Source organism: Pelodiscus sinensis, chromosome 9 (genome assembly GCF_052426305.1).
Source record: "Pelodiscus sinensis isolate ZL-2025 chromosome 9, ASM5242630v1, whole genome shotgun sequence".
In the NCBI taxonomy this organism is placed as follows: domain Eukaryota; kingdom Metazoa; phylum Chordata; order Testudines; family Trionychidae; genus Pelodiscus; species Pelodiscus sinensis.
In genome coordinates, this window is record NC_143060.1 from 3,616,130 (window position 1) to 4,762,857 (window position 1,146,728).

The following is a 1,146,728-nucleotide window of genomic DNA, read 5'->3' on the forward strand; positions in this document are numbered from 1 at the left end:
GGGGGGTGGGGGGGATCCTGAGGGGAGACAAGGCGGGTGGGGGAAATTCTGGGGGGGGCAGGGGGGGGGTCCTGAAGACAAGGGGCGGGTGGGGGGAAGGGGACAGGTGGGGGGAATTCTGGGGGGAAAGTGGGGGGGATCCTGAGGGGAGACTAGGGGCGGGGAAGGGGTCCGGGTGGGGGGATCCTGAGGGGAGACTAGGGGCAGGGAAGGGGTCCGGGTGGGGGAGATCCTGGGGGGAGACTAGGGGCAGGGAAGGGGTCCGGGTGGGGGAGATCCTGTGGGGAGACTAGGGGGGGGAAGGGGTCCGGGTGGGGGAGATCCTGGGGGAGACTAGGGGCGGGGAAGGGGTCTGGGTGGGGGGATCCTGAGGGCGAGACTAGGGGCAGGGGGGGACCCGGGTGGGGGAGATCCTGGGGGAGACTAGGGGGGGGAAGGGGCCCGGGTGGGGGAGATCCTGGGGGAGACTAGGGGCGGGGAAAGGGGCCCGGGTGGGGGAGATCCTGAGGGGAGACAAGAGGCCCAGGTGAGGGGAAATTCTGGGGGGCAAGCAGGGGAAGATTCTGAGGGGAGACTGGGGTGGGGAAGGGAGCCCAGGTGGGGGAGATCCTGTGGGGCACAACAGGGTGTGGAGAGCAGATCTGAAGGGGGGAGAAGGCGGCGGGGACCCTGGGAGTATCGGGGGGCAAGCAAGACCCCCCGGAGTGAGAGGGGGGCTGGGTTGGGGAAGGAGGGCCTGAAAGGGGAGAGGAGGCAGGGGAGTGGGGCATGAGACCCCCAGGGCTAAGGCAGTCTGCGGTGGCACCAGGTGAAATGAAATCACTGTTAAATCCCTGGACACATCTAGGTGCAGGGCGAAAAGAGTAAAGTAATACACATCGGGAAAAATAACCCCAACTATACGTACAGTATCATGGGGGCTAATCTGCCTATGACAAATCTGGAAAGAGATCTTGGAGTTATCGTGGACAGTTCTCTGAAAACTTCCACACCGTGTGCAGCGGCCGTCAAAAAGGCAAATAGGATGCTAGGAATTATTAGGAAAGGGATAGAAAATAAGACCCAGAATATCTTACTGCCCCTGTATAAAAACTATGGTACGCCCACATCTTGAATACTGTGTACAGATGTGGTCTCCTCACCTCAAAAAAGAGATTTTGGCCTTGGAAAGGGTTCAGAAAAGGGCAACGAAAATGATTAGGGGTTTGGAACGGGTCCCATATGAGGAGAAGTTAAAGAGACTGGGACTTTTCAGTTTAGAAAAGAGGAGACTGAGGGGGGATATGATAGAGGTCTATAAAATCATGAGTGGTGTGGAGAGGGCCGATAAAGAAAAGTTATTTATTAATTCCCATAATAGAAGAACTAGAGGACACCAAATGAAATTAATGGGTAGCAGGTTTAAAACTAATAAAAGAAAGTTCTTCTTCACACAGCGTGCAATCAACCTGTGGAACTCCTTGCCAGAGGAGGCTGTGCAGGCTAGGACTATAATAGAGTGTAAAGAGAAGCTAGATAATTTCATGGAGGTTAGGTCCATAAAAGGCTATTAGCCAGGGGATAGAATTGGTGTCCCTGGCCTCTGTTTGTCAGAGGCTGGAGAGGGATGGCAGGAGACAAATCACTTGATCATTGTCTTCGGTCCACCCCCTCTGGGGCACCTGGTGCTGGCCACTATCAGCAGACAGGCTACTGGGCTAGATGGACCTTTGGTCTGACCCAGTATGGCCGTTCTTATGTACACTGCCCCTTCTTACGCAACAAAAACCCTCTTGCGCAATGCCGCTCTTCCTGAAAAGTAATTGGCGTAATGGCATTGCGCAAGAGGGTTTTTGTTGCGCAAGAAGGAGCAGTGTAGACAGGTAACATCAATTTCTTGTGCAAGAAAGCCCGATGGCTAAAATGGCCATTGGAGCTTTCTTGCGCAAGAGAGCGTCTACACTGGCACGGATGCTTTTGCGCAAATCTTTTGCGCAAAGGCACATGCCAGTATAGACGCTCTCTTGCGCAAATACTTTTAATGGAAACATTTTTCAGTTAAAAGTATTTGCGCAAAATCATGCCAGTGTAGACGCAGCCACCGAGCGCAGAAAGAGTCTGCGGAGCTCCACAAACCCAGCGCCTTTTCTTCGGGGCTTCCTGACACCAGCAAAAGCCACTAGCAAAATCTCACTTGTTCCCTCATTCAAGCCTTTTGCTAAATATAAATTGTCACGGCGCCTCCTGCTGGTCTCCTCAGGAATGCGCTCTTCAGCCTCGAGGCACGTTCTGCTGGCCGGGGCCTCGCCCTCAGTTACCTGTCTGCTGCTCTGGTTGAGGCCTCATGTCCCTTCCCTCACGGTACTGCTCCGTGGTACTGCCCCTGCACTCTGGGGTCCTCACTCCCAGGGAACCCCCAAACCCCTGTACCCACTTGTCTGAATGACCCACTGCCTGTCATCATCTAGCCCTGCCTTAGGGGCAAACTGCAGCCTGAAATGGCCACTCCTCATTGGCAAGGGGGTGGGGACCTGCTGCCTTCTCCTGCCTTGGCAGCTCCTTGGAGACCAGGACCCTCAGGCCCTGTAATGTAAGCAAGGCCGCAGCCTGGGTGTTTGCTTGGCTAGAGCTCCCTAGCTCTGCCTGCCTTGCCCCAGCCCTGCTCTGTCACAGGCACCTCTCAAGCTCGCAGCAGCCAGGTCCTTCTTCCCCCACAGCTGGAGCAAGAATTTCCTCTTCTCCTCGCCCGGGCCCCAATTTATAGTGTCCCAGCTGGGCCCTAATTGGCTTCTATTTGCCTCTCCCAGGGCTGGATTTAACCTTTGGTAGGCCAGTGCGGGACAGCTGCCCCATCACACTGTAGAAAAGAGAGGAAGAGGGTCTAAAAAAAAGAAGCCATTTCCAAAGCTCTAAGGGTATGTCTACACTGCCACCCTAGTTCAAACTAGGGTGGCAGTGTAGACATACCCTAAGCTACTCCCAGCTTCACCACTAACTTGCTATCTCCTGGAGCTTCAGGCGAGTGAAAGTCACTTCCCATCGTTATGTCTTCGTTTTGTCCATCAGTAAAACATAAGCAATGCCTCCCAACCTCACACAGGGTATTGAGTGACAGTTAACATTTCTACTGCGCTTTGAGCATAGACAACTGTTGACAGGTTCTCTACAGGGGTTGAGTATGGTGATAGCCCTGCTAGACAACACAACTCTGCTGGGTTGCCGTGTTCGCGGGCATACCCCCGAGAGGAGTTTGCAGTCGGATTCTGTGACAACGGGTGTATCAGACACTGCTGATCCTTGTTTACAGCCGCCATTCTGCAGTGATTGTGAGATGAGATGGGCCAGGCCTTTCCGGTGCTGTTAGTGACGTTCACTGAATAGCTAGCTAGCCAGAAAGCAGGCGTGGAGGTTAGGCAGCGTAGCACAAAATATGTCCCAGAGTGGAGGTATTTATGGTTAGTGGGTTTATATGCCACAATAAAATAATATATGATTGGTCACCTGGGAATGATGCTCAAAGCATTAAAAGATTCATGTTTCACTTAGGGATGTTAAGGACTAGTCGACTACTTGACAATTCGATAAGCAAATGCTTATCAGATAGTCAACAGGATAGTCAACTAGTTGCTCCCTCCCTGTGCTGCCTCTATCACAGTGGTTCCCAAACTATTTGGTATCACGCCCCCTTTTTGATTTTTGAGAAACCCCATGTCCCACCCCCCAAAAAATAGCAACAAAACTTGTTGAGCAAACAAAAAATAAAATGGTTGCCCTTTTAAGAGCAGAGCATGCATTGCCCTTTTAAGGCGGCCTGAGATGCTCCATCCTCCCCTGGATTTTTTTACTGGATGGACCGGGCTCTTTCTTGGGAGGGGGGGGGATTAAGAGGGTTTGGGAACCTATGCTCTATCACAGTGCTCCCCAAACATTTGAGGTTGTTGGGCGCCAGGGGGCGTGGCCGTTCGCCTGCCGGGCGCCAGGGGGCGGGGACACTTGCGCGCCCGGGGGCGCCCCCCCCGATAGCCGCATGCCCGGGGGTGGCCCCCCCCCATAGCCCCACGCCCGGGGCCGGCGCCCGGGGGCGGGGCCCCCCCATAGCCACGCGCCCGGGGGTGGGGCCCCCTCCAAGGGCTGCGCGCCCGGGGCCGGCGCTTCCCCCCCCGCAAGCGCCGCGCGCCCGGGGTCGGCACTCCCGCCCCCCCCCCCGCAAGCGCCGCGCACCCAGGGCCGGCGCTCCCCCCGCCAAGCGCCAAGCGCCCGGGGCCGGCGCTCCCCAAGACAGCCTCCCGAGACGGGTAGTTTTGCTAATTGCGCTTACGTGCCTGGACTACATGGCGGGGGGCACCTGAGCCGTAGCAGCGCTGCGATTGGCTGCCGAGGGAAGCGGCTCTGCCTTGGCTTTACGGCTACATCTAGACTGCATGCCTCTGCCAACAGAGGGATGCAAATCAAGCACTTCGGAAATGCAAATGAGCCTGGGATTTAAATATCCCAGGCTTCATTTGCATACTCACGCTCGGGCTCTATGCCGATCACGGGCCGTTTCGAAAGTGAAAGTGAAGTGTAGCCGCGGCGCCTCAAAAAATGAGGAGTACAGGATCTGCCGGAAAAGCTCCCCGCTGTCGGCAGAGCTGCGGCTAGACTTTACTATCGCTTTCGAAAGGGCGCGTGATCGGCCCGGTGTCCGAGGGTGAGTATGCAAATGAAGCCCGGGATATTTAAATCCCAGGCTCATTTGCATTTCTGAAGTGCTTGATTTGCATCCCTCTGTCGGCAGAAGGATGCAGTCTGGACACAGCCGTAGTGCGTGTGGCTGTAACAACACCAGTCGGGAAAAACCGATGCGGAGGAAACGGTCCACAAAATCGTGGGCCAGAACCCCCGTGGGCTGCTGGTGGCCCTCGGGCTGCCCATGGCCCCTGCAGCCCTACAGCCTGCAGGCTCCCTCTAGCGGTTCCCCTCTCCCCGAGGCCCGTGTCTCTTACAGTCCGTTCTCCAGGGTGCTGGTTTCAATGGTCCCTGCCATGCAGCTCCCTTCGCCAGGAAGCTGCCGCACAGCCCACGGTCAGGAAGTTGGTCCAGACTGTGCTGAGCCTTCTCCGTCTCCTCCTCCTGTGGGTGGAAGGGCCTAGAAGAGTCCCGCGCCGACAGCCCGCTCGGAGAGCTCGCCCAGGCGGACGTTAGCGCCGGACACAGGGCCTGGCTCTGAAGAACGAGCCTAGCACGGGTGGGCAGGGGAGGCAAGAACATGTCTCATCTCCATGCCGGCTGCTCGGGAAGCCTGGGGGCGGGGGGGCCGCAGAGTAGCCACATGCAGGACTCGGCTGCCTTCACATGGGCATGTCGGCACCTTTCAGGGCTCGCCGAGAACGGGCGCCCGGATGGCAACAGCTCTGCTTCGTCCTTCCCGCCCCGCCTGGGATTCTGCCTCACGCCGGCCCCCCTCAGCCTGTCAGTCTCCCGGCTCCAAAGCAGCCTGGGCTGGCTCCTGCCAGGGCGACGACATGGGGACGAGGGCTCTGTTCCCCTCCCAGCCTCGCGAGGGACCCCTCCTGGGCCCTGAGGGGAGTCACACAGAGGGCAGAGGCAGCGTGGGAAGCCGGGATACCCAGGACTGTGGCTGCAGATTGCCTAGGAGGCAGGATCAGAGGCAAGGGCCTTGGGCCACCCTTCTTGGCAGGAGAGAAGCTTCCCTGAGCCAAGCACCACCGCAGCCTGGCAACCGCTGCACACATGGAGACCAGACACAGACGTGGGGCCGAGGAAGCCAGGGACCAAAACTTCATGACAATGCTGTTTGCTCCCCGCATCCTCTCCCATTGCTCCAAGCACGTCACCCCTTCCTGGAACCCATCACTGCTTGCTCCCTGGAGGTGAGCTCTGCCCTCCCCGCCTGCCCCGTCCCCTCTCCTCACTGCTTCCTTCGCCCCAAAAGCCCAATCTCTGCCGCATCCTCCAGGCCAGGCATCTGTCTGGCTCCCCGCACAGCCCTCCTCAAATCCCACAGGGCCTGCGGGGCTGAACGAAGTGTCACAAGCGCTAGGCCCTGTGGCTGGCTCTGCCACCGACTCCTGCGTGACCTTGTCCAAGTCACTTAATGGCCTCAGCCACCCAGTCTTCTGCTCAGCGGTTGTCTCCTTCTCGCTACCTGTGGGCTGGGCTGGTTAGACCGTACGGTCTTTGGGGGTGGGGGTTTCTCACTGTAGTGCCCGGCCTGTGGCTGGGATCCTAGCGGGAGGTGGGCTTCAGCGCCACCCACTGATTCCTCCTTAGCCTCCAGTACCCCACGGAGCAAGGCCCAAGGGCCGGCACAGGGGCCCAAGCTTGGGGGGGGCAGGAAGGGCCGTTGCTCCCGGCTCTGCTTTCTGAGCAAAACCCACTCCAAGGTGACCCGTTCTCCCAGGGCTGTTCTAGTTCTCCTGGCCGGACTCACAGCCCATCCCGCCGCAGGAAGGGGGAAATGCCCTGGATTTAGAAAGAGCCTCCAGCTCTCCCATGCCGCACATGCTCCCTGCAAGCTACATGCCTGTCCCCCCACAGCTCTGCCCCCTGCTCAGAGATTCCAGAGATGCACCCGCAGCCCGGCCCCCGGCCCCCTCCAGCTCCGTGCTCCGGCCCCACAGCCAGGGGACACGGCAGGCACGACGCTGCCCTTAAATCTGCTCCTAACGAGCGGGCCGCGGCGACGACACGTGCTCTGCGTTCAGCAGTGGGCACGGCTGGCTCGCTCCCCCTGTGCAGGGCGCCAGCTGGAACCGAGCCAAGCGAGGGGAGTTGGGTTTTTATGAATGGCCAGGGAGCTGGGCCTGACCCCGCGCTGCCACCATCCTGGCAGCAGCTGCTGGCGCCGGGACAACTATGCCCGGCTACACAGAAATTCCCCTCCAGGCGGCTCCACCTGCCAGTAACTCCGGCCCCGGTCCCGCTGCGGCTGGCCACGCAGGAATGCAAAGAGGGTGCTGGACAGGACTGGAGTCTAAGGCTTTGGCGCCTCCGACCCGCGACCTGCCCCCACCGGCAAAGGGCTCACGCAGGACGGTGGGGAGCAGAGCCAAGCAGGGACTGGCTGGACCTGCAGTTCGTTCAGGGGTTGCCTTCCCGGTTTGCTGCTTGCGGAGCTGGGTCCGGGGGGATTAAACACCCAATTTGCTGCTTCATGCGGAGAGACCTGGGCCCCGCAGAACAGCTGCAGGCAGGGCTGAGTCCCTGCTTCCCCTGCAGGCAGGGCTGGTCTCATCCTCCGCTCAGGAAGGAAACAGGCTCTGGACAGAGGGGGCTGCGAGGGCCTTGGCACCAGTAGGCACCAGGCTTCTGCCCGCCACACACTCCGCAGTCAGGGCAGCTGCTCCCAGCTCAGCCAGAGGACACTCCCCATTTTCACCCGGCCCGGAGAGGTGTTGCCGTGGTCAGGGCCCCCTGCAGTAACACGCAGGTCCCAGGCACAGGCTCCCAGATCTCCGGCCTGAGCCAGGGCATCCACATGGCAATTGTGCGGCCCAGCAGCTGACCGGGGCCAGCACCGCCGTGAAGCGGGACTTTTATTGCCGTGTAGACGCACCCCCCCCACACACACACACATTCAATCAAACACCAGAAGATCGACCGCTGCAGCATCAACCCTCCGGTCAGTCCAGACAAGCCCTAGGACCCTCAGCATGCGGGCGAGCCACCCAGGGAGAGAATTCTCTGCAGTAACTCGGGGTCCTCCCCACCCAGTGTCCATCATCACCAGCCATTGGCTGCCCGTAGTCACAGAACAGCAGCGTCATTATCTTCTGCTTCAGCGTATCCAGGTGGGAAGTTGGGGGTGTTAGCCCCCTCTACTGCCCTTGCGAGGCTGTGCAGGGCATCGCTCCCTCGGCTGGTTAGACACCTTCCCCTCTTTTCAAGCCTAAACAGATTGCTACCCAGTTTAGATCCCTAGGGACAAGACCTGAGCCAATCTGATGCGCCGGGCAGATAATGTAACTGTCACTGGGCAGATCTGAACCTGGGACCTTCGTGTAGGAGCCGCTACAGCTGGAGCAATAAAGCCGGCTGACTCTCAGGTGAGGCTGTAGAGCTCCCTTGTTCGTACCACGCGCTGTAAGTGGTCTGCGTGCCCCTCCATAGGACAGTGACCACACGAGGCGAGGGGGTTACTCCTGCTCCAGGGGAGCCGTGGAGGAAGTGGGTCTCTCCGAGGGGCCTGGAGGAGAAAAGAGACGAGGGCTGGGCAGGCAGAGAGTCGGAGGAGCCCAGCCCAGGAAGCAGCAGGAAAGACAGCGGCAGTGATGGACAGGGAGCCAACGCGGGAGCACACGCAGAGGCAGGGCTGGGCAGCCCAGCAGCGTGCACCGTGGCAGACTTGCACCGGGCAGGCGGCACTGGGGGCTGCGGGTATGTGCCGCACGGCGGCAGGCAGAGACTCGGACACGGATGGGTTCGGACAGCTCCATCCAAGGGGAGGAAGGAGCTTGTTTCACGGCTGGTGTGTCTGAATACCTTCGCTGCGGCAGGGGGTCGGCTGCCAACTGGGCCGGAGCAGGAAATGCTCTGCCTCCATCTCGCAGGGCTCGTGCGCCTCTGCTGGGTCAATTCATCCCGTGCGACGGGGAAGGCTCTGGTGTCCGCTCGCACGGGGACCCTCGTGCCAGGGTGCGGGGCAGCACGCTGGCTGCAGGGGATTGTGGGATACTGGCTGGCATCACAGGGAGTTCTGGGTCAATGGCTCCACATTTCTCCTGATCCGTCCCATCGTTCGTACACCAGGGCACAGCGATCAGCAGCGTCTGAGGACGTTGTGGACGTGGGGCCGATGACCCTGTGTGCTTGGGCAGGGATCCCCGGGTGGGTGAACCAACAGAGGGAGCCGGGTTGCTGCCCTTGGTGCCACGGGGCTTCGCGGCCTGGCCCACAGCCACAGTCCGGTGGCTCCTGGTTGTCGTGCCAACCGAGGCCTGTGGAAGGTGGAAAGCCCCGTTCCAGGACTAGCCCTGCAGAAATCCATTCCCCAGCCAGGCCCAGTGCCGTTAGGGACAAAGCCAAATGCTCTGGTGTCCCCGTGGGCGTGGGGGCCGTGGAACAAGGGGAGGGAGGCTGAGAAATGTTTCAAAGGGCAGGAGGGGAACCAAGGGCTGAGGGCAGGCGGCTCCTCAGACCAGGAAACCCGGGGCCTCAGCCCGTCCCACAGGGCAGCTGTGGGGCGTGGACAGTCCAGGGAAGTGGTGTCTGTTCGGGCTCCCTGCACAGGCCACGGGACCCACTCTGAAGCAGGGAGAGAGGAAGCCCGTGGCAGATGGGGAGACGGGGCTGAGAAGCCACAAGGGTGAACTGTCGCCCACCTGCCAAGATGGCAGCAGGCAGGGAGGGCAAGGAGACTAGACAGTTCTGTGCCCTGCAGAGCCTTGGCCGGCTGGGCTTTCTGTCACGACCAGCTCCGAGGCGAGAGGAGCAGGTGTCTGGAACATCGCGGGCCCAGGGCCTGTCGGACATGACATGGCAGGAGTTATGTGTGGAGCAGGCGGGGCAGAGAGGCTGACGTGCCAGGTGAACTCCTAGCCGGGGCTGGCACACCCAGTCCCAGCTGCCGCGTAAGGTCCTGGTCTGTGAACCTGGCCCTCTGCCGGGGGCGTCAGACCCACTCACGGGAGCAGCTGGCGCCCAGCCTCAACGGGCTTCTCCAAACCCTAAAGCCCATGGGGTCTGGCTGGCCCTGGCTGGCACTGGGCGTCGGAGTTCAGATTTGGAATTCGAAGGGCCCCTGGAGAAGTGGAGCATCGGCCTGAACGCACTAGAGACGAGCGCCCCACCTGCGTGTGTGGGGGCAGCCCGCCCCCCAGGCTTCCATCCCGGACTGGGGGCTCAGGCGAAAGCTGTGCCCGGGCGCCATGGAAACCAGGCGGGCCCAGTTCACACTAGAGACCTTTATTTGTAGGGTTGTTCTGCGCGACCGCTCTTTACACACACACCGGCCCCACGCCCTCCCCTCAGCGACAGCCTGGGCAGCAGCAGCAAGGTGGGGGGACCAGACAGGGGCCCTGGGTTACAGGACCCGCCCCCCCAGCACTTTCCCACAGCCCCTCGCCCCCCGGCACAGGCCGGCTCTGACTCCCGCTCCCCCAACCCGCTTTTCTGCGCAGCGTCGGCCTGTGGTGACCGGGAGGCCGGTTTGCGCCACGGGCTTCATTGAGCGCAGGCAGGCGGGATCGGTGGAGGGCAGGGTCCGAATCAGTCCCGGGCCGGGCAGCCGCGGCGCCTCCATGTGGGGGGGGTCTTCTCTTCAGACAGTAGAAGGACGGGCGTGGAGAGGAGGGGCTGGGAGCGGGGGCCTCGTGGGGCCGTGTCTCGCGCCAAAGGGGCTCGGGCGGCATTTGCAGCGGCACTTTCAAAGGGGCTTCCTTGGGCTGGGGCAGCGCCACACCATGGGCCACCTCTGGGGGGCGCTGCGCAGGGGGGCTGTGCATGGGAGGTGCCTGGGAGACAGAGACCCATGCTGGTGAACGAGACCAGCCACCCTGCTATGGGGAACATGTGCCGAGCCCTCCGGTTGTCCCCTTTATGGCACCTCCCCTTCCTCTTCCTCCTGGCGCGGGGGCACCTCAGGCTGCTGCCCCTGGTGACGGGCCTGGCGACGGTCTCGGTGGTGGCTGTGGGCAGAGGTGGTGGTCCACGGATGGCTGTGGATACCGGCTCCGTGGTCGTGAGGGCGATGGGCGGCGCTGTCATGAGAAGACAGCGTCTCTTCCACCTCGGGAAGCTGCGTGACATTTTTATGTGGCTCTGCCGTGCTGTTTGCCTGGGAAGGTCATATCAGGGCGGGTGTGTTACACAGACAGACATGCGTGTACTCTGCACTGGAATGACTTGGCATGGAGTTCTTGTCACCACCGCCCCCTACTGGATACAGTCAGTCAGAGTGGTATCATATGCCCTATACTGTCAACAGGGAGTGGAGAGTCTCTGATGGGGACTAAATTAGCTCTTACCACGCCAGAGATAGATCTTGGAGTCATTGTGGCTAGCTCTCTGAAAACCTCTGCTCAGCATGCAGCGGCGGTCAAAAAAGCCAACAGAACGTTGAAAACTATTAGGAAAGGCCTAGATAATAAGACAGCAAATATCTTAATGCCATTATGTAAATCCATGGCATGGAATACTGTGTGAAGTTCTGGTGACTCCATCTTAAAAAAAGAATTGGAAAAAGTGCAGAGAAGGGGCACAAAAGGAGGCAAGATATAGAGGAGCTTCCATATGAGGAGAGATTAAAAAAAGTTGGGATGGCTGAATTTAGAAAAGAAATGACTAATTTTGACTAATTATTAATAGGCAGCAGGTTTAAAGCAAATGAAAGGAAGTATTTCTTCCCACAGCACAGTCAACCTGTGGAACTCCTTGCCAGAGGATTTGGTGAAGACTTTAACAGGGTTCAAAAAAGAACTAGATACATTCATGTAGATTAGGTCCATCAACGGCTATTAGCCAGGATGGGCCCGGACACAGCCCTGTGCTCTGCGTGTCCCTCGTCTCTGACTGCCGGATGCTGTGAGTGGATGATGGGATGAGTCACCTGAAAACTGCCCTGTCCTGTTCATTCTCTCTGAAGCCTCAGGCGCCAGCCTGAAGACAGGACACTGGGCTAGATGGACCATTGGTCTGACCCAATACGGCCGGTCTTATGTCCTTCTCATAAACCCTATACTGCCAACCAAGAGTGGAGAGTTTCATCTACTGCATTAGCCAGTGCCTGTGCTATCTTCCTGCTGCTGCCCTGAGGTCTCTGGGGTGCAGCATAGCGACCATGGTTCGGGATGGGGCAGATGAGGCCTCCAACCCGCCTGCCCTGGGAGTGGTTCCTTACCTCCTGGGTGCTGTTGGAGTAGAAGGAGCAGTTGCCGCAGAAGTCCTTGGCGTGAGTGACGCGCACGGCCGACTCGACGTAGCGTAAGTGCAGGAAGCTGTAGGGCAGAGGGATGTGGAAAGCCAGCCGGCCGCACCTGCAGAGCGAAGTCTGGGGATAAGCTACGGAGGCTGGCGGCCCAGGGTGAGCCTTGTGGCTCAGAAAGACGCACAGGGCAGAAACTCAGCTTGGCTCTTATTCCTACAGGCCTTTCCCTACATCTCCTGCCCCCTTCTCCCCCCCGCTCCAAACCACACTGGGAAATTCACACCTCTCTCCGCAGGTTGCAAAGGAGAGCAGCCTCGGCATCCCTGCGTACAGATGGGGAAACTGAGGCACAAAGCGAGAGAAGTGACTCACCCAAGGTCAGCCCAGCCAGCAGACCAGTGGCAGGGCTGGGAATAGAACCTGTGGCCGTGCAGGCTGGGGTCACAGGTGGGGTGTGGGGAGGGGCGCTGGGTGGAAGGAACAGAGGGAGGGGAGGGAGTATTGCTAACACTCTTCTGAAGCACGCAAGGGCCCCCCACCACTGAGCTAGAGGACTGCCAAGCCCTTTGGGGTACAAGGGCAGCTGGGGCAATGTTCCTTCTAATATTTTCCCTCCATGTGCAGAATAAGGTGTGTTCTGCGCACCAGGGCATTCCCAGATGTGCACCACCAGTAGGAGGCTGCGGGGGCTCTGCTACTCAGTGGGCCGCCCAGGCGCTCAGCTGGCAGGGAGCACTGCGCTGGGGGCTGCGGACCTGGCCCCCCCTCGGCGACTCAGGGAAAGGTCTGACGGGAGGAGAAGCAGAGGCCGGCTCCAGAGACCCGTGGGGACTGGCAGCTCCAGGGTGCATCGGGGACATCGCAAAGATGTGGCACGGGGGAGCCCCCCCAAATCCTCTCCCCAAGGCTTGCGACCTTCGAAGGCTGAATCCTTCCCTCTGTTTTCCGGGCAGCTGCCAGCCCCTCCAGCGGCCTTGCAGCATAGCCCAGGGCAGGCTGCTGACTCTGCTGTGTGATTAGCACCCCCCCGCTGCCCCGCCGGCCCCTCCACTGGCCAGAGTCCACGGGGCAGGCGATAGCGGCAAGCTGGGACAACGCGGCGGCCGCGGGAGCAGGTTGCACAACCCACAGCCCTGTGGCCGAGCTGGGCAGGGGAGCAGCCGGGAAAAGGAGGCCCTTGCGGGGAGAGGGACGGGCACAGACACAGGGGAGGGCCAATAACGAGCCCCTCCCCCCGGGCGTTCGCCGTGGAGGGCGCGGCCGGCTCCGGCCTGGTTTCTCAGAAGCAGGGCAAGCAGCCGGGGCTGGTGCCCACGGGCGGGTTCGACCCCCGGCCAGCGGGTACGTGGCCATGTCGGCGCAGCGGCTGTCGCGCGAGCAGAGGGATAAGACATCACCCCCGCTTGGCCTTGCTCTAGTTCTGTCCAGCATCCCGGCACACTTCCCTGGCACCAGCTAACCGCCCGTCCCCCGCAGCGAGGGGGGGCTGAGGGGCAGAGCGGTGAACTCACCGGCACTCAGCACGCGAGCGGCGAAGCTGCAAACCGAACCCCGGAATCCTGGCTCCCAGGCCAATAACCACTAGGCCACACTCCCCTCTGCCCGTCAGGAATAGAGCCCAGGAATCCTGACGGCTCCTTCCCTGTGGGTGTCCCTGTGCTACATTCTCCCCCCAGCCCGGCTCTCGCCCTGGCTGGTTGGAGGGTTTAGCCAGGTCCCTGGAGCGCCCTGGCAGGATGTGCTCTGTACAGCTCTGCCTTGCTCAGGACCTGGGATAAGCCCTCGAGGGGGTGGGGCCCTGAGGAGGGGCGGCCGGGTCCTAGGCGCTCACCGGTCATAGATGAGGAAGTCGTCTTTATCCCCGTCCAGGATCTGCCAGACGTCCGGCTCCAGGAGCTCCTGCTGGTAAACGGGGACGCCCTTCGGGGCCTGGCGCTTCAGCTGCCAGTACATGGCCCTGGAGAGCGCCGCCTTCTCGTTCACGATCATGTAGCTGATGTCCGTCAGCCCGTCCCGGGACAGCTTCGCCCGCAAGCCACCGAGGCTGGGGGGGGATGAGGGTGAGGAACAGGGCCACGGGGTCTGCCTCTTGCTAATGCTCTGTGGCACAACCCCCCCCCCCCCCGCCCCACCTGGCACCTCCAGCACATGCACCAGAGAGGAAGGACATGGCATTGCCCCGCATTGCTGCCCCAGGGAACGAAAGGGGTCCCCGGGCCTCCCCATAGCGTCTGCCAGCAAAGGGGTCAGGTATAATTCGCGCTGTTTGCTCCCACTCCCCTGGGGCCGGGCTAGCTCCGTCTCCTGCCCTCCCGGCGCCTCTGTGCAGTGCCCGGCCCCGCCCCGCCCCGGCTCACCTGTGGGCTTGCTTCAGACAGAACTGTCAGCTGGCTTTCAGCAGCGCCACCACCGTCACCCGCCCCAGCTCCCCTTTCATCGGGGCCGTCCCGTTGATCTCCCACTGTGGAGCCGGCTGGCAGATCCGGGTCTTGTTCTCGGCCACGTCCTCCGGCGTGGCCACCACCAGGCCCAGCAGGGTGGCCATGGCTAGGGCAGCAAGCCCCATCCTCGCCGGCCCGCTCCCAAGCCTGGGGAGCAAGAGGCGTGTTAGAGATGGGGGGGCGTCGCTCTTGCACAAGCAGAAGGGCCGCAGCTGAGACACATGCAGCCGTGTTTCCCCCAGCAGAGCTCCAGGGTAGCTCAGACACGCACTCTGAAATGCAGCCACCTCTGGGGTGGAACACAGCCCCTGTGATCCACAGCAGTGCCCCTCAGCAGAAGGGGAGAATTCCACCGCCAGAGGAAAGAGAAGAGTCTAATTCCCCGTCGGCTTGGCCCCTCAGGCAAACAATCCTCCTCTTAGGGACTGCTGGGGAATCTCTACATTAATTCTCAGCCAAAATACAGCCTCTCCAGCAGCGCAACACCCTCTCATGCCAGGCCAGGGCATTGAAGTCAACACCAACTCCACAGAGAGGCCCTTGTTGTATCAGCCCTCTTTGGGCTGATAGTCCCAGTCGCTTGTAACCCAGCTGATGTCAGTGAGGTGTAATCTATCTTTAAAGGACCCTGATGTTTTAAAAAATATATTAGCAAGTTACTTGACTATATAAAATCCACTGGCAGGGAGTCCCACAAGTTAACGTGCAGGTATCATAAAGAAACACTCTGGCTACCAGCCACGGAAAAACTTGCCAGCCGTCTACACTGGCCGCTTGAATTTGCGCAAGAACACTGACGATCTCATATAAGATTGTCAGTGTTCTTGCACAAACACTATGCTGCTCCCGTTCAGGAAAAAGCCCTCTTGCGCAAATGTATTTTGAGCTAAAAACTGTTTTGCGCAAAAAAGCCCCGATGGCGAAAATGGCAATCGAGGCTTTCTTGCGCAAAACCGCGTCTAGATTGGCACGGACGCTTTTCCGCAAAAAGTGCTTTTGCGCAAAAGCGTCTGTGCCAATCTAGATGCTCTTTTCCGCAAATGCTTTTAACGGAAAAACTTCTCCGTTAAAAGCATTTGTGGAAAATCATGCCAATCTAGACGCAGCCAATCTGTTCTCTGGGGATCCTGCCGGAGACCTAGAGATCCACAGATTATCAACCCCTTTCTTCCCTCACCCCATACACAGTTGTTCAGGGGTGGAGAGAAAGTTTCCATTTCCAAACAAAACCCGATTGACCCAGGGCCAGGCCCCCTGCTCGCACTGTCGATGTTGTTGTGAAGGCTCAGCTGAGCCCATTGGCACAAACGCGCCGCCATTGTCTATTATAGTGGCAAGACTGTCCCTGTGTGCACCAGCTAAAAGCACGAGGTGGTTTTGGCAACGTTTGCCTGGCAGCACAGAGCTGCTTTGACTTTCAGGGGCGCAATGCAAACGGGAGGCTGTCCAATGCACTGCTTGAATGCAGGGCAGTGTTCGAATGGCTCGCCCATGGCAACAGGACTCTTGGCTTCTAGTCCAATCTCCAGAAGGCGAGTGCGGTCTAGTGGTTAGATCAGGGACCTTGACATCAGGATTCCTGGAGTTTGCTCCAAATCCTGCCAGTGACTTGTTATGTGACCTTGGGTAGATCTCTTGGCTTACCTGTTGTCACGTTAGGGTGCCAATGACAGGCCGTCGTGCCTCAGTTTCCCACCTGTGAAATGGAAGCAAATGAACGAATGCCAGTAATGCCGTGGAAAGTCACAGCATGCAGGAAGCGCAAGGTACACAAAGCCGTTCCGAGCAAATTGTCCTTCCCGGCCCCTGGGACGCCAGCCCAGAGCGGACGGGCTCGTCCCAAGGCCTTTAACCCAGTAATGACCATTTCCCGCACACAGCTCCTCCCGAGCGTGCGCCCGGCCCCTGGTGTGTAAAGCTGCCCCGTCATCCTCCCCGTCAGCCCTTCATGCCAGTGAATGTGGGCAGCTACTGTTAGCGGACTGAGTCGGCTGCGATTTCACGCAGCCAGCCGGCCACAACCGGGAGCACCAGTCCCCAGACGCAGGTGCATCCGCAGCACATTATTGTCTGACAGTTACTAGAAGTGTGTGTGTGTGTGGGTGTTGTGGTGTGTGGGTGTTGTGGTGTATGTGTTGTGGGTGGGTGTGCTGTGGTGTATGTGTATGTGTGGGGTGTGTGTACGTGTGTGTTGTGTATACATGTGTGTGTTTTGTGGGTGCATGTGGGTAAATGTGTTGTGTGCGTGTGGTGTGTGTGCCCTGAGTATGCATGTGTGTTTTGTGTGGGTACATGCGTTGTGTGAGTGTTGTGTGTGCTGTACATACGCGTGTGTTGTGCGTGTTTGTGTATGGGTAAATGTGTTGTGCGGGTGTGGTGTGTGCTGTGCTGCTGCACTGTGCAAACACACTGAATGCAGAGCCCGTTAGTCACCCCAGCCTTGGCTGATGTGACCCCCCCGACACTGGCCTGAGACCAGAGACCACTTGTACGAACGTCCCTTTTGTACCAATTCCCTGCTGGCCTCGCGATGCCCCAAACCCTTCCCCGGCCCCACGGCCCCCCAGCCACGGCCTGTCCCGCGCCGCCCCTGCCTCATCCCAGCAGAACTCAGTGCACCTCCCGGAGCAGGCCCCCCACCCCCGCGTCCTCAGAGCTGCCTGGCCCCTCAGCCCCCCGCACGGAAACAGACCAGATACTCTGCCTTCTGGCCGCAGTCCGGTGCCGCAGTGGCCGGGGCTCACCCTGCGCTCTCCTCCCCGCTGCCCCAGCCCCGGCCTCCTTTTATCTCCTCCCCGGCTCCGCCCAGGAGAGAGGCAGGGGGCTGGGGCTGGCTGCAGAGCCGCCCCACCCCGAAGGGAGCCGCAAGCCAGGCAGGGCCTTTACTGGTGCCAGCTACCAGCCCCCTCCATGTTCACTCCAGGGTCCCTCCCAGGCGCCCCCAGCAGCTGGGCCTGGCAGTCAGAGCCAGCTCCTCTGGCATAGAGCCCCTCCCAGCTGCGCAGCTGGGAAAAAAAAAATCCCGCTTTAAAGGCTGCTAATTAAATACCCCCCGGGCTGAGAGGGGACCAGCTGGCCCGTCCGGGGGTAGGGGTGTCCCGGGTAACACACAAGACAGCCCAACGCATCAGCGGGACACCGCCTCCCCCTTAAACAGCTGCTGTGGTTCGCTCAGCGGTGGTGGGGGACAGGATCCCTGGATGCAGCTTGTACCGGGCTCGGCTCTCGCCCAGGCTGGGGAAAAAGAGGTCTGTTGGCACTTTGCTGGGCATGGCTGGCATGGTCTGCCTGGCCAGGCTGCACGACAGGGATCTCTGCCCTCAGGCCCGGTGCAGGAAAACTGGAGCGCTGCTAAGGCGTGGGCGCGGGTTTGGCCCAGCCATGCTCAGACACACGCCTGCCCGCTGGGGAAGACGCTACTAGCAGGGAGGAGACCAGCTGGCTAGGAGAAGCCCCGGCCCAGTGACAGGGCCGTCCGTAGGTTCGACGGGGCCCTCCGCAGTGCTGTTGAACGGGTGCCCCTGTACCCGATGGCAGCGGGGAGAGGGGGAAGACGATTTTGTAGAGGTGTGATTTTATAACCTCCCGCAACACGCTAATGAACTATTTTAAAGCAAACGCTAAACTAAGGTCCTGTCGGCTTAACACCAGGGCTGCGCAACTTTGGAAGCCCCGGGGGCCGCAGTGATACTCCCAGCCCATGCCAAGGGCCTCAACTTAAGTGTGGTTGCATAGACATGCAAATATATATGCAAACATATGCAAATAGCTTCTTTCACATGGATGGGCATGAATACAAAAATGAAGGCAAGACTACACAACACGCAGGCCCCAGTTCAGTCAGTCCTGCGGAGGAAGCAGCGCCACAGAACAGGGACAGGAAGAGGACGACATTAAGACCCAGTGAGCCCCACATTTTCAGGTGCCCCACACCACTGTATTCTGTGCAAGGGGAAGGACGGCACTGCCTAGGGACCAGGTAGGCTGAAGGCCTGGGGGGGGACTCAGGCCTGGCAACACGACTCACAGCACAGTTCTGAGGTCTGTTTCCCCATCTGCACCAGAAGGATCTAAAAGTGCCCCCCGGGGGGCCTCGCTCTTCCCCTATTCCGGTAGGGAAACTGAGGCAGGGGGGCTGTGAGCTGTCCCACGAGCCGTGGCCCAGAGAGAGGATTAGAACGTGGATCTGCTGCTGCCCCTACTAGCCTCCTTAGGCAGCCTGACTTAAACCCGGCCCTGGTGCTCCTCCCCGGCGGGGGAATTCAGCGAGGGAGCGCCCCGGGGCCACCGAACGATGGCGGCGCATGGGACGAGAGGGGGAAGCTGCCGCCTGGCCGCTGGGAAAGGGAAGCACACGGTGACCTCTCAGCAAATATTTGAGCAGCTTATTGCAGGGGGCTCTGCAAAACCACCGGGAGCGGGGGAAGGGCCCGGCTGCAAAGGCAAACAGAGCCTGGGCAAGGGGCAGGGGTCCAAGGCGAGGGGCGGGGAGGGGGGTGTTACGGATCAGAGCTCAGCGCCATTGGGGACATGCTGAGCGCAGGCGGGGGGGGGGGGGGAGCTTCCTCTGTGACGAAACCCGGCCTGGGCTCAAGCCAATGTTTGTTACTTTTATAACTGCCACGGCAAAGCCAGAGGCGCGGGGGCTCTGAGGGGCCAGGCCCGGGGGTGCGGGGACTCTGAGGGGCCAGGCCCGGGGGCGCGGGGGCTCTGAGGGGTGTTGGGGCTCTGAGGGGCCAGGCCCGGGGGTGCGGGGGCTCTGAGGGGTGTTGGGGCTCTGAGGGGCCAGGCCCGGGGGTGTCGGGGCTCTGAGGGGTGTTGGGGCTCTGAGGGGCCAGGCCCGGGGGTGTCGGGGCTCTGAGGGGTGTTGGGGCTCTGAGGGGCCAGGCCCGGGGGTGTCGGGGCTCTGAGGGGTGTTGGGGCTCTGAGGGGCCAGGCCCGGGGGTGTCGGGGCTCTGAGGGGTGTTGGGGCTCTGAGGGGCCAGGCCCGGGGGTGTCGGGGCTCTGAGGGGTGTTGGGGCTCTGAAGGGCCAGGCCCGGAGGTGCGGGGGCTCTGAGGGGTATTGGGGCTCTGAGGGGCCCGGCCCAAGGGGTGTCGGGGCTCTGAGGGGTGTTGGGGCTCTGAGGGGCCAGGTGCGGGGGCTCTGAGGGGCCAGGCCCGGGGGCGTCGGGGCTCTGAGGGGCCCAGCCCGGGGGTGCCGGGGCTCTGAGGGGCCCGGCCCAGGGGTGCAGGTTCCCCCCCACACACACACCAGCAGCACAGCATGACCAGGGGTAGCCAGCTAGCTCCAGCCAGGGCCTCAGCAGGGCTGGCGCCCTCTCAATAAAGCCGCTCACCCCTCCCTATGGTACCTGCTGCCCTTACAACAAGCTCCCCTGGCCCCAGCTCATGGGGGGCGCAAACCCTTGGCTCTCTGCTTCCAGCCCTGAGCAGCCCAGCCACCCTACCCCAGGGGAGTAGGACAGCACATCCATGGCTCCCTGGACCGTCCATTCCAACCCCTTTGCCACTCCACAGTGCCGCTGCCACCACGGGGACGGCAGCTTGGGCTCCCCAAGCCACCCACCCTGCGGGCGAAAGGGGAATCTCCCTGACTGGGTAGCAGTGTGGGGTCTATAGCACACAGCCGAGCAGTCCCCTCTCGGGTCTGCGATCCCACGTCCCCGGCTCACACCTAGTCTCTGGCTCCCCCGCTCCGGCTCTCCGGCCTCGCGCCCAGCCCTCGCACGGGGGCACCCCAGTGTGTTACCACCCCGAAACCCAGCTGGTCTGGGACAACCCCCAGGCCACAGGGCTGCCAGGGTCCTGCGGGGTCCCCGCGTCCTGGCTGGCCCAGGCGGCTCCCAGACTGCGCTCCAGGCTCCCGGGAGAACGAGTTGGCCTTGTTTCCTTCCCAGCTCCCCTCCCCCCCCAGCCAGCACCCCGCACCCTGAGCCCTTTAAGGTGGGGCCTGAGCCATCTCCTTGCAGGGGGGGGCTCCGCCTCCCGCCCCAGCGCGGTTTCCTGCCTGTCCCCCCCCACCCTGTGCAGCAGAGTGGCGCTTTCCCTGGCATTTCCTCTCCGCCTGCAGAGCCTGGCCACGTGGGCCGGTGTCTGGGCAGAGCCATTTCCGAGCAGGTGAGCAATCAGCAGGGGGGGGCGCTGGCGGCTGGGTGGTCGGGCACAGCTGCTGGGAGGGGCAGGGTCCAGCACTGAGAGCTGGGGGTGGGGGAGGGAAGAGGCACAGTGGGGAGGACGAATCAGTTTCCTTTATGGATTGATGGTGTCACTTGTGCGGGGCCGGACGCCCCAGGAGGCGGGTTTTCAGCGGGTGGGCTGTGTGACCCCGGTCACCCTGAGGCTGGGGGAGGCAAGCCCTCCCCCCCCCCAGCTCCACCTCTTCCACGCCCACCGGAGCCCAGCCCCGTCCCCCATGGCCTCTGCTGGCTCCTGCCCCTTGCCCCCTGCCTGCCCCAAGGTAGCACCCTCAGACTCCCCCAGCCTCCAGAGAGCCAGCAGGCTTGGCCCAGGGAGGATGGGACTGTACCCCCCCCTGCAGCCCTGACTAGCACGCCCCCCCATTCCCTGCGACCCCCAGCACGGGATGGCCCCAGAGCCAGAGGAGAGGTGGCCCCTGGCCTCTGGCGCTGCAGCAGCAGGCTGGGGGAGAGGGCTTGGGCCAGGGGTGGGCAGTACCAGAGCAGCTGTTCACCAGGGTTAACCCCTGGTGGGCCACCGCACCTATACTTACCTGCATAGCTGCAGGTACAGGGATCACAGCGCTGTTCCCAGCCAATGGGAGCTGTGGGAAGCGGCGCAGACCGGGACATCGCCTCCCACGGCTGCCATTGGCCAGGAACAGCGATCCGTGGCCAATGGGAGCTGCGCTCACCCGTACCTGTGGAGGTGCGGGTAAATGCAGCGGTGGCGGCCCACCATGGGCTAACCTTAGTGAACCAGATCTGGCCCGGGGGCCTGTATTTGCCCACCCCTGGCCTGGGGCACCGGGCAGGGCCGGGCGAGGCAGTTTGGACAGGCAGTCCCTTCCCCGGCCCGAGATACCCAGCGCCCATGCCTGGTTGCCTTGCGGACTGGGCCAAAGGGGCTGCCCTACTTCCGGGGGTCTGCACATGAAAAACGGTAGAAACCCACTGCCGAGGCGAGCTGCCAGTCTAAGCAGGAGACCCCGGAAAGAGCAGCCGGGAAAAGGGTGGGATTTGATTGGGATTTGTATTGTGGCTGCTCCTGGAGGCTACACCGGAAAGGCCCAGGGGTGTCTGCTAGGCCCTACTCTAATACAAATGAATAAAACTTCCCATCTAGGCTGGGCAGGTTACTACTAGTGTAAATGTCAGAGGATGAGGGATTCGGCCTCTGGCTCGCTGATGTGGCTGGCTAGTGCTGCTCTCTGCTGGACGGAAGCCGAACTGCTCCACTGTGAGTCACGGGCCCCGCATGGCTAACACGTAGGGCGGTCTCAGAGGGGTAGCCGTGTTGGCCTGTAACTTAAAAAACATAAAACACGTGGTCATGTAGCATCTTAGGGTACGTCCACACAGCAGGGCTCGAGTCGAATTAAGCTACGCAACTTCAGCTATGTCAATTGCGCAGCTTAAGTCGAAGTAGCTTCCTTTGGCGCTGCCTACACAGCAGGAAGGCGAAGGAAAAGCACTCTTCCTTCGACGTCTCTTACTCCTCGTGAAATGAGGGTTACAGGAGGTGGAGCGAGAAGTCCTCCAGCCCGACATTATTTCGAAATAAAGGCTTGTCGGGTAGACGTGCACTGTGTTATTTCAAAATCACGTCAGTGATTCCAAAATACCGCTGCTGTGTGGACGTACCCTTAGAGACTAACACAAATGCTTTTCAGGCCGTGGCTCTTGGACCCTGGGGGTTCACAGACTGTGTCTCAGATTTCCAAAGGGGGCTGCACCTGCATTTGAAATCAGTCCTTGGGGCCAGGGTCCCCTCTAAGATTTTCCATCCACGAGCGGAGTGAGTTTTGCCTTATGCACCAATACTGAGGTCGTGTGCGCTTGTTCGGACGTGTGCCTCCATTGCAAAACAGCCCTTTTGCAGTCATAAAGAATAAAAAGAGCAGTTAAATCAGACCGTTCACCCACACATCCTTATTATTATAGCTGACGCTATAATGTGTCAATGTGCCGTATTTGCCCCGCAGTCTCCTTATTGACCACCCCTGCGCTAAGCGACTTGTCACCAAACGCAACTTGGAAGGCCTGACGGTCATTCTGAAGGAAACGGGTGCTTCCCAACAAAAAAGGCTGCAAATAATGAATTGCGATGGCTGCAGCAGGTACAAGAACAATCCCATTTAAATTGTTTAACTATCGGTGTTTTTTGTGTGTGACGGTACTGCTCAATACGCTGTACCGGCACCTCCAGTCAGAGCTCAACAACTTTTCCCCTGGAGCGCAAGCACTGTTCACTGTAAAAAATTTAGTTCAGATGAGATAACTGAAACACGGAAGGAAAAAATGGAACTAAACTGCTAAAATACAGCAGTTATCAAAGCCCAGGCCAAAAGAGCTCTCAGCTGGAAACCCCCCGCCACCTTGGTCAAAGCTTAACTATACAAATGAATAGCAATTTAGAAATGCAAGCAACTTAAACGAGCCATTTGTTCATAACTTGCAATTTACACACATGCCTCCCCAAAGCTCTTTAAAGGCTAAAATAATTTAAAAAACAGAAAAGTTCAAAACTTCAGCTAGTAAAAGGTAAGCCAAGAAAGTTTAAAATATTTAGTCTCTCATAACAAACATAGCAAGGGTCCTCAATTTTCAAACAACACTTTAAAAATTAGATATATAAAAATAAATCAGTTTTTTAAAAATGCCACTAAAAATCCATTCAAATATGTTTATTCAAGGTTGCCAAATGGACAGCTACTCTTCATCTGGCAGCGAGCATCTAGTGACAGCTGTCACTTTGTTAGCTAACTCTTCCAGTGCTCTGATGCTCTCACAAAGTTTAACTTTTTTTTTTTTACATTAAGTGATTAATATTAAACATAAAATAAATGAAAATAAAAATGAAACCCAAAATAAACACCCTAAATCCCTTTGTCAATAATAAACTAAAACAATAAAAATTATCATTATAATCAACTTTTAAAAATAACTATAGGTATTCCCAGGGCTTGACAATTACGGTAATCTACTCGCCTGTGGCAAGTAGATTTTAGCCCGGCATGGTACTGCCATGCGATCAGCGTATGTGCAGCATGGTCTGCGCATGCGCAGCGTGCCAAACTGCATGGCTGGCGAGCGGGTTCGCTGCCACTTGCCAAGCCCTGGGTATTCCTATAAAATACAAAAAATAATAAGAACATAAGAACGGCCACACTAGGTCAGACCAAAGGTCCATCCAGCCCAGTAGCCTGTCTGCCCACAGTGGCCAATGCCAGGTGCCCCAGAGGGAGGGAATCGAACAGGTAATGATCAAGCCATCTCTCTCCTGCCACCCATCTCCACACTCTGACACACAGAGGCTGGGGACACCATTCCTCACCCAGCCTGGCTAATAGCCATTGATGGACTTAAGTAGATAAATTCATGGAGGTTCCCTTTTAAACCCTGTTACAGTCCTAGCCTTCACAACCTCCTCAGGCAAGGAGTTCCACAGGTTGACTAGTAATACTTCTTGCTCAAAATCTTTAAAAAGCTGAAAAAAGGCCACCAGCTGAGTGGTTTAAAACAAAAACCAACCCCCCCCCCCCCCAATCAGTATAAAATAAAGCCCAACTATGAAACTCCTATTCAAAATAGGGATGTGAATGGTTAACGTCACCTTTACTGGGTGACACTTACCGCTTACGGTTGGGCTTCTCCAGCTCTGTGGGGCCTGGAGCTCCAGCCCTGGGGAAGGGCTGAAGCTAGGGCCAAGGCCGTGTGGCGGCCGTCCTGCTGCGCCTGGGGCAGGGCAGCTGCCCATCATGCAGCCCCGTCCGGAGCAGCTGTGCAGCCACAGTGTGGCTCCTCTGAGGTGGGTGGGCCTCAAATTCTTGGTGTGCGCCTGCGCAGGCGCACCCCTTAGGGAACCCTGCCTAGGGCCGTACAGATTTCTCACCGCGTTGGTGCAGGACAGAGCCGTGTGCATTCCCGTAACAGCTGCAAGCCCCCCAACACTCCTGCCAGCACACGGCAGCCCCTTCCCTGCGGTGCGACGCCCCCCACGCTCGGCAAACTTCGGCCTTGTCCCCACCACACAATTGAGTCCACCCGTGTGATGTCTGGGCCCAGCCACGGCAGTAATTACTGGGTTTGCCACGTCCACACGGCGCTCCCTCCGCCGGTGGTGCGCGTCTTCACCAACAGTGCTTGCAATGGGAGGTGGGGCGGGGGGACTGATAGCCGGGGCAGAGACTCTGGGTGGAACCGACAGCCCCGACCAGCAGGGCTCACAGCTGTGACGCTGTGTGGTGCCGACAGGCGACGTTCACGACAGCGTCTACCCGGCGCTGCATCCCCCTAACAACATCGACCTCAGCGCTGCGCCTGCGTGGCGGTGGCGCTAGTAGGTTGGTGCAGTGAGCGACTTACACTGAGGGCAGCCTTCTCCTCACCGACGCTGAAGTGCAGGCGAGGGCCTCAGCTCCCTGTGATCTCAACACCAGCTGCTTCTGTGCAGCAGGCAAGACATCAGCTTCCCCTCATTGACTGGTGTTGCAGGTGGCCTGAAAAGCATTGAGGGGTGATTCTGTTCCCAGCAGGGGGCGGCAGAGAGCCCGGGGCCATACAGTGCAATGCAGACTGATTCTGTTCCCAGCAGGGGGCGGTAGAGAGCACTGGGCCATACAGCACAATGCAGACTGATTCTGTTCCCAGCAGGGGGCGATAGAGAGCACCGGGCCATACAGTGCAATGCAGACTGATTCTGTTCCCAGCAGGGGGCGGTGGAGAGCACCGGGCCATACAGTGCAATGCAGACTGATTCTGTTCCCAGCAGGGGGCGGTAGAGAGCACTGGGCCATACAGCACAATGCAGACTGATTCTGTTCCCAGCAGGGGGCGGTAGAGAGCACTGGGCCATATAGCACAATGCAGACTGATTCTGTTCCCAGCAGGGGGCGGCAGAGAGCACCGGGCCATACAGTGCAATGCAGACTGATTCTGTTCCCAGCAGGGGGCGGTAGAGAGCATGGGGCCATACAGTGCAATGCAGACTGATTCTGTTCCCAGCAGGGGGCGGTAGAGAGCACCGGGCCATACAGTGCAATGCAGACTGATTCTGTTCCCAGCAGGGGGCGGTAGAGAGCACTGGGCCATACAGTGTAATGCAGACTGATTCTGTCCCAGCAGGGGGCGGTAGAGAGCACTGGGCCATACAGCGCAATGCGGACTGATTCTGTTCCCAGCAGGGGGCGGTAGAGAGCACTGGGCCATACAGCGCAATGCAGACTGATTCTGTTCCCAGCAGGGGGCGGCAGAGAGCCCAGGGCCATACAGCACAATGCAGACTGATTCTGTTCCCAGCAGGGGGTGATAGAGAGCCCGGGGCCCCTTCTCTCCTTCCTGGCTGCGGGGATGTATGCTTTAGTTTCTCTCCCTTTTGCAGAGCTCACCTGGTCTGACCCTGCCACGCCATGGCTGCCTCTCTGAGCCGGCTGTCCCACATTGCCTTCCATGTCCCCACTGGGACCACCTTGGTCAGTGACCTGGTGGGTAAGTTCCGCTTTCACCTGTTTGCGGCGCGGGTGACGGCGCGGGCCCGGCAGCTGGCTTTCCGCAAAGGAGCCGCCGTCTTCCTCGTCAATGAGAGGCTGGGGGAGGCCCCCTCCGACTCCGTCTGGCCCACTCTGGCTCAGCAGCCCACGCTGGGCCACGCCGCAGGGGATTTCTTCTATGACGTGGCCCCCTCGTGCGCCGTGAGCACAGCCTCCAACGTGTGCTTTGAGGTGCAGGACGTGCACGGTGTCTCCCGACACCTCCAGGAACAGGGCTGCCCCCTGGCGGTCCCACCCACCCACGTGACGGACGACGGCGGCTCCGTCACCTACTGCGTGGTGAGATCCATTGTGGGGAACGTCAGCCACACTCTGCTGGATCGCTCCCGCTACCGGGGGGCCTTTCTGCCTGGCTTCTGTGCCACGGGGGATGTGCCCGAGGAGCCACAGGACCCGGCCGAGATCACACACTTCGACCACGTCACCTACGCCTGCTCGCGGGGCAGCACCCGGGCTGTGCTGGACTGGTACCAGCGCTGCTTTGGCTTCCAGCGCTTCATGGTGAACCGGCAGGAGGACGCAGCCGAGGGCTACCGGATCAGCGGGCGCGGCGTGGGGCTGCGGCTGACGGCCATGCGGTACCGCAAGGGCAGCGAGGCCGTGCCGTCCGACGACTGCAAGTTCGTCCTGGCCGAGTCCCTGCCGGGGCAAGGGAAGAACCAGGTGGACACCTTCCTGGAGCAGCACGGCGGAGCCGGGATCCAGCACGTCGGACTCTACGCCGCCGACGTGGTCTCCACGGCTCGGGCCCTGGCGGAGGCCGGCGTGCGGTTCGTCGAGCCCCCCCGGGCCTACTACTGCGAGGCGGGCAAAGAGCGGGAGATCCGGGAGGCTGGGCAGGACCCCCGGCTCCTGTCCCAGCACGGCATCTTGCTGGACGCCGAGCTGGCTGGGGAAGGGGAGGGAGGCGTCAGAGGCTCCAGCCCCGGCCAGAGGAGCTACTTGATGCAAATCTTCACCAAGCCCATCTTCCCGGAGGAGACCTTCTTCCTGGAGCTGATTGAGCGTCGGGGGGCCGCAGGCTTCGGGGAGGGCAACATCCGGGCCCTGTGGCGGTCTGTGCAGGCCTATCTGGGCCAGCAGTAGAGACCCCCCCCCCAGGCCTGCTGGTGGCCGTGAGCGAGGGTGGCTGGCTGTCCATGGCTCCAGCGTGCTCCATCTCCCCCCATGGGAGCTACTAAACCCCCCAGGCTCTGGGACGTGCTGTCTGCCCTGGCGGGATTCAGGGGGAAGTTCAGTTCTTCCGACTCCAGAGACAAACCCAGGCCCACCCCCAGCCCTGCTCCGCCAACCCTCAGCCCCCAAGCACTCTCCCACGCTGGCTAATGCTGGGCTCCCGCTCCCATGTCCCCGGGCCAGGAGCTGGGGTTACGGCCCACATTCATCCAGCTCCTTCGGACCCCAGCAGCTTAGGTTTAGGGATTGTGAGCCCAGCACCCCCGGTGCCCACCCTGGGGTGGAGCATGGCAACAAGAGCCACATGGCTGGGCGGGAAGCAGAGTCTATGGCAGGGGTGGGCAATGATTTTTGCCCCGGGGGCCACTTAAAAAAAATGTTTGAAGTAGGCGGGGCCTAAACAGAAAGGGGCAGGGCTACCCCACCCCCAGACCATGATTGATCTGGGGCGGGGGAAGACCCTTTGCCCCCCCTTCCCACTAGCCCCCCCCTCCCAATCAGGGCCTGGGGGCGGGGGAGCGTGAGAAGCCTCCTCCCACCCTGCCAGGAGCACGGGGCACTTTGAAGCGTTGCAAGCTCCTCAGAGGGAGCATCATGCAGCTCCCCCGCCCCCAGGCCCTGATCAGCCGCGAGGTGGGGGAGCGCCAAGCCTCCTCCGCTCTCCCCTGCCCCCAAGCCCTGATTGGCTGTGAGGTGGGGGAGTGCCAAGCCTCCTCCACTCTCCCCTGCCCTGATTGGCTGTGAGGTGGGGGAGTGCCAAGCCTCCTCCGCTCTCCCCTGCCCTGATTGGCTGTGAGGTGGGGGAGTGCCAAGCCTCCTCGCTCTCCCCTGCCCCCAAGCCCTGATTGGCTGTGAGGTGGGGGAGTGCCACGCCGCCTCGCTCTCCCCTGCCCTGATTGGCTGTGAGGTGGGGGAGTGCCAAGCCTCCTCCGCTGTCCCCTGCCCTGATTGGCTGTGAGGTGGGGGAGTGCCAAACCTCCTCCGCTCTCCCCTGCCCTGATTGGCTGTGAGGTGGGGGAGTGCCAAACCTCCTCGCTCTCCCCTCCGCCCTGCGAGCAGCGTGTGGCACTTCAAAGCTCCACGTGCTCCTTCGGGTGCCCTAATTGGCCTGGGGGCAGGGGAGCAGCAGGGCCTCCGTGGGCTGGATCCGGCCCGTGGAGGCCTTTGGCCCGCCCCTGGTCTATGGGAATGGCCGGGGAGTCCCTGGGAGCAGCTAGCCCGGCCAGTCTTGGAACAGGCTCTGCATTTAGCTCAGGGCTCTTCACGCCCCTAACCCATTGGCTGGGCCGCAGGCCTTCTTCTGGCGGGGGGCCGGCTGCCGGAGAGCCCTTGTCCTGCCTGCTCCACCCTCTCCCCTCCCCTCTGGGCAGCAGGACAGCTCCCCCTCCCCAAATCACAGCACCAGTGAGGCGGCTTCCCAAGGGGCCCTGCCGGGCTTTAGCTGGCAGGGCCCAAACGGCCAGGCCCAGCCCCGGGGTGAAGTGAGCGTGGCGCCCTCGGGGGGTCAGCGCGTGCCCACCGGCACCTCCCAGCCCCCCTCACGCCCGCCCTCGCCCAGGGGCCGGTCCCACGTTCCTGTTAGGGGTTTTCAGTCCGATGGACACAGGACTCCCCCCTCGCTCAGTCCCCCTCTCACACTCCTGCGGCTCTTAGGGGCAAGCGGCGGGTGGGTCACTGGAAACGACTAATTAAACGGAGAACAGATTTTCCCGGTTCAGTGTCCTCTTGCGGGCAGCGGGGGAGGGGCGTGGCGGTGTCATTGACTTGATCACGTCCACGCAGAGCCAGGTCTGGGTTACCAGGCAGCTCAGCCCCAGAGCAGAGCCCTGCGCGGGATGCTGGCTGGCGTGGGGCAGGGCAGCCCGTCTGCCCCCATGGGTGCCAGTTTTTGCTGCTCTGGTCGATCCCAGGTAGCCAGGCCGCCCGCCCGGGCATGGAGCCGCAGGGTGATGACGGTCTTTAGGAAAAGGCGGCTCCTGTCCTGTTCCCCAAGGGCCCAGCTGCCACGTTTTCTGCACTTGCCTCTCCTGCCCGGCGCTATGGCTCCAGCGCTCGCCCAGTGACCTCTGCCTGCGGCTGGCGCTGGGCTCCCCATGCCATTCGTTCCCCTTTCGCTATCGCCGGAGGGGGCGCCAATGACACGGAGCCAAAACCCGCTTTTAAAAGCTTGTAGAAAAAAGTTGAGATTTATTAAAACCTCAGCCGGGAGGCTGAGTAAAACCAGGCGGGAAGGAGCCGGTGTCCAGGGCTGGGCCAGCAGCAAACATCCCCCGGGCGACGGCAGCGTCCGACAGCCGGCTCCGCTGGGGCTCCGGCCCTCGGTGGCCCAGGAGCAGGGCTGCTGGGACGAGACAGGCAGCTGTTGGAAACAGTCCGGCCCCACATCCCCGTTACTCAGCAGCGGGGGGACTGTCCGCTCTCAGGGGACGTGTCTGTAGGATTCACACACAGACCGACCCCCCCGCTACCCGCGCTCCGGGGACGAGTCCCGGCCCCAGGCTGTGCCCCCAGCAGGACTCCTGCGTGGGCAGCTGCTGGATTCCTTACTCCACCCCACATCCCTGCTAGGGTCTCCCTCTCGCTGCTGGGGCGGGGCCGGGCCCAGGGAAGGGAAGTAACTCACAGGGGTCCCTTTGCAGGGGGGAGCACCAGGGGGTGGGGTGGCTGAAAGTCGTGCAGCGAACAACAGCGCGGGGGTCTCTGGCTCCCCTGGGCTAAGCCCAGGCGACTCAGGGCTGCCCCCGACAGCCGGGTGCCGGTCACTGCAGCCCAAGCAACGCAAGGGATGGAGCCTCTTTCCCCTCCAGACAGGCCTCACCATCGGGTGCGGCCCGGCCAGAGCGGGAGGCCGTGTTCATTCCCCAGCAGGGGCCGTGAGAAAGGCGTGGAGGGAGAGCTGCCTCCGGGGCAGGCTGCTGGCTGCGTCCACCTTCAGCTGGCCGGCGTGCAAAGCATCCGGGCCCCGCTTCCGCTTCCGGCCCTGCAGAGGGGACGCACGTGCAGGGTTACGGCTGCTGGCCTGGGGAGCCCCGAATATGGTGCCAGGGGTGGGAGACTGATCCCCTCTCCCAGCAGTAGTCTCCCCCGGCCAGGGCCGAAGCAGAGCATCATGGGAAGCCCTGCCCTGCACGTCGTGGGGCCTGCATGGCTCCGGCTGCCCCCTCGCAGACGCACTCACCTTGCTGGGCCCCCTCCCCTCGCTGCTCTGCCGCTCGCACGCCTTCCAGACCTGGGGAGGCACAAGACAGAGCCGGCTAGCCCCCCGGAGCGGCACTGGAGGGAGGGAGCACCACAGGCCAGAGGATGTGCCAGGCTGGCCCCACCCACCTCTGCTGCGACCCCAGTGGGGGGCAGGACACATGGGGGGTTGAATCCTCCCCCCCCGTTACCAGCAATCCCAAGGGGGCTGCGTCTGGGGGGTCGCAGAGGGCCGAGCCCCTCGCCCCACTCCGGGAGGGGGGTGTCAAATACCTTCTTCATAGCAGTGGAGACAGCGGATTTCTGGAACTCTGCCTGCGTCACCCAGCGGCAGGCCGGCCGCCCCGGCTCCCCGTCCCGCCTGCTGGAGGCCGCCCCGGCGCCCCCGCCCAGGAGCAGGGAGTAGACCACGTACGTCTGGTGAATGTGGGAGAAGACGTGGCTGACCTGGAGCGCGGAGGGAAACGGGCTGAGCTGCGGCTCCCGGCGGGGGAAGCGGCGGCTGCGTGACGGCGCCCCCCTCTGGCTGCACCGCGCGCCGCAGGCCGTCCACACTCAGCGACCGGGCTGGGGAGAGCCTGGAAGGGGGGAGCAGAGAACACCCAACCAGGCCAGGGTGCCAGGGGCCCTCTGCCCGGCCATTCAGCTTGGGCGACTCTCAGCTTGGGCGTCACCTTCCTGGCTGCAGACAGGGGACTCCCTTCAGAGCCCTGCAGGCCGCTGCTCCCCATCCAGCCCCCAATTGCCTGGGCCAACGCCAGGCCCTGTCTGTGCTGCCGGCAGCAGGGTGGCTGCTGGCCCAGTGTGGCCTGCAGACGGGTGGGGCCTCGACCTACCCTGCCCTGCCCCGCACGGCCCCTCACCCACCCCAGCGTGGCCCCGTTTACCTCTCCGACGAGCCGCAGGCGCCCTCTGGCCACGGCCTCTCCTGCCCAGGCCTGAACGTGGCCCAGCAGCGCCTCCCGCTGCTGCTTCTCCTTCAGCCCCGGCCCCAGGGGCAGGCTGGGAAACTCCCACAGCCCCGCCAGCAAGCCTGGGAGAGAGGCAGGACACGGGACGTGGGCCGCCAGGCCACATGCGGCACCACCACGGATTTCCATCTCCGAAGGGCGCCGGGGGCGGCAGCTGGTCCTTGCCACACCCAGGGCCCGACGTGACTCTGCTCAGGCCAGGGCCAGCGCTCGGAAAGGCCCCTTGGGGCAGAGCGCGTCTCCAGCGCCTGGCTGCAGGATGTCGTCCCTTCAAAGGTACGTCCCTCTGATTCCCCCTCGCCCCCCAGCCGAGACACGCGTGCCCCACGTGCCAGAGGGCACTGCTCAGTCCAGGCACAGGGCTCGGGCGGGGAGTGAGGCAGGGAGTGAGGGGAAGAGGCAGCAGGGTCAGGCACAGGAAGGAGCCCACAGATGCCCCCAGGCGCTGGAGCCGTCAGGGCGGTGCAGACTCGTTTCCACGTGGCCGGATTGGGGCACCGGCACCGCTGCTCACCCGTCCTGCTCTGCGGCCAGGACCCATTCTGCCATAGCCCCCGTATCAAATCGCCCCTGTGCCGCAGGCCAAGGCACCCGCTGGGCAGAGCTCGCGCAGGGGTTTTCTGCCACTGGCCCCGGCCCTCCCACAGGGCAGCATCCTTTGGCTCCCACAGACGCCTGTTCGACCCAGCGCCCCCGGCACACGCCCGAGCCGCGCGTTACCGGAGCTGGGTCTCTGCACGATCAGGTACTCCGGCTCCCCGGGGTGGCCTCCCCTCTCCAGCACGCACGTGGCTGCGCGCTCCGCCCGGGGCTGCTTCCGGGCCGCTCTCCTGGGGAAGTTGGCCACGCCGAGGCTGCTGTCCCAGGGCTCTGAGGCAGGGAGGCACAAGGAGCAGCTGCCTGCGGCTGTGGATCAGATGCAGCACCGGGTCAGTCACTGCACCGGCCCCAATCCGACCGGGGTCCCTGGGCTGCGTCCCTGCTCTGCTCGCGGCACGAGGAAAGGAGGCCGGGCGTCTCCGCCGCTGCTGCATGTACCCCAGCGCTGAGGGCAGCTCCGCCACGTGGGTCCCCAGAAGGCGCCGGGTCGGCCCAGGATCAGCTGGACGAGGTGCCCCGAGCTGTTGGAGCTCTGCCCGAGCGTCTCCCTCCCCACACCCCAAACTAGTCACCCTGCGACTCCGCCCCCCTGAAGTAACCAGCGGACGTGGGGCACCCCAGCCCCACTGGCCAGTAGGGGAGTTTGCCAGGAGCCCCAGCGCCCCCTGCTGGCACTTCCCGCTCTCGCCTGCTGCCCTCAGAGCTCTGGGCCCGAGACGGGGCGCTCGCCTGGGGCGAAGGGGTCTGGAGGCGCTTTCCACTGGGCTGGGCCATGGGAGCCGGGCCGGACACGCAGCCAGGATCCCCAGCCAGCACCTACCACACTCCTCTACATCAGGCACCGGGGGGCCATTGGGGGCAGCTTTTCCCAGCAGCCTCTTGGAGGCAAATTCCAGCTCCTTCTCCACCTGCAAAGGAGGGCAGGGTCAGCGACGGGTCCGCGGCTGGCAGGACTCCCCACCCGGAAACCCATCGCCATTAGAGAACCATTCGCGGAGGGCAGGTTCACCAGTGGCTACTGGCCACGAGGCTCAGGGGCACACGCCCTGCTCTGGCTGCCAGAACCCGGCAGGGGTGGATCACACAAAGCTGCCCTGTTCTGTTCATTCCCACGGGCTCACCCGGCTCCACCCCCCATCAGCAGACAGGACACTGGGCTAGATAAACCGTCGATCGGACCCAGCGCTCGCTGTACTTGGCACCAGCCACACGCTGCCCTCCGATGTCACGCTACGAGAAGCAGCCATCTAAAGACGTGGCGGACACGCATCAGAAGAGAGCTTGGCTCATGCGGGACCAAGTCTTGGCATTTGGCCATAATACATGCAAGTGGGTTAAACACCAAGGGGAGAGGGGAAGGCCATGTAAAAGGGGGTGAGAAGAGGTTACACTGTTTCAAATGAGAAACTGGGCACAAGATTTTAACGACCAGCTGAGAGCGGACTTGCCAAAGACAAGGTCTGTTTGTTCTATGTCCTAGCACTCACCTTTGCCGACAGCGGGATTAAACCGCGGCATCCCAGAGAGAGGCGGGAAAAAACAGAACCAAGCCAGGGTTTTAGTGCCACAAGAACTCTGTAACTCGTCAAACCGCACGGGAACTGCAGGTCGCTTAAATGCACGGTTCCGAAGCCCGCCTTCCGCGCGGGCTGAACACGCTGTGAGAGATGAGCCGCTCCCCGGAAGGAGGCTGCACCCGTCTCCCTTCCAGACGGTGCTGGTTTGTCTTCAGACAATACGCGTGGTCTCCTGAACGCCGCGAGTGCAGTCCGCGCAGCTGGCTACGCGCTCAGATAACCGCGCGCCTTAGCCAAACACAGCTGGGCGGGCTCGCACAGGGGGGACCGGGTGCAATTCACTGGCCAGTGCTAGGAAGGAGCACAGACTAGACCATCCGACGACATACAGACCGGTGGCCTGCTGGGACTGGGCTGAACGCAGGGAAGCGCCATGCAACCTACCCTGCCACGCGCCCTGCAGTGCGGCTTCACAGGACACTCCGTGCATAGCGGGGCCCTGGGGGAGCACACAGTGGCTCCCAGCTCCATCACGGCTTGGTTAAAATCCCCTGGGCGGGCTGGATCCACCAGAGCGTTGGCCAAATCCCTAGGACGAAGAGCAGCGAGAAGTGGCAGGCCGGTAGGCATGGTTAGCCCCAGGAATAATCCCTACCACTCACCCAGCAGGGATCCCAGTCCACCCCAAGCAGCTGGGGAGAGGGTCAGAACCTTGACACCAGCTGGACAAGGGCAGAGCCATTCTCAGCCACGGGGGGCTTGCTGTTCTGGTACGCTGGGCGAGTGCTCTAGGCTCCTTCTACTTTACAGGAGCCAGCGGGCGTCAAAGGGCCAGGAGCTCCCCACAGCCTCCCCCCCGGGATGGCAATGGAGATGGGGGGCTCCGAACCCCCAGTTCCCGTGCAGAGGAGCAGCCCAAGCTCTGTAGCAGGTAGAGGCTGCCGGCCTTAGGAGCACAGGATTGATCAGCCACTCCTGAAAGCCAGGGGCGTCTGCCTCTTGCAGGCTGCTCCTCTGCTTAGACGGGCCAATAGTCCCAGCCCCGGGCTGGCGAGATGGCCACTTCCGTGACAGATCTCGCTGGTGCTTGGGTGGTGTTGACCAGGCGGCACGATGTAAGCTCTGGCTCCGATGCTGGCGAGGGGACTGTGCTGGTGCACACACCAGTAGGCACAATCCGGTGCTGCAGCAGGGGGAATTTCATCTCCAGGGCCGACCCAATTGCTGCCCGTTCCCTGCATGGGGCCAATTCCTGCCCTCCGGGTTAGCGCTGTTCAGTTGTGCCCCAGGGCGACTGACTGCGTCAGTGCCCTGGTAAGCAGAGGCGAAAGGCTGCCTCCCATTCCCAATCCCCCCTGCTGTGCGTATTACAGCCCCCCGGGACGAGAACAATCCCCTACCAGAGTCTGTTGGTGACAGCCGGGCTGCTGGAGTCGGCGCCAATGCATCGGACCCGGCACAGGACTCGGATCACGTTCCCATCCACCACGCCGGTCGCCTGGCGACAGACAGGAGAGCTGCGGTCAGGACACGGGCGTGCGCATGGGAGGGCATTTGGCCAGGCTGATCACAGGGCCCAGCGACCCCCAACCCAGCCAGGTCTGCTGGGCAGTGCAGCAAGGATGACTGGATCCCAGTGCCTACACGGCAGCACGAGGCTCCCCTCGGTGCCCAGAAAGCCCAGCAGCACTAGAGCTGTCCTGGAGCAAGGAGAGGCCACGAGCGGCTAAGAGCAGCCACAGAGAAAGACACGCTCCCCAGACCCGCTGAGGAGCCCACGAGCCCCACCGCAATCCAAGGCCAGCGCAGCCTGACGCCCGGGCAATGCCGGCTCACGTCACCTGCCCGTGTGAGATGGAGGCGATGGCTCCCGCCGTGTATCTCCCCACCCCTGGCAGCAGCTTCTGCAGCTCCTCAGCTGTCCTGGGCATCTGACCTCCCAGCTCGGAAACCACCTGAGGAAAGAGGGGGGTAAAGGGGAATCCGTGTGGAACAGCAGAGACCGGACACCTCCCAACGGGAGCTGGGGAGTCTACCTGGCGCGATGGACACGTCAGGCACACGCCGCTCCAGCGCGTTTGGCTTGCACCGGAGGACAGACCCAAGCAATGGGCTTTCCCCCGCACCCGCCAGCAGGCCCTAGGGCAATAGCCCATCCAGCCACAATCGCCCCCCACCAGGGTACCTTCCGTGCCGCTTCCTGCAGCCGCTTCCCTCGGGAGTAGTAGCCAAGTCCTGCCCACAGCTCGTTCACGTCCTGTTCCCAAGACACACAGCCAGGGGTTAGGAGCAGTCGCCCCAGGCCCAGGATTTTCAGCCCCCCATGCGAGGGGAGAGTCTCACCTCCAGGGAAGCTCCGGCGAGGGCCTGCAGCGTGGGCCATTTCTACATTGCAAAGGAAAGAGAGGGGGTTGCTCACTGGCCCGGGCCCGCAGAGCGTGACGAGTGCAGGGCGGACCCGCAGGCTGGCCACGAGACGTGCAATGACCGAGGTTTCAGACGTGCTCAGAAACGCAGGGCTCCGGGCACAGGAGGAACAGCGGACAATCACCTGCATCCACCTGTTGTAATAGTCGATCACCGTAGCCACCTGCGTCTGCTGCAGCATGATCTCCGACACCCACACTGCAGGCACAAAGGGAAAGCGAGGGTGTCCGGGTGGACTGGAAGGCACCTTCCCACCACCCCTAGGCCTGCCCCTTTGCATGAGGTCTCTCTGGGCAGTGGCTGGCACTGGCTCCTGATTCTTGAAGCAGGCTTAGAACTGGGGCCACGAATGCGTCCCCAGTGACTGCCCGGATGATCCGCTGGCAACCACCTTTCCCCCATTTGCATCATGCTGCTCCCAGGCATCTCTCAAACCCAGCCCTGTGAGCCTAAGGGAACAGCGTCTTATCGTCCAGCGTCCTCCCTGTGATGCTGGGTCTGTGCCACGCTGCTGGCCTCTTGCAGAAAGAGGCTGGAGGAGCTTTGGGCTGTGCCTGGTTTCGGGGTGGGCGGTGTCATTTGTTCGGAGTATTATTCTCCGTCAACCCCACAATGCACCCTGCCAGCTCAGCATGCTCTACGCCCACATCGCGCACAGACACTTTCTAGCCGAGAAACGTAGCACACTAGAAGTGGAAGGGATCTCGCGGGGTCACCGAGTCCAGTCCCCTGCCCTCACGGCAGCACCAAGCACCGTCCCGATCAGGGCAGCTCAACATGCGGCCCGTTTGTTTGCGGCCTGCCGTGCGGTTTGGGTTTACGCAGGGCTCAACACACGGCCCACGCGTGGGAGCCAAAACAAAAAAAGTGGTCAGTAGTTGAGATGTGTTTTTGTAATTAAATTCCTGGACTGTCACTGCTCGTTCAAAGTGCTGTCCTACGGGTGGAAATCAGGTAAATGTTGCATTGTATTAATTTCAGCAGAACTGACTTAAATGGGTGTGTTGTGTAGTCTTGCCTTCATCTTTATACTCATGCCCATCAGTGTGAAAGAAGCTATTTGCATGTCTATGAAACCACACGTCAGTTGTGGCCCTCGGCATGTGCTGTGAGTGTCTTTGTGGCCGATGGGGCTTCCAAAGTTGAGTAGCTCTGCTCTAGATCATCCCTCATAGATGTCTGTCCAACCTGCTCTTAAATATCTCCAGTGTTGGAGATTCCACAACCTCCCTAGGCAATTTATTCCAGTGTGTGACCACCCTGACTGATAGGAAGTTTTTCCTAATGTCCAACCTAGAGGTCAAGTAGAACAATTTTACCCCCTCCTCCCTGTGACACCCTTTTAGATACTTGAAAACGGCGATCACATCCCCTCTCAGTCTTCTCCTTTCTAAACTAAACAAGCCCAATTCCTTCAGCCTTCCCTTAGAGGTCATGTTTTCTAGACCTTGAATCATTTTTGTTGCTCTTCTCTGGGCCTTCTCCAATTTCTCCACATCTTTCCTGAAACGTGGTGCCCAGAACTGGACACAACACTCCAGCTGAGACCTGATCAGTGCAGAGTAGAGCGGAAGAATGACTCACAACATGTGTCATGCTCACAACATTTCTGTTAATGCACCCCAGAGAAAAGCAGTCTGAGCAGTAGGCCTGTGCGCTCTGTCTCACCTGCATATGCTCTTCTGTTAGCATCCGGTTCGCTGGCTGCCTGAAGAAAGAAGGAGGAATTTCAGGGAACAGGGCAGAGCCACTTAGCTCCAGACTCTGCCCAGGGAGCAGTGGGGAAAAGGAAAAGGGCCGCACACCTTGTTTGGATAGGGGCATTTGTACTAAAGAGGGAGCATCCAATTCAGCCTGAGTGAGACTCCACCAGTGTTTGAAATGACACCAGTGAGCTTGCAGAAAAGCAGCTTTTCTTGGGAAGTGTTTGGTATCTGATCCCTGGCATCAGACAAAATACATGTAAAAATTATCTTAAGTATAAGAGCTCCTTAAATGGAGCCGTTATATGAATCTTAAGAGATCTGGGATTCACAGCTTCAAACGGTTACTAGCCCCCAGTGTTTCCTGTAAGCTGAGTGCCCACAGCTAGGTTTTGTTTCTCCTGGGGGTGCACATTTGCACAAGCCTCAGTGCACATAAAAATGTATACCATGCACGGATGCAAAAAATCTGCACATGGATAGAAAAGATTAGAGGGAACATTGCTGGCCAGCTGTAAACAACTCCACCCAAAACCTTTTCCTGGTAAACACTTTGTTCTTGCCGAGTTTCTTAGCAAGATCAGATGCCGAGTCAGGTTAGGGGGCTAGGGCGATGGCTGCCTGTTCAGACAACAGGACCTAAGCAGCTCAGGAAACATTTACATACGTGCATGCAAAATATACATATGCAAATAAAAAAGGCGAACAATAGCCTGTTTTCTATGCATAATTTAGATACTATCTAAAGAAAAGACTGGTCCAGAAGTTTCCATTAATGCTGAATTTGGTTTGACCAACTGAAAGCCATTAACAAATCTCTCTTGATCTTGGCATGAGGGAATTCTTAGACCTCGCTCCAGCTAAAAGTTTATCCTGAAGAATAGAATCCCAACAGAGAACCCTTCTCAAAAGCCTCCCCTTTCCTCCAGAATGTAGGTACCGGCACTGTCAGGCTACGTCTACACTGGCCCCTTTTCCGGAAGGGGCATGTAAATTTCACTAGTCGTCGTAGGGAAATCCGTGGGGGATTTAAATATCCCCCGCGGCATTTAAATAAAAATGTCCGCCGCTTTTTTCCGGCTTTTAAAAAAGCCGGAAAAGAGCGTCTAGACTGGCCCCGATCCTCCGGAAAAAGTGCCCTTTTCCGGAGGGTCTTATTCCTACTTTGAAGTAGGAATAAGACCCTCCGGAAAAGGGCACTTTTTCCCCGAGGATCGGGGCCAGTCTAGACGCTCTTTTCCGGCTTTTTTAAAAGCCGGAAAAAAGCGGCGGACATTTTTATTTAAATGCCGCGGGGGATATTTAAATCCCCCGCGGATTTCCCTACGACGACTAGTGAAATTTACATGCCCCTTCCGGAAAAGGGGCCAGTGTAGACGTAGCCTCAATGTTTAAATGGGATTACTGTAGCCTCACACAATTCTCAGCACAGCACTGAAAGTTCAGCTCTGACCACAGTAGCCGTTCCAGCTCAGAACAAGCCAATGCATTTGTCGCAGCGTGCTGAGCAAGGACAGAGATGAGAGCTGGGGCTGACCCAAAGTGGGAACTACAGAACATTGTGCAACCTCAAGGGAAGACAAACGAATAGGCAAGCAGCCAGTGGCTAAGGATTAATGCAAACCTCCCTGCAGCGTTGGCTGCTCAAACCCAACAGATGGGGCCAAGGATGAAAATACTGAATAGAAACACACACGTCTACATGCAGGACCCAAGTTGAAGAAAACATGCCACTTCTGTATCTTCCTCCACTATGTGATCGCAGATGCCACTTTGGTTTTAACGTGAACTGATAGGTTCGTAAGGAAGGACACTACAGGCAGTCCCCGAGTTACACGGATCCGACTTATGTCAGCTCCGCAGTTACAAACAGGGCTTTTCTTGCCCCGGAGGACGGGAGCGGCGGGACGCCCAGATGCGAGAAAAGCTGTTCCCCGTCTCCCTGGTCTGCAGGGAGACGGGGAGCAAAGCCTTGGAGCACGCCCGCAGCGGGACAGCCTGGGCGCACTTGAGCTGTCCCCCTGCGGGCGTGCTCCGCGGCTTTGCTCACCGTCTCCCGACCAGCAGACCAGGGAGATGGGGAGCAAAGCCTCGGAGCATGCCAGCAGTGGGACAGCCGCGGCGCGCCTGGACTGTCCCGTTGCCCGCGTGCTCTGTGGCTTTGCTCCGCGTCTCCCAGGTCAGCAGACCAGGGAGACGGAGCAAAGCCATGGAGGACTTGGGCGGTCCTGCCACCCCCGCCTCCCTGGTCTGCTGGGGGCGGGCGGGGGGGTGCAGCTAGTGCCACCCTCCCCCAGCAGACCAGGCTTTTCTTGCCTAGCCCTGGGGTAGAGCAGCTGGGGGCTGCCAGGTTGGTCCCGCAGCGCCGCTCCGGACCAACCCGGCAGCACCCCAGCTGCTCTGCCCCAGGCGTCCTGATTCAGCCGCTGCTTGTCAGTTTCAGCAGCGGCTGAATCAGGACGCCTGGGGCAGAGCAGTTGGGGTGCTGCTGGGTTGCTCCAGTAGCGCCGAGGAGCCGCGCTACTGGAGCAACCCAGCAGCACCCCAGCTGCTCTGCCCCAGGTGTCCCCAAGTCAGCCGCTGCTGAAACTGACCAGCGGCTGACTACAGGAAGCCCGAGGTAGAGTTGCTCTGCCCTGGGCTTCCTGGAATCAGCCGCTGATCAGTTTCAGCAGCAGCTGACTTGGGGACGCCTGGGTTTCTTAAGTTGAATCTGTATGTAAGTCAGTACTGGCGTCCAGATTCAGCTGCGGTTGAAACTGATCAGTTTCAGCAGTGGCTGACGCCAGTTCCGACTTACATACAGATTCAACTTAAGAACAAACCTACAGTCCCTATCTTGTACGTAACCCGGGGACTGCCTGTACTTTGAGTGCCACAGCAGCACCCTTTTAAATTGAGAGAAACCCAACCATGTATTGCGGTGACCTGCTCCTGCCGTACCAGATTCCTCCAAGGAAGGTCGCGCTTGCATCTGTCGTACCAGGCAAGCAAATTCTTCCGAAAGGCCTTGATTTCAGCTGGGCGGCTGAAGAGATGGTACGCGGACTGCTGGGCAGACACTGAAGGAGGCATGCCTGCAAGGAGACATTAAAATACCAGTCAGAAGACAGGACCGGTGGTTCAAGGAGCTTGGGGTGTAGGGCTGGGATGGTCTTTCATTACTGAGGTGAAGGTTTTTACATCATTTGGAAACAAATTTTGCCCACTATAAACAAACGAAAAGCCTTGACAAGCCCCTGCACTGGACCCTGAAGGGTGTGTGGCCCCAAAAGGCTTTCATTAGCTGTTTCCAGGATTCACCCAGGCCCAGTGTGCCACAGCTCTACAATCCTAAATTCACCCCCAAAGCCTCATTTCTACCAGACTCCCAAATACTGTCTCTCATCAAATGCCTTCTTCTCCTAAACCTTACAGAACTGGAGAGACGTGTAAGATTAGAAATAAAGCCTCCAATTTACCACCCTTACCTGGGCCTCCCATTGCATCTAGTTGACTCTGTCTCACAGACTGTACCTTTCCTAGGGCAGGGACTGGTTTTCCATGTGTCTCATACAATAAGGGGTATGCCAACATTTAACTGGTAAAAACTTCTATGACTGGGTTCTCTATGCTCAGCGGGATGCATTAACTAGAACAAGCTTCCTGCTAAGAAAGAAAGAAAGATCATGCCTACTAAAGAATTTGTTATATCAGAGGTGAGGAAGCCCGAACAGCATGGGGCTAGCAGAGGAGGCTGAGAAACTGACCAGAAACCAAACAGAATATTTTTTGAAGTGCAACCACAGTGTTGAAAAAAGGAGGCAGCACAAGCTTTTGGTTAAAGTGTTATGTGTCTCTGAAAAGGGGACTGGCAGGCAGCTCGCTGTGTGTATCAAAGGCAAATCTGATTTCAGTGACTAAAATAAGCTTTCAACTAGTTTTACTGCTCTCAGCCATTATTCCCTCTAGTCTTTTCCGTCCATACATGGAACACGTTTGTTATGTGCGGATGAAGGCATGTGCAAATGTGCACCACCCGTAGAAACAAAAAGTGGGGGCGCTCTGCTAATCAGCTGGGCGGCACTGGACTCTCTCCTGAGTGGCCACACAAGTGCACAGCTTACAGGGAACCCTGCTCTCGGCCTTGCAGCGCTCACCCACCTCTGCATGGGGCAGCTGCAATCCCCAGCTCACACAACATAGCCAAGCTGTTAACCAAGCTCACTTGGTGAAATCTTGGTCACTCCACGTGCACAAGGAAGAAACAGCCCAGATTGAGCATCGCATCCCAAAGAGAGCACTGCTGAGCTGTCCTTACTGAGACAAGACACAAGGAGCCTGACAATAGCACTTTAGGGTTGAGTGGCACTGAAGGCGCAGGCCTGAACCCAGAGGTCAGCAGTGACGTTAGGATCAGCAGAGAGTGCAAGCGTTCAATGGTCAGAATGAATAAGGTGCAGCCTCAGCGGACGGAGCTTTATTTACAAAATATCATTTTATTTGCCAGCATCCCTTGGCACTGGCGTGTGCTCAGGACGTGGCTAGTCACCCACGCTGCAGCTTCCCCATGAGATCCTTACAGCCTGTCACCTTTCTGGGACGAGGGGCTCTCCCTGCACCTGCGCGGGGACCGCCTCACTTCCCCTGCGCCCTGCGGGAGCCCCCGCCCGCTGCCAGCTGCTGCCCGGAGCTTGCTCATCGCCAGGCTGTGGAAGAGAGAGGGAAGGGGCTGCAGTTATGGGGACTCCGCTAGGACCCTCGCAGCTGCACCAGCCCCCACCCCTAGCGCTGCGGCCTCCCACGGGGACAGGGACCCCTTGCGCACCAGGCATGTTGGGGGGGAACCCAGACACTCAGGGGCCACGTGCATCCTGTGGGGGAGGGGTAACTGGGGGGGGCACGAGCATCCCATGGGGGGAGGAGCAACCGGGCAACGGGGGGCACATGCATAACGGGGGGGAGCAACCGGGGGGCACGTGCATCCCTTGGGGGAGGGGTAACTGGGGGGGGCACGTGAATCCCGTGGGGGAGGGGTAACTGGGGGGGCACGTGCATCCCTTGGGGGAGGGGTAACTGGGGGGGGCACGTGAATCCCGTGGGGGAGGGGTAACGGGGGGGCACGTGCATCCCTTGGGGGAGGGGTAACTGGGGGGGGCACGTGCATCCCTTGGGGGAGGGGTAACTGGGGGGGGCACGTGAATCCCGTGGGGGAGGGGTAACTGGGGGGGGCACGTGAATCCCGTGGGGGAGGGGTAACTGGGGGGGGCACGTGAATCCCGTGGGGGAGGGGTAACTGGGGGGGGCACGTGAATCCCGTGGGGGAGGGGTAACGGGGGGCACGTGCATCCCGTGGGGGAGGGGTAACGGGGGGGGGCACATGCATAACGGGGGGGAGTAACCGGGGAGGGCACGTGCAACCCGTGGGGGGAGGGGCAGCCGGGGGGGCGTGCACCTCGTGTGTTCGGGGGGGGGGCGGGCTGGAGCGGGGCGCGCGGGGGGGGGGCGCTGCAGCAGGGCCCGGCGCGCGGACCGTCCCTTACCGCCCCAGCTTCGCCCCGCTTTCCCGGGCATCCGCGAGAGCCAATCAGAGCCGCTCCCGGCCGGGGAGGAGCCAATCAGAGAGGGGCGCAGGAAGCCGGCTCGCGGTCTGGGACAGCCTGTCGCGGGAACGAGCGGGGGGATCGTTAGCCAATCAGCGTCTCCGAGGGGACCTGGCTCCTCCCCCGCCCGGCTTGTCACCAGGCCCCGGCTCGCGCTCGGGGCTGCCCTGCCGACCGCCTGATGAATAGGAAAGTGCGTTGGCCGGAGACAGGCACCGACCCGGGCAGCCCGAGCGCGCCGCCCCAGGGAAGGCCCCGCCCGGGCCGCAGCTCCGGAAGCGCGACCATGGCGGCGCCGTGAGGGAGCAACGGCCCCTTCCGCCAGCGCGCGCGGTGCGTCAGGCCGGGGAGCTCGGGCAGCGGGTCCCGGCATGCACTGGGGGGCTGCCTGTGGTGGGGGGAGGGGCGCTTATCCCGGGGGGGCTGAAGCGGGGGGGTGCGGGGGCGCTGTGGGGGAGGGGCCTGCCTGTGGTGGGGGGGAGGGGCGCTGGCGAGGTGGGTGCGGGGGGGGGCTCGGGGGGGTGTTATGGGGGAGGGGCGCTTATCCCAGCTGGGGGGGCTGGTGCGGGGGGGTGTTATGGGGGAGGGGCGCTTATCCCAGCTGGGGGGGCTGGTGCGGGGGGGTGTTATGGGGGAGGGGCGCTTATCCCGGCTGGGGGGGGGCGCTGGGGGGGGCGGTGGGGGTGTTATGGGGGAGGGGCGCTTATCCCGGCCTGGGGGGGGGCTGGTGCGGGGGGGTGTTATGGGGGAGGGGCGCTTATCCCGGCTGGGGGGGGGGGGGGGGGCTGGTGGGGGGGGGGGTGTTATGGGGGAGGGGCGCTTATCCCAGCTGGGGGGGCTGCCTGTGGTGGGGGGAGGGGCGCTGGCGAGGTGGGTGCGGGGGGCTGCAGCGGGGGCTTTACAGCCCAGGAGGGGGGGTGGGGTGACTCTTGGCCCTGGCGGGGCCGAAATGCCCCCCCCCCGCCCCAGCCTGTCACCCGCGGGGGGGTGTGGCTCTGGGCCCCCCCCCCGTCAAAGCCCAGCTGGGAGTCAGCTCTGGGGGGAGATTCCCCTCCGCGCTGCTGGACGCCCTGGAGGAGTCTGCGCCGCCCCCTCGGGCCTCTGGGCACAGGGTTCGGGGCTGGGCCTCGCTGCGCCACGGAGGGGAGAGGCTGTTTCCGCCGGGCTGCGCCGTTGCTGGAAAGGGGTCGGCGTTCCTGGTGGGGAGCACAGCTGGGGTTGTGTCTGCGCAAGAACGTTCAGCGTCGCGAGCCTGTTCTGCTGGGGGCCGGTTCTCTTGGGTCGATGACTCCTTGAAGGTTTAAGTCACTTCAGTTTCTTTCTGATTTCTGGAAGCAGCACGACCTGCCTGAAGATGACCTGCTCCAAAGTACCTGTCATTGATGTCCAGAATGATAACTTCAAGGAGCTGTGGCCGTCCATGCTTCTGGCCATAAAAACCTCTAGCTTCATCGCGGTTGACACGGTGAGCGGGATGAGGATCCTTACTTCGAGGTTGAAGTAGTCGAAGATGTGTAGCTCTTTATCTGACTGCTAGCTTTGAGGATGGAAGGAGAGATGCTGTCTCTGCATAATCCTAGCTAGTTTCCCCCACTGTCCTTGTGCCTGGATGATATGCTTGTGGCTGTCTCTGGGCATCAGTTCTACACACTTCTTGCTCCAGAATTCCACCCAGCCCTCCTCTGGCTTCTTTTTGATCCTCTCCTTGATATAAACTTGCTGGCCTGTTTTTTTTGGAGGATTTTCTCTTCTTTGAATGCCCTGGTTATCAGTCAGTAAGGGCCCACCTCAATCTTCTTACTAGTGAATATACACCTCAGTTTCCAAGCTGCTTTTCATGGAGTCCATAAGATCTTTTATCCTACTCGTGCTAGCTTCTTCATTGTCCTTTTCATAATATGCTGCCCAGACTTGTGCGCAATATCCCAGGGAAGCCATCCTTGTTTAACTCCTTTCAGGTCCTGCATCCCAAAGGGCATGATGGTTGATCTGAAGCACTCTTCTGTCTCTTGTGATGTAGCAGAGTCTGTAGGTAAAGGAGAGCATTCTTATGTCAAATGTGCAGCAAGATTTAAATTGGCATCTAGTTAGTTTAGCTGCCTCTTAGTTTGTGGGACGGTAATTAATTCACTCTGAGGAGATGTTAATCTTCACATTGGACTTTAGTATTCTTCATGTTCCTTCCTCTTAACCAAATCCCCTCTCTCTGCAGGAGCTAAGTGGCCTTGGAGCAAGGAAGAGCCTGCTAAATCAGTAAGTGATATGCTGTTAGTGAATGTCAGACCTAGATGGAGTGCTGTATTCAAACTTGCATCCATTTTCCTACTTGAAATATCTCCCAGGGTGCCTTGGTGCCAAACTGGTTTTATTCATGCTGTTAGGGAAGGAGCCTCTTTCTGCTGTTACCCTCATGCTCTCTCCCGCTGGTAGAAGAGAGCAGGGCTAGCAGCCACCTTGCAAGCGCAGTTCCTTCTGGAAATTGTCACTGGGAGAGTCTGCTGAAAGCGGGATTCCAGATGGTGAGGTTGGGAGAGAGCTGGCCTCAGCCTTGTGATTGTGGCGGTTGCTGATTGATGCAAGATATGCTACTGTGTAGTTCACAGAACTGAAAGCTCTGACTGAACTACTGCTATGTAGGACCAGAGGTCCTCAGCCTTTTTGGGCGACGGTTCTGCTTCCCGTCCTGACAATGCAGAGGGGCTAACCTGGACTCACCTTCTCGTCCGTCCTGGACCTTGAGCTTCTTGTGGTTATGAAAAAGGAGTGGGAATAGCCTGGTCTCCCTGGTGCAGAGATTTTGTACAGAGCAAAAGGGAGACAGGAGCAGCAACAGCAATCTATTAGGACCCAGAATTAAGGCCCTTCATTAAAGTAGGGGACCAGGAGACTAGAATCTGCTACACAAACCTGAAGCCATCAGAGTGGTTGGGAGTAGCTGCCATCAGGAGTAGTTTGTGCCTCGAGGAGAAGAGTACTGTTTGGTCATTGCGACGTGTCTGCTTCTTGCTGCACCAGCTAACCGCCTCTTCCTCTCTCTATGCAGATGTATTGAGGAGAGATACAAAGCTGTCTGCAATGCTGCCAGGACACGCTCCGTCCTGTCTTTAGGAGTCGCGTGTTTCAAACAGCTCCCAGACAAGGTACGTTGCCTGCTCAAACCACGCCTATCTGCCATCAAAGCTGGACAAGGCTCAGCAGGAACTAGTGACTTAGGATAGTGATGTCTTCCCATCCACTAGGACCTTATCAACGTCCCCCACCACTGCTAGAAGTCGCCAGAGCCCCTTGAACTCACGCACGTCACTGCACATGCTTGAATACTGTGTACAGATGTGGTCTCATCTAAGAAAAGATATACTGGCATTAGAAAAAGTTCAGAAAAGGGCAACTAAAATGATCAGGGGTTTGGAACAGGTCCCATATGAAGAGAGGTTAAAGAGACTGGGACTTTTCAGCTTAGAAGAGAGAAGACTAAGGGGGAAGATGATAGAGGTCTATAAAATCATGACTGGTGTGGAGAAAGTGAATAAGGAGGGAGGGCTAGCTCAGTGGTATGAGCATTGGCCTGCTAAACCCAAGGTTGTGAGTTCAATCCTTGAGGGGGCCATTTAGGGATCTGGTGCAAATCTGTTAGGGATGGTACTTGGTCCTGCCGTGAGGGCAGGGGACTGGACTTGATGACCTCTCAAGGTCCCTTCCAGTTCTGTTTCCATATTTTAAAACTTATTTACTTGTTCCCATAATATAAGAACTAGGGGCCACCAAATGAAATTAATGGGCAGCAGGTTTAAACACAAACAAAGGAAGATCTTCTTCATGCAGCGCAACGTCAACCTGTGGAACTCCTTGCCTGAGGAGGTTGTGAAGGTTAGGACTATAACAGGGATTAAAAAAGAGAGCTAAATAAATTCATGGAGGTTAAGTCCATAAATGGCTATTAGCCAGGATGGGTCAGGAATGGTGTTCCTAGCCTTTGTCAGAGTGGAGATGGGTGGCAGGAGAGAGACGCTTGATCATTCCCTGTTCGGTTCCCTCCCTCCAGGGCACCTGGCGTTGGCCACTGTGTGCAGACAGGACACTGGACTGGATGGACCTTTGCTCTGACCCCGTCTGTCCGTTCTTATGTTGTGAGTTAAAGGTTTCCTAGGGTGCTGCTTTGCTCTGGCTCTCAGAGGTTGGCTGTGTCGAGATCAGTAGGTCAGTTCTAGGGCACATTGCTGTAGGCAGCTGAGCTTTAAGGTGCTCCCAGGAGGAGCCCAGCACCAGCTCTCATTGAAGTCAAAGCCCCTTGGAACACTGCAGGAGTCTGAGTCCGGGGGTGGACTGGGCCGTGGAAGGTGAGTGGTGGGAGACATTGCTGTGAGCTCCCACCCAGCTGCTCAGAGGCCCCAGGCCTTGGCGTTTTGCTGTATGACTTGTCTTACCGGCCTGGCTAACGCTCTCCTGTTGCTTTGTCTCTTCAGTCCGAGAACACGTACCTCTCCCAGATCTACAACCTGACCCTGCTGTGCATGGAGGACTACGTCATCGAGCCTCAGTCGGTTCAGTTCCTGGTGCAGCACGGCTTTGACTTCAACAAGCAGTACGCACAGGGGATTCCCTACCACAAGGGCAACGACAAGGTACCTGTGTGAACTGGGGAGAACCCCTTCCTCGTGGTCCCCTTTTGTCCTCCAGCTCTGCTCTAATGGCTGCTCAGGTCCAGCCCTCCACGCCAGAGGAGGAAGTCTCCTCGCCGGCCCTGTCTGCTTCAGGCTTTCGGAAAGGGAGAAACGTTGGGGTTTGGAGCTGTCGTTAGGGAGGGAGGCGGAGGTGGATTGTGCTGCTCCGGTAAGGAGACCCAAAGCACTTCTCTCTTCTTGTGGCTGGTGTAAACGGAGAGCAACAAAGCCGTACGTTCACACGTCAATGGTTAAGCCAGCTAATTGCGTCTGGAGTAGCAGAGTGTCTTGCTGGGTGCCGCTTTCATATCGTATATCAGGCGTTGAGTTGCTATATGGCCCGTGTTCTGGTTCAGGTGACCAAAGTCCCACAATGTGCACCAATGTCCCTAGCTGCCTTGGCTTGTGCGGAAGCTGCCCCTGAGCTTTGTGGGAAAGGGAAGCCAGGGATCTTCCGCCTCGGAAGAGTTTGTGATTTGCTTGCGTGCTCCATTCGGCTTCCCAAGCTTCCTTGGGGGTTGAAGTTGCATTGGTGACGGTGACGTGCGTGAGCCCAGAAGCGACTTCCAGCAGCAGTGGGGGCTGTTGGTAAGGTCCTAGTGGATGGGGAGACGTCCGTTTTCCACAGTCCTCTGCAGCGCCTGCACAGGTGCACAGAAATGCCTTGTGGATTGAGTAGCAGTGCTGGCGGCTTGCTAATCCCAAGGACCAGGAGAGGGGGCTGTGTTTTGCTGGGAGCCTCTTTCCCCCTGTCCAGAGGGCGCAGTGGCAGGGTCTCGCCTCAGTAACCGAGGCTGGGACGGGCTGCCAGGTGGGGTGGGTGAGCCAGTGGCAAGCGCGGCTGGCTGGGCAGATCCAGGCTCACTAACTGGACCCCTTCCCTTGCCAGGGCAATGAGAACCAGAGCCAGAACGTTCGTGCTTTCTTCCTGGAGCTGATCCGAGCAAAGAAACCCCTCATTCTGCACAACGGCCTGATAGACCTGGTGTTCCTCTACCAGTGCTTCTACGCCCACCTCCCTGACAGCCTGGGCACCTTCACGGCCGACCTTTCGGAGATGTTCCCAGCGGGGATCTACGATACCAAGTACGCCTCGGAGTTTGAGGCCCGCTTCGTAGCCTCCTATCTGGAGTACGCCTACAAGAAATGGTAGGTGACGCCTCGTGCACTTGGACGGCTTGGGAGAGACGTTGCTGGTTTCCAGACACCCACAGCTGTGGGTCTTCCTACGCGACCCTGCTCGTACCACCTGGAAAGTCTCCTCGGAGATGCTCCTGTGGGTCCGCGCTGGGTCTCTCCCCTGATGTTCCTGCCTCAGCCTTGGGGCAGGAGGACAAGCTCCGATTTCCATAGAGCCAGGTGCAAAACAAGCTCATGGCAGCATCAGGTTTGGTCTCTGCAGAGTCCCCTTGTTAAATGATCCATCAGAGGAGTCAGGGCAGCTGGAGGTGAAATTGAAATGTTGGTGTTGAAAATCCAAGTGGTTGCTGATGGCCCTTCGGCTGCCCTGCAAACAGGTGCCAGATTCTACAGTGTTAGGTCTCTTTCTGTGCCACGGCCTGAACCCACAGGGGTCTGACAGGTCTCGCTTTCCCGGGAGGGGGGCGTGCTCCTTGTTCCGGGGTGTGAGCGCTCCCTTCATCCCACCCAGAATCTACTGATAGGGGTGTTTCCTGGCAGGCCTGAGTCGGAAGCAGTCATGTCCCTCCCCTGTCTCTGCCATAGCTAACAGCCCCAGGGCTGCGTGGCTCCACACCCTGACCTAGGCTTCAGCTTCGGTGGGAATCTGGCCCTGAACTGACAGTAGTGCAGCCCGTTGGAATCTCTCCCCTCAGCTTCACCCAGTGGTTTCAAAGCCTGTTTTGGGAACTAGGAGGCAGGAACTGTGGGAATCTGCCGGCTAGTCCCTAGCGCAGCCCTGGGACTTCCCTCTTTTCTGAGGCTCTCTTCTTCCTGCTCGCCAGCACTCCCCTGGCGCTAGCGGGAGTCGGCCACACTTGGCACTGATCCCCTAGGTTATGCTGGTGTGTGCCACGGCTGCGCGCGCGCCTTCTGAGCAGCGCTAGCCTAGTGCCTGGAGACTGCTGCGCATGGAAAGAGTCGTCTCTCGGTCCAAAGGGAAGGACAGAACATGTCCCATGGGGAGGAAAATAGATAGCGAAATGCCGCCTCTGAGCACAGTTCCCTTTGGCTGAATCTCCCACCGCCCGTCTCCCCGCACAGAGCTAACAAAACCCTCGTGTGTTCCAGCAAACGAGAGAATTGCAAGCGGAGCGAGTCCAGCAGCCAGCACCTCTCCATAGAGTTTTGTAACTACCCCGCGAGCATGTCTCCGTACATAGACTATCGCTACTGCTCCCTGGCAGACACCGAGCCCAACGTGGCCGACACAAATAAGGTCCCGGTCTGCGAAACGTTCTCGGTGAGTAGCATTAGCACCGGGGTCCTGCGGGCACAAGTGTAAAAAGTGAAAGCATGCAAAATAAGCGGTGTGGGGAAGAGAGAATGGGACCTTTTGCTCACCCAGGCTCCTCATACAATGACACTGAAAGGCAGAACGCAGGTCACTGAAAAGGAAACGTTCTTACAACCCCCGTTAGTCTTTGGAACTCCCTGCCACAGGGCGAGCCATGAGTTCGGTTGATTTTGAAAGGGATTGGACACTTGTATGGCTCATGGGGTATCACGGAAGCTGTTCTGGAGGGGATGGAAACGCTCCTGCTTCAGGGGACGTGCCAATTTCTGACTAGTGGGGGCTAAGAGAACTCTCAGGGGCAGGACAGCTGCCTCTAGGAGGGTTTCTGATACCTTCCCGCAGGGAGAAGGAACTGTCTGCAGGCTGCTGAACTGGGTGGCCCGCCGGCCTGAGGTGATGTCCAGCCTCCTGCGCTCTGTGGTGTAACGCCACGGACTGGCCTGTCTGACCATGGCCGGTTCTGAGGCTTCTAAGAAAGTCTTAACCCCCTTCCCCCCCCCCCCCCCGCTCCCCATGCACGTGTGTGTGTCCAGCTTCCTTTGTGCAGAGCACTTCCTAGGGAGAATCCCCTTCTGGGCCCCTCCACATCCTGGTTCGCAGCTGCTGTGTAGCCCGCCAGGAAGGAGCACCGATGGCGCAGGCCACAGCCTGTTCTGCTGCTGCTTCCCGAGAGAGGCAGCCATGAGCATCAGGCTGTGAGAAATGCCCAGGGCAGACCCTCCCACCCCACCCCCACTGGGTAGAGTAGCGTGTTCCTGTGGCTGCTTCCGACGTGTGTCTTTCCCGCCAGGCCTACGGCTGGTGTCCCAACGGGATGAAGTGTTCCCACTCGCACAACATCGACCTCATTCTCGACGAGGACGAGCGCTTTAAAGAGGAGAAGCGGAGGAAGCGGAAGCAGAGGTGGAGGCGACGGAAGAACGCAGCGGAGCCCCCGAAAGAGGCTGAGCAGGGAAGTCCGGGAAGGGAAAAGCACATGGAGGTGGCTCAGAACGGGGAGGACGGGCCCCCGCCGAAACAAAGCTGCCCGGGCAGCCTGGCGGCCGGGACGGCCCCTGCTCACGCGGAGCCAGCGGGGAGCGGGCCCAGGGAGGAGGTGGAGAGTTCGATTGACATGGAGCGGGAGCCTGGCTCTGAGAGTGCGACCGACGTCAAGATGGAGGAGGATGGGGGGGGTGCCACAGACCTGGAGAGCAGCGCTTGCTCGGCTGTCTCCCCCCTCGAGTCAGACGGGGGCCTTGCTGCCAGAGGAGGCCCCTTGGACAGCGCCCAAGGTGAAGGGCAGCAGGTGGGCACCGAGGAGCAAAGCTCAGCTGCCCACGGCGAGAACTGTGCTGGGGCTACCGCTGCGTCCTCCGCCGGGCAGCGCCTGGAGCCCCCGGCGAGCCGCTCGGAGGGGGGCATTCACCGAGCCGGCTTTGATGCCTTCATGACTGGCTATATCATGGCCTACGTCTGGATGCTCAAGAAAGGGGAGGGCAGAGACGGGGGCCCGGGGCCCTGGCTGCCAGACTGCCACAACAAGCTGTATCTCAGTGGGAAATCGGTGCCACTCCACATAGTGAAGAGCTTGTTTTCCAAGTCCTCCAAAGCCCACGGCCAGAAAATGAAGCTGGCCTGGGCGAGCGGCTAGGCCCAGGAGACGCTTTGTCCCCCGGCCGCTAGAGACTCTGCTCAGGAAGAATTTGGCAGGAGGGGAGCAAGCTCTTAAGTTGTGTTTTTATTTCTATACAATTAAATGGCACCCTACCTGCCTTCCCATCTGGTCGGTCTCCCCCAGGGCTCAGGGTAGCGCGCACTGGGCAGCGCCTGTGTTGGGGGGAGGGGAGTGCTTGCTTGTTGCCAAGACTTCCACCCAATGAACGGCACGGGGCTGTTCCTGGAAAGGACCGACAGCCCCACGCTGAGGTCCCTGAGGTAGCTTTAACAGCTGGCTGCCCCCTTCACAAGGGGCAGGCAAGAGGAGGGTGCTGCACTAGCTAGACGCATTCTTGCCGGGGAGGGGCAGGAAGAGGCCGGCTCTGAGCTATGGATTCTCGCTTGGGCTTGTCCTTCCTGCTCTGCTTGTGGGTGGGGGCCACGTGCCTGCTCAGCTCCCCAGGTGTCCTAGTCCTCCAAGGTGTGCGCTGAGGGTGCGCATGTTCCTTCCCTGTCCCCGCCAGGAGCAGGGAAGGGAGATGCTGTTCGAACAGACAGGACCTCTGTGGCCTGAGCCCCCTCCCCCATTAACTCTTCCCCCCGCGGCTGCAGCTTCCCCCTGCCCAGAGCGTTCCCCTCGCTCCGCAGAGAAAGTTCTATGAGCGCAAGAGGGTTGCGAATGGGAAAGGAAGGGGGGGGAGTTGGGAGCCCTCAACCAAGTGACCTGAATTCCTTAGCTTCAGGGGGAGGGGCTGAGCGCTCAGTTCCCGGGACAGCACCGAGTCTGCAGGCGGCATTCAGAGCACGTGAAAGTTCAGCTCTTCAGCCACGACTGCTGGGTTGGGAGCGAGCTTTGAAAAACTCCCCTGCAGCATGGAGCCAGAGAACAAGGGCCGGGCCCGGTACCTGCTGCTCTGAGCAGGGGTCTTGGAGCCGGCCCACAGGCTTCCTGAGAGTCCTCGAGCGATTAGGCCTCTGTCTTGCTGCACGTGCATGTTTCGTTCCTGTTTGGCTTGGACCACGGCTGCGCTGACCTGCAGGGCCTGGGCGAGCCTAGAGCAACAGGGAGGGGTGGATGCTCCGCTAAGCCAGGATCTGCCAGGGGAAGAGGAGCCCTCGGGCAAGCCCCAGCTGAGGACAAACAAAACTGGACAAACCAGGTGCTGTTTCTCAGCCACTTCCTGCTCATAGGGCCTGAAACTTGGACTGCACATTCCTGTCAGTGCACGGAGGGGGTGGGGGAGCAGGGAGGCCCTCAGTTGGTGGGCTCAGTGCTCTGGAACAAAGCCAGGACCCCAGAGGAGCGTGTCTCCCCTCAGGGCGCACACTCACCAGAGCAAGCCTCACTGGCTCCACACCTCCCAGGCCTGGCTCTGGTGCACTTAGTGCCCGTGTTGATTGTGTGAGCCTCCTGAATGGGATCCCTGGGGCACCCTGCCATGCACGCCACCGCTGCAGGGACTCCGCTAGCTTGGAAAACAGGAGCTTCTAGTCAGGAACAAAGTGAAGAACAGAGCTTGTGAGGAGCTTTCAGGAAAGTCCATCTTGGGGATTCCAGGGGCCTGGGATAACCCCCCAGTCCCATCTCTCCCCCCCCCCCCCCCAAGGTCCCAAAGCAGGAGACTCACAGTCCAGCCCTCAGTCACAGGGCCCCACCTCCATCTTTTCCCTGGGCACACAGGTCCCCTGACCTATCCCTCTCACCTTGTTCTTCACCTGACTGTTGTAAAGAATGGGCCCCAGACATCAGTTGGCAGGATACAGCGTGAGCCCAGCTGCAGGCAGCCAGACAAGTGTCACACTTGCCCTGTTGGAATCTCTGCAACAGTCTCATAGACTGTGTCTACACTGGCCACTTATTTCAGAAAATCAGCCGCTTTTCCGGAATAACTTGCCAGCTGTCTACACTGGCCCCTTGAATTTCCGGAAAAGCACTGACGATCTAATGTAAAATCATCAGTGCTTTTCCGGAAAAACGATGCTGTTCCCGTCCTTTTCCGGAAAACTGTTCCATAAAAGGGCCAGTGTTGACAGCACAGATTTCTTTTCTGCAAAAAAGCCCCGATCGCGAAAATGACGATTGGGACTTTTTTGCAGAAAAGCACGTCTACATTGGCATGGACACTTTTCCGGAAAAAGTGCTTTTCCGGAAAAGCATCCTGCCAATGTAGACGTGCTTTTTCCGGAAATACTTATAAAGGAAAACTGTTCCGTTTTAAGCATTTCCAGAAAAGGGTGCCAGTGTAGATGGAGCCATAGACTTTAAGGTCAGAAGGGACCATTATGATCATCTAGTCTGACCCCCTGCACAATGCAGGCCACAGAATCTCACCCACCCTCCCAGAATAATCCTCTCACCTATATCTCAGATATTGAAGCCTTCAAATACTTCGAAGACCCCAAGATGCAGAGAATCCTCCAGCTGTGATCTGTGCCCCATGCTACAGAGGAAGGCGAAAAACCTCCAGGGTCTCTGCCAATCTACCCTGGAGGAAAATTCCTTCCCGACCCCAAATATGGCGATCAGCTAAACCCTGAGCATGTGGGCAAGACTCACCAGCCAGACACCCATCACCTGGACACTTGAGCAACACCGGAAACGGAGGCACACAGAGTAGTCAGACAAAAGGGGTCTTTCCTTGCTCAGTTTCTAGAGATTAGTAGGGGGCAGTGGGCTGAGCGCAGCGGAGCCTTGATGAGGGGGCCTACAACGTCAGCTACACCGGAACCAGTGCACACCGCTGTAAATGGGAGTTTGGTTTTCTCGTTTTTGTTTTTCCATGACGCGTTTAGGCGGGAAGGTGATGACCGCTACAGAGGCCCCAGCAGTAGTGACCCAAGCAATGGTAGAGACCATGAAGACCAAACGTGGAAGCCTCAGGCTGTATGTGACCCCAGAGCGACTGCCTGCAAAGAGCTTTCTTCGGACGAAGCGTCGCGGATAGAGCTGCTGAAAGAGAAATTCCGAAGCTTGTGGAAACTAGCGTCCTGGGGCTGGAGCAGATGTTGGAGCAAAGGCAAGAGAAGGCTGAAAAGAAGAGTCAGGATGTACAGGTGCAAGCTGGACTGAAGAACACGGGGTGGGGGGGCGGGTATTAGTCTTGTTTATCATTTGTAATCCTGGCCTTGGCACAATGCGAGAACAGGCTCTTAACATTTGCACTGACAAACCTGGGAGGTCTCGCCCATGTGGCCTACGGCCTCAGACTTCTACAGGGTCAGCCGGCTCTAGTAATAAAAATGGGAGGCAATTTAATAGTGCCAAGTACAAGGGCATGCATGGAATGGGCCCATTCTTTTTGAACAGGGTGGGGGGCAGGTGTGTCAGATGGCAGTGACCGAAGAGGAGACAGAGCGGGGTCTATTGGTTGCTCACAGTAGGCCTAGGAGCCACAAGTGTGATGTGGTCATAAAAAGAGGTTTGCAGTCCTAGAGTGCATCAGGCGCGGTACGCGCAGGAGAGACAGGGCCGGGGTAGCACCACTATACACCGCGCTAGGGACACCTCATCGGCTGCGCCATGCGCAAGATTGAGCAGGGGTACGAGGACGATCTGAGGAATGGAGGCTTCCTTACGAGAAGCACTTTGCCTGGTTACTCTAGCGTGGCCCAGACCGACGGGCTTGCTCTGTATAACGACATCCGAGAACTAGCAGGGCAGGAGAGGAGTCAGGCACCACTGCGGACAAGTGAATATAAACCGGTATCTCCAACTGGAGTCTCAACACGGGGCGCCAGTTTCCTACCAGCAGAGGGAGGAGTGACCTGGCACAGCTTGCCCAGGGGAGCAGTGGTTGAAAAGATGGACAGATGGGATTGCCAGCATTGACTTGTGGGCCACTGGTGACTGCAGGAGCAAGACCCCACAATGGCTAGAGCCAGGACACTCCCAAGGGAAGGGCTCTGAGTTACTACAAAGGATTCTTGTATGGGTGTCTGCTGGCTGGGTCTTACCCACATGCTCAGCGTCTGACTAGTGTTTGCAAGGAATTTCCCCAGGTCAGGCTGGCAGTGACCCTGGGGGATTTTACCTTCCTCTGCAGCCTGGGACATGAGTCACTTGCAGATTTAAAAGTGTAAATTGTGGATTCAATGCAACTTGAAGTCCAGATTCAAGGAGGTCACTAGTAGCGATTGGAGGTCTTACAGGAATGGGTGGGTGAGGTTCAGCAGCCCCTTCTGATTTTAAACTATTAATGTGTTGCTTCAAGAATGCTGACTAGTGGAGCTTTAAACAGAAAGAGACTCTCACCCTGAAGTAAGGCAGAGCTGCAAATGTTACTCTTGAGTTCTATTAATTGTCAGTTGTCCCAGTGTACGTGGCTCCTGAACCCTTCCCAGGTAGGGCCTGCTGGCTCTAGAAAGGGGTGTATGTCCATATCATTGCACATGTTGGAAAGCCAGCTTGCTCTCTTCCTTGCTGACTGACTATAGTAGTTCTCAATCCTCATGCTATCATCGGCCCTGTGCTCTTATTCCTGCCATTTTTAACATCTGGGCTTTCATACGTGTGAAATTACTTGTGCCATCCATAAACTTTGTGATTGTGTTTTCTTTAATACAAATGTTAGCATGGGGCACCGCACTGATCACTACAGGAACACACCTATTTGATAATTAAATATTTGGGATACATCTACACAGCCGGGCTCAAGTCAAATTAAGCTACGCAACTTGAGCTTCGTAAATTGTGGAGCTGAAATCGAAATAGCTTAATTCAGCTTTTGGCGCTGTCTACACAGCAGGAAGTCACAGGAAGAGCGCTCTTCCTCCGACTGCCCTTACTTCTCATGAAATGCAGGTTACAGGAGTCAGAGTAAGAAGTCCTCCAGCCCAATGTGATTTCAAAATAAAGGCTGGCAGCGTAGATGCACTCGAATACTGTTGTGCAGATGTACCCTGGGAGACTTCAGTCATGTTTTAACCTACTGAATGTGCCATAGTCATTTTATAGTACTGATTTTAGAATCAAAGCAAATCAAATACCTTACAACAGTGTATCTGTAAGGAATTTCCCCCAGGTCAGACTGGCAATGACACTGGGGCTACGTCTAGATTGGCATGATTTTCCGGAAGTGCTTTTAATGGAAAACTTTTCCGTTAAAAGCATTTTCGGAACAGAGCGTCTAGATTGGCCTGGACGCTTTTCCACAAAAGCACTTTTTGTGGAAAAGGGTCCGTGCCGATCTAGGCGCGGTTTTCCACAAAAAAGCCCCGATCGCCATTTTCGCGATTGGGGCTTTTTTGCAGAAAACAAACCTGAACTGTCTACACTGGCCCTTTTGCGCAAAAGTTTTGTGCAAAAGGACTCTTGCCCGCACAGGAGCAGCATAGTATTTCTGCAAGAACACTGACAATCTTACATGAGATCGTCAGTATTTTTGCGGAAATTCAAGCGGCCAGTGTAGACAGCTGGCAAGTTTTTCCGGAAAAGCGGCTGATTTTCTGGAAAAACTGGCCCGTCTAGACACAGCCTGGGGGATTTTCACCTTCAGCAGCATGGGTCACTTGCAGGTTTAAAGGATTGTAAATTGTGGATTCTCTAACTTGAAGTCAAAGATTTAAGCACTTCAGTAGCTCAGCCACAGGAATGGGTGGGTGAGGTTCTGTGCCCCCAGCTGACCTTGCTTTAAGTGTAGATAAGTTCTAATCAAGTGCTAAGTCTTTAGCCCACTTCCAGATAAGGACACGGTCCCGCCTTGTCCATTTTAGTAGAGAAATGGCTCAAGGCTTCATTCCTTCCACTACTTCCTTTGGGGCCGATTTTTAAAAGCTAAAGCGCTGTGATCACTACCCCGTGTATGTATGTGTACACATACACCCCATCCCTCACCCTGCTTTACTTCTCTTTTGCGTAAGTTCTTGATGGTAGAGACTTTGATCAGATCCTCAGGGGTATTTAGGCATTTAACGCCCATTGATTTCAGTGTTAAGTGCTTAGAAGGATGAGCCAAACTCAATGGGAATTAGAGGCTTTTTAAAGACCTTTGAGGGCCTGGGCCCTTGTCTCATTTCCTCTAAACTACCATGCAAGTGCCTGGTTTTCTATCCCTTTGCAACATCATCACTGTCTGCCAGGGGTTGCTGATGCTGAGCAGAATAAGACACTTTGGGAAGAGGCCATGGATACATAACCTGGAGGTCAACAGTGCCTTGGGTGCAAGTCTGAGTGTTGTTTTTCCCTGGTAACTCAGCACTTCGTAAATAAAGGTGCTACCAGGCAGTCCCGCTATAAGTTGCTCTGGTATACAGCTATTCTGCACTGAAGTCATTGACGCTTGTAGGAACTGATGCATTGTAAGTCCTCCTGTTCCCCGCTCTCAAGTTGCACAAATCCTGCCCCTAATTTGTGCAAATGGAAGTCAGCCATGGGGGAAAAATTCCCTGATTTAAGTTGCTTCGCTATAAGTCCAATTTTTTGGAACGTATCTTGGACTTCTAGTGAGGACAGCCTGTATATGAAACCAAATCTATATCTCACATCTAGGCACTGCCAACACTTTAATGAGTTGTGGGGCAGAAAGTTTTCTACTTTTCTCCTCTTGACCACAAGAATAGTAATTCTGTTTTATTTTTATTTTGAAAGCAAGTTGGGAAATAGATTACAAAAACTGACCAAGAAAAAATTATGAAAATATTTAACTAGATTCATCTTTGGTTACTTATTGCAGTTCCAATAAAACATACACCATTTCCATAGTTCAAAAAACATCAAAGTCAGAAAATCAATCAACATAAAACAAGATTTGCTTTCTTTACAAATTCATAAATATCCACAATATTAGAAAAGTTGTTTTGCAAAGATTTTTTTTTCTGGCAGTGTTAACTTACTATTATACACAGGCTACAAACTTCTTCCTAAGCCTTTAATTACAAGTTTAGCTATTTACAGACTGCAAAATATTAAGACATAAAACTCCTTCATAAATATGAAAATAGATCATCTTGCAAAGATCTTTAAACTTATTCAAACCTGCCCCAAAAGATTACTTAGTTTTGCATAGAAATGTAGTGACATGCAGTATAACAATAGCATTAAGTGCAAACAGTAATTATTCAAGTGTCTTTAGTTGTACTGGCAAGAAACGTTCTGTACATCAACACCTTTTAACAAAATAGAATACACCTAGCTGTAGCCCTTTGCCTGGCATCTGCTTCTTTTCAGGGGCAGCAATTGACAGTATGTCCTCTTCTACTTGTATGTCACCTATCAGCAACATCAACCAAAACATAGCTTATAACAGACATTTAAATGAATCCAACAAAGAAAGATCTAAAGTGAATTTAAGGTAGATTTCTTCAGGGAACACAGCAGTGTCTAGAAATAGTTTAAAAAGCGAGAATTGTGTCCTTTAAAAAAAAAAAAAGTCAAAACCATGATAAAACTCAACCGGAACAAAACAACTTGCAATCTAAGGGCTTGCCTGAACTCCATTCTAGCAGGCTGTGTATAAAGAGCAGGGAGAAGCTGCCGCACAACATGGGCTACTAGCAATACCATATAGGACAACATCTGTGGAGGGACAAGGGACTGACCTCCATCTAACCGATGGAGTCTGGCTCTGGGTGGCCAGATTGTGATTAGTGTTAACCGAATCAGACCACCACAAGACTTGGTTTTAAGTGAGAGACTCATCCATTGAAAGCCAGACCTACAGCCAGTTCCGCCAGGTAAGCTGGTACTTGGGACAGACTTCACGCTGACAGCCCATCACCATGTCTTGGCACTTCCATTGCTGTGACCCATTTCCGGCTCGGCACCAAAGGCTGGATACGACAGGGCTGGGTCTTGCACAATGCAGCTGGCTTTCGGTTTACACCGTGGAATATCCCCACCCCCCCAAATACACTGGACTAGATCTCTGGGGAACATAGAATTTAAAAGATCCTGAATCAACCTGAAACAGCCCCAGGCGGAAACGGTCACTCCCTGGAACCACTGGTGGGCCCATCACCGTGAGAGCGCCATGGTCAAGTTTAATCGAAGAGGGCAAAGCAGAGTTTCCAGTGCAACTGGCATCTGCAGTGAGATCTTGGCTGTGGCAACAGCATCATTGCTTTCAGTTCTGTGAGCAAACAAAAGTCCACAAGGAGGCGCTGTTCCTGTGCTCAGTCTTTGCAGTGGGACTGAAGGCAGGAGGAGGATGCGGGTTAGATTCCTCCCAGCCCGGTGATGCTCCCACCAATAAACACTTCACGGTATCGCTCGTGTGCCTGAAGTCACAATCCTGACCCTGCCTCGTGACAACCGCCGCTGGTGAGGAGGGTTTCCTTTGCGGAAGGTTACAGTTGTACACCAGGCATCCGCTGGAGGATTGTTACTCAGCCTGGAACAGAAACTGCAGGTGTGTGGATGGTGCCTGCCATTCACAAAGCTCCATACACTGTAGACTCCCAACCCAACAGAGAGGATGCACAGGACTGAACAAAACCTGCCAAATAAGGGGGTGGGCAGAGAAAAAGGGCTGCTGTAGAAATGGGCACCCGTGAGGAGGAGTGGGAGAGCCGGGGCAAAGAAGGGTTAAAAGACCTTACTGGAGACAGAAAATGTTTCTTTCACGCCACCCAAGGGCTGTGCTAAGGAACTCAGGGATGTCCAGGGATTCCTGTTTTGTTTCTTCACAGTCAATGGGAAGGGACAAGCTTCCTGGCCACTTTCACTTCGAGAGAGGAAATCTTAAGTAATTCATGGGCCAGAAGACAATTTACTGCTCCTCAAACTCAGGGTTCACTGCTCATTCTCCAACAACCTTCCTGGCTGGTCCGTAAGACCCTCCTTCCTCATTCTCTATTTCAGGGGAAGCAAGCAGAGGCATAAACCTCACTTCTATCTAGAGACCTGTTGCTTCATATCTCCTCTACCACCCCCAGGTGGAGTTCTCCCAAGGCTGCTGTGTGGAAACACGAGTTTCAGTTAGTGCCAGGGCTATTGAGTGTGCATGGCCCGGGTCAGGAGTGACAATGCAGGCAAAACCCCGCGTTCTCACGGGGGGAGGTGCAGGTGAACGGCCCCTTTCAGGACGCTGTGCAAACTGGGCCACAGGACAAGCTGTGGGTGTGTAGCTACTGCAGGGCTAGCACCTGATTCAGATACACAAATGTTCCCACACCAGTTGGCCTTACACACCCTAGTGTTTCTGGTGGAAAAGTGCACTCAGACAGCTCCTGCAGGCAGAGGCAAATGGAGATTCACGTGTCTGTAACTTTCTTTTTGCCAAAATACACAGCAAGGAATTTATGGGGGAGAAATTGATTTTCTTCAGGGTCTCTAAAAAGCCAAACGCCTTTCTTGTGAGCCTGTCCTACTCTCCTCCTCAAAGGGTCTCTCTACATTTTCAAGCTGCTTGGTTTAAACAGGGACAGATCATGATTGTAGTGGCAACAGCTCCTCATTAGGAGGAATGGGCTGTCTCACAGGCCTGAGGAAAGGTAACTGGGACCCTGGTGTTTCTGGGTCACTGGCCAAGGGGAGTAGTGACGAGTTGTTCTCAGAGCACTGTCTGGCAAGCGGCTGTGCAAAGCGCTGATGGTCTCAATCCAGTTTGTCATGGACAAGTGTCCACAACGCACAACTGTTATTTGCAGCTTCACAATGAATGAATGTGCCTGGTGTCTGAGCTACCCTCTTGCAAACCTACAGTAACACCTCTGTGGCAGGGTAACAGATGCAGGTGGTGGTGGGGAGAAACATGAAGTCCCTGCCTTTGCTGTGTCTGGACTGGAACAATACATCATGGTATCAGAAAGTGAATCCCAGGAGGCAGGCAGCACATGCAGCAGAATGCTTCCCTCCGTCAGTCAGCAGCTATGCGCCGCTACCATTTAAGAAGACGTGTGGTTTCCTTGCTTCTGAAATCAACGTGTTCAAGAATACGGAATGAACCAGTAGGCCCTGCCCTCAGATCTGAAGGCGTTTCTACACTATCCAAAAGAGAGAGACTCTCCCCCAGTATTAGACAGAGGCTCCCCACGGAACAGATGTGCCCAGCTAGACAGAGTGCTAGGGTTCAAATCACTTCCGCACTCCCAGCTCCTGCTGCCTGCAGCCCTGCAATGATTATGGGAGCCCAGGTGGACATCCTGCCTGATGCTAGGTTCCTCTTGTGGTGAGCTAAGGGATGATGCACACGGGTAAAAATAAAATAAAAAAAAACACTGTCTCTTCAGAGGCGCCTCGCAGCCTGATGGCCGGTTTCTCTGATCCACTGTAATATCCAAGACTTTGCACTATAGGAAAAAGTTAAAAACTAAGTGAATGGAGACCATTTGTCCCCACAAGAACATATCTGGGTTTTAAGCCCTCTCCTCAAATGTCACATTTTGACTGCACGCCACCAGATGCGGACGTATTAGAAGGTGCCAGAGAAAGAGGGGCAGAGCTGTCCATATCTAGCACTTCAAACGGCAACGTCTCTCTGCCCAGTTCCACAGAGACGTTAACACTGAACGGAGACTTGGAAGCCTCTGGCAGTAAGTTCTTCCGCACCTCGTCTTCCACCTCCATGTCTTCGGAGGCGGCACAGCTCGACAACACTGTCGGGGAGCTGCCTTCTTCTGAGCTGCCTGAATTCTGGCCTGAGCGCCCCTTGTATCTTAGGGACTCAGGCAGAGCCTGTACTAGCAGCTGGGGACAACCTGGATCTTCGCTAGTATTCCCAACAGGACAGAATCCATTTTCCTCCTGGGACTCCAGCCCATCGGAGCAGTCCATGTCCTCTTGCTCTGGAGGCAAAGGAGAGTCCGGCCTGTGAGATTTGGCCTGAAATGGAGGGATCTCGGACACTCCGTACTTACTGCTGCTCAGGAGTTTTTGCCGTACCTCAGCCCCTAGCTGGGTCGAGTCGCACTTGCTGATCATCGAGGACAGACCCCCAAAAGGGACATACTCTTTATGCAGAAGTTCGGGAGAGACTGGGAGAGATCTACAGCGCCTGCCAGGGGGGAAAGAGAATTCCTGCCCGTCTGTGCTGTACACCTGCCTGGACAGGGGCTGGCTAGTCTTCAGGCAGCTCCCTGTCTCTGGGGAGTGTAAGTCGAACACAAGGGAGATCACAGACTTGCTTGGCATGTCAAAAAATTTGATCTTCCCCCCCTTCAGGTCTTCTCTGGCATTGAAGGGGTTGACTTTCCGTGCTGCTCCCTTGCTTGGTGTGTAGTAAGGGTCCTGTACGTTGATCTTCCGGAAAGGCTTGCGGGAGAAAATGTCCGACTGGCTGCGTGACAGCAAGATGTTGCGGCGTGGGCGGGGAGACTTGGGCGGGATCTTGTCATCCAGGGAACTCAAACGTTTTACTCCTTGTGCTTTTTCATTCAGCCCTGAAAAGAAGAAGACAGACACCTTTAGTTTGGCAGCCAGACATGCTGGTGCTCCGGCTCACTCTGTGGGTCCCAGCCTTGCACGGAAGGAGGGAGAGACCCTGACTTACAAAGGATGCTCTCTGACAGGGCGCATCCTCCACAAACACCTGGTCTTGAGTTACCTGTAGTGCCTGCATGGGATCCTGGAATTCAAGAAATGGTGGGAAATTTTGTTCTCCCAAGTGTATGCGCGTGCTCTGAACATGGAGCAATACACCTCTGGGATCCCAGAAGGAGCCAGATCCTTCCGCTGGGTTTTTAATTTACAAGGGATAACTGAAATAGTCATTTAAAAGCATCATTTCCCTGTGTTAGGAACCCCTAACATATCAAGTGAAGTAATTCTGAAGTCTGAATTTGCTTTTCCGCACTGGTGTACTTTTACTTTCTGCATTTCACTCAGGCTGGTCAGTTTCACTATTATTTAAGGTCAAATCTGTCCACATTAGTGCTATTTTGGGGATTATAATAAAGCAGGGAAATAAAAACCCAAAGGAGATGGCGGTTTTACAAACTTTGATATGAATGAAAATGTTAGTATATTTTAGAATTGTTACACAAACCCTACATTTTAGGACCCTTCAAGTCCCCCGTCAGTAAACAGACAGGCCAATGAGCTGGTCTTGGGAGGGGACAGTTTTAGCTGTTCTCTTTTCCCAGTCTCTTTGGAGTCCCATATACTAGCAGAATGAACCCAAGAGCAGGAATGGGTGAGGGAAGATTACAGTTTAAAAAAAAATAGTAATGCAAAAATGCTGAGGGAGGTTTTCACAAAAGCTAAGACACCCTCATGATGTGAAAGATGAAGACAAAAATATCAGTAGTTCCCTCTGAAAGCAGAGAGATTGAATTCCACATGAGCCTTAACACAGTACATTATCCACTGCAGAAACAAGGGAGCTGATAGTTGCACTTTGTAATGAGAGATTAATATGAACTGTTTAAATGCAGTGTAGTAAAAGCTGCATCATTAGAAGGGTATGGGAAAAGAGTTACAACCGGGGAGATTTCTAAAAGGCACGCCAGAGAGTGAGCACCTAGCAGCTCTTGACTTTCTGTTGGAGCTGGGTGCCTTTTTGCACATGCTGCCCCTGAAAGTCTCTCTCAGCTACCACTGAGCAATGCCAACTGATTAGGTAGGAAGTGGGAGATTTCCTTTTTGTTTGGGAGATAGACACACAAATTCCTCAGTCTATAAGGTGCCACAGGACTCCTCGCCGCTTTTACAAATTCCTCAGTTTTTCTTCTGACCCTGCAACAGTTTAGAGTGTGCTCTGAAGGACATCACCGGTCCAGAGAGAAAGAGAGGTTAGTTGAAGAATATTATGCAGTATCTTCTCCCTATTGCTGTGGGAACCCTGGGGAAGGAAGGAGGAAGAAAACAATACATGCAAAATGGGGAGCTCCCCATGGCATTGCTTTTCTCCTAGCCTGCACCCCACCATGGAGGACTCCCCCCAGGTGCGGCCATGGCAGGCACACCCTCTTTTCTTGCACTGTAGAACTGTGTTTTTGAAAGCGGACTGTTGGGTTTCAACCCCCAAAGCCAACTCTTTATAAAAGTGGCAAACTAATCCGACTTCTCACTCTCCGGCAGCGACTCCTATCCCGTCTGCACACTAGGTGGCACTAGGACACTGCACAGAAAGGCACGCCAGGCGAGCAAGGCATTCCTGCTGACCTTGGGGTTTCCACTTTTCTCCAGAGCTCACCTCATTTCTGGGCAAGGGATAGAGCTTGTATCGACCGTACCCTTTGCCCTGAAGGGTCCCAGCGCACTTCACAAGTGCTACGTGTGCATACAGAGAACCATATTTATACCAGGGTGCGGTGGGGACAAGCCATGTACCACACAGGCAAGCCATGAAACTGCATTTATCATGCACCACTGTGTCTCCAAATCCAATGCCGCCAGGATTCATATGGCCACCCCCGAACCCTCAGCAACTTGTGAGTCCCGGCCTGCAACTCCCTCACTGATTTATAAGGGGAGGCAGCACTTACTTCCAGCTCTGGCTATTTGCAAGATTTGAGAGCTTCAAACTACAACAGGAGTTACTCTGGATTAGTCTGAGAGCGCGCTAAAAAAATATCCTCTCGCCAAGGCCTGTGCACAGTTTGACCCATGGTAAAGCCGAATGCCTTAGTACAGAAGGAAGGAAACGTAAAATAAGGGCCAATAACTTGTGTCTCAAGTCATTCTCTGTACAACATGGCTTGTAAGTACCGTGGCAGGAGATGTAAGGATCATTGTGATACAAGAGCACCTACCAGGACAGCATCTTCCTGTACAGGGGGCCACGTCAGCACTTTGTTGTTAGGTGCGGGAAACACCCGAGTGATAGATAGTGTTGGTCTAGGTAAACTATCCGTCCCTCTAAGAGCGGGAGCTACCGTATTCCCTTTATGATCAGATACTGAGGCAGGGTTTTTCCAGCACAATGCTCATAATGGAGTTCATTAAAGGAACTGGGAACAAAAATTAAAAAAGGCTTAAATCTTACTTCTGGTTTTATATTTTTCACAGGAAGTGGGTAGAAGGAACTGTCCCTTGTGACATGAAGCACTTTATCTTCACTATAATCATCTCTAACAGCCACTGCAGAAGTGCACCCCCCTCATTCACACCTTTGGAAATTGAGATCGGTTTTCTCTCTGTGCCTTCCAGACTCAGCAACTTCCTCTCTCTTTCAGACTCCTCGTTTCTCAGGCGGTTCAAAATCTCCTCCAGTGTTCTGACGATGTCGGCAAATGAAGGACGCAACTTTGGGTCCATCTGCGAATGTATGCAAAAGCCAAATAAAACAAGTAGCCTCCTCTAAGTCATCCTGCCTATGAGATGTGTAGATAAAGGGACAATTTTCAGGAATTTAGGATATTCAGATTATTTTGGGGTTGGGGACGTGTTTTAGGAAGTGCAATACAAGTCCATGCCCAGTGCAAACTGCGCAAGAATAAGTGGGAAACCCAGCATGTATTCATCAAAGCCTCTGTCCATTTGTAAATCTCAGCTTAGTTGTACTGAAGACTTCATAATTAGCTGAGAGGTCTCAGGTTTCTTATGTAGCAGACACAGTCTGCAGCGTAATTAAACTACCTAAGGGGGAGTGCTGTGTTTTTATTTGTATAGGGAATATCACAGTGCAAGAATCTAATTTCTGGACCCCAGTAACTGCCAAATAATTACGAGTCCATCTGGAGTGCCTGGACCAGTACAAATGCTAACAGATCTGTCTGTTCATGCCATTATTTAAGAAGGTTTTACATTTTTCCTTGACCGACCAATGCCTGTTATGGAAAGCTCCCCAGGCAGCCTAGCTGATCAGACAAGAATCTGACACCTTGAAATATTATTGACTTCCACTTCGTTCATTTCCACCTAATACCAAGAGTTTTGGTCCTGGATCTCTACTACAGAATTCCTGCAGCAGACAAGAAGCGAGACTGTGCATGGGTAGATAAAGTCAATGCACTGTGAAAAGCATCTGACAGTACCACCAATGAGCCAACAAAAATCAGTTGCCTAGTAGAAACAGGTCTCTAGATAAAAGTTAAACCAAACTACATGGGAAACCATGGTGACCCTTTCAAGTGGCCACTACGAATGAGGGGGAGGAGAGTTGCCTCCTAGGTGATGGGCCTCCAGCACAAGGGTGGCCAACCCATTAAATGAAGAGAACCGAAACAGCGGTGGGAAAAAAAATGCGAAGAACCACTCCAGAATTGTTGAGAAAAAAAAAAGGAAGCTCTGCCCCTTTAAAAACCATGGGTTAGGTTTTTTGGTCACATCAGGCTCCCGATGGCTGTCGCCATCTTGCTGCGCTGCTGAGCACAGGGAGCCAGGGGCCATTTGTAGGGGCGCATGGGGTGGCTTTGCAAGCCGCCGGGGGGGCGCTTCGGGGCAGCTTCGCAAGCAACACCTTCAGGGCTGCTCCAGCAGATCCCCCACCCCCAGAACACAATGCTCAGAAGGCAGCAGGGCTTTGTAAAAGGTTTTGAAGGGCTTCCCCAAAACTGCCCTGCAGATCCTAGGAGATAGAACAGACTCAGGAGAATGAAAATCACTGGCCATGGATGCAACATGAGGCTGAAAATCCACTGTGGCTGCTTAAAACAGCACCAGAGGGCAGCCGGGTATTTCTGACAGGCTAAGATCTGGGTGGCATAAAGCCAGCATAGCCAGCTCTGTGCTTTGGCGAGCCTTATCCATGTAACGGATCCGAGGGAGCACTGCAAGCGGTAAGAAATCAGAACAGCTCTTAGGCTAGGGTCTGCGAGGGGTAAAGGGAACGGAAAGGAAGTTTCCAAGAGATACCTCTGCCTCTTCCCTCAGCTGCTCTAAGTTCTGCTCTGGAGCAACTGAGGATCAGGGTTGCCAGGTGTCCACTTTTCACCTGGACTGTCTGTTATTTGGGTCCCCCATCCAGTAAAAAAAACCCAGAAAATACCAGACATGTGAAATATCCAATATTGCCTGTTGCCCTCGGACGGAAGCCCAGCAGGGACAATTTTCCCCTGCCGTGTCTGGCGGGGGAGAGAGGAGCATGGGGCCATTTAAAGGCGCTGTGCCCGTTTTTTGGCTCAACAACTTTGGTGTCCCCCTTTCCCTCCCCCAACAGAATTTTCCACGGTGTTTCTTTTGGGGGGAGGGAGGAGTGTTTTCGGTATTTTTTGTAAAGCCATCTGGCAACCCTACTGAGGATTCAGCCATCGAGACTGCCGCTCTCACAGCCCACCTTGCATACCCATGGAACTTTCTGCACATGGAACATGGTTTTGCTTGTAAGCTTGTGTGTGGCGTGATTTCTAGCTGCAGCAGGGACCTTTATCTTGGATTTCCTGGCTTGGCCATGTTTAACACTCAACCATAATGATGAATTACAGTTTTTTTAATTCCCTGAACTTGGATTTGTTTTTACTGCTCTGTGTCTTTAAATGGTGTCACTTGCTGCAGGAAACACCACGTCCCTGCATATTTATGGTGCAGCTAATTATGCTGAGCCACACAGTTTCCATTACTGTTTGCTGACTTGGGAAATAATAAGAACATGACATAGGCCTGCCTCCAGCTGCAGTGCAGACCTGGAGGTAGAGCTCACACCAACAAGATCACTCACTAGCAAAGCACAAAGTGTGTAAAGATACAAGCAAACCTTATCTGGGTTCCCTTTCACCAAGTAGATTTGCTGAATGAATTACAACATGCTTACAGGGAAAGGAATTTTGTTAATGATTAAATCCGTGGGCCAATGGTTCCCATGTACCTTCCGGGGCTGCAGTAGGTCCACTGTCACATTCAGGGAAGGAACATTTAACTGGGGAGCGCATTTGGTACTAGCCACCATGTAACAATTCTCCCTCTGCAAATACAGCTAATTCTCACACAAGAGAAAGGAAACACTTCTCAGAGTAAAGCTTCGCTCACTACGAATTTCATCAGAGTGCAGGGAAAGTGCTTTTAATCATGCCCCATGGTCTAACTGGCTAAGCCCAACACTGGGGGAACCCCAGCTCTAATAAAACGACTTAGCCCTCGCTGCATGGTGCACCTCAACTGTCCAAAGCACTTAATAAACACTAATCGATCTTCGCAACACCGGATGAAGTGTTCTCATCATTGAATCAATGGGGAACCCAAGGCAGGGAGGCGCAGGGACCTGCCTGTCGTCACAGGGTAAAGCATCACTAGCAGCTGCGAGAACAGAATCTAGGGGAGCCCAACTCCCTTCCCCCGTCAATTCCCCTAGACCAGGCTGCTTTTGGCTCTGGCACTAACTTGTTCTGTGTCTTAACACAGCTTGCTTAAGGCAGTGCTGCCCAAGTGGCCTCTATGTTTGGATGTGCAGCTTGATGCTGTTGGGAGCTGATTATCAAAGCCGCAGAGGGCCCATATCGTCAATGGAAATCATTAGCAGCACCCCCCATTTCCAACTCAATTCATGCAGGAGCACAGAGCCTCAGAAGCATTCCTAAAATCTACGGTAAGCTGGCACCAATGAGAGCGCCACAAGGGGAGGCTATTGACCTTGCACAGTAGGCAGCTGGATTTTGAGATGCATGCGCCCATGCGTGTCTGTGCACTCGGGATCAGAGATAATCATCAGCAGAGTTGGCAGGTCTATGCCTGCACCCTAGATACCCTGGTACCGGAGTATCTAAAGAAGGGTCAGGCCTGCTGCCACTAGTTCCTTCTCCACCATGAAAATCCAGCGACAGACTTCGAGGCAGAGGTGCGTGGGCCAGCACATTCAAAGCTCTCCAGGGACTGTCCCAAGTCACCTCTTCTCGGAGGTGTGTCCCTACGGGCGGGTGGCTCCACACCAGGAGATTCCTGAGCAGTCTCTCATCCAAGGAGATGGATTCAGTAGGGACTGGAGAAGAGCGTCCCTGAAAGCAGCATGGGCACTGGAAGAAGGCATGAAAGCACAGTGCAGGGAAACCCATGCACCAGATGGCTGGCCTGCAGAGGTCTCAGAGATGTTTGTCAGTAGGGCTACAAGTGTAGACTGAGTCCTGGTGGAACAAGCATGGTGGAACAAGGCTTCATAACAGATTAAGAGGCATCCTGCAAGCCAGTCAGATGGCCTTTGGGTGGAAACCGTCTACCCTTTCATTCCTTCTGCAACCAAGATGAAACACCTCAGTGACTAAGGCCTCATCCTGTCTAGGCAAAAGGCAAGAGCTCTGGTTTGTTCTGTGTATGGAGGTTCATTTCTTCTCTCCACAAGGGAGATTTGGCATAAAAACGCTCGTGTGTGGAATTCCAAAGGGTTTTTAGGTAGGAAGTGCGGGTCTGGGCAAAGTGTCACCTTCTCACACGAAAACAAATGTCCAGTGGGGCAGCCATTAGGGCTCCAAGCTGCCTTCTCTCCTGGCCAAGGTGATGGCTATGAAGAGTGAAGTTTTAAGGGGCAAACAGAAGACAAAACAGGTTCCTCCCCACCCCAGGTTTAAATGAGGGTTTCATCAGTGCTCTGAGGAGTAAGTTGAGGTCTTTGCTCCTTACTAGGACAGACTAGGTTAAAGAGGCCTTGGTTAAACCTTGTAATGATCAGGGGGGTAAAGACCGAAAACCCTTAGAGGGAAAAGGGGGTGAAAAGCTGTGATGGCCACGAGGTGACCCTTAATGGAGCTCAGCAATTAACCTTGGATTTTAAATCCTGCACATAATGGACATCGTGTGTCAGGACCTCGGCAGAGATCCGAAATGGTGGCTGCATCTAGTCTGGAAGCACTCACGCTTCTGGAGGCTTTTCTAGCTTTAAGCAGCAGTGTCTGTGGCTCTGGCAAGCAGCGTGTTCAATAGCAGGGAGCCAGATAATAGCCATACCTGAGGTGGAGCATGTCCTGACTCCCAGTCAAGGAGGTTTGGTCTCGGGAAGATGGAGAAGGGATTACGACACACAGACATGAACCAGCTCTGGGAACCCCACCTGTCTCCACCGGGACAGCGCAAAGAGGATGGACACTCATTTTTCTGGTTTCATTGGTTCATGAGCTTGAGCAGGAAAGGTGCGAGAAGGTCAGTATACAGCAGTGTCAGGCCAAGAGACGACTAGAGCATCTGTCAAGTTGTGGCCATGCACTCCCCTCGCCTGCACTTTGGGCAGGATGGTGTGTCTCAAAGATCTCTGTCCGGATGACCCAGGCAAGACATCTCTCCCAGGCTGCCTTGCTCAGTCCCTGCTCCTGGTTAGTAAGGAAATCCACCATTGTGCGTTGTGCTCCTGGTAGATAAACTGCTGAGATCTTCTGGGTGGTGCACCAGGCACCAGATCCACTGGGGTGTGTCTCCTCCTCAATCCAGGGGTGCTCCGTTGTCCAGCCACATTCAGAAGAAGTAGCGCCTGATGTGGGGTGGGAAGTACTGGCAAGTGCAATGAACCGCTCTGAGCGCTAAGAAGTGGATGTGACCAACTGCCTTCTGAGGGGCCCATTGCTTGGGGAAGTTCTGGGAGGGTGCCACAGGTGAGAGGTGCCAGTACGGAAATGGCTTTTTGTCTACACAGCCGACATTAAGTGACTCCAACACTGGAAGAGAGCTCTCCCAGCTCTAATAAAACCACCTCTGCACGGGGAATGGCTCCCAGTGCCACCCGCCCCCCCAGCCCAATCCAAGCCAAGGAGAGCTGCACTAGCAGCTGTGGGAATCCATGGCCAACCCTCCTGCCATGGGCAAGGAGCCCAAACAGCCCTCCTCCCCACACCCAGGGCTGGTGAAGAGACCTAGGCTCCTCACAGCTGCGGGAGCAGCTCCCCCTGACTCAGCTCTTGCAGGGGGCAGCCTGGAATCAGCACCCGATTACGGTGGTAACCACAGAATGTCAGGTACACTGCGCGAGGCCCGGAAGGACACCTTGAAAGCCAGGGAGCTGGGCATGCAAGGAGGGGAGAAGACTCCAAGCTGCTGGGTGGGACACAGCTCACTGACACACAGGGGGCACAGCAGTGCCTTTGTAACCTGAGCAGGACACGAGTCCGTCCCAGATGCAGAGGTAGCCTGAGTGTCTACTGCTGGGGAGGGAACACAGTTTAGCAGGTTTTGAAGCTCGGGGTCTTGGCATAACCCGCATTCCAGGCCACAGATCAAGGCCCGAAGGGGAAAAAAAGCCCAGATCAGGCAAGTGAAGAGGGGAAGGGGAACACCTCCCTCTCAAAAGCACAAAATGTGCTAAACAACAGAACTCAGAGAAAATACCGAAGGAAGGAAAAGATGAACTGAGAATGGTAGCAAGCTGCATAGCTAGCTAAGGACACCGCAGCGCTCCATCTCGTGCTGCAAGTGGCTGAGCAGAACTGGAATTGCAGCAGGTCCATCCCCTCCCTGCTTCCCCTCAGACTGGACCACAGGGACGTCTAGAGCGCAGGCCTGGACCAGCGGATATTGCTGGCAAGGTCTCCAAGCAGGAGTGCACATGCATGCACACCCGGACATGGAACACGTGTCGGGACGTGAGAGAAGTTTTAAAGGTCACTTTTGAAAATCTGGCCCTTCATCTCTGTGCTTAATTTTTCTAGCTGTAAAAACTGGAGAGTGGAACGTAAACATCGGTCAATGTCTCTGAAGTGCTTTGGAAACGTGTAGTGGCACCTCGCAGCAAAGTGTTGTTACAGCAGCTGGCTGAAAGCTTGGTGCACGGTGTTCCTCTCCCCACCATCCCCCTAAATCAATTCAATTAGGGTACAAAATAATGGGCGCGCATATGTCGGTATCCCTGTAACCTTTGTTCCTTGAGTGTTAAGGTCTTGTAGACGCACCGAATTTCAAAATAAGCTATTTCAAAATAGAATCGAACTAAGATAAGCAAATTGCACAGCGCAAATTGCACATCTTATTTTGATATTAGGGTGCTGTGTAGACGTACCCGTAGAGAGCTGCTCTCATCAGGGTTTTATCATCTGTTCTCTTCCCACCATAGGCCAGAAACATGAAGAGATTTCAGTGCAGTCTCACTGCTTTTTTCCTGCCTTCTTTAGGGAAAGACATCAGAGAATTAATTGCTAATAAATCTATGTGTCTTATGCACTATGGTGGCTGGATTCTAAGGGGTTCGTTAGCCTAGAAACGCTAGTAAAGCACAAGTGGTTTTGACCACGTGGGCAGTCGACTAGGGACTGCTCAGCATGCCCGCTCTACAGGCTCAGGAAGCTGGGTGAATACAAGACTGTAGTTTGTTTAAAAAAAAAAAACAGTTCTGGATTTTGAAGGGCACCAGCTCTACTCTTCCTCTTCGAGCAGGGTACTTACATTACAGCAGTTGAAGGTCAGCTGGAGAAAGTCAGGTGGACAATCTCCCACCATGTGCTGAAAGGCATCATAATCTAATCCAAAATTCTGCAGAAACAGAAAGAACAAAGAGTGGTCCTGATGCATATCTCCCCTCTATGTGACCCAATCATCTTCATTTCACAGGCTGCTACACAGAGTTATCAGAAATAACCATTAACACCACCCCTGCGAGCAGCCACAAAGAAAGGAGCATTGGTGAGAAAACCTCATGTATTGCAATGGGTAGATTAAATTTCCCCTGGGAATTATCTGGTAGAAGAAGCTTTCAGGAGAATAATTTGACTTCAAAGCCATTATTTTTAAGAACATCAGAACGGCCAGACTGGGTCAGACCAAAGGTCCATCTAGCCCAGTGTCCTGTCTGCTGACAATGACCAATGCCAGATGCCCCAGAGGAAGTGAACAGAAACAGGTAACCATCAAGCGATTCCTCTCCTGTCATCCATTTCCAGCCTCTGACAGACAGGCTAGGGACACCATTCCTACTCATCTTGGCTAATAAGTATTGATGGACCTAGCCTCCATGAATTTATCTTCCTGAACAAAGTCATAATTCCCATCTAGTATGCAATTTCTGCACAATTTGAATGTGTAACTGAATAGCTCTCAACTAAAGCAATAAAGCAAGAAAGGATTACGTGGAGACCCACTTGACAGACTGTGCCTCTACGATCACTACTTTTGTAAGACTATGATAAATTGTGTACAAAATATGCCTTATAAAGTACCATTTAAAAACTTATAACCTACTGAACATTATTGTTCTAGTAAAATTTGTCTAGCAGCATTGTATGAAAATTGTAAGATTTTACTGAATATCATTGCCGCAACATGTTCCAAGGTTAGAAAAGTAGCTCAAACAAATCAGGTGCCAGCATAATTAAACAGACAATTACCTGGGAAAATGGCAATTCTATGAACAAGAAATTTACATTTTGCCATGAAATAGCTGGGGGCTCCTGTGTGACAGACTGTTGCCTTTACCTCAGCTGGAGGAAATCCTCAAAGAGGAGAGAAAAGTAAAAGAATACAGGACAGTCAACATGTCGCCTTTCTCCTGCATTTCTCTTTCTTCATGGAAACAACAATGCTCGAAGAAACTGAACAGGTTGAAGGTCCTGGCTAGGAGACTTTCAGCCAGCAAAGACTCATGAGGTGAGAAAAGCCTTTGCTTTGAATATACTTAACTTGCTAAATTAGGTGTTAGTTTGCATTTCTTTGTAGCCAATTCTGAATTTTATGCCTCATTTTAATAATTTAAAATCTCTTTCTGTAGTTAGTAAATTTGTCTTGTTTTATCCAAACCACTGTCTCTTTGAAGTATTTGGGAACCTCCTTTTGGGATAACACGATTTGTGCACATCATCTTCTATTGTTGAAATAACAGACTTTCTACGCGCTTGTACTGCACACAACGAAAGAGCTGAGCAGTACACAGCAAACACATTTTTGGGGACAAGCCTGGGACTAGGAATTCACTGGTGTTGCCCTGCAATGTAACTCATGAGTGGTTAGACAGACCATTCATACTACTCATCTGGGAGGGATTTTGCACACAAGGGGCTGTGAGAGCAGGAGCAGGAGCACTTGTTCTCACAATGAAGCCATGTAAAAGACGCTCCAGGCTGGAGATCTGAGGATACACAGATGTCCATCTGTCCAGGTTGCACCCGAGGGAATGTCACGCCATGTTTCATTTGTGACTGGTTGAATGGTTTCAATCAATACTAAAAATGTGACTTAACAGATCCCTCAACATCCAATGAAAACTCCAGGGATCCAGAAGAATGCCCTTTGACAGTGATCTGAGCACAAGCTGCTAACTAATCGGTCTCTCTTACTGCAGGGAAAAGAAGAAGACAGGAGGGAAGCAGGGAAGAGCAAGAATGCAAGTTGTGGGCACAGGATGGAGAAGAGGAAATAAACAAAGGTAAGAAGGAGAAAAACCCCAGCCATAACAGGGGCAATTAAGACAATAGGACATGGAGCCTGGAGATGAGAACAAAAAGGGAGGAAAGTGAAGAGAAAACTAACAGACAAATGAAAGAAAGTTAAGAAAAGAACAGGAAGCGTTTACAGACTGGGAAAGTCTGGCTGGGGGACACCGTGCAGGCAGAGTGAATGAGGGTCAGAATCAACTGCCAAAACCTGAAAGCTGATCAGGGAAGAGAATTAACCCTGTTTAAAATGTTTTGAATCACGTCTATGGGTTTAAAGTTAAGATTATTGGCTTCGTGTAGTTCCAGTGAGGCAATATTTAAAATTAAACACGCTACTTTTCAGAGTTGGCCCTCCCTCTGACAGCTTTGCAGTGCATTTTTTATACAAGGTGATTTTATGGCACATGGAAAGAGAATGGTGCTGTCTAGACTAATACAAAGGAATTTTTCATATGCAATAGTCATGTGGTTCTGCAAGCTCTATCATGTATAATTACAATGTTTGCCCATCCATTTATTCAAACCGTGTAAATGAATTGCATATTTAGTCTGTGAAGAAACAGGAAACTTTATATTTTCATCACAGCCAACTGACAAAATGGTCAACTTTGCAATGTTTTGCTCTGGAACTACTTGTAAAATCATCAGGTCCCTTAAAAACACTCCCAACAAGGTCTCCAGTTCTGAAGGCAGACCCTGTACTTCACAGCATCTTAAGTTCTGAGCAGTGGTCAATTTTTCTGAACTAGAGAAGCGGGAGGGTTAGTCACAACTGTCCAAAGGTGACTAAGAACTACCTAACATACAGAGCCTGACCCAAAGCCAATAATGTCAATGGGAGCATTTGCACTGACTCCAAAGGATTCTGGATCAGGTTCATAGTGCTTAATACAGATAAAGCTAAAATAGGGATTGGGATCCACAGCCTCGTTAATAAAACAGGAGCATCCCACAGAGAATGCTGGTCCCAGCATGCAGCATTCCAGCGTGATCCAGGATGGAGTGTTGTTTGCTGCAACTAGCATCCTCTTCAATCTGCCCCTCTGTATTACACAGGACCTGGCTGCCATCTGTCCCATGTTATGCCAATTAGGTGCAGCTCTTGGGCTTCTGGCAAGTTTCCAATGCAGTCTGCAGTTGGCGGAAGATTGAGTAACCCTGTGCTAAAAATGTGGTCTCAGTGCCATTCTTTTGTGAGCAGCTCTGCCAAAGGACAGATGATTTGTTAGAGGCCCCTGAACGGTAACAGCCATTCATCATGTCTTTGGAAGCAACGTGGCAATTATTAATGACCATTCCCCACCTCCCACAGCCCTTACACACACTCCCCACTTACCTCTGTGCGGGGGAGATAGTCCGGATCTGCCTGTATCCTGGCTATAATCTCACAGAGAATTATACCGTAGGAGAACACATCCGCCTGAGAGAAGGGAAAATAACCACATAGCTCATTATGGACACTAAGCTTTCTTATCTGCCAGTAGGTTTCTCCTGACCACAGGGTGTTTTTCAAAGGCTGACCAGAGCAGCCAGCCACCAGCAGAGCCTCACGATTGATAACCGACAGGAATATTTCCTGCATTTTCGTGTTGTGGAAACATGTTCCCAGTGCTGCTATTGCACCATGGCCAACAACAAAATTCCTTCACTGAGTGTAAAATGTGACTTCAGTCACTGCTGCCCTGGCAGCGTCCAGACAAGTGAAACTCTGCTCTCCTTTCACAATGCACTGTTCTGTCACAAGACAGGCTCATTTATCACTTGCTCACAGGGAGTCCAAGTTTCACAGATTCTTGCCAGCTGCTGTTTGCTCAAATTATAAACCTTGAGCAAACATGGAAGCCAGGTCTACAGAGCAGTAGCAAGGGGCCACCCCGTTCAGGATCAGCACGCACATGCCCCTGCCCAGATCTACACTACACATTTACGTTGCTCAGGGGCATGAAAAAGCCACACCCCCGAGTGCTGCCATTAAGCTGGCTTAACCCCCAGTGTAGGCAGCACTATGTCAACAGGAGGGCTTCTGCTCTCAACTTCATTACCACCTCGCAGCAGCTGCTGATGGAAGCAGGTCTTCTGTTTGCATGGGTAGCGCCTTCACTCAGCGCTCTAGCTGCACTGGTGGGAAAGCTAACTTACAATTGCTTCCCCCTTAGCACTTTTTGCCCCAAAGAGATCAGGTGAAGTGGCCTTCTTAGGCTATGCCTACGCTTCTGCATACACCGGCAAAACTCACGTAGTTCAAGGTTTGAATATTCCACACCCCGTGTGACATAAGCGACACCGATACAAGCATTCATGCGCTTCTCCCACCAACATAACCTTAGCGAGTGGCTGGCAGCTTTTTTCTTTTATCAATGACAGCATCTGGTGACCGTGTGTCTTCACCAGATGCACTACAGCGTCGCAGCTGCATCAGTCCAGGTGTGCTGCTGCAGCCATGTAAACACTTGGCCCACATTAGAAACAATGCAGCCAAATACTAGTTAAAGAACTGGAAGTTTGACAGTACTTTGACGTGCTAATATCTGTGCCGCTGCTTCAGTTCTCAAACTGGGAGAAGGTGGGAGGACACAAGGCCCAGTGGTGTTGAATGCTGGTTGGGCGTGGACTTTACCACAGAGTGGTGTTCCGGGGAGGGAAAACAGCTAACAGGAATCTCTACAATGCCAAGTGGATAAAGCTGTACTAAGCAAAACTTGACTGAAAATATTGTTTTCTAGACCTCAGCCACTTCTTCTCCACTGATCTCCTTTGACAGAGCCATTTCCCAACGTTTCAAAACAAGGGAACTTACAAACATTTCTCTTATTAGTTTTCTCCCTTGAAGGTAGATCTTTTATTTATCAATTCAAAATCAAATTGCATAAGTACACAAGGACCACTTAATTCTGGGTAGGTTCCTACTGAGCTGTTGTCAGAATTGACACCTTGCTTCAAGCGTAGAAAACATTCTTTTACCCAACTCTGCTAAGGAGAAGTGCAGGAAGTCACCGTGGCAGGATAACTGTACAGTTCTTAATGTTTCCAAACCTCCAAAAGCTGCACTGAAAAGAAACAGCTGCTAATGACACTCATTTAAACATACCCACCTTTTCATTGTAAGGCTCATCTCGGAGAACTTCAGGTGCCATCCAGAAGGGTGACCCTACCACTGGAAGCTTCTCACTTTTCACATTCAAGGTGGAGGAGTGAAGAAGGGGGAGACAGAGAGAATGTTCAGAAAATTCAATGTTAAAACATTTCGTGAGCAGCTTTCAGCATAGAAAAAATAGTGCAAGTGGTTCCCATAGCATTCATGTTGGATTCTGCTCTTTGACACACAGAAAGGACCTGAGAATCTAGGGACAGTTTCTGAAATAGCAGATAGTTTCTGTTGCTATTTGCTGAAACAGCTTTTATTTATTTCATTTTCTGTAAGCTCTAGACTCGATAGCCGGAAGTCTTTGGATGCGCTCAACAGCCAAGCTGTCAGAATAGGTCCTCTGACCTCTGCTGGAACTCACAGAAATCTTCATTTTCAAGTACATCGTCAAGGAGGGAAAGACTTTTTTCTTGTCCTGTTGCATGACTGGAGGGCTCTCTGGGAGCCATTCTGAAAGATATTCCACCTGGTAAATCTCATCTCTGACAATATGTTGACTGGCTGTCAAGATTTAGGAAGTTTCTGCTCACCAGTCAGAAAAGTCAGTCTGGTCTGAGGCCCACTGTCACGTTACTGAATTTGAGGGAAGCAGCCAGATTACTGCTGCACCCATAGATGGGGGTGCTGGCCCCAAAAAATGGTATAAGGGGGGCCATGTGGGGTGTTGAATAGGAGCTTACTGTCTGCTGATCCTATGTATGCTGTTCATGTGTTTGTATAATGTCTGTGTGTGCAATTATAAGCATGTACTTGTATGGATACTGAATATTTCCCTGCATGTGGTTGAGCATTGGGCAGGGCCTGGCCTGTGGACATGCTAATTAGCGAGGCCCTGTGAGACAATGGCACTCGATGGGCCAAGGACACACCTAAAGAATGAGGGCTGACACCTGAGAGCTGCCAGCAGGGAACACAGAGATTGGCCGCTGGCCAGGTGACCTGCTGCAGCCAAGAAGAGACCAGGAAGGTTGTATAAAGAGGCCATGTGGTCGACGCCATCTTGGTCTTCAGCTTAGCACTTCATCCCAGAGGCAGCAATGCAGGGATCGAAGAGCCCGAAAGACCTGTGGACCCATCCTGATCCTAGGATGCGCAACAAGAACTTTTAAACCAGCAGCTGTAACATCTCTGCTAGAGCCTGCATTGAGAACATGGAGATTCGATGCATGTAATGTACTATTCCTTTAACAACCTTACTCTCCTGCTTTTCTTTATTGTAATAATAAAGCTTTAGATGTTAGATGCTAAAGGATTGGCCCAGCGTGATTTGTGGGTAAGGTCCAAAGGGTAAATTGACCAGGGATCTGTGGCTGGTTTCTTGGGACTGGACAGAACTTGTTCGGGGTAGGTGGGATTGGGTGCTAAGACCCCACACCTGAGTATGAGGCCCAGGGCCATCTGGGGCACGGATATTGCTGGGGTGTCGGAGGGGTTTTGCTCGTGAGGCTTCAGGCAGGCAGCTGAAGCGCCCTGTAGGACTGGTTTGTGGCCTGTTTGGAGAGGTCACCAGTCTGGGGGCTGTAAGGAGCCCCGGATTTGAGTGGACGCCCTCAGCTGTGCCCAGACACAGCCCGGTCTGTCACACCTACACAATAAATAAGAGCAAAATCCTTAAAATCCTTGCAAATTATTTCAAAAATTTCAAAAACCTCACAAAGTGCAGTTATATGGCAAATCCCCCAGCTGAGCAAAAGCTAGGAGGAGTCGTCAATAGAGGTGACTTTAATTTGTATTGCTCTGATTTACAATACTTCCATGCAGATGGAAACCGCAGTCTTGTCCAGCGATGAACACAAACAGCAGCAGCACAAGCTTGCTGTAATGCTGATTGTGACGAACCACTTCTAACAACTGAGCCTTGGAGGCAAGTGAGATCTACATTCTGTGGCACAGCCTCTGGAGTCTTAGGGCAGAGCAGTCAGCAAATGGGACATTACATGGCTGCATCATTCACATTTGAAAAACTAGAGTTTGAATTAAAAATGAATATTGAAATCCACCCAGTAACTGCTGTGTTAATTATTTTGATACCAAGTTACACGTTGCATTTATTTTAGGCTATTCCTACATTCTTGGTTTTCAGTGCATCTCAAAACAATGTGTGCTGACAGAACATCACTGCACCACCACCTTGAAAAGAGCAAGAGAAGCTTGAAGTCTGGTGATTTGGTAATAGTCTGCTCAGGCTTTTAGCACCTGAAGGAATTGGAGGTAGTGTGGGATTGGGAAATAAACAGAGGATGTTCCCACTGAATTTATCAGCAGTAGAAAAAAAATTAATAGCCTTGACATTTAAACTGCTGTTTATAATATTCCGAGTCAGCACCTGATTGAGATGAATGGGGAGCTTCACAATTCCCTGAGCTATTGTTTTAGATTGTTTGCAGTCTCAGTAAGACAGTACTTGTTCACGTGCATGACGTTTTTCATATAGCCATATAGGCTAGAAGCTATTTGAGTTAAAAGCTTAGATTCGGAGGCATAATTTTTTGGCAAATTCCATGGCCCCAGAATCCTGGGAGACACAGGACTACATACAGATAGGGCAATAGCTCCATCAAATCCTTGGCCTCTATACCAGATGTGTATAAAAACAGGCAAGATGCCAACTGTGATGGTGTTTTGTGAGATTCAGTCCCTTGTTCATTCCTCAAATGCACTGAGATTATCTCATTCCACAACAGGCCAACCCACTATCAGATGGAAATGCTTCTTGGTTACAACCCTGAATTGCAACTACTAGTCCAAGGCGAAGAGAGACTCATGTTGTAATGTTTTTGAACACTGACTGTAAGAAGCAGCTGATTAAAACAGCTGGACTCACTGAAGAGAGCACTCAGACAAATAACCCAGATTCAGAATGATGGGCAGTTCTTTACAAAAAATCCAAATAAAAATTCAACACTTGCTTTGGAGACCTATTGAAATGTCTGGGCAAGCTCTCATCATTGGAACATTGAAAGAAAAAGTGCCACTATCAATCAAAGCTGTGTACTGTAATTAAGAACTTAGAGTGGTTACCCATCTCCATTTAGCTTGTAGCTGCAGACTGAAATCAGAAGAAAACGTAACAACGTGCCCTCGGGCATTCAGCTCCTTAGATCATAGTCATCTTTAGGCAGCACAGTCTTACTCTTGAATGTAATTAGTACTGAAGAATCCACATACCTGTAATCAGGGATTTTCTCAGCTAACCCAAAGTCTCCCACCACTGCAGAGTAACCATTTTCATCGTGCCTTATTAAACAATTCTAAATGTAAAGAGAAAGGAGGAAAGTTTAACATTGTCTGGGTTTAAATTCCACATTGTTTTCAAATTTGCAGCAAGATTTTGAAAGCTTATTTTAAAAGATACTCATTTGTGAAAGACTGTTTTTGTTTGTGCCCAACTATACACCAAAGTCAGGCATTTGCCAGTCAATGATACAAGTGATGTAACCAGCCCTATATTTTGTTAATAATTTCCTCAAATTTGCTGAGGCAACAGACATCCAGGGGCAGCAAGTATCTAGGCTTCAGCAAGAGCTAATATAATTTCGTTCCTATATCAGTAAAATCTGAAATAAACATTAAAATCTGAAATAAACACAAACTCCCTTGCAATTCTCTACAGTGTGTGCCAGGACTTTAACACAAACACCGATTAGTACAGTTTAAAGTACATGAGAAAAGCATGATCTTTAAATATTTTCATGGTTAATTTTGATTAAATTAACCACTTACAACACTGTATTTTAAAAGTACTGGTTGATTTACACTATAAGTTTCCTGTTGAAAATTAGATACAGGAAACTGAATGTGCTAAGTCTCAAATAAAGTCAAATACATAGTCCCATTGCACATTTAAAGGATGTAGTTGGTTGGAAATAACTAATCAGGGACTTAGCATCTTTTCCTTCCTAAAATCCCCATTGAGCAAAACATTTAAGCATCTAGGTATGCTCTATTTGGTGCTTGGTCCTGCCGTGACGGCAGGGGACTGGACTTGTCGATCTCTCGAGCTCCCTTCCAGTTCTCATATTCTGTGATTCTTTTGTGCTTAGTACGAACGTTAGCATATAGCCATTTAAACAATTAATCCATAAGCCTAATCCAAATGACTATACGCAACCTTCCCACCCCTTGCTGCCTCTGTATCAGAGACAGAAAGACTTAGGGTTGGCAGGTGTCCGGTATTTGCAGCTTCTGTCTGGTAAAAAAAACAAAAACAGAAAATACTAGACGTAAAACATTAGGGTTTTTTTGCTCAACCAATTTTTTCCCCGCCATGTTTGGTATTTTTTGTGAAACTATCTGGCAACCCTTGCAAGTTGGGGTGGGGTAGCTGGAGCCAGTGCTTGGGGGAAGCTGGCTTAAAAGCTGTCCTCCCCCCAGCACCACGGAGCCGCTTGTTCCACCCACCCTGCACTGCTGCCACTATCAGAGGCTGCAGTGCGGGAAGGGGGGGCGGGATGCCAGCGCAGCCTCCGTCTGTGGAGCGCTCAGGCCCCTTGCTGACAGGGACTGATGTTGCCCCACACTGCTGCCTCTGTATCAGAGAAAGCAGCATGGGGTGGCAGGTGGGAGCCAGTCTGCATGGGGAGCTGATTTTTAAACAGGCTCCTCTCATGGAGAGGCTCCACCTGCCACCCCATGCTACTGCCTCTGATACAGAAGCAACAGCGCAGAGTGGCAGGTGACTCCCTGGGAGTGGAGCCAGGAGCTCATTGGCTGCCGTGGAGAGTATCTTAGAAACCGTGTAACCACTAAAAATGGTTGTAGCTACATGACTACTAAAATACACAATATCAACATCCCTAGTGCTTAGCTGATGCAGGACCTGTAGCACTGCAGCACAGGCAGTGTTTTGGGGGAGAAAATGAATGCAAGAATCAGCAAGGTATCTTCCTCATTCTTCAAAGAAAGAATTTCCAACTGATTTCTGTTTTTTCCTCGGTTTCTCTGACCTCATTTTGCCTTCCTCCCTGCAGAAAAATGTATTCCACTTCTGCATTCCTGGTTTGGTCCCACCCACAGAAAGATACACTGGGCAGCAATAACTAGCAATGCCTCTGCCGAAATCCCCAGCGTGGCACCTTGCAGTATCAGCTAGTATCAGGAAACTCACTTTGCTAACTTTATAGTGCTTGGATGCACAAAAAACTTGTCACCGACCCCCATCATATTATCTTGTCTGAGGGAATAACTGATGTACCACAGATACCCGCATGCACATTTCTGCAGATATAGATGTGGATACAAATTTTGTATGTAGAATCCTGCAAATTTGTGACTGTCTACTTTATATACGCAAATATCTGCAGACACGGATAGTTTTTGCAGATGCAGATACCACTTTTGTATCTGCACAAGGCTCTAGTGATTTCCTGGTCTGAAAGATTGAGTCCAGGTCACCACTGATTACATACTCAGAGCTGGCACTAGCCCAGTCCATAAAGTAAATACATTTCTCCTCCTTCTGATTAAAAGATTAAATATGTTGCTCTCATGAACATGCAGTGAAAATGCTCAACGGTGCACCTTAAATTCCTAGTTCCAAAGTCCTATTTGTTTAACTTGACTAAAGTATAATAAAGTTTGCTTTGAGATTCATCCATTTTTACAAGTGTAAGTGAACCACACTGACCCAAAGTGCACTACAGAGTCTCAGCTGTGGCCTTTGTTATCACCTATCAAAGAACACATTCATTCAGCTAGCCTGCGTTTAAACATTTGTTTACTGTAAAATGCATTTAAACCCTAGAGGGATAAAACATTTCTCAACTTTTACTGTAAACATTCAAGCTGAGGTGGAATTTCATTGTATTCTGAACAGAAATAAGCATGTGCTGACATTACAAAGTTCACCAGTACAATTCCTTCCCAAGGTAGATGCAATGAAATGTCACGCTTGAATTGTATCAGATATTCAAAGATCAAATTTCAAAACAGATGTCAGGTTTTAAAAAAATGGTATTCAAGACATTCCAACAAGTCTTCTAACCATTTCAATTATTCACAGTAAAGGAATTTTTAAAATTAGTTTTTGCTTCTTGCCATCAATACCGATTGTTTTTCCTTGTTGCATTTCACTATTTGGTCAGTGAGAAAGGATTAATCTGTTTCACCTTCTTGCTTTCATGCAATAGCACAATGCTCCAAAATACAATTTTCAAATACTTCAGGAGAACATGGAATCCGAACAAAAACTGTTTTCATTGGAATTAAAAATATATGGAAACATTTCTACTGAGTCTAGGTTTTGCAAAAACTTGCTTTTAAAACCAAAAAACCCTAAACCACAGGTCAATGCCAACATAACAGGGCGCCTTTGTAAATTCCTCATTGCCCTGGTCACAACCAGTCCTTATACCAAAATATCTACTAACTCTCAGTTTAAGGAAGTTACTTAATGAAGAGGTACAAGCATTTTTAATCAACCTCAAGTCCCAAGTGCAACATTAAATGATTACCTATCAGCTGCATGGGTCATACATAATCGGATACACGTAACAGAACAGCCTGCAGGTGATGTTTGTTTACAGCTTGTGACGGCGCGTTGGGGTCCCCCGTCTCCTGCACCCCAAAATGGCACAAACAGACTGCACCAGCCAGTAGAATTGAGGAAGTTTATTGCCTCTCCAGGATACAGCACAGCACAGATGTAGTCTGGTCACAGAGCTGGGCTAGGATGCCTCAGGCCCCCTTGAGTTGGGGGGAGACTGGGCCCCTAAACTCCAGCTCCTCTCCCTAGGCTGTCTCATCCATCCTCACAGACAGCCACTAACCAACTTCCAGCCCTGCCCCCCAGCCAGGGCAGCATTCCACCTTCCTTTGATCCTCTCCATGGGGGGTGTCTGGCCCCTGGCTCAACAAGTTTGGCATTACCTCTGCCTAGCGAGGTTTTCCCTGCTGGGTCTTGCTCCAGACAGCAGGGGTCACCACAGCCCAGCAAGTACCCCCACTACGTCACACAGCTATAAACCCACATTGATGTGGCACAAGCTGCAAAAACTTGCAGACTGAGTCCTCTGACACAGAGGGCTTTTTGAGACATGGGCCTTTTAAAAAGGGAAGCGGGGCAGGCACTATAAGACACTAGCCGCACCTTTCAGCTCTGTGTTGGACAGTTTTGTGGGTGAACCAGTACATAAGACATTAGGAGTATTTTGAGGTCTCAGATTTTACAAACAAAACATTTATCATCAACTGTGCTGCTACACTGCATTGCTCAGGGTTAACTCTGAACTCTTACATTTCCTTGCTTTTGGTGGAAGTCCAAGACCTTCTCTAGCAGGGAAAGCAGCGCTGGTAGACCTAAGGGGTAGTTTTACACAAGACAGGTGTGACTACACTGCCCAAAAGGTGTGTTCTTAACTCAGGTTGCAATACCAGAGAAGCCAATGTAACCCAAGTTCTAACTTGGGCTAGCAACCCACATTCAAGCACATGGGACTGCCAGGGTTGTACTCAAACCACTTGACCACATTGAAAGCAGAGTTGCTATGTTTTCAACTGTTATTTTAACCCAAGTTCTCTCAGCTCAGGTTAGTCCACACTGTTTTTGGTTGTGGAGACATACCTAGGGATTTAATAGTGTACTCAATTAACTGATAAGCAAAAGCGTATAGGTTAATGCTCTAGATTCCACACATTTGTCCCCAGCCCCTTGCCAGTAAACTTTTTAGCAGGCTGGCCAGCAGCTCAGCTCAGCTCAGCCTCCAGCTTGCACTGGGTCCGGGACCTAGCCCTACTGCAGCCTACCTCAGTTCTGGCTTGCACTGGGTCCGGGAGCTCAGACCCACCTCCCCACTCGACAGAGGCTGCTGCCACTCCACGCTGATGCTGCTGTCTCAGACGCAGCAGCACAGGGTAGCAGACAGCTGGACTGCGAGAGGAGCTGGTTTTTAAACTGGCTCCCCTCATGGACCAGCTCCCGCCTGGCACCCCACACTGCTGTCTCTGATACAGAGGCAGCAGCGTGAGGTGGCAAGAGGCTCCTTGGGATGGGGCCGGAGCGCACTAGCTGCCAGCCCCACCCCCAGGGACTATAGACTAGTCGACTAACTGATAATTCATGAGGTTAATAGACTATTCAATTAACGGATATTTAACATCCCTAGACATGCCTACAGTTCAACTCATATGAACACACTTATTTCTGTACAAAACTGGCTTTTTTGGTGCTGCTTAAGTCAATTGGGGACAAGTGAACTATGACATTCAGCCCAAAATAAGAATGTTCATTTGGGGGTGGGCATAGTTTAATTGAAACCTGTGCAAGTTTGTTTGTAGGCAAGCCCTGAGTCTTCAAACTCCACCTGCAGTGAAAATCTGGACCTGCTGAAATCAATGAGTACTTTGCTATTGATTTCCATGGAGCCAGGATTTCACCCCTAGAATTGAATGGTGTTATGTCAAACAACTAAATGGTTTTCTGAAAAAAACAGCATCCTCACTGATATGCTTCACTCTGTGCCTTCATACTTGGGGCCAGACCTCAGACAAGATGTTAGGAATATTCTCAGCACCACTGAGTGCATCTTCATCCATCATTGGAACTGGTGTGCTGCAGAGGCAGTCCACACTGCGAGCAAGATAGTTCATGAGACCTTTGGTGCAATTATTTAAAAGGCTCCTGCAGGTACCACAATAATAAGCATGGAGTGATGTGCACTCTGAATGCAGTGCCTCTGCATGCACTCAACTTCCAAATTAATTTAAGATAAACACAAGATACAGGAACCAGAAGGAGGAAGTCTGTAGGATGGGCCCGCAGTGGGAAAAATGACTAAGTTAAAACAGAGAAACTGTAGGAAAGGAAAGTGCACCCGCAGAGTGCGCTTACTCTAACAACTGAGCAAGCTGTGACTGCTCAGGAGTAGGCGAAGAAAAGCAATCACATCGGTGAGAAGAACTTTTATGCCAAGTTCCACTAATAAAACACAGAGTTCAAACCCCTTTCTAATAGAAAGGCTGACAGCAGAAATAGCCAGTGAAACAAATGCCAGGCAGCTTTACAATATGGCCTTTAAGAAAACTCTTCCAACCTACCACTATTTGTGTCAGATGCAATGCAATAAAACAAATTCTCTATGTTTTCTTGTGGGACTTCTCCATCAAGAGACACATTGTTTCTTTTGGTGATTTACACAACCCAACACCACCAGATTTAATTATTTTTTTTAATGGGGAGACTTCAGTCCTTGCTGAGACAGTCACTTCAATAAAAGAAAGGAACTCTACATCAAAAAGGGCTAACATAGCTGTTTATGCGGAGACAGATGTGAGAGAATACAGAGGCTCCTTTGTCTATTACAGGAGGTTGATATCTGTTTTGCATAGCACAATCCTACAACGGCAAATACAACATTCTATTTGCCATTTTTCATAAACATTTATGGGAAGAGATTCACAAACTTCAGAGTTAAAACTAAGTGGTTCGGAGCAAATGTCTCCATCATTTAATTTTCACTTTGACATAGAATGAGTCAAGTACATATAGAAAAATTCAGGAATGTTACTCATTCACAACCCTATGATGACTGCTACTTAGTTAAAAATATTAAGAAGCCAATTTGGATGTCAGCTGGTTTTAAAAAGCCATTCTGTCAGTATCAAAAAAACCCAACAACAACAACAACAACAGAAAAATGTCAATGCTCACCCTGAAGTGTAAAGTCCCAATACAATAGACAATGTTTAAAATTACAGCATGTTTTCCAAAGGACAATTTCAACGGAGCCAAAAATAACATTTTGCATTTAAATAAGATTATACCAAAGCTACAATTATTAGAAATATTCACATGCACAGAGTTGTCTTTCAGTGTGAACATTCCCCCTGCAGTGTTGGAGTCCAAATTAGGATCACATTCCCCCCCCTCCCTTGCTGCCTCTGTATCAGAAGCAGCAAAGTGGGGGGAGGAAAGCAGGCACTGGTGCTGGGGGGAGCCAGCTTAAAAGTTGGCCCCCCCCAACACTGACTCTGTGGTGCCGCCTGCCCTCCTTGCACAGGAGGGAGCAGGTGAGAGGGAGCGCTGCAGTGGTATAGATTTGGGTGAGGGAGTGGCTTGCAATAGCCATGCATGGAGATTAGCCCTATGGGCTTTTCATGTTTCTATACTCTGCCTTGGCCTCTCTCATGTTCACACATTCCAGCCACGATCTGAAAACAGCTTGGGAGAGAGGAAGGGGGTTACTGCTGCTCTGATCTCCTAACTTCTGAGGGAGCTCAAGTGAAACTCTTGTCCTAAATCTGCCTCTCGCTCATCTCTCTGCACACAGCACTGAGCTCCCTACTCTGAATCTCCCTCCAGGAGATATGTTCTGTTCTGTGGCTTCTCCCACTCTGTACATGGAAGGGAGCATAAATAATCCTGCATTTTAAAATGTAATTTAAAAAATTCCATATTTTCACTCCATTTTTGTGGGCTTACCAGGATTAATATACTGCCACACACCACACTACTGCCAGAATAGTTCACGCTCCTGCTATCAGACTCAATGGAGTGAACCACATGTAGCTATCTATGTTGATTTCCACACTATGAAAGGAATAAGAATTTAAGGTTTGCCAAAAGGAAAACAAGGAAAATATCTGCAGGGGAATCCACCCATGCCAAATTCCTTCAGCATTACTGTAAGACAGCCGCCTTATTAAAAGCAATTCTTGTGGGATATTTTGCACTGAGTTCTTGCCCCAGTTAAGCATAGTTGGGAAAGGAAGAAGAAACTGCTTCATTGTAACTGACGTGTAATCTTATTCACAGCAGACTCCAGTGGATTTCTGGAAACCGCATTCCCTTATCCTCCTTGCCTGCTTGGGTGTTTGCAAACATTCTGAATCCCTTGTCTTTATCCTCATTTAACGTATACGGATCATCATGCCCAAATAAGAACACAGCGCTGGAGAGACGAACAATTAAAAACAACATTAAAAATGTGCTCTCTCTCAACCCATGTATACGCAACGTAAGCCATGCTATGGGGTTTCTATTCGGAGGCTAAAGCATGTCACATCTTTCCTGATCATGCAGTACCCCACTCATTAGTATGGATGCCTATTCCTGGCACTATTCCAAAGTCATCTAAATATCACAGGATGTTAGCCATGCAGTAGCCAAAAGGCTGATGTGCATCTGCTGCAGTTAGGCATTTTAACTGTATCATGAATAGGGGGAGTGCTGACTAGCACCCGGTGACTAAGGGGTAACTCAGGTACCTAGCAAAGGTGTCAGGCCGGGGGGCAGGAAGAGCCAATCAAGATAAAGGGTTGAAATTTTAATTGGATACAGGTTCCCTGCCTGCTTTCTTTGTGTGGGAGAGTTACACCAGGAGTTGAGACACAGACAGAATGGTTTAAACCCAGGCAGGACGACCATGCTCCCACAGAATTCAGGGCATGGGAGCATACTGAACAAAGAGAACATCAAAAGTGAGTACCAGGGAATGAGAGTCCAGTCACGTTCAGGGTAATTTTTCTTTATTTTGTGGTTTGATTTGAACGGCTGTGTGTGAATCGCTGCCTCCCCTTCCCGTTTACTTCCATCTAAGCATTGCACCAAGACTTTTTTCCCCTCTGGTTTTTAATTTGTTTTCCTTAGTTGTGCTGTACATCTAGCAACCAAGTCTGCTTTATCAAGTCTCTTTTGTTTTGTAATAAAAATCACTTCTTTTAAAGGTGAGGATTTGATTGTGTACTGGAAGGTCTGTCTGCCTATATTTGCATGCCTCTGACTGAGAGGTCCGCTACCAGTCTGCAGCTTGTTTTTCCTCTTTTCTTTTTCAAGCTCTTTTGAGGCAAAAGAGCTGGGGTACCCGAGGGTGGTTTCAAGTGTTTACCCGTTTTTTTAGGGATCAAAAGCACTTGATGGTGTCAGCAAATTCTCCAAAATCTGTGTATTAGGATTTTGGAGGGGGGAAGTAACCAGTGCCTCTAGAGGCAAGGTTTTGAAGCTCTCAAGGGCCCCCATCTTCTGCATTCGGAGTGCCAGAGTGGGGAACAATTTCCTCCTCCAAAGCAAAGTTCACTCATCCAACACAGTGCACATTCAAAAGAATCACTTTTAAATTGCAACTTAAAAGTTGTGAAATAGCTTTCACCAACATAACAATACAGTAAACACAAAAAAGCCACTGTCTTGAAATACACAAGTATCTGTCCATTTGAGAGCAGGAATAATGTATATTTCCCCTCCAAAGGGCAGAGAAGACAAGGAACCTGTCTAGGAATTTATACGACTCCCACCCCCTTCACCACGCAACTGGAGGAAAAGGGGAGACTGTACTGATGAGCTGGTCACAATAAAACAATTGGCTCAGGCTTTTAGCCTGACAACTTCCATTGTGACTAGGGATGTCAGCGGTTAACCGGCGGCCTGGGTGGCCCTGCCTGCCCCTGTTTAAGCGGTTAAGCAGTTAAACATAATGATTAAACAGGATTTTACATCCCTAATTGTGACCAGAGCCAACCTGTCCACAGGACAGTTCAGGGCTGCAGCCCTGGGCCCCACACTTTGGGGCCACCCCAACTGTCCTATGGATGGGACAGCCTTGCATCTTGATAGTAGCCCACAGGGACCTGGGCAGCTTGGGGGCCTACCACAGGGCAGCAGCAAGGACTGTTCCCATCCCCCACCAGTGAGAGCAAAGGAAGGGGAATGACCAGGGCCAGGACGCTCCACTTCCCACCACTAGTGAGTGCGCGGAGTCCGACCCCCGTTGCCATCCTGCACCAGGCCCCCCATTAAGCTTCTGCTCACGTAGCTTGGAGGAGGGGCCTTGGGGAAGGGATGCAATGAGGGCAGGAAGAGGCTGGTGGGGATGGAGCAGGGGCAGGCCTTGGGACAAAGCATGGAGTGGGGGTGAGAAGGGGGGAGGTTGCCCCTTACGCATGCTCCCCTTGGGCCAGTCCAGATTGTGACCTATTAATGAATGTTACCTTTTGTGTTTTAAACCCCCCTGCTGGCTTTTGTGGATCAATTCTGATGTTTTACAATCACCATTTCCATCATTTACTGTTGCACTAACACTAGGGATGTTAAATTGCGTTTAGTCAGCTAATTGAGTAGAAGATGGAATTTCCACCGACTACTGATTAGTCGATTGGGGGGAAATTGCAGAGCTGCAGTGGGGTTAATTCCCAGCCCCCGGAGCTAACCGTGCTGTGGCTCTGCCTTTTAAATGTATTAAGAGCCACCAGGTACTTAATACATTTAAAAGGCAGAGGCATAGTGGGACTGGGCAGGAGCCGGGAATTAGCTGATTCCCAGCTCACACATGGTTCCAGAGACTGTGCCTCTGCTTTTCAAATGTATTAAGAGCTGCTAGGCTCTTAATACATTTCAGAATCAGCGGCAGATACCAGTATGAACTGGGACAGCTGATTCCTGGCTCCCACCTTGTCCCCCCACTGTGCCTCTGCCTCCCCTGCTCCTGTGTTGGGGGAACCAGCTTTTAAGCCTGCTCCCCCTTTACCAGCTCCTGCTCCTCCCCAGAGAGAGGCAGCAAAAGAGGAGGAAGCGACTAGTCAAGTCACTATTTGACTAGCTGATCAGCATAATTGACTAGTCACTTACATCCCTAATTAACATCAGAGACTCCCTGGAGTGATACACTTGTAAATGATGGTTTAGACCTGTTTAGACAGAACAGGTGTGCTGCAGAATTTTTGTAAAAACAAGTGAGAACAAAACCCCCTTCCCCTTGTGTTTTAATTAGTGTTCAAGCTGGTTGCACTCTGTGCTTTTGCGCTTCGGGACAAGGCCCCTTTCAAATATTAAGCACATTCCATTCCCCAAAGCAACATTAAGATGGAAAATTTTAAGTCCTGCAGAGTAGAGGAAAGGGAAGGAAGGGGGAAGCCACCTTCTGATTGGTCATCTGCCTCACTGCCCCGCCTCCTTCCAACAAAGCCACCAATCACAACTTGATCTCCCTCTCCTCCTCTACCCCATCCTGAAAGCAACAGGTTGGCTACTGTTCCCCTCCCGCCACTGGCAGGAGGAAGAGTCCTTGGAGCTGCCCCCTTCCCAGCCTGGAAGGGGAGCAGGGACCCTGTTGCAGCCCCCCTAGTGCTAGGCGAGGGAAGAACCCCAAGAGAGGAAGTAGTGAGGCAGGTTGGGCTCAACTGACAGCTGGGTGTGAGGTGGGGGCAGAACTGGTGGGCAGGCATTTTACTGCTGGGCAAAGGACAGACAGGCGTGGGCATGAAAACTCCTGCAGCAGCGGCCAAAATCCTGGTCTCCAATACATTTTGGGGCACAGGCAGCATTAACACTCTAGGATGAGCAGAGGCAATTCACCAGTCTCTCTGCAAGTAATCACATTTTTTGAGAGCCAATCTCCTGATTTGTTGGGGTCTGACTCATTTTTTGGTCTCTTGAGGTTGGCACTACTATGAGTGTGACAGTTATATTGCATTTCAAACCAGCGGAAACAGTTACACACCCTTGGGAGGACTATTTTGGGAATGAGAAGAAATGATTAATTATCAACTGCTTGACATGCCAAAATATTCTTCTCAAGTACACGTCACTTTCTCCACGGAGCATGATTTTGTCCAGAGTTCTTACACTTACTTTTAATGTTAGTCTCCACTGTTAAAAACGTTAATTTTGGCACAAAAGACAGATCACAGTATAATGTTAGCCTCCCTGGTTGTTTTGATTTTAACCCTACCAGTCGTGTTTTGGATTAGATTATGAAAAAAATATGGGGGTGTGCCTCAAAATAATTAAAGGTATCGAGGCATGCCACTGATATAGGCCATTCAACGATAGCACTGAAGTGCTGATAGGATAGCTACCAAGAACAGATACCAAGAACAACAGTTATGCAAAGCTCTAAAACAATTAAGAGCATTCACAAAAGTCTTGAAAACTGGATTTTCATGTAACTAACTATGCCTGCATGGTTGTTGGATCTGAATGCCAATACAACATATTCTCTTTAAATTACGTTGGTTGGTTAGTTGACTGACAGAAAGAAGAAGGAATAGAAGGCGTTCCTAGGCCTCATTGTCTTCTCCAAAATGAGTTTCAGAGCATGGGAGCTAAAGCTCTATGAACTGGGATGACAAGGAAATACTAAAACAAAACTCTTAGGGTACGTCTACACTGCATCCCTAGTTCGAACTAGGGATGCAAATGGAGACGACCGAAGTTCGAATCACAGCTGATTCGAACCAGGAAGTGCGCACCAGGACGCGTTAGTTCGGACTAAAGCCCTTAGTCCGAACTAATGTTACTCCTCATTTTTCAAACCACTCCATGAATTTCGGTAAGTCATCCTGGGCTGTACATTTCTAGTCTATTAATGGAGGGGTGTGGGATCTGGGAGGAAGCTCTGGGCTGGGGGCAGGAGATTGGGGTGCAGGTTCTGGGAGGGAGTTTGGGAGCAGGAGGGGTTTGGGGTCATGGGTGATAGGAGAAGGTAGGGTTGGAGGAGGCAAGCCCCTAGTCCCACCCCTTCTGCTGAGGCTCCACCCCCACAAAAGCCAAGCCACATTTTTCCCCCCCACACCACAGGGAGGTGGGGCAGCATGCCATGCCCCCCTCCACAGCATGGGAAGCACGAGGAGGGAGGGTGGTGTGTGGTCCCAGCCTCCCCGACCCCACCTAGCATACCAGTCACCCATGGATGTAAGGTGCAAGCTTTGCCCAGGAGCGCTGATCACTGGCAGCTCCCAGCTCTGGCACAGCGGTGTGGTAAGGCAAGCTGCCTGCTTGCTGTGTGTCCATGCTGCAGCTCCATGCTGCTTCCTGAAAGCAGCTGATTGAAGCCGCCACCATGTCCAGCCAATGGGAAGCTGTGAGGAAAGTGCTAGTGGGGACAGCGTAGAAAGACCCGCTCCCTCCCACATCAGGGGCATGTAGGGACATGGCAGTAGTAGCCTGCCACTTCCGGAAGCAGTGTCAAGCCGCAATGTGAAGTCACAGCAGACAAGCAGCCAGCCTGAGAGCTCCACTGTGCTTCAGGCTGGACAGAAACGGGGGTCAAGCAGTTCCCCGCTGGCCTGGTGCTCTCCACGGTGCTTCAAAGTGACAGCACCACATGGAGCCCAGGGTCAGCGGAGGAATCCCCAGCTGACCTGGGCGCCACGCAGCACTGCCACTTTGAAGTGACTAGTCGACTATCCGATAAGCATTTGCTTATCGGAGAGTCGATTAATTGTTCATATCCCTAAAGGGGTGACTGAAAATAAGATGTAAAGAAGATAGCCAAGGTTAAAGCTCTGGTGAGAACAATAATGTATTACTCTCTCCAGTGGACACAGCCTGGGAAAAGAAGAAATAAAAGCAGCAGGGAGATTTTAAAATGGGTTTCAAATAATAAACTCAATTCGATTATATGGATATTAATCCAATTCCAATTGTTAGATTTTTATTGTTAAATGCCCAGGGTTTTCAATAAATTACTGGAAATAATTATGAATTAAAATGTGAACTCTGCAGCCACCTCAGAAACCCTCATCCCAACTCATTTGCAAGTGACCTCCCTTCATGTTAGTTATTTCTAAGGCTTCTGGACAAACTGTTCTCAAGATCATTTGTTCTGTAAAAAAGTTTTAATCCTATAAACTGTTTCAACTTTCTCTCACAAGCCCTTAAATGACATTTTATGTAACAGAGCTTCATTGTTGGAAGGGGGTAAATAACCAGGCAACTGAGTGGTGCTTTTAGAACATAATATATCCCTTAAATAATTCCATTCATTGTATACTTGATACCTTTGATGTAAGATCCCGGTGGAAAATGCCTTTATAGTGAAGATAACAGACTCCCAGACCAATGTCATATGCCAATTTCACCCTCACCATCCAGGGCAGATGCTGGTTACTGTCTAATAGCTGTTCCAGATTACCACAGTTGATGTACTGAAAAAAACCAAAAGATTTGCCATTAATTTTTTTTAAAGTAACCTAGATGTTAACAGTTCAATTTAGAAGATTGGGGGGGAGGAAGGGAAGAGGAGGGCAGAGAGGCAGATTGTATCTTTAAAACACATACACCCCATACATCTAGCTGTTCTTGTAGCCAAAAAACTGACTTAGAATGGCACATGGCAGTTCAAATTCTACCACTAGGCTAGGATGCAAGTCCCCACAGAAACAATGCCAACTAATTTTGCTGCATTGCTATGCCTTGTGAGTCAGGACATCCACCTGCACCTGGCATGAATACACGCCCAATATTCTCTCCCGAGCATTTCCTCTCTCCTTGAAATATGTTTGACAAAGGTTCATATTTAAGTGCCAATGCATCATCATGTATTGACCTTGGAATTAGTTTTTACTCTTACGCCGTCAATTACGCGTGAGTCCAGAGGTTATTTTCTAGCATTTCGACCTAACTAAACGAATTTTAAAACAAAGAAAAGAAAGGAAGTTCTCTGGCTTCCTGCCCAACAATTTGGGCCAGATTATGGAAGCCCACACTGATTTCCCATCTTCTTACTCCAAGACAGAACACGAAAGGGGACCAGTTTGCCATTGATGGGATTGGTCTAGGGCAGCGGTTCCCAACCTTTTTTATACCACAGACTGGCAAATCCATTCACAAACTTTTGGCAGACTGGAACAAATGAATATGCAAATAAAACGTTATGGTCCACCAAAATATCTACCGCATCTCCAACCCCCAGAGCCGCTGCCTAGTAATTGGCTTCAGCTGCCGCAGCTGCTATCTGGCATGCGGCTGCCAGAGCTGAAGCTGGCTATTCTCAGTGTGTCTGGAGCCGCCACAAACTACTGGCTTCAGCTCCGGCAGCCGCTGCGTCCTGGTTCACGGACTGGCACTGCTCTGCGGACTGGCGGTTGGGAACTGCTGGTCTAGGGCACAGATTTTTGTCAATTTAGGTCTTCTCATCACGTGGGGAAAGCAATTTTATTTACCTCCTATTGCTAATGCTGCCAACAGAAAAAGAGTGCTAATGTACCCAAGAAGGGATCAAAAAGGGACTTAGAAGTTGTGGACAGGGACACAAGTATAAAGGCAAGGGAGAATGCTTCCCAGGAATGCTATTTTTTCCAGACCAAACAGGCAACGAGTACCTGTGGTTTAATATCTGGACACCATCAAAAAAGAAAGATCAAGAGCTAAGAAGGGAGAAGTGTCACGTGAATTTTACATAAACATTCACGATATGTATATACCAATTTCATAGAAGAATGCATCCTATATTGCTGGAAGTACAAGTGAAAACAATACATCAGAAGGGCAAAATGTTTGGTCCAGTGGCTAGAAAAGCAAACTGAATAAAGGCGTAAACTTAAACCACCACCAATAGTCTAGTAGCACTTTAAAGACTACCAAAACATGGAGATGGGATCATGAGCTTTTGTGGGCACAGCCCACTTCTTCAGACGACGGGAGTGTTGTATGTTTTTGGTTCTGGACATACAACACTCCAGTCATCTGAAGAAGTGGGCTGTGCTCACGAAAGCTCATGATCCCATCTACATGTTTTGGTAGTCTTTAAAGTGCTACCAGACCATTGGTTGTTTTTTAAGTTTATCTTGTACAGACTAACTCAGCTCCCGCTCTGAAGCTTTTGAATGAAGGCAGTTGGGTTTTACAGTCACAGCCCACACAGGATTTTTCTGTATTATCTTGGAACATGGGAAATGCCAGACTGGCTCAAACCCACAGTCCATCTAGTCCAGTGTCCTATCTCCAATACGGGCCAGCACTAGACGCTTCAAAGGAAGTGTAATAACCCCCGCTTTCCCCCAACTCCATATTGAGTTTCCCCCTTGTTAACAATAGAGCAAGAGGACATTCAATGATGTTGAGACAAGCAGAACAGACGTTCCCAATCTACCTTTTCTGCACCATACTTTTTATATGGTTTTACCACGTTTTCTTACCAGTCTCATTTTTAAGATCGGAGTGGAAAATTGGATTGCTCTCTTCATAGGACAATTTTTCTAAGGCCATTAGTCATTCTCTAAGCCTCCTCTAGTTCTGCAATTCTATTTTAAGATATTCCAGATAAAGCGAAGTAACTGTCACCATCTCACTCACTCCTCATGTATCCTAGTAGCTTGTTAGTCTTTTTTCCTTTTTACCATGGCAGCACATTGAGGTGAGGTTTCCACTGAGTAGGGATGTTACAAATTGTTTAATACAGTAAAAATCTTAGCAGTTACACGTGCTACAGCCTCTGAAGTATAAAGCTTAGCTTTGTATTGCAGAGCACACAGCAACACCGCCCCAGAAGCGGAGCTGCCAGCCCGTCAGACTGGGTCCTAGGAAGGCTTCCCTGCCACAGCGAAGCTGATTCCCCAGGGGCTGGCTGAGTTTAACTGATAATCAGCAGCTTATCGGTTAAATGGTTAATTGGTCAAACTAACATCCCTGCCACAGAGTTGTGTACAGCATCACCCAAGTCCCTTTCTGGAGTGGATATAGTTCAGAGCTACTCAACACGTAGCCACATGAGGCCCATGGGCTGTTTGTTTGCGGCCCGCAGGGCGGTTTGGGTTTACGCAGGGCTCAGACGGGTACAGGGTGTCGGCGTTTCTAGCTCCTATGGAGGAGGTGCTGGGTCATTGTGGGAAGTGCTGGCTGCTTAGTGTTGTGGGTAAAGTTTGAGAGGTGCTGACTGGCGGCCACTGGCCACCTTTGCTTTAATCTTTGTATTCATGCCTATTAGTGTAAAAAAGCGATTTGCATATATTTACATGTATGTGCAACCACACTTAATTTGCAGCCATCAGCATGCACTGAGAGTATCATTGTGGTCCCTGGGGCTTCCAAAGTTGAGTAGCCCTGATATAGTGGATTTAGAATTCTGTAAGGTGTTGGAGTAGTTTACATTTTCCCTTCCAATGTACATTTTGCATTTATTGGTAGTGAATTGCTTGCCATCTGGTTGCTCATTCTCTCAAGATCCTCAGTTTCTCAGAATAAGAGAACTTAAATAACTGTCATCTGCAAATTTTGCTAGCTCACTAAACACTCCCCACCCCCTTTTTAGACCACTAAAATATATTAAAACACTGGACTTAGCATTCATGGTGCCTTGTGGCCCTCACAGTTAGCCTTTTGCCAAGATGAAAATGGACCAGTTGATCCTACTCTCTTGTTGTGTATCCTAGCCCGTTTAAGACAATCACTCAGTCTCTGTGCCTCAGCTTTCCTGTGCGCAAACTGGAGTAATGCTACTTCGGCTATGTTTACACTGGCAGATGAACAGCGCTGTCCATTACAGAGCTGCTCAGAAGTCAGGAAACTGCTGTTGTGTGTCCAGTCAGCTGCCAGCACAGCAGCATGACCACACTTGTGGCACTCATCACGAGATTTGGACTGGTGCACTCTGGGCCGCTTAACCAAGTAGGGGGGTGAGCAGGTATATGACCTTACCCCTCCCCTCCAAGGTTTTGGCCTTTCATTTAGCACAACTGTGGGGTACATTCTGAAGCACCTTAATTTTGACCCTGCACTGCAGTGAGTCCCCATCATGGCCCCTTTCAGTCATGCATCTTTACATCTGCCTGTAGATGGTATAATTCCTATAGCGAGAGCACAGCTGGGACTGGAAAGCCTCCCAAAATTTGAAAACTATTGTCTCCAGCCAGCAGGCGGCAAAACAAAAGCTGGTGGGAGCCGCTCAGTTCTGTCTGGCCCAGGCTTTCTGCACTGTGGGGGCCATAGTGCTGGCTGGCTGCCCCGCAGCCCTCTCTGGCCTGGCTGGCACTCTGCAGGTAAGGGAGGCAGGAGAGCTCGGATCTGTGCCCCAACATGCTCTTGTCTGTCCTGGCGGCCCCGCTTGCACATGGAATCTGGTAGCCATGAGACGCTCACCACCGCCTTGGCACTCCTGGTTCTGCTCTCAGCCTTGAGGGAAAGCATGGGGTCACATTCCTGCGACCCAGAATGTTTAAATTGTGTCCCCCACCATCAAGAGTTATGGGTCATCTCTAAACAACTCTGTTTAGCCTTCAGTGTTTATCTGCTGGTCTGCTGCACACTCAAAGAATTACAAACATTACATCCGATTTGCTAGAGCAACCAAAGAAAAGGAAGCTTTGTCCCGGAGAACCGCTGTTTATCCTGCTGCAGCTACAAACAAGCTCTGTATGATAAGAATATGCTGAAGGAGGGAAAGTCCTTACTTGAGGAACACTGGACTTCATTATGTCCCCAAAACATTTGGGTGCCAGTACTTTCCAACACAAAATGAGCGTGGCTGTAGCACAGCACTGCCTCCAAGCAATACTGCAGGGGAACAAGATCAGGCACTGAATGGGTGGGTCTGTGCTGGGCACCCGGGGCTAGCCCATGCCAGCTGACTTGAACTGCAGGGTTGTTTAATTGCAGCAGGCATTTCAGCTTGGGACACAGCCCAAGACTTGGGACTCCCACCCCTTACAGTCCAAGAGCCTGGGCTCCCACCAGAGCCCAGATGTCTGCTTTGCAATTAAACGGCCAGACAGCCGATATAGGTCAGCCATGTCTGTCTAACTGCAGCAGAGACATACCCTATGTGTGTACACTGAAGCAGGGAACAGTTTAGGACAGGCTATGAGAGCATGAAAGGCAAGATTGACACTGGGGAAAGTTTCATAAAGAGACCTCGCAGCACAACTAAGGAACATCTAGACCAACCTGTTCTGAAGCAGTAACCATTATAGTAGCTACTACTACAATGAACTAGCCACACTCAACCAGCCAAATAGCCACATGTGGCTAGTGTGTTGGGCACACAGATCTAGACCTTTTCATAACAGATTTACCAGTTCTGTATCATTCACCTGCAGTGCAATAGATACTGCTCATAATTGGATTACAAAACTAACTAACTAGAGAGCAGAGTTCTATTAAATTCATTTGTTAGCTATCCAAAGACGTTACTTTTTAGTTTCATGTGTTTCCTCCATGACTCAATGCAACAAGATTAGCACTGGCATGAAACAGATCCTAGTATTGCAGTTAAAGGTAAAAATATCCTGTTCCTCCACATTTATCTACAGTGAAATCTGGCCATGATCTTATTGCCAAAGTAAGAGCTAAGCACGCTGGTTCAACAGAACCAAGTTTATATTACACCTCTTTTTAGTGTGCTCCTCTCATGCCAACCCCAGCAGGGTAGCCTTTCTTGAAAGATCAATTGCGTAGGAGCATGACCAGGCCTGTGAGCACTCTGGCTCAAACGCAAATTCCTGGCCAGGCTTCCAATAGCGCAGCTTCATGTTACATGACGAAGCAACCGCTGCAGCAAGAGACAACGTGAGCACAGTTACAACGTGAGCACAGTTTAAGTAGCTGCGACTCCCTACAGGTTATCTATAGCTATATTGTCCACCGCAAGCATTCTGAAGTCATGAGTCAGACCCAAAAATGCCATGAGTGTTTGAAAAATATTAAGTGCTGGCAAATCAATAGAACCTCTTTGATTGTTAGCTTGTAGGCTTTCAAGGTCTTTCCCTGTGAACACGAAGCAGGAAAAAAAATAGATTGAGAACAGAGCACTGCAATCACATGACTCCTGCTGGGGCTTTATTAATGACACCAATATTGATAGATTTGGATAAAGTCATAAAGAGTTGGCAACATTTTGCAGAGCAGCATGGATGCCTGATTCAGATTCAACAAAAGTAATCCAGCAGAATGCACACAGGAAAGCAAAAATGAACACACCATATAATCCCACTAAAATATACTCAACATGCATGTCAGCTAAGGAATCAGCACAATCTGTTTCCACACTGTCCTCTGCTACCATGTTCATCCCCTCCGTAGTCCAAGAAATGAATTCAGGATCCCTTTGTCGACAGAACAATTCAGTTAAGTCATCTTCACCCCAGGCCATCCCAGATACTCTTACACTCCCCACCTAGCTATGACCTTATGTTATACCTTAGTTACATTAGACACAAGATAAGTGCAGTAATATCATGTACTGGACCAACTGATGGAAGGGACATGCATTCGATCTACACAGAGCTCTTCCTTAGGACTGGGGAAAGTACCCAAAGTGAGCTAAATAGATGTCGAGAAGGACTGTTCAAGATAAGGGGCTCACACTCACTGCAGTGGGCAGCTAAGGATAGCAAGTAGCAAGGGGAGTTACAAATTGTTGTAATGAGCCATACAACTAGTGCCTTTGAAGTCTACATTTTTAGTTTCCAGCAGAGTTATGAATTTAAATGCTCAGGCTCATCTTTTGAAGGTATTATGCAGATTTCCTTTGAAAATAAAGGCTGAGAGGTCAGATATGGAGTGATTGCCTTGTAAAAAGCGTTTGCCCATGGCTTACAGTGTGTGTTGTGTGTCTTGTTTTTCTGTGAGAGTTCATTCAAGAGCATAGGAATTATCTGATTTCATACACAGACTTTTTGCTGAAGCATTTGATGCACAAAAGTTGGTCCAATATAACATTTTACCTCATCTCCCTTTGTCTCTACCACATCTTGGGAACAACAAGGCTACACAACTCTGTCAACACACTTTATGTACATAACGCCTTAATTACGGAAGTACTGGGTGAGGATTACACTGGAAACAGAGCAGCAAGTCAAGCAATGGCTCAAACACAATCTTTCCTATTTGGTAGAAATGCACTACAGCACTAGCATTAGGGAGATGGGGAAAAGGACAATCTGTTTTGAAAGGACATTTAAAATGATGAACTGGGAGAGAGAGAAGCGAAGAATGGGAGGCTCTAGAGAAATGGAACTACGAGAAAAGCATTTAGCTAAAGTAGGTACAGAATGAATAAAAGCAAGATGCTGAATGAAGGGTTGGGGAGGAGAGAGGTACCAGATTCAGTGATAAAGCTGATCTTACAAGCTGAAGATGGTAAACATGGAAGGGGATGTTAAAGATAATGCCTGACTGCACGATATGGAACACCACTGATGTTATTTTGCGCAAGCAAGTGTAATACCTCCAAAGTAGTACAAGCATTCATCTGCAAGCGCACAACCCAAGATTTTGGCAGCACTAAGGGTAAGAAGCTTGGAGACCTACATCATTCCTAATGCTAGAGGCATGTAAAAATTAACCCTTGTGTTTAATAATAATTGTAACATCAGCTCTTTTTACACACAGGGCTTTATGCATATCTAAAAAAAGTTTTTAAATTGCTCATTTTAAAGGCAGACAGGGCACTATGGTCATTGCCCATATTTTAACCACATATCCCTCAAATTAGTCAGAGGTTGACGAGACTCAAGACTCCTGTCGGCAAGACAACCAGGCTATTCTAGCCAGCCAGCCAATCCTTCTGTCCCAGCAGGCATAATTAGCTCCATGGTCAGGGCACCTACCAGTTTGTATAACTGCTTTATCAGCTCCAAAGATGCAGGCTTGGCATACCAAAGCACTATTTTAGCATAAGCTCAGATATCAGATCATATTACACTGTCGCTCAGATTACAGCATTAGTGTCACTGTTTTAAAAGTTAGTTGAAAATGTTGGGCATTACTATTTAAGAAATGTACAATTTAAAACTAAAATGTGTATGTAAGCCATCTAGTCCAAGCTGCTCAGGACAGCGAGCTGATCTCTTCCGTGTCAGATATGCCGACCACACTGCTGGCACCACGCTGGCAGTAAATAATCCAAGTTGAAAAGCATACACTGGCTGTCTGATTTGGGTTGTGGGAGGAGGAAGGGGGCCCCACACCTACACAAGTACATTGCAGGGCATGAGAGATGATGGAGCTATCTATGTGGAAGTCATGAAAAGAACTGTAACAGATCACATAGCAATGGTGTGCAGCAAGCAAGCATCACAAATATGATGCTCAAGAGACCCTGCACAAGGGATTAGAGAGGCCCAATTAAGAGATTTTTTTTAAAAAAAATTGACCCCACAATCCTAGCACGCCTTAGGAAGTTGCAGTTATTTATGATAGGTGAGCCAAACTTTTTAGTGTGATCAGATAATGTCACCTAATGGCTGATCACAGAACCAAAATCCAGAACACATCCAGAGATGTACCTATAGCTCTTCCAGCAATTCACCTGTGGCCTTGGTCAGGGGGACAGGCTCTGAGTCTTTTGCCCATCTCTAAAGGAGGTAGTACTCCCACTCAAGGAGGGGATCTACTTTACAAGGATCACAAATCAGTTTGCATTGCTCTGTGAAGTGATATTTAACATTTGTCAGCACCCACAATTTAAAAGTGAGAGAGGAGTATTGAAGGGAAAAGAAGGGAAGGAGTAGGGGGAAGAGAAAGGGTTTTCCCACACCTTGCTCATGAGCTCCAATATCTTGTCTGGTCAAGATTTCTCCAATTCTATCTTTTCTACTTTTCCATAATGGTCCATCTAACTAAATTTGTGTGTATTCAGTTACTGCTAAAAAATTTTACTATACACTAGTAAATTTCAGCTGCAGGTGTATGGTAAGAACAAGTGCGCTACTGCAATGTACATTTTTGAAGAAAGGTTTGAGAAATTCACTTCATATTCATATACATGCTTGAAATATACCAGGAAATGAGTTTATTTTGCTGGAGCCGGAAAACACTCCCAGTGTATTAATGCAACTGACCTTGATAACCATTCTTCCTGTAATTATATTAATAGAAAAATAGAAAGAAAAAAAGTCTAGCCAACAAAAGCAAACTTTATAATTTGCATGCACCACACAACAACCAGATTTAAACACAATGAAAATGGGAACTTTAGTTATTGCAAATGCATGGAAGCAAGCAACGCGATACTTTGTCGTCTCTCACAGGAAATAGCAAGAGCAACTGTGCATTGAAGTCTCAATCTATTCAGAAGCAGCAGAGTCCAATGTCTACACTCAGGGTGAGTCTACCTACACAGCACTGTAACTTGAAATAAGATACACAATTTGAGCTATGCAAATTGCATCTCTTATTTCAATGCTATTTAGAAATAGCTTATTTTGTCATCTGGCGCTGTCTACACAGTACCAATTTTGGAATAAAGCGCTATTCTGAATCATCCCTTACTCCTTATAGAATGAAGTTTACAGGGACATTGGAATAGTGAACTTGAAATAATGCACATGCTGTGAGGATGCGGGATAGCTATTTCAGGATACTCCGGTATCCCAAAATAGTTTTGCAGTGTAGACGTATCCTCAGAGGGTACTAATTCCCACTAGCTAGTATCAATTCTTGAGCAGCAATTGTGCTCTGCACTGTACAAACAGAGGAAGACTTAATTTTTGCTCTGAAGTCTTATTGGCAATTTCTACTAGGATAGGTAAGTATTAGATTTTTTTTTGAAGAAAAAAATTAAAATACTGATTTTTTAAAATTGGACCTTTTTTAATTGTTAAAGTAACTTAGGAAACGGTCTCATTTTCAAAAGACTTAAAGTAGGAATTTAAGACTCAGTCACCCTCATTTAGGCATATTTGACCCAGGTGGACCTGAAATAAATTAAATTATTGATTTCAGTTAATCCCTCTGTTTAATACATCATTTAGTCATAAATGTGAAACATTCTGAAAGGTAAAGTTTGTGTATCCAAAATATTTAATGTTGCTTGAATTTTATATGCTATTTATGTTTAATTAAATTAGCTACCATCCCTATGCAGCTTGACAAGTGATGAACACAAAGTGAATTATATATTAAATAATTATAAAAATATTTAAAAGTTACAGTTAATAAGAATCTGGAAGTATTAAGCTATACAACTGTTTGACGAATGTACAGTTATAGCATACCCTCCTAGGTAGCAAAAATAGGTACCGCAAAGAGATAGTATAAAAGATATATTAAGTTGTAAATCAATGTTTTAATAGTTATATCAACGAATGAGAATAAATTTTCTTTAGAAAGTTACTGCCATATAAATGAGAAAGCTGATTGCATAGTTGAGTTAAATTAACACTTTCCATCTGCTAATAAATCACGATTTAAAATTACTGATTAAAAATCATTTTGATTTAAATCATTCTACCCCGATTCTACACATTATATTCATCATACGCGTACATATACGCACACTACCACCATCACCACACCAAAATATATTTATATACGTGAGCATTTCCACTCAAGAGAAGAACTAGGTGTAAAGCCTCCTGGATTCTACTCCTGTATCTGCCACTTATGTGAAATTATGAGGCACGTTACTCAAACCACCTGTTTCCGTTTACCCATCTGCAACGCGAGTGTGATAAAGAATCTGTCTAGATTGTAAAAGCCTGTTAAAATGCAACAATGCCCTTCGCAAGTTATTACAGTTTAATCCAGTCTATGTTGCTAGGACCAAGCTATGTTAACCAAGTTGCAGGATGATAATCCAAACCCCCAAATCCACTAGCTTCTCAAAGAACTAATACTTTCTGCAGTTGTGTGCAAACATGCTCCAGTATCTAACCTAACTATACATAGTGTTTATTGGGGGACAGCCAATGTCTGAAGTACAGCTGAACCTCTCTAGTCTTGCACAATCAGGACCTGGCTGGTGCCGAACCACAGAATTTGTTGAACCACAGGAAGTCAATATTGTCTAGCCGCATTACCAACATTTCCACTGCTTACTGGGCTCTCAGAAAACATTTAGGGTAAATTAGAGCTAAATAATGGGACAGAACATTGAGAGCCAAGACTGGTGGCTGTAAACAAACTTTATGGAGTTGCTGAGGACTGTAGGTGATGGCCAGTGGTGTTCTGTTGGTTTCTTTGTTGGGCTTGCCTTGTAGTAGGAGGCTTCTGGGTACATGTCTGGCTCTGTTAATTTGTTTCCTTATTTCCTCAGGAGGGTATCATAGTTTCAAGAATGCTTGGTGAAGATCTTGGTGTTTGTCTCTGTCTGAGGGGTTGGAGCAAATGCAGTTGTACCTTAGTGCTTGGCTGTAGACAATGGATTGTGTGGTGTGTCCAGGATGGAAGCTGGAGGCATGAAGGTAAGAAGAGAGGTCAGTAGGTTTTTGGTATAGGGTGGTGTTTGTGTGACCATCACTTATTTGCACCATAGTGCCCAGGAAGTGGATCTCTTGTGTAGACTGGTCCAGGCTGAGGTTGATGGTGGGGTGGAAATTGTTGAAATCATGATGGAATTCTTCCAGAGCCTCCTTCCCATGGGTCCAGATGATGAAGATGTTGGAGACAGTGAAAGTAGGCTTCCAGATCACTGCAGAACTGTATCATGTTTGTGAGGGTGGTGGGGCAAAAAGAGAGTCCCTGAGATAGGACAGACTCTTCTGCCGGGCTGAGTGTGTAGTTGGATAGATTGACGATATTGCTGAGTGAGTTAAGGGTACCACTATTTTGGCCCTATGTGGCAGGTAGGAGTTTAGACAGTTTACGGTCCTTTTTCCTCTGTAGAGAAGTGAAGTGTGTAATATAAATCTCCTGTCTTATTTTAGTAAAGTCCAGCCATGTGGAAGGTTTTTTTTTTTTTTTTGTTATGGGAGTCACCAGATTGGAGAGCTCTTTTTTGATGTTTTCCTGTTTGCTGGACAGGATGCTGATCAGGTGGTTCCTCAGTTTCTTTGAGTGCGTATGGCATTATCTCTCACAATAGTCTATGTTGATTGCAATGGATTTTTCACTTTCAGTCCATTTGGTATGATGTCCACCCATTTGCATTTGGAGAGAAAGATTATATCTGTCTGTACTTGTACAAGTTTCTTCATGAGCTTGATGGATTTTTGTCCTTTGACACAAATGAGACTGACTGGTCTGATAAGCTAAGAACTGGATTTAGTTTCAAAAGGTTGAATACCAAAATATCTTAAACTAGAATAAGAGGGGGAAAATATACAATGGAGCTTGCAGTTCACAATTCAACTCTTATTTGCTTATCTGAATATCTTTCAGCACCAAAATATTACAGGAAGTAGGCAGAATTTACCATTAGCAGCACATTTAGCTGGCCTGCTACAAAACAGTTTATTTACATACAAAACAGTCTCCAAAAAAGGTCCTTCATGCAGAATTACAGAGAAACTGAGGAAACAAGTTACCAACAAACCCTCACAGAGCAGCAAGTTCACTAAGTAAATCCAATACATTTTGACCAAGATGTTCAAAAACAGGAGACTAACTTTAGGATTCCAAGTTCATATTTAGGCACCTACATAAATGGCCAGATTTTGAACGGAGCTAAGCACCCACCAGCTCCTTCTGAAGTAAATGGATGCTCAACATTTTTGAAAATCTGGCCACTTACTTTAGCTGTCTAAATATGGAGTTGGGTGCCTAAAGTTAGACCCCTATTTTTGAAAACCTTGGCTTCTGTTCCCAAGTCAGTGTTATTTTAGTGGGTCCAATTATAATGCTTTTGTTCCATGTCATTTTAGATTTAAAGCAGTTTTCCTCTTATAATCTACATCCTTCTCTACTCTCCCAGCCAGGTCTTGCAAGTTTGCATGAGCCTCACTGATTCCTTGTACCTTCCATTCTACGGTTATGCTCAACAGCCAGTTACATGGTTTGCATCCTTTTTGTACAAGGAGTTTATATACAACTCTTTGCAGTCCCTTTATGCCTTACAAACAGCTGGTCACTGCTGACTGACAGTAGGAATTCCTCTTTCCTCAATCGCTTTCTGAATTGACAGTGCTCAGATTCTCTGTGAACGCAAGGAGCAGATGACAAGACAAACTGGAGTTCTTTGCAGGCCAACACAGAACATTCCACTGTAGGAGAATGGGACTGCCAAGTTTGTGTTTTGGGGTTTGTTAAATTTGCAGGCTATTCATAGCCTCCTGCTTTCTGAGGAAGAATGAATTAGTGATGTAGTCATGTCATGTGACAGAAGGAGAAATTAAAGAGAAAATACAGATGGAACTTAGAACTTTCTTTCTTCCCCACAGAAACCTCAAACAATACACTCAATCCTGTAAACACTTATACAAGTTTTTAATTTGAAGCATCCACATAGTCCCATAGAAATGACTGTGCCTGCAAATAAGCTTAAACAGTTTAAGGCCCTCATCCTATCACAAAAAGATAGATGCACTGTGAACCAATGGCTTCACAAGAATAGTCTGATTATAATGCACACTGCAAAATGTATTGAGTCTCATACAATTCTGTATGATTTTTTTTACATCAAGATAACCACAAGGAAACTCTCCCACATGTGCTGTAGGTGAAATACCACTAACAATGTGACTTAAGTTAAACAGAAGGAAACTCAGAATTCTGACTAAGCCCTAATCTATGTTACAAATCTTTATCAGTATAATTACATTGCTCAAGGATGTGGCACTTTGAGCAATGCAGTTACACTGACCAAGCTTCCAGTGTAGATAGCGCTATGTCAACATTGTGATCACCTCTTAGGCGGAGTACCTATGACAACAGAACTTCTCCCGCCAGTTTAGGTAATATCTTCACTAAACTCTACAGAGACACAGCTGCCCCACTGCAGCACTGTTAAGTACAGACAAGCTCTAAAACTCCCTTCTATCCTCAAAATCAGTGTTGTGACCAAGCACAGCAGGTCCCATATAACTATACCATAGGAGCGTTGAGCAACAAGTGATTCTGCAAGCCATGGGCCCAATCCAGTGTGGCCAACTTGTGCAGTCCTTGGGGTTTTTCTTAAAGGCCCAGCTCCTCAACACTTGTAATTGAGATTTTTAACTTTCATTTTTAGGAAAAATTATGTGTAAGCCTCACAACCGTAGAAAAAGCTGGAAAAACAGGATCCATGTGTAAAGAGCTCATACCCTGAAGTCAAACCACTAACCTGTTTTTGTTTGTTTTTAAATCATGGGGGTTTTTCTTTAAAGAAACCAACCTCATGCTTTTGGGGGGCCTGACTCATGATTCTGAAACACTCGGTGATAGCAATGTTGCAAAGCCTTTAATTACAACTGCCAGATAACCTCTGTCAGTTTTGCTTGCATGAGAATTGCAGGGTCAGGGATTACGTTCATGCGCTAACATTGGGGTGCCAGGGGATGAACTGAAGACAGAGTTTCAACCAGTATGCTGAATTTCCTGCCTTTTGTTAAGTAAAGCCAGGACACTTCATGTGGTGTTAAACGGATGTTTCTGGTACGTGGAACGTATCAAGCTGTATTTGGGGACTGAAGTCTCTCTCACCAACTTCTTTTAAATAGTTCACAAAATATTTGGTTTCCAAGGAAATTAATATAAACAAGTAGAGAATAAGTACTTTGTCTTAACTTCTATGAAACAAACCTTCACTGTATTGGACATGCTGTGGCGCTTGTGTGTTGCAAAATGAGTCAAAGATTTAACAGTACACTGCTGGGTTTTAAAAGTGATGTTTTCCAATAAATTGTCAGTACCTGTGCACTACCAATACCCCTCCCTGGTGGGTGGGACAATGCACTCTTGCTACCTGTGGGGGCACTTCTACAAACACCAAAGAACTTCTCTCATTCTGGTATTTGTCCTACACCAGATCCTCTCAATAGATAGAGAGTCCAGCCACATTGCTCCCCCATCGCTGGCAGGGTGTGAGTGGCAGTCCCTATAATCATGACCTTAAATTTATTTAATTAATCTTGTCCCTCTGCTTCTGATCCATAGCTCATCACAGCCCTCTTCTGCATGGTAACATGTGTCTACCTCCTGCCAATTTGCTCCCCTTCCCCAACCTGGTTATCCTCATCCTGCTAGAGTTCCCGCCATCTCTCGCCGCATCTTTGCCCCCTCCAACTCAACTTCCCCCATCCTCCTAGCACAAAGCCAGATCCCTCACTCAAACCATCCTCTGCGCCGCCTCACCTCTGGTGACATTTGTCCTCCATCACTCTCAGCCATTCCCATCACCACTGCTGCTCCTCTTGCACCATCATTTCTAACCACATGCCTCCCTCCCTTTCCTACTCCTCACTCCCATTGTCTTGGAATGCCTGCTTTTTCACTAAAAAGATCTTAGTCATCCATAGCCTCTTAATATCTCTCTCCCTTCAGCTCCTGGCTCTCTGACCTCTCTTTAGGTCCTCACATCTAGGATGTGCTGAAATTTTGTGCAACAGAATCCTTCTGCCTAACATCTCTAAGATGCAGCCTCTTCTATCAATCCGCACAACTCTCATGTTGGCAAAAAGCTATTTTGCCCTGTTTATATTCATTCAGAAAGCTGCTGCAATGATCATTTTTCTATCTAACCTATCACTTCGACCATGTCTGCATCTTTCCACTGTCACAAATGTAAGCTACTTGACTCACTTTCAAAGCCCTTCACAGCCTACCATCAACCCTACCCACCATTCCCATTCAATATCAAGATGTCAACTAAAATCAGACCTTTGGTCTGACTCAGTATGGCCATTCTTATGTTCTTATGTCATCTCTCCCCTGCAATCAGCTTGTGATGCCAGACTTCATCACCCATGTTTTAAAACTTTCAAACAGTCACCTTTCTGTTTTGAACTCGTTGTCCCACAAACCGGGGAGGCCCTCCCCAAAGACATCAGCAACACTACTTCAGTGTTCTCTTTCAAATCTCTCCTTAACACTGCTTTGTCACAATGGCTATATCCAAGAGAGCTTGACACGAGTTAGGCTATGGCTGCACGGAGACCACTGCCTCCCACGCTGACCAGTATTTTCTCACTGTTCCTTTATACTCCCCTGTAGGCCTGTGTCATAAGAACATAAGAACGGCCATACTGGGTCAGACCAAAGGTCCATCTAGCCCAGTATCCTGTCTGCCAACAGTGGTCAGCACCAGGTGCCCCAGAGAGGGTGGACCGAAGACAATGATCAAGTGATTTGTCTCCTGCCATCCCTCTCCAGCCTCTGACAAACAGAGGCCAAGGACACCATTTTATCCCCTGGCTAATAGCCTTTTATGGACCTAACCTCCATGAAATTATCTAGCTTCTCTTTAAACTCTATTATAGGCCTAGCCTTCACAGCCTCCTCTGGCAAGGAGTTCCACAGGTTGACTACATGCTGTGTGAAGAAGAACTGTCTTTTATTCGTTTTAAACCTGCTCCCCATTAATTTCATTTGGTGTCCTCTACTTCTTCTATTTAGGGAACTAATAAATAACTTTTCTTTATCAGCCCTCTCCACACCACTCATGATTTTATAGACCTCTATCATATCCCCCCTCAGTCTCCTCTTTTCTAAACTGAAAAGTCCCAGTCGCTTTAACCTCTCCTCATATGGGACCCGTTCCAAACCCCTAATCATTTTAGTTGCCCTTTTCTGAACCCTTTCCAAGGCCAAAATATCTTTTTTGAGGTGAGGAGACCATATCTGTACACAGTATTCAAGATGTGGGCGTACCATAGTTTTATACAGGGGCAGTAAGATATTCTGCGTCTTATTTTCTATCCCTTTCCTAATAATTCCTAGCATCCTATTTGCCTTTTTGACCGCCGCTGCACACTGTGTGGAAGTTTTCAGAGAACTGTCCACGATAACTACAAGATCCCTTTCCTGATTTGTCGTAGCCAAATTAGCCCCCATCATACTGTACGTATAGTTGGGGTTATTTTTCCCGATGTGCATTACTTTACACTTATCCACATTAAATTTCATTCGCCATTTTGTTGCCCAATCACTCAGTTTGGTGAGATCCTCTTGGAGTCCCTCACAGTCTGCTTCTGTCTTGACTATCCTAAACAGTTTGGTATCATCTGCAAACTTTACTACCTCACTGCTTACCCCTTTCTCCAGATCATTTATGAATAAGTTGAAAAGGATTGGTCCCAGGACTGACCCTTGGGGGACACCACTAGTTACCTCTCTCCAATCTGAAAATTCACCATTTAGTCCTACCCTTTGTTTCCTGTCTTTTAACCAGTTCTCAATCCAAGAAAGGACCTTCCCTCTTATCCCATGGCCATGTAATTTACACAAGAGCCTTTGGTGAGGGACCTTGTCAAAGGCTTTCTGAAAATCCAAGTATACTATATCTAATGGATCCCCCTTGTCCGCATGTTTGTTAACCCCTTCAAAGAGCTCTAACAGATTAGTAAGACAGGATTTCCCTTTACAGAAACCATGTTGACCTTTGTCCAATAAATTATGTTCTTCTACATGCTTCACAATTTTATTCTTTACTATTGTTTCAAAAAATTTGCCCGGTACTGAAGTTAGACTTACCGGTCTGTAATTGCCAGGATCGCTTCTAGAGCCCTTTTTAAATATTGGTGTCACGTTGGCTACCTTCCAGTCATTAGGTAAGGAAGCTGATTTAAACGATAGGTTACAAACCACAGATAATAGCTCAGCAATTTCCCATTTGAGTTCTTTTAGAACCCTTGGATGAATGCCATCCGGTCCCGGAGATTTCAACATTAAGTTTTTCTATTTGTTCCAAAACCTCCTCTAACAACACTTCAATCCGGGACAGTTCCTCAGATTCATCACCGACAAAGGACGGTGCAGATTCGGGAATCTCCCCAACGTCCTCAGCCATGAAGACTGAAGCAAAGAAATCATTTAGTTTATCCGCAATGGCTTTATCGTCCTTGATTGCTCCTTTTATAGCTCGATCATCTAGGGGACCCACAGGTTTTTTAGCAGGCTTCCTGCTTCTAATGTACTTAACAAAATGTTTTTTATTTCTTTTTGAGTTTTTGGCTAGCTGTTCCTCAAAATCTTTTTTTGCATTTCTTATTAAATATCAAATCAAGTGTAAAAATGTATCTCACTAGGATTGGACTTCCACTTCTCAAAAGATACCTTTTTGTCCCTCACTGCTTCTTTTACATGGTGGTTAAGCCATGGTGACTCTCTTTTAGGTCTCTTGCTATGTTTTTTAATTTGGGGTATACATTTAAGTTGGGCCTCTATTATGGTGTCTTTAAAAAGTTTCCATGCAGCTTTCAGGGATTTGGCTCTAGCCACTGTGCCTTTTAATTTCTGTTTAACTAACCTCCTCATTTTTGTGTAATTCCCCTTTCTGAAATTAAATGCCAGGGTGCTGGACTGCTGAGGTGTTCTTCCCACCACAGGAATGTTAAATGTTATTATATTATGGTCACTATTCCCAAGCGGTCCTGTAATGGTTATATCCTGGACCTGATCCTGCGCTCCACTCAGGACTAAATCGAGAATTGCCTCTCCCCTTGTGGGTTCCTGCACCGGCTGCTCCAAGAAGCAGTCATTTAAGCCATTGAGAAATTTTATCTCCATTTCTCTTCCTGAGGTGACATGTATCCAGTCAATATGGGGGTAATTAAAATCCCCCATTATTATAGAGTTCTTTATTTTGGTAGCCTCTCTAATCTCCCTTAACATTTCAATGTCAGCATCGCTGTCCTGGTCAGGTGGTTGGTAATATATCCCTACTGCTAATTTCTTATTATTGGAGCATGGAATTACTATCCATAGCGATTCTATTTAACATGTTTATTCACTTAATATTTTTATTTCATTTGATTCTACATTATCTTTCACATACAGTGCCACTCCGCCACCCACCCGGCCTGCTCTATCCTTTCTATATATTTTATATCCCGGGATGATTGTGTCCCACAGATTTTCCTCATTCCACCAGGTTTCAGTGATGCCTATTATGTCAATCTCCTCCTTGAATACGAGGTACTCTAGTTCACCCATCTTATTAGTCAGACTCCTAGCATTTGTGTACAAGCACTTTAAAAATTTGCCACTGCTTATTTGTCTGCCCTTCCCTGATGCATTTGTCTATCCATTTTCTCTTATTTTATACTTTGAAAGCTCCTTCAGGCAGAGCTTTTTGTTCAGTACCCAACACAGTGGGGTCCTGCATCCACATCTAGGGCTCGTAGGTGGTAGAATACGAATTAATAATACATTATTTAACTGAATAGATGTTTTCAAATCTAGTACATGTATATCATGCTTAGATTTAATGTTTGAATTTCTCACTGAGAATAGTTTAGTCAGCTTCTCTTCTGTCTTTTGCCAATCTCACTCAAATTCTCAAGGGCTACAGGTTGGACTTCCCTGGTCCGGCACCCTCGGGACCTGTCTGGTCCCGGATGAGGGATTTTGCCGAACCAGGGTAAGTAATTTCTGGGCCTGCTGCTGCCAGCCTCACCAGCTCCCCTGGGCAGCCCAGCTGGGTTGCGCGCTAGGCTTCCTGCCCCCTCTTCCTGTACCCCCGCAGCCAACTGGGCCTTCCCAGTCCCAGCAGTGTGGCAGCTTCCCAGCTCAGCCCAGCTGGGCCACGTGCTGGACTTCCCACCCCCTTGCATCACACACCTGGTTCCTGCCCCCACAACCCTGAATCACACTGGCCTCCCAGCACCTCACCACCCACAGTTTACCAGACTCTCTGATTCTGGAACATCTGTGGTCCTGCCAGATCACAGATTTTTGCAGACCAGAAAGTCCTGGTTTACAGAGGTGCAACCTGCAGTACAATGCTCCAACATTCACCTAAAAAAAAAAGAATACATATTTTAATTACCATATCCGTTCCCCTTGCCCCCCCTAAAAAAATCCAGCATGGCGTAGATCCATGAACAGTGCCACTAACTTCACCTGCGGGCTAAACAAATACTGCACAGTTAACGATGTGAGGAAATGAGGTTAAAAAACAGGTATTACCTACAGGGCCGGGGAAGAGGGCTATTTGGCCTGGGCCTCAAGCTCAAAGGGGCCCTCAAGTTTAGACATGTGTTAAATGAAAGCTAGATTTTTCCTCAATTAGTACATTCTCACAGAAAAAGGCTAGGAAGGAATGTTAAATTAAAAATATTCAAAATAGGTTTCTCTTTTGGGCCCTTATTTTGTTTTCATGAGTCGATTATTAACTATTATTATTGGGCCTCAAGCTGGAAGTGGCCTGAACCTCTCTGGACCTCTGAGAGGGCCTGATTATCTACTGCACTGAAGAAAAAAGTGACAAAACATTAAGTCAGCCAAAGTATTTACCAGGCTTATTTCTTTTTTATAACAAACTTCCCCAAGCACTGTCTATGTCGGTACTTCTTGTGAGATAAATCATAGACAGATGGTAACTCACCTCCTTGATATTTACAAGTGCTATTAAGGGGAACAAGCACAGTTATATAATTCACACCCTGCAAATTTCCAAATGGGCAAAACCATGCAAATTGCATGCGCTTCTTCAAAGAGAAAAATGTAATAGGTTGTTCTTATTTTAAAATACATTTTTAAGATCTGGAAATATCTTCAGTTTCCATAGGGCTAGTAGCTATTCACCTCCCTTCTCCCCCAGAGGTAAACAGGATGAAGACAAATGCAAAGTGCTCCACTTAGGAAGGAAAAATCAGTTTCACACATACAGAATGGGAAGCGACTGCCTAGGAAGGAATACGGCAGAAAGGGATCTAGGGATTATAGTGGACCACAAGCTGAATGAGAGTCAGCAGTGTGATGCTGTTGCAAAAAAAGCAAACATGATTCTGGGATGCATTAACAGGAGTTTTGTGAGCAAGACACAAGAAGTCATTCTTCTGCTCTACTCTGCGCTCGTTAGGCCTCAGTTGGAGTATTGTGTCCAGTTCTGGGCACCACATTTCAAGAAGGATGTGGAGAAATTGGAGAGGGTCCAGAGAAGAGCAACGAGAATGATGAAAGGTCTAGAGAACATGACCTATGAAGGAAGGCTGAAGGAATTGGGTTTGTTTAGTTTAGAAAAGAGAAGATTGAGGGGGGACATGATAGCAGTTTTCAGGGTGTCACAAGGAGGGAGAAAACTTGTTCATCTTGGCCTCCGAGGACAGGACAAGAAGCAATGGGCTTAAACTGCAGCAAGGGAGGTTTGGGTTGGACATTAGGAAAAAATTCCTAACTGTCAGGGTGGTAAAACACTGGAATAAATTGCCCAGGGAGGTTGTGGAATCCCCATCCCTGGAGATATTTAAGAGTACGTTAGATAAATGTCTATCAGGGATGGTCTAGACCGTATTTGGTCCTGCCATGAGGGTAGGGGACTGGACTCGATGACCTCTTGAGGTCCCTTCCAGTCCTAGTATTCTGTGATTCTATAGTCGACTAGTGATACGGAGTATCAGAGAGAGGCAGCAAGGGAGGGGAGCATGAGCTGGTGCTGGGGGGAGCCACTTAAAAGCCGTTTTCCCCCAGCACCATCGCCACAGGGGGCAGGGGAGGTAGAGATACAGCAGGAAATGGTGCGTGTGGGGACTGAAGCAGTCTCCGCTCCTGCCGGTTCTGCTGTGATTCCGCTTTTGAAATGGACAAGAGCCCCCCCAAGGCTCCTTCAGAAAATCCAGCCACTCATCCCCAAAGCCCAGATCTTCCACCAGCATCTTAGCCACTCTCCCCGTCAAGCCCCGGCGTGCTCGAAGTGTATCACCACCACATCCAGCACAGCCAGATGCACTCGCTGATCTTGCACTCGCCAGATGATCTTGGCGTTCGCATCCTCTGAGATGAGGCTCTTCCTAGATTTAGAAGATTTTAAAATCTAGGGAAGCTTGGGGCTTGATGGCTTTCTCCATCCCTGTCTCCTCTTCAGGAAGCTGGAGCAGTCTTCAATCTTGCAGGGGATGCAAGGCTGGATTGCCAGTGTGCGCTCCCCATTGCAGGGGAGGCGAAGGGGGGCTGAGCTTCAGCTGCGAGCCGTATTTGGCTTGCGAACCCTAGGTTGCCAACCCCGGTCTAGGCAGTGGTATTGCTGAAAAGGATCGGGGGCTATAGTGGATCATAAACTGAATGCATCCTGGGATGTATTAACAGGAGCAGGGGTGCCAGCAGCCTCTGCAGGCCCCTGGACAAGGTGGGGGGAGGGCACACCCACACTCCAGGAACGGGAAGTGCATCTGGCGGAAGGGGTGGAGCACAGCTAGCCAGCCCTTTGCACTGCCCAGAGCGCAGTGCCCCTTCTGCCCAAGCCCTCACAGCTGCCCAGAGCAAGAGGTGCAATGCTCTGGCGACTATTTACAGGGCCCAGGGCTCTGGCCTTCGAGAAGCCCCGTGCCCCTTTGAACGGCCAAGGTGCCCTTCCCCATCGGCAAGCCTGTACAGGACAGTCGTACACGAGACACAGGAGTTATTCATCCTGTTCTACTTGGTACTGGTGATGCCTCAGGAGGAGTACTGTGTCCAGTTCCAAGCCCCACAAACGTAAGGAGAATGTGCACAAAGTGCATGTGAACAAATGTTCAGAGAAGAGCAACCAATAGGATAAAAAAATTTAGAAATCCTGATCTATAGAAAAGGTTAAAAACAGGGCGTAATTAATTAGTCGTGAGTGAAGATGTAGAGGGGGCACCAGCAAACTGTCTTCAACGGTGGTAAGTGCTGTTACAAAGAAGAAGGTTGCCAGTTGTTCTCCAGATGCTATTGACTGAAGATAGGTCATAAAGTAATGGGTTTAATTACTGAGAGGGAGATTTAAGTTCAACATTAGGAAAACTATCCTTATAGCTGGGAAGTTTAAGTACTAGAATAGATTGCATCAAAGTAGATTGCAGAAATCCAGTCACTGAAGGATTTTTAGAGAAATGGTTGGACAAATATTTGTCAGGGATGGTCCTAATCCTGCCCCAGCACAGCAGGATGAACCAATATGACCTCTTGAGGTCCCTCCTAGCTCTACATTCCCATGATTCTATAAGTAAATATTAAAATAGAAATTTACCCCGGAATGCTGGTGGCACTTCCCCCTGGGACCTAGACAAAGCACCAAAGCCACTTTTTGTGAGAGGTAAGGAGGGTGGACAGGGCAGGTAAAGAATCCTATTGGATGAGGATAGCCCTTGGAGAGGACTTCCATAGGACCCATGGCAGACTATGCCTAATGGACAGAGTGGGGAAGCTTCCAAAGGTCTCGCTATGTTGACTGGTTCTAATGTGGCTCCCAACAGTCCCCTCAGTGGTGACCTGCTGCGAGAGCAGGGCTCATTACGAAGGAGAAAGACAGCTGCTGAGTCCTTTTGTACCTAGGTTATTTTCACTGCCTGAGTTCCACGTCATCTAGTGTGATAATATTGTTCTCTGTCTTGACTGGGATTGAGGACACTGACACTGGGGAGTCTGGAGTACAGAACATTTTTTGAGGGACTCAGTACCTCTTCTCTATCCTCTTTATGGTTGGTGGTTCTCCAGTCGGTTTTTGACACCAGGCCCCAGCAGAAGGATCAAGCAGTCTGTCATTTACTGGGAGTCCGACCCAGTCCAGGTTAAAAATAGTCAGTGTGTACAGCAACCTAGAGATTTTTCTTGCATGACAGATGCGTGTGGGTGTCTCCCTCTCCAATTATCATAAGTATCATGACACTTACTTATGGCACTAGTACCAATGCAAAAGGAGCTTCTTCATCAAACAACAAAGATGAAAGATGTTTAGGGGGAAAAAAAACAGGATAATGTGGTTGCTCTGGCCTTAAGTCTAGCTCTTCTTGGTATTCCCCCCTTCTGCTAGCACTGGTCTGACTAGGGATCTTTTCCTCTTTCTGAAGTGCAATATCTACCAGTTCCCACAAGTGAGGGAGGGAGGATTCCAGGATATAGAAAGTGCATCACTCTAGCTCAGGTCAAAAAGTCATGCGCTGAAATTCAAAATACACGACTCTCACGTGCATGAGCATCTGCAGAGGGATGCACATTGACACACTCAAAAAGGAATTTTCAGATACACTTCAATCTGAAAATCAAACTGAGGACATTAAAAGAAGCCTGAGTTTTTTCTTGAGCTGATCAACCTGAAGAGTCATATCTACCTTTTTTAAAAGTGTCAAAAAAAGCTACGGGTTATTAAAGACTCTTTTCACGGTTAGCCAAAACTTAATCAGATTAATCTTGAATACAACAAAAGTTATATAACCTTTTGGTCACATGAAAAGTTCTTAGTTGCTGTTAAAAGTATTGAGACACTTTCTGTATTTCTGGGTTCAGTAGCACTACACACGATCTACTCGGGTTTTTCTTCATGCACTCATACTGTCTCCGGAAGTGGTGAACACAGAGGTGAAAATACATTCTAAATGTACAACTGTTCACACGGGACAGATTTAGCAAGTACTTGGTAACAGAGGCACCATGACTTTGCGAGTTCATTTCCTCTTTTCTGCAACCCCTGCTGTAAAATTAAATACCTCCTGGTTTATAAATAAAACATGACTAAAGAACTAATGATGTCTTAATATCTATGTCCGTTTATCGCAACATAAAAAATGGGTCCTTTTTTTTTTAAAAAAGGACTGCAATAATCATAATACTGAAATCCTCAGTGGGAAGGTGCTATAAGAAGTGCAGTGTGCTTTACAAAACAATGAAATAACTTTTCCAGCACCACAGGAAAAAGGCATTAATCCTATCTTACAGCATGGAAAACAGTCAAAGATATTAAATTAATCTCTTAAATGTTAGAAATGTGTTACTTTCAGAACACGTAAGTGAACTTATTCCTCGCCCTTCTCTCCCACACTTGTGTTATCTCTTTGGTTTGTTCATTTCTTCACTTATGGCCAGGTTGTGACAGGGCCACATGTGAGTTCGGGGGAGGCCTAGTGGAACTTGCACAAGAATGTCTCAATTGCAGTCCCCATATTCCATCCTAGTGCTGTCAGACACGATAGCTACTTTGCTTCCTGCAGCATTGTCATTCATCTCACTACAGCCCTTGGGGTCTAGCCAAAGTACACCGTCTGATTCTGGAGCATTATGTGAGTTAGAGCTGCCTGAGCGCTGCTCTCTCTTACACAAGCTGTTAATGGAATAAAATGGCAATGGAGGACTGACACCACACGAGAGTATTCTGGCCAAAACTGCTTTTCTCCAGCCCAATGCTGGAAGCAGCAGTAGGAGAATATGAACAGCAATTCTAGCTTTGTGCCACCAGAAGATCCCCAATTCATAGGCAGGATCCTCATGGGACTAGATACACTTGCTAGGATCCACCCGAGGTGCAGTACAAGGTAGCTATACTGCACTAGAGAATATTTTAAATTATGTTTAGCAAATACCTAATCTATCAGACCGATACCATCTACTTGGTATCGCAGTGCGCAGGCTTTTCAGTTTCACATATGGAATGGCCTAGTTTTCTTATAGATACTGGTCTATGCCACACACACCCAACCACTGGGACACTGGTACTATACTAGATGCAGGGATTATCTATTAACCTTTATGTGAATAATAGAAATAAAAGAACAAAACACCAACATAAATTGCAACTTCCTAGCAAGAACTGAACCAAAGAAAAAAAGAATAGGTTATGCAAATAAAGATTAGGCTATTAATCCAAAACTCTCAGTGCCGACGTCTACACTGGCCAGTCTTGTGCAACATATGCAAATGAGGCGTGGTGATGAATATCACCACGCCTCATTTGCATACTTAATATTTTTGCGCAAGGGGCTTTTGTAGAAGTACCGTTCTGCCACTTAATTTCAGGCAGAAGGGCTCTTGCACAAAAATGGTGGCTCATTAAGTATGCAAATTAGGCATGGTGATATTCATCACTGCACCTCATTTATATATGTTCTTGCACAAGACTGGCCAGTGTAGACGTAGCCACTGTGTATTGGCTTATAGATCATAGGGTTCATTTTAATACAAAATTTAATTGACAGAATTTTACTCATAAAGAGTTCTTATAGAATTCATATAGCAGTTCCTCTGAGGCATCACAAAAATGGGTGGCATTTTTTTAAAAAGCCAGAAACTGTCTTATAGCAATGGCATAGTACGCTATTCTTAGCCTTTTTAAAAGAGAATTTTTGTCTTTTAGAACACGACTGCAAAACTCACTCCCTTAAATCAAACTGAGAAAGTTTAGGATTAATAGGTAACTTCTCATAGTTTAGTCAGCAAAAAGTTCCAAAAGAAAGTTTCCACAGTCCCTTTTCCCATTCCTGCTGGAGAACAGAACTTGGATTAATTAAATCCACAACAATTAGAAAAATCCATGATGTCCCAAAGGAGGCATCCTGCCACTGTGGTTAAGCCTCCAAAACCACCACAGTTTATAAAGTTATATTCTTGTACACATAGTAAAAATGTTCATTTAAAAACTTAGCTCAGAAGAACAAAGTAGGGTACCAGAACCAGTGGGGGAAAATATACATGAAAATGGAAGAACGTTTCCCTGTGAAACGGGCTCAGTCAGTGAACTGAGGAATACATGGTATAAATGCCTTGATAGAAAACCAGGTCCAACTCCCCCAACCAGTGTACTCCAACTAAAGATTCCAAGTCATTTGGCTAATTAAAAGTAGAAGACACCAAGGTACACAAATGGATGTCGTAATTCTAGTTTGCAAGCTTTTATATCAGTACAGGCTAGCTGTAGGCAGGCATAGCAAGGGGGGAAAGAATCAATGCCATGTATAAAAACTATAAAAAAAGTAACAAACTCATCATTCATTTGTGGAGAATGACTGCCAAAACCAGATTCCTGTTTCTCAAATGGCTTTGGCAGTTACTAAAATAGCTGCAAGAAATGTGCTAAAGTATCTCAAGAGATTTCACTACTAAGCACTTGGATCATTGGAAAAAGACGACTTGCACAATCTAAAAAGAGAATTCATGCCAAAGGAGAAGTTTGTGTTTATTGCAATAACATGGTAGCTTTTTGATGTATTTAATAAGTCAGGGTTCTGTTAAAAAACCATGTCAGAGTAGCACAGTACTTCACAAGGAGAGGGAGAAAAGGAACAAAAGAAAGTTTTAAAAGGGTAACATCTAGAAGCTTAATTTTACTACATGGTTAAGTGATGGGCCCTCCTCTCTTCCTTCTCTTCTATTGGTTTTGCTGAAGATGGAGCTGTTAGTGTGTGATTGTTAAGGACCACCATATTTCAAACAGGGTAAATTTGGGTATCTCCTTTCTTTTATTACTGCAATACTGCTGCCTAACCTCACTGAAGTAGGGGACTACTGCTAATCTCTTCTGTTGTAGAAACACCACTGCCACCCGCTTTGAAGAACTACTGGCAACCTGAAGGAGAGGCTTTTTCAGTACTGCAGAAGAAATACTCACAGTACAAACCTCCACTGTTGGGTGACCAGTTGGCTATAGGGACATGAAGGGAAAGAGGGAAGTGGTTTGTACAACTTGTACTTTGTGTGTGAACTCTGCATGCATCTTTACCAAACAGCAAGCTCCATTTTGAATGCGCAGCCTTTCACTTTCTCTACTGTCTATTTGCTTCCACATTGTTTTGAAACAGTAAAAGCAGAACCGAAAGAAGTGTAATTGACTCCACAACTGAAATTAACTTGCTCTAGAGAACAAGGTAACACCTGTTAGTACAGGTCTGTCAGAGGAGAGGTTGCCTCGGCAGCAACGTCATCTGGGCTGGGGTCTCTGTTCATCTGGGGAAGCTGAAAATGGAGTCACCTAATGGAGAAGTCTAAAAGAGGACTACAAAGGAAGAAGAGTTCTATTTGGGATCTTTGCCACTTCAGGCCCTGATGCAGCCTGGAGACAGAAGGAGCTCTTCTTGCCTGCCTGAGCCCAGATGGTCCCCAAGGATCCCATGGGAAGGGTGTGCTTAAGAGGGATATTACAGTTAGGAGGCGTATTGTTCTCTAGATTATTTGTACAGATTGAACGTCTCTAGTCCGGTACACTCTGGTTTGGCAACATCTGTGGTCTGGCATGATTTTAATTGCTGGATGTCCACTTATCCATGGGTGTAGCCAAATTTCCCACAGTCCCAGGAAGTTTGTTTACAGCTACGAGTCCTGGTTCTCAGTGTTCTGTGCTGTTATTCAGCACTAATTTACCCCTAAATGTCCTCTAAAAGCGCAGTAAGCTATAGAGTGTTGGCAATGCTGCTAGACAATACTGACTTCCCAAACTTCAGCAAATTCTCTGGCTCAGCACCAGTCAGGTCCCAAGGGTGCTGGACTAGAGAGATTCAACTTGTACTGTCTCGTGCTTTATAGGATTATAATCAGGGCTCGCTGAACCATGGCGAGCCCCACTCGCCAGCCGCGCTGTCCAGCGATCTGCACATGCGCAGATCGTTCTGTGCATGCAAAGATCACCCGAACCTGGCTCTTCCGGGTTGCAAGCTATTCGCCACGTGCAAGTAGACTGCATTATTTGTTGAGCCCTGATTATAATACAGCAATGGTGCTAGAAGCTGTGCAGCGTGTCTGTGTTATGTGTATACTTGCAACATGCCTCCTGAAGAATGTTGAACAGTAAACACTCACCTTGGGGTGGAGTTCTGGGAGAGGGTACATTTCAGTGACAGGGAATCAGAAGGGTCACCCATTGAGCTTGGAGGTCCAGTCAACTGATCAGCAAGTTCCAGGTCTCAGCATGAGGTGCCAAAGAATCTGCACCCTGAGAAAGCATGCCTTAAAACACTCAAGAGACCAGTGGACAGGTTCTTTTGCAGCAGCGATGTGGGTGACCAGCATTGGAAGCCTCAGAAAGGATCACAAATCCACTCATCTGGACATCAGACTAGGCAGGCCAATCTCCCTGATCACCGAGAAAAGGACGTTAATATGCCCTGGAACCCCTCTTGGAATGGCCCTGGAAGTAGTGCACACCCACAGAGGATTTCATATCAGTAGATTTTCCTTGAAATCCTGATGTATTAGGAAAGTAATAAATTGCATGATCCTCAGAGCTTTCAAAGCCACCTGAGATGTATAATGATCACTAAGAATTGTATCACCTGTCACCGTATGTAGCCTGTGAATTTGGAGTGAAGGAGAATCAAGTGGTGCCTAGCTGTCTCCCCAACCAGAGCCAAAACCCCAACCTCATTCAACGTTTTCCAGAGAGTCAAAGGAAGGTGGCAGTCTGCCTGAGAAGGATAATCAATTGCAGGTTCATCTTTGCTCATGGAAGCAGAGAAGAGCATGGAGCCTCGGCTATTAGATGCTTAATTTGTAAACTAACAACAATTCTGGGAACTGGGAGTTTTTTCTATTTTCTCCTCCCAATCGTGGTCTGGCTTCAAGAGTAAATTATAAGTACTATAAATAAAACCATCCCCAAAGACCTCAAATCTCACTGACTGCATCTACAATTTGGCTGAAGTGGAGAGGAGGAGGGAAAGTCAATAAAAACCAAGAATATTAGAAACAAACAAAAATCTCCCTACCAAAGCAACAAAAACATCCATTTGCACTACCTGGAACTCTGAACACAAAATATAAAATAAGAGCTGGGGGGAGGAGATTCTGAACTGCTACATAAAATCATTCCGATTAAGATTATGATTGACTGGGAGTAAAAGACACAGTGTCTTGCTCAATAAGCTATTCAAATATAATGTATCGTTAGAACAATCCGAAAGAAATCCCCTTGTCCAAGATGAAAATTAACATGTCTGGAAACATTTGCATTGTAAATGGTTTTTCCTGAAGTTTAATACTCAGTTGTAAAAAAACACCTCCTTAAATTGATACTGCACGGGTTCAGTTAATCCCTTTAGGTTTTCTTTTTCTTTTTTTTTTTTTAAATGTCTACAGCCGCGCTCAGATTTTCCCTTGTAATGCTTTTTGGCACACCCATGCGCATTAATGTCCTGTCTTTTCATACTACAGGACCGCCAGCACATACTGCAGCAGACAGCAATGCTGTAGCACTTGGAAGACACAGAAAGCATTTCACACTTCAACACTTTTCCAGGAACCTGAGAGTGCAACATCTGCAAGGCATACTACACACCATGACTGGTGAGACGAACTGCTGAGCAGAGAGGCAGAGTCTACACAGGAAACCAGTGAAGGGACATCAACTGCACTCAAAGGCTTATTTCCCTGCTTTTCCTCTTCAGTGCCTCTCAGAGTTTTCTTCTCATGACTGTAAAATACACACACACACACACACACACACACCCACACACACACACCCACCCCTTACAGCCATGGTTGTCACCATTGATCAGGGATTCCTGAAACATGTAACTCACAAGGCCTTGCACCGATGCTAACAGTAGGGACTCCCAGGTAGTTTCCCCAAGCACTGGAAGCGGGAATTACAAGAACTGGCTGAATGACAACACAATGTCCATAGTGGGGAGAAATGTTTATACACTGGGGACTGGTAGTAACAGTTAGGAATGGGCATGGGTAACCGGTTACCCGGTAAACATCCCCCTTAACCAGTGAAGCGTATTGAGTACCAGTTTACCTGTACCAGGTAGTAGTCCCCTGCCCACGGCAGACTGTTCCAGCTCTGGACTGTTCCACCTATGGTTTAACTGGTTAATTGGTGTTACTAACCAGGGTTCCACCTCTCTAAAGCCCCATATTGCTACCATCCTGCACAATGAATAGCTGAAAAATGCCTGGGGATGGCAGTCATGTGTTGTTTGTGTGGCACTGTGCAGACACTGCAAAGCTTCAGATGTCCCAACCGACAGTTTATAGAAATGCTTTTTCATTGGACATACACAAGGATGCTGGGGTTTCAGTTCCCTTCCAGCAATGCTGTAATGTGAGTATATAAAATTCAGACAGTACACAGAAAGGTTTCAAATATCATCCACTTGAAAAGCATTATATACAAACTTACCAGTCCCTTGCTCAGAGCCTCCTCAGAGGAATCATTGCAAGGACTCCGGGAACAAGGTGCACAAGGATAGTGAACGCTTAGTAAGTGGCTGCTACCTACTGAATGAAGCAAATCCAGATTTCCCCCTTTGCACTCTACAGACCTGTTTTATCAAAGCATCAATTCCACTTTACAAATGTTTTCATGGTGTGCTTGCAAGAGTACATACCGTTCTGCTGCTCAAAAGGAGAGATGTGCCACAGCTCCCTATCTGAATAGCACATTCAATATTGATCATGCTGTGAAACAACAACATACCCGGAGTCCCAATCCAAACCAATTCATTCCACTTTTTTATTTGAAAGCAACATGCACTAGCTGTTTCTTGGCCAGTTTTCAAACAAAACCTATTTCTGAAAGGGGACAATTAAAAACTAGTACAAATGCTGCCAAAAAGAAAAGAAAACAAAACCCAGCACCGGAACGTCAACACTTTCCCCAAGCAGACAGCTTATGTCCTGCAGATCTTTGCCTGCTCAGACATATGGAAAAAGTTTTGTTAAATGTAACTCTCTATATGCCACCTGCCAGCAATAGAGTGTTTTGATACTGGTAACAGATCCTGAACAGCCAGACGACGACTTCTCAAATTCTTAGAGCTACTTTCAGAGATTTTATGGCTACTTTCCTCAATATATTTGCATGCCTCAAGAAAATTAATGTACAATACATTACATTTGTTAGAAGTCCTCAGCTTTCTTTAGATTACAAACAGTCATGGGAATAAACACATACAAGAATATATTAGACAGGATGAAAGTATTTATTCGCGTGTTAATTTCAAATCTCAAACTGTTATCCTTCTGAAAATATAATTATTCCCAACCACAGTAGAAATGCAGGTTCTCTGTACTAAGGAGATTTCAACACATTCAAACAAAATTTGAAATTTATTTTTAAGCCGCTTTTAGAGTCTAAAAACTATGCAATTAATTTAGAAAAATCTTCAGTGCTGTCAGAGGTCCAAAGACCTCTCTCTATCCAAAGAGCAGGTCCAATCCATGTTACGGTATATTTGCCATCCATTCAGTTTTCATCCAGACACTCGGGGTTTTCATTTGTATGGCCAGATACCATTTGACAAGTTCTGATGCCCCTGTTTTTCTTTTTTTTATTGGGGGTGTAGGAGTGGAGGCAGAGCAGAGGCAGAACCTTGAGTGTCTGATTACCAGCCATTAGAAAAGTGGTAACTCTAGACTGCAGTAATGCAAGATTCTGTTTGCACTGCCTCAACCACACTCTAGAAAGCAGTGGCCTCGGAGAGGGTAGTTCAACCTCTGTGGCCAGTTCAGCCCTGGACAGCTCTCCTGGGAGTGCCAGTAAGGACAGAGATTAGACTCAATCACGCTGGTGGATTTTGTTGAGTGTGACACTAAGAAAAAGGAATGACACCCATTTCTTTCACGCAAGCTAATGAACAGCTGCCAGATGATAGTTTAGTTTTGGTCACTGCTGTCACCGTTGGCTGTAATGGAACTGGTGGCGCTAGAGGTAAAAAAATACTACCAGTTCTCCAACCCCCAGAAACTCCATTTAGCTCTGTGGCCAATATTGTTTATGTCCACAATATTCCAGAAGGGAAAATGATAGTATAACTGGCAAAACTTGGACTAATTATATTACTTTAAACTTACATAGCATTTTACGTTTTCAGAGCACTGTACAAGTACGAATTAATAAACCACAAAATAGCTACTGCATTAAATGAATGCCTGCATCTGGCTCACTGCTTCTATGAGCAAATGTCCATATGCAGCAAGCCAATTTTATTACTTAGGCTGTTAGTTAAATCCCTTATTTCTCACTTGAGCAGTAGCGAACGCTAGAATTCAAGTTACAAACAACATTCCATCATAGCACCCCTATTCTGTCTGGACATAAAACAAACATTTCATCAGCTTGAGCCCGTAACATCTCACTTTTTGCCTCAATCCAAAAGTAAAGTTTTGTGAAAGACTCCGGATACTCTCTATTATTCTGTATTACTAGTGGGGGAGGGGAAGGAACAAACCCCCTCCCCCCCACACACACACCCCACACAAACACACACACAAAAGATGTCTATTTTGCCTGCGTAAAAATCAGAAACTGCTGAAGAAAGCAAGCACCTCAAAACTTAACTACTTCTCTATAAGGAAGTTTCTCTTGGTTTTTGTTTGCTTGTTTTTTGAAGGGGTGTTTAAATGACATGCATCTAGGAAGAGAATGTCAATTCTGAGCATGACCAGTAGTATCTGCCAAGATTTTAGTAGTGCATAATGAAGTACCTTCACTTTTAGGTCACATTTAGAGGGAAGGAGAGAGTATTCGCTCTGCTTAGCCTGATCAAAGCCCCCCAAAAGAGACAAGCACTAATGCTTGGATAATTGGCACAAATAAGTTTTACTTAAGCAAACAGAGAAAAAAAATCTTAAAACAACTTAGTTGGGTACTAAAGAATATCAGAGATGGGCAGTTTTCATTCTCACATTTTGAAGTTCTTCTGAAATTTGGTACATCTTGCAATTTTCTGAAAAGTCTAAGTATTCATTTTAAAAACATCTTTTTTCATTGTGAAAATACAGATTTTAAAATCTGCTAATCAGTGTTCCCTGTAAGCTGTGTGCTTGTGCAGCCATTCAGGAGAGGTTCATATTAGGGATGTGAAAACCTCCTACAATAGTAAGCCAGTTAAATGATTTGTTTAACCGGTTAGCCACCAGTCCATGGGCAGCATCCCCCACTCAGAGGAGGTGGGGAGCAGCCCGCAAGGCCGGTTGGCTGGTTACCCTGTAAGCAGGCCAATAAGCTGCATGCTTACCGGATAACATCCTATATCTAGTCTAGTTCTATGCACTCACAGCCAACTGATGTATTAGATATTCCTCCTCATTTTATTCATTGACAGAATCACATGCATCTTAAAATGTTTTTGTGCTCTGCTAACTGCCTGCATTCTCTAAAAATACAAGTTTCATAAATGTTTTTGGTAGGCAGATTCCTTTTGGTAAATAATAATTCAAGGTGATCTCAATCTCAACTTTTCAAAGTAACACTTTTTTTAGCAATACAAAGCTACAAATTAAGTTGATTTGACAGTATTGTGACTTTTTACATGTTTTCATCTTCGGCAGTTTCAAATAACTCATGTCCTGTAAAAATATTCTAAAAGTACTGAATTTCATGCAAGATTGCTAAACAAAAAACTTGTTTTATTATTTGCATAATAAAAACCTAGTTATTGTATGAGTTCATCAAAACGCTCAACAGAAAGACATAGTGAAACAAATATCTTCTGAAAATTCTGTCACTAAAGGGAAAAATGACCTAAGTGCATTTCTTTTCAGCATCAAATGAACAGCACAACAAAAATCAATGTATAAAAGGAGCAAAACTTATGAAGATAGCTGTGTATCTGCAATCATATATGGTACTAGTTTATTTTTAAAACACATTATCGTGTAAAGAAAAAATTGCAATATCTAATGTAGAAACTTATCTGAGTCCATACATGAATTCATGTCCAATTTTATTATAATACCTACTTTGGTAGAAGATACTTTAGCATACAAGTTGATCAACTCCCAATTCTTCCCGGGTGAAAGCTGTATGCTCCAACTTATTTATGAAGCAGAGGCCCAAGGAGTACATTGGTATGAATTATTGAACAAGTCCTTTTCCAATAGATTAAGATACAACACTTAATACATGCTTGGGCAATCAGGGACATTACTTACAACTGCATTAAAATCCTATCACACGCAAGGAATGTCAGTGTAGCAGCTGTACAATGTGCTATTGCCCAGGAGATCATACCATTTCAGATTGACTTAGTTCCTTACTGAGTCAATAGGAACTGGGAACACCAAAAAGGTAGCAAGAGCTCACCCTGGCTTATTCAAAAACACTGCTGAGCTTCAGGCAGTGTGAAGTCTAGTCCAGCATCCCAAAACATGGTAGTATACCCTGGGGATATGCAAGACACCTCTGGGGAGTGTGCAGGAGAACTGTGTACCAGTGGGTTTTATCAATTGTATCTACTGCATTTTCAAGTTGACTCAGACAAAGCTTTACAAGTCAGTTGGAATTTGTTATATAAAATATGGGTGTTAATTTACTTCAAAATGTTACAATGAGAACACAGAAGCAGACAGAGGTTGACATGCAGAGCCCTCACCTCCAATCTGCACAGCATGTGTTCCCTTGCACAGCAATTGTCCATTCTACTGAGCTCAGAAATTAGTCCGGGTTTGTGTTTTGGTTGTATGTCACCCTACAAGTATATGGGCACGTAACAGAGAAATACGGACAGATGCCTCAAGACAGGTACTATTAAGAACAATGCAAAAAGGATCAGTGATGAGAAGCATAAGGGTACACAGGCAGCTGGTGTATCTCGGGTATATGCAGCAAGAAATATTTAGGAAACTCTGGCCTAGCCTACATCTGCTGTATGGAGGGTGACAACACCATAGAGCCCAGGAAAGAAGAAAACATTTTGAAGAAGAACATGCCCCTCACACACAATACAAACACACACACAAAATAAAGCATCAAGTAAGAAGGCTGAATGGCAACATGATGGCACTTGAAGAAAGTCATACACATTTTCAGATAAAGGCACCTTAAAGATACAATGAAATCTCATTTAGATACTCTATTAATGGCCTTTTTTACAAACTTAAGTGTTGAATTTTCATTCTGTTAAAGGTCAGTGTTTGAAAGCTGGGCGTTAGGAATCTATAACTGAAACAATTCAGAACCCTGATTCTGTAAACTTTACAATGAGTGATCCTATCAAAGCCAGTGGGACTTCTTGCATGAAATGTAAAATCTGGCCCCAGGTGTGTACACAACAAACAGTTCAGTACTGAACATAAACAGTCTTACCTCAGTCAGTGCATGCAGCTGACCTTGATGTACACAGACACCCATAAACCTGTAAAACATAGAAAAGATTTTTAAATATATAAGGACAACAGAAGTGAAAAGAAGAGAGATGGTTCAATATTCTAGCATTAGAAACAAGCAATAACGAGTCTATTGAAAACTCCGTATCTCAGGTCGAAATATTTAGTGAGGAGTGATGGTACAATATTTTGACTGCCCAGTTCACTAGCGCTCAGAAGAGAAGACTCAACTTAAGCAGAAAATTATGCACTAAGGGGTAAGTGATCATATTCTCTAAGCCTTCAGGAAAGGTTTCACCAGGGGAAAGAAACAGGGTCAGCATCACAATTTATTACCTTGCTTCCCACTTACTCAGGGAGGGACAGCCAAGTGGAGTAATTGGCTACAAACCAATATAAATCGTAGGACAAAGGGACCTTGAGAGGTCATCAAGTCCAGTCTCCTGCACTCATGGCAGGACCAAGCATCATTTAGAAGATCTTGAGCATGACTGGACCCAGAATTAACTCCTGAGGGACCCCACTCATTCTGTCCTTCCAGCATGACTGAACCACTGATAACTCTTGGAATGTTTTTTCAACCAGGTTTGCACACATCTTATATCAGCTCCATCTAGGTTGGCTTTTCCTACTTTGTTTATGAGCAGGTCATGCAACAAAACTTTACTGAAATCAAGAGAGCAAATTACTTCCCCTTCTGTACTGGCTAAGCTGTACTGGCTACTATTGAAAGATGTGGGGGAAGCATGTTATTCTCCTATATTCTCCTGCACGGTCATACACAGCAAGTGAAAATTTTACTTTGGGTGTGCCAAAATATGAAGATCAGTAGAGCAGAATATAAAATTCAAGGTCTCCCATAAGAAAGTTCATCAAAGCCTAACTTTTACTCATTATATAGATTCTGCAAGTGCACAGTTGATCCCATATCACTGTATTAGGAGGAAATGCTTCATAATACAACCATTTTTCATTGATATCATTTACTATTTGATCACTTGGGGGCAAAAACATATTGAATATTAAGTTGTGTTAATGGCTGCCTGAAAAATTCTTCCACACTCTTGATCCTACCCCTTCCTCCTCCTCATCCCCCCCCCCCCCCCAAAAAAAAAGTACAAGCTGAAATACATTATTTCAGTAAATGTGACCATTCTGGATGTGGCAGAGGAATCTTGTGAAGGTTGATTTGTAGAAATGACACATGTCCTAAAACACTTCTGTATTTAAAAACAAAATGATGCAAGGGACATGTAGTACTAGTTAAGCTAAGCTGCTTTTGAAGAAATGAATGATCCCTACTGTTCTCTTGGCTAACAGCTGACTGGTAAATTATATGCAACACAAGAGAAAGAATATAGATAAGGGCCTTTGCACAAGCTGAGCTGTGAAAATCTGTTTTCTGTAACTGGGAGAAAAAAATGAAACTGGTACCATAACATCTTACACTCTCTACTCTTGCCCCTAAAATAGCTTTTCTTTACCATGGATGAAAGTGAAAATATAAATGCTCCATTCCACATAATGCAAAACTATGATGATTTCAGAAAGAGACTTTTGGATATCCAGTCTATACAATTGCTGCCTCTTTCTCCAAAGGGCAATTATGTAAAATGAAATCGGTAAACAGACCATTCATATTTAAAAGCCTTTAGGTCAAAAATACATCTAGGAGGGGGTGGGTGAGATTCTGTGGCCTGTACTGTGCAGGGGGTCAGACTAGATGATCATAATGGTCCCTTCTGACCTTAAAGTCTATAAAGTCTATGTTCAAGAAGTGACTGACATTATGCAGGTAAACTCCAAAACACACTTGCTTAAACTAAAGCTCGGGGGCAACACAATGCAAAATTACAACCTTACTCACAAAACAGTGATACGTGGGCCTGACCTTCTGGAACATTTAGATGCCAGATTGCAGGGGCTGTTCACTACTGCACAAGTTCTGAGATCCTAACATTTTATTTTATCCTTTGTGAAATGGACGACTAATGATCTATTGCTGTTGTTAAAGTTTATTATTGCAACATTTTTGCTCAGTTGAAAAAGTTGAACCTTGTGGCAAGTACATACATGAACATTTCAATAAGACCAGGTATCTAAAATAATCTATACTTTCTTTCGAGACAAGAAAGAAGTGGTGTGCAGTAAGAACATAAATCTGATAGCTTATGCATTATACTGACAAAAGCTGGAATCAAAGTACCAATTTTAGCTACTTGTACTGTATTGTCTTCCAAACTATACATCTGGCAGTAGCAATTCTATAGTTAAATTTGTAAAACAGCTTCCAAGAGACACTCACACTAACTCAGACACAAAATCCAGACAACTTTACTTTGTGCCTCAAATTCACATATTTGTTTAAAATATAGAACTTCCATCGAAGGATCCTCAAGAAAAAAGAATGAATTAAATCCATGAGACATGAAGGTCATTTGGATTTTTTTTCTAGTTTATATTTACAATAAACTCTCATGTTAACATAAGATGTTTGTGACACAAGGTTGTTCTTTGTGGAAGGGACTTGTGAAGGCCACAGAAGAAAAATAACTGACCAAAAAGTAGGTAGAATTCAAAAATTTCAATGATGTTAGCCTGTTCTGGTGGAATTTGTAAATTTTGTCAGCTAAGTATCTTGGTCCATACAAAGTGTCTCTATGAATCAGCAAATTATTTCACTCCAAATTGTCTTATTTAATGCATCTTTCCACATTTGTTAGAGCAAAAAATAAAGTATTCTAACTTAAGAAGAGTAACCGATAAACACTTCTGGGAAAAAAAGCTTTTTTAAAAACACTAAAACCATTAGTAAATGAAATAGCCAATTAATGGGGAAAAGAAGAGTAGAAGAGATTAACAAAAACATATACAGGCAGTCCCCGGGTTACATGGATCCTACTTGCATCAGATCCCTACTTACAAACGGGGTGAGGCAACCCCGCACTAGCTGCTTCCCCCCAGCAGACCAGGGAGACGAGAAGCTAGCGTCCCCGTCCCCCCCCCCCCAGCAGACAAGGGAGGCGCGGAGCGGCTTTTCTCAGCAGACACCTCAGCTTGAGAATAAAGGACTGAGGGAAGTGAGGTGTGGGAGAATAAAACTGAGCTCTGGAGAAATGTTTGGCTAGAGTTTCCCCTACAATGTGTACCAGTTCCGACTTACATACAAATTCAACTTAAGAACAAACCTACAGTCCCTATCTTGTACGTAACCTGGGGACTGCCTGTATATAGTATCATGAGCTTTCATGGGCAAAACCCACCATCTCATCTGAGGAAGTGGGTTTTACCCACAAAAGCTCATGATACTATATATATTTATAGTCTAAGATGCTACAGGTCTATTCATTTTCTTTAAAGTTACAGACTAACATGGCTACTCTTCTGAGCCAATTAACAGGTATTCTTGTGACCGTGTCTAGGTTGACGAGGAATAGAAAGCAGTAAATATGAAGCACTGAGATACTATTGTCACATCCTGCAGTTTTATTAAAAATAAGACAAAAACTGAGACCAAAAATAGCTAATTGTATCTTTTCATTCAGGAGGCATGAAAGCTAAAATGAGATAAGGCCAATAAGATATGACAGTGTTTCAGAGAGAAACAAATAGAAAAAGATGCCATATTCTGCAGCCAAAGTGACTACTCTGAGCACTCAGATACTGCAGGAACAGACAGCCATTTAAACCTTAAGGCAGTAACAAAGAACAAATTTACAATAATGAGAATATTACTTTTCTGTCCGGGAAATACAGGTGTTTCTATCCCTTAAATAGAACTGAAACAAGATATGAGCTATTTGCTAGATGACAGACACGTTTCTAAAATCCCACACTAATAAAATTGCCACGCAAGCAAAAAAAACCCAAGATTGGTGTTGTTAATATGCTTACAAACAACATAAATTGTATCATTTAAACACTACCAAAGAATCTACCTTCTCTGAAAATCTGGACTGCACAGTTAAAAGACATAGCTCCACCAATCCAAATTCCTGGATCACCTGCTCCAGTGTGTGCTTCATTAGGCAACAGTGAACATACCGGCTAACGCAAATATTGCTGAAAAATACTAGTGCTGAAGGTAATGTAGGCAGTGGCTATTTAGAACACACATAGGTAGATTTAGACATTCTTGGCCTCAAGTGAGATTCCATTTCTCTGGATAGGAAACAGACATGCTTCCTGAGCCATAAAGGATTATTCCTCATGGCTAGATGCACTGTCTTGAGTGCCAAGATGTACTTGTAGGTCAGAAGCTAGCAGGTTATACTTCAACTGCTCCAGAAGAGGCCCTGATTGGACAGTCATCCAAAATCATAGAATCAGAGCTGCAAGAGACTTCAGGAGGTCATCAAGTCCAGCCCCCCTGACCAAGGCAGGACCAATCCCAACTAAATCAACCCATCTAGGGCTTTGTCAAGCCAAGACTTAAAAACCTCTAGGGATGGAGATTCCATCACAACCCTAGGTAACCCATCCCAGTGCTTCACCACCTTCCTAGTGAAATAGTTTTTCCTAAAATCCAACCTAGACCTCTCCCACTATAACTTGAGACTATTGCTCCTTGTTCTGCCATCTGTCACTACTGTGAATAGCCTCTCTCCATCCTCTTTGGAACCTCCCTTCAGGAAGTTGAGGGCTGCTATCAAATCCCCCCTCACTCTTTTCTTCTGCAGACAAAACAAACCCAAATCCGTCAGTCTATCCTCATAGGTCAAGCACTCCAGCCCCCTAATCATTTAGGTCGCTCTCTGCTGGACCCTCACCAATGTGTCCACATTCTTTCTATGGGGGGGGGGGCAGTACTGGACACAGTACTCCAGATGTGGACTCACTAGAGCCGAATAAAGGGGAATAATCACTTCTCTGAATCTGCTGGCAATACTCCTCCTAATGCATCCTAATATGCCATTAGCCCTCTTGGCTACAAGGGCACACTGTGGACACCTATCCAGCTTCTCATCCACTGTAATCCTCAGGTCCTTTTCTGCACAACTGCTACTTAGCCATTCAGTCCCCAGCCTGTAACAATGCTTGGGATTCTTCCATCCCAGTGCAGGACTCTACACTTGTCCTTGCTGAAGCTCATCAGATTTCTTTTGGCCCAATACTCTAATCTGTCCGACCCTACCCCTGCCCTCCAGCATATCTACCTCTCCCCCTAACTTAGGGTCATCTGTGAACTTGTTGATGGTGCAATCCATCCTCTCATCCAGGTCATTAATAAAAACATTGAACAAAACTGGTCCTAGAACAGATCCTTGGGACACTCCGCTAGAAACTGACCACCAACCTGACATCGATCCGTTGGTCATTACCCACTGGGCCCGACGGTCTAGCCAGCTTTCTATCCATCTTACAGTCCATGTATCCAATCCATATTCCCTTAACTTGCTGGCAAGACTACTGTGGGAGACCGTACCAAAAGCTTTGCTAACGTCAAGGTATATTACATCCACTGACTTTCCCATATCCACAGAGCTAGTTACCTCATCCTAGAAACTAATCAGATTGGTCAGGCATGACTTGCCCATTGTGAATCCATGTTGACTATTCTTGATCACTTCCCCCCTTCCAAGTGCCTCAAAATGGATTCCTTGAGGATCCCCTCCATGATTTTTCCAGGGACCAAGGTAAGGCTGACTGGTCTGTAGTTCCCTGGATTGTCCTTCTTCCCTTTTTTAAAGATGGGCACTACATTTGCCTTTTTCCAGTCATCCGGGATCTCTCCCTATCTCCATGAGTTTTCAAAGATAATGGCCAAAGGCTCCGCAATGACATTTGCCAACTCCCTCAGTACCCTCGGATGCATTAAATCTGGACCCATGGATTTGTGTATGTTTAGCTTTTCTAAATAGTTCCTAACTTGTTCTTTCCCCACTAAGGGCTGACCACCTCCTTCCCATACTGCGTTGCCTAGTGCATTTGTCTGGGAGCTCACCTTGTCTGAAGACAGAGGCAAAGAAAGCATTGAGTACTTCAGCTTTTCCCACATCGTCTGCCACTAGGTTACCTCCCTCATCCAGTAAGGGCCCCACATCCTCTCTGATCAACCTCTTATTGCTAACATGCTCGGTAGAAGCCCTTTCTTGTTACCCTTCACATACCTTGCTAGCTGTAATTCCAGTTGTGCTTTCGCCTTCCTGATAACTCCCGTACATTCTCGAGCAATATTTATACTACTCCCTAGCCATCTGTCCAAGTTTCCACTTCTTGTAAGTTTCTTTTTTGTGTTTAAGCTCACCGAGGATTTCCCCAGTAAGCCAATCTGGTCAACTGCCAAATACTAGCAATTTTTAACGAATACATTTCTATAGAGAGGAAAATGGAAGCATTTGTACTGGAAAATTACTACTAACACTAATAGGCACCGACTCCATGGGCACTGCAGGGTTGGAACACCCAATCAGCTGGCGATAAGCAGTCCCCAGCAGTCAAGCTCCTTGCCTTTCCTCCCCCCAGCACCAGCCTTATTGATCAAGTCCTCCCTTTCCCTCCCAGTCCTCCTGCCTACCACAAAAAGCTGTTTTGCAGCATGCAGGGCGAGGAGGAGTGGGGATGGGCATGTTCGGGGAGGAAGTGGGAAGAAGCAGTGCAGGGGACCAGGGCTTGCAGGCAGAGTCAAGCACCCCTACGATAGAGGAGAAGTTGGCATCTTTGCTAACACTTGGAGATAGGATTGTTTCATATTTTCAACCTCTGGGAAATCCTTTCAACGCACCCTCCCAGTCTAATTCAGCATCTTCTATGGAAGGCCCTGACAGTCAGCCAGCCATGCTGGACCAAGTGTAATTGGTGAAAGAAACAAAGACTGTGCCTTGTGAGATTGAAAACACACATCTGAAAGTCTAAAATTTACTTTGACTTGCTTGTAACCACTTCTCACTATTTCTTTTACTTGATAAGCCTATGTCCTGTTAAACTTGTTTTATTTTAACCTACACCAACCCAGTGCTGTGTTTAAATTGTTGACTCCAAATATTGTAAGCTAGCTGCTGGTTGCTGTCTCATTAAAGCAGCAAGCTAATCTCATTATTTCTCTGAGGGGTACAGGAGAGGACTAGACACTTCAAGGAAGGCAGTTTTGAGAGAAGTTCAGGACTGGGGCCATATAAGGGTCATTTGGCTAGCAGTAACCAAGACTGGCAGAGACCAGAGTGTGGCTGTGGTGTAACCAACAGGCTGCTGGAATCAGAATTACAGCAGACACACTCAGTGCATGTCTGTACGCTTATTGAGAGTGTCCAGATAAGGGAGCTACTGTAGCAGAGCATTGGCACCCAGGATAACAGGTCAGGAGATGACAAACTCTAACTGGTCCCCAAATGTGACAATGGACACAGGAAATGACTTTATTAAATCTGCACTAAAACTACTGTTCCATAGTTAATTGTGTTATACAAACTTAAATAAAATGCATTTTGATATATTTACACCAGTATGTGCACACGATTTCTAAAATAATTATTTTGAGGCACCAGGTTATAGGAAAAAAAACAAATCATTTTCTGACTCTTGTTAACTACAAACCATTGTTCAGCATAAACATACTAAGGGTGATAAAAAACAATGCCAGCAGTCATACTTTCATAAAATACTCAAATCACAAATTATTCCACTGATGGGAGGGGCTTGACAGGGGATCAACTGCAGCAAAAGAAAACAGACTGATATTATATTTCAGGGATGCTGAATTTGCATGTGAGAGCAGATGAAAAATTCTCCTTCAAGAAATCTCAAATGACACACACACACAGACCTGATTTTAGTTTTATTACATTTGCAGATGGTGGAGTTTAATCAATGAATCAATCTACTTGTATGTTCTCTGCCAAACAGAGCAATATTTCAGAGTGCTCCCATGAGAACATTTAAGACATGAGCTAAGACTTTCTGTGTACAGAACATTTTTTATATAAAATGGTCCCTAAAGTACTTATTAAATAAAGAGGCATTTTTCATGCAAACAGTAGTGATATTAAAGACTGAAATTCAATCGCATACTGAAAATGCACTAATCTGAAAGACAGCACAGGAGTGGAAGGACGGTGATAGAAATGTAGCCGTGTTAGTCTGGGGTAGCTGAAGCAAAATGCAGGACAATGTAGCACTTTAAAGACTAACAAGATGGTTTATTAGATGATGAGCTTTCGTGGGCCAGACCCACTTCTTCAGATCAAATAGTGGAAGAAAGTAGTCACAACCATATATACCAAAGGATACAATTAAAAAAAATGAACAAATATGAAAAGGACAAATCACATTGCAGAACAGGAGGGAGATGCGGGGGGGGGGGGAGGAAGGTAAGTGTCTGTGAATTGATGATATTAGAGGTAGGGAGAGTGGGATGTTTGTGAGTTAATGGTATTAGAGGTGATAATTGGGGAAGCTAGTTCAAATGTTTGTTGAGTCCTTTTTGGAAAGTGTCGAAGTTTAACATGAATGACAGTTCAGAGGATTCCCTTTCAAGTGCAGATGTAAAAGGTCTTTGTAGCAGAATGCAGGTGGTTAAGTCATTGAGAGAGTGGAAGGACCTGAGTTAACATACTGCTCCATTAGTGAGTACTTTACAACACAGTCAGGGACTGGCTTATCAGGACAAAAAGCATTGATTTCACAAGGATCAGAGTCCTGTGGATCGCCTTGGGCAAGAGCTCCTGGATACAATGCATACAAACAACATAGCACAATGTACAAGAGCAATCTTGAAGGCTTACAGTGTTCAAGAGGTGGCTTCAAGTTAAGTTACGGCCCAAAAGATGATGCAAAAATGGCACCTTCTTAGTCAACAGATCTACTCCCAATGTGTGTTCAGAGTCATGCCTGCTGACTTTAATGACAGCTTGCCAGAGGTTCTTGTGAAGACCAGGACTTGAACAGGGTTCAAAAAAGAACTAGATACATTCGTGGAGGTTAGGTCCATCAATAGCTATTACCCAGGATGGGTAGGAATGGTGTCTCTAGCCTCTGTTCGTCAGAAGCTGGAAATAGGTGACAGGAGAGGGGTCAAGTTAAGATTCCCTGTTCAGTTCATTCATGGAGAAAGTGGCCCTATTTTTTATTTTTGTGTGTGCACAGAGATAATCCATAGGGTAACACTGGCAATTCCTCATTTTTCTCAAGGGTATATCTGTGTTGCAGACCACAAGATTTTATTTATAGATTCTTATGTTCAATATGTACATGAGGCCTCTAGGGAGGACAGCAAGACAGCGTGAGCTGCATTATCTCCAAAAGGTGGAGACCCAGTTTTAAACTTTCCACTTCATCTAAGACAGCAGTTGCAGCTGGCTGGCTGAGGGCAGAATTTGAGCAGCAGAGTCTTATAAGGTTGGTGGTGATATGCAAGACAAAGAATACAGCTAGACTACTTATTCCACACCCAGAACAGGAACAACAAATGATCCTAAAAGTCTTGGATAAGGACAGCAACAGAGGTTAATACAAAGTAAGTCCTGGGAAACAAAAACTAGAACATCCTGAAACTAGTGTGCCTAAATATGACTTTGGAATAAGGAGGAGGAAAAAACCCCACAGGCATAGCAAAAGATGATGGGCAATCTGAAGAAGTGGATCTTTGCCCACGAAAGCTTATGCTCCAATACACCTGTTAGTCTGTAAGGTGCCACAGGACTCCTTGTCGCTTTTGCGGATCCAGACTAACACGGCTATCCCTCTGATGATGGGCAAGTAAACTACATGTTTAGCAACAAAAAACTAAATAAATCCCCATAATACCATGAATTAAAGAAATCCATCAAGTATTGAGATGCACTCAGATCAGATCTCCAAAGCTGTCAGAGGTTGTGGATTACGAGAAAGAAACCAGGCAGGAATTTCCAGCAAAAAGGATAAGGCAATGTAGACAGCAGACAAGCAAAAGTAGAATTTCAACTAAATGAAGCTAATTAAATAATTTAGTGATGACAGTGATTCAGTTAATAAAAATACAAGTAGCTTAAATATTCTAATATAAAAGTTAAGTGTGGGTTAACAGGAATGTTCATGAAAAGAAGCCATCTAATTTAGTGTCAGACACGTGATGCATCAACAAACATCAATGAGATAAAGAGGTTCCTGGCTACTATCTACACCAGAAAGGCACAGATATAGTTTTGCAAACCACATCCTAGAAGAAGGATCCTCCCAACCACATAAAAACGGTTTCAGTCTGCAGAATACAAGAAATGGTGCCAACTGGTGATGTCCACATCAGAGTTTTGAAACCACTGCCATAAAACAATTGCTTTTTACAGCTGATCAGAGCTTATAAGAGACGAGGTGGCTTATATTTACTGATTATGTAAGACCAGAGTTCACCTCAGAGTCAAGTGAAGAATATGCATTAGTCAAACATTGACCACAGCACAATGAATATCATGAGAGAGAATAACTTCTCTAGAAATGACAAAGGAAGAGAATTTTAGAGGACAGATTTTTAAGTGATGACAAAAAGTGTTAAAATCCCTGGAATGGAAAAGTTACATATTAAGAAAGAACAGCTCTCTTTTTATCCAAATACAGGCAGTCCCCGACTTACGCGGATCCGACTCATGTCGGATCCGCACTTACGAACGGGGCGAGAAAAGCTTCTCCCAGTCTCCCTGGTCTGCTGGGGAGGTCCAGCAGCTTTGCTCGGGTGTCCCAGGCGGCGGCTTTGCTCGGGTGTCCCTGGTCTGCTGGGGGGGTCCAGCGGCTTTGCTGGACCCCCCCCAGCAGAGCAGGGGGACAGGAGCAAAGCCACATGGGCGGCGGGGTCCCTCCGCCTGTGAGGCTTTGCTCGGGTCTCCCTGGTGTGCTGGGGGGGAGGGGGCGCAGCTAGTGCGCCCTCCCCTCCCCCCCCAGCAGACCAGGCTTTTGTTGCGGGACGCCTCGGGTAGAGCAGCTGGGGTGCTGCCGGGTTGGTCCTGTGTGAACCTACCGGGCAGCGCCCCAGCTGTTCTGTCCCAGGCTCCAGATTCAGCAGCTGTTGAATCTGATCAGGCTGATTCCAGGAAGCTGGGGGCAGAGCAACTCTGCCTCCGGCTACCTGTAGTCAGCCCCTGGTCAGTTTCAGTGGCAGCAGCTGAATCTGGAGCCAGTTCCGACTTAAATACAAATTCAACTTAAGAACAAACCTATAGTCCCTATCTTGTATGTAACCCGGGGACTGCCTGTAGATGAATTCCAGAAAACCCTTCAACATACGTATACCATAACAGTCTCAGAGGGCTTGTCTGTAACTTTAAAAACAATGAGTAGACCTGTCTCCAAGGTGCCACAGGACTACTTGTTTTTATACTATTAGAGAACATTCTCCTAATGAGAGGATCAATACCTGATAGTGCTCCAGGTTCCAGTTAGCCAAGACTTATGCATATCTTTCTCCCCCCTCACCATTATCCATTGCAAAAGCAAATGCATCTCAGATATAAACACACAAACAAAAAAGTTTTCATGAACACAACTAGCAGCCTGTCAGCCTGTAGTATAGGCGCTTTTCTTACAACAATGAATTAGAGGCACCGATTATGTAAAGTCCTCAGTTAAAAAATATATAAGGCCATGTCCACATTAAGAAAATTTTTGAAATTACCAAATTTGACTTAAGAACTCCCGATTTAACAAATTCAAACTTGCGTGTCCTCACTAAGGGGAAGCACTGAAATTAGTCCGAGGCAAACTGTTAATGTGCACGTGCTACCCGGGACTCAGAGCCCCAGGAAGGACTGTGGGAAGCCTCCTGAAGGCCAATTAGTTTGAATTAGAGGTAGTGGAGCATCCACGCTAACATTACTTCAGATTTACAAGTTCGAAATCAGCATTACTCTTCATGAAAAGCAGGAGTACAGAGTTTGAATTCCACATCGCTTACTAATTCAAACCTGAGGGGGTTATTTCTGACAAAGCTCCTGGTGTACATCAGGGCTAACAAACAGAAGTAAAATATACATGGATAAACAGGGAAACACTTCATGTCATTAGCTGGGGTACAGAAAGGGGCACCATTAAGAGGTGGAAATCCTGCCGCAGCCATCCTAAAGAGACTGAAATATGCACTATGCCAGGTAGAGCTCAATTCTGAAATACAACTGAAGAGGACAATCTCAATAACCTAAAATAGAAAGAAGCAGCAACAATCAGCATGGAGTGTGAGAGATTGAAAAACTGGCAAAGTGAAATACAATTTTAACACTGTTGACAGTGAAGAAAATCCTATTTCAGGAGGCGCTATTCAATAGGGAAGACAAAGATCAGCAATTTTAAAATACAATGAAGTTTCCCTAAAGAACAAGCCTCAAATTAAGCAATTTGGAAAACAAGTGAATTATACTCCGAAAAAGTGAACACGTGCAAGGAACAGGTGAGCCAAGTAACAAGGGGTCTATTTACATCATCTGAGTTGTATTTCCTTACCTAAGGTGAGTAGGAGGAAACAAAGATTGATTGTCAGCCCTGCAGAACCATTAGGAGAGAAAACAGATTATCTTTGGATTCACATATAATCAATAGAATTACTGCTCCATTTCAGGGGCATCCGTGTTATTCCACTGTCTTCAAATCATTCATAAATTCATAGAGCTTAAGGCCAGAAGGCAACATCACATCATCTAGTCTGAAGTCTTATATCACAGGACAATACATTTCATCCAGTTACCTCTGTATTAGGCCAAATAACTTGTGCTCTCATGGATCCCTGCAACCCCACTAAAAGCAGCAAGGCTACTTGGAGATGTAACTGAACGCAGCATTTGGCCGATAGATTCTCTATTACTGGTGATGATGCACATGCCAAAAAAAGAAACAGGTTGACTCTGAGAAAGTCTGTAAGACTGCTTTCTGTATCAAGTTTGCAAAACAAGATGAGTGTTCGGAGATACTTTGTTTTACTGTTGGCGTCTCTTCCCAACAGTATTCCAGTGGAGCTCAATCAGCTACCCAGGAAGACATCATCATGCCACACATTTCAGAATGAAAAGTAGCGAGGAATATTCTTTATACCAGTTATTGTTCCTGAACAAAAGCAAGCTGCCCACATGATGCCACTAAAAAATTAAAAGGCGTAGACAACAATGGAAATGCTGGGAATTAGATCTGAGAGCCCTACCCCGGTAAAGGGAAAACCAACAGAGTCAATTAAGGAAAGATTGGTACAACACTTGGATAAGTATTATCTGGTATGGTCAAAGCAGCATGGTTACTGTAAGAAAAAACTGTGCCTCTCCCAACTGCAACTTGGAAAAAATAGTAAAATAGATTGACTTCAACTGGTGGGGTACTTCATGTGGATTTTCAAACACTTCTGATAAGGATCCTTATAAATTACTACTTAGGAAAACAAAAGAGGTAAAAGTATGTTGCCTTGCATTAATAACTGCTTAAGAGTTGTTCCAGCAAACAGGAAAGTCAGCAGCGAGTATATTCCAGGGATTGATACTGGGACTTGAATTATTTAAAAATATGGAGGAAGAGCAAACTGTCATCTCCATTTAGTAAACATTGCCTATCTAACCATTCTGGTGAATTTTGCACATTAATGGTTCACTAAATTAACATGACGTAATCCGCATTGGCAACACGAGTCTATGCTTCATACAAACACTGACTGGCTACAAGGCTGATGGACTTCCCAAGAAAAAACTTCAGTATCATCTTATAGCTCAGTCAGGATGTCTGCCGATTGTGCAGCAGCAGGCAGAGAGGAAAAAAAGTTTACCTGGGTATACTGTATAGATGATAATCATCATAACATTAGATTCTAATAATGTTATTCTAAATCAGTGCCTGTTGTGTGTGTGTGTGTGTGCGCGCACTCTCTCACACACACACACACACACACTCACTCACTCTCACACTCACACACAGTATGTGTAGAAGTATTTGAAAATGAGCTATGACACACACACACACACACACACACTTCTACACATACTCTTTGTGTGTGTGTGTATTTGAAAATGAGCTATGACAAGCTATTGGAAAATTTAGCCTTTAAAAAGACAAGTATTAATCAGAGCGGTCTAATTTAATTGAAGTTTCTAGTCTTTGATCCTTCTTATCTTGTTTTTGTATTTGTGAGACAAGGGACCACTCAAAATTGAAGGGCAATAAATTTAACAAGTCAGAAGAAATACAACTAGTTAACCTGTAAAATTCACCCACCCCTCGTAGGTAGTTATCAAAATAATGAAGCTATATTATTATGTGACCGTTCACAAAAGTAAGTATAAAAAAAAAATCAAACCTCTTCCTTCATATCAGTTGATTGTAGGGACAATTAAGCTATGAAGACTTCCACGTTCCTCAAGAAATAGTTATTGCTTATTATTGGATGCAAAATGCCAAACTAGGTAGGCAATATGCTCTAGAATGAAAAATCCTATTTTAAAAATTAAAGGCTCTCCATCTTTTGGAGCCAAGAAAGATCCAGATATATACAAAACCCTTTAAAAAAAAAGGCAAATGGAAGCCCTCCCTTGCACTCTTAATACTCAGAAGAAAAAAGCAGTACCTTAAGATGTTTGGATGAGAGAGCCTGTTCATGAGTTGAATCTCTTTCAGCATGTTCGCTCGGTTACTACTCAGCATGTTCATCTTCAAAGCCATCACCTGGTCTGAAGTTTTGTGTCTCACCTACAGAACAAAAGCAAAATGAGTGCATGACATTTTAATGATAGGAAATGTAAAGTCATGGAGCCATTAAAAGAGTAGCATAAAAGCAAGCCCTTTGTGTCTGAAACATCTCTAGAGTAGGATATGGCTTTCCATTACCAGAGTGCTGGAATACCTCCCAAGTATTTTTAAAGTCACCATTTCTCCCTCTTCTGTTACTATCTGTAGGAGAAAAAGCTTGGTAAATTCAGAGGATTTGCTTACTTGGTCATATTTGTATGAACAAGTGTAAAGAAACTGAAAAAGGTACACTGAAGAACCATTTTTTGTTCCAAATATATTTATTTCCATGGTTACTCAGTCTCTTGCAGAAGACAGTTCCACACTGTAAATCCCATGAAAGCTGTATGCAATACACAAAAGCCCCTTTCTTCCTCCTCCTCCACCAGGGGTGAGTTTCATTGTACCTGTGGGAGGCTGCTGTCATGGAAATCAGGGTGCTTGATACAGAGGTGATCTGGCAGGTAGCTTGAGCCAACCCTACAGAAGTATTTGGACATTAGGACAAAGACCCTGAGAGGGACTCTTCATTTATATTATAAAGCAGCTCCATCTTGTTATAAGAGTTCCTCTTCACAAATACCTCCTCCCTTCCCCCGATTTTGGCTCCATTCCCACATCTAATTAACAGAAGTTTTGAAAAGGGTTAAGCTTTTCCTTTTTTTTTTTTTTTTTTTTTTTTTTTTTTTGCACAACACACAAAATCCTTAGCCAAACAGACATGGGAGTGGAAAAGCATAATTAGCCATGTATTTCTTCCTGGCACACCCCAAAAAAGCTACTACTAAGCAATAAATAAATTATCCTTTATAGTATCAATTCCAAAACCATTGCTCATTTGCTAATATTGGCACGCTGTCGAGGTAAAAATCTTGAGTTGTAACAAATGTCTACCTATGTCACTACACAGCAGATATTAAGAGTAAATGACGACAAATGCATTGAGACTGTTAGCATTTATGCTTCTACTTTTCATATCTCTCTCTCAGGTTGGGCAATGAAAATCAGTTTCACTTTCAAATACTTAATGTTGCAGCAAATGTTTAGTTTTCAACAACTGCAGGGGAATGTTTGCTTAAGTACTGCTTGCATTGAAATTAAAATTAGTTGTGAAATATTTCTATTGGTTTCAGACTTAATTATAATTTGGTTTTATACAATTAATTTTAAGGCAAGTGTAAATTGACAAAGCCCATTTAGATAAATCCTGCTCGATTTCTCTACGATTTTTGGAGGACCATTCAGTTTATCCACTATTTATATAAAATAAGATTTTAGGAAGTTATATTATATTTATTAATTAACATAAAAACTTCTGCTCTCATAACCAAACAGTTCACCAATCTTAAGCTTCACAACACACTTTAGCTGGTTTAAATACTTTTATAAAAAGGTCATCAATAACCAATAACCCCAGTTCTGTTACTTTCCTTAATTTTGATGCCCTAAGCATATTCTCACTCATTCTGCTATAATTTTTCCTTGAAGCAATGCAAACAAAACTGGACACAGTGCTTCAAAAGCAGTCTAATCAATGCTTTATAAATAGCATAAAACGCTAAGCCTTCAATAACACCCTCCACTCATCATTATACATCCTGTAAGGCTTTACAGCCATTATACGCTTGACCAAGAAACCCCCAAAACTCTTTCCTATGCAGCATTAACTAGTTCAGTGCCATTTAACTACAACCTGGTTTGGACAGGATTTCTGGCCAAGCGCATAACTTTAGACTTACACATACTACATTTCATAAGCCACCTCAGTCTGATGACCACATCTATTACATACCGTATTTTCCGGCGTATAAGGCGTATAAGATGACCCCCTAATTTATTAGTTAAAAGATAGGTTTTAGTCTTCTACTCGCCGTATAAGACTACCCCCCCTTAAGAGGCCAACCGGCAGCGCCCCAGCGCCCCTCCACCTCCCCAGCTTTGCTCCTGGTGTCCCTGGTCTGCTGGAGACGGTCCCCAGCAGACCAGAGGCATCGGGAGCAAAGCCGCAGCAGCGGCGGGGTCCCGCGCCTCCCCAGCTTTGCCAGAGCAAAGCCTCAGAGGCACGGGACCCCTCCGCCTCCCCGGCTTTGCTCCTGGTGTCCCTGGTCTGCTGGAGACGGTCCCCAGCAGACCAGAGGCACCGGGAGCAAAGCCGCAGCAGCAGCAGGGTCCTGCGCCTCTGAGGCTTTGCCAGAACAAAGCCTCAGAAGCGCGGCACCCCGCCGTCGCTTCGGCTTTGCTCCCGGTGCCACTGGTCTGCTGGGGACCGTCTCCAGCAGACCAGGGACACCGGGAGCAAAGCCTCTGAGGACGCCGGCAGCGGCTTTGTGAAGCCGCGGGGGAAGCCAGCAGCGGCTTTGCTCCACGTCTTCCTGGTCTGCAGACCAGGGAGACGCGGAGCAGCTTTTCTCGCCCCGGAGTATACGGGCGGCGGGACCGCGAGTTCCCGCAGTCTGTGTCCTCCGGGGCGAGAAAAGCCCCGGCGTATAAGACGACCCTCAATTTTGGGGGGATGTTTTTTAGCATAAAAAGTCGTCTTATACGCCGGAAAATACGGTACCCTGTAAAACCACTACACCCTAGCTTCTGAGTTTCTCTCCCCCCCCCCCCCACCCCCTTTTTGGAATTCTTTAAGTTTAGTGATTTTACTTGTTGAAGCTTGGGGAGTGTTTTGGTGTAGGGTTTTCATCATAGTTTAAAAAGGAGTGAGCTAATTAAAAACACAAAGCCCTGCAGAATCCTCTCCTACAACCCAGCACAAAAGACAATAGACCTTTATTGTCAATTCTCTGCTTTCAATTCACTGAAAAATTCCTCACCTATTTAAATATGGGTTGGGCAACTGTTTACTAACCATTTGTAAAATAAGGCATTATGTAGAAGCTTTCTGAAAAACCCAAACATTAAAGTGATTGCTTCCACTCTATGTAGACCTATAGGATTTATTTAGAAAATAATTTAATTTGTCTCACTTGATTTACCTTTCAGAAAGCCAAGCTAATTCACATGATTAACTTGTATTTTTTTTTTACTAGGGATATGAAAGTGTAACCATGCCTGGGTTCATTGGTTAACCATTACAGTTACATGCAGGCTCCCAGTATGCACGAAAAGCCAGCTTTTAAGCCAGCTTCCTGCATGCACTCGCTCCAGAGGAGCCACCTACCCAACTCTGTGTGTAACTGATGAATTTTTCAGCAGTTACACACATTTTAACAACTCTATTATTTTTAGAGTGTACTTAAAAAAAAAAAATCAAGAACATTTCCTACAACATTTGATTGAGACATTTAGAATTTTTATTTTCAACCAAGTACTTCTCTAAATAAAGTACGTTCACTATTCGCTAGTCATCTAATACTTATCGAGAAGGCTTTTGCTACTAGAAAACAATGGTTAACCACCTCAAGCTATCAATGATTGCTCCTCTTTGATTTCTCATTACACATCTGGTCTCAAAAATGAAATTTAATTACCTTTCAATTCTTTTTCCTTTGCTTCCCACTCTGACCCATTTTCCAACCTCACCAGATAGTGTAATTTTAGGGAACTCTTCACACACCATATGGATACCTCCTTGCACCTCGCCCATATCCAGTCTTTGACCTAGTTATACTGATTCCTCCTCAACAGCCACCAACAGCTCTCTCAAATTACTGTTCCATTTGTCTCTTCCTCTCTCACACAAGCTTAGTTACTACTGTGCTCTGTTCCCTAAACCTGTGGCCAATATCATTGCCCTTCTCTCCCTCCAATCCTAACTTTAATCAAGTCCCCATTACATCAATAACTCCTGTTATCCCTCCACACAAGTTCTTTCACTTGATTTCTCACAGTGTCTTCCCTAATGTTGCTGTGTAGACCTACCCTAAGAAACATAATTTCAAGATAACTAGCATTATTTCAAAATAACTTAGTCCACGTCTACACAGCAGGCAGCTATTTCGAAATAATATTGAAATACTGTCAAGCTAGAGGACTTCTTACTTCAATTCCTGCAACCCTCATTGTACAAGGAGTAAGAGATGTTGGAGGAAGAGTGCTCTATTTCGAAATAAGTGCTGTGTAGACACTCCCAATTTCAAATTCAAAATAAGCTATACAACTGACGTAGCTCAATTTACATAGTTTATTTCGAATTAAGTCCTGGGCTACATCTACATTGGCAAGATTTTGCGCAAATACTCTTTAACGCAAGAGTTTTTGCGTTCAAGTATTTGCGCAAGACAGCGTCTACACTGGCATATGCCTTTGCGCAAAAGATGTGCTTTTGTGCAAGAGCATCTGTGCCAGTGTAGACGCTCTCTCGTGCAAGAAAGCGCCGATGGCCATTTTAGCCATCGGGCTTTCTTGCGCAAGAAATTCATGTTGCTTGTCTACACTGGCCTCTTGCACAAGAACAGTTGCGCAAGAGGGCTTATTCCTGAGCGGGAGCATCTTAGTTCTTGCACAAGAAGCACTGATTTCACACATTAGAACGTCAGTGTTCTTGCACAAGAACTCCCCGCCAATGTAGACAGGCAGCATGTTTTTGCGCCAAAGCAGCCGCTTTGGTGCAAGATCGCGCCAATGTAGACACAGCCCTATTGTATAGATGCACCCTTTGTCTTCTTTCAGATGGCAGGATTCGAGATCTAGGTTCCTCATCTGAGAAGCTCTCTAACTGCCAGGACTCAGTCATTTTTGGGACCATTTCTTTCTAGGAGACTGTCCACACTACTTATCCTCTACACAATCTTGGCCATTAAAGCCCCAACTGAGGCAAAGGAGTTGAGGGCATGTTTTAATCAGTGCAGTGGCTTTTGAGGAACTATAGGATATCAAACTTGAGTTAGAACACCTTTTGATTATGACGCAAGATCCATATTTCTGAGAATTCCTCCCTGTGATGAGGGCAGCAGAATGATTCAAGAAATAAATAACTGCAGTCTAAACAAGGGGAGCAGAGTGCATGTCTCAGATATGGGCAAACTTCCCTTTACATTTGTACATGCTGTTCAAATGCATCCCTCACTGAGATTTGTGAAGTATATGTAAACCTTGCTTATTCAATTTTTTTATTGCCTAAAACTCCTTCTAGAATCAAAACTATGGCATCCTCCAATATATGTTTCTGCTGATTTTGCGAAATGCCAACTCTACAAATGATAGGTGTCCTCCCAGTATTTCTAGCCACTGACATTTATTTGATCATAGATATGTTAGATTATAAATTCTTAAAGCCCAGTAAGTAAGTATTCACCTTGTAAAATAGTGTGTCACTTGGAAGATTTATGGTGCTAAATAAAACTTTATTAAAATAAATTATGCCAGAAGTTAGGCTGTTGCATCAATCACTAAAGGAATGGGATCAAGTCATGGCCATTTTCACATGGATTATCAGTTATATAACATCACTACTCCCTAGATTCTGTCAGAGAGAAAGAAATATGCAGAGTGTAATAAACACTGCCAACAAGAACCAGTAAGTATGTATCACTAGGACTCTAGTATGGACTCCAAAGATGAAAAAATTTAGCAGTAAAAAAGCCCATAATTCCAAGAGCAAGAGACTCCATTCAAATTGTTACACTTGTCTGTTACAGAAATGTTTGTTTTGGGAAACAAAAATGCACAATTGTGGGCACCTTTTTGTCCCCAGAGACACTCTCTAGTACTACACTAGGAACTAAACCAAAACCCAAGTTTGGCCATTCAAATATTACTACATAGCTGGTTCTGCGAAGCAGGGAGTTTTCAATTATTGTGATATATTCTACACTGAAGGTCAAATAAGTTTTACTCAATATTTCTTTGGCAATCAAACTAAATTTTACAATTAATTCAAAAGCAGTACAGTTTCCATTATTTTGTAAATCTATTCATTATATGCTTTAAGAAAAGACTTAATTTTTCTGTTAATGTTATGTTTGTTTCCACAGTGCACGGTAATTTTAAAACCAGAGCACATAACACAGTAGGTATGGAGTATTTTTAACAATATTTCTCCATCACTAGGTTGTTCTTGGTCAAATTCAGAAAGCAAAGAGACTATCATCTTATTTTAAAAGAAAGCACTCAGTTTGATCAGATGGCTGTTGGTCCAGACTTTGGCATCAGATATAAACAGGCACAGCCTGGGAGGTGAAGGGGAAGAAAGTTGACTTTATATCTACTTCAGCAAAATATTACTAAATAAAACTGCCCTGGAAGTTCTAGAGAAAACTCAGAGTTAAAAGTGGCAATTGGGTGGGGTGTAGGAATAGAAGAGAAACCAAGGGGGTAAGTTTAATTTTTCCATTTTACTACATGTCATGACAAAGCCAAGGCAAGGAAAACATCGGTTTTTAAAGTCCCAGCTTGATAAAACCCGGGCGGGGATGATTTAGTTGGGGTTGGTCCTGCTTTGGGCAGGGAGTTGGACATGACGACTCCTGAGGTCTCGTCTAGCCCTAGGGATTCTATGATTGACTCTCAGCCCAATTTCCAAATTCTAATGTCAGCTCTGTTGCTAACTCATTGAGTAGCTTTGGGCAAGTCATTTCACTTCTACACTTTACCAAAATGAGGATGATTAACTTACCTACCTGCCTAGGGTGTTGATAACTTTACATTTGTGGAACATTCTGAAGACGTGAATTTACAATATCTCCCCACCCAAGTTAAAGCATCTGCTAAATATTCCCTTCATTGTTCTGATTTTTATCAAGAATAGCTAAAATGTTTTTTGCCTTTTATTAATTATATAAACAGCTCAGTTTGTGTGTCAGTACTTTGATAACAGAACACAAGCTATCCTGTCTCTTATAGGTCATGGAATAAAATCTGGCTGCATATCCACACCATCATCATCTCTCTTCATTGCATAAGTAACTTGCTAATCATGAAGTATCTAAAAATAGTTTAACTTGTTGATTTCCTTTTTAGAACCTGCATGGGGAATGTAAAAAGGAAACATTTTATAAAAAAAGTTTTGCTATGAAAGCATTTTCCCCACCTTCCTTTTTACTCATCAAAAACATTTGTTTTTTTTAAATAAAGCTTCTCCTGCCTCTTTGAGCTTGCAGCGAAGTCAAGATCTTGTGTTTAGGACATCTGTCTGCTGCTACAGAAGTAACTGATACAGGGCGTCTTTGCTATAAGTTGCCCCGGTATACAGCTGTTCTGCACCGAAGTCGTTGACTTGTAGGAACCGATGCATTTTAAGTCCTCCCGTTCCCCGCTTTTAAGTCGCGCAAAATACCCCCAATTTATGCAAATGGAAGTCAGCTGCAGAAAAAAATTAAGTTATTTTGCTACAAGTTTAAGTTTTATGGAACATATCTTGGACTTATAGCGAGAACAGACTAACACAAATACAGATAAAGGATTTCACCGGTGCCTCAGATGATAAGATGGCATATAAGGGAAGAGCATGTCACTGATAGTAGGTTTGATGCATCTACATTTGCATCTTCCTGAAGGCTTTTCTGTAATGCCACAATGACATTTTAAGTTTAAAAAGTTACAAATAAATTACAATTTGATGTTAAGTATTTTATTGGTAAAGCTTCCAAGAAGAAAGTATGCCTGGCAGACTGGCACAATTTAGCTACACATCTCTCAATATCATAAATATCTGAAGTCACAGAATATGCCAATGAACATCTTGGGATAGTACCTTCCAGTGCTCTGTACTGCACACTGGCAACAGGAGGAAATAAAGTGCATTACTACTACCACACTGATGCAGTCATTCTACATGAGCTCCAATCAATGTCCCCGTAACATTCATCTGATGTGTAACATTCCTCTTTCCAGCACACATACACCTGTAGACACAATCTGCTGTTTTAGGATGATCAAACATACCAAGAACAGTTTCTATCAGAACCATCTGTCCTCTCTCACACCTTTATTTGATCTTCAAACACTCATCCACCCGTAAGAATTCCTCCCCAGCCCCTCATCGTCTTTACACTCACTGTCAAGGTCAAAAGGTAAGTATTTAGGATGGAAAAGGAGAGTGTTGCAATGGTTTTTGAAATTTTCCTTTCTATACCTGATTTCAGTAAGTAGCACAGAGATAGACAGTCACTAGTCACAAACCATCAAAATTTATCATCTGAGAGGCATTCTATTACTTTGCTGTAGAGTGACAATACAAGAAACACTAAAAATTCCCACAGCCAGCCCAATACAGATCTCAGAAGAATAGAAAGTTAACAGATCATTTTAACTGTGCTTGAAAAGTTGTGAGGTCTAAGATGAAAAACGTATTTTTGTGCTAGACTTGGCACTTGCTTTTCTACTAGGAAACCACACAATAAAGACGACTCTCAATGGCATAGGTCATAGCAAAGGCCCAACTCGCTTCACAAATGTAAAAAAAAAAAAAAAAAATCATATCACTTCACTCAAGTGCAGACACCATCTAGGTCAGTGGTCGCCAACCTTTTTACACCCACGATCACTTTTTAAATGACAGACCAAGCCCCGCCCTCTCAATTCTCCTCCTCTCCATCACCTGCTATCCCCAATCCTCATACTGCTGCTTTTAAAAAAAAATTCTTCTGTAGGAAGAGGTTTTTCCAACATTTGGCCTGTCTAGACTAGACCAAATGTCAGAAAAAAAACCCCTTCTTTTAGAAGCCCCCTTATTCCTTGTGAAAAAAGGAGTATAGGGGTGACCGAAAGAGCCTGTTTGATCTTCCACTAAAAAAGCAGAACAACAAACGCAACCCTGGATGCAGAAGAGTTTTTCTGGGATATCTCCAGAATCTTGAAAAACTCCTGCAGTCTAGTCGGACCCTCACTGGGTTGAGACAGGCTATGTAGTCTCTGGGGTGGGAATGAGGGATTTGGGTGTGGGAAGGGGTGAGCAGTGTAAGCTCTGGGAGGAAATCTGGATGCAGGAGGAGGTGGAGAAGTGGATACTGGCTCGGGGAGGGGGCTTCAGGCCAGGCTGTGTTGGGGTACTAAGCAAGCCACAGGCTTGTGGATGTGAGGGTGCAGGAATTTGGGTTGGGATATGTAGGGGCTCGGGCAGGGGGTTCCAGTGTTTGATAGGCTCAGATCTAGGGTCTGGGGAAGGGAGAATGCAGGAATGGTTGTGGCCAGATGGGGGCTTGGCCCCAATTGGGGGTTTGTTGGCCAGGCCTCATTTTTAAATAAAATACTATATTAAACACAAAAAGTTTCTGCATTGCCTTTATTTATGAGAATGGCAGGGAACCTGTCTTGAGTCAGGGGTCACTGACCCATAGAAAAGTCATTCGGGAGCAGGGGACACAGTACTGGTGAGGGGTGCTAGTGAGTTCTGGGGCAGGGAACAGGGTGCCAGTGGGGGTAGAGGAGAGAGGGCAGGGTGCCAGAAAGACAGGTTTCTACAGCAGGGGACAGGTTTCTGCAGGGGGGAGCAAAGGGACAGGTTTCTGCAGCAGGGGACAGGGTGCCAAAGGGAACTGGTTTCTGCAGGGGGGGCAGGGTGCCAGGGGGCAGGTTTCTGAAGGGGGGTGGAAGGGCACTGAGAACCATGCCATCTCTCCATCTTTGATGAAGCTCCTGTGTTAGGTTTATGTCCCTCATTTTAATAAATTTTGTATCAATCCTCAATTGATTTATGTGGCTGCTGTTTGCTCTTGCTACAATTTTTCAACAGGTTTTAAAATGTAGACACTAGACAAGCACATGGTAGGTTACTACTTTGATTCATCACAAATAGCAGCCTATGGCTAGGGTATTAACAGCATGTGAACAAGTGCCAACTTTATAGCAATCTACGTACAACAAAACAAACATCTTTTACACACCAGTCATCTAATGGATGCACACAGGTCTCACAAATATCAAGTGTATTATATATCCTCATCTCTAAATTTTAAGCAGTGTTTGACTACTGCTTAGTCCAGTTACATTAAGTAAGGCTGTTAACTCAAAGAACATTCCTTAATGCAACTGACGAATTCATCTTCCTAGTACAGACTACTGCTCATGAGGACATATCAGAAAATGTTAACGAGAACCTTTAAAGTAAGTGGTAGATAAGCAGAAGAGGCAGATGTGGGTTTGAGGTTTCCTGTGTGATTTAGCTGACTTAGCTGATATTATCAGCTGACTTCTACTGCAGTGCTGCTTTTATAATGTTTTTAATCACTATTAGAAATGTTTCCTTGTAGATTATTAGTTTGTTTGAAAGGAAACCTAAAGATGTTGCACCTGTATTTCTGAAAGCAAAACACAATCTCCTGTTGGAGATCTGCATGACCACTCCAGCAAACATTCTGACAGAATCACCAAGACTTCCACAAGTAGGACAAAGCATGGAGAGGTCACCAGAGAAAATATGCAGGGTCCCCTTCACATGGTGTCTTAACATTCCTATGTGACTCCACCAATTGCCTGCAGATTCAAGGTTTCCACAAAGTCAAGTGCATGCATATATTCTACTGCTTCATAACATACAAATATGACTCTGCTCAGTAACTACAAACTGAAAGAGAAAAACCCACTAGTTCCATTCACTGTTAATTATTAGAATCAGCTTCCAAGATAGTGACTTCAGTCACTACTTCTTTTCTATAAGGGAATCTTCCCTCAATAGTTGAACCACTGCCTCACCTGTGTTGCACTGTTGCAGCAGCTGCAACTAAGAACCAACTGTAAAGAGAGAAAAAAAGTAAGAGTTTAGACAACAAATGATGAAAAATGGTTAGGAAGCCTCTTTAGCCCAATGGTGTGCCATACAAGGTTTTATTTTAGTTTGGAAGGAAGATATGAAGCAAAAGAGGTACAAGAGATAGATCATCTGCTGCATTTACAATGACCATGGGAGATGGAAAAAAAGCATATTTTATCATTAAGACTGTAACAAACAAATACATAGCAAAGGCAAAACTGAAAAGAGCTATTATATCAAGTAGTCAATACAAAGTCCAGTTCTTAAAAGAAACTAAATACAGGAGTATCTACTGTACTAAAATAGGACAGGAAGAAAAAAAAAATCTGTCTGCTTAGTATGCTACATGTCCTGAAACCAAAAATATGAATTTACATAATAAGCAGCATGAACCAAGCTGTGGTTACAAGTAGACAATCAATAAACCTCATATCCCAATGTCTAGCATGCTCAAAACTAACATTTTTCCTGCCTTCACCTTTAAAGCGAAAATTGCACATAAGTACTTTCTACTTAATGATTGTGTGCATCACCACCATCTTCAAAGAACACACTCATGGCTTCAAATGCAGAGACAAAAGGGGAGTGGAGGGCAGATGGTAGAGACTGTTCGGATACATACAATCATACATCTCGTTGCTATACACTGGGCCAATTTTATCCTATAATCTCATTTAAATCAGTTACAATTACACTAGCTAGATAATTTCATGGAGGTTAGGTCCATAAAAGGCTATCAGCCAGGGGATAAAATGGTGTCCTTGGCCTCTGTTTGTCAGAGGCTGGAGAGAGATGGCAGGAGACAAATCGCTTGATCATTGTCTTCGGTCCACCCTCTCTGGGGCACCTGGTGCTGGCCACTGTCGGCAGACAGGATACTGGGCTAGAAGGACCTTTGGTCTGACCCAGTACGGCCGTTCTTATGTAGATTTATCTCATTACATTTTAGCTTTTGCATTAACATGTTTGTTTTCAAATGCTGTAACAATCCTAATATTTAGGATTTTATTTTTCACGTTTTAAAGTTTAAATATTATTTTTAAAAAGTCAGAAATGATACATTTACTTTGAACTCTCAGAATCTCCTCCTTTTTAGTAGTTGGTTCTTTAAAGCCCTTAATTCAGTACAGCTTAAAGGTTCTGGCTTAACCACTCTGGAGAGTGAACAGGTGCAGCACAGAAAGCGACAGTGAAAGCTTTATCACCAAGCCAATGTGACAACCTACAATAATGAAAGTGCAGTTGAGTTTCCGTATAAGTTCCATCTTTCGCCTTTCTGATGAGACTGTCAATAACGTGAAGACTTAGATTTATTATTTATATTGAAAACATACTGAAGGTTCAAATAGTTTACTTACCTGTTGACACTCAAGGTTAATTAAGATCCAAGGTTTGCAGCATGATCCTTGAAATGTCCCAAGTCAGTGGCATCCAACTCTTTCCTACTTCTTCTGACTAAATCAGGGCTACATATCCTCTCACCTATGTTTTCTTGTACTGTACCTTTTAGTTCACTTAATGCTGCCTCTTTTCCATCCATTCTCTCTCCTGCTTGCCCTTTTTTGGCTATTTGTGTTTGTTTTGTTTCTCCCTCCCTAACCTCACTTTTTTATTCTCGACATTTCTATCCCCCCTCCCCAATATTTGTTCACACTTGGTGACTCCTTTATTTCTCACCAGGAAAACAGGAATGTCATATTACTGATTTTGGAAAGGGGCAAGTGCTGGGGACATCTATTGGCATCTTGCACAGTTGATCTGAACATCAAGAAAAAAGAAGCTTGGGCTGAAAGCAGTCTGCTGTCTGAGCTGCTTCTAGTGGCTCAAACTAGTTTCCACTGAAGTTTCTTTATATAGCATGGCCCTTAAAAATCAGGGTTAGAATAAGTTAACAGGGCATCAGAGAGGAAGGAAAGAGGGATGAGAATGGACAGAAGTTTATAATGAGTGCTAAGAACAGAAGACTGCTTGACTGTCTATCCAGCACAAGGGTGGCCAACCTGTGGCTCTTGAGTCACATGTGGCTCTTTGCTCACAGAAATGCGGCTCTCAGGGTTACGGTTTGTTCAGAGCCGCGTGCCCCCTTTGTGCACACACCCCAGTTCCTAGAGGGAGAAATATGTGGCTGTGGCAGCTCCGCTGAGACCCAGGCATTGGGTTAGAATGAGAGGGGCCTGGGAGTGCCTGGGTCTGGGGGAGTGGGAGGGCATTGGGTTAGAATGCGGGGAGCCGCAGGGTCTGGGGGAGGGCATTGGGTTAGCGGGGGGGGACGGGGACGGCTGGGGATGCCTGGCTCTGGGGGAGGGACGTGTGGCTCTTTGCATTACTATCCACAGCTCTTTTGGCTCTTTGTGTCTAACTGGTTGGCCACCCCGATCCAGCACATAAATGAGCATTACATTCAGTTAATGGTTTAAGGCTTTTAATAGGTGAGCGTTGGAGGGTTTCTTAAAGTGTGTTTTAAAAACAGATGCACTTTATAGCAAAATGTTAGACTCCTGACAAATGAGTAATATTTAGTACTTATATTATGCATTTATAACAAAAAGATGGAATAAAGACACCAGGCGCATGAGTAACTATTAAACCCAGAACCTTCTACATAAAGAATATAAGAACGGCTATACTGGGTCAGACCAATGGTCCATGTAGCCCAGTATCGTGTCTGCTGACAGTGGCCAATGCCAGATGCTCCAGAGGAAAGGAACACAACAGGTAATCCTCACGTGATCCCTCCCGTTTCCAGACAAAAATATACAGGAATCTACCATCCAATCTAGAGCAGAGTCTCACTTCTGTTAACACTCTGTGTCATAGTGTCTGGCATGGCTTACAGCTAAAAGTGCCAAACTCAGGTCAGACTCTCAAACAACAGAGCAGATACCCTAAACAGTGTTTTCCTGGCGAGAAATTAAATTATATCCTATAATTAGATTTCACCAAGCCAGTAACTCCTGTACTAGTCTTGCCATGGACCATTCCCTCAAACTCCCCAACCCCTCTATCATCCGGGGGGAAAAAACCCAAACTTTATGATGAAAGGTTACTTATTACCAAAATTCACCACACAACAGGCTCGCCCAACCCCAAAAGGTCAGTCACTCACTCTAATTCAGTCAATGCAATAAACCAATGACTTATTACCTAAGAAAATAAATGAGATTTAACAAAAGATTACAGCAGGTAAAATATATGACAGGTGGGTTAGGAGTTTAAAGTCCAATTGGTAACACAGATGTAACGTCTGTGTTACCATCACAGCATTTGTAAAAGCAGGGGTTTCTAAATTTCCCATTACTGAATGTAACAACCCATGCTTTGAATTTAGCATTCTTCTCATTTACAGTTCCAAGGCTTCAGTCCCAGTTACCAAATTATAGACACGTATGTAATATTTTTAGAGCCTGCCACCCAAACTTTCATGAGTTTACAGGATCAAAGAAATAGCCAGAAACAATCATTAGTTTTCATGCAGTAGTACATATTAAATAGCTCTAAATGAAAAGGCATGAGAATGAGAATTTAAGTGCCATGTAAATCGACAAGGTTCACATGAGTGAATATATTAACATTTAGGGCAAATATAATTCTCAGGCATGTGTCATGGACATGTAATATGATAACATCCTCCTTTGTTATATTCTAACAAATGAATTGACCTGAACACACTAGGACCTTTTAACATTTCTTTTGTTTCTATTAGCACGCAAGTGAATTATTTATTTTATTAAAAAATATTTTTATCACACCTATTTAAAATATTTTAGGCAGCTTACAAAATTTAATTAGCCTAAGTTTGAGCTGGCAGCCTTCTAGGGAACATCACACATTGAATATTGGAAAGTCTATTAAGCTTGGGTGTTAGAGAACTCTCATTTTGAAGCTAAAAGTCTCAAGTTTGGCCACAACAACAATCATGGCATCTGAGTGTGTTCCGGCACCAGATCATATGGCCACTTCACTTTCAAAACAAAAGAACAGTACGAACTCATGAGATCATGGAATGAGAAAGTGAATGAGATTATTCCTTTGCTTTCACTCAAAGCATATACAGGAGTATTATTCATGTATTCAGTAAGAAGTGCAAGAATATGCCTATCTATGCATACAAAAATAAAGTATGAATATTTTAATTTCCTTTTAGTTCTACATATAAGAGAGCTGTCAAATATTGACAAGCTTTCGGTCTGATTTGAAGAAGTCATGTAGCCGGCCAGCACTGTGTGTATCTAGTAAGTATTAACTTAGAATTAGAGGAAGTAATTGTGAATGCTCTTCATTTAAGTGAAATTTAGATTTAGCACTGAATTTTAGCTTCAGTCAGCACAGGATCAAAGGAAAGTGGCCTACCACTTGATAAGTGCTAAAAATGTTTAATGTAGGAATGCTGGTACTGTTTTGATTTAAGAATAGAAATCATCTTCCCTTCCCACCCAAAATAAACTCTTAATTTGGTCTTCCCCTCTCTCCGCCATGAATAGCACTGAAATTTGTGCTGTAATCGTTTGAAATCAGGGTCTTCCTCAAGCTTAACAAGCAGTCAGGTGGCACCTTAAAGACTATTTTATTATGGCCTACATTTTCATTAGTTGCAACTCACTTTGTCAAATGCCTGTAGTGAAAGAAAAAGAAACAGATAGTTGGGATATAGGGATGGGAGTGTTACATTAGAGTGGTTTCTTTTTCTTTCATTTGAGGCATCTGACCAAATGATCTGCAACACAAGTAAGCTTATGCCATAATAAAATAGTCTTTAAGGTGCCACTGTACTCCTCCTTGTTGGTGTTTCTGAAACACTCAAAGCTACCTCTGAAATCGCTCCTCAGTCTTGAGAGATCAGTCACATTCAAGCAAACCTCCAAAAGTATAATTTTTGTTACAAATGCCTTTAAATTATTGAATAGTTCGATACAATGAAAAGCTGTGGAAGGAACTATAACCTCTTGACTGTGGCATAAACGTAGTTGTCAAAAAGAAGGAAAAATTTAACTGCCAAGTATATGAATTGTGCATTTCTACATTAAGACATTTTTCATTTTAAAAGGTGTCCATCGTAAAAAAGCAAAAACCCCAGACAATTACTCCCTAAATAGGTAAACCAGTTCTGTTCTAAACCACTTCCCATCTACGACCGAAAGATCATGAAGATACTACAGTTAAGGAAATGACAGCATAAACACAAAGTATCTTGCCCTGCATCTTAAGACAGCTCATCTTTTGTAAGATGTTTAACTGCTAACATTAACTATTTCACTGAAGATCATTTTAGCAAGGAAACCCAGCTAGTGTGATTATCCCACAACCCTAACCCGCTTCCCATTCCTTTCTGGCTTCTACAACGCTCTACTGTCCCTTCATAACTGCCAAAACTTCCAGAATCCCTCGTCACGGGTTTCATGAGATCGTCTGCTATGCTGTCAATACAAAAATCTTCAGGACATCTGAAACTGAAAATTCATGGCCAGAATACATTAAATACAGACAGTCCCCGACTTACGCAGATCCGACTTATGTGGGATCCGCAGTTACGAACGGGGCTCCCCCAGAGGACACGGACTGCGGGACCTCGCGGTCCTGCCACCCGTGTACTCCGGGGCTTTCTCCGCGTCTCCCTGGTCTGCAGACCAGGAAGACGCGGAGCAAAGCCGTGGGGAGGGGGCCCCCCTCGGGCAGCGAGGCAGCCCAGGCACGCCTGGGCTGCCTCGCTGCCCGAGCCCCCCCGCGGCTTTGCAAAGCCTCGGGGAAGCCCCGCGGCTGGCGTCCTCAGAGGCTTTGCTCCCCGTCTCCCTGGCAGACCAGGGAGATGGGGAGCAAAGCCGCGGAGGACCCAGGTGGCGGGACCGCGGTGCGTCTCGGTCCGCTGTGTGTCTCGGTCTGCCGCCCGCGTCTTCCTGGTCTGCTGGGGTGGGGCGGTGGGGGCGCAGCTAGTACCCCCCCCCCCAGCAGACTAGGCTTTTCTCCAGACGCCTGTGGCAGAGCAGCTGGGGCGCTGCCGGTTGGTCCCGCAGTGCCGCTCTGGGCGCTACTGGACCAACCCGGCAGCACCCCAGCTGCTCTGCCCCAGGCGTCCTGATTCAGCCGCTGCTGGTCAGTTTCAGCAGCGGCTGAATCAGGACTCCTGGGGCAGAGCAGATGGGGTGCTGCTGGGTTGGTCCAGTAGCGCCGAGGAGCGGCGCTACTGGAGCAACCCAGCAGCACCCCAGCTGCTCTGCCCCAGGCATCCCCAAGTCAGCTTCTGCTGAAACTGACCAGCGCTGACTACAGGAAGCCCGAGGCAGAGTTGCTCTGCCCCGGGCTTCCTGGAATCAGCTGCTGATCAGTTTCAGCAGCAGCTGACTTGAGGACGCCTGGGGTTCTTAAGTTGATTCTGAATGTAAGTCAGAACTGGCGGTCAGTTTCAGCAGCGGCTGAATCTGGACGCCAGTTCCGACTTACATACAGATTCAACTTAAGAACAAACCTACAGTCCCTATCTTGTACGTAACCCGGGGACTGCCTGTACCATCAATATTAAAACAAATACCACAGAAAATTTTGGGCTGACTGTATTGATCCTCTTTTGATCATAAAAAAGCCTGTTTTTAAAATCCACCCAAGATGGCTGAAGAATTTCCAGTCTCTTCCAGAATTCAGGATCCTTGTCACAGAGTTTAGGTACAGCTTGCTGCAGAGTACGTAAGGCCCTGTATACAGCTAATAGCCCAAGAGGCTTTTCACAGAAAGAGTTCTACACAAAAAACAAATTAATCATTTGGTTCAGTCTTACTGTATTATATAAATGAAGAGTGTGTGTTTCATAGAGTGATATTTAATTTCAGTATCTGACGCACATCTCCCCCACATTAATTATAGCTCTATCAGTACCTGCAAGTCTTGCAGTATATGTGTTTCCTAGCGGGAGACAAAGTTTTTGTTATATTAATAAAAGATTTCATGCCTAGCTCAATATGAGAACAGTCCTGCATATTCTGCACAGGCCTCTGGAATCTAAGACAGAAACCAATTAACAACCAACTGCTTCTAACTATGCTGGCTACTACAATGAAAGCTCAGGAGAATATTAAGCTCTAATTCCAGGTTTAAAATGCTACACTGCTGTCTAATAATATGGAAGATTAATACTCCATGCTGCGTAAGTTGCAAAAAGCATCCATTTGGATTTAAGTAACTTGTAACTGTTGCTACACTAAGAGACCTTGAAGTTCCACTAGGAATTTTACCTGTAATTATTACAGGAAGTGTGCAAAACAAGAATTCTATAGTGCAGGAGTTTTCAAAGTTGGGTCACAGGCCTGCCCAGATAAGCCACTGGGAGGCCACAAGAGGCTTTGTTTAATCTAAGCATCCAGAGGCATGGAGCTTCACAGCTCCCATTGGGCTGAGCAGCTGCTTCCCACAGCTCCCCTTAGCTGCAAATGGCAAACCACAGCCAATGTGAGCTGGAAGGCTCCATCCCTGTGGACACTTAGATAAACAAAGCCTCTTGTGGCCACCCAGTGGCTTACCCAGGTGGGCCCGTGACCCAACTGTGACAGGTGCGGTCAACAGAAGATCCCTGGGGATGCTTCCCAGGGTGCTGAAAAGGTCACTGCCTTTTGCCTTCCTGCTCTCTGGGGCTTCTCACTACTACCCTGTTCTGCTGGGCCAGCTCCCTGGTCTCCCCCAGCCACGGCGCAGAGCTGAGATCACTGCCTGCCCCCCCTCGAGGAGCAGTTCAGACACAGACTCTTTAGGTCCAAGGAAAATGCAGTTTAGAACCCAACTTCCCAGGATACCACTCACCAAATGGGATCAGAACCCCAAATGAATTATTTAGGTAAGCCCCCTTTAACAATGAAAGGGGCAATGTACACACAGATTGCTCCCCCAGGTAACAATTATTTACACTGGGCTTGATAGTAAATAAAGGTGATTTTATTAAGTACAAGCAGTAAGATTTAAATGGTTATAAATGAGAAGATTAAAAACTCAAAATAACAGAAAACGTTTAACTAATTCTAAAACTAACACCTCAGTACAAACTCACTACAAACTCACCCTCAAACTATTCTTGTTCCAGCTAAGCCTTCAAACCAGGGAAGTTCCTTTTCGCTGGGGTCTTTGGATCATCCTCTTGGGTGTGCTACATCAGCCAAAAACAAAGCCTAAGTTTCCCATGTTTTATCGATTCCACTTTTACATGGGAAGTTACTTGGCCAGTCCCTACCAGTTAGGGAGGTCACATGACCAACCACTGCTAAGACTTAAAGGACAAAAGGGGCTGTTTACATATGATTGCCCAGACATTGAGGTGCCCCAGCATTGGAAACACCCTTGATGGCTTTCATTTGTACTTTTACAATACATACATACATACATACATACATACATACATACATACATACTTTACACTCAGGAATAATATTTACACCAAAATAAGATTTATACAGACCCAGTGAGTTAAGACATTAAGATTGATAGGTTACAGGAGGCAATTTGTCCCAAGCATCTTCAAGTTATGTATATTTATGTCCATAAGTCCATTTCATAAAGCTTGGGGGGGGCCGTCACCCCAACTTTGAAAACCCCTGTTCTCATGCATTTTAAGATTTGCCTTGGCAGACAACAATTAATAGGAACAAAACACACCACATATTGTACTCTGAGTTTTTTTGCCATGATTCTGCATGAATTGTGGTCATACATAAATGTCCTTTATTTTGAACTAGTATTTATGACAACCCCCAACTTAGCTGCTAGCAATTACATCCATTGTGAAAGATTGTACTTGGAAAAGAGTTTTTTCAGATAATCACAAAAAACAGACAAATAAAATACAATCAATTATGTTGCAATAAGTTAGCCTTTCAAAGTATCCTTGGTTATTTTACAGATACAAAGGCTATTAATTCAATGTTAGACATATTTCAAAATGTTGCTGGCAAACTTATTTAATATAATTTCACTAATCTAGAAAGTTACCTTTTTCTGCCCCATCACAAAACTGCTTCAGAAAAAAGGTCTCAAACTATTCTGGACTTTTCTTATCTTTGATCTCCAGCATAGAGGCAGCAGACCAAGATTAATCTCAAGTCTACTGAACCATGAAGTTGTCTACATATGAAATCAGACCATCAGTGAACTAGAGTTAATCACATAGAAGGACATGCTGACATCATAGCCCAGCACAAACTTATCCAAAGAGCACTAAAATTGCATCACAGGACAGCATTTTAAAACGTGTCTCACCCCTTTTACTCTACAGTAACAAACAAAATTTTGTCCTACAGATTAGAGGAGAGGAATGGGAAATGCGAATTAGACTCCATCATTTGGGCATCCCCTGCTCCCTGTAGTTGATCTATGTAATGAGGGTCAGTAACATGGAGTCAGCCAATAGGGCCTCTACAGAGTAGAGGCCTGTAACATGAAAGCAGCAACAGGCCTAGAATCTAGTAAGCAAGACTTTGGTTCAGGAACACAGGATCCAAGAAAGAGGCCCTACTGGTAACTGTATAATTGTGTAAGTTACGTGAAACATGGAAGGACACAGGGAAGCACCAAGTACAGACTAAGCCAAAGGGTGTAACGGAACATCTGAATAAGAAATGTCTTAGTACAAAGACTCCCCAAAAACTAATGTACATACCGACCTAGGTTCAGGACCGGGTCGAGATTGACAGCATGAAGCATAGTAAGCAAGCCCCCCTTCCGTAAGGTGAGGGGTGGTAACTAGGCAACAGAGGGGGGTAACCTGGTATGTAAAGAAGTGATGTAAGTTGTTTGTACCTGTCTATAAAAGGACACTGCAAAGGGTGCTCTCCAGCCGACCATGGGGAGGCGGGGGGGAAGGAGACAGGACGGGACACACTAGGCGCCTGAATGGCAGGTGTCATTGCCTAATCTTACAGAATGCACAGTAGCTTAACTCTGATTGACTGCTGTTAATATCTGTTATACGGCAATAGGCCTGCTCGGTGTTGGTACCTTGTCAACACGGGTCATAGTGCCCAGAGGTGTAACATTGTACTGATCTCTGTTACCAACTGGTAGAGCTTCGCATTTGACAATAAACCTGCTTGACTGATTTCAAAACTTGCCTGCATCTGTCATTTCCGGGGCCTCTCAGATCTCCTGTGTTGACCCAAGTGCACGAGGTCTAACACTCTAGATAAAGGGAGCACCAATTGTTATGCACGCAGCCAAAAGTTTATAATCACTGACGAAATAGAGGTCCTGTCAGGAGCGAGCCAGGACAACCCTGACCAGCTGACGCTGACAGTTCAAACCACAGAAGGTACTGAGGAACAGAACACTGAGGTACAACAAATCTAATTTCTGGAGGAACAAATTACAGCGATATTACATTTTAAATCCACAGCATCATTACAGATCAAATTCATGCCTAGTGTAACACACATTCAATAGTTTGATTCTTAAGTGAACTTACAAGTTAACTAGAATGTCAAGCAGACTGATTGCTCAGGTAGGAGTCATTATTTGTCTTCACTAAACTGTATATGAAAGCAAAGATCTTCTGCGTGGCCTGTCATGGTAACATTTTTTTCATCTAGAAAACTAAAGCAGCAGATCTAGTACATATGCTGGTAATACAGCTTTCCTCTGCCCACACTTGGCTCCTAACAGCTCACACTAAAACCTTTTGTTTCCTGACATTCTTCTATGTTGCCTCTTCTACCTGGAAGATCTACCTTCTCCACATGAAACTTTTCCTATTAAATCCATGAGTAATAGGTGGCAGATTAAGAATGAGCAATGTAATCTAAAAAGCCTGTTTGCACAGCATGCACAAGACCAGCCTGCCTGAGGCTACAGTAGAACCTGGAAATGCAAACAATGAATAGCATCATCCTGTGTGCTGTTAGAACAATTCTCTTTCTCAAGTTAACAAGAGGCTACTCCAAGCAGTAATGTGCCTGAGAACCAAAAACTGATAGCTACACATGGAGTGTTGAACATTTTTATGCAGAGGTGTAAACAAAATTTTAAAATAATTTATGTAATATAACCTCTATTTTAATTTGTAATTTAAGCACTTATTCACAAGACTAACTTTTTTTTTTTTTTTACAATTTTAAAATACATAGTAGAAAAGATTACCTGAAATGCTACATCATTAATGTAACATCTGGAAATGCTAAATCTCATGTCTCGGAAATGAAAATATGATTTGGAGTATGATTTTATTCATAGCTGTAAAATCAGGAAAGTAAGCCAATAACCTCTGTAACACCCTAAAGTCTAAAAGTCAATGCATGTATCTATTCCCCTATAACAAAATTAAAAGCTATACAAATATTCTGCTTGGTTTAATACCTAGCCATTTTGATTTTTGCTATTAACCTTACTAGAAGAGCCAGAACTGCAGGAACACCGCTGACACAAACCTGGGATTGCACAATCTCTGCTTTACAGTTTACAGCATTTGCTGACTTTCCAAATACTAACAAGAAGCAGGTCAGCGCCACAACCCCAGATGTGCTCAAAGAATACAAGATTAGTTTTTCTGAAAAAAGGAACCAGAAAAAGAAAGCTGGGAATGAAGGAAAGAGATGGAAACAGAAAAGAGGAGGAAGGTACAGCTGTGTTGTGCAGTAAACTTGAAATACATTGTTGCAGATTCCACAATTACATGCCAAAGTTAAGACATATCTGTTTCTCCTGTAGGAAGCAAAGATCAACAACCTGTACTAAAGAGACAAGTGCAGCCCTGCAGGCCCAATTACCAAGCCAAACGGGAAACATCCAGAACATGGGTTACCCTGAATACAGTGTAAAACATACATATTTAATGTCTGCATGCATTTAATAAAACATAGATGAGCCAATCCAAAAGTTTTCCACCATTGCCGCCAACCTCTTCAGCAACTTCCCTAAAATAAATGACACACCATATTGTAAGTAGTTGGGGAAAGCATATATTCTACCTGCCAAGATTCCCACCACTCACTCACTCGAAGCAAAATGTGTCCAAGAACTTTAGATAACTAGCAAATCAGGAGAAGCTCTCAGAGACCCAGACACAGCCTCTGCAGGAACTGCAGCATTATCAACTTGAAAAATCACTGAGGTTAATCACCCACCTTGAACACCTCAGAGAAGAAACCAGAGCCTATTTTCTCACAGGTGAAGTCATCAAGACGTGTAAGTCTGGAAAAGGCACTTATCAGGGCTCTGTACGAAGAGGTCCAAACTCTCCCCACTTGAGAGACAGTCCCGTCACCTCCGCCACCCCCATCAAAGTCTTCAATGCGTTCCAAGCGTGGTGGAAATCCTGCTATTGAATTCCGCTTACTTCGATCCATTTCAGAAATTAAATGGTTCTTTATGAAAAACAGATCTCTCACATCTTAGGTGCTTGAGTAGTTTTTCTTCTGCTTTGGTGGGATGCTAAAAAACAAAAAGAAAAATTACATAAACTTCATTAGCTGCTAGCATCAGGGACATATCCAAAAAGAACCTAACACATCATTCACACCTCTTTAGCCTCACAAATTTAACTCATTAGGAAAAAAAAAATCAGATCCTACTAAGCATACAAAAGGGAATAACATAGTATTGGCAATGAGATGGACCAGATCACTTTAAATGACCGTTCCCAATTTTAGATTCCAGAAATGTATTTTAGCCAAAAGATAAAACACACAAAGTATTGGGATCCAAACACAGTAAGAAAAATCCTTCTCCTAGTCATTAAGTTTTTTGTATTAGACAAATAAAATACATTCTCTAATTCACTAAGGTTTTTTAATACTAGTTTTATGGACCCAACAAGAAAATGTTTTATGCTTCAACCTTACTGTGGTAACAGTTAAGGAACAACTCTCATAATTCTGCTGCCAATACAAGAAAACCACTCAGCAATAGGAGTTTATTGACAATCCCTGGACCCAAAAATAGCATATCAAAATCAAATTAAGGACAATTTTTATTATCTGTCACTAGTAGCAACACCCAACATCCTTTTTCAGGTTACCATATACGACCATTTCAGGGCCAAATGCTCAGCTCCATTGAAGTCAGAGCTATAACATTTGAAGATTTAACCTCAAAGCCATTAGAACATCAATGATGTTACCACAGAAAGTAAAATTCCAGAGTAGTTTGGGGGTTCTTTTTTCTTTGCTTAGTTAAAGCTACATTAATTTCCAGTCAATTCAAAATACAGAAAACAAACAACATTTGCCAAGTAGAAAAGCAAAACAACAACAACAACAACCAGTAAGGGATGGGGGTTTTCTAAACGGGTCAATGAAGTAATCAGGATAACTCTGGAGCCTATCAAACCAAACTTGTACAGTACTGGCAAATTTGACAGGTGGCTTATTTAAAAAAAAAAAAAAAAAAAAAAAAAGGCTCACTCGGTTGTTCATCTTTTCATATTTAAACTGCTCATTTATAGCAATTCAATATGTCTTTGGAGAAGCTGAGTTCATCACAGAACGAGCAGGTTTTTAAGGGTGAAGAGAAGGAAAAAAGGTGATCCTGAAGCAGAAAAAAAAAGCCACAGTGATATATATTGAAAAGTGGACAAGTGAAGTCAGTAATGAGGCAAGGAACAGATGAGGCAGTTATATTTCTATACACAGAGGTAGGAACCTTAAACCCAGGGCAGCTCTAGACTAGCTGCCAGCAACTGGCGCCATAGGCGAACCATGCAATCGGCACCCCCACCTCCAAACCCCTCAATGATATTACGCCACCATTTGGTGCCCCATTTAACTTGGCGCCCTAGGTGACTGCCTAGTTCGCCTATTTGGACAGGCCGCCCCTGCTTAAACCTGAAATAACTACAAATGCCAATTAAAAATAGTAGATTAAATTTTAAAGAGCATTTCCAGAAACAGAGGCTCACCAGCTGTCCCTTGGACACATAGCAATGAGCATGCTTTGTATGCAATGCATGTCTTATTTCATAAAAGATGTTACTTTTGTCCTAAAATGCCAAGAAAACAGATGGTACTCCCCCTTTTCTGTTCAATTGCACTCTTTACTTTGAAATGCTGAATAACATTCAGGTTATTCTCACAAGAAAAAGGAGGAAAAATCAATTACAGAATAAAAAATTTTGCATCATTCAAACACTCTTGCACTTACTTGACTAAGTCATTGAAAAAATCAGAGAAAGTATTAACAATATTGGCTAAAAGCAGTGGTCTCCAACCTTTTTACACCCAAGATCACTTTTTAACTCTCAGAACAGGCGAAGATCTACCGCCCCGCCCGTTCCTTGAAGCCCCGCCCTCTCTATTCTCCTCCTGTCCATCACTTGCTATCCCCAGCCCTTACATACACACTCTGATAAACTGTTTATTTTTAAATTATGCGATACATACAATTAAAATCACGTGTTTATAGTTATGAAATAAATGGTCTTTTTTATTCATGCTATTTAAATCTAAAATGAAGCATTTATAATTATACATTTTGTGGGGACAGAGCACTGCGGCTGGGGGCAGGGGAGAGGGGGCAGGGTGCTGGGAGGGCAGAGGTCAGGTTTCTGCAGCTAGGGACAGGGTGCCAGTGGGGACAGAGTTCAGGGAGTGGGGACGGCGTTCTGGGGATAGGGGAGTGGGGGCGACAGGGGAGGCAGAGAGTCCCCTGCATCTCCCTCCTCCCAGAATTCTCCCCCCCCAGGGAAACCAGCGCGTGCCTGCCCAGGGGGCCGACCCCCCCCCACCCGTGCAGGAAAGCCCCGCGCACGCGCCTGCCCAAGCCGCCGATCCCCCTCCCCCCTGCGCAGGGAAGCCCCACGCGAACACCTGCCCCAGGGCCAACCTTTCCCCCCCCCCCCCCGCGCGCGCCAGGACATCCTGCACGCCTCCCGCAGGGCTGACTCACCCCTCCTATGCCGCGCAGGGGACCGGCAGAGCAGCTAGCGCGCTACCTCTGTTTTCTCTTGAGGTAAGTAGTGGGGCTTCTGGGGGGTGGGAGGGAAATAGGGGCGGGGCGGACAGGATGCCTCGCAAGCGACTGGTCGAGGCCTTGAGATCAACCAGTAGCTCGCGATCGACCTGTTGGTGACCACGGGGCTAGAGAATGTTTGATCTTTACAATGCAAAATCGGGTGCATTTTAAATCATGTCAACTAACCCAGTGTAATTTCCCTGTAAATACACTATCACAATGTTGACAATGCAAGGTCACATTTAGCATTACTCCTCTCAGCAAGGAAAAGTACAGAAATTGACTTGAACTGCCCTTAAAGTAGGAATATAAAAATGTAGCTGTGTAAACAGGTAATTGATGAGCATGAGCTTATCAGTTACCCAAACCGCTGCACGTGGTTCCTAGTCTTGGTCCCAGGAGCCACCTGCTGCCTACGTATCAGAAGCAGTAGCACAGGGTGGAGCTGGTTACATGCGAGAATCCAGCTTAAAAACCAGCTCCTGGCTAGCTGGCTGCCGCCCAATGTGTAACCACTGACATTTTCAGAAGTTACATGGTTAACAAGTTACACTCATTTTAGCATCCCTTCCTTAAAGTCGGTGGAACAGGCTTGGTGGCGTAGACTCATTGTTTATAAAAATCAACCTAATGCGGCTATCTTTGACTTAACTGACTAGTGTAGACCAGGCTCTAGTGTAATTAATTTTTATAAAGCCCAGTCTATTTCCCATTACAGATTCCCACTGACTTGTGTAGAAGTTGGGTAAGTCCTTATTGCTGTACAAACTTTTGACTGATTCCCCCCACCCCTGTTGAGATGGCCATTATCTCCTCCATTTTACATACTGGGAATATCAGGAATAGAGAATGACTTGCCTACTGTCATATGGGGAGTTGCTGGGAATAGAATTCTGAGCTATTCTGGCCTGTTATGTTTTACCTCCTTCCCCCTCTAGTAGATTTAGGGAACCAAAATCCTCAAAACAAATACTGCACTTCAGTTTGTGTTCTTTTGACTTAGATGATGAGGGTGAATTTATAGATAGCATTGCTAAATGACACCTGCTGGATCAGGAATCCAGTTTTAGAATTGTGAGCTTGAATGATTAACGTGTCTTGTGTCAAAGCCTGGGCATCTCATTCTTTGAAAAACATTTCCAAATTAATAGCATGCACCTCCCAGAGATCGGCTTCTTTCCAGACTAGATGCCTAGTGCCAAATCCTCTGTGTGTATGTGTAATATACCAACATAGCGTTAATGATTGCTGCTGTATAGTTATAGAAAGCAAGCAATTTTCTTGTACAAATTGCCTTTTTAGAGATTTACACACACAAGTCAATGGGCACATGCTTGCCTGAATCTTGTAGTAAAGACAGGCCTGAAACTGTTTATTTGGAAGAGACTGTTTGACTTGTGTCTTGAGGCATTAAAGGGACTCTTAAGGTGGGGGCTCCGAAACTTGACCTATTTGTGTAACTTTTTGAAAAGAAATAAAATGCAAAGCACTAGATTAGATAGTTTATTGAACTGCCAATCAGTGGCTTGGGAGATAACTCAATGTGACATAATGGACTTTTCTGTCTGTTGATGTTTTTTAACCAAATGCTTTTATCTATAAATAAATACAGAGACATGCTACAATCTACTATATATTTTGAAGTTTATTTTGCACAAATCCACAAAGTCCTACTTTGTGATTACCTATAGATACCAAATATTGCACAAACAATCCTGCCACTTAAATTAGCTGAATGCACTTCTTTTTACACCTGAATATGCTAGGTGAAAGGTTTAAATCAGTGCTTCTCAAACAGCGAACCCCAGCCAATGGGAGCTGAGAGGCTGCAGAGTTGGTAAGTAAACCAATTGGAGCAACCTGGTAGCAGCTCTCTCAGTGTGGATCCGCGGACCACTTTGAGAAACACTGGTTTAAATAATTATTTTTGTTTTTCCATCAGATTAGAGTTCATAAAAAATATTTGGTAACAAAATTAAAATCGAGTCGCCTATTCAGGTGTGTCTATAGTGCAAAGAAAATTTTTACCGTTACAAATCACAAAATAATTCAAATTAGTTATAGAAAGAGCAATGGAAGTTTTATGAATTTCTGATTCAAATTTACTATGTATGGTAATAATTCGATAAAATGAAAAATGTTTGAAGTTGAAATCTTACAAATTTAAAACTGTTCCTTTACTTCCCTTTTGCAAGCACAGCAATAAAAAATTCTATTACATATATTTCATTCCTTGAACTTTCCTATAAGTGTAATCTACGCAAAATGACTTTGCCCTATCAATGGCAGGCCTAATCTGCTAGTCTTTTATAAGCCATCCTATGTTAATACACTGCTGAATTCATGCAGTAGAGAAAAACATTTTAGTTATTAAAAAAAACATCAGTGCAGGCTCCCAAAAGACTTTGAGCTGATGCATATTTTTAAAAAATAGTTTCATAAACCTGGTCAATGTCTTTATTAGCAAAATTATTAATGATCTGATAAGTCAGGGAAACACTTTAGAAGACATATTATAGATATTTCTGTATCTAGAAGACACTGACTTGGCTGGGTATTTTTACCCACACAAAATGTATACAAATGTCAAAGTCAGGCGTTTGAAAGCCCGCAGAATGCTCAATAGCCTATTAAAAACAATAACCACAGTTGAACAGTTTTCCAAGCTGAACTTCAATATTAAAAATGCTCAGGGTTTGTAACGGGATTGTTTTGGATTCTGTTAAGTACACTTTAATTTACTACTTGTTATGGTTCATTAAAGTACCTCAGACTGACTTGATAGTCAGTTATATTAATGATCACATTCTCAATTAAATCATCCAGAGTTTAATTGGCCAAAATAACAATAGGCCTCTTTGGAATGCTTCCTATCTGAAATTTTCCTCTTTCTGATGCTGCATGTACAAACTTAGTAAGAAAATGAAGCTAATGCAGTCCTTACGCTAGCAATTTCCCTGGATATTTTTTACACTGTATAACTGTCTAGAAATCAGACTAGCTTTAGCTGTCTACATGAAGCAATGGGTTATTTGAGAATCCAGATGGTAAAATCTTTCAGGTTTTAACTTTTCAGCATGGTTCACATTATTAGAACACATCTATTAATAAAGTTAATTAATTGCACACGAAACCTGGAAATATGGTAGAATTAACATCAAGAACTCAGAACACTGCTCCAGTGTAAGTTAATTTCCACAGGCAGCCCCTGACTGTATAGCTACAGAAGCTTGTGCAGTGTAGTGGATTCAGCATAAAACTAGAAGCCAGGAGCTCAAGAGAGCTAATCCTTGCATGGCTACTGCCTGGATGCAGCATTTCAGCAAGTAACTGCTGTCTCCTTTCTCCCCATCCTCAAATCAGTAAAGTGATGATAATATCTACCGTACTCCACTACAGGAGGCTGTGAGAATTATTTCTATTTTAAAAACACTGAACAACCATTAAAACATAAATATACACAAGTGCCATTACTGGCTTTGTAGGACATCAGACATTCAGCACGGATGAACTCAGGATCTTTGAGCTACAAATGCTAAAAATCAGGGAATTCTTCATTTTACATTTATATTATATTTCTCTGTGATCTTTATTGTTCCTGAAAGTGCCACTTCCTAGCCATTGCTATCATAATGTATGCTTTCCACAAAAAGAAACATACCCTACGTCTCTCGGAACTGACTTTATTACCCTTGCTACACTGATCCAGAGACCTTCACTTGGCTGAACTTTGTGGTAATTTGTGACTTTCAAAGAGGAATACTGAAAAACACCTCACCTATTTTATGAATGCAATAAAGTCTGAAATAAATAAAAAGGAATGATTGGTCATTAAACCCCCACACACAGTGGTCACAAACTTTTGTAATCTAATACTCATTCAGGAGATCTGAATATAATAATAACCCTGAAATACTTAAGTTTTATATCCTTAGTGTTCCTGCCAATAACTTCTAAGGTCCATTCAATTTAATTTTAAGGTAACCCTATTAAAGGGCCTGTAGCAGCCTGCTAGTTCCCTAATCTGCTTGTAATCATTCCACTTTTTAGCATACATAAGATCTTAGCCTGCTTAGCATAAAGACAGGTATGTGATTTGCTTTGGCTTTGTTACAACACATGGTTATTGTATTGAAATAATCCATTTCAGGCAAGGTCTCCCTTTTGAGAGACAGGAAGCACAAGTTGTATGGAGGGCTTTAATGACCCCAGTTTGTCCCTACACTTGTGCAGACCCCAGAGCAATATTGAAGGAAAGTGTCTTTCACCACTTGGATTTGAGTTGCTTGGGCTTCCTTAGGCCTAACAGTTTAGGGTAGCCCTAAATAATGTCCTAGAGACCAAGATTCCTATCAGCATGGCAATAGCCAAGGCATAGGAATGAGGGATGTTAAAAAGCGGGTAGTTGCATAACCAATGAAAAACCCAGCAACTATGAGGTTACATGCACATGCTGTGGCAGCCGGCTCCCCCAGGAGCTGATGTGCGCAGGAAGCCAGCTTTTAAACCAGCTCCTGCCTGCTGGCCCTGTTCTTGGAGAGCCAGCAGCTCCCAGGAAATGGGGTGGGGGAGTATGCATGTAACCATGAATGTCAACTGATGAGCCCAGGCTTATCTGTTAACTTCACATGGTTATTCGTTCACATCCCTATTAGGAATGCACTGGCCATATTCCTTGCCACATCTTCATTAGGGGCTATCCCCCTCTGCATTTGGAGTATTCACAGGAAATAGGGAGCAGTTTTCAAGTGCTTTGCAGCTCCTTCGCATGAGCACAGCCAATGCAAACAGGCCATAAGGCAACCAAGAATCCAGACCAACAAAGGCAGGAATAAAAGATAAAAAGTGCTAGGAAAAATACAAAGAAGAGATGAGACGTATGTATCCTTGAGCGTAAAAAGGGCAAAAAAACCCAGTCTCTCATACATTATTGCCATTCATGAGAGAGAGAGTCGTCTTTACTTTTAGTTTTCAATTTACAGAATAGAAACATAAGATTAAAATCTCTCCTAACATTTCAGCCACAGAGAAAACAAGAACCTCGCTGAAACAACAGATGATTTTACTTCATGTCACAACAATGCAGACTTGGCTTTTGTATGTCATTTATAAAACTCTCACACAATATATAAAGTGTGCCTTCAAAAGCATGCCTTGAAAAGCACAATCAACATAGTTATTTATCTTGTGGCTGTAGCTACAGAGGTCACAGAAGTTCCGCGTATTAACTATTTACAACTCATATATAAAAATATAATGTTTATTTAGCATTGTAGGTGTGCAACAAAAAAGGCACAGGTCCACGTGACAAGAAGCTTACAATCTAAATCAGACATAACATAGGAAGACTAGACAACAGATGGGGACAGTAGGAGGGATACAAGTGCCAGATCACGAGATATATTTATTGCTGCATATGCATTTTGTTAGTTCTTTTTTATAATATATTAAAACCTGAAGACAGAATGAAGACCAGAGCAGAGATCAGTTTACATAATATAAATTTTCAAACTCTACACAAACAATGACTGTCCCCCCCATCATTTTTGCATTCATTTGCAAAACAGTGTACTGTAATAGTACTCTCTCATTACTGTACATCCTTATATGCAAGATCCTGGGTTACAGAAGTCATACCAAAAAAAAGGAACCAAACAAGCAAATAGAAAATCAACAACAATTATGATCTGTTTGTATGCTTGGTGGAAGAGCCCCCACCCTTAACTCTTTTCATTAATTATAAAGAATAATGTTTTAAGTTATAGGTGCTGTACACCTTCAAATTTAGCTAATTTCATTTCCCACCTCTCCCTCCCCATGTGCCTGCCTATATTATATACTGAAGCAATACCCTTCCTCATTTTTAATCTTACTCCCCCCTCCCTATCCCTCAAGGTGGAAAAACAAGTGACACTGATTCAAGAATGGCTGCACACAGAGAATTTAAGACGACAGCATACACTTTCCATCAAGTGTTAGAAAATGCCACAAAGATGCTTCTGTATGCACTATAAACTAATCAAGTTTTATATGCAGCTGTTTACATGAAGGTAGAACAAAAATTAGTGCAAGTGGAATTATACAGCAGATGTCTGTGGCCAGACAGTGTCACATACCTTCTATTGACCTAGCAGATAACATTACACCAATTTTCAAGCAAATAAAATGTAGTAGAAGTGTTTATGTAACATCCACTGGCATGTCAAACCTTCCCACAAAACACTTTTCTAAAGTGAAAAATTTCAAAGACTCATTCAATGTGTATAAATTTACTGATCTGCAGACGGAGATGCTAGAATTATGATTTCTGATCACAAAAAAAAATATTATTACGTCAGGGAATATAAAAAACTCATTTTAAATAATAGGTTTAAACTTATAACAATTGTTTAGGATACTATATAACCTATTACTATACAGCAAATACAAATAAACTGACAGGACTCAATATACAATACACAAACAATTCCATCAAACAACTGTAACTGTTTCACTTCACAAAGCTAAGTATTTAGCTGCACACTGATCTGGAAAGTCCCATATTAAAAGCTAATACAGTTCTATGGCTAAATGGGATGCCATGAAGGAAGAATTATTTAAACATAAAAAGAACCTTTCATCTGAATGCCATAAACACCTACATAACCAAGTCTGTCATTAATGCAAGGCTGATGACTATGGTGGAGTGCCACAGAAAGGAATAGTGAAACTGAACCAAGCACAGCCCTTCTTCTGGTACTGAAATGATCATTTTAAAATACCGTATCCACATGCAGTGGTAACAACGACAGCTCCGATGTACCCTCCCCTGCCGGTGTGACTGGATTTGTCATTGTACCTTAGGTGGCTGCTTAAGGAGCTTCCACTGTAATGCTACGGATTTTAATAGCGCCCTTCATCCAAAAACCTCAGAGCATACAGACCTACCTGCACCTGTTTAATCAAGCCCAGTATTGTTGCTTTTCACAACCTTCAAAATAACCAACAGTACAACCCTGTAACAAGCTGGTCCTCCCTCCAAGCTCCTGCTCCCCCAAACAAAAGTCACCTACCCCCCCTCAAAGCCCCTGGCAAGCTGCTCTTGCCCCGAGCTCCTGCTCCCCCAACCTCTTGCTCCCACACACACACCCCCACCTGACAAGCTACCACCCACCTCCTGCTCCCAAACATGTCCTGCACAACAGGCTGTGTCCCCCCCCCCCACCTCCTGCTCCCACACACACACCCCAACAGGCCGCCCCAAAGCTCCTGCTCCCACGTCCCCCCCCCCCCCGACAGCACACCCCCCCCCGGGCTCCTGCTCCCACGCCCCCCGACAGCACACCCCCCCGGGCTCCTGCTCCCACGCCCCCCTGACAGCACACCCCCCCGTGCTCCTGCTCCCACGCCCCCCCAACAGGCCGCCCCCCCCCGCACTCCTGCTCCCACGCCCCCCCAACAGGCCGCCCCCCCCCGCACTCCTGCTCCCACGCCCCCCCCACAGCACGCCTCCCCCGCGCTCCTGCTCCCACGCCCCCCGACAGCACGCCTCCCCCGCGCTCCTGCTCCCACGCCCCCCCGACAGCACGCCTCCCCCGCGCTCCTGCCCCCCCGCGCTCCTGCTCCCACGCCCCCCCCACAGCACGCCCCCCGCGCTCCTGCTCCCACGCCCCCCCCACAGCACGCCCCCCCGCGCTCCTGCTCCCACGCCCCCCCCACAGCACGCCCCCCCGCGCTCCTGCTCCCACGCCCCCCCGACAGCCACCCCCCCCGCGCTCCTGCTCCCACGCCCCCCGACAGAACGCCCCCCCGCGCTCCTTCTCCCACGCCCCTCCCGACAGCCACCCCCGCGCTCCTGCTCCCACGCCCCCCGACAGCACGCCTCCCCCGCGCTCCTGCTCCCACACCCCCCCGACAGCCACCCCCCGCGCTCCTGCTCCCACGCCCCCCGAAAGCACGCCCCCCCCGCGCTCCTTCTCCCACGCCCCCCCCGACAGCACGCCCCCCCAACAGCCACCCCCCGCGCTCCTGCTCCCACGCCCCCCCCCCGACAGCACACCCCTCCGACAGCCCGCCCCCCCGCGCTCCTGCTCCCACGCCCCCTCCGACAGCACGCCCCCCCGCGCTCCTGTTCCCACGCCCCCCCCGACAGCATGCCCCCCCGCGCTCCTGCTCCCACGCCCCCCCCGACAGCACGCCCCCCCGCGCTCCTGCTCCCACGCCCCCCCCCCCGACAGCACGCCCCCCCGCGCTCCTGCTCCCACGCCCCCCCCGACAGCACGCCCCCCCGCGCTCCTGCTCCCACGCCCCCCGACAGCACCCCCCCGCGCTCCTGCTCCCACGCCCCCCCGACAGCACGCCCCCCCGCGCTCCTGCTCCCACGCCCCCCCCGACAGCACGCCCCCCGCGCTCATGCTCCCACGCCCCCCCGACAGCACGCCCCCCGCGCTCATGCTCCCACGCCCCCCCCGACAACACGCCCCCCCCCGCGCTCATGCTCCCACGCCCCCCCCGACAGCACGCCCCCCCGCGCTCCTGCTCCCACGCCCCCCCCGACAGCACGCCCCCCCGCGCTCCTGCTCCCACGCCCCCCCCGACAGCACGCCCCCCCGCGCTCCTGCTCCCACGCCCCCCCCGACAGCACGCCCCTCCGCGCTCCTGCTCCCACGCCCCCCCCGACAGCACGCCCCCCCGCGCTCCTGCTTCCACGCCCCCCCCGACAGCACGCCCCCCCGCGCTCCTGCTTCCACGCCCCCCCCGACAGCACGCCCCCCGCGCTCCAGCTCCCACGCCCCCCCCACAGCACGCCCCCCCGCACTCCTGCTCCCACGCCCCCCCCACAGCACGCCCCCCCGCGCTCCTGCTCCCACGCCCCCCCCACAGCACGCCCCCCCGCGCTCCTGCTCCCACGCCCCCCCCACAGCACGCCCCCCCGCGCTCTTGCTTCCACGCCCCCCCCGACAGCACGCCCCCCCGCGCTCCTGCTCCCACGCCCCCCCCGACAGCACGCCCCCCCGCGCTCCTGCTCCCACGCCCCCCCCGACAGCACGCCCCCCCGCGCTCCTGCTCCCACGCCCCCCCCGACAGCACGCCCCCCCGCGCTCCTGCTCCCACGCCCCCCCCGACAGCACGCCCCCCCGCGCTCCTGCTCCCACGCCCCCCCCGACAGCCACCCCCCGCGCTCCTGCTCCCACGCCCCCCCCGACAGCCACCCCCCGCGCTCCTGCTCCCACGCCCCCCGACAGCCACCCCCCGCGCTCCTGCTCCCACGCCCCCCGACAGCCACCCCCCCGCGCTCCTGCTCCCACGCCCCCCGACAGCACACCCCCCCGCGCTCCTGCTCCCACGCCCCCCCGACAGCACACCCCCCCGCGCTCCTGCTCCCACGCCCCCCCGACAGCCACCCCCCCGCGCTCCTGCTCCCACGCCCCCCGACAGCCACCCCCCCGCGCTCCTGCTCCCACGCCCCCCCGACAGCCACCCCCCCGCGCTCCTGCTCCCACGCCCCCCCGACAGCCCGCCCCCCCGCGCTCCTGCTCCCACGCCCCCCCGACAGCCACCCCCCGCGCTCCTGCTCCCACCCCCCCCCCCGACAGCACGCCCCTCCGCGCTCCTGCTCCCACGCCCCCCCCCGACAGCCCGCCCCCCCGCGCTCCTGCTCCCACGCCCCCCGACAGCCACCCCCCGCGCTCCTGCTCCCACGCCCCCCCCGACAGCCACCCCCCCGCGCTCCTGCTCCCACGCCCCCCCGACAGCCACCCCCCGCGCTCCTGCTCCCACGCCCCCCCGACAGCCACCCCCCCGCGCTCCTGCTCCCACGCCCCCCCCGACAGCCACCCCCGCGCTCCTGCTCCCACGCCCCCCCGACAGCCCGCCCCCCCGCGCTCCTGGTCCCACGCCCCCCCGACAGCCCGCCCCCCCGCGCTCCTGCTCCCACGCCCCCCCGACAGCACGCCCCCCCGCGCTCCTGCTCCCACGCCCCCCGACAGCCACCCCCCGCGCTCCTGCTCCCACGCCCCCCGACAGCCACCCCCCCGCGCTCCTGCTCCCACGCCCCCCCCGACAGCCACCCCCGCGCTCCTGCTCCCACGCCCCCCCCGACAGCCACCCCCCCGCGCTCCTGCTCCCACGCCCCCCCGCGCTCCTGCTCCCACGCCCCCCGACAGGCCGGCCCGGAGCCCCGGGAACCCCGCTCCCCCGGTGTCCGCAGGCGCCGCCGCAGTGACAGGAGCGGGCGCTCCCCGCCTCACCTGGAGCGCGGCGCGGGCGGCAGCAGGGCCCGCGCGCCGGCCGGCAGGTCTCTCATGGCCGCGTCCCGCCCAGGCAGCCGGGGCCCCGCAGCGTCCAGGGGAGCGTCCGCCGCCAGCGGGGGGGGGCCATGCGGGGCGGGCTGCTGCGCGCCCTCAGCCCTGCTCCCGCCTCGCTCCGGCCCGGCCCCCTTCGCCTCAGCGCCACAGCGCGCCCGCCTGCGTCTGAGCCGCCAGGCCACAACAGGGGGCGGGCCCGGCCGAGGGCCCGCTGCGCCCAATCGGCGCCGCCGTCTGCCTCGCTGACAGGCCAGCTCGGCCAATCAAAGAGCTCCCCCGTGTGGTTGGCTGACATTATTTGATTGACAGCCGTTTCGGCCGGTCCCTCTGAAATGCAACTAAGCTCCGGCAACAGACGGAGCCACTGGGAAGTGAGGGGAAAGGACTGGATGGGAGGGACTAGCGAGGGGGGCGTTGCTAGGGGCGCCTCAAACCGATTGGGCGGCAATTGAAGGCGGAGTGTAAATAAAGAAGTGGCCAATGAAAGTGAGTCTAACTGTGAGTGACAAGCGGGAAAGCCAATTAAGAATTACTTTTGAGGGGCGAGGGCGTGAAGCTGTCAACACGGCTACGTGCATCTAAGACGCGGAGGGGAGTGTGGGAGGGGCGGGGGACGAGACCCAGCAGGCTCTGCGCAGCCCCGTTCTAAGGGCCAGGGGAGGGACACAGGGTCTGGCTGGAGGAGGGGTACGGGGGGGGGGGGTAGACAGGATCTAGCTGGGGAGGGAGAGGGGTACGGGGGGGGGGGGAGACAGTCTGGCTGGGGGAGGGGTGCGGGGGGGAGATAGGGTCTGTCGGGGGGGACATAGGGCAGACAGGGGCTGGCTGGGGGGGGAGAGGAACGGGGAGGGGAGATGGGTTGGCTGGGGGGGAAGGACATAGGGCAGACAGGGGCTGGCTGGGGGGGGAGAGGAACGGGGAGGGGAGACGGGTTGGCTGGGGGGGAAGGACATAGGGCAGAGAGGGGCTGGCTGTGGGGAAGGACATAGGGCAGACGGGCTGGCTGTGGGGAAGGACATAGGGCAGACAGGGTCTAGCTGGGGGAGGGGCACGAGGGAGACAGGGTCTGGCTGAAGGGGGGGCATACAGGGTGACAGGGCCTGTCTGGGAGGGACCCACAGGGGGACCCTGGCCTCTTGGAGGCACACAGGGGAGATGGGTGGTGCATGGGGGACCCACAGGGCAAGACAGGGCCTGTCCTGGTGGGGGGCACCAGAGGAGAACAGGCCCTACTGGGGGAGGGGAAATGGCAGCTGTCCACAGTGGCGTAGTGCTCAGCTCCAGCAGTGAGGATGGCTGTGTAAATACCTCAAGCCGCTAGAGCAGGGGCCCGCGGACCCCCTGCCGGGACCCTCAGGCACGGAGCAGCAGCTGCTGTTTTAAACGCAAGGCTGCTCCATGTGACTCTGCTCCGGAGAGAGGGGAGGCTTCTGGTGACTCCTCCCACCCGCTTCCAGCCCAATTCTCAGCGCCTATTGGCCAGCAATAAACAGCCAATAGGAACTGACCCTAGCTAATCTCTCAGCTCCTATTGGCCAGAAACAAACGGCCAATAGGAGCTGAACGATTGGCCTGGAGGATGGGGTCAGTGCAAATCTCTGCCCACTCTCAGAGCTGAGCGCCCCCTGGAGGAAGGAACTGCAGTTTTAAGTAGTCTGGGGCTGCAGCAGGCTGGGAGTCTACCCTGCCTTGGGGGTGCTGCAGGCTGGGAGATACTTAGGTAAGTGCCTCCCAGCCAAAGCCTGCCTCTGGCACCCCGCCCCTCCTTCTCTCTAATGTCACCATTCAAACCCTCTGCGTCCTCCTGCCCCAGCTCACAATTCCCTCCCAGGCCCTGTACCCACTGACACCTCTCCCCCAAGCCAGAATCCTCTCCTGCACCCAGACCCCCTCCCTTACCCTACACCCCAATCCCCTGACCCAGGTCACAACCCCCTCCTTCATCCAAACTCCCTCTCAAACCTCACACCATCTCCTGCACCCCACTTCCTTACCCCGGCATCCGTCTGCACCCAACCTCTGTCATAGTCCCCGCACCTACTCCACAGAAAAGTGAGGTCCTTGACCACTTTCCAGAATCTTGGAGTGGCACCCAACCAAAAATTGTTGCCCACCCCTGAGCTAGAGGGAGCATCTCCCACCAAAGATGGAAAGGGTCTGTCATACTGTGGGGGCAGCAGCTAAAGTAAGGTGCTTAAACTGCATCCCTCAGTAATTGGCTTGATTTTTTTTATTTATTTATTTATTTTTGCTGGGTTTGCAACCCTTTCTCTGCCCCCTCCTCCATCCCAATCCCTAGGGAAACCACAAGCCACAGCAGGCAGTTTTCTACCCAGCTAGCCCATGGAGGCAGTGGACTCGGACAGCCTCCTAATGGAGATAGTGAGCCCAGAGGCACTATGCCTCAGACAACACGGATGCCTTCTGCTTGGTTTATAAGTGTATCTGGCCATGGCTAAGCACCAAGAGGTGTCAGCCGAACTCAGTCCTGTGACCTTTATCTCTAAATGCACAGGCCTGAGTAGCACCTGAACTATATGGCTACGTTTAGACTGGCATGATTTTCCGCAAATGCTTTTCACGGAAAAGTTTTCCGTGAAAAGCATTTTCGGAAAAGAGCATCTAGACTGGCACAGACGCTTTTCTGCAAAAGCACTTTTTGCGGAAAAGCGTCCGTGGCCAATCTACACGCGCTTTTGCGCAAAACAAATCTCAGCTGTCTACACTGGCCCTTTTGCGCAAAAGTTTTGCGCAAAAGAGACTTTTGCCCAAACAGGAGCAGCATAGTATTTCCGCAAAAAGCACTGATTTCTTACAGTAGGAAGTCAGTGCTTTTGCGGAAATTCAAGCAGCCAGTGTAGACAGCTGGCAAGTTTTTCTGGAAAAGCGGCTGATTTTCCAGAAAAACTGGCCAGTCTAGACAGAGCCTATAAGTGTTAGTAATTAGTGAGTAGTTATAGTCCTAGGCTATGTCTGCATTCGCGGCTTCTTGCGCAAGTATGGCCGTTCTTCCACAAGAATCCGCAGAGCGTCCACACTGCACACCCGCTCTTGCACAAGGAAATTTACAGTATGGCATAGTAAGAGGGGGCTTCTTGCGCAAGAGCTATGCTCTTTTTTAACAGGCGTAAGCCCTCTTGCGCAGGAACTCTTGCGCAAGAGAGCAGTGTAGACGCTCAGCAGGGATTTCTTGCACAAGAAAGCTCTATGACTAAAATGGCCATCAGAGCTTTCTTGCGCAAGAAAGCGTCCACGCTGCCATGCGTGCTCTTGCGCAAAAGCACAGCTCACACATGGCAGTGTGGACGTGTTCTTGCACAAGACTTCTTGCACAAGAACCCTTGCACAAGATGTTCTTGCACAAGAAGCTGCCAGTGTAGACACAGCCCTAAGGGCATAGCCACACACACCAGGTGTATCACATATTGCTCCCCAGAACATGGCCCCAAGGTTCCTACTAATTTACATTCCTGCTAGGGCACCTTGTAAATCACCTTTGGTTACTTGGTTGGATACAGACATCACAGTGACCAGTGGGGATGGAATTCATCATTCAGCTCCCAAAAATCTCTCTCTCCTAGCTCAGTTAAAGAGTTCCCTGTCTATGAGCTGGTAGCAGGCTGTTATCCCTGTTGCAGACAGCTACTAAAGGCATAAGCAGATGCATTTAAGCCAGAAGTATTGAGATGGCTTGTTGGTACCTGCCTTCTCTACAGGCCACATCTCCAATCAGATTGAGATAGAACTCTGCATGCCAGGACCTGTTGTCTCCACTGGGCGGTACCTCTACTTTAAATATCAGTATCTGCAGTCTCATCCATTTTACACTAGTTTAGTTGGGCTTCTGGCAAGTTATCATGGTTCCATTATGTGAGCAAAATTTAGATGTCCCTGTTCGAGGGTAAAAGCGACGAGGAGTCCTGTGGCACCTTATAGACTAACTGAAGTGTAGGAGCATAAGCTTTCGTGGGCAAAGACCCACTTCGTCAGATGCATGTTCGAGGGTATTTACTCCTGCCATGTGTGCCAAGCTTCCTGACCCGTGTATTAAGTTATGGTGACACCTAGTGTTCAAACAGATAAACATGTGTAGTGACAGAAATTACATAGAAAATAGAGAGGAAAAGTATGTTAGGTCACATATCGGCAAATCCAAGAGGGATGTAATGATTTCAGCCTTTTTGGAGTAATTGGACACACAAAGCAAGGGAAGAAATGTTGCATATACCAAACTAGAAGTGGCCACGCTGTGCATCGAAAGGAAATATGCACAGAACAATACGGTGTCTGTACTAGCTTGAACTGTATTAATCTGTTCAGGTTTGTGGGGACATGATGCTATGAAGAGTAGCTCTCCCCCAGTCCTGCCTCCCTGGCCTTCACTGGAGTTATAACAGGGAGAAATGTAGCCCTCTTAGCCTCAGTTTTCCCATTTCTTAAATGGGAATTATAACATTTACCAAACTCACCGTGGGTTGTAAGTTTTAATTCATGACTGTCCAAAAAGTGATTTGATGTTCTTAGACAGAAAGGCAAAATATTATAAACAAACACACTCATCTATAACAAAGGAAAAACTGCCTGCAAAAACCTCTTCATCTTTTTTTTAATGACTTCTCCAGGGCTAGTCTCTCAACAAATGTCACTTAATTACCGCTTAAATAAGACCTACCTATCCCAGGCTTCAGTTAATTGCTTTTGATGCATAAACAACATAAAATTCCAGCCAGAAAAGTTAAAGGTTAGCAAAGTTATGGGCAACTTAAAAAAGCATCTCCTAATGTCAGGCAATCTTAACTATCGCTATGCAACCAGTTCTGCCCACAATATAAGATATTTTCTCTCTAATTTAGTTTTAAAAATGTTTGATTCACATTCATCATGGACAAATCAGTAGCAACTCTGTATTGACCAAGTTGAATTGAGATTTACACTAAAGTATGATTCAAGACTGTTTTGTGCTTTAGTAACTAAATTTAGTCTCCACATTTTGCACAACTTGTCAACTGAGTCTTCCATGTACATTTAATGGAAAAGATCTTTACTAACTTTTGCTGAGGAGACATTTTTAAAAGCGTTCTCTCTTTTTTTCCCCATTTTTCTTTTGGCATCGTTTAGCTTTAAAAAAATCCATTGTTACCACAAATTTAAAACTTCCTACATTCCCCACATGCCCCAGTGTCTCTTCTCATCCACAGAGCATTATCCAACTTTTACAATTAAGCATATAGAGAATTATGAACTTATTCATCAGACCCTAATAAAGCAGACAGAACTGCTCAGATCTGTCGCCTGCTTTCTGTTTTCTCACCCTCTGTGGGTAGCTGCCTCTGTAGCAAAACCACAAGCATCTGTCCTCTTGACAGCATGGGCTAGAGAATGGCCCTTTTAACTCAAATGAAATTCCTTTAAGTTGCATTTTGGAGCTTTACATTCAAGTGCCGTTTATTCGAACATTTCCTTCTCAAGCAAAATTTAAAGATTCCATAAACTAAATTCTCAAAGAACTCAGTGTTTTCATGTACAGGTTGCAGACTGTGACTATTCATTGAGGTGGGAATGCTCTAGAATTAAGTGTTGATTGATGCTTCATTCTCAGTGAAACTAACTGCAACACTTGTTTCTGAATATAGCTAGTCCCCAGTTGGTATTGTAAATACAGTTATTAACTAGCTCCATGATGACACTTTGTGGTAACCATTCCAACTATTTGGGATAGAATGCCTATTACACTGAAGCAAAAACATTCTCTCTCCCACTCTTGTGCTTCCAAAAATGTCACCAGTTTCTGCATTTCAACATGTTTTCAATCTGTGTGTGTCTCTAATAGGGATGTAAAATCCCAGTTAATCAATTAACCAGTTCCGCTTTAGGTTGATCTAAAATGTAATTAATTAACCAACTAAAGTGGGATCAGTGTTGGGGATTGCTTCAGCCCAGCTGGAGCAGCTCCCAGCCCACGGGGCTCCTGCCCCGAGCCCTGCACTGGGGCTGCTGCCAGCTTCTGCCAGAGCAGCCCCTATCTGCAGCAAGCTTGGGGCCCCCACAAACAGAGACTGCTCCACAGGAAGGAGCCCCTTCCAGCGCCGGCCCACAATATTTTGGCACCTGAAGTGGGGAGCTCAAATGAGGCCCCCATGCCACCTTTTCTCCTGCCTGCCTGCCTGCCTGTTATGTCTCTTGTGCCCTCCTTCCTCCAGCACAGCACTCCACCAGCTCTGTGCACTTAGAGCAGAGAGAATACATATGCACCAGCAGCAGACACAATTTTCTACACTCTGGGTCCTAGGGCGCCTCCCCCCCGCCCAGTCTGGCACCTGAGGTGGCAGCCTCAGTTTGCCTCATGGTAAGGCCAGTCCTGGCCCCTTCCAGTGAAGCATCCAGGCTCCCAGCAGACAGATGCTGTTCCAGATGAGAGCAGCCACTGTCCGTGGCAGGCCCCCAGTGGGGCTGCAGCAGCCCCCTCCTCACAGCAGGCAGGGAGCTGCTCCAGCCTCCACCGGTTACCAGTTAACCAGAACTGGTGAGCATTAACTAGGTCATCGGTTAACCTTTCACATCCCTAATCTCTAATATGCCTTGTCTTTGCTGGCACCTTTCGTGTGCTGGAATTTATATGGAGTGGAGGTGTTCAGTGACATTACTGCCCTATGCCAGTAAAATGTAGTCATCACAAACCTCATTTGTTGATAACTCGCTATGGAAACACTGTTCATCTCTCTGTTTTAATGAGCCCATCCTATGTGACATGCTCATAATTATGGGAGGAAATGAGCCACATTTGTGAGAGGGCTGAAAGAGGGTATTCTTTGGATCCCCAATACAGCTGACAGATGAGGGAAACTCTTCATTACCTCAACTGCTAGAGGCCTGGAGCCAGGGGCAGATGAGGATTTTGTGGGGTCCAGGGCAGCACAATTTCGCAGGGCCCCCCCTTTGACACGGCACATGCACGGGGCTTCTTGAAGCGCGGGGCCCGGGGCGGCCACCCCGCTCACCCTGCCCTATATCCGCCCCTGCCTGGAGCAGAAGAGCACGAGTTTAGCTGATGACACACATGTCCACATACAGCCTTGTCGGAAACCCAAGTTAGATGCTGACTATTTGCAGCTCCCCCGGCAAACAGGAATGAGCGACACTTGCAAAACTGGCCCTCACGCCTGCAGGTGAATTGCTTATAGAGCTTTCCATTGTTTCCTGGAAGGAGGGAAACTCATGTTGGATGGAAAGAGATTAAAGAGAAAGGTCTGCCGAGATCATACTGCTGTTTCATTTGTTAATGATCTTTTGCTTGCCTCCAGGAAGCGCAAGCAACAGTCAGACATCCTGAACACACCACTACAGGAAGCTCTCTTCGTTAGGGGTACTCTCCCTTTTCTCGTCGTGCTGCCGTTGTACCGACTGTCCAGCTTCAAGATCAAATGCGCCAGAAAACAGTTCTGTGGTTTGTGGTTGACGCTTTTCTGCTTTCAATATCGCTGCCTTCCCCAGAGAGATTCCTTTATCACAGGCCTTGCAAAGAGCAGCCAATGGTTCACACACCCAGTGGCACTGAACAGAGAGAAAAAGAACTCTGGTGATAGGAGACAGCAGAGGAATTCCCTGCCTCCGAGCACCTGAAATGCACCTGGGACAGTGGATTGAAAGAAGGACGTTTGTTCTTTACAAATGATCAACTCTCGGACAACTCTCGGGCTGTTAACATGAATGCATAAGCAGGGGGTATTCTAAGCCAGAGTAGGGAAGTGTCATTACTGCTATCTAGGAGTGTATTATTGCTGAGGTCTCCACGCTGAGGAACATTCAGGGGGCCTGGCACAGTCCAGGTCAGCTCTCACAGGGAGGGGAGCACCTCCCAGCCCTTCTTCACCCTCAGTTCTGCTCCTTCCCTATTTCCAGCATCAACCTCTTGCCACAGCCCTGCTCCCACCCTCACCTCCAGCCTCAGCCCCCTTTCCTCTGTCCACTAGGATTGCCAGCCTTTCAGAATTGGCCGGGAGTGTCCAGGAATTGGACCACAGTTCTGCTCCTGCCCCAGACCCACCCCCAAGCTACGGCTCCAGCCTTGGCCCCTTTACCTCTGTCTACATCACCCTCCCCAGTCATGGCCCCAATTAGGGTTGCCAGGCATCCAGCTTTTGACTGGAACCACTGGTCAAAAAGGGAACCTGGCAGTCCCGGTCTGACCAGCACCAACTAGGCTGTTAAAACTCCGGTCAGGGGTGCATTTGGGGCCTGGGGCTAAGGCAGGCTCCCTGCCTGCCCTTGCTCCATGAAGCTCCCAGGAAGTAGCTGCGAGTTCCCTGCAGCCCCTAGACTCAGGGAGGCTCCATGTGCTTCCCCAATCCCAAATGCTGGCTCCGCAGCTCCCATTGGTGGGAACTGCAACCAATGGGAGTTGTAGGGGTGGCACTTCCCAGGAGCTGCAGTAAGTGCTGCCGAAACCCTGCAACCCAAGCCACCTCACACACCCCAATCTAGAATCCTTTCCTGCACCCCACACTCACCAACCTCCGGCTCCAGCCCTAAGCCTCCTCCTGCACCCCAAGTCCCACCTCAGAACCCCCCCCCCCCCAGCTGGAACCTTTACCCCTCCTCAGCTGCCTGCCCGAGTCCAGCACCCTCTCCTGCACAATGAACCCTTCATTTCAGGCTCCACCTGGAGCCCACAGCCCCCTCCCACATTCCAAGCGCCTGCCCCAGCCCAGTGAAAGTGAGCGAGGGTGGGAAAAAGGAAGCAGTGGAGGGAAAGAGGATGGAGTGAGGAATGCAGGTCTAGGGGAAGGGGCGTTCAGTGGTGTGCAGTTAGAAAGTTGGTAACCCTAGCCCTGCTCCCGGCCCAGCAGGGGTGGGAGGCATGAACAGGGATGAAGAGGGGCATGGCCCTCAAAAATTTGGGGCCCACTGCATTACTGAGACCATTACTGGAATGTTGTGCTCAGTCCCGTGGTCCACAGCCTGTAAAGAAGTTTCACAAAGGGGCAAGGGTTTAGAGAAGAGCAACAAGGATGATCTGAGGACTGGAAAATGTTCGTTGTCGTGAGAGATACAAGACGCTTAACAAAAAGAGGCTTAAGAACGGACTTGATCCCAGTACCTAAATGAGAAGAACATTTCTGATGTAAAAGGCACTTTCCGTCCAGCAGATGAAGGCGGAACCAAGTCCAGTGGCCGGAAACTGAAGCTAGACAAATGAAAGCAAGGGTATGTCTACACTTGCACCCTCTTTCGAGAGAGGGATGCAAATAAAGACGTTCGAAATTGCAAATGAAGCCGGAATTTAAATATCCCACACTTCATTTGCATATTCGCGTTATGGTGCTGTGGCGTAGCGGGTGTGCTGTTTGCTCTGTGACCCGTGGTCCCACTGCGCTGTGATGGGAGATTCTCACTGACTCTCCCAAATGTGGATTAACCCAGACACCAGGCTGAGCCTCCCAGAGAGGGAGACAAAGGAAGGAAGGCGGAGACCAGCACCTGGCTGGGGGCAGGGCTGGAAGAGAGTTTTAGTTTCTGTCTGGAATCATGGAGGAAGCAGCCTAAGCAAGGGACTGGGTTTTAGGGGCCCAGTCTCCCCCATCTCAAGGGGGGCTGAGGCATCCTAGGCCTGCCCTGTAACCAGATTACATCTATGCTGTGCTGTATCCTGGAGAAGCAATAAACTCCCTCTATTCTACCGGCTGGCGGAACCTGTTCGTGCCACTACGGGGGTGCAGGAGTCGGGAGAACCCCGAAGCGCCGCCACAGGCACTATTTTTAAATAGTGCTATTTTGAAATAATAGACGCTAAGACGCGGTTATTTCGAGAGAAAACCTTTCTCTCAAAATAACCCTTATTCCTCATACAATGAGGTTTACCAGATATATCGAGAGAAGGGTTTTCTCTCGAAATAACCGTGTCTTAACAGCGTCTGTTATTTCGAAATAGTGCCATAACGTGAATATGCAAATGTAGCACGGGATATTTAAATCCCGGCTTCATTTGCAATTTCGAATGTCTTCATTTGCATCCCTCTCTTGAAAGAGGGTGCAAGTGTAGACATACCCCAAGAGATTAGAGGCACATGTTTAACAGTGAGGGAGTTCACCATTGGAATAACTTACCTAGGGATGTGGCAATGGGTTCTCCATCACCTGAAGTTTTGCATTCTAAAAAGATTCGCTCTAGCTCAGCCACAAGTGATGGGCGTGATGTGGAGCCACTGGGTGAGGACCTCGGATCTGTAACATGCAGGAAGTCAAAGAAGAAGATCGTAATGGTCCCTTCTGGCCTTGAAAATCTCTTAATATAAGGAGGTCACTTCTGGTACTTGCCGCATCTCAGCTTGGGGTGTTCTGCACCGACAGCACATCCTAATCACTGCATATGTTATCACAAACCCGCTTCGGGTAAATGATGCAGCCAGGCCTGATCCAGCTAAGTGCTTAAGATGCACTTGAAGTTTAACACCTGTGTAAGTGCTTTGCTGGACAGCGGCCAGGGCACTCAGCAAGTTGTGAGATCGCATCCATAGTAAATTAACTAGTATTATATTTTATATGTATTTATTGCACTACACAGGAGCCTGGGGGAGGGGCATGGCCCTCCGCCAGCGCTCCCTGAAAGCTGAGTGCTTGAGCAGCCACCCAGAAGCAATTCAGATTAGCAGAGCGCCCACAGCCGGCAGCATGTGTTTCTCTTGGCGGTGCACATCTCTTGGTGTACACATAACAAACTTTATGCCGCACACGGGCAGAAAAAAAATGAGAGGGAACGCTGCACAGTGCCCTCCGCTCTGGTCTTCTTCTGACGCCTCTGGTTTGTAGCCATGGTTGTGTACTTTATTTATGTTTTATCAACCACCCTCCCTTTCCCAGTGCCCAGCAGCAATTCTATTTGCAGTCATTCAATCATCACTGCTTTCTGCCAGAGGTCTCACTTGAACCCCCCTGCCTCTCTCTCCTGCATGGCCTTCCCTTTCCTCCTCTGCCGTTAACGGGCTAATTATCTCCTTAGCTCTCCCCAGGTCAGGCTGATCTTGTCATTAACCCCACTTCCCTTGAATCAGACACTCTGGGAGAAGCTCATTGGGTTGCCAGTGGCCAGTGTGCTTCAGCTGCTCTGTCTCACAGCCCAGGCCCTCGCTGTGCCAGGGGCTGTATGAACACTGACCGCAAAGACAGGCTGTGCTCCGAAGAGCTGACAATCTAAGATGAGACAACTGATGGATACAGACAGAGCAACGGGGGAATGACAAGGAGACAATAACGGTCAGAATTGCTCCCTCCTAGGGAGACCTGCTCAACTGCATGATTGCTCCGATAGCACAAACGGCGAATGCAGTTTCCCTTTCGTTTAAATGGCAGATACCTACAATGCTGCATTAGGAGGTTTTCTTTATCCTTGCTGTTGTCCCAAAGTGCTAATGGCCTTCCTAGCAACTAGTCATCAGTAGCCATGGACTTGTTAAAATCATCATTATTTTACATTCATATAATACCTTTTCATATAAATATCCTGTAGATATTACAAAAGCAGGAAAGTATTCCCGTGTTGCTGGTGGAGAAACTGAGGCAGAAACAGGGGCCTTGATTTACTAACACACAGCCGAGGGGTGGTAGAGCTAGAAACAGACTCACAGACCCTACTCTGGACATGGACCATTTCACCTCCCTTTGATCTCCAACCTTCCTTCAAAAAGAGTGTCCCCGTGGGTCCGTATATGATGGACTAGCACAGCCAGCCGTGAAAGTAACTTACAATTTCTTACAGGCCCTGTCCTACTGCAACCCAGATCCCTGCCAGCTCTTTCAATGGCTCCCTGCTGCCGCAGCTCACCCAGCTCTTGCTGGAGCTGAGCAGCAGGGCACACCCACTTACTTCTCACCTAAAAGGTTGGCAGTTCTATTTAGATAAGCACCAACATTTTGAGTGCTTTGCCAGCCTCTCTGGTTTGCAAACCCACACTGTCCCAAGGATGCAGTATTTCATTGTTGTTTCCTGGTTCCTCCTGGTTGGAAATATCATGTGAACAAACCTGAATCCAGGCCTCTTGGACTTTCGACTTCCCTGCAGATGGAGAAATCCCACGATCCCTGCCTTGGTACCAGAAACTGGGGGGATGCACAAAAATGACAATAAATTGGGTGAAAACTTAAAAGAACTTGTTCAGCTCCTGAAAAAGGGAGAATGTTTATAGTGAAGGCTGGAGGGAGGGGTGTCATATTTAGTTATAATTAGTGGCTTGAATGCTTCTCGTTCCAATTAAATTCTGCTCTCATTCCCCACAAGAGAGATGTCAGTTTACATCTGATATAACTGCACCGCTAGCTCTGGCTTATCTATGTAACTGCTGTATTATATCAGTGCTAGCAGACACACCAGCTATTGCTCAGGTCCTTAGCTGTAGCAATGCGTTAGGGGGGGTTGGAAATTGAGAAAAATGTACATTCTTCCTTTACAGTAGCTAAGCCCCACCTCATGGCTGCATGCAGCAGGCGGAGGAACAGCGGAGACGGGAGGATGTGGCGGCGAGATGAGGCGGGCGAGTGGGCATCATGGAAGCAGGCGCAGAGGAGGGTGGGAAGACCTAGGGTGGCACCAGCTTGGAGAGGCCAAAAGAGGGACGGGTGGAGTATGACAGGCAGGGTCTTACCACCGGTCTCACCGCTCGCAGCATCTCCTGCTTCTCTTTGTCCCTGGGCCTGATGTGCCCTTCGGAGAAGTCACTGTGCCACAACAGCAGCTGTTGGATGGACCGCGAGGCGCTGCTCCCCCCCGCCGGACAAGCCGCCCCCAGGGTGCAGCAGCAGCGTGAGGCCTTGGCCCGCAAGCTGCCTACCCCAGCAGGCACAAGTCTGCATGGTACCACCACAGCCATCGGCTCCCTGCTGCACCCACCGGCCACTTGCTGGGCAGGTGCCAATGGCAGCCCAAGGAGAGGGGCCCTGGCTGTGCCCTGGCCAACCCGGCCCACTGGGCCACCCGCCACTGCGCCCACTCCTGCCACAGGGCAGGGTTCCCCTCGTCTCATCATTTCTCACTCCTTCTGGCATTTTCTAGAAACCTCTCAAGTCTTCCAGCCGTGTATTCTCAAGTGTTCTCTGTGACGGACACCTCTCCTATAGTACAGCTATCGACGATTGTATAGGGCAGGGGGTTGGGAAGTGGGGGGTTCAGGGCAGCAGAGGGATGCACGAGTCAGGGCAGGGGCTGGGGGGGCTCAGAGCAGAGAATGAGGGCTGCAATGCAGGAGTCAGGGTGGGGTTTGGTTGGGGGCTCAGGGTGGGGTGCAGGAGTCAGGACAGGGGGCTGAGTGTGTGGGGGCTCAGAGCAGGGGTGGAAGTTCAGGAGTCCGGGCAGGGGGCTGGGAGGTGCGCAGGGCTGAGAGCAGGGAGTGGGGGTGCAGGAGTCAGGGCAGGGATTGGGGGCTCAGGGCAGGAAGTGGAGGGTGCAGGAGTTGGCAGGGGGCTGGGCGGTGGAGGGCTCACTGGAGCTGCCTGTAGTGGAGAGGGTGGCACTGGTCCAGCAATGGTGGCTTCTTGGGACCACACTGGTCCTTCAATGGCAGCTTCCTAGGACACCCGGGGCCACACTAGTGGCAGCTGCCCAGCACTGGGGCAAAAGGAGGGGAGACGGGGGCTGTGCTGCCTGCTCGGGCTTCTCCCCTCCCCCTCTCCGGTGCTGGGGCCGAGGGTGGGGGAGCAGAGGATTGGGCATGGGGGTCCGCCGGGGAGGGGACAACCATGCTCAGCACCAGCACAGGAACCTTACCCGTGGACAGTAACATTCAGAGCCCCTCCCCCAGCCAGCTACTGTCCTGTAGGTACAGCTGCCCCACTGTGGTCACTCTGCAGTGTAAGTGTCCCTCCCAGCAGTGCCTTCTCTTGCCATGTTACGGAAAACAATCCTATTCCAGCCACGTCCTGTTTTCCTGGCACAACCAAACCCTGACCTTCCTGTACGTTAAGATAAGAGGAGGCTGCCTACCCAATTTGGTGGTCCCAGCCCTTGCTGTTTAGGAGGAGTTCTTGAACAAATGGATTCACAGACAGACAGACGCACAAACTCTCTAAACTATATAGTTGGTAGTTATAGTTATATCAGTATAACCCCAGGGTGCATCTAGACTGGCAAGATTTTGCGCAAAAACTTGCCAGCTGTCTACACTGGCCGCTTGAATTTGCGCAAGAGCACTGATGTTCTAATGTAAGAATTCAGGGCTTCTTGTGCAAATACTTTGATGCTCCCGCTCAGGCATAAACCCTCTTGCGCAAGAATATTTGCGCAAGAGGGCCAGTGTAAACAGGCACCTTAATTTTTTGCGCAAGAATGCCCGATGGCTAAAATGGCCATCAGAGCTTTCTTGCACAAAAGCACGTCTATACTGGGCACGGATGCTTTTCTGCAAAAGCATCCGTGCCAATCTAGACGCTCTTTTGCGGAAATACTTTTAATGGAAAAACTTTTCCGTTAAAAGTATTTCCGCAAAATCATGCCAGTCTAGACGTAGCCCCAGTGTAGACATTTTAGTCCAGTTTAAGAGAGTTCTGTTTTTTTCAGTTTAGCTCAAAGCATTTCCAAAGCAACCTAAACTAACCTGAAAAGAAAGGCACTTGTAAATGTGAATAAGAATGTCTGCATAGAGAATTATACTCTAAATTTACACCTTATACTGAGATAACCTCCCCATGTAGGAAAGCTAGGAATAAAAACTCAGTTACCCGTGGAATTTATTCCTGGACTTCTCCACAGAAGGGGACAATATGTCACTCAAATGTCTCACAAATTTCCTGGAAGCAAACAGAATCCAATTCAATGGAAAAATGTTAAACAGACATTGTAAAATCATTTAGAACCAAAAGATATTGCTGTTTATTATTTCTGTTCCGATAGGGCCAAATAATCCCAGAGATCAAAGCCATTGTACTAAGCAATTTACAAATGGAATATTTATACAACCTAATAAGATCAGACACATTTTAATGAAAATTCTTTCTCCCAACAGAGACAGATTTGGTGGGAGAAAAAGGTTTTTACTATCCCCATATAATGTATGCAACCACCACACCAGAGCATTGTATTAGTGAAGGTGCATCATAAAAATGAAACTGACTAGAAACAGCCTAACCTGGTTTCAGTATTCAAGTTAAGGGAAGTGTAAACAGCAAACAAAAGGCGAAAATCACCTTGCTCTTAAGCAGAAACCTTTAGTCGGACATAAGCGGTACAGAGGCACCACGGCATTCAGCAGTGAAAAATCAACATTTGATATGATTTAATTATGGAAAAAGCTTCTGTATAACAAGCATGGTTAAAAATATTTTATTTTTAAATGTAATAGATTAGATTCCACGCTTGTTTGCACCAATTTAAATCTGCAGTAATTCCATTTAAGCCAATAGATTTACATCTGGGCAACTGTGTAGAATTTGGTCCATGTTGTGTGTTGACTGTCTGGTTTTGCCTATTTTGTAGTGTTTTGACATTGTCCCTTTACTATCTGCTGTCCTTGCTGAATATCAAATAGAGCAGCATGGGGAATTAAGCCTCCCGGGTTTCAGCAACCGATTTCAAAAGGCTTCTTGATGGGCTCATCTGGAAGATTTTTTTTTCCATTCCACATCCCTTGATGTGATTCCAGGTGGGCTTTTCAGATGAGATGAGATTTATTTGCAGACAAAGAATTCCCACTCTGCTTTCAAGTGGTAGAGCTAAGAGCTGATGCAAGACTTGGTCCTCCTTACTCTGCCTAATTATCTTAAAATGTTTATATGTTTCTAGCCAGGGAAGTAACAAGGGTGGGGCAAGCAGGGTGCTCGCTCCAGGCACAAAGACACAATAAGTAAAAAGAATCAGCTGCAAAAGTAAAAAGCGTGACATGTGCTAACCTAAGAAGAGGGGGCGCATAATTGCCGTAAAATCTCGAGTATAATGTGCACTTTTTTCCCCGGGTTTTTAGGGTCAAAGCCGGGGTGCACATTATACATAAGAGCTATTTTTTAAAAGTTTTAAACTCCCCCTCCCCTCTGCACAGAAACTTTCCCGCTGCAGCGCGGCACAGGGTCCACAGCCATGCCAGGCTCCCGGACAAGGCAAGGAGCCGGCTGTGCCACCAGGCTGAAGCACCCTGGCTTGCTGCCTACCTGGTGATCCTTCAGGCTGAGCCTGGCGGCCCCCGCAGCAGATGCAAGCTCAGTGCGGCACGAGCTCAGCTGGGTAGGGGGCCCCTGCGGCAGGCGTGAGCCCCTTCCTTCCTATATATACCGTAAAATCGTGAGTATAATGGGGGTGCACATTACATATAAGAGTTCAGTTTATTCCAGAATACTGACGTTTAAAAGGCAGCTGCGCATTATACATAGGTGCGCATTATACTCACGATTTTACGGTAATGTTTTTCCCCAGGTGCAAAAATACTTGGGTACAGCGCTGTTACTAGCCACGGGATCAATTCTGAGTGTTGGCAATTTGAGTTCTTTCCTCTGTGAGCCTTGCATAGATGAGGATTTGCGGCTCTGATGAGAGAAGGTGTTAGCTACTATGTTGGAAAAGTCTAGTATAGCCAAAGCAGCAAATGCTAAGGGCTTGTCTATACTCAAAACCAGTGTGGTTGTGCCAGCCACTTCAGTGCATCAGCGAAGATGCTACCTATGCTGATGGTCCAGAGGAGTTTCCCTGCTGGCATAGGTCCGTGGTGTCCAATACGCTAGCCACTAGCCACATGTGACTATCTGGCCAATTGAGTGAGGCAAATTGCGTAGCTTATTTCGAGTGTATTTCGAAATAGCTTATTTGCAGCTAGTTAATTTGCAATTAAATTTCGAAATAAACCGCTATACTGAAATGTCCCTTAAACCTCATGGAATGAGGTTTCTAGGGACGTTGGAATAGCGAGCCTGTTATTTTGAAAGCTTTTTCAAACGAGCTTGCTTAGAAGATGCAGAATAGCCACTTTGGGATACCGGAAGTATCCAGAAATAGAGCCGCAGTGTAGACATACCCTCAGAGTCCAGGTCCATTGATTTGGGCTCCTGTTTGTGGAGCTAAAACTAGCAGTAAAGACAGCTGGGTTGGACTTAGTACGGAGGCTCTGAAACCCAGCGAGGGGGAGAGCTTCAACGTGGGTATTTGTAGCCCCACAAGCGCGAGTCAGTTGACCCGAGCTCTGAGATTTGCTGCCGTAAGAGGTATGTTTTTTTCCCTGTGAAGACCTGTGCGGAGCGGCTGGAGGTTTGTTGCAGCATGAGGAACGCCTGGATTAGGACCAAATAAAGAACTAACTAGGCAGATGGCTATTACTGGCTAGGCAGCTGGTGTGCTGTGAGCACTGCTTTTTGCTCACTGTTCCCTGGTGCGCCTCCTGGGTGTTTTGTCATACCCATCTGTTGTCTCTTGCCTTATTCTTGTGAGGGCTTTGAGGCAGGGATCCTCTGTCCGTGGGGTCTGACACAAGGGAGTTGTGGTTCCTAGACATTACAATACAAATAGCATGTCACAATGCAATAACAACCGCTGGCTTGAGGCAATGTACTCTTGACAGGGGCTGCGATCACTGTGTTTTCCCCTCCCATGCCATCCCATGGGACACATTCAGGTTAGAAATCTGAAATGCTCTTACCAATGAGCCCGGAGATGAGCTCGGTGGACAGAGTGAGAAAAGGCAGGTTTTGCGTCGCCCCATTTGGGCGGTTGATTGTCTGCACTTTGCTCAGCCCGGGACAGCGGCACATCCCAGCAGGAGAGCGCCTGTCCAGTGATAACCATGAGCCAGCTTGGGTGCAACCACATGGTGCTCATGAGGGCACAGCCCTCCTCTCCCTCTATCTGGAGCCTATTCAGGGTCATAGACTTGTCTATTTTGCTAACACCTCCACTGTGAGCACTGAGGGACGTGGGGTGGCCAGGGCCTGGCCCCAACCCCTCCTCCTCATTCGCCTGCAGGAGAGACCTTGCACAAAGAGGAACATTCTTCACCCTGGCCCTGCCATGCCACACTCGCTGACTCCAAACTCCTGCAGCTCAGGGCAGCATCTTTGTGCGACGCCGGGGTCAAACGGGAGGGAAAACGGCCAAGCTCCACCCATGCGCTGCCGTGCAAGTTGCAATCGATTGTGCGGATGTTCAGAGGAAGCTCACACAGCTCCTCAAGCTCCACGGGGTTCCCCGAGCAGAGCCTTCACTCTGGGAGGCCTGAATACACCCATGGATTTCGCCGGGCTCTTGGGCTTGGCACCGCTTTGATTGGAGGAAAGAAAATAAGTGCCAGTATCTCCCAAAGGCCGTGTGGCACCAAGCTCTGAGAGGTCGGTCCCAGTGCAGGATGCCAACTGGCTCCTGCTCCTCCTTTTCTACAGGCGGAATGGGACCGTTAAGAGTGTTGACATTTCAGCTCTTCAGGGACCAGCTGAATTAGCACTTCTCGGTGATGACAGGGGCAGCTCACACCTCCCTAGGCTCAGCTCCGCTTTGCTGGCCTTCCCCTCGCGTTCACTGCATTTTCTTTGCAACCACAACAGCTCGAGACTTTCCTGTCCCTGTTGCAGGCAGAGGTTCTTTAGAAGGAGAGAGCCATTTGAAAGAGGAGCCGGCGGGCCGCACTGCCACGGACTTCTCGAATCCAAACCCGGTTGACCCAATGTTAGCTGCCTCAGACGCATTCGGTGGTTGTCTGCATAAACCGTCTGCTGTGGTTTGAGTCCTCGCAAGCTGCACACAGCGATTCCTTAACAGAACTCTCCGCTCTTCCTCACTAAGGGTATGTCTAGACTACATGGCTCTGTCGCCAGAGCCATGTAGATTAGTTTACTAGACATACCCAAATGAAGCGGTGATTTAAATAATTGCCGCTTCATTTAAATAAAAATGGCTGCCGCGCCGAGCCGATCAGCTGTCGGCTCAGCGCGCTAGTCCGGATGCTCCGCGGTCAACATCAAAGGCATTTGTCGACTGCCCCGTTATGCCTCGTGGGATGAGGTTTACCGGGGTGGGCGACAAATGCCTTTGATGTCGACCGCGGAGCGTCCAGACTAGCGTGCTGAGCCGACAAACAGCTGATCGGCTCGGCACAGCAGCCATTTTTATTTAAATGAAGTGGCAATTATTTAAATTGCCACTTCATTTGGGTATGTCTAGTAAACTAATCTACATGGCTCTGTCGCCAGAGCCATGTAGTCTAGACATACCCTAAGGGTGCATAAGAATGGCCATACTTGATCAGACCAACGGTCCATCCAGCCCAGTATCCTGTCTGCCGACAGTGACCAATACCAGGTGCCCCAGAGGGAGGGAACACAACAGGTAATCCTCACGTGATCCCTCCCCTGTCACCCACCTCCAGAGAAACAGAGACCAGGGACACAATTCCTACCCATCCTGGCTAATAGCCATTGATGGACCTACCCTCCATTAATCTATCTAGCTCTTTTTTGAACCCTGTTAAAGTCCTGGCCTTCACCACATCCTCTGGCAAGGAGTTCCACAGGTTGACTGTGCGCTGAGTGAAGAAAAACTGAGTGAAGGGAAGGAAGGAAAAGGAGACCCTGTTTGTGTCTAAGTTTCCGGACCTGGTGGTGCCCTAGCCTGCCAGGTGTTTAGCCCAGTTCTAGTCAGAGTCCTAATTCAGCAGAGCCACCATGCTTGTTACATTTCTCCAAGTACTACTCCAGCTCTGGAGCTATTCTGTCTGATCTCTTTGATTTAACTGTTTTTACCCCTTCCTTCCGCCTAGGTTTCGCAGCCATGCAGCGTCCTTGGGAGGGAAAAATATGAATGAGGCGGGATAGACGAGAAACCTCCAGCTGTGTTGCTAGGCTCACTGCTTGCGTCACAATTATCAAAAATAGATCAATGGCATCTCTCAACATCGGAGAAAATGACAGTGGAGATGTCATGGCCTGAAAAAAATGCAGAGCAAACGCTCCCTGTTAGGGTGCTGTCAGTGCCCCGGGGGCATCTTCCTTTCTCTGACAAATTCCTCTCCCCGGGTGGTGATTTGCCATTTATCAAAACTTGCTCTTGTCTTACGCACTGACCCTGAAAAAAAATAATCTCCCAGGCTATCTTTTCTGCTTTTGTTATTCTGATACGAGCAATGTTCCCTTTGGTAAGAGAATCCGTTTGTGGCAGAGGGTTTATAACTCAGCTATAAACAGTCCAGCTTCTGAGTAGCACTCTAGGTTGAAAGCAGCCCTAGGAGAGTGCCCGCCGTTTCTGTCTGACCAAAGAGGAATCCTGATCATCACCAACCATTCAGCGATCAGAACGGAGTCATTAATTTTACTGACAGCACATGAGGCAGAACAGAACCACCTTCGTTTGTTTATATAGGGCACAGTGAGATTAAGCGACTTGCCCTAGGTCATGCAGCAGATCTGTGACAGAGACAAAAAAGAGACTGTAGATCTCCTAAGCTTGGCACCCCTGCTCCTTGTCCTTGTTCTCTCTCCCCACTTATCCCGTGCAGCCTCCTATCCTGAGCTTGGCCCTGGCCCAGTCATCTTCTGACTGATGCCTGAACAGCTGTCCTGTGTGTTGCAGTGCAACCAATCTGTGGCCACCGAGGACTTCAGAGTTGTCACTGTGTTGCGCTCAGTGACCACATGGAATTTCACGACAGCAGTGGGAATAGTACTCAGTTGTCAGCTCTGCTTGTGATGAAACAAAAGATCTTCGCTGTTAGCTGTACAGGACCTGTGACACAGCTGAGCTCTCCAGTATAGACCAAGGTCACATCACTGTACTTATGTGTCTCTTCCATAGTGATACGCTAACTTCTTTTCAGGATGGTAAGATTGCAGTCTCTCTCTCTCCCCATCTCTTTCTAATTCCCTTGTTTTCCCCTGGTGTATCTGCTTCCTTTATATTAAATTACACCATCATTATTATGGTCTCTGGTCTGGTCCACACATTGATTGTCTGCCAGAAACAAGAGGACAGAAGCTAACGCACATTGCAAACCAGACCATGACATTGGCAGGAGTCACTGCATTGATCACTGTGTGCGTAACTTTATTTCAGAAGCTGCTGTGGATAGCATGTGACATTTTTCACCCTGTATTTATGGTGGTTCTATGTACTTCTGGGTGCGAGCGTCAAGACTTCTGCTAAATGGAATGAAAGACTAGATTCCCGGTAGCTTCCTTTGTCTCTTCTGCAGATCACCATGCTGTTTCATGACATTTCATGGCAATGTAATTGAATCACAATAATTATCCCTGCAGCCATAATGCAGTCGATTAGAAAGTTATTTTTCAGTGGTGGAAGAGTGTCATCACAAAGGCGGGGTTACTTCAATACAGTAGCTTCCTATGTACTTTGTTTTCTACATGTGAACATACTGAGAGTGCTCTATTATTAATAATAATTAATAACAAGCAGAATGGGTAAGCTACAGCAGTGACCTGTAGGGGGTCTCATTTGCACAGATTTTTCTGGATATTTGCTACCCACCTCTAGGACATGACAGCAGCATGATGCTCTCCATTATCTCTGTGTGCTGTTGAAAATATCTCATACCAAGCGTCGCTGCTTAATTAAAGCAACTGAACGAGTAACCTTGACAACTGAAAGCCTCTTGAGCCAGAGGACAGCTGTGACAGATACAGTTTCAGTGTCTCCAGAGAGACCACCTTCTTGAGAAGTGAGTAGTCAGGATCTTGCAAGACGTTGGCACGTATTCAAACAGGGGTTAGAGACCAAAGAGGCAATGGCTCATATATAGTCAATGACTTGCTTGGAAAAAGCTGCCCTTGAATGAATCTTACATCTGTAACCCAGAGGTACTGAGACCATTGACAAGAGAGCGTGAAATGTGCGCTACAGCCTTAGCCGAGAGCCAGTTGACTTTTAACTCGTGCTGAAGAGGCACATGGGTTTAGCCCCTAAGGTCACAAGTTCATTCCCACCTGCTGCCTTCATACTTCTATCTACTTAGATGTCCTTATGTTGCACAATATGACCACACAGAATATTATGCTAGACAAAATGTGGATGCTGTCATTCCAAAAGTACAAACTACTTTAATATACAAGATAAATCTCCAGCTGATGTTGGCAATAAAGGGTCTATGTACAACACAAACTTGAGCAATTCCGATTATATCCAGTAGAGGTCAGCAGTGCACACAGATGGCATAAGAGGGCAAATTCCTGTGATATCTTCTGGAGATCTTACTGTATGAAGTGTATCATTGTGAGTTGGGGATTGTATGTGATAGCATGGGGGAAGGGAACCAGAGCTTCTCCAGGGACTAAGAATAGTGGGAGGTGATTAAGCAATTTCACTACCACCTGGAGAAACTTGCCTGGACTGGCTCACACTGGATTCTCCAGAGAGCAACAGACAAAGGAAGGACTTTTGGATGAATAGTTGAGTTTAAACTGACTCAAGGCTGATTTCTGATCCAGTCAATGGAAAGGTCTTTCCGTTTAAGGGGGCCTCCAATCCTTCCTGGAAAGGTCTTTGGCACCTCTGAGATTCATGGGTAACCTCTGGTAAGCTTTTAGCATGCCTGTATGATCTTTGAGTGTTTTAATAGGTTTTCTGTATGTTGCTTTTACCTCAGGAAAGGGTAGTGACATAGAATGGCTGGTAATTCTGCTGTTCATAAGCCTGCAAAAAAACAGCAAAGTTTGGGCTGTCTAACTTGCTGGGTATATCACGGTGTAGGGAACTGTGCAGCCTGCGAAAACCCTGGTCAGGATGGGGAGACAGACTTGGGTTTCTACCCAAGAGCCGTGGGAACTGATGAGCCGAGGCCCTAGTATGGGTGCCTTCGGGGGCCCAAAAGGGAGCATCCGGATGCCGTTGTCCTGAACTGAGACGCAGAGTAGCCAGAGTTTGTACTGTAGTAACATCTGATTGGAACGCCATGGTGCTAGGAACCTGTAGAAACACAGAACTTGCTCCTAAGAGCGACCCCCACTACATGTATCTTACTCCAAAGAGACTTTAACACCAGACTACAAAGGGAAACCTCAGAACTGTCATGCATGCTTAAATTTGACACTTTACGAATGGGCCTTAAGAAAGATGCTAACTACCTTACCCATTACAAAGATAGCTTCCCCAATTATCACCCCTAATATCATTATCTCATAGACACTAACCTCCCCCCCCATACATCCCCTTTGTTCTAAAATCTGATTTGTCAATTTTATATTGTGTTCACTTTTTTTTTATTGTATTCCTTTGGTATATATGGTCATGCCAATTTTCTTCCAGAATTTGATCTGAGGAAGTGGGTCTGGCCCACGAAAGCTCATCACCTAATAAACCATCTTGTTAGTCTTTAAAGTGCTGTATAGTCCTGTCTTTTGTTCCCCATTAAAATATACACTCTCACTGCTACTACGCCCCAAACATGTTCTCTCTATTGTTTTAACTTTTTACCAGATTCTGACGATGATTTCTAAATGAGATTACCACCTAGTTCCTGAGAAATTAGAAGAAGAACAATTACTTCTGTTTTTATCGGAGCCCCATAAATACCACTATGTGCTGCTGTTGTTGGCTCCGCTGCTATGAAGAGCTGCCAAACATCTTTCCAAAAGCTCTGTCCATAGTCACCGAGGACAAAGTTGTTTCAATAATAATTTCAGCTGCTGTTAAGCCATAAGAGCTGTGTTAATTTCCATCCCATTCACAACTCAATGGAAGAAAATCTATCAGCATTCATAGAATCACAGAATCATAGAACACTAGAACTGGAAGGGACCTCGAGAGGCATCGAGTCCAGTCCCCTGCCCTCGTGGCAGGACCAAGCACTGTCTAGATCATGGGTTCCCAAACTGGGGGGCATGAAGAAATTCCAGGGGGGGACGCGAGGCAACCCCGCCTCTCCCCCCATCAAGTTTTGCTGCCCTATTCAGTTCCTTTTTTCTTTTTTTGCTCAACAAGTTTTGCTGCTATTTGGAGGAGGGGCGTGAGGGTTTTTCAAAAATCAAAAAGGGAGGGGGTGATGCCAAAAAATTTGGGAACCACTGGTCTAGATTATCCCTGACAGATGTCTGTCCAACCTGCTCTTAAATATCTCCAGTGATAGAAATTCCACAACCTCCCCAGGCAATTTATTCCAGTGTTTAACCACCCTGACAGGTAGGAAGTTTTTCCTAATGTCCAACCTCAACCTCCCTTGCTGCAATTTAAGTCCATTGTTTCTTGTCCTGCGGTAGCTGCACTGCACATAGAACTTGGTGTTTTTGAACTAGTATGTCATCTAACTCCTGTCAGAGCACAGTTAAAGGACATGATAGTAAAACCACAAGGCATGTGCCTTGCCCACACTGTAGGGCCCACTGGCGGAACTGTACAAGGCTGTGTCTACACTGGGCCACTTATTCCGGAAAAGCAGCCGCTTTTCCGGAATAACTTGCTAGCTGTCTACACTGGCCGCTTGCTTTTCCGGAAAAGCAATGACGATCTACTGTAAAATTGTCAGTGTTTTTCCGGAAAAACTATGCTGCTCCCGTTCGGGCAAAAGTCCTTTTCCGGAAAAACTATTCCGGAAAAGGGCCAGTGTAGTCAGCCCGGTAGTCTTTTCCACAAAAAAGCCCCGATCACAAAAATGGCGATTGGGGCTCTTTTCCGGAAAAGCACGTCTACATTGGCCACAGACGCTTTTCCGGAAAAAGTGCTTTTCCGGAAAAGCATCCTGCCAATGTAGATGCGCTTTTTCTGGAAATACTTATAATGGAAAACTGTTCCGTTTTAAGCATTTCCGGAAAAGGGTGCCAATGTAGACACAGCCCAAGGCTGTGTCTACACTGGCATGAATTTCCAGAACTGCTTAAAACAGAATACTATTCTGTTTTCAGTTTTTCCGGAAAAGGAGCGTCTACATTGGCAGGCTGCTTTTCTGGAAAAGCCCTTTTTCCGGAAAAGCGTCTGTGGCCAATGTAGACGCGCTTTTCCGGAAAAGAGCCCCGATCGTCATTTTCGTGATCGGGGCTTTTTTCTGGAAAAGACTACTGGGCTGTCTACACTGGCCCTTTTCCGGAACAGTGTTCCGGAATAAGGACTTATGCCCGAGCTGGAGCAGCGTAGCTTTTCCGGAATAGCGGCTGATTTTGTACAGTAGAGCATCGTTGCTTTTCCGGAAATTCAAGGGCCAGTGTAGACAGCTTGCAGCTTATTCTGGAAAAGCGGCTGATTTTCCGGAATAAGTGGCCCAGTGTAGACACAGCCCAAGTGTTTGGCAAATAAGGGCAAAACCATTCGGGGAAAATTAGTTTTCCACCTTTTTTATCTGGGCCCCGTTTAGGGTCAGATTGAAGAGTGAGGAAGGAAGATACTGGAGGACTACACTCAAGGTCCATTAATCCCCAGTCCCAAACTCTGCCCATTAGAAAGATCAGGACAGCTCGCTGTATCTGCTAAGTGATCCGAAACAGAGTAGTTTAAGATTTAGGCTTCAGAGTTAAAACCCCACTGAGATGCAGTAGGGAAGTTCATATCTCTTGGATCTGTTGCTTCCAGGTGCCTGTCTGCAGACTCCAGCAGAAGACTGCATTATGTCCCATTGTGAGGTTTCCTTCATAACCGCAAGGGCTTGAAACTTAACTTATTTTTAAAATAAAATCTTTGGCTGCGTCTAGACTGGCAAGTGTTTCCGCAAAAGCAGCTGCTTTTGCGCAAAAACTTGCCAGCTGTCTACACTGGCTGCTTGATTTTGTGCAAAAGCACTGACGTTCTACTGTCCGAAATCAGTGCTCCTTGTGCAAATGCTTTGATGTTCCCGTTTGGGCAAAAGCCCTTTTTCGGAAATGTTTTTGCGCAAGAGGGCCAGTGTAGACAGCTAAAAACTGTTTTGCACAAAAAAGCCCCGATGGCGAAAATGGCGATCGGGGCTTTCTTGCGCAAAACCGCATCTAGATTGGCACGGACGCTTTTCTGCAAAAAGTGCTTTTGCGGAAAAGTGTCCATGCCAATCTAGACGCTCTTTTCCGAAAAGGCTTTTAACGGAAAAACTTTTCCGTTAAAAGCATTTGCGGAAAATCATGCCAGTCTAGACGTAGCCTTTGAGTCTGCAAAAGCTGAGAGGACATCAGAGAAGCACTAGTACTACTTGGCATGGGCCAGGTCACATCCACCCATTGGTGAAATTGTGGTGGCTAACAGGGCAAATTTCATAGTAGGCTGGGATTGTTTCTCTGAGTTATCTGAACCGAACTATGCCAAGTCCAAGCCCACCTCAGCAGCCTGGCAGCCTGGCTTTAGAGTCTTTCCTAGTTTGAAATGTTAACTAGACTAGGTGAGGCCAGTTTTCAAAAGCGCCTTAAGGGCAGATTTCCCAGTATTCTCACCTGGGATTGGATCCAGCTTCCATGGCGATGCTCCATGGCTGGATTTGCCAGAGCTTTGCACCCCAGATGTGCAGCGCCCTTTTGACACGCGTGTTCACGCCTTTTGGTGCCTCTCTGGGAACCTGGATCTCCGCGTGTAGGGGCTGCGCACTTTCGAAAAGCCTGGCTGCAGGTAAGGAGGACCCGGCTGAGATCTGTCCCAATCGATGGGAGAAGGGGTGAAAAACCCCACCCCACCGCCTCCTCTTCGCTGCCCCAGGCCAGTCTGCTGAGCTGGGAATAAACCAGGCTCCGGGCACGATTCCATGGGGCCCTGCCCGTGGATGAAGATCTCCCTGAGAAAGCGCTGTGCGGCCTGGGGGGCAGCCTGCGGGGCATGGAAAGGGGGCGGCGAGGGGTGGGGGAAACTGGGGAACAGCAGGAGCGGCTTGGGAGAGCGGGGAGGGCAGTGGAGGGGTGTGGCCGAAGGCAGGAACGAGGGGGGGGGAGGTGTACACAGGGAGGTGGCAAAAGGAGGAAACGGGAGGGGGCAGTGTGCCGGGGGGGGGGAGCGGCCCGTGGGCAGGATCAGAGGGTGAGAAGAGGGGGAGTGGGGTGCACAGAGGTGGCAGCCCATGGGCAGGAACAGGGGACGAAAAGGGGGGGGGTGCACCGTGGGCGGGAACGAGAGGGCGGGAACAGGGTGTAAGAACGGGGGGAGGGTGTGCACAGGGGGGGGCAGCCCGTGGGCGGGAACGGGGGCGAGAAGGAGGGGCGGTGGGCGGGGGGCCGGGAACGAGAGGGCGGGAACGGGGGGGGCCGTGGGCGGGAACGAGAGGGCGGGAACGGGGGGGGGGCCCGTGGGCGGGAACGGGGGCGAGAAGGAGTGGCGGGGGGCCGGGAACGAGAGGGCGGGAACGGGGGGGGGGCCGTGGGCGGGAACGAGAGGGCGGGAACGGGGGGGGGGGGCCCGTGGGCGGGAACGGGGGCGAGAAGGAGTGGCGGTGGGCGGGGGGCGGGGGGGCGGGAACGGGGGGGGGGCGGCCCGTGGGCGGGAAGGGGGGTAAAAGGAGGGGCGGTGGCGGGGGGGGGCGGGAACGAGAGGGCGGGAACGGGGGGGGGCCCGTGGGCGGGAACGAGAGGGCGGGAACGGGGGGGGGGGGGGGGGGGCCCGTGGGCGGGAACGGGGGCGAGAAGGAGGGGCGGTGTGCAGGGGGGGCGGGAACGAGAGGGCGGGAACGGGGGGGGGGGGCCCCGTGGGCGGGAACGGGGGCGAGAAGGAGGGGCGGTGTGCAGGGGGGCGGGAACGAGAGGGCGGGAACGGGGGGGGGCGGGGCCGGGGGCGTGGGCGGGGGGCGGGGGGCCGGGGGGGCGGGAACGAGAGGGCGGGAACGGGGGGGCGGCCCGTGGGCGGGAAGGGGGGTAGAAGGAGGGGCGGTGTGCGGGGGGGGCGGGAACGAGAGGGCGGGAACGGGGGGGGGCGGCCCGTGGGCGGGAACGAGAGGGCGGGAACGGGGGGGGGGCCGTGGGCGGGAACGGGGGCGAGAAGGAGGGGCGGTGTGCGGGGGGGGCGGGAACGAGAGGGCGGGAACGGGGGGGGGGCGGCCCGTGGGCGGGAACGAGAGGGCGGGAACGGGGGGGGGGCGGCCCGTGGGCGGGAACGAGAGGGCGGGAACGGGGGGGGGGCGGCCCGTGGGCGGGAACGAGAGGGCGGGAACGGGGGGGGCGGCCCGTGGGCGGGAGCGGGGGGCCCCGCCCAGCGTGCGGGGACCGACCCACGTGGCAGCAGCCGCCTGTGCCGGACTCCGCGCCGGGCACCGAGACGCGACGGCTCCGCGCCCCGCCCGGGGACCTGCAGCCCCCGCCCGGCATGGAGGGGCCCGGCCGCGCCCTGCTCCGCCTCGCCGCCGCCTGCTGCCTCCTGCCCGGGCTGCTCCTGCCGCCGCCAGGTACCGCGCCGGGGCCGGGCCGGGCGCGGCGCTCGCTGCTGTCCGCGGGGGGGGGCTGCAGCCTGGCACCGGGCACCGCTCGCTCTGGGGGCGCCTGGCCCCGGCTCGCCCCTTGCCTGGGCCGGTCCCCCAGGGCTGCGGGGGGGCGCCCCCCCGGCAGAGCCGCCACGAGGCAGAGCAAAGGGCTTCCTGTCCCCCCCCCCGGGGAGAGCGGCCCTGCACCGGGTGCCGACGCCCCCCCTCCTGTCGATCCGCGGTGTCCAGACTTCTTGGCCCCCCCCTTGCACCCGTCCCAGGTGGGGCCCTGCAGCGCCCTGCCCAGGCGTGCTCAGCACAAGGCACGAGACCCCCTGGGCTGGCGGCACAGAGCGAGCCTGCGGCTGGGGGGCGCCTCCCTGGCTGGGGCCAAGTCCTGGATCTTCAACCCTGGATTTTGCCTTGTGCCCCAGGGTGCTGTCCCCTGCTGCTTGCAGCTCTCCTAGGCTCCCTAGAACACCCGCCCTCGAGGGCCGGACAAGTCACCGCTGCTGTCGGCTGCTTCTCCGCCTGTGCGCAGGGATGATTCGGTGTCGGTTCGGCGCCTAGCGCTGTGCTGTCCTGGTCCATGCATCAGGCTCTTCTTAAGTGCTGCAGTCAAATACAAATCACTTGTTTCGAGGAAGCAAAATGCAGGACAATGTAGCACTTTAGAGACTAACAAGATGGTTTATTAGGTGATGAGCTTTCGTGGGCCAGACCCACTTCCTCAGATCAAATAATGTTTCGAGGGGATCAGCAAAGCTAAGACAACTGCAGTATCTGAAGCTGAGTGCCTCCCAAACCAGCCTGTGTCCCCTTCCATGCGCTGGAAGGGGCGATGCTCTTGAAGTTAAGGTGCCAGGCGGGATGGCAGGTTTAGGAGACCTGAGCTCTCAGCGCAGCCCCACTGAACAGGGCGGACCTTCACAAAGTGCTTTGAAGCCTGGATTAAAGGTTCTATGGAGATATCGTACCCACCATTTCCCAGCACAGAGTTGGGGTAACGTGAACTCGGCCCTTTGGAAAAGCGATTGGTGTTCTTTGCTCAGATTTGCATGTAGCTCTTAGGCCTGGAATGGGGAGGATAGAAAACAGGAATGCTGACTTGAAAGAAGTGCTCAATTTGTATGATTAGAGAGGTTCTTGCAGTTTATACTGGGTACTCTCAAAACTCCCTGTGAAAGATCCGTCGCTGCGAGACGTCACATGCCACGGAATAAGTTGGCCCGATACTGATCCCGTTCAAGTGTTTCCTTATCCCGGAAGGGAGAATCATTTTTGAAGGTGCATTTCAGTGGTAGGATTTTCCCTTGGCTGTATGACCAGAACATTCAGAGAACCTTCCTTGCCACAGCATCAGGGCACCGCTCGTGCTCCTACCGTAGTAATCAGACGAGGTCGAGGGTTCGAGCCTTGCCCTGGCACGCTTGGGAGCTATGACAGACAAGGGGGGCAGATGAGTGGGAGAAGAGTGTGGTCTCTGTGCGCCTTCAGAGACAGGAAGCAGCAGAGATGGGGAGGTACAAGGGCCTGATCCCCACCCCAGTGAAATCAGGGGAAAATCTGACTTTTGGAGCTGGCCCTAGTCAGTCCGTGCCAGGCAGAATATTCTGCATGTCACACTAAAAGGGGGGCATGAATCAGTTGCCTTGTCCCTGGAGCAACCCTCCCTCCCCTCATGGCTGGGCATCACATGGCAGCCTCCCCCCCCCATCTGGTGCCCGCCCCTCCACCATCTACGAGGGCCCTGGACCGATAAGACTCTTCTCATGCCAGCCCTCCAGCCGGGTCAGATTTTGACCCATGTGGGCTGATAGATTTCAGTACCGTCTATCTCCTCAGCCCCAGCAGGGCACGCGTCCGCAGGATTGGTCTCCTGGCCCTGCGCTGAGCAATTGCCCCCTCATCCCGCTCCTGATTCAGCAACGCTTCCCCTCCCCTCCCCCCCCCCCGCCAGGGTGTTTCTGCACTGCCTCCCTGATGTCTTCCCACTGTGGCCTTCTCTTTCCCCCCCTGCTTAGGGTACATCTGCCTCCCTCTGGGCCCGCCCTTCCCTCTCTAGCAATCGGAGGCTGCAGGCATCCTCCCTCAGACCAATCTTAATTGCTAAATGGGGTGCCCCCAGGTGGGCCTCCCTCTGCAGGCACCAGTCATCTGCCCCCTGGGCTTTCTCCCTTTGTACTCCTGCAGCTGAGCCTCCTCTTCAGATGGGCCTGGCCCAGCCTTCCCTCCAGCTGTAACCGGGTGCCTTAGCTGCAGGTTAACCCTTGTTGTGCCAGTGTGGGATGGACGCCCCCTCATAGGGGGCTCCTTTCCTCCCCTATCCCCTGGTAACCTGTTTCAAGGTGTAAGTGGGTGTGACCAGCTGCCAATCAGAAAGTCTCCACTGCTGGGCCACAGTGTGTGGCATTCTCCATTCTCTTGGCTGTCTGCTCCAGGGCTCTGTTGGAGGCTGGGCTGGTCTGTTGTGATGTAGCCGTTTCTGTGTTCCTAGATCCTTCACCAGAATCCCAGGAGCAAATCTCTGGAACTTTGGGGAAGCTCTAGTTAGGGGGTCCAAACCTCTTTGCAGCTCGGGCCCTGCAGTGAAAGTAACTTACGGTTTCTTACAGGCACTGTCCTAGTGTAACACGGGTCTCTGCCAGCTCTTTCAATAGCTCCCTGCTGGCTTTTGCTGTGGCTCAGCCAGTTCTTGCCGGAGCTGCACATCAGGCTCCGCTCATCGCTACTTCAGTGTGCAGTGCCCTGACCAGTACCAAGGGCCCTCAACTCCTGGGAGCGCCTGGGACTTCGTTGGCAATATCTTGCAGAATCCGCTGTCAGGAGGGATGTGACACCTTTCTCATACCTCCTGCTAGACCTATGTTAAAATCTGCGTATGACTTAACCCTGCCCCAAAGGTGACACGTGCATCCCCTGCCAGAGTAGGCGTGTGCACTACGGCTGATGCAGAGTCCCTCTGCATCTGGGTCCTCGGGAAGGAGAAACCTACCAAGGATGATCCTGTTGTTGTGGGTGTAACATTGGGACGTGCCCTGCATGACGTGTATGCTGTTGTCCGGGCGAGAGAACCTCCCCCCTTCCCATTTAATTTTCACTTACTGTAGAATGGCAGGGCTCTCCGAAACTTGAATTTAGAAGCCGCCATGTTCCACTGAGCCACTTTGACCCTGGATTTGCGTAATTCTTCTCGTTGGCCCTCATTGTAGCGCCCCCCCCCAACATACCTGGATGGGAGGATGCTGGAACATGGGGGTGGCTTTGCTGTGGGAATATTTACAGCCAGCCTGAGCTAATGTGAGTGCTTGGGCCAGGCTTCCGATCCCTGTGCATGGCCTGTGCAGGCAGAGCTTGAATTTCCAACTTGATTGACTAACGTTGATCCATGTTAACACCTGCCTCCTAACCATGCGGCTGCACCGTGTACAGGCTGCTTCCTGGTTCTAACCGCTCTGCTGCAGGACAGGGAGGTTTATTGTTACACCAGGCAGGATTCGTAGACAGCTGGTGAATGAGAAAAAGGACATGCCAGTAGTTCAGGCGCCGGCCTTGGGTTTGGGGGAAACAGTTCAATTCTTGCTTTGCCACGGATTTCCCGTGTGAGCTTGAAAGTCAGGCCCAGCCCACACATAAGGGTTTTGCCGGCGTTGTGGCTTTGGTTGGGAACGTGAAAAAAAAATCCGCCACCGAGGGAACTGCCACCGTTGTCCCTGCAAAACCCGTAGCGTAGGCTGTTGTATTCCCCAACATTCTCTTGTCAATATTGCTGATTTAGTTGTCCCTGCAGCCATAATTTATGCTTTATGTTCCGCTCTTTAATCACACAGTTGTGTGCGGTTTTTCCCATGGGATCTCATTGATTGTGCAGAATAGCCCTGCTCTGGAGTGGAGCAGGATTGTGCGTGAAGGAGGCTTTTATCAGGAGGATCCTTGCCTCCTCTGTTACAGAAGGTGGAAGATCTGTCAGGAGGAGGCAGGGGACGCAGGAAGGAAAAGGATCACATAGTTAAGGCAGGGGAGTGCTTCCCTGGAGAACTGGCTTCTGCCTCTGTCACAGCATCACACTGCCAGTCAAATCACCCTAAACCCCACTTCTCACAGGAGGTCAGTAGCTGGGGGTTCCTCATTCTCTGGGTAACTGGCTTGAGAGCTTGGGCTCTGATTTGCAGAAGGGCCGAGCGTTCCCAACGGCAGTGGGAGAGGGGCTTTGAACACACCCGGTGCTATATCATGCCAGGCATCTCCGACTGCGCTTCCAAAATTAATTGCTATTTTTGAGTTATCTCTCTAATCGGGATAATGGCACTTCCTCGTCTCACAGGGACCAGGGAAAGTGATTATGGCGTGTGAAGCACTAAGATACTATGTGGAGGGAGCCCCATAGAAGAGCCCACAAGGAAATTGATCGTGTTGTCTTCAGAGCAGGGTTTGCCCAGTGCATAGTAAATAAGGCCCAGCCCCAAGAATAAGGAGGAAACCGTGTTGAATAGCTGTTCATTCATTTTGCACCATCCATTTTGCTCCCTGAAAGAGGCAGAAGTTCCGTGGATAAAATAATGGTGTAATATTGAAGACTGGGTCATAATGCATCTGCATTGGGGAGCTAAAATTGAAAGGGCAGCTTTAACCCTGACTCTTCCTAACTTTGGAGTTCTTGGTTTCGCAACGTTCATGTTCTTTTAACATAGTTTCTTTGTGGGTGTGAGTCATGTAGAAGTCAGGACTTTTGGAACATCCTTTGAACCCCTTGGCCTCCGAGACCTTGTCTCCACCAAGGAAACTTACAGAAATTCTCAGCGGCGGCAAGTCTTTACTGCCCATTTGCAGACGTTACGCAGCTCCTGGAGTTCAGCAAGACTTTGACTTGTTGTCTGGCCACAGGAGTTCTACTCCTCTAACTAGATCGGTACAAGGTTTAGCATAGGTTAAGTTATATTGGTATAAACTGCCTCATACTGGCATAGCTTGTTCCTGTGTGGCCAGGAGAATAAACTCTACTGTGCTAGGCACCTTTACCCCCATGGAACTGTGTCCACATTATGGCTTATACTGGTTTATGTATTTCAGTTAAGTCCCCCCCAACTGAGAGAATTAAACCACTACAAAGTTTTGTGTGAGCTGATGTCATGTTTGAACATGTCCCCCTGTCCCCGTTCCCCCCCAGACCCAGCGACATGGCACTTCTAAAAATGGCTCTGGGAGCAGCCAGCATGTCTGTCTGGGGATTTCCAAAGTTGCTAACACTGATAGGAAAATGTGTACGTCTCTAGCCCCGTCATTGCAGCCTGGCAAAGTCTGCTCGGTGATGGGTATGTAAAGTGGCAGAGACGTGCATGCACACCCATTTAAAGACCTCTTTCTTTTGTTTAAAAAAAACCAAGGGGCTTGGGAGGATCCCTCTGGAAACGTTCCGGCTGCCACATGCCATTTGTTGTAACTCGTCCGTTCGCTCTCGGCTGAGGGAGCGAGTATTTGCCTGCCTTAGCAGCTTTCAATAGTGTCTTTCTTTGCTGCCTTTGGAAATCCACTTCCTTCGGCAGCGCTGGCCGTGACTCCAAAAATAAATCTGTCGAATGTTTTGGTCCATAGGCTTGCTCCTTGGGCTGTGTTGGGGTTGCGTTGTTTGTTTGTTTTTCTCCCGGGATAGAAGTCTCTGCTAGTTTGGGCAGGAGGGGCAGCAGCAAGGCATAAAGCTTGGATTGTCACGGCTCCGGCTCCCTCCCGGGCTGTCTGATGGCAGTCCCAAAGGTTTAGACACACACAGAAGAGTAGTGTGCACAGTCGCTATGCAGCAGGCACCGTTAGCTCATCTTGCCAGCTCTGCAAGTGAGGTGGAAAGCCTGTGATCGAAGACAGCCTGAGCAGTGTTCCCTCTATTCCCTCCCATTAATGTGCGGAATAAATTGTGTTCTGTGCACCGAGGCATGTGCAGATGTGTACCACCAGTAGAAGCACATGCTGCTGGCTGTGGGGGTCTTGCTAATCAGCTGCGTGGCATTTGAATCTCTCCTGCGAGGCCGCCCAGGTGCTCAGTTTACAGGGAACACTGAGCCTGAGCTGACAGCCCAGCTTAGACAGAAGACTTACCATGGAGGGAGGAAATGGGGCCATGAAGCCAGCGCCTTGACATCCACACGGGGAGGCTCACAATCGCTCGTAGGCTGTCTCCCTGGGCTGCAGCCTCCTGTGTACCAGCTGTGTTGAACTAACAGGCCCGAGTGTGCACCTGCCAGCCTTCCCCTCCAGGAGCCCGTGACAGCAGCTGGCTGAGGGGCCTCCGGCAGCTCCTTCAGACCAAAGCGCCACTCGCTCCAGGGTGCGGGGAAGTCGGAGGCTTGGCTGGCCCATTGATTTCCTCTTAGGGGAGCCTTAGTCAGGCCAGTTACCTGTGGCCCGAGGCTGCAGTTACTGCGTCCGCCAGTCGCCGAGCCCTCCCTTTCTTCCCCAGCTCGGCGTCTCTCAGGTCTGAGTAACCCTGCTTTGAGCCTTGCTAGTCAGGCCGGGGGCTTTCCCCAGTGGGTACCTGCCCCATTGTTCCCTCGCTGGCCTGTGCGGCATCTTTGCCAGTGTTTGGCCTCCTCTAATTCCCTCCCTGCAGTCGAACAGGGTCACCTCGTAGAGACACAGTGGCCATGCATGTCGTACCCTCGCTCTCCCTGGAGAGCAGTCCCCCAGCAGGCGCGCGGGCAGCAGGAGCATTTCTGCCAGAGAGACTCTTCTCCCGAGGCAGTAGAGGGGGCCTGTGATGCGGTGGGTGGGAGATGCGAGTGGCGTTGCAGTGACCCCTCTGGTGCTCTCGAATCGATCCATTGTGATTTCGTAGAAAGGGCGACCTGGGTTTCCTTTGAGGTTGAAATGCTTCAGTGCTGGGAGGCGTCTGTGTTACAACCAGCTCCCCTCCCCGTCCGCTCCCAGCAGGCCTGTCATAGTGAGGGAAGTGACGGGAACTAGCGGTGCTAAAGAGGGAAGAAAAAAGATGCTCAGAGTAAGATGGGAGAGCCAGGGCCCCATCCTGTGATGCTACAAGACAGGCTGAGGTCAGACATCTCCATGGCTCCTGTGCCACCATCACGGGCACCACCAGCAAAGCTGCCAGATATGAGGGACAGGTTTTGTGATGTGGACGCTTGTCCCTTTACAAAACCACCGGCTCATTTCCCACCTGTCCCCAAGCTGCCATCGGACGCTCGTGACGGATGCTGCAGTCTGTCCCCTTGCCATCTGGATCCTCCCAGTCCTCTGGCGGGGTTTGGTTTTGTTGTGGCGAGGCGGGTGGGATGTGGACACATTCGGGAGCCGTCTGGCCTCCCTGCTGACACACACGGGCCTTCGGAGGTTAGTTTTCTGGTAACACTCCCACTGCTTTCTTGCTGGTGGCTCTGACTCCTGTATTTGAAGATTTGGAGCCAGGTCTTAGCTGCTTTTAGATGTATTAAGATTGCAAGAGACAGCAGAGAACAAACTTTAAAATCCCAGCAGGGTGGGTACCCGGCGGGCAAGCTCAGCAGTGCCGTGTGGGGAGGAGAGCCCATGCGCTGTAGCGTGTGAGCTACACAAGTGCAGTCGCAGCCTCCGGGAGTGGGGCGATGGCTGCCCACCGGCACCCGGCCGGCTGTGGGAAGTCGCTCGCCCAGATTCCGGAGCGAGGGGGTGTTTCCTGTGGGATTTGCAGTTGGGTTCAGTGGCTCTCGGCAGCCATTGTTCCAGCCCCCTGCGTGGTGTGATCTTCCCTGGGAGGGAGCGTCAGCGCCCGCGGGGGCAGCCAGGCTGTTTCCTCCTGCCGTGGTCCCAGGAGACGGCTCCTGGCTCCCCACTGTCCCTGCCAGTAGCGGCTGCCGCATTGATTTGGATGCTCTCTCCCTTCCAAGCCTGGTACGTCAGCGCCTTTCGGGCTTGCCCCGGAGTGCAGGCTCTGAGCCTGCTTCGTTAGGGCTCGGAGTGGCTCATTAGCCTGGTCTTCATCTCTTCAAATGTTTGCAGGGTAATTCCACGAGCAGCGTGCCGGTTTATCCGAGTGCCTCCCTGCTCTTCCACCCACCTGTGCCTTTGGTTTGGGCTATGGCTTCGGAGCACTTCCACCCAGCTCCCCAGGGAGCAGGGCCTGCAGCCTGAGGTGGGGCACCCCACCCCCGGTGCCAGGTTATGCTTCCTGCCGGCAGGCTGTGCACGTACACCGGCAGGGACCCTCCTCTGGGCAAGCGGGGTCAGGTTGGAACATGTCAGGGGTGGTTGGAGGCAGGGTGCCAGCGCGCGTCGTCGGGACGCTGGTTTCCCCGGCGTGGCTGTGCTTTCCCCACTTCCGCTGAGCGGTGCGTTTACCGCGGGCTGCAGGAAGTGCCGGGGGGACTTACTGAGCCTTGAAGTACAGTAGGTTTCTCTGAGAGGAACCTTAATCCTAGGGCTGCAGCATGGACTCATGGGTCATCTTCTGCCAGAGAAAGCTGTGAAACCCAGCACCTGCCGGACACAGGACCCAGCTCCCCCCCCACACCACCCCCCGCTTACTCCTCTCTGCCCAGGCAATCAGCGTCTTCCAGCCTCTCCGCACCCTCCCCGCAGCCCAGTACTCGCGCTCGCAACCCCTTATCAGGAGCCCCACGATTGCCTGTGCTGCCCCCCGTTTCCACCGCTCCCCCAGGACTGGGGTAGAGCGGCCAGTGGAAGGAGCAGCCGAGCTCTGGGGAGGAGGAGGGATGCAGCCCTTTGCACACACAGTCTCTTTAAGGCCGGCTGCCGAGGCTCCTGCGTGGCTGCTTCCTGAGGTTTTAGCGGTAGGGTTTCCAGCTGAGGTGTCCTAGCAGCTCCCTGGGCTGGGTGGATCCTGCTTCCTGGACTGGGTTAGCAGCGACCCACTCTGCTAGATCCCTCAAGCAAGCCCTGCCATGACCACCGAGTATTGGCCAGGTACCCAGCAGCCTATGGAGAGCGGAGGGTGGGGGGGTTGCACTTGCTGTAGAGGCGGAGAAGGAATCTGCTTCCTTGCAGGTGCGGCATTGTGTGCTACCTCCTTCTGCTGAAACCCTCCAGACCTAACCCCCTCTCGGCAGTGGCTCAGAGGGCACAGGCAGCCTCTCAGGGCTGCCCGTTCACTTCCAGCCAGGCCAGCCGTGCCTGAAAGCTTTCCCCAAGGCCCCCGGGTCGGGAGCTGTTTGGGCAGGCCCAAGCCTGACGGGCAGGTGTCCCGTCTAACAACCCCGCCCCGCTGGCTTCCGTGGCAGCGTCCATGCCCATGGCTGCCTCGCTCTCCCCGTGCACGGTCCTTCCCAGGAGCAGAGAGGCCGCTTGCCCTGGCCCGTGTCAGCTCGGTGGGTAAAGGGGGCAAGCCAGCATCTTTCACCAGCAGCGAGTCCAGTGGGAAGAGCTTGGCACGAGGCCCGGAACGAGAGAGACACATTCACGCTGCCCAGGCAGATGCTGCCGTGGAGTAAAGGTCCCGTCAGACCAGTTAGTGCCATGTCCATCATCTGTCAGCTGTGTAACAGACACACGTCGGAGTCCCCCTAGCTCAGCGATGGGCAACCCAGGCTGGGGAGGCGGCCTCCTTCATCCCAGTGGGCCGCAAGATTGTCGGGATCAAGGCGTCTCCCGGGCTGGGGTAGTTTTTGCTGAGTGCGCTTGCGTGCCTAGAGTTTGCGGGCTGTGCCGATTGGACTGTAGCAGGGCTGTGATGGGCTGCAGAGGACGCGTATGGCTCTCGCCATCAGTGGCCCGTGCAGTCAGCTCACACCTCGCTTGTGCGTCGCTGGAGTAACGCAGGCAGGAAAAACAATAGTGGATGGAAACCCGTGGAATCTGGCAAGCCCGTGCATGGGCAAGAGTAAATGAAACGTCTCGCGAGCCCCACGTAGAACCCCAGTGGGCCGCAGGTCGCCCACCACTCTCTAACTCTTGCTCCATTGGGGTTTGTCCCGGCTGCAGGTGCTTTGTGGACGGGAGCAGGAAATACCTGCATGAGTGACTGCTGGGACGTCCTCCAGCTCCCTGGCATTTGGAGGAAGATCCAAGTCAGTTGTGTGGCATTTAGTGAGCCGGGAGGCTTTGCTCAGGGCTTGGAGGGGTCACGTGGAGCTGCTGAGTGTTTATCACCCTATTGTGGGCGCCCTGAGGGTACGTTTGCACTACAGGGGCATAGCCCTGAGTAAGCCATGGCTCACCCCCTGCTTCGGCTGGGGTGCGGGGCCAGGGTTTATCTCTCTGTGCTCTGGCTGGGGGGACCGGGGGTTTAATCCCGCCCCCAACGTTGCCCACCCACCCGAAGTTGGGGCCCTTCAGGCAACTACACGAGGCAGCTTTTAGCAACAAGTCCGTGTCGGCACAGCCCCGCCGTTAAAACTCAGCACCTGTGGACGATGTTCACCGGCACTTTGGCCGACAAAACGCTTCTGCCCCTGGGAGCAGCTTGCGCGTCGTTGGCAGGAGAGCGACAAAGCAGGGATCGCACTTGCCTCAGCAAAACGCCTGTTGTTCGGAGGCAGGGGTTTAAGCACCCCCTGGACCATAAAAGGCTTGTGGATCAGTTGCTAGTGCAAACGTAGCCTGAGGCTACCCTAGCACTTTGCAAAGCGCCCGTGTGAACCAGGCTGCAGTTCTGAGAGCAGCGTGTCCTACTTCTCTGGTGTGGGGAGGGGTTCTCCGTACCCCCCTCCCCCCATGTTCGGTAACTTCCCCGCACAGGCTCTCTGGAGATTGGTGGTCACGTGGCTCACTCACCTCTAGAACCGGCCTTGGATCTGAGCCGAGGCGAGACTCCATAGCTGTATCGAGGTGACCTGGGCGTGAATTGGTGGCATCAACTCACCTGTGATTTCCTTCGAAGCTTAAGGAACCTGGATACCCTTAGGGGGAGCGTTTGGATTTGCAGGATCCAGCCATGGTCACACCCTGTGCTATTGGCACATCTCTTGGCTTGACAGCCAGCCAGCCTGCCCTTCCCTTTGTTCAGAGTTTGGAGAAGGGCTGCTAGGACCCACAGGGAGGCTCCAGGGTCGTGTTTGGGTGACTGCTGCTAATCAGCACAAACAACCAAGACACCGTTTCATTATGAGAAGAGGGAGTTCAGCTGCTACTGACTGATGTGGTGCAGCTGGCTCCGAGCCCCGGAAGCTGGCAACTTTTGATGTTGTAAAGCAAAATGTCTGATTTACGCACAGATTAGGGATGTAATCGTGTAGTCGATTAACTGATTAACCAATAAGCTAAAGCTTCTAGGTTAATGTATAGACAGTGGGTTCCCAAACTGGGCGGCATGAAAAATTCCAGGGGGGGCGCGAGGCGACCCAGCCCCACACACCTCCATCAATCCCACCTGCTATTTTTTTGGGAGGAAGGCATGAGGGTTTCGCAACTCAAAAAGGAGGCGTGATGCCGAAAAGTTTGGGAACCACTGTGACTATACGCATTCCCCCCATCCCCTTTGCCAGTACATTTTTTAGCAGGCTGGCCAGCAGCCTGGCTCAGTCCTGGCTTGGTCCAGGACCTACCCCTGCTGCAGCTCTGCATTTAAAGTGTATTAGGAGCCAGGCAGGCAGCCTGGCTCAGTTCCGGCTTGTGCCGGTCTGGGAGCTCAGAACCCTCCTGTCCTGGACCAAGGCTGCTGCCACCCTGCGCTGCTGCCTTTGTATTAGAGGCAGCAGCACGGGGCAACAGGCAGCTGGTCTGCGAGGGGAGCTGGTTTTTAAACTGGCTCCCCTCGTGGACCAGCTCCCGCCTGGCACCCCATACTGCTGCCTCTGATGCAGAGGCAGCAGCGCGGGCTGGCAGGGAGCTCCTTGGGCGTGGAGCTGGAGCACACTGGCTGCCAGCCCACCCCTGGGGACTATAGAATAGTCGACTAACCGATAAGAATTCATGAGGTTAATCGACTATTCAGTTAGCCTCTATTTAACATCCCTAGCACAGGTGGGTAATACTGGTTAAACCCTCTGTGTGTGAACCTGCAGCGTGAGACTTCCAGTTCTACACGGCATTGCCATAGGGGTCCGGGCTGGAAGGGCAGCCCACCCCTGCAGGGAGGGGGCTCTTGATAATGTGCGAGACTGAAACAGTGACAGGGGGCAGGAAATGATGGAAGTGTTAAACACGAGACTAGAGACTCCTTGTTTATGAAGGCTGAGCTACACCCTCTGCTGGGCCCCTCCCCAGAGACCCCCCTCCCCATGGGAGGGACTGGACAGAGGGGGGAGAAAAGGCTTCCTGCCCTATGATTGCCACTGAAGGCAGCCCGAGGATCCCTGGCTGGGAGAGCAGGGAGCCAGCCTTGCCCTCTCGACAAAGCCCCTGATGCCAGCTCTGGGATAGCCCTGTACCTCCCCTCCCCCTGACGCTAGCTGCCCTCTGGGACTTTCTTCTCCTCCTCCCATAACTGCCTCGGCCTTAGTGGCCTGTACCCCATTCAAGTTTAAAGGCTGCGCTTTGCTCAGCCACCTCCGAGCTGGCTGTAGCCATGTGCTGGTTAGGAGCAGGGATGTAAAAACGGCTAAATACTAGCCATGTAACCGATTACAATCCTGGCGATAAGCCTCTCTTCGCATCATCGGTTACACACAGCCGGGCGCTCCCGGCAGCTGCCGGCCCACGGGCATTTAACCGTTCGCTGGACCCGATCGGTGCACTGGTTGAACTCTTACATCCCTGGATAGGAGCAGGATTTTGGCAGGGGGAGGGGTTCTGGCGCTGGCGCTCTGGCACAAAGGCTCTCATGGAGCACGGGGTAGGGGGTTCGGCCCAGCGTTCCACCCCAGCTGTCCGGGTGAAATTCTGGGAGCCTGGGTGTGCACCACGGGGACAGCCAAAGGGATAAAGCGGCAACAGGTATTCTGATCGAGTACCCTCATGGGCTGCCTTGTGTGCAGCTCCCCGGGATTGGGCCTCTACACCACAGCTCCCAGGGCAGATTTCCGCTAGCCACTGTGTCCGTCGAAGACCGTGGCGCTAAGATCCCCGTGGGCCACCCCACGCCTCCGTGATCTTGCTGGTCCAGCCCATCTCCTCCAGACACCCCCCTGGTTCCATATTCCCCTTTCTCCTCGGCAGGCGGGGGCCCGCAGGCAGAGCTCTCAGAGAGAGGAGAGAAACACACCCCACTGCCACCCCGTTGCCCCCCAGCTGTTGTGTGAACAGCATCCCAGCGCCTTGCTGGGAGCCAAATGCTCCCTCGGCGTGGTCAGGTGGCCCGGACTCCCCTTTGGGTGCTCTCTCCCTGCATGCTGAGACACTAGGCACAGCACCACCCCTGCAGTATTGGGGGGGCTGCCCAGCACGCAATTGGGGGCATACAAAGAGACCGATGAAGGAGTCGATTGCACCATGGGACACGGCAGAGACCAGCTCCCCCAAGCAACCTCGATCTCGGAGACAGGCCTGCCCCCAGTCCGGCAGCAGCTTGAGCCCGCAGGCACTTAGAATAGGTGAGCCCCTCCCTGCACCCCCGAGACGCCGACTCCCTGGAGCTCGGTCAGCCACGCCCCCAGCCTGAGCCCCAGTGCCAGCTGCCTGGCAGCTGGCTGAAAAAGGGGAGGAGCTGGTATGTCAGGGGGCCAGCTGTTCCCCTTCCCCTTGGCCAGGGAACCCGCAGCGGGTCAGGCCTTCCCTGCTCTGAGAAGGGCTCAGCCAGTCTCCTCTGAGGCGCAGAGCCTCTGCGAGCCTGCATCGTGCCTGTGTGGTCCGAGGGCACAAGTCTCCTGGCCTCTGCCTCCCCCTGAAACCGGAGCTCAGCCCTTCCTCGGCGTCCCTCCTTCCGGCCTCTTCCACCCCCGGCACAGCGCCGAGGGCCGCACCTTGAGGCGGGAGGTCCTGGGTTAACCCCGCACCCTGCTTTGGTCTAGGCGGGTTCACTGACGCCTTCATGCGGGAAGGGGCGCTTTGCTCTTCTGTCACGCTGCCCTGTCAGGCTGCCCCTGCCCCACCGGTTCCCCTTCTCCAGCTCGCCAGCTGGGTGAGCATCTGTGCCGAGCAGCTCCCACGGGGGAACAGGCCTTGCGGGCCTGTAGCAGCACCGGTCCCCTTCTCTGGCCCCATACAAGCACTTCCTGTTTACCGGGCAGCCTCTCAGCGTGTGCCCGGAGAGAGAGACGTGGGAGAATCTATTTATTCCCAGGCTGGATGGTTGAGAGCTGCTGGCCCCGGCGCTTATGAGTAGGGCGGGGTAGGGGTGGGCGCACAACACCTCAGACCCAGCTTGACTTGTCGGGGGACATCTGGGCTGTCTCAGACCCTCACACAGTGTGCGCTTAGCAGTCCTGCCAGCCCCCAGAACCCCTGCTGCTACTAGATTTTAGTCCTTGGCTGTGTCTTTCCCTTCAGAGATTTATAGGCTTTCACAACCCCATGGGTACCCTTTCCGTGAGCCGGAATAAACTTAGCTCCCTCCGTCTCTCCCTTCTGAGATCTCCGCTGTTGTTGGACGGGCGGGCTCTCCTGGTGTCACCCGCCACCGTGCCGTCTCGGGACTTGCGCGGGGTCCCAGCATGATGCGGGCAGCCTTCCTCCACAGTGTTCCAGAGGAGCCCGCTTGGTGAGGGGGTGCTACGCTGGAGCAATGCAGATTGCAGCGAGCTTTCCCTACCCTAGGCATTTGGACCTGTGCCCAGCCACTGCTGGCTGGAATTGGGGCAAGGCCCATGTGAGTGTAGGCCTCTCGCTGTGTAAGGTGCACCAGCGGAGGCTCCCCTCGATGGTCCTGATACTGCAGATACGTACGTGTATTTGACATGCACGGTATTAGTCATGCTCTTAACTTTAAGCACAGGCATGAGTGTTTGCAGTATTCTCAGAGGCACTGCCGTCCAAGCTACCAGTCCCCGTTCTGTAGCTATGGGCTCTGCTCCTTGTTCCTAAAAGTAGACGTTTGCACTCCACTATATTAAATCACATTTGATTTTTATTGGAACAGACCCGCTTACTGAGTCATCCAGCCTGCTCTGCATGACTTCCCTGTCCTCCGCACTATTTGCCAGCCTTTGTGTCATACTTTTATCAACAGCGATTTTATATTTACTTCCCAATCATGGGTGACACTATTGAATAGCGTCAGCTCTAGTCCAATCCCTGCCATGCCCCCTTCCCATGATCTCCATGGACAGCTGCTCTTTAAGATCTGTCAGTGTGCCAGTTCTCCATCCCTTTACCATGTGTGTCGACATTGCGGGGTGCTAATATTGTAATCCGCGATGCGTGGTACTGAATCAAACGCAGTACAAAAGATATTACTACATGTACGTGGTTGTTTTTATCAACCAAATGTTTAATCTCATCAAAAAGTGAAATCAGGGTTGTTTTGACAAGACGTATTTTCCATAGAACCATGTTGACTGGCATTATTTATATTTCCGTTAGCCTGACGTCAATCCTGGGCAAAATAATCAAAAAGCTGGTGCAGCATTCAATAAATAGCTAACTGACATACAGTAAGCCAGGTCATCCCCGCTGCCCTTTTTGAATATGGTATTTGCCCACCACTAGCACTCCTCCAGTCTTGGAATTTCCCTGCCAGTCCAAGATTTATTAAACATTAACATCAGAGAACCAATAATTTCCTCGGCCAACTCTTGGAATTCCTGGGTGCCAGGCATGTGGCCTGCTGATTTTAAAGTATCTGTTGCTTACTGATGCTGTCTAACGTTCTCCTTAGTTAAATACTTACTTTCCTAGTCCCTCGGTAATCATCCTCCTATAACTACATCATTCTGCTTCTTTACAGACACAGAACAGAAATATTTGTGGAACACTTCCGTCTTTTCTGTATCATTAACTATTTTACCATCTTCATCTAGTAATGAGTCTTTATCAATAACATTACTTTTTGTTTCTAATGTAGACACTTTTTTTTAATTTCCTTTGTCCTGGTGTCCTTAGCTTCCCTTATCAATATTTTACCCTTTTATAATCTGCGATTTAGGATTGCTGTCTACTTACCCTTTTTGTCCTTTTGGGATGGCATTTTTTTATTTTATTTTTAAATGGTAACTTTACTTCCCCCACTTGAACCGGGGTGGGCTTTGTTCTGTGGCCACCCTTTTTGTTGACTGTGGATTGTAGCTTTTTGGCCTTCATGAACTCCCAGTTTTGAGGCGCGAGTGGAGAGGTTCCAGACCATGATGGGAGTGTGAGGTGTGACCGTGGCGCTGCCTTAGGGAGAGACCAGCGCCTGCTGCTGCAGGGGCAGGATTGCTGGCCAGATACCTCTTCTGGCACCAAGGAAATTGGTTCCTGCCCGAGCCTCCATACACGAGCCTCCATACACCCTGGGGCCCCTGGCTTATGTGGCAGGGACATCATCCCTTTCAGCATTTCTCTCTCTTCTTTCCAGCACTAGGAGATGGGCAGAAGTCGCTGACAGCTCAGCCCAGCACGGTGCCAGGTTCATTTCCGCTCAGTGAGGCTGGTGGCTTTAGCCGGGAGGTGACTGCCCTTCCTGCGACTAGCACTGATGAGAACGCGGCCACCGCGCAGCCCCGTTTCAACAGCACTCTCCGGCTGGACGAGTCCCCCGTCCCACCCAGTTCCAACGCCACTGCCGGCGCCACAGACGGAAGGCTGCACACGCCTGCCCCAGCCATCGCCGAGAACACGACGCCCGGGCTCCGGGATAAGAACCTGTCGGCCAACAGCAGCGCTGAGCTTCTGGCTCCGGCGGCCAACGCCACAAATGCCAGCCAGCCCGCCCAGGAAGGAACCGAGCCCTCCAGCACCACGGAGCCGACTGGCACCACGGCTGTGGTTCCAACACTTCTGCCACCAAAGGACTCGCTGGGTGAGGCTTCCTGCTATTCCCGCGCGTGGGGAGAACCTTCTCCCCCAGCACCGCCCACCTGGGGACATAGGGCTCGGCCCCATGGAGGGGTTGGGTGCCCTGACTCCCCGCAAAGTCTTGCAGATGGGGAGGCTGTTCCCCGCTCGGTACCACATCAGCCAGCTGTCTCTGGAGAGGGGAAGGGCAGAGTTATAAACCTTCGCTGCTAAACCCTCTCTTCCCCAAAAGGACAACGAATTCGCCCTTTCCTTCCCAAGTACGTGCACCGTCACCCAGGGCCAAGCGCGGCTCTCCTGTACCCCAGCATCAGTCCAGAGCAGTGATGTCTCCGTGAGAGCACTGCTTGGCTCTGCTCACGCTTGCTGCTGTGCTGGGCTGTGCCAGGCCACGAGGAGCTAGATGTGTCCCCTAGGGGCCAGCGGTGCCGCCTCCCACCCTGCTGCCCTTCCAGGCTGCACAGGGCAGGGTGGGGGGCGGGGGGGGGCACACTCAGGCTTTCACCTAACGGCCTCTTTCTTTGCAGCCACAACTGGCAGCTCCCAGCTGGAGTCTTCTGCATTCAACACTTCGGAGCCCAGGCCAGGGACCCCTGATCCCACGCCACACACCGCCCCTGAGAGCACCACCGAGAAGAGCACTGCAGGGCCCACGACAGTCCCCGTTGCCGTGACGACAGGGAGCACACCTGCAGCTACCACCGCCAGCACCACGGTGGCAACCCCCGGAGCTTCCCCCACCACCGGGGCAGCTACCACTGCCAGAATAGAGCCATCCGCTGATCCCATGCATGAGAAGCCTTCTGTGTTGGACGTGGGAGACGACGATATTCAAGGTACGTGTCCTCCAGGCCCCACCCACGTGCTCCCCCCCCCTCTGCTCCCCAAGCCGGGTTATTCCAAAGGCAGCAAGACTAGGGACGTGCGAGAGGAGTTTGACAAGTGGGTCGGAGCTGGGGGAGCCCTGGGCGAGATTGGGGATCGGCTGTTCCAGCTCTGGGCCCTGCCCCAGGGCCTTATCCTCTCTGTACCGTCTCCTCCTCCCCGCAGACCTGCCCAGCTCCGCCGTAGCCAGCACGATGGGAGCCGACCCTCTGGTGATCGGGGTGGTCTCCATGTTTGCCGTCATGGTGGGGATCCTCGCCCTGGTGGGCCTCCTGAGATACCGGCAGCGCAACAGCCGCGTGGAGTTCCGGCGCCTGCAGGACCTGCCCATGGTGAGCGATGCCTCCCGCCCCGCCAGCTCAGCTCAGGGCTGGCTCCCCGCTGTGGGGCCAGGCTGGGCTGTCGCTGCCCTTTGGGCCGCGCCGAGGGAATTCCGGTCGCCCCTCACGCCAGGGGAGGGGGGCTTGGGGTGAGATCTGGAGACCCGCCTCCAAGGCTCGCTGCCAAGAGGTCGGGCGACGGGAGACTGAGGCAGGCTGCGCCTTGCTGTCCCCGTTCCAGAAGACGGACAGGGTGCAGGCCGCCCAAGTGCCCGACTTCCTCGCTCCTGGCGTTCCCCGCCCCTGCCCTGCTGTGTCAGGCACTGGTGCTGGGTGGCTGTCATGCCGCTGCCATCCCCCTCCCCCCAGAAGTGGCTGCATTTCCACAGTGGGCGAGGTGAGCACTATTTAGCCTTTGGGCTGCAAAATTCTCCATGGAGTAGATGGCACCGTGTGTTCTGCTGGGGTCTGCACGCCTGGCGCACCGGAGGCAGAGAAATTTGCCAGGTGTATCCAGGAGCAGCATGCACAGCCCCAGCCATAACCCCACCTCTGGGCTACAGGAGGCAATACTACCCTGGCCCCCTCTCGGTTCCTCCTCATCACCTGTCATGGCTGGAATCAGAGTTTTGTGAGCTCAACCTCTCGAGGAGCTTTGCTTTTCCCTTGGGGTGTGTACATGTGTGGTAGGACCCTGCGGGTGCGTGGTACTCGTTTGTTTGCTTCCACGATGCCCTCACTGGGGTTGAAACATCGTCCTTTGCATTGGGGGTGATGCCCATGGAAGAGTGTTGTGTGATCTGCCGCTCCTACCAGAGACGGGCTGACATGGCCTGGGACCTGCGTCCGTCCCGAGGCCCTTCTCGGGCGGGAGATCTCTCGGACTCCGAGCGCTGCGGCTTCGTATTTCGGGGCCGTTGCCTCTCCAAAGAAGCAGAAGAGCCCTTCCCTGCCGACAGTAGTTTTATGCTGCCTTCGTCTTGGCAAGCTGTTCTGCGCCAGATCTCAGTGGTGACTCTGCCTCCCCCAGGAAACGCGCAAGCTGGCACGGAGTCGGTCTCCCCATGGGATGGCGCGAGTTCCGCTAACTCTTCCGAGTAGGGAGCTGATGCCGGTTCAGGTGCGCGGAGTCTGGCACTGAAGAGGGAGATGCAAGTTCTGACTGTTTCCATGTCTGCAGCAGACCAGGCAGCTCTTGTCTCTTGGCCCTGACCTCCCTTTTGGTCCAGGGCTGTGTCCCCGGTAGCCCTGTCGGTCGACTGAACGAGGCACTGAGCTCTGAGTTCTGCCAATCCGCACCCCTGCGCTCCCCTTCTGCAGGGTACGGGAGCAGAGCCAGGACCAGAATCGGTGCAGGGGATCTGGTCGTGGGCGTCTCCTCAGCATGTCGGCCCAGCAAATGCTTCCCTGGCGGCGGTCGCCTCCCTTGATGTCAGTGCCGTCAAACACGCCTGTTGGGCTGCCGGCTTTGGGAGTGATGCGGCTGCCACCGTGCTGCGTCCATCGGCAGCAGCGCCACTTCCTGCCTCATTCTGGGCAACGGACGCGTTGGTGACTCGCTGCTTCTGGCCTCGCTCCACCCCTATCCCCTGAGTCGGGGTCGTCCTCCTGCCGCTCCCCGCCACCTGACCAGCACTGCGGGCTGCTGACGGGCAGTTATGGGGACCAGCACTGTGCTCCTCTCGTAGCCAAGACAGAGGCTCCGGCCTGGTGACTACTTGCCTGCTACATCCATGGGACGCTCCTCCCCTGCGGAGGTCCCGCTTTGTCTCACTCAGATACAGAATCGCTGGCCGGCTCTGTGACTGTCAATCCACCGCAGGCCCAGGCACCAGCGTAACCTCTGTGGTCTTTAACAAGGCCCAGCTTTGGTGCGGTTGAGGACCACGTCTTCGTCACCAGATGATGCTGTGCTGCCTGGCTCCCCCTTCCCCTTGATCCTGGTGGATTTTAAGGCAAACCGAGACTTTTGGTGGCACGTGGCTGCTTCCCTCGGTATCCAAGTGCAGCTCTTGCGGGACAACACGCACGCATGGGTGGCCACCCTGCAGCCATCTGCCCCTCCCCAGCAGCGCCACGCCCCTTCAGCCAGCTCAGGCCCTTTGGAGCAGGCGGGCTTGCGTACGGCCTGCGGCTGAGCTCGTGGAAGAGCGCTGTGAGGAGGCTGCAGAATTCAGGCCTGGCGCCCAGTGTCCCGTCCGCAATTGGGGAGTTGGCCTTGGACAGCCCGATGCCATTCTGGACAGAACTGTCATGGCAGGCGGGCGGTGCAGGGGGGCCGCTGCAGTGTCCTCCCCAGGGAAGTGGGGGGCTCAGTGTTGAGCCATTCCTCATTCCCTCCCCGGAACCGTCGGGTGCCCATTTCGATTCCAGGGCACTCTCCACTTGTAGCTCCGCCCCTCCCCACGCTGGCTCGTTTTCACAGTGCCTGGGGCTCCGTTGCTACCGAGCGGTGGGTCCTAAGTACTCTCGTGCTGGGTCATGCTATCCAGTTCCTCCGCACGCGCCCTCCCCATCCCTCTTCGGGGACCGGTCTCACGGGATATTGCTCCGTGAGCAGGGCCATTTTCTGCTGGCTTTGGGAGCAGTAGAGGAGGCTCTGCTGGAACACCAGGGTCATGGCTTGTGCTCCCAATACTTCCTGGTACCCAAATCCATGGCACAAGTAGGACTGCCCTTGACTTTGACAGCCTCAACAAATCTATCTGGTACATGAGGTTCTGAATGGTGACTATTGACTCCTCTCCCCTGCGTTGTGGGCTTAAACTGCAGCAAGAGAGGTTTAGGTTGGACATTAGGGAAAACTTCCTAACTGTCAGGGGGTTAAACACTGGAATAAATTGCCAAGGGAGGTTGGGGAATCTCCAACACTGGAGATTGAATAGACATCTATCAGGGATGATATAGACAGTGCTGGGTCCTGTCGTGAGGGCAGGGGACAGGACTTGAGGACTTCTCCAGGTCCCTTCCAGTTCTAGTATTCTGTGATTCTACGATTGTCTCAGAACGACTCATTTGCTGCTCTCGACTTTCAAGATGCCTATTTAAATGTGGCCATTCTGCCAAGCCACAGAAAGGTTGTTTGTGGCAGCACACCGCTTTCAGTACACAGGGCTTCCATTCGGCCTCTTCTCTGTCCCCCAGGTTTTTACCAAATGCTTGGTGGTGATTATAGCATCTCTCAGGAAGAAGGGAATTCACACCTTCCTGCATCTGGACAGCTGGTTACTGAGGGGCAGATCCAGACAGGAAGTTCTCGTTCATGTCAGCATCACAGTGTGCTTGCTCCATCTGGGTCTCATTTCTAAGCACTGGAAAGTCAACCTGGACTCCCACTCAGAAAACGGAGTTCACTGGGACCCTATTAGATTCCGTGATGTTGAGAATTTTTCTTCCAACTGACCATTTTCAGACAATGTCCCATCTTTGCCTTGGTCTGCAGGCTCAGTCTCCCACAATGGTTCAGACACGTCTGTTTGCACTCAGGTGGTCCGATTTTGCAAGGTTACGCTTTTGCCCCCTTTAAATGTGGCACAGGATAGTCTGCTGTCCGACTCTTCCCCCTCTAGACAGACTGGTGTGTCTTTCTGCATTGCGCCTGGATTCCTTGCAGGGGGGATGTGTCCCAATGACATTTATTCCTTTTGTCTAGCCCTGGGCCACCAGGTTGGTTGCTACCGACACCTCCCTGCTGGGGTGGGTCAGATTGGGTCATCTTTGAGTGCGGAGAGGACAGAGATTGTGGCTGGAGCAAGAGGCCTCACTCTGCCTCAGTGACCCTCTTGCACTGTTGAGTTGGTCTCCCATGCCACTACGTCCCCATCCCAGCTTATTCAGAGCCAAGGCGGCGTCTTGCACCCAGTGCTCGGCTCCCTGGATCCCACAGTGTGGTTGCTGCGTGGTGGAAGGGGAGGAAAGAGCAGCATTTGGTGTGGTCCAAGTCCTCCTGAACAGTGGAAGACCCTCCACCAGGATGGCCTAGTCAGTGAAATGGAATCGATTTTTCAGTATGGTCATTAGCTTGGAGAATCCAACCATCACTGGCGTCTGTCCGGGATGTTTTGAAGTACCTGCAGTAACTTCAGCCGCTGCAGCTTGCGTTTAGCTCATTGAAAGAGCATCAGGCAGCAGTAGCAGCATTTCATGCCCCCCCCCCCCGCCCCCGTTCAAGGAAGATCAGTTTTCTTCAATGGAAGAGTCTTAAAATTACTCCCTCTACAATCCCCAGTCCCAGGGCCCATTCCTCTGTGGAACGTTAACTCCGTCCTCGTGGCCTTAATCAGACCTCTGGTCGAGTCCTTGGCATCTCGCCCTTTCCCACTCTGGTGTTAGAACACTGTGTTCCTGGCCCTGAGGAGATCCCCAAGGCGTGCGTGAGAGTTGCAGGCTCGGATGGCAGAGGAGCCTTGTACACCTTCTCCAAAGACAGAGTAACTTTACGACCGCATCTGAAACGTCAGTCTTAAGTGGCTTCTCAGTTTCATTTGAACCAGGGGGAATATTTACCCGTGTGAGTTTCTAAGCTGCATTCAGCACCGTCTCCATACCGTAGGGGTCAGGTGATGTCTATCTAGCCTTCTGGCTGCACCCCAGACTCAGCCGGTTCATGCTTCACCTGGCCTATCTGTGTTACAGGCAGATCACACACAAGGTCACATGGTCTCTTCACAGGCGGTCTCCAAACGGATAACTTTCTGCACCAAGACAGCAAAATAAACAGCTTCTGCTCTGCCCCCTCGGGAGACGTGAGCTCGTTCTGCTCCGGCACTAGCAACGTCCATAACGTTCCTTGGTGGCTTTTCCGTATTGGGTGTTTGCAGGGCACATAACGTGGGGATCGTTATGTACATTCACATTACACCATAACGGCACCTTCCAGGGTGAATGCAGACTCTAGTAGGAGGAGGTCAGCTCTAAGCCCTGCCTCTTGGGGTGGACGGAGGTACTGCTTATTGCATGCCCATATCTACACAGAGGCGACCAAGGGGTCTCCTTCTGTAACTGGCTCTGATGTGCAGTCCACAGCCCACCCACCATCCCAGTAGGACTCAGGTCCTGGCGTTCAGAGGGGCCCTTCCTGTAGCCGGGGAAGGGCTATGGCCACAAGGCACGAGCATTGCTCCTCTACAGCTGCTAGGCAGATGTCCCCAGCTCTTGTGGGCTGGGTGTGCATGACCCAAGTGGAACATACGGCTGCCTCGCGTCTCCAGGAACCAGCTGCAGCGAATGTTCCGTACCGGTTGTCCTGCCTCGCGGCGCCCCAGAAGAACAGAGAGAACCGCACGGCTTGGGTGGGGAGGGATGCGATGTTTGCACCTCGCCCTTCCGCTGGACTGACTCTTGCGGACGGGAGACCAGCCTGGCTGGAGTGGTGGTGGGAGGAAGGAGAGGGATCCTGGTCCCAGAACACCTCTGGAGAGCAGCTAGGACAGGACCTCTCCAGAGTTCTTTCCTCTGCCATCTGAGCTGCACGAGTGGGCCTGTGGGGAAAGGGAATCTCCCAGCCGTGTTCCCATGAAGGATGTTAACAACTAGTCGATTTTCCACACCCTCCCCCACTGCCTCTATCTACCCCGGGGGCTCTTGTGCATTTCAAAGGGGAGGAGCCCTCGTAGAGCCCAGAGTCAGCGGGGCTTCCCGCTGGCCCCCAGCCGCACGGGGAGTTCCGGATTCCTCCTTTGAAATGTACAAAAACCCCAGCGGGGGGGCCCCTGTACATTTCGGAGGAGGAATGTGGAAGTGCCGATCGACTAATCAAGTAGTCAATAGAAATTCCATCGACTACTCGACTAGTAAATTACTCGTTCGTTAACATCCTTAGTTCCCACCTGTGCCTGCTCCGGCCCCTTCCGACGGCCATGGGAGGAAGCAAGGCAGCTCCTCCAGAGAGGGCGATCCCTTGCTGAGGACGCTGCTTGGGGAGCTCAGGGGCTGGAAATGGCAAAACAGCTGCACTGTGACTAGAAGGGCTGGGGGCCTGGTACTGGCTGGATCCCACATCCTTGGGTGCAGCCGTGCCCCAGATCTGGACCAGTCCCCCTCCAGCCCGGGAATTGGCAGATGCTAATGGTCCCTTTTTTTTTCCTTTGCTCATAGGACGACATGATGGAGGATACGCCCCTCTCCCTCTACAGCTACTAGGTAGCCAGAAGAGGACCCTCCATCCAGGTTTGGGGGAGCTCTGGAGTTCCTTGAGCAGTCGGCCCCCGAGGATCTGGCCCAGGAAGATCCCTACAGGATGGGGGAGGGAGAAGGTGGCTCTGATTTTTGCACTTGACTGAAACACTCATAGCAGATGGGTGGGTTGGTCTGTTTGTTTTAAACTTGTGTAAACGTTTGGTTTTAAAGTTTTATTCTGAGAGCTGGGGCCAGCGAGAGCCCAGCTCCGGCCCTTCCCTCTGCTCTGTGCGCCGAGCATCCCCACCGCCTCCAGACACCAAGAAGACGGGCGCCGGGTGTTTCACCTTGCGTCTTAAGCCTGGCAGCTGAGCTGACGGTTTGCCGACAGCCTCCGAAGAGGACTCACCTGGAAGTCTCAGCAGCGCTGCTCTCAGGCCAGGGCTTGAGTACGGGGATGCGGTCTTGGTCTGCACAGCGTGAGCAAAGGACCTTACTTCCCACTGGGAAACAAGGGTGGGGAGCAGCCTGGCTCCCGCTGGCTCCTTCTTGCTTTGTGGGTTTTTTGCACATTTTTCCTCTCTCCACTTCAGGGCTGGGATCGGCTCCTCGCTCCCCAGAGACTGAGGTGAACGGCAGCCCGCCTCTGCCCACCCGGGCAAGCTGCCCGGTAGCTGCGGGAGGAGAATGTCGCGGGGGTGGGGGTAATGGGGAGGCTTTTCATCACGCTGCAGAGGGAGGGGACCCACGTACCTGGGGCTCGTGTAGCACTGTCCGGGGTGGAGGAGGGGATTGCCTGTTTGTCTCAAAAGCAAATCTCTGGTTCTCTCCCTGTGGGCAGCAGCACACCCCTAAGCCATTTCCCAAGGCTGGGCCGTTGCCAGGGTAGCCTCAGCGTGGAGAAGGAACGCGCAAGCCCGTGTCCGGGCCACCAGAGAGTCATTTGTTGCACTTGGAACCTGCTCTGAGCTCCGGCTGCTGGAGACTGGCCTGCCCGGACTGGGCCGTGACCTCCCTCGCCTGCTCTGCTCCGTGGGCAGGGGGCCGTTCCCGTGGTAGGGCACTTTGTCCCCCCTCCTCCCTCCAAAGAGCCTTTGCCGTTGTTTCGAGCCTTGGAAGGGCAGCCTACGGGGCTCCCTTGCTTCTGACGACCAATCCCAGGGGCTGACAGCTCTGCACCTGCGTCGCCTGAGCGCTTTTGCGGCTGCATAATAAGTAAACAGAGAGACGCCGGGCTGGAGCCAGCCAGCTGCCGTTGGGCTCCCTGGGGACAGAAGCTGGCGTCTGGGGCAGGATGGGTCTGTTCCATGTGTGCAGAGGCCGTGTGGGTTTTTTCTGTTCGGTGTTACCACCTGCCCCGTTCTCTCCCTCACACCTATGCCCGTTTCTAGGTCTTCTCCCTTCCCATACCGCGGCTCGTGCCTATTTCTGTATCTTCTTCGCCTTTCTGAAGGCCTAACTGGTGTCCCGCTCAGCTGTGCCTGGGCACAGCCCCTACCAGGGACGTTGGCGAGGTCTCTCTGTTGAGCGTGATGCTGGGGGAGTTAGTATCAAATAAAAGCCGTGTTTTTCTCAGGGCTCGGACAGTCGTCTTGGCTCCAAGGCAGCCTGTGCGCACTGCCAGAACAGCCTAGGGGACTGGTGGGCTGTTAGCTTAGCAATCTGCCGGTGAGGCCCTTGCCCCCTGGACGCACAGCAGCCCAGCTGTGCTAGTTACCACATTAGCCTTTGGGAGGGAGTGGTTGCCTGCTAGCAGGACCCAGATAAGTCCTACCGCTGGATTTAATGGCGACGATTCAGGCCATGCAGCTGGAGAACTGGTCTTCTGCAACCGGGACAGAGGAACCAGAAGCGACTTCCCCACTCCCTGCATTGCAGTGGGCCTTTGGCTGTAGCTGGGGAGAGATCACACGGTAGTTGATGTTTGTTTGTCGGCTGTGGACTTGGGTCTGTTACTGTGCTGAGACACGCCCAGAAGTACATGCAGCAGGGAACGTATTTGATTTTTTCCCCCTCTCTAAACTGTATGAAAACTAGAGGGCAGTTGTCAAAGGGGTAAAACGCCCAGCGCTACGGCCTTCAGAAGTTTCACCTTTGTTTCCGCAGCCGGAGGAGAGGAGGCTGCCAATGTTTGGCAACCAGAGTGGTACAGAGCGTGCGGGAAAGAGCAGAACTTTCTCCTGGCCAACACGGGCGCAAGCTGGCGTCAGTGGGGCTGTGTTGTCCGGAGTGAGTGGCAAGGACCGACTCCTGCGTCGTTCCCCGGGGGAGGGGGGAGAACTCACCCAAGTGCAACTTCCTCTGTAAAATATGTTAATAGTGGATTTTTCTGCAATAAAGTTCCGGATGCTGACAGTCTCGTGCGTGCGGAGCACACGTAGCGCTAGCGACCGGGCGGAGGAGGGCTGCTGTTGCACGGCAAACCCGGTGATGGTTAAATGACATCTGCAATTCAACATCATGACGTCAACGTAAGGAAGCTAAAGAGAGCCTGGATTGTAGAGGCCTGGGGACGAGGGAGAGCCAGTGGGAGTGGGCACCCAGCAGCCCCTTGTGTCTTTGGAAGTCCTATCAGCACTGTTAAGTGAGGCAGGATCAGCAGGAGCGGTGAAGCATTTCCACATGCCCAGCGGGGGGGGGGACCTTTTCAGTGTCTGTCTGCCATGAATTGGTCTGTCTTGTCCGGGCCTAGGCCTCTGCTGGTGGGTTTGACCTCCGTAATGTAAAATTGTGTTTAATTAGTTAACCAGTCATGCATTAAGTTTCACCGATTAACGGATTAAATGGGGGTGGGCGGGGGCAGCCTGGGTGTGCTGGAGCAGCCCCCCAATCACCGTGGCTGGATTGGAGCACCTTCCCCCTCCCCCACAGGCTGCTGTGGCTGGGCTGGAGCATCTCTTTCCCCCAGCACGCTTGGGCTGGACCTGCCGCAGATGAGATCTGCTCCAGGTTTCTCTCCCCTCACCCCCCAACCCCCCAGTTAGCTAGCTAACCATTCACAGTCCTAGTTATTATGTCCTACCCTGCCAAGCATGCAGCATTCGAATAGCACCGTTACACCTTGGCTAGCCTGACTGTGCCCAGCTTGAAATCCTGGTCTGTGTGCTAGCGTGCAGCGTGCGATGCTAAGGTAGGCAAGACCCACAACGTAGCTCACCGTTGGCTCTCCCCTTCATGGTCCCCAGAATCCTGGTTACGCCTGCGGGGGCGGGCTGCTCTGGTCTGCATTACCTTAGTGTGCTCCATGGTCCTGGCACTAGGTTACCTGGAAGCATCAGCCCTGGGATCCTGTAGCGCACGACTTCTCACTAGTTCTCCCACCTGTGATTGCAACTCACCTTGTTTTAACAATGGCCCCAAACGAGGCCGTGACACCCGATGCTGTGGTTGGCCCAGGGAGTGCGCAGGAACACGGGGGATAATGAAATTCGGTCTCCTGACCCAATGGCCAGAAACACCCCATTCTCTGACGCTTTGGCATGGAGTGAGAGAAACGTGGCTGCCATTTGCAGGGGTTAGGGGACTCTGACCTCTGCTCCCACAATTCCACTGCGCTTCCAGATGCCCTTTAAACAGCCCCCTGCAAGCCACTGTACATGGACACGGTGCTGGGACTCAGGGTGTAGGTTTCCAGGCTCCCTAGAGAACCCAGGCATTGATAATGCTAGGGCTAGTGTTTGGCACCTCTGCAATTCTCCCCCGCTTTACAGTCCACTTTTGGAACAAGGCCGGCCAAGCTGTGGTAACCGTCTTCAAGTCTGTTAAGAGAAACTGGAGGTGAATGGAGATGTAATGGGCTTACGCTGCAGCAAGGGAGATTCAGTTGGCGATGAGGAAGAACTTTCTAACTCTAAGGGGAGTTAAGCTTTGGAACAGGTTTCCCAAGGAGGTTGTGGAATCCCCATCATTAAAAGCTTTTAAGACCAGCTTAGACTCATCTGTCAGGGAGGGTCTAGATTTACTTAGCCCTGCTTCAGCAGAGGGCTGGACTAAGTGACCTCTTAAGGTCTCTTCCAGCCCTACTTTTCTGTTAACAGGTTGCAGGGAACACCAATCCTGCCCTGGTCATACATGGGAAGAATGACCTAGTGCTGCTGATCTGCTAAATTATAAGAAGTTAAAATATGTTAAGTGGTAGATTTGTCTAGTGCAATTCACAGTCACGCTTGTTTTCCACCTCCCGTTTCTGGGTGTCGGTGCTCACAGTGTCTAGCTTATAAAACTCGTCCAGATGAAAAGGGATATAAATTCAGGCTCTTCGAGTAGCATCCCAATGGGCGGACGCTTGAGTCCTTCATCGGAGATTTTCTGTTGACAGGGTGGGTTCTGCCTGTGCTACTCATGCCACACAAGGGTAGCTAGACCTGCACAGGCGAAGTGTCCTCAGTTCCTTCTCTACAGCCTCGGCCTGGGGGAGCGCTGTCTGGGCCAGAGCATGTTCTTCAGTTGTTTTACTCCGTTTTGTGGTGTAGTTGCCAGTCTAGAAATAGACACAGTGAACAGTTTGGGGCCTCCCCGCTTCCTTCTCTCCCTTTCTCCAGGAAGTTTGTGACTTGGCTGGGCAGGCCTGGCTCGCCAAACGTTCCCTGTCCTGCCAAATGCTATCCCGGTCTGCGTATCCATTGCTAGGCAGCGTCTGATATCTGTGTAACTGGATCTTTCTCCTAGCTCTCAAAGCTAGAGCTGCGGTTCCTAAACTTTAGCAACCCAAGGACTCCCCTCCCCCCATTTTGATTTAAAATGTTTCATGGATCCCCAGGCTGGCTTCTAATTTTTCAACAAATGGTCTGGTAGCACTTTCTAGACGAACAAAACGTGGAGATGGGATCATGAGCTTTCGTGGGCACAGCCCACTTCTTCAGATGACCCACTGTGCCCACGAAAGCTCATGATCCCATCTATGTGTTTTGTTCGTCTTTAAAGTGCCACCAGACCATTTGTTGGGTTTTTTTAAGTTTATCCTGTACAGACTAACTTGGCTACCGCCTGAAGCTTCTAGTTTTTTGTAAGGGTACTCAATGGCTGCTTAGACCCAGACCCTGCGGCGGCTCCACCTGTTCCCCCCAAGGCTCGATTCTGCCTCACCTCTTCTTGCCCCGCCTCTGCCCACCCTCTCCCTGAGCACACCTTCCTGCTCCTCTCCCACCCTCTCAGTGCCTCCGGCATGCTGCTGAACAGCTGTTCCATGACTAGGCAGAGGAGCTGATCAGCAGGGCAGCAACCCATGACTCCTGACCCCCCAGGAGTACCCTTGCGGACCCCAGTGTGGGAACAGCTGAGCTAGAACACAGAAGCATCAAGAGACCAAACAGAGGTTCCTGATGATGGAGCGCTCCCTGTGACCTGCGTCTGAGTCTGGTCTAGAGCCTCAAGCCCCATAGATCTGTCTCCAACCCGGTGCCCTGTCCACCTTGGCTCATGTCTCCCCTCAGAGGACTTAGGGGAATCTCCAAAGAGGCGCTCAGTCTCCCACCACAAGAGGGAGGCTCCCAAAAGGCCCCAATCAGTCCCTACATCCACGGTGTAGAAGGCCTCGACTTCTTGGTTTGATACAGTGAAGGGTTCTACTGGCAGGACCAAGAGATCCCCGAATGCTTTGGACAAGCACAGCACCAGCAGGCCTCTGGTACCATCTGTGAAATACCAGGAGGCCTAGGACACGCATGCCTTTAGTCTGCATCAGACTTACATCTGCTCTCTCATTTGGCGCCATTACTACTAGGAACAATTGAAGTCCCAGCATCTCTGTGCTCCAGACGAACGGTGCCACCCTCCTCTATACCTCCCTTGCTAAGCGCAGGAATTCTACTACACCACAGGCCTGTCAGTTTTACCCAGCCAGAGTCCTCGCTGCTTACAGGTACTGAATGCCTGGGTCCATCCATGGCTTTAGCCAGGGCGGTCCCTAGCTCTGTTTATCAGGGGCTGGGAATGGGCGACGGGATGGATCGCTGGATGATTCCCTGCTCTGTTCCCTCCCACTGGGCCAGCTGGTCTGATGTCAGACTGGCCACTTTTATGTTCAAACGTGATCAAGGCCCTGGTCTCCGGATTACTGTTGCTTCCTGGTACCGCAGGACTCATCTCCTTTTTCCGCTGGGACGCCCCAGTGGAGGACGTGGAGGAAGATCTAAGATGACTGAACATATTTGCACTCTCAGAAGGTCGGGTTGGTGATTCTGGCAGCTAAATTGACTCCTCTAAAGGCAGGAGATGGCTTTCTGGCCTACAGGATATCTGTTTCCAAGCAGCAATTTATCCTGCACATAGGAAATAACTGTATTTTACCCTGGGACAGGAGCATTTTCAATACTGAGCACTCCTGCCTCTCTCCAGCTCCAAGGGAGTGCTCCAGAGTTCCAGCCTACCTCTAGCAAGAGGCAATTTTATCATTCTAGTATCTCGACAACAGGCTACACGAAGGCTGATCTCACGGAGCAGTGCTGACCTTCGCCCAGAAATTCTTGCTTCCTCCCAGTGCTGGGGTTTCCAGCTAAATATAAAATAATCTGTGTGAGCTCCAGTACAGAGAATTAAAGGGGGGCGTACTTGAATTCAGCAGCAGCCAGAGCCTTTCTGATGGAGAGTCAGGACCTTGGCAAAGCTGGTCATACTCCTACTCAAGGCAGTCCCCAAACTACAGTGAGGAGCCGTTGACAGCTGCGGGATCATGTGACAGCTTGCAAGTTTGTGAAAGAACATGCGAGATCGCACCCCTGCTGCTTCAGAAGGACCCAGGCCTCAGTCAGAAAGAGCTTGGACAAAACAGGTCCACGGTTCTCCTCCAGGTGAACAGCGCTGTAGACGGATGGAACAGTCACCTCTGTGTGTGTGTCAGCGTCCCTTCCAGGCACCTGACAACTGACTAGACTGGGAAGCATGCTTCCATACCCTGCCACTCCGGGCAGAGGGTCACTGCAAGGAAACTGCTTTCCATATCCCCCAGTTGGAAGGCAGGGGCACCTGCCTTCAGTTCTCTCCCCAGATCAGGGGCAATTGAATCAGTGTCAATGTGGCTTGCCTGGTCTCTGTATCAGCAAACAGGGAGGAGCAAGATTCCCACTCCCTGTGCACCAGCGCTATAAAGTTATGGGACTGGTGTGTAGCCCATCAGATTCAGACCTGAGTCATTTACCTTCCTAGAGCCTAGACTGTCACCGCCAATGTGCTCAGCACGTTTTTCTCCCAGGAATAGGAACGTGGAGTTGGACTCTCAAATCCTTCATGGGATATTCCAAGATGGGGGCTTCCAGAAGTGGCCCTCTTCGAGCAGCAAGGTGTGTCTGTCCCCTGTGGCAGACCCAAGGCCGTAGGCTGCAGGAGTTTGGTGGAGGGCAGGTACACAGACAGTTCGGTGTGTGGGTTTATGTTCCCTGCATCGGCGGCCAGAGACTGCTGCTCAGCAAGTAAGACAGGTGGGCACCTAGGACTCATTAAGAGCCGGCCTGCAGCAGCAGGCTAATGGGGCACCTTGTGCCGGTTAAGGCCTGCTGCACCACTAGAAAAGGCTTCCCCTCAGGTAAGGCGGGGGAAGGAGAAGGATGGACTGGAGCGAAGGAAGCAGGAGGAGTTTTCTCCTAGATGCCAGGGAGAAGGTGCTGGGGGGTGGTTGGGGAACTGGCCCAGGGAGAGGCTGCTATTCTGTGGGGATAAGGGCAGGAGCTCCACTTGTGGCTGCTACCTAGGACCCTGGGCTGGAACCTAGAGTAAGTGGGTGAGACCAGGTTCCCCCCAACCCTTCCCAGGCCCAGTAGGCTGCCACGAGGGCAAAGGGACGTTTTGGACCATGGAAGGGTTTCCCCTTCAAACTAGTGACTTGCCTATGATGAGGAAAACAGTTCAGTTTGGAATCAGTCCTGCTTTTGCAACAGACTACTAAACTGTTCAGGAACTACAGGGTAGACCGTGGGTTCCCAAACTGGGGGGCATGAAGAAATTCCGGGGGGGGGCACAAGGCGACCCAGCCTCCCCCCCCCATCAAGTTTTGCTGCCCTGTTGTTCAGTTGCTTTTTTCCTTTTTTGTTTTTTTGTTTTTTTTGCTTAACAAGTTTTGCTGCTATTTGGGGGGAGGGGCAGGAGGGTTTTTCAAAAATCAAGAAGGTTGGGGAACCACTGGGGTAGATGGTGCTGTGGAGGGCATTCGCCACAACCGACAGAACGAAGGTCTGTGTAGTATCACGATTTGGTAGTGTGGGAGCAGGTAGCTGGGGTTCACTTAGCTGGGCAATTGCCACAACTGTGGACTAGAGCACCCTGTTGGTGGTAGCGGAGTAGGGTCTGGTTCGTCACTGGGCCGATCCCGGCCTTCGCCATGGTCTCCAGATAACGACGCCGAGCGACTCTCCTCCAGGTGGAACAGGAAACACTGCCGACCCGATCCCCTCAGGAATTGAGGTTTTATAGAACCCAAGGCGGGAAAACATTAAAGGTCCCGAGTGCAAAGCCGTAGCGTGACAAGTACACGACAGGAGCCTTGTGCAGATTTGGTGCCGTGTGCACCTTGACTGTGTCGTGAGCATAGCCATGTGCAAAATGATGTTTTGGCAGCAAAGTCACTCGGATTCCATGTTAAAGTCCTCCTTAGTTCACAAACTCCATTTTGATTTTCAATATGAGCTCTAACAACCTGAAAAGATCAGGTTATCCATGAGCTCTATTGAGATTCATCAGGGTATGATATCAGCATCTCCCCTCCTAGAAGGGCTTTCCCTGCATGCTCACTCAGCGTCCTCAAGATTTCCTAAGGGATTATAGAACCTCACCTCCAAGGTTAAGGATCCTGTCTTTGGGATCTCAGCATGGTACTTGGAAACCTCCATCTGAACCTACAGCACTCGCTTCATTTATCTATGAAAACGGCTTTTCTACGATCACAGGTTGGGGACTCGGATGACAGAATCCTCTTTTATGGCATTTTTCAAGGACCGGGTCTCTTTATGGACAGACTCTGAATTCTTCCCACAAGTGCTCTTAGATTTATCTCTTTACTAGGCCATCCCTTTACCACTACTTTTCCCTAAACCACATAAATCTCACCACGAAACCATCTGTTGTATTTGAGATAGTAGATGAGCCTTTAGATAGGATCAAGCAATTTCAGAAATCACCCGGTCTGTTCATCTCCACCAGAGAGAGATCCAAGGGGTCCACAGAGACTTAGGAGTGCCTCTCTGGGTGTTTCATCACTTGCGGTGACGCAGACGGCACTCTTTTCCCTATCCCCACCCCAGGGTAGAAGAACATACTCTGCCACAGCTTTGAGAGCACTCCGATCTCGGAGCTATGCAGACTTGCTGCATGGCCACAGCGCGTACTGCCGAGGTCCATGGTGTCAGCTCGGATGGAGCACTTGGTACTGCCGTCCTGTCTTCAGTCTTGGACTGAGTTGCAAAGCTTTTGCCTCCCTTTGCAGGACACCTGAAAGCAGAGCACCCACAGGGACAAGACTTGGGAAGTAACTCACTTTGTGCAGGAACTGTGGTTCTTCAAAACGTGTCCCTCTGTGGGTGCACCATTACCCATACTCCTTGCCCTATGCTTTTGACTGTCGGTTGCTGGATGTTTGGATAGAGAAAGAACTGAGGGTTCATCACCTGCACAGCTGTGTCTACATAAGAGCGTGGGGGGGGAGGCAAATGGAAACTTAACCGAAAATCTGAGGCCCGAGAGGTGTGCACACACTTAAGTAGAGCTCCTCTCAAAGCACTACAGTTACTGCACAAGGTGAGTAACCTCTTTTTTTTATTGCTCTGTGATCAAGTATCACAAGTATATAGTCTTCCTCCTGTGAGCTGTAGTCACTCATCAATGCTGAAGGCTGAAACTTTAAAAGGGTTTCTGCCTGTTTTTCCAAGAACCGCTGTTTCAGGGAGCTGGAGCACTAACCAGATTGAGAGAGAAAGTTGGGAACTTTCCTTTTGCTGTTAGGTGCTATGAATTCATATGAAACGCAGGACTTTTTAACCAGGCCATCAGCAGCGAGTTGCTCTGAGCTCATACTAAAAATTTTTTTTTCCCCTGGAGCATGGACAATTCCTAGCATTAGTTTGTAGTTTCCACTAGGGAAATTGGGGACAGCAGCACAATACGGTTCCCTTTTCCTACGTCACCTACACGTGTGGGTTCAGGAAAATAAGATTGCCCCCCCCCCATGTCTATAATTGATATCACTTTGTCAGTTGCAGCAGGGGAAAAGAGGCTGCTCTTCCCTTCACTCCCTGTAAAACAGAAAAGGAATTGTTTATCATCTGCAAAAAAGCACTAAACCCGTGACCATGTTGATGTCCCAGGAAATGACCAGGTGCCGAAACATAAAAGAAAGGTGGAGACATACAATTGCCCAAGAATGGGCCCTATCAGTACCAAAGCCCACGCTCATGCGTTGCATTCAGGGTTAGGCAATTAATGCTCGCTCAGTCTGATCAATGGGAATGGATTTTATTTATTTTTTTTACTGAGAATCTTGTAAGTCAATGATGAGACAGTAGCCCTTGTGTCTCACAAGGAATTCAGTCATCTCCCTGCACTCCGCTAAAGAGGGCATGCTAGCTCCCACTTCTGCTAACTTTAGAGAGACCTGAGAAGGTCGGCCCCATTCATTGTACAACAGGAATCCTGTTTCATGTTGGTTGGAACTCCCAGACTGGGATTAGATCCCCTGCTGGGGTTGATTTTGCAACATCAACAGGCCCTAACTAGTAAATAATATGGGAATCAGCCCAGCACGCGCCCTGGGCATGGTGCTGATCATAGATTAGAGACAATTTCTGCAGAACTCCAGTTCCTCTGAACTTGCAGTTAGCTCCAGCCCCAAATGCACAGCTCGAGTAAAGGAAGAGGTAAATGAGTTACCCTGTACTTCCCCCAGCTGTAAACCAGGTCTGGTAGGAACTGCCCAGAATTAATGCGCCTTTGCAGCACGGCCACTTGCCAACTCTTTGAACTGTAATACAACATCTGTTGACTTAATCTCCCGCAGGCTAATTTCCCCCTCCTCCACACTTTAATCCTCTCGCCTTCTAAAGCACTTTTCCCCTGAAATTGGACATGCTGGTTGCCCTGTACAGTTCTGGCTGACAAGAGTGAGCATCCTGTGCACAGAGGCATCCCCAGGAGCTGCAGGAAGGGAGATGAGCACTGCCAGCCCTATCTGATGTCTTCTTAACAACTCACTGTTGTCAGTGCCAATAAAAACCCCTCTGGGTGCTAAGTGAGAGGCTCTGCTTGGAACAAGAGGCAGCTTGCACACTGGAATGCATCCCTCAGTTTGCTATAAGACATTAGCGTGACTCATTAAGTGGGTTTTGCCCACGAAAGCTCATGATTCTCTAGATTTTGGTTAATCTTTAAGGTGCTACGGGACCACATGTTGTTTTCAAAGTTAGACTACCATGGCTACTCCTCAGAGGCTCATTAAGAAGTGTTTTAGTGGGCGCAGCGTCAAACAATTGAAATTAGTATAGATTTCCACAGGTCTAATCTTTGCACTGCCCTGACTCGCTAGTAAACTGCTCCATGGCTCAGTTTCTCCATCTGAAAAAGGGGGGGAGGGGTCAAAATTCTTGCCTGCCTTTGTAAAGCAGCGTGAACTCAGTGGGTGAGACATACAGCGCTGCCTGTGCCTGCTTTGGCGGAAGGGAAGGGGAATCTGGCATCTTCCAAAAGGGACTGTGTGCAGCTTTCAGGAAAAATCACCCCATTTGTTGTTCAGGCAGCCTCACTGTAGGCGAGCACTGCGAGCCCAGGTGCTGGGCAAGGCACAATCGTTCCATAGGGTCTTGTCCCGTTTTAGGTTCTGGAATCCCAGGCCCTGAGACAGCACCATGTCCCAACCTGGCGAGAACAAAGTCATCTCCATCCAGGCAGGCTCTGGAACCCCCAGCAGCATCTCGTGGCTGTCATTCACACACTGGGGTCCTCCCAAGGAAGCAAGCCTGGCTGCTGGGCAAACAGGAAGCAGCTACTCCCCATTTAGGAGATGCTGACTACTCTCCGCCTAATCTCTAGAGTGGAGGAAGCTGCCGCAGTAGGAGGTATGTTGTAGAGTTCCCACCTTGCACCCTCGGCCATCTCACGGCCCAGCCCTGCCTGACTAGGCACAGCTCAAGTAGAGGAAGAGGTAAATGAGTTACTCTGTACTCTGCCCCCCATCACTCCCTGCAGCCCCTTTTCATTTCCATTGCTCCTCTCTGGACTCCCTGCAGATGGGGAATAAAGTTCTGGTACGGAGATACCGACCACTCACTCAGTATGGCGATTGCACCAGCCTTTTTGACAATGATCGCTATTGCAAGTCATGCAAGTCTCACCACACTAGGGCTACAGTGACATTGCAGAGTTTTTGCGCAAAAACTCGTGGAGCATCCATACTACAAGCACGTTTTTGCACCAGAAAAAGTACAGTAGATCGTGAGAAGAGAGCGCTTTTTGCACAAGAGTTATTCCTCTTTCTACAAGGAATAAGCCTTTTTGCACAAGAGCTCTTGTGCAAAAAGGCAGGTGTGGACGGACAACGGGTCTCTTGCACAAGACACCCCTTTCGGAAAAAGCACAGGTGCTCTGATGGCCATTCTGTGAAAGGCAATAAGAGCTCTCTTGTGCAACAGCATCCATGGCAGTGTGGACGCACTTTTGCACAAGAAGCCTGCAGTGCAGACGTAGCCCCCATGGCAATGAGGGTCACTGCTATCTAGCTTTTCTGTCCCTTGGAGTGTGGGAACTGGGGGCATGGTTCCCCCCATTACACTGGAGCACTCTGCCGTGGCCCCGATCTGCCTGTCCTCAATGATTGACCTAGCTGCTGCTGCTAGTTTAGCACCACAATGAATTTCATTAACAAGATATTTATTTCCTTTGCTGGCAGTTCAAACAGAGCCCCAACTGGACTCTGCCAGACTGCACTAGACTCCTCCCCCCAAAGAGTCACACAGACCCTTGGATTCCTCCCTCTCGTGCACCTCTCTAGCGCTGGGGTTGGAACGTCAAGCACATTAGCTCTCCGCCGTTGCTCTCCAACTTTCATCTTAACACTCATTCATTCCCCCACCATAAAGTAACTGTTATAAAATCACCATCGTTACTTAGGAAAACTTTATTTAAACACCTCGGATGTGCAAGGCCCAAAGAATGGGAATGGCAGGATTTTAGGCTGTAGCCTCTCTCCATTTCAGCTGTTTTCTCCTGCATTAAAGCAAATTTCCCTTTATGATTGACATGAAAACACTGTTCCAGGAATGGAGCCTTTTAAGCCATTTCAGTTGCCTGAGTGGGAAGGGATTTACCAGCACTTGGCAAACTCAGCTGCCACTTAGTCTTAGAGGCTTCTTGGCCCTTATCTGACCGACTAGGGCACTGTTCCCCACCCACACAGAGAGGGCAGAACACGTCTCCATAAACATGCCCAGCATTGTAGCTAACAAAGAATTAGAACAAACCTTACAACCCAATAGGTTTCCTCTGGAGAGTACGGCCCGGTAGCAGCCCGTTTCCCAGCAAGAGGATCACTTTGAGACGCTGCAACACCCCTCCATCCCCAACCACCCAAGTGGCTGACAGTTCGGACGAGGAACCTGTCCATTTTGAGATGCCAATTCCCTCTCCATCTTTAATTTGTTTTCTTATGTGACAGAAGGGGCCTTTCTGTGGCTGAGCATTAAAGATCACTCAAATTAAGTTCTGGCAGACTGTCAGACAGGTCACTGCTGAGGTCCTTCTCCTCCTCTGAGATGCTTCCAGCCTCCTCCCTGGTGGAGTTTTCCTCCAGCTCCAGGCTTGAGATGTCTTTGGAGCCTATGGACACATTGCAAGGAGTTAGCTATGCTCTGGACTCTGAGGCGCAAGTCATCATCATCAACCAAGAAAAATGGCCCAAGGGTAAACTTCAGCCCCTGAGCACAACCTCCCTGTAACCAAAGCCGATCTGCTGGCTTGGAGTCACCAAAGAACTCCAAGCAATGCCAACTCATCATCTATTGAGGCAGACACAAGTACAAACAAACACAATGACTAATATATATTTTAATCGTAGTCCCTTGCCTGCTAGCAGCTTTTAGGCACCCCTACTACGATCCCGATCCTGGCCCATGGGTGCTATCAGGATATAAATGTTTACTGTAACTAATATAGAGTAACAAGTTTCCAATTATGAAATTAGGCACGTTATCTAACACGGGGCTCTGCTGATCAAATGTCCGTCCCTGGCATGTGCCTGCAAGTTATACGGGAGAAGAGAATTTCCCTATGATGAGTCATGGCTAGCAGCATCCTAACAGCAACTGGACATGTCATAACTGCATCTGCAAAGCTGTTAATTGTAGCAGCTTTACTAGTGAAGACCAACTCAAGTGGGATTTTGTATTTAGAAAAAACCAGAACACAAGGCAGTTTTATATGCCTGTAAAGCCCCCATTCACAAGAATCTTAAGCGTCTTACTGAAGTAGGGCATGAATTTACTTTAAAAGAACATTAACCCCTTTGTTCCTGGAGCTGGGAATTCCCCCAAAGCTAATGCAAGTGTTAATGCAAATGAAAGGGTCTTCATCCTGAAGCAATGCTGCAGGCCAAAGGTTATACAGTTTGGAAGATGACACTTTTGAAAATAGGTGATTTTCCTTTTTCCACCTCACTGGTTGAATGCCAGCACCTAACCAAACTGGGAGTGACATTAAAAACTGACCCCCTGGCACCACTGGGGAATGCTGAGTGTTATCAACAGCAGGAATGTGTGTCCCTCATACTGCAGCTTAATGTTATCCTGAACCAAGACTGGAAGGGAGGAGCCAGTTTTGGCAAGGAAATGCTGCCTACAGGCACCACAATTTTAACTGTGATCTAAGTGCTTTGGAAGCTACTGTCACAGGCCCAGTCAAGCGCCCCTCTTGGCCGCTCACCAGCCTGTTTTAAGCCTCCAAAGTCTGAATCGAAGCCAGTACTGTCCCCATGTTGGGGCCTCTGGGCTCACTCTCCGGGTGCAGCTCTATTATCCAGCACACCCGCCTGGGAACTCTCATAATGCAGCCTGCTGCCCAGCCCCTGGACACAGTTCTTTGGGCCAGGATCAGAATCCTTTAGGGCCATCCAGGGTCCTTCTGCAGCAGTGCATGGCTTGTGTTCCAACACACGAAGCCTTCTCTCCCCACCTCACCTCTCTGACCCTGGCTGATCTATCTCCTTCCCCTCCCTTGCCCAAAACCGCCTGTGTGGCTCTCGGAGGCTGCGTAAACTCCATTCTCACTCCTGTCTCTGTCCTTTCCTCCCTCCCTCCCTCCCTCCCTGCAGACAAGTTGAGGCCAGAAGATGCTTTCCCAACTAACCCACTGTCATTCAGGCATTTCCCCTAGATAGGCAGCCATTACATTCTAGCTGCCCACCACTGTCCCCGGGCCGGAGAGAGCTGATAAGCGTGGTGGATACCAGATATTTACACAAAGGTATTCCATGATACAAACATTTCTTAACAACTTTACAATACTAGTCAAGTCACAAGCTATGCAGCTGGAGTCCCCAAAGTATCACAGCCAGCAGTCTAGAGTCCCTTTATCAGATCAGAGAACAAGGTACTTTGGTGGGGGTGGGGGGAGTGCAGTTCTACAATGCAGACCTCAAACAGCCCCCATCTTTAGTACACCACGTGGACATATTAGACTCCCAGGATGCAAAGGAAGGCCCCTGGAACACTGTATGCTGGGAGATGATGTCCCTCCCTCCTCTGGGCTGCCCCTTAATACAGGTGTAAGAGGCTGCAGTTTGCTCTGTTTTATGCAAAATAACACTTCTATCGGCATAGCACCTTCCAACTGAGTAAGCCTGACAACATACAGACAAGGTGCTCTGGAAAGTAAATCGATTAACAAGCGGAGAGCTGGGATTAGACTCAAGAAGTCTGACTCCCATTCCAATGCTCTGACCATTAGACCATGCTGCCTCCCAAATACATACACCAAATTTGGACACAGCCTTAGGGCTCTAGTCAAGTGAGTGGGATCTTAGGGCATCACAAATATTGAAACATTTTTAGGGACTCCAAACAGAGACTGGTCAGACAGATCCCTGACCCCTATCCCAAGGCAGTCACACATCTACTACCATCCACACTCCCACTGACAACTATACTCTCAGGGCATCAAGGACTCTTAAGCCAGCCATACTCCTCTTACCTTCAAGCTCCTTACTCTCTGTGGAGCTGGAGAGCTCATCCGAGCTGACATCTGTGAGACTGAGCTCAGAGGCAGACTCTTCACACAGGGATGAAGAAAGTGTCTCCTCCTCTCTCAACAAATCACTGCCTTCCTCTATGAGAAACATGCCAGCAAGCAGGGTAAGTCGAGAGCTGAGCTCATGGTTAAAGACCACAGGCCTGATTCCTCACTGCCTTCAAGGCAATACATACATTCTGGTTTCCCAGTCTCTGGCACCTACTCTGCCAAGCAAAGGGATGGAGAGCCAGGCCCTGAATCAAGTAAACCAAGACAGGACCTGCACTGGACACATGCTGAACGTGTCCTGGAGGCAACACCTGCACCGACCTCTCCCATCTCTGACTCCGTTGTGGTTAAAGACAAACGAAGCAGGACCATAGGAGAGATGAAGGAGACAGAGAAGCCAGCCACACCCCTGGCTATCTCCAAACCATAATCTCTTCCCAAGGCAAGTAGTTCCATGAAGTGACATTACTAGAATTCTCTGGACTTCGCAGCTCTCTGATGCAAACCAGGGAACTGAGCCTGTGAGAACCAGGACTTCTGAGATTTTCAGGCAGGGAGCCCAGAAGCCTTAACATTGCAGTACTTCCCAGAATCACACACCTTGGAAACCCCCTGCTCCCTAGCCCCCAGGCAATCCACAGATGCTGGAAGTCCTGGGCTCCCCTCAGCAGCCCACCAGCAAATCAGATTTCCCTAGTAACTGTCTGTGATTCAGTGAATGTTTGTCAAACCTAAGATGTTTCCACAAAACACTTCAGGTTCAACAAGCCAGCCACTGGCAACAAAACTCTTATTTTGTCAGAAAATTCCCAATCAGCTCTACCCGAGAGAACTAGCATCACTTACTCCCATGAGCACTTTCCTTTCCTATGGGCTTAGTGTATGGCTTCTCCAAGGGCAGGTTTTTCATTTGATCTTTCAGGTCAGTGACTGTGGATCTGATTGAAAGAAAACCAACACCACTGATTAGTTCCAGGGACTGCAACGCCTACCAGGAGAGACACAAAATTCATTCATGGCGTTTTCTGCAGTGAGGTGTTTTGTTAAACTCGTGGTTCAAAGGGAATTCAGCTCTGCTGAGCAACTCATTGGATGCAGGGTGTGTGGTAGGGGAGGCAGAAAAGACCTGAGGCTACTACAGAAAGGGAAAGAGAATCAATACTTAATTAGAGGACAACTTGCAATTAAAGCTCATTATTGGAGATGACTCACCAAGTTCCCATAACATCCTCCATGGTGAGTTATTAGTACAGGAGGTGAGTTTGGTTTCTGATGTCAGAGCAAATTCATGAAGGCGATTCTAGCAACAGAGCCATGCTGGACCATGGATGATTTCACCAATATTTTCCACTAAGAACACTCACGTTATTTATAGATTTTTGAGGGCAAGCGAGAACACAAGGGACTAAGAGAGGTATCAGAAGAGAGAACAAGTCAGGACACATGGATTCCAATCCCAGTTCTGTTACTGTTCTTTCTCCATCTGTCACATGGGTGGTAAACATTGTCACATGCACCTCACCGGTGATAGAGGAGGAAGACTGCAGAAGTGAACTGTGTCTGAAAAGGGCTTTGCGACCCTTGGCTGGAAAGCTCTAGGGAATGCATCATGTTTGTAGTATCATTCCCCACCAGTGTACCTCAAAGGCCCTGAATCACAAGGAGAGAGCTCAACACAGCTCCTCGCAGAGCCAACCAGTGCCGTCAGATGGGGCACTGCCGCATGATGTGAAGAGTTCTTCCCAGCGGGGGCCATGCATGTGTCTCCAGGGTCCTGGCTCAATTCTGTTTGCAATAGTTATACTGTCTTCCGAGGCTCCTCGGATACTATGCTTCACACCCTGCCCAGCGCTGCTGTTGGCTGTTAAAGAGCCTACCATGTGCTATGCTGAAAGTGACACATTGCAGAGGTGGGTGGCGCGATCGTTGGTGTCACCGTGCTGCGCGTGTTTTGAGATCCTTCAGGCTGACTGGCTCTGTACATCATTATGGCTCCAGGGTGTGTGGGAAAGTGATACAAAATCCCCAGCTAAGCCCAAGTCAGCTAGGATGCTCACTGATACCCCAGAGCCAGGAGGACTGGAAAGACAAGGACACAGTTAGAGACACAATAGCGCGGAGCTAAGGATCACTGAAGGGGAAGCTCAAATGTCACCATCCTCGCCAGGGAAGAGGCCAGAGCATGCAAGGGCCAGCTGAGTGGAGATCACAGCCAAGAAGAGGAGTCAGTTTCCTTTCTCACCGTGTTCTTTCATGGGAATATGACAGCACAGGCCTGCAAGAAGAGAGCGGGTGATACATGGAAGGGCAGAGGTTTAAGGGACACAAGTGAGCATCTCTGCAAGAGAAGAGGCCCCAGGCAGAAGGGAATTCCTGCAGACGTGACAGAAAGCAAAAGAACGAGAGAGTCACCACTTTCTGAATGCCACCAAGTGGATTCATTCAGGGACTGACAAGAGAAGGAGCTACAGACGTCAGCCTGTGTTCATGGCAGAGGATTTGGGGAGGGGGAACATGAGCATGCTTGATTACACCTTCCACAGGAACTAGAGGGCACAGGAGCACCGTGATTTAGGGTACATCTAGACTACAGGGTTTTGTCGACAGAAGTTTTGTCGACAGATACTGTCGACAAAGCTTCTGTCGACAAAGAGTGTCTAGACACATTCAGTTCTGTCGACAAAGCAAGCTGCTTTGTCGACAAAACCCTGTAGTCTAGACACAACCCTACATGCGATAACACCTTCTGTCGACAGAACTCTGTCGACAGAAGGTGTTATGCCTCGTAAAATGAGGTTTACCTGCGTCGACAAAACTGCTGAGTTCTGTCGACGTTATGTCAAAACTGCTGAGTTCTGTCGACGTTATGTCGACAGAACTCAGCGGTAGTGTAGACGCAGGTATAGTTTTGTCGACAAAACTCTGTAGTCTAGACACACCCTCAGATATGGAGCCTTTCATCTCCAGGTCAACAGTCTAGGGTCAGCCCAGAATAGGAATGGCAGGAAGTAATTCACTCTGGCTGGCTACTCTGGCCTGTGTGAAGTGAATTGGGATACTCAGTCTAGTTCCCAGCATATAAATGTCTCCATCACAGATACTCCCCTTCTTAGCTGCCTCAGCAGAGACCAACAACTGAATGGCCCTTGGAGACTGAACGCTCCATCGACCCTTAGTCAAGGCTCCTGTCCAAGCAAACTTGAACTGCAGCTGCCCATATACTGGAACCTCCAGGGCTCGCACATCAGCACTTTATGCATTTAAAAACGGGACGTTCTCTATCCACCAAGCAGGTCATGACAACTTCCCTCACACGTCTTCGAGAACAGGCCTCAGTCATGACCTGCAGGGGCCCCCCTCTAACAGCAAGAGGGGAATTCAGCTCTGCCTTCTCTGAGGGTACAAGCCAAGAGGGTCTGTTAGTGCTAGCTGTGATGTGGGACCTGCCCACTAGCAACAGAGCTGATATTCCCCACGTGGGCACTGAACAGTGGTCCGACAGCAGCACACACCCTTGTGTCATTCCAATGTGGTTTGGGATAAAAGATCCCTTGGATATACAATGAGTTGCACTTGCAGCCGATGAGCTGAGCTCCTTTGAGTGGGGAATGCACCCCACCTTGCCAGCCATGATGGGGAATGCACACACGTGGTGCCACAGTTCCCACAAGACCCTTGGAAGGTGCATTTCCCCTACTTGATGCGGCCAAGCTCCTGCTGGGTGCTCCGTGCCTCCAGCCTGGTTTTGTCCAAGTCATCAGACTGGGCTTTGTGACTGTTCATCAAATCTTCCAGCAGCTGTGGATGAAAGAGACCGTCAGTCACTGCCAAAAGGGCTCCCCATAGACAGCTTCTGATTCCTCACAGCCGTGCTGAGCCCAGCAGAACATGCATGTGTGACTTGCTCTCTGTATGGGCCTGGAACAGCTGGAAAGCACAGCCAACACAAATCATGCTATCTATGGCAATGAGCACTTCACCTTCCCAGCACAGGAAACTATGGGTTTATGTTCCTTTACAGTCTGGTGTGCAATGCAGCACACTGGCCCCTGTACCCCGTAAACCAGCCTCCTTATTGGACATCAGGGTCACGCTGTAGATCTCTGCTGTCCATGCTTGCCCCTCAGGCTGCATTTAGGCCAGAGGAGGGCAATAATTTTTTGCCGGGGGCCACTTCAGAAATTTTTGAAGCGACCCCAGGCTGCACAGGAAGGGACAGGGCATCGAGCAGAAGGGGCAGGGCCAAGATATTTCCAGGTTCCCCACTCCCAGACAATGATTGGTCTGGGGGTGAGGGAGTGCCTTTGCCCCCACCCCATGTTCCTCCAATGTGCCCATGCCCCTGGTGCAGGAGACTTCCCTCACTCCCCTGCCCCTTGGCCAATTAGGGCCTGGGGGAGCGTGCAAAGCCTCCTCTGCTCTCCCCGCATCCCGTGAGCAGCGCTTCAAAGCGCCATGTGCTCTGGCAGGGTGGGAGGAGGCTTCGCCCTAATTGGATCCGGATCCAGCCTGTGGAGGCCCTTTGGCACACCCCTGATTTAGTCCAACCATAATCTCTAAACACACCAATCAGTTTGAAAAATGTGCCCCCAGAATCAAGGTTATGGGAGCCACTTGCCCAGAGGCGCTATAAAGCAGGAAGTTTCTAAAAGGGTTCGAGGGCTGCTGCTAGCTGAGAGGTATAGCCAGGTCTGGTCATTGGCTCCACTGTATTTTAGGTCCCTCACAACTCTGCCTTTCCCTACCTGGTCCGCATTTTCCCGTCTCTCCCTCTGCTCTGCCAGCCTCGACCACAAATGTCTTCACACCTTACACATGAGATGCCCTCCCTGAAGTTACCCATAAGGGCACCTTTTGTTCCAAATCCCTCCAATTTCCACTGTGACACCCAGAAATCAATCATGCCCTGATGGTTATAATAGGGACAATCAAACTTTTAGCTATATCTACTTGCTTTTTTCTGCGAACATGAACACTTGTGTATATTTTGAGTATGCCCTTCTCCTTCACCCTTCATATATCACTTTCTTCTTAGCTTGTTAGTTCTTTGGGTCATTAACTGTTTGTACAGCAACTTGCACAATGGCATTACTACAATATCAATATTAAATACAAATAAGTTATCCTCTGCAGACTATAACCATCCTGATCGTAATTTTCTACATGACACCTAGCTATGCACGACAGGTGTCTTAGAAATACTGTGCGTGTGCCAGTATTGTGTGATAAACACCTAAAATACATAGGAAAGAGGAAATACGTACATTGGGCCTCACTATATCAGTGTTTAATTTCATTAACAAGATTCCTTATAAACAGAATTACATAATTCCAGGTAAAATAGGAGTTGGTTCTACCCTAAAGAATAAATAGTGAAATATGAAGCACATTGGAATACACAGTAATATCCCAATGTTTATTAATGTAGCACCCATGAACCTTTTAGATGATGTTAATGCAGCAAGCCTGAGAAATAACAGCTCTGCCATATGGAAACAGATCACCAATTTCATTGTCTTTTCACCAGCCTTCAGAGGAGGATATAAAACTCCCATGAATCTCCTGGATATTTTTTCAATACAATCCAAAGAGAAGATAGTCTTTCTGCCCGCAGCTGATGATCATGATATGCCAGAAGCATACAGGTCAATAGCCCATAGCATTTCTACTATAGCTCCTTGCACTGCAGATGCTATTCATACATGTGCCTAATCCCCCTTTTAAGAATTTTACTTACAATTTTCCTATTATCTGGAAGCAGTGAGTTCCGCAAATTATCAAACCATCGCATGCTTTAAAAATGCATGTAATGATTTTGCCTGGAGAAGGTAAACCTTTAAAGCTATGTACCTTGCAATATCGACTTTGAGTTCTCTTCATTTCATCAGTTTCAGACATCTGATTGAATAAATCCTCCCCCTGTCGGTCTAAGAAGGAAAGCAATGTAACTTTACTCAATGAACTGTATTTATTTCAGGCACAGAGCTGAGTCTTAGCAGAATCTACTTCCATTTGGTGCCTGATTTTTAATAGTCATCTCAGCATTCACTTTTCTCTATGCATGTTCAGTCTAAACACAGTGGGCACCCTCTCATGCCAGGACAACATTCTTCTGAGGAACTCACATGAACAATGAGAAAAGCTGTCAGATCTCAGTGGGAATCATATACAGTGCCCAGGTCTATTACTTTCACAGACATATACTGGGCACAAATCGGAAAGCCCTTTACCTACAGTTCTACTCGGACAGATGACTGTGAAAATGACATTGACAGTTCCCCATTTATTGCTGTTCAATTACTATATTTTACATACTCAGTTTATTATAAGTAAAAAGGTGGTTATGTTCCTTTCCCCCACTCCGTGTATTGTCTAGTCAGACTACAAGCTCTTTGGAACAGGGATTGATTCTCGGGATGTGTTTATACCACACCTTGCAGAATGGGGATCTGATCTTGGTTGGGAATTTTTAGCCTTACTGGAATGCAGAAGAGCTGCTGCAGAAAACTCAGTTTGGCATCTGACAATCAAGCTAGGTTCCTTCTGTTTCATGTAGTTACCAAAGATCCTGCACCTCAAATTCTGCCCTCAGTTTCATGCGAGACACCTGAATGCCTCCACAGAACTGCTGCAGTACAAGGAGAGTAGAATTTAGCCCATAATTGGAAATCCTGTTTATGATTTATGAGCCAGAATAGAATCCAGCTCCCTCTTCCCCGGTTACGTCAGCTCTACACCCCACTAGGAGTGAAGTAGTTAAAACTTAGCTACTACAAAGACGATCTGACTGAGGGGTGGCTTAGGAGTATGAAGGGATCATTTTTTCACAGTTGCTTTGAAGATAGACATAGTTTGATAATCTCTAGAACCAAGTATTTTCAGGACTATCTCTGGCCTTTGCCTAGCCAAGGTACTGACATCCCATAGCATCCTTGGGGAAGGCTCAGTAACAATAGTGCCAGCCAGTTCTCACATAGCACTTTTCAGCAGTAGCTCTCAAAGCACTTTAAGTTGGAGGTCAGTATCATTATCAGTATCCTTATCTCTAAGGATAGGATGGGACTGACGTTTATAAAACAATGACAGAAAGGTATTGCAAAGGACCAACCGTTCATTGAATGGACCTCATCTCTCAAAGAACCACAATGCTAAAGTCAGAGTGAGGAGACCCTGTGCATGCTCCCCTCCCACAGCTCTGCCAATGCCCTGGTGAGAGTCTGACTGAGCTAGCAAGTCCTTTGCAGACTGGGGATACAAACAAGTAACCGGTTAATTGCTTACCCAGTAAGCATCATCCTACCCACAACCTGCTGTGGCCAGAGGGCTGCTCCAGCACTGCTGGGCCCCCATGTGAGGCTGCCAGCCAGCAGCCTGCCCCACATGGCTGATGGCTGGGCCTGGGAGTTGGCTGGGGCTGGGAGCCAGCAGCCAGCCCTGCATAGGGCTGGGAGCAGGAGCCCCACGGGCAGGGGCTGCTCCAGCTGAGCTGCAGCAGTCCCCAGCCCGGGATCCTGCTTAGTTGGTAAACCAGTTAAACATTAAGTTAACCTAACTTTTAACCAGTTAACTGATCAATCGGGATTTTACATCCCCAGTGCAGACTCCCACACGTCCTCTCCAATTCTGCCGATTCACCACAGTACCCCCTACTATTCCACTCCTCAGCAAAGTGTCCACTACAACAAACAACATGAAGCTCCCAATTGCAGGCTGCTTCCCTCCCCATTCCAGTCATCTCTCAGGTCCATAGAGAAGTAACCCCAACCGGGAGCAATGCAGAGCTGCACTCACTAAGCTTGTGCTTCAGTTGCTCCACCTCTCTCCTCACACATTCATATTCTCGCCACAGGAGCCTTTTCCTAAATTAAGAGAGAGGGGGTTACCATCAGGGAAAGGAAGCAACAGCCTCAATTTCATGACCCAAATGGCCGCAAAGCCCCTGAGCTGACCTCTCGTGCATCTCCTGCATGACGCTGGTGCTGGGATACAGATCTGGAGTGCAATCTCCATCTGGCTGGTGAAACACTTGCTGTCGCAGGTTACGAAGCTCGCTCTTCATCCCTTCCATTCTCCGCCCCAGCAGGGACTCCAAGCCACTGTGAGGGCTGTTCTGCAATTGACTAACCTCCTCTGCAACAGCAAGCGAAAGGGCAGAAAATGATTAAGCTTCAGTCTGCAAAGGGGAAGGGTGAGAATGGATAATACACAGTATGATGGTCTCAAAAGTCAGTTCACTGCTTATGTAAGGTTCTGGACTGACAGCCCAGGACATTGGGGGCCTCTGCTGATCCTCTGTAAAGGTCCAGCTCACTCAATGTTCCCTTCACCACTCTGCAACCACACTCCAAGGGCAGGAGGGGAATTCAGTCTATTCTGAACTGATACTTTTGGATAGAAGTCCTTAGGGATGGCCATGTTAGTCTGTATCTGCAAAAACAACAAGGAGTCCTGTGGCACCTTAAAGACTAAGGGTACGTCTACACTGCATTGCTATTTCGGGATACCGGAGTATCCCGAAATAGCTATCCCGCGTCTTCATAGCAAGCCCGTTATTTCAGGCTCACTATTCCGATGTTCCTCTAAACCTCATTCTACGAGGAGTAAGGGACATTTCGGAATAGCGTTTTATTTCGAAATTTGGTGCTGTGTAAACACCAAATGACAAAATCAGCGATTTTGAAATAGCACCAAAATAAGATATGCAATTTGCATAGCTCAAATTGCATATCTTATTTCCAGTTACAGTGCTGGGTAGACGCACGATAGATTTATTTGGGCATAAGCTTCTGACAAAGTGGGTTTTACGCACGAAAGTTTAAGCCCAAATAAATCTATTAGTCTTTAAAAGTGCCACAGGACTCCTCCTTGTTCTTGGGTAGAACATGTTTGAGACATAAACCAAGAGTTCAAATATGAGCCATGTAGAAGTTGTGCTCTGTAAGAGTATTGGAGCAAAGGACTAAGAGGTGGGACACCAGGGCTCTACCTAGGTTGGAACTTGATATGTTCATTAGGAATCATTAAAAAAGGAATAGAGAATAAGACCGAGAATATCTTACTGCCTCTGTATAAAACCATAGTATGCCCACATCTTGTATACTGCGTACAGATGTGGTTGCCGCATCTCAAAAAAGATATATTGGCATTGGAAAAGGTTCAGAAAAGGGCAACAAAAATGATTAAGGATTTAGAACCAGTCCCATATGAAGAGAGATTAAAAAGACTGGGACTTTTCAGCTTAGAAAAGAGGCAACTAAGGGGGGATATGATAGAGGTCTATAAAATCATGACTGGTATGGAAAAAAGGAATAAGGAAAGTTATTTATTTATTTCCACAATATAAGAACTAGGGGTCACCAAATGAAAATAATAGGCAGCAAGTTTAAAACAAACAAAAGAAAGTTTTTCTTCACTTAGCGCACAGTCAACGGTGGTACTCCTTGCGAGAGGATGTTGTGATGACTAGGACTTTGACAGGGTTCAAAAAAGAGCTAGCTATATTCATGGAGGTTAGATCCATCAATGGCTATTAGCCAGGATGGGTAGGAATGGTGTCCCTAGCCTCTGTTTGTCAGAGGCTGGAAATGGATGAAGGGAGAGGGATCAGGTGATGATTACCTATTGTGTTTCCTGTCTCTGGGGCATGTGTATTGGCCACTGTCGGCAGACAGGATACTGGGCTAGATGGACCTTTGCTCTGACCCAGTATGGCCATTCTTATGAGAAGGGGACTGGAATGTGCCCCGCTGACATGCTGCACTCACAGCCTGTTGGCTCATCAACAGGACCCCAAACAGGCAGAGGAGGGAAATCTCTGAACATCCCAGAATGACTGCAAAGCCAAGTGACTTTTCAATACCTTCCAAATTATGGATCCGCTGCTGCTGGAGCTCCTTCTCCTGCTTCAGTCGGTTTACAGACTGGGTGAGTGACTCAATGACCTGAAGGGAAGAGCAGGACGAGAACAAGTCTCACTTGGAAATAATTTAGCGCAGGGACTAACTCAGTTGCTTTGTGCAAGTTAGGTCAGTTTCAGAAGCTGGGAATGTGGTGGGGCACCAACAGACGGATTCTAAAGCAACTGCATTCATCTGAGCAGGATAGCAGGGTTCCCACAGAACGCGCTCTGACCCTCCTTGTTGGAAAGATCAAGGCTGTGATGAGGGACAGTGTAGAAGACTCAGCACTCAAAGGGATAAATAAATGATCCTAGCAGGTTACTTTGCTTCACAGGCCATGTGAAAGGTCCCTGCAGCTTCAGCCATGGCTTCGCATGAACCAGGGATGCTCCAGAAGCAACACTCTGAACCAAGGTGATGGAGAGAGAAGGGAATATTTCAAATCTTCATGTGAAAACCTTCCTAGCTGTCTCAAAGACCAACAGGCTTTTCCCAACATGTGACAGAAAGAATCTTCACAGTGCAGGGCATCCAAAGGAAGTTGTATGTATTTCAAGCTCACTAGTGAAACTTGTCTCTTTCCCCTTAGTGGAGAGGGCTAATGTCATTGGAGCTCTGTAGTTACCTTAGCTTGAGAAAGCAGTTGACTGCTGATGGCTGAAAGCTCCTCTGTTGCCATCTTACAGTGTGGAAGATTTGGGCAGGTAGGACACAGCTGCCGAGATCCAGCCAGAGACTCATCAAATGCTACGTTCTCAGTGTTAATTCTGTCAAGCAGCAAATCCACTAAGAGATCAAAGGCAACTGGAGTTATCAGGGGGGCAGGGAAGGGAATCCACTTGTCTGCCACAGCATTAAACTTGCCTCAGCTAGTGCCCAAGACAGGAAACTTGGAAAGGCCAAACTGCAGTTATAAAAAGCAGAAACTAGATTATTTCTTATCTCTGCTTGAACTACTCAATCACATGGATAGTCATGAGAACAAGGAGGTCTGTCCACTCTGGAACTGCTGTACAGATAACCAGTCTCCAATAACAGGGGCTTGAAATGGCCATTGCTTTGCTACAAGGTTACAGAAGCTGCCTGGATTTTAAATCCAGGGCACCTACAGCTCTTAGAAAATCAAGCTAAAGACAGGTCTAATCATCCTTTCAAGACACTGCAACAACACATGATTGTACAATGCAATGGAGTTTTCTACAGAACCTCAATGCTACTGTAGCAAGTAGAGATGTAAAATCCCATTTAATCAGATAACCAACTAAGTGTTATGTTTAACTGGTTAACTGCTTAAAAGGGGGCAGGCGGGGCCTGGCCTGCTATGGGTGGGGACTGCTCCAGCTGGGGCATGAGCTGGGCAGAGGGCTGCTCCAGTCTGGCCGGGCTGCCGGTTAACCCGAACCAGTAAGCATCACCTGGTAAGGGTGATTCTTGCCAATTAACCAGTCACATCCCTAGTAGCAAGTGCTTTTGGAAATACTTGAGACAAACAGGTTATTACCTTTGGAAGAGATGCTTGTCGTGCTCAGACGCTGCTGTAAAAGAGAAAGAGAAACCACATTACATGGTAAAGACACCAACACTCACATGTTCACACAAAGGGTCAATTGCACACACACAAAGGTATGGTAGGGTACCTCTCACTGTTTTTCACAGAGGATCTTTCTTCAAATCAAAGCAGAATGGGGTGTTAACATTAAAGATTAGGAAGTGCCCTCTTGTTCTCAATGGGGACCCCTCAATAAGTTGCCACGGCAGTGATTAAGTGAGGAGTGGACAGGGAAGCAGCGGGGTGAGGTATGTGGGGCAAATGCAGGGGGGAAAATAGTTGAAACAGGAATTCAGGGCTATCCTATGGTCTGTGTTATACAAGAAATCAAACTAGATTATCAAAGCAGTCCCCCTTCTGACTTTTTACATCTATGAAAAATGTTCAGAAAAGACTTTTTTTTAAGTATGAGAGACAATTACCATATTAGGTACATCAGAATAATTATCAAGCTTGGTAAAATGTAACCAGCATTCCTCAAGCTCTGTATGATCTCTAGCAAGGCTAAAATTGCAGAGTTAAGTGGGTCCCTTCCACCTTGACTGACTACTTAAGAGCAGCACCAGGGCTGTGTCAAAACTGGCCAGTTTTTCCAGAAAATCGGCCGCTTTTCTGGAAAAACTTGCCAGCTGTCGACACTGGCCGCTTGAATTTCCGCAAAAGCACTGACTTCCTACTGTAAGAAATCAGTGCTTCTTGCGGAAATACTATGCTGCTCCTGTTCAGGCAAAAGTCCTTTTGCACAAAACTTTTGCGCAAAAGGGCCAGCTCAGATTTGTTTTCCGCAAAAAAGCCCCGATCGCAAAAATGGCGATCGGAGCTTTTTTGCGGAAAAGCGCGTCTAGATTGGCACGGACGCTTTTTTGCAAAAAGTGCTTTTGCGGAAAAGCGTCCGTGCCAATCTAGACACTCTTTTCCGAAAATGCTTTTAACGGAAAACTCTTCCGTTAAAAGCATTTCCGGAAAATCATGCCAGTCTAGACACAGCCTGGTAGTTTTAAAACAATATGTGTACCTCTAGCACCCTCTATAGCCCATAAACTTCCATTTCATAGATGGGTGAGAATGGAGGGAAAAAATAGTTCAGATATTCATCCAAACAGGAAATAGGGGCAAAGATGGGAATGGAACTCAGCAATCCCAAAGCACAGTTCCCCCATGCTAAGCACTAGACTCCTAAGCACTAGACTCCTAATGTTACTGCTTGCCTTTCCTATCGCACAGCCCTCTCCCCTGGTTCTAACAATAAAATAATACAGCTCAGAGCTGCACTTCATACTATCCACAAACTGACTCCCTTGCCATGTCAATCCCTGCTCTTACAGGGCAAAGATTGCAGCAAGGCCACTTGCATCTAATCCAGAACAGCACGCCCCTTCCTCTGAATTGTTGTGTAACAAAGGTTCTGCAGAGTTGATAGAATAATGCCTCTCAACAAAGGATTCAACTTTCTTGGGGAAGAAAAGAGAATCTCTCTTCACTGAAGACCTTGAGAACATAATTTCCATATGTATCTGCAGTAAACAGGGAAGTAGATTTTATTTTGGTAAAGTAACCAGACTGTTATGTTAGCAAACAGTGGACACCTATCACATTCTAGTAGCTGCCTATTACATAGGGATTAGGTGCTTCCTCTCAGTTGTATGTTATCCATGCTGTATCCCATTTCATCCCTTTTCTCTTACAGAGCCTTTGATCATCCCAAAGACTCATTCCCCTTCCCTGCTATTTACATCCTTGAAATATTTGCAGAAGTGTTTCCATTTTCATCCCTTCTAGGGATTCTGGAACCTTGATATCTCCAGTCTAGCACTGAAAGACCTGTGTGAAAGTCATTTATCAACTGAATCCAGCTGTCAGCATGAAACATTCAATCAGCCTTTAAGGAAGGGAACTCTGCAACAGTTACAATACCAGCCAAAGCAGCTATCTGGTGACTGCACCTACAGCAATGCTACTGTCATAGTTCAAGGAATCAAGGGATCCATCATTTGTTTAAACAGGACTCTCTTGAAGTGAGAGTCTAAGTAACAACTGAGAGATGACAATGCATCTGAACTTGCCTTTATTTTAGCCACGTTGCTGTCAGTTGCAGTCAGTATGGAGTTGAGTTGTGTGTCCCAGTTCATGTGTCTGGTAGGCAGGTGCTTGTGTTTACCAATGCCAAAGTCACCTTAGAATCAGCCCTTTGGGTCTAAAGCAGAGGGATGGAACAGAGCCCAGTGGGGTGAAGATAGCTGTATTCACCTGCAAAAGCAGCAGCAAAGAGATTTTCTCTTCATAAACCTATACGTCTATCACAGACATGTATGGGCAAGAGAAATAAATGGGAGGTCATACACTGAGGGCAAAGTAGAGTCCACAAATTCTGAGATTCCTACAAAATTCACATCCAGAATGGATCTCATGAGGTAGGCCTTCTGCTGGAGGCTCATCAGTACTATAACAGAGCAGTACAGACCCCAGAGCAGAAGCATACTTCCATGTGGACCATCCCCTGGGGCAAAACACAGCACCCTGCCACAGCACTAGTGATGCAGATATTCCCCCATCCACTTTGTATGAGCATGAAGTGGACTCTAGGCCAGGGTCATGCCCCGCCCTCGAAGGAGCTGGCGGAGTCCACGGCTCCCACCACCTGCACCACTACAGACAACAGAAGTCTGCCAGTTTCAGGGTATTTGGGGTTGGGGGGTAGATCTCCCATCCCCATCCTCCCCACCACAGAGCATGAGGTTCCAGAAGGATCTGCAGAGGTACTACTGTGGGGTGGGGGGCTGCCAGTAGGGTGTGGTGAATGGGTAGGGTGAGGGGTGGGATGGGGTGCATGGCAGAGGGTGGGGGGGGGTCCCTGGGGAGGTGTTGGGGCCCTGCCAGATGGGGAAAGAGGAGCTATGGGGAGGTATTGTTGAGGCAGCAAGGTGGGAGCATGGCAGAGGATCAGAATGGGGGGGTGGCAGAAGAGTTGGGTGAGGGATTCTGGATGGTGTTGGGATACAGGGCGGGGGACTCTGCAGAGGTGGGGTACAGGGCGGGGTACAGGGCAGGGGGGGGCCTGGCTGAGGTAGGGTACAGGGCGGGGTGGGCCTGGCTCAGGTGGGGTACAGGGCAGGGGGGCCGGCTGGGGGGGGGGGGCCGGGGCGGGGGGGGCCGGCTGAGGGGGGGGCCAGGGCCGGGTACAGGGCGGGGGGCTGGCTGAGGGGGGGGGCAGAGCCGGGTGCAGGGCGGGGGGGGGGCTGGCGGGGGGGGCTGGGCCGGGTACAGGGCGGGGGGGCTGGCTGGGGGGGGCAGAGCCGGGTACAGGGCGGGGGGCTGACTGAGGGGGGGCCAGGGCGGGGTACAGGGCGGGGGGGGCCTGGCTGAGGGGGGGGGGGCAGGGCGGGGGGCCTGGCTGAGGGGGGGCCAGGGCCGGGTACAGGGCGGGGGGGGCTGGCTGAGGGGGGCAGGGCGGGGTACAGGGCGGGGGGGGGGGCCTGGCTGAGGGGGGGGGGGGGCAGGGCGGGGTACAGGGCAGGGGGGGGCCTGGCTGAGGGGGGCAGGGCGGGGTACAGGGCGGGGGGGCCTGGCTGGGGGGGGGCCAGGGCCGGGTACAGGGCGGGGGGGGGCCTGGCTGAGGGGGGGGGGCAGGGCGGGGTACAGGGCGGGGGGGGGCCTGGCTGAGGGGGGGCAGGGCGGGGTACAGGGCTGGGGGGGGGGGCCTGGCTGGGGGGGGGCCAGGGCCGGGTACAGGGCGGGGGGGGCCTGGCTGGGGGGGGGCAGGGCGCGGAGCTCCGTGCGGGGCGGACCCGGTAGCGCTGTGGGGCCGAGGCCCGGCCCGGGGGGTGCCGGCGGCGATACCGGCTCGGCGCGAGGAGAGGCCCCCCCCCCCCTCCCCACAGGCTCCCGCACCTGGCGCGCGGCTCCAGCCCCCTTTGTCGCTCTGAGGGTTTCAAACGCGCGCAGCCGCCGCCGCGCCGTCTCGCCCGCGGGGGGATGGAGTCCAGCCGGCGCGGCCTGGCGCAGAGAGCAACGGCCTCAGGACTACACTTCCCAGCACGCGGAGGGGCAGGCCGGCCTGCCATCCCATCGTGCCCCCGCGCCAATGGCCAGTGGCGGCGGCGAGGACTACGCCTCCCATGAGACACCGCGCGCAGCCATGGCGGACGAGTGACTACATTTCCCGTGAGGCCGCGCGCGATGGGCCTCATGGAGCTAAGCGTGGCGGCGCTGGAGAGGCGGGTCCGTGGTTGCCTGTGCGACTTGGGCTTCGAGATTTCGCCCCTCAAGGTACATAGGCCGCGGGGGGGGGGGAGCTGCTACGGCCACCCCCAGTCTCCTCCCCTCGTGGGCTGTGACATCACACCGGGGCTGTGACGTCACGCACCCGCCCTGTGACATCACATCACCCTGCCAGCCAGTAGGGGAGGGGCGAGGGGGGCAGCGGTTGCCGGATACGTTGTGTCATGGGGGGGCCCCAGTGGATCCGGGCTCCTCCCTGGTGCTGCCTGCAGGCGCCCCACGCGTGGCCGTGTCCTGGAGGGGTGAGGTGGGGGAACCAGTGGGACACGTGGTTCCACCCACACCCCATCCCCGCAGGCTGTATCCGCCAGTGCATGTTGTGACCCTGCCAGGAAACGATACGGCCCAGTTCCTTCCTCACCACGGCCAGAAAGGTAGCATTGCAGGGACGCGTCAACCCGCAAGATGTGGTAGGTTCTCACCCAGAAACCTTCACCAGTCTGTAACTCCTTTTCCTGAACTGCATTTTGCTGACCAGACATCACTGAGTTTGTCCCATATATCTTATAATGGAGATTGCCTATCTCCTAGAGCTGGAAGGGACCTTGAAAGGTCATCAAGTCCAGTCCCCTGCCTTCTCAGCAGGACCAAGTACCATCCCTGATGGATTTTTGCCCCAAATGGCCTCTGTAAGGATTGAACTCACAACCCTGGGTTTAGCAGACCAATGCTCAAAGCATATCGATGCTTGTTTTTCCTTCACTTGTTCCCATTGATTATTTTTGTCTCGTTATATCTAATCCCACTATTGATGTTAGCTGGCAGGTGAAGTGCCTAGTATGCTTTAAACCTGGCACGAATGCCTTTCTCTAAAGGGCCTGATTCTGTGAGAAGCCACGTGCCTTTTGAAAGCTGCACCCAGTGCCATTAGTCCTACCATAAACAACAATCTGTCCCCTGGAGGATGTCTGAGAATTCCTAAGTGTGTTGCATCTTCACTCTTCCAGATTATTTCCAAAACCGCCTTGTTTTCTGTGTAGTGCATCATGGGACAGTATTTTATTTGTGGCAGTTGATACTGGTAGACTTTTGAGAGAGGCCATGTGCAATTTTTTAAATACGTAGGAAAATGTTCTCCATATATGCTGCAGTATGTGTAATTTTGTTGAAAGGAACAGGGAAATTAGAAGCTGAAAAATTCAGAGTAGTTGGCTGGAGAATAGCAAGAATGGGAGATAAAAACTGGAGGAAAGTGTGAGAAGGGATTATATAACTTCACAGATGAGCTACACAAAATGATAGTAATCAGATAATTGACTTCTGTTGAGATTAACATCAAACTGTATTGACTTGAAAGTTAAATATTGGCAATAGTCTAGAAACTGACCGCTATAAGAAGTAAAATCGTTATTGACCCAAGAATTAAATATTAACTTAGGCAAAGGTGAAACTAAGGTTTGCTGTCAGAGTCAGTGAATGTTGATCTTCAAGTTCAGTATGGGCCAACATACATTTTGAAAGCCTTCATCAGAAATCTCCTCCTTGAAACTATACATTTCTTAAACCAATCTTTTGTAAACTAATATTTTAGGAGAGATAATAGGGTACGTCTAGAGTACATTACTCTTTCAGGATACAGGAAGTATCCCGAAATAGCAACACCGCATCTTTAGAAGCACCTGCTATTTCCTGAAATAGCGCTTGCGCTATTCCGGCATCCCTTTAGGTAAGGGATTTGTCGGAATAGTGCCTCATTTTACAGTTTGGCGCTGTCTATACAAGTTAACTGATAAGCTCAGACCGTTTTCTTGGTTACACTTTCACATCCCTACTAGGTAGTTTGGCCTCCTGGACTGAGCAAAGACTAGGAGGTGATAGGTACACTTCAGATCAAGCTTTTTTTTTCTAATGATGTGGTGACATCCCTTGACTTCCTCAGTTTCTTAACTGTGAAATGGGAATGGGAATTGTTTCCCTTCCTGTGGTGTTGTATTAATGTTTGTGTAGCTCTCAGAAGCATGTAAAGCAATTCATGCATGCTAGAGATTGTACTCTCATTAACTTTGTATGTTGTTTACTATATGAGAGCACCTCTTAAAATGTGCTGAGTGTCTCTTGAGAAGGTCCTTTGCATTCTTAGCTTGCACAGGCTTCAGTTGACTAAACACTGGTCCAGTCCTGCTTTCAGGAAAGCCAACAGAAAGATTTGTGCTCGCTTTAGGGGGCATTCGAGCCTGTCTATGGGAGTACTAGTGCAGGGCCATAGCTACTAAGAGACAGTAGATGGCGCTGCCATGGCCTCGCCAAGTTTTTAGCACTGAACAGAAGAAATAGCTCTTCTGTCTCTATCTCTACCTCTAGGTTCAAAGGGACTGCTCCTTGTAAAGTTCATGTTTGCAGGTCCTGGGCCTGACAATGCAAGGAATTGCACTGGGTCTATCACAATTTTTCTGGGGAACTTGAAGACCTTCCTTAGACAGAAAATTATATACCCTTTCCTATGCCTCCATCTGCAACCAGGAGTAATGATCTGCAGATTATAACCTAGATGCCTACAGAAGCATGCTGCATGGCTAATCATGCAGTTTTAATTTATTATTATTGTAAAAACTCAAACATACAAGATGTCTATGTGTGGGATGGTCCCTATTGCTTCCTGATGAAAAACTCCACATAGTATATTAAAAATATAGTTCTCCAAAAAACATATTAAGGGACAGTAAATATTGGCCTTTAAGATCTCCCAGGAGGCAAAACTGCAAGACACTTATGAAATCATAGGGGCCTGTAAGAAAGAATAAATGTGCCTTGTGTATTCAAGTTGTATAGCCTGCTGTTCATCGATTAGGCTAGGATTTTTTGAGTTATTACCTGGCTGTGTTCAGCACTCCTGGGGCTGAGTCTCTCTTCTCCTGCTCACATCTCCCTGCTATCTTGGCTTGATCTGCTCCCTAATTTCTCATACTGTCAGCTGGGATGCATTATGACACATCCAGCCATGAAGGTAACTCTTGAAATCTGGGAGCATCATAATGTGTGTGATGCACCTAATGTTCCGCTGAGGGATTACTGGGCTGTTGGGAGCATCATGTCGTTTTTCTTCACAAATAAATGTTTATGCCTGGAGAAGTAAAGCATGTGGCCTCTCACGTGACTGAACAGAAATATGGATTTCTTTCCAGCAGTCTGCCATAGCCCTTATGACATCACAAGGGGCAGGGTGAGTGTGTGGGACTGAGCACACTAATTTGATCCTTGTAAAATCCATTCTTGACAAAAAGGAGAGGCCGCAAAAGACAAGGAGCAACCAAACAGTGAGGGACTAATAACAAAATACAACAAAAACAAGGAGTTCAGTCCCTCCAGAGTCCATGTTGTTTTTGCTGAAACAGACTAACACAGCTACCTCTCTAAAACACAACACAACACAAAAACAAAAAAACCCACACCCATCCAAGAACAGGAATCAGATCAGAGGGTCCAAAGAAAGGATCCAGAGGGGACACCAATCAGAGAATCCCAGATAGTATCCACTACTCCTTCCAGAGAGGCAGTGGAGTCTACGCAGAATAACTTGGTTCCAACACATGAATGGAAAAGTGCCAGGAAATATGCTCCGCAATGCCCCCATCCCGCCTCCTACTATGTTAGTTTCTCATCACTTATAGTACACTGGCTTGAGGCCCCACTTTCCCCCAGACCAGGCCCAGGGAGCACCAACAGGAGACCTGTGTGCCTCCTCCCCTCCCCCTTGCCCCCGGACTTCGCACCCCCAGCCTACCTCTGCACCCTGCCTTCCACCAAGACCCTGCACCCCCACCACCAGCCTGTTCTCTAGCAGTCCCCTCCCACACACTGAATCCCTCATTTTGGTTCCATCCCAGAGTCTAGGGGGCCCCACAAAATTTACTAGCCCTACGCCCCTAGAAGAGTTAATCCAGACTTGGTGAGTGTCCCTTTTTTCTCCTTGCTTTTCAGTTGGTGGCCAGATCAGTGAGGTCTTCTGTTTTGTTTGTTTTTGTTTGTTTTTCCCCAAGCTTGTGTGTGGCTCCTGACTGACTTTTCTGTGGGTCAGTGACCCTGGACTAAAAAAATGTTCTCCACAGCAGCGTTCCTTGACTTGCACGGGGGGTAGTGCCTTCTGGGATCTAGCCTTCTGCACATCTATGGTACATATGAAGATGGGCAGCAGTCTCTTTCATCTTTATGAAATTCTGCGCAGCCACAGTGGGATAAAATCGAGGTGTCTTTTCTCTAAGGGATGTTTGTCTTTATTTGCCGAAGGTTGGGTGGTACAATGCTGTTCTTCAGCCATCCTTTCACCTCCAGTACTCTGAGGACACGCTCGCATTCGTTGTCCTCAGCACCCCTTCAATGTTTGACAAGGCCTTTAAACCCTTCGTGAACAAACAGCTGCTGAAAAAAATGAATGACCCAGTGGATCAATGTGTTTCTTATCATCTGTCCCTTGTGAAGGAGGTAAGAACTCGCATGCAGCCTCTGTTATCGTGGTAATCTTTATATGTACATGGTGCTCTATGGGCATGGATTGAAAAGAAAAGCTGTTGTTGGATGAGTTCAGGGGTTGGAGGGGCAGGACTGGTGATGCAGCCGTGTGGTTGAAGTTTGTTCACTGGATCATACAAGGTCAGCCTGGGTCTGCCCCACCAGAAGGGAATGGACCAGAAGGAGTTAGGAGTGGAAGCTTCAAAAAGCTCAAGGCAGGAGTCCGAGATCTTGGAGAGGGCCCTCCACCACCCTTCTCCATGCAGTCCTGCCCTCATTCCACCCCTTTCACCTGTGACTCTACCCACTGCCCCACCCTTTCTGCCCCTTCCCCAGGGCCAGATCTTGTTTCACCCAGGGTCTCCCCCATTTCACACCCCACTGCAGCCCCGCCACCCCTTTCTGCCCCTTGCCTCCACTTCAGCCCCATAACCAGAGGAACAGTGTCCCTGTGCCACAGCCCACGGGCTGCAGCGGGGAGCGAGAACGTCTCCAGTTCCAGGCCCCTGACTCGTCATAGCTTCTGCCAGGGATGGATTGGAGGCTGTAAGGCATGGGGGTGGCTTCCCCTGTCCCATGGTTTGGGTCTTCCCCTGCCCACCCAGTGCTGCTGCCATCGGGGATTAGGGAGTGGGGGCTTCCCATGCCTGGTGCTGCTGCCATGGAATCAGTTTGGGGCATGAGGGTTTCCCCATCCGCCTGCCTGGTGGCCAGTATTCTGGGGTTCAACTGCTGGTTTTTTGGGGGCCCACCCACCCACTCTGATTGGCAAACACCCTGGGACACAGGCCCCACGACCCTTGTGGCTAATTTGCCGCTGACATCACTGGGCTTTGGAACAGTCCCTTAGTGGAGATCATCCTGCTGAACAGATCATGCAAGTATCTATATAAATAAATACCTCCATAAATACAGCAGGGAACTTGCTGACAGAGGTCATCAGAGCCTTTCTTTCGACTTCCACACCCACTGCACACCCCAATCAAGACATTGTAAATCCTCAGAACTACATAGGCAACACCCCACGTTATGACTTCAGAGATCAAGGAGTGCCAGAAGATTTCAGGATGGAGATTTACAAAAATAATTTAAAACTTTCCTGCTAAATATCGCCATTAATCATATTGCAGGGGTTGTTCATCAGTATCTTTAAATGTAATTCAGTGATACAGTACTGGAAGACTGCAGGTCTTACTCTATAATCCTTGTCACCTTAATCCTCCATTTTTGGGAGGCTAGCATTTCCGCTGCAGAAGCTAACTTAATTTCAGGTGAGCCCAGGGATTTAGATTTCCATTTTTCCTGCAATTCACCCTGATCAGCTTAGCAAGTCTGACTTCAATGCAGCTTGTAGACCTATTCTTGGAGGGCAATGACAGTGTTAATCAGTGACCAGCTCTCCTCAATAAAGCGGAGTATTTGATCAGAACAACAGCAATAAAGCATAGAAAGCTTTACAGAGAAAACAGGACAGATGTGTAATGGCTTACACGCACACTTACCAGGTGTCTACCACATAAGACCTTGGTAGATTTCAAAGTATTTAGTTCAGACTTTTTCTGTCCCTTGTCTCCTATCAGTTCCTGGATGTAGTGAGAATGACCACTCCCCTTGAGAGGCTGGTTACAGCTATTCTCATTTCTTTGTTTGCTAGCCACCTTCAATCATTTATACCAGGATATGTCATTCCCCCAGGGCGGCCTCTCCAGATTTGTTTACTTGCCCAAGGATTTGCATTAATTGCCCTCCAGTGATTTTAGTTCCTCTAGATTAGAAACTCCTGCCATTTCCATGCCCCCAGCTCAGACAAGTACATATTTATAAAGCTAATAGTATCTTTGCATATGCTTACACTATAGTTCAAGTTCACAGGTTGATAGTTCAGTTCACCTGGCTGATAGTTTGTTCATGCTTTTGTGAGGTCTGACCTGCTACTGCATTGCTTGTTCTGATTTAAAGAAGCTATTAATCCCATGCCTGGTAGGTTACAATACAAGGTAAGAGGGGATACTGAATCACAGATAACTTTTCATAAAAGGGGGCACGGGGCTGGACTTGATGACCTCCTGAGGTCTCTTCCAGTTCTAGGATTCTATGATTCTATTAAAAAAATAAAATCAGTCAGAAGTTTCCCAGTTCTCTGGTGTCCACTAGATGTACTGAGCTCTATTATGGGAAGGGACAAGGAGAGGGACATACGAACTAACTCACTTATAAGTGAATGAAACTCATTAGTAATGCACTTGTCACTATAGGGTCGGAAAGGGAGAGAGAGTGCTTCAAATTCATGCTTTTCAGTAATTCTGGGTCGATACTTTTCTTTCTCCAGAATCTTTCTGATCAGAGGATGGATGTTATCTATGATTATGAGATCCTGCCAAACAGGAAGCCCAAGTTTCTGGCACAAACAGCTGCCCATGTGGCCGGAGCAGCATACTACTACCAGAGGAAGGATGTGAAGTGTGATCCCTGGGGAGAAAAGGTGAGATACAAACTACAGCCCAAAGAACCTCTCTGAAGCAACAGAATGTGCTTCAAGAAAGATGTGGAGAAATTGGAAAGGGTACAGAGAAGAGCGACAAGAATGATTAAAGGTTTAGAGAACATGACCTATGAAGCCAGGCTTCATGAACTGGGCTTGTTTAGTTTGGAAAAAAGAAGATTAAGGGGGGACATGATAGCGGTTTTCAAATATCTAAAAGGGTGTCACAAGGAGGAAGGAGAAAATTTGTTCCTCTTGGTTTCTGAGGACAGGACAAGGAGTAATGGGCTTAAAGTGCAGCAGGGGAGGTTTAGATTGGACATTAGGAAAAAATTCCTAACTGTCAGGGTGGTCAAATATTGGAATAAATTGCCAAGGGAGGTGGTGGAATCTCCCTCTCTGGAGATATTTAAGAACAGGTTAGATAGACATCTGTCAGGGATGGTGTAGACGGAGCTTGGTCCTGCCTTGAGGGCGGGGGGCTGGACTCGATGACCTCTCGAGGTCCCTTCCAGTCCTATTATTCTATGATTCTATGAATGTAAAACTTCTATTGACTCACTGATTTCTTCTTCGGGGAGATGATGGAAGTGCAAATGATAGTTATTTGAAATGTGTCTACTAAGGAATTGGGTAATTCTTTGGAGTGGGACAATGGGCATAACTAGGTGAGAAGAGATTACATTGAGTAGAGGAAAATGTAGGCTAAATTGGAGGGGAAATGTCCTGATTAATGAGATTTATTAACTTCCAAGGGAAAAAGAGGAAGACCAATTTCTTGGGACATCTAAATCTAGATTAGACAAAAGCACAGGGAAATGTGGCATAGGGAAAAATCCAGGTGGAGGACAGAAGTGATGGATTAGAGAACCAGATAGGTCTTTTCCATTTATCTGGGCTAAATCCTGCAATCCTTAGTGCAAGTTTTACTTGAGTGTCTTCAATTTTTTTATTTTGGAATTCTGACAAGAGGCTCACAAGATCCACTTTCTAGCACATCATGTTTGGAGGATGTGAGCAGAGGGCTATGTCCGCATGCATGTGCATGAACAAAATAAGGGGAATCAAATCTAGCATGCTTCCAAGTATAAGGAGGAAAATCATCTTTCTTGCTCGTACTGAGCTTCATGAGTTGGTTGTGTGCATTAGAGGTTCTCTCCAAGTGCCAGAAACTAGGCACTGCTAGAGACAGGCTAACCCCGGAAATAAAACAGTGACTCTCATACCAGTTCTCTTTCTTTTCAGAAGATCTATGGTGTTTGTATTCATCCCCAATACGGAGGCTGGTTTGCAATCCGAGGTCTTCTCATATTCCCAGATGTTCAGGTGCCATTCCTGGAGCAAGTTGCCCCTGTTGATTGTGTGGCCTCAGAGGAGAAGCGAATAGAGCTGCTGGAGAAATTCAATTTCCACTGGCGGGACTGGAGCTACAGGGACATCATTGAAGTGAAGGAACGATACTCAGAAGAGCAGAGAGCCTACTTTGGAGCTCCTCCAGCGGAAAGATTCAAATTGCTAGAACTGCAAGGAGTTGTCCAGAAAAGTGCATTTTACTGAGTAATGTGGTTCTGAGTATGGAGCAAGGAATGAACAGAGGGCAGCTCACAGATGCCCTCATCCTTCATAGCGGTGATGAAGGGGTATGTGATGGTTCAGTGATGGCAGATTCCATATGCTCCATCTCAATCCATAAGCCTACCTCATAGATCAAGATGCTGGGGTTTGTAGTCTGGCAACGTATTTATAGAGAAAGATGGTTACAGTCTGCTCCATGTTATAGCTGATTAGGGATATATCCCTCTGGCTCCTTGTATGTTACCATTTCTCCTTGAAGCTGGGAAATCCAGTCTGCTTTTTAGAAACACTAATTATTTGTGTTCTAGTCAGACTTACTTTTAAAAAAAAAGGTTATTATTATTCTATTTAATAACAAGGATTTACTGAATTGTCTACAACCAACATGTGAAATCACTTGCCTTTTTGAGCTGGGGGGAGGACAGACTTTTTCAAACACTTTTTATTCTGAGATGCAGTCTCTCAGAGGATTGAATGTTTTAAAAGACACTTATTTTCAAATCTAGTCTCTTTCACTCAAACTAGGAAAAGTAGCTGGTTTAACTTGATTGAAAACCCCTCTTACTGCCACTCCCCCCATCACAAACAGACCAAAACACTAAACACTGATGTAGACCGTTCTACACGCTTAGTCTGATGTTCGGATCGTGTTTCAGCTGTAACTTGACACGGTCAAATGATGCTAAAGCAATTGTGCTGTGTCTGTGCAGAATGGGCTTTTCAATCAAGATCAAGTTAAGCTAAAGTTCAAGCTTTTCAGGTTTTTGCTACTGCCACATTGTGTGAGAGGGGAAAAAGCTGAGATGGAAAAGTGAATGAGAAGGTAAATCTGCAAAGCTGATCATAGGTGAAGTGCTGATAAAAGTAGAGTAAACCTGCTGAAAAGGAGAGATTTTGATTTTTTTTCTGATCTTTCTCTTACAGTGATCAGAGGTGTTAGATCAGCAGTTCCCAACCACCAGGCCGCTGTTGGGCTGTGGACCTCTGGCTGCTGGACCATGGAGGCTCTGGGGGCTGGGGTACACTGCTCTCCCCCTAGCTGTTAGGAAAGGCATGATCTGCCCTGCCTCTCAGTCAACCGGCACCAGGCAGGAGCAGGGTCTCCTTCCAGCCATGGAAGAGCGCTTCGCTACACGGTGAGAGGGCCATACAGAGCTGCTCCGCACAACCCTCCTGCCGTGCTGGGAAGCGCTTTTCCGCCGCTGGGAGGGGACCCTGCGCTGTGTGGCCCCCCCGCCACGCAGCAAACTGCTCTTCTGCAGAGCTAGGTGGGGGGGGGAGGCACTGGGGACTTCAGGAGCAGGGCTAGTGCTGGGGTGCTCTTGAGGCTGAGCTAGCAGTGGGGGGCTATTGGGGCAGGGCTGGCACTGGAGGGCTCTGGGGATGGGGCTAATATTGGGGACTGGCACTGGGGGAGATTCTAGGCGGGGATTGGTTGCAGTGGGGCTCTAGAAACAGGAGACTGGCACTGGGGGCCTGGTGGGGGGGGGCTTTAAGGGATGGGGGCTGGCACTGAGATGTTTGGGATGGGGGGCTGACACTGGGGGACTCTGAGGATGGGAGGCAAGCACAGGGTGGGTTGGCTGTAGGGGACTTGGGTCAGCTGTAGGAGACTCGGGTCAGTGCCTGGCAGTGGAGGGGTGGGGGGCTCTAGGAGTTAGGGTTGGCTCTGGGGGGCTGGGCTTTTGGTGGACTGACAATGTTCACCAATGACTTGGATCACTAGGTAAGATGTCTTTCAGGGACTGATTTAGCTAGAAATCATTTATGAGGCCAGAATCTTGTATGGTAAATTCACAATTAATGATGCAACTTGAAAGGCTGCTAACTTCTTGGGCTCAATCCTTCAAGGTGTGCTGACCACCTTCGCCTTTTGTTGACGTAAGAAGGAACATGGAAGTAACCTACACCTTGCAGAGTCAAGCCCCTAGTTTGTAATTTGTTCTGTAGTTCTGTACTGCTTGCTGTTTGGAGCCCAAGGCCTAAGTTGTCCTCAGTAGAAAACTTTGTCATAGATCAGAATGAGTTTTATTCTAAATAGAGCAGTCAGCATGCTCACCTGCTAGGTTGCTTGGATCAGAAAGTTCTCTGTCTTTCCAGCTCATCTTGCTTCTGTGTTACTCTTCTTTCTGAGGCCTTCCACCCAGGTCATGCACAGCCGATATTTAATGTATTCTGTCAGGATTAGGGATATAAGCAACTAGTTGAGTTCACTACTCGACTACTTGTTTACCCTCCCCCCTCCTTGCTACCTCTGATACAGAGGCAGCAAGGGGAGGAGCAGGAGCCAGTGCTGGTGGGGAGCCAACTTAAAATGCAGAGCTGCAGCAGTCCCGGACCCGACGCGAGTTCGGACTGCTCAGTCCCAACTTGCATTGGGTCCAAGACCTACCCCTGGTGTAGCTCTATAGTTTAAATGTAGTAGGAGCTGGGCTGCCTGTGCGCCTGGCTCCTACTACATTTAAACTGCAGAGCTGCAGTAGGGATAGCTCCTGGACCTGGTGTGAGCTGGGACAGAGCACCTCCCCTTATCAACTAATCGTGTAGTTGATACAAATTGTATTGATTACATGATTAGCCATTTACTTGCTACTTAACATCCACAGTCAGGATCTTCTGCTCACCCTAGGTCCTCTCATGGCAGTGCTAGACGCTTCAATGCTTCTCTGCCCTTCTTCACGCAGCCTAGAAGAGTTGGATCCTTCTACTTCCCAGCAGTGTCTGCTTTATCAGTCATTTTAGTTCAGTGATTGTGAGCTTTGCCTACAGTCACCTGGTTACAAATCAAATCCTTACTCATATTGAAGAGGAGGATTAGATTCAAGTGTGTGTCAAAGGCATAGTCATAATGAGGAGCCCTGCCAATTTCAGGGCTCAGGTTGAACAGCCCAGGTGGACAAAGTCTGGGGGTGGGAGACAGGGACTCCCAAGTTCTAATCACAGTGTTCTGCCATCAGCTTTCCTGCACAAGACAAATTACTTTACCTTCCTATACCTGTCTTCCCCAGCCATTCATTTGGGAAACATCCCAAGTCGTTCCCAAGCTGACCATTAATCTTCAGTAATGAAGATTAACACTAATTGTTGAAATGATACTCACCTCAAGTAACATTTGAGACAGTAACATACTGAAGCACGTAGTTTAGCAGAGCCCGTAAGTGAATGCTGTTAATATAATTTGCTTTACGGGCATTTATTATAACACTAATTTCTTTTAAGTTCATAGTGCTTAAGATTGGAATTGCAAATAAGTTCTTGGTCAGTTTTTTGCATACTTGGTGTAGGCCGAGATCACAAACTATTGTTTGCCTTGTCTTCTGCCTTAGGCCCTTCATTGATTCTCCACAAGAAAAACAAGGACAGGTTTAGTGGCTGTAGTTGACTGTTACAAAATAATTCTAGATATTCTTTCTGGTGAGCTTCAGGAGACACTAGAAGCACCTTGGAATCATTCTGCATATTTGAGGTTATAGTTATATTAATATATATTTGCATATGTCAGAGAGCAATTTGACTGTTACTAATCGTGTGGTCGTGGGATTATGAGTATTTATTTAAATTCTACATTTTTTACTTCGGAGTTACTTCTGATTGAACTGTTACAAATGCTCCTTCTATTTGTTGATTGCCATAAAACTGAAATATAATGGTAATAATGGCTCATATTAAAGAGCCGTTACTAATTCAGACCACTCAACTGGAATAATATACAACGGATTTAGATAAATTTACCACTTTGTGATCAGGCTTTGGTTTATTGATCGAGTTGTTATCCCTTTGCCCATGTTGAAAACTTTGTGTTGAATATAATTAATTAAATGTTAATGCTATTCTATTCATCTGTATTTTGCTTTTTGTAACTTATTTATCACTATATTTTGTTTAAGTTAATGAAATTTAGAAATGTCTAAATAGTCGTCCTGAGTATTGAGTGTACTTTAGTGTAAGCAACATGATAGTGAATTTGTTGGGGAGCTTGAGATGCTTAACCGAGAACTGACCATTGTGTTTAACACACTGAAAATATTTACACATCTGAAGCAAACAGTTTTTGCATGTGAAAGATGAAAGGAGTTGGAATGCAGGCAAGGTATGACAACTAGGGATGTTAAATGTCGATTAATTGGAATTTCCATCGACTACTCGATAAGTCAATAAGGGGGGCACTCTGCTGTGCCTCTGCCTTTGAAATGTACAAGAGCTGCCCAGGACTTTTGTACAGTTCAAAGGGAGAGGCGCGGGATCCCCCACTGCTGAGCCTCTCCCTTTGAAATGTACATTTCAAAGAGAGAGGCGCGGGATCCCCCACTGCTGAGCCTCTCCCTTTGAAATGTACAAGAGCCGCCACGGCTCTTGAACATTTCAAAGGGAGAGGCACGGAAGTGGGAACCCCATGCCAGCGGGACCACTTCAGTCCCGCTAGCGTGGGTTCCCCGCTGCACCTCTGCCTGCCCTGCCCTCTGTATAGATGGTGCTGGGGCGGAGCCATCTTTTAAGCTGGCTCCCCCCAGCACCGGCTCTTGGTACCCCCCCTTGGTACCTCTGTAACAGAGCCAGCAAGCGACTAGTCGACTAGTCACTTACATCCCTAACAATAACAGGCACAGAGTTTAAAAAACAACAACAAAAACAGTTTTTCAGGGGTATAGTAAGGCATAGTGGCCACCCTCAGAGGCTGAGGGAGTAGTACACACTCTCCGGTGGTTCTCTTCCACAAAAACTTGCACAAAAGCATGTCCACACCTCAAAAGTTATGTGCTTTTGCGCAAGAGAGCATCCACACTGCATGGATACTCTTGCACAAGAAAGTTCTGATTGCCGTTAACAGAATGGCTACCAGAGCATCTGTGCTTTTTCTGATCATCTCTTTTTGCCCAAGAAACCCTTGCAGAGCATCCACACATGCCTTTTTGCACAAGAGCTGTAGCGCAAAAAGGAGTTAATTCCTCATGGGGAGAGGAATAACTATACGGGCAAAAGCCCTCTGTCCTGTCAATGTACTGGTTTGGTTTGGATTTTTTGCGCAAAACGCGCTTGAGGTGTGGACGCTCTGCCGATTTGTTTTTGCACAAAAACCTTGTAGTGTACACATAGCCTAAGGGTAAAAAGCTTGTCTTTGCTTTCTCATGGGCTTGAACTCCCCTCTCCCTATGTGAAACAACCTCCTCCTGGAACAGTCTAAGGACTAACATAAATTTCACCATCACCAAACGCTCCCAAGTGCCAGGTGCATCCCATTGCTTCAAATAACAAACCTACTACACATACTGGGACTACAAAACACTTTTCCTCCTGCTTCAGGCAAGAAATTAGAATTAGAACATTGCATATTTTGTTTCAATGTTGATACAGGTTTAATTTCACTTGTGGGAATGTGAGTTGTTTAGGGCTGACCTGTTTTGGGTGGTTGTTTTTTTTAATTAGAAGTGGAGTTTTTAATTGAGATTTGCTGGATTGTAATGTCTGACATTCAATACAGGTTTTGACATTCAAAAAACAACAGCAACTTCACCCAAAACAACACGGTCACTAAAAAAAAAACCCTTTTAACCTCATCAAAACAAATCCGTACCCATTTTCCAGTTACTTAATGATGCTCTGTCTTCCACCCCTTTCCCTTTTTCTTTCTCTCCCCCCTTCCTTTCTCCTCTCCTATTTATTTTGAGTTTTCATATCCCCTACTCATAACTCCGGTCGTCTGAAGAAGTGGGCTGTACCCAGGAAAGCTCATGATCCCATCTACATGTTTTCTTAGTCTATAAAGTGCTACCAGACCATTTGGTTTTTTTTCTGTAACAGACTAACTCTGCTACCCCCTGAAGCTCCAGAAAAAAACGAGCATTCATGTGAGCATCAGTGCAATCTGCAGCTCTAAAACCAGACTTAAATGGAATTAAATCCTGCCCCCTCCCCTAATATTGGGCAATTCACGTTTTGATTGAATGGAGGGGGGTGGCAAGTTGCAACTGGATGCCAATGCATCTGAGTGAAATTGCAATTGAATGAAACCACACAAACTGCCCCCCCACAGTGCCATGTGAATGTTAAATGGCTCATTAACATACACAGCCCCGCTGGGCGGGGGAGCCCAGCCCGTAACTCTGCCGGGGCCATGCACCCAGGCTCAGCAGCGCTGCAGAGCAGCAAGGAGGGAGGCGCAGCGCTTCCCTTCCTTCCCCTGCGCGCTGCAGGGCGCGCGCCCGCGAGCCGCTCCCAACGGCTCTTGAACGGCTGTTGACCCGGGGGGACTGAGAGGCGCTCGCGCCGCAGAGAAAAGGCGGGAAACAGCGCGGGCTCTTCCCCCTTCTCGCAGCGTGAGGGGAGGAGTGCAGGGAGGCGGAACCTCTGCTGCTGGAGCCCATGCACCCCCTGCAATTTCCCGTTAAGAAAACAAACCAACCCCGAGATTTGCAAGCTCGATTAATTAAAAAATAACCCTTTAGTTAGCCAAACAGCTGGGGACCGAGATGTTCTCGGCTCCTAAGCGGGAAGGGGAGGCGCCTGAAAGCCTTTCCCTGAACCTAAAGCCCTTCTCCCGCCTCTGCTCTCCAGTGCTGTGCTTGCCAACCTTTCCAGTCTGCTGGCCCCCTTCAGGATGCTGCTGTGGCTTGCATCGCTCCCAAGTTTCACCTCACTTCAAAACTACTCACGGACATAACATGCCAAAGTGGCCCAGCACACTATGCCTGAAAAGTTGCATAGGATTGCATTTTTAACCATAGAATTATAACTCAACTGAGATATACTGTACTTCCATGTCATTGTACAGCCACTCCCCCACTTATGAACACACCGACTTACGCCCAACCTCCCATTAACCCCAAGTTGAAAACCACGTACGTCAAGTTTTTCAAACAGCATGGGCAGTGCGTATAAGGGTATTTCCAACGTATGACCAAATGGAGTTATGACCAGGTGTTCTGTATATACTTACTCACTGCCCGTTACGCCAAGCGCATAGGGCAGCAACAAAGACCTTCCACTTCTGTCGGTTGCAGGCCAAAGCGCCTATTGTTCCCCGAGTGTGATGATGGTCTTTTAATTCTTGTTCTACTGTTCGGCGCCAGGTTGTTTTTGGTCTTCCTCTCTTTCTCTTCCCATCTGGTTTCCAGTGGAGTGCAATTTTCGTAATAGATCCGTCTTCTCTTCGTAACACATGACCTATCCATCGCCAGCGTCTTTTCATAATTATAGTGGCCATGTCTTCTTGTTTACACTGAGACAATAGGTCTTTGTTGGAAATTTTATTTGGCCAAAATATCCTGATTATTCTTCTACGATTCTGTATATAGAGCAGTATAAATGGGGCACTGTATAAAAGTTCAGTTTGTACTGACTTTGCTAGTTTTTAATTAGGGATGGCAACATGTAGTCCACAACACGATTAACTGATAAGCCTTGGCTTATCGGTTAATCTTATCGGCTACATGCACACACACACACACCCACCCTGCCACTGCCTGTGCCTCAGTGCACATAAAATTCTATACATGGATTGGAAAAAAAAAAACCCACATATGGCTGGAAAAGAGTAGAGGGAACAGTGCTGAGTACTCTCAGGAGTACATGTGCCCCTCATTGAGATCCACTGCTCTAGGGCAAGGCCGTGTATGGAGGTAGTCCTTATGAAAGGAGAAATTCTTAAGGGACTCCTCTTATCTCTCTCCTGAAAAGCAGACCCTAGGATCAGATTGAGGAATGGAACCCGTTAGCAGGCATGAGAGTGTCCAGTTACATATCTGGGGGAAGACTATTTCTGATCTCTTGTCTCAGCTCTCCACTTTAGGGAGAGATTCTCAAGGGGACTGATTGAGAGGGCAGAGTGGGAAACAAAGGCTCTTAAGCAAAGTAAGTTGTCATGGGATAAGAGGGTGTATGAGCATGAACAGCAGAGCCCTCCTAATCCATACACAGTTGCATAGGACACTAAGATTTAGGGCACAACTGGATCTTAGTGTCCAGCTACCTACCAATTCCTGTCCATATTTTGTGGCTTTGCTTCCTCCAGAGAGGATCTAGTTAACTTAAAAGTGAAAAACCTGCCAATCTTATTACAGAATCTGTGAAAACCATTCAAGTAGTAATGAAGCCATTAAACAGGCATTTGCCAGCCCCTCTGTTTCTGAATGTACTGTATTGTCTGCAGGACCTTAGTTTAAAATTTGTTTTAGAAATATCTCATTACTGTGTTGCTGAAGATTGTAACAGGGCACATGGGTTTATTTGGCTTGCAGGAGTGAGCCTTTATGAAGTATCAGAGGGGTTGCCGAGAGTCTGTAACAGGAAAAACAACAAATAGGCTAGTAGCACTTTAAAGACCAACAAAACATGTAGATGGGATCATGAGCTTTCATGGGCACAGTCCACTTCTTCAGATGACTGGAGTGTTGGAAGTCCAGAACCAAAAATAAATAAGGGAAGGGGGGAGGGGAAGAGGCTATTGGTAGATATGTTTCAAAGGGACAGCCAAACCAGTCTGTAACAGGAAAAACTTAAACAACAAATCGGCTGATAATACAGGCAGTCCCCGAGTTACGCCTTACGTCGGCTCCGCAGTTACGAACGGGGCCCTCCCTCTCCCTGGTCTCCAGCAGACCAGGGAGAGGAAGCAAAGCGGCGGAACATGCGGGCAGCGGCGCGTGCTCTGTGGCTTTGCTCTGCTCTGTTTCTTTCATAACTTATCCCAAGGTTCTGCCCATAGGCATTTCAGCATTCCACCTGCGCAGAAGAATCTCTTTGCTTTGATACAGTAAAAACATCTGAAACATGTACAGTTACACTTGGAGAAAGCTATTTGAAGACAGCTGGATTGACACCTTGAAATTAATGGTCAGTGATATGTACATAGTAATGTGGCTATCATCCTACTGTAGAATGAACATGTTTATGTCTAGGCATTAGAGCTCATTACACTAGTATTCATCAGGGACATTCCTCAAAGAGCAGCAGACCCTGCAAATTTCCAAATTGTCGGGCAGCTCAGTAGAGCTGAGTCAACTTTCACAAGATCCATTAACAAAAAAGGTAGGGTTAGTAATTTTTTCCACATCAGATGATTTTAGTAAGAATCTTATACCCGTATCTAAAAACCAATTCCTTGTCAATGACTAAGAATGAAATCCATGTGGACAAATATATGGATTGTTACATTACACATATCCCCACTCCCCTCCCAGACACTGCAGTCAAGAAGTGATCTCCTCATGTATACCAGGATCTTTTCTCATGAATACCAGAAACATTCTTGTCTACAAATACATTAAGAAGTTAACTATTCTGACTCAAGGGGAAAGTGTGCTTACTTGACTTAGACTTGACTGTGCAAGGGAACCAAAATGAAACTTAAGAAAGGGCTCGATAGGTTTAAAGAATGAGATGAGCCCGAAGTGGGGAAACAAGGGATTGGAACAGAGACAAATTTAATTTAAAAGAGTCTCATCATTTGCACTATTGACCAAACCTAAGGTTATGTTCCAGAGTTACTTCACATCCCTCAGTCACTGCTGAAGTGTAGAGAAAACAATACACTATTTATTTCCACAAGTTTAATAACGCTGCAAAATGTCAGACAGCTGTTCTATTTGCAACACTGACCCAACTGCTTACACTGCCATAGTCACTGAAGTCAAAAGGGCGTGGTGCACAAGAGTTTCATCAGTAGGATTCATATGAAAGTACTGGTCAGTAAAACTAGTACAGAGGATGGTTGACACCAAGTCAGCTATTTGACAAGATTTCTCCTAACTTACAGTATACAATCTTTAAATAGCCAGAAAGTTAACCAAAAAAATACAAAACACACTTGACACTGTTCTTATCCAGGATTCAGACACGACTATCCTCAGATTAACACAGTAGAGCACAGACAGTACAAATTTACTTCTGCTTTGAGAAGAATTCTTTGCTCTTCTGAACATCAGGTTTGATTGTTTCACTCCCAGGTTTCCAGCCAGCTGGGCAAACTGAAAGACAAGTTATTAGAAGTTTCTGTAAGACAGGTTTTTTTTGTCCGTCCCCCCCCAGAGAACAGTGTGCGCCAGCATTTCACATGAACACTACAAATACACAATATGATTACAGCAATAAGCAACTGTCACTCCTATTCACCTTTGTTTGATTTAATTTACTTCTATTTTGTACTTCAGTTATCAGTGCCCAAGGAAGCTATGGACAACCTTAATTCTGACATTTCCTAACTTTTGAATGCGTTTATAGCTATTTGCTGATTCAGGAATCCTGGGAGGGGAACGTACTCTAATGCAGTTAAACGTTAACAAGCTTAGGACCCTCATTTTGATTTACTTTTTTGGGGCCCCTTTGCCCCACCTTGTCAGAAGGCTTGCCCCTACTCATTCAGTCCCCCCTCCTTCTATCCTGTTCTCCTGCACCCTTACTCACTTTCACTAGGATGTGATTCTGCTGAGGATGCAGGCATCTGGGGTGGGGCGAGGGATAAGTGGTTTGGGACACAGGAGGGAGTGTGGGACCTACTTACAATGACCTAGAAGCAGCTGTCAAGTTACCCCAACTTAGGTGCATGGGCAGCCAGAGGCTCTACGTGCTGCCCTCACACCGACAGGCACAGCCCCTGCAGCTCCCACCAGTTGCTATTCCTGTCCAATGGGAGCAGCTGAGCTGCTGCAGGGGCAGCCCTATGCCTACAAGCCATCCCAGGGACTGGACAGCTGCTTCCAAGAACCACACCAAAACAGGACACGTAGGGAACCTACCTTAGCTCTGGGCCCCAGGAGACACTGGAAGGATGGGGGAAGATGATCAGTGGGGCTCATGGACCCTCACAGAGTTCCTTCATGGACACCAGTTAGAATTGCTACTCTAGTGACTTTACATCTTTGTCCTCATTTTGGCTCTGTTCCTCTGCTTCTCTCCCCTCCCCCAAAGTTCCAGTACAGGCTGCTTCTTTTTTCATGGCCTGGGTACCACCAGAGGGCTAGTGAGTACATAGGACAGTCTTCCTGCTCAGTTCTAGTGCCTGGCTCCACTAGTCCACAGGGGCTAGGAGGAGCACGTGCAGCGGAAGTACGGCTCAGTTTCTGGAGATGCAGACACAGCCTGGTCAGCACAAACTGCGCTGCAATGGCACATGCCCAGGACAGGCAGAATTTTTGGAGACTTCAACAATAAGCATCTGAGCCTATAGCAACTGATTTCAGAGCCTTCTAGCTTAGCAATCCACTCAAAATGTGGCTGTTCTAGTGAAAAGGCAACATACCTTAAACCAGGGCAGACTCAACCTGCCAGTGTTTCTGCCCTAAAGCATAAAGGCACTAGTGATTTTAAATGATTGGAGGAATTTACTATGGGCAACAGTAGTTTTCCCTAATTGTGTTCGGACATATTTAGAGGAGAATCTTTAAGACAAAGATTCAGCCTGAGGGGGACACCTGGAATGAAAGTTGCAGAATGGGTAGCTAACGTTAATGCTATGCCATTTAAGCTCACATCTTGTAATGGAAAGTGTGAGGTAAATGATTAACCCCATCCATAATTAATAGCATATGACATTAAGTAGCAATTGTTTGGTTGGAAAGAACTCAATAGTCTTGAGTATCATGTAATTATCTCCCAGAATGGCAAGTTTTTATTAGCAGTTCTTCAGTGGGTTTATATCAGTGCAACAGATTCCAACCTCCAACACCACAGAACCTGTGGACTGAATACAAGAAAGCCTTGAGCTGCTAGCCAGTTGCTCTTCTGACCTTCCTAATTTGACTTGCCCCATGACTACAAGGAGGGGAAGAGGCAGAGGCATGGAGAGCTGCCATGCACCATCTCCCCAAGCCTTTCTATAGGGTGTCCTACAAAACCCAGTGGGAAATGCAGCCACTGCAGGAACTTAAGGACCACTCCAGTATCACCCATGTCTTGCATAGTACTTTTCATCAGTATGTCTTAACTGTATTTTCATCAATACGTCTACTTCATCCCGGGAGGACAAATTGTACAGCCACTGGTTAGCAGTACGTTTGTTCAAATGTTAGAAGGCGTAAGCCACTGAACTAGATCAAGCAATTGCTAACTACTGACTTTGCTTGATATTACTCAGTGGCTGTGTCTACACTGGCATGAATTTCCGGAAATGCTTAAAATGGAATACTATTCCGTTTTCAGTTTTTCCGGAAAAGGAGCGTCTATATTGGCAGGCTGCTTTTCCGGAAAAAGCCCTTTTTGCGGAAAAGCGTCTGTGGCCAATGTAGACGCGCTTTTCCGGAAAAGAGCCCCGATCGCCATTTTCGCGATCGGGGCTTTTTTCCCCGGAAAAGACTGGGCTGTCTACACTGGCCCTTTTCCGGAACAGTGTTCAGGAATAAGGACTTATGCCCGAGCGGGAGCAGAATAGTTTTTCCGGAATAGCGGCTGATTTTGTACAGTAGAGCATCGTTGCTTTTCCGGAAATTCAAGGGCCAGTGTAGACAGCTCGCAGCTTATTCCGGAAAAGCAGCTGATTTTCCGGAATAAGTGGCCCAGTGTAGACACAGCCAGTAAGTGCCCAATGCTAGAATCAGACTTATTTCTAAGTGATTATATACTAGATGAAGCAATGCTTTATAGATTAACTACAGTAGGGGGGGTGTAAGAATATTGTTGCATTTTTATAGCTAAGAAGAGGACTTTTAGAAAGTAAGATTTGTTTTGAGGTGCATCTTGAAGTTACTTCCAACTAAGTTTTTACACAACGCTTTATCCAAAAACATCCAAGTGCCCCAAGTTTACCAAAACCCTGACTAAGTGACATTGCTTTCAGTTGATAAGGCTATTTCTCTTCACAGGAGGAAGAGAGGGTAATTTTATATGCCTCAGGTCAACTGATTCGAGAGCTTACCTTCACCATGTTTATCCGTAAACTGGAAAGCCTGGACTAATCTGAGAGTTTCATCAACTGAACGGCCAACAGGGAGATCATTGATGGTGATTTGACGCAAGATTCCCTTATCATCGATGATGAACAGGCCTCTGCAAAAAAGCAGATAAAGCAGTTTTGAATGCAATGCAGGACAGAGAATGAACTTTGAAAAAATACACACACACAGGAGCACTGCAAGTTTTTGTTTTTTTAAAGTGTAACACTAAGTAACTGAGTTTCTCAAAAAGCTTCTGACCATAATACTATCCACTGCACATAATAGTCAAACAAGGATTTCTCCCACAATGCTACATTGTATGCTCATCTTCAACACCAGCTAGAGGAAACAGGAGAACAAGTTCTCATCTGGAGATCATTTACAACTCCCATTGCCATATGGAACATACCCAGGAAAGTAGAGCCTTCCTTGCCTAAGGATCCATATGGGGGAGCGGAGAGGGAATAGGGGAAGGCAGCAAAGACAAGGAAGTTCCTTTCATAAGGATAAACAGAACACTCATGTCTGACCAAATGAAGCCATAGCCCAGTTTCCTTTCAAAGTTACATTAGTGCAATCAAATACCTGCTGATCATCAGAGGTGAGGCCACTGAAATAAAGACTCGAGTTAAAGCTCTGAATGGTTTGCAGGGGTGAACAGAGGCCCATGGGTGAGATACGGCCCCTGGCTTTTCTGGGTCCAGCCCCCAAGGCTTAAGGCCCACCCCCAAGATTGGAGAGGAGCACTGACATTCCAGCTGCCCTCCCTAGTCCCACCATGGCTACTAGGCTGGGCCACCCTAGGCTCTGGTGTGCAAGAGGAATGTGGAGAGTGGAGAATGTGAAAGGGTTATTTTTTTGGGTGCTTTTCACATGTGTGCAGCTCCTCCCACTGATTTTTCTGCAGGTCAGTTCTCCCCCCCCCCCCCCACACACACACACAAAAAAAGTCCCTACCTGTTGCTTAAGGCCACAAAGAATGTGGCGGTCTTCTAGCCTTACCATATACTTTGAATGTCAATTTTCTAAATGTGTTAGATCTCCAGTTCCTTAGCCTAAAATGTAGTCATGAGGCGTGTGTGTACAGGAAGTTCACACACATGCCTAACTAGCTATTACTCTAATTAGGTTAGTTTTTATAGCTATCCTGGCAAGTCTTGTGCACTTTGGGGATTAGAGAGTGCTTCACTGAATGTTTCCATAGTGATGAGTGGCAGCTAGCCAGTACACTGCCCTGTAGTGACATTAGGAAAGTAACTTTTAGCTAAGGAAAGAAACCAAGGCAAGTCCCCGCATTTGAGAAAGGGGGCCTTTGGCATCCAAACCCATCAGACATGTCTGAGAAAGAAAGCATATTGAAATTGTGTGCAGGGCAGCAAAAAAGCTAAACGAACAACTTTTAGTTTGCAAGATCTCCCAAGTCCATGCAAGTTAAAAAAGCTACACAAACAAATTCCAGACATTTCTCTTCTGTTTGAAGTAATCTGTGGATCACAAAAGTCATGATGATATTCTGCCAGGAGCCTTACCTGTATGCAATACCTTCATCTTCTTTTAATACGCCATACTCTTTAGCAATGGTGCGTTTTGTATCAGAAACCAGTGGAATGTTCATGTTACCCAATCCACCCTGTTTTTTAGGAGTATTGACCCTGAAAAGGAAGAGGAAATCTTGAGAGGAGAGTACATAGTTTTGGGGGGGGGGGGGGGGGGGGCGCGGAATTTACATGAGTGCAGTGAACACTTTTGGGGTGGAAAACACTTTTTTGCAGAATATCACAATTAACTACATAGTTAATGACTTGGGGTAAGAAGGTAACTGCAGTAGATGAGATTGGCTTCTGACCCAAGAATATTGCTTTATTTACTGGGATTGATCTCAACAGAACATTTCTGTTAGTAACATTCTGCTTGCCAGCATTGCTGTAGATATGAATATAGCAGAAGATAGTAACCTTAGAAACAAATGATCCATGTAGAAGAAAACCTAGCATAAAAGTCACAAGCATGAAAGATGGAAGACACCCAATATGTCATTTAGTTTCAACTCAAAACCAGTATAGCAATTAATTTAAAATTATAAACCTCAGATTCTTACCAGGCAAGGTGACAGAAGTGAGAGTCAACAGAAGCTCCAATTACTTGACAGTTAAGTTTCTTAAACTCATCAGCCCTGTCACTGAAGGCAATAATTTCAGTTGGACAAACAAAGGTGAAGTCAAGGGGATAGAAGAAGAACACAACATATTTTCCTAGGAAAAAACAACAAAAACACACACAAGTTAGTCTTTGGGTACATTAGACTTCCTTGGGTAGTTACATTAGTCTCAAAAGTACAAACATGCACAATGAGACACCCTGTGTGTTACAGTTACTTAGAAACAGGCTGTTTCTCCTTTAGACCAGGAGGTCATTTGCTTTAGGTATACCGTTAACCTCCATCTAGAAGCTGTATGTATTTTCTGGTTATGAAATGTTCAGTTCCATAGTAGATCGTACTATATTATTTCTTATGAATTTAAGAAGTGTGTCCGAGAGTCTGTTTAAGAACTCCTAAATGGTAAGAGCTAGGACCACAAACTTCGTATGCAGCTTCCGGTTATAAAAAATTTAAAAGCAAGGTCAGGGTTTGGTTGTGCCAGGACAATGGGATGTGCGTGTAATTAGATCTTTTCCATTTTAGGAGAAAAAAGGGTCTGGCAGGAGAGAGTTATACTGCAGAATGACCATGGAGGCAGGGGGTGGGAGGCCAGCAAGGGATCAGGACAGCTATAACCCCACTGGAGTACAAGGGGGCAAGAGTGGAAAACGGGAAAGCTATCAACTATATATTTCAGAGTGTGTGTGTCTGTCTCCCAGCCGGGGCACAGGCATGCTTCCCCAAGCTGTGCCCACTGGAGCTGCAGTGGTACTGGAGAAGTACTTCCCACCTGGCTCCATGCTGCTGGAGAGAGGGCTGAGGTTGTCCTCTCCTCTGTGGGGCAATCTGCATAATGAATGAACCGTGCCCCAAAATAATGATTTAAATGAAGGAAAAACAAAAACTTGTTTCCATTAAGGACCCAAGCAATGCCAGGTAAATCTTCTGATAATTAATATCCTTAATATATTGTTAGATATACCATGAAGGACTTGGATGTTATTCTAAAAATTTAACCTTAAAGTTTGGGATCTGCAGCATTTGCTACAATCAAGAAAAAGGGCTAATATTGCCAGATTCCTCACAGCTTTGTAAATGAAGCCTGACCTGTACTAGCAATAACCCTACTATGCCAGCTCTGGATTTAACCAAACTATTGCACATGTATGTTATAAGTGGGTAATTTAAAGGATGACCACCAACTAGGGAGGTAAAATCCTGTTTAGTTAAACATAATGGCTAACCAGTTAACTGCTTAAGTGGGGCCAGACCGGAGTGGCCCCCAGCCTGTGGCATGGCAAGTTGCTCTGGCCAGGTCAGGCCCACCAGTTAACTATTGACATCCCTACCATCAACTTTTACTTAGACCAGTGTTTCCCAAAGCGGTCCACAAAACCACTTAACAGGTTTCTCAAACTGGCCACTCTGGTGTGTTTATTTACTGGTGCCATGGTGCCTCTCAGCTCCCATTGGCTCTGGTTTGCTGTCTGCAGCCAAAGGGAGCAGTGAGGCTACATGGCCACAGTGCCAGTAAACTCCCCCCCCCCCCCCCCCCCCCCCCCCCCCCCCCCCCCCCCCCCCCCGAGTGGCCAGTTACCAGGTTTCTCAAAGTGATTTCATGGACCACTTGAGAAACACTGGCTTACACCCAATAAATTGACCACCAAGCATTGTCCATTTGGGTACTCCACCAGGATGAGAAGAGTAGCTAAAGTCAACAGGAGCACAGCTCCTGCTGACCTTACCATATGGAAAACACTGCGGAAGTATGTTGACTTCAGCTGTGCTATTCACCTGGTGTTGATTGACCAGGGGAGTGAGATGAAGTCATAGAATCCTAGAACTGGAAGGGACCTCAAGAGGCCATCAAGTCCAGTCCCCTGCCCTCATGGCAGGACCAGGCACTAGATCATCCCTGATAAGAGCAGGTTGGATAAACATCCAAGTTTCTTCAAGGATGGCAATTCCACCACCTCCCTAGGCAATTTATTCCAGTGGTTAGCCACCCTGATAGGAAGGGTTTCCTAATGTCCAACCTAAACCTCCCTTGCTGCAATTTAAGCCCATTGCTTATTATCCTATTATCAAAGGCCAAGGAGAACAATTTCTCCCTCCGCCTTGTAACACCCTTCTAGATACTTGAAAACCACTATCGTGTCCCCTCTTGGTCTTGTTTTCTAAACTGAAGAACCCTCAATTCCTTCAGCCTTGCTTCATAGCTCCTGTTTTCTAGACCTTGAATAGTTTGTTGCGCTTCTCTGGACCTTTTTCAGTTTCTCCACACCTTTCTTGAAATGTGGTACCCAGAACTGGACACAATACTCCAATTGAGGACTAATCAGTGCAGAGTAGAGCAGAAGAATGAATTCTGGGTCTTGCTCACAACATTCCTGTTAACACATCCCAGAATCATGTTTGCTTCCGCCCCCACCCCCAAACAGTGTCCCACTGTTGACTCATGTTTAACTTGCAGTCCGCTATGACCCCTAAATCCTTTCAGCAGTACTCCTTCCTCGACAATCACTTCCGATTCTGTAGGAAGGAACAATCAGTTCCTCCCCTAAGTGGAGTACTTTGCATTTGTCTTTAACGTCATCCTATTTACCCTCAGACCATTTCTCTAGTTTGTCCAGATCATTTGAATTTACTCTATCCTCCAAAACACTTGTAGCCCCCCCGCCCAGCTTTGTATCATCTGCAAACTTAATAATTGTACTCTATGCCATCATCTAAATCATTGACTAAGATATTGAACAGAACTGGACCCAAAACAGACCCCTCCGAAACCCCACTTATGTCTTTGAAGCATTTAGTCTTGGATCTGGACTTCTAATACTCCTCTCATCTGAAGAAGTAGGCTGTACCATCAAATACCATCTACATGTTTTGTTAGTCTTCAAGGTGCTACTAGACTATTTATTGTTTTAAGTTTATCCAATCAAAGAAAGCTATCAGATTGGTTTGACATGATTTGCTCTGTATACATTCATGCTGGCTGTTACCTATCAGCTTGTCATCTTCCAGATGGATTCCTTAACTACTTACTCCATTATCTTCCCTGGCAAAGTTAACTTAACTAGTCTATAGCTTCCTGGTCATTTGTATTTCCTTTTTTATAGATGGGCACTATATTTGTCCTTTTCTAGTCTTCTGGAATCTCTCCCAGTTTCCATGATTTTTCAAAGTTGAAAACTAAAGGTTCAGATACTTCCTCTCAGCACCTTTTAGTATTCTAGGATGCATTTTATCACACCCTGGTGACTTGCAAGACATCCAAATTGTCTAAATAATGTTTAACCTTTTTTATTTTAACTTCTAATCTTACTCCAATTCCACATGTATTCACTATGTTAGGCATCCCGTCACCATCAATGTTTTGGTTTTCACCAAGAAGAAAGAAGTCATTAAGCATCTCTGCCATTTCCAAGTTTCCTGTTATTTCTCCCTCTTCATTGAGCAATGGGCCTACCCTGTCCTTGGTCTTCCTCTTGCTTTGAATATATTTATAGAAAATCTTGTTTCCCCTTTATTTCTCTAGCTAGATTTAGCTCATTTTGTGCCTTTGCCTTTCTAATCTTGCCCCTGCATACCTGTGTTGTTTGCTTATATTCATCCTTTGTAATGTGACCTAGTTTCCACTTTATACAATATTTTTTATTTTTAGATCATGCAAGATCTCCTGGTTGATCTAAGGTTGTCTCCTGCCATACAAAAGAGCGTAGTGCACAGTAGACTAAGTATTCGGACTTACCTATATAATCAGAGAGGCTGATGTCTTTGAACTGCCCATCTGGCATCACAGCTGTGGCTTTGAAGTAAGGGGCTGGTTTCCCAATATATGCATTTCCTGCAGACATCTTGAGATGGGCTAGAATATTAGAGACATGTTAGACAATGTAGCTTCCTAGACATTGTCAACTCAAGGAGCAACTGGCACTATTGCCGTAAAAATCCCCACTAGAGTTTGACTCAAAACTTCAGTCAGTGAGTTCAGCAAGCAAGTTTAGTCTGCCAAACACTCTGGTGCCTAGGTATCACAGCTACGCTAAACCATATATTTAAACCATGAGCTCAGGATTGGCTACAGACATTTCAAGCAGTGACTGTTGCTATCAGTTTTGTAGCTTACCTCACAGACATACACAGTCTGTTTAGGAAAGATGTCAGATGCAATCCACACATCCAGACTAAACTACTCAAGATACCAAGAAACTGTGTTCATACAACCTAAGATTCCATGGACTAGATACATTCCTTCTTTCGCCTTTCTGCCCTAAGTAATTTAAATGTTTATCGTGCATATAAACAGAATCCACCTAGAATCCCACTGCAAAATTCAAGGTTTGAAAGGAAACTGGCCTTCTGCCATTATATTATTATGCATCATGACTCAGACGAGTTAGCAGAACCAACTCACACAAGGAAGCTACTGGCTGTTTCATCTTCAGATACATGCAGTTTAAGACCTTGAGCATTCCACCATGCTATTGGTTTGATAACAGATATTCTTCCTACGCATACTAGCAAATACTTATGTCCTTCCTTGAATTACACCATACCAATCTTGGATACTGTAAGTTTAAAAGCTTTAATTTTACTTGTTAATGAAGGGGGGGCACCAAGAGAAAAGGAAACAGGAAACTTTTAGGAACAAACATTTACAACACCATGCATGTACATTTTACTCTAACAGCTTAGATCTGAATTAACAGTTTGTACCAGTTTTTACAAAGTCAGTTATTTTATTGTAGTGCTGAATTAGCAAATTTGAGATTGAGTGTGCTCTCTCAACAGTACAGTATACGCTTCTTCAAGACTATTTAAGATTGAACAAAAGAAACATTGTTGCCCTTGCACAAGCTAAGGGAGGTGGCTGTGTTGCAGAACCAGATACACAGGCACAAAGCTCTTAAAATCATCAACAAATGTAAGGGTACACATTTAAAGCTCTATGCACAAAAATCAAGCTGCTTCAACTAGGTAGAATTTATTTAAGAAATTGGCAAGGGTTTGTACAAGGTTTGTTAGACAACAGTTGTGGAGAATTAACAAGTGAAAAGACTTTTGATTCTCCCTACAGCAGTTTCTACTTTGAAGTCTCCGCCATGGTCTGGTATCGCAACACATGACAACTAACCACAGAAAACTATTTTAACAGCATTTCCTGAATATAGTGTGGTGAAAAACACCCAGGGCTAAATACCGTGCTATTTCCTTTCAGTTTATACACCAGCTGCAGAGTTTTGCTTTGAGACGCCTATCTGTGATTTAAAAAATGACAAATACAGTTCTTAGTTATTCTTCACATCCCCCTGTATTTTCAAAAGCCAGATGAAACAATTGGGTCCCGCAGTGTCCCCTGAAAACAAGTTCAAAGCAGGCGTGAGAGCATTCCAGAAAACATCCAGCCAGCCCTTCTACTATAATTGGGGGATGGAGAGAAGGAAAGTAGCACTGATACTAATCACAACTGTGGCATTACCCTGTTATAATTTGCTGAACACCAATCACTTCTGTTCTGCCATTCAGACTAAGAGGTCACAGTTATGAGGCCATTGAATTAGCTTTGCTTAACATGGCTGTCTGAACCTTGCTCCAGGGCCTGCTCTCCCACACTAAAGAACTCAGCCCAAGGAGAACTAGCATGGCATTAGTCCTAGCTCAACATAGGGTTAATTCCCACACATCAGCTTAGAGAGAAACCCTATCCAAACCAGATTTCCCAGAACCCAACAGGTCCAAACCAGATTTCTTTGCTAAACTTCTGGCATTAAAAGATTAATACGCTGCTAGGATATTGGTATATGCAGCCAAAGGAACTCAGTTTCATATCAGGGGCCAGTAGCATGCCATTTCAGGGCTACCAAGAGTCTTTGTTTCCCCTTCTTGCGTAGGAACAAATCAGCAGCCTGCATCACAATCTTTGTATGAATTCCCACAACTGGCACGCTTAACGCTCCGGCACTTTGTAGTGAGAAAAAGTAGCGTATTAGGGGCACCATTTGTTTTGAGGACCCATTCAGAAGCAGCTTCCCAGCCAGAGGCTTTGCTAATAACATATTTTCAGCACCTTAGAGACAAACCCAAAATGTAGCTGGTATCATGAGTTACATTTTTTGTTAGTCTCCAAGATGCTGCAGGACTAGGTTTTTCGGGGTTTTTTTAAGTTTTAGTTACAGACTAACAGCTACCCCTCTGAAACTTTTGAGCATATTTGTAGATTGTTCTAGGTAGAGTCTCTTCATTTTCCCCTTTCCCCCCTAAGGCAAGAGATGTTCCTGGCTGAAAAATTAGTTCACCATACTCTTCAACTATCAAAAGGCACGGCACAGAACAATTACGCTATTTTTAAGCGGTTGGAAACCAGGCAGGCAATTCAAGCCCAGCATAGAACACAAAGAGCTCTGTCGCCCTCCAAGTTACAGAGCCCCATTTAAGAAAATAAACAGTAAGAAAACTTTTACCCAGACACCCAGTTACAAGCAGCATTAGGCAGGATCACACAGCTCGAATCCGTACCTTTGTATAGAAATCCTCTCCTTTGTAGGGAGTGATAGAAATGTAGCCGTGTTAGTCTGGGGTAGTTGAAGCAAAATGCAGGACAATGTAGCACTTTAAAGACTAACAAGATGGTTTATTAGATGATGAGCTTTCGTGGGCCAGACCCACTTCCTCAGATCAAATAGTGATCTATTTGATCTGAAGAAGTGGGTCTGGCCCACGAAAGCTCATCATCTAATAAACCATCTTGTTAGTCTTTAAAGTGCTACATTGTCCTGCATTTTGCTTTGTAGGGAGGAGAGACAAGGTTAAGCTTAACAAGAAACAACCTAACCCCCCAAATCCGTCCTGTAGATAAAACACGCTATGCCATAAATGTTGTTACGAGCAGATGTATCCATCTGACACCGAAGCGCACTTACTGGACCGGTAGGAGCCTCAAACGCCACTTAACGCGCCCACAAAGCGATCAAGTGCAGATTAAGTCAATTACAGCAGCCGCAAGGCACCGCTCTGTACCTGGCTTTATACTCTCCCGGATCTCGCGAGGGAACAGGCTGGGCAGGGAAAAGAGAAAGGAAACTCACTGGCTCCTCCCTTCCCGATGCGATGGCTTCAGCGTCAGCGTGACTTGGCAGATTTGTGCAGCTCCCGAAGTATTTCGCCGGAGCAGACGTTCCTGAGATTAGCTAGAGACCGGGGAGCTCCAGGCTGTTGCAAATTGTGAACGAATTGGAATGGGGATTGCAGGCTGAAAACGGTGCACAAGAAACGTGCAATGTGATCGTAAAAAAAAAATCAGTGTATAGGACAGCGGTTTCAAATGGTTCGTGGACATTTTCACAGGCTAACTCAGCTACCCCTCTGAAGCTGTTTACATTTAATTCATGGGCTGTGTCTACACTGGCCACTTATTCTGGAAAAGCAGCCGCTTTTCCGGAATAACTTGCCAGCTGTCTACACTGGCCCCTTGAATTTCCGGAAAAGCACTGACGATCTACTGTAAAATCATCAGTGCTTTTCCGGAAAAACTATGCTGCTCCCGTTCGGGCAAAAGTCCTTTTCCGGAAAACTGTTCCGGAAAAGGGCCAGTGTAGACAGCACAGATTTCTTTTCCGCAAAAAAGCCCCGATCGCGAAAATGACGATCGGGGCTTTTTTGCGGAAATGCGCGTCTACATTGGCACGGACGCTTTTCCAGAAAAAGTGCTTTTCCGGAAAAGCATCCTGCCAATGTAGATGCGCTTTTTCCGGAAATACTTATAACAGAAAACTGTTCCGTTATAAGCATTTCCGGAAAAGGATGCCAGTGTAGACGTAGCCATGGGGTATGTCGATACAGTGGTGTTATTTCGGAATAACTTTCCGAAATAACACAGTCTGCGGCTACACGACAAGCTGTTATTTCAACATCATGTTGTAACAGTGTGGAGCTGGAGGACTTCTTACTCCACCTCCCATAACTCTCATTTTAGGAGGCGTAAGGGACGTTGCCATAGCTGAAGTTGCATAGCTTATTTTGGCTATAGCCCAGCTGTGTAGACATGCCCATGGTGATGGAGTCTTCACCATTTGTGACATGAGTGCACGGGTGCCATTTAGGGGGGCTGGTTTCCTACCACAGAAAAACACCCCCACCTCCCCTCCAGCCAGAAATGGGAAGAATGCAGGCAGCTTTGTGTACTCCTCTCCTCTCCTCTCCTCTCCTCTCTCATTCACTCACCAGAGTGAAAGGAATGCAGGCTCCCCAAGCACAACAAAAGGGCCCCTGCCTATGCTACTGAAGTTTGGCTCCTGGCTGAAATCCGGAGCAGCTGGGTTAAGTCATTCTTAGAACAATAGCACACCAGAACTGGAAGGGACCTCAAGAGGCTATCAAGTCCAGTCCCCTGCCCTCACAGCAGGACCAAGCAAGAACAGAACTGCAGCAGCAAATGCAGAACACAAAGGTGAGCAGTCATGGTGCTTGGTTGCTACCAGTGGCTTACTCTTCTCCCCTCACCAGCCAGCCACAAGCTACCTATGGTGTTGTTCCTCTTCAGGCTCAGCCTCACTGATTGAAAAGATGAAGCAAAATGCAGGACAATGTAGCACTTTAAAGACTAACAAGATGGTTTATTAGATGATGAGCTTTCGTGGGCCAGACCCACTTCCTCAGATCAAATAGTGGAAGAAAGTAGTCACAACCATATATACCAAAGGATACAATTAAAAAAAATGAACAAATATGAAAAGGACAAATCACATTGCAGAACAGAAGGGGGATGCGGGGGGGGGGAGGAAGGAAGGTAAGTGTCTGTGAATTGATGACCACATATTCATTCTGCTGATGCCATTATTGGACCTAACCAAGTGAGTTATAAGATCAAGAACACATATTCCTGCGCATCCAGAAATATAATCTATGCTATCATGTGCCGAAAGTGTCCGTCTGCTATGTACATTGGACAAACATCTCAGACACTTCGCCAAAGGATTAATGCCCACAAAACAGATATCAGACAAGATCACAAAGAGAAAACAGTTTCTTGCCACTTTAACCAGAAAGGACACTCTCTAAATGACTTAGCCACCTGCATTCTGCTACAAAGACCTTTTACATCTGCACTTGAAAGGGAATCCTCTGAACTGTCATTCATGTTAAAATTCGACACTTGCCAACAAGGACTTAACAAGAATTTGAATTATCTCACCCATTACCAAGACAGTTTCCCCAATTATCACCTGTAATACCATTAACTCACAAACATCCCACTCTCCCTACCTTTTATATCATCAATTCACAGACACTTACCTTCCTTCTTCCCCCTCCCCCTCCCCCCCCCCCCCCCCCGCATCCCCCTTCTGTTCTGCAATGTGATTTGTCCTTTTCATATTTGTTCATTTTTTTTAATTGTATCCTTTGGTATATATGGTTGTGACTACTTTCTTCCACTATTTGATCTGAGGAAGTGGGTCTGGCCCACGAAAGCTCATCATCTAATAAACCATCTTGTTAGTCTTTAAAGTGCTACATTGTCCTGCATTTTGCTTCAACTACCCCAGACTAACACGGCTACATTTCTAGCATGATTGAAAAGATAGTTCACTCTTCTTCCCCCCCTTCTTTTCTCTACCAATAGGAATGCAGAGGTGTATCTGGGAGGTCCAATAGCAGGGCTGGGTGCTCCTGTAGCACTTTTTTCCTCATAGGTTGCAATGTTACAAAGGTGGGGAGGAAGCCACTTGTGGCACCAGTAGACAGGGCTGCTCAGGCAGGGGAGGGAGTTGCTGCCCCTTGCACAATTAGGTTAGCCCAGCTTTGGATGTTTGCACTTCATTGCAAGAGCAGCAGAGTTAAAGAATGGTCACTGGGGGACTTTCCCTGCTAGAAACATTGCTTAAACTACACTTATACTTTCCCCCTTTTTCCCAAGTCTCCAATTTTGAGGGGAGTGGCAATACCTGGAGGTAGCCATCCGTTCTTCCATTTAGTTCCACTTGTCTGTGAGATGTTTCCTTTTGACTACAAAGGGCTTTGTGTCAGGTTACCAGGGCCCATACAAATGGTAACACACAATTATTGATTCCTCAGCAGGTTTGCAATTGCACTTTTTAATTCTAGGACTTTTTTCCCAGAACACCTTTTAAGGAGTTTCAAAAAGATCGAGTAGTTCCATGATACTTTTAGAGATTATCGAGAGAGAGAGAGAGAGAGAGAGGGAGAGAATCATGAACTTTTGTGATCAAAACCCATTTTTTCAGATGAGATGAAACTCATAATACAATCTATCTATCTATCTATCTATCTATCTATCTATCTATCTATCTATCTATCTATCTATCTATCTATCTATCTATATTTGTTAGTTTCTAAGGTGCCACAGGACAACTCATTGTTTAAAGTTACAGACTAAAACGGATACCCCTCTGAGACTTTTAAGGAATTGTTGGTCTTTTACATGTGCAGAGACAAATAAATGCTGCCTTAAGCAGCCAGTTATTTTATATCTATATGTTTTCTGTGCTGCGTGTCCTCCTTCTCTTCCAACTATAAGTAACCTTACCTCCTGTTTACTTTTAATATTTCTGAAGGTAGCAGTCTCCCAAACTTGAGTACCTTCAGTGACTTTCATGGAGGTGATGTTCACTCTCTCAAAACCTTTAGAGCAAGCAGCACAACAGGAACCTCCTTCCAATCCTTAGTATTTATTCATAATTATTCATATAAACCAGGGGTCTCCAAACTACGGGCCGCGGGCCGGATGCGGCCCGCAAGGCCCTCTCATCCGGCCCGTGGAGACCTTTTTGTCTACGGAAACAATTTTGGCATCCAGGAAACAATTTCACCATTCACACTAATACAGGTGTTCATGTGTAGTGTATCAATGTGTTATTAAATAATAACTGAATAAAATAATATTAAATAAATAATTAAAAACAACATCCATGTTTTGATTGTTTTTTATTTGGACCTCAAGTGTGTAGTTGGCCCCCGAACTGCTGTTTGATAGTTAATGCGGCCCTCGGGCTGAAAAGTTTGGAGACCCCTGATATAAACCATTCAGTGCACATAAAAAACCTAAGCCAAGATGTGGCTGACAATTTATTTGCTAGAGATGTATTCTGTTAACATCCATTATTTAAGTAAACTCTAGACAGTTGTCCTTTTTTAAAGGTATAGACTAGGATGTAAGAATGTAGCTGTGTAAACAGGTAACTGATAAGCATCAGCTCCTTTACTCTGTTTGGAAGAGACAGAATGCACCATGGAGAAGTGTGACCCTGCTGATGCCTGATCATTCTGGGTTTGAACCAACTGAATACAGCAAAGATGAAAGAGATTTCAGCACAATGGCATTTTGGTGAACTAACAAGTGGAGCAAGGCAGAGCTGGCCCAAGGTACGGGCCAGCCGGGCTACCGCCCGGGGTGCCCCATTGTAGGGGGTGCCGCCCGGGGCTGCCGGGCCGGGTGGGGGCAGCACTGCGCATGCTTCGCGTGCCTGGGGTGGTGCCACGCATGCACCAATATTGGACAAATAAGCCATGAAAGAAGTTGCAGATCCAGGCACAACTCATAGATTATCACTGCCACTGCTTACCACCATCCCTCGAGATGAATGGGCCATATATAATACTTATCCCAAAATCCCTGTTGCAGTTATAAATCAGTGTTTCCATTATAACTCCACCTTACTTCCCAGATCCTCAGCTTTATGAGTTGGTTGTAAAAATGGAGTGTGTGCAAGGTCACAGCTGAATGTGATTCTCCTCCGTCATGGCCATTTTTAATTATACAAGTGCAAGGAACACAGGAATATTACACACTCACGTGGACAGCTCCTGTTCTCACTGCAATCAGTTAAAAGTTTTGCCATTGACTGGAGTAAGAGCAAGACCGTACCTACACAGCATTAATCTATATACTTGTACCAGGTTAACCTTGATGTGAACCTGCTTAAATAAGGAAACAGATTTGAGGATGAGTAAGTTTCAGTAAAATCTGTCTTTGTTTTCCCAGTAAACATCCTCCTTTTACTGCCTCTTATTGCAAACATTATAGCAGGAAAAGGAATGAAAAACCTGAGATTCGTTTTTTTCTGGAATGGTAATATTCAAAACTCTGGATTTAAATAGTGTAAGACTTTTGGTGGGGGAAAATATCTCCCAAAAGTGAGAGAGAAGTTGTTGGGAGAGGAAAAAATAACAAAAACAAACAAAAAAAATCAACAAAGACTTCTGGAAAATACATGCTCAAACAACGTGTTCCTTACGGAGGTCTATGGTTTGTCTTCTTGTGTTGTTGTTTTGAAACCCTTCCTTTTAAATAGATGGGAGCAGTTTGTTATCCTGTTGAGGTAATTTTTAACCTTTTCTATGAATCTGAAAATCCAAACAGTTGGAAAGAATCCCGATGAAGTCAGAAGCAAAGAAACAACAAAAGCCGAGAGGCTCTGCATTTAAACGATTAACATAATAAACTGACACTAAAATGATCCAAAGTGCATCTAACAGTCTTCCATACCATTCCTCCTTTGATGTGCCTAGTCTCCTGTGACTGAATAGTGATTTCCCAGGTTGTTTGTCATAGAGGGCTTGTTGCTCAGGTTTATAACTACGTAGGCCAATCAATTGCTTAGCCATGAATTTGGAGGATGGGGACCAAGAGCTGTGTCACAAATTGTGACAGTCTGGCCGTGTCCAGACTCAGGGGTTTTTTCGGGAAAAGTAGCCTTTTCCCGAAAAAACTTCCCCTGCGTCCAGACTCAAGCCGCGTTCTTTCGAAATTATTTCGAAAGAACGCGGCTTTTCTTTCGATGGCAGTAAACCTCGTTTCACGAGGAAGAACGCCTTCTTTCGAAAGTTCCTCTTTCGAAAGAAGGCGTTCTACAATGTAAATAGGGCTTCCTCGAAAGAGAGCATCCAGACTCGCTGGGTGCTCTCTTTCGAAAAAGCGGCTTGCTCTTTCGAAAGATCCGCCTGCAGTCTAGACGCGATCTTTCGAAAGAGGCTCTTTCGAAAGATGCTTTCGAAAGAGCCTCTTTCGAAAGAAGCCTGCAGTCTAGACATAGCCTCTGAGTGAGAGACATTTTGGAGGAAGAGGAAACACTGACAATTTTTCCATCAGCAGAGGAAGAAATGTTAAAAAGCAAAGCCCTTCTTCCAAAAGAAAAAATAGCTTTAAATGCAAAATCTCCCACGACAAAATTCTACATGCAAAACTCTCAGCGGCAGGATGTAAAGCTGGTTTTAACTCTAGTATTTGAATCCTTTTAAAATCCTGGCAGGGTTTTGCCCTGATAGGGCATCCCCCTTTGTCAATTTCGGTGCTACCCTCTCCGATCCCCAGCAAGCTTCCAAAGGCTGCTGTAGAAGTTGTTGTGTTGCAGTAAGGACTTTGCAAAATAAGGAAACACGTTAATAAATGTGCATGCTTGAGCCCCGAGTGGAAGGAAAATCTGCTGGCTCTGACTGATTCAAGAAAACCCGGAAACGGAAATATAAGGCTGAGAGCAGGGGAGAATTGTTGCATTTTGAACTCCTTGCGGAAACAGAGACGGTAGAGTAACGTGTGTGAGGTGAGTTTCCTGATCTGATTTCCTCAAGCTGATTTAATTCCCGTTTCTATTTAACCCGCTTTGCACGAGGCTGGTCCGGGTATCCCCGCGGTGCGGTGGGACGATTTGCAAAAGTTGTGTCTGACTTGGACTGAATTGCAAAGGGACGCTGATAAATTTATGTAATTTACATCTCTGGCAATTGCTTTAGACTCCTCTTCATGGCGTTTATTTTACTTTCACGTAATCTTTGACTCTTTCCCTTTAACTTCAGTTTTCCTTCTCCTGGCCCTACATACATGTACAGAGAAATACACCCTGTTTATTATTCCCAGGAGTAACCGTAATTGCTTAATTATATATTAACACTTTCATTTTTTGTCTTCATTGCTACAAAAACTGTTCTCTATTTTTAATTGTAAAAATAACTGTAGGCAGCTGAACCTTTTTATGCTCTTCCTTACAAATAGCGATGCCTTTAAAGCAATTCATGTGGAGGGAGACATCTGGACAGAAAAATGCTAGAATTTGACTTATGCTCCTCCCCTCCTACTGACTAATTGTATCCTGTATTCTGTGGAGTGGGATAATTTTGTACTTGTGTTCTACCAACAGTTACTGATTATATATGCAAACCTTGCCTTTTGGGTTAAAGTTCTGAGTTCGGGGTGAATTGTATTTATTAAAATGCAGCTCAGCTAGCGTGTTACTTATGCTACTGGCCAATACAGTTAAAAGAATACACAACTATAATTATAGCTTTGGTGTAAATAGACCTGTCTTTTATATGTAGGTAGGTGATTTGAAAAACAAGTTCTGCCATTCAGTCCCCATTCACTCTGAGCTGTAACTGTGCAAAGGCAAGGGTCTGAATAGCAGGACATAGCAAAATATGCCTTCTTTCATCAGTCTCTCAATGCAGGGAAATTATCGGGAAGAACTATTGCAGAATAAGCTATTCCCGAATAGCCACTGTGGAATAGCTTGTTCCAGAATAGATATTTCATGTAATTTTCTCAAGTAAATGAGTCTTGAGCTAATGCTACTCTTCGTGGATCTTTACAAGTGCATTTACCCGCACTAGGTAATCTAATTGTTATAGCTATGTCTGTCCCGGGATATTAGTACCTCATTCACTGTCTTGTGCTATCTTTTTATTGGACCAACCTCTTTTGGTGACACAACTTGTCTCTCTAATGTGGGTAGAATTTAATTTGCTCCCATAGTGGTGCTTCCCAAACAAAATAACTTCCTCAACTTTTGCTGGGATCAGCTAACAGGCTTTGAAATGCATCCTGAAACATGATTTCCTTTAACAGTTCAACCATAAGAACACCATTAGCACATGCTGCAAGACCTTCCTCTTTGATAAACATTTTCCACCATCAGCAGAATGCTCATTACGTGCCTCCTTCTCCTATAACCAAAAGTAGCAGAAAGACTGCACACAGTCCAATAGGAATTTTGCTATGCCAAACTTATACCCTCAGGAGCGCTTGAATACTCTGGCATCAACCTTGTTGGATAATCCTAAATTCTCTCTTCTAAATCAAAATTACATCTTGCATTATTTTTCCTCTTTTTCCAGCAACAGATGACTACTATTCCTATAAACAGAAGTGGTAAATTAAGCCTCTGGTCCTGTCTACACTGACAATAATAGGTCCTGGATTTAAAGTACAGATGCAACGTGTTTTTTATCTGCTCACCAAACTCTTATTTCTAATAGAATCCATGTTACCATTCAGCTGTTGGTGGGGTGAAACATTCTTTCGTGATTGTTAAGGAACTGTGTCCAAAGGGGAGAAAAGTGATAGAGATGCAGTCGTGTTAGTCTGGTCTAGCTAAAACAAAAGACAACTATGTAGCACTTTAAAGACTAACAAGATGGTTTATTAGGTGATGAGCTTTCGTGGGCCAGACCCACTTCCTCAGATCAATTTGTGGAAGATTGTTCCCAAATTGATCTGAGAAAGTGGGTCTGGCCCACGAAAGCTTATCACCTAATAAACCATCTTGTTAGTCTTTAAAGTGCTGCATAGTTCTGTCTTTTGTTTTAGCAAACGGGGAGAAACGAAGGCATGATGTGGGTCTCCTTGTATCTGTTCTAGTCCTCAAACTCTTGCCCGCATCAAATAATTTGGACAAAATCAGATACCACTCCCCAAATTCAAGCTGTTGCAGGAGCAGGACTACAAGCTGCTCAGGTGTGTAACTTCATTTCTGAGGAGGTGAAATGCCATAGTTTTGACTGCTGCAGGATTTGGCCATAAGCTCTGCAGAAGCACTTTGTAGTTAAGCCTGAAAAATGGCTCTCTAGTTTTGTGTTCTCTCTGCTATTCTTCTTATTAATTTCTGGGATATTATGGAATCTCTTTTCACCTGAGCTTGTGTATTCAGTAGAGGTAGTGCCAGGTTGCTGCATTGTGTATTCTGACATCCTAGGATGCAGTTCTCTAAGGCTGTGTCCAGACTCAGGAGTTTTTTCGAAAAAAGTAGCCTTTTTTCGAAAAAACCTCACCTGCGTCCAGACTCAAGCCACGTTCTTTCGAAATTAAATCGAAAGAACGCGGCTTTTCTTTCGATGGCGGTAAACCTTATTTCACGAGGAAGAACGCCTTCTTTCGAAAGTTCCTCTTTCGAAAGAAGGCGTTCTTCATTGTAAATAGGGCTTCTTCGAAAGAGAGCATCCAGACTCACTGGATGCTTTCTTTCGAAAAAGCAAGCCGCTTTTTCGAAAGTTCAACGTGCAGTCTAGACGCTCTCTTTCGAAAGAGGCTTGCAGTCTAGACATAGCCTAACTGTGGGTTGGGTCCCAGTGCAGATTCATGGGGACGCTACTGTTTTTATTTACCTGTCCCCATTCTGAAAGCTGACCATTTTATTCCTACTCTATTTCTTGTCTTTTAACCAGTTACTGATTCATGAATCCTCTGACTCTTATCCAATAACTGCTTATTTTGCCTTTGGTGAGGGGCATTGTCAAAGACTTTTTGAAAGTCCAAATACACTGTATTCAGTGGATCAGCCTTGTCCACATGTTTGTTGATCCCATCAAATAATTCTAATGAATTGGTGAAGCATGCTTTCCTTTTATAAAAGCCATGTTGATTCTTTCCCCACAAATCATGTTAATCCATGTGTCTGATCATTTTGTTCTTCACTGCAAGCTGGTTGAAATTACCTGCCTGGTTAGGTTTATTGGGCTGTAATTTGCCAGGATCACCTTTGGAGTCTTTTTAAAAAATTGGTGTTATCTTCACTATCCCCAAGTTATCTGGTACAGAAACTGATTTAAATGATAGGTTACAACCCACAGTGAGTAGTTCACCCAGTTCTGAAGGAACTCAAATATGAAACTGCAGAACACCATCTGGTCTTGATGACTTATTACTGTTTAATGTAGTGCATGTGCCCCGAAAATAGGAGGGAGGGAGACATACAGCCATGCAACATGAGAGCAGAATTGGGACTTTGTGTTTTTGTTTATGGTGTAGGATACATAAGCTGTTGCAACTTCCTAGTTATAATGGAAAAATTAACTTTTGCTTTAGGTAAAAATGTCTTCAACATGTGATTTTGTTGTGCTTCACACTGGGCAGAAGATGCCTCTTATTGGACTGGGGACGTGGAAAAGTGAGCCTGGCCAGGTAAGCTGTGGACTTGCACGTGGTATAAACAAATGCTGATTTCAATCTGTATGTTTGCCTTATGTGCACATGAAGCACTCTGATTTTATGGGCTGTCAGTGAGCGTTTCAGTCTTACAAAGTAGATGTTTAGGCCCTAAACTTTAATATATGTATGTGCTTAACTTTATGCAAGCAAGCCCCCTGAAGTAAATGGAACTACTCACTTATGTGTTAAGCATGTATATTTGCAAAATTGGGGCATGAAGTCACAATTTGATATTCCATCCATGTTCAACAAAGCATTGAAAAGCATTTGATTAATTCACGCTGATGTCAATGTACAAAAGTTGATGCAAATGTCAATGGAACTGCAGGGTCTGACTGCCGAACGGGTGTTTAAAGAGGAAGGGTAGTTCTTCTCCAAGTGCTTGCTCGTGTCAATTCCATTTTAGGTGTGTGTGTGCCCCCACACGCACAGTTGTGAGATTTCTGCCATAGCAGTGTTGTGCCCTCTCATTTCCTTCTTACCACCCATGATGGTTGATTGGAGAGCCTCGTCTTGCATCACAAGAGCTGTAGCAATTTTCCTAACATAGACTGTTTTGTTCAATGTTACATATAGTTCATTGTTGTTAGTTAATAGAGTCCTGGATGGGTCTTTGCCTTAAGTGGGGCATGCCCTGTTAGCCCAGCTTGAAGTTGTGTTTAGCACCCAGCAGCAATGCCCATCAGTGATCGGCACAACAGTTGTCTCAAGTGTCTGGGGGGAAGTGACAGGCAGGACGAGTGTTGTATTAATAAAAACTCCGGCCCTGGTACCCAGAAGAAGTGGGATATCTGCTTGAAGGCTCTCCTAATGGAGGTGGCTCTTCATCCCATGTCAGCACTTGGTCAGCTGTGGAGGGCTCGAAGTATATTGGCTTCGGTGTGTAGTGCACCACCGGTGCCTGACTTGACCCGGCACTGCTCCCCTTCACTGGTGCCTAGGAAGTGGCAGAAGAAGTGGAACCCCTCAGTGCCAAAGGACAGAGGGCCTGTGGGCAAAGGACCTGTGTCAGGCCATGCACCCGCTTTGGAGCTGCAGGGGAGCACTGCTACAATTGGCCCCCCAGGCCCAGCCAGGGACCTTCACCCCACTGTGGATAGCCACAGCGGGTCCCAGCCTAGAGTGGGCTCTTCAGTGCCCCAAGCGGTTCCAACAGCTAAAGTGCAGAGCTGACAGGCCCTGCACCAGGGAGCTGAGATGGCTCTGCCCCTGACACTGAAGAGCAAGTCCACCAAGGTGCAGCAGCAAGGACTGGCAGAACACCCCCAGGTCTCCTACGCTGCGGCCTGGGATCCCGGCACTAGGCCTCAGCTCACCAGCCAGAAGGCTTACGTCCCCAACGAGATCCCTGCCGACTGGGCGGTCCCTTTGACATCGGTTGCCATCCTGCTGAGGCCACTCGGCATATTGGCACCACTCTCGCTCACCCTGGTGCAGTGGGTTCTGTCCAGCATGGCTGGAGCGGCCCTGCCGTGTGATGCGGAGGGCTCTGCCTGGCCTGGCCAGAGCAGCACGATGGTAAACGTACTGTTTAACCAGTTAATTTTTCATATGGGATTTTACATCCCTAATTGCTAGGTTATATTAATGAATGTGAGGCTCTTGATAGTACAGTGATGGTGTCCGTAGAACTAATTAGATCAACATTACCATTTTAATCCATTGTGGATACTTTATTACTATCCAGAAGTTTGTAAAATACCGTGTGAGTCATTGTCAGATTCTGAAGGGCAGTAGCAGCAGGAGGGGCTGAGGAGGCAATGTTTCCATTTCTCTCTCTCTCATAGGGACAAGGCCAATCCAACCGCTCAATTTTAAAATGACAGCACACAGGATTTCAAATCATAAGAATATGTTTATTTGATTAACACCATTCCTCCGAGAGCCACATGTTGGACAGCACGGATTTAGAATGACAGTAAAAATACTTTGCAAGTCCTCCCCACATTTCCAGTTTCAAAGTCTTTGATTTAAAAAAAAAAAAATAAATAAAGCTTGGGTCCACTGATCCTGTCATTCTGCAGACTGTTACAACCACCTCTCAAATTCAGTTTATTCTCCAGCAATGGGATGCCATCCAAAGTTCAAATTCTTCCAGCACTCCAAAGATCTTGCATGACTTGAACTTTGAGCAAGGTAAAGAGGAGACTGTGTATGTGTGTTGTTTTTAAGGAACGCCATTCTAGTATTTATCTGGAGAGAGAAAAATCAATAATGTAAACCCAAGAGTGTTTATTGATGTAGCACATATTTTATTAGGCTTTAGGAAATCCTACTGAGTTCCTTTCTAGATTGTTTGTGAACATTAGTCTCTTAGGGTCTGTCTACACTAGCCCCCTAGTTCGAACTAGGGGGCTAATGTAGACATACTCTTAGCAGTCCTTTGACTGTGGAATTCCTTACCGTGAGTGAGCGAGATGAACCTGTTCTGTATTTTTTTTTTTTTTAAGGGCACCATGTAAAATGCAGCCCTTTCCAAAATAACGATTGGCAGTGTCTGTCTTCTAGAGCAGCATTTCCCAACCACTGATCTGTGGACCAGTGGCAGGCTGCGAACCTCTGCCAAGCCATGTCCCCAGCTGCTAATGAGCCCGGCCCACTGGAGAGCTCTGTTCCCTATAAGGTGCATGCCTGCGCACGCACTAAAAATTCTCCTACCACCCTCCCATGGTGAGTGGCGCTGTGGACTGTCCCTTCAGGGGCAGCCTCACCACGACCCTGGTTCCAGCTCCAGAGTAAAATATTAATTTATGTCCAAAACAAAAGGTTTCAATGTTGTCTTTATGGTAGGGCTGGGGAACCTTTTTGGGTTGGGGGCCACTGAACCACAGAAAAATCAGTTGGAGGATCTCACACAACTGAAAGGCAAAAAACAACTCCCCTCCCCCCCCCCCCCCCAATAATGTGGCCTTTCCAATACCTCACTAACCTGGCACTCCAGCCCCATGGGAAGAGGAGAGGGGGCAAGGAGGACTATGTTTCAGGGTTTCCCATAGGCCAGATTAACTCATTTGGGGTTAGTAGATTTTGTGAGCTCTCCTAGGCTTTGGGGTGAGGCCAAAAGTGAGAGGTTCAGCGTGTGGGAGGGAGCTGTCAGGAAGTGGGATAAAGATGGGGGTGAGTGGGAGGTCTGGGTGGGAAGTAATGGGCTGGAAGTGGGGGTCTGGCTGGGAGTTTGGGTGCAGAAAGGGGTGATGGTGTGAGATCTAGCCAGGAGGGAGGGTGCAGGAGCAGGTTAGAGGTGGGTGATCTGGAAAGGAGGGAAGGTGCAGCAGCGGGCTGAGGGTAGGGTGTCTGGCCAAGAGAGAGGGTGCAGGAGCAGGTTAGAGGTGGGTGGTCTGGAAAGGAGGGAAGGTGCAGCAGCGGGCTGAGGGTAGGGTGTCTGTCCAGGAGGGAGGGTGCAAGAGCAAAGGAGAGTACAGGAGTGGGCTGGGAGTGCGAGGTCTCAGTGTCTGTGTGTGCATGAGGGGAATAGAGGTGTGGGGTCTGGGTATGAGAAAAATGAGGGATGCTTACTGGGCTTCACCCCCGCCTCCCTCTTCCCATTGCTCCCAAGCATTGTACCTCAGGCACCACCTCCTGCTGTTCCCATTGGCTGCATTCTGGCCAATGGGAGCAGTGTGGAAAACCTCCAGGCAGCACATCTGCGAGCTGCAGTCCTCCCAGCCAGGGAGCACGGGAAGCCACTTACTCCCCCTTCAAGCCAGATCTTACGGCAAGGCTGAGGGCTTTTTCCCCCTCCACAGCAGTAAGCCGGCACTGGCACTCCAAACTTGCGAGGGGAAAAGGGAGGCCTTAGGGCTGGAGCCTACAGGGAAAGGTTCGGGGGGGCACCTGCAAGACAGCTGTGGACCTCAGTTTGAGAATCCCTGTTCTACGAGCATAGGCGATTGGACGCTACAGTAATAGGCTCCATAGATATACCTGTCATTAACAGACGTGTCGCTATAAAAGTAGCCTGCTTAAGTGATGCCATAGTCCTTTTGAGTGGAACAAGTGCTATTTTTAATTTCTGTAGATGGTGTCTACATGCAATGATGATACTGTTTAAAAATGGTTGAGCATGCTGGATGTGGTGCGGCGCTTTTTTGTTTCTGTGCGGGGTCAGAGAGCAGCCACCACGCCTACTCTTGGTGTTCTGTGCTGTTATTTAGCTCTAGCTGACCTCTAAAGAGCCCAGCCAGTGTCGCTTATGCTGCTAAGCGTAAGCATGATTTTTATGCTTTAACTTCTAACTTCCTTGTGCCAATGTAGTAAAGTTGTGTAACAGCACTAACACCTTATGAAGAGAGCTGATAAGCCTTGGAGGGCTGTAGGCATGACTTAGACAGGGTTATTAGTGCAGTCCAAGGCTTTGTTTACACTGCGGGCTTTTGCTGGCAGAGTATGCAAATGAAGTGCTGATTATGCAAGTGAAGAGCGACAAAATGCTAATCTATTTGAGCCGTTTTTGTGCAAGGGGTTTTTAGAGGCATAAGGATCTTGCACAAAAAGGGGTTTTTGCGCAACAAGGAAACGTCCACACTGAGTGTTTTTGTGCAAAAACCCCTTGTGCAAAAATGGCTTGAATAGATTATGCAGATGAACAGTGACAAAATGCTGACCAGCACTTCATTTGCATACTCTCTGCCGGCAAAAGCCAACAGTGTAAACATTATTAAGCGTGTTGCAAGCGTTGGTCCATTTATTTGCCTTGCTGAAATAGAGACCCACTCACTCACAACATTGACCTCCTGTGGTCTGGCAAATCCTCTGTCCAGCAGATCAGGTCTGGAGATGGTGGACTTGAGAGGTTCAGCAAGTACTCCCCTTCTGACCCAACAGGGCCCTCTTGGCACACTCCCTTCACATCCTTCTTTTGAGGTTCAGAAATAAACCACTCTCATCTGGAGTCTTTAAATAATATTCCATTTCTTCTGTGGAATTATTTATTTTAATCACCTTTCCCAACTATGGCCTGAGGGGATTTCCTGTAGGGCTTCTCCCTGCTTGGCACAGCAAGTCTGCAGCACTTCCTGTTGGCTGTGCTTGTTATTTGAGGTCACTTGTGGTCTCCAACCACCACCTTCCCAGGTGGACACTTCTTCACTTTAGTTGTTTTCACTGTGGTAGAATTGCTCAGCAGGCAGTAACTTTACACCACTTGTGTTCTTATGCATTATGGGGAGGCAGACTCGCCTTCTGTCTGCAACGTGCATCTACTGCATTCCTCATACATTTGTGCAATTACACACTTATCTTGCTCTATTCCCTTCAAAAAGTAGTTTTTAAAGCTACCCCATTTTCCTGATCATGTCACTAAAACTTTCATAGTCTATTCTGTCACTTTTAAAGCATTGAAATTCTTCATAAAGAACCAATCTTTCTTGTGAGAACTCCCTGCATTCTGTATCTGGTAATCAATTGTTTAACCTTTTGTACTGCATACGTAACTCTTTCTCTTTTTATAATATCTTCTTTCTCTTTGCTCCTTGGTCCATAGTTCTTGCCATTAAAAAAAAAAAATTAACTAAACTTTTAAATTCCTGCTCACTCAAAGGAATCTTTATATATATTTCTCCACTTAAGGAAGCAAAAAAGGTTGTTGTTTTTTTTGTTTTTGTTTTTTTTTTGTTTTTGTATCTGTCACTTCGTTGCCAGGTATCGCACCATTTGATAGTCCATACTTGCTCACACCCAAGAATACTATTTCTGTTGCCAAAAACAGTATTTCATTATTAGAATCACTCCTGGTTTCTGAGAGAACCCTTTTAATTGCCTCTACACCTAATAATGACAGATAAAAGAAAACAGCTGTGGTTAGGGTTGCCAGGTGTCCAGTTTTGAATCGGACAGTCCGGTATTTGAGCTTTCTGTCTGGGAAACAAATTGAGGAAAATATCGGATATATAAATGTCTGGTATTTTCTAATTAAGTTTTGTTATTATCATGAGTATCAGTACGTAGTTGCATGCTGCCTGGCTTGTAGACATGCTCACACTGCATGAGCATGTCTACCAGCCAGGCGGTACACAGCTATGCAGTAGAGAGGAGGGGGGGCGGGGCCAGGGCGGGATGGAATCCCTAAGTCCGGACTTGCCCGTATGCCCCTCCGGGACCGTGCACGGGATGGGCAGCACCCCCGGATCTGCGTGCGCCCAGGCCAGCTCTGCTCCCTGCCGGCCGGTCCGTTCCCTTCCCTTCCCTTCCCTTCCTTTCCCCCCCGGCCAGCCCCACTCCCCGCTGGCCAGTTCCCTCCTGGCCAGCCCTGCTCCCTGCTGGTCAGTATCCGTCATCTCCCCCCGCCCCCGTCCCCCCAGCCAGCCCCACTCTCCCCGACTCCCTCCCGGCCAGCCCTGCTTCTTGCCGGCTGGTTCCTTCCCCTGCTCCCCCTGACCCACTCTCAGCCATCCCCGCTCCCCCCTACCCCACAATCCCCTCCTGGCCAGCCCTGCTTCCCACCAACTGTTCCTCTCACCCCCCGATCTCCCCTGGCCAGCCCTGCTCCCCCCGACCCTCTCCTGGCCGACCCTCTCCCCACCCCAATCTGAGATCAAGTGTGTCCGATATCTTTTTTTGAAATCATCTGGTAACCCTAGCTGTGGTAGGCCATACATCTCTTATCTGGTTTAAGCCAACATTTATTCCCATCAATTCAGCTGTTATAATAGCTTCAAAATGAGAGATCATAGAGCTGGAAGAGACCTCAGGAGGTCATTGAGTTCAGCCTCCTGCCCAAAACAGGACCAACTCCAACTAAGTCATCCTTTTAGAATTTGACTCCTATTTCAGAGATGAAAAAGACTTTCCCCATGGCTCCCTATTCGGGCAGAAGAAGGGAATATTTACCCCCCCCCCTCTTTCCTAGAGCAGATCCTAGTTGGTTAGGAGAGGGGAGCCTTCCCCGGCCCTCTCTAAGACTTCTTGTCCTTTGTTCATAGGGGGATAATAGCACACGTTTTCCTCAGAAACAAACTATTTGCCCAGCACTGCTTCCTCTTTTCCCCCCTCTCTCCCTCTGCCATTTTCCTAGTACAGGCAGTCCCCGGGTTACATGGATCCGACTTACATCGGATCCCTATTTACAAACGGGGTGAGGCAACCCCGCACTAGCTGCTTCCCCCCAGCAGACCAGGGAGACGCGGAGCGGCTTTTCTCAGCATACACCTCAGCTTGAGAATAAAGGACTGAGGGAAGTGAGGTGTGGGAGAATAAAACTGAGCTCTGGAGAAATGTTTGGCTAGAGTTTCCCCTACAATATGTACCAGTTCCGACTTACATACAAATTCAACTTAAGAACAAACCTACAGTCCCTATCTTGTACGTAACCCGGGGACTGCCTGTACATCAAAACTCACAAACCTGAAAAGACGAGTGCTGTCTAAGAGGGATTGTCTCTCACCCCCTCAGGCCCTACTATCCTTAAAGGGAGACAGTGTGCCTCTGTTACACTTAGGCAGTATCTCTATGCCATCCGAGTTTAAGCTGCTTTGCAGCAGTCTTGTCAGTAGCATTTTAGTCATTTTACAGCAGTGTTTTTTAAACTTTAAAACCGAGGAACACCAAACAATATTTTTTTAGGAGGAACACCAAGGATTTTTTGTTGACTCCCCAAAAAGGGGGGGGAAGGGTCAGGGGACAGTTATTTGGGGAGAGGGCGGCGGAAAGGGTTGGGGGAAGATGAGAGGAGGGGGGGGGGAAGTCACCTCCCTCTTTAAGGGTGACCATTTTGAATTCTGTTCTCCACAGCACACCTCCAACTGCCTCTGCTTAAACTGTGTTCCACAGCAATCACTGTTTTACAGACTGATAAAGTGAGTCAGACTAGGCTCAGAGCACATAACATCTATTTGAAAGCCTTGAATCAAACTCTGTTTCCCTGACTTCCTATCTTATGATCTAACTAGCCTCTATGCATCCCAGAACAGATAGAAGAAGTTTAGCAAAGTACAGTACTTTGAAAATTTGGGCATCCCAATCTTGGTCGTCCCCTCCCCCTCCCCCAAAGGAACTAGGATTGTCTTTAGATTTTGGCTAAATCGCCACCAGATAAAGTTTACAGTAACACCATTCAATTAAACCTTTCAGTACATTTCAAGTACAGATTTCTTGTGATCCCAGCTCTGATAATCTTTCTAGTCCTTCCATTCCTATTCATTGCATGCTATTCCTGTATCAACCATGTGATTTTTTTTCATAGCCAAATCTTAAATTGTATCCTACAAATAAAAGTGCTGTAGCATCTCAGTAGTGAAGCTATAATTATGTATTTGTTAGTTCTTCCTGAGCTTGTTTACTGTTTTCCAATCTGTTTTTTTTTTTTTTAATTCTTTGTTTAAAAATGCAAAAACGGGTTGCTTTTCTTACCTACCTTGCCAAATGCTGGGAGGAGGGGAAGTTGGTGTTTTGTGATGTCACCTTAGGAACGAGATGAAAAGATTTTTTTGTTTTGTTTTGTTTGAGCAGACGAGAGCACAATGCAGTACTGTCTTATGAAATAACAGCAGGCATGAGATCAAAGATAAATCTGTTCACGTAGTAGCATCTATCAGTAAGAACATGAATAGCATGGACTTTATGAGCGCCTGGGTAATATTAACCCTTTCCTACCTTACTTACTTTCTTCACACCAGTCATGACTGCATAGACCTCTATCATATTCCCCCTTAGTCACTTCTTTTTCCAAACTGAAAAGTTCCAGCCTTATTTATTCGCCTCCTATGGAAGCTGTTCCATACCCCTAATCATTTTTGTTGCTTCCTGTAGCAGTGGGAGGTACCTGGAGGTGGCTCTGATTTCCCCTGCATAGCTGCTCTCAGGGGGAGGAATAAGTCTTGTCCCTCTGGAGTGTGGGGACTAACAGCTGGAGTTTGTGGAATGGTAGGTGTCCCAGTGCCCTCCCCTGCCTTGCTAGTTTTCACAGTGGAGGGCTTATTTCACTGTCTGCCACTTTTTTTTTCAGGCCCTGTTTATTGTCCGTTCCTTTCCTAATGATTCCCAACATGCTGGTAGGTTTTTTGACTGCTGCTCATTGAATGGGTGTTTTCAGAGAACTAGCCACAATGACTCCATGATCGATCTCTTTCTTGAGTGCTAATGGCTACTGTAGACCCCTGACGTTGTATATGCATAGCTGGGATTGTGTTTTTCAATGTGCATCACTTTGCATTTATCCGTCACCCAATTTTTGTCCTTGGGCAATAGCTTCCTTTGCGGCTACAGGCAGCCCATAGTTACAAGGTATTTGATCCTCTAAATACTCCAGTCAAACCTGTTTCTCTGAAATGCTTGTTTCTCTGACAAAATAAGAACTAACTGTGTTAACCAGTTTTTCGGTCACAATAATTCGTTAATATTTGGGCAGGGCCGTGAAAAAAATCAAGCACTCGATGGAAGCAGAGTGGTCTAATGGATGGAATGTCGGCTGGGAGTTGTCAGAGGCAGGAATAGAGAGGCCAGGTCTCCCTCTGGCCTGTTCATCTTCTGACTGTTGTTTCCCTCTCCTATAAAATGGAGCTGCTACTGTTGTGAAGCTGTAGCAGCCAGGAATTATTAACAACACTGCTAAGTACTATTCTTATTCTTTAACCTAATTTTCAGGTTAGAAATACTTTTACTCCTTGGAGTCTTTCACTAGACCTCATTAGCAAACCCGGAAACCTGGTTAGGATGTTTGCCTTTGTGTGAGACCAGTGACTCACCCGTTTCAAACTGGAAAGCTTTAGTAGCACTCAGGGCAGATAACATACATGGAAATATCTTGAGTAAATCTGTAAGCCTTGTGAGATGACTGGTCCTGGTTTCCGTGTGGGAAATTTAACTTGCACGTGTTGGCAGGAGATGGCACCCCTGTGTTTATGCTGCCGTGTAAAGACATGTCTGGAGCATGTTGTCCTTACACACTGCTTGCTGAAAATCACTTTCTCTGGGGGGGTTCATATGCTGATTTGAATGTGACTGTCACAATTTCAGGGTTAACTGAAACCCCTTCCTCCTGGTTCTTCCTTAAGGGCACCCACTTAAGCTTTCAGGTGTCACCTCTCTTGGACAGAGACTCCCTCCAGACCAGGAATTTAGACTTCCAGTCCAGCCTCTTACTGTGATTTCTCCAGCAGGTATGATCAGGGTTCAGTGCCCATGGGTAGCTGTTCTCTAGGGGCTTCAACAATATACATAAAGTCCTGCACTGATACAAAATTTGGACCCATATCCATTTCATAGAATACTAGAACTGGAAGGGACCTTGAGAGATCATCAAGTCCAGTCCCCTGCCCTCACGGCAGGACCAAGCACCATCTTGAGATCATCCCTGACAGGTGTCTGTCCAACCTGCTCTTAAATATCTCCAGTGATGGAGATTCCATAATCTCCCTAGGCAATTTATTCCAGTGTTTAACCACCCTGACAGTTAGGAAATTTTTCCTAATGTCCAACCTAAACTTGCTTCTTATCTTATCTTAGAGGCCCAGGAGAACAATTTCTCCCCCTCCTCCCTGTGACATCCTTTTAGATATCTGAAAACCACTATCCTGTCCTTTCAGTCTTCTCTTTTCCAAACTTAAACAAGCTCAGTTCCTTCAGCCTTGCCTCATAGCTCATGTTTTCTAGATGTTCCACAAACATGGTCCATGGATGTATATGTTTTCAGGGCTCTAAACATATATCTGTTTCCAACCAATCTTCACAAAGCAAAAAACCATTTCTTTTTGTGTACAAGCATTACAGAGAAAACCTATTCAAAACATTAACATTCCTATATGGAATGTAAAAGTTTACCAGAGGTTACCCCTCCAATTTTCCCAACACTTCAGCAAGATTGGAACCCCTGGGACAAATGTTTGTTTGCTGGATCAGAAAGATCAGCCTTATATTATGAAAAGTACTTTCTTTGTCTGATCCCTGAAAATCCCAGGTTGAACTGGTACATGAATACCTTCCTGAGGTGGTATCCCTATGGGATTGATTAGACTTTAAGGATATATCTACGCAGCAGAGGTGTGTTTTTTTTTTTTTTTTTTTTTTTGTGGAAAAACAGCAGTTTTTCTGAGAAAACTTCAGTTATGTCCACACTGCAATTACATTCTTTTTGAGGGGAAAAAACACTGAAAGAACAGAGGGTATTTTCTGACATTGGTAAACCTCTTTCTATGAGGAAGAAGCCTTTTTTCGGGGGGGGGGGGGAGAGCTCTTTGGAAAAAGGCGTGTGTGGATGGGGAAGAGGGATTTCCTTCAAAAGAAGAGGAAAAAGCACTGGTGCCCTGGTGGCCATTCCGCCCATAGTAATCACAGCTTACACGTGAAATAGCATCCATTTAGTGTGGGGAACGCTATCTTTTGAAAAAGCAGATCTCTTTTTTGTTGTTGTGCTTTCACTGTGTAAACGCCCTCTTTTGAAAGAAGTTTTTCCGGCAGATCTCTTCTGGAAAAGCTTCTTCCGAAAGAAGCCTGCGGTCTAGACCTAGCCTGGGAAACTTGCTTTAATTACTCCGTTTTTGGTTCTAATTCCTGGATGAGCTGTTGTAACCTTCTGCTGAGGGAGTAGGACACAATCAGTGAACCATGATTCATAAACTGTATACAATATCAGTTTCCAAGGATACTGCATGTAGTTAAAGTATGCCAGTGACACATTTACAGAGAGTTTTCAAAATCTAGCCTTCAGTATCTTCATTCTCCTGTACAATTACTGACCCACATCAGTCTTCCTGCTGCTTATCCTTCTATTTTCATGGAAATCATTGCTCATGGGGACGATATGGATTGGGGCTATGCTATGGTATGGAACACGTTTCAGGCTTTGCAACATGAAAGCACTGCTGCAGCATTAAAGCGCTGACGTGGCAGCACATTATTGCAACAGTGTTAAAGAGCCCCCATGAGGGGCATAGCTCCCAATGTTAGGTGCCAGTCTACACTGGCAAGTTACTGTGCTGAAACTTGCTGCACTCGGGATGATTTTATTTATTTATTTATTTATTTTTTACACTTCTGAGCAAAAAAGTTTTCAGTGCCGTAACTTGCCAGTACCAACAAGCCTTTAGTTCCCTTTCAGAGCAAATGCTTCTGCTCCATGGCTTCCTGTGATCAGTAAATCCATTTTTATTCTGTTCTCCGGGTGGGTGATTGAGCTGCATAAAACAGTAACATGATGAGTGATTTCATAATCCAGACACTATTTGTAGTAACCATTTCAACAGAAGAGTATTTGTCATAGTGAAAGTAAAGCCTATAAATCAAGACCATGTGGAAGAAGGAAAAACTTATTTTTTTTTGTCATAGTGACTAAGGGAAACTTGCTCTTCAATGCACGTTTTGTCTTAAGGCACCAAAAAATTGAGTGTAAGTATCCTGCATCTGGATTCCCCTGTCTTTTCAACTAAAGGAAAGGAAATGTAGCAGGCACCAATAGATGTACTCCACACTCAGTTGATCTTTCAAATCTCTCCTGTAAACCAGAACGTTTGATTTTCTTTCCTTAGTGTTAATTACGTCACCTGCTTTGAAATGGAAAATGCAGGTGCTTTGAAAAATTAGTTGAAAGATCATCTAGCTCACTGTTTCCTCTTCAACTATCAGTGTATCTTGTGGAAATTCTGCTTTTTTTGGCGGGGGGGGTTGGTTATTTGTAGTACAGTAGCAGGGAGTATGTGTCTACGCAGCAGGTGCAAAAGTGCTAGTGATTCCCAGTGCAGGTAGACGGACTTGTCTAGTTCTGCTTGAACTAGTGTGCTAAAAATAGCAGTGTGGCCTCTGCAGCACAAGTCACTCACTCGTGTACAATCAGTGGTCCCCAACCTTTCGGGGCTGCCAGGCACCTGGGGCCAGGGCCGCTCATGCATCTCGTGTCCGGAGGCGGGGCCACGCATGTGCTGCGCGCCCGGGGGTGGGGCTGCCCACGCGCCATGCGTCCGGGGCCAGCACCGCACATGTGCCATGCGCCCAGGGCAGGGGCCACCCACGCACCTTGCGCCCGGGCCGGCACCATGCATGCCGGGGGCGGGGCTGGCCCAGATGATTCGGTGGGCACACGTAAATGCCCTGGTGGGCACCCTGGCACCCACGGACACCGCGTTGAGGACCACTGCGTCTGGGTACATACTTGGGTAGCTAGTTCAAGCCACCACTTATGTAGCCATAGCCACATGGTTATTTTTAGCTTGCTAGTTCAAGTGGAACTCGCTTGTCTGTCTAGCCGAACTGGGAAACCCCCTCCCAGCTGCTGTGCAGACCTCTCTGGTATCCTTTCAGTTCTCACTGAGTCCCCCATGGCGGACCCCATACAAACACAGTCCCTGCCATGAAAATCTTACCTTCTACGCAGACAAGGGAGCAAAATAACAGCCCAATGGGGGAAGAGAGTCACTTCCTCTGTTTCCATGGGTGGAAGAGTGTCGCAGCCATAAAAGCCTGTGTTAGCTCAGGATGCTAATTCTTTCCATTCTGATAATACAGACACACAGTTATCACCCTAAAGGAGACTCTGGGGATGTCTACATGACCAAGTTTTGTCGAGGAAACTCAAGTCAACACGCAGATGTCGACAAAAAACAAGTCGCCAAAGCGTGTTTACGCTTGCTCCCTCTGTCGACAGATTATGTCCACATCTTTAGCTTCTCCGTTTGACAGTGGGAACAATGCCCTGTGGGTATGTTTCCCGCAGTGCCTGGAGGAACCATCTGTTGCTAGGTGTTGTGGGACCCACAAACAGAATGTGGGGCATCTTGAGACTGTGCAAAACATCCTGTCAGGCACTGCTTTGTTCAGGGGCTTTCAGCGTCCCTTAATACCTTTTTTCCAACTGCCATTCTCAGCTGTGCACGGGCGTATCTGCAGCAAGAAAGAATGGATCCCACGTTTGTCTCACATGGTCTGTTAACTGTGGTGAGGACCTCACATGTGACTGACTGGAGATCTAGAAGTTACTGACAGGAAGAAGACTCCGAGAACTTGACAGTGTACGTAAGGACAGCAGCAACCTGTCGTTGCATTTGTAGAGTCCTACATGGATGCACAATTTGTATCCGCATCCATATCTGCAGAAACAAGCCACAGATATCCACCGTTCTCGCTAGCTGCAGCTGGTTCAGATAATATGGTCATGGTATCCTGCCTGCCCCTGCCCTCTCTTCCCCTTGGCATGCAAATATGTAAATAGAAGTGAATAAGTTAAATCTTGGCATGCCACTTCTGAAAGGTTGCCGACCTCTGGACTAAACGATTAAGGGCTGCTCTGCAGGGGTAGCTCCAGGAGCCAGCTTGAGCCAGGCCCAAGCAGTCCTGACTTGTGCCAGCTCCAGGAACCACCCGCACTGTGGCTCTGCATTTTAAACGGCTCTTCCTGCGGCTCTGCATTTTAAATGTAGTATCCTTGACTAGTGTGAAGGAGGTAGAGTGCAGAAGGGGGAGAGGTTGCAAGGTCTGGGTGGGAGGTAGGGTGCAGAAGCAGACTGGGAGTAGGGTGTCTGGGCAAGGAGAGGGAGCAGGGTGACCAGTAGGAAGGGTGCAGAAGCAGGGTCAGGGGAGGGTGTCTGGCTAGGAGAGAAGGTAAAGGAGGGGACTTGGGGTAGGGGTTGGATCTCTCTGATCTGGCATACTTGGGACCTGACTGGTCCCAGATGATGGATTTTTTCCAGACCATGGGCGGTCATTTTAGGCCCCCTACTATGCCCCCCACTGGGCTTCCTGGCACTCCCTTCCCCCACAGCCTAGCTGAGCCATACACCAGTTCCCTGCATGCCCCTTGCAGCTCAGCTGAGCCCCTGTCTGTTCCCTGTGCCTCTCCCGTCCCCCACAGCCCAGCTGACCCAGTGCCCCTTGCCCCGCAAATCACTTGCTTTCCCGTGCTCTCACCAGGCTCTGCCTCCTGCTGCTCCTATTGAGCAGGAAGTGTCCCTGACTCCTATTCCCCCAATGAAGGAGGGGGAGGGGAAACACCAGTGCACAGCTACATTTGGAGTCTGGGGGCTTTTTGGGACATTTCAGTGCTTTACAGGGACACCGGGACAGGAGATTAAAAATCAGGACTGTCCTGAATTTCCTGGGAAGGATGGTCAGCATGCTCATCGAGGCAGCAAGGGTGGGGGAGCGAGTAGTCGATACTCATGGCTATCAGGTAGTCGATTAGTCAACTTCTTGCTAACATCCCTAACATACCCTCCCTGTTTTTCTAGGGCACTTCCTTATATGTTGCAACCTCTCTTATGTGGTAGGCAGTGGGGTCATCAAGGCCTCTACTGTTCAGCACAATGCACAAAAAGGAGTCTGTTAACACTGAGTCCTCCATAGTAGCAATTCACTTACAACCCCCTTTCTCGACATATCCGCTCGCTTTCCTGATGACCCTTGCAAAGAATGCATCCCACCCAGTAAGCACTGGAATCGTGGTGAGTGAGGCGAGGGGGAGGGATTGGCTGGCAGCTGTACGTGAGTACAAAGAAAGGGCACAACTTCTCTAGGCTTGTGGCTTTTCCCCTGCTCCATGTGCTTCCGCTTTGGTTCCTGCACAAGTGATTGATGAATGGTATGAGCTAGTTTCCTGCAATGGGGGAGGGGACAGAACTGCCCTGCCATGGAATCTGTAGCAGAAACTTTACAAATTCCTCTCCAGAAGTTTCCATCGCCTGCTCAGCCATGGCAATTAGCAACACAGGATTACGTGCAGCTCTCAGAAACACAGCCAGCCTTCTGCTTCTCCATCCCCCCAGCCCTGTGCTCACCCCCTGCTTTCTGGTCCCCGGACAGTGGTTGTTCAGAGTGATGATGTCCATCAACAGTGAGAACAGCCTCTGGCTACCTGACACACTCAGCAACCTTGTAGAGAGCCCCTGGTACTTGTCTACCTCCACCTCTTCATCTACAATTTCATCCTCTGAGGGGTCACCGCCCAGGGTAGTATCCAGTTCCTTATAAAAATGGTAGCTCTTTGGAGATGCATGGGGATATCAGTTTGCTTCACCAGCTCATACCTCTTTGTGCACAAGGATTGAGAAATGTGCCTGCACGGGTCCCAGTTCCTATGGGTCACTCACAGCTGGGACGGAACAGACTTGTCTCCATATGCTGATCAGATCCAGCAGCTCTGCAGTGGCCCATGTGAGGGGAGCGTTTGGTGCAATGGCCAGGCATGGGCACCTGGAAAGACACCATGAGATCACTGCATGCTGAGCCAGCCCACGGGGAGATGCTGGGGGGCGGGGAGGGGCAGTTCCAGGTGCTCAGCAGGAAATGGGATTTAAATTTTGCCGGGTTGCCAGGGGACAGGGTGGGTAACTTGATCACCTGGCTGCAGGGCAGCGGAGTTCAAACTGCTGACTCGAGTGGCTGATTGGGAATTATGGGGTCACAATCAGTGACACAATGCCTCAAGGGGTCTACCCTGCATGTTTGTCAACAACACAGGGAGGAGAAAAGAAAGTGGAGCTGGAAGTTTTTTGTCGATTGAAAATGGACTTTTTGGTTCCAAAAAAAAAAAAAAAAAAAGTCATGCTGCAATGGGAACGCTCACGCAGTTTTGTTGACAAAAGGCACTTTTCCTCGACTAAACTTGTCAGTGTAGACAAAGCTTATATAACGACTGACCGTATGGTCCCTGATGGGCAGCTAAGACAAAAGATGACTCAGTATGGGTCTTACTTTCTGCTGTCAAGGGATGGGCCATCGTTATTTGGAGCTGTCTCTTGCTGCTTGTAGAATAATGAGATTTGCATCTTTTTTTCCTTAACCAAAAACGGCGTGAGAAGTCTGGAGAGTGTGCTCTAGCCACTCGTCTCTAAGGTTACTACACCCCTAAGGCATGTCCTGCAGGTATGATAGCACTTCCACAGAGCTTCAAAGCAGAGACTTGTGGAGTAAAGGAACACAGGAAATGAACAAAACTGTAGGATATCCTGGCATGTGCATTGGAGCAGCTTGTATCCCAATAAGAGCAGCTTACATTTCAGAAATGAGGAGTGAGGAATTTAATAAAGCCCTGTCTTCTAATAATTTTGGCATTTAAAGCATAGCTCTTTCTCCTTGGATTGTGCTGACAGGCAGTGCCTGTATTTGGAGGGAACTGGGAGTATGTCAGTAGGCGCTCCTAGAGTTTTTTGGTGCACGAGGGGAACATGGCAGCTGTACCGTTCCTTAAGAATAATGTTCATCTTTGGCCATTGAGTTCTACATGCCTGCCTATAGGACAAATGATTGCCTGTTCCCTCTGGAGTACCTAAGGGCATGTCTTCGTTTGCCACTCCAGAGATCGATCTTCTGGCCTTCAATTTAGTGGGTCTAGTTAAGACCTGCTAAATCAAACCCTGAGGGTGGCTCCAGTTAGTGCCAGGACTCCTGGCAATCACAAGGAGTAAGGGAAGTCGACGGGAGTATTTGCTTCCATCAGCTGCCCTCTGTGAAGATGGTGCCAAGTTTGGCTTAAGGTAAGCCAGCTCCAGCTAAGTATTTTACATAACTGGAGTTGCGTACCTTAACCTGACCTTCTGGGTCTAGTGTAGAGCTGGCCTGGGAGTGCTCACCTTGTATAGTCCTTACTCAGATGAACACAAGGGCTGCAGAAGGCTCCTTGAGTACTATTTAGCTTGTCCTGCTTTTACACTGAGGCACAACATGCACTCCATTTAAAAAAAAAAAATCTCATTATTGATCTACAACAGCTCTTTCTTCAGAATAAACCAGGCCTTCTCTATCCATTGCCTGGGCTGAGTTAATCTGATTTTGTTTCTGATTACAGGTGAAGGAGGCAGTGACGTATGCCCTGGGTGCAGGTTATCGCCATATTGACTGTGCTACAGTATACGGCAATGAAGTGGAGATAGGGGAAGCCTTCCAGGAGAGCGTCGGGCCCAATAAGGTGAAAATGAAACGGTGCATGCAAAGTGGACTGTAAACAGCAGCTCTACTGTGAAAAGCGACTCTGTAACAATGGCATTGTGAGGTTCCACATCCTAGTGTACCCTAGTTGGTTCTAAATTAGGCAGAATTTTCATTCCCGGATCTCTGCTGGATTATAATTTTACATATTACTTTTATAATCACTTTTTTTTTTTTTAAATAAAGATTTTCTCTAAACTCTGGGTGAAAGCCTGGTCCCACCGAAGTCAATGGCAAAAGTCCCACAGACTTCAGTGCGGCCAGGATTTTATCTTTTGCATACAATATGTAACATAGAAAATATTGTATTTATTTATATACACTAGAAGAGTTACCTGGCATTGCTTGGGTCCTTAACTCAAATCATTTTTTTTCATTTAAATCATTGCTCTGTAGTGGGTCTGGGATGAGGGGGTCAGGGTGCAGGCTCTCCCAGGGAGAGAGGACAACCCCAGCCCTCTCTCACCACAGCAGCTTGGAGCCAGGTGAGAAGTGCATCTCCATGGTTGGGATGTAAAACATTATGTTTAGGTGGTTAAACTCTTAACTGGAGCAGCCCCCTACCCATGTAAGACGCAGTTATTTCAAGAGAAAACCCTTCTCTTGAAATAACCCTTATTCCTCATACAATGAGGTTTACCAGTTATTTCGAGAGAAGGGTTTTCTCTCGAAATAATCGCGTCTTAACAGAGTCTGTTATTTTGAAATAGCGCAAACATACAAGTGAAGGCGTGGGATATTTAAATCCCGGCTTCATATGCAATTTCAAATGTCTTCATTTGCATCCCTCTCTTGAAAGAGGGTACAAGTGTAGACATACCCTCTGAAAATCCCTGTAGCCGATTTAGCTGCTTCACCTTATACCTGCATCATATGCTGGGCTTTACGCAGCAGTGCAGAATACTTGAAACACATTGATTGGACTTTTTTGTGTGAGTCAGGTGCAAGTAGGGAGGGGTTGGGGACATGGGGTTACTTTCTTTGAGTTAGCCTTCTTGGTAAATAATATGTCGTAAGTTACAGAAGCTAGGTGAGCCTGTCTCATGGATGTGATTATTCATAAGACAAATATAGATAAATAACAGTTTACAGTTGCATAATTGAAGTCTATCCACTTTGGCCATGTGTAGTTCAGGAATGGCTTTAATTCCTAATCAGACCAATTTGCATGTGGGAATAACTTTTATGGAAATTGATTTTGAAGATCGTATTTAGGTTACTTGATGGGAGTACTTACGCTTCTTCTATGTGGTTTTTCCAAATATCTGGCGATAGGAGAGCAGGCCATGAGAGATTTTAGAACTTTGCTTTTCAATGTAAAAACCTATTTCTTTCTTTTTCCATTCTGCATCCCATGCATTTCTAAAAAGTATAATTAATAGGTTCTAAGTACTCCCTTTTAATTGCACTTTGGTGGTGATTCACCTGGGGAGCTGCAAAGCAGCGACTGTCTATTCCTCTTCTGACTAGTTCCTTTGACTACATTGACACAGGTTCACATCAAAGGCTTGTATGAATGTGTTTCCCCCACCCCCTTGTCTCTGACAGCCTGTCAAGAGGGAGGAGCTCTTTGTGACATCAAAGCTATGGAATACCAAGCATCACCCAGAAGATGTGGAGCCAGCCTTAAAGAAATCTTTGAAAGATCTGAAATTGGATTACCTGGATCTGTATCTCATGCACTGGCCACATGCCTTCGAGTGAGTCCCACACGGGAGGAGAGCAAGAAGTATAAAGGCAGTACGGGCCATCTGTTTCTCAATGGAGGGTAGTTACTGTGAGGCTGTCAATTTCTTACCCCAGATATTGCCTGCAAGCAATTTCTTGGTATAGGTGGTTAGTGTTGCTCTCCCTCCAAATATGTGTACGGTATGTATTTTACCTAAGGACAAAGAGTGTTTCCTGTTCATCCCAGTTCTTTGCCTTGGAACTGAGTTTTAGAATTACATGAAGTCTGGAAACCGCCTCCCAGGAAGATGAATTCTCCTCCCCTCCCCCCCCTCCCGATAATTGTGCTCACTCATTTACAACTATAAATCTCAATGAATAAAAGTAGTGCAGTTTAAAAATCAGATATGACTTAATTTAACTTTTTTAGTACATGTAACACCATTGTAAATGCTGGAGGCAGATGGGGTGGATGTTAATAACTTGTTAATAACTTGTGACACCCCCCCTTGATATAGTAACCTCATGAATTCTGGGGAGTCCTGACCCCCAGTTTGAGAACCCCAACATGTAACGTGTCTATAAAGTTGGTCCAGCCTTTGAATATTCCATGTGTCCAAAGTATCTGTCACATTTCCCAAATTACAGTTTGGCCAACACTAGGTGGCTGTAGATTTTTACCTGGAAGTGGCCTAACTGGGAGAACCAGGATTAATGAAACACATCCTTGCTAGCATAAACTGATGCAGTTGCATTGACTTCAATGGGAATATGTCAGTTTATTCCAGCTGACAATCTGACCTATTATGAAGGGAAAATCTTCCCAAAGGTAAGATCTGTTAGTGAGGAGTAATCTCCAAGGGCAATGGTGAAGTCAGACTTGAGTTTGGGCTTGAATAATCTAATATTGGACTGGGTAAAACACTTAAGTGTCCACTGTAGGGGCCAATTGTGTGGTCTGTTCTCCTACAGCTGAACATGACCTGTTATAATGTAAGTGAGAGTCTCTGTCAGACCAGTTACACAAGATACTCTCAGCAGATCAGGTCCCTATGAGATTCAGAGAGACTCAAATTCTTGCCTCCTGGAAGCAAAGAGGGGCTTCCATTTTTTAGAAGTGTCACTTTTTTCTGGAAATGGACAGTGAGTATCAGTGTGTTGAATCATAGAATGCTAGGACTGGAAGGGACCTCGAGAGGTCATCAAGTCCAGTCCCCTGTCCTCATGGCAGGACCCAGTACTGTTTAGACCATCCCTGATAGACATTTATCTAAACTACTCTTAAATATCTCCGGAGATGGAGATTCCATAACCACCCTAAGCAATTTATCCCAGTGTTTAACCACTCTGACAGTTAGGAACTTTTTCCTAACGTCCAACCTAAACCTCCCTTGCTGCAGTTGAAGTAGATGATACAAAAAGACTGTTTGGCACCTAATATGCCCCTTTATGTAACTTGGCTATGTCACTACACTACAAAGAAAAGTTGGAAAAAGATACGCAAACCACAATTTGCATATCTTTTTCCGCTTTTCTTTCTAAAGTAGCTTTTCTGAAATTTGGCACGTTTACACGGTGCCAGATTTTGGAAAAACCTCCTCTTTCAACACATCCCTTCTTCCTCGTAAAACGAGGTTTACAGCAATGTCGAAAAAGTGCATCCACTTTTCCGAAATTTTTTTTGGGAAAGTGGACGTGTTCCTTGGACATGGCATAGCTTTTCCGGAATACCTCTGATACCCCGGAAAAGAGCTGCAGTCTAGATGTAGCCCTAGTGAGGTAGTGTGTTAAAGGTTCTAGTCTCTAGACAATCAAATGCAAAACCAAACCTACTGTATGGGGAAGTTGAGCCCAAGGGTTGTACTTAAATGGGAACTAAAACTGATGCTGTCAGTTAGAACTACAGTGTCTCTGAGTCCTGAGGACAAACCCTCTCACCCCAATACACATAAAGCTAGAAGTGAAACCATGTTTCCGGAGCATTTCTGTTGACATGTGATGCTGTTTTTCCCCTTACAGGGTTTCATAAGGCTGTATTCTAAGTTATATTTGGTACTAAGTCTACTCGTGCGCATTGAGCAAGAACCCTCCCATTGACTCTGATCCCTCTCACCATCTCATGCCATTTTCACAATCCCAACATTTTCCTTTCAACTAGGAGAGCATCAGAAAGTCTCTCACCAAAACCCAAGGCAGTAATGTACCTGGTCACAGATGCTCCTTAAGTAGCTTGGTCAACCACCATCCCATGTTGCATTCCTCTGAATGCAGTTGTATCCCCTTCACAAGGCACAGTTGTGCCACCATGCCAACCAGATTCTGTGTGTGTTTAGAAGTGTTTGTTATGGCTAACTGCAAACATTCCTTATCCAGAGACGGCAAGATGTGATTTTTTTTGTAAAAGGCCTATTCCCACTGAGAGTTGAACTCAAATCCACGGCTGATGCTGTAGTACAGTGCCAGGGAAAGGAAATATTTACAGGTGTTCTCTTCTGGATGAGCCTACAACCAAAGTCTCTTTGGTAGCAGGTTGGCTGTAGGTGGAGTTTAAAAATGCTGTAGGTGCCTTTTCAAAATTGATGAAGGAATTACCACTGTTTTCTGGCAAACATTTTCTCTTTCAATCAAATATTTTCTAAGGGCAGAGCCTGTGGGTTAACCGTTGTTTGAGTGTATAATGATTGCCATGTTTTCATACAATCATAGCACTACAGATAGGTAGCTTTGAGTACTCTGCAGGAAGTTACCTTGACTAAGACAGACCTCCTATTACAAACCAGTTTTCCAAGTGCTAAAGAAGCATATTGGAATCTAGAGGAGATGTATGCTTATCTCATACAGTACCTTGTAAAGCATGTATTGAACTTTTACTAGTATTTGAAAGAATGTTTCTTTTATTGACATATACCGTACTATTGTGTGTGTGCTGTATGTTTATACCGTGTCTTCGCAATGTTGTAGACGAGGAGATACTCTTTTCCCAAAGAACCCCGATGGCATGATGCGTTTTGACTACACTCACTACAAGGAAACCTGGAAGGCTATGGAGAAGCTGGTGGAGAAAGGTCTGGCGAAGGCCATTGGGCTGTCCAACTTCAACAGCCGACAGATTGATGACATCCTCAGCATAGCTGCTATCAAACCTGCTGTGCTACAGGTGAGACAAACACAGGCCCACAGGCAGGAGGGGGCCCACAGTGTGAAAGGGCAAGGTCTGTGCAGAAAAGCTACATGAATGACTACTAATCTTTATGCATATCCTGGCCATCGGAGGAGTAAGCTCATATGAGCACTATTTGCTGAGCACAAATAATGTGCCTAGTGTGTGTGACCATGGGGCAGAGCAGGCACCAGTAAAGGGATGGGCACAGCACCCATCCTATTTGTGTTTGCATGAGTGGGTTTCATCCTGCATGTAGATTAGTGTGGTCCTGAGGGCTGCCCTAACTTATGTCTTCCTTCTGTAGTCCCTTGCAGGCCTGCAGAATACTTGGGAGTGCAAGAATGCCCTGGCCATGGCTTTTCCCATCTCCTGTCTGCCCCTTACCTCCCCCGAAATGACACCTGTATCCAGTACTCCTGCAGAGATGGCACAGAGCCAGGTCTCTGCCTAAGCCAGGAGTCCCTTGTGCTGGGGCAATTGCCTGGGAGAAGGGTTTATGCCTGTCCTGTAGCCCTTTATGCCAGCCTTGCCGCATGAAGTTGACAGGCTAACATCCCTGCTATGCAGCCTGATTCCTTTGCTACCGCCTGCAAGGTGGCCTCTCATTCCTGCTAGCAGTAAATTCTTACATCATTGTGGGAATCCCAACAACTGAAACAGACTTCAGTCCTCTTCTTTTTTCTGTTGTTGTGCACTTAAATTTCTATTTTGTTGTTGGCTTTGTTGTTGTTGTTTTTTATTGAGGTCTGCTCACTGTGTATTCACTGTGCATTGCTTTAACAGGTGGAATGCCATCCCTACCTTGCTCAGAATGAGTTAATAGCTCACTGTAATAAGCAAGGGCTGGTAGTAACAGCATACAGTCCCCTCGGCTCTCCTGATCGAATGTGGAAGCACCCTGATGAACCAGTACTTCTAGAAGAATCTGGGATCAAAAAACTGGCAGAAAAATATAGCAGATCACCTGCTCAAATCCTCCTCCGGTACTAAACAGTTCTGAAAAGGGGGGGGGGTTCATCCCTGTCCCTATTGACACAAGTAAAGCACCGTTATAAAGGGGTTCTGACTGAGACAGTATTTTGTCAATAGAGTATTAGAACCACAGAGCACTTTTCTACTTGGCAAACACTATTTTCTCCTCTATTTCTTCTGTAGCTCAAGTCAGTCTAAGGTTTTGATTCTGTACGGTGTTGAGCACTTGAAAGAGTCATGGTAGTTGTAAGTGGGAGGTAAAGGGCATCAGCAACATCTGGGCTGGATGAAGAGGTTTGCTTCATCCTTTGCCATCCCCATCTTCAATCACAGCCCCACAAATGTGTTAGGTTAGTTAGCTGGGAGTTGGTTAGTTAGCTGGGAGAAGGATGAGCTCATGCTCAAGGGAGTAGAAAGAACTGGGGACTCTTCTTGGTTTACCTTACGCTTGAAGTTACTAGGGTCAAAATTTTCTAAACAGTTTGGCAGTCCAGCCTGAGACGTGATGGGTGGGTCTAGACTGGCAAGACTTTGCGCAAAAGCAGCTGCTTGTGCGCAAAAACTTGCCAGCTGTCTACACTGGCCGCTTGAATGTGCGCAAGAGCACTGACGTTCTAATGTAAGAATTCAGTGCTTCTTGCGCAAATACTTTGACGCTCCTGCTCAGGGATAAGCCCTCTTGCGCAAGAGGGCCAGTGTAGACAGGCACCTTAATTTTTTGCGCAAGAAAGCCCAATGGCTAAAATGGCCATAGGAGCTTTCTTGTGCAAAAGCACGTCTGTACTGGGCACAGATGCTTTTGCGCAAAAGCAGTTTTTGTGCAAAAGCATCCGTGCCAATCTAGATGCTCTTCTGCGGAAATACTTTTAATGGAAAAACTTTTCCGTTAAAAGTATTTCCTCAAAATCATGCCAGTCTAGACGCAGCCCTTGAGTTTGGTTATTATTTATTTGTTTGTTTGTTTTTCAAAACTGATCACTCATGGTTCTCACTGAAATAGTCTAGTGACCATTCCATTTTGCTCAAAATTGGTGTTGATGGGTACGAAGATTAAACCCATGACCACCTCACAGCCATAAAATGCCCAGAGACAGGTAGAAGGTGCAGAGAGTAAACACACCACCAAGTGAAAGAGGGAATTTTTTGCTTAAACAAAAGTTTCTGGTTTGTTGCCCCCCACCCCTTGGTTATATGAGAGAAGTTGAGGTTTTTCTTCCTTCCCTGTGTAATAGGTGGCAAGTGCAGCGTAAGGTGGCTGCCATTCCCAAGAGTGTCACTCCTGCCCGCATTCTGCAAAATCTCCAGGTAAGAGCTTTTCCCATAGAAGCAGACTTATTAACAATACCAATGCGGCAAAATATGTTAGTAACGGAGCAACAGCAAAAACAAGGTTGTTCAGCCAAAGACTCGTTACCAGTACTGCAGTTCTGTACGGGCATGTACACAACAGATGGGTGGGAAGAATTTTTGGAAAAGAAACTCCTTTAAGTTCTGAGTGACAGAAGGGTTTGATCACATACTACTAGTTTTTAGATAAAAATCCCTCGTCCTTAACTTAGCACTGGAGTTTGCCCTTGTCTTAGATAAATAAACAATAATTTTTCTTAAAATGCTACCAGCAAAGCTGCTTTTTGCTTTTTTTGGAAAAGCTAGGACTTTCAATTTAATCAGTTAACTTGTATGATTGACTCCAAAACATTAATCACAATTAAAAAATGTAATTGTGATTAATCACACTTTGAAACTATAGAATACCAATTGCAATTTATTAAATATTTTGGAAGATTTTCTATATTTTCAAACATTGGTTTCAATAAAAGCACAGAATGCAAAGATCACAGTGTTCACTTTATTTTTATCAGAAATATTTTCACTGTAAAAATGATAAAGGAAATAGTATTTTCCAATTCCCCTCAGACAAGTACTGTAGTATCATGCCCTGAATAAAGACCTCCAGGTTTAGCCCTGCATCTATTTATTTTTTATCAAATTGCTTCAACCCCTGTTAATGAACAAATGTAAAAAATAGAGAACCAATCCTGACAAGTAGAGACCTGGGATTTGGCCCATTTAGAGGTTTTTTTTCCCTTCTTTTAATCTCTAATGTCTAATGCTTTCCAATGGGAAAGGAAGTCTCTTCATCAGGAGGCTATCAAGATTACATCTTCCAGTATGATTGTTAATTCCTTTGTAATACTGTTTCAAAGAGAGTGTTTAATAATTTACCCTTTATAGAGGAAAATATAGAGATTAGAAATTCTAATAGTGCATATTGCACTGAGCTTTTTCCTCTAAAGCCCAGACAAAAGCATATTGTAATTACATTTTTAAATTATTCCTGTCTGTTGTTGGGGGTGGGTGTGTGTGTGTGTGTGTGTGTGTGTGTGTGCGCGCGCGCACAGAGCTCTAAAAGGGCAGTTGCAATTTACCATGTCCAATCTATGCAAATGTCGGTACTGTTGCAGGGCCCCAGGTTGATGCTTCAAGGTGTTTCTAAATCACTCTGTGCCCTGGTAAACCGAGGCAAGCAGGTGCAAGTCTTACTTAGTTGCAAACCACCCCCCATTGTTTGTCGGATCTCTGAGGGAGAGGGTCGGAGGCAGGTGGGCTATAATTGTTACAAAGGGAGTGTGACAGGGTGGCAAGGTTCGGGGGCTATATAGACTGGCAACCAAGAATAAAGCTTGAATTGTTGTCGTTTTAGGTGTTCGACTTTAATCTCACAGGAGAAGAGATGGATTACATTGGAAGTCTGAATAAAAACTGGCGCTACATTGTGCCAGTGGTTACAGTAAGTTTCTCTGGCTGACCATGGGAGCAGGGCGGAGAAAGTGTGTGTGTGCTTGCGTTGTTTGCTTCTCTGTTCTTTCTTTCTTCACCCCCTGCAACAGCTATCTGTGAACAAAGCCCTGCATCTTATTAGGGTAATGAAGCTGGAGAAAGCCTTTTCATAAAAGATTGATGAACTTGCTTGAATTAGAGCAATTATACCAGGTGTCCCGAATTCACCATAGGAAAATATGGTCACCCTAATCTAACCCGTTAACATCTAACCTTATTAACATTAACTGACCTTCTGACACTGGCCAGTGCCAGGTGCCCCAGAAAGAATGAACAGAACAGGGACTCATCAAGTGATCCCTCTCTTGTCACCCATTCCCAGCCTCTGACAAACAGAGGCTAGGGACACTATTCCTGCCCATCCTGAGTAATAGCCATTGATGGACCTAACCTCCATGAATGTATCTAATTCTTTTTTGAACCCTGTTAAAGTCCTAGCCTTTACAACATCCTTTGGCAAGGAGTTCCACTATGTAAAGAAAAACTTCCTTTGGTTTGTTTTAAACCTGCTACCTACTAACTTCATTTGGTGACCCTTAGTTCTTGTGTTATGGGAAGGAGGAAATTATTCTTTTTTATTCACTTTCTCCACACCAGTCATGATTTTATAGACCTTTCTCAAATCCCACCTTTAGTCATCTCTTTTCCAAGCTGAAAAATCCCAATATTATTAGTCTCTGCTCAGATGGCAGACATTCCATATCCCTAGTTGTTTTTTGCCCTTTTCTGAACTTTTTCCAGTGCTAAGGCATCTTTTTTTCAGATGGGACAGTCACATCTCTCACACTATTCCAGATGTGGGCATACCATGGATTTATACAGAGGCATTAAAATATTCTCTGTCTTTATGATCTATCTCCTTCTTAATGATTTCCAACACTCTGACTGCAACTGCACATGGAGTGGATGTTTTCAGAGAGCTATCCACAATGACCCCAAGATCTCTCTTTTGAGTGGTATTAGCTAATTTAGTCTCCATCATTTTATATGTATAGTTGGGATTATGTTTTCCAATGTACATTACTTTGCACTTATTAACATTGAATTTCATCTGCCATTTTGTTGCCCGGTCTTTTAGTCATGTGAGATCCTTTTGAAGCTCTTGAGTCTGCTTTGTCCTTAACTCTCTAGAGCAGTTTTGTACCTACCTCCCAGCTTGCCTGGACAGAATATTTAGTGAATGCATGTGTGCAATGTTTGCAGACACACCTGATTGCTGACGGTGATCCTTTCTAGTTTTGATACTCATGTTGCTAACAGAGCTGTTGACTAATCAATAACAAAATACGGTAAGAATATGTACCTGGTAGCTGGAATATTTAGGTGCCTTTGTTATATGGAAGAAACTATGAGCATGATGGTGATTCACTGAGCAGATACTGAGACAAAAGAAGGTAGTTCAAAGTGCCAGCGAGGAAGAGGCTACATGCTGGGCAGCTGAGCTTCAAAGATGAAAAGTGAAACAGGAAACAATGAGATGGGAAGAATTTAAAATAGGAACGTATTGCCCCAATGTGTGTGTGGGATCCTCTGTTCACGCTTTTCTGATTTTAAGAAGTGTTTCCTGATCTCCAAATACCACTTATTTAAAAACCAAGTGCCTTTGAAAAATCTCGTGTATCAAATCTATACTATCTAGGTCTTTAGCATGGCATCTGAGTACCTAAAATTACACTTGATAGGACATGTGTTTTTTTCTTGCTTTACCAAGCTAGCATGAAACCACAGCAGCTAATAGGGGCTAAGGTCTAAGGGCAAGATTAAAAACATTGATAGGGAATGGATCATTTGATGTGTACATGTTCTGTTTGTTCCCTTTGGGCCATTAAGCATTGGCCACTTTTGGAAGACAGGCTACTGGGCTAGATGGACCTTTGGTCTGACCCAGTCTGGCCGCTCTTATGTTCTTGTCTAAAGTTTTATTCTTAAGTTCAAATTTAGGTGTCTGTCTAAGTGGTTTGATTTCCTCCTTCCTGTGGAAGAAAACATTGTCCCTCACTCTGAGTTTGTAAGCAACAAGTAGCCAGAGGCAGTTTTATTACGAGCTGCAGCAAGGGAAAAACTGGTTCGGACAGGGGGGGAGTTCCCCCCCCTCACCGAGGCAGATCTTTGAATACAAGCAATTATGAAGCAGTTTATATACTGTCTATTAAATATAATAACAATTAGTCTCCTTCCCATTACAAACACCAATGGCTAACAGTTATTTAGTTCCACCCAGATGCTCCTTATCTCAAGGTCCCTGCCAGAGTCAGCATTCTATCCTTATCTCCGTATGGAGGCGAGAGGCGAAGGCAGCGTCTAATTACAGATCTCGCGTTGTCAGGCCACAGACTTAGCCTGACTCTTGCTCTCTTGTTAACAAGACCAAGATGGCTGCACACAAATTCCCTTATTCCCTTTTCCTGCCTCCACATTCCGCTCTCTATAAAGGCTAATATCAGCACCTGTTGTGGGGGAAGGGGGGGGAGAGACAGGAAGAGGTATGTAATCATAAGTGGGTATCTGTGTCAAATCAATACTTCCCTAAATAAATCAGTGACAAAGGTACACATTTAGGCAGAGCACTAGATGACCACAAAACAGGAAGGTGCATGATTGACAGGTGTGCGTGCCAATCTGTTATTGAATAAGCAGCTATACTTTGGAGCATATTTGATTTTTATTTCAAGGTCTCTGTGGATAGGGCATTTGGTAACTACCGCTCTTAACACCCTCCCTCCAAATAAGGTGAATGCACCCCTGAAAAATCTCTCGTGAGCCAGATTTCTACCTCTTGTGTTTTGTGTAGCCAGACGGTTGTACAAAGAAACAGCAAATGATATTGGAATGGAACCCAGCTCAGGGGTGTACTGCTAACAAGCATACTTACCTGCAAGAAGTGCTGTCTTACACAGAGCACTTTTGAGAAATAGGGGAACATGGAGGAAAGGAAAGATGAGTGGAGAATATGAATTTCTGGAAGGTGTGGAGGAGTTGTTGACTTTCCTGTCCAAGGAGGATCACTTTCTCAATGAGAGAGTTTTAAAAAAAATGCACAAAGATCCCAAGATGGCTTTGTCCGTGGAGATTTGGGGGGCTCTGGCTTAGCAATTGGTCAAACTTTTGAATATTTTAATACACTTTTAAATCTGAAGATTAATCATGTTTAAAACTCCCAACATGTTTCCATGTGCTGGTTAGTCCTCTGCATTTTAGTCACTGCTTCCAGTGCCCCCTAGTGGTCTGGTTGAAGAACAAAATTGTAGCATACACACTAAATCAGGGGTGTCCAAACTTTTTTCAAAGAGGGCCAGATTTGAAGAAGTGAACATGCGTGAGGGCCGTCCCCGCACTCTCAGCCCCAAGGCGGAGGGCCCGCGGGGTCGGAGGTGGGTGGAGAGCGCAGGGCACGCCGGCCTCCCGGCGGCCCGGGGGCAAAGCGAACCCGCAGCCGAGCGGGGGAGCGGGGCTGCGGACATGCCCTACAGGGCAGGCTCTAGGACCGCAGAGGCCATGGGCGGCGGCGGCGCGGCCGGAAGCAGCGCGCTGGGCGCGCCAGTTCAAAAGAGCGCCGGGGAGCCAGGAGAGGGGGAGGAAGCGGGGGCCGTATTAAACCGGAACACGGGCCGCAATTGGCCCGCGGGCCGGACTTTGGACATGCCTGCACTAAATAATTAATGAGATCTAAGCTGTTGGTTTCAAAGAAGTAGGTGGAAAATTTACTAGTAGATATGTTTCTGAGATTTTTTTTTTTTCTTAAGAACATAAGAACAGCCATTCTGGGACAGACCAAAGATCCATTAGCTAGTTGATAGGGGCGCCTCTGCCTTTGAAACGTAGCAAGAGTCTGGTCAGCTCTTGCTACATTTCAAAAGCAAAGTGCAGCTGGGAGCACGGGTCCAGTGGGAGACTCACTGCTGGGCACTTCTGCCTTTGAAATGTAGCAAGAGCTGACCAGACTCTTGCTATGTTTCAAAGGCAGAGGCGCCCTTATCAACTAGTTGATGCAAATTACATAAACTATTTGATTAGCTGATTAATCTAAATTTAACATCCTTAATCTATATGCAGTATTCAAGATGTGGGTGTACCATGGATTTAAAAAGAGGCAGTAAAATATTCTCTATCTTATTCTCTTTCCTTTTAAAAATTATTTCTAACATTCTGTTTGCTTTTTTAACTGCTGCTGCACGTTTGAGTGGTTGTTTCCAAAGAACTATCCACAATGACTTCAAGATCTCTCTCTTGAGTAGTTATAGCTAAATTAGTCCCCATCATTTTGTGTGTATAGTTGGGATGGGATTATTTTTTCCAGTGTGCATTACTTTACCATTTATCAACATTAAATTTCATTTGCCATTTTGTTGCCCAATCACTAGTTTGAGATCTTTTCAAAGCTCTTCACAGTCTGCTTTGGTCTTAACTATTGAGCAGTTTAGTATCCTCTGGAAATTTTGCCACCTCACTGTTTACCCCTTTCTCCAAATTGTTTATAAATAGGTTGAATAGGATTGGTCCCAGTACAGATCCCTGAGGGACACTACCAGTTATGTGTCTCCATTCTGAAAACGGACCATTTATTCCTACCCTTTGTTTCCTGTCTTTTAACCAGTTATCAGTCCATGAGAAGATCTTGTCTCATCCCATGATAACTTCCTTTACTTAAGAGCCTTTGGTGAGGGACCTTGTCAAAGGCTTTCTGGAAATCGAAGTATACTATATCCACTGGCTCCCCCTTGTCCACATGTTTGTTGACGCCCTCAAAGAACTCTAGTAGATTAGTAAGGCAGGATTTCCCTTTACAGAAACCATGTTGGCTTCCCCCCAAAAAATTATGTTCATCTATGTGTCTGATAATTTTTATTCTTTGCTATAGTTTCAACTGATTTGCCCGGAACTGATGTTAGACTTACCGGTCTGTAATTGCCAGCATCACCTCTAGAGCCCTTGTTAAATATTGGCGTCATATTAGCTATCTTCCAGTCATTAGGTACAGAAGCTGATTTAAAGGTTAGGTTACAAACCACAGTTAATAGTTCTGCAATTTCACATTTTGATTTTTTTTCAGAACTCTTGGGTGAATGCCATCTGGTCCTGGTGACTTGTTACTGTTAAGTTTATCAATTTGTTCCAAAACTTCCTCTAATTACACCTCAGTCTGCGTCAATTCCTCTGATTTGTCACCTAAAAAGAATGGCTCAGGTTTGGGAATTTCCCTAACATCCTCAGCCATGTAGACTGAAGCACAGAATTCATTTAGTTTCTCCGCAATGACCTTATCGTCTTCGAGTGCTCTTTTAGTATCTCAATCATCCAGTGGCCCCACTGGTTGTTTAGCAGGCTTCCTGCTTCTGATGAACTTAAAAAACATTTTGCTATTACTTTTTGAGTTTTTGGCTAGCTGTTCTTCAAACTCCTTTCTGGCTTTTCTTATTATATTTTTACACTAAATTTGACAGAGTTTATGCTCCTTTCTATTTTCCTCACTAGGATTTAACTTCAACTTTTTAAATGATGCTTCTTTATCTCTCTCTGCTTTTTTAGTTGATCATTAAGCCACGGTGGCACTTTTTTGATTGTCTTACTGTTGTAGGTTTTTTTTAATTTGGGGAATACATTAAAGATGGGTCTCTATTATGGTGTCTTTAAAAAGTTTCCATGCAGCTAGAAGGGATTTTTTTTTCACTGTACCTTTTAATTTCTGTTTAACTAACCTCCTAATTTTTGTGTAGTTCCCCTTCCTGAAATTAAATGCCTCAGTGCTAGGCTGCTGAAGAGTTTTTCCCACCACACAGATGTTAAATTTTATTATACTATGGTCACTATTTCTAAGCGGTCCAGTTATATTTACCTCTTGAACCAGATCCTGCGCTCCACTTAGGACTAAATCAAGAATTGCCTCTTCCCCTTGTGGGTTCCAGAAATGGATGCTCCAAGAAGCAGTCATTTAAAGTATTTTGATTGCCTCTCTAATCTCCCTTAACATTACATAGTCACTATCACTGTCCTGGTTGGGTGGATAATAATATATCACTACTGCTATACAGTACTTTTATTACTAGAGCATGGAATTACTACCCATAGAGGTTCGATGGAACATTTTGGTTTATTTAAGATTTTTACTTAATTTGATTCTACATTTTCTTTCACGTATAGTGCCACTCCCCCACCAGCATGACCTGTTCTGTCTTTCCGATATATTTTGTACCCTGGCATGACTGTGCTCCATTGATTGTCCTGATTCCACTAAGTTTCTGTGATGCTTATTATATCAATATCCTCCTTTAATACGAGGCACACTAGTTCACCCATCTTATTATTTAGATGTCTAGTGTTTGTGTATAAATGCTTTAAAAATGTAGCACTATTTATCTGTCTGCCATTTCCTGATGTGTTACTTTTTTTCATTTGATTTTCTCATCTGATCCTACCTATACTTTATCATTTTCCATCCTTTCCTCATTAGAGCATAAAGAATCTCTATTAATAGACCTCCCCAAGAGATGTCTCTGTCCGATCCATGTGCTCCTCCACATTTGTTGGCTTTCCCCCAACCCTTAGTTTAAAAACTGCTCTAAGACCTTTTTAATGTTAAGTGCCAGCAATTTGGTTTGGGTGGAGCCCATCCTTCCTGTATAAGCTCCCCCTTTCCCAAAAGTCTCCCCAGTTTCTAATAACTTCAGTTCCTGCTGTCTTATTCCATCTCTAACATTAGATGCATACAACTGGTAGTTAGCTTCACAGAAGGAAATTTTAGCTGGCTGGCGGAGCTTGGCTCCTTGGAAGGTACACCTCCTTCTTTTGGAAGCTTTCGGTGTAGTGTAAAAAATGCCTTCTGCTCAAAAGAGGACATGGATGAAATCCTGCTCCAAATGATGTCAAATGGGACTTTTGCTAAGACTTCAGTGGAGCCAGAGGTTCCTACTATGTGTTTAGTAGATAGGAGTCAGAACTCCTGAATTCATTAACCAACCCTGCCACTGACTCACTGTGCAACTTGGAGCAAGTTACCTAACTTCTCTCTCTTGGTGTATCCATTTGTCAAGCCAACATAACTACACTTTTCTCTCTAGTGTCTCACAGAAGTGTGGCTAGTTAAACGACTAGATTATATTTTAAGTGCTTTGCAAAGTACACAGATTATAGCCATTATTAGACAAATATTGTAAATAAGAAATCCTAATTATTCTTAATCCATTCTTCAAGCAGGGCTGCCAATTTTGGTTGGATATATTCCTGGAAATTTCTTTGTGACGTAATCTTTAATTAGTGGAGACTCCAGGTCAATCCTGTAGGATTGGCAAGTGTATCCTCAAGTCCTAGCTACTGGAACATGATTTCTGTTCAGGCTACACAAAATTATCTTGGAAAGAGAAGATTTTTCTAGTAATACTATGCCTTGGGAGCAGTGACTGTTAAATATGTCCTTGCTAAAGACTGGGACGTAAAGGAAACTAGATTCTGCATGGTTCTGTTTTTACTGTCAAGCAAGAACTGGCTTTTTAACTTTCTGACTCAGATTGTCTTTTTATTTCACAGGTGGATGGAAAACTAGTAGCAAGAGATGCTGGACATCCGCTTTACCCCTTCAATGACCCATATTAAGCACAGTAGATTAGGTATTAGAATTAGGACTCCATGCACTCATTCCCAAAATAGTGGTTGCCATAGTTTATCAAAAATCTTTCCAAATAAAACCGGACGTTCTAAATATTAGGTTTCTATGGGTTTTCTGATAGCATACTTTATTACATAACATCTTCCTGACGTTGCAATACCTACATTGTGCTCATGAGACTTCATATAATACATGCTTGCTGCTATGAGGAAATGTATGGTGTTAATGGGGGAAGAGTGAGGGAATCAATATCATGAAAGATACATAGACACTGAAAATGTAAAACTAGGATAAGACATTCGTTTTGAATTGGGATAAGTGTGTAAAACCATTCTGAAGTCTTCGAGGCCAAGTGTGTGGATGGGGGTGGGGAACAGAACAATTTTTAAAAAGCAAATTGCTGCTCAATTGTTTATTACTACATTTGTTTCCTAAAAGAGAAGTAGAAAGCCATTGCCAATCTTTCTACCTAATGCAGCCTCAGCAGCAACTGTCCAATTCAGTTTTTGGGACTGGATTAGTTCCTAGCGATGCCACATGTGCTTCTAGGGCTTGCTGGAAGGAACCTTGTAACCTCTTTGCAGAGTAGCTAGCATGGTCTCATGATGATGCTGGATCGGGAGCCAGAAGAACTGGGTTCTATTCCAGACTCTGCTATTGTCCTCCAGCATGACCTTGAGCAAGTCACTTCCTCTCTAAGCCTCTGCCTGCCCTGTTGGTGATAGCTCTTCAGCGTAGACACTGGGATGGGCACTAATATTTGATGGGGGAGGGGCACTCCAAGAATTTAAGTGGTCAAGGGCTGCACTTTGCATTAGGGATGTCAATGAATAGTTGACTACCCATTTAATCAGTAAGCCTGGGTTAATCCTGTTGACTACACACAATACCATCCCCCCCCCCTTCGCTACCTTTATATCAGCTGGCTCCCATGAGCACCAGATCCCGAGGAGCCACCTGCTTCCCTCCCCCCTTCATGCTGCTGCCTCTGCTAGAAAAATTATTTTAATCTACATGCGTTTTCACCTTTTTTGGGTCATTTTCTGCTCTTAAAGAATGTATCCAGTTTTTATGGCTTGACCTGGATGTAGAAAATTGTGAATGCCAGGAACCTAATTAAAGCATTTTTAAAAGATATTCTCTCAACCAATGCCTGGGGCTTCAGTAGAAAATGCAAGGAATACAATATTAGACAACTAAGGAATAAGCAGTTCATAATCAAATGTCTTTCTAACCCACATCTGCTAGAGGTTAATTTGTACCTGAAGCTGGAAGGCTTGTACTGATGGATTGATAAATATCTGTGAATATTCTGTTCCTTTAAAAAAAAAAATTGTACTAAATTGTTGGAATAAATTACACCTTGAGGTATTGAGTTCCACATGTTAATTATGGATTGCTTGCATTTAAATTTTCCAGTTGTATTGGATTTTAATTTGCTGCCCTTCAATATAATTAAACAGGCCCTTGTTCCTGGATTATGCAAAAGGATAACCATGTTGTTCTACTCATGTTACTTTATCATTCATAAGAATGGCCAGACTGGGTCAGACCAAAGGTCCATCTAGCCCAGCATCTTATCTTCTAACGGGTCAATGCCAGATGCCCCAGAGGGAGTGAACAGAACAGGGAATCATCACGTGATCCCTCCCATGTCACCCATTCCCAGCTTCTGACAAACAGAGGCTAGGGACACTGTTCCTACCCACCCTGGCTAATAGACATTGATAGACCTAACCTCCATGAATTTATCTAGTTCTTTTTTGAACCCTGTTAATGTCCTAGTCTTCGCAACAAGGAGTTCCACAGGTTGACTGTGCGCTGTACGAAGAAAAACTTCCTTTTGTTTGATTCATAATTGATCTATCACCATCACATTTCCTCTTAGGCTTTATAGTTCTAATTGTGTTTTTGCTAGCCTTTCCGGGTCGGGGGGCTATGTCTACACTGCCCCCATTTTGTGCAAAAATATGCAAATGAGGCGAAGCATGGAATATGGCCACGCCTCATTTGCATAATTAATGAGGCTCCATTTTTGCACAAGAGGCTTTTGTGCAAGATTCGTTCTTCTACTTTTTTTCCCCAGAAAGAACAGCTCTTGCGCAAGAGGGGTTTTTGTGCAAAAATGGAGCCTCATTAATTATGCAAATGAGGCATGGTGATATTCCACACTGTCTCATTTGCATATTTTTGCACAAAATGGGGGCAGTGTAGACATAGTCTTAGGGTATATCTACACTACAGAGTGTTTTCGGAAAAATGGCCATTTTCCCAAAAAAACTTCAATTACATCCACACTGCGTGTTCTTTTGAAAGAACAGAGGGGTTTTTCCGACATTGGAAATCTTCCTCGTAGAATGAAGAAGCCTTTTTCTGAAGGAGCTCTTTTGGAAAAAGATGTGTGTGAATGAGGAAGAGGGAGTTCTTTTGAAAGAAGAGGAAAAAGCTCAGGTGCCCTGCTGGCCACTCCATCCATAGTAATCACAGCTGAACTGCGAGATACTGTCCATTCCGTGTGGATGCTATCTTTCAAAAAAGCAAATCGCTTTTTTGATGCACTTTTGCAGTGTGGATTCTCCCTTTTGGAAGAAGCCTGAAGACTAGACTTAACCTTACTCTACTCGCAGGTAAGTCCATGCCTTTAATCCTGGGTTGGGGAACCGATTTGGGGTGGGGGACTGCTGACCCACATGATCCAGCTGAGAAAGAAAGATGCACATTCCCTTTGCACATTAGAGTCTAGAGGGGCTCAGGCTCGTACATTTTGTGTGTTCCAGCCCTGAGGTGGGATGATGGGGGGGCGGGTTGGAGCTCTGAGCTTCAGGGGCCAGATCCAGGCAAGCTGGGAGGTGCAACCTGGCCTGAGGTTCCCCATCCTTACTCTAACTCTTTGGCTATGTCTGCATTGGCATGATCTTGCGCAAATACTCTAACGCAAGAGTTCTTGCGTTAAAGTATTTGTGCAAGAGAGCATCTACACTGGCATGTGCCTTTGCGCAAGCGATGTGCTTTTGCGCAAGAGCATCCATGCCAGTGTAGACACTCTCTTGCACAAGAAAGCTCCGATGGCCATTTTAACCATAGGGCTTTCTTGCACAAGAAATTCATGTTGCCTGTCTACACTGGCCTCTTACGCAAGAACAGTTGCACAAAAGGGCTTATTCCTGAGCGGGAGCATCACAGTTCTTGCGCAAGAAGCCCTGATTTCATACAATAGCACGTCAGTGTTCTTGCGCAAGGACTCGCGGCCAGTGTAGACAGGCAGCAAGTTTTGGCGCAAAAGCAGCTGCTTTTGCGCAAGATCACACCAATGTAGACGCAGCCTTTCTGTTGTCTGCCTCTTCTTTCTGAGCTCTCCAGTTAGAGAGAGGGTGACCCGAACCAGACGCAGCATGTCAGGGAGGGGAGCGATGGTGAATTATATGATGGAATTATTGTCATTTGCACCGCTGTGCTTCATTCGTCTTAGCACAAGGTTGGCTTGTGATGAGCGCTGTTACCCCTTGTGCACAGCAGTGTGTGGGGGGGGGGTGCCTTGCTGTCTGAGTGCCCCCCGAGGGTTTCACATCCCGCCAGCTTGCACAGCCCTGCAGGCTGCTGCTTGCTCGGCACGGGGGGGCAGCGCCCCCCGCGGGGGGGTACGTGGGCAATGAGCGCCCCCCCCCATGCGCACAGGGCGGCCTGCGGGAATGGGGGCTTCGGGCCTGCGCGGGGCATGGAGGCTGAGGCTGGAGGCCGCAGAAAAAATGGCGTCAGCCGCAGCCCCCCACCCCGGATCGGATCGGCTCCCACAGCATCCCGGCCCCCCCACCCCCTTCACCGGTCCGCCGACTACGTTTCCCAGCATGCTGTGCGGCCGGCGGCTACGGGTCCCGCGGAGCCGCGCCTGCGAGGGGGAGGGGGGAGGGGACTACGTTTCCCAGCGGGACGTGCGCCCTGAGTTCGGAGCGGGCCGCGCTTCGCGGCCGCGAAGGAGGCTGGGAGCCGCAGTCCGCGGCGTGTGCGCGCGCCGCGGGGCGGGGCCTCGGGGTTATATAGGCAGCCGGAGGGGCCGGGGGCTGCATTCGGCCGTCGTCGCCCCTGTCAGGCTCCATGAAAGCTGCTGCCGCCCGTGCGCCTGGCCCGCAGCCTAGGTACCGCGGCACGGGCCTCGCGGGCGGGCGGGCTTCGCGCGGGGGTGCCGGGCGGGTCGCGCGGAGCGGCCGGCGGGGCCTTGGCTCGCGCCGCTCGAACAAAGGGAGGGGCTGTGCGCGGAGCCTCGCGCTGCAGCGGACCCCCACCCCTCCCCCTTCTTCCCTGCGCCCCGCCCTCTCCCCTGCTCGCGCTGCCCCTTCACCGGGCGTCGGCGGCGCTGCGGGCCGAGCGTTGCGGGGCCCCCACGTGACTCGGCCCGGCCTCCGCCATGTCTGTTGGGGGCAGCGAAGCCTGCCGCGGAGGGAGGGAGGGGGTGGAGCCCGCCGCGTCACGTGGCCTCCGCGGCTGCCTGTGAGCGGCCACCGTTGGGGTTTGGCGCCAAACGGGCGGGGGCGGGGACGGCAGGGGAAAGGCGGGAAAGCGGCCTATTGTCTGCGTGAGGGGAGGCGCTTCCTCAGGGCGCGAGACCCCGCGCGCGGCGGCCGGGGGGGGGTGGCTGCGGGTCCCCCCCGTGGCTGCGGTTGGGCGGGGGGAGGGGGCTGTGGCGCCCCTGGCTGAGCCGTAGGGTGGGGCAGGCTTGGTGAGTGGGCGGGGGCCGCACTCCCCTGTGGAGCGGGGGCGCAGGCGCGGCTGTGGGGCCTCAGTTTGGGGGGGGTTGGCAGTGCAGGAAGCCCCCTCCCCTCCGCGCAGAGGCGGCTGGAGCCCTGGGGCCGCCCCCTGGTGCCGTGGGGTGGGCCAGGCTCAGCCCTGGGGCCGCCCCCTGGTCCCGTGGGGTGGGCCAGGCTCAGCCCTGGGGCCGCCCCCTGGTCCCGTGGGGTGGGCCAGGCTCAGCCCTGGGGCCGCCCCCTGGTCCGTGGGGTGGGCCAGGCTCAGCCCTGGGGCCGCCCCCTGGTCCCGTGGGGTGGGCCAGGCTCAGCCTTGGGGCCGCCCCCTGGTCCCGTGGGGTGGGCCAGGCTCAGCCTTGGGGCCGCCCCTGGTCCCGTGGGGTGGGCCAGGCTCAGCCCTGGGGCCGCCCCCTGGTCCCGTGGGGTGGGCCAGGCTCAGCCTTGGGGCCGCCCCCTGGTCCCGTGGGGTGGGCCAGGCTCAGCCTTGGGGCCGCCCCTGGTCCCGTGGGGTGGGCCAGGCTCAGCCTTGGGGCCGCCCCCTGGTCCCGTGGGGTGGGCCAGGCTCAGCCTTGGGGCCGCCCCCTGGTCCCGTGGGGTGGGCCAGGCTCAGCCCTGGGGCCGCCCCCTGGGGCCGCCCCCTGGTCCCGTGGGGTGGGCCAGGCTCAGCCCTGGGGCCGCCCCCATCTCGCCTGCCCCTGCCCTAGGGCTCCCCTCTGGGGCCGGGCTGCGGGACATGGCATAGCCCGGCTGGGAGCTGCACGCATGGGCGATGTAGGCAAGGAGAGGCGTTGCCTTACCAAAACTGCCTACCTGCTTGGCAACGGGCAGGGCTTAGCTGGGGGGGGCTGAGCCTTCACCCGCTGCCCAGGCTAATCTCAATGGGCCGCGCGTCAGAGACCCCGTTATGTGGAATACCTACGATCCCTTTTCCAGGAACGAGGGGCTCTGAAGGGCAGACTTTAAACAACGCACCCACGACCGGAGCAGAGTAGGCTTTGGAGTTCTAGGTGTAGGTACTCTACCCACAGACACATCTCTCTGTACTTGCCAGGGTAGCTGTTGTTAATTTGTATCTGCAAAAAGCGAGGAGTCCTGTGGCACCTTAAAGGCTGATTTATTTGAGCCTAAGCTTTCATGGTTAAAAATCACTCTCATCTCTGTACTTGAGACTTGCAGCCCCAGGTATGGCTGTAGTTCTACTAAGTAACTGCCCAAACATGTACAATATGGGTTAGGAAGGCTGCTGTAGTGTATAAGGCACTGGAGAGCTGAGTTCAGGCTCATCTTGCCTAGAAATTTCCCATCTGACCATGTATGAGTTAATATGCCCTGTGTTTCCATACCCCACGTGGTATAATACTTCCTTACTTCTGTGTTGGGGTGACAAAATCCATTAATATTTGAGATACTGTGGTGATGAGCTGTATAAGTACTCAGATAATATTCTGTCACTGAATGGGATGTCTACACACTTCTATTGATTTATCTAAATTGGTTTCCTAAAACCAATTTGATTATTTTTGTGCAACTTTGTTTGAATTCTGTTTCTTTGTTTGAAATCAGTGAGTGTCAAACCACAAAAATGCATAGCTTTAACATGGGTTTTAAATTGTGCTGGCGGGTAAAGGTAAACCCAGGAAATGCAGCCAGGGTTAAAGAAGGGGGCTGAGCCTAGTTGAATTCTGTATATAAATCAGCTTGCCTTGCTAGCAAATCCCCACTTAGAAAGTGCTGTCTCTTCTCCTTAGGATATACTCCAGTATAGATCCTCTGGCTGTTAGACCTTAACTCCACATGGTCTTGCTGGGTGAAGAGGGCACATTTTGTAACCTTCTTTATTTCACCAAATGAGGCCCCAAAGGCCTTCACTTTCACTGAGCCAGAGATAGGAAACAGGTCGCCATTGGTTACCCCAAATACTGTGCTCTCTTTTAAGGGCTATTGAGACCTTAAGTTCTTCTGACACAGACCTCAGTTTTCTAAAGAAGTTATTTGTGATCTGTCCTGTTACACTTGATGTGGCTTGGCAGGGGAAGTGAACTTTGAAAGTAAGAGAGACACATGAGTTCATTCTAAGAAACATATCAACTTCAGAATAAGTGGTCCTGTTGATTAGCGCTAACTACATGCATGATGCTGACTTCGTTTCCAGCTACAGAGCTGCCTTAATTTGGAAAATAATGAATATATTTTAGCTATGTAAGCAGTAGCTATGGTTGACACTGGTGTTATGCAGTTGATACTGAGTGGGATGGGAGGTGTTCATGGAAAGGTGAGCTAGCCAGCTGTTCAAGGCTGCTACCTGTCTTAAAATTAGGTCAACTTAAAATTAAAATCTGTCAACTTCTTTTGACAGAAAACTGGGTTTTTAACTAAAGAAAAACTTGTGTGAAAAGGATTTGCTTCCCCTACTTATTTCTTACTAGAAAGCCAGCAATGTATGTGGAGGAGGGAGGGGAAACTAAAGTCTTGGTTTCTGATGAGAAGTTAACTTATGGCTGAATAGCATTGGTGAGATCCCAGCATAAAGTGTTCTAATTCTACATTTAATTTCTGATCCGCTATGGCCCACAGCGTAGACAAGTTTCCAGACATCTATTCTGGAAAGTCAAGAGTTCAAAATCGTGCACAAGATTTCTCACGTTACTGATTCTGGAAATGTCTGGTCACTTCACCATTTGGTAACACCATGTACAACACTGCAAAAACTCTAATTGCTTGTTAAATCTTCAGTTGTAGAATGGAAGAGGAATTGACTGCTCCCTCCACTTCTGCAGACAAAACTGATAGGTAAGGGTTTTGAGAGTTAGCAGGCTAAGGTAGGAAAATATAGACAATAGGGTAATAGTGGATCTAATTTGAAATAATATTTAAATCTGACCTTGTGCTTAGCTCTAGATCAGGGGACTTAAACTCCTGGCCTGCATGCCTTCCTAATCTGGAGTGATTGCACATTGGAGCTTGGAATTCCTGGCAGGACCAGAGGTAGAGATGTGAAGGACTAGTCGACTGTTCAATAAGCAAATTCTTATAGGATAGTCACCGCCTCTTCTCTTCTCTCTCTCTGCCCCCCCCCCCCCCCTCCCACTGACCTCGGACTCCATGCGGCACTGCCGCTTTGAAATCCTATGGGGAGCCCAGCCTCAGGCTCCTCACGGCGTTTCACAGAGGCAGTGCCACATGGAGCCCAAGGTCAGTGGGGGAGTCCCCAGCTGACGATGCCATGAGCGGGGAGAAAGTTTGATGAGGCAGGGCTTGGTGTCATAAAGGACAGTGGCAGCTGCAGCCCCAGCCTGCTGGGAGTCCTGGGATGGTTTGTGCAATTGCTCCAGCAAGGCATGCTAACCAGGCATGCCCCACAGGCTGGGAGTTGGAGACCCCTGCTCTAGATACAAGGGTTGTTAAGAAATCATGTAGTTCACAAAAATTTTGTGAACTACAATTAATCTATAAGGGTTAGCACTGCAAACTCAGTCCTGGCTTGTCCCGGGAGCTACCCCCGCTGCAGCTCTGCATTAGAAATATTTTAGGTGCCGGTGGACAGGCAGCCTGGCTCAGTCCTGGCTTGCACCAAGTCCTGAGAGCTATCTCCCACTGTGGCTCCACAATAATACTTTCCTTGCAGAGCAGCAGCAGGGATAGGTTCCAGGACCCAGTGCAAGCTGGGACTGAGCCAGGCTGCTAGCTAGCCCTCCAAAATTTTACCAGCAGAGCCGCGGGGGTGGAGGGGAATGCACGCAGTTGGTATAATCATTTAGCTAAATACACTATTACAGCCCTACTAGATGTAGTTACTGTACAAGAAGCCATGGTTCAGGAGTACTCTTTTGTTCCTTTCTCTGGGCTAACACCAATTAAATTGTTCCAGAGAAACACTGCAGTAACATCCTTTGAGTGCTTCTGTGCTGGTAGCTGTAACACAAAAGCTTGCTCTAGGCATGGCTGCTTGACAAATGTTTGGAGTTTTTTAATGGGTCCCATGTCCCAATATTCCATGCCTATGCAACCAAGTTCCCTGTCTTCACAAACTCTCCCTCTTCTGCAGGCCTTTACACTGAAAAATGTAACAGAAAACTGTATTAACACCTCTTCTCATATTGCAGTGTTGTGTGTATATAAGCCCTTGACTTAGCTGGAGACTGAAAGTTGGCTATTGTATTAAGCAGTCTGTCTCTGATCTGCTTCTTGCAGTGAGAGGTTACATTTGTTCTAACATGAGAGGTGGACAAGTCTTTGTCGTCTTTGTGTTGGAGAACTGTCATCTAAGCCAACAGTAACTGAATAACTATGTATGGTGGAGGCTCACTATTTAGCACTTCTATTCACATTGTTGGTTGATGTTTGACTCTTGGTGGGAAGAATCTGAAGGCTGGATTTTAACGTTGTGAGAAATGGAAGTGTGTACTTGAACAGAAAGTGGCTATAAATATCCCTACAAACTTGTACGCTTACAGATGGTCTCACAACTGTACTGTGACTAACCCAGTCTGTGTTCTGTAACTTTACAGTATGGATGTGGATGGAGAAGCCAAGAAACTACTGGGCTTAGGACAGAAACACTTGGTATTGGGAGATATTCCAGCGGCTGTTAATGCATTCCAGGAAGCTGCTAGTATATTGTAAGTAACTGAACACATCACTTTCTTTATTTGGATGCTTGTTTGGGGCACACTGCTGAAATGTAGCTACTTCACTTGGGCCTAGGCAAGCTGTTTTTATAGTTTGCATCTATCTGAATATTAACTAGAAAACTGAGGCTTATATACTGTCTATGTAGATTTCTTTGAAATAATGTTATTTGTGCTGCTTAGACGCTTAATGATGCTGCAGAAATCAACGTATCAAGAAACCAAAGCAACCTATATATTGCAAAATCAGGAATGTTCTGCAATGTAAATCTCATTAGTCTAATCACTAGGAAACAATCTACAAATTGCAAGCAAAGCAGAGACTGGAGTATTGTCTCATTCTGGGCACCACATTTCAGGAAAGATTTGGAGAAAGTCCAGAGGAGAGCAACAAAAATGATTAAAGCTCTAGAAAACATGAGCTATGAGGGGAGACTGAAAGAATTGGGTTTGTTTAGTTTGGAAAAGAGAAGACTGAGATGGGACACGATAGCTTTCCAGTACCTAAAGGGGTGTTACAAGGAGGAGGGAGGAAAAATTGTTGTCCTTAACATTTCACAATAGGACACGAAGCAATGGACTTTTCAATTGCAACATGGGAGTTTTAGGGTGGACATTAGGAAAAACTTAACTCTTAAGCAGTGAACTTTCCTAGGGAGATTGTGGAATCTCTATCACTGGAGATATTTTAAAAGCAGGTTAGATAAAACAGATGTTTATCACGGAAGATCTGGATGGTGCTCTGTCCTGCCATAAGTGAGACATGAGTAAGTCCAGTCCCCTGCAGTGTTCCTTTCAGTTCTAGTATTCTATGAAATGGCTTAGCTTCTAGAGAGAAAGCACTTAGAACAGTTGATAGTTTAGAAAGCCCACTATCATGTGCTCTGAGCACCAGAACTTTCAGTAGAAACTATTCCAGTAGAAACTATTCCAGTTATCAGAAAGAAGGGATGACAATCATTTGCCTAAGGGTGGAGGTTGTGGGAGGTAACAGTGTGGAAATTGACTTTTCCACACACAAAAGGCTGAAATTACCAATATGCAATATTTATATCTATTTTAAAACATGGTACAAATAACCTGTGTTACTGTGTATTTGCCTTTGTAGGGGTAAAAAGTATGGTGAGACAGCAGATGAGTGTGCAGAAGCTTTTTTTTACTATGGAAAGTCTCTCCTGGAGTTAGCAAGGTATATTAAGACACTCTGGCTGGCTTGTCGGTCCTCTGAATATATAGTATCCATCTTCGTTTCTTTATAAAGGGATACAAGTATATGTGCCTGGGGGGAGGAAGCTACTTTGACAATAGCAACTGCAAATTTTAGTTTAGAGTCTCTGGGGTGAAATCGTTAAATGCAACGGCCTCTTAAAGATGATAAATTAAATGGGGTCACTGTTACTTACAGATGGAGTATGAGCATTAGAATAAGAGTGGGTTATTGATAGAATGCTTGAACGTAGGGAGAAATAGGAGATATAATCTGTGGGGCAGGGGAAAGGGAACTGTTCTTAGTAGTATCACCATGTTGTGTCTTGGTACTGAGTATCATACCATATTTACATGGCATGAGGCTCAGTACCTACTGAAATCAAGAGTTTGGCCTGAACTTTCGCAGGCTAGAACATGAGTACAGTAGAAGAGCTGTAGGTGGGAGAGGTGCTCTCAAATTTGATGCTAGGTAGAGCAGTCAAATGCTGTCTCTTTTTGAGCACAAAATGTATTCCCTGGTTCTTGTGTGCAGCTGATGTGTTTTTTCTAGAATGGAGAATGGTGTTTTGGGAAATGCCTTGGAAGGAGTGCAGGTGGAAGAAGAGGAAGAAAAAGCAGAAGATGACTCAATGGTAGAAAATGCTGATAACGTAGATGGTATGTAGAGCTGTCTAACATGCCATAGAGATGCCAAGCTGTATTACCTTGTGTGAATATTGGACCTGGATTCTTTACCTTGCTGCCCTAGATCTGAAATTTTGTGCCAGAACTTTTAGCAGATGGAAGAATCTTATTCTGTAAATCTCCCAAACCTAGCTAAATTTTTTATTTTGCAAGAAACTCTTCTTTCACACTGAGTCAAGGGGTCACAAAATTTGTCAATTGTGCAGCATTACTCAAACTTACTTTCCTGTTCCTGTTCTAAGTTTTCCAGCCAGCTAGGACTGCTTTGTATCCTTGCAGCAGTACAGTGGCATGTGGTATCATTCACTTTAAGTTGGTCATAAGGGGGAGTTTATTTTGGGTCAGGCTCGCCAAACTGTCCTCAATATAAAAGTTCAAGGGCAGTTTTCTCTAATACATTGCAGAGGATTACTACTCAAGGAGTTTTTAATCCATCTTGACAAATGGATTTAACTTGGCATCTCTTGCTCAGCTGTGACTAAAAATTCTAATGCATAAAACTGTTTTGCTTGAGTTGTCACTTACAAGACCATAGGGACTCCCAAAGCTTGTTGGTTGGGACTTGGGACCCAGTTTCTTTAGATTTCATAAGGAATTGAGTTTAGGAACATGGGCTATACACACACTGGAAGGGCCCGAGGGTGGTATTTTTCAGTTTCTATTAATGCTTTTATTACTAAACTCGAAGGAATGTTTATGCTTCATCTTCCTTAACTATGTAGAAGAAACAAGGGAGGAGTTGAGAGAGCAGGTATATAACGCCATGGGGGAAAAGGACGTATCCAAAAAATCTGCAGAAGAGTCTTCAGTACTGAGTGAAGCTGGGAAGGAAGCAGGAGAGGATGTGGAAATGGGAGGAAAATCAAGAGAAGCAGCAATTGCTGACACAGAGAAAAAGCTTACAGAGAAGGCGGAAGAGCGGGTAGAGGCAGATATGCAGGAGAAGACAGTGTCAGAAGAGGAGCAGGCAGAGGTGGCTGTGGAAAAGGAGGCAGTGGCAGACAATCCTGTGATAGAAGCAGCAGAAAAGCAAGCTGAGGCAGGTATTGAAGAGAAGAAGGCAGTGGCGCTGGCCACGGAAGAGCAGGCAGATGGCTATGTGGAGGAGAAGGCAGTGGCGCTGGCCACGGAAGAGCAGGCAGATGGCGATGTGGAGGAGAAGGCAGTGGCCCTGGCCACAGAAGAGCAGGCAGATGGCGATGTGGAGGAGAAGGCAGTGGCCCTGGCCACGGAAGAGCAGGCAGATGGCGATGTGGAGGAGAAGGCAGTGGTGCTGGCCAGGGAAGAGATGCTCAAGTCAAAAGAGGTCCTGGCCTCAAAAGAAACATTGCTTGCAGCTGGAAATGCTACCACACCTGCAGAGGGTAAAGAGTCAACTAATGAAATGCAATCTGAAGAAAAAGTTGAAGTAAAAGTTGAAGTAGCTGTTAAGGTAGAAAAAGAGAGACATGACCTGATGGAAGAGGGAGATGGTGATAAGGTAGAAAAAGAAGAGGAGAGAGAGGACCTGATGGAAGAGGGTGAAGGTAACAGGGATAGGAGAAGTACTTTTGGGTGGATTACTTGATGGTTTTGACTTGCTAACTGGGGTAAAAGTTACTTTTCCATTCAGAATTTTCTGTTTGCCAAAGACTAATGGAAGGTTCCAAACAAAGGGTGCTTGGATATAAAATCCTCCAAATAACTGGCTTCAGTTAAGTTTCACATAGCAGTGAATCATTTTAGCTTTTGTCTAATGCTTAACTAACTGCAAAGCAAAATCTGTGGTTATCTTTTGGGGGGCTGTGGCTAGCTTCAGCAGTAATGTGTGGCAAGTAATATAACTGGGCTGGTAGAGAATACTGAATGGATGTTCACTTGCATGTATGTGGGTTTATTGCACTAACCTTCAAATAATTTGAGTCACAGGTTGCTTTCTGGTCCTAATCTCCAATTTTAGACTTTGGAGCAGTAAAGTAGAATCCACTGAATTGATACATATGATAGCATATCTTGTATTGAGAATTGGAACTAGTCTATGGAACCTCATTGACTAAAGAATGAACTTCATTGTGAAACTTAAATGTAAACTGATAGGTTTTAAAATTCTATTGTAAATTGGTGCTAGCTTATACAAGCTTCTTCCTATGTAGCTTTTCATGTTGTTCTGCTTCCCTGCTTCATTTACCTGCTTAACTATTCTAACAAATTCTATATGCTTTCCAAAATAACATACTTAGACGTTAAGAGGCTATAAATCATCATATGGTATTTTGACATTGACAATCCGAATGACTGTTGGAACATCATGGCGGATCAGTCTATAACAGCCTAAGCCTCATTTTAATAGTAACAGAACATCCACAGTCTCAATTTCCTTAGCATCGTCTGGACAATATTAGAGGCGTTTTTCATTTTGAACATCATGGCAGAACGATCTAGAACAATCACATAGGATGTAATCTAGCCAGTGTAAAACAGTGGCTCTCAATCCTTTCAGACTTCTGCGTACCTTTCAGCAATCTGATTTGTTCTGCATACTCCCAGGTTTCACCTAATTTAAACTACTCGCTTACAAAATCAGATATAAAAATATAAAGTGTCAGAGCTTGGGATGTTACAATAGTTGGTTAAATGCTAACACTTAACGGTTTAACTTAGGGCCTGCTCGTGGTTATGGAATCCCTTCACATGGCCTGCCAACAGTTTAGCATCCCTAGTTAGAGTACACTATCTACTGAAACTCTTCTTGTTTTTACCATTATTGTGGTATTTACTTATTCAATAACTTTATACTTGCATTTCAATGTATAGTGTGTATATATAGAGCAGTATAAAAGTCATTGAAATTTTAGTTTGTACTGACTCCACTAATGCTTTTTGTTGCCTGTTGTAAAACTAGGCAAATATCTAGATAAGTTGAGGTACTCCTTGAAGACCTATGCATACCCCTGGTTGAGAATTGCTGCTGTAAAGTATCTTCAGTTACCATATGCTTGCAGATAGACCCTTGTATTCTCTTTCTCTTGCCTCACTCAGTCTGTGCCAACAAGAAAAATAGCTCTCAACTTTTTTCCCTCCAAATGGCATGGGTGGGGGCAAGTACGCTGACATCCATTTGTTAACTTTGTGAGGATTGTTTGATAACAGCCTCTTGGCCTAATGTTTTTTTCCTCCAGTCTCGAGTTGTAGTCATGTTTGCACAGGTAAATTATCTAAGTGTCTTATTAGGAAGTTAAACACCTAGGTTCTTTGTCCCCATGCTTATCAATCAAGTGTTATACATAGGAGACTTGGCCTGTTTTTGCTGCCGGTATACCATTGCCAATATGGTGGTTGAATGTGGCTCTAGCTGTGGCAGTTATCACAGATGACCACCCATGCGAATCACCCTTATGTTCTAGAGACCATACCTATGTTCTTTCTGTCAAAAGTAACAAGCTTCCTCAAGAGAAGAGAAACTTGAACAGCACAGAGGCTGGTTCCAGCTTTCCCACAGAGCTGCCTTTTTCCAGATCTGTACTAGATTTCCAAGCTTGTATGGGAAGTTGCATGGATACTGCAAAATTACACATTGCCTGATTAAAATCTCCTAGGTTGTCGAAATCATAAGCAGTCTGCACTTGAGTTTTAGAAATAGCTGACACACATGGTATCAGAAATGCTACCTTGATGACTTGTAAGACTAAATGCTAGTCAGATTTGTCTTGGGTGATGTTTACAACTTCATGGACTTCACTTGGGAGTGCCCATGGGAAAGTCAGATTTTAGCCCTAAAACTTCCATTCTAGGTAGTGCAAAATCCGAAAACATAATGTTAAGCCTCTTTTGTAGAACTGTAGTAACATTTTTAGCAAGATGAGTATTGCAAGAGGCTACAGTATCATTTGGACTGTTCTAACATTGCACATAATTCATCACGGAAAAGAGGGAGATGCTTGCCTAAACAACTGAGCCAGGCAAAACAGATTGTGTAGGTGTGCATAGCAAATAACTAGTTATTCTCTGCAAACTTTCCTTGCAGAAACAGAAGGATCAGATGAGGAAGATAAAGAAAATGACAAAACTGAAGACGATAAAGAAAATGACTCCACCATTGAAGAGAAGGTGAGAGATTTTTTACTGTTCTATTCATTTGGAAGAACACAGAACTAATGCTTATGGCTGAATAGCATTGGGTAATCCAGGCACAAAAGGGGTTCTGTCTGTGACCTTGGGTCCTTGTCATATTCTGATTATCCTGGCACCTTTGCAGACTCTTCAGTGACTATGAAAGGCATATTTGTTAGTCTTGGGTAAAACTAATGCCCAAAGTGATATTATACTAGTCCCACTTCATCATCTCAGACCTTGCTTGACTAATACGTTTGACAAATGGTGGTTGTGCTGTTATGCTCTTTCTGGACCAGTGACAGCACTCTGGTAGCCAGTGCAGCTCAGAAACAGATTGTACTAGACTGCAGGTGTATTCTCACAATGAACATACTTCAGCTTCACCCTTCCCAATAAACAGCTTGTAATTCCCACTCCTGGGGGAATTCTGCACCAAAACCAAAAATTCTATGCATAATGTTGTAAAATTCTGCATTTTTTCCAAAATGCAATATAATCAAGTTGGCTTCAATTATTTTGGTTACAGTATAATGGATGGGGAATGGGAGAGAGGAGCATTGGAGGAAATCACCAAACCCCCCTCTGTCTAATAGAAATGTAGGTAGGTTTGACCCTTCTAGTTATTAGTCAACAAATACATGCAGCCATATGCTCACTGTTACATCACAGGCAACTAAGAGCAAGTGAGGGCTAGGGACTCAAACTCACAATTTATACTGGCTACTGCCTGTCTCCAGAAAGCTCTGTAGCCATCAGTTCATGAAAATGTTTGTGATGGGAAAGGTTTTCAGTCCAAAAGCTTAGCACTTTACAAAGCCTTTATACTCCCAGGCTACATCTACACTAGCAAGATTTTGCACAAATACTTTTAACGCAAGAGTTTTTGTGTTCAAGTATTTGCACAAGAGAGTATCTACACTGGCATGTGCTTTTGTGCAAGAGTTGTGCTTTTGTGCAAAAGCATCCGTGCCAGTGTAGACACTCTTGCGCAAGAGGGCTTATCCCTGAGCAGGAGCATCAGAGTATTTGCGCAAGAAGTACTGATTTCATATAGTAGAACGTCAGTGTTCTTGCGCAAGTACTCGCAGCCAGTGTAGACAGGTGGCAAGATTTTGCACAAAAGCAGCCGCTTTTGTGCAAAATCTTGCCAATGTAGACACAGCCCCAGAGTGTCCTTTGCCACTTTTTGGAGCCTTAAAACTTTTATACCTATTCATACTCGTACTCCTGAGGGAATTCAAGTATGAGGGAATTCACTAAGCAGCCAGCATTCTGCTCTTTAAGGGAACTGAGCCTGCCCTTCAGCTACCCCTTCAGAAATGCCCCATAGCCATACCACAATAAAGAGCAAAAGGGACAGTCTTTCTGTCTCGTGTGAGACTGCTGAGCCTTCTTTCCCAGGTGGCCACTTTCATTTCTTCCAGCTGCTGTGGGTGCTCAGACAGACCTGCCTGCCCTGACAGGGAGGGGGCAGATGACTACTCTTGCAGCTTCCCTTCACTCGCAGAAATCATTTTTCTGTGGGGAAGCAAAAATCTTGGTGGCTATGAATTTTGTGCATGCACAGTGACGCAGGATTCCCCCAGAAGTAAACGTCCATCCGATTCTCTACTGGTCTGTTAAATATTTATATTCGCCTCTTTACCACTGCACCTTTGTGACTTGGAGTAAGGTGAATTTGAGAAGGGTGGGAAGGGATAAAGTTCTGGTAGCTCATGGATGAGCCTCTGGCTCCAATTGCAATAAAATCAATAGGGATATACATAATCAAAAACTCACAGGGACTGTGTGTCTTGTGTATCCTTGCAGGTATTGCATAACTAGAATTTTTACATATAATGTAGCAATTCAGCATACCTGTGCACTGACTTGAAGGACTCGTTTAACACAGGGTTTCTCAATCCATGGGTTGACGCTCAAAATTGAATTGCCAGAATGTCAGTGTCACACAACTGTCTGGTCTCAGCTCTCCACACTAGGATTTGTTACTTTGTGCTGGGTTGCAGAATCACTCAAGCTTGGCACCTGTCACAGTAAACCTGAAATCCTGGACCAAACCTAAGGAGAGCTGTGATTGCTTAGAGTGGGGAGCAGAGCCCAACCAGCTCCACAGGACATACGTTGATACTGTTACCTAAGACACATGACACAGACTGTTCTCTGTCTGCCCAGGAAGGAGGGAGCTGTGTGCTTCTTGGAGAGTTATTGGCTTGTCACCTCTCTGCCCTCCAGTTCTTTCTCCAGACCACCCCAACTCCTCCTAGGACCACTGATCTTTGCTCCTCATGGACTATAGAGGAGCAATATTTTTGCTGAGCTGTCTTGGCTTGCTTCCTCTTCTCCCTCCCCCACTCCCATTGGTAGGGTTTTTTGCAAGTTTGCATATGGCCAGGACATCTGAAATTGTAGCTCAAGAGTCCCTGCCACATGGGCCCAGTGAGGAGGTGGGGTCATTGTTGAGACTGGGAGCATCTTAAGGGTGGTAGTGGTATGTTTGGATTGTGATAGGCCATTTGAGTCAAGTGAGTCCTGACCCAAAAAGTTAGTTTTTCTTGTTTGACATACACCATATTTTAGCAGGCCACTACACAACTGCTTTAAATGGAATTTTTTACTGCATTGTGTTGGTAATCTGTTAGATGCAAATGGCAATACCTTGCTTTAGCTTTAATTCCTGGTCCTCTTACTAGTAGTATCTTAAGTTCCAAGGTAATGTTGGCAAAGGTTTTCAGTGGTATTCAAATGACTGTAAATAAACTAAAGATGTGAGATGTAGTCTTAAACAGAACCTGAAATCAAGAACTCTTGAGTCTCAGCTAACTTGAAAACAGCAGACTACTGTATGAGCTTGGGACAGTCTCAAGCTGTGGTGACAAATTTAACAATTTTCTATGGCTTTAAATCATAAATTCCTGATAAGCATCTTTCTACACTGTCACACATTGCTTCACTGGGACAAGTCTTTGTATTTAAATTTTTAAATTTAATTCTAGTCGTTTCAGGAGAGTGAAGAGGATGAAGTTGGAAATCTGGAGCTAGCCTGGGATATGCTGGAGTTGGCAAAAGTGATCTATAAAAGGTAAACGTCACACATGTTGAGCTGAGTCTGTTGGGGGGGGGAGGAATAAAAACTTATAGGAAACCACTATAGAAAGTTGGCATGATAGAGGCAAAAGCCTCTGATCAGAGGTTTTTTTTTATAGCAGACTGTCTAACTAAAGCTTTCTTGATTTAGACAGGAAACAAAAGAAGCTCAGCTCCATGCTGCTCAGGCTCACCTAAAACTAGGAGAAGTGAGCATCGAATCTGGTAAACTCTCTGAAATCTGATTGTACATAAAGTGCTAGAGTACTAAACGGGCTTAACTTCTTGCTTGCTTTCACCCATCATGTGCTTATTTAAAATGGCCATAGGTGATGAGCAGGGCTTGACAAGTGGCGGTGAGTCCTATTCACCAGCCACATGGTTTGGCATGCTGCGCATGCGCAGACCGCGCTGTGGCACCATGCCGGGCTAAAATCTACTCGCCCTGGGTGGGTAGATTGCCCTAATTGTCGAGCCCTGCTGATGAGGATATGCCCAGAAGTTTGAATAGTCTTGGGACAAATGAGGGAACAAGCCAATTAACTGCCAACTAAATAAAATGAGGGAAGGCCATGTTGAGCCTCAACTTCTTTTTTTTATTGCTGGAATAGAAATAGAAGTGACTTGAAAATAGACTTGTACACAGTAGCCGCTCTTGAATATGTCTCCAGAAATTCTAGATGAGAACTTGTTGGGTTCTAGAAATTGGCTGACTCCCCCAAACATCTCTGGTTGGCTTCTTGGTGTTCTTGAGTGCACACAAGGAAAAAATGCGTCAGTTGCTTAATTCTGAGATTTTTGCCTAAGTTGAAACAATGTAGTTCTTTATCATCTTTGCCCCCTTTGGCTAGAAAGTGATTTCAGACTGAATTCATCTGGGAGGATTCAATGGGTGGTTAGGACTGCAAAACTAGGATTGTGCATATGGCACTGTCTAAATCACTGCTCAAATGAGGGGAGAGGAGGAGGTTGGGCAGAAAGTGTAGCACTACATGAAAATGATTAACTCAAGTTGTGTGTCTAATTATTAGCTTCACTTTACGAGGCAACTGATATCAGTCCACCTAGAATCAAAGAGCAGTCTGTGGAATAAATTAGATGGGGAGACCTGTCATGTAAGAATTGCTTGGCTTAATATGTATAATGTTTGTTAAAGGTTCATGGCTTTTTTTCTATTTGTAGAAAACTATGCACAAGCTATAGAAGAGTTTCAGGCATGCCTAGCCTTGCAGCAGAAGTATTTAGACTCTCATGACCGCTTGTTAGCAGAGTCACACTACCAATTGGCACTGGCATATCACTACAACAGCCAGTTTGATGAAGCAATTCTGCAGTTCAGTAAATCTCTTGAAGTCATTGACAAAAGAATGAGTAAGTAGATTTGCTAAAACTAGATAACTCATAAGAAAGCTGGAGAAAGCTAAGATGTTAGTAAAGTGGAAATGCACTACTCTCTCCATTAGAGACCATTGAGAGAGATGTGGAGAGTAGGGATGTTAGTGTTTTTGTAAACATGTAATCACTAAAATTTTCAGCAGTTACCAGTTTACATAGGGAGGAAGACAGCTTTTAAGCTGGCTCCCTGTGAGCACCTGCTCCTGCAGAACCGCCCTGCCCTGATAGAGGCAATGCGGGTGGTGGGGATCTTTCATTGAAACCATGAGGGTTAACTTTTGAGCCCCGGTTCACTGGTTAACCATTTAAATGTGTACACTGGCATGTCCCAAGTGGAGAGGAGCTCAGGAGCTTTTGCCTATTGTATCATTGGTTTACTAAATTGCTGACTAACTTGTATTTCTAGTGATGCTGACTGAACGAATAAAGAAAACAGATGGAGGAGCTACTGAGGACGAGAAGGAGATCGAAGAATTAAAGGGGCTACTTCCTGAAATTAAAGAAAAGATAGAAGATTCAAAGGAGTCTCAGAAGAGTGCAAGAGTAGCTGAACTGGCTTTGAAAGCAACTCTGGTTAGCTCTTAGTTTGTTTACTCTTCTAGTAAGTTGGCATTTACTCCTAGTTGAAGGGGAGAGCAGAAGGACTTACAACAGCAGGGTTGGCTGTTACTGGTCTAGAATTAGTGCTCATCTGCAAATGACCTTCTGTGACCAGAAAATAAATTTACTTCTGTCCCACTATGCTTTCTCCTCTTGATAAAGCTACCGCTTGTTGGGAAAGCGCTCAGCAAAGGGGTAGAGAAGACAATTTCACATGCTAGCTGTTATTGTTCAATCAACAACTGTAAGAGCAATGGGTTTTTTGGGCAATGGTTTGGGTTTTTAGCAAGATAGGTAGAACTTAATTGTTCTCCTCCCTACCTGATAGGCAACCTGTTTGCTCATTCACTGCAAAATCAGTTGGTTGGGTTGGTATAAACTTCTGCAAGTTGGGTACTTGGTGCAAGAAACAAAACTGAGGATTATTTCGTAACTAAAGTCAAATTGATTTGGTTAATGCATATATAATAAAACACCACATCCTGGAGAGAAACAGAACAAACCTATTCATGATACAGCTAGCACATGAAATGCAGTGTGTGTATCTGTTTCATTGTAATAATATATTTACTTCAGAAGTAAAGAGTAGGCAACAGTTATTTAAAAATGAATGAACTGAAATGTCACACTTGACCTCTTCTGTTACTATCGCAAACTGAAAAGTAGTTTAAGATTTTCATGGCAGGCATCCAGGGGTGGCGTGTGAGCCTAGGCAAACTAGGCAGTTGCCAAGGGTGCTGCTGGCCCAGGCGCCTGATGATGACTCCATGGCCATTGATGGGCTGTGCGCCTTCCGCCTGGGGCGCCAGCTGTCGCAGCCGGCCTTGAGCTGCTCCTGCAGACATCCTTTTGGGTGATCAGTAACACAACTGGAAGCCAGAAGAGCTTGACTAATTGCTATGGTTTCTTTCATTTTAGGTTGGAGGCACTACCTCTGGTTTTACACAGAGTGAAGAAAGCTGTTCTGTTTCTACAGTAAGTGAAATAAATCAGAGTTCAGACAGGCATTTAAATACTACTTTATTGGGAAGTTTTAATGTTGCTTTCTTTACAACCTCTGTCTGGTAATAGGTCTCAGTAAGAAAACCAACTGATGGAGCGTCCCAGTGTGTTACAGACATCTCCCATCTTGTCAGAAAAAAGGTGTGTCCAGATATATAGAGCTGTTTGTCCAAACTAATATAAAACTACTGCTGGCTTGCACTGTGTATAGTTGGCTAACCAAAGCCTTTAACTCTCACCGTTATGCACAGAACAAATTCTTGGGGTGGGGAGAATACTGCATAAAACTCCTTTCCACTGGGAGCCAATCAGTCTGGGAGCCAATCAGTTTTCCTGGAAAGTAGCTTTTGATGGTTCCTTGTATGCTTTACAGCACCCCTCCTGATCCGCACTGGTTTAATTTCAAAGCTGAATTGTGTGGGTCCTATAGACACTCAGTGCTCTATGTTGAGGCCCTGCATGAAGGAGCAGGGTAGGCCATAGATATTGAGGGAAAACAACCAGCCTGAGTTGGGTTCCCTTATTTCCAAGTGGAAACGGAGCATTGGAGTTAAAATAGCAAAGCCAGTCTAAAGGGGTAGTTTGTATACTCCTAGTAAAATCTGACTTATTGGAGTAATTAGTAATCAAAGTGTTTGGTGCTGTGTGTGGTGGTGTGGGGGGGGGGGGGGAGGTGGAGGAAAGTGTCATTAGTATTTTCCTAATCTAAATCAAATTTCCGAGTACTTTTCACTTGCATATTGATGTATTGTTACGGCATGCAATGTTTGTTTGCATTTTTTCATGCCAGCATCTTTCAGTCCCAACTCTCAGGGCACATCTGAAGCCTCTGCCATCAGTTCAGAAGCTTAGCTCAGATGTAAGGGTACTAAAACCAGAAATTTAATGTATAAAGAGGATGCTTTCCTACCAAAGTATAATTAAGGATGGCAAAAATGAAGATACTACTAGTATCTAGGCAAGGTAGAATCAGGATTCCTTACTGCAATTGAACTCTTGTGCCAAAAGCTTAGGATTCATTTGACATTTTAAGTCCTATTTGGTGTAACCCATCGTGACTAGGGATTGAGTAGTTAATGTGCAACATCTAAACATTAATTTTCTAGAGTCTTAAATTTGTACATAGTGAAGACTAAACAATTTTGTCTTCAGAGGAAACCAGAGGAGGAGACTCAACAGGGAGACAATGAAGCTAAGAAATGTAAACCAGAACCGGCTGTCAATGGTGGTGGAGATGCTGCCCCCAGTGGAAATGAGGTTGCAGAAAAAGTGGAAGAAGAGGTGGGCAGTTGAGTCAGGAGTCTGTGCCGTGTATATTTCCGTCTGTTCAGGCATACTTTTCATGCCTGATGCGTCTAATACTTTACCTGCTGGCTGTCTTCCTAAGACTGCTGTATGGAGCTAGGAATTTGCTGGGTTCAGCAGAGTGCATGTTACACACACATCTGACCCTTAGTCATTTGGAAAGTAAAACAGCCCCATAGTTTTGCCCACTGGGGAGATGGTAACACAGAGCTAAGTGTTTAAATTACAGCTGAGCAAAACCACAAGATTCTCCTAAAGTATTGGTGTGTAATTGACATGGAGTAGAAGCCTTACTTAAAACCAAAGGGCATGCAGGCTTTGAAACTTGTCTACATCTAGATTTCAGAATAGTGCTTGGTTTCTATAATTACCAGTGGAGTGTAGGTAACCAGTTAATGTAACTATCCAAGCTATCAACATTTTCTGAGTTGGCACATGAATTAGCTGATGTGGAACATGTAATACGGATTCTTAAATTGCATTTCTCTCTTTCAGACAGAGAAAAGGCCACAAATGGAATCAGGGGCTGCAGTTGAAAATACAGTATGATAGGTCTTTAACATGGACCCCTCCTCTCCTCCCAAGGAGAATGGTTTTGTATATAGTGTATTTTTTCACTTTGACAACTTTTGTATGACTTCAATAAAGATTGTAAGCAAATGTTTCAGACTCTTCCTTAATATGGGTGAACTATGTTTCTGGTACAACAGAACAGAGGAACAAATTCTCAGCTCTATTGTGCTGTTGACAAAATGTCCCAAGGAACAGTAATGTTCATCCAGAGTGTATCTGCAGAAGCTTGCTCACTTGACCCAGCTACTTGTCAACTGCAGTGAGGTAAGTAACAAATAATCTTGATGATCCTTTGCTGCAGAATGTAATCTTGCTTGGCCAATTGAGTCAACTGTGTCGTCTTTCTTGAGTGCTAGATTTGATCTAGAATTAACAGCTGGGCCTGAAATAAGCAATAATTGTTACAGGTGTCCCACTATATACAGACAAAACTTAACTTGACATTCACAGGATACTATTAGAGATGGGCCTTTACCTAAAAGAGGAAAAGCAAAGCTATTCTGTCAATGCTCAAAGATGTTTTAATTGGGAAAACAGATTGCTATCCAGCACCATTTTGAAGATTCCCAGTGAGTTTCCACAACTTCCCTAAAGCAATTTGTTCCAGTGTCCTGCTGTTCTTGCAACTAGGATATTTTTCCTTTGACTTAATCTTAATCTGCTGTGCTGTTTGAACCACTTGCTGCCTCTTATCTCTTGCCAGGGTAGAACTTCTCATGCCAGGGTAGAACTTCTCAATCTTTATGGGAGCCTTTCAAGTAATAGACTGCTGTCATGTTATGCCCCTCCCTGCCCTTTATCCCAAACTACACCTAACCAGTTCCTTCAGCCTTTGATCATCTTTAACTCACCTCTGGATCCTTTCCAGTCACTGGCACAATCTGTCATGTGTATTGCTATGTTTTTGTTAATCGGACTCATGCAATAACTACCATAACTCTCAACTGCTGAGAATCTATTGCAGATCCCTATATGTGCATTTGGTGTGTTCTGCTTATGAGTAGCTCTTTAAATTTCTTTGCTGAATTTTTTTGTTGGCTATAGTCTAAATCTCTCAATTTGTCAAGATCCCTTTTAATTCTAGTTAATCCTTAATTTAGTTGTAACAAGACAACATTTCTCCAGCTTGCTTGTGAGAATGTTGGGAGGTGGGGGGGGAGAAGGTATGTCAAAAACCTTGCTGAAGAGCACATCATGCCCACTGCCTGCCTTATCTTTGACAATCTAATTAGTTTGTTAAAGGGAAACAGTAGATTGATTGGGTTAAAACAGTTACTACAGCTTTCTTACCTCTTGCAGGCTTTCTGCCTTCTCTTTAGCACACAAAGTTCCTTCTTGTAAAACTGCCTTCCTTGGGGAGGCAGGACTGATTGATACCCTGAGGTTAAAAAATAGAAGGCTTGACACAGTGGGGCCTCTCAAAAGTTGTCTAGAGCCTCGTTAAGTGAGAGTCCAAGTATTGGTGCTGGATCTCAAAGTTAGTGTCTTGGAAACTAAGGCTCAATGTTTACTTCTAGACCACGTAACTAGAAAACTTTAGCTGTAGGTATACAAGCTCAGCAGATTTAAATAGGAATATAGGAAGTACTTTCTCCTTCTGAACCCTGCTGATGGGAGGTGCAGTGGAGCTAGTCTGGCTACATACCAAGCATAGTACAGCAACACATTCTTCCTGGAGCCTGGTTTACACTTCAGTTTTGGGCAGTGTAGCTATAGCTAAACGAAGGGTGACATTATTTCCCTCCAAACCACACATTGATGGGGGAGAATCAGATGGCCCTTAAGTGATATTTCAGGTCCTAATGTGTGATGGTAAAACTTAGCCTGAACAGCTGGGATATATGTAATGTAGCCATGGGCCTTCCCTACTTCAGATAAAAGTAGAGGTAATTATGTATTGTGTAATTTTCAAAATCTAAACTGGCAGTTCCTGTTAGTATCTTTTTTCAGTTTGCTAATGCCACTTCCTGTAGTGGTTGTGCACTAACCAGTGTTTCTGGCCTTTGTAGCAAGTATCTTCTCTTGTGCTCTGCTGTTCTGAAGTAGTAGGATCTGTTCCTTCCTGTGCATGCTTCTGCTATTTGTGGTGGTGGTGTTTTGTGGCTGTTTGCTTTACAACTGCAATGTGACTAACTTTGCCTCTAGTGTAGGAACCCACCTGTACTCTCTTCAATAAAAGCCCTTATCATTAACCTCTACTGCTGTTCCTTGCTGGTGCTGATTCTGTAAGCATCACTGTTCTTACCGTACAGAGACATCATCCTAGCAATCATCTTTAGATAAGACTTAACAGTGGTTTCCTAAACACTAAACACTGCATGTCACGTGCTCAAAGTGGCAGTACCCTGCTTTCTTAGACAGATTTCTACACAAGTGGAGTCTGCCTCCATATAATATTAAAGGTGAGGAAATCTTACAGCCAAGTGCCAATTCCTTTCAAAGGATTCCTGCACCCCTCCGCTAACCCTAACATGGTGCTCACCTGTTTGTCACGCAAGCTAAGTTCTTCATCCTGCCTACCATCAGCCATATGGACAACCGCAGATGCCCCTCTTGCCAACCAACTCCATGGGATGGAGAAAAAAATCAGCCTGGTGCTTGGAAACAACTGAACAGCTTCCCCCTCCTCAGCACCCACAAGTGGCATCATTTAAAAAAAAATAAAACCTCAGCACCTACCTTATCACTGATGCTTATTAGTGCAATGGAGTCTGTTCTCAAAAAGCTGGCCTCTGTGCTCCTGCTAGTTCCAAGTGCTGCCCTGTGTTGACCTGAACAGACAGTGGCTTAACCTCCTTTAGCAAATTAAGTTATTACACTCATGCAAGGGAGGTATGAAAGTCACTAAATCAGCATGGACTGAGTACCTCAAGGACAGCGTTTTGCATTGGGAATAGCACACTTGATTGTAGGGTGGGGGGGCTGGAGGAGTCATTTTCCCAAGTCATTTTCCCCCCTCTTCACAGCATTAATACTAGAGTCTTGCTACTACACAGTGATTAATAAGACAGGCCCCAGCCTGGCATGATTACTCACTGCTTTCCTGTTTGCCAGCTCCTGCAGGATGCTGGCACGCTTCCCATGGGACAAGGAAGCCACGATGTTCTGTGGGAACACAAGCAAGACTCGCACTTGGCTGAAGCTCGAGTAGGGTGCACATGGGACAGGAACTGCAACGGGTCCTCTCCCTGCTCACCCCCAACATCTTTCCCGGTGGTGGCACAAGGGTCCTGTGGTCAGTCAGAACTCTGCGATGGGATTCTCTGCTCTGTGCTGAGTCGTGAGGGCTCCTGCCTACAAGGGAAGAAGAAAGGAACCTTCTCTCAAAGGTGCTGTGGAAAAGCATGAAGGCAGGTGGGAGAGCTGTATCTGAATGCCAGTGGGTTTGATGAGAACATGGCTGCAGCTGGCTGAGAGCCTGATGGTACAGAGGCAGTTGATAAACATCAGTGTTGCAGTAGCCTCTAGAGAACACGGGCTGCAGCCCATGTCTTGCTCCCCAGTGTGTAACGCAGCCTTTCCCCCTCTTTCCTCAGGATCCCTCAGCACAGGGCAGGGGCTTGCCTCTTTGCCCAAGGCATCATGCTCGGGTCTCGCCAGGACTTTGTACAGGTACATAATCACCGTTAAATACTCATTGTAAAGTCTCTGAGGAAAGGACTGGAAGGAGAGAAAACATTAGCCGTGAAACTCCAAACTGATCCAGAAACGAGACCATTTAAGGGGCCAAGGTGGAAGCTAAGCTGCAAAATTAGACCCTACTTTGGTGCTCACACCGTGCCCCACGCTGAGTGTTGCCCTTCAAAGTCTCTATCCCTGGGTTCTTATTATGATCCCGGCAGGGTTTTACTGTGTGAGACTACAACAAAGTTTGAGCCAATGTATAATTAAGCTGCAGCAGTGCAGATGCACTATATCACCACCTCTCCCAACCCATCCTGTTCTCTTCCTATGGAAATGAGACATCTCCAGAACATCCACTGACACTGGCCGTTGCTGGTAGCTGTCAAGCACCTCGACAAGACAGGATGATGGTATTTTAGCCAGGGTCTCCCAGAATGAAAGGCCCCAGGGGGACTGAAGCAGAAATGAGCCATCACCAAAACAGACCAGCATAGATTCTCGGCACCATCCCATGCAAACAGGAGCAACTGCGAGCAAGGAGATCAAAAGCCAGAGACAGGACCTGGTCAAGATATGTCAGCAAGAGCCTGTATGTGGATGCTCCAACAACAGCTGCACCCCACGCATGGATGGGACCCAGCACTGTCCCGCGAAACCAAGAGGCTGACTGGGGGTAGAGAAAAGGAACTACCTCTCAACTTGTGTACTCTGTGCCAGAGCAGCTAGAATGACCAGCAGTGGACAGGTTAATAACACTGCCCTTTGGCAGCCATTGGCAGGGTGTAGCATTAACACCGCAAGGGCAGTGCCTGACTCCAGGCTCTATGCCTGTACGTCCCAGGCGCATGGCCCCTGTTTGTCTTACTGTGCAATCCCAAAAGCTGGACAAGGCTTTCTGGGGTGTGTAATAAAACCTTCAATTCTCTAGAAAGCAGCAGGGCTGCAGAGCAGGGCAGGTGTAGTCTGTGTCTGCAAATCAGCCGGGCCCAGCTCCAGTCTAGCCCCACACGGAACCTACACAAACACAGCAGCTGTGTAGAACAATAGGGCTACGTCTAGACTGGCATGATTTTCTGCAAATGCTTTTAAGGGAAAAGTTTTTCCGTTAAAAGCATTCATGGAAAAGAGCGTCTAGATTGGCACGGATGCTTTTCTGCAAAAGCACTTTTTACGGAAAAGTGTCTGTGCCAATCTAGACGCGGTTTTGCGCAAGAAAGCTCCAATCGCCATTTTTGCCATTGGGGCTTTTTTGCGCAGAACAGTTCCCAGCTGTCTACACTGGCCCTCCTGCACAAAAGCATTTGCGCAAGACGGCCTTTTCCCGAACGGGAGAGTCGTTGTATTTGCGGAAGAACACTGACAATCTTACATGAGATCGTCAAGTGTTCTTGCGCAAATTCAAAGCAGCCAGTGTAGGCAGCTGGCAAGTTTTTCTGCAAAAGCGGCTGCTTTTGTGGAAAAACTTCCCAGTCTAGACGCAGTCTAGGGGTTTAGGACTCTCACCCCTGGTACTAGGAGAACAATCAGATTGTTGAAGCATGAGGCTACTACTGTCATTCTGACTCAGAAGCATGCTCCTTGGATCACTTGCAAGACAGTCCGGACCTGCGTGCCAACCTTTCTCTACATCAGCCCAGTCCAATGTCCAGCAGGCCACGATACAGTAATTTAAGACTGATACACAGAGGAATTCAGGCAGGCAGCATGGTTTGATTGTTTTAAACCTGCTGCCTATTACTTTCATTTGGTGACCTCTACTTCTTATGGGACCAAGTAAATAACTTTCATTTTCTCCACACCAGTCATCATTTTATAGACCTTGATCATGCCACCCTCCCCCCTTAGTCTCCTCTTACACAGGCCCTAGAAACTTGCACGGCTAGAGGGGAGCAGTGGAATCCCTGTGGGCTGCTGCAGATTGGGCCTGGGAGGTGCTGGCTAAGCTGAGTGAGGGTTCAGGTCTAGAACAGCAAGCATGGGAGAGCAGCTCAGGAAGAAATAATGGAGGGGCGGCTCCCTGCAGCTCAGGACTCATGGCTTTGGTGGTGCTGAGTGTGAGAGGACAGGAGGAGCATGGACGTGTGTGGAAGCTTTGTGCGTTCAAGCTGGCTGCACACCGTGCGCTGAGTCGCCGGCACCAGTGCCCCTCCTGTTCTTATCCTTTCAGGGACATTCAATCCCCCCCACTCCATTACGCCCAAATACGAAAAGCTTGCTCCTCTCTGCCCTGCCCTCCACTCCCCTCCCCCCGCACCAGCTCACCTGTTTCCCATGGCGGTGCAGAGGCAGGTCTCTCTGGTGGTGGGCTGGAAGAGGCCGAGTCGGACCCAGGCTGCCTGGGGACCCAGGTCATTCTGCAGGCGCTGATAGCTGGAGACCACAGGAGCTTTGGGCTGTACCTGGGGGGGAGAGGGGCAACACGGGGGTGACCCTGCACAGTGCACAGCAAAGTACAGGCGCCAAGACACGCGGGAGGGAGGGAGCCAGCCGGGGCAGAGGGCTTTACCATCCTGCCGAGGTCAGCGTGCCAAGGGAGAATGGCTGGTCTGTGGCAGGGCCGCTGTGGTACACACGAAGCTAGTGGGTTCCCTCGTTCAGGTCACAGCAAACACAACGGCTACGTCTACATTGGCCCCTTCTCCGGAAGAGGCATGTTAATTTCCAACTTCAGAATAGGGAAATCTGCGGGGGATTTAAATAAACATGGCCACCGCTTTTTTTCCGGCTTGGGGAAAAGCCGGAAAAAAGCATCTAGACTGGCGCGATCCTCCGGAATAAAGCCCTTTTCCAGAGGATCTCTTATTCCTACTTCAAATGCTGTGTGCGGGGCTGGGAGGGCACCGCGGCCTAGTGGTGAGAGGCCCCAGCCTCCTTCCCCCCCCCCTCTTCAGGGCCTGGCCAGCTTGACAGCTGCTCCCCACGGCCTGTCGCTCTGGGCCCCTGATCCAGAGGGGACCGGGACCGGCAGGTGAGAAGGGGAAGGGGCAGCCAGCACACAGCCTCCTCCTCCTCCTCCCAGGCTGTAGTTGGGGGCAGCTGGTGTCTAACACCGGGGCCAGGACGATGCCCGTGCATGGGGCTCAGCCCCAAGCTGCAGCAACCCCACAGAACCACCCGGCCACAGCGCGGCCCATTCCTGTCTCCCCCCTCGCCCCCAACCAGCTGCTGTGGCTCCCCCTGGTGCAGAGCCAGGCGGCCAGACCCGGCGGGAGGAATCGGACATCCGGACGGACTTTACCTGCCAGGGCCTCGGAGTGGCCTGCGATCCCTGAGCTTCTGGGGTCCTGCCAGACCCGGGGGAGTGAGAAGGGGCGAGACGGAGGCAAGGGAGACGGCAGCGCACAAGCTGGCCCCAGGGCCACGTACAGGAGACACGGCCCCCCAAGGGTGTGGGCTGGAGTCAGGCTCTCTGAGTTGGCAGCTCGTCGCTGTGGCGGGGGCATGAGACACACCCAGGGACGCGCTGCTGGCCCTTTGGGGGCGGCACCGGCGTCTCGGCCCGTGGAGGGGCAGGCTCTGGATGAGCCCCGGTCACGTTTACGGCATCACTGCCTGCTGGCTATTCATACAGCCCCTTCCACGCCAGGTGGGTACCCAGGAGGTTTGCCCCCGCCAGTGTCTCTAACGAGGGGGCGGCCCCCGTGCCCAAGGGAGGCCCCAGCCTGTAAGAAGGCCTGCGGCTAAGGGCCAGGGCAACGCGGAGCAGAGCGAGGCCGGGGAGGAGAAATGAGCAAGTCAGCACCAGCCAGAGAGAGAGACCCCAGAGAATCAGCCAGCGCCCGGGAAGGGGTGACAGCCAGGACCAAAACTGCCAAAGGCGAGAGAGGAGTTGGACTCGCCCCAGACTGGGATCCCAGGCCAAGGCCCCTTGTGACTGGTCTTATTCGCACGCCCCTCAGAACGCACCCGGAGGGCTGCGTGGAAAATCTACGCCCACAGCCAATGGGCCGGGTCTAGCTTAGCGGAACGGCAGAGGGAATCTACGGCGTCAGCTTTCACGCAGGGCTGCCTCATCCCCAGAGATTTTTAAGTCCCGGCTTGACCAAGCCCTGGCTGGGATGATGGAGTCGGGGTTGGTCCTGCTTTGGGCAGGGGGCTGGACTTGATGACTCCTGAGGTCTCTTCCGACCCTGGGATTCCATGAATCTGTGACAAGCCCTCTACATTTGCAAGCCCCAGGAAGGATGTGAGGTCACAGAACCCAAGAGGACATCCTGTCCAGCCCCCCAGCACATGGGCAGGGCCAAGTAAAGCTAGAACGGACCCATCATGCCATGCGCTAATCCTGCCCCAACCCAGAATCTGGGCCTGCCCCTCCATCTGTCCTCCAGCAAAGCTTCCAGGCTTGGGTGTTTTGCTGGGGATTAGCCTCTCTCACTGACACGTGCAAAAGGCTGAAAAACTGGGCCTCTGGATTTCAAGGCCTTTAAAGAAAAGAAAGGAAAAAAAAAAAATCGGTCCTTTAAACAACAACAAAAAAACAACAACCCAAAAGACGACAAATGCAAACCAACCACAGAGCACACAGACCAGACGGGCTACTACTGCATTCAAATTCTCATTGCCTTCAATAGCAGCTGAATTAAGCTGCGGCTCCTAACAAATTAACACAAATGACCCTGCCAAGACAATAACAGGGGAGAAAGTTGTGACGGCACGTTGGGGGTTCCCCGTCTCCAGTCCTTGAGCCACAGCCTCAGTTTGGGTGGGCACGCTTCATAGAACTGCTCCATCATGACCAGCTTGAGCAGCTCCTCTGCGGTCTGGGCTCCGACTCCAGACACCCACTTGCGGCCGTATTGCGCCAGGCGGGAGGCCAGGTCCACATAGGTCTCCCGTGGCCCTTTCTGTACCCCCCGGAACTTCTTCCTGTACATCTCGGGGGTCAGCCCGAACTTGTGCAGCAGGGCCTCCTTGACTCGGTTGTAATCCCCTGGCTGTAGGTCCTCCAGCTGACTGAGCACTCCGGCCGCCTCCTGGTTCAGTGCGGGGATGAGCTCCTGCAGCCAGTCAGCTGGGGGGACCTGTTGCAGCCCACAGGCCCTCTCAAAGGAGCTGAGGAACCCGTCTATGTCGCCCACGTCCTTCAATTGGGCCACCGTGAGCCTCTCCAAGCGCCTGGCATCCCCGGGACTCTGGGGCCCATCCACTCTTGGCGCAGCCGGGGCCCCGCAGGTTCTCCGCTCTGCCATGGCCAGCTCATGCTGTCGCTGCCTCTCTCGATCTTGGCGCTCCTTCTCTCGGTCCTGTACTTCCAATTCCTTCATCCGCAGCTGGATCTCCAGCCGCCGCAGCTCCGCTGGTCTGGCCCCTGCCCTAGATGGGCTACGGCTTGCAGGCCTCCCGGGAGACACTGTCTCATCTCTCCGGTGGGTTCCAGCGCTCCTCCCCCTCTCTGAGCCTGACACACTCTCAGGGGGGGTCTGGCTGCTTCCCCTGGGGACAAGATCCTGGCCCTGTGGCTGGTCATTCTCTTCCAGCTGGGTAATCAGCTGGGCCTTGGTTGCTTTCTGCACAGGCAAGCCCCTCTCTCTGCACAGCCCCACCAGCTCTGCCTTCAATAGTCGGGCGTAGGCCATCTGCCCGCTGGGCCCCTCGGTGCAGACTCACCAGTCTAGTGCTGCAGCGCCCCACGATTCCCAGGAACCGCTTCGCTCTGTCTCCAGCACGCCTGGCTCCAGGGCTCTTGCTTCTACTGCGCCTTGTCGCTTGCCGCTGGAAGCTCCATCCACGGGGTGCAGTGCATCCCACTTCTGACACCAGCCAGTGGAATTGAGGGTGGTTTATTGCTCCTCCAGCACAGCGCAGCACAGATGTAATCTGGTCACAGGAACTGGGCTAGGATGCCTCAGGCCCCCTTGAGATGGGGGAGACTGGGCCCCTAAACTCCAGCCCCTTCTCCTAGGCTCTCCTCCATGCCCTCCGACAGCCAGCAACCAACTCCCTAACTTCCAGCCCTGCCCCCCAGCCAAGCCAGCATTCCACCTTCTTTTGTTCCTCTCCATGGGGGGTGTCTGGCCACTGGTTTGCATAGTGACTCATCCTGTTTTGCTGGGTCGTGGTACCCACGGCAGCCAGTGGGGGTTCCCCCAGAGCCAGCAGCATAGAAACCAGCCAGGTACCCCCACTACGTCACAAAAATAACTTCAGTTTCTTACAGGCACTGTCCTATCACAACCCGGCCCCCCTTGGGAGGGGCGTTACAGCAGGGGGAAGAGTTGCGATTAATTTCTTACAGGTACTGTTGTAAGTGTGGGGTGGAGTGCGGGGGGCTCAGGGCAGAGGGTTGGGGGTGAGTGGGGGGGATTCAGGCCTCCCCTCCTACCCCCACAGCAGCAGGACGGAAGGTCAGTGTCAGCCCTTCCTGCAGCCAGATGGGGGACGGACCATGGGGTCAGGGCCAGGCTGCTGCATCCAGATGGGAGCTGGGCCCTGATGGAGGCCTTGTTGACCAGGCTGCTGTAGCCAGAGCTGGGTTTACCCTCATGCAAACGCTGTTCCTGTCTATGCCTAAAGCTGGTTTGGGTCGGTCCCATTAACTCACGGACGAGTTTGCCGCCTAGGAGAGCTGCCGGCAGCCAGCCCAAAGCAGGGCTGATAAAGAAAACCCTCTGGCCACCCCTCAATGCCAGGTATTATACAAACCCTCAGATGTGCATTTCCCCCCCCACACACACACCCCACAGAGCAGGGGTAGGCAAGCATCCTGGCCCCGCCCCTTCCGCTTGAGGCCCAAAAATTGCCCTAGAGTCATGTGTTGTACAAGCCCTCGTACGTGCATTCACACACACACACACACACACACACACACACACACACACACACCCTCTTGGGCTGTGTTTGCATCCACCCCCTTTCAATACTACATTTTTCCCATTTCCCTGGCTGGGGGCGAAGGGACGGGAAATCCCATCCCAGGGGGGCCACTCCTGGAAGGGGCGGGTGCGGGGCTAGAACATCCCCTCTCTCACCTTTGGCCAGTCTTGCGCTGGATTGGCTGCTCCTGAATAGGAGGCGGGTCGACCAAGCCAGCGTAAGAAGGAGCAGAAAGGGACAGGCTGGCGGGGGCAGGGTGGGAAGGGCGCTGGGGTGGAAGGCTGCCTGCAGTGGGGGCTGTGCGACCGGACACCTGTAATCAAGAGCAGAAAGCCCGGGAGTTACACACAGTGCAGTCAACCTGTGGAACTCCTTGCCGGAGGAGGTTGTGAAGGCGAGGACTAGAACAGGGTTTAAAAGAGAACTAGATAGATTCATAGGGGTTAGGTCCATCAATGGCTATTCGCCAGGATGGGTGAGGAATGGTGTCCCCGGCCTCTGTGTGTCAGAGGGTGGAGGAGGATGGCAGGAGAGAGACGCTTGATCATTCCCTGTTCGATTCCCTCCCTCTGGGGCACCTGGTATTGGCCACTGTCGGCAGACAGGACGCTGGGCTGGATGGGCCTTTGGTCTGACCCAGTCTGGCCGCTCTTATGTTCTACAGCAGCCAGGAGAGAGGGGCCGTCCCGCTGCAGACAGAACGCTCCGGGGGGCTGGGGGCGGACGCAGCGGACAGCGAATCTCTGAGCTAGGGATCTAGGAGCAGGAGCACCAAGGCCCTGGTGGGAGCGAGCCGGCAGCTTTGCACAGGCTGCGCTCCAATGCCTGCCCGGCGGGCCCGGCGAGGGCGCCTGCTCACCGTGGGAGGGTACTGGTACATGGCGGCACGGGCGGGGTCAATCTCCACCATCGCCTGCACGTCGGCGTCTCTCGCATTCACCACCCGGAGGTAGAGCTCCGCCTGGCCGGCCTGTGGGAGGAGCCAGAGGTCAGGTCCCCGGGGGGCGGGGCCAGGTCGTTCGGGGGAGGTTCAGATGTCCATCTTCGCTCTCGCCCGGGGCCTTCCCGTTCATTGCCCTGCGACCCCCGTCTGAGAACAGAAGTTATGGCCCGGCCCCCAGAGGGGGGCTGAACCCTGAGCCTGTCTGAACCCCGCCACTCCAGGACCCAAAGTCCAAGGGCTGCCCCCTCGGTAGCATTTGGGCTTTGGCCCCGGGCCACAGCAAGTCTAAGCCGTCCCAGGCAACCACATTACAATGGGGTCAGGCCCCACTTCGGGGACTTATCCTAACACCAGCGCTTGGCTTTTCCACACCTGCTGAGCCCAGTACGGGCTGGAGGGATTTTGAGGAAGTTTTAAGCAAATAACTAAGCAGCCTGGAAGGACGAAGCGGGAACGGCCCAGCGACGGGGAAACCCGGCCTCGGCCCTGCTCACCTGAGGGATCCCGTTCAGCTGCTCCGGCGTGAGGCCAGGCTGCACCGGCAGCATCCGCACCGGAACCTTCCACCGCCCGCTGATCAGCTGGTGGTGCTGGTCGAAAAGGTGGATGGTGGCCCATCCCCAGGGGGCCAGGCGCTGGATCTCCAGCCTGTAGGTGTGGAAGCTCCCGGCAGCCTGCAGCTCCATCACCAGGGCCATGGAGGCTGAGGGCCGGACTCTGGAAGGCAGGGAGGAGGGAAGCTGAGTTACGGACAGAGGTGGCCTGAAGCCCCTCCGCAGCCTCCCTCGGCAGAGCCGCTGTCTGTGCGTGGCCGGGTGAGTGTGTAAGCAGGGACGCGGATGGGGCTTCTTCTTAGAGTGCTACACACAGTTACCAACCGGGTGGAAGGGCTTCTGGGTAACAGAAATCGACAGCCTCTCATAAGAACATGAGAACAGCCAGACGGGGTCAGACCAAAGGTCCATCTAGCCCAGGATCCTGTCTGCCGACCATGGCCAATGCCAGGTGCCCCAGAGGGAGCGAACAGAACAGGAAATCATCAAGTGATCCCGCTCCTCTCGTCCATTTCCAGCCGCTGACAAACAGAGGCTGGGGACACCATTCCTACCCATCCTGGCTAGTAGCTATTGATGGACCTAACCTCCATGAATCTATCTAGCTCTTTTTTGAACCTTGTTAAAGCCCTGGCTTTCACCACATCCTCTGGCAAGGAGTTCCACAGGTTGACTGTGCGCTGAGTGAAGAAAAACGTCCTTTTGTTTGTTTTATACCTGCTGCCTATTCATTTAATTTGGTGACCCCCCAGTTCTTATGGGAACAAGTAAATAACTTTTCCTTATTCTCTTTCTCCACACCAGTCATGATTTTATAGACCTCTATCATATTCCCACTTAGGCTCCTTTTCCCCCGCTCCCTCAAGATGAAAAGTCCCAGTCTTATTAATCTCTCTTCATATGGGGCCCGTTTCAAACCCCTCATCATTTTTGTTGCCCTTTTCTGAACCTTGCACGTCCGCAACATCTCAGCTGGCTTCACACGTGTCTCTTGAACAGGGACTAAAAGTAGCCCCTGCCCCGGGCCAGCAGCTGTGCCCAGGATCGCTAACCTCGCCCATCAGCGTCCGGGGAAATGACAGGTGGGCACCCCTGCCGTGGCCCACCCTGCCGTGCCATACAAAGGCACACGGGCTTCCTTGCAGCAGATGAAAGCACCGGGCCATCGCCCTGACGGTGACCAGCACCGGATGCCTCAAGGGAAGGGAACACAGTCGACCCCCCAGCTGATTTTGCAATGCTGTCCATGAAGGGGAACGTTCTTTGGGCAGTTAAAGAGACGGGGCAGGAGGAACAGGGCTAGTTCACTGCACACACGGAGGAAGCAGGTGGCAGGAGTTTAACACGGCTCACCTCGGGACGGGCTGTTTGGCCGATAGGATCACGCTGTTGCCCCCCTGCCCGTCTATGACATGCGGTGGGGAGCGGCCCATCTGGCAATAAGCGATGGGAAGAGGGGTTGGCTTGCCCATCTCTTGCCCGTTTCGGTACAGTCCAGCCACCAGGCAAACCTGGAAGAAGGCAGGGTCCAAGCCCAGCAGGAAGTCGTAGAATATCACAAAGCCGGCCCTGCGAGGGAGGGAGAGGAGGCAGAGAGATGGGCGAGGAGAAACAAGTATTTTGGATGGGGAAACTGAGGCACGGAGCAGGGCAGTGGCGTGGGGGAGGTGCCTCTTGCAGAGCCGGGGAATAAAGCCACATAGTCCGATACCCAGCGTTCTGCTCTAACCACTAGGTCACACTGCTGAAGGCAGCTGTTAACTGCAGTGGAACATTCCTGGGTACGTGATGGAAGCTCCCAGTTGCCAGCAGCAGCCTTTCCAACGACCCTGCTGCACAGAGGAAGCTTTCTGACGCCCGGCTCCCCACAGCTGGGCCGAGACCAGAGGGGGACAGCAGCAGCTGCAGTCTTCCAGCGCGGATTGCGAAGCGCCATGGGTGGGGAGACGGGGACCAGCTCTCTCGTGCCCTGCTGCCTTTCTCCTGCTGGAGCAGGCTGGTCAGCGTGGTTTTAACCCCCTCTTCCCCCCCCCCCGGTGCAACTCGCGAGTGCCAGCTCCCACGGCGCCGGGTACAAAGCAGAGCGGGGGTTGCAAAGGATTATGGGACATCGGGGTGGCTGGCCAGATGCAAACAGCTGACAGTCGGGTCCCGGGAAGAAAAAGGCTTCACAACCGCAAGCCCCACCAGCCGCCCGGCAGCACCAACCCGGGGAAGCGGGGCTGCGGGGGCCTTCGGGCCAGGAGCAGGCAGACAGCAGGCGTGACGATGACAGGGCACCTACGCTGGGTCATACGGAGCAGGTCCCAGGGCGTCGGGAGGGTCCAGGAGGTGTCTGCCGAGAGCTGGGCTGTGAGGTCCCACTCGGTCCTGCAAGAGGCAGAAATAGCATAAGGAGCGTCCAGGCTGGCCCCTGTGCAGGGAAAGAGCCGCACAGATCAGCCGTTCAGCCAAACGCCAGGCCGGGCCGAATCCACCTGCCGCCCACACAGCTCCAGCCCTGCCAGAGGCCGACTGCGGCTCAGAGATGGAAGACAGAGTAAGTACATGATCTAGTGCAGGGGTGGGCAAATACTGGCCCGGAGACCGGATCTGGTCTGCCAGGGACAGCCCCACACCACCGTCTGAGTCATCAGCACGACACTGTTGCAAAAAAAAGCAAATATGATTGTGCGCAGCATGATCAGGAGTGTGGTGAGCAAGACACGAGAAGTCGTTCTTCCGCTCTGCACTCATTGGGCCTCAGCTGGAGTCCTGTGTCCAGTTCTGGGCACCACGTTTCAAGAAAGAGGTGGAGAAATTGGAGAGGGCCCAGTGAAGAGCAACAAAAATGATTCAAGGTTTAGAAAACATGAGCTATGAAAGGAAGGCTGAAGGAATTGGGCTTGTTTATTTTGGGAAAGAGAAGACGGAGAAGGGACATGATAGTGGTTTTCAGGTATCTAAAAGGGTGTCACAGGAAGGAGGGGGGGATGTTCTCCTTGGCCTCTGAGGATAGAACAAGAAGCAATGGGCTTAAACTGCAGCAAGGGAGGTTTAGGTTGGACATTAGGAAAAACTTCCTGCCTGTCATGGTGGTTAAACACTGGAATAAATTGCCCAGGGAGGTTGTGGAATCCCCATCTCTGGAGATATTTAAGAGCAGGTTGGACAGACACCTGTCAGGGATGGTCTGGGTGCTTGGTCCTGCCATGAGGTCAGGGGGCTGGACTTGATCTCTCGAGGTCCCTTGCAGTTCTAGTGTTCTAGGATTCTATGATATTTACCTGCTCCTCCACAGGTACGGGGAATCCCAGCTCCCATTGACCGTGGATCGCCGTTCCCTGCCAATGGGAGCTGCGGTCGCCCGTACCTGCAGAGGGGCAGGTAAATACAGCGGCAGTGACCTTCTAGGGGCTAACCGCCACCATCTTATTGCCCGCCCCGGTCTAGTGGGACGGTTCCTTTGGGTGTTCTTGTAGATCAGTGTTTCCCGACTGGTGCTCCGTAGAACCCTGGGGTTCCGCGAAGAGCCGGCACTCCCCTGCCCCGCCCCCTCTTAACGAGACAGAGCCGTGGCGGGAATCGTGGCAGCGGGGTTTTTGTTGTTGTTGTCACTTGACAAAACGTGGCAGGGTCTTTTTTTTTTTTTTTTTTTAAGACAACCTTCGGGGTTCCGCGGCCAAACAAAATTGGGAAACACTGTTGTATATTCTCCAGGTTAATTTTTCAGTGAGGCTGTCCCGCCTTCCCATCGCTCGGTCCCACAGAGCCCAGTCGAGGGCCACGTTGAGAAAGCGCCTCTGCACTGCAGCTGGTTTCTGTCTCTGATGGCGCCCTCGAGGCCCCGACTCAGCAAAGCTCTGCGTGTGAGCCGGCAGAGGGACCGACTCACCGTTACGTTCACGAGTCAGGGCTGACGAGGTCACAAAACGAGGAGGGGGGTGGCATCGGGTTCCCAGCCCACGGTACACTTGCCAAGCAATCGGCTCGGGGTTATGACTCAATGCTTTTTGTAACCCCCGCCAGCCCTGCTGGCGCGTTGACCATGGAAACGAAACTGGACAGACACCTGGGGGGTCGGCTGCAAGCATCCACCGGGGCGCTGAACCCAGGGTCACCCGCAAGTTCTTGCTAGGGATTCTGGTCCGTGAGCAGGACTGTAATGACAGCTACCTCTAGGGGGCACTCCAAGCACCATGGGAATTATTAGCATCTGCTAGGGGCTGGGCACCAGGAGGTGGTGGGGTGCAGGCTTTTCGGGAAGCCAAGCATGTAGTGGATACAACGCGGGAGCCAGTCCCATGAGCTTTCCTCCAGCCAGGAACCGGACCAGCAGGAGGGGACCAGATCTTGGGCTATTTCAGCCCCCTAAGTGGCTCGCTGAGGCATTAAAAAAAATCAGCTACCAATAGATGAGCGGGTGGGCCCCACCTCCCATCCCCAGGGTAAGGGTCCTCACCATGAAGGGGAGCTCATGCTGCGTTGGTAGAGTTGGTGGTAGTGGTGGGGCCACAGGCGGCGGGAGCACGGGGGGCGACCTCCTGCCAGCCCAGCGTGCCTGCATCCTCTCCGTGTCACGTCTCAGCCTCCCGATCTCAGCGTGCAGCTGCGCGGTCTCCAGGGCGTGCTCCCGCTGCTGCTCCTCCAGCTCTTTGTCCAGAGGGCCTGAGGGAAGGCAGCCAGGAAGCAGGGGGGAAGCGTGTTGCCAAGCGGCTCCCCACTCTGAACACAGGGGGACACGTGCAACGAGGCAGGGATCCCGCTCGTGCGGCCACGTGTGAAAAATTCAACCGCCGCTCAGCTGATCAGAGAACCCACAGCAAGGTTTTGTGTTTCCATTGGTGGTGCACATCTGCGCATGCCTTGGTGCACACAAAATTTATTCTGCACATGCATAGAAAAATATTAGAGGGACCATTGACTGCCACCCAGGAGGACGCACACCGAGCTGGGCACAAGGGGCAGAGCTACCAGCTTAGGAGAGCAACCGAAGACTCATCGGTTGATAGCCACCTCCACCGAGTCGGCAGCAATTCTCCAGCCGGCCTTTCATGTCCTCGGACCACAGGGACGGGGGCGACAGGGAAAGGGTCACACTCACGCAGGCACAGGGACTCCCACCCGCGCTGGGCACCGACCCTGCTCCAGATCCTGAAACCTCCGTTCACGGTCACAGCCGTGAGCTGCCCATAAGCTGGTGCACCGCCACGGCCTGAGGGGTGAGGGCAGGAGGCAGGGCCTGGCTGGACGGATCGGTGCACAGCTCCTGGTGCAACCGGTATCACTTCCCCAGTCACCTGGGCCTTCAGCTCCCGTGACAGGGCGGCTGTTCTCGGACAAGCTCTTGGCTGTTTCACGAGACAGCGAACTAGCAAATGCGTGAGCAACACGAGAGCTGTGGGCAATATTTGCCACTGCTGGTTTAATGACCCCCCAGGGGTCATGGGCAGGGTTTCCCGTACGCGGTGCGCTTGTGCGGCCACTCAGGAGAGAGTCCAATGTAGCCCAGCTGACTGGCAGAGCGCCCCCAGCTCGGTTGTGTTTTTGTTAGTGGTGCACATTCGCACACGCCTTGGCGCACGTACAAAAATTATTCTGCACATGGCTGGAAGCGATTAGAGGGAACATTGGTTCTGGGCAAGGACTGGCCCTGGGACCGTCAGCACAAGCCTCCACCACAAGAGAGGAGGGTGTGACACCAATAACCGGCCGCTGTCGTAGGTTCTCCTCTCCGTGGTGCACTAACAGCAGCAAAGCACCAACCTGGGCACCACACAAGGAGCGTAGCAGCCATGACCCAAGCACCCCCACTCATCTGGGGGATGAATCCTGGGGCCCTGGCGGGGGGGGGGGTTGGGGTCATTTTCAGAAGCGATGGCCGAGGCTCTTTACACATCTACCCGCAGCCAGCGAGCACGGGAGACAGGCCACACTGTGCCAAGCGTTGGCAGGTGCCCGAAGGGTGCCAAGGGCTGGCTAACAGCCTGGGGGCAAGGGCAGCACATTTCCAGGACGCTCTGGGATCGTCTGGCCCACGGTGCAGACAAGGATGATGAGGGGCGAGTGCTGCATCCTCGCAAAGGTACCCACGCCCCACGGCACCGCACCACAGCTAGCCCCGCTCGTGCTGTGCGAGACCCCTCCGCGCCGCTTGCTGGGGAGAGGGCTGGACACGCCCCACCTACCGTCGTACGCCCGCCTCCGATCCCGCTGCATCTTCAGCACCAAGAGCTCGTCCGCCAGCCGCTGGTTCTCCAGCTCCACGGCCAGCAGCTCCGCATCCAGGCCCCGGGGAGCCGCGCAGGCCGCCTGGTGCCCTGCAGGCACAGCAAGAGGGAAGGGCTGTGCCGGGGGCAGGGAGGCAACGTTGGGGCAGATCGGAACCCAGACCCGAGTCCTGGCTTCCTGGTGCATGCTGGGTAGGACGCGGCGGCTCTGCGGTAGCTGCCTGGCCACTGCTCAGGGGCGTAGCGATGGCAACGCTGTGCCTGTCCCCAGGCTCCCAGACGCCAGGAACAACCCCCCACCCCTGCCCCAACGGGTCCCGGTGGGAGGAACTTACTTTTCTTCCGCTCCTGCCGCCCGGCCGCCCCCTCCAGCGCCAAGGCCTCCACCTGCAGGTCGTACAGCTGGGCCAGAATAGTGGGGTCCCTGCCTCCGCCCTGCACGTAGGCCAGGTGCAGGGCTCTGAGGGGAAGCAGCCGAGTCAGGCTCCAGGCAGCGTGTCGGAGGGAGCCTCTCCCAGCCGGGGACGCCAAGGGGGACGCACGCTCCGCCCCGGCCTGCCCCTCCGAAGGTGCCGTGTACCCTGGCCCGGCCCTGACCTGCGAAGGCGTCTGGGAAGCAGCGTTCGGACACAAACAGAACCTCCCCCCATGCCGGGCGGGCGGGCAGACATCCCCACAGGGGGCAGGCAGACAGACAGACGCCTCCAGAGGCAGACAGACAGACAGACGCATCCCCACCGCGGACATACAAACAGGCAGACACACAGAGAGAGCAGACCCGGGTCCCCCTGGGCCAAGACACAACAGAAGCAGACACCCCCCTCCCCCCCCCGCAACAGACAGACAGAGAGAGGTGGGGACAGACAGAAATTAGAGGGACAGCGCACGCAGAGACTTAACCCCTTAGCTGCTGGGTTCCAGTGGCCTGCCTGGTGCGCAGTGCGGGGGGGGGGGACGACAGACACATGTTGTGCTTTTATCTTGCCCCACCTGCCTCCCTCCCCCCGGGCCCAACCCAATCCCAGAGGAGGCCTGTGAAGCGGGAGACGCTCAGGGCCGACCCGGCCTGGCCCCAGAGGCTGGGCTAGATGGGACCCAGGCCGGCTCCATCTCTTCGTCCCCAGAGCGGCTCCATTTAACGGCCCCGGGGACTCCCCACTTGCAGAAGTGCCGTCACCCTTGGCCCCCCGCCTCAGTGGGGCCCCTGGAAACCGGGCTTGCACGCACCTTATTTCCAAGGAGAGGGGCCCGGTGAGCAGTGGGAACGGGATGTGGCGGGAGGAGACCTTCCCGCTGCCTTTCGCCGCGGCCCCGGCTGCGTGGGTGCGGCTGCCTGGCTCCAGCCTGCTTCTGAAAACACAGCCCATCAGAGCCGGGAGTGAGCGCTATATGGACAGCGGCTCTCCCCCCGGCCTCTCCTCCCGCCCGGGTCTTCACCTCCTCAGTCAGTCAGGCCCAGGGCAGGAGCTGCCCGGAGGCAGGAACCGCTGGGAGCCCGCAGGGTGAGGAGAGAGGAAACCAGACACCTCCCCCCCCGTTTGTATCATCATTAGCGGTGATCTTGTGTGACCCACACCCCCAGTTTGGTTCGCTGCCCCACACAGTGGCACTCGGACCACTCACAGCCAGAGAGAAGAACTAGGGAGCTCTACGGCCGCACAGAACCAGCTGGCTTTATAGCTCATGCTGTAGCAGCTCCTCCACTGAACTCCAGAGGTCGCAGGTTCAGATCTGCCTGGGGGGGGTTACACTGTCCCTTCCCCCACCTTTCCGACCGCAGGCACTGGGCCGTCTCCTCCGCAGCTCCCTCTCTGAGTCCCAGCGCCATGCTGCCCCCACACAAGGCCGAGGGGGGGCGGCTTGCTGGGTCCTCACCTCCTGTCTGCAGCCTGCATGAGCCCAATCTGGTGTCTCAGCGCATCCAGCGCCAGCTGGTTCTTCCCCTCCTGGACCTTCAGCTCCAGCAGCAGCTGCTCGACGTGCGAGACGGAAGAGTGGCGGGCGGCGAGCTCGGACAGGCGCTGGCGGATTTCTGCGGGACACACAGAAATAGCCCCCAGCAGGATTCCCTGTCCTTGCCAAGCTGCATCATGCACACAGACCGTCCGCCCTGCCTGGATCTGCCTCTCGCCCAGCCCAGGGCACCAAAGAAGGGTCTAGGAGCTGCTGGAGACCCAGCGGTGGGGCGTGCCCCTAACCCTTCAGGGGTTCTTCCATCCATTTAGCAGCCTCCCTCTCCCCTCCGCAAGCCATGCGCAGCCCACGTACAGCGTCATGTCTGCATTCGCCTGCCGCCCGGGGGGCTCCAGACTGGCTGCCCCGGGGGATCAAGTGCAAAGGGGAGAGAAGGCGGCACAGGGACCACGTTCACCCTCCCATTCTCCTACCCTCTCGCTGCTGCTGCAGATGCAGGTTCCTGGCCTGGATATCAGCCATCTGGTGCTGGTGCGCCTTCGCCATGTCCTGCAGCCGCTCCCGGTACTCCTGCCGGTGGGGAACCCGACGGCCAGCGGCCTCCTGCAGGACGAGCAAAGCCCAGAGGAGAAGGCGGCACCACATCATGGGAGCAAATCCGGGCAACCTCCTTGTCAGGATGGAGCAGCCCCGGGGGGCTGAGAACGGCCCCAAGCTCAGAGCACCCTGCATCGGCTCTGCCAGGGAGGGGCGACAGACGTGCTGTCTGCCCAGTGCACGTGCAGCCGGCCGGGAGCCTGGTTCGAGTCCAGCTGGGACTTTTCAGTTTAGAGAAGAGGAGACTACGGGGGGATATGACCGAGGTCTATAAAATCATGAGTGGTGTGGAGAAAGTGAACACGTTAGTTATTTGTTCCCGTAACACAAGAACTAGGAGTCACCCAACGAAATTAATAGGTAGTGGGTTTATAACAAACCAAAGGAAGTTTTTCTTCACACAATGCACAGTCAACCTGCGGAACTCCTTGCCAGAGGATATTGTGAAAGACCAGGACTTTAACAGGGTTCAGTAAAGAACTAGATACATTAATGGAGGATAGATCCATCAGTGACTATTAGCCAGGCTGGGTAGAAATGGTGTCCCTAGCCTGTTTGTCAGAAGCTGGGAATGAGCGACAGGAGAGGGAATCTCTTGATGATTCCCTATTCTGTTCACTCCTTCAGGGGTCATCTGGCATTGGTCCCTGTTGGCAGACAGGACTCTGAGTTAGAGGGACCTTTGGTCTGACCTAGCTGGGCCATTCTTATTTAAAAGGAGGAAGCTGGGAGCAAGCCAGGGGGCCTCCAGCTAATGGGGCAGGATGGGAGGCTCTGGGGCAGCCATAGCTTCTCACAACCGCAGCTGTTCTTAAAGCTGAAAGCCTGCCCCTGGTCACACCCTCCTGCCTTGGCCCCGCCCCCCGAGAGAAGGGCCGGGGGTCTACGAACCCAATTCATGCGGCTTCAGGTTTGCGAGCCGCCTCTGCTGGCCGCAGGGACCCGAAGCCTTCGCTGAGCACTCCTGGCGTTCCGACCTCTTCTGCGTGGGCTCCACTCGCCTCCCATTCCCTGCGCATTTCCCAAGTCTCACAGTCGCCAACCACTGGGTTTTACCTCTGGCTTTACGGGGCGGCACGTAGGGACCGAGTCCTCCAGAGACAGCCTCAGTTTGTGGAACTGGGAAAAGAGAAGTGATCGCGTCCTGAGGGACTCCCCTTCTTTTGTATCAGCACAGCACATAGGCTAGGAAAGGTACCCAGAGGTAGCTCAGGGTCGCTGATGCGTTACCCCCCTTCAAAGGCGCCGGTGACAGAAGAAACTCCGCTAACCTGAAGATCCCGCAGAGATACAACACGCACAGACACCCACCCCTCCCCGTGGTCTCGTGTCCCCAGAAACGTCATGGGGATTGTACTAGCTTTTCAAATCATCTGGGATTTTTCTGGATTTTTCTGCAGTTTTCTGGAACTGCAACGTAAATTAGCCCAGAACCTGGGGTGACCCCTATGGGAGGGAAATGTAGTAACCTGCCCTGGAACTGAGAGGGAGGAGTCGGTTCCAGGAGAAAAGAGTTTGGAGAGAGCACGAGGCTGTTTGTCTGTGTGCACATGGCTGGAATACACTCGCTGCAGCTCCTCTGCAAACAGTGCTCTGAATACAGAGCCATTTAGCTTTACACACATGGAGTCCGTTCATGAAACTGCCCCGCTCCCAGTATGTGAACCACAAAGGGTCACTCCCCCATCTCGGGGGCACATGGTGTGTGTAACCCCCACACCTAGGCTATGTCTACACTGGCGCGATCTTGCACCAGAAATATGCAAATGAGACTAAGCATGGAATATTGCTGAGCCTCATTTGCATATCTAATGAGCTGCCATTTTTGCGGAAGAGGCTCTTGCGCCAGAAGGAGCTGTCTACACTGCCCCTTCTTGCGCAAGAAAACCCTCTTGCGCAATGCCGCTATTCCTGAAAATAATCAGCGTAACGGCATTGCGCAAGAGGGGTTTTCTTGCGCAAGAAGGGGCAGTGTAGACAGCTCCTTCTAGCACAAGAGCCTCTTCTGCAAAAATGGTGGCTTATTAGATATGCAAACGAGGCTCGGCGATATTCCACACAGCCTCATTTGCATATTTCTGGTTCAAGATCGCGCCAGTGTAGACATAGCCCTAGGCTGTGTCTACACTGGGCCACTTATTCTGGAAAAGCAGCCACTTTTCTGGAATAAGCTGCGGGCTGTCTACACTGGCCGCTTGCTTTTCCGGAAAAGCAATGATGATCTAATGTAAAATCGTCATTGTTTTTCCGGAAAAACTATGCTGCTCCCGTTCGGGCAAAAGTCCTTTTCCAGAAAAACTGTTCCGGAAAAGGGCCAGTGTTGACAGCACAGATTTCTTTTCCTCAAAAAAGCCCCGATCGCGAAAATGACGATCGGGGCTTTTTTGCGGAAAAGCGCGTCTACATTGGCACGGACGCTTTTCCGGGAAAAGTGCTTTTCCGGAAAAGCATCCTGCCAATGTAGACGTGCTTTTCCGGAAATACTTATAACGGAAAAACTGTTCCGTTTTAAGCATTTCCGGAAAAGGGTGCCAGTGCAGACGTAGCCCTAGTGTGGTTCACTGTCCCATGCAGTGGTACTTAGACCACAGCAACAGCTACAAACAAGAGACCTCTACAGCAAGGGCTGGGAGCCAGCAAGCTTTTATCTCAAAGGGTAGACACTAAGCTCCAAAGGTCCCAGGTTCAAATCCGCCCAGTGACGGTTACACATACAAAGCAACAACAGTGACTCCTGGTGCGTGCAAGAGGGGAGGATGCTTTTCCCGCAAAGCCCTGCTATTCTACAGATGCGGAAGGGGCATCCCAGAGGATGCTCCAGAAGCGTCCGTATCCCCTCCCCCGACTTTCTCCGGGCCCATGACACCCAGCTCTAGCTGGGGTGCAGGGAGGCGCAGCGGCTGGGCCAGTGCAGGGGGAAGGCCCAATGTAAAGGAGCAGAGAGCTCTACGTTCCAGCAGAACAGGCACCTCCTCGGTCAGCTTCCTCAAGGCCTGGCTGTCGGAGGCGCCGTTCCCGACAGAGCCCCCAAGCAGGTTCCTCTCGCGCTCGCTCAGGCTGTCTGGCGGCTGCTGTCCCAGACGGGCTCGCCTCACCCACGGGTCGCTCAGCTGCCGCCGCTGGAAAACAAACCGGCCCAGGTGAGGGACAAACACATGCACCCATTAACCGGGGGTGGAGGAGGGCTACCTCGGCTGGAGCAGCGGGCCTCAGACCTCGACCGAAGGGCCCCCGGCCCAGGGCCGACCCGCTGGGCGTACCACCAAGACTCAGATTCATGCCACTGCCGTGGAGTCTCACCGACACGCTGCTTGTATGCCACTCCCCGGTGCCACCTGGCTGCAGCCCACACACCAGGGGTGAGCGTCTGGCCCCAGAAGTCAGTGAAGAGTTTTGCCACTGACTTCACTAGGCCCAGGATTTCAGCCATGGAGACATGCACCACAGCCTGAAACCACTGCCCGCGGCCACTTGGGAAATCTCCGGCTTCGTTTCCACGTGGCCAACTGCGTTTTAGGATGATTAAAGGTCTAGAAAACCTATGAGGGACGACTGAAAGAACTGGGCTTATTTAGTTTGGAAGAGAGAAGACTGAGGGGACATGAGAGCCGTTTTCAAGTATCTAAAAGGGTGTGTCAGGGAGGAAGAAAACTTGTTCTCCGTGGCCTCTGAGGACTGGACAAGAAGCAAGGGGCTTAAATTGCAACTATCGAGGTTGAGGTTGGACATTAGGAAAAACTCCCTGCCTGTCAGGGTGGTTTAACACTGGAATAAATTGCTCAGGGAGGCTGTGGAATCTCCCATCCCTGGAGATATTTAAGAGCAGGTTGGACAGACGCCTGTCAGGGATGATCCGGACGGTGCCTGGTCCTGCTGTGAGGGTAGGGGACTGGATTCGATGATTTCTTGAGATCCCTTCCAGTTCTAGGATTCTATGATCCCTGTCTCCCCTTTCAGGGCTTGCTGCTTTAGTCTACAGTGGGTGCAAAATATCTACATTTGAATTCCTGTCCCCTTCCCCGATCTCCCAGAAATGCAACACACCCAGTAATCCCCTTCTCCAATATCTATACGCCCCCAGCGGCCCTCCAGGACAAGGGACGGGCTGAATCTCCAAGGGACGGCCACTTGGCCTCCCGTGTTGTGACGCAGCGAGCTGCAGGAAGTGGAAGCTGTATGCCCCATGCTCTCACGACAGTTCCCTACGGGCTGGCAGGGATGAAGTGCTGGGAAGCCTGTTGATCGAGCTCAGCCATGCTCAACAACAATATTTGAGCATCTCCCAAACCCTCTATGGACATTCATCAATTCTCAGTGCCCCACGGTGAGGCAGGCAACTGCCATTATCTGTGCCTTACAGGTGGGGAAACTGAGGCACGGAGCCATTGAGTGCGTCAACAAGTTCACAGGGCCAGTCGGTGTCAGAGCCAGGGTTAGAATTTCAGAAGCAGCCGATTCCTGTAGCGAAGGGTGCCACTATAAACCCCCACGAGACAGATCTAGAGGAGTGCATGGCTCCCAGGCTAACACTCAGACCGCTAGACCCTGCTATCTCTCTAACAGCCCTTCTCAGGCTGTGGGGCTGTGACCAGCATTTACCTGGGGGTGGGGGGGATGGTAACTCTACACCTTGTTTAGGGACTTTTATTGTGCCCACCCAGCAAGGTACCTGAACACCCACTTGTTTTAAGATCAGTGAGAAACATCTTTTGCAGACCATCTGAGAGCTCTGATGGGCTCTAGTCTCGGTGCTGACTGCCCTGCGTGGACATTATAGCTCCCATAGGGCGCACTCTGCCATGAGAGCAGTGTCTGGAGAGGAGTGCTGAATTTGAGCAGCGTGTACTATTTGGCCACCCCAGAGGTGGCTGCATTTTCACAGGGCACTTGGAGATGGCAAGCCTGGTCGAAAGAGACGGCTGGGAGGGGGCAGGGCTGGATTACCCACTTGTTTGATTGCACGCTGCCATCTCCTAGCAACTCAGCACACAAGCCTGGTGCAACAATCGGGTTCCACAGGGGAACGAGCGGCCCTTCCCAAGGCTGGCTCACATCAGGTTCGCACCCACTGCCGAGCTGAGCACGCGGATCTAGCGATGCAGCTTCTCTCTCTTCCCTACCCCAACAGGGGGCCTGCCAGGGCTCCCTGCTGGGGAATGCACCATCCCCGCTGCTGCAGAGGGGGGACACTGAGGGGATGGAAGGAAACCCATTCCCAGAGGTCCCAAGCTGGGTGCAGTCCCCCTATTGTGCTCACACAGTGAGACAGCCCGATTACACTAAGAATATAAGAGCAGCCATAGGGTCCATCTAGCTCAGTCTCTGGTCTTCCAACATTTGTCATGATTTTATAGAGCTCGATCATTTCCTCCCTTCGTCGTCTCTCTTCCAAGCTGAAAAGCCTCAGTCTTATTCATCTTTCTTTATATGAAAGCCATTCAATATCCCTAACCGTTTCTGTTGCCCTTCTCGGAACCGTTTTCAATTCCAATATATCTTTTTTGACATGGGACAACAACAGCCGCACACAGGGACTCAAGCTGTGGGCGTATCATGGATTGAGATAGAGGCAATATGATCGTCTCGGTCTTATTACCCATCTCTTTCTTAACGACTCCCAACATTGTATTTGCTCGTGACTGCCGCTGCATAAAAACCAATGCTCCAGAATTGTGGGAACTAAAACAAGATGGAAAAATTACCTGAAAAGACTGAGTTTGTGCCCTTTTTAAATTCACTATGGTCTATCTCAAAGATTTGGGCTTTTGTTCCTTAATGTAGGCATTTGATCCCCTTCCAGAAGAGCGTGCTTTTTCCTGCTTGTTTTGTACATCAGAATTTCAGGTCTCTTCTCACCTGGAAAACTCAATGTACATTTGAGAAAGCTGCTGGGGGATGTTAAATATCGAGCAATTGACTAATCGAATAGTCGATGCAAAATGCATCGACTATTCGAGTAGTCAATAGGGCACCTCTGCCTTTGAAGTGTAAGGCTGTTGCTACACTTCAAAGGCGAAAGTGCTGTGTAGAGCCCTGGGTCAGCTGGGGACTCCCCTGTTGATCCCTGGGCTCCACCGTGGGGAGCCCAACGTCAAGCTCCCCATGGCATTTCAAAGCGGCAGTTCCACACGGAGCCTGGGGTCAGCGGGGGACTCCTCAGCTGATCCTGGGCTCCTTGCAGCACTGCTGCTTGGGGACACCTGGGCTGCACACGGTGTTTCAAAGCGGTAGCGCCGTAGGGAGCCCGGGTTCTGGCTCCAGGCTCTGCACTGCACTGCCGATTGAAACACCCCTTCCTCTTCCCACACCCCGTGCTGACTCTTTCTGATAGAGGCAGCAAGTCGGGGGGAGCGACTCGTCGTTCACATCCCCAGTTTAGGGCCGCACGAGTTGTGAACAAGGAGAACTTGACAGAAGGCGAGTGGGTTTTAGCCGGCTTGTTTCAAGCTCTTTGGATTCGTTGGAGCCTATTTAACTCAAGTCCCTCTGCCAAGGATTCAGTCTAGGGCCGAGAGTTCCCACGCCAAAGGGGAACAAGCCCCCTGGAAAGAAACGCACCAGGCCGTAAGCGAAGTAGCCCAGCCCAGGTAGGTGCACCAGGCTGAAGAAAGGGACTGCGGGAACCTTCCCTCTTTTCATGTATGGAGCCTGCTCCGGTTCCCCCTGGCATCAGTGGAGAGACGTTTCCCACGCTGCATGCTGGGAAAACGGCCTCCCTGCAGTCTCCTCATGGCACCTCTTTGCCATATTTCTGGCGTCCCGTGGGGAGTCAAGCAGCGGCACCGCTGGGAGGACAAGCCATGGTTCACCTCTCAGCTGACAGAGTCCGCCCCACAAGTGCTGCCTGGTTAGCTGCACACCCCTCTAGCTCTGCCCACCCCGCAGGGAAGGCCTTTGATTACCGTGCGCTCTGGAGTCTCTGCGTTCCTGGGCCCCGTCCCCCCGTGCCGGCCCGGCTGCTCCTGGCGTCTGGCATTGGGCCCTCGGGCGTCTCCTGCTGCCTGACCGCCGATGCAGAACTTCTCCATGTGTTTGTCCAGCAGGTGCTTGGAGCGGAAGCCCATGTCGCAGCTGGGGCAGCGGAAACCACCCACGTCTGACATGCTGCGTGGGAACCGGGGCCCCGACGTGCCTGGTTTTCCTACGGGGGCTTCCCCCCCGTGCTGCTGGGCACAGCTGCTCCAAAAACCTAACCCAGGAGCAGAGACACAGCAACTCGCTAACCATCCTCCTAATTCCCCCACCAGCTCCAACTGGGACCCACGTTTTACGGAGGGGGAAACAGAGGCACAGAGAACCAAAGGGCACCGGGGAGCTGGCGAGCCTGGCTCCTAGCCCCAAGCCACCCGACAGGAGGCACCAGGCTGCAAAGGGAGCCCCCAAGGAGCCGGAACAGAACTAGAGTGACCAGGGACACGCCCCGGTTTGGGGGGCGGGGAGAGACTGAGCTTCCCTCTCCTCAGTTAGTCTCCAGCCTCCGCCAAGTTGCTCCATTTCTGGGCTTTGCCCCCTCCCCCGGTGGCTCCTGACCCTGCTCCCCCATTGCCTGCAGGGGAGAAGGGAGTTGGGGTGACAGCCCCATCGCCCGTTTAGTCTCGCTGCATCAGGGCAGGGAACCAGCCCGTTCTAGCCCTGGCGCAGGGCACAGCAGCCTGGCAAAGCCTTCTCCCCAGCTCCCGGCAGACGGCAAGACCGGGACTGACCTGTTCTGTCGCCCAGCCGGTTTCCCCCGTCCCACGCAGCCCTGGAGCTCTGGCTTGGGGGCTGAGCTGCAGTTGCTAGGCTGGGCACTGGGGGAGGAGCCGGCCCAGCAAGGCAAAGGTAGAGCGCGGAGGAGCCAGGCCTGTTAGCAACCGGAGGATCTGTGGCCTGTTTGTGTTTGGCCAGGTGGCCGTTGGCAACAGAGTCGCTGGCGTGGAGGAAGAGGTCGCTAGCCTAGAAGGAAGAGGAGCTGGTTGGACAGAGCAATGCACCCCACTAAGCCATCTTCTAAGGCAGGGGCGGGGAACCTCTGTTGGACCGAGGGCCGCTGACCCACGGAAAAAAAATCAGTCGGGGCCACACACGAGTGAGAAGCACGAAGGACTGAGAAGCAGAAAGACCCTCCCCCCATGCCGCTATACACCAGAACCTTGGGGGGCCCAGCCTAGTAGATTGTGCTCCAGACCCACGGGGAAGGGTGGGGGGTCTGGAGCACCAACACAGGCTCCCCAATGCTGGTGGGGGAGCCCCGAGCCTTGGGGGCCAGATCCAGGCAAGCCGGGGCCACATCTGCTTCCCCACCGAGATTTAAGGACGCTCCAGCCACGGGATCTTGCTTGAAGAGCGGAGATCCTGCCGCTGCTTTGTAAGTGAAACCTTGACACGCCCAGACAAAACATCCCCGCACATTGACCAGCCCCCATTTCTCGTGATGAAAACGCGACTTGCCCATCCTGACAACAAACTTGCCCAGCCCAGGGACGAACAAACTTGCAAAGCTGCCGTAAGGGCAAAGACACTTCGGGAACAAAATCCCCAAATAGCAACGTCCTGGCTTCTTAAGTCCAGCGTCATGACTGGCTCCGGCAGACAGACCCCTAGACTCTCAGCGAAGGAGCGCAGTGAGGCACCATGTCTGCCTGTAGGCGCCCCCGTAGCTCGGAAGCAGCTGGCTCTCTGCATACGGCACGAGGAGAGCCAAGGTGCTGATTGTATTTGTGAGAAGCACAAAGTTCCCAGGGCCGTTGTGTGCAGCAGCAGGCCTCTCGCCTTGCAGCCGCACCCAGCCACGCATATCACATTCGGTTGGGCAGCAGCCCCGGACAAAGCCCTGTTTACTATTTCAGCTTGACCCTGGTCTCAGCTTTACCAGGGGAGGATCGAGTTAAGGGATCACTTCAGCCCTTGAGCCGCAGGGGGAGGGGGAAGTGCAGAACAGAGCAACAGGGGCTAGATCCAGGCAAGCTGAGGGCCCCCAGGCCTGAGGTTCCCCACCCCGATATACAACCCTCCCCCCATGTTTCCGACCTGCTGCTCCCACTCCTGTAGATGTCCAGCGTCATTTTTCATTGCTGGATCCAAATACCTCAGCACAAGTTGGAGGGCTTGAAGAGAACAGTCTAAACACCGTGTGGCAAACCTCCGGCCGTGCCCTGTAGGGCCTGGGTTTCTCCAAGGCTCGCTGGGACCCTCCATGCAGCCTCTTGTCTTTTCTAGAGGCCAGTCACAGCTTACGGAGCCAGCCTCATCAAAGGGTCAAGCTGGGGACCCCTCTGTAATCCCAGCCTCCCTTTCCAGGATCAGACTTTCTAGTGGAGTGGGGAAGATTGGAGGGAAACCAGGGTTCCTCACTACCAGCTCCTAGGCCAGGGACAAAGTAGTGCAGCTGACAAGGTTTCCCTTTAGCCTTTTCCCTGGGCCACTCCCCTCCTACCTTCTCACCCGCAGTACCTGACCAAATCTCACCTCCTCCAGCACAAACACAGGTCTCCTCTCAGCTCTTCATTCTTCTCCCTTCCTATCCCCTACCTAAGGGGAAACTTCTCCAAGTAACCCAGCAGGTCTTAACTGGCTGCAGGTGCCTGATTAGCCTGCTGCTTCCCGCAGGCTCTTCATTGGCCTCAGGTGCCTGCTTGCCTCGATTACACAGCAACAGTCTCTGGGCAGTTGATTGAGGAAACAGAAAAGCATTCACCCGGCTCCCAGGACGTCTGTCCTCCACCCGACTACTGTAGGCAGCTGCCCTGGGTCTGTCAACAGGGAAAAGCGCCTGGCCTTGCTGCTCCACTTGTCCCTCCCTAGAAGTAACTGCTATTGGTAACAAATCTATTCAGTGCCCTGCAATGCCTCTGGAGCAAGCTACTTCAGTCTGCAAAGTCTGAGATCAGTACTAGGCGCTCTGCAGAACGGTGAGCCTTTGACTCAATCAGAAGGGGACTTGTTTAGCCTGCAAACCTGCCCGGCTGGATGGAGTTGATTTGAAGTCAGCTCACTCATTCCTCTGCAATGCTCCAAGTATCCCATCTTATTCGGTTCAGACTCTAAGCTCTGAGATCATCTTTAGGGCCCATGCCTTTCCTTGGAACAAAATGGTTATTCACCTAAGAAGCCAATGGCACCAGTGAAAATCCCAGCAGTCTTTTCTCTAGTGGTTGGAATTCTTACTAACCTGCTACCCTTGTAGCCCCTGGCAAGCATAGAGCCTGGGGTCTGGTTAAGAAGCTTCTTCCAGTGCTCATCCCCCTCTCCCCAAGCCTCAATGTTACTAAGGCTAGAATGTCCATTATTCTACTTAGCCAGCTATTTTCTAGCTCCCCCTCACCTCTCACCCTCTACAGATAGAATAGAGATAGAGATGGAGCCCTGTTAGTCTAGCTGACAAAAAACAGGACTAACAAGTTGGTTTATTAGGTGATGAGCTTTCGTGGGCCAGACCCACTTCCCTATTTTCTTCCACTATTTGATCTGAGGAAGTGGGTCTGGCCCACAAAAGCTAATCACCTAATAAACCATCTTGTTAGTCCTGTTTTTTGTTTCCTCTACAAATACTACTGGCCCTGCTATAAGCTATTGTGTAACCACCCCCAGCTGGATTTGAACTTGGGACCTGGGGACCTTAGTGTAGGAGCCTCCGTAACTTGAGCTATAAAGCCAGCTGGCTCTCAGCTGAGGCTGTAGCACCCACTTGTTCATATCCCTTGCTATCCATGGTCTGAGTGCCCCTCCACAGGACAGTAACGCACACTAGGGCTACGTCTACACTGGCATGATTTTGCGGAAGAGTTCTTGTGCAAAAACTCTTCCAGAAGAGAGCATCTACACTGGCACGTGCTTTTGCACAAGAGCATCCATGCCAGCGTAGACACTCTTGTGCAAGAAAAGCTCTGATGGCCATTTTAACCATAGGGCTTTCTTGCACAAGAAATTCATGTTGACTGTCTACACTGGCCTCTTGCGCAAGAGGGCTCATTCCTGAGTGGGAGCATCATAGCACAAGAAGCCCTGATTTCACACATTAGAACGTCCATGTTCTTATGCAAGAACTCAGGGCCAGTGTAGACAGGCAGCCACTTTTGCGCAAGATCGCGCCAATGGAGACACAGCCAAGGTGTGGGGGTTACAATTGCAATATTTTTCCTTCATGGTGCAGCATTGATGGAAATTATTCAGGATGTCAGAGGAGCAGCTGTTGTGAGTGGGTAAAATGAAGTCAGTAAAAAACAGACCAGTAGCTATTCCTTACTGTACCCTCTTTCCAAGGCCTTGTCTACAGGATGGAATTACACCAGCTTCAATTGATTTAAAACATTGTTACATCACTGCAAATGTGTTGCTGCTTAGCATAAAGCAGTTTCCTTATAGACTTAACTAAGCCTGCTGTAAATCCAAATAAGACCCGCCCCCATCTGTCACATCAGTTTAACAAAGTGGGATACAAAAATCTCTATTAAAAAAAGTTTTACCTGTGGGACAAGAATGAGGAGATTACATCACTGTGTCCCACCTGCCTTCTCCTCTCCTCCCGCCCCCAGCTTGAGCCCGACCTGGCTGCTTCCCCTCGCCACCTGGAATTGCTATTTTAAACCAGTCTCCGACACCCCTTTCTCCACCCCACATGGCCTTCAGTGCCAAGAAACGCGGCACAGTAGCCAGCAGAGCCCACATGGCAGCCGAGATAGCGCCTGTCCCTGAGCACTGGCCCCTGAGCTAGGAGCGGGACTCCCAGCTGGGCTTATGTGCATTTACCGCAGCTTCCAGAGCACCCCGAGCTGCCTGGGGGAGCTGCCACACTGACCTGTTTGCTCCTTCCCTTTGGCTCCCTGGACTAGCAGTCGGCCCTGGACTCTACAGGCAGACCTAGGGCCGTGAGTGGTGCGGTGCGGGGCGGGGGGGGGGGGGGGGGAGATCAGACTGTGGCTCCTGCGCTGCTGCTTTGCCCACCTCAGCAGGTTGCAATGCCCTGGAGCCATCACATGCACACAGCACTACCTGCACCTTGCTGTGCCGGGCAGGCACCCCTCTGTTTCACTGGCCCCCAGGGTAGCGCAGGCCTGAGGCCTAGCTAACAGACAAAACAAGGCTAACAAAGCAAAGCTATGCTGTGAGCATGAGGCAGGCCCCTGTTCACAAAATTTGGCACAGAGCGCAAAATACTAATGGGTAATAGCCTCAGGTATAGAATAGTAATTGGTGCTAGGTACTGACTGCAGAACAACAACTGGTACTGGTCATAACTTGAGAGCACATGGTATTACCAGCTCATTAAAAAAGACCTTGGCATACACTCCCCACAGATACAGAGCCAGGTTCAGGAAAGGGTCTAAAATGACAGCATGACGGGTAGAGATGATCTAATCAAACCACAAGGTACAGGGTGATGGGTGGTATCTAACAAGCCTCAGAAGGTGGCAACCGGACACATCAGCAGTGATGTGTAATTTGTTAGTACCTGTATTGGGAGGGGGGGGGGCGAGAACAGTCTCTGGATGACCTAGGAGGCAATGGACATTTCTCACTGATTGAGTGACTCCATTGTTACAGGGTACATGTGTGTAAGGTTCAGTATAGTCTACCGACCACTATGACTACAGGCAGTCCCCGGGTTACATGGATCCGACTTATGTTGGATCCCTACTTAAGAACGGGGTGAGGGAACCCCGAACTAGCTGCGCCCCCTCCCCCCCCAGCAGACCGTCAAGACGCGCCGTGGCTGTCCTGCCGCCCGCATCCTCCGCGGTGAGAAAAGCTGCTCTATGTCTCCCTGGTCTGCTGGGGGGGCCCCCCCAGCAGACCAGGGAGATGCGGAGCAAAGCTGCAGAGGACACGGGCGGCGGGACCACGGCGCATGTGGGCGGTCCCACCGTCCGCGTCCTCCGCGGCAAGAAAAGCCGCTCTGCGTCTCCCTGGTCTGCTGGGGGGGGGGGGGGGGCGCGGCGCGCAGCTAGTGTCCCCCCCAGCAGACCAGGCTTTTCTCACCGCAGGGGACGCGGGCAGCGGGGACCAACCTAGCAGCACCCCAGCTGCTCTACCCCAGGTGTCCCCAAGTCAGCTGCTGCTGAAACTGATCAGCAGCTGATTCCAGGAAGCCCAGGGCAAAGCAGCTCTGCCTCGGGCTTCCTGTAGTCAGCCGCTGGTCAGTTTCAGCAGCGGCTGAATCAGACACACCTGGGGTAAAATATGTACCATTTCCGACTTACATACAAATTCAACTTAAGAACAAACCTACAGTCCCTATCTTGTACGTAACCCAGGGACTGCCTGTACTTCATTTAACAATAAATCTGGCTGTGCGTCTTCGATCCTTATGCAATGTGGTCTTTGGGGGCTCTCTCAGGTCTGCTGTGGAGATTGAGTGCCCAAGTCGACATGGCCCACATCACTAAGCACACACGCAAGCAGTCTTCTGGTTATCATCAGTGATGGAGCCAGGGACCTGTCCAGACATCTTGGCAGTAAATCCTGACCCCTCCTGACTAACTGCAGGAATAAATGGCAGGGGGAAGGGAAAAAGTATTTATTCCCAGGTGTTATTCAAACCCCATAGTTCCATATTCTTTTGAGGAAAGTTTTCATTCCATAAGAAAGACAATTAGAATTGGCAAACTGATGCAAAATATTTATTCCAAGTTAGTTATTTTTGATGCAGTAGTTTTTCCCCCTCATACAGACTCAATGTGATAGTCACTTTTTTAAATCTGTAAATAATGTTATCAAAATAATCTTAATCTTTGAAATCTCACAAAAAATTTATATTTTACAATCCACCCTGAATATCAAGGCTGCAAGAAGAACACAAACAATTCCTATGTCCAAATATTTTACAGCTGTACCCATAAAAGAAAACCACAAACGCCTGGGTTAAGTGATGAAGCTCCCCGAGCCAGAAAAAAAAATTGATGTTATTTGCATTAATTTAACACAATTAGAACTTCAATATCCATTTTGTCATTGACAATGATTGTTTTAGCACATTGTTACCACGCAACATTATGTAATGCAGGCGGCATTATTAGAAGCTTGTTGCAAAGATCAGTCACCTGTATCCTGTTTACAAGACTGAATTTGTGCATTGCCTGACGAGGGATTTTCGTCACAAATTCGCGAGCTGCACAAACTTCTATTAAGCAGAAGGGCAAAACCAAAAGAAAAAGCTAAACAAGCCAATTTCTCTCTTCTTTGGGATACAATTATTTCCCTTGTGCATGAAGTATTCAACAACAAAAGAAAAACTGAACAGACTGGAGACAGAATAAACTCTGTTTAGTTTATACAACCCCAAACACATGTGGAACTATGAACTGAGTTTATTGGGTTGGTTTCATTTTTAAATGTTTTGTGCCCACTTTCAGGCATCATCATCTGATGTTTCACTGCTACTAGTTTCTGTGTCCGAGTCCTCAAACTCTGTCTTAAAAGTGCTTCTCCACTGGGAAAACAGGCTGGAGCTGCGGCTATGAAGAAATCCATTCTTCCCAAATCCATTTTTTCTTAGCTACAAACAAGAAAAACAGATTAGAAATGGTGGCGAGAAAGTCAGAGAACAGTGTACAATTACTTCAAATCGATACACAAGTTCTAGTCAGTGCTTTGCAACTCAGAACAATCTAAACATGATATGCTGTGGAACCTGAGTGATAGGTGGGGAAGGATAGCTACCACCACTGTAAGAGCTGTAACATACCTGCTCTGACTTAACTTGGAACTCTTTGAGCTCATCCTCAGTGAGGGGAAGGTAGTTCTCATCATTTTCAGGATACTCCTGCCATCCCATTGCTTTCAATAACCTGATTCAGGAAAAAAGGGATTAAAAGGAGTCAAAAAGGCAAATGGAGAAGTCAGATTTAACCCAGTGCATGATAAGTTAAGATATTTTCTACTTCCCTCCAGGAAGAGTTGTATAGTTCTAGAAAACACTGTAAAATAATAATACTTTGCATTTAGATATTGCTTTTCAAACCTCAAATCTTCAAGATGCCTGTGATTTCAGAAAATACTAGTATTTTCCTTTCTGCTACACCTTCTATCAGCCCAGAAATCATAAAAAAACCCTTCACCCCTGCAGCTCAGAATATGCATGACTACTGCTTTCTGGAGAAGAGAATTTTCTTCTAAGCAGCTGCCCTTTCCTCACACAATGTGATAATATGATTCATATGATAATATGATCCAGTCCTATGATTCTATGAGACATCCCCACCCTCATTAGTCCACGTTCAGCTCTCTCCTCACCTGTGTTCTGCTTCCAGTGAATGAGATAGGTTCTCCCCCTCCTCCATCAAAGGGAGAGAAAGGCCATTCTGATGGCAATTCTCTTCCCAGTTTTCCTTTGGTTCTGGTGTGCTGCTGCCTTCCATCTAAAGGAAAAAACCTAAGTCGAGTCACATCCCCGAGACAGTGATTGCTTCATACACAGAGCACAGTTAAAGTCTTGAAAACTAGTGTTCCTGGTGGATGACTTGAGAGAATAAAACTCCTCCCTCGAGTCAATGTTGCAGAGTAATAGTCACCACCAGACATTGGTGAGGGGGTATATGCAAAGTGAGTTTGGTGGGCTCTAGTTTATTTTTAAGGACAAAAGTCCACATCACAATACCACCATTCTGGATTCAAAGACACCTAAGACTGTATGAGCCATGGAGACGGACCTCTGGCCATAGAGATGTCCTTCTACACCAGAAGAAACACTGGTAGAGCAAGGCACCTGCCTTCGTTTGTGCAGGGCCTGTTCAATTTGCCAAATTTGTCATGCTTGCACTTCTCCCAGGACTAAATTTAAATTAATCCCTCTGGGACCAGTGTCTGTCTTATCAAAGTGCAGTTCGTTAAACTGAATGTAAATGCAAGAAGTGTTTTAACTATGCTATGAGAGCTAAGTTACATACATGGGAGATTTCAGTCCTGCAGTGATATTTAAAGAGTAAGCATTCTGATGAAATATTGTTCCTTCCTGTTCTTTAGAAAGCCCTCCTAAAATCCTGCCAATTCTTACCAAGCCTTGCCCTTTTCCCTTTACCTGTATTTTAATTTTCCTTCTGTATTTCTTTAGGTTATGGTTTTTCTTTGTATGTCTGATGTCATATCAATAGAGAGAGTGCACAGAATGAAACAAACTAACACTCGTTAATTACACCTGCAGAATATCTAGCAAAGACAACATGAAAGCTCAGAATTGTTTGTGTTTAGGTCCTACAATAACAGTTACTTCCCTAATCCCATTCTGGAGAGGAGTTTTTCCTAGGGAAAACTCCTCTCCAGAATGGGATTAGGGAAGTAACTGTTATTGTAGGACCTAAACACAAACAATTCTGAGCTCTCATGTTGTCTCTGCTAGATATTCTGCAGGTGTAATTAATGAGCGCTAGTTTGCATGTCTGCTTACTCTTTAAATATCACTGCAGGAGCTACACCTGGAGCAGGATAGCGAGTATCCCCTTTATCAACTAACCGACTATTCAATTAGTTGATTTAATCAAAATTTAACACCCCTAATAATACACAATTCCCAGGAAAGAAAAGCAGGCAGTCCTCTTACATCCTCCAACTTGTCACATTCTCTGTTCTCTGTGATCTCTCCATTCCTATCATCTTTCAGCGCCTTCAGGAATTCACTTTTCTTATCGGCGGTGCGACGCATCAGCTTAGTCAGGCGTGAAGAACTGATCTCAATGGGAGGGGTGGTGCTGGAAGGACTCTGGAGAAGAAAGGAGGAACATATTAGTGAACTTACCTAAAGAAGAAAAGCTGCGTCTCAGCCCTGTTCAAGGCTTGCATCCACACTTTTTAGTACTTGATCTCCTGAGCTGACTGGCAATTTCCTATGCATACTTATTTCCACCAACGTTCTTGGCTGCACTGTTCAAATCCACTTGCTTTCTCTTCACCAAGCTGGAAAGAATGTCTCCAACCCATTGTTGCTGCAACTGTTTCTTCGTCTCCATTAATTTAGGCAGTCATGAATTTAACATGCTTGTCCTATTCCTCACATGCTAGGATTCCTGGTAACATGAGCTACTCAGAGGCTCCCTGCTGGGTTAATTTCATCTCTGCTCTTTAAATCATCCAGGAATACTCTGCTGATTCCTGCTTATTAACAAAATCTCACCCCCCCCAACTCTTGTTCTCCATGCCAAATAAAATGTCTATCCAATTCAGTTAGACAAAACTGATTGCCTATGGTCTTCAGTAATAATTACAACATGGCATCTAGCTTTCAATGTACTGGTCTCATTTTTATAGGTGGGATTTACAATCAAAATAAACTGGGGTTTTAGTCCTCCTGACTTCCCTTCTGCCCTAAGTATTTATCTGTGGCATTTGTGACTCTTGGTCTTTGCAGAAGACAGAAATACTACTCATTAGTCTTGCCCAGAGGTGGGTAATAATTTGTGACAGAGGGCCCACTCCTAAGAATTTGGTACGTGGTTGAGGGCGACACGCTTTCATATTAATGGAGGAGGTGCGGGGTCTGGGATGGAGGTTGGGTGCAGAAGGGAGGTTGGGTGCAGGAGGCAGTTGTGACCTGGGGCACTGGACTGGGATGCAGGAGGTTGGACTGTGACCTAGGACAGGGAATTGGGTTGTGAGCTAGGGCAGGAGGAGATTGATCTGGGACTGGGGTGCCAGATCTGGGAGGTGATATGGATACAGAAGGGGGACAGAGGATTTGGGCATGTGGAGTAGGGGGCAGCGGGTTGGGGAAAGGAAGGACTGGGGTGCCAGATCTGGGAGGTGATATGGATACAGAAGGGGGACAGAGGATTTGGGCATGTGGAGTAGGGGGCAGCGGGTTGGGGAAAGGAAGGACTGGGGTGCTAGAGGCAGGCTCTGGCCAGGAGACTTACCAGCCAGCAGCCATTCCCAAATCAGCCTCCCTGCCTGACCCACCCCTGCACAGGCTGCAGCCATGTGCTCTGGAGGCCCTCCTTAGTGCTTTGTGGCTGGCTGTTTTTGTAACAGGCAGCACGCACTGGCCAGTTTCTGGCCAGAAACCGGGCAATGGGATTGTGCTAGGGATGGGAGCAGCTCCTAAAGCTTTCCCCCCTCCTCTCTGCACTCTCAGTTTTTAAAGAAAAACTGACTTGCAGCCAGATCCGGTGGCTAGGCGGGCCACATCGGGCCCATGGGCCATATTTTGCTCAGGCCAGGTCTTAACCCTTCACTGAAAGGAGAGGTCACGACACTAATTTGGAATCACATAAAACAATCCTTTTCTTCCTTTCAAAGTTTATAGAAAGCAAGTAAAAAAAATATCAAAGCTTGTAAAAGAACAAACAAGTGGATATTCAAATAGTTCCTCATTGCAAGAACCATTTCAGATTTTATTCTTGGAGCTGAAGTGTTGTCTGCAGGTACAATCCTTAGGATGCCAAAGAAAATTTACTTTGCAAAGTATGCTTATGGTATAGCATACAATCCCTATGAGCAGAAAAAGAGGCAAAGAAAAGGGATCTCGAAACATTCAGCTGCTTGGAGTCCTTATTCTTACATGACACGTAATGCTAACCTCTCCTGAAGTGTGCACTATGAACACTACCATTTGCCAGGTTATTTCAGACATCAAGTACAGCTCTGGGAAGACCAAGTCTGTGACTGTGAAACTTCCGTAGCCAACATGAGTGACTATCAGGATAAAAGAAATAACAGTAGTATTTCAAACTGCAGCATGATCATTAGTTTGACTGTACAAGTGACAAAGTAACTGACTGAACAGAAGAGACAGGGCAGGCTGGATATGGCTGACAGAGGGTGGATTACTTGATTCCCTGTTCTGTTCATTCCTGCTGGGGCATCTGGCATTGGCCACTGTCAGAAGACAGGATGCTGGGCTAGATGGGCTTTTGGTCTGACAGCTGTGGCTGTTCTTATGTTCCTACGGACTGAAAGTTGACATTTCTAGTAGCCTGGAATACCCATTTAACAAGATGGCCAATAAAACACTCTTGAGTTTCATGCTAGAGCAGCCCCTTTCAAAGACACTTACACAGAAATGGTAAGCTATCAAGAGATGATATTTACAAATTTTAAGGCATAAGAAAGATAGCTACAAGTGACAAATTCCCCATTTTACTTTAATTACACAAAGCTTTCAACAGATACATAATAAAACACAAGTGAGTGCACAAGGCTTATTGATTTATTTTACAACCAACCCCCACGTTGTTGTTCTTAGGCAGAAAGAAAAAAGAACCTGTAGCAGTCTCAACCTCCACGGAGCTCTTGTATGAGGGAGCTAGGCATGATAACAATGACACGTTCAGTTTCAGTACTTGCCGATAAGATTGTAAAATTTTCTCTCAGGGAAAAAACCAGTGGAAGAGCCATCCCTTAGGCTTTTATAAAGGAGACTACATAGAGTACTAAAAGTACACTTGTAGGGAAGAATCTTACAGGAATCCTCAGGGAGATCTAGGAGGACTTCTAATTCCCAGTACTTTATAGTCATGTCGGGGCTCTACTTGCCATTATACAGTCAGAACGAGGGAGTGCTTACATTACTTTTCCCAGCTCAGGGGCAGAGTCCTGGGTTCCAGTCCTGGGTTTAGACCAATTCTCAAACAATTAACTTTTTCATAAGCAAGTGAAAAACCTCTAGCCGTTAAAGCTGCAAATGCTCATCTGTAGCTTAAAAGAATTTAAATAATTTCCAGTTTAAGTGGCATTAGCTCCTGACATTATGGGAACACAGGACAGAACAACTTTCAGATTAGCTTTATTAATTTACTAACTACTCAGATAAGGCTGACGGAAGTTCAACAGAGTGGAACCAAATATACTTGGTCTCCGCAGAAAGACTGAATTACAGGCTCTCTCCTAAGTTTCAAGTTAAATCGTATGTCTTTGCTGACCAAAGATAGTGCAAGTACTGCTTAGGACAACACATTACCAAGCTATACATAGTACTTATTGTACTGGATAACAAGTGCATTTAAATTTGTTTTGGTATTACTTACCTGAAGGTGGAAGCTTAATCTGAATTATGTATTTATGTTCCAGTAGTGCCCAAAGTGTACTAGGTGTTGTACAGACATAAGGGAAAACAAAGCCCCTACCCCAATGGGCTTACAATCTAAAACAACAAAGACGCAGGATGAGGGGAAAGAATACAACATAAAAGCAAAGTTGTCAAGAAGATGACTGCCAATTGTGTTATTCCCCAGGATTTAAATGAGAACTACTCATTTATATACCATTATTGCCCCTCACAATCAAAAGAATACCCCATTATCTTACACTCAAAGCACAGAGCACGGATAGTCAATAGGTGGTCCACAGGTCAAATATGGACCACCCAACACTTTTGAATATGCTGCCTAATCTTTTTATTTACTTACTACCATCGTTGTTATTGTGGTGTGAAAAACTGGATCTTGACCAAGAAATATGGACCTTGACTAAAAAATAACTGATTATACCAGACACAGGAGCTCAAAAATGGTGTAAGTTCATAACAGTAATATCTATACATCATCTTCAAGATCCACAAAGATGACCAAACTTTTCCAGGAATACGTCTTACCTCAATAAAAAAGGGTTAAGATACACAGCAACCTCCTATGCAAAAGATTCTCAGTTTTGTTTTTAGCAACATTTCTGCCAAATGTGCAGACAGCATTTACCTCTGGCTGAGTAAACACACCACCATTGTTTATTAAAACGATAGTGTCAAGACAGGACATGTCTAATTTCTCCCCCCTTACCAGTATTGCTAACACCATTCCAGATTATTTAAACTGATGAAAAATGTAAAGATATAGAAAATCATGGCCAAGCAGTGATTAGCAATTGAGAGTGCTGGTGCACAACTTAACACCTTAAAGAGAGCAGATTTTGAGGAACAGGAACTTGGCAGTCTAATGATCAAGCTCCTTTTAGGTATCAGACTACCCAAACATGGAGGGACTTCTTCATTTCTTAAAATCTTGTGTATAATTTATATTGTACCCTTTGGTACCGGACTCAGTTTGAACACAATTTGTTTTTCTGGTTTTTACACTAACTCAATGTCATTGTGTTGTGTTTCCCAATGGTGCAGGGGAAGATTTAATATAAAATTGTCTTAAAATTCACCGAAATGCCTTTATTAAGGTCTGCAAGCTAGCTTTAACCCAAACCTAGCATTTTGGAGGTAACTACTCAGAAGAGTCCTTTTTAGAGTCACATCATCTATACAAATAAAGGGCAGAAGATTCTACCATGACTAGATGTCCAAAACGCTAGTAAATTTCAAGTCTAAAGAATTTTTCAAATACTCCAAAAACTATAAAAACAACCTTGTTAGATGAACCGTGGGGCATATGTTCTCCATCATCAACAATCACAAACAAATGGCCGAAGAGGAACAATACACACATCTGTATCTCTCAAACCTTATGAATTGTTCCCAAACCTCACCACATGCGCTGCTAGGAAAGCGTTGTGAGCTAGAAGAGCAAGAACACAAGACAACCAGGCACCCTATTTTAAAGAGTGGCATGGAATTCAGGTAATCTGCCCCAGATGGTGTAAACTCTGGTGTGCACTCGAATGCCATGCACTAATCAAGCATGTCTCCACAAGCATGGAGGAGGGAGCAGAGAGGGAGGTGCCTCCTGATCTGCCTCCTCTTGCTGTGCCTCAGCCATTGCTGCTGCCAGAGCTGAGCCACCGTGAACAGCCGGTTTGAGCTCCAGCAGGCACCGTGGCCCAGCAGCCAGTGAGTTGTGGACAAGGCATCTGGGAACTGCTGAACTAGGCCATTCCTAACAGGCAATTTTGTCTAATTTGCTCTTACCTCCAATGACATTGCTCTAAGAGTCCCCCATTTTAAACTCTCCAGAAACGTATGCCTATAGGCAGGGCTCGCTGAACCGTGGCGAGCCCCGCCCACCGGCCGCGCTGTCCGGCAATCTGCGCATACACAATCGTTCTGCGCATGCGCAGATTGCCCGAACCCGGCTCTTCCAGGTTGCAATCTACTTGCCACGGGCGAGTAGATTGTATTATTTGTCAAGCCCTGCCTATAGGGAACTTCTAGCGTGTGCCAGCAGGGTCCACATGACCTAGTGAGTGTGTGACACTAGAATTTGCATTTCCCACCCCTCAAATATGGACTTAAGCCATTGTGCTCAACACTCTAGCCAGTAGCCACATGTAGCTATTTGGCCGGTTGAGTGTGGCTACAGCGGTAGTCACTACAGTGGCTACTATTTCAGAACTGGTTAGGACAACACGGAACTAAAGCTTATCGTTCGGACGTTGTTTCTATACTCAGTTCCCATAGTGCTATTAAAATGGCAAAGCAACCATACCTTGTACGCTAGCGGTGAAATCACAGCACATCTGGCCCAAACCTGCTGGCAGCACACTTCATGTTAAGGAAGCCAGACTTCCAAGAGCATTCCCATTCATGTACTAGGGGACTTAGCTCAAAACGCAAAGACAATACAAGTGATTGAGTACTCTTCAAGTGTTCAGAGCTGTATAATACGAATAGAAAAGCTCTCATGGTATGTAAACTATAAAGCAACATTGGCTGGAAAAGGTCCGATCCTATTCCCAACCCAACCCCTTACCTCTTTGGGAGAGGTGAGAACTGAGCCACTCGCCAGTACCGCTGGTTTGGTTACAGACACCGGACTGGTAAAGGCAGAGTCACGGCTGGAGGAAAGTGAGCCAGGTTTATGTTCACTTCTGTTAGCTTTCCACGGACTTGGCTATATTGAAGAGAACACAACACACTAGGACATAATGGTATGGCACAAGAATGGACTGTTTGCAAGCAATAAAAATAATAAAGCAACAAATTGACTTAACGAGATGGGAACACTCCAAGTGGTCTCAAATCCCTCTCCAATCTTAATGCCCATTTCAGTTCCGTTTAACCACTCAACCCACAACAATGTCTAGCAGCTTCACAGCTATCACCTTCACCCCAGCAAAGGACTGTCTGGAACTACTATGAACAATTACACATGCCTTCATAGTTGGAGGAATCACCATTGAGAGATGCAAAGTATCCCACAACTGCTCCCAGCACAGTAAGTGAGAGGCCTTAATACAATTCAAATGTCTTACTCAGTGCTAAATACCACCACCAAATATCTCAACAGGAGCTTCCTCTGGCCAAAGGGAAAAAGCTCTAAGCCATGAACAGAAGACAGGAACTCCCCAAGGCTCCAAGAAAGATTCTCCTAATGTCTATGGAAAGGTAGAGGAACAAAAACCATTTTATTGTACCCTGCAATTTAATAGGATACAGAAGTCCACAGATGTACTAAAACTCCAGACATGAAGCCCCAAAATGTATCCAACGAGAAGCCAGATTACTGAAGTAAAGCAGCACATAAAGCAGCACATTTTCTAAGACAACTCACTCATAAGAAAATAGGAACAGCCATGCTATGTCAGACCAAGCGTCCATCTACCTAATATCTGGTCTTTCCATAGTGGCCAGTGTCAGGTGATCCAGAAGAAATGAACAGAACATGGAATCACCAAGTGATTTCCAGCTTCTGGCAAACCGAGGCTAAGGACACCACCCCTGCCCATCCCGGTTAGGGATGTTCAAGTGTAAACGACTAATAATTTAACCAGTAAGTGGATGTCTATTGGTTAATGGTATCTGTTGCACTTGGCAAAGCTGCATCCCCAGGAGCCAGGGGTTGGTGGCCTGGCTCTCAGAGAGACTTTGCTGTGGATACTGCAGTATAAAGCTATGCTTAAATTTATACTGCAGAGCCCGCAGTGCAGGTAACTGCAGCCACTGAGATTTTCAGTAATTACAGTTACCTTGTTACATGAGTTCTAACATCCCTAATCCTGGTAAACAGTCACAGATGGACAACCTATCTATCCTCCATGAACCTTTTAGAACCTTGTTTTTTAGTCTTGGCCTTCACAATATCCTCTGGTAAAGAGTTCCACAGGCTGACTGTGCACAGAGTGAAAAAAGTACTTCCTTTGGTTTCCCTACTCAGCATAGGGAAACTTCACTCCCCTATCAGCCTACCTCTGCATCTATTATTTGGTGGTCAAGCAATAACTGCAGCTGCAAAAAGCTGCCTCACGATAAATGTCTTCTACCTGGAAAAATATTATCTTGGACAGCTCAGCCAAGAAGGACAAACTGTGCAACAATCCCAAAAATGAGATGTATGGCACCAAGCAGCACAGGAAGAAGACAGAAGGGGAACTTTTTACGTTTTAAACCTTCACTTTAACAATTTGAATTTCTGATGCCAGTTTACTACAGATGCTAAACAAGTCATCTCATCCAGGGTGTATCTGGGATTTAAACTTAATGGGAATCTAAAAGAGATAACATACTTTGCAGAAAAAGACTGCAGAGGCCAGTTTCTCTGTATTTTCCTGTGTGTGCGCGTGCAGGTTTCTTCCTTCCTATATTTTGCTGACTTTTACCTCGCTCTCCCCACTGAAATTCTAATCCCCTTCTCCAGTCCCCACTCATGGGTCATGCTGCTGGAGGTAGATAGCCTTTGACTTTTCACTGGAAGCAGAGGGGAGAGCCACAGGAGGAGAGAATCCTGGGCTGGCACATGGATGCCCACAGCCCTACGCATTAAATATCCAGCTACATTAGCAGCAATATGAAGAGCAGGGAAGAGATTTTTCAAGGACCTACCAGTAGATTTATTTGCAATGCAGCAGTATGCTTGCAGAGAGTCAGAGGAAGCTGCATCAACCTGAGGTCCTGCACCTTTCCTCTCACACTGATGGGATTTTCTGGCTTCTGCTCCCCCATCTGATGCCTGTCCTAGTCTGATGCCTGTCTGATACCTAGTCTGATGCCTGGTCCTATCGGTTAGAAAATGGATTTATGATTTAGACTGTAAACATCCCAGGGTGGAGATTGTGCCTATATCACTGTACACGGAATTTACAGTAACATCTTGAATAGGAACCTTGGACAATGGCAGTCACCTTAAAATGCCAATTTTTGCTCAAGAACCTACAGGCACAATTATCCAGTTAGTATTGAATATGAGGAGTTTCTGTAGGGACGACTGTAAGCAGATTTATAATCATGCAGTACACTCATCCGCCATCTCTCCCCCCACCCTTGGTGAAATGGATTTCCACCTTTCACCGATTATATTTCTAATGAAGTTCCTCTCCTTAAACCCCACAAAACAAAACAAATTGCTACAGCACCCCACTGGTGTTAAGCCTGAGGCATAACACTACATGTGCGTGTTCGTGTATAAGCTGCTGGACAGCAACCACGTTTTTGTTGTGTGTTTGTACAGCACCTAGCACAATGAAACGTCCTAGTGTACACCACGATGCAGGCATTATAGCAATACAAATACTTGGAAGGCTCACTGACACTGTGGCCCATTGGTGCCAATGGGTTCATTATTGTTTAAGCAACTACTGTCTCAGGTGTTGTGAATTTGTTAGATCTAATACACCACTGTCACAGTATTTATTCATGAAGAGTAGCACAGGAAGTCTTACTAAAGTTCTGAACTTATCAATACTCACTGTAAAGTGTGTGTATAGGTACTATTTATTAAAACCTGCATCTTATGGTCTTGGTTTAACAGCTCGTCACCAGAGAATTGTATGCCTGTGATAGCAGGAGAATCTCCTGCAGCAGCTCAGCCACCATAGCTGGTGGGGGATTCCTCCACCCTCTGTCAGCTCCCAAGCCTACAGGGTGGTAGGACAACACCCCTCCCTGCTCCCAGCAACAGGGAAAACCGCAACAGTTCTTGACACCGCATGCAGTGGGGCAGGATGCTTGGCCCTCCTCCCTCCCCATTTTGTCAGATGTTTTTAGTGAGTCAGGGACAGGTCATGGCTTCCTGAAAGCTTGTTTGTTCTTATGTACAGGTCATGGACAATGGTCAGACTGGGTCAAGCCAAAGGTCCATCTAGCCCAGTATCCTGTCTTCCAACAGGGGCCAAAACCGGGTGCCCCAGAACGAATCATCAAGTGACCCCTGCGACGCCATCTATTCCCAGCTTCTGACAAGCAGAGGCTATGGACACCAGAGGCTAATAGCCACTGATGGACCTATCCTCCATAAATTTCTCACTCTTTTTTGAACCCTGTTAAAGTCCTGGTCTTCTGGCAAGTTCCACAGGTTGTCTGTGCATTGCGCGAAGAAATACTTGCTTTTGTTATAAATCTGCTACCTATTAGTTTCATTGAGTGACCCCTAGTTCTTGTGTTATGGAAGCAAGTAAATAACTAATCCTTATTTACGTTCTCCATACCGATTATGATTTTAGAGATCTCTATCATATTCCTCCCCTCACCTTAGTCTCCTCTTTTTTTTCTTGCTTTTTTTTTTTTTTTTTTAAAGTGAAAAGTCCCAGTCTTTTTTAATCTGTCCTCAGGACTTTAGTAAAAATATCCATGACTAAATCGTAGTCTCAGCAATGTCCCACATTCAAGCAGTTGTTGTCCTCATCCCTCCCTGGTCAGCTGGTGACGTAATGCAAGGTTCAACTGTCTACCTTTGCCCCATCTCAGAACAGCTGCAAGACTATCAGAGCCAACTGCAAACAATCAAAACCACTTGGAGGTAAAAAGGAACAGTGTAATAAAAGGGATCACTAAGACTGTGAATAAAGAAAAGAGTTTCAGTGCAACAGACATCTTTTTGAATGGGGTATGTTAAGTGAAAGATTGAACAGTGGTTCCTGGAAAGCCAGCCAGCTCTTCAATAAACAATTTTTTTTTTGGGAGGGGGAGGGAGGGGGAAGAGAAGGGTGACCACTCTATACTTTGTTGCATAGGAAAGGTAACTATGGAGTTTAGGCCCTAGTTTGCATTTTATGATTGTTTCATATTTTAACCATTAGTTTCCATCACACGCTCCATTCGAGTGGAATTTCTTTACTCTCATACTAAACTAAAAGGTTTATATGAATGCTCAGTGCTACATGTTAAACAGGCGCTGTGATTTAAGGTAAAACTGGTAAATAAGTACACTATTCTTTAGGGAGCAGAGAACCTGGAATTTCTGTCAATAGCCAGCATCGGGGCTGGAGTGCACACTGTTATCCTGCAAAGCAAAGACAGGACTTCTCTAACTTGGAGAGTGTTTACCCAGTGATGTTTACCAATTAACCAGAGGCTGCTCCAGCTTGACTACACCCGTGGTAACAAGGTGACTCAGTGAGGGGCACACCAAGAAACTCATCTTTTCATCATTCTGCACTGATTACTATGGCCATCCCCTCATGAGACAGGGTGCTCAGAGGCTGCTAATAATTATCCATATGGCTTCCATCAAGGAGTAGTTCAGGTGAAAGTATTTGAACTCCCTCCCAGACTCCATCACAGGGCAGATTCCCCTCCTACACTCAAACTCCCTCCCAGATCCTGCACTCCATTCCCTGTGTAACAAAAATGTATATTTTAGTGTTGGTTAGTATTGGGTATAAGACTATAAGTATGATGCATAATAATTTCATGTATAATGACTTGCTTATAAGTTCAGTATGCTTCTATCTTTCTCTCTCTCATATATGATTAGATAATGTTTACTGTAAGGCCTTGCTTCCTGTTAATTTGTAATGCTAAATTGTACCTCATGTCTGCATCACAAACTAAGTTGTCTTCTAGTAACTACTGATCTTGTCTGAAACTCTGTACAATTGTGTGGTGTGAGTGGAGGGTGTGTACGAGTCTGAAAGTCATCACAGATGCCCAGGTGATCAAGAAGTGGAAACTTTGAAGATAACGAGGAAACATGCATTGTGTCTTGAGGCTGAATTAAACTGGCAGCATTGACAACCCTGAAGACAGGCACAGACCCTCTCAAGAATGAGACAAGGCTGGGTAGCCTGATAATCCCCAAAGGATAATTCCCAAAAACCCATGGGACTCTGGGTTCAGTCCTGCAAGCCAAGTCTCTGAGGAGTCTCAGAAGAACCCTGACTCCTCACTCAGCCGGCCTGGCCTGTAAGACTGACTAGAGCCCCCACTGACTGGTAACTATGCACCATCTGCAGGACGTTCGTGTGCCTTTATAAAACATATGCCAACTGCTTCTCTACTGTATGCTCAATAAACACAGTGTGTTGCCTTTTCCCTTGAAAAAGATCCCCTGTGCTTCTTACAAGCATAACACCTGCCTGGAGCCCCCTCTGCACCCCATCCAAACCTGTCCCTCCCCACCTCCATTCATATAATAGAAAAGTACAACCTGTGACCACTTACCAACATTCTTCAAGTGGCATCCCTGCAAGAAGTACTGCTCACGAACCATCACGCACTGACAAAAGGGGTTTTTGCCATCACTCCAGGAACTCTCTCCCCCGGAGCAGTTGGTCAGTCTACCTCACCATGTCTACCCTATGGGTTAGGTTGGCATAGCTGCAGTGCTCAGGGATGTAAATTTTTCACTCCCCTGAGCAATGTAGTTATGTTAAGCTAAATTTTTAAGGTAGACCAGGCCTAACTCAATTTGACCTTGGGAAATTCATTTATCTGTCTCTTATCCACCTGAGAAATAGGAACTGTGGCACTCCTTGCCAGGCAATGTTGAAGGCCAAAACTATACTGGGATTCAAATCAGAATTCACTAAGTTAATGAAGGATAGGTCCATCAATGTCTATTTGCAAAGACAGTCAAGGATGTCTGGGTGTCCCTGGTCTCTGACCACCAGAAACTGGGAATGGATCACTTGACAACTGCCTGGTCTGTTAATTTTCCTCTTAAAAGAACCTGGCACTTGCCACTGCAGGAAGACAGAAGACTGAACTAGATGGATCACTGGTACATCGTTAGGGCCCATTATGGCTGTTCTTACCTTGCAATCAAATCCTTTCAGTGCTTGAAGAATGTTTTCCCACCATGTAGCACTGCCAAATGATTTTTCATTCAGTTGTGCCAGTGGTAGCTTTTCTAGTTATACAGTTCTACAGAGTCCTATGACTATCATGTACCCACTCACACTGCTGCACAAAAATCAATTACCGAACAGGTTATAACCACTGTTCTTTGAGATGTGTTGCAGACAACCACTCCATTCTTGGGGTCAGTGTGCTCAGCACACTGTGCGAAACTTTTCCCCATCTCAGTACCTATGGGGTGACAAACTCCCCCTGTGCCTCTGTGCAGGTATAAAGGGCAGAGCAGTCCCCAGGGCCCTCAGTTCCTTCTTGTCAGAGCTCCAATGCTGAGGGGCAGAAGGTGGTGGGTTACAGAAAGGAGCCCTGCACGGGAAATAAAATATGTACGTGCATATGATCCACAAAAATGATCTGTGGCTATAAAGCAGATATGCCCAGATTTGCATGGCTTTAGATATAAAATCTGGTTTGGCATCCACCCACAAACTGCAGAAATGGTCTGCAGATATCCAGAGACTTGTAGGGGCACTAGTAATTGGGGAAAACAAAGTGACTATCCACTTCAGAGTGAAAGACTGGTGAAAGATGGGAAAATTTTCATTTAGAGAGATCAATAACTTTTATACAAGGCCTGCTATTAATTGGCAGAATCTCTGAAGTCTTTTGATGAGAACTGCTCCCTAGCCCAGTCATGAAGCACCTATGCAGTTGAATGAAGGACTGTAGGCTCTGGCAGAGTGGGCAACTGTGACCCTAACATAGTGGTTTTCTGACTTTTTAGGGTGCTTTCCAAATAATGTAGTCTACTGCATGCTCCCATCTGAGATAGGCAGAAGTGACACATGGGCAGCACATGGGGGGATGGGGGTGCACATACAGGGTCACTGAACTTCTTGAGTCAGAGATCCTCTTTTACATACATTTATATAATGCATAATTTCTGGGCTCTAATTCCTCAGCCTAGGATCTGGATGCATTACCACCATAGAATAGTAAAGGAATAAGGAAGGGGATGTACTAGTAGTCAATTATCCCATATTTTCAGCCACAGAAGACAATTTAGGCACAAAACTGCCCTTGGAATCCAGTCCACAACCACCCTGCCAGGACCCTCAGGCAGGGAGCAGTCCCAGGGCTCAAAGGGAGAGGGGGAAGGCTTTGCATGCTGCCCCTCAGTCCAATCTCAGTTCCCATTGTCTGGTTCTGGCCAATGGGAGCTGAGAAATTATGCTGGGGGAGCCAACAGAAATCAGCCAATGGCAGGTAAGAGATTGTGCTGGAGGCAAAGTTAGTGCCCCCACCACCACCACCACAGAGAGGCATATGGAGTTGCTGGGCTACTGACTGGGAGCCACCTAAGTAAACGGCTCCTGGCCAAATCCTGTCTCTGGCACCCCAACCCTCAACCCATACACCTTCCCAGATACTGCAGCTTAATCCCTTGCCGCAGGTCACAATCCCCTCCCTCTTTCACCCAAACTTCCTCTCAGACCCCATATCTTCTCCTGCCCCCAGCTGCTTACCCTGATCTCCCTTCTGCACCCAACCTCCACCATAGACTCTACATTCCCTCCACAGAAAAAAGTGCAGCCACTGATCACTTAAAATCTTGGAGTGACTCCCCATCAAAAATTATTGCCCACCCCGATATCAGGCTCTCTTTCATGAGGATCAAAACACTAACAAAACCCACAGGCTGGGTTTTTCAAGTGTCAAAGGGACTTAAGTGTTCAAACCTATTGACATTCTTTGGGATTTGAGCCCCTAACTCCATTAGGCCCCTTTGAAAATCCAACTATAAAATCTATTTTCTAGGCAAAGTAAAAACAAACGCAGCATCTAGATAAACATTCAGACAGCGAGCCCGTTTCAACTGTGCAACAGTTTCATAGGAAAAAGACATCACTTAGATCACACTGGGGAAGGAGGGCGGGGAAATTAGACAATTAGCTTTTCATCTTCAATATCGACGGTCTATGCAATAATGCACTACTACATGATGCAGTCATATTTATATGTGCTTACTCCGTTACAGGGAAAAAATATTTCTACTGCATGGTTTACAAACAATAAACAGCACTGTAACTTGCAAACCCCACAATATATATTGCGTGCACACAGTGCTAACAGTTACAGGTTTCTGCTTTAAATAAAAGATGACTGTGCAGCAAAGCAGCAACACAATCTAGTTGTTAAAAAAGCTCTGAAGCAAAAGACTAAATAGCTAGAACCTGTTCAATAGACCAAGACATTTCAGCTACATATAAGGCACCTGACCATATCCATACGTCACAACCTGCAAAACTGAAAAGTAGCAACAGGATGCTCTCTGCACATCAGAAACTGCATCTTGTTTGAACTGTCTTGACAGTTCAACATGTGGGCTGCCTGGCTAATAATTTCTGATTCTACAGGTAAAGAATTCTTGACAAATGGCATTTTATGAAGAGTTGCGATTTTTACCTAGTCCACATGTCAGGTGAGCACTCATGTGCTACTCTGAAACAAGCCCTTAGACTAGAATTTTGTAAAAATTAAAAGTGACCGTCATTCTAACCATGTAGGCTCTCTGCTGCCTGTGGGAGAAAAGGGATCAGCTGAATTTTATATTGCAGCTGGTCTCTGAAGATACAAAAATAAAATGGGACTTTTCTCAACCAAGACCGATAATCTTAAAGGATTTTTATTCCAAGTGTTTATGAAGCATTTGAATGAATGATGCTCTCTCCGCCCCTCCCCATCAAAACAAATCTCTAAAAATTATGAATAAAAATAATTTCTATTATTAGGTTTAACATCTTTGATACTACTTGGAATGTCAGAATCCTACAAGTTCCTACAAGTTCCCCATGCACTTCTACACCAGCGTTCAGAAAAAAACAGAGCTAGACAAGACCTTAACCTAACATGAAAAAAAATTCAAGCAAAAAAATGAAAACTTGGGGGAAAAACCCACTTAATCTCTTTGTGTGTAGCATAAAGAAGCTAAATGGCAAAATCTTGTATTTCTTTTATAGAGCACCTCTAAGGCTTCACTAATACGCTAAAGGATCATCTTACAACATGGCAGTCTGGTCTCCAAAAAGACTGGTCCAAATATTTTGATTATGTTAATGAATCGTGTTACAACTTTACACAGATTTACAAGACTGCATTATGAACAATTTAATCACTCTGCTTCGTTACTAGTACCTCTCGCCATCTGTGCGTTTTTCATAATTTAGATAAGACAAGGACCCTATTATGTCCTTGTGCCCACGCCATTTCCAAGTCACTAGAATGGTTACAACATAGGTTAGTCTCTCAAAGATAACAACAAGGTGTGTTTTAGTATTGTAATAATACTATAACAACATAATCCAGACCCCATAGTTTTAGTGGCAGACAGGTCAACTAAAAATTATGATTCAAGTTCAGTTGTTTTATTTTTTCATTTTCACTACACTTTAATCTTTCTGTAGATTGTGTGACCATTTCTACATACAGAAGAGAATGCCCCCTCACTACAGTTTAGTAACTCAACTGGAAGCCCTTGTACCTTAGAAGGAGGTGCTGCAGGTTTAGGAACCAGATTTTTGTAGACACTTGGGACAATTGTGGTGGTCTTGTTGCCGTTTGCAAGGTGAGGAACTGGTGATGTAAATGCAGCTGAGAAAGCAGCAGCAGGATCCTCTTTTGAAACCTTTTTGATGACCAGCATCTTGGTAGGTTGCTTGGCACTAGGAGGGTTTTCTACAAAAACAGAGTGAAACAAGATCTCAAAAATCATTAGTAGAATCTCAGTAATTCCACAAAACTTGACTTTGCCTCAGCTCCAATTCCTCCTCAGAGTTTAAGATGCTGAAATAGTCAACTACTGCTGCTATTAACAGCTCCTGCTTAAGTTGAAGTTCAAATGACAAGGATATCAGACAAAGATGATAAAGTTCAATATCCGATAGGCTCCTCTTGATTTTGAAAAAAACTGCCTATGATGGCATTGGCCTGCAATATTAATAGTCTTTCTGACTTGGCTGAAAAAGGTTACTAGAATGGGTAATTGTATTTAAGTTCAGAGTAACTACTGAGTAATTGTAGATTAATTCAGTAACAAAAATATTTAGTGAAATTCATGCTTTAATATACAATGTTTTGCAACCTGCAACAACCTATTAGAGATTCTGTGCATCTGTCTGTGGGTGTGTTTGTTCAAGAACACCTCCTAATCCAAATTTGGTATGTGATTTCCTCTTCTCCTAACTTAGAGCAAGGTCAGGATCTGGTTGTGCTAGGAAAACCAGAAGTGTCAGAAAAGGGACTGTATGCCATAACATGGAAAGGGAGGGGCTATTCAGAGGGACGCAATGCTGAGAGCAGCCACTGGGGGGGCAGCAAGCCTGCAGAGGAGAGCTATCCTGCAGAGGGTCCACGAGGGGCAGCCGTACCACCAAGCAAGTGGTCAGCAGGGCTGGGGCTCTGCCATCTTGCATAGCAGTAAGTAGCCCCCCGCCCTTCCTGCCCCAAATCTGCCCCTCCCCCTGGCAGCAGTGCCAGAAGCAGGGGGATGAGGGGAAGAGAAGAGGCCCCTGACGGTTGGGGGAAGATCTGCAGGAGAAGAGGACCCTGGCAGTTGGGGGTCAGGTTTTGGGGTGAAAAGAAGCCCTACCAGATGGGACCCTGCCGCTGAGCCCCTTCTTCCTCCCCAACCCTCATTCTTGCACCCCTCCATCCCTAGCCATCTGCACTGCATCACCACATCCCAAGGCCCTGCTGTGAACTCCTGAACCCCCTCCTCCCCACCAGTCCTCTGTCCTGAAGGATCTGGAAAATGCCAGGTAAGTCTTCTAGTTGGGGTTGCCAGATGATTGAAACAAAAATACCAAAAACCCCCCCCCCCAACCAAAAAAAAATGGGGGGGGGGGGAGAGAAGAGACCAAAGTTGTTGATGGAAAAAAACAAACAAAGAACAAAACAAAAAAAAGACTCCAAGACCATTTTGTGCCAGCAGCCTTGCAGAACCAGGTAAGCATAGGGGCTGGGATCAGGAGGGCTGGGCGGCTCAAGAAGGAGTGGGGAGGCAAGTTGCTTCTCAGTTTAAATCTCTGTGGTAATCACAGGGATAGGATCACTGCTAGGGTTACCAGGTAGTCAAAAAAAATCCAGACATGCTTCATGGGGGGAGAGGGAGGAAGGACCGGCCGGGAGGGGAGCAGCATTGGCCAGGAAGGGTGGGGGTTGGGAAACAGAGCTAACGGGGGGGAGGGGAGGGGAACGGGCAATGGGGCTGGCTGGGGGAGATGGGGGGGGGCGACGGGAAGCAGGGCTGGTCGGGGTGTCTGTGTGGAGGGGGGGAGGAGGGGAGTTGGCGCAGCGGGGGCAGAGCTGGCCGGGGAAGATCCGGAGCAGGAACCGGCCAGTGGGACACAGAGCTGGTGGAGGGGACAGGGGAGCGAATCAGCTGGCGTGGAGCAGGACTGACCCAGGCTGCGCAGATCTCAGGGCACTCCCATCCCGCCTGAATCAGTCTGGCTGCAGCTCCACCACACGCTTGACCAGCGCACAGGAGCATGGACCGGGCTGCCCCTCCTCCTCCTCCTCACACACACAACCAGGGCTCCCACAGCCAATCACATCCCGCCTCCTAGTCACTCCCACCGCCAGGCTTTCGTCTGGCGCCTAGCTGGAAAACCAGGAAACACTGGACATTGCACATGTCCGGTATTTTCTGGATTTTTTTTTACTGGACAGAGGGCCCAAAAACCAGACTGTCCGGTAGAAAACTGGACACCTGGCAACCCTACTTCTACTTAATGTAGTTTGGTGGAGCGAACAGTTCTCAGGATCAATAAACTTTCTTGAAAACTGTAATAAACCACCGAAGTGTTTAAACAGCCTTTTACTGATGCTAATCTTATATTATATTTAGATGGGCCATTTAAGATGTGAACCAACCACTCAAGGGATTAAAATTAGATCTAGTACAACAAATAACTGAATGTTTTTAGGATACAATTAATAAGTATCTTGTTTACAATTCAATCCCACCCAAAATTCAACTCTTCAGTTATAATCATGGGCTCTAACTAGTGTCTTTTCAAGCCTACTGTACATTTTAAATTTGGCATTTAGCTATGAAGTGTCAAACATTTTCATGATCATTTCATGCCAACACTCCACACCCACAAGCTTAGACAGGCTGCTATTTCCGTGGGAGAAGATCACAACAAATTTACAGATGAGTGAAATTCCTATCATATGTCATTAGTATAAAATGGAAGAGGAGCAAAACAGATTGAGGTTCTCTACATACCCCACACTCCAGAAGGTGTCCCTAAAGGTTTGCTCTGGTTATTCTGTTTTCCAGCTTCTGGATTCAAAGATGGCTGTAAAAACATAATCCGGTTGGACACATCAGAAGAGTTCACATACTGCTATTTATCAGAAGTAGTATTACCATGGTACCTACAAGCCACAAGCATAGCACAAAAGTGTCCTGGTCTAAGTACTCTTCCCCTCTTTTCACAATCAATGGGAAATTCAAAATCATATAATCTATTACAGCACAAGCCTCCAGCTGTGTACTCTGGGAAAAGCTATCCTGCATTTGACTGATTGAACAAATTTGTGCATCAACACTAACAGCAGATTTAAAATAACCTGGAAAAAACGTAATGGTGTCAAAAAACTCCCCAAAAACCACCCTCCCCCTTTCCCAAAACATGAGGCCCTCGGGAATGTAGGAAAAAGTTAACATTTTGCAAGCACTGTTTGCAGAACTATTCCATTAAAACTAAACTGACCCTCCAGAAGTATGGGATGAAATTCAACTCTATTATTCTTTCTACTAACCAATGCTAATACAATGAAACCTAAAAAGCCATTTCTCATAGCTGCTGGGAGTAGTGCAAAAAGACACACACTTACAAAGTCTTCTTCCTCAAACTGCAGTTTCTCTTTATCTTCTCTCCTCTCTTCCCTGACCTCAACAGGCAGCTTTTCTTGAAAGGCAGAGTTCTTCCGAGTGTGAAAACTGCCATTCCAGTGGCGATGGACTCCAGTTCCTCCACCACCACGCTGGTTCATACCATCATGGCCCCGTGAGGGACCATGCCAGCCAGGCTGATTGCCAGAAAGCCCAACATGAGCTCCTTTAGAAACACCAGAATCTACAGAATCATGGCGGAGCAGGGAGGGCTGATGCCAGCAGTCTAAACAGAAGGAGCAAAGCACGTAAATAAAATCCAAGTCAGGAATGACCTGATATTTCTAGTGTTGGTCAATGCTTTCTAAATAGCTAGTAGGCTGACCTTCCCACAGTTCAGAAAGACTTAGTCTGAGTAAAAAAGTCAAACTACAGAAGAATTTAACTTCTATCGAAACCCAAAGGAACACAGAGAGATGGCATAAAAGAGAAAGGTGTTAGGATAAGCGGCTTTGTGTGTTACAAGGGATGCGGTTTTGCAGTTACTTTATATTCCAAAACAAGTAGTCCCATGGTACTGTAGAGTCTAATAAATATATAGGATTATGAGCTTTTGTGGGCAAAACACACTTCATTAGAAGAGTTGAGTGAAAATAACAGAATCCAAGCTATTTATAACAAAAGCAGTTACCAGTCAATTGTAGGACCCGTGTTAATGAAGCTAATTAAGTAGGCAGACTGCGTGAAAAAGGATAAATGGACACAAATCAGTCTGTCGGGGAACATTTTCACCTACCTGAACACTCAGAAATGGATTTAAAAATAGCCATTCTTTTACAAAATATAACAGTCAACCTGGGCTTGAATAAATGTATTAACTGGTTAATGCCTACAAAGCCAATTTCCCATGGCCTTTGACATTCACTTTTTTGCATCAAAAGATATCTATCAATGGGACACATACAGCCTACTTAGCTAGCCTCATTAGCATAGGCCCTACAATTGACAAGTAACTGCTTTTGTTATATACACCTTGGATTCTCTATTTCCACTCCAACTCATCTGATGAAGTGAGTTTTACCCACAAAAGCTCATGAACCTATATATGTAGGTCTCTAAGGAGCCACAGGACTACTCACTTTTAAAGTCACAGACTAACACAGCTACCCCTCAGACTATATTCCAGAGGAATATATTGTGTAATTCTGCATTAAATCTTTGGATATAGAACGAGTTCTAATCCGACTCACCTCCCGTAGTTCTGAGGGGGCCGTTGTTGAAAAATCCATCAGAAGAGTTGTGTCTTCTACGGCTCACACCAAACCGGCCTTCACCCCGTGGAAGATGCTCTCCATGTTTCTCAAAGGTGGCTGCTGGGGACTACAGAAGCAAACAGAATTACTTGAGTCGCCTTAAGAGCCAGCTTGACCAGCAATGCTATTCTGATGTCTTGTATGAAAATAAGATTACATTCTCTGCTTTAGTTTTCAATAATTACAGCAACAGGCTGTGTGTTGCTTAGCTGATAAATACAAAAATATTTAACTGAACTCCACAAAAAACAGCATGACTAGATCTATCTTAGAAAAGCTAGTATATAGGCATTCTTTGTAACAGAATCTTTACAATCCTAGGCACCACTTTCTGAAGCGTTCATAAGGAATCTTACCAATTTCCCTACCTGGAAAAGGTTCTAGAGTCATAACAAGGTATTGCACTTCTTGAAGTTTTTTTTAATCTCTTCTAGTTTAAACAAGTAGCTGAAAGCAGTTAGTTTCCTTATCAAAATGTTTTCCATACAATTTGGTTTGCTATCACAAGGTGCTCAAAGTCTACCATGCGTATGCAATGCACATATCTGCTTGAGGTTCCACACAGACTTTACACCTTTGAGTCAAATAGATCTACCCCTCAATACCCTGTTGTCAGAGGGTGAGAAGTCTCAATCCAATAATCCTGCCTCTGCCCCCAATTCTGGGATTTCACATACAAGCAACCCTAAAAGAGTTAGAAAATTCTGAGATTGGAACCAACAGATTGTTATTTGTGCACTGCTCAGAAGTGCAACATTATTGTGAAAAGAAAAGGAATTATTCTTAATTTGTACACAAATATGAAGGGGCTAGCAGGCCTGTTTTCAGCCCTACCAACTTTTGTAGGATCTCTTAAATTATCCCTCTATTATGAGATCTCTATGTCGACTGGAGTGAACATGACTTATTTGCTCACGTCTGCACACTCAGAAAAACAACCCTTCTCTCTGGAAGAGAGAGGGGTAAATTTGCCAAAGAAAAGTCAGCAGAAGATCAGTTTTTGGCTCAGTGTCTTAAAAAGCTGCATACAGGTATTCAAGAACAAAGACCATTCCAAACAAGATTACAGGCATTTAAACTGGGCAAAATCCAGGGCCAAAACTTGCTTTAGCCATTAAATAAATAAAAGCTTCTGACTGGATAATCTAAATGGATGGGTTACCTTGGCTGACTGTGGTGTTGAGAAGTTAAGCCAGGCAGGAACAAAGTCATGCTGCGCCATTTAGGTCCAGTGTCTCCCTTCAATAAAGTGAGGCATCAAACCTCATGGCCAGGATCTACAAGTGAAAGAAAGAACAACCACATATCCAATCTGCCAGCCCTTGCTGTGGCATTAAGTGAATAATTGCACTGTAACATTTAGGGCCTTGTCTAGGGAACAGAAAAAATAAGAGTGTTTTGCTAGGCTTAAATACAATTCTTACTAGAAAGCTGCCAACATGGTTTCCCTGGCCAGGATAGATAAGGCTTTCATAAGTCCCAAATACTTCCTGCTTACAATATCAACCTTAGCAATGAATCTACGAAATTCATAATGGGAATCGTCTGGGTGTAGAAAGGAACCAACAAATATGCAGTTGACATAACAGACATGTAAAACAACATAACAGTGCATAACAGACATGTAAAACAACATGACACAAACGTGTGGGCTCTCCGGGAAATGTTCACCGCCCTACAGAATGGCCCTGCATATTTTTCCTTCAGAAAGAGTAAATATAGTAAAGATGTAATGTTGCTACCAACTTTAACATCAAATTAGTTTTATGGGGCAAATCTTCAGTCTTAAAATTGTTTTAAGGCCCCAAAATTCTATGCACAGTCCATAATTTGCTAATGTGCCGAATTTCTGACAGTTAATAGAAAAAGATATGACAAGCTGGTAAGAAAGGAGACTGAGCATCTGTAACTGTATTGTCATGAGTACTAATACACGTATGACAGACACTAAGGGCAATATGTAGGTGACAAACTCAAATTTTGAGCAAAGGAAAAGTTAACTTTCTAAAATGCGTGGTAGGCCTTCTATCTTAAAGTACTCAAGTGTCAAGGAATGAGTACGGCAGAAAGAGATCTAGGGGTTATAGTGGACCACAAAGCTGAATATGAGTCAGCAGTGTGATGCGGTTGCAAAAAAAGCAAACATGATTCTGGGATGCATTAACAGGTGTGTTGTGATCAAAACACAAGAAGTTATTCTTCCGCTCTACTCTGGTTAGGCTTCAGTTGGAGTAGTGTGTCCAGTCCTGGGCACTGCATTTCAAGAAAGATGGAGAAATTGGAGAGGGTCCAGAGAAGAGCAACGAGAATGATTAAAGATCTAGAGAACATGACCTATGAAGGAAGGCTGAAAGAATTGGGTTTGTTTAGTTTAGAAAAGAGAAGACTGAAGGGGGACATGATAGCCGTTTTCAGGTATCTAAAAGGGTGTCATAAGAAGAAGGGAGAAAACTTGTTCATCTTGGCCTCTGAGGATAGAGCAAGAAGCAATGGGCTTAAACTGCAGCAAGGGAGGTTTAGGTTGGACATTAGGAAAAAGTTCCTAACTGTCAGGGTAGTTAAACACTGGAATAAATTGACCAGGGAGGTTGTGGAATCCCCATCTCTGGAGATATTTAAGAGCAGGTTAGATAAATGTCTATCAGGGATGGTCTAGACAGTATTAGGTCCTGCCTCTCGAGGTCCCTTCCAGTCCTAGTATTCTATGATTCTACTCTAGAAGCTATTATCCAGTTACTTAGAATTAGTAGATTAAGTAGTATCTAATTTTGTTGGGGGGGGGGGGGTCGTCCGTCTTGGTTCCCTCACTTTCCTCCCTGTTTGCACCCTGGGTTGTACATGAGTCAAGATATGTTATATATATATAAAGAAATAAAGTTATGATTAATTACCCAGAGTTCGGCCGTCGCAGTCCAATTCTCTCCTTTATTTCAGTGTTTTATTCTGATCTTCAGGTTCTTTCCTTCTCCAGAATGCAGTTATGCCAGCCTTGAGGCAATGGTGCGTCTCAGAGCAGAGCACGAGAAGCCGCACTTCGTGCTGACTGCACCGTTCAACCCCCTCAGCTACTCATCTTCATCTCTCTGTTCTCATACTACAAAAAAATACCTAAAAAGGTAATTTACATTTAAAAAAGCCACAACCACGTTCACCTCATTAAATTTCCTCTTATTGTGGTGCTGTGGAACTTGGATTTAACATAACAGAAGTGGTTGTTGGAGCTGCAGGACAACATTCAGAGCAATACCAAAGTTAACAATGAACAGATACATTCAAATCTGTGGGATTATTCATTGTCTGTAACACATCAGTTTGAAAGCTTAGGAGATGGGGGAGGAAAGGTTAAGTTATATAAAAATGCTTCTCCCAAATTCTAATATTAAATGGGAGACATCTGCCCAAGCATATATGGTCTTAAAATATAAGCTTCATTTTCATTATATGTACAGTTGCTAAAAAAAATCCACGGTGCTAAAGTTCTTAAAAATGAATGTCTTGATACTTTTCACTTCATGTAACTTAGGTTCCCCTCCAAGGAACTAAATAAATGCTATTTGACACGAAGCTCAATGGCAGACAACTGCATCAGTGTCTTTGTTGTTCACCGTTTATGTGCTGAAGAAGTGAAATTGAAAGAGCAAAATCGAAAAGTATTCTCTTCTCTTTAAAGGTCTTCTAGACTGGGGTGCTGTTTTTGAAAGGAGCCAAATTATTTAATGAGAGTTTCTTGTTTAACTGCAGAGTTCACTTCTGGGTTAGTCCTCCTCTTCCATCAAAAAAGTGGTAAAATGCAGAAATCACTACAAAGGAAAAATATATACCCATCAATAAAAGTAATAAAAACATGCAATAACATATGTCCAAAATGTAGAACACAAGGCAGAAGGACAGTAAGTTTATTGCCAGTGCCTATAAAAATAAAAAAGCAGCAAGTGGATTTCCATCTAGTCATCCCACCACACTTACAGGTAACAGAAACGAGTCCAGTAGCATCTTAGAGACCAACATCTGATGAAGTGGGTTTTACACACACAAGAGTAATGCCCTAATAAATCTGTTAGTCATTAAGGTGCCACAGGACTCCTCATTGTTTTTCAGATGCAGACTAACATGGCTACCCTTCTGAGACAGGTAACGGAGTTCCTAAACTCTAATAATTAGACATCTTCCTCATACACCAGCACCCCAGCAACCTGTAGTGTTGATCCACTCTATTAGCCATATTTATGGCTATGAATGGGGCATAACTATGGAGGCTGGGGTGTCAAGTAACTGGCTTTAGTGCAGTATGAAAACCCAGTCATCCAGCTGACATTACACATTTGAAATTCAGGCAAGTACTGATTTCCCTTGCCTCCATGTACCAATACTATATCAGGACCGAAAAGGCTAATCACTCCACATGCTGACTCATTCTTTATGCCCCCCGGATATTTCTCAACTGCTCCCGTCCAGCCAAAAGGCTATTCCCTGTTAGTCCACCAGACACCAGAGTCAGGCAGACGTACAGAACTGACCCATCACCAGAATTCTCTTCCGCCAGTATGCCACAGACAGAGCTGCCCGGCCCCAGCCCAAACTCTGCCACAGGTGGCATGGCCCTAGCCTGACACTGCTGCAGCCAGGATGGCATGGCCCAGCTCTGGCCTGAACTTCCCTCCCTCACTCACTCTGCTAGGTCAGGGGCAGCCCAGCCTCCTCAGCCCCACCTTCACATTCCTACAACTGACTTGGGAACACCTGGGGCCGAGCAGCTGGGGTGCTGCCAGGTTGGTCCAGTAGCACCGAGAAGTGGCGCTGCGGGACCAACCCGGCAGCACCCCAGCTGCTCTGTCCCAGGCATCCCCAAGAGCAGCGGAGGGTGCTGCCCGGTTGGTCTCGCAGCACCAAGGGTCGGCGTTACCGGACCAACCTGGCAGTACTCCAGCTGCTCTGCTGCAGGCATCCCGCATTCAGCCATTGCTGAAACTGACCAGCAGTGGCTGAATCAGGGACGCCTGGGGCAGAGCCGGACTATCGGAAGGGGGGTTATGAGGGATCTGGCACCCCCGGGTCCTAAAGGTGCCAGATTATCGGAAGTTTACTGTAATTTATTTTATTTATTTATTTAAATATTTTACCCCGTCTTTCTATTTAAAATATTCAAGGCGGCTTACAAAGAAATCAATATAAATGTATATAAAAATTTAAAATATGAGACGCCAGAGGGACATAACCAGCTAAAAACATAAAGGAGGAACACACACATACAAACTCAAACACTAATAAAAGCACAAATAAAAAGGGTGGCTTTAGCCTAACACCAAAACAACGCTAGCATTGGCGCCACGTGAATATCCCAAGGAAGAGAATTCCACAGCCTAGGAGCAAAAGCTGAGAATGCCCTGTTCCACCTAGATGTTAAACTTATCTCCACAAGTGGGGGAACACAAAGCAAATCCTCCCCAGCTGACCTCAATCCCCGGGCAGGTTCATATGGGAGAAGACAGTCCTTCAGATACCCTGGACCCAACTCATTTAAGGCTTTATAGGTCATAACTAAGACCTTAAATTGTGCCCGGAAACATGCCGGAAGCCAGTGCAGCTGCTGAAGCACTGGCATAATGTGCTCAGTATAACTAGTGTTAGTTAAAACTCGAGCAGCCGCATTCTGGACCAGTTGAAGTTTCCGAAGGCTCTTTAGGAGGCAGCCCCACATGAAGTGCATTACAGTAATCCAGTCGGGATGTAACAAGAGCATGGATCACTGTGGCCAAGTCATGCTTGTTCAGTAAGGGTCGCAGCTGGCGGATCAAATGAAGTTGCCCAGAGGCACTCCTGGCCACCGAAGAAATCTGATTTTCAAATGAGAAATCTGATTTTACCAGAGGGGGCTGGAGCAGCTCCCTAACCATTGTCAACTGGGGGCTGCTCCAGCTCCACAGGACCTGCTCTGGGGGAGGGGACTGGGGGGACAGGCAGGGGCTGCTCTGGACAGGCTGAAGCAGCCTCTGCCTGCAGCACATGCAGACCCGCTATGTACAGGGATTGCTCTGGCCATCCAGAGCAGCCCCCACCCAGCCCTCCCTTAATCCATTAACCAAGTAAATAGGGTTTTGCATCACTAGCATCAATTGCTTTAGAGAAAAAATTTTCTTCCTACTTGGCACTCAGTATTGGAACCAAGCTCACATGGCAGTGACCTGCTGAAATGGCTAAGTTTCTATCCACTTCACTGAAATAGCAATATGAGGTAAATGAGAGGAAAGGTGACCAGTTCTATGCAACTGAGATGTGTGTAAACACCATTCATCACTTCACCCAGAAGAGCAGATTTATGAAGAAGTGAATTGTATAGGAATCATTTCACCTATTGACAGGAACAAGAACTGATCCCAGCTGGACAGGAGCTGTGCAGGGGTTGCTCCAAACAGGCTGGAGTGCAACTTACTGGAGCAGTCTCCCTCCCTCACAGGCAGCACCTGGGAGGCTACTCTGGTCCACTTGGGCTGCCAGTTAACTAGTAACTGGTAAGCATCACTCTGTAAAGGTGATGCTTAGGGGTTAAATGCTGACATCCCTAATAATAATCACACTGAACTAAAAGGGAACTAGAAAAAGAAAAAAACAGAACAGTCCTCTGACTCTTGGTGAGATATATATTGTCCATTTATTTACACTTCAAGTTCTGAGGCAAAGATCTTGTCTGGCTATATGCTTTGAAAGCTGTTAAAGTATACTGAAACCAAGACAGCAGAAGTTAAACAGAACTCTGATTCTTCTGTCAATGCAAGCCACTCGGTCTTTAAAAAAAAAAATCTACACATGCTTAACCAATAGAGCGGATGCTACAGCTGTAAAGCTTAAAATATCTATGGCAGGAAAGTTCTTGCAGAATTTTCACAACCTGCTGACTTGCCATCATCCAAGGCACCAATTAGGGCAATTCAGCATGCACTAAAGAATGAGCAATGGCTAACTTGTATCTAGAGACAGCATCATCTCTGAACTATCTGATTATTAAAGGCATGCCACTCTTTTTATAAGGCTTTGATTTGGGTCTAAACCTGTTGCTATTTGACAAGTTAACTTAAATTACAGGAATACTGAATAAGAAAACTAAGGTTACAGAAAGCTTTACTCATTAATGACAATTCCTTCACATCACATCAACCTTCCTGTACAATGTTGCTGTATCCTTTGTTTTGGATCTGTCAGTTTTTAAAGGCCATGTCCCAAAATCAGTACTTGAAGGTTTGAGAACTACGTACTCTAAAGCGTTTCCATGGCTTAATATTCTGCTACAAAAGAAAGAGACAACTGCCAAATTACATTTGCCCTCCTCATCAATACAATTAACACAGGTACAGGAAATCTCACTTTCTGAAAGGACAGAAAGACCAGATGAAGGAGCTGGAGTCACTTAAAGATGTATTTACATTACAAAATCCAAGTCTTCATAACATACAAAATTAGTTCTAAGCAGTTATTCACATATATCCCTATAATTTCTGCTACTCCCAATACTTAAATCTGCATATTCAGAGCAAATGCGTCTTCCTTAACAGAAGAACCTAATCAAGGACCCTGCATCTTCACCGAGCAAAAAATTTGCAAAAATAAAGGTGAGTTGAAAGAAGGAAATATCACCAAATTACAATTGCTAATACCATGGCAAGTTTATAAAAACTATGTTTGAGAAATATATTTAGGTCTCAGCATCAGACAGCTCATACCACCTCAAATATTGATGAGCCAAAGTAACTGAAGTGAACAGTGTAACACTGTTGCAGCATAAAGCAAATATTTTGGGATGCATTAGCAGGACTGTTTACTAACTTTGGGGAATCCTGAAGTCACTTTGTATGCACAGAATTAATGTCCGGCACAGATTTCTTTGCTTCTCCACAGAAAAATGACTTTCCGATGGCCGAGCAAAGGAAAGCTGCAAGAGCTGTCCTGCACCCCACACCCCAGCCCTATACTTTACACCCAAACCCCTACTCTGTCTGTCAAGCTTCACCCCCATGCATCCAGACCCTTCCTTCTGATGAGCTCCATCCCCTGTACCTGGCCCCCTCCAGCCACACCATCTAGTGACTTGTGGCAGAGGTCCAGATGCAGAGGGGCAAGGCTCAGGGTAGGGATGTAAGCAACTAGTCAACTATCCGATAAGCAAAAGCTTATTGGATAGATGACTAGTCCCTTGACTAATTGCTTGACTAATGAGAGGCAGCGGGGGGGTGGGGAAGGAGAGCAGGAGCTGGCTTCAAGGCTGGTTCCCTCCAGGCACCATTTCCACAGAGGGCAGGGGAGTTAGGGAAGGAGGCAAGAGATGGGAATCAACTGATTCTCGGCTTGTGTCCAGTCCCAAATGCTGCAACTCTGCTTTTTAAGCGTATTAAGAGCCTGCTGGCTCTCAATACATTTAAAAATCAGAAGTGCAGCAGGAAAAGGCTAAAGAGCAGCAGGGGGGACCTGGCACCAGCTGGGAATCCTCAGGCCTGGCTTGTGCCCAGCCCACCCGCCTTTTAAATATATTAAGAGCTGAAAGGTTCTCAAACTTAAAAGGCAGAGCCACAGCGGGATTAGCTCCTGGGGCTCCTCCACTTATTGACTAACCATCTGGTCAATTGAAAATCTATCAGCTAATCAATTAGTTAATTAACCTATATTTAACATCCCTAGCTCAGGGGGTGGGAGGAGGTCTGGATGCAGAGGAGCTTGGAACTAGTAGGAGAGTCTGGATATGCGGGAGGGGGAGGGGAGTGTTCCAGAACCACATGGGGTGGGCACCCTTGCATAAGAGCCTCACCACCAAGGATCCTGAATCTTCACTGAGCAAAGGGGGAAAGAAATGGAAACACAGGTGAGTCATAGGAGGGGAAAAATCAGCTCATCAGCTAGTCCTGACTGGGCTGGGAATGGGGAAGGAATACACTTCCCCTGCACACAGCACAGTATAATTCCCCTTGCTTGGGAGAGGTGGTGGATTAGTCTATTGTGGTTAAAAGCACTTTATCCATATAAGCTGCATCCAAAAAAAAGCACTTTGAAGGTACACCATATTGGTATTCAGACAATGGTAGATTACTTCTAATGTAGTAGTGACCCTAACAAAGACAATTTAATTATCAACAAGTATTTCACTGCTGATTTTAGCAGAAATATTCATTTGTTTTAGCCTTATGTAGTTGCCAAGATCTCCATTTTACCCATCCTCTCAATGAAACTATTTCTATCTCCAAAATCTTACATGGGTGAACTGTATAATTAGCAAGGGCTTGCTGTAGTACCTGTGTTAACAAAACAAAGTGAGTTTTGATCCTTAAGTTTGAAGGCTGAGGTTAAGGCCTTAATCACTGCACAACTACTGACATAGGCAGACTTAGATGCTGCGTTTACACTTTACCAAATGCAAAATAGTTTGGGTTGTCAAATGAAAGCTGAACAAAGTAAAAAAAGCAAGTAGTTTGAATTATGTAGAGTTAAAAACATTAGAAACTGACTCTGCCAATTTTTGTACTAAAAATATGTTACCTTAAAGACTATTAAATTTTGAGAATGTGGATGGCTCACAAGATCAGTAACAAGGCAGGGATCTTTTCAAACTTACTGTCTGCAGTTCAAATCCAGTTCTGTCTAGTGATCAAATATTATTCAGTTGTTTTGACACAATGTGAAATGAGTTGCCTTCTTAATCCAGCTCGCAGTGGAGAGGTGATCATATCACAAACACACCTTGACTGGTTCCACTTTCGCCCATCTCAGAAACATTAAAGAATACCTGGACTACAGAAGCTGAATTCCCCTCCTCCCTCAAGATGGCTTCTATGGAACATGGTTAAGAGATACTGGAGTAGTAGTACCGGAGAAATATGTACTGTTACTTCATATACACAAGACCTGTTTTAAGGATAAAGGACTCCAGTGTTTGGTGTTGTCAATACAGCACCTCATGAACAGAGTACCAAATTAAAGATAATCTATGAAGTTGCATGGAAACTGAAAATAGGTCTATCAAGCTTCAACTTACAGAATGTAATTTAGCACACACAGATGCTCATCCATGGAGTCTAAAACACTTTTGAAAAAGAGATGTTTAGCTTACAAGCTACACTCCACTTCATTTCTCCCTTAACACTGTGAACAAGGGAAGTAATTTAGTGCCAGCGATCATCAGATGAGCAATATTAACAATTCTCCATCAGAAATTGGACTAAAAAAGTTACACACATTCCACTAACCATCACAAAATCATCATCTCCTACAACATAGATTAAACAAAAGGAAAAACTATGTAGCACTTTAAAGACTAACAAGATGGTTTAATAGGTGATGAGTTTTCGTGGGCCAGACCCACTTCCTCAGATCAAATTGTGGAAGAAAATTTAATCTGGTCTTAAAATCTCTGAAGTAAGATGCATGGAGTAGGTCATTAAGACTATGTCCAGGTAGGTTGAAATGCAAACTGACAGGTTTTTCCTTGTGAAGATGTCTGATTTGTGGGCATTAATTCTTTGGCAAAGTGTCTGAGAATTCTGTCCAATATACATAGCAGAAGGACACTGTTGGCACATGATGGCATAAATTATATTTCTGGATGAACACAAATATGTGTTCTTGATCTTATAACTGACATGGTTAGGTCCAGTGATGGTGTCACCCGAGTAAATCAGTAATGGAAAATTAAATACCACTCTTTACAGAAAACCCACTGACTGCTACACTTACCTAGATGCCTCCAGCTTTCATCCAGGACACACCATACGATCCATCGTCTATAGTCAAGCCCTTAGGTACAACCGCATCTGCTCTAATTCCACTGACAGAGACCAGAAATTTCAAGATCTCTACCAAGCATTTGTAAATCTCAATTACTCACCGGGGGAAAATAAAAAATAAATAAATTGAAAGAGCCAGATGAATACCCAGAAACCATCTACTTCAAGATAGGCCCAAGAAAACCAACAATAGAACACCACCCAACTTAAATCCCTCCAATGCATTATCAATAACCTACAACCTATACTGGAACAGGATACTACACTGAGAGGCTCTGGGGGACAGACCTATACTTGCCTATAGACAACCACCTAACCTCAGGAAGATTCTTACCAACAACCACAGGACATACCACATTAATACCAACCCTGGAATATTCCCTTGCAACAAACTCAGTTGCCAACTTTGTCCACATATTTCATGTGCCAACAGTGATTAGACATTCATTGATTTATAAACAGCTATTCCTTCCCTCCCTCGCCCCACCTTCTGTTCTAAATCTGATTTGTCAGTTTAATAATGTGTTCACTTTTTTCATTTTATTCCTTTGGTGCATATATATGGTTATGCCAATTCTCTTCCGGAATATGATCTGAGGAAGTGGGTCTGGCCCACAAAAGCTCATCACCTACTAAACCATCTTGTTAGTCTTTAAAGTGCTACATAGTTTTTCCTTTTGTTTTAGCAAGATCAGACTAACATGGTTACCTCTCTATTACTATTCAATATAGATTAAAGTATTTTCAAAAAGCCTAAGCACATAGGGTGTGTCTACACTGCACCCTTAGCTCAAAATAAGACGTGCAATTTGAGCTACGCAAATTGTGTAGCCTATTTTGAATGTATTTCAAAATAACTTATTTTGATTTTGAATTAAACTGCTATTCTGAAATGCCCCTTAATCCTTGTGGAATAAGGTTTACAAGGATATTAGAATAGTGTGCCTGTTATTTTGAAAGATATTTCGAAATAACGGGTGCACCGTCAAGATGCGGAATAGCTATTTTGGGATACCAAAAGTATCCCAAAATAGCGCAGCAATATAGACGTACCCTTAATTTTCAAAGTGCCATTCGATTTTGAAGAGTGACTAAAAATGGCCTTGCGGAGTTCCATGGCTGCCTATGGAAAGTATGTACTTCACAAGAAATTTCCTTTTGTGACTGCCACATTTTCAAACTCAATTTGAAATTGTCTTCATTAGGTTATCAGTTCCATTGTCCCACTGTTACAGTCAGAAAGTTTTTCCTTGAAACAATCTAAATCTGTTGTGCTGAACTCATTGCCTCTTCTCTTGCCCTCTGTGGCAAGAGACCAACTTTTGCTCACTTTTTTTAAATGGCAGCCTTTCAGGTATCTGAAGACAACTATCATCTCTCTTTTCCAAACTAAGCATACACAGTTCCTTCAGCCTTTGCTCATATGGCTGACATTCCATCTTTCGTATCACCTGTCCCTCACCTCTGGAGCCTTTCCAGTTTCTCTACTTTCTTTCTATAGAGTGACCACCAAATTTGGACAGTAGTCCAGGTGAGGCCTAAAATACTAAGCAGCAAGGAACTACTGCCTCACATCACTTTCATGTCACTTGCATACTATTCCTCTGTTAATGCAACCTAAAATTGCATTTGCTTTCCCACCCCCTCCGCAACAGCACACTGACTCATGTTGAGGTTATAGTCCACCACAAATTCCAGACACTTTTTGCCAGTGTTGCTGCCAAGTCAGTTATTCCCCCTTCTGTAGCTGTGCATTTGGCTTTCCCTCCCCCCCAAGTAAAGCACCTCACATTTGTCTTTACTGAAATTTATTTTCTTGTATATAGCCCAGTTCTCCAATTTATCAAAATTGCTTTGAATTTTAGCTGTTTTCCAAAGTGTTTGCAAACTCCCAGCTTTGTGCTATCTGCAGATTGGATCTATATGCTCTCCTATTCCAATAAAAATACTGACCACCACCAGAACAAATCCCTGTGGAATCCCACTCAAAATCTCCTCCCAACCTGACATCATTCTACTAATAGTTACACGTTATTTATGGTTGTTTAACTTATTACGTAACCACTTAATGGCAGTTCTTTAAAGTACACATTTTCCACCTTACTTAGGAGTCTATTGTGTGTGACAGTGTCAAAAGAATGCCTAAGGTCCAGATATACTGTGTCTACCACATTCCTTCAAACCACCAAATGAGTTATCCTGTCACTGGATAGCAAACTGATTTGGCATTATTATTAGCTAGTTGGCTGCTAGTAATTACCCCTCCATCCTCCAAGTAATCATGAAATGAATGTTTTCTCCATCATTCTAGAACCTTCACGGGTTTTGAGGCCAAGCTAACTGACATAGTTCCCCAGCCCCTCCTTTTAAAATATGGGTACTATGTTACCATTTTGCAGTCTTCCAGGACCTGTCCTATCATTAAATATGTTAAATTGCGGTTATTTGACTAATCATGTACTTGATACAAATAGTATCGAGTACACGACTAGTCAATAAGGGCCGCTGGGCAGAGCTGCAGTGGGGGTATGTCAGCCGACGGTCAGGGCTCCCTATATCTGTCCCTTAAGACCGGCTGAAGTTCTTCTAAATTGTGCTTGGTTCTGTTACAGCAACTGAAGGAGTCAGGTTAAAACTTAAACAGTTACAGGTTTATTAAAGAAGCTTATAAATCATATGGTTACAATGGCTATTGCTCTATTTCTTAACTACTAGCAAAATATAGATACTGCTAGCAAAATATAGATCTTAAAAATGGTTACAAAGAAGATAAAGATAGAAAAATAGAAATAATGGTACCAAATAACAGCTTACTCTTTCTATGTGTACACTTAAGACAGAGGACCACATCCAGGTACAATTTTTACCCCTTTCTGTGCCTCTCGACTCCAGCATGTCAGGCCAGGGCCGGTCCCTCAATTCCTAGGAAAGACGAAAATACGAGGTGGGCGTCCCCATAGAACCTCGGGAGGTCAAACACCTAACCCGACCAGCAGGTAGAGGGTAGAATGACACTCAAAGTGAGTGTGTGCTGGGCCCATCTTTTATACTCATGGGGTCATGTATTTCTCTTTCTTATCTGTCATGCCAAATGGGGCTGGTCTGTCTTTTGTGAGACCAGTTCTTACAAGGGAGTTGTGAACTTAATTTACACTTGTAAGAGAGATAACTAAATTGGAATTACTGGGGATTCTTTTCTCAGTGGGAAATTCCTCTTCCAGGGACTGTGTGTGTGTTCGAATCAACATAGGTGCCAGCCTCGCATATCCTGATCTCTCCTCATATCTATGTTTCAGCTTCTCAGGATCAGATGAGCCAGCGTAGACTATGCTGATTTAATTGCTCCTTCTCTGTCCTGTATGCTTCAGGAAGGCAAATAAGATGGATGATATGGGGGTTAGTCTGTCTGGCTACAGGGTAGCTCCTGGAGCTGGCTCGAGCCGGGACTGAGCAGTCCTGGTTCATGCTGGCTCCAAGAGCCACCTGCGCTGCAGCTCTGAATTTTAAATGTAGTAAGAGCCCAGCAGCTCTTACTACATTTAAAATGCAGAGGCACAGCGTAGAAATGTAATAGTGCAGTTGATTAACCGATTAACCAATAAGCAAAAGCTACCTACCCCTGCTGTGGCTCTGCATGTAAAGTGTATTAGGAGCTAGGAAACCCAGCTCAGTCCCAGCTTGCGCCAGGTCCAGGAGCTCAGACCTCTCCCAAATAGGAGCAGTTGCTACCCTGCACTACTGCCTCTGTATCAGAGGCAACAGCACAGGGTGAAAGGCAGCCAGTCCACGAGGGGAGCTGGTTTTTAAACTAGCTCCCATCATGGACCAGTTCCAACCTGGCCCCCCATACTGTATCATAGGCAGTAGCATGGAGTGGCAGGGGGCTTCTCAGGAGTTGGGCCAGAGCCAACTGGCCCCCATCCCCGGGCACTATAGAATAGTCAAGTGACCAATAAGAATACATGAAGTTAACCAAGTATTCAATTAACTGATATTTAACATCCCTAGTGCAGCGTCCTGGATCAGAGTGAGTCAAGATTGCTCAGTCCTGGCTCGCAGTGAGTCCAGCAGCCCGTGCCCGTGGCCAGCCTCGGTCATTGCGAACTGGGGCTGCTTGGCAGCAGCAACCCCTGTCCGTGGGGAGAGGGAGGGCCAGGGGAGAGCAGCTTCCCATTGGGACCCCCGTAGACAACTGCTTCACAGCAACCTTCTCTATATCCCCCCCGACTGCCTCTATTAGAGGCAGCCAGGGGGAGAGGGAGAGCAGGCCGCACCAGGGAGACGATACTGAGCGGAACCAGCTTTTAAGCTGGCTTCCCCCAGCACCAGCTCCTGTTCCCACCCCCCCTTGCTGCCTCTTATAGAAGCAGCAAGGCCGGGGGGGAAGGGAGTGGGGGTGGAAGAGGAGAAGCAAGTAGTCGATACTCCACTTGACTACCCAATAAGCTTATGTTTATGGGGTAGTTGACTACTCACTAACATCCCTACCTATCATCTGAGCATTTAAGTATTTTTGTCTATGGCATCTAAACTTCAACACCTTGGGGTTAACAGCAGCAGGCCCTGCTGATCTGAATTCATTCCAATTTGTCAGAAGATCTGACATGTTCTTTATCTTGATCTGCCTCTAGGTCTCCTTTATTTTTCTACACTACAGTAACTTTGCTAGTCATCCAGTAATGTGTTATTTTTTGTGAAAAGAAATTAAGCAAAGGAGGAATGTGAATGGTAAACCGGTAAGCATATGTATTGCTGTAACGGTCTTCCAAAATATAACAGGAAACTTAAAATCTCCCCTTAATACTAGCTCACGTATGAGATTTCATTTATGAACAGTTTGACTGATGCACAAAGAAATGAACTCCATCCCAATCTCTTAAAATGGCTGGCTTTGCAAGACAACATAGGTAAGTTGTTGAATCAAGTCTATTTTTAAGCTTTTTAAAATATACTTTTCAGAAGAAAAAATTCCATATACATACTTATTTTAATTTCTTATCAGGAATTAACTCCATATGTATTCACAAGAATGTTTCCTCTTCTCTGGTAAGAGCAGCTAAAGGACTTGGTGGTTTTGTTTTTTTAAGCAAGATACTGAATTTAACCTAGAATCTGACTAATCTTTAGGCAAAAAAAGTTTGCTACCAGTATTTTCCAGTCTCAACAGAAAAATCAGAAGGCCAAGCACCTCCTCCTGCTTGCAGCACTCCTTCCCCCTTTCATGCTGCTCTATATGAGCTAAAGAGCTGGTGTACAAATCAATCATACTTGGACACATACACACACGCAACTTTTATTTTTAAATAAAATAATGGAATGACAAAATTAACTCAGTTTTGTATATATTACAGGTCTTACTACAAGAGATGACTAGTACAGCCAGTAGATATTGAAGCAACATGTAGGCGGCGTTTGAGAAGAAACAAGCCAAATCTCATGAAACTTTAATTAGCTTATTTGCAGATGTCTGTATTTCAAACCACATGAAACACAGGTCAGACCAAAATGATACATTTTAGCTTCAGTTTAAATTAGTCTAATCATCTATCCACACTTTCAATCCATCTTCCCTGATGAGCTACTGCTGCTGATATTGCTTTAGTATTTGCCAAATAACCTTGCTTCCCAATGCTGAACTCTACCATAAGCTTTTTCAGGAGACAGTGTTTCTTACAACACAGGACAGCGGATGCAGATGTCCTGGAAAGATCTTTACGCTAGCACTACTCACAAGGCCTGTGGTATTGTGCCACAAAGACCATAATGTAAAACTGCTAATACTACTTTCCTTCCTCCTCCTGCCCCGACACATTTGACCATATGACTAAACCTCACAAATTAACTATCAAAACAACAGATGCATGTCCTACCAGCACATACAATATCAGTACATGCAACAATTTTCAAGGTGGTGACACCTAGAAGCCAGAAAACTCAACATTTTAAAAACTCAAGTTTTTAAAATCAGTGTGTGAATTTAACTTTAGAAATTAATTTCTGGTGCAAAGTAGTAAACCAATTATTTTAAAAAGCATTAATCATGTAGCAAATAGACTAGAATGCTTCCCAACTAGCAATATACAGGCACTTCAGGAAAAAATAAGCTACCCACATATATGGTTTTGGAGTCTCACTCTCTAAAACTTTTCAACACATTAAAGTTTTGAAGCTGCTTATGGAAAAAACTCTTCCAACAATTATAGCTTGCAAAGACTCTAATATAGCCTGTACCGCCAAAAGTAATACTACAAAGTTCTTTGTTCAGTTCCAGAGGAAGATATACCAAGCTCCCTGAAGATCTAGATGTTATTACTCCATGCTACTTAATAGTTTGCTGGATTTTGGTTTTAAATTCAAGATATTTTTCAAAAACATACAACATGTGTTTGTACTAGGGACATTAAAAAGCAGTTAATTAGGTAACTCTGTAAAAGTACAGGCAGTCCCCGGGTTACATGGATCCGACTTACATCGGATCCCTACTTACAAACGGGGTGAGGCAACTCCGCGCTAGCTGCTTCCCCCCAGAAGACCAGGGAGACGCGAAGCTAGCGCTCCCTCCGCCCCCCAGCAGACCAGGGAGACGCGGAGCGGCTTTTCTCAGCAGACACCTCAGCTTGAGAATAAAGGACTGAGGGAAGTGAGGTGTGGGAGAATAAAACTGAGCTCTGGAGAAATGTTTGGCTAGTGTTTCCCCTACAATATGTACCAGGTCCAACTTACATACAAATTCAACTTAAGAACAAACCTACAGTCCCTATCTTGTACGTAACCCGGGGACTGCCTGTATAATGCTTATATTGCACAGCTCCTCGGGAGTAGATCTGGCAGCCAGTGCAATCCAAGAGTTGGCTCCTGGGCTGCTGGTCCCACTCAGTATAAAGCTTATACTGCAGAGCCTACAGTGAGACGGCACCCAGCTCCCATCTGCTGGGCCAGGGGCCAGGAGCTGACGTGTTATGATAACTAATAAGCTCATGCTTATCAGTTAATTATTTGAAATGGTTACATTCTTACATCCCTAGTTTGTACTCAAATCCACAAAAGATGCATTTTTTAAAACACAGATTTCCATAGTTGAAACAGTTTTGTGGTGGTTCTGGATGTTTGGAGGTTCTTTTAAAACGCCTTGTTTTATTAATCAGCTTAGGGATGTAAGCGAAAAGTTGACAACTATTTGACTGTCCAATAAGCAAATGCTAATTGGATAGTTGCAGTGCTTTTTTGTGATGGTACTGCCCGGTACGCAGTACCAGCACCTCCAGTCAGAGCTCAACAACTTTTCCCCTGGAGTACTGGCACTTTTTTTTTTTTAAACAAAAAAAAGCACTGGATAGTTGACTAGTCTCTTCCCCTGCTCCTTGCTGCCTCAATCAGAGAGAGGCAGCAAGGGATGGGAGCAGGATCCGGTGCTGAGGGGAGCCAGCTTAAAAGCCAATTCCCCCCACCACCATCTCCGTGAGTCCTGCTTTTGAAATGTAGCGGAAGTGCTGCAGGGAGTCTGGGGCAAACTGGGACTCTGGCCTCCCCTGCTTTTGAAATGTACAAGAAGCTGGGAGGGCTCTTGTACATTTCAAAAGCAAATGCCAGGAGAGTGGGGCCAGCGAGGGACTGCTTGAGTCCCCCGCTGTCTGTGCTCCCTGTAGTGCTTCTGCCTTTGAAATATAGCAAGAGATGGCAGGTCTCTCTATATATATATTGCTTTATACTTCTGGGTATTGCATCACTGGATGCAGATATCCACATCATAATGAGCACAAATGAGCTATGAATACAAATTCTGTATCCAGAATCCTGCAAATTTGTGGATATCCACTTTATATTAATGGGTATTCATATCTGCAGACATGCATATGGCTATCCACAGATGAATTTTGCAGATGTGGACACCACTTCTGTATCCATACAGGGCTCTAGTTAAAAAAATCCAGATGTCCCCAAGAAGGCTGAGAGAAACAGTAGAGAGAAATAGTAGAGTTGACTGTACCACAACTGAAGAGGTTCAATGTGAAAACTCTCTTAGAACAGGCCATTTTCAAGTAATGAATGGGAGTCACTAGATTTACTTTACCCATCATACATACTTAAAAGTAACAAGTTTCAAATTCACCAAGCTCCTTTGTATTCTCACATTGAAATTATCTTCCCTTTTTAAAAAAGTCAACATTGTACACAAAACTATAGCCCTTTATCACCTCTTGCATTCATTTTTCAGATGCCTCCATACTTACTCAAAAACATCACATATAAGAGACATTTAGATGAAATCTAAAAGGTTTAATTGGGAAACTGATCAGCTGGTAATAATGGCTTTCAGCATTCTTTTAATACTGGTTCTAAACTGCTGAAACATTTCCGTAAAGTAGGAAAAAAGTATTTAAATGCCGTTTAATGTAAACTTGATATTTGTCCAGAATGATGTTGAAACATTTTAATACTGTTTTAGAACCTTGGCTAATGATTATTCTCCACAATAGCTCAATTTCCTAGTACAGGAAGGAATTCTGAAGCACAAAAATATCACATATAAACATTTTATTTATAAAACAAATTGACCTTACACTAGAATTGCTCTCAAATTTAAGCCTCTCTCAACTTGAAATGGAAAGACTGTATACTTTCATTTTGTTTCATTATAGGCTAGTTCCACTATAAATCATATTTGTATTGCTCCTCCTCATGTATCACTAAAGACATCCACAAGAAAATAGGATTTATTTGAAAACATCCATTTGTTCCCACTATATATCTGGAGGCAGAGAAGAGAACATGCTCTGGAGCAAGTGCTGTTCCTTCCCTTTGTACTCCTCTTGAAGTAATTATTGAACTATACTTGTTTTTCTTTCAGTTCAGGCCCCGGGGTTTTTGGAATACCAGGTCACCAGGCCAGAACAGCATTAGGGATGTTAGTGTATAGTCGGTTAAATGATTAACCAGTAAACCTTGTCTCAATAATCCTAACAACTACACGCACTCCTCCCCCAACTCGCTGCCTCTGTATCTGATACAGAGGCAGCAACATGGAGGGTGAGGGGGGCAGGCAGGAGCAAGGAGCCAGCTTTTAAAGCTAGCTCTGCAGAGTTGTCTGCTCTCCCTTGCTGCCTCCCACAGAGGTGGGAGGAGAAGACAGGTGAGATGCCAGTGTAGCCCCTGTCCATGGGGAGCTCAGGCCCCCCATGGACAGAGACTGGTGCTGCCATGTGTTGCTGCCTCTGATACAGAGACAGCAGTGCAGGGTGGCAAGGGGCAGGGTGGAAAGTGGAGCCAGGAGCACACTGGCTGCTGGCCCCACCCCTGGAGACACATGATTATTCAGTAAACCGATAAGATTTTGTGTAGTTACATGATTACCAAATTAATCAATACACAACATCATACACAACCTTTTACAGGAATGTAAGCTTTATTCTTTCATTTGGTAATATTTTCTCTCTTTCAACACCTGAAGCAGACAGATTCTGACTTCATAATCAACTAGCATTTTTAAGAGAAAGTGCAACTCTAACACAGCTTTTCTCTTCAATTCTCTTTCATGTCTCATCACAAATCTTTCGCATTGTTTCCTCACATCTTTTTGCTCTCATTCCCAACTTCAGCTAGTCTTTAGAACACTTAGTACTCCTAGCATAATTCTGTTAACTGGAACATTACTGGTGAGAGGGACCTAGACTGCCATGTTCATTTAAAAAAAAAAGTGAGGAATTTTTCAGATTACTCTTATCACTATTCGATAATTAGAACTTGCCTACACACAAACTTGATGTAAATAATGGTAATTTAAAAACAGATTTAGACTGTTGCATGTGTGGACATTCTCATAGCAGTTATCATCAACTTGGTTTTAGCTTCCTTACATATTTAAGAGAAGTATAAGCCATTTTAAAAACTGATTTAAGAACATCAACCCATTCAGGGGCTTGTCCAAATGTAAACTGGATTACAAAAATTTAGATGGTTTATGGTTCCAAGTTAAATATTTTCTACATTTGGAAGAATGACTAACCAAAGGAAACTAAAATTGCTATCTTGTAACTGATGAAAAAAAGGGGGATCTATTTTCCACTTACAGTTTTACTTTTAAAAAGTAAATGTATTTACAATGCAATTACTAAATGTAATAGGATATCACCTGGTAGTCCTTTAGGAACTGCTATACACACCCATTTCCTGCTGGTATAGTAGTTTATAAAGCAAAGCATGTAATGTTGGTAGATTTTTCTTTAAAAAAAAAAAAAAAGCACAAAGTTGATTAAAATGACCATAGAAAAGCTACCAGAAATATATGAAATCTCCAAAAATATAAAATCAAGATTCAATTCATATGGCTTATTATGCAACAGGATTCATTTTTAAGTCATAACTTTAAAAAACACACCTCTGCAGCACATAACTAATTTCACACCCAAATTCACTAACCAGCAGACACTTAATATTTTCTAATGTTGAGTAACCAAAATGCTGAGTCTTGGCTTTGACACAGATGACTTTACCTGCAATTATATCTTATTCTGAGTTTGTCTCACATCTGAGCCTCAGGGGGTTTAGCTCTGAGGACAGGGTATATGCACAGAAATCAATGTTTCTCACTTGACTAGTATAAGAAACATGAGAACAGCACTGTTAAACTGGAAAATTTAATGGCAAAACTGTTTTATGTTTTCTCAAGAGGTTACACTTCCCTCCTATACATTTTTTAAATTCACATTGCAAACATCCAGGCCATGCTCAAAAGGCCACTTGTCTATTTCATGACACCACAATGTTCCTAACATTACTTTCAACAGGCTTCCAATAGCACAAAAGGATCCCAAAACAGTGATGGAGAGAAAAACATAAAATGCAAACTTTGCCTCCAGACTGTAAACCATCAAGTCCAGGAGGCTGCTGAAAACTTTCAACGTAAACAAAATCTTTGTTGTGAGTTACTGCATATCTGCTTTTCTCAAGCAAGGAGGCTGCTACAGATACTGGCTCTCCCACAAGCAAGAGCTGCTCGTTACCCAATGATTAGCTTTTATCCTGCCTAAGCAGTATCTTTTCAAGTATCTCGGAAGACAATCTGCTTGTTCCACATCAGCCCCTTTCGAAATGTTTATACTTTATGAAGTGAAAGAGAAATGAGCTATCCGGTAACCCTCCCCTCACAGGCCCCCCCGCTCCTGTCCCTCCCCCCCCCCCCCGCTTCCCCCCTCAAACCCCAATCACCCTGGCTGCTCCCTCAGCCAAATCCCTGGGTCCCCCCCCCGGCCCCCCCCCCGGCCTGCTCCTCGCACTCCGTCCCTCAGCTCTGCCCCCCTCCTCACACAGCGGCCCCCCCGCTCCTGCCCCTCCCCCCGCTCCTCACACAGCGGCCCCCCCCCCCGCTCCTGCCCCTGCCCCCCCCCCCGGCTCCTCACACAGCGGCCCCCCCGCTCCTGCCCCTCCCCCCCGGCTCCTCACACAGCGGCCCCCCCGCTCCTGCCCCTCCCCCCCCGGCTCCTCACACAGCGGCCCCCCCGCTCCTGCCCCTCCCCCCCGGCTCCTCACACAGCGGCCCCCCCCGCTCCTGCCCCTCCCCCCCCGGCTCCTCACACAGCGGCCCCCCCGCTCCTGCCCCTCCCCCCCCGCTCCTCACACAGCGGCCCCCCCCCCGCTCCTCACACAGCGGCCCCCCCCCCCCGCTCCTGCCCCTCCCCCCGCTCCTCACACAGCGGCCCCCCCGCTCCTGCCCCTCCCCCCGCTCCTCACACAGCGGCCCCCCCGCTCCTGCCCCTCCCCCCGCTCCTCACACAGCGGCCCCCCCGCTCCTGCCCCTCCCCCCGCTCCTCACACAGCGGCCCCCCCCCCGCCCCTCCTCACACAGCGGCCCCCCCGCTCCCCGGCCCGGCCGTATCCCCCACTCGCGCTTCCAGCCCCCTCAGCGGCTGCTCGGCCGCCAGCGGGGCCCCGAGCCCGCAGCACAGGCCGGGCTCGCTACGAGCCTCCCCGGAGCGGCTCCGCTCACGGGCCCGGCCGTTCCCGGCTCGCTGTCGGGTCCGGCTGCCGCCCGCGGCGCGTCCCGCGCGGGGCCCCCACTCACCGGCCAGGCCCGGCGCTGCTCCCGCGGCCCCACAACCATAACAAAGCTCTGCCCAAAATGGCTGCCCGGCCCTGCCCGGCCGGGGGCCGGAGGGGAGGGGCTGGCGCGTGGGAGACACACCCACCTGGCGCGGCCCGGCCGCGCGCCTGGCTCCTCGCGGCTCGAGACCTCTCTCGCGGGACGCTCCCTAGGCCCGGTGCGGCCGGGGGCGGGGCGGTGACTCCGCAGCGCGAGGCTGGCGCGCGCCTCCCTCTCCGCGCGCGCGCGCCCCCGCCCCCCTCCCACTTGTCCAGGCGGCTCGCGCTCCGCTGTGTTTGTATCTGTCATAGGGTCGCGGGAGAAAGGCGGCTTGCCGCCGTACTCCCCGTGCGGGACTCCAAGTTCCAGCATGCACTGCGCTACCTGCTTCACCTCTTGTGAGGGGGCCGCGGCCGCACTGCATGCTGGGACTTGGAGTCCCCTTCCGTCCCCCCGTCCCCCCCCCAGCAGCGCCCGCCTCTTCATCCCTTAAAGTGAAAGGAAGGAAGTAAAGTAATCCTAGAAAGCAAACGTGTGCTCCTCCCCTCCCCAGCACGGAGGAAATCCAGACAAACAGTGACACAGAGCAGACAGGCAGGCTTTGGGAGTGGAATTTCAAATCAACCTTTCCTGCTCAACAGACATTTCCTCAGCGAGCCAGGCAGGCGGCAGCAGTGGAAACAATTGGCAGCAATGGCTTTAAATTCAGCACGAGAAGCTTCACAGTCCACCCACAAGCAGAGCAGTGACGCCCCAGAAATGCTTCCTGCAACATGCAGTTGCAGGGCCAGGAGGATTCCTTGTCTGCTGCCGTAATGTTTAGTGCTATTCTCCACCCCTAACCTGTTCTGCAAACCTGCGCTAATCTTCACCGGACCTGCTGTAAAGCGATCAGGCCCAGCAAGGACTAGACATTCAGAGGAACTGTTCCAGGAAAAAGATGCAAGACAAGTGACTTCCCCATTGGTGGGTGCTCCTGCTGCAAGCCTAAAAGAAACATCAGTACAACCGTTAAGAAGGAAGAATACTATGTGCTTCAGAAGCTTGTCTCTCTCATCAGCAGAAATTGGTCCAATAAAAATGTTACCTCATCCACATTGTTTTTCCAATCAATTAACTAGTTAGTCAACGTCCGGGTAGTCTTCTGAACATGTAAAAGCATGTGTGCTCATTGTTACTGTAGCTGCAGCTGCAAAGGTGGGGTTTGACTACTGCATGCTACATGCGTTCTGCTTACTCAGGACTGCATGCAGGTTTCATTTAAATAATGATAGAAATTTAGCCGTGTTAGTCTGGGGTATTTTGCTTCATTTAAATAAGTGAGACTACAAAGCGGGGGTGTCGCCTTCAGTAGCACCCACCAGGCCCACCCCAGCTCTGATCCTGCACATATGCATGTGGCTTCCCTGTTCCTTGATTTCTTTTTGGAGGGGGTGGAAGGAGCCTTGCTTTTTGAACGTTTGGCAGCGCTGATGGCCCCTCGGTGGGAAGACTTACACTGCCTAAGATACGTTCAGCATAAACTGCCCGCAATCAGACTTTTTCAATAGGGGAGAGACACCGTTGTATTTCTGTAATGCAATTTCTCCTCCCGTTAGACTTGATGCCTGTTAACCCTGCCACTCCCACCCTCCTGACTGCTGAGCGCCAGGGCAAAGGGGGATTTTGGTCACGCCAGGAAACTAAAACAGACACGTCTGGGGAGTTGGAGTCGCTGTTTCGCAGCCAAAGCGGAACTAGAGCGGCCGGCCCGTGTTGTTCCGGGCTGGGGCTCTATACCCAGCGCACACTGGAAGCCTGCCCCTCCTGCCGGATGCTGCAGCCTGTCTGCAGCACGGGAAGCTGCCTGGGGCAGGTGAGTGATCCCCCCGGAGGCAGCTGGGGGTGTTGGGCGCCCCAAAGAGAGGAGCGGCTCTGCCTGTGCAAACAGGGCTTGCTTTCCTGGAACGCTCTGCCACAGGCTCTCTGGGCAAGTGACTGATTTTCTCCTCCAGGAGTCTTCCTTTGGCCGGGTTGGTTATTCAGCTTGTAAACTCTTCCTTTCTCCAGCGGGGGCCAGGCTTGCTGGGAACTTCAAGCTACTTCTGTAATACACCGTGGACCCATTTCAAACATCCTTTTATCCAATCACGGCATCACCTCTGTGTTCTTAAGGGAACAGTGGATACTATAGAAACTTCCAACCTTTAGAGGATTTTGGGGGGTAGGATTAGTGGATTCAATTTGGGGCTGGGAAAAGGAATTCTAAATCCAGCTGTGCCATCAACCACCTGTATGGCCTCCACAAACCATTTATACTGTAAAATGGAGACATTTACCTACTTCATGGGTGCCTTGAGATATACTTTGGCCTTGATTTGGAAAACAAAAACAAAAAAACCTCCCCAAAAACAGCATTACAAGATAATGGCCTTAACTTGTAAAGTGATTTGAAAACAAAATGCCCTGTAAAAGTTAAATATAATTAGTTGGCTAGAATACAGACAAAAATGTTATTAGCTGTATAGTGATTTAAAAAAAGTCAGTCTCCATCTGCTTCCTCTAGTTTATAAAACAAAATGGTTCTGACTCTTACTCTAATATAATATGGAAAATAAATTGTTGTAGTAACTTATACTAGACATGCTCTAAACTTGGATAGTCTACTTAGTATAGCTGTCATTAAATGACATCTCCTAACATTTTTTTCTTCATCCCATAGGGCCTTCTGCTAAACAAAAATGTTTCACCTTGTACAGCGATGTTGTTTCCAAATACCTTTAAATGTAAGTTTTGAATGCATTATTTTATCCTGAAATAGCTTTTTACAAAATAAGACGACAAATAATTTTGGGTATAGTATAAAACACAGTTGGCTCATATTTTACAGCAGACAGAGGCTTCATTTTTATCAGATTTAGTGTTTTCCAAAGGAACTTTTCTAATGTTTAAAGTTAGTCAATGATTTTTTCCCTGACTTTTGCATGGCGTTAGACCTCAGCTCACCTACATTGATTTATTAGGCTTACTGATATGTTTTTTCAGTGGTACTTGACAGCTAAGAATATTAAAGGGCCAAATCCTTCCTTCTGTTATGGCTCCATAATCTTAGTGAAGTTGGTGGGATTTCATGGGGTGTAACTATGGTCAGAACTTAAAGGGACAGTATGGATCATATAAGCACCACAAAATTCCTTTTCATTGAAACAGCTGCAACATGATGGTGATGACAGGGTCTCCATACTATTAGGCCAGAATCTGCAAAGTATTTTTTAAAAGTTATGTAGCTGCTGTCTTTTGATTGAATATAAAGAAGGCAGAAAGGTGTTGTGCTGCTTCCCCTACACCTTCAAAAATGTCAGTTTTTGTAAGAGGGCCTTCACCTTAACAATTAACACAGACTTTCTTTTATCTCAGGGGTTGGCAATCATTTTTGATGGGGGGGCCACTCCAAGAATGTGGAAGTGGTCGAGGGCTGCACTTTTCCATGATGTTAATAGAGGAGGTGCAGGCTCTGGGATGGAGTTTGGGTGCAGAAGGGAACTTGAAGCAAGGGAGGGAGTTTGGGTGAAGGAGGCAGTCGTGACCTGGGACACTGGACTGGCATGCAGGGGGTTGCATTGTGACATAGGGCGGGGAATTGGGATACAAGAGGGGGGCAGAGGATTTGGGTATGTGGAGTAGGGGGACAATAGTGGGGGGGGGGCAGATGGTTGGGGAAGGGAGGAAGTGGGGTGTCAGACTGGACTGGCCAGGAGACTTACCAGCCAGCAGCCTGTTCCTGAATCAGCCTTCCTTCCTGCCCCATCCCAGCACAGGCTCTAGCCATGTGCTCTGGAGCCCCTTGTGCTTCATGGCTGCCTGTTATTGAAATGGGCAGCTGCCATTGGCCAGTTTCTGGCCAGAAATCGGCCAATGGGATTGTGCTGGGGACAGGAACAGCTCCTAAAGCTTCCCCCCACCACCACTAGGGACTCAACAGTTTTTAAAGAAAAACCACCCTGCAGCCAGCTTTGAGTGGCATGCAGGTGGGGCAAGGCAAGTGGGGAGCCTGGATGGGTAGGCTGGATTCTGCCCATGGGCCGTGTTTTACCCAGGCCTGTTGTAAAACATGAAATTTCAACAGGCAGAGTAATTTTGTGCAGGGCTGTTTTATCAGAAATCTTAGTGAATTAAATATAACAAGATGTTTAAAGAGAAGTTTTTAAAAGTGTCTAAAAATCCTGTTCCCTTTCAGTTGCTCTGTGTTGTTGGCTCTCATGATCTCATTGCATTAGTTCCCTACTTATGATAGAAATGTCTAAGGATGTAATCGAGTAGTTGATTAATCACATTTCCTCCCATATCAGAGGCAGCAAGGGGAGGAGCGGGAGCCAACTTAAAAGCCAGTTCTCTCCCCAGCACTGACTCCGCAGTGCCATCTGACAGGAGGCTGTTCCAGCAGCAGCCCCTGTCTGCAGGGGATCCCAGCTACCTGCCTGCCCCGCTCTTACTACATTTAAACTGCAGAGCCACAGTGGGGGGACAGGGAGTAGCTCCTGGATCCAGCGCCAGGACTGAGTACTTCTTCCCTTATCTCATCATGTAGTCCATAAAAATTTGATCAACTACATGATTTGCAAATTACCCAACTCTTAGCCTCCTTAATGTCTACCCTCCAGGGGCTTGGAATTTGCACTGTGAAAAGACAAGCTGGGAAAGTAGTTACAGGAAACCTTTCAGGATTTCCTTATTCACCCTAAAGCAGCAAAAAAGAGCACAAGTGCAGATAATCTCTTTGCAGGACACTGCCACGTCAAAAAGAGGGCAGAAGGGTTATTTCTGTAACCTCAGTGAAAAGTTTGCTGTTGCTTGTGTTGCAGTGTCAACATCATATAAAAGCAGCAGTGCTCTTTAAGTGGAGAAGGAATACAATCTCTTTACAAACCTCCAATTAACAGACTATATAGTGTAGTTGTGGAAATCTGCTAAGTTGTGTGTAGGGAGTAACTAATCAGCTCTCTAGGCTAAGAAATACTTGGTCAGATGCTCCTAATACATTTTGTAATTGCAGCTCCAGAAGTTGACCCTTCACAGACATCTACAGTATAGATGGAATAAGACCATCTGCTGTTCTCCTCCCAGTCTCTCTCCGCAGAGAATTCTTTCCCGTCCGTCGAGATTTCAGCTCCTCAGCCAGGCCTCAGCCTGTGTAACCAAGGCCCAGGGGTTCCACTGCTCTCTCCGCTGCTTAAAGAAAAAGAAACCAAAAGAACCAGAACCTGAACAACCGGGGCTTGTGCGCAATGATATGAAGTCGCTAAAGGACTCACCGAAGCCTGCTATTTACCTGGGTCTTGCAGGACTGATTCCATTTGTTTCGGTGCCACTGATAATGGCTGCCCAACAGACCTACTACCCCGAGTTGGCATTTGCTCAAATTACATATGGGGCCTCTATCCTCTCTTTTCTAGGAGGAGCCAGGTGGGGATTTGCCCTCCCCCAAAATAGCCCAGCTAATCCCGATTGGATGAACTTAGGTAACAGTGTAGTTCCTCCTTTAATAGCTTGGTTTGCCATACTTTTTAAAGATGACCTCACTCAAGCTGCAATTACGGTGATAATTGGATTAGGGATAGCATTACATTATGATCTTGCCTTTCTTCCTACTTATCCCAGCTGGTTTAAAGCCCTGAGAGTAGTACTAACATTGGTGGCAGTATTTTCATTGGTAACCACTTTAGTACTTACAGATGTTTTTCCAGAGAAGCAGCTAAGTATTAGTGCAAGAAAATGAAACATAATAAACCAACAGCCCAAAATACTTTTCTTCTGTCAAGCCTAAGCAGAATTATTAATTTGAAGAAGGTAAAAGAAAATGCTTAGCTTCTCTCAGCCAGGAGTGGAAATCAGAAAACAGCAGCTTGCAAGATATTTACTTTGGAGGCAACCAGTTTTGAAGCAATTTAAGCAGAGAAGGATTTGCATATACATTAGTTATTCTCTTTGGATTATTTTCCAGGCAGGTAGGAATCTTCCCTTATTTGTACAGCAAGAGCCCAATCCTGATTGCATCTTTCAGTACAACCATAATAAGTGTAAATATTTGGGGTAGATTGAGCTCCTCATGTACTCTGAATACTTATTAAAACAAAAATGAGCTTAATTCTATAATATGCTGAGTTCTGGGTGGAAGAAATAAGGTCATGGCTTTTGTAAATGTTAGAAACCCTGGCTGAAAACCATGGGATGAAAGAAAGCACTTCCTGTTCCTGCTGAAAATGGAACAATGATTGCACTATACTTGCATGTGTAGATAACTGGAGAAATCATGTCAAAGGCTGTTACATATACAGCTGCTTTTCTTTGATAGTACTGCTTGTAAATATCACTCCCACATCACCATTGGACAAGAGTCTTCCTTGACCCAAATTCTACTGTGGAAAAATATACATGAACGATGGTAAATGATTTAAGAACTGATCCTCAATTAATAAAGAACAGAGAAAAGAAAGCATAGAAAAGGCATGCTTAAAATTAAAAAAACCCAGACTTTCTAGTGGCTTAGACTCAATTTCAATGCATTACACCAGGAGTAGGAAATAAGTAGCCTGCAGGCAGGATGCAGTTTGCTAGTTAGTCTTTGGCAGGTTGCCAGAGACTTTATTTACTTGAGCAAGTGCAGGTAGGGCCACACACAGCTTCCATTGGCTGCAGTTCACCTTTCCAGCCAACGGGAGCTGGGGGAAGCGGGGGAACCACATCCAACCCACTGGCTGCTTATTGTCTATCCCAGAGTTACACACTTAGGCTACGTCTAGACTGGCATGATTTTGCACAAATGCTTTTAACAGAAAAGTTTTTCCGCTAAAAGCATTTGCAGAAAAGAGCATCTAGATTGGCATGGACGCTTTTGTACAAAAGCACTTTTTGCGGAAGAGCATCCGTGCCAATCTAGACGCGGTTTTGCGCAAGAAAGCCCCGATCGCCATTTTCACCATCAGGGCTTTTTTGTGCAAAACAGTTTTTAGCTGTCTACACTGGCCCCGCGCAAGAGGGCTTTTTCCCCGAACGGGAGCAGCATAGTATCTGTGGAAGAACACTGACAATCTTACATTAGATCGTCAGTGTTCTTGTGCAAATTCAAGCAGCCAGTGTAGACAGCTGTCAAGTTTTTCTGCAAAAGCGGAAAAACTTGCCTGTCTAGACACAGCTTTAAGATTTCTCACTTAGAGGAGCTAAACTGACTATGTTTTCAGCCCAGAAGATCCATTCTCCATGCAGGGAAAGGGCACAACTCCTTTGTTTCCCCTGGTTTTGGATAGCAATCTGTTGTCCTTTTCAAGAGCCAGGAAGGCTTCCGGAGCATGTAGACTTCATCCTTTATTGTGATCACTAAGTGGTCATCTTCCCCCATGATCATTTAGGTTGATGGCTGTGTTTATATGTAGATGCACTTTTCTTTGTTCTTTCAAGGTATTATCTTGCTTAATTTAACTGGAGACAGAAAAACAGGTGAAACAACATTCCTCTGTCTAGGACAGGCTAGGCTTAATGCACTGCTTGCAAAACAATGTTTAAGAACACATGTTCAACACACAACTCTGATTCTTGATACACTGACCACACACACATCACACAATAATGACCAGTTTGCATATACCACCTTGCCTGACACGTTTTAGATACAGAATGTGTCACAGTAGCTATGAGTTATGGAATAGTGCAGTGTTTCTCAAACCAGTGGTCCGAGTACCCTTAGGGGTACTTGAGAGAAGTCTGGGGGGTACGTCAACACAACTGAAACTTGAAGAAAACTGAATTTTTGTTTTAAGTTTACAGTGTTTTATTATTGTTGTACTTTTTACACCCCAAAATTTTATCGCCTGCCTGGCTGTGATTAAGTTGTTGAAACAAATGTGTTGCAATGGTAGAAAAAAAATTGTGCATCCGAAAACTGTAGGAACTGGGGGTACTTTTTTTTTTTAAGGGGGTACTTTATTAAAAAAAGGTTCAGAAACACTGGAATAGTGTGCCTGATGCCAGCAGGCATTGCTCCCTGGCTCTCAGTAAGTAACTCAAGCAGTTATTTTGCACAGAAATCTAGGTGCAGTTCCCTAGAAGGGGTTGAGCAACTCCACCTGTATGGGCTAAGTCTGCTTTTTGTTGGCCATTCAATAACATTTGTAAAGTGTAGATACTTCACAGTAGGTTGAATATCAAATATGCTGGAGAAGTGAAGCACACACTTCTCCACAATAGTTTTTTCACAACCCTCCCTTTAAACTCCACTCAGCTAAGGCAGAAGATTAAGTGGATGATGGATGTGTAATATAAACTTAGAGGATTTTCAGTTGTGGCCTAAGCCAATGTTCCTTCAGTAGAAATCCACCTAAAACAGATATAAATCCTTGAACGTGAAAAGTATGCAGCAAATGGGTATTTACAGCTAAGCAGCAAGGCTTTACTTTAGCCTGATGAAAACTGAGGAAGGTGATGCTAAGTCCAATGTCATTCCTTAATGCCGATCTGTGATTGTGCCATAGGAGTCCTACCAGCATCCTCTTCTCCATCGGCACACATTCAGAGTGGCTGTAGTTGTAAACTGTGTTCACGGGGTGCTCTGTGTGAACACACGTGTTGTTGTAATCAGGGGACTGCATCCTTAATTCCTGAAAACAGGAATTGATAAGGGTTTTTCCTGAACGCGGCTGAACGTGCTGCCCTATCCGTTATTGACTAATGTGTTCACTTCCAACATGGGACCCTGTCATGTCACTTTTTTGGATTGAAACCAGCTCTAGTAAAGCTAAGGAGCAGGGTTTGGTTAGGCAGTGAATGAGAGTAGTTACTACCAGGGTGGCCAACCCCAAACTGGATATGCTGCTTTCCAGCCCTCCTCCCGTGAGTGCTACAAGGGAGCGGAAAGCCCTGTTCAGCAGAAGCTGCAGAAGTAGTGGATATAGCAGCAACAGCATTGCTCGAGGACAGAGACAAACACTGGATGTAACAGAGTATGAAAGGCTTCACTTCTACTTTGTTTTGGTGTAGAGGAAATAAAATTGAGTTTTCAATTTAAAGAAAAGCAAAGTTCATTGTGTCACTCCCTCTTAACCAACATGGCTGCTTTATAAACATATAAACAAGAAACTGACAGCAGCACAGGCTAGTATGAAGCCAGTTGTAGAAGCTGTCCCTCCTCTCACACGGGAGACTAGGTATGTGGTGATGGCAGACTACAAACCCACAACTGTCAGCCAACAGCTGAAAGTCCTGAGCATTGGTCAAAAGAAACTACCTCATGGTACAACAAAAAGGCCTCCCTGACTCCAGACTGCAAGAGATAAATAGCTAACGGCAGACATAATAAAGTAAGCTGAAATCTTATGGGAACCAAATGCAAGCAGCATGGGAATCTGCAGATGTTTGACTGTAAAACATCTCCCACTTCAGCTCTTTCCAGTCAAAAGGCAGTATGCAGTACAGGGTAGCTATCCAATTAGCCCCCATTTCCCAAAGATCCTGTAGTCAAAGGATCTCATCAGTAGTAAGGAAATACAATAAATATTTTATTTTAGAAGCACATTTTTGTTTCTAAAAACAATCTGTCAATGTTTTTTCTCTTATAAAGCTGATTCAATGTTCTTCAGAATTTAAACACAAAATTTCAACAAGAATATCTCAATTTTTGTTATAGGTAACAGCAATGCCACTCACCCTCATTAGTAAAAAAAGCATTCTGTAAAAACACAGCATTCCACCACTGAGGTACATACTCATGACCTGCAGCTAGTTACAAGATATACACAGCAATTTAAAGAGCAAACTCACTTGGCTCACGCAAAAGGTAGAGAAACGGGCTAGCTTCACAACCATTAGAAGTCCATCTTGAATACAGGCTTTAAAGTTATCAGAGAAGCAAGTACTTTGTTATATAGCAAACTTAAGCAAGCGTGGATAACGTTTTTTCCCTTTAATATGTTAATTCAGTTTTCAGGTAGCTACTACACAGACTAGATGCTTTTTATTTTTATAAACAACTTCATACTGTGCAGGTAACATCCTTGATCTGGAAAGCAGGTCTACATAATGAAGACTTCCCATTGTATTATTCTTCTAATGGTGTTTTGTATTCCAGAAGATTGTCCAACACAGCACAATTTCATTTATGACTTGAATCCCAGATGATTCATCCAAAACCAGCCAAGGTGCAAACAGAAGCTACAAGTACCAAATCTGTTTTTTGTTTAAGACAGTAAGATTAAAAACCTGGAAATGGTGTGTCAATTGCTTTAAAAAAATAATATATTTTTTTTTCCCAATAAGTGCTCTCACGCTAAATAGGACCTTTAAGACAATAGCAAAATGAACAAACAATAGTAGCATCACTCAAACCGAACAAAGCCAATTTCTGTTCATTTCTGTCTGTTTCAACCTGGAAAAAAGGAAGGTTGCAAGCCAGAAGTGTCATCTTTGTAAGTGGGAACGAGCAGCAGCATCTTGCAGAAGGATGTCTATCCTACTACCTGACAGTCCCCATGTGTGCATACACGTGCACACATGTGCACAGGGTAATCCCTTCCAGTAAAGGGAGAGGGAAGGCAGGAGGAAGAGCGGGCACTATAATAAGAGATGATGACATTACCAATTGAAAAGCTCAGTGAAATTCTATGGACAGCACAAAGGCGGCACTCCACGGAATGGGGAAGGGAAAGTCCATACTTGGGTAGATAGTGTCTGCCACCCACGAGGTAACAGCATTCCAGTGTTATTCTAGCACAAACAACAAAACTGCGTTGAGCTTTACAGGAAAAGTAGTGGTGGAGTAAGACTGCCAGCCACTTATTAACAGGTCCTTTATCAAGAAAATCTATTGGGGGATAAAGGACAATTCACCTCCATTTAATTTCTAGGGTGCATGTTCTGCAGCTGAAGAGAACCTCAAGTGAGATGAGGCTACAAGTAGAAGTATAAATCTTTGTTTGTTAGAAACCATACTCACCTGGCATAGTCTCTGCCAGCAAAAGGCAACTCCTAGTGCTAAGGCAAAAGCCAAGATACTCTTCACTTCAGATAAAGCCCTAGCCGTGTAAAGGAGCCACCTGCTAAGTTTAAGTCCTACTAATGATACTAGCATTCATGTTCATATGTATCAATTCATAGGAACAGGGAGGAATTTTATGTACCTCACTAATGTCATTCCAGCACTTTCAGAAAAGATCAGCCCTCAGTTAAGGTCTAATTTACCCAAGAGTCCCCAGTTGTTTCACATTCAATTAGCTTAATCTAATCACATTTCTGCTCTCAACAAATGGTACCTGAAGTAACAAACTTTAGATTGGCCAGTTGTCATCTTAGGGGAAGTTCCTTTTTGCTCAGGAAAAGCTCTACAGACGTACCTGAGATCTGCTCCTCTACCAACTCCACACAACAGCCACAGAGCGAAAGAGGATCCTGGCCAGAGACGCATAAAACCTCATTGTCTGTGGAAAGCCAGATGCTCATCCTTCCCACTGTCTGTCTTCCTTGAGTTCTTTGAAGACCTCTTCTACAACACAGCCACGCCTCCTTCGCAGCGGCTGGTGATCATGTTTGCTATTTCAGTCCATGTGTCCGTATGAGGGTTATACACTTCGACAGAATCCAACGTCCCTGGGGCAGCGAAATCATGGCTAGAAGCTCGGCCTCCTGAAGCGTAAAGAAGTCCATTCACAGCCACAACACACACACCACATCTGGGTACCTTCATCGATGCAACTTCAACCCATTTCTCCTGATGAGGGGAGAAAAAAATATCAGCAAATAGATTTGCTGCAATTAAGCCCCCTAGGCACTGGCACTACTCCCCAACCACGTCCCATGAGAATTACTCTAACTTACTGAAATGTCTAAAGTACCCCACACTACCACTAAGCTACCTACCATAAGCAGATTCAAATATGCTAAGCAGTACCGTACATGTATGTGGTACTGTCCACCCTGAAACATCCGAAAGCACCTGAAGAGATGGGCTTGATTCTGCAAACCTTTGGTTATTCTTGTATGTCCATGTACATACACCTCTGGGGTTGAGCATAACACCTGCTCAGCACTAGGATGTGAATGGGTAACCCTTACTGGGGATACCAGTTAACCAGTACCTGGTAAGTACCTGGGAGCAGCTTCCCACCTGTGGCCTACCATGGGCAGATGGCTGCTCCAGCCTTGCGGGTGATGGGGGGGTGCAGAAGCTGGCAGCTCCACGCATTGGCCTGGCCTGGCTCCTGCCCCCCTTCACTCTCCCAGTGCAAGAGACTGGGGGAGGAAGAGATTAGGAGCAGGATCCTGTTTATTCAGTTAACTGGTTAAACTAAGGTTTAACTGGTTAACTGATGAACCTGGATTTTACATCCCTATTTAGTACTGCACAGAACAGTAAAAAATTTGAAACAAGAAGCAAAGAAAACTCCATCGCCATTACAAAGGGACTGCGAGGCGGCAAAATTTAACATCCTCCCTGCCCCCAGGACTGTCAATACTACTCCTATGAAAAGTACCATAGAATCTACAGAAGCACAGTAGGAAGCACTTACGTCAATACCTACCAACAGCACAGTGATTTCCAGCCCCATTTTGGGATACTGGTTTGGTATTGATATGGAGGGAAAAGCACCAACAGCAGCACTTCAGAGTAGGGATATTAGATATCGTGTAATTGAATAGTTGTGTAACCACATGAAATCTTAGTGGTTACACAACAATTCGATTGTCCCCGAGGGTGGGGCCAGCAACCAGTGCGCTTCCAGCCCCCCTCGCGGGGAGCCCCCAGCTATCCCGTGCTGCTGTCTCTGATACAGAGGCAGCAGCATGAGGTGGCAGACAGGAACAGGTCCATCAGGGGAGCCAGTTTAAAAACCAGCTTGCTGCACAGACCAGCTGCCTGCAGCCTCTGATAAAGAAGCAGCAGTGTGGAGTGCCATCAGCCCTTGTCTGCGGGGGTCCAAGCTCCCCGCAGACAGAGACTGGTCTCTGGCAACAACCTCTGCCTGTGGGAAGTTCGGACCCCTCTCCCCATGTACAGCGGCTGATGCCACACATCAGCCTTTGTCCACAGGGAGCCTGGGCTACGGCAGCCTCTCCTGCCCCCCTACCCCCAGTGTTGCTGCCTCTTTGCACCATGAAGCTGGGGGGGGCGGGAAGGGAATACTGGCTTTTAACCTGGCTCCCCCCCAGCACAGACTCTTACCTAACCCACCCTTGCTGCCTCTTGTAGGAGTGGGCGACAGGGTGGGTCTGCAGATCTGGCACATGCGGGAAGCCTGCTTGAAACCTGGCTCCCTATGTTCAGCAGAGGCAGCAATGCGGGGGCAGGGTGAGGCAGATCTGGTTCTCATGGGGAGCCTGCTTAAAGCTCTCAGGCACCAGCTCCCACTCCACTCCACCTTGCTGCTGATGCATGTAGTCAACAGGATTAACCAATAGGCCAGGACTTATTGGTTAATCGTGTAGTTGACTACACGTTGACATCCCTACTTCAGAGCTGGGCTTATGGTAACCAAGAAATTTGTCTAGTGTCTGGACTCTGGAGTAATGTATGGGACAACCTATAGACAAATTGCTCTTTCACAATCTCCAGGATATTTAGTAGCTATGATCTTTTCACCTACTGTTAGGTCAGTGTGTTGGTTAACTTTGGGTTATCCAAAAGTGTGCACACATGCTTTTCAAACACTATATGATTAAGATTAGATATACTCAAAAACTCAGCAAGTATATGAACTACGGACACTACCTCGAATGTCCCCGACGTGTAGTTTCCAGATTATTGACTGGGAGAAAATAGGAAAATGGAGCTTATTTTAAAATGTTTCTCTCATCAACATGAGTTACGTTCTCACCAGGTATATAATGGCCAACTTGCCAACACAATCTCTCACTATGAAAATACGCAGCATTTATTAGCTTCTTTACAAAGCTTAATAAATAAAGCGGCAGTCTGCATTTCTAAAAGATTCCTAGGCAATCTACTGTACCTCTTCAAAGGAATATCTCTCTACAGTACGAAGTGCATCTTGACTCTCGTTCATTCCTCCAAGAGAATAGATACAATCATTGAGGGCAGCTACACCAACATATGCCCTTCGGGTGTCCATTGGAGGAAGCTCAGCCCAACGTTTGGATATTGGATCATAGACTTCAACAGAACGTAGCTCTACTCCTTCATTGCTGATGCCCCCAACAATGTAAATTAAACCTGGAGAGACAAGGTTTTTTATTCCCTATTCAGTCTATGCTTAGGCATGGCAGGCACCACAGAAAACAAGTTTAATTATATATCACACAATAACTAATTTGATCCTTTCATTAAGTTTACTTAAGAATGGAAATCAACATCTCCCACTGGCCCAAACTACAACAAATAAAAACTAGGGCTGTCAAGCAATTAAAAAATGTAATCACAATTAATCACGTATGCCTCCCCTTTGAAACACTGCAGCGGCGTTTCAACCAACAGGGCAGTGCTGTATGGAACCTGGGATTAGCTGGAGTCCCCAGCTGACCCCAGGCTCCATGCAATACTGCCCCTTGGAAGCGCCGCAGCAGCATTTCCAAGGGGCAGCACATTAGGAGCCTGGGGTCAGTTGGGGACTCCAGCTGATCCCCAGCTCCACTTGTGCTGCCCCTTTGAAGTGCCGCTCCAGTGCATCAAAGGGGCAATGCAGCATTAACACCTGCAATTAACGCGTTAATCGCAAGCATTAACGCAGGTCAACTGACAGCCCTAATAAAAACTACACAAACACCACAGCATGACTACAAATAGCAGAGTAGATATCTAGCCATGGGTTGAGACCAGGTTCCGAGACCCTCCCACCTCTTCAGGTTTCAGAACCCAGTTACACTACACTGCTATTAGCCCCATACTGCAAACTAGTGGCAGTTAATTAACAGGTAGGTTCAGACTCATTGTAGTGGTTTGTTTCTTCTCTAAGTAGATGTACATAAGCGGAATTGGGCTCCAAAAAACCTGCAAGCCTTAGGGTCAGGCACCCTGAGCATTAAGTTCTCAGATGAGACAGGAGAAAGTGCTGCTCCCAGTTTGTGCCCCTGAGGCAGGGAGTCAGAATTTTGTTTACAAACAGAGTGATAAACAGGTGATTCACAAAGTTCTGTTAGAATGTTTCGTAACGATAAAACATCTTGTCCAAGCTTGGTGAACTGCAAAAAGTAGATGTTAGCCTACTTTGTTGTAGTACAAAGTTGATATCTTAATTACTAATAACTTAAATTTGAAAAAACGTAAACGATGTACAGTCCCCTTTGTGTCTTGTGGTCAAATTGGACAGTCTCTATGGCAAAGGATTAATAGACACAAATCAGATATTTGAAATGGTAACACATCGACACCCATTGAGGAACTTTTCAACTTGCCCGGGTACTCATTTATGAATCTAAAAGTGATTTCAGAATTGCAAAGTAATTTAAAAAACCAGATGGAGAGAAGCTGTGGAACTTGCCTTCATTTGCAAACTGACACTTTTTAGCAAGGTTTGAACAAAGACGTGAACTGGATAGGCCACTATATTGAACACCCTACTGACATCAAAAGCTAAGTATCGGGCACTTATAGCTCACTCTATTAACCTCATTTAGCATGGGGCACGGACACTACTTGACAAGATTTTTTTCTCTCTCTTTCCCTCCTCATTCCCTCTTTCTGCTATTTATTTGTACCTCTGGACCCCTTGCACCATTCATCTGAAGTGGGTTGTGTCCATGAAATCTCATGATACTATCTGCATTTTTGTTAGTTTATAAGGTGCTGCAGGGCCATTCATTTTTTTTCAGTTACAGACTAACACGACTACCCCTCTGAGACTTTTTTTGAGAAGTTAACTCATTTTTTAGGCAAAGGAAATGCAGTAGATCTAATCTACCTGGATGTCAGTAAGACGTCTGATACAGTTCTCTATGAGAAATTAATTAAATTGCAGATAACGGGGATTAATATGAAAACTGAAAGGCGGCTACGGGACTGGTTAAAGGGGAGACTACAATGGGTCATACTGAAAAATGAACTCTCAGGCTAGAGGAAGGTTACTGGTAAAATTCTTCAGGAATCAGTCTTGAGACCAACCTTATTTGACATTTTTATTACTGACCGCAGCACAAGAAGTGGGAATGTGCTAATAAAATGTGCAGAGGACACAAAGTGGGGAGGTATTGCCAATACCAAGGACGACAGGAATACCATACAAGATCTGGATGACCTTGTAAACTGGAGTAACAGAAATGGAATGACAGTTAATAGTGCAAAGTTGCAAGGTCATGCATTTAGAAACTAACTAAAGTTAGATGCCTGCAAGTCACCAGGGCCTGATGAAATGCATCCCAGAATACTCAAGGAGCTGACAGAGGAGGTATCTGAGCCTCTAGCTATCATCTTTGGAAAATCATGGGAGACAGGAGAGATTCCAGAAGACTGGAAAAGGGGAAATATAGCGCCCATCCATAAAAAGGGAAATAAGAACAACCCAGGAAACTACAGACCAGTTAGTTTAACTTCTGTGCCAGGGAAGATAATGGAGCAAGTAATTAAGGAAATCATCTGCAAACACTTGGAAGGTGGCAAGGTGATAGGGAACAGCCAGCATGAATTTGTAAAGAACAAATCATGTCAAACCAATCTGATAGCTTTCTTTGATAGGATAACGAGTCTTGTGAATAAGGGAGAAGCGGTGGATGTGGTATACTTAGACTTTAGTAAGGCTTTTGATATGGTCTCCCATGATATTCTTATCAATTAATTAGGCAAATACAACTTAGATGGGGCTACTATAAGGTGAATGCATAACTGGCTGGATAACCATACTCAGAGTAGTTATTAATGGTTCTCAATCCTGCTGGAAAGGTATAACAAGTAAGGTTCCGCAGGGGTCTGTTTTGGGACCGGCTCTGTTCAATATCTTCATCAACAACTTAGATATTGGCATTGAAAGTACACTTATTAAGTTTGCAGAGAATACCAAACTGGGAGGGGTTGCAACTGCTTTGAAGGATAGGGTCATAATTCAAAATGATGTCGACAAATTGGAGAAATGGTCTGAGGTAAACAGGATGAAGTTTAATAAAGTCTGGTAACTGATGGGCCAAGGAAATTTTCTAAGCTGGTTTATTACATTTTATTAAATGAGTGGAGACCTTTTGGTTCAATTTCCACAGGAATAAAAATACACATCAGAAAAGGAGAAATGGCAGAAAGGAAGAGAACCACTGATATGCTCTCAGAGCTCAACAAGTCTTACAAAGCTACAAGATGGATATAAGGCAGGGATTCCTGGTTGAAATGTAAACCTCTAAATGCTTTACACAACCACCTCTCTGAACTATTGTTTATTATTCATATAAGAACATAACAACGGCCGTATTGGGTGCGCGACCAGGAACAGGTAACAGGAGAGTTTGGAGAGGGAGTTCTCCAGGTAAAAGAGGAGTAAAAACGGGACCCTTGTGGTAAGTGGCTGTCTGGAGTGTGTGTTTGTGTGTGGGGGGGAGTTATTTGCAGTGTGCTGAGCTTGTGTTTGTCTGTTTGGTTTGTTTGTTTGTTTGGTTTGTTTGTTTGAAGGAGCTTCTAAAAGGTTTGAAATCTAGACGCCTCTGTTAATTGGCTGAGCCTCAGTCAGGGGGAGGGGCTATATGGGAAAGTCATAACCAAAAACCACTCACCTTGCATTTCACAACACCCAAAATCGTAGCGGGGCACAGGCATACTGCCTACCAGCTCCCAGCTATTTAATTCAGGGTCAAATCTTTCAATTGTGTTACCAATTTCAGCTCCAACCCAACCTCCTAAAAAAAACAAAAAAACAATACACAACACACACACATATATGGCTGGTAAAGTTTGATAACACAGAACTACAGACCTTCCCCCCTCCCTGCCATATATCAATGAAAGTGAACATGTCCTTCTATCAGTAACTTATGAGGACATATTCAATAGGCTACATTGTTTGTATACAAAGTAAATATGAGTATTTACGATATATGATACAACCATCTGGTTTACAAAATCAATTACATTCAAAAGATTTAAAGTCCAAATAGCACAATCAAAGATAATTATGGATGGAAATACCTTCGTATGATGCAACAAAACCATGTGTAGAATACAGAGAAAACAATTGTAAGGTTAGCAAGTCTTATGTTTCAGGACAAAAGGTGGTCACTAGCTAAGTCTGGGGAAAACAATTTCCTCCATGTACTCCAACAATGAATAATTATGGGCACCATAGTATATTTGAAACATCTGGAATTGGCCACTTTTGGAGACAGGACACTGGATTTGATAAGGTTTTATCAACTAAAATGTTCCCATAACTTTCATTCCAAATCTTACTTTCCAAGTGGATTGTGATATTAATATATTATATTTTCATTACCCTTGAGTGTTTGGCTTTAAAAAGCTTTCAAACACCGAATTTGTGAAGCAGCATTTAGAAGACAGTGATATGGATGACATGCACATAGTTGTTATTTCTGATACCTGAAAGGCAGCCTGTGTCAGATGTTCCTTTTGCTGATTGTTTCAACAATAAAAAGTCTAAATAAAGCATAATTAAGGATCATTCCCTCTTACCACTTCCCCCACATTTCAGAAATGTTACATTAAGAGCTTAAGTAACATGAGAGAATCTTATAAGATTCTTGGAAGACTCTTGGCACTTTGCCCAGTTATTGAAATAAGATTATTTTGGAGTTGTTCTTCTCATTAAGGTGGGTGGAAGATTACAAGTACTGGATATTTACTTTTGTTATATGCAAATGTTAAAGAGCACCAGAGACGAGGGTTTTGTTTTACAGAGAGGATAACCAAACAGCCTCTTCTCAGAACAGCTTATAGGACCCGAAACACATTATAGGGCAACTGACTGTGTACAGAAAAACTGCTGCACCTATAGAGAATCTTAAGCAGGGACAGGAATACACATGTGTGCTATAGATTTTGAGACTGCAGCAGAGATAAGATCTATGATGAGACTCAGAGGAAGATAACATCAGGCAGGTGCTCACAAGATCGTACAGCAACTTGTTTTTGCAAGTCACATATGTTGGTAGTTCCTCATTTTAAAATAAGGTACTTGAAGGCTGATGTGACAGCAAAGGTCTATTTAAGTGAAAGCTTTTGAAAAATACATATTTAAGTTCTTCCAAAAATTTAGTAGTGAGCCTCACTGTTGAGAACACATGGACTTCTCGGTTCGAATCTCAGCTTTGCAAATGAACTTGTTCCAGAAGTCATTTAATCACCTTTTACTTCTGTTTCCACATCCATCCATCACAGAAGGCTTAGAGGTTAAGCACAGAATCTCAGATAAAGATACTATTGAAGCAGAAAGTCTGGGTATTTTTAATGCTTTTTTTTTTTTAAAGAAAAATCAGACTAACTTATTAACTTAGCTAACATATTTTGGCAGGGGTATTATGGATTTATTCTGAAAATGCCTGTTATTCCACTGGTTGGCTAAGATGCTTCACTTGGAAATGATGGCATCTCCCCATGTGCACTCACAAAACCAACCATCAGCTGCAAATTACAAGTAACAGCTGTTCTTCAAGTCTCCCTGCTACATGGTTTTAATTTTAAAGTTTAAAATCCCTAGACTGATTTGATCAGATGAACTAATGGTCTTAAAACCAAATTTACCTAAAAAACTGTATAGTTACCAAAAGCATAGATAGCACCATAACATGCACACACTCCAAGTCCAGACCGAGGATGGTTCATGGAAGCCACGGTTGTCCACTGCTTCGTAATAGGATCATAGCATTCAGTACAGTCAAAGATCATTGAATCCTTTTCTCCTTAGTAGAAAAAAAGGCAGAAACAGATGAGTTAGAACAGTGGTCCTCAACCCATTTACCACTCTGGACTGCATATACAGGTATGTTATGTGGGCCACATTCACACAATATATGTATTACCTATATGGCCAGGAGGATGTCACATGGGCCACAGCTATATGCTGATTGGGCCACAAGGGGCCAATGGGTTGAAAACTAGCAAGATAGAATATTCTGAAATTCAGATATACAAGCTCTGACCAGCTCAGCCACAAGAACAGGCCTCACATATAGTATTGGAATCAAGGACGCTGCTCTCATCTTGCCAAAGTGCAAAAACAACAAAAGCCTTGTCTACATCAGAAAACTAAATGAGTGTTGAAAATGGTTTTCTGCAATGGTTTCCCAAAACAGCTGCGAGGGAAACTCTGCAGCTTTGTACTTCTGTATGAAATACTGCACTTTACAGTGCTATTACTAACAAAGGAAGGAAAACACAGAGTTTATTTAAGAATAGATCATTTAACGTTACAGTGTATCTTTTGTTTCCTTTTACTACATGTACACACAACTTTCATTTTAGGCAGACTGAGCTAACTTTCCCACCTCCTGGATACCATCAGCTGAGAAAAGGAAAGCTCTGTTTTTGTAGAGTAGTTTATATTATACTGAGATATAATTTATATTATACTGAGGTGTAATTTAAAATGACAATTGTATTAAACGTGCCAAACAACAACAGAAAAAGACAGGAAATAAACGGTAGGAATAAATGGTCAGTTTTCCCATTGGAGAAAGGTAAATAGCAGAGCCCCCTCAAGGATGTGTCAGAATATAAGATTCTCCCAACATCCTTGTTCCATGAACACTATCATATCGTGTGTGCTTTTCAACATATTAATAAGTGATCTAGAAAAAGAGGTGAACAATGGGACAGCAAAATTGGCAGAAGATACAAAATTACTACAGATAATTAAATTCAAAGCAGACGGCAATGAATTACAGAGGGATGTCACTAAACTGGGTGATTGACAAAATGGCTGATAAAATTCAATGTTGGTAAGTGCAAAGTAATGCATATTCAAAAACATACTCCCAACTGTACATATACAAGTATAGTGTATAAATTAGCTGTTGCCCTCAAGAAAGATCTTGGCATCACTCTGGATAGCTCCCTGAAAATACCTGCAGTATGTGCAGCAGTAGTCAAAAACTGAACCAAATGTTCTGTCAATTAAGAAAAGGATAAGACAATGAATAATATTATGTCGCTATATAAATCCATGGTATGCTCCTCCCTCATATACTGTATGGAGTTCTGACACCGCATCTCAAAAACACCTAAGAAGCGAAAAGGTATACAGAAGCACAACAAAAACAAGTAGGAGTATGGAGAAGTGTTCATAAGAAGACAGATTAAGAAGATGGGGACTGTTCCTTTTAGGAAAAAGACGACTATGCGGGGTTCTGATAAAGGTCTATAAAAGGGGTCAGCAATCTTTCAGAGGTGGAGTGCCAAGATTTGACTTGATCACCAGCACTTGGACCGGTACATAGAGGTGAATTTTATAAAGGGGAACAAAGAGGACCCAGGGAATTATAGACTAGGTGGTCTAACTTCAATACATGGAAAGATATTGGAACAAATTATTTAACAATCAGTTTGTAAGCACCTAGGGATAACAGGGTTAAAAGTAAAAACTTAAACAACAAGTAGTCTTGTAGCACCTTAGAGACTAACAAAAAACTATAATGAACTTTCGTGGGCACAACCCACTTCTTCAGATGAATAGAACTTAAGGGGTCGGTCCAGCTTACAAATAATTTGAAATAATAATAATTCCGATGTCCCTCTAAACCTCATTCCACAAGGAGTAAGAAATGTTTCAGAATAGTGTTCTATTTTGAAATTTGGTGCTGTGTTGAAATCAACTTGAAATAAGCTATGCAATTTGCATAGCTCAAATTTCGTTGCTTATTTTGAGCTCTGGGTACAGTACAGATGCACCCTTACAAAACAGGGAGTAAGTGGCTGTGTGTTAGTGCTGTTTATAACTCTGGGGAGGTTATAGCGGATCACAAATTGAACATGAGTCAAGGTGATGAAGTTGCAAAAATGGTAACATTATTCTGGGATATTTTAATGGGAGCATCACATGTAAGAGATAGAGGTAATTATCTCTCTACTCAGCATTAATGAGGCCTCAGCTGGAGTGCTATGTCCAATTCTGGGTAGCACACTTTTGGAAAGTAGTAAATTGAAAAGAGTCTAGAGGAAAGTTCCAAAAAATAACAACAGCATTTGAAAATCCCCATCCATAAAAAAAGGTTAAAAAAACTGGGCATGTTTAATCTTAAGAAAACTGAGGAGGGACATGTCAAATGCATTAAGGGCTGATATAAAGACAGTGAAGAATTGTTCTTCATGTCCACCAAAGGTAGGAAATGTAGTAATGGGCTTAATCTGCCAAGACAAGTTTAGGTTGGCAATTAGGAAAAAAAATCAACTATACATTCTGGAACAGGTAGCCCAGGAAGGCTGTGGAATCCCCATCAGTGGAGGTTTTTAAGAGCAGGTTGTACAAACACCTGTCAGGAATTATCTAGGTATGCTAGATCCTGCCTCAGAACATAGGGCTAGACCAGATTACTTCACTAGGTCTTTTCTAGTCCCACATTTCTATCATTCTATTAAAATTAATATTGCCCAGGGACTTCACAGGAGGCAATACCCTACCATCATCTGGTTATAGGGGCCCAGAATTAACATATGTCTTTCATTTTTCACCTCCAATAGCATAGACCATTCCTCCCACCACGGCCACTCCCAACCCGCTGCGAGCCTGGTGAAGAGAAGATACAGTGGTCCAGTATTGACTGAAAGTGTCAAAACGCTCCACACAACTGAGGGCTCTGCTGTCGCTCCAGCGTCCCCCCTGCAGGCGAGTGTATCCACCTAGGCAACAGATAGAAAGTAAATGTGTAAGTTAGCAGCCCCCCTTCTTGCAAGGTCCTAGCCATTGTTAATGCAGTGGTCCCAACTGTTACAAAGTGCCAAAATAATAACAAAAGATTTTATAAAAAGTGAGTAACATCTTTCCTCAGTGCAGTCGTGCCTATGCCAATGCTAATCAAATCAGACTTCTTCCTTCAGCAGGGAATTTCAGAAACTATAGAAATCAGTAATGTTTTTAGTGTTTGAAAAAAATCACGAGAGGTAGCATGCTCTAGTGCAGAGCTCTCTTGATTGGGATTCAGGAAACCTGGGTTTTATTCCCAGGTTGGCCACTGGCTTGCTGGGATGATTTTGGGCAAGTCACTTCTCCTACCTGTGTCTCTGTTTCCCCATCTGTAAAATGCAATGTTGATACTGTCCTCCTCTGTAAAGCACTTGGAGCTCAACTGATAATTTCATCTATTTGGTTATACTGGACTTTTGCTATAACAGACTGATGCAAACACCTTCCAGAGTATTAGACGCTGAAGTACCTTACTATGTGTCAATGAAAAATTTCTCCTAGATTTATTAAGTATCTGATAAAAGGAAGAGGATTTTGTGGTTAAGGCATAATACTGGGATAGTATTGAGCCTTAGGAGGAGATAAGGCTTTTTATTCTGTCTCTGCCACAAATTGTGTGTCCTTTGACAATTCTATTCATTTCATCATCGCAGGCTCAGTTTTCTCATCTGAAAAATGAAGGTGATAGGACCAACTTCAGAGGATCACGGGGAAGCTTAATTCAATATATGTCTGCAAAGAACTTTGAGATATCTGAATAAAAGGTGCTAGAGGAGGGCAAAATTGTTATGAGACCCATGACCATAATCTCATGATAGTTTTGCAATTCTTAATTCATCCACTCATGGAATGGTCTCTTCCATTATTAGCAGAAACTGCTTCTAAACAAACTTCAAGAGGGTAAACATATCAAACCAACAGCAGAACTAAAATGTTTGCGTATGACGCCAAATGCAAAAGGCATGAGCATTCTTTGATTGTATCCCTAATTCATAAAAGACCTATTAATTTACAAAGTTCACCAAAGGATAATTTACAAAAAATCCTTACTTTAAAGGGAAAAAAGGGGAAGAAACACAATACCATTGGAAGAATATAAACAAACAGGGTGCAAGATTTGTACATATATTCTACTTGTGAACAGTGTACATAACAGGATGCATTATTGCTTGGCACTTGAGGCAAATTATTTCCGAAAGACTATTCCAGACTATGATACTGCATTCAAGAAAGATAAAATATAAATGTATTTATATTTTGCAATGCGCTCCAATTATTTGCTAATAAAGACATTATTCACAATTGTAGTCCTGTAACAGACTGTATTAGATTAATTGTATACAAAACTGCACTATTTTGGCAACTACTTTTTTTGTTTTTGTTTTTTTTCCCCACAAACAATTTAAAGATTTTTAATGCAATATGACATTAGGGATGTAAGCGACTAGTCGAGTCACTACTCAACTAGTTCCTCCCCGTCACTGCTGCTTCTATCAGAGTCAGCAAGGGGGGGAGCAGGAGCCAGTGCTGGGGGGAGCCAGCTTAAAACCCAGTTCCCCCCAGCAATATCTCCGTGGGGGGACAGGGAAGGCAGAGGCGCAGCAGGGGATCAGGCATGAGCTGGGAATCAGCTGTCCTAGCTCGTGTGCTTGGTGGCTCTCACTCCATTTAAAAAGCAGAGACGCAACATCTGGGAACCAGCGCGAACCAGGACAGCTGATTCCCGGCTTGTGCCCTGTCTCCCACTGTGCCTCTGACCTTTAAATGGAGTAAGAGCTGGGTGGCTCTTACTCCCTTTAAAAAGCAGAGCCTCAGCAGGGTTAGCTCCAGGGCCTGGGAGCTAACTCCACTGTGGCTCTCCAGTTTCCCCCTTATCAACCAATCCAGCAGTCAATGGAAATTCCATCAACCACTCAATTAGCTGATTAAACACAAGTTAACATCCCTATATGACATATCAAGTCACTGTTTTTTAAAAAGGTTAAAACAACCAGATTCTAACCTACTGCATAAAGATACTTCCTGGCTTTCCTTCGGGGACGAGCCTTAGATGTTTGCAGAAAAGTACTGACTTTGTTCTCTTTGGGAGATTTACAGACTTCACAATATTCTTTCAACAGGGTTTGCAGAGCCACCCGCAGGCTGAAATCTGGAACTCCTGGGAAAAGAAAATTTAAAAAAAAAGAGACATGAAAGAAAGTCACAATGATAACTATAAAACCAGTAATTGACCAACTCAGGGAAAAATATGTGTCAACTATTATTACCAGTGTATCTCTACTTCTTATATTAAAACTAAGACAAATCGCACAAATTCTGCTTTACGTTTCACAAATGCTTAGTTTAAAAAAAAAAATCAAAATGTGAATATATATTAAATACTACTGAGGGGCATTGTGCACCAAAAAAATTAAAATTTTGCACACAAAATATTTTAAACTTCTGCAAATTTTATTTGTCAAAACAACACTACACCATCCTACTAGTTTCAATTATTTTGGTAATTTATTTCAAAATACCTGTCAAGAAGTCTGTAACAATACTGATCTGCAGAAGAGTTAAAAAAAAACCTCTATAACAACCCAGTTCCTTTTTCGCTGTGCCCTTTCCTGCCCCAGAGACCAGCTGTAGGACCCTCTGGTTCAGATACTCGCTACAGCCCAGATATCTGCCTTCCTCCCAGCATTCCCTCTTCCCTGAGCCCAGGGATCAAGAGGGAGAAACAGCCTAATGCTTGTTCCTATGCTGGTGCAGTTTCCTGTGCCCTACCCACTTTTCCTCAGGGCACCCTGGCAACTGCTGCAGCCAGGAGTCCTCCAGCTCTCTCCTCAGCTCCTAGAGCAGTGTCTTTGTGTGAGCTGGCCTCTGCTGAGTTCAGCAACCCATAGTGGTGATTAGCAGCACTGCAGCCCATTTCTGTGAGGGAAGGAAAATTCTGCATGCACAATGTTCATTTCTGCAAAATTCTGCATTGTACAATGGAGCAGAACTTCCCCCAGGAGTAATTATGCTAAAGAAATTGAGTTATTTAATAACCAGTCATTACAGAACAAGCAAAACCCAGTGACCAAAGACAAATACTTCATCCAAACATCTGCATTTCTCTCTCTCTCTGTTACCTTCTATGTACTTTAAGAGTCTCTGGGGTGGCAACAGAGGAAATCGAACTGGATCCAGCACTTCCACCACATGTTTCTTTCTTTTTCCAAGATCCTTCAAAATCCACTGCATTGCAGCTATGAAAACTTGGTACTCATCCTCTATAGTAAGCTCCTCACTCCGTAAGATTTTAATAAGCTGCTCCTTTGTTAGTGCCAGGAATTCCTCACCACAATGCACTTCCAGAAAGTGAGCATGGATGTAATTCTCTGTGAATTCCTGAAGGTCATGGCAGGCAATTTGCTCAGAGAACTGGAAGAGTCCAATGCAGTTCAAGGGGTCGATCTGTCCCTTCAGAAATTCACAACAAAGGTCCACAACTTCAGTCAGCTGTAGCATGTCTGCTGCTATTATCAGCTCCTGAACATTACTCTCACCAACATTCACGACTCCTGTGTACAGAGGACAACATGTGACAAACTGGCCATACTTCAGATGTTAGAACAGTCTAAGCAGTGCTAAGCCTTAGTCTTTTCCATTTGAGTTAGATGTTTTGAACTATACGTTCATTTGCCTTGCAAAATCACTGTCACCTTACCAACTCAATATGGTGTTTACTAGTGTCTGAAAAGGAATTTATCAATTTTAATGTAAGTATGCAACTCCAAATAAACACATATGAGGGATAACCCCAAACTCCTGTGATTTACATACAGTTTTATTGCTGCTGCATGGTTAACTCGATGACTCATCTACTCAAGACCACAGCATAATTCAAGAACTATGATTTATTGTATTTGTAGGTGCATATACTTTTTTTTTATCAGCAACACACAAAATATTCCCTTCTTGCCCCCTTTCTTTTACACCTTGATCCTGCAAAGGCTCTGCTTTAACCTGATTTCAATAGGAATATGCATTGTACTGGAAGTAAGAAATAATAGAAGGGAGAGAGGATTAGCAAAATAGTTACTTAGGTTGTTGCTATGTAAACTTAAGTTCTGATTAAAATATATATAAACAGATGTCAGCTTCCATTGAATGCTACTCAACCTAGCCCTAGTGGTTATCTGATTATTTGAAAGCTTTAAAAAAAAAAGGCATAAAGAGGATGGCGACCTTACAGATCAGCTCAGGAAGGTGGGTCCAAGTCTAAAAATGTCAAGTTGAGGGAGAAGCAGCCAAACTCAGTTAAGGCTAACATCCCTGGTGGAAAGGGCCAACCTGATAATGAACAGCAGCCAAACTACACCTCGCATATGTACAGTGGATACATGTTTATATGCATCCAAAAATTTACAGTGACAACTCACTTTTGTTGTAAATACAACACACAGTACTACAGTATATTTCAACTTGCTGTACAAGCACTGTATTTTCAGCAAAACAGAATCTTAGAATGTAGATAAAGACGACATTTTAGGTCCTCTAGTTCCTCTCCATGCCAGTACAGAACTCATTCCTGTTGTACTTTTACAGATATTTCATCCAGCCTGGTTTTAAATGTGCTAATAGGACTCTCAGCACTGTACTGTAAGCTGCATAGGTCAGCTGCAACATAAATGGTATGAGCCAGCCAATAACTGTCATAGCACTGTGCACAAGGTTCTCCTCAACACTACACTTTCAATTCAGAATAGCAAACAACATAAATATACCTGTGTAAATAAAATCCAGGAGCAACTGAAAGATGCCAGCCTCTACTCCTAGGATGCGTACCACATCCTTGGAAGACTCCTTCATCCCTCCCGTGAACAGAGCAGCAAAGTAAGGGCTGCTTGCAGCTAAGACGAGGCGATGGACCTCAAATGCTTCTTCACCAACCTGGAGCTGCACATCACAGAAATTATGTCCACATCTCATCTTGTTGATCTGGGCGAGGAGGAGACGGGCATGCTTGTCTGAGGAGAAAGGGCTGTCGCTGGCCCTGGGGCAAGCCACACAAGCCATGCTGATCACAGACAAGACCAAAGGCTGCTGTCCATTGTCTCTCGCCAAGTGTCTTGGAAAGAAAAGGAGTATCTCCAGCAGGTGTGTCTAGCAAAGGACTCGCTCCTGTCGGAGGGTTTTCTGATGAATGAAGGGAACTGGAAGAAAGCAGCCGCCAGAAAGGAGGGGCTGGGTCTGGAGCGCGCACAAACTTCGCTCCACAGAGGGTCACAAGAGAGAATTGCCACGGGCTGCACAGAGCGGGGCGCAGCTGCCACCCCCGAGAGAGGTGAGCCCACAGACAGGGCAGGTCGCAGCGCGCCCCACCTGGATCACTCTGGGAAGAGCCGCCATTCCTCTCAGGGCCCCTCTGGATGGGGGGGCCCTTGTGCCCGCAGGGGGGGCTGCGGGGGCCTGAGGGGGTGAGGGGAGCTCGGTAACGCGGGGGGGGGGCTGAGGGGGTGGGGGAAGCTCGGTAACACGGGGGGGCGGGGGGGGTGGGGGAAGGGGGGGGGCTGAGGGGGTGGGGGAAGCTCGGTAACACTCGGGGGGGGGGGGCTGCGGGGGCCTGAGGGGGTGAGGGGAGCTCGGTAACACGGGGGGGCTGCGGGGAGGGGGCGGGGGAAGCTCGGTGACACGGGGGGGGGGGGGGGGGGGGCTGAGGGGGGTGGGGGAGCTCAGTGAACACTGAGGGGGGGGGGGGCTGCGGGGGGGGGGGGAGGGGAGCGGTAACGGGGGGGGGGCTGAGGGGGGGGGGGCGCGGGGGGGGGCTGAGGGGGGTGGGGGAAGCTGAGGGGGTGAGGGGGGGGGGGAAGCTCGGTAACGCGGGGGGGCTGAGGGAAGCGGGGTAACGCGGGGGGGGGCTGAGGGGGGGGGGGGAAGCGGGGTGAGGGGGGGGGGGCTGAGGGGGTGGGGGAAGCTCGGTAACGCGGGGGGGGCTGAGGGGGGGGGGGGAGGGGTCGGTAACGGGGGGGGCTGAGGGGGGTGGGGGAAGCTCGGTAACGCGGGGGGGCTGAGGGGGGCGGGGGGGGGGGCTGAGGGGGGTGGGGGAAGCTCGGTAACGCTGGGGGGGGGGGGGTGGGGGGGGCTGAGGGGGGGGGGGAAGGGGGTGGGGGGGGGCTGAGGGGGGTGGGGGAAGCTCGGTAACGCGGGGGGGCTGAGGGGGGGGGGGGGGGGGAGCTCGGTAACGCGGGGGGGGCTGGGGGGGGGGGGGGCCTGAGGGGGTGAGGGGAGCTCGGTAACGCGGGGGGGGGCTGAGGGGGGTGGGGGAAGCTCGGTAACGCGGGGGGGGCTGAGGGGGGTGGGGGAAGCTCGGTAACGCGGGGGGGGCTGAGGGGGGTGGGGGAAGCTCGGTAACACGGGGGGGGCTGAGGGGGGTGGGGGAAGCTCGGTAACGCGGGGGGGCTGAGGGGGGTGGGGGAAGCTCGGTAACACGGGGGGGGGGGGCTGAGGGGGGTGGGGGAAGCTCGGTAACGCGGGGGGGCTGAGGGGGGTGGGGGAAGCTCGGTAACGCGGGGGGGGCTGAGGGGGGTGGGGGAAGCTCGGTAACGCGGGGGGGGCTGAGGGGGGTGGGGGGGCTCGGGGGGGGGGCTGAGGGGGGTGGGGGAAGCTCGGTAACGCGGGGGGGGGGGGCGGGGGGGGGCTGGGGGGGGGGGAGGGGGGGGAGGGGGGGGGGAAGGCGGGAGCGCGCGCGAGGGGGTGAATTACACGGGGGGGGGGGCCGCGCGAGGCGGGGCTGGATGTGGCGCGCGCACCCCTCACCTCCCCGGGCAGCGGGACGGCGCCTTCCGGCCTCCCGGCAGCCTCTGCGCGCGGCAGAGCGGAGGGAGGAGCCGCGAGGCGGCGCCGTGAGCACGTGACTCCAGGAGGCGGGCCCGGGCGCCGTGGGTGGTACCGCGCGTGCGCGCCACGGCCGGGCGCCGGACAGGGCTCTGCCCCGCCCCCGCCACTACTGAGCACGCGCCGTACCGCTGCTTCTGCCCCTCCCCCACGGGCTGCAGCTGGGCTCGGCACGCGCGGTAGAGTGGAGAGCCCCCCCCCCCCACAGCCCCTCCCGCAGGCTGAGGGGGTCGGGGGGGGGGGCTGCGGGCACAGAGCCCCCCCTTGAGCCCGCCATAGCACGGCGCCTCCTATATGACCCCCCGTAGCATGGTGCCCCCCCCACAAGACAAACACCCTGACTGAGCTCTGCCCCCCCCAGCCTGCAGCAGGGCATCCCCCACGGAGCCCCCCCCGGCCACATCCTGCAGCTGGGCATCCCCTACTGAGCCCCCCCCCCCCCCGGCCACATCCTGCAGCTGGGCATCCCCTACTGAGCCCCCCCCGGCCACATCCTGCAGCAGGGCATCCCCTACTGAGCCCCCCCCGGCCACATCCTGCAGCAGGCATCCCCTACTGAGCCCCCCCCGGCCACATCCTGCAGCAGGGCATCCCCTACTGAGCCCCCCCCGGCCACATCCTGCAGCTGGGCATCCCCTACGGAGCCCCCCCCCCGCCACATCCTGCAGCTCCTGGCTAGCATCCCCTACTGAGCCCCCCCCGGCCACATCCTGCAGGGCATCCCCTACTGAGCCCCCCCCGGCCACATCCTGCAGCAGGGCATCCCCCCCTACGGCCCCCCCCCCGGCCAGCCCCCCCCGCTGCCCCCCCCCGCCAGCCAGGGCCCCCCTCCCCCCCCCCCGGCCACATCCTGCAGCTGGGCCATCCCCTACTGAGCCCCCCCCCCCCCGGCCACATCCTGCAGCTAGGCATCCCCCACGGAGCCCCCCCCCCGGCCACATCCTGCAGCAGGGCATCCCCCGCTGAGCACCGCCAGGGCAGAGTGCCCCCCAGCCAGGCCTTGCACACGTGCTGTCCATGCCGCGCTGGGTCAGAGCCCAGCTGACCCCCTGCTGGCTCCTGCACCCCCCCCCCAGAACAACACTCGCCCAGCATCACACTGGCTGCAGGTGTCCCCTTCCCAGTCCCCCTCCTACAGTCCGCAGAGCCCCCTCACCCCATACAGTGCTGGGACACCGGGTTCTGTTCTCCTTCCCAGGGCAGGAGCCCCACTGATCATAACCTAATCTGAGCAAGTCTAAATCAATGGAGGAAAAAACCCCTCCCACCTCAACGACCTCACTACTCTTACTCCAAAGAGACTTTAACACCAGACTACAAAGGGAAACCTCAGAACTGTCACTAATGCTTAAAATTGACACTTTAGTAATGGACCTTAACAAAGATGCTAACTACCTTGCCCATCACAAAGATAGCTTCCCTAATTATCACCCTTAATATCATTACAGGCAGTCCCCGGGTTACGTACAAGATAGGGACTGTAGGTTTGTTCTTAAGTTGAATCTGTATGTAAGTTGGAACTGGCGCAACAGGCTGAAACTGACCGCCAGTTCTGACTTACATACAGAATCAACTTAAGAACCCCAGGCGTCCCCAAGTCAGCTGCTGCTGAAACTGATCAGCAGCTGATTCCAGGAAGCCCGGGGCAGAGCAACTCTGCCTCGGGCTTCCTGTAGTCAGCGCTGGTCAGTTTCAGCAACGGCTGACTTGGGGACGCCTGGGGCAGAGCAGCTGGGGTGCTGCTGGGTTGCTCCAGTAGCGCCGCTCCTCGGTGCTACTGGACCAACCCAGCAGCACCCCATCTGCTCTGCCCCAGGCGTCCTGATTCAGCCGCTGCTGAAACTGACCAGCAGCGGCTGAATCAGGACCTGGGGCAGAGCAGCTGGGGTGCTGCCGGGTTGGTCCAGTAGTGCCCAGAGCGGCGCTGCAGGACCAATCGGCAGCGCCCCAGCTGCTCTGCCCCAGGGTCCAAAACAAAAGCCTGGTCTGCTGGGAGGGGGGCACACTAGCTGTGCCCCTCCCCCCAGCAGACCAGGGACACGGGGAGCAGAGCCGCAGCGGCAGCGGGGTGCCGCGCCTCTGAGGCTTTGCTCTGGCAAAGTCTCAGAGGCGCGGGACCCCGCCGCAGCTGCAGCTTCAGTCCCAGTGCCTGTGGTCTGCTGGGGACGGTCCCCAGCAGACCACAGGCACCGGGACTCAAGCGGCAGCAGTGGCGGTTCCCCGCGCTTCTGAGGCTTTGCTCTGGCAAAGCCTCAGAAGCGCAGGAACCCGCCCGGTGCCCCTGGTCTGCTGGAGATGGTCTCCAGCAGACCAGGGGCACCAGAGCAGCTTACGAACGGGGCTTTCTCGCCCCGGAGCTCGCAGGTAGCAATCCGCCACCTCGACCTCTGGGGCGAGAAAGCCCCGTTCGTAAGTGCGGATCCGACATAAGTCGGATCCGCGTAAGTCAGGGACTGCCTGTATTTCATAGTCGCTAACTTACCCCCCACTCACCCTCTTTGTTCTAAAATCTGATTTGTCAGTTGTATATGTGTTCACTTTTTTTTTAATTGTATCCCTTTGGTATATATGGTCATGCCTGTTTTCTTCCACAATTTGATCTGAGGAAGTGGGTCTGGCCCGTGAAAGCTCATCACCTAATAAACCATCTTGTTAGTCTTTAAAGTGCTGCATAGTCCTGTCTTTTGTTTCAGCAAGACCAGACTAACAGGGCTACATCTCTATTACTTTGTTAAGTGTGAGACTACCTGCAAATAACCCTCCACTTACTGCAGCACTTCCCCACACATGGTTATCATGATTTTTAATTAAAATGTTCTCACTTTAAAATGACAGTGAAAAACAATCTGAACCTTATGTTCTGTGAATTATTTTTTCACCTTTTGATTTAATTCAGATTTCATTCTTGATAGGATTCAGAATACTCTCAGATTTAGATTTGTGATCATAACACCTAAAAAAAAATCACTGGATGGAAGTATGTTCAGCTATCCATAGGTATACATGGTTTATGCTAGTGAGGATATGCGTATAGATGCATGTGCATGCTGCTGTAAATCAATACACATTTTAAGCCAGGATGATGATAATCCTTTGAGATTTATTTGCTTACTGATTCTTTGATATTTATTACTCAGAAGTGGCCTATGAGCAAAGGGTTTAGAAATCTCTGATGTAAGGATGGGGTTAGTCACATTCCATGTCAGCTGTTAGACATTTGACCTCTGGTGGGGTTTATGACTCCAGGATAGGGTTGCTGATTTTGCCACAGAAAGCCTATCATTTTGGCAGTAATGTGACAATGCTTATGCCTCCAGAGGAGGGCACTGCGTGCACATGTTTAATCTTTACAATGCGATGGAGATCCTCACAAGCAGCACAAGAATGGGCCTGAAATCACATTTCGCTTCTTAACTGCATGAAATTGTATTTTGGTTGGAGGAAGAGTTCTTCCTGTCTCCTGATCAACCAAATAAAAAGCTGCCTGTGTTTTATTTCCTTCAATAAGTTTATAAAGTTACATTTACCTGATTAACTAGCTGAGTGCTAATTAACATGCCAGAGGAGCAACATAAAAGGCACCTCCATTATTGTGAATTATTATTTGTATTACAAAAAGCACCTAGAAGCCCCAAGTCATGGATATCGAGACACTGCTGTGGAAGGTGCACTGCAAACACAGAATTAAAACATAGCCTCTGTCCCAGGATCTGACAATCCTGCCCTCCAGGTACCAGGCTATCTAGTCCCTCACAGAAGTGCTGCTCTTCTATTGCCAGTAACACTCCAACAATGGAGTAAAAAGTGCCACACAAGTTACATATTTGTCTCTCTCAACAGATGTGTGTCAGTGTCAAAGCCACAAGAAGCTTTCTATTTACCTTTGGTTTATTCTACAAGTAACCCAAAAACTCCCCTGTCTGGCCATATCTGCCTGGCTTCGGGCCTAGCTTTAGAGCCTCTTCAATTGCCTTCAAGATCTGCTACTGGAACGCTCCTTTCCCCTTCCCTCAAAGGGTGCGTCTACACTGCACCATTATTTCACGATAACAAGCATTATTTCGAAATAACAATGTGAGCATCTACACAGCCATTCTGTTATTTCGAAATAAATTTGAAATAAAGGACGGATTATTTCGACTTCTGTAAACATCACTCTACAAGGAATAACGCCTATTCTGAAATAGCTGCCGGTGGTCCCCAAGATACAAACGCTTCGACTTACGACCGTTCGACCTTACAACCAACCTCCCATTAAAGCCGGTCCCCGAGTTACGAACGTGATCTGTGCTTATGAACAGCAAGGTCACATTTAAATGAATGGGGTTCGACTTACAAACAGATCGAGTTACGACCAAGTGTTTGGTACGTAACTCGTTAGTACGTCGGGGACTAGCTGTATTTCGAAATAAGGTGCGTGTAGACGCTTCACTGCTGCTATTTCAAAATAGTCCTCCCCAGGGCCATTCTAAGTTATTCCTCCCCAGTACCTCCCGGGGCTCTAAATCGAGATAGAACATCTACATTAGGGAAGCCTGCCTCAGACTAATTTTGAGGCTTCCTTGCAGTGTAGACATTTTATTTTGCAATAAGTGTGCAGTGTAGACGTACCCAAACTGTGAAGGGAGTTTGTGGCTTCACCAGTATGATGCTTTTAAACAGTGCAACGATTTTGAATAAATTCTGCCTTTTATGTTTCAGTAATTGTATTTATTACATGTGACAGGAAAATCTTCATCAGATGAGATTAATTATAGTATATAAAGGTAGATTTTTTATAATAGTTAAAAGACAAATATTTATTTTGGAAAAGCATATTTGTTTGTGTTTGCAGCAGGCAGACTCCTGCACACAGTCAGCCACCACAGGGCTACACTGAGATGGGGTAGCACAGCTTGCCGAAAATGCTTCCATCACTGTCCCTCAATGGTCGTTGTGAGCTCCTGCATTTTCCTTCCAAGTCAAACCTGAGACAACACTACAGATGCTTAGGAGCGATGTGATGCCAGCAGGCACAATCTTTCAGAAGAGACAGAAAACAGCGTCTGTATCTATGTGTAGTTATTAAAAATCACATGGCCCTTTCTGTGAGAGGAGGGATACATGAGAACATAAGGGTGTTCATCACATGGCTAAGTTCCACTACAGGTGAGTGCATTCTGCCAACCTGCATTCCTTTGCCATTTCAGATGGATATACTCTTTCCTTCCTTGTGCTAAACTATAGTGCAGGGTGGCACTTTGTTTTAGATAAATGATCTGGAGAAAGGGGTAAACAGTGAGGTGGCAAAATTTGCAGATCTAAACTGCTCAAGATAATTAAGACCAAAGCAGACTGCAAAGAGTTTCCAAAAGATCTCACCAAACTAAGAAATTGGGCAACAAAATGGCAAATGAAATGCAATGTTGATAAAATGTAAAGTAATGCACGTTGGAAAAAATAATCCCAACTATATTTGAGGGATGCTAAATACCGGTTAATTGAATAGTCGTGTAACCTCATGAATTCTTATTGACTATTCTGTAGTCCTGGGGACGGGACCAGCAGCCAGTGCGCTCCAGCCTCACTCCGGAGGAGCCAAGCTCCCCTTGCAGACTGGCAGCAGCCCCTGTCTAGGGGACGTCTGAGCCAAAAACAACCTTGACTGCCCGCCCATGTAGCTCCTAATACACTTCAAAGGTAGAGCCATCGCAGGGGTAGGTCCCAAATCCGGTGCGAGCCAGGATGCAGCCGGGCTGCCTGCCTGCCTAGTTCCTAATACACTTAAAATGCAGAGCTGCAACATGGTAGGTCCCAGACCTGTTGCAAGTCAGGAGTGAGACGGGCTGCTGGCCAGCCTGCTAAAAAATGTACTGGCCGGGGGGACGGATGAAGGGAAATGCGTGTAGTCTATAGCATTAACTTATCAGCTTTTGCTTATCGATTAATCGAGGACACTATTACATCCCCACTAGATATACAATATGATGGGGACTAATTTAGTTATAACTAAATTCAAGAGAGAGATCTTGGAATCACTGTGGTTAGTTCACTTAAAGTATCCTCTCAACATGCAGTGGCAGTCGAAAAGCCAACAGAATGTTGGGAATCCTTAAAAAGGGGATAGAGAATAAGGCAGAGAGCATCTTATTGCCTCTGTATAAACCCTTGGGACGCCCACATCTGGAATACTGCCTACAGATGTGGTTGCCTCATCTCCAAAAAGATATTGGAATTGGAAAAGGTTCAGAAAAGAGCAACGAAAATGATGAGGGGTTTGGAACTGGTCCCATATGAAGAAAGATTAAAAAGACTGGGACTTTTCAGCTTAGAAAAGAGGAGACTAAGGGGTGATATGATAGAGGTCTATAAAATCATGAGTGGTGTGGAAAAAGTGAATAAGAAAAAATTATTTACTTGTTCCCATAACATAAGAACTGGGGGTCACCAAATGAAATGAATAGGTAGCAGGTTTAAAACAAACAAAAGGAGGTTTTTCTTCATGCAGCGCATGGTCAACCTGTGGAACTCCTTGCCAGAGGATGTTGCAAAGACCAGGACTTTAATAGGGTTCAAAAAAGAACTAGATAAATTAATGGAGGTTAGGTTATCAATGGCTATTAACCAGGATGGATAGGAATGGTCTCTCTAGCTTCTAGAAATGGGTGACAGGGCACGGGGTCTCATGAGTATTCCCTGTTCTGTTCACTCCCTCTGGAGCATCTGGCATTGGCCACTGTTGGCAGATAGGACACTGAGGCTGCGTCTACACTGGCATGATTTTGTGCAAATACTTTTAACGGAAGAGTTTTTCCGTTAAACGTATTTGCGCAAGAGAGCGTCTATACTGGCATGTGCTTTTGCGCAGAAGATTTGCTTTTGCACAAAAGCATCCATGCCAGTGTAGATGCTCTCTTGCGCAAGAAAGCTCCAATGGCCATTTTAGCCATCAGGCTTTCTTGTGCAAGAAATTAACGTTGCTGTCTACACTGGCCTCTTGCGCAAGAATTTTTGCGCAAGAGGGCTTATCCTTCAGCGGGAGCGTCAGAGTATTTGCACAAGAAGCACTGATTTTCTACATTACACCGTGGCTACGTCTACACTGGCATGATTTTCCAGAAATGCTTATAACGGAAAAGTTTTCCGTTATAAGCATTTTCGGAAAAAGCGCGTCTACATTGGCAGGATGCTTTTCCGGAAAAGCACTTTTTGCGGAAAAGCGTCCGTGGCCAATCTAGACACGCTTTTCCGCAAAAAAGCCCCGATCGTCATTTTCGCGATCGGGGCTTTTTTGTGGAAAAGAAATCTTTGCTGTCTACATTGGCCCTTTTCCGGAACAGTTTTCCGGAAAAGGACTTTTGCCCGAACGGGAGCAGCATAGTATTTCCGGAAAAGCACTGATGATTTTACATTAGATCGTCAGTGCTTTTCCGGAAATTCAAGGGGCCAGTGTAGACAGCTGGCAAGTTATTCCGGAAAAGTGGCTGATTTTCTGGAATAAGTGGCCAGTGTAGACACAGCCACACAGTGTTCTTGCACAAATACTCGCGGCCAGTGTAGACTGCACCCTGTTGTGAGCTGCCCCCCTCCCAGCCTGGTGCCCCCGGGCTCTACCAGAGCAAGACATGATTTTTGCATGGGAGAAAATAGCCAAAAAACAAAAGCGCCCACAGTCCAGAGTAGACCCCAACAGTAAAGGGATTCTGTAGTTTGATCTATTTGGATACAGGATCAGATTCTGATCTCACTCATGCAGGGAGAAAGCTGGTATTATGGAGTAACTGAGAACAGAGTAAGGGGCCAAAATGTTTGGCCACAGATACCCTTTGATTAGAAGATTCTCGTGTTTAAGCCATGGGCGCCTGGATTTAATCCAACCTGGCAACTTGTTGTAAGTAAATATCCTGTATGCTGTTTGCCAGATCCTAGCATGATATTGTTTTCTCATTTCTCTGTTGGGAATAATCATCTTGCGGAGAAGAACAGTGATCTAACGAGAGACATAATTCAAGAGTCTGAACAATGAATTAATTGCAGCTGTGTGAGAGGGGAATCATGAAGGGATCCTCAGAGGGGTCACAGTAAAAAGCCAGAAAGGGGGCAGAGGTGATACTAGGACACACATAACAATCAGAGATCAAACTAGACTGGAAGAGGAGGCAGAGACCTCTCACTGATCTAGCAATAGAGAAAATTATGCGATACAGACAAAGATCCCTTTAGCTGTTAACTGTTTTCTTCCTTACTTTAACGCCTGATAGGTGGGGTCTCATTTCAGAAAAAATTCTGGGTGTGTGTCACACAGAGACTCCTTCACAAAGGGGTTCCCAGTTCTGTACCAACAGGTCTCGCCTAAGACCTGACACACTCACCACACAGAATGCATGTCTTACAAGGGATGATGATCCATAAAGGATAACATGAAACGTACCTACAGAAAGCTCATAACTGGTCAAGACTCACAATCATCGTGAGAGGTCTGTACTGATAATATTTAGGGAATAATGTACTTACACAGAAAGTTTGCTTTATGGACTTGGAGTAGAAATTGGTCTTCAGGAGGTAGTGTGTCCAGATCGGGGTGGGGGACCTTTTTTGGTTTGGAGGGCTACTGCCCCACAGAAAAAACAATCGGAGGCCACTCAGCAGTGAGAAGCAACCCCCCTCCAAAAAACAACCCCAACCCCTTACTGATGTGGCCCCCAACTGAGGAGATAGACACTCCCCACATTCCCTTCCCAATCCAGAGCCTGGGGAGGGGGGGAGCCTAGGAGATTTTGTGTGTTCCAGCCCTGTGGGGGTCAGCAACAGGGCTGGAGTGCTAGCTAGCTCAGGCTCGCCAATGCTGGGTAGGGGGCCCTGCGCCTTAAGATCCCCTACCCCCAGTCTAGATGGTCACCCACTAAGGCAAGAGGGAACGGTCACCCCTCCCTAGTCCACTGCAGAGGCAATGCAAAGTTTTGTTGTCTACTCTTGCCCTCGTCAGCGGAAAACTGTCCAAGACAATCAAAGGTAGAAAAGAAACTGCGACGAGGCCAGCGTTTGCCCTGCCCGTGAACAGAAACAAAGGGCTGTTTTTTCAGTGTAACAGAGCAGAGCGCAAGGGTGGGCAATAAGGCCACTTCTACACTGTGGAGCTATTTTGGGATACCTCCGATATCCTGAAATAGCTATCCCGCGTCCGTAGAGCAAGCCCGTTGTATCGAAATAGAACAGGCTCGCTATTCCGACGTCCCTGCACACCTCATTGCACGGGGGGTAAAGGACGTTTTGGAACAGTGCTTTAGTTTGAAATGTGGCTGTGTGTAGACGGCGCCAAATTTTGAAATAAGCTCTTTTGAAATGACCTTGAAATACACTACGCAATTCACTTCGCGCAAACCGCATCGTTTATTTCAAGGTAAGGGTGCTGTGTAGACGCACCCTAAGATGGTGGGGATTCACCCGCGTTAGCTCCTGGCAGCCTGACACCGCTTTATTTACCCACGCCTCCTATTTACCGGGGATCGCCAGTCCTGGCCAACGGGAGCTGCTGCAGGTACATACAGTGGTGGTGGCCTGCCAGGGGCTAACCATGATAAACTGCATCTGGCCAATGGGCCGGTTCTTGCCCACTGCTGGCACAGAGCAAGGGACACTGGATCGGTGCGTCTCAAATGTGCCTGCTGTGGCTGCATTTTTCTTGCAGCCATAGTCTCCTAGGTTAGGGTGGGGCAGGGATAAAGTAGCAGCCCTTCCTCCTCCCTGTTGCTCCTGGATGCCTGGCCTTGCATTGGTTGCTGGGGTCACCTGCTGGAGTTGGGCCCTGCTTCCCCCTGGAGTTACCTGGGGCACAATGCTGGAGGAGCAGGCCCCGCCATCCCAGTGAACCCCCCCCTTTCCTGGAGGCAATGGAGCTCAGGCTTTGGGCTTCAGACCTGGACTGGCAGGATCCAGGTTCTGGTTGTGGGGCTTCAGGGTCTGGTTGCTTTCGGCCTCCATCCCAGGCTTGATTTGTCTCCAGGCTTGGCAGGGCTGAGTAAGTCTGCGGTGAAAAGTGATACTTGAATGGTTGGTAATATCACTTTTCAGAGCAGGCTTACACGCCGGCAATAAGCCCACGACAGTGCTTTGGATGGGTATACCTGCCTATTTATTTCTCTTCCCTACAGCTAATTAAGTAGCTCAGGGAAAAGTGTGAGAGAGGCCACTGGCAAGCGTTAGCCGCACTCTGACGCCAACAAAAAATGTATCCTCAGAACCCCTGCTCCAGCTCTGCTCTCTGAGGAAAAACCTGGCAGAGAGGAGTGCTTCATGGATTTTTGGATTCTGATTATTGAGAAACCAGCCAGCTGGGGAAAAGTCTACTTTATTAGATTGGAAAGGTGACAGCGGATAAACATCGCCTCAGAGTCTCATTTTATGATTTTGTTTTTTATCGTAACCCTTTGTTTCCAGCTCTCTCTCTTGATTCTAGTCAAATCTTCATTCTTTCTTTAAAAAAAAGCCCCAACTCCTGTTTTGTTACAAGAGCCCACAAGATCTGGGCTGATATTTAGGTTGGATATTAGGAACAACTACTTCCTTTGGAGGGGGGGGGGTGAAGGACTGGAATAGGTTCCCTAGGGAGGTAGTAGAATCTCCATCCCTAGAGGTGTTTAAGTCCCAGCTTGGCAAAGCCCTGGCTGGGATGATTGAGTCGGGATTGGTCCTGCTTTGGCCAGGGGGCTGGACTCCATGACTCCTGAGGTCTCTTCCAGCCCTTGATTCTATGATCTGGGTGGTTTATAGCAGCATTTCTCAACCTTTTTTGATAAAGTACCCCTTTAAAAAAATTACAAGTACCCCCAGTACCTACAGTCTTCAGACACACACAGTTTTTTTTCTACCATGGCAACACATTTGTTTAAACAACTTAATCGTAGCCGGGCGGGCGATGAAATTTTTGGGTGTTAAAAGTACAAAAATAATAAAGCGCAGTAAAACTTAAAACAAAAATTCAGTTTTCTTTCAATTTCAGTTGTGTTGACGTACCCCTCAGACTTCTCTCGCGTACCCCTAAGGGTACTCGTACCACTGGTTAAGAAACACTGGTTTATAGGAGCAGTAATTTAAGGTAAGACCAATACACTGGAGTATTGTGTTCTACTGGGGCCAGAGGATCTGGAATTCTTTTGAGCAGCCAGTGCAAGGGGATACATATCCAAGGGAAGGATTCAAAGGGGCGTGAGGATTGGGGTGCACCCATTGTTATCCTGCAAGGAAAAGGAAGGGTTAACATTAGCCCAGAGGGTTACCTGGAGATGCCAGAGGGACGATGGCTTTTCACCCTCTGCCAATACTTGTGTAGCCTAGATGACTGATTTCATACTGAATACAGCATACACCATTTGTTCTGATTATCAACTTTGAGATGTCACACTACATTAAACCTACTAAGTAATGTGATACTATCTAAACTGAACATCTTTTTCTGCCAACAGGAAAATTACTTTGGCTTGAGGGCAGCCGTCTGTGAATTTAATTCCTGGCATGGTAGGATCTGGCTGGACTTCAAAACGCATTCCAAATCCCCATGCTTTTGGGACTCTTTCTTTTAGCCACATTTTGTAAATATCACTCTTGTCCCTGACAAGGGAGGAGTGCAAAGATGCAACAAGCATCGTTTAGCTAACGCAACCGTTTTAGTGTGGACTGCCACCCCCCGACTGAGCCAAGATTTTGTGTGTACATGTATGAGGAGGGGAAACATGCATCACCGTGTATAGAGATGTAATTTCCAGACATGGTGCCTTCAGCATGGGGTATCTGTAGAAATGGCATTGAAATGCAGTGTGAGCTATGTCATGACCTCCAGGAGGAAGCAGTAGTATTGTGTTTGTAGGACAGTGGACACACCTGGAAACACTCGCTTTAGTAGTTGGGACATCTGGGACTCTGCCTATATTGGAGCTTTTAAAGAGATAGCTTCACATTGACCGAAATGTGGAAAACATTAACTTTTGACCAAAAGGAATGTAGATGATGAATAATTTTCTCTGTTCCCTTACTCGGGTTGTAGAAGGTGTGTTCCTTCATCGTCAGTTTGCTTTGCCTCCTGCTTGTCACTCCCATATAGTCACAAGCCCATGTGTAAGATTTCACAGTCTGAGATACGATTGTGATGTTACGTGGTCAGCCTTAGGACCTCAATGAATAGTTATGTAAGAGGAGAAAGGATGGGCTGGATGGAAGGTTCTCTTTTGAGACACAGATATGTTTTGTAGCTGTCAACATATACAATATCAGAGGGGTAGCCGTGTTAGGCTGGAGCTGCAAAAGCGACAAAGAGACCTGTGGCACCTTATAGACTAACTAACAGATGTACTGGAGCATAAGCTTTCATGGGCAAAGACCCACTTCATCACATGCAGACATGCTTCTGACGAAGCGGGTCTTTGCGCACAAAAGCTTATGCTCCAATGCATCTGTTAGTCTACAAAGTGCCACAGGACTCCTTGTCGCTTTAACAAATACAATGGAAATGGGGGTGTTTCACACTTAAAATTAATTTATCTACAGTTCACATTTTTTCATGCAGATTTTCTCAATGGGCACATCCCTCTTTAACTTATTTGACTTAACATTTATATAGGAACTTTCATCCAAGGATCTCAGAGCAACTTACAAGCACTAGCTAATTCTCAGATAGGAATGAGGGGCTGGAATCAGCACTTTTGGGTTTTTGTCCTAGCTGCATACGGCATGTAGGGGACCTCAGGCAAACCACTCAGCTTCCAAGTGCCTCATTTTATTCCTCTGTAAAATCTTTACAGAAATACTTGTCTCTGGCTCACAGTGGTCTGAGAGTAAACTAATGTTTGCAAAGTGCTGTGAGCTCCACAAATAAAAGGTTCAAGAGAAGTTCAAATTGCTATCATTATTAACCTCTATTAACATAACTATTAACAAAGTAAAAAAACCAGCAACTGATATAAGTTAGAATTTATGAAGTGTAAACAGATGACGGGGGAAGCTAAAAACAATCGGGGGAAAATTGGTGGCTGGCCAGGCTACAGTTAATCAGAAGGAATTTTTAAAGTATATTAGGAACAAAAGAAATCCTAGCAATTGTACAGACTCATTCCTGTCTGGAACGTCCCACGATGCTCTGGTTTAACTGGTACAATGTGGGGACCCTAAATTGGTTTCCTATTTGTTCGAAAGATAGTAGATGGGCATTCAACAATCTAAACCATTTTAAATTTCCTTCCTGCACGTTTTATTTTTCTTTATTTCACTTCTGACAGCTGTATTTGTCCTCCAGAAGAATACAGAGCTTCGGCACTTCATTACGATTATTTACACTCAAAATAATGGTAGTCATTTAATACACAGAACTGTGAAACTGGGAGGACTAGAATGAGTTTAACCATTTGCTTGCATGTTTCCTGCTGATGAATAACAGTGTGTTGTCCCTTTACCAGGAAGCTTACAGTGCCGTTTCGCAGCGTTCAAAAGCAGGGAAGAGAGGGGGTTGTTCAGACACAGCACACAATGGGTAGAGGAGGCAGTTCATGTGGGAGCGTGGGTCATGTACACCACACACTCCACATTTCTCTGAAAGCCCCCCATGGAAGCAGTGTTTTAAGGAGGGACATGAATGAAGGTGGCAGATGGGCAGAGGAGAATCATAGAATCACAGAATATTAGGACTGGAAGGAACTTTGAGAGGTCATCGAGTCCAATCCCCTGCCCTCATGGCAGGAGCCAGCACTGTCTAGACCATCCCTGATAGACATTTATTTAACCTGCTCTTAAATATCTCCAGAGATGGAGATTCCACAGCCTCCCTGGGCAATTTATTCCAGTGTTTAACCACCCTGACAGTTAGGAAGTTTTTCCTAATGTCCAACCTAAACCTCCCTCACTGCAGTTTAAGCCCATTGCTTCTTGTCCTATCCTGAAAGGCCAAGAAAAACATTTTTTCTCCTTCCTCCTTGTGACACCCTTTTAGATACCTGAAAACCACTATCATGTCCCCCCTCAGTCTTCTCTTTTCTAAATTAAACAAACCCAATTCTTTCAGCCTTCCTTCATAGCTCATGTCTTCTAGACCTTTAATCATTCTTGTTGCTCTTCTCTGGACGCTCTCCACATCTTCCTCTTGAGAAGAGGAAGGCTGTTCTAGGACTATGGGACAAGGTGGGGGTGGTGGAAGGCTGCATCTGTAGGAGTTGCCAGGGGGACTGGCCAGAAAAAAGGCAGTGCAAGGGAATGAGGAGAAAATGAGAGCTGAGATGTAGGCTGGAGGGTGGGAGAGATGCTGAAGTTTGCATAATACAGAAGGTGAAGGAAACTAGAGGGATGGGGGTGGGGATATAGAAAGAGACATGAGACGGTTAGAGAGAAAGGGGCATGTTTCCTGGGCATTTGGAACTCAGGTGAGCTAAGCAGGAAGGACAGAGAGCCACTGTTTGATGTAGTTCTGGTGGGATGCGTTCAAGGCCCAGATAAATGCCTCACCAGTTGAGATGGACATGGAAGGGCAGACTGCAGCAATTGTGGGAAAGAACATTTGGCAGGGGAGAGCTGCAATCCAAATTCACTCCCTCGCTACTGAAACATGCTGGCGAACCCATTTGGTCCAAAATGCAGACTTGGTAAAAAAAGGCTTCAAAATAATCAACTGCTGGGAGGAATGACTTCCTAATTCAAGAAACACGCAAAGTGGTGGGAAGCAGAAAGTGACCCGCTTAGCTGCACGACACCCGGAAAGTAACAAACAGTCAGAGGATAAGCAAGCTGGATTTTAAAAATGCTTCATTTTATTGCTAATAGGACCCCTGGCATTTTAAAAGCTATGGCCCAGATCTTCACCGGCTGTAGATCAGTAAACCTCTGATTCATACCAGCCATGAATCTGGCCCACCGAAGCCAAATCTTTCTTTGATTTACACTGGTGACATCCCTGCGATAGGTGACTTAGAACGACAGACAGCTCCATACCACTTTATTGGCATCAAAGGGTAATCCAGGGTAGAATTTGCTCCATCATTATCGGGATCACGTCCCCTTGCAATTAGTGCAGATTTTGGTTGAGCTTTGGCAATAGCGGCAGCGGTGCAGAATGGAAGCAGAACATTCTCTGTGACATCCTCGGGCATCATTCTGCTGATGGTCATGGAGGACTGGAACCGGGTCCCTTCTGTCACAGAATTTCAAACACCCTGTGGGGATTCATAAAGCTCAAGTTCATCCTTGCTAGTCACACCGCAAGATTTTTTTAATACTGACATTGTTTAAAGAAAAAGCTCACTAATACTGAACACAGAATCCTAGAACTCTAGAACTGGCAGGGTCCAACACAGTAGCCACTAGTGGCTGTTTGGCTGGTCGAGTGTGGCTAGTTGGTTCACAAAATTGTTTACGTTTTCAGAATAATGTGGTTAGATCGCTACAGCAGTAGCTACTACAGTGGCTACTGCTTCAGAACTGGTTGGACACCACGGCTCTAGACCACCCCAGAGGGCACATTTAGACTTGCTTTCACTTTTAAAAGAAGCTATGCAAATTCGCCACGAATGTGCATATCTTTTTCTGATCACTTTTTCGAAAGAGGTTCTTTCAAAAAAGTAGTCTAGACGCAGTTCTTTCAAGAAAAAACCCTTTTTTTGAAAGAACCGTGTAAACCTCATTTTTTTAGGAAAAACGGTTCTTTCGAAAAAGGTTTTTTCTCAAAAGAACCATACCTAGACTACTTTCTTTTTCAAAAGAACCTCTTTCAAAAAAGCGATCAGAAGAAGATATGCAAATTCACGCCAAATTTGCATAGCTTCTTTCAAAAGTGAAAGCAAGTCTAGACGTGCCCTGACAGGTGTCTGTCTAGCCTGCTCTTAAATAACTCCAGTGATGAGATTCCACAACCTCCCTAGGCAATTTATTCTAATGTTTAATCACCCTGACAGGCAGGAAGTTTTCCCTAATGTCTAACCTATTCCTCCCTTGCTGCAATTTAAACCCATTGCTTCTTGTCTGATCACCAGAGGCCACGGAGAACAATTTTCCCCCCTCCCTCCTCGTAACACCCTTTTAGGTACTTGACGAGTACCTGGGCTTGTCGAGGATTTGAACTCAGGACCTCACACACACAAAGCAAGAATCAGATTGAGACAAGCAGCATGTTTTGTTACTTGTCTAATCATCTCTATATACAGTTTAGTACAATATAATTTAGTCCCCCCATGTGCGTGTCTGTATATAATAAACTCTCATTTTGCACCAACATCTTGTTGAGAAATTACGTTTTCATTTATCAATAGTCAGTCCCCATTGGCCTTCCCCTGAATGTAAAACTCCAGCTTGGTCCAGGCAGGGTTCAGCACGTTTGTAATCCCGGAGCTGCTGTTACATATTAAAGATTTCTTCTCCACTGATATACATGAAGGGCATGATTTTCCAGAGGGCCCGACTCCTCCCAACGCCACTGGAAATTAGTGGCAGCTGCCGGACCTTTGAAAAAAATCAAGCTATTGGCAAGCTGCGCGGTGGTTTCGCAATGCAGACAAAATTCAGATAAGGATTCGGGTGAGCAACTGCCATTTGAGTTAATTTCTTGTGACCGAAGCCAGTGATCTCCCAAATTTAAAACCACTGGGCAGCCTGACATGACATGATGAACCCCACTGCCCCCAGCATCAGAACTTCCTGTAACATCCCTCCGCCAGTACTCACTCCACCCCTTCCTCTTCCTTCCGGAGCTCAATCTTGCGCAGTTTGCGTCGGCAGGCCCGCTCCTCGCTGCTGCTCACGCTGGAGCTCTCCTCCGAGCTTTCGGAAGTTAAGTACCTGATGGCCACCGCATCCGTCTCGTTCATTTGCAAGCAGAGGCAGGAGGAGTCGCTCACCTTGAACGAGTCCCCCCACATGCTCTGGCACAAGTCAGTCCCATTTGCATACACCTAGTTGTCAAACAAAACGGATTAAATTAAAAAAAAAAAAAGCTTCACCCATCAGAAACACCTGGTGCTAATTCACTGTTGTCCTCAGACATTTCTACCAATGTAAAGGGGATCTAAAGCATAACCAGATCAGATTGGCAGCGTTGTAGACCCCCGTAGCACTGTGGCAAATCACTGTGCAAGGTGCAAGGCAAAGGTGCATTTTCCAATGTTTCCCTTGCTTCCAAAGTTGTTTTCATATGCTGGTGCAACAGATGAAAGCCACCACGGGTGTGAGATCAACTTGACTCCACATGGCATGCAACATGGCAGGACAGCCTGACATGTATTTGTTTGAGTGACCTTTGTATCAGACAGAGTTCTCTTTGTCGGCAGAATGGAGCAGTGGAGCAATTTGCAGCTCTCTGGCATTCCACCATGGTCAATGTACGTACGTCGTGGCCACTCAGGTCTTCACACACAGAGAATACCTACAGGCGGAGCTCGGAATGCCCGTCCCCTGCTTGTCGGGAGGCCAAGTGAAGGCAAAGAGCCAACTCATAACCCGTCCTCCCTCAAAGTGAGCCCCCCCGCAAGGGAACATGCCGAGCTCTGGGAAATTTCAGCTGCCCGTGCCACTTTTAAGTGAACCTTTCCTATATCTTGGTTTGGACCAAAATCCTATTGGGAAGCACTATCTACATAAGAGCGGCCAGACTGGGTCAGACCAAAGGTCCATCCAGCCCAGCAACCTGTCTGCCCACAGTGGCCAATGCCAGGTGCCCCAGAGGGAGGGAATCGAACAGGTAATGATCAAGCCTCTCTCTCCTGCCATCCATCTCCACCCTCTGTCAAACAGAGGCTGGGGACACCATTCCTTAGAGATCTATAGTGACCTTTCTGACCACATTGCAAATAAACGTCTTGGGAGCTGTGTTTATGTCATGCTGACCTGCTGCTGCCCTCCGAGCCTGGATTGAAATAAAGATTCTTATCTTATTGGTTGGAGAAGCTAAGAACAGGTACCCATTAGGTCAGTGGAGTTGGCAGGTCATGTACTTTAGCAAAGCCAGAAAGGGGCCATCTCTGTTTTCTCTCTCTGCACTTTGTCCTGCACATATTTACTGTTGCTTTGCAATATCTTCTGTTCAAATGATTGCAAGAGAGACTTTGATACCCTGCAAAAGAAAGCTGACGAAGGGCTTGGCATATGCATGAAAGCGGGTGAAGCAGGCTTGGGAGTAAGAGGAGGGAAGTTTTGGTTGGTGATTGAAATGGGACTGGGTTGGGTTCTCGTTCTGACTGTATCACCGACTCCTGCAACTGTGGTGTAGTCACTAAGGGTGTGTCTAGACTACATCCCTCTTTCGACGGAGGGATGTAAATGAGACACTTCGAAATTGCAAATGAAGCCGGGATTTGAATTTCCCACCCTTCATTTGCGTAATCACATCATGGCGCTCTTTCTAAAAAGCGCTCTTTCGAAAGTGAAACCGCCATCTAGGCGCAGTTCTTTCGAAAATAGAAGCCTTTTTCGAAAGGCTTTACAGGATCTTTCAAAAAAGGCTTCTATTTTTGAAAGAACTGCATCTAGACTGCGGTTTCACTTTCGAAAGAGCGCCATGACGCAATTATGCAAATGAAGCGTGGGAAATTCAAATCCCGGCTTCATTTGCAATTTCGAAGTGTCTCATTTACATCCCTCTGTCGAAAGAGGGATGTAGTCTAGACGTACCCTAAGCCTGCCTGCACATCCCTTTGTTAGTGTAAAACATCTCACAGGGGTGCTGTCACTCACTCAGTGCTTGTAAAACGTTTTACGACTCCCGACGGACATTGCTATCGATAGCCAAAATATTATTATTAGTGCTTAGGTGCAATGGGAAACCGAGACGACAATGACCTATTCAATGGCCTGTTGTGATGCAGACGCCCAGAGCACTGTAATTGGTAATGGAAGTCACAAGTGTGCATTGAAGGTAGCAGAGTCCTTGCCCCTAAACATCTGTTCCAATAAATATGCTGAGTTTGGCAATTTGATCCCAGGAGTGTTGCAAATTCTGCCGCGTGCGGCAGCTTTCTGAGTTACCATTGTCCTATGTGCGTGTCCCTACCATAAAGAGGGTCATTTCTCAGGGCTCTTCAGGTGAAGGGTGCTAGAACTCCAAAATATTTACGATTGTTATTTTTAGGCTACACCTGCAGGCCCAGTTATGGGGGAGTAGGGGGTGGGAACATGACATCAATTAGTTGCATCTTCCCCCAGTCGCTGGAGTGGACTCTCTCCTAAAGAAGCTGGCTCTTTCTTTGCTCCTATAGAGGGCTTCGTTCACAGGAGATCTGTGATACGCAGGACAGACTCGATTCATTCATAATGGTCTCTTCTGACCTGGCCATCTGTGAATAACACAGCCTGCTTTCCAAATAGCCCTCCGAACCTCTGCACTGCAATGCTGCAACGGGGCAGCCGGGAGCTGGCTTTCTGCAAGGGGCAGTCGCTGGAGGTGCCATGCCTGTGGAGTGCAAAGGTAGGCAGGAGGCCCTCTGACTATCTTCTCTATTTCTGTCCCTTTCGGTGGCTTACGGCTTATTCCTGGGTGTTTCCTTGCTTCCTGCTGGTCAATTTGGGAGCAAGTAAAATCTGTAAATATGCATTTCTGCATGCTGGGGGTGGGCAATCATTTTTGCAAGGGGCCCCACTTCACAAATTTTGATTCGTGGTCCTGGGCTGGCTCTGCCCCAGGAAGGGGCGGGCCCAGTGCGGAAGGGGCGGGGCCTTAGGCAGAAAGGGGAGGTTGCCTTTAGGTGCTGTGCACCCCTGGTGGCAGGAGGGAACCGCCCGCTGCTTTGAACAGCGAATGACCTGGCGCACTTCCCTGGCCCTGGGTCTCAACTGGCCTGAGGCTGAGGGTGCGGCAGGGTGGGATGCAGGCCGGATCAAATGGCTTGGCAGGCTGTATCCAGCCCACGGGCCGTATCTTGCCCACCCCTGCTGTATTCCCTTGTGAAAGGGACATTGCTAGATTGGACCCTGTGCCCAACAGACCCTGGCTCGCTCATTCACGCTTGCCTACTGATGCAATTCAGATCTTGCTGCTGTTGCTGCAGGATATGCAGTACACTGTAGTGCACAAGCGCTGACAGAGCCTACCAGTCCTCACCCTGACCTAGGCTTTTAACCTCTCCATGCCTGGGGCTATATTCTACTTGTGGTCTTTGCTCTAAGCTCCTTTTGGTGAGTGTTGGGCATGCGGAACAGTGACAGAACATGGCTCATACATTTCCAGATAGCCTGTGTAAAACCGGCAGGGCTCCACTCTGCATTTTTGATCTGCAGCGTGAGTTCTAAATACTCCTTCCCGCTATTCCTATGCCAAATGCCTGGCTGCTGATTGCTTCCCCATATGGATTAAGGGCACTGGAGGAAATAAAGCATCTGTCTGCACTGCCATGGGGAACTCTGCCTTGTGGAGATCAGCACTTCACTCGCTCCACGCGCAAACCAAATCTGACTTTTTCAGCGTTTCATTTTAACCCGGGAAGCATGTTCTTTAAAATGGGCTGCACACGGCTTTGAGGGGTGCTGGCTGTCCCCATGTAAACAGACCAAATACCAAGAGTTTGAACGATTTACTGTGTTAACGTGCTCAGGAACAGGAGGAAGAGAGAGAGAGAGAGATGACATGATAATTCTATCGGGCAGAGGCTGTTATTAAACATAACGGGCCTTGCACCTTGTAAATACAAGCGTAAAGCATAACTGTTGTGATGGTGTAGCATGATAAACCCATTTTCTACCACTGTTGATGAGCACAGCAGGTCTAGGCCATCGAGAATTAGATCCCTGAACTTTTGAACTTAGTGTATTTTTATATGACAGTGTAAATTTCCACTCCTCGGCTCCTCCCATATTTGTCGAACATAGAAAAAGTCTCTTCAAATCTATCAGTTAATTAGATGATTCACTTTGTTCTTTAACCAAAAGCCGGAATAACCATTATCATGCGTCTTTCTTGCCATTTCATTAAAATTGTAATAAATTGTGCACATGCATGTGCATGCACGCACACACACACACACACACACACACACACACACAGATTGGGCTAAAGCAACCTTAAATCTCCTAGCTAAGAGGGGCTACAGTGGGGGTACTGCTGCAGCTGGACCAGAATGGGTCACGGTTTCATTTAAACTTGAATGGGAAGTTATCTGAGCAAGGTGTCTGGCAGAGAAAGGGAAAAGAACCGAACTGCATGTTTTGAGAGACATTTTAAATCAGATGGAGAACTGGTCTGGATAAAATAATCAACCTGACTCTTCCCCTATGACTTAGTCCCAAACTTGTCCGTTAAAAAACACAGACTGCGCTAATTAGCCACCCAATTCTCCTCCATTGCCTGCATTCATCTAGGGCTGAATTGCTGAAGTACCAAAAACTGTTCCTGGAGCAGCCCAATGAGAGAGCCTCTTCTCCTGAGATTTCCAGTCCAATTCTGAGCAGCCTGTGAGTACGGACCAGTCAGAAAAGCTCCCAGTCCACACCTGCACTTTAGCATGCTGATCACAATGGAAATGAACTCTGGAATCTTTTGAGCTTCACTTGTCATCTAGGTCGCATTTGCCTGAACATCCATGTTTGCGTGTGTTTTATCAGTAAGCCAGTGTTTTCCGGCGGTACAGGCATATACACTGTATCAGTAAGCTAGTCATGGCCAGAACGGTGTACCAGAAAGATACAGCTGTAATCCTGCTGGAGAGGAGGGGCAGGCTGGGGGGGTCTTCTGCTCCTTTTCCCGCTGGGAGAGGCAGCTGGGAAAGGAGCAGAAGGCTGGCAGCTCCCCTGGCACTCACCTGTACATACGCCCCCAGATTCGCCTCCCTACCTCCGTCCTCCTGCCATTGCTGGATACACAGGCGGAGGAGACACAGCTCCGAGAAGGACGGGGGCAGGGCTACGGGCTCTCTTTTCCCTGCTGTGGTTCCCAGGAGAACCCTGCTCCAAAGTGTCCAGCCCAGCAGGAGAAGAGAGGATGCTCCCCGCCAAGCTACCCAGGAAGGCCCATGGGGAAGGGATGGGGAACACGGGGCCTGGGCTGGGGGTAGGACAGTGAGGAGTAGGGATGTCACAGTATAACCGTTTCAATGGTTAACTGATAATCATGGGCTTACTGGGTACCATTAAGTCTTACAGGCAGGCTCCTGGCCCCGCTCCTAGGGAGCCGGGTGCCACCCCACGCTGCTCGCTCTGTATCAGAGGCAGCAGTTGGCACTGTGGGAGTGGGGCCAGCCGCATCCGGTCCCGGGAGCCGGCTGCGCTGCGGGCTCTGCAGTATAAGCTTTATGCCATAGAGCCCGCAGCATGTAACGGAGGGGGAGTTACATGGGGGGTCCCGTGGCGAGGTCACTTGCTCCCCTTAGCTGGTGCCCCCCCATACCAGTAAGAAATGGATTTAACTTGCCCCTCGTGTTTGATATCCCCAAAGCTGCTCCATCAGCTGGGACAGATGGCACTTGAATCTGTTAAGCTGGAGTCCCCGTATATTGGAGAGAGAAGGCAGGGGAGGTCAGACAAGAGCTCTCCAACAGAAGCTGGTTCAATAAAAAATATTTACGTCTCACCTGCCTTGTCTCGAGAATATTCTTGCAGCTTTTAGCGTCAAATGAAATGATTCCTGCCATGGAAATGAAAGAGGAGCAGCAGAGAGCTTCCTTTGGAGAAGCCTCTTCCTGACTCTCTTTCGAATCATCACGAGCCGTATTTGGGGATAACCCGGCTAGCCAGGGGGGAAGCTGTGCATTCGACTTACAAATTGCAATGTCGGGTCTGAGCTGATAAGGCGTCTGGATTTGCTGCCTGGTCTTCCCTGCAGGTGGGTTATATTTTCTTTAAAAAAGTGAATTTAGGGCCAGTGAAAGGGGAGAAAAGATTTCTGCTGATCGCCAGAACAGGGACAGAAAATGAGCAGGAACCAGATTTAATTCTCAGAAGGGAGCTTAGAGCCAATTTTCTGGGGGTGCTATTCCAGGGGTGGGCAATAAGTGGCTGAGTAGCTCCTGGTGGGCCGTTAGGTGCTTTATTTACCTGTGCACTCACAGGTACGACTGTTCGCAGCTCCCATTGGCTATGAATCGCTGTTACCAGCCAATGGGAGCTGCGGGAAGCGGTACAGACTGGGACACTGCTTCCTGCAGCTCCCATTGGCTGGACGAGGGGCTGCTTAACCTCTTCACTTTTTAAACCCAAATTAACATCCCCAACACAAGACAAATCAAACTCCTGAAAGGGGCACAGTAGTTTGGAAAGGGTGAGAGTCACTGATCTAGACCAGTACCCCCTTTTTAAAAAATAAATAAATTGTAAGTACCCCCAGTACCTACAGTTTTCAGTGACACAAAACTTTTTTCTACCATTGCAACACATTTGTTTAAGCAACTTAATCATAGCTGGGTGGGCAATGGCATTTTTGGATGTAAAATGTACAAAAATAATAAAACGCCATAAAACTTAAAACAAAAATTCAGTTTTCTCCAAATTTCAGTTGTGTTGACGTAACCCTCAGACTTCTCTTAAGTACCGCTGAGGGGACTTGTACCACTGGTTGAGAAACACTGATCTAGACAATTATCAGAGGGGTAGCCGTGTTAGTCTGAATCTGCAAAAGCGGTGAGGAGTCCTGTGGCACCTTAGAGCCTAACTGAAGTGTAGGAGCATAAGCTTTCGTGGGCAAAGACCCACTTCGTCAGATGCATGCATCTGACGAAGTGGGTCTTTGCCCACGAAAGCTTATGCTCCTACACTTCAGTTAGTCTATAAGGTGCCTCTGATCTAGACAATGCGACGGTTAGAACATCAGTGGCACCATAACGTAGTCTCCTCCTTGCAATTCTACCTCACCCATGGTGAGAAATTACAAAAAAGAAGAAGTCTGGTAGAGACAAAACCTGGAATGGTTGAAGTCCAAGCCAATTTACCTGTTGAACTTTGTTCCCCCACGACTTTTACGATGGTTAATCCCACAGGAAGTAGCGCTCCCTGTCTCCTAATTCTCATATTCATAGTAGGATCTCTCTCACCTTATCGTAGGAGATGCATTCGTTCTTACAGTGGTTCTCTCCATTTTCATCCCATTCCCAATCTGTCAGCCAGTTGTGGACACAGGTGAGGTCGCTTTTACATGCCTCATACCTGCAGGAAGGTTAGCAGGGAACAGAAAGTAACATTAGTTTCCTCCTGGTTATTCAGAGAGGTCTCTGGATTACATGGAGGTCTCACAAAGAAGGACGCATGGATTCTGTGCTGACATAGCTCCTTTCATTCAGTGATCACAAAGACACACATCTTTTATCTCCTTTTTACAGTAGGGAAACTGAGGCATAGACCACTGATCCAGACTTTCTACTCTCTTACACCCAGCATCTGCAAGGACCCAGCCTTGGACAGCAGCAGCCAGGACAGCTCCAATGGTGGGCAGGCACCCCAAGGACAAACTACCATCAGAGAGAAGAGGGGGGAAAAAGACGCTAATCATGCCAGCTTGAAGGGCACTGTAAAAAGTCTGGAGAGTTTCAGACTGCCAGGTGCTGGGACCAGACAAGGGGGATGGATCACTCCACAACGGCTCTGTTCTGTTTATTTCCTCTGAAGCTGCTGGTGCCAGCCACTGAGAGAAGAAGGGATACTGGGCTAGAGGGAGCATTGGTCTCACCTAGCGTGGCCATTCTTAACTTCTATAGAAAAGTGGGGGGGGAACCATTCACAAGCAGCTAAATAAGATCCTATCAAAACAGTTCATGAGCCACAGGGTTCACTATTTCTAGGAGACAGAAGAGAGGTATGTTATGGTTTGATAGGAACGTTTTAAATGACAATTAAATAAAAAAGCAAGTAAATTATTTGTAAAGATCAAGTATTGTAAACTGTTAGCTCATATGAGGAAACAGTAATTCCTTCCTCTCCTATTGCTTGGTCTATTCACCTAGGCTATGTCTAGACTGCCCCTTCTTGCGGGAGAAAACGTGCAAATGAGGCGAAGTGTGGAATATCGCCGTGCATCATTTGAATAATTAATGAGGCTACGTTTTTGTGCAAGAGGCTTTTGCGCAAGAGCCATTCTTCCTGAAAAAAAGAGGAAGAACGGCTCTTGTGCAAGAGGTGGTTTTTTTGCGTAAAGCCTCTTGCGCAAAAACAGAGCCTTATTAAGCATGCAAATGAGGCGTGGCGATATTTCACGCTTCACCTCATTTGCATTTTTTTTTGCGCAAGAGAGGGCAGTCTAAACATAGCCCAAGGGTACGTCTACACTGCCACACTATTTTGAAATAACTAGTGCTATTCTGAAATAACTTTTAGTCGGCGTCTACACAGCAGGCAGTTATTTTGAAATAGTGTCAAAATACTGTCAAGCTGGAGAACTTCTTACTCCGACTCCTGTAACCCTCATTGTACGAGGAGTAAGGGAAGTCGGAGGAAGAGTGCTCTGTTTCGAAATAAGTGCTGTGTAAATGCTCCCTATTTCGAAATATGCTATGCAATTGACATAGCTCAATTTGCGTAGCTTATTTGGAGTTAAGCCCTGCAGTGTAGATTGGGCCTTATCTCCCTTACGGCCCAGATCTTGCAAACACCCACCACATAGGGTTGCCAGCTCCGACAGACGCTATTCTGGGAGACTTTCCCCAACACGATATAACGTCATTTTCTTAACATACCCTATTCAAATCTCCCAGGTTGCTTTCGATAGTCACTGGGAGATAGATACACATTCTGGGAGACTTCAGGCCAATCCTGAAGTGTTGGTAACCCTTACACCAGTGTACCTGTGTGTGTGTGAGGCCTGGTCTGCACAACATACTTAGATCAACTTAAACTCTGCAAATGTTCACAGACGTCACTTGCCCACTACACGGAATTAATAGCTCCACCTCCGCAAGAGGCGTAGCGCTTAGGTCGATGTATTAGATCAATGCAGCAGCAATGCAGACACTGTTGTTTATGACATCGTGAAGACCAGGACTTTAACAAGGTTCAAAAAAGAACTAGATACATTCATGGAGGTTAGGTCCATCAATGGCTATGGGCCAGGATGGGTAGGAACGGTGTCCCTACCCCAGGGGTGGGCAAAAGGGCCTCCCCAGGCTGAATCCGGCCCAGCAAGCGGGTGGATCCGGCCCGCGAAGGCCTTACTGCTCCTCTGCCCCCAGGACAATTAAGGCCTGCGGGCAGGGGAGCGCCTGAAGCCTTCTCCGCTCTGCCCCCGCCCTGCGAGCAGCGCGGTAGGAGGCTTCCGGCGCTCCCCCGCCTGGGGGCTGGGGAACATGCCAAGCCTCTTCCAGGGCATGGGTGCCTAGTGGGAAGGGGGGGCAAAGAGGCTCCCCCACCCCCAGACCAATCATAGTCTGGGGGTGGGGTAGCCCCGCCCCTTCCCATTTAGGCTCCACCCCTTCCTGTTTACTTTCTGGGGTGGCCACCAGGGCAAAAATTATTGCCCACCCCTGCCCTAGCCTCTGTTTGTCAGAGGCTCGGAATGGGTGACCGGGGAGGGATCACTTGTGGATTTCCTGTTCTGTTCACTCCCTCTGGGCTCCTGGAATTGATCATTGTCAGCAGACAGGACACTGGGCTAGATGGGCTTTTGGTCTGACCCAGTCTGGCCATTCTGATGTACGTTGACTGTGGCTGCCTCTCAGAAGTCATCCCACAAGGACAGTTAAAACGGTGCCAGTGAGGTCACAAGGAGCATAGTGTGGACACGCAGAAGCGATTTAATTTCTCTGGTGGCGATACTCAGATGTAATTTAGGTTGATTTAAATTTGTAGGGTATAATTGCCCTGAGTAGTGTCAAAGATTTCATGGAATTACTCATATGGCTACCACCAAGAGTTCAAAAAAACAAAACTGAGATTGGCTTAAAATCATGCCCAGTTTTTAAACGAAGTCTTTTTTTTTAAATTTGCTTTCTGTTTTTGAACCTTCAAGGTACGCTCAGGTTCTGTTTTCAAGCTTTTCTTTGCAACCATGAAACTTATTTTTTTTTTAAATGAAAGCTGAGAGTCTCACGTAGTCACATGTTCCAGAAGCTGGGGCAAGACTGAAAATCAAATTGCAAAAGTTGGCATTGGTATACACACAAAGTTAAGCCCTAGACCGAAAGGTCTTTAGGGCAAGGACTGTAGCTACTAATCATAGAATACTAGGACTGGAAGGGACCTCGAGAGGTCATGAATTTGTACAGCACCTCTCACAATGAGGCTGCAACCCTCACTAGGATTTTCGGAGCTGGAGTATTATAAATAATGAGAACAACAACATATGCACATCCAAATGCAGCCCTTAGTCTTTGAAAGCTTAGGAGTGACCAAAGCTACTTTTTACTTGTTTTCTATGCTATGTATATGCCACAAGCTGAAATACTTTTGTCTCACGTTTTCACATTCGGGTAGTTTTTCACAGGCAGGCTTTTGTAATGCAGGAACCATAGAGCATTTCTGGAGCGGACTTTTAATACCAGGAATGCTGCTCAATTGTGATACAATGACATGTTACACTTGAAATTATATGAGTTCAGCTTTTCCAGGGTCACCTTCTTGAACTCGCAGCAGAACAATTTAAGAAACATGTTGTCCAAAGTCCTGCGTTACTTATTTATATCACAAGATTCTCTCTCTCCATTTTGAAAAGGGACTCAACTCTCTTTCCATCACACCCCCTTGTGGGTATAAGAGCAAGAACAGATGGAGAATAGACAAGATCCAGACTGATCAATAACTGGTTGTGAGACTGGGATATTCCCCAGCAATGTCCCCCCTAATTTTTTCCATCCATGCGCAGAACAAATTTTGTTATATGCACCAAGGTATGTGCAGATGTGCACCACCAACGGAAACATATGCTGCCGGCTGTGGGAGGCGGTGGGTGCTCTACTAATCAGCTGGGAGGCATGTGAATCTCTTCCGGGTGGCCGCCTACGTGCTCAGCTTACAGGGAACACTGGTCCCCAGCCTGCCCCCATGTGAGTCTGGTACTGTTGGGAGAACAGGTCAAAGACCAGCCAGATCTTATGATCCAGCCTTAATATGCCACTGACAGGCAGGCGTGGTCACAGTACCATTGTGCTGCTGCGTCTGGCTCTGGCTCCGGTATCGGCATTTAGGCTCCCATTCAGCACATGCTTAAACACTTCCCGCTCCCATAAAGCACTTACAAACCTGTGCTGAACAGGGGGCTAGATGCTGCATGTTTAGTTTCCCCAGGAACCTGAATTGATCACTGTTTGTATTTAGCATGTATAATAGGCCTCAACTGGAGCACTGTGTCCAGTTCTGGGCATCGCATTTCAAGAAGGATGTGGAGAAATTGGAGAGGGTCCAGAGAAGAGCAACAAGAATGATGAAAGGTCTAGAGAACATGAGCTATGAGGGAAGGCTGAAAGAACTAGGTTTGTTTAGTTTAAAAAAGAGAAGACTGAGGGGGGACATGAGAGCCATTTTCAGGTATCTCAAAGGGTGTCATAAGGAGGAGGGAGAAAACTTGTTCTCCTTGGCCTCTGAGGATAGAACAAGAAGCAATGGGCTTAAACTGCAGCAAGGGAGGTTTAGGTTGGACATTAGGGAAAAGTTCCTAACAGTCAGGGTTGTTAAACACTGGAATAAATTGCCCAGGGAGGTTGTGGAATCCCCATATCTGGAGATATTTAAGAGCAGGTTAGATAAATGTCTATCAGGGATGGTCTAGACAGTATTTGGTCCTGCCATGAGGGCAGGGGACTGGACTCGATGACCTCTCTAGGTCCCTTCCAGTCCTAGTATTCTATGATTCTAGTAACGTGCAGGGTCCTCCAATCCAGATCATTGCCCCATTGTGCTGAGTGCAAAACAAATGTGGAGGAGGAATGATGCAAGATCATGACATGCAGGATTTCCTGCTGCCCCGAAACCCATGCGTGGCTCCTGGAGACATTAAAAACAGCCTGTGAAAAACACAGAAGCAACCTTGAAAGCCCCTCACAGCAGCCTGCAGACACCCTCAGGTGATGGCCACACTCCAGCTCAAGTCAAAGTCAATTATGTTGCTCAGGGGTGTGAATTAGCCACCCGAGGAGTGACATAATTTGTGCCAATTTAAGACCTGGCATGGAAAATACAGCCACTGCTCATGGGGGCCACAAGAAATCTGATGAGGTTCAGCAAGGACAAGTGTAGAGTCCTGCACTTGGGACGGAAGAATCCCAAGCATTGTTACAGGCTGGGGACCAACCAGTTAAGTAGTAGTTCTGCAGAAAAGGACCTGGGGGTTACAGTGGATGAGAAGCTGGATATGAGTCAACAGTGTGCCCTTGTAGCCAAGAAGGCTAATGGCATATTAGGTTGCATTAAGAGGAGCATTCCCAGCAGATCCAGAGATGTCATTATTCCCCTTTATTCAGCTCTGGTGAGGCCACATCTGGAGTATTGTGTCCAGTTCTGGACCCCCCACTACAAAAAGGATGCGGACGCATTGGAGAGGGTCCAGCGGAGGGCAACCAAAATGATTAGGGGGCTGGAGCATATGACTTATGAGGAGAGGCTGAGGGACTTGGTCTGTTTAGTCTGCAGAAGTGAAGAGTGAGGGGGGATTTGAGAGCAGCCTTCAACTTCCTGAAGGGAGGTTCCAAAGAGGATGGAGAGAGGCTGTTCTCAGTAGTGACAGATGGCAGAACAAGGAGCAATGGGCTCAAGTTGTGGTGGGAGAGGTCCAGGTTGGATATTAGGAAAAACTATTTCACTAGGAGGGTAGTGAAGCACTGGGACGGGTTCCCTAGGGAAGTAGTGGAATCTCCATCCCTAGAGGTGTTTAAGTCTCGGCTTGACAAAGCCCTGGCCGGGTTGATTTAGTTGGGATTGGTCCTGCCTAGAGCAGGGGGCTGGACTTGATGCCTCCTGAGGTCTCTTCCAATTCTATGGTTCTATGAATAGGTAAACTGACGGAACAGTTCTCTCCCGTCGGCTTAGCAGTGGTCCCCAACCATTTAAGGTTGCCGGGCACCGGGGGCGTGGCCGTTTGTCCGCCGGGAGGGTGGGCCCCCCCCATAGCCGCATGCCCGGGGGCGAGACCCCCCCAAGGGCCACGCGCCCAGGGCCGGCACCCCCCCGAAGCGCCGTGCGCCCAGGGCTGGCGCCACCCCCCCAAGCGCCGTGCGCCCCCCCCTCCAAGCGCCGCACGCCCGGGGCCGGCGCTCCCCCCATGCGCCGTGTGCCCAAAGCACGGGCAGCCAATCCGTGGCGCTCCTGGGGCTGGCGCTCACCGTGCGCCTCGTGCCCGGGGCCAGGCCAGCCCCGAGCACTTGGCGGGTGCACAGAAATGCCCCTGCGGGCGCCATGTCACCCGCGGGCACCGTGTTGGGGACCACTGGCTTAGAGCATCGACATTGGAGAGCTTATAGCCACACAGAGGCATCAGGGCAACCACACTGCTGTGAACTCTCTAATGCAGCCTTAGCCTAAGAAAGCTCTGCTTTTATTGCCCTGCTACATATTTGCACTTGGAAGCGAATTCTCCTTTGATTGTTCAAAGTTATTTTTCAGAGTGAATGTCTCCCCCTCAGCCAGGCAGGAGCCCATGTGGCAGAGGGGTCGGAAAGGAAGCTGCCCTCGGGGCTCTTCACAGCTCATAGGGACTCTGAAAGAGAGCAATGTTTCATGCTGGTGGAGCAGGAAATCCTCAGATAATAGGAAGAAAGGGGAAGGCCCCAGGCCAGGCAGATGAATTTCTTCCAAATGAAGTCACTGCTCTCTCCGAAGCGGAGGCACATTTCTGGCCACAAAGGCAGCATGCAGCCGGCACAGTCATAGCCACGGGAGAAAGTAGGTCAATTCTCCCGCAGCGCTGAGGCATGCTAAAGGGTCTCCCATGTGTGCAAAGGCGACTTTGGAATATCCGGGAGAGGGGCAATTTTGTTCAAAGTACATTTCTAACCTAGAGAAAATGGGAATGACCCTGAAAGGTGCAAGATACCCAGCCATGCATATAACATACTGTGTCATTTGCATAGCACTGTATCCATGCAAGAGGTATAGGATACAGGTGGAGTAACAACTGAGTAGGATGCATAGGAAACGGGACAGAAAGTCAGACTGCAAAGAGGTAAGGGAGAGCCCTCGCCTGGAACAACTCACAGACGTAATCAGCGGTGGCCCGTCAATACAGGCGAACTAGGCGGTCGCCTAGGGTGCCAAGATAAACGGCTGTTGAGGGCTTTGGAGGCAGGGGCGCCGATCGTGTGTTTCACCTAGAGTGCCAGTTGCCGGCAGCTCGTCCAGGGCCGCTCCTGGACATAATACATACACTCCCAGACCAAAGCGGCCTTTTTTTCAAGGTACAAAACATGATTTACCAGGGGGTTCTGTTTATATTCCGCTAAACCACACAAGGAAAACTGGAGTGCTTTGTAACGTCATCACAGGCTTCATTCTCATTTACACAAAAGCTGCCTTCCATCACCAGGCAGCAGACCAGGGGCCTTAAAACAGGCATAAATAACATGTGTGACGTGTCTTTTCTTCCACCATTATGCTCTCCTTTAGTTTTACATAACAGACGGATCATGATTCTTTGTGGGACTGATTGGATTGTATCAGGTTTATTCTAGTTTTCAGTGGCACATCATATTGTCTATTATGAGCCTGGTCCAAAGTCTAGTGATATCCAAGAGAAAGACTCCAAAGCCCAGACCCTCAAGTGTATGGTACCTAAGGTCTATTTCAAGTAGATTTAGGTGCCTGGGCCAAATTGATCACAATGGGCTTTGGATCATGCCCTGAAATAGACTGGGTTGGGCAACAGAGTAGAAGTTATCTCCTATTGATCGGATCACTCTTCTTGGGCTATATCTACACTGCCGGCTTTTACTGGCAGAGAGTATGCAAATTAAGTGCTGATCAGCATTTTGTCACCCTTCATTTGCATAATCTATTCGAGCCGTTTTTGCACAAGGGGTTTTTGTGCAAAAACAAGCCGTGTGGACGTTTCCTTTTTGCGCAAGATCCTTATGCCTTTCCTTGTGCCTCTTTTGCACAAAAAGGAAAACTCCACACTGTTTGTTTTTGTGCAAAAATGGCTCGAATAGATTATGCAAATGAAGCGCGACAAAATGCTAATCCACGCTTCATTTGCATACTGTCTGCTGGCAAAAGCCGGCAGTGTAGACAAAGCCTTGGAGTCCTTTCCATGGTATTCTTGTCTACTTCTGCATCACATTTAAGCTCCTTGCCAGCCCTTATCAAAAGCTACGTAACTCTCCCTCATCCCTACCGTTCCTATTGCACGACGCTTCCTTGCTCCGGGACTGATCCTGCCCACGGCTGCTCATTCATCAGCTCTTTGTGTAACACCCTCCCCCCCCCGGCTCTTTTCTGCGCTGCGTCTTCTGCAGACTCGTCACCCTCCTCTGCTCCTCCCACGAGACCCTGCTCTCTCCTCACGCCAGTGCCTCCTGCGGCCCCACTTTTGCCATTCCGCCATTGTGAACCACAGTGAGGTGCGCAGAGCATACCAACGGTAGAGAAAAGCGATGCTCTTTCCTCTCCCCCCTAAGCCCTGTCCGCGTAGCCAGCTGGCTGTCCTTGGGGTTGGGGCAAGGTTGTTCTCTCTTACCAGCCTGCAAAGAGCCAGGCATGTACTGGGCATCGCCATCAATAATAAGGCAGCGATTCCTATAAATACCGGATATGAGAGAGGGCCCCCCTGGCCTGCTGACAGGACTTCCAGGCCCCTGGACACCACGACAGTGGGGCCCCTCACTCTCTCCCTTGGAAGGAGCTGGAGCCACCCACCTCCCCACCCAGAGAAACCCCAAGCACCACCCTTCAATAAGAGAGCCCTCAGCTCGGTCACTGCCCCATACCCTACCTGCCTGGTGGTTCCCCTTCACCCTCCTTTCCCTCTCTGCTCCCCCCCCGACTCCCTCAGCCCAGCTCTGCCCCCAAAGTGGTCCTGTGCCCCCCCCCTCCCCAAGCTCCTTTCTCTCATCCATCCTTGTCTACCCTGGCCTGTACCTCTCTGCTCTTTTGCCTTCTCAGCCTGGTTCCCCTCCCTGCAGTCCCTACCGGCTCCCTCCTCTTCCCCACCTGGCTCTCCCCGGCCGTTCCCAGCCCAGCTCTCCCCTCCCCACTCACTCTGCCGCCCTTCCCCCGGCCCTGCCACTCTACAGACCTGCGGGAGGGTTCCAAGCGGCAGGGGGCTCCGGCCCCCCTCCCACCTTGCGGCTCCTCGGATCTGGGCTCCGGGCTCTCAGGCAGCTGTTGCTATGCTGCTACAGCCATGCTATTTGAAAGGACCAGGTCAGGGATGCTGCAGCCACGCAGCAGCCCTGGGCCCCCTTAATTCCAGTGGGCCCCCGTGCAATTGCCTCTTTTGCCCCCTTTCTTGGTGGGTCGGGGCCCAACCTGGCGTCTATTATTCAAACACCTTCACCTTTTGGCGGTGGTCGGTTAGGAGTTGAATGCAGAGATCTGAGCCTCTCCAGTCAAGTTAAAGGTCTCGGTCCCTATCTCTCAGATTCAAAAACCTGGAGCCAGCCTATCCAAAAGAGATGGTGGAAAGCTCCAGGATTAAACCATGGGCTGCTCCTCTGGCAAAATGGAATTTTCTACCACAGGCTAAAAGTTGTCAGTGGGACACAGGAGGGAACTTTATCTTTCTTTGACCTGCCTTCTCCAGCTCAGACATGGAGCAGAGAGGACATTTAAAAACCACCTCATCCCGTGTGCCAACAGCTACGTGGATGAAACAGAGCAATCGCTGTGCTCTCGAATCAATTCACCCAGGAAAACAATAAGATTGAAAACACCACATCAAGCCCAGGTGGACACTTTGAACAAAGCGATCAGCCTGTACCTGACCTATCGGTCCCCATTCTCAAAGGAAACCTGCCCAACACCCCCAAAAGACAAGCCTGGGAGTTTAAGTTCTTGACTTTTCTAGACACTATAAATCATGGACTGAACAGAGATCGAGGGGGAGCTGGAACAATTTTTATAATGGGGGTCCCGAGAGCTATTGAACCAAACTGTAAAGCTTGTTTATAATAAAATCCGCTTCAGTCCGGGGGGTTGGCAGCTCCCCCACCATTTCGAGTTCCAACATCTATGATAAGATACTGGATTTATGGCTTATTACAACAATCAATAATCTACTAAACCTACCCCCAGCTCTCCCCACCCCCATCTTGCCTACTATGACTGGACACTTCATCTTGCATGCTCCCTTGAAAGGTGTTAACTAGGCTAAATAATCTGTCCCATCTAGAGTTCAGCTGTGATATTCCGAGTACATCTCCCAGACTTGAGGAGCTTGAAAGTTCGTCTCTTTCACCAACAGTATCTTTCACCAACAGTTTCCAATAATTATAATAGATACGGTCTGTCCCAGTGCGTCTCTCATCAATGCGAATGGAAGACAGGGCTCTCGGTCCTCAGACTGATCTGAGCAACTCAGCCATTATTTGAATGACACTTCAGATCATTTTGCTAGTGAAGCCAAATTTCTCTAATTACAATGCACAAGCCTAAAACTTAATAGCAAAGAAAACAGATCCAATGAATTTTTCAAGCTCGTTATTCTAACGTAGCTGTTTCAAGCACCAAGGTTTCATGATTAAGGATTTACATTTCACAACTATCTATATCTATACATAGATGCTGAAGCTGGATCACTGGTGTCGAAGCAAAGACTTCACTCAGTTTACGCAGCTAAACAGACAGTTTTATTGGCCAATAAAGCAAAGTGAGCTAAACGTGGTCCCAGCAAAGCCGGGCCCAGTGAAGCTACCTAATACAATCAATCCTAGTATCTTTATACCCTTGACCAGACAGCCTGACATCAGGGCATCCAATTACAAAAGTCATCTATTAAGCTAGGAAAAATAAAGCCTTGTCAATAAGATGGCGGACAGGTACGAGGGAGTACCTCTCCTATCTAAACCAGCCCATTTAACACATTCCAATAGCACATCTGTCTTGGCCTGGAACATGGGGTAATAAAAAGTTCACTCTAGTCTACGTGCAAAGGCAAAAAGCTGAAATGGTTTCTGTTATACAAGATGGCTTCTAGCTAAACCTAAAATGGTATCTACACTGGGAAAAAAAATCAGGATTCTTAGTTCTCTAGGGGGATACAAAATGTCTAGATTTAATGGTTTGCAAGAAGCTATTGGGCTGAAAACTCTCCCACCTTGCATCTCACAAAGTCATTTTTACTGGCTGTTTTTATTTGAGTTGTATTTGGGGGAAGAAACATTTAAATATTTTGGGTCATTATCATTTTTATTAATTTGTGGCTATTTGAAAACTGTTCTGAAATATGGAGTACTAAAACCAGCTACCATAGAGATGGATTCGTAGAGAGAAAGTACTTGAAGAGGCAAAAGGTTAAAAATAAATTAATTGTATTACATAAATGAATTTACGTTAGTTTATCCCATGATCTCTTAATAGATACACAAAGAAAATAATTTTATGGAGATCACAGGCACAAATTTAGAGAACTTATGTGATTATGCTGCTTACATATTTGTATTCCAAACCCATTGTACAAACTGGCTTTATACTAAACTTGATGTCACTGTGTATGGGCCATGCTGATTATGTTATTATTGACAGGGTAATAACATCAAAGGGGAGTAATGAGAGGTGTAGGGGGAAAAAAAAGAGAAGTTGATCAAAAGCAGGGAGATAAATGATGTAGAGTGATATCAAATTTTGTTGCCATTTATTTGGGAAGGTCATTATTTGCTCATTTGTGCCTGCCTCTTAAAGGTATCTCAAATATAATTATAAATATGAACAATGTAAAGTATTAAACCTACCAGTCATCACAGAAGTTTTGGCACAAAGGAACTAACTTAATACCAGAAGTGTAGTTGGGATTGATCCAGTGAGCGGCATGCGGGGAGCACCGGTAAAAGCACTCGATTTTCTTCATGTACTCTTCGCACCTACATTGAGTGAGAAAAACAACAATTACATCTGCCTCTCACCATCCAAGATTATAGTCCACAATTCCCCACAGATTTTACAGGACACATCCCTATATGGAGCAGTTTAAACCCATCCTCTCGCCTTATTTCTGTATAGATTCGAAACTCTTCCTTCAACGTTGGTCAAAAATTCTGCCTGTGTAATTACTGGAACTGGACAAATCATGCAAAAAAGTTTACCAATATTCACTCATTTTTTCAATGAATGATTGGTCACATTTTGGGCTCTTGTACTTGCTTTCTGTGAATAGCTGAGCCACTGAATTTTTGCTGGCAAGAAATGGCCAAGTTCAAGGCAATAATAAAATCTAGCATCAAACCACAACATAAAGCTTTGTTTCTGTGTTACAGTCTTGTGATTTCACCAGTATATAGATGTTCCCACAGTCCCGCTGAAGTTACTGAAAAACCACCTATTATAGTTGTGCTCCTGGGAGACACAGGCATTAGCTATTCATTTGCAAATTCATTTTTGCTTAAATGTTTTGCACTTTCATTCTTTTATTTGCGTCGCCGTTTCACAACTCAAAATCTAGCGAAGAACTACAAGCCACAATTAAGAACATATTCTGTATACCGTAGTTACACAACTCGCAAGACTACAAGAATTTTTCTCGTTATTTGCAAGTTTCCTTTCTGGCGTCCCTTTTACATTTTTTTAAAGTCTTTTAATCTAATTTATCTGTTTGGTTTTTTTAAAATGGTTACATTTTAGATTAAATGGTAAATCTCATCTGTTTTGCACTGCTGCAGCAGTACACAGCAGGCACGGTTGTAAATGGATCTTAACCAGCCAGTTAAACCAGGTTTATTACTGGTTTGCATTGCCAGATTGTACACCAGAGAGAGCATGCCCGGGAATCTGGTTCTATTTTTGTTAAAGCAGGTCTTAAGAGACTCATCACTCCCTTTGTGAAATGGCAGCAGCTCTTCTGCATATATGCAGTGTGTGTAAGGCTCCATTGGGTTTTGTATGAGGAGAGAAGCAACAGAGAGGATCTGAGAAGAAGGGGCCAAAATGGGGGAAGTCGCACAAGGCAGCATATCCAGGAAAATCTATGGCATTTCCATCAGAAATCCCAGGGGAAGTTAATGTTGGCAGTTTCAGCAATGTACGGGATAGTCCTATTGCATCAGGACACACACAATATCAAACCTGACTTACGATTTACTGAGTTCCCCGCATCTGTCCCAGGAGCTGTGGCTCACTTTAATGACTGGGGAATGAGCCAGTTGCTCGGTGAAATTTGCATAGCAACAAGAAGCTGTTGGAAATCAAACAAAAGACACTACAGTCAGGGTTTACTTTCACACTCAAAATCGGGAAAACTCAACATTGAGAATGAATCTCATTTTGGCGCACACTCCAAAATGGTAACAACGAGGGCGGAAGACTCTCTTGGGTCTGATTTTGGAAATGATAATGTGGCCGCTGATTAAGTGGGACTGAACTTGTATCAACAGTGTTTTGTGAGAATGTGCTTCAGTCAGTGTCAGGTAGCTAAGTGGTGTTTAACCAGCTGTCATGTGCTGGGAGAGTGAAATTTCTGACCTCCAGCCTTTGAATACAAAAGTTACCTAATAAAGAAGAAAAAAGGAGGACATGCAGTGAATATCGGCTTTATTCTTATATCCGGCACAGCATTTTAATGTTCTACATTTTCTGATGGGCCTTTACTTTTAATCAGATCAGAAAGTTAATTAGGACAATAATTCGTGCACTGGTAAATCACAATCAAGATGATTATGTTGTGCTTATTCACATCAGACCCAAACCGTCCCTGTGGTAAGCTTAACTAAAAGGAGTTACAACAGAATGAGATCTGGAACATAAATTTTTGAAGTTTAGTTCTTGAAGCCAGTAAGAGTCTTGCAACCAGACTCAAGAGAGCAGTCTCTGGCCCTACATTTGGCACTGGATGTAGTGAGGAACAAGCCAATAAAAGTTGCTTTTCAAACAAAACTCCTACTGTAAATACTGCACAATGTTAAAGTCATTCAAAGTGTGCTAGGGACTGCGAGCGGACGCAAAGGTCAGCTTTTCAGCTCATCTGGACATTCCCTGCCAAAGATTCAACAGCTCTTACATTCAGAGTACAGCGTGCATTCGTGCATGTCCGGCTCAGGGCTTGGTCTAGGCTTGTGCGTCTCTCCCTCCAGACATCTATCCCTTTTGCAGGTAGATGTTGCTAAGAGAGCAAGAAACAGGACTGCAACAGACTTGAACATCTTCTTTCTGCACTTGCCCTGGAAGGGAAGAAGACAGTTTGGCTAGATCCTTCCCCTCCGGGGACAATCTGGTATGAAATTTCTGCTCAGTTATAACACTCAAAGGAAGGACTGGTTAGAAAAGGAGAAAAACAGAAAAGCACGAAGCAAAGATGAACAGACAAGTATTTATACATCTATTTGCCCCCTTTCTCTTTCGCAATATCTTCATCTGATTAAAAGCCAAGATTTAAGGCAAGAGGGACAAACAAACAAAAGGAAGTTTTTCTTTGCTCAGTGCATAGTCAGCCTGTGGAACTCCTTGCCAGAGGATGTGGTGAAGGCTAGCACTTTAACAGGGTTCAAAAAAGAGCTAGATAGATTCATGGAGGTTAGGTCCATCAATGGTTATTAGCCAGGATGGGTAGGAATGGTGTCCCTAGCCTCTGTTTGTCTGGAAATGGGTGACAGGGGAGGGATCACATGAGGATTACCTGTTGTGGTCCCTCCCTCTAGGGCATCTGGTATTGGCTACTGTCGGCAGACAGGATACTGGGCTAGATGGACCGTTGGTCTGACCCAGTCTGGCCGTTCTGATGTTCTTATGACAAATGACCAAATGATCAAGAACTGAACCTTAAGACAGTTTTAGATTCCTAGGAACAGACACCCCATCATATTACATCAGGCTAGAAGCCTGCCTGGCACCATAGCTTATTTAGGACAGTGGCTGGCACTAGCTGCTTTAGAGGGAGGTAGAATAATACTAATAATGCCTATTTCTTATGCAGCACTTTTCATCGCTAGATCTCAAAGCACTTCATCCTCACAAGACCACTGGGAGACAGGGAAGCATTTTACAGTTGGGAACAGCAGCACACAGAGACAAAGTGACTTACTCAAGGTCCACCGTCTCTATACACTCATTATTGTGTATAACTCTATCCTGTCCCCTCTTACTGGTCTCCTCATACTGAATAGTCCTAATCTTTTCAGTCTACTTTCACAAGGAAGTTTTTTCAGACCAATCATTCTTGCTGCTCGTTTCTAACTCCTGGATATTTCTGCTCTGCCCTTTTCAGACAGAGTGGGTAGGACGGAGAGTGATATTTCAGGAAAGGCCAGAACACTGATTTATATAATAGAATCATAATACGTACAGTATTGTTTTTCTTCTAGTCCTTGTGCATCCCAACATTTTGGTTTGCTTTTCTGACCTCTGGTGCACCCGGAGCCTAGATTCTCACTGAACAACCCACACTGATGACTACGGGCGACGTTTTTCAATGACTGGGACCCTAATTCTCTAATTTCCTAAGTCATTTTTTAAAGTGCTACTTACTACCTAAGTCCCTCCGGCTTGCTTAGTATTTTACCCCAGGTCTTTTTCTTGAGTTTTACAGCTAATTTACAACCCCCAAAAGTATACCAACTAGGCAAAATAAAAAAAAACATGGACAGCAAAATAGCTAATTAAAAAAAAAGGAATACATCATTTTAGGTCTCCTAGAAATCCATTGTTGTAAATTTATTATGGTGCAACTCCAATGACTTCACCGGCTTTACAGCTTGGATAAATCATTCCCAGGTTTCTGTTGCGCCCTGTACAAAGTATGCTTTTCATACAGTTACAGGGGAATGCGTACCAATGAACATTAAGACAATGAACCCGGACTGGTGTAAACTGGTGTTGCCTCCTGGACTTTAGTAGGGCTTTGCTGATTTACAAAAGTGGAGGATTTGGCCCTGATATTTTCTGCATCTTCTACAGATGATGAGTCCAGAAATAAAAGATACAGATAGCTGCCTGAGAGCAAAATTTCCCCAAAATGCATTTCAGTGAACTATTCATGTAAATCTAGAATCTTCTACATAAACCACATCGTCATTATTTGTGCATATTATGAAACATAACCTGCAATCCTTCGGGAAAACTCCCCATGCACTTCATTGGAGAGTTTTGCCTGAGTAAGGACTGCAGGATCAGCCCCTATACTACCTCCCAGCATGAAGAAAACAAAACAAGAGGAAAAGAAAGCGGTCTCTGCAATTCGACTGCTGTTTGCTCACCTCCTCTGCTGTCTCTCTGATTGTCGTCTCCTCCCAAAAGTGGAAAATACGCACACTCTCCTCTCTCTTTATATCATCTGGTATCAGTGCCCCAGGGTTTGTTTGCCCTGGGAGAGCTCCTTGACCCTTTGGAAAGCTCACAGGTTTATCTCAGGGGCACACACAATAGTTACACAAACTGACCTGCACATAATACTCAGTTATTGTTTGCAGATCACTAACGGTGATCAAGAAAATACCGGTATGATAGAAAAAAGTAAGCAAAAAACCCAGGACAAAAAGCAACTCTCCTCCCCACTAAAATTCACCCACAGTTCTAGAAGGGACAGAAACTTTTCTTGCCTGATAGTATGAACCAATATTTGACTAATGGGGACTTGGAAAAAATATCCTCTGTGAGCAGGTTATTCCCGGTCTACCTCCTGCAGTGTTTCTTGCATCTTCCTTCGAAGCATCTGATGCTAGCTATTGCTGGGCCAGGACTACGCTACTGGGGAAAGTCGCCCTAAGATTCGCATCTCCAGCTGTGAGAATAGCGTAGCTGGAGTCAACATACCCAGCGCAGGGACCACACACCAGTGAAAAGTAAAAAACACTCCCCCCCCCCCAAAAAAAAACCACCCCATGCACCTCCCTCACCCAACAAGCAAAGCAAAGCAATAAAATACCAACCAAAACCAAATCAAACCAAAATAAAAGAAAATAAAACAACCCCGCCCCCAAATGCCAAACAACTTGCTGACCTGGCTCAGGGGCAGTCGCCTCTAACACCCTCGCTAATGTGTTTGTGGGGGGGTTGCCAAGGCTGCTGGCTCTTGTGTCCAGCTGGGTGAAGGAGGCATCAAGGCTCGGGGCTGTTGGTGCCTGCTCTCCAGCCCGGGGGGGAGGGGAACACCAAGTAAGCCAGGGTCCATATTAGGGATGTAATAGTATAACCAATTAACCAATAGTATAACCGATTAACCAATTAACCAATAAGCAAAAGCTTATCGGTTAATGCTATAGACTACACACATTCCTCCTCCTCCCCATCCCTTGCCAGTACATTTTTTAGCAGGCTGGCCAGCAGCCCAGCTCAGTCCTGGCTTGCGCTGGGTCCTGGACTTACCCCACTGTGGCTCTCCATTTAAAGTGTATTAGGAGCCAGGCGGACAGGCAGCCCGGCTCAGTTGCGGCTCATACTGGGTCTGGGAGCTTAGACCCCTTCCCCCTGGATAGGGACTCTCCAGGGTCTATAGACTAGTCAACTAACCAATAAGAATTCATGAGGTTGATCAACTACTCAATTAACTGATATTTAAAATCTCTATTCCAGATCCAGCCCACAGACTGTAGGTTCCCCTCCCCTCCCCTGTACTAGGGTGACCAAATGTCCCGATTTCATAGGAACGGTGCCAATATTTCACAAAGACTGTGAATGGCTCGCTAACTACAAAAACAGCTTCTCCTCTCTTGGAATTCACACCTCCAGATCAGCTACTAGAAGTGGGCCTCATCCTCCTTGATTGGATTCATCTCGTCATCTCCAGCCTGATCCTGGCCTGCATATTTATACCTGCCTCTGGAAATTTCCACTACATGCATCTGACGAAGTGGGTCTTTGCCCACGAAAGCTCATGCTCCTACACTTCAGTTAGTCTATAAGGTGCCACAGGACTCCTCGCCGTATTTTCAAACAGCTGCACACAAACCTACCGACTGCACTGAAGCGTTAGTGCCACCGACTTCACAAAGATTGTTTAGCTAGGAAAGGCATGGAGGGTTTGACCTTTGTGCTAAGATTAAAACCACTGTCACTACTTGTTAGTGAACACGGTGAGTTCTAATGATTCTACAGTCTTTTAGTTTTTCCAAGCCTTTACGCAATTACGCTTGAAAAAAACCACAATGTGCATACTACAAGTGACTTCTACATCTAAGACAGCAAACTCCTTAGGCTTTATATTAACTACGCCTCCAACATGCTATAGGCACGAATTCCCATCCCAGCGGCAGTACATGTCTTCTTAGAGCACGAGCAGGCCAATTGTACTGTTGGCCTCACAAAAGGCATTTTTGGTTCAGTGAGCACGGATTGTATTTTTCCAGAAGAACCATAATTAAGATATGTTTACAGGGGCATGAAGTAATCCTTAAAAGGAGCGGAAGTATAGAACATCTTACTAACCACTCCATCTCATATTGGTCCTGGACAGTGCATACCCTGAAGTAAATGGAAATCTTTACAGATTGTTTATGAATGTACAGCGCTGTGCATTATCAAAGCACAGTGTTTAAAAGAAATGTTTAGATTAGTCATGAGGATAAGTGGATTTGAAGAGTACCCTATTTAAGTACAACAGAAGTAGTGTATGCTCTATCTGTGTCTGTTCACATAAAAGATACATATGGGCTCTTAGGGTAGGTCTACACTTGCACCCTATTTCGAAACAGGGATGCAAATGCAGGCATTCAAAATAGTAAATGAAGCTGGGACTGAAATATCCCGCGCTTCATTAGCATAATCGCGTCCGGGTGCTATTTCGAAATCGCGCTGGTTTCGAAATAAAACGCCCTGCGTAACCACGTTATTTCGAGAGAAAGCCCTTCTCTCGAAATAACTGGTAAACCTCACTGGATGTGGAATAACCATTATTTCAAGAGAAGAGTTTTCTCTCAAAATAACGCGGTTTCACAAGGCGTTTTATTTTGAAATAGAACCCGGATGCGATTATGCTAATGAAGCAAGGGATATTTAAATCCCGGCTTCATTTACTATTTCGAATGCCTACATTTGCATCCCTATTTTGAAATAGGGTGCAAGTGTAGACATACCCTTAGAGCAGTGGTTCCCAACCTTTTGAGGTTGCCGGGCGCCAGGGGGCGTGGCCGTTTGCCCGCCAGGCGCCAGGGGGCGGGGACACTAGCACGCCCGGGGGCGGGCCCCCCCCTTGCCGCGCGCCCGGGGACGGCCCCCCCCAGCTGCGTGCCCGGGAGCGGGGCACCCCATAGCCGCGCGCCCGGGGGCAGGGCCCCCTCCAAGGGCCGCGCGCCCGGGGCCAGTGCTCCCCCCCGCCGAGTGCCACGTGCCCGAGGCCGGCGCTCCCCCCCTCCCGCCGAGTGCAGCGCGCCCGGCGCTCCCCCTCTGGCCTAGTGCCGCGCGCCCGGGGTCGGCGCTCCCCCCCGCCGTGTGCCCGCGGCCGGCACCCGCCCCCGCCGAGTGCCGCGCGCCCGGCGCTCCCCCCGCCAAGTGCGCTCCCCCCGCAAGCGCCCGTGCGCCATGTGCCCGGGGCCAGGCCAGCCCCGAGCACCTGGCAGGCGCATTGAAATGCCCCCGCGGGCGCCATGGCGCCTGCGGGCACCGTGTTGGGGACCACGGCCTTAGAGCTTTTCTATAGGGTACACTAATTCACAGTACAGAAATATTAATTCTAGTGCACACTAATGTGTCATGGACTATCTGCCCTGTGCAGACCAAGTTGGTGTGTGCTAACAATTCCATCTAGATTGGCATGATTTTCTGCAAATGCTTTTAATGGAAAAGTTTTTCCGTTAAAAGCATTTGCGGAAAAGAGCGTCTGGATTGGCATGGACGCTTTTCTGCAAAAGCACTTTTTTTTGCATTTTTTTGGCCATTTTCGCCATTGGGGCTTTTTTGCACAAAACAGTTTTTAGCTGTCTACACTGGCCCTCTTGCGCAAAAACATTTCCGGAAAAGGGCTTTTGCCCAAACGGGAACATCAAAGCATTTGTGCAAGAAGCACTGATTTTGGACAGTAGAATGTCAGTGCTTTTGCGCAAAATCAAGCGGCCAGTGTAGACAGCTGGCAAGTTTTTGCGCAAAAGCAGCTGCTTTTGCAGAAAAACTTGCCAGTCTAGACGCAACCTATATGTGTCTTGATGGACTTTACTGTGTTGGCTGAGGTTAAGAATGGCATAGAGATATCAGCAACAGGGACAAGGATCAGTTACTATACCAGGAATCCTGGCCCATCATCGTCTAAGCTGAAGGTTCCCGTTACTTTTTTATTTAAGGTATATTAGGAATAATTAGTTTGTGTATTGTTTTATATTAGGATGGGTGTTACTGGGGATTTCTATTCACGCCAGTTCTAGATTCTGAGTGGGTTATGTTGCTTTTCCAGAAATAAGGTGGGTGAGATATACTATCAACTTCTCACCAGCAGCAGTTGGTCCAATAAAAGACATTACCTCACCCGCCTTCTATTTTTAACATGCTGGGACCAACATGGCTACAACAACACTGCAAAATATTGCTTTTCTGTAAGCTAAGTTATGGCTGAGATATACTATTTTAGATCAGTGACTATCATCTCATTATCAGCTGTGGTACATACAAGGCCCTCATTGCCACGGTATTTCTGCACTTTTCAATCTTTAGCATCCACATCAATGCACTGTAATGTTTCTACTTTGTCACCTTTTTAAAAAGAGCTCAAACACATGTAACTGGAAGGTACAAGTCCCAGAGGAGAAATAAAATTCATGTGATCCAGCAGTTCCTTATTTTCACTCATTTACATGGCTGATCATCTGACTTGAATGATCATGGATCACAAAGTTAATCCAAGTATTCTTCTATCCTGTAAAAATACTTGCTTACTCTACAAAGCTGTTCCTTTTTTGAGTACCAGATTTTATTTTAGTGACTGCAGTAAATGTTTATTGCTTTGTATTCCTGTTAGCATTGCAGTGCTGACAAGTTAATAAGAAGTGAGCTGGATTCTGTTTCTGCTTGTGTATCAACAAAAGTATTATGTATACACTTTCAATCAGTTAATCCAGTGCAACCCTATTTCCTAGGAAGGAGTTCCGCAGAAAGGCATCTAGGGGTCATAGTGGACCACAAGCTGAATATGAGTCAACAGCGTGACACTGTTGCAAAAAAAGCAAACATGATTCTGGGATGCATTCACAGGAGTGTTGTGAGCAAGACACGAGAAGTCATTGTTCCGCTCTATTCCATGCTGATTAAGTCTCAACTGAAGTAGTGTCCATTTCTGGGGGCCAGGAAAGATGCAGGGAAACTGGAGAAGGAAGATCATGTACATAGTATGACTAGAATGTCAAGAGCCAAGCCTTAGTAATATATTTGTCTGGCAGCAGAAACTGCTTTCTGGAAACAGTGAGCCAACAGATCAGCTAGCTAATTTTTGGTTCAGTTATTGCTTTTAGTCTGGTATGAATGGTAAAGTTAATGTATTAGTGAAAATATTTGATTTTTGTCCCCGTACTTTCCATAAGCATAGCAGTATTCTAGCATGTACTATTGAGTTTTCATCATTCTTTTCTGTTTTAATAGTGAAGTTTATGAATCTAATGGCTTCGCCACACTCCAGATTCAGTCAAATGTACTGTAGCAGGATGTCCAAGCATCATAAAAATGCTCAGGTTTATGTCCTTTTCTTTCTGATGTTAAGCACTGGTACATTTTGAAAACATATTAGGCTGGATTCTGTAGTTTCCTAAGGCCATACAAACAACATCTAAATTAGTTGGAGGAGGCAAGTGGAGAATTTTTCCTGGAGGGGAGTTCTCTGCCACTTCTGCACCAGTCATCCCTGGGCCCCAGTGTAAAAGGAAGTGGGATTTGCTGCACATACGGGATGGGGGCAACACAGAAGGGAGAAGAACTTGGCATTGGCACAGCAAAACTGAGTATGCTAATTTGCTCCGGGACCAAGTGACCCTGAATTAAGGAGCCACAACTCACTTCCCCCTCAGCATTCCCTCTAATTTTTTCTATCTGTGCAGAATAAAATTTGTTACGTGCACTGAGGCACGAGCAGATGTGCACCACTAGCATAAACACCTCCTGCTGACTGTGGCACTCTGCTAATCACCCGAGTAGCATTTGAATCTCTCCTCTGCAGCCGGCTACAAGTTCAGCTTACACGAACACTGGCCCCATCTCCACTCTACGGCTGCGTCTAGACTGGCATGATTTTGCGGAAATACTTTTAACAGAAAAGTTTTTCCGTTAAAAGTATTTCCACAAAAGAGCATCTAGATTGGCAAGGATGCTTTTGAGCAAAAAGCACTTTTGCGCAAAAGCATCCATGCCAATCTAGACACGCTTTTGCACAAGAAAGCTCTGTTGGCCATTTTAGCCATTGGGCTTTCTTGCGCAAAAAATTAAGGTGCCTGTCAACACTGGCCCTCTTGTGCAAGTATTCTTGCGCAAGAGGGCTTATCCCTGAGTGGGAGCGTGAAAGCATTTGCGCAAGAAGCACTGATTTTGTAAATTACAAAGTCAGTGCTCTTGTGCAAATTCAAGCGGCTAGTGTAGACAGCTGGCAAGTTTTTGCGTAAAAGCGGCTGCTTCTGCGCAAAATCTTGCCAGTCTAGACACACCCCATATGAATCAGCTTGGATAGAATATCTATTAATATCTCCCCTTTCTGTTTCTTTTTGTTTTTATAGTGTATTCCGTGAGAAATTCAGTTGACAACGTAAGTGCCGCAACCCTGGGTGTCACACAAACTGTGATCTTCCCCCCTCACCTTTATTTATAACTTGTTAGACAACTGTCCACTTACAAACAATACTCTCCAGCTGTGGCTAGACTGGCCACTTTTTCTGGAAAAGCAAGCGCTTTTCTGGAAAAACTTGCCAGCTGTTTACACTGGCCGCTTGAATTTCCGCCAAAGCACTGACGATCTCATGTAAGATTGTCAGTGCTTTTGCGGAAATACTATGCTGCTTCTGTTCGGGCAAAAGTCTTTTTCCGAAAAACTTTTGCGCAAAAGGGCCAGTGTAGACAGCAGAGATTTGTTTTCCACAAAAAAGCCCCGATCGCGAAAATGGCCATCGGGGCTTTTTTGCGGAAAAGTGCGTCTAGATTGGCCCCAGACGCTTTTCCGCAAAAAGTGCTTTTCTGGAAAAGCTTCCTGCCAATCTAGATGCGCTTTTCCGAAAATGCTTTTAACGGAAAACTTTTCCATTAAAAGCATTTCTGGAAAATCATGCCGGTGTAGACGTAGCCTCCTAGTACAGCAGCTCCTAATCAGTGGTTCGTGAACCACTGGCTGCCACAGCTCGAGCTGGCTGAGGTGATGGCAGGAGGAGGAACAAGAGGCACCTTCCCCCCCTCCTCTGTAATGGTGGCCTGGCTGGGGCTCCATGCTCCTCTCCTCACCCATGGGAGCGCAAGACATGCTTGGGGGAGGAAAAGAGGGCGAAAGTGAGCTGCTCCCCCTGCCCATGCAACAGTAACAGCCACACTCTCTAGAGGGGGCAGCCTCACTCTGGGGAGTGCAGGGATGGGGGCAAAGGAGTGTTTGGTGTTGGCATGGGCCGTAGGGCTGGGGGTCAAAGGGCGTTTGACATTGGGGAGCAAGGGGCGGGGGTATATCTAGGAAGTTGGTAACTTTTGTACTTGCATATTCATTATTTGCACAATGAATATGGAAATAAAATGATGCCAGTCCGCCAACAGTTCGTGAATGGGTTTGCCAGTCTGCGGCCTCAAAAAGGATGGGAATCACTGTCCTATTAGCTATATAAGGCAATGTGATGCATTACTGCTAAAAAAATTTCAAGATATAAAATACTTGTAAGCTGTATTCTTCATAATTTGCATTATTTTATGGTTGCTTAGGAGAATCAGATGTTAACAAATTTTTGTTGCCTGGTCTTAAGTCAGCAACACCACTCTTTATAGGTAGTAAATAAATAAACTATAAAAGTTTTCCTAAAAGAAATGAGAGATATTCAACAGCCAGAAGCCTTCAAAGACATCGCGTCTTCCTTTTCTCCCTTTCTTCCTTTGTGGGCGCATTCAGTAGACAGATGTCAATTGACAAGAAAGAATCCCATTGAGTCAAGGGGCGATTTTGTTCAGAAGACTTGGCATCTGAAAGTATCCTACACTACAGGCTGGTTTGCTAAACTCATAACTGACCAGCATCTAAGCTCTAGGCAAGGATCTGTTCATAAATTGGTTGGATATCACACCATCCTAATAAACTAGCTTTAACACAGACAAGTCAAGGCTCTAGGAACGCTCTTTACTTTTGTTTGCTAAAGAGAAGATTCCCAGAAGGGAATTTCTAAAATGACTGTCTACCTTAGTCTTACACAATTATGATTAAAAGGGAGTGCTGTTGTTAATCCAGCATTAACATGGAACAACTTTCAACAAGAATTTAAACATTTTGACAATTTAAAAAACCTCCCACTCATTTACATCAACAAATCATTAAAACCATTTATTCTGCTGTGGAGCATTTCTATAAAAAAAATCCCAGAGAACTTACAACATCTATATCCCCAGGCCAAAAGTCGTACAAACATTTTCAGTAGGGCAAAACTGAGGAAAGAACTATTTTCCAGAGTAATGGAATGCTTCTTGATTTGTGCATGAGCACACACACAATTTTGACTGCTGTATTTAAACTGTTTAAAGGCTTGTATGAATATGACTAGGTCAAATGAGTCAGGAGAGGAGGAGTTAAGGTTATATGGTTCATTTTTTCCCGTGTAGACAGAAGAACCCAATTTTCATTTGTTTCCTGTTTCAATTTGACCGTAGAGAAACACTGGGCAAAAATGTTAAATAGCTGTAACATTTGATTGGCCAACTATTGCTTGCCTCTATAATGTTTTTCCTGCATATTCTTGATTTGCTTATTCTTAGAAAATACTTGGAGTTGCCCATAGAAGAACTGGGCGTCAACATCTACTCATACATGTGAGAGACTAATAAAAGAATAAAACAAGAGCAATTATGTCCTATTGTTATTTGGCAGGAGTTAAAAAACAGGAACCGTATTTTCCGGCGTATAAGACGACTTTTTATGCTAAAAAACATCCCCCAAAAATCGGGGGTCGTCTTATACGCCGGGTATACAGGCAGTCCCCGACTTGCAGGTACGAACGGGGCTTTTCTCGCCCCCGAGGACACACACTGCGGGACCTCGCGGTCCTGCCGCCCGTGTACTCCGGGGCGAGAAAAGCTGCTCTGCGTCTCCCTCGTCTTCAGGCCAGGAAGACGCGGAGCAAAGCCGCGGAGGGGCTCGGGCAGCGGGGCAGCCCAGACGCGCCGCGGCTGTCCCGCTGCCGGCGTCCTCAGAGGCCTTGCTCCCGGTGTCCCAGGTCTGCTGGAGACGGTCCCCAGCAGACCAGAGGCACCGGGAGCAAAGCCGGGGAGGCGGAGGGGTCCCGCGCCCTGAGGCTTTGCGCTGGCAAAGCCTCAGAGGCACGGGACCCAGCCACGGCTGCGGCTTTGCTCCCGGTGCCCCTGGTCTGCTGGGGACCGTCTCCAGCAGACCAGGGACACCGGGAGCAAAGCCGGGGAGGCGGAGGGGCGCTGCCGGTTGGCCTCTTAAGGGGGGGGTAGTCATATTTCTTTTAACTAGAAAATTAGGTGGCCGTCTTATACGCCCAGTCGCCTTATACGCCGGAAAATACGGTAGTACTTTTCCAAGTTCCACCCACCCAAAAAATGATGTCCATACAAGTTACAAAAATAAGAGACTACTCATAGTAGATTGTATACAGAAGATGAAAATATATAATTATGTGTGTGCTACACAGGGCTCTTAGATTATGGCTTTCCTGACATTGAACATGCCAATGGACTTTACTGGATTCCTTAGGCTTGGCTTTCCCTCAGTCACTCTGGACTCCGTTGGGTTCCTCAAATATGGCTCCTTCTCATGGGTGAAAGGAACTTAAATTTCTTATAGGTACTATCCTAGCAGAACCTGGGGCCCTGCCATTTTTTAACAGCTACCGGCTGGCTTTTGCCTCAGCTCAGTGCACCCCCTTACTTTCACCGGTGCTCCTTCTTGAGGTTTTAAGAAGTGGCGTGATCTCCCAAATGCCCACCTACTCCTGCTGCCAGATATAAATGGATTTTGAATTTTTGTTTTCCGTTTCTGTACATGTTTAGAAATCCTTTCCCTCGTTCTGTCACCACGGACTGCAATGACTCACTGCTTCTAGAAACACACTTGCTTTGATTATTGTCTCACGTATAACCATATATCACCTTATCAGCTGTGCCCTGTGTTACCAACAGCTTCCCGTTCATGCTACTCTTTTGTGTCCATATACCATGAGTGGTTAGCCAGGTTCAATCACACAAGTTAGAGCAATTTACATTACTAAGCACATCCGGTGTAAATCCTTGTCTTCCCCGTTATTCTTTGTAGTTACCAGGAATACATTAGCATCGCTATTATTAAATTTCTTGAAAACATTTTCACAGTAACACTCCATGTACACTATAAAAAGAAGTATGTGAAAAAAAAATCACTCCAATTCCTCAGGCATGTTCTTTCATATTTCATCTCATTCCACAAGGGATCAATTCTGATGTTTTCAGCAGTGCTATCTATAGATGTAAATGGATGTATAAATTTCATTGGTAATTGCAACAATTTCATAATTGTTGATCAAAAGAGCCCCTTAATATTCCCCTTCGTCATATCACACAAAACAAAAGCATGATGTGAATTCCACCATTAAACACTACAGACCATACTCTTGCACGTCATAGTAGCAAGATACATACACAGTCTTCCCATGTGGCATGTTGTAAAAACCTCACTTCTCAGAAAGTCAACAGTGAGGGTAAAATTCCACTGTCCTTTGCATGTACCCAACTCACTGAAAATCCTCAGTACCAGAAATTGGATCATTGCTAGCTTCACAGCTATGTTCCAAATCTGATATGTAATACCCCATGTAGTGCCCCAGATCCCAATGTGCAAGAGAAAACATCTTATCACAAGAACCCAATGACCTGGTGTGTTATAAGGAGCCAATAATACATATATCGTATTGCAGGAATCCAGTCAATGCATTTCTATCTTTTTGTTCCAATGCCAATTAATTTCCAGTGTAGCAAACCATGAAATATACATCATACTTTATTTCCAAATTTCATTACAGGGTTACTATTTCTCATTCCACATATGTGTTGTTTCACACTGTATGAAACCAAGTGAATGAACATGTTTTGCTCATGTTGGGTAGGAACACTTTGTAGCCTTTACCTTTGTCAACTTAATTTGTGCGGCTCTGCCTGACAGAATGACAGTAGAAACTACTGACGAGACTGCGTGTAACCTGCTGACAACCAAGTTATTAAGGCACATAAAGAACATACCACAGGTTATACAGATAGATGTGCAAGGGATCCTTACTATTTCAGCTACAATATGTAAGATTGATGACCATCCTTTTTCCTTTTACATGACTCTTTGTGCTCTCTCTTACAAACTGTGCAAAACTGACTAACCTGTGTACATACTTGTGTTTGTGTTTAAATCATGGTTCCATCTGAACTGTTCTGCAAAACTAATATGGTCTTCAACAGACCAAGGACTGTATGTCAGATATGCACCAAGCACATTTCAGTACACGTGCGGCAACGTTACATACACTGAACTTCCGAAATTTCAGGTTTGTATTGATATGTAAAGGCTGTTGGAATGTAAATGTGTTGCCAAGTAGTCTAGTGATTGTTTACCTATTGGTACAACTGAGGCTTTCATGTGCCATCACAGTAAGTAGCCAACCTTTCGGCCTGCTTTCTCGGTAATACAGCCCAATATCCAACAGCACAGGATGACAAAAAGGCAACAAATTAAGTAATATTTCATGAATCAATACAGTTACCATACAGCGTGTACTGGAATTTCTCCATACCTCATCAGTCATCCATTTCCTTGGTTTCAGACAATAAAATGAAGAGCCATCCAAGTTGTTTTCCTCACTTTGGCCTCAGGTCTGTGTCTGTTTGGGGATAACTGCAATTTACACTAATAAAAAAAGGGAACACATATTACACGCACGGTGCTACAGCTGGCTTTCCTCTGTTTTACTACTGTGAATGATGCTACTTCTTACATGAAAACTTTTACCATACTTAAGAAAGAAATGGACCTATGTTTAAAAATGTTTCTTATGAAAGGGGTGGTAACCAGTTACCTTTCCAAATCCAGTCTGTGTCTTCCCCTACCACGATGCCATCAACACTGTCATCACCAGGGCTCGACAAACTATACAATCTACTCGCCCATGGTGAGTAGATTTCAGCCGCGTGCCCTGTTCATTTGCAGCATGCGCATGCACAATGTGGCTCTTTTTGCCGCCGTTTGTGAAACCCTGGTCATCACCACTTGTATCACTGCTGGAAATATCTTGCACTACACTCTCCTGTTGTTCCATTGCTAGGACCTCCTTAGTTGTTACTGTTTTGTCATAAGACTTGTAGATACATCGTCATCCAGTTTTCCAATATCTTCTGAGAGTGGTTTTGGTTCAGTGTCACCAACAGCAATTTCTGTTTCAATGGATTTCTTTGATATAGTTTCAGAAGCTGCTGCGGGAGGCTCTTTAAATGGTTTTAGATGAGAGATGCTATACGTGGTTGCTAAAGGTTTCCTGGAGAAACTTTCCAATTTTACTCTTTTACCCTCCACAGTGTTAATTTTGTATGGTCCCTGATGGGTTTTATTTGGCAGTCTTCCTTGCATCCAGGAGGAGAACACAGTCCCCCACACTATGTGTTACTTCCCCATATTTAGACAGTGTTTCTTTAGGTATACTGTTTTTGTTGTTTTTCCTTGTGCTGTCTCAATATTACCAAGAGCCAATGCAACATCAGCATCCATCTAGCTTCCATATTTCTGCTGTACTCTTTGCAGAACTCTTCACCGAGTTCATTTATAGCTGGTACCTTGGTAAATAAATGTAGGAGAGCTTGTATTTTTAAAATGAAGACTCACAGAATACCAGATGTGTATGAAAGCGATGTGCATACACCTACTGTGTACTCATGTGGGACTTCATTGGGATTGGTCCTGCCTTGGGCAGAGGGCTGGACTTGATGGCCTTCTAAGGTCTCTTCCAGTTCTATGATTCTATGATTCATCTGGAAACATTGAGTCATCATTATACATTAGTCCAAAGGGTGTACATTTTGTTGTTGAATGCATGGTAGTCCACACAGAAAATAAAATGCTGTCAAGGAATTCATCCCAATTATTCTGCTCATCATTAACCGTGTTCTTTAATGCTCTGTAAAACATGAGAACAGATTCGTTTGTGAAAAATGAGCACACATGCAGTCTTGACCAAGACCAATCATACACAATTAATAATGTGTAATACATAATCAGAAACTTTCAACATAAACTGATTATCAAGAATTTCAAGTGAGTTGCATTTTCTTGCATGGTGCATTGTACTTGCCTTCATTGCTGTAATACACCTCGTCGCTTTTGCTGTAATACTGCCACACATGCCCTTACCTCTGGATGGATTTATTACGGGCTGCTGAAACAATGTTCTATTCCTCATTATTGGCAAACAGGTAGAACTGAAACAAAAGAAGTTGCACCGTAAGCTTACATACAAGATTTTTCCTAAAGAATATTCCTTCATCCACATGCTAGTACTTTTAAGTCTAATAGGCTACAAAAATATCCTGTCTTTTCATATTTGCATCTGAAACATTTTGCTACAGGGTTTTGGGAAGATATGAAGACACGCAATAGAATGTTACAGCAACTGTGATGGGGTGACCAAGAGCAGTTTTTCACAAAAGGTATGCTGACTGTCCTCAAATAGTTGAAACAGCAATGTGTCTTCCACCAAAAATTACTAAAGCATTGAAACCCATGTACTCTGTCACCTATTTGTTACCTAACACTGAGGTTGAAAACATAGTAAAAGTAACCTCATAAAATAAGCAGTCATCATCTTATTATTGAATTCAGGACTGAGATCTATCAGTATCCACCATGGGCATCCACAGCGCACAATCATTTTCTACATGATGCATGCCACCTCATATGCTGCCTGATTTCAAAATGGATAGGCTTCCACCCATCTTGAAAAGATAATCTATGGCTGTCATTTTATACTGATATCCAGCCTTTGTTATTGGTAATGGGACTATCAAATCCATTCCCAACAGCTCCCAGACACGAGTGACCTATACATGAGCATACCAGTTAAAATCTTGTACTACGTTTCTGTTATTAAATGCTCTAAAACCAGTCATATGTCTTCAGCAGAGTACAGAATGTAATATGGTTATAACTGCTTCACCAACTGAACGTAATGCCCGCTGCTAAAAACAGGAGACAAATGAAATGAAGAAATAAAGACAACATTACATAAATAAGAACAAACAAGCAAGCAAAGGAACAAGAGAGGAACAGGAATGGATTATGAAAGACAGTACGAGGAGGAAGCAGAATAAGTATGCCATGCCAGAGCACAGAGCAGTAGAGGTCATTGCTGCACTATACTGTGCTAATTGCATGCATTGTAATCATTGCAAAATCAAGGACTCATTGTATAGCATTAAGGCAATTGCCTGAGGATAAGATATTACCCTTGGTTCACTCTATCAAAGATTTCTTACTGTCTTGTATGAACACGATTACAAGTCTCAACGATAGGGCGTACGTACACACTGCCAATAGTACTACTGAAGTGACAGGTGAAAGGATGAGATTTCAGAGAAAAGGAAGCACGTTTCTGATTCAAAAAAAGTCACCTTTATGCTTTTCGAGGTGGTATCCAGATTTAATTCTGTTCCCATTTTCTGGCAATCCGGACACCGTGCAACTGAGTGGGGATGGAATAATATGGTGAAATTAACATTTGGTTTTGGTAACAGAATTGCCAGCGTCTAGAGTTCACATGTGCACAGCAAAAATGTCTTTTAACCATTTCAAATTTGTCTTTAAATTGTAACTAGCATTCCTCAGGGCTCCGTTTCATTCATTAACATACCCAATCGACAATGTCGTTTGTCACCCCGGCCAACAGAATCTTGATGTTGGTGAAGTTCTCGTTTTGATTCTTCCTAGATGTCCACCATATGGACGGTTATGAAACAAATGAAAGAGCTGTAGGGCTTCTTTCCTGGTCTTCAGGACGACAACCTTTCTTCCTTTGGCAGAATGGAATGATTGCCCCTCTGTTAACCAGAGAAGACAGAGAACAGAGGCCAATTAAGGCTTCTGGGGGTCCTGTGTCAGATCAAGTTTTAGGACCCTGCCCAACCATTTCCAGGGGAGGGTACTGCTGACTCACGATACACAGCCCCACCCCTTCCTTGGGACTGTGACTGGGACCCTGTGTTGCAGCCATGGGTCTGTCCCAGTGAGTGAGCTCCTCCAGTAACAGAGCTGCATCAGTGGCCTGGTTGCTGGGCATTAGGGGGCCAGGAGCGGGGGGTTGGGGTTTCTTCTGCATCACCCACTGCTTCTGCTGGAGAAAGAGTTGGGCATGGGGGCTTCCCTGCCACCCCACGGCTTCTGTCAGGGCTTGGGTGGAGGAAGGGAGGATTATCATAATGAAACAGTGTTGCACTGAAGCTACAAGCTGTTGTGTGTGAATGCATTGAGTAATTATAAGGTATATGCATATATCAGCAATATTGATGCACAGTACGGGTTGTAATGCTTGGAGTACAAGGGTTGAATTTCAGTGCATGGCTAGAACTAGATTTTTTTTTTTTAAACAGAAATTTGGGACCCCTTTTGTGACTATTGCTGCTTCTGCTAACTGGATACACTGCCAAACCTACCTGAGACACGTACAAGCTCATGGAAGTTTTTTTTGAGTAATACTGATACTCCATTCCTCATGCCACTGTCAAGTATGTTTGTTGCACCAATCACAAAGACCACAAAGGGGAACTTTCGAATGATTCAAATAAAATGGTGTTTTATAATTTCAAACCCATGGGAGGTGAGGGTTAGCACTCCACATAATACCAGTGTACTGACATCAGGACCATCAGTCAGAGGCTGGACATTCCATTACAGTGTCTCATTATAACATTAAGAACAGAATGCCTTGCCTTCCAAAGAAAGCTTGGCAGCAAAGCGACGCAGATTCAGTCTGACTGATTTACTCATTCCTTGAGGAGAGACGTCACTCCGTAGAGATGCCAAAACATTTGCACTTGTTTCCTCAAAAGGTTTACCTGAGTTTTGTTCACAGAGTTCAGTGCACACAGGAAGTATCAATCCTTATTCGAGTAAAAGGTCAGCTGGGAGGTGTATGGTGCACATTGCAGGCACGTAAGCAAGGAAAGGCTAAATCGGTGGTTCTCAAAGTGCAGTCCAGGTGGTCCGTGACTCGATCTCAGCCCCGCCCCCATCTCTCCCACGCAACAGGGAGCCTGTGCTGCTGCTCCAGCCTCCTGCTCGGACAGCGTGCAGGCTGTGTGTGTGAAAAAAGCCCCGACCTTCCCCGCCATATCTGGCTCGTGGAGAGAGGCAGAGCAAGTGGCTCCATGTGCTGATGCTCCCGCCACCGCGCTGGGGGAACGGCAGCACATGGGTCTGGCGGGGAAGGTCAGCACTTTTTTCACTGTCCCCCACCCCACACATGCCCTTCGAGTGGGAAGATGGAGCTGGTGCATTTCAAAGCCATGGAGCCCGGCGTCAGTGGGGAACTCCCCATTTCAGCAGAATATGGGATCAGCTGGGGAGTCCCCAACTGACCCGGGCTCCACGGTGCTGCCCCTTTGAAACCACTTGTCCAGAAGGGTTTAGGCGTGCCTTCCTCTGCCTTTTCATTGCTTTGGCTTTGCTTCAAACAGGGGGCTGGGGTATTCACCATGAATATCACACCTCAGCTCCCCAAGTATGTAACTATGCCCTGGTTCCCCAAGAACACAGAGCTGGTAGGTAATGAGGTGGGGGGCAGCCTCTCTGCTGGGCTCCTCTTGCCTGCCAGAGCTCGTAGCAACCCTGCTGGCTGCTGGCTCTCCTACCCCGCAAGCCCCTGCCCCCCACCTGTTTATTCATACACTTAGCCAGGATGGCTGTAAGTACCTGGCTACATGAAATGTGTAGGAAGTTAAGAACATAAAAATGGCCACACTGGGTCAGACCAAAGGTCCATCTAGCACAGTGTCCCGTCGGCCAACAGTGGCCAATACCAGATGCTCCAGAGGTAGGGAGAGAACACAACAGGGAATCCTCACGTGATCCCGCCCCTGTCACCCATCTCCAGACAAACAGAGGGTAGGGACACCATTCCTACCCATCCTGGCTAATAGCCATTGATGGACCTAACCTCCATGAATCTATCCAGCTCTTTTTTGAACCTTGTTGAAATCCTCATCTTCACGACATCCTCTGGTAAGGAGTTCCACAGGTAGACTGCGCACTGCGTGAAGAAACACTTCCTTTTTTTTGTTTTAAACCTGCTGCCTATTCATTTCATTTGGTGACCCCTATTTCTAATATTGTGGGAATAAGTAAATAACTTTTCCTTATTCGCTTTTTCCATACCACTCATGATTTTATAGACCTCTATCATATCCCCCCTTAGTCTCCCCTTTTCTACGCTGAAAAGTCCCAGTCTTTTTAATTTTTCCTCATAGGGAGAAACCCCTAATCATTTTTGTTGCCTTTTTCTGAACCTTTTCCAATGCCAAGATATCTTTTTTGAGATGAGGCAACCACATCTGTAGGCAGTATTCAAGATGTGGGCGTACCATGGTTTTATATAGAGGCAATAAGATATTCTCTGTCTTATTCTCTATCCCTTTTTAAATGATCCTTAACATTCTATTTGCTTTTTTGACTGCCGCTGCACACCAAATGGATGTTTTTAGAGAACTATTCACAATGACTCCAACATTTCTTTCTTGAGTAGCTGTAGCTAAATTAGTCCCCATCACATTGTATGTGTAGTTTGGATTATGTTTTACAACGTGCATTACTTTACATTTATCAGCATTAAATTTCATTTGCTATTTTGTTGCCCTATCCTTTAGTTTGGTGAGACCTTTTTGAAGCTCTTCACAGTCTGCTTTGGTCTTAACTATCTTGAGCAGTTTGGTATCATCGGCAAATGTTGCCACCTCACTGATTACCCCTTTCTCCAGATCATTTATCTAAACAAAGTACAACCCTGCACTACAGTTTAGCACAAGGAAGTGAAGAGTTTCCTTCTGCTCCAGTTGACTGTTCTCCATCCCTGAGCCTTTCATCCTCCTTAACAGCACAGGGGCTGTCTGACCGGAGGTGGGACAGTTCTACAGTGTCCCGGAAAGCCTCATTTGTGAACCTCTTGGCCTCCCTTAGCTCCTCCAATTCAGCCATCCTGGCTTTCACAGCCCGTATGCAGTCTCAGAGGGCCAGGAGCTCCTTGCATCAAATGCACACATACACCACCTGTCCACAGGAGAAGTAATCATACATGCTACATTGCGTGCAATAAACAGGAGAGCCCCCACTCTGCTGCTGGGCTTCTACCTGCATTCTCTCCTACAGATAATTAGATCATTGATAGGGTTTTTATTTAAATCACACACTACAGACAGCCACTTACCCCAAGGGTCCCATAATTGCTCCTCTTTCACCTGGAGAACTCCCTCACGAAACTCTCTGTTAGCTGTCCCTGTTTGCAAAGCGGAAACTGAAGTTGTAGTATGGTACAGTATTTTTGGCCATTGCAGGTTAGGTGCCTTAGTAAACAATGAGTATCCTCTCCTGACCCTATAGCCCCTAGCATTGGAGTGGAGAATCTTATTTGGGTCAGGAGCCACACACAAGTGAGAAGAAAAAACAAACAAAACCCCACATCACAACCCCCCCCCCACACAACCCCTCACTGACCCCTTAGTCCCACTTTGACGAGAAAAACCCTCACAGATGTGGCCCCCTCTTCAGAAGCAGAAAAAGGCGGGGAGGGAGACACTCATTTCACTTCACTCATGCTCCACACATGGGAGGGGGCCAAGGCTCAGGGCTTCCCACCAGGCCCACATTAACTCTTCTGGGAGCTGAGATTTTGTGGGACTCCCCTAAGGTCTGGGGTGGGGCCAACAATAAGGAGATCAATGTGTGAGAGGAGGCTGCCGGGGAGCAGGCTATGGCGGGGGTGTGGAGTCTAGGCAGAATGAACGGAACTGGAGCAGGCTGGTGGTGCAGGGGCTGGGAGTGTAGGAGAGGGGTGGGAGCTGGGGTACAGGAGTGGCTGGGGTGGTGAGGGAGGGGCCTAAGGGTACATGTTGTGGGCAGGAAGGGGCAGGGGACTGGGACAACTACCTAGCACAACTAAGGAGGTAGTACAGGTGGCTCCACGTGGCCCTCCGCTTGCAGGCATCTGCCCCCCCCCCCACGCTCCCATTGGCCGCAATTCCAGGCCAGTGGGAATGACTGGGGTGTAGCCTGCAAGTGAACATGGTGATAGTGGGGTAGAGCTTCCCTGCACTGCTGTTCACAGAATCACATCCTCCCTCGGCCAGACATCACCCATCGGCTGGATACAACCTATAGCTGACCTGGATCAAGCCCATGAAGCTCAGAGGTGCTCTTCCCCCCTGCACAGTGGGCAAACCGGTGGTGCTGGTGCTCCAGCCACAATGGGGGCAGCAAGTTTCGGCTCTCTCCCCCCGCCCCATGGCTAGCATTGGCTCAGCCACCTGCAAGGAGGAGCCTTAAACATCACAGCCCACGGGCCCTTGGTTCTCCATTACTGCCTTAGAAGGACCTCACACAATTCAGCAGCTTCAGTATTTTGGACACCAGTAAAGGACTTTTTACTAGGATTGTTCTTATAATTACTTTTCAGGGTGGGTGTAGGTGGGGATTCAGTAGCATCTGGAGCAGGGATTTCCCCATCAGGCAATGCTTCCCTACTTTTTGATCCCCAAAATGTGGCTCTTACCTTGGACTTTCTATTCTCCATTCTACATACTAGCGGACGGAAGCATATGAGGCTAGGGGAGCTTTCAGAGAGGTAGGGCTCTCAAGCGATTAAAGAATTTAATCACAATTAATTGCATGCACCTCCCCTTTGATGCCTCCCCTCCCTGCATGGAGCCCAGGATCAGCTAGAGTCCCCATTTGAGCCCGGGCTCCATGCAGCGCTGCCCCTTTGAAGCGCCGTGGTGGCGCAACAAGGAGCCCAGGAGAGTCAGTCGGCTGGAAAACCCCGCATAGGGGCTGGCTGTGTCCCTGCAACCAGACCCCAGCTCGTGCCCCCCACACCCGCACATGACCTGACCCAGCTCCCTGCCCATCCCCCCGCCGCGCCTTGCCCCCCCTTTGCACCTTTTTCACACTTGCCCAGAGCCGGGAGCAGCGTTCGAACCCACGTGCGAGCAGAGGCCGGGCAGCCGCCACAGCAGCTCTTACTGAGCATGCTCCGTTCCAGCGCGCATGCTCAGTGCACCCCAGGGAGCGCCCGCGGAGCGGCCGTTGCTGCTGACGCTACGCCGGCCTCTCGCGAGAGCAGGGGAAGGGGCGGGGTTCGCCGCTGCTTGCCGCCCCCCGCGCGCGCTCGTTGGGCGCCGCGGCCGGTCTGACAGGAGGGAGGCAGCCGCCGCCGCCGCCTCGGTCCCTCCGCCGCGCGCGCGGGGAGGCGTCGCCGGCTCACCCCGGCCATGGCGGGCTGCGCGCCCCGGGGCCCCCCGCGCCGCCGCTGAGGAGCCGCCGCCATGAAGAAGGGCCGCCCCCGGGGGGAGAAGACGGCGCCCCCGCCGCCCCTCCGGAGAGCGGCCCCCGCGCCGGGCGGCCGCAGCGAGCCGGACCCCCGGGCCCCGCGCGGGGAGGTGAAGAGCAAGGTAACGGGGGCCCCGCGCGCACCCGGGTTGCGGGCCGGGCAGTGGCGCGAGGCCCCCGGGTCAGTGACCGGATGAGGCGAAGGGGCCGTTGGCGGGGGGTTGGGAAGCTGGAACTGGCGGGGGGGGGGGCTCGGACGGGACCATGGGACCTTGCGGGACAGGGGGCGACGGGGCTGGGCGGTGGAGCCGGGGGGGGGGGGGGGAGTTGCAGGGGCAGATGGTGCAGCGCTGTGGGCGTAGCCGCGGGTTAACCCCCCCCCCCCCCCGTGTGCCTGAAATTCATCGTGGCCGGCAAAGGCGCTGAGCAGCCAGAGCATGCACGGGAGAGACGAATGGATCAGAGCCGCGTCCTTGGTCCGCCGCGCCTGGCGTGTGCCAGGGCCCATGAAGGCGAAGCATCAACGATGGTTCTTCCCCGGAAGCCCCCACTGCACCTTGTATGAGTGAGGGGGGAGAGGGGGAGAATGTGGCCCGATCCAGTGTTGTGCAACAGGCTGATGAGTAGCGCTTATACTGTAACTGTAGCTTGCTGAAGGATCTTGCCCTGGCTTCATACTCAAGCCTCTATGGTGTGTCGATAGAACTGGTTTCTACTTTCTTGGTCCTTTATAGAAATAATTTGTGTTCTGCCCCGAAATTTGACTTTCTGTTTTATAGTTGTCTGAAGCAGGGATGTTAAAATACATGTAATAAAGTAAATGCGTAAGGGCTGAAAATTTCAGCGGTGACATGACGACATGCGGGGAGAGTGAGTCAGCTCTGATCTAGAGGCAGAAAGAGGGGGGGAATGCGTGTAGATGACAAGAGTAACCGATAAGGCTAGGTTTATTGGTTAATTGTATAGTCAACAACACGTTCCCATCCCTTGTTTGAACTAGGGATGTTAAAAACCATGTGTTTGTGTAAACATGTAACTGCTGAAATTTTTAGTGGTTACACATTTACCTGCAGGGGGGGCAGGCGAGCACCAGCTCCTGTGTTCCCCGAACTCCACTGCCTCTGATTGAGAGGCAACAGTACAGTGGGCAGGCAGCTTCGTGGGAGCTGGCTTGCAAGTGAGCATCCTGTGTGTATCTGCTCCTGCCTGCCCTGCCACTCTCCACACTGCTACCTCTCTATCGGAGGCAGTAGTGTGGAGGGGGGAAGGGAGATGGCACCCCAGGAGTCAGTGCTCTTGCCTCCTCCTCCCCCCATGACCCAGCTGCATCTGTGGGGGAGCAGGTGGCTCCCCAGGAGTTGAGATGCATGAGGAGCTGGTTTAGAAGCTGGCTCCCCATTGGCACCAGCTCCCCCCCCCCCCGCCTTTCTGCCTGAGATACAGAGACCGAAAGGGGTGGTGGTGCATGTAACAGTCAGGATTAACCAACAAGATTGGTTTTATCAGTTAATCCTGTAAAAGAGACACTCTTAAATCCCTAGTTGGAATAGTGTTAAACATAATTTAACAATACCTATTTATTTTAATATTCTCTCCCAATTTTTCCCAGACCATGACAAGTGAGATTTTACATGTAGGAAAGACTGCTGAACTTTTTTATTAACATTGATATATTTGTGGGGTACCAAAATGTACAGTAAGTTTGCAGACTGCCATGGTGCAGTAATGCATCTTTTTACTTGGTCATTTTGAGAATCATATTAAAAATAGAGCTTTCTGGGTTTTGTTTCGTGTCAGCTGAGTAAATCTTTTTCTCAATTTTTCTTTGGAGGTTATTGTTTTCTGTATAGATCGTAGGCATTCTTAAATGATTAAATAACAGCTACAACTGATGAGAAAGGACAAGTTAATGTCTATAACACTTTGAACATGAGTACTGATACAGCATAATGGCACTGAGAATAATTTTTTTTAGTTGGTCACTTTTTGGCAAATATAGGTTGAACCTCTCTTGTTTAGAACACTCTGCTGATCTGTGGTCCAACATGATTTTAGTTAGCCAGATGTCCACTTGGAATAGGTGTGGCCAAGTTTCCTACAATCCCATAAAATTTTACTGCCACCAGTCCTGGCTCTCAGTGTTCTGTGCTGTTACTTAGCTGACATTTACCCCTAAATGTCTTCTAAAAGTCTAGTAAGCAGTGAAAGTGTTGGTAGTGTTTGTAGTGCTGCTAGACAATATTGATCTCCTGTGGTTTGGTAAATTCTCTGATTTGACATTGTCACCCTCAGGACCTGAACATACTTGAGAAATACAACCTGTATTTCTAAATCTTTGTAACTAGCATTTTGACTAATTTCACTAGTATAGATTATAAAAATCTATCTTCTGTTACATGCAACCAATAAAGACAAAAGCTATCACTGCTTGTCCTTTTAAGGTTGTTTTGTTGAAACTGAGAACAGGTTTTTGTTGTTTGTGAAATAAGATGTTGGAAATATCTTATTAGTTTAATGTAGATAATTTTTTGTTTTGAAATATGTCTGGAACAGGAAACCCTATTTACACAGCTTTATAGAAAATAAGCTTAGTTAGACTATTAGTCTACCGGAGGACTTACATTTGGTAGACTGATAAGAAACAAGAGTTGAGGACCGGTCTCTAAACTCTGTGGATATATGTGTTGGTGAGAAGCTCAGAACCTACTGACCTGCTGGGAAGTGAGAAATTGCTGGAATTCTTATTGGTATGCTGCCCTGGTTCTGTAAAGGGGGGTATTTGCCTTGGCGTTTGGCCAAAGGGTTTCTGATAAAATTTAAGTCGGGCTTGTCTGCCCTTGCTTAGGCTAATTGCTTTCCAAAGTAGCAACAGTAACCTCTCATCTGAAGAAGTGGGCTATGCCCACAAAAGCTCATGATACCATTTGCATGTTTTGTTAGTCTTTAAAGTGCTACCAAACTATTTAGGTTTTTTTTTTTTAAGTTTATTCTGTAAAGATTAACTTGGCTACCTCCTGAAGCTCCATACTTTGATCAGTTTCAGAGTTTGGCTTATAAGGAAAAATTAACCAGAGGATTGTTGATTTCATACTGCGGCTTCTTGGAAGATTTATGAGCTGCACTAGCGCTATCTGTGATCTTAGCCATTTATGCTTATTTGGAAGGCTATCTTTGCAACAACAAGGAATAGAAACCTTTTCCTGAAATCTTAAATTCTTCATGAGATTGATGGGGTAGGTCCTATTGCTCATCTCTAACAAGTAGGTGAATGGATTTTTTTGAACTCCATATTAATGAATGGACATGAGAAGGTGCTGAAAGGTCACTCACTATTAATGCCACCTTGGTGGCTGGATACTAGGGCTTTAAGGGAGTAATAGCTGACAAGTCGACTACCCGATAAGACTAGGCTTATCAGGTAGGCGAGGCGACTACTCACATTCAGAGGCAGCAAGGCAGGGAAAACAGGAGCTGGTGCTGTGCAGAGCCGGTTTTAAAGCCAGTTGCACCCTTACCCACCAGGATCCTACTACATTTTTAAATGCAGAGCCACAGCAGGGTTTGGTCCTGGAGTTGGAGTGAGCTGGGACTGAGTCAGCTGTCTATTGACTACTCGATTATTAAAGTAACCTCATTTTAACATCCCTACTGGATACTCTGTGTGCTCTTGTGTGTGATTGTTAGCTTGAGCGTAGAAGAGGAGGAAGTTATAGTACTGTCAAACAGTGCCATTTATACAGATATGTGTTAAAATGATTTGGAACCAAATTGTGCACTAGCCAACCCATTTAACTGTGTGATCTTATTATTGTTACACTTGTGCTCCCTTTTCTTCTATCTTATGTTACATGTTGTGTCTTGCCTTACATTAGATTGTAATATCTTTAGGGCATATGTTTCTTGATGTACTGGTGGCGCATGTGGCACAGTGGAGCCCAAATTCTAATTTTAGGCCTTGGGATGTTACTGTAACACAGATAATAGGCCTCTTTTCACGAGCATGTAGTGCCCCGACCTCTAGAATGGGGGACATTGAATATGCATGTCATAAGCTTGCAAAGGCTTAAACATGTATATCCAGGTAGAAACGGTTATTCTGATGAAACTTCTAAAGATAAAAATCAATTTCTGCTCTATGGTGCACTGAAGAAGCAGCATACAGAAGAGAAGATACTCACATGATTCTCATTCCTTTTGACTTTGTAATTCTGAGTTTTTGAAGATTTAATATTCAAGTACAAATGTCTTGATCTGAAAATTTAAAATCGTACGTTCTATAACATTGTAGATGTTCTTTAGGGGAGGACAAATTTTATTTCCAGTTTTCACGAGACTTTGCCCTTATATAACACATATAATCATGTCACACTGCTGGTTGGAAAAATAAGAATTTATCAAAACTAGGGATGTAAGCAACTAGTTGACTACCTGATAAGCAAATGCTTATCGGGTAGTTGAGTAGGAACTCAACTAGTTGCTTCCCCCCTTGTTGCCTCTAACAGAGAGAGGCAGCAAGGTGGAGAGAAGAAGTCGGTGCTGGGGGGATCTAGCTTAAAAGCCGGTTCCCCCCCAAACCATCTCCGCTGGCAGGCAGAGGGCTGCAGGGAAATGGCACGAGTGGGATTGAAACAGTCCTGCTCTCGCCAGTCCTGACTGCTGCTCCTCTCCCTTTGAAATGTACAAGAGCCGCCTGTGGCTCTCGTACATTTCAAAGGAAGAGGCACAGAGGGGAAACTGTGCCAGAGGGGACGGCTTTGATCTCTGCTGCTGTGAGTTCCTGCTGCCTTTCTCCCTTTGAAATGTACAGGAGCCATGGGTGACTTCTGTACATTTGAAAGGGAAAGGTGCAGCGGGATAGAAGGCACCCCCTTTATCGACTAATCAAGTAGTTGATGGAAATTCCATGAACTACAGTACTTGATTAGGTGAGTAATCGAAATTTAACATCTCTAATCAAAGCAGTCAAGTTAGGGCCCTATCCTTACAATCTAGCTCAGGGGTGAGCAAAAAGGTCTCTGCGGGCCAGATTCGGCCTGCCAAGTGGGTTGATCCGGCCCATGGAGGCCCTGCTGTTCTCCTTCCCCCAGGCCAATTAGGGTCTGGGGGCGGAGGAAGCGTATGAAGTTTCCTCCGCCCTGCCAGGAACACGTAGCACTTTGAAGTGCAATATTTGTAATGGATTATGATTTGAATGCTCCGTGTGTTCTTCACATTACACAAAACAGGAATATATTCCTACTCGGGGAAACTAGTCTGTTAACTGTATTTGAAATGCATTATTTGTAGTTCTATATTAAATGCAAGAAAAGTATGCTAAAAGAACATTAAGGTTTCAAAGTCAAGCACTCAAATTAGGGAATGCCAGAATTAAGATTGCACATGTCTTCTGTCCACAGGAGAAGCTCAGTTTCTGGACCAGGACTTGGCATGGTGTACAGCAGCCCAGAGCTGCTATTGCAAAGAAAATTCTACTCAGGCCTAGGCTAGAGCATGCTCAGTGTGGATGGAATCTTTGGGAAATGTAGCTACTAAGAAGTTGTGAACTTGCAAAGCATGTGCACACTGCAACTTTTCAAAGGTTTTTAACTTGGCCAAACTTTTTTTTTTAAATGGAGAAGATAAAAAGACTCATCCCTGATGCAAAGGCCACACCCATGCCAAGTCCCTGCTGGTCCAAAGCACGAGGAAGTGAGAATTTATCGGAGAAAAGATTGCTAGAATTTTTTATTATTGGCAAAATGATACATTTCTCCCTAGCTTCATTCTTGGACACACCAAACTCTTTTGTCAGCTCATGATAGACACCCAGCATGGAAAATTTCAGCTCACATGGCTAACGTTCGGCAAATAAGACAATGTTTTCAATTGCTTATAGATGGGAAGCATCAGGCAATTGTAGTAGCCAGCACTAACAGCCCCACTTAGAGTAATAAAATGATAGGACTGAAGGAACCTCGAGAGGTCATCAGGCACTCATGGCAGGACTACATACTATCAAGATCATCCCTGACAGGAGTTGGACTAACCTACTCTTAAAAATCTCCTTTGGCTGAGATTCCACAGACTCCCTAGGCAATTAATTCCAGTGCTTAACCACTATGACAGTTAGGAAGCTTTTTCTCATGTGTAACCTAAACCTCCCTCATTTCAATTAAAGTCTGCTGCTTCTTGTCCCATCAACTTTAACAGGGTTCAGAAAAAGAACTAGATAGATTCATGAAGATTAGGTCCATCAATGGCTATTAGCCAGGATGGGTAGAAATGGTAGCCCTAGCCTCTGCTTCTCTGGAGGTGGGTGACAGGGGAGGGATCATGTGAGGATTACCTGTTGTGATCTTTCCCTCTGGGGCATCTGATATTGGCCACTGTTGGCAGACAAGATACTGGGCTAGATGGACCTTTGGTCTGACCCGGTCTGGCCATTCTTATGTTCTTATCCCTCTTCCTTGTATCAGCTTTTTAGGTACTTGAAAGCAGTTATCATGTACCCTGTGTGTCTTCTCTTTTCCAGAATAAACAAACTCCATTCTTTTAATCTTCTCTCATAGGACATGTTTTCTAGACCTTTAATCATTTTTGTTTCTCTTTAAATTGTCCACATCTTTTCTGAAATGTAGCACTCAGAATGGGACATACTTCAGTTGAGGTCTAATCAGCATTGAGTAGAGCTGAAGAATTTATTTTTGTGTCTTGCTTGTAACATTCCTGTTAATGCATCCTAGAATGATGTTTTTTTTTTTTCGGCAGTGTGTCACTGACTAATATTTACCCTTGTGGTCCTCTATGACCTCTAGATCACTTTCCACACTACTCCTTCCTAGGTGGTCATTTTGCATGTGTGCAGCTGATTGTTTTTTCCCAAGTGGACCAAAGCACTTGCAACCCATCACAGCTTGGTGTCATTCACAGGCTTTCTGAGAGTCTATGCCCTTATCTAAATCATTGGTGATGTTATTGAACAGAAGCAGATCCAGAACTGATGCCTGCAGAACCTCATTCGTGATGCCCTTCCAGCATGACTTTGAACCATTTTATAGTTACTCTTTGGAACGGTTATTCAACCAGTTATGGATTCACATTATAATAGTTCTATCTAGGTTATATTTCCCTAGTTTATTAATTAGATGCTCATGCAAGTCTGTATCAAAAGCCTTACTAAAGGCTAGACAAAGCACAAATACTGCTTCCCCATCCACAAAGAAAAAAAGCTATAGGTTTGGTTTTATGTGATCCATGCTGACTATTACTTATCTTCTAGATATTTGTGAATTGATTGCTTAATTATTTGCGCCATTATCTTTCTAGGTACATAAGTTTAGCTGATTGGTCTGTAATACCCTGGGTTGTCTTTATTTTTCCCTTTGTATGGATGGGCACTCTATTTGGCCTTTTCCAGTCTTCTGGAATCTGTCCCATCTTCCATGATTTTTTTCAAAGATAATAGCTAATGGCTCTGATATTTCTTCAGTCAGCTTCTTGAATATTCTAGAATGCATTTCATCAGGCCCTGGTGACTTTATGTGATCTAATTTGTGTAAATTTTAATTTATTCTTTTCCTATTTTAGCTTCTGGATCTACCCCATTTTCACTGGCATTCACTATGTTAGGCATCCAATCATCACCAATCTTTTCGGTGAAAACTGAAACTAAAACAACAATAACAGAAAATATAGAAATGGCAAAGTTGCTTAGTATTTTCATTGAGTAACAGGCCTGTCCTGTCATTGGTCTTCCTCTTGCTTCAAATGTATTTGTAGAATGTTTTCTTGTTACCCTTTATGTTTCTGGTTGGCTTGATTTCATTTTGTGTCTTGAGCGTTCTAATGTTGTCCCTACATATATGTGGTGTTTGTTTATATTCATTGTTTGTAATTTGACCCAATTTCTACTTTTTGTAGGACTTTTTTTTTTTATATTTAGATCATTCAAGATCTCCTGGTTAAGCCAAAGTTGTCTCTTATAGGGATGTTAATGCATAGGGGCTGGAGTAGCTTCCAGACAGCCTCTGGGCATGGGTTTGATCCTGTCCCACGGGGCCTGCCAGAGCAGCCCCTGTCCTTGGAGGGCCTGGCCCAGGCAGTGTGTTGCAGGCAGGGGTTACTCTGGCTGGATGGCCTGTAGCCTATAGGGCTAGTCTGCTTGTTTGTCTATAGATATTTCTATATATTTTCTTAGGGTTTAATTACTTGTTTTATTACAATAAGTTTATAAGTTTTTATTTATGTAATTTGGCTGTAACATAAGATGCCTATAGGCCATATCTTGTATATTAAGTTAAGGCAAAGTTAGTATTTTTGTCTGGCATTTTTACCCAGATAGCAAAGACAACTTGTGTATGTTGGAACATTCTCCTGGATAGATGGTAAGATAGTCCCCATGAAAAGTTCATCTGCCAAGAATGCAAGTACACCACGAGAAGTCCAAAAATATCATAGAAATAACATAGGTGAGAGAGATCTAATATCGTGAATACGTATGTACATGTTATACTATATTTGTATGTATTGATATGTGCCCAACCTATGGAGTAAGTGTACCTCATTAGTTTGTGGGTGAGGAAGTTAACATTTGTACATAGGAGGACCTGAGCTCCTGTGCTTATAAAACAGTGTACTCAGTGCTTTTTAGTTAGAGAGATAGAGAGAATAAGATACAATAAGGTAGGAGAAGAAGAAAGAAAGAAGAGCAGGAGGAGTTAGGAGTTAAGATTAGTTTCTAAACTTTAACTTTTCTTTCTGATAGTTTCTTAGTTTATTTTAGATTTAGGTCAGCCAGTAAAGTAAACTAAGTTCGCGTCAATAAACTTTTAGCATTAGCTTCTGCACTTCCCATTGAAGAACTAAGAAACCTGGACCTAAACTGTCTGGTATTCAGAGGCAAGTCTCATCTTTTTTTCTCATCACCAGATTATCAAGAACAGATATTACCTTATAGAAATAATACCATATGTGTCTTAGCCTAATAATACTGTGCTGGTAACCCTGATTTGTTTCATTACTCAGATTGCTATTTGATTTCTATTCCATATATTTTTAATAAAGTTTATTTGATTTCTATTCCATATATTTTAATAAAGTTTAACATTATTTTCTCAGTATGAACATTCTGTCATACTCTCGAAGGTAAGAACCTGATTATGTTCTGATCAGTTCAGTTGGCAAGCCTACAGCCCAAGCTATCCAAATTAATAATAGTTACCATCCTTAAATTAGGCTACAGGCTGGAGCATCCTCTGTCTGTGGTGTGCCTGGCCCCACAGCCATATGTTACATGCTGGATCTTGGGGAGCTGGCTCCAGAACCTGCAGCAAAGCTACTCCCAGAGAAGCAGCTTTATACTGTAGAGCCTGCAACTTGTGTAACTATGGTTTTTAGCAGTTCTATGGCTACATTTTTTAATTCATTTTTACATCCCTAGTCTCTTGCCATATTTCCTGTCTTTCCTATGCAGTTGAATAGTTTGCTTTTATGCCTGTCATCTGTCCACAGTTGTTTCTTTTAGACTTGCTTCCCATGGCATCTTAACTACCTGTTCCCCAAGTTTGCTAAAGAATGCCTTTGTGGAATCCATTGTCTTTATGTTGCTGTTGTCAGTCCTACCATTCCTTAGAATCATGAACTCCATGCTTTCATGATCACTTTCACCCAAGCTGCCTTCCACTTTAAATTCTCAACCAGTTCTTCCCTATTAGTCAAAAATAAAATCTAGAACAGCCTATCCCCTGGTAACTTTTTCTCTACCTCCAGGAATGAAATAGTCTCCAATACATTCCAAAAACTTTTTGGATAAACTGTGCCTTGCTGTGTTACAATATGAATTGTGTTCTGTTTTAGAGTATAAATGTCTGGAGGGAGCTCTTTGAAGACTGAGGGGATAGTTTGGTGACCAAATCCTAAATCTAAGGGAATTAATTGCCACACACTGCTTTGTGCTTTAATGTAGATTTTCCAATGTGCTAAGTCTCTGAAGATACCTATAATACACTCCTGAGTATGGTAAATATGACTTTTATAGCTTGAAAAATTGAGGCGAAAGTGACTTAGGCCATGTCAGCTTTGGTTCATGCAAGTTATGTCAGCATATACCCATTCATATTGTAAACCACTTGGATGTGTGTGTTTTTGACTGCTTATCTTGTTGCATGTACTTTCTATGAATGCTTTTGCTGATGTGAAGTGGTGTGGTATCCTAGTGTATCACATGTCACCCTCTGGTGCAATCATTTTTGGGGAATTTTCACAATGTGTTTTGGGGAAGAAAGGAATAGCACAGAGATCTCTAGGAGCTAGGGGTCAAATTCCCAGCATGAAATATTCTCCATCTGATATTGCCATCCATATCCCATCATTTTCCTGCCTTTTTAAAATTCCACAAATCCACATTGCACTTTTCAGTGTCTGCCATGTCAGCCTCAGCTCTGTACTATTCTCATGAATGGACCAAATATAGGACATATAATTCTCATGTATTTGCAGATCTGTAGGAAGTAGTTCGACAGTGGGGGATGTTATGACTGTTTTTCAAGGACAGTTTGCTGAGGGATAAAGTGAAAATGGAGGTTGGTGGCATTTGTGGAGCAGCTGAGATAGGTAGGGCATGGTTTCTGGGCCTAAGAAGTGAGCAATAACTGGTGGAATTGCATCATAAATAGGTTTGGGATGACTACCAGTGGCTGGAAAGCTTTTGGGTGTGAAAAGGCCATATTTCTGGATTTGTGTGCTGAGGTTACCCCAGCAGAGAGGCAGCAGAATGAGAGCTGCATTGAAGATGAAGCAGCGAGTGGAGATAGTACTCTGGCAGACTGAAGTGCTGAATTGCTACTGTTCAGTAGGAAGTAGTTTTGGAGTTGGAAAAGAGACTGTGGAGCTATTAAGCTGGGGTGGGAAATAAATTTTGGTGGGGGGGGCACTCCAAGATTTTGGCAAGTGGTCAAAGGCCACACGTTTCTGTGGAGGAAGTGCGGGGTCTAGGATGGTACAGAAGGGTGCATGGGGTAAGAGACTGGGGTGCAGGAGGCAGTGTTGGGTCTGAGAGGGAGTTTGGGTGAAGGAGGGTTTGTGACTTGGGGCAGGGGATTGGGGTGTAGGGTCAGGGAGGGAGTGTGGGTGAAAGGATTCTGACCTGGGGGAGGGAATGTAGGAGAGGGTACAGGATTTGGGAGGGAGTTAGGACCTGGGGTAGGGGGATGCAGAGGGTTTGGATGGTGACCTGGAGATGAAGTTGGGGTGTGGAAGGGGTAGGTGTGCCAGAGGCGGGCTTTGGGTGGGAGGTGCTTACCTAAGCTTCTGCTAGTCAGCAGCCCTGTGACAGCCCCAAGGCAGCTTGGGCTCCTTGCCTGCTGCAGCCCCAGACTGCTTGAAACTGTAGGCTGCTCCCTTTATGTGGCACTCATCTCCAGGAGAGGGGAGAGCCTTGCGTTGCCCCTATCCCTCAAGCCAATCTCTCAGCTCCAGCGGGCTGGTGGTTTGCAGCCAATAGGAGCTGAGGATTGGGTTGGGGGCAGGGAGATCACACAAACCGTCCCCCTCCCTCTAGAGCAGAGGCATTTGGAGCTGCTCTGCACTTGAAACAGCGGCTGCTGTGTGCCTAAGGGTCCCTGCAGGGAGGTCTGCAGGCTGGATCTGGTGCCTTGGCAGGCTGGATTCAGCCCGCGAGAGGTATCTTGCCCACCCCTGTGTTAAGCAAATGTTGTAGGTCTTCTGCTATGCAGGACTGTGGCTCTTGGCAACATGAGGGACACGCTGGATGGATGTGCAGTAGTATGGTTCCTGAACCGTTGTGGCATGATACGCAACACACACCCCTGTTTTGGCACCAGTCTACTTTATTGCAATGTACATCAACAGAAATGGCTACTTTTTGTACTCATGATACCATGTACATGTTTTGTTAGTCTATAAAGTGCTACCAGACCATTTGTTGTTTTTTCTTGTACAGACTAACAATGCTACCCCCTGAAGCTACTTTTTTATGATTATGCAAGCATTGGTGGATATCTCTGCATTTTTCTGATGTCCACATGAATAGGTCCGGGATGGTGCATGATATTTGCATTTTTAAGAACACAGGATTGTTTAGAAAAATGCAAACTTGGACATAATTTCTTGACTGGTGAATTGTCTTTGGTATTGAAATAACAATAGTTATTCTGGGTAGGCCCAGCCTACTCTTTGCTCCCCAGTTCATAAATCCGTATACTAGTTTTCTTGACAGCAAGAAGGAAAATTTCAACTATTTTCTTGGCAGGTATAGCAGGGCTGTTGAATATGCTTTTGCTAGATTGAAGGAATGCTGATGGAACTCACTACATTGAATCTCATGGGGGAAAAATGATCCCCGTTATAGCTCCCTGTTATGTTCTGAATAATGTTGTGAGGCCAAGAGGGAAAAGTTGCTGTCAGGATTAGAGAGTATAGGGTAAGTGGCTGTCGGCAGACTTGGAAAAGCTGGGGCATTTGTTGAGAGCTAAGTGTTTGAGATATGTGGTTGAGGAAGCCCTTTAATGGTTAACCGCAGTAGCGAATTATGGTTGGTTATGTGAAGCTGTGCTTTTCTTTACTGGTCCCTTGTGTAGAGAAGAGTGGTAGAGGTAAGGATGTGGTAAGTTGGAGGATACAGGGAGTTGCTGCCATTAAGACATATAAGGATTGCAAAGGATTTGGGAGCCTGGGATTTTTGGACCTCTCAGTTAATCAGGGTCTGTAGCATTTTGGTTTGCTGCTTGAGAAAATCTTTTCTGTCCGGGTGTAGTGTCCCCTCCTGTTCCTGTGCCTTTCTCCTGTCTGTCCTCTTCTTCTCCACGTTGGTCCTCCAAGCCCCTTGTTTGCAGTCTAGTGAGATCTTGAAAATTCTGCATGAACGTGTCCTCTTTGTTTCGCTTCTTTCTCCTTCTCATCATTCTGTTGGTGCCTCCAGAGGCTACAGTGACAGCATCTTCTGATAAAAACGGATAGATGTATCTCTGGATTTACAGTCCCTAAGGCAAAGGAAAGATATGTTTCAAAACTCCCTTCCTTTATCCCCATAAAAAGCTTTAATAAGGTATATTTATTGTCAGACCTCCAAAACCAAATGAACAAAGCCCTACAATGTCTATTGGACTAAAGATAACAAAAATACATTCTCTTCTAATAGTTTTCACTGTAATTGTAGTTGCCACTGAGATTTTGTGTAATTGGGCAGGAAGGCTATTGCTCTATTAAGGTGTAAAATGCTATAAGAAAATTTGGAGAACTTCTAGAGGGAACAATGTCAGCAGGAACAATGTCAGCAGAGTGCATCAAAGGGAAGCAAGGACTATTTTAGAATTAAGTTGGAAGACTAATGTAGGTTAATAAGGAAATGAAACCGTAGCAAAGGATAAGAAGTCACATTTACAGTCTGAAGCATCCAGTGCAGACGAGGATTGGTAAGAATACAGAGTTAAGAAATTGTAGACTGGAATCTAGAGACTAAACTCAGAACTTCAGTTCTAAAAATCCACACCACTACTGCGGCAGTGGATTGTAGTCCATTGAATAACCTGGCTTGAACTGAAAGAAATTAATCAGTATTAAAAAATCAAAAATCTTGTTTTCAGAAATCAGGTTTATACAATGTTATCCTTTTGTAGGTTGAAAAATATTTCTTTGGTGCCTCTTGTCACTAGCTGTACGTGCACCTTTACCCTGTGTAAATTGCTGTCAGGTAAGGCGTACATGCACTGAGACTCTTTGGGCTAGCGTACATTAGTGTTTTATAGAAAACTATCTGTGCTTTTCATAAATAAGGTTAGTTTCTGCAGTTGTTGCATTTTTCATCAAAAGACTTCAGCAGTATTTTTTAATTGAAGTATGTTGCACAAACACTTAAAAGCTTCCTTTATAACTGAATTAAATTAAATGGATATTTTCTCAATATTATTTGGTAGAGCAGTTTTGTCCCTATCATTCCTTTTTATTGAAAACATTAATTATTTAATTCCCATTCCAAATCCATTAATACATTAAGTATGCAGTTTCTCCCTTTGATATAATGTTTTTATTGATTTTGCTCGGTTGGTTGGATATTGTTAGGAAAAATAAATTTAATGAAGTTATCCCCTCCAAAATTCCTCTGGAATTATATCATTTGTAGTTGATTTGTGAAGAAAGTTCTTTAACAAAGGGACATATAAATAAAGGTAAGAGAGACATTTTTAAAAGAGATCCACAAATTTATAAAAACAAGTAGGGAAAAAAAGAACTATTTTTCTTGAGAGCACTTTTACTGGTCCATCAAAGTTTTTCTCTGCTTGATAGTTGATGAGATATATAATCTTAAAATCTTGGGTTTTTTGGTCATTTTTACTGTCGCTTCTGTTTTAACATTTATTTAAATATTATTATTGTTTTCTACATTTTCAAATACTATTTTAATTACAATACAGAATATAAAGTGCATAGTACTCACTTTATTTTTGTTTACAAATATTTGCACAATAAAAAAGAAACAAAAGAAATTGTTTCAATTCACCTCCTACAAGTAATGGGCCAGCTAGGGGCAGAGGGGCAAGATGCAGAGGTGGGTGTGTGTCTCTGCTCTGGAAGCAAAGGGCCAACTGGGAACATTGTGTCATGATGCAGGGGGGTAAGAGGGTGGATCCTGGAAGCAGGTGCCCAGCTGCGGGCAATGGAGCAGGGAGGGTGGATCCTGGAAGTGAGTGGCCGGCTAGAAGCAATGGGGCGTGCATGTGGGGACTGATCCTTAGAGCAAGTTGTTGATGGGGAAAATTCGACATGGTTCAGGGGAGGGTGGTAGGAACGTGAGTATGTGAGGAATCCTACCTCTTTGCCAAAGCCGGGATGAGCCGCCACTTTTTCTGTCCATTTTCTATTTTAAGGTATTGAGAGAGAAACAAAGGCAATTTGTCATCATTGGTGGTGGCTGGTGTGCGTGGAAAGGTTTGTCTAGAGTGGGGTGGGCCAGAGGCCCAAAAGTTTGAGAACCACTGACCCGAAGCCAAAGAAGCATTAATCTATGCAAGTTTATTAACAGAGCTCAAGTATTGATTCCTCTTGTGTAGAGTATTTTTTTACCCTTTATACCACTTGAAAGTCACAAACATAAAGAACATGTGGAATGGACTACTACAGATGAGATGAAATGGAGAATTTTCTTGGTTCTAATAAGCAATGTCTCCTCAACTATGACCCCCTAGGTCCCAAAAGATATTAATTTAACATATTTGGTCCCAACATCTTTAGGAAAACATTAACACAACTAAATTATTTGGAGAATCCAGTGAGAAGAGATTTTCAGTAATAATTTAGTCTGAACTTTTTCACCTTTATCAAGGATAAAATCTCGTGTATTGATAGCCTATGTCCTAATCTGATCAGGCAATCCTTCATACTGTGGTTCTTCTCTTGGTCTTAGGAATTTATTTTGAACTTTTTTAGGACAGTGGTCAAAACAGATTCTCATTCAGTAACTTAACAGTTAAACACAGTTGCCATCTCATCATTCATTTCAGTTAGGGACTTTACTTTTCTCCTTTTAAACCTGTTCTGCTTTAGGCTACAAAAAGGAATATCTTATAGAATGTCATGAGATTTCCCTTTTCTTTTCATAATAACGTCTACCAGTGAATTTAACTTTTAAAACATTGCAGAAAATAGGAAGAGAAGAGGAGAATGGGACTTCTATGCACTTAGATTTAGATATGCATAGGCAAATCGTTGAACATGATTTTCTTCCTAGGATAAAACTCCTTTATTATAGGAGAAGGGTAAAGCTGCACCTGTTTTGATGAGCAACACAAGAAGCCATTGAACTCATCACATGTGGTGATCTAGAATGCTGACTTGAGGAATAAAAATATGTGGAGATATGAGCACACGGGATTTGATAGTGTGTATGGTTAAATGATTAACCGATGAGCCTGGGCTCATTGGTTAACCATCATGGTTACACGAAACACCCCCACATGCTGCTGCTTCTGATACAGAGGCAGCAGTGTATGTGTGGGGGGCAGGCTGGAGATGGTACATGACCTCATAAAAGCTGGCTCCCCACGAGCACCAGCTCCCGCTTGCTCTCCCTTCTCCCCTCTGCACTGCTGCCTATGGTACAGAGGTGCACGCAGAGGGCAGGGCAGATGGCTCTGTGGGAGCTGGTGCTTGCTGCTCCCATGGAGCCCTCTTCCACCTCCCACGTGAAAATGTGTAGCAGGTTACAAAACCCCCAGCTCTTTCACATCCCTTATATGTTCTGTCTGTCTTGCATAGTAATGCAAGCAGATGCCATTAGTTTTTTAATGTATATACTAGGGATGTAACCCAAACCTGTACCCCTGCTTCAGCCCCTATACATCTTCTCAGACACTGCACCCCTTTCTATACCCTTCCTCAGGTCACCATAATCTGCTTTCCCTGATCACAACCCAAATTCCTGCACTCCTGCCCCAGGTCACAACTCCCTCCAAGACCCTAAATCCCTACCCTAGGCTAGAATCCTCTCCTGCACCCATACCCCCTCCCAGACTCAATACCCCAATCCCCTATCCCAGGTCACAACCCAAACCCTTGCACCCCTACCCCAAGACACAATCACTCCTTCACCCAAACTCCCTTAGAAATCCCACTCCCCGATCTCTTACCCCAAGCTCCTTTCTGCAGCCAACCTCCATCCCAGATCCTGCACCACCTCCATTAATATAATGGAAGAGTGAGGCTCTTGACCACTTATCAAATCTTTGGAGTGGTCCCCCATTACAAAATATTGCCCACCATGATCTATAGTAACAAAGGCAAGTGAAATGATGAACTCTTTAACACACAATTGAACACTGTCCTGACTGCAAATTAACATGTAATAAAGAGAAATGCATTGCTGTTCATACAAATTAACCAATTACCTTACAAAGGGAACATTGGTAGTTTTCAGAATGTCTTGAATATTTCTGTTAATGTTAATACCCAATATATAAGAAAAGTGCTTTTTCTTTTGAATCTGAAGACTTGCTTTGAAATCTGATGACTCAATTCTTTTTTGATTATTGCCACTTGTTATAATCTGAGAAAATTTGCTATAAAGATTAAAGTTAGCAGATGTCCTACAGCATGAACATCATTTTTACAGTATGTCAACTTTGCTGAGGAGGGATTTCAGTAAAGCAAAGTCGTAGCTCTTTGCTCAGAGTGGCAGCAGAGGTACCCTTTGTGCACGGGTGACTTTTGTAATATGACCGTAAATCCAACTTGTTTTATAAAGCTACTGAACAGCCATAACAAGGACATTTTTATCACAGAAAGCCACTTTTTAACAGTATGGGGGAAAAAAAAACCAGGAGAAAATCATTGGCTGTTGATTATCACATTATGGATGTACTATGTAACTGACATAAACTGTTCAGAAGGGAAAGGTATGGCAAAATATGACATTCATTTATATGTAAGCACATTGATGATTAATTTGATATAGGTAGCAGTTGGCATGTTTTATTGTCTTAGATGTATTTTTATTCAGAGCTGTACAAAGTCTGATCGGTGAATATATACTTGAAAGTCAGCCACTTTGTTCAGCACATTGTGTGCCACCTGTCAGAGATAAGTAGGTGTCTCTTGGCTCCCACGCCTTTATTTGTGTTTTGTGGCCCACCCCTTGATTTTTAGTTTGAATTCCTTTTGCAGAGTCATGGAGCCAGTGTATCAGGCATTTCTTCTGAGGCCTTCTGATCTGGGTTTTGGCTTTTACTGATCTTGAGAAATCTGACAGGTGGGAATTTCATTTGTGTAGTCAGGCAAAGGGGAAGTAATATACTGTTTTATTCTTGAAATATCTAAAGTATCATTTATTTGGGATGGAACTGAAGTAAGCAGATTCCTCAGTGATTTGAAATTTGGTGCCAAAATACAGGAATTTTGTCCTTGTGCATTATAAGTGCTGTTAAAGATGTTGAGGGGGTATGTGAAAAGCTAACCAGTAAGCATCACCCTAAATGGTAATGCTTATTGGTTCCAGTTAACTGGTAACCTGTGGGGGTTGGAGCAGCTCCCCTCCTTCTGTGGGCAGAAGGCTTGCAGGGTGTGTGCTGCTGATAGGGGCTGCTTCCTCATCTGAAACCACCTCTGTGCTTAGTGGGGCCTGGCATCCCTCAGGCAGGGGCTGTGCTGACATCTGGAGCAACCTCTGTCCTTGGTGGGTCTGGGCATCCCACAGGCCAAGGGCTGCTCTGGCGGGATCTGGGAGCTGCCAGAGTCAGGCCCAGCACGGGGATCCTGCTTAAGGATGTTAAGGACTAGTCAACTATCTGATAAGCAAATGCTTATCTTATCAGATAATGAGTTGACTAGTCAATTTCTCCTCCCCCTCCCCGCCCTTTGCTGCCTCTGTCAGGTTGAGGCTGCAAACAGGGATAAGAAGGGGTAGTTCAAAGTGGCAGTGCTGCACAGCTGAGCCGGAGATCAGCTGTGGGTGCTGTCCCTTTGAATGGCACTTTGGTGTTTAGAAGGGGCAGTTGCACAGCTGATCCTGGGCTCGGCCGTGCAATGCATCCCCTTTGAAATGCTGAGGCATTTAAGCAGAACCTGGGATCAGCTGGGGAGTCCCCTGCTGACCTTGGATTCCATGGCTTTGAAATGAACAAGAGCCCCAGCTGGGCCCTGGGCTGCATGCGGAGTTCCTCATTCCTCCTTTGAAATGTACAAGAGCCCCAGTGGGAAGAGCCTATCGGCTAGTCAAATAGTTGATGGAAATTCCATTGATTATTCGACTAATCAATTAACTGCAATTTAACATCCTTAATCCTGTTTATTTGGCTAACTGGCTATAGGTCAACCTAATGTTTAAGTAGTTAACTGATTAATTGGGATTTTACATCCTTAATGTTGAACAGATGCTCTTTTGTAGGTTTTTTGGTCTTTTACTGACAATTCTGATGTTTTGGTGACCTCTGCCAAGGAAAGTTTGTCAGACTTTCAGAGGCTGCCAGCTGCTACGTGTCTAGATTATCCTTTCATTTTAGTTGCAGTGATGTTTGCCAGTTTCACTAGCAGGTTTATCATTATCATCTGGTTATAAATACAAAGAAAGAACTTACTCAAGTATTTATAATTTCTGCTAGTAAATTTCAGGGCAAGTCTACACTACAAAATTAAGTCAACCATAGTTAGGTTGACACACAAACACTTTGTAGCCCTTTGAGGGGTTCACGAGGGGTTCCTCTCCCTCTGGGTCAGAGGGCGGCCACTCTGAGATCCATAGAGCCCTCGTTTGTCTTGGGCCTCAGGCCAATAGTCAGTCAAGTTCAGGATCATGGCCCAAGCTCTAGTTCAGGGCAGGCGGTGAACCAACCCTTTAGTCCTGGGCCTCAGCCCTACCGCAGGGTGGAGCAGCAAACAAACACAGTTTCAAAACCCATCTCTAGTTTAGGGCGGGGTGGGAGACAAGCAAACAGTGTTACCAATAGTTTTTTAGCCCGAGCCTTATTTCAGGTGGGGCAGCAAACTTAGTCAGTAGAGAGTCTGGGTCAGGGTGGGGCAGCAAACAAACACCGTCATAAACAGGTAAGCATTAGAAAATAGTTTGTTTCCTTGTGTAGGAGGGTTTTAGGTACTTTGCCTATGGTGGCAGAGAGGGGGAAACTGCCACCCGGTAGGTGACTGGCAAGGGGGACGCAGGTCCACCCGCTCCATTGCGTCCCAGCCCAGGGCCCTAACAGCAACAAAACAATCTGGTACTGGATCAGCGGAGATCTGCACTGTTACACACTGACCTGTGTTGAGGCCCCACTAAACTGGGGCCAGCTCTCCCTGGGCCACTTCCATCTCCCCCTCCCTGGGTACTTGGGTCTCCAACCAGCCCACTAGGTGGTTGGGGTTTTGCAGTTCTCAAATTGTGGATTTATATCTCCAGAGATAACATGCTCGTTAACAGCAAATATTTTTTAAAATAAATACAGGCCGTCCTTACTGTAAATCCAAGATATATTCCAAAAAACTTGGGTTTATACCAGAACAACTTAATAGGTAATTTTTTTCCCTTAGCTGACTTGTATTTGGGTATTATTTTTGCACGACTTAAGAGCAGGGAATGGGAGGACTTAAAGTGCATCAGTTCCTACAAGCGTCAGTGATTTTAGTGCAGAATGGATGTACAGGCAGTCCCCAGGTTACATACAAGATAGGGACTGTAGGTTTGTTCTTAAGTTGAATCTGTATGTAAGTCGGAACTGGCGTCCAGATTCAGCCGCTGCTGAAACTGACCAGCGGCTGACTACAGGAAGCCCGAGGCAGAGTTGCTCTGCCCCGGGCTTCTTGGAATCAGCCGCTGATCAGTTTCAACAGGCTGAATCTGGACGCCAGTTCTGACTTACATACAGATTCAGCTTAAGAACTCCAGGCGTCCCCAAGTCAGCTGCTGCTGAAACTGATCAGCAGCTGATTCCAGGAAGCCCGGGGCAGAGCAACTCTGCCTCGGGCTTCCTGTAGTCAGCGCTGGTCAGTTTCAGCAGCGGCTGACTTGGGAACGCTCCTCGGCGCTACTGGACCAACCCAGCAGCACCCCAGCTGCTCTGCCCCAGGCGTCCTGATTCAGCTACTGCTGAAACTGACCAGCAGCGGCTGAATCAGGATGCCTGGGGCAGAGCAGCTGGGGTGCTGCCGGGTTGGTCCAGTAGCGCCCAGAGCAGCGCTACGGGACCAACCGGCAGCACCCCATCTGCTCTACCACAGGCGTCCGGAGAAAAGCCTGGTTTGCTGGCGGGGCGGGGGGGCCGCACTAGCTGTGCCCCCTTCCCCAGCAGACCAGGGAGATGCGGGCGGCGGACCGAGACGCACCGCGGTCCCGCCGCCCGGGTCTCCAGCAGACCAGGGAGATGCAGAGCAAAGCCACGGAGCACGCGGGCAGCGGGACAGCCCAGATGCGCCGTGGCTATCCCGCTACCGGTGTCCTCTGAGGCTTTGCTACCCGTCTCCCTGGTCTGCTGGTCTGGAGACCAGCGGCGCGTCTGGGCTGTCCTGCTGCCCGCGTGCTCCGCGGCTTTGCTCCGTGTCTCCCTGGTCTGCTGGGGGGGGCTCCCCCCCAGCAAACCAGGGAGATGCAGAGCAGCTTTTCTTGCCCTGGAGGATGCGGGCGGCAGGACCGCGGCGCATCTGGGCGTCTCGCCGCTCCCGTCCTCCGAGGCGAGAAAAAACCCATTGGTAACTGCGGATCCGACTTAAGTCGGATCCGCGTAACTCGGGGACTGCCTGTATATTGGTGTGACTTATAGCGGGGATACTGTGTAATATATAGAGGAGAAACATAACTGATCTCAACCCTATTGTTCCTCTGCAAATGTATGTACACAGTCAATCCCTTACCTCTCTCTAAAAGTGCAAAGTTTCAAAAAGTTCAATGAATAGAAGATTGTTGGGGTGAGGGGAGGGGAATAGATCTGGACAAGGAAAAGAAGTCTGAAGAGAAATGTGAGAGGGGAGGGACAGGCATTACAAACAGAAGTGAAACTGTTTGAGCTTCATGGTCCAAAAGTCTCGAGGTCTTTCTGAGTATAGTCTTCATTGATTTGAAATCTACTATCCCATTCTGTCACTAGAATGCACTTTTATGTAGAAAACCATGATTAAATCGTGTATTCCTGGTAAGTGATTTAAATCAAATCCTCCTAATGCAGAGAGCAGTGCACTGTGCCTAGCTATCCCCTTGTGCTGGAATGTTTGCAGTGTCTCATGGGGGCAAACAAATCACTTGGGTGATTGGGAACATAGATCCTTTGACTCAGTTTTCTCCATTCCATAACGTTTTGTGTCTCTTTTCAAAAGCCCTGCAGACCAAGTTGTCTGACATCTGTGTGAAAAGCATGGATCCTGTACAGCTTTGCACTATTGTGTTGAGCATTGCAAACACAGTGGCTACGTCTACACTGGCCCCTTTTCCGAAAGGGGCATGTTAATTTCACAGGTCATAATAGGGAAATCCGCGGGGGATTTAAATATCCCCCGCGGCATTTAAATAAAAATGTCCGCCGCTTTTTTCCGGCTTTTAGAAAAGCCGGAAAAGAGCGTCTACACTGGCCCCGATCCCCCAGAAAAAAGCCCTTTTCCGGAGGATCTCTTATTCCTACTTATTCCTACTAGGAATAAGAGATCCTCCGGAAAAGGGCTTTTTTCCGGAGGATCGGGGCCAGTGTAGACGCTCTTTTCCGGCTTTTCTAAAAGCCGGAAAAAAGCGGCGGACATTTTTATTTAAATTCCGCGGGGGATATTTAAATCCCCCGCGGATTTCCCTATTACGACCTGTGAAATTAACATGCCCCTTTCGGAAAAGGGGCCAGTGTAGACGAGCCCAGTGTGTCTGACCTGAAGGAGCATGGCAGTTCATTGGAGATTACTGTGGGACATAGAAAGAAACAGCACAAGATTGCTCCATGAATGCCAACAGCAGTTGCAAATTGTAGAGCACTGTTTCTGGACCTGAGAAAAAAGCATTGACTGGTGCGATTGCATTGTTATGCAGGTATGGGATGACAGACAATGGCTGCAGACCTTTCATATGTGCAAAGCCACATTTGCTGGATGTGTGTGCAGAGCTTACTTCAGTCCTTCAGTGGAGCAACACCAAAAAGATCGAGACAGTGCAGACTGGATCTGTATGCTGCTAGCCTGCGTGCCGAAATTGTACCTGCTGAAGTAATTGCCGAGTGGCATGGAAATTGCCTTACCATATTGGAAGAAATAAGGCACCCCTCTCCAGAAACCTTTGACAGAGGATTGCAGACTGTTTCCAGGAAAGAGCAGGAGGAAAGTTTCCTCAAGATCAAGATTCATGGGACATCCCTGTGCACACAAACTGTTCTGCAAGGCCCCCCTCTGCCTTACTGCACAGGTGAATGAGAAGCAGATAATCACTAAAGGTAGAGTGGCTATTTCACTACTACTTCTAGCATGATCAAAAAAGTAAATGAACAGATGTCCTTGAAATATCAAGGAAAACTGCAAACTTACTGGAGAGTCCTTCCCGGGCATCAGGCATGCTCATTCTGGAGTGTAGAACCAATGTTGGCTGCTCTGGAGTCAAAATGGTTCCTGGTTCGCTGTGCCAGTGGATCCCTTGCCTTCTTGTCCCCCAAAGTTGTTGTCAGCCTCTTCCTTGTCCAACACCACCTCCATACTGTTCAGTCTAGGAGCCTGTAACTCTTACCTCCTCCAAAGTATCAGTTGGGCTCTAAGGAGTACTGGTGGGGGTCTCTGCTACGGATAGCATGCAACTTTTGGTAAAAGCAGCATGTCTGTAGCTCTGCGAAAGAGCAACTCTTATACCTGCTGCATCATCTTGGCTTTCATGCAGCATTGCTGTGATCCCTCTTGAAGCCCTTCTCCCTCTGTCCTGAGCAATCTTCTTATAGATATTGATGTTTTTAAAATTAGTGACACTCTTTCTCTCCATAGACCCAAGAGATCCATCACCTTCTCTGTAATCAAGGAGGTGTGGTCAGCTGGGCAGTTGCTAGGTGAGCGCTCCATGCTGAACAAATAGAAAAATGGAATTTCAAAAATTCGTGGGGCTTTAGAGGGGATGAATTTATACCTACCTCTGTATTTGGCTGCTAGGTTGCAGAGTTCAAAATAGTGACCACAATGGTCAGGGTAGGGCATTGTGGGACACCTTGTGGAGACCACTGAAGTCAGCGTAAGTAATGCAATGTCTACACTGACAAAGTTAGGTCAACTTAGGTCAAGTGCTTTGCTTCTCATGGAGATGGAGTTAAGTCAGTAAAGCAGGCATGGAAAATTGGTAGGAGTAACATTTAGAATAGACATTTATAGAGTTAGATCTACATAAGTTGCCTTAGGTTGACATAAGTTTGTAGCATAGACCAGGTGTCAAGAGAAATCGCTGGTGTTTAACCATAAGAAAACTTCAAGTGTGGTTTTATAATTCTTGTCTGGCTTGGGATGAGAAATGTGTGGTTTCCAGATGATTTATGTAGACAAAAACTTACTGAAAAGAATCGGATTTCTGACTTGGAGAGGGCATACCTTTTAAATGGTAGTGGTAACTTCTTTGGCTGCTAAAGAGGAATTTTCTTTCTTCCACCAAACCAGACAAAAATGAATTCTGTTCTCTTTCCATCAGGTTGATAAATAAATTACAGTGTAGATCTCCACAGGCTACTTTTTCTTAAAAGATTTCATCCTACCCATGTTTCCATGTTCTTCTGTCTCTTCTGTATGAGCATATTTGAATGGTCCCCTATTCTTTCTGTCCAATGCCTAGCACTATGGACTGAAAGACTCCTCTGTTATGTATGCTCTATCTGAGGAGCTTTCTTTGGCTACTTTTACTATCAACCTTAACTGGGCTAAAATTAATTTAAAGTACCGATATATGCTGGACAGCAAATGGGTACACACAGTATGTTAGGATTTTACAGTTCATCATAAACAGTGGAATCTTATTTTATAAAACTAATTTGAATAGTATATATCCTAATGGTCTGCTGTCCTTCAGTAAATTACTGAAAGTCAAGATGGCAAAGCCTTATTATACTAGCATCCTCCCTCACACCTAAGTTTGGTTCATCAATCACCTTTTTCTTTTTTTGTAGGCAGCATCATTGAGACAAGCATTGGAACAGGAGCTGGGCATGGATTTCTCTCTTCTTGCCCCTTTAGTCTTGGATATTTTTATGGACTAAATTACAGAATGGACAGCAGAGATTGTTTTGAGACTATACCACAATACTCCAAACTTAACAATACCTAGGAAGTTTCTTTAAGAAGCTCAGTTTTTAAAAGAAGATTGAACTTTGCATCATTCCAAATCAACTATTATTTTAACGAAATATAACTACACATTTTTATGCATTTTTATTATTCACCTGCCAAACTTCATACATTCTCAAATAATGTTTCTTGAATACATTTGCATTTTTGTGCTTCGGGTCTCTCTCTTGACAATGTGTTCTAACTATGAGTTGGCATTTTATAATATTTACTTGATGTGTAATTAAATATGGAAACTTTTTAGATCTTACTGCTTAGTATGTAACTAAAATTATTTGTGTATGTAAATTGCATTACTTAAATTATCATTGGTTGTTTTATACTTAAGTTGAGAGGAGTATATATCCTTTTATATCACAAAAGCAGTTAGGTTACTAATGATACTATTAAGTGGCTTGTCCTCATTTTGGCAGTCATTACAATTTATATCCATATAAATTAAGACTGTCTGTCTTGTCCATGTTGGATATAAAAGGGAAATTTACTGTTTGTAAGTTGAACAAAAATGTTTGGCAAATTAAAAATGTTGTAATTTTAAATGTTTATCAATTTCATTTAAAAACATGAAACATTTTGAAAACATTATACTTTAGTAAATCTACCATATGGAAGATAGTGTCAGTCTCTTTACTTCTCATATCAAGTTATATAATTTCCTTTCATTTCTATTAAACTCAAGATTTTTTTAGTGTTCTTTTATGGTCAGTTTTCTGAGTTTGCCTGAGATGTCGTGATGTCACATTCTTGTCTTTTTTACAAAATCATCATGGAAGGTATTTTGATGTAATGAACATCTAAATTGTGGGCATTACTGAATGAATCTCTCAAGATTAAAAGGCTGGCTTAAAAATAAATTTGTAAATAGACATTTTAGCTTTTGCGCATTGTCTTATTGTAGTGTATTTATACATAACTATGTGCTTGGAGTTTTGGATAGTTGTGTTTAACTGAGTCTCAATACACAAATCTTGAAAGTATGTGGCAGCTGGAGAGAAAGTACAAAAGTAAATGGCAGATAAATGAGGATTTGATAAAGATAACTGCTTTCAACTTGGCCATGGAATGATAGGGAATGACATCCGTGTCTTCCACACACATGGTGCATCTGTGATGTGGTTTTTAGTGAGAATTGAAAGAGAATATTTTGGTATGTACAAAAGTGGGGCGGGGGGAATTAATTATTTCAACTGATTGGTGTTGATTCAATCTAGTTTTGTTTTATCTTATCAACTCTTGTTTGTTCACACCATCAGTAAGCAGTTGAAGGATTTTGAGTTTTAAAATATATACAGGGTTTAATATAATATCTACCTCCCATAATTTTTGCTGAAAGTATGCATATGATATTGATTTAATTAGGGGAGCTATGAAAAAAATTAAATATGTACTTTTCGCATATAAAGTTATTTTGTTCTTAACTATTTGGAATATTTTTCTTCTGGTTCCTAGCACTTTAAACAAGCAGCATTCAAAAATTACTTATCTACATTTAATCTCTTCCTCCCCTCCCCATCTTATTAAAAGGTATATTAGAACCAATAGTTAGCTGGTATAAATCAGCAAGGCTCTATTGGATTTGCCATGTTGAGCTTTTGATCCATAAACATTCTAAAATAAGTTCATTTCCAGTTCTGTAGATGGTAGCTCAATTAGGGATGAAACTGTTGTCATTGTAATCTTTTTCTCTTCAACCTGACATGCTTCTTAAAGAGTTTAATAGTCTGTTAAGCACTCCTAATTTATCCAAACTTTTTCTGTTCAGCAGACTGTTCAGCATACTCCCAAAATCCTACAGAACATCAGACAGTAAAAGAAGTGGGAGTTGGTTACTTGGATTTTTGTCACCTATTTCCTCTGTTTTCCAGTGTGTGCTCAGTATTGGACTGATTTCTCCAAGTCTGTGGTTGGCTGATGGATCTATATAAAGGGCTTGAATATTTTTTGCCTCCAATACGCAGAGACCATAATATTTAGTGTCTAGCAAAGTTATACATATTAAGCACACAGGCTCATCCTTTGAAAGTGCAGGTTTCTTTGAGGATGAGGACTGCTAAATCAGATATGGAGTGATTGCTTTGTGAAAAGTGTTCACCTGCAGGTGATAAGGGTTTTTTCATCATTTTCCTGTGTGACTTCATTTGAAAGCATACTGATTGTTTGGTTTCACCCACATAGTTGTTGTGCCTTGTAGTCTCTCTGACATAGGTAGTTTATCTGTGCTTTTTGCTATTTTTGCTCATTTGTTGCTTTTGAAAAATTAGGTAATTCAGAAAAGATTCCCTAGGTGTCAATATTATATGGGTTCTGAGTTGCATTAGGATTCAAGTCTGAAAGGTGTTGTGTGCTCTCTTGGAAGGATGTGGACTCCTTTAACTCCTATTGGTTTAAAAAAAAATTAAAGGTACTGAACCTCTCATGGATCAGCTGTTTAGCTGGCTTTTCATAAAATCCATGCTCTATCAGTAACTTTCAGATGGACATTGAATTTGACTTTGCTTAGAACTTCCTGATTTGTTCAAAAACTTGTTTGGTTTAGAGCCTGATATTTTCTAAACCAAACTTGTTTTTTAATGCGTGGTCTGTTGAGAAATTTACTTTACACTCCTATTATGCTACTAATTCTCTGCAAAAGAGGTGCCAGAGGAACTCTTCTAGAAAAGAGGCTATATAAATTTACTCCACCTCATTGGGTAAAATCTTCATGATAACTTAAAAATAGAGAAAACATTTTGGTCACATTACTGTTGGGAAGAGAAGAAGGAATGATTCCCTTACTCAGGTGCTCACTGGATAAGGATCATCTTTTTGATGTGGAATTAGTGTTGACATGACCTATGAAGGGTAAATAATTACACAGTATTTATGGTGTGTTATAATATCTAGTTTCAATTTCTCTTAGGCACATTACTCCTAAACAGAATGGATAGAATAAATATTCAGTTGGTCACATGGAAGTTAGAAAAGTCTGAGATCCTTTTAAAGACGCTGAGAGATGCTTTTGAAGGAAATGGATTGCATGGAAATGTCCACTTGATCCTGAATTTTATTAATCTTTTTTTTCTTTTCCACACACAAGCACAATTCCATAGGAAGATGAGAAACCCATTAAGGGTCCCTTAAACTTGGGGAGAAATTTTTTTTCAGATCCAGTATTATTTTTTGATAGTGATCGTGTATCCCTGATAGGACTGGGGCCTTACTGTGCTAGGCTCTGTACAAATATGTATAATGCTGTGGATGTGACCACACTTCAAGGAAATTTGATTGTAATGGAAACAGTAAGAATAGATGAACATGAACTCCACTTACATCCTGTAATATCCAATATGGATTTTGTTAAGAACCGTTAATGCCAGACAAACCTCCTTTTCTTCTTTGACAGTATTATTGATGCAATGGATGGGAGATTTATATCTGCAGATATGCACAGATTTTCAGAGCTGTAGTGATAACAAGAAAGATTTTGAAGTGGCCCTGGACCGCCCAGGAAGTGGCAGAGCTTCAGATGGAAGGGGCAGAGCCAGGACACTGCAGTGCTTCCCCGCCCACAGTCCCCGATTGGCCTGTGGGTAGGGAGCGCATGAAGGGTTCGCCCCTGTCCCTGCAGAAAGAACCGTCAGCTGTTCTGAACAGCTGGCTGTTCCCTTTGGGCATCTGGGCCCCTGGAGGGTGGGAGGAGATTACATGTGTTCCCCTCTGCTCTCAGGTTAATAAGGGCTTGGGGGCAGGGAGAGCACATGACGTTTGCCCCTGCCCTGTAAGGGAGTGCTGCGCTTAGTCACCCACCAGCTGAGCAGCAGCTGGCAGTTGACTGTAAGTGCCGAGGTCCTTGCAGGGCAGGAGGAGACTTTGCACATTCCCCCCACTCCATGCCATGGGCTCAGTTATTCATGAAGCACATGGCAAGGCTGGCAGGCTGTATGGGAAACATTTTAAGCTCTACAGGCAGGCAGGCTAGTTTGGCAGCTGACAAGTAAGTCTCTTGACCACAGCCTGCTTCTGGCACCCCAATTGTTTCCTGCCCCATCTCTCTGCCCCCCCCACTCAATATACTCAAACCCTCTCTCCCCCTCTTACATTGATTCCCTGCTCCCAGATCTGGCACCCCAATCTCCTGCCCCAGATGACAGTCCCCTCCTACTGTAGGTCATATCCCCAAACACCTGCGCTCCAGTCGCCTGCTCTAGGTCACAACCGCCTGCTTCATGCCAACTCCCTCCCAGACTCCAGTCTCCATCCTGCACCCCAGTCCCTTACCCCAAGCTTCCTTCTGCACCCAACCTCCATCCCAGACCCCACATCTTCATTAATATCATGGAAGAGTGCAGCCCTCTACCACTTTGTAGAATCTTGGAGTGGCACCCCGTCAAAAATTATTGCCTGCTCCTGCTATATACTGATTCTAGCCGTCCTTTGAAAGGCTTATTCTCACTTACGTGTGGCCTGCAACTGATTATTCTGTGGGTCAGCAGCCCTTGACTCAAAGTTCCCCACCCCCGATTTAAAGGACCTGGGGCTCTAGCCACTATCGCTGCCACAGTAGTTGTGGTGGCAGCCTGGAGCCCCTTTAAATCACTGGGCCCTGGGGCAATTGCTTCCTCTGTCTCCCCTTGTCAGCAGGCCTGGATGGACCATTCCTATGTGATTAGTGGGCAGGCAAATTGTCTGTTGTCTGAAACCTGTTGCCTTGTGTCTTAAAGACATTTGTTTGTGTTGTTTTCTTCAAGGATGTGGTAACAGAACCAACTCCATTATTCTGCAGAAAGCTCAGTAACCCTGACATCTTTTCATCTTCTGGGAAAATGAAACTTCATCGCCAGCTAAGTCAAGATGACTGCAAACTGCGAAGGGGTAGCCTGGCCAGCTCTCTGTCTGGTAAGCTGCTTTATATGGTACGCTGTTGATAATTGATGCACTATCAAATGAAGTTGCTTAAATAACTTGTCTTCCTGTGAAACCAAAGAGTCATTAATTGTTGGCGTTGTGCTTGCTGCTGTGCAAAACACAAAGGAGGATACAACTGCTGCTGAGCGGAAGTAAAAAAAGAAAAACCAACCCAAACCAACAGAATAGTTTGTTTTGTGTTAGTGAGATTGTAGTATGGCGGAGTAATTGTGCCTACCCATCTGGCTTAGAAGGAGGCCACCCCATCCTCAGTACGTCACCAGGGTTGCAGCCTGCAGAGAGAGTGGGGGGAGAAATTATCAGAGTAGATCAGCACTTCTGGAACCGGGCCACGAATCCACCACTCCATGTTTATGAGCTGCAGGTAAAGGAGCTATTGGGGGAAGTGAGCCTTTAGCCCATTTTTCTCTTCCCTGAACCTCCTCTTTTGCTCCTCTTACTTGTAGAGCCCAGAGCACCACCTGTACCTCGTAGAGACGTTAAATTGCGGTTAATTGAATAGTCAATTAACCTCATGAATTCTTATTGGTTACTTGACTATTCTATAGTCACTGAGGGTGAGGCCGGAAGCTAGTGCACTCCAGCCCCACTCCTGAGAAGACCCCTGTCACTCCGCACTGCTGCATTTGTATCGTGGTTTACCAGGTGGGAGCTGGTCCATGAGGGGAGCCAGTTTAAAAACCAGCTCCCTTTGTGGACTGGCTGCCTGTCGTCCTGCATTGCTGCCTCTGATACATAGGCAGCAGCGTGGGGTGGCAGCAGCCCCTGTCCAGGGGTGGGGTCTGAGTTCCAACTTGCGCTGGGTCCAGGAGCTGAGCTGGGCTGCCTGCCTGCCTGGCTCCTAATACACTTTAAATGCAGAACCGCAGCAGGGGTAGGTCCTTGACTTGGTGCAAGCCGGGATTGAGCCAGGCTGCTGGCCAGTGTGCTAACAAATGTATTGGCGGGGCGGGGGATGTGAAGGATGATGTATAGAGCCCATAGCATAAACCTATAAACTTTTGCTTATTGGTTAATCAATTAATCGACTACACTATTACATCCCTAGTACCCCCAGCACCTGGTGGGCAGGCAGCACAGTAGGAGTGCGCTCAGTGCCATCCAGCTGAGCGGCATAGTGTGGCCGTGACTCCAGCCCTGGTGGCCCTTGTTTTGGGTCTTGTGAACATCAGCCGCTCTGCCACGGAAAAACAGGAGGAAACCAGATCCAGGCAGAGGAGACCTGGGGGTGGAACATGGGTGGGGCCATGGCAAGCTGGGCAGAAACAGCCTTCCGCAACCTATGCTAACAATACCTATGGGTGGTCTGTATCATCTTGCAGGCCTGTAATGGACAGCAGTCAGTCTAAACCTGTCAAATGAAGAAAGCTCCATTTTTGGAACCTTGTGAGCACCTTGTCCTGACCCTCCAGCATAAAGACAGGAATGAGGCCTGCTTACTGGGTCCAAGAGCAGGTTACGATGGTCATTTGGAAGCCCCTATCTGACAATGCTACAGGTCCATTGGCAAAGAGTTACATGCTGGAAAATCTACTGAGAGTAAAGTGGAGGCAATTAGAAATGTGGTTTGCCTTTGATACTTTTGGCCCCCATTACGGTAATACCTTCATATTCAGCACTTCATAATCCTTGTGATTTAGCTATTCTTAGAACATCTAAAAGTTAAGAACATAAGTAATTTGTCTCCTGCCATACTTCTCCAGCCTTTGACAAACAGAGGCCAGAGGGACCATTCCTTACCACCTGGCTAATAGCCTTTTATGGACCTAACCTTCATGAATTTATTAAACTCAGTTATAATCCTAGCCTTCACAGCCTCCTCTGGCAAGGAGTTCCACAAGTTGGCTGTGTGAAGAAGAACTTTCTTTATTAGTTTTTAAACCTGCTACCCATTAATTTCATCTGGTGTCCTCTAGTTCTTATATTATGGGAACAAGTAAATAACTTTTCCTTATTCACCCTGTCCACACCACTCATGATTTTATATACCTCTACCATATCCCCCTTCAGCCTCCTCTTTTCTATACTGAAAAGTCCCAGTCTCTTTAGCCTCTCTTCGTATGGGACCCGTTCCAAACCCCTAATCATTTTAGTTACTCTTTTCTGAACCCATTCTAATGCCAAAATAACTTTTTTGAGGTGAGGATACCACATCTGTACTCAGTATTCAAGATGTGTGCGTACTACAGTTTTATATGGGGCAGTAAGATATTCTTAGTCTTCTTTTCTATCCCTTTTTTAATAATTCCTAGCATCCTATTTGCGTTTTTGACTGCCGTTGCACACTGCGTGAACGTTTTTCAGAGAACTATCCACGATAACTCCAGGATCTCTTTCCTGATTAGTTATAGCTAAATTAGACCCCATCATATTGTATGTATAGTTGGGGTTATTTTTTCCAATGTGCATTACTTTACACTTATCCACATTAAATTTCATTTGCCATTTTGTTGCCCAATCACTCAGTTTGGTGAGATCTTTTTGAAGTTCTTCACAGTCTACTTTGGTCTTGACTATCTTAAACAGCTTAGAATCGTCTGCAAACTTTGCCACCTCACTGCTGACCCCTTTCTCTAGATCGTTTATGAATAAGTTGAATAGGATTGGTCCTACGACTGACCCTTTGGGAACACCACTAGTTACCCCTCTCCATTCTGAAAATTTACCATTTATTCCTACCCTTTGTTTCCTGTCTTTTTTTAACCAGTTCTCAATCCATGAAAGGACCTTCCCTCTTATCCCATGACAACCTAATTTACACAAGAGCTTTTGGTGAGGGACCTTGTCAAAGGCTTTCTGGAAATCTAAGTATACTGTATCTACTGGTTCCCCCTTGTCCACATGTTTGTTAACCCCTTCAAAGAATTCTAATAGAGTAGTAAGACATGATTTCCCTTTGAAACCAATCAATTGTTGTTTTTTTCTGTAACAGACTAACCTGGCTACCCCTTGAAGCTTCTTTTAATTTCTGTTTAACTAACCACCTCATTTTTGCGTAATTCCCCTTTTTGAAATTAAATGCCAGAGTTTTGGACTGCTGAGGTGGTCTTCCCACCACTGCAATGTTAAATGTTGTTATATTATGGTCACTATTCCCAAGCGGTCCTGTAGCAGTTACCTCCTGGACCAAATCCTGCGCTCCACTCAGTACTAAATTGAGAATTGCCTCTCCCGTTGTGGGTTCCTGTACCAGCTGCTCCAAGAAGCAGTCATTTAAGGCATCCAGAAATTTTATCTCTGCATCTTGTCCTGAGGTGACATGTACCCAGTCAATATGGGGATAATTGAAATCCCCCATTATTATTGAGTTTTTTATTTTGATAGCCTCTCTAAACTCCCTGAGCATTTCAACGTCAGTATCACTGTCCTGGTAAGGTGGTCGATAATATATCCCTACTGCTATACAGGCAGTCCCCGAGTTACACAGATCCAACTTATGTTGGATCCGCAGTTACGAACGGGAATTTTCTCGCCCCGGAGGACTGGAGCTGCGGGACGCCTGGTCCCGCTGCCCGCCTCCTCCGGGGCGAGAAAAGCTGCTCCCCGTCTCCCTGGGGGAGCCAGCAGACCAGGGAGACGCTGAGCAAAGTGGCGGAGGACCCGGGCCGGACCCGCGGCGCTTCCGGCTGATCTGGAAGCGCCGCGGGTCCGGCCCGGGTCCTCCGCCGCTTTGCTCAGCGTCTCCCTGGTCTGCTGGGGGGAGACGCAGCTTGTGCCCCCCCCCCCCCCAGCAGACCAGGGAGACGTGGGGCAAAGCCCGGGGCCTGTGGTAGAGCAGGTGGGGTGCTGCCGGTTGGTCCCGCAGCACCGCTCCTTGGCGCTACTGGACCAACCTGGCAGCACCCCAGCCGCTCTGCCCCAGGAGTCCTGATTCAGCCGTTGCTGATCAGTTTCAGCAGCGGCTGAATCAGGATGCCTGGGGCAGAGCGGCTGGGGTGCTGCTGGGTTGGTCCAGTAGCGTCGAGGAGCGGCCGCGCTACTGGACCAACCCAGCAGCACCCGAGCTGCTCTGCCCCAGGTGTCCCCAAGTCAGCCACTGCTGAAACTGACCAGCGGCTGACTACAGGAAGCTCGAGGCAGAGCTGCTCTGCCCCGGGCTTCCTGGAATCAGCTGCTGATCAGTTTCAGCAGCAGCTGACTTGGGGACGCCTGGGGTTCTTAAGTTGATTCTGTATGTAAGTCGGAACCGGCGTCCAGATTCAGCCACTGTTGAAACTGATCAGTTTCAGCAGCGGCTAAATCTGGATGCCAGTTCCGACTTACATACAGATTCAACTTAAGAACAAACCTACAGTCCCTATCTTGTACATAACCCGGGGACTGCCTGTATTCTTATTAGAGCATGGAATTACTATCCATAATGATTCTATGGAACATGTTGATTCATTTAATATTTTTACTTCATTTGATTCGACATTATCTTTCACATATAGTGCTACTCTGCTGCCCGCATGACCTATTCTGTTCTTCCGATATATTTTTATATCCCAGTATGATTATGTCCCACTGAATGTCCTCATTCCACTAGGTTTCTGTGATGCCTCTTATGTCAATCTTCTCCTTTAATACGAGGTACTGTAGTTCACTGATCTTATTATTTAGACTTCTAGCATTTGTGTAGAAGCACTTTAAAAAAAATTGCCACTGTTTATTTGTCTGCCCTTCCCTGATATATTAGATTCTTTTATATGTGATTGTTTCTTGTCTGATCTGGCCCATGCTTTATCGTCTCCCCTCCTCTCTTTCTGACTAAAACCTAGAGAATCTCCATCAATGGACTCTCCTCTAAGAGAAGTCTCCGTCCGATCCATGTGCTCCTCCGCACCAATCGGCTTTCCCCCATCTCTTAGTTTAAAAACTGCTCTTCAAGCTTTTTAATATGTAGTGCCAGCATTCTGGATCCACCTTGGGTTTGATGGAGCCCATCCTTCCTGTATAGGCTCCCCCTCTCCCAAAAGTGTCCTCCGTTCCTAACAAATCTAAACCCCTCCTCTCTACACCATCGTCTCATCCATGCATTGAGACTCTGAAGCTCTGCCTGCCTACATGGCCCTGTGCATGGAACAGGAAGCATTTCTGAGAATGCCACCATAGAGGTCCTGGATTTCAGTCTCCTTCCTAGGAGCCTAAATTTGGCCTCCAGGACATTTCTCCTACTCTTCCCTACGTCATTCGTACCTACGTGTATTACAACCACTGGCTCCTCCCCAGCACTACACATAAGTCTATCTAGATGCCTTGAGAGATCCGCAATCTTTGTACCAGCGACGGGGAGTCCTGTGGCACCTTATAGACTAACTGAAGTGTAGGAGCATAAGCTTTTGTGGGCAAAGACCCACTTCGTCAGATGCATGTAGTGGAAATTTCCAGAGGCAGGTATAAATATGCAGGCCAGGATCAGGCTGGAGATGACGAGGTGGATCCAATAAAGGAGGATGAGGCCCACTTCTAGCAGCTGATCTGGAGGTGTGAATTCCAAGAGAACAGAAGCTGCTTTTGTAGTTAGCGAGCCATTCACAGTCTTTGTTTAATCCAGAGTTGATTGTGTCAAACTTAAAGATGAACTGTAGCTCAGCAGTTTCTCTTTGAAGTCTGGTCCTGAAGTTTTTTTGCTGCAGGATGGCTACTTTTAGATCTGCAATTGTGTGTCCAGGAAGATTGAAGTGTTCCCCTACAGGTTTTTGTATGTTGCCATTCCTAATATCAGATTTGTGTCCATTGATTCTTTTACGTAGGGACTGTCCTGTTTGGCCGATGTATATAGCAGTGGGGCATTGTTGGCACATGATGGCATATATTACGTTGGTAGATGTGCAGGAGAATGTACCAGTGACAGTATGGCTGATCTGGTTAGGTCCTGTGATGGTGTTGCTGGTGTAGATATGTGGGCAGAGTTGGCACCGAGGTTTGTTGCAAGGATTGGTTACTCAGGAACCAATCTGAGGAAGTGGGTCTGGCCCACGAAAGTTCATCATCTAATAAACCATCTCGTTAGTCTTTAAAGTGCTACATTGTCCTGCATTTTGCTTCAGTTCATCTTTAAGTTTGACACAATCAACTCTGGATTAAACAAAGACTGTGAATGGCTCGCTAACTACAAAAGCAGCTTCTGCTCTCTTGGAATTCACACCTCCAGATCAGCTGCTAGAAGTGGGCCTCATCCTCTTTGATTGGATCCACCTCGTCATCTCCAGCCTGATCCTGGCCTGCATATTTATACCTGCCTCTGGAAATTTCCACTACATGCATCTGACGAAGTGGGTCTTTGCCCACGAAAGCTTATGCTCCTACACTTCAGTTAGTCTATAAGGTGCCACAGGACTCCTCGTCGCTTTTGCAGATTCAGACTAACACGGCTACACCTCTGATACTTGACAATCTTTGCACCAGGCAGGCAAGTCAACATATGGTTCTCTCGGTCATCACAAACCCAACTATCTATGTTTCTAATGATCGAATCATCCACTACTAACACCTGCCTCTTCCAGCAACTGATGTTCCCTCCCCCGGAGAGGTATCCTCAGTGCAAGAGGATACCATAAGGAGGGTCCCAACTATGGGATGGTTTGCCTCTGCTCCCATTGATTGCTCTCTTCCCCTGAGCCTTTCATCCTCCTTAACAGTGCTGGGGCTGTCAGACTAGAGGTGGGACGGTACTACAGTGTCCCAGAAACCCTCATCAACATACCTCTCGGTCTCTCTTAGCTCCTCCAGTTCAGCCACCCTGGCCTCCAAAGCCCGATCTCGGTCTCTGAGGGTCAGGAACTCCTTCCACCGGGTGCACACACAGGCCCACCCGCCCACAGGGCAGGTAATCATACATGTTACACTCAATGCAATAAACAGGATAGCCCCCACTCTGCTGCTGGACTTCTGTCTTACATGATTTTGTTGTTCTGTATTTATGTAATGCAGTAAAACTATAGGCTCTGCTTCATTTTCGAACTATGCATGGGGATCTAGTAGATGTTGGTGAGCTTGGACATAGCAGTTTTGGGATTCTTGAAATGTGAGTAACAGGGACATTGCACTCTGTCTATGCCAAAAAAGGGAAAGTAATTAACTATGGATAAAAGATAATGCTCAGATAAATTCTGACAAGCTTAATTAAGTAATAATAGAAACTATTTCAAAATAATGGAATGGCTGTGTAGACGCTCTCATTATTTCGCAGATATCTTGAAATAACGATGCAGTGTTGCTGCATTCTAAGAGAGAATGTAGACCAGTGGTCTCCAACCTTTTGGGGCTGCTGGGGGGGTGGGGGCGGCGCACGTGCTGTGTGCCTGGCTGCGGAGGCCGTGCACGTGCTGTGCGCCTGGGGGCGGGGGCGTAACAATAGTGTGGGCTGGCCCTGATTACTCGGCATGCGCACATAAATGCCCCTGTGGGCGCCATGGTGCCCGCGGGCACCGCGTTAGTGACCCCTGATGTAGACCATGGCCCTAGCATGGGGAAGACTGACTGAAAAAGATGTTGGGGTCATGGGGGGTAATCAGCTGACCATGAGCTCTGAGTGTGATTCTGTGATAAAAATAACTGATCTGATCCTGGGATTCATACGCAAGGGAATCTTGAGTAGGAGTATAAATGTTTTTACCGCTGTATAGGGCATTGTTGCGATCACTGCTAGACTGTGTCCAGATCTAGTGTTGCTAATTCAAGAAGGAAGTTGATAAATCAGAAAGGGTTCGAAGAAGAGACTTGAAAATGGTTATGAATTAGAAAACCATTGGATTATACATTGCATTTGGTTAAGCATTGTATTATGTAACCTATACTTCATTAAACTAGTAAAAAGTTAAGACCATCTTTTGTTTTTAAAGGAAAGCAGCTGCTTCCGTTATCTAGCAGCGTGCACAGTGGAGTGGGACAATCAGTATGGCAGCCATCTGGTGAAACCTCAAACCTAGTACGCATGAGAAACCAGTCCCTGGGACAATCTGCTCCTTCTCTTACTGCTGGTTTGGTGAGTCTGAGAATATTTTCTGTTTTTCTGCTTTCCAAATAAAACTACGTAGAGCAAAGTTCTTCAATAACTTTTCTATTAGAATAAATCGACCCTTTATCATGATTAGAGCTGCCAGGAAAAAATGCAATATTTTAGCTTGCTTTGGACACCTGTCTCCTGGGAATGCCCAATTCCCCAGGCAGCCAGCTTTCCTGTTTGTCTGGCTTGTTTCCATGAGAAGTTTTATCAGAATTGACACATTCCCATGGAATGTGTCAATTCCCTGGAATCTGCGTTTTCCTGCTGAGAAGTCAGAATTTTTGACCAGCTAGTCCTGATGGCTTTTGATACCGTACTTTCTGACATGGATACGTTTGGTTCTTAATGTTCCTTTCTTCTTAAGTACTATAATTGACAAAGTATCTGGGAAAAAAATGTAAAATTACAAAACTGGGGAAGAAATGAGAATTATCCTTTGATTTCCATTTACAGATGCATGGTCAATAGCTCTCCTGTACTTAGGAGCACACATATTAGTAGGCTTTATTCCCATTTTCAGAGACCATTTACAGTATATCATGTGTTTGTATAGGCCACCTAAGATAGAATTTTGGTGTGTCAAGCTCATTCTTTTTTCAGGTTATATAACTTGGTAATATATACGGTGGGATTGGTTTAATAAAAAGACAGATTTGAAAAAGAAGTACAGTGATGTATCCTTTGTATAATTTAGATTGTAAGTCCTCTGGGCCAGTGGCTATGACTTCACATTACACGGCATCTAGTACACCACAGTAGTGAGAGTGAGCGGTAACAGCCTGACAATATTCTGAAATATCTTAAATAAACCTTTTAGAATTAAGATAAGCTTTACTGAGTGAACACATACATTATATTAAAACTGAAATTGTATACATGGTGTTGTGGATTTTGATGTAGCTTCTCTAAAAGGGATGAGGGATGCTAATAAGCTTCCTCTGTTATCAGTGTTTGAAGCCACTCCCTTGGGGAGATGTGTATACTAGTTCACACTGGATTCTCCAGAGACTAACAGACAAAGATGGACTTTTGGATAGAAAGTTTGAGTTGAAGCTGATTGAGTGCATTCCCTTCATCCTGATCCAGACAACTGGCAGGACTCTTGGTTCACAAAGGGCCCCAATTCTTAGGACAGGGTTGGAAGAACAGCCTGCCAGCATTTAATGCAAGGAGGTGTCTGATAAGCTTATTAGCATATGAGTTTTATTGGTTTTAACGTTTTTTTTGTCTGTAATGAGTTTTATATTAAGAATGATATAGATTTGTGGACAATCACCCTGAAGGGAAGCAAGCAGGTCAGTTTAGCAAGGCTGCCTTTGCTGTGAAATACATAATGAACAAAGGGAACTATACAGCCTAGGAATACCTCAATCAAAAGGAGGAGAAATGTGGGTCTCCAATCACAAAGGCAATGGCTGAGGAGCTGGAAGACAAGAGTGGGTGCCTTTGCTGAACAACTGAGGGGAAATACAAGTGCAGTTGCCCCGAGTTGTGAAAAAAGCCAAATCCTAAACTGGATTCAACATGAATACATAACTTCTCAGCTCTAGGAAAGGCCAAGTTATGGAAATTTGGACACATGTTAGTATCTTATTTTTTTTTGGAAGTGACATATATCTGGCTTCAAATGGACAGTTTAAAGATGTAAATTTCATTTTGAAGAACAAAAGCTATGCGTTTTCATTACTGATAATTTTGATTGTAAAATGAAGTGTTTGCACATAACATAGTTTTAATCTATGTCCATTAGTCATGTCAGTGGACTGACATGTTTATTTGGTTTAATTGTACTCTGGCTTAGTTTGGTGGCTGTCTACAGACCTGGTTCTACTAGTGTTTCTCTTAGATATATAATCTTTCTTAGGGGTTGTAACTTTTCTGTAACAAAACAAAGAAAAAATGTTCTGACTAGTATCTTGGCATCCAACTGCTGATTTCAGGATTAGTTCTTCATCATGCACAAATGAAACGGGCTAGTTTTATAAATAAAAAAAACTGTGGAGGTGTTTAGTTCTAGACTGCTGCTTTATTAGTGTTCTTAAGTTAACTATTGAGTTAGTGGATGTAACTTTTTTGATACTATTTAATGGGTTTCCAGATATGCTAACTCATAACCACTTCATACTAAATAGTGATATGATAAATTTTTACTCTTTGGCGCTATTGGCACTTTCTGTAATATTTACTGAAGGACCTAGAAATTAAATTTGTTACCAGTAACTTTTCTAAAGGTGTGCTTGACAAAATTTTTAGTTCTGCAGCCCTTTTAGAGAGATTTTAAAAGATTGTGGCTCACCACAACTGAATATACTCCCCATCCCCGACTCATGACAATGAGTTTAGGAGGGACACTAGAGTTTGAATGGTTTTGTGACTTTATTCAACTGCATATAATTTGTTTAATTACATTAGCAGATCTAATTCAGATTTTTAGAATTGTAATTTTCTAAAAAAGTATTTTTTGTGTTTGGACAAATGGTCCGAATGGTCCTGTTTTGAACTGCATGATAGCACAGTCTTGGATTGAATCTCTGATAGTGCTGGATATAAGGCATTTTCCAAGCTTAAACTATTTCTGTGTTTAGTTATCACATAAATCATTGCTGAAAACCCAGACTCAGAGACATAATGAAGTGAATGGAAGCAACACTTTCACTGCTTCATCACTAATACTCCTGGTAAGTTAAATTTGAAAACTTGGGCTTCGTTGTGATCACTAAACAGTTCTAAAAGATGTTCATAAAGTGAGATAGTTAACACTGGAATAGAGTGAGCTATTACTGACAATGAGCTTTGAATACAATCAGTATCTGGATATTTGTATACGACTCCAAGAAAAAATAATGAAAATTGGAATACAATTCAGACAAATGAGTTAATATTTGGTCTTTAATAGTGTTTTGATCACTTTTAATTCCATTCTTTTTAAAAGTCCCATAACATGGGATCCCAGTAATTTCCTTTTCCATGTGACCTCTTTAAAGGCAAACCTTCCTGAACCCACCAGTTATCTTTCATATCAATCTATTTGATTTTTACCTTGAAGATTTAACTTTAGTGTATTCAGTGGGACAAATATGTCCACCAGCTAAACTAATAGTCAGCCAGCGTGCGTTGTACATGTAATGTGCAAGGTATGTTTTCTCAAAGAAGAAAATTCTCATTTTGTATAACAATTCAAAGATGTGTTATAACACTTTACCACATGCCAATCTCCTTTGTGAAACAAGTTGAGTGTGAGCAGAGCCCATCTCTTTGCACAGAATACTAATATACCATGTATTCACTGCTGGGATTTTATAAAATTAACCAGTTACAGTACTTAAGCTTGCAACCTCTTTTATTTCAAAGCTTGGTGATGAATCATGTAGTGTGTCTAAATTGAAGCTTATACCACTTCATGCAGCAACCTCACTCTTCAGTCATGGCTGCTGCTCCAAATGCACATTCACGTGCACAGCCCAGTTGGAGACATTCACCCACTATGAATTTATGGAGGATTTTGACTATTTTTCTTAACAGTTATTGAGGTTGGGCTTTCTTGGCAAAATAAAAGTTTTTCAGCTACTGTGCCTGCTTGAGCAAGTCTTACGTAACATAGAAGCTGAGCCATGTTGGCTTTGTCTATAGATTTATCAAGCTGCAGTGCAAAACATGGACTCTTCTTAACATGTTTTATCGACTAGCTGGGGACATTTTCTTCAAGATTATCCATGCATTGATAGATTATATTTAATGTAGGACTGATTTCCCCTGTCCCCTCCCCCCCCCCCACCGCCATGGCATGGATGCTTATTCCTCATCATATTTCTATCTGCTGGTGGTAATAGAAGAATTTCACCAATGTTGTACACTTGTTTACGCTATGCAATTCCCATGACTTTTAAGGCTTTTTGAGGAATAGTTGCTCTTTAGACGTAACTTTGGTTTTGTTGCTTCAGTTGTTCTTTGTGGGCTCTTGTTTACAAATTCTGGCTGTTTGGTTTCTAAAGGTCTTAGTAGTTTCTTGGACCTCATACTTTAATTTCCTAACCTTTGAAAACAAATAATTCGTTATCGCTATAGACTTTTGGCAGTAATAGCAAGACCTGAAAATTCCAATCATAAGACGGTAGTGTCATATTATCTACTTTTCTTTTTAATATTGTTAAAATCACTATTGTCTTCTGCTGAGACTAGCTTACGTGTTAGTTTAACAGTTGGAAAAAATTGTTCCACAATAAACATTAGATGTGCATGTCTCTCCCTTAGTGTCCCTCCCTTATCTCCTAAGTACTGCTGCTTTGTGAACCCAAGGGAGCCATGGATCAGTTTGGGAAGCACTGTTTTATAGTCAAGTTTTTGACTAAAGCAATGGTGTTTATCTGCAATGCTGAAATTTTAATACTTGTCTCAATGCGTGCTGTAATTTTCAGGCACAGATACATATGGTCCTATTCTGTTTTCATTGATCTATAATCATGGTGTGCAACCAGTTCTGAACTGGTAGCCAACATAGTGAATTAGCCACACTCAACTGTCCAAGTAGCCACATTGTGGCTAGTGGCTAGCGTGTGTTAGACACCACAGTTCTATGATAACGTTGGGTTTAACTAAGGACAGAGATTCAGAGGAAAAGACACAACTCTGAATTTTCCTGCTTTGAAATCAGAACTTTTAAAATTACTTTAACAGTTGTAGGTATTCAATTTTATATTGAGTTCCAAAACAATGACTAATAGCTTGTGGGAAGATGAACACCTAATTAAACGCAACAAAATCTGGGACTTGTGAAGTACTTAGATGTTTGGAGCTGTTTTAGCATGCTTGTGGTATTGAAAGATGTTTTACAAATTACAATAGGAAAAAGCTCCTTGCCAGCAGAATTAATCACTTTTGAAAAATTGCTCTGAAAAATATGCATAAATAGAGTGGTATAATGTTGATTTCAATATTAGGGATGTTAGAGATTGTGTAATAGAATAGTTGAGTTAACTGCATGAAATCTTAGTGATTACATGACTATTTGATAGTTCCCGCGGGTGGGGCTGGCAGCCAGTGCGCTCCCGACCCCACTCCTGGGAAGCCTCTCTGGGCTGCTGCCTCTCTATCAGAGGCATTAGCGCAGGGTGGCAGGCGGGAGCCGGTCCGTCGGGGAGACAGTTTAAAAACCAGCTCCCCACACAGACCGGATGCCTGCCACCCTGTGTTGCAGCCTTTGTCCACAGTCACTCCACAGCAGCAGCCTCCGTCGGTGGGGAACTCTGCCCATTATAGAGGCAGAAGCATGGGAGAGGATGGGTAGCTGGCACCACATAGCTGGTGCTGGGAGGAACGGACTTTTAATCAGGCTCCCCCCAGCACTGGCTCCTGCCTCTCCCTCCCCCCGCTGCCTCTGTAGCAGAGAGAGGGGGTACAGACGGGTCCACGGAGCCAGCATGCATGGGGACACTGTTTAAAAGCCAGTTCCTAGTGCGTGTCGGCTCCAGCCTGCCCCCCTCTCACTCTATGGAGCTGCCTCTCTATCAGACTCAGCAGCGTGGAGATGGAGGGGGCGGGCAGATTCAATGCTTGTGGGGAGCCTTCTTAAAGCCAGCTCCTCACAAGCACCGGCTCCGGCTCCCCCACCCCTTGCTGCCTCTGCGTGTAGTCAACTAGATTAACTGATAAGCCTAGGCTTATGGGGTAATCATGCAGTCAACTACCTGTTAACATCCCTAATTAATGTATCTGTTGATTCTCTGAGCTTGAGCTTTTGTAGTGGGTATGTATGCCATTTTATGGTTGTTGATTCTATATTTCCGTAAAATAGTGCAGGAAGAGAAAATAGCCATTTAGTACCAAAAAGGTTGGAGTATTGAAAACAAGCAGTAGAGATGATTGTACCTGAATAGATTTTTGTGTGGTGTGTTTTTTTTGTTTTTTTTTTTTTTTTTTTTTTTTGCTCCTACTCATTTAACAGTCTGGACTTGGTTTTCCTCTGGTGATTGATTTTGCTAGATGTAGTGAGAGGGCCTCCAAAAAAAAGTTTTTTCCACTGTCTTACCAGTTGCACCACTTCTACAGGCTGGCTTCTGTTACGTGTTGGATTTTGAACAGATTCGTGATAACATAGCAGAAACAAACTCCCAGAGACTGGACTTCAGTTTTTTTAAACAAATAATGAGGCTGACAACTAAGTTACTTATAAATATTAGCTCTGAAACATCTGGGAGTGTTCTTCATTATCAACATTCCCATTTACAGGTAAGGGAAAATCTTCCTGTATTTATATATGTGGCAATTTGGATCCATGGGCTCCAAGCAGCAGAGCCTGTTGGATTGTTCATCCAGGAATTCTTCATCTGTGCAGACTGACTCCTCAGTGCCTTCCTCTAGGAGGGAGCCCAGCATTGGCAGATGTCAATCAAGCATTTTGCACCTTTCAGATGGTCGGAAGGTCAGTCAGGTGGTGATCTCACTCCACTGTCCTGCTGAAACCCTGTAATCCCCCCTCTACCCATAAGGTAGCTATGGCCTGACTAGCGTGACCATGAGTTCTGCTGGTGGGGAGTACCCTGAAGCTTTTTATAGTATTGGCAATTGCTAGACGGCTTTACTGCCTAGCTTTGATAGTTATGGAAAACTTGACCTTTCGGATAAGTTTTCTGACCATAAATCTGAGTGAGTATGGGTGAGTTTTATGTACTGCTTCCAGCCATGGTGTCCAACATGCTATCTACTAACCATGTGTGGCTATTTGGCTGGTTAAGTGTGGTTAGTTCACTATAGCATTAGCTACTGTAGTGACGACTGCTTCAGAACTGGTTGGACACTGCTGACTTACAGGTTCTCAGTTAGCATTACGAGTTTAGGAAAAGGACTTAAGTGCTGGACCAGTCAATAAAGACCCGTGTTCCATAGGGTGGTTGGAGAATAATGCATACAATTTTATGCTATTATGTAAAACATTGGTTTGCTTTCATCTGAATACATTGTACAGCACTGTGGTCACTCATTCCAAAGAGGATATTGCACAATTAAACTGGATTAGCCAGTGAGACTGAATATGGAAAAATTCTCAAGAGTGTGCAAACAAATTGAATTGTTGACTTTATGAAAGAGTCCAATGTAAGTGAAAGTGATCAAAGTATAGAAAATCAATAGCCAAGAGAAGATGGAGCATGAAATTGTCTTCAGTCTCGTCACAAGAACTAAGGGAAAATTCTTTCCAACAATGAGTTGTTAGATAGTGGAATTCATGAACACAGGATGTTGGTAAGACCTACAATCTTGACAAAATTCATTGATGTTCAGATAGAGAAGAATATGCAGAGTTTTAGATAGGACCCTACCAAATTCACGGTACATTTTGGTCAATTTCATTATCATAGAATTTTAAAAAAATGATTTCAGAATCTAAATCTGAAATTTCAGAATGTTGTACTTACCGGGTCCTGAAATACAAAGGCATGGGTGGGGGGACAAGCTTATTGTAGGGTACTTGTTGTATTGCCTCTCTTACTTCTGCTTTGCTGTTGACTGCAGTGCTTCTTTCAGAACTGGGTGGTTTAAGAGCAGCGGCTGGTAGCTGGGAATTCCAGTTCTGAAGACAGCAGCAGCACAGAAGTAAGGATGATATGATATGTTATTACTACCCATACTTGTAGATGCTTCTGGCGGTGCGGCTTTCAGAGCTGGGTGCCTGACCAGCAGCTGCCACTCTCTGGCTACCCAGCTCTAAAGATGTGAATGTAAATACTGGAATTCCCCCTACCATACATAACCTTGCAACATTCTCTGCAGTCCGCTTTTAGGTTGCGTCCATGTCTTAGAAATGTGGGTCTTCCCCATGAAATCAGTATAGTATAGGAGAAACGTACACAAGGACTAGATTTCACAGCCCATGTTGCATTTTTCATGGCCATGAATTTGGTAGGACCCTAATAGCTAATAAAAAAGTGGGAGGGAGTTTGGAATGAATATAAAATATCATGTTTCAGGCTTAAATTAATTTTTAAACAGTTAGAGGTTAGAATGAGACCTTCATGCGAGACAGTTGAGCCCATGTGCCCCTACTTAGGGTTTTTTTTTTTCATTTTCTGAAATTGGCTGCTGTTGGAGATAAAGTTCTGAAATACCGGGTCTACCACTTTGCTTCCAAATTTCAAATAAGATGTCTTAGAATTCAGATGAAGCCCTTCAAGTATTGCATGCCTCTCCTCCTGGAAAAGAAATATCTGACAGTGAATGGTGCGTCAGGAGTAAACTGCAGCCTGGCCAAATGGTGACAGATATCTACCCCTCAGCATATCAGATACGCAGGTGGTGCCAGAATACGAACAGTAGATGAGCCCATCTTCTGGGTCAGCAAAAGGACGATGATCTGAGGAGGTGGAAAGAGGTCCGTCAGAAGAACCTTTGAAACCTGTTTTTTTTTTTCTACTATCTGTTCGCAAGTATAAAATGTATATGGCAAACTGAACCTTGTAGATGACTGCCAAACTCCAGAAAATCCACGAGGACCAATGATGGAAGTTCCAACCAAGCTTCATTTTCTAGGTTAAGCACTTGTGTTCATATGCAGTGCCACATACCACATGATCTGGATGATAGCCAGAGCCATAGTCTTGACTGCATCACAGGAACATGCCCCACCCACCCCCAGCCTGACCCTTCCAGGGTCCATGTGGAGGGCTGGGGCTGCTGATGGCCACAGCCTTCCCCTTCACCGGGCTCAGTGCAGTTTGAGCCCTGCTTCTCCTGACGGGCCAGGGGGGAAGGCAGGCTCGACCACTCCGGGTGGGCCAGGAGAAAACAGGGCCTGGCACAGGCCTGACTCTCTTCAGCAGCCACGTGGCGAGCCAGGCCTGGCTCGTAGTGCAGCCTGTCCATGCCCATGGGGGTTGGAGCTGGGCCTGGCTCATGGCGCAGCCTGTCCCCACTCACAGGGGTTAGGGTTAGGCCGCAGTGTAGGGTGGGGAGGGAGAGAAAGATCCCCGGGCTGGTGCAGCAGGGGGCGGGAGGGAGAAGGGGCTGGGGGAGGGGGCGGGGAGAAAGAAAGAACCCTGGCTGGTGGAAGGGAGAAGGGGCCCTGGCTGGCGGAGGTGGGGGGCTGGGGAGAAGAGAGAAAAGGGCCCTGGGCTGTTGTGGGGGAGGGCGGGAAGAGAGAAGGGGGGATCTGGGCTGGCACAGCGGAGGGAGGGAGGGAGGGAAAAGCGGGGGCCTGGTTTGGTATGGTGGCGGGGGGAGAAGAAAGAAGAGGGGGACCTGGGCTGGCGCAGCAGGGGAGGAAGAAGAGGCTCTTGCTGGCGGGGCAGGGAGAGGGAAAAGGGGCCTGGGCTGCTGTGGCTGCAGCCTGGCCCTCCCTGGTGAATGGGGGGAGAGCTAGGGTTGCCTACACCTGGCAAGTGTAGCAAATGGGGCACAGCCCCCTAGCATGTATACATAAGAAAATGACACTCAGTGGCAACTGGCAACTCTAGATTTCTCTTAATGCAGCTTTCTCTATCATATACTGGAGTGATGGATTCTAAACCTACTGAAAGAAGCCATAAAGATTAGGTAGCTACACTTTTTTTTTTTTTTCTAGTAACATCCAACATAGCAAACAGCTTAGGAATTTTCCTGATAAATCACACTTGCACTAAAAGGCATAGCGAGAGTCTTGCTGTGCAATGTTGATCCACATCTTCATCCACATTATTTTTCTCCCACTAAGCACTTTACCTTATGAGGTTTCTTGCATTCTTGCAGCTAGGCCCTGCATTTTCTTCTTGCACTGCTTACACTTGACACATTTTCCTTTTTTACACAGGAAATACATTTCTTCAAAATATTCCCAGATGGGGACTCTTTTACATCCGGAAGCCATGGCAGTTTTTCTATGGCAAAAGTTCAGGGGAATATAGGAAGCTGTGTGCGTGCTGAACAAGGTCTTCCCTTTTTCTGTTGGCTCCACTCCACTCTTCCTTTCTATGCTGCCTCCATCCTTTCCTATATATTGTGTCTTTTTTTTTTAGACCATGTCTTAACTAACTCTGCTATGCTCGGCCCAGGTCCACTACCACAGAAGAACAAAAACAATCCTATCTAGCCTGTGTGTATCTTTGCACATGTTAGTCTGCTGAGGAACGGAATCAAAGACTCAGAACTTTCAAGAAGAGGAGCTGTTAGGTTGGACAGACTAAGGCCATTAATTCATTTTTGAGACTGTAAAAGTAGGTACAGCATGTTAGTGCTGAGATTTAATTGCAACTGTTATTTTTAAATGAGAAATTTAGTATTTTATTGATTAAAAAAAAATCAGAAATGATTTTTTGACCTTTTTTACAAATTGATTTTTATCCACCCTGCACACAACATTGTGTTGTGTATCAATATAGTTAATTACTCAATATAGCACACAAAAATGGTGTTTGAGTGTTATTGCTATTGCTCTGTTACAGCAGAAGCAGAACTTCTTTTATTACAGAATGGCATATTCCAGAATTGTATTAATTCTTCATTACTGAATAAATGTGGCGGTGAATATCTGTGAAAACTTCAGGGGTTTCTTAATCTATGTTCAATCTAAACCAGCAGTTAAATAACTTGTACCTATGTCTCTGTTACCACTTGAGTCTTTGATGCAGTGATGCCATCTGCTGGTGGAGATTTGTCATTTTTTTTAAACTCCAATTTCAAGATGTGGCAAATTGCTTCAAAGAGTGTTCAGAAGCCTTGGAGAAAGCTAATATGAGATTTTATAGCCCTTTAGTGTTTTAGCATTGTGATCATGCCATGGTGCCCTAGCTTCTCTTCGAAAGATATGGTGAGGAGCTAATGTTTTAAAATACTGCATTATGTCTTGCACTATTTTACTGCCTCTTGTGGTTCTTGCCTTAACATTTAGGATGGTGGAAAACATTGAAGGAAACAAATATTTTCTGTTTGGATAGATTATCTCTTAACGTGAGGGAGACTGGTGCCATTTAGTGTTTTTATGGAAACAGAACAGTCCTTTGTATTTTGCTTAAATCCTAGGTAACTTCGAGCAATTGTTGCCGCTCTACTGGGCACTGTTTATTATAGAAGGAGGCATTTGTATTTGGTGTATGTACACTTATTTGTATTCATAAGTGGGACATACAGCCGTTGAACAGAAATTTGCTTAGCTATGGTAGATAACTTTATTTTAAGTTAGTTCATGTTTGAGGTGGTGGTTGTTACAGGAGGCATCAACTAAATGTGTTTAGTCAAAGAATCTTTCAGTGTGATTGGTATCTCATATTGGGTCATCACTACTTTCCTTTAGTTAAAAAGAAATTTTGAATAGCTGTGATTTTGATTGTAGAGGTTGAACTGTGGATATATATCTTATAAATATTTCTGAAAGTTTGTTTGTCCTGAAAGATCTCCGAAACGGTAAGAGCTAGAAACACCAATTTTGCACAAATACTACTGATTTCCTAACTTGAATAACTGGATTGGTTAGATCTCGAAATCGGTTCCCCCAGAACCCCAATTGGACCCATTGATAAATTATCTTTTAGTAGCGCCTGATCATAGGCATTTGGTGGACTCTTCTGTTAAGCGTGTTACACAAACTGCAGCTACGAGATCCTAGAGGATAAGGCATGTAGGCACTTGCAGCACCATCAAGGGAAAGCCCATGAGGGAGAGGCGGCAGTGGGACAGAAAATCATCAACCTCCCCTATACTAGGGCACCAGCTGGTCTCCAGTCCAGACCCAAATGTGGCTGATGCTGGCGGGGTGTAGCCTTGCTAATTGTGGCTGGTAGAAGCCTCCAGCTGTCACAGCCTCTCAACATCTTCACACAGCCGGGCTCCGACTGAACCCCTTCTGGAAATTAAAGTTGCTTCCCTCCCCTCACACCCAAACAAGCCATCCCATCACTCGCCCTCCTTTGGGCTGCATGCATTCTCCTGCCTGGGCTGTGTGTTATCAGCAAGTACCACAAGTATTGTGCACGTTGCAGGATTCAGCTCACAGTACAAAGAGGAGGTGGGTAGGAGCAAGGTTTTGAGCACCGTGGAGCCTGAGGAGGACATGGTACATTCAGAGCAGCCTATTCTCATTAGAACAGGTATGTTCAGGTGCTGCATGTTCTGATCATCTAGATATCACTAATTGCACCTGGTTTGAAGGTGTTTCGCTTTTGTCTGATCAATGCAACTGGTCCAGCTGCCGCTAGGAAGTCCATTCACGTTGCCCCATGGAGGCACTCAGGGAGTGACTACTTGGGGAGCAGTGATTTGCTGCTGCTGCAGAGCCCAGGAGACATCCCTTCCATTTCTCAGGGCTTCTGGCAAGGAGGCTGCAGGCATTGGCTTGCACAGAGTCTTTAAGGGAAGATGGGCCTTCCTGATTTGTGGGGATTGAGAAAAGAGACCCTATGGGATTTGTCGTTTTGTAAGCACATCACTAGCTATGTTAATTTCTTTAAAGGATTTCTAATACAATATGCTGTGTTAATGTAATTGACATAGTTCATTCATCACACCTTTTACTATATTTTCCCCGGGCGACGCCAGGTATTTCTGCTAGTATATAATATTAGTGTTAAAAAGGAAAATGATGGTACAAAACTTATGCCACATATCAATGAATTTGATTTATTTCTGTGTAAAGTTATGGAAGTTGCACATTGAAATAATCAGATGAGAAGTAATCAGATGAGAAGAAGATTGAAGTATTTGAGTATAGAGTTCAGAGTACTTGGGTAGGGTAACATAAATAACATGCAGTCTCAGTTCATGCACACTTAAGACTAGTTTTAAGTCATTTATTGTAAACTTTGTAGCAGGAGTGTAAATCTGAAAGATTGGGGTGAAGTCTTGGCGAATGAATTTTGTGGGAGCATGCCAAGTGTAAGGGCTGGATGGCATGGAAGAAGACACAGAGTTGTTCATATGAAGAGGAGAAGAAAGAACCCCTTGGCAGAGAATGTGGTGAGAAAAGGTCAAGCATGCACATGAGATTGAGTGATGGAAGGACTCAAAATTTAAGATAGAATTTTGAATTTACTATACAGAACAATGGAGAATAAGGAGAGGGCTTCATAGGGGGAGTGGATTACGCAGTCATAAAATACTGCAGATACTTGAAAATTATATTATTTGAAGTTATCTTGAGCAAATTATAGGTCTACATTTTTAACACATGCAGAGATTTACCTTATGCTGTCAAGGTCCTAATTCCTCTCTGGTAGAAGTTTTGCTATATATCAAGAATGTTGTTATGCAGTATTTGAGGAAAACTGCTTGCATAACTTTAAAAAGGTAAAAAATGCTCTTTAGTCCTTTCCTGTAGGAGTATATTTAATAGGTTTTAAAAGATAATGCTGCACATAGCTATTTCTATTATGATATTTACAGGGAACATAAATATGCACCATGGCAGAGTACCCCCAGTGTGTGGCAGCACTGGGTAGTGTATTTTTCCATTTTAACTAGCAAATGGCACTGAAAATAAATTACATTTATCTGTATATATCTGTGTCTATACTTTTGAGAAATAATTATGTGGTAGTTATTTAACATTTAGTTTTGGTACAAAAATATATGTTTTGAAAGATGTAATTTGAACAGAGCTCTTACTAGCATCTTACTTTGGTAAAATGGAAATGCTAAAATCTTTTTTCAAATTTAATTCCCATTTCTGAGTGTTGATCTATAAGCTAAAAGGAGATTTCTGTGTCCAAAAGAAAATTCAAATGCTCTTCTATGCATCCCAAGGATTGTCAACTTAGGTTTAGATGAGCAAATGTAAATTCTTGGAACTCGCCTTATATTTGTTAGACATCTAAGCTGTCAGTTTGAATGATTGCAGCTCTCATTATCCTCAGATGCTGTGTTGTTGTGTGTCTAAAAGCTTCTTGAATCGATTTTGGCATACAGGCTCAGTTTTCTTTCTGACAGCAGCACTATTATAGCTGTTGAAAAAGAAACTGCTGTAGTAGGCATGGCAAATTTTAGCTTTTGGAAGATTTTTCTTTTGGGCTTAAAGTAGTATGAGTAATTATTCAGACTTTGTGTAGAGTGTGAAATGTTGCTGGAGTGGATGCTGTGTTTTTACAGTGAGTTTGCCACAGGAGTTTTATGGACTCTCTTGATCCAACTGTGTTTTTTGTTACCTTACTTACCTTGGTGCTCTTTGTCATGTTTCTTTACAAGCTTGAGAAGTGTGGTCAAAATCTTGTTGTGGTGGTCAGAGAATTCATAAGTATTTCTGTTAAGAGCGAGGCCATGTAATGTTAAGTTCACCTCTTCTTACTACGGGTTGGACCCCCCTGGTCTGGCATCCTCGGGTCCTGAGCTGTCCCGGACCAGGGAGATCAGTGCTCCTCTGCTGGCTGCCCCGCTCCAGACCCCTCTCCTTGGGGCTGCCATCCCTGTTGCTGGCCCTGCTAACACTGGCCCCATGTGGCTCCCCACTCTTTTTGCCCGCCCACTGCTCCAGGTTCTCCTGGGGTTCCTGATGGGGACTGCTTGGCTGCAGCTAGCCCCGCTGCTGCAGGGTGTTCCCCAAGCTGGAGCTACTTGGCTGCTGCTGGCCCTGCTGCTGCTGGACATTCCCCAGCCGGGGGCGCCCTGCCACACGGCCCTGCTGGTAGGATCACCCCGCTGTTGCTGGAGGTTCCGTGGGTTCCCTGGTGAGGGCTGCCCACCCCTGACAGCCCTGCTTCATCCAGGGGATTCCCCAGTGGAGTCTGCCTGTTCACCCTGGCCCTGCTGCCACTGGGGAATTTCAGGAGTTCCTGGACAGGGCCACCTGGGCCCGTTAATGCTGGGGGTTTCCCAGCCAAAGTGGGGGCTCCCCAGATGCTGCCTGGTCCAGCCGGGGCTTCCCAGCCCCTGTGTTGGCTCAGCTGGCTCTGGTGCTCTTTGATACATCAACATCCGTGGTCCTGCTGGATTTGAGTCCCAGATCTGAGAGGTTCAACCTGTGTTTTGCATTTTGGCATGGTGGTCTCTATTTCTGATGCTTACTGTTACTCTTTCTGAGCAGATGGCCTTTTCTTCTAATAGTGAAGTAGTCTGGTTATATTTGTTTCAGATTACTAGAGTTCAAATAACACCAGATGTTTTGCTCTTTATAATGTGTCCCCTCTCTTTTTTTTGCATATAGGTGTGGCAGAAACCAAATAGCTGCTTCACTAGAAAATGGTAATTTAATACTGCATCAGTGTTTTGATTGTCAACCCTCTAGGCTCTGGGGGGTAGGGCCCCCCCTCGGCTCCGGCGTGCAAGGGGAATATGAGAGTGTCTTTCTCCTTTTCTCTATTGATTGTCAACCTGTCTGTTTGTCAACCCCTTACTATTGTCAACCACTCTGTATTTCACGTGTATTTTTCTCACATTGGGGGGGTCCTGAGCCTCAGAGGCTAGATCAGGCAAGCCCTGGGCTGCATCTGGCCCCTGGGACTGAGGTTCCCCACCCCTGTTCTAAAGTCTTGTTAAAGGGGTAAGCCTAGTCTCATAATTAAGTCGTCATAACAGTTAGCTTGAGTGAGCACGTGAGATACGGCACTTGAGCTAGTGTAGCTCCAGTGACAGGAACTACACTTCAAAGCAAAACTGTAGTTAGTGATTTGTTTAGCAGCATGGGTTAGCTGTTGATAAATAGTTGCAGCTGAAGCTGTTGTGTCCTCTCTGCATGACTAGCTTGAATGTTAGCATCACTCAAGTTTTATACCCTTCTTGTGCATGCACTCCTGGCCAACTTGTTGAGTTTCAAACACAACTTACCTTGGGCTAGAGACTCTTGTGTGTGGATGGCAGTTGAGGTAGGGGTAGCACTTGAGTCATAACTGCCATAGAGAATGTGAGGGAGATACCCATATCCAGACTGTTCTTTTTAGGTGATCGATCGGAGGAACTATGCCAGACTGAGGTGCCAGTGGAGGTGGTTTTTGAACAAATGAATAATTTAAACATCAGTAAGTCTTCAGGACCAGATGGTATTCACCCAGGCGTTTTGAAGGAACTCAAATAGGAGATTGCAGAACTACTAACTATGTTATGGAACCTGTTACTTAAATCAGCCTCCATACTGGATGACTGGAGGGTAGCTAATGCTAACCCCAATTGTAGAAAAAGGAGATGCTGGCATTTACAGACCAGTAAGCCTAACTTCTACAGTTTGCCTGGTACTGAAGCTATAGTAAAGAAAAAAATTTAGACACTTAGATGTATATGATGTGTTGAGGAAGAGGCAACATGACTTTGGAGAGGCAATGATTTCCCTTCTACTATAGTTCTTAAACTGTTTCAGTAAACATGTTGACAAGAGTGAGCCTTTGTATATAGCATACACAGACTTTCAGAAAGCCTTTGATAAGGTCTCTTATCAAAGACTCTTAGGAAAACTAAGCTGTCTTGGGTTAGGAGTGCAGGTTCTCAAAGGATCAGTAAATGGTTAAATTATAGGAAACCAAGAGTGGTAATAAATGGTCAATTTTCACAATGGAGAGTAATACATATCAGTGTCGTCCCCCCCCCCCCTTCCCCTCCGCCAGTCTGTATTGGACCTGTGCTGTTCAACATATTTCCCCCCTTTTCCAGATAATTTATGAACAATGAAGTGGCAGAGTTTGCAGATGATGCAAAATGACTCAAAATAATTAAATACAAAGCTGATGGCAGAGTGATAAAGGGGTGACAAAATAGCTGATACTTTGCATTTATTAATGTTGAATTAATGCACACTGGAAAATAATCCACATTATTTCTACTCTCTCCTTCCATTCCTGAGTCTGCCTACATCTAATTTTGAACACCAGACACACAAACTTTTTCATTCTTGTTTGCCCCCCCGAAGGCATGAAACCAATCTTTCAGACACTATGTTGCTTTGGCTTGTGCACTCCATACAGTTTGCAGCCCAGTGTTGGGTGTAAAAATAGACCTAAAGTTTATTTACAAGGAAAACCACAGATTCAAAGACCAAATAGTAAGAGGAAACAAACATAGACAGGCTACACAGAAAATAAATATGCAACCTCAGGCTTTTATACTTTGAAATGTAATAATCCCTTTTCTAATACAAGTGACTTATTGCTTTTGAATTGTTTTCCAGTGTACTCCCTAACCATAGAGGGGATCCAGTGTATCATCGAGTTTCCCACCTGGGTGTTCTCCCTCAGTTGCTGGGTGCTTTTCAGTACAAGCCTTTTCCACGTCTAAGAGTTTGCAGTTTTTTTCGTCACTATAGATGTTCAAAGTGAAGAAAACTTTCATTTGCTAGTTTTCCAAGGCTGAGCTTTTCTTTTGTTTAAAGCTTTCCGTGTTTCACCATTAACTTTCGTAGTCTCTCATTTGTCTTTTCCTGAGTGGTAGAATGCTAGATGCTTGGGGCAAGTCTCCTCTCGTTGGGAAGGCAGCCCTTCCCTGCCTGACAGCTTGCTGCTCTGCTGTGAGGTGGAGCTGAGTGTTAGAGCACAGTCTGCATACCTATCTCCTAATGACCTTCAATTTCAGAACATCATTACAAGGTTTCATAAAAGACCTCACTTGACACATTTTCATGATAACATTTGTGTACAATCAGTTGATTCAACTGCTTATTCCTTGTGGTTCAAACTAGGGATGTAATAGTGTAGTTGATTAACCAATAAGCAGAAGTGTATTGGTTAATGCTATAGACTACGCGGATGTTTCCTCCCCCAGACCCTTGCCAGTATATTTTTTAGCAGGCTGGCCTGCAGCCCGGCTTAGTTGTGGCTTGTTCTGGTTCCAGGACCTACCCCCCCCCCCCCCATGTGGCTCTGCATTTAAAGTGTATTAGGAGCTGGGGCCGGCATCCCAGCTCATCTTGGCTGATGCTGGATTCAGGACCTACCCCCCCCCCCCCCAGTGCAGCTCTGCATTTAAATTGTATTAGTAGCCAGGAAGGCAGGCAGCCTGGCTTAGTCCTGGCTCGCACCAGGTCTGGGAGCTCACATCCCCCTCCTTCCCCCCGACCTGGCTGGCTGCCACCGCACACAGCTTTGTCTGTATCAGAAGCAGCAGCATGGGGCAACAGTCAGCTGGTCCACAAGGGGAGCTGGTTTTTAAACTAGCTCCCCTCAAGGACCAGCTTCCACCTGCCACCCCACACTGTTGTCTCTGAAACAAGAGACAGCAGGGTGAAGTGGCAGGGGGCTCCTTGGGAGTGGGGCTGGAGCGTACTGGCTGCCGTCCCCACCCCGGGGACTATAGAATAGTCGAGTAACCAATAAGAATTCATGAGGTTCATCGACTATTCAATTAACTGATATTTTACATTCCTAGTTCAAACCCCTGTTCTCCCTCTGGGATATCTGCACTTTGGTGCCCCATTGGATAACCCACGTCTCCCAGAGTGATAGATAGGTCGATAGGAGAATTTTTAGAGTAAGTGGTCAAAGATTTCTGTTAAAAAAACAAAACCAAACCCTAAGAATCTTTGTCAACCTAATGCTTATAGTAGAGTATAGGTTGACTTAACTACGTTGCACAGGTCATGATGTTTTTCACAGTCCTGCACAGTGTAGCAAGGTTGATCTAATTTTTAGGTGTATTCTAAGCTTTAAATTTAGCACCTGCAGTTCTGCCCTTTGGTAGTTATGAACACTCCTATGTAGAGTGACGATACAACTTTTTTAAAACATTAAAAAAAAACCTGGTAACAAGAGAAAACTTTATAGAGTCTAAGAACAAGGGTTTACAATAAAAAAAAAGTGTATATGCAAGCCTATTTACTCAACCCCCTGCTGTTAGGCAGGTATGACCAAATTCTGCAGAGCCTGTTTCTGCGCTGGCCTCGGTTCCATGACTAGCCACTGACAACGGACTCCTGTGTCTATAATATGTAGGATTTTTTTTTAGCTGTTTGATGTCTTTCAATCTTAAACTCCTAGCCTTGGCAAATTAGTCTTCTAAACGTTATTGGAATCAAGAAAGTGAAGCTCTTTCCAATTAATACTGTCTTAATGCCACCGAAGTGCTTTATTCAGAGGTATCTGTCACCCTGTTTTGTTTTCTGCTTGTTCTTCCCGACAGCCCTGTTTGCCTCCATATGGTCAGACAACATTTCTTACAGCAATTGGACATTTATTGTACATAGCATTCATAAATTAATTCAGAGCAGCCCTGTATCTTCACAGCTGTAGTCCAGTGAGAGCCATGCTACCTTAATTCAGCCCTCTGGTACATCCATCCTACACAGAGAATGAAGCAGAGATCCTATAGAGAAAACTAGTATGTGATCTTGTAATTAACAGCTGTATCATCATGGATCTGTCCAAAGGGGCAGATTAAGGATGTATTGACAAGCATAAATCTGATGTTTCCTAGCATTCAAGTTGTTGTTTGCTACCAACATTCATTTTAATGTAGAATTATACCCATAGTTTCCTAACTTCTTAAAAAAGATAAGAACAAAATCATATTATGTAAAACTCTAATGCCCCAGGTGTGTATTACCTTCAGCACAGACTTCTACTGTCATTTGAATTATACAATGAATTACATTATCTGGCTATTGGTGCCATGTACTGGGTGTGGAGAGATTTGGAGATTTGTGAAAAGCTTGGCTTTTTATTCTCCTTTTTTCTGGAAGTTGGGTGGCTCCCACTATGAGATGGGCTGCCTGGGGTCATGTGCTGGTTTCAGCTGAGGTGTATTCTCTTTTCCCCTCACTTCTACAGGAAGCCCGGTGATTCTAACGGACCCGGGGCTCCGACTGTCACTGCTATACAATCGCCACCTGAGTGCCACGTGGCTGCTCTGAGCAGATCCTAAGGGCTGTGTGTGTGTAGGGTGCACCTCATTCGGGGTGGCACTCGGGGGGAGGGAGGCAGTGTGGTGTTTTTACCTCCCAGGCCTTGCCCCTTCTGGGAGTGCAGAGCTGCTCCCACCCCACCTTGCCTAGTGGCCCGGCATGACTGTTGGCTCCCAATTCAGCCTCTGTTGCTGCTTTGCAAAATCATCGGCCTCATTCTTTATAGTGTTCATCCATATTCAGTTTTTTGGTGTGCTGCTAAAATTTTTATGAGGAATGCAAGCCATGGCATGGAAATTGTAACTTGCTCAAACCTGAATGGAGTTTAGTGGGACAAGCCATGCAAAAGATCTCACAGGAACTGTTGCAATAAATAGACCCTCACTTTGCCCAGTGCTACTCATTGACAAAGGATCGTTTTATGTGGGTAACAGATACCTGAAAGTTTCCAAGTTACAGTGCTTAGGATTTTTAAAAGCAATTTTGTTCAAACATATATTTATTTATTCTAACAGTCGTAGGTATTTTTCCTTGTTTGAAATTGTGACCGTGTCTGGTGAGTGCCACATTCAGAATGTAATGATGATAAAAACAGGGCAAACACACCCTAAAGTGGTGGTTATTCTAACATTGGAGTTCCTCAAGTAAATAACAAAAGTGAGCTGTATAACCACACTGGTTTACAAAAAAACATAGGGACAGCCATACTGCGTCAGACTAAAGGGCCATCCAGCCCAGTATCTGTCTTCCGACAGGGGCCAATGCCAGGTGCCCCAGAGGGAATGAAGAGAACAGGGAATCTTCAAGTGATCCCTCCCCTGTCATCCATTTCCAGACAAACATAGGCTAGGGATACCATTCCTACCCATCCTGGCTAATAAGTACCCTCCATGAATGTATCTAGTTCTTTTTTGAACCCTGTTAAAGTCCTTGTCTTCACAACATCCTCTGGCAAGGAGTTCCACAGGTTAACTGTGTGCTGCATGAAGAAATACTTCCTTTTGTTGTTTTAAACCTGCTACCTATTAATTTCATTTGGTGACCCCTAGTTCTTAAGTTATGGGAACAAGTAAATAACTTTTCCTTTTTCCACACCAGTCATGATTTTATAGACCTCTAGCATATCCCCCCTTAGTCTCCCCTTTTCTAAGCTGAAAAGTCCCAGTCTTTTTAATCTCTTCATATGGGTCCTGTTCCAAACCCCTAATTATTTTTGTTGCCCTTTTTGGAACCTTTTTCCAAAGCCAATATATCTCTTTTTGAGATGAGGTGACTAATCTGTATTAGGGATGTTAGATGTCGGGTAATTGAGTACCTCATGAATTCTTAGTGGTTACTCGACGATTCTGTAGTCCTTGGGGCAGCAAGAGTATTCTGGTCCCATTCCTGGGGAGCCCCCGTCACCGTGTGCTGCTGCCACTCTATCAGCATGAGTTGCCAGGCAGGAGCTGGTCTGCGAGCAGAGCCAGTTTAAAAACCAGCTTCCCACACAGGCCAGCTGCCTGCTGCCCCGCATTGCTGCCTCTGAGACAGAAGCAGCTGTGTGAGGTTGGCAGGGGTTTTGAGCTCCCCGCGGACAGAGGCTGCTCCATCTTCCACGGGCTGCTGCTGGGAGCCAGTCTCTATTTAAGGCGAGCCTGGGCCCATTGTGGGCAGGGGATGCTTTGCAGCAGCCTCCCCTGCCCTCCCGCTGTTGCCTCTGATGGCAGTGTGGTGGGGGAGGTGGCACCATGGAACTGGCTCCTGCTCTCCACCCTTGCTGCCTCTGATACAACTCCGTGCTCCCAAAAGGGGTGGGGCTGGGAGCTAGCCTCCCTCTGGCAGCTCTTCAGTGCAGTCTGAAGCTGCTCTTTGGGGCTCTGGCAGTGATTTAAAGGGTCCGGGGTTTTTGCAGCCTCATTAACAGTGGCCAGGTGCTGGGCCCTGGGGCAGTTGCCCGCTTTGCCTCCCCATAGCGGCAGACCTGGCCACGTATACATTATAAACTTTGGTTGATGCAAGTTACATTGGCATAAAGCCACTGCAGCTAGTGTGTTGCTTGTGCGTGTGCACGCTTGGCTCCTTGTGTCAATGCTGCGTGTGCTTACAAGGAGTGCTTTTGTGTCCATGCCCCATGGATGGGTATTCCAGTGTTAAACCTGCCACAGTCCGGCATACTGTCTTTTGGGAAGTTTTGGCAATTCATGGTGGGGCAGAAACGAGTCGTGCAGGGATGATTAGGACCAGCCAGTCAGTGTCCAGGTGTAGAACTCTCTCCATCCCATAATGTCCTCACTAAACCACCATTTTTGCACATTTTTAAAAAACTTGTGCAAAACCTGGTTCGCTGTGCTCACTGTTTGCCATCTCTGCCAGAGGCATGGAGCCTGCACAGCTCTGCACTATTGTCATAACGAGTGGAGCAAGCACAGGATGCGTAACTGAACCAGCAGGGAACATGAGGATCTCTCAGGATAGATGGCTACGGGACAGAGTGAGAACCAGTTGAAGACGGTTGTTGGCATTCATGGAGCAGCTGCAGATAGTGGAGCACCACTTCCGTGCCTGAGAAATGAGCACTGCCTAGTGGGATTGCTTCATAATGTAGGTTTGGAATGATGAGCTGCGGCCACAGATTAAGCTCATCACAGCCCCCCAAACCCAGGGATATCGGAATCAGAGCTGCATTGGTGTTGGAGAAGCAAGTGGTGAATGACTGGAATCTTGCAATGCTGAATTGCTGCTGGACAGTAGAAAATAATTTTGGAGCTGCTGTGGGGGCCATTGTCATGCATATGTTCAGGGCAGCTAGTTGTCTCTTGCTGTGTGGGACTGTGACTTTCAGCAAATGTGCAGGATATAGTGAATTGATTTGCAGCAGTGGGGTTACTGAGTGGCAGTGGGGCAATCGGGAGTCTGCATGGAGACCATTTTGGCCCTGTCCGTCTTGTTGCAGAATATGTCAACACAAAGGGCTACTTTGCTGTGGTTAGGCAAGTTTCTGGGCTCATTGGGTAATCTTCACTGACATCAGTGTTTGGCCGATCAGGGAAGGTGCATGTTTTTCACTCTTTAAGAACACAAGACTGTTTAGAAAGCTACAAGCAGGGATTTTCTTGATTGGTGAGTTACCAGTAGGGATATAAAATCCCATTTAATTAGTTAACTGGTTAAACATAAAGTTTAACCAGTTAACCAATTAAGCAGAGGCGTGCCCCCCCCCTCCCCCACCATAGGCAGGCGCTGCTCCAGCCAAGATAGTGTCCCTGCTCACAGCATTCCTAGGCTGGGCCCACAGAGGACAGGGACTGCTCCTGTGGGGCTGGAGTGACCCCTCCCTTCCCCCACCCATGGTGGGTCCCATGGGGCCGGCACAGCCCCCTGCCTGCAGTTAAGCATTAACCATTCACATCTGTAGCCCACACCAGTTAACCATTGCCATCTGTAGCTACCAGTGGCATTGTTGAAATGCTGGTAGTGATGCTGAAGAGACCTATGTTGTTACTTGCTCCTTTGACTTATGAAGCTATACACTGGCCGCCTTGGTAGCACAAGGAGGGGTTCTGCAGATGCTGAATGACATTTGAAATAGCTTTTGGTAGACAGATGCTGGCATTGCTTACTCAAAAGATTGGATGTCACTGGTTATAACTGCCAGTGGTTATAACTGCCTGCTGTGTCCTGCATAATATTTGTAGAACAAAGGAGGAAACATGGAAGTTGAGCAGAGAACTGGGGTGGAGTTTGAACAGCCAGACAAAAGGGCCATTAGAAGAGCTCAATGCAGAATTATATGGCTCAGGGAGGCTAAGGTAATGTGATGTGATATACTGTGCTCTGCCTGATCCTGCTGTTTAGGAATTGTATGGTGCTGTGTGTACATCTGTGAATAAAACAGCGCATCTATTTTTGTGGTACTTGTTGAACATTTATGATTAAATGTTTGTCACTGATGACATTATTTAAGCACCATCAATGACTGTTGCTTGGAGCATCTAGTCATGGAACCCACAAAGGGAGAGGCAGTTCTTGATGTAGTCAGAATTGTAGCACAGGATCTAGTCCAAGAGAAGAATGTGGCTGAAATGCTTGATAATAGTGACCATAACATATGGGGGAGGAGGGAATACCTAGGGAGCCCACCACAGTCTCATTTAATTTCAGCAAGGGAAACTACACATACATGAGGAAATTGTACAGAAATTAAGGAGTGTAGTAACAGGAGTGAAATGTCTGGAAGCCGCATGGAAACCTCTCAAAACACCATAATAGAGGCTCAAATTAAAAATATTTTGAGAGACTAAAAGAATACCACCATGGTTATGCATGTGATAAGTAGAAGAAACTGCCAGAGACAAAAAGGCATTTAAAAAAAATTGGAAGTAAAATCCTATGGAGGAAAATAGAAGCATTAACTCTGGCAAATCAAATGTAAAAGTATATATACTTGGGGGGGGGGGAAGAAACCCCCAAAAAACAAATAACTCAAACTAAGCAATGTTTTAAAAGTACATCAGAAGTAGGAAGCCTTCTAAACCATCAGTGGGGTCACTGGATGATGCTAAAGGAGATCTCAAGAAATAAAATACTGTTGTAGAGTAGCTAAATGAAATCTTTGCATCAGTCTTCACTGCAGAGGATGAGAAGGAGGTTCTATATCAGAGTCATTCATTTTAGGTGACAAATCTGAGGAACTGTCCCAGGTTAAGGTGTCCCTAAGATGTGGTTTTGGTCTAAAATGATAAATAGTTCATAGGTCACCAGGACCACATGGTAGTTACCCAAGAGCTCTGATGAAGGCATGCAAATATGGAACTGCAGAACTACTAACTGTGGCATGTAACTTATTACTTAAATCAACTTCTGTAGCAAATCCCTGGAGGATAACTGATGTGAAACCAATTGTAAAGTGCTTCAGACATGATCCTGTCAATTTTAGGCCAGTAAACCTAACATCAGTATCAAGAGTTGTTGGAGACAACATCCCTTTTGTAAAGGGAAATCATATACAGGCAGTCCCCCGGTTACGTACAAGATAGGGACTGTAGGTTTGTTCTTCAGTTGAATCTGTATGTAAGTCGGAACTGGCGTCAGCCGCTGCTGAAACTGATCAGTTTCAACCGCGGCTGAATCTGGAGGCCAGTTCTGACTTACATACAGATTCAACTTAAGAAACCCAGGCGTCCCCAAGTCAGCTGCTGCTGAAACTGATCAGTGGCTGATTCCAGGAAGGCTGGGGCAGAGCAACTCTGCCTCGGGCTTCCTGTAGCCAGCCGGTGGTCAGTTTCAGCTGCGGCTGACTTGGGGATGCCTGGGGCAGAGCAGCTGGGGTGCTGCTGGGTTGCTCCAGTAGCGCGGCTCCTCCCCGTCTGGTCTGCAGGGAGACGGGGAGCAAAGCCTTGGAGCACGCCCGCAGCGGGACAGCCTGGGCGCACCCGGTCTGTCCCGCTGTGGGCGTGTTCCGCGGCTTTGCTCCTGTCCCCCTGATCTGCTGGGGGGGTCCAGCAAAGCCGCTGGACCCCCCCCCAGCAGACCAGGGACACCAGAGCAAAGCCGCCGCCTGGGCGGCTTTGCTCCTGTCCCCCTGATCTGCTGGGGGGGTCCAGCAAAGCCGCTGGACCCCCCCCCAGCAGACCAGGGACACCAGAGCAAAGCCGCCGCCTGGGCGGCTTTGCTCCTGTCCCCGTGGTCTGCTGGGGGGGTCCAGCAAAGCCGCTGGACCCCCCCAGCAGACCAGGGAGACCGGGAGAAGCTTTTCTCGCCCCGGAGGACACGGGTGGCGACCCGCCGCCCGTGAGCTCCGGGGCGAGAAAAGCTCCGTTCGTAAGTGCGGATCCGACATAAGTCGGATCCGCGTAAGTCGGGGACTGCCTGTACGACCAATCTACTAGAATCCCTTTAAAAGTGTCAACAAATATGGAAAAGAGTGATAGAGGGGATATAGTATATTGAGATTGCACAAAGCCTTTGACAAGGTCCCTTCTGCTAAGGAAAATAAACAGTCATGGGATAAGAGGGAAGGCCATCTCAAGGACCAGTAAATGGTTAAATGTAGGAAACAAAAAAAAGGCATAAATGGCGAGGTTTTTAGAATGGAGAGAGTTGACCCCAGGGGTCTGTACTGGGACTTGTGCTGTTCAACATATTCACGTACTAGATGGTTTACCCAGTATTGCTCGGGTCCTTGTGGAGGGCTCAGGGCAGAGGGACGGAGATGCAGGAGTCAGAGCTGGGGGCTGGGAGATATGTGGTAGCTCAGCGGGGCAGCCTGCGTTGGCAAAGGTGGCACTGCTCCAGAGACAGTGGCTCCCTGGGCCATGCTGCCTGCCTGGCGGCGGCTCCTAGGGGAAAGTAGGGGGGAGGCCGGAGCTGTGCTTTCTGGCCCTGACTGGCGACAACTCTGGGGGTGGGCAGAGGTTGTACTGTCTGGCTCCCACTGATGGCTGTTCCTCAGGGACATGCTTCCTGGCCTGTGACTCTTCCAAGGGCAGGGATGCATGACTGGCTCCTAGGGTCCACAGCTCCTCCGAGAGGAGAGCTAGAGCCATGCTGCCCGGCCCCTGGCTCCTCTGGTTGCAGAGCACAGCTGCAGTTCTGGCTTCTTTGGGTTGTGTCTCTTCTGGAGGGGGGCAGAGGGGTCTGTTCTGTGGTGCCCAGTTCCTCCAGCCTCTCTCTCCTCTGGGGGAGGATAGGGCAAAGCTTTTATGACCAGCCCTGGAGGTTCTCCTGGGGAATTCTACAGCCAAGGGCTGGGGGAGGGATTGGGAGGTAGGGGCCAACTTTCTGATGGCTGGCAATATGGAGAACTCTGGACCCAGCTGGCCACTCTCTTCCTGGTGCAGCTGCCCCCCTGTGGTCACTTGCAGTGTAATTGTCTCTGCTCATCCCATTTTCTTGGCACAGCCATACCTTGACCTTGCTTTAAGTTATGATAAGAGGAAGCTGCGTACCAAATTTGGTGGTCCTTGCTCTGACTGTTTTGGAGTAATTCTTGAACAGACTTGTGGCCAGATGGACAAAACTGCAAAGAGTCATAAAGGGATCACACAAAAGTGGGTGATGGAGTAATAACATGGCAGATGAAATTCAGTGGTGAATAAATGCAATATAATGCACAATCCCATCTTACCTTAGACTTCAGTCCATCTGAAGCTTTTTAGCACCTTGGGGTACCCACATTCTCCATGTTCTGTCCCATCTGTGGATACAAAATGATGGGGGTCTAAATTAGCTGTTACCAGGCAAGAAGGAGATCTCAGAGTCATTGTGAATAGTTCTCTGAAAACATCCACTGAACCTGCAGCAGCAGTTAAAAAAGCTTAACAGCGTTAGAAACCCTTAGATACTGCTGTATAAATATATTAAATACTATCAGCTGTTCTGGTCATTCCATTTAAAAAAAGATTAGGATCAAGAAAGGTGCAGAGGAGGGCAACCAAAAATGCACAAGGGTATATGAGGAGAGAGTCCCAAGTCTGAGACCTTTCAGCTTGGAAAATGGTGGGGAATACAATCAAGATCTATAAAATCATGTTTGGTGAGGAGAAAGTGAAGAAGCAAATGTTACTTCTTCACATAATGCATAAAGTATGTTTTAGAACCAAAAAAAGGCAATGCTTATTCACAGAGTACTGTCGACCTGTGGAATTCAATGCCGGGGATGTGAAGGCCAAAAATATAGCTGGCCTCAAAAAAGAATTAGATAAAGCTCCAGGGCTACATCTACACTGGCCCCTTCTTCAGAAGGGGCATGCTAATTTTGAAAGTGGGAATAGGGAAATCCGCGGGGGTTTTAAATATCCCCCGCGGGATTTAAATAAACATGTCCGCCGCTTTTTTTCCAGCTTGGGGAAAAGCCGGAAAAAAGCGTCCTTTGAAGTAGGAATAAGAGATCCTCCGGAATAGGGCTTTATTCCGGAGGATCGGGCCAGTCTAGACGCTTTTTTCCGGCTTTTCCCCAAGCTGGGAAAAAAGCGGCAGACATGTTTATTTAAATCCCGTGGGGGATATTTAAAAACCCTGCGGATTTCCCTATTCCCACTTTCAAAATTAGCATGCCCCTTCTGAAGAAGGGGCCAGTGTAGACGTAGCCCAGGAGGATAGGGCCATCAGTGGCTACTAGCTACGATGGGAAGAGATGCAGCCTTTTCTGGGTGTTTCTAGCCTGTGACTGCCAGAAGCTGGAAGTGGACAACTAGGGATGGATCATTTGATAATTGTCCTGTTCATTCCCTCTGAAGTATCTGCCATTGTTAATTGTTAGAAGACAGGAGGCAGGGCTAGAAAGACCATTGATCTGATCCAGTAAGACCATTCTGGTGTGTGTGTGATATATTGACACATACAAAAAGATTTTTAGATTGACGGGGGAAAAATCCAGGAACAAAATACAGGATTTGATCTTTCTCAGAAGTTGTCAGATCTATTATAAGGGGCAGCAAAATGTAATTAACCTTCTAAAGTAACCTTTACGATATTTTTGAGACTGATAAATTAAATGAGCTGTTGAGAACTTAATGAGAGGTTTTAATTTTGTACCTTAAGTAACACCCTATTAAAACCCTCTGCATTTTGTATTGTGATGGAATCCACTGAGATTTATATTTTCAAAATGACCTCATGCTTCAGGAATGTCCTTAATATACTTAGTATATATGAGGGTGAGGTCTAGGTTAATGGCAGCCTTTTTTCTTTAAAGTGCCTGAAGCAACAAAGCTTCCATTGAAGATATAATATTCAGGCCTCATTATTTTAACATGATCACATGATGTAGAAAATGTTACTTTCCGTGAACTCCAGTTTTAGAGCTTATAATGTGATCATAAAAATAAGTTTTTGGGTGCAATTTGGAATTTAAGCAATATGCCTGGAATCAATTTTATTTCAATCAATTTAGGACACTTTATGCATAGCTTTCAGTGTTCTAAAGCTAGCAAAAATTATGACCAAATGAATATGCCATGACATCTCTTTTGGTCATTTTTGCACAACAGAGTAGAATACCAAAGGTGTTTAAAAAAAAAAAACCCACAACAAAAACCAACAATCCTGATTGCACATGCACACAACTTTTCAATTTGCTTTTTTCTATGGCTTTCCCTCCCGGAGTACTGGATTGGTAAGGTCATATTTTAATTTGCTATAACCAATCAGTCTATTTCCTCAATTCCTCGTTCAGCTTTTAATTTGAAGTTAAATAATAAGGGCACTCGTTCCCATAATTTAAATTTCTTTCTCCCTGAAATCTTGAGAGAAATCTTTTCTTCTGCTACCCAAAGGAAATAAAATCATTTTGGGGGGAGTCTGCATAAAATTAATAGTCAGGCTGTTGTCCTATTAAAATCCATAGGTAATCACAACAAATAGTGGGCAAGTCCTCTTAACCGTGTCTGTAGTATAAATGTTTTATAGACAGATGAACTGAATCATAGATTGAGAGATTTATTCAAGTTTACATAGCTAGAAATAAAAATAAGTAAATGAAAGCTTCGTTTTTCACTGTTCCTACCATCCAATGATGCCAGTGCCAGCCCTGGGCAGCTGGTGATGGCTGCCTGACTTCTCCTGGGGCCGGCAGCGGCTACTGATGTACAGAGAATTCTTTTAGATTGGATTGCATCAGTCTCCCAAGTCTACTGGAGAATTATCTCTGCTTGCTTCTACTGTGCAAGTTCTCAGAAGTTGACAATAACTTGACCACAGATCACTGTCAGTAGAAAGCCATTTAACTGAAAGACAAGATAAACTGACAAATGTAGGGGTGCAAAGCATTTAGCAATAGTAGGCTCACTACTTAGTCTAACAGTAGCACAGTGTTTCCATCTTTTAAAATAAACCTTTACAATAGAGCTGCTTTGGGTTAAATGCCATAGTAGCTAACAATTGTATATTTGTAAAAATAGACCCTCTCTCGATATGAGATGTACAGTATATTGAAAATGGACTAGTAATAATGCCACCAAACAATATGCTGTCTTGTAAAGCTTTCAGGGTAAAAGGTACAAGTGGCAAAATGTTACTATTGCCTAATGGTCTCCGGGGGACAGCATGGAAATATAGGTAATATATGATTGTGGAGATCAATTAAAGATGACTCTAAAATGTGTGAATTATGAACTAATATTTTAAAATTAATTGTTTGCAAGAAAAATGCTTGGATAGTCAGTAGGGAGTGGAAGTCATTTAAAACAGCTGTTAATAAAGACTTGGTAAGGAATACTTAAAAATGTGAATACCAAATTAATGCATCAGGGCAGTGATTATTTGGTAATATTAATGCTCATAATAATAAAGCAACTTTATGGTGCCACTGAAAATTATTATTGAAAAGCCAAGAGAAACTGGAAGGCATTAAAAGATTCCATTGTTTTTCTATAGTCTCTGCCATGAAGTGCAATCCTTATAATTATTACCTTGTTTTGTTCATTACAGTAGTGCCTAAGGATCAACCAACAATGAGACTCCATTGTGGTGAGTGTTGTACAAACAGAAAGTTGCAGGCTGTCCCTGGCCTGAAAAGCTTGCAGTCTCAATAGACAAAACAGAAACAAAACAATGTGATGGTAGCAAATCTCATATTAGTTCTAAAACACTTTTGGGGAGTGGATCTAGTTGGGATGGGATAAGCTAACTGGAAAGAGTAGTGAAGGGAGAGGTGACAGATTGGGGAAGTTAGGGGGGAAGGTCAGAGCCAAGGAGAATAAGAGACAGATGTGAAGTGATGTTGAGGAGAAGTCTGTGAGGGAAGGAGAAGACTGGCGTTAACAGCCAATCCGCACAGGCCAGAGAGAGCCCAGTTATACCTGAAGAAAGTTCTCTGGGTGGCCAAAAGTCCCTGCTTTGGTTGCTTTTGCAGCTGCTCTGACTGGCTGGAGTTTCAGGCTGGTTCCTCCCTGTGGCTATTTCACAAGGCAGCATGGATGGATGCACCACCGGGCTACCTCTACACTGGCACGTTCTCACGCAAAAGCTCTTTGAAGAGGTCTTCTGCAAAAACTCTTTCAGAAGAGAGCATCTACACTGGCATGTGCTTTTGCGCAAGAGCATCCATGCCAGTGTAGATGCTCTCTTGCGCAAGAAAGCTCTGATGACCATTTTAACCATAGGGCTTTCCTGCGCAAGAAATTCATGTTGCCTGTCTACCCTGGCCTCTTGTGCAAGAACAGTTGGGCAAAAGGGCTTATTCCTGAGCGGGAGCGTCAGAGTTCTGGTGCAAGAAGCCCTGATTTCATACAGTAGAACGTCAGTTTACTTGCGCAACAACACGTGGCCAGTGTAGACAGGCAGCAAGTGTTTGCGCAAGAGCAGCCCCCATCTGTGCTGGTGCCCCCATCTGTGTGAGATTTCCATTGTACTGTTTGAGGTTCAGAGGGATTTGCTGGGGGAAGAATGGCTCTAGTTAAGTCCTGTTGTCCTGAACCCTCAGTGTATCATTCCCCGCATTGGCTGCTTCTGCAGTTGTCCCTTTTGGCTGGAATCTCTGGCTGGTTCTTCCATTCATTTTTTCCCCAAGCCACCTGAGTCCTAATGCTTCTAGATATGGGTTGCCGGGTGTCCGGGACTCAAAGAATCAAAGGAGCCGTAACTGCATTTTGGCCCTAGTCCTTTTTTTTTCTTTGCTCAACAACTTTTCCAGTGGCCTTTTTTTTCCTCAAGAGAATTTTTTCCTGGCTTTTTTTTTTTATGGGTTCGGTATTTTCTCTTTAAGCAAAATTAGTTCTATACGTATGTTCTTGATCTGCAAATCCTTGAAACCAATGGGATTACTCAAATCAGGGTTGCAGGGTTGGATTAAGATTCCTGAGTCTGATGTTTGACAAGTCATTTAGGGTCCCTTTATCTAGATAACCCAACAGTTTAAAAAACTGATAATTATTTACGTGACAAAGGAGTGTTGGGTATATATCAGATTTGAAAAATGCTTCAAAGCTATGTTATTTAAGAAGTTTATTAGTAGTATTAAATTAACATTGTCTCAAAGACATGTTTTATTAGAGAAAAATGGGCTGCAAAACATTCAGAGAAATTTTGACAAAATAATAAACAAAACTAGCCAACTATCAGAATGTAAATAAAATAAAAGAGAAACCGAATTTGTAGTATGTCAAATCCTGGGAGATAGTTTATTGCTATAGTTGAATTAGCAGAAGCACAATATGAAAATAATTAAATATTGTCTATCTAGCAACTTACAGAAACAAAAACATAATAAATATTTCTATTGTACATGACATCCATATTTTTAAACAAAAAACTGACCAGCATCTGCTGTGATCCTGTCTAGAAAATGACTTTTCGGAATGAATGAATATTTGCTGATTCATTCTCCACTCAAAATTAAAAAAAGAAAAAACATAAAAAATACTTTGTTGAGCTAACAAATTTATTTGAAACATAGCGCATAAATGGCAGTTGATAAAATATTAGACAGAAACTGGGAGCTTTCTTATGGCTGATATTAGTCCCTCTGTAAAATTCAGGTAACGTCTACAAGCTTTATAACTGATCTAAATGTGGAACTGCTTTGACTTCACTCCAAGAAAGCACTTTAATAAATTGAATTTACTATTGCTGCCCTGTTTTTGAATCTTAAAAATTATTAGGAAAATAGTTGCATTAAAAAGTCAACACAATTTCACTTAAACAAAAGATATTGAAACCCCAAGGGGCTACGCTTATCAAGGTTATTGTCTTAGCAGATCTGGCATCACCTTTTCCTGGTGATAGTTGAACATAGATTTAAATCCTTGAACAAGGAGTGTATATAAGCAATAAATAAAGTTAAATGGTGATGTAATGGGATGGACTAGATAAATGGTACTCAACCTTTTTGGGCTCAATACCCCTTTTAAACCTTCCATAGGTTGTCATGATGGATACCCCCTGAAGTATCCCCAAAACGAACTCCCACCCTCCAAGAGGCCTACCTAGGTGGTGGGGTGACTTGGAGCTAAGATTCCAGAAGATCCAGTTAGGTATGAACGGATGGAGAACGGCCTTACCAACTGGGAAGGATGGGTGGTGAGCCAAAACATAGCCTCCAAACCACAGTCCTTCCACACAGCCCATGGAAGCCAGGAGGCTAGTGGAATTTTGGAGGAGTTGGATGTGAAGTTGGGATATCAGTAGAGTTCTGTGTGGATACAAAATTTGTATCTGTATCTACATCCATAGCTGCGAAAATGAGCTGTGGATATCTGCATCCGCATCCACGGATGTGGATGCCTGCTGATATAAAGTGGATATTTGCAAATGTGTAGGATTCTATATATAAAATTGTGTGTCCGCATCTGCAAAAATTAGTAGAGCCCTACTCTATGGGATGTAAAATTCCATTTAATTAGGAGCCTGCTCGTAAGAGGCAGCAGCACGGGGGTGGGAAAGGAACAGGCAGTATCCTGGAGCAGCCTCTGTGAGGAGCTCTGGTGCCCAGCAGACAGAGGCTGCTCTGTGGCATGCTGGAGCAGCCTGTCTGCAGTGGGCCTGGGCTTGCTGTGGACAGAGGTTGCTCCGTAGGATGCGGTGGACAAGGGCAGGTAGGAGCCATACTATGTGGGGAGCTTGTTTTTGGACCGGCTCCCGCTGTGGACCGGCTCCACCAGCCAACCTGTGCTGCTGCCTCTGATACAGAGTCGGCAGCGCAGGGTGGCCTGGGCTCCCTGGGAGTGGAGCCAGGAGTGCACTGGCTGCTGTCCCTGTAGGGAGCATTTTAGTAACAGTGTAACCACTAAAAATTATTGTGGCTACACGATTACTAAAATAAACGATATCTAACATCGCTAGTATGGTATGAGAATGGATGTAGGTAAAATACACTATATTAAAGCAGTTACAAACAGTAGAAAAACTGGCCAAAAATCATGATAAAAACTAAGTGAACTTTTTGAAATATTTAATAGCAGACTTTGTATTTTAATGGACATTCTTCTTATGTGATGAATTAAAACTCTACAAGATTAGTTACCATGGAATACATTGTTATAGTTGGGGAGCATAGCAGAACGATGAATTTTTATTTGAGAGGTGACAACAAAATATATCTTGTCATGTCACGGCATGAACTGGATCATTATATGTAGAACTGTCAAGCAGGGTGAGATTTAATGCTGCTTATCATAGAATCAAAGAATTAGAAGGGATCGCAAGGGTCATCTTGTCTAATTCCCTGCTAAGGTGCAGGATTTTTTGTGTTAGGTTTACATCAGATCTGTTAATTATCAAATATAAGGAAAATGTTCCAGATAGAACAAGAAAATCTTGGAAAAAGTGAATTGTCACAGCTTTTAACTTATTATAATAATATTATTATAATAAAGGTTATTACACATGAAGTAATGACATAACTCCAGCTCTCTCCCTATCTAACATTTAGGTAACAGGTGAAAGTCCTCTTGATGTAAAAATGATTTATTTATATGAAATTATATTGAATAAAGAGATGTTAACCAAAGTAAATGAAATACTGATTAGATTGAGCAGTTGTTTGAAAGTCAGTTTTTTCATTTTGAAAAGGTTAGTTAACACGTCATCCTCATTTTAAAAGGCCTCGTTCTGCAAGTGCAGAGCATCCTAAATAGGATAATTCTTGTTATAGTGTCTAGCAGAAGACTTTGGCTCTAATCTAATAATTATCAGCAGACCTAATATTTAATCTCAACATACAGTTTTAAACCACCTAAATCTTGCACTAAATGCTAAATTCTGTCCTAGCAGCTGTATTTATAACCATATTCACGAGGAGAGGAGACCTGAGCATTATCTCTCATATTATAAAACACATCTTTATATCAGCTACTTGTTTGTCAGCAAAATGGAACTCTACAGGAGTGCAGTCTGAATTCACTTTCCTGAAGGCAGACAACTACATTTCAGCAAGTTTCCTAGCATAAAGCACTCGAGTTGATCAGTATTCCTGTGCTCGCTTGTGTTGATTTTGCTATGGATTGTATAGCCTGAAAAGAAAATGTTACCACTAGCAATCAGCTTACTCTTTCTCAGCACAGTCTTAAAAGATAAGAAAGGAAATCTGTAGAAGTCATTTCAAAGACTGTCTTCATTATTTTCTGAAAGAATGGAGTATATCTATTGAGGGCACCAGTATTAAGTGGTATATGCTTGGATCAGATAGAAATGGGAAAATAAGTCAAACAAGTTACTTAAGAAATATACATTTTTTTGAGGACCATGTCTTGTTTTTGTTCTCTGAGTGCGTGTGTGCATGTGTGTACACCACCCAGAAAGGTATATAGCTGGTAATATAATTACAAAATGATGTAAAATTGAAGCAATCAAGGCATCCAGAATTATGCACGTGAAGATCAGGATGTCTTTATTCTGCTCAGACTAGACAGACCTTTGGGCCATGTGTTTTGTAGAACTTTATGCAGAGCCTGATTGAGTTCAGTGGGGTTCCATATAGCAGCAGGGAGCTGCCCATGCAGATCTGATTGCATGATTGGGGCCTAATAATTTAACAATTTAAAATCTCAAATGAAAGGCTATATGAATTATTTTAAAATTAGCAATTGAAACTATTTTTTCTCACAGAGCATGTAGGCCAACATTTATCTCAATCAACTGATTGTGGTTCAGAAATGGCTCTTTACACATACCGCTATGTTAAAGGTTGAAAATGTGTTCCTGCTAATCTAAACAAAATTAAACTTCTGTGGTTGGGAGTAGTAGTGTCTGACTTGTAAAAATGGTTCCTTTTGCTAATAAATTAATAATTTGTGTTAATAACTGAGGAATGTTAAGAGTGACACTAAAATAAAATATTGACATGTTTAAAAGTACTGTTCTGCAATTGGAATTGTAGTTACAGTAAATTGGAAACTTTAGAAAGTCAATGTTAAAAAAACCCCCAGAAAGTATTTCACTTCGCTTTTGTCTGGAAGATTTGGGATGTTCATATTAAGGCCAAAGCAGCATGTACTTGTAGCATCATCTGCAGTTTTTTGCTTTGCTTTTTAGTGCTAAGACATTAAAAAAATTAGTATTCTGCAAACTGAAAAAGAGCCTATTATCTAATTGGCTTTTGGTTAGGAGGATGCTGATTTCTAGGTCAATGTAAAACAAATGAGCATTTAAATTGAAGAGGAGCAGCTGTTCCAGAGCCCCTTTCCACAGTGCCTGGTTTTGTTAAAGATAATTATATCTAATTTAAAATTATGATAGCTTTGAGTATTGAGCTTTGCCTTGTTACATTCACCAGCTTCCTCTCCATCAGTAAGACAGAATAGTCTGTCATGGAGGCAGAAATAGCCATCCAGATTTCTAGTTTGATTTTTTTCCCAGACCTTTTGAATCCTAAAAAGAAATTTAGTTTTAGAAAAGACACTTTCAGTACAGACATTTATTTATGATCTTCTACTTTGAGTTTTCCAAATCCCAAAACACACTGAGCTAGGCTACAGATAGCTATAGTTAAAAAAAATTAACATCATTTTTGTTGATATTTTCAGCTTTAAAACAGAAATGTCAGTGCTTAACACTGCTGGAAAATTCAAGAAACTCCTCATCAGCCCTGTGAAAAGAAACATGTATTGTGCCTCACACACTGTTTATTTCTGTTAACACTTTGATATTCTCAGCTAGTCTTTGAGACAAAAGCCCAGGTGACAGTTCAAATGCCTGAACATTATATTTTAATTTCTTTCAAAGTAGGCTTAGATTATTTAAAATGAAATTTAAAAAAAGGATTTGGGTCTGCTAAAACTCAGTGTTTGATTAGTAAGTAACTCCAATACCTGAACATTTAAACAGAATTTATATTGTATTTACCTTACGGCTGACAGGAAATATACCTCATACCTTTTATAAAACTTTGATAGCCAGAGAGATTAAAATTTTGGTGCTTCTGCATAAGATTATATACATTGAGTAGTTTCTATAACCTTTTACTAGCAGAAAGATTCTGTTGGAACAAATCCACCAGCACAGTTAAGAACAGAATAAATACTGCCTTCAGTAAAATAGAAAAGTAAAATACAGTTATACAAATATTTGAATTGCGTGTTGTACATGTGAAATTCAACGCCTATGTGTGTTTTTGGCTGCTATTATGTCAAGATGTCTGTGGATGTGCCTTTTAAAAAGACGACTCTTATCTGATTGTTTTCTTGAAGCGTTCTTTACTTTAATAGCTAAAGTCAGGTTCTCTCTTGTCTGAAAAAAAGAAAACCGCTTGCTTATTTAAGAGTTTTGTTACATTTTTATTTGTTTCCGTTTACGCATTAGAATCTGATAGGATAACGACATCAGGGTTTTTTTCTTCATGAGAACTCCTGAAAGATGGTTGTCATAGCATATGAGAGTAGACCTTCAACTTTAAGTGAATACACTTGTGGAACTAGTCCTGCACTGCTTCAGTGTTCTTCCTGTCGAAGAAACTTAGCAACATCACTAATTGTACCAGGAGATCAATACATCAATGTCTGGTCACATGGATGGGAAGAACAGAGTTCTCTTCTCAGAAGCAAAATATGGAAACTATCTCAGGAAAATTTCCTGAATGTCATTGAATATTTTTGTGTAAGGATAAGAGAGAAGGAAATTGAGGTATGTGCATGTTTGTCTGTGTGTGAGAGAGACGAGAGATTTCTACATGAAGATTTCTGCAAAGCTAATGATGAGTGAGAGGCATTCACAGCAGAGGGACCTGGAATGTGAGAACCTGATAATTCCAAGAACTTTTGAAGTCAAGTATAGTATGTTTTTTGGGGGTGGGTATTACAAGGGCTGGATAAGAAGAGGCTGCAGTGATCAGAATGGGAGAAGAGGACTTGCACAGTGTTGTCTGAGCAGGAAGGAAAGGAGAGATCTTAAAACGTTTTCAGAGTTGGGAAAGATTTGGACACTGCATGGGCATGCAGGGCCAGTGAAAACAGAGGGGGGTCAGACATGATCCCCATGTGCAGCCCTAAAGGATGGAGGAAAAGATGTGGTGGTGATGTCATCGGTGACAGAAGAAGAGTAATGTGTGAGCGTGTGGGGAATTCATTTATAGCTTTGTTAAGCTTAACTGGACTGCATGGCACTCAGAAGGTTGTGTCCAAGAGAGACTAAAATACAGGGTGGCTCAGAAGCTGAGAGGTGGATATGTAAGTCATTGGTTTAAAGATGGTTGCTAAGTCAGGAGAGCTAAGTGAAAACACAGACTTTAATGGGAGAAGAGAATGGGGCCATTGACTGAACTATGAGGTCCCTGCAGGAGAGCAGAGAAAGAGCCACTGAAAGACACCTGCGGGGGTGGGATGGTAGGGAGGGAGGAAGGAATTTAGAGAGGATGAGACTAGAAAAGCAAGGTCTGACAGGCTTTCAGGAAGTGCACAATGAAATACCAGAAGCTATAGAGAGGGCAAGGGGGCTGAGGCTGAGATTCAAGGAGAGGGGGCGGATCAGAGGTGAAAGTAATCTGGTGCACCACTCAAGAAAGAAGCTGAAGCTACACCCAGCTGGGCTCTTGGTGCTCACCTGAAGGCTACCATGCTAAGCAGCAGGCAGCCACACAGGTGAAATGGGCTGGCTGCACCCTCCTTGGTCTGGGGCTGCCCTGCCCCTAGCCCCCCCAAGGAGACCTTTGGGGAGGGGTGGGGATTATAGCCTCACATAACTGGGACTGCTGCTCTACTTCCCCTTGCCCTGGTGATCAGGGAGCGAGGGGACAGTGCACAGCCTGTGTGTCTTCCTCTCGCTCCCTGATTAGGGGAAAGGGAAGAAGAGCAGCAGCACCCCGGTACATACGGTTGCAGCCCCCCCCCCCTTTGAAATGGAGCCCAGGCCCCCACTAGCTCCGAGCCTTTTGCTCTCAGCTCCCTGCCCTGACTCGGTACACCTCACAGCCCCCTGCTCTGAGCTCCTTCTCGCCCCACCCCCCTACCTCAGGGCTGGGCTGGATCTGGCGCTCCTAACACTTTGATCTGGCCCGCAGGCTGCAGCTAGCCACTTTCTGTTTATAGCCTGCTGCCTCTGCCACTGAATTTCCAGGCAGTGGCTCTGGCAGCAGGGCCCTCTTTAAATGGCTTTTGGCTTGCAGCGCTACTCTGGCAGCGGCTGGAGCCGTGAGCCTTTTAAATCGCCGCAGCAATGGCGAGTGGCAAAGTGGTAGTGAAGGGGCTGGAAGCCACGAGCCCTTTGCTGTGTTTTTACTTCAAGCCTCCAGCCCTAGACAACTCTGGGGGGAGGCTAGTCCCAAGCCCTACCCCTTCCACCCTAGACCTCGCCCCTTCCAGGGGTGGAGCTGGCCTGTGGCAATGTACCAAAATTCATTGTCCCCCCCCCCCCCCCCCCCGAGAAAATTATTGCCCATCTTTGCTCTACCCTGAGCCCTTCTCACCCCCAGCCCTAACTCCTGCACCCCCCTCATCTCAGGCCCCTGCCCTTAGCCTCTCCTTAGCACCTGCTCTGACTCCTGCACCTCCATACCTGAGCCCCTACTAAGCCCCAACCTTGACTCCCGCACCCCTCTATCCCTAGACTGAGTCCCTTTCCACACTCTAATCCACTTCCTCACGTCCCCCACACTCCATCCCACACTTAAACGTTTCACGGGTACTGTTGTATTGCACCCCTCCTGCCCCCTGCCCTGAGGGCCCTCCACAAGGGGGTGCAATGTGTCTATATCTGTAAGAAACTTGCGTGACTTCACACCTGACGGGGATAGAAACTTTGAGAGCATTGAAGTCCGTATGGAGGCAGGGGACCCAGTGTACAGTCGGGGCAAAGAATTTGAGACAACTATTGTCAGCTGTGGCATTGAATTGAGAAATGAGGGAAGGAAGATGTAGAAAAGGTAGTGGTAAGATGGACAGGAGAGAGCAGGAGTGCCTTTCTGAAGATGCTGATTGGGGCATGCTTTTATTTCGAAGGGACCTGGTCAGAAGAAAATGAAAGATTCAGGGGTAGGGGTGAGAGTGTGCAAATAAGAGTCTGTGGTGGAGAGAAGATGAAATAATTATTGGTATTGGAAGGGGAACGTGTAAGAGTGGAGTGTGGTTTTAGGATCTCATTGATTCCGCCCCCTCCCCCCCTGCCCAATCCGCCTTAGCGGTGGGAAGAGAGAGAGTTCGAGGAGTGTGGTAGGGTAGCAAATACAAGCATCTTGGAATAAGAACGTGGGAGTGAACGAGGCAGGGGGACTACTCCTGTCTAGCAAGTCATATGGCAGAACTGAAAGTAGAGAACGAAATTGTTGATGTAGTCATAGAGGTGTTGAGTGGCACTGGAGCAGGAATGGAGGAAGTATGGGTTTTGGATTGGATTGGAGAGTGATAAAAGTACAGAGAAAGGGGCTACGTCTGAAGTTTATTTTCTGTTGCGCATACTCCGTTTCCTCCCGCCAGGCCGCCGTGTGGGAGCAAGCGGCCCAAACGTCTGTTTGGGCTCCATGGTCCCCCGAGTGAGAGGGGGGGGGGGGGGAGGAGAAGAGGGTGGGGGAGGCAGCAGGAGGAGAAGAGAGAGACGGAGTGTGAGACCAGAGGCTCAGGAGAGAAGACCGATGTGGAGGAGAGAACTGAAAATCCCGTCTTGTGAGGGGCTAATTGGCTAGTATGATATATAAGCTCCATCTATGTTTTGTGGTTCTTACAGAGCTATGCCCAGTGGCTAATCTAAATAATCACAATGTCCTTGCTGTGGAATTGGTAAACCTAGAAGCATTGCTTTATGTGTGCTATATTGTAGCAAGTGAAGCCATTTTATTAGGGAAACAATAAACAGATGGATATCTGGATCTTAAATTTTGTTTGTGTTGCTGTTCTGTTTACGTAACTTCACCACTGAGGTTTAAGTGAAAAGTTTAAATGCCTCTAAAATATGTTGGCTATAGTCTAATTAAAAGAGCAGAATTATAATTTTAGTAATGCCATCTGAACATTTACCAGGTGGGAAATGTTTTTCACAATGTTAAATCTGAAGCATATGGGGAAAAAAAATGCTAAAATTGGCATCTTTGAGCCTATCAGGCCATTTTATTTGAAAAGTGAGATGGTAGTTGGAACACGGCATCAGAGATGAAACTAGTTTCTATTCTGTTTTAATGCTGGTTGAATATCTGAAGAGGAATGTTTATATAATGAAGTCCAGTGTCCTGTGTAAATATTAAACATAAACTCAAGATTTTTTTCTTAAGACGATAGGTTTCTGAGGGCTGTAAGTCAAGGAACTTGTTTCTGACTGGAAGCTTGTCTCTTTTTGACTATGCCTTATATGGTGCAGTACAAACACTATTGGTCTTTAAATGAATGAACTCCTCCCTCACCCTCAGTTTTCATTTGTATGGAAGACAAGTGGGTGTGCCCGCTTTAGACGTGCATTAGGTGAGCAGGGAGGGAAACTTGTTCAGAATTCTTGAGTAACAGAAACTTGATTATGAAAGCTTGGTTATTGTGAGATGGCTTTGTGGATTTTTTTTAACAAATGTTTTCTTTGGGTCTCAGGAAAAATAATTCAGTCTCTTAAGTTTGAATTTTACGGCCTTGGAATGCTGTTACTTGCTACTACAGTTCATTGTTAATGTACTGCTTTATCCTGAGGCCTGGTTTCTGAGTCGGAAGCTTAGTAAATAGGGGAGGCAGGAAATCCAGAGGAGATTCAGACAAGCTGTCAGGCAAGTTTCTGTAGGTTCACTGCCAAGCATTTTAACAAGGCAAGTTACTTCATCCCCCTTGTTTTTATGTCTTTGTACAAATTTACTTCTAAAGGGCACACATCAGTCTCCAGCAAAGTAAACATTAATCAAATAAAACTAAAAAAAACTGTAGTAGGAGATGGAAAGTGAAATGAAGAAAAGTTTAGCTCCCTTTATTTTTATGTAATTACTATAGGAGATTTAATGACAAAGTGTTTCTGAAAATAACATCAGTCGCAATCACGTCACCTGGATTCTTGGTTGGTAGGCTTTCTGAAAGGGAAATGTTTGCCAACAGGTATAACATTTAAATAAAAAACAACAAATAGTCTAGTAGCACCTTAAAGACTACATGTTTTGTTAGATGGTATCATGAGCTTTTGTGGGCACAGCCTACTTCAGATGACCAGAATGTTGGAAGTCCAGATCCAAGAATAAATAAGGGAAAGGAGGGGTGGGGAGAGGAGAGAGAGAAAAAAAATGGAGAGGAGGAAGAAGAGAGAGACAGTGAGTAGATAAGCTTCAGAGGGATAGCTGAGTTAGTCTGTAAGGAGGAAGACTTAAAAAACAACAAATAGTCTAGTAGCACCTTAAAGACTAAATAGTTACAAGAGGATGATAAGAACCATTAGTTTGCACTTGGAAAGGAAGATGACCAACACCAGATTCTACAGAGACATCAGGAACCATTAGCACCTTCGTTGTTTGGTTGGTTGATACTGTGCGAGCCATCGAATATCACAGTTCATAACATTAGTATGAGAGTTTGTGAATGAAGTTAAAAGTTTGAATCCTTCTCTGTGTATTTAGCTTTTGGAATTGGGCTGAAACAAAACAGCGACTTGGAGATATACCATATACCGAACACACCACATGATCCATAGTCTACAGCCAAGCACTAAGGTACAACCGCATTTGCTCCAACCACTCAGACAGAGACATACACCTACAAGATCTTCACGAGCATTCCTGAAACTACAATACCCACCTGAGGAAGTGAGGAAACAGATTGACAGAGCCAGATGTGTACCCAGAAGCCTCCTGCTACAAGACAGACCCAGCAAAGAAAATAACAGAACACCACTGGCCATCACCTATGGTCTCCAACGCATCATCAGTGATCTACAACCCATCCTGGACAATGATCCCTCTCTCTCACACACCTTGGGAGCTAGGCAAGTCCTCGCCCACAGACAACCCTCCAACCTCAAGCAAAGTCTCACCAGCAACTATACACCACACTACAATAACTGTAACTCAGGAACCAATTCCTGCAACAAACCTCGGTGCCAACTCTGACCACATATCTATACCAGTGACACCATCACAGGACCTAGCCACACCATCACGGGTTCATTCACCTGCACATCTACCAATGTAATATATGCCATCATGTGCCAGCAATGCCCCTGTGCCATATACATCGGCCAAACTAGACAGTCTCTACGTAAAAGAATAAACGGACACAAATCTGATATCAGGAATGGTAATATACAAAAACCTGTAGGAGAACACTTCAGTCTCTCTGGACACACAGTAGCAGATTTAAAAGTAGCCATCCTGCAACAAAAAAACTTCAAGAACAGACTTCAAAGAAAAACTGCAGAGCTACAGTTCATCTGCAAATTTGACACTATCAGTTTAGGATTAAACAAAGAATGTGAATGGCTAGCCAACTACAAAAACAGTTTCTCCTCCCTTGGTGTTCACACTTCCACATCGGCTGCTAGAAGGGGGCCTTCTCCTCCCTGGCTGAATTGACCTCGTTATCTCTAACCTTTCTTTGATTGGAACTCTTTTCTTATGCCTATATATTTATACCTGCCTCTGGAATTTCCATTACATGCATCTGACGAAGTGGGTCTTTGCCCACGTAAGCTTATGCTCCAATAAAACGTTTATTCTATAAAGTGCCACAGGACTTCTTGTTTTTTTTAGAAAAACTTGATATACCATGTCTGTGAGTGTTACACCCTAACATGTAGTCCTTTCAGTTTTAAGTTATCAAAAGAAAAGATTTCTCTAAGACCTTGCAAAGTGTAATTTTGAATTGCAGAACACTAAATTATTTTAAGTTAGGACACAATTGGTTTTGCAGTTCTTTGCTAATATTGGCATGCAATAGAAAGCTTTTGCTGGCTATGTGAAATGAATTCTGTTGCCTTAGACTAAAGGACAGGTGTTCACATAATAAAAACACTACAGCAAACTCAACTGTGTAAAATAGGGATTTAAAATCCCATGTAATTGGCTAACTGGTTAACCAGTTAAAGGGAGCTGCTCCAGCCCGTTAAGGGTGATTCTTGCTAAGAGTTTTTAAATATTTTTTAATGCTTTCACAGTATAAAATACAAATAAAATAAAGATGATTTGGTGTGAAGTAAGCCAGCATTGCTTCAGTAGTGTACATAGGTGTGCCAGGCTGTGAATTTACCAACCTAGACTGCCACTAACTTAACTTCAAAATTGTTGCGTTCTATACAGCTCTATGTGTGTGACGTAAGATGAAATGCTACATCAGGCTGTAAGGTAAGGCTGTAAGTATGCTTTTATGCAGCATATTTGGATTTGCTCTAGGTGGTGGTGGTACAGAGCACATTTTATGGCAGGCTCCTGTGACAGACAGAGGGGATCCTATTAAATAATTCGATTAATTTGTTCTTTTTCATAAACATTTTAGCTCTTTCTTAACTAAGGAGTGAAATTAAAATTAAATTTTTCCTGTAATATTGGGAGCCTGATTTCTGAAATACATAAACAGGTCTGGTACATTTGAAAGTATCTGCATTGTGCCTTGCAATCAGTACAGTGTGTAACATGTAGGAGGTAAGATCATCTTAAAAACTGTTCCTTGGGACCTCCCATCAGTATCTTTCAATTCTCTGAATATTTTCTAACAATCCTGTCCCTTCCTCTCTCTTATTGAATAGGACATCTTCCCTGGTGAATGTGGGACCTAAAGCATCAATTTCTGCAGGCATATTTTTTTGTTGAAAAATCTGTTAGTTTGCCAAGGCGGTGTAGACTGTAAAGATACGTTCCAAATGTGAAGATCCAAGACCGCTTTAGTGCCTCTTGTTGTGCTCATAGCTTTTCTGAGAGTGAAATTAGCAAGACTGGTCACTTTGACTATTGCTATTGACTAGTCAGGAGAATAAAGATCTGTACTATTCTACTACGGTTTTTGTGAGGGGAAATTAGAAGCAGTAGCAACACCAGGAGAGACAGGCATCAAATCTATTCACTGGGGAGGAGGAACTAAAAATTGAGGCTGGAAGGGAAGTTAGAATAGTAGGCAGAGCTTGGCAGATGTATGGGGGGGAGGGACAGGGAAAGTAATTGAGGCTATATCCTGGGAAGAATGTTCTACTGTAAGACTCAGGGATTTGGTTTGGGTCAAGAGAGAAAATTCCTTCCTATCAACAGGCAGGAGGATGGAGTGAAGATTCAGATGTATTAGGGGAGTACTAGTTGCTAACTGATATAGAGTGATAGGACTGGATGAGACCTTGAGATAGATATAGGTATATATGTATATATATGTATATAGTCCAGTCCCGTATATATAGTCCAGTCCCGTGCACATATGAAAGATGGAGGCCCTGAACAGAAACTTGAGGCAACGTCGGGTAGCAAGGTCATCAGAATTCCTCCTCTTAACAAGTGCTGGCGTAAGTAATCTAGGTAATTTGCTATGTTGTGGTCCTGGGGCTTCATTGATTGGTGCTCCACCATGTATTTTTCACATTGACTTCTGGTGAGGAGGGCAGTCCTGCTAGCAAACATTTGGTAAAATACAAAGCATAATTGCTTAGTTGCAATTAATTATGGTGGTCAGGTTTCTGTTGATTAAAAAAACACCTGGTTCATCTTTGCCTGAATGCAGCTTTTACTCTTCTCCCCTTCTTTTCATTACCTCCCCCTTCTTTAGTTCTGTTTTTATAGTGCATCTCTTCTCTATTTTTAACATTGTGCCTCTTCCTCTTTCGTCCTCTTTCATTCCCTTTGTTATTCTTTCCTTACTTTTCATCCCTCCCAACAATTTTTCTCTTGTCTTTTCCTTCCTTCCCCAGTCATACTCTCCAAATCCATTCTCTTTTTTCATAATTCAGATTATGCTTCCCATATAGTCCTAGGCAGTAGAGCCGACTTCTTGTTCTCTTCCAACGAGAGGCTTAAAGAGCTCTGTCTGTTTAGTTTGGGGAAAAAAAAGAGGAGTATCTTGATTAATATATAAGTATGTTTATGGGTAAAACATAGTGGGTAGTAAAGGGCGCTCTCTCTGAGGAAGATGTATGACTAGAAAATGAAGCCAAATAAATTCAATTAAGAAATAGGCATAATTTTTAATAGTGAAGGTATGGTGCATGTGGGCAATACTTGCTTTATTTTTGATGAATATAACGCCTGCCTGTGTAATTACAAACAGATGCATCAAAAGACATTATTAAGAAGAGCAAGTAGGAATTGGAAAAAGCGGCTTAAGTACATGTTCAGAAAGTATGAGCTTACCAGAAACTGAGGTTTGCCCCAGGATCCAGTTTTTTAAACTTGTATCTGCACCTCAGGGTATTTTCCAAGAGTGTAATCATAGTAGCAGCTCTATGCCAGCAGAAGTTTCAGGATTTATTGTACCATGGCTAACAACACTTGGCAAACGTGTGACCTAGACGGTGTTTGTGGTCCAGTGCTGACCATGGTGAACTGACTGTGCCAGAAATTAGTTCATCTTTGAGCACTGTTTGACTCCTTAAGAGTAATATTCCTTATCTGACTATTCTCCAAATACTCAAGTCTTGTGTAGCACTGGTGTCCTCTGTCACAATCTGGAAACTGCTGGCGTGAGACTGTATTCAGCTCCTACAATCTGTAACTAACTTCCAGTCTCAAGATCAAGATGTCCCAAGATCACCTCATCTGAAGAAGTGCATTTTTCCTATCTAACATCCCAAGTCTCCCCTTCACTGCCATTCGTGCCCAAAAAGAACTATACCAATCTTGAAGGCTTCATTTATATTGTCATATTGAGGAAAGTAATTGACCTGGATACTGCTTTGAAACTCTGGTTATCTGACACACACAGTGCCCGTATGACTATCTTACTGCTTGTTAGAAAGAAGCAAGCAAGCCAGCCTCACCAGAATCAGGACCATGTGTTATAGGAAATCTGAGGTCAAATGTGGTGAACAATATATCTTGGCTGTTGAGTTCACATTCTGTATCTTGTAGCTAAATGCCCAAAGCTTGGTACAATAGGCAATGATAATAGTTTGCAAAAATGTTGCAAGTTACCCAGTTACGATTCTCTGCAAGTTCTCAGTCACAGAAATATTTCAGGACACTTTGCCCCCTGCCATGAATGTCTTCAATACTGACTAAGTTACTTGCCCCAAAACAACAACAAAACAGATTGAAGAAAAGTTTTTAAGTGAGTCTCTAACCCATTTATGTAGCTGTGGGAACAACAGTTGACGAGAGATCTTTTCTCATTTTCACTTGGTTACTTTTAACCTTAAGTCTTGCCTGTGGCTAGCCAGAGATAGTGAACCCAGCTGATTCCTTCCCTATTAGCTGGAAGAAGAATCTAGACAGAAGCATCAATTACTGCACAGGTGAAGAACTTGACTTTTTTTTCTTCAGTGACTTGAGGCATCCATTACAAAACAATAAGACATCTTGGAACATCTGCAAGACAGACCAGACTGGTTAACTGTAGAAATAATAGAAAAGTAGGATTGGAAGGGACCTTGGTAGGTCATGCAGTCCAGTACCCTGTATTGAGGCTGGACTAAATATTGTCTAGACACTCAAACAGTTGTTGGCTAATATGTTTTTAAAAACCTTCAATGATGGAGATTCCACAGCTTCGATAGGTAATTTGTTTCAGTGCTTAATTAATCTTACCATTGGGGAATTTTTCTAAAATTTAACCTATACCTTCTTTGTTTGTTTAATCCCATTGCTTCTTGTCCTGTTCTTAGTGGAGATAGAGAAAAGTTTGTCATTTGCTTTTTTTTTATAACCTTTTACATACTTGAAGATTACTCTCCTGTCCCCCTTCAGTCATCTTTTTTTCCAGATGAAATAAACCCAGTCTTTCATCATCATGTTGGTCTAGACTGTTAATTATTCTTGTTGCTGTCTTCTGGATTTTCACCAATTTGTCCGCATCTTTCCTGAAGTGTGGTCCCAGCTGAGGCCTTTTTAGGGTTGAGTAGAGTGGAAGAATTACTTTTCATATTTCACTGACAACACTCCTGCTAATGAAAATGTAGGCTGTAGATACTGAGCTATTAGTGAAAGCTAAGAGGAGGAAGCAGTATTTTAATTCCAGGTTGAGGAAAACCTGGTCTACATATAAAAATGAGATTGACCGTAAGTTAGCTTCATGGATCAGGTTTGTGGAAAAAAATGTTGTGTGCTGAGCACTGTAGTTAAGTCAAACTAATCCCTGGGGTAGATGTAGCTAGATTGATGGAAAAATTCTTGAGTGGTAGGTTAATGACATCAATAGAAAAACCCTTTCTGTTGCTTTAGGAAATTTCTGCATAGTAGTGCTACAGTGACACAGCTGCAGCAATGTCCTTGTGTGGCTGTAGAGTAAATACAGCCTACGGTAATAAATTACAAGAATTAAAAATATTAAGTATGGACATAAGTAATTCAGCAAAACATTTCATGGAATAAATGGTCAATTTTCAACACAGCAAAAAGTCATCAGTGAAGTGGCCCCATGATTCTTTAATAGGACTGGTCACATTTTAGTGATATAGGCACATTTGGTAGTACTATTTATTAAAGTTGCCCAGCACATCCCATAATAAACTGTTTTCAGTTGGTTATAACTTTGTCAGACTTTGACAATTTGGGTTATTTCCATATGAAGTGTGTGCATCAATCTGAATCATTTTGCAAAATTTCAACCAACCGGGTCAGCCATTTCTGGCACTGAAGCGAGCGAGTATTATGTAGTTTTACCCCCTTTTTTTTAATCTGCCAATTTTTTCTTTGAGAAACTGTATCATGCACTTATTGTGGAGCAGGGACTTGCTACTTGGCATGGAAAGGACTTTGTATCAGGGATGTGCCTTTTGCTGTTCCAGTTAATATCTGCTTAAGTTTGGTCAAGCCTTTGAAAAATCACTATTCAGACATGCTCAGTAGAGACTTGTTCTGGAGCTTAGTAACTACATTCCCTGAAGTTTCTGTACATATAGGATGTTCTCCAACCCAGGACTGAACAGGATTTTTCATGCAGTTGTTATAGGTAACTGCAGCTGTGTTCTCTAGACAGACTCCCTTCCAGAGCCTGTAACGGCACCTACGGTTTCATCCGGCACCACCATGGCTGGATTAAGGTCATGAGGGGCCTATGTCTAATAGGAGGGAAGGACCTAAGAACGAAGTACATATTGCGGGGGGGAAAATTATGCCGTTGTTGTATGTACGTAAACTTAACACATTAATTCTTCTCCTTCAAACAAGCAATTTTGTTTTCTAAGTTTTAGCTGTTGCAAAGTCATGAATTGTCATTGTAATTCAAAGACTTAACAATTGCATTTTCTGTGCTCAAGAGGGACAAAGCACTGAGGTGTTCTTGAGTCATGGTAGATTGAAGGACATTTTTAACCTTTGTTATAAGAGAGAAGGAACATTCTCCACTACAATTAGTGATTAGTGAAAAATATGGCTGTAATGCAGTTTCAACATTTGGGAAAACTTATTTCACGTTGGATTCAGTGATAACTTGGTACATGCAAATAGATAAGCTTTCGTCATCTTTTCTATATAAATGAGTGATATGAATTCAACAAATTGTAGAAATTCTTTAGTAAAATCTACTGGGAGATCATCTGGGTGCCTCTGACATGTTCGCTAATAGCATTGTCTTTGCCAGCAGTGCAATGAATTATTACCAATAGTCTTTGAGAGAGATGATGTCTGGTCTCTTCTGCAATTTGCATGTTCACTGATGTGCTGAGCTAAGGAAAGGGTCAAACTTTGCAATTAGCTCTAGAACACAAGGTACTTGCCACAATGTTTTGATCCAACAGTTTCATCTGAACCATGAAATGGCAGACCATGCTCAGTAAGAAAAACTACGATTTCAGCTATGTGTCTGAGAACGTTCTTCCAATATGCATGAGCTGCCAAAAACTGGTTTTCAGTTTGGGTATCAATTCTGCCACTAACTTTTTTTGGGGCACTGTAGCTGCTAACTGACAATGTATGCTGCTCACTCATCTTGAAGTATTTTTGCAGGAAACTTGGTTGTGTGTTGAGGTGTGCAGCGAGTACATTTTCTCATTTCTGAAATCCATCATATCACATGTATTATTTAGGATGAAACATATGACTTGTATTTTTATTGTAGGGTTTTGTCTGTTCATATTTTACTGTTGCTTCTCGTGTCTATTCAATTTAAAATGGAGAAATCTTTCTCTGTTATCATGTATATTGAGGAAGAGGGTACTGTTCCTTTAAAATCAGGTGGCTGAGTTTTTACTAGTGCACTGCTTTTACACTGTACAGTATACACTATGCAAATTAGCTCCTGCTCAGCCTGTGTGTGGTTGGTTGCCTGTCGGGTAGCTCACAAAGACTCTGCAGACCTAATTCCAAATTCAGTTACTTAAAACGGCAGATGGAAGGAGGTGTTGGCGAGATGAGGGTTTATTAGCACCTCACAATAAAAGACCACACTGTTTCTGCAGAGGATTTGAAGAACTATGGTGAATGAAATTGAGTTGTATCTGCTTTTGGTTCACTTTGTGGTTAGCTCATACAACTCAGTCACTTAGCATGAAGACCGACCAAAGATTTCCATGTAAATATACATTCTTTTAAGCACCATCAACCTGTGTGCTTTTATTGAGACTTTTTTGGTTTCACGCTGTTGTAATTGTGGGGACAGAGCTTTTCAGCTAGCAATGGGAGGCGCTCTGCAGTCTGAGTTCTTACTAATGCCTGCATATGCAGGCTTTAGGATATATAACAGAGTGATTAAAAGTTCCTCACACACAGCTCTTTATGGAATCTGAAATTTTCTTTTAAATACCTAGAAGAATTCCTCAGAGGGTGAACTTGCTTTTTTTGGAGGGGGAGGGGGAGAGAAATATTTATATTAGAAAGTTGTAGGTTCTTTACTGTGCTGTCATCAGGGGGCAGGATCTGTTGCCTTTACCCTGTGCTACAAATTCATGGGCTGTTTTTAATTGTTTCTCATGTTTTTCATATGTTTGATTTTTTTTTAAAAAAAAGGCAAAATATAGGAAAAGCATTGTTTAAGAGTTTTGATATATTCAACCCATTATCTTTTAGTTTTAGATTTTTCATTAAAGCCGTGTTCATAGTAAGCTCATTTTCGCTGTTCGTTCTTGAATACACTCTAATTTCTCGAATTCAAATATGATTTTGATACTGCATATGGAAGGAAGGAAGCATTTTTTGCCTTGCTGAATTTATATGCATGAAAGTAACGGTGGAAAAAAGAAAGTACAAAGCAGGCTGAAAAAGCCTCAGCTGAACCGTGGCTTCTGTCTAATCTACCACTTATACATGGATGACGAAAAGGGAAGGGCTTCTTATGACAGCTCTGTCAGTGATGAATAGATGAATGAATGAATTCTTACATGTTCAGAACTCACAACACGTGTTCCAGACCCTTCAATGCATAAAGGAGTAGTGAAATCTCAGTATTGAACTAAGACAGTAAAGAAAGACAGCGTCGTGCCTGCCACATTTGAGGAGAAAGAGACCAGCATACTTCAGAGATAGCAGAAACAAAAGAATGTGCTACAGTGTCTGAAGAATCTGACATTTGCTTTGTCTGTCGAAAGGAATAAAGAAATTTTGCGTGTTTGGCAAAATAAATTCCCTAGTCTTTATAATCAATTAGAAGAATAGTGAATTTTAGTAAAGTCGGAGGGTGTATTTTTGAAAAACAAATGTGGCCTGGATTTTGTGAGCTTATTGTAAACACTAGATAAAGGCAAGCTGTTGTAGTTTACTGAGCCTTTTTAACAGATCAGGTAAAATGAAATTGAACCAAGACCCAGGGGAAAAAAATCTGAATTAATTAATTTTTTTTGACGTTTTGTTAGGACTTGGATTTTTACGTGTACACAAATGTGTGTTGGGGAAAACACATTCAAACTTGAAACAGATTTTTCAGATCTTTGCAGCTTTTTAATGTGATTTTACAGTGCCTGAGAGGAGACAGAAGTACGAACATCTGATCAGAGACACTGGCTGCAGTTCTTCATGACTGAGGCAAATTTAGGACCAAGACTTATTTTTAGAGATTGGGAGAAAAAGATTGAAAATAATGGGCTGCTTTGCCAGTCTGTGACAGAGTATCACTAGCCAGAAGCAAGTGAGAGTGAGAAGGAATTGTTAGCTCTGGCAATAGCTGAGAGTTTAAAATATGGATGATTCAAGTATTCTGAGGAGGAGGGGGTTACAGGTAAGTGAAATTGAATCTTATGAATTTTTCTCTTGCTATGGGGAACAGTGCTCTACAAATTAAAATAAAGTAATGAAACAAATTCTGTATTAGCAGAAATGTAAAATTGAAGCTAGAATTAGAACTGTTTTTATCAGTTATGTATACTCTTACAAATGGGACTTTGTGATAAAATTGATTTTCTAGTTTATATTAGTTAAATAATTAAATAAATTACCTTTTACTCAAATTTATTTTCCATAGAACAAAAGTCAGCATTAAATTATTATTTTGAAATGTACACTGTCAGATATTAATTAATATTTATAAAAACTGTACTGTAATTCTTCTTGGCTTGCTTTAAACCAGTCATTTAAATTTTGTCTTATTTAGAGATTAAATTTGTCAAAGCTGAATGAGAATTTTAACATGATTTTAAAAGGGTGTGCTTACTTTTTACTTTGAATGTTGAATAATCTACTTATAGGTTGCAAATCTAGAGTGTAAAGTGTGTTATGAGGTAAAGATTACAGAAACAATGGCTGTGATGTTTTAGGTCTCTTCCATTTGCACATTAGTGAGTGGGGCTGTTTTTTTGGCAGAAGTTTGTTTAATATGTAAGTGAAGCATATTTCATAGTCTGATCAAGTATAATTGAGAGAAACTTCTAGAGCGGGGTAGGGAACCTTTTTTGGGTCAGGGGCCACTCACAGAAAAATCAGCCGGAGGCCCCCCACAAATTAAAAGGACCCCCCCAACACACAATCAAAAAAATACCCCTCACTCACTGAAGTGGCCCCTGACTAAGAAGGAGAAAGACGCTCCTTATGTTCCCCTCAAATACCAGAGCTTGAGGGGGCCCAGCCTAGTGTGTACCACACCTGTAATAGGGCAGTGGGGGGGCTGGAGTGCCAGTGTAGGCTCCCCAATGTTGTGTGTGTGTGGGGGGGGTCCTAACCCTCAGGGGGGGGGGGAAGGTCCAAACAAGTCCACCTCTTTTCTAAAGTATAAGAATAGACACTAGAATGTAGCTTAGTACCTTTGTCCATGTTAATAGAGGATGGAGGCTGAACGGGTTCTCACAAACTAAAAACCAATTTAAAATTACTGAGCCCCAGGCATGTTTGTGTACTGTGGATATAAAAGGGCTTCTCTGCTTGTTTATTATCACTTTTTTTGGGTATTGCAATTCTTAAACTGTTACAATGTGATACAACTTTTGAATTAAGAACAAATATTTATTTAGGGAAGCTATTGTTGGTGAATGTTAGTTAAGAAACAAAAGAGGGAAAATAGTGGGCATAACTTTTTAGCTGTGTAGTAAATTATTGTAACAAAGTTAACATATATACATCTCTAGCTATCTCACTGACTTTATTTAAAATGAGTTTTTTTCTGTTAGCCATCTTTCACCTTGTTTTGTCTTTTTAGTAGATGTATATTTTGTTTTCTTTGTATGCCAACATATTGATACATTTCTAAATTTCTTGACTGATTTGAGATGGAGTATTCTATTTGGTTTGGGGGGAATTCTTTGAAAATGCTCTTATAAATGTGTAGGTGTGTACATGCCGCCTTCTGCAAATGATGATGTATTTTACTTAGGGCACACCATAGTTTAACAAAATATAACACTAAGATTGAGAGCTTGTTTTCCAATAAATTTGTAACCGATTTCCAGTAATGTTCATCAGTTGAAACCTGGTGGTCAGTGCCAAATGCATGTGAACTTGCAAAACCAGTTCCTGACAGCAAATTCATCAACAATATTTGATTCTTGGATACTGATTGTTTAGAGCTTTCTCAAACCAGTTACTTTCTGTGATGTACTAGCTTCTTGGCTTATAATGTTCAAGTTAAGTTTAAAATATAAAAGTCCATGTTTTTTCATTTAGCTAGTATTGTACTATAATTTTAACATAGCTGAAAATACTAGTGCATCAGTAGGTATCTTGTATACATAAAGCATCAAGGAATAGAAACTTTTCTCTTGCTTTCGTAAAATTATTGGTTTATTCTCAAATATTTTGTATGTGTGTTCTACAAATTGAACAGGAATAGCTCTCATGTGGTGAAAATATTTGTCCAAACTCAAGATGAGTCAACTAATTATAATAAGGAAAACTATTACATTGATTAAGGTTTGACTCAAATGTCAGTATTAGAGCTGGTCTGGAAAGGGCATGTGAAAATTGAGCGGAAGAATAAGATACCTGCTAAATACTTCCACTAACCAGGTTAAAGGATGTTCAGCACAGTAATATGTAGGTTTGTAACTTTTAAAAAATCTTTATAGATTCTGAGAAGTCTTTTAGTTGGATGTATGCTTACTATCAATGCCTCAGAATTCATCAGATGGTGTTTTGTGTAGCCTCTGACTTTCACTTGAATTTTTTTTCCATTCATGAGTTAAAATTTTTACATCCAGTAATAAAGGTACATTTGAAAATGGCATACTATTTTTACAGCTTCCCCCATGCCCATCTTATAGGACTAGATCTCTGATGGGTCAGCTCGGTATGCCTGTGGAATTATTCAGTATCAGTTGTCTGTCCCAGGATGATGCCCTTTGAGACGTCAGCAATGAACCTGGAATCGACTTGTAGACCTTTCATGATCTGTAAAGAATTTACATGCATGCACACACAGACTCTGTGTCAAATATCAAGCAGAATCTGCTTTTTGTAGCCATTCAGGATGCTGTTCTGTATTTGGCTTGCTTTTTTTTATTTCTTTTGCAGGTCTCTATTAAGGCTGACACTTCATTGTTAGCTCACCCTGTTGTGTCTACTCTTGACATATTGCAGCATGTATGTTTACCATCCATGAAAAGTCCTGTAATATTTAGGAGCAGTGTAGTTAATATTTTTTGGTTTTGTTCCAAGAAGTGGTTAATTTAAGTTGTACAGGAGGTATTAGACTGTATACCAACTGTTTGACACTGCAATATAATATTAGAGGATTATTTCTTTGTTTAAATGTAATGTGCTTTGGATGAAATATTAAATCAAGATCATGCCCTAGTAGTGGATTACTTAGGAAGCTTGTGAAATTCGTGTCAGTGGACATTTTAAAGAACAGGTTAGACAAACATCTGTCAGGGATGGTGTAGCGATACTTATTCCTTCCACAAAGTTAGGGAATAAATTAGAAGAACTAACATTCCTCTTTGAGAATTTGACAAGAACTGAAAAAGGCAAGAACCTGAGATCCTCTTGGAGTCGCTGCAACTTCTGGTGTTAGTAGTGTTTCGAAAGACGTTTTACTTGCTGCCTGTGTTGGAAATGTATGAGGAGACGCGAGACTTTAAGTCGAAAGAAGATGATGATCAATAGTCTGTCTACTAGAAATGTGTTTTAAAGTACATTAGGCTGCACTGAAACCACACTAGTAACTGCAGATGGAGAAAAGTATCTTCTTCGTTATAGAGAGAACAATATCAGTAAGAGACTTAATTTTTTATTTTTAGTACTAAGACCAAAAAAAGCGAACTAACAGCTTGCAACCACAACTGCTTCACAAAGAGGCTTCTCCACAAACAATGAGTCCTAATTCAAAGATCTCATAAATGAGAAGTAGTTAAAAATACTTTCACAAGTAATGCAAATTAACTCCTCCTCCACCTAATTTTTTAAAAATTTATTTCAGAAGACTTCAATGAGGCAAAGCATGTTCAGTCTCGAACATGGCTAACTTATGGAGAGAAAAGAAAAAAAATCATTTATTTAAAAAAAAGGGAAAAAGCGGGGGGGCAAAAGACTGCAGGGGACAGTTGAGGAGATGATATTCTTTTTCACTGGGAGCTCCGTGGTGCCACATTTGTTTACCAGATGGAGAGGCCCTGGAGTCTGGCATCAGGAGGGAAACTGTGGGTGGGGTGTATTTCCCTGATGTCACTTATAACATGTGGCATTGTGGGAATATTAACCATTATGTACTTTTCAGGGATTTATCATAAATGTATATGGGCTCAGTATTTACATGTTTATATTTGTGCCATTTAAAAATATTTTAAATGCATCAGTGCCTCATAAAACTCAAGTAGATATGTATACTCAGGAGCAATCTAGTGGCGCATCTTTTCCACATGTTGGAGTCTGTTGTTTTTTAGAGCTAGGAAATACATTTAGAAACATGTAAGAGTGACCGTTTTGTTTATAATTTGTAATGACAATCCTCAGAAAAAAATAAAATTCTGCTGCCTGATAATAAAATTGCTAAGATCACAAATTTAAATCCATATACTCAAATTTACTGAGAGCAATACGTTGGTAATGGTAGATTAGTCTTGATGAGCATACATTTCTATATTAATTCAGACTTGATCTGCGTGATTCTATGAAAATACCTGTAATGTGAAAAATACAATCAGATTGTACAGTAGGAGATAGAACAAAACTATGTGAAGGTCTCTCTTGTCAACTTTGATCATATATGCTTCTCACCCTACTGATATTTGCTGACATGGAAAAGTTTGTGACCTTCGTTTTAATAATATTCATTTGGCTTGTTCAAGGATTCATTTTTATCTTGCCCCATCAGATAAACAGTAGGGCAAACCTGGTCTTTTGTCCCAATGGCATTTTCTGGCTTTGCTATACCACCTGGCTTCCATGACACAGTTGATGTTTAAATTCCAGTACAGTTTCTCTGACCAGTTTACTGCAATGAATAAATCAGAAACTCATTCAAATTTCTGGTTTTTTTTTTCCTTAACTCGATCAGAGGGCTTCTATCCCACCCTCATATTTCTTAACCTCTTTTGAATTTTGATCATAAGCGCCTTCTAGAAATCTTTTCCTAACTTAATTTTCACAAGACATGCATTCTCCTATATTCTTATATGTTGCTGATTGTTCGTTCAACATCTTGAGTGGATTGTTCTTTTTTCTGTTTTGGTGGTGTTCCTACAGAGCTTAGTCCTTGGATACCTCCTCTTGCCTGCCTGCATTTTATTTCTAGATTTTCTGATCCATTCATGATAGCTTTTGACATTTTTTTGCTGATGACTCACAGATTTGTCTCTCACCTTCTGTATCTCATCTTCTTTGACAGCTCTTCTAGCCATAGAGTTAAACTTAAAGAATTCAGCTTGTCCCGTGTTGTTTTCCCTCTCCCTCTCTTCTGTCACCAAGAGACAGCACTATCCTCAAGTCTGTAACCTACACTGGTCCTCTCCCTAGTACCATATCAAAATCTTGCCCTTCGTGCCAGTTTCAGATCCATCGTTTCTCTGTTCATACCACTAAAACTCACATTCAGACTAGGGATGCTAGAGTGTAGTCATACACATGATTAACTGATAAGCTTGGTTAATCATAACGACTTCAACCCCCTCTCCAGGGGCGGGGGAGGCGGGAGTCAGTGACTATGTGGGGAGCTGGCCCACCTCCCGTCCCCACTTCTGATAGAGAAGCAACAGTGGAGAGTGGGAGGTGGTACAGGCAGGAAGCCGGCTTTCAAGGAAGCTCCCCGCTCATACCAGCTTTTGCCGAGCCACCCCTCCTAGGCTTATTGGGAAGTCGAGTCACTACTCAACTACTTGTCTCCCCCTCCCCCCCCTTGCTATTTTTGTATCAGCTCGACTACCCGATAAGCCTGGGGGGAAAGCAGGAGCTGGTGCTCAGGGAAGCTGGCTAAAAGTAGGTCCCCTCCTCCCCAGCACCATCTCTGTGATGTGGTGGGGAGGGACTCGGGAGGCAGAGGCACAGCGGGAGCCAGGACTGCTCAGTCCCAGCTCGCTGTGCTTCTGCATTTTAGAAATAGTAATAGCCACCCTGCTCTTACTACATTTAAACTGCAGAGCTGCAGCAGAGCCCCTTTGCTGGCTAATTGTGTAGTCAGTACGAATTGTATTGACTCCATGATTAGTCATTTACCTGCTTCTTAGCATCCTTAGGTTGCTCTGTCTGGGCTGGAGTGCTCTTGCTTTGGCACACTGGACTGGGCCAGCTGCGTGCAGGCGTTGCTGTGAGCTGGCAGGACTGCACCTGCCTGTGGCATGCTGTGCTAGGCCCACTACATGCGGGGGCGGGGATGACTCCTCTGACTGGGCTGAAGTGTACAATGGCGGATGGGGTGTGTGGCTCCGGCCCTCATTGGTTAACTGTGTCCAGCAACTGTATCCTTAGCAGGTGATGCTTACTGGTTAACTATTCACATCCCTAATAAACCTGATGCCTATTAAAAACAAACTGAAGAGGTACTTCATGCAGTGCACAGTCAACTTACGGAACTTACCAGTGGATGTTGTAGAGGCCAGAAGTCTTACTCCTTTAAAGAAGACTTAGATAAGTTCATGGAGGAGTGGGCTGTCAGCTGTTCACCAAAATGCTCACAGATGCAACCCCATGCTCTTGGGATTGGTAGCCTTTGACTGCCAGATCCTGGGACTGAGCAGTGGGAAGGATCACTTAATAATTGCTCTATTGTGTTCATTCCTTTTGAAGCATCTGGCACTGACCCCTTTTGGAAAACAGAATATTGGGCTAGATGGCCATTTGTCTGAACTGGTATGGCCCTTCGTATGTTCAGTAATGAGTTATCTGCTCTAAGGCAGTTCGTACTTGCTGATTTCCCTCCCTCCTCCCCACCAAAAAAAAAAAAAAAAGAGTATTGGGCAGAAATAATCTGAAGAGCCAATTAATTTAGTATGTAAAATGTCTAGTACTGTCCAGCAGTAGCATTCTGTATCTGGCTATCTTGGGGTGGCATTATCTCATTCGGATAATGCCTCCGATATCATTGGCTTTGATGGAGTGATACTGTAACAGCACCAACAGTGTATTAGGTGCTGTTCTCTCACATAAGAAGGCCCCAAAGATTTTTACAACTAGTCATTTTGTTCATCCTGTGTCTATTATACTTTTGAAGATGCATGTTTTATGGCTACAGTCTTATGAAGTGCTGAGGGTATCTTGCAAGGTGTTGATCAATTTCAATTTAACCTCAAGGCATTTGACTGTATTGGGCTGTCCTTACAGTATTGTTGGTCCAAGTGCCACCGGTTACATGGTTCTGTCATGTTTTGATTTAATTATTTTGTTCACTTTTTTCTCCTTCACACATTGAAGTATTTGCTGAAAGCCTACATCTTCGATAGGAGAAAACAGTGAAACATGGAGAACTACACTCTCAACGTTATTTAGTGAGGGGTTTTTTTTTTGCATTTTTAAAATCAACTAATTTAGTTTCAAAAGACTGAATGATGAATTTTGTTGGGGTTGGAGACGCTGATTTAGGAGAACTGTTACTGGCCATATCACGTGAAGATGCTGGGTTAAACTTGGGGCTATTAAGAGACTGGTTTTCTCAGGTTGGGCGTACTGTTGGTCGTTTGCAGCATTGTAATTCTGGTTTTGCCCACCTGTTTCGTCTTTCTCTTGGAGTCCAGATTCTCCTGTAAGCACATGGTGGACTATGCTATGAAATTTTGGATTTTGTGGGTGTTTTTTAAAAATAATATTATATAGAAACACTGTAGTCAGAAGGTAGTGAACACAGGGTAAAGTACCATTGGACATTTCTTTTATTTATTATGTGAAGTCCAGTAATGGTTACTGGTTCCTTCACTACTAGAATGACCTATTCAATAGGGATGTAAAATCCCATTTATTCAGTTAACTGGTGGTTAAATGCTTAAATATGGGGTTGGGTGGGGGGATCACGCCAGTTGGGCCCAAGCACCCCCACAACTGCATCATGGTGGGCTGCTGTGGCCAGGCTGGGCCCGCCACGTGTGGGAGTTGCTCTGCTAGTTAACGGTAGTCAGTTAACCATTCACATTCCTACTGTTAAGTGTAGCAGAACCTGAATGTATGCTTATGGTTGACAGGACATGAGGGCAAATATATTTCTCCCTGCTGAAGTCCTGCTAATTCTAGAATTGTTCCCCATATAAACAAAATTCACCAAGTTTACTGCAAAGATTTCCCCACCCCCTTCTCTGCTCTTCCTTTCTCTCTCCTCACTCTCCCCCCCCCCCCCCCCAGGTTAGGCACTCAGCTAAGTGCAGCACTAGACAGGATTCCTTGAGCTAAATGTAGGCATTTCACCACTTAAGGGTGGAATTCACTGAGCTCATTGTCCAGCTTTCCCATCTAAAGGCTTGGTAGAGCCTGTTCAGCCGGTGAAGGTTGTTTCCCATCCAGAGTCTGAATTTACATTGCTGCAGCTGAGAGAGTGGCTCACTCCCAAGCAGGCTGGATTCATGGAAGAGCTTGTCAGCTTCCATTTCTTCTACACACGTCTTGAAAGGCGGACGTTGATTCCTGGTATAGAAGCATTTATAAAATGAAAAATTCCACTTGAATTTAGTGCTTGCAGTATTTTCTTGCCTCCTGGGCCCATTCTTGCTGTGCATAATGGCTGGCATTCTCTTCCTGCACCTGGCATTGTGAAATTATAACCTCAGGCCAATCAGAGAGAAAAGCAAGCCTACCGAATGTGGTAATATTAGGTTTGTTAGAGTGTAGTTGTATACAAGATTAAACAATAAGGCTGGACTCATCAGTTAATCATTATCAGGCAGCTGCAGGGAGGTGAGGGGGATGGACGGGTGCCAGTATATGTGTGGGAAGCCTGTTTCTCGTGTATACCAGCTTCTGCCTGCCACCCCACCTCCCACACTGCTGCCTCTCTATTAGAGGCAGCAGCAAAGGGACAGGGGGGAGTACCTTCTCCCTTCCCTCATGCTGCTGCCTTCGTGAGAGGCAGCGGGTGAGGGGTGGCTCCACAGAAAAAGCCAGCTTCCTGCGCATATCGACTCCCGCCAAGCCACCTGCTTCCCCCATGCTGCTGCTTCCCATAGAGGCAGCAGTGCAGAGGTTTAGTGGGACTGGTGGAACCGGTACACGCGGGAAGCCAGCTTTCAATCTGGCTCCCTGTGCATACTGGCTCCGGCCATGCTGACTTGTATTGGAGAGGCAGGGAGGGCAGTCAGGAGCCAATACATGTAGGGAACCAGCTTCTAAACAGTTTCCTTGTGCGTGCTGGCTTCCACAGAGCTGCCCCCCCCCCCCCCCACCTTTCCATGCCATTGCCTCTGAATCAGCCAGCAGATGTGGGGTGGGGAGGCAGATAGAAGCCGGTAAACCTGGAGAGGTGGCTTCTCGTGCATACCAACTCCTACCCAGCCAACTCCCCCCCAGTCCCGCCTCTGATACAGAGGCAACGGGTGGAGGGGACGGGAGCCAGTTCTTATGGAGAAGTGGCTTTAAAGCTTGCAGGGAGCCCCCGCCCCCAGGATGTAAATGTGTATCTGCTGAACATTTCAGCAGATACATGTTTGCACAGATAAATGCATTTTAACATCCCGAGGTAATATGAGCATACATATTCAAGTTTACTGTGCTTGCTACTTTGTTCTCTTGAAGAACCTTTCATGAACTTTGGAAAGTATCTACATTTGATAGATCAGGGCTACTCAACTTTGGAAGCCCCGGGGGCCACGATACTCACAGCAAACTTAAGTGTGGTTGCATATACATGGAAATATATGCAAATAGCTTCTTTCACTGACAGACAGGAATACAAAGATTAAACCTTAAACCGCAGCGCCGGGCCCAAATGTGGCCAGTGGAAGCCAGTCAGCACCTCTCAGGCGCTCTGTCCACAAGGCTAAGCAGCCAGCACTTGCCACAGTGCTTTGGCACTCCTAGCACCTCCTCCCTGGGGGCTAGAAACGCTGACATCCCATACCCGTCTGTTCGAGCCAACCTGTCCGCTTGCATCTTTCAGTGCTCACCCCACCTGCAACACCTCACTGTTGTGGAGTGTTTTTCCAGTGAAAGCCATGTTCAAAGGATCCCACCAGCGGACTATGTGTTGAGCCCCGGGTAAACCCAAACTGCACTGCGGGCCATAAACAAACAGGCCGTAGGCCGTGTATTGAATAGCTCTAGGATAGACGGTTTTTAAAACAAGGGTTCTATGTTCTGTTTTCCCTGCAAGCTGCAGTACATATGAGTTGCTATCAAAGCTACTGCCATGTAATTCCCAAGAGAAATCCAGTTTTGGTTCATTTGTAAGAACTTTATTTTTTACGTTTCTTAAAATCTAGAACATAAGTTTCCCCCCCTAGTTTTATACTGAGCTATACAACATGTGTGTCAATCTTTGAAGTGTTACTTGGCTTCTGTGGTAGAAAACTACAGATCCTGGTTTGGTCTAGGGGAAATGTTCTGCTTTGGTATGGAGATTCAGGTTGGATCCCTGATTCCATGTTTTCCTATGCTTGTTAGGCCTTAAAGAGAAGCAGAGAGAACTTTTTTAGTGCTTGTGGATGGCTATGGGAGATGATACTCTATACAGATTTTAAAACCATGTTGAGTAGCCTCTCAAGGCAATGAATGTGAGGCTCTGCAGAAAATGTCATTTTGTCTTCAGGTTAGAGGACACAGGCTGAAATGTAGTATGTTACATAATGCGCAATATGGGCAAAAAGGGGGAGGGCTGCTTGAGGCACAGCTAGAATGCAGTATGCGCAGATGAAAAGCTACAAAAAAGAGCTCCTTTTCTGATAATTCATCCTTCAAAATATGATGCAACTTGTTATTTTTGTAAACTAAACTGATGAAGCGTACTAAGAATGTTGTAAATTACCTAGTTATATTCTTTAATAGAAGAATTCTGCTGTAGCATATCTTCTGCATCAGTGGTGGTGGTTTCCATGTTGGGGAGCTAGAATTTTCCATTTTTGTTACTGGATCATGTTTTAATGCAAGAGCTAGGTGGTAGTTTCATTGTGAAGATGTTAATTCACAGTTTGTTTTCTTAAAAATGTTTCAGAGAAATTGTGAAGATGCGTCAGTTTCACTGGTTCGAAAGATGTCTTTTATCTTTCTGCTAACAGCTTATGAAATGATGAGTATAATTTAGACAAAATTGCAGTTTGTGTGGCCCGATTGACAGTTAAGAGGAGTGCTGGCTTTGTGGCCACTAGTCTAGTCACACACTTGGTACGACATCTCTGCTCCATTCATGAAAACAGGAGAGTAAGAGGATCATGTAGCATCACACCACCTATATAAACCAGAACAAAGCTGGCAGGTGTAATGTGAGACCCATCAGCCTTGATGCAGTTCTGTTTCAATTAGTTTAGTCAATAGTTGGCTTGCTTTATATTAATGGTACAATTGAAAATAACACCCAAAAAGGAATTGAAATTGAGCGTCAAAAGCATATTTAACACTAGCGGACTCACTTGATCTTGTCTAGGTCTGTCTGTGGTAGGGAATAGGGATGTTAAATTTAGATTAATTAACTAATGAAAGAGTTGATGAGATTTTCATTGACTGTTTGATTAGTCTATAAGGGCGCCTCTGCCTTTGAACTGTAGCAAGAGCCACCTCTCCATTAGTGGTGTGGCTACCCCATTGTTTTTCTGCAGGATAGCTCTGCCCCGTGCTTCCTGCCCCTAGTGGTAACTGTGAGGATTGCACCCCTCTTCCCTCTCCCCCTCCCTTTCCATGTTATGGAAAAGAATCAAATTCAAGACACATCCCATTTTCCTAGTACAACCAAACCCTGGCCTTGCTTTAAGTTATGATAAGAGGAAGCTGCCTACCAAATGTGGTAGTCCTGGCTCTTACTGTTTAGGACAGTGTTTCTTAAACTTTTTAAGACCGAGGAACACCAAACAGTAATTTGATGAGGAACACCAAGGCTTTTTTCTTTGGTGGGTGGGTGGGTGGTGGTGGTGGTGGGGGGAGGGGGAGAAAGGCTAGGGGAAAGTAATTGAGGGGGGAAAAAAAGGGGGGGCAGCCATTTTGAACTCTGTTGTTCTCCATGGCACACCTCCGACTGCCTCGCGGCACCTGGAACACAGTTTAAGAAACACTGGTTTAGGAGGAGTTCTTGAAGAAACGGACTCGCAGGCAGTCACATGGACAGATGCACACATTTCTAAAATATATGTAATAGTAAGTTGAGAAGAATTTGCTTCAAGTTGCCTCAGTGAGAAAAAATTGGTAAATCTGAATATGAATCTGGGAACTATTTGGTCAATGCTGTAACCATTTAGAGTTACTTAACAGGAGGAATTTTATGTTACAACAAACTTGGAAAAAAATACATTTAAAAGAGAAATTTGGACAGTACTCTTAAGTTTCCTTTATTATTTAAGATACTTGTTTTAACAAGTCTCATTTATTTAACAGCTCACTCAAGAGTACCAGAACCTAAACAGAAATCACAAGACCAGTTCCCTTCTGAAACGGCTCCTTTTTTAACGATTTAGAGAAATGCTGAGGACATGACACACTAGGAAGGGGCAATGGTGATGAGGAAGGAGGACAGTGCTGTTAATTAGGCATGCATATGGTTTTTGTTCAGCTCCAGGTACAGCTAAAATAAGTTTTTGTTAAAACACAAATGTCTTATGGGTTTGATTATTTGCTACAGGTGTGTTCAAATCAGTGACGTCAGTTTTTCAACGAAAACCCTATGCTAAGCCAGATATTTGACCTACATTTTTTTCTACTCTTGTGCGAAGAGATTAAAATGCAAGTGACCCACTCTGTTACTTGGGAAAGAGATTTTATCATATTAACAGCTCTGCATAAAATAGTAGAGGTTACTTTAAGTACATGTGTAAAAATGTAGAAACTGATGAAAGGAGTGTTTTTTTGATAAACACTGTCTTTTCTCCTACATTTGAATAGTTAGTGACTACCAGCATGATTGGCTTATTTGTTGCCAGAAGGACATAATTAACAGTCTTCAATGCTCTCAGCAATCTCTTGGATTGCTGTGTAGATAGAATGGCTTACATTCTTCTTAGCCATTGGCGATACCGGATACATCACTTCTATTCATGTCACCTCAGATCAACTTGCTCAGTGCCAGAAATCCCAAGTCTACAACAGAAGCTATTTTAATAGCATAATGTGCTGCCACCATGCTACAAGGATAGCTTTTTAATTTGTTTACCTTTAATGGTGTTCGCCACATAAGCAATCTCACTTGCCACTTTAATGAGGGAAAATGTCCTGCAATAAGGTAGCATATATTTTCTTTAGTAAAACTGATGTCTAAATGTTGAAATTGATTGTTAATTTTTGGTTTTATTATGTCTGCTTATTACACTAGAGCTACTGAAGAAACAATCCTATTAAAAGATAGCTGAAAGGTAACGATTGTTCTAATAGGTGATTAATTAAAACCTGCCAAGTGAAAACTTATCAATATTGACCTGGAGCAAATATTGGCTGCACATTTTATACTTGAAATAATATTTTAGAGTTATAGGAATGAAACAAGTTTGTTAGATTTTTTTGAAGGTTGTTAATTCTAGATTTTTATAGAAGATTGACTTTATAATATGTAGTATTATGGTAGCTGACATGTCTGAAAAATCGGAGGACAGCTACGTAAAAGTTGGAAATGGTGTATTTCTTTCTATTTGTCCAAAGTGCATCATGTTACATTTTTAAATTGAGCCAACAGATGCTTATTTTGAAGATGCAGTTGTATCTCATAGAAATCATATTTTCAAATCTACGTCTCTCCATTATATAGTCAGAGTGCCCTTGCCTATAGTAGTTGCATATTACCCAAAGATCATATTCTCTTGCCAGCAGACAATGAGGAAAGGTTGCTCTTGATTGTACTGCTCAGATTGCTTTACCTGGATTCTTAACTTGCAAGTTGCAAGTCCTGTTTGAATGGGTACTTATTGAGTTACTAATGTGGCTTCTGGTTGGAAAAAATACTGTTCTTTGAGCATTTGCTTATGTCCACTCCAAGTTAGGTGTGTATACACCATGTGCATCATTGCTGGATATTTTCCCCCAAGTGTGTCCGTGGGGCTGACTCAAATGCTCTCTGATGCCGCACGCTTGTGTGCCAGTATAAAGGGCACTGCTAGCCCGAAACCATCTCAGTTCTTTCTTACTACTTATGACAGTTGCTGGTGTAACCCACACCCGTAGTGTGGTTCCCTGCCCCGTGCAGTGGCACCGCCACCACAGCGACAGATAAGACCAAGAGACCTCTACAGCATGGGCTGAGAGCCAGTTGGCTTTATAACTCAAGCTGTAGAGGCTTCTTTACTAAGTTTCAGAGGTCCCAGGTTCAAATCTGCCTCATGGTGGTTACACTGGAACAACTCCTCTTTTTTCAGTGAGCACTTTTTCAGCTTAGTTTGTTAGTCTTAGTAGTAGTGTAAGTAGCATTAGTGTAGATAGTTAGACCCCCCCTTACTTAGCGTAGAGGGTTTCCCCTCACCTATTGTGCTAGATATGCCCCAGATGTCAAATTCTGTGCCTCCTGCAGCATGCCCATGTAGATGAGCTGTCTACACTCCAGTTGTCTGGAGAAGCTCATGTATAAAAGCATTGTCAAATTCATTAGGACTTCAAGCCTCATACGGAGAAAGACAAAGACTAGACTAAGGGTGGTGAAATGAAGTTGGTCGGATTCATCACTAACCACTTCTGCTTCAGTGTGAGGAGCCCCTCTGGCATCACATGGTTCTTGGCACAGTTCTCCATCATCAGTGCTGAGAAAGAAATACAAGAAGCAACAGTTTGGGAGGGAATACTCCCCAGTACCAAGAGAGCACAAATAAAGGGAGTGCAGTGGTGACCAACTCGTGTAGGATGACTCCACCCCCAGTACAGTAGCAGTATTGGCAACTCACTCCACTGAGACTAGCATAGTACCACCTGCTGATGCCAGGAGTGACCATGGTGCCAGTGGAATCATGGTGCCTTCTACCTTGGGGGCTTTTGCAGCAGCCAGGAACCTCGTGCCTCTCCAGGTACCACCAATTCTGATGGGACAAGCACTATTTCCAATAAGTGTGATGAGCGGAAGGGAGTGTGGGACTTGGAGCTCTTACCCAGCACTGAGGGCCTCATTACCAACCAGAAACAAACTGGCTGTTGTAGTGGTGTTAGCAAGGTGTTCCTACATCTGGCATTGATCGCCACAGCCTTGGCATCAACTGGCTGAAGCATGGGATACAGCTTCTCCACGGCCATCTCAGGAAGATTGTCTTCAAGGTTGGAGGTTGAGCAAGCAACCAGCCAAATAGCCACTGCTGCTACCCATAGTGTATCTGACCAGATTCTGGTGTAGGTCTGCCTGTTGGCACCTGACCTGGAGGACTGCAACTGATGCAGGTTCAATGGCTGTTCCAGAAACCATGGAGCTTTCCCCTCATACTGGGACCACAACCCAGTCATTCTTAATTGACGGTGTCAAAGAGGAGATATTTTCACTACACCATTTGGCACTCAGTCTGGACTCTGACACCAAGCACAGTAAGACATGCAAGATGTGAGCTGGAAGGACATAATAGGGGCCAGAAAAAGTGGAGGAAGACCTCTCCCCCAGTTCAAATAGCTACATCCTGGGAGGAAGAGATCTTGGGATTGAGAGACTTGGTGTCAAAAGCTGATCTTATACCCTATAAAGAGCTCCTAAAAAGGGTGGTCTGCTAACCTGTGCCTGGAGGTGGAAGTACTCAAGGAGTCAACAGATAGCCTCGATGACATTTTGGCTGCATCAGCGCCATCCAAGGTTGCCCTATGCATTAGCAAGAGGTGTGGTCAGGTTGCTGTTGCAGACTTTTTTTTCTCCTTCCCACTTCAAAGATAGCAGAGAAGAAATACAAAATGTCAACGGGAATGAATATTTGTATTCTCAGCATCCTCCTGAGTTCCTGGTGCTCATAGCGGCCAGAGAGAGGGTCTGGCAAGGCCAGGCAGGCCATACATGCAAGCATAAGGACCTGGAGAAACTAGGTAGAAAAATGTCTTTGTTGGATGAGTTACAGCTTTGTGTTGCCAACCAACAAGCCCTTCTTGCGAGGTCAGATTACAATACGTGGTGCTCGAGTGACAAGTTTAAGGACTCACTGCCTCAGGACTCCGGACAAGAGTTTTCCACCCTCTCAGAGGAGGAAAGCCTCACTCTAAGTGGCTCTTAATGCAGTCAATGTGGCAGCCAGAATGATGGCTTCCAAAGCAGTCATGAGGCAGTATACTTGCTTCAATCCTCAGGACTATCACTGGAGGTCCAACTGTCGATCAAGAACCTTCCATTCAAAGGTTCTTCTCTCTTCTCCGATCGAAAGCTTCATGATTGCAAAAACTCTGGGGCCACACTCAGACCCTTCCCATGAATGACTTCTAGCCAGAGGGCTGTCAAGGAGATGCCTCAGAACTTGAGAGACCAGGGGGTTTAATCCTACTATTTCCTAATCTCAAAGGCCAAAGGGGTCTTTGACCATCCTGGACCTGCATCACCTCAGTAGTTACCTCAAGAAAAAGAGGTTCCAGATATTTCCTAGGCCTCCATCATTCCCTCCCTGGATCCAAGGAACCGGTATACTTCCCTCAACTTGAAAGATGCGTTTTTCTGTCTTCTGAGGCCACAGACAGTTCCTCGGGTTAATCATAAATCAGACATAAGAACATAAAAACAGTAATAGTGGGTCAGACCAAAGGTTCGTCTAGCCCAGTATTCTGTCTTCTGACAGTGGCCAATGCCAGGTGCTTCAGAGGGAGTGAACAAACGAGGTAATCATCAAGTGATCCCTCCTCTGTTGGCCATTCTCAGCTTCTGGCAAACAAAGCTAGGAACATCTCAGACCACAGTTTTGCATCCTTATCCACCCTGGCTAATAAACATAAATGGACCTGATCTCCAGGAACTTACCTGGTTCTTTTTTGAATCCTGTCACAGTCTTGATCTTTACAAAATCCTCTGGCAAGGAGTTCCACAGGTTAACTGTGCATTGTGCGAAATAATATTTCTGCTTGTTTGTTTTAAACCTGCTACTTATTCATTTAATTGGATGACCCCTAATTCTTTTATTATGATTTTATAGACCTCTATCACATTCTCCCTTGCTCATCTCTTTTCCAAGATGAAAACTCGCAGTCATACCTCGCCTCATATGGAACCTATTCCATTCCCCTAGTTATTTGTTTTGCCCTTTTTTGAACCTTTTCCAATTCCAGTATTTATTTTTTTGAGGTGAGGTGACCAGTTCTTCAGGCAGATCCATTACTAGTTCACTGTCCTCTACTTTGGTCTGCCTAAACTTTTGGGACACCTGGCTGTGTGCCGTACATGATATGGCATGCACCTTAGATTCTTGCAGACTTGGTTACTCTTGGTGTACTCACTGAACGAACACCACTTGGACTTACTGTTCACAGTTCTTGCCCTGGTCCTCACTTCCCTCAACTGCTGAAAAGACCCCTCTTGGGTAGCTGAACATTCCCTTTGTTACCCCACACCTCCAATTTCAGTGTCTTTAATTTTAGAATAGTGATAGAAATGTAGCCGTGTTAGTCTGGGGTAGTTGAAGCAAAATGCAGGACAATGTCATTTTGCTTTAATTTTAGATGCATCTCATCTAGGTTGGGGAGCTCATCTCAGGACTCCGTACACAGAAACATCAGAGAGCTCAGAGTGGTCCACTTAGCTTATACGGTATTGCATCCTTGAATCATGGGCAAAGGAGTACAAGTGCTTACAGACAACACAGCAGCCATGTTCTACATCAACGCACAGGGAGGAGGAGCGTGATCTTCCACCCTGTGCCAGGACTCCACCCATCTGTGGAATTTGTGTGAAGCCTTCCATTCACCTTAAGGCTTCCTGTCTTCCAGTTACACATCTTTCTGTTACTGTTGCTCTTTGAAATGTTCATGTCCTTTCTACGACCCACTGTCCTGCCTTTCTGTTGGAGATAGACAGCAGGGCCGGCAATTTCCCTTGTACCAGCACATCAGTGTGCAGCACCAGACCACTCCAGAGATGGCCCAACAGGTACCATTGAGGGAAAAATTTCTGGCGACGGTGCACTCAGCAAGGGAACACCAAATGTGGAATGGAGATGAGCAATGCATCTCAAAGGAAAACAGTTATAGAAGGGGAAGTAACCGTTTTGTATGCCTGGTACAGCTGAAATAAGATTGAGCAAAATGAGAGTTACTTTGAAAGCTAATAAAGCAGGAAAGTCCAAATGGTTGTGCAACTGATTCTCTTGGACTACTGTAATGCAGACTGACGCACTTTAGAAAACTCTACTTTAGCTTTCCTCGTGTCTTTCAAAACAATATATTTATAGTGTAAAACATTTTTATTGCCTGAAGCGGTCTTCCTTCTGCTAGTTTAGTTTATGAGCTGTGAAATCACCATCCATTTGGAAACTTTATTACAAAGCATTTTATTTCAAGGCCAACGCTACCATCAGCTCTGATGGAAACTGACAGTGCACAAAGCATCAGAGGATCCCCGTATCATGGGAGAATCATTCTCATTTCAGTGTGTGGTGGGTGTTGGTACATCCTCTGTCATTGAAGTAGGTGGAAAATTGTAGCTAGAAAGTAATTTCATAATTTTATTGACCTTTGTGTAAAAAAACAAAGATGATTTATACAACAGGCAATAAAACATTTTTATTCATGTTTAGTTATTAGCTTCTATGTGATTAACATTTTAAGTTTGTTGAACAGAAGCCAGATTAAATCTCAGCAAAACTACACAAAGTAAATTATAAGGCAGTGGCTCAAACTTCCATATTAAAAAGTTGATGATATACTTTGGAATTATACAAATTGGTTTTAAATTAACATAATTGATATTCCTGAATGAGTTTTTTATCCTCAGCCTTTCCTACAGTTGTACTCTGCTGTTGTCTGCAGTGCCGTTATGCTCTTTTGGTTGATAGGTGTTTTACTGAAGTGTCCAAAAATCTAGAAACCTTTCTTTACCAAAAAGAGTTAGTGAGCAACCAAAGTGCAAAAGAAATTCAGTATTGGTAAATGCAAAGTGTAATGCAGCTTTGAAAATTTAGTCCCAGCTATATGTACAACAGATAGGATCTAAGTTAGCTGTTGTGAGATATTGGCATTGCTAAGAATAGTAGGGATGTGAACGGGTAAATGATTAACTGGATACCCAGTAAGCATCACCTTTCACCAGCAGTCCAGTGCGAGGTCGGAAGCAGCCGGACTAGGGCAGCTTCTGCCAGCAGCACAGGGGTTGCTCCAGCCTGCCGCCATTGAATCAGTTAACCAGTCAAACGTAACGTTTAACCGGTTAATTAATTTGGATTTTACATGTCCAACAAATAGTTCTCTGAAAACATCTGTTCCATGTGCAGCAGTAGGCAAAAAAGCTAACAGTGTTAGGAACCCCTAAGAGAGGGATTCATAATGCCTCTATATGAATCCATAGTAACCCCACACCTTGAATACTTTGTGCCATTCTGGCTACCCAGCCTCAAAAAACACAGTTGAGAATGAAAATAGAGAAGTATAACAAAACCGATTGGAGGCAGGGATCACCTTGCCATATGAAAATAGCTTAAAGAAGACCAGGACTGCTCTATCTGGAAAAGAGACAAATAAGTGGGAACACGATAGCGGTCAATAAAATCATGACTTGTGAATCAGGAAGAACCAGAACAACATAACACAAGAGCCAGGGGTCACCCAGTCAGCAGGTGTAAAACAAGCATAAGGAAGAACTTTTTCACGTAGTGCATAAATAGGCTGTGGGACTTGTTGCCAGACGCTGGAAAGGCCAAAAGTACAAGTTGGCTCAAAAATGAATTAGGTTCATGGAGGGTAGGTCCATCAATGATTCTTAGGGTACGTCTAGACTACAGGCTTCTGTCGACAGAAGTTTTGTCGACAGATACTGTCGACAAAACTTCTGTCGACAAAGAGCGTCTAGACTACATTGAGTTCTGTCGACAAAGCAAGCTGCTTTGTCGACTTGGTAGTGTAGACGCAAAGGACAGTTTACATTCAATAACACCTTCTGTCGACAGAAACTCTGTCGACAGAAGGTGTTATGCCTCGTAAAATGAGGTTTACCAGCGTCGACAAAACTGCTGAGTTCTGTCGATGTTATGTCGACAGAACTCAGCGGTAGTGTAGACGCAGGTATAGTTTTGTCGACAAAAGTCCACTTTTGTTGACAAAACTCTGTAGTCTAGACACACCCTCAGCTTAGGTGGTCAGGAACGCAACCCATGGTCTGGATGTCCCATAGCCTCTGACTGCTAGTAGCTGGGACAAGATGACAAAGGATGAGTCACTTGATCATTGCCATTTTCTGTTTGTCTCCTGTGAAGTATCTGGCACGGACACTTTCAGAAGACGGATATATTGGGTTTGGAGGACTATTGATCTGGTCTAGTACGTCCATTCTGATATTCCTGCTGTAGTAAGATGAAGGCCTAAAACGTAAGCCCATGTAGCACAGGCCTGGTCTGAGGTCTAAGGCCTAGCTAACAATAGACAAATAGCTAATATAAAGGGTCTAAAATGAGAGCATAATGGATAGAGACGACCTAATCAAGCCATAGGTACAGGGTGATGGGTGGTATCTTAAGAAGCGTCAGAAGGTGGTAACCTGACACATCAGCAGTGATGTGTAACCTGTTGTACCTGTATATAAAGTGGTGTCTTGGGGAGACGGTCCTTGTCCAGCCGCGGGGCAATGGAAGTTTCCCACTGGTTGTGCTAAAGCTATTGTAATGATTGTGTGTGTAGTGATTCGGTAGAGTCTACTGACAGCTATGACTGTACTTGGCTTAACAACAAACCTGGCCGGGCCCCTTCGATCCTTACTTGATTTGTGGTCTTTGGGGGCATTCTCGGGGTCTGTGGTGGTCATTGGGCCCATATCATTAAGCACACATGCAAGCAGCCTTCTGGTTATCATCATCGACAGAGTCAGAGACCTGTCCAGCCATCACAGCAGTAAATCCTCCTAACTGTACTTTTAAATGCATTAAAAGGCAGCGCTGACCCTGCTGCGGCTCCCTGCTTAGCGACTAATTGACTAGTCGATTAAATTTAACATCACTACCTAGATACGCTATTTATGTCCCAGTCATTGTCTTTTATTCATTTCATCCTGGCATGTTGGAATCTCGTACAAAGTACTGAGTATTCTCAATGAAATAATTTAATGGAAAAGTTATATCCTAGTTTTACGCTTCATTCTGTGCTGTTTTCAGTAATTTTAATTGCTTCCATGTGTATTTTTTGTTATTTGATGAACACACTGAAAGTTAGTGACTGGTTTTGGAGAAGTGTAGATAAGTAACACGGCCATGAATGTAAACAAATAACTATCTGAAATGAAATGATTTCTAGCTTTGTTTTTTCTCTTGTTGGCCAAGTCTCCTAAAGACTCATTGTGCTGACGGCAGTCCTACTTTGGAATCAAATTACCTCGGTACAACAGATGCTGCTTTGGCAGATGAGCACTTCCTGAAACGTACGTAGATATTGCTGTTGTAAAAACATGGTTGGAATGAGAAGGAATGTGCTGCATATTGTGCAACAAAAATTATTTTAACCTTCTATAACGGAAATTAAAAAGAGAGGAAAACGTCTTGTTTTTAAAATGCCATTTATCACCTGTATAAACTAATGAATGAATCCTCCCTAGCTGCAGGCACAAAATTAAATGATCTTCTGATGACGTTGCATATGAGAAGGGACCTACCAAATTCACGGCCATGAAGAAGGTGTCATAGACCAGGAAATCTGGTCTTTTGTATGCTTTTACGCTTTATACAGATTTCACAAGGGAGGCCAGCATTTCTCAAGTTGGGGGCACAGACTCAGAGGGGGTCATACAGTTACTTCAGAGAGGTAACAGTATCGGCACCTTTGCTTCTGTGCTGCCTTCAGAATTGGACAGCTGGGGAGGGTGGCTTGTCTGAGGCGCCCATCTCTGAAGGAGGACTCTGCCAGCAGCAGTGCAGAAGGTAAAGGAGGCAATACCAGACCATGCCACCCTTACTTCTGCACTGCTGCCTTCAGAACTGGGTCATAAAACCCCAGGGCTGGCAGAGACCCCAGGAGTCATCAAGTCCAGTCCCCTGCCCAAAGCAGGACCAACCCCAACTCCATCATTCCAGCCACGGCTTTGTCAAGCCGAGACTTAACCTAGAGGGATGGAGATTCCATCCCCTGCCTAGGGAACCCATTCCAGTACCATTCCTCCTAGTGAAATAGTTTTGCCTAATATCCCACTTAGACCTCTCCCACTGCAACTTGACCATTGCCCCTTGTTTTGTCATCTGTCACTAGTGAGGACAGCCTCTCTCCATTCTCTTTGGAACCCCCCTTCAGATAGTTGAAGGCTGCTATCAAATCCCCCCTCATTCTTCTCTTCTGTAGACTAAACAAGCCCAAATCCCTCCGCTTCTCCTCGTAAGCCATGTGTTACAGACCCTAAATTATTTCCATTGCCCTTCCCTGGACTCTCTCCAGTACGTCCACATCCTTTATGTAACGGGGCATTCAGAATTGGATGCAGGACGGCCCAGCTCTGCAGGAAGCAGCACTGAAATAAGGGTGGCAATGTTCCAGCGTGCCAGCCTTACTTCTGCACTGTCTGTAGTGGCAGATCTGTCTTCAGAGACGGGATCTCAGCCACAGCTGCTGCTCTCTGGCCACCCAGCTCTGATGGCAGTGCAGAAATAAGGATGTCTGTATCCTAAAATAAACGTGCAACTCTTCACCCCGCAACTCCCTTTTAGGTCAGGACCCCTACAATTACAGCATTGTGACATTTCATATTTAAATAGCTGATACCAGGAAATGTATGATTTTAAAAATCCAGTAGCTGAGAAATTGACCTAAATGGATGGTGTACTTTGTAGGGCCCTATGTATGAGGATGGCTGTTGAATCCCATGAACGATAGATAATCCTATCCGCTTTAATTGTCTTATAAAGGGGAGCTAGCAATCTGCAAATTCTGACATGCAGATTAAAGCCAAACTCAAACCCATGGTCCACTCCTAGCTTGCAGCTGTGTAGCTAGTTGTGTGCCTCCCACACTGACCTGCACAGTGTGTTTGCTGCAATGGCCTGCTTTAAATGTGGGGGACTCGTTGCCTGCTAAAATACATTGATTAGAACACTGCTCCCCCCCTAATTTAAATGAGCACAATATTGATCATAGGAGCACTCCTTGCTCAAATGGAGAAATGTGTGCTGAGCAAAAGGCGCATAACTATGTGGGAAGTGGATGGATACCTACTGGGAAGGGGAAGAATTTGCTTCAACATGAGTGGATATTTTAACTTTCAAGGAAGCCATAAGACAGAGAGCTGCCCCTCTCCCCCAAATAGAGACGGGGAGAGAGTGATGGATAAACGAATGAGGAGAAGGGACTGGCAAAGTGAGAGAGACCAACATTATACAAAAATAAATACAAAAACAATGCTGAAATGAGGATAAGAGGGTGGTTTATGTTAAGCAGAGATTAATATGTAAAACGCAGTTGTTCTGGACAATCTTTGTCTGTTCTTTCCCCCTCTGCCACCTGTCTCTGCTTTTTGGTTTCCTGATTCCTGTTTCCACTTGCTTTTTTTTCAGTGATGAATGAGATATAGTTCCACATTCTGTGCCTGTCACACATTTTGGCAAGGCTTCATTTAAAACATGGTGGGCCAAAGTAATCTCTGGTGTAGCTTCTTTGAATTTGAGGTGTGAGAGCATATTTATTCATGAAGAGTAATCCCTAAATCTTGGCAGATTGAGATGGGTAAATATTAAAAGGACACTTAATTTCTTCTTCCAGCTGTTTGACAGGGAATCACTTCACTTTGTGTTGGTAACTACTCAGTTGTAAATTTTAATAAATTGATGGCTTAGCCGCTATTTTTCTTCCAAAGTGGCTGCTATAAAGCATGTCCCTTGGGGATATGAGAATAGTGCATAGTTTCAGAAAGCAATGTTGTGCTTGATTAAGTTTAGACGGATGATGGAGTGATGTAGTAAAATCACTTTTGTTAAGGTGTGATATAACATGGAATGTAATATAGTATTGGTGGGGCTGAGAAAAAAATGAAATGTTAAATGGGAAAACTAGGCCCTACATATGTTTCAGAAGCAGACAAAATTAGCTGTGCAGTACTGAAAACAAATATTGATTTACCATGAATCTTGAGAAATGTGTCTTGCCATCTTCTAAATTAAATACTACAGTTGTGGTGTTTGCCTGTATTTCAAGAATTCCAGCAGTCTTGATTCAATAGGGTAAGTAAAAATGACCCATGTAAAAGAATTGCTTTCTTTTGAAAGAGGTGTTGAGTGTAATTGTTGCCAGATTAAAAATCCGCTTATTACCCTAACACTACTGAGGTAATCCCATGGCTACTTTTGGGAACCTTCTGTGGTCCAATATAATGGTCTATGAACTTACCATAATTCCAGTAAAGCTTGTTCAATTGCTGCGAAGTGATTGATGTTTATTTTTCTTCTGTTGCTACTGAGAAATGATCATTCTGAGGTTCTTAATTGGGCTGGTTATTTGATTATTAGAAAAAGCCTAATCTAAAAATAGAAAAGACAAAGTGGGTGGGGGTTATATTGTATTGGACCAACTTCTCTTGATGAGAGAGACAAATTTTTGAGCTACATAGACCATCAGTTAAATAAAAACAGCAATTTGATAAATCCATGTTCAAGTTGCAGAAAAATCAAACTTCTTAATTGTTTGAAATGTTACACCAAAAAGAGGCTCAGGATTATCTCAGGAGTTGGGGGCAAAAGTAGGATCAAGCTTTTACAGTCCCTTTTCCTCCATTTTTCCCCTCCCTCAATCTTGGGCCTGGTTGGTCCATGAAATGAATTACAACTGATTTTTTTCCCCAGCAGCATCTGAAGTATCTTAAAGTAAGAGTAATCGATTATTTTTGTCAAGATCCCAATTTCTTGGTCAAGGTATAGTTGGTCAAAGTTCAGACTCCAGAGAAAATAATACATTAATAATAATAATGATGATAAGTAAATAAAAAGATTTTTCAGCCTGTTCAAAAGCAGCTGATAGTCTGGATTTGGCCCCAAGTCCCGAGTTTTGGTTTGCTGATTAGGGAACTAGTGGTTTTTTGGCACTAGACCTATCATGCAAATGAAACTTGATTGAGATGAGATTATCTCTGTTATTAATCTTTATGATTTTATCTCTTTAACTCAGATATTTAGAGGCTTTTTCATTGATGAATTAGTGCCCCATTTCCTAAATCAAGTCCTAAAGAAAGTGTCTAATTCTTATCTTTGAGTCTTCCAAGAAAGTATGTCAACCTGTACAAAAATTCATAAAACAAGTCTGTGTTTCTAGTATTTTAAAGGTAAAAAGCAAGCTGTCCCCTGCTGTTGACATTACAAATAGTAATGCCGCTTTATACCTCAAACACCTTTGAAGGTCATATTAAAGGCAAGATGAGCAGTTAGGCCCCATCTAACTGTATGGGAAAGCTTCGAAGAAAATAAACAATTTTAGCAGCACTCTACCTCTTCTTGAGAATGTTGTTCAGTGGAACATTTTCAATACTGTTAGTTATGTTGTGGTAGTATCCAGAGACCCCAGTCAGGTGCAAGGCCATATTATGCTTGGTGCTGTCTAGAACATCCCCAGAACTTGGTGCTTACCCTTTGTAGAGCTGGTGGCTCTCAGGGTCCCTCACGCCACGCTTTTGGTTTGTGGGATAAATTTCAGGCTTTAGAAGAGGAAAGAAAAGCAAAATTCTTCCACTCTATATCAAATACTGACAATTGATATTATAGTTCAGAATTATTTTTAAATAAAATAGTTTGGAACTGTTGAATAAACTCCTCTCAAAATTATTACTCAACTTTACTAAAATTCTCTGCCCTCTGTCTTTTTACTCTGCAGCCAGGTATAGTTGGATTTTATTTATATAGGACCTCCATTGTTAGCCAATCTGAATTAAAAATGTACTGTCAAAATGAATATGGTTCCTGCTGATATGGTGTTTTCCCTCCTCTTCATGTTTCCTTCGGTAGGGATGTGAAATCCTGTTGAATTGGTTAACCCGATATACATTGTTTAGACAATTAACCAATGAAAGGGGGCGTGGGCCTGTCAAGGCCAGGCTGGAGTGATCTCCCCCACCACAGGCAGCCGTGTTGAAGCAGCCCCTGCTTGCAAGGCTGCCTGGACTCCTGATTCCAGAGCAGCCCCTGTCCATGCTAGGCGGGGAGGTGCTCCAGCTCCCACTGGTTAAGGGTTAACTTGATGGGTGATGATGCTTACTGGTTAACCAAGCGTTTCTCAAACTGTGGGTCCCGACCCCCTGGGGGGTCGCGAGCAACTGAGAGGGTGGTTGCAGCAATGGAGAGGGGGGTTGCGAGCAACTGAGATGGGGGTCGTGATATCACAAGTTTGAGAACCCCTGGGTTAACCTTTCCCATCCCTATTCTTCAGTATTGCATATTAATATACATTTGCATAGCACTAATCATACTTCATGCTGCACAACAGCCAGCTAATTATAAACATAAAATGACAAAAAGTATAATAATAATAATAAGCATAAAAATAAGTGTTCGGCTGTATTTTAAAACTAACCAAAGGGTGTGCTGCATTGATTGGGGCAGTGTTCCAGGCAGGAAGAAAACACGCAAAGGCTTGTTCTTGGATAATGGAAATGAGGAACAAAGGAAGTTTAAAGAATGCAGATCATGGCAGAGTGTATAAGATGGAGCTAAACATACAGATAATTGAAACAGGATATTGGTTTTTAAAGGTTAAGATATAAAATCATATTCTCAACCTATTTAATTACACCAGTAAGATGAGTGCTAAAAGCTCAAACCTGCAGTAGGTTAAAAATACTCTAATTTAGTAAAGCATAAAAAGAACCACAAGTCTCCCCACCTGAAAAACATTACAGTAAGTCACATGGAAAGATATTGAAATGCATTTTAGTTCGAGTTGCATAAACCGTTAAAATGATTTTTAAATAAAAGCAGCCTGGTGTCCTATGATTTATATAAGGAGTGGAATATTCACCGACTGGTGTAAGACTCAGAGATTGCTTTTGACAGACATTGGCATATAAAGCAGGAAGTATTTATTTCAAGAGAACAAAATATCAGCTCAGGTGTCTTTACGCAGGAAAATAGCAAGCAATGCTTCATCATTGGAACATATACATTGTAACACCCCTCCCCCAGCATCTACTTCTCCACATTAGCCAGATGATGTGAGAGGTTTTTCTCAAAATGACAAAAAATTAATGAGCTTGAAGAGCTGCATAAAATTGATCCTGAAATCCATGTGCCTTTATTAAATCCAATAGGCTGGAGATCCAAGAAGGACCACCAAGGTTCAAGACTTGCTTTAGAAGTACTAATTGTTCCAGAACCGCAGATAATCCTCTTACAATGTGGCAGAATTTTATTTCCCATATCAAAATCCATTCTATTTATATTGATTACAATAAAACAGACTTTTTTACACTTTAACTAGACCGTTTCAAATATAAATAATCTATTGTAAGTGCTGGATTCAAATGTAATATTGAGGGAAGAAGACTATCATAAAACTGGTGTATTTGATCACATATAGATATTGTCTTTTTAATGTTTTTGGAGACAAGTCTCATTTTAATGCTCCAATATGTTTGAAGCACAAATTAATCTTACACCTAGATTAGCATTACTGGGATGTGATAATGGATTCAGTACAGATTACTTTTGCTCCCCTTCCCCCCCTTTCAGCCACACTGTTTTTTTGGTTAATGTGGTAATTACTTTAGAATGGAAGACTTTAAACAATATGTTGGTCAATAACTGGTTTGTCAGATCGTGGGGTATATTATCTATGTAGAAACTTTCCAGCAGTATCCTTAGACCGTTTGTACTGGGATGTAACGGCCCCTTTTAAAAATGGTATAAATACTGCTAGAATCTGATTCATCATTCTTAACTGATTTAATAACTAGTAGTAGAGTCTCAGGCAACATTAGTAATAGCATGAAATTCAGTTCATGAAAGCTTTAAATAAAAAATTAGTTGTCAAGTAAACAAGAGCATTTAAAAGAATTAATGTCCATAATATCACAGCAATTAGCTGTAAATTGAGATGATAGAATTCCATTAAAGAGTTGTTAGATTGAGAAGGCAGGAATAGTGGTGAGAAGATCTTGCATTTTAGATCAATGCCAGGACTATCTATATGGTTAACCCTTAAGACTGCTGCTTGATAGCAAATCTGGCCAAAATAGAATGATTGCAGGGGCAATGGAACAGCCAGTTACATAATTCTCAAAATACATGAAACAGGAACAAAACCAGAAGGCAGCTTTCAGTGTCAGCTTTAAAAATAGGAGAAAATGCAGGAAAGTTAACTAAATTGTAAGATACCATAAGGTGAGCAATGATTTACATGCAGAAAACAAAAAGTGATTTAAGGACCTGAGCAGTGGGTGCTAAATCTTATAGTTTTAAACAAAAACAGATATGAAAATGTAACAAATTGGGGTTGGAGGTTTTCAGCCTAACAGGATTTCAGAGACCAAGAATAACCACAGTTTGTTAGAGCAGAGCATTTAGCATAGTCCTCATGAGACAATCAAATCATGGTCAAAAGAAAGAAATCAAGGCAAAAAGTTAGGGAATAATAATGAAAAACGCATTAAACGTAAATTAAGCGTGCCAAAGAGGAAGGTGTAGAACTGGTTTCATTAGTGGGGAAAATTGACAACCAATTATTTCTAACTGCACAAGTTACATAATTTCAGTTCTGTGAGATTACACTTTGAAACATTTAAGAAACTAATAGGAAAAGAATGTTATCTTGTAGAATTTTAAACTTCCCATCTCTTGGACCTTCTTGAATTTACTAGACTCCTAAGTGAGAAAATGGACTTTATTGCGCTGCCTGTATCGAAAGGCGAGAGATACAGTATGGCACTGAGAATAAACTAATAACATTAATAGACTATCTGAACACAGTATTGTCGCAGATTTTAAAATTTGCATATTTAGTTAGGAAGTTAGTTCAGGGAAGATCTAGTGGTGATCTGCCCTCCATTGAAAAGTTGAAGGAGAAAAGCTCTCACTTCACTTTCATGACAGTATCAACAAATGCAATGTTTCCAGAGTCAAGGTCCAAATACTTGCAATGTCTAGATCAGTAAGTGAGTCTAAATGAAAATATTTCATTGATTAACTTAGGTTGCTAGTTTCTTTAAGGACAAAAGTTCATTGTTTGTAGATCCAGAGTCTTGAATTAATCACCATTGAAGGCCTTAAAGGTTCCTGACTCAAGTGACTAAGGAACAAATCCACACCTTCTGTTCCAGGTTAAGAGCCTTTGGATTCTTAGCAGGCGTGCCTCTCTTAATGAAAAACCTCCAAATCTATAATATTTTAGCATTGCGACGTTAGGACCTCAAGCAGCCCTCTTGTAACAGTAAATAAAGCACCATTGATTATTCAGTTCCCTCCATTCTGACTAAGGTTTTTATGGTTTAGCAACATCCTGAACTGGTGCAGCAGGCTGTGGCTTTCCCATGATGAAAATTGTGGGCTCACAGTCTCAGGCTTCCACAAGCAGAAACTGTACCACGGCCAATACTTTAATGAGATGTTCAACAAAAGGGAACTGATTGAAAGGCTGAAAACGCTACTTGCAGCTAAAGAGGACTCACTGAAGATCAACAGCAAAACAATGCCCTTAAAAACTAGGGCAGTGGTGACTGCAGAACCTGATACAAGAGTAAGGGAAAGGTGACAAAAAGGGGAAAAAAAAGTGCTGCTCCCCGGGGAACCAAGTTAAACATGAACCAAAAAGCAAAAAAGGTAAGTACACAGAAACAGACACACAGCAGTAGCCATCTTGCCACTATGAAATCCTCATCCTTGAGCTGATTAGGAAGATTCTTTTCAATCCAAGCTCACACAGCCTGCCTGCTATTTATACTGTGTGTTATCTCTGAGTTCTTCTATTAATTGCCTATCCAGAAAAATGTACAATGGAAACCTGTTATCTTGAAGTTCCTTTTTTCACAGAATCACTTAAGAGGAGATTTATGACAACTAGTACCACAATATGGGTTGTTTTCATTATGCTTTATTATGACGTTTCCTTGTATCCAAATTCAGTAATATAATTTAATTCCATTATATATGCGTGTGTGTGTACACACTATGTATATTATCTCAAGTGCTGTTGTTAGTTATTTAGAAGCACTCTTTCTTTCTCATTCTCTCATTGGTAACGATATAGAATTTTTAATAACATTTAACTTTATAGTATGTGTGTCCAATTATATTAGAGCATATTTAATTCCTGAAATTATTTTTGAAGAATTTATCTTATTATGCACATTATTGTTTACGTGAGATTCTTTATTAGGTAAAGGCATTTGAAACGTAAAGAGAAGTAGAGGAATATAGAAGATAAAGCACATTAGACCTGATCCCAAGACAGTTGAAATAAGTAGAAAGTCTCATTGACTGTAGCATACTTGGATTGTGCTTATTATGTTTTACAGCAATGGTCTTCAGCTTGTCACCTTTAATGCCTCAGATTGTGGACGTGGGGGGGTGATCGTGAGAAGTTAATGTACATTTAATCAAAGCTGAAAATATATTGCCTGAATTGTACTGAGTGAGCCATAGGCAGAAGGATTTGTATCCATCTAGGTGCACTGTAATGATTACTTGGAAGGAACTCTCTGAACAGCAGCTGTGCCTTCCTTAATATGGCCACTAAACAGTTCCTCCACTGCCGGGCTACTATAGCCCAGGGAAGAGAAGAGTTCTGGCTACTCCATTGTCTCTTCACCCTTTGCAATGGCTGTTTCAAGGAGAGTAGAAAAACAACTCAGCTGCCTGTGCTTAGGCCTTGTCCTAGGATGTTTCCCATCTTTTGCAGAGCCTGCAAAGCAGTGGTTCCCAACCTTTTCCAGATGGGGACCTAATTTGACAATTCAGGAGGACCCAATGCAATTAAAAAATGGGGGGAGGGAAATGGGGAGGGGCGCGAGCCACCTGGGGAGACACTTGGTGAACCTTTTGAAAAGTAATGGCGACCCATATTTGGGTCCCGACCCATAGGTTGGGAAACCCTGCTCCAGAGGTTGAGGAGAAGATAAAAGGAGGAAGGAGATGGGAACTCACAACCAGGTAGTGATCCTCGCTGTACGTTTAGTTGAGACCTTCACTGTGTTGGTTATAATAATGCCCAAGTCTCTTTCCAGATTCTAAGCAACCCTATTCAGAGAAATAATGGACAGTTTTTCGATCCATCCCCTTGGGCGTGGATTCTCTCTCTAATTCTTCATATCCACTGTTGCTCCTTAGTTGCCCAAAGACATAGAATCTGGTATGGCAATGCTTATATTCCACACTTCATGCAGACTTGAAACCCTACCAGTGGTTTAAAAGTTGAAATCCAAAGTCCAGCAGGAAGGACAACAGGTTGGATAGTCAGTCCTTCTTTATTGAAAAATGAAGGCAAAGAAATTCCTTGCCTGAAAATAATTATTTCTGCTTAATCTTCATTTTTGTTTTTGTTTTGTTGTTTGACACTGAGGCAAAGACGCAGGGGCTGGTTGTGACCCATTTATTATTATCAGCTATAACTTTTAATTAGTAAATTGTTTTTTTTTCCCTCAGTATTTATGTATTTATGTACCGAGCAAATTAGTTGAAACAATAGTAAAGAATAAAATTCAGACACATAGAAGAACATAATTTGTTGGGCAAAAATCAACATGGTTTCTGTAAAGGGAAATCATGTCTGTCTTATCTATTAGAGTTATTTGAAGGGGTCAACAAACATGTGGACAAGGGGGATCCAGTAGATATAGTATACTTAGATTTCCAGAAAGCCTTTGACAAGGTCGCTTACCAAAGGCTCTTACGTAAATTAAGTTGTCATGGGATAAGCGGGGAAGGTCCTTTCTTGGACTGAGAACTGGTTAAAAGACAGGAAACAAAGGATAGGAATAAATGGTAAATGTTCAGAATGGAGAGGGGTATCTAGTGGTGTTCCCCAAGGGTCGGTCCTAGGACCAATCCTATTCAACCTATTTATAAATGATCTGGAAAAAGAGGTAAACAGTGAGGTGGCAAAGTTTGCAGAAGATACTAAACTGCTCAAGGTAGTTAAGACCAAAGCAGACTGTGAAGAACTTCAAAAAGATCTCACAAAACTAAGTGACTGGTCAATCAAATGGCAAATGAAATGTAATGTGGATAAATGTAAAATAATGCACATTGGGAAAAATAACCCCAACTATACATGTAATATGATAGGGGCTAATTTAGCTACAACTAATCAGGGAAGAAATCTTGGAGTCATCGTGGATAGTTCTCTGAAGACGTCCACGCAGCGTGCAGCGGCAGTCAAAAAAGCAAACAGGATGGTAGGAATCATTAAAAAAAGGATAGAGAATAAGAAGGAGAATATCTTATTGCCCTTATATAAATCCATGGTATGCCCACATCTTGAATACTGCGTACAGATGTGGTCTCATCTCAAAAAAGATATACTGGCATTAGAAAAGGTTCAGAGAAGGGCAACTAAAATGTTTAGGGGTTTGGAACAGGTCCCACATGAGAGAGTAAAGAGACTGGGACTTTTCAGCTTTGAAAAGAGGAGACTATGGGATGATATGATAGAAGAATATAAAATCATGAGTGGTGTGGAGAAAGTGAATAAGGAAAAGTTATTTACTTGTTACCATAATATAAGAACTAGGGGCCACCAAATGAAATTAATGGACAGCAGGTTTAAAACAAATAAAAGGAAGTTCTTCACACACAGCGCATAGTCAATCTGTGGAACTCCTTGCCTGAGGAGGTTGTGAAAGCTAGGACTGTAACAGGGTTTAAAAGATAACTAGATAAATTTATGGAGGTTAAGTCCATAAATGGCTATTAGCCAGTATGGGTAAGGAATGGTGTCCCCAGCCTCTGTTTATCAGAGTGGAGATGGATGGCAGGAGAGAGATGGCTTGATCATTACCTGCTCATTCACTCCCTCTGGGGCACCTGGAATTGGCCACTGTCAGCAGACAGGGTATTGGGCTGGATGGACCTTTGGTCTGACCCAGTATGGCTGTGCTTATATTAATGTAATATTTTGCCCTTCTTTGGTGCTTTTCATCGGATATTCTCTGAGCCCTTGACAGTATGAAGATAAAACTCCCCTTAGTGCTGCAAAATATATAAGATGATCATCCACTAGTAAAATGCAAAAACTTCTAGGATGAAATGCAGCAGCTGATTGCCAGCTCCCAACAACAGTGGTCTAGGATGGAAAGTCAAGAATGCAAAATGCAATTTTAGCTTCAGCTGGACCTTTTAGAGATGCAGGATGTAATTTCCCATGTTGGAATTTGGCCAAGACAACAGTATGAAACCTCTGACTCTATACGATCTTTAGTAACCCCAAGTCTTCAGAACTATGACATGGTTTCTTTTCTGAAAGACAGAATACTGACTCAGCTATGCCACTGTAGTGCCATAGCGTGGATGCTTTCTATAGCGACAAGAGGTTTTTCTGTCTGCGCAGTAACTTTGCTTCACTGAGCAGTGGTTGGTAGGGCAGCAGAAGTAGTCTTCCACTGTGCTGTGTCTACACTGAGATTTTCAACTTAGCAACAGTGCTCAGTGCCCTGAGTGTGCTGTAGCTTTGTCAACCTTTCTTTGAGGTGTAAACAGGCCTCGATAATGAGGAAAGAGGCTGATTACTGAATGACCACCATCTCTTCCTTTACACCTACGTGTTCATTAGAGATTTCCCAACCATGAACAGACTTAATCCAGACTTTTTGTGAACCTCTAGTTTATTAGAGTACAAGTCTGTTAGTTGTGTCTAGAACTATAAACTATAGGTTGAGAATTTCAAATCAACAGAAAAGAATATAACCAGACATCTTCTATGGAAATTTATCAAAACTGTGTGGCTAAGTCCCCTACGTTGTTTTGAAAAATCTCGACTCTAGTGTTTGGTTGGGATTGGTCCAGCATTGGCAGGGGACTGGACTTGATGACCTCCTGAGGTCTCTTCCAGCTCTCTGATTGTGTGATTCTGTGAAACAGCTTATTTACAGTCCTGCAACATATTTGCTGTCTTTCACAATCTGAATAAAATTTAAAAATGCTAACTTATAGGTAATATATGTTTCTTCTTTTGTCATTGCTGAAAATAGGGTTTGATCTCTTAAGAGTTGTGTGCCATTAGTAAGTCTCTTTTGGGGAGGGAAGGTTAAGTTCTGCGTTCCATTATCTATCTTCTAGAGCAATCACATTTCATTCCTTGTGTATCAAATACAGCTATGTTTATTACTCACTGAAGTGAAAGGACATTAGTTTTTATGTTAATTTGTAATGTATTAGGAGGAAATCAATCTAAAGTTATTTATTATTCACGCACTTGGAAAAATCAGTAATGTATTTTTCTTTTCTTTTATGTAGTGGAGGCTGTGAATGCCAAGACTGTAAGAGGCTTAAAAAAAGAACTAGATAAATGTCTTAGAGTATCGGTCCCGCAAAGGCTATTAGCCAGGATGGTCAGTAGAGATGTTGCCCCTAGCCTCTGTTTGCTAGAAGCTGAGAATGGGTGACAAGGAGATGGATCACTTGATTGTTCTGTTCTATTCATTCCCTGTGAGGAACCTGGCATTGGCCACTGTTGGAAGATTGGATACTGGGCTAGTCGAACTTCAGTCTGACCCAGTATATCCATTCCTATATTCACAGTAGGATAGGCTTTTCTTTGTATGTAAATCATACTACTTCTGAAGTTGTGTGAACACTTTCAAGCTGGAGCTAGAACTTCTTGCCCTATATAGAGATACATTTTCACAGTTTTATATAGCATTTTAATCGCTTACCTGCCGTTAAGCCCGTGGATGTCATGAATCTAAAAGCCTTCTCTCTTCTTTGAAACAATATTTTTCTCTCATTTTCCTCATGAAATCTCTGATGATAGCTTTAGAGTCCTGTTACGTTTTTGCGTCTTTTTAATTGTCAGAATGAAGCTCGACAGAGAGGAGTAAATGCTTCTTTAGAAGGACTATTTGACAGACTGGAGCTAATTCTATACTTTGTCATTATCAGGAGTGACAATTCGTTACTGTTTATAAGATAAGTACAGAATCAGTGATTGCAAGAAACTGAACCAGTATAAATAAGGTTTATTTATAACTTCAGTTTCTTCTAATATTTAATATTGAATGAATCTTTGCTTATAGGTTGAACCTCTTTAGTCCGGTACCCTTGTAAGCTGACCGGTGCTGGACCAGAGAATTTGCCAAGCCATGGGTGGTCAATATTGTCCAGCAGCATTACCAACACTTGCACTGCTTACTGGGCTCTTAGAAGACATTTAGGGATAAATTGGAACTAAACAGCATAGAACACTGAGCACCATGATTGGTGGCTGTAAACAAACTTTATGGGACTGTAGGAAATTTGGCTACACCCATCATAAGTGGACATCCATCTCACTAAAATCATGCTGGACCCTGGATGTTGCTGGAACAGAGTGTGCTGGAGAAGAGTTTGAAACTGTACCAAGGTCTAAAATGTCATCTATTGTGTATAAATCTGGAATAAGCTTAGAGACCTCAATGAAATTATTCTGAATTTTCTTTTTTGTAACTGAGATCAGAATATGGCTGGTGTGTGTAATTTCTGTGTTGGCCACTGCTCTTTGTCCTTTATTTAACCAACTATTGAAGTCTGTATGAAAACAAAAACAAAACAAAACGAAACTGAAGTCTAGAAAGCGTCCTATTAAGGTTATTGATTTGTTTTGAATTTAATAGTCCCAGGTATCCTCACAGTATTTAAGTGAGTTTACTATCACATTTTAGGTGCTAAAAAAAAAATGATGCAAAATATTACTCAGCATTCCAAACACTTCTAAATCTGGGTGACAAACAACTCCTTTGTGCATTTTCCTTATATACAAATCAAAGCAAATATAAAGGCCTATGATAACTAAGCTTGTAATTATTTGTCTGAGCAAGGTGAATTAATGAACTACAAATCGAACCTTTTTTCTATATGGAATGAAAGATGTTAGCTTGGATCATCTGATTCTATAAATTCTCTTCTTACTGGTTCAGACTGGTAAGACAGACCTGCTCTTATGAAAAATCTGAGTAGTGCAGCTGACAGCTGCATCTTGTGGTGGCTCTGCTAGGATGAAAACAGAAGTGTCTAAATATGGATTAAGGATTCAGCAATGTGTATGAAGTGCTTATACACACTCTCACAAAAGGCATGGTGGATGGTGAAGACAGCAGGCACATTTTATTTTATGCGGAATAGTGTAAACTCTCTGATCAAAGAGCCAAGTGATAGTAAAGGTAATGCTTGGATCATCTCTGTTTGAGTCTCTAGGAGGAAGTGTTCGATTTCCATCATCAATTGTATTGAACTTTTTGCTTTTTAAATATTGTGTATGATCAGGGCACATTCAAACATCCACACATAATGTTATGGGGGAGGGGGAAATATTTCTCAAGTCTGTGGTGTCCAACCATTTCTGAAGCAAAAGCCACTACAGTGGCCACTGCTATAGCGGACTAGCCACACTCAACCGGCCAGATACCCACATGTCGCTAGTGTATTGGACACCATGGTCTTAAGGTTTTTTTTTTTTTGTTGAGAGTATTATTAATACAACTTGTAGAGCTGAGCGGTTCTAGCACCCCTGATACATGTGCTGCTGTACCAAAAATAGGCCACTGTAAGAAGTGCCACCGGTGGTAATATTCCCTACTTAATGTGTCCTATATTTCAAGATTGGCAGTTACAATCTTAGATATAAGACCTCAAGAGGCAGAAAAGTGCGTTGGTGAAGTAGGGGACTGAAGAGGGTTACAACAATAGCAAACCTATTGTATATGCACATCTTATTTCCTTTTTCTTTTGAGTTGTGTATCTTGCTTTTAGATATTGTTGTGTATTTAGATGTTTATAAATGTAATATATTAACCGTGAATAATAATTATTCTGAAGTTGCACTAAAATATTGCTGTTAACGTGGTGTATACTAAGTATTGCCAGTAAATGTAACTTTCTGTAGTGAATGGGCTTGTCTAGACTACGCCAAAGTTCCGAAAGAGGATATGCAAATTCTGCATACATTTGCATATCTTCTGCTGATCTCACTTTTGAAAGCAGTGCTTTCGAAAGTGAAAGTAGTCGGGACGCGGTTTTTTCGAAAAGTCGTGTAAACCTCATTTTTTGAGGAAGAGCGGCTTTTCGAAAAAGGGGGCGCATATGCCAAAAAAATGTGTCCCAACTACTTTCTAAGCACTGCTTTCAAAAGTGCGATCAGCAGAATATATGCACATTTCTGCAGAATTTGCATATCCTCTTTGGAACTTTGGCGTAGTCTATAAGCTATAAAGGAGAAGCACAGGCTAAAATTCTGGTGTTAGTGTCACTTCTACAATGTATGAAAGACACTCTATAAACAAAAGGCACAATTTTTTGAGGTACTGATTGCCATTCATCCCATTAATGTCAGGAACTAAATACCTTACAAATCTGGGCCTCAACTTTATATTACAGTGAAGAATTAAAAATGAGAAATGTGGTTTCTTACATTACTGATGTATTAACTTCACCAGGAAGCTCTCCTTGGTATTAACTTCATTGGGAGGCTCTCCTCAACTCCCCTCTCCAGTAAGGGACTGCTCCATATGGTCTCTTAATATACATTTTGACTTCAGAATAGCGTGTTTCCCTAAATCTAGAGGATGGGGAAGGTACAGGAGGAGGAAAGACGATGGAATTTGATTCAGCCTTTAGAATGGAGATAGTCCTGATATCTCTGGAAAGATTCTATGGCTGATGAAGTCAGTGGTTGCCCTTATCTGAAGTACTGTAAGAAAAACCAGACTGAAGGTTTGAGAATTTTCTTTGTTTAATTTTGTGTTTAAAATGGTTTCAAGACAGTCTGTCTTTCTCTCTCCTCCCCATCCCTCCAGTGTAATTAAGCACCACAGATGCAAGTCCTAGATAGAACACAGCCTTGTAATAGAATCAACTGATTGTATCAGTCCACTGTGAAACCCACTAATCACTCATTGTAGCTGAAAAGTCATTAAGTGCAGCCTGCAGTTTCTCAGATCTGTACTCCACCAGAATTTGATTCTGGAATAATTTTCCAGAACTCTGAAAATGATTTCTTGACATCAAATATGTAAATCTGAAATAGCCTACAGTATTCAATAGGATAGTTCAGAAACTGCTATTCCTCCTCATACAAAATGTATAAAACTATTGAGGTATGTGATACTTTTTTTTTCATTTAAGAAACCTTTAGTGGTCCAACACCTTAAAATCAGTGTGCATCGCAAAACACATGACGTGTAGATCCAAATGTACCTTTCAGCTGTCTAAAAAATCTGACATGGTACAAGGTGAATCAATGGCTGTGATCCCCAGTTTAGTTGGCTTTTATTTTGAATGACTATTAAAGCAATAAGTGTTGCTCTCCAAAGATAAATTCTGCCTCCTATAAGTCTGAAGATTCTGCTACACACACCAATATAAACCTTTCACCGCACTCACATTGATCTGTAAATTAATCCTACAAGTTTGGCCTAGCACATCTATGCAGCTGACATTTTGTATTTCACCTTCAGAATCTAGTCGTATGTGAAAGTGACAAGATGTTTTATTCCCTTAAGATTAAATTGATTCAAGCTTTTTCATTTTAACACCAGGAAATGGTTCATGGGCTATTATAATTTTCCAGTCTCAGCAGCATTTCAATAATTATGGAAAAAGGATTCAGAGGGGTAGCCGAGTTAGTGTCTACAGGATAAACTTAAAAACAACAAATAGTCTGGTAGCACTTTAAAGACTAACAAAACATGTAGATGGTATCATGAGCTTTTGTGGGCACAGCCCACTTCAGATGACCCACTGAAGAAGTGAGCTGTGCCCACGAAAGCTCATGATACCATGTACATATTTTGTTAGTCTTTAAAGTGCTTCTAGACTATTTGTTGTTTTTTAAGTTTTTTTAATAATTATGGAGAACTTTTAAGTGTCTCAGATGCCAAAGGGAGTTTTTTTTTAGTTCAGTAAAATACCATTCAACAGATAGGTTTGTATGTCTGTGCTTCTCATGGGAGAGAAGTCACAATTCAGTGTAATATTTTTGTTAGTTTAAAAGCATTTAGTATTTTGCAAAACTAACTCTAAAATGAGATTTTCATTGCACTGCAAATTGAGTGTTTTTAACTTCTGCAGTCTAATAATTTAAATACTCTCGGAACTATCTTCCCACTTAAGTGAATAATATGTTTTCAGTTAAAAATATTAACTTATAGGAAGTGTTCAATTTTTCAAAATATTGGTATTTTACTTTTGCTATATACATAATCCAAAAGTGTAAAACTTTCTTAGATCTTCTGTTTTGCTGGTAATATTGACTAAGAATGAAACAACTGGGACTCGTCTTTCAATTTGATATTACTAAGATGCATTCAGAATTTAGTATGACTACAGTTTGAACTCTTAGAAGCATACTTTTTAACACAGACAATTGGAAAAAGGAGGTAACATACCAGTGGCTGTCTGCAGGTATAGGTAAGATATTAATAATCCCTGTTCATTCACCTGTTCAGGTTTTTGTGTGGTGCCCATCATTGCACATTTCCCAAAATTATAGTGAACACTGTTCCCATGCCCCAAGCAGAAGCCAGACTTTGTTTATTTTTCTTTGTTTTCTTGGGTTGGAAATATAATAAAGGCAGGATGGAATAGCTTTAAGATAGCCCATATACTAAGTGAGCGAACAAAGAATACATTTACTATCCTGTAAATTATGCCCATACAGAAGAGATGTAATTAACTGTTGAGCTTAATGGATGCCTTGTGAGATTACAGAAGCCATTATTCATGAACTAGATGAAGACAAGGGAGCTTTATATGATTAGAATTCCTTTTTAGAAGCAATTACTAGGTATCATTTAGAATTGATTACTTATGTTTTCAATTTCTGTAAGTATTTTCCCCATGATCCACAGGGAATAGATTTACAACTGTTTCCATGCAGGAGGAAGAACTCTCCTGAGCTGAAGGTTTTGGATGGGCTTTAGAGATTTCCTTTCCTTGGATCCTCTCATGAGTTTTACCATTAGGCAGTATGATCTGGCCCATGGAAAATAAGGTAGCAAAGTTGCCGTTGTTTTATTACTAACACTGTTCAGCCTACAAGGGAGATGGCAGGAGATTGAGTGACTGTAGATTATAAAAGATTCTTTGTCTCTGGCTGTTTAAAGTAGTATAGGAGTATACATTTTTTAAAATCCGATTCTGTTGATGCTGTAAGAGCATTTACCTTTACATTATCAATGCAAGAGTTGTATGAAATGCTTACATGGTACTGTACAAGAAAAGAAAATTAGTTCAGTTACTTTGCTCTCCTGTCTCTTCCCAAACTCCTTATATTAACTAGTCCTGGTCCAAAAAAGAAATGAATTTGATTTGATAAATAGAACCACTTTTACTGCTAATTGATATGTGATAATCCTATTCTTTCCGTACTGACATTGCAGGTGCTTTGGCCCTGGTAGAATGCAAGAGGAACTAGTACAGCTCACATGTTTCAATGTGATATTCTTTTGTAATCAGAGATTTTAGTACAGTATATGGTATCTATGGTAATGCACAGAATGAAAATTAACTCCTGTGTAGATTTAGTATCCATTTTTCTTCCATAAAATAGCTGTGTGTTAAAAATTTTAAAAGGCATGCAGACTCTCTCTCAAAAAAAATTTGAGGTCACTGCTTACCTAATATGAAGGTTCAAATGTGTTGCACCTTTTTAGCTTTTCAGCCTGATAATTTGGGTATCAGCTACTTGTTGTTATGTCATTGGAAGCAATGAAATGATCAACTTCTTAGGGATGTTCAATACAAAAGACAAATGGCTTAACACTAGATTGATACTACTACCAGTATTTGCTTATTTGTAATCGTCTTGGCATTTTTAGAAGTCACAATTTCCTTTTGACTGTTGCATGTCCAGTCTTGAAGGAAAGAACTTTCTGTACAAGACAAGGCAAAGAATAATTTCAGGAACAGTTTCTAACAGCATTACCACAGCAGCACTGCACTAACCTCTGTGAAGGCACTTTCCTTCTGTACACCCCGTTTTTGGCACTTATAACTTTCCTAAGAGATTTCCTTTTGGCCAGTAGCTTGCTTTAGCTGATATCTGCTAAAATGGTGTAAGAAACCTTTTAATTTGCTCACGTGTCTTTTTTTTTTTTTTTTGCCAGAACTAAGCACATTATTCAAAATATGGAAGTATTGATAATGTATAATAGCAATGTATGACCAGCACTAACTAGTAACCATGCAATTATACATATGATCTAATGCAGCACACTCTGCAAGTGCTCTCTTTTACTTGGAAGAACTAATTGTATGAGTACAGTGAACAGGGTTTGGTGCACATTCAGGCACACTCAACAAATACTCAGATTTGAATGCTGCTGCTATCTGACTGTGGCCCTGACTTTACATGCAGAGAGTTATTCTGCATCTATTTTTTATATTATCTGTTGCTAGCATATGGTAGCAGCTTTATTGCAGTAGATAGAATCTTATATGGTTCCTTTTAAGTCGTTGGTATTGGATCATTGTGGTTTGATTGACATATATCTGGACTTTAGTAAGGCTTTTGACACAGTCCCATATGACGCGCTCATATGCAAGCTAAGAAAATCTGATCTAGATGAAATGATTATCAGAGGGTGCATAACTGGATGAAAGACTGCTCTCAGAGAGTAATTATCAGTATTTCACTGACAGACTGGATGGACATATCAAGTAGGGTCCTATAGGAGTCTGTCCTGGATCCAGTAATCTTTCACTATTTTCATTAATGAGTTGAATGATTGAGTGGAGACTCTCAACTCTGCAGATGATACCACTCTGGGAGGGGTTGCAAACACTATGACAGACAGGATTCAAGAAAGATCTTGATAAACTGGAGAATTGCTCTGAAATCAATATTATGAAATTCAAAAAAGACAAGTTCTCAATACTGTGCAGAAAAAGTAAGTCAAATGCCCAAACATAAATGGTGGAAAAGTGGGTCTGCTCCACGAAAGTTCATCACCTAATAAACTATCTTATTAGTCTTTAAAGTGCTACATATTTTTTCCTTTTGTTTTATGAAAGGTGGTCTAACTGATATGTAGCTGTAGTGTAGAAAGTGATTTAGGGGCTTAATGTGCATCACACATTGAATATGAGGCAACAGTGTGATGCCTTTGTGGAAAAGTCTGATGTCATTCTGGGTTGTATTAACAAGAGCGCCAAGACCTAGATGACCATTTTTGGGCATCATGCTTTAAGGAAGATGTGGACGAATCGAAGAAAATCCAGAGAAGAGCATCAACAGTAGCAGCAGCAACAACAAAAGAGGTTTAGAAAACCTGCCCTACCACATTCACAGTTTATTTTGGTTAATTCCATGGCCTTAGGATTTTAAAAAGGTAAATGTAATGACTTCAGCTATTTAAACCTGAAATTTCAGTGGTGTAATTTCTGGGACCCTGACACAAAACGGAGAACGTATGGGGCGGGGAGAAATGTCGCAAGCTTATTCTGAGGGGAAGGACTGCAGTGCTTCTTCCTTTACTTCTGTACTGCTGATGGTGGCAATGCTGCCTTCAGAGCTCTGCAGCAGTTGACCTAAAGCCCAGCTCTGAAGGCCAAGCTATGGCCAGCCATCAGCACAGAAGTAAGGATGACATGGTATGGAATAGTTACCCTTAATTCTGTGCTGCTGACTGCAGAGCTGGATGCTCAGTCAGCAGACACCCCTCTCTGGCTTCCCAGCTGTGAACGCAGCTCACAAGTAAGGGTGGTAATGCTGCAATCCCCTAAAATAACTTTGTGACCCCCACAACACCCTTTTGTGTTAGGCCCCTAATTGGAGAAAAACTGGTCTCCCCCATGAAATCTGTATAGAGTAGGGTGAAAGCTCCAAAAAGACCAGTGTTCATGGAGCAACACCAGATTACATGGTCCATGACGCGTTTTTCATGGCTGTGATTTTGGTAGGGCCCTACCTATGAGGAAAAGTTAAAAGAATAATGCATGGTGAATCTGGAGGACATAATCATTTTTGGATTTGAAAGGTTATTACAAAAAAGACTGTGATCAATTTGTTCTTCAAAGGTAGTACAAGTAGTAATTGGCTTAGTGGGAAGCAAAGGTGGTTTACATTGGATATTAAGAAAAGCTTTCGAACTGTTGGAGTAGTTAAGAAAGGGAACAGGTTATCTAAGGTGGTATGAAATTCTCATAATTGGATAACTGGTTAGAAAAGCATCTGGCAAAGATGGTTTAGGTATGCTTATTACTGTAAGGTCCCTTTGAGCTCTACTTTTCTATGATTCTGTAAAGATATCTAGGACCAGTCCTACTCCAATTTTTCTGTGCATTTGGCTGTGTCTGGACTGCATCCCTCTGTCAACAGAGGGATGCAAATGAAGTACATTGAAATTGCTAATGAAGCCGGGATTTAAATATCCCATGCTTCATTAGCATAAACATGGCCACCGCTTTTGACACCGAGGTTTGTCGACAAAAAATGGCAGTCTGGACGCGGATCTGTCGACAATAAACCCTTTTTCGACAGATCCTGTATTCCTCAAAAAATGAGGTTTCCAGGATCTCTCAAGAAAGGGTTTATTGTCGACAGATCTGCGTCCAGACTGCTTTTTTTGTCGACAAGACTCAGTGTCAAAAAAAAGTGGCGGCCATGTTTATGCTAATGAAGCACGGGATATTTAAATCCCGGCTTCATTAGCAATTTCAATGTGCTTCATTTGCATCCCTCTGTTGACAGAGGGATGCAGTCTAGACACAGCCTTTGTGTCTATGGTATGTAGGCCACATGTCTACAACTTCTCCTCCTCAAGTGAATTAATATGAATTTTACTCTTAAACATTTGTGTTCCATTACCTATACTGATTTCTTGGGACTATTTCTCTCTCTAAACAAAATCTATTGCATAAAGAAGCTTAGCAGATAACAAACATCTTGTGTCTCAAACGTGGCAGTGCTAGTACTCAAAATGTAACTCTGAATTTTGTTGGTCTTTCTAATTAACTTGACCTGTTTTTGGACATGCTGTGGTCATATTGTTGGGTACAAGTAGGACATTATTGAAATGTATTGCAGCAAAATTTCTTCATTCAGCATTTCACTCAAGTTGATTCCATTTCCTTTCTAGTAAATTAGTTTACGGAGGTCTTTAAAGATTCAGCAGGGTGATATTAAAGTTAAAGGGCACAGTCAAGTTACTTTTTTTATGTTCTTAAATCTGACAGGGAGCCCAGAGAGGAGGTTTATTCATTTTGAAAAACCACCTGTTTAATATTATCAGCTAAATGGGTTTTGAGAGCAACTGTTTAACTGCTGCTTTGAGTATGAAAAGAAGTAGCTTGCTTCTTCTTAGTTCATGTAGGACTCACTAGACTGACTCTTTTCTCTTAATCCTAGAGGAAGAGTCCTGAGAAGTTGACTCGGAGACAATTCCTTCCCTGACCCTTGCTCCCCTGAGGAAGTATAGTAACAGTTGTGTTATCATGGCATCTGGGAATGAGGGGTGTGGGTTAGCCAAATATTCCAGTTCACTAAAATTAACAGGAATAAGCCTGGGAGGTGGTGCAGGCTCTGGGGTAGGGCCAAGGATGAGGGGTTTGAGGTGCAGAAAGGCGCTCTGGGGGCTGGGCTGTGGGAGGAGGTTTTGGGGTAGATCCAGGCATTGGTTGCCTTGGGCGGCTCCCCACAAGTGGACACATGTCTTTGCTGCTACTAGGTAGAGGTGCAGCTAGGCATTTCTTCATGCTGCCTCTGCCAACAGTCACCACCCTGGTAGCTCCCATTGGTCGCAGTTCCTGGCCAGTGGGATCTGTCAAGCTAGTGTCAGGGCACAGCGAGAGGTAGCTCATAGAACCCCCGTGGCTGTTCCTCCACCTACGAGCAGCAATGACATGTTGCCACTTCCTTGGACCTGGGTAGGGAGTCTGCTGAGCTTGTACCCATCGGACCATAAGCCGAGCTTTCCAAGATGATTAGAAATGCTGGTTTATAGAGCTGCGAAAGTGCTAGATGGAAACAGCTTTGACTGTAATCTGTGCCACCCCTTTATCAGCTCAACTTTGTTGGCTGACTCCTGGAAGGAATAGGGCAAAACTCTGCCCACTGTCTCGGAAATGTACTGAGCGTGCAGCCCTGGCTCTCGTTGCTGCATGCAAGCCATGCTGTGAGGAGGTCTGACAGGAAAGGGATAGAAATGTAGCAGTGTTAGTCTGGGGTAGCTGAAGCAAAATGCAGGACAATGTAGCACTTTAAAGACTAACAAAATGGTTTATTAGATGATGAGCTTTCGTGGGCCAGACCCACTTCCTCAGATCAAATAGTGGAAGAAAATAGTCACAACCATATATACCAAAGGATACAATTAAAAAAAATGAACACATATGAAAAGGACAAATCACATTTCAGAACAGGAGGGGGATGGGGGGTGGAAAGGAAGGAAGGTAAGTGTCTGTGAATTGATGATATTAGAGGTTGGGAGAGTGGGATGTCCGTGAGCTAATGGTATTAGAGGTGATAATTGGGGAAGCTATCTTGGTAATGAGTAAGATAGTTTGAGTATTTGTTCTTCATGTACTTACCTTCCTTCCTCCCTTCCCCCCTCCCCCGGCATCCCCCTCCTGTTCTGAAATGTGATTTGTCCTTTTCATATGTGTTCATTTTTTTTAATTGTATCCGTTGGTATATATGGTTGTGACTATTTTCTTCCACTATTTGATCTGAGGAAGTGGGTCTGGCCCACGAAAGCTCATCATCTAATAAACCGTCTTGTTAGTCTTTAAAGTGCTACATTGTCCCACATTTTGTGACAGAAAAGGGAGACTCTGAACTTAGTCCTTCTTAGTATCCTGTGCAGGCACTTGTGTCTGACACAATCTGATCCATAGTATATAGTGTAAGATAGTATTAAGGATGAGACCTGTTCAAGAAAACAAAAATCCATCCCAGGAAAACTTTGTGATTTTTATCTCACTAACTAAAATTTTAAAAATAAGATATTGTTTGGGAGGGCAGGGGGAAAGCTGTATTTAAAAAAATTGAAAAGAGAAATTCCGTTACACCTTCTGAGATGTGCTCTTGAACCATTGGTACTTGGGTTTGACTTGGATACTTAGCTGCACCCTCATTGAGGCAGTTTGCTATAATGTATGACTGACCCTCAGTGTTGGTAAATGCTTGGCTATGGTTGCTGCTCTAGTCGGGTACTCCCCTTTAACACAAAGATGTTTTTCTAGTTTCCACCTAGTTCATTGTGACTGAGCTCTGAAGGGAAACCTGAGAGTTCTGTGTTTTGCTAGCAATGGGTTCTTAAAGCCATTGTGCATTTTTTTTAAAAGGAAGCTGAAAACTTTCATGCTGTATTATATGCTAGCCCTTGACTTGTTTTGAGAATTGACACAGACTTCTTTAGAAGTTCTTTAAAGGAGTGAGGGTACTTGTCCACTAAATATCAAATCTGCTGGCCTTGATGTGCAGGCTTTGTAAGGGGAGGAAAATCCAGGTTTATTGGTAATTCAGCATGTGGTTAGCATCAGGAGTGTGTGAGAGAACACACTGCCAGGTCTCAGGTACCCGTAATTCTAATGATACATTAATGTTATTGCAGGCAAAACATCTCTAATGTGTATGGGCTTGAGGGTATTGCAGCTGACTAAATCTTCTCAATATTGCTGATTTTAGGTGTTGTTGGAAGGTATTAAGGTAGCAATTTTTCTTCCTTTAAAGCATTTTTAATCAAGTATATGACAATATAATCCTTAATTATTCAGCTTTACTATAAAATAGTAAATTGTGGAAATTAACGTCTGCCGTGTATACCACAAATTAACCCAACATTTCGGCTTATAGATATGATGTTAAAATTCCCATGTTAATGCAGTTTGGCAACCAAATTCAAATGATTTTTTCTTTTGTTGAGAGAAGGAAATTTAACAATATTGTTTTTAATATCCATGTATAAAGATTCCGCTAAAAATAAATAGCACATTTTCTTGACTGATACTTGTAGGGAAAGAAAAGCTTTGCTTTTCTTAAACCATAAAGAATTCCTTCTTTTTTCAGTCTAATAGATGGATTATAGTTGATGTCCTTGCAGGTTGTATTTTTCATGAGAACTGGAGATTCTAATCCTTATTATCATTTCTGTAATGCAAGTGGTTTATGTATAGAAACAGATTTAATTAATCCCCTGCTGGTTGATAGTGTACCCTAAAGCAAATATTTATAGTCAGCAAAAGAAAAATTTAAGACATGAGTGCATGGTGTCAGGTCAGTGAGTGTCAGTTCATCTTGCAACATCTGCGAAATAGTATCCTTAATTTATCAAGCAAAATGTGTTTTCCCCCTCTACCTATGAAATGCTTCAAGAGCATCATGTTCGGTAGCTTCATTGGGATGGTGATGAGCTTACCAAATAAGAGTTCCAAGGTCAAAGGCAATCTCAGGAATCCTGCTGCCTGTGCTGGCAGAAACTGGGCACATCCTGAAGGTGATGGTGATTCTCAGTTAATTTGAAAGGGCCAAATTATACTGCATTCAAAGCACATTTTAGCATCCTACTTTGCCTGTGGGTATGTGCCATATGTGCAGCTACACATTCAAGGACGAATTGCAATTTTGAGAGAGGGTGATGATGAAATATATCTCCATGGTGCTTTTATGAAGCGTGATTAAAGGGAGACAGCGTGATGTATAACCTACTCCCAACATGACTAAAACACTGCGCCCTTCTATGATTACTAGGTTAAAAATTATTATTGCTAAAAAAATCCATAAGCTAGTTGTGGTGGTTTTTCAATAAAAGATAATTAGTTTAATGACATTTTCGTGTGTATGTGTAAAGATAAGTCTAATGAATCACAATTTTGAAAATGTAAGTCAATTGAAAGGGCCAATTCCAGAATGGTTCTGTTCTCAGTAATTCAATTCTCAGACAAAACATGGTTGAATAAGACCTTAGTTGTTGGTCATGTTATGCTACTTCATTGGGACTTGACTTAATCCTTTATACTAATTGTTGATAGGTTTTAGCTATGAAAAAAAATTCGAGACATAAAACTAGACAAATTGACAGGCTGTCATTTTTGTAAGGGGATACTGAAAATAAACATGCATTTAGAGGATTATATTCCCGACCTTGAGAGCAGGTGGCACAGAGCTAGGCTGAGGTAATCAGAATAATATATCTATGGACTGACAGTTAAAGTGCTCAGAGACAGATACTTCAGATTGCTCAAGCAATGTGCCAGTTTTGATGGTTCACTCTAAATTGAGGTTAGGTCTTACATGGAAGAAAACATTTTTCATAATTAGTATAGTTACTCAGAGGATTTATTGAGTTCGTGAAACAATGCAAGAATTACTATCCCCAAAGCTAACTACCAGGTCAGATTTGGTGGTCATAGCATGACAGTTATATTAATCATCGTACCATTTAAAATATGAACGGTTTCACAAAGGCATGAATATGTATTGCCAGGTTCTCCTTGTGTGATGTATGACAGGATTAGTGTAGTAAAGTAAGTCTAGTCAACAACACCGCCTTTATAATTAACATAATGGAACTTGCTTCCTTTAGCCTTGCTACGATCCTGATTTATAGGCAATATGTAACTACAGACCTTCATGAAGTAGCCCCAGGTTTTCCTGTTAGGTTTTGTTGATACTTGAAATGTCAGTCAATTTCTGTCCTTTAACTGATTGAAATGTGCCTTAAGTCCACATGTAAGTACTTTGTGTGATTGCCAATGTGGGCATTCCACTTTCCTCAGCCTGTAAAAGCTCCTTAGTTCACCAAATACCACACCACTCTTTTCATATCTCCGCATTCCCTGCCTGTACAGTAATGTCTGTCTCCGCATTCCCTGTAATGTCTGCACTCCTGCTCCTGAAATGCGGGTCTCAAATGGCTGTCCAGGTGTGGATCACCTGCTGAGATGTCAGTCTCCTTTCCCCTCCCCCCAGCTCTGTTCTCCTCTGCACTAGCTGTGTTTCCCACACATGCTAGTCCCCCCTTTACAGCCTGCGTGGAGGTTTGCTCTTTTACTTCAGCCCGTTAAGCAAGGGAGCAATGGTAGGGGACAGGACGAAGGAGTATGCTATTGAGTGGCCACTGAAGAAGGTAGTGTCAGGAGTGAAGGGGCATTTCAGGAGACTAGGGATGTAAAAAAAAGTATAAAAATAGAAGCTGTGTAACCAGTGAAAATTATATCCGCTACGTGGGGATGTAGGAGTAGGGCGGGAAGGGTGCTGGAGGGCTCTTGGCCCTGAGGGGCTCTTTAGCAGATTTCAGCAGTTAACAGGAATCTGTTAACCAGTGAAATGCTTACATCCCTACCGGAGACTAATCTGAGGTGGGATATAGTGTCCCAATGGATAGAAAAGCTGATCGGTGTATCCATGATTAATCTCCCTTTTGTAGTCAAGGCCACAGAGGTGCTGAATTTGCACAATAATATTGCTTATTGATGCTGTAACTGCAGTGTATTCATTTAGGTGCACACAAAGAATGAAAGCGACTACTGTAGGGATAGAGGATAATTAAGTCAACATGGCATATTGGATTGAGTTACATAAAGAGCCCATATGTAATGTACCATATGTTTTTCTAAACTCAAATGTGTTAATTTCCAAATTCAGACAGCGGATAATGATCAAGAAACATGTTTTCATGGAAAATAAAAAGTTACAATCATAGGTACAAATGAGGATTGAAAAAAAACAACGGACCCCTTTAAACATCGGTGCTGACTTCCTCAGTTCCTGGGAGGTGGTGGACTCCACTCCACCACTTCACTCAGGGCACTATCCTTCCCCCTCCTCTTCCTGTCCTTGTTCCTTTCCCTCCCCCATCACTTCCTGCATGCTGCTGTACAGCTGATCAGCCGTGGATGGGAGGTGCTGGGAGGGAGTGGAGCTGATTGGCTGGGCTGCTGGTGGTTGAGAGGTGCTGAGGTGGTAAGGGAAGATCCACAGGGCTGCCAGTGGGAGCTGAGCATGCACAATTTTTTTCCTTTGTTGTTCTTGCCGCAGAGCACCCAGGGAATTGGGTGCCGGGCAGTATAAGAGGCAATGTCATCGCCTCTTACTCGTCTCTCACGAGTCTTAGTTCATCTTTCTCCAAGAAGGAAAATAAAAGGGACCCAAATGTCTGTCTATATCTCTCTCCCCTCTCCCTTAATCTTTCTTTAACAAATCTTATTTTAAATGAATATCATGGATTTTTGAATGATTAAATACAGGCAGTCCCCGAGTTACGCGGATCCGACTTACATCGGATCTGCAGTTACGAACGGGGCTTTTCTCGCCCCGGAGGATGCAAGCGGCGGGACACCCAGATGCGCCGGGGTCCCGCCACCCGCGTCCTCCGGGGCGAGAAAAGCTGCTCCGCGTCACCCTGGTCTGCTGGGCGGGGGAGCCCCCCCAGCAGACCAGGGAGACGCGGAGCAAAGCCGTGGAGCATGCGGGCAGCGGGACAGCCCAGACGCGCCACGGCTGTCCCGCTGCCGGCATCCTCCGAGGCTTTGCTCCCCCCAGCAGACCAGGGAGACGCGGAGCAAAGCCGCGGAGGATGCGGGCGGGACCGCGGCGCGTCTCAGTGGTCCCGCCACCTGCGTCTCCCTGGTCTGGGGGGGGGGGGGCGCAGCTAGTGCGCCCCCCCCCCCCCCCCGGTGCAGACCAGGATTTTCTTGCCGACGACACCTGGGGTAGAGCAGCCGGGGCGCTGCCGGGTTGGTCCCGAGGCACCACTCCTCGGCGCTACTGGACCAACCCGGCAGCACCCCAGCTGCTCTGTCTCAGGCATCCAAATTCAGCCAGTGTTGAAACTGATCAGCGGCTGATTCCAGGAAGCCCAGGGCAGAGCAACTCTGCCTCGGGCTTCCTGTAGTCAGCCGCTGGTCAGTTTCAGCAGCTGCTGAATCTGGACGCCAGTTCCGACTTACATACAAATTCAACTTAAGAACAAACCTACAGTCCCTATCTTGTACGTAACCCGGGGACTGCCTGTATGTCAATATTGGGAAGTGAACTTGTGTACAAATAGTACAAGTTGCTGCCTCCTTACAATGTGTAGGTCCAGTGGATGAAAACTCATTTAAAATAAAATATGTTGCACTTAGATACTACAATTAAAGTATAAATCCACATTCATTAGGACTGCCTATATTCCATTATTTACATTTGTATATGCTAATAGAGTATTAAGACGTGGCCAGAGAGCTTTGTGTCATATATAAAACTCGCAGGTAAAGCTTCTTACCTTATAAAGAAGTAAGAAAGAAGGAAACCCCTTTAGAATGCAGTATACTTGAGCAGTTAGGTGGCAGTGATTTTTTGTTTTGTTTTATGTATGTGAAATGTTTTGATTAGCTTTTGACAATTTGTACAGTGACAAGGATGTATTTCTTCATGCAGTGCATTCTCAGGCATGTGATGGTTGGCACCTGAAATTTACCCAGTACAGTCAGAGCTATGCAACTGTGCAAACAGCAGTGAAATTTCAAGGTGTAGTGTCAATGCGAAATCATGCTTGATTTATATGGATGAAATGATTGAGTTAAACTACTATCTAGAAACTTTTCAGTGACCTTAACATTTTTATGATTAATATGCAATTTATTATTTTTTAAAATGCAACTATCTGTAATTTAAAGTAGCATTTCAAGCATTTAAAGCAAAAATGTAGCTCTTACCTAAAAATCTTGTGAATGTGTTTCCATAGTTATTTTAATGTTCAGAGAAACTTTATGTAAACCTTCTTCTGCAGTGAGATAATAAAGCACAACCATTGTGACATTATATGAAAGTCAGAAAATAAAATTGATCAGCCTAGTTTATCTGTCTATAGTGAGTGAAACACAAAATAAGCAGCTGAGAGGAGTGACTGCTAATACTTGAGCACAAATTTTAGATTGTAAATCCTATTTACCTGCTTTGCTACTTCTGAGCCTCAGTAGCATTGCAAATAGGAAAATATGCTGGTGGTAGGTGTAATCACCGTAAAAAATGGTAGGAAGTAAATTAAAGATTTAAATCAGGGCTGGTTGGAATAAATTTCATTTGATCTTAACACCACTAATTTTTTTAAAATGTGATGTTTATCTTCACATTGTCCTATTCAACCAGAATAGAACTATTTTTTTTAAAACATACTGTAGACACATGTGTGTGACTCTTTTTAACTTTACCACTTGACTTATTCCTATGGTTTTGAAAGGCTTGTTGAAGATGCACTCTGAGTGGGATGATGGTACCATCTAGTGGTGAAATATTTAAAATGCAGCAGAGTAAAATGTTTCTTAAAAAGAGAGATGGGTAAATATGCTAATCAGAGAGGGAAATTAAAAAATATTTATCTCTTCCCATCTCTTTTAATCTTTACAATTAAATAACATTTATATTCAATACATTAACAGATGTACATCATTGTCACTAATAGAGTACTAGATTGTAATTTAATGTGCTAAGTGTTTTAATTAGTTTATGTGAAATTCTTAAGTTCCGTTGGTTTAGTGTTTTACGTGAAATGTACAGATTTTAAGTGCAAGGTGCATTTCTTTCACTCTGACTTCTCAAACATCTAGCAGTATGTAAAAAAAATTATAAAATAATCCACTGCACACATTTATCTCTCAGGGAACAGCATAAGAGAACAAACATAGGACAGATGTTCTCTTATTGCAGTAGGAGTTTGGGTTTTGTAGGGGTCCCGGCTGAGGCGGGAGAGGGGGGTGCAGAAGGACATGAGGTCTCTAGGTGGCACTGTTTTCAGGGAGCTCCCCAGAAGTGGTTACCTCCCTTCTCCCTTGGATCCGAAGTGGCGATCCAGCCAATGGGAGCTGGGGACCTGATGCTTGGGGCACCTGCTGTCCCCTCAAGTTGTTGGAGGGGCATGTCACTGCTTCCCAGAGCTATGTGTAGCAAGGTAGGGAGCCTGCCAGCTCTTTTAATATCCCTCAGCACCAGTGGGGGCCCTGGCTGCATGCAGTAAGCCACCCTCACTACAGCCTCAGTGGGGAGCCAGGCTGTTCCCCGAAGCACCTGTAACAGCCCCAGGCCATCACTGACCACTCACTGGTCAGTATATGCTGTAAGTCAGAGACGGGTCACGGTCTGTGAATTTATATTTCCTGCCTGTGACCTGTCCATGACTTTTACTAAAAATATTCATGACTAAAACCCCTAAACTTAGTGATATTATATGTGGTAACAAACTTGTGCAGCATCTTTGAAAAATCTATATTTTATTTACAAAGTAATAGTACTAGATTAGATAAACAGGAAGTTTAATTTAAGATCTTTCTTCAGTCATTTTCTAATTTTTTGTTTGAATTTTTTTCCAGAAAGAACTCAGTCTCCCTAGAAGAGGAAGCTTGTAAGTATGATTACTTTTTGTCCATGTTGCCATAAGTTTTGATTCAACACAAATATGTACAGATTCTTAACTGTTCAATCTCCACAGAGTTATCAGACACAGATATATTTTATTTTTTCCATTGACATTTTGTATGTGCTTTTAAAATATTTTTGAAAGGTGCCAGGTTGGCCACCTTGGAAAGAGACGTCCTGCCTTCATCTCTGTAGAACAGAGAGTGGTGGGGAACCTCTTTTGGGTTGGGGACCACTGACCCACAAAAAATCCTTGCTGACCTGGCCTCCAAGTGAGAAGGAGAAAACCCCCTCACAGATGTAGCCCCCTCTCCCCAAGATGCAGGGAATAATGCTTACCTCACTCCCCTCGCCTTCCAGTACAATGGGGCAGGAGATCGCTGATTTTTAGGGCTTCCCCCCAAGGCTAGATTAACTTTGCTGGGGGTCCTGGGCTAGTAGATCTTGTGAGGACCCCTTGGCTCTGGGGTGGGCCCAGAAATGAGGGGTTCAGTGTGTGAGAGGGGGCTTCCAGGGAACAGGCTGTCGGTAGAACTGGAGGATGTGAGCAGGAGGTAGGGTGCAGGAGCGGGCTGGGGGTGCGGGATCTGGGCAGTAAATAGGAAGCAGGGTCTGAGCAGGACGGGGCAGGAGATTCTGGTGCAGTTCTGGTGTGGGCGCAGGTGGCTCTGCACCACCTTGCTTTTACAAGCACTTCCCCCTGCCCACTCCCATTGGCTGCAGTTGGGAGCGATGAGGGTGGAGCCTGCAAACAGCGCAGGGACAGAGCTTCCCTGCACCGAGCCACTTTCTCCTCTCCCTCCAGGCAGACTCTGGCCTAAATGCAGCCTGCAGCTTGCTTTGATCTGGCCCACAAGGCTCAGGGCTCCCCACTGCCCCCATAGCGAAGAGCCAACATTCATGCTCTAGCCACGTGGGTGGGTGGTGGGGCAGCGCTTTGTCTTGTGGGCTGTATCAAGGCAAGCCGTGGGACCTACTTTACGAGGTGGAAGACAGCCAAGCCTACTCCTATTGCTTAGCCAATGTGGTTCAATCTTGACATGTAGGAAACTTAGAGGAGTGAGTGGGGAGTTGAGCACTGAAGGGGCCGACAGTGCGTGCCTTTTTTGTTGAGCCTGCCTACAGTGGTCCCTGTTGCTGCCAAACCCAACCTTTGTACTCTGGATAAAATGCCCAATGGGGCTTGTACTGAGATGTAATAAACAAATTCTCCACAAGTCAAGTCACGGATGGGAACAACGCTTGGTCAGTGCTATGTGGGCCATGTAGAGGTGAAAAATCTAGGTTCTCCCTGCCTGTCCCTGCGGGTTTGTATGGTGGTGTACAATCAAGACCAACGAAGTATTGCCACAAAACAGCAAACTAAAAAGTGCATGTCTTAAAATCTAGTACTTTAAAAAGTGAGCCAGTTACTCATTTTAAGATACCTTGTTAGGTGTGCAGAGATTCAGGAGACTGTATTTTACTGATAATCTCTTAGAGAATTTGCTATTGCTAGGCTTAGTTTTTTGTGGTCTGGTACGTAGTAGAATAAAACTGCGAAGTGGCTGGATTATATAAAGAACAAGTGAGCGTGTTGGTTAAACCTACAATAAGCTCAGAGTCATAGCATTCTAACTGTTAACCATGCCCTAGGGTTTGTGTCTCACAGAAGCAGGTTATCTTTTAGAAGTTGTCTTAGATTTCAGGCTTTAGAATGGATGAGTTTAAATTTTTATTCTTTAAAATTTCTCCTTTATATAAAGAACAATGTTTGGAAAGCTCTCTGTGGTCCCGATATGACTAGGTCAAAAGGCTTTTTTTAATGAGCCATGAATTAACCATTTTGTTGAAGTCATATTTTGGAATTAAATGCAGTTATTCAAAACAAAACAGAACACAGAAATCATACATCTGTTATCCATCAGTGTACTAGCTTTGTATTAGATTTTAGGAACATTAGTGCTTATATAATTTGGAACAATCAAGACAGTGATTGGATAAGAGCACTTGGACAAATATTTGGAGACAGTGCAGTTAAAGAAAAATTGGATATTACTTATCCGTAGTCTTTACCTTAATATAACAACTCAGATTTTTTGCACAAAATATTTTTTATTTGGATTTGGGGATGACCCAAAGTGTTTTCCTGTTCCTGATCAGGTATGGAGGTGGATACAATATAAATTAAGAATTAACAAGAGAAACTTATGGTACTGAGTTGAGGGTTTTAGGCACTGACAGTTGGATGGTTTATTTAGTAACTATGAATATTGCTGAATTGTTTGTAAAGTATATTTCTTCAGTTATTTCAATCCTTTTTTTATTACCCTTCTTATCAAGTGGATTTTCCTGCTAAGTCACCACTGTGAAGAGAACTTCAGTAGTCTGTGTCTAGAACGCCAGAACCACAAATTGTAAAGGGCAAGAATAACAGCCCCTGATGTGATTTCCGTTCTTTGTGGAATAGAGATTTTCAGTGTGTTCAGTATGTTTCTTGTCCATATACTCTGACTAAATTATTTTATTGTTTCTTGGATCTATACAAAGTGCAGTAAGTCAGGCCTAGTTATTTTGAATTGATTTACTTTGGTTTTATCAAATTAGTACTATGTTGTGGTTTTCATTTACTTCTGATTGATACCCAAATGTCCTTATAAACCAATTAGAATTGTATGGTTCAATGGAAAGAGCCTTGTGGATCTGCAGAAAAAAACCCCTCTTTTTCTCAGAGTTGTCAATAGCTGTTGGTACCATAGTATCACAGTGCTCCCTGTATACATTAAATCTGCATAGTGAGATCTAAGACAGCCACTGGCCAATTGGGAATCAATCTGGGGTGGGTAAATCTACACTGGGAGCTGCTTCTCTGCAAGTAACCAAAGCAATCAATACCATTCTACTATGGAGGGTTGAGACTCTGGGAGAGGTGGATGCCACAGTAGAGGGCTTTGCTGTGATGGGGTTCCCTAACTGCGGTGGGTCGACAGACGGAACGCACATCCCATCTTGGCACCCGACCACCTTGCCAAGGAGTACATAAACCACAAGGGATATTTCTCCATGGTGCTGCAGGCACTGGTAGATCACAAGGGCCGTTTCACCAACGTCAATAGGGAATGGCCAGGAAAGGTGTATGACATGCATATCTTTAGGAACTTACCCCTTTTCAGAAACTTGTAGGCTGGAGCTTTTCCCCTCAGACGGGAAAATCTGGAGAATTGGAGAGGTGGAAATGTCAATATTGGTGACCCAGCCTACCATTTGTTCCCGTGGCTCATGATGCCATTCATGGGAAGCCTGGACAACAGTAAGGAGCAGTTCGATTACAGGCTGAGCAAGTGCAGAATGGTAGGTGAATGTGCTTTAAAGGGAAGGTTTAGGAGTCTACTGACTAGGTTGGATCTCAGTGAACCCAACATTGTCTTTGTGGTGGCAGCCTGCTATGTGCTCCATAATATCTGACAGAGTAGGGAACCAGAGGCAGAGTGCCTAATCAGAGATTTTGAGCAGCCAGACACCAGGGCGATAAGGAGAGCGTAGGGCATGGCAGTGCAGATCAGAGAGGCTTTGAAGGAGTTTTATGAAAGGCCAATTTTGAGTCATCTGTGTTGCTCTCAATGAGATGCCCCTGCATTCACTGTAATCTCCCATCCCACTCCTGTAATTATAGCAATAAAGAGAGAGTTGTTCAGAAATCGTGTTTTTTTTTTTTTTTTTTTTTTTTTTTTTATTTAGGGAAGGTAGCAGGGACAGAAAAGGAGTACATTGCGGGACCTTGTCGGAGGCAGGAGGGAATCTGGGTGTCTGGCTGATGAGTCTTGCCCACATGCTCAGGGTTTAGCTGATTGCCATATTTGGGGTCGGGAAGGAATTTTCCTCCAAGGTAGATTGGCAGAGGTCCTGGAGGTTTTTCGCCTTCCTCTGTAACATGGGGTACAGATCACAGCTAGAGGATTCTCTGCATCTTGGGGTCTTCATAGTATTTGAAGGCTTCAATATCTGAGATATAGGTGAGAGGATTATTCTAGGAGGGGTGGATGAGATTTTGTGGCCTGCACTGTGCGGGGGGTCAGACTAGATGATCATAATGGTCCCTTCTGACCTTAAAGTCTATGAATCAGAAGTGTGAGGAGGACAGCCTTTTACTTCACAATTTTCCCAGGAGCTTGAGTGTGAGGCTGCACTTGAGTTCCCTCCCCCTGCCATGTCCTAGGGCTGGTGGTTGAGACTACAGACCTGGGTGAGGAGGGAAAGTTGTCCTGCGAGGGGTAGGAGGGATCCTCTCCAGGCATACCGCTGTGCTTTCAATCACAGCCGTCGTGGATGAAAAGACATTCTCCTAGTGCTTCATTCGCAGTTCCCTGCATGCTGTCCTCTCCTCCAAGAACATGTTTCTCTATTCCATTTGCTCCTTACCCATATCTTTCCTTGTCCATTTTCGCCTGTGGATTTATGCGAGCCGGACAGCTGCTTCAGCTGGCAGCAAGCTCCCTGCTGTTCCCGCTGTAACAAAAAGTTACAAGGGCACACATTACAGGAAATACATTACAGAGCCTAAATCCTAATCTGTTATATACAGCAAAGGTCTCCCTTACAGACAGTGGAGATGTGTTCTGTGCAAGGCTAAAGTTATGCTTTAAGGTGGCCACTATACAGCAGATACACAACAGAGTTCTCAAGGGAACATCTAGACTCACGTGGTTTGGAGGCAGGCATGGTTAAAGGCCTGCCAGGGTACAATTTTGCAGGCAGAAGGTGGGACGTAGGAGCAGGGTGATGGTGCACGAATTTTCTTTCCTGTGTCCGCCACACCTCACTTCCCAGAAGCATTCTACTTTCCCATCCTAGAGGAACCTGTGGGTGGGAAGAAGGGACAGGTTGCCAGAGGCTGAAGCCATGCTAGCAACAGAGGCAGCAGCTAATAGCTTCCCTTTCTTCATCCAGGTTGTCATGTGAGATATCAGTTGTCTTTGAAACACACAGAGTGATCGGGAACTGATGCTGATTGAATGTGGCCAGAAACCTGCGCCTTATCCTGCAATGCTTTGTGCTGCAATGATGCCAGAGCACTTCCTGCTGGTTTGGCACGTCAATGTGTACTACCATAGAGGACAGAGTAAGGCTGGCCTCCCCAGAAGGGACCCTTATGAGAAAGATCAAAGAATTCCTATACGAGAGCTTCAAGGAGATGTGCAGGCAAGACTCCTGCTCCATCTCCAGACATGCTAACAAGCTGTTCTGGGCCCTTCTGTGCTGTGTAGCCAAGGAGTGTGCCACACATCACACCCAATTTCCTTGATCCTCTTGTAGCAAGAAGAAAAAAGTGAACTCACCGTAAATGCCCTCCCTGGGATCAGTGCCCAACTGAGAGATGTCCTGGGAGGAGGGCATTGTCTCCAAGGTTATGAAAAGTTCTTGGCTCTTGCTGCTCACCGACTGGCCATTCACCTCCTCCTCCTTCTCTACTACCACATTGTCTTCCATGCCCTAAGTGTCTTGGAGGATTCCATGGTCTGGCTTGGGAAGCAAGTCACCCTTTCCCCCTATCCTCGCCCCCCCAGATGACATGCAGCTGGTCATAGGAGTGGCAAGTTTGTGGTGATGCACCAGACTGTGTGTCTGTCTCCTTTGTCTTGTTGTAGGACTGCCTCCACTCCTTTATTTTTAACATGGCACGGTTGGGTATCCCCGAGGTATCCTTTCTCCACCGTGTACTTTGCGACCATCGCATAGACAGTATTTCTTTTGCTGCTCAGAGATCCAAGAGAACAGATTTCTCGCCTTATGCCTCGAGATCCAAGGTGCTCTTCATTGCCCCTGGGAACTGGAGCTCTTGGCCAGGTGTGCTGCCTGCTTTGAGGTGTGCTTGCAAAGCTGGCCAGGTGGGAAACAAAATTCAAACTTTCCTAGGACTTTTCTTGTTCACCTGGAGAGCAGTAGAGTTGCAAGTTCTGGCTAGAGTGGTCACAGCAGTGCGTTTATGATGCCTCCTGGAGGCTAAGAATGTTTACTTGTACAATGCTGGGTCTATACTACCATAAATTCAGACATGGAAGGTTGAATTTTTGCGTTACTCCTCGTGAAAAGCAGGAGTACTGAAATCAGCTTCTGCAGCCCTTAAAGTCGATGGAATGGACTTGGTAGCGTGGACTCATTGTTTAGAAAATTGGTCTTATGTAGCTAAATTTGACTTATACTCCTAGTTTAGAGCAGACTTAAGCTGGTGTGTATCAGTTACAATAGTTGCCACCCTTATTTTTGGAAGGGATTAATTTTTATTTTTAATGCATTTATGCATGTGCTGTAGATAAATTTTAAAGATTCTTGGCTGTTTTGGTAGTCAGAGGCACTTTTTAATATAACTATTTTGCCCAAACTTTTATTTGGGTCTTTAATAAATGCATCATGGTTTGTGTGGTTGGGATGGTCTGTCCCCCTCTAATGGGTAGTCACTTTATGGGCATGTATAAATCTGCTAAACTCTTTCAAGTATGAAACTTTGGACTTGCACTCAAGCATTAGAGTCTCGTGTTTTCAGGTGCAAAGGCTGAAAGTGCAATCTCTGTGCCACTGATGGATCCTGGGGTGTTGAATAAAATAAGTTTTAGTGATGGTTAGTAAAAATTCTCCCAAATTTCCTCTCAGTGGAACGACACGTAAGTAAATTGTTCCCTTAAACTGTGCTAAACTGAAGCTTAAAACTATACCAGTTTCTGCTTCTAATTTTTCTAAACTTTTATACTTAAAGCTGAGGAAACAGAAACTTTAGAATGATGGAGATAACTAGGAAAATATTTTGACTTGCTGGACTGAAGAGAATAAAAATAAGCATGGGAAGAGAATTTGTACATTCATTCTAGTTTTTTATATAAAGACTTGTTTCTGTACTAATATGGATGTCATGTGGGTGGGAAAACAAAATTTCTTGGTCAATAAATATACTGAGAAAAAGATTAAACCTGAAATGCTTATGGTTATATACAATTAGAGTGAGCCTTGCTAATGTTATCACACTTGTTAATTTTGTGAAAATACAGTGTCACAGCTAAGTGGAGGGAAAATTCCTTAATATTGCAAATATTGAAAGTTTAAAGGCATAAAGTTAAGACATCACCCTTGCTCAAATTAGAAGAGTCTGGTATCTTAGTGGGCAGGCTGTGCATTGCTGTATCGGATTCCTTGGTTTGAATCCTGGTTGGTCTCTTTCCCCTTTCAGGCTCAGAGGTGGTGGAAGTTATGGAGAGGGTGCAGTTATCTCTGGGATAAAATACATGATCTGAGTCAGCTTCAGTCTCTCTTAGCAATAAGGCTGTTCTGGTAGTGAGTCATGTGCAGTTTCCCCTAACTCAGGAGAAAGGCAGCCATGACAGTACAATGCCTCATGCATGGGAATATAAAGTGAAGAAAATAGGTAAAGAATGAGAAGGAAGCGGAGAGTGGCATTATGTTCCCGTCCTGTTCTAGCTTGGGTCTGGACATACAGAATAACAGTCTGGTGGGCTTTTTTTTATAAAGGGATGAGAGAGACTTTATATTCTAACTTTACTCCTCCCTTCAACTCAGAAGAGAAACACTCAAGAATAGTAGATTAAAAATAACAGTGCTCTTAAATTGCCATGAGGAGCTGAGCCAGCAGCTGGAATGTGTAGAGTTGTTCCCACAGATTCACTGTAGATATACTACTGCCATAGCGGCACTGGCAGTAGTATATGTGGCTTGCTGAAGTTAGTTGAAGTATAGTTTTTAAAGGGGAAATTAGTACATGAGAAGGATTTTGGGGTTGATCTGTGTGTTTGAGGAGGTCCTTAGTAACATTTTTAAAAAGGACTGAATGTTGTATGCAGAAGTTTTTTTGGAATAAAACTTGCCACTATTTAATCTACCTAATTTTCATACCATGACTATCATAAAATTATGATTACATAGTGTACATGTAAAGATCTCTCCCTGACTCTCTGCCAGAGAATTGGGATACTGGCTTCTGTGGGGGCTTTGTTTTTTTGCTGGTGCCAATTGTGGGAAAGTGGTTGAATTTCTCATTTTGCTCTTGTGGTGCTGGGGTGTATGGTAGTTCTGCAATCCTCCAGATCTGAGGACCTGTTGCTGAGAAAATCCATTTTCTAGGCATATAGCTCTCACTTTTTAGATTAACAATTCCTTTGTTCCTGTGGAGCATAGGGCTACGTCTACACTAGCCCCTTTTCCGGAAGGGGCATGTAAATTTCATGAGTCGTAGTAGGGAAATGCGCGGGGGATTTAAATATCCCCCGCGGCATTTAAATAAAAATGTCCGCCGCTTTTTTCCGGCTTTTAAAAAAGCCGGAAAAGAGCGTCTACACTGGCCCCGATCCTCCGGAAAAAGTGCCCTTTTCCGGAGGATCTTATTCCTACTTCAAAGGAATAAGATCCTCCGGAAAAGGGCACTTTTTCCGGAGGATCGGGGCCAGTGTAGACGCTCTTTTCCGGCTTTTTTAAAAGCCGGAAAAAAGCGGCGGACATTTTTATTTAAATGCCGCGGGGGATATTTAAATCCCCCGCGCATTTCCCTACTACGACTCATGAAATTTACATGCCCCTTCCGGAAAAGGGGCCAGTGTAGACGAGCCCTAGGTGTTAGCAGAGGTGGTATTCCTGGAGAGAGGCGTTTCTCTGATGATTTTGATCACTCCGGTAGAGGGCTTTGAAGATGAGGACCATAATCTTGAATTTGACCTGCTGTCCAGTGAGGAACCATAAATGGTCATTTTTATAAATATTTGAAACTTTTCAATACTCCTTTAAAAATACATCACAGTCCCTTAGACACTGATTTAATTAAAATCTAGCCAAAATGTTCATGTGGAATGTTAGCTTGAGAAGCTAACTTTCTTCAGATAATGTCTTTTGGAAAAGATGGACAGTAGTTTTTGGCAGCCATGCAAATAGCATGACTTCAACATGAGTTAATGATAGAAATTACTTTTGAAAACTAAAATGCAAGACTGGGAGGTTTAAGGCATGCAAGGGAACCTCTTGAGTCTTCTTACAATTGATTATCATCAAGCTTAGGCTTGTACTTTCCTAGAGTCTTCAATATCCTTTCACAGCTTGCTCTATGGCTAATTTGTCTTTGTCAGTTTTAAGTTCATAAAAATGGAAAGAAGAAATAGCTAGAATATAACCTGATTATATATATTTCAACTTGTTTGGTAAAATTCAGTGTTTAGCAAATTAACACATAGTGAATGTTTTAAGATGGGAGTCCTGCGGATTCTTATGCAGTTTGATTTCCAGAAATGGGATAGTTAGCATGTTTCCTAAAAGACAGCTGTTCTTTGCACTCATCATGACTTTCCCAGGGTCTCTGGTTGGGAGCAGTGACTGTACTCCTATCACAGTATGCATTTTCAAGCTGGTATGTGAGATTCCTGCCAGAGTTTCCTTTAGTATGCCATCTCTCTCTCTGGTTCTGCATTTTTCTTGTAGTTCACTAAGAGTGAACGTGTCACTGCTGTCTGAAGCCCAGAAAAAGTTTGCCGCTGATTTGCTGTGCTCGAAGTGTGAGTGATGTCAGTAGTACATTGCTGTCTGTATGACAGATCAGATTGTTTACTTTGTATCTTTGGCTTCTTAGTACAAGTGCTGCCAATTGGTGGTCTTCATTTCCTGTTTATGGATACTATAAATAGACTTGTGGAAGACTTCTTTAAAAATAATTAGATTTTGACATGAGCTGGCTGATTAATCTGAGCTGTTATTGAATTTATAAAGTCTGTGGTGACACTGGCAGTATATGAAGAATTCTGTATTACATTGATTGTTCTGTGCTCTGCACCGGAGTGATAACAGCGGGTTCTCTTTTTTGGGGTTTAAACCTCTTATTCTGAGAAGAAACAGTGTATAAGAAAGTACAATGATGAAACGGAGGCAACAGAGATTTGGAGCACCATCTCTTCGGATCCAGTAAGGACTGCTGTGGAAAAAAAATGACAGTTTGACTTTGTAGATGAAAACTACTGGGAAAAATACCCAGAACTTTTCATAGCCAACAAATGTCATCTTGATTTGAATTAAAAGAGGATTTATTATTGATGGAGCATTTTATCAGGGTTTTATTTGGCTGTACATAGGAAATATTTTCCAAAACTCTGCGGTGAATGATGCACTAGAAGTAAAAGTGTTGACAGATTAAGGCTCTTTTATAGTTTTAAAAATATTTGTTTTAATCAGCACCTAACATATGCAAAGTATCACACACAGCATTAACTGTTGTAGTAAAACTGAAAACTGATTACTTTGTGATTTTTGTATTCTTTTATTTAAATATATAAGGTTATTTAAACAGACTAAAAGGGCAATATGCCTTAATCTGTCAGAATAAGGGCAGTGACAAAACTAAAAAATAATACATTTCAAATACATTAGGAGTCTGAGATAAGACTCTTTTTTTTTTTGGCTGCATTACCTGAAATGTTCATCTTAATTTGCAACTCTAGGCAATTTAAGTATACAGACCGTATTTTATTTCAATATTTACCTCCTTTATAAAGTGCTTTGAAATCTTCTGATGAGACGCACTATATAAGAGCAAGTCATTATTAGCATTACTCTGAGCTTGAAAACTCAAGACATTTTACATTCAAAGATGCTAAGTGAAACTGTGTTACATTTGGGCCCAAAATAACAATATCCAAAGTCCATCCTAAATTTTCATATTGCCATATTTAATGTTTTGAACAGGACAAATGGAACTCTTTTTTTCATTTTTACCAAAAGAAAAACAGGTTAATATTTATGCCCAGTTAATATAATGTATGCTATTTATTTGTATAATACCACCTTGTAGCACACAGAAATCCAAACCGTGGAGCAAAACCCCATTGTGCAAGGCTCTGCACAAACACAGAACAAAAGACACAGCCATAGCCCCGAAGAAATTACAATTTTAATACAATCTTGCCATCTGGCATAGCACATAACACTCCTGTCTACAGCACGATTCTTGCATTCAAATTAAAATAATTATTGAGCTTTCAGTACATATAAGGATTAAATTGTGGTGATTGGGTACAAAAATTTCGTTTAATGGCATGTAAAATCTTGATTGAGGATTACAGTTTTAATATAAGGGCGGCTTTTATGGTTTATGTTTAAGTATTTAAAATTATTTTATTTTAATTCTGGTATCCTGGGAATGGTAGTGTTAAAAGTACAATAAAACTTACGTGAAATGCAAAATAATCCTATTGTACCTTCAAATGAAGGTGATTTATTTGTTGGTCATGATGAAAATTCTATCCAAATTAGTTTTCAAGAAATATAAGTGGTCAAAACAACAGTTCTAGGTACTAATGTGTAGCTGCTACAGTAATTTGGATGCTGAGTTATTTAAACAGGCCTAGCAGCACTCTGATGTTGGTAGCGAATGCAATATTTTTTCTTCAAAGAATATTTTATTTGGAATATCTTGTGAAAGGTCCCTCCAGCCAGCCAGCACTCGCACTAGATTTTGGCCACAGTTTTGTTGCAGCAGGGAGTGCAGCTGTTTAGAGTGTAATAATTAAAAGAAAACTCATTATGTTGCCGTAGTTATATTCTCTCATGTAAATATACAGAGAGTATTTTCCTCCTGTGCACTATAAATCTGGGCTAAGCAAGACTCTCCTATATTAGAAATTAACACATTTCAATTTATTTATTTATTTATTTATTTATGTATTTATTTTTGTGTAGCAGTACTTACAGGTGATTTTTTACTTTTCCCAACCAAGCTTGTTGTATAGTCCGGTGAAAGAGGTGGGGTTTTTTAATGTTTATGCAGAAGGCAAACCCTGCCACTTTTCAATATATCCACAAACCCAATCTGTGTATATGTCTACGTTGGTTGCTAACTGTGAAGAAACAATACAGTTAAGAGAAATGAGAACACACTTGTGAGTCTTTTCAGTGCTAATCCTCATTCTGCAACTGATCTGCTGAGATTAGTCATTTAATTCCTCTGTGCCTCAATTTCCCCATCAATGAAATGAGAATATATGGTTCACAGTGCAGTTGTCAGGCTAAATTAGTTAATGTTTCTAAAGCACGTAGAAGATGTAAAGCATTATAAGTGCTGAATGTTTTCTTGTTAAGGATATGTGTAATTTGTACTTTTCACAGTGAGTATTTGTAACACTCTTTTATGAATGAGAAACAAGGTGGATGAGGTAATATCTTTTATTTGGCCAACTTCTGTTCTTGAGAGAGAAACAAGCTTTTAAGCGACACACACATTTTCTATTAGGAAATGTACCCCCAGTGTTGCAGCAAAATGCAAGGTATAACAAAGTTGGTCCAACAATAGATATTACCTCACTCACATTGTTTCTCTAATATCCAGGGACTGACACGGCTAGAATTTCTTAGATTTGGCATGGAGGATTTGATCAGTTTAGGCTCATATAACTCCACGGTGGAAAAATAATGTTGAGCTAGTGTTGCATTGGCTACCAGCAACATCTTGGTTATTTATCTTAACAGTCGAATATGTTCAGGTATTGATTAAAAGGCTGATATTTGACCACTTAGCTTATTAAATTAATTTAACAAAGATAATTTTAAAATAAGTTTTGTTTTAAAACTAAAAGCAATAACATTTGACATTGACACTGATTGTTTCTACTGTGGTACCTTGTCAGAATCTCCTCTCCTTTGTACTCCCACTGCCGAGGAAGTGATGTTCACCAGCACATGTTCTCTCCTACATCTGCTCCAGGTCTACAGCACCTTAAAATCCCATTTAGTGCCGATTGTGCTCTCGCTACTTCTCCTTTAGTCTTTAACCTGAACCCACAACCACAGAGCAACCCTTCTAGTCCCTGCAACAGCAATCCGCTACAGTGGAGGTAAGGAAAAATATCAACTAACAGCACTTAACAATTTCCTTCCACTATAAACCACTTCTAAACTTCTCATGAGTTAATAACTTAAGCAAATAGCATCTAAAAAAGATAAACAGATCACATGTGGATTATATTTAATTGTATGGTGTTGAGATCTGTTTTGTATGTTTCTCCAGTTCACCTGCAACTAAAGGTCTAGAATCAGGAAAAAAAGCACTACGTGTACATATATACATACATGCATGCAACACATGTATAAAATGTACGAGTTTACAAACTAACTCTTCATTGGTATTGACTTTGATGGCTTTTGTTTCCTCAAATTTTGTTGAGCTATTGCATAACAAACAAATGCTATGTAAGAATTCTCTTAGTTCTTTGAGTGCCCACTCAAAATGCATTTGTGTGCCATGCGCCTAAGACAGAAAGATTTTTGCTAGCACTGTCTCTTGGTCTACACTTGCCCCTTCTCCACCTTGTGCTTCAAAGAAAGGTCATAAGTGGCAGTATGGACTGACTGCCTCTCTAGTTTTTTCTAATGTCCATGGTCTGATATTGAACCTCTCCAGTGCCTGCAGTGTTCGCTAGCCGCCTTCTTAAAACTTTGTAGTTAGCAGTAAATAATTGTTAAAACTTGGGCATAGACAGTTTAGTAGCTCTCAGAGCTTGGGTGCTCTGGTATACTAAGGAGCCTGAAATTCAAAGTCTCTGTGGCCTTCCACTGGGCTTTTCCCATCAGTGATGACCATATATGCCTCCGCTGCTTTGGGGGTGCTTATACCCCTTCTAAATGCACCATCTGTTGGTTTTTTCCTACCAGAACCCATCAAGCCCATAAGCACAGGGTTAAAAAATTCCTGATGGACTGTGTGTTATAAGGCCCCAGTACAATCCCAGTCCATTCACCCAAGGACAGTGGTCTTCAGCTTTGGGGGAATCTCAGGCACAAGGAGAGTAAGAGCAAACGTTCTCATAAGAAACACGAGACATTTCCCCAAATCATCAGTCAAAAAGAAGTTCTCCTCTTACACTAAATACAGTAAAACTTTGCACCCTGGCACAGGAGTATATAAGGAGCACATAAGGTTTCTTGACACTGACATTCAATAGTACCCTGAGACCAGCCCTATATAAAGGAATGGGATCAAGACTGGCACTGGTGAAGAAAAGAAGACAGCGGATGCCTCCAATGGTACTCTTGTCCATGGGGACTACCCCATTTCCCTCCTGATTCCGCACACTGTCTTTCTTGCGGCATTCCTGGGATACGTGTATGTGACATCCTGAATCTATTGGGTCATAGCCAAAGTCAAGACAAGCTTCCTCACACAGGGAAGAACATCAAACCCTCAGGAATGATCTGAGGAAAATGAGCAACCAGACAGCCTAGGCAGAACAATTGCCTTGGCAAGATTATCATGACTGCTTGCAAACAAGATGATCGCACCTGTCTCACAGTCACCAACTGACAGCTACGGGTAATGCCCACCCACCTGAAGAAGTTTGGCAGACACTCTGCCGATTCCTCTGGAGGAAGTACAGGACCCCCCCCAGAAGCTACCAAACAGTCTCTAGGTTGCTGCTCTTAAAAAGGTGGCACCTCCAGTTCATGACACTATCTTAAAACTGGTCAAGGTGGTTTGATGTACTCCAGCCACTTGTGCTCCCATTCCAGAGAGAACAGAGTGGGAATACTTCGTGTAGTCTAACAAAGCAGAATACTTTTCCATATCCCATTCTGACTCTCAAGCGGTGCAAGTCATCACCCGAATGAACAAGCAAGACCGCTCCAGATTTACATCTTCTGAGAAGGAGGCCAAACATTTAGGCCTCTTCAGAAGAAAGAATTTCACTTTGGTGAGCTATCAAGGTCTACTGAGAGAGTGTGAATTTTTTTTTATTAATTACAATAAGCATATTCGATGAGGACAAAAATAAGGTATTATATTCCCTGAAATACTCACTCAAGGGCATCCATTTGCTCACAGGGTGGCTATAGCTCAGCATCATGGAAAAAATACTCCAGGACCAAACCTCTAACCATTTTATCATCAGAGTGCTTATGAGCTACCTTGGAAATGCCAGTGAGTGCAGCATATTAAGCATAATGTCCTGAGCATTCTCCTTCCAGTACTAGCCACCCACCAAGAAATCCTTTTGACGGGAGTTTTGAGAGTAGCAAAACTGTCCCCCTTGCATGTTTATGTTGTCCAGATTTCTGCACCCCATTTAGTGGCCATTTGTTCTGTGTGTGACACCTCATAACATCAGATAGATGGGTTCTGGAAATAATCAACACTGGTTATACATAGGGCTCCACCAAATTCATGGCCATGAAATCTGATCTCCTGTGAAATCTGGTGTTTTGTGTGCTTTTAACCTATGCTATGCAGATTTCACCAGGTAGACCAGCATTGCCCAAATTGGGGGTCTTGACCCAAAGGGGAGTTACGGGGGGGGGGGGAGGCTTGCTGTATTGCGACCCTTACTTCTCTGCTGATTTCAGAGCTTGGAGCCAGCGAGTGGTAGCTGTTGGCAAGGTGCCCAGCACCCTGAAGGCAGCACCCTGCCAGCAGCAGCGCAGAAGTAAGAGTGGCAGTATGGTATTGCCACTCTTACTTCTGCGCTGCTGTGGGCAGAAGCTCTGCTTTCAGAGCTGAGCTCCCAGCCAGCAGCCACCAAAGGCAGAGATGCCACCAGCAGTAGCATAGAAATAAGGGTAGCCGTACCTCAGTGACCCCCTACAACAACCTTGTGGCCCCCCACAACTCCTTTTTTGGTCAGGATCCCTACCATTACAACATGGAAATTTCAGATTTAAATAGCTAAAATCCATGACATTTACCATGTTTAAAATCCTATCATTAATCAATATACATATAATGAACATCAGAACACAAACTCTGCATGAGCAAATGTAAGAAACGGTAAGAAAGATGAAGACAAAAATCCTCTGAGAACTCAATTAGGGCAGAAACCACCAAGTACACTTGCCTTCTAGACCCCAAAAATCAGACTTACTGTCAGAAATTCCTGATATGAGCCTTTGTGTGTGAGAGATGGCGGAACATCTTTCTATGGTCTAATAAGATCACAGGTGGACACACCATAAAAATTTAGACAGAGGGAGGCTTTGTAGGATAAACACAATGGCCCTTCCAAGTACACACCAGAGGGGAAAAGAGGCTTTGATGCATCTTTCAGTCCCTTTTACAGCTGCAAGTTTATGGTATTGCAAGACTTCAGGAAGCTGAAGTAGCTGTGGGATCAAGCCTCATCCACCATGCACCCACATAACGGAATGCCTAGGAAGATAGTCATCAGCCCTAATGGAGTCCTGCAGCTTCTTGCCTAATGAGCCACGCTGTTGTGAAGAGGAAGTCAAATACAGTGTGCCTGAAACCTGTTGTGTTACAATCAGGCTGTCTCCAAGTAATGGGGTGTGGACTGATCCTTCAGTTGACCTCTGAGAATGAGCATGGAGATGTGGCCAAGCCCAGTTGTTGGTCAGCATCTGTTTTTTGGGGTAGTCAGTCATTGGAGAGAATGGCAAATGGCATTCATTTTGGTAACACACAGAACAGATCGAAGAGTGTGTTTGAAAGGTGACCAGTGAAGTGGTGATAAAGCTTAAATGTTGGTTTTCATCCTATTTCAGTTTTAAAATATATACAGTACCACAGGACAAATGTTGGGTAACTTTCAAGTGTAATCTGTGTGTTTACTGGTGTTAAACACCAGGGTTAGACTGATAAGCAGCAGGCGATGTTATCCAAATTAGACAAGTTTTAAATTAATTTAAATGTATTATTTTTGGCATGGGAATTAATGGCATTTAAAAAAAATCAAACTATAAGACGTTTGTGCAAGAAATAGTGCTTTTCCTGTCAAACTTTGTCAAGAGTCTTAGCCATTAGACATGAACAATTTTCATGATAGGGATAGTCCCTATGAGTGTGTTGAGCTGCATTTCAGCTTTAAAAGGCCTGTTCATGATTATAATAATTTTCACATATGCATTTCTTCCGGCCATCTGCTCTCTGGATACCAAGCAGTTGATGATTCTGGGATGTGTGACTATGTTATAAAAGTTCTATAATAGTAACTTTTTATTTGTGTTCTTCAAAAGTTTTTGCTTTCACCTGTGCAGCTCTTGATCCTATTTTATCTCATCCTTCTTTGTTGTAGTTTTGTTTACTTGGTTACCATACCAGCTCTGGGTATTCTCACTGCTGAGTTAGAGTAAAGGTTCATCCTAGTAAGCTATTTACTGTCGCTGATGTAGTCAGTTAAAAAAACATAGGTCGGTCAGGTTGCAGTGAGTTCCTATAGCTGTGTAGGGAGGATTAGGAATGACATTTTCCAGTAACTAAGCCAGTTTACATTTTCATGTTAACATTTATCACATTTGGCCATCAGTAATCCATTTTCCCCTTCTTTTTCTTCCAACTGTTTCATAATGGTTTTTAGTCTTTTTCTGTGGACAGATGAGCAGCTGTTGGACAGCTGACATCAGTGCTCTGTTACAGCAAGCAATGGGGGCTTTTGGCTTCAGACAGAAGCAGTTTAAATAGAAACAAATATTTTATACCTCTGGTCTAACAGAAAATACAGGTGAGCTTCTTGATGATCACTAAAAGGGGTCAGAGTAGTAACTTAGAGACCTTGACAATGGATAAACTAGGAAGTATTACAGATGTTGTATGTGGTTTTCATGCAAGGAGAGAGAGAGTAAATCGTCTCCAAGTTACTGAATGGACATGTTGGGTATATTTTTGTTGAGTGGGTTTGGCACATGCTTTGCTAGGTATGAGGCAAATCACATTACCAGATGACACTCAGCTATATTTCACAACTGTACCTTAGTATGAGTTGGCTACTCCTTATGAAGCAAAATGTATCCTTATGCCCATGAACCTGGTTTTATTGCACTACTTGACATTAAATTATTTTAAAAGATGTTATGTATTAAATTGTGATTAGATTACATTAATCTTGAGATTATAAAAAAATCTAAAAAATGAACAAACCTCATGTTGTTTGTAACTAATTCTTGCAGCAAGACACATCTGGGCTTCAATTCATTAGGTGGTGTAAATGGGTATTCATGTGGTAAAAGCAGATAGGAGAGTGAAGAGTTTCAGTTTAGGCCTCGCTTGGTATGAGACTGTAGTTTCAGAAGTAGGTAAGATTAAAAGTTAGTGGGAATGAGAGAGGGTTTAATTAAGGGGAGGAAGTTTAAAGGGAGGAATGAGCAGCAGCAGAGTGGCAGCAATATCGGACTGAATAGCCCAATGTGCATTTTTCTCACCCTGCTCTATGATTTTATGAAATAGTATGCGTGTATATGTTTGTATTCTGCAACTTTTTTGTTGTAAAAATGTGTTTTGTCTTTTTTTCCCCCACCTCCCACCCCCACCAGAAATGTTCTGGCTTTTAAAAATGTTTACAAATTATATCTTCATTAATGTTTTGTATTTTTACAAAATAGTCATGAAAATGCATTAGTCATGGTACAAAATCTACTGATCAATCCTTAATATGGTGATGATCAAATACTTATTTAAAGAAAGCAACATAAAAGTGATTTCAAACTAAAATTTGCATCAGGTGGCCAGAAACTATGTGTATAAACTTGAACAAAATAAAACTTGAATTTCATACTTTAAAAAATGTTTATATATAGTGTAGGTAAAATATTTTATTTTAATGTATAAATATGTTTGCAGAATTTTTGAATAAAGGCTGAGGTTAACCACAACAGTGGGAATAGCTTGTTTTCTAAAACCTTTATGGAACTGTGGAAAGGTTGCTTTAAAAAAACTCATATAAATGGATGCTGGTACAGCTGAGAGATCTAAATTTAGACCTGCCAACTGTGTGGTTGTGTGTGTAAGTGCACACTGAGCTATGCCTTTCTCTTAGCAGGTCTGTTAATTGGGCATTCTGGGGAACTGGAGAAGGTGAACTCTTTCTCTATTCTGGGGCAGTGGTATGGGTCTGCATCTTCTCCATGTCACTTACATGGTGTGTTCGGGCTGCTGATTTTATGTTGGTAAGGTATGTTCCAGCCCAGCACTGGTACTGCTACTGTGCCTGGAGGGAAATGCAAAAATCCTTTTCACCAGGTGCTAGATGTGTGAAAGAGCCTCCACAGACTGCAAATTCAGCTCTGCTGCTGTGGAGTCTGTTGTCTTAGTGGTGTTCAGGGGTTTGTATTGGGTGCCTGAACCACAGGAAATTTCATCCTGCAACGAGTAGGATTCAGCACTTTACAGGAGCTGTGGAAAATGAGTAATGGTTACACAACTATTAGCAAACACATCTTAACTAACACAAGTCTAATCAGCCCCTAGTGGTTGACCACAACCGGCTAACATATTTTAAAACATGATTTGCTCAATCTACAGTGGATGCAAAATCTTGTTTACTGTTGTGTAAGTTAAAACTTGTTAACATGCTCACAAAAACTGCTATATTGCTTAGGCTAGATAGGGACTTGAAACAGAATAAAGGATTTTTTTGGTGATGATACGCACATGTACAATCACTAAGAACCTCAGGCTGCTACTCGGGAGGAGGTCCTAGATTTGGGGAATAAATTGACTTCATGAGATCAAGGCAGTGCATCAGTATGGGAGAATTAGATATTTTATGTTTTGGATTTGTTAACCTTGAGAGTGTACTTTAAGGTTTTACTTTTAAATATTTCAGGGCATATTAATAAATGGTGAGAGTATAATCATTTTAACAGTATGTTATCTGCCACTGCTTAAATTCCTTCTGAGTGTCAAGTTACTTGAGCTAGCATTTGAGAGTTTATTTTAGTTGCTATTTCCTATTTGACATGTCAGAGGATTAACGAATAGCTCTGCAACATTGGGAAATTGCTTTGTCTGTCGCAGCAGATGGTACCTTCCAGTTCAAGTTCTTGCTGCACTTCAAATTCTGTGGCCTTAAAATGTGCTGAATAATTGTTTTGTTTTCACAGGCGCCTTAATGCTATTTTCACAAATGTAGGTTGACCTATCCAGGCATATTGTGGCATAGGGCAGCTTTAGTCTCTGCATGTGCTACATTAATACTGAGAAACTTCTGGGTTTTGAGTCAACATTGTTGTTCAAAGATGTGTTCACTCTGCATCTGAGACTATTGGACTTGACCCACCTATGGCGTGAAAGTTTAAAACTAGTGCGCTAGGCTGAGGGGATCTGTCAGGAGACAGGCAGTGTCTACATATGAAGCTTGTTCCTCCCACCTACTATGCCACCCAAAGGGAGTTGTCCAAACTGGAGCCTTGCCTGGAGACTGGGGCTCAGTGGACTGAACACATCTTTGAACAGGGTAGATGTGGCATGAGGAGACAATTCTGCATGGGAATTTGTAATCCCACATGAGAGAGGGAGATATTGGAAAGGACCAGCAGCTAGGCCAGGCTGGTTGGCCTCATAGTACCTGTTGCTATGGGCATGGTTTCATTTAGCTGAGTATCTACCATCCTTTATGCAGAGAACTGTGAAGTACAAATAGGGACCACACATCTCAAAGAACTCCAGGCATGGACGGAAAGTCACCTTTCTAGTCTTAGTGTCTGCACATTAGCTGGTGCTACATAAGGAGCCAGTTTGCTGATCTGAGGTTATTTCCTGTCTTTATTTTCAGTGAGATCTTGATAAAATATTCCTTGAAAGTCAAGATAGTATCCAGTGTCCCACCTACTAGCCCAGGTATGGGCTGTGGTCCAGCCTGTGTCCATTCAGCAAGATGTTGACCTGTTGGTTGCCCTTTGCATTGTACAGATGGATGTAGTTGGTACTAGGTTTAAATATTCATCTTTTGCAATTGGGATATAAGAGTTTAACCAGTTAATTTGTAAGCATTAACGTATCGATTAACCTTATGGTTTAAACTCCTGGCAGTCTCTCACGTCCACAGAAACAGAGGCTAGGGACACCATTCCTACCCATCCTGGCTAATAGCCATTGATGGACCTAACCTCCATGAATCTATCCAGCTCTTTTTTCAACCCTGGTAAAGTTCTAGCCTTCCCTGCATCCTTTGGCAAGGAGTTCCACAGGTTGGCTGTGCACTGAGTGAAGAAAAACGTCCTTTTGTTTGTTTTAAACCTGCTGCCTATTCCATGACCCAGTACTGGACCGTGACCCATGGTTTGAAAACTATTGTTGTAAATCTTGATAATTGTCAACTGAAAGGAGAGGTATTTTCTGGTGAACACTATGTAAATCTCGCTACAGCTACCTAGGAGTATTCAGTGGCACCAAGAGAAATGTTCAGGTCTGGAGTTTTTGGCTAGGAATGAAATGATGGTAGGCATCATGCAACGTTGACATGCAACAGTCTGTTTAAAGATATTTTACATTTGACACTTGTTGCATCATATCTAGGTCCAGTTTGATTAAAAATGATAATCTGCATTTGAGTCACACATACTTAGAACAGGGCCAGGAGAGGGTGCCACTTCAATTAAATGCTCTAAAGAGAACAGCAGGACCTTTCTGTGGCATTGATTTTCAATCAGCACTTTGGTAAGGTTGAAATCATGGTAGACTTACACTATATTAAAGCTGTCAGATAACTTACCAGTATTTCTTGTGAAGAAGAGCATTCTGTCTTCCAGTATTTTAGTACAAATGCGATGTGGCAGTTTTTTCCACTGTAGATTTAAAAAAAAAAAAAAGTGTAGAACATTTCTGGTTTTTTGGCAGTGCCTTTGTTTGTATAGACTCTTGGTTCTCTGTGTATTGTAAAATGTAAAACAGGATGATTTTATGGCGGAGTTTGTTCATGGCTTTCCCATAAGAGGGACAGTATAAGCACAGAAATATGGGGGAAGCTTATATTGCCCCACTACACCATGCTCATTGTTACAAATGCTGTCATTCCCTCTTTTCATTAGCCCCTAAACTAGGGATGTAAAGAGTTAACCGGTTAGCCAGTTTCTCACTAAGCATATCCCTTACTGGGTGATACTTATGGTAACCGGTTGACCAGTGGCCTGGTTAGGCTGGAGCAGCAGCTTGCCCCCACTGTGGTGGGCCTGGGCTGGAATATCTTCCCGCCCACATATGCAGCAGGCCTGGGTTAGAGCAGCTCCCTGCCAGCGGCATGGTGCAGTGGGCCAGAGTAGTCTTCTGTCCGCGGTGCAGTGGGCTCGGTCTGGCCTAGCTGCATTGCTGGCAGGAGACTGCTCCAAGGTTAACGAGCTAAATCTAGCATTTGACTGGTTAACCTGTTAAACAATAATTAACATCCTTACTTTTCAACTGATGTAGTTGAAAAGACGCTAGTTGCACACCTTAGAAGTACATAGCTGGAATCTTGTGACCTGATTTTCAGAGGTTCTGAGCACCAGCAGTTTTTGATTGATTTTAGCAGGAATTGTGTCTTTGTCACTTCTTAGAAACAGGCCATCAATTTGTAGTTTAATATCAAACGCCTGTATCTCTCTCATGCCTTTGAAGGCGTGCAGGAAATTTAAATTTTAATAAAAATGTATGCTGTGCCCCTGCACTAGACTGGTCAAAACTGAAGAATTTGAGTAAGCACTACCAAATGTGAAGACCAAGTGACAGGAAAATCCAGAGAAAATGAGCCTAACATTTTGTTTCCAGGTTTTGTGTCAGTCTGTTTCATCACCAGGCCTTTAGAGAAGGACTATCTGTTCCCAAATTTGTGAAATGTGCTAAGCTCATTGTCCAAAAATTGCCTCACCTTACTCAGACCAAATCTTTCTCAGATTCCTCAATTTGTTTTACAGCTTCCACTTTTTGAAAGGATATGGGAAGATCTGACTCCTCCCCCATACTGAAAAACTGAATTAAACCTCTCTCATATTAATATTGTAATCTTATCCAGTTCATCTTGGTAATAAAAGATTTTGAGATGTTCATTTTCATAACATCAAAAGAGAGTAAGCTTTGTCAGCCCATACAGAATGTTCTGAAAATGCATCACAAAGACCATTTTTACTATTACTTCGCTGGTAATAAAGAGCTGAGATCCCTTGACTTCATTAGGCTGGATCTTAAAAATTCCAGTATAAATTATACATGTGTTCTTTTATTAAATGATGTTATCTGCTGACAAGTTATACTTGTTCGTGGAGCCATTTTCTTTGCTCATCCATTGTGATTCTCTTACTGTACTCTACAAGTCAACAGGAGAAAGGTATTTTTCTTTTCAGAATAAACATATTTGAGATTCTGACTCATCTAGCCCTCAAGGTGATGACTTTGGTAGCTTTGGTAATTCTGCAGCTAATTTTATTTGCAGATAGAAAACAAGTGGCTTCAGAAGGTTTTTCCATTTCATATTGCGCAACACCATCAAGGGCAGTGTATTTTAAACTAGGATCTTGCAAGAAATAGATTTGAATGTGGTTATATAGTTGGTAACAAGCTAAGAGACTCAAAGATCTTCAATGCAATAATTGGGGTTAGGCCCTTAGCAGGTTATTTTTCTACGGGAGTGCATTTATATAGGAAATATAATGGATGATAATCTAGTTGTTGGCTCAGTGGAGATGACAGCTTTGCAAATCATAATTACATTACCTTTAATGTGCCTCATCCACATAGAGAAAAATCTTTTTTGTGGGAAGAATGAACCTCTTGAAACTTCCTGCATTTTTGTAACTCTAGTACAGTTCTTTGAAAGCCAAATAAATCATGAAGCCAATACCCATTTTAACTGACACAGTCTCTAGACGTGGCAGGGATTCATAAAAGCTTTAATTTTTAAACAGAAGTAACCACTGCCTGCTGGTTTCACATTGTTGGAGAAAGTGGTCACTAATAATGGTCGGATTTTGCATACACAGCAACTGCCCTCCCTCACTAAATACCGGTACCAGGGTAGTTTTTCTTCCATTTAATCTGTTTGTTTTTATGTTAACAAAGCATCATTATAAAATTGATCTGCCTGCCTTTTTCTAAAAGTTCTGTGTCATGACCCAACCTTCTGTACAGTGGCACCCGCTGCACGCTTATAAATATAAATGCACAAGTTCACAAGGTGTGAATAACAGCTCTGTGGTAATATGCACCTTGTGAAATCACAGCAGTCACGGTAATTAATCTAAGTTTATGAATTGCAAAATAAAACTTAGTAATTTGTTACTGTGTAATTTTAATGTGTGCCTCAAGCACTCTCACACCATTCTTATTTTTAAAGATCATGATGAAGTAAAAGAACAGTCTGTATACATAGCAAGAGTTACTACCACCATGATTTGAAATTTAGTTTTGAATGTCTAACGGCTCATACACAGTTATTAAATGCAAGGCATAGTTTTGAAGTAAAACTTAGATTCCATGTGTATACAATATAAATTATTTTTTCTGGTGGGCTCCTTCAGACTGGTTTTTATCAATTATCTGTTGCATCAGACTCTCGCTGGACTGTACTTTTCTTGTCCCACATTCTATTCCATTGGGTGGTGTTATAAGACATGAAGATCAAAATCAAGGGATTTTAACCATTTAAAAAATACACAGTCTCCAAGAAATTAATTGCCTGAAGCACCGTATTCTTATTAGGAAAGAATGTCAGTTTACAGTAAAATGAAAATAAGAGTTCCCAGCATTTTTTGTGCTTTAGTGGTATGGATGTGACACACAATTTTAAAAAAAATCTTCATTTTTCATGTCATCTTGAATGCAACGTTGTTACCATGATGCTTACATAATTAGGGAAGGATGGCTTCTCTGCTAAGCTTGCAACTCCCTTCCATTATAAAGCCCATTCTTTACCACCTTGTGACTGATGGTTAATCCACTGACAGCACTGAAATATGTCACACACAATTTGATTACCCACCTAGTGATTGTGTTAGCAGCTAATGAGTTGTAATTGGAGCTGCTGCAGACCTATTGCATTAGTAGGCTAAGCATTAGCTAGCTAGAAGCAGCGGTTCCCAACCTTTTCCAGATGGGGACCCATTTTGACAATTCGGGAAGACTTGGTTACCCAAAGCAATTCAAAAACGGGGAGGAGAGGAGGCAGAGACACCTGGGGAGACAACTGGCAACCCTTTTGAAATGTAATGGCAACCCATGTTTGGGTCCCGACCCATAGGTTGGGAAACCCTGGGCTTAGAGGTAGCTTAAGTACCACTCAACACAAGCTAGAGACTCTGTGGGTGGGTGGAGGGGGGTGTTGGCAGGTAGAGGGGTTGTGGTTCTAGAGCTATAGGATAAGGGGGTAAATCCCCTTGGGGGGAGGGATAGCTCAGTGGCTTGAGCATTGGTCTGCTAAACCCAGGATTGTGAGTTCAATCCTTGTGGAGGCCATTTAGGAATTTGGGGCAAAAATTCATCAGGGGTGGTACTTGGTCCTGCTGTGTAGGCAGGGGACTGGACTTGATGACCTTCAAGGTTCCTTCCAGTTCTAGGAGATAGGCAATCTCCATTAATTTTAATTTTAAAAATCCCAGCTTTGCAGATATTTTCAGTTTCTTATGAAGAGACAGAAGCTGTTCCATAATTATAACGATTTTAATCTCTATTTGTAATGCAGAAAAATAAGATTAAATGTGAGTTGCAACTAAAACATATTCTTAAAAATTTGAATATTTTAAAATGTCACTATTTTTAAAATTTTATAAAGCGCCTAAGGTTTCTTGGTGTTTCCTCCATCTCAGTAAAAACACATTGAATTGTGAAATTCAAACCATAAAGCAGATTACCTTTTACTGTGTTTAGTGCTCAGATACCACGGGTAGGCAATAATTTTAGATAGGGAAGATGTCACTTCACTAATTTTCAAGTGGCCCTGGGCTGCCCCGAAAGTGGCGGGGTCTCTGGTGGAAGGGGCGGGGCCAGGACTCTTCCATGCTTCCCCTTCCACAGACCCTGATTGGCTTGGGGATGGGGGAGTGGCAGGGTGTCCATGGGCCAGGGTGTCCACCCGCTTGGCAGGCTGGATCCAGCCCATGGAGGCCTCTTTGCCCACCCCTGTCATATATAGTACCATAGGGGTATGTGTTTAGTAAAAGCTGATATCTTAGATTAGATTTTGGCATTGATATGTGCAACAGGCACTTTTCAAATGCAGTAATAGTAGTAATAGAAGTTGCTGTTTGAAAAGTACAGGCAGTCCCCGAGTTACGCGGATCCGACTTATGTCGGATCTGCAGTTACAAACAGAATTTGCTGCCCGTCTCCCTGGTCTGCTGGAGACGGGAAGCAAAGCCTCTGAGGACACCAGCAGCGGGACAGCCGTGGCGCGTCTGGGCTGTCCGCTGCCCGCGTGCTCCGCGGCTTTGCTCCACGTCTCCCCAGACCAGGGAGACGGGGAGCAAAGCCGGGGAGCACGTGGACAGCGTACAGCCCAGACGCGCCGCGGCTGTCCCGCTGCCAGCGTGCTCCGCGGCTTTGCTCCCTGTCTCCCTGGTCTGCTGGAGACCAACAGACCAGGGAGACAGGGAGCAAAGCGGAGCGGAGCTGTAAGTCCGAACTGGCATCTAGATTCAGCCGCTGCTGAAACTGACCAGCGGCTGACTACAGGGAGCCCGAGGCAAAGTTGCTGTGCCCCATGCCTCCTGGAATCAGCCGCTGATCAGTTTCAGCAGCAGCTGACTTGGGGATGCCTGGAGTTCTTAAGTTGAATCTGTATGTAAGTCGGAACTGGCGTCCAGATTCAGCCTGTTGAAACTGATCAGAGGCTGATTCCAGGAAGCCTGGGGCAGAGCAACTCTGCCTCGGGCTTCCTGTAGTCAGCCGCTGGTCAGTTTCAGCAGCGGCTGAATCTAGACGCCAGTTCCGACTTACATACAGATTAAACTTAAGAACAAACCTACAGTCCCTATCTTGTACGTAACCCGGGGACTGCCTGTACAGTATTCACAATTGTTGAAGCTACTGTATTCTACAATGACTCCTCTTGCTGATGCAGTGTTTCAACAACCGAAGTGAAGATTTCATTGCCAGTGTAAATCTTCACTGATGGATTCTTCCCACAATAGTTTCAAAGCTAATCATGAATAACAATGGCCATATTGGGTCAGACCAACGGTCTGTGCGGGATGTTTGAATTAATGAACAGAACAGTTACCAAGTGATCCATCCCCTGTTGTCCAGCCCCAGCTTCTAGCATTTGGAGGCTTAAGGAAACCCAGAACATGAGGTTGGGTCTCTGAGCATCTTGACTAGCAGCCATTGATAGACTCACCTTCATGAACTTATTTCTTTTTTTGAACCCAGTTATAATTCTGGCCTTCACAACATCCCCTGGCAATGACTTCTGCAGGCTGTATGCGCACTGTGTGAAGAAGTACTTCCTTGTCTTCGCTTTTTTACAGCTGTTTCTGGTGCTTTTGTGAAAGGGTAATTAACACTTCCCTGTTCACCTTCACACCATTTTATAGATCTCTATCATATCCCCTCTTAACTGACTCCTTTTTTTAAGCTGAACAGTCCCTGTCTTCTTAATTTCTCATCATATAGGAGGCATCCCATACCCCTAATAATTTTTGTTGCAATTCTCTATATCTTTTCCAATTCAAATATACCTTTTTTGAGATGGGGCGATCAGAGCAGTGTGCAGTATTTCAGGTGTGGATGCACCATGAATTTATATAGTGTCATTATGAAATTTTCTGTCTGACTTATTCCTTTTCTAATGACTCCTAACATTGTTAGCTACGGATATTAGTTTTACATCTTCTAGTTTAGCTTGCTAGCTGTTGACACTTATCAGATTGTTTATGTAGCATTGTATCAATACAGTTTCCTTAAAAGAAAATACATAATGAATTTAAAGGTTATTGTCCAGTGGGAAAGCTCAGTTAATGTGCTAACTAATTGACGTACTTTAAATTGCTCTTCCTTGAAACAATGCTGTTAGTGTAAAATAACAGAAAAGATATATAACATAATCAATATGTTAAAAAAATGTAAATAGCGAGTAGTGCTGTGGCACCTTCCAGACAAAAAACAACAACAACAACCTAGTATGTTCTTTTGTGGCTTATTCCTACGAAAGCTTGTGATACTGGTTTTTTTTTTTTTTTGGTTAGTCTCTAAGGTGCTACAAGACCACTCATTTATAAAGATTTTTTTAAGTTACAGACTAACATGACTACCTCTCTGAGACTGATTATCAGTATATGTAAAACTCTTTATGCTTTTGGACTAGTATTTTAAGTTAACAGGTGTAAGTCAACAATGTGATGCAGATGTGAAAGGCTAATATGAGGAATGTTTTATATTAGACGTGGGTGGTAATTGTCTTGTTCTGTTCAGCACTGGAGACCCCTCAGTTGGAGAACTGTGCTCAGTTCTGAGTTTTGTACTTTAGGAGAGATGTAGAAAAGTAGAGAGAGTTCACAGGAGAGCAACAAAAATAATCAAAGGGTTAGAAAACCTGACCTGTGAGGGGAAAATTAAACAAAACAAAACTAAACTGGGACAGTTTTGTTTTGAAATATGTTAAGGTCTGTTACAAAAAGGGCTATACATTAACGCCTCACTTTGTCCTGTTTAACGTTTTTTTTATTATTATATCACTGATGTATTAGAGAACATATTTAAATTCGCACAGTTTGGCTGCCAACTGCTAGCAGGTAACTATTTTGTGACATAAGCCAACCATTCCTCCCACTTCAGTGTGGTAGCCATTGTTGTTCACATTGTGTCATAATTCCCTGAACATTTCTAATTGATTGTGATTATATCATCCAACACCATGAGTCAAAAACACCCAGCAAGTGAAAGTGGAATGCCTAGCAATACAACAAGGAAGCCTGGAAAACTGTTATTTTGGGCACTAAATTAGATGTTTTAACGCATTTTGATGCAGGTGAGCCTGCTGTAGACATCGGCATCACTCCAGGTCTTGCTCCGACCACTGTGAGAGCAATTCAAAATAATGCCGACAAGATCCGGGCTAGCGCTCAGGGTGTAAAACTGCTTAGCGTTACTTGAGTCAATCAAAAAAAAGTTTGATGGAAAACATGGGAGTATCTTCTCTCAGTATGGATAGAGGACCAAAACCAGTGGAACATATCTCTGTTTGCTAATGGTCCCAGCTGAGGCAAACTGTTTGCTTGACAAGTTAAATTGAGACCAAGGCGAAGGATCACAGACAGAGACTTTCAGTGAGCTTTGGCAAAAAACACGACTCATAAGGCAGCAGCTGAACCGAGCGAAATCGGACAGGACCAAGTCAGTCTGCCATTGACTGTGTGATGCTGGACAGTCTGCCACTGGCATTGTGTTAAAAACACTTTATATACAGTATATACTGAGCCACTGCTGCCTTGTGACTCGTGTTTTTTGCCTAAGCTCACTCACTAGGCTCTTGCCATTTTGATGCTGGACTATCAGGGAGTGCCGTACAATTGGATGCTGGACTATGGCAGTTTTACTATATATGTCTTTTGTCTGACAAAAATTCCTACTCCCCCATTTACATTAATTCTTTTGGGGAAATTTGATTTGTTTAACATCTTATTTGCTTAAAATCACATTTATAAGTATGTAACTATGCCCTTATGTGAGGAGTAGCAGTAATCAGTTGTTCTCCATGCCATTAAAGTTGGATCAAGAAATAACTGGCTTAATCTGCAACAAGGAAGATTTACGGTAGATTCTAGGGAAAAAGGCTCCGAAACAGGTTTCCAAGGGAGGTTGTGGAAGCCCCATCACTGGAAGTTTTTAAAAACAGGTTGTGCAAATCCTCACCAGAGATGGTGTAGGGTTACTTGATCCTGCCATAGTCTATGGGCTGGACTTGATGCTTTCTCAAGGTCCTTTGCATCTCTGCATTTCTGTAATTCTATGATTTCTGCATGTGGATTGATATTTGAAGTTGATCAGTATATGTTCTTAATGAGGATACTGGAATTAGTGTGTTTGAGTGCATATCCATATGAGTAATATTTAGATTATGTTCTAACTTCCTTTTGTGATGGCAAACTTAGAGGTCTTGCTATTACATTCTGGGATTCTTTTTTCAGATAGCTAAGTACCCTTTTTAAAGCATGTGGGGTGATTCACTGCATGTGAACAGTCACTCAGAAACATTTGGAGGATACAAAACATCATTAGTCTCAAGATGTGATGACAAATATATAACAGACACTCCTAAAAATGAATCCAAATTACAAAGCGGAATTTAAAAAAAAATTACAGTATAGAAGATTAGGAAAATACAAAATAAGAAGCTTTTAGTAGTGTTTTGGGAGAAAATGAAGTGATGGCTGATTGACAGGGTGGGCTAGGAAACCCCTAAAGTGTTGTATACATGATTCATCAACAATTGTGTACAGTCAGAATTCAGCCAGTCAAGCCAAATTAGGCAGCAGGTGATATGATCCAGGAGTTTTTATTTATTAATAAATTACTGGTGTCATCAACCAAAAAATATATACCTTTCCATCTGAAAACAAGAAAAGACACAAAACTACTCTGTTTATATATCATTCAATTCATATTGCAGACAAATAAAAATTAAATGCACTTTTCGTATTTGAACTTGATATATTTATATTATACTAGTGTTTAAATCCACTTTTAATCTTTATATTATAGAAATAAATATTTTTTTAAATAAAAACCTTGTCCATCATTTATGAGATTAAAACATATAACTAAAAAGAGGTTTGGCAAGATGCAGCATTTTGTGCATAGATAGCTTAAACACACTGTATCCTGTTATTGAAGAACAAGAGTACAGTCCCAATTATGGTTTTGCTTGCATTTCTTGGACTGTAATTGGATGAATGTGAGGCGATCTGGGTACAAATTTGTTTTATGTATAAAACAAACTCCAGATTCAGAGTGGTGTTTTATTGTGAAGGGAATAAGCATCTCATGCTGTACTGCCACCTTAGGTAAAGAGAGAGTCAGGCATGGATGGAATCAATAGAAAACAGAGTCACTGAAAGCAGTAGCAATATGCCTGCCTGCCTGCCTGTCTCGCGTTAATGGAACAGCTTGCAAAGTCTACAGGGAATTTGCATTGGCTCTGTCACTGGTATTTATTTGGTTTCTTATTTATTGCTAGTGGCTTGATTGTGCTGTATTTTCCAAGCAATGAAAGCATTTAAAGATCATGTCTGACTCCTTCTGGACAGTGCTGTCCAATTTCTCTCTGCCTGCCACCAGCATGCTGAGGCGATCCAAAAGGTAATCTGAGGATTTTGCAAGTAAATCATAGAATATTTGTCTGAGTTGTTTGATTAATATTGTTTTGACGTTCTAAAAAGATCACTGCTGATGTACTGGAAATATTTTGTTAATGGGATTTCATAACAGCACACTGTACATAGATCATACTGTATAGACCTACTGTTAATTATTTGATTGTGAAATGTTTTTTATAGATTTGTTATTCTTTACTTGGTTAGTGCATAACCCAGGGTGTGTACCCACAAAATATTGAGTTACTAGATGTAAAGATATGAATATAAGCTTCATCAGTATTCAAGGTATTAGTATAGTGTGGTGGCGATAGAAGCTGAAAAAGCCAATACAGTATTACAAATTCTTTTGACTTTTAGTGCTTAGTTGGATTAAAGAGAAAAGTATAACCTTGAACTTCATGCTGCCATTGAAATCTGCAATAGCTTTGCAATATTAATAGACTCAATCTTTTAACTTCTATTTTTCTTCAGATTTTAAGTTTAACACATCTCTCAGTGTGGGAACTGATAGAGGGTGTTAGCCTTGATGCTGAATGGACAAACTACAGAGTTTGTCTTTTCAGTGTCAGGAATATTTTTCTTATCAAAATAGTATTGCTCATAAGGTGTTCTGAAGAGCAGAAAAATAAATAGCCTCAGAATTGTGTGTGTGTGGGGGAGTTAGACTGAGTCAGTCTCTCTCTCTCTCTCTCTCTCTCTCTCTCTCTCTCTCTCTCTCTCTCTCACTGTGTTGCATAGTTTTTAACAGGGGATATATCAAAGTGCTTTGCCATGAAGATCAAAATCAATATAAAGAGCTCTTCTATAAGTACTGTCTTAATTCTAAGGTGGGTTTCATGCAAAGAAGTTCGGCGATACTAATACCACTGATTTTTGTGTTGCTAAAAGTCAACTTTGTAAAGGCCTCCATGAATGGGTGACTGAAGTGTCATTTCTCATCCTAAATGCATCTCTCTCTTTCTCTGATAAATGTTGCCTAGAACAGCATTTCATAAGTGCACTTTGTCTTTTGTACTTTAAATTTCAGCAAGACTATCTTACTTGTTGACTTAATTATTAGAAATTTTGCCTCTAGCAAAACCAGATGCTTTATAGAAAATTTAATCCAGATACTAATTTTACAGATTGATATCACAAGTGGAGGAAAGTTGAAAACAATAATAGTGTTTAAATTGTTTACTTACCTGCACTACTTTCTGAAGTTTTCTATTCTGAAGCTCAGTGTTTGAGTGTGCCTCACACAATTACTAGGACATGACTGTGGTTTCTTTCCATTAGTGTTCAGTAAAAGCTCAATATATATATGAAATATAATCAGAGAAATCATCTGCAATATGTTTGCAAAGAAAATATAAAAGTACTTTTTGGTTTTCTGCATTTAGTGTTTCAAATTTTAAATTTAAGTCTTAAGATCTGAAACATTTTGATAGTTACTAATAAGGTTTCAAATGCAATATTTTCTTGGAAAATTTCAGTTCAAACAAAAAAATTGTGATAGCAGATAATTTATTAATATGTAAGTCCAAATGGAGATGTAGAGTGTATAAATGGATCTCTATATCTATAGCATATCTCTATGGAGACAGAGATTACTTTTTTCATTTAACGACGTAATAATAGCATTAGATTTTCCAAAATGAGCAACTGGCTGCTTCAGGCATTATAACAGAAACCAGCTGCATCAAATCAGGTAGTGGCAATCATATTTTGCACAGCACAGAAATCACTCCAGTCATTATTGATATCAAATACTTCAGCATGTGAGACAGATTTAGCTTGCAACATCAACGTTTTCCTTTCTGTTGGTGTCTTGTCAGACTTTTAGAATAATTTCTTGTGAGGGGGAGGAGGAGACGCTTAAATTAGTGTCGTGTAAATTATAATACATAGTCTACTTCAAGTGACATTTTTATATGGTGATTCTTACTGAAACCTTGATCCTACAAAGATAATTTTATTCAGGTGAGTTCCCCACACTGGTTTCTCATATATAATATATATGGCTGCAGGTGTGCCATGCTGTGGGAAAAGGGTTGGGTACCATGTTTTTTCTGTTTGCCCAGGACTTTCTGCAGGAACATTCTAGGTAGGGCACTGGTTTGGGGAGGAGGGAAGGCAGGTGTTCAAGGTCAAGCCTGCCCCACATTCACCCAGACCTGGGTCACTTAAACTTGGCCCAGTTGTCCTGTCCTCCCTCTGTCATAATGGGGGGATAGCAGGGCCAAATACAAGCAGCACTGTGACCCTATGTGCTAGATCAGTGCCCAGGGCATGGAACCAGGCCCAGCCCTGCAGGACACTGGAGTCATTGCTGCCTGTGATGAAGAGGAGTGCAGGAGGGGATCCCTTAACCCCTGGCTTAGCCCTGGGGATACAGATGTCCTGGCTCTGCACAGAGTGATGTGGAGTGGGTTGACACTCAGGCTCAGTCTCGCGACACAGGAGGTGCCCTTGATCAGTGCAAGGTGAGTTCAGTCTCCAGCCATCCCTCTCTTTCTGTGGCCTTGATTAGAGTAGCGGTGCCAGGCCGGAGGGGGCAGAGGCAGGTTGTCGACACCCCCTTATTTCTCATGGCAGTTTTCATCAAACCCCCCGGCACAGTCACTGTATTCATGATTTTTACTGGATTTACCAAAACAGCTCTGTGGCTTTTGATAAAAAGTGCTGGGACACGCCTGCAGGTCTAATAATATATAAAACACGCACATCCAGATGTCAGTGTGATCTGTTGTGATAGTTAGGCCTCAAATTTCATCTGTTTGTAAGCTCCCCTGTAAGATCTGTGAGGTTTATTAAGGAAAAGGTGCAATAGGGTGAAAGACTGAATTAAGGTCTCCTGATATGATTCAAGGATAGTGTTAATGGACCAAAATTGGTGTGTTGGAGATTACAAAAAAGATGCTTTTTAATATCCCTAAACGTGTAAACGCTGAAGTGTTCAGTAGTTACATGTTAAAGCGGGATGGGTGGGGTTGTTCCTCAGGAACTGGTGCTCATGGGGAACCTGCTTAAAAGTTGGCTTCTTTCAAGCACTGATACAGAGGCAGCGGAGGAGGGTGGGGTGAAGGGGTAGTGGTGGTATGTAACTGAGGTTAACCAATGAGGCCAGGGTCATTGATTAACCGTTTTAAACGAATACACGAACACATTCCTATTGGAAATTAGATCTAATTGGTGAAGAATATAATGAAGGGATGGGGAAATTTGAGGGGAAATGGGGACAGACGGAAGTGAATACCACAATTGCTGACTGAAAGGGGGAGAGGTGAGTTTCACTATCATGGCTGCCACTCCACCGTCACCTGGGACTGTCTGATGCCATTCATTGTGCCGTTTCTGTCGTAACCTTCAGAGGTGTCCAGCAATGAGGTTGCAAGTGAGAATTAACACCAGGGAGAGAAGCTGCATTTTCTCCCTTGGCTGTTATTTACTTCCCCATCTTGCATAAAAGTGTCTTCTTTGGAATGGCAGGAAATGCGATCAGACTTCAATAATAGCAGTAAACTCAACTAACTTTGTATTTTTCCCCAAAAAGGACAATTATGACCACCTTTAATACCATCTAACACACTGTCACGGTATTCTTTTCTTTGTAAAGACACACTATAGTAGTAGTCACCAATCTGTCAGTCGCAGTAGACCAGTAGATCCTGGAGCCTCTTCTAGTCAATTGCGATGTCCAGCCACTAAAAGTCCGGTGGTGCAGCAGGGCTCAGGTTGCCTACCTGCCCTGGCCCCATGTCACTCCCAGAAGTGGCCGGCTGCTGGCATGTCGCTGTGGCCTCTCGCGGGAGGGAGGTGGCCTTGCACATTACCCCCACCTCCAGTACTGCCCCTGCCGCTCCCGTTGGCTGGGAACTAGCCAATCAGAGCTGCAGGGTTGGTGCTCATGGGCAAAGGTGACACATGGAGACCCACTGCACAAAGATGTTCCAGCAGCCAGCCATTTCTAGAAGTGTTGTGGGGCTAGTCCAGGCAGGCAGCCTGTATTAACCCCATTGCGCTGCCATCCAGGAGCTGCCTGTAGTAAGAATCTCCCAACTGGAGCCTGTATCTCTGTAACTCGCACCTCCTCCTGCCCCCCAGACAGGAATCCCCTCCTGTACACAAACCCCCTCCCAGAACTTGTACACCTCTCTCCTGCACCCCCAACCTCATGCCTCAGTCTCAGCCAATGCACTGAAGTCGAGAATGTTACACTGATTTTGGGCAATCCTGGAAGGGTTTTGGATTTATACACCACAAGTGACAATAGTAAAAAGTGAAACTCGTGAAATGTGCAGTGCATTCTGTGAGATGAGGTGCAGTGTGACCTGCCCCCAAACTCCCTACCAGAGCTTGCATGCCAACTTCCTGCTCCAGGGTCAGCCGCACTCTGAACCTCTCGTTGCAGCCCAGAGCCTGCACCTCCTTCATCCCACCTCCCTGCCTCAGCCCGGAGAAAGTAAATGAGGTTGGGGGAGAGCGAGTAACAGAGGTAGAGAGGAATGGAGTGAGCAGGCTGTAACCTTTGTGGAGGGGTAGATCATGGGTTCATCTTAAATTCAAGAAGTGATCTTGCACATAAAAAGGTTGGAGATCAGTTCTCCATAGCCAAGGGATGTCATTAAAATGAAAGTCTTGCTTCATTTACATTTCAAATGCTTGAACTGGTTTTCTTTTCTGTATCTTTAATACAAGGTTAAAAGGATTTTAAATGTGTTTGCCATGGTACTAAGCAGACAGAGGTCTTGCAATCTATACCAAGCCACACCTTACAGTGACAAGCTCACATGAATACCTTTGCCTCTTTGGCCTACATATGTACCATCAAAATTAATACAACACAATATTCACATAAATAAAGTTAGATACATACCTAAGTGCTTGCTGAATCAGGGCTTGAGTATTTAGCAGTTACTTATGCAAGTGAGTGTTTCCAGAATCACAGTCTTTGTATCTGAAGCAAAATACAGGACTATGTAGCACTTTAAAGACTAACAAGATGGTTTATTAGATGATGAGCTTTCGTGGGCCAGACCCACTTCCTCAGATCAAGTAGTGGAAGAAAATAGTCGCAACCATATATACCAAAGGATACAATTTAAAAAAATGAACACACATGAAAAGGACAAATCAAATTTCAGAACAGAAGGGGGAGGGGGAAGTGAATGTCTGTGGGCTAATCATATTAGAGCAAATTGAAAGAGCCAGACGAATACCTAGAAACCATCTACTTCAAGACAGACCCAAGAAAACCAACAATAGAACACCACTTGTCATCACCTACAACCCCCAACTTAAACCTGTCCAACACATTATCAATAAACTACAGCCTATACTAGAACAGGATACCAAACTCCAAGAGGCTCTGGGAGACAGACCCATAGTCTCCTATAGACAACCACCTAACCTCAAGATGATTCTTACCAACAACCACAGGACATACCACACTAATACCAACTCTGGTACCTTCCCTTGCAACAAACCCCGTTGCCAGCTTTGTCCACATATTCACTCTGCTGATACCATTATTGGACCTAACCAAGTGAGTTATAAGATCAAGAACACATATTCCTGCGCATCCAGAAATATAATTTATGCTATCATGTGCCGAAAGTGTCCGTCTGCTATGTACATTGGACAGACGTCTCAGACACTTCGCCAAAGGATCAATGCCCACAAAACAGATATCAGACAGGATCACAAAGAAAAAAACAGTTTCTTGCCATTTCAACCAGAAAGGACACTGTCTCAATGACTTAACTACCTGCATCCTGCTACAAAGACCTTTCAAATCTGCACTTGAAAGGGAATCCTCTGAACTGTAATTCATGCTAAAATTTGACACTCTACATCTGAGTTTAAACAAAGGATCTAGTTATCTTACCCATTACAAAGATTTCATCATCTGGACCCATGGGAAGGAGACTCTGGAAGAATTTCACCATGATTTCAACAGCTTCCACCCCACCATCAACCTCAGCATGGACCAATCTACACGGGAGGTCCATTTCCTGGACACCACGATACAAATAAGTGACGGTCATATCAATACCACCCTATACCGAAAACCTACCGACCGCTATACTTACCTGCATGCCTCCAGTTTCCATCCCGGACACACCACACGATCCATTGTTTACAGCCAAGCACTGAGGTACAACCGCATATGCTCCAACCCCTCAGACAGAGACCTACACCTACAAGACCTTCAACAAGCATTCTGTAAACTGCGATACCCACACGAGGAAGTGAGGAGACAGATTGACAGAGCCAGACGTGTACCCAGAAGCCTCCTGCTACGGGACAAGCCCAAGAAAGAAACCAACAGAACACCACTGGCTATCACCTACAGTCCCTAGCTAAAACCTCTCCAACGCATCATTAGTGATCTTCAGCCCATCCTGGACAATGATCCCTCACTCTCACAGGCCTTGGGAGGTAGGCCGGTCCTTGCCCACAGACAACCCGCCAACCTGAAGCATATTCTCACCAGCAACTACACACCGCACCATAATAACTCGAACTCAGGAACCAATCCTTGCAACAAACCTCGGTGCCAACTCTGCCCACATATATACACCAGCAACACCATCACAGGACCTAACCAGATCAGCCATACTGTCACTGGTACATTCTCCTGCACATCCACCAACGTAATATATGCCATCATGTGCCAACAATGCCCCACTGCTATATACATCGGCCAAACAGGACAGTCCCTACGTAAAAGAATCAATGGACACAAATCTGATATTAGGAATGGCAACATACAAAAACCTGTAGGGGAACACTTCAATCTTCCTGGACACACAATTGCAGATCTAAAAGTAGCCATCCTGCAGCAAAAAAACTTCAGGACCAGACTTCAAAGAGAAACTGCTGAGCTACAGTTCATCTTTAAGTTTGACACAATCAACTCTGGATTAAACAAAGACTGTGAATGGCTTGCTAACTACAAAAGCAGCTTCTATTCTCTTGGAATTCATACCTCCAGATCAGCTGCTAGAAGTGGGCCTCATCCTCCTTGATTGGATCCACCTGGTCATCTCCAGCCTGATCCTGGCCTGCATATTTATTCCTGCCTCTGGAAATTTCCACTACTTGCATCTGACGAAGTGGGTCTTTACCCACGAAAGCTTATGCTCCTACACTTCAGTTAGTCTATAGGGTGCCACAGGACTCCTCGTCGCTATTACAAAGATAGCTTCCCCAATTATCACCTCTAATATCATTAGCCCACAGACATTCACCATCCCCCTTCTATTCTGAAATTTGATTTGTCCTTTTCATATGTGTTCATTTTTTTAAATTGTATCCTTTGGTATAGATAGTTGTGACTATTTTCTTCCACTACTTGATCTGAGGAAGTGGGTCTGGCGCACGAAAGCTCATCATCTAATAAACCATCTTGTTAGTCTTTAAAGTGCTGCATAGTCCTGTATTTTGCTTCAGCTACACCAGACTAACACGGCTACATTTCTATTACTAGTCTTTGTATCTGTGAGAACAGACACAATTTTTTAAATTTCAATAAATATAAATCTTAACTTCATTTCCCTTACAAAATGCCACATTTACTTCAAGAAAGTTTCAGAGGGGTAGCTGTGTTAGTCTGTAACGGGAAAAACTTAAAAAAACAATGACTAGTCTAACAGCACCTTAGAGACTATAAAAAATGTAGACAGTGTCATGAGCTTTTGTGAGCACCACCCACTTCTTCAGATGAATGGAGTTTATTTTCAAATAAATAGCACAGAGTGGGGTTTGGACGGAGGAAGAGAAGGAAAAAAATGGCCAAAGTGTCTTTCCTTCTTTTTCCTCCTCTTCACCCCATTCCCTCTTTGTGGTATTGATTTGAAAACTGGACCCCTTCAACTCCATTCATCTGAAGAGGTGGGTTGTGCCCACAAAAGCTCATGATACCAGCTATATTTTTTGTTAGTCTCTAAGGTGCTGCTAGACTTTTCGTTGTTTTTTAAGTTTTCCAAGGAAGTTGTTCCTTTTTACAGTCTAATAACATTTCTGTATCATGAAAGAAGAGAAACTTCTGCCACATCAAACACAGGCAAACATTAATAGAAGCTTGTCAAAAGTTTCTTCTGACTTTTTTTTTTTCAGTTAAGAAAAGAACATAGTATAAAAAGCTGTGCAATTCTTTTAGGCTTGCAACATCTTGTATGTTTTTAACCCTGTGTCTTTCCATTCTATATTTCCTCTTGCTTGTCTGCCAGGACTGACTTACTGCTTGCAATTAAGCTATTATATTGCAGACTCCTTTATGATCATGCCTCCTGGTACATGCCCAAAATGTTACTAAGGGTTTCCTTCCCATTCTGGCTTTTCTACCTCAGGAGGCAAATACTCCGAAGAGCTACCTCCTTTCCTTGTCACAGTATGTTGAGATGAACTGTCTTTCCTGCCAGTGCAATTCCCAGTACAGTGGATGATACATTAAAAGCAAACCATCTGTTCATTTGGTCACAATAGCTGGAATTTTTTTCCCCCCTGGAGCATGTTTCCAAAGGGTTAGAGTTGTGTGAAGAGCGAACTGTTAATGGATATGTATTGGCCGCTTTGGAAAATAAAATGGTAAACATGAATCAGTATACCTGCCAAAGGCAATACTGTAGAAGATCCACTGTGTATGTTTATACATTGACTGAAAAGATTAAACTGAAATTATTAGAATTTCTTGGTTAAAAGGTCATTTGGGCCTGTATTCTGTAATCAACCATTCTGGTAAATTACCCATTTAAAAAGTATTATGGGGAAGGTAAAGCAAATCAATTCTGACAATTTTAAATTTTGTTACATTTTAACATTTCTTGGATATCTAGGAGCTCCTGGGTTGATTTATCCTTAATTCACACTCCAAATTTGCTGCATGTTAACAATAGAATAACACCCACTTGGATGGTTTTTCGGTCTTGCAAAACTAAATCATAGCTTAACGTGATGTCTGTTGGACTCGCTGTTATCAACAATATTTAATCTTGCATGGATAAGAAAGTTTGGGTGAAAACAGTAAAAGCCTTTTTTTGTTTAATGGAGTACTACATTGTACAGGGTTTAATAAGAATGGGCAAAGAAGAGAATTTCAAGATGAAAGTGGTTTTAAAGAGACCTCAGATGGATGACTTCATCCATCTTCCATGCAGGAAGAAGAACTATGTGTACCCTTAAATCGGCAGCCAAGCTGTACATAATAGGGAGTGCTATTTAGTGAAATGAAACCAGAAACATTCAAGGAAGGCTTTATAGAACCACTAGAATTAGTCAACCATTATTTTTTTACATCAGTAGTGGGCAGCCTGGGGCCTGCAGGCCACATGTGGCCCATCAGGGTTGTGTGTGTGACTCAGGAGACATTTTGTTTGCCATTGCCCATATGCAGCGTTGCCAGGTTTTTTTGGTTTCTGTCTGAATAGATTTTTTTCCCCCCTACTGGTAGTATTAAAGTGACATGCATGTAAAGCCAGGGCATGTGAAGTGAGGTGCATGCTAATTGCACACAGCATTGACTGAGAGGGTCGTGTGTGTCCTAAGTATCCAGTCAAAGTGCTGATAGGGTTCAGTGGGCATACACAGCAAATTCCAGGTGTGTAAGCGCAGTTAGCAAAACTACCCTATATCAAGTGACCATTTTAGTTAGGACCTCATGGGTGTGTCTACACAGGAACGTTATTTGGAAATAGCTTAGTCCGTGTCTACACAGTAGGCAGTTATTTTGAAATCATGTCAAAATACCATCAAGCTGAAGGACTTCTTACTCTAACTCCTGTAACCCTCCTTGTACTAGGAGTAAGGGAAGTCAGAGGAAGAGTGCTCTATTTCAAAATAAGTGCTGTGTAGATATTCCCAATTTCAAAATAAGCTATTTTGAAATAAACTACGCAATTAACATAGCTCAATTTGCGTAGTTTATCTTGAGTTAAGCCCTACTGTGTAGATGCACCCCATGTGGCCAACTCACTAGCTTAGGTTGCCCATCGCTGAGTTTCTTTTCCTTTTTTCCTTGTTTCTCTTTTTTTCTTTTCTCTTCTTTTTTGACTCAATGCATTATTTCAAACAGCAGGCTGAACAGGACATTTTACATGCGCCCATATGAATTGTGATCCTCAGCTAGCGAGCATCATTTAAATTCTGTAGGCATGGTTTTACACAAGATCTCTGAGCAATTAAAAACAAAAGATACTCTCTATTTAGATTTTTACAAATGCTAAAAGAAGGCTCTATGATCGAGGTGCCTGTGATATAACTTAAAAATACATCACCATTTATAATCTGAAATTCAGTATAATCCTCCACCAATCATCTTAAAACCTTAAATCACTGCTTATTATAAGTCTCCAAAGAAAGCAAGTGGTGCACTGATACCCATCAGACCTGGGAGAGTAATCTCATAAGAGTATATGTACAATGGATACCATTTAAAAAGTTGGCATAACTCGCAATACCTATTGTATGGTATAGAAAACACTGCAGATTTCCTGTCTCCATAAATGGAAAAGGAAATACTGCAAATCAGATATGACAGTGTTGTAACAGTTGCTGTATGTGCACTTGAAAATTGTGATGCATGTGTCTATACAGATGCAATTTCAACTATGGGTGCCTAAAGCTAGGAATCTAACTACCCATCATAATGTAACCACTGAAGCCTTATCTTTACACAGAAGCTGCACAGTTTAATTTAAAATGTTTTTTTTTTAAATCAGTGCAAGAAGCTCTGTGGACGTCTGTATTTTTATTTGTGTTTCAGATTAATTTAAAACTGAATGCTGCAGCTCCCATTGGCTGGGAACGGCGACCCGTGGCCAATAGGAGCTGCAGTCACCCTTACCTGCAGAGGTGCAGATAAATATAGCAGCAGTGGCCTGCCAGGGGCTGACCCTGGTGAACCACTGCTGTTTTATTGCCCACCCCTGTCCTATTGCCATTGGTACCCCACTTCCTCAAGAGGTGGTAGCAATGTTTACACAAGGTTAGCACAGTTTACTGAAATGCTCAGGGTATATGAATTTTTCAGCCTCCTGAGCAGGATAATTACACCACCCTCGACTAGGCCTTAGAGCAGGGGTGGAGAACCTTTTTTGGGTCAAGGGCCACTGACCCACAAAAACCAACAAAATCCTCACTGATATGGCCCCTGACTGAGGAGAGAGACCCTCCTCACATTCCCCCATGCACCAGAGCTTAGAGAGGCCCAGGCTAGTAGATGTTGTGTGCTCCAGCCACGTTGTGGCGGCAGGGAGGCTGGAATGCCAGCATGGGCTGGAATGCCATGAGTCTCAGGGGCCGGATCCACGCAAGACGGGCCTTATCTGGCCCCCAGGCCTGAAGAGACAGGATGGGGAAGGCAATATCTTTTATTGGACCAACTTATTCTGGTAAGAGAGACATGCCTTTGAGTTTACAGAGTCTTCAGATCTGAGAGAAGTACTCACCAGACACAAGGAACAGATTGTGTAGCATACGTAGTTAACACATTTTAAGGGACCACTCAAGGTGAAGTGGGCAGTTAACACCTCTCCAGTCCTGCAGGAAAGGTAGGATGGGGCACAACTTTGGGGGGGGGGGGGTCATAGACTGCTGTCGAAATCGATAGATCCACTGTCTTTCAGTTCATGATTTTTTAATGTGTAGCAAAGTTGTGAATTGAAAGTGTCTCATCTTTTGAAGGTGTAATGAAGTTTTCCATTGAGGAGGAGGATTGAGAGGTCAGAGATGGAATGATCATTTTGTGAAAATGTTCCATGTGAGTTCATTTGACAGCATAGTAATTGCCTCTTTTTCACTTGTATAGTTGTTGGGGCATTTAGTGCACTTGTTGAACATAAAAAATGGCCAGACTGGGTCAGACTAAGGGTCTGTCTAGCCTGTTGTCTTGGCTTTCAACAGTGACTAATGCCAGGTGCTCCAGAGGGAATAAACAGAACAGGTATTTATCAAATGATAGGAATGTGTAGGACTCGTGGATTTTTCAGGGTGTGTTGTGGGAGGTGTTGATCATCGTAGCAGTGAAGATATGTCTAAAGCTTTTGCATCTCTTGTTTTGGCAGAGTCTGGTGCTGTTTTTGTTGGTTTGACCTAGTCTATAGGGAAATTACATCTTATGATGAGCTTGGAGAAGTTGGAGGATTATTTGAAGGCCAGAAGAGGACATTCAAGGAAGATTTCTTCTATGAATTTAGTATATATTGACTGGGAACAGGTTTATATGGCGTGAGGGGAAATTAGTTGTGTGATATTAGAAGAGAACATATGCTTTTGCTATAACTTAAAAATGGTAGTTTTACAACACACATTTCTTTGGTCAAATGACTAAAATATATTAGTATCTCTTCTGTGCTAGAAAGAACAGAGAACTCAATTTGTGAAGCATTTGGCAATATTCAGATTCATTCTTTAAGCCTTTATAAAGTCTAATTTAGCGCAGAGTGTTAAATGGCCTCATTGTGGCACTTCTAAAGGGATTGGAAATACATTAAAGAATGAAATCTCAATTTGATTTAGTTTGAGCAGTATTTGAATTTTACATTGGGACAAAAACAGTAACAACTGTTTGGGAGAAAGTAAAATTCTGTCTTATCTCCTGGAAGGGTCTTTGATATGAAAATAGATTTATGTGGTATTTTATGAAATTGTAAAACTGGCATTTCACTGTCAACTGTTCACTAATTAGCAAATCTGGCTTTTTGTGCAATTAAGAAGTGAGGTGAAAGGGGTAATGGTTGTTCCAGTGAACCTTCCATAGAATGGTTCCAGTGAACCTTCCATAGAATCTCCTATTGTGGGGTTTTGCTATGTACTGCAAAAATACAGTGAAAGACGTCAGGATGTTACAAATAAATGGAAGATTATTAACCAGGACACACTTTTAGGTTTTGCTGAAGTTTATCTCTATGTAAAGACTCAAAAATAGAAAAAGCAACAGGCTAGGAAGGAGGTCTGCTCTCCTCTAATGCATTTGTGATTTTCATTTCTAATAGCAGTTGAACATTTGCATTGACAAGTGATTGTACATCTCAGGGCAAAGTGTTGTATATCGGGCATAGGTTAATTAGAGAAATGGGAGAGATGTCACCAAATGTGACACTATATATCATATATATATTTGTTGGAAGAGACATTTTACATTTTCTGAATCTTTCTGAGCAGCAGCATTGTTTCAGGGATGAGGAGTAACAGTTAATTTGAGGGAAGGGTTTTGGATTGGACTACTACGTCTACACGCAGCAAATTAAATTGGGCGACCGGCACTTTAAAATGGCGACCGGCTGCGAATATGCTAATCAAGTGCGGGATATTTAAATCTTGCACTTCATTAGCAACTTCGGTATGTTCATTTGCCTCCCTAGTACGAACTAGGGGGCAAGTGTAGACATCCCCATATTGGTTTTTATATGGTTATTCCAAACCTTCCCTTAATTTTCCTTGAAACTATTAAATCTTTAGCATTCAATAGCTTCATCCAGAGATGTAAAAAGATGTTTCTGTATTGGACTCTGCAATCATAGATTGTGTCTGGCAGTATAAAAACCACATCTCTGACCCTCCCAATTGATTGCTAAAACGAAGGACACAGTGGAGAACTGTGCATTTCACCCATTTTGCTCCAACAGTTTCTCCACTACCATTCCGGAATAAATTGCCTAGCGAGGTTGTGGAATCTCCATCACTGGAGATATTAAGAGCAGGTTGGATGGACATCTGTCAGGGATGATCTAGATCAGGTCGGGCTGATCTAGGGGAGGGCTGCAACTTAAGTGTGGGTACATGTACATGCAAATATATATGGAAATAATTTCTTTCACACTGATGGGCATGAATACAAAGATTAAGGCAAGACTACACAACACACAGGCCCCATTTAAGTTAGTTCTGCTGATAGTAATAAAATGCAACATTTACCCAATTGTCACCCATATGACAATATTTTTAATGAGCAATGACAGTCTAGGAATTTAACTACTAAAACGCATATCCAAAGACGACCTTTATATTGGCTACTTTTTTCTTTTGGCTTCTACCTGCTGGCCATGTGTTGAGTAACCCTGATCTAGATGGTGTTTGGTCCTGCAGTAAGGACAGGGGACTTGAAGACTTCTTGAGATCCCTTCCAGTTCTAGTGTTGTGAATCTATGATTCTTAATCCATTTGTCTGTGTTTCTAGATAAGTTGCCCGCACACTGTTAAAAAAGTGAATTTGTCTAGCTTTGGGTTTCAAACATTTAATCTAGTTGTGTGTCATTCTGCTGGGTTAAAGAGCCATATAGTATAAGAAATCTCTTCCTCACATAGGTACAGACCTTAACCGTCTCTTGGATAAACTAAGTAGATTGAGATTCTTAAATTTTACCATAAAGCATTTTCCAGTCTTTAAATCATTTTTGTAGCTCTTTTCTGAAGGCTTTCCAGTTTTTCATCATTCTTTGAATTTCAGTAATGGTCTCACTAATGCTGTATACAGAGGTTGGTCTACCTGTTTACTGCTACTTGATGTTCCACAGTTCATGCATCCAAGGATTCTGTTGGCCCTGTTGCTTATAGCACGTTAGTGGGAGCTCTTGTTCAATTGATTAACTGCCATTATCCATAAGTCTTTCCCAGTATTACTGCATTCCAGGATACACACAGGGGCTATGTCTACACTGGCCCCTTTTTCGGAAGGGGCATGCTAATTTTGAAAGTGGGAATAGGGAAATCCGCGGGGGATTTAAATATCCCCTGCGGATTTAAATAAACATGTCCGCCGCTTTTTTTCCGGCTTGGGTCTAGACTGGCCCGATCCTCCGGAATAAGTAGGAATACTTTGAAGTAGGAATAAGAGATCCTCCAGAATAGGGCTTTATTCCGGAGGATCGGGCCAGTCTAGACGCTTTTTTTCCGGCGGATTTCCCCCGCAGATTTCCCTAGTCCCACTTTCAAAATTAGCATGCCCCTTCCGAAAAAGGGGCCAGTGTAGACGTAGCCACTCATCTTGTAAGTACGACCTACATACTTTGCAGTGATTTGATGATGATTTTACTTTTCTAAATACAGATTTAGAGGCTTCCTCTTTGTCCATTGATTATATATTCAATTTCACTTTCACTTCCTTTCATAAAGGTTTTTAACTTTCTAGGTTTTTAACCAAAGAAACCTTAGAACTTGAGAATTCTTATTGTGAGCACCGAATAAAGCATTGTTAAGCAACTCTCAGTTGTAAATCACATTTTTATATTTACATTTTTCTTTCTGCTCAGCCTTATTCGTGACTGTTTTCAGCTTTGGGGAATTTACCCTCTTGAAGTACCGTGTGTGTGTGTGTGTGTGTGTGTGTGTGTGTATTTTACTGGTCAAGATTATATTTGGTTTGCACATAACAAATACAACAAAGTCATAATCGCTTTCAACTAAGTAATCATCACTTGTTTGTTCAGTGATAACTAATTTTTGTCCATTAGCATGAGGTGTAATATAGAACTATAAATGTGGTTGCAGTTCTTGTTTTAGAAAGTTTTGTATATAATCTTTACAAAGCCAAGGATGGTTTCTTAGTGGCAAAGTGAGTCTGCCATGGTATGTCCCTAAGCTTAAAATCCTCTAATAAAACACATCCTATTATAATGCCATGCTTATTTCACATCAAGTTAATCATGCAGTCTTTTTCTCTTAGATTGCTAATTGGGTTTTGCTTGTAAATATGTAGCCAGGGTATGCCTGGAATCCTCATTCTTTGAATATTTTTCATCATTCCGATATCTTTTTCATTTTTTCCTGTTTGCAGCTATTAAAAAAATTTAGGTCAGTTAAGTGCTAGGCTGGAGGGGAAATAGGGAAGAGTAGAAGGTAAAAAAGAAATAACAAGGAAATAAATGAACTGCAATCCTAGAACATGGAGGAATAAAGTATACCAGCTGGAGGTGAGGAGTGATAACATATGGGAAAACTTGGAGGGAAGGAGAGTTGAGGAAAATAAAGTACAAAAGAGGATCATAGTACTTGCGTGGGGAAAATAATTCAAACTCACTTTAACGAGAGGTGTATGCGGGACAAAAATGACTGGAGATGGTAAAGACACCAACTGTTGCAAGAATGGGGCGGAACGGTGAGAGTTTGTGCCCCAGTTTGGGGTTTTGAAAATTCATTCAAATGTGTTTGTGTATTGAGCTTCAATCTGGAATGAACCCAAAATGTCTGAGAGGCACTTCACATGAAGACCACCATAGAGGAAAGTTGTAGAATGTTGACAGTCACAAAAGGAGCTTGGTTGGTGAAGGTGCCTGGATGTTAAGAGGATTAGTTGGTCATGAAAGCATGTTGCTCTGGAAGAGGATTTTTCTGCAGCGTGGTGGAGTTGTATATATTTTTTAACAAGATGTGTGCAAAACAACTCAGTAGTCTTATTTGAGTAACCTGCATACATCAATCCTTGGATTTCCCCATCTGTCTAACATTACAATGTAAGCTCTTTTGGCCTGTAGCTGCCTAGTGCTATGGGGCATTACTGTAATAGAACAGGTTGTATAGTGCTTTGGAATTCATTAAGCATGAAATAAGATGAATAAAAAATGTTAATACCTGCTTGTCCATATGCAAATTAACTGTGGAGAAAAAGACACTTCTGTGATAAATAATCGTCATAGCAGAAATATGACTACATGGCAACCACTATTTTCCTCAATTAAGTATCCACCTCCAAGCCAAGAAACTAAGCCACTCCGCACTGGACAGGGAAAGATGGAAGGAAATAGTGTGGGAGGCATCAGCTGAGCCTGTAGTGGTGGTGGTGGTGATTGATGATGATGATGGTGTTGTAAGCAGCTTAGAAATCATGCGACAGGAATGGAGGAGCTACACCCTGCAGTGCTATTGGACGATGCATTTGTCTTGAAAAGTTCTGAATAGGGCAAGTATTGAGCCACATGAGAGAGTATTTGTTCTAAACACACATCTGCTATATTTTTATGCATAATAAATGTCAAGCACTTGTGCTTTTATCGTCAAACAGTTGACAAGTTACCACTAAGGCTGTGAGTTTGTCATGGGGGTCACGGAAGTCATGGATTCTGTCACTTTCCAGGACATCTGTGACTTCTTCTGTGACTTCTTCTCTTTCCAGTGCACCTTCCCTCCCTCGGTAGCAGGAGAAGTTTGGGTGTGAGAGGGGTCTTAAGGATGGAGGTTGGGATGCGAGAGTGGTGAGGGCTTTGGGTGGGTCTTACCACAGGGGGGCTTCTCAAAAGTGGCAACTGGTCACTCCTTCAGCTCCGAGGTGGAGGTGTGGCCAGATGGCTCTGCATGCCCCCTCTGCCCACAGCTCTCATTGGCTCCAGTTCCCAACCAATGGGAACTGTGGAGCCTGCACTTGGAGCAGAAGCAGTGCACAGAGGTGCCTCACTGCACCTCCACCTGGGACAGCCATGGGCAACCTAGGCTAGTGAGTGCATCTCAGTGGGCCACAAGATTGTCGTATCCAAGATGGACAGGATAATTTTGCCAACTGCGCTTGCATACCCAGAATTTGCGGGGTGTGCTGTTGGAACTGTAGCTGCGCTTGGCAGAGGAATGCTGTGTGCAGTCAGCACGCACCTCCCTTCATGTGCCCTTGTTTTACATCCATGTACCTGTAGGATAAAAACCTATGTGGCTGGAAACCAGTGGAATCTGGCAACACTGCACAGGGACAGCGGTACACAAAACGTCTCCTAGGCCACACGTAGAGCCCTGATGGGCCGCGATAAGGAGCCAGATAAGGAGCCTGCCAACCCAATCAACACCCCTCCTTTCCCAGCACCAGTGGGCAGAGCTGTCCCATCCATAAGACTGTTTGCAGTGGTAGCCGCCTCAGCATGTCTATGGATGGGACCCATGGGGCCCTGGGAGGCTTGGTGTGGGCGGCAGCAGAGGTCTCCCCGCCCCTGCACTCACTGAGGCAGTGAGAGCTGTGGGAAGCAGAGCAATGCAGCAGCCTGCCACCTATCCCCCTGCCCGCTGTGTTCTGCTGCACCGTGGCGGTGGGAAACGGAGCAACCTGGCCTCGGTCTGCTTCACTCCCCCGAGCGATGCAGGGCTTGCAACATTTAAGTATATTTAAGTTTATATGGTGTAAATGATATGGACAAAAATTTCAGACATTTCAAACATTGTCTAACTTTGCCATTTTGTGAGAACAATTTTCTGACTTCATATTTGGTGGCATACACACTTAAAAATATAATTTATCTTTGTGAGAACTGCTGAGAAGAGACCCACCAGAGAGATTATTGTGTATGAAGCATTCCAGTTATAGAAAACAAGTGTGTGTGGGGGGGGAAATAAAAGTATACAGTCCAACCTCTGGGTTTGATATTGTTAAACTACCACTCTAAGAAATCCGTGCATTGTCTCAGCTCAGTGTAATGCAACAACATGGTAGGTGTGATAGATAGATTGTAATGCTTGCTCTGTGCATATTTGACAAGGGTGCTGTTTTTTAGTTTTCATATTAGATTCTGCATATTGTGACTCTCCTAAAGTCTAACACTTTAATTTTCCATGATGGGCTGAGGATTTGGGGATGGGTGGGTGGGACAGGATAGAGTGTATGCAGAATGACGAAGGATAAAATGGGTTTTGTTTTATTGAGTATGGCTATCCCCTTCATTGTAATTCACTGTGACATTTCTCTTGTTTCACTTGGCAGCATTCTTTCTTAATTATCAATAATTCAACAGATGTAGACTGTAGAGACCGGATGGGGCAGGTGTGCAGCAGCTAGAAAAACTGGCCAATTTGACATTAATGAGTTGACCGTTTTAAGCCGCCTCTTTTACAGTTCAGAGATATCCCTTTCAAACTTGTGAGATGATTCTGTGTCTTGATCTTGTTTTTGAAAATAAGAAACTGAAACAGGGTTATGTGTAAATTAAAAGAGTATTTTAGATGACAATTTGCTTTTGAGAGAACTATGAATATTCCTCACAGGAAAAAAAACCCCAAATTTTCTAAGTGTCATAAAACAGTGTGCTTTGTATCCCTTGCATTGTTAAAAATGTGTTCACTTGAGCTGGTATATTGGCTGAAATGTGGAATGGCAATAGAGATAAGTATGAGCTCCATGGCTACCCGGTCTTGTATTATGGTAGAAATACAAATGTAAATATAGAAATGTTCTCAGATCTTCACTACTGAAATAATTAATGGATTCCATGACTGTGGTGACTGCTGTGACAAATTCACGTCTGTAGGGATCACCTAGATCGGGGTGAGCAAGAGAGCCTCTGCGGGCCGGATGCGGCCTGCCAAGCGGGTTAATCTAGCCTGCGGATGCCCTGCTGCTCCCCTAGCCCCAGGCCAATCAGGGCAGGGGATGGGGGAGCAGGCCAAGTCTCCTCCTCCATCGGAGGTGTGTGGCTCTTAGAGGGAACTGCCAGTTGAACAGCTGTTCAACTGGTGTTCCCGTCTAAGCACCGCGTGCCCATTGCAGGGCAGGGGCAGGGAGCAAGAGACTTGGCGTGCTCCCTGACTCCTAGGCCCTGATTGACTAGGGGACAGGGGGAGTGCACAAAGTCTCCTCCCACCCCAGAGGCATGGGCACCTAGGGGGAACTACCAGCTGTTCCAAACAGCTGGAGTCTTTCTCTAGGGGAAGGTGGGGAGAGCAAAGACTTTGTGTGCTCCCCCACTCCCAGACCAATCAGGGTCTGTGGGTGGGGAAGCATGGAAGTATCCTGGCCCCACCTCTTCTGCTGAAAGCCCCGCCCCTTTTAGCCCCCCTTCTAAAATTGCCACCCCAACCTAGATACTTTCAGGCTTGGGCACCATAGTGTGAGGTGCTGTAAGAACACACAATGAAAAGGTGGACCCTGCTTCAGAGAGTTAATCTAAGTAAAGACAAGAGATAGCAGGTGGATATAGACAGATGGAGCACAAGGGAACAATTCAACAGTATTGGTCAGCATGATAGGTAGTAGTCTCAGCATGTCACCTTACTAGCCATTGTCAAGTGTTTTGTATGTGTTGTGGCACAGTAGAGTTTTAAAGAGGACACTGAGGTTGTTTTGTGGTTGTTTTCAGGGAGCTTCTTCCCCACGTGAAAGGGCAAAGTAAAACAAAGCAAGTGGGCGATTGATTGAAAACGTAACAAATGGGCAGTGAAAGTGAAGCCAAGTTGATTGCATTTGATGCAGTGGACAAGGTGGGTAGGGGAGCAAAAAAAGTGGTCACAGCTACGAGCTAGGAAATGTATCTCCATGGTGTTTTAAATGTCTATCAAGGGCAAGGTTGCGAAGGCCAAAGAAGATGATGTTGGAGTAGTTGAGACAAAAGACGAATGCCTAGCTGAGAGTTCAGCTGTGGGGGTGAGGAAGGAAGGCTAGAAGTTAGACAGGAAATGACTAGTTGTCACTCTTTTTACTGACAAGCAAACTGAGTTTATAAATCATATTTTGGCAGGGGACTTGCACTGTTGATTTGTTGGTTTACTTCTTTGGGAACCTGCAAGTTTTACTTGATTAGGATTTGTGTTCGGTATATGTTGAGATTGTACCTCCCTGGTCTGGCACCTTCGGGATCTGACCACTCCTGAACCAGGGAAACTGCTGGACCAGGGCGGTTAGTGTCAGCCCCTCTGCTGCCACCAGCTGCAGGGCTCTTCTCCAGAGGAGCTGGCATTGACTGAGTGGGGTGGGGGAGCTGCTCAGGGGAAGAGGCAAGATGGACACGGAGCCCCCAGGAGCGCAACTCCTGCAGGATCTCCCTGAGCCCCCCAGCAGCCGAGCCCTCACCGCCAGCTGCAGGGCAGTGCTCCTGGATCCCGGGGCTCTGCAGCCATCCTGCCTCTTTCCCCTGAGTGTCCCCCATTTCTGCTTTCTAACCTCACCCCCCTCCTGAGCTCGAACTCTGCAGATGAGCTGTTTCCATTGCTCCCGACACTCTGGGAGGGTGGAGGAGGAATTGCTGAGCACGAGGCCCAGCTTTTCCCCGTGAGATCTCCAGCCTGGGAGCACACCCGGGGATGTCAGACCACAGATGGTGCCATACGATGGAAATAGAGATGGAACCTGTAGTAGATAGATGCATGCAAAGCCACGTTTCTTTTTAATGGAGCCAACTGATCTGGGTGGACTGAATGAGTGTTGGCAAGTTATAGGGTAGTTCTGGAAGCCACGGCCACACAATGGAAAGATGAATAAGACACATTCATTATAGAAATGTGTGTGATATGGTAGGGTTCATTCTGTAGATCTGGTACAATAGCAATGTTTTTCAGTTGTTCTGGGGTGAAGAACTCTTAAACTATTTTTGAATGTGAAAATAATCACTTTGAGCCAGATGCTTACTTGTTCTTATCTATTCTGAAGAACTAATTATTCCTGTTGTCAGTTCTACCAAAGCTTACAAAATTGCTTCCATCTCTAAATTACTATAATTAAAGCTATAACTTCCATAACTAGTTAACGTTGCCATGCAGCTGGTGCTTTCATTAACGTTCAGCTTTCAGATTTGAATATTTTGCTCCATTGTGAACAAAAATTCTTAAATATTTGTTTTCATCTTCGAAATGTCTGTTTCTCATAAAAAGAACTTTTTGGGAAATATGTCAACAAAAGACATTTAAAGATCTTGTCTGAAAGGTGCTTTTAAACGCAGAGAGGAAAATCCAGTTAATAATTAACCTTGGTTTAAGGCTGTTTATTGTTAGGTTTAGGCAAGATAAGTAATTAAGGATGTCTTCTGCAGATGTACGTATTATAAAATATGGATTCCATTTAGTAGGCTTGACTCTACTGTGTAATGAATACTGAGCCCACTTGTTGGATATCTGGAATGAAATCTGTTCCTAAAAGTGGTAGTCATTGAAAGTGGCAACGGGTTAGTCAGGCCCTTTAAAAAAGCCGGGATGATGCAAAGAAATCACTAGTTAGAACTCATAACTTTTATTTCTTCTCTAGAATCTATGACGAATTAAGGATTATAAGAGAACTTTGAATGTTTTTTAACAAGTATTACTAAGGTCAGAATTTATACCAAAGCCTATCCAAAGCTGAATATAGTTTGTGTAAGCTTTTGTCTGCTATAGATGATCAGTCTTGCATTGGCAAGGAGATGGACTTGCATAACCTGGGACTTTCTTTTTCACCTCTAATATCTGTGATTCTAATTTAGAACATATTTAGGAACTATGAATATATTTATTTATTCGGTCACTCTTCACCTGGCTCCTTAACTGTAGGAATGGTTGGTTTTTTAAAATGTTTTTACATTTTCCTTTTAATTTTTAAAAAAAGAAAAAAAATGTACATGTTGTATTTAAATGATTGTATAGGGCAGGAGGTTGGATGAGAGGGGCTCAGAACATGCGTGGGGGGGGCGGAGTCAGGGCAGTGAATTGGGAGGTGTAGGGGACTTGGCAGAGGATGGGGATGCAGAAATCAAGGCATGGGTTGGGAGGTTGTCAGGGTGAGGGCAGCTCTAGGGGGTGCAGGAGTCAGGGCAGGAATAGGTGGCTACGGGCAGGGGGCTGGGAGGTATGGGGGGTGTGCAGTATTCAGGGCAGGGGTTGAGGACTTCAGGCCTGGGGACTCAGGGCAAGGGGCTGAGGGAGACTCATTGAGGCTGCCCATGGTGGCTAGGGCAGCATGCTTTGGCAGTGGCAGCTTTCTGGGGTGCCTGGGCCACGCTGCTCAGCTGCCATCTACTGCGGGGACACGGGGGGGGGGGAGACTTTGCTGCCCTGCCGGCAGTGCTCCCCAGAGGGCTGTGACAGCTGGTAATCCCAGCCCTGCTCCCCCAGGAGGACCCACCACCAACAGGGCAGCACCATGTTCACCGTCACAGGAAGCCCTGGTAAGGTCCCTCCAACCTCCTGGACTTCTGCCATGCTACCCCAACCCTGACTTCTGCTCCAGAAGCTCTCCCTCCCCCTCATCTGGGCAGGGAAGAGAGGTTTGGACTAAGGCTTTTGGGTAAGGGGAGCACTTTCCCATCGTCAGTAGCTGGCAACATGGAGAGCCCCAGCTGACTGCTCTCTTCTACATGCAGCCACACTCCTGTGGTCACTCTGCAGTATAATGGTTTCTTGTGCTTGCTGCCCCCCAGTGGTCATTGCAGAGCATAACTGTCCCTCCTATCAGACACCTGTGTTTCTGTGTTATGGAAAACAGTTGAATTCCAGGCATGTCCCATTGTCCTGGTACAACCTGGCCCTGACCTTGCTTTAATGTAGGATAAGAGGAAGCTGCTTATTAAATTTGAGGGTCCTTGCTCTTACTGTTTAGGAAGCGTTCTTGAATAAACAGACTTACGGATGGATGGACAGATAGTAGAACATTTCTAAAATACATAGTAAAAGAAGATTGGCGTTTCTATAGTACTTGTTTGCATAGAGTCAGCTGTTCACAAACATGAATGAATTTAATTCACTGGACTCCTTTGAGCAAGAGAAGGAACGTGAATGAATTTTAATGTTAAATATTTTGACAATTGATTTTATTGTTGATTGTGTTGAACTTGAAACTGAAATATTCATTGTTTTCATTTTTAGCCAGGAAGTGAATACAAAATAAGGTGTATTCATCTTTTATTCAGTTTTGAAACAAAACCATCAAGTTTGCATATAAGCAATCAGTTACTTTAACAAATGTTCTCATAAATTCTGTAAAAGGGTGTTTAACTGCAGAGAACATGTCAGGGAGTCCAAAACCAGTGTCCAGTTACTCAGTTGAAATCCAATGTCCTGCAGTGTTCAATTTCAAGAATGCACTTAGGGTACTTTAGCACATGTAACAAATGTTATTTTTACCGTAGGGCGAGCAGTTAACTCTAGAAATAGTTTCAATGTTATTTTCATGCTGTCTGCAAAGATATTGTTAGTTATTTATATAAAAAGATAAGTATGAGTTTATTGTGTCTGATAAAAATAATTGGGTTTTTTAATTTTTTCCGTAGATCCAGAATAATGTTTGGCAATACATAGTTTTTTGTCAAGAATACAGTGTATGCAGTCTAAGTAGTCTGGTATGTGCAGAGTTGATATGGTCGATAGCAGTAGCCATCTGAATTTGATATGGTTCCCAATTTGTTTAGTGTGTTGTTTCTGCATTGCACAAACCTATGGGAACAGAGAAATCCTGCGATAGTAACTTACCTCTTGTTTAAATTAAAGCAATGTGGCGGTATGTTTTCAGCCATCAGGGTGATATAGGTAACAACTGTTGTTATCAAAGTCCACCTCTTGGGTTGAATTGTGAAAGCAGGATAGGGTGAAGTCAAAGGTAGGGAATATTTGGCTATCCTTTTCATGGATTTAATTAAAATAAAAAATGAAAGTAATTATTGGCTTACAGACAAGTAATAAAACTCAGTATGTGAGATCACTGGGCAAGAATTTTCTTTTTTTTCTTGTTAAAATGCTAAGAGCTGTGTGGAATTAACTGGAATACTGTAACCATCTGATTTCTAATTTTGTAAACTCTGTCCTTCCTTTCCTCTCCTGATGGTTGCTATCTTGTGTCATAGCATATCTCATGTTGTAAGCTCTTTTGGGCAGGGATATGTCAAGAACAGGTTGGAGAGTTTATAAATAGTGAAGAAGCTAAGGCCTGAAGGGACCAATTAGATCGAGTCTGATCTCGTGTATATCATTGGTCCTTAAACTTCAGTCACCTCTGTATTGAACCGCATAACTTGTTTGATTAAAGCATATTCTCTGGAAAGGCATCCATTCTTGATTTCAAGGCATTGAGATTGAGTCCACCATGTCCCCTGGTATTTTTTCCCAATGATTAATCACTCTCCCTGTTGAGAACGTGGGCCTAATTTGAATTTGTCTGGTTTTAGCTTCTAGCTGTTGGTTCTTGTTATGCAGTTCCCTGCTAGATTAATAACCATTTAATCACTCTGCATTTTCTCCCAGCAAGGTACATCAACACTGTAATGAAGTTACTTCTTAAACCTACATTAGATAAGCTGAACAATTTGAGTTTTGGAAGCCAGTTCTTTCCCTGTAAGACATTTTGTCTAGCCCTCAAATAATTTTTGAGGCTCTTTTCTGCACCCTTCACCTGAGGATGGGATGCAGAGATAAAATTTGTTGCTACCTTAAATGACTTCTTTTTGGAGCAGCTGGTTCTGAAACCCACAAGAGGAGAGGCAATTCTTGATTTAGTCCTAAGTGGAGCATAGGATCTGGTCCAAGAGGTAAATATAACTGGACTGCCTGGAAATAGTGACCATAATGTAATAAAATGTAACATCCCTATGGTGGGAAAAACACCTCAGCAGCCCAACACTGAGGCATTTTATTTTAGAAAGGGGAATTACACAAAAATGAGTAGCTTAGTTAAACAGAAATTAGAATTTACAGTGACAAAAGTAAAATCCCTGGAAGCTGCATGGAAACTTTTCAAAGATACCATAATAGAGGCCCAACTTAAATGTATACCCCAAATTAAAAAAACACAATAAGAGAACCAAAAAAGGGTCACCATGGCTTAACAAAAAGTAAAAGAAGCAGTGAGAGAAAAAGGCATTGTTTAAAAAGTGGAAGTTAAATCCTAGTGAGAAAAATAGAAAGGAACATAAACTGTCAAATTTAGTGTAAAAATATAAGAAAAACTAAAAAGGAGTTTGAAGAACAGCCAGCCAAAAAGTCAAAAAGTAATAGCAAAATGTTTTTTAGTACATCAGAAACAGAAACCCTGGTAAAAAAAACAGTGGGGCTTCTGGACTATCAAGATGCCAAAGGAGCACTCAAAGACGATAAAGTCATTGCCGAGAAGCTACATGAATTATTTGCTTCAGTCTACATTGCTGAGGATATAGGGGAGATTCCCAAACCTGAGTCATTCTTTTTAGGCAATAAATCTGAGGAATTGTTCTAGATTGAGATGTCATTTAGAGGAGGTTTTGGAACAGATTGATAAATTTAATGATAATACGTCACCTGGACCAGATGGCATTCACCCAAGAGTTCTGAAAGAACTGAAATGTGAAATTGCGGAACTATTATCTGTAGTTTGTAACCTATTCTTTAAATCAACTTCCGTACCTAATGATTGGAAGATAGCTAACACGACGCCAATATTTAAAAAGCGCTCTAGAGGTGATGCTGGCAATTACAGACCAGTAAGTCTAACATCAGTACTGGGCAAATTAGTTGAAACTATAGTAAAGAATAAAATTGTCAGACACACAGATGAACATAATTTATTTGGGAAAGTCAACATGATTTCTGTAAAGGGAAATCATGCCTTACTAATCTACTAGAGTTCTTTGAGGGGGTCAACAAGCGTGGACAAGGGGATCTGATATATATAGTATACTTAGATTTCTAGAAAGCTTTTGACAAGGTCCCTCACCAAAGGCTCTTAAGTAAAGTAAGTTGCCATAGGGTAAGAGGGAAGGGCCTCTCATGGATTGATAACTGGTTAAAAGACCAGAAACAAAAGATAAGAATAAATGGTAAGTTTTCAGAATGGAGAGAGGTAACTAGTGGTGTCCCCCAAGGGTCTGTACTGGGGCCAATCCTATTCAACCTTTTTATAAATGATATGGAGAAAGGGGTAAACAGCGAGGTGGCAAAATTTGCAGATGATACCAAACTTCTCAAGATAGTTAAGACCAAAGCAGACTGTAAAGAGCTTCAAAAAGATCTCACCAAACTAAGTGATTGGGCAAGAAAATGGCAAATGGAATTTAATATTGCTTAATGTAAAGTAATGCACACTGGAAAAAAAATCCCAGCTATTCATACAAATGTAATGGGGACTACTCTCTCTTGAGTAGTTTAGCTATAACTACTCAAGAGAGAGATCTTGGAGTCATTGTTGATAGTTCTCAGAAAACATCGACTCAATGTGCAGCGGCAGTCAAAAAAGCAAACAATGTTAGGAATCATTTTGAAAGGGATAGAGAATAAGACAGAGAATATCTTATTGCCTCTATATAAAACCATGGTACATCCACATCCTGAATACTGTGTACAGATGTGGTCGCCTCATCTCAAAAATGATATATTGACATTGGAAAAGTTTCAAAAAATGGCAACAAAAATGATTAGGAGTTTGGAATGGGTCCTGTATGAAGAGAGATTAAAAAGACTGGGACTTCTCATTTTAGAAAAGAGGAGACTAAGGGGGGATATGATCGAGGTCTATAAATTCGTAACAGGTGTGGGAAAAGTGAATAAGGAAAAGTTATTTACTTGTTCCTGTAACATAAGAAGTAGGGGTTACCAAATGAAATTAATAGGTAGAAGGTTTAAAAACAAAAGCAAGTTTTTCTTCACACCGCGCACAGTCACCCTGTGGAACTTCTTGCCAGAGGATCTTGTGAAGAACAGGACTTCAACAGATGTCAAGAAAGAACTAGATACATTTATGGAGGTTAGGTCCATCAATGGTCACTAGCCAGGATGGGTAGGAACGGTATCCCTAGCCTCTGTCAGAGGCTGAGAATGGGAGAGGGATTGCTCGAGGATTCCAAGTTCTTTTCACTTCCTCTGGAGCACCTGGCATTGGCCACTTTCGGCAGACCTGATCCTAGGCTAGATGGACTTGACCCAATATGGCCATTCTTATGTGGACACCAGAACTGTGGGCAGTATTGTAGCATAGGTTTTACAAGGGCCATGTATAGAGGTTCACTGCTTCCTGTCTCATAAAACAGAGTCTCATTTGTGCTTTTTCGCCTCAGCATAGTAGTGAGAGCTCATGTTGAGTTGCTTGTGCGCTATGACCCCTATCCTTTGCTCAGCATATCTGCTTTCCAGGATACTGTTCCCCATTCTGTGGGTATGGCCTTCATTCTCTGTCCCTTGCCCTTGGGGCTGCATGAAAACACATTTTGGTTGATGGACCCAGCTTCCCAAGTGATCCATATCACTCCTTGACTGTGTTTCCCTCCTCGTTATTTACACTTGCCAAACAGTTGTGTCGTATGCAGATTGGAGTAGTTGTGATTTTAAATGTAATTCCAGATTAGTGATGAAAATGTTGACTAATGTTGGGACTAGTATTGACCCACTTAGAATCTGACTAGAATCACCGCTGTTTAATGATTGCCTATAGAAAACTACTTAATATGATTTTCATATTGAAATACTTTGGTTGTGTTTATGGTTGTAAGGGTTTATTATATTAACAGGGTAAATGTAATGTTTATCTGGTATTAGCCTTTGAATTCAGTATTCTGTTCCTTGTTTCACAATAATGGAACAGAGTAACTCAAGATGCACAGTATGAATCTATTTATAAACTATGAAATTTTAAGCTTCTCAGACTCGTGCTGTTACATTTTGTATACAATATGCAAAGTAGCAATTAATTTTTGAATGGACTCTTGCTGAATAGTACTTAAATGTAAGTGAAGATTGTATTGAAACAGCTGTATAATTTTCACTGAAATTTTAAGTACACTAAAATGCTAGAGTGGCAAATACTGGTACTTCAACTTTACTGTGGTTTATTGGCAGTCCAATTGTATTTAGAAAGCACACTATGTTCAAATATCAGAGGGGTAGCCGTGTTAGTCTGAAACTGCAAAAGCGACGAGGAGTCCTGTGGCACCTTATAGACTAACTGAAGTGTAGGAGCATAAGCTTTCGTGGGCAAAGACCCACTTCGTCAGATGCTTGTAGTGGAAATTTCCAGAGGCAGGAATAAATATGCAGGCCAGGATCAGGCACCACGATACAAATAAGTGACGGTCATATCAATACCACCCTATACCGAAAACCTACCGACCGCTATACTTACCTGCATGCCTCCAGTTTCCATCCCGGACACACCACACGATCCATTGTTTACAGCCAAGCACTGAGGTACAACCGCATATGCTCCAACCCCTCAGACAGAGACCTACACCTACAAGACCTTCAACAAGCATTCTGTAAACTGCGATACCCACACGAGGAAGTGAGGAGACAGATTGACAGAGCCAGACGTGTACCCAGAAGCCTCCTGCTATGGGACAAGCCCAAGAAAGAAACCAACAGAACACCACTGGCCATCACCTACAGTCCCCAGCTAAAACCTCTCCAACGCATCATTAGTGATCTTCAGCCCATCCTGGACAATGATCCCTCGCTTTCACAGGCCTTGGGAGGTAGGCCGGTCCTTGCCCACAGACAACCCGCCAACCTGAAGCATATTCTCACCAGCAACTACACACCGCACCATAATAACTCGAACTCAGGAACCAATCCTTGCAACAAACCTCGGTGCCAACTCTGCCCACATATATACACCAGCAACACCATCACAGGACCTAACCAGATCAGCCATACTGTCACTGGTACATTCTCCTGCACATCCACCAACGTAATATATGCCATCATGTGCCAACAATGCCCCACTGCTATATACATCGGCCAAACAGGACAGTCCCTACGTAAAAGAATCAATGGACACAAATCTGATATTAGGAATGGCAACATACAAAAACCTGTAGGGGAACACTTCAATCTTCCTGGACACACAATTGCGGATCTAAAAGTAGCCATCCTGCAGCAAAAAAACTTCAGGACCAGACTTCAAAGAGAAACTGCTGAGCTACAGTTCATCTTTAAGTTTGACACAATCAACTCTGGATTAAACAAAGACTGTGAATGGCTTGCTAACTACAAAAGCAGCTTCTGTTCTCTTGGAATTCACACCTCCAGATCAGCTGCTAGAAGTGGGCCTCATCCTCCTTGATTGGATCCACCTGGTCATCTCCAGCCTGATCCTGGCCTGCATATTTATACCTGCCTCTGGAAATTTCCACTACATGCATCTGACGAAGTGGGTCTTTACCCACAAAAGCTTATGCTCCTACACTTCAGTTAGTCTATAAGGTGCCACAGGACTCCTCGTCGCTTATGTTCAAATAAAAATTAGTCAGCTACACTAACAGTACTATGACTAAAATAATTTTCCATTACGTTGTGGCAGTTGGGAGTTTGATTGCTATATTTGTTTTTGAGCGACTGCTGAAATGTAACGTAGACTATAAGGGACCAGTGAACATTTCAGTAACTAATATTTTGGAAACAGATTTTGGAAACAATTATCGGAATTAAAAGCTTTGTATCAGATCTTTTCAGTTGGATGTATGAACTTCTTGTCTTGCTGCAAGACACTATAAACTAATATCAATTTGATTACTGTTGATTTTTCTCCCACCTCCCTGCCACATAATTTCCAACATCGTTTTAAGTAACCTGTATCTTGAGTACCTACAGAGCAAGCTAGAAATGCTTTATGGCAAATAACATTAATCTCTTAACAGTTCATGAGATACTGCTGCTTGAATGCATCTCTCTTTTTGATGATGGAAAACAAAGATGATTAGGTAATTAGAATATGATTTTAAAAACCAATACTTCAGAGCTGCTTTGACCTAAAAGCAATTCACTGGTCTATGACAATTGCTTTTAGGACTAATTCAACTTTTCCAAGAGCTAGTCCAGGACCAGTGAGCAAAGGGAGCAAAGCACTCATCTCTTGCAACTGTCTAATTTTGAAACCTTTCAAAAGCAAGGAAATAAATGTGCGCAGGGTGCCAAAGTCATTTGTGGAGTAACTGCATTGAAGTCAGTGACATGGTTGAAGTTCATGGAGTTGCTCCTGTTAAAAGTTAGGCTTTGAAACTTGGTTCGGTTTGTGTTATTGTGGATGGGTATTGCAGCACCTGAAATAAAGACTGATTCTCAAGATTTGTTTTGAACTCAGCTTTGGATTTCATTGCTATGAAGGGTGAAATCCCACTTGCATCTTCATGTGCTTTTTGAAGTTCTGTTAACACTAAATTAAGCAATACACTGGTCAGCATTGAAACTTTGCAGATTTTCTGTTTTCCTAATTAATACTACTGTGTGTTTTCATGATATGCGGAAATAGCAGTTGCAATAGATTTTAATATCAACCAATACAACACATAAATAATTTACAAATTGAAATGGAAGTATGCCCTCACATGATTTAAATGCTTTACTCTTTGTGTTTTCGTGATAGTAACAGTCGATAAAGTATGAGGGCATGGTTTTCAGAAAGGAATAGAAAAATTTTGGGAGTGTAAACTCTATCCACTTATACAAACAACATGCAACGCAGATTGCATTAATATCACTTGTATTATAAAATCCTGTTGTTGTCTTAATGACTTTAGCCCTGTGTACTTGTTATTTATCTGCAGACCCAACTTCAGAATTCAGCACGAGACAATGTGAAGCCAAATACTTATCGTTGTCGGCAACAGGAAATCTTGCTGTTTTTTTTCCTTAAAATATGGTGGTCTTTTGTGAAAGATGATTCCTCATCATTGCTTCTTTTCATTTCAGTTGTCGGACGAGCAATAGGAAGAGCTTGATTGTAACATCCAGCACATCTCCAACACTCCCACGACCGCACTCCCCATTGCATGGACATACAGGTACCCAGAGAGCTGTGTTTAAGTTGTTAGTTGCGTTATTTCATTAGTCATTACCATTGACTGACTCCATTGATGTTCTAAGACAAATAAGCTGTTCAAAACTTTATTCACTGAATTGTTTGTAATTGGTTAATTCATGTTCTTAACTTCACTGACAAAGGGGTATGGCATCTTTCACTTCTAGCTAGTTGTTTGTGCCTCATTCATCACCAAACATATCCTCTGATGTAAATGATTTGGCCACATTGACTGAGTACAGGTTGACATGCCATAATCTGGACTTCTCTAGTCCAGCAATACCCATGGTCCGGCAGGATCAGGGTGACCCCTTGGGACTGGGAGCATTGCCAGGCTAGGGCAGGGAGAGGGCAGAGTCCTGGGCAGCAGAGGGGCTGTTGGGGAGAGCCCCGATGGCAGTGGGACCGCCTGACAGAGTGCAGTACTTTAGGTGGCAGTGGGGTGGCCAGGAGGAAAAGTGGAGGCCCCAGTTCATTGACCTACCCTGGTCTGGCAAATTCTCTGGTCCAGGACCAGTCAGGTGCCGGACCAGGGAGATTGAACCTGTACTGTTTGTTTAGATATAAACAAGATGATAAATGGTTATTTTAAACAAAAGTTGATTTTATTCTGTGAAATGTAAAGCCAGCCTGGGCCTATGCTCCTGTTCCCTTCATCCTGCCGCCTTCATGTATGGAATGACCTCTCATTTCAAGTGCTCTAGTCCTCCATTTTATTCTCTATCCAGCCGTATGTCATAATGGGGGAGACGGAAGGGAAGTGATGCTCTCGGTGCCCTAATGTCAGTACTAGCCATACTTTTCCTGTACACAGCGGTCTCCTTCCCCATTGTAGTCGTTAATCATGTAACCGACTCCACGCTAATATCCCTACTCCCAGCCACCCTCCTGCCATCTCTAGTCAAGGACATAAGGGGTGGAATGGTTGCTACCCACATTCTGTTCTACATCACTCATTGCTATAATATCGCAACACCTTGCAGTAGTGCAGAAGCACGTGGCTGACTCCTGTACCGCTTGTCTGAGAATGTCTTTTCTGATAGCCATCACATCTGCTGCATCTAGGTCTTCAGAAAGGGTCCCCCATAAACATATCAGGGGGTTGTGAAGCAGCAGCCTGGAGCTCAGTCCATACATTTGCCCTCTCTGTTGCCCAGTTCAAGAGTATAGATCAAATACTAGTTTGGTAAGGCAGTCATGAGAACAGCCAGAATGGGTCAGATCAGATTTCCATCTAGCCCAGTGTCCTGTCTTCTGACAGTGGCCAATGCCAGGTGCCCCAGAGAGAATGAACGGAACACGGAATCATTAAGTGATTCCTCTCCTGACACCCATTTTCAGCTTCTGGCAAACAGAGGCCAAGCACACCATCGCTGCTTATCCTGGCTAAAAGCCATCAATGGGACCTATCTTCCATTAATTTTTCTAGCTTTGTTTTGAACCATGTTATAGTTAAGGGCTGGGGAATGAGGGATTGAGTATGCAGACTTCACAACATCCTCTGACGAGGAGTTCCACAGGTTGACTGTGAGTTGTGTGAAGAAATACTACCTTTTGTTTGTTTTAAACGTGCTACCTATTAATGTCATTTGCTGTTCCCCATTCTTGTATTCTGGGAAGTAGTAAATAACTCTTCTTTATGCACTTTTTCCATACCACTCATGATTTGAAAGACCTCTATCACACCCCCCCCCCTTTAGTTGTCTCTTTTCTAAGCTGAAAAGTCCCAGTCTTATTAATCTCTCCTCATATTGCAGCCGTTCCGTATCTCTAACCATTTTTGTTGCCCTTTTCTGAAATGTTTCCAATGTCAAGATATCTTTTTTTGAGATGAGGCAACCACATCTGCACGCAGTCCTGCACACTCTCTTCAGGTAGGAAACAGTCAAGAGAAACTACAAATTGGTAGCAGCTCAGCTGGGAGCAGCCGTCTGCTGCTCTGTTTCCAGAGACTCTTACCTTGGATGGGTGACATCCAGTTAAAAAACCCCCAAAACACTAACCTTTAAAATAAAACCCTCCAGAGAGAGCCTAAACCACCGCCTGTTGATTTTTGACAGAATTAGTACTAGTATTTTAGGATTCCTTCAAAGCACAGTCATTGAAGGACAGACTCTGCAGTGAATTATTTTAATGAAATTCTCCTTTAAAAGATCCAGGATCTTCAGCTTGAATTTTAATAGAGCCCTAAAAATAGTAACAAAAGCATTTACTACTTGCTGCAGAATCTCAAGAAAGCACCCTCAAATCCAACTATTTTGGAACTTTTACAACTCCACTATAGTGGCTACTGCTATAGCGAACTAGCCATACTCAACTGGCCATATAGCCACATGTGGCTAGTGAGTTGGACACCACGGATTTAAATAATAAATTCTCAAGAAAGGGTCCCAGAAAGGGCTAGGGGATGAGGGGTTCAGTATGCAGACTGCTACGGGCAGGGAGAACTACCTCAGCCCTCTCTCATCACAGCAGGGACTAGGAGAGAAGTGCCTGTCCGTGGCAACTATACTAGGCACAGATGACAGAAGGATGCAAGCATCTCTCCCCCAGCTGGGGGATGCGCACACGCACGCACACAGAGGAACTATATTGAAATATATTGTAGATATCGCCCCCTGCTAGCCCCTGCCCCTTTCCACCTGCCTGGTGATTCTGTCTCTTTTCTGTATGGTTTTGAGAGAAGTGATCCCATTCCAGGCACATCCCATTGGCCTCGCACAACCAGACCCTCACCTTGCTATAAGTTACGATAGCAGGAAGCGATATACTGAATTTGGTGGCCCTAGTTCTTGCTATTTAGGAGGCGTTTTGGAACAAAGAGGCAGACAGGCTGCCAAATATATAGTAGAAGAAAGTACCACTAAAAACTGCGTTGTTCCTGTACAATATCATGTATTGTTGTAAGCCTGCTTGTCCAGACCTCTGTGTGAGACACAATCCTACGAATTTTATTGCCAGGGAACTCCATCTGCATATATTTATATAGGTTGGACCTCCCTGCACCTGACCGATCCCAGATGAGGGATTTTGCCAGACCAGGGGAGGTCATTTTTGCTGCTAGCCCTGACCCGACCATCGGCCTCCCAGCCAGCTTCCCCCTCTCGCTGGCCCCTGCCGCCTTGACAGCCTTTTCCTCCTCCCCCTCTCCTCTCCCTCCCCGCCCCGGACCCTACTGGGCAGCCCCACTGCTTTTGATCTCTGGGAGCTCACTGCTGTGCCTGGCAGCACCGCTGTCTCTGTGTGCACTGGCTCTCGCTGCAGCGCCTGGCAGCCCCACCACCATTCTGTGCGCTGGGCTCTCACTGCTGTGCTGGTCTCTCTCTGCAGCACACGGCTCCTGCTGTCACACCGATGCCCCACAGCCTCTGTGTGCCTGGCTCCCACTGCCCATGTATCACATGTGCAGCTCCCACTGCCCCGCTATAGCGCATCAGGTTCCCGCTGCCCTGACAGTCTACAGGGCTCCCATGCACTAGTTCTCCACCGGGACTCTGGTTCCAGAACATCCACCATCCTGCCGGAGCACGGATGTTGCTAGATCAGAGTGTCCCGGTTAAGAGAGTTTCAACCTGTATTTATTTTGCTTTTAAAACACTCTTTATTTAAATTGCTAGGAATAAACTGTATTCTGAGTAGTTAACAACTGCTCCATTTAATCTTCTAGCTCAGCACTTGGGTTTGCTACAGGTCAGCTCGATTACAGATCGTGTTCCACTTCTGTAGTACTTCAGATCCAGCAGTGGCCATTTGTGCATTGTCGAATGAGGATTCTACTTAAAATGTAAAATGTTTTGGCAGAAGAGTCATGACAAGAAACATAGAAGTGCATTTTTAACAAGCACTCTGGAAAAAACAAATGCAGAAACTCTTCTGAAAATTGTGGTAACACCCAATACGAGCGCAGATAATATGTCCGTGTATAATCCTTACCTTTGTAATATGAGTCGTTAAGATTAGTATTGAAGATTTAAGCAACCAAAGGATAGCTGCATTATAGTCACTTACTCCCTTCCAGGTTCCTTCACAGTCCCTCTGCACCTGACCCATTCAACTCCCACAGTAAGCAAAATCAAACCAAACAGAGAGGACCTTGCATTAGAAACTACAATCCCCTCCCTTCCCAAACAATCAAAATAAATCCAAATCCCAAAATACAGCACGTGGAGGCGGGCTATCTGCTTTGAAGATGAAACCTTCATTCTGGAGAAGCTCAACACTGCATGATAATTAAGACTGAACTGAATTTTTCATTTAAAGGAAGGATTTATTCTTTTGATATATGTGAAGAATAGAGCAGAGTGGTCTTCCCAAAAGTACACAGTCAATGAGATTCCTGTGAGACTTTTCTGTGAACTTACAAATAAATCTACTTCTTATTCATTTTAGATTAAGAAATGTAACACCCCACATCAACTTTTTTGGGTTCCAAATAATCTGAGCTCAGGTACTATCTTTCTACATAAAATTGGCAGGCAAGTCAATCTGGATTGGATCATGCGCAGTGGGTGGTCTTTGGTAACAGACTGTTAAGATCAGTGGTAATTTTTACCATTATTTTTCACAGCTGAAAATGTCTTCTTTGGCAGAAGCTCAAAAAGAAAGTTCTTCAGGTAAATTAATGAAGAATTGCCCTTTGTGAAAATGGGACTTGGATCGCAGGCTGCACTCAGTACAGTCATTTTAAAATGTCCTCTATTTCTCACTGTTCCCTATTGAAACAAAGTTACACGCTACTCCTGCGGCTACCTTCATTCACCTGATACGCTCAGTGCCCGTCTTTGCTTCCTGACAGAGGAGGAAGTCATCTTCCCCAAGGACAGCCTGATTTCCCTCTCATTGGGAACAAAGGGAGGCAATGCTGAAGGATGCTTTTACCAAAAATTGCATACTTCAAATTTCTCAGGCAAGGGAGTCAATCCACGTTTTGCATTTATGAGCTGGTTTGGAAATGCTTCGATAATTTCTCCTTCCCCGAGGCAGTTACAGCTCTTCTTATCCAAGGCCTTATCCTGACATTCACTTCACTTTCTTGAATACTGCAGGCGTCTGTCTTCCCATCAAAGGCAGGGCTATTTATTCTAATAACTTTCATTATTCTAATATTAAGTGCTTGACTACCCCACGCTTTGCTTGGTGAGAGAGAACCCATGCTATTATTATTCTGCTAATTGTGGAGCTTGCCAAGTAAGCTAGTGTCATTTAATGAGGCACTTTAATACTAGTAGGCCAGCTTGGGCTCATGTTTATCTTTCCTCTCCTGAAGTAATTGAACCATGTTCAGTCAAATTCTTTTTCACACAGGACCATCTCAATGAGAACTAGAACCTTTTAGTTTGTGCCGGCAGCATCCAGACAGGAGAACTGGAGCTTGCAGCCCTTCATATCCAATCTGCAAACCGCAGCTTAGTGTAGACTAGTGGTCTCCAGCCTTTTTAAGCATGAGATGGCTTGTTCAATTTAAATGCAATTCAGGATCCACTCAAACCCAAACACCCTTGTCCCGCCTCCTTCCCACCCCTTCTCCAAGGCCCCGCCCCTGGTCACTCCATCCTCCCTCCCTCATCCTCACTCACTTTTATCAGGCTGGGGTGTGAGGGAGGGGGATGTGGACTCTGATCTTGGGCTAAAGGATTTGGAGTGTGAGAGAGATTCTGAGCTGAGCCTGCGGCAGAGAGTTGAGGTGCTGGAGAGGGTTCAGGGTGCAGGCTGTGGGAGGGAGTTTGGGTGCAGGGTGACTCAGAGCTAGGGCAGGGGTTTGGGGTGCAGGAGGGGTTCAGGACTGGGGCTGGGGTTTGGAATGCAGGCTCCAGCTGGGCATTGCTTACCCCAGATGGCTGCTGCGTGGTGGTGCAGGGGACTAAAGCAGGCTCACTCCACTCTGGCCCTGCACCACTCCAAAAAGCAGCCAGCAAACTCTCTCCATCCCTGCCCCCCTCTGTGGAGATGGGATACAGAATGGAGGGAGGGGCACCCTGACATCAGCACCCCCTCCTCTTCTTCCTGTGCCCTGCACAGCAAGCAAGAGGCTCTGGGGCTGGAAGGCAGCTCCAAGGCAGAGGGAAGGAGCAGCACGGCAGTGCTTAGAGGGGCAGATGAAGTGTTGGCACTTGACAGCCTCCCAGCCAAACCCGTCAGGATCACCTGTCAAAGGCTCCAAGATCTACCAGTAGATCCCGATTGACTGGTTGGTTACCACTGGTGTAGACCTCCCCCCAGCTTCCTAATAATGAAACAGAGCTGAACTGGAGGCTTATCCCATGTAGCTGGAACTATCTTTAGTATAATTAAAACTAAAATTATAATCAAAATGATGTTGAGTAACTCAACAAATTGGGGAGTGAGAATTTTTCACATTTCAGTATTTGCTATGTGGGTGTCCTAATACTTTTCAGTGTGCACAATGTGGTACAGAGATACCACAAATTCCTGGGTATTCTCTTCTTCAGATTTATATGGCTGTTTTCTCTCCCGACTCTAGCATTTTAATTAGATCCCATGTGAGTTATTTCTGGTTTGAAAATAAAAAGCAATTAGTTCTTCTGCTCTACTCAAGTCTGGGTGAAGCTTTTAAGGAGCTTCAGGGAGAAGGGGAATTTCTGCTTCCTTTTAAAATTTCCCAGCACTGCTGCATCTGCTGTAGTTGAAAGAATTTTAATAAGAGACACCGAAGTGTGTTGATCTCCCATGGCAAAGATGTTCTAAACCCTATTTAGTCTGTGAGCAAAGATCAGCTCTCCTGCTGCTCGTGGATTAGAATTGCTACTGTTGGCGCTGAAGCTCCAGTGGGGTTTTTACAAAGAGTGACTACTCATTAGAGACATCAGCACATTGTTACAAGAATGTTAGTAACATAGGAACGCACCTTTACCTTTTCTGGGTATGGCCAAGGGAAAGGGAGTGTGACCAAGTCATTCTTTCAGCGTGGCTCTCCCAAAATGCCAGAATGCCCTCATTGGCCACAGGCAGCCACTGTTTCCTTAAAACTGCCTCTGCCGTACATAGACACCAAAGTCGACCAAGAGGCTGAAGGGAGCGAAAAACTCAGAGACGGCAATCCGATTGCACACTGTGCATAGCTCGTGTCTTTTGAGTCCTGCCTGCAAAGCTGGAAAGCAATCACTGCAACGACCAATGGTCTGCTAAGCTGAGGAACACTAATTCTGAGAAGGTTCCATGACTCTTTGTTTGGGATAACAGTAAGCGGCAAATCAAGTTTGCAGGCCAAATCTAAAATCAGTTTCATAGCCTCCTCAAACAGTGCTAAGCAATGAGCGCAGCGATTGCTGTTCACACGTTTTAAATTCTTATACTTTTAATATTTCATCTCCTAGGGTTTTCAGCTTTCCTACACCCTTGGACCACTCGTTGATGTGAATTCTCTACTAACCTAAAAGTTCTTGGAAACAAATCTTTTCTGAGATCACGGTCTCTTAAAGATCATTTTAATTGCTGTGCATTAATTGAACTTCCTGAAATTAAAATAATATTAGCAAATGTTTCATATGCCTCTATCAATAAACTAGATAAATCACTTATAAACCCTGTTTAAAAAAAACTAAACAAACCCTCGTCCCAGTATTATAATTTTAGAGTAATTTACATTTTAATGTTAAAAAACCTTAAGGTTTGCTTAGGTAAATAATAACTTCACTTAATGTCAGCTCTATTTTTCAAAACATTGGCTGAAGCTCTGTTTACCAGGAGTGTCTTTAAGTAAAGACCACATGTATATGTGACTTTTGGATTAAAAACTGTGTCACCTGAAGAGCTTTTGCTTATAATAAAATTTCTAATTCTTTGGAAAAAGGATTTTCCATTTTCCACTTTCTGCTTATTTTTAAAAGAATAAAATGTGCAAATAATGTAGATACATGGGTAGTTGAGTAACTGGCATTCTACCTAAACCCTCATGAATTCCCTTGTCTTCTCTTATAAGCCTAAGCCTGGGCTTATTGGGTAGTTGAGTCGACTACTCCCATTCTCCCCCGTATCAGAGGCAGCAAGCTGGGGAGCTGGAGGCAGCTTAAAGGAATTTTAATAAGAGAAGCCTATGTGTGTGGGTCTCACATCAGAGGCAGCAGTGCGAGGGGCCAGCGAAGGCTGCTGCACTAGCAGCCCCATCCTCGGCAGGTCCCAGCAGGGAGTTGGGACCCCGCACAGACAAGAGCTGCTGTGGTGAAGCAGCCCCTGCTGCAGCCAGGCACCATCGGCGGGGCTGCTTCACCGCAACAGCTCCTGTCCACGTCAGCACCAATGGCTGCGAACAGAGCCTGCTCCGCAGCAGCTCCTGTCTGTGAAGGGTCCCCGGCTCTTACTACATGTAAACTGAAGAACAGTAGCGGGGGTAGCTCCTTCTGAGCCTGATCGACAAATTGAGTAGTGGATACAAACTGTATCGACTACACGATTACCAGTTACCTGCCTCTTAACATCCTTAGTACAAGCATGATCTGGTGCCATAATTTAAAAAAAAAAAAACCATTATCTCAACCTTACCTTTCCGACCGCTGTCCAGTCTCCCACTCCTCTGCATTTTTCTGTTTCTTGAACGTGTCTAAAATTCTTCTTTCAAAACCTCATGTTAAGTTGTGGATAGGTCTCGGGGAATGAACACAAATGTACTTCCTGTGACCTGTCCCTGATTTGCATTATAAATAGCCTTGACTAAAACATAGGTACTCTGAGTGGCTCTAGGGTGCTTCAGGCGCTTGGGGGCAGTGAAGTGCTCCCACAGGCATAGCTGCTACTCAAGGGCATGAGGGAGCCTCTGGGCTGTTGCTGTTCATGTGGACGTAGCCGGGGCGCTGCAGTTGCTGCTTGTTGGACTGCTGCCCTAAGGCAGCACCTGGGCCCAGCTGCCTGGGGCTGCCCAAGCAGCTGCTAGTACAGCTGGCCCTGGGGCTGCCCCAGCTGCTTGGGTGGCCCTGGGATCAGTGACACGGTCGGATGCAGAAGTCACGGAGGTCCCAGAAAGTCAAGGAATCCGTGACATCCATGAAAGACTCGCAGCCTTATTCATAAGCTGTAGAATTGTCTGCCAGTAAACACATAAGGCTACGTCTACATTGGCAAGATTTTACGCAAATACTTTTAACGCAAGAGTTTTTGCGTTAAAGTATTTGCGCAAGAGAGCGTCTACACTGGCATGTGCCTTTGCGCAAGAGATGTGCTTTTGTGCAAAAGCATCCGTGCCAGTGTAGACGCTCTCTTGCGCAAGAAATTAACATTGCACAAGAACACTTGCGCAAGAGGGCTTATTCCTGAGTGGGAGCATCATAATTCTTGCGCAAGAAGCACTGATTTCTTACATTAAAACATCAGTGTTCTTGCGCAAGAACTCGCGGCCAGTGTAGACAGGCGGCAAGTTTTTGCACAAAAGCGATTGCTTTTGCGCAAAATCTTGCCAATGTAGACGCAGCCTATAAAATAAAATGAGCCAATAGAAGGGTCAGGCAGATCTGGGCACCATTTTAAATTTGATGAGCTCTGTAGCTTTTGGTGCTCTTTGGATCTCCCTGTCCAGCACACACATAACATGAATCAAGTATATAGTCTAATACCATACTAGGGACTGCAGTGCGACCACGACCGTGCCTGTTGTGCATATGTCCAACCTGGTGCTGATAGCAACTGCTGCATGGGTGGATTCTGAATTAGATCGTGCTCCTTTCATAGTGGAGTCACCCTCTGACCCCCTCTTGTTACCTGTACCCATTCCCAACCTGATCAGTATTTAAGGATTTCCTTCCTTCACCCCGGATCCCAGCACCTAACTTCCTCTGAATAAATGAAATTAAAATGTAGTAGAAAACCCTGATGTCTTCAAAAAGCTTCCTTAGAGTGAGAACAGAACTTGGAGCAGCAGTTGTAGTGCAGCTGTGTATCACAGAGTTGTCTGCAAGCTACTCCCTCCAGAGCGTCTGATATAGGGGGACAGGCTGACTCTACTAACAGCTGCATCTTTCTCACATACAGATAGCCATAGCATGCAATAGGGGTATAAAATCCTGGTTAGGTGGTTAACCAGTTAAACTAAGTGTTTAATTGGAAACCGTGGCAGGCTTGGCTGGGTTGGAGCAGCTCCCACCCGCAGTGGGGACGCCAGTGGTGGCTGCTCCAACCTGGCTGGGCCAGGCCATGCCTTCTGCATCACTGGTTAACCAGTTACCCAGGGAAGGATGCTGGTAAGGGGCATGCTAACAGGTTAACTCTGTGCATCCCTAGCAGATAAACCTGCTAACCCAGACTTGCTGTGTAATCTCTTGAAGTTTAACACTACATACTAGGGGTGTAAAGAATAACTGTTTAAACGGTTAACCAATAAGCATGGGTTTATGGGTTCCCATTAACAGTTATACGCCAACTGCCACCCCATGCAGCAGATTCTGTATCAGAACCCACAGCGCAGCACGGCAGCTGGCTCCCTGGAAGTGGAGCTTGGAGTGGGGCCCAAGACCTGGCTGTTGCCCTGCATTGCTGCCTCTGTATCAGAGGCAGCAGCGTCAGGGAAGCAGCTAGCTTCCTAGGAGCGGGACTGCAGGCGGGAGCCGACTTAAAAGCCAGCTCTCAGGGAGCTGGCTGCCACCCTGCATTGTGGGCTCTGCAGTGTAAAACTTACACTGCAAAGTCCGCAGCGCAGCCTGCTCCCCAGGAGTGGGTCAGCAGCGGGAACTGGCAACTGGCACACACTGGCTGCCAGTCCCACTCCTGGGGAGCCAGCTGTGCTGCCAACTCTGCAGTGTGTAACTGTGTAACTGCTAGATTTTCAGCCATTACATGGTTACTTAATTAACTGCTTTTTAACATCCCTGCTACACACAGTAATATAAAATATTAAATATGTGCAATTTGGCTAATTTACTGTTGCAGGCACAAAAATGTTAAATAGCTTTGACTTTTGCATTTCAAAATCTGACGTTTTGTAACAGTTCCCCCCTCCTCCCCACTGAGCTTCAGAAACATAGAATGGCTTCTGCCATTGCTTGTAAAGTACAGAGATCCTCATTGTTAAACTGCAAAAGTGATTTTAGAAGTTACATTAGTAATTCATCCAGTTTGTGTCATGCAATAAATATATTCCCTAGCTTGTTCCTGGAAATATTTACAGATTTTTAAAAATCATCTTTTATCTGACTCCTCTCAGATCTTCCATGCTAAATGATTGAATCACAGCTTGGTGAGGAGTGGGTCAGGGAAGCAAAATAAATTATGGATTAACAGAAATAGTACTATTTTTTGTAACACAAAGGAAATGTTAAAAAAGCATTATAGGACATATAGTAGGATAACGAGCCATTCTTAGCAGAGTTCCTTAAGTGTCAGGCACAGAAACTAGTATGAAAAAAGGTTCAATTATTGTATCCATACAATATTTTTTAAATGTCAAAATCCTCTCTTTTGCCAGATTACAATGGCCATTCATGGGTAGGATCTAAACTTGTAAACAATTTTGTAGAATTAAAATTCAATATCAGTAGCAAACAGTTTGATCGAGGTGTGAATGAGGGGAGAATAACCTTTAACAAAGTACCAAGAGCTAATACTGCTCATCAGACTCTTGACTATATTTTTGTATCAATGCAAATTATGTTTGAGAGGAAGCTTAACTGTTAGGAATCATTTCAAATCTGCTGAGATTCTCTTCAGTTCTTCATTGCACTCAACTATATACATTTCCAGATCCATGGAAACTTATTTAGAAAAGAATATGAAATCTACAACAATTTAAGTTCTCAGTGGAATTTAATACATTACCTATAAGAGTCTCTCTCAATGATCGGTCCATGGACTGGCACTGGTCCATGAAATCTCCCTGAGAGAGTTTAAGAAACAACAAGCCAGTCCCTGGTATCAAAAAGGTCAAGAGATACTGACCTACAAGACCTACGTTTTCCAGAAGTAAGGTCGATGAACGTACGTGAAAGTGGTGGAGAGCTGAAAGTATTTTCTAGTTGATACAGTTTATTATACAAATACATAGTTTTCTATAGTGGAAAACATGGGATGGGTACAATTTAGTAAAACAGTTTTTAAATTCTCTAGGCACAATTATTCTGGAGAATGTGAAAGTATTCTATCAATATAGGAAAATTGAAAGAAAATGTCATTTAGCAAAATGTGAAGCATTGCCAGTAATCTGTATTTCAGTTACACCAATAACGTGAGAATGTTTTGCTAGCATGGTGAGTAGTTTGGCTAAGCACAATCAGTCTTTTCAGTTCATACCTGTTGTGTGTATGTATGGGTAAGGGACAGCACAAAGCTTTGGTGTGCATTGCTATTCACACGCTCCTGGTCCAAACTGCAGGGCAGCATAGATGAGATGTAGGCTTATGTATGTGTGACTGAAAATCGTCATCTCGATACTCACAGGTAATTTTGAAATGTCTGAAATTGACACCATATCTGTCCCAAGATTTAGATAGAAAATTGAGGGACCGCTTAATGCATTCTGTTTCAATATCTGCACTTCTTGATTTGAACACTTCCCCAGATCTTCCCCCAAACTAAAATACTCCCCTCAACCTCCCACCTGCCTGAGCAAGTCAACAGGATTAGCCTGGCTGTTCATTTCTGCTGAGTTTCCAGGGCATTCTGTTTAATCTACTGTGTTTAGTTACGTGCTCTTTTGGGCCAGGAATGTGTGTATTCTGTCTTGTACTGCACTGTCCACTTGGTCAGCTCTTGAAAATAATGGATCGTAACCCCCACAAAGGAGACTGTTACTCATTATTTTGTCCAATGCATTCTGGGAGCTGCAGAGTGAAGAATTGCCAGGGTGTCCAATTATTCTGATTCTCTGGCCAGCTGCAGGAGCAGGTTACAACAGCTGGGTGGCTGCTTTAATCTGTGCCTGCTAGCAAAGTACAAATAGCATACTCTCAGGGTACATAGCTGTGGTTGGTGGCCAGCTCGCTGCCTGCACTAATGTGCCCTCCTGCAGCATGAGTTTGTGGAGAGAAGACATAAGAGCAGGTGTCTGTGGACTGTTCTATGTACTGAAATAAAGTGTGACTGTACATTGGCTTAAGTTGATCAAAATACTTGTGCTGAGTTTTAAGCACCTGTTTACGCCTCATCCACATTCGTAAAGTTGGACACCCGACTAGGGATGTGTCTGTATCAGAGGCAGCAATGGCCGGGGAAGGGGACCGGACAGGAACCAGTGCCAGGGGGCGCTGGCTTAAAAGCCGGTTTCCCCCAGCACCGTCTCCGCGGTGCTGCCTGCTCCGTGATGCTGATGAGTGTGGGGGTAGGGGAGGCTGCCGTGAAGCAGCTCCTGTTCGTGGGGGTGGTCCCAATGGGGAACTGGGCCTGCCTGCGGACAGAGGCTGCTGCCAGAACACCTTCTGCTTGCGGCCAGTCTGGCTGCCACAAACAGGGGCTGCTGGACGTAGCACAAGCTAGAATTGAGCAGTCCTGGCCCACGCCAGTGCAGGACTGCTGCAGCTCTGCATTGTAAATGTAGTAAGAGGTGCAGCGTCCTGGACCGGCATGAGCCGGGTCTGTGAGCTACCACCGCTGTGGCTCTGCATTTTAAATGTAGTAAGAGTCAGGTGGCTGCATTTAAAATGCAGAGCCACAGCAGTCCCAGCTCTGTCCTGACACGCACTGGTCCAGGACCTACCCCGCTGTGCCTTTGCAGTTTAAATGTATCTGCACACCTGCCTCATACTACATTTAAACTGCAGAGCCGCAGACAGGGTAGCTCCTGGACTGGCGCGAGCCGGGACAGAGCACTTTCTTTTATCGATTAATCATGTAATTGATACAAATAGTATCGACTACACAGTTATTCATTTACCCACCTCTTAAAATCCCTACACTCCACAAAATCTAGGTACGCACATGCAGTTAGCAGAACTACCTCAAACTGGGAGAAATTCTAGGTTATGACAATCTTGCAGCCCACTGAGATGGAGGGCTACTCGTGTGGCCCTCTCACCAGCCTAGGTTGCCCATCGCTTCACTTGATCCTTCCAGAACAATAGACCCAGGATCATCAGACTTATCTCCCATCGTTATAATGATCACAACACACCTTTTAAGATCCATGGGCCCTACACATGTGTGATGTACCTCATCCAGTATACTCAGTGCCGCAATAGAAACTGTATGGGTGAAACCAATGGTTAGACTTTCGAATGGGCAGGAAAATAAGACAAACACTGTCACCTGTTAGTGAACACTTCTCACAAAGTGATCATTCGGAATTGGATCTCAGTCCCCACCCTCAAAGGAAGCGCTTTCAAAAGACAAGCCTTGGGAGCATAAACTTGTAACTTTGCTGGACACTAAAATAATGGAGTGAGTAGAAACCCATCTGGTCTCTGCATCTGCCCAAGGACAGCTGGCCAAACGAGCCACAAGCAGTGTGGAGAATGCAGTGAACTTGTCTGTGCCGATCACCTCATGTGGCTGCTGACAAGTGAAAAGCATCATACAGCCTCCAACTGTGGGATGCTCTTGCTAGCGCTTTCAGTTTGCTAGTTAAATCATTTTTTGCCTAAAACTGTAAAGAGTAATTCTTAGTTCCTGGACAGTTGATCTAACTTTTCCATAATTTTGGATGAGGGGTAAATCTATCTTTGTTCAGCAAAGCAATTAAGCACATTGAAATTCCATTGATGTCTTTGTATTTTAAGCATATGCTTAAGTGCTTTGCTGAAGGGGGAGGCTTTGATAAATGAATAGTAATAGCTCAATTTTTAGGGTGCTGAGCACTTGCCGATCCCACTGAAGTTAAGCCCTTTGAGATGCCTGATGGCTGAAATACCTGTATTCTTAACAAATAATCATTTTAACGCCTGTAGCTGTGTGACATAGTGGGGTCGTCTCCAATCTTTTTAAGCGCAACATCACTTTTTGAATTTGTCAGTCCAGAGTCTACCTCAAACTCCTGCTCCACCCCTTCGCTGAGGCCCCGCCCTCCTTAATCTGTGAAGATGAAGTACAGGGGAGGGGGACGGAGGGACATCAACGCCTCTCTGTCCCTTCTGCCCCCTCTGCACAACAAGCAGGAGGCTCCCAGGGGGCAGTTCTGAGGCTCTGGACAGGAGCAGTGGGGCAATGGTGGGAGGGGCAGCGGAAGTGCAGGCACTTCAGAGCCTCCCAGCCAAAAAGGTCAGGATCACCTGTCAGAGGCTCCAAGATCTACCAGTAGATCCCAATCTACTGGCTGGTGACCACTGCTGTATTGTGTTGTGTGTGATTCCTGATGGCTCACTCCAGATGTGTGTTGGGCCCAGACACCTGAGGGCCAGACTTAAGATAACTCTTTCCCAGGAAGAGAGATAAAAGATACAGGCGGGGGCTGTCACCAGGTTGGGAACTAGGCCCGAGAATTGGGTCAGTCTCCACTGAGCTAGGAGGGGTGAGGAGGCTGAGAGCAGGAAAAGGGGGTGAGGAACCTGGGAACCACTTGCTCCCCAAGAGGAATACTGCTGCCTGCCTTGCGTACCTGTGCTAACGTCGTTCCTAAGCTACGCTGTGAACCAGTAAACCTTCTGATCTACCAGCTGGCTGAGAGTCACATCTGGCTGCGGATGGGGGTGCAGGGTCGAGGACCCTCCAACACGCCATCACAAGCTGTCACCCAGTGTGAGATTTTAATTCTGAATTATACTGAGAACATTTCCAGCTATCACATATCTCGTCCTTGTAGCAATTCATGCTTGTTTGGCCTGTTGCCATAACTCTAATATCGTTTTACTCTGTGCAAAGAAAACGCTACTAGTTTTTGGTAGCATCTGGTCTGTATTTTCTGTTGGGATTAAGGACCTGAATTGGGCAAACCATTTATGCACGTGCCCATCCTTGAGTAGACCCAGTGAAGTGACTAAATGCTGTGGAGCCTGTAGTGTATTTTGGGGAACTTTTAAGTTCATTGGGTTTCAGCTTTTAGTTGTTAAATCATTTCAGATTTTATAGAGATTTTCTACGCTTACCTTTAAAATTAAAATACATCTTTAATACATCACATAGAAACTGTGTGTTGGTACATCATATAACAGAGGCAAGAAGAAAAATGCTGCTGCTACATAGTCAAGATTTTTGTATTCTTGATCTTTTCTTTCAGCTTACTAACACATTGGGATTTTCATTTTTGGGAATACAAAGGTGTATGTAATAAATATAGGTTGTATCTCCCATAATTGGGATGCTTTAGTCTGCCAACATCCATGGTCCAGCAGGACCACAGATGTTCCTGGACCAGAGAGCCCAGGTATAGGGAGGTCAGGTAATGGGGGAGGGGGCCAGTGACCCAGCCAGGAGCCCCCTGTTGGGGGGAGAGGGAGATGTAGAAGGGCAGGCAGCTCTGGCCCCTGCAGCTGGGCAGTAGCAGGAGGCTGGCCCTGGCCACGGAGCTCCAGCCAGCCGCAAGAGAGCTCTAGCCTAAGCAGCCACAGCTGGGCAGGCAGAAGTGGGGCAAGGCTGGAGCCCTAGCTGGGGGCAGCAGGGCACAAGGAGTCATGCTGGGAGGGACCTGCCCTGGTCTGCCAAATCCCCTCATTCGGGACTGGTCAGGTCCCAAGGGTGCTGGATGAGGAGATCCAACCTGTACTATATCTCAGGACATTGGAAATTAAGGTAAATGTAAGTTGATGGGCAAAGAGTTTTTTAAAATGCCTCATTTGTCTTATGATCCAGTCCTGCAAGCTTTTAGTCGTGAGTGTACTCTTTTGCTACCATGAGCAGTCTCATAGGAATATATTCACAGCAATGAACACAATGCTAGGTTTCCAAAATTGTGCTGTACAATACATTTTGTTAGAGTGCAGCCTGTACCAATGCATCTCATGTTGGGAGAACAGAAGTACTTCCTTAGAAATCCTCTTTAATACATCATCAGCTTCATTTCTATCATTTCTTGTTGCTAGTATTATATCAACACATACATAAAAATATATTTTTTTAAATCCAAGAACAAATATATTATGTATAGTTGGTGCATTTTATGTTACTTATTTTTTTAACCATTTAAACTGGAAAATACACATTGTAAATTGCATTCTACAAAAGTAAGGAGAAACACTGATTTGGTAGAGGGGAAAAAAATCAATTTTCCATTATTTTCATAACAAAAAAAATATTTAACAAGCTTTTAAAATGTTCAAAGATCTAAAGTCTAGGTTATGTGTAAATCAAAACCATTCATATAGCATACCAACTTGCTCTTATGTGACAAGAAAAAGGTTTGTTGTGAATGTAACACAAATGAAAATATTCTCTACTTTCTCAAACAGGTGGCAGTCCTTTGGACAGTCCCAGGAATTTCTCTCCTAATGCACCTGCTCATTTTTCCTTTGTACCTGCCCGCAGGTAAGTTAGCACACTTTTTCTCACGATTGGCACATGAAAACTACCTGAGTGTAGTGCATATTTTCTACTCTGGAAAGTAGCTGCTAATTAGAGCAGAGTTTCTTAAAGTGGTCTGCGCACCCACTCTGAGAGAGCTGCTACCGCCATTCCGGTTTGTTTACTTACTGGCTCTGCAGCCATGGACCCTTGCGGCTCCCATTGGCTACAGTTCGCTGTTTGCAGCCAAGGGAAGCTGCAGGAAGCCGCGTGACCCGGGCTGCAAACAAATGGGAGCAGCCCAGGAACAGCGTTCTCAGTGGGTCCGCGGACTATTTTGAGAAACACTGATTTACAGGTTTTTAGGTTCTGTTCAGATTCCGATTAGACTGTAATGTTAGAATCTAGAAATGTCTTCAACATTCCTGGGTCTTCTCTACAGGTACCGATTGTCACTCCATTGTTATTATCTATTGTGTTTTGTTTAGCTTGCAGTTGCACAGTTTGGGTGCTACTGGAAAGCGCTTTCCTAGCACTGGTGGGGATTCAGAGACAGGGTTGGAGAACAAAGGGTGGGATAAAACAAGATGAAAAAGGCGATGAGACACACAGTTTATTAGATTCCTTGTTTGCTTTAACGTTTAACTGCACTTCCATAGCACTCTTTCAGGTAACACGTCTTATGGGAGATGAAGTATGTTTTCAGGGATCCTGAAGTTCTCTTTTCTAAACAAATCTATTTGTTTGCAAAGCCAGTCAAATTCAACATATTTATTCATTAATTTTTGATCTCTTTGCTGTGCCCAACATTTAATTTTCTTTTTGCTATATTAGTTTAAAATGAAATGCTCTGAATTTTCCATGTAAACCAGGACTGGGGAATCTTTTTTGGGGTTGGGGGCTGCTGACCCACAGAAAAATCAGTTGGGGCCTGCACACAAGTGAGAAGCCCTCCCCACCCAAAAAAAAAAAAAAAAAACCCAAAACCCAACCCCTCACTGATGTGGCCCCTGACCCAGAAGGAGAAAGACACTCCTCACTTCCCTTCACACACCAGAACCTACTGGGGTCTAGGCTAGTATATTTTGTGTATTCTAGTCCTGCAGTAGGCATGGGCTCCCCAGTGCTGAGGGGGGGAGCCCTGAGCCTTGGGGGCTGTATCCAGGCAAGCCGTGGGCCACATCCACCCCCTTCCCACCCCGAGCCTGCGGTTCCCACACCCAAATGTAAACCTTTGCCTTTTTCTTTGTGGTCCCAGTCTTTGGTCATGACAAGGAAACAATAACCATTAGCAATATTGCTATCGTAAGGAGATAGAGGTAATGGGTTAAATTTAGTACTAATTTTACATTTACAAAGGGACAGCACAGTGTTTCACTAGCATAATACAGAGGGATTTAAATGTGGAGAGCAGTTGCCTTGGAGACAAGTTTAGGAAAAGAGTTCCATATGTAGTTGGTAGTGTGGGGAACTTCACATAACAGCTGCTAGTCACATCATGTAATGAGCTTTTGGAAGGAGCTCAGATACCATGGTGATGGGTGTAAGAGAACAGCCGAGAAGGTGTGAAGACAATCATGAATGAAACACACAAATGAGGCATTGAATTTAGCATCCATAGCAGAATAGCGGGCATAGAGTAGATGCGAGGGGTCGTAATACACAAAGACACAGGGTTGGATAAGTAGCAAAGAACAGATAAATGTTGGGCCTTGATATCAAGGAGAAGACTGAACCTGATGTGGTGTATGTCGGGGGCAGGGAGATTCACAGAGTGTAGCAAGCACAGATTCATGTATGAGGAGGGTGATCCTAGAAGCTGCATTTCGCTTGGACTGAAAGAAACCATCTGGGTGTTTGCCAGAGAAGCGGAGGTAGTGGGAATCAAGATGGGAGATGAGGTCTGAAATGGGAATGATGGGTGGACATTGGAAATGCTTTGGAGGAAGGAAGCTGCAATATATGGGTTAGGGGGAGGGAGAAGTCAAAGATTGCCCCAGGATATGGTCTTGACTGTCAGATAATTCAAGGAAAACCATTGTGAGTCAACTGAGTTGCCTCCCACCTCCTGCACCTCAGTGTAATGCTAGCAGCAGGCTTTATGCTCTTTATCAGGCTTTGCATAAGGAAGCACAGTTAGTCATAGATTTCATGGTCTCGTGTTAATTATATGGAATGATACCTAATATAGTGGGGATGAGAAGAGGAAGAGGAGGCAGCAGGCAGGAGGGGAAAAAGTCCTTAGTACATGGTAGCTACTGATTAAAAATGCAAATGATTTAAATGCATTCCTGTTTTAAAGAGGTCAGATCCCAAGCAGGTGTAAATAGCTGTAGTTGCATCAAAGTCACCTGAATCATGCCACTTGACGCAGTTTGGGGTCTGGTTCCAGGACTACATGAAGGAAAGCTGTCGATAAAACTGAAGACATAACTTGCTGCAGTAGTTGGCTGTTACAACAATGTTAACAATACTGCTTTTAAAGCCTTTTTCAAAACAGACAGCAAACCTTTTATCAGCCCAGCCTCTGAGAGCGATACATTGTATTCGGGATGTAAAATCCCATTTGATTGGTTAACTGATTAAACATCATTTTAACCAGTTAACTGATTAAAGAGGGGACTGGCGGGGAGGCTGATCCAGCCCGTCCAGAGCTGCCCCTGTCCATGGCGGGTAGGGAGCTGCCCCAGTCAACTGGACCTGTTTACCAGTTAACCTTTTACATCCCTGTTTTTCTGGTTTTTAACTTGAACCAGCCCCTAGCAGATGCTGCCAATGTTTTCACAAGATATTTACTTCAATATCAACATTCTGCCCCATGCAACAATATATAATATATATCAGTAGGGCCAAGAAACTCCAGCTGACATTGGAGTGCAGTTGAGTTAGGTTCTATATGGGCCACATAATTATGCGCCTTTCCCTAAGGAGCATAGAGTCTGAGTAAGCAAGCCAGAAGAAGTATTGGAAGGAGAACAAAGGCACAGAGACATGAAGTGACTTGCACAGAGGGAGACCGTTTCTGAGCTAGGTAGAACTGAGGTTTCGTGGTTTCCCATCCAATTTCATTATGCTAGAAGTACTTCTAAGTTGGGGTTCCAGATGCAAATGGTGGTGAGTAAATCCCAATAAAGTTTTTATAGATTCTGAAAATTGCTTTTACAGAAATCTCTATTTATGTTTTATTTTGTGAGCCTTATTAATGAAGGACTTAACCCCCCCCCCCCCCCCCATAGGGGTTTCAGGTGCCCGGCACCTTGGATTTTTTCAGAAGAAAGGTGCTGTGAAACGAGTATAGAAATAGAAGCAGGGATCAAAGTCCATCCCTGAAAAGAAGGGGCTGGAAGTTGGGCAAAAAAGGCTCTTGAACGCCATAAGAAATGGGGAAGAGGAAGGGATATGTATCACTTTGCTCTAGTACAGTGGCCTGTGGACCCCTGGTGTCCGTGACAGTACTGTACGGGGTCTGCAGAATGTTTAGGAAAGGAAAGGAAAAGTAAGGATCGGGCCCACTGTGCAACTGGGACTTTCTGCCAGGCAATTCTCACCCGGGGCTCATCGTTCGTGACCGGCCGCAGGCTGCCTCCCACCCTTGGGATGGGATTGTGATACTTCAGGAGGCACCGTCCCTCCTCCCTCCACCAGCTGCGCTGCCGTTTACGCTCCAACCCTCTTCTCCTCCCAGTCCTATGGTGGGCCAGATCCTTACTTTTCTTTTCCTTTCCTTGCTTTTCCCTTCCCGGGGCCCTGTGCCCAGCCAAGGGCGGAGTGCCGGTGCAGGAGCTGCCTTTGGCCACGAGAGCCCCCTTTCCATATCCTCCGTGGATAGGTAGGGGACAGAGCGGGCAGGAGCTGAGGAAGCAGTGCGGGCCAAGGGATGTGCTGGCTGCCACTATGTGCTGCTCCCCTTGGGTGGGGGAATAAAATTTTAACAGACTGAAAAGAGCTCCATAGCCGCAAAAAGTTTGGGAACCACTGCTCTAATAAATCCCTCTGAGACACAGAAGCGGGGAGACTTCCACAGATAAGAGAGGGTTGCCATTACCTTTCAGCCTTCAAGGAAGGAAATTAAAAAAGGAAAAAATAGGAAATTTGGTAGGCTCAGAACATCGTTCTCTATCGCTTTCCCCAAACACATTTGAATTTTGTTTCAGTTGTGTGTTGATGCTGCGTTTAAAATATAAAATTGTTTCAAACTTTTTACTTGAGCAAGGAGCAAACAAAATAAAAAGGGGACAGAGAGAAATAGCAGCAGCATTGAAAACAGCCAGGCTATCAGTAGCACTGACTCCTTATGGTCTGGGTTTAGTTGTCCTGGCACCACTGGTACAGCTATATTTAGTGGGTCACCTGGTTGTGCTGCCAACAGAACTGCTGAGCCCTGATACACTGGAGAGTGCTGTGCTGCCTTATCTTCTGGGAGCTGAATTTCCCATCTCGCCCAAATATTGTGCCACTGGTGTGTGGGCCCTAGAGATCATCCATTTGATCTGTTCTCTTCAGAGGTGATCCTCTTCTGCAGATTAATGGGTCCTCTTCCCACTGTGCAGACCAGTAACCAGTTGATCCTTTGGGCACACTGGAAAACAATGCAGTGTTGGTTGAGAAAACACCATGCTAGCTTTAAAGCCAATAGGTTCACCACTATATAGTGCAGAGCTGCTCTGTTTTAAATAGTGATTAATCAAAAATCCGTCGTTAGGCCGTTGATGAGCATTCAGTGAGTACGTTTCAAACCCACAGAGTCAGTATATTCAGATTTCTTCCAGTGTGACGGAGGTGTCCACTTAAATCCATACAGTGTTGTGAGAAATTCAGCAAAAGTGACTGTAATGATCAATAGTCATCTTTGTTACTGGTTTTCCAGAAATCACATTCACAATATTTATTTTTCCCTCCCTTACTGTAACTGCACAATTTCTTCAATTCAGCCATGGACACAGAGCAGACAGGTAAAGGATATATCAGATATATATTGCTGCTGTGTGTATGTAATGCTTTTGCATGATTGTATTATGTTATGCTGCTAATGAGTTTGTGCTATAACAAACCCATTTAGGCATTCAGCTTTTATTTTTTGAGAGTAAACATTTGGAGTCCTTGTATAGCAACTTACAATTATCAGGAATCCCTCCCGTAGAAAATGCTTTGTTCACACAACAATTTGTCAGAGCAAAGTTGATCTAGTCTACATTGTGTGATATTAGCACAACTGCCACAAATGCACTTTTTTTTAGAATGACATTTTAGTAGGTTATGTTTCGCCAGAGTTGCTTGTTTTGCCGACATTTCATTGTCTCAAAGGAATTATTGCAAAATGAAATAAATTACTTAGTTTTCTCCCCCCCCCCCGCATCCCTACCTAAATCCGTACTGCATCACTTTTTAAAGATATATCTATTCCTCTTATTTTACACATTTAAATAATTTTGAAACATTTTGCTAATTGAGGAAGTAATTTTCTTGGAAAATCTTGCTGACTTCCTTGAATTTTTGAAACCAAAATTTTGCTAGTTTCATATTGCAGCTCTTTGTTGGCAAGATACACAGCTGGCATTCATTACGTCGATTGCTTCATACGCTTCTCAATGATGCATCAGATTTTGTGGAAATGGCTCCAAGAACTGAGACGTGTCATCTTAGGATGGTTTAAGTGGAGTGAAGGGGAGTGGGAAATTTTTACATCTGTGCAATCAAAATATGGAAATCCTACAAAGAGAAAAATGTGGCACACCCTTTATCACTATGCATCTGTTCAATAATATATGTGCTTTCTAAAATCTCTTCTGTAATATGTCTGTCTGCTTACAAGTCTCTCATTGCAATAGTGTTTGAGTCTCTCTCAATCCTGAATGGATTTTATCCCCTCAGAAATCTTGTGAAATAGGAAAGACTTGTTATCCTCATTTTGTATATGAAGGAACCGAGTCACAGAGTAGGTTAAGTGACTTGCATAATGTCACATAGAAAGTCTCTCTGAACCAGGACCTGAACACAGATCTCCTAAATCCCAGTCCAGTGGCTGGTCTGCTACCAGATCATGTAGTCAAATAATTCACATGGTCTCTTTACATTTGCTTTTATGGAGACAGCAAGAATCTTCTGTAATGTACAAGGATTCAGAATTTTTCAGGAATATAACAAGAAGGTGCTGTAATATATGGGGGGAGAATTCTCTTGGTCTCTTGCTAGCAACACCCTATGTCTACATGCGGTTTTAAGTAAGGCATGCATGAATAGCAATTGGTTCTAAAGCTTAAACATATATGATTTTGTGCATGAAGCATGACCCTTTTTTGCTTAATCTTTCAGAAATAAATATATTTATTTGCCTCTCTGGTATTCAGATAATTTTGTTACCTCGTGGAGAGGTACATGTCCGTATAAGAAGGCCATAGTCCAGGAAAGAATCCTTATTCAGGAAAAAAAAAACCTAAATTAAATTAATGGAGATTGCCTATCTCTTAGAACTGGAAGGGACCTTGAAAGGTCATCAAGTCCAGTCTGCTGTTTTCACAGCAGGACCCAGTACCATCCCTGACAAATTATTGCCCCAAATCCCTAAATGGTCCTCTCAAGGATTGAGCTCACAACCCTGGGTTTAGCAGGCCAATGCTCAAACCACTGAGCTATGCCTCCCCCCTAAAGCATGTGCTTAACTTCAAGTACATGCTGTAACAGCCTTCCTGAGCTAGGTGCCCTAAGTGTGTGGATAATGGAGAGATGGCCATCACTCCATATAAAGAAAGTTCCATAGTTTGGTCCTCCACTAATAACAAAACATCTTGTCACATACAAGTTTACTATATATAAACTGCACCAAAAAACCCCAAGAAGTCTTATCTAAATTGTTTGAAAAGCTCTTACTTTTTTAATTCACTTCCAACTGATGTGAACAGGTATTGATAACTTGCCCCTGATTGGGATAAATAACACTTGTACCAGAAATATTCATAAATGGTGGTCGTTTTAATGATGTGGAGGATGAGGTGGAAACCCATTATCCTCCATCCCAGAGTACAATGTGAATGGAATAAGATGCTATGAGGTTGAACAGGAGACAGAGACAACTAGATAGAGCTAAATGAACACAGCATTGTCCATCCCTGAGGTTTTTTTTGAGGGAAATTGATAACTCTTTTTGAAACAATTACATTTTTCATTTTTACAGGTTTGCTGCTAAAAATGATGCCACCTTTTCTGCCGCGTTTCTAGTATGCCTCGGTAGCTCTTTGGTGTCAGACACATTTTTTTCTTTAGCAGCTTTTTTCAGCGGTGAGGAGACATTTCCATGAGTTACAAATAAAAGAAAGAAAATTGCTACTAAGACTGTAAAATAGTAGTGAGGAAGGCGATCCTTAGAGAATAGCAAGTTACTGTTCCAATACAAGTATATTTGATTATAATGTGGTATTATAAGTGCTGCTTGGAGTAGGGATGTAAACAGGTAATAGTAGAGGTAGGGCAGGGGACTGCTCCAGCCCGTAGGGGGCCGTTGTGAGCAGGGGGCTGCTCAGCCAGCTGGAGCAGCACGCCGCAGGCCGGGGCACTCCAGTGTACGGGGGCCCGTCCCGTCCAGAGCAGGGCATTCCAGCCTGGCAGCGATGGGCGGGGCGGGGCACCCCAACCCAAAGCAGCTAACCAGTGAAACATAATTTTTAACCAGTTAATTGATTAAACAGGATTTTAGATGGTATCCAAAATAAACTCTCTTGCTTCTTTTCCCCAGAACGGATGGGCGCCGCTGGTCCCTGGCCTCTCTTCCTTCCTCTGGATATGGAACAAACACTCCCAGTTCAACCGTTTCCGTAAGCTGCAAAGACTTGTTCAGATAATTCTGTTTCTTTAAATACACCCGAACCCATCAACTTTTACATCCTTGCTAAACGGGCAGTAATTTTTCATTGTTTTGTCAACCTTTTAGTTCACATACTGTTTGCTTTCAAATTGTTTAAATGATCAGTTGTGTGGGGGAGATCCCCCCCCACCCCCACTTCCTGGCTCTTACCACCTCTTGGCCTTCAGCATTAGTGCCATTCCCTCTGCCGCGTTTGCCTCCGTTGCCCCAGTAGAGTCAGCACTTGGAGATGGAATCCTTGATCATTAGCGGGCTTTCAGCTACTTCTCAACCAGAAGTGAAATTCTTGTCCACTTTTGAACATTAGCTGCCAAAAAGTAGAAGAGTTCTCTATAAACATGCTGTCTTGGAGGAAAGGGGATAACATACGCCTGTGATATAACTTGATAATAGTTTGAGTCTCTGAAAGCGGCTGTACCTTCATTATACATTTGCCTTAGACACATGACTTGAAGGAGTCTAGACTTCACCACTTACCGTACTATGGTCTCACCAGAAGCCTAATGTACCATTATCATAAATCGTAAGAATCCTGCATCCGCTTTTCCCTTATGTAGCAGTCGGATGGTTCTCATCGTGAAGCGTACTCCTCAGTGTGCATTAACTGTAAATTATATTTGAAATTACACAGACAATTCAGTTTAAAGAATATTATGGAGGTTGCAAAATCAAGCACTCAGAAATTAGGAAATGCCAGAATAGAATTGGCCTGTGTAAACTTAATTTGTCCCTTTTGTGTATATACATTATTATAGAATCATGGAACACTAGAACTGGAAGGGACCTCAAGAGATCGAGTCCAGCTCCCTGCCCTTACAGCAGGACCCAGTATCATCCTGATAGAGGTCTGCCCAACCTGTTCTTAAATATCTCCAGGGATGGAGATTCTACAACTCCCCTAGGCAATTTATTCCAGTGTTAAACCACTCTGACAGGAAGTTTTTCCTAATGTCCAACCTAAACCTCCCTTGCTGCTGTTTAAGCCCATTGCTTCTAGTCCTAGTCTTTAATTATATGATCACATTTTATTTTTTCCTACAGTATCCCTGCCCTATTTCATGCAAAACATGGGCTGTGCTCACTTAATGAGCAGTTTACTGAGAATTTTGTTTTATCTTCATTAAACAATATGTGGCCAGAAGGCTTATTTGCTGCTCACTATTTAAACCTGCTCTGAAGACAGAATTATTCATTTCCTTAGGGGCTTTTCTATGGTACTCATCACAGTAGTGTCTCAGTGCTTCACAGACATTAATTAATTAATTTCCACAAAACCTCTGTGAGGGGAGAGATATTCTTATCCACATTTTGCAGGTAGAGGAACAGAGAGGCAGAGAGATTAAGTAAAAAATACCCACTAATCTTTACCAATCCCCTTCACGTAACAAGAACCTGGGGTCACCCAATGACGTTAATAGGCAGCAAGTTTACAACAAACAAAAGGAAGTATTTCTTCACACAACACACAGCGAAGCTGTGGGATTTCTTGCCTTGGGATATTGTGACAACCAAAAGTCTAACTGGGTACCGAAAAAAATGAGGCTATACCTACACTTGCAGAGTTTGCACCATCAGTTTCACTGTAAAAGAAAAGCGCTGATTTGTGTAGTCACTTACTTCCACAGCTGCAGCACTTCCATCGCTGATGAGAGCAGTGCCTTGAGGGCAGCTATCTCACAGTGCAGCTTGCTCCATTTTGACAGTAGGTTTTATGGGAAGGGTGGGGGGATGACAGGCCATCCTAAGTCCCTGCACAGCCCTCGCTCACCAAACACTGGTCAGCTCCAGTAGCTCAGCATTGCTACCAGCAGAGGATCGTTTGCTCAATGGAGCAGCATTATCACCTGGCCAGATAAGTGAGCACTTGCCAAGAAAATAGGAAGGAGAGTTTCAAAGGTCCCGGGGCCTTGCAGGGGAAGGACAGACATCTGTTTACCTGGATCAGAGCAGCAGAGGTGCTGGCCAGAGTGGTCATCTGGGTAACTGAGGGATATCCTGTGGAGGCTAAACGCTCTGTATACAGCAAGACTGTGTCTTCACTTGCACATCACCACAAACGCATTGCTGGTAAGAGCTGCATCCCTCTCGCTGTGAGTGAACTGTCTGTGTTTCACCACAAAAAGCCATTGGCAAATGTAGACCTGGCTCTCATGGGTTTTGTGCAAAAAGGGACTTTTCCTGCTTTAAATGGCAAGTGTAGCCAAGCTCTTAGATCAGTTCATGGAGAATGGGTCCATCAGTATGAGCCAAGATGGCCAGGGGAGCGACCTCATGTTCCAAAACCTCTAACTGCAAAGGGGTGCTGCAGGGAACGGATCACTCAAAATTTCCCTCTTCTGTCCATTCTCTCTCTAGCATCTGGCTCTGGCTACTGTCACAATCAGGATGTTAGGCTTGACGGACCATTGGTCTAACCCAGTGTGGCTGCGGCTGTGTTCTTAATTCTTAGCATCTTATATGTTGAGAGAACAGCTCCCACTGGTGTTATTTGCAGCTGTGAGTTTTTCACACTTCTGCAGATCTGATCCGAGGGTCAGTCACCTAGAAAATGAGGTACACCTAATTAGTGACTGTCTGTGAAAAGTTTGGTGCTAACATCACAAAGGAACTCTGTAGCAGAAACAGGGCAGCATTCAGCTGTCTTAACCACAGACCAGCCTTTCTTTTATTGTCATCCACCCCCGTCATGGACCTTCCCACTTCTGCAACAGAGGAAGCAGGTGTCAGGCAGACGACAGTCTCTTTTACTGTATAGCCCTGAGACATCACCAGAGCAGGTCCAGTGTGTGAACTGAATGAGACGGGTCTTGTGGAGGGAGAACATGAGAGACTGTGTCATAATGTTTATGCACAAGGGGTATGAATTAAGTGCAGACGTGATTGCCCCATTTCAAAAAAAGATGTATTGGAATTGGAAGAGGTTCAGAATGGGCAACAAAATTGATTAGGGGCATGGAACAGTTTTCATATGCGGAAAGATTAATAGAACTGGGACTTTTCAGCTTGCAAAAAGAGATAACTAAGGGGGATATGATTGAGGTCTATAAAATTATGGGTGGTGTGGAGGAAGTAGGTAAAGAGATGCTAGTTACTCTTTCTCATAACACAAGAACTAAGGGTCACCCAATGAAATTAATAGGCAGCAGGTTTACAACATACAGAAGGAAGTATCCCTCCACACACATCGCCATTGATGGATCTGTCCTTCAGGAACTCACCTTGTTCTTTTTTGAATCTGGTTATAATCATGGCTGTCACACACAGTCAGCCCATGGAAATCTGTGCCAGAAGATATTGTGAAGGCCACGATTATAACAAGATTAAAAAAAGAACAAGGTGAGTTCCTGAAGGTCAGGTCCATGAATGGCAATTAGCCAGGATGGGCAGGAATGAGAATCTGGGAATGGGCGATGGGGGAGGGATCACCTGATGATTCCCTGTTCTGTTCCCTCCCGCTGGGGCACCTGTCACTGGCCACTGTGGGCAGACAGGACACTGGGCTAGATGGACCTTTGCTCTGACCCTTGTGCCATTTACACAAGCACCTTAGTTCTGGCGTTTCCTCGCTCTTGAGCACTTAACTTTGTAACCTTAATAACGATCTTTTAATATAATTTTTAATGTAATTTCCTAAGGTTTTTTCCCCAAAGAAAACTGAAAAAAACAAGTGATATGACATATTATCATATAGTCACCCACATGGTTCATTAACAGGGTTGGTACTTTCATATGCACCCCACTGACGAGCCACTTGATCTCAGGAAGTAACTGATAGCAATAGTAGGTTGTCATCCTTTATGTGGACCCTCATTGGAGGAGGGATGAGACACCAGTGAGTTTCACAGATATTCGATGACAGATGGTCAGGCTCAGGAATCTTAGGTTCCATTCCAAGCTCTGGACAGACCTTCTGCCCCACTTCCTGCAACCTGCCCATCCCACCCTTGGCTCCTTATCCCATTCCCAGCTCCTCATCTCAGTCTCCCCTAACTCCCAGTCAGTTTCTCCTTATTCCCCCACTCCAGTCCTAATCCCATGAGATTCCTTTGTTCCTTCTATTCCTTTCTCTCCTGGGTTTGGCTTTCACCACTTTTTCGTTCAAACTCTAGCGTCTGCATCCTGCCTGGGCAGCAACAGGGGGCCTGGATCTTTGCTCTTTGGGCCAGTGCCCACCCCCATCTTAGTTCGGAGCAGCCATTACTAGGAAAATCTGGCTTTGGTCCTGCAGTGCTGAGTTGTTCTGAGGAAACGGTTTGCGCAACATTGTCACAGGTAGGAGCCGGCAAGGGAAGCAGCACAGTCTGAAGGGCAGTAGGAGCTGTGAGAGGCTCAAGTGTATTCATCGAGGACAGAATCTTTGGAGATTTAACTGCAGTCATCAAAGAGGTCTCTGCTGAGCAGGAGGGAGGTGTGATTATACAAAAATGTATACCTTGGCTAAATTTGGGGCAGAGCAGCACGTTGCTGACACAAGGGCTATTCTCTTGCCAAACTTCAAGTCCTTGCTCTGAAGCGTGGGGGCACTAGAGCCGTTCAATGGAAAGACCTTTCAACATGGGCAAAAATCTCAGGAAGGGGGTGAGCGTTAGAGAACGAACTCCCACCCACGCCGCAGCTTCAAAGCACTGTCTACACAGCTACATTTGGAGCGTTAGCGCCAGCCCCGCTATTCCCAACTCTGTCGACCATTGCTGAGAAGCTGACTCCCCTGGGCTGCGTAGACGTACCTTAAGGGTTTGAGGCTTTCCGAGGAACACAGGGAGCTAATGATACAGGTGTTCCTAGAATCTGGCACTCCCAAGCTCCGGATGGGTGTGTTCGATCCATTGTATTCTATTTCCTCTTAAAACGAGAGAAACCAGCTCCAAGTGAAATACTGGAATGCCTGGGACCAAGCCAGAGTCCCCATTCTGGTGCTCTGGGTTACTGTGTGTTCTGGCCATTTCTCTACTGAGAGTCAGCTGGTGTTGGTCTTGGTGAAAGGACTGCAGGTCTGCCAGCTGAATCAAAAAGCAAGACACTTAGCTGTATTGAACTTACTAAAAGCTGCATCTCTCTCCCTCTCTGTATATTTCAACTTCTGTGTTGCTGGTGCCACAAAGTCCATTTTTCAGCAAACTGCTGCCTTTTCAAGTGTCAAATACTGTAAGGAAGCAGCCTGCTTCTGACTGTACACACCCTGGGACTGCTGTGCATGACTGATGTGGGTGCAGACTCTCAAATACATGAACATGGAGAAATCAATTGAACAATCTAATACCACATGACTTCCTTAAGTATCTAATTGGCTATTTATTTACTTGACTCAGAGTTAATGTAAAAGCCGTCAGCTAATATTACTATAGCTTTTACAGGTTGAACCTCTCTAATCTGGCACCCTTTGGAGCTGACTGGTGCTGAACCAGAGAATTTCCTGAACTATGGGAGTTCAATAGTGTTTAGCAGCGTTACCAACACTCCACTGCTTACTGTGCTCTTAGAAGACATTTATCCTCATTTTGTGTTTAGCTGTGAGACATATGATTATAAATCCCGGCATGCAATTCCCCATTTTAATATAGGTAGCCAGACTTGGATACCACATAGTACGTTAGAATTCTTCACTGTGGGCACATCTAGACTATGGGTTTTTTTCAAAAGGGGATACACAAATTTTGCATTAATTTGCATATCTTCTTCCGATCGCATTTTTGAAAGCCGGTCTTTTGAAAGTGAAAGTAGGCTGGACACGCCCCCCCCCCCCGGGGGGAAAAATCCCCTTTTTTGAAAAACTGTGTAAATCTTTTTTTTTTGGAAGAGCACTTTTTTTTGCTTCTTTCAAAAAAGGGTTTTTTTCCCCCGGAAAAAATGCGTACAGACTACTTTCACTTTCAAAAGACCCGCTTTTGAAAATGCGATTGGAAGAAGATATGTGAATTAGCACTGAATTTGCATATATCCTTTCCGGGGGGGGGGGGGGGGGGAAGAGCCATAGCTAGACATGCCCTGTATCAGAGGTAGTCAGCTGCTGCACTCTTCTTATTTTTTCCTGCAATTTAGGTTCAGTTTTTAGGCTCCTGGCAAGTTTGGATGCAGCTGGTCTAAACCATGAAAAACTATGTGTACTAACAGCACCAAAAGATTCCCTCTCTCTTCCCCTAGTGAATCCAGATTAGCCTTAGGTTATCATCAGCACCCGGCTTTAACTTCTAAAGCCGCACTAGGTAACTTTTTTTTTCTAGAAATCATCAACATCTTCCACAGCAGATAACTCTAGAAACTTCATTTTTACTCTTCAGTGAAGGTTCTCGCCAAACTTTAGACACCTTTTGTGTTTTTGCCAGTAGTGTGCCTCCCATTAATTTCCATTGAACTCCCACTGCCCATGGATTCAGGAGCTAAAATGTTTACTCGGTACACTGTATTATGCCAGTATACACACATCGTAAGCATCACAAATCATTTAACTGAATAAACTGTTCACCACTCAGTGACAGCCAAACAAGGGAAACCCTGTTCATGACACACACCAGCAAAAGAGAGACAAGTGCATGAGGTGAACCCTATTATTGGACCATGAGGGGGAGACAAAACCGAGCTCTCTCCAGCAGAAGTTGGTCCAATAAAAGACACTCCCACCTTGTATCTCTAATACCCTGGGACCAACATGGCAACACACAACACAATGCATACAACACACCCGCAAAGTCACCTGCACTGATCTTGTTCCTGCCGTTTCAGCTGCAAGCAGCCACGTGGGTAAATCTGGGGAGAGATGAAATAGGGCGTTTACAGTAGCAAACACTAAAGAGAGCTGATTGTTAGTGTTAATTTTCTCCTGTTACACACCTCCATAACGTTACTGCCTGCTACTGACATTCTTCAAATGGGGGAGCATGAAGAGATGGGAAAGAAAAGTTGTTGAACAGTTCAGGAACCTCTTTGTCCTTCCTAAAGCTGCTCCCTTCCATTTCTCCCATTAGTAAATTACCTTCAAGATCAGATTCAATCTTGGAGTTGTGGGAATTTACAGTCTCCTACCCAGCCCCCAAAATTGTCCAGACCAAAGTGCCTTAGTGTTATCCATCCCTTTAGTGTCCAGCTAGCCTGGTCATTAAAAATAGAGACACCTGTTCTGGTGAACAACTCTTCTTTTCTCTTGGAGTATTCAGTGTTTGGCACTGTTCCATTCATGAGCTGTCCCCTGTGCATGCGTTTAGTGTATTTCTTTTCTATATTTTTTTGTACTCAGTCATCATGCTCATCCCAGGAGAAGCTGCACCAGCTGCCCTTTCAGCCGACGGCCGATGAACTTCATTTTCTGACAAAGCATTTCAGTACCGAGAGTATCACTGACGAAGAAGGACGTAATTCTCCAGCCATGCGGCCACGATCTCGCAGTCTCAGGTGAGCTTGCACGCCACTCCTGGGATCTTGTCATCATGCATTGCCTTTCTGCCATGTTCTCTCAATTGTCAGAGCACAAACGTGTCATTTGTGTTTTCTGCTGTTTTTGTAGTTCAGCCTCACACCGTCAAGAGTGGTTATAGGTATTTCCTTTAAATCTGACCTTCGAGACTTAAACTGAAGAAGTATTTGTGCCATTACACTCTGAGATTATCAAGCATCACAGATAGAATGTGCTAATTTCACTACTCTTGTGTGAGTTCTATTTCCAAAACTTCTCCTGTTACTGAATTTTTCCTCAGCTGTAGGAAACTGTTGCATTGCTAGAAAAGTTCAGTCAGCACCGAGTCTACTTGAATGGATGTGAAAACTGTTAGTGTTGTAAAAGAATTTAGTGCCATTACAACAAGTCTCAAAGAACACTTCTCTAACAATGCTGGAAACAGTGTTATCCCAAGCTTGCAGTTGCAGTTAAAGCAATTTTTACAATTGGTTGAGGGAAGCCTGCTCAAAAATAGTAGTCAGTAAAGGGCTGTTTCCTAATGTAGATAGCACTTAAATGCAGAGAAGCAGGAGCAATTGGAATTTGACCCTTTCTTACTGAACTCCGTAACACAATTTATTTTAGGAACACATTAGTCTCAGGGCAGAAGCATTAAGTAATTGCCATGCATTTATGCACTGGCCAGATGCATTAAAGCTAGCACGGGGATGTGTAAATTACATAGCAGTGTACTCTGTGCCACAAAAAGCATTCACGGGAGGAAGATTTTCTGCTGCCATCTCCCTTTGTGCCTCTCACCATGAGATGGAGGAGCAGTAATTATCACATAGGATCTATAAGAACTCTGCCAGATGAAGACACTGAATCAGTGAACTCAGCCAGGGACCTGTGCTGTGCTGTCTAATGTTTGCAGAAATCAGCGTAGGCTTGTGGCCCAGTAACTGTTGTCTATTTAAATGCATGGTAAATATTACATTATTGCAGAGTGAAATTGATTACTGTATCTTCTAAACCACAGTGCAGGTTACATGGTAATTTATGCTTGGATCAACTAAGTATAATACATAGAAATCTAGAGGATCAGGTAAGTGAAGTGAGTAGTTACACATGTAGCCAATGATCTTTATAAATCACCACATAATGAGAGACTAGTTACATGATTCGTACTAAATTGTTCAAATCTTTCAAACTAGCTAGTCCCATGTCGTTCTATCGCTGTCTCTCTTAATACTGTCTGTTCCCAGTTAATGTACCTGTGATGTGTCTAATTCATTATAGATAAGAAAGCTACTAGAGGTAGCCAGAATACATTCACAAACATAGTTGATATTCTTTTCTGACATAAAACTTATTACTGCTGGGATAATGATGCGTGAAACATTATTGCAAATGTCAGACTATTGTAAAAATTGAAAGAAAACCGTAAATTTGTGTTCTCAGTTAGCATGATTTATCAACACATTGAGACCCTAACTTCATGAACCAAAGTAGTAGGGTTGTATGTGTTCGCACGTGTATCAGTTTTAAGGTTTATATAATAGAAAGATGATGACAATGTTTTAGTGCTACATGAACTGTAAGACATGTTGATATAGGATGTCTTTGTTTTCTTCAGTAACTCTCATGCTGAGAGTTATCAGATCTGTAAGGATACCAACATTTTAAATAACATCCGAATTGTACACATTTTAAATTCCTGGGCCTGATGTCTCATCCCTTGGCTGGCCAAGGCTAGGAACAATGTGGAGAGACTGCTGTGCATTGCTCGTCAGTGACTTCTCTGGCCTATCAGGAAACAGCAATCTGTTCTAGGTCTTGTCTCTCAGGGCAAGGTCCTTTCCAATTGGGTACCCAGGAGAATAGCATTAGTGGGAGGCAGAAGTAAATACTTAATAGAGGACAGCACCTTACCAATAATATTAAAAAATATATAAGAAGATGGACACAGGCATGATGATCATGCTTCCGCTTACATTCTTTTTTGTATTTATTGACTTGTTTGTTTCTGGCAGAACTCACTTGGTTGCCCCTCTTATGGTGAGATGTTACAATGTTCAGTTTTTACTACTTCATTAGAAAACAAGAAAGCTGCTGAAGTTTCTCAAAAATTAACCAAAAACTCACCTTAAGCCAGGCATGTCCAAAGTCTGGCCCGCGGGCCAATTGCGGCCCGTGTTCTGGTTTAATACGGCCCCACAGGTAATTTGGCAATATCTATCTTTTATGGCCCCCAACGAATCCATATGTATTGAGATGAATACATTGTAAAATCTCAGTTAATGTCAGTTGGTCTAAATCAGTTATAAATATATTTGGACACAACATGTATACTTGGTGTTATGTTCCTGTTCATATTTTTTGAACTTAAAAGTTGACAGACAACCTTTATTACCAATAATATGTAATGTACTTTACAATGTTCCTGACATATATTTCAGCTTCCTGGATTTTTTTTTCATCTGGCCTTCAGATATGAAAGGCAGAGTGATTTAACACCTGTTTAGATTTGTCATCCATGTGACAAAATGAAAAGTATGCCGTTTGCAATAAACTTTGCATAAAATAGTTAATTTGCATTTAATTTTAATGGTTCAAAGAATGTCAGGCAAAATGGTCGGCCCTCACGCATGTTCACTTCATCAAATCTGGCCCTCTTTGAAAAAAGTTTGGGCACCCCTGCCTTAAGCATATCATATTTATAGGCATTTCATGGTCCTTCTTCATGCCTTATATGATCGCTTCTACCAAAAAGCTGCCAGAAACGCTGTCTTTAATCAGATTACCTGCATCCTGCTTCAAAGACCTTTTAAGACTTCACTTCAAAGAGAATCCTCTGAACTGTTATTCATGCTTAAATTCACCACATTACACTCAAATTTGAATAAAGACGCTAATTATCTTACCCATTACAAAGATAGCTTCCACAATTATCACCTCTAATATCATTAGCTCGTAGACATTTATCTCCCCTCCTTCCCACTCCTCCATCCCCCTTCTGTTCTGTAATTTGACTTGTTCTTTTCATATGTGTTCATTTTTTTTATTTGTATCCTTTGGTATATATGGTTGTGACAATTTTCTTCCACTATTTGATCTGAGGAAGTGGGTCTGGCCCATGAAAGCTCATCACCTATTAAACCATCTTGTTAGTCTTTAAAGTGCTACACAGTCCTGTTTCTTAATCAGTATGTTAGTGTGTGCTACCTTTAATTGAAACCAAAAAAGTATATTAATTGACCAATGCATTAACATCTAGGGGAACTGATTTTTTGTTATGTTTGTTAAATGTAAAAATTTAGCTTCATTGTTATGAATAGAGGAATTAACATTTTGAGGTTTCCTAACGCTGTGCTGGAATTTGTATTCTTCTGAGGGTTGTTTCTATGCATTTCCATTTGTGGAAAGTGACACTTGCAACATCGAGCTGTGGAACTGTATCAAAAAGCTATGTTCCCCGGGGGGCTGCAGAAACGAGTTAATACTGGGATGATGTCACCAGCTCCATCCATAGGGCAGTGCACCCCCCCACACACACCTGCTCAGTTCTTTCATTGCCATCAGGGAAGCTAAGTGGAATGTTCTTGTGTTCCTGACCTGGTGATCCTGTTATCATCCTATTAGTTATCGTTAGATAGATGGGGCCACTTGCCTGGGATTATCCCCCAGGCTATATCATGCTCAGTATTAAAAATGTGAGTGGTCTCATTGACTTCACTCAATGACTACCACAAGTTTCAGAAGAATGTACAAGAAACCGTACAGCTGACAGTTATTGATTAGCCAACTTATATGGAAAATTGCTTCTTATCCCCATCCTCACTAAGTAGTTGGTGAGCGTGGGTCTCTCCCCCCCCCCGTGCACGCGCGTGCACGCACACACACACACCCCTCCTGTTAAATTTTCAGCTTTTAGTTTTAGTATTTTTCATCCTATTCCTCATGGATCTTAACATCGTGTTTCCTTTCTTGAGTAGTGTGCTGCATATTGAGCAGAGATTTTCTTTGATCTGACAACAAACTCCAAGACTTTTGCCTGACTTGTTACAGTTAATCTAACACCCAGTAATGTGTTTTAGTATTTCAAATGATTCCATTCAATGGTCATTACTTTGTATTTGTCAATATTTATCTACCTTCCTGCTGGCCATTCACTTTGCTTATTTAGATCACTCTATAAAGTTTTACAGTTCTTGCCAGGCGTGACTAGCCTACATAACTGACTAATGTGTAAAATTTTCCACCTCAGTATTGATCCTCTTTTCCACATTATTAAGAAATATATTAAGAATCTAGAGTTTAGGGTCCACACCGCTGTTAAAATTTTGCAATGTTGAAAATTAACTACTTATTCTTATTTTTTGCTCTCTGACTAATCTAAGACTATACTTTGTCCAGGGCTTTTTAAAAGTACAGATACATATTTGTTGACTGGCTCCCCTTTGTCCAATATTTTGTTAGCATGCTCAAATAATTATCCTATATTAAAGGTGTTCAGTTGCAGCTCTAGTGCAAATCTCTTAGAGATAATTAATTAACTCTTGCTTTCCCAGAAATGTGTGTTCTCTTTTCTGATAACAATCTTCACTTTTGTTAGAAGCAATATATTAAATCATACTGCATGTTCATAGGAATCCAATAACAGAGCAACAAAATGTTAGTCTGAATTATATTCTAAAATCTAAACCCAGCTGCAAATAATTTTATTCACGGACTAAAATAATATGAGGTTTATTTAAAATAAATACAATAAACAAAAAAGCAAGATCCCAGATTTCATATCAATATGTTAGGCTTATGGCACACTCAGAAATGGGCTTGCAAAGCATTCTGCATGCACAGGAATAGGTCAGCCTTCCTGTGTATTCCCAGAACTTTGGCAACAGAAGCCCTGCTGTGAAATTAGCTATAATCTGGAAGATCTGATTTTTATTCTAATGTGCACTGAGGCAATCCAGGTAGACCACTTTGCCCCAGAATTTCCTTATTCAGTGATACCAAAGCAATTGTCCATTAAAACTGGAGCACAATGTAGCAGCTGCATCATAGTGATTTTGCAGCAAGTGATCCTTGAATAAATATTTATGGGTAAATCTTAAATTGTGTATTTAATTCTCTGAACTATTTCCTTGCAGTATATTCCCACATCTTCTAAAAAGTTACCTAGTTGTAATCTTAGCTTAGTAGTCCGTCCCCTTTCTCTGACCTATTTTTGTTTTTTGCTATATGTGTATTTGATCATCCACAACAAAAACACAGAAATAGTGAGATGCAGTTTAATTTGAAACATAACATGGCTTCTAAAAGGTGTATCAAATGCTACTGTGTCTTCTAAACACTTGTATCCAGTGTCTCTGTTGTGTCTCTTCAATACTACACTTCTTGCTTTGTCAGTTTGAACATATAAGAGGCATGTGAAGTCTTTCATATAATCTTGTATGTTGATCAAATTCACAATCTCAGGGACCAATCCTGCTCCTTGTGATTTGTCATTTGGTTATTCACTAGGAACAGGATAAGGCCTCCAAGGTTTTTATTTTATGCACATACGTCTCTAGATAAATAATATTCTTTGTTGCTGTTAAAATTCTGTCTTTGTAGTGTCAATGACGAAAGCTTAAGGCATACATTTTCAATTGTTTTCCAAGCAAACAGAGTTCAGAACGGTGAAGTTATGCACACATGCTCATTAGATCTTTCCTCTGAAAGGCCTGAGACAGAAAAGATCACAGGTTTGAGTTCTTGTGCATTTTTCTAATAAATGCAGCTGTCAAGTTGAGAGAAAAATTACATATTAGGAAATATTTCACTTCCATTTAGTTCCTTCTGCACTACAGTTTTCTAAGGCTTCATTTATTAATAGAAGAGTCACTCCCCAGAGTAGCTGCATAGTTGCAATTTTTCAGTTTATACAGATACACAAATGTGTATTTTGACAGACAGAAATCCAGATACCTATGTTGGCAAGATATGCCACTTAAGGTCTGTTGGAATGTAATTTCACAAAGGGGGAAGTAAAAAGGAGGTAGTTTTTCATTCCCCTAGTGAGCTTAAGGGGACAGATGTTATTCTCCTAATGTCTGCACTGCTGAAATGAAAAACTGACAGACAATAACCAAATCACCCCCCCCCATTGACCCTCGCAGAACACAGAGAAAAATCTTCCACCCTTCTATATTAAAATGTTATGCATGCACACCAAGATTATCCCTACTCTGAAAGAAAATAATGCATTACCTTGTGAAGCTTGACATTCCAATATTGAATGTGAAATTATATTGTACAGTATATTTGACTAAAGCTTCTGCATCTCAAACAGATGATATGTCAATAAAAATACCAGAGGTAACTTTATTCATTGTATTAAAATTCCTTTGCAATTCCCCCATGCTGCATTCAGTTATCCAAATGGTTCTGATTTTTCCTTTTGCCTGGTTATCTGTCTCCAAAGTGTTATAAAATAACCTGTTTTGTCTGAGTGCTAGCCTTCGGTTCCTCAGTTAGCAATGTAATTACTTGTGTAGTTTCCCAGGCTAAAGCTCAACATAAAGTGTTACAGTGCGATATATTACATCACAATCTTGCCATAGTGAATTAGTCATTTAATTTGACAAGTTATATTGGGAGGATTTTGATTTCAAAGGTAATTTGGAAGTTGATCAGACTTTATCATTGTCTTTTGGATAGTGAAAGGGAATATTCATCAATAGGTGAGCAGTAGAAGTGGCGGAGACGTTAATTCTCACTTTCTTGTGCAGTACTAACAGGGTTGGGAGAGAAACTTTTTTACCTGGTAAAATAGAAATCTTTTATAAAAGGAAGATGGGACTCATTGGCTATGTCTACACTGCTTTCTTCTTGCACAAAAGCCTATGCAAATGAAGAGCGGATTAGCATATTGCCACGCTTCATTTGCATGATGAATTAGGGGCCGTTTTTGCACAAGAGGCTTTTGCACCAAAAGGAGCTGTGTTTTAGATGGCTCCTTTTTGTGCAAGAGGGGTTTTTTGCACAAAAAGGAGCTGTCTACACAGCTCCTTTTTGCAGTAAAGCCTCTTGTACAAAAACGGCCTCTAATTAATAATGCAAATGAAGTGTGGCAATATGCTAATCCATGCTTCATTTGCATAGGCTTTTGTGCAAGAAGAAAACAGTATAGACGTAGCCATTGCGAGCTAAGGATGTACGCAACTAGTTGACTACCTGATAAGCATGTGACTTGACTAGTTGCTCCCCCTCCCCCTTGCTGCCCCTATCACAAGGGAACGGCAGCTGGCTTAAAAGCCGTTTCCCCCTAGCACCGTCGGGAGGGAGGCATATATACACAGAGTTATATATTTCATCATTTGAAATAAAATGTCTCTGATACTCAGCATTCATATTAATAAGTCTTCAGGAAGAATAGCAAAGGAAATATACGCTTTGCTGGATTAAATTAAAAAATGTAATGTGGATAAGTGTAAAGTAATGCACATCGGGAAAAATAACCCCAACTATACGTACAGTATGATGGGGGCTAATTTGGCTACGACAAATCAGGAAAGAGATCTTGGAGTTATCGTGGACAGTTCTCTGAAAACTTCCACGCAGTGTGCAGCAGCGGTCAAAAAGGCAAATAGGATGCTAGGAATTATTAGGAAAGGGATAGAAAATAAGACCCAGAATATCTTACTACCCCTGTATAAAACTATGGTACGCCCACATCTTGAATACTGTGTACAGATGTGGTCTCCTCACCTCAAAAAGATATTTTGGCCTTGGAAAGGGTTCAGGAAAGGGCAACTAAAATGATTAGGGGTTTGGAACGGGTCCCATATGAGGAGAGGCTAAAGCAACTGGGACTTTTCAGTTTAGAAAAGAGGAGACTGAGGGGGGGATATGATAGAGGTCTATAAAATCATGAGTGGTGTGGAGAGGGCTGATAAAGAAAAGTTATTTATTAGTTCCCTAAATAGAAGAACTAGAGGACACCAAATGAAATTAATGGGTAGCAGGTTTAAAACTAATAAAAGAGAGTTCTTCTTCACACAACGTGTAGTCAATCTGTGGAACTCCTTGCCAGAGGAGGCTGTGAAGGGTAGGACTATAATAGAATTTAAAGAGAAGCTAGATAATTTCATTGAGGTTAGGTCCATAAAAGGCTATTAGCCAGGGGATAAAATGGTGTCCTTGGCCTCTGTTTGTCAGAGGCTGGAGAGGGATGGCAGGAGACAAATCGCTTGATCATTGTCTTCGGTCCACCCTCTCTGGGGCACCTGGTGCTGGCCACTGTCGGCAGACAGGATACTGGGCTAGATGGACCTTTGGTCTGACCCAGTACGGCCGTTCTTATGTTCTTATGTAACTGCAGATTGTCCAAATCTGTTTTTATTTTCCTCTCTAAAATAACTGTTCTCCAGCAGTGGATTTGGGTTGATGTATATTTAGTGACATACCTTAATAAAAGCAGGACATAATGTAATATGTACCACTTTTATGAAAGATGTCTCATTAGTAAGAGTTTGTTCTTGCTTCTTTCCACAAGTTAGAGAGTAACACTTTTTATGTTGCCTTATAAACTTACTGTTCCCAGGACAATGCTTTTCCTTTAATTAGGTTTGTTACAGGGTTGTATCTCCAACACATCCAGAGATTCAGATACTGTATGTTTGTTTCTTTCTGAGAGAGATATTTAATCCATCATAAGAAACTTTTAAATGATCTGTTTGAGTTAGTTCGGCACAGAAATAATTGTATCTTTCAACATTTAAAAAAATCCATTTAGCAAGATATATACTTTTAAAATCAGAAAAGCAAATAACCGTGTAATGTGTCATAATAGAAGTCATGGTTTACTTTGAAAATAAAAACAATAAAACCAAAAAATGAAGCCGTAGGCTGGTGCAGGTAATCAGTTAACTAAGTGTGTAATTAATTTGTAACTGCATTACCTCATTCAGCCTTTGGCTCTTCTTAACCATGGAATGAGTCATAGCATTACACACTCATATCAGATGTGATGAAATGAAATGCAACTGATCTTTTGAATGTAACCAAGCTGTAATACTGACTTAGCTTCTGACAGAATTTAGTGTCCTGTTTTTGTGTCTTCAAGAAGCTTGCTAACTTGTGTAATATGTAATGTGTACACAAAGTGGCATATATATGTATACACACATACACCTATAACATATTAACATTTGGTATGAAAAATATTACAGCTCCTAATGGGGTGGTTTACTTTACCATGTGCCCTTCTAACACTTCAGACTTTGGAGGGGACTGAAATATGGGGGACTACCCCACTGGGAACAGTAAAACAATTAAAATTGGATTTATAAACCTGTGCATCAGTTGTAAATATCAGTGTATGTCTGTTTGGGTGGGGTTTTCACCATTAATGTAGTTTATAAATTATGAATGTATTTTTTCCCTTCAGTCCTGGTCGTTCCCCGATTTCCTTTGACAGCGAAATAGTAATGATGAATCATGTGTACAAAGAAAGATTTCCAAAGGTAAGGACCAATGTATTGAACAATTTATTCACTGAATGTATTAAGCAACCCAATTTAGAATTAGCTCATAAACACTTATTTTGAGAGCAGTTCAGATTCTTGCATATGGTTTCTAAGCAGTGTAGTTTGTTGAGAGCTTCAGACAGGGCCATCCTGTTTTTCACTTAAATATCACAAATGAGAAAACAGAATTAATGTTTAGAGGACCGCTAATGAAAACCTTTAAAAAGCATCATGGCAGGTGATTGCTCTGCATATTTCATGCTACCTGGATTCCTCTTCCCTTTCCCTATTTATTATTACAAGGCATGTACATGAAGATAGGATTGATTGATTAATTTTTCTAAGAGCTCTTGCTCCCACTGCTTAATCCTGATTTCAAGTGATGACCTTGGTTTTGTTATAGCGCAGTTGATTGTAGTCAAGGCCCCTTTGTATTCTGCAGCAATCTTGATCCAAATTATTCTCCGACACCCTTGCATTCTGTGGCATTTCCATGCTAGAAGCTGGAAATTGCAGCAGTTTCAAATACATGTTTAAAATTAATTGCACGTGAAAATAACTAATACAGTTCCTAATACTCCCTCTGTAATTTAATTCAGTTTATTTTACACTGATAACAATTTTCTCATTTAAATTCATTACAGAATTTAATATTGAAAATGCAAAATTGTATTTTGGAAACTTTCTAGGATAAACTAGTGTTGGCTGTTATGTAGGTGAAAATTGGGCCTTTTGGCGAGTGAAAAGCAGTGGAAGGTAGTTTAGATTTTGAGATAAGTAGATTACCTGAATATTAAAATGATCAGCAGTTTAATAGGTAACAATAGTTAAACTGAAATGTGCATAATCTGATTTCAGAGTTAACTCCTCATTGAGATGAATTGATAAGGTGTTATGGGCTGTGTGGAAACTATTAAACTTGGGGCTTGCAAATCTCTGCTCTTGCAGGTGCCCCAGTGGTAGAAGCTGGTAGGACTTACATGCACATAATGGTTAAAAAAAAGTACCTATATCCTGCCTATCCTACAGCTGTCATCAGTGGAGAATTGTTTTAGTGTATACACTGTCACAGCATGTGAGTCTCTGACACTTTGGTGCTTTAATTGCCATTTTCATTTGTAGTTAATGATATGAAAAATTTCTAAAATTGTGTAATAAATTTACTATTAAGATTCCCATTCTGTGAGTACAGCAGAGAGATGCTGAATAAGAGGTGAGGTTTTTATGGACCCCAGAACCAAGTGTTCTGACTTTCAGGAACTTGGATTTTTTTTACTTTAGGAGTCTAATTATCTTTAACTTAATGTATATGTCAGTACAACCACAGCTCTCTCTTTCTGGGAATTCTAATATCACTGATCTTCATTGAACACATATTTCTCATTGCCAAAATATATCAGCTAGCATCCTATCTGTTCAAATTTACTTTTCCGGATAGCAAAATTCAAATAAGTTTAAGTATTCTTTTTATTCTTCGCTTTTAGGCCACAGCACAGATGGAGGAACGGCTGGCTGAGTTTATTGCTTCTAATGCTCCAGAGAACGTACTGCAATTAGCAGATGGGGTCCTAAGCTTCATTTATCATCAGCTTATTGAGCTGTCCAGAGACTGCCTAGATAAATCACGTGAAGGTCTTATTACTTCCCGGTACTTTCATGAGCTGCAGGAAAACTTAGAGAAACTCCTACAGGATGTAAGTGCTCTCAGAAAATATAGAATATGTTCCTTTGATTAAACCATTAATAACTGTTTTCCCAATTGTCAAGGTGGTTAAGCACTAGAGTCAATTGCCTCGGAAGTCTGGCATCTCCATCATTGGAAATTTGTAAGAGCAGGTTAGACAAATACCTGTCAGGGGTGATTTAGATAATACTTAGTCCTGACATGGGTGCAGAGGCCCTTCCAGTTCCGTGACACTTTCCAGGAATTGTATTATGATGACTGCAGAGTGGCTGAGGCTCCGGAGGTATCTGAGCTGGTGAACTCATCAATGGATGCATTATTTCACTTCCCAGTGGCATTCAGTTCTCAATCAGGGATTGATTGTACCTAAAGATGCATCTTGCTGCAGGTTTATGCTTGAGGGATAACCTCAAGAGAGAAGCTTTTGCAGACCCGTCGTCATAACTAGGATGTATTTTTTCAAACAGTCAATCTCGATGCAGTAGTAGCAGTACCCATAGCAGCAGCAGCATTATTTATTGTGGGAGCCAATCATAGACCAGGACCTTATGTGAAAGTATAGAAGCATTTGCTGTCTGATGTGTTAAACCAAACACTAGGCCTGGCCTATACATGGCAAGAGATACTCAAACAGTGGACTGGCCTTGGGAATTAATGACATAGTTGAGTGACCCTTTGGCAGTGGTGGTATTCTGCAGCCATGCAGACAGCATGCCGTTACGAGTTCAGCCAGATATCGATCCATTTCACAAGGCACTTCACAGATTCCAAGACCAGAAGGGGCCACTGTGACCACGTACTTTGATCTCTGATAACACGGGCCCCAGTCCTTCCCCAAAGTAATTCCTAGAACAGAGCTTTTAGAGAAACATCCAGTCTTGATTTTAAAATTGCCAGTTAATAATTGAAACCAAATGTCAAGCCTCTTGTAGCTTCATGGTCTGGAATGTTCTCACTGGCCTAGTTTTGAATCTGTTTAACAGGGACTCTCGACACTCACCATGAAGGTACCATTTCCGGTGCCTGCTGCAGGGTTAGGCTATCTGGGATGCAGAAGAATCTCCCAGGGAAAGTGGAGATGCTTTGTCAGTTGGATCTTTTAAGTCTAGACCTGACAAATACCCTCGAAAATGTTCAGTGGAGAACAGCCCAGCATTGTTAGTGGGAGGGACTGAATGATGAAATAGGTTCTTTCCATCTCTGTGTGCTCTCACTGAATGAGACTTTTTTTTTTTTTTCCTTTTAGAGGGGTGTTTTAACAGGGAATTTAAAAGCCCTATTGTGAGTCTCTTTTCTCTTATGGAAGCAAGAGGACAGTCCTACGGCTCCCTTGTAGCAAAAGCACCAGCCATCCAACTCCTGCAATCAGCTGGGCACGAGTATCAGGACACAGCATCTCCCACGTATATAATGTTGATGTTAGCTGGGAGAGAGACCAGGGCTAACCCTCTTCCCCTCATCAACCTCGCTAGCTCATTGCAGAATAAGGGAGCAGACACCCGTGCGCCATCTCCACAGTGAAAGCAAGTCTAAACTACAGGGGTTTTTTGAAAGGATATATGCAAATTGGTGCTAATTTGCATATCTTCTTCTGAGTGCTTTTTCAAAAGCAGGTTTTTTGAAAGTGAAAGTAGTCTGAACATGGGTTTTTTCAGGAAAAAAAAAACCTTTTTTCAAAAAAACCTGCTTTTCCTAAAAAGAGGAGGTTTACGCGGTTTTTCAAGAGAGGTTTTTTTTTCCAGAAAAAAAACGTGTCTAGACTACTTTCACTTTCGAAAAAGCGGTTGGGAGAAGATATGCAAATTAGTGCTGAATTTGCATATCCCCTTTCGAAAAAAACCCGTAGTCTAGACGTTCACTGACAGATTGGGAGACCAGGATAATGTTTGGGGCAAGCAGACTGCAACAGAAAGAAGGAACAACAGAAAGAAGTAGAACTGGTTTTTCAGTCTCCAGACACTGTCCCCTTGCGCTTCAGATTCTCCAACATACAGATTTTCTCTTCTCTACTAGAGTAGCCCGTTGTTATACTGTCAACGTTTGGGCTGGATGGAAATCATTGAGTCTCTTCACCTCCAGTCAACCCCCAGGGCTGGGGATATTGACCCTGCTATACAGTGATGCTTCCATTAGCCTTCCTCCTCCTCTTCGCTTCACCTCTCTCCAAACACAAGGAGAGCTGATGTTGGAGTGTTATTGTGGAAAGTATGGCCGTCTTTGGCATGCTGCTACAGGAGCCAACACGCAGAAGTTGTCCTGCCCTCTCTCCGTTAGCTTCTTCTGCAGTGTCAGGGTGGGATGAGGCAGTCGAATCTTCTTAATTGTAGTAGGTTTTCTTCAGTTGGCTCTAGCCCACTCATTGCCTAAAGGAGAAATGAGGACAAGAACAGGGACGGAGAGATAAGATTGGTTTCTCAGTGCTATAATAATAATAATAAATAATGGTGTGGCATGGGAACTGGCTGTTGGCAAGAACTCATGCTGGTTATGACGACTTTTCGGCAAGGAGCTCTTTCCTGAGGTTATTCCTTTCAAGAGTAGAGACATAACCCTGAAGCTGTGTGCCTCTTTAGGAAGGAAGCGGCTGAAATGGAATAGTGGGAGGGGACATTCTCCCTTGGATGCTTCCCACACTATGAAAGGACACATTCGGAATATTTCAGATTAAATGCAGACATGTCAATGTGATTTCTTTGAGACAGAACGGAGATACTAACGTGAGATACTTAACGTCCCTGGTTACTATGCTTAGACTGAGCTCTTATGCACAGGGCACTCACCTTAGTTTAGCTTGTAAGCTGTTGTGCACCTTTATAGCACTACATACAAATAGTAGATACAAAGAAGTCTATTAGAAATTGCATTCACTACTGCAGTATGGAACAGCTTATGCACTACAGTCCAGTATGGTATTTGCATGAACTGTGGCCGCATTTGGGAACTTTCCAAATGTCTTTAGCACAGAACAAGGATATTAGTCTGCAGAAGGTCATTGGCTGACAGGAATGGAAGCGTGGATGGCGCGTAGCTTAAAATATTCTTCCTTTACCGGAACAGATTTTGATAAATCACAAAGAATGTTTAAAGCAAAACCCGGTATAATTAGATTTTTATAATGCAGGAATTTCAAGTCCTAGGGAAGGCAAATATTACAATTTAGTGAAGATGTTGCATATAAAAGATGGTTCAAATTGTACACAAACTTCCTAAAACAAAGAATAAATACAATATAAAGAACCAAATAGTCAGACTTACCTGACATGGATGGAGCAAGGCAGAAAACTTAGAAGAACTAAATACTAGTTCTTGTTATAAAATACTCAAATGTTGCCATGGCAAATAAGATTGTTTTCCTTGTATTTAAGCTTAAAGTGTCATTTCAGCCAAGAAGCATTTGGTCGATTAAATAATGGGATTTATCAGGTGGATTTCCTGAATTAGGCATGAGTTCAGCAGAATTTTTAAAGAATAACTTTCATGGGAAGCTTAAAGTTTGAAGTCAGAATATTAGACAATAAAGTAAAAAGCTTCTTATGTAGATCCATAGTATAGATTTCTTTGTCTTTCACCTCAAGAAACAAAATAGAAACAGAGTTCAGCACGAGAGATTCTAATCCATTACTGCACTGACTGACTGATTAACTAGCAAAATGAGTTGATGCGCAATATTGTATATTTACACAGTCAGATTTTCAGACGGTAAGAAAGATGAGGTGTATATACAGGTGTTCCTGTATACGAAACAAAGAAGAAGGAGGCTTGTTAGGATTATATTATGGTAATTTTATATTGCCCATTTGAAAATTGGAATTGCTTTCCTAATACGTGCATGAGTGCGAGGTTCTTGGCGCTGCAGTGCTGCTGTTTTGGTTCATACCAGTATATTAGCTCAATTACAGTGTTGTGACTTGCATATCCCAGTCATTGGTCCTGGTGAACCCCAGGGGAGGACAGTGATTTTAATTTCATGCCTCAGTGGCTACAGTTAGTGACGGATGGGTCTCTCAGATGAGGGAATCGCTTTGTAAATTACTCATCGCTACCTCCTATACATGTGTCACTGGATATGGCTTGGTGTGTGTATAGGAATGGCATCAGCTTCCACCCGTAACCCCTATGCTCCCCTCCCCTCAGGAAAAACAAAACCAACAAAAACCCTGAAATGAAACCAGCAACCTTCAGACAAGCATGTCGTCATTCGGAACTGCTAATTAGGTGGCATGCATCATACCAAGGCGCATGGTAGCAGCAGGCAGTTGTTTGGTATATAAGCCTGTGATTTTGAAATACTGTAACTAGGGCAGACAATAAACAAGACATCCGTAGAGATGTCCGGACTATCCTGTGAGAGGAGGAAAGAAGAAGAAGCAATTATACTGAAGATCTTGGAACAGCAGCGCTGTGCAGAGATTATGGCTGAGTGGCTGTTACAAGTTGTGTTTGATTTTTGTAATCCTGTAGCTCTCAACCTTTTTTTTTTTTTTTTTTTTTTTTTTTTTTTTTTTTTTAATGAAGACTTTATCATTTGACAGACATGCATTAGGGTTGCATTGTCAGAACAGAACACTGATTAAATCAGTTGTATTTTTAAGACTACTTTGTCCGAGTCTTCTTAGTGATTTAGAAAGAATGGAAATACAACTTCATTTAAAACAATAAATTGCCTTTGACAATACAAATATAGATGCAAATGGATAAATAGGTTTTTTTACATAATTTATTTTTATCTGGAAGTAAATTAATATCACATTTGCATGGCTCTTGTATCAGAAATAATGCATTGTGGTTAATGTTTTAGTTATTTCAATATAGTCAACTTATGATAATATTCAAAAGGATTTGTATAGAAAATTCATGCTTTGTCTCTTTACTGTAACTGGGCAATGTACTGTGGGCACAGAGGACAGAATATCAAGTGTCCCTAGTTAGATAATTGTTTGTCTGTGTTATTTAGAAATTAGTTTTGAAAGCCATTCAGTTAAGAATCTGTCAAGAAGTTATGGGTTTCATGGTGACTTTATATTTGTAATATACTCACAAAGCATTTCCTATGTTCTCTTTGGTTTGTGTATCAGTAGTACTAGAGGTATGTCCTTTTGTTTAAGGTTAAAATTGTAAGGCTATATTATTGTGTGATGTGTAATTACCTGTTCCGGATTAAGCAGCAGCTTATTCTCCAAAGGAAAAGGCAGTAGTAAGAAATTGTGAGAGCGTACCTTTTTAAAAATTGCACTTTATGGTTTTCCAGTGCAGTATCCAGGGTTGTGCTTTTACCCTTCCTTTGTGGCTACCAATGCTGTCGTCTTTTCTCAGCTGTGTATGGATTTTGTTAAATTTTTGTTTTAATGAGCACTATTACATAAACCTGTTTCTTGCCACCTGAATCCTTGTTGATAAAATATCATACCTGCAAGCAACTGAAAAACTCAGAGATAGTATTTGTTACCCAGCCGGTTCAGGACCGCTTCTGTGGTTGGGCTAAAGCATGATGTATAGTCTGTGTGATGTTAGTGGGAGTTTGTCAGTTTGTTCTGAGACTTGGACACTGGCAGTCCCTGATCAGCCTGCATAGTGAAGTATTTCCACATGCTTTGCATCTCGTTCTATAGCCATTCTAGCACGGAGCAAGCAAGCAGGAAAATGGTCTTTTTGCACCTCTCAGAATCTGTCTTCATATTTTCATGGCATTAGTTTAGTTGCTTTCTTTATTATTAAATAAAAAAGGAAGGAGAACCTCCATGAAATTAAGAATTAAGTTTATATTGAAATGGAAAAAGCATACTGTCCTAAAGGAAAAAGATTTGTCAACAGAAAATGTATTTTCTGTGTAACTTGTATTCTCCGTCTGTGCACTGTATATCAAGTGTTAATACTGTTGTAGAATTAGAAGAATGAAACTAGAAGAAAAATGCGTGTTAAGATTTTCACAGGAAATACATGTGAAATTGTAGAAGCAAATGTTAAAACTTGCGTCATTCTTTAGAATTCAGCACCCTGGAAAGGGAAACGGTTCAAATCAAGCTATCCAACTTAGATCAGAAATCTTCATTTAAAATAGAAAAAATCACACGAGGAAGGGAGATTTTCGGGTAACTCACTACAAAAAAGACTTTTGACGTAGCGGCTGCTGGATAAAGGGAATCAGTTGTCCTGGAAGAGCTGTGTGTGGTTTGGCCACACAGATGCTGATCTGTGTCAATTGCTTGACCTGACTCAGTCATGCCTTCACTGCTGAATTATGGTTACCATGCTGAAGAATGCTCTGGCTTGGCATTTGGCGATTCACTGTTTGAGCAATAATGTGATGTTCTGTTCTCTGCAGGCCCACGCGCGATCGGAGAGCTCGGAGGTAGCTTTTGTTACCCAGCTTGTGAAAAAGTTGATGATCATCATTGCACGACCTGCTCGGCTGCTTGAGTGCCTGGTAAGCACAAGTCTCACAAGAAAGTGTGTGCGCTTCAATGGGCCTGATTGGCTGGACAAGTCAAGGAGAGCCAAGTCTTACCGAGAGTCTACTTCTTTGATAAGGACATATAGGGCCTCTGTGCAGAGCTCTTAAAGCTCGTAGTGTAAATGAAGATTGGACTCTGAGGATGTGACTACACAGCCCACAAAGACCTGCAGCAGGTCCGTACGAGCCAAGTCAGGCCACAGAGTTTCACTGCTGTGTAAATTTCCAGACTTAGCCTGGAGTCAAGGTCTGGGACCTTCCTACCCCTCAGGTCCTAGAGCCTGAGCCCGTAAGCCTACACTGCAGTGAAGCACCCCTATGTGCCTGAGTTGGCTGGCACGGACCAGCTGCGGCTTTTTCTTTGCTGAGTAGATATAGGCTTTGTCTACACTACAAACTTTTTGTGGAAGAGCCAAAGCAAATGAATTTTCTCGTGCTTCATTTGCATAATCTCTTCCGATCCTTTTTGCGCAAAAACAAGCAGTGTCTTGTGGCTTTTTTTTACAGACATAAGGATCTTGTGCAGAAAGGGTTCTTTGCGTGAAACAGTCACGTCCACACTGCTTGTTTTTGCACAAAAACCTCTTGTGCAGAAAGGATCGGAAGAGATTATGCAAATGAAGCGCGAAAAAATGCTAATGAGCACTTCATTTGCGTTGACTCTTCCGCAAAAAACGTAGTGTAGAGAGTATGGCTATGTCTGAATTTAAAAAAAAAATCAGAATTGAACTCTTGTTCTAGAATAAATGATTCTACCCATTATAGTGAACAGAGTAGCAAAATGAGTCATGTTCTCTGAAGGTGGAAATAACACACGTGTGCAGGCAGGGACAATCCAAGGGCATTTGTAAGTCAGAGTAAATTCTTCACAGAACAGCATGAATATATTGAAGAGCAAGTCGTGTATCGCTTTCTAAATTACCCACCCAGGCTAATCAGAGGTCATAGTTGAACACTTAGATCTGGACAGTAGGAACATAGACTGCAAGGCCGTACATACTGAATGGAGAACTGTGCGTCTTGGAAAGCATTGACTGAAAAGAATTTATGAATCATAGTGGTCAGCTACCAGTGCAGTGCAGTGTTGTGGCAAAAGGCCTAATGCAATCCTTGGATGTCCAAAGGGCAGTGGGCTGGTAAATTTACAGCTTTAGCTGGCATTGGTGAGACTGGTACAGAAATAAAATACTGTGTTCAAACATCGAACAAAGAGATGCAGAAAAATGGGGGAGAGTGCAGACGAGCCGCCAAAATGATTCAGGGTCTAGAGAAAATGCCTTTTAAGGACTCACTTACGGTGCTCAATCTGTTTAGCTTATCAGAGAGACATGAGGTGATATTATTGTGGTACGTGGGTGTCCTTATGGAGAGAAAATGTCAGGGACTTAAGAGCTCTTCAAGCCAGCAGGGAAATGTGGAGCAAGAATCGGTGACTGGCAGTTGAAGCCAAAACATTCAAACTAGAAATAAACCATATATTTTACCAGCGAGGGTGACTAACAGTTGGAACAAACTACCAGGAGAAGTGATGGCTTCAGTGCAAATCCAGACTAGGCTGCTTTTCTGGGAGGCAGGCTTTAGATTAGAGAAACAAGTTAGTGGGCCCAATACAAGGCTAGTAACTGGCCCTGTGTTACATAGGAAGTCAGACTCACTAGATCTAATGGCCCCTTTCTGGCCTTGGAATCTATGGAGCTGGGTAAAACTGCCTCTCTTTTCAGGTATTATAGCAAGCAGACACATTCTGAAATGCTCATGCTTAGAGACTGACAGAAGCACACTTTCAGAGATCCTACCAACCAAGGAGTGAGTTTCTGCATGTGAGCTGTTGGAAGACAGACTAGCTTTGTGAAGCTTTTCTCCTAAAGAGGGCAGCTCAGTTTGATGTGATTTTTTTCCCCCATAGCTGAAAATTATGAGACACACAAAATATATGTTTGTATTTGAATCTAGTTGAGATTTCTTGAATAATAAAATTAAGAGTGTAAGGCAGTATTTATTGCATCAAGCCTTTCAACTCTCAGTGAATTTTGAAAGCGGTCAAAGGGACTTTGGATCACTCAATCTGGCATTAACTTTAACACTTTACTTCAAAATCTTCCCCACACATAAGATTGAGATTGAAAAAAGCAAAATTCAACTGAAATCGATGGCTGTGAATCTCTTGGTGTTTACTTTGCTTAAAACTGAAATAGATACATGTGTCACTAGAATAGCACACATTCCCTTAGAAGGGTAAGAGAGCATTTGCCAAAGTTTAATACCATCTCTGTAGTGTGGTGTTCCTCTTGGAAGCACTTGCTAAATCATACATGCTGTTAACTGCAGATTCATGTATCAAGAGGTTTTTGTGCGAGCTGCTGCACCTGTCCTTCTGAGACGCGCGTGGGAGCAGGTGGAGGCAATAGAGTTTCTGAGATTTGAGTAATGAACTCCAAAGCATGTAGTGACAGCCCTGAAACAAAGTGGCAAGACCCCAAAATATAAAAATACTGAACATGTCTCTCTTTCAGTGTTCTGTGTTTTAAAGTACTCTGTCTACCTCATCATTTTGTCAAGTTACTTGACCTCAGCGCCGTTAGAGGTTGTGTTACACTCTGGCATTGGATGGATCTCAATAGGCAGCCTGCTATTACTATAGTTTGGCTGTCAGTTTTCTCTTACACTTTGGAGCATGTGGATTCACTCATTATTATAACTTACCCTTCAGTTTTGCTCTGCGCTCATCAGACCAGATGTGGTGCTAAATGACAGAAAATATACTAAAATTGTTTCATATAAAGCAAATGTTATATCCAGCCACTCATATGACTCCTGCTTCTTCAGTACAGAGTGAAATGACTGAACACAAGTCAGGTGAGGAGATGGGGCAATGAGAATAAAGGAATTTGTTTTATACAATTTTGAGTATTTAAAATCTATTTAAATCTTATGTGCCAGATGGTAAAACACATATTGTTTATTTAAGTATTTGGCCCTTGTAGACAGCAATTCACGCTTTCAGGTGAATATGCTAAGCAGATACATTTGAAAAAATGTCTGGTGTTTACCAATGAGACCGACTCTTGGGGTGTTTCTAGACTACAGGGTTTTTTCCGGAAAATCTTCCCCTGCATCTAGACTGCTGCTGCGTTCTTTTGAAAGTAAATCAAAAGAACGTGACAGTTTTTTCAACCGCAGAAAACCTCGTCTTATGAGGAATAACGCCTTTTTTCGAAAGTGCTCTTTCGAAAAAAGGCGCTATGTAATGCAAACTGTGCTTTTTCGAAAGAGAGCATCCAGACTGCCCGGGTGCTCTCTTTCGAAAAAGCAGCTCGCTTTTTTGAAAGTACTGGTTGTAGTCTAGACGCTCTTTTTCGAAAAAGGCTTGCAGTCTAGACGTAGCCTTGGGGACAATGTGGTTCTTAGCAGTGGCTTTTGATGGTGGTATTGTATTGCAGATTGGAACACTGCTGTAGGAAGCTATTACATTGTTACATAAAACTCCATTTAGAGAATTTGTTAAAAGAATTCTCTACCAAAAAGATTAGCACAGCTCTATCGATTCCACCTCTCCCAGGTTCCTTCTCCCTTCCTTTCCCTGTCTATTTAACTATTATTTATCCTCTGGCTGCTCCAGTTAAGTATGTCTTGGGGGAAAACAATCCTTCCCTAGTTCCCACCCCAACTGCCCTCTTAGCTTTTTTGCGTTACTTGGCTTTGTCTATATCTCACAGTGAATAGCCTTTGTCTCCTCCAACTTTCCCTCTTATCTAGTTTCTGCTTGCTTTTCTTACTAAGTCACTAATGACTTCTTCCGGACACATGTCTCGCCTTCACTCATCCCGGCCATTGGCAACATTGCCATTTTTTTATTATTTGCTTAGTGCTAACTTTGAACTCATCACTATATGGATATACAACAAAGAAGTGGTCCTTGCTTGAAAGTGCGGACAATTTTTAAAAGCGCCCCTTTTCTACTCTCTTAATTTTTATGGTTATATTAATTTCTGGTTTTTGGGTTGGTTTGTTTCGGTCATTTTCTGTTTAGCTGACCACTCTTTCAAGTAAATTGTGATGTTTGATGTCGGTCACTGGTCAACTGTACAGAACAATTACTCAGTTGAAAACAATTTAATAGTCTGCACAGGAGTGTAGCACCAGTAAACAAGGTTTGCAGACCAGAGTAAAAAGTATGTTAGAAACATTGTCTTAGGAAGCATGTGTCTTTGGCCAGAGCTGTCAAGTAGCCCAAGTCACAGTTGACAGGTTAATAGTTCAGAGCAATTCAAGAAGCAGAAATGAAGTCTTCTGTTTATAATGAAATTTGTAACTCGTGCAGCGTAGTTTGAAGCAAGATTAGAATGCTGTGCTTAGCTAAGTTTGTTTGGAACTTGCTGTTGAGTGGCTTAATTCATCCTCACACCAAGAGGCAGAAACTTTACATAGGTTCTCACCTCCAAAAACTTTGTTTTTATAATATACGCCATGGGTTGGAACATCATAAAGACTTGGGGCATCTCTTACCTTCTCTGTCATTGCTATTCCTTGGTGAGGCCAACAGACGCGAGGATATGAACTAGATTAGATTAAAGCTTAACAGTAACTCTGCTTTTCTTCTATTCTGGGGAAAATAAAACAACAACAAATTCTCTTTTGATTTTGGAATCAAATCACTCAGACTTTTCGTCCTATTCTTTGACTTTAGGAGTTTGATCCCGAAGAGTTCTACCACCTGTTAGAAGCTGCCGAAGGTCATGCCAAGGAAGGGCAAGGAATTAAATGCGACATTCCTCGTTACATTATCAGCCAGCTGGGCCTTACCCGGGATCCCCTGGAGGGTGAGAACTTCTTATTGTGCATTCTTTGGGCTAAATGACTTTCCAATATCAAATATGAGCCACCTTCACTGGGCATTACACTGTTAAATGAGAATGTTTTTCTCTTCAATTCACATGCCACTTCCCCCCTATCCTATTGCTATTCTTAAAATGTCATCAGTGGGGGAAAGGACAGTTTACCTGTTACTTTGGTATGTCTACACAGTGGAGCTGTTTTGGGTTACCAAAAGTATCCCGAAATAGCTACACTGCGTCTTTTGAACGTGCCCGCTATTTTGAGAGAGGTCTGGAAATAGCGGGCATGCTGTTTCGGCATCTCTGTAACCCTCATTCCACAAGGGTTAAGGGATGTGTTGAAATAGCGTATTATTTCAAAATTTGGTGCTGTGTAGACACGCCAGATTTTGAAATATGCTATTTTGAAATTCAATCAAAATAAGATACACAATTTGTGTTACACAGTGGTGTATCTTATTTTGAGTTTAGGGTGCTGTGTAGACTCACCCTTTCTATGTAACCTTTTAACTATTCATGTTCTGCTGTTTGACAGTGAAACTAAACAGTAAAATTCATGGGCTTTCTAATATGCTCCTGACACTAGAGCCCCAGAAAATCCAAATTTTGACATCAGTGAGTTATTGCACAATTGAATATTTCATGTCAGTGGTTTATTAATCTTGTTTAATCTCTTTTCTTTTGAGAGATTTATTGGCACAAATTTTGCTCCTGTGCTTGACTCAACAATAAAACCTGCCATAGAGACTAGAAATTACCACAGAATTTGGCAGCAGTTGAACTTGGGTTTTCTTTTTACCTTGTGGGAGCAGTTTTACCTTAATTTCTGTAGTATTTGTCAGAATTACTGAGTGACAGATTGTCAAACAACTTCAGACAAACAGCTTTTTGGGAAAATTTTCATCAGAGATTACTGAGTGCAATTTAATTAATTGTATCCATTGGAGTCTGATGTAAAGCAATGTTTCCATTGATCCTGTCAGAAGGGAGAGGTCCTTTCATTTACTTATTTCTCATTAGCATCATTTTCTTTCTACAAAATGGAAATGTAGAAATGTCTGTGATTTTGTTACATCCACTTAGAGTAATTTTCAGTAGGAATGTGCTTTTAGTCTGTTTTCTTTGGCATGTGAGATTGAGCCTGTGATGTGCTTAGCAACCCCTGAAGGGAGCTGAGCATCCTAAAACTCTCACTAACATCACCATGTTTTAAGAGTACTTGACACTGCAAAATTGGGCCTGTTAGGATTCATCTATGCTGCCCCTTACCTCGAAATAAGCTACCCAATTTGGGCTATGCAATTTGCGTACTTTATTTTGAGGTCATTTTGAAATAATTCACTATTCCGACAAGTCCCTTAATCCTCGTGGAATGAAGGTTACAGGGACACCAGAATAGCATGCATGTTATTTCGAAATAACAGGTGTGTTTAAAGACGCAGAATAGCTATTTCAGGATACTTCTGGTATCCCAAAATATCACCTCTGTCTAGACATGGACTTAGAGAGAAGAAAGTTTTTGGAAATCTAATTTTCTGTGTACACATTCAGATGGCTGATTTTGCTGGAGATATATTAATAACATTACCTTAGTATTTGCATTTATTCCTTATCCTTGTTATAAGGAATTTCTAGAATGCTACAAATACATAAGTGAGGACAATCGGTTGTCTTTGACAATGGAAGTCTTACCTAAAACACCTGGCAAGATTTTCCAGTTGACTATTGTACAGTAGTGGAATGTTTTTGCAGGAAAGGAAGCCGTGTGCTTTCCTGACATCTATAAATACTTTGTAAAATACTGTTTCTTTGCCATACAGAGGGGCTACGTCTACACTGGCACCCTTTTCCGGAAATGCTTAAAACGGAACAGTTTTCCATTATAAGTATTTCTAGAAAAAGCGCGTCTACATTGGCAGGATGCTTTTCCGGAAAAGCACTTTTTCCGGAAAAGCGTCCAGGGCCAATGTAGACGCGCTTTTCCGGAAAAAAGCCCCGATCGCCATTTTCGCGGAAAAGACTACTGTGCTGTCTACACTGGCCCTTTTCCGGAACAGTTTTTCTGGAAAAGGACTTTTGCCTGAATGGGAGCAGCATAGTTTTTCTGGAAAAACACTGACAATTTTACAGTAGATCGTCAGTGCTTTTCCGGAAAAGCAAGCGGCCAGTGTAGACAGCTGGCAAGATATTCCGGAAAAGTGGCTGCTTTTCCGGAATAAGTGGCCCAGTGTAGACACAGCCAGAGAATAGTAATAGAGAGGTAGCCATGTTAGTCTGATCTTGCTAAAACAAAAGGAGAAACTATGCAGCACTTTAAAGACTAACAAGATGGTTTAATAGGTGATGAGCTTTCTTGGCCCTGGGAAAGCTCATCACATACAGAGAGAGGTTAATGATATAGGGAGATGATTAAAAATACTCTTTGTTGTTTGCAGAAATGGCCCAGCTGAATAGTTATGACAGCCCAGACACTCCCGAGACCGATGATTCAGTTGAGGTAAAGAAGCAATATACGTGGACTGTCTAGCTGTTTCTTCCCTAGAAAGAAAGCATCTGATGCAAGGTTTATTTTGTGTGTTTGCGCCTGTGTGTGTCCTGGCCTAACAGTTAAGGCCCTCCTGGGAGATGTGGGTTCAAACTCTGGCCCAAATCAGGCAGAGAAGGGACTTGAAGCAGGTCTCCTGTATCCCGGGTGAATGCTCTAAGCACTGAGCTGCTGGGTATAATGACACCGGGGTTCTCTCTTGTGAAAGATCCGGGTGTCAGCTTCTAGAGTGCCAGCTACCAGAGCCCTGACCTGCCTTAGGTGCCAAACTCCAGAAAAGGGGTTCACAGCTGAAAATCCCAAGCAGAGGGAGGGTGCTCCTCTCCGACCCACCAGACAGGCACCTTTCCTCTGCATTTCACTTCTGGCTGGCATAGGCAGATCCCCCTCAGCTGGCTGGCTTTCCCCGTGTATTGAATGGGGAGCCTGGTGCGTAACACAGTTTGGGGATTGGAGTCCATTGGGTGGCAAGGCACCTAGGGGTTGGGCATTCCTGTATCTCAGTACTTTTGTAGACAGGGCCGGAAGTAATTGACTTTGGAACTTTGAAAACCCCACCCACGTTCTATAATATAAAATACAGTCAAGCAGAGCCCTCAACCTCAGTTTATGCGAGGGCCAGTGCCAGTCATACGTGCCTCCTCGCGGGCCAGTGGACACCCCCACTGGAAGGGCTCGGAGGGAGACGGGGGTCTCTGCGAGTTTCCCCCTTGCTTTCCCTGCCTGTCTCCTGGCACCGCCTGCCAACCTGTGCTGCCCTCCTCTCATGTATCCCCCAGCCCCACCTGCAACCCCCAGCAAGTTAAAAGCCCCTGACAGCCCCCAGCACGCCACCACCGGCAGCACAGCAGGGATAGAGCAGCTTCCAGCTGCTAGCTCCGTGCTGTTGCCGGCACTTTTCTATGGCCTGGGGGAGGCGCATGCAGAGCAGTGAAGCAGAGCAACCAGGCTGGCCTGGCAGCAGAGTGGAGCAGAGCAGAGGCTCCTGCTGCCACCATGAGGGCAGGGGGCCAACCCCTGTTGCTCCCCCCCCCCAGTAATCCCTGAGGCTGTGTCCCTCGGGAGAGGGCTTGAGGGAAGAGGTGCGGGGGGTGGGGGAGAGAGGACAGACCAGGGCAGGAAGAAGTGGCAGGGTAAGGGTGGAGCTGGGCTTGGAAGAAGGACATGGGCACAGTCCCCCAGGCCGCAAGGACTCACGTGCCAGCAGTGGTACACAGGCCCCATTGTGAAACGCTTGCGGGCCATGAGTTTGAGACCCCTGATCTAAAGGAATTATCCTTCTCTGCGGCGTAGTTGCATGCAGTGCAGAATAATCTCTGCTAGAAGTGCCCCAGGCAAATGGGAGAATTTAAACATGGCTTGCAGTCATTGAGGAACTCACTGTTTCTCAGATAATGTCCTGATCAGGTTAACAATACACTGGAGAGTGTCACGGGGTTGTGTGCCCATCCCCCTCTAGGGGAGCTGTCGAATCCCTGGGGTTCTTGAAATCCCTAACCCTGTGCGTACAGTAATTCAGCTGCTGTCTTAAACACACGCCCTTCTTGTGGGGGCAGTACAGCCTAGCAGCTGGAGTCAATAGAAGCAGGTGCAAGCCCCGTGGGTTGGGGATTGAGGTGGGAGTAGCGGGACTGGGGCCCTTCCTGCTTCACTGGGTCTCAGCCAAGGACCCTAACAGTGGTGGTACAGTCCACCACTAACTTGGGTGGAGAATCGTTCCGCAACATGCCAAGATCCTCGGGGTTCAACCTCCTGCTCTGGGCTACTTCCTACCTGTCTCCACTGGACTCCATCCAGGGTCCTTCCTCCAGATCCTCTGCAGTGTCTCTGGTGTCTCGCTGGCTGGTCTCAGGTCTGGTCCCACTGGCAGTTCATACCTCCTTCCTCCTCTGCAGCCAGCCCAGACTGAACCTCTCTCCAGGCCTTAATACCTGGGCTGCAGTCTGAGCATGCCCAGCAGGACTGTGGGGGCGGGACTTCCTCAGCCAGGTGAGCCTGGCTTCCCCTGTGCAGGGCTGGTACACCCCGTCACAGGAAGGAAGGATGACCCTGGGACTCTGAAGATCTGGATTCTGTTCCCATTTCGGCCACAGACCTCCTGTGTCACTTCGATCAAGTCACCTGACGTCTCTGCCTCAATCTCTGCCTGTTTTGAACTCCTTGGATGGAAGCAGCTCGAAAAGCCTCAACTATGTTGTTGTTTAAAATATTTCTGCTTATTCAGTACTGTCGGTTCTGGCAGATACTGAGCATTATTGGAAACTCAGTGTGCAAAGACTTCGCAAAGTTCCACGGTAGTTTAGAAAACAAACACCATTCATTACACAGTAGAAGGGAATTAGAAGGCTACCAGAGAAAGAGGGCGGGTCTCTGATCTAACAGAAATCAAAATGTAATGCATGTAGTATGAAGAATTAAATGGAAGATTTCAGATGAAAACGGGAAAATGTAGCAGGGAAATAATATCTCAAGGGAAAACAGACACACAAACACACACACACACCCTCTAGTCATAAACAAAAATTGCAGGAAAATAGTTTTTTGCTTTTCTGTAAATTTAGGAGTAAAATTAAATGACTTGTATTTTCTGTTCAGAAGTGAAGTTTTTGAAAATACGTTTTTTAAAAGTAGGCTACATCCTGGTGAACTGTAGAGAGGGAAAAATCTCTTCTTGATGTTTCAGAGCCGTGGAGCTCCTGCGCCGCCGAAGAAAACTCCCTCTGAAGAGGAGTTTGAAACCATTAAGCTAATCAGCAACGGAGCGTATGGGTAAGCTTTTCAGGTTGTCTGCTAGCATATTGCTTTTCAAGATGATGTTGTCATCAAGCCACCTGACAAAGAATTAGGCCTTTCAGACTGTTATTCTTGATCTGCCCTGGCCATCTGCTTTTGCTAATATTATACTACAGTTTTGACCTCAAGCCCTATTATGCTTGCTAAGTTTGCCTTTGCAGTATGTGGATATAATTAAACATACTAATATACACAAGGTCAATGTGACATTGGAGAGGTCACAATTGAGGTATGACAGTTGAGCATTATTCAGGGAAATTATCTTTGTGTAATGTCGTTTAGTTTACATTTTAGTATTTCTCAAAAACAAGAGTATAACAGTAAAATGCATTTGTTTGTTAGCACTACGTACTCAGACACAAGTTAGACACTTATTAATACCGGACGTCAAAGCGTAATTCCCCTGTGAAGAGCTGCTGTGTGAAAACGTCCTAATGTTTCATTGTGCCCTAAGGAGCGCAGAAGAGAGTCGCTCAGTTTACAAGTTAAAATACCAACTGCCAGCCCCACAAATAGAACCCAGAATGTGAAATTTGAGATCATACATTTCATTGATAAATATAATAGCAGAGATGTGATGTACTTAGACTTTTGTAAGGCACTTGACTTGGCACCCCATGACACTTGGATTTAAAAACTAGAAAGATCTCGTAAGGTGACACACATTGCATGGATGAAAAGCTGGCTGTAATTGTGAGGGAGGAATCATCATCGAATGTGGTTTCTAGAGCAGGGTTGAGCGTAACTGTTACTGCCGTGTGGGAGGGGGAGTGGCCATTGGTGGTGAATGCTCTCCTTTCTCCTTCGTGTCTCCCCCAAGTGCAGAGGAGGGAGGGAGATGCCTCCTGCTCCGCCTCCTCCTGCCACACCTCTGCCGCCATGGCTGCCAGAACTGAGCTGCCACAAACAGCCAGCTTGAGCTCTGGCAGCCGCTGTGGCCTGGCAGCCAGCGGGTTGCGGACCGGAAGCAGTCCATAGACCAGTGGTTGGGAACTACTGATCTAGACCATCCCTGACAGGTGTCTGTCCAACTTGTTCTTAAACTCTCCAGTGATGGAGATTCCACAATCTCCCCAGGCAACTTATTCCAGTGTTCAACCATCCTGACAGGCAGGAAGTTTTTCCTAATGTCCAACCTCAACCTCCCTTGCTGCAATTTAAGCCTATTGCTTCTTAACCTTAACTTCTGAGGACAGGACATGTTCACTTTTTTCGCAACTGTGTTACACTGTTGATTCGTTTTTAGCTTGTGGCCCACTGTGCCTCTCAGGTCCCTTTTCACAAAACTCCTTCCTAGGCAGTCATTTCCCATTCTGTATGCAGTCATCTAACTGTTCCTTCCTAAGTGGAGTATTTTGCATTTTTCTTTATTTAATTTCATCCTATTTGCTTCGTACCATTTCTCCAGATCATTTTGAATTTTAATCCCATCCTCCAAAGCACTTGCCACTCTCAGCTTAGTTTCATCTGCAGACTTGTCTAAGTAATTTTTAAATTGTTTGTTTCCCTATTTTGGCTTCTGATCTGACCTCATTTTCACTGCCATTCACTGTTAGATGTCCAATCGCCACCAACCTTCTTGGTGAAAAGCAAAACAAAGAAGTCATTAAGCATCTCTGCCATTTTCACATTTTTTTTATTATTCCCCGCACCCTGTTAAGTGACATGCCTCTCCTGTTTTTGATCTTCCTCTTCTAATGTTTTTGTAGAATATTTTCTTTTTATCCTGTATGTCTCTAGCTGGTTTGATCTCATGCCTTGATTTTTCTAATTTTGCCCCTACATACTTGTGTTATTTGTTTATAGTCATTCTTTTGTAATTTGACACAGTTTCTACTTTTTGTGGGATTCTTTTTGATTTCTGGGTCATTGAAGATCTCCTGATTAAGCCAGTGTGGTCTCTTGGTATACTTCCTACTTTTGCTGCGCAGTGGGATTGTTTGCTTTTGTGCCCTTAATAGTGTCTTTTTGAAAAAATGCCATCTTGGACTGTTTCCTCTGAGACTTGCTTCCCATAGGCTCTTACTTACCAGCTCTCTGAGTTTTCTAAAGTCTAATGGCTTGAAATTCATGATTTTTATTTTGCTGTTCTCTCTCCTACCACGTCTTAGAATCATGCATTAAAGCATTTTGTGATCACCTTCAAATTCTCAACCAGTTCCTCCCTATTTGTTAAAATGAAATCTGAAGCAGCCTCTCCTTCTGCAGCTTTCTCCACCTTCTGAAATTAAAAAAAAAAATGTCTCCAGTACAGTCCAAGAACTTGCTGTGTTGGTTTCCCATCAGATGTCTGGGTCGTCCACCAAGTCCTGCCCTTTGTATGATTTTGTTAGTTTAAAAACAAAGTCATTCACCTCCTCTTCTTGGGTGGGTGGTTTGTCGTTGACTGCTATCATGACATCAATCTTAATTTTTACCCCTTTTTTCCTTATGCAGAGACTTTTAACAAATCTGTCTCCTGTTCCCTTCTTAATCTCAGTCCATGCGTATATGTTTTTAATATACAAGGCAACACCTCCTCCCTTTTTTCCCAGACTATCTTTCCTTAGCAAGCTGTGCCTTTCTATACCAATAGTGCAGTCGTGTGTATTATTATTCCACTTTGTGTGTGTGAGGCCAACTATGTCATAGTTGTGTTTATTTACTAGCATTTTGAGTTCTTGCTTATTCCCCCTACTTCTCACGTTAACATACAGACAACTAAGATACTGTTTTGATTTCTCCTCTCGCTCTCCAGTTTTGTCTTTTCTCTCCCTTTGTTTCATGCTGTAACAGCTCATGCTTCTCCCCACCCCCAAGTTCTGACCCTTTTCCCAGGTCTCTGTGTGTTTGACTGGCCTGCGGGCTTTGGTCACCAGCCCTCATTGAACTTAGTTTAAAGCTCTATGTAGAGGTTAAGGCTTGAAATGGGGCGTGGTCTCTAAGCGCCTGCATGGTCGGAGGGTTCCCGAGCTCAGGCTGCAGCCTAAACATCAACATTACACAGAAACGGCCTCTTCTCCCGAGCCCCATGAGCCTGGGTCAGCCGTAGGTGTCTAATTACAGTGTAGATATACACTAAGCAGTCAGCAGAGGTTTGCTTACAGTCATGTCCTTGCTATATGTACCATACCCAACTGCTTGTGAAATAGGATCCTATGTTCAATATAATACAATAAGCCACTCCAGAGACAAGGGAGTAAGTGCTGATTCTATAGAGCAAGCAAACAGAAGGAAAACCTCTTTGCAAACTGTATCGTTAACGTGCGGCTAAAGAGGTGAAGTTGACAGACGTGAAAAGGGTATTTGAGCATAGGAAATCCTGCATCGTGTTTCAGCCAATCTAGCTCTAGTTCGTGGAGCTTGGAAGCAAGTTGCCCTGATCTCATTAATTTTAGGTCACATTTCAGTTGACAGGTGATTCTGGTATATACCGAAATGATGACCAGTATGTGCCTCTCCCTGTGTACCCAGGCTTGTGTGCTACATTCTTTGTGAGTTGTCTGGACAGCTGAAAGCGCCACAGTAGTGTGAGATTCCTGGTAAAATCACACAGGGCCCTCATGCTATTGCCGATGGAGGAAATGCAATTTTAATGTTATCATGTAAGAGTCTCAAAGTTGCTGCAAGAATCAGAGGAGAGGCCATGTTAGTCTGAATCTGCAAAAATGAGAAGTCTTGTGGCACCTTATAGACTAACAGATTTATTGGAGCATAAGCTTTCGTGGGCAAAGACCCACTGCATCTGACGAAGCGGGTCTTTGCCCACAAAAGCTGATGCTCCAATAAATCTGTTAGTCTGTAAGGTGCTACAGGACTTCTTGTTGTTTTTGCAAAGTTGCAAAAGCTTTCCTTTCATTTAAGGCTGAGCTAGCCTCCCTGCTGGGAATCTTATGTATGTGGAAAAGTCGGCATAGCCTTGCCTCATTTCTGACTGAGGAAAAGCATAGAGAGTTCTTGTTCTGTCACAATGTTTGGCCCTACAGATGTTCTGTGTAGTCAGAGATGCTGTAATGACCTGCACTCCATTGGTTTTGAAATGGTCTGATCTGCAGGTAATAACCCTTTGGTTGTTTTGTAGGGCTGTGTATTTGGTACGGCACAAGACTACCCGCCAGCGCTTTGCCATGAAGAAGATCAACAAACAGAACCTAATTTTGAGAAACCAGATCCAGCAGGCCTTTGTGGAGAGAGACATCCTGACCTTTGCTGAGAACCCCTTTGTAGTCAGTATGTTCTGCTCCTTCGAGACTAAACGCCACCTGTGCATGGTTATGGAGTACGTGGAAGGTATTTGTCTCAGACCTGAATATCTGGCTGTATTACTGAATGTTTGTTTTAAACACCATTAATTTTACATAGTGGCAATAATTATTTGTGTGTGTGTGTGTGTGTGTGTGTGTGTGTGTGTGTGTGTGTGTGTGTGTGTGTGTGTGTGTGTGTGTATAGAGTGAGAGACTGACTTTCATGCTGTGGTATCTCCGAGTGTTTTACAGATGGTCTTTAGGGTCACCCACCATTATTCTCTAGAATTGAACGTTGAGGACAAAATAGGCCTTCGTTGGATTCCCAAGATGACATGTGGGTAGACCCTTCATGTATGGGTCTGCTCATGTCTACACAGAAGAGGGTCCAGACCCTCCACAGCACCATTTGTTCTTGGGGACTCTGCGGGTCTGAGCTCCACATGTGGGGGAGGGAACGGAGATCAGCTTGGACCATGGTGCAAAGATGGGTCAGAAAAGTCAGTCCAGCCTGGAAGTGTAATATATGGCATGGGGAAACGTCCACTCCATGGGCCCCAGTGGCAGCATAGCAGGTCTTCCACGACGGTGCACCTTCACAGAACCACGTGCAGGGAAGCTGTGGGGGCTAGAGCCAATGGGGAGGTCTCTATAGGAGCATGGCTGCAGAGACTTCCTGGCAGGTATCTCTGGGGGGATTCGGTCATTGGCGGGGATGATCTAGGCCCTCATTTGGTTAGTATTAAGGTCCTGTCTCTTCCGCCTCATTTATTCCAGTTGACTATTAGTTGGTTTTGCTTCATAGTTCTATCTTAATGTAAACAATATATTTCCATTGGTATATAGAACTAATTTCCTGTGCCTAGCTTCTGTGTGTGGACTAACTAAATAACCACAAGGTGGAAACTAGCGCTATTGTGTCTCTGACACTTTAGAGAGATGGAGGCAGAATTTATTGATTGACAGGTTGACACATTTAAAATAAACTCTTATTTTGCAAATAGAGAGGATCATATTAAGCTGTGATGCAGCATTCTTTAAACAGCAAAAAGAAATAAAAAAATAGAGCTTAAATTCAGCCAGCCTTTGTGGCTATTTCCATCTCAGATTCATTTCCAACCTGGAAGATGAATGTATACAGCCATTGAGCCAGACCCTGCTAGCATTTCTCAGCACATAGTTGCATTGACGGCAGTTGGACTGCTCCCTTAAAAAGGCAAGAAAACTTTTGTCCGGGCTCTCCAAAGTGGAGAAAGCATTTCTTAGTAGACTTAGCAGCGCAGAATCCTAGGACTGGAAGGGATCTCGAGAGGTTGGTCCCTGTAGTCATGCAAAGCAGACAGACCCAAACTCCCTGAATCCTCCCAAGTTCAGCTTAGTCGTCCTCCTTTCCACTTCAGATAAGTTGAGTTCTGTGGACTCTCCTCTCCTGTGGTGGCTCCTATGAAGTCTTAGAAACATTGTCACTATCCATGGACCTCAAAGGCATCACTCTGCTCCTTTTTTTTGATGAGCTAGAGTTTGCCAAAATGTCACTGACAAAAATGTCCCCTAGTCCATCCCTTGCCTGGGGGACTATTTATATGGTTTGTGACGTGCTTTAGGTCCAGAAAGGCCTTACAGAAACTAGAGAAATGTAAATCACAGATATTGTAGAAATAAAAATTTTCTAAATAGTGTTTAGAATACAGGACCATGGGTAAGAAACTTTTGTGTATAGAGAGATGCCAGGGTTATTACCTGTCTAATGTGGAAGCTTAGTACTCGTATGTCTTTTCAGCATGCGATGTTTACAACTTTCTTCTAGGAGGAGATTGCGCCACACTCCTAAAGAATATCGGAGCCCTCCCTGTTGATATGACCAGGATGTATTTTGCGGAGACAGTGCTGGCATTGGAGTACCTACACACTTATGGCATTGTCCACCGGGACCTAAAGCCTGACAAGTATGGTCTGAACCTCTCAAGTTCAAATGTGTAGCGGTAGTTCTCTGGGATAAAAGTATAATTGCATGTTACAGGCACATAGCCAGTCTCTTCTCTGTCAAGTTTTCATGTTGTTTTTGACACGTTCAACTTCTTGTCTGTGCTTACATCATGAAAGAATAATTCCCTCACCATTGTGCACATGTACGCACATTCTTAGATTCCACAGTTTATTGTGATAAACTAATCACTAATTGTGACCTCTTATATGGCACCGGCCAGAGACCTGCCCCAGAATAACTCTTCGAGTGGAGCTTTTAGAAACAAACACCCAGTCCGGATTTAAAAATTGTGAGTGATGGTGAATCCACCATAACACTGGGTAAACTGTTTCAAAGATTAATTACTCAAAAAAAAAATCAAAGTTTATTAGAACTGGACAGGACCTAGAGAGGTCATCCAGTCCATTCCCCTGCCCTCATGGCAGGACCAGACCCATATAGACCATCCCTGACAGATGTTTGTCTTATGTAGGCCTTATTTCCAGACTGAATTTGTCTAGCTTCCAACTTCTTGCCATTGGATCACATTAGACCTTTCTCGAATAGACTGAAGAGCCCATTGTTAAATATTTGTTCCAAATTTAGGGACTTGTACACTCAACTTATAGGAATTTATAGACTCAACCCATAACCTTCTCTTTGTTCGGATAAACAGGTCCAACATTGTGAGGCAGGGTTTCTAATGTTTTCACCATTCTCATGACTCTTTCTGACCCCTCTCCAGTTTATCAACATCCTTCTTGAGCTGTGGCACTAGAACTGGACCCAGTGTTCCAGCAGTGGTCACTCCAGTGCCAAACACAGAGGAAATGTAACCTCCCTACTCCTGCTTGGGAATCCCGTGTTTATGCTTCCGAGGATCTCGTTAGTTCTTTCACTCGTGGCGTCACACTGGAAGCTTCAGTTCAGCTGATTATCCACCACAACCTCACGTTCTTTGTCAGAATTGCTGCTTCCCAGAACATGTCCTAAATTTAGCTCAGCAATCGTGTATGCTTCCATGGCTTATGTAGGAGGTGCACTGCAAACAGCCAGATCTCTCTACCCTGATTCAGCAAAAATCCCTAAAAATGCAGGTACAAAAGTTAACAAAAGCCCATCATTGTAGGGATGTTGGGCTGAATGGGATAAAAGCCAGGACAGCACTTAACTGTTCTGATAAGACCGAAGATTAAGCATGGAAAGAAAGACAGCTTATAATAACATTCTGTTCAAATGAGAGAGAGAGAAGTTAGGTGAGGTAATATTGTTTATTGGAACGACTTCTGTTGGAGGAAAGGAAAAGCTTTGTAGCTACTCACAACTTCCTCAGTTCTCCAGAGTTTTGTGTCGCGATTAGAGGTTTGTAGTGAGTCAGTCCTTTGGGGATGAGGTTTTGTTTCCTGAATCTGGTCAGAGAATGGCGCTGTTCACTATGGCTCCTTTCTTCATGTTGTGATGTTTCCTCGGGGTGAGTCTGGCTACCACACTGCAAACACTCCATTCAAAGACCTGAAAACAGCCCAGAAACAGTTTGAATTCCCAGCTGTCTTGATCTCATTCATCCCTCTTTAGTTGTGGAATGCACACAATCACAAACACACCGTCTATCTGAGACATTTTGCTAGACAATGCCATGTCATGACAGCGGGATCTGCTTTGCTCATTGCTTTCTGTAAGGATAGCAGTGAATACTGAATTATTTTCCTTCCTCTTTTCCCCAGTCTTCTGATAACATCCATGGGCCACATTAAGCTAACAGATTTTGGACTCTCTAAAATTGGGTTAATGAGTCTCACAACTAATCTGTATGAAGGCCACATTGAGAAAGATGCAAGAGAGTTTGTGGATAAGCAGGTAAGCTGAAGAATGCTTTTTCTAAAACAATTACAACTTTGAATCCGCGAATCTCCACAGCGTTTTGTAGACCTATTTCAGGTGCATCGATTGAGACTGATGTTTTCAGTGAGAGAAGATTTTTATGACCTGTAAATATAAGCAGATCATGGTTCAGCTAGGCACACTGCTGGGAAGTGATGCAAGTGCTGAGTACAGTTAAACTAATGAAACTATATATAGTATAGGTTGAGGCCCTTTGTGAGAGAATCAAAGGGTCTGTAGAAATCCACCTGACACTGTGGTATGTGATGAATGATGAAGACACAAGAATTTCATCTGATTCTGCACAAATAATGTTCTTTGGCAGAATTTTACCTTTATTTCTGCACAGACACACTTTTAGTCAAGAGTTCGGGATTTCAAAGTTCTGGTCTAAAGTGTACCAAAGCCATGGATGGAAAATTGAACAATTCATATTAGGGGTATGAGCAGGGTTACCTTGTGCCTGGGAGTAGCCCACCCCCAAGGCTGCCCCAAAGGGGCTGGGAGATGGCAACAGCCCCAAACGTGGGTCTGGGAGCCTCCTGCTACCAACAGCAGCAGCCCCCCAGGACTGGAGCTGGCAGCAGCAGCAGCCCAAGCTCCGGGGCCAGGAGCCTCCTGCCACCAGCAGCTCCAGTCCTGGGACTGGGCTACAAGCCTCCTGCTACCAGTGGCAGCAGCAGCCCCAGCTCCAGGGCTGCATCCCGTTTTGTAGATTAAACATTAGGGTAACCTAACGCTTAACCAGTTAACTGGTTAATCAGGAGTTTTCCATCCCTAAAGAAATGCTGAATGTGGAGACCGGTGACAGGTTATGCAAGTGTATCTAGTCTGGCTGTCACTAACTGGGGGCTATTTCCATGTGGCAAGGGCTGTGTTAATGACAGAAATCACCACCGGCTCCAGCTGAGGCAGCGGAAGAAGAATTCGGTAGAAAGAACTTGGCTTCTAACTCTGGCAGTTGGTAAATTAGCAGTTTCCTTTCTGTCCGTCCATCTTCAGGTGTGTGGGACTCCAGAATACATTGCCCCGGAAGTGATCTTGCGGCAGGGGTATGGAAAGCCTGTGGATTGGTGGGCCATGGGAGTTATCCTGTATGAGTTTTTGGTTGGCTGCGTCCCTTTCTTTGGTGACACACCAGAAGAGCTGTTTGGACAGGTGATCAGCGGTAAGTGTGTGTATCCTGTCTCTGGAGGGATTACTGTTAGCAGCTCACTGAGTGCCTGAGAAACTTGAAATCTGCTGTACTTCAGTGAAGAAAGACCACTTACGAAACCGACTTAATTGTAGAAGAACTAGTTTGATATTCCCTTTTTGGTAACTCGGCACAGCTGCTCAAAGCCATGGGCAGCTGGTGTGCTAGGCAGGAGAAGGCGTTGCCTTCCCAAGCCACCAGCCTGGCTCTGCCCCCAGAATGCTTATTGTAGGCATCTAGGGGTGGAGCATTGCTGCCCCCAGTGCCAGTGCTCCTGGCTGGGGAGGCTGGAGCCCTGCGCCAACAGTCCTCCCTGTGCTCCAGAGCCAGGGAGGCTAGGGCCATGTGCCCTCCTCCCTCCCTGTGCTCTGGGGCTGGGGCGCATGCACTCACCTGTGCTTCCCTCAGGATGGTGATGGGTGCGCACGGTGTGCTGCCCTGCTTCCATGTGGTGGGGGTGGGGAAGCGGCTTGGCTCCCATGCGGGCGGGGCCTCAGCAGAAGGGGTGGGGTTGGGCTGGGGCTGGGGGCTTCCGTCCCCCCAGCCCTACCATCACCGACCGCCCATGCTCAAAGCTCTTAACTTTCTTTACTTACACCGTCATCTGTATATATGTACAAGACCTCTATCACTATGCATAGTGCAAGGAGAAATGTAGCGTATAAAAGAAATAAGGATGCAGCTGGAATAGGCTTGCCTCTCAATAAACCTTACAGAAAAGAGAGAAAAAGGTGCTTAAGGTTTGAAAATTAGAAGAAAATGTTGGTGCAAACCACATTGACTATCACCCTTTTTGGTTAAAACCTAGCAAATGATAAGAGTTTATAGTGATGCAGAAAAAACACACTTGATGGAATTCCCATTTAAAAAAAAAGTACTAAAAAACAATTACATGGAAAAATGTTAAGTCCCTTTTTTTAAGTAATCCGAAATAAAAACTAACGTCAAAATAACACCGTGATAAAAAAATACAATCATTTAAATAAAGCAACAGCCTTTTCCTTTTATTTAAAAAAAAAAATCAATGAAGGACCCAAGAGCAACCCTGGGTATGTGTGCTAGCTAATGATTAAAATTGTTACCCTAAATGAGTGGGTATGAGATACAGCTGCACCCTAGTCATTCTTTGTGTTGCTATAAACGATCATTATTACATTATCATGTATTAAAGTTCTTATACTTTTGTTCCAACAATTACTGTGTGCATTGACGGCAGCTATGGTGAGTACTGAATTTATATGCGTTTTGGAAAAGTCAGCTCTTGAATGACAAGTACTCGTGGGGCTGAATGCAAATGCATTCCAATCGTGCTGTGGGAGAGTGTACCACTTCCTCCTGGGTAGAAGCATTTGTGGATTTCATGATATGTCTTAGAGATTTGTCTTTTTCAAATTGCTGTGTCTCCTCAGATGAAATTGCCTGGCCGGAAGGGGATGAGGCGTTACCCCCAGATGCCCAGGACCTCACCGCTAAACTTCTCTGTCAAAACCCTCTGGAAAGACTGGGAACAGGTACGGGCATATTCTTGTGAAAACACTCACCAGAAGCAATAAAAAGCTGCTGGTGGCATCACTGTGCTGTTGTGTGAAATGTTGGCTTTGTGATATCAACAGTGTGTGTTGTGTTTAGTGATAGTCTCAACAGCTTTCTGTCCTTGGGGACAGAGTGATCAGAATCCATGTGAAATGTGCGAGTGTCAGGGAAATACCTCTGTTTGTCTCTGAGTATTGTTGAAACCAGTGGTTCTCAATCTGTGGTCTGCGGACCTCTGCCTTCCAGGTGGTCCGTGACTTGGGCTCAGCTCCTCCCCTATTCCTTCCCCTGCAGCAGGGAGCCTATACTTCGCACTCCAGCCTCGAGTCCCCCCACCGGAAGGTTGGAGAGACAGCACCGGCTTTCTGCTGTGGGGGGTGGTGGAGAAAACCCCAAGCCTCGCTGAGTGATCTGGCTCACGGGGAAGAAGCAGAGCCAGAAGCCAATCTGCACACTGATGCTCCCCCTCCCGGGAACAGCTGCATGAGGACGTGCTGCCTGGAGGCGGCACCTACAGACAACTACCCTGCCCTGCTCCTCCTCCCTACCTGCCATCCAGACCTCGTACTCTCACCCCCTCCTGCACTCCACCTCCCACACTGATCCTGCACCCCCACCCTATCCCACTCACAGGCAGCCCTGTCCTGCACACTGAACTCCTCATTTTTGTCCCCACCCCAGAGCCTGGGGGGAGGGGGGTCCACAAAATCCGCTAATCCTGGAACCCCAGAAGAGTAGATCTGGCCTATGGAAAGCCTTGAACCTCAGTCCTCCCTCCTCTTCCCCCTGTGGTGCTGGCGCACCAGAGGGGTGAAGTGTCAGTTGGGGACCACATCAATGAGGTCTGGTGGTTTTTGGAGGTTTTTTTTTTTTTGCTTCTTGTGTGGTCCCCAACTGATTTTTCTGTGGGTTAGTGGCCCCAACCCAAAAAAGGTTCCCCACCCCTGCCATAAATAAAGAAAACATGGGAACCTTTTGTGTTGGTCATAAATTAATATTTTACTTTATTTAAAATGAAGTTTGATTAACATGAGAAGTTAAAGCCCTTTATCTGGTTTATAATTTAAGTTCGTATTTCCTTTCTTACTGGTTAAATTACACCGTTCTCCTCAGCTGCAGCACTAGCAAAACGGCTCGGGTGAAATTATGTAATTCATGGTGAGTTTCCATTAGCAACTGGTGGTCTGCTGAAAAGTTTGCTTTGAGCCAGGTGGGCCACAGGCCAGAAAGTTAGAGAACTGCTGATTCAAACAGATTTTGAATGAAATTCTCTTTGGTAAGGAAAGTGACTCTCCACATTGATGAGCAATTGCCAGCATAACAAAACAACGTTTTCCTTTAGCTGTGGGCCCTTTAGTCTTGTATTTTATTTAAAGTCAATTATGTAATGCAGAGTTCAGCTCTGGTGGCTACAGTTTCAGGCTTAATAGGATGGAAGTCGCCTCTGCGACTTGCTTCTGATTTAGGGTCTCTAGGAACACACAAAGACCACGCGTAAATTGCAAAGTACAAGGTCTCTCTGTTTTGCAAGTTTTATTGAAGTCATGGTTACCAAGCATGCAGATCTATGCATGAGTTACATAGTTATACTACACTGCAAAGCGGTTGGTTTCTTTAAGCACTTGTGTGTATACAGGTCACCTATTGCACTGAAAATTTTATCTTATGATGTTACACAGACAGTGCCTGGCGTAAACCCAGGTGTCTAAAAATACACGAGGCTAAAACTAGACCGTACATAATTTAATCTTTCTTTGATTCAGAAGGCACTTAATGATCTTGCGGTGCCTCAGGGACATCATTATCAACATCGATTATCATTAAAAGTGACGAGCAGTCCTGTGGCACCTTAGAGAGCATTGCATATGTTATGAGTTTTCGAGGGTAAAACCCACTTCATCAGATGTAGGTTTTACCCACGGAAGCTCATGGGTTAGTCTCTACGGTGCCACAGGACTGCTCGTTGTTTTTAACGTCACAGACTAACCCAGCTACTCCTCTGAGCAAAACTAACATAGTCCATGTAGAAGGTGGAGGAGATTGTGTCATGGTCATTACAGATTCACACACCTGGGAAGCTATTTTCTTTGAATAAATCTCTGGTTTCAACTTGACGACTTGTCTTCTGCCTCTTTTGCATAAAAGCAGAGTGCCAAGTGTGCAATTGCCTAATGTGCTGGGCTGCATCCTAGTCCCCGTTACTAGATGGAAATTTGAATTGGGAGATATCAGACATGCCGGTTAATTGAGCTTTCTGCTTAACTGAGTGTCGAAGTACACAGCTTTGACTGTACCTCTTTCCCCATCATTTTAGGGCACTGGGATATCCTTCAGTCTCTTATGTCAGTATTTCTTATCTCTGTGGTCTTGTGTGGCTAAGCTGTAATCATCAGGCCTCAGCATACAGACCTTGTGTTTCAGCCCTTTTTACTTAGAATAAATGAGTTAGGTATCTCTCTGCCTACTGATCAATTTTATATGTCTATAATTCTACAATTTAGTGCTATTGAACATGCAAGGATTATATATGACATATGCCAGTTAATCATAACCACACTATAAGTGAACAATAAACTAAAAACATTAGCAACAACACTCCGCTATATAATCCCCTAAAATCCAAGAACCTGAAGTCTACTGGGAAATTTCAAGTGATTAAGAATATCTGCAAGCAATGTATGGTCAGATTTAAGCCTTTGCAATCTCGGGCTTTCCCTTTTAAAGGCCATAGACGCTTTCAGCTAACTTCCACATGTGACTCCCGTTTCAACAATTCCTGCCTTTGCAGTTTCGTGGCACAGTTCCTCTTTTTCATTAACTCTTTGTGTTTGGTTCGGTTTTGCATTTCATTGAAATTAGCAACTTAATTTATACATAGCCTTTAAAAATGGTGATACAGCACAATGTCAGAGTGCACCTTTCGTGGCTGGGTGACAATGTGAAGTGAAGCTTCTCTGAGACAGCGATCTCCCGCTCAAATCTAGCCCCTGCTGGCGGTGGCTGAAAGTAATTGCCATCTTAATGATGTGCTTTGTTGTATGTAAAATTGTGGATTTGTTTCAGTTGCTGGTGGACAGATACCTTAGGGCATAGGGATGTCCAAAACTGCCACCACAGTGGGTGTCTTTGCTTTGCTTTCATCCACCAAACCTTAGAATCATAGACCCCCAGGGCTGGAAGAGACCTCAGGAGTCATCGAATCCAGCCCGCTGCCCAAAGCAGGACCAACCCCAACTCAATCATCCCAGCCAGGGCTCTGTCAAGCCAGGACTTAAAAACCTCTAGGGATGGAGACTCCACCCCCCCTCTAGGGAACCCATCCCAGTGTTTCACCACCCCCCTAGTGAAATAGGTTTTTCTAATACCCAACCTAGACCTCCACCACTGCAACTTGAGACCATTGCTCCTTGTTCTGCCATCTGCCACCACTGAGAACAGCCTCTCGCCATCCTCTTTGGAACCCCCTTTCAGGGAGTTGAAGGCTGCTGTCAAATCCTCCCTCAATTTTCTCTTCTAGAGACTAAATCCCTCAGCTTCTCCTTGTAGGTCATGTGCTCCAGCCCCCTCATCATTTTGTTTGCCCTCCGCTGGACCCTCTCCAATGCGTCCATATCCTTTCTGTAGTGGGGAACCCAGAACTGGACACAATATTCCAGCTGTGGCCTCACCAGTGCTGAATAAGGAGAATAATAACTTCTGTAGATCTGCTGGCAATGCTCCTCCTAAAGCATCCTAGTAAGCCATTAGCTTTCTTGGCTACAAGGGCATCGTGTTGACTCGTATCCAGCTTCTCATCCATTGTTATACCCAGGTCCTTTTCTGCAAACTGCTGCTTAGCCAGTCAGTCCCCAGCCTGTAACAATGCTTGGGATTCTTCCGTCCCAAGTGCAGGACTCTGCACTTGTCCTTGTTGAACCTCATCAGATTTCTTTTGGCCCAATCCTCTAATTTGTCTAGGTCACTCTAGACCCTGTCCATGCCCTCTAGTGTATCTACCTCTGCCCCTAGCTTAGTGTTATCCGCAAACTTGCTGAGGATGCAATCCATCCCCTCATCCACGTCATCAAGTAAGATGGTGAACAAAACCGGCCTTAGAACCGATCCTTGGGGCACTCTGCTTGAAACCAACAGCCAACCAGACATTGAGCCATTGATCACTACCCAGTGGGCCTGACAATATAGCTAGTTTTCTATCCACCGTACAGTCTTTTTATCCAATCCTTATTTCCTTAACATGCTGTCAAGAATACTGTGGGAGAGCATATAAAAAGCTTTGCTAAAGTCAAGGTATGTCACATCCACTGACTTCCCCATGTCCACAGAGCCAGTTACCTCATCATAGAAGGCAATCAAGTTGGTCAGGCATGACTTGCCCTTTGTGAATCCATGTTGACTATTCCTGATCACTTTCCCCTCTTCCAAGTGCTTCAGAATGGATTCCTTGAGGATCCCCTCCATGATTTTTCCAGGGACTGAGGTGAGGCTGACCGGTCTGTAGTTTCCTGGCTTGTCCTTCTTATCCCCCCCCACACACTTTGTTTAAAAAAACAAAAAAACACAACACTTTTCTTCTCTCATACCATGACTTTTCTGTGGACAAATATGAACAGTAGTTTCATTTAAAACATCCACACCGCGGCAGGAAAATGATTCTTTAATTTTGTTTTCTTTGAGTGTTCAAGCCCCAGAGCTGACCAACAAAGGTTGTGATTCAAGCAGATATTTTTAAACACAAGCCTAATTTTAACGCTATTGAATTCAGTGGAAGTACTCATACCTTCAAGAGCTTTGCTGAACGAGGGGCAAAAACTGCACATACACTTGGTGTGAACAATATAGCATTGAAATGTTTTTACTTAAGATGTTAATTTGTTTTCACTCTTGAGACTTACACTTCAGAATTATATTGGAGATGTTCCTTCCTAGCCAATATAGGCATGTGTTGTGGTTACATTTAGGGGGAAAGGAGGAGATTGTTGTGCTGTTTTTATCTGTCATCACAACATTGACAAAGAACCCAAATTGAGTTCCCTATGATTCTCAGAAAATGGGTGTTAGATGAGTGTACGTTTGTATTTTCTCCTGTGCCTTGAGAATGTCCTGCTATGTGAGAGCAATGTTAAAACAATACCTTTCTTTCAGGTAGTGCCTATGAGGTGAAAGAGCACCGGTTCTTTAAAGATCTAGACTGGAATGGATTACTTCGACAGAAAGCAGAATTTATTCCACAGCTGGAATCCGAGGATGACACTAGCTACTTTGACAGTAAGGAAAAAGAGCATCCGACGCAGCATGGGCTGTCTCATTTGCACCATGGGCCCCATTTCTTATGTATAGTTACTTTATATTTTGTCAGTTGCTTCATAAAAATTATCACCAACTTAATAAAATATATTTAATTTAGATTTCATAAAAAGTCCCACACTGAGTCCCGAGAGAGGAGTTAGTTTGGAAATGAATCAGAATTGCATGAAAATTATTCCATGCTTCGTTGGTATCGGTGACCAAGTTATATCCTGTTCCACAGGGTTATCAAAAAATTCCTTGGAAAAATGTTACTTCATTTACAGAGGTATTTAGCTGTGTATGGGGAGGCATTTTTTGTTGTCTCCACATTCTGTTCACATGACAATCACCGTGCTGGGCAATATTAAAAAATGACTGCGACCAAGCACATCAGAAGTGATGCCTTTTCCACTCCACTTGCGTGTTTCTGCTCTACAGCTTTGGGGGGATATTAGTTTTTCACAGTTTCCCCACATATGAGTGGGAAGGAAAGATCCGTTGCAGTCGATCAGGACTTATTGCAACCGTTTTCACTGTGAGGGTACAGTACCTTACTGTAGTGGCGCTGGTTGAAATCCTGTGGTTAGAACATGGCTGTCTAGTGCACTGGGGTGATCATACTAGACCTCAGCCTCTAGCGCTTTGGTTCTGGACCAGTGACAGAGGGGTATAGTGCAAGGGCATTGAGCTCATTCCCTGGGGGTAGAAATGCCTTGTTATTTTTCTAGCAAGTCCTAGCGTTGACAAGCTGTGCAGACAGCAACCGATGCCCGGGCATGCTCAGCTGGATAGAGGAATTCCATGGCACGAGTCCTGTGCTGGGGAGAATTCTCCTGTCATAGAGGATCTTTATATGGACACCAGAAACCTGAGATGGCATTACTATCAAAAGCCCTTGTTTACAGAGATTTATAACTCTTGAAAGAAGTCCTTTCTGGCTGATGCCATGCAGCAAAGATGGTTCAGCCTGGGGGTCTCTTCCTCTTTATTTCCCTTCCCAAATTGTAAACATTTACATTTGGCTGATTTATGATCACAGAGCTCCAAAATATTTTTGGGTGGGCACTTAGAAATAGCTTGCCATTGGTGGGTGGGAGAAGAGGAATAGTTTTTAAATAAATGTGTCACAAAAACTTTGTGCAGTACTAACTCCGTTACATTGAAAATAGCAAGACAGAGTAAACTGCCTTCCCATTTCCTTTAATAGGGCTCTTTGTGTGAGTAAGCAATACGTTTAGTACTTACGATGACTAGAATCGGGCCCATCTATATCCTCTGCTGAGGATCAGTCACTTTTACAGTGTAATATGTCTGAGGTGTAGTACATGTTGGGGATGTCAGTGGATAGTCGAATACACAATTAACCGATAAGCCTGGACTTACCAGTTAATCTTGTTGATTATGCACATGTCCCCCTCCCCTCCCACTGCCTCTATATTAGAGGCAGCAAGGGAAAAGAGGCAGGAGTTGGCACACATGGGGAGCCAGCTTCTAAGCCTGCTCTCTGCGCATGCCGGCTCCACTGAGCCGCCGGCTCCCTGCTTCCCCTTCTGCCTCCCACAGAGGCAGCAGGGGAGGGCAGGCAGGAACCTGCTCCCCACAAACACCGGCTCCTGCCTTCCCATCCCCCGTGTGTAACTGCTAACATTTCAAGTGGTTACACATTTATTCAAATATCCAATAGCTAACATCCCTAATATATGTATAAAGGAATAGGAAGATCAGAATTTGGTATATTTGAAGTCTGTACGCATGCACGGTTTTACTGAAGATATTCTTCATGATCAAAAATACTCAGTTTTACGACAAGCAACCTTTTCAGCTGGACAAATAGGAATTGCTTTGTGCAGACTGATCCTGAGAGCCTCAGTTATTGTTTGATATACTTTATAGAAAATATAAAGGGCACGGACTCTCTAGGTGCTGGTTAATTATACTGTGATTTGTACCTTTGTTCCTAGCTCGCTCTGAACGGTACCAACATGTAGATTCAGAAGAAGATGAAGACACAAATGATGATGATCATGTAGAAATTAGGCAGTTCTCATCTTGCTCCCCACGGTTCAGTAAGGTAAGGGCGTGTACTGGCTTGTTTAAAATGTTATTTTTTTTCTGTTAGTCGTAAGTTGTCCTTAAAAAAAAAAAAAAAAGTGTTGAAATAAAATGAAGGGACCACAAAGTCTTTAGCACTCATTGAAGTGTAATGGTTTAGATAGGAAGGGCAGTGCACCATGATATGTCCCAGCTGTCTGTACTGCAGTAGTTTATCTTAGCAATGGACTTTGTTCACTTGGTAGTATTGCAAACCTTTCTCTTAGACCAGTGTTTCCTGATTTTATTTGGCCACGGAACCCTTTTCAGCTTAAAATAATTTCAAGGAACCCCTAGGGTTCCCAGAGTAAAATTTGGCAAGCAAAAAAAAAAAAATTTGGTTAAGCAAAAAGACCTGCAAAATACTCTGTCTCTTTAAGAGGGGGCGGGGTAATGCCGCATTCTCGCTGAACCCTTACTTTCGCTTTGCGGAACCCTGGGTTCCACGGAGCACCAACTGGAAACACTGTCTTAGACTATTCCTGAAAGAGCAGATGGGCTGCCAGAGGTCTCTGAATAGCTCAACTATTATTATTAAATAAGAAGACAAGTCCAGTTTGTGAGGGGCTCCATATGACGCCCAAACACTTTCCCCATGCATGTAAACAAACCTGAACTTGTAAAATACAAAGAAATCGTCCCTCCTTCCTGGGCCTGTTCTTGTTACTAAGTATTACGTACAGTCCCCTGTATCATAGCATCATAGAAATGTAGGGCTGGAAGGGACCAGGAGAGGTTAGCACATCCAGTGCCATACCCTGAGGCAGGCCAAGTAAACCTAGGCCATCCCTGGCAGATCTTTGTTCAGCCTGTTGTTCAACACATCCACTGCTGGAGAGTCCACAGCCTTCCTGGGAAGCCTGTTCCAGAACTGAATTTCCCTTGTAGTTAGAAAGTTTTTCTTAACAGCTAACCTAAATCTCTCTTGCTGCAGTAAAGCCCATTACTTCTTGCCGTACCTTCAGTGGACATGAAGAACAGTTTATCACTCTCCTTTTTAGAACAGTGAAAGGTACTATCTTTCACTACTCTACTAGAATGCACCTCCGACCTTCTCTGGGCACCTGTGTCAGGTATCACACGGGTCTAACTAGATGTCACTCCATGAACGTCTGTGGGGTTGCTCCTGGTTTACATCCCTATTAAATAAGACTGAAATTAGACCTGAGAATTAGTTGGGATCTTTATCAGGTTTTTACAGTTCCATAAATCTTTATTTCCTTTTCCGCTGGATCCACCTGTTATTCATAGCAATTCATCTCTAAGCTGCAACGTCAGTATTTTGGACACAAAGGGTACATCTACACTGCACATTTATTTTGAAATAAGCTATTCTGGAATAGTTATTCCGAAATAGCTTATTTTGAAATAGCACATCTACACTGCAGGAGATCCTCAAAATTAGTCCGAGACAGGCTTCCCCAATGTAAACATGCTATCTCGATTTAGAGCCCCAGGAGGCAGTGGGGAGGAATAACTTAGAATGGCCCTGATGAGGGACTATTTCAAAATAGCAGCAGTGAAGCGTCCACACATGCTTTATTTTGACGTAGATATTTCGGAATAGGCATTATTCCTCATAGTGAGGTTTACAGATTTCGGAATAAGCCATCCATTATTTTGAAATTATTTTGAAATAATGGAATGCCTGTGTAGACGTGCGCATTGTTATTTTGAAATAACACTAGTTATCTCGAAATAACGGTACAATGTAGATGCACCCAAAGACAGCAAGTTCACTGCCATACATTTCTGTTAAAATCCAGCAAATGCGACATCATCTGTAGCTCGTTATATTTTGAAAATCTTGTCTGACAGATCAGTCCAGTAAATTATTAATAACTTTCTTGTTGAGGTGCTGAATTTTTAATAACAGCATTTTTATTAATCTTGTCTATGCAAATCAGGTCCACAATCAAATACCATTTTAAAAGCATGGATTTTTTGTGGTTAATTGTTTAATTATTTAAAATACCACTGTATGGCTCAAGGATGCATATTGATTGCCGCAGCACATTCTTTAAAGGGAGAAGGAATTTTCCCTTTGCTTTTGTTAGAAAAGGTTTGGTAGAACCACAAAATGAAATTAAGTCCGCCGCAGGACATGGACTTGAGTTTGTGCGGTAAGATGTCAAGATCTCAATGACAGCTTGCAGCACTTGTAGAGCTTGTGTAAGCAACTTATCTTAAATTTTAGTATCCACATGGCTTTTGTAGCTCCACAGCACACTGTGACCAGAATGCAGCTGGCAGGTGTTACCGCAGAAGGGCCTAGCTGACAGTTCCAAAACTTGCCTCTTCCCTTCTCCCTGGTGTACACCGACTGAGCATATTGCATCTGGGCTGGGTCCTACATTAGCAAAGCAAAGAGCAGTGCCAAGTGCAGGTTTTCAACCTAGCTTCCATTCTGGGAGAGAAATACCCGTTGGTTAGAGACGGGCTTGCAGGACTGTTTACTACGTGCTTCACGGCGCTGGATCTTGCTGTCTGCAGGTATACAGCAGTATGGAACGTCTTTCCATCCACGAAGAGAGGAAAACCCCACCAACTAAGCGCAGCCTGAGTGAGGAAAAAGATGATCGTCTAGACAGCCTTGGGGGTCTGAAAAGTCGGGACCGCAGCTGGGTGATTGGCTCTCCAGAAATGTGAGTTTAGTAGACAACTACTTTTATTTAGTCACAAAGGAGGAGGATTTGTGGTCCCCTCCTCCCCCAATCTGCTTGGACATTAGAAACTCTTCATATGATAGAAGGGCAGAGTCAGAAGAGGTGGATAAATAGCTGCAATTAAGTATAAAATCTCTGTACTACTTAAAAGCATCTCATTAAGCTCTAGCATTGTTAGCTTACAATGCATATTTAAAATCAGGTAAAAGGTATTCTGCCCCTCAGCAAAGCTTCATTCTTTCGAATAGCATCTCAGAGATGTGCCTGAACCAAAATGCCCCATCCAGACATCTCTGAACTTCCAGGGGCTCATGATCCAGTTCGGCCCACTTCCTCTCTTGTCTTTCCACAATTATGAATGCCAGAAATCATCGTGTCCTGTCAGCTCTGCTGTTAGAAAAATGGAATAATGCTCAGTAAACAAAACTGCAACCCACCTCCCTTGTGCCCAGGAGGACTGAAATAATTGCCAGGTTCAGCTTATGGAGAAAAGAGCTACACACATTACAGAATGGGGTATCGTGTGCTACAACCCGGTGTCGTGTGGAGGCGTTTAATGTGGTTGTGATCTAGCATGCATTTCCTACCGAACACCGTTATTAGAAACACTTGATAGATTATACACGTAACTAACATGCCCTGGTTCTGCTCAGGCCTTTCTTGCGTAAAACATTATTATAAAATTATTCTAAAGAAAAAATAGCAGGTGAAAGCATAAGGCGATAGGTACACCTGTTTGCATTTCTTTGCCCCCTTTCGTAATAACGATTGTTGTAATAATTTGTTGGCTTCAAGGCATTGTATTTTGCTTGGTTTTGTACTTAACTTAAAAAGTTAAGTAGGGCAGACAATCCAGATCTGACTTTTGCAAATAGTCATAACTTTTAACGGCCCAGCCAACAACCCTAAGCAAGCCTCCTTCGCATCCCACGGCCCAGGTCCTCCCCCAAATTGGGCTGCTTGAGGCGATTCATATTGTTTTGGCTTGAGCTTACTTTCACTAGTCCATGCTTATGTACGAATACCAACCGCTTGCCCTTTGGCATTGTTAATGACCATAACAAACCCCAGTGACCTAGTCCTGCTTTTTCTCTCAGACTCCGTAAGCGCTTGTCCATGTCTGAGTCCTCGCACACAGAGAGCGACTCCAGTCCACCGCTCACTGTTCGGCGGCGCTGTTCAGGGCTGCTCGACATGCCCCGCTTTGCCATCTCAGCCGAGGAAGAAGGACTCGCCCCCAAAAAGCAACAGTCAGATGGAACGTTACTGTCGGCCGTACAGTCACGTGAAGGGCACCCACTACCTATTCTAGAACAACCTGTAGAGCGAGAACAGCACTTGGATGAGGACGCTGGGCCAACAACACCCTCTTCAACCACCAGCAACATCAGCAGCTCAACCCTGTCAGGTACACAGCCGCTAAGATGGCCTCCCTGCTCTCAAGAGGCTCATTTTGAGGTGTCAATATTCGCTGCACTCAAATGTCGTAAGGGTAGCAGCTTCTGCGGGCATTATATGACACAAAGCGCACAAGGAAGGTGCTCTGTTTTCGTCTGCTTCTTTCAAGCTGTTTTAGCTTTTTAATCTTGTTTGCTTTACTTCAGTCTACTCCTGCCTCTCGCTTGGCAAGGTTGCCTGACATTTATAACGCCCTGGTTTCAATTGCTATAACTCTACACAACTCTAAGTGTTAGGGCTGAAATTCTCCACGCCAGCTGTCTGCCTCAGGCTGACATTTTAGGAGACTTGTAGCAAAAATACTTCCGTTGTTTCCAAGCGTTCGGTGAGAGGAAAATGACGTTATTTTCCCCAGGTTGAAAACATTCTGGTAAGCTTTTCTTTGAAAAGCTCTAGCACCTCCCTTCATTTGGAACAGGGACTTGCTCTTTGACAGGAGGGGGGCCTTTGCGTCAGCGATATGCCCTTTGCCCTCTGACTGAAAACCCATCCACACTGGGCCATTAAAAACTTGCAGTTTGCACATGCTCAGTAGAGACCGTCTCGATTTCTCAGAACGTTCCATCTGCGTGGGACATGCTCCAGCCTAGGGCTGAGAGGACTGTCTGACACTGCAGCCTGGGGCTGCGCCGGGTGCAGGCCCCAGGCTTCAGATCAGGGGGTGTCTTTGCGGTGCTTTCAGTGAGCCCCATGCTGAGCCCAGACAGTACAGAGAAGGAGACAGCCTGATCTGAAAACAGAGAGGCCAAGAGCTGCACCTGGGGTGGGGGGCGGGGGAGATGGGGAGAAGGAGCTGGGGTGGGGCAGGAAATGGGACTGGAGGTCGTGGAGGAGAGAGAATGACTGGGACTGGGAGCTCAGTTATGGGGGAGCCTGGGAGCAGGGGTGGGCAGTGGGACTGAATGGGAGAGGGCTGTGACTGGCTAGGCAAGGAGACTGGGAGGAGGATGCAGAGGGTGAAATGAGAATATAAGAACGGCCACACTGAGTCAGAGCAAAGGTCCATCCAGTCCAGTGTCCTGTCTGCCACACTGGCCAATACCAGATGCCCCAGAGGGTGGGAACACAACTAATCCTCACATGATCCTTCCCCTGTCACCCATTTCCAGACAAACAGAGGCTAGGGACACTGTTCCTACCCATCCTGGCTAATTGCCACTGATGGACCTAACCTCCATGAATCTATCCAGCTCTTTTTTGAATCCTGTTAAAGTCCTAGACTTCACCATATCCTCTGGCAAGGAGTTCCACAGGTTGACTGTGCACTGAGTGAAGAAAACCTTCCTTCTGTTTGTTTTAAACCTGCTGCCTATTCATTTCACTTGGTGACCTCTAGTTCTTATATTGTGAGAATATGTAAATAACTTTTCCTTATTCCCTTTTTCCATACCAGTCATGATTTTATAGACTTTTATGATATCCCCCTTTAGTCTCCTCTTTTCTAAGCTGAAAAGTCCCAGTCTTTTTGATCTCTCTTCATATGGGACCCGTTCCAAACCTCTGATTATTTTAGTTGCCCTCTTCTGAACCTTTTCCAATGCCAGTATATCTTTTTTGAGATGAGGTGACCACATCTGTGTGCGGGGGGGTAATAGGAGCCAGTGTGTGGGGGAGACTGAAATCCAATGAGGAGCCTGGGGGGTGGGACTGGGACTTGCCGGGTTAGGTGTTGGAGAGTGAGACTCAGTGGAGCAGGGAGAAGGAGACGATGGGAGAGGTCAGCTAAGGAGCAAGAGTACATGGGGGAGAGCTGAGGCTGACGGGGAAGGAGCTCGGGGGAAACAGGAAAAAGCGGGTGGGGAGAGGGGATTCCGATGGAGAGTAAAAAGGGATGAGATGTAGAATGGGAATGGGCTGAGAAGCCAGAGAGCTGGAGACCAAGGCTGGCTGGGGTGAAGGGAATGGGGCCAAGCGAGGGAGGAGACAGGACTGGCACAGGGGCAGAAGGGGGGAATCTCGGAGGAAGTGAGCCTGTCACTGGAGCACAGTCCCGTACAGAGCCTGCAATGCGATCGAGAGTTCTCCGTCTGACTTTTCCTCTGCTGCAAATGTCTTTGAACCCCGCCAGGAAAGCGACTCATGCCCCGTTACTGGTGAGCCACCCCGAGGATGACAGATATCCTCTCCTTTAGTCAAGTAACGGGGCTGGGCCGTGGATCTAAAGGTCCCAACCCTGCAATGGGGGTTGATACGATGTCACGTGACAGTTTGGTTTTTCAGCGTTCTTTCTAAAACAAACCCTTGGAAATTACCTACACAAACCTGTTAACAGCGTTATTGCCATTGCAAAGTCAAGCCCTCCAAAGCTAGAACATGGCAGAATTGAGGTTGCCTATGTAACCTTAATTTGGCTCCCTTGTGCATTTGCATTATAACAATCTTTAATTACATGGTCGCATATAATATTGTGCACAGGGCCCCTTTCTCGTGCAGTGTACAGGCCGGCCCTGCTGCAGGGCTGACTCAGGGTTGAGTAGCAAAGGAGATTGTCTATACGACCCCCTGGGTCTTTTGTTGACAGTATGGAGTGAATGAGACAGGAAGAGAATAAGCAGTGTCATGGTCATAGCTAAATGCTGCCCTGGAGAACTGGATTTTATCTCTACCTCAGAGTTCCCATGAGACGCTAGTTCAGTTGCTTAAGCCGAAGTTTTCACAGGTAGTCACTTATTGTGGAGTTCCTTGTTTTTTTGGTCCCTGACTTGAGACTCGGGGTCTGAGTTGCAGAAGTGCTGTGCTCGGTTGCCACTAAACATATGAAGTGCTGTATAATGCCAAGTCCTCTGAAAATTAGCTCCTCGGTTTGGACACTCACAAGGAACTCCACCTTTGACCTTAATTGCTCTGTGCCTCAGTTCCTCGTCTGTAGAATGGGGATAAGGACCTGCCTTATGGTGGTATGAGAAGCACTCAGGCAGTGTTCCCTGTGAGCTAGGAGTTTATGCAGCTGCTCAGGAGAGATTCAGATGCCACCGAGCTGCCTAGCAGAGCGCCCCGGCTAGGTTTTTTGTTTCTAGTGGGGATGCACATGCCTTGGTGCACATACGAATTATTCCACACATGGATGGAAAAGATTAGAGGGAACATTGCACTCACTTCTTAGAGTTATAGGCCCCATAGAGAAACCTAGGAGGAAATGAATAATTCTCTCTTGGGACAGGGGTTTGAACAGTAAGGCAGCCCTGCGGCCACAGACGACAAAACATAACATTCAGCACCTGCTCACTTGGTGAGCACTGTCCATTCTGCACTCTGACTGCGGCAGGATCCTGTGGAAAACAGCATGTGATCATGTCCGTGTAGGCTCCCATCATAATTCATACACACTTGGGGGCTGAATGAAGGTTGCACGAGCAACCTTCATTCTGACATTTCGTCAGTTTTGAGTTCTTGACTTTGCCGTGTTCATTCAATTCTTGTAATGTCATTCTTGTGTCTCTCCCGCCCTCCCGGCAGGTACTGGGCTAGACAGATCACTGGTCTGACTCAGCATGGCCAGTCGTACGTAATTAGCATAAAACCAGGTGAAGTGGTTGCAGATAATCCTTTGAGGTTGACAGTTCTTATGGATAATAAAAATGACAGCACTTTCCTCAAACCTCCCCTTGCTCTTTGCATATAGACACAATCCTATCTAAATGGCTTACTACTTTTACAACTCTGCCATAGCGTTAGGCTTCATCTAACATGATTACTGCAGGAGCTGGCTTCCAGCAAAAGAAAAACAAGTAATTCTCAGCATACATTGGTTATAAGTTTCTGTAAATAAGCATTCAAGCCCGGGGCTTGCTTCTGAGGATAACTCACTGTTGGAGTACATGTAAACACGACTTTGATTTCCTACGTTTTGCCTGCAGGGGGAAATGCTGTTAGGAATTCCCTGTGGTTCTAATCTATTTTAATTTAAACTGTAGCCGGGGGCACTACAGATTTTTCTGATCAGCGCATTCGTAGCAACAGCAACGAGGGTCCTGATTTTACCACTCCAAAAGCCATCAGCGACTTGGCAGTGCGGCGGGCCCGGCACCGGTTGCTCTCCGGGGAATCGGGGGAGAAACGTACCTCGAGACCTGTCAACAAAGTGATTAAATCAGCTTCAGCTACAGCCCTCTCCCTCCTGATTCCCTCGGGTAAGAAATACGCCACATTTAGGTGTTGTAACAATCGGAGCGCATGGAACAAAAGGCCTGCAGACAGGACCTCCATGGCTTTCTGCTCCTGCCAACTAAGATATTTTTCCTGAAGGAAGGGGAATTGGGACTCCTACGTATTTGCCACTTGTTCAGAAAATGAGTGTTGTTTTGCTGAAGACAGAGGTGTGCTTGTGATCTTGTGACTACAGCTGCCGTAAATGAGTTATCGAGTCTCATTGTCTCGGTCACATCTTCTTTTGTTTAAATTGGCTCCAGGAACGTTGGTTGGTCTCTAGGCAAGGATGCAGCAAGGATATTTGCTACAATTTACAGGCAAAACAAGTTTAACCCCTTTGCTGCTCCTCTGCGCCCGCTATCTCTAACGTCGTAGTGAAATTCTACAGATGTGGCAAAGTCAGTTCCCAGGACTGTTCAGATGAGAGGGTTAAATACATGTAAGTAAGTTAGTGCCAGACAGTGTGTAGGGAGAGATGGATAGATCGTTGTAATCTTGAGCCCCAGATCGGACCAGTCATTAGAAGCCGCTGTCAAGCAGGGGTCATAAGGGTTCAGCAGACATTTCTTTCTGGGAGGAATTCTGGCTTTGTGCCCTCTGCCTCCCATCTCCCCTTTGTAGAGCTCGAGGCCTGACTGTAAGTCCGAGGGGCTTGCTTGTTCCTGCGTGGGAAGCCAGCAGGAGCATCCCTGGGAATTGCAGCCAGGCGAGCACTGTATCCTGGTAGGGCCATGCAAGCTGCACTGTCCATGTGGGAGCCCAGGAGATTGCTCTGTGACACCAGCGTGATGACTTGTATTTCATTTCCTGGGGTTTGAGGCTTGGTTGATTTTCCATCTACCAGCTCCCTCGTGAAAAATTGCTTATTTCATTACCCAGCGAAGGTTCTGACAGGACTGTTCACCTCTGTCAGGTAAAAACGACCTGGATGGCTCAGCGGGTGTTTCAGAATGGTCACTCTCTTACACGGGTGTTTAATACTCCTGCAGTGTGGTGTTTGCTTTACTGGTGTGCTTTTCATAGATCAGCCGTTCTCAAAGTGTGGTCCGTGACCATCTTGCATGTGGGTGTGGGCTCAGGGCTTGCCCCCCTCCCCCCAGCGAGGAGCCTGCGCTGATGCTCCAGCCCCATGGCCTCCCTCCTCCCCAATTCCACGAGGTTGAAGTGCCAGCGCTGGCTTCCTGCCTCAGGGAAGTGTGGGGTGAGCTGTTTTCTCTATGCCACCCTCCCTCCCCCATGACGGAGGGGCGGGGAGGGAGAGGGGGACAACAGCAAGAAACCGCTCGCCTGGAGATTTTCCCTGCTGCTCCCATTGGCTGGAATCATGGCCAATGGGAGCAGTGGGGGGCGGTGCCTGGAAGTGGTGGCAGATAAGTGCCTCTTATGCCCAGACCCTTTTCCTCCATCCCCTTCCTGAACCCTTCCTCCCAGATCCCACTCCCCTACCCTGTTCCTGCACCCTCCCTCCTTACCAGATCCCCCACTCCTAGCCTGCTCCTGGCCAGATCCCGCACCCCCTCACCCTCGTTGAACCCATTTTGTCATCATGGGTGGTTGGCTGATGGTCCGCAGAAAGGTCTACATTGAGCAGGACCAAAAAGTTTGAGAACCACTGTTACGGAGGAATACGGAAGTTGTGTAGTCACTTACTATTTTGTATGTGTGTGTTGTGTAAATTATTTTATCAGCTTATCTTCGTTAAGTAAGGCTCTTATAATACGTGTGATTGCTAATCATTAGTAAAAGTAATCGGTTTTAGCCAGTAGACCCGTTGAAAAGAGGAACTGGGTTCTTCAGCTGCTCATTTGTAATACTATTTTAAAATTATTACAATACTCCTGCATTAGCCACCCCTTGCTTGTAAATATTGTGCCCCATCTGAATTAGAAACCCTTCCCTTGATCCAGCTGTAATCCAGCTTTGTATCAAGTTTCATTTTTTAAATCCAGGCTGGTTTTGAGTTACATTGGGCAGATAGGTGCCGCATGCCGTGTTTACTATTTATTTGAACAGTGTATTTGCTAATCTAGAAACTGTCAACTCCTATATAAAAGCATATATCTATATAAAATGAAAGAAAAGCAATCTTTGGCAGACTGAAACTGTATACTCCAGGATCTGCCTGGAGCAAATATTTATGGCCGAGTAATGAATCCCTCCTGAAAATAGCTTTTTGTAACAGCCACACTGACCCAGCTGTAATTCTAGCTGACAGACAACGACGCAGCAGTAAGTACATATTAACAAGCACTTGCTTTTGGGGGCGGGGGGAAATGATTTTGACCTTTCTGAGCAATTATTAATGAAAAAGACTGCAGGAGATGAACCCTGATACATTTGATACTAAAGGAATTTTTAATGCTGCTTTCGTTTGCTTTATAAAACATAAGGAAGGTTTCATTTCCTATTAGTATTTTAACAAGTTATGTCTCCCTTTGAAGATCAGGCTTTCTAATTTGCACCCCTTTTGTATCATCCCTGTAGATCACCACACGTGCTCCCCGTTGGCGAGTCCAATGTCCCCTCATTCTCTGTCCTCCAACCCATCTTCAAGGGACTCCTCACCAAGCCGAGACTTTTCTCCTGCTATCACAAACCCCAAACCACCCATCACAATCCACCGGGCTGGGAAGAAATATGGCTTCACGCTTCGTGCTATTCGCGTCTACATGGGGGATAGTGATATCTACGCCGTGCATCACATGGTCTGGGTAGGTCACTGGTTTTCTAACAAGAACGCTCTTCGGGGCCAGACAGTCTTCCTTTTGGGATTAACCTATAAAACGTTCCTTTGCTTCTATGGATCCCCTCTCCTTATTCAGACCCAAAGGAATCTTTCATGGGCAAACACTCTAAAAAAACCAACCCTGTCACAAAAATCACAGCTGCTTCTTCTGCCACTGGTGATGTAGGTCTGCCTCTTTTTACCAGAAGTGCAAACATTAAAGTGTGCATATCTGTGCAACTCCCCTTACTCTCTGTTCGGGTGGTCACATGAGGGTCAATTATAGCTAATTCATCCTCAGCTGTGGAAGCAGTGATAGCTTGCTTCTGATCAATTCAACCTACTGGGATTTTTAAAACAGCCACCTGGAGTTGATTACATGCCTTAAACCATCAGTTTACATTGATTGTCCAGGAATTCAACATTCATTTATTATCCTAAGGGATCTTATTGTCTGCTCCATTTCTCTCTTCCTTTCCCTTATACAGTATTATGATCTGTGTGATCTTTCTTTGGCTATGTATATGACTGTTACTTTAATCATTTTCCCCCCAAAGGGGTGTGTGTGTATTATTTAAAATGCACTGCTTTTACAATTGCAAGAGCGTAAGGAGGGAAATGGTTTCTTAGTATACTTCGGTATCTGCTTTGGAGACCTTATTAAGAGAGCCGTCCTTCATCTGTGGTAATCATTGTTTGATGCTGTTCATTAAATAGAAAAACTATTTGGATTTTTCTCGTGATGATTTCCCTTGGTCCCTTCTGCCTGCTCTTGAAAAATTCTGTATTTATTAGCAACCCCTTCAGTCCACAATGAAGAGAAAGCTTCTGCAACAATTTCAAGCCTGAGTTACATCTCAAGGTTGCAAGCCCCTGCTTTAAGGTGGGAATGGCAGGGAGGGGAAAAAAAAGTATGTGATGATTAGGGCATCACAGTTTAGAAATACTGTGATAAATTATAGACAGTGGGAAAAGACCCTGTATTTGGAGTCCGATGCACAAATGTCCAATCTCAGTGGTGGAAAACTAGTCTGATAGAAACTAGAAATGGTAATGAGGCGACAGAACTGTTTAGGCAGCTTCTAACATATGCGCTCCAGGATGTGTAATTCTGAAACTCAAAGGACTTAACATTTTTTATATTGATATGCATGTCAAGAATATTCAGAGAGATAATTAATGTTGACCAAAAATTTGCAAGCACACTTAACCTTATGGTACCAGGTTTAAGCCAATGTCTAACTCTTGGCCTGCGTCTACATGGCACGATTATTTCTGAATAAGCTATTCCAGAAGAAATACACCGAAATAGCTTATTTCAAAATAGCGAGTCTATATTACAGGGAAGCCTGGAAATTAGTCCGAAGCACGTTCCTCTAATGTAGACACGCTTCCTCGATTTAGAGCCCCAGGAAGCACTAGGGAGTAATTACTTTGAATGGCCTCAGGGAGGAGCTATTTCAAAATAGCAGCAGTGGAGCATCCACACTACTGCTATTCTGAAATAGCTATTTCTGAAGAGGCATTATTCCTCGTGGAATGAGATTTACAAACGCAGAAATTATTTTGAAATAACAGGCTAGCTGTGTCTACACTTGCACCCCCTTTCAAGAGAGGGATGCAAATGAAGACATTCGAAATTGCAAATGAAGCCAGGATTTAAATATCCTGTGCTTCATTTGCATATTCACGTTATGGCGCTATTTCGGAATAACAGCCGCTGTTAAGATGCAGTTATTTCGAGAGAAAACCCTTCTCTCGAAATAACCCTTATTCCTCATAAAATGAGGTTTACCAGTTATTTCGAGAGAAGGGTTTTCTCTTGAAATAACCGCGTCTTAACAGCATCTGTTATTTTGAAATAGCGCTATTTCGAAAATAGCGTCATAACGCAAATATGCAAATGAAGCACAGGATATTTAAATCCCGGCTTCATTTGCAATTTCGAATGTCTTCATTTTCATCCCTCTCTCGAAAGAGGGTGCAAGTGTAGACATACCCATAGTTCTGTCAGAATAACGGACATTATCCATTAGACGTATCCTTGGAGATCGGGCTGAAACCTGTATTGGGGCACAGATTTTGCTGCATTTTCTATTCTGCGGTTCATATGCCTTCCTATGAAGTATCTAATATTGGTCTCTGCTGGACATAGCATCCTGGGCTGGGTGGACCTTGGGTCTGGTCCAGTCTCGCTATTCTTAGGTTCCTGTGTATTTATAAGTAATCATTTCCCTGTCATTGCCAGCATGTGGAAGAAGGAGGCCCTGCGAATGAAGCAGGTCTGCGGGAAGGGGATCTGATAACCCATGTCAACGGAGAACCTGTCCATGGTCTGGTGCATACTGAAGTGGTGGAACTGATCCTTAAGGTAAGGCCACAACATGCTTGTGTTACAGAATGTGGACAGGACAGAACTAGAAACTACTTTAGTATCAGTTTGGCAGAGGAGCATTTTAAATGTAAGTTAAATACCTGGTTCCTAATATTTGCCTTGCAAAAATCCTTTGCTTTAATCACAATCCCGGTGTCTCCAGAACTGTCTTGTTCCACCTTAAACTGACAATCCATTAATGATTGTGGAAAATAAGAGTACGGTTGACATAAGACATGCTCATTTGTTTGACGTGGATGGTGAATTTGGAAGCAGTCAACAGGTTAATATGGTGTAACTGTAGTAATGCCCAGTATCATTTTAACAAATACCCTCCAATTTTTCCCAATTTTTGTTTGTGCTCTAAACAGCTAATGTTTAGTTCTTAATACTATTTTCTCAAGGATTATTATCAGCAGTATTTAAAAGAGGCTTTTAGAACAACTGGTCTTGGAAATATTTAGCTAAATGACTTGTATTTGATACCTCCTCCTGTGCCGAGTATATTTATGGAAATAAAATGAACGTTTTATCAGTCCCAAGAATCAGGCCTTTGGGGGAAGGCGTGGCAGACATGAAAGAAATGAGGGATTCATCTTATAAGTGTTGAGGACAACAAGCTAATGCTTTCAGACAGTCAACGCAGATTCATGCTGATGGATTCCTGATGCATCTCAGTGTATCTGTCCATCTATCAGCATGAAGAAAGGGTCAGACACATAAGTAGGGAACAGGTTTGGGTACCAAAGAACCTACTTTGGCTGAATTTCTAGAAGGAAGATGGTTGTTGTGGTTCTCATTGGTAGCAAGCACCCATCCCCATGATATCTTGGTGCCGTACAAGACATAAATTGAGGCATTCAGGATCTCAGTAAGAGAGGTCAAATCCCATGCTACTTCTGTTCCATGCAGCTGTACTAGTTAGCTAGGAAACCAAGATTTAATCTGTTGTGAAAGCCTGACTAAAGAAGTCCATCTCCCCATGCTAGATGAAGTCTCAGAGGGAAAGGGGATTAGTCAAAGGAGTAAAACATCTCAGCCTGTGATGAATTAGCAATCCACTTGCTCAACACCTACAACTGCCAAAAGCAATCTTAGTCTAAACAAATGCCATCTCCCTAATCTAACAGAGTGGAAACAAGGTATCTATCTCTACTTCCCCTTTTGAGAACACATCAATCAAAGTTGGGCCAGCTCGGAAGCCCAGCTACAAATCCAAGATGGCTCGGAGGAACAAGAAAAGCAAAGCTAAAGATGGGCAAGAAAGGTGAGTTAGATTTTGTTTTGTTTCATTTTTTGCTGTGAAGATTAAATGTTCTCAAGGTAGGTAGATCTTGTCGGAGCAATTTCCATGTAATAAGTTTGTATCAGGGCATGTTATTTACATTGTGCCCCTACATTGAGTGAGGGAGACTTACCTGTAAGCAAATATATCTTTTGGTTTCACAAATGAGTAACTTTTCATTCCTTATCCCAGTAAGAAGAAGAGTTCTTTGTTCAGGAAGATCACAAAGCAGGCATCCTTGCTGCACACCAGCCGCAGCTTATCTTCACTTAACCGCTCTCTGTCCTCTGGGGAAAGCGTTCCTGGTTCTCCAACCCACAACCTGTCCCCTCGGTCACCTACGCAGAGCTACAGATCTACTCCTGAGTCTGTACATTCAGGTAAAAGACCTTTTTGTGGGGGGAGGTGAGGGGAGGTGGAGGTTAATTTTTAATGTCTTCATTTTTTTTTTAAGTTAAATGCAGAACAGCTACTAACCAAATACTGAGTTTACATTTATTTGAACTTCAAAGCAGCCGTTGCTCTGTACGTCTTATTTTGCTTTGGAAAGATAAAAGTTTAATTACGGGGGGAGAGGGGGAAGTCTTTGTTCATTGTGCAGCTGAGGGCATCTTAGCAGTGCAGACATTAAGCTGCCACATACTGCACGTACATACGATGCACCCGCCTGGTGTAAATTATGGTCTTTCCACAGTATTTTGACTTTTTTTTTAGAATACACAAGAGAAAAATAGTTAAATTTGTCGAAAAAATCCTAGTGTGAATTTGGCCAGTGGACAGAGAATAAATAAACTTGCATCCCGACGACAACACCAATAAAGTGCCCGGTTTTACATACATATGGTTTGATGCGGTAGTAACGGAACGTTTTCTCACTGAGTTCCTGTGAAATAGCCTGTAGTATTTTCTGGTACTGATTATGTGACAGTGAGAGGGTAGCTCTACTGGAAACAGCAATGTGCCACCTTGTAATAGCTTTGCTTTAATACCTGGGGTAATGTGGCAACGAACTGCTCTTGCCATTGTACAAGCATTGCATGAATGTTTGTTTATAAAATTAAAATATCCCTTTCTCTCCCCCCCCCCCAAAGTTGGTGGAAATTCTTCCCAAAGCAGCTCCCCCAGTTCCAGTGTCCCCAACTCTCCAGCCAGCTCTGGACACATCCGACCGAGTTCTTTGCATGGACTAGCCCCAAAGCTTCAACGACAGTATAGATCTCCACGGCGTAAATCTGCAGGAAACATCCCTCTCTCACCACTAGCCCACACTCCCTCACCAACCCCACAGTCCACATCGCCACAGCGTTCACCTTCACCTTTGCCAGGACATTCTGTAGGCAGCTCCAGTATTATTCAGTCTTTTCCTGTCAAGTTACATTCCTCCCCGCCTCTAGTAAGACAGATCTCCAGGCCCAAAAGCGCTGAGCCCCCCAGGTCTCCTTTGCTGAAGAGAGTCCAGTCAGCTGAGAAACTGGCTGCCTCGCTGTCCTCTGAAAAGAAGCTGGCTTCCTCTCGCAAACATAGCTTGGATATCTCCCACTCTGAATTTAAGAAGGAGATGCTACAAAGGGATCCTAGTCTCCAAAGTTTGCAGGAGTCTGCGAATGAAACAACAGGTGGTAAAGTTGGGCTAGCGGAAAAAGGGACACTGCAAAAGCCATCTTCCAGGAAGCTAGGTGCTATTCGACAAGACAGAGTCGAGAGGAGAGAGTCACTACAAAAACAAGAGGCTATTAGGGAAGTAGATTCCTCCGAAGATGAAACGGATGATGGTTCAGAGGATAGTCAAGATGGGAGAAGATTGGAGAGGCAACCCTTCAGAGGAGAAAAGGGCTCCGACTCCTTTAATGATAAGTTTTCTTCCAAACTGGAAAGCAAAGACAGTCTGGAGGATGATGCTTTTCTCACTGACGATCCAAAAGGTACAGCCGACTTGCAGAAGGCAACTAATCAGCCACCGAGGGCTGTCTCAGAGATGCTGCCAACTAGCATGCCTCAGTCACAGTCCAAGATCCTCACCAGAACGTCTCCAGGAGAATGTGGCAAATATGAAAAGCCACCGCTAGCAAAAGAGCCTAAATTGCCAGAAAGCAAAACCGTTCAGGAAGAGAGCATCAGATACACTGGGGGGGAAAGTATCCGTTGCATGGAAGATACAAAGAGCCCCCCTGGCAGGTTCATTCAGTTTGAAAAAAGCCACCCTTCTGGGGTCACGCATGGTAAAGATGCTCCAAAGGAATCTGTGTTGACAGAAATCAGTCAAAAAAAGCAAGATCCTAACCCTTCACCAGCACTTCCTTCTTGTTGCACAGCAGATAGGAACTCTCCTGTATCGCTAAGCCAAACGGACTGCAGAGTAACAGATTGCAAGCAGGAACTTCGAGCTGCAGAACAAAGCAGCCAATGGCAACATCCGGCCACTGTAAACGAAACGTCTCCAAAAAGTCCAGCTGCTGAAAAACCGCAAAGCCCGTGCCAGGCAGAGGAGTCGGCAGAGGGAAAGAATCCATTAAATGCCAGGAAAACGAGCCCAAGGGATGCAATGGGTGCTTCACCTTCAACTCCCTACGGCCCAATTGCTGGTGAAATGGCCCTTTCGGTGTCTCCGTTACCAACGGTCGCTCAAAGCGTCTTGGGCCCAGTGAAGCTTGGCATGTCAGGTACTAGAAAGTTGGAAGCAGATCTTGAGTTCCCCCAAACGGACCCAACTTGTAAGAAAGATTCCAAACAAAGAAAGCAGGAAACGTTAAAGATGGGAGAAGATCAAGACAGAGAGAAACTTCTTAGCACAGACAATCTGAACACCTGTGCACCCTACACAGAGCCAACAAGTCCAGCAAAGTCTTGGGAGCTGTCCTGTTCCCTGACAGCAAAGAAAGAACCAGGTTTTGGCAGTTCTCAACCACTTGAAGCCATAGGAGATAACAGGAAAACGTCTCCATCAAAAGATCTACCACATACCCTGGAAATTCAAAGTCCTAGGGCATCTCCTCTGCCAGCGGACAGCCTGCAGCTCTGTAAAGAGGAGACTGTGATGCTGGGAAACAGCAAAGAGGCGGGAAGTCAATTAAAGATACAAGACTTTCCATTGTCGCAAGACAGCGTTGTAAAGAAAGCATAGCAGGAGCCCTGGATACGTGCACTTGAGTACTCTACATTCAGAAACAGAGACGGCATGTTTGGATTTTGTAATATACACTAATACAGAATAGGACCGTGGACATCTATTTTTGGGAGGGTTGTTTTTTCATACTGCTTTTTTGCCTTTTTTTCATCTTTGCAATTCTATTTTTGTACATGACGTGCTTGCCACTTGAGGTCTCTTTGGAACAGGGTATCTTTAAAGCATAACTATGAAATAGTTTGCTGACTTTTTTTTACTTTGGTTTGCCCTCAGTTTGGGCTGTGCTGGGCATTTCCCGCCAGTTTTGCATTTATTCAGATCCCAAAGAACTACTTTGTGCAAAATAGGCAGCTGACGTTAAAACCTCTCTCGCTTTTCAACTTTCTCTTTCACATTGCATCTGTTTCTTCCCAAATTTTCAGTTATTTACAAGCCAGTTTCTCTATGGCAAGGAGGAAAAAAAAATTGTTAATAGGTTATTCGAAATTCAAGCCTTCTTCAGTGCAACTCAGATCCTTTTTTTTCTCTGTCACTTTACATATCCTCCAGTCCCATGCATATCTATCTTAGAGTTCATTGCTGCTACATTGTCAGTTTGGAGTACAGAGAACAGCCCTATATTTTTTTAACTCATTTTTTTTAAACTTTCTCTCAAATGGAAGCTCAAAGAAACTAGTGTCCGATCTGTAGCATGTTTATTTTTACTTTGTTTTACAGGACACATGGCACCTCTCTCCTCCATCTTTTAACATTTTAATTGTGTTTTCTCCCCTTTTACCTGCCTTCTTTCTAGTCTGCCCTGATCCGGAACAAACAGTGACCCCACCAGGAGGGACACAGTTGTGTTTAAAATAATAATGCGGATACATGTAGCACCCTCAAACTATGTTAACTTCATGGCATATCAGCACGAGCGACCTCTCCCTCTTAGGACGGCTCTCAGTAATTCTGGGGGAGTTTTAAGTATTTCTGCCAGTTCTGAAACAGAGCTTGAGAAACCCAGCAAGGGTTCTGACTTTGCCTGTCTTCTTAGAGAGTACTCTAAAATGTTGTTCCCTTTAACTCATCAAGTGATGTGGATGAGCGGCAACCAGACTTCAAAACAACACACACGATAGTTCAAGATTTTACCTTCGGTAGCTAGACCATTTCCACTTCTCAGTTCCCCTGGTTTTATTAAAAATTTGTACGATCCCCTGGTTTCTAGCATTTCTGTGCTTGAAATGTGACCAGTTCTGAATCACATTATTTTGGGATGATTAGATCTGTAATAAAATGCTGACAAATATGTAGTATAACATCTCTCTGGCATTCTGAGCCATTTCCTGACTAGCCTATTGTCAAAGAATGCTACTGTCATTCATCATAGAATGCTCTTGGCTTTCACTCCAACCTTGTCTAACAGAGTCTCTCTGTGCTTGGAAAGCCTGCAATAGCTAGTGACCCAATTAATTGGTCTTCTTGGAGAGGAACATTTCTGAATGGCGACTGTACTTGGCAGCAGTGCACCTGTTGAAGAGCTGCATCTATTGGTCCAATTTCATTATCCGGCTGTTTTCCATTATAAAAACCTCTTCTGCACTTTGAATGTCTACTTATGTTCCCTACCCATATCTTTGGTGTAGGAATACACTTTTTCCTGACACTCTTTCAGACTTCTTCAATTCCTGATGCATATATACCAAGCATCTCTGGATTTCTTGGCCTGCCTTTTTCTCTAGAACCATTTTGTCATTCTGTAAGTGATTTTGGATGCCGAGATTTCATTTCTGGACCAACTTTTGTTTTGAGGTTATTTTTATATTCAAGTAACTGTTTACTTTGTGTGTGCACACGCGTTTACTGTAATGTTGTTAAGAATGAACAGGCTTCTTAATGCACTAGCTGAAGCATCACCACTCCCAAGTAATGGATCAATAGCCCCGGCAGTTAATGGTAGACCTACTATCTCTTTGAGCCTTGCTCTGGAACACATGAGCTAGTCAGGTGCACATAGGTGGCGATTGACAATTACAAACCCTTGATTCGCCCAATCAGAGCGCTTCACTTGCCAGCCTCTTGAAGCACTCTCTATTTGGATAAACATGTCTTCATGTGTTGATTTCATGACAATAAGTAAGTGCAGGTTTTGCTGCTGCTATCTGATCTGACTGGTTTTCTTCCTCGTGAGTTGATCCATTAGGAAGTTTTGAAGAAGAAAGTTCCTGCTGGCAATCAGACTAAAATAAAATGGGCATCGTCTGAAACTAACCCCCTAAAAATGCCTGATTTTTTGGAAAACCTATTAAATTTAATTCCTTGTAAGATATGAATTTGTACCATGGGGATAACCGTGTGGTGGGCGTGCTCTGTAATGTTTGTCTTGGATATAAAAGTTGTATACAAAGCACACCTAGCTACCATGTGGGATAATTTATATGTAGATATAACCCAGATGGTCTTTGTGTGAACCATCCCTCTCCTATGGGCACTCATTGGTTGGGGGGATAACAAATTGCCCATGAAAAATAAGGCAGTATAATGTTTTGTGAGAATAAACAGCACTGCGTCTAATGGTCTGTCAAATCCTACTAAGGGCATTGTGACTCTGCTCGGATAGGTAGGGCCAATGCTACCTCTGGGCGGTTACCATGGAAGCTCCGAGAAAGAAAGCCTAGCACACTGCTGCAGTCTGGAGAATACACGCTTCAGCACCTTGCCTCTCCTGTCTTTGAAAATAAATCTAATTCCAGAGAATTTCAGTCTTATCGTTCCCTCAGTAATCCCTGCTGAGCAGAAGAGGAGAGCGAAGGAGCCGGACACATTTCAGCTTTTTCATGAAGGCACCAAAGTAGTGTTTGGCCAAAGAAAGCGTAAGGAGCATATTTAGCCACCCGACTTCTATATAGCAGGTGTAAAACACTAGGTTCAATTTTAGAAGGCTGTCATTTGAACGCCCTTGTAGGCTGGTGTTACCAGGAAAATACCCATTACTGGTGCACAGCTCCTTGGTTCCTATCCCTTGTCAAATTAGGCATCTCCCGAGTATGCACAGTCCCCCTACTGTTAATTGAAATGACTCTGGCATCTTTTAGAAAAGCTCTTGGGAAAAGCTGAAAGAAGATTGCCATACAAAATTGTGATGATGAACCAGACGGATGCCAGTTATCACTGGCTGTCTGAGAAACAAAAACATAATTTACGGAAACAGTCATCTCATCCCATCTTAGAGATTGGGGAGGTGGGGGCAGATGTTGGAATCAGTATCTGTGTGGGTGGGTGTTCGGGTGGTATGTTAACATGGTTGTGCAGAGGGCAGGTTGAAAGTCATTCTAGCTCAGCAGAACATGTTGCAGACTAAGTCTGATTGCCACAATTAAGCCCGAATTGGAGAAGGGGAGGGGTGTGTGTGTGTGTGTGTGTGTGTGTGTGTGTGGGTGTGTGTGTGTGTGTGTGTGTGTGTGTGTGTGTGTGTTTTCCTGAGGGTTGGTTTGTTGGGGGTTTTTTTGGTGGGTTTTTTTTTCATGAGTGGGTTTGATTGTGAGGGTTTTTTGTTTTTCTTTGACTCATTTTGGTTTTGAAATTTACCATATATAAGTCCCATATTTGTAATCCTTTTTTTATACCCAGCCGATGCATTCCTGCCGAATGCTTCCTTTTAGTGTTCTTTTCCCCTGGCCTTTTCACTGTAGCATCTAAGACAAACGAATATTTATTGTAAATATTAGTCTGTAGCATTGTAATCACCACTCCTGGGGTTGAATGCCAGAGGCTTTTAACATCCAGTATCCTAAAGAATGCTTGTTGGGGAATGGGCAAAAGGAATGACCTGTGGTCTCGACACCCACACTGCATTAAAGTGTGATGTAGATTTTATTGCTTCCTGCCCGGGGAGGATAAAGTCTTGTTTCTCTGGTTTTCTCGTACTGGATGTGAAGGATAATGCTGTACTTCTACTGGAAGACTTTGACAGACGTGTGTGTTTACGTTGTGTTCAATTATCATATCCAGGAGGCTGCCCGGGCGGCTTTGAAGCTGGGCTCTGGTGTCGAGTTGTGTTACTCAGCACTTGGCTAGATAAGAGGAAGACGTGGAATTTAAGTGTTTTTAGAAACTTGAACATTTGCCACATAATAGCGGTGCAATAATTTTTATTCATGTTGTACCTGCATGTTGATGTTTAAATCCTCCACTGAAATAAATTTTTTACATAAATACAAACTCTTTGCTTTTCCTCAGTTTTCTGTCTCCTGTGTTAAATCTTCCACAGAAGATGTGCTAGGCATTGACATGCATTTCATGCTGCCAGCTAGAGTTGGTTTAGCCTCACTTTGTGCTTGGAGGCTATTGTATCCAACTGGATCCACCGCCCCACCATGTAAGGCGATGGCTACAAAGTAATAGCAAGTTGATGGCATCAAGGTAAATCCAAAGCACTCTGCCTGTTCTTCTGTGATTTTTTTTTTCCTGCTTGGATCAGTTGTCTGCATGAGCCAAAAGTGTTCTCCTTTGTACAAAACTCGCCTCCCCCCGCTGAGATCCTTTCTTCTGGTCCTCAGTGACTGGTTAGTGTAGAATCCCTCATGTGAGCTCCCACCGTTCCTATTACTGACTCGTACAAGGAGACGCACTAAGGAGGGTACAATTCTTAGTTTAGCTACAATAGAGAGCAAAAAGCAACCAAACAAGAGAAGAGAGGGGAGGGAAATGGGACCAAATGTAATGTGTTTTAACAAAAGGATAAAAATAAAACTATAACTTCTCGCCATTATCAAGTGCTGCTCGCCATCAGCAACCTCTGAGCTGTCAAACTCTGGCTGCCGCCTACCAAGGCATGCAGCCTTCTTGATATACATGTGGATCAACACTGGGACAGAACCAGTCACTCAAACAAATCAAACAGCACATGCTTTATTGCATCTCTGTGTTGTACAGCCTGTACTCAATGGTTATGTACATACGTGCACCTGTCCCTCCGTTGTGTACGCTGCATGCGTGTGCTCAAGGAAGCGGCGCCGGAAATTAACATGTAGGTACCATAGCAGACAGATAAAACACTGGCAGGACACGGTGCTGTGCTATGACTTATTGTAACAAGGCAGAAATTATTTAACCATCCTTCTGTACTTACTGTAGCCACAGTGGCAGTAAAGATCTATTGGAGCATCAGCTTTCGTGGGCAAAGACCCACTTGATCAGATGTGGGTCTTTGCCCACGAAAGTTGATGCTCCAATATATCTGTTAGTCTATAAAGTGCCCCAGGACTTCTCGTTCTTGCAGATTCAGACTAACACAGCTACCCCTCTGATACAAATGGCACTAAAGTATAAAATGTCAGTGAACCTTTTTGGCAGGCACTGGTCCTAAAACATTTAGCTGGAGTATTTCACTTAGGCCTTTAGAACAGGTGTGGGGAAACTTTTTGGGTCGGGAACCACTGACCCACTGAAAAATCAGTCCCAGGCCGCACGGTGAGGTCTCCTCAATGCTGGGGGGGGGGGGTCCCCTGACCCTCAGGGGCCAGATCCAGATGAGGATCTCCCCTAACTTTAAGAGGAGGGTCATAATCCTGCACACTAAGACATTAACAAGTCTTATTTCTCCCAGCCTTGTGAAATACACAGTAGTGCAAGCTAACTGATTGAACTCTGATTAGTCCTGCTCTGCAAATAGCCAGCGTTTGGGAAAAGTGACCGTTTGTCACCCCCAAAGTCTCTCTCTTTAACCACTGTACACAAGGCAGGCTACCTTCCTTCCAAATGCAAAATAAAGGCAAGTCAAAGGAACAAAGAAATCGCAGTGCAGCTATTGATAATGGGAAAAATGTTTTAGCCAAGGAGCTCTGATACCATTTTGTTGAATCATGTTAATTTTTTTAAAGAGGGTGGAGCTCTGCATTCCATGCTCTCCGGTGTTCTCCAGAGGAGAGATTCATGGAAGGGCTGTCAGTGAGGTGAAGTGGTAAATCGTAGCTGCCTACCGTACACGATACCTGAGCTCCTGCAACATGCCACGCTCCGTGCATATTTCGGGACTGGATGGAATCATCCCACCAGTACAGCTGCTCCTGGGGCATGCCTTGCATATGCAGAGAGTCCGCTGCTGCTCCTACTTACTTGAAATCTACCCAGAGTGGAAACCAACAACTCTCCATGCAATCCATTGTTGCAGCCTACAGAACTTGCGCTTGGACCAGTTTGTTCTAAACGTCAGGGTGATGGGAGCTTGGTTCTCTGTTGATATGTTCTGCTTTTTTAAGAATGCATCAATGCGAAAAGTATTGTGTTACCGTTACAAATTTAACCTCAAGCAGTCAAGAGTCAGGAAATTCTGCAAGCCACAGTAGTTCTCAGGAAGTTAATTGAGTGGCATTGTTTGTACATAGTACTTTGTTTTGTTTTCCTTGTTTCCTGAAAATGGGATTATATCAATGAAATATAGCATGTTGCATCACAGCTGGGTTAAGACTGCTGCCAGTGTGTTCACTTTTGGAATGTTCTGACTTCTGAGAGCTTTGTATTCCCACCCCAGTTTATTGATGTGTTACACCCAAAGGCTACGTCTAGACTGGCATGATTTTCCGGAAATGCTTTTAACAGAAAAGTTTTCCGTTAAAAGCATTTTCGGAACAGAGCGTCTAGATTGGCACGGACGCTTTTCCACAAAAGCACTTTTTGCGGAAAAGCGTCCGTGGCCAATCTAGATGCGTTTTTGCACAAAAAAGCCCTGATCGCCATTTTTGCGATCGGGGCTTTTTTGCGGAAAACAAATCTGAGCTGTCTACACTGGCCCTTTTTTGCAAAAGGGACTTTTGCCCAAACGGGAGCAGCATAGTATTTCCTCCAAAAGCATTGATTTCTTACAGTAGGAAGTCAGTGCTTTTGCGGAAATTCAAGTGGCCAGTGTAGACAGCTGGCACGTTTTTCCGGAAAAGTGGCTGATTTTCTGGAAAAACTGGCCAGTCTAGACACAGCCAACAAGACAACATTATAAGAAAGTTAAGGTTGCAAAGTCAAGCACTCAAAATGCCAGAGATTGCCTGTGCAAACTTATTTCAGCTGCCTGGTTCACGAGCACTGTGATACAAAATTGGTTTAACACAGTGGTGGGCAATCTGCGGCCCACTGGGGTATTGTGTGTGGGCCGTGAGACATTCTGTTTACCATTGCCCCACATGCAGGGTTGCCAGATTCCATTTTTTTCCATCTGTGTAGGGTTTTTTCCTACCAGCATTACTAAAGTGACACACGCTTAAAGCAAGGGCAGCGTGTGCTGATTGCACACAACAGACGGTGAGAGCCGTGCGCTCCCTCTGCATCCAATCAGCATCGCTAGGGTTCCAGCTGCACCCCCTGTGAATTCTCGGTACGCAAGCGCAGTGAGCAAAACTACCCTATCCCGGGAGACCATCTTGGTTAGGACAATCTTGCAGCCCACTCCCTAGCCTCGGTTGCCCATCACTGGTTTAAGATCCGGAAGAGTGAGAGACTAAAGACATGCAGTGTATTTCACAGATTGAAAGTAGGTTAAGAGGTGATTTGATCACTGTCTACAAGTAACGGAATGAGGAACGCATATTTTATAGGCACGTAAATATAACCGAAAAAGATGTAAGATCTAGTGGTTGGACCCCAAAATCAGACATTCAGACTATAAATACGTTTTTTAACTGTGGATAAGTAACCCTTGGATCAATATACCTAGGGACATGGTGAAGTCGCCAACATTTCAGTCGTCAAGTCAAGAGTGGACGGAGTGAATCTCTTTCTAACAGTAAGGCTGTATCTCATCCAGAAATAATGGCTTGATGTAGAAATTACTGGGTCAGGTTCGCTGTCCTGTTACACGGCAGATCACACTACATGAGCCTTTCCTGGCTCTAAAATCTATGATCCTGTCTTTAAACAGGTGATCGCATACTGTTCTTTGCACAGGGGACTCCTGTCTTGTTCACCATGGGGATCGCAGAATGAATCAGAGCTGTGTAGTCAATTAGGCTGTAGGACCGCAGTAGGAACAGCCAGTCTCATCAGCCAGTCGTACGGAACTGATATGGTTCTAATTCTAGTTATATTACTAGCTGATCTGTAACCACCGTGTCTAACCTGACTCATTTTCAGGTCATGCATTTGCTGCCTTGGCAGAACTTTTGGTCAAGGGCTTCCCAGCCCAGAACTTAGTGGCTTTTTTTTTGTAAATGAAATGCCAGACATTTATCTTCTGCCTTTTCCAAGTGTCACAAGGGCTGAGACAAGGTTAATGAAGATGAATGGGTACCACCTCGCAGCACACGGAGTTCCCCTGCATCTCCCAGCCTGGGCGGCAACGCTGGAACGGAGCGTGCTGCCCGACTTCAATCACTGTCTCTCTGATGGATGGAAATGTCACTCGGGAGAGAGGGGCCCAGAAATGCGCCCTGCTTGCAAGGAGGACAGAGTGTCTGTCTGGAGCCTGCACCTTTCCTGACAGCAGATCGATGGCGAGCGTGGGGGGCAGGCTGTAAGTGCTAACCGATTAATCAGAGGAGCCTGGCGTTCGGTGCCAGGCAAGGGGTGTTGCTGTCCCTGACCCTGGTGATTGGTGAGCAAGGCTGCTGAGCAAGGCCCCTCCCCCCGAGCTCGGTGGCAGCAAAGTTGTGAAGGGGTCCCAGCAGGGTGACCCGTTCAGGAAGGCAAGTGGTTGAGAGATGCTGTCGCCCCGCGCAGGCGGATGGTATCAGCAAGGAAATGCCGTCTCCAAGACCAGCGTGGCTCCGGGGCCAACAGGGGCTGCCACCCAGAATGGCTACTGGCCAGACTTGGCCCTGGTTTGTCTCTCGTTATAGCAGTGGACAGGTCAGGCTGATCTTCAGCGACTGGCCTAAGGAGGGAGAGGAGGCCGCGTGCTGCCAGACCCCAGTCCCAGCTGCAGAACCAGAAGGAGGGGTGATCTTTGACTCCCAAACGAGATGACCTGGCAGTTGGTTCCTACCCTTTCTTGGGGCCCAGAAGCTTGTGTGCATGACCACAGGCAGTGGGTGTGGAAGGCGTGGGGAAGGCTCGGCCGCCTCAAACCGCCAGCCTGGCCCTGCCCACGCTCCGCCCCCGGGATGCCTAATGTAGGCAGACTGGGGACGGATTGTTGCTGCCCCCAGCGCCCGCCCTTCCCGTGCTCCAGGGCCGGAGAGGCTGGGGCTACGTGTCCTTCCCCCTTCCCATGATGGGGTGGGCCATGGCCTGGGCAGAAAGGGCGGGGCTGGGGGCAGGGTTGAGGGCTTACCTCCCCTAGCCCTGCCTTCACCAGCCGCCCATGTGCATGACCCAACGAGGAGCGCAGGCTCCAGTGGAGAGCCGCGTAATACCTGCATCCTGTCTGCCCATTAGATGGGAGCCCCAGACAGGTCTGTCTCTCGGCTTCAGCCCGCGGGGGGGTTTACTCACGTGACACACAGTCCGAGCCCACCGCTCCGCTGGTTTACAGTGGGCTCTGACCTCGGTGCATGTTAAAAGATCACCCATCCTGCACAATCCACTGCACTGTGCCGGGAGAGACCTTCACTGGGGCACTGTCGGCCCTGACTGCGGGGATACCCAGAATGCCATTGGCGTTCTCGCCAATGCTACCTCCGTGGCGTGAGGTGAGGGGGTGACGTTTCTCCCAGCGTGCTAGCCCCGGCCCCGTGGTCTTTGAGCATCTTGCCGCCTGTCCGTCCCACAGAGAACGGGAAGACCAGCTTCTGCCGCTGAAGACAGGAACCAGGTAATAACCAAGCCCGGGGCCCAGCACTATGGCTTGAGCCAAGTCATTGCTGTTGGCTTCCCTTGGATTTCAGGCAAGGTGCAGTCGATGGTGCTATGGAGGCCTCTGTTCTGACAGAGGCCAGTGTCTCTTCCACGTTTTCCGTTTGTGCTGCTTGAATGGTGAGTGTGGTTTTTGGAGAGGCGCTGTGTTCGGCCGCCTGCTTAAGAAAACCGCAATGCTTGGGTTCGAGGGACGGCTAGGGATGTGGCACGGAGAACAAGCTGAAGCCAAGACATGGGCCTTTTAAGAGCCCCCGTCACCATATCGCCTATTTCTCCGTCTTAATGGAGTTTATACCTAGCCAGAGACAGATTCCCGATTGTGTCTGTCCTAGGGCAAGCCAGGCACACGAATGGCGTTCTTGTGGCTTTCCCAGCGGGTAATTCCAATCAGCCCCTTTCTAAGCTGCAGCCTCTCTTGGAAGAGCAGCCTGCGGATTGTTTCAGTTGGCTCTTGAATACAGGTGGTCCCCCAGCACCTCCCGGTCAGATCCATTGTAAAAGGGGGCTGGTCTCACTGAATTAGTTGGCCATGAGCACGTTGGAGTTTGGCTTGGAAAGACCTGGGCTGAGGGAAGTGTTTGTTGGCGGATCTGGGCTCGTGCTCCCGACTCTGACCCGCCTGCCGCACGAGGAAGAAGCAGTTTTGTTCTGCTTTATGGTGGGGTGGCTGGTTTCAAATAGGAACTATTTCTTGCTGTGCGTGGTCCCTCTGTTTCCAGGAGAGAAAAGGACGCTGGGGAGGGAAAGGAGCCTCCAGGGAGCAGCTCCATGTCGGGGCGATGGAGAAAGCAAAGGCTGGAAAGGGAGACGTGTTATCAGGCAGATGAATTGGGAGGGAGGCCAGCCTTTGACAGGCAACACATCTGGCTGTGAACCGAGGGCTCCTTCCCACGGGCTGTCACTCTTTTTGATGAGCTGCTTTCTGCCTGCAAGTTCTTGGGGTCTCAAGAAAGGGGGAGCAGGAGTGGAAAGTGGGTGCTGGCCAAGCAATGGAGAGGCACCGGCCGGCAAAGTAGTTTGTGTCCTGCTATGGCTCTTTCCTCTGCCGCTTCCTTGGCTCACTGAACGTAGCCCCCTGTCGCCGCCCGTCCCCAGCTGAATGAGGGAGGAGGAAATGTTTTCTGGCTCAGCATTTTCCACCCGTGGCCCTGTGCCACCTCATCACTGCCCAGTCTTAGCAGGGAGACCAGATGCACAAGTATCGTTCCTTTGTCTTGTTCCTCTGACAGGAACGTTTCCAACATCCGTTGGCTTGTTCCCACTAGACCAAGAACCCCCCCGTGGTCGTCTTTTGCAGCCTGGGCATGCGCGGTATAGGAACGCGCTTCGATCAGCGTCCCAAGTGGCTGCCGATGGAGCTCTCTCTCCAGCAATCCTGAGTGAGTTTGATGCTGCCTCGGGCTGCATGAGCAAAGGGCTCATCTCTGGGGGTGAGTCGGGGTAGTGCAAAGTTCACGATAAAGGGCCCCACGGTGTCTAGCGCCAGCCCGCGTTAGAAGAGGGATCTGTACCTGGGAGAGGCCTCTGACTAGTTTAATAGATAAGGTGCCAGCAGATGGCGCTCAAGGACAGGTAACATAGTTCCTGGATCTCGTAAAAACCGACTTGGGGCGCTGCAAATATGGTGCTATTTCCTTTCCCCGGAGACCTTCCTGCCCTCGAGGGCTCCCCTTCCCCTGTCCTGTGTGGAAGAGTCCTCAGAACCCCAACAAGGCTGGGCCTGGGAATCCTGGGGGCTTGACCCCCAACCTTGTTGTGGTCACCTAAGGTAGGGGCTAGGGTGTCCCCACTCCAGGGTGCTCTCATCACACTGAACGTTCCCCTGATCGATTACAGACCGTTCCGAGCAAATACAATTCATTACACAAAGAAAGGGGAGAATAGGGGAGAATGGGAAAAGTTGCTGGCAAACACGTCACCCCGTTCTCTGGGCCAGAGCCCTCACACCCAGCGTCCCTGGAGCGTCCAGGCTGGTCAGTCTGTTCCTTGTAGGTGACGGGACCCTCCGCACTCTGGCCTGCCAGGCCTCTTGGCTGGTGGAGTCGCCCTGCCCTGGGCCTACCCAGGGTCCCCCCTTTCTCCGCTGCTGCTTCCCGCACCCAACTTCAGCCCCAGCTCCACTTTCTGCTGCGCTGCCTCCAGCATTCGGGCTGCTTCTCTGGCCCCTCTGGCTCTGCAGCCCGGCTCCCAGCCTGGCTCTGCTGCTGGGCCATGTCTCTGGCTCTCCCAGGCCGCCACGGCCCCTCCCAGCTCAGCCCAGGCCCCGGCTGCCCTGGCAATCAGGCTGTCCTGGGGACTGCCAGTCTCAGGATACTGAGTTCTCAAAGACCCTCCCCTTCCCTTCTGATACGGGGTGTGAACCAACCAAACCCCCCACTGAGCTGAAGGGAGGGGCCACCAGTCCCCCAACATTTCCGCCGATCCCTTAACAATCTTCTCTATTCAACTGTGCTCCTACTTCCCCCACGGCTGCCGGGCAGTGCCTGGATCTACACAAACGGCCGAGTCAATTATTCTTCTCCCACCCCCACCTCCTCTGTCTACGTGTTTCCACTGACGCAGTTCGAAATAACTTTGATGCCATGTAGACGGGATGCCTAATGCCAGCATACGCCTTTCAGAGGTGAACGCTGCTCTATTTAATTAGAAACTCGATTGCCATGAGATGAGGTGCAGCACAATAGAAATGCACTCGCGCATATGACAACAATACAGTACGGGGCATAAACTACAGAAAACTCGTATCAAGCCACTGCCTGGCAAATACAAAAACTAGGGCTGTCGATTAATCACAGTCAATTCATGATTAACTCAAAAATGTCCATGTCCCCTGGAGGTGAGAACAGGCATTCGCATCAGACTTCTGTAGCTAGTATTTCGAGGTATTTGTGCGCCAGATATGCTAAACATTTGAATGCCCCTTCACGCTCTGGCCGCCCTTCCCTGATGGCATGCTCTCATGCTGACGACACTCGTTACAAAATAATGCGTTGACTTTGTAACTGAATTCTGTAGGGGAGAACTGTACGTCTGCGGTCCCGTTCAGACACTGTGTGTTCCAGTCTCAGGGCCGACTGTCAGGCAGGGCAGAGACCCCAGAGGTGGTGATGGTTGTACAATTAGTCACCAGCCCAGTTGCCAGTGTCAACGGTTGCACTTTCACAGTCCCACCTACAGTCACAGACTGTCCCCTGGGGCATCCCAGTCTATCGTGCCCCCCAGTCAAGTTTGTCTAAGTGTAGCTGGTTACTTGACCAGTGACCACGCAAGATTCAGGTTACTTCTAGTCGCAGGAGACCAGTCACTTACCCCAGGTCAATTTGTCTCCGATCTCACCCCAAAGTCTGCTTGTAGCCAGTCCTATAGCAAACTAAGGAAGGATTTATTATCTAGGAAAAAGATAAGAGATCTGTGTAGGTTAAAGCAGGCAACATCGGTGCACCGATGAGTGAGTCTACACTCCCAAATGGCGACTGAGTTGTAATAACTTGCCAGCAATGAATGTCTTTTAGGGGTAACCCAGGTTGACCATGGGGATCTCTTGGGAACTTGGGCTTCACAGCTCCGGCCCTGTGAGTGTCCAAATAGCGCAAGAGCTGAGAATTCGTCACGTCCTATATGGTTATTTCCTCTTTCCAGAATTTAAGCTGATGGGACCTGTGCCCTTCTGCACACAGCCGGAGCAGGGGCAGGTAGCAAAGTCTTTGTGTGGTCAGGTTCCACACTGGCCCTGCTAAGTGGTGGAGGGGGAAGAGGCAGTACCGTTCATGGGGATCTAGCACTGTATACTGGGTGAAGCTTGCTTTCTTGGTGCATTACGTGGGTCAGGACAAACACTTTGCATCTCTAGCACACTCAAGCATTCTCCTAAGGCCTGGGCTACAGATCTTATCAGCGGGATTAAACGGCCGAGCCACCCCCCTGCATTTCCTCAAGTCTCTTGTCTGAGCACATCCCGGAGGGAAGCTGGACTGGTCTCCGGCGGTTCACTTGTCAGTGCCCAGCTGAGGCCGAAGGTCTCAGCAAGAGCTGGCAGCTGGCCTGCCAGCATCACAACCACCGTGTCTTACGCTGGGCTCCACCCACCAGAAAGGGCTGGGTTCATGATGTCACTTTCCGGAGCAGCAGCTGGTGGCCTCTGCAGCTTGAGCTGGAGGGAATCCTTCAAATGTTCCCCAGATAAGCTCCCGGAGTGTGTTTATCGGAGACTCGTGGGCGGTTACGGCTGGCAGAGCCCTCAGGAGTCATCGAGTCCAGCCCCCTGCCCAAAGCAGGACCAACCCCAACTCAATCATCCCAGCCAGGGCTTGGTCAAGCCGGGACTTGACCTCTGGGGATGGAGATTCCACCCCCTCCCTAGGGAACCCATCCCAGGGCTTCCCCATCCTCCTAGGGAAATCGTTTTCCCTAAGATCCCACCTAGACCTCCCCCACTGCAACTTGAGCCCATTGCGCCTCGATCTGCCATCGGCCACCACTGAGAACAGCCTCTCGCCAGCCTCTCTGGAACCCCCCTACAGGTAGCTGAAAGCTGCTATCAAATTCACCCTTCCCTGTTCTTTTCTTTTGCAGATAAATAAGTCTAAATTCCTCAGCCTCTCCCCATAAATTATGTGCCTCAGCCACCTCATAATTTTTGTTATCTTTGCTGGACTCTCTCCAGTTTATCCACATCCTTTCTTTAATGGAGGGCCCAGAACTGGACACACTATTCCAGCTGTGGCCTCACCAGTGCTGAATAAAGGGAATAATCACTTCTCTAGATCTGCTGGCAATGCTCCTCCTAATGAGACTCAATATGCAGTTAGCTTTCTTAGCCACAAGGACGTCCTGTTGACTCCTATCCAGCTTCTCATCCACTGCAATCCCCAGGTCCTTTTCTGCCAAACTGCTGCTTAGCCAGTCGGTCCCCAGCCTGTACCAATGCTTGGGATTCTTCCGTCCCAAGGGCAGGACTCTACACTTGTCCTTGTTGAACCTCATCAGATTTCTTTTGGCCCAATCCTCCAATTTGTCTAGGTCACTCTGGACCCTATCCCTGCCCTCCAGCGTATCTGCCTCTCCCCCTAGCTTAGTGTCATCCGCAAACTTGCTGAGGGTGCAATCCATCCCCTCATCCAGGTCATCAAGTAAGTTGGTGAACAAAACCGGGCTTAGAACCGACCCTTGTGACACTCTGCCTGAAACCGATCTCCAATCAGACATGGAGACGTTGATCACTACCCGTTGGGCCTGACAGTCTAGCCAGCTTTCCAGCCACCTTACAGTCCACGTATCCAATCCATACTCCCATAACTTGCTGGCAAGAATACTGCGGGAGACTGAATCAAAAGCCTTGCTAAAGTCCAGGTATAGCACATCCGCCGCCTCCCTCGTGTCCACAGAGCCAGTCACCTCGCCATAGAAGGCTGAGAGCCACGTGGCTCTCTGGAGGGAAAAATCCAATTTTGCCAGTGCTGGAGAGGGAGCTGCAGAGCGAGTAACCGGGTTCAGCAGAGTGTGTGGATTGTCCACCATGCCCCCGAAGGCCACGGCTTGCACAGGGGTCAGGCGGGGCTGCCTGAGAGCGGAGGGACCCCGCTGGACTCTCAGATCCCAGGCTGAGCTTGCGGCAGAAGTGGTTAGAACCCCCCGTGTCCATGTAAACGCAGCACGTTGGATGCAGGGACGTGGCGAGGCTGCAAACCCTGAGACCTGCAGTGTCGCTCGCCCAGGGCTGACAAGCCTTAGCCAGGCTCTGAGGCCACAGGGAAGAACAGGCCGGATGTTTCTAGCTGGACAGACGCTGGAGACAGGCCTGGCATTCTCCCAGGCACAAGCCCAGTTCACTGCAGCCCCCCAGGGTCCCAGCCTAGTGCGCAGGATCCCTGCTGCCAGCCCCACGCGCTGGGGTCCTTGCTGCCAACTCCATGCGCCAGGGTCCCAGTTTGAGTCCCAGGCCCTGGGGGCCGCTGCTGCTGGCCTGTCACAGGGCTAACTCACCAGTAGCGAGCCTCCAGCTGGTTGCTTTGGAAATTCGCTAGTTTCGCTGGCCACAGCCCTCCAGCCGGTGTCTCCCCGAGTTTCCTTTTGACCCCGGTGTCCTCTTCTAGGCACTGCCCTCCCAGGTCCTCCTCTCCCCACGGAACACCCAGTGCGCCTGTACCCACCGTGCCTCAGTGACCCCCACCAGTCTTCATCTAGCCCCTGCCTCAGGCAAACTGCCCTCTGGAATGGCCACTCATCACCGGCAAAGGGGTGTGGACCTGCTGCCCCTGCCCACCACGGCTGCCTCGCTATCTCCTTAGTAACCTCAGGCCCTGCAGCCTGGGCGCTCGCTTGGCCAGACCTTCCCCCAGCTCCGCTCTCCCTCTTAGGAAACCTCCCGCTTCCCTGGCAGTCAGGTCCCCACTGCCCTCCCCTGGGCCAAGCAGCCAGTTCCTCTTTCTATAGCCCCCAGCTGGGCCCGCGTTAGCAGAGCTGCCTCAGCTGGGACTTGGCTCTCAGCCCTTACCCCCGGCTGGGGTTTTGCCCTTAAAGGGCCAGTGCAGGGCAGCCGCCCTGTCTCACAGCCCGATGGCTGGGATCCCAGCTGCAGGCTCCACGTGCCGGGGCTTTGCTCCCGACCACCCCTGGGGACGGGCGGGGTAAGAAGGCTCAGCCCCCCGCCCCCCCCGCACACTTAAAAATGTTCCCATGCCACTGGGAGGAGACTGGCACAGAGGCGGGGTGGGGCGAGGCACCGGGGCATTTTTGGACCGGCAGCAGAGAGCTTCCTTGGGCCCTTTTATGCAGCTCCTTAGGGGGGCAGCTGATGCATAGCCGAAGTCTGGCAGCCGCCACCGATTCTCCTCCCACCCAGACATCTCTCGGGCTGTGGCAGTGGCGTGTTTCCCGCCTTCTTTCCCAGGGGCTGGATAAATCCCAGGGTGTCCTGCCGGGCCCCAGAGCTACCGGCAAGTTCCCTTCTGCACCAAGCACAGAGAGCACCTGGCCCTTGGCCTGTTGTGGCTTTGGGTGGAGCCGCAGGTCATAGAACCCCAGGGCTGGAAGAGTCCTCAGGAGTCATTGAGTCCAGCCCCCTGCCCAAGGCAGGACCAATCCCAACTCAATCATCCCAGCCAGGGCTTGGCCAAGCCGGGACTAACAAACCTCTAGGGATGGAGATTCCACCCCCGCCCCAGGAAACCCGTCCCAGGGCTTCCCCACCCGCCTAGGAAATAGTTTTTCCTAAGACCCAACCTGGACCCCCCCCACTGTAACTTGAGCCCATTGCGCCTCGATCTGCCATCGGCCCCCACTGAGAACAGCCTCTCTCCATCCTCTCTGGAACCCCCCTTGCAGGGAGTTGCAGGCTGCTCTCAAATCCCCCCTCACTCTTCGCTTCTGCAGACTAAACAGACCCAAGTCCCTCAGCCTCTCCTCATAAGTCATGTGCTCCAGGCCCCTCATCATTTTGGTCGCCCTCCGCTGGACCCTCTTCAGTGCGTCCACATCCCTTCTGTAGTGGGGGGCCCAGAACTGGGGACACTACTCCAGATGTGGCCTCACCAGAGCCGAATAAAGGGGAACAATGACATCTCTGGCTCTGCTGGCGATGCTCCTAATGCAGCCCAATATGCCACTAGGGGTTGGGGTCTCTGAGCTGTGGTCCACAGGCTGGTTTTTGGATCTCTGAGGGATTTTCCCATCAGTTGGGCGGAACTTCACAACTAGCTGCGTTTTGTTGCTGCCTTTTCGGGCCCGTGCCCCACACCTCGCACCATTGCCCGCTGGGAAAGCTTCCCGACAGCACCTGGGATGCGCCTTTCTCAAACCTGCCTGGGAGCCCGTCGGCTCCAGGAACGTGCCGAATCCGGGTGGCTTGGTCTGTACAAAGGAAGAGCCGTGAGCAAAACGTGCTGCTGGAAGAAATCGGTCCAAGTCCTTGGATGGCCGGGGAGCCAACGGACACGCTCGCTCTCCAGCGTCCGCCCTGCGTCCCCAAATCCTGTCACTTCCATCAGAGGGCAGCATTGGCTCGCCGGAGCGAGGTCTGCTCTGCCGTGAACTTCTGGGCCGTCTCGGCCTTCCAGATGGACTCCCGCACCGTGCGACAGAACCGTGCTGGCACCCTCCCCAGCTGCGCTGTCTGCGCCCTGCCGGAGTGCATGGGATGGCTCTGGCCCATCAATCTCTTTGATCTGGTCCTTCTGTACTCTCCCCTCCCCCCCCGCTCAGGCCAGTTGAGATCTGGGGGCAGGGGAGTCTGTGAAGTCTCCTCCCCCTGCCAGGGGTGCGCAGCACCAGTTGTTCAAAACAGCTGGTGGCTCCCTCTGGCCACTGCATGCCCCTGGCAGGGTGGGGTGGGGCAAGAGACCTCGCGTGCTCCCCCGCCCCATGGAGGAGCACGCAGAGTCTCCTCCCCCCCTCTACCAGGGGCACGAGATGCCTAGAGAACCACCCCTTCCACTCAAGGCCTCGCCCCTTTCACCCAAGACCCCGCCCCTTCCGGTGCCAGCCCACAGTCACTATCAAAATTGGTGACGTGCCCCCCACACAACGATGATTGCCCACCCCAGTCTGGAGTGATAACCCAGGCCGGTTTCCCAGGGAGCTGGGGGAAACTTTGGACCCGTGGATTGAAAAACCCCAAACCAGGGCAGCTGTTCCAAGCGGCTCCGGGGAGCGAAATGGCCAAGGGATGGGACAGGCAGCGAGAAGCGGGGACGTCGGGTCGCCCACTTTCAGCGACTCGCTCCATGGCGTGGCGGCGGGCGCGTAACGTTTTAGTGGTGATGCCAAGAGGAAAGGCTCGACCACGTCGGGGACACGTTGTGCCGACGCTGTGCAAAGAGCACATGAGAATTCACGCCCCCAAGAGGTTACAGGCAGAACGAGGCGCAATGGGCTCAAGTCCCTGTGGGGGAGGTCTAGGTGGGGTCTTAGGAAAAACGATTTCCCGAGGCGGGTGGGGAAGCACTGGGATGGTTCCCTAGGGAGGGGGTGGAGTCTCCATCCCTAGAGGTGTTTAAGTCTCAGCTTGACCAAGCCCTGGCTGGGTTGACTTAGTTGGGGTTGGTCCTGCTTTGGGCAGGGGGCTGGACCAGATGACTCCTGAGGTCTCTTCCAGCCCTGGGGTTCTCGGATTCAAAGTCTCTTGGCCATTGGCCCCACATGTGTGAACGTTTTTTAGACACAAAACCGACCTCAGGCTTCCTGAAGACTGGCTGGGACTGTGTGTGTGTGTGTGTGTGTGTGTGTGTGTGTGACTGTGACTGTGACTGTGACTGTGACTCTGTGTGTGTGTGTGTGTGTGTGTGTGTGTGTGTGTGTGACTGTGACTGTGACTCTGTGTGTGTGTGTGTGTGACTGTGTGTGACTGTGACTGTGACTGTGTGTGTGTGTGTGTGACTGTGACTGTGTGTGTGACTGTGTGTGTGTGTGTGTGTGTGACTGTGTGTGTGTGACTGTGACTGTGACTCTGTGTGTGTGTGTGACTGTGTGTGTGTGTGTGTGTGTGTGTGTGTGTGTGTGTGCGCGCACCCCGACTTCGCTTGCGCTTTCGACCACCCTCCCCTGCGCTCGGCTCACCCGCCCCTCCGCCAAGGCGCAGTCTGACCTCCCAAGCGGCTTGCAGCCCCCCACTTTGTGTCTTTATCGAAACCAAGCTGCCAGAATACTTTCCTGCCCCAGCTATGGAGCTGCCACAGACTGAAGGGATAAATCGCACCGTCTCGGACGCCCACCTGGGGCAGCTTTGCGGCCTAAGATCCCACTCCAGAGCAGAGCAAGACGTGAGAACATTCTGATGTTGGAAACTGGCCTGTATGGGGCGTGAGCCCCTGGCAGGTTGGGGGGTTGGAATGTAAACTCGGGGCTCAAAAGGATTGGCTGAGGCCTGGCTCTCCTTGTGAGGGCTGTCCCGGGGAAGTCAGGGCGGGCAAGGGAGCGGGCTTAGGGCTGGTGGGTGTGAAATCCGAGAGGGCTCGTTTTCAAGCCCCACACTTCGCAGGGCATGTCTGGCAGGTGCTGTTTTGGGGGGGGGCCTCGCAGAGGATGTTGGCATGTGTTTGGGGTGACCGGATCACAAAGTATTTCTTTGTATGGCATTAGCAGCCGGCAGCCCAACCTCCGCTGGGCAAGGCGCTGTACAGCAGAGACGCTCCCTGCCTCGGCGCTCACCTGTGGACAGACGTCGAGAGCCGATGGGCAGGTGCAAGAGAGGGCGATGGTAACAATCAGCAACTGTTATGAACCCAGGGCCCCGGCTGCCTCGCCGTTGTCAAGGTTTTTCCTCTCAGCGGCGGCGAGTCCCGGCGCACGCGGCAATGGCTTTTGGGGATTTTACCAGGAGCTTGCGTCTTTGCCAAATTCGCAGAGATGAAGCCTTATACCTCCCCCCCGGCCTCGTCTGCAGCGGCCTCGTCTGCAGCCGCCCCCTCCTTGCTGCCCCTCGCCTCTGGCTCCTCTGCCACCCCAGCAGCGAGTTGGATCCGAGCTCCGTTATCTCCGAAGGCCTGGAGCACGGAGGAGGTTGGTTTAAAGGTTTGGCTCCTCTCTAGGTGGGGCAGATCTGCTGGGCCAGCTCCCTGCCAGGTGCGGCCCCGTGACACGACAGACACATCCTGGGGTTGCCAAAGGGAGTTGGACACTCAGATCCCATTGGGTTTAGGCCCCTACCTCCCTTAGGGCTTTGGCCACAGCCAGTAACCCAGAGCGTCCTTCCCCTCGGGCTCTTCCCTGCCTGGAGAGGGAAGGGAGCTGTGCGCCGCTGGGGTATTTGGTATTTGCCGGGTGTCTCGGCACACGGTGCTGCAGCCCCGGTCGGCGTGGCGATGGGGGAAGAGGGTGGGAGCGGTGAGGCTGGAGAACTTGCTGCGTCAGCCACAGGCCAGCAATGGCACCGGGGGGCTGTGCTGTGGGCAGGTGTCTTGCTCCGGGCAGGCCCTTTACAAGAGCACGACCTTACCGGGGTGGATCGGTACCAGCTCTGTGCTGCTCAGGGCCCTGGGGAAGCCGGGCGTCTGGGGCTGGACTTGGTTGGATAACCCCCAGGGAGGAGAACGTGCCGCAATGGGCAGGGGCTGAGGCGGGGCTAATCCCTGGCCCTGAGTTCCAGATGCGGCTGTCTGGTGCCTCAGCCAGTGAAACACTCTGAGCCAGACCCCGAGTGAGCTGAAACGGGACCGTCCCTCCCTCTGCCAGGCCCCCGTCTTCCAGCCCCTCCCACATCCACTGGGGGGGTCAGTCCGGCCAGGTCATTTCCAGTCAAGGGCCTGGCACCCGCCTTGTGCCCTGCGCTAGGGGCAGCTGCTTTACACCTGGCAGGTGCGCTGGGCGTTGGCACCGCAGCGGCTCTCCGGCTGCCCAGAGCTGGCGCTTGTCGTTCTCCCCTCGCCGCCGTGTGAGAGCCAGCAAGGGGGTGGGGGGCAGGCTGCAGGGCTTGCTCGTCACTGAGAGTTGCTTCGCCCGCGGTACAGGCCGGGGCTCGGCCCCCTGGCTCTTCCGCAGCGAGGGGCAGTTGCGGCTTCTCAGAGGGATGCTCCGTTCTCAGGAGGTTTTGTTTGCAGCCTCCTTCCCAGCCAGCAGCGGGTTTCCTTTTGTTAAGTGCTAAAGCAAGAGCCTGCTGGAGCCCAGCGAGTGTGTAGAGGGGGGCTCAGGATGGGGCTATTTCAGCCAGAGACGCTGCAGGATCTGCCTAAGGTTCCCAAGAGCGTTGGACATGGGTGGGGGGGGGGGGGGGTGAAGACAGCAGGCCTGGACTAGGGGTCACCAAATGAAATGAATAGGCAGCACGTTTCAAACAAACAGAAATTTTTCTTCACACAGCGCACAGTCAACCTGTGGAACTCCTCGCCAGAGGATGTGGTGAAGGCCAGGACTTTAACAGGGCACAAAAAAGAGCTAGATAGATTCATGGAGGTTAGGTCCATCCATGGCTCTTAGTCAGGCTGGGTAGGATGGTGTTCCTACCCTCTGCTTCTCTGGAAATGGGTGACGGGAGGGATCACATGATGGTTCCCTGTTTTGTTCATTCTCTCTGGGGCACCTGGCATTGGCCACTGTCGGCCGACAGGACGCTGGGCTGGATGGACCTTTGGCTCGTGTTGCGTTTTACCAGCCCAATGGATGCATCTGAGCGGCAGCCTGTGACTTAACCCTGGCACGGAACAGCGGGACTGTCCGCAATGGGCAGCCTCACCCCGGCTCGGGTCAGCGCTGGGGCCGGAGTGAAGAAGGCCCAGCTCTGGGGTGGACTTTAGGGCTGCCCAGAGACGTGGCGGGGCTCTGAGCTGGTTGGCCTCTCCCAGCTGCTGGCCCTCAGAGGCGAAGGGGCACCAGGAGCTGCGTCCCTCGCCATCTTGGCGAGTAGCCACCAGGGCAGGTTGTCCTGGGAAGCTAAAACTCATCTTGGAAATTCCTTCTTGTTCTTACTTGAGTCCAGCTGGCTCCCTGTGTTGCCGGGCTCCCCGCCGCTCTGAAACAGGCACGTCCCTGGGCGCGGGGGGTCCCGGACTAGAGGGGTGGAGCGGTGTGTGAGGGGAGTGGCAGGTGGCACTGAGGAGAGGTGGCAGAGCTGTGCCGGGGGAAATTGGAAACAGCCCTTTTCACCGTCCCTGGGCCCCCCAATTCCCCCCCCACCGGCCCCGTCTCGCCTGTCTCTTCGGAAAGCCTGCCCCCGCCGCCGGCAACAGCCGGGCCCCCTTTCTCCATCATATGCCCCCGGCCTGCCTATTTTCAATTCTGATTATGGCCAGTCTCCTCTTTGGGAGCCCACGTCAGAGGGATTACGGCAGTTAAGCTAATTAGCAATAAGCAAACGGGGGCTCGGCCAGCGTGCTCCGCGGACGAGCCAGTGATGAGGTGATGATTATAATCAACTTGCTCAGACGGGCTGGCTAACGTGCGCTGGCAGCGGGGACGCGCTCGGGGCGGGGAGCGACAGGCGCAGTCTGGAAGAGCCACTGTCTCCGGTGGGAGCTCTTCTCGCCCGAGCTGCTGCCGGGCGCACGCCTACGAGCCCAATAGCCCCAACGCAGGCCATGCCTAGGAGCGATCCGCCCCGGCGCTGCCAACTCTCCGGGTGTTACCGAAAATCTCACAGGCTACGTCAACACTATGTTTTCTCGGCAAAATATATGCGAACGAGGGACTCATTTGCATGAGTCGTCATCTCATTTGCATATTTTCTGCTGATCTGGTTTTGCGCTGGGGTTTTTGCGCCCAGTGTGGACGTTTTACTTTTTGCGCAAAAACCCCCTTTTTCTGCAAGATCCTGATGCCCCAAAGAGGAGGTTTTCCGATCTTGCAGAACCAGGGGTTTTGCATAACAAGAAAATGTCCACACTGCTTGCTTTTGCGCAAAAACGGATCGGCTGAAAATATGCAAATGAGATTGCAAATGAGTCCCTCGTTCGCATATTGTTTGCGGGAAAACTCGTAGCGTAGACGTCGCCACGCTGGGGCTTTGCAATGGGCTGAGGAAGGCAAAGACAAAGGATTCCACATTTTTTTATTTGAAATAATTCCCCTGCTTTCGAGGGGGAACGGGGTCTGGGGCCTGTGGTGTGCGTGCTGTGGGGCGGCCATCTTGCAGGCCCTGCTCGGTAGGGCCCGGATTGGGCTCTGACAGGACGTGCGGGGCTGCTAGCCCCTTGGCGGCTGTGTTTCCTGGGGCTGGCTGCCGGGCGTTACCAGGAGTTTGAAAAGGGACCTTGGTTCTCCTCTCAGCACCACTGACTGAGCTGTTGAAATCCAATTGGGGCGCAGCCAGTCTCCCTGCCGGCCTTGGCTCCGTGCGGCTTCGGGGAGCCGTGACACGTCCACCCTCCGGCTCCTACGTCTCGGGCAACTGGGGACTCCATAGGCTGCCCCTGCCTCAAGCGCCACCTCTGCAGCTCCCATTGGCTGACAACCACAGCCAATGAGAGCTGAGGGGGGGTGCCTGTGAATGGGGCAGCTCACAGAGCCACCTGTACCTGCCTCCGCAACCCATGGAGGATCTGGAGAGAGGGTATGCCGCTGCTTGTGGGACCTGTCTGAGGTGAGCTCCGGCTGGAGCCTGCACTCTGAGCCCCGTTTTGCTCCCCAATCCCCTGCCCTAGACCTGATCCCCCTCCTGCACCCCAAGCCGCTCATCCCCATCCCAGAGTCTGCACCCTCACCCCCATACAAATACCTCAACTCCCTGTCTCAGCCCAGAGCCCCCCTCTGCCCTGAACTCCTCAGTCACTGAAGGGGCCTCTCCGGGGGGAAGCAACTTGGGTTCTTAGGAAAAGGCAGGTGCTGGTAATGGGGGATTCGATCATTAGAAGCATAGACAGCTACGTTTGCGACGACCGGGAGAACCGCAGGGCGACTTGCCTGCCTGGTGTGATGGTCGAGGATCTCTCAAGACATCTAGGGCAGGGGCATTCACCCAAGAGTTCTAAAAGAACTCACATGTGAAATTGCACAACGACTAACTGTGGTTCGTAACCTAGCCTTGAACTCATCTTCTGTACTGAATGCCTGGAAGGTAGCTAACGTGACGCCGATTTCTAAAAAGGGCTCTAGAGGTGATCCTGGCAATTCCAGGCTGGTAAGTCTTAACTGCAGCAAATTAGCTGAAACTATAGTAAAGAAAAAAATGGTCAGACACGTGGATGAACATAATTTGTTTGGGAAAAGTCAGTGTGGTTTCTGTAAAGGGAAATCCTGCCTCACTAATCTATTAGAATTCTCTGAGGGGATCAAGCATGTGGACAAGGGGGAGCCAGTGGATATAGTGAACTTAGGTTTCCAGAAAGCCTTTGACAAGGTCCCTCACGAAAGGCTCTTAAGCAAAATAAGCTGTCAGGAGGGAAGGTCCCCTCATGGATTGATAACGGGTTAAAAATAGTAAACAAAGGGTAGGAATAAGTGGCCCGTTTTCGGAATGGAGAGAAGTGACTTGTGGTGTCCTACAGGGGTCCGTACTGGGACCAATCCTATGCAATACTTAGCCCCTCTGTCCCTCAGTTTCCCCAGCTGTCAAATGGAGAGAACAGTTCTGCCCTGAGGCTAAAGCTGTTAATGACCGTACTCCGATGCTACCGTGACAGGGAGATATAAACTCCATCGGCCTGCATTTTGGCCTCGCTCCATTGTAGGGCTTGTCTACATGTTGAGATGAGAAGGTTTTGTTAGTCTATGAAGTGCTACCAGACCATTTGTTGTTTTTTAAGTTTATCCTGTACAGACTAACTCAGCTACCGCCTGAAGCTTCGATGCCTCAAAGTTATGGAGGCCTAGTTCATTCCAACACAGCTATTCTGGTCAATTCTCGGTGTCACCAACCTCCGGTCTTGAACACAATGCCGTTGCCTGCTGGCGGCTGTCACTAGATTATCTGTGATTTTTGTATTTTCCATCTCCAGCAGCAGCTGCCTGTGTGTGTGTGTGTGTGGGGGGGGGGGATTATTAAGCAAACAACCTGATCAATAATTCAGATTAAAAGGAAAACAACCTGCCAATCCCAGCCCGCTCAGCGAGTATGTGTCCGGCAGACACACCGGCTGCTCAGTCCCGAGAGGGTGAAAGTTGGTGGTTGTTGTTTTCCTTCTCCTTATTAGCTACTTTTATTTTCTTTTGAATTTTTTTTCTCAGCCCCTTCAGACACGATGTTCTAAAGGAACAGGGAAGCCTTTCTCTTGCTGGGTTATGAAGGACTTTCGCCCGGAGGCACAGACTAATAAACAGATAATAACAAAAAAGCCGTGCTCGCGCTTATTTTCATAACATTCATTTACTTTTCTATAAATGTTTCATTTGACTACGGGGGCTGGCGGGCGGGGCGGAGGGGGTAGCCATCAGGGGGCTGGGAAGCTGGTTTTCCATGCCTTGGCCTTGCGATGGCTGTATCGACCTGCCTGCCCTGTGCCTAGTGTCGAAGGAGCCATTTCTGTGTGGGGAGGGGGTCGTCCCCCCCCTTCCCCTCCTACAGCACTGCCAGTTCGAATCCCAGCTTGCAAGGGGAAGAGGTGGCTTCAAAGGGAGGTTTCTTTGCCTTCCCACTCCCAGCGATTTGGCTGTAGTGGGGCTTTTGTGCGGCTCTGGGATTCTCTTTGAGATAGACGAGAGGCGCCCACGCTCGACTGCCCCGCCCGCGCAGCCCTTCAAAGGCAGGGCTGTCCTTGCGGGAAAGGCCGGCCCCGTGGCTCAAGAGAAGACCCTTGTTTGGACTTTACCACGTGCTCTTTTCCAGGCTGTCGGGGAGTTGGGTGGCTGTTGACTCACGCTGCCAGGAATGCACTGGGTGCTGTCCAGCGGAAAGGGGCTGGTCGTGGGGGAAGGCGCCGGCCGGAGGGGGAGATGTTTCTGTGCGTGGCACAGGGACAGTGCCACCAGCTGCCATGCGAGGCCACACGTGGTCTCGAGACACGACTAGCTGGCCGACAAGATGGCCGGTGCCTCTGCAGCCCGGACACTTAGAGAGTCCCAATTCTGGGGGTGCAGGAGCAGAGCCGTTCCCACCGCAGGCTCGCTCCCCGCTGCCCCACAGCAACATGCCCTCCCACGTCGACTTGGGCCAGCCGGTAGCAGGTTGTGGCTTCCTCGCCACTGCGACCGTGCACCTTCGCCTGTGCGGCCCGGCGTGTGTCAGACGGGCACGGTGCTGGCCGGCTTTGAGCTGGGGAGTGAGGGGTGAGAGGTTACCAGCCACCTGAGCCAGCCGGTTCCTGTGGCCGCACGTGGATGGGGATGCCGGGCTTCCACGTGTGGCCCAGCCTGAGCGAATGCTGCTCCCCGGGGCTGTGGGTTCAAAATCTCCTCCATGAATTCACTTCCAGCAGCCAGGTTTGCTTGTTGCAAGGCCTGTTGCTCTTGTGTTTCCCGGAGGGGTGGGGAGACGCAGCCGGGAGAAGTGACGAACCCGCCGGCACGGTGCCTGGCGGGGGGGCCAGATCCAGAGCATCTTACTGACGTGAATCACTGGGTTAGCTCTCTGGGATGAGCTCATTTCCCTTCCGCGGCCCAAGCTGGCACCGGGAGATGCCCGGGAGAAATGGCAAAGAAACTTTCTTTGACCAGCCCCGGGGAGCTGCATTTGAAGTCTCACCACCTGGCCGCCTCTTGCGAGGTTCCTTTTCCGAGGACGCGCGGCTTGGAAGCCAAACCCGGGATCTGGGCACTGCCAAACGTTGGGGGAGAAACCTGCAGTGCCACGATCTTCCCATGCCTCCGTCGCTCCTCTTTTCCTCCCCCTCGGCTCCTGGCTGTGCCTAGAGGTTGGGGGCGGGGGCATATCTTTGCTCTAACTCTGGCTAAGAGGAGCTGCAGGCTCGCCATCTCTGCCCGGCACCTTGGTTCCTGTGTCCCTCCCCCCTCGCTAATTTTCCACAGTTGGCACAGAATGTGAGCCTCCTGCCCAGAGGTGGCTGCATTTCAGAGCGGGGTGAGCGACTCCTGCGCACGGCCTCACTCTGCCAGGCCCTGCGGGAAGGGAAAGCCACTGCGAGGCAACAAAGCCGCTTCCCATCTTTCCCAGACAGCAGCAGGCAGAGAGGATAAGCCATGTTCTCCTCCCCCTCGTTGCCCTTCCCTTGCCTGCCCGTAAAAGCAGACAGTATTTCCTCCAATTTGTGTGGCTCATTTCCCCAGACAGGGTGCATCTGGCTTCCAGGAAGGGTCTTGCTTTCCAGCCGGCTTGCCTGAGGCAGAAGGATTCGCCTGAGAGCCAGCTCATGAGTCAGTGGCTTAGAATCTGGGCTCGTCCCCAGCCTCCTGTGCTAACCTTTGCACCGCAACGGCCGCCTGTGCGGTGCGCTCAAGGTGTTCACAGCCTGGGCCAGCCAGGAGACCTGTCTCTCTGGAGAGACACTCGGGAAAGAGCTCAGGAGCGGCGCAGAGGCTGCTTCATAAACGTGCAATAAAGCCGAGCCCGGCCAGGCTTCACGGCTGCTGCCAGGCTGCACGCGATGCTCACACGGCCCTGGCAGCTCTGAAAGCACAGCCCCCCTACCCCCCACCTACTTCTCCTGCAGGAGAATCCTCCTCAAGCAGCTGTCAGCAGTATGGGGCTTGCGTCACACAGGGGAGCAGGTCTGATCCCACCCAGCAGAGGGCAGCGCTGCACAGGTCACATCAGCTGCTCATTATAGTATTCAGCTAGGCCGGGGTGGGCAATAATTTTTGATGGGGGAGGGGAGCACTCCAAGAATTTGGTAAGGGGTCCAGGGCCGCATTTTTCTATGATATGAATGGAGGAGGGGCAGGGTCTGGGATGGAGGTTGGGTGCAGAAGGGAGCTTGGAGTAAGGGACAGGGGTGCAGGAGGGGGTGTGGGGCCTGGGAGGGGGCTGTGATGTGGGGCAGGGGGGCAGGGATATGAGTTTTGACAGAGGTAGGGGGTTGGGGTGCAGGGCCTGGGAGGGATTTGTGACCTGGGAGAGGGGGTGCAGGATCTGGGAGGGGGTATAGTACAGAAGCCGGCGTGTGAAGGGTTTGGATTACATGGAATAGAGGTTCCGGAGGGGGGTGTAGAGGGTTTGGCGCTGTGTGGTCCAGGGGTAGGATCGGGGGTGGAGGGGAGGGAGGGGCTCAGAGGCAGGCAATGGCCAAGAGACTCTTACCTGTGTGGTTCCCAGCCAGCAGCCCAGCAGCTCCCTGCCCTCCATGCCCCTGAACTGGCTGGAACACTGAGAGGCGTACTTCCCGCATTGCCTGGCCTGAAAACGGGCAGCTCCCATTGGCTGGAAGCTGGCCCATGGGAGCTGCCAGATTGGGCTGGGGGGCGGGGGCAGCAAGGGAAGCCTCTCCTCCCCAGCATGCAGGGGTGGGGCAGGCATGCGGCCTAGCGGAGGCTCCCGTGGGCTGGAGCTGGCGGCTTGGCGGGCTCCTGATTGGATGCTGCACGTTCCCATCCCGGCCTGTGTTCTCTGCCCCCACCGCCCTGCCTGCATCCCGGGGGCTCCCCTTCCGGGCCATGCAGTGCCCGTACTGCCTGGCCCCCCTCCCTGGGTGAGGCAGGACACGTGAGGAGCGCTCGGCTCCCCCGCGGTGGCACCACAAGCGTCTGCCAGCTCTACCTTGGCTGCTCCCACAGGGGCCGGGCCGGGGGGCTCGGTGCCCTCTGGCCTGCAGCGTGTCCCCTGGTTGTGGCTGTGGGGGAAGCAGCCACTCCTGGGCGCACGGGGCCTCAGCAGGGGAGGGGAGCAACGGGTGAGGAACTAGGAGCAGCTGGAAGCAGACCTCTAGGTTGTCAAGAAAACCATGGCAAGAATAACGGGGCTGGCGCATCCCCATCAGGTCCCCTCCGCCTCTTGCCTGGGGGCACCCCAGAGATATGCTCCCCAGGGCTCCCTCTAGCCCTGCCCCCCTAAATATCTCCCCTCCCAGCCCCGGTGGGTGTTTGCCACACGTCCCCTCGCTCAGCTGGCGCGTCACTCTCTCTCCTGCCTTCCCGGCCCCCTGCAGCCGCGTGCGAGCCGACGGCGACGTGGTGTCCCGGGGCACCGAGAGCCGTCGAGCAGAGGCACAGAGGGAGGCCTTGGAAGGGGAGTTAACCCCTCAGTGCTGGTCTCCACCAGGGCCCAGATCTGTCCCTGGACCCTGCCGGGGCCCAGCCCACTTCCCGGTTACTCGGGAGAGAGAAACAGGCTGCACGAGGTCTGCAGGTTCATGGTGCAACCAGGCCTCAGCCTTCCCACTGTGAGTCTTGGGGGAGCAAGACAGGCCCGGGTTTTGCTGCTCCAGGAAGGCGAGGATGCCAAACCGGACCTTAGCCAGGGCTGACCTCCAGGAACAGGGCCCCTTGTGTCCCGTTCGCCTCAGTGCCCGGCCTCTCTCCTGCTTCCTGGGCCTGCTTGGCTCCTGCAGAACCCAGTTTTACCGGGGGGAATGGCTTTCCCACTGCTAGGGATGGGGAACACGCATCCCCCGGACACTTGCTCTTGGCTTCTCCGGGCTCCCAGCATCCCCCTGGAGAGCGGCGCCTTCACCCCCCTGGCTCTTTGCCCGTCCTTCCCCCAGCCCAGCAATCTGTTTTCATGCCCGTCTTCCCTCCTTATGCAGCTCGTCACTAGCCGAACATAATGGTACCCCATTTGGCGCCCCATTTAACTTGGCGCCCCAGGTGACTGCCTAGTTCGCCTCTATGGACGGGCCGCCCCTGGCTATGAAGCGGCGAGGTGGAGAAGGAGCCAGCTCTCGGTTTCTTCTCTGATTTCCCCCGTTCAGCCCACGATCTCGCCTCCTCCTCCGCAAGGTGACGTCCCTGGTCCGTGCCCTTTCCTCCAGTCAGCGAGGAGGCCAAAGTGAGTTTTCTCCCGGGAGGGGCAGCCGTTTGCGCTCCCCCCAGAACGCCAGTGATGCTTTTCCTGCGCCCCCCCTCGTCCCCTTCCACTCTGGCCAATTGAGCTTGACAGTTTCAGGTCTAAAACTAAGCAAACGTCAGGGCTAATTGGGGACCTAACTGCAGTTTCTTTAATTAGTGCCAGGCCACTGGCTCGCAGTCACGTCCGTGTGGCGGTTAATCCGACGGGAGCACGCTGGCTAAGATGCTTTAGCTTTGAAGGGATATCCCGGAACATCCTGAACCAAAGACTGCTGCTTGATCCCCACGGCACGAGAGCGGCCCTGTTGCTTATAATGCGGCCGATAAGCCATCGGGTTGCTCGCCTTCGGGAGGACGGCCTGGCCAGGGGGTGCCCAAGCAGGCCTGGAAATACATTTCCCTTCCTGCTGCATTCTCATCCCACGCTTCTGCTTGGCCAGGGGGAGTTTGCTCAAGGAATGGGTAAGACGGCATGGCCTGAATCCAGTAGCTGGCGGGCTGGTTCGGTGGCCACGAGACCCAGGCAGGTCTGTCGTTCCCAAGCACAGAGCTCACAGAGCCTGTTGGGTCCCCATTCGGGGAAGGGTTTGCAGGTGTGTCAGGAGATCCTGGCGTGGCAGGGACCGGCTGGCTGGAGGCGTGCCCCCGAAGAGCTAGGCTGAAGCTCTAGAGCAGATGCAAAGGTCTGGTCTGTAGGGGACCGAGTTGTCTGAGGCCAACGGGCCCCTTTGCACAATGTGTGGGGCATGGCCTGTGACCGACACTGTCTGATGTCTCTGTCCTACAGAGGTCCTGAGTCCCTCAAATGTAGGAGGCCACATCACCCCAAAGTCTTTGGGGAGCCCAAGCCTAAATAATCCAAACTTGGTTTCAAGGGGGCTCCTGCAGGTAGGTGTGACCCGCCCTGCGAGGTGGGAGGGGTTTCTGACCCCCAAAACAGAGCGCGAACAGAAACCGATGGCCGCCTCCCTACACTGCGGAGCTCAACTGGCTGACGGTCTCCCCCCTCTTGTTTCTATGACAACCGGGCCCTGTCTTTTGGATGGACCTGGCTTCTCCACCCGTGGCGGTGGGTGTGAGGGGCTGGGCCCGAGTCTTGGACAGAGCGGTGTGAAACGGAGGCCGGTGGTAGCGCTCACGTGGCGTAGGCGGCCCGCGTGTCAGCGATCCCCTGCCGCGGGGGGTGTCGCGGTGTTGCCAACTCCTGCCCCTTCCACGTGACTGGCGCAATGTTTGTTTTTCCCGCCCGCTCCGGGACTCAGGCGATCACGTGACCGGCTCGGAGTTCAGCGTTTCCTCTTCACGCACCTCCCCTGCCAGCCTGGGGGTTAGCCGCCTCGCTGCCTTTGGGGATCGGGGCCTAAGTTTCACAATTGCAGAGAAACACCTGAAAACACGCCCCGCCTGTGCCACTGCCGTAAGAACGTGGTTCGGTAGCGCTCCAGTCCTTCGCTGTGGGCCGAGACCAGCAGCCTTCTTCCCCTCCGAGCAGCACCCCGGCTTTGCTGGATGAGCGGAAATGTCACCAGTGTAGTGCAAGTACCTGGAGAACCGAACTGAGATCAGGGACTCATTAAATAGACACCTAGGGAGACATGGACCCTGCCCCAAAGCACTCCCAAATACAGGCTGGGAGGTGACTGGTGCTCACTTCTCTCTCTGCCACTGATGTGGTCAGTGACCTTGGGCAAGTCACCCCCTCCCTCCACCGCCCCTGTACTCTTTGTGCGGTGGGGCCGTGCTTTCAGCTGGATCCTTCTGGCACTACCACACTGCAGCCACTACCGCAGCTCACCAGCCTGAGTCTGCCCCGCTCTGGCAGTGACCCGTCTGGGCCTTCTCCCGGCAGAGTGCCCCTTGGAGAGTCACAGCACCGCCTGTGGGCTGGGCGTGTGGACCTGCTCTCCTCCCTGGGGCGTGGAGCAGCATGCGTGGTGAGCGGCCTTGCAAGCGGCAGTCCAGGGGACATGGTAGGATGAGCGAGAGAGGATGAGAACCAGGGAGCATGGGGCATGAGCAGCCTCTTTGGCTTTCCTGGACCACTTTGCCCGGACCTTTCCCCCTCGCCTGGAAGCCTGTGGTGTCCACGGCTGGGCCACGTTTGCTCTGCAGGCCGAGAGCAGCTGGACAGGCAGGATCCGGCTTGAGGAGCAGAGGGGGCCTGTGTGGCTGGCCTCTGGAGAGCTCTTTAAGGGACAGGAGGCGCGCCGCCTTCTAAGCTGGGGTTCGTTTTACTCCTTGCCCGGCCCAGCGTGGCGAGGTCGGCAGCCGCCCCTGCAGTGCTACGCCAGCGAGCCCAGGCCCTCATTGGACACCTGTCTGCTTTGCTGCTGGTCCTTCTCCCTCACCGGGGAGCCCCCTGCAGTCTCCTTTCTCACTTCTGCCAGGCCACTTCAGTGCCCTCCCGTGTCCCTCCTGCTGTGCTGGTCCTGCCTGCAGTACTATGGGCAGTGGGTGAAGGCCCAGCTGGGGAGGGCAAGTCCCGCCCCTTCCGTCCGAGGCCCGCCCCCGGAGCCAAGCCCCGCCCCCGGAGCCAAGCCCCGCCCCCGGAGCCAAGCCCCGCCCACCCCAGCCTGATCGTTCCTTGCCACGTGGAAGGCCGGGGCTGCAGTGCCGTGGTCCCAGCCCTCCCTGGTGGCTGGGCGAAGCCGGGCTGCCATGCTGCAGCACCGACCTTCCCCCGCAGTGGCCCCAGCCTTCGGCAGTCAGGCGTGTAGGCAGTTTTGGGAAGGCTGTGTCTTCCCCTGCCTCCATTCCCAGCCGCCAGGGTTCCCTCGCAGATTTTCCAGCCACGCCTGGAGTGAGTTTTAGCTTGTGCACCAATATTGAGGTCATCTGTGCTGCTTTGGATGAGTGCCACCGTGGCACCCAATTTATTAACACTCACACGTTCCCAGCCGCCAGAGCAGGCACGCCCCCACCTCTCCTGCCATGCAGCATGTCCCGTTCCTGGCCGCCGGAGCAGACACCCCCCTGCCACGTAGCAGGTTCCATTCCTGGCGACAGCTGCCAGAATGGGCCCTACCCCCCTGCACCATGTGGCAGCCCCAGCCAACGAAGCAGGCCTCCCCTCCCCACAACACGCAGCGGCGGCAGGTCCTGGCCCCCCGCCCCAGCGGCACCCTCACCAGGCCGTCTCGCCGGAGCAGCCGCCTGCCACGTGAGTGCTGCTGCACCGTTCTCCAGAGGAGGTGGGCGGGGGAAGAATTTTTGTGTGCAGCCGCGCCCGTGTGCAGCACTGTCAATGCATTTCAGTCCCCACCTGCAACCCTCGCTGCTGCAACTCCACCTGCCGGGCTCTCTCTGAGCTGTTCCAAGCAAGGCCATTGGCAGAGGCTTTGCGCTCCTGCCAAGCGGAGATGCTGCAAATTAATCCATGTGTGTCCTGAGCCGAACTGCCCGCCCCTGACAAAGAGGGGGTTAAATGAACCGTCCAGGGAGAATTCCGAGGGAAAGATGCTTCATGAGAATGTGAAATCGCTGAACGTCTTTATCATCTCCCTGACGGAACAATTAGTCACCTCCCAGCAGGTGATTTATCATTATAAACGTGACAGCGGAAAATTGGCTAGTGGTGAGTCAGAGCAATGCAATCGTCCCGCTGCCCAGGCGATAACTCAGCCAGCACAGCAAGGACGGAGCCTGGCTGGGTAACCCTGCAGCTGCCTAGCGGGGCCGTGTGGTCTGGACGGTGGACAAAGGCCCTGAGTTCTGTTCTGATCTCAGCCAGTCACTTGGGGCAATGCCCTTCCCCCGGCTGAGCCGGTTTCTCCTTTGGTCTATGATGTGCTGGTGCAGAGCCCAGCCACTGTGCACGGCTGCTTCCCAAAGCGCTAACTCCTGGGCCTGCTCCGACCCGGTTTCTCATCCCCCCTGCCCCGAGCTGCTCCAGACCAGAGCAAGCAGGATCCTCTCCGTGGGTGGCTGGAGGCTTGGGTTTTCTGGCAGCCTGCCTCCGCCTCTCACGCGTCAGGCGGGACAACAATGCCTCCTTGTTGGCCCTGGTGGTTCTCATGTTAATAATTAGTTGATGTGGTGGGGCAGAGCCCTGTGCGGAAAGGCAAGAGCAGGAGAGCGAGGCGCTGGCCTCCTGGTGTGCGGCCATCAGGACCGAACGGGTGTGTCAGGTTCCTTGGGGAGTCTAATTTCCCTTACACTTAGATTGGTTTGGCACCCACAGCTGGGGGCAGATTTTCAACTCGGGCACCTAAATATGGGCCCAGGTCTGTCCCGCCTCAACATACCGCGACGCGAAGCAGCATTCCCCAAGGGGGTGCAACAGGCCTGCGAGAGACCCGTTTCTCGACTTTTTTTTTATAACGTACCCCTTTAAAAAAATTCGAAGTACCCCCAGTATCTACAGTTTTCAAACACTGCCATTTTGTCTACCATTGCAGCACGTTTGTTTAAACAATCTAATCGGAGCCGGGCGGGCGATGAAACGTTTGGGTGGAAAAAGTACAAAAATAATAAACCTTAAACCAAAAACTTTCTCTAAATTTCGGTTGTGGTGACATACCCTCCCCCCCTCCCCAGCGACTTTTCTCGAGTGCCCCAAGGTACCACTGCTTGAGAAACACTGACCTCCCCAGTCTCCTTGCTTGTCTAGGAGACGGCTTTCCCCCGGGTGCTTAGATCATTATAAAATCAGCGCCAGCCCATCCCCCTCTGAATCTCAAGCAAGCGGCTTGCTGGTCGTGAAGGCAAACGTCCGCAGAGCCGAGTCGCTGGGCAGAAAGGAGGATTTTGCTTCAGCTAACCCAGTTAATCATTGCTATTAAGGCAGCCGGGAAAAGCTTTGCTCTCCCGGGTCACCAGTTAGCAGAGGGTTACAGCCTCCATTAAAGGGAGCCCAGCTCGTTACATTTAATCTCTAAGCCTGAGCCGACTCGCTGGCAGGACGCCAGATGTTTAACCTCAGCCGGCTCATCTGTCCTCCAGCTGGACCAAGGCAGGCTCTTCCGTGGCCCCCCCCACCTCCTCTGGCTTGTCCCAGAACAGGCCTGACGGGCTGCATAGTCTGGCTCTCGACAGCTGGCTCCTAGTCCTCGCTCTGCCCTTGGTGGGTGAGTTCGGGCACCTCGCAGCCCCGCCCCGTGCCTCAGTTTCCCCCCCCCACCTTCTCTCTTTAGATGGCAAGGCTGAGTGTGGCCAGCACCTGGGCCCTCCAGCGCTAATCGCAGGAGGCCTCTGCAGCTTGAGCGGCAGAACCAGGCTCGGTAGCACCCACTGGCATTGGTAGTCGGAGACAAACCACACGCCAGTTGGCGGGGCTCACCAGGCCTGCCTCGTGCCCTGCGCCTGGGCAGCGAGCGGCAAGGTGCTGCTGGGAGCCAAGTGCTAAGGCTTCGTGTGATGGGCCGTCAAGGCTCAGAGAGATGGCGGGGGGGGGGCAGTGTGCAAAGGGCCCAGCCGGCCGAGGGCCCCCTCCTGCTCCATGGCGGGGGCGGGGGTAGGAGCTACCCAGCTGCAGAGCGGTGCAGCCAGAAGGGAAAGGGGCAGGGAGCCACGGAGCACGAGCGGGAGATGTGTTTGCCTCGCCCTTTCCCCAGGGCGTGGCCGAGCAGCCCTGGGACTACGGAGGAAGCTGCTCTCCAGACTCGGCTCAGGGCCGGCTCCTTCACGTTCTCTTCAGCCGCCGGGTCCCTGCAGGTTCCAGCCCAGGCAGCCCCAAGGCTCCATGGAGCTGCGAGGCAGCTGCAGCTATCGGCAGGCGCACATGGCACCGGGGGCGGAGAGCCAGCGCGGGGAGCCTGGGGTGGGCTACGCGGGGGCTGGGGTGGGCGCCTGCTCTCAGAAGCCCTGCTGCTGGGGTGGAGAGGCTTGACGGGGCATAACAGAGCAGATTTCACCTTTCGTCTTCTCTCCGTGCTAGTGCCTGAGATTCAGGGGAGGTGAATGGAGGGGGGGGTGGGGGGGGGTAGGGGCTGCTGTTCCATGCGGTTTAAAAAATTCCCGTCCTCCTAAGGGCCGGGGCCCAGCGGTGGGGTGAGCGGCAACGGGGATCCTGTCCCGCCAGCTAGACTGTTGCTGCTCCAGCCGCCAACGCCGGGGAGAAAATTCTCAGCTCTGTGTCGCTCAAGTCCCCAATCCAAAGAGCTGCCTCTGCTCCCGGCCCTCCCGGTTTGTCTCTTCCCGCTTTCTCCTCCTTTCCCCTGGTGACGGGATCTAGACCCCCACCCTGGCTTTCAAGGGGTCACGTGGGAAGCCGATGAACCCCCGGTTCAGTATCTAGGGGGGCTTCTGCCGGAGAACTGGCTCCAGCCCCCCCCAGGCACCTGGGAAATTCACACCCCACCCCTGGGTGCCTTGTAGAGGCAACGCTTCCCCGCTCGCACGCAGAGTCTGAGCATAGAAAAGAAACATTTAATAGTCACTGGAATCAATTGCCCAGGGAGGCTGTGGAATCCCCATCTCTGGAGATATTGAAGAGCAGTTAATACAGACATCTGTCAGGGATGGTGTAGACGGTGCTGGGTCCTGCCGTGAGGGCGGGGGGCTGGACTCAACCTCTCGAGGTCCCTTCCAGTCCTAGTGTTCTGTGATTCTATGATACAAGGGAGGGAAGTAACGCGGCATTAATTTGGGAGAACACCACAAATGGGGTCATCAACAGAAACCAGGGGTGAAAGTCCCACCCCCACGTCGGCTGGGCAGTGTCCTTCCCCTCTCAGCCTCTTAAGTCCAGCAAAGTAAATGTCCCCTTCACATGCCCAGCCCTTCTCTGCTCCCAAATCAGTCGGTGCCCTTGGTCTGGGCATCCACAGAGTTCAGCTCCCACCCTGAGTGGACGGGGAGTTAACGAGGCATCTTCCTCACGCCATTGGTCACTCGCCATCCGCCTACTTGCTGCTCTCTGGCACCGCCCTGCTGGCCGCGCATTGTACCTCTCCACCGCCGCCCTGCTGGCCGCGCATTGTACCTCTCCGCCGCCGCCCTGCTGGCCGCGCATTGTACCTCTCCGCCGCCGTCCTGTTGGCCGCGCATTGTACCTCTCCGCCGCCGTCCTGTTGGCCGCGCATTGTACCTCTCCACCGCCGCCCTGCTGGCCGCGCATTGTACCTCTCCGCCGCCGCCCTGCTGGCCGTGCATTGTACCTCTCCACCGCCGCCCTGCTGGCCGCGCATTGTACCTCTCCGCTGCTGCCCTGTTGGCCTCACATTGTACCTCTCCATCGCCGCCCTGCTGGCCGCGCATTGTACTTCTCCACCGCCGTCCTGTTGGCCTCACATTGTACCTCTCCGCCGCCGCCCTGTTGGCCGCACATTGTACCTCTCCGCCGCCGCCCTGCTGGCCGCGCATTGTACCTCTCCGCCGCTGCTCTGCTGGCTACGCATTGTACCTCTCCGCCGCTGCTCTGCTGGCCGCGCATGGTACCTCTCTGCCGCCGTCCTGTTGGCCGCGCATTGTACCTCTCCGCCGCTGCTCTGCTGGCCACGCATTGTACCTCTCCGCCGCTGCTCTGCTGGCCGCGCATGGTACCTCTCCGCCGCCGTCCTGTTGGCCGCGCATTGTACCTCTCCGCCGCTGCTCTGCTGGCCGCGCATGGTACCTCTCCGCCGCTGCTCTGCTGGCCGCGCATTGTACCTCTCCGCCGCCGCCCTGCTGGCCGCGCATTGTACCTCTCCGCCGCCGCCCTGCTGGCCGCGCATTGTACCTCTCCGCCGCTGCCCTGCTGGCCGCGCATGGTACCTCTCCGCCGCTGCTCTGCTGGCCACGCATTGTACCTCTCCGTCGCCGCCCTGCTGGCCGCGCATTGTACCTCTCCGCCGCCACCCTGTTGGCCTCACATTGTACCTCTCCGCCGCTGCCCTGCTGGCCGCGCATTGTACCTCTCCGCCGCCACCCTGTTGGCCTCACATTGTACCTCTCCGCCGCTGCCCTGCTGGCCGCGCATTGTACCTCTCCACCGCTGCTCTGCTGGCCACGCATTGTACCTCTCCGCCGCCGCCCTGCTGGCCGCGCATTGTACCTCTCCGCCGCCACCCTGTTGGCCTCACATTGTACCTCTCCACCGCTGCCCTGCTGGCCGCGCATTGTACCTCTCCACCGCTGCTCTGCTGGCCACGCATTGTACCTCTCCACCGCCGCCCTGCTGGCCGCGCATTGTACCTCTCCGCCGCCGCCCTGCTGGCCGCGCATTGTACCTCTCCGCCGCCGCCCTGCTGGCCGCGCATTGTACCTCTCCGCCGCTGCCCTGCTGGCCGCGCATGGTACCTCTCCGCCGCTGCTCTGCTGGCCACGCATTGTACCTCTCCGCCGCCGCCCTGCTGGCCGCGCATTGTACCTCTCCGCCGCCACCCTGTTGGCCTCACATTGTACCTCTCCGCCGCTGCCCTGCTGGCCGCGCATTGTACCTCTCCGCCGCCGCCCTGCTGGCCGCGCATTGTACCTCTCCGCCGCCACCCTGTTGGCCTCACATTGTACCTCTCCACCGCTGCCCTGCTGGCCGCGCATTGTACCTCTCCACCGCTGCTCTGCTGGCCACGCATTGTACCTCTCCACCGCCGCCCTGCTGGCCGCGCATTGTACCTCTCCGCCGCCGCCCTGCTGGCCGCGCATTGTACCTCTCCGCCGCCGCCCTGCTGGCCGCGCATTGTACCTCTCCGCCGCTGCCCTGCTGGCCGCGCATGGTACCTCTCCGCCGCTGCTCTGCTGGCCACGCATTGTACCTCTCCGCCGCCGCCCTGCTGGCCGCGCATTGTACCTCTCCGCCGCCACCCTGTTGGCCTCACATTGTACCTCTCCGCCGCTGCCCTGCTGGCCGCGCATTGTACCTCTCCGCCGCCACCCTGTTGGCCTCACATTGTACCTCTCCGCCGCTGCCCTGCTGGCCGCGCATTGTACCTCTCCACCGCTGCTCTGCTGGCCACGCATTGTACCTCTCCGCCGCCGCCCTGCTGGCCGCGCATTGTACCTCTCCGCCGCCACCCTGTTGGCCTCACATTGTACCTCTCCACCGCTGCCCTGCTGGCCGCGCATTGTACCTCTCCACCGCTGCTCTGCTGGCCACGCATTGTACCTCTCCGCCGCCGCCCTGCTGGCCGCGCATTGTACCTCTCCGCCGCCACCCTTTTGGCCTCACATTGTACCTCTCCGCCGCTGCCCTGCTGGCCGCGCATTGTACCTCTCCGCCGCCACCCTGTTGGCCTCACATTGTACCTCTCCGCCGCTGCCCTGCTGGCCGCGCATTGTACCTCTCCACCGCTGCTCTGCTGGCCACGCATTGTACCTCTCCGCCGCCGCCCTGGTGGCCGCGCATTGTACCTCTCCGCCGCCACCCTGTTGGCCTCACATTGTACCTCTCCACCGCTGCCCTGCTGGCCGCGCATTGTACCTCTCCACCGCTGCTCTGCTGGCCACGCATTGTACCTCTCCGCCGCCGCCCTGCTGGCCGCGCATTGTACCTCTCCGCCGCCGCCCTGCTGGCCGCGCATTGTACCTCTCCGCCGCCGCCCTGCTGGCCGCGCATGGTACCTCTCCGCCGCTGCTCTGCTGGCCGCGCATGGTACCTCTCCGCCGCTGCTCTGCTGGCCGCGCATTGTACCTCTCCGCCGCCGCCCTGCTGGCCGCGCATTGTACCTCTCCGCCGCTGCCCTGCTGGCCGCGCATGGTACCTCTCCGCCGCTGCTCTGCTGGCCGCGCATTGTACCTCTCCGCCGCCGCCCTGCTGGCCGCGCATTGTACCTCTCCGCCGCCGCCCTGCTGGCCGCGCATTGTACCTCTCCGCCGCCACCCTGCTGGCCGCGCATTGTACCTCTCCGCCGCCGTCCTGTTGGCCGCGCATTGTACCTCTCCACCGCCGCCCTGCTGGCCGCGCATTGTACCTCTCCGCCGCCGTCCTGTTGGCCGCACATTGTACCTCTCCACCGCCGCCCTGCTGGCCGCGCATTGTACCTCTCCACCGCTGCTCTGCTGGCCACGCATTGTACCTCTCCGCCGCCACCCTGTTGGCCTCACATTGTACCTCTCCGCCGCTGCCCTGCTGGCCGCGCATTGTACCTCTCCACCGCTGCTCTGCTGGCCACGCATTGTACCTCTCCGCCGCCGCCCTGGTGGCCGCGCATTGTACCTCTCCGCCGCCACCCTGTTGGCCTCACATTGTACCTCTCCACCGCTGCCCTGCTGGCCGCGCATTGTACCTCTCCACCGCTGCTCTGCTGGCCACGCATTGTACCTCTCCGCCGCCGCCCTGCTGGCCGCGCATTGTACCTCTCCGCCGCCGCCCTGCTGGCCGCGCATTGTACCTCTCCGCCGCCGCCCTGCTGGCCGCGCATGGTACCTCTCCGCCGCTGCTCTGCTGGCCGCGCATGGTACCTCTCCGCCGCCGCTCTGCTGGCCGCGCATTGTACCTCTCCGCCGCCGCCCTGCTGGCCGCGCATTGTACCTCTCCGCCGCTGCCCTGCTGGCCGCGCATGGTACCTCTCCGCCGCCGCTCTGCTGGCCGCGCATTGTACCTCTCCGCCGCCGCCCTGCTGGCCGCGCATTGTACCTCTCCGCCGCCGCCCTGCTGGCCGCGCATTGTACCTCTCCGCCGCTGCCCTGCTGGCCGCGCATGGTACCTCTCCGCCGCTGCTCTGCTGGCCGCGCATTGTACCTCTCCGCCGCCGCCCTGCTGGCCGCGCATTGTACCTCTCCGCCGCCACCCTGTTGGCCTCACATTGTACCTCTCCGCCGCTGCCCTGCTGGCCGCGCATTGTACCTCTCCGCCGCCACCCTGTTGGCCTCACATTGTACCTCTCCGCCGCTGCCCTGCTGGCCGCGCATTGTACCTCTCCACCGCTGCTCTGCTGGCCACGCATTGTACCTCTCCGCCGCCACCCTGTTGGCCGCGCATGGTACCTCTCCACCGCTGCTCTGCTGGCCACGCATTGTACCTCTCCGCCGCCGCCCTGGTGGCCGCGCATTGTACCTCTCCGCCGCCACCCTGCTGGCCGCGCATTGTACCTCTCCGCCGCCGTCCTGTTGGCCGCGCATTGTACCTCTCCACCGCCGCCCTGCTGGCCGCGCATTGTACCTCTCTGCCGCCGTCCTGTTGGCCGCACATTGTACCTCTCCACCGCTGCCCTGCTGGCCGCGCATTGTACCTCTCCACCGCTGCTCTGCTGGCCACGCATTGTACCTCTCCGCCGCCGCCCTGCTGGCCGCGCATTGTACCTCTCCGCCGCCACCCTGTTGGCCTCACATTGTACCTCTCCACCGCTGCCCTGCTGGCCGCGCATTGTACCTCTCCACCGCTGCTCTGCTGGCCACGCATTGTACCTCTCCGCCGCCGCCCTGCTGGCCGCGCATTGTACCTCTCCGCCGCCGTCCTGTTGGCCGCGCATTGTACCTCTCCACCGCCGCCCTGCTGGCCGCGCATTGTACCTCTCCGCCGCCGTCCTGTTGGCCGCGCATTGTACCTCTCCGCCGCCGTCCTGTTGGCCGCGCATTGTACCTCTCCACCGCCACCCTCTTGGCTCTCAGGGTATGTCTACACTGCAAGCTTATTTCCAGGGCTCGACAAATAATGCAATCTACTCGCCCGCGGTGAGTAGATTGCAGCCCGGAAGAGCCGGGTTTGGGTGATCTCTGACAGCGCGGCTGGTGAGCGGGGCTCGCCGCGGTTCGGTGAGCCCTGCTTATTTCGGAAAAAGCTATTCTGGAGGCTATCTTCCAAAATAGCTTATTTCGAAATAGAGCATCCACACTACAGGAGAACCCCAAAATGAGTCCGAGGCAGCCTCCCCTAATGTGGACGTGCTATCTCAATGTGGAGCCCCAAGAGGCACTGGGGAGAAATAACTTCAGAATGGCCCTGGTGAAGAGCTATTTCGACACGGCAGCAGTGGAGCATACAAACGCCCTCCCCTTTTTTGGAAGAGGCACTATTTCTTGTGGAATGAGGTTTCCCAGCGTCAGAAAAAGCCCTCCGTTATTCTGATTTTCTTTCGAAGTAACGCACTTGCTGTGCGGACGCTAGTATTGTTTTTCCGGAATAATGGCCGTTTCTGCCGGAAAAACGGTGCAGTGTAGACGCACCCTCTGTCACCATCTGCTGCCATCCACTTCTTGGCTGTGACTCCTGCCCATCAGTCTCAAATGAGTCCGGCGCCTGGTGATTTCAGCTCTCAGGCCGTGTCTCCGCGATGAAAGGGCTGTGGGCAGGCAAAAGTCGGAACTTTTGGCTGCGTAAAGCGACCTTCCTGGAGCTGTGAGCTGAGCAAGGACGCCCGAAGGAGAGTGCGCTCTCGGCAGAGACGTGTGCGGCCGTTGCTGCGTGGAAGCTGCTGACTCCCGATCGGTGCCGTTGTGCTGCGGATCCGTTCGGAGCGGGGCAGCGCTTCTGCAAGGCGCAGGGCAATACATCGCGTTTAGGACTGAGATGCTGGGAAACGCGGGGGGCGCTGGGGCTGGCTTTGCTGACGTGGGCTTTCCAGACTGTGGCGGGGCAGATGTATTCCCACTAAAGCGCCGCCCCATCTTACCACCGAGTACACCGGTCGTACGGGGTACTTCTCCATGCCGCTCCAGGCGCTTGTAGATCACCATGGGCATTTCACAGACATAAACGTGGTTGGTCTGGCGCATGACACACGCATGCTTAGGAGCAGTGGGCTGCACAGAAAAAGGCCAGTCACAAGGCAGGACAATGAGACAGCAAGTCCCAGCTGGGGCCGGGGCAGGGAGAGAAACCAGCTGTTTAAAAGACCCAGGGGAAGGAGCGAGGAGGCTGGTGGGCGGGAGGAGGGAAGACTGGAAGACTCTACGTCTTGCTGATGTGTTGCTCTCTCTTATTTCCAGCAAGAAGGCTGGAATATCAGAGCCCAGATCATACGATCTTCTCCCCACCTCCACTCAGCCGCTCTGTTCTCTGCCTGATGCAGAGTAGCAGATTGAGAGAAGGATCGGGCCCACCGATTTAAAATCATTGCAGAGTTTCTACAGTGGCCCAAGACAGAGAGACAAGGGTCCCTGGAGCTTGGCCAGGCAATACCTGCATCGTAACTGGATTGTGATTGGCAGAGTGTCTAGGGCAGGCAAAAGGACACAGGCTGGGGAGGGACCAGTGCAAGCCCGGAGGAGACTGCTGTGTCCTGAGCCCGAAATGGAAAGGTTACCACCTGGGACAGCCCTTGGCCAAGGCAGGTTCTGGAGCGAGTTCAGGTCTCTGCAAGGGAATGCAAGAGAACAGCGCTGCTGGGGATTCTCCCTCCCTTCCTCTCCTCCTAGGGGCAGCGTCTCTGGGTTCGTTGCTGCTCGGCCTTTCCCGCAAGCCGGGCCGCTCTCTGGCCCTCAGCTCCCGCGCCCGCAGGCGCCAATGTCTCAGCTATCGCTCTGAGCTGCCCACGATGCTGGCGGTGGGTGGGGTTGGGCCCTTCTGACACGCCTGTGGCAGCCGGCTTCCAAAAGGCCAAGCCCCTGTTACTTTCTGGGCCTGAGGGAGCCGAGACCGACTTCCCAGCGAGGTCGCGTGCGTTAACCCCCTGCCGCTGGCCCAGCCCGGAGGGAGGTCGGCAGGAACGCGCCTGCAATCCAGCCCTGCTCCAAGTGCCGGCGTTCCGGGAGTGGTTTCGCAGACAAACCCCAGCCGGCTTTTCGGCCTGGCCAGCCCATCGTTTCTCGCAGGCCTCGGGCCCCGCCGTGAGGAGCGGCTGGCTCCCCCCAACATGCCTCAGCGCGCTTTGGGGGTGGGGAGCCTTTCCCCTGTGCAGAACCCTCAGCTTCTCGGCCTCTGTTTCCCTGTCCACGTCCACAGGCCTCCTGAGAAAAGGGGCCGGTGTATATTGTAGGTCGGCCGTGCCTGTTCCGTATCTGGTTTCCTTCGGAGCCTGGCAGAGCTGCCACTACCGAGCGAGGAAGGGACTGGACCGTGTTCAAAAGAAAAAAAGATCAGAGTGGACTTAATCCCTTGGCTCAATTCTCTCCTCTCCCCCCCCCCCCCCGCCCCCTTTTGCTGTACTTGCTTTGTAGCCTTCCTGGAACATCCGATTCTGGTACGAGAGGCTCTGAAACTCCAACCAGCTGCAGCTGGAGCGAGACGTGACCAAAATCACTTCCCTCTCGCCGACCTTCCTGCCAAGTGGAATCGGTCTCCCGGCATCGGCTGCTGATCCGTGAGCTTCCCTCCTTCCCTCCCCACAGCCTCTTTCACTTTCTGTTGCCCTGTTGCCAACTTTCTCGCTGTAAATAAGCGCCCGGCTTCCACAATAAGCCAAAAATCAAGCTTGTGCTGTTTGCACGCAGGCCAAAACAAGCCAATCCCTAAAACCCCCAGCCTGCTGGGACTGGATCCCTGACGTGCCGGCTGGGACCATTGGCCCCCACCCTGACACCTCTTCTCCCTCCTTGCCCCTCCAAAACCAAAAAAGCAACAAGCCACCGGTTGAACCTCTCTCGTCCGGCACCCTTGGGACTTGAGCGGCGCCGAACCAGAGAATTTGCCGAACCACAGGAGGTCAGTATCGTCTAACAGCATCACCAACACTTCCACTGCTTCCTGGGCTCCTAGAAAACATTTGGGGTAAATTAGAGCTAAATAACAGCACAGAACACTGAGAGCCAGGTCTGGTGGCTAGGGTTACCAGGTAGACCCCCCCAAAAAAACCGGACACACTTGATCGTGGGTGGAGAATCGGGGGACTGGCCGGGAGGGGGGCGGGAAGCAGAGCTGGTGGGGGTCGGGGGCCACGAGGCTGGCCGGGAGGAAGGGGGGGTGCAGCAGCGCTGGCCAGGGGATGTCAGGAAGAGGAACGGGCTGGTGGTGCAGGGGGGCTGGCTGGGGAAGATCAGGAGGGGATAACCAGCTAGCCGGGAAGGGACGGGAGGTTAGCAAATCAGCTGGCGGGGAGCAGGACTGACCTGGGCACTTCCAGATCCCAGGGCACTGCCTGTCCTGCACAGTCTCCCAGCGATGCCCGAGCGAGGAGGCTTCCCCTCCTCCTCACACTCAACCAACCGAGGGCTCCCGGCTGCAATCGCGGCCCCATCTCCCAGCTGGTTCCCCCTCCACGCCAGGCTTCCGTCCAGTGCGCAGCCGGAAAAATCAGAAAATACGGGACATTGCACATTGCACTGATTTTTTTTTTTACTGGACAGAGGGTGCAAATACTGGACTGTCCGGTACAATCCCGGACACCTGGCAACCCTACAGTGGCTGTAAACAAACTTTCTGGGGTGGCAGACAACTTGGCCACACCCATGAGAAGTGGACATCCGGCTCACTACAATCATGCCGGACCAGGGAGAGTGCCGGATTAGAGAGGTCCAACTCGTCCCAGCAACTTTTCACAGCCCCGCCAAGCACAGCTGGGTCAGATGTTTTTCAAAGTTGTGCTGCCATCTAGGCCTGCCATGAGATCCTTCCTTCCTGTCTAGACAGTACTAGGTCCTGCCGGGAGGGCAGGGGACTGGACTCGACCTCTCGAGGTCCCTTCCAGTCCTCGTGTTCTAGGATCTTTCTTTCTTTTCTCTCTTAAAGCCAATGTCGGTTAAGTTGAAATGAAAACGGTCACTTCTCGCAGCATGAATGTGGGTTTTCCTATCGGCTCCAATACTTTGTAAAGGGGACGTGCCGTGTGAAACTGAGGTCGCTAATAGCACAGCATTTCACAGGGACGCAGACCATGTGGCCCTCTCCAAAGCCCCCGCATCCTTCAGGGAAGGTGGCCTCCGGACGCCTTTAAATGAACGTTTTCTTTAACCTTTTTCTCTTTGTTTTGTGGCTTCCCCAGACTCTTTGGCTCCCTTCTCTCACTTCTCCTGCCCTTGGGCCTCAGGCGCCCAAACTTTGGTACCAAGCAGCCACGTTCTACTGTAAAATGGAAGGCTCGGATTTTGGGCCCCCCTGGCATCATGCCACTTCTGTGCCCTCTGGCTTCTGCAAGGACTAACATCTCCCGGGGTGTAAGTTATCCGGCCCTGGGCTGTGACCCAGCCCCAGATGCCATAGCTAGAGTGGGGACGTAAATATCGATCAAAAGCGTTAACCGGCTAAACCAGGGGTGGTCAACCCGTGGTGCGCAAGCCACATGCAGCTCTTCTCCCCCAAAAGTATGGCTTGCGAAGCCGCTCCTGCACCCCCCAAACAGCCCCCAGCTCCCCTGTGCTCACTGGAGCGGAGATTCAAAATGGCACCCAAGATGGCAGCCGCCTGATATGGCCAAAAAGCCATAAAGCTTGTTTCTTAAAGGGGCAGCCTCTTTTTTTTCCCCCGACAGTTCTGGTGCAGCTCTTCACCACTTTTTCCACCACTGTTCCGGCTCTGTTTGTTAAATGGGTTGGCCACCCCTGGGCTCAATGATTAAAATGATATCATTTACCCAGGTAACCGCTGGGAGGAGCAGGACAGCGAGAGCAGGGGGTCTTAATGGGCTTGTGGGCAGAGATATCATGGCTGGAGCTGGGGCTGTTGTGGTGTGGCCAGGACTGGATCCCACTTGCTCCTGCCTGGGGATGCTATGATGCGGCCGGGGTCACGCCTGCCGTACCCAGGCTGCTTTGGTGCGACTGCAGCAGGGGTCTCGCCTGCCGGCCATGCGGTCCTACCTACCGCCCTGTCCTGGTCGGGTTCCGGATGGTCCCACACAGCCGGCTGTCCCATTACCTGGTTTCCCGGTCAGCATTCCGGTCAGCCTCATGCCTACTGGCTATGCAGTGAACTGGTTCACCTTTGACATCCCTAAGCTGGAGCCCGGAAACGTCTGCGGCTCGTTTTTGCGGCTACCGATGCAGCTGCCAATTTCGTATCCATGCAGGGCTCTGCCCACAGCACCATGCGCCATCCTCAGCGGTGCCCCGACACCGGGCTCGTGGTGGGGAGTGTGACAGCTGCCGTGGGCACTGCAGGATTTGTCCTTTGGTCCTGGTGGCAGGAGGGGGAGGGGGGAAGAATCCATCTCTTTAGAGGACCCATTGAGTAGCGCTGAACTTGGCTTATGTCACAAACAAACCCTCCGCGTGGCTAGTTCTCCCGGAAGTGTGGCCAGATTCATGAGAAAAAGGGGGGGGGTTAAAATGAAATCCCCCCCCCCCCTGGTGTGTCAGAGAGAGGATGCTTTTGGCTTCCCATGGGCAGGTCTAAGCTGAATTATTCCCAGCTTTGAAACCTTGAACTCACGCCCTGCGCCATGGGCAGCGTGAAGAAAACCGATCAAAGGAAACCCTTTGTCACTTGCCGGTAAATTAGCCGGTGGCACTCGCCTGCTCGAAATGCTGCGGCCGCCCCGCCGTGGCCCAAGCCAGAGAATTTAATCCAGTGACTCCTGCATGGTCTGGCTATCGCACTTCTGCGATTTTAAGACCTTGGGATGAAAACCCACCTTTTCCCCTGGCAATTTGTTCCAATGGCTAATCAGCCCCGCAGGCAAAAATGTGCCGGTGGGAACCTGCCTGGCTTTAATTTCCAGCCATTTTTCATGTGCTGCCTTTCTCTGCTAGCTAAATAAAGAGCCGGGAGTAGCCAGTGTTTTCTCCCTGTGCAGGTAGATGCGTCCGAGCCGGCTGGGAGGCTCCGCTGTAGGCCTGTGCGCGGCCCGGCTTGGGGTGCGCTGTCCCCGCCGGGCTCTGGGGGCTCCCGCTGCAGGCTGGCGGCCCCGCGCGCACCGCCAGGTGAGGCAGGCAGGTGTGAACGGGGGGCCGGCGGTGCGCTGGAGGGGAGGCGTGAGCTCCAGCTGGGCTCCTGCTGCATTCGCGCCTGTCCGGTGGCCCTGCTCCCGCTGGCCTGATGCTGCAGGACCCTCGCGAGCCAGGAGAAGGGCCACAAACGGCCTCCGGTTTCCCTGAAGCACCCACACGGCTGGCCCTCAGCTCCCTTGCGGCAGCGCAGCCCACAGGAGCGGTGGGGCCAGGACCCCTACACCGGCCAGGTAACAGCCCAGCAGCAACCGCGACTGTGCCAGGCCAGCCACCCCCCCCCCACTCCCAGCCCCTGCCCTGAGCCCCCCACTAAGACCCCCCGAGTCTCGCCCCACCCACTCCCAGCCCCTGCCCTGAGCCCCCCACTAAGACCCCCCGAGTCTCGCCCCACCCACTCCCAGCCCCTGCCCTGAGCCCCCCACTAAGACCCCCCCGAGCCTCGCCCCACCCACTCCCGGCCCCCTGCCCTGAGCCCCCCCACTAAGACCCCCCGAGTCTCGCCCCACCCACTCCCAGCCCCTGCCCTGAGCCCCCCACTAAGACCCCCCGAGTCTTGCCCCACCCACTCCCAGCCCCTGCCCTGAGCCCCCCACTAAGACCCCCCGAGTCTCGCCCCACCCACTCCCAGCCCCTGCCCTGAGCCCCCCACTAAGACCCCCCGAGTCTCGCCCCACCCACTCCCAGCCCCTGCCCTGAGCCCCCCACTAAGACCCCCCTGAGCCTCACCCACTCCCAGCCCCCTGCCCTGAGACCCCTACACCTAGTTCCCCCCGAGCCCTCCCCACACTCCCAGCCCCCACACACGCTCCCAGCCCCCCGTCCTGAGCCTCACCCCATACACTTGCAACTCCCCACACTCCCAGCCCCCCGCTGTGTCCCCCCACACTCCCAGCCCCCTGCTGTGTCCCCCCCACACTCCCAGCCCCCCGCTGAGTGTCCCCCCCACACACTCGCAGCCCTCCGCCCTGACTCTTAAGCCTCCCCCACAACCCTTTAGTCTCGCCATCCCCCACTGCGGACACCTGTAACCCCCCCCCCCCCCCCCGCACTCCACTCCACACTTCCATTTTTTACAGCTCGTGTTGTATCACAGCCCCTCGCCCCTGCATCCCGCCGGGGGCTGCGATAGGACCGCACCGGTAAGAATCGTAAGTTACTCCCACCCCCAGGAGGCAGGGAATGTTTTGCAGCCAGCCGCAGCCCCGGGGCGAGAGGCTGGGTTTTGCCGATTTCTGCCGCACAAGGAGGAGAGCCGGGTCCGTCTCCGGCCCTGGGGACAGCCACGTTTCAGGCCTTCCTAAACAAAACCCGCAGCTCCCAATTCTCCGCAAGCGAGACCCCTTCCCCCCGCTGCCTTGGGTGCGACTGACTCAGCGTGGAGCCCGCTGCCTAGCCGAGGGGAGAGCAATTCGGGGCCGGTGGCGACGGTGCTGCGCAGACACACGGCACATCGCACACACGCACCAGTGTGTCTAGCTGCCAGGACAGAATTCCTGTTCTCTTTCCACGTTCTCCTCGGGGCCCACCATCTGCCCCCCCCCGCAAAGCCCCCAGGGCACAGAGCCGGGCGAATGAAAGCCAAGACGAGCGCCAGAAGAGAGAGGCATTTTTGGCTGGACCGTTCTGGATTTTCCCCTCCCCATCGTTTTCTGGCACGAGCCCTTCTCCTCCGCAGGGCCATGCAATAATCTTATCCTGTAAGCGTTTCTCCAGTGTTGGCTTCGGGGCCCTCTCCAGACACTTTCCAGCTGCTTCTCTACCTGGGTGGCTGGAGATGCATTGCTAGGCCAGCCGGGACCGTTAGGAGCTTCTGGTTTGAAGCAGGCTGGAGGATTTCAGGCAGGGATTCCTGCCGCACAGTCCTGTAATTTTGCCCAGTTTTTGCAGCGGTAAGCGGCAGGAGGAAAAGGAGCTGAAAGTTAGGAGCATCCTCAGCAGCCTGCTGTAGGACAAGCCGGCTGGACAGGGCCTTCCGAAGCAGGAGACGCAGCCGTTGGGCTGAGAAAGACCTGGGCTTCCAGTGGACGAGAAGCTGGAAAGGAGTCAACTGGGCGCCCTAATAGCCAAGAAGGCGAATGGCTTATTGGGCTGCATTAAGGGGAGTATCGCCAGCAGGTCCAGAGAAGTGATTATTCCCCTTTATTCAGCTCTGGGGAGGCCACAGCTGGCGGGTTGCGTCCAGTTCTGGGGGCCCCACTACAGAAGGGATGTGGACGCATTGGAGAGGGGCCAGCGGAGGGCGACCAAAATGATCGGGGGCTGGAGCACATGACTTATGAGGAGGGGCTGAGGGATTTGGGCTTGTTCAAGCTGCAGAAGAGAAGAGTGAGGGGGGATTTGAGAGCAGCCTTCAGCTCCTGCAGGGGGGTTCCAAGAGGCTGGCGAGAGGCTGTTCTCAGTGGGGGCCGGTGGCAGATCGAGGCGCAATGGGCTCAAGTCGCAGTGGGGGGGGGGTCTAGGTGGGATCTTAGGAAAAACGATTTCCCGAGGCGGGTGGGGAAGCGCTGGGCTGGGTTCCCTAGGGAGGGGGTGGAATCTCCATCCCTGAAGGTGTTTAAGTCTCGGCTTGACAAGTCCTGGCTGGGATGATGGAGTCGGGGTTGGTCCTGCTTTGGGCAGGAGCTGGACTCTGAGTCCTGAGGGCTCTGCCAGCCCTGGGGTTCTAGGATTGTAAGAGCTGGGAAGGTGGGAGCGAGCGTGGGGCATCGGAGACGTGGGCTGCCTGCCGTATGCTCTGGGGAAGGCTGGGACCACATGCCCCCCACTCTCTACCCCCCCCCTCTACCCTACCTGTGCTCCCACTGGGGCTGGTGCCACGAGCTGCCTGCGGGGGGAGAGATGGCTGGGGGGGAGTCATTTGGTTCCAGCAGGGCTCGGGGCAGAAGGGGGCGGGTCTAGGGGCAGAAGGGGGCGGGTCTAGGAGCAGAAGAGGGCGGGGTTCGGGGCAGAAGAGGGCAGGGCTTGGGGGAGAAGGGGCGAGGTGCAGGGCAGAAGAGGGTGGGGCTCAGGGCAGAAGGGTGGGGCTCGAGGCAGAAGGGGGCGGGGCTCGCGGGAGAAGGGGCGAGGTGCAGGGCAGAAGAGGGTGGGGCTCAGGGCACAAGGGTGGGGCTCGAGGCAGAAGAGGGTGGGGCTCAGGGCAGAAGGGGCAGGGCTCAGGGCAGAAGGGGCAGGGGGCGGGGCTCGGGGCAGAAGGGGTGGGGCTTGCCAACCCACCACCCATAAGTGAAAGTGACGCTCAGAGCAGCCGTGGTTGTAGGACTTCTGCCTCCCGTGTCTTGGAACGTCGTTACCCGTTTGAGTGTCAGTGGCGCTAACGAACCGCCCGCCCGCACGGAGTGGGCATGACCGGCTGGCGGCTCCCCTGCAGCCAGAGCGGCCTCCGCTTGTCACTGGGCCCGTGGTGTTAGGAGTCTCCTCCTGCCCTGGGAACACCCCGAAGCGGCTGTTGTTTGCCTGTTTGTGGCCTGCGTCCTGCATCCAGCTTTCCCGCAGCCCCGCTCGGGCTCGCAAACTCGGAACGGCCGAGCTCCGAGGAGAAACCCAGGCGGCTGCAAGAAGAGCGGCCGGTGAGCTCAGCCGGGCGTCCTCCACGAAGCCATGGCTGACCGCAGTGTCCCTGCAGGAGGCGAGCGGGGCTGTCTGAGGTGACATTTAACACCCCCGGCCTGGCGCAGCATTGAAAGGCCTCATGGCTTTTTCACAAGATGGGGGTGGGGTGATCTCAAGGCTTCTGGCCCCCATTCCAGCTCCGCCCGTGAGCCAGCAACCCTCCGTCCTCCCCATAGATGGGATTTTCCACCTCCTGCCCCAAGCCCCTGAGCTGTTAAATAGCTGCAGTGCTCCACTCCAGAGCTGGCTGCAGGCCGGCGGGGCCTTCATTTGGGAAGTGCTTTGGGAGAGATAGAAGCTGCCTCGGGAGACGGGTGTTGGCTACCAAAAGCCTTTGACGTCCTTATTGTTTTATTGCTGTCGTGTGACAGGGCTCCAGTCGGGAATCAGGGTTCGGTTGTACCAGCCGCTGTGTAAACCAGGGGGGGGGGGGAACCTAAGGCCCGGGGGCCCCTGGCTTGCCTGGATCCAGCCCTATGGGGCGGGAGCATGCAAAATCTACTCGCCTGTGCTCAGGTGTGCAAGGGGAATGAGGGGAGTGTCTTTCTCCTCAGTTATCGGGGGCCACGTCAGGAGGGTTTGGTTTTTTTTATGCTTCTCACTTGTGTGCAGCCTCCGCCCGTGTTCCCTGTAAGCTGAGCGCTTGGGAGGCCACCAGGAGAGAGTTAGAGGCTGCCCAGCTGTTTAGCAGAGTGCTCACGGCTGTCCACAGCCAGCAACCCGTGTTGTATTGCTGGTGCACATCCACACCGGCCTTGGTGCACAGAACAAAATTTATTCCGCACACAAGTGGGGGAGAAAAATTGGAGGGAACACTGGCCCCCAAACCAAAGCCAGTTCCCTGCCCCTGGTGTAAACAAATAACAGGAAGCTCGTCTCTTCTCAGTGTGCTCACAAGCCAAGCGACAAGAAGCTACCCTAGCTATGGTACGGGGCACTAGCTGCCTGCCTCAGGCTACGGTTCCTCCCTGCTCACAAGAAGCTTTGAAAATATTTGCAAACTTGTTCCGAGGAATAGAAGTGTCATCTTTCCCTCTCCCGGTCCTCTCCCCCGACCCCTGGCTCTGCCCCCTGCACAGAGAACCCAAACTAGAATCCATGGCAGACAAATAAAGAAAAGTTATTTATTAGTTCCCATAACAGAAGAACTAGAGGACACCAAATGAAATTAATGGGGAGCAGGTTTAAAACTAATAAAAGGAAGTTCTTCTTCACACAGCGTGTAGTCAACCTGTGGAACTCCTTGCCTGAGGAGGTTGTGAAGGCTAGGACTATAATAGAGTTTAAAGAGAAGCTAGATAATTTCATGGAGATTAGGTCCATAAAAGGCTATTAGCCAGGGGATAAAATGGTGTCCTTGGCCTCTGTTTGTCAGAGGCTGGAGAGGGATGGCAGGAGACAAATCGCTTGATCATTGTCTTCGGTCCACCCTCTCTGGGGCACCTGGTGCTGGCCACTGTCGGCAGACAGGCTACTGGGCTAGATGGACCTTTGGTCGTTCTTATGTTTTCTGTCTGTGCCCTGATTTCAACTGAGCTGAGCTGAGTTATGCCAGCCCCTCCACCCGAGGAAAGTTTCTTCCCTGCTCCCCACAAAGAGACCCCTGTGCTCGAGCGAGGAGGTTAGCCCAGCACCAAAGAACTTTTTAATGCAACTCTCTGGAAGTCTTGCTGCTACTGCTGCTTCCCGCCATCATCTCTGCTCCCTACAAGTGAACGCCGCACGGCTGTGGCCTATAAGGATGTTTGAAGAGTTTAAATTGGACCCCCAAGGAAAATAAAATCAATGGCCACGGCATTCACAACCCCTTGCCTTGAGTTTCTTTTCCTTTCTTTTGGTGGAACCCGGAGGGCACGTAAACGGCTCCAGCAGTGTGTTTTAAATCCTGACAGCATCCTTTTCCATTTTCCATTTCCATGCCGCTGGCCTGGGTTCGTTAACCTAAGTGCCTCGGCCGGTCGCTTCCTTCCCTTGACAAGCCAGCCCCCCGGCACCTCCAGACAGCCCCCCGGCACCTCCAGACAGCCCCCCGGCACCCCGGCTTTCCTGGACTCCCCCCCCCTTTCTGATGTTCTAGAAGCGGGGGTGGCTGTTGGACCTGCCTCGTTAATTTGGGAGCTGTCCTGCATTGGGCTCTGCTGCTCGTTAACCTCTGCCGCCCCAGCGGGCCGACCCCTCGCCTGGCCGTTCCAGCACTCGGCCTGTTCAGCGCATTCCAGCCCAGGCGGGAGGGGCCGGCAGCCAGGGCTTCCGGAGGTGGGAATTCAGCTCGGCGGTACGAATCCGCCGGTCCCGGCAGAGATCCAGGCTTTCAAGAGCTGCCCAAGCGAGATAGGAAAAGAGACAGGCCCTTCCCCTCCCCCGGCAGCCAGCCGGCCCGTGGCTCTCCGTGCGCCGCCTTGCTGCACACTTGCTTCAGCAATAACGCCTTTTGGGTTGGGAGGACTTTTCCTCCTTCCGCAACTTCCCGGCGGGTGGGAGAAAGTCCAGCACAACCCGCCGGGCCTTGTCTGCTCCCAGGGAAAGCCAGACTTTCAGTTCACACTGCACCCTGCCCTGCCCCGCGGCCAAACTGGAGTGCTTTCTAGCAATACACAAACCTGTGGCGGCTCGCCTCCCCGCCACCGTCTGGCAGCCGGATCGGGGCCTTCTGGGTTGTCTCTCTCTGCGGGTTGCCAAGGGGGCAGAAAGGTTTTGCGGTTCACTCCCCTGTCCCACACCAGATGCTGCCTGCCCCAGTTCAGTCGCCTCCCCTGGTGACTGTCCAGCGTGACCGAGCAGCGATGCCTGCTCTTGAGATGGCTACCGTGAGCATCAGGGTACTTGGTGTCTTTTTTTATAACCCCAGCGGCTGGAGGCAGGTGATTAATGGGGTGTGGTGCCCACTGAACCTGGGTGATAAGCGTCCATCCCCTTCCAAGCACTGAGGTTAGTCCGTAAAATGCCTCGTCCCCCACCTGAACACAGGGGAGAGTGTATCTGAGACTCACGGGAAAACCATGACTTGACCAAGGTCACCTAGTAAGTCAGTGGCAGAGTCAGGACTAGCAGAGCTGGCAGTTCCTGATTCTGAGTCCTGTGCTGCAAACCCTGGGCCAGCCGGCAGTCACGTTTCATGTTTTCATTTCAGTTTCCATACATCACCTGGGAAAGCAGCTGCCTCTTTTTTATGGAAAAACCAACAAGGAGTCCGGTGGCACTTTCAAGCCTACCACATTTATCAGGCTAGGAGGGCATCAGCTTTTGATCCTTTTTATGGAAAACTCCCATTTCGTCCAGGCCTCTTCTCCCCCTGGGGGCGGGACGAGCGGGGGTTTGAAGGGAGGGGAGTGCCACGGGAAGGAAATGCTATGAAATCGACCTAGAGACGGAACGTGAATTTTTTGGGGTCTTTTTGGTTTGGCAGCTGGAGCTGGCGGAGCGCAGAAACCAAAGCTGGGCTCCTGTTTCTTTTTCCCAGTGGTCTGTCACTGGGCGGGAGCTGCCTGCGTCGCCGTGCACAGCTCCGACACGTCCGCCCGGCCGGCACGGCCGTGCTGTGACGTCAGGCCAAGAGGCGCTGCTAGTGGAATGCTTCCCAAAGGGAAACGAACACTAGACCTGGAAGGGACCTTGAAAAGTCATCAAGTCCAGTCCCCTGCCCTGAGCAAGTACCATCTAGGTCATCCCTGACAGGCGTCTGTCTAACCTGCTCTTAAATATCTCCAGAGATGGGGATTCCACAACCTCCCTTGGCAATTTATTCCAGTGTTTAACCACCCTGACAGGTAGGAACTTTTTCCTAATGTCCAACCTAAACCTCCCTTGCTACAATTTAAGCCCATTGCTTCTTGTCCTATCCTCAGACATTAAGGAGAACATCCCCCCCTCCTCCCTGTCCCCTCCAATCTCCTTTCCAAACTAAACGAACCCAATTCCTTCAGCCTTGCCTCGTAGCTCCTGGTTTCTAGACCTTGAATCATTTTTGGTGCTCTTCTCTGGACCCTCTCCGTATAGGCACATACAGGTTGAAACTCTCTAGTCCGGCACCCTTGGGGCCTGACTTGCTGAAACAGAGAATGTGCCGAACCATGGGAGGTCACTTTTGTCTAGCACATTGTGACGGCGCGTCAGGGTGCCTTGATCCTGCAGCGCCGTAGCAGCAAGAACGGACTCCACCAGCCAGTAGAGCAGAGGGGGTGTATTGCTTCTCCGGGATACAACACAGCATAGATGTGATGTGTCTACAGGAGTCTGGACCCCCTTGATATGGGGTCCCTGAGCCCCTAGCTTCCAGCCCCCTCCGTAGTCTGTTTCCTTCATGGTTCCAGCCCAAGCCTGCCTCGCTCCCAGACCCTGCCCCAAACCAGGTGTTGGTCTCCACCTCCCTTCCTTTGTCTCTCCCCTGGGGAAGAGCCTTGTTATCAGGTGTCTGGGCTAATACACATGTAAGTGAGTCAGTGGAAATCACACATCCCAGCGCAGGGGGACCCCAGGTTACAGAGCAGACAGCCCCCCCCCACTAAGTCACAAGCATCACCAACACTTTAACTGCTTCCTGGGCTCTTGGAAGACCGTGAGGGGGAAATTAGAGCTAAAGCACAGCCCAGAACAGTTGCCAGGACTGGTGGCTGTAAACCGACTTTGCGGAACTGTGGGAAACGTGGCCACGCCCATGAGACGTGGCCATCCGGCTCACTGAAATCACGCCGGACCACGGGGGTTGCCGGACCAGAGAGGTTCAACTTGTGTATGTTATACAGGGCAGCCCCGCTCTATGTCGCCCCCAGTAAACGTCAACACTAATGTCGTGGACGCTTGTGGGAACTCCCACTCCCCGCGGGCTCTCACGTGGCGCCAAAAAAAGAGACTAATTCGCACGAAGGGACGTCAGCTGCGGGGGAAAAAATTCCCCTCTTTACGCCGTTTCGTTAGACGGCCACAGCTTTTGGACCGTAGTTTGGATGCACAGCGGGGATGGCCTGTACCTTCGTAAGGCATCTATGCCCTGCACTCATAAGAACATAACATAAGAACATAAGAACGGCCCTACTGGGTCAGACCAAAGGTCCATCTAGCCCAGTAGCCTGTCTGCTGACAGTGGCCAGCACCAGGTGCCCCAGAGAGGGTGGACCGAAGACAATGATCAAGCGATTTGTCTCCTGCCATCCCTCTCCAGCCTCTGACAAACAGAGGCCAAGGACACCATTTTATCCCCTGGCTAATAGCCTTTTATGGACCTAACCTCCATGAAATTATTTAGCTTCTCTTTAAACTCTATTATAGTCCTAGCCTTCACAGCCTCCTCTGGCAAGGAGTTCCACAGGTTGACTACACGCTGTGTGAAGAACTTTCTTTTATTCGTTTTAAACCTGCTCCCCATTAATTTCATTTGGTGTCCTCTAGTTCTTCTATTTAGGGAACTAATAAATAAAGAAAAGTTATCGGCCCTCTCCACACCACTCATGATTTTATAGACCTTTATCATATCCCCTCTCCATCTCCTCTTTTCTCTCCTCATATGGGACCCGTTCCAAACCCCTAATCATTTTAGTTGCCCTTCTCTGAACCCTTTCCAAGGCCAAAATATCTTTTTTGATGTGAGGAGACCACATCTGTACACTCACTTTGCACTGCTGGAGCAGAGCCTTTGAGTACGTCTCCAGCCAGCCCGGCGTGCGCGGCACAGAAGGTCTGATGGGTGGATCCTGCCGGCTGGCTTTGGAATCGGGCTTAACGAACGTGCCAGGTGGCGGCGTCCACAGGGGTCAGGTGTTTTCCCTGAGCTGCAAGCTACTGGGCCCAGAATTCCCCCTCCATGCCCCTTCCCCCCAAGCTCTCAGGCAGCTTCTAATTAAGGCTCCATCTGTTGCACTAAGTGAGTTTTCCACTCCCGGGGCTGACGGAAGGCTGCCTGAAGGAGAGAGGGTTACTCACGGGAATGCCAAGCGCATGTTAGCCCATTGTGCAGGTTTCAGCGACCTTCCGGCTGCCCGACCTCCCTCCCTGCTGGGCTGTATGTGCCTAGAAAAATGCCCAAACGAATGCAAACGCAACGCCTGGACTTTGATGAAAGGGGGAGAACTTGGCAATGGGGTGGGTGGGTTGAGGGATGATTTGTATCTGGTTTAGGGAGTTGTACAGGCACTTAGCAAAGGACTCAATAGACAAGGCAGCTCTACAGTTTCTGTTTTATAGGTGCGGAACTGCAAGCTGACCAAGTGACTTGACCAAGGTCACGCAGGGAGGCAGTGGCAGAGCCAGGGAGCAAACACATGTCTCCTGAGTCTGCATCCAGTGTCTCAACCGCACGGCCCAAACGCCCTGGACTGACCACCCACCGACACCCATGTACAGGTGCTCTGCTGCTGCCCGTGTCTGACACCTGGCGGTGTGAGAGTGCTGTTGGAGACTGGGCCACTCCTTGCTGCAGTACCATGGGGGTGGGTGGAGCTACACTGGGAGGAGCCTGGTATGATTGACACAGGAGGTGAGGTCACACGCTAGGCGGGAGGAGAGTGGGCTGGGGGGGGGGGGGGTCAGAGCGGTCCAGCGGGGTTGGGCAGCTGAGCACTGCAACTGGAAGGCAAAGCCACAGGAGAACCCGGGGACATGGCCCTGTGCAGTTCCTCAGCCTGTTAGTCTGGAGTGTTGTGGTAATGGGAATCCTTGGCATGTAGCTAGGACCTTTCATTTATGTGTCTCAGCACTCCTGGAGCTGGGCCAGCATTCTCATCCCCATTCTACTGCTAAAGAAGCTGAGGCCAGAATGGTTAAGTGATAGGCCCAAGGTTACCCAGCAAGTCAGTGTCAGAGCAAGGAATCCAGGTTCCCCCGAATCCTAGTACTGAGCTTTCATTCCCTGACCATGCTGCCTGCCAGCTCTACCCTCCCCTCCCGCAACTTTCCCCATGTCTGCCTCCCATCCAGAGAGGCCCGTCCGTTTGCCTTCCTCTCCCCTCAATATGCTCTCCAGCCCAAGCTGCTGTGAGTGGATGGGGTTGGGACATTTAACAGAGTCTTAAGGGCCGGGACACGAGCCGGAACTGAGCCAAGCTGCCTGCCCACCTGGCTCCTAATACACTTTAAATGCAGAGCCGCAGCGGGGTAGGTCCCGGATCTGGTGCAAGCCAGGACTGCACTGGGCTGCTGGCCAGCCTGCTAAAAAAATTGACTGGCCAGGTTTGGGGGGATGTGTGCAGTCGGGAGCATGAACCGATACGCTTTTGCGTATCGGTTAACCGGTGAATCGACGACGCTCTTACGTCCCTAGCTGGGACTATGCAGGAAAGGGTGCGTGAGTGACTTGAAACAACAGCACCTCCCAGCAGGCGGAGGAGCAGAGCTGAAGCGCCAGGGGATGGGTGAAGGCAGCTGAGTCTGAGTGGAGGGACAGGAAGGTGAAGAAACCCATCCCCGCCTGTCCTGGAGCCTGCCCGGGGGCGGACGAGGTGCCAGGAGGCGCTGTCGTCATTTGGCACCATCCCGCTCCACCCGGTCAAACGCATGTTTCTCCAGCTCTCGCTTCACTGCCGAAGAACAGGGCTGCGCTGTGAGAAGGGGCCAGGAGGGGAGGAAGTGGACGCCGTTGGCAAGGGAAGCGGCATCCGGCGCCTTTCCCGTTCCAGGCTGCTGGTTGGACTCGGAACCCAGGTGCAGCGTGACCCAGCCTGATCCTGTCTGATAGGGGGTGGGTGCCTCTCATCCTCTTCCCAGGGCGGGTTTCTTGCAGGCTCTCGGCACTGGCCCACACGGTTTGCCAACGACTTCAGTAGGATCCGCGAGAGGCCAATGCTGAGGGCTGGTCAAAATCCGCCTCCCCCCCGTCCCGAGACATCCAGGTGGGGCGAAAGCCATCAGAACAGCTGATTTTTGGAGATGGGACCCACCGTAGCTGACCCGCCCTTTGAGCTCGGTTGGGGGGACATTCTGCCTGGCAGGGTTTCCTGGGGCTGGTGCCACGCAGAGGCTGAACTCACAGGAGCTGACCTGTCTGGAAGCTGAAGATCTCATGTGGGTGCTTGGTTGGCCTGTTTGGCCTGGCACCAGCATGTTCCACCTGCAGGAGGAGCACGGAGGCCATGGACTGGCCAGGCTGCCTTCTTCTCTGAGAGGCAGCTGCTGGACGGGGTGGTCTCAGGACCACTGCTGTACCGCAACTCCCTGCCCCAGGCTCAGCTCAGAACCCCTCCCATACACCAAAACTTTTAGCCCAAGATCACAGTTCACATCCCCCCTCCGCTCTGCCCCCAGCCTGATAAAAGTGAATGAGGATGGGGGGAGGCAGGAGTGAGCAGGGGCCTTGGAGAAGAGGCGGAAAGGAGGCAGGGAAAGCGTGTTTGGGTTTCAGGTGGATCCGGGATTGTATTTAAATTCAATAAGTGATGTTATGCTTAAAAAGGTTGGAGACCATTGATGGAGAGCATCAATGAGAGATGTTTGTCTAACCTTCTCTTAAATATCTCCAGTGATCTCCCTGGGCGATTTATTCCACTGTTTAACTACCCTGACAGGCAGGAAGTTTTTCTTAATGTCCAACCTAAATCTCCTTTGCTGCAATTTAAGACAGTTTTTCTATAAATCAGTCAAATTTTAATCTCAACTGAGAAGCAGTATGCCTGCTATTCTGACACTATAATTTTCACTAAGTTCTGGCTATTGTTAAACAGGTAGTGAACGTTCATGCTTCTGAAAGCGAGAAACTGCTGTAGATGGTCAATGTAACTCAGGTGGGAGATGCATCGTTCTTGTGAAACGTGTGCTAGTTTTATGCTGAGGATGAGTCTGTCACAAAGTTGTCTGGGAATACGGTCACGCTATCTGTAGCGGCTTAACACCGTGAGTGCCTGCTTCAGAGCAAAGTGTCAGAAAAAGGACAAATTCCTCAAACCGTGGTATGTTCTATAATTAGTTTTCACCAACCTTATAACAAATCTGAATTCCTGGATCACTATACCAGTGAGGGAGACAGTGCCCTTAGTCTCTCCGAGGGTACGTCTACACTAGCCCCCTCGTTCGAACTACTTCGAATTTACAAGTCCGGATTAACTGCCCGCGTCTACACGCGGCAGGGACCTGCTATTTCAAATTAAAGCCCCTAAATCGAACGACCTGTTAAACCTCATTCCAGGAGGAATAACGGGTAGTTCGAACGAGGGCTTTATTTCGAACCACCGGGTCCCTGTCCCGGGTCCCCTAGTCCGGACTTGTAAATTTCAAAAAATGGCGACCGGCCGGGAAGATGCAAATCAAGCGCGGGATATTTAAATCCCAGGATATTTAAATCCCGGGTTTGATTTGCAACTTCGAATGCCTGCATTAGCCTCCCTAGTTTGAACTAGGGGGCTAGTGTAGACAGACCCCAACCTAGCTTGGCACCTAGCTTAGGCCGATTTGTCCAATTCCCCCGAATCAGGCCCGGCGCCTAAAGGGTCCCTGTGCCCTGAACCCGGAAGTGTGCCGGGCACGCTGCAGGAGGGGGCGTTAGCCCCGGAGGAGGAGCGCGCTGCGGGGGGTGGGTGGGTGGGTGGGGGGGGGGGTGCTAGCTACTTCTGGGGCTATGCGGGAATTTTTTGTGTGCCGTTGTTTTTTTTGCTCAACCAAAATTGCTGCGGGGCCCCGTCGAAATGGTTCGAATTGGGCCCCACACTTCCTAAAGCCGGCCCTGCTTAGGAGAACAAATTGGACTCACTAAACCAGGCTCCCTGGTGCAGCTGTGGCCTGCCCTGAAGGCCCTCGGGGCCATAGGGCCGGACAAATTGCTCTGGATGAAGCAGGCACCATCCCTAGAGTCGCCTGGAGCCTGAGATCCCCTGGGGCTGGAAATCGGGCAGCCGAGTATTCTCGCCATGTCGTGGAATGGGCAGCAGGCAGCTCCTGTGAGTTCTCGGGAGGGGTCTGAGACCACAAGCCCCCCCGAGCTCCAGGGGAGCCTTGCCCAGAGAGGGGCGGCCTGCGCTAAGCAGAGCGAGGAACGCAAGGGAACCCGGCTTTGCCTTGCGTGTAGGTTGAAGCAGGCGCTCCGTGAATAGAAGGGAAGGCCCCGTGGCTCTCCATGGCTCCATGGTTCTTACGCGGGCTGAGCCCAAACATGGCCGCCGCGCTCAGCCCCGAGCCAGTGCAGACACAGGCACGTCTCGGCGCTGAAGAAGAGCTCCGGCTCAGCTCAGAAGCTGGTCTCTCCCCAGGGCACGGGAGGGAAGGGCCCGGGGCTGGGCAGGGGACCGAGAGACTGGCTGGAGCCTTGATGAGCCAGGGGAAGGTTCCTGCTTTCCCGGGGGGGTGCTGAAGCTTGCCCTGGAGATGGCCGTGCACTTTCCCCCGTGCACTGAGCTCTGCCTCACGCTGCTGGCCCTCCCCCCCCTCCTGGCTGCAATTCCCCTTCCAAATCCAGACCCCCTGCTGTCTCCTCATGGCCCTGGGCCTGGGTCCTGCTGCCCAGGCTGGGAGTGTGGCTAACCCGCCGCCCCCCTCATGCCCCACACGGCCGCCAGCGATAGGAAGGGGGGGACCTGAGGTGAGAGGAGACGGCCACTGCTGAGGGGGGCTGGTTCCTTCTCCCGCTGCTGGACCCATCCCTGCTGAAACAGTCCCTAAGCAGGAGCCCTCCATGTGTGGGGCAGGTGGGAGCAGGGGAACCCCCTCGGGCTGCCGAGGGACCCCAGTTCCAGTGTTGGCTGAAGGGGCTGCCCACCCCGCCTCCTCCCCGGCACGGGCAGGGTCCCGGCCATCGCCACCCACCCCAGAGGCAGACCCCGCGGAGGTGAAGAGCTCCCCAGCCCCCCACACGTCCTCTCCCAGGGGGGCGGAATCCCGTGTCCCGAGCCAGGCGTCTGGCCGGCCTGGGGCAAGCTCTCCCCGGCACCGTGGCGATGGGGCCTAACGCGGAGCCGAGCCTGCGAGGGCCGAGTTGGACTCAGATGTTCCTGCCCCCTGTGCCCCCGGCTCGGCTAACGCTCACTGCCTGGCCTGGCCGAGTTCCCCTTGGATATGCCGGCAGGGGCAAGGGGCCTGGGAACGTGCGACTTTCACAGCTCTGCAGGGCCAGGCTATTTCTCTCCTCCCTCCCACCAGAAGCCCAGACCGGCCTCTGCACTCTCCCACTGCCCCTTCTCTCCGGGCAAGCTACGTGCATTTCTGCCTGCAAATCCCAGACCCTGGCATGTGGGGGCTGCTCCCAGAGGCCTCTGCCCCAGGCATCCCAAACCCGGGCAGCCATGCTCCCTCCGCCGGCCTTGGCTGGCCACCTTGCATCAGGTGCATGGCAGAATCACTGCTGTTCTTCCAGCCGCAGAGGGGCTGGCTGCACCCCCATGGCCCGGCCGTGGGTTGGGGTGTGTCCCAGGCAGTTCCAGGCCTGAAGCCAGATCAGCCAGGCTCCTCCAGTCCATTTCACCCCAAAGGCTCCCCTGTGTAAAGCAATGGCTCCGCATCCTGCAGCTGGCTCTGGGGTGGAGCGCAACAGGGGTTATAACAGCGCACTGCAACGCTGCACCCACGACTTAAGCAGAAAATCCAGCCTACGTCCTGCTGCTCTTTTTTCTTGCCCTGAGATAACTCATGAGCGAGGGAGTCTCACGAGACCCCTAGAATCCTCACATCTGCACTGATTCCCGCTTGCTGCCGATCTTCTACAGGGCAAGGAGGGCCAAGAATTTTCTTCCAAATAAATATTTTTTAAATACGCCAAGGGGAAGAAATGGAAAGAGGGAAATGGAGAAGGAAGAAACGAAAAACCTTGTGGCCGGGATCAAAGCAACCTGCCGGTTGGACACTATTTGACAAAAATCTGGCCAGGTTTATTTGTCTAATTCACCAGAGTGAAAGGCCCTTTTGTGCCCGGCCCTGTCTCCCTCGCGTGCGCCGTCTTTGGAACGCTTTCTGCGCCGTGTTTTCTTACGGTGGGGCTGCGACCGAAGCTCCGGTTGTTTGATTTGGCCGGCAGCTGAAAGCGTCTGAATGAACCCAATGAGTTCATGTTCTGATCTGCCCAGCTTCTTGGGGGGTGGGGCTTGCCCGCCCGCCCTGATCTGCTCACTAGGCATGCTTGTATTTTTGTCACAGGCCAACCGCCCGGGGGCCCCTCCCCAAGCTGCGTCACTGAGGTCAGGTGCAAAATAGCTTGTTATTTCAGGCACAATGCTTGAAGTGGCCGTGTTTTCCCTCACCCCCCCACGCCCACAGTTACCCAAACTTTCTTCTACCGCTGCCCTCTTTGAAGAGCTATTTTTGGCTTTCCGGCAAATTTCACAAAATGCACCGTTCCGCCCAGCTGGGCTTCATACCCAAACAGCTGCCTCCTAGGTACAGCCGTCATCTCCTCTCCGGCAAGCGGGACAAACCGGACTTTGATGAGATTTCCTCCTGGAAAAAAAAAAAAGAAATAAAATAAATCACTAACCAGCTCCTGGCCTTGTAAACTGAGGTTTGGCCTAGAGGCAGCTCTTAAATCAGTTTCTCCGTGGCTTAAATAGGTTTAGTGTAAATCGATCACACGCAGATTGATGACCCGGCTACACTGGTTTAAGAGCGTTTCCTTGGGAGAGCGGTGCGCCGACTCAGCTCAGTTTCGAACCTGACTTTCCTGAAGGGGGGAGGGCGGTGCTGAAGATGGGTTCCACCCGGGAGACGTTTAGCGCCTGTCCTAGGTGGGGCTGGGCTCCGCTCGACGCCAGGGTGAGGACTCTGGCGGGTGGAGTTCTGGTGTTGGCTCTGTTGGAAGATTCGGCGCATGGTGCTGTAGTCAGGACAGGGCGAAGCTGTGGCCAAGAGGCAGTTAATAAATTGCCCCCCCACCCCCAGACGGAGAAGTGGTTTGAGTATCTGGACTGTGAAGCCGCCCATGAGCAAAAGGGGAAACTGAGTCAGGGTGCCACAGAGCCCGCTCCAAAGCGAGGCTCCGCCAAGGTTAATCACCAGCAGAGAGCAGAACCGAAGTCAGGATTATACAGCATCGGAAAAATTCATGCACCTTTGCGTCTCCAGCACCCGTCTCTGTTGCTACTCAGGCTGGGGGGGGGTATTGTGGCACATGGCTAGGCTAGCAAAGGGGGCTGTGGGTGAGGACTGGAGGGGCAGTACCTCGCGAGTGCAGGGGAGTGGGAGGAAAAGCACGTTATTCCTGTCCGACGTGGGTGTTTCGCTTGGCCGCGCTCTGAGGAGCTGGCAGGGCACGTGTCCATCGGGGTGCTAGACCCTGCTTCTTCTGAGCGCCAAGGTTAATTTTTAAAGCAAGAAGAAACACGTTCCCCTTACACCCGTGTTCCCTGTAAGCCGAGCAGTTGGGCGGCCACCCAGTGGCAGCAGGTGTTTTTATTGGTGGTGCACATTGGCACATGCCTCCGTGCACAGAACAAAATTTATTCCACCCACTGATGGAAGAAATTAGAGGGAACCTCACCGTACAACTGAAAACGGGCTTGGGATGAAAGCGCTGGGCAAACTTTAAAAGAGCTGCTCGCCCTTGCAGGCAAAGCAGAGATGGGGCCTAAACGGCCGGCATTGTGCCCGGCTCCCCCTTGCCCAGCTGGGGCGTGAGGCTTCGGAGCCTGCGTCGTCACCGCGGCTGTTTGTGAGAAAGGAGCAGGAGGGTTCTCCACGGCTCAACACCCAGCGCGGTCGCAGCGACTGGTGTGACGTGCCAGAGACCCACGCCCCGGATCTGGGCTCCCTGGGAGGTTTGCCTGGCCAGGCCCCCTCCTGCTTCGAGAAAGGGCCGGTCCCGGTTAGAAAGGGAAGCTCCCAAAACTGGGTCATTCTTCCTGTGTTTGCGACTGCTCCTTGAGTCGTAGGGCACCACGTTTCAGTGACCCTGCCACGCCCTGGGCCCCCTGCCACATCCTGCCCTGGGCCCCCTGCCACGCCAGGCCCTGGGCCCCCTGCCACGTCCTGCCCTGGGCCCCCTGCCACGTCCTGCCCTGGGCCCCCTGCCACGCCAGGCCCTGGGCCCCCTGCCACGCCATGCCCTGGGCCCCCTGCCACGCCATGCCCTGGGCCCCCTGCCACGCCAGGCCCTGGGCCCCCTGCCACGCCATGCCCTGGGCCCCCTGCCACGTCCTGCCCTGGGCCCCCTGCCACGCCAGGCCCTGGGCCCCCTGCCACGCCAGGCCCTGGGCCCCCTGCCACGTCCTGCCCTGGGCCCCCTGCCACGCCAGGCCCTGGGCACCCTGCCACGTCCTGTCCTGGGCCCCCTGCCACGTCCTGCCCTGGGCCCCCTGCCACGCCAGGCCCTGGGCACCCTGCCACGTCCTGCCCTGGGCCCCCTGCCACATCCTGCCCTGGGCCCCCTGCCACGCCATGCCCTGGGCCCCCTGCCATGCCATGCCTGGGCCTCCTGCCACGCCATGCCTGGGCCCCCTGCCACGTCCTGCCCTGGGACCCCTGCCACGCCATGCCCTGGGCCCCCTGCCATGTCCTGCCCTGGGCCCCCTGCCACGCCATGCCCTGGGGCCCTTGCCATGCCACACCCTGCCATGCCATGTCCTGGGCCCTCTGCACTCCCTGCCCGGCCAGGCCCCCCCTGCCTTGCCACACCCTGGGCCATCCTGTCTCGCCATGTCCTGGGCTCCTTGGCCGCCCTGCCACGCCACTCACCAGGCCCCCCTCCCCTGCCGCACCCTGCCCCGCCATGTCCTGGGCCCTTCTGCCCCGCCATGCCCCGGGCCCTCTAGCCCTCCCCTGCTCTGCCACGCCCCCTGCCACGCCACTCCTCAGACTCTCTACCTCGCCACACCATGCCCTGGGCCCCCTGCCCTGCCCTGCCCTGCCACACCTCCCACCATGCCACTCCCTGGCCACACCCTGCCACGCCCTGGGCCCTTCTGCGTCAGCCCCCCTGCCCAGCCATGTCGCAGGCCTCCTCCTGACCTGCTCACTTGTTGAGCAGCGAGGCTGGGCTGGTGGGCTCTCACTCAGCCCCACAGCCAGGGTGAACCCAGAGAGGAGCACCCCGGAGCAAAGGCCAGTGCAGAGAGACTTTCGTTGCTGGGGGGGGGGCACATGGCTGGAACTCCCCTGCCAATCCTCCACTTCGGCAGGCTTGGAGAGATCAGCCTTGCTGCTCTTCGTGAGGGGGAGCTGGACGCCTCCCATCTACCCTGCCTTTGCACTGGGCCGGCTCCCGGCCCCGCAGTCTGTTCTGTACCAGGCCAAGCGCCCCTTCGGGCGGGATGTGTCTAGGAGCCATTTCCCCCTCTGGCGTGTTTCATCCTTTGCCCAGGAGCCATCTGGGTGGATTCTTTGGCTTTACGTCACGCCGTGAGGTGGACCCAGAGACTGCGTCCAGAACTCGCAGACCGAATGCTTTGTGCGCTGGTGCAGCATGACTGCCAGCCACGTCTTCCAGCGGGCGAGGCCAGCAGCCACGCGGCCACGTCTTCCAGGGGGCGGGGCCAGCAGCCACACGGCCACGTCTTCCAGGGGGCGGGGCCAGCAGCCACGCGGCCACATCTTCCAGGGGGCGGGGCCAGCAGCCACGCGGCCACGTCTTCCAGCGGGCGGGGCCAGCAGCCACGCGGCCACGTCTTCCAGCGGGCGGGGCCAGCAGCCACGCGGCCAGGTCTTCCAGGGGGCGGGGCCAGCAGCCACGCGGCCACGTCTTCCAGCGGGCGAGGCCAGCAGCCACGCGGCCACGTCTTCCAGGGGGCGGGGCCAGCAGCCACGCGGCCACGTCTTCCAGCGGCCGGGGCCAGCAGCCATGCGGCCACGTCTTCCAGCGGGCGGGGCCAGTAGCCACGCGGCCACGTCTTCCAGCGAGCGGGGCCAGCAGCCACGCCTTCCAGGGGGTGGGGCCAGCAGCCACGCGGCCACGTCTTCCAGGGGGTGGGGCCAGCAGCCACGCGGCCACGTCTTCCAGGGGGCGGGGCCAGCAGCCACATTCTTCTCCATTTCTGCCCAGAACTTTCCTTTGACTCCAACTAGAACCCTGTGCACAGAGTAAGGGAATATGGCCACACAAGCCTTGGCTAGCTAAGCTAGGGAGTAGGTGTGTGTTTGTATGTGTGTGTTGAGCGGGGGGGGGTGCGGTTCCCTCTTTACACAGCACTAGTAAGACCATTACTGGAACACTGTGTCCATTTCCGGTGTTTACACTTCAAAAAGGATGTTGAAAACTTGGAAGGGGCTCAGAAAAGAACTACCAGAATGATGCTCCGCCTGGAAAACCTGCCTTCACCGAGATCTCAGAGGCTGCTTAGTGTATCCAAGCGACGGTGAAGCAGTGACTAGATCGTGGTTTACAAGCACCACCAGCGGCTGGCTGTTTCTCACCATGCGGGGCTCTTTACGGGGCAGAAAAGGTGGACACTGTCGCTCAAACAGAAGTTGTGCGCTTGACGCCGAATGTGGCGGGTGAGATTCGCTGGTTTGTCTTCTCCGCCTGTAAGGCTGGACGCTGGCTAGAGAGGTCATCTACTCCCGTCCCTTGTGCCGCGGCAGCACCAAACGAACCTGGATCGTTCCCGACAGGGGGGTGTGCCACTTATTCCTAAAACCGCCACGGACGAGAATTCCGTATCTTTTCCAAGCCTCCTCTTTAGAACGTTTTCGTCCCCTACTAGCTAACGGAACTCTCCCGTGCCGCCGAGGAAGCTCATCGCTATAGTCAATAGACACAGGGAACAGCTGATCACAATTGAGCATTGTCCTCTTTAAAACGGCTCTTAACAGATTTGGGAACTGTTGCCGGGTCTCCGCTCAATCTGCTTTTCTTGAGACTAAACAAGCCCCAAGTGTTAACCTTTCCTCACAGGTCAGGTGTTCTAAGCTTTTGGTCACATGGGCTGCTCTCCTCCGGACTCTCTCCCATTTATCCACATCTGTCCTCATGCATAGGGTGCTCAGAGGACTTACTATTTCATCTAAGGCCACATCAGAGCTGAGAAGCTCAAGACAATCACCTCCCGTATCCTACATATGATACTCCTCTTAAGCCTGGTCTATACCTACCTAGATTGGCGAGGCACTACATTAATTGCGTAGCTGGAATCGACCTACCTTAATTTGGCCTTTGGCGCCATCTCCACAGCAGGAGGTTGTAGGGGGAAAAATGCTCCCGTCAACTTCCATTACTCCTCCCAAGGAGTAGGAGTTCCAATGGGGATGCCCTCAGCATTTGATTTAGCAGGTCTTTACTAGACCCACTAAATCGAACCCCGGGAGATTGAGCGCCAGTGCGTCGATTCTCCGGCAAGTGGAGACGTGGCCTTAATACATCTCAGGGTGAGAGCAGCTCTTGCAAATGTCTGTTTCTGCTCTTCCTGTCAGAGCAGCAAAGGCGCGGTGGTGCTGTCCATACTCAGCTCTCCAGCTGTGCATAGAATCCACTGGGCACCGTGTGTTACAGGCCTCTTGCTGTGCCTGACCCACAAAGGCTCCAAGTCTATTACAGGGAGCTGTCACTGTAGCGGATACTCTAAAGGCTCATGCTCTTAGCTCTGGAGTTCAATCCCTGAGGTCAACCAAGAGAAGACCCGCATGCCGAACGGGAGCTATCCTACATCCTTCTGCCTTCAAGGCGCTATTGATGTCAGGGCAGCTTTGGGGGATGGTTTTAATCCATGATCCTATCGGAAGTAATCTTGGTGACGTGCGCGCACTGAAGCAAGCCCTAAATGCGCGGCGGCTTGCATGGCTGGACATGGCTGAACATATTCCGGCAATCAGCCGCCGAGGCCCCGCTTTGTGCCAGTAACTTCAGCCGAACGAAAAGCCAGTTCTGCTCGGCGGGGAAATTTTGGGGGAAACGTTTTAGCCCCAACTTTGCCCCCGTTTGCTGGACATGGCAGACGGCAGCGAACCTTTTCAGTCAAAAAAAAGCTGAGACGCTTAAGCAAAACCCCCAAATATTTCCTGGAAAAAAAAAAGTTGGACCGGAAGGAATATTTTGTCCTCCCATTTGGGCCAAAAGGCCAGTTTTAGTCGGGGATAGGGGGAAAGTGTTGATGAAAACATTGAGACCGGCTCTATCAGTAACCTGAAGTTTCTCAAAGGGAAACATCTTGCGATGAGGAGATCTGGTAGCCCTAGGGACAGTCTCCCAAGAGGAAAGCAGGGAGCGCCCATCCCTGAAGTCATATCGGAGAGCTTTCGGTAGGGACCGCCATGCATTGCTCAGGAGATGATCCAATGGGACCTAACGCGCCTTCTCCACCATGGTTCCCATGATTCTCTAAGAGCAGCTGCAAGTGACAACACGGCTGGTAATGGCGGAGGGAGTTTACACTGCACAGCTGCACTCCACATTCAAATCCGGATTCACCCCCAGTGCAACCCCGTTGCCCTCAGGAGGAGAAGAGCCAGCGTGTGCGCCCAGGCATTCAGCTAGATCCGAGGAGGAGACGGCAGGTTTTCCAACCCGCCTCGGGCCTGCTTTGGGCTCATGCGGAACATTCGCTTTCCCGTCCGGATTTCCAGGGCTCCCTGCGCTCTCGCTCCCGCGGGCGTGGCTGTTTCTGTCCTCCCTCTCCAGCTGTCCCTCTGCCCTTCTCTGGGCTCTGCCTCTGTCCCTGGGACCTGGTGCTCAACCCTCTCCCTCTCCGTCTGACCACTCCTGCAGCCTGGTGAGTCTTCCTGCAGCGGGACCTAGCCACTGAGAGTGAAGAGCCTTCCAGCTTGCCAGGCCTATTAGCATAGTATTGAACCGGACGCAGGTCCAGTTTCTCTGCACCCCCCGATCCCCATCTGCAGCACGGGGGGAGGTACTAATACTTCTCGCCCTCCCAGGAGCCGGGGGAGGGTTAAACCTTTACGGGAGATGAGCCGGGCGGGCGGCAGGAGCCGACGTGCTCCGTGGCTTTCGGCTCCGGCTCTAGTTGGCCCAGGCGCAAGCAGGGGCTTCCGGCTGCGTCACCCTCCGGGCGCCTGTTCCCTTGTCACCCGCCCTGGCGTCAGGCCCAGCTCTGCTGCAGCAAACGGCTCATTTCTCCCTAGTTTCTTGCCCTCTCCCTTCTCCTCGCAAGCTGGATCCACAGGGCCCGGTTTTGAAGTCCTCGTGCCTGCAATGTGACTGTGCCCAAGAGTCATGAGCTCACGGAAGACCTCGCCCTTGGCCTCTGAGGGATCTCGGTTGGCCAGCGCCACGGCCCAGCTGTCTCTCCGGTGGGTGGAGATCCTCGGGAGATTTACCCTCCGCCTTTCTCGTCCCCTGCGGCGGGCTGCGGGAAAAGAGTCTTTGGTCCCATCAACATTTCCGGCTCCACTACGTCACTGACAGACCCGGAGGAGTTGGAGGAAACCTTGTCGCGTTGCTTGAGGTGGAAAAAAGCCGCTGGGCTTTGCCCTTTCCCCGAGAAGACATCTGAGCCGGGCGAGGGCTTTCTTTCCATCCCGTCAGCACGGCCGCTTGGAAGTTTCCTTCACACCCTCCCTCCCCGCCCCGGGTTCTTGTCTGAAACATTTTCATGAGTAAACAACCAGCTGCCAAAGCCATGAACATTATTAGCCAATTAGCGAGTGACCTATTCCCTGTCATTCTCACTCATTGCCGGATTGTAGATGTATTAAAAAAAGAAATAATTCCATCTCAGGGATCTGTATGACACGTCAGCCCTAACAGTCCCCAAAGCCTGGGTATTTTCCATCCTGCTAGGCCTTTTCCGCCTACTGCCAGCCCTGGCCGGTGGTCCCATGCAGGCTGTGCATTCAGATGATAAGCCAGGCTCTGGCGGGAGAGGCGGTGGGTCTGTCTCCTTCACTCATTGGTGTCCTGTCATTTGGTCACTGCCGGATGACGGGATACTAGGCTAGATGGGCCCGTGGTTATGTTCTGTGAGACGAACCAGGCATGGAGCGAGATGCAGACATGGCGGAGTTGGGGCAGATTTTTTTGTTTTTCTTCTATTTCCTGGAAATTCTAACATTGAAATGTTTGGCCCCTAAACAAAACGGGTCCACATGGCAGTGCTGCACTGGTAGGGCTGCCAGCGGGTTTCACTAAAAATACCGGACACACTTGGCACATGACATCACAATCGACATCCCATCTGCTTTAGAAAATACCGGACATTTCTATTGTCTCGTTTCTATTTTCTCAATTTGTTTCCTGAACAGAAAGCTCCAATACTGGACTGTCTGGTTCAAAACCAGACACTTGGCAACCTTATGCACTGGTTCATCATGGGAGTTGTAGTTCGGGTGCTCTGATTTTCCCCTGTCCTCCAGACTGTCCGGTCAGGCTATATTTAGGGTCGCCAGGTGTCCCGTTTTGAACTGTACAGTCCAGTATTGGAGCTTTCTGTTTGGGAAACAAATTGAGAAAAAATAAATGAAACAATAGAAATGTCCGGTATTTTCTAAATCAGATGTAATGTCGATTGTGATGTCATGTGTCAAGAGTGTCCGGTATTTTTGTTGAAACCATCTGGCAACCCTAACTCTATTCCCCACACTGCATCATGGGAAAGGCAGCATGGTGCATGATGGGATATGTAGGGGGTGGAATTGTGACCTCAGACCTGACAGTCCCAGCTCCTCTTCTGCCCCATGTTACGATTCTCTTTCTCCGTTGCTGCTATGGTAAGTCCAGCTCGGCACTGGGGCAGTGGAAAAGTTTTGGCCAAAAATACCAGCAGTGGTGAACTGTCCTTTTATGAGTCTTCCGCCTCCTCAGCGCTTGCACCCACGAAAATCTCATGTGCTGCAACAGAAGGAGGCAGCAAATTATATTCCGCATGCGCACCGGTCCTTGAGGAAGAGTTGCATTCTGGTCCCTGGCGTGAGTCAGGTCTTGGCCAAGTCTCGTGATGTTCTCGGGCCTTCTAGTCCCGCTCCTAGTGATTTTCTTCTCTTCACCATCTCAGCGGGACTGTATCTAGAATCTTCAAATTTGGACTCCTTCTCCCGAGTCCTGCGGCTTAGATTGTACCTTTTCTTTGTCATGAAAAGGGGAAGGAATTCTTGGTTTGTACTGCAGACTGGCTGCTTAATACGCCGTTGGCTGGTCCTTTCTCCCAGTTGGTGCCAGTGTTTCCTTAACCTTCAATGTGCACTGAAGGGCTGTGTCTACACTGGCCACTTATTCCGGAAAATCAGCCGCTTTTCCGGAATAACTTGCCAACTGTCTACACTGGCTCCTTGAATTTCCGGAAAAGCACTGACGATCTAATGTAAAATCATCAGTGCTTTTCCGGAAAAACTATGCTGCTCCTATGCTATGTTCGAACTATGCTATGTTCGGGCAAAAGTCCATTTCCGGAAAACTGTTCCGGAAAAGGGCCAGTGTAGGCAGCACAGATTTCTTTTCTGCAAAAAAGCCCCGATCGCGAAAATGACGATCAGGGCTTTTTTGCGGAAAAGCGCGTCTGCATTGGCACGGACGCTTTTCCGGAAAAAGTGCTTTTCCGGAAAAGCATCCTGCCAATGTAGACGCGCTTTTTCCAGAAATACTTATAACAGAAAACTGTTCCGTTTTAAGCATTTCCGGAAAATCATGCCAGTGTAGACGTAGTCAAGATGTTCTTCCGTTGAGCTAGGCAAACAGTTTTGGCCAAAACTCCCTCCTCCCCCACGGGTGAAAAATGCAGATTCAGTGACTCTGAAGTGTTTTGCAAACTTGTATTGGTTTTGCTGAAACTATTTATTTTTTGGGGGGGGGTTCTTTTTAGAACACCCCAAAAAACTTGATTTGCCACATTGAAAAGACGTTTCATTTAGAAATTTCCTTCTACTTTGTGTTTGGTTTTTTTCTTAAAAGCGAACCAAAACGAAAGCTGAACATTGAAATAAAATCACTCATTCATTTTTGACCAGAAACTGCTTGTTTGTGTTTCAATTTGCCAGAAATGTTGTGAAGATTTTGGTTTTGGGGGGAGCGGTGTTTAATCTAAAATGTAGTATTTTTTTTGAATGTTCAGAACTGCCAGAGAGTGGAAAAATCCATGATTTGTACCACTCTACTCTTCTCACACAGTTGTGCCAATGTTAGAAAGATTAAAACCCAAACCAGTTTTGCTCTTTGTAATTATTGCTAATATTGTAGGCACCCACTGAAATCCGAGCCCCATTGTGCAGGGCACTGTACATTCACCCAGGAGACAATTCCTGCCCCCAGAGTTTCTAATCAGAGGCCTTGTCTACATTACTGCAGGCCATCAACTTTAGTCATGCAGCTTCAGCTACATGAATAACATAGGTGCAGTTGACATCTTTAGGTCTGCTTGTGTGAGGTATCTTCACCTTGGTGAATTGACAGTTGATGCTTTCCCATTGACTGCAGTTACCCTCCTCGTTTTGGTGGAATAGCGGCGTTGATGGGAGCGTATTCGGTGGTCAGTTTATTGTGTCTACACTAGACCTGATAAATTGATCCCCGGAGGATGGATTGCTGCCATCGATCCAGCCTGTAGTAAATATATGCCTTGAATAAACAAGAGGGAGAAGAAGGAGAGCGGATAAGTGATGCTCAAGGTCCTAGAGTGGGGTAGTGTCAGAGCCAGGAATAGAATGGTTTCCTAATACGAAGTGTGATGCTCTGCCCTATCCACTAGGCAAAGCTGCTTCACAATCCAGCTGTATGAAACGCTGTGTGTGTGTGTGTGTGTGTGTGTGTGTACAGGCATCGAATTCGGTGTGGCAGACAATGATACTTATTTTGGGTTATGTACTTTCAACAGATAATACCCATTTATTTTTAAGCATTTTTTATTTTACGTTTACAGGTTTTAAGCATTTTCCTTGGATTTTTTATCGATTTAAATTTTCATCGTTGGTGGAGAATTTAGGGGCGGGGGAGGGGGGAGGAATCAGACCATTAATATTAAACAGTGAGATTCACAAGGTTAAAACTTTACAACCAGTAAAACTCCAACAGTCATCACCACATCTCAAGATACAAACTAAAAGTCTTTCAATCAAACTCAGGTAAGTTCTCACGTAGCATTGTTTTGACTCTGCCAATCTGTAAATTTCACTTATTATCCAGGGAAATATTTGTTCTGCAGTTTGTATATGTGCACAGTGAAATCGACATGTACCGCTGAGGAGCGAATCCTGCCACGCCTAGCTATACCGATGTAGATGCTATAACATGTTGTAATGCAGCAAGTGCTCATTGAGTACAATGGGCATCTGTCCACAAATCTAATTTTACTTTGCACCATCCATTGATTTATGCTGTTGTGTTTGCTTTTTGCACGTGGTGCTGCGATGTGAACTTATGTGGATCATTTTCACGTCTTGGCTCTCCTCCCCATGCTGATCTTGGGGGGGTTTCACTGTTGCATTGGGAGGGTAACCCTTACTAAGGTCTTTTCACGGTTAGGAGAGGCCTCATGAAAATATTTCTGTTCATATTAGGTCCTGTAAAAACTTTTATAAATGACGCCTCAGGTTTCAACTGTGCCAGTCCTCAGTCATAAGTGGCATGTGACTCACAACCGTAGTTTCATTTAAGTCTTTGGAGCTACTCCCAGGCATAAATTTGGGGCCTCTCCCTTGCAAATCTGCACCGACTTGTGCTTTGGTTGTTCTGAAACACTGTGCCTGGGTCCCGTACTGTATAATGTTTCCTACCTCCTGTAGTAGACCGCAAACTCTACAAAAGATGGTCACTGTCATTATCCCCCATTTTACAGATGGGGAAACGGAGGCAGGGCACATGGAAGTCCCCCCCCCCCCATTTTACAGGTGGGGAAACTGAGGCACAGCGTGCTGAAGTAGCCCCTATTTTACAGGTGGGGAAATGAGTCAGGGAGCGCTGAAGTAGCCTCCATTTTACAGGTGGGGAAATTGAGGCATGGAGCACAGACGTATCCCCCATTTTACAGATGGGGAAACTGAGGCACAGGAGCACTGAAGTGGCTTGCCCGAGCTCCTCCCGCAGCAGCAAGGCTGGAAAGTGACCTCATGCCACCTGACTAGGCTGTGCTGCCTCCCAAATTGCAGGGCCTTTTGCAAAGCCGAGCTTGGCTGCGAGCTCTTCCATGAGCAATGGGACTAGTCCCTCCAGGGCGCTGCTTAGCTCACTTTTTCCCTGCTCTGACACAGGGACATGAAACGGTTTTCACGTTGATTCTCTTTCGTTCATGGTGCGCCCTGGAGAGAGCCGCTCCCATGGTGGAACTATATCACAGCTACAGCCGTGCGGGCCCCAGGCAGGCCTTGCAGGGGCCCGGCGCCGCGTGCCGAATGGCTCTGCCTCCCAGGCTGAGCCCTGCAGCCACAGAGCGCGGCGTGGCGGCGCAGCGAACGAACGTCTCGTGCCGCGTGCGTGGCAGCCCCGTGTTTGTCTTGCTGTGGCGCCGCATGCCGAGAGGTCAACGAGCCGGAGGCTCCCCCCCGCCAGCCCTGGGCGAGGTGGGGCCGGCTCCAGCCTGCTCCGCGGGCAGAGCGAGGGACGTGCTCGGCGGAGGCAGGGGCACGCCGCGGCTCGGGCCAGCTGGCGGCACGGCGTGCGGTGATGCTCTTGGGCCAGGCTGGCCAGGCTGCAGCGCTGGTTCGCTGAGGAAGGGCTGGGGGTAGCTGGCTCAGCCGTATTGCTGCATCGCGTTATGGGACCCCGCTGATGGCAGTATTGAAAGACCCCCCGCAAGGGGAGGTTAGCTGAGGGCGGGGGTCCCCAAAGAGGGGGGGGGTGTGTGCCCAGTGAGGGGAGCACAAGGTGGGGCCCAGACCAGCCCCCAGAGGGCAGGGAAGGAGCATATCACAGCCCCCACTCTGCCCACAGGCATCCAGCGCCTCTCTGCCCCCCGGTGGCCAGCTCTGGCCTCATTCCCCCATTGCCCCCAGGCACCCAGCTCTCCTCTGCCCCCTAGTGGCCACCTCTGGCCTCATTCCTGCTCTGCCCCCAGGCCACCCAGCCCTGCTCTGCCCCCTGGTGGCCACCTCTGGCCTCATTCCTGCTCTGCCCCCAGGCCACCCAGCCCTGCCCTGCCCCCTGGTGGCCAGCTTTGGCCTCATTCCCCCTCTGCACCCCCAGGCCAGCTCTGCCTCTAACCCCAGCTCCCTCCTATCCCCAGTTCTGCCCCCGGCTCAGCAGAGGCGCTCCGGTGTGCAGTAACTGGGGGTGGGGGGGAGCGCAGACAGATTCCATTATTGGTAAGGGGGGGGATGCCCCCAGGCTCTATTGATATAAGGGCAGCTGGCTGCCCAGCAGCGGATCAGCACAAGCCTGGGAATGAGGCTGGAGAGCAGCCATTCGGGGTCTCTGCCCGGGAGGGGGTGCCCATCTCCCAGGACCTGGGGACCGATGCCAAATGGGGGGCGGGGAATTCCTGCAGGGCTGCAGCCTCGTGCCAGTCACACGGTCAGCATCCAGTATCCTGCCTGGGTCGGGGCGGCCACGCAGCGGGAAGCCCACCCAGGAACGAGCCACCCAGGCGGGCTGGGCTACATGTTTGGAGGCTGGAGACAAGCTTCCCCCCACTCAGCAGGGCCCCGGGGCAACCTCCAAGGGACAGCTGGGGGGGGGGCAGGAAGTGGCGGGTGAGGAGGCCAGGGAAGCACAATGGCTCCTGGCAGCGTGGAGCCAAACACAACATCTTCGGAAGGAGCAGAGGACAAAGGGCCTGAGAGCAGCCTTCAGCTCCCTGCAGGGGGTTCCAAGAGGCTGGCGAGAGGCTGTTCTCAGTGGGGGCCGATGGCAGATCGAGGCGCAATGGGCTCAGTTGCAGGGGGGAAGGTCTAGGTGGGATCTTAGGGAAAGCGATTTTCCGAGGAGGGGAGGGTGGTGAAGCGCTGGGCTGGGTTCCCTAGGGAGGAGGTGGAATCTCCATCCCTAGAGGTGTTGAAGTCCCGGCTTGGCCAAGCCCTGGCTGGGATGGTGGAGTTGGGTTGGTCCTGCCTTGGGCAGGGGGCTGGACTCGATGACTCCTGAAGGCTCTTCTGTCCTATGAGTCTATGATTGGCTGATCACTTTCCATCAGAGATGCCAGGGCTACTTGGCCCATGGCGGGGGGGCAAGGGAAGGACAACAGGGGATGGTGTCAGCGCTGATGTTAGTCACACAGCCATTTCATTCCCTTCTCAGCCTTCCCCAGGCAGCTTTCATCAGCTGCGGGGGCTTCTCTGCCTGGCTGAAACTGGCAGCCAGGCTCACTGTTCAACACTAGCCACGTTTCACCCCAGAGGTGGTTGCATTTCTGTACTGGGCAGGACTGCCACATGCTGCCCGCGGTATGGGAGCGTTGCTGAGTTCAACCTGCATTCCTCCCCCCCCCCCCCCCCCGTGGGTGGGCTGGCCCCTGTTGGCTCGGCCTGGGTTTCGGGGGTCCAGTCTTGTCCGTCTCCCGCCCGACGTGCCCCAGGCAGGGTGGTGGCTTTGGCTGTTGGTTTTTCCTGCCACTTTGGAAGGAATGAAGTCATGGGCCTGAGGGGAGGGAGGGACCCCACCCTCCAGCTGTCCACCCAGGGTGCGCCCAACGCACTGCTTGACGTGCCAGGAGGCATGTCCCCCGCCCCGCACCCGCTCTCAGCTGGCGCCTCACCCAGCCCTCCCTCCCGCCTGCCAATGCTGTCACTTAGTAACCCCGCCCAGCACCTCGTAAACAAAACTGCCCCCCTTAGCCCAGCACCGCGGGAAGAGACGGACGCGGCGCAGGGGGTGGCGCCCTAGATCAGAGCCACAGAGGGCCACGTCCCTCGGGGGCTGGGTGGGGCTGGTCCATGGGTGTGTGCCAGGCCTCAGGGCGACTGCAATGGTGCCACCCACATCAGTGCTGGGAACCCGCTGAGGAATGCGCCATTCGGGCTTGCGTCGCGGGTGGAGCCAAAGCAGCGGGGGGCAGCTTGGTCCAGGTGCCTCCTATAAACCCCTTTCCGCCTCTGTCCCTGCCACGGTGAGCTCATAAGGGCCAGCACCCCCCATGGCATTTCAACCCCAAATCCCCCGGGCGGGGCCAGGCCCGGAGCTCTTTGACAACCTCCCTCACATGGGCAGCTGGTGAAGGTAGGGCTTTGGGAGGCAAGCCCTCAACCCCAGCTCCAGCCCCGCCCCGTTTCCCCAGGCCACGCCCCCTTCACAAGGTGTGCAGGCTACATGCCGTTTCAGCCTCCCCGGTCGCAGCAGCAGGGGGCGGGCCGACGCCTACCGCAGGCATTGTGGGCGGGTCCAGGCAGGCCAGGTGAGAGGCGAGGAACTCGCCTGGATCCGTCACTGGACAGAAGACCGGCCAGCGAGGGGGACTGAATGGGCAGATTGCAGCATGAAGAGTAGGAAAGATCCGGCTGCCAGCCGGGGGCTCTGCTGGGCCCAGGGCTGCTCAGCACAGTCAGCGATGAGCTGGAGAAAGGGGAACGCGCCAAGTGGGCACATGTGCAGCGGATCCAGAATGACTCACGCGAGTTCAGTCCAAGTGCAGAGTAACGCACGTTGGAAAACAAGCCCCGTTATACATGGAAAACGGTGGGAGGGGCTAAACTAGCGGTTCCCCCTCAAGAGCGAGACGGTGGCGTCTTTGCGGCTAGTTCCCTGAACACACCCCCGCGCTGCGCAGAGGCCGGCAAAAAAGGCCACAGAATGGCAGGCACCATTAGGAAAGGGCTAGAGAATAAGACTGAAAATATCATCGTGCTGCTGTATAAGGGTCCGGGGCTGGGGGGGCAGACAGGCATGCATTGAGCGGGGCTGGGCGCCTTGGGGCGGGGGCACAGGCCCATGCTCCGGCTTGTCCGGCCTGTTCCAGAAGCATTGCCGGCGTTGCGCCTCTGGGCTACTGGCTGAGAGACACAGGCCGGCCGGCGGTCGCCGTTCCACTGAGCGCGCGGGCTGGTTTGGGGCGTGGAACCCTGCTGCCGCACAACTCCACAGCTCAGCACAACTCCCTGAGCACACCAGAGTGGCCAGGTAGGGTCAGCCCAAAGGGCCCACTAGCCCTGTCTCCTGCCTGCCGCCATCGGCCAATGCCAGGCGCTTCAAAGGGAATGAACAGAACAGGGCTCCCATCATGTGACCCACCCCTCTTGTCCATTCCTAGCATCCGGCAGGCAGAGGGGGTCGAGACCCCCAGCGCCGGGGATGGATTTTCGGACCTGCCCCCCTGATGGACCTAACCCCCCAGGGACGTATCTCATTCTCTTCTAAAGCCTCTCATCGGTGTGGCTTTCACAGCATCCCCCGGCGAGGAGTTCCACAGGTTGATTGTGCCTGATATGAAGAAACACTGCCTTTGGTGTGTGTGCAACACGCTGCCCATTCATTTCACTGGTGACCCTGGTGCTTGTGATTATGTGACAGGGTGGCTAACACTGCCCTATACATTTTCACCACACCATGCATGATTTTTATACATCTCTATCAACACCCACACACACACTTAATCTGCTCTTTTCCAAGATGAATTTTCCCAGCCTTTCTAATCTCAATTTATGGCAAAACCCCTAATCCTTTCTGCCGCCTGTCTCGGTGCCTTTTCCAAGGCTAACACAGCTCTTCAGCGGAGGACCATTCAGAACGGCAGGCAGGAGTCAAGGTGCGGGTGGATGATATTTTCAGTCTTATTCGCTAGCCGTTTCCTAATGGTGCCTGCTTCACCACCATGGCATCCCGGAACACTAGGGCTCTGTCTACACTGGCCACTTATTCCGGAAAATCAGCCGCTTTTCCGGAATAACTTGCCAGCTGTCTACACTGGCCGCTTGAATTTCCGGAAAAGCACTGACGATCTCATGTAAAATCATCAGTGCTTTTCCGGAAAAACTATGCTGCTCCCGTTCGGGCAAAAGTCTTTTTCCGGAAAACTGTTCCGGAAAAGGGCAAGAGTAGACAGCAGAGATTTCTTTTCCGCAAAAAGCCCCGATCGCGAAAATGACGATTGGGGCTTTTTTGCAGAAAAGCGCGTCTAGATTGGCCACGGACGCTTTTCCGCAAAAAGTGCTTTTCCGGAAAGGCATCCTGCCCATGTAGACGCGCTTTTTCCGGAAATAATTATAACGGAAAACTGTTCCGTTTTAAGCATTTCCGGAAAAGGGTGCCAGTGCAGACGTAGCCAAGGACTGGAAGGGACCTCGAGAGGCCATCGCGTCCCGGCCCTCCTGGCAGGACCAAGCTGGAATGCCAGGCTCTTGCTCGCAGCTGCTGACGTTTTTCCAGCCACGTGGCCCATGGACGCCAACGGCCCTGCAGCTGCGCCGACCGGCCCAGACCTGGTGGCGTTCAGTCGACAGCAGCCAAGCTGCACGGTCACCGTGGCTACCCGTGGCCCTGCCGGCGTGTGGCCCCCGGTGGGCGGAGCCTGGCCTATCTGCTACGCGGTCACCCTCCCTCTCACCCGCTGGATGAAAACGGGTGCACACGTGTGGGTGTGCACGTGCCTCTCCCGCTTTCACCCCAAACTGTTCCACAGCCTCATTCGAAAGCCGCTTTCCAAGCCCAGAGCGTCGCGTGCCGGGCTCCAGGCAGGCCCCAGCGGTTCTGCTTCGCCGCGCCGCCAGACCGGCTTTGCAAGAGCCCAGGCCCGTCCAGGGCCGACCCAGTTGCTAGGTGCTGCCGACGGGAGGCGGCAGGGATTCCTGCGCCGTCGGCGCCTGGGGCCCGTGCAGCGCGAGCCGTGCAGGAGGGGTTGCTAAGCATTTCCCAGCGCCAGATGAAGCAGCAGCAATTTGGGCTGTGTCAGCAATTTCCCCCCTCCCGCGTGCTTTGTGCAGGCTGGGTCGCTTCCAGCCCCGGACTCAAGCGCTGTCTGGAGTCGGGATTCTTGGGCTGGGCGCCAGAAACTTGCCCTGGCTGGGAAATCTCACCTGTTGTTTCTGACAGAACTGGAGCGGCTAAAAAAATCCCCGCGGAGCCAGCCCTCAGGGCTGCTGTGTGCCCCGGGCTAGGCCTGGCCTGGATCCCCAGTCTCCCACGGCAAAAATCCGCCCCCTCGTTGTTCAGCTCCCCACCCCAGAGCAGGTCGCAAAGTCAGGCCGGGGGAGGGCGAAGGCCCGAAAAAGGAAGGACTTTTTTAGGGTCTTTGGCCACTGCCACAAAATGCGTTTGCAGTTGTTCATGCTGGGGGGAGGGGTTGCTTTGCTCCCTGGTTTCCCCTTTCCCATGGGAAAGCGTGGCTGAAAAGAAGAGGAGGAAAGCAGGAGGAGAGACCGAAACGGAAAAGGGCCTTTTCGGGGGTCAGCCAATGCCATTCCAAAGCTGTCGAGCCGCTCTGTGGGCGGTGAGCTCAGTGCAGGCTGAGCCTAGGGAGTCTGCAGCCCAGACACAGGCTGGCCCTGGGAATTCGGGAGGGCGAGGGCGGCTTAGGGCGCGTTGAATACACACTGCAGCTGCGCCCTGAACAGCCTCTGTCAGCCTCCTCCTCAAACAGGCAGCCCCCCCTCCGTCCCCGCCCAGTGGGTTGTGTTGGCTTCACCGGGGGCGTGGCTCTAAGGAGGGGACTGGAGGTGGCCTGGGGGGGGGCGGGGGTGGCACGGAAGCATGGGCAGTGTGTACTGCAGGCCAGGGAAGGCACAGCCCTGCTCCCCAGCCACCAGGGAGGAATGGGACCAGGCTGCAGCAAGGCAGCCCCGGCCCTCCAGGTGGCCAGGAAGGCTCAGGCTGGGTGTGGGCGGGGCTTGTCTCCAGGGGCGGGGCTTGGGCAGAAGGGGAGGGGCTGGGGAGTTTCCTGGCCGCACCTGCAGGGACAGCAGACAAAGGGCTGGTGAGAGGGGATTGACAGTGCAGCTGTAACCCACACACCTGGGCTCTGTCTACACTCGCAGCATCTTGCGCAAGTAATATGCAAATGAGGCTAAGCATGGAATATCGCTGAGCCTCATTTGCATGCCTAATGAGCCACCATTTTTTCCAGAAGAGGCTCTTGCTGAAGAAGGAGCATCTACAAGGCCCCTTCTTGCGCAAGAAAAACCCTCTTGCATAATGCCATGACACCTATTACTTGACAGGAACAACAGCATTGCGTGTAGACGCTCCTTCTTCCACAAGAGCCTCTTCTGAAAAAAATGGTGGCTCATTAGGTATGCAAATGAAGCTCGGCGCTATTCCACGCTTAGCCTCATTTGCGTATTACACTGCAAGAAGCTGCGAGCGTAGACAGAGCCCTAGCGTGGTAACTGAGCAATGCGAGCGGTACCTAGACCACAGCAACACTTAAGATCAAGAGACCGCTACAGCAGGGACTAGGAGCCAGCTGGCTTCTAGCTCAACGGGTAGAGGCTCCTCTGTTTAACCCCTGAGGGCCAAGGTTCAAATCTGTGTGGTGGTTATGGAGGGAAGAGCATGAACTGGGTTTGTTTAGTTTAGAAAGGAGAAGACTGAGGGGGGACATGAGAGCTGTTTTCAGGCATCTAAAAGGGTGGCATAAGGAGGAGGGAGAAAACTTGTTCATCTTGGCCTCTGAGGATAGAACAAGAAGCAATGGGCTTAAACTGCAGCAAGGGAGGTTGAGGTTGGACATTAGGGAAAAGTTCCTACCTGTCAGGGTGGTCAAACACTGGAATAAATTGCCCAGGGAGGTTGTGGAATCCCCATCTCTGGAGATATTTAAGAGCAGGTTCGATAAATGCCTCTCAGGGATTGTCTAGACAGTATTTGGTCCTGCCATGGGGGCAGGGGACTGGACTCGACCTCTCGAGGTCCCTTCCAGTCCTAGTGTTCGATGAAGCCAGGCACACCCCTGCTGAGGAACAGGATGAGCCAGGCACACCCCTGCTGAGGAACAGGATGGGCGCATCTCCAGTTGAATCTCAGGGTCAGAGCCCAGACTCCCATTCAGACCTGGCTGGGCCAGACCTATGCCCTGGCTGTAGCCCCATGGAGCTGGTGCCTGGGCCCATCTCTGCTTGGGGGCCCCACAGGGAGCTATGAGGCCTGGCGCGGGATAGGACCAGCTTTCCTCGGAAGCGTTTTGCTCCACTCAGAGCAGCGGGGGCCTTTTTAACAGCCACGAAGCCTGCAAGAGACGGTTACGCAAGACAGCCGGGGGGACCAGCATCAACCCCCACACGGCTGGGCCTCAGCCACATGCCCAGCCGCCTGGACGGGACCACCGGAGGCACCGCAGCCAGTCCCCATTCATGATCTTATCAAGCTTCATCATCAAAGTAGCTCGTTATTTACTTGTTCCCATAACACAAGCACTAGGGGTCACAAATGAAATTAATAGGTAGCAGGTTTAAAACAAACCACAGGAAGGTTTTCTTCACGCAGCGCATAGTCAACCTGTGGAACTCCTTGCTAGAGGATGTGGTGAAGGCTAAGACTTTAAAAGGGTTCAAAAAAGAGCTAGCGGTTAGGTCCATGGATGGGTAGGAATGGTGTCCCAAGCCTCTGTTTGTCAGAGGTAGGACATGGAGGCCAGGAGAGGGATCACTTAATGATTCCCTGTTCTGTTCCCTGCCTCTGGGGCAGCTGGCATTGCCCACTGGCGGCAGTGAGCGCACTGGACTAGATGGACTCTTGGTCTGACCCAGTCTGGCCATTATGTTCTCAGTTGTTTGCCCCCCTTCACATTGTTTGACCCTCCCCCTTCTTAGAGTTAGAAACAGCCCTCAAATTTCCAGCCTCAGTGTCTGCACAGCCGCTTGAAAGACTCACGAGTCCTGCCTGGAAATTGGTGATGGCTGGCATGCCCTTAGACCTGTCGCCTTACCTCTCCAGTGCCCTTGTTGGGCATGAGACTGCAGGCCCGGGAGAACACTGGAAACTCGGCGATACCGAGGTGGGACTCTGTGCCCTTCCTCCGTGGCTCACTCCCAGCCAGCCGGGAAAGGAACAGGGTCTCACCCTTGGAGTATAAACCTACCCTGACAATTTAGGGTGCCTGGCGCTGGGGGCTGTGTGTCCTAAGCACCGCTGGGAGGCTGACCTACGTCCTGAGGTAGCTGCAGCTAGGTCAGCCGATGGAATCTTCCGTCGCCGTGGCTGCGGCCTCGTGCGGGGTGGGTTTTCAGCACTGGTGGAACGCCCCGGCGTGGCTGTACGGCCGGCCTACCCCCACGTAGCTGCCCCAGCGATGAAGGCAACGGTGGTATCACGGCACCGCCACACGGGGTCCGGCCGAGGGCAAGAGGCCAAATGAACCCTGGAAAATGACGCTTTAGAAGAGTGGCTGAAGGGGTGGGGGATTGGGAGCGATTATGAAGTAGCCTTGGAGTTCAATGGGCTTTTCCCTGGGTCGATGGCCTCCTGGGAATAGGACACCTACCCTGGTGCTCCCCCCTGGCACGCAGAGGCTGGTAGCGTGAAGCCCTGGCCCCGAGGATGGGTGGAGGGGTAGCTTCGATTTCCGTACGGCGGGGCTCTCCGCTCTTGCTGGAACAGGCCCGTGCGGCTCACTGCGTCCGGCCTCCTTAACATACAAGCCATAGAGTCACCGAGAGCTTTCTGCCGGCCCGTGGGCTTGGGTTCTACTAGCGCCGCACGTCTAGGTGCCCCTCCCATCTTGCCCTGAAGACTCACGCGCTGGAATCTCGTCTGCCAACGTCCCGTAAACCGAGTTCAGGAACCGCCCCCGGCAGCTCTGCGCCTTGTTTCCCGTCTGACTCTGGCAGGCTGCAGCGTCCAGTCATTTGACCTTTCGGTGCCTATTGTCAGCGAGGTTTTAGTATCCGGCAGAAAAGGGCCTGCGGGGTCACAGAGGATGAGACGCTGGGTAGGAGTCAACAGGGCCCCCTTGTAGCTAAAAAGTCTAATGGCTTATTGGGCTGCATTAGGAGGAACATCGCCAGCAGAGCTAGGGGAGTGATTATTCCCCTTTATTCGGCTCTGGTGAGGCCACAGCTGGAGGGTTGCGTCCAGTTCCGGGCCCCCTCTTCACAGAAGGGATGTGGACGCGTTGGAGAGGGTCCAGCGGAGGGCGACCAAAATGATGAGGGAACGGGAGCCCATGACTTACGCGGAGAAGCTGAGAGATTTGGACTTGTTCAGCCTGCAGAAGAGAAGAGTGAGGGGGGATTTGGGAGCAGCCCTCAACTCCCTGCAGGGGGTTCCAAGAGGCTGGCGAGAGGCTGTTCTCAGTGGTGGCCGATGGCAGAACGGGGAGCAATGGGCTCAAGTCGCAGAGGGGGAGGTCTAGGTGGGATCTTAGGAAAAACGATTTCCCGAGGCAGGTGGGGAAGCCCTGGGATCGTTTCCATAGGGAGGGGGTGGAATCTCCATCCTTAGAGGTGTTTAAGTCCTGGCTTGACAAAGCCCTGGCTGGGATGATGGAGTCGGGGTTGGTCCTGCTTTGGGCAGGGGGCTGGATTCGATGACTCCTGAGGTCTCTTCTCACCCTAGATTCTGTGATGGAGCTGAATGGAGCAGCCCAGCCCTTAAACAGCATCAACAGGTTTCCTGAAACACCCATTTTGGGAGCCACCGAACGCTTTGCCTTTATTTGAATAGTGCTCCTGGGTCTAATCCACTTGCAACTCGAGGAAAGACACACAAAAGCTGACACCCAAAGCACGGAAGAACCAGAAAGCCTCGGAAGAACAGAAAATCATTAGGAAGCAGCCCGACAGGTACCCGTTTTGCCCATCACGACTTATGGATTAGTGCTTTGAAGCCAGAAAGCACTAAGCAGTCTTATTAAATCTGCTTCAAGATGCTTATTGAAAGCCTGGTAACTAATATTTTCTTCCAGGAAAATGCACGGGGATTTATCCACCAAAGGGAATTTTGCTTTATAAACTCTTTTGGCCCGAGGAGATTTTTTTTCCCAACGAATTCTTCCAATTTCCATCAAGAAACCAATTTTAATCGTTTCCAAGCTCAATTGTCACTGTTTAATAAGGTACAATGTGGGGAGGAACGTTTGATGCCTCCTGAAGCGATTTGCATATGAGCTATATTCTTTCTGCCTGTCAAGAAATGGCTGAGTCCAAGCAGTAATTTACATCAGGCCCCGACACCATTTCATGAGCGAAAGAGAATGGCGAGAAACCAGCCTGAGAAGGGGAAATGCACAATTAGCTCTCACAGTCTAGCAGCTGCATGTCTGTGATCTGGCCTGCAGCTGGGCACTAAACAGAGCGGGGCCTGGTTGTGAGTTGGATGGGAACCGCACCAAGTGGATGTTAGGGGTACCCGGGGTGGTACATGTTCCAGCCCCGTGTGTAGGTGGCAGGGGGGATGGAGTGCAAGCCTTGAGCCTCGAGGGCCGAATCCAGGCACGCCTCCGGCTCCCTGCTCCTGCTCTTCTAACTGGTGCTGACCCCCGTGTATTGGCTGGCCATGCCGGCAGCTCCGCCCCTGCTCAGCCAGCGTTGGCGCATGGCCCCAGGGCTGGACCCGGGGGGCTCGCGGCGTCACCTTCCCAAGAACTGCGTGGAATTTTTGTTGTGAGAGAACATGAAATTCTCGTTTTCCCGGCCACAGCCAGCCCACGTCTCCTGCCTCTGCTCTCCCAGATTCTGCGCACTGGCCCCGGGCCGTGCGGCCCATGGGACGTGTGTGGCAGGGAAAGGATTCCAATGGGCGCAGGCAATGGGTGCGCTAGGTCCCCAGGACGTGAGAGGCGCCCCTGGCATGCCTGCAACGCTGCTGGACTGGGACACGCCCCAGGGCTTCTGTGAAGGCCGGTGAGCTCATGGCGGCAGGAGAGGCGCCCGCGACATGTGGGTGTCTGTGCTCAGAGGGAGAGAACATAAGAACATCAGACCAAAGGTCCATGTAGCCCAGTGTCCTGTCTGCCGACACTGGCCAGCACCAGGGGCCCCGGAGGGGGTGGACCGAAGACAATGATCAAGCGATTTGTCTCCTGCCATCCCTCTCCAGCCTCTGACAAACAGAGGCCAAGGACACCATTTTATCCCCTGGCTAATAGCCTTTTATGGACCTAACCTCCATGAAATTATCTAGCTTCTCTTGAAACTCTGTTCTAGTCCTAGCCTTCACAGCCTCCTCTGGCAAGGAGTTCCACAGGTTGACTACACACTAGCTGAGGGAGAGACTGAGGAGGAAGGACACCACCCACAGCCCCTTGGCTTCAGGGCCAGAGCCAGGGCTGGTGAATGCAGCTGGGAGAACCCATCACCTCCTGCAGCCGGTACCAGGAGCTCCCGGCCCTGAGGTGCGACCCAACCGGGTGTCTGAATGGGGCGGGGGGGCTTGGCCCCAGCACTTTTTTCCTGCCTGAAGGGCGAGTGACAGAGGGAGTGGGGAGGAGCAACTGGTTGGTAGAGCCTCAAAGAAGAGGCCCAGGCTGGAGCATGGGAGCAGCTAAGAGGAAGAGAGGCAGACCGTAGCCAGGCCTGGTGGGTGGGGCTGGCGGGACCATGGTGGGGGCCCTCCCCTTTTCGGGAGCTTCCGGCGCTCTTGGACTGGGGCGCCAGCGGAGGAGGTGCAGCTGGCTGGCTGGAGCCCAGGAAGAACCTCTCTTGCACCCACACTCCTCCCTGACCCTACACCCCTAACCCTGTCCCTGTCACAACCTCCTCCTTCCCTCCCAGACCTCACACGAGCTCCTGCACCCCAGTCCCTCAACCCGGGAGCCCTTCTGCACCCAACCTCAGCCTAGACCCCGCACTCCCTCCGCAGAGGAGCGCGGCCCTTGACCGCTTTCCAAAATCTTGGCGTGGCTCCCCCATCAAAATGTTGTGCCCATCCCTGCCCTAAAGAACCAGGCCAATCAACCCTTTACAAAAGTTTGTTGATGAGATGGGCCCATTTCCGGCCCCTGGTCCTACGGCCTCACCCCTTTGTTTCACTGGCACTTTGCAGAGAAGGGGTAGAGATCCGCCCGAGAGAGACCCAAGGGAAAAGAGCCAGGACTACGTGGTGGTTTGCGTCCCAGCTGGCAAGCGGGTGAGACGGGTCCACATTGATGGGTAGACGTCCCGCAGCCCGGGCTGCAAGAGAAGGGGCCCACAGAGCTGGCACAGGGGAGTTTCTGCCCCTGTTGTTATCCTGTGACTGGCTCAGCGTATGGCGACAGTACAGTCCCCCTTTGGGAGAGGAACGCAGAGGCAGACAAGCAAAATTGCCAATGAAGCGTGGATTTGAATTTCTCGCGCTTCATTTACATAATCGCGGACGGGCGCTTTCCCAAAACACCCTATTTTGAGAAAACAAACGCGGCCCACGCAGGTTAGAGAAAAAACCCTTCCTTTGACATAACCCTTAAACCTCATTTTTTAAGGAGTATTTCAAAGGGAGGGTTTTTTCTCGAAATAACCCCGTGTGGACCGCGTTTGTTTTCTCAAAATACGCTATTTCGGAAAAGCGCCCGTCCATGATTATGCACCTAAAACGCGGGAAATTCAAATCGGCGCTTCATTTGCAATTTCGCTTGTCTGCCTTTGCGTTCCTCTCTCTAAGGAGGACTGCAATGTCACCATACCCACACACGACAGCTGGCAATTCCCTGTGCCTCTCCCTTAGCAAGGGGGTCTCCAGGAGATTGGACTGGTCCAACCGTTAGCTTCTGGTGCGCCCAGGTGAGAGGCCAGCATGCCTAGTTAAGATGTGCTGGGCCTGCAGCCCCGCAGTCGAGGCTGGCACGCACTGTTTACCCGGCGGATTTCGCGTTTGACAATCTCTCATTAAGCTGATTGCAACTCAGTAGCGCTCGGTCTTAATTACTTGAGCTTTCATCTGTGCACTTGAATGGAATGGAGCCGCCGCTGGGCACCGGCATTTGCATATGTTTGTGAGAGCTCCCCAAAGCCGTTGTCTCTGGCCGTCACGAGTAGGAAATGCAAATTCATGGTCTGCCGCTGTCTGGGCCCCGATAACGGCAAAGCAGGTCTGGCGGCCCCTGGGTAGCGGGGGTTTAGAAGCTGCTGCGAATGCCCCATGCTGGGCACTTCTGAAGCAAAAGCGTCCAAGCAGGTTTTTCTGGGCCGGTGGCGCAGGGAGACGTTTCTCGCATTCCAGATGTTCCTGTCCGATGGGTTTCTTTTTTCGCTGCTGGAGTAGCAGCCGGGCCTTAGTCTGCAGAGGGGCAGACAGGCTTTCGGCCGAACTAAACTGCAATAGCGCGGAGCCACGATGCAACCAGCACCTCGGCTGGGGATGGCAGGGTGGTGCCATTTCCTTGTATTTATTTGTGACGGCCTGAGCCCAATGCAGCTAGGTGCTGTCCAGCTAGCCCGAAATGCTGGCCCTTGTATACGGCAAGAAGGGGGGTCTTGCACCAGCGCACAGTAGCGGGATGGATGGGTGCAGGCCCTGGAAGGACGGTGCAGTCTCATGGCCATGAGCTCCGCCTGATGGGTTTCAGGCATGGCGGGATTCTCCCTCGGCTCTCAGGCGGGGCAGGCGAGGGAAGGCCAGGTTGCTGGCAACGGTCCCCGCTGACGAACCGTGGTGTGGCAGGGAGTCAGCAGCCTAGCACCGGGCGGGGTGGTGACAAGGAAATCAGATGCAAACAATATTTCAGAGGCGCGGTGGTGGGGCTCAGCGGCCGGACAGCGCCGCTCACGCTGTCACTCCTACTCAGCGTCGCTGTCAGCGCCGTTAACTCACACCCTGCATGCCTGAGAACCCTCCCCCCGCCGAGCCTCGAATCAAAGCGTGGTGGCAGCGGTATCCCTGAATGCATCAGTCGTACGACATCACAACCGGCGTCGGCAGGCCACGCAGGAGGGGCTCCGAGCCAGTTGCGGCATGCCTCTCTGGGGAGGCCATGAGCCTTAACCTGCACCCGTCGGCCTGGCCACACCGTCAGCGCGAATCCCGTTGTCCCTCGCCCCGGACGGCGGTTGCGTTACAGCACCCCCTGCGTGCTACAGGACCTCGCACAGCTTCCGACGTTGGCGCTGGGTGTGTATCTACAGCTCAGCGAGTGACATGACCTGGCCTCTTGGCGTGTCCAATTCAACACCCAGCAAGGCCAGCGCGCGTGCGCCACGGGGGGGGGGGGGCAGCCCCTACAATAATTTCACGGCGGGGTGTAGCCGGAGGGCTGCTCCTTGGCCTGTTGCTCACTCAAAGGGGCAAACCCCCCCGGCTCTGTGTGGTAGGGTGGCTCGGACGCCCTTCTTCGTCGCACAGACTGCAGGGCAGCGACGGCACATGCACGTGTCCTCCCTGCAGCTGGAGTCCGTGGCAGGAGGGGCCTGCTAGAAGTACCTGCGCCGAGCGAGCCACGTCCCCAGAAAGGAGAAACTTGGGTTCACGGTGGTAGGGGAAACCAAATCCAGGCACTTCACTGGGCAGGCTGCAAACCCAGTGGAATGTTACCGACCAGCCTTTCCCCGCCTGCAAATTCACCTCCCAGCGAGGAGGGCAGGGATCGTGTTCTGCTGCTCACTCAAGCACAAAGCTGCCAGGCAGGGGGCAACCTCCATGGGCCCCCAGGCAAGGGGGGGGCAGTCTGACTCCATGTCCTGGAAAGGGGGGGCAGGAGGGCTTCAGCTGCAGGGGGTGGGCAGAAATGAAGCATTGGGGGCATGGGAGGGGACTCGGGGCGGAGGGGGTATTAGTTTGGCCTGGGGGGTGCGGGCTCTGTAGCGGGGCCAGAAATGAGAGGCTCAGGCTGCACTGGGGAGGGGCTGAGGGCTCCAGCTGGGAGGTACAGGCAATGCTGTGGGGCTAGGGATGAGGGGCTTGGAGTGCAGGATGGGGCTCCAGGCTGGGATTGTGGGTTTCAGAGGGTGGGAGGGGGATCAGGCTGGGGCAGAGGGGACTCAGGGTGCAGGATCCGGGCAGTGCTTACCTGAAGCAGCTCCCGCCTCCGGCTCGGACACAGAGCCAAGGGGCTCTACATGCTGCCTCATTTGCAGGCCCCGCCCCCTCCGCTCCCATTGGCCATGGTTCCCAGCCAATAGGCATTGCAGAGCTGGCATTTGGGGTGTGGGCAAGGTGTGGCGCCCCCTGGCTGCACCTGTGTGTAGGAGCCAGAGGGAGGCCCCGCTATTGCCACCAGGAGCCACAGCCGGCAGGGAGCCTGCCTTAGCGCTGCTGCACCACCAGCCACCCTTTTAGTGGCCTGCTCGGCCATGCTGACCTGAGCCGCCAGGGTCCCCTGTGGACTGGGCTTTCCAGCCAAAAGAGGGAGACACCTGGAGCCCAACTCACGTGGTGGCAGAGACATGTGAAAAGGGAGCAAGGTCTTGTCCGCTGTGCTGAGAGCCTGGCTACTCCTGGCCTCATGCCTGCCCACTTGCCTACAATCCCCCTCAGCTAGGAGGCAGCCGCCGACCCGAGCGGGCAGAGGGTTGGCTCACACGGAGGCCGTGGCCAGCTGCCCCTTAAGCAAGACACCGCCCAGGCCTTGGAGTGCGTGGATGCCACCCTCATGCAGACTTGGCAGGCAATGGGTGAGGGGGCATGTGGCTGCCCAGCAAGGGAAGGGCACCGATAGCCAGGGGCAGGCAACCAGGACGCTCCCCCAGCCCCTGCTAGCTTGGGTGCACTGGCAGAGCGTGGCTGCTGCTCCATTGCAAGCTTTCAGGGAGAGGGGTTTGCCCTGGTGTTGCCGCCTGTGGTGCCCCTAGGTGCTGCTATGTTAGGTGCCTGGGGCAGACTTTGGCTGTGCCCTTTGCTCAGCGTCGCCCAGGCTGGGACTGGCTGCCATGTGCACAGCTGGAGTTTGCAATGCTCAGAGCACTTTGGTCACTCCTGTGTGTTGCATGCACCCCTTCCTCCCCCATCCCAGCTCTTGGTTGGCTGCCATAGGGACAGCACTGGCTCAGCATGGCACAGCGCGGGGGCATTTGGCAGGCACAGCAAAGGTGAAGGGGGCTATCCCTAGGCACCCACAGAGGGCACCGGCCCAGGCTGAAGGGATCTGCTGGCACACTGCCCCCAGGTATCAAATCCTGACTTGGGGGGAGGGGTCACGTGAATGAAGCTTAATTTTACTCCATCGGTTTTAATTTTCACTGTATCTGCTGGGCCAGATGGTTTATGGCTGACAACTCTTTGCATTGTGCCAGTTTCCCACTGGGCAGAGTTAAGGTTACCAGGGGGCACAGTGATGGGGGGAGCAGGGGAATTAAGTGCCTGAGCAGCTGACCTGGTGCACCTGCCAGAGTGGGTCTTTGCTCACGCTTAATTGGGACCCCGCTGGAATGAGCTCCCTCAATGGAGGCCAGGCCGTAGCCTCTAAAACCATCCCATCCGTCTCCTGCTCCCACTCCACCCCTCATGCTTGCCCTGGCTCTCCTCGATGTGGCAGCCTTCCCCCTTCCTCCACACCTATTGGCGCCCACCCTTTGGCCTTCCAGGCGAGCCTTGGACAGATGGCTGTTCCAGCCAGCCTGGGCCAAGCCTGCTGCATCTGCCAGGCCAGGCCACTGGTTAACCAGTTACCCATAATAAACATCCCCAACTGAGAGCGCTGTTTAGCAGGTAACTGGTTAACCCTTTACATCCCTACTCCAGCAGTTTAGGGCAGTGTTTAGTTAAAAAAAAAATACCACAGAGTATGGCCTCAAGAAAATATTTGTTTTTAATTCTGCAAGACAGACAAGTATTATGGAGTCATGGCAACGTAGTACATGGATCCGGATCCACGGGATGGAGGTCAAACACAGCCAATACAAGCTATTGAAAGACTGGATGCAACTGTACCTTGTAACAATACGGCAGCATGATACCAACAAGCCAAAAGCAGATATTGAGAGAGACTTGTGAAGAGAAATACCAGGCATACTTGTCAACAGCTGTATTCGATTTCAACCCCCCCATCCTCAGGCAGTGCGACAGGGCTCCATTCGGATTGCCGTCACAACCAGGTAGGATCACTGAAATCAATAGATTCACTCCAGATTTACACCAGCAGCATCCTGCAACAGGGCCTTAGCAAGTCCCAATGATACCATTAGAGAAAGAAAATCACAAGAGCACTAATGTTTGTTCTTGCCACCTCCCCAGGTAATTATTTCTGTCACTTAGCTGGTCCAATAAAAGATATTGTCTCCCCAGCCTTCTCTTCCTTAGTGTTTGATGCAGATTCAAATCTCCCCTGCCCCCCATAAGCAAGGTGCCAGTTGTTCTCTCATCTCTAATAAAAAAGTCTCCATTAGCCAAAAAGGGAGTTATAAAAAAGCTATCTAATGCTGTGGCCCTTTTACCACACAGTATATGGAGATATGTGTATCTCAGAGCTGGAAGAAACCTTGGGAGGTCATTGAGTTGAGTCAAGTCTAGTCCCCTATGCTCACAGCAGGACCAAGTACCTTCCCTGACAGATTTGCCCCAGATTCCTAAATAGCCCCCTCAAGGATTGAACTCACAACCCTGGATTTAGCAGACCAATGCTCAAGCCACTGAGCTATCTCTCCCCCCCCAGCTGCAAGATGGATGTGGACTGGCAGCTTTGCCAAAATGGAAGCCATGCGGCAAAGTACGAGCATCTGTCCAGAAGCATTCGGCCCTTCATGTACACCTGTGCACGATGGGTTGGGAGGCAATTACTATGGCAATCTTGAGTGGGCGGCTTGGGATTCAGGTTTGAGATGCCGGGCCTCGCGCTGCTACCTCTAGAGTCCCAAATCAGAGCTGAATCACTCCATGCGTTTCAGAAACATGCAAGTGCCCCAGAGCATGGCTGATGGCTCATGGCCTACGGAAAGCAACCAGGACTGAACAGAAGAAAGGACGTATTAAAGAACAAACATGCTGAGAGTCTGCTTTCATGTACGCTAACGCTAGTGATGGGTCTCCTCTTTGATCTACAGGAGTTATTTCTGAAGAGATGTATAGTCAAGCCAACTGCTTAGTACCATCAGTCTGAGGATCCAGGGGAAATCGTTCTAGGAATGTAGTGCTGTGACTCTAGAGCTTAGATTTTACATTGTTTTCAGTGAATGTCCTGTTGCTAGATCTCTTGCCAAGTCAAGCCAGAGGTTTTGTTCAGGCACCCATATGAAGCAACTCTTGACGTATATATTTGTTAACTGGAGTTTAAATTGCTCAAGATTTTGGAGACTAGCACTATTTTGGCAACCACGAAAAAGACAACAAACTCACTCTTCTTGAACTGCGCCTTAAACAAAATCCATTTTCACTGCCTCAACCAGGAGAAACACACACAGCTAACACCACAACATGCCAACTAGGCTGCATTTCTGAATTTATTAGAAACAGCTGTCAGTACATCCTAAAACATGACACGTAAATGTGCTTTATTGCAATTTTTATTGCATTTTTTTAATCTAGAGCAAGTAGGCCCAGGATGTTTAGTGTCTGGGATATAAAAGCCCAACCATCTATTAAAAAAATACAGCAAAATCGTAACACATCTGGTGACAAGTACAATGTCGCATTACTGATCTAGAAACTACAGCATGACTTGTCCAAAAACACTAACATACAATTGGTTTCCATATGAAGCAGTTTGTTTCTTTTTAAAAGTTCAACTACACAAATTCCTTTTTTTTTTTTTTTTTAAACTACAGCATAAACGACAGAACAGGTTTTACACAAATAACAAGAGTACCAAAAAGTTACATGCTGGAATTCATATGGAGGAAAAAACAAAAACAGAATACCCCCCGCCTTCCAATAGCTTCATGAGAAGCAGGTTCTAAACAGAGGCAGTGTCCTGTAGAAGCGGGGGAAAAAAAAAAAAATCAGATAAAAAAATGCAACATTAACGCAAAGGTAAATACAGAGGCGTGTGTGCTGTCATTTCAGTCCTGATTACAAAAACCTGACATACATGCATGTTTTACACTGAGACACTCCTTCATCTAACCAGTGCATTCACAAAGTGATCCATACTGTTAACTCTCCTTCGCACATTAGTTCTAGACAGGAGTTAGACTGATTTGAAACATGACTGCATCTTGAAGGAAAATAAGAGGGTTTTTTAAGTAACCTTTGCTTTGAACACATTTTAATGCTCTTGTCCCAGAGTAAATATTAAAAAAACCCACATAATCTAGGCTCTCAAAAGCGCGTTGTCAAGATGTTCCTGATAAACCTCTTTCGTTTGAAGAAAACAGACCCAACTTTGTCTTAATGTGTGTAAACACGTGCAAATAGTGAATTTTGTTTTAAGGGGCAGTGCCACTTATGGCTAATGCATATAAATGTGTATGTGACTATATTTTACAAAGAGCTATATACATACAGTACATATACACACACAGATATAATGCAGACTATTACAATCCCATGGTGCTGTAAACTGCCAAACATACAAAATTAACAGGTTTAGTCAACTGTATTCTTATTCGATGTGTGAGCCACTTAAAAAAAAAACCCACAAAACAATCTACACACATTGTACTTCAATGAAGATTTCCAGGTCTAATTTCACTGCTGGCATAAATGGTGTTGTAGCCCCCTCCCCCAAAGTTAATGGAGTTATACCAGGGGGTTAATTGGGTCCCTGGCCACTTATTTTTTAAAAACAATTATTTTTCCAAATATCTGAAGCCCGCTATACTTCTGTGACCGCTATACTACCCAGCAAGCTCATTTAATGGAGTGGTGACAAATTTACAGAAAAAATGGACATTGGCTTGTTAAAGCCAATATTCCAAAAGCAACATCAAGTGGTGAAAATCAGAGCAAATTGAAAATGATGTCTCATGCCAACTGATCAGATAAGAGACAATATTTCTGTTGACCAAATGGAACAAATGCCTGAACTTCCTTTGCTTCAGAAGCCAGCATGCCAAGTAGCCAAGTATTTTAAGTCAAATCTGAACCAACGCTGTGTTTTCATTAGCCACAGAATAGGGGTGGGTCTACTGCCAAAAAGTAAAGAATAGGAGAGTTACATTAAACAAATGGAGCCAGCCCAAAGACCAGTGTTTCAAGCACTGTCACCGTCTAGAATACCTCACAAAACATACTGATGAGAATTTTCACACTTCGTCCTGTGGAATAAATGGTAAGGCCTCTAAGGGGCTTTCAAAATTCTTCCCTCCGCTTCCATGGAAAATATTTTTGCCCGAAGAATGTAAGCTTTGCAAAAGTTTTGGACAAACATTTTTATAGCACTGTCAAAACATACTCCTACCATACAGAATAATTATCTGTATTGCTTTACCAACAGGTCCACGAGTTCATGGCTTTGTTCTCTCCTGTCTGTAGATTGTACCAAAAGGAAACTAGTAGGATAGGAAAGCAAGGTTCCTTCAAATTGAGAGCTTTATAAAAATAGGTGAGTCCTTTAAGACTTTCATCACTACCCCAATTGCTTTTTAATACATACACAAAAATATTTTTAAACACACAACCAATTACTCCAGGGTCTTCTATGCAAAAATTGAGATTAGAATTATTCTGGTGTATCATCTTTTGTGATTAAAGACAGGAGTCTTGTTCAGTGCATTGTCTACTCCTTGCTCAAACAACAATCTGAAGTTCTTTTAAGAAGCTGAGCCTGGATTTGCACCTCATTCTCTCACTTACAGAAGCCTTTGTGCATCTGACTTAAATTTGCCATTTGAAGCAAAAAATTGGCACGCCTCTGTTCTTTCAGGAATATATTTTGACTCGGCTGTTCACAAAGCTGACATTTTTAAATTAAGGTAGGGAAAAAAAAACAAACAAAAGAAAGTAGGGCTTCAGAATATGGTTGAGTACAAAACCCCACTTTACCACAGTACTGTTAAAACTGCCTTTTGAACCTCTTACACCCCCACCCCACCCCCAGAAAGTACCTGTTTTGTCTGCAAAATGCAGCACAATGTACAAGACTCACTAACATTTCAGATTTTCATTCCCTGTTAGTGTAAAGAAACAAACATTCAAACAACAGAAAAGATTGTTCAAGTACCAAATAAGGGGCTTTTCTAAACTTTAAATCTGTGACACGTCTTTAGTAATTCTGCTGTTTTGAACATCCATGGCATTGTGTTACTGGACACGTTTGCCATCCAAGTTGCACACACAGCGTTAGGGCAATCAAGACCCCCTCCCCATCTTCCCCCTGCCCTTACAACTGCATTGAAAGCGTCAACGTTCTTGTCAACGTTCTTTTCCACAGTCTCCATTGTGGCTGCTTGGCTTTAAAGAGGCCAAGATCTGCTTTGATTTCTATCCTTCTGTGACATGAGTGCAGCTTGAAATTTGGATATGATGGAGACTAAATGGGCTTGATTCTCCTCTCACGTAAACAGCTTTTATTTGATGGAATCTCTGCTTACACTTATGTGAGCAAAGAATCACGCTCATTAGTTTGACTGAGAATTCCTTTTCTACCTCAGTTGCCTTTGGACGTGTGCGCGCACATGGTGCAGGGAGGAATGTTGTCCTGCATCAGAACCCAGCACAGACTTAGGGGACACATGGTACATCGCTCCATCACTCCCATAACAGTTTAGGCAATTTCTCTCACTAACTGGAAAATGCGCCACCATCTATGTTCAGATTCTAGCACACAGTGGTTCCAATACTCACAGACACACCCTGGTTTAGACTCTTTGGGAAAACTCTGCAGCATCCTCAAACTGCATCTTATCAACTCATCTTAACACCCTCCCCCCCCACCCCCATTTGTTCACAGTAAGACATGTGAGTGGTAATGGAACTACTGGCAGGAGAGTTGGATGTTTAGGAACTTCCGCAATATGGTTCTCTTGGCGGATGGGCTGCACACAATAGCAACTGTGGAAGATGATCTTTTTTCCCCATTCGTGAAAAAGCAAAATATTGAGTCACCCCTGTTCCCTGCAAATATACTTCAAACCGAGAGAAGAAACAACTGTGCATATTAGAACGTCTCAGGATTATTTACCCATTTAACACTGTGCAAAAAAAGTTTTATTTAAATCTAAATATATTTAATACATGGGTTAGTGAGACGCGTACTACTCTAGCTGCAGTCAGGTAAGAAATGGCTGCTCTAATGTACTGAGCATAGAGTCCCCATCTTTGGACCCTGGAAACCAGAATTTTTCTGCGCTTTGTTCAGACATGAATATATTGTTCTCTTGGGGTTTTAAGTTATTTTACTCCATTTCTTTTGCCTCTTACGCATTTGTTTTAGGCTTGTTAACAGCTGATACTAGGGCCAATCCTGCACTTATTGAGCCTTTTCCAATTTCTCATTCAGCCAGGAGAGGAATGGCTCTGTTGGGAGCAACAGCATAACATTGGTTTTATACTAGTGAGTGAACAGGCTCAGGCCAGCTTGAGCAGGCCCCATAGTGGATTATACTTGCTCTGTAGTTTGCTTGGTTTTATACCCATTTTTCACTTGCCAAATGAGTGCAAAAACTGATGCAAAAGTAGGTGTGCAATGGCATGTGAGTATAAAATGGGTAAAACGCTAGCAAGCTGTAACTTCATGTGCCTAAATCAAGTGCAAAAAGGCACATGGACAAATCAGGAGTCCTCAGGAAGATAGGGGTAGAGAAAATAAGTGAGGAATTTCTAGGTTTTAATTTGAACATGGTTCTAATCTGAAATTTAGGGGGGAAAAAGATTTAAAATGCTTCTAGATGGCTTTTAGTTTTCTGGATGTATTGCTCACAATAATGCAGCATCTGCGATGGACCTTTGAAATAAGAGGGGCTGCAGATTCTGAGTTCATTCACACCCCACTGTAAAGCCAAAGTCACTTCACAGAAGCCAATGGAAATAAGTTTATACCAGTTTAGCCAAGAGTGGAATCTGGCCCCAATACATCACACACACAGTGGGATTCGGCTAGAAGGAATCTTCAGAAGTCGTTCTGCTTCCACTTGCTGCACCTTTGTCACTGGTGCTGCAAGACCGAGCCAGGATTTAGTCTAATAATTGACCTTTGCTTGGTTAATATGAAAATCTACGTCACAGTTCAGGTAGCAAGACACTTCACAGTTTGCAGCTAACCCAATTCTCACTAGTGGGCTCAAGTCTCCATTGATGCCACTAGCGTTTCCAGGGACGTGAGGGAAGAACCATTATGAAAATCTACATTACAAAGGCACAGCTAGAAGTTAACGGCTATCTGTGCCTCTGAAAATCTACCCAGTGTATGTGTAGTCTAGAATGAATCCAATGGCAAGCCGAATGTTAGAGAGGCAAGAGATAATAAAGTGGGAGAAGGATGCTTTGCAGGCACCGGATTACTGTAACTCAAGAGATGGGGCCAGTTGCATTTCTTACAGAAAATTTTCTAGTTTTTGAACCTACAACTGGAGCAACAAATCTAGGTTTTTACTGAACAGGGAAGACATTTTACCAGCAACACAGATGCCAACCTGGGGAAACACAATCACTTGTCATGGGGTGCTCTGTTAATCACAGTCTCTTCTTACACAGGATATCAAGTTTCAGGTTGTGGGACTTTTTAAGCCTTGAAAATTCTTAATTTGAAGATCACATTCTAGCTGGTTAACTGGAGCTGGATTTAACCAGCAACACATTAGTGCAAAAGAAAGTGGTGCCTGGACATGCCAAGCTATTTAAATCGCCCTTTCCACTATTATCTATCAATGTTTTAGATGTCATGTCCCTTCTCATGAATAAACAATGTTCTGCTTAACAGTATATTGTAGTGCCTTTGATAATTTCTCAGTGTAAACACTACTTAAGCCTCGATTTTGCCGTTATTCTTTTGGGATTATAGCTGGTTCAAGCTCAAACAAGAAATCAGTGGCAGGGTCAGAAACAAATGCAAGGGCTTCTGACCTGCAGTCTCATGTCTTAATTACCAATCTGTTTCCTTGCTGGTGCAATTTACCTACATTGGGTATAAAACAATGCTACTATTAAAAAAAACAAAAAACAAAAATTAAATTCTAAGGGCTCTCAAATAATTATTTTGCAACTTGTGCTTTGTTGCCACTGTTATACTCTTACCTAATTTAGTTTTCCACTATAGAAACTCAGTAGGAGCACATCAAAATACTGAGTCAAGCTATAATGGGGTGTGTCTAAACTACACCCCTCTACCGACAGAGGGATGCAGATTAGGCACATCACTATTGCAAATGAAGCGGGGATTTAAATATCCTGCGCCTCATTTGAATAAATGGCTGCCACTTTTTGCCGACGCGGCACTTTGCTGGCAAAAAGTGGCAGTCTAGATGGTGATTGGTTGACAAGGAAAGCTTTTTCCGACCAATCCCTTATGCCTCGTGCAACGAGGTTTACAGGATTGGTCGAAAAAGGCTTTCCTTGTCAACCGATCCCCATCTAGGATTGCTGCTTTTTGCCAGCAAAGTGCCTCGTCGGCAAAAAGTGGCAGCCATTTATTCAAATGAAGCGCAGGATATTTAAATACCCGCTTCATTTGCAATAGCAATGTGCCTAATCTACATCCCTCTGTTGGCAGAAGGGTGTAGTTTAGACACACCCATGGGGACAACTTACATTTCTCTTCAAGTGCAATTATACCCTGGCTTAAGCATTTTAGCAATGCAGGCTCCACCCAGCCACACCGAAGGTCTCCATACCCATCATCTGACAGTATCAGATGCACCAATGGGTGGCACAAGAGAACCTGGAGTTGATTGTAGAATAGTCTGTGTAGTTATAGCAGAAGAGTCGCTTCCTGCTTTGGCTACTAAACTGGCTGCTGTGTTTACAAATGATCCAGGTTAATTTTTGATTATTGCCAACACTAAACATGGCTACACGTAGTGGAACTAGGTTCCACTAGCATAAAATCTTGAATAATTGGCTTCAATGGAGTAACGGAAATCAGAATCTGGTCCACAGTGAACAAGTCAGAGGGGATTTGTACAAATCAGCATACTATTTATAATAGAAAAAGTCTGAGGACTGGTCTTTATATAATTATTTGGTATAATAAGCCATCCAGAAGCACTGCATTGCACCTTTTCTTTATACTTACATTACAAAACGATTACAAGGGTTTCAAAAGAGTAGATCATCATTCAGCAACAGAACTCACAAAACTTGAGTGGCCAGCTTCATTCTGGTTTACATTCCAAAGCACTGTATCTAAAAGACTTGGAAAGAAGTGTCCCAAAAGAACAAAACAAAAACAAGAACCCCACACATGGAGGAGTGAGGAAGGAGGAGCAATTACATCAAATCAGACAGATTAGAGTTTTCAAAACCACACAAAGTTTTAGCTTTTCCTTTTATTTGTTTCAAGTTTTGGTGTAGAAAGTATGTGCGGATGCTAATGCAACCTTCCCCCAGAAGAAGTGCTTAATCCAGCAACGAACAAAGTTTTGGTGGGTCCAATTTGGTTAAATGTTTCCTTTAAGCGAAGACCTGTAGAGCCGTTGAAACCAAAACTTTGTTACTGTTGGTAAAAAATAAAGCAACTTTTCTTTATAAGGATTTTTTCCTTTTAAATAACAACCTGAAGCTTTCCGGTAATTCCTTTGGTCTTCTCTCACCAAATTCCACATCTCAAGATAAGCCCTCATTTGGAAGTTCGGCTGAGTTGCAGTGAAACTGCTAAAATTAACAGAGCATTGCTGTGGTAGAGTTCCCCCACTAGTTTCTTGGAGTTTAAGACTGAAAGACATTACTGATGCCTCAAATGAGGCCTCAAAATGGTCTCCACAAGAACAAGAAAAAAAAATCCCAATTCAAAGTTCTGCTGAAGGTGCCTGGCAAAAAGTTATCCCCATAAAATGTTTTGCTTCCAGTTTTTTGGATGTGTTTATGTTCAGTTTATTCCCCCCGGAAGGAAACAAAAAAGTATCAGTGTAAAAGCACAGCTGAGCTTTAGGTAGCACCAGGACACCTACACCCAAGTTGTCGTCTTGTTGCTGCTAGGCCTCTTTGATTCACATTCACAGAATCACTTCTTGTGCAAAACAAGCAGTCTAAGGAGAAAGAATGCCCTCAGAGTTCTAATAAAAACTGTAGAAAAGAATCCAAGATAGCCAACACTTTCCCCCTCCTCAGAATTTATCTGCAAAGGGAGGAGGGCATCTGTGCGTAGACAGGATAGGCGAGCCTGACATTTAGGGAATCGTTGTGTTGGATGAGGGATGTCTGCTGGTAATGAAGGACTAATTCCTTAAGTGTGCTGTACAGGTTATACGGTTCTGCAAAACCATAACCCCTTGGAGTGCTGTAGATCACACAGTGTTTAACTTCACCATCAGCTCTGCAAGGAAAGAAACGGGACAGTTTAACATGACAGCTGAAATGTTAACAGGCAACTACTATAGCAAAGCTGATTTTGCATCAGTAAAATAACGACAAACTCTAGACAGATGAAGGAGATGTTATAATAGTGATTCCATGCAGAAGAAATGCTTCTAGAAAGAATGGTCCGACTTTCTTACAAAGTGACCTACATAAAGAGGCTTTCCATGGTGGGACAACTCCAACCCCTACTGCCTACTTCTCCAACTCATTCAGTGGACCACTAGGAAACGGCTCTACAGACCAGACTTTGCTGACAACTAGCTTAGTTCCAGTCCAATTCTAGTTTAGACTTATTCTATCTAGTTTCTCGCTTTGGCTTTGAGAGAGAAGTGGGTTGATTCTCAAAACCAGTAAGCTTTCTGCAGATCCCAATGATTTCAGGGGGAGTGCAGCCATCCTGGAATTTAAAAAAAAAAAAAAAAAAAGTGAGGCCATTATACGGTCAGACCTTTTTATATTTCAAGAGTTACCAAACCAGAGAGATGGAAAAAAAAAAAACCTTCCTTCTCTAGAGTACTCCTGCAATCATTTAGCCTGTCTAGCTTCAGCAACTACGTTTGGGAGGTTTGGAATAAAAATTCTGTTTCTCATCTGTGTTGTCAGAAATAAACATAAGTGCTAGATACGGAGGTTTAATTATGTTACTAGAAGCCATAACTATTTGATCTTCTGTTATAGACTTCTTATATATCCATACTTAACTTCTTAAATAATGACTTATGGAGGAGAGTATGAAAAACATAGGTAATACAGCAGCTGGAACAATACAAAATAGGGAAAGAAGAAGGTCATTGGGTTTAAGGAAAGCTTCAGTTTGAGAGCAACTTCACCTCTTGTCTCACTTGTAGAGTTCAGTAACCCCCTGAATCCATAAAACACATCTAAGCCAGTGGTCCCCAACACGGTGCCCACGGGCACCATGGCGCCTGCAGGGGCATTGTGTGCGCCCGCCAAGTGCACCGGGTGTGTGGCGCATGCGAGGTGCTGGCCCCAGGCGCGCTGCGCATACGCGACGCCAACCCCGGGTGCATGGGGAACACCGGACCCGGGCGCACGGCAAATGGGAAGCGCTAGCCCCAGGTGTGTGGCTATGGGGGGGCGCCAGCCCCAGGCGCACAGCGAATTGGCCTCCCCGCCCCCGGGTGCGCAGCTATGGGGGGGTGCCAGCTCGGGCGCGTGACTATGGGGGGTACCGGCCCCAGGCTTGCAGCAAATGGGCGACCCCGCCTGTGACTACGCGGCGCATGGGGTTGCTGGCCCCAAGCACGTGGTGCATGGGGGTGTGGCGTATACGCAGCCCTGCCCCCGGGCGTGTGAGTGTCCCTGCCCTCTGGCGCCTAGCGGGCGAACGGCCCCACACCCTGGCGCCTGGCAGCTCCAAATGGGGACCACTGGTCTAAGCAAGGACTAGTTCTAGAAAACCCAGTGACTATGGAATTTTCAGGGGTTTCCACCTTTGAATGGAAAGCAGGTCAACAGTATACCTAGAGATTACAGCCTTCACATGACCAGGATCCCTGCTAGACAGTGCTAAAAACTGGGTTTGAAACCACCACAAGTTGCACTACTTCAAGAGAAGGTGGAGGTGGTCAGAGGGCAGGCAGAGTTAACAGCCTCAGGTGGGAAATTCTACTTTGGGCTAGTACCTTGGAAGAGTTACATAACAAGACATTTCCTGAGGTTTAGTGTAACCCAACCTCCTTTGAAGCCCCATGCCACTTCATCTCTCCACCCAAGTGTGAGATGGCCTTCAAGATGCTCTGTGACTAGGAGAAGTATCGTCTATTCTAAAGACGTATGACACTGGCCTGAGCCTTCCTCCTCCTCAAGTATGAAGGAAGTGTTACGGAACTAAGAGTTTCACAGGGTACATGACTTCAGGATCTACCCATCTCCTTGCCATCAGGTTGCTCCACCTCCTTGATGGAACAATTTGGTTTTAGGTGGATTTACTCAGGAGAACATTTTTGCTTGCAAAGGTAACAGCCAAGTTACTGTCTCATATATGTGTGTGAATTTTCCCAATTAAAACTATAAAGCCTCCCTCCACCCCACAAACATCCCCAAAATACCCCCCTAAAAAAATCCCCCAAAACAGGACTTCCAAGACAGTTGTGCACATATTTATGCACGCGTGTGTTCTTTCTTGAAACACACGTCAGCATTTCACCACTACCTTGGAGCTAGCCCAGAACATAGGGCTACATTTGGTAGTTGGCAAACACAGCATGGGTTCTCAAGTCAGTTTGTTATCTGAAATTATAGTAATTGAGTCCCTAACTTGGCAGAACTTTTATTGCCAACTCCATGATTATTCCAGAAGCCTAGGAACTATTTGGCAGAAAGATCAGATATTATATAATCCTCATGCTGTACCCTTTTATAATCCAAATCACAAGTACAGCAAGTCACATTATACCATTTCAGTGCTAGCTTGTGGCATAATACTGATCAACAGAATTCAACAAACTTAGTTTCAGTGAAATTCTACAAAGTCAGGCAGTGCTCACATTTCTTTGAGATTGCATGCACGATGATCTTTATTTGTAAACTGGCTTTGTTTGCCCTTTCACTTGTCAGTTTTGCCTACTCATTTTCAGATGCTTCCATTGACTTATTCTGTGGAGAACGGTTTTGCACTCCACAAACTGGCATTAGGGAATTTTAGGTGGTGGAAAGTTATATCAACATAAAATAGGGAAACCACCAGTGGCACTATTTCTACACCAGTCTAAGTAAGAAGAGAGTAAGGCCCGGAATAAAATGCACACGGCCAAGAACACCCATTCTTATAAAATGCCTTCTTTGACGTACTCACATTATCTTAAACATAAGAGTCATGTGAATCTGGAACTGGCATGTCTGCTAATCAGAATATCAACGTCTCATTTGGAACATTTTGGTCCCCAAACTTTGCTAATGTCCATCTTCAGAAAGCGATGTGAAAATCTGGCCATAGACTATTATGGCGTTGCTTACTGAAAGGCTGCAAAACTATAGCCTAATGATTACAGGACTGAAGAATGGACGCACCACAGTACCTGTATCTCCAAACCAACAGCTTTCTGCAACAAAGTTGTACCATTGTAACCTAGATGCATCTGTTGCATGTTGCACTTATTTAAACGTATGAGTTTAAGGTGGTCTGCATTCTCTAAAATAATTCAAATGCAAAGAGACCTGAGATTGTCAGTCTAGAGCAGGGCTACTGAACATGCAGCCCGTGGTCCATTTGTTTGTGGCCAGCAGTGCGGTTTGGGTTTACGTGAGCTCAACATGCTGCCCATGGGTGGGATCCTTTGAACATGGCCTCCACTGGGAAGACGCTCCACAACGGCGAGTCAATATAACGGTCTTCTGTTGATATACGTTTTAGTAGTTAAATTCCTGGACTGTCTTTGCTCATCAAAAGTGCTGTCATAGAATCATAGAACTGGAAGGGACCTTGAGAGGTCGAGTCCAGCCCCCCGCCCTCAAGGCAGGACCAAGCTCTGTCTACACCATCCCTGACAGATGTCTATCTAACCTGTTCTTAAATATCTCCAGAGAGGGAGATTCCACCACCTCCCTTGGCAATTTATTCCAATATTTGACCACCCTGACAGTTAGGAATTTTTACCTAATGTCCAATCTAAACCTCCCTTGCTGCACTTTAAGCCCATTACTCCTTGTCCTGTCCTCAGAAACCAAGAGGAACAAATTTTCTCCTTCCTCCTGGTGACACCCTTTTAGCTATTTGAAACCGCTATCATGTCCCCCCTTAATCTTCTTTTTTCCAAACTAAACAAGCCCAGTTCATGAAGCCTGGCTTCATAGGTCATGTTCTCTAGACCTTTAATCATTCTTGTTGCTCTTCTCTGTACCCTTTCCAATTTCTCCACATCTTTCTTGAAATGTGGTGCCCAGAACTGGACACAGTACTCCAGCTGAGGCCTAACTAGTGCAGAGTAGAGTGGCAGAATGACTTCACGAGTTTTGCTTACAACACACCTGTTGATACAACCTAGAATCATATTTGCTTTTTTTGCAACAGCATCACACTGTTGACTCATATTCAACTTGTGGTCCACTATGACCCCTAGATCCCTTTCCGCCATGCTCCTTCCTAGACAGTCGCTTCCCATCTTGTATGTATGGAACTGATTGTTCCTTCCTAAGTGGAGCACTTTGCATTTCTCTTTATTAAACTTCATCCTGTTTACCTCTGACCATTTCTCTAACTACTTGCTAAGGTCATTTTGAATTATGTCCCTATCCTCCAAAGAAGTCGCAACCCCACCCAGTTTGGTGGTATCTGCAAACTTAATAAGCGTACTCTCTATCCCAATATCTACATCATTGATGAAGATATTGAACAGTATGGGTCCCAAAACAGACCATTGCGGAACTCCACTTTTTATCCCTTTCCAGCAGGATTTAGCACCGTTAACAACTCTCTGACTACGGTTATCCAGCCAATTATGCACCCACCTTATCGTGGCCCTATCTAAGTTATATTTGCCTAGTTTATCAATAAGAATATCATGCGAGACCGTACCAAATGCCTTACTAAAGTCTAGGTATATGACATCCACCGCTTCTCCCTTATCCACAAGGCTCGTTATCCTATCAAAGAAAGCTATCAGATTAGTTTGGCATGACTTGTTCTTCACAAACCCATGCTGGCTATTCCCTATCACTTTATTACCTTCCAAGTGTTTGCATATGATTTCCTTAATTACCTGCTCCATTATCTTCCCTGGGACAGACGTTAAACTGACCGGTCTGTAGTTTCCTGGGTTGTTCTTATTCCCCTTTTTATAGATGGGCACAGTATTTGCCCTTTTCCAGTCTTCTGGTATCTCCCCTGTCTTCCATGATTTTTCAAAGATCATAGCTAAAGGCTCAGATACCTCCTCTATCAGCTCCTTGAGTATCCTGGGATGCATTTCATCAGGACCTGGTGACTTGCTGACATCTAACTTTCCTAAGTGATTTTTAACTTGTTCTTTGTGTAGCCTATCTTCTAAACTTACCCTCTCTCTGCTTGTATTCACTACGTTAGGCACACCTCCAGACTTCTTGGTGAAGACCAAAACGAAGAAGTCATTGAGCATCTCTGCCATTTCCAAGTTTCCTGTTACTGCTTCTCCCTCCTCACTGAGCAGTGTGGCTACCCTGTCCTTGGTCTTCCTCTTGCTTTTAATGTATTTATAAAAGGTCTTCTTGTTTCCCTTTATGCCTGTAGCTAGTTTGATCTCATTTTGTGCCTTTGCCTTTCTAATCTTGCCCCTGCATTCCCGTGTTGCTTGCCTATATTCATCCTTTGTTATTTGTCCTAGTTTCCATTTTTTATATGACTCCTTTTTTATTTTGAGATCATGCAAGATCTCCTTGTTAAGCCAAGCTGGTCTTTTGCCATATTTTCTATCTTTCCTACACAGCGGAATTGTTTGCTTTTGGGCCCTTAACAATGTCCCTTTGAAATACTTCCAACTCTCCTCAGTTGTTTTTCCCTTCAGTCTTGCTTCCCATGGGACCTTACCTACAAGTTCTCTGAGCTTATCAAAATCTGCTTTCCTGAAATCCATTACTTCAATTGTGCTGGTCTCCCTTCTACTTTTCCTTAAGATCATGAACTCTATTATTTCATATGGGCAGAAATTGGGTAAATATTGCATTTTATTAATACCAGCAGAACTGACTTACATGGGGCCTTTGTCTTGCCTTAACCTTTGTATTCATGCCCGTCAGAGTGAAAGAAGCTATTTGCATATATATTTACATGTATAGGCAACCACACTTAAGCTGCAGCCCTTGGCATGTGCTGGGAGTATCATTGTGGCCCCTGGGGGATTCCAAAGTTGAGTAGCTCTGATCTAGAGGTTTCTGAGTAAGTTAAACCATAAAGAGCACAGACTTACACCACAGAACAGGCGTAACATCCTTTCTTGCTACTCTCTCGAATTAAAAACGCTCCATCAGGTTTCCCACATAGTAAATCCTCTGCTTGGATACGGTTGAGATCCCCAACAAACCAAGTTTTTTCATCATAATGTGGCAGGTTTTCATCCTCTTCATTCACAAAGTACGTACTAGAAAAGAAGGAGATGCAACTTTGTTAGCTCAATCACCCAGTCGCTAAAGGAATCCTAACAAGGAGGATTTATTTTGCACAAAGCATACCAAAGGAAAATAAAATGCAAACAAAAGATACGTCTGGCAAGAGGCAGTTCAAACTGGAAGACCAGCCTTCTAATATTCACTTAGACATCAACCAAGAACCCTTATTCAAAAAGGTAGCCAGTGTCACATCAGCTGAACGCAGAGCTGCTTGCTCACAGGACAGAAAACTTCTCTGTAGGAAAGAACTCCAATCCCCTCTACAGAAACTGGCATTTTGTATTACTGAGCTCTGATCTTCCACTGAGGAGCTCAGCCACTTATCTGTGAGATTAAATGTACAAGGGCACTTACTCATCAATATTCTCATTTTTGATTCCCAGCCAGTCATTTATTCGCTTCTGCCTCACTCCTTTGTGATTGAGCCATCTGTCAGGATGAAAAATTAGAGAGCATGAATATATTCCCTAGTTGTTTGATACTAACCAAATGGAAGAGACGCTTAGACCTAGATCTCAAAGAAAGAGAATCTAGAGCAGGGGAGGAAGGGGGGAACTTACTGACCCTTGAAACTGTACTCACTAATCTTCAGAAGTGTGAAGGCCAGGTGTACCAATCAGGGCGTGGGGTTTCAGACTCATTCCTGTTGAAGCCCAGAGACCTCTAGCTCTAGCACTTAGCCCACAAGGTAGAAACCCTGAGCTCCCCCTGCCCAAGTCTGGTAGGTAAAGAACGGAGTGAGGATGTAGGGCGCTCTGTGAGTTACACTTTGACTGTAAAAGAGCCACATGTAGCTCACAAGCAATGGTTTGGCCACTAAGATTCAGACTGAGCTTACTCACACAGAGGCCCTAGGAAACACTGCCCAGTGTACCTTTATATACTCATCTTAGACTGAGCTCTTCTTTAGGGAGGGAGCAGCAGAGGAGAAATGGTCTCCAGACTCTGCAGGTTAAATGGGGAAGGAAAGTACTACTGCAAGTTTGCTGGGTCTTCTGATGATGGCTGCAGCTAGCTGCCTCTCCCAGAAAATGTACTGTCAGTGGAACATCCCTTCTCTCATGAAGCAGGTATTAATTCTCTGATACCAGCAAGACTCAGAGGTAGCATGCTTTGGAGTGTTATGGCCCTCCCAACCTGGGCAGTTGAAAAATCTATGGCTATGAGTAGTAGAGGCCTCTGAGGGATGTGTGTAAGTAAGAGGGAGTACACCATTCTAAGGAATCACCACCATTTTCCCCTCTGTTCTTCTCAACCTAGTTCTGCATCTTCTGCAAATATTAATGAGGGAAGCACATGGCAGTCAGATGGTACCTACCCTTATCATTCATGTTTTTCTAATTCACATGAATGTTACCTATACTGTAGAATGTGTTCGGGTCTACCAGATATGCTTAGACGTCTGACAGTGACAGTAATTATTCAGAAGTTAGGATTACAAAAGTAGTGGGAAAGACTAACCAGTTACTCAGTCATTTCATACTAGCGGCTTAATCTCCTATTAGAGCACGCACACAACTCTTGACTATCAAGAACAAAGAATGGGACTCCTGTTAATATAATGAAGTTACAGTATGATGGCAATTGTCTTTAACAAGTTAATCACGTTGTTTTGAAGTGCACAGGCCTTGCCTACTTACACAAGATACTGATCTCTGATCTTGCGTAGCTGGATAAGATCGGGTTTGATGCTATTCATTTTCTTATCAATTTCCCTATTGTCCAGAGCTTGTTTCTTCAAATCCTGCTCCAGACGCATTTTACTATCATGGATCTCACACAGGCGTGACTTTAACTTCTCATAATTCATCATAATTCTGTAAATAAATTTGTAATGTTTAAGAGGGAGAGAAATACACAACAAAAATCAACCCAGATGGATCTAGCCTTAAGAATGTAAAAGTAGTAACCCCTTCAGTAATGACAAAGCACTGGAAGACAAAGAGCCATACTGCTTTATATCACATTCCTCTTATCTTACTATCAGCTGAGTAGTGGCTACTTTTGCAAAGCTCTTTTAGTTTGTTTAGTGTGCAGTTCTACCCTAAAAAAAATAAAAATAAAAATAAAAAAATGTAAGGATGTTTCCTTCTTATTCCTTGGATCTGCACCTTAAAATGTAAGACAATTTTTTTTCTTCTGACAATGAACACAACTATGGGGGTGAACGAGATCCGATTCCTTCTCCATGGTCAGATTTATTTACTCAAGTTCTAAACTGTTAACAACCCTAGCACAGGAGTCACTATCAGCAGGATTTGTTTGGCCTGCAGATACTTAGTACTGATGAACAACAAGTAGACTACTTGATTCAATTTCAAATTGGTTTGCAGGCCTAGAAGTTAACCATCACCCTCTTGTCATTTACATTACTTGTAAACACTGACACCTGTTCTGAAGTCAAGATGAAGAATGGGTGTCCCACAATGTCACTTTTACAAAACCCCCTTTCAGGGCAGAATCACATGAAGGATATTACTGCAATTCAGAAGATACCACATCAAGTTAGCCATCATACTTGCCCTTGTACTACAGGGCAACGTACAGCTGTATTTATTTTAAAAAAAATTTTAGCAAGAACATTTAGGATGCTGGAATGAGATTGGACTTTTTTTCCCCCCCTTAACTATTTGGTGTTTAGGAGGTGGGCAGGTGTTAGCCCGCACACATCTAAAGGACCTCTCCCCAGCCTACAGGGAGGGTCCACAGAACCCAGACTAACCAACTAATTAATGGGGACAAATAATGAGAAAATAGGGATGGGCGTGAGGATCAAAGGGCTGAAATGAGGGAACTGGATGGGGATACCGGGCAGAGAGCCCTGGACAGCGCCCACTGCTCCCCGAAGGTCTTGAGAGAGTCAGCGGACGCTGCCCATTGGAACTCTGCCCAGATACGTGAGTGGATACAGCAACGGAAATAGGGCCCCACAGTCGCAGGCCCTTCCCCCAGCCAACCTCTTCTCCCTGGTTTTATAGATTGGACTTCTTGCACATAAATGCAACTGCTTATACTAAGAAGAGAAAGCTTAATATCGACTCTGCACAAATGTTTGGAGACAATTTATTACTGTGTAATCCTATACAAAATAGGCAAAGATGTTTTGCTGTTAATAATCTATTCCTTTATTAGTCTAAATGTAGAAATTTTAAGTTTGTGATTTAAGTGGAGTATTAAATTTCTGACATACTATAACAATTCTTGAGACAGAATAGGGGAGATTTTGTTTTATAGCAGGTACGTGCTCAAATCATAGTAATTTTAGGCAACTAAGTTAGGATACATTATATATGAACATCAAGTATCAAGAGTTCAGATGAAAAGATCACATTACTGTGTTGTGCTTAGGTACTGGCAAAGCTTGACAATGACAGCACCTTGCTATTAGCAGGCAACAGCGGTTAAAGCTTCAACCATTAACTTGTGTGTGTGTGTGGGGGGGGGGGGGGGGGGAGACACGACTTTGGTCAGATAGAAATTTAATCTATATTACAAAAATCTGACTGATAGTGGGTTTTAACATACATTAAGATCAGATTCTAACAAAAGTGAATTTTGATGCAGTTCACATTGATTTGCATGAAGATCACATTCAGCTTCTCAATCAAGTGCATTAGGAGACTAATCTCCATGGACAGATAGTGTGGAATCACTGTGGCTGTAGTCTGAAAAGGGACATTAAAACTTGGAGGGTGGGGCACCAGATTTACCAAGTGTCCTTTTTAAAACGGGCTCAGTTTACAAGTGAAAAGATGTTCTCTCAACTGCATCCCATGAAATCGAACTTGGGATCGGACAGTCAAACTAGGCTATGTTTTTCCTCACACATCAGTGTTGGAGATACCACAGCACAAATCAGACCCTCAACTGTGCTCCCAATTAAGCTCTATGCAACACATTTCAATGAAAACTGACTCACTCAGGGTATGTCCTCATTCCACGAAGAGTACAGCTAGTTCGGATTAGAAGCCTAATCCGAACTAGCTACTCCGTGCCGAGTGTAGCCGCGCAGCACGGGGTTCGAACTAGCCGGCATTTAAAAATGGCGCCGGCCGGCTTCATGCAAATGAAGCCCGGGAAATTCAAATCCTGGGCTTCATTTGCAGTTGCGGATGACTACATTACCCCCGCTAGTTCGGACTAGCGGGGTAGTGTAGACATACCCTCAGGTAACACACTAAATGTTATTGATGCTTGTAGAGGAACAGAATTCAGCTCCCTTGCACACTGCTATAGTTGAAAGCATTGATTCTCAAACTGGGGTCCGTGGACTGGACGCCTTTCAGGTGGTCTATGGCTCAAGCTCAGTCCTGCCCCCCACCCCATAGGGTTGGAGTGCCAAGTGCCCCTCAGCCTCCTTCATGCCCAGACCCTGAATCTCCAGCCCCTCACACAACCCCTCACCTCCACCGAGACCCTGCACCTCCAGCCTGCTCCTGCCCATTCCAACTGGCCAGACAGCCTACATCCAAGCCTGCTCCTGCACTCTACCTCCCACCCAGGCCTTGCACTCTCATCCCTTCCTGCACCCCCCTTCCTATCTCACACATTGAACTTCTCATTTTTGGTCCCACCCCAGAGCCTGAAGGTGGAGGGGGAGGGGGAGAAGAGATCTACAAAATGCACTAACCCCGGAACCCCAGAAGAGTAATCTGGCCTAATGGGAAGCCCTGAACATCAGTCTCTCCTGATGCTCCCTCCCTCCCATGGGGCTGCAGCACCAATGGAATGAGATGTCTTCGTTGGGGGCCACATTAGTGAAGGTTGGGGGGGTTTGGAGGGTTTTTTGGGGGGCTTCTCACTGGTGTGGCCCCCAAATGATTTTTCTGTGGGTCTGTGGCCCCCGACCCAAAAAAGGTTCCCCACTCCTGCCATAATTAAAAGCCATGTTGAAAGCTTGTGTGTGTTGGACATAAATTAGTATTTTACTTTATTTAAAATGAAGTTAAGCGCTTAATCTGTTTAATAATTTAGATAAGTATTTCCTTTCTTACTGGTTAAATGAAAACATTCTCCCTAACTGCAACACTGGCAAAATGGCTCAAGCGTAATTATATAATTAATGGTAAGTTTCCTTTAGCAGCTAGTGGTTTGTGGAAAGGTTTGCATTGAACCAGGTGGGCCATGAGCCAAAAAGTTGAGAACCACTGGTTTCAAGCTAAAGGGAAGGTTACTCACCTTGTGCAGTAACTGGAGTTCTTCAAGATGCGTCCCCTGGGGTGCTCCACTTAGGAGTGTCAGCGCTGCTCTGCACACAGCCCGGAGATCTTTAGTAACAGTCCCTGGCCGCTGGTGCGTGCTGCGCTATTTGCAATCACTCTGAGGGACAGTTAGGCATGTGCCGGCAGCCGTTCCCTCCGTTCCTTCTCTACGCTGGATTGTGTTAGCCTGGAGCGGAAGGAAGGAGGGTGTGCGTGGAGCACCCACGGGGACACATCTTGAAGAACTCCAGTTACTGCACAAGGTGAGTAACCTTCCCTTCCTCTTCGAGGGTCCCCAGGGGTGCTCCACTTAAGTGACTATGCAGCAGTATTCATGCTTGGCGGTGAGCACTCCATGATGCAGGATTGGCTGTTGGACAGTATGGTACGTCCAACGTTAGTGTCGGAGTCCTGAAAGGACTGAATAGCCTAATGCTGTGCAAAGGTATTGGCCGAAGCCCATGCAGTAGCTCTGCAATTGATGTCTATGGGAAGACCCCTGAGGAAAGCAGTTGTGCTAGATGCTGCTCTCGTGGAATGCGCCCGTATAACTGGCGGTTATTTCTGGGTGTAAGTGTGTAGAAATCCATTTGGAAACAGGTTGTCCTCTGGACTTGTCTGTGCACAACACAAATGGTCTGGGAGTGCATCTGAAGTCTCTTGTGTTCAAGGTACATTCAGAGTGTGCAGCACTGCCTGCCTGCTGTTCTCGTGTGGTTTTGGGAAGAACACAGGTAAGTATATTGGTTTGTTACAATGGAATGAGGCAAGTCTCTTGGGCAGGAATTTTGGGTGGATTCTAAGGATGACCATGGCCTTGTGGAACACCGTGTACGACAGATCCGCCATGAGTGCCGCTCTCTCTCCCACTCTCCTACCTGATGTTATTGCAATGAGAAAAGCGATCTTCATTGAAAGGTGGAGTAGCAAGCAAGTGGTCAGAGGCTTGAAAGGCTGTCTCATGAGTGAGTCCAGCACTAGAGACAAATCCCATGATGGTGCTGGGTCTCAATGTGGTGGATAGAGATTCCGTGTCCCTTTCAGGAATTTCTTCACACGGGTGGGAAAAACATGGAATATTCCAGTATGGGTCGGTGTATCGCTGATATAGCTATCAAGTGTACACTGAGGGAACTAATTGATAGTCCTGTGTCCCGCAGGTGGAGAATATACTCTAGTATGTTGGATATCCTTGCCCTGTGTGGATCCTGCACTTGAGCTGAATTCCAGGCTCTCCTCTAAGTCTCTTGCCCGTTTTGATCTCGGGGCGAGTTTCTGGCAATGTGGGCAGCCTCTCCCATGGTGGTCTTGCCCAAGGCAGCACAAACTCTGTTCATGTCCATCTGTCGCTGAAATGAAGATCTCACGCCCTGTGCGTCTTTTAAAGCCATATGGTGCGGGCATGACAGGGATCGCCTGTTTGCTACAGGTGAGCGGGATGCAGCGGTAGCACCTGCGCCCTGCTCCACTTGCTCTTTATCTTCTGTTGTTATCGGTATCTCAATAAAAGAAAGGTTCTTCTTTGTCTTCACTTTCTAATCGTGTTAAAGGTTTTGAAGGAAGACTATCTCCTTGCAACCGATCCCGGCGGAGGTTGAGAAGGAACGGAGGCCACCAGCATGTGCTAAACTGTCAGAGTGATTGCGCAACAGCGCAGCATGCGCCGGTGGCCAGGGACGGCTATCAAAGGTCTTTGGGCCATGTGCACAACGGCGCTGACACACCTAAGTGGAGCACCCATGGGGACCCTCGAAGAAGAAGAAGAAGAATTTGCTTTTGTCAGATTCCTACGACTATGAAAACACATAAGGGAAAATCCCTACTAAGTCAGAAAAGACCATTTTTCAGGGCAGAAATCACGCTTTGAAGAGTGCCTACTAGCTTCCCTATAGGTCAGCAATACTTATAAAAAAAAGAAAACCCCATTGACTTAGATTAAAATTGTTGCCTAACAAAGTGTTAAAATAATAAACATTTTGAAATTAAGAACGAAGTACTAAAGATCCTTTGAAGACACTGACTTGGATCTCTGATGCACACGAATCTCTTAGCAATATCAATGGGAGTTTCTAAGTGGACACCCAAGAGTATGTGACAAGTGCTTTTGCACTAATTGTTTCCAAGATTCACTCTAATGTGCAAGTAAAAATGAGCTAACTTTTCTTTAGCTCACATTTTAGCTGTACATTGATTCCCCCTCTTCCAGACAGCATTGCTTACACCTCACATTTTTCTGAAGAAAGCTCTTCACTATAAATCTAGACTTAGAGTGAAAAGACCAGAGATCATCCAAGTGTAATGCCCAGCAAATGCAGAATTGTCCTCTATAGTGCCTCTACACTGTTTGGGATACTTCAACAAAGGAATATGAATCTATTATAAAAATACCACACTACTTCAATTTCACAAAAGAAGGCTTAACAACAGAATTCTGTTTTGTTTCATGAGTGTGCCTATGTAGGAAGAACACACAAGGAGTATGCTTTGAGATCCTACCGTTCAATTTCCTTCTCATTCCCTTCTCTGCGGAATCGTTCAATGTATTCTTTGCTGTATCTCTCTTGCGTGTGGCACTGTTCCTCAAATATTTTGATGGTTTCATTAAATGCTTCAATTGCAGTTCTCTTCATCTGAATTTCCTATACAAAGAAACCAAAACCAAAAAGCATACTTAGTCATTTGCATCCTGAAATAAGTTACAGGCACAAGATTCAATTATGCTTCCTAAATAGATTGTCAGAAAGAAACCTTCAGCCTTCATTTAAAATGAAATTATGAAAAAATCTGAGTTTTACTGAACACGAAAATACACGACCCATTTTAGCCAAAGTCTCAAAGAAAGCAGATCATCTCTCCCTCCACAAGGTTTACCAAGTTATAAAGTCCTTGTAATTAGGGTTCTTTGACAGAAAATCCCAGCACAGATCTTTACATTACAATATTAGGTCCTAGTTGTTAGAGCTCTTGTTATTACCTATAGTCCACAACTCAGACCCCTCCAACACATTATACCCAATCTACAACCCATCTTGGAAAATGATCCCTCACTCTCAGAGGTCTTGGGAGAAAAGCCTATTTTTGCTTACAGACAACCCCATAACCTGAAACAAATTCTTTCTGGTAACCATGCCACACAACCACATCATAAGCCTCCAGGAACCCAGCCCTGCAACCAAAAACGATGCCAACTCTGTCCACATATCTAGACTGGTGAATGCATCACTGTATCCAACAACATAAGCAGGGCTCGCCAAGCCGCGGCGAGCCCCACTTGCCTGCCTCACGGTTCAGCAAGCTGCGCATGCGCTGATTGCGCTGCGGCGCTGTGCCAGGCTATAATCTACTCAGCCGTGGCAAGTAGATTACCTAAATTGTCGAGCCCTGAACATAAGACACCAAATCAAAAGGTCATTTGACTGCATATCCAGTAATTTGATCTGCGCCATCAAATGCCAGCAGTGCCCCACTGCTATATATATTGGACAAACTGGACCGTTTCTACGGGAAAGAATCAGTGGACACAATCAGATATACATAAAGGAAACGTACAGAAACCTATTGGGGCACACTTCAATCTTCCACATCACTCTTTAAAAGATCTCCAGGTAGCTGTCTTGTCACAAACCAGTTCTGCAAGCCAGATCCACGAGGAAGCATCGGAATTACAGTTCATCCACAAATTAAATTCACATGCCTAATGGACTCAATCGTGATGAAAGTTGGTTGAGACACTACCAACTTAAAAGCCATTGAAGGTGCAAACAGCTCACAAGATCTATTAACTTTGATTCTTATTTGCTTCATTTTAACTACCCAATCTTCAGATATTTACTGATTCCCTCTGCTCTCCGACATCCATCCCCCTTCCTTTTTCTTCCCTCCCTCCTCTCCTTCCCCGCTCCTATTTATTTTGGACATGCACATCCTAAACTCGTAACTACGGTCATCTGAAGAAGCGGGCTGTGCCCACGAAAGCTCATGATACCATCTACATGTTTTGTTAGTCTATAACAGTGGTCTCCAACCTTTTTACACCCAAGATCACTTTTCAAATCTCAGAACAGGCGAAGATCTACCGCCCCGCTCCTTCCTTGAAGCCCCTCCCCTTCTTTGAAGCCCCGCCCTCTCTATTCTCCTCCTGTCCATCACTTGCTATCCCCAGCCCTTACTTACACACTCTGATACAGTTTATTTTTAAATTATGCGATACATACAATTAAAATCACGTGTTTATAGTTATGAAATAAATGGTCTGTTTTTTAGTCATGCTATTTAAATCTAAAATGAAGCATTTATAATTATACATTTTGTGGGGACGGAGTACTGTGGCTGGGGGCAGGGGAGAGGGAACAGGGTGCTGGGAGGGCAGAGGACAGGATTCTGCAGCAGGGGACAGAGTGCCAGTGGGGACAGAGTTCGAGGAGTGGGGACGCGAATGGGGACAGAGTTCGGGGAGTGGGGACGCGAATGGGGACAGCATTCTGTAGTTGAGGACAGGGGAGTGGGATGCCAGGGGAGGCAAAGAGTCCCCTGCATCTCCCTCCTCCCAGCATTCTCCCCCACCCCCCGGAAACCAGTGCATGCCTTCCCAGGGGGCCGACCCCCCCACCCGCGCAGGGAAGCCCCGCGCGCGCGCCTGCCCAGGGGGCCGACCCCCCCACCCGCAGAGGGAAAGCCACGCGCGCGCGCGCCTGCCCCGAGCCAACTCCCCCCTCCACGCAGGGAAGCCCTGCGCGCGCTCACCTGCCCCAGAGCCAACCCCCCCGTGCAGGAAAGCCTCGCGTGTGTGCCTGCCCAGAGGGCCAACTTCCCCCCCCCACCCACGCAGGGAAGACCCGCGCACGCGCCTGCTCCGGGACCAACCCCCGCCCCCCCCCCGTGCAGGAAAGCCTTGCACGCGCACCTGCCCAGGGGGCCGCCCCCCCCTACCTGCGCGGAGAAGCCCCGTGGGCGCTTGCTCTGGCGTTTTCACTAACTTTGCTTCTGGTTTTGTTTTCCTTTGTGTCAATTTTTTTTAAATAATTTGTTTCGCTGTCTTAGGAATAAAAATTCAGTTTTTAATGAGCTGCTGTAATGATCAACAAAAGGTTATTTTAAAAACTGACCTGTAATGTTCTGGTGTATTCCTCATATAGTCTGTCATACTCTTTACTCTTGTCCTGATACTGAGAGTGGTATTCCTGAAGCTTTTTACCTACTGCATCTATGTTATCTTCTTTCACCAACTGATCCTGTGTACATCAGAAAAGAAAGATGGTAAAGTAGTTTCTCCAAGCACTGGTCCTCTGTCAACTTCAAGTGCCTATTTCTGTAATCAATGGACCAATTTTTATATTAGGCTTCTAGAAGTGTAGGGGGAAAAAGAGAGATAGTTTGACAAAGCAAAACATAAGCTTCAGAGTCCTGAAAGAGAGCAAGTGGGAATATGAAACTCAGAGCTAAATCCAAAAGAATAATAAAAAAAGACAACATAAGGTCAATAGATGCCTAGACCCCCTTAGAGAAAGAAGGAATAATGTAGGATAGATCAAATTTTGTTTGTTTGCAAAACAAGAGGTCACAGAACTTATGGAAAACTGGAGCAATTTTGCTCAGTGTTAAAGATTGCTACATAGCAAAGAGAAGGAGGAAGGATCAGCCTAAAGTCCTAGGATCTAGAAAACTAAGCACAGAGGAATGAGCAGTCACAATTCTGCAAGTGACTGATTTTAACATTTTGTATATAAACAGTTGCTTTGCATCCTAGACCACAGAGCCCTGCATGTAATTCAATAACTCTCTCAACCTCAGCTTCTCCACTTGTAAAATACACGTGATGACAATTATCTGTATCATAAGGAGGTTGTGAAGCAGAACTTAATATTTAAGTAGCAGGAGAATTATAAAGGACTGGCCAACATGAGCGCTTGAAGTAGAGGTCAGGTCCGTCTCCTAACTTTGTGGTTATTGTTCTAGACCACATAGACTCTTGGAACCACTACTTTGTCCTTAAACATGCAAGGCTGAGATTTCAAGCAAAAAGGGGATCTGAGTTTTCACAGGATTCATATGAAAAAATCCAGGCTCTAGAGAGAAAAGCCAACATTTTATGACATGGGGAAAAAAAATATAGAGAACAGTTACTGGACTCTGGAAACCTCACCTGTTGATATCTGGATACTGGATACATCAGCTTCACATCAAGCTTAGGATTGTACTGAGCAAGAGATTCATGGCGGTAGTGGTTAATCAGCTCCACAACAGAATTAAATGTCAATGGGTCAGAAAAACCATATTTTCCATCCCGATGATAAATCTTTATCAGTTTGTTGTTGCCACCTTTCCTGTAAGGCAATACAATAACTTAGAGGTTTTGTTGTGCACATGGATAGCAAGTGTACACACACAAGCTGCCACATGTACAGTATGAGTACCCATGCTGAGTTCTTCTTAAAGACAACACTACAATTCCTAACAAGAATCTTTATAGCTAGTCAGATACTCTAACATGTACCTTTAAGTAAATACACACAAAAAGTCTCAAGTTTTATTGAGCAGCAGAAAAGCAGAAAGTAAGTCTCTTCCTATATTATCTCTGGGAATAGTTTACTGTATTTAAGACCTAGTTTAATTAGAAATTCTCTAAGGGGATTGCTAAGGGTTCCTTAAGGCAGCCACACACAAAAAAACATGGTGAACAACCAGGAATATGGAACTCGGGACTAAACAAAAATACCCTAAACACCCAACAACAAAGAATACATAAGATCAGGAGATGCCTAGATTCCTCTTAGAGAAAGAGGGAGCAATGAGGGACACGTAGGGAAGAAAGATCAAAGTATTATACAAATTAAAAAGCACTTGCAAACCTATTATCAAACAGCATCCAAAATTTTAGATTGTTTAACACTGGATACTCAAACTTAAGTGAGTCCTTAGAAGGATTTATAACAGGTTAATTAATCCAGGACTTCAAAGTATCTAGTTTTGTATTTACTGGAAGTGTTTGCTTATTTTTCCCTCTACCAATAAAAAAAGTTTGAATAGCAGAAAAAGGACAGAGCACTTTCTTAATGTATGGCTCCTGCAGATACATGCCTGTGTGTTTACATATTCAGATCACCTTTAACTAGATTTTAAGGCAAGTCCTGCCTTGACAGAAAACTTATACTCAGTAATTTCAGAGCGGTGGTGCAAGTGACAACAGAATTTGGTCACAAGCATACATTTTTAAACTGATGATGATTTTGAACTCCAAGACAATATAACTATCTGCCACGTAGCAACTCAGAATAAAGCTGATCCTACTATTTTGTGAATATATTAGACAAGACTCTGCAGCAAGTTACACTTTGCTGTGTGATCAGAATTGGTGACATTAAATGCAGTGTCCCAGCTTAGTAGAACCTTCTTAAATCAAAAGTACAGAGAGATGGAGAGATACAGAACTAGGACCTTTACCGATTATGACTGCAACACAGAGATATCCAAATAGGACTGTTTCAGGATGCACTGGGCTCAGTACAAGAAGTGGGATGGTGTTTCTAGGGGCTGCTCCTTTATTTACTTATTCCACACATCAGCAATCTCTGGAAAAATGTTTCCAAGAAAGTGGAGATCTCTACTGAGGGCATTTCATGTATATACTAACGTGGTACCTATTGACACTGGTGTGTCTACTAAAAGCAAGGTATAAAAAGTGAAATACCCAATGCTTACCGCAATGTCAAAGTGTAATCTCCCTGCTTCTTGGTTGATGCATCACGCACCAGAAATGTTCCATCTGGCATGTCTCGTAATTTGTCATTTACCTCTTCCCTGGCAGAACAAAAACATTGGAAGAAGGATCAATGAGAAAAGTTAGGTAGTTGATTTGCTTAAAAATAAAACACAAAGAGAAGCCGTCGGGGTGCATAAGGAATCAGATTTCTTTTCTGTTTTGCCTTCAAAATCTTATGTAATCTAAAAGTTTGTTTTTCAAATTTTCTATTTTCAGATTTAGGATATCCTTAGGGATGCGAAAGGTTAATTGGTTATCTGGTAAGTATTACCCTCAACGGTAATGTTTATCAGTTCTGGTTAACCGGCAACCAGAGGCTGCTGGAGCAGCTCCCGGCCTGCTGCAGGCAGGGGGCTGCTCTGCCCCACAGGGGGCCTGCCATGGACAGGGGATGCTCTGGATGCCGGAGGTGGGGGTTGCTCCAGCAGGGACTGGGAGCAGGCAGCCAGCCCCGAAGTGGAGCTGGGGACAGGAGACCCGGGGATGAGGCCTGCTCCAGCAAGCAAGGCTTAGTCAATTAAACTGGCTAAACGTTAGGTAAACCTAACATTTAACTGGTTAACCAAGATTTTACTACCCTAATATCTGTAGGGATAATATTTTTGTTCAGCCTTTAAGGCTATGTTAGACCAGTCTGAACTTGCTCACTCTTAGCAAAAACCAGCAGCTGCACTTAACTGCTATTTAGAAAGAAGGCTATGTATAAGCAACAGGAGCAGCTGTGTCTCAGAGAAATCACCAAGTTCAAAACCTTTCAAAGTGTAAACAGGTGCCTTTTGTGAAAGCAGTTCTAGCTCTTTAAGAAACTGGCATGATCATTCATAGAAGTTGGGTCAGAGAAGTATCCAGTCCAGAACACATCTCTAGTCTCAAAGTTCACTAGTGGTTTGATTCTGATATTTCTTTTACTGCAGTTTGAAAGCCTCTGTAATGCAACTAAATCCCAGTGGAATTACTCTCAATTTTCAACTGTTGTGAGAAGAAAGTTAGGCTTTATTCTTTTAACTAAATGGAAGAGATTTTTATGGAATGGGTAGCACCCATAAGCATTTCAAATAAAGTATGTGACTCAAGAGTGTTAGCTGAACTTTTATGAAATTCATTCCACCCAAATCCACACCATGCTTTACTTAAAAAATTAATACTTTGTCCTTTATAGCACTCTTCACACAGGGATCTCAGTATATGTTTACACCTACGAAGTTTTTGCATTGTCCGTTTCACAGGTGAATAGGGAACTGTAAAAGAAAAGTGCTGGTTTGTGTACTCATTCAGGATCACAGACATCAGGGAGTATTTACATTTGCAGCACTTCCATCACAGATGAGAGCAACAACCCACTGAGGGCAGCTATCCCACAGTGCAGCTCTTCTGGGAAGGGGGAGGGGGTTATTGTAAGTCATCCTGGGTCCCTCCAGAGTTGCTTATCCCCAAACACTGGTCAGCTCCAGTAGCTCAGCATTGCTGCAAACAGGGGATCATTTGCTCCATGGAATAAGCATTGTCACCTGGTAAGACAAGTGAACACTAGCCAATAAAATAGGATGGGGAGTTTCAAAGTTCACAAGGGGAGGGGCAGGCATTTGTTACCCGAGTCAGAGCAGCAGAGGTGCTGGCCAGAGTGGTCACCTAGGTAACTGTGGGATATCCAAGGGAAGCTAAAAGCTCTGTATACCACAAAAATGTATCTGCACTTGCACATCAACAGTAAGAGCTGTCCGTCTCTTGTGAAGGCGATTTTCTTTTTGCAGTGACATTTCTGAGTTTCACAGCAAAAAGTCACTGGTGGATGTAAAATGCTCCCACGTTTTTTGCACAAAAGGGACGTTTTCCACTTTAAATGGTAAGTGTAGACATGCCCTCAGAAGCAAGTTGCAAACACTTTATTTAATTCATTGAGAGCACAGTTGAGATCAGCTAGGATATTTGACCTTTCATTCTCTAGTAATGCCCAGCGGGCTGGAACTGCAGTTCATTGTGGAACATCCCTAACTTATTCTCCACCCTTCAATCCAATAGAGTATAACGTCTGTTGGCTTTCAGAGCGCAATGAAAAGCCCATCTGTTGCTCAAGGTGGCTGACAACTAATCAAATATATATCCTGTCAGTGCATATTTGATTAGTATATATAAAGCCATTCCTGCAAAACTGTGTATACTCATCCCATCCTGAGATCACTTATACTCATAAATCAAGAGCTATGCCATTAGATCAGTATAGTAATACTATTGTAAAAGTGATTTAAGAGAACAATCAATCCCTCTGGGTTTTGTGATCAGATTCTGTCACTGTTCATTAAGGGCCTGAATTGCAGCCTGCCCTCACACGGATCTAAATGGGGTTATTTGAGTAGGATATTAAAGTGTAAGGGTGGCACAATCCAGATGTAAAGTCCTTTTTTCTTCTGTTGAAGTTCTAAGAAGCTAGTGGGGGGCTTATGAAATCTTTTGCTAGACACCACTCAGGCATGGAGCAGACAGCAATTCAAACTAGCATCTAATTCTTGTTTTAGTTACAGCTCTAGCATTTCTTTCTATATTAGGGATGTAAGCAACTACCTGATAAACCTGGGCTTAATGGGTAGTTGAGTCACTACTTGACAAGACGCTCCCCTCCCCTCTTTCTGCTTCTGTATCAGAGCCAGCAGGGAGGGAGCAGGAGCCGGTGCTGGGGGGGGAGCCGGCTTAAAAGCTGGTTCCTCCCAGCACACTCTCCCCGGGGAGGTGGGGTGGGGTGGCAGAGGCGGCGGCAGGGGAAACTGCATGAGCAAGGATGGTCCCGACTCCTGCACCTTTGCCCATGGCTCTTACTACATTTGAAAGGCAAAGCTGCAGCTGGGATAGCGAACATCCACCCCTCCACCCATTATTGACTAATCGAGTAGTCGACGGCAATCCCATCGAGTACCTCATTAGCTAAAAATTCCTGTGGGACAACAGAATGTCATCATGACACCAGCGTCACCCCCTCACACCGCTCCCCTATGGGGGGGCAGAAGAGGAGGAGGAGGGGGTTATCTTAGGCTGCCACTCCAGCTCCTGTTCCCACCCTCGACTCTGGCTGCCTTCCGCACTGACCGGCCTCTTCCCCCACCGCCTGCAAATGCTCCTTGTGCCGCATTACCATCACCACCGGCCAGACCAAGCCCAGAATGCACAGCCCCACCTTTCTTGCTGACCAGCTACTGCTCCTCCCCAAGCCATGCTACCGTTACTGCCGGCTGCCCTGGTCTGCCCCTGGCTGCCTTTCCTGCTGAGTAGTCTCTTCCTCCACAGCTCCTCCTTGCGCCACACTACCATTGCCGCCTGGGCCTGCCATCGTGCCTCGCTACCATCGCCTCTGGGTGCTCAAGCCTGCCCCATGACATCTTTGCTGCTGACTGGCCTCTTCCCCTGCAGCTCTACCGGCTGCAGCCCCTCCTCCTGCCACCCCCAGTTCCGTTACTCAGAGCTCCCAAGTTGAGAACTCACATCCCCAGCCTGCTCAATCACTGCCCTGCCGAGACCACGCACCCTCAGCCCCCTCACTCACACACCCCTGGCTGAGACTCCTCACACAATGCAGTTCTATCTCCTTGCCCTCCCCTCCTCTCAGAGGCTGAAGCGCCAGGGGAAAGCCCTCTTGAAGTGTGTCCTTGCACTGCTATTCCCCCAGCTGGGGGAGGGGGAAGGGAAGTGGCAGCGCACAGGGAGCCTTGGGGCTCTCCCTCCCCTCCTCACCAGAAAGCCAATGCTGGTGCTTCAACATCATGGGGAGGTGGGGGGCAAGGCTCCCTGATGCAGGGGGAACACGGGGACAGCAGAGCTGGTGTTAGAGAATGAGGGGTCTCAGCAGGGTGGTGAGTGAGGGAGGGAGGGATGTGGGGGTCTCAGCTTGGGAGGAAGCAAGGCTAGAGTGCCAGCACAGGCTCCCAATGCGGCTCCAGCCCCCTCACTCATAACCCCCAAGCCAAGACCCCGCACTCCCAGCCCCCTCACTCAAACCCCTCCACCAAGACCCTGTACCCTCATCCCACTCCTGCTCCCGCCCCTTTGGCTAGACACCTACCCCCAGAGAGAGGAGGGTTAGTGAGCATAGCTCTCAAGCTTCACTGGCCATGAAAACCAGCAGAGAGGGGGGGATGGCGAGTGTAGCCCCCTAGTTTAGTTTACTGGTTTTATTTTTTATGTAGAGACATAAATATACTCTTATTGAAAGCTGCATGAATTGCACATTCCCCAATGCTATGTTTAATAAATCTAATGACTGATGCCAGGATATTCAGAACAGCTTTCCTTTGCAACCTGAAAGGCTAGAAAAGCTTCTAAAAAAAAAAATCTTAACATTCTGTAGAAAGAATCGTTTATCCAAGAAAACAATTGTAGCAACAAGATTATGAACTACTGTTCTAGAACAATAACCACAGAGGAACATGTTAAACACTTTCAGTTACCAATTCAACATAGTACTAAGCACACATTTAAGTGTTCAACTAATTCTGGGCCTAACTGAAGTTCTTGCAGTGAAACGTCTGTATCGGGCAACCAAGGCTAGCGACTGAACCGCATGAGCAGCCCTCCAACTCAGTGGGCATGTGCACTAACCATGACCCTAAGAATAAGATTAAATACATTGCACTTGATTATCCTTCTTTATCATGCCTTTTCAACAGAAAGTGATCCATTATTAGGGGCAAATTAAATTGCTGGCAAAAGTAACAAAGCAGCAGAAGGAGTGCATGGCTCTTACAATATTGTGTGCAATCAGCATGCATCTCACATGTGCCCTTGCTTTAAATGTGTGTCACTTCTCATTTTGCCAGGGGCTGCTCAACCCTCCAATCCTCTCCAGTCCCTGCCCTCACTCTACCTCTTCCCTTAAAGCCCCACCCTGTCTCTTCTCCGCCTCCTCTCCCTTCTCCTCCCCCCTTCCCCTAGAGTTTGAATGCTGCATATCAGTAGATGCCTGGCATTCAAACTCTAGGAAGGAGGGGGATAAGCAGGGACAGGGCCTGAATCATCTGATTCATGGCAGTACTGAAGTGCTGGGAGGCAGGGAAGAGTAGGTAAGCGGGGCCCCTAGCACATGAGGCACAGGGGGACAGACCAAAGAGGGACAAGGAGTGGCCTGAACTTAGAACCCCAGAGGGCCCCAGAGTTACCCACTACTCATATACAGGCTCAAAAAAGGAGCATCTCTTTAAAAGGCTCATTTTATTCCAATAATGATTGTTCTTTACCTTGAAATATCCCCCCAATACCATTCTGCATCCTGCAGAGAGAAACTGGAATTGTCCTTTATTCCATTTGGGTTGACCGGAGTCATTGGTTTCGGGGGCTTTGGAGGAAGAGCTGAAAAACAAAAAACAAGATTTTTTTCCATTTATCTTTTTGGCTTAACTTCTTGAAGTATTAGATAACAGTCAAGATATTTTAGTTAACAGGAGACAAAAGTGAAGCATATATAAGGCAAGGCAAATATTATAGAATCCTGTCAGTGGCTAAAGGGAGAGAACAGGCAGCCTGAGCATGGATGTGTTTTTTTCCTCCAAAAAAATATGTAATTCACAATTTATTAAAGCCCTTTATAGTAGTAAAACATACATCAAAAAGAGGTAAGCTTGGCTCCAAAAGAACTGTCCAGCCTCTAAATACACTGGAAGTGGCAGTTCTCATAAAAGGATTAGGATTGCAACCATTGCCCCATGAATAGGCATACAATTTAGAAAATGAGGAGCAAGAAGAGGAGTAAAGGAGTAAATTGGTGCAGAGCTAATCACATTCTAGCCCTATGTTGTCAAGTTTCCCTTTCCACCTTTGAACTGTAAGGGGCATTCCACTCATCTGAAGTGGGCGGTGCCCATGAAAGCTAATGATACTATTATATATAAACATATCTGTTAGTCTCTAAGGTGCTACATGACCACTCATCTTTTAAGTTGCAGACTAACATTACTACCCCTCTGAGATGTGTAAGGGGCAGAGGTCATGTCACAAGAGAGCAAACTTTCCAAGGATAGGTCTACACTGAAAAAAAAGGAAAACCATACCCATCACAGCGCATCACGTCTCAGAACCCAGGTCAATAGATTTGAGCTTCAGCCACGGAGCTAAAAGTATCAGAGTAGCCATTCCCACTTGAACTCTGCAACCTAATCGGAGGGGGCGGGGGTTTCAGAGCCCAAGCAGGAACATCTACACTGGTATTTTGAGCCCCACAGAGCAAGCCCAAATCAGTTGACCCAGGATTGGAGTCTCATAAATGTGGGTTTACTTTTGCAACATAGACACAACACATCCCCGGGCCTTGATTACATAGCCTTCACAAAAAGTGTGCTTCAGTGGTCCAGAGCTATGCTGGAAGGGCACATCAAGTGTGGTTCCACAGGGATCATTTTTGGGACCGGTTCAGTTCAATATCTTCATCAACGATTTAGATCATGGCACAGATAATATGCTTATTAAGCTTGCAGATGATACTAAGGTGGGAAAGGTTGCAACTCCTTTAGAGGATAAGTGTCATAATTCAAAATGATCTGGACAAATTGGAGAAAAGGTATGAGGTAAATAGGAAGATGCTCAATCAGAACAAATGCAAAGTACTCCACTTAGGAAGGAACAATCTTTTCAACACATACAAAAAACAGGAAGTGACTGTCTAGGAAGGAATACTGCAGAAAGGGATCTGGTGGTCATAGTGGACCACAAGCTAAATAGGAGTCAACAGTGCGACACGGTTGCAAAAAATCAAACATGATTCTATAATGCATTAATAGGAGTGTTGTGAGCAAGACACGAGAAGTAATTCTTTTGCTCTACTCTGTGCTGATTAGGCCTCAACTGGAGTATCGTGTCCAGTTCTGGGCAGCACATTTCAGTAAAGATGTGGAGAAACTGGAGAGGGTCCAGAGAAGAACAAAAACGATTAAAAGTCTAGAAAACATGACCTAAGAGGTAAGACTAAAAGAATTGGGTTTGTTTAGTTTGAGAGGAAAAAAAAGATTACTGAGATGGGACATGATAGCAGTTTGAGTACCTAAAAGGGTGTGACAAGGCAGAGGGAGAAAAATTCTTCTTAATGTCTGATGATAGGACAAGAAGCAAAGGCCGTAAAATGCAGCAAGGGAGGCTTAGGTTGAACATTCAGAAAATTTCCTAACTGTCAGGGTGGATAAGCACTGGAATAAATTGCATAAGGAAGTTGTGAAATCTCCATTATTGGAGATATTGAAGAGCAAGTTAGATAAATATCTAGATGATGCTTGGTCCAGTTATGAGGGCAGGAGACTGGACTTGACCTCTCAAGGTCCCTTCCAGTTCTAGTATTCTATGATTTTATGATTCAAAGTTCTTAAAATAGCAATAGTATGCAATTCTTAATGTGAGTACATACAATCTGGTATATAGGCAGAAATGCTATTATGATCACTAGAAACAACATTTTTGATCTTTAATTCAAGTTTAGGAGTCACTTGACACAGAAGTGCATTGCTTAGAGCCATTCATCTGTTTACCTCTGAACCACATCTCCCACACTGAAAAATCCCAAACAAACCTGTGCTCTAACTGCAGTTTCAAATACCATTTCATGTTGAGGATCCAACACACAGTAGCTTTACTGTTCTTGGACAAACCGGCAAGTGCTCAACTGAGCCAATCTAAACTAACCTGAACCCTGACCCAGACGTTCTCACTCTGGAGTTACTGACCAAGCACCTGATTCAGATAGTAGCATTCATTCTGTGGTTCTGAATACTAAAGCTGCAGTATACAGGTTCTTTTTGTGGTTCAGCTGGGAATGTTCAGGTGTACATGAGTCTAGAGGTGCAAATATTAGATTTTGTATAAGGAAGGAGCAACTTCATGGAGCTCATGGAAGTGAACTGCTTCTGCTAGATTTAAATGTGGCTCCATGATTTATAACCATAATTGTGTGGCAGTTTAAAGAGACAGAGATTTCTGAATGGTGAGCTCTGCCCCTCTAGTTAGGCACAGTGCATGTTCAGGCAGGGAGGGGAGCATAGCTGGGGCCCAGGCCAGTCTCCATTGGGGACAGAGTGCATACCACATAACTCCGCTCCTTGCCTAGCTGCCAACCCCACAGCCAGGGTCCCAGCTCCTTCTTAAGGCTCCAGCTCCACACTCGGCCCTGCCCCCTTACCCTATTTCCTCCCCTCCCCAAACACTCCCTCCAGGAGCTGTGGATCTGCTTCCGACTTCAGGAGGCATGAGATACAGTTTGAGACCACTCTTCTAGGAGATAAATTCTGATTTCAAGTCATAGCAATAGAAATCCAACGTTCCTGAAAACCAATAGCCCTATGATTCTACTTTGTTTTCTGATTACTCAAGTTGAACTGGCGGTCATTTTATCTGAAGTCTCTATTCAGTTATACTTTTGGAACACAAAAACAAAACAAAAAAGTACAGACAGTTTCTTTCTACACTCACATTTGGACATTTCTGTTCTGCATGCTTTAAATGAACTATAAAAGCAAAACAAAAAATTTAGACAATATTTAGAATTTAGTTGCTAAAAATCTGTAGTCAATACTAGGCTGGTTTTAAAGATCCAAAAATGGTTCTCAGAACCTTCCATAATACTAACTAACCAATACCAACTAAGAACAGGAAACTCAAGTTCTTTGCACTAGTGTTTAAAAAAAAAAAAAAAAAAAAAAAAGAAGAAGCCTGTAGCTATGCCAGGGTAGGCTGAGATCTCAAGTTAAACAACAGGCCTTGCAAGAGTGTTGCAAGGGTGGTGGCAATTCTCTCTGTCTCCTAGTAGTAAGACAATCCGATGTTGGGGGTTACTGTTATCAGCGTAGTCAGCTTTATATATGAAGATCATGTCAGTGGTCAGTTTTGGTTTAACGTCTGCACTGGACCAGCTCCACCATTAGAAGCTGTAGTACATCACCTAGTGCTGGGGCAGTGGTGGTTTTTAAGTCATTGTTATCGGAGCTTCCCGTGGGAAAGAACCAGCCCTGCTCAGACAGAGCAAGAGTCCTTCCTACTAACCAGGATTGGGACAGAATGTCCCCCAAATGATGAGAGCTTCGCTTCTACTGATTCCACATATCAGGGGGCTTAACCCAAGATGCTATATAAACAAATATAATAGATACTGTATCATGTGTGTGTTTGGTGAAGTTTCATGAAACTGCCTTGTTTTAATAACACACTCCCCTCTTTGATTAATTCAGATGTCACTGATAATGATAGCATACTTCTGTATCAAAGACAAAAACAGAAACAAGCATGAGAGGAAGTTTATGTATAACAAAAGGCTTCTTAGGGCTCCTCTAAGCAAACATTTAGTTTATAGCAAGCTGGGGTGTGGATTTATCCTGTGGTAGCCTGCCAGGCACTTCCTGTCCACGAGCACCTTGCTGACCTGCACTACGAGCACCTTGCTGACCTGCACTAACAGTTTGCTAGTGCACTTTGAAACATAACCAGATTAAAAGTGGGATACACCACGGCAAAACAAGCCTGGAGTAGATTCACATCCCAAGTTACAACAAACTAAATCTTCATGCAGACAGCCTTTTAGAATGTGGCCCTTTACAGCAGAGGTGGGGAATCTAAGGTCCCAGGTCCAGATGCAGCTCTCAGCTTGCCTGGATCCAGACCCTGAGGCTCACCCCCTCTCCCACCAGCATTGGGGAACCCACGCTGGAGGGGGGGGGTTCCCCAGTTGTGTGCAGCCCCTGACTGTTCTTTGCAGGCTTGTAGGTATGTTAATTGTTTGCACTGGAGCTATTTTGCAGTTTTGTTCTGCTCAGAACAATGGTTTTCAGTGATGGATACAAATACCCCAGGGCTGTGTCTAGACTGGTCAGTTTTTCCGGAAAATCATCCGCTTTTCTGGAAAAAACTTGCCAGCTGTCTACACTGGCTGCTTGAATTTCCGCAAAAGCACTAACTTCCTACTGTAAGAAATCAGTGCTTCTTGCGGAAATACTACTCTGCTCCCGTTCAGGCAAAAGTCCCTTTTGTACAAAGCTTTTGTGCAAAAGGGCCAGTGTAGACAGCTCAGATTTGTTTTGCGCAAAAAAGCCCCGACCGCGAAAATGATGATTGGGGCTTTTTTTGCGGAAAAGCGCGTCTAGATTGGCACGGATGTTTAACTGCAAAAAGTGCTTTTGCGGAAAAGCGTCCTGCCAATCTAGACACTCTGTTCCGAAAATGCTTTTAACGGAAAACTTTTCTGTTAAAAGCATTTCCAGAAAATCATACCAATCTAGACGTAGCCCAGGAGTACACAAACATCTTCCAGGGAGCTGAGTAGGGATGTTAGATATTGGGTAATTGACTAGCATGTAGTCTTTGCGTTTTCACGACTATTCGATAATCCCTGGGGGTGGGGCTGGCAGCCAGTGCACTCCCAGCCCCACTCCTGGGGAGTCTCCTGCAACCCCGAGCTGCATCTGTATCAGAGGCAGGAGCGTAGGGAGGCAGGAGGAGTCGGTCCACTAGGAGAACCAGTTTAAAAACTAGCTCTCCTCACAGACCAGCTGTCTGCCACCCTATGCTGCTGCCTCTCATGCTGAGGCAGCAGCCCTGTCCTGGCGGGGAGGGGGGGCGGGAAGGGGGGGGATTCTGAGTTCCCCACAGACAAAGGTTGCTCTGCAAAATGCAGAGCAGCCTCTGTGGGGAGCTTGGATCCCCCTGCTCCCCTGTGGACAGGAGATGCTGCCACCCCAAGCTGCTGCCTCTGCCTCCCCATGGCAGCCTCCCCTTTTAAGCCTGCTGCTCCCAGCACCAGCTCTTCTCCCTCTTGCTGTCTCTGATACAGAGGCAGCGGTGGGGAAGGGGGAGGAATGTGTGTAGTCGACAGAATCAATGTATAACCCTAGAGCTGAGTACCCATCTTGATCAGGTTTCTCAACCTGGAGGTTATAGCCCCCAAGGGGGGGGGGGAGGAGAGGGAGAGAAGAGGTCCACAGGACAGGTTAAGTGGTATTGCAACTGACCAGGGCCCCATGAAGTTAAGTTACGTGCTTTAGCCCCACCACCTGAGGATCAGTCTTCAGAGAAGGCTCACAAATAAAAAACACGCTCAAATATTACACTGAAATAAGTACAATATTTATATTTCAAATTGTTTATTTTGCAATGGTATAAATGAGAACATAAGCAATTTTCGGTAATAGTGTGCTGTGACAATTCCGTATTTTTAGATCTGATTTTGTAAGCAAGTAGTTTTAATTGAAGTACAACCTGGGGAACAGTAGTCCGGAAAGGTTGAGAACCACTGGTTCAGAGCACTGGGAGCTTTAACTGGGCATGAGCCCAGTATTGTAGAGGAGCAAAAGAGCTCTCGTGCAACATCTATATACTCAGTCTCCCCAGATTTCTTCCCCTTCTTCCTTATGCCAGATAAACATCAGTTCTTCATATCACAAGCTTGTCTGTTTGGTGATGTTATTTTACAAACGAGCAAAATTTGAGTGACATCTGCAACATAGGAAATGCGATACACAACAGATTTTAGGCATAAACCTGTAAACCCTTACTCGTATGAGTAGCATTTTTCCCCGGAGAGCCTGTGAAACAGATAGTTCTATTGTGTGTTTATAGGACTGGGTGCTTTGTTTCAAAAGAACCACTGGGACTAACCCTGTAACTCAGTCACACAAAGGATTTGACTAAAGTTAGAGTGACCATTCACATGAGTAGGGATTGCAGGACAAGGCACTAATTATCAGTTTGCCCAGAAGATGTAATACCCCCAAGGTTAAATGCCCAAATGGTCTGATATTTCTGGCTCGACGTTTTTGCAGACAGACAGCACTGTAAACTATGGGATTTGTAATCTACTTGAACAAAGTGCTTAATGTGAAAATATTTAAGGCTCTGCAACCCAAAACTCTGAGCAACGGGCTAGAGGCTTTTAAATTTACAGATTAAGCAAGTGCCTTTTAGTCCACATGTATTGCAGTGGTGAAGCCACTGCTACACTGATGCTTTTACAGCATTTGTGCATGGATAAGTAACAGAATTACAGATGAGTTTAAAATAGTCGTGTGTGGATGCTGGAAAAAATTTGGCAGCGTAACAAGAGGAAGTTCTGTAGTGTGAGAGAAGAAAATAAAAAAAAAATCAAGGATTTAGACTTCAATCCTAATTTATGGAAGACTTTAACCAAGATATAGTTTTATGAAAATAACCAAATAAATTGTTGAGTCAAAAGCCTACAATAAAATGAGGCTGAAAAGGAAATGAAAACTGGAATATATGGTGTGCAGAAGGCAAAACTTTGTTGAAAATGGAGCTATATTTCTTTCCATAGTCTATTCCTGGGGCACAAATCTCATCTCTCACCGGTGAGAGAGAGTAAATTCACTTAATTTAGTTATGCAGGAGTAAGGTTGAAATCAGGGCCAAAAGCGATTTTTTCTGAGACATCAAAGCAGCCAACTCTAAAATGACAGTCCTTTGCTTCTATTTCTCTTATTAAAGCATGAAAATGTTTAGCACCAGGGAAACAAGACGAATACAAATTCTTCAGAAGAGTTTAATCATAATTTCATTTCCAAAATACAAAGCTGCAACTGCACAAGACATTTTCCCCCTGCACCAGTGAGCTCCTGAGATTAGATCCAGATTTCAGTGACTGCCTGGCATGCATCACTGAATTACCCATTGGTTCATGAGATGTGGTGGGAGGGGCAATATCTTTTATTGGACTAGCTTCTGTTGGTGAGAGAGAAAAGCTTTCCAGCCACACAAGACCTTTTCTTTAGGCTCTTACTCATTCATGGGCAACAGCCATTTTTACACTAGCATAGTTTTGCTGAAGCTTGCTCATTAAACAACTCTAACCTCCTTCCCAACCTGCTTTCTGAGCTCAACCCCAATCCCAAATCAGAGTCAGTTGGAAAAACAAAACAACTAGTTTCTGAATGGAGACAGCACTTCAGCGAATGGCAGCAAAGCACTGGGATCGTATGTTGCATGACGTCAGCACACAGAATGTAGCTGTGCAATTTCCAGCAGGTAGTTTTGGCTGAGCTGTTCTGCAGAAGTAAAATACTGTTTCTTTTCTTGAGATGTAGGCACAGTGATTACACTTCAGTGAAGTGACAGTTCTGATGCTTTTTCTTGAGTGTACAGGCATTTTTTAAAGATGCTATTCAAAATGCAATACAATACCTCTAAGTCAAATGTTGTCCACAGCCAGCCAGAAGAACTAAGCATGCTGGCCAAATACTAAGCTTTAAACAGATCCCTAATTCTACCCCCATCCTTAGCAGGGAATTTAGCTCTTTCTAGTCAACTGGCCAGATTCATCCCTGAAGTAACTAGTGATAAACGTGCTTCACTGAAGCTACAGCCAGCATCAATTTAGTCCAATTGCCCTTAAAATGCAAAAATGTTAAAAGGGTAGTTTTCTTTAAAACAAACAAACAAACCCCTAAAGAGCTAAAATACAGATTTTTAGATTTATTTTTAGCCAGGACTAATTCAGGGTTATGGTCTGTGATAACAGTAGCTTCTCCAATTCAAACAAAAAAAAACAAGTGCGTTGATTTTGTAAGGCTAGATTACCAGAGGTCTCTAAGTTTCATCACATATTCACATCCCTTCCATACCAGGGACGTTGCTGGACCAGAGAGTCCTGGTTAAGAGAGGTTCAACCTGTACTAAATTGCACTCTTGCAACACAGCCAGCTACAAGACCAATCATTCACAACTACAACTACTGGAGGAAAACACAACACTGTAAAGATGTGTGCGCAGAATGGTGAAAGGGAGACGAGTTAAGAATATGGAGGGTGGTTCAACTTTGTTTTTCTTACTTGTTAGTTTATGGGGTATGTTGTGCGTAATGAGCCAAACTTCACAGCAAATATTTTTGTTGGACATGTTCAGATTCTTATGCTATGTCCATCACCACAGCACTAGCGTACCTTTCAAAATTAAACAACTGTAATATGATTTATCATTAAAACCAGGGTAACATTTTCCTTCACTCCATTGCAACCTTTTGGGTGAACAAATTGGGAAAATTGTTTTCATATGTTCACTGGCAAAGCACTAGAAGTGTTTACAAAGCAAAGGAAACAGAGTCCTCATTCTTCTTTCATTAACACTGCAAGAATTTAGAGCATTTTCAGGTATATGAGCTGAGGATAAGGCTGGAGTGCTGCAGCCATCGCCCCTTCTACTTCCCTGGAAGACCAGGTGGGAGGGTGGCACAGAGGCACAATTGTCTCCCTATAGAACATCACAGCCACTTGAAACTTCAAATATGAAGCAGGAAGATAAAAATTTCAAGTTTTCAGAGTACAGGCCTATAGCATATTATTTTACTAACAGACTCTTCATCCACACTATAATGCCAATGCAAATAAACTATTCTGATTCCAGCCTGAAGAGATTAGGGAAACACAAAAAAGTCAATCTATTACAACCGACCAAATTAACCATTACAATATTTCTATTAACTCTAGCAAAGCTGCACCAAGAACAAGAATGTATACTGAACATGTAACTTTCCTTGGCTATTTCATAATTGTTTGCATCTAAAAGGTTATAAGAGCTAAAATAATTAGATGGAAAAAAGTTGCACAATTTAAATAGCAAGCATGCTTTTAAGCTCTTCAACAATCTGTTTCATATCGCTACCGAAATGAAGTAAAATAGCAGATATAAATTACATTATCTTTCCAGACTTGGAAGGATTAGATTATAGGTAAATGTTGATTGCATTACACATACAAATTGAAAAAATATTTAAGTTTTGATTTTCAATTAAGACAAAGAAAGAAAATTGCTGTTTGAGAACTCTGTGCTTAATAAGGACATTTACTTTGCATATATTAATAATCTGTGTTAACAATTATAAGGCTTTAACTTTTGAATCTCAACATCTACTACCATTCAGTAATTACAGTCCAATTCCCCCATCTAATTTCCAACTGAAACATTTACATTGATAAAAAACCCACAAAAATGTTTAAAAATACAAATCTATATTATCTATGAAAGTTAAGAATACAAGAACAGTCGTACCAGTCAGATCAGCATCCATTTGGCCCAGCCTATTGTCTTTCGACAGTGGCCAATGCCAGGTGCTTTAGACCGGGAATGACCAGAACAAGTAATTGTCAAGTAATCCATCCCCGGTCACTTATTCCTAGCTTGTGGCAAACGAGGCTATGGACATTTCAGAGCTGGCTTTGCAGCCAGGATAGGCAGGGATAATAGCAGTTGCTGGACGCATCGTCTATGAATTTATCTAATTCTTTTTAGAACTCTTATAGTTTTGGCCTTCATGACATCCGGTGGCAAAGACTTCACCGATTGACTGTATGCTGCACGAAGACATTTATGACAATATATTTTTCTTTTATAGATTTGCAGAACATCCAAGGAAAATTAAATTTCTACACGGTACACTTAATTAGCTAGAACTGTTAGTGCAGCAATTATTAACTTACTATGCACTAATGAGATCAGGACGTTTGTTTCAGGATGATGAATACATGATGCAGGAAAAGTTTACAAGTTATCCTTGCTGGTGACCAAGTACAGGCAGTCCCCAGGTTACGTACAAGATAAGAACAAACCTACAGTCCCTAAGTTGAATCTGTATGTAAGTCGGAACTGGTGTCCAGATTCAGCCGCTGCTGAAACTGATCAGTTTCAACAGCGGCTGAATCTGGACGCCAGTTGTGACTTACATACAGATTCAACTTAAGAACCCCAGGCGTCCCCAAGTCAGCTGCTGCTGAAACTGATCAGCGGCTGATTCCAGGAAGCCCGGGGCAGAGGCTTCCTGTAGTCAGCCGCTGGTCAGTTTCAGCAGCGGCTGACTTGGGGACGCCTGGGGCAGAGCAGCTGGGGTGCTGCTGGGTTGGTCCAGTAGCGCCCAGAGCGGCGCTACGGGACCAACCGGCAGCGCCCCAGCTGCTGTACCACAGGCGTCCAGAGCAAAGACGCGTCTGGGCTGTCTGCGTTCCGCCACTTTACTCCCCGTCCCCCTGGTCTGCAGACCAGGGAGACGGGGAGCAAAGCAGAGCAAAGCCGCGGAGCCCGGGGGCAGCAGGACAGCCACGGCGTGTCTGGGCTGTCCTGCTGCCCCCGTGCTCCGCCGCTTTGCTTCCTCTCCCTGGTCTGCTGGGCACCAGGGAGACGGCCCCGTTCGTAACTGCGGATCCGACATAAGTCGGATCCGCGTAACTCGGGGACTGCCTGTATTCCAAAATACTACTCCTGAATGATCTACCTTGCTAAATAGACAGATGCAACAGCACTTCTTACATTCCTCATAAGGCACAAGACTCAGATGACCACAAACATATATAACTAAAATAGCATTCTTAACCCAACTGATATTTTTGGATCAAATGTAGGGAGTAGAGATTCCTGATTTTTGTGAGTGAGATAAGATTAAGTGCAATTTTAGTAATTAAAATTTCCCTGTAAGAGGAAAGTAGTGACTATGTAGGCCAAGTTAACTATTTCATTTATTTGTCTAGCTTAAGCTAGCCATCAGAAAAGCTCCTTTCCATGAACAAGGAACATGGTAGGGAAAGTAGTTTTCTTTCCCCACAGGTTCAAAAAGCATATTATCATGCCTGGTGTGCGCAGAACTCTGAGAAGGGACTACTGATCATGGACGTCCCCCACAGGAACACTACCACAAGTGAGAACTGACAGGCTGACTCTGAATCCTGCCTCTTGAAATTTGGAGGGTATCTGAAGCAAAGTTTTTTGTAACTTTCCCGCAAGAAAGCGAGGCTTTTAAAATCTTCCATTGGACAGAAACTTTCCTATTTTCACACCATTAGATAAATATCTCTTACATACAGTAAATGCTCTTGATCTGTATTTAAATTCAGGAGAGACCAAGAGATGCTAACACTATCTAAAACTTCAGATACTTAATCCAAACAGAACAGATTAAAAGATAGCCCATGAGTGAACAAGTCCAGAATTTAAGGGTAACACAAAGACTAAGAACTGCACAGTGACAAGAATGGGATTTCATGTGAGACAGGGATAAGGCTTTTTTTTTTTAAAGTGTTTGCTTTTGATTGTATTGCTGTCACTGAGAGATACTCTATTTTCTCTTAGAGCCAAAAGGTTTAAGTTCATCTAACTCCATCTGGTGGCTCTCAGGTTGAACTTTTATTGTCTTCTATTGAACAGTCCATTCTCCTGGTACTATTGTGACTCTTCCTAGGAATGTTCTCCTCACTCTCAAGTGTGTTGCTCTCAAACAGATTTTAAAATATCTCTTCCTGTAACAGCAGCAAGTGACTTATTCCATATGGGGTTCCATTCTCTTATTCCCTCCTTGCTGGTCTACTGGTATGCCTATATCACAAACTACTGAACAGAAGATAAGATGGCCTAAAGAGCTCACTTCACTGATTTGAACTCCAACTCTGCTGAAGATGGGGATGGAGAAGTGATTTTAGAGAGAAGGTGAGATCCCAAAAAAAATCCACAGAATACTAAGTGGCCATAGGTGCTGGCCAGAAGAAATGCAATCTGAGTCCTAGATATAGAAGAAATGTGTTAAGGTACAAACAGTGCTCTACTTCGAGCTAGACACATTTTGTGTGTGCTGAAAACGTCAGTTGGCATTCTGACCCCAAGGCAGTCCAAAACCAAGCCATTAAAAATGCAGCATATCAAAATATGGTCCTTGGTTGCATCACAATGGTGCAAGTCTTTGACAGCTAGATATTATGGGGATAAGACCTTTAGATAGAAGATAAAGGAGTCAAAAGATACAACGTCCCTATGGAAATATTGCATAATGGATGTTTTAGACTGTGTATAAAATGTTCTCTTAAAATATTTATAAAAATTGATAAGCAAGGATTTCTCAAATAATCAAATACTTCTTGGTAAAATAGGCCAGAATTTCACAGGAACATAGCAAATACATTCAAAGATTGTCTTATACACTTTTGTTATCAGGAAAAACCTAAACTTCAAACGGTGAGTGAAGCATACAGACAAACACCAGTGAAGTTATTATTCATGCCACTGTCCAACAGTAAATGAAGAAACCAAGAGAAATGACTCATTGAAACAATCAACATAAGATGATGTAAGGCAACCTGCTGCTTTGGTAAAGGGTGACAATATACATTTCTAAAATGAATGCCTAACTAGTTCAACCAATATACATGAACAGCAAGAATACTATATTCACCAGCTACCACTTTCGCAGTGTTTAACAATTATTTCACAGAATCTGTTGTCTGTTTAACAATTAAATAAAACGTGTTGCACATAAATGCATAGTCTCGCCCATAGGGTGAAGATCATGGTCCTTATGTAGACAAGACTTCCGTGGTCTTCAATGACAGTTTGTTTTCACTTCACTCTCTCAGGATATTGCTCATTAGGTGAAAAAGTGTGAACTTAGCATAAGAATTCTGGTCAGCCAAGTTACAAGATTTTTTCCATAACTGCAATTCTAGTTCAGTGGAGTGTTTTAATTCTGCAGCTCTTTCCTGCTTTTATTTTTGTTTCTGAAAGATTTCATGAATACCATTTTAATTTCTAATATTTTACAAAAAGGGTCATCAGATTTCAGTTTTAAGAGTTCACTGATATTTATTAATTGAAACAGCTCAGATACACAGAACTTAAAAGGGAAAAAAAGGAGTATGAATTCCACATCTTGTTGCCCTTCATCATGCAGATTTGTTACTTGCATTGTCCAAAGTTTAGTATTTCATCTAGCATTAATAAATCTTTTTAAAAAATAAAGCAGATATCCAAGATCATTCAGAAAGAAATGCTCACACAACTGTGATACAGGCAGTCCCCGGGTTACGTACAAGATAGGGACTGTAGGTTTGTTCTTAAGTTGAATCTGTATGTAAGTCGGAACTGGCATCCAGATTCAGCCACTGCTGAAACTGACCGCCAGTTCTGACTTACATTCAGATTCAACTTAAGAACCCGAAGTCAGCTGCTGCTGAAACTGATCAGCAGCTGATTCCAGGAAACCGGGGGCAGAGCAACTGTGCCTTGGGCTTCCTGTAGTCAGCGCTGGTCAGTTTCAGCAACGGCTGACTTGGGGACGTGTGGGGCAGAGCAGCTGGGGTGCTGCTGGGTTGCTCCAGTAGCACCGCTCCTCGGCGCTACTGGACCAACCCAGCAGCACCCCAGCTGTTCTGCCCCAGGAGTCCTGATTCAGCCGCTGCTGAAACTGACCAGCAGCGGCTGAATCAGGACGCCTGGGGCAGAGCAGCTGGGGTGCTGCCGGGTTGGTCCAGTAGTGCCCAGAGCGGTGCTGCGGGACCAACCGGCAGCACCCCAGCTGCTCTGCCCCAGGGTCCACAACAAAAGCCTGGTCTGCTGGGGAGGGCACAATAGCTGCCCCCCCCCCCCCCAGCAGACCAGGGACACCGGGAGCAAAGCGGCAGCGGGGGGTGCCTTGCCTCTGAGGCTTTGCTCTGGCGCGGGACCGCTTTGCTCCCGGTGCCCCTGGTTTGCTGGAGACGGTCCCCAGCAGACCAGGGGCACCGGGAGCAAACTCTGGCAAAGCGTCAGAAGCGCGGGACCCCGCCGCTGCTGCGGGTTTGCTCGCGGTGCCCCTGATCTGCTGGGGACCGTCTCCAGCAGACCAGGGGCACCGCGAGCAAACTCGCCGGGGCTGCGGCTTTGCCCCCGATCTGCTGGAGATGGTCCCCAGCAGACCAGGAGCAGCTTTTCTCGCCCCGGAGGTCGAGGTGGCTGACCACTGCCTTTGAGCTCCGGGGCGAGAAAGCCCCGTTCGTAAGTGCAGATCTGACGTAAGTCGGATCCGCGTAAGTCAGGGACTGCCTGTAATTTCTTTAGAACACCAAATCACAGCTGGTCAGCAAAAGATTGTACAAGACCTAATTAGGTATGGAAGCACATCATAATTTACTGTACAGAATATATATTTTAATTTTACAGCTTAAAACAGAGGTAGTCAATAGGCAGACTGCATGCCAAATCCAGATGACCAAATGCTTCTGAATGGACTGCAAAAGTATTATTTACTTATTATTGTAGTGTGAAAAATGTTTCTCTGAAGTCAAACTTTACTAGCCCATCACCAAGGAGTCTGGACCTTGACAAAAAATAAAATGACTACCCAGCTAAACACAGCTCAAAACAACTGAGCTTAAACCCACACCCCCAAGAAGTCGGGAGGGGTCCATTATACAGAGTCTATTACTGAAGACTAAGCTTATTTCTGGAAAAAAGAGTCAATGCGTCTTATGGTTGCAAAGAACCTACCAAATGCAAACAAATGTAGTGTTTTCTTCATGAGGCTGCAGCCAGTGTCTGTTCCTGCTCATTATCCACAAGCTGCAGGCACAAAATGAAATTAACTGGCCAATTTCACTACTCCTACAAAGGGCCTCTCAGGCAACAGTGAGACTGACAAGAATCTGCCTTTGCAACTAGTGCTTGGGATAACTACCTTCAGGAGCAAAAGAAATGCCAAGGTCAAGTTTTTACTTGTTGCACCAGCAATTGATCTTCTGGTGATGTATTTAGTGGGTCTTTTAAGTCACAGTAAATTGAACACTGAGGGCAGCTCCAGTACTCCTGGCAACTATGAGGAGTAAGGGAAGCTGATGGGAGGATTTGCTTCCATTGGCCTCCCTCCGTGAAGATGGCACTAAGCTCAGCTTAAGGTAAGCAGAGCTTACCTTACATAGCTGGAGTTGTGCAACTTAATCCGATCTTCTAGGTCTAGTGTAGACCTGGTCCAAGAGAAGACTCCTTTGACGGAGAAAAGGTAGAAAGTAGTTAGGCACCTACTAGCCAGAGGCTGATACACAGACAGGTTCTAGAGATAGCATTCAAGAATAAAGCAATCCCTACACCCAGCAGAGGTAGGCCTCTTATTGGGGCATTTCTCCACATTTTATACCAGTCTCTGGCTTGCAGGAAACTCAATTTTTTTACATCGTGTGCTCTAGTGCAAAGTGTAATCTAATTTTGTAGCAATAAGGATACTATGCCTAGCCTGCAGAATAAGTCTGAATTAATGCACTTTTTTTAAAAGAAAAGCAAGGAACTCATTGCAGCAGTCATTAAGTCAAACAGGTAGAAGTAGTCTAAGAACAATGAAGCCTGGCAGACACCTCACATCTCACCCCCGCTCCCCCAACAGCTTGAGATAAGTAGCTTGAATCCAAGTTTCTTATTCCATAAAAAGTTGTTAACTGTACAAATAATCTATTAAACCCTTCTCACGCCGTATGCCATGCCAAAGCACTGATTTGCGCACTGCTTTCTCTACAGTGGAAGAAAAACAAAGTCCTGTTTAAAATTGTAGAGAGAGAAAAAAAACATATAACAAATTATTTTCATCAAAAAAAGTTTATTCTTTGGGGGATTCATTCCACACATATAGAAATTAAATTAAGTCAATCGTGTTTATTCATTTTTGCCAGGGTGTAAGAGCAGAATGGATCCTATAATAATACAAGCGTCTAATCAACTCTGATGTAAGAAAATGAAGACTAGCAGCATACTGAGAATTTCTTGACCTGTATCTCTCCTATTCCCAGAAGTCACAAACACAAATTCTATCCAGGTTTTTCTGGCATATCATTCACCAGCATCTGACTTCCAATGAGCACCAACTGCAGTCTGAGAAGCCACCTTCAATTGTAATTCTAAATTTTACTACATCTAGGCTACGTCTACACTGGCCCCTTTTCCGGAAGGGGCATGTTAATTTCACCTATCGTAGTAGGGAAATGCGCGGGGGATTTAAATATCCCCCGCGGCATTTAAATAAAAATGTCCGCCGCTTTTTTCCGGCTTTTAAAAAAGCCGGAAAAGAGCGTCTACACTGGCCATCGATCCTCCGGAAAAAGCACCCTTTTCCGGAGGCTCTTATTCCGTAGGTGCTTTTTCCGGAGGATCGATGGCCAGTGTAGACGCACTTTTCCAGCTTTTTTCCCTACTACGATAGGTGAAATTAACATGCCCCTTCCGGAAAAGGGGCCAGTGTAGACGTAGCCCTAGAGTCTGACATACTGCACTAAATCAAATCAGAAGGAGTTTTTCACTTGACCTCAAACGGAAGCAGAAACAGGTCCATAGTTTTTAGTGTACAAATGTTAAATGGCAAGGGAAGGTATATTTTTTAAATTAATTGTAACCACCACTTAGAAGGGCACTGCCATCCTAAGACTACTAAAAACTAAAATACATATTCCCTTCTGGAATATCTGTCCTTTTCATCATGTGAGCATACTGCTTATTAGCGTAGAGTTTGTTGAACCACTAATTTTTAAAATGTAGGCTTTATCTAGACCACAGACTTAACTATGTTGCTCAGGAGTGTGGATTTTCCACACCTGTGCAAGAATACCAAACTTCTACTGTAACCAGTGCTATGTCAACAGGAGAACTTCTCCCATGGACATAGCTTCTGTCACTCAGAGTTTTCCCCACCATGTAGGTATCATCTTCATTTAGCACAACAGCAGCACAGCTGCTTTCAGGGCACTGCACCATGTGTAGGCAAGCTTGTAGTGCTACACAGACTTTTCAATCACACAGGCAAAAAGAAAAAGGAAGTCAGTTAAATTTGGGCCTAAGAGACTAGGCATCCCTTTAATATGGCATTAAAAGATCATGTTTCTATCAGAAGCTAGATCAGCAAATAAATCCCATTGCCCATCAGTAAAACTTTAAACTTGTGATTTTGTATTTTTATTTCTAATGCACACAAAAGAAGCTGACTAATCTCTAATTTGTAAATAAACCAAGGATCTCTGCCAGCATCTATATTTCACAGCCAAATATTATATTTTTATTGATTTTCATTGCACTGTGACAGAATAAATTCTCTTCTCAGAACTTTACAGTTCAGATAAATTGGTAAATTAAATGAGGACAACACATATTGGACAAAAATCAAAAGGGAGGTGAGAAAATATTTGTAAATCCTTCTAACTTAGGGAGTTAGTGATGGGGCATCAAGGAGGGAAATCAAGATTAATGTTCTATAGTTCCAAGTTACACTCAGATGACCTCTGAAATCAACTCAAGTTCCCCTTTAAAAAAGCCCCCCCCCAAAAAAAACCCCGCACCAAACACACACCTTACTTTACAATCAAGAGACCGTTTGCTGAACACCTCAGCAACTATATTGTAAAATACAGCAACATATGAGTTGCTGCCTTTTCAGATACCAAGCCTCAGAACTGTGGTCAAATTAATGGTTCAGAATTTAAATGACCAATTAAGTCAAACATTGCTAACCAGAGTCATTCTAATATTAGAATATTATGATGCAAGCAACTATGTTATTCATGGTTAGAAAACTGAAGTGCATGGACAGACTGTTTTCATTAATTACAAACTACCGAAGATTAGTTTTGCCTTCAAAATCACTGAAGATGTTCTGGTCGTCTACCTGCTAATACAATTCACACAGCCATACACCACATCCAATAATCCACCTTATTAAATATGATCATTCAAAGAAAAAGCGAAGAGAGAGAAAAGGTGTTAAGAAAATAGAAGTCATTCTTCTGCTGCCACTTTAATTATATGTAGCTACTACTATTATTTTAAAACAAGTTTTCAGAGGATGTGTTAACACTATGGACTTAATTTACCATAATATTAGGTAATACAGAAGAAAAATGTAAGCAAGTTGGCATATGCTAATCCTAAAGCTGCTTGGTGGGGGGTGGGAAATCAACAAATAATGTTCCATGGAGTAAGGTCAGCCTTTCCCCTTTGACTTATTTGACACTACAGCATATTTAGAAGATAAATTCCTCAGGGAAGATACGTGGTCACCTATGTATATGGCACTTTATGCAGACCTCTATAAACATGCAACTGCATATAGAGAGACCTAATGAGACCCCTGCAATAACTATGCAAAACTGCATGAGTTTGAGGTTAAAGGTAACACTGTACATCAGATTCTCCTTGATTTTATTTTTATCTGAACTAGAGACACTTCACTGTAATGAAGAGCAAACGTCCTAGACTGAAACCACTGGGGTCTAGTGTCAATAAATGTAAGTATTCTAGTCTAGGGTGTGAAGACCAACACTGACTCTCCCCATGAGGAGTTGTAGAAACAATAGACTTATCACCTCCTTTACAGGCTTTATGATTTCCCATGCATCTTGTTAATCTGTAGGCTATTTAGACAAGTATCAACTGCTCACAAATACTGGTTGCAGGGAAGATACATTTTGTACTAAAAAGCATATCACCTTTTATTGGCAATGGTCAAATTCCATTCTAGTGTAAATGAGAGAAATTCCCGGTCACTTTGGCCCAAAATGTCTAGAATACATGAATATAACATGGATTTAAATAAACATCCGATGAACATTAAAAATTACAGTTCCTTAGATGAACTTTATCAGAAAGAAGTCCCTCGAACCATCATCATCTTTGTAACTCTTGCAGTTACAAATTTTACATATTTTAAACATATCCACATAAAATCAGCCTACATAGTCTGTCGGACAATAAAAAGTTGGCTCTCTCAAATATTGTCACCCAAGAGGTTTTCAGTATCTTACAGTATCCTTAATACTTACATTTCATCCAAGAAAAAAAGATACATAAAAGGAGTTAGAACTCCTGAAAATAAGACTTCATAAAAGAAATACCGGCAATCTTAACCACAGAAGCACTGCTTTAAAAGTGTAGTCTGCACAGGTTTCATAGCTTGATTGTACCACAATATTTATGGAATGACTATTAAAAAGCTATTTTCTGATTAATTCAGCTAGGTAGGCCTACATACTTCGGACATTAGATTTCAGCCTCCCCACACACTGAGCTGTTCCAAGAGCCATCTGAAAATATAATACCAACACCACTAAAAGATTTGGGGGCATCTAAGCTGCTTTTGATTACTCATGGGCATGTATTAGCTATTAACATGGGCAATTTGAACATATTTACTGAAATGATGATTTCCTATCTAGTAATGAAGATACAAGTGAGGGGCAAACTGAAAAAAATAGATTTCACTGAACTCTGTTAAACTTTCAAGAGCAGTATTTATGAATATGTCAACTGTGCAAGAATGTAAATGAGTGGGGATCAGCACACTAAAAATCTATCAAATCTATTTTGGGAAAATTTCCAAATTACATTAGAAGCTGGTAAAGGCCAAAAATATTTAGAAAAATCTTCAATAATCTAATTAGCCGCATATCTAAAGAACGGTCCCCTCTGCAGCAAACAGACTATATTACAGTTACATGCAATGAGTATGGATGCTTTCACAATCCTCTTTTAAACCTCTCCATATGTTTTTATATATCACATATGCTTTTATACAATCAAAGAAGTCCCTAATTCCCATTTATACTGCATACCGCAAACCTTGAAATTTACATCTTGCACTAAACAAAAAACAAAACAAAAAAAACAAAAAAGAGAGGCATGAAGGCCCCCTGTTTATGAGGTCACTCACACAGTTTTAAAAAGCATTAAGGTTACAAAATTCTGACAGTTTAATAATCAAACTATGGATTCCTTTAAGTTTAATATTATGTAACCAACTTTCCTCCTCTGATATATCAGCCCTCTCCCCCACTTCCCACTGCTCCTACAGACACAAAAGAAAAGACTTCTCTGCCCAAGGCGAGTCTGGAACAATACATTTGCAAGACCCCATTTCTAGGAAAAGTTACATGACAACCTTCCATGCCGTAACCCTATTCACCAGGACTCAAGTCGCTGGGAGCCCCCCTCTCCCAGATCGCCCTGAAATTCAGAGCAGCTCCAGGATTGGAGAGAAGAAAAATCTGCCCGATTCTGAAAACGCCGCCGCCGGAACGTAACCCAACTCTTTACAAAGAGAAGGAAAAGTCCGGCGGCGCCGCGGAAGAGGGGCAGGCGAGGGGAGCGCTGCGAGGGGGGTGGACCCGCAGATTCAGTCTCTTCAACCATGAAGAAAGGGACACGGAGAGGGGATAAAGAGGGGGGGGCTCTCTCTCCCCTCCCCCCCATTTCTATTCCCCGCTAAGGGCAGGGGTAGAAATGTCGCCGGGTTAGTCTGGGGCAGCTGACACAAAACACAGGACGATGTGGCACTTTAGAGACTAACAAGATGGTTTATTAGGGGATGAGCTTTCGTGGGCCAGACCCACGTCCTCAGATCAGACAGTGGGAGAGAACGGTCACAGCCCTGCACTATCACAAATGAGCCCCTACGGCCAGGGCAGCTCGACCCCCCCCCGCCGCACAGACAATGGGTCGGAGTCAGGGCAAAGTTTGCAGGCCCGGGTCCCTACCTGGCGGGTCCATCTCGATGTAGAAGATGAGCTCGGTGGAGTAGGGCATCATCACCTCCCGCCAGTCCGCGTCCTCGCCCTCCATCTCCCACACCGTGTTGTACATGGCGGCGGGCGGGGGAGTTCAGGGTCCCGCGTCCGCCCCCCAATTACAGCGGTCGGGGAGCAACCCCCCCCCTCTCCTCCGGGCAGGGGCCGAGCGGTGATGGCGACCGCTCGCCGCCCCCCCGCGAGAGCCGCCGGGTCAAGCACGAAGCGGGGTCCCTCCCCCCACGGGCGGGCTCGCCGCAGCGCCTCGGGAGCGGAGCAGCCGGCTCAAGGCAGGGCGGGCAGCCCCCGGCGCCGCGCTCCGCAGCCGCCTCCCGGTCTCTCGCGCTGCGCCCGGCTCCCAGCCCCGCTCGGTTTCATCTTAAGAGGCTCTGAGGGGCCCAACCGTCACCAACCGCCTCTTGCCGAGGACCAAACCACTCCCCCCGCGAGGAGGGGGGGCCGGGCGGGACCATCCCCTTTAACCCTTGGCGCGCGCCTCCGTCGGAAGGTGGTAGCGTCTATCGCACCGCTGTAAGGGGGGGGGGGATTGGGTGGCGCTGAAGCGGACGTCTGCACCCTGTGGCGGGTCGGCCGCGGAGGAGATGCCGGCAGCAGACAGAGGTTACGCCTTCAGGAGCCTCGAGCGGAGGATGACTCCCTTTGCGGCCCTCCCCCCCACGCTCTTGACAGAGATGGTACGCTCCGGAGCTGGGCGGCCCGCCGGGGGCTGCTGCCGTGGAGCTCGCGAGCCGAGGGGGAGGGGCAGCTTAGTTTAACCCAGTTGCCAGAGCGGCAGTCTTTGTCTGCGAGAGCAGCACGCTCCAGGATTGGTGGAGGGCGGCCGGCCAACCAGCTAGCCAATCAGCTGCCTCTGAAGCCGGCCGGCTAGATGGGGATTGGTTGTCAGCCCTAGTTACTAAGCGGGTAAGGGGGGAGGGGGAGGGATAAAGAGGGTGGAAGGGCTCGCGGGGCCCCTCCCTTTTCTCCGGGGGGGGGGGGCAGGGAAGCGATGGGGCTGCTAATGCGGGGCGCCCCGCGCTGCTGCGGGGGAGGGGCCGCCATCTGTTGGGGGGGTCGCCTCGGCGTGCCCCATTGACGCGGGCCGAGGGGGGAGGGGCTGTTCTATGTGGGGGGGGCTCGGCGTGCCCCATTGACGCGGGCCGAGGGAGGAGGGGCTGTTCTATGGGGGGGCCTCGGCGTGCCCCATTGACGCGGCTGAAGGGGGAGGGGTTGTTCTATGTGTGGGGGGCCTCTGTGTGCCCCACATTGACCTGGGCCGAGGGGGGAGGGGCTGCTCTATGTGGGGGGGGGCTCGGTGTGCCCCACATTGACTCGGGCCGAGGGGGGAGGGGCTGCTCTATGTGGGGGGGCTCGGTGTGCCCCACATTGACTCGGGCCGAGGGGGGAGGGGCTGCTCTATGTGGGGGGGCTCGGTGTGCCCCACGTTGACTCGGGCCGAGGGGGGAGGGGCTGCTCTATGTGGGGGGGGGGGCTCGGTGTGCCCCACATTGACTCGGGCCGAGGAGGGAGGGGCTGCTCTATGTGGGGGGGGCTCGGTGTGCCCCACATTGACTCGGGCCGAGGGGCTGCTCTATGTGGGGGGGGGGGGCTTGGTGTGCCGCACATTGACTTGGGCCGAGAGGGGAGGGGCTGCTCTATGTGGGGGGCTCGGTGTGCTCCACATTGACTCGGGCCGAGGGGGACGGGCTGCTCTATGTGGGGGGGGGCTCGGTGTGCCCCACATTGATTCGGGCCGAGGGGGGAGGGGCTGCTCTCTGGGTGAGGGGCTTGGCGTGCCCCACATTGACTCGGGCTGAGGGGGGAGGGGCTGCTCTCTGTGTGGGGGTCGCTCGGTGTGCTGCACACTGACGATTGAGGGGGGCTGGGACTGCCCTATAGTTAGGGGCACTCTGCGTGCCCACCATTGGCTGAGTGCTGGGGGGGGGTGCTCAGCATGACTGAAGGGGGCTAGGGTTCTGGGGGGTGGGTTGGCTGGCTGTACTGCCTTCTCCCCACTGACTGACGAATGGGGGCCATCTCCACTGCCTCTGGCTGGAGCAGGATTGCAGGGAGTGTCCAAAGGTCCCTGATGGGTACAGCAGGATGGGGAGCTACCCTGGCTGACAATTCTCTTGGTATCTTTACCTCCCAGCTCTGGTTACTTCCTCAGAAGCTAGAAAGTAAGCCATCTTCACAAGAGGAGCTCCCTTGAACCTTTTCCGTGCCTAGCCAATCTAAGCCATCAGCCTCTCTCCGCTTCTCATGCACAAAAAGTACAGGTATTTAAAGGGCAAATCTTTCCTTCTTGCCTTTTTCAATCTCTTCAGCCTCAGACAGTCTGAAATATTCAGAAGCTCCAATAATATAAGACTTTACTTAGTAAGTAGTGATTGTACCCAATTCTCCCTGAAATATAGGGCTTACCTCTTCATGCAAAGTGACAAGCACCTGTTTTGATCGGACCTAATATAAGAAATCATTCAGCAGAATAAACTTAAACTCAGAAGAAAAAAAAATTGGCTAGATTTCAGTGTTGTAAGAGTTTTACCAAGATTCAAGTGCAAATGGAAAATGTATTTGATTCATAAACTGACCTTCCAAAATTATACGGATTTATAATTTTCTCTCTCAGAAGTGTGAACAGGACCAAGCCTTAGTCACTGAGAGGTTTGCCTTTGACTTCCATGGGTGCTGAATTGAGGTCTTTTTGAATACTTTGTTCCACTGTGAACTTGAATTGCTATTCCTAAATGAAAGATAGTGCTGTATTAACCTATGTAAAATGTTACATGTTTTATCTTTTAGGACTGTGAACTGAAATATGAATATGGTGGTTCAACTATTGTTACCATGAAAACATTGTTCTCTTTAAAATGAATAGTAACCTACTGAATAATCACTTTGAATTTCACATCTCCATTTATATGTTGGTAGTGTTCTAAAATAAAACAGCGGATCTACCTGCTTATGTCTGGTTTCATCCCTGTAGTATCTGATAAGATGCTTGTGTAATACAATTACTATTATTATTATATTCTTTTAAAACACTCCCAAGGGTTTCAAAACAGTTCACAAATATTAATGGATTAGAGCCTGATTCTTCTAAGATGTTTAGCACTCCAACCTATTAGCTTAATGAAGGGGGGGGGGGACATAAAACTCGTTAAGAAATAGCACACACTGAAAGGCAGCTTTTAACTTTGGTCTCTGCAGTTCAAAAGTTCTCAAACACTTAAATCATATATTCGGATACTGATAGACTAACGACGAGAGATAATATTCAGACATTAATGGACTGACTACAGATTAGGACAGTGACTCTTGATCTTTCTGGACTATGTTTTCAAGGTTCTGATTTGTCTTGCATGCCTTAAACTACTGGCTTACAAAAGCAGACAACATTATAAAAGTGTCATAGCACAATGTTACTGAAAAATTGCTTACTTTCTCATGTTTACCATATAATTATAAGATAAATCAACTGGACTATAAATATTGTACCTCCATTTCAATGTATAGTATATAGAGCAATATAAACAGGGATAAAATTTTCGTTTGTGCTGACTTTGCTAGTGCTTTTTGTGTAGTCTGTTGTAAAACTAGGTAAATACCTAGAGGAGTTGATGTCCCCCCCTCTCCCCGAAAGACTGCTGCATACCCCAAGGGTATGCGTACCCATGGTTGAGAGCCACTGCACTAGGAGAGACAGATACTTGGCATGTTCAACTCAGTGAAACCTGTGAAACGCTGCTTTAAAGAAGAAACAAAGACAACTGTTCACACACCGAGGAAAAACTCCTTCTGGAGACTACGAGCCAACATCAAGAAGGACAGCTTCAATCTGCTAAGCCAGGGGTGGCAAACCTGTGGCTCCAGAGCCACATGTGGCTCTTCAGAAGTTAATATGCAGCTTCTTGCTTAGGTATCAAATCTGGGGCTGGAGCTACAAGTGCCAACTTTCCACTGGGCTGGAGGGTGTTCACTATTCAATTCCCAGCTCTGCCCTGGGTGCTGTCCCCCTCCACTCTTTCTCCCTAGGATCCTGCCACTTCCTGCCCTCTCCACTGAGCCTGTCACACCTATTCCCCCCTTCAGTGTCTCCCACTGAGAGGGAGCTGATCACAGTAGGCAGGAGGAAAAGGAGAAGGAAGCACTGACTGGTGGGGCTGCCCATGGGTGGGATGTGCTGAGAGTGGTGGTGGGGAGACAGAACTGTTCTTTGGCAACGTGCATTGGTAAATTCTGGCTTCTCAGGTTTAGATTGGCCACCCCTGTGCTAAGCTAAAGAGATCTATGCATAGTCAAGTACTGGTCAAGGAATAGTTTAATTTGCTTATTTTAGCCACACTGTATTTACTGAAATGAAGAATAAGTCATTAATAATTTCTCTCGTTTTAGCCCAAGATAGAAAGGTTGTAGTTTTGGAGAGGAAACATACTCCATATTTAGGTGAAACAATGTGACTGAGTTGAATAATTGAAAGCCTACGCTCACTTTAAGAGAATGTGGGAAGAACTCAACTCTCGGAGAATCTGAAGTTTGCTGATATATCTTGAATAACTTCCACGGCAAGTAATTGAAAGAAAGTGCTGTTCCAGTAACAGAACTCCTGGAGGGATAGTCAGCCGCATAAAAGCATAGGGCTTTGATTCAAATAACTTGCTGTAGCTAAATTAATTTTATATTCACATCCATAAACTTACTGATTATTCTATGATAACTAGATAATATTCCTTTTTCTAATTTTTAAATTAAATTTCTTGGGCTAATACAGTCTTCCTGCTCCAGCTTTTTCAAAGAAGACTGCTCTGTAGAAAAACTCTAAAAATGCTATACGGTATGCATATATGATGAAATTTAACTTGGTGCAGAGCGGTAATGCGAAGCTGTCACTTAAACCTTGTAGTGGTTATACATGGGTAAAAATTGCAAAGCAACTGCACAGGGATTCTTGTGTGCTGGCTGCACATGGGTCAGCCTGGAGGGTCTGAATGTGTCAAGGCAATGGAATACATCACTTTGCAGATCCTAGCATTCCATCAAGTGAAAAGACTTGAAAAGACTACAATCACTATTGTAGCTTCTGGGAGGAGGAGGCCCTGCCTGTGGTCCTGGTTTGGACTTCAAACCTTCCCCTCCCCCCAATATTTTTTGGGCTTGATACTGGTGAAGTTGATTTCGTTCTTATCATTTAGATCTGTGGTGTCCAACCAGTTCTGAAGCGTGTTGGATATCATGGGTTTAGATGATGGATGCCTTATTTTCATGGCATTGACAGTTACACTTTAGTGGTGTTTTCTTTTTAGTGGAATAAATTTAGTTATTAACATTTGTTATTGCTGTTTTAATTAAAAGATGTAATTTAATGCTAAGGACACTTCCTTGACATAAGTCATGAAAGAAAGTTATCACAACTGTGCTTAAAAAATTGTATAGAATTACTTGGTTCCAAATATACTCATCCATGTGACACTCCCTTTCCTAGCTTCACTGATGGCCTTTCATGCTAAGGCTATGTCTAGACTGAGGTGCTATTTTGGGATACCGGAAATATCTCGAAATAGTTATTCCATGTCTTTTGAACATGCCCCTTATTTCAAAATAGATTTGAAATGCTATCCATCGTCCCTGATTTGTGTTCTACCAGGGTTAAGGGACGTTTTGGAATAGCATTTTGTTTTGAAATTACCTCGAAATAAGCTATGCAATTTGTGTAGCTTATTTTGAGGTAAGGGTGCAGTGTAGACGCACACAGGGTCCTCTGAAGGGACACTTGATGCCTTATTTGTCACAGAAATATTCTTGCTCATGCTTTCCCCTCCATCAGTGCATGCACACATGCATGCGCGCGCACACACGCTGATATAACTTGATGTAAAAGATACAATAAGCTAAACGGATGCAAAGGGTAGACAGCTCTAAAATATAAATAAAGAAAATAAGACCTGCAGTAAAGGGGCCAATGGCTGAGAAATCCTCTCTTCCTAGCAGGGTTAAGTGAAGTTTTATGTATTGTCCTATAGCTGTCTTCTTTAAAATGGAGGGGTTGTCCATTGAGCAGAGACATAGTCCCAGAATGGCAGTCTCAGTCTTGATCCAAGCAGCCTGTTCTGCTAAGCAAAATAAAGAGTGACAGCTCTTGTAACTATACGGTCCTCACTGTCTGATCTGTGCTACTAAATAATAATAAAAGTCTGGAAGTCAGCACAGCGTCCGCTCTTTCTGTGAAGCACATTAGGTTCCAGTGTCAACTGCCATAAGAGCCTTCTCATTTCCTTGAATCTGACAATTTGCACTTCAAGGCAGTATTAAATATTGAAGTTTTGAGTACTTCCATGTGTTTTGGAAAAAGTCAAATGATCTTGCAGTGAAACATGCTGAACACAGAAAAGCCATTTGAGCCAAATTGCTCAGTTTCCTCTTTGCACAGCCATGATAATGTGATATCTGACAATCTAATGTGGGTCACAGTATGCTTATATAACTTTAGGGGTGGATGGGGAATGGGGGGGGTCAAAGCCCTATAGATCAAATACTATAAATTTGGAGAGGTATTTAGGCATCTTATATGCTTTCTGATGATACTGTGATCCAAATACTGGGCTGCTCATCAGTACAGGACCTGACCAAAAGCATTTCCAGAAGATGGTGATAAACTGTTTACTTACATAGCAGGGAAGAATAAGTCCCTCCACTGCATTAAGTGCTGGCTGAAATTCTTTGTCTTGTGTTATGTGGGGAGTCTCAGTAGATGACCATAGTGGGTCCATGAGGCCTTCAGATCTTTTAATTTATAAAGTATCAGTTCAAATTAGTGGTCAGTTTCCCAGGTGTGGTCTCATTTGGCCAATTCTTGGAGTGATCAGCATTAGGTAGAGCAACAGTCAATAACAATTTGGTTTAGTTTACATTAAGCATGTTATTGCCTGTTTTCCATTTAAATAGTATTAGAAGAAAAGGAAGGACAAAGAGGTAGACCATTTACCAAAGGAGCTTTTTTTACTTGGACAATATTTCTTACGGGGTAGTTCAGTAATAATATAGCCACAGAATTACCATCTCATAAGCTAAACAAGACTGTGCCTAGCTAGTACTGTCCTAGAAAGCCACTAAAGAAAATGCAGGTATTGCAGGAAGCAGTGTTTGTAATTTTAGAGATTTCTTTCTACTCTCGTAGTCAGAACTTATCAGTGCCACTGCGGGGCATAAAGGGGCACTGGGACTCTGTTAGTTTCCTCTTCCACATAAGATGTGAAACTGGAATCCTAAGCATGTCATGGAAGACCATGTGGCATTTTTCAGAAGAGTATGGCTACGCTTCCAGGAAGATCAGCGCTCCGGAGACTGATCTTCCAGTGTTTGATTTAGCAGGTGTGATCTTCCAGTATTTGATGTAGCAGGCCTGGTAAGAACTTGGGACTGCTTGAGGTCAAGGAGTAAGGGAAGTTGACAGGGGAGTTTCTCCTGTTGACCTCCTGCTTTGGGGCCGCCCCAGAAAATCGGTTCAGGTATGTCAACTCCAACTATACAATTCACATAGCTGGAGCTGCATATCTTGCATCAATTTTCTCCATCAGTAGGACCTGGCCTAAAGGTGATATGCCCAGATGCCAATCTGAGTAATTATTTTGCTTTCCTAATTTCCTGGTGCACTTTTAAGTGGACATTGTATTTCTATTTATTCAGGTGACGTCCTTGCCCAACTGAAGTCAATGGGAGGTTTGCCATTAAAATCAACCAGACTAAGGGTTTGTCTACACTGCCACTTTACCCTGCTGTAATTTTTTTGCTCAGGGGAGTGAAAAAACACCCTCTCAGTGCAGCTAATTACCGTGTTGTAAAGTGGCAGTGTAAACAGGCTCCCAGCACTGTTAGCTACTCCTCTTGTGAGGTGGTTTACTGAGCGTGATGGAATAGCTCTCTCCTATCACTGGAGCCATAACTGCACTGCTACATTAAAGTGCTGCAGTGGTTGTGCTTTAAACTTAGCAGTGTAGACAAAGCCAAGACTTCTACCATCTGTGTTTCATAAAGTTGTTTCGCTCTGCTAAACAGCTGCTGCATTCCAGCCCACTGTAGCTTGGTTGCATTCTGGTGAGAGTACCTTTGTCAGTGTTTCTTAAACTTTTTAAGACCAAGGAACACCAAACAATTTTAAGGGGAACATGAAGGATTTTTTTGTTGAGGGGGAAAAAAAAGCCCCCAGAGAAAAGTTGTTATGGGGGGAGGGGGAGAAGGAGACTTGTCCCTTTAAGGGCGGCCATTTTGAATTCTGTTCTCTCTGCGGCACACCGGTGTGCTGCGGAACACACTTTAAGAAACACTGACCTATGTAGTATTAGAGTACTTTGGGACTGAAGACTGTATATTACATAAGAAAAAAAACTATAATCAAGGACCATTGGATTGCAAAGTCAAACACTACGAAGTTAGAAAATGTGTTATCTGTTTATGTTTGCCTATGCAGCCTTAATTCAGCCCCCTTGTGTGTTCATACTGTGCACTAAATGAGGAGAAAAATACTAGTGGTCATGTACAGGGCTCGACAAATAATGTAATCTACTCGCCCATGGCAAATAAATTACAACCCGGAAGAGCTGGCGCAGAGCGATCTGCGCATGCGCAGAATGCAGAACCACGCGAAACTGCGCGGCTGGCGAGTGCGGCTCGCCGCCGCTTGGTGAGCCCTGATCATGTAATTAAAGTCTATATCATATTGCATAACGTACAAGGGAGCAGAATGAAGGTTGCATGGTGAATCATAAAGCATTTCCTAACTTTACAGTGTTTAGCGTTGCAACTTCATATTCTTCTACGAGTTTTTATATGTAATTTCCTAAGTCTTTTTTTAAGGTAAAACATTGTTTCGTACAATGGTAGTAACTCGCCCACACATCAGAATCAGAGTTTGCACCCACAACTTTTCAACTCTTTGGAACAGCCAGTTAAGCTACAGGACTAATGGCAGTGTGCTGCAACTTGGATGGTACTGGGCCTGGCTCTTTCAAGTGTCCATGTTCAGTTACTATTTTGACAGCTGTCCAAAAATTTCCCGAGGAACGCAAGCGACAGAAGGGAAATGGCAGTTTTATAACTCAACCACACCAAGATGGGATTTCATGGCGAACGTGAAAGATATGTCTCTAGCTTTGATTTGAAAGGCCTGCTGCAAACAATGGACGCGACTGAACTTCTCAAAACACGGAGGCAATGATATTTGCTAATGGAAAGTGTCACACAACCTAGATCTAGGGATCATTACCAGTTCCTCCTAAAACAGAGGTGACATACTATATGAAAACGAAATGACTTTGATACAAAACACAAGGCAAAAATGGTTTCAACTCTAACCGGAAGGTTTGATATTGGTCCCTTGTTGGAAAAGTTTTGTTGGCCCAAACCCTGAGCCTAATCTACAGCTAAATGTTCAGGCTATGCTTTAAGCTTCCCTATAAAGGTGTGTGTGGAAAGATATTCTTCTCCCAACTCTTCTGCCTTCTGCACCTGCAGTGCAATGGCACGGAGAATCCATAGGCCCAAATGCCATTACTCCCACCTCTCCCTCCAGAAGTCCAGTTCAGCATTAGTGAGCAAAAAGAGCCCTGCAAACTAGATTCTGCTGTTCCTGCCACATCTGGCCCTGGAGCAAGGCTTGCAAGGTGCCACTTAGCAGATATCTTCCAAGTACACTAATAACTTGATATTTTACCAATGATAAACAGCAGCTAAAAGTCACACCTTTAAACAGAGCAATACATCAAAGAAGAACCCCGACATGCCAATTGTTTGGGTCCTCACCTGATACCCATTTAGACTAGCTAAACATGAATGTTAAGCAGCTGCAGTTACAAAATTAACCTCCCACGCTCACTTCTACTCTTAGGCTCTGCAGCAGTGTCATTTTTTCAAAACCACCTTTTATTTCATTCCTGGGAGAGTGTGGGACACTTGTACCAAATTCAGAAACATTAGCAAGAGAAAAAGAAAGGTGGGTTTTTCCCCTCCTAATCCTGAAACCAGAACATTTTTGAAATGTAACGCTATATAGGAATTTAAAATATTTCTCACTTCCTCTATTCATTACTTTAATGCATTGGAACGACTTCTAGCTCATATTTTGTCCAAGGAATGTACCATAACCACTCTGTAAATGCCACAGGTCTGACTTTTAAAAGTTGCTGTATAATTGTATTCATTGAAGAAAGAAATGATCCTAATATCTTCCTGTAATATGTACTTTCCCCAACATATTGCTACATGGCTTATTCTCTAGCAAGTACCATCACAAGAGAGTCAGGAAAAAGAGATATACAGCGGAGCATTAACATAGGAGTCCTTGGGTCTGGTCCCTGTTCTGACACTGTCTCGTGGTCATGTCAGTTAAGGCTAAATTTCCAAACTTCCCACTAATTGGTGAGTGCCAAAATGTTTTAGTCCCCATCCTGAGGCCTGTTTTGAAGCCCAAGTCAGTGGCTACTTCTAAAAACATAGATCTTAACTTCTCTGTGGCTTTGTCTTCATTATCCAAAAAAGGTGTGTTGTTACTGTGGAATAACTAATACACGTTAGCAATCTAACTGTAATATCCTGGTGCAACCAAGGCACTATGCTAGGCAAGGTCAGGTTACCACTACATGTGGCTGGTCATGCCCCATTTACCATGTGATAAAAGCTACAGTGTCTTGTCACCATTAGGATTTTACAGTGGCACTGTTGACACTGTTAATTATCAGTGTGAGCTATGCTACAGCACAGAAAAGAACCCACCTTTAGTGTAGCTGAATGCATTGCCTGTACCTCACTGACCCGTGCTATGAAATTTACCCACCCAAGTGTTTTGAGATCTATCTTCAGTGCAGCTGCATTAGCTCACGCCAGGACTGAATCTGACCCTATTATACAATCAAAATGAACACTGCCATGTGAGAGACTTGGGTTTGGCTCCGAGTCCTGGCTTCTCTCTCCCTGAACTAGGAATGCTGCTGAGGCAGTTCTCTTATCCCCAGGGCTGGGGGAACGGAGGAGTGCACTTTGCACTGACAGATCTATAGACTAATCTGCAGTAGAAATAATGGGGACTGTGACCAGAGGCCTTGGGTGGGGATGGAAGGTGGAGAAAAAGGTGGAGAATTCTCAGGGGTATGAGAAAGTCAGATCATTTCTTAATCATAGGCTGGGCCAGCTATTCAAATACAGGATGTGTGTGATGGGACTGTTTTCTTTGCACACATGCAATTCATGCCTTTGAAAATGACCCATTTATTAAAATGCATTGTTGCTTAGTTACATGCATTTTCCCTGGACATTTTCCCAGCTGGAAATATGGTTATATTTGCTTTGGAGATTCTGTTTTGCCTGACTTTTCTCGCCTACCAGAAGCAAGGATGAGCAGAACTGGATACAAGGATTATGGGGCAAAAAAAAAAAATAGACTATCATACACAGTTGTATTTTACTACTATTTTGAAAAGAAAACATGACCAAGTGATGCCTTCAATGCGAAGACGAGGCCCTGGAAAGAAAAGGACTAGAGCAAGAAATAATTATGGATCAGATCCTTAAAGGCTAATGTTGTTAGTTTGTCTTTTGCATTAAAATTCCTCCTTTTCTACTTGGGATGTTCTGACACACAGTATAAAATTCTATTGAGTAACACTGGGTTCCTGTGAAAGAGGCAGCTGTTTCTTGCAAGACAGGTAGAAATTGCAGACACTGCGAATTCACGCTGTGCCTATCTTTCTGTCTGTTTTTCTGATGTAATCACCATGGAATCTAAAGGCATGCAGTCACATACAGTCAGCTAGGAGATGAAAGACCTGCTTTTCATTGTTAGCTCACAACCACAAAATACCGTTTCAGTCCATGTCTACAGGAAGGGTGCTACGGCGCCATAGCTATGCTGCTGTATGCTACCGGTGTAGATGCAGAGTACAGCTGTGGAAGGGGTTCCTCTTTGCCGTAGGGACTCCGTCAGCTACACTGACCTAAGTTGTAAGTGTGGACTGGGCCTCAGCTATATTGTCCTTTCTGATACTCTCCCTCCCTGCTGCTATGGGTAGCTGTGAAGAGAAAATATCTCCCATGAAAGGAGCCAATTCATCATAAAGGCGGGAGGTTGTGACTCCTGCCCCGATTGTCCCTACAGCACCACAGCAAGAGAGAGTCTTGGACGCTGGTCTTTTCCCACAGCAGCTGCGATCCTAAGGTATCTGCAAAGGAGCAGGGTGAATGGAGCGTCACATCGGGGGAGGGTTTCTACAGACCAACAGTGTGGCTTTGAAAACGACAGTCGGACAGACGAGCATCCCGAATCCGAAACTCACGTTGCATTTAAAAACCAGCCTTTCTGCTCAGCAAGAAACACCCCCTGAAATCGCCGGCCCCATCCGGCTTGCTTCTAGGAAGAGCCTGGACGGCACGGCACAGCACAGCAGGGAGCCTTTCTGGAGCTGGCTTCTCCCACAATGCAAAGCATTCCTGTCCAGCCAGTTGCTTTGTTACCTCCTGGCACTGCACCCATGTGTGCATCTAGTATCTCTGTTCCTAGCCTATCGACCAGCCATCTATCTGACACTGAGCCTCTGTCTGTTGGTGCGTTTATTACCTCTGCTATCACAGCTTTTTAAAGAGTTGTGACACACGGAAGGGTTAGCGTTAGCCCTGCAGTATGCTGACCAAGCATAAAATGTTTGTCTAAAAAAATAGAAAAAAAGAGCTAGACAAGGTAAATAGTGTGGTGCTGATTAATGGGCCAACATACCGGTATAAGGTTTAATACAACAGTTTCCAGGCCAAGAACCTGTCATAAAATGAAAACCTGTATTGTATCTATGCAAATCACAGTTACTAGGTTAACACATCAGCCCGCTCCTAAACACTAAGTGCTCTGTAAAAGCTGCCAACATCAGAAGAAATAATCTTTATTGGCCTGGCATTTTGAAACTCTTATCTTGGCCCAACCAAACCTATACAATGCAACTTTGTTTTGCATTGCATCTGTTACACAAACTGCCTCGCAAATGCGCTCAGGAGTTAAAATCAAATGGTAACAGGAAGGAGTAATGAAGAAGTACGGAGGAGGGAAATCAAGCCTATGCTTATTAAGAAGATACTGTTGCTGTTAAGGCGCACATGCTGGTCTCTCACCTCATCAAATAACCCTTTGGAATATGCTGGTTTGCATGGGGCTACCTGAAGGAGTAAAGTGAAGGTGACAATCTGGCTCCTTGGCTTCCTCCTCGTCCTTCTCTTTCTCACTTGCTTTCCTGGATTGTTTCTTTCTTTTGTTCTTGTCTTAACTATGGACAAGATTCTGCCACCTTTGCTCGTGTGGCATGGTGGCTTAGTCCACAAGTAAACCATATTGAACCCAATCTGGTCTAAACAGGCTTGAGGCTTCTCTGGCCACAGCCTCTTGATTTGTGCTGGTGTCATGCACACCCGTGTGACAGCCTGGGCAGCAATAATGTCAGGACCGTCCCTACCAATATGCAAAATACGCAGCTGCATCGGGTACCCCAGATATCATGGCCTCCCTAGGTAGCTGTGTGCTGCGTATGCCATGGCACTGCCTCTAGTGGCCAGCCCCATCTCTCGGCTAGTCCCCTTTGGGCTGCACCCAACAGGGCCATCCTTGGGGAGGAATGGGACCTGGAACAACCTTCCACTCCATTCTTGCCCCACCCCCACGTGCCTCCTTCCCCTAAACCCCGTCCCTGCTCTACCCTGCCTCTTCCCACCTCTGCTCTGCCCAGCCCCCATTCCACCCGGTTCCCCAATCTCCCCCAAGTGATACAGCCCCAGCGATGGCAGCAGGGATCTGGCCTGGCCTTTCCCTTCTGACATGGCACTAAAATGTGGAGTTATGGCAATGAGCGTCAAGGGACGTCAGAGTTTTCTGAAGCCCCAGAAGCTACACACAGCCCTGAAAAGAAGTGACAAGAACTTTTTTTTTCTTATCTCCTTATAATGCAGGACCCCAGTGTACTCTGTCAAACCCATCTCACTTGCCCCGACCCCACAGTGCTGTAAGAGGAAACGTTTTTTGTAGCTGACAGATGCTAGCTGGCAGCGGCGGTACCATTTTAGGACGAGATTTCAAAATCACCTAACCACAAAAAAAAGTCGAATGTGTCCGGTAATTGCTTGTTTTCACGCAGACTTAACTCTTCTCCTCACATGCTAGTAGTTAGAAAAGCAGAAGGGGGACTGAAACCTGTGAGCAACACACACACCGACCAGCCAGAAAGCGATGGGAAAATCCACAGGCATTGGGCGTCCAACCTACAATGTAACGGGAGGTAGAGGGAAAATGGTTGAGCCAGAGATAATTTGTAGGTCAACGGAAGGCAAAAAGTCACTGAGCAAGAGTTCTGCTTTCTTTATGCCATTGGAATTTTTGCGGAATTAACCACGGGACATGGTCTAATGGAGGATTCTTTTGCAATGACGGGGGCTGCTCTTGCTGCTCTTACTCATGCTAGTAGTGCCACTGAAATCAATGGAACGAAGGGCTGCAGGGTCAGACTCTCTATTCATTACACTGTGAGAGAGAAGAGGAAGAGAGGGCCTGCCATTCCGGTTTGACAGTGATGGTAGCAAGGATGCTACTAAGAGGAGATTAGATTTTTTTATACTTCTGCCCTGTGAGAAAAGAGCAAAAACCTACCTTGGACATGTAAGAATGAGGTTTTCATTGGCTTCCATGGGATGCCAGAACAAGCACCTCAGAACCACTGTCGCCTTGCTTGGTCTCTGGGCTCTACCTGAGCAGTATGGGGGGGTCCTTTGGGGAGGCTACTTTCAACTCAGAGTGACCCCATCTGGCTTTGTAACCCATAAGCCTATTGCTAGAGACACAGTGCTCCACTTTTATAACACCGCCACCATACATTTCCACCTGAGGGACCTCCACGTAGCTTACAAACACAAATTCTTTTCCTGCTCCACCAGGCAGACATTTTACTCATTTTACAGGTGACAAATTAAGGCATCGAGCTATTAAGTAACTCGTCTGGGGTCACCGTGAACTGATAAAGCCATGACTGTCTAAGTGGCCTGACTTCCAAGCACCGACTATGGGTTTCAAATCAGCAAAGCACTTAAAATCAGGCTCTGTTTTAAACAGGTGAATAATCCGTCCCTTGTCAGCAAAGCACCGCAGGGTGTGCTTAACTATACTATGAAAGACCAAGTGAGAGAGCCTCCCTGCCACGAAGAGTTTACAGTCCACGTGGACCCACGTCACACAGCGGGAGGGGAGAGGTGTGATTTCAGAGAGGTGCCAATGTGGACACAAGAACAAATGGCTATAAACTGGCCCTTGACACGTTTAGGGTTGAAACGAAGCAAAGGTTTCTAACCAGCAGAAGAATGCCGTTCTGGAGCAGCCTTCCTCTGAGCTATCACGGGAGCAGGCAATCGAGGTTCTGTGGCCTGGGATGTGCAGGAGGTCAGACTAGATGATCATGGTGGTCCCTTCTGACCTCAAAGTCGATGAGTGTATGAGCTGGTCAGAGGCCACGCCAAGAAGAGACGCCAGGCCAACTCCCAGCCTGGTGTCCTGCCAACTAGAACACTCTGTTTCCCAAGCCCTCCTGAGCTGGGACAGGCTTCCTCATGTGCTTAGACAAACAGGTGCGCTTAGCTGAATTGGGGCCTTATTACTAGACCATGTTGTCTTTATAATGGGGGCTCTCATGCAGCTCAGCCATAAAATATGCGTGACAGGAAAATATGCAGTCATTAACTGGATTAATTTTTGGCAACTCCAACGTTAATCCAGCTAATGATTGTGTTAATCACCAGCTCTAATGCTAGAGTTAATTTCTCTTGAGGAACTCAGATCAAAGTTTTTCTTTTGGTGCTCGTAAGTAAAAGGACGGCCAGGAAGTTAAAGCATAGAACTGGTAGCCACGACATGTGGCTTCGCTTCCAGGCTCTTCTACAGGTTGTCCCATGTGACAATGAGATAGTCGCTTAATTCATCTAAGCCTCAGTGTCCCCAGTAAAATGGGGATACCACTGTATGCCTGCCTTCAAGGAGTGGGTAGTAGATTTAATTCACAAGGTAAATTGGTATCCTAGGGCAGCAGATCTACAAAGTTATTTCTTGGAGTGTGGAATCCAGACCACACGTCAGACCCTCTCGTGCGACCATTCTTAACCTCCTCCTCTTCCAACTTCTTTTCTCCGGCTGGCTCTGGAATGTCTGCTCACTCTTTAGCGTGTTGTCCAATATTGTCTCATTGTTTCCTTGGACTTTCCCATTGGTCCGTGTCCACTTATGTCTCCATCCGGCGTGACTGGAAAACCCCAGTTTGGCCCACTTTTCCCCCTTCTACTTGTTTGCAAAGTCACTTTAATTTTCCTTTACATAAGTGAACACAAATGCAGCCCTACCCAGCTTTGAGGGCAATACTTATAATGTGCAGACCCTGGGATAGAAATAAAGGACTGTATGTGGGATTAGAATTGCTGCCCTACCCTAGCTTGCGCTAGAGCAGGGCTACTCAACGTTGGAAGCCCCAGGGACCACAATGATACTCACAGCACGTGCCGAAGGGCACAGCTTAAGTGCGATTGCATGGACATGCAAATATATATGCAAATAGCTTCTTTCGCACTGATGAGCATGAATACAAAGATTAAGGCAAGACTACACAACATGCAGGCCCCATGTAAGTCAGTTCTGCTGATATTAATAAAATGCAACATTTACCCAACTTCCACCCATATGACAGCACTTTTAGGCTACGTCTAGACTGGCATGATTTTCCGAAAATTCTTTTAACGGAAAAGTTTGCCGATAAAAGCATTTTCGGAAAAGCACGTCTAGATTGGCAGGATGCTTTTCCACAAAAGCACTTTTTGCGGAAAAGCGTCCATGGCCAATCTAGACGCGGTTTTCCGCAAAAAAGCCCCGATCGCCATTTTTGCGATCGGAGATTTTTTGCGGAAAACAGTACTGTGCTGTTTACACTGGCCCTCTTGCGCAAATGATTTGCGCGAGAGGGCTTTTGCCCGAACGGGAGCAGCACAGTATTTCCGCAAGAACACTGACGATCTTACATGAGATCGTCAGTGTTCTTGCGGAAATTCAAACGGCCAGTGTAGACAGCTGGCAAGTTTTTCCGCAAAATCAGCTGATTTTGCGGAAAAACTTGCCAGTCTAGACACAGTCTTAATGAGCAATGACAGTGCAGGAATTTAACTACTAAAACACATCTCAACAGAAGACCATTATAGTGACTCGCTGTTGTGGGGCATGTTCCCAGTGGAGGCCATGTTCAAAGGATCCCACCCATGGGCCGCTTGTTAAGTTGCCCTGTTCTAGAGGGCCAGATGACAGGGAAATTGTCCACGGCTGTGGCAGCTATAACCTATCCAGTCAGCCTCCGGGCTGATAGGGGCTCACAAGGAACCCCTCCAGGGTGTTTCTGCTCACATAAAGTAATGTATATAATGCTTTATTTGCAGATTGGCCCATCCACATTCAATTGCTAATGAGTAAATAATATGTACTCACTTTTAAAAATAAATATGGAATTACAAGATAGACCATAATGGCAAAGGGCCATTACACGCAGGTAAATAATAATGGCATAAATATAATGGCATAGAGACAATAATGGCATAGAGAATACGCTTATAAAGTTTGCAGATGATACCAAGCTGGGAGGGGTTGCAAGTGTTTTGGAGGATAGGGTCATAATTCAAAATGATCTGGAGAAACTGGAGAAATGGTCTGAGGCAAAAATAGGATGAAGTTTATTTAATAAGGACAAATGCAAAGGACTCCACTTAGGAAGGAACAATCAGTTTCACACATACAGAATAGGCAGTGACTGTCCATGAAGGAGTACTGCAGAAAGGGATATAAGGGTTATAAAGGACCACAAGCTAAACATGACTCTCAATGACTCAATGACTTCTTTGTTTTGGTCTTCACCGAGAAGTCTGGAGGTGTGCCCAACGTAGTGAATACAAGCAGAGAGAGGGTAAGTTTAGAAGATAGGATACACAAAGAACAAGTTAAAAATCACTTAGGAAAGTTAGATGTCAGCAAGTCACCAGGTCCTGATGAAATGCATCCCAGGATAATCAAGGAGCTGATAGAGGAGGTATCTGAGCCTTTAACTATGATCTTTGAAAAATCATGGAAGACAGGGGAGATACCAGAAGACTGGAAAAGGGCAAATACTGTGCCCATCTATAAAAAGGGGAATAAGAACAACCCAGGAAACTACAGACAGGTCAGTTTAACGTCTGTCCCAGGGAAGATAATGGAGCAGGTAATTAAGGAAATCATATGCAAACACTTGGAAGGTAATAAAGTGATAGGGAATAGCCAGCATGGGTTTGTGAAGAACAAGTCATGCCAAACTAATCTGATAGCTTTCTTTGATAGGATAACGAGCCTTGTGGATAAGGGAGAAGCGGTGGATGTCCTATACCTAGACTTTAGTAAGGCATTTGGTATGGTCTCGCATGATATTCTTATTGATAAACTAGGCAAATATAACTTAGATAGGGCCACGATAAGGTGGGTGCATAATTGGCTGGATAACCGTAGTCAGAGAGTTGTTGTTAACGGTGCTAAATCCTGCTGGAAAGGGATAAAAAGTGGAGTTCTGCAACGGTCTGTTTTGGGACCCATACTGTTCAATATCTTCATCAATGATGTAGATATTGGGATAGAGAGTACGCTTATTAAGTTTGCAGATGATACCAAACTGGGTGGGGTTGCGACTTCTTTGGAGAATAGGGACATAATTCAAAATGACCTTAGCAAGTTAGAGAAATGGTCAGAGGTAAACAGGATGAGGTTTAATAAAGAGAAATGCAAAGTGCTCCACTTAGGAAGGAACAATCAGTTCCATACATACAAGATGGGAAGCGACTGTCTAGGAAGGAGCATGGCAGAAAGGGATTTAGGGGTCATAGTGGACCACAAGTTGAATATGAGTCAACAGTGTGATGCTGTTGCAAAAAAAGCAAATATGATTCTAGGTTGTATCAACAGGTGTGTTGTAAGCAAAACTCGTGAAGTCATTCTGCCGCTCTACTCTGCACTAGATAGGCCTCAGCTGGAGTACTGTGTCCAGTTCTGGGCGCCACATTTCAAGAAAGATGTGGAGAAATTGGAAAGGGTACAGAGAAGAGCGACAAGAATGATTAAAGGATTAGAGAACATGACCTATGAAGCCAGGCTTCATGAACTGGGCTTGTTTAGTTTGGAAAAAAGAAGATTAAGGGGGGACATGATAGCGGTTTTCAAATATCTAAAAGGGTGTCACAAGGAGGAAGGAGAAAATTTGTTCCTCTTGGTTTCTGAGGACAGGACAAGGAGTAATAGGCTTAAAGTGCAGCAAGAGAGGTTTAGATTGGACATTAGGAAAAAATTCCTAACTGTCAGGGTGGTCAAATATTGGAATAAATTGCCAAGGGAGGTGGTGGAATCTCCCTCTCTGGAGATATTTAAGAACAGGTTAGATAGACATCTGTCAGGGATGATGTAGACGGAGCTTGGTCCTGCCTTGAGGGCGGGGGGCTGGACTCGATGACCTCTCGAGGTCCCTTCCAGTCCTATTATTCTATGATTCTATGATTCTATGAGTCAACAGTGTGACAGTGTTGCAAAAAAAGCAAACATAATTCTGGGATGCATTAACAGGAGTGTTGGGAGCAAGACACGACAAGTCATTCTTCTGCTCTACTTTGCACTGATTAGGCCTCAGTTGGAGTATTGTGTCCAGTTCTGGGCACCACATTTCAAGAAAGATGTGGAGAAACTGGAGAAGGTCCAGAGAAGAGCAACAAGAATGATTAAAGGTCTAGAGAACATGAGCTATAAGGGAAGACTGAAGGAACTGGGCTTGTTTAGTTTGGAAAAGAGAAGACTGAGAGGGGACATGATAGCGGTTTTTAAGGAGGAGGGAGATACAAGGATACAAGCAGTTTTTAAGGAGGTGGGTTTTTAAGGATACAAGGAGGAGGAAGAAAAATTGTTCTCCTTGACCTCTGATAATAGGATAAGAAGCAATGGGCTTAAATTGCAGCAAAGGAGGTTTAGGTTGGACATTAACCACCCTGACTGTTAGGAAGTTTTTCCTAAACACTGGAATAAATTGCCTACAGAGGTTGTGGAATCTCCATCATTAGAGATATTTAAGAGCTGGTTCGATAGACATCTATCAGGGATGAGATGGTTCTTGGTCCGGCCGTGAGGGCAGGGGACTGGATTTGATGACCTCTCGAGGTCCCTTCCAGTTCTAGTGTTCTATGATTATATGAATATACAGCTGGAAAAATTGCTTTAAATACATATTGATGTGCTAGATCATAACTAAAGTGGACATTATATCAGGCTAACTATTTGACACTTTTCACGATATTACTTCCAAAGAAAGGAGATGAAACATCCAAGAATATAGTCTAATACTCAAAGAGGCATGATATTCATTCTAGTCAAATCTATTTCTGTCCCCTGCTATTCTATCTGGGGATTGCCCAATATGTGGGCAATTGAAATTGTGGTTAACTTTACTTATAATTCTGCACAAAACCCAACAGGCACAAAAGTTAAGGTTGCAAGATTAAGCAATCAAAAGTCAGAAAATGCAATAATGAAGGCTGTCTATCATGCACAACCTTACCTTTGCCCTTTTTTGCACATGCCTTGCCCTATAGCTTTTCTTTTCAACAAGAGTCACAGTGTTTCTGAGGTGCCTAGCAGGGGCTAAGGCAGTTATCTCCAGAGATAACTTAGCTGTGAACGTAGGTGGGCTATAAGCGACAGCACATTTTTCTGTTAATCTGTGTTGAATAATTGATACACACTATCTTGTGAAAGTGCTATTTACTGTGCACTCTTCAGTTCAATGATTTTCATTCTGTTCATGTGGCATCAATAAGTAGTACCCTGTAGTACAACCGTTATTCGTGTGGACTAAATGGGAGAGTAGGATACTGTGTTATAATGTTTGAAGACTGAGAGTCTTAGTGAAGGTTTTTAATGGAATTTCCCTATTTCTTTTGTATAAATTAAAAAAAAGAGAGAGATCATGCAAAAATGTAGGCTCACTCCGCTGCTCAGAATGCTTGCAGAATGATGGCAAATCATGTGTGTGCATCCCACAATCTAAAATAATATGGTGATAAGCCACTGACATGTTCTGTCTGCACTGTGCGCTTAGGACAGTTGGCTGTAGGAGAGTGGCCTTCTTCTGTACACAGAGGGAGATACAGCCCCCTCAGGTGCATCAGAGCTGGGGTCCCCACGGCACACCTCACAAGCATGCAGCATCCCTCTGTAACCGGGTACTTTCATTGCACTTTACACTGTGTATGGGCAGTCAAGTGCAATGCTGTCCCTTTAGCTTCATGCTTTCTGAGCTTGGTGAACAAGCCATGCAAAATGTAATGCTCATGATTTTCAGGATGTGTTTCTACTGGTGGTGCACATCTGCACATGCCTTGTGCATATAACAAAATTTATTCTGCACATGGATAGAAAATTTGGAGGAAACATTGGTCAGAATTAGGTCATTTACATTTAAAATGCAGAGCTGCAGCGGGGGTAGGTCCTGGACCCAGCACGAGCTGTGACTGAGCAAACTCGGCTCAGTCCCGGCGCGCGCTGGGTGTGGGAACTGCTGTGGCTCTGCATTTTTAATGTGATAAGAGCTGGCCTGGCTATGACTCCATTTAAAATGCAGAACTGCAGCGAGGTAGCTCCCAGACCCGGCACAAGCTGAGACTGAGCTGGGCTTGCTCAGTCCTGACGCGTGCTGGGTCCAGCAGCCTTTGTCTGTGGGGGGTCCCAGCAGGGAGCTGGGCCCCCGCGGATAGGGGCTGCTGCTAGAGCAGCCTGTATTCATGGTGAGCTCGGGCCACCGTACAGAGGGGCTGCTTTGCGGAGGCAGCAGTGCAGGCGGGGGCAGTTGGCACTGCAGAGACGGTGCTGGGGGGAGCCAGCTTTTAAACCAGCTCCCCCCAGCACCAACTACAGCTTCCCTGATACAGAGGCAGCAAGGGGCGGGGGAGAAATGCAAGTCGACTCGACTACCCGGTAAGCAAGGGGTGGGCAAGATACCTCTCGCAGCCCGCATCCAGCCCCCCAAGCCACTGGATCCGGCCCACAGACCCCCCTGCCCGGACCCTAAGCATGTAGCAGCTGGGACCGCCCCTGCTCTGGAGAGAGGGAGGCTTCCTGTGAGCTCTCTGCCTGCAGCCCAATCCTCAGCTCCCGTTGGCCGCAAACCACCGGCCAATAGGAACTGACCCCGGCCAATAGGAACTGACCCCGGCCAATCTCTTGGCTCCAACCGGCTGGAAGCAACCAGCCAATAAGAGCGGAGAGATTGGCCTGGGGGAAGGGAGCAGCACCAGCCTCTCCCGACTCCTGGAGCTGAGAGCCACACAGAGGGACCAGCTGTAATTTTAAGTGGGCTGGGGCAGCAGCAGGCAGGGAGCCCAGGCTGCCTTGGGGGTGCTGCAGGGCTGCTGGCTGGGAGATGCTTAGGTAAGCGCCTCCCAGGCAGAGCCTGTCTCTGCTACCCCACCCCCTCCTGCACCCCAGCTCCCTCCCCAAGTCACGATCCAAACCCTCTGCACCACCTTCCCCCCCCCCGCCCCAGGTCACAACTCCCTCCCAGACCCTGTACCCCCTCCTATACCCTTCCTCCAGGCCAGAATCCTCTCCTGCACCCCTCCCTTGCCCTGCACCCCAATCCCCTGCTCCAAGTCACAACCCTCTCCTTTGCCCAAACTTCCTCCCAGACCTTACACCGTCTCCTGTACCTCAGTCCCTTATCTTGTGAGCCCTTCTATATTCAACCTTCATCCTAGACCCTGTACCCTCGCCACAGAAAAGTGTGGCCTTTGACCACTTTCCAAAATCTTGGGAGTGCCCCCCCCCCAAGAATTATTGCCCATCCCTGCAACAAGCCTAGGCTTCTCGGGCAGTCTACTAGTCGCTTACATCCCTAGTTTCAACTCTCCATCCTGAGCCATTTGGGCTGCAGAGCAGCTCATAAACGGCCCAACAAGATTTTTTTCTTTTTTTTTAACCAATGGGAAATTTCCACTCTTCTCCTCGGTCAAAAAACTTCACAACCATTTTTTCTCAAGGACAAAAACCTGGATCATTTCAGTTCCAAAGGCGAATGCATTAGCCTCACGTTACAAGTGACTGAAACCAGCAGGTTAAACAGAAACCATTATGTCACCCTTAAACAGTGGCTGCTTTCATGTATACACACTGCAATACATGGGCACAATAGGCTGGGTTTAAGGGCCAGGTTGGAATTTCAGACTTTTAATGCATGGGGCGGATGTGTTGATCTTTCTGATTCTGAATTTGTCGGGGTCAGACACCAATCTAGCAAAGCAAAGCACATGCTCAACCGATGAGTATCTCCATTGATAACAAGACTACTCATTAAAATGAGGAATGTACTTGAATATCGTTCCGAATTGGGGCCTTACTCCTGTTTGCTACCAACACAGGCCTTGCCTATACAGGGGTTGCACTGAATTAACTTGATTGATGCAGTTCAATCAATGCAACTGCATTGTGTGGACACTTAAATCAGTGTAGGGCTACATCCAGACTGCATTCAAGGAGCACATCCAAGGAGCACATCCGCTTTTTCGAAAATAAAAAAAAAATTGAAGAAGCAGACATGCTCTTTCGCCATCTCTGTAAAGCTTTGTAAACAAGAGGAGGTTTTTATGAAATTCGGTGCCGTCCAGACCTGCCAAATTTCAGAAAAGCCTCTTCCAAAAGAAAAGTGGGAAAAGTCTTTTTCCGACTTTTCTTTGTAGTGTAGACATAACATAGGCGTGCCAAGAAGGAACTGATTTCTGCTAAATCGATATAAGACATCCGGAAACCAATTTAAAAGGGCCCCCACAAAAGTGTTTGCACTAGTGTAATTAAATCAGTCTCTCATCTTTTACCAGCAAAATTTCAGTTTCTGGTTTTTGGATGAAAACCAGAAAATTTGGACCAAAATGAAAGTTTTCTGTGGAAAAAAACCCAACCCAACCCAACCCAACATTACAATGAAAACCTTTGGCCAGCAGTGTGTATAACAACAGAAGTGCGGGTTGGTCTCCCACGCAGGTGCTCTAGAAGTGAGGGGGGCGATTGTAGCGCTGTCGGTTTGAAACAAAAACAAATCCATGAATAAAAAGGAGCCTGTCAGAGAATTTTGAATACAGATATGTGCCATGTAGGTTTCAGCTTAGCAGATCAAAAATAGCTGAGATATAGGCTCGAATCTCCATCTTATGTTAGGCAGAGAAAAGCATGATGCCTACAGGCCAAATGAATCCCCAGTGTGACTCTACTGATTTTGGACAAGGTTAAGTCAGTTATGAATTTGGCCCACCTGGAGTTCTGTCCATAGCGTGTTGCTAAATGACACACTGGAAAGAGATTTGTGACCTCATCTTTTTCACACATCCACGCATGCTCACACACATATGACAACCTCAGAACGGAAGCTCTTTGACTCAGGGCAGAGTTACAGCAGAGTGTGAAATTAAGTTATTCTGTAGGGAATCACGCACTTGCTATTTTGTAATACTGTCGACGGCAAATCGCTGCTCGCTGAGCGCCCGAGATCAGACAGAGCAAATGTCACAATTGCTACAGCCTCCAGACGGCAACTCACACGGTGTTAGCTGCGGATTTTTGAAAAATACTGAGAAGTGCAGCCACTAAAACCCAAGCAAGTGTCTGCCCTTAGGGCTTACCCACACTGGAGAAGAAGAAACAAAATACAGGACTATGTAGCACTTTAAAGACTAACGAGATGGTTTATTAGATGATGAGCTTTCGTGGGCCAGACCCACTTCCTCAGATCAAATAGTGGAAGAAAATAGTCACAACCATATATACCAAAGGATACAATTAAAAAAAATGAACACATATGAAAAGGACAAATCACATTTCAGAACAGAAGGGGGATGGGGGGGGGGGGGAAGGAAGGTGAATGCCTGTGAGGTAATGATATTAGAGGTGGGGAAGGGTAGATGTCTGTGAGTTAATAGTATTAGAGGTGATAATTGGGGAAGCTATCTTTGTAATGGGTAAGATAGTTGGAGTCTTTGTTAATTCCTCTGCGGAGAGTGTCGAATGCCAGTTCAGAGGATTCCCTTTCAAGTGCAGATTTGAATGTCTTCTGAAGTAGGATGCAGGTTAGCAGGTCATTCAGACAGTGTCCTTTCTGGTTGAAATGACAAGCAACTGTTTTTTCTTTGTGATCCTGTCTAATGTCTGTTTTGTGGGCATTGATTCTTTGGCGAAGTGTCTGAGACATTTGTCCAATGTACATAGCAGACGGACACTTTCGGCACACGATAGCATAGATTATATTTCTGGAGGCGCAGGAATATGTGTTCTTGATCTTATAACTCACTTGGTTAGGCCCAATAATGGTGTCAGCAGAGTGAATATGTGGACAAAGCTGGCAACGGGGTTTGTTGCAAGGGAAGGTACCAGGGTTGGTATTAGTGTGGTATGTCCTGTGGTTGTTGGTAAGAATCATCTTGAGGTTAGGTGGTTGTCTATAGGAGAGAAGTGCACTGTCGCTGGTGTGTGGTAGCTACTCGACACGAACTACCCTCCACGGACACTCTTAGGCCAGGTTTACACCACTGGTAAAACAACATCGCTCGGCGGTGTGACAAAACCACACTCCTCCGCAACACACTGACCACAACCTCCTGCTGACCCAGCCTCCGCCTCTCACAGCAGTGGAGTTACTAACCTGACGGAAGAGCTCTCTCCTGTTGGCTCAGAGAGTCTTCACCAGAAGCTCTAGATCAGTGGTCCCCAACGTGGTGCCCGCGGGCACCGTGGCGCCTGCCGGGCCATTTCCTTGCGCCCGCTGAGTGATCTGGGCTGGCCCTGCCCACGGGCGCGCAGCACAGGTGTGGCACCAGCCATGGGTGTGCAGCACATGAGTAGCCCTGCCCCTGGGCATGTGGTGCATGGGCTGTGCTGGCCCCGGTTATGCAGCGCATGGGCTGTTCCGGCCCCGGGCACACAGTGTATGGGTGTCCTCGCCCCTGGGCGCACAGCACAGGATTGGTGCCGGCCCCGGCTGCATGGCATATGGGCAGCCCCACCCCTGGGCGTGCGGCACAGGAGAGGCACCGGCCCCGGGAGTGCAGTGCATGGGTGGCGCTGGCACCGGGTATGCGTGTGTGCGGCCCCGCGCCCGGGTGCCCGGCACATGAGTGGCCCCACCCCCGGGCGCCCCACTACCCCAAAAGGTCGAGGACCACTGCTCTAGACCGGGGCTACTCAACTTTGGAAGACCCGGGAGCCACAATGATACTCAAAGCACATGCTGAGGATAGCAACTTAAGTGTGGTTGCATGTACATGCAACTCTATATGCAAATATATGCAAATAGCTTCTTTCACACTGACGGACATGAATTAAGGCAAGACTACTCAACACACAGGCCCCATGTAAGTCAGTTCTGCTGATATTAATCAACTGCAACATTTACCCGATTTCCACCCATAGGACAGCACTGTTAGTGCAGGAATTGAACGACTAAAACGCGTATCAACAGCAGACCATTCTGTTGAATACTTTTTTGTTTTGGCTCCTATCCGTGGGCTGCGTGTCGAGCCCTGAGCCTCTGACCGAGCGGGACTGACTAATCACCGGGGACGCTGCGCTGCCCCGCAGCTTACAGGGGACACTAGCGATGTCTACACTGCAGCGCTATTTTGGTCTGTGGTCTGGGGAGCATGAGATGTCTCCTGGCCCCGCCTCTTCCGCCTGAGGTCCCACCCCTTCCAGGGCGGCCCAGGGCCATTTCACAAATTTATGAAGTGGCCTCCATTTAAAAATGATTGCCCACCCTTGTTCTAGAGCCAGGGGCTACGTCTACACTGGCATGATTTTCCGGAAATGCTTTTAACGGAAAAGTTTTCCGTTAAAAGTATTTTCGGAAAAGCGCGTCTAGATGGTCAGGATGCTTTTCCGGAAAAGCACTTTTTGCAGTAAAGCGTCCGTGCCAATCTAGACGCGCTTTTCTGCAAAAAAGCCCCAATCGTCATTTTCGCGATCGGGGCTTTTTTGCAGAAAAGAAATCTCTGCTGTCTACACTGGCTCTTTTCCGGGACAGTTTTCCGGAAAAGGACTTTTGCCCGAACGAGAGCAGCATGGTTTTTCCGGAAAAGCACTGATGATTTTACATTAGCTCGTCAGTGCTTTTCCGGAAATTCAAGCGGCCAGTGTAGTCAGCTGGCAAGTTATTCTGGAAAAGCGGCTGATTTTCTAGACTAACAGGCCAGTGTAGACACAGCCATGGGGTTTCATACAATTCTGAGCTTTCATTCCTTTTTTTTAAGAAGTAAGTTTCTAGCCTTTGCAGTTATGGGCTGTGTCTACACTGGGCCACTTATTCCGGAAAATCAGCTGCTTTTCCGGAATAAGCTGCGAGCTGTCTACACTGGCCCTTGAATTTCCGGAAAAGCAACGATGCTCTACTGTACAAAATCAGCCGCTATTCCAGAAAAACTATTCTGCTCCCGCTCGGGCATAAGTCCTTATTCCGGAACACTGTTCCGGAAAAGGGCCAGTGTAGACAGCCCAGTAGTCTTTTCCGGAAAAAAGCCCCGATCGTGAAAATGGCAATCGGGGCTCTTTTCCGGAAAAGTGCGTCTACATTGGCCACAGATGCTTTTCCGGAAAAAGGGCTTTTCCGGAAAAGCAGCCTGCCAGTGTAGACGCTCCTTTTCCGGAAAAACTGAAAACGGAATAGTATTCCGTTTTAAGCATTTCCGGAAATTCATGCCAGTGTAGACACAGCCATGGAGAAAAGCCTTAAAAGATGACCCCAAACTGGAAGGCAAATCAGAAGAGCCCAATCAGTGATTCGTTTGCAAAATGTCATGATTTTGAAGGCAGTCGCTTCAGTTTTTGAATATTTTGGATTAGTGATACTGTCTTTCTTAGCATTACCAGTGACATTCACACCACCCCCCTCGCCCTGGCTAACACTGCGCCTATGAATCACTCGGAAGTGGGGGACATTGGTTTTAGGCTGGACCACTATGCAGTGGTGAATTTCACTGTAGAAACTGCCCCTCGCTGGAGCACGCTGTTAATTAGTTTTGTGCCACTTGGTGGGAATGAGCCACGGTCTGCCTATTTTGGAAACGTTTTGCGCTGCTGGTTCATGCCTTGTGGTTGGGACTAGTCATGCGCCCAGCTGCGATCCGGCCCTATATTGTAAAGTCATCAATTACAGCGATGGATTCCTTTTAAAAAATGTATTAGCTGGTGTACGTCACTGGCGCTATCCCAATTCACCCCAGCAGTGGTTGTGGGCCGTACCACCGATGGCACAGTGACACTGCACCTGTGGCTGTCACCAACATCTTGACAATGTTGCTTTTTGTCTACTACACCTGACGGCTGTATTTTCAGTTCTCATTTCACTTCAGCTGGCAAACTGCAGCGACCCCACCCTCTGGTGAATTATTTGCGGGGGCACATCTTGGAGTCATTGTGGATAGTTCTTTGGAAACACCCACTCCCTGTGCAGCAGCAGTCAAAAAAGCAAACAGAATGTTGGGAATCGTTAAGAAAGGGATCGAGAACAAGACAGAGAACCTCTTATTGCCTCTGTATAAATCCATGGTACGCTCACAGCTTAAGATGGTCGCCTCATCTCAAAAAAGATACCTTAGCATTGGAAAAAGTTCAGAAAAGAGGAAAAAAATGATGAGGGGTTTGGAACGGGTCCCATACGAAAAGAGATGAGAGAGACTGAGACTTTTCAGCTCAGAAAAGAGGAGACTAAGGGGGGATATGACAGAGGTCTATAAAATCATGAGTGGTATGGAAAAAGTGAAGAAGGAAAAGTTATTGACTTGTTCTAAGAACTAGGGGTCGCCAAATAAAATGAATAGGTAGCAGGTTTAAACCAAATAAAAGGAAGTTTTTCTTCACACACCACACACCGAATCTGTGGAACTCCCTGCCAGAGGATGTGGTGAAGACCAGGACTTGAACAGGGCTCAAAAAAGAGCTAGATAGATTCCTGGAGGATAGGTCCATCCATGACTATTAGCCAGGATGTGCAGGGATGGTGTCCCTAGACTCTATTTGTTGGAGGCCAACAGGGGTAGGATCATTAGATGATTATCTGTTCTGTTCATTCCCTCTGGGGCACCTGGCATTGTCCGCAGACAGGACACTGGGCTAGATGGACCTTTGATCTGACCCAGTCTGGCTGTTCTTATGTTCTCAGTTGTAAAGAGTTTAATGATGTCTGCTGTATATGACCCCAAATATTTTCCAAAGTCAACAGACAGTTCACTGAGAAAGCGACCAGGGACATAGACTTTTATGGGGTCTCACAGTCATCTAGGCCTGGAGCCAAAACCCACTTACATTATGGGGCAGATAAAAGCCTTCAAATAAAATATAAAAGAACCCTGCATGGGCTGTGGCGCGGCAGGGGGCAAAGGGTAAAGACCACTCGTCGGCAGGCCAGAACAGGGAAAATGAGCGAGCAGGGGGAAGATGGCAAATGCAGGAAGCAGGATTCGATTGTTCCAGGAGGATACAGCTCGCTTTATTCATCCAGCACTTCAAACGCTGTGCCCACAACAAGTTCCTCAGATTTACTGTAAACGGCAGCTGTGCCATTTATGGTTTTGCGGCTAACATACAAATACTTGTCCCGTCTTAACAATGAGCCGAGTGAGTCATGCTGGCCCTGCTCCCAGCCTGTACAGGGGAGAAACGGGGCCACTGGGCTCCCTCGCCCTCCTTGACCCATCTCCACAGCCCCAGTAACAGAAGAAAAAGTATTTTCATTAGCCGAGATGTGGCAAGTGGCTTCTGGTATAAACACTGGCAGGGATGGGCAGGGTTAGTGGCTCATTTCAAATGTTTTTTTAAAAAAACCCAGCTTGTGAAATAGACCCAGGCTCCATTTGGAATGTGTGCCATCATGATTAAAAAAAAAAAATCCTGCCACAAAAATAGCACTGCAGTTGCTTTATGCTCGTCTGTGTCGGGGCAGCAGGTCTGTGCCGAGCGGCGACTGGAATAAGCCCACGCCGGGGCCGTTCGGGAGCCTCTCCGGCTGACCACTGCATCTCAGATTTCATTCCCAGCAGAGCCCCGTCCGCTCCAGACCTCCGCAGCCACAGGTGTCAGAAACTGGCTGCGCGCCCCCCAAAGGAGCTGACCGCTGACCTCCCGAGTTACGGGGCTGCGTGCCGCGCAGATGTGCTGGGGGCCCCAGGGTGGGGCAGGCGTTGTTCCTACTGCCGTGCAAGCGGTGTGGCCGCTCTGCCCCCCCACTGCACGCTGCAGCTGCCTCTGCAAGGGTGGGTCCGTGCAGACGGGAGCCCACCAATCCCACCCACCGGGCACGGGTGCACGCAGGGAGCCCAGACAAAGCTTCATTCTGCAGCGCACCAAGAGTCACCCCCTGCCTGCAGGAGTTCGGGGAATCGCCCCTTGTTTAGGCCTGTGGGGGTGGTGATGAGCTCTACAAATGCCTGTTTCTTCTGCTGCCTTCTCCGTGTAGTTCCGCACACCCACACTGACTCACTCCTTAAATGACAAGCGCTTAGGGGCAAATCCACCGGGCACCGATGCTCAAGGAACAGGGCAAACCCGGCATGTGGCTGCAGCAATACTGGGGTCCCTGGGGTTTGGAGTGGGGAGGTTTCCATTCCCATGTCCTGGGGACATCGCCTGCACGATGCTTGGTTGCCCGGGGCACCTGGATTTGGCCTCTGCAATGAAAGGGCCAAGTTCTACCCGCATGTGCACATGGAAGGCTTCACTGGGCAACTCCCCCGGTTGCTTCGGGCATGTGAGGCATGACAGTAATTGAAGATCTGCAGAGAGGAATGTAACTGACTGACCCCCCAGGTCACCGAGGGAGGGAGCAGACAGGCCAAAGCACCATGGGAAGAGCCAGGTGCCCCTTTGCTCATGCGACGCATGGGAGTCATTAAGCACAATGCTAAGGTGCGCTACACGAAACATTTATGCATCCAGCTCGGAGAAAGGTGCCCCAGCCGCAGTGTGTAAGTGGCTGGGGATTTGCCCATCCCGCGCCCAGCTAGCCTCGGAGCCGATCTAGAGCGTATACATTGGACCTGGCGGTCAAGATCTGATTTTTTTCACGAGGAAGTTCCAATCAGCAACATCTTCTCTCTAAGGGGCATGAAGGAAGGTGGCGACTGGAAAATTAGGCAGATAATTATAATCAGCACTTTTAGGCTGCGTCTATACTAGCAAGTTTTTCCGCAAAAGCAGGTGCTTTTGCGGAAAAACTTGCCAGCTGTCTACACTGGCCGCTTGAATTTCCGCAAGAACACTGATGATCTCATGTAAGAAATCAGTGCTTCTTGCGGAAATACTATGCTGCTCCTGTTCGGGCAAAAGTCCTTTTGTGCAAAAGCTTTTGTGCAAAAGAGCCAGTGTAGACAGCTCAGATTTGTTTTGCGCAAAAAAGCCCCGATCGTGAAAATGGCAATTGGGGCTTTCTTGCGCAAAAGCGCGTCTAGATTGGCACAGACGCTTTTCCGTAAAAAGTGCTTTTGCGGAAAAGCGTCCGTGCCAATCTAGACGCTCTTTTCCGCAAATGCTTTTAACGGAAAAGTTTTCCATTAAAAGCTTTTGCGGAAAATCATGCCAGTCTAGACGTAGCCTTAAGGTACAGAAAAGGGCAACAAAAACTATTAGAGGTTTGGAACGGGTCCCCTATGAAGAGAGATTATAAAGACTTGGATTTTTCATCTTGAAAAGAGGAGACTAAGGGGGGATAGGATAGAGGTCTATAAAATCATGACTGGTGTGGAAAAAGTGAATAAGGAAAAGTTATTTACTTATTCCCACAAAATAAGAACTAGGGGTCACCAAATGAAATGAATAGGTAGCAGGTTTAAAACAAACAAAAGGACGATCTTCTTCACTCAGTGCACAGTCAACCTGTGGAACTCCTTGCCAGAGGATGTGCTGAAAGCCAGGACTTTACCAGGGTTAAAAAAAGAGCTAGATAGATCAACGGAGGGTAGGTCCATCAATGGCTATTAGCCAGGATGGGTAGGAACAGTGTCCCTAGCCTCTTCTTCTCTGGAGGTGGGTGACAGGGGAGGGATCACGTGAGGATTCCATTATGATCCCTCCCTCTGGGGCACCTGGTATTGGCCACTGTGGGCAGACAGGATACGGGGCTGGATGGACCGTTGGTCTGATCCAGTCTGGCCCTTCTTACGTTCTTAATGCCCTGAGAAAGCTATTTGGACTGCTCCAATCGATGCACCCTTCCAACTGGCTGGAGAGTATTTGCTGTGACTAGACGGCTCAAGTCACGGTGTGGAGAGAGAACTTGGGCGGGTGGTGTGCTAGGCGGGGGGAGGCACAGCCTTCCCATACCGTCAGCCTGGCCCTACCCACACTCTGCCCCCAAATGCCTACTGTAGGTGTTCTGGGGCAGAGTGTTGCTGCTCCCAGCGCCCACCCTCCCTGTGCTCCAGGGCTGGGGAGCCTGGGAGCCGTGTGCTGCCAGCCCTCCCTGTGTGCCAGGGCCAGGGAGCCTGGGAGCCGTGTGCTGCCAGCCCTCCCTGTGTGCCAGGGCCAGGGAGCCTGGGAGCCGTGTGCTGCCAGCCCTCCCTGTGTGCCAGGGCCGGGGAGCCTGGGAGCTGTGTGCTGCCAGCCCTCCCTGTGTGCCAGGGCCGGGGAGCCTGGGAGCCGTGTGCTGCCAGCCCTCCCTGTGTGCCAGGGCCAGGGAGCCTGGGAGCCGTGTGCTGCCAGCCCTCCCTGTGTGCCAGGGCCAGGGAGCCGTGTGCTGCCAGCCCTCCCTGTGTGCCAGGGCCAGGGAGCCTGGGAGCCGTGTGCTGCCAGCCCTCCCTGTGTGCCAGGGCCAGGGAGCCTGGGAGCCGTGTGCTGCCAGCCCTCCCTGTGTGCCAGGGCCGGGGAGCCTGGGAGCCGTGTGCTGCCAGCCCTCCCTGTGTGCCAGGGCCGGGGAGCCTGGGAGCCGTGTGCTGCCAGCCCTCCCTGTGTGCCAGGGCCAGGGAGCCTGGGAGCCGTGTGCTGCCAGCCCTCTCTGTATGCCAGGGCCGGGGAGCCGTGTGCTGCCAGCCCTCTCTGTGTGCCAGGGCCGGGGAGCCTGGGAGCCGTGTGCTGCCAGCCCTCTCTGTATGCCAGGGCCGGGGAGCCGTGTGCTGCCAGCCCTCTCTGTGTGCCAGGGCCGGGGAGCCTGGGAGCCGTGTGCTGCCAGTCCTCTCTGTATGCCAGGGCCGGGGAGCCGTGTGCTGCCAGCCCTCTCTGTGTGCCAGGGCCGGGGAGCCTGGGAGCCGTGTGCTGCCAGCCCTTCCTGTGTGCCAGGGCCAGGGAGCCTGGGAGCCGTGTGCTGCCAGCCCTGTCTGTATGCCAGGGCCGGGGAGGCTGGGTGGCCGCCCGCTGCCTGCCCTCCCCATGATGGGGGCGTGGCCCGAGCACAAAGGAGTGGGGAGGGGCTGGCACTCTACCTCCCCCACTCTACCTTCACCAGCCGCCCATGAGGGTGAACCTGCTTTTTTCAGGGGTGAAAATAACTGACCATTTAGTGCAACCATTTAGTCCCCGCCAGCTCTTGAAATGGCTCCCGGCTGGCGCTTGCCGCAGCTCTTGCTGGCACTGCGCGCCAGGGCCCACTCCCTTCCTTTCCCCTCTGCGCATAGATCAGAGCAACAGAAACAAGGTGGAACGGGCTGATCTCACTGATACTCATCCCCACGGCAAAGGCAGGAAACTGACCCGGGGACCTGCCCTGCCCGTAGCCAAGTACCCGCCTAAACCACAGCTCCGCGCGGCAGGGGACAGTGAGAGACACCCACCCCCCCAGGGCTCTGCGATGAGGCTGGAGGCTGGTGCTGTAACAGGCACCCTTCGACGGCTGGGATTTTTCCCACTACAAGCCAAGCGGCAGCACCGGCAGCACGAAGAGGCGCATGTCTCGGTCCAAGTCAGCCCCTATTCGCTGAGGGTCAGCGCTGGGCCTGGGCACGAGGCCTCGGTGTCCGCGCCGACGGGACGATCAGCAACGCAGAATGAACACGCACGGTTCCTGATCCCTCCTGGCTGTGCAGTCGGAGCAAAACCCAACTCAACCTTAACTCTCGTCCTGCGGCCAGGGTTCCAGACCTGCCTCCACACCCAGCGGCTTCCATCCCAAAGACCTGAGCTCTGCCCTTGCTTGATCGGTCCGGGCCCGCGTCCCGCCCCGCGCCTTCGGTGCTGGAAGCAGTGCCCATTTAGCAGCAGCGGCAACTTCTCTGCCAATGGTCCCTGAATGTGGGGAGGCGGCGGGAGAAAGGCAAGGCAGCGTCTCCACCCTCCCCAGCCCTTTCCCTGGCGCCGGGCACGCGAAATCTCACAGGAACGGTCGGTTCTGTCACAGACTCCTAGGGCGGGAAGAGACCTCGGGAGGCCAGATTCCAGCCCCCTGCTACTCTCCAGTCACTGGAGGCATTTGTCTTCCTGCTCCGTGTGCTGAACCCTGAAGCCCCAAGTCTGCTTTCACTTAATTCAGGCACGATCCCTCTCCCCTTTTTGCCACCATTGAGGTTGACCGGTTGGATCCAGACAGGACGTTGCAGGCTGGGTCTTTGGACCCGCAGCCCGCAGAGCGGTTCTATGGAAAATGCAGGCAGCGCTGATCTGTGCAAACCAGGAGCAGCCGCGGGGGCCTGGCAGGCCGCCACGTGGGCTAGTAAGCCTTGGGAACCCCCTGCTCTGCCAGACGAGCCAATTAGTCATTTTCCCAGAGAACCTTGGGAGAGGCCAAGGTCTTAGATAAGGAGCGAGCAACAATGATTGTACATTCCCACCAGCAGCTCATCGGATCGGCCTGTAGATCAGTGGTTCTCAAGCTTTCCCGACTACTGCCGGAGTCTGATGGGCCTTCCGGACCCCTCCACTCCACCTCACTTAAAAACTACCGGCTCACGAAATCAGGCATAAACGTACCAACGGCTCCCAGCGCGTCTCACTGGGAAAAACGTTCTTTCTCATTTCTCACCATCGCGTTGGAAAAGAAACCGACTGGCTGAGAAATCTTGCACTCCCGTTTCAGCGGGCAGGAGCAGGTTACGCAAGGCGTCGTAGGAAGGTTCCGTTGGTGCTGACTTCTTTAGTGCTTTTCAGGAAGCCGGTTGTAAAACGAGGCGAATATCCAGATGCATCGAGGTTCAGAAGAGCTCTGCGTACCCCCGGGGTATGCGTCCATACCCCTGCTTGAGAGCCACTGCTGCAGAAATCCGGAACATGCCAAATTCAAGAGCGTGGTGAGAGCATTCTGAGACAGTTTCTACTGGAAGGCAGGGCTCAAGGGTTTTGTTCCCCAGCTGCTTGTCAAACATTCATTGGAGACTCTCTTTTGGGTTGGGGTGGGGGGGTTGAACAGAGGGGAGTTTTAATGGCTGGAACGTCTCTAGATAAAATACAATGATGCCTAACTTTGCATCTAGTCCAGAAAGGCCTCCGCCAAAAAGATTTCAGAAGAGAAGAGACGCTGATGCTTGAAAGTCTCCGAAGGGCAGCCGTGTTAGTCTGGAACTGGAAAAACGACGAGTGGTCCCGTGGTCCATAGAGACTAACACACATATATAGGACCACGAGCGCTCGTGAGTAAAACCCATTTTTAACCAGGAAAGCTCATGCGCCTATATATTTTTGTTCGTCTCTAAGCTGCCACGGGGCTGCTGATGGTTTAGTTACACTGCGCACCACCTCCCCTCTCTTCCATGTCTTTCATTCTCTAGCTGCAGCATATATCCTTGCCCTGTTCCAATGTGCCGAAAGTGTCCGTCTGCTATGTACATTGGACAAACATCTCAGACACTTCGCCAAAGGATTAATGCCCACAAAACAGGTATCAGACAAGATCACAAAGAAAAAAACAGTTTCTTGCCATTTTAACCAGAAAGGACACTCTCTCGATGACTTAACCACCTGCATTCTGCTACAAAGACCTTTTACATCTGCACTTGAAAGGGAATCCTCTGAACTGTCATTCATGTTAAAATTCGACATACTCCAAAAAGGAATGAACAAACACTCGAACTATCTTACCCATTACCAAGATAGCTTCCCCAATTATCACCTCTAATACCATTAACTCACAAACATCCCACTCTCCCACAGACACTTACCTTCCTTCCTCCCCCCCCCGCATCCTCCTCCTGCTCTGCAATGTGATTTGTCCTTTTCATATGTGTTCATTTTTTTAATTGTATCCTTTGGTATATATGGTTGTGACTATTTTCTTCCACTATTTGATCTGAGGAAGTGGGTCTGGCCCACGAAAGCTCATCATCTAATAAACCATCTTGTTAGTCTTTAAAGTGCTACATTGTCCTGCATTTTGCTTCAGCTGTTCCTATGAGGAATTCTGAAGGGAGCAGAAGGCAGGACTGCTGGAGTCGGAGTGGCTAGCACGCAACCAAGAGCCTGTGATGCTGTGAGCCTATGCAAAAGGAAAGATCTGGGTTTCTGGGTGGGCAGAGAGAACAGGCCTGAGGTGACACAAATGGGATTTGCTGAGGCAGGTAACAATCACTGCGTGGGATTTTGTAACATTGAAAACTCACAAGTGTTTTTCACAAGGTGCGGTGAAGGGCAGGCCTTTCATTGAGCCAATGAGGAAAAAGCTTTCAGAGGACACCCAGATGAGACACTTTCGTGACCCACAAGCATTTGTGTCTTTAAATCATTGCACTTTTTTTCTCAAGCAACAATATGGCTACAAGGAGGCTACGTCTACACTGGCATGATTTTGCGCAAGAACTCTTTTGCGGAAGAGTTCTTGTGCAAAAACTCTTCCAGAAGAGAGCGTCTACACTGGCATGTGCCTTTGCGCAAGCGATGTGCTTTTGCACAAGAGCATCCATGCCAGTGTAGACGCTCTCTTGTGCAAGAAAGCTCTGATGGCCATTTTAGCCATCGGGCTTTCTTGCACAAGAAATTCATGTTGCCTGTCTACACTGGCCTTTTGCGCAAGAACAGTTGTGCAAAAGGGCTTATTCCTGAGCGGGAGCATCATAGTTCTTGCACAAGAAGCCCTGATTTCATACAGTAGAATGTCAGTGTTCTTGCGCAAGAACGTGTGGCCAGTGTAGACAGGCAGCAAGTTTTGGCGCAAAAGTGGCTGCTTTTGCGCAAGATCGCACCAATGTAGACACAGCCGTATTGTCATATGACTTCAAGTATATAATGGGTGTTGCTTTGCTACATGCTTGTGAGCTCCCGAAAGTTCACAGAGACAGCTGAGGCAGAACACATATCCTGTTGATCCACACAGCCACTCATGCAAAGGGAGAATCGTAACTTTCTCTGGCAGTATAGAGCCTTTGACACACAGTATAGCAGGTCTAGTTCCATCCAGAAGAGGGCAGTAGGTGTAAACATACACAGGCCTCTTCACTGCAAATCTTCTACCACTATTAGTAGCTGAAAGCCCATATTGTGTGAAGTCCTGTGCAAAAAAGCTGAACATGGCTGAGATGACAGAGCCTAGCGCTATGCTACACAAAAAGAGCTCTCAGCTTGGCTCCCAGCTGTTTCCTTCACTTCACACTGACTCAGGCACTTTAGGCTTGACCCTGCTATTTGGGGTGACTGTACATGCTTGCTGCATCATGTGTGTGTTGCCTTGAACTGAGCAAGCTGTGTGGGTTTGTGTGGATGGCAAACGAGGATTGTGTTATGGTCAGCGGCTTTGTTGATTGGGGCTATTGGGTGTACTAGTTGTGTTATTGTGTGGGCAGCTGTGTTGATTTGTGACATTGTGGGGGGTTGTGCTGGGAGCGCTGTGTGCTGATTTGTGTGAGTGGAAATTGGGTGAAGTAATTCACCATCCCTCCAGCTCCCTCATACAACCAATGACATTGCTGCATGCAAATTGTGCTGGAGAAGCCCGGTAGGGATTGGTCGACTTATTTCTGCTATCACAATGGCCTGGCCCAGATGCCTGCTTTACGGCGGTGTCAGGGGTAAAGTCAGGACCGCTGAGGATTACAAAGTGCAATGCTAACACACCGGGGACCCAGTGATGACCCTGACCAAAGAAAGCTCTCGGCACTGTCAGGAGCAAGTGATTATTACAGCCCCCTCGGTAATTAGGAAACCAAGGCCCAGAGGCCCAGATTTTTATAGGTATTTAGACGGTGCTGCCAGGCCTAACCGAGTTAGGTGCCTGAATCCCATTGGCTGTCATTTTAGGGCTGGGGTGTGCCCATCAACCCATAACGACTTGATCTTTTGCCCTTAGGGGTGGACTGTTCCCTGGACTTCGCTCTGCTTGCTCACAGGAGCATCCCAAGCGCTGGAGTGAAGCCGTCCAGTCATCTAAGGCTCCTGATGAGTTTTTAAAGTGCATGAAAAATCTGTCACAGCCCACCTGGTCAGGTCACTAAAATGCATCCAGAGCAGGCTGAGTTCAGGGCCACACACCGTTAGGATCTCAGACTCCGCGGCAACAGCCCCAGTCGCTCTCCGGAGCGGGTGCCTCAGTTGATACTGAGACGCATTGTGTGCCTGGAAGCATTTGCACTCCGCTGAATTTCCTGCCATTGTTTTAGGAGGCGAATACAATGGGGCCTGTGACGGCAGCGGATCAGCTGAGTTACATATTAGCTGCCTTGGGCCCATTTGGGTGATTGTTTAGCTGGAGGACGGTGAACTCTGCAAAGGGCGCTGTGTAATTGAACGATTTCGCGTGATACTGCACAGGGCTTTCGGTGCCTGCCATGAGAATCACAAAGGGAGGGGCTTGATCCCTGGGGTGACTGACACGCCTTTATTTCTTTCATTGGCTGACCGAGGGCTCTGTCTCTCGCATCCACGCAGGCAGGGATAGCAAGCTGGGTTTTCCTTGGGCCTACGAAGGCTGCTAGAACGATCCATCTCAATCTAGAAGCCCCCAGGGGTAACTCACCAACATCGGGGCTACGTCTACACCGGCATGATTTTCCAGAAATGCTTTTAATGGAAACGTTTTCTGTTAAAAGCATTTTCAGAAAAGCGCGTCTAGATTGGCAGGATGCTTTTCCGGAAAAGCACTTTTTGCGAAAAAGCGTCCGTGGCCAATCTAGACGCGCTTTTCTGCAAAAAAGCCCGGATCGCCATTTTCGCCATCGGGGCTTTTTTGCGGAAAACAAATCTCTTCTGTCTACACTGGCCCTTTTGCGCAAAAGTTTTTCGGAAAACGACTTTTGCCCGAATGGGAGCAGCATAGTATTTCCGCAAAAGCACTGACAATCTTACATGAGATCGTCAGTGCTTTTGTGGAAATTCAAGCGGCCAGTGTAGACAGCTGGCATGTTTTTCCGCAAAAGCAGCTGATTTTGCAGAAAAACTTGCCAGTCTAGACACAGCCCCGGAGTCATCATAAAAGCTGGAGATGGCCGAGAGCTACAGCAGTGGGTTCTCCAGTCTGTGCCCTCGTTCCCTGTAGGACGTCTTCCTCGGCTCAACCCTAAATCCCAAGGGGAGTGGGGGGTGTCTAACATGCTGCCTTTGCAAGACAGACCCAGCCTTTCCATTCCTGAGCCATGGGCCCACCGTGCAAAATCGAGTGCCAGCTGCAGAGAAGAGGCCTCGTTCTGGTCCACGGCGGGGGTCTGGATGGCGCTCACAGGGCCGATCCGGCACCCCCGCCGTGCAAAACACGCCCTGCGGCTCTGCGTGCACCAGTGCAGAACCCAGCGGGTGCTCTTTCTTGGGGGACCTCCCGCTGCTCCTGGGTGTCCGGGGCAAGTGCCCCTACTGATCACGGCCCGTAGCTTTACCCCGGCTGGTGCATGAAGCAGCCTCCAGATCCCTCCTGGAAAGTCCTTTTTCCAATCCTCACTTACTGGCAGTCTTGCAGAGCGTGCCCATCCTGTCCCCCGCCCCGGCGCCCAGCTGCTGAGCCGTGCCTGTCTCGAAGAGGAGGTGGGCACGGCTTTCAGACTCCCCCTGCCTCCCTGCCCAGCATGCTCTCCTGGCTTTGCAGATGCGGCTCAGACCGTTCATTCTTTGCAGGGGGGCAGGTTACAGTGAATAGGCAGCCGCTCCATTAGCTCCCACAGCCTGCGAGGGGAGGGGAAGGGAGGGGAGGGAGCAGCCGATCCCCCTCAGCGCGATGGCCGGGGGGCTGGAGAGATCTACCCAGCTCAATGACGTCATCTTGAGCTGCAAGGTGACCCCCCCACTCCACAAAATTCCTCCTCGCTCGGGGCTCTGTGCGTATTGACAGCCAGGAGAGCGCCTGCCTGCCTCTCTTCATGACTGCGGGTGCACTCAGATTCCCCCTCGCCTTCCCACGAGCCTGAGAGCCGGCTGGGAATCCAAGCAGAGCAATCTGTCCTGAACGACCCACGAGCCCCCCCGTCCCGGCAATTCCAAACTCCGCTCGCCAGCCCCCTCCGGCTCTTTCCTGGCTCTTCCGGCATGGAGGGAAAACGGCAGGCCCCGCACTTAGGAGAAAACTGGCCTTTCCCCTTGGCCTTCCTGAATAACATCTCGCCAGGCGCCGAGGAGCAGATAGGGGCCTGCGTGGAACTCGGCTCCGCTCTGAAAAGCTGCAGGATGGCTCCAGACAAGAACACCCTGCTGCTTCCGGGCTGCCTCGCTCGCTTCCCCTTGGCAAAAGGGCAAGTGCGAAAGGACACCGGGGCTTGTTATTCTGCAGAGCTCGTAGATCAGCATTCCCTGGTTGTGGAATCCCAGGGAAGCGCTGGGATTCCACGACCAGGGGCCGAGCCTCAGCTGACACTGCTGACTTCGGCGCTGTCCCGCTTGGCACTGGCGGGCACGGCATGGCACCCTGCGGACCCGGAGAGGACCTGGCTCCCGTTAGAGTCTGTGGAAAAGCCCGTCGGCGTCCGGGGGAGTTGGATCCGGTCCTACGGGTGGGGACTTTGCAGGGCTGGTGTAACCTGCTGGGTGTGGGGCACTGTCCCGTGGAGTGGCACTTGGACCGCTGACAGAGAGAGGAGTTTGCTCGACACACCCTTGGCTGGGAGCCGGCTGGCTGTTAGCTCAAGCTGTCGAGGCTCCTGCACTAAGCTCCAGAGGTCCCAGGTGTGGTTCTGCCTGTTGGCGTTCCACCTGCGTGAGCCGACCTGCGTTCCGGGCCCTGCAAAGGCAAAGGGTGTGGCCCGCTCAATCTCTGATGGCCCAGGAGTGGGAAGAGATGGAGAAAAGGTCAATGCAGGCGGAGCTGTAAGAAAAGCCTTCCTGAGAGCATGGTCAACATGGCACACACGACCCAAAGGAGCAGCAGGCTCATCGCTTGAAGCATCTGGAGCGGACGGAGGAACAGATGCTATTGGGAGCAACCTTGCGCTGGCAGAGGGCAAATGAGGCAGGAGTAGTGGCTGATTGCCCCATCGCAGAGTCTGAGGCCACATATTCGCTCAGCGGAAGATTGATGCTGCTGCAATTGATCTTCCGGAGTTTGATTTAGCAGATCTAGATAAGACTCACTAAATCAAACTCAGAGGGCACCCTGGATGCTCTTGCTCCTGTAAGGAGTAAGGGAACAGGACCATGTCCCCCATTGGCCTCCTGCTGTGGGGATGGCAAGAAAACGTGAATTAAGGTACGCTGACTCCAACTATGTAATTAATGTAGCTGGAGATGTGTATCTTGATTTGACCTTGCACTTTAAGGTAAGTCCACACTGCACATTAAATCCGGGCTCTGATACAGGTTGGAGTCCACACACACACACACACACACACACACACACACACACACACACACACACACACACACACACACACACACACACACACAGAGTCCGACCCCCTGTGTATATGATGAGTGGCCGATACCACGCACTCGCACACCAAACCCAACCACCGCATGGAGACCAAAGTACAACGGCCGACTGTGATGTGCCGCTGGCAGCGATACTCCGAGCTACCTTGGCCAAGTGACGTACTGTCCCTTAAGGGGAGAGCCTGGTCCTGCGGGTAGAAAGGAGAAGTCGGGGCAGCTGGACTCTACTCCGGACTCTGCCACTGTGAGGAACCTGGCTGCCCTCTCCGCTCCCTGGGCAGCTCAGCTCTGCCTCCCCGAATGTCCTTTCTGACTCGCTGTTGCATGCAGCTTGGATGGAAACGCGGCACAAAGAGGCACCCAGGTCCCAGGGAGGCGGAGAGGGACGCGGCTTCTGGAATTCAGCTGGGCAAGTGGCTCTGGAAACCCTGAAATCCTGGGCAGCGTCAGCTCCTTGCAGTATCAGCAAGTACGGCTCCTGGCTGACGGACGGATGCTTCCCCCGGAGGCGGCGGCAGCTCCTGCTTTGACAGCGCACCGGGCCCGATCCTGCAAACTCTACTCCCTCCAGCAAGGCTCACTCGCGTGAGCACGTGTTTCAGAAGGAGGCTTTACAAGGTCTCCGAAAACCTGGGCTCGGGGCCGCGAGGCTAGCGGGGCTTCCAGAACGATGCGGTATTCTCTCTCTCTCTCAGCACACGCCCGTTTTTCCTCTCCAACAATCCAGGGGTGACACAGCAGCCAAGCGAAGGAGAACACGCGCGGCAGGAGCACGCCGGCTGTCTAGGAAGAGACCGAAATAACCCCTCGTCCCTTTAGGACCTCATCCCGAGCAGAGATGAGCTAAGCGCCCTATCCGTGCAATCAATGCAGGGCACGACATGAATGATTTTTGCCATTAGCATTAATATCCTTCTAGAATGAATGAGCTCCTGAGCTGCCCGCCTGCTCATCCTGTTCTCTGGCCCTAGACCTGGCTGATTATTTCCAAGCGACTCCAGTGCTATTCTCTGGCTCGCTGCCCAGCCAATGGCTTTGATTTTAACTCCCTGACTGCAGAGTCTGCGGTTTCAGTCAGGTCCCCCAGCAACTGTGCACATTTGGAAAGGGAATGGCACGCTGATGATGGCTGTCATGAACTTGCAGGGTCAGAGCCATTTAGCTGTGTGTCATAGGCCCTATACGCTCGGCACCCAATGGGCTGTGTCTACACTGGTCACTTATTCCGGAAAATCAGCCGCTTTTCCGGAATAACTTGCCAGCTGTCTACACTGGCCCCTTGAATTTCCGGAAAAGCACTGACGATCTAATATAAAATCATCAGTGTTTTCCCGGAAAAACTATGCTGCTCCCGTTCGGGCAAAAGTCCTTTTCCGGAAAACTGTTCTGGAAAAGGGCCAGTGTAGACAGCACAGATTTCTTTTCCGCAAAAAAGCCCCGATCGCGAAAATGACGATCGGGGCTTTTTTGTGGAAAACCGCGTCTAGATTGGCCACGGACGCTTTTCTGCAAAAAGTGCTTTTCCGGAAAAGCGTCCTGCCAATCTAGACGCGCTTTTTCCGAAAATACTTTTAACAGAAAACTTTTCCGTTATAAGCATTTCCGGAAAATCATGCCAGTGTAGACGTAGCCATGGGGTTTACCTTTAGTTCAAGGGGTAGGAACCTACGCGCTTGGTTTTCTTCCCCTGGTTTCTCTGTGAAGTGTCAAGTGGACGTAGGAGCCACTTAAATTCTACCTAGCAAGCTCGAGGGGAGCACTGGTGGGTTAATACCGGGGGCAGGTCGTGAGCGGACATGGATCAAATACACCAGCCACTGGTTTTTGTCTTTGTTTGTACTTTACTGAGAGACGTAGGTTTAAATCCATTGCCTTTTGCTCTCACTGCCCCTACCTCCACCGGGGCTCCCTTGGTGTCACCTGACGTGCCCACTATGAACGCCATCCCCCCAGCTCCCGGGTCACCAAAGCATGAAGGGAGGGGGGCGAATCCTTGCAGCTTATTTGAAGCTACTCTAACGAATCCACAGCCAGCGAGGGCTTCCTGATGGCCGTTCTACTAGACTCAAAAACCCCTCAGCGCTTCGCGGGGACAGCCAAGAGAACCGAAGGCTCCAGGTCTGAAAGCACAGGCATCTTCTGCCCTGGCTAGAGGGGACCCACTGGCGACCAGCAGCGGTCGAAAGCTTTGGGACGCTGCCACACAGCCCAGAGTCTACCCAGTAAGGGCAGTAGTACGCCCCCACGGCTCACGTCAATCACGAGAGGTCACAGGCTGCTGAGTCGAGAGGGGCTCTTCCTTAGTCCCGCGAAGCCACGGGCCCGTAGGGCTCAGAGGACTCCGTCGGTTCAGGAGTTGGGATGTAGTCCCGGCTCTCGCGACAGGCTGCGCGGCCCCTCTCGATAGCTTTCCCCACGCCCGCACAGCAGCCGGTCCCATCCCCGCCTGCGACTTGCCGCTGCAGGAGTAAAGCGCAGGGTATCGATGGCCGTGTCCCAGATGATCTTAGTGTCTCTCAACGGGAACGGCGGCTGGGAAAGGAATCGCCTTGGCCAAGCCCGGCGTCATTTCAATAGCAGATGCCCGACGAAGGGGGAGAACCGGGGAATGGGGCTGAGAATGCGGCGGGTCCCTTTCTTCCCTAATGTCTAACGATCGGAGGCTCCTTCACCCCCTTCCAGCATTCACTGGCTCGCTGGGAATCCTTGGCCCCCGCTGCCCCCAAAACACCCCAAAGAAGGAGCATCCCAGGATCTGCACACGCTGCAGGGGGAGCGGGTGGCACCAGGAAGGGAGGCGAGACAACATGGGTCACAGTGGAAGCGGTAGCAGAGTGGAAGCACAGTGGAAGAGTCCGAGCACCCGTTAATGCCTGGGCACCACTTACACCTTGGCCTTTGGGCTCCTGGGGGACATTCATCTCTGCCGGGGCGGAGGGGGGGAATCTGACCCCCAACCTGGAGCCTTGCCGCAGCACAGCGGCTGCTCAGCATCTTCCCTGCCCTCGCCTCTGCTGCAGGGATTCCTGCCTGCTCCAGTTACTAGCGCTCGACGGCAGCCCCGCCCTGGACCTGGGGAGGAGTTACACAACCACCTCATCCCAACAGGGCCTGGGTCCCCTCCCGTGCCCAGTACGATCGGCAGGGCCTCTGCTCCTGGGCTCCGTACAAAGAGGTTCTGATAATGATTCAGGTTCCCTCCGCGCCCCTCTCGCACTCAGCTCTTCCTGCAGGGAATCATAGAACTGGAAGGGACCTCGAGAGGCCATCGACTCCAGTCCCTGCCCTCATGGGGGGATCCAGCACCATCCTGACCATCCCTGACCAGTGTCTGTCCAACCTGCTCTTAAATATCTCCAGGGATGAAGATTCCACGACCCCCCTGGGCAATTTATTCCAGTGTTTGACCACCCTGACAGTTAGGAACTTTTTCCTAATGTCCAACATAAACCTCCCTTGCTGCAGTTTAAGCCCATTGCTTTTTGTCCTGTCATTAGAGGCCAATTTTTCTCCCTGCTCCCTGTGACACCCTTTTAGATACTTGAAAACCTCTATCATGTCCCCTCAGTCTTCTCTTTTCCAAACAATTTATTCCAGTGTTTAATCACCCTGACCTAATGTCCAACCTCAACCTCAACCTCCCTTGCTGCAGTTTAAGCCCATTGCTTCTTGTTCTATCCTCAGAAGCCAAGAAGAACAAGTTTTCTCCCTCCTCCTTATGACACCCTTTTAGATACCTGAAAACGGCTCTCATGTCCCCCCTCAATCTTCTCTTTTCTAAACTAAACAAACCCAATTCCTTCAGCCTTCCTTCATAGCTCATGTTCTCTAGACCTTTCATCATTCTCGTTGCTCTTCTCTGGACCTTCTCCAATGTCTCCATCTTTCTTGAACTGTGCTGCCCAGAACTGGACACAATACTCCAGCTGAGGCCTAACCAGCGCAAAGCAGAAGAATGATTTCTCGTGTCTTGCTCACAACACTCCTGTCAATGCCTCCCAGAATCATGTTTGCTTTTTTTGCAACAGTGTCGCACCATGGACTCATATTTAGCTTGTGGTCCACTCTCACACCTAGATCCCTTTCTGCTGGATTCCTTCCTAGACTGTTTCTTCCTAGAATGTTTCCACACTGGGTGAAGCAAGGTCCTAGCCCCGTCCCTGCCACTCAGAGCCCCGTAGGAGCCAAACGTGAGGAGACTGGGGGAGACACACTGAATGAGGGGAAGGTGGGAGCAGTGTGGCAGACTGGCACTTTGGGAAGCCCTTTAATACTGTCAAGATGCACTTTAGCTTGCACCAGGCTCTGTCTGTACATCTCATCTGTGCGCATGTAACCGCCACCAGGTGGATTTGAACCTGGGACCTCCGGAGCTGAGTCTAGGAGCCTCAACCCTTTGAGCTAAAAGCCAGCCGGCTCTCAGCCCATGCTGGAGAGGTCTCTTGTTCTTAGCTGTTGCTGTGGTCTAGGTGCCACTGCATGGGACAGTGAACCACACTAGGGGTGTGGGTTACACACGCCCCTCACCGCCGGCGCCATGGGACACAGCAATGCTTGGCAACTGCCCGGTTTGGGACGACAGAAATGAAATGGGGGAAACTGAGATAAGCGGATGGGCCAGCTCGGGAGCCGGCGCATGACACAATGACTCCCAGCTGCTGCCAAATTTCAGTCGCTCCTCTCTGGGGCCGCATGCTACTTCTCCCCAAACCAAACCAGTCCAGTGTAAGGCAAATAGACAAAGCTGGGTCTGTCCCCTGTGCTTAACATGAGCTGCTCCCTGGCCAGATATGGAAGGAACAGGCTGGTTATTACCTGATCCCTGACTTCAGTTCCATCTCCTGGGTGACAGCTAATTAGTCACAGGTGACAGGGCTCAGCCCTGCTCCCTGAAAAGGTCTCGCTGCCCTGGGACACTCGGAGAGAGCTAAAGCCTTTCCCAGTATTCCTAACGTTTCCTGGTTTATTAGCACTGAAAACAATGTGAAAAATCCCCACCTCTGTTCTTTGTTCTCCTTCTGCGCGGGCAATGCCCACGCACCCGCCATGTGGTTTCTTGTCGTCACGGCTCGCTTCTTGCGCCGGCAGCGCTCCCGGAGCTGGAGGGGCTGGTGCACTCCAAGCCCAAACCAAGGCTCTCCAAAATAATAATTAACCCCCTACCCACCTCCAGCGGCATTTCAATGACTGCTCTTGCTATCGGCGGCTTTCCTGGGGCCTGAGACAGAGGCTTTGGTCCATGGCCTCTGGATCAGGCCTCAGAAGAACAAACCCCGTGGGCACCTTTGATATTTTGTGCCCGGAGCTGCGGCTCCATGTGACCTCAAACAACACCCTTGTCTGCCCTCAACTCAGCTGCTAGGAGACAATGCTAGGCAGCAGGTTTAAAACAATCAAAAGGGAGTTTTTCTTCTCTCAGCGCCTAGTCAACCTGTGGAACTCCTCGCCAGAGGATGTGGTGAAGGCCAGGACTGTAACAGAATTCAAAAAAGAGCTAGATAGATTCATGGAGGCTAGGTCCATCAACGGCTACTAGCCAGGATGGGCAGGAATGGTGTCCCTAGCCTCTGTTTGTCTGGAAATGGGTGACAGGGGAGGGATCACGTGAGGATTACCTGTTGTGATCCTTTCCTCTGCGGCATCTGGTATTGGCCACTGTGGGCAGACAGGACACTGGGCTACATGGACCTTAGATCTGACCCAGTCTGGCCATTCTTCTGTTCCAATGATTTAATTAGCGCCATAAGAACTCGTGGTGCTGTTGGTCACGAAGGACGTGGCTGGATGCTCCAGATCCAGGCCCCAGGGGCCAACCGTGGGCACAGAGACGTGGCAGGACCGGAAACGGGACTTGACGTGGAACTGCACTTGTCGACCATCGAAGCCACGCAACGCTTTGATTCCACACTAGGAGGCCGGGGTCACCTGTGCCGCCTGGCAAGCTCTCCGGGGCTGAGAATACGGGACTCAAACTTTGCCACCCTGTTGGCTGCCGGCCCCACAGAGAGATTCCCCATGTGCTAGCAGCTGCCATTCACACCCGTGGAGACTACAGTCCCCAGCATGCCGAGCTTGGAGACGGTGGTGGAAGGCAGCCCCGGTCGTGGGCTCAGGGGAGCTGATAGGATTGCCGGACTCCGGGGCCACGTGGGGATGAGGGGGCCTGGCTCTGCACATCCAGACGGGGCGGGCCCTCGGGCAGAAGGGGTGGAGCTGGGGCAGCCCTCAAGGTCAGCTGGAGCGTGCGGCGTGTACGCTGCTCCTGTGCCAATTCTACAGAGCCCGGGGCTCAGGAGCATGAAGGCGGGTGTGTGTGTGTGTGTGTGTGTGTGTGTGTGTGTGTGTGGGTGCGTGCGTGCCTGCACACTGGCCTGCTGAGAGGATAAGGGATCTACTATAGCTATAATCTGTTTCTGGAAGTGACGAGCCAGGTGTCTAGCCTGGGATCTCGGAGTGTGTGTGATGCTGAACACTCTGGAGAAATGGCCGGAGGTAAACAGGATGAAGTTCAATAAGGACAAATGCAAAGGACTCCATTTACGAAGGAACAATCCATTTCACGCATACAGACTGGGAAGTGACTGTCGAGGAAGGAATCCTGCAGAAAGGGATCTAGGGATCATAGTGGACCACACGCTAAATAGGAGTCAATAGTGCGACACTGTTGCAAAAAAAGCAAACCTGATTCTAGGAGGCATGAACAAGAGTGTTGTGAGCAAGACACGAAAAGTCGTTCTTCCGCTCTACTCTGTGCTGATTAGGCCTCAGCTGGAGTTCTGTGTCCAGTTCTGGGCAGCACATTTCAAGAAAGATGTGGAGAAGGTCCAGAAAAGTGTAACACACTCAGTGTAACCTGGCTGGCTCCAGCCCAGTTCAGCTTCCTTGCTTCTTTGTTTCTCCTAAAAACACCAGGTTCCCTTGCAAACGGGGAGTTTTCTTTAACCTATTAATAGAACCGAGAGAAGCAATTTCTTCTGCTTTCCCTTCGCTCACCTGATGAGCTAATGAGCAGGCATTCGCGTGAAGTGTGCAGCTGCTGGGGTGGCGTGTTAAAGGAGCAGACGAGACACCTTTGAGTTTGGCAGGATCCTCTGATTTCCCTGCGCAGGTCTCTGGCCGGGTGACTGGGGGGAAGGGAGCTCCCGGGCAGATGAGCAGGAAGTGAAACACACATGGAGCTCAGCTGCTCCCACGCTCATTGTACAGCTCAGGTTCCCCTCACACAAGGCCTGCTTTACATCAGCTGAGCAGGAGATCCCGGAGCCTTCGCCGTCTAGCGCGTGGCTAAACCCGGAATGCTCAGCCACGAGGGGATGACTCAGAGCTGACGTAAGGGCCCAGCATTTGCACCCTCTGCCTTGCCCTCCAACATCACCCCCAAGGATCACAAGGTGCTGGGGAAGTTTTCTTGCTGGCGGGGAGCAGCTACAGAGCCAGACAAGGACCCAGAAGTCACCTGCTTCAGGACAAGCCCAGCAAGGGAAATAGCAGCACCCCACTGGCCATCACCTACAGCCCCCAGCTCACACCCCTCCTGCGCATCACTGACAATCTACAGCCTCTCCTGGAAAACCATCCCTCACTCCCACAGGCCTGGGGACACAGGCCGGCCCTCGCCTAGACACCCCCCACCTGAAACAAACACTCACCAGCAGCCACGCCCCACACCTCAGATACGCTCACCCAGGAACCCACCCCTGCGACAAACGCCGGTACCAGCTCTGTCCACACATCTACACAAGCGACACCCTCACAGGACCTACCCACAGAAGCCACCACACCAGGGGCTCATACAGCTGTACCCCCTGTAAGGTGATCTATGCCATCAAGTGCCAGCAATGCCCTTCTGCCATGGATATCGGCCAAACCGGACAGTCTCTGTGCCAAAGATAAATAGGCACTAAGCAGACCTCAGAAATGGTGTCACATTATTGGATTTTAAGGGGAACAGCCAGATCACGGCTGTGCCCACGGGGGGAGGGGTGTTTGCCCCAAAGTCTGTACAAAGGGGGCCATGTGAGGTGTCAAATGAAAGCTTGTGACCTACTGATTCTATGTGTGCTGCTCATGTGTGTGTGTGATGTCTGTGTGTGGATAGGTCACTGGGCCATGTGACCCGCTCCAGTTTGGAAGGTACCAGGAATGGGTATCAAGTGCCATGTGGCAGACTCCATCTTGTCTTCAGTTCTGCCCCTGGTCCCAGATGCAGCCTTGCGAGGGACAGGGCCGGGAAGGATTGTCGACCCGTCCCTGACATCGGATGTGCACCAGAGACTTCTAAGCTAGCAGCTTGTAACATCCCTGCTGAGAGCCTGCTGAGAGCACTGGGTGCTTGGTGCATGTCGTGTATTCTCCTGAACAGCCTCACTCTCCACCTTTTCTTTCTTTCGTGAATAAACCGTTAGGCTACGTCTAGACTGGCATGATTTTCCGCAAATAAGCATTTGCGGAAAAGAGCGTCTAGATTGGCACAGACACTTTTCCACAAAAGCTTTTGCGCAAAAAAGCCCCAATCGCCATTTTCGCCATCGGGGCTTTTTTGCGCAAAACAAATCTGAGCTGTCTACACTGGCCCTTTTGCGCAAAAGGGACTTTTGCCCGAACGGGAGCAGCATAGTATTTCCGCAAGAAGCACTGATTTCAGACAGTAGAAAGTCTCAGTGTTCTTGCGGAAATTCAAGCGGCCAGTGTAGAGAGCTGGCAAGTTTTTCTGCAAAAGCAAGAGCTTTTGCGGAAAAACTTGCCAGTCTAGACACAGCCTTAGATTTTAGATTCTAAAGGACTGGCCCAGCGTGCTCTTGTGGGTAAGATCCAGAGTGTAAACTGACCGGGGATCGGTGGCTGGTTCTCTGGGACCAGAAGAGGGAGGTGAGAGCGGGTCCTATAACCCCTCATCTGTGTGTGAGGCCTGGGGCTGATTGGGGTACAGGGAGAGCTGGGTGTCTGAGGGGTTTTGCTCATGAGGCTTCCTGCTGGCTGGACTGGCGGCTGGAGCGCTTGGTGTGAGGGTGTGTGGCCTGTTTGGGAAGGTCTCCAGTCCGGGGCTGTAAGGAGCCCTGGTTTTGAGCAATTCGATCCGAGCGGACACCCTCAGCAGTGCCCAGACCTGGCCCGGTCCGTCACAAATGGTAACACGCATCAACCTGCAGGGGAACGTTGTAACCTGCCTGGATACTCAACCCTGGGTTTAAAAGTAGCCGTTCTTCCTACAAAGGGATTTCAAAACCCGATTACGGGGGGCGAGAGCTGAACAGGAGTTCACTTGCAAATTCAACGCCATCCACTTAGGGTAAGGAGACCTTAGAGTACGGATCTCAGCTGCTTAACGCACTACAAAGGCAACTTCCCCTCTCCGGAGTCTCATCTCCACCCCGAAGGCTGGGAAGGAGCCACTCCCACCCCAACTCGGTTAGCTTCATTCACACAAGCAACGTCTCCCTTGTATGTACTCCTGCTTCTGTCGCTCCCGCTCCAATTCATCTGATGAGCTGGGAGGACAAAGGGCTGGATTATATTTCCACCTGCAATAGTCCCCATGTGACGCACCCGCCATAGACACCCCCTAAGCAGCTGCCTTCCCTACCTCTCCACAGCCCTCCCCCCACATCCACCGTCGAATGGCCCACATTCTAATATATGGGTCGCCTTGAGTTCACGACCACATGGGCCCTCGTTCTGCGATTGCACAGACCTCACTTGTTCATCACAGGACGTTAGCTGCAGGTCCTTAGCGCCTTTTCATGGGATACCGTGGCTGCGAACGAGGAAGGAAGCTAGCAGCCAGCGGCGTGGAGACCACGGTCAGCAGCTGTGTTGTGAACAGGATGTGAGAGTGGTGGAAAGGTCACCGGGTCACGTTCCGGGGCCGTGGCAAACTGAGCCGATCAGCCGCTCTGTGGGACACCCTTGCCTATAATCCACTGGGCGCTCTGCCGTGGATTAAGTGTGGGGCCTTGAGAAAGGGACTGAAGAGGCCTCTGAGGATAAACAAGAAGCAATGGGCTTAAGCTGCAGCAAGGGAGGTTGAGGTTGGACATTAGGGAAAAGTTCCTAACAGTCACGGTTGTTAAACACTGGAATAAATTGCCCAGGGAGGTTGTGGAATCCCCATCTCTGGAGATATTTAAGAGCAGGTTAGATAAATGTCTATTAGGAATGGTCTAGACAGTATTTGGTCCTGCCGTGAGGGCAGGGGACTGGACTCGATGCCTCTCGAGGTCCCTTCCAGTCCTCGTGTTCTGTGATTCTATGAACCTCTGTGCACCTCAGTTTACCCACGGCTGCAGGAAGGAGAATAATTCCCGGCCTCCCAAGGGAGGCAGCAGGGTATTCATCACGCCCTGCTAGCTGCAGGCCCTCCCACATGATCCACCCGGGAGGCCCAGGGCCGGCCCTTCCCAGGCAGCACACTGGACTCATTTGCCAGGTAAGTGGGTGCAGCCTTCCAAGGGCCCCCGACCCCGGCTCTGCAGAGCGTCCATTGCAGCATGGCCGGAGGCAGGGCGTGGGGGGGCGGGGCGGTGCTGCACACACAGCCTGCTCGCCAGGCTGGCCGCGGGATCCTGGAGCACCTTCATGATGGACGGATGCGGCGCACAACCCGCTACGGAGACACAGTGCCCGGCTGGCCTCAGAACCCCCACAGTTGGTAGCTGCCAAGAGAGTCCCGTCTGGCCTCGGGGTTGGATTCTGTGCTCCGTCACCCCCCAAGGGAGGGGAGACCTTTGGGGTCCCCATTCCGACCCCGCGTGGGCCCCAATGGGGAGCAGACGGCTTTTCCCATCCGGCCCGGCTTTCCGTTCTCAGAGCAGCCCCCCGGGACGGCGCTTCTTTCAGCGTAATTAGGGTTTGTTATTGCCGGAGCGTTTGAAACCGTGTTTATTTTCTCTGCTGCCGGATTCCCGGGGCTCTCGGCACGTTGATAACTGCCGAGGATGAGTGGCAGATCCTGCTAATTACAGCTAATGATGGCCTTAAAAGCGCTCTGGTGTGTGCGTGCACCATGGGCCATTTATAATTTAAGTGCGGGGGGGGCGGAAGCCGGAGCACAAGCAGCGTGCAGAATCGGCCCAGCGAAGGGCTCTCCGACGGGGACCCACGCCGAGGGAGATCCCGGGCCTCCCTCGGCCGGCTCGCAGGGCCGTGCCAGAGAGGACTGGACGGCTTTGCCTTCTCTGGGCGACGGAGACGTGCTCCGGGCTGGGATTTTCCCGCGGCCGGGCCAAACGCTGGTGCCCGAGGCCCCTCGATTAACAGATTAAGAGCCTGTCGTTCCCAGCCTCCCGGGGGGAAAAGCCTTCTCTTCTAAATCCGCACAGGAAGGAGGGGGAGGGAGGCGCTGGCTGCTACGCTTCACTGCCTGATTTCAAATCCTCTTTGGCCCTCCAGCTAATGCCAGCCTGCCGGCTGCCCGCGTGACTGGGGGGCAGGGCCAGGGACCCCCGGAGCCCAGAGGTAAGCCAGAAACAAGCTGGAGAGGGTGAGCGAGAGCCTGCAGGGCCACTGCCACGACGGGCCCCTCTTGGCACGACTCCCCCACCCCGTGCACACACACCCCTATTGCCACGACCCCTCCATGGCCCTGCCTTGCTCCTTGCCCTCCCCCAGCGGAGAGGCCAGGTCCTGACAGTTGTCTACCCCGGTGCTAAGCTTGGGCGGGTGCCAGCTGCCCCAGTCAAGGTCGCAGTCCCCTGCTCCAACGCCATGGAGCTGGCTGGGCAGACGGGGGGGGGGGGGGGGGGGGGGGGGGGGGTTGGGGAGAACGCTGGACCTGCCCCCTCGCACTTGGCTTTCCCTCACTGTGGAGAGCAGTCAGGCACGGACCAGGCCTCCCTCAGCCAGGGCATGGAGCCGAGGGGGCCAGGAGGGAGAGGGCTCTCCTGCCCCAGCCAACCCCTCGAGGGGGCGCTCTCCAGGGGGCGCCCGGGGCGAGAACCCCAGTACCTGGATTAGCAGCTCGGGCGCTACACGGAGCCCCACACCCCTCGGTGCCAGTACAGCCTGTGGCCCCTGCCTGCCGGCCCCAGCAAAGGCCAAGCCGAGCTCTGCCAGGCCAGGGCTCCCAAAGGACTGCGCTCAGCAAAGAGGACCCCGTGGCTGCGCCTCCCCTTCCTGCCCCCTCCTGCGTCCAACTTGCAGCCCTGTTGGCAGCAGGATGGGTGGGGAAGGAAGCCACCACCGGCGCTGGGAGCAAACTCCCTCCCACGGTGCAGTCAGCCGGCCCCCCAGTGCATCACGAGGACCCCTCCCCGGAGCCAAGGGGTCCCTCGGAGCTGTGATCGCCAGGCGGCACCGGCTGGACTATTCACCCCACCCCCGTCTCTCATCTCCCCCCGCCAGCTGGGATGAAGGTCTGGTTTGTCTTTCCAGCTGCCGGTCTTCCTAGAGACCAGCGCTCTCAGATACCACGGCTGCCACGGCCCAGGAGGGCTCAGCTGTCCCAGTCTGCACAACTCGTATCGAAGCCTCGTGCCGGCTGAATGAGATGCAGGGCCAGGCAGCGGGCTAGAGAGGGCGTTGGCAGGGGGAGGAGGGTCTGAGCTCCCCTGGTGGGACCCGATTCTGGGACGATCCCAGCAGGAGCAGACAACAGCCCAGAGCAGGCGGACTGGGCACTCGGGGCACGTCTGCGCTAGGGAATGATTTCGAAAGAACGAACATCGAAACACTCCCGAAATAACAAGGCTGAAACAAGCGTTATTCCCTGAAAGCAGCAGGAGGGCAGATTTCGAAATAACCAGCCCGTGCGTTCGACATTACGGGCTTGGCAGTGTGGACGCGCCGCTTATTATTTCGAAATAACTCCCCAGCGCAGACCAGGGTTCAGGGATTACTGGTTGGCGACACCCCGGATAAGGGGCTGGAGCTCGGGGAATGCCGGGGATGTGAGTGTCGGAGTCTTTCCCTCCCGCATGGCCTCGCTCATAGCTGTGGGTTTTCAGTCATGCCCAGGTGGCTAATGCCCGGAAGGGGGCACGTTTCGAGGTGGAATTCTAGCTCGCTAGGCCGGAGGTTGCTCGTCCCAAGAGCCTTCCACTGACAGCCGGGCTGGAAATAAATTAGGGACTGAAAAGCGCGTCGGATCCTGCCGCGTTTGTACGGAGCTGGGCGCTACCGGGCTCTGCTCGGGACTAAATCGAAACAATCCGTTTTCCCAGGTCTCTCTGCTACCAACTGAATCCCACTGGAGCCCCTCCAGCTAGCGCCGGGAGAGGGGATCTAAGAGGTTCAGAGGGGAGTTGGAGCAGGGATGGGGAAAGGATGGAACAGAGGAGGGGAGGGGCGGAGCAGAGGCGGGGAAGGGGCGGAGCAGGAGCAGGAAGGGGTGGAGCAGAGGTGGGGAGAGGGCGGAGCAGGAGCGGGAAGGGGCGGAGCAGAGGCAGGGAAGGGGCGGAGCAGGAGCGGGAAGGGGTGGAGCAAGGGCAGTAAGACGTGGGGCAGAGCATGAACGTCTGGCGGAAGGGGCACAGTAGGGCGGAGCAGGGGCAGGAAGAGGTGGGGTGGAGGCAGGGTCTGGGGCTGACGGGGGGTGTCCCGGGCCTGCCCCCCCGGCCCTGCCCAAAGCTCACTGCTCTGCTTCCCAAACGCAGCGACTGGAAGGCGGGTTGCGCCTGTGTGGGGGATGTGGGGCCAGCTCCCGGCTGCCCTAGGCCCCACCTGAGGGGCTTTGGCTCTGCCAGAGCCAGGGCCCATGTTCCCTGGGGGGAGGCTGCTCCAGGCGGGTGCACGTGGGCTGGAGGCTGGCCCTGCAGTGGCCGGGAATGGAAGCGTAATCCCGACTTAACGATTACGTCACGTGGCCCAGCCTCCAGGAGCGCGTCCGGCCCACACTGCCACGGGCGGGGGAGCAAAGCCCAGGCCTCCGAAGCCGCCGCTTGGCTCCTCGGCCAAACCTGAGCCCGGCTCCGTCACCCTGAGCAAGAGCGTGAGGCCGGGGCCCTGCTGAGCCCCGGGACTGGTGCGGCTCCGAGACCGGGGCTAGGTCCTGCACGGAGCCCCCTGCCCGCGGCGAGCAGCCCGGCCGAACGGCCGCCTCGCGAGCAGCGCTGTTACCGGCCCGACTGGAACCACCCACCGGCCTCCCTCCGCCAGGCCGCCCTGCCGCTCTGAGCCCAGCGAGCTCCCGAAAGCTCTGTGTCTCGCCTGAACGGCAGCTCCGCTTCCTGGACTTTACCCAGCTCCTCCTCCTCCGGGGGCGCGAGGATTAGCCGGCGGATTAAGCGTCTCTTTGTTCCGAAGCGATCGCAGGGAAAGCCACCGTCTCGTTCCAGGCCAAGCAGCTTCTGTCTGCGCCTTGACCCCGCGGGAGCCGAGCGCTGAAGCCAAGGGCGGCCTGAGCGACTGAGTCGGGTCAGGTTCACGGTACCGGGGAGCACGGAGTCGCAGCTGCCTCCTTAACCCGGGCGCTCCGGGAGCTGAACTGGGGCGAAAAACCGTCCCTGTGGAGACCACCCCAGTTCCCCTGCAACCGTGAGACGCGTGAGCATCCCTGAGGCGACCCGGAGCCCAGCCAGGAGCCGGTGAGGGCAGAGAGCGGACGGGTCAGGGGCTGGAGTGAGTCGTTTTCCAGAGCAAGAGGAGAAGAAATAAGCCACCGCACTGCAAAGGGGCCGCTTCTTTGGCAGCGTGGGGTCCCCTCCCCGCAGGGCCTCGGCGGGAGCTGAGGATGGGCCCAGGGAGGAGTCTGGTCAGGTCTAGCGACAACGGGCTTCTACTTTGGCTTCTCCTTTACGAAGAAGCCGAGAGCAAACCTAGCAATGCGGCCAGGACCCGGGGTTGCCCCTGGGAGCCGGCCTGCTGTCTGAGGGGCTCACACACACACAAGGGGAGCTGGGGCTGCAGGCGGACTTGGGGAGGAGAGGCCAGCCCTTTGGGGACTCAGTAGGGTCTTTAAGGGCCAGCTCCTATGGGAGGGGCAGAGGGATTGCGACTCAGGCCAGGCCGAGGCCTCGAGGGCACGGCTACCGAGTCACCTTGCCCAGGGCTGTGATGGTGTTTAGCCCCCAGCCAGAGGTGTAAGTGTGTGAGCGTGTGCCGTGCCAGCGAGCTCACGCAGGGCCGGGCCGTGCTGCTGGTAACTGTTACGACAGCTGCTGCGTTTGCACCCCAGAAACAGCTGCATTTCAGGGGCAGATAAAGTGAACAGTACAGACACATACGCAACACACTGGATAATTTGCACGCACACATTCCACGAGGAGTAACGGTAGTTCGAACTAGGAAACCTAATTCGAACTACCTAGTTTGTGCCCCATGTAGCCGCTCTGCACGGGGTTCGAACCAGCGGGGTTTTAAAAATGGCGGCGCCCCGCTTATGCAAATGAAGCCCGGGAAATTCAAATCCTGGGCTTCATTTGCAATTGCGGTATGCCTACATTACCCTCCTAGTTCGAACTAGCGGGGTAGTGTAGACATACCCGAGGCGACTAAGTGGGGATATGACAGAGGTCTATAACATCATGACTGGTGTGGAAAAAGGGAATAAGGAAAAGTTAGTTACTTATTCCCACACTATAAGAACTAGGGGTCACCAAACAAAATTAATAGGCAGCAGGTTTAAAACAAACAAAAGGAAGCTGGGATTGGTCCTGCTTTGGGTAGGGGGCTGGACTTCATGACCTCCTGAGGTCTCTTCCAGCGCTATGATTCTAAGTTTTTCTTCACTTAGTGCACAGTCAACCTGTGGAACTCCTCGCCAGAGGATGTGGTGAAGACTAGGACTTTAACAGGGTTCAAAAAAGAGCTAGATAGATTTATTTAAGTTAGGTCCATCAATGGCTATTAGCCAGGATGTGTAGGAATGGTGTCCCTAGCCTCTATTTCTCTGGGAATGGGTGACAGAGGACAGATCACATGATGATTCCCTGTTGTGTTCCCTCCCTCTGGGCATCTGGCATTGGCCACTGTGGGCAGACAGGATACTGGGCTGGAAGGACCTTTGGTCTGACCCAGTGTGGCCGTTCTTATGTCTTTATGTAAGATAAGGGCCCAGAATTCATTCCTGCGGTAAGGCGCTGAGTCCAGTGGAGTTACATCTGGCCTCCTGACGACAGCGTAGGCCAGGGCTGTACACAGGTAACAGCTACCCGGTATGCATCACCCTGACCAGTAACTGGTTTACTGGTAACCCAGCCAGGTGGAGCAGCGCCCCTGCCTGTGGCACGGTGTGGCAGGGCCTAGTGTAGACACACCCTGAGGCTATGTCTACACTGCAGAGTTTTTGCGCAAACACTTGCAGAGTGTCCACCCCACAAGAGCATGGACAGTAGATGATCAGAAGAGAGGGCTTTTTGCGCACGAGGAATAAGCCTTTTTGCGCACGAGCACTTGCGCGAAACGAAAACCAGCCTATGGGAAAAAGCACAGGTGCTCTGGTGGCCATTCTGTGATCGGCCATCAGAGCGTTCGTGCGCAGGAGCGTCCGTGCAGTGTGGACGTGCCCTTGCGCACGCGCTTTTCGCGGAAGATCTCTTCTGCAAAAAGGTCCTTGCGCAAGAAACCTGCAGCGTAGACGTAGCCTGAGGTGCAACCCCTGCCTTGAAACGCCCCCCACTCCAGGTCAGAGGTCGTGAAAGGCAAAGCCACTGCGCTCCTGCAGCCCGATGTGGCTGGGGGTTTCCTGGTACATGTCGAGGGGCTCTGAGAGCTGGCCTGTCACTCCCAAGGCAGCCGTGGTTTCGAGTGCGTCTGCCGGCCATCGCGACGCACAGAGCAGGCGTGGGGCAGGAGAACACGGCACACCGAGGGGCCGGTCCTACCAAAGGTTTAGCATCTTCTGCTACAGCCGCTGGGGACCAAGGATGGAGACTCCTCGCAAGACGGCCGGCTGCTGACCCGGGCTGGAAATGCGGCACCATCCCATGCGCTCAGCTCTGCTCCATTCTCCAGGAGAAGACCAGCGTGGGGGGACGCCTTCTCGCGGCTGCAGACGCTGGCTCTGCTGCTGGGAGGTGCTGGCCAACTCTTCCCCGCAAAGGAGTCGGATTAACGTGCTCTGCAGGACATGGCCACACGCCCGGAGACTTTCCTGCTCCTGGCTGCAGATCGGGGCTGGCTTCCTGCCATCCTCAGCGGTTCTGCGCCGGTGGATCTCTCCCGCTCGTCTCGCCCCTTGTTCCATCCCGCAGGCTTTGCAGGACCAACCTCAGCTCCATCATCCCTGCCAGGGCGTTGTCAAGCCGGGAGTTCAACACCTCTAGGGATGGAGACTCCACCCCTCCCTAGGTGACTCCTCCCTGTTCTCCATCAGCGTTTCAATCACGTGATTGCCGAGGATGGGGAGGGAATTTGGCTTCCCAGCATGGCTGCTTGGTCAGGAAGGCGATGGCTTTGGAAGCCAATGGCTGCGCTTTGGAGGAGAGGAACGGCCGGGAGCCAGGGAGCTGCTCATTCTAGCCGAGGCTGCTGAAGGCCAGGAGCACGGGGATGCAGAGGTCACATGCAAACGAGCCCGTCTCTGCCGGATTGGATTTGCAGCGGAGGAGAAAGGCCTTTTCCGGGACAGCCTCCCATTTTCCCTCGCTGGCTCTCGCCGGGGAAACTGCATGTCCTCTGGGGTCCCTCACTGGGAATTTCTCCGTTCCGTGGTGGAGTCACTCTGGGCTCGCCGGCGCTGCCATGTGAATCGGTCGGGGGCTCAGCGTTCCACCCAGCTCCCATGGCTGGACCCTCGCAAGGTCCCCGGACCCGCGTGCTCGCTGGCCCGAGGCAGACTGGCCCGTGCGGACGGGAGTGGACGGGAGCGGGGCAGGGTTACAGTCAGCACTGGACAGGAGGGGACCTTTCCAAAGCACAAATGGAGGCTTGGCAGGGACGCTGTCAGGAAATCGGAAGTATTGACAGCCGAGAAAATGCTCAGGGAGGGTTTCCAGGAACTACCAGACAACTTTCCCAGCTCTAATGCACCCGCGTCAAGGCGAATTCCCTCCACTTGGGAAACCTCTTTCCTTTCCTGGGAGCCCGCGAAGAGGAGCAGCGGCCAAAGGAAGGTCTCTCTGTGTTTGTCTTTTCCACTTCCACAGCAGAAATGCTTCCTGCAGGAGATGAAAGTCCAGTGGGGCCTCGCTAGGCTCCCAGACTGGCAGTGTAGGATTTCACTGCCTGGGCTTTGTCTCAGAGCGGCAGTGCGGTCTAGTGGGCAGCGCACCAGGTTAGGAGCCCAGCGTTCTAATGCCAGCCTGCCCATTAAGCTTTACTTTGATGCTGGCCAATGGTTCTCGTGGACCTTTTAAGGGGCGGCACCCACGTGGATCATGAATTAGCATCTTGTTTTTGGCAAAATGGGGCATTAATGGATCTCAAAGTCGCCATATTATCTCCAACCAATTTCAAAAGCCAGCTCGACAGGGAAACTGCAGAACGTCATTTCATTTACAAGTTTGATTCCCACAAGAGAAGTCTAAAGAAAGCGTTTGGCTGGCTGGCCTGCTACATTCCACAGAGCAAACAAAGGTACCTTCAGTGGGTACCAAGTATTCGTATCAGCTTCATTGCGCATGGACACTCTGACAATTTCTTTCCCCTTTTTTCTTCTTTTCCCTTCTCTTCCCCCCTCCCCTCTGTGCTATTTATTTGAAAATAAACTCCATTCACCTGAAGAAGTGGGCTGTTCCCATGAATGCTCATGATCCCGCCAACCTGTTTTGTTAGTCTCTAAGGCTGTGTCCAGACTCAGGGGTTTTTTCGGGAAAAGTAGCCTTTTTCCGAAAAAACCTCACCTGCGTCTAGACTGCAGCCGCGTTCTTTCGAAATTAAATCGAAAGAACGCGGCTTTTCTTTCGATGGCGGTAAACCTCATTTCACGAGGAAGAACGCCTTCTTTCGAAAGTTCCTCTTTCGAAAGAAGGCGTTCTTCAATGTAAATAGGGCTTCTTCGAAAGAGAGCATCCAGACTCACTGGATGCTTTCTTTCGAAAAAGCAAGCCGCTTTTTTGAAAGTTCAACGTGCAGTCTAGACGCTCTCTTTCGAAAGAGGCTTGCAGTCTAGACATAGCCTAAGGGTATGTCTACACTACCCCCCTAGTTCGAACTAGCGGGGTAATGTAGGCATACCGCACTTGCAAATGAAGCCCGGGATTTGAATTTCCCAGGCTTCATTTGCATAAAGCCGGCCGGCGCCATTTTTAAATGCCGGCTAGGTCGGACCCTGTGCCGCGTGGCTACATGTGGCACGGACTAGCTAGTTCGGATTAGGCTTCCTAATCCGAACTAGCTGTACACCTCGTTCCAACTCCGGATGACTACATTACCCCCCCTAGTTCGAACTGGGGGGGTAGTGTGGACATACCCTAAGGGTGCGTCTAGACTACTTGCCTCTTCCGACAGAGGCATGTAAATTAGGCTACCTGATATAGTCAGTGAAGCGTGAATTTAAATATCCTCGGCTTCGTTAAAATAAAAATGGCCGCCACGTTGTGCCGGCTCAGCTGATTGTCGGCACAGTGCAGCAGTCAAATCACGGATCGGTCGATAGGGGAAGCCTTTGTCGACTGATCCCTTATGTATAGTAAACTAACCTACATGGCTCTGGCGATAGAGCCATGTAGTCTAGACGTACCCTTGGGCTACATCTACACTGGCATGATTTCCCGAAAATGCTTTTAACGGAAAAGTTTTCCATTAAAAGCATTTTCGGAAAAGCGCGTCTAGATTGGCAGGACACTTTTCTGCAAAAGCACTTATTGCGGAAAAGCGTCCGTGGCCAATGTAGACGCGGTTTTCCGCAAAAAAGCCCCGATCGTCATTTTCGCCATCGGGGCTTTTTTTGCAGAAAACACTACTGTGCTGTTTACACTGGCCCTTTCGCACAAAAGTCTTTCGGAAAAAGACTTTTGCCCGAACGGGAGCAGCATAGTATTTCCGGAAAATCACTGATGATCTTACATGAGATCGTCAGTGCTTTTCCGGAAATTCAAGCGGCCAGTGTAGACAGCTGGCAAGTTGTTCCGCAAAATCAAATGATTTTGCGGAAAAACTCGCCAGTCTAGACACAGCCTTGGTGTTCACACCTCCACATCAGCTGCTAGAAGGGGGCCTTCTCCTCCCTCACTAAATTGACCTCGTTATCTCTAACTTTTCTGTTGATTGGAACTCTTTTCTTATGCCTATATATTTATACCTGCCTCTGGAATTTCCACTCCATGCATCTGACGAAGTGGATCTTTGCCCACGAAAGCTTATGCTCCAACAGTTCAGTTAGTCTATAAGGTGCCACAGGACTTCTTGTTGTTCAGGCAGATTAAAATGTTCCCCTCCAGGTTTCTGTGTGTTCCCATTTCTGATGTTTGATTTGTGTTCCATTTAAACCAGGGAAGTATTTGTCTTTATGCTTGTACCGGGGCGTTCCTGCCACACACACAGCGTTGCCAACTCTTGGCTTGATTGCAAATCTCACGCAAATTGGGTGCTTTTCCCCAAAGCTCCATCTCCCGGAGTCACGTGATGGAGCTGCGATTTGAAAAACCAGCAGCAAGCCCGCACGGTCGTGAAGAAAAGCTTGAAAACACAAACCACAGACGTCTCCGAACCCCAGAGGCACTCTCCTCTCTTTTTAAGAAAGCCTCGTGAGTTTGAAGCCCACCTCATCCTTTCGAGAGTCCGACTCGTGCTCTTGAAGTGCCTAGAGCCGGCCTTCAGCAGAAGCTCAGACGGACCCGTGAGCTGCAAAACTTCCAATGGGGAAATTCTCAGCGCCGGGCTATTCAGAGTGATGGGAAAGAACAGCCCTTCCAGAGCGGCACACTGCCGGTACCGCCGTCCGGTGAAGTCACCTGTTTTCAGAGAAAACCCACCAGCAGCTGCAAAAACAAGTGAGCTCACGGGACATGGGTCAGGCTCTGGGTTTGATCTTTAGTCGCTCGGAGTGCAGGGCCTGTCCTGGGACACGTGTTTCAGCCGGCCACACGGCAGGCTGCAGCTAGCGCTGCGGGAGGAGGCTGGTGGAATGTGCCACCCAGACAGAGCTCCAGATGCCTCTCTGGGGATCTTTCTAGCCATGCCAGCTGGGGGCGTTTTAAACACCACACCCTGGAGAGCAAGCGGCCTGGGGTCACAGTGGACGAGAAGCTAGATAGGAGCCAACAGGGCCCCCTTGTAGCCAAGAAGGCTAATGGCTTATTAGGGTGCATTAGGAGGAGCATTGCCCGGACTGCTGCCCGGTAGCCTGTCTAGCGTCCTTGTGTTCGTACAGCGCCGGGCTCCTGCAGGCCTGGTCACCCGAGCAACACTACGGTGTCCGCTTCGGCCGGCTTACGGGTCTCAGGGAGACTCCCCCCTGCGGCACCGCCCCCTCCGGGAGTTAGTCCGCGGGGCGTTTATACTGCAGGACACAGTTGCCAGGCGGGAGGGCAGGGAGTGGCGGGGGCTGGCGGGTGCCAGGCGAGGGGGGGCGGCGGGGGCTGGCGGGTGCCAGGGGAGGGGGTGGCGGGGGCTGGCGGGTGCCAGGCGGGAGGGCAGGGAGTGGCGGGGGCTGGCGGGTGCCAGGCGAGGGGGGGCGGCGGGGGCTGGCGGGTGCCAGGGGAGGGGGGGCGGCGGGGGCTGGCGGGTGCCAGGCGAGGGGGGGCGGCGGGGGCTGGCGGGTGCCAGGGGAGGGGGGGAGGCGGGGGCTGGCGGGTGCCAGGCGAGGGGGGGCGGCGGGGGCTGGCGGGTGCCAGGGGAGGGGGGGAGGCGGGGGGCTGGCAGGTGCCAGGCGAGGGGGGGGCGGGGGGGCTGGCGGGTGCCAGGGGAGGGGGGGAGGCGGGGGCTGGCGGGTGCCAGGGGAGGGGGGGAGGGGGGGCTGGCAGGTGCCAGGCGAGGGGGGGGCGGCGGGGGCTGGCGGGTGCCAGGCGAGGGGGGGAGGCGGGGGCGGGCGGGTGCCAGGCGAGGGGGGGCGGCGGGGGCTGGCGGGTGCCAGGCGAGGGGGGCACCGGGGCGTGGAGGAAGGATCGGCACCGCTCCGTGCTCCTTTGCTCTGGCTCTGTGAAGCGTGACACCGCGGCAGCCAGCCCGTTGCAGCTGGACGCTCTGAAATTTCCACTTCCAGGTAAACAGAGGAGGGAAGCCGCCCTCGCTTCCTCCGGCCGTCCACCCGCAGGGCCGCACAGAGGCTCCATTCAGCCCCCCCGGCCCTCACAAGCGCTCAGTGTTGGGAACAGGGTTGTGCCAGCCGGCAGCCCTGCCAGGAAAGGGCTCCCACGCCCCAGGGTCGGCCCGGATTTGCAGCGGGGTTCACAGGTTCCCAGCCCCCAGCATGGCCACTCTGAACTGGGGATGGGACTCTGGGAAGGTGGCAGCTTGCCAGTTCCCGTATATAGGCCCCTGCAGAGACCTAGCACCCGTATATAGACCTAGGCCCCCTACACAGAGCCCTACGCAGACCTAGCACCCGTATATAGACCTAGCGCCCCTACACAGAGCCCTACGCAGACCTAGCACCCGTATATAGACCTAGCGCCCCTACACAGAGCCCTACGCAGACCTAGCACCCGTATATAGACCTAGCGCCCCTACACAGAGCCCTATGCAGACCTAGCACCCGTATATAGACCTAGGCCCCTACACAGAGCCCTGCACAGACCTAGCACCCGTATATAGACCTAGGCCCCCTACACAGAGCCCTACGCAGACCTAGCACCCGTATATAGACCTAGGCCCCCTACACAGAGCCCTGCATAGACCTAGCACTCGTATATAGACCTAGCGCCCCTACACAGAGCCCTGCACAGACCTAGCACCCGTATATAGACCTAGGCCCCCTACACAGAGCCCTACGCAGACCTAGCACCCGTATATAGACCTAGCGCCCCTACACAGAGCCCTACGCAGACCTAGCACCCGTATATAGACCTAGCGCCCCTACACAGAGCCCTATGCAGACCTAGCACCCGTATATAGACCTAGCGCCCCTACACAGAGCCCTACGCAGACCTAGCACCCGTATATAGACCTAGCGCCCCTACACAGAGCCCTACGCAGACCTAGCACCCGTATATAGACCTAGCGCCCCTACACAGAGCCCTATGCAGACCTAGCACCCGTATATAGACCTAGGCCCCTACACAGAGCCCTGCACAGACCTAGCACTCGTATATAGACCTAGGCCCCCTACACAGATCCCTATGCAGACCTAGCACCCGTATATAGACCTAGGCCCCCTACACAGAGCCCTGCACAGACCTAGCACCCGTATATAGACCTAGGCCCCCTACACAGAGCCCTGCACAGACCTAGCACCCGTATATAGACCTAGGCCCCCTACACAGAGCCCTGCACAGACCTAGCACCCGTATATAGACCTAGGCCCCCTACACAGAGCCCTACGCAGACATAGCACCCGTATATAGACCTAGGCCCCCTACACAGAGCCCTGCACAGACCTAGCACCCGTATATAGACCTAGGCCCCCTACACAGAGCCCTACGCAGACCTAGCACCCGTATATAGACCTAGGCCCCCTACACAGAGCCCTGCACAGACCTAGCACCCGTATATAGACCTAGGCCCCCTACAAAGAGCCCTACGCAGACCTAGCACCCGAATATAGACCTAGCGCCCCTACACAGAGCCCTACGCAGACCTAGCACCCGTATATAGACCTAGGCCCCCTACACAGATCCCTATGCAGACCTAGCACCCGTATATAGACCTAGGCCCCCTACACAGAGCCCTACGCAGACCTAGCACCCGTATATAGACCTAGGCCCCCTACACAGAGCCCTACGCAGACCTAGCACCCGTATATAGACCTAGCGCCCCTACACAGAGCCCTACGCAGACCTAGCACCCGTATATAGACCTAGCGCCCCTACACAGAGCCCTATGCAGACCTAGCACCCGTATATAGACCTAGGCCCCTACACAGAGCCCTGCACAGACCTAGCACCCGTATATAGACCTAGGCCCCCTACACAGATCCCTATGCAGACCTAGCACCCGTATATAGACCTAGGCCCCCTACACAGAGCCCTGCACAGACCTAGCACCCGTATATAGACCTAGGCCCCCTACACAGAGCCCTGCACAGACCTAGCACCCGTATATAGACCTAGGCCCCCTACACAGAGCCCTACGCAGACATAGCACCCGTATATAGACCTAGGCCCCCTACACAGAGCCCTGCACAGACCTAGCACCCGTATATAGACCTAGGCCCCCTACACAGAGCCCTACGCAGACCTAGCACCCGTATATAGACATAGGCCCCCTACACAGAGCCCTGCACAGACCTAGCACCCGTATATAGACCTAGGCCCCCTACACAGAGCCCTACGCAGACCTAGCACCCGAATATAGACCTAGGCCCCCTACACAGAGCCCTACGCAGACCTAGCACCCGAATATAGACCTAGCGCCCCTACACAGAGCCCTACGCAGACCTAGCACCCGTATATAGACCTAGGCCCCCTACACAGAGCCCTACGCAGACCTAGCACCCGAATATAGACCTAGCGCCCCTACACAGAGCCCTGCATAGACCTAGCACTCGTATATAGACCTAGCGCCCCTACACAGAGCCCTGCACAGACCTAGCACCCGTATATAGACCTAGGCCCCCTACACAGAGCCCTACGCAGACCTAGCACCCGTATATAGACCTAGGCCCCCTACACAGAGCCCTGCATAGACCTAGCACTCGTATATAGACCTAGCGCCCCTACACAGAGCCCTGCACAGACCTAGCACCCGTATATAGACCTAGGCCCCCTACACAGACCTAGGGGAGAGCTGCCGCCGTGCCCAGCCGAAAGTGGACTCTCTCTGAGGGGGGTCCAAGCGCTGCAGCGCTTGGGGGCTGAGCCCTGGATTCTGGACACGAGATGGCCACAGGGGTCACACACGTGCCCCCCGGGCCTCGTGCAGGGTCGCACACGCCCGTGCGCAAACACCCCCCGTGCACGCACCACCCCCCAGGCCTGCAAACACTGACGCAGCCTCACCCACCTACGGCCGAGGGGTCAGCCGTGAATCGAGGAACCGCCTCAATGGGGCCAGGCCGGAGCACCCCCCCACCTGCGGGGGCCTCTCCCGGCTGGCGCAGCCCCCTGCCTATGTCACGCGGGGGGCTGCTCCAGCCTCCACTGGTGTGGGGAGGGAGGGAGGAAGGGCTGGAGGAGGCAAGCCCCTAGCCCCACCCCTTTTCCCAGGCTCTGCCCCCCAGCATCATGGGGAGGTGGGGCGGCACATGGCCCCGGCCTTCCACACCCACCGCCCATGCCCACTGGTTAACCGTAACCGGCACCCATCTCCCGGGACCGGTGACGCTTCCCAGCTCACCGGTTACCCAGTTAACCATTCACGTCCCCCGCAGGACAGCATCCGAAGACCCAGCGGAGTCGTTGCTCCGCGGCGGGGGAGGAAACGGGGCAGATGGGGTGGGATTTGAGGGTCTGGGGGGCTGTGCGTAATTTCCAGCCCCTCCCCGTGTACGTGTGGGCCCCCGGTTTTCAGCTGGGGCGGCGAGATGGGCAGGCGCCGAGGGAGCAGAGGGATGTGGGGCCGCAGTGGGACCGGGCTGGGGCGTGAGCGGGTTCACCCTGGGTGCGGAGGAGCAGTGAAGCAGGGAGAAGAGGGGGCGCAGGGGAGGGGAGAAGGTTGCCGGGGGAAGCCGCCCACACGGGGTATGCAGACGGGGCACAGGGTGGTTTCAGGAGCCTGTTCCTTAGGCACGGGGAGGTCGCTGTGTTTTCACATCAGGGCTGCGAGGCGGGGAACAGCCCGGGGGGAGGTACACACGACCGTGGCTAGCAGGGTGCGCAGGGGGATTTATCCGAGGACCCTGTCAGTCCCTGGTAGGCACGGGATAGCTTCGTAATGAGCAAGGGGATGACACGTATCTGTGTGAACCGCTGCCCTCTACTGGGTGGGATCAGAACTGCTCCGGTGGGGGTCATGGGCCCTGTACTGCATGCAGCATAGGAGAGCCTCTCAGGGGAACAGGCAGTGGCTCCCACACCCCGCCAGGGAGCTAGAGAGACCCACAGAGTGAGTCTGTATCCAGAACCCGCTGTGAGGAATCCCCTCCCGTGCCATCCCCGCTGAGGTCTCTACCCTGCCAAGTCGGTCTCTGGAGGAACCCGCTCCCTTCCCTGCTCCTGCTTCCCAAGCTGCCGTCACCTCGGCCATGCCCGGCCGGCCCGGACCCGGCGCTGTTCCGCGTGACGAGAGCCAGCAGGCCCCTTGCGCCCGCACGCCCCGATTCCCAGAGACCTTCCCCTGGGGCGCCCCGACACCCAGCCCCGCAGCCTGAGGCCAGGCCCCCCACCGAACCCACCGGCGCCCCGATTCCCCACTCCGATGGCAACCCGGCCAGGGGCTGACAGGGGCTGGACTTCGAACTCCGCCCCCCCTGGTGCCAATTCCCTCGCTGGCATCTGCTGCCGCTGGGCCCCGATTTACCCCGGTGCAGCTCAGACCAGCACGTGGCCCTGAGGGAGTGGGGGGACCCAGCAGAAACAAAGCGGCAGGCGAAGCAGCCGGCTGAAAAGCCCCCCGGCATGCGCACTGCAGCCCGACTCTCCGGCAGGGCGGAGAACGGCCGACGAGCCATTGTTCTGAGGCAGAAACAATGCGTTTGGCCTTCTCAGCGCCTTATCTGCGGGGAGCACATGGCACCGAGAGGGAAGCAGCTTGGAGCCGGCCCCAGCGGCTTTTCCGGCGGGAGCCGTTTCCCCAGCCCCGGGAGCCGGCGGACGGCCAGGCTGCACTCGGCGGGGATTTATGGATCCGCGTTTGGAGCCTGGGCCGGGTTTCCGGTGCATTTGGGGCTGGAAAAAGCGAGCTTGGCAGAGCCGGAGCAAACGCCCCCTCCCCTGTCGAGGGGCTGTGCGGGGCAGCCGCCTCCCCGGCCCCAGCGTCGGGCGCTGGGGAGACCGAAGTGTTGGCAAACCTGGGGGCAGCATGTGGAACAGACCAAGGTGGGGTGTGGGGTGGGGGGCAGGCAGGACTGTGGGGCTCTGACTCAGCGTCTTGCAGCCGAATTCTGCTCGGCCTCCGTGCGCCCCTGGCAGCCCACCGCTGGAAGCGAAGCCACCGAGCAGGGCCCAGGAACAGAGGCCGGCAGCGCTACCATCGGCCTGGGACACAGCACCAGATCTCTGTCGCTTTCTTTGTGTCACGGCCCCGGTTGAGCCTCTGGTGCCAGGAGCTGCACGTGCCCAGCAAGAGAGAGTCTCGCTATCGAAACGGACAAGAGAAGTGCCCTTATCGCCGCGGTCCAGGTGGGGAAACTGAGGCCCGGCACGACGGCCCCAACGCCAGGGACGGTGTCCAGGGCAGAGGCAGGAATGAAACCCAGCTGCCCTGCGTGCCGAAGCCGGGGGCCATCCTGCCGCTGTGACCCACCCCGCCCCTGTAAACGTGGGCAGCGCAGCAGGGAGGAGAGGAGCGCCCCTGGCGAATTTCAGCCCTCGGTTTGCGCCACCCGAGTTACTGCGATTCGCAGAGCCCCTGCGGGGAATGCAGCGCCCTGCACCGGGGCAGGGGAGCTCGCCCCTCCGCTGGAACCGCGGCCCCCATGCCAGTCTCCGGGGGTTCAGGCCAGACACGGGGCCCTCCCGCGACGGCTGGAATCGCCGAGGGGTGCGTCTGGCACGGGACGGAGCCCGGTTCTGGAGAGCCGCCTGGAAAGGCCTGGGGGGTGCTCGGCCGGCTGCACTGGCCCGAACAGGCCTTTGCCCAGCCAGGCTGCCTTAAGCCGACACTTGGCGTAGATGGGGGTGGGGCGGTGCCCTCACTGCCCTACCCCCCCTGCCTGGAGCCTGCCTCCTGAACCCCTCATCCCCAGCCCCACCCCACAGCCGCCTGCATCCCAAACCCTGCCCCAGTGAAAGTGAGGGGGGGGGGAGGGAAGGCAGGAGGGGGCGGAGCCTCAGGAAAGGGGCGGAGCAGGGGCGGGGGAAGGTTGTTCGGTTTTGTATGGTTCGAAAGTTGGCAGCCCCGGTTCAGTCCTGTCCCATCAGCCCTTGGGGCTGGAGATATGGCTGGGCGGTCCCAGGGCGGCTGGAGGTGCAACTGGCCAGAGCTGACCCCCACAAGCCTGCTCCCGTGATTTGGTTCTCTCGGCATCTTCGCCGTTAGGGCAGGAGCCTGCCCCGGGCGCTCAGCACCATCCGCAGATGAGCTGGAAAAACCCTGCTAGCCCCGAGGAGAAAGAGCTAGGTGGCAGGGTTTCCTAGTGGTTAGAGCAGATGCCTCATGTTGGGGAAACCGGCGTGCCCGTCCCTACTCTGCCACAGGTTGCCTCCACGGCCTTGGGCAAATCCCTTCAAGGGTTGCTGAAATGAAAACCTCAGCAGGTGCCCTCTCGCCCGCGCCTCGCTCGGCTCCCAAATGCGCAAGGCGGGCGCCGCGGTGTCCGTGCCAGGGCCCCCGCCAAGGGGCAGGTCCAAGACCCCCGGCCGGCTTGGGAAGCCCCTTGTGGCGGGAACGCCTCAGGAGACGGTGGAGAGCCGGGCGGGGGGTCGGCGAGGCGGACACCAGCCTACAGGGTCCCTGAGGCAGCACGTAGGGCGGGAGCCGTGTCCGGGCCTCCTGCTGGCTTTCAGTTGAGGGGGAATATCGCCCCCAGGCCCACCCCCCCAATGGCTCAGCCCAGGAAACCAGGATCCCAGCCGCAGTGCCGACCTCCGAGGGCCGCCGTGGGACCTGAGGGCAGGCTGAATTCCTCCCCCCACCCTGCAGCAAATCCCCCCTCACAGGAGACACCGCTTCCCCCGCCCGGCTCCTTGCCCTCTGGAGGGAGCTCGGCTGTGGGGCAGGAAGGCGGGTGGCTGTTCTGCTCCCCCAGCCGGGCCCCCGTTAGAAGCAAGCAGCGCTCTGCTCGCCTCAGCCCAGCCTGCGAGCCCCCCTCCAGCCTCCGCCGGTCCCCAGGCAGCTAGTGACCGGACCCGGAGCTTCTCGGCCTCTGGGAAGCCTGCCGAGACCTGGCTGCTGGGACGGGGTGACTGGAGGGCTCCGTCCTCAGCCCGGCCCCTCCCGGCTCGTCCTGCTCCCGGGTGGGTCGCAAGGCCAGGCCGGCAGCATTCCGGGCTCTGCGTCCAGGTGGGCGCGCTGGAAATGGGTGTCACTCCGGTGACCCATGTCGTTTCGGGGGGGGGAGGGGAGGGCGTGGGGTCAGGTTACCTGCAGCCGCTCGGCAGTTTGGGGACACGCCCCCCCACGCAGAGCAGAACCGCACGGCCCCAGCAGGCTCTCCGTGCAGCGCGGGGCTTGGGAGGGCAGGCCAGGCGAGAAATCCCGCACATGCAGCAACTGGCCAATGGGAGCTGCTTGTTTGAATAACAGGCAGCCACGAAGCACCACACCCTCCGGCTCAATTATTCCCACAAGCACATGGCTCTGCAGCATGGGTAGGTGCAGGGCAGGCTGCCTGGGAAACAGTTTAGAATCACAGCACCCTAGAACTGGAAGGGACCTTGACTCCAGTCCCCTGCTCTCACGGCAGGACCAAGCACCATCCAGATCATCCCTGACAGATGTCTGTCCAACTGCTCTTAAATATCTCCAGTGATGGAGATTCCACGACCCCCCTCGGCAATTTATTCCAGTGTTTAACCCCCCTGACACTTAGGAAGTTTTTCCTAACGTCCAACCTCAACCTCCCTTGCTGCAGTTTAAGCCCATTGCTTCTTGTCCAATCATCAGAGGCCAAGAAGAACAAGTTTTCTCCCTCCTCCTTGTGACACCCTTTTAGATACCTGAAAACAGCTATCGTGTCCCCCCTCAGTCTTCTCCTTTCCAAACTAAACAAGCCCAGTTCCTTCAGTCCTCCCTCATAGGTCATGTTCTCTAGACCTTTAATTATTCTTGTTGCTCTTCTCTGGACCCGCTCCAATTTCTCCACATCTTTCTTGAAATGCGGTGCCCAGAACTGGACACAATACTCTAACTGAGGCCTAACCAGCACAGAGTAGAGCGGAAGAACGACTTCTCGTGTCTTGCTCCTAACACACCTGTTAATGCATCTCAGAATCACGTTTGCTTTTTTTTGCAACAGCATCACACTGCTGACTCATATTCAGCTTGTGGTCCACTACGACCCCTAGCTCCCTTTCTGCCGTGCTCCTTCCTAGACAGTCGCTTCCCATTCTAAAACGATTGTTCCTTCCTAAGTGGAGCACTCTGCATTTGTCCTTATTAAACTTCATCCTATTTACCTCTGACCATTTCTCCAGTCTGTCCAGATCATTATGACTCTGCCCTCCAGAGCAGTCGCAACCCCTCCCAGTTTGGCATCATCTGCAAACTCAATAAGTGTTCTCTCTATGCCGTTATCTAAATCGGCGAGAAGATATTGAACAGAACTGGTCCCAAAGCAGACCCTGCAGAGCCCCACTTGTTCTGCCTTTCCAGCAGGACTGAGAGCCATTAATAATTACTCTCTGAGTACGGTTATCCAGCCAGTTATGCACCCACCTTATAGTAGCCCCATCTAAGTTGTATTTGCCTAATTTATTGATAAGAATATCATGCAAGACTGTATCAAATGCCTTACTAAAGTCTAGGTATACTACATCCACTGCTTCTCCCTTATTCACAAGACTCGTTATCCTATCAAAGAGAGCTATCAGATTGGTGTGACATGATTTGTTCTTTACAAATCCATGCTGGCTGTTCCCTATCACCTTGCCACCTTCCAAGTGTTTGCAGATGATTTCCTTAATTACTTGCTCCATTATCTTTCCTCGTTTTAAGCTCTGAAGGCAAGCAGGCTGGTTGGGCTGCTGGCTGGTAAGTCTCCTGGCCAGAGCCTGCCTCTGGCACCCCAGCCCCCCTTTTTCCCCAACTCTCTGCCCCACCTCGACAACCCTGCAACATACTTCAACATCCCTGCAACATATTTCTCTCCTACGTGTCCTCCTGGCCCACCCACTTGTCACTGGAATCCTCTTTAGCTAAGGAGGAAACTCAATGTGGGGCAGGATGAGGCCACTGCAAAGGCCCCCCTCTCGGGTGGGCTCGGTCGCCAGAGTGTCCAAGGCCCCTCGTGTGTATGGATTGATCCCCATGCACGCCAGAAGGCAAAGCAGGGCTGGTATCCCCGTTGTACAGCTGGGGAAATCAAGGCACCAAGCCGCAAAGGGACTTGACCATGGTCACACACTGTGTCCATGTCAGAGCAGGGAACGGAGCCCACTTGCCCGAGTCCTGGCTCCATCCTTCCTCCTCCAGTCTCTTCGTCCCGTCTGAGTCCAGCGACCTCAGCAAGGGAAGGAACAAGCTCCAAAGGGGTAGGGGCGAGGCGTGGAGGGTGGTGGACGCAGGGCGGGGAGTAGGTTCAAAATATGCCCCCCCCCCGCTATCAACGGTGCTGCCTCGCCTCTGACAGGGCCCACTGACACCAGCACAGCAGGGCCCTCGGGAGATCAGTGGGGTTCTTGGCTTCCCCAAAGGGTGCTCAGGCTGCAGCAGGGTGGGGGGAACAAATGGGGGGGGGGATTTTGCAGCGGGCGGCCTCCCTCGCTGAGCCCAGCCAAGGAACTGAGATGAGGGGGGAGCTGTGCACGAGGCAACGGGCCGATTGTGCCCAGCATGTGGGGTGCCCGGGGGGGGAGGGCGAGGAGGGGAGAACATTGGAGCAAACTGGCCAGAGCCTTTTAACTCGCGGATCCGGGGAGGAGAGGGGTGGAGACGCGGCTGGGAGACAGACAGCTCGTGTCCCTGCCATTGGGGGATCAGAGCCACCCCCACGTGTCCTGAGCATCCTCTTTGCATCTCCCCCCCCCTCCATGGGGCTTCCTAAACACACCCCTGGGTAACGTTTCCTACAGCAGCGGAGCGACCGAGGCGCCTCGATCCGGTGGAAAGCCAGCGGGACACTGAGGCTGTCGGGAATTCGGTGAACGTTGCCTGCGTTTGTTATGGGAACATGTTTGGGAGGATCCCTCTGGAAACAAACAGGGAGTGCGCAGATGGCTGTGCTGGGCACGGAGCACCAATCACTTCGCCGCCTGATGTCACCCCATTTTCTCTGCTCGTTTTTCCTATAACGTGCCATATGCTATAGCCTAATGGTGCGAGCTCCGCCCAGGAATGCAGGAATTCATGGGTCTATTCCCCTCTCTGCCACTGAGCTGCTGTGTGTCCCTGGGCAAGTCACTTGCTCTAGTCTATTTTGACAAAAGAACGGCCAGGCTGGGTCAGACCAAAGGTCAATCTAGCCCAATATCCTGTCTGCACAGTGGCCAACACCAGGTGCCCAGGGAGAGTGAACAGAACAGGAAATCATCAAGTGATCCCTCCCCTGTCGCCCATTCCCAGCCCCTGACAAACAGAGGCCAGGGACACCAATCCTGCCTACTCTGGCGAGTAGCTATAGATGAATCTAACCTCCATGAACCCTTTTTTTTGAGCCCTGTTAAAATCCTGGTCTTCACAACATCCTCCGGCGAGGAGTTCCACAGGTTGACTGTGCGCTTTGGTTTGTTTTAAACCTGCTACAGAGTAACAGGACCATAGTGCACCCAGCCGGCTCTTGCCTGGGATCTCTAGGAATAACAATAAGGCAGCTGGGGTGCTAGGCAAACAGGCCCTTACAAAGCCAGAAAGAACACGCTGCCAATATCCCATCACCAAACCCTTCCAAGAAGCCGTTTACCTCTTCAGAACCGCCCTGTTGCTGGCTCTAGAGCAGCGATACTCAGCTCGCAGGGGTCAGGATCCAAATTCGCGCCCAACGTTACCCAAATCACAGCACATTTGAATATCAGCGGCCAGCAGCGCACCAAGAAACACCCCCCTCCCCGCCGTGCAAGTAGGAGTCTGAGACGGAGCTGCCCATGCAGCCGACCTTAACGCCGCAGGCCTGGCGCCCCCAAGGAGATGCCCCCCTCCCAGCACGAGGGAGCAGGGCCGGGCGCTTCGCTCTGTAACCCGCCTGGAGCCAGGGCGTGGGCTTCTTGCTTTGCACAGCAGGGAGGCCCCAGAGAGCCAGGCAAACATCCCCAGCAGCTGGCATGTGCCCCGGGCTCTGTGCGCCTGCCTGGCATGAGCCCCCACTACCAGGTGCGCTCGGCTTGGTGGGAAACGTACGCAACTCTTCCCTCCATCCTCCACGGCTCAGCGCCTGAGCCCACGCCAAGACTCTGCTTTTCCACCTTCTCTGGGAGATCGTGCCGGCCGCTGGGCACAAACGTGCGGGCTCTGCTCTTGCACGCTGACAGTGCCTCAGTTCGCACAGGTCGTCACAGTGCGGGAGATCAAAGTGCACTACGGAACTGCTCATGCGTGGCACACAGTTGACCTACGTCGCCTTGCAACGACCGACGCGCGCACGAGCCTGCGCTCAGCGTGGTCTCTTGCCGGCGTAAGCGCCCTGTTACGGCGCCACAGTAATTGCACTTCCCCAAACGTCACTGAGCCTGGTCAACATCCCATGGATGCCGCTGCGCGAGCACAGCGTATAAGAATTCACGGAGACAAACTGAATTGCGAATGCTCAGAGAAAGGGCCCCTGAATACACCACACGGGGGCCACGGTTTCACCACGTTTTTACCAGTCACAAAGGTGAGCGACAGGGAGGTGGAGAGGGAGAGAAGCAAGCACGGGTCAGGGCTATGGGGGCTTGGGGATAAGGGAGAGGGCTCAGAAACAGGGGCAGCATGTAGGTGGGGACTTGGGTGGAAGAGGGGGTGGGGTCACGGTTTGGGACACAGAGCCGGGCGAAAGAACGATTCGCTATCACACAGCAGGCTCAGATCTTCCTGCAGCCCTTTGCTCACCGTTTCCCAATGCCCCGGGCAAGAGGTGCCCAGACTGGGGTGCAGCGCCAGCTGACTCGGCCCAGCTGACTCGGGCAGCCGAGTGATCCCTGACGGCGCTGGAGCGGGGACTGCCAAGGCCTGTCCATTTCCTGTAACTTTCCCGGCTGAACCATCCCCACCTGCGGGGTCGGCGCCCACGTGTGAAGTTGGAAACTTTTCGAAGAATGCGCTGGCAAGCGTGTCTGGATGGGCGCGAGGGCGGGAAGGGGAAGAGAGGCAAAAGGAATTCATCACCCAGAGGAAAGCCGCCCCATCTTCCTCCTAATGCCCTTGTGCGGGACACTCGCGGGCGGTGGGGTCGGGCCCTCCACAAAACGAGCGACTTGACTCCCTGCTGTGTCCGTTCCCTCAGGGCACCGGGCACTGGCCCCTGTCGGAAGACAGGACGCTGGCCAAGATGGAGCCTGGACCTGACGTAGTCCGGCTGTTCCCATGCTAGTGAAAATCCCCATGAAGCAAACTGGCCACCCCCGGCCCCATCGGGCTGTGCCTCCCAACCCCACGCCCCGCAGCCGCAGGGCTGGCCCTGCATGCACGCTGTTGTTTCTGAGACAGGCTCCCTTTTCACAGCGAGCTTGGCAAGCCGTGTGGCAGGCAAGAAGGGCGGACGAGCCCCGGGCCAGCCCCGTGCACCAGCCTCCTCCCTCCTAAGGACCCTATGGGTGTAGCTCATCTCCAGGGACCGCCCTGGCTGCCACTGCAATGCGGCCACCTCTGGGGTGCCACGGGGTTGGTGTTCTTCCAGGCCACAGAGGACTGCGTCTGCATGAGGCTGTGCACTGGGGTGTTAGATTATGGAGCACGTAGCGATAAGTGTATGGGTGTGCACAGATAAGTGTGCGTGGGCATGCACAGGTAAGTGTGCATGGGTGTGTGTGTGACGTAAGCGCATGAGGGTGTGCACAGGTACGTGTTTGCGGGCATGTGAGTGTAGGTAAGCGCATGAGGGTGTGCACAGGTACGTGTTTGCGGGTGTGTGAGTGTAGGTAAGTGCACGAGGGTGTGCACAGGTACGTGTTTGCGGGTGTGTGAGTGTAGGTAAGTGTGCGAGGGTGTGCACAGGTACGAGTTTGCGAGTGTGTGAGTGTAGGTAAGTGTGCGATGGTGCACACAGGTACATGTTTGCGGGCATGTGAGTGTAGGTAAGTATACGAGGGTGCACACAGGTACGTGTTTGCGGGTGTGTGAGTGTAGGTAAGTGTGCGATGGTGCGCACAGGTACGTTTGCGGGCATGTGAGTGTAGGTAAGTGTATGAGGGTGTGCACAGGTACGTGTTTGCAGGTGTGTGAGTGTAGGTAAGTGTGCGAGGGTGTGCATAGGTACGAGTTTGCAGGTGTGTGAGTGTAGGTAAGTGTGCGAGGGTGTGCACGGGTACGTGTTTGCGGGTGTGTGAGTGTAGGTAAGTGTGCAAGGGTGCACACAGGTACGTGTTTGCGGGTGTGTGAGTGTAGGTAAGTGTGCGATGGTGCGCACGGGTATGTGTTTGTGGGCGTGTGAGTGTAGGTAAGTGTACGAGGGTGCACACAGGTACATGTTTGCGGGTGTGTGAGTGTAGGTAAGTGTGCGAGGGTGCGCACAGGTACATGTTTGCGGGTGTGTGAGTGTAGGTAAGTGTGCGAGGGTGTGCACAGGTACGTGTTTGCGGGTGTGTGAGTGTAGGTAAGTGCACGAGAGTGTGCACAGGTATGTGTTTGCGGGTGTGTGAGTGTAGGTAAGTGCACAAGGATGTGCACAGGTACGTGTTTGCAGGCGTGTGTGTGTAGGTAAGTGTGTGTGGGTGCACACAGGTACATGTTTGCGGGCATGTGAGTGTAGGTAAGTGTGCGAGGGTGCGCACAGGTACGAGTTTGCGGGTGTGTGAGTGTAGGTAAGTGTGCGAGGGTGTGCACAGGTATGAGTTTGCAGGTGTGTGAGTGTAGGTAAGTGTGCGAGGGTGCGCACAGGTACGTGTTTGCGGGTGTGTGAGTGTAGGTAAGTGTGCGAGGGTGCGCACAGGTACGTGTTTGCAGGTGTGTGAGTGTAGGTAAGTGTGCGAGGGTGCGCACAGGTACGTGTTTGCGGGTGTGTGAGTGTAGGTAAGTGTGCGAGGGTGCGCACAGGTACGTGTTTGCAGGTGTGTGAGTGTAGGTAAGTGTGCGAGGGTGCGCACAGGTACGTGTTTGCGGGTGTGTGAGTGTAGGTAAGTGTGCGAGGGTGCGCACAGGTACGTGTTTGCGGGTGTGTGAGTGTAGGTAAGTGTGCGAGGGTGTGCACGGGTACGTGTTTGCGGGTGTGTGAGTGTAGGTAAGTGTGCGAGGGTGTGCACGGGTACGTGTTTGTGGACGTTGGAGCCCTGTGCTCGCTGGGGTTTGCAGTGAGGGAGCTGGGAGTGCACCCCCCCCGTGCGACCTGAGTCCCTGTGGTCAAGCGGGTCCTAAGTGTGACCCAGTGCTGATTTGTGTGCAGCGGGCGCTGGCTGGAGTCGCACGGGGAGGAGCTGTGAGCCCATCTGATCCGCGCGCGGGGAGCCGACAGAGGGGCCGTACGAATCCATCGGGGACTCGGGTCCCCGGGCAGAGCCAGGCGGGCAAGCGGTGACCTCGGACAGACGCACGCCCTCCCCTGCAGCCACTGGGGCCGAAGGCTCCCCGGCCGTAGCCCTGCCAGCCAGCCAGACAGGCGCTCCCGCGATACAGCCTGGACCGACGCCCCCTGGATACGCCCCCCCAAAACCCCACCCGCCTTAGCTCACGCCCTGCCCGGCTCTCAGGCGACAGGCTGCCTTGGGTGGCTTGGTGCCTGGAGGGTGGGGCGCCAAGGGGCCTGGGTAGCGGCGCTCTGCTCCGTGGCCCCCGGCCGATGCAGGACGGCATCAGGGAGGAGGGATCTCACCGGCCGTGGAGCAGCACCCTAGTGGTCGGGGGGTCCCCAGACCCAGCGTGGGCCCCCCCCCCACCCGCCCTGCACATGGGGAAAGGCGACAGCTCCGTCTCGGCCAGCGATCGGCCTGCCCGGCGCACACGGCTCCCGCAGGAGGCCCTGGCTGGCCGGGAGCTGGCGGACGCACGGCAGGGGGTAGAGGGCAGGCTGGCTAGCAGGGAGCACGGCCGGCCCTTTCCTGCACGCTCATCAGGAAGAGGAAGCCGTTCTCTCCTGCGGCAAACAAAGCTCGTCAGGGGGCCAGGCAGCGACCCAGACTTCCAGGGGACGCGGGCAGCCGGGCCCGGTTAGCTCCATTTATCGCTCGGTGGTTGTGTTCCCCCAGCCTGGGCTGTGCGTGTGCATGTGCGTGTGCACATGTATGTGTGAGTGTGCATATGTGCATGCATGTGTGCGTGCGCAGGAGAGCGTGTGTGTGTGTGTGCATGAGCACATGCGTGTGCATGTGAGTGCGTGTGTATGCACATGTGTGCATGCGCACATGCCTACCCCGTGTACGTGTGCATGTGCGTGTGCACATGTGTGTGTGTGCATGCGTGTGCGCTTCATCGCAAGGGCAGCATCCCGGCCAGCTCAGGCCGCCGGCTCAGTGCATGGAACGGGCACCATGGCTGAACTGGGGGTCTGGTGGGAGAACCAGGTGGCCCCCAGGAAGTGGGTTGAGGGGTCCCCCGTTGGGCCCTGCGGAAGCGTTGTTCCGGAGCAGCTGGCGCTGGGGACGGAGAAGCGGGCAGGAGCGCCCAGGCCAGGCAGCGGGAGCTCCGGGGGGGGGGTGAATGTGCAGCGCTCGGCTGTGCAGCCAGACTCTCGGCAAGAAACGACCCTCGTGAACGCGTCTGGGGGCCAGGCAACAAGCCGCCGACACCCCCCACGCCCGCTGCTCCTTCTCCGCAGCCTCGATGCTTTTCCGCCGGGCCCTGAAGGCAGGCTTGGCTGGAGGAAGCCGAAGGGGGTGCACCGGACACCTTTGCCCCCCGCCCTGTCGGGAGGGGCCCCGCACTGCCAGCGAGCCCGCCGAGCGTGCGCCAGCCGGCTGGGAACCCGGTGAAACACGGCAGGAAGTTGATCGGCTGCCCTTGCCAGAGCTCCGCGGCTGCTGACATTTCATCTGGAAACCCCTGGCCACAAGAGCGGACGCTGACATTCCAGGGAGGGTCGTGTTCGGGATGGCGTCTGATTTCTGGCCTGAAATAGCCAGCGCCGGGAAAGAGGGCTAGGCAAAGCAAAGCTGTGAGGAGAACAGATGTGGGCTGACCTTTTCGGCACCGGGCCACAGACCACGGCGGAAGCCTGCCCCGGGCTGGCGCTCACCCCTTTTGGGGTGACTCTGGCTCCTTTCGCCGCTGGCAGCCCATGGCGTCAGTATTATTCATTCAGGATTTGGCCCCAGGCAACTCTGGAGCGGGCTGGGAAGTGATTTTTTTTTTCCTGGGGAAAATATTTCCATGAAAAGGAAGAGTTGGGTCAAAAGAATTGTTGTATTTAAACCCAACTGTTTTCCGCTTGACGCTTTTTTGTGTGTGCGGAGGTCTGGATTGTTGCTGTAGCCACGCTGGTCTCCGGGTGTCGGCAGGGGAAGCGGTATCTGTCACTGGGCCAACGTATTTTACTGGGCCCTTAGGAGGCGTTCCCTCCCCTGCCTCCTCTCCGGAAATGCAGCCTCGGTTCGGATCTAGGCCCTGCCATCCGTTAGGAATGGGCACGAATGAACTCGTCAGCCAGTGGATTAGAAATGTGGAAAGAGGAACCCAGCTCTGGTGGGCATGGGCAGAGAGAGAAGAAACTCCGAGCTGAGCATGCCAGGCAGGGGGCAGTGGTCACAGCCCTTGGAACCGCGTAGAGCCTGTCCCCGTGCCACCGAGGGGGCGCAGCGCCAGCCACGGAGCCACCGGCAAGGGCTGAAATCAAACGCCCCACAAACAGCAGCTGTTGCCTGTCTGAGGCTGGTGGGATGCGACGCCCGGCCTCGTCTGGGAAGGGATGGGTCGTGAGCGTGTACCGCTCAGCCTGCTGCACAACACAGCCATACCCCCTGGGAATACAAGGGCTCCCTTTCTACCGGAACGCCCTGGCAGGGATGAGTTTGATCGGTGCCAACGTCCCGGGGATCCGCATTCGGGCTTAGCAAGCCAGAGCAGTTCTCTCTGGCCCAACCCTCCAACTCGCACAGGGGACGTGATGAATAACAGCAGGGTGGAAAGGACCCTAGGACGGGTCTGTGCTCTCTCCTTCCCGGCAGAGAGAGGCGGGCACGGCTTGTAAGCCTGGTTGGTTTTCTACAGCTTATCCAACGGGCTGGGGGCAAACGGGGGTTGCTTTATTTAAGAGTCTAGGGCTGTGTGCGGTGACAGGCGTCCACGTGAAACGGTGCATGACCGGCCCTCGTGAGACACTCGAGAGCCAGGAATTGCTCACGACCGGGGTTGGCACAAGCATTGGCAACATCCCCGGGCCCATCGTGCTACAAGAGAGTTTTAACCGAGGTCAAGTCAACGGCTGTTCTGCGTTGTGTTGTTTCCGGGTCGAACGCCCGTGCCCCACGGCCGCTGCTGACCCCCGATCTGGCAAGGGATCCGTGTATAACATCCCCAACGGCCGCACAATGGGACACGTGGCGCAGTGGAGAACGGCAAAGCCCGGGCTGGCGGAGCCGATCGTCTTCCCGCGGATAGGTGGACGGGCCGGAGACATGGCAGTCGCCTTTGAAGGAGAACAGGCAGGTCGAAAGTCAATAGGCTCCAGCCACCCAGACACGCAACTGCTGTGACACACAAACCAGGGGCGTCGGCTGGGCTACTGGTCCCTGGAGGAACTGGCTACCCCAAGAGAAGGCTCCAAGGCTACAGCCTGGGCCGAATCCTGGGCCGTACAGTAGAAAACCCTACAGCTGGCGGAAGCAGAGCTGGAATGAGCTAAGCGCAGACCAGCTGGAGGAAAGGGAAACTTCGCTGGAGTCTCTAGAATTGCACCTGTTTGCGTCCGACCTCAGGTTTGCTCCGGCGGGCCCGTTCTCCTGGCGTCCTGAGAGTCACTGGGCCGCGGGGTCTGTCCGGTTGTGTCATGTTGCTGTGGGCGGTGAGACAGCTGCGACGCTCTGCCCCAGAGGCGGCTGCATTCCCATAGCCTGTAGCGCTTTGCACCGAAAGGTGCCCCGTAAAAAAGAACTGGGGATTGGCATGACAGCCGAGATGGGAAAGCGCGGGGCTATTTCTCGGCTCAGACACAGGTGGGGGCTCACTCCACGAGGCTCTATTCTTGCCCAAGCGCTCCCTGAGCTGAGTTTGGAATTCGACTCTGTAATTAACGCGGGCCCGGGGCCAAGCAGCCTGGCAAGGAGGCGGCACCGTTCCCGCCAGGGGCGGCATGCGAGAGCCTCGTGGCAGGCAGCAAACCTGCCTGCGGATCAGACCTGGAACTCTAAGGCTTCTCGTCGAAACACGCCCGCCGCCAAAGGAGCAGCAGCCAGGTGGAGTCGAGGTTGGCTCTTGGTGGCTCTCCCAGGCCAGGTCTTGGATGGAAAACCCCAGAGCTCGAAGGAGGGGGGCACCGTTGTCGTGCTGCTAAATGTGTCGTAAAATACACCACACAGTCTAGGCTGCTCCCCTTCCCGCCCCTCTCACACCCGAAGGCATTTCAACCAATACAGGCGCCAGTTTCCTGTACACAGGCCTCTCTGGACATCCTCTTGGTCTTTTCATTAGCCAGAGGTCGACTGACGAACAACACCTGCCTTGGTCCAGGGAGGGTCACTCGTCCGCACAATCGCCACGAATCCTCGCCGGGCACCGGGAAGAACTCCGCCCCCAATGGAATGTAGGTGGCAACGGGATCGACCAATGACGGGGAAGAAGGACGTTATCACAGTCACTTGATGCCGAGGGCCAACGCCAAGTGAGCCCCCAAATTTAGGCCCCATCAAGAAATCAACGTCGGAAAGTCGATCCGCCTGCCTGTGTTCGCAGGCCGGTCACGTCCAAGGCAGGTTGTTTCTCGTGATGCGTGGGAAGCAGAAAGGGAAACTGAGTCTACACTGACCTGGGCTTTCCACGTCATGTAGGGTTATTATTAGCATCCGGCGCCCGACCAGAACAAAGCCCGATTTCTTCCTCCCTCCCATCCCGCCGGGCAGGCCGCACGGGAGACCCTCGGCCGGATCCTCCTGGGAGCAGCTGTACCTATTCCCAGGCATTCAAAACTCACGTCGGAACCACCCAAAACAAGGAGATTGGCCGGAAAAGCAGGAGGGTTTTAAAAAATCCACGTTGGGTTCTGTTTCTTCGCCCCCTGCTTTTTGAGCCCCGTGGGGGCAGGTTTTCCAGCTCCTCGCTGACGCCTGGCGGATAGAAACGTCCTTTCTTTCTCGGAAACGAATTCGGGTGTTTCCCTGTTTCCCTCACGACTCCCAATGCCGGGGCTTGGCGGAAAAGCAGGCGCCCCTGGGGACAGCTGCAGGGAGCAGACAGGGATGGGCACATGCATCGGACGTCCCAGAAGGGGGTTTCCTGGGGTGCTTTGGGGGCCTTGGCGGCTTGCCCACCACTCGGACACTTGACTTTTCAGACACAAACGACTTGGCTTCACTTCTGTGGCTCCTCACGGTCTGTCCCCACCTGACCGATCCTCCCTGAGTCACTCCCGGGGACGCCAGCCTCCACGCCCCCTTGCCTCTATCTCCCACGCAGCCCCTCGCGCCTGGGGGCAGGCCCCACAGAGCTCCGCAGCAGCACCTCATTCGCGTGGAGTATTTCCCGGAGCCTCATGTCTCCTGCGTTTGGGGCTCCGAGTTTCACCTGGGAGTCGGGGCTTGTGGACTGGAGGGTCTCGGGGAGGTAGGGGGTGGATTCCGGCTCTTGGGACATCAGCTGTGAACCTGGAACCAGTTCACAGCCCTCCTGTTTGAGCCCTGCTGTTTCCCTCTTTGGGGCCCTCCTTTGCCGTGATGCCTGTAAAAAGGTGACAAGGGCCCGGCTGCCCGCTCTGAGCAAGAGAGTCTGCCTGTTCCCCTCCGGCCTCCGGCCGTACCCACCTCCCGTCTGACAGACAGTCGGCTCGGGGGTCTTTTCGGGCTGCGCTGGGACACGCCTCCATCCTGCACTCCGGGCCCGTGGCAGAGGCCCCCTGTTCTGGGGATGCAAGTGGGGTACTGGTGGGACCCCCATCGGGTGGGTAATTTTGCACCAGCCGGATCCAGTCCAGCGGGGCCCTGCCGCAGCCAGGAACCTGCTCGTCCCCTGCTGCTTTCCCTCCCCCGCGTCTCCGTCGGAGAGCTTCGCCGGCTCACGCCAGAAGCGCCGGGCTGCAGCGTGCGGCTGGCCTGCCGACGGAGACGCTGTAAACGCTGGGGGCGAAGGGCTCGCGGAAAGACGATCGAGCCAAGGGGAGTAAATGAGAGTGGCTATAAATAGCGCCAGGAGGGATGATGTCACCCGCATTTCCATAGGCTGGCGTCGGAAGCAGCTCCTCTCCTGCGCCTGCCCGAGGTGGGGAAACAGACGGATGGGCCCGTTCCGTCCCCGTTCTCACCTCCCCCGCGGCCGTGGCCGGAGGGCCCTGGACCATCGCACGTGGCGGGATGCTGGGGGCTGGGGAATCGGGGCCCTGTGGGGCCAGGCGCTCTACAAACCTGCGGGCAGCTAGGGCCGTGCCCCGATGCCCTGGCAAGAGAGTTAAAACCCAGATGTAGAGACCAAGGGGGCAGGGCAGGGGGCTGGGGGTCTGACGGGATTGTGCACTGACAGATGCCCAGGCTGACTGAGAGCCAGCCCCTGAGGCAGGCCCCCCCTCGCCCCCCTCCCCCTTGGATAAAGGGACCCCAGCAACACCGCCTTTTCTGGATTCCCGCCCCATCCCCCTCCACTAGCGGGCCTGCGGTGTGCGGGCGTGGGGCTCTGGTGCCGTCCTGCGACCTGCCTCCGGGGGGGTGGGTTTTAGGCACGGAGATGAATGCCCACGCTGGCTCTGCCACGCCCGTTCCCCGCCAGCCACGTGCACGCTCCTTATACCTGAGCGCAAGGAGCCTGCTGCTACCGTCTCCGGCGCCCGACGCTGAGCTGGTACGTGGCCGATTTCCGCCGGCTGAGTCGGGCGCGTCAGCGGGGAGCTCGCCGCCCGCCGGCTCTCTCTCTCCAGCTGGCACGGAACCGAGCGGCGAGACGTTCACGCCGGAAAGCGTTTCTTCCCGAAAGACAAAGGGCCACGACCGGGCCAGGTTTCCTGCCTCTCCCTCTTGCGAGCCGGGTGCGTGGCCGAGCCGCACGCCCAGTCCCGCGCCAAGAGGAAAGACAAGTAGCGTGACGAGCCGTCCGCGAGTGCGGCCGCTGGCGGAGCGGCCCTGGCGAGGGGGGGCGTTCAGGACGTTTGTGAACTCGGCGCTGCCGGGAAGAACTTGCTCGTTTCCCCACTGGCGCCGAGGAGGGAGGGTGGTAAAGACACCCCGCTGCGAATGTCACCCGCCTGCCACGGCGTCTGATGGGCGCGCATCCATCTCCCCACCCCCGTCCCGTGTGTTATCCGAGCGCATTTCTAGCAGGGATGAGAGAAGCCCTGCAGAGCGGAGACCTATTAACCCGGGAGCCGGTTCCCCAAGGGCAGCGGGATGGCGAGACAGGAGTGAGCCGCCCCGATGAGGCCTCCCCGCCCTGACCTTGGAGGCATGTGAACGCGCCCCGTCTTCGTGACCCATTCATGCCTCGGCCTCGCTGCAAAGGAAGGAGCCGACGGGGGGGTAGTTTTCACGAGGTGGGCACTCAGCCACTCAGCACTGGACTGGGGCCACCAGCAAGCCAGCCGCTGGCTCACAAGCTGGGCTGGGGATGAACTGCTGACCCGCGTCCCTACAGCCGGTGCCAGCCCTCTGGGCCAGCCTCGTGCCGTCACGAGACGGCTTTCAAACGGAGCCGGGCAGCCGCTGAGCAAAGAAAAGGAACCTGGGGGAACGGCGTGACCTCAGGCGAAGGCAAGCCCCACGGATCCACGGCAAAGGAGAGTCCCGCACCTCGACTACCGAGTGGTGCGCCCCCTTGGGAGCCCCTCGCTCAGAGCACAGAAGAAACCCTCCCGTTTTGGCGTCACCTTCCTGCTGTGAGGCATGAGCCTGCTTTTCGAAGCCTGAGAACACGCTGAGGAGAGGCGAACAAGACGGGGAACTTTCAGTTTGGAAAAGGGACAGGAGAGAGGTCCACAAAACCATGGCCGGCGTGGTGAAAGTAAATAAGAAGTTAAGTACATGCTCTCATAACACAAGATCTAGGGGGCCACCGAATGAAATGAATCGGTAGCGGGTTTAAAACAAACAAAACTCGGTCACACAATGCACCGTCAACCTGTGGAACTCCTTGCTACAGGACGTTGTGAAGACCAGGACATAAATAGGGTTCAGAAAAGAGCCAGATACATTCATGGAGGTTAGGTCCATCCGTGGCTTCTACCTAGGATGGGTAAAGATGGTGTCCTTGGCCTCTGTCAGGGGCTGGGAATGGGTGACAGGAGGGATCACTGGATGATTCCCAGTTCTGTTCTCTCCCTCTGGAGCACCTGGCACTGGCCACTGTCGGCAGACAGGACACTGGATGGACCTTCACTCTGACCCAGGTTGCCTGTTCTTATGTGCTCAGACCCCCCGATCCTAACTGATATTCCTCTGCTTCAGAGACAGAAGGTGGGTGAGGTCACAGCTTTTATTGGAGTTGGTGGAAGAGAACCTCACCCCCCTGGTCGAGCATCCTGGGACCGACCCAGCTGGGACAACCCCGCAATCCCATTGCTCCAGCGGCTCTCGCCTGGCGGCACGTCTACAGGCGACATGTTAGCGGTGCTCGCTGACACACGTCATCTCGCCCGGGGCGGGGGGGGGGGATTCTAGTTGGGGCGCGACACAAGACTCACCCAGGACGCGTTATGAACATGGCCCCGAATTCCAGGGTAGCGACGCCCCCCGGGGAAAGAACATTCCACCTCCCAGGGACTGTTTGCGGATGTCGCGGCCGTGCCCTAGGGTGCCACGAAAGAGGCGAATTAGTGCAAGCGGAGTGGGAGGGGCATTTCAGGGGTTGTCTTTTGGGCAGGGGCATCCCTAATTGCGGGGTTCGTTAGCGGGCCCGTATCCGTGTGCAAATGGCCGTGCGTGGCGCGGCTTTAGGGACTATTCGCTGTGGGAGGGAAGATGCCCATTCTGTGGTTTTTTTATGTCCCTGTGCGGAATGACTTTTGTTAGGTGCACCACTGTGGAGGGAGTGTCACATACCGAAAGCCATTCTGCACACGGACAGTGTGCGGTGGGGCTGGGGCCGTGGGGCTGGGGTGCGGGAGGGGGCTCAGGGATGGATCACGGGCTTCGCTTGTGGGGCTCTGGCTCTGGCTGGAAGCATGAGCTCTGGGGTGGGGCTGGGGGCGAGGGGGTCAGTGTGCCCCAGGGAGACTCCCCTCAGCCCTCTCTCACCGGAGCAGCTCGGGGCCAGGTGGGAGGCGCTGCTCCATGGCCGCTGCAGCTCCAGTGGGCACATCTGGGGGAGGGGCGCTTATCTCCAAGCTGGGGCAGGTCCGGGCTGGGCTGGGTGGGGGCCAGGGAAGGGGCGCCTGTCCCCCGGCTGCAGCAGCCCTGAGACAGCTCCAGGTTGGGCACAATAGCTGGGGGAGAGGTGCCCCCTCCCCTGGCCACATCATGGAGCTGCCACGGCCGGGGGAGAGCTGTGTGTGGCCGCCCTGGGCCCCTGCGTGGGGCTTGTTAGGCAGCTGCGAGGGACCCTGGTGCCAATGCCGGGGGGGTTCTTAACTCTTCCTCCCGCCCATCTGTCTCTTCCCTGATGGGACCCTCGGAGCCACAGTGCCCCATGGGGAGGGTCTGGCCCCGCCTGTTCGAGGCTCATCCAGACACCCCACAGGCCTTGCCCTTGACCAGCCACGTCAAGGTGCAAACCCAAAGCTGGTCAGCACGTTCCCCGCACAGCCGGGTTCTGACAGGAATTCGGGGTCTCCGGGGGAAAGGGCGGGTTTCGGGAGCCGCGTCGGTTCCTCCCACGCCCCCACCCCGGCCGGTGTCAGCCCCAAACAGGAATATGGGAGCGGTCGCGCAGCCAGGAAGGCCAGGCTGTGAAGGAGGAGTGTGGTGCGCACACACGACCACACACCCCAGGCCCTATGGGACCAGGATCTTCCTTCAGAGAATCTGAAAATTTCCCCTGGAAAAATTAGGACAAAAACAACCCTTCCCCCCCATGCTTTTTCTGCCCCTATTTTCCCGTGGGCTGTGGTAACAACCCTGCCTGGGGCCCGGAAGGGCTTTCTGAAGGCCCCTTTGGGGGATTTTGGCAGTGAAGACCTAACCATTAACGACAGGTTGAACCTCTCTGATACGGAACTCTCTGGTCCGGCATCCGGACCACGGGTGTTGCAGGATCATAGAGCCCCGGCCGGAAGAGGAACCTGGAGCCCAGTGCCGGAGCTGGCGGTGGAGCCAGTCTGGGGACAAGGAGCCGGCAGCGTGGAGCCCAGTGGCTGAGGCCAGGGCCGAAAGCGGAGCCTGGTGAGGGGCACGGAGCCCACCTGGTGGCCAGGGTCAGGACCGGACCAGCAGCGCAGCCTGTCTGGGGATGGTTGCCGGGCTGGGAGCAGGAAGCAGGGTGGCCAGGCTGGGGGCGAGGCCAGGAGCCAGACCAGCCGGCAGGGGAGCCAGATGAGGGTCTGGAAGAGCCTGGAGTCCATCAGCAGAGGGGTCAGAACTGACCTTCCCTGGTCCGGCAAAATCCCTCGTTCAGGACCGAGTGGGTTCCCCGAATGCCGGACGAGGGAGGTCCGACCTGTACTGGACATTCCCTACCCTGCAGACAGAGCCAAGCTCCACTGACTTTCCACCAGCTTCCCAGCGGGCCCCCGGGAACCTCGAGGCCTGGACCCCCATGATGACCGAACACCTGGAAACGCCTCCCTCCCTGGTTGTTATTTCACCAGCTGCCTCCGGGGCCCCTACGTCACTTCTGCTCTTCGGGCCAGCTGCCTACGTCCGCGCAGCCCAAATCCCCGAAGCTCTTCCTCGGGGCCGGGAAATCTGGCTCGAAACGTCCCCCCTCCTTGGATGAAATCTCTCCGCAAAGGCTGCTGCCCGCTCGACCCGGGGCCTGCTTGCTCCTTTCTTCTGCGAGCCCCCAAACCACAGACGCTCCCGGGAGGTATATTTACGCTTGAGTCAGAATGAGGTCACACTTTATGGTTTCCTCAGTGTCCGCTAGTGACACCTCTTCCGACGCTGTTTGCACCCCGCCCGCCCTGCGATGGCAGGGTATTTATATCCGTTTTGCACCTCTAATTATAAGCTCCAACTCCACACACACAGAAAAGTGTGCACTGGGCGAGGAGGGGAGGATCCGTCCAGGCTGCTATGGACACTTAGCATCCAGCTAAGAATAACACGCGGAGCTTTATATAGCACCTTTCCTCCACGGCGCTCCAAGTGCTTTCCAAACATCGCATGACAGCCCGCAACCCCTCCTGGGATGACAGAGCGGGTACAACTTCCTGCTGGAGAGAAACAGGGAGCCAACAGGTCTCAAGTTGGGCAGGGAGAGAAGTCAGCTTGAATCTACAAGTCCTGTCTGCCCGGAGCCAGGCGCTTTCCCACCGCTGGAGAACACACCCAGGCTCCTGCCTCCTGCCTGGTCTCTGCTTTACCGGCGCCCACCATGTGCCCCCCTGTGTGGCAATCAAAGGGTGGGGAAATCAGCTGCCTGAGCCGCCCCCCAATGCTGTGGCTGGCCAAGGAAAGGCTGCGACTGATTCCTCCCCGTTCCCCCAGGAGGAGGCTGGGTGGTGGGGCTGGGCCTTGCTCCTGGGGGCAGAGGGTGGGAAATCAGCCCCAGCCTTCCCCCCACTGGCTGGAGCATGCTTACCTGGGGGACCGTAAGGGGGTGTGCTCACACCCTCACGGCTCACATTTACAACAAAATCACACCCTCCTGTGAAATTTCTGCACCCGGGAGGCAGCGAACGGGGGTTTCACCTCGTCTCTCCGGGACCCGCCTCGGCAAGGCGATCGAGCTGTTCCTTCCTCGCCTGGGGGCAAGCGGCCGGAAGAGACACGTACCGATCTCGAGAAACCGCCGGAAGAGGATTCCAGGGAGAGTCGTCAAGACGAGGAAGGGGCTGGCGGGGCTGACGGATGAGCAGTTATGAAAGGGGGCGGCGCGGTTGTATCGCCAGGTCTTCCAAAGAGGGAGGCCGAGGGGGATGCAAGGAGGGTGGCTGGAAGAAGTGGGATTACAGGAACGCTGCGGCTCAGGGGACTTCTGGCCCCGAGGGCGGGCGGAGCGGCCAGGAGACATCGCCCGGGGAAGCAGAGCCAGCTTTGGGGCGTGCCAGATGGGAGACTCCTCCAGGGAAGAATCACCGGCTTCCGTCTACGGGCACAGAACCAGCCTCTCAAACATGCGCCCCGCAATGCGCCAGCTCCGGGGCAGGGCTGCCTCTCCACCCAGCTGTTCCTCTCCCCGTCACCAGGCTTCCCAGCGGGCGGTATTTAGCACACCCCGCTCAGCTGGCGATGGGCAGGAAGCAGGAGGAGAGAGAGAGTGTGTGTGTGTGTGTGTGTGTGTGTCTGCAGACATGCTCCTGGGTTATCCGGCAAGGCTCGCCTGGGTCTCTGCCCGGTGGCTGGAGTTCCGGCTCCAGTTTGGAATGAATTTCCAGCTCTCCCGCTTGTTGCCCTTGTCACCGCAGTGCGATTAACGGCTGCTTTTGGGGTTTCTCCGTGGGGCCAGTGTGAGGGATTCAACCAAGCGCTGCTGACCCGTGCGCCGAGCCACGGGCCCGGGGCGACACCGGAGGGGTCCCGCGGAGATGCCCCAGGCCAGCAGCTCCACGGAGGGCGGCACTTTCCCGCACACCGGGGGAGGAAGGACTCCCAGGTCTCCGCAGAAAACGAAGGGGGCGGCTCCGGAAAGCGATTCCTGAGCCATCCAGCTGGCTGAGACAGAGCCGTTTCCAGGCACAGTCAAAGAGGTAGCCCCTGGAAGCCGCGCAGCCTCGTCAGACCCGTCAGTGCACAGATGGTTTGCATTAGCGCCAGCTAAGCAAGTGTCTGCGTCCCTTGCTCTTCCTACAGGCAGGGGTCAGGGCTATAAATTGGGGGCCTCCACCCTGCTGAGGGCAGAGCAGGTCCACAGTGCCCAGCATTTTCAGTCTAGCCACTTCGGATCCCGAGAGAGGGGCTCGTGACTCATGCGCCTCTCCCAGGTGGGAAGAGAGAGGTCCGGATCCCAGGCTCAGCCAGTCGCGGGCCTCTCCCCCGAGGCTGACAAGAAAGGGGCCGGTAGTGGCGGTGGTGGGACAGTCCACGTGCCCCCCTGCAAGGCGCACACCCACCGAAGGGAAGAGACGGATGCTGCCGATCAATTCCACACGGGCCACCGACAGCCAACGGAGGGCAACAAAGGAGGAGAGGCTGAGGGAGTTGGGTTTATTGAGTCTGCAGAAGAGAAGAGCGAGGGGGGATTTTGTAGCAGCCTTCAGCTTTCTGAAGGGGGTTCCAAGAGGCTGGCGAGAGGCTGTTCTCAGTGGGGGCCGGTGGCAGATCGAGGCGCAATGGGCTCAAGTTGCAGTGGGGAAGGTCTAGGTGGGATCTTAGGAAACACGGTTTCCCGAGGCGGGTGGGGAAGCGCTGGGCTGGGTTCCCTAGGGAGGGGGTGGAATCTCCATCCCTAAGGGTGTTTAAGACCCAGCTTGACCAAGCCCTGGCTGGGACGATTGAGCTGGAGTTTGTCCTGTTTTGGGCAGGGCAGGGGACTTGGACGTGATGGCTCCTGAGGTCATCTGCAGTTTTAAACTGGTGTCAATGGCCACGTGAAGTCTCCACACCATGGCTGGAGGACATCAGTGACTCAGCCAGTGGCTCGGGCTCTGGAGTGGGCGGGTGAGGTTCCACGATCTGTGACAGGCAGGAGGTCGGCCTAGAGGGTCCCATCTGGCCTTCATGCCCGTGAATTGTTCCGAGCCTCGCCAGTGCTCCTGGGGCGCGATTGGTCACCCAAACCACCAGGCACAGATTCTGCACTCTGATTGGATCAAACTTGAATAACCACCAACCCCAAGCCCAGAAGATAATGGAAGGCAGATCTCAAACATTTTCACAGTAGATCAAATTATAGATGATAATCTCGCGGAGAAGTTTTAGGCTCCAGGACTATTTTAGTAAGTCAGAGGCAACCTAAATTCCAGCGTGAATGTAACAACACAACTCACACAAACGCAACCAAACAAACTCTCCATGGTAATTCCTGAGGATCCATTCACCGGTCTCTTTTCTACCAATCAACCAGCTCTGCTCACAACCATGTGTCCCCCACATCCCTGGTCTCTACTCGGAGCTCATTGGCAAAGTGTTTTGCCTGCACTCATGAGTCTACCTAATGGAAAGAGACTGCGGCACTAATAGTCTCCAGGGTTGTAAGATTAAGTTTACTGGCAATATGTTATTCAACCTCTACATGATGCTGTGTGGTGTACAGAGCCCAACAGGTTTGGGGGGCTGGTTAACAAAGGAAACAGCGCTAGAACTCAAGCTGTGGGGAAGCTAGTTTGTATCTACAATTTTTGTAATCGTTTTCTCCATATATCCGACTCCTCATCAGCCCGTAATTTTCATGAGGATGGTTTTGATTCTCTAATGAACCTAGCCCAAGGCAAAACTGCCAGTTTACTCCACCGTTATTCATTTTTTAAAAATCTGTAATGTACAAACACATCACATTCTCTGAAGATGTTTCTGGGGCTGTCAGAATGAGCTACAGACGAAGCAACAACACTGACAAGAGGCGTCAGAGTAGACAGTTTCGTTCCATCCCACCAAAAGGCAAAACCTGCTCAGTTATGAGCTTTCAATACAAAAAGTCTACAGCAGGCCAGGTACTGAACTGAGCAGAAAAGTCAGCTGCACGGTGAGCAGATGGCACACTTTCAGGTGTAGCGCCGTACGTTTCATGGATTCCTCCATAAGATAAATACGAAGCGATGCTGGCACAGAATTTCTAGCGGGCTGTACGCGAGCACCTGCAAAACAAACCCTGCCGTGCCACTGAGACCTGCTTAACATTAAGGAGTGTCGGAAATTCACGTCCGGCTTTCTAAAGGGACAACGGGGACCCCAGCTCCCCCTTCGGAACTGGCTGCTCTCCCGAGAAGAGGACAAACGTTCGCAAAGTCGACTCTATTCCTCTAGCACCGCACCCCAGCAGGCTCTATCGGCTCAACTCCATCTCCAGCGCTCCCTGAGTTTCCTTTGGGGCAAGGGACAGCAAACCTGTCCCCTAAACAGCTCAGCGGTAAAGGCAGGTTGTACCGCGGTGGCCAGCGTCTTTGGGCCTTGCCTCAAGGTCGCCTCGCTCATCTCTGCACATCGGATCAGAAGAGTCCCCCTCCATCAACAGCCCAGAAAGTGACCCCACAGTCTGCTGGGAAACACAGTGGCATGCCAACAACTTCCCCCGCCCTCCTCCAGAGCAGGTACAAATACCCCAGCTGCCCGCGCCAGGCCCCGCCGTGCTGCCAGGGTTAAGGGGAAACTGGTTCAGTCCACTTTGGTCAATTCTAGGAAAGTCGCTCCTGAGCACGGGGCAGCCTTCGCCATCCGCGCCGGAGACAGGCAAGGACCAGAATGAATCTGCCCCGGGCTCCGACAGTCCTGCCTCCCCAAGAGCAACAAGGAGGAGGAAACCAGGCGCCGCGGATGGGCCCTTCGTTCCTCAGCGGCTTCCGCGAGCCACAGCCGCACTGCTATGCAACCCGGCCCCGCGCTTCCGGATAATTTCCTACCGGGTGCAGCTTGCGTCTCGGCCACGCCTCCGGCCACGATGAGCGCCTCAAGGATCTTCGCGTGGTGCTCCGGGGTCCCCTCCATGCTGGGCAGAGAAGGGGGAGGAAGGTGAGGACAGAGCAGAGACGGGGCAGGCAGAGCCTAGTGGTTATGACTATGGTATGGGTAGGGCTTGGGGCTCACCCGAAGACCTGACAGGAGAGTGACACCCCCAGGAGATACAATGGTCTCCGGAGCGGGGAATGGGCTGGAAACTCTCTTCCTGAGGGAACGGAGGGGTGAAGCTGAAGCCACCAAACTTCCCAACCTCTTGTTCCTGGCAGGGGAGAGGGGCTGTGAATAAACCCAGGGCTGCTGCATGTGGGTAGCCACAGTTAACACCTCGCGGCTCTGCCCCGTTCCGGACCCACAGGGTCAGCGGAATCATGCCGGACCATGGGTGTCGCCGGAGTAGAGAGGTTCAACCTGTATCGTGACGCACCAATGGGGGAAGGAAGGAGAAACACCCTGGGCGGGTACATCCTGTCGATCTGCCACCCACCGCGGGCACCATTGCGAGGGGCTCTGCACTAGGGATGTTAAATCTCGGTTCACTGAATAGTCGTTTCACTTCGTGAATTCTTATCGGTTACTCGACTTATTTGATAGTCCCCAGGGTGGGGCCGGTAGCCAGTGCACTCCCGCTCCACTCCCGAGGAGCCCCCTGCTACTCCACGTTGCTGCCTCTGAAACCGAGGCAGCAGTGTGGGGTGGCAGTAGCCCCTGTGCAGGAGGAGGTGGTGTGCTGAGCTCCCAGACCCGGCGTGAGCCACAACTCTCCCAGGCTGCCTGCTCGCCTGGCTCCTAATACACTTTAAATCGGTGTGCTGCGGAGAACAACAGAATTCAAAATGGCCGCCTTAAAGCGGCAGGCAACCTTTTTTTCCTCAGTAACTTTCCCCCGACCCTTTTTTTTTCTCAATAATTTCCCAACCCTTCCCCTCCCCAGACCGTTTTTGTGTGTGTGTGTGTGTGCTGCTCAACAAAAAACGCTTGGTGTTCCTCATAAAAAAAATTATTTTTTGGTGTTCCTTGGTCTTAAAACGTTTAAGAAACACTGCTTTAAATGCAGAGCCGCAGCGGGGGTAGGTCCTGGGTCCGGTGCCAGCCAGGAGTGAACTGGGCTGCTGGCCAGCCTGCTCAAAAATTTACTGGCGGAAGGGGGGGAATGCGTGTCCTCTACAGCATTAACCGATAAGCTTTTGTTTATCGGTTAATCGGGTCCACTATGACATCCCTAATCTAAACCGCACCCGTGGCTTAGCAGCTTGTCCTCCACTACACGACTAAGTACGCGCACACCTTGAGGGAACCCAGTACCCGTCGGGGCCTGACAAAACAGCACGACCCCCTCGGCGCCGGGTTGCCTCTGATGACCCTCTCCTGCCCATGGAGTTGGCTCCGCAGCTGCCTGCCGGACTCCGCACCTGCCCCACTTCCGCCGGCTACTGCGGCTGTACCTCCTGCTCACAGACCCTCTTGCTGCACAAGACACACAATTGGAGCAGCGGGGCGCAGCAGCACGGGGCGCCGCGGGGGACAGGCAGGTGCGCTGACTCAGGTTTGGCAGGGCCGGGTTGGAGTCAGGTCAGAAAACAACTCAACCTTGCTAGGCGGGGCTTGGGACTGGGTTGGAGCAGAACTCTACCGTGTGTGTGTGTGTGTGTGTGTGTGTGGGCGGGGGGATACATTCTCCACACAAAATGACTGAGGTCCTGGTTCAGACCCGCATCTCCACTCGGGAAGGGCCCCAGGCCCCAGCCCGTGCCACAAACCCACGTGTGGAGTGCCGTGACGTCGGAGCGGCTCGCCGTGGCTGGTTTTGCTTCGCCGCGGCGCGTTCTCAGCGCTCTCGAGAAACGCTGGGCCCTGGAGCTTTTATCGCGTGTTGGGGGTGGGGGGGCTCAGAAAGAAAATGGCGGAGACCCCCCTGCTGGACACACAGTCTGCCTGTCGGCACCGGAGGGGCCCACGCGTCAGCGGGTTCCCACAGCAGCTCCCTTCCCCCCGGTGCGGGGTGCTGTCCGCACGCTGCAGGCGGCTCACCTCGCTGCGGGCGGCCGGAAGAGCGCCTCGCCGAAGAGCTCCCCCAGCGCCCGGGGGCTGAGGTGGCTCTTGCTGCCGTTCTGACACACTTTGCAGAAATGCCGGGTGAGGGGCTGGAGGACGAGGCCGTGCTGCTGGGGCAGTGCCGGGGATTCCAGGAGGGTCTTCGCCCGCCGGCCGCACTCTTCCAGGCTCTGGGTTTCTGTGGCAGAGGAGAGAAGGGAAGGGAACTTTTAGTTGAGGGAAGCACATTTCAGCCCCGAGACCTGGGGGTGGGAGGAAGGGTTGCTGCTACCCAGGCCACTGAGGTGACATTTATGTCCCGTCTCTTCTCACCGACCGGCCTGGCTTCTCTCCCCAGCACAGGACGGGGTTTGGCAAACGCAGGGCTCGTCTATGTGGCCTTGTGGCTCGGACTACAGAGGCGTGAACAGCAACGTGCACCAAAAGGCTGCTCTGGCCACGTGAACGCAAACTCAGAGACACCTTGCTGGCGTTCACGAGGCCAGGGGATCACGTTCACGTGCCTTTCCGTGCGGGCCTGCAGTGGTCGCACGAGGGGATCACCGTGCAGCCCGCTGGTGCACAGTGCCGCTCACGGCCCCATCGCCCGCTCCGTGGCCCCTACTGAGCCCCAAGGTTGTCCTTACCCCTGCGTACAACATGGAGCTGTGTGGGGCACCTGAAAGTTTGGGGCACCGCTGGGTCCTAATGTCCACCCTCCTGCTGCTTCCTAGCCCTGTGGTTCTGCTTCCTCCGGAGAGGACCTAGTTAAAAAGCGAAGTAGCCGGCCAGAGCCGGAAAGAGCCAGTCAAGGGGGCATTTGCCCCCCCGGTCCATACTGTCCATTTCTGGACTGACCGCAGGAGTCGACAGGACCTGAGTTTACAGTTTGCTTTAAAAATATTTCAGCAGCGTGTTGCTGGAGATTATAAAATCACATCCCTAAAAAATCATCCCCTCCCCCCTCGGGCTACTGTGGGGCACTGGGGCACCAGTTAGTCAGACTGTGCACGGCCCCATAAATTCTAAGGACCCCCTGGGCCGGAGCCATGCCTCGAGGCTCAAGTGGTAGCTAGAGGTTGCGATGGGCCCTTTGCCCGGAGGAAGAAGCAGCTGCGCGCCCCAGCTGGGAGGCTGTGGATGTATCCGCCCTGGGAAACGGCCAGTTTTCACCCGCGCGCGAGTCCCCAGGCCTGGCCTTTGGCACAGCCCAACCTCTTCACAGCCCCAGGGACACACCCAGCTCCGCCTCTGGTCCCCACTGCGGCGTCACAGCCCAGCCCAGCCCCGGGAGCTCAGCCTGCACGGCGGGTTGCTAACCCTTCGGGGCGCACCAGTTCTGTTCCGCGCGGGGAACCGCTGTGTGGAGGCGGGATTTACCCCCGTGCCGATCCTGTACGGTTATTTCATGAGCTCACCCGGGCCAGGCTGGGCCCCGGGGGGTACGTCTACACGGCAGCGTTATTTCGGAGTAAGCGACATTATTTGGAAATAACGAAGAGTGTATCTACACAGCAAGCCGTTATTTCGAAATATTTTTGAGCTGGCAGATTTCTTACTCTGACTTCTGTAACTCTTGTTTCACGAGGAGTAAGGGAAGTCGAAGGGAGAGTGTTTTTCCTTCCACTTCCTGCTGGGTAGACAGCGCCAAAAGCTGAATTAATTTTGACTTCAGCTATGCAATTGACGTGGCCGAAACTGTGTAGCTTAATTCGACTTTTGCCCTGCAGCGTAGACGTGCCCAGGGTGGGCTGGCCTCGTTTTACAGGAAATCAACGGACACGACCCACAATGGCCGCCTAGGTGCCAAAGACTGGCGCACAAACCAATGGCCAATCCAAATACTGTCCGGATGAGGCTCTTGACATGGGCAGGTGTTTTGTGTTAAGGCAGGGAGACCCACCCTTTCCTATCACAGCATGGCCCAGAACTGGCCTTTGAAAGAAGCAACCAGGCCTTTTTAATCTGCCTCCTGGGCCCTGATTGGCTCCTGCCTGCTCCCCGCCCTTCTGGCCACTGGAGGACCAAGTCTTACTGGTTTCACAAGCAGCAGATCTTGGCGATCCCTAGAAGTCTAACCTTGCTGGCCTTCTCCGCTTCACAGGCTGGGTGCGCGAGCAATCACCGGTACTTCACCCCCACTTCTGTGTCCTGCAAACGTGCTCTCTCCCCCCTCCTCTCTGACTGGGTTTTTTTAGGCCCGAAATAGAGACTCTTGGTGCAGAGGCTGCCAAGAGTGTTCTTTAAGCCAAAGGGATGAGTTGAACACCATTTTAAGATCCCCGCGTGAATAATTATTTGCATCCCCCCCCGCTGTGGTCCCACGTTGGGGCTATGGCATGGATGTTCTTTCTGACGTTGGAATGACACTACCCCAGTGCCGGGAAGTTGTGCTTCAGGGCAAACACTGATTTCTGACACTCTTGTACGGGGTGGGCAATAATTTTTGTAGGGGGGGCCACTTCATCAATTTGGGTTGGCCTGGAAGGGGCGGGGTCTTAGGTGGAAGGGGTGGGGCTTAGGGCAGGAGGCGCAGTTCCCTCTAGGCACTAGGGGTATGTCTAGACTACATGCCTCTGTCGCCAGAGGCATGTAGATGAGGCTACCCGGCATAGAAAAATGAAGCGGCAATTTAAATAATCACCGCTTCATTTAAATTTAAATGGCTGCCGCGCTGAGCCGATCAGCTGTTTGTCGGCTCCGCGCGCTAGTCTGGACGCGCGGGGGTCGACATCAAAGGCATTTGTCGGCCTCCCAGGTATGCCCCCTGGGATGAAGTTTACCTGAGAGGTCGACAAATGCCTTTGATGTCGACCCCCGCATGTCCAGACTACAGGGCTGAGCCGACAAACAGCTGATCGGCTCAGCGCGGCAGCCATTTAAATTTAAATGAAGCAGTTATTATTTAAATGGCCGCTTCATTTTCCTATGTCGGGTAGCCTCACCTACATGCCTCTGGCAACAGAGGCATGTGGTCTGGACGTACCCTAGGTGCCCCTGGCGGGAGGGGGGCGAGGGAAAGGAGACTTCGCATGCTCCCCCGTGGAGATGTGAGGTCGTTTTCTCCGACTTTGCCAGAGGGGCGTGGCGCTCCGAGGGAACCACCAGCTGTTTTGAACAGCTGGCGGTTCCCTCTGGTGCCGCACACTCCTGGCGGGGGGTGGAGACGTCATGGGCTTCCCCGCCCCTGGGTCTCAACTGGCCTGGGGGTAGGAGCCGGATCAAACGGCTTGGTGGGCTGGATCCAGCCGACAGGAGGTATCTTTCCCACCCCTGCTCTAGTAAGTCCAGACCGGCACCATCTCAGCACAGTGAGTCTAAATTCCCCCCGCCCCCATCCCACATACGGCGGGAGTAACAGAGCTGATTCTGGCCACGTGCGAATACATTATATTCCCACCTGGGTGATCCCAAAGCATTTTACAAACTGGCGGAAACCCTTCAGCTGCCTCCGAAATGCAGCTGCTTCTAGGGCGGAACGCGGCAGAGTTTAACAGCCCACGGTGACTCCGCGGTTTAGGAGAGGAAAGGAAGAATTCCATGTTTAGCTGAAGCTGCAGGGGATTTAAGCAGGCTCAGTGGATTTTATTCAGGCCCTTAACTCTATCCGCAGACGGATGTGAGCGCTCTGGTTTATAAAAGTGACCTGGCATCTGTTGGGGGGAGGAGGGGGAAGGGGAATCATTTTTATGCCAGGAAGATCCGGGGGGGTAAAATATGTTCTTTTTCTGCCTGCATTAGATCGCCTGTTCTTGCCTGTGCTGAATCTCTCCGGATGACTGGCGCTAGGAGAATTATGTCATTGCCGGCTGTGCTACTGTGATTGTTTCAGACTTGAGGGGGTTTATATGGTTTCTATCAACACTCGAGCCCGTGGGAAAACGTTGACGTTTGGACCTAAAAAGGACACCCACACAGCACAAACCTGTCGGCACCTTTTTAGCAGCTCTGTAGCAGGCAGGAGAAAACTCAGTTCGCCAGGGAAAAAATTAAACTGTCATGAACATCATCTCAAAAAAATGCCATGTCCCTTTTCAAGCCCCTTCTGAAAAGGGGAACATTTCATTCTAATGTCTAATAAACTCTTTGGAGAAAGGATGTCTTTGTGAAAGTTCCAGACACCTTTTCCATTCGAAGCTCGGTTATCGCCTGTCTCTAAGGAGTCTTCCAGCAAAGCCAAGCAAAGTCTTCCTGCGCCCCCTTCCCTTCCTGCTCCTCCTCGCAGGGCACCAGATCCCTCCTGCGCCCCCTCCCCTTCCTGCTCCTCCCCGCAGGGCACCAGATCCCTCCTGCGTCCCCTCCCCTTCCTGCCCCTCTCTCCAGGGCACCAGATCCCTCCTGCACACCTGATCCTTCCTGCCCCCCAGGTCCCTCCATCCCTCTCCCCAGTCCCCATCATTGCCTGCCCACCTGAAGGCTGGGCCCACCCATGTTTCCTGTCCTCGCTACACCACGGTGTCCCCACTATGAGCCCCACAGCGGCCCCGAGCCGTAGCTACGCCCTGGTAGTGCACTGTAGACACGTCCCACGCAACAGAGGCCACGTAAGCCACCGCCCTTCCCAAGCAGCGGTAGCCACGCGGATGGAACCCCTTTTCCAGCGGGGCCGCACCAGGAACTGGGGTGGTTTAAACAGGGAGCTCTAGGGTGTGAATTTTTCACACCCCTGAGCACTGTCGATGTCTAGGAACTTTTAAGAGTCGACCAGGCACGCTCCCTGTGAGCCAGGCCTGCCACAAATACAACATCATCCCACCAGTCAGGAAAGCCACCGAAGGCTTGTCGCTCGGGACACCACAAACTAGGCTAGACAAAACTCTGGCAAATGTACTTCAGGGATCCACCTCGCCTGGTCCCTGCGGCTGGAACAGGCGGCGTCTCAGGGGTCTTCTCCATCCCTGACTCTACTGAGACAAATATTCCTTCGAGCAAAGGAGGGGTTTTTCCTTAAAGCCACGGATATCTGAAAATGGCACTAGGTTGGCTATGGGATAGATAGATAGACAGACAGACAGACAGACAGACAGACAGATAGATAGATAGAGTGTATGGGGATAGCTAGCTAGAGGGGTATATGGGAATAGATAGATAGATAGATAGATAGATAGATAGATAGATAGATAGATAGATAGATAGATAGATAGAGGGGTTGTATGGGGATAGATAGATAGATAGATAGATAGATAGATAGATAGATAGATAGATAGGGTGTATGGGGATAGCTAGCTAGAGGGGTTGTATGGGGATGGATAGATAGATAGATAGATAGATAGATAGATAGATAGATAGATAGATAGAGGGGTTGTATGGGGATAGATAGATAGATAGATAGATAGATAGATAGATAGATAGATAGATAGATAGATGGGGTGTATGGGGATAGATAGATAGATAGATAGATGGGGTGTATGGGGATAGATAGATAGACAGACAGACAGACAGACAGACAGACGGGCAGAGGGGGATAGCTAGCTAGCTGGATGGACAGACAGACGGGCAGAGGGGGATAGCTAGCTAGCTGGATGGACAGACAGACAGACAGACGGGCAGAGGGGGATAGCTAGCTAGCTGGATGGACAGACAGACAGACAGACAGACGGGCAGAGGGGGTATAGCTAGCTAGCTGGATGGACAGACAGACAGACAGACGGGCAGAGGGGGATAGCTAGCTAGCTGGATGGACAGACAGACAGACAGACAGCTGGCTGCCGGGTAGCTCTCTGGACCCCCTTTCCAGGACACAGCATCGGCATTTGCAGCTCCTCTTTGTCAGGTGAACCCAGACGCACCGACAAGGCGGGCGCCTCTTAGCCGCTGGTATCACTAATCAGCGCCACTAATAATTAGCGCATGGGCCTTGGCGGCAGGCGGGCAGCAGGATAACGAGGCTGCTGGGACCAGAGAGGGCAGGGCTCTGACGAGCTAACAAAGCTGCTGGGAGAGCGGCTTTGACGGGGGAGGAGGGGCCGCTAATGAGCCCGCTGGGAGAAGTGGGGGGGGGGGCGCTGGAGGAACGAGGGGAACAATTAAACCAGGCGAAGCAGGAGACAATTAAAGCGAGAAAGGAGGAGCGGGAGGGAGACAACAGAGAAAAGCCGGTGGGGGCGGAGGGGAAAACTCCACTTTCGGCTCTGGGGAGGCGCGCGGGGAAACCGGGGCGTCACCGCTGGGTTTCTTGTCCAGGGCGTCCCAACAGAGCTAGACATCCCCGTAGCCAGCCGCTGGGCAGGATCCCCAATCCGGACCGACCTTGGCTGTCCCCTCTCCCCGCCCTGCCCTGCCGCTCTGTAAGCCCCCCGGCTCACCCCCGCCTGCAGCTCCATCACAGCCCCTGCAATGCAGAGACCGGCCCATGTGTCATAGATCCCGTACTGCTTGGCAAGGAAGGCGATTCTCCCCTCGCTCAAGTGGTACAGAGCCCCGGCGGTGGGAGCCACACTTGAGGCTGCCTACAGGCCAAAGCGCCCCTCCTCAGCCCCCCCCCGGAGCCCACACTCCTCATATGAGGTTGGGTCACGGCATCAACAACTTTCTTCAACTGGGAAAAAAAAGTTTGGAAAGCTCTGGCGCTGTGCGGGACTCGTTTCCTCTGCGGCTGGGGAGGGCCAGGGACACAGGGTCACCGGCTGCGCAGATGCAGGCTGGGCTGGGCTCAAGGGACACCGAGAGGCAGCGTGCTGATGAAGACAGACTAACGAGCCAGCCTCCTTCCTCCAACGCCTTTAAATAGCTACCGCGCCTGCGGGGTGTCTGAGGGGATTCTGCCAGACGGGCCTCTGCTCTCCCGCCCCCACCACGGAGTCACAGCTCTATGCGGCCTCACTCGGCCCAGACCCATCTCCCCTGCCCAGCGCTCGGTTTTCCAGATGCTCCCGGGACTCTTAATTGTGCTGGCTGGGCTTCTGTGAGCCTACGGCAAGCAGCCAGATGCCGTGGGCAGAACTGGGGACTCGGTGCCTTTTAGCCCAGATGTCTCCATCCAGACTCAAACCCACCTCCACAGGTCAGCGGGGGGGTGTCCAATAGGCCCAGCTGGGAGGACACGTCTGAGCTGTGAGGTGCAACGGGGACGGCTGTCTTCTCGGCCAAAACATGAAGCACAGCACTGTGGATGGCAACACTGCAGAGTTTTTTTGGAAAAAACGTCACTTCCGTCCACACTGCAATCATGTTCTTTTGAAAAAAAATCGAAAGAACAAAGGGGGTTTTCTGCCATTGGTGAACCGTTTTCTACGAGGAAGAACCCTTTTCCCGACAGAGCTCTTCCAGAAAAAGGTGCGTGTGGATGGGGAAGAGGGACTTCTTTCGCAAGAAGAGGAAAGAACACAGGGCACCCCTTATCCCTCTGGGCCCAACCGGTTTTGGCCCACCCAACCTGGGACTAGAACCCACAACCCCATTTTTCCCAGGCTCCCACTCTGTCCATAGCAATCACAGCTGACATGCAAGAGAGCCTCCATTCAGCGTGGATGCTCTCTTTTGAAAAAGCAGATCACTTTTTCGATGCGCTTTTGCTGTGCGGATGCTCTTTCGGAAGACGTTTTTTTCGGAAGATCTCTTCCGGAAAAGCTTCTTCCGAAAGAAGCCTGCAGTCTAGACAGTCCAAAAAGCAAGAGCTCTGTAGCACGAGCGAGAAGGCTCCCTGGGGAGGGACTGGAACGACTCGTCTCTTCTGTGCATCAACGCAATGCACCCCCCAGCAGGTTTATAGTGCAGCAACGCAGGCAAAAAGAGGCATGCACCCCTAAGAGCAGGGCCCCCCAAGGGGCAGCACAGGCCGAAGGAGCCCCTGTTCCCGCAGTGCTCAGAACATGGTCTTCGGAGCACCAGTTGTTGGAAGAACCGAACACCCGTGGGACCATTTTTCCGTAGAAGAGGGGATCCTTTCTAGCCCCACGTTCGAGCAAGTCTTCAGTGTCCCCACGCTGCTTCATGACTCACCCACGCCCCCGTGGGACGTTCTGGGACCTCCTGGCAGGCCTCTCCCACCCAGGCAGAAACTCCGCTTCCTGTGTCCAGTAGGGATTACCAGTGTGCCAGGACGCTGCCCCGTCCCGCAGACTTCCCAGCTGGGTCTGGCCAGAGGTTTGCCCTCAAAGGACCACAACCATCGGAGAGGGGAAAAGCCCGGGAGACCATCCAGTGTTTGGGCCAGTCACAAGCAATGGGATTTGCCATGGAATTTCTTTTACCCCCCTAATTCTTCCCAACAGTCTAAGGCAGGGGTGGGGAACCTCGGGCCGGATGTGGCCCTCAGTTTGCCTGGATCCGACCCCCGAGGCTCAGGGAGCCTGCGCTGGCACTCCATGGGGCTGGAGCACACAAAATCTACTAGGGCGGGCCCCCCAGGCTCTGGGGCATGAGGGGAATGTGGGGACGGTCGATCTCCTTCTCGGTTGGAGGCCACATGGGTGAGGGTTGGGTTTATTTGGTTTCTCACTTGTATGCGGCCCCTGATTGATTTTTCTGTGGGTCAGTGGCCCCCGACACAATGGCCCCCGGCCCGGTCTAAGGGAAGGTGGCCTTTCCGGTCCCTCGTTTCGCAGCTCCAGGCTAGGTTCTGGAAACGGACTTGAGTTTGGTTGGCCAGTTTTCGGATCTGTCCGAGCTGGGGGTGGGGTCCGAGCACCTGTGGACAGACACATCCTCGCTCCGTGACAGCTAGCGCCAGGTGCCTGTGCACACAGGGCATCGCACCCCCGGCTCCTTCGGATTGGACGGCACATGGCAAAATGAACTTCCTGCCGAAGGAAGAGCGTTAAGAGGCAGCCAACGCGCCCGTGGCTTTCGCCTCCCTTCCCGGCCTCGGCCTGCTCCTGGCCTCGTGGAATGAACAAAGCTCATTTCTGTGCAACTCTCAGAATGCAGGGGGAAAGCCGGCTCCCCTTTGAAGTGGCTTAACGAGCAGGCACACTAATTGCTTTCTAATTGAGTTTTTACTCTGGGAAAGGAGGCAGGCTTTGATTTCCTCCCTGGAGTGCGGGACGGGACCCTGCAATGCCCTGCCACACTCCCTGTGGGCCGTTCGGGGAGCCGGCCGACCTGGCCGATTTCTCCCGGGGGCGGCTCTGGCGGGAGTTGTGTCTGCCCAGGCTGTGTGTGTGTGTGTGGGGGGGGTGCGGAGCAGAAGGCGAGTTGTGCAGGGAAAGGGACGGTGGGAGGAGCTGGTCAGGGTCAGCGCTGAGCTCCAGTGAGTCTCGGGGACCAGCTGTAATAGCGCGGGCAGCACGTCCGAGTGCCCCTCGGCACCCAGCCCCGGTGAGGCCTTGTAGGGCCCTGTGCCGGGCCAGAGCTCCCGGTAGGGTGGCCAGGTGTCTGGATTTGAACCGCACAGTCCAGTATTGGAGCTTTCTGGTCAGGAAACAAACTGAGAAAATAGAAATGAGACAATAGAACTGTCCGGTATTTTCTAAATCCGATGGGATGTCGATTGTGACGTCATGTCAAGTGTGTCCGGTATTTTGGTGAAACCATCTGGCAGCTCTAGCTCCTGGGTCACTGCACCGCGTCAGCCCCACCCCCCGCACACGGGGCAAGGAGGAATCTCCCTGCCTCTGACACACAGGACCTATGGAGACACTTGGGGGGCGGAAATGATGGTTTCATAGAAACAAAGGGTGATTCACACGTCTAAAGGCAGCCACAGTTTTCAGTCTGGCCAATCATCCGTCCCGGCCATACCCATCTATACCCATCTATACCCGTCATCTGCACCCGGCCATACCCATCTATACCCATATATACCCGTCATCTGCACCCGGCCATACCCATCTATACCCATATATACCCGTTATCTGCACCCGGCCATACCCATCTATACCCATATATACCCGTTATCTGCACCCGGCCATACCCATCTATACCCATATATACCCGTCATCTGCACCCAGCCATACCCATCTATACCCATATATACCCATTATCTGCACCCGGCCATACCCATCTATACCCATATATACCCGTCATCTGCACCCGGCCATACCCATCTATACCCATATATACCCGTTATCTGCACCCGGCCATACCTATCTATACCCGTAATCTGCCCCCGTCTATCCGCCCCTGTCCATACCCACCCATATGCCCCCCATATATACCCATCATCCCCCCATATATACACAACCAGCCACCCCATATATACCCGTCATCTGCCCCTCTCCCCGCACCATCCACCCTATATCTATCTATCCACCCTGTATATATCCATCCATCCATGCATCTCTCTCTCTCCAGCAGTCCCTGTGGGCGAGTGAGGTGACTCTGCCTTGTCATGCTGCAGCGCGAGTGAGCCCAGCAAGGCAGCGTGGGGCCAGTCGGCGCAGGATTGGGCCCTTCAGGTCTAAGGCTTAACTCTGCCAATGGCTTTGCCGGAGCAAAGCCTGTGATGCTGCTGGGTGCCAGGGTGTGCCCGGGCAGAGACCCTGGCTGGGTCTGTCCTTCCCTAACTCAGCCTCTGCTCCAGGGTCGAGAAGGACCGCACTGTGCTGAGCCGTCTGCCGAGAGCTCCCTTCTACAAACGCTTGCAGAGTCAGCCCTGAGAAACGCCTTCCCTAGAGCTGCCAAGCTGCCTAGACAGACGGGGCAGATAAGATTCAGACCCACTTGTTCCAAAAGCACAGCCTCCCACCACTTGACCTAAAGGAGAATCATCCGTCATCATTAGCCATATAGGGCGTATGAAACACAGTTCTGAATGTAGCAACTAGTCAGCAGCAGTGCACTGACCTGTCAGCCACTTGCATCATCTAGAGATAATCTTCCCCACCATCCTGCTGCTTTGCTACTTAATCCCAGGGCTCATTAAAAACAAACGAAAACCTAGCCGAACTAAGGGTCATATTGTCTCTGAACCTGCCCTGACCCGAAGGAGAATCTTCAGTCATTATTAGCCATATAGGGCTTATGAAACACAGCTCTGAACGTAGCAACTAATCCGCAGCAGTGCACAGACACGTCAGCCACTTGCATCATTAAGCTATAATGCCCTGCCCCCCACAACCCGCTGCTCTGCTGCTTAACCCCAGGGCTCAGTAAAAACATATGAAAACTTAGCCCAAATGAGCGTCATTTTAGTTCCGAACCTGCTCCACTTTAAGCTTTGGCAAAGGCCTGTGGCACAGCGCCCCCTAGCTGCCGAGCCACCGTGCCTGGAGCACCTAGGCTATCTTCGGAGGCAAACATGGTTCCAAGGACCTGAGCCTGGGGGAGCCCTGAGCCTGGGGCTCTCAGCTGCCTGTTCGTAATCCAGCCCCAGGCTGGCTCCGTGGTGGGGGACCTCAGGAGAGGCGGGAGGGGTGCAGACGGTGGCGACATGGCTGCAGGAAGCTTTGCTCCTGGACGGGGATCGCAGGGCCCCCGGGCATCGCCCTGTGCCTCTCCCAACACCATGTTCCAACTGCGTGGGCCAAGTTACCTCCCCTGCCAAAGGCTCAGCCATCCAGGGAACCGGCGGTGGCAGCTGTTCTAGCCAGAGGGAAATCCCCTGGCCGGGAGGCAGTTCCCGCGTGACCCGGGCTGACCCCGCTGCGGTGAGAGCGGGCGAGAGACGGCTGGAGCTGGCTTGTGCATTCACCGAAGGGGGTCGGGGGCAGACCAGGACTTTCCCAGGATGCACTCTGCAGGGCTGGGCCTTTTCTACTGTCAGGACACAGCCCCCTTCCTGAGCCGTGGTAAGAGCTGGAGCTGCCATGCACAGACCAGTGGCCAAACGGATCCAAGTAGCCAGGCAGGCGCGGGGTGCAGGAGATGGGCCGAAAGCAGCTATCCACCCTCTGAACTCGCTAGAAGACGGGTCCTCGCTCGAAATAACGCTGCCGGCGTGCACATCCCCTGCCGTCCCCAGAGCACCGTACAGAGACGGCTCCGCATCCTGGGGGCCCTTTCTCCCGGCAGACGGGCAAGCAGAGTCGTGGCAAAGGGAGGTGACTCCTGCCCTATTGCATGGTCAGTCGGTGGCAGAACCGGGGCTCCTTCCAAAGAGACGGATTTTCAGAGCCAGCGGGAGCTAGAGGTTCCCGGCACGGCTGAGATTTGGGCCACGTCTCCTGGTGTCAGGCCGCTCATAATCCAGGTACTATCGCCGCTCTCTGGAAGGTGAGCCACAGGCCTGGCTCCCCTTTGGCCAAGCAGGGACAGGAGGGGGCTGCATTGCAGCTGTGGTGGATTATATCAGTAACCCTGCTGTCTCCTAACCCCACCGCCTCACTCGCACGCTGCCCATTGAGATGAAGAAGCTCCAAGTAAAGCAAAGGCCAACAAGAGGCCTGATCCGGCCCCCGGGCCTGATCTAACCTCTCTGTGGTCAGCGGGAATCTTTCCTCTGAATCAGCTATGGCAGAATAAAATAAGCGAGAACGAGCCGGAGCGGGACCTGGCGCTAAACCAGGGGTGGACAATCATTTCTACAGAGGGGCCACTTCTCGAATTTTAGAATGTGGTTGTGGGTTGGGCTCCTGGAAGGGGCGGGGCTTCAAATGAAAGGGGCGGCACCCCAGGCAAAAAGGGGCAGTTCCCTCAAGGTCTTGATTGGTCTGGGGGCAAGGGAGCGGCAGGGCTGGCCGGGGGCCGGATCTTCCCCACCCCTGCGCTAAACACGCCCCACTGCCCCAGCACGGCCAGGCTGGGATGGGAGCACGTTCCGCCCAGCCCGATTGCTCCAGGAGCTGGGAGCTCCAATCTCGCACGGTGCTGAGGTCTATAAAAGGTCCATTTGGACTGGGATCCTCCGAGGAGTCCGGGCGGGGAAGCAATAGCCACAGGAAATGGACGCCTTCCAGGGGCTGTTGTGGTGGTTTGACAGCTGAGTCATGGAGGTTTGAGGTTGGGGGCGGGGGGGATCCCAGGAGAATTGTGGCTGGTTGGCCCCACGCCATTGTGGGGGGAGCCCTGGAACTGGCAGGCATGTGTCTCATTTGCCCAGAGAGCGTTTTAGCTGATGCAACAGCCGGACAAAGAGACAGTCGGCGGAGGGGTAAAAAACCAAAGCGCGGCGTTTCGTGCTGCAAAGGGCCTGGTTGCAAGCCGAGATCGGCGCTCGTTAAGAGCGAATTCCATCCGGTCTCGTTCATCCCCGTGACCTGTAGCCAAATGAGTTCCCCACAACCATCTCCTCGCTGGGATTTCTGGTCCTTCCTAGGCGAGCCAAACGCATGATTTAAAGAGGTGCTAATCCCACGGGAGGTGGGAGTGTTTTATTCCTTGAGACGGGAAGGGCTCGGACAGTTGTAACAACAGAGGGGGAATCTTCTTTCAAGCCTTGGGCCCCGAAGAAGGAAGCGGGAGCCAAGTTTTGAAGGGACGTCGATAGTTAACCGTTTGGGGGACTGCGTGGCCGGGCGCCTGCCTTGCGGAGATGCTGGGCTCGAAGGAGGAAGGAAAGCAAGCGCCTGTGGATCGGAGAAACAACAGGAACCGGTGCCCCCGTGGGTTTGCCCTGCCGGTCCCTGCGTGATGCTACGGCCCCCCTGCGCTGTGGAAGGCGCGGCATTAATTGCTGGAGGGGAACACATCAAGTTGCTCCGGAGTGACCCCTTCTGGACAGCTGATGAACTACAGGACGGGACTGTCACACACACGGCTGAGCGGGTGGAGAGTGCCAAGTGGCCAGTGAGGATGCTCAGGGCACATGCAGAGGCAGCGTGGGGCAGTGGTTAGCGTGCAGGCTGAAGAGAGGGGCTGGATTCTCTGCTCAGCTGCAGCCTCCCAGCACATCTCCGGGCAAGTCACGTACTCTCTCCGAGCCTCAGTTTCCCCCTCTATACCATGCAGCTCACAGCCCTGCCCTGACTCCCAGGGACGTGTGCTCATGTGCTGTGGGGGACAGGGGACAGATCAGTGCTCTGCTTATGCCGAAATAAGTCCCCCCATAGGGCAGCACTAGGCCAGTGTAGGAATTCGATCCACCTGGCTACCTCGCTTGGGGAGGTGCCTCTGTAGATGGGAGACCCGCTCCTGCCATCGTAGGTAATGTCTATGCCAGGAAAAGGTGATAATTTTTAGTGGGGGGGGCACTTCACCAATTTAGGCCCGGATTCATAAAGGTGCATCACACCCATTTCAACGGGAGGTAGGCACTGAAGTCCCTTTGAGACTCGGGGCCCAGGGCCACTGGCGCAAGCTTTCTAGCGGTAACCCCAGCAGCGCAAGTGCCAGGAGATGCTCTCCGACCCGCCGTCACAGGTCAACAAGAAACAGAGCTGCCAGAGAAACCAGACATCAGGAGGAAACTGAGGCACAGGCGAGTGGCAGAGCTGGCAATAAGACCCCAGGTCTCCCGAGGCCCCGTGCGGTACCCACTAGGCGACGCTGCCTCCCCTACAGAACCGCGGTGTTTGCCCCTTGGTTTTTAAGTCTTTGCTTGTTAACTCTGCTAATGCAGGCCCACTTGCTCATCCGCACGCAGCACTCGCAGGCGTGACGTGTGGGCGATGGGAAAGCGCGCCGACGCCATGCTGCCAGCACCAGAGAGCTGCCACGGGATCCCCTGCCAAGCTTTCTAGTTTTCCCACTGTGGGCGCAGGGTCAGGTCCCTTTCAAGCTGGGTGGGTTATGTGAGCTCCTCAACACCCCAAACCGGGGGGGGAAGGTGTTCAGAGGGAGGCTGGAAGTTGACAAGGTGCCGTTGTGAAGCTGCCAAGCCTGACCCTTTGGTTATGAGTGCATGAAATGCTACTGCTGGGCAAGGCCACGCCAGCCACCTGATCCTTGGAGATTAAAGCCCCCTCCAAAGGATCCCTTGGAAATACCCGAGAGTATCCGCTTCTCTGGGCCGGGACGGGGCTTCCCCATCCCTTTGGGAAGCAGCCAGTGCATTTGGGACAGAAACGAGATCTGCCCCGCCGACAGCTAGCCAGCCAGCTCTGACCACGCCCGGGTTCCATGCGAACGGTCCGGGCTTTGGAAGGACTGACGAACCCGAGCGGCAAACAAGGGTGAAATCCTAACACGGCTACACTAGGGTCAACCCCAGTGAATTATGGGATGGCGCTCCACCTCGTCCTGCCTGACGTAAAAATCAGCAGGGCTTGCACCCTGAGCCACGAGGCAACCAATATCCCCCCACTGCCCCAAGCCGCCCATTCCCCGCGACCCACCATCCCCTGAGGCTGAACGCCAGAGGAAGTCCTGCCTCGCGTGATCTGACGGTAGCTTTAGTGGCCTCCGAGTGGCTCCTTGACTCTAGGGAAGCCCTTAGGGCCTGTCAGAAAGTGTCCACTGTCCAGGCAACGGAGTAGACGCCAGAGAAGATGCAGAGCTGCGTCTCAGCGGGGGGCTAGAGGGAATCAGCGGTTCTCAGATGAGGGGGGAGGCGTGGGAAAGTGCCCAGGGAGGAGTGAGCTACGTGCTTTTTTGAAAGGGCCCTGTCAGCGCCGGGTGACTGGGGCTTGTGCAGAAAGGCCAAGAATACCCGGGAGGTGGGAATACATGGGACTGCCACAGCCCCCACCCTGAGCTTGGCCTGTTCCCTCCTGCCCCCAAATCCCTCGCTAGGAAGCAGCCTGGTTCACGCTGCCCTTCCCTCACCCCTCGCCTGGAGCCAGCCCTGGGGTAGCGGCAGCAGCACAGACATCAGGAGGGCAAAGGGCTGCTGAGCCGCCTGGTGTCTGGCATGGACAAGGGCCCTCCAGTTCTGAGCCCGGACCCTTTCTTTCAGCATTCGAGGCAACAGCACCTGTGCTGCTGTCGAGGGACTAGAGCAGTGGGCCTCAACCTTTTGGGGCTATGGGGCGCCCGGGCGCGGGACCGCACACATGCCTGGGGGCGGGGCTGCGCCCGTGCCTGGGGGAAGGGCCACCCATACACCGCATACCCGGTGCCAGCGCCACCCATGCACTGCACTCCCGGGGCCGGTGCCTCTCCTGTGCCGCACGCCCAGGGGTGGGGCTGCCCATATGCCACGCAGCCGGGGCCGGCACCAATCCTGTGCCGCGCGCCCAGGAGCGAGGACACCCATATACTGTGTGCCCGGGGCCGGAACAGCCCATGCGCTGCATAACCGGAGCCAGCACAGCCCATGCACCGCATGCCCAGGGGCAGGGCTGCCCATGTGCTGCACGCCCGGGGCTGGCGCCACCCCTGTGCTGCGCGCCCGTGGGCGGGACAGCCCAGATCACTCGGCGGGCACACAGAAATGGCCCGGCGGGCGCCATGGTGCCCGCGGGCACCACGTTGGGGACCACAGGACTAGAGAGAATACAAGGTTTGCATGGTGGTACATGGCGAAAGCTTATGGCAGTTTCCAATCTGTTTCTGTGATTCCTGGCAGGGCAGATCAGCCTAGAACCTACCTCCTGTCTTTAGTGCAGGGTGAATAGCCCAGCCGTGGCCTGGCTTTGCCACGGGGCACCGTTACTTAGGAGACAGAGTGAATTTTGGCCAGGGTGGGATTAGAACTCAGAACCCCAGCAAAGGGTAAGGCGCTCGCCCAGCCGCGTGTCACCCCGGGGGGATGAGAGAAAGGCCCCAACCCAGAACCTGAGCGCTGCTGAGGCGTCGCTCCTGCCCCTGCAACGGGACGGACTGGGACGTGCCGCCTCAGCTCCTCCCCAGGCCTCCTGCTCTGTGTCCCACTGGATTCGTTTCTTCGGGGTGCGTACACCCCGGCGAAGATACGGGAGATGCCGCCTCCGACGCGAGGCCTGAGGGAGGGCGTGCTGGGATTCCGCCAGGGGGATTTTCAAGGACCGTCGGGCTTCCCGGTAGCCGCGGGAGACGGGCCCGGCGGATGTGGTTTCACGTCTCCCCCCCGGGCAGGGTTGAGCGGCGTGGCGGGAACTCGTGGGGCTGGCTCGGTGTACGGCTGCGTCCGGTCCGAGGAAGGAGCGCTCCGCCGCGGGGGCACTGGGAAATACCTCAGGCCTGGCGCGCAGAGAGCTTGTTATGATTCATGCCGTGGGAGAGGATTATGGAGGAATCCTTCCCCTGCCTGCCGCAGACGCACAGCCCGGATTCCTCAGTGCACACGGCTCGGCCGGGCTGGGGGAGAACCGGGGGCTCCCTCCGCCATGGGGCGGCTGCGCCGATCCGGTCCTGGCTGGCTGTGTGCGCTTGTCTCCCTTCAGGCTGGGCTGAGGGCAGGGGTGGGGAACCTTAGGCCTGGGGGCCGGATGCAGACCCTGGCTTGCCTGGATCTGCCCCCCGAGGCTCAGAGCTCCCCCCGGCATTGGTGAACTCACTCTGGTGCCTCAGCTCCCCCTCTGTGGGGCCGGAGCACCCAAAATCGACTCGCCTGGGCCCCCCCAGGCTCTGGTGTGGAAGGGGAATGTGGGGAGGGCCTTTCTGCTCCTCAGTTGGGGTCCGCACCCCCGAGCCGTGTGCGCCGAGGAATGCATGAGCCAGGCTGTGCTTCTGAGGGCTGGGTCCGCACCCCCGGTCTGGGGACTCCAAGGGCCTGCTGCCTCCCCACTGCCGGGAGAGCTCCCAGACGGGGGATTCTTAGTGGGAAACATCACTGGGTTCGGTCCCCCCCTCGAGCCTGCAGACTCAGTACCAGTCCTCTCAGCGCACGGCCTACGCGACCCCGGCACCCTGCCGGCGCTGGCTCGCCAGCGGGGATAACGCGCCCCTCTCCATCAGCAGCCCTGCCCCGCTGGAGAGCACGGCGCCCACCCGCGACTCTCCCGCAGCGGGCACGGGCCCCGCCATCAGCCCCCAAGGGGTCTGTGCCCCCCGCCATGGGACGACAGGATCCCCTGGAGTCTGAGGAGCCTAAGCCTTCTGGGGAACGATTCCCCGGCCAGTGAGCTGAGCCTCACAGGCCCCCCACGGCTCTCGCCTTTGCTCCACCCCCGATGCCGCCTCGCCTGTGTTCTGCAGCTCAGGGCTCCCCCCAACATTGGGCCAACCCCCCTCCATCGCCTCGCTGTGGGGCTGGAGCACACAAATCGCCCAGGCTCTGGTGCGCAAGGGGAACGCGAGGAGGGTCTTTCTCCTTGTCAGTCGGGGGCCACTTCAAGGAGGGTTTTTTTTTTATTTTTTGTTTTTTGCTTCTCACCTGTGCGCGGCCCCCGACTGATTTTTCTGTGGGTCAGCGGCCCCCAGCCCGAACGAGGCTCCCCGCCCCCGCACTAGCCCCTTTCCCAGAGCGGCTGCAATGAGGATGGGCGTTCACGCGGGATGGAGGAACACGTCCTTAACGTTTCGCCAGCCGGCCCCTGCCCGTCGCGGCCGTCTCCCGTGGCCATCCCAGTGATGGATCTGGCAGGGCCCTGGAGAGGGGTGCGCGCCCCCGCCCGCGGGTCGAAAGGTCGCCGGCGGCAGGACACATGACGGATGGGGCTGGGAGGGGAGGCCGGGATGTTGCTTTTAACAGTGATCGATTTCTTAACCTTGCCCTAGCACCGGGTGGAGGTTTCCAGGCGCCCCATCCATCCCGGGAGGTTGGAAGGGTCATCGCCCATCGCGGCTTGAAGAGATTATTATGGGCTGGAAGACAGGAAAGGGGCGGGGAGATCCGTTCTGCTCATTTCGAGAGTCAGCTGCTAATAGGAAGCCACGGATCAAGCAGCACAGAGCAGCCGGAGGGCTGAGGCAGTAACCAGGAATGGGACGGTGGCTGGGTTTGGGAGTTGGAAGGTCGGGGTTCAAGCTTTACCTGGGCAAGTCACCTGGTTTCTGGGCGCTTCCTTTGAAAGAGGGAAATGCTGCACCCTTTCGGTCAGTCTCATTTCCTAGGACTGTAGCATCTCTAGGGTAAGGAGTGTCTACTGGGGCACTGCATATAGGGGGTTCCGATCCCCAACGGGCCTCTCGCTCTGCTGCTGAGGGTGGGTAACATCCAGACACCGAAATGCTTGCAAAGCCGCCCTGGCACCTCATCCCTGTCCGCTATCAGGGCTAAGCAAGATCCAATTCAATTTGCCGGGCCCATCATCAGGCTGTTTGGAGGGAGCCCTCCAGAGCTCTGGTTCCAGCTGCGGACCCCGTCGATCACTCCAGCTCTGGCTCTATCAGCAGCAGCAGCAACGGTTTACGAGGCGCAGTGACGTGCCAGGTTACCAAGCCTTCCCGGGAGGAAGCCCCCTGGGAGAACCGCCCCTCACGCAACCCGGCAAAGCAAATGGGGTGATTACCTTGAGCCGTGTGGACTAAGTCGCTGTAGATCGCCGGGGGGATCACAGGGCACGGGAGCTCATGGAGGTACCACTTCAGGGCCTCGGCCAACGTCTGCCCATCAAACTGGGCCATGTCGACAGCTGCTGCATCTGGAAGGGGAAGAAACACGTCACTCTCATCGGTCAGTTACAGACGGGCTGAGGGAAAATCTTCACTGTCCGGAGGGATCTGAAACTGACCGGTCCTCCGAAGTTACCATTTCTGCCGCATCAGACGCAACACTCGTACTCACATCTGGCCTCCGCTAAAGCATCCGACTGTGCTTGGCTATCCCCATCGAGTCCTTTGTCTCATCCATTGGCTGGGTGAAATCCTGCCTCCATTCTCCTCAAGGCCAAAACTCCCGCTGGCCTCACTGGGCTAGCCCGTCTCCTGCTATGTCTGGTCTGTTTACACTGCGGCAGGGCAGTTCACATACTATATATCTGTACAGTCCCTAGCATGAGGCAGTGGGGACTTACAACAGCGGTGGGCAAAAACTACAGTCCAAGGGACACAGGCAGCTTATTGGGGTTCTATGCGTGGCCTGGGAGACATTTTGTTTCCCTTTGCCCACACGCAGGTATAACTGCTCCTAGGCGGATTTGAACCTGGGAAGCTTAGTGTAGGAGCCTCTACAGCTTGAGCTAAAAGCCAGCTAGTGCTCAGCTTAGGCTGCAGTGCTCCCTTGCTCTTATCTCTGGCTGTAAGTGGTCTAAGTGCCCCTCCATAGGCCAGTGAACCACACTGAGGCTATATCTACACTGCAGAGTTTTTGTGCAAAAACTCATGGAGTGTCCACAATGCAAACACGTTTTTGCGCAAGAAAATGTACAGCAGATTGTCAGAAGAGAGGGCTTTTTGCGCGAGATATATTCCTCCTTCTACAAGGAATAAGTCTTTTTGCGCAAGATCTCCTGTGCAAAACGATGTGTGTGGACGGCAAACGGGTTTCTTGCGCAAAAACAGCCTATCGGAAAAAGCACGGGTGCTCTGGTGGCCATTCTGTGATCGGCCATCACAGCTTTCTTGTGCAAGATCGTCCGTGCAGTGTGCACATGCTCTTGTGCACGAACTTTTTGCAGAAGATCTCGTCTGCAAAAAGGTTCTTGCACAAGAAGCCTGCAGTGTAGACGTAGACTAGGTATGAGGGTTACTCAGGGTTACCAGATTCTGTGGGTTTCTATCCACACGGGGTTTTTTTCCCTACTGGTATGACCAAAATGACACACATGTAAAGCAAAGGCACGTGAAGTGAGGGGCAGGCTGATGACTCACACCATTGTGGGAGCCGGGCGCTCTCTCTGCAGCCAATCACAGCGCTGCCACGGTTCAATGGGGGGGGGAATAGTGAGCAAAACTGCCCTGCCGCGAGAGACCGTCTCGGTTACAACAATCTTGCGGAGATGCAGGAGGGCCACTCATACAGCCCACTTTCTAGCCTCGGTTGCCCACAGCTGACCTACAATAATGCTCTGGAAGAGAAGGTTGGTTTTCAATAGTCATGAAAACCAATTCACAGCAAACCAAACCAAACCCATCCCCAAAAGCCGATTCCTCCGCCTCGGAGAGAAGTCTATGATCTGCCTCAAAATAAACACCGGCAAATAGAAGAGACACACGTCACAACCCACAGGGGCATCCAATTGTAATCCTAGGATCCCCAAACTTGCCCCTTGGAGAAGAAAACCAGCTGCTGAAAACCAAAAGCAGAAAAACCAAGCTCATCAAAATGCTTCATTTTGACCAAACGCAAATGTTTTGGGCTGGACAATTTCCAATTCAGCATGTGTAAAACACCTGGGTGTTACCTGCTGAATACTCGCTGAAAGGGAAGCTTTGAACTGAGCGGCTCAGAAAAATCCTCCTTTGCATTGATTTGTGCTTTGGACCTTAACCATAGAGACGTCGCCCCAAATCGCTTTACACATGACACCTCCAGGAATCACGGAAACGCAGCTGCCTCTGGAGTGGGGCACGGCGGAGTCGGAATGCGCAAAGTAACACGACAAGGACGTGACGGGCGCCATATCTAGTAGGAAGCACAGTGGAGGCAGAAAGGTGCTGACATTTGTCTGGGATGCTGGTGTCAGGACTGGGATAAGCCCAATGAAGTCAGAGCAGCCTTCACAGCAGCGCTATGCATGGACATTGCTTTACCGCTTGTGAGGAAAGAGCAACCAAAAAGCAAACCCCGACGAGGCAGGAGGCAGGAAAACCGAGCTCATCAAAATGCTTCGTTTTGACCAAACTCTTGTCAGAACTCTCCTGCCCCCAGCTTGCGTCCAAACCGAAATGCCGCTGCACTCGGTGGCGCATTTCAGGTTAGTCTGAACTATGTGTTCCCACAGAAAGCGGGTTTGTCGGCATTTCCCTCACTGGTTCTGCCGGCCAGCCCCGGCCCTGCTGAGCGTCAGGGACCCCATGGGATCACCGTCCAAAGCGCGACAGGGGCAGGGTTAGCAGCCAGCCAGAATGGCTCTGACGGACCAGACTGGCTCCCAAGCAGAGGTGCTGTCTGTGCAGAAGGGATTCGGCATCCGGGCCGATTCTGAACTACCCTGCAATGGGGGTAGACTAGAAAACTGCTTGGCTCCACTGGGCTCAGTCTCCCATCAAAGCAGCCTCAGTCGGCAGGGCCTGATGGGGAACTGGGCCGTCCAATCCAGCTGGGGACAGACACGGTTCATTCTAACTCCGGAGGACCCAGCAGAGTCGGGCACACCGCCCCTAGAAGGCAGCCGCCTGGTGGGGTAGCGGGGCTTGGAACTCCTTGTACAGCTGTTTACATGAGCACAGGCCAAGAGGCCAGGGAAAGATCAGCACCGATTGGACAGGTGAGCACCCCAGACGGAGCCCTCTGCTAAGTAGCTGGGTTACGTGTCCACCTGGACGTTGCTGCACCGGGCCCTGGGGCGAACCTGCTGTGTTTTGAGGCCTCTCGGGAAAAACACCCAGCAGATTTTTGGGATGCGCAGGGATCCTGGGGAACATCTACGGCTCATGTGACTCAGTTCAGCCCAGCGGTGACAGTAATTTAACATTTCGTACAGGTCCTGTCCTAGCACAGCCCGGGTTCCCACTGCTCTTTAAATAGCTCCCGGCTGGTGTTTGCCGCAGTTTTTGCTGGAGCTGCACGCCAGGGCACGCCCGCTTCCTTTCACCACAGACTGGCATGCAAGACACAGCCGGTTCATCTTTGCCTCAACGACTCGCTTACATCAAACACGGATTTCATCTCTGTCATACGCTCTTCAGCCAAAAGCCTCGGTTTCACTAGTGGGGAAACTGAGGCCCGGAGTCTTTGCAGTGACCTGACCCAAGATCACAGGAAACATGGGAGCCCTGTCACCCAGTCCTCTGCTCTAGCCACTTACACACACTCCCTTTGCCCCGTCAGCCTGCCCTGAGCTACAGCAGAGAAGGACAATTGTAAACAGTAGATTGTTTGGGATGAAAATCACATTTCTCCCTCCCCGCCCCATAGGGCAGCGTGCGAAAGGCAGCGCCAGCTGAAACTCTGTGATGCTGGCAACTTGCCTGTGAACGGAGGTTCTTCGGGATGTCCCAGAGGAAAGCCACCTCTTTAGCTGACACAGCCCCGCTGGGAAAATCTCTAGTATCACTGCTGTCCTGCCGGCCAAAGGCCTTTTGTGTGGGAAAACTGAGGAGCTATAATAGCTCCATGTGAGGGTCCCCTTTGCCCCCATGCTTTCTGATGTTTGGCTTATGAGTATAAAATTGCTCAGAGATGCTTTAGACAACATGCCTCATGTAACCTCTCGGTTTTACATGCATTGTGGTGCATGTATCGTTCTTGTGTGTGAAGTCAGAAATACAAAGTATGAGACTGTTTATAGTTTTAAATGTGCTAATGGTGTCCCCCTCCCGCCAGAAGCCTTAACGACTTGGTGATCAGCTTAACGACTTGTAAATATCCTTGTTTGTCCTGAAAGTCCAAAGGTGGTTGGACTAATAAGACATGCGATCATACCACCTGGTACTAGGATTCCATTTCAACCCTGAGTTTTCCAGGGAAAGGGGGATGTGAGAAAAAAAGTTCCCACACTGCGGAAAGACTATTTAAGCAAGGGGGAGCTATCAGTCCTTGGTCTTCCACTGGCACGACACACTCCGAAGAGGGCTAGGGACCCAGGTCAGGGTAAAAGAATCTCTGACCTAAAGATTATGCCTGGAACAAGAACAGTTCATTAGGACAAGGATCGGAATCTGCTTGCAATAAGTTTTCAGTGAACTGGCTGTGTTTTCTTTTCATTTTAACTTAGTAACTTACTTTGATCTCCCTGTTTTTACTTGCAACCACTTAAATCTTGCTGTTTGAACTTAATAAAAACACTCTTGTTTACTATCAGGCCCAGTGTAAATAATTGTTCCCAGTGTGCATCTCTCTCTTGCCTTGATAAAGATGGTGAACATCCTCATGCGCTTCCCTTGTGTCAAACTTTTACACGGAGAAAGGTGGATTTATTTGGGAGCATTGATCCCGTTTGGGGGTTGGTTTCCTGGGTGCTGTGCCCTAGAACTGCATCCTCTCGGGGTACGTCTAAACTACATGGCTCCGTTGACGGAGCCATGTAGATTTGTTTGTTCGGCAAAGGGAAATGAAGCCGCGATTTAAATAATCGCGGCTTCATTTAAATTTAAATGGCTGCCACGCTGAGCCGATAAACAGCTCATCAGCTGTTTGTTGGCTCAGCTTGCTAGTCTGGACGCTCCCCTGCTGACATGAAAGCCCTTTATCGACCTCCCCTGTAAACCTCATCCTATGAGGCATAACGGGGAGGTCGATAAAGGGCTTTCATGTCAGCGCAGGAGCGTCCAGACTAGCGCGCTGAGCCGACAAACAGCTGATCAGCTGTTTGTCAGCTCAGCGCGGCAGCCATTTAAATTTCAATGAAGCCGTGATTATTTAAATCGCGGCTTCATTTCCCTTTGCTGATCAGCCTAATCTACATGGCTCCATCGATGGAGCCATGTAGTTTAGACACATCCTCAGAGCTGAACTGGTTCAGTGTCTGCACTGCTCTTCAGAGGAGCGGTAACCCCAACTCTGTGCCTGGTCTGGGGGAGATCAGAGGATCTGTCCCAGCAGGACAGGGTGGGGGAGAGCCCCAGAGAGCAAGAAGGCGGGTGTCAACGGCATGCTCAGCACACCAGGGAACAATCCCAAGGGATCTTCTGTGACCGCACCCCATCACAGCTCATGCTTCTGTTACGTTGGCCCAGAACAGCAGCCTAGGAACTTGACTGGTCCATATAAGCATGTCCACTCACCACTAGGCACCCCCTTGTGGCCACAGGTGGCACAGCAGAACCTCCCTGGTCTAGCACCCCCTGTGGATGGTTGGTTTCTCTGTCAGAGACTCAGCCCTCTGGCCAGGTCACCATCTTACATCCATCCCTCCTGGAGGGCACAGCTGTCTCAAACGAGAGAGCCACAGTGTCTTAACACAGGCACAGGAAACCAAACCCTTCTGCCCTCCCCGGGAATATGCCTCAACTTCTGCCCTTTCTAGTCAGGCGCTGCTCCTCCAGGCCTCCCTGCCTGGAGAGCTTCCTCCTGCTGACTCGTGGCCCCACCGGAGCCTTCGTGCTCCCTGCCGTCTCCACAGAAGTAGTATCCTGGGCTTCCCCCTTTCACTACAACGCCTGCTCTGAGTTTCCTGCCTTTATGGGGAGCTCCCTCCTTCTTAGACCCCCTCCTCATGTCCCAGGGAACACCTGGTTCTGCTCAGATGGGGCCTGCTGAGGTAATCAGGCTGGCTTATCTCTAGGCTTTCCAGCTCCTGGGGCAAGCCCTCCTGTTACTGCCCAGCCAAGTGAACCCACCCGGCTGGTATCAAGAGAGCAGGATTTCTATTACAGTCCCCGTACCACTCGTGGGCGAGCGTGGGCCTGAACTCCAGGGAATACAAAACTGGGTGCTGCCATGGGTCTGGCACAGCTCATGCTCTGAGCGCAGGGTGACACCAGCTCGGCCCTCACTGGCATGGCTGCCGTGCAAGGAGCTGCAGCCCCCGTGCGCCGGAGTGTAAAAGGGGAGACCGTCTGCACCTCACATGATGGGGAGAGGCGGCCCCCACTTTTACTGACCTCTGAGAAAGCTTCGGTCTGGGCTCCAGGCCACGGGGTGGTCAGTGGTGCACATGCCCTGTACTGGCATCTTCTCTACGGGGTCACCATGAGGCACTTGACAGAAAACCCTGGATGGTCCCTTATTTACAGGAGACAAAAGAGGCTTTCACTTCATGTTTGGCTTCGTGACCAGAGAGAAAACCGCACTGAACCACACCAGAAGCCAAACCTCTAACCCAGCAACTGGAGACACTACCTCATAGTCAGTGCCGACCACAAGCCTGACCCTGAACCTCAGAGCGACTCCCATGGGGGAGCAGCTGCCCTGGCAGGTTCCAACCCAGGGGCTAGGCCCGTGAGAAAACAGACCAGTAATGAAGTCAGTCTGAGGCAGCAGCAACCTGCCGTGGCCAAGTTGACATGGAGCACGGCGTACGCTGGGTTTGTGCCGCGTTCCCAGGAGAAAAAGGCCAGGACGGCAATTTTCCATAGGATTACGCAGAAATGGAAATGGACCAGTGACAGTGATAACCCTGAACCAGGATAACCCTGCACAGTGAAAGCAATTTTGGGGCCCCCTGGGATGGGGATGTGCACCTGGGCCAGGTCAGGGGCTTGGAGTCAGGGTATAAAACCCAGTTTTTCCTTAGTACACCTGTGCACTTCTTCGCTGACCCTTGCCACCTCCTTCTGACGCTCTTCTAGACAGCGCTAGCGCTCGAGCAGCTTCAATTCCACCGCTCAAGCCCCCCAAATTGTCATAACCAAGTAAAAGAATCTTTCTGTTTTCATCAACATTTTCCATGGGAAATTTTGAGTACTGAAAGATTTTGGTAAAAATTGGTGGAATTGCAGTGCTTTCCAGGAGTTCAACCTGTGGAACTCCTTGCCAGAGGAGGCTGTGAAGGCTAGGACTATAATAGAGTTTAAAGAGAAGCTGGATAATTTCATGGAGGTTAGGTCCATAAAAGGCTATTAGCCAGGGGATAGAAATGGTGTCCCTGGCCTCTGTTTGTCAGAGGCTGGAGAGGGATGGCAGGAGACAAATCGCTTGATCATTGTCTTCGGTCCACCCTCTCTGGGGCACCTGGTGCTGGCCACTGTCGGCAGACAGGATACTGGGCTAGATGGACCTTTGGTCTGACCCAGTACGGCCGTTCTTATGTTCATATGTTCTTATGAGCTATCGTTTCCTCCTCATGTTCCCATTTTCTTCTGCCAGCTGGAATGACCCGCTAAACAACGTATCCCACAATGCACCATGGTCTTCCCTTTTGGTGAGGCAAAGCTGTGTGGAATCCCTGACCAGGGTGCATGATGGGAGTTGTAGTCCAGCTGGAGAGCCCAACTCTTAGAGGAGAATGGGACATGGGGGGCAAACTACAGCTCCCATGGAGCACCACAATGGCAATCTTTCAGTCCTCGGCTGAAAATGGATTCAGATGGAGTAATTCAGTGAAAAACATGGTATTTTTTTGCATGCTTTTTGGAAAAAAAAAAGGCATTTCCTTGAAAACCCAGTTTTCCATTGAAAATCAGTGTTCATGGTAAAATTTTGATCAACCCTAGTTAGATCTTTAGCGAGGTGTTTCCTCAGTCATTTAACATAGTCCATTCCTTAAGTCCAATGTCGCTCCTTTGGGGATTACATAGCACGGTACAGACAGCAGTTCGCCACCGCACGGTACGGCGTGTGACCATTTACACTTTTGCATCCAGTGTAGGATGCAACCTAGTCAATATGGTTGACTTTTCAACTCCCTTTGCAGAGCCATAAGTGACGCCTCAAATTACAGTCCAGCTGCATCTATTTATCAAAAGCATTGCAGGTTCTTATGACAACATCTGCCTGGCGCTGTGTCATGGAGACATCTAACCCCCCTTGGCCGGTGCTGTTAGCACACTGTGGAATTTGAGATGTTAGGACTGCGTCCTCCTTCTCCATCTTGTGTGTCAGAAAGGGTATGTCTACACTGCACTCCTCTTTCGAGAGAGGAACGCAAATGCAGACAAACGAAATTGCAAATGAAGCGCGGATTTGAATTTTCCGCGCTTCATTTGCATAATCACGGCCGGCCGCTTTTTCGAAATACCCTATTTCGAGATCAAAAATGCTGTGTCGACGTGGTTATTTTGAGAAAAAACCCTTCTTTCGAAATAACCCTTAAACCTCATTTTATCCCGATCTACTCTTGGATACCTCTCGTGAGGCAGAGCCTCTTGCCTTTGTGAGCTGTGTATGCCATTCCCGCCGGCTCTATCTATGAGCGGGGGAGGAGGAGATGTCAATGTATCGGTTTCCCATCGCAAAATGCGGTTGCGTCAACATTCAAGCCTTTCATGCAAGCTCGTGGATTTGGGTGAAATTCTGTCCCAAGAAGCCTGTGCAGCGAGCCAAAAGATTTCACGTCAGCCTTTTACGCACAGACCCGCAGCACGCTCGCTGGCCAAAGGAGCAGGAAAAGTTTAGGAGCACGACTTGCTCAAGGACACCCAGCAGCCAGGGGCCGAGCTAGGAACAGAAGCCAGTTTCCAGTCCAACGCCCTGGCTCCTAGGTCCCACAGCCTCCCTTGGTGCCGGTTTCCACGCAAACCTTCTTTGGAGCGCCACCGACCCCCGCTTTGCCCGTACGCGCTCAGTCTCTCAGCTAGACACGGGGAAGAGCAAGTCTTGTTATTTCCCTGTAAATCCCCTCTCATGTGTGTGGGGGGGCGGGGAGGGAAGGAGGTTGGGAAGGGCACCTGGAGTGAATGAATCTTTGTCTTTCCACGAGACCCGGGCTAGGTAGCAATTATGCCTCCCTCGGCTCTAAGCAGCTATTTTGACCAGCTCTCCTGATGCAGGAATAATGGGTGGCAATTATTTATCTTTCTCCTCTGGGTAGTAATTTTGTGCACAAGCTCTAATTTTCCCAGTTGAACTTAGACTCACAGTAATTACCCTACCTTGTCTGAACCAAGGCTCGGGTCTCCTTTCACCTGGGATCCGACTAACACCACCAAAGCAGTCCCTTCCGTAGCCCAGCAGTGGCAAATTGCAGCACAGAGGAAGGTTCGTGTTTGCAGAGACCAAGGCGAGAAGGGCCGTTGGTGATCTGGTGTGGCCTCCCGTGTAGCACAGGCCAGAAAACCGCCCCAAAGAGCTCCGAGAGCAGAGCTCTTAGAAAAACAAACATCCGATCGTCACTAAAAAAAGCGCCAGAGGGGGACAATCCACCACGACCCTTGGTTAATTACTCTCACTGGTGATATTTTATGTCTTACTACAGGCCTGGGCAAAATACGGCCCATGGGCCTCATCCGGCCTGGCAAGCCACCGAATCGGCCTGCGGACACAGCGGGGAGCCCTAGGCAGGCTCCCTCCCTGCCTCGCCCCCCCCCCCCCCGCACACCGCTCAGAAAAACAGCTGCCGGGCCATTTCTCTTTCCAAATTGTGAGCCCAGAGGGGAGGGGGGAAGGCGCTGCCCCCACCCCCAGCACAACCCAATTGGTCGGTTTCTGGCCAGAAACCAGCCAATGGGAGCTGCCCGTGTGAAAACAGGCAGCACACAAAGCACCATGCTCCCGCCCCACTGGCTCGTTTTTATTCACACACGCACATGGCTCCTGCCTGAGAAACCTGCTGGGCTGCTGGCCGGGAGTCACCCAGATAAGTCTCCTGGACAGAGCCTGCCTCTGGCACCCCACCCTGTCCCTTCCCCAACCCTCTGCCCCCCCACACTCCTGCCCCACTACTCCACATACCCAAATCCTCTGCCCCCTTCTGAGCCCATATCCCTTCCCAGACCCAGTACACCAATCCCCTGCCCCAGACCATAGGTCACAACCCAAACTCCTGCACCCTCTCCTGTACCCCATCCCCTGCCCCAGCTACTGCCTTAGGTCACCTCCCAACCCCTGCACCCCAGTCCAGTGCTCCAGGTCACAACCGCCTCCTTCACCCAAACTCCCTCCCAGACCCCATTCTCCCTCCTGCACCCCAGTCTCTTACCTCAAGCTCCCTTCTGCGCCCAACCTCCATCCCAGACCCCGCACCTCCTCCATTAATATCCTGGAAGAGTGCGGCCCTGGACCACTTTCCAAATTCTTGGAGTGGCCCCCCCCATCAAATGTTATTGCCCACGCCTGTCTTACTAGACGAGGGGGTGCAGATGGTCCCTGCAGTGGTGAGGATGGTGCCATGCCCCGGGGTTAGCCATGCCCGGGTGTGAACATCCCCTGTTGCAAAACCCCTCCTGCCTTGCTAAGTCCTCCCTGTCTGAACGCTCACCCACGTGTGTCTGGGGGTAGGTCCCAGGGCACTTTGGGCCCAGTCAGCTGTGGGCGAAGGTGCCCGTTCTTGGGGGACATGGGGGGACGGCACTGGAGGGTTTTCAGCACTGGTGCGGCTTAGCCTGTGTTCTGGCTGCAAAGTAGGCACATTCCAACCTGAGTTAAAGCAAAGCCTGGGGCTTGACTCCACCCCCCCACCCAACAGCTGGGCCAGCAAACCCGGGTCAGAGCCCTTGGCGGTTTGGGTCTGGAGATTTGGATGCACCCTGTCCCCCCCCCCGTGCCCTCACCCACAGGGAATCTCTGGGGAGAGTGAACAAAGAGCTCTCTCAAATACACCGTTAGGAGCACTCCCCCCGCCCCGGCTGGGAACGTTACACCCACTTGGCAACACCCGGCCACACCCCACAGGGTTGGGGCTACAATCGGGGTACAACCGCGGGGCGCTGACCTAATAGATTTCGCAATAATGTACCAACGCAGTGCTCCGTGCCTGGATCCCACCGGGATGGGCACCCTAAGCAGCCCGATTGAAGGGCCGGCAGATAGCCTGTCCCAAACAGCGGCCCTAGATCACCACAGCACCCCCATTTCACAGGCAGGGGCGCGAGGAGGGCCAGTGCCAGAAGATAGACCCTGACGGGAGTCCAGGTATTCGGGTGCTCGGGGGCTGACAGTCGCAGCCCCGAACGGGACGGTGCACGAGGCGGCAGGAGAATTCTGTCCCCCTTGGTTTCCAGTCCAGGGAGAAGGCCACTAGGCCAGGCACGGCCCACGTGGGCTGGGGGGCCACGTGTGTCCGGTGAGGGGTGCTGCATAAAGGAACCCCGCAGACAGCCCTTCGGGGGTCACGCCTGGACACCCCCTAAGGGGGAGCGGCACAAAGCCGCGCGGGGAGTAAGAGCCGCCGTTCATCGCCCGTCTGCGGCTCCATCGCGCCAGCCTCCCCCGGGCCGCCTGCAAGCAGAGCTCTGAGCGCAGTGCAAGCCTTGTCCCACCCAGCCAGGGCCTGTGCAGCGGATGCGGCTCCCATGTCCCTGCCGCTGGGTCCCCCCTGCTTCCATGTGTGGGGGAGGGGATGTTTTAAAGAGGGGCTCTCCTTGTAGGTATTTTGGCCGATGCATTTTCATGCTTTGGAATCACTCGGTCTCCTGGGCACCTCGCAGCCCTCGATGCATTTGTCTTCGCAGCCCCACTGTGAGGCAGGGCAAAGCTGTCACCCCCATTCTACAAATGGGAAACTGAGGCACAGACCGGCTAAGTATCTCGCCCCAGGTCACTCTGGGAGTCTGTGACAGAGCCAGCAACGACCCCCCTGGTTTCCTGAGTCTCAGGGTAGCGTCTCAGATCTGTACACCATCAGTAATCCCCAGTTCACCCCTCCCTCCCCCCATGGCATAATGGAGCAGTCTGGCAACTCTGCCTCAGTTTCCCTTTTGGCCATTTTTGACCTATTACTGCTGTAGCGGTGGCTTGCTCCCCACCCCTGTGCAGGTCTCCTGGAAGTGTTTCACCCTTCCTGGGGTAACAGGCCTTTAGCTTGACTGTACCTCAGCAAAACAAAAGGAAGAACCAAAGGACTGCTCGACGTACCGAGCTCCCAGCCCTCCCTTCCTGCCTTGGGTCCGGTCTCTCCAGTTGCCTGCAGGAGCTTTGCTGCTCTCTGCTGCCCTTACCACACGCCACAGCCCGTGACACAGTTCTGTGGCTCTGAGCCCTTTATGCCAACGGCCCACGTGGGGGGCTGGGTGTCTCTCCCTAGAGAGAGGGCAGCCATGGGACAGACTCGGAGCAACGACCAATCTGGATCTGAGCAGGATGCTGGGGGGTCCAGCATCCGTCCTCACCGCCCACCAGCTCCGGAGGGACGGTCTTACCCATCCACCCACTCTGCCTCCATTTCATCTTGCCGCAAAGTGGGGCATTTCCCCAGGCAGACGGGTCCCACTGGGTCACCCAGGCCCACAGCTCCGCAGTTCACCGCGTGACAGAAGAGGCTGCATAAATGGTGAGGCGACTGGAGGCGCCCGCGCCGGTTTTTGCACTCCCGGCCGCGCCACGCTTGCCCCGGCGAGCCGTCCTCTCTCCGGAAGCCACACCTCGACGGGCCACGTGGCCACGAATGAGACGCTCGCAAGTCTGCGGCGTGACCGGCCCGGACTCCTCTCGTGTGCCCCCTCATCTCTTGTGGGGAAAGGGGCCCTTTAATTTCATTAGAAACTGCTGGCTGGTTCCTTCTGTTATTTCCAAGCTACGCCTGCCTGGATCTAGGCCTCCTCGGCGCTCAGCAAGGCCCTGCTTTGGAGCACACCTGCTAAGGACAGAGCACCATCAATGGCATGTCAGCGCCTGCGTAAAGAGCCGCTGGTGCGTCTGTGCTTTGCTGGGGGGGGGGGGGGTGAGCATCGCTGCACGGGGGCCGCGCAGTTGAAGCGTTACGCCCCCGGAACCGCTAGTCGGAGCCTCCCTCTCCCCCGCTTCCTCGAACTGGTGCCTCTTTGAGAGAGACTGCCGCAGCAGCCCGGGTGTGCGGAGCTGCCCAGCCACCTGTCCCTCTGGAAATGGAGTGAGACCACCCACTCGATTCCCACAGGCCACCCCGGCGCTGGTAGACAGGCAGGCTTTTCATTCGCCCCTCGGCTCCCTCCACGCCGCCAGGGAAACGGGGGCGTCGGGTTTCAGTGCTGCTTGCTCCGACTGGACACCGCAGTGTGGAGCGCCGGCCAGACAGGCCCCGACTAACTCATCTGACCAGACCATCTGGCCAGGGACCGACTCCCCCAGCAAGGCCGGGACCTCATCCGCAGCCATCCCATTCCGTGAATCCAGTCCCCGACTCCATGTGTGACCTTGGGCAAGATGCATTCCTGCGCCGTGCCTCAGTTTCCCCTCCCACCCTCTGCCCTGTTCTAAGCTCTTTGGGGCAACAACTGTCCTTTCAATGGGATAGCCCTTCCCACAACTGGGCATTGATCTCAGCGGGGGCCTTCGTTCCAAAAGGCTCAGTTCCGCGACCGGATCAAACACAAGAGCTACGTGGCCGCGAGGGGGGCTCGTGGCCAGATGAGCACAAGGAGCTGGAGGGGCGCGTGTTTTCACTTCGGTAACGGCAGCGAGTGTCTGTCGGCACCGGGCTTTTTGCTCGCCAGTGATCACTTCAATACCTGGCGCGCCAGGAGTGTGACTGCGCTTGATTGTGCTGGACCTCGGCGAACGGACACCGGCAAGCCAATCGGACCCAGCTCCGGGAAGGCAGGCCAGCCCGTTCTGTAACCCAAAGGAGGGATCCGCCTTCGCTAATACCCACCCGGGAGGAGATGGAAGGGGGTTTTGCCATCAGCCCCGCATCCTGGCCAAAGTCCAAACTGAGGAATGACATTGGGCTTCCCTAAATTGCCCCCTTCTTTCACAGGGAGACAGTCGCTTTCTTCGCCATTTCCTGTCCCAAACCTGCTGCTCCGTGTGTTTAAAGAAGCACCTCAGTTTCCCCAGTCCTAATAGGGCAGCTTGTGCTGGGCTTGAACCTAGGACCCTGGGGTCCCCCAGCCAATGCCCGAACCCCTATTCCACTCCAGAACCCACCCCACTGACAGCTCCCTTTTAGGAGTGAACACAGCGGTCCCTCAAGGCAGGGAAAGCACCAGAGAAACGTTCAGCTCACCCGGATTTCAGCACAACAGCCTCCATGCTGGGGGCGAGAGGGGGGGCGTGTTACATGCTGCAGAGAGGAGGGTGCGAGGTTGGGGAAATCGAGTCATTCGTCCACCCATTTAGACACAAGCATTTCTTGCCAATGGCCCAAAGGCTCAGGCATTAGGCTGGACATTTGGGCTTTACTCTGGCACTGCTGGGTGACCTTGGGCACCTCACTTAACCTCTCTGCCCCTCAATTCCCCATCCATAACATGAGGAATAAAGATGCAGCCCCTCTTTTCTAATCTCTGGCTTATGGGCTCAATTCATTGCTCTCCAGAACCACGTGCAGCCTGCTGTAAACTGGACCAGGGGTATGTCCACTAAGAACTTGGTGCCAGCGTGCTGAGTATATAATCAGCAGCCAGGAGACCTGCAGCACCACAAGGCAAACACAGCTGGAAATGTTTCTGTTGCACCCAGCGGGATACAGAGGGCTGGCTCCACTGAGGGGTCCTGGCCTCTACGGCTGGCCAGTCTGAAAGCCAGAGTGGACGGTTTCCGAAATGGCCCGCTCTGATTCAAGCCGGGATTGTTCCTGGGGAATGCTCTGGCCTGGATGGTCACCGTGGCCCCTCCTGGCCTGGAAGCCACGGCACTCCCAAACCGTGGCTGGTGGAAACTAGCAGCACTTCCCTGCCTCTGTGGAGCTCCGGCCTGCTGAGTCGACAGGCCACGTGGCGCGTGGGTGGACCACGGCACGTGGAAGTGAGCAGAGAAACCTTAAAAACTCGGAGGAAGGTGCGGGGGGAATTTCTTTATACGTCCCTGAAACTTGGCATCAGCCTCCTGGTTCATTCCAAAGGAAAGAGCGGTGGCGGCCACATGCACGAACCCAGGAGGAATTCCCCCCGAGGGATGGAGGCGTCTCTAGGGAGAGGGCGGCAGATGACTTCAGTAGAGGCCCAGCAATCACGCCTCCTCTCTGCGCTGGCCTCTGACAAGCTGAGGGGCTGCTGGGATTCCCCTTTTGCCGGGGAATGCAGCAGTGCCACGGCTAATCCCAAGCTGGAGACAGCTGGCAGGCAGCAGGCCTGACCCAGATAAATACGTAAGCGCTCCAGGACCGGCAGGGCGAGAGATCGGGGAGATTGGACGGGTACAAGGACAGACGGACTTGTCTCTGTTGTGGAGCACACAGGTTGGAGGGCACACCGGGCATTGGGGGGTGCCCATTCTTCTCACGCTCAGCTGTTTCCCTACCCCTCGCCTCATGCTCATGATCTTAGCTGGGGTGTCTAATGCGTCCCGGCTCTAATGAGACTCACAGAAACACAGCAGCAATCGATTGGTTCTGGCCTGGGGCTATTCGCCCCAGGGACCCTCCCTCCTCTAATTGGCTCATTTGCATATTTTTGCATACAGCCTTGAGGGGCGGATTTCAAAGGGAAGGTTTGCCTGGTTCTCGGATGTTTTCTGTTTCGTTACGTTGCATTTGAAAGTCATTCTTTTTTTGGAGTCACGTTTGTCTTAACGGGATTTCACCCCCTTCCGAAAGGAGGAAGGGGGTTTCAAAATAATCCGAGCTAAACGTCGCAAGGGGCCCGGTGAAGAGCCAGGGGCAGGAAGCGGGAGTGGGGTGTGGGGGGCTAAAAGGGTTTATGCTCCTGCCCGTCCTGGAGCAAGTGTAAAATGTGGAGGAGGCGCCGGCTTTCACTGAGCTCCCGGGCTGAACGTTGGGCGTGTGCGTATTCAGAGCCACCGCTGTTATGGCCAGAAGGAACCATCCGGCCGTCGGGTCTCGCACAGCAGAATTCTAGGAGTCACCCCTGTGCTGACCCAGTGGGGATTGGCTGGGCCAGCTCCCGGCCGCTGGGTCTTGTTCGGCATTCGATTAGGTGAGTGCCCCGTATTTTCTGCCCCCCCCGGCCCGCCTTCTCGTCACGTCCCCTCGCCACCTGCTTTCTATGATGCTCACCAGCTCGCGTTAAGTCTCCTGCCCTCCGGCATTTTCTCCAGCCCGTGAACTGTGGGGGGGGGGGGGGGGGCGCGTCTCTGCATCGTCCCCAGAGCTGCCAGTAGACCGGACCTGGTCCTGGGGCACTCATATTGGGGGGCGCCAGGGGGCCATGACTTTTCTCCTGCTTTAAAGGCAAGCGATGGGGGGGAGGGGCGAGTGGTGGGGCGGGGCCTTGAGGGAAGAGGCTGAGGGGGGCGGAGCCACAGAGGGAGGGGCGGAGCACAGGTGGGCCTGGGGGGTGGGGGAGAAAGGGGTTTGGGGGCCCTGCACTTCGAGGGGTCCTGTCTGGGACCTGCCCTGGGCTGTGCGGCGCGGGGAGGCCGGGGGAGGCTCATGTCGCTCAGGAGGGGGCGGTGTCCCGGCAGAGCGAGGGGGTAGCATGCGGCCCCTCAACGGCTCAGCTTGCTCCCTCCACGTCTCTGAGACCCGGCTCCTTTCCTCGCCCAGCCCCGCGCTGGAACCAGAGCAGCCGTGGAGCAGCCTGCCGGGCCCAGCCTCACCTGCTCAGAAGGGCTGTGGCCGGGGACGATGCCGCGGCTCCCGGATCCCGGGCAGGGCTAGCCGCAGGGGCAGGTAGCCAGACCCGGTTATCCCAGCCACTTTCCCACTGGCCTGACCCAAAGCCCCGGGCTGTGGGAAGAGGGCGGGTGACTGTCCCGGCGGGCGTTGGGCTGTGCTGTGGCGCCCAGGGCGGGGAGGTCCGCCACCCGCTGGACAGCAGCCAGGCCTCTGGGTGTGCCGCCCTGGCCAGAGCTGCCTGGGTTCCCGTCTCCGCGCGAGCTGGGACCTCGCAGGGCGGCGGCGCATTGCTCGCGCTCCGGGAATGCCGGCTGGGGCCTGCTGGGGCCGGCGTGTGTCTTGCGGGGGGAGAAATTCGGCTTGAGCTGGGAGGGCCGGGGTGGGGGGAGGAAGCCCAGCCATTCTGGTGCTGGCCGGGGGCAGGGCTGCCGTCCCACCCACCCAGGGGATGTTCGAGCCGAGGCCCAGCTCAGGAACGCGGCGCTACTCCAGCCGCACCCCATTTCCGCCCGTTACCTGCCCCACACCCTCCTCCCCACACCGCAGCCTGAACAGGGTGCAATTCCATAAGGGCAAACACCAAGGGCAAGGATGGGGGAGGGGAGAGACACCCCATGATACCCATTGGCCTGGCACTGAGGGCACTGGTGGGGGAGGGGGAGGGTTGGGGTCATGTCCCAGGGTCACTGTGAGGGGGGCTGATCTCAGACGGAAGGCCCCGCCCCGGCGCGCCCCAGAAGGGCCATGCCTGGGGGGCACCGCCTGCCACACCGCTGGGCCAGGCAGGGACTCCCCCGTCCACTGAGGCCCGTGCGGGGGGTGGGTTGCGAGGCCCCACGGCGCATTGTGAGGGGGGGTGCAGAGGTTGGCAGGGGCCCAGCAGAGGGTGGCGTCCGCAGAACAGGCAGCGAACGTCGGCCGTTCGGTGCACAAGGCGGACCCTGAGTCGGAACCCGCTGCAGAGAAGGGCACCGGGTTCCCCCACTCTAACCGCTAGGCCAGGCTGCCACCTGGATTCTAACCACGGGTGGGGGAGTGGATGCCCCACCTAGTCACGTCACCCATGTCCAGGGTGAGGGCCCACCCCACCAAGCTGCCGGCTGCCACGGGGGGGGCGGGGACGGGTCTCTCTCCCTCTCCCTTTGACCCGACACTCCGGCCCGCACCTGAGACCTTTTCCTTGGCACTGACCCTTTCCCGCGTCGGGGGGCGGTTTCAGTGGAAAACTCCCTCCCAGCTGCAGGGTTACAGGTGCCCTCTCTCCAGTTCCCGGGGGACGAGCAGAACCCTCTGGAACAAGCGAACGATGCCCCGGCCCTGAGTCACCCCTCTCCCGCCGCGCTCCAGATGTCAGCTCCTCGCTGGGGCTTTCCACGGAGGAAGCCCCGTCCCTCCCCAAACCCTAGAAAACAACAGAGGGATCCAGCCGGGGTGTTTCCCAGGCTTGTCCGAGCCACAAGTGAAACTTCACCCGCCAGGAACTTTCCAAACAGGCTCCGCTCCCGGGCTGCTGACACGGCTGTAAAATAACCCCAACCACCCGCCCCGACCACGGCGTCCCTCCGCGACCGGGCTCCACCCAGGGCTGGCCACGGCTCACCCAGAGGGAGCTGCCGCAGGCGTCTGTTTTCACGGCTTTGGGGGGCGTCAAGGCTGGGGCAGGAGGGGTTTACCTCCAGTGGCTCCCAGGCAGTAGTGCCGCGAGGGGTGGGATGGAGGGAGAAGGGGGCTAAGGCAGCTTCCTGCCTCTCCTCACCAGGCTGCCCCCAGACGCAGCTGGCAGTAGGTTCCCAGCCAGTGGGAGTGCGGGGCTAGTGCTCGGGGACAGGGCAGCGAGCTCACCCCCCACCACCTAGGAGCCGGGCCTGCTGGCGGCTGCTTCTGGGGTGCAGCGCCGTCTGCAGATCCAGGACAGGCCGGGAGCTGCCGCAGCCCCCCCACTGCTCACCGGATCCCCCCACAGCGCCCCACATGCCACTGCCCAGCACCGGGGCGCGACCCGTCGTTCGGAAACCCCTGCCTGCGCGTCATAACCCCGGCAGCACTTCTACAGCTGCCGGCTGCTCCCCGGGCCGGAGGCACCGTCTCTCCAGGGCTCTGTCGGCAGCTCGGGACAGCCCCCCTGCTCCTCCCCAGCCTCTTCCAAGCAGTTGCCTGCAGCCCACGCGGGCAGCTGGACCCGGCTGAGAGTCACTCGCCAAACCACCAGCCCCGGGGACCGGCACATTTTGGCGAGGCCCAGTTCTCAGAGACAAGCCCCACCCCGCTCATGGGCACTTTATGGCCCAGCTAGAACTCGGAGACGCAGAGAACCCCAGGGCTGGAAGAGACCTCAGGAGTCACCGAATCCAGCCCCCTGCCCAAGGCAGGACCAACCCAACTCCACCACCCCAGCCAGGGCTTGGCCAAGCCGGGACTTCAACACCTCTCGGGATGGAGATTCCACCCCCTCCCGAGGGAACCCAGCCCAGGGCTCCCCACCCGCCTCGGGAAATCGCTTTTCCTAAGATCCCACCTAGACCTCCCCCACAGGGACTTGAGCCCATTGCGCCTCGATCTGCCATCGGCCCCCACTGAGAACAGCCTCTCTCCAGCCTCTTGGAACCCCCCTGCAGGGAGCTGAAGGCTGCTCTCAAATCCCCCCTCGCTCTTCTCTCCTGCAGGCTAAACAAGCCCAAATCCCTCAGCCTCTCCTTGTGGGTCATGTGCTCCAGCCCCCGATCATTTTGGTCGCCCTCCACTGGCCCCTCTCCAATGCGTCCCCATCCCTTCTGTAGTGGGGGGCCCAGAACTGGACACAACCCTCCAGATGCGGCCTCAGTTGTGGGAAGGGGCTCTTTGCCTCAGGGGACTTTGGCGAAATGGCTTAAACACAACACCCACACCCAGCCAACACCCCCACACACACCTAACACCCACACCCAACACCCACACCCACCCACCCAACACCCACACCTAACATCCACACCCAATACCCACACACACCCACACCCACCCAACACCCACACCCAACACCCACACACACCCACCCAACACCCACACCCAATACCCACTCCCACACCCCCACCCACACCCAACACCCACACCCACCCAACACCCACACCCACACACACCCACCCACCCAACACCCACACCCAACATCCACACCCAACACCCAACACCCATTCCCACACCCCCATACCCACCCATACCCAACACCCACACCCACCCACCCAACACCCACACCCACACCCACCACGGTTTCCCTGGCTGGCTCCACACACCAGGGCTGGGAGGAGAGAGGCGCTAAAGTCCGGCGAATGTGATTTGATCGGGCCGTCTGGCATGCCCAGCTCCATTCTCCCTACTCTGTAGCGGGCTCGGGGGCAGGGGGACGGGGGCTTTGCTTAGAGGTGGGGTCTCGGGCCGGCGGGACGTGCAGAGCCCAGTCACACCATGCACCAGGCAAGCTCGGACTTGGAGCCGGCCGCCTGTGCTCTCCAAAGGCGCCGGCTGGGAAGGGGCTTGGCCGCACGCCACCCACCAGCCAGCTGTGCGTGCGACCCACAGGGGCATGGCAAGGTCGAGGAGGGCACAGGGAGGCTGGTGTCTGTGCCTTTCGTCCGTCCCCCCCCGCCGCCCCTCCTACCGCCCCCGCCTGGCTTACAGGCTTAACCCCTTGTGTGCTCCCCCGGCCAGCGCGTGGCCAAGGTGCCGAGGGAGCACGACACTCGGAAGGCGGCATACACCCCCCCAGCATCAGCTTCTCCTGGCCTAGAGCCCACCGGAAAAAGACGGCCCGATGAGTCCCCGCCCCCCTGCCCCACAACCCCTCCCATTCCCACAGTGCCCAGAGCGGGGGTAGCATTAGGAAAGGCCTCTAGCTGGATTCTGTGCAATATAAACACTCGACCTGAAACGTCTCCTTTCACTCTCCATTCCTCCGCAGCTGGGAAAGACGGTCCAACTGAGGGCCCCCATCAGCCCCCCATGGCTCCCTGCGTGTGTCCCCACAGACCCCAGCCGCACGGCGCGGGCGGGAACTGGCAGCAGGCAGAGGTGCGAGGAGAGAGGTGGAGGAAAGAAGGCCAGGGAAAGAACAGGAGAGAGCCCGGATCCAGCCATAAATGTAATCCCCTCGTGGTATCTTGTCCCCCCTCTAGTGGCTGGGCCACACACAGAGCTTCACCAGTCTGCTGCTGAGCCGGCTTTTAGCACCAGCTGCAAAAAACCTGCCTTTTGCTCCGAAGGCCACAGGTTCAATCCCTCCTGTCTGCAATATCCCAGGACTTTGCGCCCTGGTCAACATTAGGGTGTTATTTTGAAATAACCCCCCTTGGGTCGAATTTACATGCGGGGCGTCCACCCGACCAAGCCCGTTATTTCGAAATCGTGGGTGGCTTGTTTCAAAATCGGCACTCCTGTTTCCTCAGGGAGTAAGGCTGGCGTCCAAATCGTTATTTCGAAATCGCGGGCGTGTGGACGCGCCGGGGCTGCTATTTCGAAATAGCTCCTGCTCAGAGTCTCCCCAGGGCTTCCACGGCGAGGTAGCGCGTCCACAGCGAGGGAGCCTGCCTCGGACTCGTTTCAAGGCCTCCCCGTAGCTATGTCGCTGTTGTTATTTCGGGGAGTTATTCAATCGATTTGAGTTATTTGGAAATAGTTTCCTAGTGTAGACACGGCCCGAGTCACCTCTTAGCCGCACAGAGTAAGGTCCCACGTAGCTGAGGGAAATCCTAGAGCCCTGACACGGGCCGGCTTCATTAGCCCTTTCCCTAACGAACCGGGGGGAGGGAGCCAGCTGCTTCTCTTGCCTCTTGGAATGAAGGGAGGTTCTGAGCCAGGGAATTCAGCTGACTCAGCCTGGGCAGGAAATGACGCCCCCCTCTCACATCAGCCTGCGTTGAACCCAGCGGGGGGTGGGGGGTGAGTAACTCCGAACGGGGGCGGCCGCCCAGCCTGGCGTTAGTTTCGGTAACTTGGGAGGATGTTTGGTCAACAGGCGGCAGCGGGGGGGTCCCGAGCGAGCGAGCGAGGAGCAGGAAGAACTCGGCGAGCTGGCTCCCGGGGAGACAGCCCCGTGACACCGCTCCCACGCCGGGCGCTGCCGCCCACCTGCTGCAGGCAAGGGATTCAAACAAATCGAGAAGAGAGCCCCCGTTCAGCTTTCCGGCTACCCCCCAGCACCCCCCAGCCAGCAAACTCTGGGAGAGCTCAAGGGGGGTCCACCGGACACTTATGGCCCCTTTAAGCTACCATCCCTCCCAGGAATATCCAGACTCTACGGAGCCGCTGCCTAGCTCTATAATCTCCTCCCCCCACAAGAGACCCCTTCTGGAGTAAAAAGGAGTGTGGCTAGTAGTTCGGAAGCCCAGGCTATCCCTCAGTGTCATACGGCCACATAAGAGCTGGCGCAGCTGGGAGTACAAGTCAGGGCTGCTATAAACCACACAGGGGATGAATCAGCCCATGACTTGTCCTGGTACAAGACCCAGTCGTGATGCAGAGATGAATGGGAGCCGGGGGCTTCTCTCTGCGGTCTCTCCTTGGATCTTGCTAAGTTCTTGCCCTCTGCGACATCCTGCGGCAGTGAGTTCCGCAGCCTAACCATGCACGGAGTGAAAAAGGATTTCCTTGTACCCGTTTCCAAAGTGCCTCCGTGCAGCCCCAGTGACGATCCCTCACAGCAGGCCTGTGATCATGCAAATTCCTGAATAACTAGGGCCTGAGCTGTCTGCAGGACCAGCTGGCACGGCGAGGGCAACATCTCAATTAGGGATCCCTTCTGGCCTTCCCCTCTGGGATACGATGCCCCCGTGACAGCAGCTGCACTCTGTCAATACACGCTTGCTGTCTCGCCTGCCCTGGCGGGGTCCCTCCGCTGCAGTTTGCTGTGATGTGCCAGTTTGCATTCGGCGAGATTTAGAAGCAGAACAAGATGCATTTTGTCACATTGGTTCCATCTCCATGTAGGCTCCTCGTAGGGATGTTAAACAGCGGTTAATTGAATAGTCAATTACCCTCACGAATTCTTATCAGTTACTCGACTTTTCGACAGTTCCTGGGGCAGGGGGGAACACAGCCAGTGCACTCCAGCCCCACACCTGAGGAGCCCTTTACCACTCCGCGCTGCTGCCTCTGTATCAGAGGCAGCAGCGTCGGGTGCCAGGCGGGAGCTGGTCCGGGAGGGGAGCCAGTTTAAAACCCAGCTCCTCTTGCAGATCAGCTGCCTGTTGCCCTGCTGATACAGAGGCAGCAGCCCCGGCTATGGGGGTGGGTCTGAGCTCCCGGACCCAGTGCGAGCCAGAACTGAGCCGGACTGCCTGCCCTCCTGGCTCCTAATACACTTTAAATGCAGAGCCGCAGCGGGGTAGGTCCGGGACTGAGCCGGGCTGCTGGCCAGCCTACTGAAAAATGTACTGGCAAGGGAGAAGGGGAGAATGTGTCTGGACTATAGCATTAACCGATAAGCTTTTGCTTATCGGTTAATTGGTTAATCAACTACACTATTACGTCCCTAGCTCCTAGCCCCATCAGTAGTGCTGAGACAGAAGAGGCAGGGCTGTGTCTGATTGGTACCGGTTGCAGTATACTCCTACCATAGCCCGGCAACGGGGAACCCACTATGGACCAGCCCCCTCCCACGATACGGCTAAGCCTGTCTCAGCGGAAAGCTGCTGTGTTCCCGGCTCTGCGGCTTGGTCCATGAGAACCACTGGCAACAGGTTTGCATAAACGGTGGCATTCCTCCCTTCCCCCAAATGCAAACCGAATGATATTTTTTCATTTTCTTCAACAATTGTCATGACCTATTTTAGTGGAAAATTGGAAATGTGACAAACCAAAACCGTTTCTTCCCAGCTGAAAAATTTCGGTTAGTGTTCTCGGATAATTTTTTGTTGGTTTCTAAAAGGTTTTTGAGTTGGCTTTTTCCCGACTTCAAGTTTTCAAGCTTTTCAATCCAGAAATGGGGTGGGGGAGTGATTAAAAAATGAAAGCGAGTGAGGAAAATCCTTCAAAATCATGACCTTTGGAAGCAGGCAGGGAAAAAAAATCAACCATTATTATTGTTGTTTTGTTATGTAAAAAACCCACCTAATTGAAATTTTCCACAACATTTTCATTTTGGCCAAAAAAACCTCCACACCCACATTTTTGTCAATAAAACGTTTGAGGGGATATTTGTGCCCAGCTTTTGTTTGCAGTGAAATTGGTGTTTTCAGCCGATTTTGCCTCAAATCAAGCATGGTTTGGGGGAGGCTGGCGAAATCTCCCTTAAGAGTTGTGGGAGGTTCTCTCAAATCCCAAACTCAGCATGAAGCCAACGAACCCACACAGGCCAAAAGCAACATACAATGTTCCCCCCCAGATGCTCCTCCCCAAACGGCTGAGCTAGGCAAAACTTTGCTCCCGGTGCTCAGATCAACCTACTGCAAGGCATTGAAAGGGGCACGTAGGCAGGACAAGGCCTGCTGATGAGAGATCTAGCTATCCTCGGCACTGATCGAACCCTTGGGGGTATCTAAGCAACTCACAATCCACAATGTATTTAGGTATTGTGCCCATTGTACAGCTGGAAAACTGAGGCATGGGTCACAAAGGGAAGCCCATGGTTGAGCAAGGACTGAAACCTGGGTCTTCTAAGTCCTCGCAACCCAACCACTGCACTCTGCCATGTTCCCATAGGTCCCACCCAGCACTTGTTCATCTCTGTCCACACACACAGCAAGCATGGCAATGGGATGCAAAGCCTCGCCACAGAGCCACTTTTCAAATCAAACGGAGACCTGGGCTCCTGGTCCCCTTTCCAAATCCCAGCCCCTGCTCCTCCCTGGGATTAGGGGGCCTCCTATGCTGATTGTTGCTGCCGCCTGCTGCTAAACAGCTGCTGTGCTCCTTCCCAGAGGTGGCAGCATGGCAGTGGTGGGGCATACCAGGCCTATGGTGCGTCGCTTGCCAAGGGTTTGGGGATTCGTGGTGCCGCAGCAAAGCTGCCTTTAAAGGGACGCGTGTGGGGCTTGGACTGAAGAAAGCCCCTCTCTGCCTCAGTTTCCCCACATCTTTGGGGCTGGTCAGCTCCCTTCTCTGCCTCAGTTTGGGATAACAACACTGACCCGCGCGAGAGAGGCGCAGTGCAGCACAAGGGAAACAGTGCGGTGCTGAGCGCTACGCGTTGCTAGCGAACGTCGCGTCCAGCCTCCGCTCCCACCCAGCCGCGAGCCAGGTCAGCTCAGAGAGCCAGAAACGCGCAGTGAGCATCAGAGAGCGCGACCCCCTCCCCTCAGGTCGAGTTTCTGCCGCCACAGCGACGCTGGGGGCCGAAGCTGACCTCATGCCCTTTGTATGGGGAGCCTGCGGCTGCCGGCCTCTCTCCGGCGTCTCCGCGGGGCCGCCTCGGATTTGCCGGCGGCAGCGGGGGCAGGGAGCGCGAGCCACGCGTGGCGTGTGGCCCCGTTCTGTCTGGCGGACGAGTCGAAGGTGCTCCCGTTTCTTTACCCGTCTTTCATCACTGCCCCGTATAACAGAGGAGCCTTCCCAGCCCCTGACAGACACCAGGTCTATTTACCCTGCAGGTAGAAAGACGAGGCGGCGCCTGGTTGTGCCGTAACCCTTGGAGGGGTGGAGAGCCAAGCCCAGAGAGCACCAGGAGCGGAGCCTGAGGTAACTTTGCCGCCCCCCCACACTTCCCCTGGGAGTCCCTCGGGCCCTGGCGGATGTGGAAATTCAGCGCACGGTGATCCAGTGCCGCTGAGGGCTGGGGAGGGACGTCCCGGCCCCGGGGCTGCGTCCGCCCATGCCGAGGCAGCATGAGCCACCTGACTGGCTTCCTGGCAGCACCATGGTGCCTTGAGCCCAGTCAGCCCCAGCCTGGGGTCAGGAGCTGGCCCAGCTCAGCCTCCCCATGGCCTACGCCGGCCCGTCTGCCTAGCAGCAGCTGTAACTAGGCTGGGGAATATCCACTTACACGAGGGACGCGGCGAGCAAGACAATCGGCCAGGGCTCCCCCTAATCCCTGAAGAGCTCTGACCTATTTCTGGGGCCGGCGAGCTTGTCTCTAGGCAGGTTGTTATCGGCCACCGAACGAGATCCAGGCACGGGACTGGACGCGCCAAGCCCCCACAGCAGCTGGCTACCGCCCATGCACTGCCAAGGCACGGCCCCGCTGCCTTCAGTGGTGTGCGTGGGGCTGGCGGAGGCAGCCATGGCAAGCAGATGCGGCTTTCCCTGAATTGCCTGCTCCTCGGTGCCCAATGCCGGCCCCTGGCACAACCCACGGGCTGGGACTTGACCCTCGCTCCGTCGTTAAGACCCCCCTGTTGGCATCCAAATGAGTTTCTCTTCGCAGACAAGACTGACATTTTGAGTCGCTGGGAGGGGACCGAGTCTGTGCCCGGCGGTGTGTCTGCCCTGGGATAAAAGACCTGCCTCATGGCTGTGGCTGGCCCCGGGCAGCTGCCGTGGATACCTGGGGCGGAGGCTACACTGCCGTGTTTAGCCTGGCAGCCCGAGGCAGCTGACCCAAGCTCTGAGCTGCAGAGCCGCGTGGTTTTTACTGCCATGTAAACACACCCCGAGAGACTCCCCCAGAGCCACCAGCTCCATCTGGGCAGTTAGGGGGTGTGGGCTGAGGAGGGGAGGGGTGGGCGGGAGGCAGGGTGCAGGAGCAGCGTAGGGGCGCGGGGTCTGGGAGGAGGAAGGCCAGAGGGCTGGAGCACCAGCCTGGCTCCTGGATGCTGGGGGGGGGGGAGCCCCGAGCCTCGGGGGCCGGATCCAGGCAAGCCGGGGGCTAGATACCCCACCCCACGCCGTGTCCCTGCAGTGCTTCCCCAAGAGAACCCAGCAACAACGGCAGAGAGAAAAGAGGAGAGGAGAGGCAGGCAGGGAAGCTGAGAGGGGTGGGGGGAGTAGCTGGCCTAAGAACTGGGAACCAGCATCTGCTGAGCTTTCATATTGGCTTGGCCTTTGACTCCCGGGGTGGGAGTTCTGCAAGGGGTCTCCCTCCAGTTCTCCTGGCCTGCCATGCAGGGCTGGGCTTAACGCTCAGCGAGGCAGGGAGTCACCCAGCGTGCTGGAGGATTCAGCCCTCGGGATCCGCCGCCGATCGTTCTGCGGGGTTTTAAGCAGTCACCGAGAGAGAGACAGCACCCGAAACCCCTCTGAAACGGAGACCAAGAACAGCTCCTTCGCTCGCCTATCTAGCCTCAATCAGGCATCAATCCACATCGGAGCCAGCGGGTCAGACCAGTGGACGCAGGAGAAAAATCCAGCCACATTCCACTATTTTTAAAACCCTCTGGTTTGTGATACCCCCTCTTCCCCTCCCTTTTCGGGCCGGCCTCTTTGTTAAGTTCCTTTTCTGTTCTGTTTCCTTTTTCACAACAGCATCTGACTTTGATTCTTGCTTTTGCCGGCGTGTCGCCCAGCCCTGCTCTCTCTCCCTCTTTTTTTTTTTTTCTTCAATAGATAATAGCCCCAAATTAGATGCTGAATGTGCTAAAACAATTAATTCGCTTCTGGAGTTGGCACGCCACTCACAGCCCCACTTATGCCTTCAATTTGCTCTCTCCTACACGCGAGCGTGTGGCGGCACCTGAACAAAGGTCAAGAAGGAGATGGTAACTGTAGTCACCCTTTTCACAGAGCCATTTAAAGCTAAAATCGTTTCACGAGAGCCAGGCGGCAGTTTTCGTTTTCCTGCCGGGTTGAGAAAACTTTTCCTCTCTCTGTCTGTACAGAGCCTGTTTCTTTCCCATCTTTACATGGTCCCTTTCAAAGATCCCGCGGCTAAGTGACAAAAGTCCATGGGATCATCGCGGGTGCTTTTTCCTTGCTCCCGGTTCTAGCCCTGACCTTGGAGACCAGAGCTAACTAAGTCACTTTGTCCATGGCACATGCTCCGTTCTTCCTACCAGGGGTAGGAGGGTGGGTGGCCAAAGGCCCAGAGAAAGCCCCGGAGTTGTTGTCAGGACTGCTGGCTCAGCAGATCGCCTGTCTGTGAACCCCGCCCGCTTGGCACTGGGTGTCTCATGGGATGTGTGTGGTGGGACGGCTGTAGTTAAAGAGGGCAGGTTGCCAGAGTGCTGGAAATATGCTCCGGCGGTGGGTGGACCTCAGATCCGGCCCTCAGGAAGACGGTGCTGCCAAAGTAGTGTAAAGGGGATGCAGCCGCTCAGAGTGGGCGGCCCCTCTTCTTAGCCCTTCCTAGTCCCAGAATTAACATAACATAAGAACATAAGAACGGCCGTACTGGGTCAGACCAAAGGTCCATCTAGCCCAGTGTCCTGTCTGCCGACAGTGGCCAGCACCAGATGCCCCAGAGAGGGTGAACCGAAGACAATGATCAAACAATTTGTCTCCTGCCATCCCTCTCCAGCCTCTGACAAACAGGCCAGGGACACCATTTTATCCCCTGGCTAGTAGCCTTTTATGGACCTAACCTCCATGAATTTATCTAGCTCTTTTTTAAACTCGGTTATAGTCCTAGCCTTCACAGCCTCCTCTGGCAAGGAGTTCCACAGGTTGACTACACGCTGTGTGTCTTTTATTCGTTTTAAACCTGCTGCCCATTAATTTCATTTGGTGTCCTCTAGTTCTTCTATTATGGGAACTAATAAATAACTTTTCTTTATCGGCCCTCTCCACACCACTCATGATTTTATAGACCTCTATCATATCCCCCCTCAGTCTCCTCTTTTCTAAACTGAAAAGTCCCAGTCGCTTTAGCCTCTCCTCATATGGGACCCGTTCTAAACCCCTAATCATTTTAGTTGCCCTTTTCTGAACCCTTTCCAAGGCCAAAATATCTTTTTTGAGGTGAGGAGACCACATCTGTACACAGTATTCAAGATGTGGGCGTACCATAGTTTTATACAGGGGCAGTAAGATATTCTGGGTCTTATTTTCTATCCCTTTTTTAATAATTCCTAGCATCCTATTTGCTTTTTTGACCGCTGCTGCACACCGAGTGGACGTTTTCAGAGAACTATCCACGATAACTCCAAGATCTCTTTCCTGATTAGTTGTAGCTAAATTAACCCCCATCATATTGTATGTATAGTGGGGGTTATTTTTTCCAATGTGCATTACTTTACACTTATCCACATTAAATTTCATTTGCCACTTTGTTGCCCAATCACTCAGTTTGGTGAGATCTTTTTGAAGTTCTTCACAGTCTGGTTTGGTCTTGACTATCTTGAGCAGTTTAGTATCATCTGCAAACTTTGCCACCTCACTATTTACCCCTTTCTCTAGATCATTTATGAATAAGTTGAATAGGATTAGTCCTACGACTGACCCTTAGGGAACACCACTAGTTACTCTTCTCCATTCTGAAAATGTACCATTTATTCCTACCCTTTGTTTCCTGTCTTTTAACCAGTTCTCAGTCCTGAAAGGAATTGTCATGGTGCCTGTGCGACACACGGTCCCTGTGGCCCTAGGGTGCGTAACGATAACACAACACAACACAACAGCTGGAGTGCTGTGTCCTGTTCTGGGTATCACATTGCACAAAAGATGTGGAGATATTAGAGGAGGTCCAGAGAAGAGCAACAAGAATGAATTAAGGTCTAGAAAACATGATCTATGAGCTATGTTTAGTTTGGAAAAGAGAAGACTGAGAAGGGACGTGATAGCAGCTTCCAAGCACCTAAAAGGGTGTTAAAGGAGGAAAGAGAAAAATTGTTCTCCTTGGCCTCTGAGGATAGGACAAGAAGCAATGGGCTTTAACTGCAGCAAGGGAGGTTTAGATTGGACATTAGGAAAAACTTCCTGCCTGTCAGGGTGGTTAAGCACTGGAATAAATTGCCTAGGGGGGTTGTGGAATCTCCATCACTGGAGATATTTAAGAGCAGGTAGGACAGGCATCTATCAAAGATGATCTAGATGATGCTTGGTCCTGCCATGAGGGCAGGAGACTGAACTCGATGACCTCTCGAGGTTCCTTCCCATTCTAGTGTTCTGTGATTCTATGATAAGACTGCTCATGGTTCCATATAGCACTGCTCCTAACACCCCCTCCCCCCAAACGATATTAGCATTTTACCAGCTTCATCACATGGCCGACTCATTCTGTTTGTCATCCCCTATCGCCCCAGATCCTTTTCAGCAGCATGAGCCAATTACTCCTCATTTTGCAGCTGGGCGTTTGGTTTTTCCTTCGGAAGTGCAGTACTTTATACTTGTCTTTATGGAATTTCATCTGGTTGATTTTAGACCCATTCTCCAATTTGTAAAGATTGCGTTGAATTCTTCACCTGCCCCCCGTTGCAACCCCTCCCCGCTTGGCATCCTCCGCAGATCTCATCAACATAGTCCCCACTCTGTTATCCGGGTCATGAAAGATAACATGGAACAGGACTGACTCTTGCAGGCCCCGCCCCAGTGTGGCAATGAACCTCTGACAACTCCTCTTGGAGCTACAGACTTTCCACCAGCTGTCTTGTCACCCAGTCGGCATTTCCCGAGTCTGCTTGTGAGACTGTCATATGGAAAAGCCTTGCTAAAACCAAGAAGTAGCATGCCTACCGCTGCCCCCCATCCACTAGGCCAGTAACCCGCAGGACCGGCCCACAACATTTTGGCACTTGAAGCGGGGAGCTCAAATGACGCCCCCATAGGCACATATCCACCAGCAGCAGACACAATTTTCTACACTCTGAGTCCTAGCGGTGCCCCCACCCATCTGGCACCTGAGGTGGCCGCCTCAGTTTGCCTCATGGTAAGGCCAGTCCTGGTAACCCGATTGATGAAGGAAAAGAGGCTGGTTTGCATGATCTGTTCACGGCAGATCCATGCTGATTAGTTCTGACGACCTTTTTATCCTCTGGGGGCCTACAGACGGATTGTGTAATATTTCCAAATAAAGAGTAGAGGCCAGACCCTGAGCTGCTGTAAACCCCATGATTTCAAAGGAGCGATGCTGATGTACGTCAGTTAAATATCTGGTCTTAGATATTGACACGGACAACGAGATCGTCACTGGATACGCTAGAGAGGGTGACGGTACATACAGGGATATAAATCCTCTCTCTTCAGCAGATCAGCCAGCCAGTAACCCGTGAGGCTTAGGAAGAAATTCCCCATATGGGCAGATACATCCATTGTCCATGAGGGGACTTTTTGCACCTTCCTCTAACACGCCTGCCACGAGCCATTATCAGAGACGCTGAGATACCATGGCGACGAGGGCCTATCTGAAGCGCTGATAAATGGAAACAGGCTTATGGATTCCAGGGGAGGGGAATCATTTTTGGGTTGGGGGCTGCTGGCCCACAGAGAAATCATGTGGCCCCCCCAACTGAGAAAGACCCTCCCCACAATCCCCTCACACACCAGAGCTTAAGAGGCACAGGCTAGTAGATTTTTAGCCCTGGGGTGGGAGGGGTGTTGGAGCACCAGGGCAGGTACCCCAATGTTGGGAGGAGCCCTGAGCGCCAGGGACCCAATCCAGGCAAGCTGAGGTCCACATCCGGGCTCTGGGCCTTAGGTTCCTGGATTAGACAGGCCACTGGCATGGAGGTTGAGTGACCCTGGGCGAGCCACAACCTTGCTGTGCCTCTGTTTCCCTGTGTGTAAAGTGGAACTAACAAAACACCCCGCCACCATGGTGCTGGGAGAAATCACTGACGTCTGTCATCTGCTTTCAGATCTCCCCGTTTTATTAACAGCTCTGCTCATGGATGGCATTACAGCTGGACCAGAGTCTGCTCCCAGCTCCCCCAGTGAAATCAACCACACGCCCCAAACCATCCCTAACGCGGGAGCTCACGCACTCCCAAATGAGGAGAAGGCGAAAAGCCTCATGAGTTTAAGTCAATCCCCGTTGGGATCTTTCGCTTTGTCCTCCGTGTCCGGAGCCACTAGATTGCACTGGCATGTTTCCAAGTTTCGCCCCACAACCACCAGGCCAAGCCGCTTTCTGACGGATTACTGGGATTCCGGGAGCCGGGGCCTCCGTAAACTCCTCCCGAGCCGGCAGCGGACTCCCAATAAAATGCGAGCGGTGGCTGCATTCTCTCGCATCCCTTCACCAGCTTTCAGGGCTCAGGCAGAAGGCTGTGACGACAAGTGAGCGGTGCACTTTCGAGCCCAGCTTGCATAACTCAGCACAGCTGCAGCTCTCCGTGGTTGCTTAGGTACCTCTGAGCTCTAATCCCAAAATATCATCTGTTGCCTAGCCACCCTGGGCGCCCGCATCTGCAACCAAGTCGTTGGTGGATGATGAGGGCACGCTGGTACGGGGAGCTGCTCTTGCAGCGTGTTTGTGTGTGTGTGTGTGTGTGTGCACGCATATATTTGTGTTTGTGTGATTGTGCACAGGTTCGCCCGTGTTGTATCTGCGCATGGTGGCCTGTATGTGGTGCATGCGTGTGCATATGCTGTTTCTACCTGTGTGTTTGTGCACGGGTGGGCCAGGGGAGAGTTGTGCGTGCACCTGCATTATGGACACATACGTGTGCGGGCAGCTACTGTTTGTTCCCATGCATGCGTGTGCATATGGGTACAGGTGTGTGCATGTGCCAGTGGGTGTACAGATGTGCACGTAGGACTCTGGAAGGCTTCCTGGCTGAAATCCCCCTGCACCTCTTGGCCACCAGCTCCTGGTGCACTCCCTGTTCGTAGAATCACAGAATCATAGATCACTAGAACTGGAAGGGACCTCGAGTGCCATAAAGTCCAGCCCCCTGCCCTCACGGCAGGACCAAGCACTGTCTAGACCATCCCTGACAGGCGTCTGTCCAACCTGCTCTTAAATATCTCCAGAGATGGGGATTCCACAGCCTCCCTGGGCAATTTATTCCCGTGTTTAACCACCCTGACAGGAAGTTCTTCCTAATATCCAACCTAAACCTCCCTTGCTGTAGCTTAAGCCCATTGCTTCTTGGCCTGTCCTCAGAGGCCAAGATGAACAATTACTCCCCCTTCCCCCCCTGTGACACCCTTTTTGATACTTGAAAACTGCTATCATGTCCCCTCTCAGTCTTCTCTTTTCCAGACTAAACAAACCCAATTCTATCAGCCTTCCCTCATAGCTCATGTTCTCTAGACCTTTCATCATTCTTGTTGCTCTTCTCTGGACCTTCTCCGGTTTCTCCACATCTTTCTTGAAATGTGGTGCCCAGAACTGGACACAATACTCCAGTTGAGGCCTAACCAGCGCAGAGTAGAGCGGAAGAACGACTTCTCGTGTCTTGCTCACAACACTCCTGTTAATACCTCCCAGAATCATGTTGGGTTTTTTGCAACAGTGTCACACTGTTGACTCATATTCAGCTTGTGGTCCACTCTGACCCCTAGATCCCTTTCTGCCGGACTCCTTCCTAGACCGTCGCTTCCCATTCTGTGTGTGTGAAACGGATTGTTCCTACCTAAGTGGAGCACTTTGCATTTGTCTTTATTAAACTTCATCCTGTTTACCTCAGACCATTTCTCCAGTGTGTCTAGTCCATGTTAGCTTTTGGGCTACTACCTACAGTCAGAACAGACACTCCTACCCCGCTGCCTGCCGTACCGGTACGGGCGAGCTATTGCACCAAGCAGTCACATTGCATCTGACGCTGCTGAGCCTTGTAAAGCCTCTAAACTGGCCACTTGCAGACCAGGCCGTCTCCCCAGGACCTGAGATAATGCTCCCTTACTGGCCATGCCAGGCTCCTCTGCCCCTCCCCATCCTGTCGGATTGACTTCTTAGAGAGGGGACAGGAAGGAGAATGGGGAGAGATGCTGGTTTCCATAGCACGCCTGACCTTCTCTGGCCACTGGGCTGCCGGTTACGATCAAACCAGCGAAAACCGAGACAGGGAAGCACCCAGCGAACAAGCTGGCTTTGAAAACCAGACTCCTGTGCCGGGAGATGAGGGGTCAAACCCCAGCTCTACCCCACAGTCCATGGGTGAGTCTCTGCATGTCTGTGACTCAGTTTCCCATCTGGAAATCCCAGGCTATGAACCCTTCCTTTCTCCCACCCTGCGCGTCTGTCCTGTCTAGACTGCAAACCCACTGGGTGCAGGGATTGGCTTTCGCTGAGTGTATGTACAGCCTCCCTTCCCGATCTTAATAATAATCATCATCTAGTATATCTTTGAGAGAGTTTGTCTGTCTGTCTGTTCAAAGCTTCTCCCAAAGGGTAAGAGCAAGGACCACCCAATTCGGTGTGCAGCTTCCTCTTCTCATAACTTAACGCAGCACAAGGGTCTGGTTGTGCCAGGCCAATGGGATGTGCCTGGAATGGGACTGGTTCTCATAAAACCATACAGAGAAGAGACAGAACCACCAGGCACGTGAAAGGGGCTGGCTGGGGGCACCTGCCCCTTCCAGGACTGCCCGGGGGCATCTGCCCCTTCCAGGACTGCCCCAGCCCCAAGCCTCCCACCCCCCAGGCAGCGAGGGAAGAAAAGCTCCCTCACCTCTGATTGGTATGGGGGACACTGCTGGCTGTTCCCCTTTGTCAGGGAGTGAGGGGAAAGTGCAGTTTATTGCATTGCTCGCTCGGGCTCAGGAGCGCAGGGGGCAGACGGACCCGGACCTGCCCCAGCTGGGGGACATGCGCCCCTCCCAGGCTGTGCCCACTGAAGCTGCAGCGGCCATGGAGAGGCGCTTCTCCCCTGGCTCCGAGCTGCTGCAGTGAGGGAGGGCTGGGGTTACCCTCTCCCCCTGGGGCAGCCTGCACCCCCCCCCTCGCCTCTAGCCCCCTCACAGAGCAATGATTCAAAGGAAGCCTGCTCATTTTCATTTCATTTTGCAAAACCACAGAAATGAAAAGCGCTAAGGACCCGAGCCACGCTGGGTAAATCTAGCGATGGAGAAGGAACACAGAGGGGGCTCGAGCCATGCGGGGAAAGATTCTGTGCCCCCACGGTTCTCTGGGGGTGGGCTCCAGCACTCTTGTTCTGGGCTACTGCAAAGACAGGAACCCTTTGCAAAAATAGCCTCAGGCTTGCAAGCCCCCCCACGCCAGCCCCTCCTCCCCTTCCCCCCAGGTTCAGGAACATGTGGAGCTTCGGGCGTAGCTCTAGAAAGAAGAGGTTCCTGCAGCTTCGTTTGCCTCGGATTTCGGAGACGCACCAAGCGGCGGCGGCAGCTCCGGACCCAGCTGCTGCAGCTTCCGTGAACACGGAGCGGCTTCCCCGTCTGCTCGGCCTGAGAAAGAGCATTCGGCCCCTGACAAATGCGTCCGTCCCTTGAAGGGAACGGCCGAGTAAATTCTCCTCATGAAAAAGAGCTTAAGCAGCAGTGTGCGGCGCCCGGCACTTAGCGCAAAATCTATAGCCCTAATTGCTTATCGACTCCCCAGGCGGAATGACATCACTCCCAGCCAATCAGCACGCCCCGTGCAAATGACAGGCCAAGGCCAGGCCTGTCTACAAGCCACAGAAGGGGCTGAGGTTGGGTAGTGATGGGGAGCTGACGGCAGAGGCTGAGGAGAAATCGCTACCCCCGGATCCAGCGGGCTGCGTGGAAGCCGGCGAGAAACGCCGTGGGCTGCGGATCCAGGCCGGCGTTCCGCTGCTTACTACCTCGTCCTTTCGTGACACCAGGATTTAGGGGCTGGATCCTGAGCCCGGGACACTCCATGGGCTCGGGACTTTGGCTCTAGCTGGACTTTGGCTCAAGGGTGTGATATGAGAAAGTCAAGGGGCCGTCCCAAGAGAGCTCTGCCATCGATCTATCCATGCAAGACGTGCAGGAAGGGTTCTGCCTTGGCGAGAAGGAGAAGGGAGGCATTTACCAACGGCGTGCGCTTAAATGGGGGAAGGGCTGATTTTGAGAGTCAGGGGCCCCCAACCCACAGAAAAATCGGTCGGGGGCTGCACACAAGTGAAAAGACCCTCCCCACATTCCCCTCACACTCCAGAGCCTGGGGGGGCCCAGACGAGAAGATTTTGTGTGCTCCAGCCCTGTGGGGAGGCTTGGGGGAAGCTCTGAGCCTCGGGGGCCGGATTCAGGGAAGCCAGGGGTTGCATCCGGCCCCCGGGCCTGAGGTTCCCCACCCCTGGCTTAAATGATTTAAGCCGGGAATAAGGAAGCTCCTCTTCTTCTTTCTAGCAAAAACCCAGCCACAAGAAAGCTTCACGATTTGGGGACGCAGGCAACGGCTCCAACCGTCGATCCCAGGGTGGCTGGGTATCACGAGCGGACCGTGGAACTGCTCTGGGGGGAAGGGTGCCAGGCAAACACAGACCCGCCCCCAGGGCTCCGAGGCTGCCTCGCACAACGCGACAGAAACACGGGGATCGCTGAGCCGCTTTGCTAGTGAGCCGGGAAGCCTGAGAGAGAGCCAAGGAGACAGACACGTGGAGGCCAACAAGCGAACACCACTCCCATTCTCCTCAGACCTGCCCCCTCCCTCCCTCTAAAGAACAGACCCGCGGTTCTCAGGCTTGAGGCGCCAGAGGGCCCCCAGTTCAATTTACATTTTTCCAGGGGTCCCCTCCCTGTGTTCTGACCAAGGCCCTGCCCCTGCCCCTCCCCTCCTCCCAGGCTTCACACCATCCCCCTCACCCTCACTCACTTTCACCAGGCAGGAGGTTGGGGTTCGGGGGGGGGGGGGTCGTTCTTTGGCTGAGGGTGTGGGATCTGGGGTGGGGCCAGGGATGACGGGTTTGGAGTGTGTGAGGGGAATCTGGGATGGGGCAGAGGGCTGGGGGTGAAGGGTGTGGGCCGAGGAGGGAGTTGGGGTGTGTGAGGGGAATCCGGGATGGGGCAGAGGGCTGGGGGTGAAGGGTGCGGGCCGAGGAGGGAGTTGGGGTGTGTGAGGGGAATCCGGGATGGGGCAGAGGGCTGGGGGTGAAGGGTGCGGGCCGAGGAGGGAGTTGGGGTGTGTGAGGGGAATCCGGGATGGGGCAGAGGGCTGGGGGTGAAGGGTGCGGGCCGAGGAGGGAGTTGGGGTGTGTGAGGGGAATCCGGGATGGGGCAGAGGGCTGGGGGTGAAGGGTGCGGGCCGAGGAGGGAGTTGGGGTGTGTGAGGGGAATCCGGGATGGGGCAGAGGGCTGGGGGTGAAGGGTGCAGGCCGAGGAGGGAGTTGGGGTGCATGAGGGGACTCTGGGATGGGACAGGGGGTTGAGGTGCAAGGATTTGGGGGTGTGGGCTCTGAGGTGGGGCCAAGGAAGAGGGGTTTGGGATGCGGGAGGGGGCTCTGTGCTGGGGCAGAGAGTGGGGGTGCAGGTGTGGGAGGGGACTCTGGGCTAGGGGAGGGGGTTGAGGTACAAGAGGGGGGTTCACAGTGCAAAGCCCTGCTGGCGCTTACCGTGTTGCCAGGAAGCAGCTGCCAGGTCCCTGCATTCCCCTAGGTGCATGGGTGGCCAGGACGGGTCTGAATGTTGCCCCTGCAGCTCCCATTGGTTGCAGCCCCTGGCCAATGGGAGTGCAGAGCTGGCACGTGACAGGGGCAGCATGCGGAGCCTCCTTGTCTCCCATGCACCTAGGGCCTGCAGAGGCCTGGCGGCCGCTTCTGCAAACTACATGAACCAGGGCAGATAGGGAGCCTGCCTCCGCCCCTGGAGTAGGAGGGAACTGAGGAATGGAGAAGGGAGGGGCAGGGAGTTGAGGGACGGAGAATGGGAGGGGCCTGTTCCCTTTGCACTCGGCCACGTCTGCAGTGTCTGACATGCTCCCAGGTGTCAGCCAAGGATGAGGTTACATAGAGCAGCAGCGGGCAGCGAATGCCGACCGCAGGCGCCGGGAGCTGCCCAGGAGCCGCGAGAGACCCAGGAAGCAGCGTGTTTATCCCACGGCTAGAGCCGTGACGCACCTTCCAGGTTCTTGCTGTCTCCCAGCATCCCTGGAACTTTTCAGAACCGAGGATTCCCCAAGAGATTTCTCATTTCCACTCCCCCCTTGAGCAAACAGAACCCGTTTCTTCTGGAAAACGTCCACATCGGATAAAACCATGGTTGCCTAGGTGAAGATTAGTCCATCAAAAACACGGACCAGCTCCAACCATAATGTACAAACCAGGCATGTGCTCCACTGACTCCTACTGGAGGGGACCGGACCAGCTCAACTGTGTCTCCTAGGCTCTGTACTGCTAACCACTGAAGAGTCTCCGGTGGTGATTTTGCACTAAGAAGGCCCAAGTCCGGACTCTGCCAGTTTTGATGATGTTTTGAGTGCTCATTTTGCTGGTCAGAGGTGCATTATATTGTAGGTGGCACGAGTGTAACCATTTTGAACATATATAATTAAAATGCCACAATGTTTCTCATTGATTCTGAATGGATGCAGGTGGCTCTCTGGGGTGGTGTGTGCATCCTACTTCTAAACTCCATCTGCGTCTACACTGGCCAGTTATTCCGGAAAATCAGCCGCTTTTCCGGAATAACTTGCCTGCTGTCTACACTGGCCACTTGAATTTCCAGAAAAGCACTGACGATCTAATATAAAATCATCAGTGCTTTTCCGGAAAAACTATGCTGCTCCCGTTCGGACAAAAGTCTTTTTCTAGAAAACTGTTCCGGAAAAGGGCCAGTGTAGACAGCCCAGATTTCTTTTCTGCAAAAAAGCCCCGATCGCGAAAATGACGATCAGGGCTTTTTTGCGGAAAAGCGCGTCTAGATTGGCACGGATGCTTTTCCGCAAAAAATGCTTTTCCAGAAAGGCATCCTGCCCATCTAGACGCGCTTTTTCTGAAAATACTTTTAACAGAAAACTTCCGTTAAAAGCATTTCCGGAAAATCATGCCAGTCTAGACGTAGCCCAGGTGAGAAACAGCCCTCTCCAGCATCCTTTCTGAAATGGTTTGGAGTTTGCCATTATCTTTACACGTCTGCCCCTACCTCGCTGGAGAATGAACTCCCAGCTCTCTGCTTTTCCCCCCAGCAGCCTATTCTGGAGATGCATTAGCTGCCGATTGTAGGGAGTAATTGCCATAAGCGGTTGATGACAGCAATCAGAAAGTTTGCCTTGCCGTTGTGACAGGCCAAATTATTTTACAAACCCATTCAACAGCCACCTCGGCTGAAGACCCATAATCTTCCAGGATTGGCTGAGCGGCGCCACTCACAGCAAAGACAATGGGAAATCACGAGGCAGGGCGTTTAAATGAAAACCAATTGCGGGAAGATTATCCCCTTTCGGGGGACTATTTCAAGGGAAGGAAAGTGACATGACGACAGATCCATTTAGCGGCTGCGCGCCTCTGCGGTACAAACGAACACCCTCCAAAAGGGAAAAAACACGGACTACCGTTACGAGTCTATTGCCCAGCGGGAAATGTGTGAGTTTAGGCAAAATCCCCAGGCTAACACTGATAATAGCCCTTTTACGTTTACACCACCCTTGGCAGCATGGGTTGCAGAACAAGTCAGCACAATTACCTCCCTTTTACTGCACGGTGACGCACCCTCTCCGTAGCCACCCAGAGAGAAACAGAAGCAGGGACGGAGGGCGGATTCTGTCTCTCCTTTGGCGCTGTCATTTGTTTGTACACCGGTAGCCTCTGGGAGACCCAGTCATGGACTACAGCTCTAATGCGTTAGGTGCTATATGACCCCGTGTCACCGAGGCGTGGGGGGAGCCCTGCACCCCATCCGCAGCCAGGCGGCCTCGCAGCCGGCAGAAGGTTTATTAATCCACAGGGACACAATGTAGAACAGACTTGTCAGCACAGGAACCAGAAACCGCCGGTACAACCCATCCTGGGGAGAGGCAGTTCAGAGCCAAGGGTCCTGCCCCCCATCTCTGCCCCCCAAGCCAGCTGAGACTCACTCACACGCCCAGCAGCCGGTCTCCTTCTGCAGCCAGCCCCATCATGGGTCTTTGTCCAGCTTCCTGGGCTAAAGGGGTCACCTGGTTACACCTCCCCTTCCAGGCTCAGCTTACAGAAAGCATCCGCCATGGGGTACGGTGAGGGAGGCTATCCATCCCTGTCTAGGGACTGGTGGAGTGCCCAGGGAAACTGAGTCACGCACAGGGGGTTATTACAGGACAGTAGGAAGCACATGCAGCATAATAAGTGAAGAGAGCGAATACAATTCCCACTTCGTCACCGCCCCCAAGCACGTGACTTTCATCCGGAAATCCCAAAGATCTTCCCACGCAGCAAAGAAACTGCTCAATGCGGCAGCCGCGTCATGCTCGTGTTAGAAGGAGGCGGCGGCCCGAAGGGACTTTCCAGTGTTGTAGAACAGGCCTGTGGGGGAACTGGGAGCTTCTCCTGAGTCCTACCCTTGCTCTGTCGTGGTGTGGGAGAATGACCCTCCAGTTCAAAGCCGGGGTGAGGGCGTTGGAAGCGGGGGGTGGATTCGGCTGCCGGTTGGGCTGAAAGTGTTCGCTTTCCTGGAACGTGATTCGGGGTTGGGTTGGTTTTGGTGGAGAACTGAATCCAGGACATTTTCAGCCCAAACCTAATTTTATTCCCCCCAGTGGTTTTTGGTCACATTTTTTTCAGTTGGGTTTGTCAAAGACTGAAAATAGTTGAAATTTTCAGAGGAAAAAGAATCTCCCTTTGTCTGACCAGCGGGGGTTCTCCATTTGACTCCCCCTGGTGTGTAAGGCTCATCTCCAGAAAGTCACTGCCACTCTGAGCCTCAGTTTCCTCACGGTCAGGATAAAGATAAATGTACCTGATGGGATGGCTGGGTTACATGATTTACAGAGCGATCCTCTCCATCCATGTCTACAAAAGCACCAAGGAAACGTGAAGTTTTTATCCCCAATCGCTACATCCCGGTTGCCAGGACTCAAAACTCACCCTCTCCTTGCCAAACAGAGTGGTGTTCCCTAGGAATCCATTGGCTCCCATCGCTTTCCTCACCCCAAAGTCCGGAACAGAAAATCATTGTTTCCTAGGAAGGAGTGAAAAAGGCTGCAGGTGCGACTGAGCTCGCGGTCCCTAAAATCTTGCTGTTTGGGAAAAGCGGCTTTGCCACGAGTCACACAAACCTCTTCCATGGGGGGTTTCCTCCTGAGGGGCTCCCTACCCACCAGGGAGGAAAGAGGGCAGAGGTCTGGGATCAAGAGGGAGTGGCTCTTAGCCCGGGAGCCTGCCTCTGGAAGTGCAGCTGGCCACACGGACTCACATCAGCTCTTTCTTACTCTGCGCTGTTTGCAACCTGCAGGGGAAAGATGTGGACACGGAGGGGGAGTGTCACAGGCGGTGTTCCCTGTAAGCTGTGCGCTTGGGGGGCTATCCCAGAGATATTCAGGTGCCACACAGCTGATGAGCAAAGTGCCCACAGCTGGCAGCATGTATTTCCATGGGTGGGGCACGTCGGCACGTGCCTTGGTGCACATCAAATTTAATCCGCACGCAAATGGGAAAAATTAGAGGCAACGGTGCTGATGCAGAGGGGGGAATATTTCATATAACTAACCGGGCAGAACGCTGCTGGAACAGGGCCCGGCGTGCTCCCGAGAGGCGGGGCCAGCCAGCCTGTCCACCTGTCAGATCCAATCGGATTTTAAGGCTATATTCAGCTTTTCTCTGGAAAGTCTGACTCACTCGGAGCAGGCTTCGCTTTTCCCAACAGGCTCAGGCTGACTTTCCGCCGGTTCCCCTGCGGCAGGCGGAGGGCACGAATAGCTCTGAAGCCTTTATAGACCTCGGCGGCCCCTTCTGGCAACTCACCCCCCCCATCTCCTCCCACTGACACAAGAGGAACCATGAGTCACCTCGCCGCAGAGACTGCAAAGAAATAACCGTGCAGAGGGATCTGTAATGGGAGCTGCAGCCCTTCACCGTCAGTCACAGGAACTGAACCCATGACTCTGGGCATGGGATCAGAGCCAGCCCATCCCGGAAACTACAGTGAGGGTCAGAGGATTACAGCCAGGCCAGGCCAGAGACCATGGTCACCATGGTGATGATCAGGGGACCAGAAAGGACAGGGATAGCCAAAAGACCAGAGCCAGCCTCTAACCCTCAACCTGCTACTAATCGCTCCAGGCCCCCTGCCTGATGCATGAAATATTCCTGCTAGCTGTACCTCCCTTGACTCAGGACCACTGTTTTGCAGGGCCTGTCCCACGCCAGAAGTTGGCATAGGCAGGCTGGCAGGGCTTACTCCTGGTCTAGGTTTATTGGCCACTCTGCCTTAGGTGCCTTCAGCAATCAGGAGCGGAGAGGTTTCAGGGTGGTTCTCACCAAGGCTTTGGAGAGCCCGTCCCTGGAAACACCTGTTCCAGCGCCTCGGACTGTCCGTTTGGGAAGACCCGGCACCCGCTTCCTGGAAGGCAGCTGGGCGAGACGTGGGTTCAGATCGCTGTCCTCCCGCAAGGCTCTGCTGGGCATTGCAGGAGGATGGGTATGTGCCCTGGTGCCAGCGGGCGCCACGCTGTATCCTATTCGTTCGCCCGACACCGTTCTTACGAAGGGCTTGGGGGCGCGGGTGGAGAAGATGCAGAGGGTCAAATAAAGGAGGTTAGAGCTCAGGGGGGTGTTCAGGCAACAGAGTTTCCAGGACGTGCAGGGACCATGGGCCCTGCCTCAGCAGAGACAGTGAAGTCCCTTTTGCTGGGTGAACGAGGGTTTCCTGAGACTATCGCTGGGCACTGGGGGATACAACGGGCTGGCTGGGCTGCCAAAGTGCCACAGCACTGAGGGGTATCAGAGAGCCATTGTGGACAGAGCACACCGGCTTTATCTTCCAATTCATAGTCTCTAAGCACCTCTCCCCATGGAGCCGGTCCCTCAGGCCTATCAGGGAGGTCCCTGGCCCTCTCTCCCTGAGGTCTGGGCTGCAACTGCCCTCACTCTGGTGCTGCAGCGTCTTATGTAGTCCTTCCTGGCTCCTGATTGGCTGGTTTCTTCCCTGCCCCTCTAGCCAGCCTGGAGGACTTCTCTATGGCCCTTTCTAGCCTGGCCTGCCCTGTTACAAGCCCATTCTACTTCACTCTCCCGAGTGCAAGAAATGGGTTTCCTCAAGCTCTGGAGTGACATCTCATCGAAAAGCAACGAGGAAAATCTCCGCTTGCCTCCGGGAGAAATGGAGAGAGGGGGCTTCCTGCTACAGAGCAGCTGCCCCGGGGTCAGGGCTGACTGGGCACTGCAGACCCATAGGCCAGGGGATCAGATCCCAAACTGTCACTCATCCGGGGGTGAGTCGTCGCCACCTCTAGCGGACCCTGGGGCTGTCTGCCTTTGACTAGCAGTTTTAATGCTTGTCAGGCCGACGAAGTCCCACGGACGTGACCCCAGCTCACTCCCCTGCTCTCTGCGCGGCTGGTTCCCCAGGGGAACGTGAGGAGCCCAACGCTCAGCAGGAAGATGCTCTGGGATCTACGACTACCAAGTGGTTATTACCAGGAGGTTATTTTCCTGCCTGGAAGAAGCGACGAGTGCACGTGGTAACTACCTGCTAGTAGGGATGCAAACGGGTAACCGGTTACCTAGTTACCCAGTAAGCATCACCCTTACTGGCCAGAGCAGCCTGGCCAGGTCCACCGCGCTATACTGCAGGCCGGCAGCCAGCAACCCCCACGGCTGGGAAGCAGCAGCCGAGCCCCACAGTTACCTGTAACCGATAGAATTTTTATCAGTGGCACGGTGAATATTTTGACATCTCTACTGGGCAGAGCTGGGCTTTCCTCCTGCTGTGACTCCAGGCCTAGAGCACAGGGCCTCCCTGCGCTAGGCATTGTTCCAACACACGGTCGGCATCTAAACATGCCGACAAAGGAAGATCATTATCTGGATTTCACACCTGGGTAACTGAGGCCCAGAGCGGGTGCGTCTACATGGCACCGTAAACCAGATCAGTGGGACCTGGACTTGTGGACACTGCGTTTCCAAAGCCCGGGCTTGAATATCCACTTGCTCCGTGCCCCTGGGTTTATAACCGCTGGTCTCACAGCCAGGCTCACACGTCCCTCCTGCGCGACACAGACCTTCTGACCCGGATCTGCGGCGTGAGCTGCGTCCACACTGCAAGGTGACATGGCTTGCAGCCAAGTCCCAGCAAGACTTGGGCTCTGCCCCTCCCCTGAGCAGGGTCCCTCGCGCTTGTTGACCCGCGTCAGGCTGACTCTCAAAGAGGATTGGGTCCAAACCGGAGTCACACCCTGAGTTTCATGGGCAGTGTAGACACATTCTGAGCGACTTCCTCACGGCTCTGCAGGGAATCTGTCGCAGAGCAGATGACTGGACCCAGAGTTCTTGATGCCTAGTCCAGTGCCTTGCCCACAAGACCAGCCACTCCCCCCAAGTCAAGGGAGAGCTACGCCATCGCCCATCAGCGTGCCTTCTAAACACACAAGCAACAACAGCCCCCGTTTCCACCTTTTAAAATTCTGTGCTCTCAGAAGGGACATGTACACCCACCGCACTAGCTATCCAATCACAATCGTTCCTTGCACCACCACAGCCCCGTCTTTTAGCTCCCAGACACAAACAGGAGCGGGGGTTAGGAGGTGCCAGCGGTAAGTGGGGGAGGGGAGGTTGGTGTGGGTCCAAATCCCATTGATCTAAAAGTGTAGGGTAGCCAGGAGTTTTCTGACAGCCCCGGTGTCAGCCCGTCAGCGACTGAAACGACCCAGTTACACGACGGTTCCAACCTCCGTACAGTTTAATTTGTGTTATTTTTTTCAAAGCCTTTATTAAGGGCAGCGAGTGGGAGGGAGCAAGCGTTGGGCAGAGATCAGCCAGTGGGAGCAAAGACGCCCCCAATTATCTCAGACCCCCGAACTTTTCCCAATCCAAAGGCCAACTCCATGGGTGGAAGGAGTTCACATGAGTCATGCAGAGCCTTCATACCGGCTCGTCGTGCGTGCTGGCGACTGACGGGGCAGGGTGTGAAGAGAAAACCGGCTCACCTGCTCTGTGGTTTTTCCCCCATGGTGCTCTGAGCGCTATCTTTAGAACGCCGTTTCCAATCAGGCGCACGCTGCGAGGAGCGGGCAGAGAATACGCAGCTCGCGCTGGCCTGCGTTCTGAATCAGCCGCAGCGTTTCCGGCGCCCGGTGGAGACGGCTGGTGCGACAGCTCAAATGAGGATGGGGAGAGACAGGAATGGGAGGAAGGGAAGTGGACAAAGGATCCGCAGGGGTATATAAGATTTGAGCCCCGATAAACACACACAAACATCCGTTGCTGCCAAATGCTGCCTTCTCTCTTGAAAAATCTATCTCCATCCTTCACGCTTGGGGCAGAGAGCAGCGGGTACCAGTGTCTGGATGGCAGGGCTGGCCAGCAAAGGAGTGACACAGTGAGTTCCACGTAGCTCTGAGTGGCTGGGAGGGCACAAGGCGAAGAGACATGGAAAAGATTAGGATCGTTTCTCTCAGGAGACAGAAGACTGATAAAGGGGTAGGGGGAAGCCCATCTGGTAATGAACAGGATAGAGAAGCTGGATTGCAAACTTCTGGTCTGCCTGACATTTGGCTCCTGTCTTAGCCCTGGTCGACACTAGAACTTTATTTCGAAATAACCCCCCTGAGGTCGAGTTTAAAAGCAGAGCATCCGCCTGACCAAGCCTGTTATTTCGAAATCACGGGCCCCTTCATTCGAAATCTGTACTGCTGCTTTTCCTCAGGAGTAACGCTAATTCCAAAATCGTTATTTCAACATAGCGGTCGCGCGGATGCGCTGGTGCCGCTATTTCAAAATAGCTCCTCCCCAGAGTCATTCGAACGAATCACTCCCCAGCGCTTCCTGGGGCTCTAAGGCGAGGTAGGGCGTCCGCATGAACGGCGCCGGCCTCGGACTTGTTTCGAAGCCTCCCCGTCGCAAGGACCGGCTAGTTCAGTTTTGTGACATTGGGAGTGATTAAGTCGAATTTAGTCATTTCGAAACCGTTTCCTTGTGTGGACGTGGCCTTAAAGTGGCACCACATAAGAACGGCCGTACTGGGTCAGACTAAAGGTCCATCTAGCCCAGTATCCTGTCTGGCAACAGTGGCCAGCACCAGGTGTTCCAGAGAGGGTGAACCAAAGACCACGATCAAGCGATTTGTCTCCTGCCATCCCTCTCCAGCCTCTCACAAACAGAGGCCAGGGACACCATGTCTATCCCCTGGCTAATAGCCTTTTATGGACCTAACCTCCATGAAATTATCTAGCTTCTCTTTAAACTCTGTTCTAGTCCTAGCCTTCACCGCCTCCTCTGGCAAGGAGTTCCACAGGTTGACGACACGCTGTGTGAAGAAGAACTTTCTTTTATTAGTTTTAAACCTGCTACCCATTCATTTCATTTGGTGTCCTCTAGTTCTTCTATTTAGGGAACTCATAAATAACCACGCCCCCTAGTGCCGCCTGAATCATCACTCGCAGGGGCCAAGAGCACATGACGCTCTCAGTGGCCGGTGGATTTCCCACCGAGCTCTCCCCTCTGGGTGGCAAGCAGGCTCAGCTCGGCTTAGCACTGTGCCAGCTGTCGAGGCTGCTTGGAGAAGATGCCCCGTGCACCACAGAACACCAGCTAGCCAGGGTGTGACCGACAAGGGGCCCAGCTGCCGGCGAGCAGACTTAAGGGTCCGAGGCAGACTCTTCCGCTCAGCTCCGCCTGTGCTAAAATCATGAGGATCCATGCCCCCCCCCCCCCCCCCGATCACAGGAGCACCAGAGCGGGAGAAGCGGATTGACGGGTGACCCGATGGCATCCCGGCTCCATGCACCAGGCTCGCGGGTCGGAGGGAGCTGCCCCCCTGTGTGCAGGAGACTCAGAATTCTAGAGCTGGGAGAGCCCTCAGGAGCCATCCTGTCCACCCCCAACCCAAAGCAGGACCAACCCCGATTCCATCATCCCAGCCAGGGCTTGGTCAAGCCGGGACTTAAACACCCCTTGGAATGGAGATTCCACCCCCTCCCTAGGGAACCCATCCCAGCGCTTCCCCACACGCCTAGGGAAATCGTTTTTCCTAAGATCCAACCCCCCCCCACCCCACTTGACTGCAGATTATGGAGGTCTCTTATTTGCTGTGGCTAGGGACTTTCTCTGCCCCCCTTCCCCGGCCGGTGTGTGCCGCACCAACACCCTTTGGCAGCCCCGCCGGCTCCCCTGTGCCCGCCTCGGCTGCAGCTTGGCCGCACTGCAGCTGGGGAGGTGTTTTCAATCCCCCCCACTTTACGGACTCGCTTCCTGGAGGTGCCGCACAGCGATGAGCTCATGTTGCTTTATATAGCTCTTCCTTCAGCTCCCTCTCCATAGCAACCCGGGCTGGCGTGACAGCGCCTCGCCGGCCTGGCCTGGCCGATGCCCGGCAGCCGGGCCGCCCGCTGCTGCTGCAACAGGGCCGCCTTGCCAGCAGATGGGCTCCCTGGGCACAGGGGCAGATCCTCCGCCCAGGGAAGGGAGGTCTCTAGACGCAGCTCCCGAGCCTCATCCGTGGGGCTGACTCTCTGTAGCTAGCCCTGGGAAGCCGGGGAGCTGCATGGAGCCAGTCGGTGGCTGGGCATTGCCTGGTGCCACAGCGCCACCCTCTGGCCACCCAGGGGCACGGGGGTTCTCTTTGAAAAATCAAGGGGAACAGGGTTGGGCGGGCGCTGGGAAATCTGCCGGGGAGAGGAGAGTGTTTGAAGGGTAGGGACCCCAAAACTATTAGCACAGTTCACCAGAGGCACAGCGAAGGGGCTCAGTCTCTCGCGGGCACCCCTCTGTGTCTGCCACTTCGCCGCCCAAGGGGCTCTGGGAGCGGCCGGGTCCCAGATGGCTTTCCCGGTTGGTCGCCTGGGAGCCGGCTCCGTCTTATCCCCCTCGGCAGCTCTTGTGGAGCTGGGGAGGACCCAGGCCCGTCCATTCCTCTGGGTCTGCCCCAGGGATGCTGTAAGTAGCAGCTGCCTGCTGAGTATCACTGCGGTCCCCTGCTGTCTCGTCCCCAGGAAGCTGCTCCGTCCAGCCCTTTCCCTCAGGGCTTTGCAGTCAAACTCTCCCTGCTCCCTGAGTGCCATTCTGCAAATTGTTGTCGTCTGTTAACAGCCGGTCTTCAGCTGCTGGACCTGGGTTCCAACCAGGTCTGAAGTCCAGCCCCCACTCAGAGCTGTCCAAGGTGCCGCTGTCCTCCCAGTCGGTCCCCAGGTCCGCCTGGGTCGAGCTCCAGTGAGAAAGTACCAAGCCCTGGCCCAGCAGCGTCTTTTATATCCGCTTGCTGGGCCCTGATTGGCTGCAGCAGAAGCAGCCTCTCTAGTCTGCCTGGAGGACCTCTTTTCTGCTCTTCTCCTTGGGGCGGGGGGGTGGCAAGGCCTCTAGCTGGGGGCTTCGGGCCTAGTCTGCTCGGTCACCGGCACCAAGCTAGAACGGTCAGTTCCCACTGCCTTCTGTGGCCCCAGGGGTGAAATTTTCGCCCCAAGCGAGCTCTTCTGCACTGCTGAAGTTTGGTGCCGCTGGGAAATCTTGACTGGCAGGGGCCTTCTGTAGATCTCTGCACTGGGGCGTGCGTCATCCCAGGGCGGCAGGCACCCCACTGTCCCCCTAAGACCCACCCCCCATCTGCAGCTCTCTCCCTCTTCCCCAGATTTGTCCTCCTCCATCATCTGGGCATCCCGCTTGGGGGCAGGGACCCCTGCAGCCTCTCTCCCTGGACGGGCCATGCGCCACGCGGACAAGCCAGGGTGATTGCGTTTCCTTACTAGATTTCAAGGCTCTACAGCCGCAAGGGGCTGAGCTGCTGGATAACCCCGGTGCCAGATTTCCCCGATCACACCTGTGCTGAGCCCCCTAACCTGGCTTAGGCCAAACCATTCCAGGTCTCAGGGGGCTGGCCTGGGGTGCACCGCAGAGAGACAGAGAAGCCACCAATGCCTGCGGCCCAGGCAGCGGCAGGGCGCTGGACACAGGGGAGATGCCCAGACAATCCCAGCCGCTGACCCATACCATACAGATTGCCTTAGAGGGGAGCCTTCCCTCCAACTCTCCAGCCAATTTGATATCAAGGAAACACCCGCCCTGAGCCCCGCTCTGGAATCAGCGGGCAGATCGAGTGAGTCACCGCCTAGCACGGGTGCACCCTAAAGGGGGTGTCTGCAAACCGCTGTCCGCATGAAGTCACCTGTCTAGGTTTTCATGCCGGGTCTGGGTTTCCATCTAGCGGGGCTCAGGGTGAAGCCAACGGGAGCCAGATCTCCCCAGCCTGTGCTTGGGGGGCTCTTCTGGGTGGCACTGCTGGTTCACTGGCTTGGGGTGCGACACCCTGGGTGGGGGTGAGCCAAAGGGCCAATGCAGGCTCCCAGGGCTGCAGAAGAGGGGAGCCAGAGGCAGGACCCAGACTGCCCCCCCTTCAGAAAGCAACTGGAGGTTTGGAGTTGGGGGGTGGGGGGGGAGCTGAAAAATAACAAGAGAATTCTATTACAAAAATAACCTGCTTCCTAAGAATCGACGGCACCCACGAATGAACAGAGAACAAGGACAATGAACGGAGGAGCCAATCCCATTGCTGGGATAAACTTGCACCGGCTACAAGAGAGCCCTGCTGGCTTGCACCCAGGGAGGAGCTGGCCCTAACTACAGAAGGAAGAAGAAAAGTAACAATCTCCCCAGCCGTGTCTCTCCACTGGTTCCCAAACCAACCTCCCATCCATGCTCTGCGGGAACCTCGCTGGGCTCCCGGCTCCTCTGACTTTGCCGGAGGGGTTCATTTGAACCGGCCCCCTCTCTCTGCAAACATCAGAGAACCCCAGGGCTGGAGGAGACCTCAGGAGTCTTGGAGTCCAGCCCCCTGCCCAAAGCAGGACCAACCCCAACTCCATCATCCCAGCCAGGGCTTTGGCAAGTTGAGACAAACACCTCTAGGGATGGAGATTCCACCCTCTTCCTAGGGAACCCAGCCCAGCGCTTCCCCACCCTCCTCGGAAAACTGTTTTTCCTAAGATCCAACCTAGATCTCCCCCCCTGCAACTGGAGCCCATTGCGCCTTGTTCTGCCATCGGCCCCCACTGAGAACAGCCTCTCGCCAGCCTCTCTGAACCCCCCTTCAGGTAGCTCGAGGCTGCTACCAAATCCCCCCTCCCTCTTCTCTTCTGCAGACTAAACAAGCCCAAACCCCTCAGCCTCTCCTCACAGGTCATGCGCTCCAGCCCCCTCAT

The 1,146,728-nt window shown here is 48.2% G+C and overlaps 18 protein-coding genes, 2 long non-coding RNA genes and 1 pseudogene across 57 annotated transcripts in view; 9 read left to right on the forward strand and 12 right to left on the reverse strand.

The window, feature by feature from the left end:
- Positions 1–9,869: 9,869 nt before the first annotated feature.
- Positions 9,870–17,091, reverse strand: LOC102452367 (selenoprotein Pb-like). 4 transcript variants are annotated; one of them, XM_075935858.2, is made up of 7 exons: positions 16,979–17,091; positions 15,931–15,982; positions 14,203–14,433; positions 13,677–13,889; positions 11,819–11,954; positions 10,947–11,058; positions 10,751–10,854 (listed from the first exon to the last, which is right to left on the reverse strand). In XM_075935858.2, exons 3-7 carry the CDS (start codon positions 14,409–14,411, stop codon positions 10,766–10,768), a joined length of 759 nt encoding a protein of 252 aa, XP_075791973.2. In that variant the 5' UTR covers positions 14,412–14,433; positions 15,931–15,982; positions 16,979–17,091; the 3' UTR covers positions 10,751–10,765. The 4 variants fall into 4 exon arrangements, with proteins under 4 accessions (XP_006117375.4, XP_014426080.3, XP_075791973.2 ...); XM_075935857.2 differs by having other exon boundaries at positions 10,751–10,857; XM_006117313.5 differs by lacking the exon at positions 10,947–11,058 and having other exon boundaries at positions 9,870–10,756; positions 16,979–17,083.
- Positions 17,092–20,256: 3,165 nt separating this feature from the next.
- HPDL (4-hydroxyphenylpyruvate dioxygenase like) lies at positions 20,257–29,218 on the forward strand. The gene is made up of 2 exons (XM_075935867.2): positions 20,257–20,404; positions 25,847–29,218. The coding sequence occupies exon 2, from the start codon at positions 25,875–25,877 to the stop codon at positions 27,099–27,101; it is 1,227 nt and encodes a 408-aa protein (XP_075791982.2). The 5' UTR covers positions 20,257–20,404; positions 25,847–25,874; the 3' UTR covers positions 27,102–29,218.
- Positions 29,219–29,344: 126 nt separating this feature from the next.
- MUTYH (mutY DNA glycosylase) lies at positions 29,345–43,270 on the reverse strand. Of its 4 annotated transcripts, none has more exons than XM_075935866.2 (17): positions 43,130–43,270; positions 42,180–42,295; positions 40,551–40,684; positions 37,573–37,612; positions 36,029–36,102; positions 35,821–35,862; positions 35,663–35,734; positions 35,319–35,432; positions 34,878–34,975; positions 33,922–34,066; positions 32,781–32,868; positions 32,081–32,266; positions 31,277–31,422; positions 30,663–30,806; positions 30,370–30,420; positions 30,010–30,171; positions 29,345–29,550 (listed from the first exon to the last, which is right to left on the reverse strand). In XM_075935866.2, exons 2-16 carry the CDS (start codon positions 42,286–42,288, stop codon positions 30,046–30,048), a joined length of 1,569 nt encoding a protein of 522 aa, XP_075791981.2. In that variant the 5' UTR covers positions 42,289–42,295; positions 43,130–43,270; the 3' UTR covers positions 29,345–29,550; positions 30,010–30,045. The 4 variants fall into 4 exon arrangements, with proteins under 4 accessions (XP_075791981.2, XP_075791979.2, XP_075791978.2 ...); XM_075935864.2 differs by having other exon boundaries at positions 29,345–29,529; positions 30,663–30,836; XM_075935863.2 differs by having other exon boundaries at positions 30,663–30,836.
- A 107-nt stretch (positions 43,271–43,377) lies between these two features.
- On the forward strand, positions 43,378–53,843 carry TOE1 (target of EGR1, exonuclease). 2 transcript variants are annotated; one of them, XM_075935861.2, is made up of 8 exons: positions 43,378–43,522; positions 44,528–44,654; positions 45,402–45,442; positions 46,233–46,329; positions 47,653–47,811; positions 48,740–48,999; positions 50,101–50,272; positions 51,117–53,843. In XM_075935861.2, exons 2-8 carry the CDS (start codon positions 44,544–44,546, stop codon positions 51,957–51,959), a joined length of 1,683 nt encoding a protein of 560 aa, XP_075791976.1. In that variant the 5' UTR covers positions 43,378–43,522; positions 44,528–44,543; the 3' UTR covers positions 51,960–53,843. The 2 variants fall into 2 exon arrangements, with proteins under 2 accessions (XP_075791976.1, XP_075791977.1); XM_075935862.2 differs by having other exon boundaries at positions 43,387–43,522; positions 44,525–44,654.
- Positions 53,844–58,506: 4,663 nt separating this feature from the next.
- TESK2 (testis associated actin remodelling kinase 2) lies at positions 58,507–181,072 on the reverse strand. The gene is made up of 11 exons (XM_075935868.2): positions 180,838–181,072; positions 167,785–168,091; positions 144,905–145,026; positions 130,391–130,439; positions 94,908–95,054; positions 81,366–81,448; positions 78,145–78,220; positions 76,389–76,472; positions 73,071–73,157; positions 65,951–66,098; positions 58,507–63,280 (listed from the first exon to the last, which is right to left on the reverse strand). The coding sequence occupies exons 2-11, from the start codon at positions 168,004–168,006 to the stop codon at positions 62,271–62,273; spliced, it is 2,028 nt and encodes a 675-aa protein (XP_075791983.1). The 5' UTR covers positions 168,007–168,091; positions 180,838–181,072; the 3' UTR covers positions 58,507–62,270.
- Positions 181,073–208,836: 27,764 nt separating this feature from the next.
- Positions 208,837–235,546, forward strand: LOC102459215 (uncharacterized). Its single transcript, XM_075935871.2, has 5 exons — positions 208,837–209,105; positions 225,430–225,873; positions 226,397–226,705; positions 226,920–227,086; positions 233,171–235,546. Exons 1-5 carry the CDS (start codon positions 209,027–209,029, stop codon positions 233,213–233,215), a joined length of 1,044 nt encoding a protein of 347 aa, XP_075791986.2. The 5' UTR covers positions 208,837–209,026; the 3' UTR covers positions 233,216–235,546.
- Positions 235,547–246,265: 10,719 nt separating this feature from the next.
- Positions 246,266–268,070, reverse strand: LOC102453128 (uncharacterized). 8 transcript variants are annotated; one of them, XM_006117316.5, is made up of 12 exons: positions 267,932–268,064; positions 262,906–263,089; positions 260,795–260,828; positions 259,919–260,079; positions 259,254–259,335; positions 257,344–257,524; positions 257,186–257,253; positions 255,245–255,321; positions 253,092–253,192; positions 250,241–250,332; positions 249,347–249,481; positions 246,266–246,979 (listed from the first exon to the last, which is right to left on the reverse strand). In XM_006117316.5, the coding sequence occupies exons 2-12, from the start codon at positions 262,969–262,971 to the stop codon at positions 246,843–246,845; spliced, it is 1,134 nt and encodes a 377-aa protein (XP_006117378.3). In that variant the 5' UTR covers positions 262,972–263,089; positions 267,932–268,064; the 3' UTR covers positions 246,266–246,842. The 8 variants fall into 8 exon arrangements, with proteins under 8 accessions (XP_006117378.3, XP_025037566.3, XP_075791987.2 ...); XM_025181781.3 differs by having other exon boundaries at positions 262,906–263,036; positions 267,932–268,035; XM_075935872.2 differs by lacking the exon at positions 267,932–268,064 and adding an exon at positions 264,731–264,812.
- On the forward strand, positions 264,973–286,552 carry MMACHC (metabolism of cobalamin associated C). Of its 4 annotated transcripts, XR_012905826.2 has the most exons (5): positions 264,973–265,108; positions 269,345–269,539; positions 271,896–272,048; positions 273,294–273,688; positions 286,415–286,552. XR_012905826.2 is itself a non-coding variant. In XM_075935877.2 (4 exons), exons 1-4 carry the CDS (start codon positions 265,019–265,021, stop codon positions 273,603–273,605), a joined length of 750 nt encoding a protein of 249 aa, XP_075791992.2. In that variant the 5' UTR covers positions 264,973–265,018; the 3' UTR covers positions 273,606–274,003. The 4 variants fall into 4 exon arrangements, 3 of the variants coding, with proteins under 3 accessions (XP_075791992.2, XP_075791993.2, XP_025037568.3); XM_075935877.2 differs by lacking the exon at positions 286,415–286,552 and having other exon boundaries at positions 273,294–274,003; XM_075935878.2 differs by lacking the exon at positions 286,415–286,552 and having other exon boundaries at positions 273,297–274,003.
- PRDX1 (peroxiredoxin 1) lies at positions 283,154–295,706 on the reverse strand. Its single transcript, XM_006117318.5, has 6 exons — positions 295,550–295,706; positions 292,378–292,494; positions 288,585–288,738; positions 288,016–288,138; positions 286,468–286,598; positions 283,154–283,585 (listed from the first exon to the last, which is right to left on the reverse strand). Exons 2-6 carry the CDS (start codon positions 292,481–292,483, stop codon positions 283,500–283,502), a joined length of 600 nt encoding a protein of 199 aa, XP_006117380.2. The 5' UTR covers positions 292,484–292,494; positions 295,550–295,706; the 3' UTR covers positions 283,154–283,499.
- Positions 295,707–302,032: 6,326 nt separating this feature from the next.
- Positions 302,033–341,318, forward strand: AKR1A1 (aldo-keto reductase family 1 member A1). The gene is made up of 9 exons (XM_006117319.5): positions 302,033–302,185; positions 305,719–305,814; positions 323,546–323,665; positions 325,234–325,385; positions 328,315–328,510; positions 329,300–329,499; positions 330,721–330,793; positions 332,193–332,279; positions 339,851–341,318. The coding sequence occupies exons 2-9, from the start codon at positions 305,725–305,727 to the stop codon at positions 339,914–339,916; spliced, it is 984 nt and encodes a 327-aa protein (XP_006117381.3). The 5' UTR covers positions 302,033–302,185; positions 305,719–305,724; the 3' UTR covers positions 339,917–341,318.
- Positions 341,319–343,909: 2,591 nt separating this feature from the next.
- NASP (nuclear autoantigenic sperm protein) lies at positions 343,910–363,327 on the forward strand. Of its 4 annotated transcripts, none has more exons than XM_075935879.2 (15): positions 343,911–344,062; positions 347,402–347,458; positions 349,177–349,287; positions 350,405–350,485; positions 351,056–351,162; positions 351,912–352,715; positions 355,193–355,275; positions 358,275–358,360; positions 358,517–358,590; positions 359,548–359,736; positions 360,167–360,333; positions 361,279–361,335; positions 361,432–361,503; positions 362,515–362,643; positions 363,163–363,327. In XM_075935879.2, exons 1-15 carry the CDS (start codon positions 344,022–344,024, stop codon positions 363,214–363,216), a joined length of 2,112 nt encoding a protein of 703 aa, XP_075791994.2. In that variant the 5' UTR covers positions 343,911–344,021; the 3' UTR covers positions 363,217–363,327. The 4 variants fall into 4 exon arrangements, 3 of the variants coding, with proteins under 3 accessions (XP_075791995.1, XP_075791994.2, XP_089636523.1); XM_089780397.1 differs by lacking the exon at positions 343,911–344,062 and adding an exon at positions 346,482–346,551 and having other exon boundaries at positions 347,400–347,458; XR_012905828.2 differs by lacking the exon at positions 363,163–363,327 and having other exon boundaries at positions 343,910–344,062; positions 360,167–360,361; positions 362,515–362,619.
- Positions 363,328–363,475: 148 nt separating this feature from the next.
- Positions 363,476–366,233, reverse strand: LOC149523903 (uncharacterized). Its single transcript, XR_016350232.1, has 3 exons — positions 365,920–366,233; positions 364,531–364,618; positions 363,476–363,622 (listed from the first exon to the last, which is right to left on the reverse strand). It is a non-coding gene; the product is annotated as an uncharacterized LOC149523903 (long non-coding RNA).
- A 7,175-nt stretch (positions 366,234–373,408) lies between these two features.
- On the reverse strand, positions 373,409–391,958 carry CCDC17 (coiled-coil domain containing 17). The gene is made up of 15 exons (XM_089780398.1): positions 391,601–391,958; positions 390,800–391,086; positions 386,867–387,016; positions 384,954–385,016; positions 383,774–383,903; positions 383,262–383,418; positions 382,614–382,736; positions 381,722–381,846; positions 381,345–381,476; positions 379,619–379,824; positions 377,462–377,547; positions 376,531–376,746; positions 375,118–375,340; positions 374,540–374,650; positions 373,409–373,993 (listed from the first exon to the last, which is right to left on the reverse strand). Exons 2-15 carry the CDS (start codon positions 390,998–391,000, stop codon positions 373,832–373,834), a joined length of 2,085 nt encoding a protein of 694 aa, XP_089636524.1. The 5' UTR covers positions 391,001–391,086; positions 391,601–391,958; the 3' UTR covers positions 373,409–373,831.
- Positions 391,959–397,479: 5,521 nt separating this feature from the next.
- Positions 397,480–443,998, reverse strand: GPBP1L1 (GC-rich promoter binding protein 1 like 1). Of its 4 annotated transcripts, none has more exons than XM_075935885.2 (12): positions 443,849–443,998; positions 423,795–424,703; positions 422,066–422,180; positions 420,841–420,970; positions 419,593–419,876; positions 418,979–419,051; positions 416,228–416,421; positions 406,430–406,570; positions 400,411–400,569; positions 399,108–399,232; positions 398,560–398,662; positions 397,480–398,370 (listed from the first exon to the last, which is right to left on the reverse strand). In XM_075935885.2, exons 3-12 carry the CDS (start codon positions 422,123–422,125, stop codon positions 398,224–398,226), a joined length of 1,416 nt encoding a protein of 471 aa, XP_075792000.1. In that variant the 5' UTR covers positions 422,126–422,180; positions 423,795–424,703; positions 443,849–443,998; the 3' UTR covers positions 397,480–398,223. The 4 variants fall into 4 exon arrangements, with proteins under 4 accessions (XP_075792000.1, XP_075791999.1, XP_075792001.1 ...); XM_075935884.2 differs by having other exon boundaries at positions 443,725–443,861; XM_075935886.2 differs by lacking the exon at positions 443,849–443,998 and adding an exon at positions 434,481–434,588.
- Positions 443,999–445,366: 1,368 nt separating this feature from the next.
- On the forward strand, positions 445,367–449,866 carry TMEM69 (transmembrane protein 69). 2 transcript variants are annotated; one of them, XM_006117323.5, is made up of 3 exons: positions 445,367–445,597; positions 446,444–446,507; positions 448,775–449,866. In XM_006117323.5, exons 2-3 carry the CDS (start codon positions 446,463–446,465, stop codon positions 449,495–449,497), a joined length of 768 nt encoding a protein of 255 aa, XP_006117385.2. In that variant the 5' UTR covers positions 445,367–445,597; positions 446,444–446,462; the 3' UTR covers positions 449,498–449,866. The 2 variants fall into 2 exon arrangements, with proteins under 2 accessions (XP_006117385.2, XP_006117386.2); XM_006117324.5 differs by lacking the exon at positions 445,367–445,597 and adding an exon at positions 445,604–445,754.
- A 3,382-nt stretch (positions 449,867–453,248) lies between these two features.
- Positions 453,249–473,464, reverse strand: KLHL27 (kelch like family member 27). Of its 3 annotated transcripts, XR_012905829.2 has the most exons (10): positions 473,334–473,464; positions 471,302–471,645; positions 469,664–470,095; positions 468,547–468,702; positions 466,313–466,480; positions 463,408–463,545; positions 461,407–461,529; positions 457,713–457,933; positions 455,100–455,473; positions 453,249–453,936 (listed from the first exon to the last, which is right to left on the reverse strand). XR_012905829.2 is itself a non-coding variant. In XM_075935883.2 (9 exons), the coding sequence occupies exons 2-9, from the start codon at positions 471,591–471,593 to the stop codon at positions 455,249–455,251; spliced, it is 1,755 nt and encodes a 584-aa protein (XP_075791998.1). In that variant the 5' UTR covers positions 471,594–471,645; positions 473,334–473,464; the 3' UTR covers positions 453,249–455,248. The 3 variants fall into 3 exon arrangements, 2 of the variants coding, with proteins under 2 accessions (XP_075791998.1, XP_014426088.1); XM_075935883.2 differs by having other exon boundaries at positions 453,249–455,473; XM_014570602.4 differs by lacking the exon at positions 473,334–473,464 and having other exon boundaries at positions 453,249–455,473; positions 471,468–471,604.
- Positions 473,465–488,154: 14,690 nt separating this feature from the next.
- LOC102455463 (riboflavin-binding protein) lies at positions 488,155–513,736 on the reverse strand. The gene is made up of 7 exons (XM_006117326.4): positions 513,581–513,736; positions 511,390–511,549; positions 510,468–510,567; positions 509,132–509,260; positions 497,366–497,477; positions 490,083–490,309; positions 488,155–488,578 (listed from the first exon to the last, which is right to left on the reverse strand). Exons 2-7 carry the CDS (start codon positions 511,529–511,531, stop codon positions 488,560–488,562), a joined length of 729 nt encoding a protein of 242 aa, XP_006117388.1. The 5' UTR covers positions 511,532–511,549; positions 513,581–513,736; the 3' UTR covers positions 488,155–488,559.
- Positions 513,737–524,439: 10,703 nt separating this feature from the next.
- On the reverse strand, positions 524,440–533,319 carry LOC102455706 (uncharacterized; annotated as a pseudogene). The gene is made up of 6 exons (XR_012905832.2): positions 533,246–533,319; positions 531,905–531,973; positions 528,341–528,527; positions 528,102–528,172; positions 526,787–526,913; positions 524,440–526,612 (listed from the first exon to the last, which is right to left on the reverse strand). The product of XR_012905832.2 is annotated as an uncharacterized LOC102455706 (transcript).
- A 491-nt stretch (positions 533,320–533,810) lies between these two features.
- On the forward strand, positions 533,811–839,838 carry MAST2 (microtubule associated serine/threonine kinase 2). Of its 8 annotated transcripts, XM_075935888.2 has the most exons (31): positions 533,812–534,143; positions 563,496–563,643; positions 571,500–571,642; positions 676,686–676,717; positions 689,370–689,576; positions 739,012–739,103; positions 756,370–756,445; positions 761,353–761,373; positions 764,151–764,229; positions 771,511–771,665; positions 781,085–781,160; positions 782,648–782,857; positions 789,170–789,271; positions 793,986–794,118; positions 796,569–796,630; positions 799,362–799,447; positions 803,532–803,740; positions 805,502–805,640; positions 807,385–807,517; positions 808,544–808,709; positions 810,146–810,247; positions 815,412–815,534; positions 817,517–817,626; positions 820,140–820,291; positions 821,410–821,720; positions 825,685–825,900; positions 828,404–828,630; positions 830,893–831,015; positions 832,149–832,285; positions 832,496–832,683; positions 833,395–839,838. In XM_075935888.2, the coding sequence occupies exons 1-31, from the start codon at positions 534,018–534,020 to the stop codon at positions 835,422–835,424; spliced, it is 6,114 nt and encodes a 2,037-aa protein (XP_075792003.2). In that variant the 5' UTR covers positions 533,812–534,017; the 3' UTR covers positions 835,425–839,838. The 8 variants fall into 8 exon arrangements, with proteins under 8 accessions (XP_075792006.2, XP_075792004.2, XP_075792003.2 ...); XM_075935891.2 differs by lacking the exon at positions 825,685–825,900 and having other exon boundaries at positions 533,811–534,143; XM_075935889.2 differs by lacking the exon at positions 761,353–761,373 and having other exon boundaries at positions 533,811–534,143.
- Positions 839,839–927,872: 88,034 nt separating this feature from the next.
- PIK3R3 (phosphoinositide-3-kinase regulatory subunit 3) overlaps positions 927,873–1,146,728 on the reverse strand; it is a 295,637-nt gene continuing 76,781 nt past the window's right edge. For 2 of the 4 annotated variants that reach the window (XM_075935898.2, XM_075935896.2), the window contains 12 exons: positions 1,097,234–1,097,365; positions 1,078,161–1,078,362; positions 1,076,075–1,076,160; positions 961,752–961,863; positions 956,472–956,570; positions 954,916–955,096; positions 953,879–954,004; positions 951,270–951,412; positions 945,213–945,389; positions 943,927–944,001; positions 943,374–943,544; positions 927,873–937,426 (listed from right to left, as the gene is read on the reverse strand). In XM_075935898.2, coding sequence (XP_075792013.2) covers positions 937,225–937,426; positions 943,374–943,544; positions 943,927–944,001; positions 945,213–945,389; positions 951,270–951,412; positions 953,879–954,004; positions 954,916–955,096; positions 956,472–956,570; positions 961,752–961,863; positions 1,076,075–1,076,160; positions 1,078,161–1,078,362; positions 1,097,234–1,097,365 — 1,706 coding nt within the window. In that variant the 3' untranslated portion in view covers positions 927,873–937,224. Of the gene's footprint in view, positions 937,427–943,373; positions 943,545–943,926; positions 944,002–945,212; positions 945,390–951,269; positions 951,413–953,878; positions 954,005–954,915; positions 955,097–956,471; positions 956,571–961,751; positions 961,864–982,775; positions 983,253–1,076,074; positions 1,076,161–1,078,160; positions 1,078,363–1,097,233; positions 1,097,366–1,146,728 lie in introns of those variants that run through there. The other 2 variants (XR_012905836.2, XM_075935900.2) reach the window with 2 other exon arrangements.
- LOC149523904 (uncharacterized) lies at positions 984,475–985,773 on the forward strand. Its single transcript, XR_016350233.1, has 2 exons — positions 984,475–985,084; positions 985,611–985,773. It is a non-coding gene; the product is annotated as an uncharacterized LOC149523904 (long non-coding RNA).

What these genes read in the sequence shown, in the direction of transcription:
- NASP (XM_075935879.2), top strand. Translation starts at nt 344,022, where the DNA reads ATGAAAGCTGCTGCCGCCCGTGCGCCTGGCCCGCAGCCTAG. An exon ending in ACTCCACCATTGAAGAGAAG is followed by an intron (nt 355,276 to 358,274) that starts GTGAGAGATTTT and finishes ATTTAATTCTAG; the next exon opens with TCGTTTCAGGAGAGTGAAGA. An exon ending in AAAGCTGTTCTGTTTCTACA is followed by an intron (nt 361,336 to 361,431) that starts GTAAGTGAAATA and finishes GTCTGGTAATAG; the next exon opens with GTCTCAGTAAGAAAACCAAC.
- TMEM69 (XM_006117323.5), top strand. Translation starts at nt 446,463, where the DNA reads ATGTTTCACCTTGTACAGCGATGTTGTTTCCAAATACCTTTAAAT. An exon ending in GTTTCCAAATACCTTTAAAT is followed by an intron (nt 446,508 to 448,774) that starts GTAAGTTTTGAA and finishes TTGTAATTGCAG; the next exon opens with CTCCAGAAGTTGACCCTTCA.
- MUTYH (XM_075935864.2), bottom strand. Translation starts at nt 42,288, where the DNA reads ATGAGCAAGCTCCGGGCAGCAGCTGGCAGCGGGCGGGGGCTCCCGCAG. An exon ending in GAGCCCCTCGTCCCAGAAAG is followed by an intron (nt 40,685 to 42,179) that starts GTGACAGGCTGT and finishes GTCTCCTTGCAG; the next exon opens with GCATGCCTCCTTCAGTGTCT. An exon ending in TCGCCGGAGCTTCCCTGGAG is followed by an intron (nt 35,735 to 35,820) that starts GTGAGACTCTCC and finishes TCTTGGGAACAG; the next exon opens with GACGTGAACGAGCTGTGGGC.
- KLHL27 (XM_075935883.2), bottom strand. Translation starts at nt 471,593, where the DNA reads ATGGCTTGTGTGGCTTGCCCCAGGGCCAGCGACAGCCCTTTCTCCTCA. An exon ending in AATGGTCTATGCTATTGGAG is followed by an intron (nt 463,546 to 466,312) that starts GTGAAAAATGAA and finishes TTTTCTACTAAG; the next exon opens with GAGAAAAGGATTCAATGATC. An exon ending in AGAGATATTCCTTTGAAGAG is followed by an intron (nt 455,474 to 457,712) that starts GTACAGTAGATT and finishes TCCCCTCATCAG; the next exon opens with GAGAAATGGGTTGAAGTTGC.
- HPDL (XM_075935867.2), top strand. Translation starts at nt 25,875, where the DNA reads ATGGCTGCCTCTCTGAGCCGGCTGTCCCACATTGCCTTCCATGTCCCC.
- LOC102455463 (XM_006117326.4), bottom strand. Translation starts at nt 511,531, where the DNA reads ATGTTCAAGTCTGTTGCAGTCCTGTTTCTTGCTCTCTTAGCAACATCT. An exon ending in ATGCACGCTGTACTCTGAAT is followed by an intron (nt 510,568 to 511,389) that starts GTAAGAGCTGTT and finishes GATTTCCAACAG; the next exon opens with CTTCTTGTTGCTATGCAAAT. An exon ending in TGCGGGGAACTCAGTAAATC is followed by an intron (nt 509,261 to 510,467) that starts GTAAGTCAGGTT and finishes CACTCAATGTAG; the next exon opens with GTGCGAAGAGTACATGAAGA.
- PRDX1 (XM_006117318.5), bottom strand. Translation starts at nt 292,483, where the DNA reads ATGTCTGCAGGAAATGCATATATTGGGAAACCAGCCCCTTACTTCAAA. An exon ending in CACTTCTGTCACCTTGCCTG is followed by an intron (nt 288,139 to 288,584) that starts GTAAGAATCTGA and finishes CTTCCTTTTCAG; the next exon opens with GGTCAATACTCCTAAAAAAC. An exon ending in TACGGATAAACATGGTGAAG is followed by an intron (nt 283,586 to 286,467) that starts GTAAGCTCTCGA and finishes CTTGTCTTTCAG; the next exon opens with TTTGCCCAGCTGGCTGGAAA.
- MAST2 (XM_075935888.2), top strand. Translation starts at nt 534,018, where the DNA reads ATGAAGAAGGGCCGCCCCCGGGGGGAGAAGACGGCGCCCCCGCCGCCC. An exon ending in GAGAGTTTGTGGATAAGCAG is followed by an intron (nt 807,518 to 808,543) that starts GTAAGCTGAAGA and finishes GTCCATCTTCAG; the next exon opens with GTGTGTGGGACTCCAGAATA. An exon ending in GCTAAAGATGGGCAAGAAAG is followed by an intron (nt 832,286 to 832,495) that starts GTGAGTTAGATT and finishes TCCTTATCCCAG; the next exon opens with TAAGAAGAAGAGTTCTTTGT.
- LOC102459215 (XM_075935871.2), top strand. Translation starts at nt 209,027, where the DNA reads ATGGAGGGGCCCGGCCGCGCCCTGCTCCGCCTCGCCGCCGCCTGCTGC. An exon ending in GCCACCAAAGGACTCGCTGG is followed by an intron (nt 225,874 to 226,396) that starts GTGAGGCTTCCT and finishes CTTTCTTTGCAG; the next exon opens with CCACAACTGGCAGCTCCCAG. An exon ending in GCCTGCAGGACCTGCCCATG is followed by an intron (nt 227,087 to 233,170) that starts GTGAGCGATGCC and finishes CTTTGCTCATAG; the next exon opens with GACGACATGATGGAGGATAC.
- TOE1 (XM_075935861.2), top strand. Translation starts at nt 44,544, where the DNA reads ATGACCTGCTCCAAAGTACCTGTCATTGATGTCCAGAATGATAACTTC. An exon ending in ACCACAAGGGCAACGACAAG is followed by an intron (nt 47,812 to 48,739) that starts GTACCTGTGTGA and finishes TTCCCTTGCCAG; the next exon opens with GGCAATGAGAACCAGAGCCA. An exon ending in GAGTACGCCTACAAGAAATG is followed by an intron (nt 49,000 to 50,100) that starts GTAGGTGACGCC and finishes CGTGTGTTCCAG; the next exon opens with CAAACGAGAGAATTGCAAGC.
- TESK2 (XM_075935868.2), bottom strand. Translation starts at nt 168,006, where the DNA reads ATGGATCGAAGTAAGCGGAATTCAATAGCAGGATTTCCACCACGCTTG. An exon ending in TCTTCTCTGAGGTGTTCAAG is followed by an intron (nt 145,027 to 167,784) that starts GTGGGTGATTAA and finishes TTTGTTCTGTAG; the next exon opens with GTGAGACACAAAACTTCAGA. An exon ending in TGACCTTCAACTGCTGTAAT is followed by an intron (nt 66,099 to 73,070) that starts GTAAGTACCCTG and finishes ATACATTCGCAG; the next exon opens with ATGGACCCAAAGTTGCGTCC.
- AKR1A1 (XM_006117319.5), top strand. Translation starts at nt 305,725, where the DNA reads ATGTCTTCAACATGTGATTTTGTTGTGCTTCACACTGGGCAGAAGATG. An exon ending in CCTGCTCAAATCCTCCTCCG is followed by an intron (nt 329,500 to 330,720) that starts GTACTAAACAGT and finishes CCTGTGTAATAG; the next exon opens with GTGGCAAGTGCAGCGTAAGG. An exon ending in GCATTCTGCAAAATCTCCAG is followed by an intron (nt 330,794 to 332,192) that starts GTAAGAGCTTTT and finishes TTGTCGTTTTAG; the next exon opens with GTGTTCGACTTTAATCTCAC.
- GPBP1L1 (XM_075935885.2), bottom strand. Translation starts at nt 422,125, where the DNA reads ATGGCGCAGCATGACTTTGTTCCTGCCTGGCTTAACTTCTCAACACCA. An exon ending in GACACCTTCTGGAGTGTGGG is followed by an intron (nt 416,422 to 418,978) that starts GTATGTAGAGAA and finishes CTGTTTTTGTAG; the next exon opens with AAAACCCTCCTAGTGCCAAG. An exon ending in CTGCAGCACCTCCTTCTAAG is followed by an intron (nt 406,571 to 416,227) that starts GTACAAGGGCTT and finishes TCTTCAATATAG; the next exon opens with CCAAGTCCGTGGAAAGCTAA.
- LOC102453128 (XM_006117316.5), bottom strand. Translation starts at nt 262,971, where the DNA reads ATGAACTGGGACACACAACTCAACTCCATACTGACTGCAACTGACAGC. An exon ending in ATGCAGGAGATGCACGAGAG is followed by an intron (nt 257,254 to 257,343) that starts GTCAGCTCAGGG and finishes CTCTTAATTTAG; the next exon opens with GAAAAGGCTCCTGTGGCGAG. An exon ending in CAGGAGCTTGGCCGCATCAA is followed by an intron (nt 250,333 to 253,091) that starts GTAGGGGAAATG and finishes TCTTTCAATCAG; the next exon opens with ATCCACAGTCACTGACCTGA.
- CCDC17 (XM_089780398.1), bottom strand. Translation starts at nt 391,000, where the DNA reads ATGTCAGACGTGGGTGGTTTCCGCTGCCCCAGCTGCGACATGGGCTTC. An exon ending in TCGGAGGCGGGCGTACGACG is followed by an intron (nt 379,825 to 381,344) that starts GTAGGTGGGGCG and finishes GCCTTCCCTCAG; the next exon opens with GCCCTCTGGACAAAGAGCTG. An exon ending in GCCAAACAGCCCGTCCCGAG is followed by an intron (nt 375,341 to 376,530) that starts GTGAGCCGTGTT and finishes CCTGCCTTCCAG; the next exon opens with AGTCCGGCCCTCAGCCTCCA.
- MMACHC (XM_075935877.2), top strand. Translation starts at nt 265,019, where the DNA reads ATGGGCCTCATGGAGCTAAGCGTGGCGGCGCTGGAGAGGCGGGTCCGT. An exon ending in TCGAGATTTCGCCCCTCAAG is followed by an intron (nt 265,109 to 269,344) that starts GTACATAGGCCG and finishes TATTTGCCGAAG; the next exon opens with GTTGGGTGGTACAATGCTGT. An exon ending in ATCTGTCCCTTGTGAAGGAG is followed by an intron (nt 269,540 to 271,895) that starts GTAAGAACTCGC and finishes TTCTTTCTCCAG; the next exon opens with AATCTTTCTGATCAGAGGAT.